The 1,153,433-nt window shown below is 44.2% G+C and overlaps 5 protein-coding genes across 7 annotated transcripts; 4 read left to right on the top strand and 1 right to left on the bottom strand.

Annotated features, from left to right (window-relative positions):
* Positions 1-53,051: 53,051 nt before the first annotated feature.
* On the top strand, positions 53,052-307,709 carry NTSR1 (neurotensin receptor 1). Its single transcript, XM_033914412.1, has 4 exons — positions 53,052-53,979; positions 198,882-199,083; positions 275,381-275,471; positions 305,114-307,709. Exons 1-4 carry the CDS (start codon positions 53,323-53,325, stop codon positions 305,364-305,366), a joined length of 1,203 nt encoding a protein of 400 aa, XP_033770303.1. The 5' UTR covers positions 53,052-53,322; the 3' UTR covers positions 305,367-307,709.
* Positions 307,710-569,764: 262,055 nt separating this feature from the next.
* Positions 569,765-609,464, top strand: MRGBP (MRG domain binding protein). 2 transcript variants are annotated; one of them, XM_033963720.1, is made up of 5 exons: positions 569,765-569,924; positions 575,918-576,039; positions 596,536-596,617; positions 603,979-604,053; positions 604,780-609,464. In XM_033963720.1, exons 2-5 carry the CDS (start codon positions 575,938-575,940, stop codon positions 604,968-604,970), a joined length of 450 nt encoding a protein of 149 aa, XP_033819611.1. In that variant the 5' UTR covers positions 569,765-569,924; positions 575,918-575,937; the 3' UTR covers positions 604,971-609,464. The 2 variants fall into 2 exon arrangements, with proteins under 2 accessions (XP_033819611.1, XP_033819610.1); XM_033963719.1 differs by lacking the exon at positions 569,765-569,924 and adding an exon at positions 575,326-575,586.
* Positions 609,465-619,067: 9,603 nt separating this feature from the next.
* On the top strand, positions 619,068-651,972 carry OGFR (opioid growth factor receptor). The gene is made up of 8 exons (XM_033962509.1): positions 619,068-619,355; positions 622,831-622,875; positions 626,388-626,447; positions 626,899-626,980; positions 644,213-644,291; positions 644,969-645,035; positions 649,075-649,223; positions 649,929-651,972. The coding sequence occupies exons 1-8, from the start codon at positions 619,242-619,244 to the stop codon at positions 651,376-651,378; spliced, it is 2,046 nt and encodes a 681-aa protein (XP_033818400.1). The 5' UTR covers positions 619,068-619,241; the 3' UTR covers positions 651,379-651,972.
* Positions 651,973-662,788: 10,816 nt separating this feature from the next.
* Positions 662,789-911,528, top strand: COL9A3 (collagen type IX alpha 3 chain). The gene is made up of 32 exons (XM_033962849.1): positions 662,789-663,026; positions 664,133-664,204; positions 671,198-671,233; positions 672,303-672,374; positions 674,188-674,241; positions 683,644-683,679; positions 686,595-686,618; positions 697,123-697,176; positions 704,385-704,438; positions 706,318-706,359; positions 706,527-706,583; positions 715,034-715,087; positions 734,724-734,777; positions 743,962-744,015; positions 744,107-744,160; positions 745,123-745,176; positions 756,257-756,310; positions 757,047-757,100; positions 768,228-768,281; positions 769,880-769,924; positions 770,204-770,257; positions 783,845-783,898; positions 784,842-784,895; positions 793,578-793,649; positions 801,735-801,770; positions 805,414-805,458; positions 834,501-834,533; positions 851,162-851,308; positions 863,030-863,084; positions 880,312-880,494; positions 881,311-881,388; positions 911,020-911,528. Exons 1-32 carry the CDS (start codon positions 662,961-662,963, stop codon positions 911,202-911,204), a joined length of 2,040 nt encoding a protein of 679 aa, XP_033818740.1. The 5' UTR covers positions 662,789-662,960; the 3' UTR covers positions 911,205-911,528.
* Positions 911,529-925,582: 14,054 nt separating this feature from the next.
* Positions 925,583-1,152,163, bottom strand: TCFL5 (transcription factor like 5). 2 transcript variants are annotated; one of them, XM_033962533.1, is made up of 6 exons: positions 1,150,577-1,152,163; positions 1,147,909-1,148,095; positions 1,134,187-1,134,376; positions 1,073,848-1,074,076; positions 949,310-949,451; positions 925,583-926,321 (listed from the first exon to the last, which is right to left on the bottom strand). In XM_033962533.1, exons 1-6 carry the CDS (start codon positions 1,151,308-1,151,310, stop codon positions 926,202-926,204), a joined length of 1,602 nt encoding a protein of 533 aa, XP_033818424.1. In that variant the 5' UTR covers positions 1,151,311-1,152,163; the 3' UTR covers positions 925,583-926,201. The 2 variants fall into 2 exon arrangements, with proteins under 2 accessions (XP_033818424.1, XP_033818425.1); XM_033962534.1 differs by having other exon boundaries at positions 1,073,848-1,074,073.
* Positions 1,152,164-1,153,433: the final 1,270 nt, after the last annotated feature.

Here is a 1,153,433-nt window from a genome sequence, read left to right as displayed (position 1 = left end):
TACAGACCTTAGCATGGCTTCTACTTCATTGCAAATGGAGGTGTGCAGCTGCACAATGCTGACCTCATTGTGAGATCATCAAGGTGCACCTGCAAGGTAGAATGCCACAATTAAAATATGTGCTGGGATTTGAACCTATGATTTCTGGAAGATGAGAATAGGGCTGTTACCCATTGAGCCACAGCAGCTTCCACTAATGTTTTTCTTCCTCACATCTGATATGATAGCTTAGGGATCTGCTAAGCTATGATCTTGTCAGGTATTTTCAAATTCACATGGCTAGGATCACTAAGCTCTAATGGTAGGAACCCCCACAACTGAAAGGAAGCAGCTGTGGCTCACTGGGTAAATGCCCCGTGCTTATCTTCCAGAGGTCATGGGTTCAAAGCCCAGCATATATTTTAATTGTGGCATTCTACCTTGCAGGTGCACCTTGATGATCTCACAATGTTTCTCCCTATTTACTTTCTAATAACTCAATATTGGTATTTGGACTTTTCATTTTCTTCTTTTAACAAGGAGTAGCCTAGTGGTAAAAGCCCTGGGCTTGATATCCAGAGTAATGCCAGGGGCAAATGAGTTAGCAGATTTTTTTCTTTCTAAAATCTTAGTACTACAGTCAGGGGGAATAAGTTTGCCATCTCATAAGGATGAGTTAGATGTAGTCGAATCTGAGGAAAGGAATATAAACTTAGGGAAATCAAGTTGGTCAGTTTTTCAATAACCAACTTTGGTCATTTGAATTTTGAAGAGCAAATCTCATCTGCAGTTGCTAAAGGATTTGGGGCATTAAAACAGCTTAGAGCTATTAGAGACTTCCTGGATGAGAAATCTTTACATACCTTTTAAACTATCTAAATTGGATTATGGAAATTTAGTATACACAGGAATAACAACAGGGCAATTAAAGCATTTACCCTGATCCAGCACCTCCCTCTCACAGTCCAGGGTCAGGAGCAAATAAGACCACTGGAAGGGCACTCCCACTATCCGGGCCAGAAAGTCCAACACCTCATTCCAGTAAGTACTCAGTAGCGGACACGCAAGCATCATGTGCTGACATCAGAGAAAGGGCGGGACCACCGGAAGAGGAAGCATTTCAGAGCAGGGCTCACAGAAGGCCCGGAACCGCCGGCAGAGGAAGCAGCAGGAGAACGGTAGGAGCTTCTCCATGATGATGGGGGGGTGGGGAGGCTGTGGGGGTGCGAGCGGTCCTGCAGGGGGGGTGAATCGGACGTCGGGGGGTGCGAGCGGTCCTGCGGGGTGAATCGGACGTCGGGGGGGTGCGAGTGGTCCTGTGGGGTGATGTCGGGGGGGGGCATCAGGCTTTCAGGTTGGGGACAGGACTTCAAGGGGGAGAGGAGAGTCGGGGCGGCCAGAGGAGAGTAGGGCGGGCGCAAGGAGAGTCGGGGCGGGCGAAAGGAGAGTCGGGCAGCGACGGGAGAGTCGGGGCGGCATGCGCGGTATATGGGTGTGCGCGGTATATAAAAATTTCTTTACATAAATTACAGTTTCCCGCGCGCTATACCCGTGTGCGCGTTTTACACGGGTGCGCGGTATATGAGTGAAAATACGATAATGGCGGAGCTGGAGATAAGCAAAGAAAGGCATAGTAGGTAAGGACCAGTGACGTCGGAGATCTGCATATGAGGGGAAAGCTGCGACTCCGGAGGAGGACGAGGGGCATGACCCAGACAGAGACCAGTACCAAAACATGTCTCCACGTCAGGGCCCCCCTTTGCTACTTGTGTATGGTTTGCTTGTTTTGTCCGTTCAATAATTTTTCTGTTCAATAAAAATTTTTTTTTTAAAAAAAAAAGCATTTACAAACAGTACAAAATGCTGTGATTCAGTTGTTAGGCCATGCACATATTCGTGATCATTTGACTCCTCTATATTTGAAATTCCACTGGTTACCAATGGAATTTAGGATAAAATTTAAGATTTTGATGTTGGCACATAGAGCATTATTTGAGTTACAACCATTATATCTGTCTTCTCCTTTACTAATGCATAGTGCGGGTTTTAACTCCAGCAGCGGCGGTAACTGCTCTGATGCTCATAGGAATTCTATGAGCATTTTAGCAGTTACTGCCACTGCCGACGCTAAAACCCACGCTACGTTTTAGTAAGGGAGGGGAATGCATAGAGCATTCTGGACCCCTGTTCGTTTACAAAAATTAAATTGCTCTAAGTCTGATAGATGTTGGCATTGTCATCTTGAAGCAGGGACTTTAGATCACAGTTCTTCAACCACCGGTCCGCGTACCGATGCCGGTCCGCAGGAGATTTTTGCCGGTCCGCACAGGGCCGGCAAGATTGACTCACTTCAACTTCCTGCCGGTCCACGCAGGGCCGGCAAGATCAACATCTAAAGTCTGCGGACTCTGCGCTGGGCCGGAGAGATCTTGGGGAGCCTCCGACAGTGGCTTTCTCTCCTCTCTGCAGCTCTCCTTTACTTCCCAGCGCAGCGATTCACGAAGGCAGCCTCGGGGCTTTTGCTGAGTCGCGGTTGCCTCTGATGATGCAACTTCCTCTTTCCTCAGAGGCGGCGCGACCCAACAAAGGACCCGAGGCTGCCTTTGTGAATCGCTGCGCTGGGAAGTAAGAAGAGCTGCTGGGAGGGGAGAAAACCACTATCAGAGTCTGGGAAGCTGCTGGGCAGGGGAAAAAAGGGACAGCTGCTACTGGAGAGGGAGAAGGAGAGATGCTTCTGGGAGGGGAGGAGGGAAAGGAATCTGGGAAGCTGCTGGGCAAGGAAAAAAAGGGACAGCTGCTACTGGAGAGGGAGAAGGAGAGATGCTTCTGGGAGGGGAGGAGGGAAAGGAATTTGGGAAGCTGCTGGGCAAGGAAAAAAGGACAGCTGCTACTGGAGAGGGAGAAGGAGAGATGCTTCTGGGAGGGGAGGAGGGAAAGGAATCTGGGAAGCTGCTGGGCAAGGAAAAAAGGGACAGCTGCTACTGGAGAGGGAGAAGGAGAGATGCTGCTGGGAGGGGAGGAGGGAAAGGAATCTAGGAAGCTGCTGGGCAGGGAAAAAAAGGGACAGCTGCTACTGGAGAGGGAGAAGGAGAAATGCTGCTGGGAGGGGAGGAGGGAAATTTATCTGGGAAGCTGCTGGGCAAGGAAAAAAGGGACAGCTGCTACTGGAGAGGGAGAAGGAGAGATGCTGCTGGGAGGGGAGGAGGGAAATGAATCTGGGAAGCTGCTGGGCAAGGAAAAAAAGGGACAGCTGCTACTGGAGAGGGAGAAGGAGAGGTGCTGCTGGGAGTCGAGGAGGGAAAGGAATCTGGGAAGCTGCTGGGCAAGGGAAAAAAGGGACAGCTGCTACTGGAGAGAGAGAAGAAGAGATGCTTCTGGGAGGGGAGGAGGGAAATTAATCTGGGAAGCTGCTGGGCAAGGAAAAAAAGGGACAGCTGCTACTGGAGAGGGAGAAAAAGAGATGCTTCTGGGAGGGGAGGAGGGAAAGGAATCTGGGAAGCTGCTGGGCAATGAAAAAAAGGGACAGCTGCTACTGGAGAGGGAGAGATGCTTCTGGGAGGGGAGGAGGGAAAGGAATCTGGGAAGCTGCTGGGCAAGGAAAAAAAGGGACAGCTGCTACTGGAGAGGGAGAAGGAGAGATGCTGCTGGGAGGGGAGGGAAGAGAATTACTGCTGGACAGGAGGAGGAGGGAAGGGAGAATGAAAAAAGGAAGGAAACAGCTGGCAGAGAGATTAGAGGAGGGGAAGGTGAGACACAGCCATGAGAAAGTAGAGAGATTGATGATAGGAAGGGGTCAGCAGAAAAATAAGCAGAGATGGACAATGATGATAGATCTGGTGTAGGAGAGATAAAAATGAAGAGAGCAGTGAAGCTGGAATGAATCATGTAAAAAGGAGAGAGGGGGCACAAACTGGATGGAAAGGGGAGCGGGGCATAGAAAGAAGAAAGATACCATATGGAAGGGGGAGAGGACAGACAGTGGATGGAAGGGGCAGATGCTGGATTGAAGAGACAGAAAGGGCAGACGCTGGAAGGAAGAGAGTGAAAAGAAGATTGAAAGCAGAAACCAGAGACGACAAAAGGTAGAAAAAAATAATTTTATTTCTATTTTGTGATTAGAATATATCAGATTTGAAATATATATCCTGCTAGAGCTGGTGTTAGACATAGCTGAGGACTGCAAAGCCCAGGCAGTGCTTCTTTAGCTTCCAGCTGGCTTAGGGCGCTCTCTGACCAGGGGGCAGTTGCCCTAGTTGCACTCCCCTAAAACTATTCCTGTCATGTGTGACTGCAATATTCTGTTAGCATGATATTTCTGTGTAGCATTCTGTAATAATTTGGCTTGTTCAGTTTTCTTGATAGTAGAGGGGATATATGTGAAGGGGAGGGGAGACAGGGATTTTGTTGATCCATTCCTGCTCTGAATTATTTGTATTTATAAAATGACAATTGTACAGAATATTGTTTCTTTTTATACTTTAATAAAATACATTCAATATAAAATCATAACTGAGGCTTGTGTGGATGGGATCAGATGATTTGTGGGGACCGACTCGCGGAGATGGGGCAGAAACGGGGTTTTTAAATTTTAGTCCTAGTAGTTTGCCGGTCCACAAAATAATTCTTTTTTTTCTGCCGGTCCACGGGTATAAAAAGGTTGAAGAACACTGCTTTAGATAATTATTGTTCTATTGTCCATTTATTATGGATTTTTGGAAGTCAATTTGGGGCCAAATTAATAATTTATTAGAAAATCATGTGGCATTATCGTATGATACAGTATTATTTGGCATGTCTATGAGGGCTAAGAGCCAAATATCTTCCAAAAATAATAAACTCTTACTTATTTTAACAGGAGTCGCCATACAACAAATAACATGTAATTGGAAAAATTGGAATAGATTAAACTATAGTTTTTGGTGGAATTCAGTGTGTCATATTTATAAAATGGAAAGAACATTAGCTTTTCAGAAAGGAAATTTTAATAAATTTCAAGATGTATGAACATAAGAACATAAGAACATAAGAAATGCCTCCGCTGGGTCAGACCTAAGGTCCATCGCGCCCAGCAGTCCGCTCACGCGGCGGCCCATCAGGTCCAGGACCTGTGCAGTAATCTTTTATCTATACCCCTCTATCTCCTTTTCCAGCAGGAAATTGTCCAATCCTTTCTTAAACCCCAGTACCGTTCGCTGCCCTATAACGTCCTCTGGAAGCGCATTCCAGGTGTCCACCACACGTTGGGTAAAGAAGAACTTCCTAGCATTTGTTTTGAATCTGTCCCCTTTCAACTTTTCCGAATGCCCTCTTGTTTTTTTATGTTCTGAAAGTTTGAAGAATCTGTCCCTCTCTACTCTCTCTATGCCCTTCATGATCTTGTAAGTCTCTATCATATCCCCTCTAAGTCTTCTCTTTTCCAGGGAAAAGAGACCCAGTTTCTCCAATCTCTCAGCGTATGAAAGGTTTTCCATCCCCTTAATCAGTCGTGTCGCTCTCCTCTGAACTCTCTCGAGTAACACCATATCCTTCTTAAGGTATGGTGACCAATACTGGACGCAGTACTCAAGATGCGGACGCACCATCGCCCGGTACAGCGGCAGGATAACTTCTTTCGTTCTTGTTGTAATACCCTTCTTGATTATCCCCAGCATTTTATTCGCTCTCTTGGCGGCCGCTGCGCACTGTGCCGTCGGCTTCATTGTCATGTCCACCATTACCCCCAAGTCCCTTTCTTGGGTACTCTCATTCAATAACATCCCTCCCATCGTATAGCTGTGCCTCGGGTTTCTGATTCCCACATGCAATACTTTACATTTCTCAACATTGAACTTCATCTGCCATCTCTCTGCCCATTCTCCCAATTTGTCCAAGTCCCTTTGCAATTTTTCACAATCTTCCTTTGTCCGAGCTCCACTAAATAGTTTGGTGTCATCCGCAAATTTTATTATCTCACTCTTTGTTCCTGTTTCTAGATCATTTATGAATATATTAAATAGCAGTGGCCCGAGCACTGAGCCCTGCGGGACACCACTCGTGACTTTCCTCCAGTCTGAGTAGTGTCCCTTCACCCCTACCCTCTGTTTCCTACCCGCTAACCAGTTTCTGATCCATCTATGCACGGCTCCGTCCACCCCATGGTTCTTCAGTTTCCGGAGTAGACGTTCATGAGGCACCTTGTCAAAGGCTTTCTGGAAATCTAGGTATATGATGTCTATGGGGTCTCCTTTGTCCATCTGTTTGTTAATTCCCTCGAAGAAGTGCAATAAGTTGGTCAGACACGATCTCCCCCTGCAGAAACCATGTTGGCTGGTTATCAGAAGTTCGTGTTTTTCAAAATGTTCATCAATTTTTTCTTTTATTAGTGCTTCCGCCATTTTCCCCGGAACAGAGGTCAGACTCACCGGTCTGTAGTTTCCCGGGTCTCCTCTTGATCCCTTTTTAAAGATGGGCGTAACGTTGGCTATCTTCCAATCCTCCGGAATCACACCTGTTTTCAGAGACAGGTTGCAAATTTGCTGTAGTAGTTCCGCTATTTCCTCTTTTAGTTCCTTCAGCACCCTTGGATGGATTCCATCCGGACCCGGGGATTTGTCAGTTTTTAGTTTTTCTATCTGTCTGCGCACATCATCAAGGCTCACTTCTATGGATGTTAACTTTTGTGCTTGATTTCCATTGAAGAATTGCTCAGGTTCCGGTATGTTGGTTGTGTCTTCGTTTGTGAATACAGATGAAAAGAACATGTTAAGTCTTTCTGCGACCTCTTTCTCTTCCTTCACCGCTCCCTTCCTGTCTCCGTCATCCAGTGGTCCCACCTCCTCCCTAGCCGGCTGTTTCCCTTTAACATGGGGGCGATTAACAAATTATTACAATGAATAAGTATTATTTTCCCTGATTTGTACAATTGAAAGAATGGGGTGGGGGGGGGAGGGGGGACTTTCTTATATGGTATAAGCTTTAAGAGATGTTGAAGGGAGGGGAGAGAAAGGGATAATTCTATTTAATATGAAGAATTGTAGAATTCAAGTGATGTATTTAAGTCAAAATGGTTGATACTTTTTGTTGCACTTGATGTAACTTATAAAAATGAATAAAAAATTATAAAAAAAAAAAAAAGTAAAGGGGGGGTCAGTGTTATTTTTTGCACCTAGGCAATTATTATGATCATTGAACGATAACAGAGTCATTGTACCCCATATTCTAAAGGCTCATCTTGCCTCAACTAGAAATTGTGCATTTTTTATTTAGTTCCAATTTTATGGAAGTTTGCCTGTAGAATTGAGAAAGGAAGAATCTTTCCAAAATTTTAAAAGACATCTAAAGGCACATTATTTTCAATTGGCCTTTTTAAACTGACAGGATGTGAATTCGGGACTTCAATCTGCATTTATATATTCTTAGATTTTTGATTTTCATTTATTTTTAATTAATTGGTTAATTTTTAATTAAATTTTATTAATTTAGATTGTTATATAATATTATGTATTAGGAATGTTACTTTTTTCTTTTTCTTTTCTATTTAAATGGAGTTCTTTTCAGAATTTTGATTGAATTATATTGTAAACTGTTTTGATCCTTTTTTGGCTGTATATGCAGTATATAAAGATTTTAATAAACGTAAACAAACAAATTCCACTGCTGCTCTTTGTGATCTTGGATAAGTCACTTAACCCTCCATTGTCTCAGATGCAAAATTAAGTTGTGAATCCTCCAGGGACAGGAAAATACCTACTGCACCTCAATGTACGTAATTCTCCTTGAGCTACTACAGAAATCCAAATAAATAAAAAGTGAAGTACTGGGCTAGTCTGTTGTCTTGTACTACATGGGGGAAGAATATCCACATTCCATCTTGTTTATGCAAAGATCGGTGCATCCTTTCTGCCAAATCTTTAATGGCAAAGATTAACATCAATCTCTAAAGGGTTCCCATATGGCTAGTGCTGACATTCACTGAAAATGTCACACAAGCAATAAGATCTTTGGGGACAACATAATGCTCACAAATGTTTTATGAAAGGGGGTCCTATTAATTAATCTGAACTAGCAGCTACACTTTTATATCTTAAAAATCAACTTCCATGAAAGAGCGCCATGGAAGTCAAATATCTGTTCTCAGTTAAGACTTCTGCCAGGACTGCAACATCTCATAATTGTCTCTCATTTTCAGAATCTCTAATACGGCATTAAAGTACATTTGCCAGATATCTATTTCTTTTCTTTTTTTTTTCTTTTTTTAAAATATCTTTATTAGCAATTGCAAAGGGACATACAAGCAGAGATAAGCAGAACAACCAGGGAGAGAAACAAGTGAAAAAACATGACACCAGATGAGGCATAATACAGAAATCCTTCGGCTGGATGCCCGTTGTAAGGGGGGTATGTATGTGGGGTGTTTGAGGCATGATTGTTGTGACTTGAGGCCAAGTGTTTGGAGTTTGTGCGGGTTGCTTGGGGGGTATTCTGCTATTTAAAAATGCTAGTTATCTATTTCTATAGAGAGTCCTCCTTCCCAGGGCAGGATTAATTCGTCGAGGGCCCCTAGGCACACAAGTACACTGGGCCCCCTGCCCCTCCCCACCCCACCATGCGCCCAGGCGGAAACAGGAAGTTGTGTCAGAGGGAAGCTTTGGGCAAGCAGCACCGCTTGCACAATTACAGTTCCCGTTGCCTTTCTTACCCGCGTTGCTTGCTTGTCTTACTTTCCGTCGATGGGGGGTGGGGCCTGCGTTGCCGATCGGGGGGGGGGGGGGGGAGAAGGCCTGCGTTGCTTAAAGACTGCATCTGGGAACACATCGATGCTGGAGGGGCCCATCGCCGTTTGGAAAAAACAATGTTGATGCCTTCCTTCATCGGGCCCCCCTGACCATTTTGGGCCCTAGGCACGTGCCTACTTGGCCTATTGGTTAATCCTGCCCTGCTGCTTCCTTCTTCACCAGTGATGTCCATTAGTTTTACGCTGTTCTATGCCACACAAACTAAACCATGACATACCCCCAGATTGCTATTCTGGGGTGCACATGCAACTAAAGTGGCTAACGAGCCAATTAGCGCTAATAATTGGGTGCTGACAATCATTATTAGCACTAATTGGAAACAATTTAGATTTGCAAGAGGAAAGCCTAAAATGACTCTTCAGCCTGGAGAAGAGACGGCTAAGTGGAGATTTAAGTACTGAGTGGAGTAGAACAGTTAGATAAAAATCGCTTGTTTACACTTTCCCAAAATACTAGGACTAGAGCAGGGGTTCTTAATCTGGGGTCCATGGACCCCTAGGGGGGCTCCATAGATGGGTTTCATGGGGTCTGTGAGGCTACGGAAAAAATTAACATTTACACTTCTCCCTCCGTATTTGCAGTGATAGGGGATTAACAGACCCGCGAATACAGAAAAACCGCAAATAACTTTTTCATATGTCATTCGCTGTTTTCTATTAAAAACCATCGTGAATATGGTAAAACCGCGAATAACGTGGTGGGAGACCTGGCCCGTTCCTGAAGGAGAGGCAAAACACGATGAAGAAAGTGCCAGGAGTCGGCGATTTTTCTCTGTAAACTCTTGGAATCAGCGATTTCTCTATGCAACCTGATGTCATTTGGGGGGGAGGAGCCAGCAAGCTAACAGCCACAAATAATCAAAACCGCGATTGCTGAAACCGCGAATACGGAGGGAGAAGTGTATATTCACTATACAGTCCGGCACTGTTGATTTTTCTCACAGATAACAAGAAAGTAGATGTAGTAATAGTAGTAGATCTGTTTGTTTTGGTTTTTTTTTTAAGTTCAAAATGGTTTTATTTGTTTTATAACAACGATACAACAGTACGGTGTAGTTGATCTGTTTTAATTTCCACAAGAGGATTGTATTTCATTACTACTTTTTGCATAAAAAAGAGGATTTTTTTTTATATTGTTTACTTTAAAGTTTAATAATACCTTGTGTAAGTCATATATGTATGAGACAATCAAATCTCAATAAATATTCATTGCATGCAAAGTTGTGTTTATGTGAACATTTCTGGGGAAGGGGGTCCATAGCTTTCATCAGATTCTTAAAGGGGTCCATGACTCAAAAAAGGTTAAGAATCACTGGACTAGAGGGTGTTTGATGAAGTTACTAAGTAGTAGATTTAAAACAAACTGGAGAAAATATTTCTTCACTCAACCTGTAAACTCTGGAAGTCATTGCCAGAGAATGTGGTGAAAGCAGTTAGCTTAACAGGGTTTACACAAGGTCTGGATAATTTCCTAAAACAAAAGTCCATAAACTTGGGGAAATCCACTGCTTATTCCTAGGATAAGCAGCATAAAATCTGTTTTACTCGTTTGGGATCTTGCCAGGTACTTGTGACCTGGGTTGGTCACTATTAGGAACAGGATACTGGGTTTGATGGACCTTCAGTATGTTCCAGTATGGCAACTCTTGGGTCTTATATGTACGAAAATACAGTATCTTAAAGAACCAGATTTAAAAGTCTCTCTTTGATTTTCAAGGTCCTTAAACAAATTGGGCCAGATTAGCTAAAGAGCAAATTAGCCCTCTGCATGCTTTAGAAGCCTCTAAGGTCCTCTCCAGGAGCATCACCATAAGAACATAAGAAATGCCTGCACCGGATCAGACCGAGGTCCATCTTGTTCGGCGATCCGCGCACGCGGTGGCCTATTTAGGTACTCCTTTTTGGAGACCCGGATTTCCCGTATCCCTCAATATGATTTGCAAGAAGGTGTGCATCCAACTTGCACTTGAAACTCGGAACAGTAGTCTCCGCCACAACCTCCTCCGGGAGAGCATTCCAAGCGCCAACCACTCGCTGTGTGAAACAGAACTTCCTAACATTTGTCCTAAACCTGCTGCCATTCAGTTTCAGGCTATGACCCCGTGTCCGTGTCACCTCTGAAAATGTTAGTAATGCTGTTTCCTGGTTTATTTTATCAAATCCTTTTAATATTTTAAAAGTCTCTATCAAATCCCCTTGCAATCTTCTCTTTTCGAGGGTGATTAGTCCCAGTTTTCTGAGGCGTTCTTTGTAGCTCAAATTTTCCATACCTTTGACTAGTTTCGTGGCTTGCCTCTGCACCCTCTCCAGCAGAGTTATATCCTTCTTAAGGTATGGAGACCAGTGTTGGACACAGTATTCTAAGTGAGGTCTGACCATTGCTCTGTACCTTGTCAAAAGAAATTACACAATGTGATGTCAGTGAGCCTTCTCAGGAGTAGCCTCCACACTCTGGAGCTCACTCCCAGAAGGGCTATGTCAAACTCTTCTCTTAAGCCTTTAATATATTTATTTATTTTTAAACATTTACATCCCACACTATCTCTAAACTTGAGCAGGTTACAATATATCTATAAAAAAATTAAAACATCACAACACAAATATAATACAATAATCATCAATAATAATAAAACCCTTAGCGCGCATGCGCATTCCTACTTCAGTGATCCCTGCCTCCGTGATCCGTAGCTCCGTGGCAGAGTAGGCAGAGACATGGTAGTAGCGGCGCATAAGAACATAAGAACATAAGAAGTTGCCTCCGCTGACTCAGACCAGAGGTCCATCCTGCCCAGCGGTCCGCTCCCGCGGTGGCCCATCAGGCCTAATTGCCTGAACAGTGTCCATGACTAATTTTGTAACTGCCTCTGATCCTTTAATTTTATCCCTATTACCTACCTCTACTCCTATCTGTACCCCTCAATCCCTTTGTCCTCCAGGTACCTGTCCAGACCCTCTTTGAAGCCCTGTAGTGTGCTTCTGCTTATCACATCCTCCGGTAGCGCGTTCCATGTATCCACCACCCTCTGAGTGAAAAAGAACTTCCTGGCGTTTGTTCTAAACCTTTCCCCTTTCAGTTTCTCCGAGTGCCCCCTTGTGCTTGTGGTTCCCCGTAATTTGAAAAATCTGTCCACGTCCACTCTTTCTATGCCCTTCATGATCTTGAAGGTTTCTATCATGTCTCCTCTAAGTCTCTGCTTTTCCAGGGAGAAAAGCCCCAACTTCTTCAGTCTGTCAGTATATGAGAGGTCTTCCATACCCTTTATTAGCTTAGTTGCTCTTCTCTGGACTCTCTCAAGTACCGCCATGTCCTTCTTGAGGTACGGTGACCAGTACTGGACACAGTACTCCAGGTGCGGGCGCACCATTGCACCATACAGTGGCAGGATTACTTCCTTCGTCCTGGTTGTGATACCCTTCTTAATGATGCCCAACATTCTGTTCGCCTTTCTTGAGGCTGTGGCGCACTGTGCTGGCGCTTTCAATGATGTGTCTACCATCACTCCCAGGTCTCTTTCAAGGTTACTCACCCCTAGCGGTGATCCCCCCATTTTGTAAGTGAACATCGGATTCTTTTTCCCTACATGCATGACCTTGCATTTTCCTATGTTGAAGCTCATTTGCCACTTTTCGGCCCACTCTTCCAGTGTTGTCAGATCTTTTTGGAGGTCTTCGCAGTCCTCCATGGTTTTGACCCTGGTGTATAGTTTAGTGTCATCCGCAAATTTAATAACCTCACATTTTTTTCCCGCCTCCAGGTCGTTGATAAATATATTGAACAGGAGCGGTCCAAGCACCGACCCCTACGGAACTCCGCTCGTGACCCATTGCCAGTCTGAGTAATGGCCTTTTATTCCAACCCTCTGTTTCCTATCCGCCAGCCAGTTTTTGATCCATCGGTGGACCTCCCCTTGCACCCCGTGGTTCCATAGCTTCCTTAGCAGTCTTTCATGTGGTACCTTGTCGAAGGCTTTTTGGAAGTCAAGGTAAATGATGTCTATAGATTCCCCTTTATCCACCTGGCTGCTTACCCCCTCAAAGAAGTATATAAGTTAGTGAGGCATGACCTGCCCTTGCAGAAGCCATGCTGGCTCGGCTTTAGTTGCCCAGTGTTTTCGATGTGTTCCCAGATGCAGTCTTTAATCAGCGCTTCCATCATCTTTCCCGGGACCGAGGTCAAGCTCACCGGCCTGTAGTTTCCTGGGTCTCCCCTTGAGCCTTTCTTGAAGATGGGCGTGACATTTGCTATTTTCCAATCTTCCGGAATCTCTCCAGTTTTTAAGGATAGGTTGCATATTTGTCGAAGTGGCTCAGCTATTTCGTTCCTTAGTTCCTTGAGTACCCTTGGGTGAATGCCGTCCGGACCTGGCGATTTGTCGCTCTTTAGCCTGTCTATCTGTCTAAGGACATCCACTTTGCTCACCTCCAGTTGGACCAGATTTTCATCCTGATCTCCTTTTATGATCTCCTCGGGTTCCGGAATGTTGGTTGTGTCCTCTCTCGTGAAGACTGACGTGAAGAACTCGTTTAACCTGTCAGCTATCTCTTTTTCCTCTTTTACCACTCCCTTTCTGTCTCCATCATCCAAAGGTCCCACTTCCTCTCTTGCTTCCCCTTGACGTACCTGAAGAATGATTTGAAGTTTGTTGCTTCCCCCGCCAGTCTCTCTTCATATTCTCTTTTTGCTTTCCTAACCACTCGGTGACACTCCTTTTGGTGTTTTTTGTGTTCCTTTTGGTTGTCCTCTGATCGCATGTGCGGGTGGGGGTTTTCAGCACGTGTGGCACTTTCCTACCCTTCCTACTGCTGGAGCCAGCGGCGGTTTCTGTGCGCCAGTTGCCCTTTGCACTCTAAAGAAAAAGGTACGTGGGAGAAGGGCCATGATAAAAAGACAGGCAGGGGCACGGAGATAGACAGACAGACAGAAATAGACACACACACAGAAAGACAGGTAGGTGGGAGAAGGGGCATGAGAAACAGACAGGCAGGGGGCAGGGAGAGAGACAGAAATAAAGAAAGACAGACAGCAGCCAAGGAGAGAGAGAGAGACAGAAAAAAAAGACAGATAGGCAGATAGCGGCCAAAGAGAGAGACAGAAAGAAAGAAAGACAGACAGACAGACACATCTATTCTAGCACCCGTTAATGTAATGGGCTTAAATACTAGTTCATAAATAAAATAATAACACTAGAACATATTCATATTGTGATTGACTGTCCACTCACACTGCACCTGCTTGCTACACACCCAGTAACTGAGATCGGTTACTTGTACCTTATTCAATATTATAAACCATTTTGGATGAATCTCTTCATGAAAAGGCGATTAATAAATCCCAATTTTTAAAAAAAATTCAAAAAACAATTCCCCAAAATTGTGCATAAAAAGGTAGTTCTGTGACAGAACATGTACATTTTACACACCACTTCTGTGAGTAGGTTTAAAGAATATCAGTAGTGCTACAGAAATTATTTTTTAATTCAATTTTCTATACTGTCCTCCCAAGGGAGCTTACAATAGACATGCATTTTTCCCTGTCAATCCTGGCAGGCTCACAATCTATCTAATGTATCTGAGGCAATGGAGGAGGGAGGATTAAAGGCTAGATTCGCAAAGCAAACCGATTGTGTACCGATCAGTTTGCGACCCGATTGTACTCCGGCCCAATTCACTTACCTCTCTGCCGATCCGATTCCGATCCACACTTGCAAATGAGGGGAACGGCATGCAAAGTAGGCAGGGATACAACTCACTAAATAAATTTTGCAAACCGACTAGGCTAATCTAATCTAATCTAATCTAAATCTTGGGTTTATATACCGCATCATCTCCGCAGATGGAGCTCGACACGGTTTACATGGTTAGGGAAGGAACGGAACTCCAGTGGAATTATATAAGTATGAGAGAAGAGAGGTTGGTGTGAGAGTGCCAGGAGCGGGACGGGGTTACGTTCTGGAGAAGAGCCAGGTCTTCAGATGCTTACGGAATGGTAGAAGGGGGCTCAAATTGCGGAGAGGGGAAGGGAGACTGTTCCAGAGCTGAGTGATTCTGAAAGGGAGGGAAGAGCCAAGTTTACCAACAAGGGAGATGCCTTTTAAGGAGGGGTAGGATAGTTTTAATTTTTGAGTGGATCTAGTGGAGGTTGGATTTGAGGAATTCCAGGATAGAGGGATAAAAGGAGGAAGGATACCGTGGAGGATCTTGAAGGTTAGGCAGGCACACAGGCTGGTCGATCAACCCAAGAAACAACTGCTGGGGTCGCAAACGTCCTTTGCCACTCTCCAGTTCCATTGCCGCCCTGCTCTCTGCTGCCCCGATCTGGCTGCCTTTACTCTGGAGAAGCCCTGGGAGCAGTGGCTGTTGGCCGCATTGTTTAGCTCCTCTCGCCGCCTTGCTCTCTGCTCTTCTCCTGCCTTTCAGCCTCGCCGCCCTGACTCTCTTCTTGCCGCCCTGCTCTCCGCCCCAAATCCAAACTCCCCTTGCTCTCTGCCATCCAGACTAATCTCTGCTGCCCCGAATCTCCTGCTCTCTGCCTCCTTCCCTGCAGTGCGAGCCCACGTGTTTAAAGCGGGATTGCACTACGCAGTGCAGCGCTGCTTTAAACCTGCGGGCTCTCACTGCAGGGAAGGCAGCAGAGAGCAGGAGAGTCAGGGCCAGTGAATTTTAGCCTTAAGAGGCTGCCGCCACCGGGGATTGCCCTTCAAGAGTCGAGGCCCCCCGCAAAAAAAATAAAAAATAAAAAATGCAGCAGAAACGAACAGGAACGCATGCGCAGACCATCTACGGGGAAAGCAGATGGTCTGCGCATGTGTCAGGATCGCACACTAGCGATCCGTGTCAGTGGATGCGGGCATTCCTCTGATCGCCCCTATTACAATATTATTAGTTGCTGAATCCATTGAACCTGCCTGGATCGATCACGATTGGGCAGGTTAGTGAATCTAGCCCTAAGTGACTTGCCCAGGGTCACAAGGAACAGTGTGGGTGTGAACCCACAACCGCAGGGTGCTGAGGCTGTAGCTTTAACCACTGCATGACTAAATGTCTCCCTGGACTATGGTGCAGTGGTTAAAGCTACTGGCTTTAAACTGAGTAGCTATGATGGCTCACTAGTGCTAGTTGGGTTATTTGTTATACAGTTTGGCACATTTGTATTAAATATTTTTAGGGATGGTTTTTCAACACGTGGACGTGTGCCCCCAGTTTCGAAAAGTATCTGTAGCAAAGGAGCATCAGTAGTAGTTCTTGAGCAGGGATTTTGTATGTATTTAGGCCCGGATTCTCTCTATGGTGCTGATATCAGTGGCTGCCTCAAAAGCGTCCCCTGATCACATGTCAATCACGCGACAGTGCAGTATAGAGAATCATGCCTCTGGGAAAGATAGGCGCTGGACATGTAACTTGATGATCAAGTTAAAGTGCATAGGAACATTAAAAGTTTTTCAAAATACTGTACTTGATATAGAGAAATTTGATGTTGAAACCCAAAAGTTCTAAAAGTTTGTGGAATAATTGAAATTAGAAACCAAAGTCCTTAGGTCAAATTCAGAGACACCAGATTCATAAGTAAATACTGTCTGAATCCTATGCAAAGTTCATACTGTCTTGTAACAGTTCATATCCCCTCTTAATTCATGGAGAAATTCATACGAAGATCTTATTCGCTGATAAATACTTAGCTGAATCTTGTTGAAACTTTATATTACCACACACAAGTTCTTATCACCACTCGACAGAGCTCCGTTTCGTCACCTTCATCAGGAGCGGAGATTGCGAGGAAAATAATGCCTTAATGAAGCAGCAGGACCTGCATAGGCCTGCCAGCACATTCCTCCAAAACGTAAAACAATCAGCATTCGCTTTGGGGTAAATAGAAAATAATAATGGCATATAAGGAGTTTAAGAACGCCCTAGAGAACCCGCAAGAACAGCGCACATTCACTGACGTGATGACGTCAGAATATAAATCACCGAAGCGGTAAAAATAACAAAAAAATAACAATGAAGAAAACAAAAAAGCGTAATCCAAAAGAAACAATAAAGAATTAATTCTATACTGGCTATATTATTCAATGTGCTGAAAACAAGAACTTAAGCTTTCTTGGTAGAAGGTTAACTAATGAAATATCTATCCATATTTTCATTAAGTCCCATCGGAGGGTATGATTGCAAATGAAAAATCCCAAAATTTTCTCATTTAAGAAAGTGTTTCTATCTCCATTAAAACCTGTGGGAATCTGTTCCAAGATGCACCATTCGAGAAAAATCATGATGGTAAGTCCTGTTATGAACCACCATTGGAGCTGTGAGTTTGCCCTTATTCAAACAGCTGCGATGTTCAATAAGTCTGATCTTGATACTGCGGGTAGTACATCCCACATATATTAATCCACAGGGACAAGAAATCACATATACCACAAATTTGGAATCACAAGTGGTATTAGCACCAAGATAATATATTTTCTTGTTTATTTATTTATTATATTTTTCATTTTTTATATTTTTTTTATTTTTCCCTGGTGTGAATGTTTGTCTGTGATTTAGATGGGATTTTAACTTAATTTTTCACATTAAACAGGACTAAATGATGTATGGGACAGTTCTCATTTAGACCTATGGTCTGGTGCTGGTCACCTATGAGTTGCTGTCCAAGCCCACAATTCCCCGTTGACACACGACGGGCTCATACTGATGTCCATTATTTAATAAATTATTTTGTAATAGTCTCCTTTCTCTTTTTCATTCAAATTCAAACATTCTTCCCCAGGGATTAAGAGTGTTAGTCAATTAATGAAAGTGTTAGTCATGCTGTTTGCACAGTACAAAACAATCATGTCACAATGGTTTCCTTTTCTGTGTTTACTCAAAGAATAGTTAAGCTCTGGAACTTGTTGCTGGAAGATGCGTTAACAGTGGTTAGTGTAACTGGGTAAAAAAATAAAAAATAAAAGTTTGAACAAGTTCTTGGAGGAAAAGTCAATAGTCTGCTATTGAGAAGAACATGGGGAAGCCATTGCTTGCCCTGGGAACGATAGCATGGAATGTTACTACTATTTGGTTTTTTGCCAGGTATTTGTGACCTGGATTGGCCTCTGTGGAAACAGGATACTGGACTAGATGGACAACTGATCTGATCCAGTAGGTTCATAGACAATGGCGCGAAAGACAAAAGCGCACGCCAACAATTGAGCGCAGCATGCGCCACCGCGCCGCTCTAAATTACAATTTTTAGGGGCTCCGACAGGGGGTTTTGTTGGGGAACCCCCCCAGTTTACTTAATAGACATCGCGCCGGCGTTATGGGGGGTTGTAACCCTCCACATTTTACTGTAAATTGAACTTTTTCCCTAAAAACAGGGAAAAAGTGAAGTTTTCAGTAAAATGTGGGGGGGTTACAACCCCCCACAACCCCCACAACGCCCCCACAATGCGGCGCGATGTCTATTAAGTAAAGTGGGGGGGTTCCCCCCACGCCCCCCCCCCCCGTCGGAGCACTAAAAACAGTAATTTAGAGCGGTGCGGCGGCGCACGCTGCGCTCAATTGTCTGGGCGCGCCTTTGTCCCGGCGCGCTTTTGACCTGACACCGATCCAGTATGGCTATATTTGTATTCTTATATGATGTATCATTTATACTCTGCTGTCATTTGTCATATCATAATTATATGATTGTTCTGCTGTGCTGTTTAATATTGTATAGTCTGATACTATGTTATGTTACTCTTATTTTTAGAATTTAATTTTCCATTGTCAATGTTCCCTCATTGATTGTGTTATGCTTGTATTTGATTGTTTCAATATTGCTATGTTATTAACAGAGCCTAATGGTGTGTGTGCTGGCCTGAGAACCAGAGGAACTCTGCTCGATTCCCACTGCAGCTCCTTATGACTCTGGGCAAGTCGCTTAAACCTCACTTGCCTCAAGTACCTGGATGTAATATGTAAAGCATTTTTATTGTAACCACAGAAAGGTGGTACAGGCGGTCCCCGAGATACAGACACCCGACTTAAGTACGACTCATACTTAAGAACGAGGTCGCAGCTTCATTGGATTTCACTGAGCAGTATTTCCAGTGGCATAGACGCCTTCACTTCTCCTGCAGCAGATTTAGGAATGATGCATGGCCACATTAGGAACAGTGTGTGGTTGTGCATGCTGTACCTTAGAGGGAACACTGGTAGGGACAGTCGGCCATTTTGTCAGCTGGGAGTAGAGGGAAGCAGCAAGAATCTTAAAATCTACATGCTCCAAGTTACATACAAATCCGACTTAAGAGCAGCTTTAAAAACGTAACTCTTTCTTAACCCTGGGACTGCCTGTATATCAAGTCCCATCCCCTTTCCTTTAAAATAATTATAAGTTTTATGCCAGGTTGTACCTGTCATCCACTGCCTTGAATGAATCTCTTCATAAAGATGGTTAATAAATCCCATTATATAAGTAAATATTTCTTCCTCATGTAATTGACACAGTAATGTCTCTATTCCTTTCCCGTCTCCCCATAACTATGGAAGAGAGCCGGTTATCCCACCCATTCACAACACCATCAGCCTGTTCTACCTACTTCCTACTGCACTGGTGGGAACAGAGATGCCACCCCTAGTATCTCCTTTCTGATGTTAATACAGTTTAGACTGTCATTGAGACTTTTATTACTGACAATGCCTTTCCACCCCCCCCCCCCCCCCCCCCCCAGAGCAGCCCTGTGCTGATATGTCCTGGGGGCTGCTTTGTTGTCTTCCTTGTCCAGTGAATTATTCCGAGAGAACTTATCTTCTCTGCTGATCGGCAGTGACGTTTTCGCTACCGTATCTTACACTTACGGCTGTGATTCCATTGTATATGACAGGAATGTATTAGCAGAAATAAGCAGATGGCAGTGTGCTGGCAAAGACCTTATCAAACTGACAATTCTGCTTCATTCACTGCTCCCTTGTGTCCTGACTGTAATTTATTAGCTCTCCATTTGCTGAAGCAAATTCACTTTACAGTCCAAGTGTGGGGGGGATTCAGACATCCCGCCTTTCATTTTCATTCAGTAGTCCAAATTCATTCAAACAAATGAATAAAGTCATGACAAGCGGTATACCAAGCATTAGAATAAATTTTCTTATTATAAATGGAATGGGGACTTAGAATTCACTCCCGAAACAATGGAGGGAAGAAAAGTCATTAGACAAATTCAAAGGTTTATTAAAAACCTTTTTATTTATAAACGCCTTCGATGGCTAAAATTTCTAAGAGATTCTAATATCTTCTTTTCCCCGTCCTTCTGTGTTAACCTTTAACTGTCTCTTTTCTATCACAATTGTAGTTCTCCCCTTATCCTTTTGTATCTAATCAGTCATGTTAGTCCTTGCCTATGTTAGTAATTATTTTACCTATCATCCCCATATTTTATTGTGCATCACTTTGAATCTCAAAATTGTGATTTTATCAAAATTTTATTAAACTTGAAACTTATATGCTGCCTTTTTGTGGCTTTGGCATTTTAAAGCTGACATTCAAAGCAGTGGGCACTTGAGAAGAGAAGGCTGCGAGGGGACATGATCGAGACGTTCAAAATGCTGAAAGGCATCGATAAAATAGAGCAGGAAAATAAATTATTTACATTGTCCAACACGACACGGACAAGAGGACATGGTTTGAAGCTAAGGGGGGACAAGTCCAGGACAAATGTCAGGAAGTTCTGTTTTACGCAGCGAGTGGTAGACGCCTGGAATGCTCTCCCAAAGGAGGTTATCAAGGAATCCACTGTGCTGGGATTCAAAGGCAAATTAGATGCACATCTCCTTATGAGAGGCATAGAGGGATATGGGTGACTAAAACTACATCAGGTGTATACCTGACTGGGCCTCCGCGTGTGCAGATCGCCGGACTTGATGGACCATGGGTCTGATCCGGAGATGGCAGTTCTTATGTTCTTATGACTCTTCCAGGGTCACAAGAAGCAGCACTGGGATTGGGTCCAGAGGCGGAAGCTCTACCAGTGAGCCACACCTTCTACCATAGAAAACACTAGCTGAAATATGAATGTCCTGAGTTGTTCATAAAAAGAGTGGAAATAATGCTGCATTTTCAGTAAATGTACTGTGAACGTGATGTTGTCCCTTTGTATGTGAAGGCTGTGTGATGAGTCCGGCTGAATACTAAGGGCTAGATTCACTAAGGGCACGGGTCGGATCGGATCCATGAGGCATCCAATCTGATCCGTGTCTGGGGAACTGATTCACGAATTGCCCTCATGCAAATGAGGGCGATCGGAATCACACCCCCAACAGACTGAATCGGATCGCTGAACATGCGCTGGCCCTCTGTGCTCGGCAGAGCAGGAAATTTCTTTTTTCTTTTTTTTTTCCTTCCCAAGCCGCTTCCCACCCGCTTTAAGCCCGCAGGTCAAACCACGGGCTTGCTCTGCGGGTAAGGGTGGGAGAATCGGGGACGGCAGGAGTTCGGGGCAGGCAGGAGATCGGGGCAGAGAGCAGAAAAACAGGGCAGAGAGCAAGGCGGCTGAAGGCAGGGCAGTGGGAAAGGACCTGAGCGACTGGTCATCATCAGTCACTTGCTTGTGATTGGCCAGCCCAGTCAGTGTTGCAGGTTTTTTGTTAGTGAATCACTGCCTGCCATTATTTGAATGCCGTGCCCCCTCATTTGCATGCACGGATCGGAGGATGATCGGGACACAGGTTAATGAATCAAGTCAGATGGAAATTGGGTCACAAACCGATCGGTACACGATTGGTTTGCTTAGTGAATCTAGCCCTAAATGCTGTAATCCACCTTGAACCGAAAGGCAAAGGCGGAATAGAATTCACTAATGTAATGTAATGTACTGTCTCTTGAATGGTTTTAATATGCAGTCCTGCATACGTCTAGCAGCAATATAGAAATGATAAGTAGTAGTAGTTTGTTTTATGACTGCTAATAGAGATTCTCCTTCAACTCACCATAATCAAGAATTTGAGAACACAAACATTAAAGGGTTTCAAAACTCTGAGCCTCTAAGGCCAAATATCACACGATTCCATGAACCAGAAAATGCCATACAACATTTTACTAAATACCCAGGGCATACAGTCACACTGCTAATCATTTCTCTAGCACTACCAGACATACACAGTGCTGTACATCAAAACATAGATAACACGGTTCCTACTCAAAAGAGCTTACAATCTAGTCAAAACAGGCCAACTGGACAAGAGGTGAATTAATACACAATGCTCAGGTGGGGGAATTACAGAGGGAAAGATATTGGTGCTTAGCAAGTAGGGGAATTACGCAGGGAATGATAAGACAGATATTGTTTCTAGAAGGTGGATTGGAGTTTGGAATTGAAAGCATCTTCAACGAAGTGGACTTCTGAGTCTGGATTTTAATACTACCAGAGACGGAGCTTGACATAACCAAGTCAGGCAGTTTGCTCCAGGCATATGGTGCAGCAAATTAGAAGGGGTGAAGTCTGGAGGTGGCTGTAGAGGAGAAGGGTACAGATTAGAGAGACGTATCCAATGAGCGGAGTGCCCAGGGAGGAGTGTGGGGAGAGAGGAGAGATACTGAGGAGCTGTGGAGCGAATACAGTTGTAGGTCAGTAAGAGGAGTTTGAACTGTATGCGGAAACAAGGAACCAAAAAGTGACTTGAGGAGAGGGGTAAAGTGCGCATAGCAACATTGGTGGAATATGAGGAGTGCAGCAAAATTCTGAAAAGATTGAAGGGGAGAGAGAGGGTTTAGCGGAAGGCCAATGAGAAGCAGGTTGCAGTAGTCTAGGCGAGAGGTGATGAGGGTATGGATGAGATTCTTGGCAGTGCGCTCAGAAAGGAAAGGTTTGATTTTAGCAATACTGTAGGGAAAGAAACAACACTGCTAGATATCCAAGGACCAAACCAATTATGCCAGTTTTGATTCCAGTCTGTGTAGTACAATTGATTGTCCAAGTGAAATGTCAGTGAAAACATTATGATATCATCTGGCATGCTGGGAGACCATCCATCCTACTGCAACTCAATGAAAGAACTATGCCTGCTCTCTCCAGATGAACATCTATGTCTACCCATTTGTATTGATTCTTCCCCAATTCAAATGGACAGTAAAGTCAAACTTCTCGGAGTCATTCTAGACAAGGTTTACCTCACCTTTCATCAACAAATTAGTGCAGTTATGCATAAATGTTTTCATAAGCTTAGGCTCATCCGCTCTATCTCTTCTTTTTTGATCCCCCCCCCTCTATCAATATCCTGATTCACTCTCTTGTAATTTCAACCATAGACTACTGTAATGCTCTTTATCAAGGTATAACCCAGAAAGAAATCCGCCGTTTACAACTATTGCAAAACACTGCTGTCAAATTAATCTATCATGCAAAAAAAATTGACCATGTCACTCCTCTCCTCCACAAAGCACATTGGCTACCCATCACTCATCGCCTCATCTAAAAAATACTCCTCCTCACCTTCAAAACAAAAAACTCTAACCAACCATAGATAAACCATAGATAAACTGTAGATCCCATACTCATCATCCAGGGCCCTCCGATCTAACAATCAAAACCTACTTTCCATACCATCAATACACAAATTGTTTTACAATACCATTCGCAAATCCATTTTTTTCAGTCACCTCCCCCTCTCTGTGGAATGCCCTCCCATTAGATCTTTGATTAGAGAACTCTCTTGAAAATTTTAAAGCCAAACTTAAATCTTTTCTCTTTAAAGATACCTTTACTCTCTAGTATCAGCTCCCGCTTCTCAAAGTTTTAACTCTTGTAAAGCCTTGAAACACCAAACGCTTCTTTTGAAGCGATCCCCCATCCTGTCTTACCACTCACCATTTACCTTCCTTTTTTTACTAATTTTACTTTGATGTATTTTTAAAAACCTTTCCCTCCCCAACTTCCTTTTTGTTTCATGTACATCAATGTGAATCCATCTAGTATTTTTAATATTTGATAAAATATTGCTTCTATTTACCTATTTTAATTGCTTTCTTCAGTCTTTTTATATTGTACACCGTTTAGACACTTGTTTTGGTAGACGGTATATCAAAAATAAAGAAACTTGAAACTAAGATCAGAACTCACAGAATGGAAAACATGCAGAAAAGAAGCCATGCAGTCTAGTGGAACAACAAAATAATTTCAGAGGGAGCCAGGCCGGCGTGAGCAGCAGGCTAGAATAGTTGCTGATGCTGACAAAGATTTTTAAAGAGGTACGTGGGGGCGCAGGCATGGCTTGGGAGGCAGAGAGGTGCCGGCACCCTCACCAAGATGGTGCCCGGGGCAGTCTGCCCCAGGGCAGGATTAATTCTTCGAGGGCCCCTAGGCACACAAGTACATTGGGCCCAATAGCCATGCCCCGCCCCTCCCCCATCGACAGACCGATCGGCAACAGACCCCCCTCCCCCATTGATGGAAAGTAAGATAAGCAAAGAACATGGGTAAGAAAGGCAACAGCAATTTTAATTTTCCAAGCGGTGCTCCTTGCCCAAAGCTTCCCCGGGTGCGTCAGAGGGAAGTTTTTGGCAAGCAGCACAACTTGGAAAATTACAGTTGCTGTTGCCTTTCTTACCCGCGTTCCTTGCTCAGAATCATTTATAAAATAGCTTTACTCACACATAAAATACTTATAAATAAAGCTCCCATATTTTTAGAAAGATATCTAATACCATACTCTCCCATAAAATTCTTAAGATCTGAAGATAAAGCTCTGCTAGTAGTGCCTTCCTTAAAAGTTATATATTCTAGGGGAGATATGATCTTTTCTGCCACAGCCCCACAAATCTGGAATTCATTGCCATTTAATATAAGAGAAGAAAAATTACTGAGCAAGTTTAAAAGTCTCCTAAAGAGCTGGCTATTCAAGGATGCTTTCCAATAGATTTGTTATAACCTATAATAGCTTCAGGAAGACGATCTAATAGAATTAAGCGGGTACCTGTTCCCCAGCCTTCTGTGTCTTGACCCTCCCCTGGTTTTATTTTTACTTTTATTTTTTTTAGAATTGTATTTATGTCAATTGCTGTCAACCGCCTCCCTCCTTGCATGTATTACTGTATTAGTAGTGAATGTTATGTTTGTTGGTTTTTAATATTTTACCCAATTTTTGAACTTATGTAAATCGCATTGGATTTGGACTAAGCGAAGTAATCAAAGAAATTAAATAAACTTGAAACTTGAAACTATCAATGGGGGACGGGGTTCTATTGTCGATCGGTCCGTCGATGGGGGAGGGACCCGCGTTGCCGATCGGGGGTACCGCGTTGCTGATCGATGCTGGGGGGTATCACCGTTTGAAAAAAAAATACCCTCCTTCATCGGGCCTCCCTGACCACTTCAGGCCCTAGGCACGTGCCTACTAGGCCTATTCGTTAATCCAGCCCTAGTCTGCCCCCTCGCCCACCCCCTATCAGGAGTCAATTTCAATGGAACTGTTCATAAATGTATACAAGAAAGTGTAACAAGCACCTCCCACAATATCTTGAATAAGCAGTAGCAGAAATGGCAGAAACAGTGGTGTAGTGAGGGTAGGAGGCATCTGGGGGGCGGTGGTGCTCCCCCCCTTGCCCCTCTCCTCTCCCCCCCTGCACTCCCCACTCGCATATTCCCTTCTCCCCTCTAAATCTTCGTCAGTACGAATGGCTTTTCTCCAGTATGATCCTTGAGCCAGCTTTGGATTTCCCTCTGACGCCACTTCCCGGCCCCTTGACCCAGAAGTGATTCAGAGGGGAGCCAGGCTGGCGCAAGCAAGAGGCAGAAATTGCTCACGCTAGCGAAGATCTACAGAGGTATGGGGTGGGGGAGGGAGAGCACAAGCATGGCATGGCAGGGCAGAGAGGTTCCAGCACCCCCAATGACACGGCACCTGGGGCATTCCACATCCCCCATCCCCCCTTACTATGCCACTAGGCAGAAACACCAGGAACACACTGCCACACAAATAACTACCTTTGGATCTCCTGTGCTGTGCAATAAATACAGAATATTGCATTCAATAATCCATATGTAGGTAGCAGTGTACTAAATCTGTAATGGGAAGGGGTAAAACACGGACCTTATGGACCTCGCGGATCTAAAACCTCACATCCTTAAAAATCTGAGGTCTGTGCATTGACAAGTCTGCCTTTTAGCTTATTCCACCGCTTTCCCTGCACGCTCAGCTCAGGCCCCCGGCTCTGCCTTCCCTAATGGCTAAGGAGGGAGGAGGCGCACCGTGGCTTCTGTTAATTAATCCAATCGTCCCTTTCTCCAGATCTCTCCCTCCACGCTGATTCCGAAAGCCCCCGCGATATGACACTGGATGGCAAATAGCTGGGGGGGGTTAAAAAATGTGTGCAAACGTCTGCAGTGCATCTGACCTTGCATACCTCACGGATCTGAACTGCACATCCTTAAAAATCTGAGGTCCCTACCACTTGTAGTCTCAGCATAGGCTAGGATCCGTCAGAGCTAAATTGTCATAGAGGTCTGTCAGAGCCAGAGACTACAAGTGGCACGGACCTCAGATTTTTAAGGACATGCGGTTATAGATCCGCAAGGAGTATAAGGTATGTGAGGTCCGCGTTTTACCCCTTCCCATCTATAATCTGTACTACACAGGGATGAATATTTTAAGGCACTCACTGTTCAGCAGATTCTTAGTATTAAAATATCATTGTGCTCGACTACATAATTTGCTCCCCCTTCTTAACCAGCAACAGGAGATATGCAGGGATGACAATGTTGGGGAAGGGGTAAAACACGGATCTCAACCCCAGGTCCTTAAAAATCTTCATTTATTGACAGCTGAGGTTTCAGATTTCATGTATGCAGGACCGCGTTTTAGCCCCTCATTCCACCGCAGCATCTGTTGCTATTTCTGACCCCATGGATTTGTGCCAACAGTCTTTTATTAATAACGATTAATTTGAGGAAACACTTCAGCTAACGGACCCTAATGCTTCTCCTTCCCTAAGTCGGGGGAGGGTACAGGCACAAACAACATACCAGGCGAACTAAAATGCCAATACATTTATGAGGCTGAGGAAAGTAGACACCGAAATTCTGGGTCAGGGGTGAGTGCACACACTTTTGAGTCGGGAGTAGGGTCACATCATATTTATGGGTCACATTGTAATTCCGGGTCTAGGGGGAGTACACACTGTAGTTCTGGGTATATGGGGAGTACACATTGTGGTTCTGAGCCTCAGGAAAGCACAAATAACACAAACAATGCTAAAGGTGTTCAAATAGCTCAAACAGGAATATCCCCACTGAGACATAACAAAAATATAACATGGAGGGCTATGTACGTCAACGCACACAGTTTAGGAAACAAGATCCTGGAACTGGAAACAGAAATAAGGAATGCCGGCCTGGATGTGGTGGCAATATCCGAAACCTGGCTCACAGACTCCCATGGGTGGGACATGGTCATACCGGGTTACAACTTGCTTCGCCGGGACAGAGAGGGTAGGAAGGGAGGGGGTGTAGCATTATATACTAAAGATGACATTAAGGTCACGAGAATCTCAGATGTCCAGTATACTGGGGAATCCCTTTGGGTTAATTTGGCCAGAGGGAAGGACAAATGCTTGTATCTTGGTGTAATTTACAGACCCCCAAGACAACAGGATGACCTGGATATGGAAATAATCGAAGATATAGAAAATATCACCTTGCGTGGGGACACAGTATTGCTAGGTGACTTCAACATGCCTGATGTGGATTGGGTTACACTTACCTCTGCTTCCGGCAGCAGCAGGAGGCTATTAAACTCTATGAAAGGAGCAAGCCTCAGGCAACTGGTGTTGGAATCGACAAGGGATCAGGCAATACTGGACCTGATACTTACCAATGGAGAAAGTGTCACAGAGGTCTCGGTGGGCGACACATTGGCCTCCAGTGACCACAACATGGTATGGTTCAATATCAGGAAAGGTTTCACTAAATCTACTACACTAACCAAAGTCCTCAAATTCAAGGACACAAATTTCAAAGAAATGGGAGACTTCGTTCACCAGGCGCTACAAAGCCAAGAAGAAACCGATAACGTGGAAGACATGTGGTCGACTTTGAAAGCAACCATACAAGAAGCAACAAACCGCTATGTAAAATCAGTAAGTAAACGGCGAAGGAACAATAAGCCACAGTGGTTTACTGTGGAGATCTCAGACCTGATCAAGGAGAAGAAAAAAGCATTCATCTCTTACAAACAATCAGGGAAGCAGGACTCTAGAGCAGACTACCTGGCCAAATCAAAAGCCGTCAAAACAGCAGTCAGGGAGGCTAAATTCCTCATGGAGGAGTCTCTAGCAAAGAACATCCAGAAGGGAGATAAATCCTTCTTCAGGTATATCAGTGATAGAAGAAAAAACTCAGGCGGGATTGTACGTCTTAGGAAATCAGACGGAGACTATGTGGAAAAGGATTCGGAAAAGCCCAACTATTAAATGAATACTTCTGCTCAGTCTTTACCCGAGAAGCGCCAGGGCTCAGCCCTCAGCTACAGACAAGGGTTGGCTCAGTTGACCCGTTTAGTAACTTTGAGTTTACGCCCAGCAGTGTCTACGGTGAGCTGTCAAAGCTCAAGGTTAACAAAGCAATGGGGCCGGACAACCTGCACCCCAGGGTGCTTAGGGAGCTGAGTGATGTCTTGGCGGAGCCACTGTCCACGCTCTTCAACCTCTCCCTTAGTACAGGCAGCGTCCCGTTGGAATGGAGGACGGCTAACGTCATTCCACTCCACAAGAAAGGCTCAAAGATGGAGACAGCAAACTACAGACCAGTGAGTCTAACATCGATAGTGAGCAAACTAATGGAAACTCTAATCAAACACCAATTAGATAAGATCCTGGATGAGGAGAATCTACGGGATCCCCGACAACATGGATTTACTAAGGGGAGATCCTGCCAATCCAACCTGATCTGCTTCTTTGACTGGGTAACGGGGAAGCTGGATATTGGGGAGTCCCTGGACATCGTGTACCTGGACTTTAACAAAGCATTCGATAGCGTACCACACCGCAGGTTACTGAGCAAGATGAGTTCTATAGGATTATGTAACACATTGACGAAATGGGTTGGGAGCTGGCTTGGAGGTAGGCTCCAAAGGGTGGTGGTGAACGGCACCCCCTCCGAAATGACGGAGGTGATTAGTGGAGTACCACAGGGCTCAGTCTTGGGCCCAATCCTATTCAACATCTTTATAAGAGACTTGGCAGAAGGGCTTCGAGGTAAAATAACATTATTCACCGATGACGCCAAACTGAGTAATGTAGTGGGCAAATGCACAACAGACGAAGATTCAGTGCCCGACAACATGATGCACGACCTACTCCTACTGGAGCGATGGTCTAGGACATGGCAACTCAACTTCAATGCCAAAAAAGGCAAAGTTATGCACCTGGGCAGCCAGAATCCATGCAAGTCTTATACCCTTAATGGCGAGATCCTAGCAAAAACGGTAGCAGAACGAGACTTGGGGGTAATCGTCAGTGAGGACATGAAGTCTGCCAATCAAGTGGAGCAGGCTTCGTCCAAGGCAAGACAAATCATGGGCTGCATACGAAGGGGTTTCGTCAGTCGTAAGGCGGAAGTCATTATGCCATTGTATAGATCCATGGTGAGGCCCCACCTGGAATACTGTGTGCAATTCTGGAGGCCGCATTATCGCAAGGATGTGCTGAGACTGGAGTCGGTGCAAAGAATGGCCACCCAGATGGTCTCGGGACTCAAGGATCTACCATACGAAAAACGGCTTGACAAATTACAGCTATACTCGCTCGAGGAGCGCAGAGAGAGGGGGGACATGATCGAGACGTTCAAGTATCTTACGGGCCGCATCGAGGCGGAGGAAGATATCTTCTTTTTCAAGGGTCCCACGACAACAAGAGGGCATCCGTTGAAAATCAGGGGCGGGAAACTACGAGGTGTCACCAGGAAATTCTTTTTCACTGAAAGAGTGGTTGATCGCTGGAATAGTCTTCCACTACAGGTGATTGAGGCCAGCAGCGTGCCTGATTTTAAGGCCAAATGGGATCGGCACATGGGATCTATTCACAGGGCAAAGGTAGGGGAGGGACATTAAGGTGGGCAGACTAGATGGGCCATGGGCCCTTATCTGCCATCTATTTCTATGTTTCTATGTTTCTATGCTGAGACTTAAAGTGGCAAAACTTTTTGCCCTGAGGTCCGTGCTATTTTTAGTCTCAGCATAAGGAGGGAGAAGCATTAGGGTCCGTCAGAGCTCCCTTAGCTGAAGAGTTATTAATAAAAGTCTGTCGGCACAGATCCGTGGGGTCAGAAACGGCAGCGGTGGAATGAGAGGCTAAAACACGGACCTGCACACATGAAATATGAAGCCTCAGCTGTCAATAAAAGGAGATTTTTAAGGACGTGCAGTTAAGATCTGCGAGGTCCGCGTTTTACCCCTTCCCACAATGTTGTATGGGTCAGGCGTACATAGGCTTAGTGGAAGACACAACCAAAGCAGAATGGGTTGTGTGCTGCATCTTTTTACTTCTGCCTGGTTAATGGCTCTGACTGAACTGGATTGATAGTGTAGCTCACCTGCTGTATTTGAAACACTTTTGGCTTTTCAGAGAAAACCCACTCTTGCCCTGGGACTGGTGCCATGAAATCTCGCTGCTATGTGAGTTTCTACCAGGTACTTGTGACCTACATTGGCCACTGCTGAAGGCAGAACACTGGGCGGTCTGACCTAGTATGCTGTTCTTTTGTTCAGATTCATGAGACGCCCCCCACCCTCCGAGGGAGCTAAAGTATATTAGCTGAGACTCCCAAAGAAATCAAACGATCCATAGCTGGTTCTTTTGTTAGTTAATGAGTGACTGAGCTATTTAGGTTAGACACAATATAATACTTCAGTCTGAACCCGGGTGATGATTTTTACTGTGCAATGGCAAACATCTTCCACGGTACAGAAGATCACCTTCCTTGTCACTCAGCCTATGAATAGGACTATTTGGACCCAAGCAGAGATGAACGCTTCCAAAAGCAGAGACTCTCATGCCACTGGTGGTTCCAGAGCAGTAAACGTCAGTGTATGCTCAGAAAGAATGCTACTACTGGTGTCATTATTGCAGGCTCATTTTATTCAATTGCTATAACATGGGTAATCAGGCTGTTCTTAAGAAAATGTAGGACAAAGCCGTGGTCACATGACATGTTGTCTAACTGGGAGCTGTGTCACTTGCAGATTTCCATTTCACCTTTGGAGACTTATTTATTTATTTTTCTGTACTTTCTGTGCCACCTTTAACTCCCTGCTGCTGATCAAAGCGGTTTACAATCTAAAATCCAAAGGAAAGGACCTACAAAATCTTTGATAGGGAAGCATAGACAGTTAACCAAACAAAGATCGCACGTAATACTTACAGTATATTCAGGTACTGTCATCCAACACCGGCCTCAGCAATTCAGTCATGTACATTAAGTGTTCGCTGTCAGACTCCTTGGCTCCTATCCTCGGGTCCAGGAGATCTTTCAGACCAGGTTTTCCTTTGCACTTGTCCTCTTGGAAATTGGTAATGCTAATAGATACTTTAGGGCTCTCTGTCTCTTTAATCAGTACTTTCCAGTTACGATGCATGAAAGACACAACAATATGTTCAGACCAATAACTGATATGCAACATAGTATATGATATGATATAGCTTCTGGGCAAGTGGAGAGACCATGCAGCTCTTGGTCTGCCATCATCTACTGTGCTACTTGCTCTTTGCTGGAAGTATCTGGAATGCTTCATTGCTCCCATTTTCCCTGTTCCACGCCTCACAAGCCCACCATAAACAGTATCCAGTAAGTTCATTTGATTGTTTTGCAGTACATTCCCAGCAGCCATACTGGGAATAAACAGCAGTTCAAAAACCGGGACTTTCACCATTTCATTGGGTTCTTTATCACAGACATCAATCCCTTTCACCACCTAACCAGGCACCTTCAATACATAGTCACAATCCCTTTCTACCCATCAAATGTCAAGGTCATCTGTTCCCATTTATGGTAGCAATTTAAACCCGTCTTCACATTAGCATATGGCATAGGTTCACCTTGGAACTGTCCGCTCTTGTGTTCAAATTAACATCAATCTATTTATTATATTACATTTCACAAACACTAACGAGAATATGCTAGCTGGCTAATGCTTCCATGCCCATTCTCCACCCATCCGCTCTGGCGTATATCCTTTACACCATGGAAAATCCAATAAACTCTCAAACTTATTTGCCACAGGGTATATAATAATTATTTTCATAGAAAGTTTTAGCAATGGTTTAAATAGCTATTTTATTTCTGCTATTGACTTCAGCGGTGACACTTAGGTCTAGATTTTCAAAAAAACGTATTAAAAAACGAAGACTGCTGTCCCAGCCATTATATTAGTAATTTTTAAAAAGTGAGTCATTCTCCAAAAAAACGCTCATTCAAATGAGGTTGGTGGAGAGTAGCAAAGACTTACTAAATTTGCATGTGCCCATTGCTGGTTATAATAATAGGCACATGCGCAGAATAAATGAAAAAAAAATAAAAATGGCCATGCTCTCCCACTGCCAACCAACACTCCCCCCCTCCTTGCCAGTGGGAGAGATGCCCAATCTCTTCCGCCAAACCGTCATCCCCCCTCCACGCAGCAGATGAGATGCCCAATGTCTATCGCCACCAACCAACATCCCTCCCAGCTCCCTTCGGCAGCAGGAGAAATACCCAATCTCTCCCGCTCAAATTACATCTCCCCCCCCACCCCCACCCCCCACAGCGGGAGAGATGTCCAATCTCTCCCACCACCAACCAACACCCCCAACTCCCCTTGGCAGTGGGAGAGTTGCCATCAAGTAACCCAATCCCCCTGTGTCTTTGATGACCCTCACTCTCTCCCCCTTACCTTATTTTTAGATGACTGGTTGGAGGGATGCCTACTCCTTCTGGCTAGCTGGTCTGCCTCTTCAAAATGGCAGGCCTTCTCCTTACCAGTGCATCCTGGGAGGGGCCTGAGTTTTTTCAAGGCCCCTCCTATGGGTGGGGACTTATACATCTGAGCCAATCAGAGCCTTAGCCCCCCCCCCTTCCGATCGCATGTCAATCATATTATAGCGCCATTTAGAGAATCACGCCTCCAGAAAAAGTAGGCCCTGGAAATGTATGCCAGTGCTTTCAAAGCTTACATTTCTGGTGCCTCTATAGGTACACTCTGGTGTTAGTCACACCTACAGTGGTGTTAGACACTGTAAAGCACCTATGGAGGCGAAATTCCAGCGCCAGTTTTCTAGGTGCCGGTGGGTGCCTTGAACATCAGTTTATAATGTTGTTTAAATGGCATTTTTCATTTAACTTAGGGGCCAGTAGGGTGCCTGCTGGCTCCTAAGTTAAGGCACAGTTTATAGAATATGGACATAGGTGCTTCTTCCATGCCAAACTTGTAGCTCAGAAAAGTGTTCTAATGGATGCAAGGCATTGAAATAAAACAGAAATGACAGATCTGCATACAACACACTTAAGCGCTCATTTGCCAAATAGCAACTAAGTGCTTCCGTGTAGATTTATTTATTTAAAAATTTATATCCTGCATATCCAGCAATTCTATCTGGGTAATAAAAAGCATACATAATAAAACATAGAAATGCACTGTAAAAGCATGGCAAAATACAGCACAACACAACATCATACAATCCCTTAAAAAACATACACCATGTAACAAAATATAAAAAGAACAAACAATAGCCCCCCCCCCCCCCACCAAAACCAAAAATAACTTAACACATTAAAATCCAGAGTAGAGCCCCTGAACTTATTTTGCATAAAAACGATCTGCAAAGGGGCGGGGGCATGGAAAGCCATGCCACAGCATTCTTTTAAAATGCATGCAATGTTATAGCATATCATGGAGCTGTATCAACTTGCATGCCAGGATTTATACCTGGCTTCAATTGATGTAACTCCATGCATGCAAAGTTGAGCACAAATCCTGGCCCTCTTTGCTATTTATTAAAGGGTGCTGATACTGGAACACCCGTTATAGAATACTGTTCAGTAATGATTTTTGAGCACAATTTACTGAATCTGGCCTTTAAGCAAAAGGGTCCCTTAGTGTGTGTAAAATTTGATCCACGTTCATAAAAATGTTAATGGCCAGAAATCAGTTTTCTATGCATTAATTCCAAGGGTACATGCATGTAAAGTCAATTCAATATTTTATGCATGTAATATTTTATGCATTCAATATTTTATACATGTAAAGTCATGCATAAAATTTTCCAAACTGAATGCACATTCTTAAAATATAAGTCCAAATCTATCATCTGATCCACCAAATCAGCTCTATCTGTTCAATAGTTCTGCAATTATATCCTCACCCAGGGTATCAGGTATCCTGCAATTCTTCAAGGGCCACAAAATTTTGACCTTGAAGCAAAATGGCACTACCTCTGAGGAATCATAGGAGATCAGAATTGGGGAAGGGAGGATTGGAGAAGCTGCTGGCATGCTGGCTGGTCACAAGTGCACAGGGATGCAGCACATAATATACCCCTTCCCCTCAAATACAGATCTGCAAACAGTTCTAGGAGGAAGATGTGTTGAAGTAGCATTGTCTCAGGTTGCAGGCCTCCTTTGTTGCCTAGGAGGACTCATGCAGTGTTTGAACCACATGATCATCATAGTACTACACAGGTCTAACCATGAGTCGGGACCCAGGCAGCAAAGGAGGAAGAGGGAAGAGGGAGATGCACCTTCATTTAGAGAGAAGAAATCAGCAGATAAGAGGAAAGGTAAGACGGAACAAGGGACGGATGTGATATGGGTGTGATATGGGTGATTTGGCATGTGCATAGGGGAAGGGGTTGTTGCCTAGTGAGGAAAAGGCACAAAAGAGTGAATGAGACCTCCTTCTCCCCTTTTCTAGTTCTAGACCTACCACCACATCCCACTAGTAGGCATCTCTCCCGAGCCAGCACTATGCACGGCTGAGCGGCAGAAGGTTTCTTGGCAGCGTGGAGAGTGGACATAAGAATAGCCTTAGTTGGTCAGACCAATGCTCTATCAAGCCCAGCAGCCCGTTCTCACGGTAGCCTATCCAGGTCACTAGTACCTGGCCAAAACCCAAGGAGTAGTAACATTCCATGTTATCGATCCAGGGCAAGCAGTGACTTCCCAAATGTCTTTCTCAATAATAGACTATGGACTTTTCCTCAAGGAAATTGGCCAAACCTTTCTTAAAGTAGTTTACTGCTTCAATGATAATGATAACAAGTTCCAACCAACAAATGTAGAAACAACAAACAAACTTGTATAGTTTTTGACTGTAACAGCCACGCTAGAGTATTTAGAGTATGAAACCCTCAGAGTCCTGCACTGTTCAATAATGGCATTGAAACAGATAAAAGCAGGTGTACAGTTTTTCTTTCATTGGGTTTTCATGCTCTTATATCAACCTTATTATATTGTAAGCACCATGTAAACTGTAAACTGTGACTAGTGCAAATAAATACTTAAATAAATAAATAAATAAATAACTGGCAGCACTTAGCTTTATCTTGTTGCTGCATAAATAGGCACATGCCTAGCCCGTTAATATAAAGGCCCGACGGGACCCGTTTCGCTGACTATAGCTTCTTCGGGGGTCGTAAAGTTCAGGCTATAACAAAGGATTAAAAAGATTAATCATTACATCCTCTTTAAAACTGTTAGTCAAGTTAAACTTATAAATAGGTACTCACTGTGAACAGCCTAACCCGCTGTTAGCGGATCCTAAAATGGCGCCGGCAAACTGACCGGAACGCGCATGCTCTTAAGAGGCCAAAATCTATGACCTCATTATATGACCTCATTGTGATGTTAGAAATTATCACTAACAAATCTTAAATTATCAGCATACCTTAGCCTAGCTACAAAAACCTAAGATTGGCCATCTGAAATTTTTAGAAAAAAGCATACCAATCTATTGTATTGCTCAAACCAGATGGTTTAACTGTATTCAAAGATCCATCGACATTCTTTCTGATGCAGTTGTCTTTGTCTGTCTCCCCCTCTAATGTTGGCTTCCACTTTATCAATACAAAAGAATTTCAAGTCAGTGAACTTATGCTTGAACTGAACACAATGCTCTACAAGAGGAGCTGTTAATTTATTATGTTTCAGGTTAGATTTGTGTTCAGAAAGTCTAACTTTAAATGCTCGAGTGGACATGCCGACGTACCATTTTGAACAGGGACAGGCTATCACGTAAATGATATGATCTGTACTGCATGTCAAAAAATGGCGAATAGTATAACTTTTGCCATTAACTGGATTGGTAAATTCTTTCATGGGTGATACTACTTCGCAAAAACTACATTTACCACACCTGAAAAACCCTTTAGATAGAAGATTATCATCTTTGAGATGTCTTTGTGTTACCATGGCAGGACTTAAAAAGATCTTTCAGATTTTTTTCTCGAGAGAACGCAACTCTGAAATCTGTTTTTTGAAAAAGAGGATGAGATTGGATGATCTTCCAGTTGTTACTCAAAATATTAGCTGAGTAGCATAGCGCAACACACATGTACAAACGTCTGCTTTAGCATTTGTATCGGATATGTCTTTAGAAGATAAAAGAAAATCTCGATCGTAATATCTCACTCTTTTTAATGCGTTTTTAAAGATCTTATCTGGATATCCTCTTGTTTTTAATTTCTTAAACAGTCTTTTGGCCTGTGTTTTAAAAGTAGAAAGCAAAGAACAATTCCTTCTCAAACGGAGGAACTGAGAAAAAGGCAGGTTTCTTCTTAGACTTACAGGATGACAGCTTTTGAAGTCTAAAAATGTGTTTCTGTCCGTAGGCTTAATGAAAGTGTCAAATTCAAAATGGTCACTGTATTGTGTGATGGACAAATCTAAAAAAGTTATGTTGTCCACTGCATGAATCATTGGAAATTGGATGTTTAGAGTCACAACTGTTGAGCCAACTTAAGAACGCCGGAAGATTTTCTACAGCGCCTGTCCAGAGCATCAACACATCGTCGATGTATCTGAACCATTTATATATGTGGTCAACAAAAGGAGAATGAACAACCCAGGTCTTTTCAAAATTATTCATATAATAGATTGGCCACCGACGGAGCAAAGGTAGCGCCCATAGCAACTTCCTTATTTTGTTTATAATATTGTCTGTCAAATAGAAAAAAATTCTCCTTCATCGCCATGTTGGCTAATGTGCACAAAAAAAATCACTCGGAATGCTGTGTGGTCATATCTGTGTTTCCAGCACGTCCCTGATGGTCAGTAAAGCCTCTTCCTGGGGAATGGACGTGTACAGCGAAGCGACATCAAATGAAACCAAAATAAATGGAAAATCATTCTGTGGAATAGAGTCAAGCTTCACAATCACATCTTTCGAATCCTTTATATAAGAGTCCATCTTACAAACTTCCCCTTTCAAAAACTGATCTATAAAAATAGACAAGGGTTCTAAAAATGAACCTCGGGACGACATTATAGGTCTCCCTGGTGGATGATTCATACTTTTATGTATTTTGGGTAACACATACAAGACGGGTACTGTTGGGAACTTTTTATTCAAAAATTTGTGATCTTTGTAGGTTAAGAACCCTTCTTGTAAACCCTTATTAGTCTGCTTTTTTAGCAAAAGGATCATCCAACAGGAGAGGACGAGGCAAAAACCGGAGAGGAGCACAACGAGGAAAACCCAACACCAGATCACAGACAAGACAGAACCAGTGGTGATAAATCTTTCAGATCGGACTTTGGATAGTAGTGCTCTATCTTTATTAACACATGGTCTCTCTTTTGTCCCAACATCTTATTTTAATTCTTTTCAATTTAATATCGACTTGGAGAAATTTCTTAGGAAGTTACAAATTAAAGTATTTTTTAACAACAGTATAGCTCATCCTGACAAAACTGTAGTCAATCCATCATCTACTTGGTCTCCACCCATACCCATGGATCCTGTCATTAACGCTTTTAAACAATGTGTGTTAAGAGACAATGATCAATGGACAGAGAAGACAATAAAACATCAGTCAAATTTGAAAAGGAAAGAAAAACAAGCCATGATCGATATTAAAAATGATTCTACAATTGTTATTAAGAAAGCTGACAAAGGAGGAGCCGTAGTGGTTATGAATAAAATATATTATATGTATGAAATCTACAGACAATTGAGTGACACGCAAGTTTACGAGAAGTTATCTCTAAACCCCACTAAACGTCTTCAAAGAAAATTTTTTTTGATGACTAATAAGGGTTTACAAGAAGGGTTCTTAACCTACAAAGATCACAAATTTTTGAATAAAAAGTTCCCAACAGTACCCGTCTTGTATGTGTTACCCAAAATACATAAAAGTATGAATCATCCACCAGGGAGACCTATAATGTCGTCCCGAGGTTCATTTTTAGAACCCTTGTCTATTTTTATAGATCAGTTTTTGAAAGGGGAAGTTTGTAAGATGGACTCTTATATAAAGGATTCGAAAGATGTGATTGTGAAGCTTGACTCTATTCCACAGAATGATTTTCCATTTATTTTGGTTTCATTTGATGTCGCTTCGCTGTACACGTCCATTCCCCAGGAAGAGGCTTTACTGACCATCAGGGACGTGCTGGAAACACAGATATGACCACACAGCATTCCGAGTGATTTTTTTTGTGCACATTAGCCAACATGGCGATGAAGGAGAATTTTTTTCTATTTGACAGACAATATTATAAACAAAATAAGGGAGTTGTTATGGGCGCTACCTTTGCTCCGTCGGTGGCCAATCTATTATATGAATAATTTTGAAAAGACCTGGGTTGTTCATTCTCCTTTTGTTGACCACATATATAAATGGTTCATTACATTACATTACATTACATTAGTGATTTATATTCCGCTTGTGCCTTGCGGTTCTAAGCGGATTACAATTTATAAGACTGGACATTTCCAGTAGCGGTGCAGTACATAAATTCAAGAATGTGTCAAGATACAATTGTTAATCTGGGTTTTTCGGAAGAACTTGAAAGCTAATAGTAGATTATGATAAGTAGTTGTGATGAGTAGATATAGTAATGTCAGGATTCTGGTAGGTTGTTGTGATGAATGGAAATAATAAGAGTCAGGGTTCTGATGTATTGCTATGGTGGTGATGGTGGTGGTCATGGGAGTATTTTCTATTGTTGTTGAGGGGTTATGATGATGGAAAGTGTTTTTTGAAGAGATGAGTTTTGATTTCTTTTCGGAATATTTTGATGTCTGTTGAATTTATCAGTAGGTTGTTGATGGTGGGATCAATCTTTGCTGCTTGTGTCGCTAAAAGGCTGTCGTATATTTTCTTTCGTCTTGTTCCGTTGAGAGGGGGGTGAATGAATAGGCTCCGAGTTCTCCTTAATCTATGAGATAGGTTACGGTTCAGATACATCGACGATGTGTTGATGCTCTGGACAGGCGCTGTAGAAAATCTTCCGGCGTTCTTAAGTTGGCTCAACAGTTGTGACTCTAAACATCCAATTTCCAATGATTCATGCAGTGGACAACATAACTTTTTTAGATTTGTCCATCACACAATACAGTGACCATTTTGAATTTGACACTTTCATTAAGCCTACGGACAGAAACACATTTTTAGACTTCAAAAGCTGTCATCCTGTAAGTCTAAGAAGAAACCTGCCTTTTTCTCAGTTCCTCCGTTTGAGAAGGAATTGTTCTTTGCTTTCTACTTTTAAAACACAGGCCAAAAGACTGTTTAAGAAATTAAAAACAAGAGGATATCCAGATAAGATCTTTAAAAACGCATTAAAAAGAGTGAGATATTACGACCGAGATTTTCTTTTATCTTCTAAAGACATATCCGATACAAATGCTAAAGCAGACGTTTGTACATGTGTGTTGCGCTATGCTACTCAGCTAATATTTTGAGTAACAACTGGAAGATCATCCAATCTCATCCTCTTTTTCAAAAAACAGATTTCAGAGTTGCGTTCTCTCGAGAAAAAAATCTGAAAGATCTTTTTAAGTCCTGCCATGGTAACACAAAGACATCTCAAAGATGATAATCTTCTATCTAAAGGGTTTTTCAGGTGTGGTAAATGTAGTTTTTGCGAAGTAGTATCACCCATGAAAGAATTTACCAATCCAGTTAATGGCAAAAGTTATACTATTCGCCATTTTTTGACATGCAGTACAGATCATATCATTTACTTGATAGCCTGTCCCTGTTCAAAATGGTACGTCGGCATGTCCACTCGAGCATTTAAAGTTAGACTTTCTGAACACAAATCTAACCTGAAACATAATAAATTAACAGCTCCTCTTGTAGAGCATTGTGTTCAGTTCAAGCATAAGTTCACTGACTTGAAATTCTTTTGTATTGATAAAGTGGAAGCCAACATTAGAGGGGGAGACAGACAAAGACAACTGCATCAGAAAGAATGTCGATGGATCTTTGAATACAGTTAAACCATCTGGTTTGAGCAATACAATAGATTGGTATGCTTTTTTCTAAAAATTTCAGATGGCCAATCTTAGGTTTTTGTAGCTAGGCTAAGGTATGCTGATAATTTAAGATTTGTTAGTGATAATTTCTAACATCACAATGAGGTCATATAATGAGGTCATAGATTTTGGCCTCTTAAGAGCATGCGCGTTCCGGTCAGTTTGCCGGCGCCATTTTAGGATCCGCTAATAGCGGGTTAGGCTGATAACAGTTTATAAGTTTAACTTGACTAACAGTTTTAAAGAGGATGTAATGATTAATCTTTTTAATCCTTTGTTATAGCCTGAACTTTACGACCCCCGAAGAAGCTATAGTCAGCGAAACGGGTCCCGTCGGGCCTTTATATTAACGGGCTAGGCGTGTGCCTATTTATGCAGCAACAAGATAAAGCTAAGTGCTGCCAGTTATTTATTTATTTAAGTATTTATTTGCACTAGTCACAGTTTACAGTTTACATGGTGCTTACAATATAATAAGGTTGATATAAGAGCATGAAAACCCAATGAAAGAAAAACTGTACACCTGCTTTTATCTGTTTCAATGCCATTATTGAACAGTGCAGGACTCTGAGGGTTTCATACTCTAAATACTCTAGCGTGGCTGTTACAGTCAAAAACTATACAAGTTCGTTTGTTGTTTCTACAAACCTTTCTTAAAACCAGCTATGCTATCCGCTCTTACCACATCCACTGGTAACGTGAAAAAAAAATTTCCTCCTATTGTTTTTACAAGTATTTCCCTATAACTTCATTGAGTGTTCCCTAGTCTTTGTAATTTTTGACGGAGTGAAAAAATCGATCCACTTGTACCCGGGCGGTGCTGAGCAGCAGCAGGTGTCTTGGCAGCGAGAAGAGTAGGCATCTCTCTCGCTGTTGTTGTGGGTTGTTTTTTTTACACATTTTTTTTCTGCGCAGGTGCCCATCGCTACTACCAGCGATGGGCACATACAAATTTAGCGAATCTTCGCTGCTGTCCACGGACCTCATCTGCATGTGCAATTTTTTGAAAATGTCTCACTTTTTTCAATTCGCTATCAAAGCGGTTGCGTTAGCAGACCATCACTTTATAATGCAGGGTTTTTTGTTTTTTTTAAGAATTCTGGCCGAGGAGTGTATAAGCCACAACTTTTAATTTTGGGTTTTGTTGTTGTTTATAAGCTTTTATTTTCTTCTTTTGCTTTTTAAATATATATGGTTTATTTTACTTCTTATACAGCCCGTCCTACAAAATATAGCAGGGTGGTTTACAAAACAGATTATAAGTGTAGAAAAAGGAGAGCCATTTGCAAAGAATTGGAGTAGATAAGGGTTGCTAGGAATGCTTGTAGCCATCCATTTCCACCATCACTAACCTTTATAGGCTTTCTCAAAAGGTAGGTTTTTAACAGTGCTTTTAAATTTGGGGAAAGACGGCTCTATATAGAGCAAATTTATTTATTTTTAGTAGTTATAGACTACTTATAGCCTAAGGGGCTCATAATCAAAAAATATAAATGTCCAAAAAGTGTCCTAAATCGGCACTTGGACCAATAATTGAATTGGTCTTTCTGGACATCAAGTAAGGTGACCCTGCCTGTGTGAGTCCAGAGCTCGAGATGGGCATGGTGGAGGTGTGTTGTGGGCAGGCTTTGGGCAAGCATAAAGGCAGGTTAGACTTGGACATCTTGCAGCGGTAATCGAATGTTTTGCATGACGTCCTTGACAGAACTTAGACGTTCAGAGCTAGACCTATTTTTGAAGCATTTAAGTGCCACAAAGATTCCCAAACTGACCCAATGACCATTGCATGCATCAAGGTAAGACACCCCCACTGACCCCCCTTCCATCACACAAAAATAAGAATAACAAGGTACATACCTGGTTCTAGAACAGCAGCGTCTAGTATGGGGAAGTCTAGTAGAGCATTAGGTGTATAGAATTATCCAGGGGGTGGGCTAGTGAACCATAGAGAGGAGGACCCAGGCCTAAGAACATAAGAACATAAGCCGTGCCTCTGCTGGGTCAGACCTGAGGTCCATCATGCCCAGCAGTCCGCTCACGCGGCGGCCCATTAGGTCCAGGACTTGTATACTAGCCCTATATCAATCCCCTTCTATCCCCTTTTCCTTCAGAAAATTGTCCAATCCCTTCTTGAACTCCAATACCGTACCCTGTCCTATCACTCCCTCTGTAAGCGCGTTCCAGGTGTCCACCACCCCTTGGGTGAAGAAGAGCTTCCTAGCATTGGTTCTGAATCGGTCCCCTTTTAATTTTTCGGAATGCCCTCTCGTTCTTGTAGTTGTCAAAAGTTTGAAGAATCTGTCCCTCTCCACTTTCTCTATGCCCTTCGTGATCTTATAAGTCTCTATCATATCCCCTCTAAGTCTCCGCTTCTCCAGCGAAAAAAGCCCCAGTCTCTCTAATCTTTCAGCGTATGAAAGGTTTTCCATACCTTTTATCAAACGCGTCGCTCTCTTCTGAACTATCTCGAGTATCGCCATATCCTTCTTTAGGTACGGTGACCAATATTGGACGCAGTACTCCAGATGTGGGCACACCATCGCCCGATACAACGGCAGGATAACTTCTTTTGTTCTGTTTGTAATACTCTTCTTGATTATTCCTAGCATTCTATTTGCTTTCTTAGCAGCCACTGCGCATTGTGCCGATAGCTTCATTGTCATGTCCACTATTAACCCCAAGTCCCTTTCTTGGGAACTCTCAGTCAATAACAGCCCTCCCATTGTGTAGCTGTACCTAAAATGCAATCTGACCACAACATCTATGGTATTAAGTAGAAGCCCATCAAAACCCACCCAAACCCTACTATACTGCCATGTAGGTGCCACTTATAGTCATAAGGGCTATTGGGGTGGTACGCAGGTGGGTATAATAGGTTTGGGGGGACTTTTAGGGGGGCTCACCATAAATTATAAGGGAGTTAAGGTGAGATATACATCTGACACCCTTTATGTGAATTTCACAGCAGTGCCCTCTAAGGTGCCTCACTGCTCTGTTAGGATGTCTATGTGGTGAATCCATTAATATGCTGGTCCCTCCCACGTCCAAATGGTCTGGATTAGGACATTTTGAACATGGACGTTTTTATATTCAAAAATGGCCAAAAAAGTTTAAACATCCTAAAGGCCAACTAGGTCATTAAAAAAAAAAAAAAAATTCAGATGGTTAGCGGTTTCGAAAATGGATGTTTGCCCTCCCCAGTATGTGGACATCTTGCGGGAAACGTCCAAAAGTACTCAAGTATTTCTCCCTATCTGTCCCAGTGGACTCAGAATCTGCCTAACATGCCTGGGGCAATGGAGTGTTACGTGACTTGCCCAGGGTCACAAGGAGCAGTGCTGGGCTTGAACCTGCATCCTTAGAGTGCTGAGGCTCTAGCTATATAACAGCACCATTGAAACAAAGCAGTTTATAGATAAAACATACACAAAAAGAATAAAATCCAGAAATACATATACACTGTCTAACAGATAATTCTCAGACTTTTTTTTTTTTTTTGCTTCATTGATTTGATTTTGCCTCAGTATCCTACTACCCAGACCTTAGGAAACAGATTACATTTCCATCAACTTAACTAAACTAAACTAAACCTTGGGTTTATATACCGCACCATCTCCACGAATGCGGAGCTCGGTTTACAGGAAGAAGGATGAGAGAGGAACTACAGTGGAGAGATTAAAGAGTTAGGTGTAAAGGGGGAAGGTGAGAGGCCTAAGAGGGGGGAAGTTTTGAGAATAGCCAGGTTTTTAGGTGTTTGCGGAAGAGTTGGAGGGAGCTTGAGGTTCGGAGTGGGGAGGTGAGGTTATTCCAGATCTCAGTGATTCTAAAGGGGAGGGATGACCCAAGTTTGCCTGCATGGGAAATACCTTTTATGGAAGGGAAGGATAGTTTAAAAATTTGGGAGGATCTGGAGGAAGTAGGGGTTGGGGAGTTCCAGGATAGAGGGATAACGGCAGGAAGGATGCCATGTAGGATCTTGTAGGCCAGACACGCACATTTGAAGTGGATCCTGGGGATTACTGGGAGCCAATGGAGCTTAGACAGGAGTGGTGAGACGTGATCAAATTTGCTTTTCGCGAAAACAAGCTTAGCTGCGGCGTTCTGAATCCGCTGAAGTCTGTGGAGGCTTTTCTTGGTTAGGCTGAGGTAGATAGAATTGCAATAATCCAATCTGGAGAGGATGATGGATTGTACTAGGACTGCGAAGTGTTTTTGGTGAAAATAGGGTCTGACTTTCCTTAGCATGTGAAGGCTGAAGAAGCATTTCTTCACCAGGGATTGGAGATGTTCGTTGAAGGATAGAGAAGAGTCTAAGGTGACACCCAGAACTTTGCTTGAGAACTCGAGCTGTAATGGGGGGCCGGAGGACAATGGGATGGAGGAAGGTAGATGGTCTAATTTTGGGCCGAGCCAAAGGAGTTTTGTTTTGGACTCATTTAGTTTCATATGCATTGTGAATGCCCAGGATTGGAGGTTCTTTATGCATGAGGATATGTTCATGGAGAGGTTAGTGAGGTTCGAGTCGGTCTCAAGGAGGACGAGGATGTCATCAGCATAAGTGTAAAGAGTTTCAAGGGGGGATAGTTGGAGTAGTTTCAGGGAGGACATGTAAATGTTAAAGAAGATTGGGGAGAGGGGTGAGCCTTATGGGACACCACAAGTCGGGGTCCAGGGGGAGGATGAGGTGCCGCTCATGTTAACATGTAAGAGCGGGAGCGCAAGAATTTGGAGAACCAATCAAGAACTATGGAGCTAATGCCTATCTCGGAGAGTTGGAAAATTAGAATGTCGTGGTGGACAACGTCAAAAGCTGCGGAGAGGTCGAATTGTAGAAGGACAGCAAACTTGTTACGAGAATGCAGTTGCTGAACCTTAGAGATTAGAGAGGCCAATAGGGATTCAGTGCAGAAGTTGGGTCTGAAGCCATATTGGTAAGGTAAGAGGATGGAGAATCTTTCTAAGTAGGAAGAGAGCTGGGTAGATATGATAGACTCGAGCAGTTTGGTGAGGAGAGGGATATTTGCTATTGGACGGTAGTTGGATGGTATGGAGGGGTCTAGGTCAGCTTTTTTCAGTAAAGGGGTCAATGCGATGTGTCCCATTTCAGTGGAGAATAGGCCTGATAATAGGGCAGAATTTATGAGTTTGGTAAGAGATGTGATGGCCTGTGCAGGGATTTTCTCAAATAGGTAGGAGGGAAATGGGTCCAGGATGCAGTTGCATGATTTTAACTTGAGGCAGAGTTTAAGGGTCTGAGAATCAGATATGAGCTCGAAGACAGTCCAGGATCTGTCGGCAGGGATGGGGTTGAGAGCAGCTAGGGTGGGGTTGGGTTCGGGGGGCACCAGAGAATTGTAGGAGATTGCGGGCGGGAAGGAGCGCCTTAAGGTAGAGATCTTATCATTGAAGAATTTTGCTAGGACCTCGGCTGAAGGAGATGAGGGAAGAAGAGTGGAGTCATTTTTAGTGGTTAGGGAGTGCCAAATGTTGAACAATGTGCCATTCTGGTTTTTGGATTTGGAGATCTTGTCTCCATAGAAGTTCTTCCTTGCTTTTTTTAATATTGAGTTGTAGAGTTTGATATTGACTCTCCAGGCCTGTCTGTCAGATGAGGATTTGGATTTTTTCCATTTTCGCTCTAAGGCTCGACATTTTTGTTTCAGGTCTCTATGGAGTGGAAGGTACCAAGGGGCTTTATGGGGATAGGTGATGGATTTAGTGGTTTGGGGGGCGAGGGAGTGGTAGGTGGACTTGGAAAGGGCGATCCAGTTGTGCCAATTGTTTTCAGAGTCTGCAAGCTTGGGAATGGAGGGGAGGAGGTTGAGGAATTTGGTCCAGAACAGATCGCTCGAAATTTTTTTCCGGAAGGTAATAGAATTGGGGGATCGGGGTGGGGATCCGAGATGAGACATGAAGATGGGGAGGCAGAAGGCCCCTAGGAGATGGTCTGACCACGGGATATGTTCCCAACGGGTGTCTTCGGCAGACGTTTTATAAGCGGTGAGGTCGAGGAACTGGATGAGGTCTAGGGTGTGCCCTTTTTCATGGGTAGGAGCGGATGTGGGGGGGGGGGGAGAAACCTAGGGAGATGAGGAAGTCATTGAATTCTATCGTGTCCTTGCTGGTGGAGTCATCAAGGTGGAGATTAACGTCTCCGATGATTAGTAATCTTTGAAATCTCGAAGACAAGGTTAGAGGAATTGGACCAAGGGATAGGTGGACGGTATATTAACAGGATGCCCAGTGGGTGAGGACGGAGCTCATCATTGATTGAGGCTAGCATATATTCTAATGAAGCGTGGGTGCCTCTCTCGAGGAGCTGGACATCAAAGAAGGATTTGTAGAGGAGTGCCAGGCCACCTCCTTTGCGGTTGATTCTGGGTGAAAAGAGGCCTTGGTAGCCATGGGTGCAGAGTTCGTTTTGTGTGAAGAGGTCGTCTTTTGAGATCCATGATTCTGTGATGCACAGGAATCCAGGATCAAGGTCCTCAAGGAGGATTTTATAGCATGCGGATCTGGCGTTGCAGTAAAGGGTCGGGACAGGGGTGAGAGAGTTAGAGGCATGGCAGGGGAGGTTAGCATGGGGGACAGGCTTTAGAGAGGTGGGATTGACTTTGCGGGGGATTTTTCTGGTGGGGTGATTCCTGGGGCACGTCAGGGTGGGGATTCTGGTGCCATATAATATAATATAATGTTTCCATCCTAATCTCTTTAGGGAGCTCATTCCACCCAGTAGGGGACATAACAGAAAAATACTCTTCTTTGCATTCTGTACTCTTTCATCTCTTTCACATCAAAAGGAAGTCAGAACCAGAAATCAAGGTAAAAATATGTTCTGGAATTTATTAAGCATTCTATCATAAGAAATCTTCTTTTCAAGCAGCAAAATTCATTCAACATTAAATAAATATAGCCTTCACTGCTCCGTCATAAATTTCACAATTTTTTTGTTACACTTTCTTCAAGGACCTCAGCGAAGCCATCCTTATTGGCTCAAAATCTCATTACCAATAGGGATTTAAGCACCAAATCATCACCAGTCCTCGCAGATTAACACTATTTCATATATTTAATTTAGATCTTCAACGTCTAAAATATATATATGTATATAATTTAAACAGGACTTATCAGACGTCAGCAAGTATATTATTGTTTCTTGTGGAATTCTGTTTGTCATATATATAAAATGGAAAGGGTGATGGCTGTTCAAAAAGGGAATTATAACAAATGAAAGGATGTGTGGCGGCCATTGATGGATTTTTGTAAAGATTCAAAATTATTCTTCCCTGAATTAAAAAGTGTATGAAAATAAGGGAGGGAGGGGGTGGGTATTTTTTGATTATAATAAAAGAATATATTTTTCATAATTATATAAGGAAGGGGAATATTATTATATTTTATAAGGGTTATTTATAAGATGTCGTATATTTGAAAGTAAAATTGATATTTGTATTTATTGTACTTGATTTAAGATATGAAATGAATAAAGTATTAAAAAATAAAAAATAAACAGGACTTATCTTGTCTTATCTTTAATGAATTAGAATCGGGTTGGGGATGCAGCAACTAACATGATTCATGTTTCATTCCAAGGTATCTTCCCTAAAACATTAACCCCTCTCTTTTACAAAGTCGCATTAGCAACTGCTGCATGGCAAAAGCCCTGAAGACCTTTAAATCCCTTTGGGCTTTGTGGCAGTTACCGCAGCGGCAGCCACTAGCATGGCTTTGTTAAAGGGGGGAGGAGGTAACGCAGAGATCAAATATTCTTCAGTAAACAATTCTTTACAAAACCTTTTCTAAAATTATTTAAAAAATTTTATTTAAAAATAAATACCTTCTTGCAAAACCCACTGTCATTTTGCAACTCCCTTCTCATGCAATTCAAGATGAAATATTGCAAGCCTTGGAGATGATCCTACAAAAGGTCCTGGAATGGAATTATTCAGCTTTTTTACTGTGAGACACTCAAATCTTAACAGATACTGGCTTACATCAGATGGAACAAAAATGTCTTTATCAGGCTATGCTATTAGGGAACGAAGCAGGGCCGCAACATTGGGTCTCTGAGGACTTACCTACTTCTGCTAGCTGGTTGAGTAGAAAGAGAGCTTTATAAATCACTTTGGGACAGAGTCAATCTTCATGTACGGACTTTACAGTATTTTGTTCCTTGAATATTATGATTTTCATTCTATCTTCATACATATTGTGAATTTGACTTAGCAACATCTATGGCACATCGGTCTAGATTCACTAAGCCCAACGATCAAGTTCCGAACACTTAGCAACCCCTTTGCGACCTGATTTCCCTCCAACCCGATTCACTAACCTACGTCCCGATTATCCTCCAATCTGCGCAAAAAATGAGGGGGGAACGGCATTCAAATGTAGGCAGCCAGCGATTCACTAAAAAAAAAAACCTGCAACACCGACTGGGCTGGCCGATTAACAAACAAGCAACTGCTGGGGACCAGTTGCTTACGTCGTTTCCGAATGCATCTCCTGCTTTCTGCTGTGATTCTCCAGCTATCGTGCCGCTCTGCTCTCTTCTGCCCTGACTCTCTGCTGCGATTCTCCTGCCGCCATGCTCTGCCCCGAATCTCCTGTGCTCTGCCCAAAAGCGCTGCCCTGCTTCTGCCCCTGCCTTCCCCTGCAGTGCAAGCCCATGGTTTTAACCCAGAGGTTTAAAGCAGGTTAAAACCAAGGGCTCACTGGGCTAAAGTTAAAAGTTTTTTTAAAAAAGATTGCTGCTCTTTAAGCATGTGCAGACCATCTACAGATCGCTACAGAGCGATCCGGGCGGTCGGTTGGGGGCATGATTCTTATCGCCCTCATTTGCATGAAGGCAATTTCAGAATCAGCCCCTGCAGACACGGATCAGATCCAATCCGATCTGTGCCCTTAATGAATCTGGGCCATTGAAAATTTTGTAGGTTTGTGTGGGGTATGGATGAATGAAGAGTAAATGTGTCTGAGTATAACATAATAACATGGTAGATGATAGAGGGGGGGGGGTTCTGTTTGCAGAAAACTTTATTGCAATGCTCAGATGCTTTTTACTTGATGTTTTTGCATTGCTACATTTTCACATTGCAAATAATAAATGTGATTTTTTTTAAAGTGAAGGGTAATCCAATTGGGTGGCATAGAAAGTAATTGAATAAACTTGAAACTAAGAGGTGAAACCACGGGCTAACATGCACTATAGCTTTTTCTTAATGTACTGGGATCTATTTACTAATAATACACCTTAATCCAGTGGTCTCAAACTCGAACCCTTTGCAGGGCCACATTTTGGATTTGTAGGTACTTGGAGAGCCTCAGGAAAAAAAAATAGTTAATGTCTTACTAAAGTAATGACAATTTTGCATGAAACAAAACTCTTTATAGTTCATAAATCTTTCCTTTTGGCTAAGTCTTAATAATAATATTGTAATTTGTAGCTAAAGAGATATATGATCAAGAAACTGTTTTATTTTACTTTTGTGATTATGATAAACATACCAAGGGGCCTCAAAATAGTACCTGGCGGGCTGCATGTGGCCCCCGGGCCATGAGTTTGAAACCACTGCCTTAATCTGCTAGCAGCACACTATACACTTCTTCCTCCGTATTCGCTGTGATGGGGGATTAACAGAACTGCAAATGCTGAAAAACCGCGAATAACTTTTTTTTATATGTTATTTGCTGTTTTCTATTAAAAACTATTGTGAATATGGTGAAACCGCGACTAACATGGTGGGAGAACTGACCTGTTCCTGAAGGAGAGGCGAAACACGGTGAAGAAAGTGCTGGGAATCAGCGATTTCTCTATGCAAGCTGATGTAATTTGGGGGGAGGAGCCAGCAAGCTAAAAACCGTGAATAATTGAAACCGCAAATACTGAAACCGCAAATACGGAGGAAGAAGTGTATAGTAAATCTAGTCCACATTTAACTTGAGTGTTTTGTTTTTTGTAATCATTTTTATTAGAAAGGGCACAACAGGGTAACAATAACAGCAGATACACCAAAAGCTCAAATACAAGTAATCAGTAGAAATAGAAGAAAAATACTCTCTCCACAGATAGCTACCGTGATGGGACAGGAACATCAGAGCATCAAAGAAACAAAGGAAACCACTTTTTGATGTCTCCCTCTTCAATCCATGCCATCCCCTCCCACCATTTTCTTCACTCATCACTCAGATAAATCCCTTTTGCCCCGACTCCCAAAATGATTAAAAAAATTTCATGAAGAAAACAATAAATTACTCACACATTTAAGAAGATGGCTTTTTTTTTTTTTTTAAATCAAATAGAGTGATCAAATATGCAGTGGCGTACCAAGGGGGGGGGGGCAGTCCACTCCGGGTGCACACCCTAAGGGGGTACACAGCCGGCCACCCTCCCTATTCTGCTGCTGTTGCTTTCCTTAACCAGCAGCAACGGCAGTAAACTTTAAACAGGTGTCCGGCAGTTCTTCAGCTTCTGGCCGGTTCCCCTGCTCAAAGCTGTGGGTGTCAACTCCTCATGCAATCCGTGGCTGAGTCGGAAGCGTTCCCTCTGACATCACGATGTCAGAGAGAAAGCTTCCGATGCAGCCGCGGATCGCATGAGGTGTAGTCGCCCATGGCTTTGAGCAGGGGAACTGGCCAGACATGCTGGGCAGGGAAGAGAAATGTTGCTGCTGCACAGGGAAGGGGGGGGTGTAGAAATGTTGCTGCTGCACAGGGAAGGGAGAGAGTAGAAATACTGCACAGGCAAGAGGGGGGAGAAATGCTGCAAAGGCAAGGGAAGGAGACATGCTGCTGCTGCTGTTGCACAGGGAAGGGGGAGAAATGTTGCAAAGGTAAGGGGGGAAGAAATGCTGCACCGGCAAAGGGGGGGGGAGAAATGCTGCACAGAGGAGAAATGCTGCTGATGCTGCACAGGGAAGGGGGGGAGAGAAATGCTGCTGCAGCAGCACCCAATTGGAGAGAGAGATGGAAGGAGGGAGAAGGAAGGCAAGGGAGAGGAACCATAGATGACAAGTCCATGGGATGGAAGGAAAGGAAAAAAGGAAAGGAGATACCAGACCATGGAGGGGGAAGAAGAGATGCCATGGCATGGGGGGGAAGGGAAGGAGATAGAGATACCACACCATGGTGTGGAGTGGGAAGAAAGGAAATGAGAAGAGAAAGAGAGAGATGCCAAAGCATAGGGGAAGGGGTGGAGACAGAAAAATGGAGAGGGGATGAAGCTGAAATGAATCATGTGCAAAGGAGAGAAGGGACCCTGGATATACAGTTTATTGAAGGGACATAGAAAGAGGGAAGATGTCATATGGAAGAGAGAGAGGGTGGACAGTAGATGGAAGGGGTAGAGAGAGAGAGGGCAGAAGCTGGGTGTAAGGGGCAAAGAGAGGGCAGATGTTGCATAGAAGGGAGAGAGGACAAATGCTGTATAGAAAGAAGAGAGCAAAGACAAGATGATTAAAGCAGAAACGACAAAAGGTAGAAAGATTTTTTTGTTGCTTTACTTAGAATCAAGTAGTATTGTAACTGTATTAATAAAAGTTTATAAATAGGAAATGGAAATGAGGCAATTTTTTGGACTAAATCGCTTTCCTCAGGTCAGGACAGGATACCATAACAGTACTCTTCTGAAAGAAAGATTTGGCCTCTGAAAGCTAATTGAAAAATGGATTAGTCCAATAAAATGGTATTTTCTTATTTCTCATTATTTGTTTTATTTTTATTTGTTCATTTGTAAAGCGGTGATTATTATGTATCAGGTTTTTCAAATTTACATCTACTGTCTTTATATTTTGCACAGTATTAGGGGGACATGTGTCACTGTTTTTGTGGTGTTGTGGTGTTGCATTGTATGCAGAGTCTGGTTTCTTGGCGGTTCAGTTTAACTTTTGTCTACATATTTCTATTTTTAGTTTGTGATTATTCCATATTGTGCGAGCCTGTTTCTCTGTTCTGTGTGTATGAAAAGGACATAGTTTTCAGTTGGCATCGACTGTACAGGATCAATTGACTGTGCGGGATCTGGCTTGATTAGTTTTACAATGTATGTGTTGGTGTTCTACTACTCACTGCTGTGTTTAAGATGCTGCCTTTTCCTAGGTACACTCTTGTTGTGTGATATGTGGATTGTTATTAAAAATCATATTTTTGATATAGATGGGGGTGGGGGTGTCAAAAAAATGATGGGCCCCGGGTGTCACATATCCTAGGTAGGCCACTGCAAATATGTATCAGTTACTCTACAGAGCTGTGCCCTCACATCTCCACAGTCATGTTCCTGGACACTGGAGCTTCACACCCACATCTCCCCGGCTGAGGGCCACGTTCTTTTTTTGTGGTGTTTCAATATTTTTATTGGATTTTGCAGAAAGAACATCCAAGATATACAGAACAGCGTTAGGTATGACAAGTTACAGGAGCATGTCTAACTTCAAGGCCACAGACTCCTGGAATGTGTGAATAAAAGCCAGTTACACCGTCGGATAGATAGCAAAGAGGCACCTAGAAATTGCATAGGCGAAGGAGGATCTCGTTCTTAAGCTCGAGCCTTCCTGGATCGATGCCACTCTGCTAACCTCGCAAACTGGTCCAGTACCCGCAAGGAAGCTTAGCCCTCGCCTTCACGATTGAACCCCCCCCCCCTCCCCCAGCGCAAGTCATCGGGCACCTTTGCTGGCACAGGAAGAGGAAAATGTGAAAGTCGCTTCACTTGCACACTCAATAGAAGACACCAAGGCGTGCATACCACGCTGTGCCACCGCCGACCTCAGCCGCCAGTCTCTGCGCGGGCATTTTCCTGCTAGAGCGCGCAAACGAGGGTCCGTCGCCTGCAAGGTGGATCCCAGACCCCCCTCCCCCCCCCCCCCACACACACATCCCCTCCTCTCCGGGAGAGCGGAGGAGAATTTGCTGCTTTTGTGGTCGGAGTCCAATAGCTCCGGTGCAGCGCCGCTTCGGGGGCGGCCCCGGCTCCGAGCCCTCCCTTCCCCGCCGCTGATCGCGCTCCAACTTCCCCCGCTCGGTTTCTGCAAAGTGTCCCGGCGCCGTCAGGGGGAGCAGGGGGGCTCCGATCGCCTCCCCCCCCCCTTCCTCTCCCCTCCTGGAAAGTTGCTCGCGGCATGCGCCAGAACGCCAGCTCCCGGGAGGGGGCTCTGCTCCTGGCGACCCCTCTCAACGCCTCCAACCTGACAGCTCTCGGCCGCCCCAGCAAGTCCGAAGACGACCTGGAGGTCAACACGGACGTCTACTCCAAGATCCTGGTGACGGTCGTCTACCTGCTGCTCTTCGCCGTGGGCTGCACGGGCAACTCCATCACCGCCTACACCCTGGGGCGCAAGAAATCCTTGCACCACTTGCAGAGCACCGTGCACTACCACCTGGCCAGCCTGGCCCTCTCCGACCTGCTCATCTTGGTCCTGGGCATGCCCATCGAGCTCTACAACTTCATCTGGGTGCACCACCCCTGGGCTTTCGGCAACGCCGTCTGCAAGGGCTACTATTTCCTGAGGGACGCCTGCACCTATGCCACGGCCCTCAACATCGCCAGCCTGAGCGTGGAGCGCTACATGGCCATCTGCCACCCCTTCAAAGCCAAAAGCATCATGTCCAGGAGCAGAACCAAGAAACTCATCAGCGTCATTTGGGTCGCCTCGCTCTTGCTGGCCACGCCCATGATCTTCAGTATGGGGGAGATCTACGGCGTGGAGGGCGAGAGCCCCGAGAACCTCATCTGTACCCACATCGTGGACACGTCCACTTTCAAGATAGTGATTCAGGTGAGTCGCTTTGCTCCTCCCTGCTGTCCTCCAGAGCCCTGTTCCGGTGGGGTTTTCAGGATTTCCCCAGTGAATATGCATCGAAAGCAGTGCATGCAAATAGATCTCATGCATATTTATTGGGGAAATCCTGAAAACCCGACTGGAATACGGCTCTGGAGGACCGGAGTTCCCTACCCCTGCTTTGGAGGGTATACTACTGTATGGCAGGGGTCTCAAAGTCCCTCCTTGAGAGCTGCAATCCAGTCGGGTTTTCAGGATTTCCTCAATGAATATGCATGAGATCTATGTGTATACACTGCATATTCATTGGGGAAATCCTGAAAACCCAATTGGATTGCAGCCCTCAAGGAGGGACTTTGAGATCCCTGCTATATGGCTTTCTGCAAGTTTGTTTCCTGAGCTTTGAATCACTGACTAACCTTCATCCGGGGCTGACTTTCATTGCATTTTACATTTTATTGTTTTTATTTATCTTAAAGTACTAAAGAAAGAATTAGACAGAGGACTGTGAACAGTTGAATAACCATACTTGGGCAGGCCCATGGTCCATCTAGACCAGGGGTGTCAAAGTCCCTCCTCGAGGGCCGCAGTCCAGTCGGGTTTTCAGGATTTCCCCAATGAATATGCATGAGATTTATTTGCATGCGCTGCTTTCATTCTATGCTAATAGATCTCATGCATATTCATTGGGGAAATCCTGAAAACCCGACTGGATTGCGGCCCTCGAGGAAGGATTTTGACACCCCTGATCTAGACCAGTATCCTTCCAGCGCTTGCCAATAAAGGGCTAGATTCGCTAACCTTCTATCCGTGTCCGTTTGCATGCAGGCCGACGAATTCACTAAAGGCCTGCATGCAAATGGGAGCGATTGTTGGCATGCCTCCACCGACCGCACAGATCACTAGAGAGCGATCCTTGAGCATGCGCAGACTATCTTCCTTACCTGTAGATCAGGGATCTCAAAGTCCCTCCTCGAGGGCCACAATCCAGTCGGGTTTTCAGGATTTCCCCAATGAATATGCATTGACAGCAGTGCAGGCACATAGATCTCATGCATATTCATTGGAGAAATCCTGAAAACCCGATTGGATTGCGGCCCTCGAGGAGGGACTTTGAGACCCCTGCTGTAGATGGTCTGCCCATGCTCTCAACAGGAAACTTTCTTTTTTTGCAAGCCCGTGGTTTTAACCTGCGAGTTAAAGTCTGTGAGTTAAAACTTCAGGCTTGCACTGCAGGGAAGGGCAGGCGAGTTGGGGCTGAGCAGGGAGCAGGGTGTCCAGAGCAGGAGAATCAGGGCAGAGAGCAGGGTTTTAGCACGAGAGACTGGTCCTCACCAGTTGCTAGTTTTTTGATCGGCCAGCCAGTTAGTGTGCCAGAAGAAGTTTTGTGAATCACGCCCTTCCTGCTGTGCATGCCGATTCCCCTCATTTGCATGTATGGATCAGTACACAGGTTAGTGAATCGGGTCGGAGGGAAATCAGGTTGCAAAGAGCTCGCAAACTGATCGGTTAACGATCGGTTTGCTTAGTGAATCTCGCCAAAAGGCTACAAGTGCCTAGCAGAATCCCAAATAGTAGAAAATGTTACTAATCCCAGGACAAGCAGTGTTTTTTTTCCCCCATTTCCATCTCAATAGCAGACTGTGGACTTTTCCTCCAGGAATTTGACCAAACCTTTTTTAAACCCAGTTATGCTAACTGCTGTTACCACATGCTCTAACAATGAGTTCCAGAACTTAACTATTCCTTGAGTGAAAAAATATTTCTTCTTTGTTTTAAAAGTATTACCATGCAACTTCATTGAGTGTCCCTTAGTCTTGTACTTTTTTTTTTTTTAAAGAATAATTAATTAATTCACTTTTACCTGTTCCTATACCAATCAGGATTTTGTAGGCCTTTATCATGCATCTCTCAGATTTCTCTTTTCCAAACTGAAGAATCCTAACCTTTTAAGCCTTTCTTCATTTGAAGTGTACCGTCCCCTTAATTATTTTGGTGACCTTTCTTTTAACTTTTTCTAATTCCACGATATCTGCTTTGAGATAAGATGACCAAAATTGCACAACATAGATCCCTACAGTACCCATGAAAGTCCATTATTTCCTATCCTTTCCCTAATAATTCTTAGCATTCTGTTTGGTATTTTGGCTGTTGCTCTGCGCTGGAAGGAAGAGTTCAGGTCTTGTCCACAAAATCTTTTTCTTGGGTGCTGATTCTTAAGGCTGAGCCTGACTATGCTTTGCCTACAGCTGCCTTTAATTGCACATCCATATGAGGTTCCGGGGGGGTGGGGGTGGGGGGAATCAATACAAAGGAAGAGAAAGATTTGGATTTAGCTCGTAGCCATTTACATTCAGGTACAGGTTGTATTTTCTGGACTCCATAGGGCTCACTATCTAACCCCCTTCCCCCTTTTATCAAGTGCACCCTGTTTGAATTTGAACTGGGCTTCGGCAATTTAGGTTATGCCTGAGAGCCAACTAAATTTGGACCCGGGTGATGGGGGTACCCCATAAACACATACTTAAACAGGGGAAGGGGGTCGGGATAACAAAAATGCAAGGAGTGCATCCTTGAATTTTAGGGTTCCCCTTCAAAAAAAATCAGAACCCTGACACAGTTTGTCATTTTATGTAGAATAATGGGGAGACAAACAAGGCACAAAATTATTCACTCCCCACCCCCCCTCAAAAAAATGCTGATCGTCACTTTTTTATCCATAGTTTTAAAATCTGGAGCTAAATCTTTGCATTTTAGCTGAAGCACCGTAAAAATGTGTTTTCTTTTCATGTTTTTTCTTGCGCTCCGGTTGTCTCCTGCCATCTGTGTAATATGTTTCTTGTTGCACAATCTTGAAATGATGTCTTTTCCTCATGGATTCTGAGCTTTTCCTTCCATCAACATTCACTTTAAAGCATTATTTTGTTAATTCCAAATCAGAATTCTGGGTGAGGGAATGATATGATGGCGTACAGGTGGCACGATATAGAAAGATGTGATAACAGAAAAAAAAAAGTGTTTTAATAATACGGAGACATGTATTGGGCTCTGTTAATCCTTTTTAAATGTTTGCTCATTGCATGATATGGCAGTGGACAATGATGACCAAAGATATTAGACTATCTTCAGAGTAAAGTTTTGTATGTCTCTTGGCTGCAGAATTTTTTAATCCGAAAAAAAAGAGTGAGGAGCAGGAATCACCTTCAGGGGCGAAAGTAATTCTGTGCTGTTATAAGCTGAGTTCATTGGATGGCAGCTGAAATAGTCTCTAGCTGAAGATGGTCATTTTTTCCCATTAATTCTGATGTGATAATTATCTACCAGAAGGTTTTAATTTATAAAATATAGATCATTAAAAAGTGATAACAGGGCAGTAATTCAGGGAGCAGGGTAAAAAGTAGCAAGGATGCAATATCTTAAGCTTTCAATTTAATGTAGTTTACATTAAGCTTTTGGCAAGATGGGGTTTTTTTGTCATCATGAACTAGGCTGTTCTTTTCACTGCCGTTCTTCCGACTACAAACACAGAAACTGATAACCTGAAACATAACGGCATATGAATGTTGGGATTGGGGGAGGGGGAGGAGGTTCATTCGTTTAACACCTCATAGGGGGTCACTTGAGAAGTTAAAAACACCCTCTACTCTGAAAAATTCTCACATCTAGAAGGGAGAGGTTTTTTTCGACGCCAAATCAGAGGTTAAAAATATTCCTAGTACTCCCCAAGTCCCCATCCTCTGAAATAGACATTTTTAGCTCGTGAGACATCTTGAAATATTCTGGTGGCCGTTCTCGTTTAGTACTGACATATTTAAATTGCAGGTTTTGTAGTTTCTGATAAACCTGATTGTGTCATCCACATAACATTTTATCTTCTGATAGATACTGTGGGAAACTTAAAGGACTTTCATGGAAATATATTGCTCTTTTCTGGGGGTGGGTGGGGGAGTGATTTAATATTAGATGTGTTCTTGTCAACATACATTAGTAATTGTGGTTGAAAACACTATTAGGGGTAGTGGTATGGTTATCCTTCTACAGCAGGGGTAGGGAATTCCGGTCCTCGAGAGCCGTATTCCAGTCGGGTTTTCAGGATTTCCCCAATGAATATGCATTGAAAGCAGTGCATGCAAACAGATCTCATGCATATTCATTGGGGAAATCCTGAAAACCCGACTGGAATACGGCTCTCGAGGACCGGAGTTCCCTACCCCTGTTCTACAGGCTCTTAAGACCAGGGCTCCTCAGTGGCAGCTATTTTAAACGGCCCGCTCTCCCCAAAAGCTCCTCCCTCCTCCCCGAGTACAGCCAATGAGGTGGAATGCCCCAGAGGTGGCATTGGCGGCACGGGGCAGACTGGAGGGGGAAGGGCGGAGCTGATCAGGGAAGCCTCGCGGCCGCCACCATGTTACTGGTGGTGTGCTCGGGAGGAACCCTTGCGCCTTAATTTATTCTTCTACAGACTCATCATCAAGATTCTGACCCATCATACCAAAGCTAATATTTAAAAGTCTCACTAGGATGGCACAGGAGGCATATAAAGGGTATTTCTATAAGTGGGCATCGCCCTGATGCCGCATGGTGAAAGCCTTTTCTAGAATGGCATCCTGGCACCTGAATTTTGTTATAGAATACTAGCATAACCCAGTACTGGGGCACTTAAATTTCTAGGCAATTATATCAGCCATAGGCCTGATGTACCTAAATGTGGCAATGGCACATGCATAGTAAGGGGGGCGGGGGGGAGCAGTCCGTCCCGGGTGCCATTCTGGTGGGGGTGCCGGCTCCCCTCCTTCCCCACCCCCGCCTCTTCCCCCTCCTTCGACGTTGTCTCTCCCGCTGACATCATTTCCGGATGCCGCGCTTAGAAAGTGACATCAGAGGGACAGCCAATGGGGTCACGAGGGACACGTTGACGTTCTTGTTGCTCGCGGCGGTGAGCATCTAGGGGTAAGGAGGAAAGGAAGGGGGTATTCGCGTGGCAGGGGGAGCGGGGGATGGAGACAAAGGAGGGGGAGGGGCACCACCGCCCTGGGCGGCCTTTCACCCTCGCTACGCCACTGGGCACATGTAACTTAAAATACATTATGCAGTAAATGGCAGCGCCATTTACATTTTTACCACATCCATATAGTTGGAGTACAGGTCTTTTCTATCTCAGGGGAGAGGGCGGAGAAACATCTTATAGTTGAACTTAGCAAGTACGAGGGAGTGCTGAACAGTTCTCAGGCCAACCAACACACTTGGCACATCATGTCTGAGGTTTCTGTAACCCTTCCAAAAAATACTCGGATGTCTGGTCACTGAAATACTGCTCCACTGCAGTTCCAAATCACTTGAAAATTGTTGCCCTTTCAAACTCTCTTTAAGGTTTGGAAACAGAAAATACTCAGATGGAGCAAGATCTGGTGAGTAGGGCGGACGGTCTGTGCACTGAAACCCCAAATGCATCAAAACAGCCATCGTTTTGCTAGCCTTGCAAGCAGATACATTGTCAGGAAAAACAAGAACTTCTTTCCGCGGCTTCCCTCTCCTTTCTTTCTCTCAGTGCCTTCTTTAATCGGCATAGCAAGTTACTGTAGTATTCTGCATTAACTGCGTGGCCCCTTGGAATATACGCTTCTCCCTCGGTATTCGCGATGGATAGGGGCAGAGCCGGATCTTGAATTGAGAAAAACTGCAAATATCTTCTCGTCCGGCTCTGACCTCCCTCCCGCCTTCCCCCCAGCATCCCGTCCTTATCTGATGGTCTATCAGGCTTTCGGGGCAGGAGCGATCTTCCTACGCTCCTGCCCCGTGCAGATCGCCAATAGGAAATGACTTCTGTGAGTTCCCGTAGTCTCTTGAGACTATGATGGGAGCTCACAACAGCCATCACTCCTGCCCCGAAAGCCTGCAACACCACCCGGTAAGGCCGGGATGCCAGGAGGAAGGCTGGAGAGGGGCTGGAACGTAGTAAACTATGTCCAGCAGCACCCCTTCACTGCTCCCCGTGTCCAGCAGTAGGCCTTCTCCCTTCCTTTTACCTCCCCCCGTCTAGCAGCATCCCTTCATTGCTCCCCCTGTCCAGCAGTAGGCCTTCTCCCTTCCTTTTACCTCCCCCCTTGTCTAGCAGCACCTCTTCCCTGCTCCCCCTGTCCAGTAGCACCCCTTCTGACCCACCGGCACAAACCTCATGTCCATCTCTCCCTCTCTTACTTCCTCTGTCCATATCTCTCCCTCCCCCTCAAGTCCCCTCCCCGAATCTCTATCCCTCTCCCCATTTTGCCTCCTCTACATCCATTTCTCCCTTCTCCCCACTTCCCTCATGTCCATTTCCCCTCTCTTACTTCCTCTGTCAATATCTCTCCCTTCCCCAAGTCCCATATGCTCCTCTCTTCTACACCTAGCTATCTGCCAGCATGCTTGCTGGTTGACACTCTGTAATGCACCCCTGCCGGCATCTACTCCTCCCCCCTCCTCCCTCCCGCCTGCTCATCCTCCCGCCGTGTTTAACTTAATAGAAAAGTGCTGCGCTGCGCTGTTGCTGGCCTTGGCGTCTTCTGTCCACTGCGGCCAGCCCTAGCGGAAACAGGAAGTTGTCAGAGAGGGCGGGGCCACAATGGAGAGAAGACGGTGAGGCCGGCGGCAGCACGGCGCAGCTCTTTTCTAAGAAGTTAAACGCGGCGGGCGGATGAGAAGTAGGGGGGGAGGAGGGGGGGAGGAGTAGATGCCGGCAGGGGTGCATTACAGAGTGTCAAACAGCAAGCATGCTGGCAGATAACTAGGTGTGTCCAATAATATTCCCCGTAGTGTCTCAGTACTATGGTTTGTTCTAAAGCCAAACTGGGTAAGCTGTAGTAAGGAGTGATCATCCAAGTATTTTGATAGATGTGATGCTACCAACCCTTCCATAATTTTACATATAGGGAGGGGTATGGAGGCGATTGGCCTGTAGTTGAAGGATGAGGCAATGGATGATCTTTGGTCTTTCAGTATAGGGATGATGATTATTTTGCTAAAGTCTGTAGGGAACTGACCGACTGACAACACAGATTGCGTCCAGTCTAGGAGATATGCCCAATATTGCAGTGAGGATGTTTTTAATAGATATAATAGGCAACAGTCAAGGTCGCTTGAGGAACATGCCTACTTCTGATAGGCCTTGCTCATCTCTGACAAGGTTGCTTGTGGGAAATTGTTCCATATTCTATCTGCTGGAGTGTAGCAGTTAGGTGAAGATGGGATGTGTATTTCATTTAGTAGATCAGTGCCTCCTGTAGTCTGTGATCTAATGATAAATATCTTACTTTTGGAATAATTTGCTAATTGAACGGCTGAGGGAGGGCATTTATCTCTTGTAGTTAAGTAAGGTTTAGTATCCATAAGTTCTCCCAGATCTCCCTCCTTGCTCTGCCAGGTTCTTCACCCTGACCGCCCCTCCTTTCCTGTCAGGCTCTCCACCCTGTCCCACCTCCCTCTCTCTCCCAATGTCCTGCAGGCCTCCACTGAGCCTTCCTTATGTCCTGGTGGCAGCCATTCAGCGAGTGGCTCAGTGCCGGGCAGGAGTGCAAAAAGCTCGCTCATGCCCGGTACACCGCTGGGCCATGAGAACTCGAGGCAGCCATTCAGGGAGGTTCTCAGCATGGAGCAGGAGCAAAGAAAGCTCATTCTTGCCTGGAACACTGATGAACCACCAGGGATTCAAAAAGGTACGCGAGGGGAGGTGGGAGGGAGGTTAAAAAATTGTCAGAGTCGGGTGGAACAGAAGATGGGAGAGATCCCTCCTGTCCTGACCCACCAGGTCATATGGCAGATCAGTGGAGGCCTGCAACAAGTTCGGGAGGGGGGCGGGGTGGGCGCTGATCCGAATATAAAGCGAGACCCCCATTTTTGGGCCATTCTTATGGCCCAAAAATTCCATCTTATATTCGAGTGCATATGGAAAGTTTTCCTCTTTGACTTCAGTTCTAACTTATATAGTTTAACCGTCTCTCTCCTTTCCTTCTTGGTATGGTCAGTGTTTCTCTTTCTCCAGTCTTTTAATTTCCTATACTGTCTCTTTAGTTGCAGTAGTTCATTATCAAACCATTTGTCTGCTTGTCTTTTGATTTTGTGCTTCCTATATTTAGATGCCATATTGTCCATAATCTCATTACTCAGTTTGCACCATTGGTTAGAAAGGGCTAGATTCACAAAGGGAACGGATTGGATCGGATTGGATCCGTGTCCGGAGGGCGGATTGGAATCACGTCTCCATCTGACTGTCAGGATCGCTCTCTAGCGATACTGTCGCATGCACAGACCATCTGTAGAGCAGCAACCTATTTTTTTTAACTTTCAGCGAGCCCTGCGGGCTTGTAGTGCAGGGGAAGGGCAGGAGAGTCGGGGTGAGAGCAGGGCGGCGATTCTGGGAAGGCAGGAGAGAAGAGGCGGTTCGAGGCAGGCGATTTGGGGCAGGCAGGATAAAAGAGGCAATTCGGAACATGAGAGAAGAGGCGATTCGGGGCAGGCAGGAGAGAAGAGGCAATTCGGTGCAGGCAGGAGATCGAGGCTGAGAGCACAGAAGCAGGGCAGAGAGCTGGACGGCAGAAGGCAGTGCAGTCAGAAAGGACCTCTGTGACTGGTCCTCAGCAGTCGCTTATTTTTGGATCGGCCAGCCCGGTCGGTGTTGCTTTTTTATTTTAGCGAATAGCTTCCTGCCTGCATTTGAATGCCTTTCCCCCTCATTTGCATGTGCAAATCGGAGGATCGGGACAGAGGTTAGTGAATTGGGTCATAGGGAAATCGGGTCGTAAAAGGGTCGCTAAGTGGTCGGAAGTTGATCGGTAGGCTTTGTGAATCTAGCCCATAGTCTTTACTTATAGAGTCTGCTTTGGCCCAAAATAGTGACATGCCTTTTATAAAATGCAGACTAGGCACTGTATTTAAATTAATTTAGAATGAAGAAATACAAAACACATTGACTTTCAGCAGGGAGATATGGTCTCACTGCCTTACCACCTTCATTCAAAAATTTTTTCAGTGTTTGTTCAATGTTCCTCAGCGGGCCACCACACACTCAAGCATTCTCATTGTGTATGGCTTTATGCTCCCACTCCTCATTGGAACAAAATGCTGTTTAAATATTATACTTATTTTACTTATTTTACAATTACTAAGGTTACTTAGCTTTAGGCTTTAAGCAAGACGCTGTGCAGGGGAGTTAGTGTGAAAACACCGACATGTTTCGCCCGTGTTAGTACGTGGGGCTTTTTCAAGGCTCCAACTCCCTGTAGGGTATAAAATCAAGGTCTAAATTAACTAATCCACCTTCCCAACTTCTTACAGCATTATTTTTAAGTATAATTGAGTATAAATATTGAAAACATTCATACCTCTCACAAACATTCGACCGCCATAGCGTCCAAACGAGATGGCCGGCCGACACTACGTCACGTGATTTATGACGTCATGCGATGGGAGGGGACTGAGTCTATAAATCACGTGACGTAGTGTCGGCCGGCCATCTCGTTTGGACGCTATGGCGGTCGAATGTTTGTGAGAGGTATGAATGTTTTCAATATTTATACTCAATTATACTTAAAAATAATGCTGTAAGAAGTTGGGAAGGTGGATTAGTTAATTTAGACCTTGATTTTATACCCTACAGGGAGTTGGAGCCTTGAAAAAGCCCCACGTACTAACACGGGCGAAACATGTCGGTGTTTTCACACTAACTCCCCTGCACAGCGTCTTGCTTAAAGCCTAAAGCTAAGTAACCTTAGTAATTGTAAAATAAGTAAAATAAGTATAATATTTAAACAGCATTTTGTTCCAATGAGGAGTGGGAGCATAAAGCCATACACAATGAGAATGCTTGAGTGTGTGGTGGCCTGCTGAGGAACATTGAACAAACACTGAAAAAATTTTTGAATGAAGGTGGTAAGGCAGTGAGACCATATCTCCCTGCTGAAAGTCAATGTTTTATAAAATGCAGACATGTATGTACAGGCTATGAGCAGCAGTAGCACCCATTCCACAAATATGAACATGTAAAATAACAACAGGGTCAACACAGCAACAGAAGCGCATATGTTGATATTTCAGAATATCATCCAAAAATCAATAGTTTGCTGCACTATAGGAAAAATATGCAAAGGTGCCATCGTATACAATTTACTGAATAAAGAAATCTCAAAGCTCTGCAAAGTGGTGCCTCAATTGCAAATCCACCCTTACAACAGAGACCCATTTCTTCTTATAGGTTTAATTGTAGACCGTATATACGTTTTAAAAATAGATAAATAAATAGTTCAGTCTCAGGTAAAACACATGTATGTACCAGCACAAACATGTGTATGTCTGCCATTTTACAAACCTACAAGTCTATGTTTCTCCAAGTTTCACAGAGCCCAATATCAGTTGCCAATATCGATGGAAGGGGAAGAAATCTTGTATCAATAAGAAAGTGACTTTCTCTAATCCTTCTAGTAAGTGCTGCACATAATGAGCATCTTTATCCAACCTAGATGTCTCTGGGAGTAGCTGCAAATTCTGATGATCTCAGCAAGCGTAAACATGCATTCACTTCTGAAATAAGGAATGCACATATGGATTTTAGCTTCAGCCCTTGTCCCATCTAAAGCCCAGACCCCTTGCGATATCTACGTAGCCTCAATTTGGACAAGCATATCCCAGTTTTTAAAATCAAGATACAGATCGCTTCTCGGTCTTTTGGCTAAGATCAAGTGTATGTGTTTTTAATATATGCATCTAAATGCCGGCTGATGCATAACCATATTGTAAATAGGACTTTTAAATAACCATCTATCCAGCGCTCAATTTCCCTCTTTTTACTACTGCCTATCCATCTACTGGCGCTGAATATATGCATCTTTTAAACACCACAGTCAGTGTTAAAAATAAAAAATTACTGCCACTGATGAAAACTGATTCATAAGTACATTATTTTGGCAACACATGTAAAATTGTCACACCAATAAAATAATCTAAATGCAAATATGAATGCAAAGTGAAAGGGGAGGGAGAGTGAATAAAGGGGGGAAAGGGAAAATTTGGAAGAGAGAGGGAGGGAAAGGGGAACTAAAGATCATCTTAAATGGACAGATCAGTTGTGAAACAGTGCATCACCACATACACTACCCCAAATACTTCAAACATTTCTACCCTGTTTTCTCCCCCCTAACGCCGGCCCAGGGGTCCCCCTCACAATTTTGGGCCCTAGGCATGTGCCTTTAATCCGGCCCTGGTTAGAGGTATATTCTGGGCAGGATTTGGGCAGGCTTAGACTTTGATGTTTTGCAGTGATAATCGAACACTTCCCAAGAAGTCCTAGACGGAGCTTAAGATGTTGTGAGCTAGACCTGTTTTAAAAGCATCTTAGTGCCATAAAGGTACCCAAACTGAGCAGATGACCACTGGAGGGATGAAGGTATGACCCCCACAGTCCTCCAGTGGTCACTGACCCCTGTCCCATCCCCCAAAATCTGAATGAAACAGTACATACCTGTCTCCAACGTCATCCATCGGAGCTCCTCCTTAAAAGGGGAAGCGCCAACGGAGCTCAGTTAAACAGGCTTGGGCAGGCAAGCAGGAGGCAGGAAAGGAGGAGAGAAAAGCAGAGAAGAGAACAGGAGAGGGGAAGAAGGAGCAAGAGAAGGCAGGAGAGAGCAAGGGGCATCGGTGGGAGGTAGCTCTGCCCACCCCCAAACGTCCTCCACTGGAGCTCCTCCTTAAAAGGGGAGAGGCCAACAGCACTCAGCCGTTTGGCGTGCGTTAAAGGTGAGTGTTAAAGGCACTCGCCTTAGCGAGAGCACCTTTGTTAAAGGCCTTAAGAAGGGACAAGCAAAGAAGAAACACTAAGGAAGGACACCTACACAGGCAAGTACCACAAGGGCAACAGGACAGAAAAGCAATAGATAAACAAACTCAGTAGTAGCAGAGGGCAATCACAGCAGACACAGAGGACACACACAAGCAACAGGGGCAGCAGATTTAAAATCAAGAAAAGGACTTCACAGTAACACCGAGGACGCTATACAGATTCCTACACAAGGAGAAACCACTTCAGACAACAGACCGGCAAGCGGACAGCAATGGATGCAGCAGACAGAAGCAGGATGTTGAGCTACCCAGTTTTCTGCACCATTTGCCATATATATGACTACCTCTTCTCTGGGAGGCGGTCTTATGTATGCACTTGATGTGAGGAACTGGAGGGCCTGAAGAAGCAAGTCAGATTCCTGGAGGGCAGAATACTGGAACTAGAAGTACTCTGAACAGTGGAAGAGGAGGACAGAGAGGCAGAAAACTTCATGACAGAGGAAACCGTTGAGAAAGAAGTTAGGGAGTTAGAGAAGTTCATCAAACAGGCATACAGTGGAGCTGCCAAGATACACCTACAGTGAGTAAGGACCAAGATACACCTACAGTGAGTGAGGACCACCTGGAGGACAACCACAAGGAAGACAAGTTTGATGTAAGCCAACGCCAGGATGAGGGAAGATGGAAGTACACAGAGGACACGGGCCTACAACTGGAGAGATGGTTATACACCAGGGACACGATAGAGAAGATAGAGGGGACAGTAATCGTCGTGGGGGACTCCATCATCAGACAAGTCAACAGCCACATGGGGAGAGAAAGCCAGGATCGACTGGTGACCTGCCTACCAGGAATCAAAGTAGAAGATATAGTGAGCCGCATCGACAGGATCATCGACAGCATGGAACAGCGGTGGTGATCCATGGGGGAACAAACAATGTGAGCAACAGGAACTATAGCAGGGAAGGACTGAAGGACCAGTTCCGGATGCTAGGAGGGAAGCTGAAAACCAGAACGCCGAGGGTAGTGTTCTCGGAGATCCTGCCGGTACCCTGGGCCGGCGAGAAGAGGCAGACAGAGCTGCAAGCAGTCAACTCATGGATGAGACACTGGTGTGAGGAAGAAGGATTCCACTTCATGCACAATTGGACGACGTTCTGCGGGAAGAGCAAGCTATTCAGAAAGGATGGACTCCACATGAGCAGAGACGGAATGAGGCTACTTGCAAGCAACATCAAGAGAGAAATTGAGAAGTTTTTAAACTAGGAAGAAGGGGAAAGCCGACATTCGACTGAGAGTCGATGGTTCGGGAACCAGTATACCCAGAGGATACTGTGCAGGAAGATAGTAATCAAGACAGAAATCCTGACAGATCGAAAGGGACACAAGAGGGAAGGAAATGCAGGAGAGTAACAGACCACAAACTCAAGTGTATGTACATGAACGCAAGGAGCCTAAGGAATAAGATGGGGGAATTGGAAGCTATGGCACAAAAAGATAACCTTGACATCATCAGCATCACGGAAACACGGTGGAACAAGGACAACGTCTGGGACACTGTGCTACTGGGATACAAGCTATACCGCAGAGACAGAGTAGGTCAAAAAGGTGAGGGAATTGAATCTACCAGAGAGAACATACCGGAAATGAAAAATAAGGAAAAGTCTCTATGGGTCAAAATTCCGTGAACAAATGGAACGGAAATGAAGATCGGCATCTACTACTGACCCCCAGGGCAGTCCGAAGAAATTGATGGAAATATGACGGACGAGATTAAATGCAACTACAAGGGAGGCAATGAGACTTCAATTATCCGGGGACAGACTGGAACCTAGGCACCTCCAGCTGCGTTAGGGGGACCAGGTTCCAAGATGCTATAGGTGATTGCTTCCTGGAACAACTTGTCAAGGAAAATACAAGAGGAAACACAATTCTGGACTTAATTCTAAATGGATTATGAGGACTGGTGCAAGGTGTAGAAGTAGAAGGAAAACTGGGAAGCTGTGATCACAATATGATCCGCTTCAACCTGGACACAAGGGCAAAACATTGATCCAGAACGACAGCCACGGCACTGAACTCATGGTGGGGAAGAAGATTAAGAAGAGGATAAGCACTGTAAAAGGGACACAGTCACCGAGGCACAAAATCTATATATACCTCGTATCAACAAGAGATCCAAGAGGAAAAAGAACAAGGAACTGCCGTGGCTCACTGTAGCAGTGAAGGAAGTGATCAGAGACAAGAAGACTTTGTTTAAGGAATGGAAAACTGGAAAAAGCACAAACAACATCAAAGCAGGTGCCATAAGGTGGTAAGAGGGGCCAATAGAGACTATGAGGAAAAAATAGCCAAGGAGGCAAAAAACTTCAAGCCGTTCTTTCGATATATTAAGGGGAAACGACCCACAAAGGAAGTAATGGGGCCTTTGGATGATCATGGAATAAAGAGAATGCTATAGGAGGACAAAGTCATCGCCGACAAACTGAACACATTTTTTGCATCTGTATTTATCGAAGAGGATATACACAACATATTGACAGGCAAACAGGAAACAAAGACGGGAAACTGACAGGGTTGACGGTCAGTTTAGAAGAGGTATGCAGGTAGATTGATATGCTTAAAAACGATAATTCCCTGGGACCGGATGGCATCCATCCGAGGGTAATCAAGGAACTGAAAGGGGCTATAGCTCAACTACTTCAACTAATAGACAATCTGTCGATCAAATCAGGAAGGATTCTGGAAGACTGGAAAGTGGCGAATGTTACACCGATCTTCAAGAAAGGTTCGAGGGGAGATCTAGAAAACTACAGACTGGCGAGTCTGACCTTGGAACCGGGAAAGATGATAGAGGCACTAATAAAGGACCATATCATTAATCACCTTGACGGACACAATCTGATGAGGACCAGCATGGCTTCAGCAAAGTAAAATCTTGCTTGATAAACTTGCTGCACTTCTTCAAGGATGCAAACAGGGTGATGCAATCGACATTGTATAACTGGGTTTTCAGAAGGCGTTCGACAAAGTTCCGCATGAACGACTACTTCAAAAAATTGCGAGACATGGAATAGAGGGTGAAATACTCATGTGGATTAAAAACTGGCTGACGGATAGGAAACATAAGAACATAAGAACATAAGAATATAAGCAGTGCCTCCGCCGGGTCCTGCCCAGCAGTCCGCTCCCGCGGCGGCCCAAACAGTTCACGACCTGTCTAAATCACCAGAAGGGGCCCCCATGCCTCCTTGGTTTCCTAATTGAGTCCTATCTTCCTATCAAAGTCCTAGCCCTCCGGTCTTGCACCTGCACGACCTGGTTGGGTTTCTACATTTATTTTCTGGTTAGCTTTCTCAGTATCCCACGATCCCCTTATCCCTCAGGAATCCATCCAGTCTCTGTTTGAATCCCTGTACCGTACTCTGCCTGATCACTTCCTCCGGTAGCGCATTCCAAGTGTCCACGACCCTCTGGGTGAAAAAAAACTTCCTTGCATTCGTTTTGAACCTATCTCCCTTCAGTTTCTCCGAATGCCCCCTCGTACCTGTTGTTCCCTTCAGCCTGAAGAATCTGTCCCTATCCACCCTCTCTATGCCCCTCATGATTTTGAAGGTCTCTATCATATCACCCCTGAGCCTCCTTTTTTCCAGAGAGAAGAGCCCCAGCCTATCCAACCTCTCAGCATATGGGTAGTGTTCCAGCCCTCTTACCAGTTTTGTTGTTCTCCTTTGGACTCTCTCAAGTACCTCCATGTCTTTCTTGAGGTACGGCGACCAATATTGAACGCAGTATTCCAGATGCGGATGCACCATCGCTCGATACAGTGGCATGATGACTTCCCGCGTCCTTGTAGTTATGCCCCTCTTTATGATGCCCAGCATCCTGTTGGCTTTTTTTGAGGCCGCTGCGCACTGTGCAGATGGCTTCAGTGATGCATCCACCAGCACACCCAAGTCTCTCTCAAGATTGCTTTCTCCCAACAATGCCCCCCCCAATTTGTAGTTGAACAACGGGTTCTTTTTCCCTATATGCATAACCTTGCATTTTTCCACATTAAAGCGCATTTGCCATTTGTTTGCCCAGTCTTCCAGCTTGTCCAGGTCCCTTTGCAGGTCCTCACACTCCTCCCTGGAGCTAACTCTGCCGCACAGTTTGGTATCATCTGCAAATTTTATAACCTCGCACTTTGCCTCCTTTTCCAGGTCATTGATAAATATGTTGAAGAGTAACGGCCCCAGCACCGATCCCTGTGGCACACCGCTCGTGACTCCCCGCCAGTCAGAATATTGGCCCTTTACTCCGACCCTCTGCAGTCTACCCGACAACCAGTGCTCGATCCATCTGTGCACATCCCCTCCCACCCCGTGGTTCCACAGTTTCCTAAGCAGCCTTTCATGTGGTACCTTATCAAAAGCCTTTTGAAAATCGAGGTAAATGATGTCGATGGGTTCTCCATTGTCCACCCGACTGCTTATTCCCTCAAAGAAGTACAGAAGGTTCGTTAGGCACGACCTTCCCTTACAGAATCCGTGCTGGCTTGTTCTCAGTAGGCCATTTCTCTCAATGTGCTCGCAAATGCCGTCCTTTATCATAGCTTCCACCATCTTCCCTATAATTGAAGTCAGGCTCACCGGCCTGTAGTTCCCGGGGTCACCCCTCGATCCCTTCTTGAAGATAGGTGTGACATTCGCCAATTTCCAGTCCTCTGGTACCTCTCCAGTTTTCAAGGATAGGTTACAAACATGCTGGATTGTGCCCGCTATTTCTTGTCTTACTTCCTTCAGAACCCTTGGGTGGATCCCGTCCGGACCCGGTGATTTGCCGCATTTTAACCTGTCTATCTGTTTGAGGACATCTTCCTTACTTACCTCTATGTGCTCCAATTTTTCAGCCTGTTCCCCACGCATGAGCTCCTCTGAGTCCGGTATATTAGATGTGTCTTCTCTCGTGAAAACTGACGAGAAGAACGTGTTCAACCTCTCAGCTACCTCTTTATCCTCCTTAATCACTCCCTTCCTATCCCCATCGTCCAACGGCCCCACCTCCTCTCTCGCTGGTCGTTTCCCCTTTACGTAACTGAAGAATGCCTTGAAGTTTCTTGCTTCCCTGGCCAGCCCCTCTTCGTATTTCCCTTTTGCTTTTCTAACCTCTCGGTGGCATTCTTTTTGGCATTTCCTGTGCGCCTGGTGATTTTCCTCCGTTGGATCCTTTTTCCATCTCCGGAAAGATACTTTTTTGTCATTTATTGCCTTCTTTACTTCTGCTGAGATCCAAATCGGGTCCTTTGACCGCTTGTTCTTGCAGCCTTTCCTGAAACTGGGGACGTACGTTTTTTGTGCTTCCTACAGGGTGTCCCTGAATAGGGTCCAGGCGCTTTCCACAGTCTCCATCCTAAAGATGTTTCTGAGCTTCCTCCCCACCATTTCCCTCATAGCAACATAGTTCCCTTTCTTGAAGTTGAGCGCAGTTGTTGCGGTTCTCCTTACTATGGGTGTCCCCCTTTCTAATGTGAATCTGATCGCATTGTGGTCGCTGTTGCCTAGTGGTCCTCCCACTTCTACCCCTCTTGCAGGCCCCCCTAATCCGTTCAGGATGAGGTCAAGGGTAGCATTCCCCCGCGTCGGTTCCCTGACCAGTTGCTCCATGAAGCAGTCCATCACAGCTTCTACAAATCCTGTTTCCCTAGTGCAGTTGGAGTGACCTGTACTCCAGTCTATCCCTGGGTAGTTGAAGTCCCCCATCACTGTTACACTTCCAGTCCTGCACTCCTGTCTCAGTTCCGCTTCCAGGTCGTGTCCGAGTCCTTCTGGCGTGCCAGGTGGGCGATAGTACAGCCCCAGTTTTATGCCTGCACCCTTGTTTCCCGGCAATTTGACCCATAGTGATTCCAGCCTCTCTGCCTTCGTTGCCATATCCATCCCGACCGAGTAGATAGAGTCCTTTATATATAGTGCTATGCCTCCCCCCTTCTTGTGGGTCCTGTCTCTCCTGTAGAGCTTGTACCCCGGCAGCGCCACATCCCATTGATTCTCCTCTGTCCACCATGTTTCTGTAATTCCAATTATATCCAGGTCTTCCCCCTTGGCCACGACCTCTAGTTCATCCATCTTGGCCATGAGGCTTCTTGCATTTGCGTATAAGCACCGCAGGTCCCGTCGTTTTTCCTCCACCTCTGCATTCACCTCTGCATTCACCTGGGCCGCCTCTCCTGTTCCCTGTACTTCTGTTTTGCCCTTTGCCTTTACCCTCGTAGCTTTCAGCTTCCCCACATTTCTGCCACCCCACTTCCCCGCTTTTCCTCTGGGTTTTCTTGCCCCCTCCTGGGCCCCGGCCTCTGTTTGATCCCCCTCGCCTTGTGCAGCCCCTAAAATGCCCTCAGCTTCCGTCCTCTTGCCACCCAGTCCCCCTGTGTCTCCATGCCCCTTAGTCTCCATCCAGTAAGCTCCCTTTACCTGTTGTTTCCCTCGCTGTCTGATCCTGAGATCCACTGGTCTCTCTACTTCCTCCGTGCAGTCAGCCCGTTCAGCATCTGTTCTGGATACTGTTGTCCGAAGCGTCAACATCAGATCAGCTGTCGGCTTTCCCCCTCTCATCAGTTTAAAGCCCTCTCGATCTCCTTCCTCACATTGGTAGCCAGTAGTCTAGTTCCCTCTGTGCTCAGGTGCAGGCCGTCCCGCCGGTAGAGCTTACTCTTTCCCCAGAAGGACGTCCAGTTCCTTACAAAGTGGAAGCCCTCCTCCTGGCACCATCTCCTCAACCATGCATTCACAGCCTGGAGGTCTGCCTGCCTTTTTGCATCTGCTCTCGGCACAGGCAGGATCTCCGAGAATGCTATCCTCCGGCTACTACGCTTCAGTTTTCGTCCCAGGACCCTGAACTGGTCAGTCAGCGTGGCCATGCTGAAGTTTCTCCGGCTCACATCATTTGTTCCGACGTGGATTATCACCGCAGTCTCCTCTGTCTCTGCTCCGTCCAGGATCCTCTCAATCCTATCAGTGACGTCTCATGTCTTGGCCCCTGGGAGACAAGTCACTAGCCGATCCTCCCTTCCTCCAGCTACGTGACTATCTACCTCTCTCAAGATCGAGTCTCCCACCACAATAGCAGACTTCCCTTTCCTCAGCAACCTCCTCTGTCTCAGGTCCGTGTCCTTGGTGTAGTGAGGTGTCTCACCCTCGGGGTATCGGTGAGTCACGGTCTCCTCTTCTTGTGTGGTTCCTCTGCTAGGTCCTTCCCCGGTGTCGCATTGTGGAACCTGGGTCTTGTCTGCCGACATCCGTCTGTGCAGTTTCTGGTCCTGTCCTTCCGCCTTCCTATAGGCCTCCTCGATGAATCTCTCAAGGTCCCTCACCTGGTCCACAATGAGGCCTGCTCCATCTGTGTCCTTGGTTGACCAGCTCGTCTCCTCTATGTTGAGCAGTCCCTCCAGTCCCTCCAGTTCCTGGACCTTGACCCTCAGTCTGCCGACCTCCATCCTCAGGCTTTCCAGTTCCTGACACCGACCGCATATGTATGCCCACCTCCCATAGAGTGGGGTAAATGGACAATACTCGGACTGGAAAAGTGTCACAAGTGGAGTGCCACAGGGTTTGGTGCTTGGACCCGTGCTCTTCAATATATTTATAAACGACCTGGAAATTGATATGATGAGTGAGGTGATTAAATTTGCAGATGATACAAAGTTATTCAGACTAGTGACGACACAGGAGGATTGCGAAGACCTGCAACGTGACATAAACACACTCGAGAAATGGGCCGCAAATGAGGTTTAATGTGGTTAAGTGTAAGGTGATGGATGTTGGTAACAAAAATCTTATACACGAATAAAGGATGTCCGGTGCAATACTTGGAGAGATCCCCCCTAGGAAAGAGACTTGGGAGTTCTGGTCGATAAGCCAATGAAGTCATCCACACAATGCATGGCAGCGGCAAAAAAGGCGAACAGAATGCTAGGAATGATTAAGAAGGGGATCACGAACAGATCGGAGAAGATTATCATGCTGCTGTACCAGGCCATGGTACGCCCTCACCTGGAATACTGTGTCTAACACTGGTCGCCGTACATGAAGAAGGACACAGTACTACTCGAAAGGGTCCAGAGAAGAGCGACTAAAATGGTTATGGGGTTGGAGGAGTTGCCGTACAGTGAGAGATTAGAGAAACTGGGCCTCTTCTCCCTTGAAAAGAGGAGACTGAGAGGGGACATGATCGAAACATTCAAGATACTGAAGGGAATAGTCTTAATAGATAAAGACAAGTTGTTCACCCTCTCCAAGGTAGAGAGAACGAGAGGGCACTCTCTAAAGTTAAAAGGGGATAGATTCCGTACAAACATAAGGAAGTTCTTCTTCACCCAGAGAGTGGTAGAAAACTGGAATGCTCTTCCGGAGGCTGTTATAGGGGAAAACACCCTCCATGTGTTAAAAACTGATCAGACCCGGGTGTCACATATGCTAGGTATGTCACTGGTAGTGGATAGAGCGGCTTATGGGCCTAGGTCCTCCTCTCTATGGCACACTACCCACACCCCTTCCTCAATTTGAAAAACATGATTTTTAGTAATAATCCACAACTTGTACAAGAGTGTACTTAGGAAAAGACAGTATCTTACACACTGCAGTGAGAACTAGAACATCAATACACCCATTGTAAAACTAAACAAGCCAGATTAGTACAGATTGATCGTGCACAGTCAATGCTAACAAAAAAAACAGGTCTTTCATACACACAGAAACACCCTTACCCAGTATGGATTAAGTAATCACAAACTAAAAATTTGTAGACAAAAGTTAAACTGAACTACCAAGAAGTCAGACTGCACACAATGCAACACCTCAGAAACAGTGATGCATGTCCCCTAATAAAGTGCAAAATATAAAGATGGTAGATGTTAATTTGAAAAAACTGAGAAATAGCAATCATCACTTTACAAATTAACATATAAAAATAAAACAAAAATAGAAACTAAGGTAATACCATTTTATTGGAGTAATACATTTTTTAATTAGCTTTCAGGAGGTCAAAACTTCCTTCCTCCGGTCAGTAAAGCATATTGCTTGTACGGTATTCTGTCTTGATCCGAAGAAGAGGGTTTTAGTCTCTGAAAGTTAGTTAAAAATGTATAAAAATTAGTCCAATAAAAGGATCACCTTATTTTCATTTTCTAATTTATAAATGTTTATCAACACAGCTATAATGCTACTTTTTCTTAAAGCAAATAAACAAATTAAATAAAGAAATAGAAATTTGTCATCTCTGGTTTCTGTTTTCCTCATCTTCTCATCACTTTTTTCCTCCCATCCACTATCTGCCCTCTCTCCCCCCCTTTCCATATGGCACCTGTCCTCTTTCTATGTTCCTTCCAGAAAACTGTCTGCTTATCTTTCTGTCTCTCCCTCCCCTACCCCCCCCCCCACACACACACACACTGGTCTGGTATCCATCTCCTTCCCTTCCTTCCCCTTCCCTCATGATCTGGCATCTCTCTCTCTCTCTCGTTCCTCTCCCTTTCTTTTTCTTATCTTTCCTGGTCTTCCATCTCAATTTATTTTCTGCCTCTGTCTAAATTAAGTTCTTTCTTACTATCCAGTCTTCAATTTCCTCTTTTCACTAGTTTGCCACCTCTTTCATCCCCTCCTGTATCTCATTATCTCTATCCTCTTGCCCCGTCTAGCATATGCCCTTTTCTCTTTATCCTCTCCTTCCATCTAATACAGTGGTCTCAAAGTCCCTCCTTGAGGGCCGCAATTCAATTGGGTTTTCAGGATTTCCCCAATGAATATGCATGAGATCTATGTGCATGCACTGCTTTCAATGCATATTCATTGGGGAAATCCTGAAAACCTGACAGGATTGTGGCCCTCAAGGAGGGACTTTGAGATCCCTGATCTAATATGTGCCCTTATTCTTTACCCCTTCCATCTGGCATCTTCGCCTCTCACTCTCCTCTCTATTTCCAACCAGCGTCTGCTCCCCTGCTCTTTTGTCTCTCCATCCACCCTAATTCCATCAGCAGCTGCCCCTTCTATAACTCTTCATCCCACTTCCATCAGCATCTGCTCACTATCCCTCCCCCCCATTCCATCCAGTATCCTGCTCCCTTCTCTATCGCTCCCTCCAACCCACTTCTATCAGCATCTGCCCCTTCTCTTTCTTTTCACCTCATTTTCATCCAGCATTTGCCCCCTCTCCCCCTCAACTCCATTTCCATCCAGTTTCCTGCTCTCTTCTCTCTCTCTCCCCCCCCACTTCCATCAGCATCTGCCCCTTCTTTTTCTCTTCATCCTACTTCCATCCAGCATTTTCCCCCTGTGTCTTCTTCCACCCCTGTGTCTTCTTCCACCCAACAGTATCCTTCCTCTTTCTCTCTCTCTCTACCCTACTTACCTCTTTCTCTACCACCCTTCCATGCAGTATCCTGCCCCTTTCTCTCTCCCTCCACCCCAGTATCCTCCCACCTCACTCCCCACCACTGCTGCTGCTTTCCCGAACCAGCAGAAGCAGTGGTAGCAAACTTAAATACAGTCATTGCAGAACATTCATGCACCCTCCCATGGCTGCCAGCTCTGCTCCGGAAGAAGTAAGTGATGTCGGAGGGGGAGGACCATCAGACACGGTGGTGTACCCGAAGGTCCTATGATAGCTGCATTTAAGTTTACTACTGCTACTGCTAGTTCAGGAAAGCAGCAGTGGCAGCAGTAGCAGAGAAGGGTGGGAGGTGCCAGATGCACCCCTTTAGTACTTGCCCACCCAAGGCAGACCACTCCTGCCCTCCCCTTGGTAAGCAAATGACCATGACATTTATGGTGGAAAGTGTGAGGCCACCAAAACCCATAAAACTCCTACATATAGGTGCCACCTGCAGGCATAAGGGCTATTGGAGTGGTAGACAGATGGGTTTATTAGGTTTGGGGAGAGGTTTGGTGGGCTCACCATACATTAGAAGGGGGTTATGGTGAGATGTACTTCTGGCACCCTTTATGTGAAGTTCACAGCAGTGCCATCAAAGGTACCCCACTGCTCTATTGGCATATTTGTGTGTCCAGTCCATTACAATGCTGGCCCCTTCCACATCCAAATGATCTGGATTTAGATGTTTCGCACTTGGTCATTTCTGTGGTCAAAAATGGTGAATAAAGTTAGACGTCCTAAGGTTGCAAGTTCCGTTGGTCAAGATGTTTAAGTAGATGATTAAAAAAAAAAAAAAAAAAAAAATCGGGGAAGTCTAGCGGTTTTGCCAATTTCAAAAATGGGCATTTGTTCATCCCCAACTTTGGACCTCTTGCAGGAAAAGTCCAAAGGCAGACTTAGACGCCCTATCACAAATGCCCCCTCCATGTGTTTTGTGTAATATTATTATGTTATGCTTTTACAAGTTCAAGTTTATCAGTAATTTAATATACTGACCATCACTTGTATCTGGTCGGTTTACAATAGTAAAAAGATAAAAATAGAAAATAAAACATTTTTTGATAAAAGCTAAATCTAAGTATAGGAGAAAATAAAATCTCTATGGTAGTAGGGGGAAGAGGGTCAAGACAAAGACTTGATTACAAAGGATACGAAACAAAGGCGAAAGAGGGGAGGGGAAGATTTGTAAATTACATTGTATAAATAAAAATAAAAATAAGGGAAGAAGGGAAGGGTATAACAGAAGGAAAGGACAGGGTATCGCTTCCTAAAAGCGTTTTTGTTTTCCCATGTTTATTTGGGGATTCAGTTGGAGTTTTGATAAGCTTCTTTGAAAAGGAATGTCTTAAGTAGTGTCTTAAACTTATTTAAGGAATTTTCAGCTCGAAGGTTTGATGGCATTGCATTCCAAAGGACGGGCGCAACAACAGAGAAAATTGTATTAGTAATCTACTTAAACTTTTAGATAATATGAAATAGAAATTTGTTGTATAAAACAAATTTGGGTGCTCCATTGTACTTTTATATATTTTTATTTGAAGATTCACTGTGTTACTTTAAATATTATGGTGATCTACTTCTAGTTTGTTTTTACAGATAAAAGATAGACTGAAAGCAAACAGTATCATAGACTGGTAAAAAACATATGACAGAAAAACCCAACAAATAAAAAAGAATCCTGCCTATAAATAAATGAAATGTTTGCACAGTATAATAGTGTATTGCTAACCTGCAGAAAACTCGAGTGGTTACTTCTCCCCACACCCACACTCTTGTGTGTTGTTGCAGATAAACAATTCTCTCTACATAGAGAAGCCAAAATAGATCTTGTTGTACTCTGGCTAAACCTCCTGTTTCTTAGCTACAGGATCCTTTGCCATATCCTAAACCCACCAAAGGAAATTACCTCAGAGGATAAGTCAGTTGCAGCCATTTAAAAAAAAAAAAAAACGACAAACAGTATTACATGAACTCAATCTAAATCAGGTACAAAAACGGAATGACAATATATATTAATTCCACTCCTTATGTTTCCTTCAAAGTAAACATTATATTAAGAAATATAAATCATCTTTGTTGAGGTAAATTTTAGCCTGAAGGCAGTACCAAAGTGATAAATAAAAATGCTTGAGAATTAAATTCTGCTTCTCATGTTAAGTATCATTGGCCATAGATTGATGGCTGTTGGTTGTTCGCATGACATAAGAAATCCATCTTGTGAAAATCACGGTATGAAAAGACTTTCCTTGTACTGTATGCTGGGTAATAATAGTGAACAAAGGTGTTTTATTTCAATGACAAATGTTTACTGTATCTGGTCTACAGAATATAACTTTTTTTGAAAAGGAAAAATGAAGGCCTATGCTGTTGAAGCATTTGGTGATTTGAGCACCTCTTGCCCAATATTCACGGTACTTAACTAGACAGAAACAGCTCCCAGCTGGCTAAGTAACACTAAGGTATTGTAATGACTACACTTCCCCCTCCCCATTTGCGGTTTCCACACTCGTGGTTTCATATAGTCATAAAACGAAGGGAGAAGGACTACTGCTGGACAGGGGGAGCAGGCAAGGGGTGGTGGTGGACAGCCATGGAAAGAGAGAGACAGAAAGAAAGAAAGACAGACAGAAAGCGGCCAAGGAGAGAGAAAGAAAGACAGACACACACATCTATTCTAGCACCCATTAATGTAAAGGGCTTAAAGACTAGTATAGTGTATATTATAGAACAGAATCATCCTTTCTTTAGTCTAATCTAATCTAATATTTGTGTGTCACGTACACCTAAACAGGTTCTAGACGACTTGAGGAAAGGAAGAGGGTTAGGGTGGGAGAAGGAGCAGAAGAGGGACAGGAAATATAAAACCTAAGCAAATTAAGTAAAGATCCCAGAAGAATTAGTTGTCGAAGAGCGAAGTTTTCAGTTTCTTTCAGAATAGGGTATGGTTGGTTTCCGTTCTTTATACACAGTTCTGGCACTTTATCCCACGTAAAAGTGATTAACAAGTCCTCAGCAGGCTATAGTGCCGAGTCTCTCTCCTCATCATTTCCTACAATTATTTCAGCAGTGTTGGCAACAGCTGCATGTTAACTTTCAAAACGATGAAGACTTTTCAGTTCTGAGTTAAAAGTCACAGAATCCTAGAACATGTGACTCACTGCCATACAAATCCTTATCAACCCTTAGCACAATAATAGCTGTCTGGAAGGAGGGCACCTCTCTGCTTTATTTCTGTAGGGATTCATTCTGAGTTGGAATACAAGACATCACCAGATAATTCTCAAGGATTAAGAATTTAAGATGTGTTCCACTATGCATACTATGAGAAGAAAGGGGAGGGCTGAGTGATTAAAGTCATATTTTACAGAAAGCTGGAAGTGTAAACATTTTTGTGCAATTTTTTAATAGCATGCTCGGCCTAAGGCATGAGTTTCACAGACTCGGAAGCAATGTAATAACATACATGCATGGGGCTGATGCAGAAATGTGGTATAGGGTTAGCATGACATTTGCATCACTAATAATAAAACCCTAAGCGCGCATGTGCACTCCTACCTGCGTGATCCATGATCCATAGCTCCATGTTTGGCAGAGAAATTGTAAAGCATGTGGCGAATGCGCGTTCGGTGCATGTGCATGTTCGGCGCATGCGTGCATGACGGTTTGCTACGAGTGGCGGTTTACTTTATCCAGCAGCGTTTACTGTGTGCTGGTTGCCCTTTCCAACACGACGCGTGATTTTAAAAAAAAGGTAGGTGGGAGAAGGGGCATGATAATTGACAGACTGACAGAAGGACAGGGGGCCAGGGAGAGAGATTGAAAGAAAAAAAAAACCAGACCGCGGACAAAGAGAGAGAGACAGACAGCAAAAAAAGACAGACAGACATACAGCGGCCAAGGAGAGAAACAGCAAAAAAAGAAAGACAGACAGCGGCCAAGGAGAGGGAGAGACATAAAGAAAGAAAGACAGACAGACAGAAAGCGTCCAAGGAGAGAGAGAGAGAAAGAAAGACAGACACACTACCCGCCACCCACCCAGACCAACACAAAACAGAAAGCGATCCCTAAAAAATTTAAAACGCACGGAACCCTCGCCCCCCCCTAGAACAATCCATTCTTCCTGGCGCCTACCTGAACATTCGCTCGGTTAGAAATAAAGCCCAACTCTTCAAAGATTGGCTGGAAGAAACCCATCTAGACTTTGTACTTCTAACAGAAACATGGCTCATTTCTGACCTGGATGCCATCATAGCAGACATTCTCCCACCACACTACAAAATCATCCCCCTCTCAAGAAACTCCAAAAGGGGAGGTGATCTGGCCATCATACTACACGACCACTTTCACTTCCAAATCCTAGATTCCAAATTAACCAATGATTTAGAAATCCTCACCTGCAAAATCTCTAAAACCGACCTCATTGATAACCTCAACGTCACGCTATTCTACATCCCCCCTAATAAATGGAACCTTGCAAAAGAAGACTACTTTGAATTCCTTCTCACAAACTCGGCAGCTGGCACCCACAACCTCTTAGCAGGAGACATCAACCTTCATCTTGAGCAAGAAGAAAACCCCAATGTTGCAGACCTATACTCCTTCCTCACATCATTAGGCTTCGCCAAGCCCCCTCTTACCACAACACACAACAAAGGACACCAGCTTGACATGGTCACCTTCCTTTCCAACTCCCCCACTACTCCAAACATAAGTCTCACAAAACAAAACTGGTCTAACACCCCTTGGTCCGACCATCTCCTATGTCATTTTGAACTTTCCTGGTTAAAAAAACAACCAGACAGGAAATACACACCTAACCAAACAAAGACGATGACCTGGACAAGAGAAAAAAATTAATCCTGTAGATTTCTGGTCCCGCTACACCCTCATTTCCAACTCCGACCCCAACCCCAACTTCCACCTTGACTGGAAACACTTCAGCGACCAAGTCCTTAATACCATCACCCCCCCCAAGACTCCGCAAAAAAACCCCTCGGCCCTCAAACAAATGGTTTGATGCGGAGCTCTTAGCCATAAAACGCGAAGTAAGGAAACTAGAACGAACATGGCGCAAATCAGGGACCGACAACGACAGACTAAACTGGTGAAAAAAAGTCAGCGAATACAAAAAACTGATAGTCGAAAAATGCAGTAAATATTACTCCCAACTCATCAACACCCCTTCCCTAAACAGTAAAGCACTTTTTAGATTAGTCAACTCCCTTCTAGACACCGATTCTCACAAACGCTCTAACTCAGAACTCCCGCCCCCCGCAATAATCCTAGCTGACCACTTTGCCAACAAAATCCAAACCTTAAAATCGTCACTTACAACTCCCAATACTGAGACAATATTCAACCTTCCAGCAGTAGACACAACAGGTTCAAGGGCCGACATGATCTGGAGCTCCTTCGAAAGCCCAGACTGGAACCTTTTCCTCAAACTCTTCTCAAAATACGCCAACTCCAACTGCCTATTAAACAACTGCCCACCCACCATTATTAAATCCGCCCACCCCCAATTCAAAGCCGAACTCTTCAATTGGGTCTCACTATGCCTGTCCACTGGTCTCTTCCTGACTGAACTCGGCCACATTCTCGTATACCCCCGCCTCAAAAACAACAAAGAACCCATCTCCTCCGCCACCAACTATAGACCCATCGCCAACATACCACTCTTCCAAAAACTCATGGAAGGCCTCATTAACCATGACCTCATGAACTACCTAGAAAAGTTCAACATCCTTCACGATTCCCAATCCGGCTTCCGCTCAAACCACAGCACGGAAACGGTCTTAGCCACTCTAACCAATTACCTCCTCCAATTATTCTCACTGGGCAAAAGCGCCCTAGTACTCCAATTCGACCTAAGCAGCGCTTTCGATCTGGTCGACCACGATATCATGCTCCGCTGCCTGGACTCCATCGGCATTTCCGGCCAAGTACTACACTGGTTCTCATGCTTCCTAACTAACCGTACTTATCAGGTCCACAGCAATGGAACCTTCTCCCATCAATGGCGTAATTCCTGCGGAGTCCCACAAGGCTCCCCACTATCCCCCTCCCTCTTTAACATCTACTTGGCACCCCTAGCATGGACACTAGCCAACTTAAACCTTAAATCATTCATTTATGCCGATGACATCACCATCATCATCCCCCTAACTTCATTCACCCAACAGACGGAACAACTCACATCCTCCATCCTCACCAAGTTAGAACTATGGACCTCACAATTTAAATTAAAATTGAACACTGAAAAAACCAAAATCTTCCTTGCAAGCCCTACCCATAAAATAATAAACACCTCCATGAAACTGAACGGCCTAGATTATCCTATCAACCCCTCCATAAAAATACTCGGAGTCATCCTAGATAGATGCTTATCCTTCGAAGACCATACCAGTGCCCAGGTCAAAAAATGCTTCTGCACCCTCTGGAAACTTCGCACCATCAAACACTACTTCGACCACCTCTCCTTCCGTTTACTGGTCCAATCATTAATCTTAAGCATACTGGACTACTGTAATTTCATATACCTAGGAGCCTATAAAAACACCATCAAATGTCTAAGAATAGTACAAAATGCCGCCGTCCGCCTCATCTTCGGCCTCAAAAAATACGACCACGTTAGCCCCTATTACGCCAAACTCCACTGGCTGACGGTGGAGGCAAGAATCACCTTTAAATTTGCTTGCCTCTGCTTCAAAACCTTAGCAGGCTCTTCACCAATCTACCTATCTGAGCACCTTGAAATTGTTGGCCCCTCTCATACTCAAAATACCTACCTGTTCTCCTTTCCCTCCCTGAAGGGCTGCCTCTACAAAAAATTCCTTGACCAAACCCTAGCATTCCAAGCGGGCAAATGGAACAAATGCCTCTCTACTCTCATCTCCAATTCCCCCCACTATCAAACATTCAGGAAGTTAACTAAAACCTACCTTTTTGACAAATTCTTCTGATTCCTCCTCCCTTCTCTTCTGACCTCTCCCCCCCTAGACCCTTACCACCTCATGTAACATTGCTATTTGTAACGCCGCTGTATCAAACTTATAGCAAATGTAACTACTCTGAACATATAACCTAGCTGCCAAAATAACTTCACCGTATATTTATTGTCTAGAATGTAAAGGTAACTTGACCGAATATGTATCGTCTAAAATGTAAATGTAACATTAACGAAATTGTAACTTCGCTGTAAATGTACAGTCTCTTCATCTGTTAACCATCATAGAACTTCCATGGTAATGCGGTAAACAAGAATAAAGTTGTTATTATTATTATTATTATTCTAGCACCTGTTAATGTAACAGGCTTAAAGACTAGTGCTATTATATGACCAAATGATGCAGAAAAGCGTTTCACACAGAAGACAATTCTGTGCAATTTGTGGGTATGATACCAGTGCACAGCATATCAATATGAAGTGAATGTGTTTACATTCCAGTGTGAAACACTTTAAGGCCAAGCGCTAGGCAAGGTTTTTACTCACATCAGAGGAGGCCTAGAAGGTCAGCTCATACTGTTTTGAGGACTCAGTTCCTGTTTCTTTGTTTTGTTATGAGTGTAACAGTACCTACAACTTTTTAAGGCAGAACAGCAGGGAGACGGTTTTGCGCATAGGTCTGAGAAAAAAGATTATCTGTACATGCGCTGGAATGTGGTTCTGTGCTTAAATATCAGCATCTCAAAATTTTCATCCATACAAAATTATTGTGATGCCTCTACAGTATTTGCTCACAGAATAACATTCCACCACATGTGCAGATGTGTGCCAGCACTTTCCTTTTCCTTGGACATGTACAAGTATTAGCTGCCCTGGCACAGAAACTTGTGCAGATGCTGTGTTTACCCTGATTAGTGCACAAGTTCTATGTGCTTCAGATTTGCATATCATTTGCTTACTGCACTGGAGATCAAAACTTTCATGTTATATTGATGTTAAGAAGTCATATGCTCAGCCATTAGCACATAGGTCTAACATTATTTATTTATTTATTTAAAAATTTATTACTCACAATCATCCTACAATTCTGAGCGACTTACAATAAAAACTTACATAATAACCAAATAGCACTATCAAGACATCATAAAAATGAAAAAAAACTACAACAAATAACTGTGACATAAATCCAGATAAAAGCAACTTTACCATTCAAGAGAAACAGTTTTTAGATAACATTGTTTTAACCAATTCCCTGAATTGAAATAAACTGGATGCACTTTCTATTTCCACTGGCAAGGAGTTCCAGAGATTCACTTCCTGCAATGTTAGCACTGATTGACGATCGCCCATTAATTTCACACATTTCAAAGAAGGGACCTCCTAACAAATCTTATTTTCAGAACATAATGGTCGAGGTGGATGGTACATCTGCAGTAAAGAACTTAACACTGTCCGGCAATTGTCATTCAGCAGATTAAAGATCAAACATACTGCTTTAGACTCAATATGATAAGCGACCAGCAACCAGTGAAGATCAGGCAGAATTGATTTTCCAACAAGGCATTTCTTTTCTCCTTAGTGTAATCAATGTTAATTTTAATTCTGTAAACCAACCAGATACTTGTTGATGGCCGGTCTATCAAATTATAAATAAACTTGGAAACACAAATGTAGAAAACAAAAGATGAAAAGAACAAGGATGACTGTTACAGCTGTGTGGGTCTTAACTGCATTATAAGTGGAGCATAAGGGCATAACAAAAAAAGAAATAAGACGCCTTCAGATAGTGCAAAATATGGCTGTAAAAATCATATACAATGCAAAAAAATATGATCATGTTTCCCCCCTTTTGCGTAAAGTGCACTGGATACCAGTAGAACATAGAATTAGTTACAAAATCCTTCTACGTGCATTTAAAACCCGTCTAAATAACCAGCCAGAATTCATGAATACCCATCTCATCCCTTACTGTCCCTCCAAAGTTCTCCGCTCAGTGACCCAAAATCTCCTTACAATCCCATCTTTAGCGTATATAAACACTATGGGGTTCATAATCAAAAGAGAAAAACATCCAAAAAATGGCCTAAGTCGGCACTTGGACGAACATTGTCAAAATACGTACAAGTGCCGATAATAGAAATGGGTTTTGGATGTATTTCTAAACGACCTAGGCCTTCATAGTGCCGCTGAATGACCAAAGCTAAAAGGGGCATTTCAGAAGGAGTGTGGAGGGTGGGAGTTGGGTAGGACATGGGCTGGCTTAGACTTAGTCGTACAGCATGTATAACCGACAGTTATACAGCCCAGGATCGACGGAACTTGGACGTTGTGACTTAGACCATTTAAAACATGGTCTAAGTCACAAAAAACCACCTAAAGTCACCAGATAAGCACTGCAAACACATAAAGTAGACCTCCACACACTATCCCAGTGATCACCGACCCCCCCCCCCCCCAACCTCATAAAAATCGTAATCACACATTTAAAATTCAGGCTCCAAACCATCATCACCTGGCAGCCTGGCATAGGAAAGCCTAGTCGTCCAACACAGAGGCGGCTTAAGCCGTCTTAAGGGTGGGTTAGGAACTCATGGAGAGGAGTTACCCATGCCCATAAGCCCCTGTAATCACTGCATTGATACTTAAACATGTGCACTCCCCTATACACCCCCAAAACCTTTTTTTACTGGCATATAAGTGGCTCGTGCAGCCATAAGGGCTATTAGGGTGGTAAATAAGTGGGTCTAGGGGATTCTGGAGGTGGTTTGGCGGGCTCACCATGACCTATAAGGGAGCTGTAGGGAGGAGAAGACATGGCACCCTTTTTGTAAAGTTCATAGCATTGCCCTGTAAGGTACCCCACTATTTAGGTGCCATGTCTGCGTGTTCAGTCCATCACTTTGCAGACCCCTCCCACGTCCAACAGGGCTTGTTCTAAGTGTTTTTGACTTGGACGAAAATTTGGACGAAAATGTGGTATTAAGATGGACGATTTAGCGACTTGGACGATCAGATCAGCAAGATGTATAGTTAGACGATTTTCAAAACAAAAAAATTTTGGACGTATTTTTCGAAAATGTGTCCTAGGCTGTTTTTTACTTTGGATGACTTGTGACTTAGACGAAAACGGACTTAGACATTCCTTTCGATTATACCCCTCCACGAGATCAAACAATTTTGTAGTAACAGCACCATCTCTCTGGAACGTCACACCCAATTATGTGCGTGAAGAAACATCTTTATTCCATTTTAAGTCGACATTCAAAACATTTCTATTTCAGGATGCTTTCGAAATATAAAAGCCCTTTTAAGGGCTAATCTTCTCTTTCTCTCCCTAGAGAGCTCGTTCCCCCACCTATTGTTTGACCCTTATTTGTTTTCTTTTCTATGAAAAATTTTGTAGTTTTCCCTTTTGCCTTTCATTCCTGTTTGTCTTGATTTCTTGTCTTTTATACTAACTCCCCCTGTCATCACCTGTGGTTAAGTTTTAACATTGATTTTTATGTATGTATGATGTTGATAGATTTTATTATTGTACACCGCTCAGAAGTCTGATGAGTGGTATAAGAGATTTTAAATAAACTTGGAGAGTTGAAAAAAAAAACCCCATCGCGCTGTGGCTTTCTTTAGCACAATGGCTGAACCGTTACTCAGATGTGAGAAGATCCATACAACTGCAACAATCATGACACCAACCACAGAAGCCTAAAAGAAGAATAACAAGGATGATAGAATTATAGAATGGCAAAATCACTCTGGTGACTTAACAAATACAGAGTTACCAAGTTACCCAGTTCAGAGAAAGAATATATTTTGGCCAGTCCTGATTTTAAACTGACATTCCAAAAGAGTGTGGTGTTTGTGGTCTATGGTTCTATCTAAAGAAATCAGTATAGAGCAGTGGTTTCAAACTCGCAGCCTGGGAGCCGCATGCGGCCCGCCAGGTACTATATTGAGGCCCTCGGTATTATAAAGAATGATCCTTTATGGAAAACTTGTGCTTTGAGTGTCCGGTGGTCATGTCCTGCGGTCGCTTTCTGGAACGTTGCCCGTCTCACTGCTGTTCGTGATTGTCCTCTCCACTTCACCTCACAATCGCATGCAGATGCAGGAAAGCGCTTTCGTGAGGTTACAGCAGTGAGGCGGGCAACGTTCCAGAACGTAAGGTAACCATTGGAGGCAGTGCAGCTTGTGCAAGTGTCTGGTGCTGGAGAAGGTGAAAGCTGAAGACGGTTGCGGATGCAACCACCAGACACTTAAGGCACAAGTTTTCCATAAAGAATCAATCTTTATAATACCGAGGGCCTCAAAATGGTTGGTCCAAAATCTTATCTCTTGCAGTTGATACATTGATAGTTTTTCACTTTCTGCATGTTGCACTGCTTTCAGCTGTGTATAGCTGAAATTATCAGAAGCAATTAAGGAAAGATTTATAAATATTTCCTTAATTGCTTCTGATAATTTCAGATAATCCACATTTTGGATTTGTAGGTACTTACCTCATGCAAAATTACCATTTCTTTAATAAGACATTAACTATTTTTTCTGCGGCCCTCCAAGTACCTACAAATCCAAAATGTGGCCCTGCAAAGGGTTTGAATTTGAGACCACTGGTATAGAGGGTCCTAGCATCAGGATGAGGCTGTGAGAAAATGAGGACTGGACTTCAGTTTCCTTCCTGGAGCTGTGTAAGTTGCATCTTTGCAATTGTGGTATGTGCTTAGATGTGAATCTATGTTAAGAGTTACAAGCGTTCAGTTAACATCTTTTAAAAGTAAACAAGGAAATAACTCAGTCCTTTTCTGATTCTCAGACATGGAAGTATTAGCTATTAAATGAATTAGACGGTGTTTATATTCTACTACAGGGCGAGGGCAAAACTTGTTCCCCTCTGGATCTGCTCAAGAGCTATGTGCCAGGATCACAGAGCTCACTGCAGTGTAGAATTGTTCCCAATGAATGTTTGGAAGAGGTATTTCTCCTAGCAAGCTCTGAGAAACTTCAGTGGCTCAAGATCCAGGTAATATGAAACCAAACAGTTTCCAAGTTTCCTTTAAAATTTGATTAAACGCTTAAACAAATTTCTAAGTGATTTACAATTAAAACCCAGGGTAAGATCACTTAGGTCATACAGGACTAAAACAAAAGACTGTCACTAACAGGAACAAAAGTGGATGGAGGGTAGAACTACGATTGTAATAGGAAAGAAACAATGAAAGGAAAAAAAAAAGGAAGGGTACACTAGCCTAAAAGGGCTGACCCCCCTCTTTTACTAAGGGTCTCTTCTATTAAACTGCACTAGCAGTTTGTAGCGTGGTGAGCCGCGCTGAATGGCCCGTGCTGCTCTCAACGCTCATAGAGTTCCTATGAGCGTCGGGAGCAGTGCGGGCCATTCAGCGCGGCTCTCTGCGCTAAAAACTACTAGCGCAGTTTAATAGAAGAGGGAGTAAGGTGCGCTAACCAATTAGCATGCGCTAAATGCTAACACGTCCATAGACTAACATGTAAGCATTAGCATTTAGCGTGCATTAAATCAATTAGCATGCACTAATCGATTAGCGCACCTCAGTAAAAGAGGGCCTAAGTTGTTACTGTGGCCCCCATGTTTGCCACCAGCTTCAGCTCTCCAATGCATCATTAAACATGAAACTTTTAAAGAGCCTTTAAATTTATCTAACCGCGTTTCGGCTCTGATAAAAGGTTTGTGGTGCAGTTGCCGAGAAAATTTCTGCTCTTCTTGCACTGATTATTTTTAGAGAGGGGATGGTCGGAAGATTTTGATTAGCTGATCTGAGAGATCTTGATAGTGTATAAGGAATAAGAAGCTTATCTAGGAAGAATGGTGGTTTTGCTTGGCGGATTTTGAAAATTAATAGTGCCAATTTGTAATGCCTTATAGGTAGCCAGTGTGCATTTTTCAGAAGTGGGGCGGGGAAGACATGATCAAAATTTTTTTGCGTTCGTGATGATTTTTATTGCTGTGTTTTGTATTATTGGTAGGCGCCTTATTTCTTTGTGCGACAGATTTACATAGAGTCACATTAGTCAAGTTTAGTGGTAATCAATGAGTTCTGTTCTAATTTAAGGCTAAGCTGTTGAAAAAAAATAATGACAAGGAGAGGAAACCTGTGATAAGATAACTTATAAATAAACCTCTTTGGGTTCCAGCAATAGATGCCCATAAAAACCACTAGTGGGCAGAAGAACCTGCTCACTCAGTGCCCCCCACACCCACTCAGCAGTGAATTAGCTAACATCCATGTCCAGCTAATCAGAAATCAGGAGCTTCTAACCACAGGTCCTCTACTTCTTGTAATGTATTCAGGGGGCTTTGTTCCTCAACATTATTCAAGTTTATTCATGTTTTTGATTAAACGATTATCCTAAGGTACAAAGCGTTGTACAAAGAGTAAAAAAAATAAAAGGACACTATACATTCAATTAAATATACATTATACAATATAGGACATACTTGGGTAACTGCATTTTAAAGCCACAAGAAACAATAGGAAAGAGGGGGAGAACTACAATTTTAAAGAAAAAGTACATAGAAGGAAAGTACATAAGGGGAGTGGAAAGAAAAGGATTGCTGGCAAAGATATATGTCAAATTTGGAAACTGCAAAAATTATTAATTTTAAAAACTGCTAAAATTGATAAGCAATACATTTTTAGTGAAAAGCATTGTATTTTCAGTTAAAGGCATCTTTAAAAAGAAAGCTCTTTAAACTGCTTTTAAATTTCTGTAAATCTTGTTCCATTCTTAGATATAGGGGAAGAGAATTCCAAGTCATTGGAGCAGTTACAGAAAAAATAAGAGCACGGCGAGTTCCGATTATTTTTAGGGAAGGGACGTTAAGGGTAAACCGTGAAGTAGATCTAAGAACTCTCGAGGGGTCATACGGTATCAATAGTCTGTCTATAAATGCTGGGGCAGAGTGTATAGCTATATCTTGACAACTCAGGGAAGGAGCTATCCTCAAATTAGATTGGCAAATTGTCCAGCATGAATACTGGGTACTTAGGGAGGGCGTTATGGAGAAGGAGTCTGTATAGGGGAAGAAATAGGTATACTCCAAGCTGATTGTCAAAATACCAGCATATATTTTCTAATATTTAACAGTGTCCATAAATATAAAATTTTAAAAAAAAATGTGAAAATGCTCAGTGCCCTTTGTCTCCTGCAAATTCGGTGCCGCTAAGAGAACGAGTCATTTTATGCACAATTTCATGAGCATGCACCGGTCACTTTAAAGCACATCAGCAAAGAAAAATTCCTGCCAGGCTGCCATTCCATCATGATGAAGGAACAAGATCAGTTACTCCTAACATAAGTGCTACCTTTTCCATTTCCATAAGTAGCCGTTGTAGTCACTTGTGTGTACTGGGACGGAAGAGTGTTATGATGATCCCAAACTTGTTCTCTTAGCGGCACTGTCTGTGCAGGAGAGAAAGGGCACTGAGCACTTTTCATGTTATTTAAAAAAAAAAAAAAATTTTAATTTTATATTTATGGACACTATTGATTATTAGAAGATATATGCTGGTATTTTGACAATCAGATTTTTAAGAGCATATTTATTAAAAGTACGGTAATCCTATACTCCTTTTATTGCTTGATACTCCAAGCTGAACCTGGAGATGTTCAAGTTTGGAGGAAGGCAGGACAGCAGTCTTCCTGCAGGTGAAACCTGAGAGATTAGAGGCGGGAGACGAGCTGATTATCTATATTAGGACCAGGGCCGCATTTAGATGAAAAGAAGCCCTAGGCTATTCCACTTATGAGCCCTTTCACCTCCCATTTTTAAGTTTGTAAATTACATGAGAGATAATAAAATACATCATTACTGTGATATATATCAATATGTTAAATGAAACATGTTGTTATTGGTACTAACCTTTATAAAAAATGTGACACGGATAATAAATAAAAAAATGTCGAGAACACTTATTTGGACATTTATTCTCAGCACCATATATTGTACTTGTAACAATAACTAATCAAACATAACACACAACATTGCCCCTTCCTATGTCCATAGTGCCCCCAGTCCGTCCTTCCTCACCTCACACCCCCCTCCAATGCCCGCCTGCCTCCAATCCCCCTTCCATTGAACACCCCCCATGCCATCCTGCCTGCCTGCCTTCCATTAAACCCCCCACCTCCCCTCCAATGCCAGCCTGCCTCCCATCCCCCTTCCACTGAAACCCCCCCCCACCCCCAATGCCAGTCTGGGCCGCCCTGTCCTGACGGATCCACGTTTTGTCTCTCTCCCCGCGGGGCTGGGCTTTGCCCAGCTGTTTCCGAACTGACGTCCTCCTCCTCCCAGGGCGAGAAAAAGAAAGGGAGAAGCTGAGTCGGCACCCGTTGCGGCCGGAGCCGGTTCCGATCCCGAAGTGTAGAATTTCTCCTTATTTTCGGTTCAGTGTTTTAGTGTTCACTGTTTTTAGAATAGTGTAATTTTAATTTTGCTAACAATTTGAATGTAGGCCCCTCTTGATCTTGAGGCCCTAGGCTGAAGCATAGTTAGCCTATAGGAAAATCCGGCCCTGATTAGGACTCAAGGGAATCAATGGGTTCTGGTTGATTGGATAATATTCAGACAGAGACTCAGCTGTTAACTAATTTATTCTCAGAGTTAGACCACTTTTCCCAAATGTCCCAGGTAGAGTGCAAAACTTCAAAAATAAAGAAGGAATCTAAAGTTGGATCATATCAATAACCCATACTGTATATGAAAAATAAAAAATACAGTTCCAATAATACATATAAAAGAGATATTAAAAGAAAACACATAAAACACAATAAAAACCTTACAATATAATACTGCTCTATTGCTTTGGTTAGTTGGTTTTATACCATTGTGCAGACAGCTTCATTGGGTTGTCTACCAGTACTCCCAAGACTCTTTCCTGGGGGGTATCACCGAGTAATGCACCGGATATCCTGTATTTGTGTATAAGATTTTTGTTACCAACATGCATCACCTTACACTTATCCACGTTAAACCTCATTTGCCATGTTGAGGCCCATTTCTCGAGCGTGTTTATGTCATGTTGCAGATCTTCGCAGTCCTTCTGTGTCTTCACTACTCTGAATAACTTTGTATCATCTGCAAATGTAATCACCTCGCTCGTCGCACCAATTTCCAGGTCGTTTATAAATATGTTGAAGAGCACGGGTCCAAGCACCAAACCCTGCAGCACTCCACTTGTGATGCTTTTCCAGTTCGAGTATTGTCCATTTACCCCCACTCTCTGTTTCTTATCCGCCAACCAGTTTTTAATCCATGTGAGTATTTCACCCTCGATTCCACGCCTTGCAATTTTTTGAACTAGTTGTTCATGCGGGACCTTGTCATACGTCTTCTGAAAATCCAGATATACAAAGTCGACCAGGTCTTTGTCTATCTGCCTGTTTACTCCCTCGAAGAAGTGCAGTAAGTTCGTTAAGCAAGATCTTCTTTTTCTGAAGCCGTGCTGGCTGGTCCTCATCAGATTGTGTCCGTCAAGGTGATCAATGATGTGGTCCTTTATCAGCACCTCTGCCATCTTTCTCAGTACTGAGGTCAAATTCACTGGTCCGTAGTTTCCCAGATCTCCCCTCGAACCTTTCTTGAAGATCGGCATAACATTTGCCACTTTCCAGTCTTCCAGAATCCTTCCTGATTTGATCGACAGATTGGCTATTAGTTGGAGCAGTTCAGCTATAACTCCTTTCAGGTCCTTGATTACCCTTGGATGGATGACGTCCGTTCCCGGGGATTTATCACTTTTAAGCCTGTCAATCTGTCTGCATACTTCTTCTAGACTGACCGTCAACCCTGTAAGTTTCCCGTCATCGTTTCCTGCTTATAGCCTGTCGGCTTCTGGTATGTTGTGTATATTCTCTTCGGTAAATACAGATGCAAAATATGTGTTCAGTTTGTCAGCGATGGCTTTGTCCTCCTTTAGCACTCCCTTTATTCCATGGTCATCCAACGGCCCCACCGTTTCTTTCGCAGGTCGATTCCCCTTGATATATCGAAAGAACGGCTTGAAGCTTGTTGCCTCCTTGGTTATTTTTTCCTCGTAGTCTCTTTTGGCCCCTTTTACTGCCTTATGGCACCTGCTTTGATGTTGTTTATGTTTTTTCCAGTTTTTGTCCGTTTTTGACCTTTTCCATTCCTTAAATGAAGTCTTCTTGTCTCTGATCTCTTCCTTCACCGCTACAGTGAGCCACGCTGGATCCTTGTTCTTTTTCCTCTTGGATCCCTTGTTGATACGCGGTATATATAGATTTGGCGCTTCGATGACTCTGTCCTTAAAAAGGGACCATGCTTGCTTTAGCATTTTTACAGTGCTTATCCTCTTCCTAATCTTCTTCCCCACCATGAGTTTTACCTCATGCAAAATTGTGATTTAGATTCTAAAGTATCAACTGCAAGAGACAAGATTTTGGTCTCTAGGTATCTAACTTGTGCCTGGAAAACTTGTGCCTTAAGTGTCCGGTGGTTGTGTCCGCAACCATCTTCAACTCTCACCTCCTGCACTGCACACAACCGCCATCTTACATCACGCAGTCACCGCCAGGAAAGGAGCCAAATTTCACGAGAGTTCACGAGATTACATACACACGCACATGCTGCACTGCCTCCAATGGTTACTTTATGTTCTATATCAGTGGTCTCAAACTCGTGGCCTACCAGGTACTATTTTGAGGCCTTTGGTATGTTACCGTTGTTTTGGAATGTTGCCTGCCTAACTGCAGTAACCTCACGCAAGCGCTTTCCTGCATTTGTACGCGATTGTCCTCTCCACTCCACCTCACAATCGCGTACAGATGCAAGAAAGCGCTTGCATGAGGCGAGCAACATTCCAGAACAATGGTAATAGTACCTGGCGGGCCACGAGTTTGAGACCACTGATGTAGATCAAACAAAAATTTCACTTATCTTTATAAGATCTCCACTGGTCAGTCCTGATGGGACGATGATTCACTATTGCCGGTGTAAGGAGGTGTTAATTTGAATGAGCACTATTATTCACTTTAATACATTGGTTTTATGAGTTATTTATGAAGGGATTTTTCTGTTTCTGATATTGATTTATTTTTAAAAATCCAGTTTGAGGACTTTGTCTCCTACTTTTTGAGGGTGATATGTTTTTATGACTTAGTATTGTGGACAACAGAACATTGCTGAGAGCTGCCAGAAACATAAGTCCCGTGCAATTGAAAATGCTCTTCACAGTGGGATCACACACTCCCTTTTTGTGAGCTCAGAAAAGATGGCAGATTTTGTCAGCATTAGAGGCTGAAATTCTTCCACTTAACCACTAAATGGATGCATAACTGGTAGCAGAAATGCAAGCTACTGCTACACTGGTTATCTCTCTGCGGTACTGAATTTCGATTGTCTAGAAATAAGAGGCACTAGGTCGGGACCAATACCAGCATCTATCTTGCACTTTAGCTGCAGTAGGAAAAAGGAGGCAATTTACAACAGTTAAAAAAAATTCCAGGCAGAAAATCAGTCTGAGGGTCTCTAAGATAGAAATACCAGGTGTGAGCAAGATTTCTGCTAACCTCTCCCACCCATCCCTTTTGCAATCTAGAATCCTCCGAAACTAAATTGGAAGTAGCTGAAGTCTAAAACTGTCAGGGGATAGGGATAAGATGGGCAGATTCTTATTTTGGCTTTTTAAGGGAACTAAAGGAAACCAACAACAAAGCCACAATGTAGGGGCCAGAAAAATGCAACAGACCACACGAAGCGGGATGTTAGGAGCAGACTTATTTAAGGACCCAACACAGACCAACTAATGTCACAATCGGGATTCCTCAATGGCCAAATACAGAAAGGTCTGTGCAAAAATCACATAAACATATCCGAGCTGTGTATCAACAATCAAACCGATGGGCACCCTTCATTTCTGCCTCGCAAATGTTCTTATCGGTGACTCCTAAGGAAACAAAAAAAAGTCATGTGATAGGAAGCAATATCCTATTCTGGACTGGGAGATGCTTAAAAGATAACAGAGGGGTCCATTATATTCAACGGACGCGTTAGCATTTAGCGCGTGCTAAATCGGCTAGCGTGCCTTAGTAAAAGGGAGAGAGAGTAGGGCTAAATGGTCACTTTTCTCAGTTGAGAAAGGAAGATTGTGGAGTGTCACTGGGATCTGTACTGGAACTGGTGTTTTTTATTTTTTTAATTCTTTATTGATTTTCATACTTCAATAGTTCAATACATAAATATCTAATATAATAAAGTCCTAAGCGCGCATGCGCACTCCCACCTGCGTACTCCCGTTTTCCGTACGCTGTAGGGACCCACAGGTAGGAATGTGCATGCGCGTGGCCCACGCTCGCGGCAGCAGAAAGAAGAGGCTGTACAGCGACGCATCTCCCGCGGCTTCGGGGTGTGAACTGGCCAGGGCGACGTCAGCGGGGGCCGGACCGGAGCTTGAAGGGAGAGGAGCTGCTCTCCTCCCCTCCCCCAATGGACTTTAATTCCTGGGTCCCAGGCTTCTCCTCCTGCTCCAGCTGAGTCCGCGTAAAAAAACCCAAAAACTCCCAGAGCTCGCTTTGGGTCCGGCAAGGGCTGCGGGTTCTGAAACCTTCTGATTCAAGCAGCGTCTGCAGCACTCTACACATGCTGCTTCAGGGCCTTCTACTGCCCTGATTTGCTGGGTAATAGAAGGCCCCGAACAGCGTGTGTAGAGTGCTGCAGACGCTGCTAGAATCGGAAGGTTTGTCGGGACTGCGGGAAGGGAAGGGGGGGGCGGTAAGGGACTAAGGGAGCCGGCCAGACCGCGGGAAGAGAAAGGGGGTGTAGGGGAAACGCTGCTGCTGCACAGGGAAGTGGTGTGGGGGGAGGGAATGCTGCTGTGGCTGCTGCACAGGGAAGTGGTGGGAGAGAAATGCTGCTGCATAGGAGGCAGGGAGAGAGACAGATAGATAGAAAGAAAGGAAGAAAGACACAGGGGCAGGGAGAGACACAGAAAGACAGACAGAGAAAGGGGGCCAGGGAGAGAGACAGATAGCGGGAGGGAGAGAGAGACAGAAATAAAAACAAATAGACATATATTCTAGCACCCGTTAATGTAACGGGCTAAAATACTAGTATAACATATAATATGTCAATACAAGCACATTCAACTTACAATTATACATAATCAATCATTTTCTCCCACCCATTCAATGATTATTCCATAGAACACAGCAACATAAAATTCCCCAATAATCTTACTCTAATCAAATTAATAATATCCTCCCATCCTCCCACCCACCCCGAGTGTAAATACTCTATTTCAAATTGAAATATCCCCCCCAACCCGTCCTTGGCTGTGTATGAAAATAAACAAAAAAACTGACTTATAAACAAAGACCTGCTATAGTAAAGTAACATAAGATGTCAACAGACCCCAAACTAATTTTTAAAAAAATTACTGTGCCCCAAACTATCTGCATTCATTTTTTCATATCTATAGCACTGGTGTTTATTTAAAATATATTTATAAATGATCTGGAAATGGGAGCAATGAGTAAAATGACCATATTTGCAGATGACACAAAATTAGTCAAAGCTGTTTACATCACAAGTGGATTTTGAGACATTTTAAGAGGATGTTGGGAGACAGGGTATCCAGATGGAAGATGAAATCTACCTCCTAATTCTATAAAAAGAATAATACCCAGTTTAGACAATTTCAGCACCAAAATAGAAGAAAGCATGCTAAGCACATTTCTATAAAGACCCAAGTTTGATGCATGTCTGGCAAATGATGCAAATCCTGATGCCACCAAAGATCTGTGTGGATTTTTCCACCTGCCGTTTATTTATTTGATAGTGGTTGATATACTGCAAATGGAGCCCAAAAAGGTAACTATGAGGTTAACGCAACAATTATTCTATAAAATGAAAGGAAGGAGCAAACTAAAAAGCAAATCAGGTTAAGGAGGTTGCCCTTAACAGCGACCAAGTCTGGTTGTATTTGTTTTTTGAGAATCAGAAATTCTGTTGATATCTTCTACTGTATTTTGGGTGCTATTTCATAATTTTGGTGAATGCATTGTGAAACATCCACCACGTACCTGCCACTCAACCTCCCTCTCCCTTCCCACCCCTTGTCTCCATGCGGACAGGGGAAACACAGCCGGTGCCTATGGCAGCATAAGTGGGACTTTCTCCGGGAGATGGTGAGATGGCAGCTCTAAGCACAAGCAGGCAAGTAGCACTGCAGTGCCAAATGCACACAACCATGGCTCCCTCTCTACTTTTCACTCATCTGTATGGCAGCTACTGAGAGGCAAACAACCATTTATGATGCCACAAAGTACAGGTACTCAGTAAGATTCCCTAATATGATAAAGATCCCTGGGCCAGGTGTAGCACAGAGAGTGCCACGGGTAGCTTTAGGCAGTAACCCCACATTCTGGAGGAAAGGAGTTGTTGAACGAACTATCACCACACTCTAATAGGGTTTCCATAAACAGCAGCTGGCAATTTATAACCAATAAGCAAAAGGTTGCTCTCTAATCCCCGTATACTATGGTTAACTCCCAAACAACAGTGCCCGCCTTGAAATATGTAATGGCAAAATATGCTTCTGGAACTTATTGCTGGAGGATGTAATAAAAGCAATGAGTGTAGCTGGTTTAAAAAAAAAAGTTTGGACAAGTTCCTGTAGGAAAAGTCTGTAAATAGTTATTAGGAAGGATAATTAGCAAGGAATCTTTCTGGAATCCTGTCAGGTACCTATGACCTAGATTGGCTACTGTTGCAATTGGATACTGGCCTTGATGGGTCTTATGAGGAATTTAGGAAACGTCTGAAAACACACATGTTCCTAAAGTATCTAGACAACTGATCCTCTCTTCTCTCTCCCCTCTATAACGATTAACTTCTCCTCAAAAAATGGATTTCCTGTCCTATTAACCCTCTTTCTTCCTCCCCTCTTAAAGTCAATCAATTTGTACCTTTGCTTAATCTTTGTAAACCGCATAGAACTTCACGGTATTGCGGTATATAAGCTGTTATTATTATTATTATTTGATCTGACTTAGTATGGCAGTTCTTAAGTTCTTACATTCTTATTCATACAGATGTAAGAGGTGCCACACGGGTTTAAACCAATGGCTCATCAAGCCCTGCACCCCATAGTAACATAGTAAAAGATCCGAATGGTCCATCCAGTCTGCCTAAAGCAAAAAAAAAAAAATTGACCCGGAGAATCCACAGACAAAAAAGTCCAAGAGAAACCAAAGAAACACTGTGGAGAGATGATGTTCCTGAAATGGACTTTATTAAAAATGCATAAATGTATAGCAATCCACATAAACACCTTAAGGACCTAGTCTGCTGGGAGCACTGGACCATCCAGTCTGCCCAACCATACATGCTCCATAAATTAATCATTTAATTTAAACGGTCCTTTTTCTTAGATGTTTCTGGGCCAGAAACCCAGAGCCCTGCCCGGGTGCTTCGGTTCTATCTACTGGAGTCTCCATCAAAGCTCACTCCAGCCCATCTTAACCATCCCAGCCATCGAAGCCCTCCCCAGCCCGTCCTCAACTGAATGTCCATATACAGGACACAGACTGTGCAAGTCTGCCCAGTACTGGCCTTAGCTCCTTTAATATGTACCCATTATTTTCTGACCAGAGATCCTCTGTGAGAGTGACCCATTTCCAAATTTAGAAAATGATTTTCACAATGTTGCATTATCTATTAATAAAAGAAGCAGTGGGAGGAGGGGGGGGAAAGAAACATTGAATGGTGTTGCTCTGAGTTGGAGGCGGGCAGGTGCTTTGAACATGAGGAGAACAGAAGGACCAGAAGCACTTCTCTTCGCTGGTGCACAAAAATTCAGGAATGCAAAAGCTGCTTTAGAAAATAACATATTCCACATGGGGATGTTTGGTTTTCTCTGATTTAACTTTGATCTGCTGCATGAATCATTGAGCAGAGTCTATATCGCCAAGAGTGACTTGGGGGAGATGTTCTGACTGTTCCAGAAAACAAATGAAGGGGGTTGCTGAAACAGCCCCCACTGGCCTTGACTACAGCACACACAAGCCTTTGATAAACAGGAGTTGGGTTTCCTATATTTGTTTTTTATTTTCATTCATTTCACTGGAGGATGTTTTCATTCCATTTTAAAATCATTTTTTTTTTTTATATATAATATTTCTTTATTGAGCAAACCAGTACACACATAACATAACAGAGTAAAGGGACATCCAGCAATCCAGAAAAAACCGCCCTACCGGGCATACAGAGAAAAGGTCATAAACACAATCAAGATCAGATGTCTCAGGAACAAGAGGTGCTCAATACAATTTTCCATGTAAAACCCTCTGAAACCCCCTACTATTGAACTGTTAGCATCTACTGGGGTCTTCTGTCCTCTTCTGTACCCTCCCTCTTCAGACTCATTCTTACTTGGATTCTCTTATGGGGTTCATTTCTCTTTCTCTTTATTTTTTCCTCTTTTTCTTCCCTTTTTGACCTAGTTTTCCTCACCATTTTGTCTATTTTTTGTCTATTTTGTCTATTTTTTGTCTATTTTGTGTATTTCGTATATATATTTCACAGTTCGGGAGTAGGGGTGGGTGGGGAGGATGGGGGGTGGTTTGGAAACGGTTTTCTATGGTGTAGTCTACTGTATGTTAAAATCATTTTTTTAAATTTCATTTAGGTTATTGTGTGGGTTTTGTTTAGTTTTTTTCACAATAACACTAAAACGTTTCAAATTCCCACAGCTGGGTGTGATTTTTGATTCCAGCTGTCTGGGATTCCAGTATATCCTTTAAGCCTCAGATTGATTGGTTCTGCGCTTCCCCCCCCCCCCCCTCCTCCTTTTCCCCATCCATCTGCCGAGGCCCATTCTTGCTCGTTCCCTTATACAGGTACTCGTCAACTTATGACCTATTCAAGTTATGACTGTTCGGCTTTATGACGCGTTTACTACAGTTTCCCCTGCCAGCTGTTAGCAGTCCCAGTCTCCCGCACTCCCAAATCTCGCTACGCAGCAGTAATAATATAGAGGAGGAGGTGCCACCACGAATATTCACCACAAAGGGATTGTGCTGTGCTTGACTTAGAAAGTAAGAAAATGTTGATAAAATATTACTTTAAGATGATTACAATATCATTACCCAGTCTAATACAGTATTCTTACCTTAGTCTAACATAGGCCGACTTACATCCCGATCAACTTACGACCTGTCAGTCGGAACCAATTACGGTCATAAGTCGACGAGTGCCTGTACTTGCTCTCCTTCTCTCTATTGTCATCTCTCACATTGACTATTGTTATTCTCTATATGAGGGGCCTCTGAAAAGTTCTCAGTCCAAGAAGAGAATGATGTGGAGCTATGAAACTTGCGAGTTATTTCTCACTTTTCTTGACACGTTTTGTTTTGCATCATATCATTGAAACGGAAAATGTTCCCTTTCACTCTTCAAATGATTGCAGTTGATTCAGTCTACTGCTGCAAAAATTCTTCACTCAGCTCACTGTTTTGCTCATGTCACTCCTCTTTTCTGTTCAGAGCACTTCATTGTCTCCGCTTGAAGTCATGCTATCCTTCAGCCCCAATCTACCTCAGGGCTAGCACTGTAGCGAGGGAAAGAGGCACCTGGGATGATGGCACTTGGCATCATCGTGCTGTGCACGCCCCTGCATTCTTCTCTGCCATGTCTGCCCCAGTACCTCTTCAGAAGAAGAACTTAAACTGGCATGAGCAGCAGGTAAGAGATGCTGCTGACAAAAATTGGAAGAGGTAGGTGGGCGAAGAGGAGGAGAGATGCTGGCGCCCCTGCTAAGATGACACCCAGGATGGTCCACCTAGTCCCTACCTCCTTGCTACGCCACTGCTCAGTGCTCTTATCTCCTATACCCCTAAAAAACTTTGTTGTTCACACAATGGTTTACCTTCTGAAGTGACGAATTGATAGCATTTTCACATTCTCTTTCTCAGGTTTGTATTCTTCTATATATTCTGGTTTTAATTATTTGTGAACCGAGTCGAGCTCTATTAGGAGATGACCCAGTATATAAACTGAAGACTAGACTAAACTAGACTATATCCCAGCTCATTCTCTCCATTCTTCTTCTAATCTCGCAATCCTCTTCCTACATTCCTTTCATCTCACTATCTCTTGGGAGACCAGTCTCAGCTACGTTGGCCCCCCACTATGGAATATCTTTCTGCCTGACACAAAAAAACACTGTGAGGTGGCCTACATCACCAGGACAGTCCTACCTTCCTGGTGATGTACCTAGGAACCACAAAAACCTAGGTGATGGACCTAGGTACCACAAAAACTGGGTTGTACAGAAGAAAAAAAGTGGACCCAGATCCTCGACTTCCAAGACTTTAAAAAATGGTGAAGTTTATTGATATATAAAACAAAAATGCATCACAATATGCTCAAAGTAAAACTCATTCCAACAGTATAAGAGCAATGATTGTACTGTATAAGCAATGAACCAGACCCTACACGGGCCGTGTTTCAGCTTTATCTAGCCTTCCTCAGGGGTCCTTGGACTGCAGTAACAAGCAGTCAAATAAAAATCTGTGGGATAAATGCTTAGGCACGACTCTCGTGCTGTACCACAACTCTCGTGCTGGCTGAAATTGCTGCCTAACATCTGCTCAGAGCTTTCCTTTTCCAAGTTCAAGTCACCACTCAAGACCCATCTGTTTACTGAATCTTTTGGACTCTCCTCTTAATTTTGTCATTCCTCACTACTGTGTCTGCCCCTAATTAGTTTTAATTGTAAACCACGTAGTTGCATTCGGGGATCTCTTGCAGTATATCAACAGCCTGAAATACTGTAAAATTAAATGAGAGTGTTGCAAATGGTAGACTCCGTCTTCTAAATGTAGTATTCCCACTGTACTTCCAAACCCCCTTCTCCAGCTTACCCACCGTGCCCAAGATCCACTTCTCCCCTCCAGCCATCCAAATTTAGTATTCCCACTCTACTTTCAAACCCCAAGATTAGAGCATGACACAGGGACACATTTTTCCCCATCCCCGCAGGAACTCAATTTCCCATTCCTGTCCCCACGAGTTTTGTCCCTGTCCCCGTCCCTGCCCCATTCCTGTGACCTCTGCCTTAACCTCACAAACCTTAAACACTTATGATTTTAAAGTGTTTGAGGCTTGAGCAGATGAGGACAGAGCTTGCAGGAATGGAGCAGGGACAGGAAAAGAACTCGCGGGGATGGGAAGGGAAAATGAGTTCCCTCGAGGACGGGGAAACATTTGTCCCCGTGTCATTCTCTACCCAAGATCTACTCCTCCCCTCAAGTGTCTTATTCCAAAATTATGCTGGTATGCCTTTTTGGGGGGAGGGAGGGGGGTTATATATCCCCTACTTCCCCTAAAAGGTTAATATGGGTCCTCCTGCATCTTCTAATACAAAAGTATTGCCCCTGGACAAGTTGAAGTGGTCATAGAAGGAGCTTTCTGCTTGAGCTTGGGGAGGGACTAGAAAAAAGACATTAAAGTATTAAGGCAAACACTAGGAAAAGAATTTCTGCTCTCTTCAGGGTTAATTCCACAGTACTGCTAGGTGTCTAGAGACCCAGGAGTTTCAGCATCTCTGCTCTGATCACCCCTGTGCACTTCAGGGCTTTCGGTAACAAATTCCCAGTGCTGTGTCTGTATCTTCTCCTCTGTTCTGTATCAGTTATACTTCATTGTGGAATGGTGTGCTGGCATGCACTTTGCACAGCTGCAGCCTCACTCTACACTTCACAAATGATTTGAAAGAATGTGGTTAAAAAAAAAAAAAGTTACTTTATGTTGTGGAAATTCAAAGACACTGTAATTGTTGTTCCTGATTATTTTACCTTCTCGTTCTTCTTGGTATTCATAGTCGGAGATGAGACATGCTTTCACGTTTGTTATATTGCACCTCTGGGTCTCCTGACCGGTGGGTTTTTCTGGTGGGACTTGATGATTTTGTTGCATATTCCCTGTATCTGGATACTTTTGTACTATTTCTGCGTTTGTATTTTGTCTGGTCGTGACCTTTATCACTTTCAATAAACATATGTTTAAAAAAAAGATCATATTTTGAATTTTCAACCTTCAGACTTCTTGTATAGTCTTTGATTTTAAGCCTTTTAGACTATTATAATATTACTAATGTTTTAGCCCGTTACATTAGCGGGTGCTAGTAAAGCCTCCTTCCCTTGCATGTCCCCTATTTTCAGCCCCAGCTCTAAATCCATTTCCCCCCCCCCAGCCCTCTTCTCCCATCTGTTCCCTTTCAGCCCGAGCCCCCTTTTCTCACCAGCAGCATTTCCCTCCCCACTCCACTTCCCTGTCCAGCAGCATCTCTTCTCTGCTCCCCCTGTCCCTCTTCCCTGCTCTGCCAAAAAACAAAAATGTGCAGCCTCCCCTGGATAAGACGATTAACATACCTTTTGTAAAAAGACTTCCACATTGCTGCAAATATTCAGTTGCCTGAGCTCTTGAGAAGGACAGAGCATGGCTTACTTGTGGTTTCTTCCCCCTCCCCCTCCCCCGTTGCCAAGTCGCTGCTAATAGTCAGATCCCTGAGCTGCTAATATTCAGATGCCATCTCTCTGTCTCGCAGCGAGCTTGCCAGCTCCAGCCAGACAAAGTTCATTTTTTAGTTCAAAGCCGATGATGCGTCTCCTCTCTTGATCCCTGCCAGAGTCGGAAGTCTTCTCCGACTCTGATGAGGTTCGATAGAGGAGCCGCAGTGGCAGCTTTGAACTAAAAATGAACTTTGTCTGGCTGGAGTCGGCAAACCCGCTGCGAGACAGAGAGATGAGTGGTAAGCGCGCATGCGCACTCTGCTGGCCACGGAACTACAGATCAGGCAACACGGCAGTAAGAGTGCGCATGCGCGCTTAGCTTTTTATTAAATTAGATAAGAAGAACATTAATAGACTGCAACTTATTCAGAACATGTCCAATTGATTTTTAATTTGAAAAACACTGATCATGTGACGAAATATTGTTGGATTTTATGTTGGCTTCCAATTGAATCAAGGATTCTTTTTAAAATGGGTTGTATTTGTTACAAGACATTGTATGGTCTAATACTCAAACTCACACCCTTTGCAGAGCCACATTTTGGATTTGTAGGTACTTGGAGGACCTCAGAAAAAAATAGTTTATGTCTTATTAAAGAAATGATAATTATGCATGAGGTAAAAATGTTTATAGTTTATAAATCTTTCCTTTTGGCTAAGTCTTAATAATAATATTGTAATTTATAGCTAAAGAGACATATGATCAAGAAGCTGTTTTATTTTACTTTTGTGATGGTGATAAACATACCAAGGGCCTCAAAATAGTATCTGGTGGGTCGCATGTGGTCTAATACCAACCTATTTTGCGGACCACTTTAATTTTGCACATAGAAAACCAACTTTGCGCAAACTTCATTTATGTTCATTTCCAACGGTAAAGGGCTGCATTTATAAGCGCCTTTTAAAGAGAACTTTAGCTTAGGCCGGTTCCTGGGGCAATGCAATTTGGTAACAAGTTCCAGTTCGTACCAAATTTTTAGACAGATGTTGAAAACTCACTTATTTAATATGTTTTATAAAATTTCTTGTGCATATACAGTGCTTGCATTTGTTAACCGCTTAGAGGTGTGGCGGTATATAAATGGCTTATTATGTTATGTTACGGCGGAACTAATTGCTCTGGTTATACCTGATACCTTAGGAGAATGGTACCTGTGCTTCTGTCAGAAGGATACCTACACAGAGGGTCCAATATTTACTGTATATCAGGGATCTCAAAGTCCCTCCTTGAGGGACGCAATCCAGTCGGGTTTTCAGGATTTCCCCAATGAATATGCATTGAAAGCAGTGCATGCACATAGATCTCATGCATATTCATTAAGGAAATCCTAAAAACCCGACTGGATTGCGGCCCTTAAGGAGGGACTTTGAGACCCCTGCTGTATATGGAAAAAGTACAGGGCATGAAATCCTTATGCTTTCTGTGCCTGTCTTCATGTTCCCTTTACATTAATTAAGCAATGCAGTTCAAAGAGGAGACCAACCCCCCTCTTTTACAAAGGTTCGCTATGTTTTTTAGCGTGCATGCTAAACACGCGCTAAACACTAAGTTTCAAGTTTCATGTTTTTGATTAAACACTTATCTAGAGGTACTAAGCGTTGTACAAAGATTTTAAAAAATAACAAGGACATTACATTTAAAAAAATAATTAAACATACATAATTCTTAATAAGACATACTTGGGTGACTACTTTATTAGCCATGAGAAACAATAGGAAAGAGGGGAAGAACTACAATTTTATTTTAAGAAAAAAGGTACATAGATGGAAAACACATAAGTGCATGTTATCCTATGGACACGTTAGCAGTTAGTGCATGCGTTGATTTAGCTCAACGTGCACCAAAAAGCTTAGCGCACCTTTGTAAAGAGGGCCTAAGTTATTCAGCAGAAGCCAAGTTCACTTGCAGATCGATCAAACAGAATTAAGGCAAGATGGATTCAGTGTGTTTCTTAGCATCAGACCTCTAACATCTTAACTTCTGAAAAGGAAGCAATCCATTAAGTTGTCATCCCTGCCTTGCAATAACCCTGGCGAGCAGGAGAAAGCTGACATTTAAGAATTGGAAGAGGAAAATGAACCAGCCTGTTTCCTAAAGGGCCGAATTGTTGGACCTGCCTCTTGAATGCAATGTTAAGCCTTCACAGCAGGAATGAATAGAGGGTAAGAATAGGAACATTACCATAGTTCTTCTATAAAACTGGACTTCCTGCTAGTTGTTTACATGTGCCAGAACTTTCATTTTATGCCACGGTGGGGCTGTTTCATTTTTTGGAGAGTGTTTTTATTTTTCTCTGTTTCTTTCTTTTTCTCATGAAATGCTGGTTAATGGTTTTAGTATAGGTTAAAATCTTGTGGCGCAACCAGAAGAGGGCCTGGGAGAGTACAGGTCTTCCCACCTTGGGCTCAGGCCCACCCAGCAGTGGAACATCCCTGAAATGGCTGGCAGCATCTCTCCCTCCCCTCCCTCTCAGGCATCCTGGCATCTCCCGATTCCACCCCCAATGCTCTCATACCTTTTAAACCATTCAGTACTTTCTGTCAATGGGCAGCAACTCATGCCCACCGCTTGCTGAAGGCCCCGAATCCTCCCTCCCAGTGCTATTTCCTGTTTCCGCATACATGGGACCTGGTTAGAGGGAAGGCTATGGACCAGTGCAAGCGGCATCTATGAATACGGGGCAGGGGCAAGAATTAAGAGATGTGTGATCGCCTGGGGGTGGGGGGCAAGATTATCATGTGCACCCAAAACTGAGGGTCTGTCTCAGCCCTTGTTAAATCCATTAGCATATGCTAAGACTGAAGCCAAATTAGCTGGGATTATTAGCATGCATTAAAACTGTTAGCCCATTCACATATTATTTAGGTCTCATTTCATTAAATGGGAACCGCAGTGAAGTAACACAAATTAAGGGGGGAATTCATCAAAGGGCACTAAGTACATTAGCCTGATAAATTCCTATTGGCGACTTTAGCGTTTAGTGCTTGCTAATTGTTAGCATGCACCAACATAATTAGTGCGCGCTAATGCACTTAGGCCCTGATTCTCTATGTGGCGCCATTGTCAGCAGCCACCGTAAAAGCGGCCGCTGATTGCGTGTCAATCATGCAGTGACACGGTTTAGAGAATCAGACCTCCGGCACAGGTAGGCGCCAGAAACGTAGGCCAGGGTTTTCAAGGCATACATTTCCAGCGCCTACCTTTGATGTTAATCGCGCCTAATGCCACTTCCGGCAGTAGCCACACTTACAGTGGTGTTAGGCGCCAGTACGCTCCTCCAAAAATGCAATTCCAGCGCCATTCTTTTAGATGCTGGTAGGCGCCTGGAAATGTCCTTTAAAAGAACTCTAAAATAGCATTTCCCTTTTAACATAGGCGCCCTTTGATGAATTCCCCCTAAGTGTGTTAATGCAGTGTTCTTCAACTGCCGGTCCGCAAAAAAATCTTGCCGGTTCGTGAAGGATTCAAGTCCCCGCTGCAACGAAAGGTGCCAGCATTAGCTGACTTGCAACTACCTGTTGTCGTTGCTGTGCCTGGACTCCTGCCTTCGCTGGGACCCCTGCCGCGTATGCTTCCTGCCTTTGTCTCCGCAACTCCAGACCAGCAGCTGCATCTCTGTAGTTTCAAGTTTCAAGTTTTTATTGGTATTTAATGGATCGCTTATTTAATTTACTAAGCGATGTACAATTTAATAAATCAAAACAGACAAACAGGGAGTGCTGACGAACAAAATAACTTCAAAGTTATTGGATAAAACTTACATGAGTCGTATGGAAAAGGGGGGAAAAGTTACAATTCTGTGATAGAGAAGAAGAAAAACAGTGATGGGAAGAACAAAAGGAAGGGTGAATTTGATTTAAAACTTGAGACGTCATATTATTGGATGTAAGGTAAAAGATTGAATGCGTCTTTAAAAAGGTGAGTTTTTAAAATTTTTTTAAATGATGATGTCTTTTTCTTCTCTGATATACTGTGGTAAAAAATTCCACAGTTGAGGGGCCATAACCGAGAACATGTCATGTCTTCTGGTGCCTATGATTTTCAGGGAAGGAATGGAAAGAAGGTTATGGGAAGTCGAACGGAGAAGCCGAGAGGAATTATATGGTATTAGCATCCTGTATGCTTTTAACTTCGGCACACAGCTGCCCCTAAGCAATAGTTTAGCCGCAGTTTCATGAGACAGCCTCGGGGCCTTTGCAATGTGGGCTGGCCTACCAAAGGCCCCGAGGTTGTCTCATGAAACCGCGGCTAAACTACTGCTTAGGGACAGCTGTGTGCCGAAGTTAAAAGCACACAGAGCTGCCGCAAGCCTAAAGACTCTTGGGCCCGCTGAAGGAGGGCAAAGAGCAGCTATCCTGGAGGTCTCCCTTCCTCTCACCTTTGCAGGTCCCTTTTTTCCTTTTTTTTTTTTTTTTTTTTTTTTTCAAATGGCGACGGGCCCCGGCATCGACGTCAAGTAAGTTCCACTGTTACCTTGCAAGCAGTGCTGCTCGACCAAAGCTTCCCCTCTGACGTGAGCTTCCTGTTTCCGACTGGGCGCAACTCATGTCAGAGGGGAAACTTTGGCCGAGCAGCACTGCTTGCAAGGTAACAGTGGAACTTACTTGACGTCGATGCTGGGGCCCGTCGCCGTTTGCTATGGTTTTATATACACAATGCACTAAACCTGTAATATAAATATTAATTTTCTCGTCCCTATCTCTTTCATGTGGCAGCCTTTCTTTTCCGTCTCTCTCTCCCCCAGCCCCCTCACACACACTGAGCTTAATAACTAAAATTGTTTCTTGAAGTGGCCTTAGCACCGGCTCCCACAATTTCAGGATACTACAGTGTCCAACAGAGCCCCTTTCGCTGCCTAAGAAACAATTCTCCTTCCCAGTGTCCATCATTTCGTCTGCCCCTGCCATGTGTTAGTGCGCTTCTTTACTTGCACCGCAGCTTTTTGTCGGAGGGAGGAGAATGCATGGCCATCCGACAGTGCGTGCATTGGAGTCTGTGAGTGCTCGAGCAGCCCTAATACTGAGCAAACTTCTTAACTGTGTCCACAATGGGCTAATTTCATTGGGTTTAACATCCCTAATCATTTTGCAAAGTTCGCACTCTCGTGAGTACCCGAGGTCTGAGCAAAGCTCTGTTTTTTGCGTGTACTTCTGACACACAGAGCAGAGAGAGATACATTGGCCGCCGTCACCTCTGTAGTGTTTTTTTGAGCCATGGGGGCAGCTGAGGCAGTTTCTGTTCAACACGTCAGGTGCTGCTGTTAAACGGTATCACTAGGTGTAATTGTTTTTGGCCTACTCCCCCACTCTCAGGGGAAAGAAAGTGACCCACAAAGGTGAGGGGAAGGGGGACAGATGATGGAAGTGGGGAGAGAGAGAGAGAAGGGGGCAGATGATGGAAGTGAGGAGAAGGGAGAGAGAGCAGAAGGCAGATGGATGTCAGTTGAGAGGGGAGACAGATACTGAATGGAAGTGGGGAAAGAACACATACTGGATGGAAAGAGGAGATAAATAAAGGGCATATGCTGGATGGGGGAAGAAGATAGAGTTAGTAAGATAGTGGAGGGGGTGAAGGAAAGTGGTGACAAACTGTGGGTATACACAGTGAAAAGAGGGAAACAGGACTGAATAGTAAGAAAGAATTTAATTTAGACGGAGGCAAAAAATAGAGAAGGAAGACCAGAGAAGAAAAGGAAAGGGAAGAGGGAGGAGAGAACGATATCAGATCTGAGTGGAGGAAATGAGAAGAGAGAAATGCTAAAAACCACAGGGGGGAGGGAAGGAGAGATGGAAGGAGAGAGATGCCAGACCATGAGGGGAACAGAAGGAAGATGATGGATGCCAGATCAAATTGGGGGGGAGGGGGGGGGGGGCGGCGGAGGAGAGATGGCAGGGAAAGACAGACAATGGATGGAAGGGACAGACAATTGATGGAAGGAAGAGAATGACAAGAAGATGAGGAAAGCAGAAACCATATGACCAAGGTAGAAAAAAATTCTATATTTTTATTTTATTGCTTTAGGATAAAGTAGTATTGTTGCTGTTTTGATAAATGGTTAGAAATAGAAATGGTGGTCCTTTTATTGGTCTAATTTTAATACATTTTTGACTAACTTTCAGAAAACAGGTAAATAAATGGGGGCAGGGCTAGGGGGCCCAGTGTACTTTTGTGCCTAGAGGCCCTTGAAGAATTAATCCTGCCCTGCTAAAGAGAGGAAAGATTTGCTGGAGAGGAAAGGGAGAAGGGGTACTCCTGGACAAGGGAGGGGAAGGGGGTACTGCTAGACAGGGGAGAAGAAGGGAAGAGTGCTGCTGTTGGATAAGGGGAGGAGGAAAGGGAAAAGGGGTACTGCTGGACAGGGGAGGAGAAAAATAGGAAGGAAACAACTGGCAGGGAGATTAGAGGAGGGGAAGGAGTCAGGATGGAATAGAGAGATCAGATGAGGGAAAGGGGAAAGATAGAGGAATGAGAAAGTAGAGAGAGATTGATGCTGGGAAAGGGGTCAGATGAGAAATAAGGAGAGAGGGACAAAGATCCTAGATCTGGTGTAGGAGAGATAAAAATGAAGAGAGCAGAATGAATCATGTAAAAAGGAGAAAGGGGACACAGGATGGATGGAAAGGGGAGAGGGGCATAGAAAGAAGGTAGATACCATATGGAAGGGGGAGAGAGCAGACAGTGGATGGAAGGGGCAGATACTGGATTGAAGAGACAGAGGGCAGACACTGGATGGAAGAGAGTGAAAAGACAATGAAAGCAGAACCAGAGATGACAAAAGGTAGAAAAAAATAATTTTATTTCTATCTTGTAATTAGAATATATCAGATTTGAAATATGTATCCTGCTAGAGCTGATGTTAGACATAACTGGGGAGTGCAAAGCCCAGGCAGTGCTTCTTTAGCTTCCAGCTGGCTTAGGGCTCTCTCTGACCAGGGGGCAGTTGCCCTAGTTGCACTCCCCTAGCACCATTCCTGCCATGTGTGACTGTGGTATTCTGTTAGCATGATATTTGTGTAGCATTCTGTAATAATTTGGCTTATTCGGTTTTCTTGATAGTAGAGGGGAGACGGGGATTTTTTTGATCTTTGCCCTATATTATTTGTATTTGTTAAATACAGAATATTGTTTCTTTTTATACTTTAATAAAATATGTTCAATATAAAATCATAACTATTTGAGGTTTGTGCGGATGGGATCAGATGGTTTGCGGGACTGAGCTCGCGAGGATGGGGCGGGAATGGTTTTTAAAAAAAATTTCAGTCTTAGTAGTTTGCCGGTCCACAAAATAATTATTTTATTTCCGCCGGTCCAAAAAGGTTTAAGAACACTGTGTTAGTGGATGCTAACGCATTAGTGCATGTTAGGAACTCTAGCTACATGGGGCTCATTTTCAAAACAGAAAAAAATCCAAAAAGTGACATAGAATGGCTGATGCACATTTTCCTTGCCAAACTTTTCAAATGGCTATTTTTAAAACTCATGTTGTAGATCGGTAGTCTCAAACTCGCGGCCCACGGGCCACATGCGGCCCGCCAGGTACTATTTTGAGGTCCTTGGTATAATAAAGAATGATTCTTTATGGAAAACTTGTGCCTTAAGTGTCTGGTGGTCACTGTAAGCTCATGCAAGCCCTTTCCTTCATCTGTATGCAATTGTGAGGTGAAGTCCAATCGCGTGCAGATGCAGGAAAGCGCTTGGCGGTGAGGCGGTCAACTTTCCAGAACGTAAGGTAACCATTGGAGGCAGTGCAGTGAGAGCTGAAGGCGGTTGCGGAGGTGACCACCGGACACTTAAGGCACAAGTTATCCATAAAGAATAATTCTTTATAATACCGAGGGCCTCAAAATAGTTGGTCCAAAATCTTGTCTCTTGCAATTGATACTTTGATAGTTTTTCACTTTCTGCAAGTTGCACTGCTTTCAGCTGTGTATAGTTGAAATTATCAGAAGCAATTAAGGAAAGATTTATAAATTATATTACAACTACAATTAAGGAAAGATTTATAAATTATATTACAACTACCGTATTTTCACCCATATACCGCGTACCTGTGTAAAACGCGCACACAGGTATAGTGCGCGGGGAACAGAAATTTATGTTAAAAAATTTTACTATAGCGCGCACACGCGTATACCGCGCATGCCGCCCCGACTCTCCGTTCGCCGCCCCGACTCTCCGTTCGCCGCCCCGACTCTCCTCTCGCTGCCCCAACTCTCCGTTCGCCACCCCGACTCTCCTCTCGCCACCCCGACTCTCCTTTTGCCCGCCCCGACTCTCCTTTCCGAAGGACTGCTCGCACCCCCACCCGAAGGACCACTTGCACCCCCACCCCAAAGGATCGCTCGAACCCCCACCCAAAGGACCGCTCGCACCCCCACAGCCTCCCCCCCCTCCCCCTCCCGCATGGAGAAGCCTCTACTGTTGTTTCCGGATGCCAGTGAGCCCAGCTGCTTCCTCTGCTGGCAGTCCTGCCCCTTCTCTGAGCCCTGCGCTACACTGCTTCCTCTTCCGGCGGTCCCGCCCTTTCTCTGATGTCAGAGAAAGGGCGGGACCGCCGGAAAAGGAAGCAGCGCAGCGCAGGGCTCAGAGAAGGGGCAGGACCGCCGGCAGAGGAAGCAGCTGGGCTCACTGGCATCTGGAAACAACGGTAGGCAGCTTCTCTATGCGGGAGGGGGAGGGGGGAGGCTGTGGGGGTGCGAGCGGTCCTTCGGGTGGGGGTGTGCGCGGTCCTTCAGGGTGGGGGTGCGAGCAGTCCTTCGGGGTGATGAATCGGGCGTCGGGGGGGAACTATGTAAAAAAAAATTTGTACAACGCGCTCACGCGTATAACGCGCATGGTTATGCACGGTTTGTAAAATCGTGTATAACGCGCGTGTTATATGCGTGAAAATACGGTATATGACAACTTTGCATGAGGTAAAACTCATTATAGTTACTATAACGAGTTTTACCTCATGCAAAGTTGTAATTTCTTTAATAAGACGTTAACTATTTTTTTCTGCGGCCCTCCAAGTACCTATAAATCCAAAATGTGGCCCTGCAAAGGGTTTGAGTTTGAGACTGCTGTTGTAGATGAATTCCTATGCTGTTTGTCTGCAGTGCATCTAAATCTAACCCTTCAATGCGGCTCTACACCTACCTCATCTCACACATTCTCCCCCCCAATTTTGCCCTGTCTCATAACTGTCCATCTACCCCTATCCAAATCTAACTGATGTTACCTCGCTGTCCTTACAGCACCTTTTATTGTACACCGTCTTGAACTGAAAAGGTATGACGGGATATAAATAAAGCTATTATTATCTCTTGGGGGCATCTTAGAGATGTGGTTTGGTGGAACTAGGGCGGGCTTATGATTTGGATGTTTTCCTGCAATAACATTTAAAACATCCAGGGCACAGTTTGGATATTTGGGGCTACACCTGTTTTAACATTGAATAAGTGCCAAAAAGTTGTTCAAACTAATCAGATGACCATTGGAGGGACGAAGGTATGACCCTCCCCTCACACTCCGTCAGTGATCACTGGCCCCCTCCCACCTCGTAAAGATGTGAATGAAACAGGACATATCTGCCTGTATGATAGCTTTAGCTGGTATAACCAATCCTAGTAGAGCCGCAAGCAGGTTCCTGGAGTAGCTTGGTGGACGGTGTAGACAGCCATAGAAATGGCTCTAGTACTGAATATCCGGGATCACCACTCACCATGGTCTGAATATCGGGCTGTATGAGAATACACATCTTGACTCAGATGTGTGAATTTCCCTCTCCACATATTATCTAAAATCTGCCTGCACATTGTTTTGTAGTCTGGAGTCTTCCTTTGGGACATCAGTAAACATGGAATCAGTTTTTCTTAAGACACCGGGCTCACTGGACTCCACAGAGGATTGCTAAATTCTCACATAAAGTTTCTAATTTATGTTGGTCATGTGAGAAATCTGTGGGTACATTGCCTCATATGATATTTCAATGCTCTCAGATCAAGATTTATTGGGAAAGAGTTTGGAATACCATTTCCTCGATATTAATGATCCAAGAGCTGCTAAATCTTAAAATTATTGTTTTAGGACAACAGGGCCTCACGCAACCCCTTTCTGAGCCCAATGCTCGCTTGCTTAACATACTGTTGTTCTTAGCCATCAAAAACATTTTGCACTGTTGGAAGAATCTATCCAAGGTAGAGTTCATGGCATGGTGGAACACTGTATGTATTACTAACAAATATGAAGGTGTATTTGCAGGAAAACATCGTTCCACTAGCACATTCCTCAAAATATGGAGCCCAGTTCAAACTTATTGCACTTTAGACCATTGATAAACAGAATTTCATAATATATTGCTATTCTTAATTTATCTAGCTGATGATGCCTCTTGAAAGTTCCATTATATTTTAATATGATTGTTATGTATCATATGCCGACAATATATGGTGCTCCTTATTCATCTGATATTTACATTTTATGTAATTACTAGTCTTTAAGCCTGTTACATTAACGGGTGCTAGAGTAGATCTCTGTCTGTCTGGGTATTTTTTTCTTTGTCTCTCTCTCCTTGCACACTGCCTGTCAGTCATTTTTTCTGTCTGTGAATCTCCCTGTGTCCTTAGTGCCCTCAGTGCCTCCTTCCTATGTTCTTAGTGCCCCTTCCTATGTCCATAGTGCCCCAGTGCCCCTTTCTATATCCTTAGTACCCCCAGTGCCTCCTTCCCCCCTCCGATGCCAGCCTGCCTGCCTGCCTCCCATCTCCCTTCCATTGAAACCCCCCTGATGCCAGCCTGCCTGCCTCCCATCCCCCTGAGCAGCATGTTTCCATGGAAACCACCATCCCCAGATGCCAGCCTGCCATTGAAACCTCCCACTCCCCTCCGATGCCAGCCTGCCTGCCTGCCATTGATACCCCCCACCATCCTCTGATGCCAGCCTGCCTGCCTACCTCCCATTCCCCTTCCATTGAACCCCCCAATGCCAGCCTGCCTGCCTGCCTCCCATCCCCCTGAGCAGCATGTTTCCATGGAAACCCCCCACCCCCCGATGCCAGCCTGCCTGTCTGCCTTCCATTGAAACCCCCCACTCCCTCCGTTGCATGCATCCCCCTTCCATTGACCCCCCCCCGATGCCAGTCTGCCTACTTGCCCGCAGCATGTTTTCATGAAACCCCCCCACGTCATCAGGGATGCGGCAGAGGAAATTAGGCCAGTAGAAGACCCGAAGCAGCGTGTTTAGTGTGCCTGGGACACTGCTGGAGCTGCCAGATTTGTCAGCCTTCTAGTGATGGGCGGGTCGGCTGGAGGGTCAACGGGGGTTTCTGTTGAGCTGGGTAGGGTTGGTGGGGGGGGGGGAGTGGCGGCGTGTTAGTGGTGTGCCTAGGGTGGGGGGAGGGGGGAGGGGGGAGTCGCAGCTGTTACCTGGCCGATCCTTACATGCGCGCATGCGCACTCCTGCAGCCACAGACCTACAGATCATGGAAGCACGCAGTTAAGAGTACGCATGCGCAGCTAGGGTTTTATTATATAGGATATACCATATACATAATGACTTGTACATTTGATCTATTTCTTGTCTTATTTAATATCTGTATTTGTATTTATTGTTTTGTACATATGATTTGTTTCTTGTTTTATTTAATATTTGTACATTTATCTTATAAAATTAATAAAAATATTTTGAAAAAAAAAAGATTTCAAGTCTCAAAGCAGGTAGAGTCATCTGCAGTGATTGGGATTCTGCATGTTCTGCCTGAACTCTGACAGGGTCTCAAGAGCATTTCCACAGCCATCAGTCCTGAAATATTATACTCTTGCAGTGAGTATTACTATGCAGTATCCACAGGGAAAGGACTTCACCAACCCCTTTATTAATCCTTATTATTTTTCCTCAGTGACAACACAATGTCTTGATGACACTGGAGCCAAAAGGATGAGTCTGTGTTCCGTTGTAATGCTTTCAGAGCAGTTTTCATAAGTGAAAAGACAGGATAATAAAGAGAACAAGTTAAATAAATCCAACACTCTTCATCCAAATTGAATTCCAATTTATGTTACAATGCATTCCAGAAATGGTTCTGTACATCACTTTGGATGTTCCTATCACTGTTAGTGCTATCACTCCTTAAAAGTAGCCATGCATGGAGAATCAGACTATCTGCTCGTGGGGGAAATCTGTGCAAAGAAAAATCTGTGCACAATATTTTTAAATTTTGCAGTTTTTATTTGTTTAAATAACACAATAGGACCCATGTTTTTGAGTAATAATTAATGATTCAATACATGAAAATTTATTATTCAAAAATATGTAATTATACATATTTTATGTAAGTTTCCTCCATTGTAAGTCCTAGGGCTCCTTTTACTAAGGTGCGCTAGCGTTTTTAGTGCACACAGGAAATTACCACACGCTACACCGCGTGCTATGCTTCTAGAACTAACACCAGCTTAATGCTGGTGTTAAGGTCTCGCGCGCATGGCGATGTAGCATGCGCTATTCCATGTGTTAAAGCCCTAACGCAGCTTAGTAAAAGGAGCCCCTAGTCTCAATCCCCTGCTGTAACCTCTCTAGTTATCTTCCCATTTGTCTTGAACTAGAGAATGACACGGGACAAAGTTTGTCCCCGTCCCTGACCATTCCTAGCAAGCTCTGTCCCTGTCCCCATGGGTGCTGCCTCATCCTTGTCCCATCCCTGCAGGCTCCATCTCTGTCCCCATCCTGCTGAACACCACCAAGAGCAACTGTAACAATAAAGTGCAATTGTATTTATCACCTACTAGAGAATGACACGGTGACAAAATTCATCACCGTTCCCGTCCCCGCGGATAACCGCGGTAAACAATCTTCATGTCATTCTTTTAGGAGAGAGGGAAGAATCAGCGTATGAATGGCCACAACCACTAACCCTCAAGCTTTGCTTTGAAGAATGCTGGTGTAGAAAGACTGAGGCTGAAATTGACACTAAAAAATGACATGGGATTATTTCCCGCGGTTATTCGCGGGGACATGAACAGTGATGAATTTTGGGTGTCAGGTCAAAACCGCAGAAGACAAAGACGTGCGCCGACAACTGAGTGCAGCGCGGAGGCGCACACCGAAGAAAATAACTGTTTTTAGGGGCTCCGACAGGGTGGTGTGGGGGGAACCCCCCCACTTTACTTTATACAGATCGCGCCGCATTGTGGGGGCATTGTGGGAGGTTTGGGGGGTTGTAACCCCCCACATTTTTCTAAAAACTTCACTTTTTCCCTAAAAACAGGGAAAAGTTAAGTTTACAGTATAATGAGGGGGGTTACAACCCCCCAAACCACCCACAACGCCGCTGCGATCTGTATTAAGTAAAGTGGGGGGCTCCCCAACAAAAACCCCCTTCGGAGCCCCTAAAAACTGTCATTTTCTTCGGCGCGCGCCTCCATCTTGCGCTCAGTTGTTGGCGCGCACCTTTGTCTTCCGCGGTTTTGTCTATAAACTGAATTTTGTCACCGTGTCATTCTCTATCACCTACTTTAGAAGACCATTTCCAAAACCTTTAGACTGACCAATATTAAAAGATGAGTGCTTTTTTCAGCTCTCTTTGGCTTTGATATATTACACAAAGATCCTCATGAGTTTTGTTGGATAAGACAACTGACAATAAAAGGAGTGACAAAAAAGTGGGAATTTTTATAGACCAATGATAGAGATATGACTTACATTTGGAAACTATTTTCACTTATTGTTTTCCTTGAAGGTCTCTGAGGTCTTTTCTCTGATTAAAAAAAAAAAAAAGCAAACAGTTAACATACCAAGTTCAGTTCTTTATATCGGGCAATAATTTTGTTAGTATTCAGTGCTCATTAATCTCTCTCAGGTCAGTATAAGGATTAGCATTGTAGATAAGAGGGAAGAAGATGGAATGAAGCTGCAAATGTTTTCACAACGGAGGCGCTATACATATTAGAATGTGTAGACAAACCATAAATGAATATAAATGCTAGCTTAAATTCTCCCTAAGGTGCACAGAAGTCTTCGTCCTCTGTTTCTATCATTGGTGGTGATTCAGCAAACAAAGACAAGTTGTGCAGAACTCCCAAGGGATCTGCTTACTCCACACGGTGCCTCATAGGCAATTAATAAATAAACTGAATGCATGCGCTGTGGACCCTAAAGTTAAAAGCTGGTTAAGTGGAAGGAGACAAAGGGTATTGGTAAATGGAGTTTGCTCAGAGGAAAAGAATGTTGTTAGTGGAGTGCTACAGGGATCTGTCCTTGGGCTGACTCTATTTAATATCTTTGTGATTGATATTGTGGAAGGACTGTCTGGCAAAGTTGATCTTTTTGCAGATGCTATCAAGCTCTGTAATAGGGTAGAAGGGTATACTATAGAAGGCAAAGTACTTCTGTGTGTGGAAGAAGGACAGGACTTGGGAGTAACTTTGTCTGGTGATCTGAGGGTGGCAAAACAGGTAGAAAAGGCAACAGGCAAAGCCAGGAAGATGCTTGGGTGCATGAGAAGAATGGTCAGCAGGAAAAGGGAGGTGATAATACCATTGTATAAGTCTCCGTGAGGCCCCATTTGGAATACTGTGTACAAATTTGGAAACTTCACCAATAGGAGGAAATTTCCTCCTATTGGTGAAGTCTCCAATGGAAAAAGGATCCGAATGAAGAAAATAAGAAGAAACACAAGCACTGGCAAGCAGTGTTCCCTCTAAGCGGGCGGGTGTTGTGAGCAAACTTTTTTCACTGTGAGCTAAAAATATCGGGCGCCAGCAAGTTATGAGCCAAATAAATATGTTGCTTTCTACCACAGAACTTCCTTACGTTTGTATGGAATCTATCCCCTTTCAACTTTAGAGAGTGCCCTCTCGTTCTCCCTGCCTTAGCTACTAAGTCTATTCCCTTCAGTACCTTGAATGTTTCTATCATGTCCCCTCTCAATCTCCTCTGCTCAAGGGAGAAGAGGCCCAGTTTCTCTAATCTTTCGCTGTACGGCAACTCCTCCAGCCCCTTAACCATTTTAGTTGCTCTTCTCTGGATCCTTTCGAGTAGTACCGTGTCCTTCTTAAAGTACCAGTGCTGGACGCAGTACTCCAGGTGAGGGCGTACCATGGCCCGGTACAGCAGCATGATAACCTTCTCTGTCTCTTCAGTCCAGCATCTGCCCCTTCCATTCACTGTCTGTCTTTCCCTGCCATCTCTCCTCCTGCCCCCCCCCCACCCCCCAATTTGGTCTAGCATCCATCATCTTCCTTCTGTTCCCCTCATGGTCTGGCATCTCTATCCTTCCCTCCCCCCTGTGGTTTTTAGCATATCTCTCTTCTCATTTCCTCCACTCAGATCTGATCATTCTCTGCTCTCTCTTCCCTTTTCTTCTCTGGTCTTCCTTCTCTATTTTCTGCCTCCATCTAAATTAAATTCTTTCTTACTATTTAGTCCCGTTTCCCTCTTTTCACTGTGTCTACACACAGCTTGTCACCCCTTTCCCTCACCCCTCCATTATCTTACTATTTTCTTCCCCCTTTATTTATCTCCTCCTTCCATCCAGTATGTGTTCTTTCCCCACTTCCATTCAGCATCTGCTCTCCCTTCTCAACTGACATCCATCTGCCTTCTGCTCTCTCTCCCTTCTTCTCACTTCCATCATCTGTCCCCTTCTCTCTCTCTCTCATCTCCTCCATTCCATCATCTGCCCCTTCTCTCTCTCTCTCTCTCTCCCCCCCCCAACTTCCATCATCTGCCCCCCTTCCCCTCACCTTTGTGGGTCACTTTCTTTCCCCTGAGGGTGGCTCATGTCACAGGGGAAGCTTTGGCCGAGCAGAACCGCTTGATTGACAGTGGAACTTACTTGATTGATGTCGATGCTGGGGCCCGTTGCCGTTTGAAGGAAAAAAAAAAGGTGGAAAAAAGGAACCTGTAAAGGCGAGAGGAAGGGAAACCTCCAGGACAGCTGCTTTTTGCCCTCCTTCAGCGGCCCAAGAGTTCAGACCAGCAGCGGCAGCTCTGTATGCTTTTAACTTCGGCACAGAGCTGCCCCTAATCAATAGTTTAGCGCGGTTTCATGAGGCAGCCTCGGGGCCTTTGATAGCCGGCCCGCTTCGATGATGCGATGTGGGCCGGCCTAGCAAAGGCCCCGAGGCTGCCTTATGAAACCGCGCTAAACTATTGATTAGGGGCAGCTCTGTGCCGAAGTTAAAAGCATACACAGCTGCCGCTGCTGGTCTGGAGGTGCGGAGACAAGGCAGGAGGCAAACGCGGTGGAAGGCAGGAGTCCCGGCGAAGGCAGGAGACCCGGCACAGCGACTGCAACAGGAAGTTGCAAGTCAGCTGACGCCGGCCTTTCGTTGCGGCGGGGACCGAATCCTTCGCGGACCGGCAAGATTTTGTTTGCGGACCGGCGGTTGAAGAACTGTGCTCTACACTGTGTGCGCTGTGACGAGAAACTTGTGCGCCGCGAGGTAATATTTTGTGCGCCAACGCACCCCAGCGCAGCTTAGCGGGAACACTAGATGCAAAGCATTGATAAAGACAGCTAAGAAAGAATATGAAGAGAAACTTGCAAAAGAGGTAAAAACTTATAGCAAGTTTTTTAGGTACATCAGAAGCAGAAAACCTGTGAGAGAATCTTTGGGACCGTTGGATGATCAAGGAGCAAAAGGGGCACTCAGGGAGGATAAGGACATAGTGGAAAGACTGAATGAATTCTTTGCTTCAGTTTTTACGGAAGAAGATGTAAGAGATCTAACTGAACCGGAAATGGTTTTCAAGAATGATGTTGCAGAGGAACTGAAAGAAATCTCGGTGAATCTGGAAAATGTACTAAGCCAAATCGACAAGTTAAAAAGAGATAAATCGCCAGGACCGGATGGCATACATCCCAGGGTACTAAAAGAACTCAAACATGAAATTGCTGACCTGCTGTTAGTGATCTGTAACCTGAAGATTGGAGGGTAGCCAATGTTACGCCGATTTTTAAAAAGGACTCCGGGGAAGATCTGGGAAATTACAGACCAGTAAGCCTCACTTCAGTGCCGGGCAAAATGGTAGGAACAATTATAAAAAATAAAATAGTGGAATACTTAGACAAACATGATTTAATGAGACGGAGTCAGCATGGGTTCAGCCAAGGGAGATCTTGCCTCACAAATTTGCTTGACTTCTTTGAAGTTGTGAATAAACATGTGGATAAAGGTGAGCTGGTTGATATAGTGTATCTAGATTTTCAGAAAGCTTTTGATAAAGTTCCTCACGAGAGGCTCCTGAGAAAATGAAGATGTGATGTGAGAATGTGAGATGTGAGAATGAATCTGCTCCAATAACTTTCATAAAGTGGAGAAAAAAGTAGAGAGTAGTGGGTTGTTTACCTATTTATATTGAGTTAGTTCCTACTCTTGCCTTGGTTTGATTTTTCTGTTACTTATACATCCTCCATCCTATGCATAAATAAATCCAGCAAATCACACCTTCCGCTACAGACTGAACCTGTAAAACATCAATAATTGAGATATATTTTATTAAACACCTAGTCCACACTCTTGTGTAAATAACAAGGTCTTAAGTTGCTTCTTAAAGGCAAATGTATCAACTTTAAGTATCCAGGGAGATGACTCCATCTATCTGGACCTGTAATCGTAAAATAATTCTTTCTCGTCAGCATCTTAATTACAATGGATTTAACTAATCTTTTGTTGTGAAATTACGAAATGTCTGTGCAAAAGTTTTCTACTGAACTCATTACATTACAAACTTAAATGTAGAATATCATGACTGCAAAAAAACACAAGCAGAAGGATAAGGGTCCTCCATGAAGAAAGTACCAAAGACAACAATAGAGTAGACTGCAACACAGTGGGCACTGATGTTATTAATAGAGATGAGCTTTATTATAACATAAATGTCTCAAAAGAGAAAGATGATCTTATTGTCAAAGTATCATTCTTCCCTACTATATATACATGTAACCTAAGATAAACAAGTCTTTAACAGATCCTCCAGGAAGACCAATACTTTCTGGGAATGGTTCAATCCTAGAACCTCTGTTGAAGTTTGTTGATTTTATTTTTCTTAAGCCTTTTGTTCCACTGATATAATCCTATGTTTGTGATTCAACACATGTGATCAGTTTAAATGATGAATATGATGGCGATTTAGAAGATATTCTTCTACTCACATTTGACATTGAATCGTTGTAGACTAATATCCCGCAAATTGAAGGATTATTGATCTTAGAAAATACATTAATAATGAGACAAACTTACTATAGAGTACTCAATCATTTTATTGTTACATTGCCAACTTTAGCATTAACTCAAAATTATTTTTGTTTCAAGGGCAATTTTTCCAGCACATCAAGGACACTGCCAGGGGCTCATCCATGGCTCCTGACTTAGCTAACCTTGATGTCGCTAACTTTGAAGAACTTTATATTAAAGATAGTTTAATGTGAAAACTAAAATCTATAAATTATATATAGATGATATTTTCATACTTTGGAACGGAACCCCAACTGAATTCAATTTTTTTGCTTGGATAAATACTAGGGACAATAATCTTAAACTTAAAATGCAATATGATCCCACTGAGATTTCTTTTCTTGACATTTCAATCATGAAAAATAATTATAGTTTCACCGTGTCGATTTAAAGAAAACCAACTAATAGGAATTCTTACTTGCATTTCACTAGCTTCCATAATCAAAACCTTATTTTAAAAAATCTACCATTTAGTCAATTCCTATGACTTAGGAGACTGTGTACTGATTTTGATGACTTTGAATTACAAGTTAGAAATACTGTATTGTTTCACAACCCTGAGGGGTTATCCCAGAAAGTGTGTTACTGATAGCCTGCAGAAAGCACGGTCTGCTAGTAAAGACCTTCTTTCAGAAAAACAAGAAAAAGTTAAACCTGATGTCATTTGCACACATAAGATTCTTTCATTATGCTCATGGCATTCAGAAAGCACTGGAAAATGTTATCATCTCATACTTGTTTCAGCAATACAAAACCGTAATAGGAATCAGTTTTGCCATATCCACATGCTCCATTAGTTCAACATCAAGGTCATTTTACGTGTGGGTCTTGCTCGATATGTAAGCATTGTATTGTTATTTCAACATACATATACGCTGCAACCAAGCGTGAATATAAACGGCATCATTTCTCTAACTTCAATTCATCCCAAGTTATAAATAATCATTAGGTGCCCATATAATTTGTTATGTGTAGGTAAAACCAAACACAGTATTAAGACCAGAATTATTGAGTCTAGGAGCTTTATTATTCAACATGTACAAACTGCACCTAGTGTAGAACATTGGCACTCCGCTAACCTCAGTTCTTCTGATTTTATATTTTTTGTTATAAAAAAAAGGAGATAAGAGATGTTGATCTGATGTTGTTAAGAGAAGAACACATTATATCTATGAACTTAATACTGTCATACCAGATGGTTTATATTCAGAATTAGATTTAAGACCTTTTTAATTTGAAATGTTCTTTTTTTTCCAGTATTTCCAATTTTCCAGATATCAGTGTTAATGTAATGCACTGTCCATCAGCTCGGTTTTTCTACTCCCCTTCTTTCATCTTCCCCTTCTGCCTTCCCTCCTCCCTATCCCCCTTTCCCCTACAACCCCCACACCCCGCCCCTTTGTCTCGCCTTTTCACCTTCCCCCGTTTTCTCTATTCCTTACCTGCTCTTTTTTTATAGGACACACACTTGTTTTCATTATTTTTCTTAAATTTCACATTAATTTTTTATCACATTTTTCTGTTGCACACATACCATAGTCTTTTCATGTTGCTGCCTTTGCATTGTCACCACTTACACTGGATATTGAATAGACTCCAAATTCAAGCGGGCATCATGGTTGCGTTCATCTGTCACCTCACATATTTTTATAAATCACATTTTAGACAATGATTCTTTTATTCCACTCACACTTACTCATACACTGCGCAGTGTCCTCCCATTGGCAGTCCATTTCTCTATGCAATGTCAATTTGCATTTTTTATATATTGCCTCTCATGTACTATGTTATAGATAACATTTTCCTTTCTATCATTAATTGTGACATTTTGTCATATGCTGTATAGCGTTTTTTTTTGTTTTCTTCATTTTCAGGTTATTTTATTATATAACTAGTCTTGAAGCCCGTTACATTAACGGGTGCTAGAATATATGTCTGTCTGTCTTTCTTTCTCCCTCCCACTGTCTCTCTCTCTCTCTCTCCCTGGCCCCCTTTCTCTGTCTTTCTGTCCCTCTCCCTGCCCCTGTGTTTTTCTTCCTTTCTCTCTCCCTCCTGCTGTCTGTCTGTCATTTTTTCCCTGCATTTCCCCGTGCAGCAGCAACAGCATTTCCCTCACTCCCCCTTCCCTTCCCCTCCAGGTCCCTGTGTAGCAGTAGCAGCATTTTCCCCCACCCCCTTCCCCACTCTTACCACGATGTGGCCTGCTCCTTTTGGCCCCTCCCCCTTCCCTTCCCACGGTCTAGCCTGCTCCAAGGGCCCCCCTTCCCTTATTGCATTCCTCATAGGCAGGCCCAGCTTCTCCCTGCACGTTACCTTTTTTTAAAAATTGTGTTGCCCTCCCTCGCGTGGCTGCCTGCCTGCTTGGTCCCATTGAGTGGCTCGCGGCTGTAGTCTTTGTTGTCGGCGCTTCCCTGCCCGCCCCGCAGTCTGGCCTGCTCCATGCAAATTTTTTTTTTTAAAGTTTTAAAGTTGTTACGGCGGCTCCTCTCAATCCTCGCCAGCGTCGGAAGCCTTCTCCGACGCTGGTGCGGCTGGTGAGAGGAGCCAACACCGCGATCTTTTGGAGAGCAGGGAGTCCAGCGCTGGCGGCCAGTCCTGCTGGCTAGTGTTAAGTAGATGCTGTAAGGCTGGGGACTCGCGCATGCGCACTCCTGCAGCCACAGACCTGCATCTCACAGATCAGAGATCACGGAAGCACACAGGTATGAGTGCGCATGCGCGGCTAGGGTTTTATTATATAGGATGTTTCTGTCTCTGACAGTTCATTTTATATCTTTACACTTTAGACACCGGATATTAGTTAATAGATTTTTTTTCTCTTCATATCTATTATACTCAGTAAGGCACTATGGGGTCCTGTTATTAAGGCGCACTAACTGATTGAGCGTGTGCTAACCAATTTAGCACGCATTAAAGATTAGCGTGCACTAAATGTTAAGGCACCCATAGAATATAATGGATGCCTTAGCATTTAGTGCGTGCTAATCTCTAGTGCAGGGGTGTCAAAGTCGATCCTCGAGGGCCGCAATCCAGTCGGGTTTTCAAGATTTCCCCAATGAATATGCATGAGATCTATGTGCATGCACTGCTTTCAATGCATATTCATTGGGGAAATCCTGAAAACCCGACTGAATTGCGGCCCTCGAGGACCGACTTTGACACCTGTGCTCTAGTGCGTGCTAAATCAGTTAGCACGCCTTAATAAAAGGACCCCTATGTTGTGCCTTTTTTGGCAGCTTTTTATAATGCAACACTTACTGTTTTATTTGGGTGCATACTATGTAGTATACCATCACTGGCATGTCATTCTGTGTTCACTTTTTAGCATATTCAGTAGTGTACTTTGTAGTGTACGCCCCCTCTTTTTTATAGTGGGCTAGGCAGCTGCCTAGCCCCTGCCCAGGATAGTAGGATGAAGGGGACACAAACAATTTATTTGTTGAGAACCAAGCTGGGATCAAGATTAATTTGAGAGGCCAGGCAAGCTGAGCATCAGACTGTTGACTCATTGGAAATAAAGTTGTCCACGTCAGGCTTTATCTTGAACCAAACACAACTTTACTGTGGCTTTCAATTGATGAAGCAACTCCAAAATATTTCAGTTCTTATGGAAACTGTTTACACTAGTTCTCCTTCTCACCAGCATATAAAAATACAGACAAACCTCGGTTTACGAGTAACCTGGTTTGCAAGTGTTTTGCAAGACGAGCAAAATATTCTCGCAAAACGTGTCTCGCAAACCGAGTGTTGACTCGATTTGCGAGCACCCCCCGATAACCGGCATCACTCCCCCCCCCACTCGCAAAAGGCCCCCTCCCGCTTGAATCGGCACCCCCCCCCCCGCGAGAACAGGAACCCCCCGCCCGACCAACTTTAACTCACCCCCCCCTTTGGCACCGGCATGCAGCCCACAAGTGCCGGTGCCGCTTGAAGATCTTCTTCCCAGTCTCTGCCGGCTTTGAGCATGCATCTGCGCATGCTCAAGCCCTTCTAATTCTCCCTCTCGCTGAGAATCTCGGTGAGAGGGAAAATTAGAAGGGCTTGAGCATGCGCAGATGCATGCTCAAAGCCGGCAGAGACTGGGAAGAAGAAGATCTTCAAGCGGCACCGGCACTTGTGGGCTGCGTGCCGGTGCCAAAGGGGGGGTGAGTTAAAGTTGGTCGGGCGGGGGGTTCCTGTTCTCACGGGGGGGTGCCGATTCGAGCGGGGGGGGCCTTTGCGAGCGGGGGGGAGCGGTTCTCGTGCCGGTGCCAGACGGGGGGGTGAGTTAAAGTTGGTCGGGCGGGGGGTGCCTGTTCTCACGGGAGGTGCCGGATCACGCGGGGGGGGGGGGGCTTTGCGAGTGGGGGGTATGGGAGCAGCGCCCTGGCCTCGGGGGGGAGTGGGGGGGTGGGAACGTATCAAAGCGAGTTTCCATTATTTCCTATGGGGAAACTCGCTTTGATAAACGAGCATTTTGGATTACGAGCATGCTCCTGGAACGGATTATGCTCATATTCCAAGGTACCACTGTACTTTTAAAAATATGTTATAAGGCTGTTTCTCTAGTTACAGACGTTGCAGTTTTGTATTGTAGTACTTTGATGGAAAAACAAAGAGTCAGCAATGATGTTAACTTCCAATAGTCAGATGTAAAGAATCTACTATCTGTATAACTTTGCTGGAATAGTAAAAGGAATTCCTCCTCTGCGTTAGATATATCCAGCTCTTTAGATGAAAAAGGGCTGAAGCCTGAGGGAAGAGTGTGGTGCAGTGGTTAAATCTTAAGCCTCAGCACTCTGAGGTTGTGGGTTCAAATCCATACTGCACCTTGTGATCCTGGGCAGTCATAGGAGAACTCCCATAGCATCTTAACAAAGAAATCGCCAATATTAAGATGCAGTCCAGGGGGATATCCTGAATCAATACATCATGCTCCATCCCTAGCAGAATACAAATCCAAGTTAATGTCCACTTTTTTGAAACTGCTTTCAACTCAACTCCCACTCACTGCTGTCAGATATCTATTCCCACTGTATCATTTCCTCTACCCTAATCTCTCCAACCCTGAGATGTCCTGTTTGTCAAATTAGATTGTAAGCTCTTCAGAGCAGGGACTGTCTATTGTATGTTAAATGTACAGTGTTGCGTACGCCTTGCAGCGCTATAGAAATTATAAATAGTACTAGTAGTAATCCAGTTGGTGAGAGGTCTTGTGTGTGTTCTCAGTGCAAAGAGTTCCTAGCACTCAGGGAATAGGTCCGATCTCTTGAGGCTAGTGTAGCAGACTTGGAGGCGCTGAGGGAGACAGAAAGGTACATAGAGGAGATCTACAGGGATGTTGTAGAAAAGCCTCACCTCCAGTCTGGCAGCCTCTGTGCTGCCTTGGAGCAGGGAGGTCTTCACCCTATTGAAGTAGGAGGCAATCCTGTAGCCAGGACCTGCCCACCAGGAGATGCAAAGTGGACAGTGCTGGAGAGGATCCTGCTGTCTTGGTACATGTGGGTATCAATGACATATGGAAATGCAGTAGGGAGATTCTGGAAGCCAAATATAGGCTCTTAGGTATGAAAATAAAATCCAGAACCTCCAGGGTAGCATTTTCAGATATGCTCCCTGTTCCACACGCAGGACCCAAGAGACAGGCAGAGCTCTGGTGTCTCAATGCGTGGATGAGGTGATGGTGCAGGGAGGAGGGTTTTAGACCATGGACAACAAAGAAATGTATATTGCATGCCTACTTTATATGCAAATCTCACTCATGCATATTCATTAGGGATATTTTGAAAATCTGACTGACTGGGGGTTTAAAAACACTGGTCTAATTTATTACAAAACTACAGTGTGTCATCTATTTTTGAATTTTTATGTATTATTATTATATTGTGTAATGTTCTTATTTTTTGTACTTAATTCTGACTCTTGAGGAAGGCCTTTTGGCCGAAACACAATTCATGTCAAGTCTCAGTTTTTTGTGTTATAATAAAGCATGTCCTTTTGAGCAAGATCAGTGCCCACTGTGTTGGCATCTACTTCATTGTTGTCTTTGGAATATCATGATTGAAAATAGATGGTAGGCCATTCTATTCCGAGTAGACTACAGCGATAGAATGTTATCTGCCTCCTACTTGTGGTGCTTGGTAGATCTGTGGTATGCAGTATAGGGGCTCATATTCATAAGAACATAAGAACTGCCATCTCCGGATCAGACCTTAGGTCCATCAAGTCCGGCGATCCGCTCACGCAGGGGCCCAGTCAGGTGTAACCTGGTGAAAACTTAGTCACTCGTATCCTTCTATGCATCTTTCGAGGAGATGTGCATCTAACTTGCCCTTAAATCCTAGAACGGTGGGTTTCTCATCAACCTCCACCGGGAGAGCGTTCCAGGTGTCCACCACCCGCTATGTGAAGCAGAACTTCCTGGCATTTGTCCTGGGCTTGTCCCCCCTCAGCTTCAGTCCATGACCTCTTGTCCTGGTCACATTTGACATTGTAAATAACTTTTTATCCTGCTCTATCTTGTCAATTTCTTTTATTATTTTAAAAGTCTCAATCAGATCTCCTCGCAGTCTCCTCTTCTCAAGGGAGAATAGTCCCAGTTTTTTAAGTCGTTATTTGTAGTTCAAGTTCTCCATACCTTTAACTAGCTTCGTTGCTCGCCTCTGCACTTAAATACACAAAGTACCATAGAAACCTATGCACTTTGGGGGAAATTCTATAAGAGGCATCTAAAGATAATTGAGTGATAGGTACCTATCTTCTTAGGCGCAATTCTACAAAAGATAAGTGCCTATTGCTTGGTGCCTAGCTGTACCAGACTCCAAAGTAGGCATGTTTAGCGGAGGAGAAGGACTTAGATGCTGCTAGGCACAACTCTCTAAAGGACTTAGGTGCGTATAATGTAGGCCTTTAAAGCCCTGGCCTACATTATAGGTGCCTAAGTTTTAAGTTAGGTGCAATTCTGTAATAGGTGCCTAAGTGTGAATGACAAGAGATAGGCACCTCCATTTTAGGCGCCTATCTTTTTAGACGCCATTTACAGAATTTCCCCTTTGTGTGTCTAAGACTAAAATGGCTAGGGCTCTTCAGCTTGGAAAAGAGACGGCTGAGGGGAGATATGATTGAAGTCTAAAAAATCCTGAGTGGAGTAGAACGGGTACAAATGGATCAATTTTTCTCTCTGTCAAAAATTACAAAGATTAGGGGACACTCGATGAAATTACAGGGAAATACTTTTAAAACCAATTGGAGGAAATTTTTTTTCACTCAGAGAATAGTTAAGCTCTGGAATGCATTGCCAGAGGATGTGGTAAGAGCATTTAGCATAGCTGGTTTTAAGAAAGGTTTAGAAACACAGAAATAGATGGCAGATAAGGGCCACGGCCCATTTAGTCTGCCCACCCCAATGACCCTCCCCTACCTTTCTCTGTGAATAGATCCCACATGTCTATCCCATTTGGCCTGAAGGAAAAGTTCATAGTCTGTTATTGAGAAAGACAAAGGGGAAGCCACTGCTTGCTCTGTATTAATAACATGGAATGTTGCTACACTTTGGGTTTTGGCCAGGTACTAGTGACCTGGATTGGCCACCGTGAGAACAGGCTACTGGGCTTGATGGATCATTGTGCTGACCCAGTAAGGCAATTTTTATGTTCATATGAGACCCATAACCCCCAGGTTCACATCCGTGTGCATCGTAAAAGTTTTACCCATGATAATGAAAAGCTTCATTTGATTTCCAGACATTTGGAAGTGTTAGTGATGCTTGAATTTTCTACTGATAATATTATGAATGTGCACAGCCGCGGATTAGTTTCCAATGCTTTTATCCTCCCTTGTGGGTATCTTGAGGCAGATGTTTTCTGAGCTGGAATGTGAGCTACAGTCCGCTCATTACGGTATTGCCGTTTATCTGAGCTGTGTCTGTAATCATACAGGTGTTAATAACAGCTTCAAGGATCCAGCAGGTTTCATGCTGTTGCAAATGCACAATGTTCTGCCCAGCCTAACTGGAGTAATTTGTGTCACTGTCCTGCAAATCAAAAGTACTGTAGGGAGGCAGAAAGTGGCTGATGTGAGGAGAACAAAGTCCTCAGCCTTGGTTTTTCACCCGATGGACCACATGCAGCTATGGCTATTTCACTGGTTCTGCTTGAGTGAAATGTCAATTAAAGTAAAAATCACGAGTTTCTGCACATGCTAAGGAGTCCGCAAACTTGGAAAGGCCACAGTGAATAGCTATGAAGGAGACTGTATGAGTCAGGTATCAGAAGTGATTAAAAAGATTCAGTCTTCCTACTATATACTGTACATGTGAATTTCTAAAGAAGAAATGCACGTGATCCCCAAGGCTTCTGTACAATATTCTCTTTAGATATGTTACCTAGTGATCCAGTAGCAGGTATCGCAGTCCTGCAAAGACTCCTTATCTACCAGATAACAGTAGCAACTCTCTGAAAGGCTTTTTGTTCTGCAGCAGACCTGCTATAAAATGTGATAGAAAGATTTGAACAGCTCTTGAAATGTGGATACCATTAATATTTTATTTATTTATTTATTCAATTTTCTATACCATTCTCCCAGGAGAGCTCAGGACAGTTTACATGAGATTATTCAGGTACTCAAGCATTTTCCCTGTCTGTCCTGGTGGGCTCACAATCTATCTAATGTACCTGGGGCAATGGGGGGATTAATAATAATAATAACAGTTTATATACCGCAATACCGTGAAGTTCTATGCGGTTTACAAAAGATTAAGCAAGGTACAAATTGATTGAACTTAAAAGGGGAGGAAGAAAGAGAGTTGGTGGGACAGGAAATCCATTTTTGAGGATAGAGAGATTAATAGGGTATGGTGATCAAAGGGCATGGTGATTAAAGGGCAAATTCTATAAGAAGCGCCCAAAAGGTAGGCGCCTACTTAGGCACTGTTCAGCATGATTCAAGTACAGTTGGGTGCTGTTTAATGAATCACGCTGAGCGGAACCTATTTTGGAGACGCCCAAGAAATAGGCCAGCTCTAGGCACAACTAAAAGTGAGGCGCCTAACTGAGCGCTTAAGCACGCTTAAGAGCAGCGATTCTGCAACAAGGCGCCTAATATGTAGCCACGCCCATGCCTAACATGCATAGCACCTATTTTTTTGAAGGCCGCCTAAATTTTTAGAGGCGCCTTGTTACAGAATCGCCCTTTTTTGATAGGCGCCTACATTTCAATCAGTGCTGATGAAAAAACTTAATTGAGCTTGTTATTCAATTTAGGTAGGCACCTATCTAGTTGGGCGCCTCCGAAATAGGTGCCTAACTTTAGGTACAGATTACAGAATTTGGGCCTAAGTGACTTGCCCAGGGTCACAAGGAGCAGCTTGAGTTTGAGCCCACAACCCCAGGGTGCTTAGGCTGTAGCTTTAACCACTGTGCCACACTCTCCCCTTCTAGGGTAATTTTGTGTGTGGCTAGGGTTACCAGACATCTGGATTTCCCCGGATATGTTCTCCTATTGAGGACATATCTGAGGACACCTTTTCAAAACCCAGCACTTTGTCCGTGTTTTGAAAAGCTTCTATTAAATCGCCGTCGGGCAGGAAGGCATCCGCAAATGAGAGCAGGCAGCAGGGGTGGAGCTAGGGTGGGATTGAGGCAGGATGGGGGCGGGGATGGGTAGAACTGGGTGGGCCTGGGGGCGGGTCCAAATGGAAAATCTGGTAACCCTACCTTTGGCTCAATCCTGTGAAATTCCTGAGCTCTATCAATGACCTAGCATTCAGGGATATTCAACTTAGTTTTTCATGCTACTCAAAAGATCTTCAAACTAGACCCAGGAGTAGCCCAAGGGTATCTGACATCCTAGGTGAACCTTTAGATATTTTGCTCCCCCAACCCCCACCTACCACCAACCTAGGGTAATAGCTCAAGGCCCACCCTCATCACATCTCCCCTTGCCTTCCATAGTCTAACAACTCCCCTTCTCCTCCCCTCCTTGGTGTCCAACATCTTTTTCCTTCCCTCCCCCCCATGTTCAGCATTTCTCTTCTTTCCTATTCCCTCCATTGGGTTCAGGATCCTTTGCATTTCCTGTGTCGAACTTCTCTTGCCTTCCCTATCCACCCCCTCCCCATGATGTCTAGTATTTTCTCCTCCTTCCTCCAAGGTATTCAGCAGCTTCCCTTCCTTTTCTTACCTCCATGGCAGCTGCCCCAAAATTTCAGTCACCTTGCAGTCACATCATTGGTCATGTCCACTGGTCTCCTTATCTCAAAAAAGATATAGCGGCCCTAGAAAAGGTCCAAAGAAGAGGAACCAAGATGATAAAGAGGATGGAACTCCTCTCGTATGAAGAAAGACTAAAAAGGTGAAGGATCTTCAGCACTGAAAATAGATGGCTGAGGGGAGATATGATTGAAGTCTACAAAATCTTGAGTGGTGTAGAACAGGAACAAGTGGATCAATTTTTTACTGCATCAAGATTTACAAAGAGTAGGGGACACTCGAAGTTGCAAAGTAATATTTTTAAAACCAACAGGAGGTTTTCACTCAGAGAATAGTTAAGCTCTGGAATGCATTGCCAGAGAATGTGGTAAGAGGAGTTAATGTAGCTGGTTTTAAAAAAAGGTTTGGACAAGTTCCTGGAGGAAAAGTCCATAGTTTACTGTTGAGATAGACATGGGACGGTAGCATGGAATGCTGCTACTATTTGGGTTTTTGCCAGGTACTTGTGATTTGTATTGGCCTCCGCAAAGATGGGAAATTGGGCTAGATGGACCATTGGTCTAGTCCAGTATGGCTATTCTTAACATGGGGCCTTGAGCTTCTATGCTTGCTCAAGGCCCAATGGGTCCCACCCCTTTTGAAACAGAAAATTCAGAAATCAATGACATGCATTGAAATGAAACTGAGACTTAAAAAAAATAAAAATAAAAATAACCTTACTAATCTGGCTTCCTGTCCCTTTTAAAGTCGAGGAATGATTTTTGAATGCCAGCTCTACCATGCCATGCTCAGGCACAAGCCGAGGTTAGTGAGCCAAACAGTGATGATTTTCTGCTGTGTCATGCCTGGTCACCAATCCAGAGTCGTTTCTCCATGAATTTGTTTCTTTTTCTCACTGCAGCTGGAGTGGAAGACCTTCAGGTTTTAGAAAGTTATCACTGGTCCTTAGACCATTCCAGGGCCAGAACATTTGTCCATTAGTACCCAGTGACCAGGCCTCCGACCAGTACATGGTTTGTTGAGACACGAAAGTCAGGAACCATAATTGTTTTCAAGGACAGAAGTTATTTGCCAAAGAAAATGTTCTTTTGGGTCTGAAGCTAGGAAATTAATTGCATGTCAAAAAGTATTTTGTACATTCAATTATGAAACATGAATGAAGCAGGGAAATGAATAGGATCATTTCTCACTGAAAACCAATTTGTACTATAATAAGATGGATGCCTGCTAAGGTTGTCATTTCATCACGCTTCTGATATTCTAGCTGGCTGCTTCCTTCTAGACTCATTGGTGGGGAAAAAATTTACAGGGGTACTGGATTTCTCACAAAAGAAGGAACCTTTGCAGAATGTCTGCCCTGCAGAACACAAATGAAGATAAATGGATTTTAGACCTTTATTTTTAGGTTTTGCTGTGCTATATGTAAAGCCTGCTTTCTGCGATATGCTCGACATTTAAAAACAATTGAGCTGCTTGGTTTTAGCCACAATTCCTTAGTAAGCATATATTTCATCTTTATGATCCTTAAAATATTTTGTTTTATTCTGGTGTAAAAATGTTATTTATTGTGGTTTAGGAAGTGCTGGATTATCTCCCAGAGGAGAATGTTTATTCAGTTAGCAATGAAGACTCTAATAGTGTTTTATTGCAGAATGAACGGCCCAAGCTTAACTTTCCTGCACTGTTACCGCAAGTGCTTTTGCAAACTTATCCAAGAACTTAGCAAACACTGGAGCATCTCAGCAGACCACAAGCAGAGGCAGCTGGGCTAGACATTACCAAAGCACCTGCACTGCTCTTAAGGGGTGTGTAAGGGAGTAGTAGAATAACCCTAGTCCCCTTTAAGTACACCTGCATTTCTCAAAATCCAGCACATCTGATTCAGAGATTTGTCACTTCCCAGTTCTTCATAACTCTGGCAACTATGCCGCCTCACACTTCTGCTGACCTCAAATGACCTCAGACATCCATAAGAACATAAAAATAGCCTTACTGGGTCAGATCTAGCCAAGTAGCTCGTCCTCAAGGTGGCCAAAACCCAAAGAGTAGCAACAGTCCATGCTACTGATCCAGGATAAGCAGTGGCTTCCCCCATGTCTTTCTCAATAACAGACTATGCACTTTTCCTCCAGGAACTTGTCCAAACCTTTCTTAAAACCAGGTACGCTCTCCACTCTTACCACAACCTCTGGCAATGCGTTCCAGAGCTTAACTATTCTCTGAGTGAAAAAATCTTTCCTCTTATTGGTTTTAAAAGTATTTCCCTGTAACTTCATCAAGTCTTTGTCATTTTTGACGGAATAAAAATGTGATCCACATGTACCTGTTCTACCTCCCTCAGGATTTTGTAGACTTCAATCATATCTCCTCTCAGCTGTCTCTTTTCCAAACTGAAGAGCCCTAACTGTTTGTTTTTTTTTTTTAAGTTCAATAAGTTTTATTTGGTTTTCAAAGAAAGTACAAAGAGTACAACAAGATAGAAACTAATACAAAAGTGCAGTGTAATAAGTCCTACGCACAATGTCAATCATCAAGAGAACATAAAAATTACAGGTCATATAAAATATCTAAACATGAAATAACCCATAATGAATTACCTAAAAGTCAGCTCAGACATGTGGGGGGAGAGAAACATCCAATAGTGGTTTCCAGGTACGTTCAAATGAGCATAAGGATTTGTTTTTAGAAGCAGCGGCTCGTTCATATTTAGCTGTAACACAGACCGTGTTCCACCACATAGAATAGTTAATCAATGAGGTATTTTTCCAGTTCTGTAGGACTAGTTTAATAGCCAATTGTAATAGCAAATTGAAAAGTTTTTGCTCATCTTCGAACAATTCGTGTTTCAGGGCATGGTGGCCAAGAATTACAATGGCAGGTGAGAGCTGTTCATCAATAAAAAAATATCCACAAATGATTTTCCATATTGATATCCAAAAAGGATTCACCAATGAGCAGTAGAAAAGCTGATGCAAAAAGGTGCCTTTCTCAATTTTACAAGACCAGCAAAGGCCAGTTTCAGCAGATTTAAAGTGAGATAGTTTATGTGGAGTCCATATGGCTCTGTGTAACACAAAAAAGATAGATTGTTTTAAAGATGACGAGCAAGAAGAACGCAATAATGAGTGCCATATCTTTTTCCAAGTGTCTTGCGAAAGTGATACCTGTAAGTCAAACTCCCAGGTTTGTACAGTGCCAATAGGCTGATCATATTTTGTAGATTGTAACAACTTGTACCATTGAGATGCGCAGCCCTTGGAGGTATGTAGTTTAGCGCATATGGACAGCAAGCTGGGTGATTTTGTTGTTAGTGAGGAAATACACATGGATGAGGATATGCAGTGGATCAGCTGTATCCAGCGGAAATGTTGGGATTGGTTGAGTTGATATTTTCGCTGCAGTTGATTAAAAGACAGCCAAGACGATTCATCTCGAAGATCTTGAACAATCCAAATGTTATTATTCTGCCAATCTGGCCAAGAAATAATAGCTTTATTTATCTTGAAAGCATTGTTATTCCAGATGGGGGTCTGAAAAGAAGAAGCCCATGGGTAGTCAAGATCTTTCTCTATTAGATTTACCGCTGTTTTGGCACTATGAAAAATAGGATTGGCTGATTTAGGCAGTTGTTGATAAGGTAATAGATGTAGCGGTCGATTCAGCTGACATGATGATTCCCAAGAAAGCCAAATCGGAGAGTACTCAAAAGATATTGGCATGTACCAATGGGAAGTCTGTTGCAAAATGAAAGCAGCATGATAGTTACGAAAATCTGGAAAGTTTAAGCCTCCATTGTCTCTGGTAGCTTTCAATTTGGCCATCGCTATTCTCGGTGGTTTGGATCTCCAAAGAAAAAGAGCAAGTGATTTTTCAATGTTTGCATAAAAAGTATCAGAAAAGAGAATAGGTATCATATTCAAAAAGTAATTGATTTTGGGGACGATCATCATTTTAATGGTACTGAGACGTCCCCACCAAGTGAGACGAAGAGGTGACCATCGCGTTGTTAGTTCTTTGATCATGGAGGTCACTTTAGTGATATTAATAGAGAGGGTTTCTTCGATAGTAGGCGCAAAATAGATACCTAAATATTTTAGAGCGATATCGGACCAGGCAAAACTGAATTGTTGTAGATCATATTTAATCTCAGGATGATTCAATGGCATAACTTCAGATTTTGATAGGTTAAGTTTATAACCTGATACTGTTGAATATTCAGTGATAACATCCAGTATGGGTGAGAGAGAGTCAGGTGTTGTATAGAGCAAGATATCATCAGCATAAGCTGAGTATTTGACAACAATTTGGTTCATTTCCACTCCCATAATGGCAGTGTGTTGATTTATGTAGAGAAGAAGCGGCTCCAATGCAATGTTAAAGAGCAGGGGCGATAGTGGACACCCCTGTCTTGTACCTCTGCTGGGATGAAAGAAGGTCGACAATTGGTTATTAATAAGGATTCTGGTGGAAGGAGCTGTGTATAGAACCTTTATCATGGCAATGGCTTGAGCAGAAAAACCAAAGCGCTGCAAGGTGCAAAATAGGAAAGGCCACTCGACCCTGTCGAAGGCCTTCTCAGCGTCCAGTCCCAGAGCCAGGTAAGGTGTGTCCAACTTCGCAATACGCTGAAGTATGTTGAAGAACAATCTAGTGTTATCATGAGATAATCGTCCTTGCATAAAACCAGTCTGCTCAAAGGAAATCAGACGAGGAAGAAGAAGCTGCAATCTTCTCGCTAGCACTTTCGCGTAAAGTTTCGCGTCGATGTTTATCATAGATAAAGGACGGTAGCTTTGGACTTGTTGTTTGTCTTTACCAGGTTTGGGGAGAACCACAATCATGGCTTCCGTGAAAGATCCAGCGGCTTCTCGAGACTGAATAAAGTGAGCAAAAAGGTCACGTAGCAATGGTACGAGATAAGTTTGAAAAGCGATGTAAAATTCCACTGGAAATCCGTCCGGGCCAGGGGTTTTTCCCTTAGCCATGTTTAATAAGGCTTTAGTAATGTCTTCAGTGGAAATTGGTAAGCAAAAGCTCTCATTATCAATAGCAGTGAGAGTAGGACAATCAATATTGTCCAAAAAGTTTTCAATGAGAGTAGAAGATGGTGTTTGAGAAGCGTATAATTCTTGATAGTATTCCTGAAAACACAATAAAATGTCCAACCTAGAAGTAAGCACTTCATTCTTCTTTGATTTGATAGAGGTTATAAAGGTTCTTTCAGATCTAGATTTCAGATAGTTAGCTAGCAGGTGTCCCGCATTATCATGCTCAGCATAATAGGTAGCTTCCTTCATGAACAAAGTCTTACCTGCAGAGGCTGCCAGCAGAGTATTATATTGAAGTCTAAGTTGTCCCAATTGATGTAAAACAGTCTTGCTGGATGGATCGTGTAGAAAAAGAATCTCAAGTGATGATATCTGAGATTCCAGCTGCGAGCGAAGTAATGCCATGTCCTTGGATTTTTTAGCCTTGTAAGCGATTATAAAACCACGAAGGTATGCTTTGAGAGCATCCCAAAAGTTGATCCAATTGGTTTGGGTAACTGGATTAAATTCAATAAATTCTTTGATAGATTTGTTTATATATTCTATAAATGCCGGGTCCTCCAGGAGCGAGGTGTCAAATCTCCAGCAGGGCCTCGGTGTAGCTGAGGTTAGTAGGTTAAATTCAATGCTGATCAATGCATGATCAGACACTAATATGGAGTGAATGTCCGTACGAGTCACATTAGGTAGAAGCGCAGGAGACACTAAGAAATAGTCTATTCTTGAAAAGGATGCATGTGGTGATGAATAAAAGGAGAAAGCACGAGTGGATGGATGCGCAATTCTCCATGGGTCACATAAATTAAGTTGATGTATGATATCTGATAGTGCCGTCCATGTTTTAGTAGGTTTGTGTGAGGCTGAGGACTGTCTGTCCAGTGTAGGGTCTAAAGCAGTGTTAAAGTCCCCACCAATCAGAAGAGGTATTCCGCTTAATGCAGCGAAGGAATTTGCCAAGTTATGGAAGAACTCAGGGCTGTCTTTGTTTGGGCCATATATGTTAAAGATGGCCAAGGAGGATTGTTGAGAGGAAACCGTTACTCTCACCCATCGCCCTTCAGTGTCACAGGCCTGGTCAACCACCGTTAAGTCAGGATGTTTCTTTATAAGGATGATGACCCCATTTTTTCTGTCATGAGCAGGAGAATAGATAGGGGGCAAAGCCCAGTTACAGCAGAATTTAGAAGCTTCCATTGCATCTAAGTGCGTTTCTTGTAAAAGTACAATATCAGCGTGTAACTGGGTTACATATTGAGTTATCTTAATTTTCTTTAAGGGGTTATTTAAACCTTTCACATTGAGAGATATACATTTAAGTGGCATGTGAGTAAAGAGAGAAATAATACAAACAACATTGTGCATATAAATATTGAGAAAACAGCACCTTCATATTAAGGAGTAACCCCACGTTGAATAAAAATATTCAACTGAGGGGATAGACCAACGGGTCAGTGAGGGAGGAAAAAACAACAGTCAAGAACGAACCTCATTGAAACACTGCATTGACAATCAATTAGAAAGATTACACCAATATAGGAAAAACATGTTATATGCCATGAGTTGATTTGAAATACACTGCAATACAACTATATAATGTAATAAAAAGTATATAGCTGCAATGAGAGGTGAGGGGAAGAAAAGGATATTTTAAGCAGATGAAACATCCTATAGTAAGATAAAGGACAAAGACAATCAAGTATAGTAAAGCTTATCTTTGCTGCAATATGTCACACAGCAAAAATGAAAACAGGATGAAGAGTTATAATATTCAAAGAAGAAATAAGGAAAAATGAGATAGGTATCATTAGAGATGTCAAAAGCCTTGAAAGAGATGGATCCTGGCATGCCTGATAAAGCTGCAATAAAGACAGTAAGACATGCATGTTAGAAAAGATAAGCAGCTCGATAGATAAATAAGCATTCAGGTAGCATCAATGGTACTAGGGGATACAGATTCGAGATAATCTCCAAGCAGGTTAGGATCTGTGAAGTCCTTGGTACGATTTTGTAGTGTAACTCTCATACGAGCTGGGTAGTACATCCCGAAACGAGCATTGAGAGCTTTCAGTCGGGGTCGGTATTCAAGAAGCTGTTTCCTTAGACGTGCTGAATTTTTACTTAAATCAGGAACGAACATCAGAGTTTTGCCCTCATATTTTAGAGGCGCTTTCATTTTAGCTTTTTGCATAATTTCAATGGTTTGATTAAAACGCAGTAAGCTTACAATAACCGGTCTAGGAAAGTTCTCACGTGGCACGCGCTGAGAGTTGACGCGGTGAGCCGTCTCGATCTCCAAAGGCTGTGGAAAGGTGAGTTCAAGCCAGATAGGCAGATTTTCTTGAAGAAATTTAATTAAATTTTGTCCCTCCCGTCCTTCCGATAATCCAAGAATTCTGAAGTTCCGTTTTCGAGCTCTATCGTTAGCATCATCCAGATCTTTTTCTAGTTGTGCCATGCGTTTAAGATGGCGCTGCAAATCCTTGACGTTCTCGTCAGTGGCACGTTGCTTTAATTCAAGCGTTTCAACTCGATTGCGAAACTGAAGAATGTCAGTCTTCATTACAGAGACATCTTGTTTAATTTCATCAATGCCGTTGTTAGTTTCGGATAACATATCTTTTAAAGCGCGCACCTCATCTAATAAGAGAGACAAGGAGATATCTTCCGATTTTGAGGCCTGTGCTTTAACGGGTGACAGAGGATCAGATTTTGTGCGCTTACCGCTCTTAGTAGACGACATCTTTATAGAAAAGACGGTTCCGGTTCAATTCACGCACCGCACAGGTTAGTTTTTAATCGTGGCAAGGAACAGAAAATTGGTGTAATTTCAAATATAAAGCAGGATTCCAACGGAGCTCAAATTCAGGCTGCCATTCTGTCCGAAGCTCACTAGCGCCCCCCCCCCCCGAGCCCTAACTGTTTTAGTCTTTCCTCATACGAGAGGAGTTCCATCCCCTTTTCCATCTTGGTCGCTCTTCTTTGAACCTTTTTTTAGCACCACTATATCTTTCTTGCGATAAGGAGACCAGAATTGAATGCTCCAGAATTGAATACTCCAGATGCGGTCACACCATGGAGCAATACAGAACCATTATAACATTCTTAGTCTTGTTAAGCACCCCTTTTTTAATAATTACTAGCATCTTGTTTGTTTTTTTGACCGCTGCTACACATTGAGCGGAAGGTTTCATCATATTGACTACAATGACATCCAGATCCTTTTCTTGAGTGCTAACCCCCAAGGTGGACCCTAGCATCTGGTAATTATGATTTGGGTTATTCTTCCCAATGTGCATCACTTTGCATTTGTCCACATTAAATTTCATCTGCCATTTTGATGCCCAGTCTTCCAATTTCCTAAGATCTGCCTTGCAATCTTTCACAATCTGCATGCGTTTTAACAACTTTAAACAGTTTAGTGTTGTCATCTGCAAATTTAATCACCTCACTAGATCATTTATAAATAAGTTAAATAAACTAAACTAAACTAAACCTTAGGTTTATATACCACATTATCTCCACAATCGTAGAGCTCGGCACGGTTTACAAAAGTTGAGAGAGAAAGGAAACTCCAAAGAGGTTAAAGGGAAAAGTGAGAGGGATATTTGGGGGGCTTGGAAGGCCAAAGAAGGGGTAAGTGTTACAGTTTTGAAAAGAGCCAGGTTTTCAGATGTTTGCGGAAGAGTTGGAGGGAGCTCAGGATCCGGAGGGGGGAGGTAAGGTTGTTCCAGAGCTCAGTAAATCTGAAGGGGAGGGAGGTCCCTAGTTTTCCTGCACGGGAAATGCCTTTTAATGAAGGAAAGGATAATTTAAGTTTGTGAGTGGGTCTGGTGGTATTAAGATTTAAGGAGTTCCAGGAGAGTGGGATGAAGGGAGGGAGGATGCCGTGAAGGATTTTGAAAGTTAGACAGGCGCATTTAAAGTGGACCCTGGCAATAATAGGGAGCCAGTGAAGCTTGGATAGGAGCGGTGATACATGGTCGAATTTACTTTTTGCGAAGATGAGCTTGGCCGCGGCATTCTGGATCCGCTAGAGTCTACAAAGGTTTTTCTTGGTAAGGCTTAGATAGATTGAGTTGCAGTAGTCCAGTCTGGACAGGATGATAGATTGGACGAGAACGGTAAAGTGATTTTGATGGAAGTAGGATCTTACTTTCCTCAGCATGTGAAGGCTGAAAAAGCATTTTTTTGCCAAGGAATTGAGGTGATCGTTGAAGGGCAAAGTGGAGTCGATGATGATGCCCAGAACACTGCTTGAGGACTCCAGCTGCAGAGTGGAGCCAGATGAAAGGAGGATGGAGGTGGGAAGTTGGTCTAGTTTAGGGCTGAGCCAGAGTAGTTTAGTTTTTGACTCGTTCAGTTTCATTTTGACAATATGGGCCCAGGACTGGAGGTTCGATATACAGGAGGATATGTTCTCTGAGAGGTTGGTAAGGCTAGGGTCGGTCTCGAGGAGGACTAGGATGTCGTCAGCATAAGTGTAAATTGTTTCTAGAGGGGATAGATGGAGGAGTTTAAGGGAGGACATATAGATGTTAAACAGAATAGGAGAAAGAGGGGAGCCTTGTGGGACTCCACACAATGGGTGCCAGGGGGGAGATGAGGTGACAATTCTAATAGCACCGATTCCAGTACAGATCCCTGTGGCACTCCACTATTTACTCTCTTCTATTGAAAAAAAATGGCCATTTAACCCTACCTTCTATTTTCTATCCAGTAACCAATTCCTAATCCACAACTGAACTTTGGCACCTATCCCAAGACTCTTTATTCCTCAGGAGCCTCTCAAAAGGAACTTTGTCAAAAGCTTTATGAAAATCTAGATACCCCACATCAACCAGCTCACCTTTATCCACATGTTTATTCACATCTTCAAAGAAGTCGAGCAAAATTGGTGAGGCAAGATCTCCCTCTGCTGAACCCATGCCCACACTATTGATCTGTAAACGTGGAATATACAGGACCACAGCTTTATTAAGAAATTAACATAGAGTAGAGTCTCAATTATCCAACATAAATGGGACCAACAGGCTGTTGGATCATTGAAAAGTCAGATAATAGAGAAAAAGCAGATAAAAGAAAGGCATATAGAATGCATATTTCAAAAGAGGAAGTTGTAACAAGAATTTACAAACTTAATGTGCCCAAAACCTTTTAATTAAACACAACACTAAGAAAGAGAAAAAAACCTAATGCATCTCTTTAATGACACTGAACGTCACCTAGGTAGGGCGGATAATCCAGAAGGTGAGATAAGCGATAGTTGGATAAGTGAGATTGTAGTGTATTTACAAAATACAGACTTTACATCTCAGTCAGCTTTCTCTCTGTCTAATTGCCATCCTGTAAATCAAATCATATCTGCTCCTGTCACCTTGTGCAGCCAGTCGCCTTCCAGTCCTAAATTCACCTGATAATAGGAAAATGCCCGAGGCAAAAGGGAAGACATGCAGCTTGCCTCCTATTTCCCAGTCATTCCATTGGGTTGGCATTGCCCCTCACATTCAAGTGAGGAGCTCAGAAATCTCTGCAGGGAGGCAGGGCATAGTGCCATGTTATAACACACTGCCAATGCAGCAGTGCCAGCCCATATTGGACTCCTTCAGTAGTTCACATGGAGGTTGTAGTAGCAGTTTGTTTTATCATTTTATTTCTCATTAATCTACTTTTGCACACTCCCTTGAGTGATGCTTGCAGATTGAGGGGATGGTTTAAAGATGCTTAAAATAAATTATAGCATTGCGTTCCTGTATTTTAACACACTTTTTAAAATGAAAGGTATGCAGAGTGTGTGGTGCAGTGGTTAGAGCTACAGCCTCAGCACCCTGAGGTTGTGGGTTCAAATCTCTCGCTGCTCCTTGTGACCTTGGGTGAGTCACTTAATCCCCCCCCCTTTTGCCCCAGGTACACTTGATAAAGTTTGAGCCCACCGGGACAAATAGGGAAATATGATAAAGTCCTGACTGTAAAACCACTTAGGATATAAGTGGTATATAAATAAATTTAAAGAAGAAGAACGGGCTTAAACAAAATAGGAACGATGTTCAGACCATGGGAGTCAGCCAGGCTGACTCCCGTGCTAAGTCTAGATATATAATTCTAGGCTGTTTCTGGTGGTTGGCATTGACTATCTAGTTTATTTTTGGCTGGCTAAGTTCATTTTAAGCGGCCAAAGATAGACCAGCTATTTATGCAGCCCAATTTGCCAGCTAACACTTTAGATTTTGCAACATTGCTGGCTAGCCACTAGCCACTAAGGCCCACCGATACCGTTTCAATCACATGAGCTAAGGTAGGTGCCGGCAATGTAGGCTAGGGTTTTTCAGGCCTATAGTTTTGGCGCCTACCTTTGATGTGAGTCGCGCTTCCGTATGAGCTTTAGGCCGGCAAACACCACTTCTGGTGTTAGCCACGCCCACAGTAGCATTCGGTGGCCTAAAGCACCTATGGAGGAGCGATTCCGGTGATGATTTTTTAGGCACCAGAAGACACCTTGAAACTCAGTTAAAAACGTCATTTAAACAGTGTTTACTGAGCTTGGGCGCCTACCGGCGCCTAGAGAATTGGCGGCAGTTGGAGAATCCAGACCTAAGTGCTAATATTTAGCAGCCATCTCACACTGAATATTAGTGGTTAGCATTATAGTAGACCCCTGCAAATTCACGGTTCGCTAATTGCTGACTCAGTCATTCGCGGTATTTTCTGACTGCCTCTTTCGGTCAGAAAGTACAGGGAATGACTGAGTCCGCGAATCAGTCTTCTGCACAGCTGATTCCTTCTCCTCTCCCTCTCCCCCGGTCAGCCAATCAGCCTTCTGCACAGCCGATTCCTCCTCGTCTCCCCTCCCCCCACGTCAGCCACCCAAACCACACCTCCAACATGCCCCCTTGAGATTTAGACAAGCTGCAGATAAACAGCATTGAAATCAATCTAGAAAATAGGTTTCGAAAATAGCAAATTGGAAGGGTTTGGGGAGAAGAACGTCCAAATGCCCCTTTATGCCACTTTTTGGATGTTCTTCACTTTTCAAAATGAGCCCTAAAGTTACTTGCCAAAGGCAACACACAGAATTGAAATCCTGAATTTATAGGGTCACCAAAGTACTTGAGCACGAGAAGGCCACAAGACCTTGTAAGTATTAAAGGTGCAGAGACAGGTTGGATGATTCGGCTTTGCTGAACTGGATCCTGGAAGATGTATTGATGATAACAAATACTGTAACTATCTGCAGGAAGCATAAATTTGGCTTGTCCTTAGTTGTTTCCAGAGCTATTACAGACTGTAGTAAGCAAATAGCTTTTCTTTCTCATTTGCACACTCTGCGGCTACTTGTTAACTTAGAACAAGTAAATTAAGACAGGCAAAAATGTAAGCAAGAATGCGGGCCTTTCAATATTTAGCATATGATTGTACTTGCAAATTTCAGGTAATTTAAATGTTGCATTCAGTGCTGAGTCGTTTTGTGGAAGACATGTCAGAGAAAATTAATCTTGATTAGCAGACCGAGTTTGTGAAATTAACTTGGCATGGGAAGACATTTGCCTACTGTGTTGTTTTCTGAGTTCCTTTGCCCATTCAGTGATTTTTCTTCATCACCCTTGCCATCTAACACATAAAGAGGAATTGAATGAATCTTAATTGAATATGAACGGCTTACTTATTCAGTTACAGTGTAATTAGCTTGGAAATGTGTGGCCTTCCTTGAAGCTATAGTATAGTGTATCATGAGTGAGATTTTTGGCCCCTGGGGCATTTGTTATGATTTAATGCCTGTCTGATTAACCAAATTGTACTTTATGAGAAAATGAATGTGTGCATTTAATTGGTAAAAAAATAAGCACACATAAAACCAAGCTAAGCGCTGGCTTTTACAAAGCTGCATTAGAGGCAGTGGCATAGTAAGAAGGGGCAGTCTGCCCTAGGCGCCGTCTTGGTGGGGGCGTCAGCGTCCATCCTCTCCGCCTATGAAGTGATATCAGAGGGAGAGACCGACCGAAGCGGGCAGCAAGTTGGTGATGCTGCTCACACCAGGAAAGTTAAAGAGGTACGGGGGGAGGGAAAGGGGGCGCACGCGGCGGAGGGGACATGGAAGGTGCGGGAGGACGGAGAAGAGGGTGGGGGAGGCACCTCTCACCCTCATGACGCCACTGGGTAGAGCTTTCTACCGCGGGCCAGCGAGGTAAATGCTCCGACGCTCATAGAATTCCGATGGGCGTCGGAGCATTTACTTCGCCGGCCTGTGGTAGAAACCTCTACCACGGCTTTGTAAAAGGGGCCCAAAGTAAGTTTTCAATTAAACAAATCTCTTTATGTTTTGAATTTAGGGAAGGAGCAGGTTGGAATATTTTTTTTTCTGGTTTATGCTCTTATTTTTGGTTGTAATTTTATATGCTTTTTTACTCTTTCTTTATCTGTTCTGTTACTGGTGTTGCTTTCTTCCTTATTTTATACTATACACTGCCTTGTTCATTTACCCCAGGGGTGCCCAACACTTCGATCGCGATCGAACAGTAGCTCAGGAAGGCAACGCGAGTCGATCGCGGAGCCCATCCCGGGCTCCGTGAGAGACTCGTGTTGCCGTCCTGATCTACCGGGCCGATCAGCCTTCCTCTCCAGTGTTCTCTCTAGGGCCTTTTAGCTGGGCGGTCTGCCCAGCTGTCACCTGCTGCTGCCGCCGCTGCTGAACATTTAAAAAAAACAAAAAAAAACCGGCTTGGAGATTTCAGCCCATAGCATGAACTTATGCTCCGTGGCTCTAACGTGTGCGTGCCGGCTTCCCTTCTCATCCCTCCGAAACCGGAAGTTATGTCCGGGGGGGGGGGGGGAGAAGGGAAGCCGGCACGCACATGTTGAGAGCCCTGAAGCAAGCGTTCGCTACGGGCTAATGCGGGAGACAGGTTAGTGAAGCATTTCCTCTTCTTGCTGCCGGGTCCTGCCTACTTTCTGTTTCCGCGAAGGCAGGACCCGGCAGCATTTCCCCCAATAGGTCAATCGCGATCTTGGGCCAATCAGCCTTCCTCTCCCCGACTGCAGAATTGACGTCGGGGAGAGGAATGCTGGTCGGCCGAAGCAGGGAGAGCTTGGGGCGGCGTCAGCTTTCAGGCCTGTTTTTGGTGGCAGTTTGGGGCCTGTTATTGGTGGCGGTTTGGGTCCTGGTCCCCGATGGCAGTGGCTTGGGGGAGGGCAGGGAGAAAGAAAGAAAAAGGGCAGGCAGGGAGACAGAAGGAAAGAAGAGAAACAGAAAAAAAGAAAGGGAGGCAGAGAGAAAGAAAGGGCAGGGAGAGAGGAAGGAAAAGTTGGGGGAGGGAACAGGTCTGGAGGAGAGGAAGCATACAGGCTAAAAGAAGGGAAGAAAGATTGGATGCACAGTCAGAAGAAGAAAGTGCAACCAGAGACTCATGAAATCACCAGACAAGGTAGGAAAAATGATTTTATTTTAAATTTAGTGATCAAAATGTGTCTGAATTTATATCTGCTGTCTATATTTTACACTAAGGTCCCCTTTTACTAAACCGCAATAGAGTTTTTTAGCACAGGGAGCCTATGAGCGTCGAGAGCAGCGCTGGGCATTCAGCACAGCTCCCTGCGCTCTAAAAACTGCTATCGTGGTTTAGTAAAAAGGGAGGGGGGTATATTTGTCTATTTTTGAATGGTTGTTACTGAGGTGATAGTGCATAGAGTCATCTGCTTTGACCTCTTTGAAAAACCCTGGAATAGGAATGATAATTAACATTTTCTATGCGTACAGTGTGCGTTGTGTTTTTTTTTTAATTTTATTGTTGGTAGATCATTTTGACTAGGTCATTTTAAAAGTAGCTCGCAAGCCCAAAAAGTGTGGGCACCCCTGATTTACCCTTTAGGCAGAAAAGAAAAAAAAACCCCTCAAAAACCAAATTCATATGTCCTTAGCACTTTCCCTGCTCAGGTGACCTGACTAATCTTTGGTTTTAGTTCATCATGGGCCACACCACAAATATTCTCTACTTATGAGTGTTATGGAGGGCTACCTCATTGTATCCAAGACCAGATATAGCTACAATCATAAGCACCATGAACAAGACTTTTGAATCAGATTATTAGTCCCTGTGATGAAGTGGTATGTAAAGAGTTAATTGCGTTCTTTGGACACTGTTGCATAGGAAATCATTTTATTATCAAAAGGTTGTTGGGTTCTACCTTGCTCAGTCACCTTGAATTAAGATGTGAAGGGCCTGGTGAGCAAGTTAACAGAAGACAAACAGACACCAGAGCCTGGGCCCAACATGATTTAAATAATAAAATGACCAGACAATAAAAGGTAGAAAAAATAATTTTAGTTTCTGTTTTGTGATTACAATATGTCAGATTTGAAATGTATATTCCGCCAGAGCTGCTGTTAGAAAGCGAGTGTGAACTAAGACCTAACAGAGAGAGGAAAAGTCAGTGGAAAAATACTTAGAAGAACTGACAAATCTCTGCCGAAATGGCGCCAGGAAACACCATTGCCAGTAATTGTCAGTTCTTCCAAGTATTTTTCCATCGACCAGCCGTTTGTTTCAGTGTTCCCTGAGGAAGGCATTTAGATGGGCCGAAACTCGGATCCTTGTTGGGGCTATGCTTCTAAAAGAATAAAGATTTCGCTTGGTTGGAAGGACATCTCCCTTGCCTTTACTTCTGTACTGTTCCTATTGCAAGGCAAGGTTTTCTCTATGTGTCAGTTAAATATCAACCAGTGTATCCTTAGCCTGATTTGTATCTGCAGAGAAATATCTCAAGAAGTCTGCAGCTTGGACACAGTTTCAAAGCAGCATCAGGGCAAGTGAAAACTTGTTCCTTAATGCATCTTGCATGCCCACGTCCTTCTGCAGCTAACTTCACCCCCAACCTTCTGCACCACTACCTGATCCATCAAGAGCTGTTTGCTAATCTCTCTCCCACAGGGAAATATTGATTGAAGAACTAGAGTGCTAATTCTGCCAGCTGTCAGAACAGCAGCATTCATGGCTTTAGAATTTTATCTCAAAGAAGTAACACTATCCAGATGTTTTTAATGCACTGTCACTGTGCAAGGAGAAGCAAGACTAAAAAAACTGCGCCACCTTTGTGTTTTCACAAGTCCAGAATGCATTTAAAAGCCACAGAAGGCAAGCTACACAGAGCTCTGGCAACCCAGTGGATAACATCAGGTTGGGAGCGATTTTCGTTTGCTGGGCTGTGCTCATTACAAAAAGTATACAAATTACAGTTTATGCATGCTATTTCTGCTGAGTCCCTCAGTGAAAGGGGAAAGAGCTATGCCTGGTGCCTGCACTCAAGAGCTCAGTGTTAGGCATAGTTCTTGTGAATAGGCACAGTGTAGTGCAGTGCAGGTCTGTCATTATCGAGCAAGCCTTTTTTTTTTTTCTTTTTTTGTTTCTTGTGATTTGGATGCAGCTATTGTGCGTGTTTTGAGTGCTTGTATGTCTCATGCCTGTGTTCCATATATGGTGATTCTAATATGGAACAGGAGGATGTTACTGGCCAGACTTTACGGTAGATGTCCTGCAAACAACGGGATGGTTGCATAGGCTGGAGTGAGCTTGGACGGCAACTTCAGCATTTGGAGCCTACGACAATACCAGGCTTTACAGTCTACGGCCCAGAAATATCAAAGAAGAGACAAGTTAATCTAATCATATATTTTTAATGAGTATAACTTATGGGCAGACTGGATGGACCATTCAAGTCTTTATCTGCCGTCATTTACTATGTTACTATGTCAAGATGCAACTGTTAGGTACAGGACACCCATGCACATTTATTTATTTTAAAAGTTTATAGCCCACCTTAACCTAAGCGGATTCCAAACTACATACAAAATTAAGACATGACACAGTAAAATCCAAATAATAAAATGCTAAACAGTATACTGACCATTCATCCTATATCCTCTTCATCCCTTTAGCCATAGTCACTCTCCCAAACCAAAGGCTTCTACAAAAATAATTGTTTTCAAAAGCCTTTTAAATCTCTGAACATCAAATAGTCTCACTTGACCAACCAATTCATTCCACAACTTTAACCCTGCACAAACAGCTCTTATTGAAGCTAACAACAGCTCCAGACCTTCTGGAAAATTTTGCAGGTTAAAGAGTTGGATGTTCCTTGCTGTGCATTACAAGGAATGCTCATTTCAATACTAATAAGCTCCTTGTACTGCATTTGCATAAAATCTCGTAAAAGCCTCTGAGAACACTTTTGTGCATGGGAGGCTGAGCTACCTTGCAAGTAACACTGGCTATAACCAGTTTTACTTCCATGGTAAACTTTTGAGCGTTGGGGCCTGAGTCAAATGAGATGATACATGCATCAGCTCTGCTTTTGGTTTCTAGTATATGTTGTGTGTGACACTAGTGATGGTATCCAGAAGGAGAAGCAAGAACCTAAAGAGGAGAGTAGTAATTAAATTAAAAAAAGACAAAATGGAAATTAGCAAGTAGATCAATGAAGCTATGTATGGAAGGGGGTGTACACTGAACTGAGGCCTCCTGCTATCTCCATGGTATAAAGCAAAATACCAGTCACAGCAGGTTTTGTCTCCCAGCGGAGAAACTGCTTTTATGGCCCTGAAGAATGGTGTCTCCCTGGATCAGAACCTAAAATCCAAATAGTTCATACAACTCAGAAACTTATCTAAGCCCCTCTTAAACACATATCTGCATTCTGACTTTCTCTGACACTCTCCTCCATGGCAAACTTCTTCCTCTGAGCAGTGGCTTAGCTAAGGGGGGGGCCGGGGGGGGAGGTCCACCCCGGGTGCACGCCCCAAGGGGGTGAACAGGAGAGAGCTGAACGGGGACGACGGGGGACCCGCGGAGTTAAATGTAACTCGAGCCGCGAGGCTCGTCTTCTGCTCCTACTGCCCTGCCGCTCACATATAGCCCATCGGAAGTCTTCCCCGATGTCAGCACTGACGTCGGAGGGAGGGCTTAAGCAAAGCCTGCCCTCCGACGTCAGCGCTGACGTCGGGGAAGACTTCCGGTCGGCTAGCTGTGCGCGGCAGAACAGGCAGGAAATAGAAGACAAGCCTCGTGGCTCGAGCTCCATTTTGCTGAGAAAGTTTCAAGTTTCAAGTTTTATTTAAATTTGATGATTCGCTTAATATTTCTAAGCGAATTACATAAATATATGATTGGGATAAAAACATTAAATTTAGATTAACATTACTACATTAAATAAGTAAACAGGGGAATATTAAATTGACAATACAGACATTATAGACAAGACTGGAATACTTTGGTAAAAACGTAAGGGAAAAAGTTACAATATTTTATATCTTAAAAGAAGAAAAAAAGAACGTAGGTAGGGGAGGGGTAAAACACTAGGGTTGGGTTTAAAATACTGAAGTTGTAAATGATCTTGAAAAAGGAAAAATTTTAGAGGCTAAATGAAGCTTTAAAGAGGAATGTTTTTAAGTTGGTTTTAAATAGATTGAGATCTTTAATGTTTCTAATGTACAAAGGAAGGGTATTCCATATAAGTGGAGCCTTAACTGAGAAGATATCATGGCGTCTGGTCCCTATTATTTTTAAAGATGGGACCATTAATAATTCTTGAGTATTAGACCGAAGAGAACGATTTGAAGTAAGTGGAATTAGAAGACGATTAATAAATTGTGGTTCATTAGAAGTAATTGTTTTAAATACAAGTAAAGCTATTTTATAAGTTATTCTTTGATTGATAGGTAGCCAATGTGAGTCTATAAGATAAGGCGTTACATGATCGTATTTCTTTCCATGGTGAATTAATTTAATAGCAATGTTTTGTATTATTTGTAGTCGTCTTTGTTCCTTGCATGAAATATTTAATAACAATGAGTTACAGTAATCTAATCTAGAAATTATGAGAGAATGAACTAAAATATTCAAGGATTTAGACTCTAGATATTTAGACATTGAGCGTATTAAGCGTAAACGATAAAAACAACTTTTAACAATATTATTGATATGCTCATGATAAGACAATTTTGCATCAATTGTTACTCCTAAGATCTTAAGTGATGTTACTAGTTCAATTGTAGTGTTTTCAATTGAGAAAGGGGTAGAAAGTTTTATATTTTGTCTAAAAGGAAAAAATAATGCCCTTGTCTTAGATATATTTAAAGCTAATTTATTTTGAGTAAGCCAGTTTTTAATTTTTTGCAATTTTTGATTAATTTGATTTATATCATTAGAATTTTCTGGATTGAAAGCATGAATTAATTGGATGTCGTCTGCATATGCGTAGGTGGTAAAACCTATGGATTGACTTAAGTTAAGTAATGGAGCTAGAAAAATATTAAATAATAAAGGGGATAAAATTGAACCCTGAGGGATTCCGTAATTGTGAGAAAAAGGTTTAGAAACAGTATTATTGAAACGTACAGTAGAAGTTCGGTCAGATAGAAAAGAAGTAAACCATTGAAGTGATAAGTTGCTAAGATGAAAGTTGCTAAGATGGGCTGGGAGGCAAACGCGGAACACAAAAGGGGGGAATGAGTGCGTTTTGGACACAAGGCATGAACTTGGGAGAGAGGAAGGGAGGGAAAGAGATGCTGAGGTGGGGGATGGAATGGGTTTTGGACACAGAAGGCATGAACTTGGGAGAGAGGAAGGGAAGGAAAGAGATGCTGAGGTGGGGGATGGAATGGGTTTTTGGACACAGAAGGCATGGACTTGGGAGAGAGGAAGGGAGGGAAAGAGATGCTGAGGTGGAGGAGGGAATGTATTTTTGGACACAGAAGGCATGGACGGGAAAGAGGAAGGGAGGGAAAGAGATGCTGAGGTGGGGAAGGGAATGTGTTTTTGAACACAGAAGGCATGGACTTGGGAGAGAGGAAGGGAGGGAAAGAGATGCTGAGGTGGGGGAGGGAATGCGTTTTTGGACACAGAAGACATGGACTTGGGAGAGAAGAAGGGAGGGAAAGAGATGCTGAGGTGGGGGAGGGAATGCATTTTTGGGCACAGAAGGCATGGACTAGGGAGAGAGGAAGGGAGGGAAAGAGATGCTGAGGTGGGGAAGGGAATGTGTTTTTGGACACAGAGGGCATGGACTTGGGAGGGAGGAAGGGAGGGAAAGAGATGGTTGTGTACACGGGGAATAGAAGAAAGGAGAATTTTACAATGTATGTGTTGGTGTTCTAGTGCTCACTGCAATGTTTAAGATGCTGCCTTTTCCTAGGTACACTCTTGTTGTGCGATATGTGGATTGTTACTAAAAATCATATTTTTCATATAGATGGGGGGGGGGGTGTCAAAAAATAATGGGCCCCGGGTGCCACATACCCTAGGTACGCCACTGCCTCTGAGTACATGAAAGACTGTATGTCTCTCTTCTTATACACCTCCCAGAGAACTCCGTTCCTCAGATAAGTCGCTCTTAGCGTTATCCTTCTCCTCCACTGCCAATTCCAGACTTCGTTCCTTTCATTTAGCTGCCCCCTATGCTTGGAATGAATTACCCAAATTTGTCTGTGTTTACTGTGTTGTCTGTGTTTACTGTAATCTGGCTAGAATATAATTCTTTTAAATACAGTAAATAAATGCACAGCTGCTGGGATATATTAAGTCAGAAGTACTGTGAGCCAGAAATCACCCTGGACATTTCTGGATTTGTATGTTCATTCTACTAAATAGACACTCCTGTCTTCTTTTTATTTTTCTCCTTTCTTCTTCTCTTCCTTTTCTTCACTTCCTCTTTCCCCTTTCTTTTCTTCTTCTCTCTTCATCTTCTATATTCCATAGCAGTTTCAGTACCCTGGATTCTTTATAATGATTTTAGTTTTTTCTATGCTGATTGTGGTTCTCAAGATCTGTTTATACTGATTGTATTGCCTTGGCATGTGATCATTGTTCATTTTTCTTTTTCTCTTGTACTTAAACTGCTTTTGGTAATTTTTCAATACTTAATAAAAAAAACATTGAACTAAAAAAAAAAAAATATTAAAAAAAAAAAAGAAGTACTGTGAGCCTATAACAGCCTGTAAAACTCAAGTTCTCCCAGAGACAATCCTGCTCCACCCTTCCTGGCCTAGGTAAACTGAGGAATGAGAAAACTATGATCTGCTGAAATGAGGTTTGATATCCGTTACGGAATTTTATCTAACATGTAGGCATCAATAGTTCCCAATGACTTGGTGTAACTGTTGATGTCTAACTTTAGGTTGAAAGAAATATGATTGAAGTCTACAAAATTCTACTTTTCAAAAAATTTATCCAGATATCTTAACCCAACCCTTCCCCCTCCTCCTAGATAAATTCTCCCCCAAAACCTCTACTTAAATAATCTCTTCCTCCCCAAAACACCAACCAAGTATTCAGATCCCTGAAATGTAACGTAATCTTATTTGTACTCTAACTGTAATCTATTTGTTATATCACACAGTAAAGTACAATCAATTTAATATCCAATTTGCAAGTTCTTCCGGAATTAATCCAGCTACCTCTCCTCCCTTGTAACCCCAAAAAAAACAAAAACCAATACTGTTGTAACTTCACTGGAAATGTCCAGTTAGCTCTTTTGTAATCCGCCTTGAACTGCAAGGTATAGGCGGAATAGAAGCCCCTAATGTAATGTAATGTAATGTAATTCTGAGTAGTGTAGAAAGGATACAAATGAATCAAATTTTATCCCATCAAAAATTACAAAGACCTAGGTGGACACTCAAAGAAGCTACAGGGAAACACTTTTAAAACCAATAGGAGGAAATATTTTCTCACTCAGAAAATAATTAAGCTCTGGAACATGTCAGAGAATGTGGTAAGAGCGGTTAATGCAGATGGATTTTAAAAAGGTTTGGACAAGTTCCTGGAGGAAAAGTCCATGTATTCTACTGAGACAGGCTTGGGGGAAGCCACTGCTTGCCTGGGATTTGTAGCCTAAAATGTTGCTACTATTTGGAATTCCAGAATCTTGCTATTCTTTGGGATTCTGTTTGGAATGTTGCTACTATTTGGGGTTCTGGAATGTTGCTACTATTCGGGGTTCTGCCAGGTACTTATGACCTGGAATGGCCACTGTGGAAACAGGACCCTGGGCTAGATGGACCATTGATCTGACCCACTAGGGCTATTCTAATGTTCTTATATAATTTGCATTAATATTCTGTAGCAGAATCTGGATGCCATGAAATCATTATAGAATTGCCAGTTTAAAGAATCATCACCTTAGTAAATGAAGTCCTTTATCTCTTTGCCATACCTTCTTCTGGTGCCTGAAAATCCTTCCTGGAACAACCTGGTCTTTTCTAGGAATAGCACTTTTGTCATATGATCTCCAGAGTAAATATTGACTTTTAAAGTATAAATGAGAATTTTGGGGGGATCTTTTCCAGATAAGCCCCGCCACTAATGGAAAAAGTGGACGTGCCGAAAGTTAAGCACCGCCACCTTTTGCCCGCGCATGCAACCTTAACCAGTGAAGTTCTCAGCACAATGGCCCCACAACGCGGCATGATGTGTATAAAGTAAAGTGGGGGGGGTTCCCCTCCCACGCCCCCCCATCGGAGCACCCAAAAAGAGGATATGAAACTTAACATTATAAAAAAATAGGATAAACTGTCGACCATTTTTTTAAAGGCTCCGATGGGGGTGTGTGGGGGGAACCCCCCACTTTACTTTATACAGATCGCGCCTCTTTTTTATAATCTTTTTTGGGTGGCGGGGTTAACTTTTTGGCGGGGCTTATCTGGAAAAGATCCTTTTTTTTTATGATGTTCATTTGATGCCAAACTTCCAGATATACAACATGTATACTTTGGAGGAAAGGCAGGAGAGGGGAGATATGATAGAGATATTTAAATACCTGCATTGGCATAAATACGCTTGAGGCGAGTCTCTTTCATTTGAAAGGAAGCTCCAGAATGAGAGGGCACAGGATGAGAGGTGATAGGCTCAGGAGTAATCCAAGGAAATACTTTTTTTTTAATAGAAAGGGTAGTAGATGCGTGAAATAGTCTCCCGGTAGAGCTGGTGGAGACAAAGACTGTCTGAATTCAAGAAAGCGTGGAACAGGAACTAGGGATTAGAGAATGACACGGTGACAAAATTTATCACTGTTCCCGTCCCCACGGATAACCGCGGGAAACCATCTTCAGGTCATTCTTTAAGGAGAGAGGGAAGAATCAGAGTATGAATGGCCACAACCACTGCCCCGCAAGCTTTGCTTTGAAGAATGTTGGTGTAGAAGGACTGAGGTTGAAATAGACACTAGAAAACGACATGGGATTATTTCCCGCGGTTATCCGCGGGGACGGGAACGGTGATGAATTTTGTCACCGTGTCATTCTCTACTAGGGATCTCTTAGGGAGAAGAGGAGGTAGTGGATGCTGCAGATGGGCAGACTGAATGGGCCAATTGACCTTTATCTGCCGCCATGTTTCTATGTTTCCAATCCAACTGGCAAAATACAGCAATGTGTTGTATGAAGGATGGAGGCCTGGACAAGACATTCTGTTTGCTAAAGGAAAGGGAAAGTCCTGATGGCCTGTTATCATGAAATAATATATCTAGGATGAGCCCATTTTATAGTGAACCAAGTTTTGCTACTTAGGACATGGTTTTATAGTTTTCCTTTAGTAAAATCTAAGATTCTGCATGAATAAACAACATTTATGGAATATAGCACCAGGAACAGCCAGGTCAGACTTTTTTTTATATTACATTACAAAGGGTTTTTATGTTCTGCCATTTTCCATAAAGTTCACTGTAGATTACAAGAAACTAGGAAGCCAGGCAACCCCTGAGAAAGACATTTATCATATGACTGAAATACAGTCAAACCTCCATCTTGTGGAATAGCAGATAGTTCTCAAAATTCCTAAATTAACAAGGGAGTGCATTTCAAGTTGTGGATACTATATTTCAAAACCCCATTTACAATATTCTTTTAAGAAAGATTCCTTTACAATCTGGGAAATATAATGGCAAAATATTCTGGAACTTGAGGGTCCCTGACCTGGGCAGAGCTTACAAATCAGACAAGAAAAAAAAAAATTATTTTTGCGTCAGTATGTATTAGCTCAGAGGAGAATCAGCTCCTAACTTTAGTGTGAATGGGTGACAAAAAACATGTTTTCAAAGTGCAGCTGCTCCATGGTAAATTAGGAAGACAAACATCTTTTATGGCAGCCTTCAAATGCCACAACTGAAGCAAATAGAATTGCTGTTTTATTGATCAAAGAAGGCTTCAGTAAATCAAAAAACAGAGCAGACTCAGGGAGTGCAATAAAGAAAATTCTCAGGCCTGTCTGCTGTTTGTGATAATGATGTAGTAGAAAAATAATGGTATAGAGGAATAACCTAACGATTAGAGCACTGGATTGACAACCAGGGAATCGAAGTTGAAATTAATCCTTGTGATCTTGGGCAAATCACTTCACACTCCATTGCCCCAGGTACCAACTTAGGGGTTATTTTACTAAGGTTGGCAAAAATTGGCCTTAGTGCACAGAAACAGGCCATTTTAATCACAGCAGTAAAAAGGCCGATATTCCATTTTTTGTATTGACTATGAGTTAATATTGCCATTAGCATGCAACCATTAAAAAAATTATTGCATGAGCACTTACCAACACCTATTTTGAAATACGCTCATATTCCCTTTCCTGCTGCAAAATTGAAACTGCTATAATGTATATGCGAAGGGCGATCTATAAGAAATCTAATAATAATCACAATAATCGTAATAAAAGAAATGTGGGGATGGATTTGAGTTATTGATTCATAAATAAGACGAGTATAGAGATGAAATTGAGTGAATGATATGTATGAAGGAATTAAATGATCCTAAGCAGGGATTCAAATGGTGAAAGTGATGTATAGAAACATAGAAACATAGAAATAGACGTCAGATAAGGGCCACGGCCCATCTAGTCTGCCCACCGCAATGACCCTTCCCCACCTAACTCAGTGAATAGATCCCACGTGTCTATCCCATTTGGCCTTAAAATCAGGCACGCTGCTGGCCTCAGTGACCTGAAGTGGAAGATTATTCCAGCGGTCAACCACTCGTTCAGTGAAAAAGAATTTCCTGGTGTCATTGTGCAGTTTCCCTCCCCTGATTTTCCACGGGCGCCCTCTGGTTGCCGTGGGACCCTTGAGAAGGAAGATATCTTCTTCCACTTCGATGCGACCCATGAGATACTTGAACGTCTCGATCATGTCTCCCCTCTCTCTGCGTTCCTCGAGTGAGTAGAGCTGTAACTTATCCAGCCTTTCCTCGTACGGGAGATCCTTGAGACCCGCGATCATCCAGGTAGCCATTCTCTGGACCGACTCTAGTCTCAGCACATCTTTTCGGTAATGCGGCCTCCAAAATTGCACACAGTACTCCAGGTGTGGTCTCACCATGGATCTATACAATGGCATAATGACTTCAGGCTTACGGCTGACGAAAATCCTGCATATGCAACCTATGATTTGCCTTGCTTTGGAGGAAGCTTGCTCCACTTGATTGGCAGCCTTCATGTCCTCACTGACGATCACCCCTAGGTCACGTTCTGCTTCAGTTCTTGTTATGATCTCACCATTTAGGGTGTAAGTCTTGCATGGATTTTGGCTGCCCAGGTGCATGACTTTGCATTTTTTGGCATTGAAGCTGAGTTGCCAGGACCTAGACCAGCGCTCCAGTAGTAGTAGGTCGTGCATCATGTTGTCGGGCATTGAATTTTTGTCTGTTGTACTCTTGGCCACTACATTGCTTAGTTTGGCGTCATCAGCGAATAATGTTATTTTACCTCGGAGCCCTTCTGCCAAGTCTCTTATGTAGATGTTGAACAGGATCGGGCCCACTGTATGTGCAGGGTGAGTTGATTTCAAATATAAACGGTGCTAAAAAGTGAATTAAGGGGATTATGATTAGTGATCAGGTGCTTCTGGTGATACAAATGGTGATGATGAACGTGAATATGTATATTGAAATAGAGTGCTCCCCCGAGATTAGCAGGGGTTCCGTTCCAGGAACCCCCGTGAATCTCAAAAAAACGCAAATATGGTTTTTCATGGGGGAGCCTGAAGAGGGCAGCGGGAGAGGGCAGCAGGAGAGCAGCCGGAGCGCCGCGAGTGCAGGAAATCATTCACGGTTCGCTCCAACCACCTCTTCCTGCACGAAGTTGGGCCTTATCCAATCAGGAGCTGTGTGTCAAAGCAGCTCCTGATTGGATAAGGCCCGACTTCATGCAGGAAGAGGCGGTCGGAGTGAACCGCGAGTGATTTCCTGCACTCGCAGTACTCTGGTTGCTCTCTCCTGCCTCTCCCACTGCCCTCTCCTTGTCGGCGGTTCGCGGTCCAAAAATACCACGAACCGCTGACCGTGAACAACTGGGGGAACACTGTATATAATACATACCACATTGGAAGTGTAAAATCAGAGAAAGCAAGTGTGGATATAATCATAAATCCTTTAGAAAAATAGATCATCATGTATGTAATAAAGGTGTCCAGGGGGATCTGGAATGTTTTCAAAAGGTCCCATTCCTGGAAGATAGTGTACATAGTGACAGTCAGTGGCCGGTTGGAAGAGTACTCTGCTATTTTAAACATGTCGGGGCCCCATTTGTTGATATTTTCCAATTCCTTTGCTAGAAGTGCCTCGTGCTCTGTTTTAACGCCAAAACGAGGGATGCTGCAGTTTATCAAACTGGAGCTGTGCATAAGTTTTTTTACCCCACTGATTTTGGACATGGGGTGCTTCTTCTTCTCTTTCTCCTTTAATGTGGGGGCTGGAATTTCCACTTCATGTTGTTTATCTAGGAAAGTGTTTGCTATGTACTGGGATACCTGGTTCCCAGAGCGGCTGGTTTCTGATAAATGGGTCAATTCTCTATTCAGCATCCTTTTGAAGTTATTAGAGGCCATCTACCTGACTGAATGCCGGGTCTGCAGACTCTCCAGCTGGTCCAAGCATCAATCCAGCCCTTCCAGAGTTTCGACGGCCAGCTTGTGAAAGGCATCCTCTGAGTAGACAGGTTTAGATATGGCAGGGGGGTTAATGATGGAGGATCTCCTGTTGCTGGATAGGCGGTCCTGTAGATGCGTTAGCATGGCAAAATTACTCCTGACTGTGCGCAGACTCGCCAACACTTGTGCAAACAGAGTCACGATCATGTCTTCTCCATGTAGGTTGCTTCCGGTCGAAGAGTTCTGGGACATGGCTTTTGGCGACAGTTCATAATCGCTATCTGAGCGATAGAGGAATGATTCCCTCCGCTGGCTGTGGGGGAACGTTCCTTGTAGAATGAGTGCCGAGCCAGGGCTTGCCTGAGGGTCCATGGGACTTCTACCCACTGAGAGGCCATTTTCGACATCAAAGCTGGTCCCACGCTTGAGCTTGGCTCTTTGGCGCCGCATCCATTGCCACAGTTCTTTCTGATCTTGCATGGATAAGGGTTCTATTCTTTGATGCTCCAGTAACCTCCTAAACCAATGGATTATAGACAACTGCTGTCCCATGGCCACCACTGCCAAAAATGGCCCCAGCCTGTGGCTCTCCCTCCCTCCCCAATAGCCACTAACTTTAGGTCCATTGTGGGAAGCTTGGGCGGACCTGGTGCACCCAGATGTACAAGAGATCCTGGACACTCTGGAAGACAACCCTGAGTGGTACCAGAGTATGCTCCCACAGAGCCCATTCCCACAGCCAGAAGCAACCGATGCGAATAGAGGTGCTAACTCTGAAAAGTTCCAATTTGAATTGATCCTGGAGGAGGAGGAGGAGGAGGAGGAAAAGGCAGAGGCAGAACAGAAGGCTGCAAGCCCCACAGAGGGAGATAAAGCCGGGAAATACTTAAATACCCTCACCACAGCTGACTCTGAGGTAGAGAATGACACGGTGACAAAATTCATCACCGTTCCCGTCCCCGCGGATAACCGCGGGAAATAATCCCATGTCATTTTCTAGTGTCTTTTTCAACCTCGGTCCTTCTACACCAGCATTCTTCAAAGCAAAGCTTGCGGGTCAGTGATTGTGGCCATTCATACTCTGATTCTTCCCTCTCTCCTTAAAGAATGACATGAAGATGGGAACAGTGATGAATTTTGTCACCGTGTCATTCTCTACTCTGAGGCACCTAATGTTTCGAGGAGTGACAAAGGTGCTGACCAACACTTGTCCACTGACACCAATAGGAGTGTTTCAGAAAGGCGATTAAGTCACAGGGTTGGAGTTCAGGGCAGCTCGTCCAATGTCAAAACAGGCAAGCAAATTAGAGGTTTGCACCATGAAAGCAAAACTTCCATGGAGCGGACGCTGCCTCAAACAGATTTAAATAACCAGAGCACAGAGAGAGACCCAGTCCACCCAAAACATGAAGCAACGAAAACATACTACATTGACAAAGATGACAACATCACATATTCAATATCTAACACTTGGCTGATTGCTTTAGAATATTTAAAAAAAAAAAAAAAATAGAATGAAGAAAAACAGAGACTTTATGTATTTTAAACCACAAACTTTGCTATGGAATGTTCCGTTTCATAAGGCTATAGCATATTGGAGAATCTGCTATCATTGATAGATCTCATCCCAGTCTATCCTGCTGGAATTAGCATGCCACTAATAAAAAAAAAAACCCAGACAAAAAAAAAAAGAAAAATGGAATTTAAAACATAGTAAATAAAAGAATTATAAAAATATTTTATATATAATATGAATAAACAAATTATAAAGAATATATATATGTGTGTGTAATATATACTCTCCTTTACAAAGTTGCGTTAGCGTTTTTAACGCCAGCCATGACAGTAACAGATTGGATGCTCATAGGAATTCTTTTTTTTTTTTTAGTTCAATCATCGTTATTAAAAATTTCATTTAAGTCGCTTGGGATGCTCAGTATGATGCTTATTGGGAACTCTCTTCTATTCTTTTTACGTATACTCTCAGCTGAAATTATATGTACTGGCCCTGCTGGATTTGGTTGACATGAGACACTGGTTGTATTGACTTATAAATAATACTATCTTCCCGCTTATTAACTGTGATACGTACAACTAGTCTGTTTCATGTTTAAGTTATCTTTGGAAAAATTTGCATATATGTATATTTTCATATTTATAATAATTATTTGTATATTTTGTATATTTATTGTGAAAAATAAAATTTAAATAAAATAAAATTTTATAATAAAACATCTAGTAATTGACCTCTAATCTACAACATGATAAAGATAGATAGTACACATAGTCAATCACTATAACTTATGGTAACTTAGGTAGAAAGATAAATTAAAATATTTAGGTATTCATTTCGGACCTACAATAGAAGATACAATGAATTTTGCAGAATATGACATAAGAACATAAGAGTTGCTGCTGCTGGGTCAGACCAGTGGTCCATCATGCCCAGCAATCCGCTCACAAGGCAGCCCTCTGGTCAAAGACCAGTGCCAGTGGCGTACCAAGGGGGCGGAGGGGCGGTCCGCCCCAGGTGCATGCCCCAAGGGGGTGCACAGCTGTCCACCCACTGGGGAATAGGCTGCCACTGCCACTGCCGTCATCAGAAACAAGCCGGCGCCGAGTTCTCCCTCCCTGCTTCTCTTCCCCGCGAGCCGACCAACTCTAGCCACCCAACGTCAATTCTGACGTCGGAGAGGACGTTCTGGGCCAGCCAATCGCTGCCTGGCTGGCCCAAAACGTCCTCTCTGACATTAGAATTGACATTGGGTGGCGAGAGTTGGTCGGCCCCGCGGGGAAGAGAAGCAGGGTGAACTCAGCGCCGGCCTGTTCCCGATGGCCAGTGGCAGCTTTTCTCTGGCGGTGGTGGCAGCAGCATGTTTCCCAATGGCGGTGGCATGGGGGAGGCTAGGGAGAAAGAAAGAAAGAAAGAAAGAAAGGGGGGGGAGACAGAGCCAGAAAGAAAGAAAGGGGGGGACAGGGAGCCAGAAAGAAAGAAAGTGGCAGGGTGAAGCAAAGAAAGAAAGAAAAAAATGGGGCATGGGGAGAGAGAGTGAAAGACAGACATAGAGAAAGAAAGGGGGCATGGAGAGAGAAAGAAAGAAGAGGCAGGGTGAAAGAAACAAAGAAATGGGGCATGGAGAGAGAGAGAGAAAGAAAGACAAACAGAAAGAAAGGGGGAATGGGGAGAGAGAAAGAAAAAAGGGGACAGGGTGAAAGAAAGAAAGAAAGAAATGGGGCACAGAGAAAGAAAGACAGACATACAGAAAGAAAGGGGGCATGGAGAGAGAAAGAAAGGGGCAGGGTGAAAGAAAGAAAGAAATGGGGCACAGAGAGAGAGAAAGACAGACATACAGAAAGAAAGGGGGCATGGAGAGAGAAAGAAAGAAGGGGGCAGAATGAAACAAAGAAAAAGTTAGGGGAGGGAATGAGGTCTGGAGGAAAGGAAGCATACGGGAGGCTGAAAAAAGGGAAGAAATATTGGATGCACAGTCAGAAGAATAAAGTGCAACCAGAGACTGATAAAATTACCAAACAAAGGTAGGAAAAATAATTTTATTTTCAATTTAGTGATCAAAATGTGTCCGTTTTGAGAATTTATATATGCTGTCTATATTTTGCACTATGGCCCCCTTTTACTAAAACGCAATAGTGGTTTTTAGCATAGGGAGCCTATGAACGTCGATAGCAGCATGGGGCATTCAGCGCAGCTCCCTGCACTAAAAACCGCTATTGCGGTTTAGTAAAAAGGGAGGGGGTATATTTGTCTATTTTTGTATAGTTGTTACTGAGGTGACATTGCATAAAGTCATCTGTCTTGACTTCTTCGAAAACCTGCAGAATATAAATGATAATTAGCATTTTCTCTGCGTACAGTGTGCTTTATGTTTTTAAAATTTTATTTTTGGTAGATCATTTTGACTTGGCCACGATGGTAAGGGGGATGGAAGGAGGGAAGGGAGCTACTGAAAGACATCTAATAATCCTTGCAGGCTTGACTGTGCAGAGAATTATTTTTGTAAAATCATGTTTTGTTATGTGACTGGTATTATTTAGACTTTAATTTCTATGAATGAATAGAATGAAATAATATAAAATTACTTGCTTGTTTTTATGTGCGTGCACTGAAGGAAAGTGGAGAGAGAATGGGCTTGGGACACTGAAGGGAAATGGGGAAGAGAGAGTGGGGAGAGACGCTGATTTATAAATTGACAATTGTACAGAATATTGTTTCTTTTTATACTTTAATATAATAAATTCAATATAAAACAATTCAAGGCTTGTGTGGATGGAATCAGGTGGTTTGTGGGAATGAGAACCGAGTTTACGGGGATTAGTCCTATAAAATGGTATTTTCTTATTTCTCATTATTTGTTTTATTTTTATTTGTTAATTTGTAAAGTGGTGATTGTTATGTATCAGTTTTTTCAAATTTACATCTACTGTCTTTATATTTTGCACAGTATTAGAGGACATGTATTACTGTTTTTGTGGTGTTGCATTGTATGCAGAGTCTGGTTTCTTGGCAGTTCAGTTTAACTTTTGTCTACATATTTCTATTTTTAGTTTGTGATTATTCCATATTGGGCGAGGGTATATCTGTCTGTGTATGAAAGGGACATGGCTTTCTGATAGCATCGACTGTACAGGATCTGGCTTTAGTTTTACAATGTATGTGTTGATGTTCTAGTGCTTACTGCAGTGTTTAAGATGCTGCCTTTTCCTAGGTACACTCTTGTTGTGCGATATGTGGATTGTCATTAAAAATCATATTTTTCATATAGATGGGGGGTGTCAAAAAAATGATGGGCCCTGGGTGTCACATATGCAAAGTACGCCACTGATCAGCGCCCTACTGAGACTAGCCCTACCAGCGTACGCCCTTATTTAGCAGGAACTTGTCTAACTTTGCCTTGAATCCCTGAAGGGGAACCCTCTAAATTTAACTTAGTGGGTCAGGTTAGAGTCCATCAAGATGGTAATTGCTCCAAAGATCCTATATCCCCCTTAGTATGTTACCGATATTATTGCCACTTACTTTTTACAAAAAATTAGATCAACTTTTGACCAAATATCTGTGGAATAATAAGATACCTAGAATTACACTATATAAATTGAAACAAGATAGACAGAATGGTGGAGTCAACTTTCTGAACTTTATTGAATATCATTATGCATTTCTACTTAGACAATGTTCTTGTTGGATATTAAATAATGAGAGAGTAGATCATATCTTCCCTTGGATGAAATCAGATCATAGGAATTCTATGAGCGTCAGAGCTGTTACCGTGGTGGCTGGTGCTAAAAACGCTAGCACGGCTTTGTAAAGGAGGGGGATAATGAGGGGAAACACCAAAAGTGGTGTATTGTATATTGAAAAACCACAACTCAAAGAAACTCGAAAGAAAAAAGGCTTAAGAAGTACAGTGGAACCTTGGTTTACGAGCATAATTCGTTCCAGAAGCATGCTCATAAACCAAATTGTTCGTATATCAAAGCAAGTTTCCCCATAGGAAGTAAGGGAAACTCGCTTTGATTGGTTCCACCTCCTCCTCCCCCCCCCCCCCCCGAGGCTACCGGCGCTGCTCCATTCCCCCCCCCTTTGAGGCCACCGACGCTGCTCCATAACCCTCCCCGTGATCCGGCATCCCCCCTGCGAACCAACATCCTCCCTTCCGCTCGCGTTGCCCCCCTCCACCGCGATCCTACACCCCCCCCCCCCGAGCACGGCAATGACATCCCTTACCCCGACTGGGCACCAGTGCCGGTGCCCGAAGATCCTCCCTTTTCTGGTGCGGCCTGGGCTGGGCGGTGCGTCGGAGATCCTCCCTCTTCTGGGCTGGGCCGGGCTGGACTGGCTTTGAGCATTTGCGCATGCTCAAAGCCTTCTGGTCTCGCTCTCTCCGAGATTCTGAATCTGAGAATTTGATGCATGGGGAGGGGCCTAAGTCCCTGATTGGCTCAGGCGCCTCTGGCTCTTCCCTTGGAGGAGCCTAAGGAAGTCCCTGATTGGCCATCCCTCCTGCCATTTGTGGGTCGCCGTATGCTGGGGGGGCACTGTTTTGACAGGTCTGCATGTTTTTTATGTATTTTTTTAATGGAGCAGATATTTTGCATGTGTAATGCACACAAAATATCTTTGTCATGGAAAAAAAAGAAAAAAAAATACAGGCAGACCTGTCAAAAAACCGGCAGTATTGTGAACTAAATCCCATAAAATGAGCAAATATAAAAGCATAAAATAGATTGGAATATTATGTAAGTTACAGTACATGAGATATTTCCTGTTAATTTTTTTAATTGGTGCTGATAATTAAATACACCATTAACAATTTAAAAAATGATTAAAAATTTTAATTATCCGATAGGCACCTACAACTTCAATGTAAGTGTATTGTGACAACCCCGTAGCCAGCTTTGTCCCTGTAATGGATAAAAGCAGAGCACGGTCCTTGGTCAGAAGAGCTGACGAGGTTAAAAGTAAAGATATTGAAATGGCTGACTACCCCTCAGCAGGGCAGGATTAACCAATAGGCCAAGTAGGCACATGCCTAGGGTCCGAAATGGTCAGGGGGGCCCAATGAAGGAGAGCATCAACATTGTTTTTTCCAAACGGCAATGGGTCCCTCCTGCATCGATTGGCAACATGGGCCCCCCTGATCGGCAATGCAGGCCCCACTCCAATCGGTAACACAGCCCCCCCCCATCGACGGAAAGTAAGACAAGCAAGCAACAAGTGTAAGAAAGGCAACGGGAACTGTAATTGTGCAAGCGGTGCTGCTTGCCCAAAGCTTCCCTCTGACGCAGCTTCCTGTTTCCGCCTGGGTGCATGGTGGGGTGGGGCGGGGCAGGGGGCTCAGTGTGCTTGTGTGCCTAGGGGGCCTCGATGAATTAATCCTGCCCTGCCCCTCAGACAGTGAGGAAGAGCAGGAAAGGTATGAGCCTAAGAATATCCAGCAGAGAATGCCATATCAGAATAAGTTCATCAGTAAGCCTGTTAGGACTTTTACTGAGAAGTGGAGACCTAATCCTGCAAGGTATTCACATTTCAAGCCTAGGAGAAACCAGAGTTATTTCCCTAGGGATTTTCAGCCCAACCCCCCTGCTCCTAGGAGAGAAGGATGGGGCTATGACACAAAGTAGAGCCCTGAATCATAGAGAGGAAGGCAGGGACTGAGGTGAAGCAGGGGAATCAAGGCAAAGGCACGAGCAACCAAGCAAACAGGAAGGTGAGGGGAGGATTCTCTCTCCTCAGCTCACAGCAGTGAGGACGTGGATATGGCAGAGGACTTCCCAAGTTTGAGCCCAACTGCTGAGAAAGCTGAGGCAATGGACACTAAAGAATTGTGTCTGGAAGCTGACTATAACCCAGAGGGAATGGAGGTTAGTCCATGAGGTGAAGTGAAGCCAGGAAACTGTCTTTCTAAGCTGCATTTGTGTGCTGGCTCTCTGTAACCTAAGACCAGCTGGCCTTGATTAGGGAGAGAAGGAAAACTTCTCCAGTGCTCCCAGACAGCTCAGAGGTTTTGTTTGCTAAAGAAGCTGTATCTTTGATCATGTGAAGCCACTTTGATAAAGCCTCTGTAAAACTAAAAGCTTATCTAACACCCTGCTGTGCTCGGTGCTGAAAAGCTCAGCTGATGCTAATAAGCTCTATTGTAAGGCAGAGCTCTGAACGAAGCCTGAGCTGGGATCTGGATACTTAACCCAGCAAGGTTAGCTGGGAAGCTTGGGACTTTATTTCCAAAGTTTTGCTACTTTATTTGCCTGCTTTGTTCATACAGTTTTGCTTTCATTGTTTGAAGTTTGTTTTCATGGCATTACTGTTTATTTAAACCCTGGTGAAGAGGACTATCTTTAAAGCAGAGAAAGTCCAGAGAACTGCAGCTGTATGCCATACTTGGTTCTTAAGTCATTCTGACAACTGTATGATATTTTTGCTTTGTGCTTAATTTATGCATTCCATGAAGATGGCTGATAGTATTCAGACCCCCCTGTCCAATAAAGCCTAAGAATGAGAAATTGAACATACTTGAATTGTGTCTTCTCTTTTTTGGCAAGCGTATCTCAATGTGGCATGGGCAGACTTGGCGGATGCCTAGGTCTGTTTTATCTGAAAAGCCTTCCTCTTTCCTGGGGAAGCCATGCCAACAGGTCAGGATTCGGTCAGAGCAGGGGATAGCTGTGTGACACACAGAGGCACCTAACCAGAAAGTAGGCATGGTTAGGGGTGGAGTTTGGGCATGGTTTGAGTTAGGCACTGGTATTTTAGGCCAAGCATATCCTAGCCTAACATACCGGCACCTAAGTTGTAGACGTCTATCAGTGCCTAACTTGATTTAGGTGCCATTAGGCACAATTCTACAAACGGTGCCTATTGAGTTAATTTTGAATGACATGCGGTTGGTGCCATTTTCCTTTGTGTCTACCAAGTTAGACACCAGTTATAGAATCAGGCCTATTGTGTTGATACTGTCAGAACTGGTTAACCCATATGACACTTTTTTGTGTGTGTTCAAACGCTTTATTGATATATATCAGTGGTTCCCAAACCTGTCCTGGGGGACCCCCAGCCAATCAGGTTTTCTAGATATCCCTAATGAATATGCATGAGAGAGATTTGCATACCTGTCACTTCCATTATATGCAAATCTCTCTCATGCATATTCATTAGGGATATCTTGAAAACCTGACTGGCTGGGGGTCCCCCAGGACAGATTTGAGAACCACTGATATATAATATCAAAATACAAAAAAAAATACAGAAACAGCATCAACAGCAGGGGTATATATTCCAAATTCGATCCATATGGCTTTCAAATAAATAATCCTTCTTATAAAAATATTTAGAAAGTGACATGCTCAGACCACCAACCACCGTACTTCATTGTTTAAAAGCAGACCAAGGTTGTCAAAGGGACCGTCACTGCACACTCAAAGTCCTTGAACCGCCATAGCCACAATGATACAAATGGTACAAATTCTCTTACCAATCCTTTTCAATACATTGTAACCATACTTATCTTAGATCTTATCTTTTTTTCAGCGGTTCTGTCAGTTAGCACCTTGCTGCTCTTACTCAGAATTGATTCACCACTGCCTCTTCCCTCTTTAGCCAACCCCCTTTTATTCAAGTTTCACTACAAAATGCTACACAATGGCTAGCATAAATTATAAATCTAAGTACTACATACCATCATCTTATATTGTAATATTACTTATTAAGGCTATCGATTTCATGGGGGAACCCCACTTCATTAGCTGACTGATCTCTCCTTCCTGATCTCTTCTGTTTTAAACTCCCTAGTGCTAGTATCATCAAGCTAAACAGAAATCTTTATGTATCCCATTATCCACCTACATTCCTTATCCACCACTCATTCATTCATGTTTTATATACCACAGGATAGTCTATATGTGCATTAATCACGGCCCAGAGACAAGCATGGATTTAATTCTCAGGAAGTAGTTTTTCACAATGAGAGTAGAGGTGCTTAGAATATCCTTCCAGTAGAGATGGTCGTGTCAAAAATGGTGAGGGAGTTAAAAAAATGCACAGGATAAACAGGAAATGCTTAAACAGAAATAGGATGGAAACAAAACATGGCTATTCAGGTGTTATGTTGGGCAAGAGTAGTTGAGAACTAAGGCCAATGCCGGGAAAGAGTTTTACGGCCTGTGTTCCACAAACAGCAAAAGACAATTGTGGATTCAGCAACCTCAGTAGTTGAACTTTATGGGCATTTTATGGATGATACCAAGATTTACCAAGATTATTAGCAATATTCTTGGTTTTAAACTTTGTTGTTCAAAGACAGTACAATATTTAACAGACTTTATGTGGTTTGCATGATGGCAAATTGTCAACCAGTTTTGAATCATGAATGACTGTAACCTGCAAAGAATGGTATGTGTGACTCTGGCTGCATTGCTGCATAGACTGGATGGACCGTGCAGGGTCTTTATCTGCTGTCATGTACTGTGTTATCTAGATTGCATCTTATACCATTGCTTAAAATCATAAAAGATGAAAACTATTTGAATTTTGTTGCATAGTTACTGTGATCATGCCTTCAATCATCAAAACAAGTACCTCTCCTAAATTGATAGATTCCCTCACCCTCCCCACACTAGAATGCCTCGCATTCACCATGGGCTTCAGTAGTGAAGTTACTTTCATCCTGCTTTATAGGGCACCCCACTCCCCTTCTGATACCCTCGAGGTCCTCCTTGACTTCATCACCAACTTGTTCAACTCCTACAAGCGCATAATCATATTAGGAGACTTCAATTTCCCAGACTATCCCAATACTCCTGGAATGAGCACTGACTTCCTGTCAACCTTAACTAATTTAGAATTCCACCAAGCAATTACCTCTGCAACCCACACTGCCGGCAACACCCTGGACTTAGTCTTCACTCATAGGGACCAGACCATATCTATCATATGTATCGTATGTCTCCTGTCCCCCTCTCCTCCAGAGTATACATATTTAGGTATTCCAGTCTCTTCTCAGACTTCTTTTGGTTCTAACCTCTTACCATTTTCTTCACCTTCCTCTGGACCGCTTCAAGTCTTTTTATATCCTTCACCAGATATGGCCTCCAAAACTGAACACAATACTCCCAAGTGCGGTATCACTAACAACCTATACAGGGGCATCAACACCTCCTTTCTGCTGGTTATTCCTCTTTCTATACAGCCACCACCTTATCACACTGTTTAGATGCCTTTAGATCCTCTGACACAATCACCCCAAGTCCCTTTCTCCATCAGTGCTTATCAGCCTCTCACCTTGCAGCACATACGGCTCCCTCAGATTTCTATCCCCCAAATGCATCACTCTACACTTCTTCACATTGAATTTTAGTTGCCAGACATTAAACCATTCTTCTAACTTTTGCAGGTCCTTTTTCATGTTTTCCACTCCCTCCGAGGTGTCCACTCTGTTACAAATCTTGGTATCATCTGCAAAATAGCTAACTTACTGTTCAAAAATGGTTATCTGTTCAGCAGGTCTTTAAACCATGTAGAGTGAGGGATCATGAGTTTCCAATCTTTAGCTCAGAAAACTGAAAAAGTGAATTTGTGCTTTGGTATGTTTTCACAGGACTTTATTAAATTATCTATTAAAGCCCTTTTGTACACATTAACTGTCTAAATTGTGACCTTTCTTATCTCCTAAAATCTTTTGGCTGACAATACATTTGAAGGCCTACAAATTTCATGCTTGCCAAACCCCAACATGACAATATCATCACACCGGAAGCCATAGAGTTCAAATCTGAAGAGTTTATTCAAGCATGAAGCCAATGTGGCCACATTTTGCTCTTAAGTTGCATCAGGGATATAGTACAAATTATGAAAGATGTGAAGAGTAATTCTATAACTATGCTTGCGTAGTTATGTGTGTTTTGGACTGAACTCTCTATATAGCACCTACAAAATAAGTGCTGAAGAAAATCCTATTCTATAAACTGTGCTTAAAGTTAGGTGCAGTTTACAGAATAGCACTTATGTCTGGAAACCGTGACTAAATTTAAGTGCGTCCGTTTGCACCAATGATAATGGTGGTGCAAATGCCTTCGCCTAAATTTAGATGGGGATGCCCTTATTTTATAAGTACCAGCATAACTTAAACTCCCCCGATTCTCATTTCCATGCCCCCTTTTCTGACTCAGGCATAAAAATTTAAATGTCGATCCTGCTCCTAAATTTACACACATAACTTGTAATTGTTTCTAATTAGTACCAATAATTACTTGTTACTGCGCAATTTGGGTACATGACCAAAATTGTGCATGCAATTTTTAGTGCTTTTTATAGACTTAGGGGGTTTGTGTGCATGAGTTACAGGAAAGCAACATGACTTCTATAAATGCAGTATGTGCTGTTCTATAAAGCAGTGTGTAAAGGCTTTAGCATGAGAGTGTACATGGGGGCAGAGCATGGATGGTTCATGGGTGTGTCTCCATTTACACACACAACTTACAGATAATAATAACTTTATTCTTTTATATCGCCATAACCAAAAGTTCTAGGCGGTTTACACTAACAAGAGCTGGACAATCAGCGAAATACAGTAATACAGTAAAAAAATACAAATATTTATAAAATAGAATTTCAATAATAAAACTCACTAAGTAATAAACTTATCGAACAAAGTGGTCTTAATTAACTTCCAAAAACTGCAATAGGATAACATAGCTTGCTGAATACATTTACCTAACCAAGCATTTCAAGCTGTTGCCTACCAGCTTGAAATGCTAGGGTCCTATCTAAGAAGGTCTTATATCTATACCCATTAATTTTTGGATAAGCAAATAAGTAGAAGTTTCTAGTTTCTCTTGATGGTCAATGAGATTGCTGAAATGAGCTGTTAGGTTAAGTATTTTTAGTAAAAAGTTTATGAAATTGATTAAGTCCATAATGAGTTTACAAATAATGAATTAGAGAGACTTTTTAAATATTAACTTTATTACATTAATAAAAATTTAAAAAAATATATAAATTTAGTGAAAGGTAGGTAGGATGGGTTCAAGCCGGTGATGTAAAGAGGAGCAGGAGAATAGAAATTTTCTCTCTAAAAAACCCGAAGTGGGTGAAGCTCCATAATCTGAGGCTTGTTCCTTTGCATATGAAATACCTTCAGTGTCATTTTGGTTTTCACTAGTGGTTCTGAGTGTTTGATATAACACTCAGACACAGCCATTTCTGCCTGCCTTTGACCTGGCATAAATGAGCACTCCTAACTTTGTGCATTCAAATGCAGGTTTATGCTAGTTTCCGAATCCAAAATTTGTGTGCACAGATGCTGTTATAGAATAGGTGCTGCATTGGGGTACCTTTGGGGTACCTAATCATAGAACAATCTCAATAAAATATAAGTACAAAACATAATAATTCCATATAACAATACGTTAACAATATGTCATAAAATATTAATGCACTCATTAAATCAATCATGGGATCATATCACTAAAACAAAACTCTCCCTTGTATCGCATACGTACAATCTGAAGTCATTAATCTTCAAATATTCTCTTCATAGTTATATTAGATCATTTTAAAATAATTTTTTTTAAAATGACAGTTTAATAAATCTTTCCCCAAATTCAGAATGTTATGCTTAGTGCATTCAACTTCCCACAGAAATCATATCTTTACTACTATTCCTTCCTTATTGGGTGTGGATATTCTGCCAAGTATTTCTAAAAATATCACATGTATGTACCTTATGGGGCTCATTTACAATAAAGATAGACGTTCAAAAGACAGCATACACTGACACTTGGACGACTTAATAGTCAAAACATCCAAGTGGCCATTTTCAAAACTGAATTTCTAGACATCTTTCTGGTTGTTTTGTCTCCAGTGTATCTAAATCTTAAGGGAGCATGTTAGAGGCGTGTTGTGGGCGGGCTTAGGACTTTCTGCAGGGATAATCAAACTTAAGAAAATGTCCAGGGCACCATTTAGATGTCTGGGGCTAGATAAATGATAAAGGTCAAAAAGGTGGCTAAACTGACCAATGATCACTGGAGGGTTTAAGGCATGATCTACCACTACTAACCCCCCGAGTAAGTTACAGGGATGGGAGGTGAATAGAAGGTAAGGCTCAGGAAGGCCAAGTTTTCTGATAAGGTGGGGCTTCTTGCAAGGAGGATGGGTACTTGGAACAGGAGTCAGATTGATAATTCGGAGGTTGAAGTACCAAGCAGGTGATGTCAAGTTTTGCAGGGGGAATCAGCTTTTAGCAGGCAGGTGTCAGATTGTACTTCAAGGGGTCAGAGTGGGAATCAAGGTGTTGGGTTCTGCATCAGAGAGTCAGAGCTGTAAGCAGAGAAAGATGTCTGGTTATGCATCTGGGATCTGATTGAGAAATGGAGTATTGGGTTATGCATCAAGTAGGAGCAGGTTCTGGGTTGTGGTGAAGGGAGCTACCATGTTTTATATTCATGCTAATAGTGGGAGAGCAAGTAACAGTGTGGCTATGTGTTAACTGTACACAAGGAGGTAGGACTACCAGATTTCTGGATTTCCCTGGACATGTTCTCTTTTTGAGGACTCTGTCGGAAGTCTGGGCAGCTTTTCAATTTAACAACTTTTGTCCGAGGAAGCCAGACATCTAGTAACCCTACAGCAGCTCAACCTGTCTGGAGTCCTCTTCCTCCCCATGCACACCTATCCGGAGCCTAAGGCCCTGATTGGCTTTGCTAGTCAGGGCTTTAGGCTCCTCCCTCAGTATCCAGGATAAAGAGGAAAGCGCCTAAGGCCTGATTGACTCAGATGCCTATGGCCTTACCCCTTGGGAGGGGCCTTAGGTGTCTGAACCAATCAGGGCCTTTGGACCCTCCCCGTGCATCACATGATGCATTGGGGAGGGAAAGGCTCATCATTTAGACAGGTGGACCAAAGCAGGAGCCTGAGAGTGGGTCTCCTGCTTCCAATGCAGCCAATCGGGATGCACGGTTTTTTTTAAAAAAACCTCCTGAGACAGGCCGCCTACATTGGAAGCACCTCCGAGAGCCTAGGGAGGCAAGCAAGCCCAATCTAAACTTGCCTAAGGCTAGGTGTGGCTTGGCCCGGAAGTAGCCTTAGGTGGACCTAGGCAGCCATATGCATCTCCCTAGGCCCACAGGAGACAATGCAGCCAACAAAATGCCCAATCCCTCCTGACAGAACCCCACCACCATCCCTGAACGATCGTGGCAGGAGGGATGCCCAGACCCTCCTGCCAAACCCCCACCCCCAAATGTTCACAGCAGGAGGGATGCCCAGTCCCTCCTGCCGACACCCGCCTCAAACCCCCCTCCAAATGATCGTGGCACCCCTAACCTCAACCGGACCCCCACCCCCACCAGGCCCCCACCCAGACACCCCCTAACCTTTTTTCTTTGGCCAGACTGACGGCTCCTGCCTGCATCTGGCCAGAAGGCCCGCCTGGAAAGGAATGGCATGCCTGCCCCTTCCCGGTGCATCTTGGGATGCACTGAGGAGGGGCCTAAGGGACTGATTGGCCCAGGCCCTTAAGGCCTCTCCTGTAGGAGGGGGCATTAGGAACCTGGGCCAACCAGAATGTTAGGCCTATCTCCCAGTGAATTCTGAGATGCACTGGGAGTGGCCTAAGATTCCAATTGGCCAGATCCCTTAGGCCACACACACACCCCATAGGAGCATTGGGGTGGGTTTAGGGGTGCCGGGCAGGAGGGACTAGGCATCCCTTCTGCCACGATCATTCTGGGGGGGATTGAGGAGGTTTCCGGCAGGGCATATTGGGCATCTCTTCTGCCGCGATTGTTGGGGGGGGTTCCAGCAGGAGAGATTGGGCATCCCTCCTGCTGCGATCGTTCAAGGGGTGTGGTTACAGCAGGAGGGATTGAGCATCCCTCCTGCCGGTAGTCTTCATGGGAGGTGGGGACGAGTTGCCGCTAAACTTTTCGCAGCTGGGAGATCCCTCATTGTGGTAAGCTTAGTGGCAACCCTATTCTCTAACCAATGCCTGTAACATGGACGTTGGTTGGAGAATCATGTTCTTAGGCGCGATTCTCTATAGGACGCCCATGTGCGATTCTCAAAAGCCGCTTAGGCTGCTTCTGAGACTGGGTATCCTATATAGAATCCTGGCCTAAATTCAGGACAGATTCAGGGCATACCCCCTGCCTGTACCACATGACTTTGCTCTTATTGTATGTTCATTTTTGCATTTCACATAAGGTAAGTGCAAAAAACACCACAATTTAGTATAAGAGCCTTTTACAAATATTTATTTGCCTGACTTCATTTTAGTGCCATAAATATGTGTTTAATAGTGAGATTTTTCTAATGTTTTGATGTAAATAAAAACAATAAAATATTGTACCTGGAAAATAGAGGTTTTTTAAGGTAATCTTTGATTGTTTGTTATTTTTATAATTCTTTGCCCAACCTTCAGATCTGACCCCCTCAATTTTATTATCAAAATCTGGAAGAAAACTCAGATCCCTAACCTTTATCAATGAGATGTAATTAGAATTCAGCCTAGCAGGGGTGATTGCATGATTACATGGGCAATTATGCAAGTGTAATACATGTAGAAACACAGAAGAAAACTACAGCAGTGTCAATCAATAATAATAACTGGAGTTAAATATAGGGTAATAAACAGGAGCTTGAAGTCAGAGAAGCAGGTGTATATATATGTCTGCCTGTTAAAGAAGCCTGCCTATGAGGGCATGTGCTTAGTTACTAATGGGACCTACCATATTATTTAGAATTCACTTCCTTTTGAAATTCATTTAGAGATGGATTTGTTATTATATAGGAAGAGATTATAGACTCAGTTTGTTTCTGCTGGCTTTTTCTAATGAAGGGTTATAATGCTAATAGGGGCATTTTCAAAACATTAAGATGTCCAAAAAATGGCATACAAGAATCGATTCTTGGATGTTCAAATCGCCAGGACGTCCAAGTGTAGATTTTCGAAACAGTTTTTCTGGATGTTTTGTGAAGCATCCTAACCACTAAGGGGCTAATTCTACAAACAGCCTTCCTGATTGTAGGTGGTAGTAGGCGTCCTACTGCTGTCTGGCAGCCAATCGAGACACGTTTTTAGAAAAAATTTCCCCGAGGCAAGACACCTACACTGTAGGCATTTGTCGTGGTTCTAGAGAGATGAATAGGGACACCTAAGCTTGCCCACGGCTGAGCGTGGGCATAATGTTGCCCAGAAGTGGCCTTGGATGAGTTTAAGCAGCCCTAGGCATCTTCCTAGAATCACAACAGAAGGATGAAATGTAGACCTGAAAAATGCTGGCCTACATTTCAAATCTTAACAATAGACACGGCCGACTGAGCTGATCATGGCACAGGAATACCCAATCAGCTGAGCCAGCAAAACTCCCCGAAGCCACAGCTTCGGAGAGTCCTGCCAACTCAGCTAATTGGGAGGAAAATACCCCTGCCATGATCAGCTGAACTGACTGCAGCAGAGGACGCCTGGCACCCACTCTAGAAATCGGCAGGATGAATGTCCACCTACCTAACACCGCTTGACACCCCCTCCATCGGCGATTGTCAGAAGGGATGCCCACTCCCTCCTGTCAAAGACCCTCAATCCTCTGACCCCTCCACCCCCATCGAAAATTGGCAGGAGGGATGTCTACTCCATCCTTCTGCTGACCCCCGGCATCCTCCCAACTGCTGACACCCTCTGAAAACCAAACACCCCATCCGACATCCATCCTGGCGCATCCCAGGATGCACCAGCAAGGGGAAGGCCCACCATTATGAAGAGGCAGGTCTGCCGCCCAGAGGGTGTAGGTATCCCTCTGGCCAGCCTTACTTTGAAAGGTATGGAGGGTGTTGGGATGGGCTTAAGGGTGCTGGGGTGAGGTGCTGAGGTTTGGAGGGGTGTCAGGGTGGTGTGTTTATGGGTTCGAGCAGGAGGCAGGGAGAGATTGAGACCTAATAGTCAGATTCTCTTTTGACCCCCGTTCACCACAGAGACTCATGTTTCCTCTGTCTTAGCTTCCAAGAAATTTAAAAAATAAAAAACTTTTAATTTTCTTTTTTAATTTTGATTATACTTTTAAAATTTTTACCCTCCTTCTGTACTTACCTTTCATGTTCTCTTTACTATGCCTATTGTAGTTCTTCCCACTTCCCTTATGTATCCGTCTGCAATGTTCATGTGTTTATTGTAGTTAATAACTAAGACCCTGTTTTTAATTGTAAATTGCTTTGAATTTACGATATTGCGATACATCAAAATTTTAATAAAACTTGAAACTTGATTTGGTAACCACCCACTTTGGGCTCAGTGCCACTGCCCACCCTTCCCATCTATCTCGCAAATAAACACAATAAAAAGCTAACATATTTGCAACAAGGCCCCTACATAGAAATACACAACTACAAGCAACCACAAACTTAAAATATACAGACAAAAAATTAAACCTCAAGAAGCCATTTGCTGCATGAAGTGCAACACTAGAGAAAGAGAAACAGTACTGTGCTATACTTTGGAAAATAAAAAGAAAACTATGTAAATTTACTGTAAAACTGCAATTTCTGTTCATGAATTTAAAAATAAAATTATTTTTTTTCTACTTTTATTGTCTGGCCATTTTATTCATGTTTATTCCAGTTTATCTTTTCTTCTGTCTTTTTTTAATTTTCTTTCCAGGGTCTTCAGTCTAGCTGCCACTTCCTCTCCTACATCCATCTCTGATTTTAACCTTTTCCTTTCCGTTATCCTCCATTTATTTTTCTGCACCTCTACCTGCTTCTATTTACAGCTTTCTCTCTCGCTCTTATCCTATTATTCTCCAGTTTTTTGCTAACTCTCCCCCCCTTCCAACATTTTCTCTTTCCCTCCTCTTTTCACTCTAACTAGTCTCCTCTCTTGCTCCCTCCATTCAGCATATCCTCTCCCCTCTTTCCTCCAGCATCTCAACTCTCTCTCTCCACCTCCATCCAAGTTCTCTTCCCATCATCTCTATGCAACATCCCTCTGTGTTCCTCTCTTCCTCCTTCTGCCTATTACTTCAATGTCCAGAACCCCCCTTTATCTTCTTACTGCCTCCACCTCATGTCCAGCATCTCTCATCAGTCTTCCTACTCACTTCATGTCCATTTTTTTCCTTCACCCTACAACCCCGATGTCCAGCATCTTCTTGTGTTCCTTTTTTCTTCCTTATCTGATTTAGTAGCTCTTTTCTCCACTTTCCTAAGCCAGCCAGCCCACCATCTTCCCCCATCCCATTCTAGTACCTCCTCTCTGTTCTCCATCTTAATCCAGCAAATGCCATATATCACCCTACTCTCTCCATGATCACTATCTTCCATCCAATCCCATGCACATATTCCCTTTCTTTCCATTCCTTATTTAGCATCTCATATCCCCCAACATCTTCCCCTTGTCTCCCTATTCCCCCTTCACCATGTCCAGCATATCCCCTCTGTCTCCCTACTCCCTCATGTCCAACATCTTCATTCTGTCTTCAAACTCCACCCTCTTGTGTCTTGCATTTTCAATGTCTCTCTGCTCCCTGCAAGGTTCAGCATCTGTCCTTGTGTCCCTATTCTTCCAACTCCCACCTAGGTCCAATAACTGTTCTCCTCCAAGGGGATCCATCATCTCCCTTCTGTCACACCAATCTCCCTGGGTCTACCATTCCCCTTCCCCTTCCCCTTCCACGCATATCACATTTTTCCCTCTCCCCACAATCCAGCATCTCTCCCTTGGCTGACTGACCCTGATCCACATCCTCTTGGCTTGCTGGTCCCGATCCACTGTTCCAGCATTCAGTTGCCATCATCCCTACCTTCTACCCTGATCCTGCTAAACTGGGCAGCAATAATAAAAACAAAACCGGAACTTCCCTCTTGCCTGCATTGCTGTTTGCTATAAGCTCTGCTGGTCTCAATCCTGCCCCTCAAAAGAAGGAAGTCGCTTCAGAGGGGGTGAGATCAAGATTGGCAAAGCCTATAGTGATGCAGGCAAGAGGGAAGGTCCTGCGGCTTCTGTCTTCATTTTTACCATTCAGTTTAGTAGGAATTCAGCAGAAGGCAGCTAAGTGAGCTGCCCGGACTGCAGGGCCCTGGGCAACTGCCCTGTTTGCCCTCCCTAATGCCGGCCCTGAACACAGAACAGAAATATTTGTTAAGCAATTCAGCTTTTTTTATCAGCTTCTAAATAGTCCTCCCCTTCACCTTTGAGTCTCACAATGCCACTTTTGCACTTCTTCCTATCACTAATATCTAAAAAAAAGTCTTGTCTCCCCCGTTTTACCGTGTCAGCTATTTTTTCTTCCATTTGCATCTTTGTTTTTCTGACTACACAACCAGCCTCTCTTAGCTTTTCCAGATATTTTTGCCTGTCTTCCTTTTTTCTGCGATCTTTTGTAGTTTATGAAAGCTAACCTCTTATTCCTTACCTTCTCAGATACTACTTTTGAGAACAAAAGCAGCCTTCTTTTCCTCTTACTTTTACTTACTTGCCTCAGAAAAAGGTCAGTCGCCTTTACAATAATGCCTTTCAATTTTGCCCACTGCATTTCTAGTCTTTCCAGATGTTCCCATTTAGACAATTCCTTGACGTAATCCCCCATCCAAACAAAGTTCTTTTTTTTTAAAGTCTTGAACTTTAGTTTTGAATGAGCCCTCTCTATACCCATCTGAATATTAAACCATACCATACAGTGATCACTGGATGCCAGATGATCACCCACTGTAACATCAGAAACACTTTCCCCGTTTAAGGCCCACCTACTCCGCAGGGCTTTAAACTAGGTATGTTGGGGGAGGGTACATACTTATATCCCAGAGCAGTAAGAAACCACCCTGAGGAAGCGAGTCACACCCACACTTCTAAGTCAAAGGTAAGTACCCACGCTATCCACGATAATTTAAAGGGAATTAGCAATAAAAATTTAGGAATCTCTCTAACCCAAAAGGTAATCTCTTCACAAATATGGAGGGCTATGTACGTCAATGCACACAGCTTGGGAAATAAAATTCTAGAATTAGAGACTGAGATAATAAACGCTGACCTAGACGTGGTAGCAATATCAGAAACCTGGTTCACGGACTCGCATGGGTGGGATATGGTTATACCAGGCTACAACCTACTACGTCGCGACAGAGAGGGCAAGTTAGGGGGAGGGGTAGCACTATACACTAAGGATAACATCAAAACTACCAGAATTACAGATATTAGATACACTGGGGAATCCCTCTGGGTGAATCTGGCCAGAGGAAATGAAAAATGCCTATACCTTGGGGTATTATACAGACCTCCAAGACAAAAGGAAGACAAAGACATAGAACTAATCGAAGACATAGAGAACATCACTCTACGGGGAGACACAGTGCTGTTAGGAGACTTCAATATGCCCGATGCAGATTGGAACACACTCTCCGCAACTACATGTGGCAGCAAAAGAATTTTGAACTCCATAAAGGGTGCACGACTCAAGCAAATGGTACTGGAGCCCACCAGGGACCAGACGATACTAGACCTGGTACTCACCAACGGAGACAGCGTCACGGATGTCTCAGTTGGAGATCAACTGGCCTCCAGTGACCATAATATGATATGGCTTAACCTCAAGAAAGGTTTCTCAAGGTCAAACACAGCAACGAGGGTTCTCAACTTTAGAGGCACAGACTTCGACCGCATGGGAAGTTTTGTCCATCAGGAGTTACAAAAACAAGCACAACCTAATAATGTGGAGGATATGTGGTTGACTCTGAAGTCCACCCTACATGAAGCAACAAACCGCCACATAAGAACAGTAAGTAAGCGCAGGAGGAACAAAAGACCCCAATGGTTCAGTGCAGAAATTTCGGACCTCGTTAAAAAGAAAAAAGAAGCATTTATCACCTACAAACATCTAGGAAAACAAGAGGCGGAAAAAGACTATCTGGAAAGGTCAAAAGCTGTCAAAACAGCAGTCAGGGAGGCCAAACTCAGAATGGAAGAAGATCTAGCACGGAATATTAAGAAAGGGGATAAATCCTTCTTCAGCTATATTAGTCACAGGAAAAGGAACAAAGATGGGATAGAACGCCTGAAGAAATCGGAGGGTAATCTTGTAGAATCAGATTCTGCCAAGGCAGAATTACTAAACGAATACTTCTGCTCAGTCTTCACTCGTGAAGCGCCGGGAGCTGGTCCACAGATTCAGATGGGAGACAGCCATAAGGACATATTTCATGACTTCGAGTTTACGCCCAGTAGCGTCTACTATGAACTATCAAGACTCAAAGTAAACAAAGCCATGGGACCGGACAACCTACATCCCAGAGTGCTCAGGGAATTGAGAGAAGTCCTGGCAGAACCACTATCTGTTCTTTTCAATCTTTCCCTACGCACAGGAAGAGTCCCCTTGGACTGGAAAACCGCCAACGTTATCCCACTCCACAAAAAGGGCTGCAGGACAGAGAAGGCAAACTACAGACCGGTGAGTCTCACGTCTATAGTGTGCAAGCTCATGGAAACACTGATCAAACAAAATATTGACACAATCTTAGACGAGGAAAACCTACGTGATCCCCACCAGCACGGATTCACCCAGGGCAGATCCTGCCAATCTAACCTAATCAGCTTTTTTGACTGGGTTACTAGACAACTTGATGCCGGAGAGTCACTGGATGTAGTATATTTAGACTTCAGTAAAGCTTTTGATAGCGTCCCACACCGGAGGTTATTGAACAAGCTGAAGTCGATAGGATTAGGGGACACTCTAACTACATGGATTGAGGATTGGCTGAGTGGTAGACTTCAGAGGGTGGTGGTAAACGGTACCCCATCCAAAACATCAGGCGTAATTAGTGGAGTGCCGCAGGGGTCGGTCTTGGGCCCGATTCTATTCAACTTATTCATAAGAGATATGACCCAAGGACTTAGAGGAAAGGTATCACTGTTCGCCGATGACGCCAAACTTTGCAACATAGTAGGTAAAAACACCTTGCCTGATAATATGACGCAGGATCTACTGCTGCTAGAACGGTGGTCAGCAACATGGCAGCTAGGCTTCAATGCTAAAAAGTGCAAGGTAATGCACCTGGGAAAGAGAAACCCGCACAGAACTTACATACTAAATGGTGAGACCTTGGCCAAGACCACGACGGAACGTGATCTAGGGGTGATCATTAGTAATGACATGAAGGTTGCTAATCAAGTGGAGAAGGCTTCCTCCAAGGCAAGGCAAGTGATGGGTTGTATTCGTAGAGGTTTTGTCAGCAGGAGACCTGAAGTAGTGATGCCGCTGTACAGGTCCATGGTGAGGCCTTATCTGGAATACTGTGTTCAATTCTGGAGACCACACTACCGGAAAGATGTGCTGAGAATCGAGTCGGTTCAACGTATGGCCACTAGGATGGTCTTGGGGCTCAGGGATCTCACGTATGAAGAAAGACTGAATAAACTACGGCTGTACTCACTTGAGGAACGAAGAGAAAGGGGAGACATGATTGAAACATTTAAGTATATCACGGGCCGTATCGAGTCAGAAGAGGATATCTTCTACCTCAAGGGATCCTCGACCACCAGGGGGCATCCGTTAAAAATCAGGGGAGGGAAGTTCCATAGCGACTACAGAAAATACTTCTTCACTGAAAGAGTAGTGGATCATTGGAACAAACTCCCACTGCAGGTGATTGAGGCCAAGAGCGTGTCAGATTTTAAGAGACAATGGGATGTTCACATGGGATCTCTAAGGGAGTAATATCAGAGGGGGGGAATTTGGAATGGGCAGACTTGGTGGGCTATAGCCCTTTTCTGCCGTCTTTTCTATGTATGTTTCTAAGTCCAATATGACCCCCATCCCGCGGGGGTTCCATTACCAACTGCTGGAACAGTTCTCCTTATTGAGAATCCAGGCTCTCCCTACTTCTAGAAGACCCCACAATTGGGATACCCCTATCAACATCCAGCTTGTTAAAATCACCTATTAGTAAAACATTCCCTTTTTTTTAAGATATATTTTTTAGTCTACTATTAAATCTCTGTCCACTTCTTCCATCTGTGAAGGAGGTCTGTATATCACACCAATGTAAATATATTTGTCATTCCCTCTTTCCAAATTGATCCAGTGTGCCTCTTCCTTGCTCTCCAGATCCTTGCAATTGTGTGGCTTTAATATGATCTTTAACATATAATGCTACTCCCTCTCCTTTTCTTCCTACCCTGCCATTCCTGAACAGATTATAGCCCGGTATAACTACTTCCCCAGTCATGGCTCTCCATGAGCCACGTCTCTGTGATCACCACTGTATCCAACTCATCTTCTTCCATCACAGCTTCTAGATCCAGAATCTTGTTTTCCATTCTTCGAGCATTAGTACATACTGCTTTCCAGACATTGCACCCTTTTCCCATCAATGTAGAGGTATTCAGTGATTTATTTACCTGAAGGCTTATACTCACCCGGTGGGCTTTTATCACCCTACCCCATCATTTCTAGTTTAAAGCCCTCTTCAGTAGATTAGCCAGCCTGTCGCCGCAGACACTTCTTCCCTTCTTTGATAGATGTATACCATCCCTGCTTAGCAGCCCTTGGAAAATCATCTCATGGTCCAGGAAGCTAAAATACTCTCGACGACACCATCCACATAGCCACACATACATCTCCAGGATGTGTGCTTCTCTGACACCTTGAATGTGGTTATATAACTACAAAAAGGCAGTATACAAGTCCCAATATCTTTCCCCTTTACAAAGCCACAGTAGCAATTCCTGTGCAGCAAATGTGATGCAGCCCATTCAGTTCATATGGGTCGTGTCACATGTGCCACACCAAGACTTGCTACTGCTGCTGTTGCAAAATGGGCCCTGTGTTTCTGAAAACTGGGTTTTGTCCAAATGTTGCTATAATAATTCTGTTCTTGGATTTGAATGCAGTTTCATTATTCTATAATTCTGAAGTATCACAGAAAGTAATAAGGGGAACCATCAGATCTATATAAATTGTCTGACAGTTATATTGAGCTGAAACGTTTCAAGGCAGCTGATTAAATTCCATTTTCTTTGAACACTGAGATTTATAGATAAATACTTTATGAACTAATGTGCTTATGAAAGATTGAATGAGGTTCTTTTATTTGTATTATAAAAATGAACACAAAATGGAAAAGTTTTATTTTGCTGTGGGATCAATGGTTATATGAATGAAATGGTAATGCAGCAGTGACCAAGACTTCTGTCATCTCTCTCTTGGCTCTGAGGTCCCCTACATATATTTTCTGTCTGTTAAATGTTTTATTATATACTAGTCTTTAAGCCCGTTACATTAACGGGTGCTAGAATATATGTCTGTCTGTCTTTCTTTCTTTCTGTCTCTCTCTCTCTCTCTCCCGCTGTCTCTGTCTCTCTCTCTCTCCTTGGCTCCCTTTTTCTGTCTGTCTTTCTGTCCCTCTCCCTGCCCCTGTGTCTTTCTTTCTTTCTGTCTGTCTCCCTCCCTCCTGCTGTCTGTCAGTCATTCTTTGCCTCCATTTCCCTGTGCAGCAGCATTTCCATCCCACTTCCCTGTGGAGCAGCAACAGCAACAGCATTTCCCTCCCCCCCTCCCCCCGACTTCTCTGTGCAACAGCAGCGGTATTTGGCTTCCCCTCCAGGTCCCTGTGCAGCAGTTGCAGCATTTCCCCCACCCCTTCCCTTCTCTTACCGCGATCTGGCCTTCTCCGTTCGGCCCCTCCCCCTCATTGTGGCCTGCTGCGATCTGGCTGCTCCGTTCGGCTTCTCTCCCTTCCCTTCCCGTGGTCTAGCCTGCTCCATGGCCCCCCCCTTCCCTTATAGCATTCCCCACAGGCAGGCAGGCCCAGCTTCTTCCTTGGGGCTCGAGTCCTCTTCTTTGTCGGCCCCCCTTCCCTTCATGTCTGTCTGTCTGGGTATTTTTTTTATTTGTCTCTCTCTCCTTGCATGCTGCCTATCTGTCATTTTTTCTGTCTGTGAATCTCCCTGTGCCTCCTTCCTATGTCCATAGTGCCCCTTTCTATGTCCTTAGTGCCCCCAGTGCCTCCTTCCTCCCCCCCCTCCGATGCCAGCCTGCCTTTCATTGAAAACCCCCCACCCCCTCCGTTGCCTCCCATAACCCATCCATTGAAACCCCCCCATGCCAGCCTGCCTGCCTCCCATCCCCCTGAGCAGCATATTTCCATGGAACCCCCCGATCCATTGAACCCCCCACCCCCTTCCGATGCCAGCCTGCCTGCCTCCCATTCCCCTTCCACTGAACCCCCCCCCCACCCCCATGCCTGCCTGCTTGCTTGCCTCCCATCCCCCTGAGCAGCATGTTTTCATGGAACCCCCCCATGCCATCCTGACTGTCTGCCTTCCATTGAACCACCCCACCCTTCCTCCGATGCCAGCCTGCCTGCCTCCCATTCCCCTTCCACTGAACCTCCCCCCCCTCTGATGCCTGCTTGACTCCCCCCACCTGACTCCTCCCTCCCCCCCTCCTCCCCACCGACCCTACCCGGCACAACTGAAACCCCCGTTGACCCTCCCACCACTACAGGGCTGACAAACCCGGCAGGAGCAGCAGCGTTCTAGGCACAGTAAACACTGCTTCGTGTCTTCTACTGGCCTAATTTCCTCTGCCGCGTCCCTGATTACAGGTAGAGATGGGCAGGGTCTGGGGTGGAGATTGGGTAGAGATGGGTGGGGTCTGGCCCACGACTTAGCCTAGTGTTCTTCAACCGCCAGTCCCATGGACCGATGCCGGTCCACAGAATAATTCTTTTATTTCTGCCGGTCCAAAGGTGTAAAAAGGTTGAAAAACACTATTAAATCATAAATAAAATTTTGACACTAACATGCAAGGAATTTTATTAAAAAAAAAAAATCATCGTATAAATTATCCAAAATACCCCCTTTTCGTGATTGATCAAAACCCAAAGAATAGCAACATTCTATGCTTCTGATCCAGAGCAAGCAGTGGCTTCCCCCATGTCTTTCTCAATAACAGACTAAGGACACACATTGATTAAATCTCTTTTTTAGACATGCAAACCCTTTAATCTTCCACATTATCTGCACAATATGAGGGCTACAGCAGCATTTCTGGGGCAGATTTCTCAACATTTATCTGCACATAGACAATCTGGTTATAAGGGGTGAATCATGTCTGGTACAATGAGACTCAAGCAAGGGCATTAATAAGCTGCTTTTTATTAGCAAAGCTCACACAGGATCAGCCAAACTGAAAATTACAGGCTGAATCCATGAAATTAAATTCATAACAAGACCCTTCTCTGTGTTGACAGGGAAATCATTAGTCACCATCAGGGAAACAGTCTTGTCTACTGTGAAAAGGAACCTTCTTTTTATACCTAAACACGAGTTCCCACTGGTTTACTGTTCAGTTTTTCCAGTGTTCAAATATTATTTAAAGGAGATAGAGTTTATAGATTTCATTCTCAGAGCTCATGATAAAGTAACATTCCTGACTATCTCAGGAAATGTCTCATCAATACACAAAGAGCCAGCGGTCAGAGGTAACACTAACAAGCTACCTGCACTTTGCAGGATCCTTTGTAAATGGCCATTTGTGAAGGGCAGCACAGTACTCAGTGTTGCATCCACAGAGATATTCAAGTCTGAAATGCTAGGTCCTTCATTTCACTCAGAAATAAGCCAAGTGGATATTATTTTCCAACTAAGGCTCGTCTCATTAAATACATTTCTCTCTGGCATCTTTATGTACTTGTAATTATATGGGTCTGGTATCCAAAGGGACTTATTATGTTTAATGTTATGATATGTTATGTGTGATCATATATCCTGCCAAATCCTCTCAAAATGAAGTTCTAAATGTAGCATATTGCTACACAGAATTACGGTAACCATACATAGAATTACTGTATACATGTTGCATAGAGTTATACATGCAGTGTAAGATAAGATATTTAAGTTCAAACTTAAATATATATATATATATATTTTTTTAAAGATATTTAAAACAGCAAGCTACCACTAATATTGTCGTTACATAGAGTAAGATTTTCCTTGTAAAGTCTGAGTCCTCTCAAGCTCCTAATATGTACAGGGAAGGGCGATGAAAATGATAAAAGATTTGGGACAACTTTCCTATGAGGAGATGCTAAAGCGACTAGAGCTCTTCAGCTTGGAGAAGAGACAGCTCAGGGGGGTGATATGATAGAGGTCTATAAAATACTGAGTGGAGTGGAAAGGGTAGATGTGAATCGCTTGTTTACTCTTTCCAAAAAATACTAGGATTAGCGGGCATGTAGTGAAGCTAAGTAGTACATTTAAAACAATAGAGAGAAAATATTTTGTCACACAATGTGTAATTAAACTCTGGAATTCGTTGCTGGAGAATATGGTGAAATCAGTTAGCGGGGTTTAAAAAAGGCTTGGATAATTTCCTAAAAGAAAAGTCCATAGGCTATTATTGAGATGGCTTGGGGAACTCCACTGCTTATTCCTAGGATAAGCAGCATGAAATCTGTTTTGCTATTTGGGATCTAGCTAGGTACTTGGGACCTGGGTTGGCCACTGTTGGAAACAAGATACTGGGCTTGAAGGACCTTCGGCTTGTCCCAGTATGGCAATTCTTATGTTCTTAACAGAAACATCTTGAACAGCTGTGTTTTTAGGCCTTTGTGAAACAGGACATATACAGTAATGGCACAAATTTAAATTGAAAATGAGTTCCACACTTTTGCAATTTGATAGTTAAATGATTTGCAGTGAGGCATCTTGTATTTTATACCTTTTCAGGTTTGGAAATGACAAAATCAAGCGAACAGAGTTAAGATGATCAACAGATCTGCCTAATAGTTTAGTAAATCTGGGCTAGCCATTAAATATGCAACATAAGAACATATGAATTGCCGCTGTTGGGTCAGACCAGTGGTCCATCATGCCCAGCAGTCCACTCCTGCGGCAGCCCCCCAGGTCAAAGACCAGTGCTCTAAATGAGCCCAGCCTCACCTGCGTACTTTCCAGTTGAGCATGAACTTGTCCAACTTTGTCTTGAATCCCTCGAGGGTGTTTTCCCCTATGACAGACTCCGGAAGAGCGTTCCAGTTTTCTACCACTCTCTGGGTGAAGAAGAATTTCCTTACGTTTGTACGGAATCTATCCCCTTTTAACTTTAGAGAGTGCCCTCTCATTCTCCTTACCTTGGAGAGGGTGAACAACCTGTCCTTATCTACTAAGTCTATTCCCTTCAGTACCTTGAATGTTTCGATCATGTCCCCTCTCAATCTCCTCTGTTTGAGGGAAAAGAGGCCCTCACCCTTGAACTTAAAGTGGCACAATGCAGTTCTGTAAGTGGGTGCCTCCATTTAAGCACTTTGAGGATGCCTAGTAGGAGCCTATACCATAGGGGCTTCTAGGCGCCCAGTTGTAACCCAGTATCTGCACATTTAACATTTATGTGCACACAGTTACCCCAGCCATAGAGCTGGCATAGATGTGGGTATCTAAATATAGCAGTGGGTATCTAAATATAACAGTATTCTGTAAGTTCCACCAAGTAAGTGGGAACCCTGCCCATACTCTGTCCACACAGGTAGCAGTTTTTAGCACAGGGAGCTGCGCTGAATGCCCCGTGCTGCTCTCAAGGCTCATAGGCACCCTGCGCTAAAATCCACTACTACGGTTTAGTAAAAGGGGGCCATAGTGCAAAATGTAGACAGCAGATATAAATTCTGAAAACGGACACATTTTGATTACTAAATTTAAAATAAAATCATTTTTCCTACCTTTGTTGTCTGGTGATTTCATGAGTCTCTGGTTGCACTTTCTTCTTCTGACTGTGCATCCAATAGTTCTTCCCTTCTTTCTGCTTCCTGCATGCTTCGTCTCCTCCAGACCTCATTCCATTCCCCAACCAACATCTCTATCCTTCCATGAGTCCAACTTTTACTTCCTCTCTCCCTGCCTGCCCCCTGCCACCTGACACACTCCATTTCCTCCCCCTTTTCCTTCCTCTTTCCCTGCTCCACTCCCCTTTCTTTCTTTCTGTCTCCCTGCCCCCCTTTCTTTCTTTTTCTCTCTGTCTGTGTTTTTGTCTCCCTGCCCCCTTTCTGTCTTTCTGTCTCCCTGTTCTGCCTCCATGTCTGTCTGTCTCCCCGTTCTGCCTCCCTGTCTTTCTATCTCCCCCTTTCTTTGTCCCCAAGCTACCACCGGGGCTGCCATCTGGAAACAGGCCCCCAAGCCACCGCTGATGTCTGGGAACAGGCCCCCAAACCACCGCCGCCATTGCCGCCGAGTTCTCCCTGTTTCCCAACACCTCAACAGTCCAGCAGCCTTCCCCCTGACGTAAATTCTCTCGTCAGAGATGAAGTTCCAGGCCAGCCAGGCAGCGATTGGCTGGCCCGGAACTTCCTTTCCAATGCCAGAATTGATGTTGAGGTGGGGAGGCTGGCTTGCCGGCGCTTCTGTAGTTGCTGCTGGCTTGTTGTGGCATCAGGGAACAGGGATAATGCAAAGGCAACGCGAGTCTATCGGCTCCGCGATCAACTCGCATTGCCTTTGCGATCGACTGGTCAATCGCGATTGACCTTTTGGGCACCCCTGTTATAAATGTTTGCATCAAATTTTAATAAACATGAAACATGAAGTAGATGCATGGTACAGCCTTCCAGTGTAGGTGGTGGAGTCAAAAACTATCTAAATTTAAGAAAGCATGGGACAAGTCATAGGATTGTGCTTAGTTATTGTCCTAGATGGGCTGTCATTTTCTTTCTTTCTTTGTCTTGAAGGGAGCCACAGTGGACTGTTCCTTCAATGTGCAGGGTGCAAATATGAGGAAAAATCCCCATATCATTGGGAATAAAAGCTCATGGTACCATCATCCAGTCCTGAAGCATATTGGTTTAAAGGGGGTTGTTTCACTCCTCAGGAATGATGGAGACCTAAATAAAAGCAGATTTGGGCTCTGCAAAGATCTGGAAACCCTTTACTACGAAAAAGCAGAAGGGAAAAGTTCCCACCACTGAGACTGATGGGAAAGGGCAGGTAAACCATTAGACCCATTTTCTGCTCTGAGGGACACAGAGCCAGAACACACTAGACTTGAGCATTAACAAAATGAGCTCTCAAAAAAGATCAACATGAATATTTTCTGGCATTTGGAGCCCATTCTCTTTATGATGTAAGTTGCCATTTGCACAAAATGTTAAATGGACTGTTTGAAGCTACCTTACGGGTTTTGTTTAAAGGGGACTTTGTAACATGAATCAGGAAGCCAGTTGGCTTTGGATGCTCGATTAATCAGGGTAAATCTCAAGTAGATTGAAAAACAGACTTTAAGGGATTTCTTGTCAGTCTCCTTCTAGCTGTTTGACTGGCAACATTAACAGGAGTTGGCTCTTAAGTCATCCTGCATGCTAGGGGTCCACCTGGAGTGTGGGATGTTAGTACTTCAACTGCCTTTTATTCACATGTAATATGGGTTTGTATATTGAAGAACTAGTGCCAAGGCTTCCAAATTAGAAGGCAAAAAAACACAGTAGAAAGAGTATCCAGAGGCAGAAAGCCAGGGCAATGAGTTATTGAAGTACATAAAGTCCCAGAAGACAGAATTGAATAGTCCTGGCACTGCAAGAAGAACATAGGCTTGACAGTCTTATCTGTACATCCGCCTTAAGCGTGCGTTACCCTGCACTAATGTTTTGTGTTCTCAATCTTATAATTCATATGCATGTTAAATACGAACACTTTTCTCTGTTTCAGCATTTATATGTTTGCATATATAAAGAGAGCTTATACTCCTATTTATATGTAATGCCCCAAATCAGGACACATTGCAACAGACCACATACAGGTACAAGTTCCTGTCTGTCAGCCTTACAAGACTTGCTGTCGGCATTTCCCATAGGCCTTTGCTGACATTGGTTAAGCCAACAGAAAAGGCTGACAGCAAGTGTCAGCCTTACAAGGCTTGCTGTCACTGTCCATGAGAGCTTACAGTATTAATGAGCTTGTCCAAGGTCACAAGAAATGTCAATATGATGAACTGGGTTTAAATGCTCATCTCATTGCTTTCACACCCTGGGTTGGTCAGCCCCCCTTCCCTTCTCTTTCTCTAGGTTCTGGCAGTGTGGGATGGAAGTGCTGACCAGTTTACGTGAGACTGTGAGAAACAACGATATGACAAGGAAGGGAAAAGTCAGAAGTGGAATAATTAAAAGGAAGACAAAAATTGGAAATGATAATGATACTGGATGGGAAAGTATGGGGGTGGGAGGAAGTGGGAGTGCATTGTAGGAGGAGGACCTAGGGAGACAAGCCAGAGAACAGAGGGAGGATGAGGAGGATGACAGCAAAGCTGTTGCAGTTTGCAGACCCACAAAATAATCCCCCTGGAAAGCACAAGCTCACTAGAATCATTGTGTCCTTCCAGTATGTGACCGTCCCTGAGACTTGCTCATCCTTTTGATATTTGGGGCTCCTTTTACTAAGGTGCGCTAGCAGTTTAGCGCACGTACAATATTAGCAAGCGCTATAGCGTGCGCTACCCGAAAAATTACTGCCTGCTTAAAAGGAGGCGGTAGCTTAAAAGGAGGCGGTAGCTTAAAAGGAGCCCATGGTCCTTAACAGAAAGATTGTCCTTAGAATAGTCTGAAAGTTAATAACTATATATAAATTTAGGGCTTTCTTCAACATGTAGCAAGATATCTAAAATATGTTTATTACATAAGCAAAGAGATATCTATTTCTCATCCAGAGAATGGTTTGATCCTTTCATTAATTCTTGTCCCTTAAGAGATGGCTCAGATTGTAAGAAAAATGAGGCCAGCGCTTTTCATATATTTCCAGATAATGTTCACTTGAATTGTAGCAATAATAGTGCGTGCATTGCAGCTCTGGGATTCAAAATCACTTCCTACTGACTTTTTTCCTTCTCATAAACACATGGATTTAGGGGGGGGGGGAGTTATCAATGTGGACTAAAGTTAAGTCAGATTATTTTACAAGTGAAGTTATTTTAGCATGGGGTATCATTGCATAAAATAATAGGACCCTGAAAGTGTAGTTACTTACCTGTAACGTAGGTTTTCCGTGGACAGCAGGATAGTCAGCCACACAACCATATGTGGCTGACTCATCCTGCTTGACCTAGGAGAACTAAAATAACCGACTCAACAGTAGCCCATGTTGATAACTTTCTCCCCCGCCCCCCCTACTTCTTATATTTAAAAGATTTACCAGGTTTTAGACAGATAAATCTAGCTGGAAAAAATAAATTTGCCACTTTTAGGTGGCTAAAGTTGTGCTCTTAATGCAAACTGCATTACCCAAATAACAAAGGTTCCTGATTGGAGGTGTTTCTGGTGTTAGAGGAGCTTCTGTGTCAGGAAGGTATGATCTCGATGAAGGATACTGTCAGGGAAGAGTGCATGATCAGGGGGATTAGATTGGGAGTGTTTTTAAAGATAGGGTGGTAAATGTGTGGAACAGGCTCCCGGTAGAGATGGTGGAGACAGAGACTGTGTCTGATTTCAAGAAAGCCTGGGATAGGTGCATGGGATCTCTTAGAAAGAGGAAGAGAAAATGGTTACTGCGGATGGGCAGACTGGATGGGCCATTTGGCCTTTATCTGCCATCATGTTTCTATGTTTTCATGCAGTTTTTCAGCTTAGGCCCTTGTGGTAAGTGTCTGCTCTTTATGGTAAGTGCAGAGCAGACGCTAGGCTCACCCCCACTGCACCGCCCCCTCCCCCACCCGACATACATTTGCCCCCAAATTCTGTAATCCATCTAAAATTAGGTGCCTATATCGTCACGCCTAATTGGCACCAACAATTGGCAATTAACATCTTGTAATTGGCGCTAATTGGACCTAATTGAAAGTTAGGTGCTAAGAAAACCCTGACATAAATAGGATGAACCTGCAAGTTAGTACGCATAGTGATACCTAACACTACTTAGGCAGCGCTAAGCATGATTTTGTAGAATATTCTTAGTAGAGAATGACATGGTGAGAAAATTCATCACCGTTCCTGTCCCCGCGGATAACCGCGGGGAACCATCTCTATGTCATTCTTTAAGGAGAGAGGGAAGAATCCGAGTATGAATGGGCCCAAGCCTTGCATTGAAGAACGCTGGTGTAGAAGGACTGAGTTTGAGATGGATACTAAAGAACGGCATGGAATGCTTTCCCACGGTTATCCGCGGGGACGGAAACGGTGATGAATTTTCTCACCGTGTCATTCTCTAATGCTTAGCACCATCCTAGTCGGCGCTGATTTTTTAGGCAGCATATATAGAATCAGGCTCTTAATGCACAGGCTGTGCAATTGGGTACCTTATAGAGCAGTGTCCTGCAGACTTTCTTAAGCTGTGGCACACCGAAGGTAGTGGCCGCAACTCGAGGCACCAGGAAGTGTGAATCATCACATCAGTATCCGCGCGTGCGCGACAACCCTTCAGTTGGGCCCCAAGACGCCTGTGGGAGTGCCAGCAGGGAAGAGAGCCGGAGAGGAGACGCCGGCACCAACTCACCACCTCTCACACCGAGAGGCACGTCCTGTAAGTAGTCAGCCCATGTCGGTGCCTCTCCTCCTCCCCAGTGTGCCGCGGCACACCTGAGATCTCAGGAGGCGCACTAGTGTGCCACAGCACACAGTTTGCGATACACTGTTATAGAGAATGACGCAGGGACAAATTTTTCTCCATCCCCGTGGGAACTTATTTTCCCATTCCCATCCCAGTGAGTTCTTTTCCTGCCCCTGCCCCATTCCTGCAAGCTCCAACCTCATCTGTGCAAGCCTCAAATACTTTAAAATCATAAGTATTCGAGGTTTGTGCGGTTAAGGCAGAGCTTACAGGAATGGGGCAAGGACAGTGACAGAACTCACGGGGACAGGGCGGGGAGATTGAGTTCGTGCGGGGATAGGGAAAAATTTGTCACCATGTCAAGTTAAGGTTGCTCTAAAGGCAAAAAATACTGCATTTACCCCCTCTTTTATGAAACTGCGATAGCAGTTTCTAACGTAGAGAGCTGCGCTGAATGGCCCGCGCTGCTCCTGACACTCATAGGAACTCTGAGCGTCAGGAGCAGCACGGGCCATTCAATGCAGCTCCCCGCGGTTTCGTAAAAGGAAATTGGAAAGGGTTCAGTAAATACGCTTCACATTCAACTTAAAGTCCATGTGAGTAGAACAGTTGGGAACATTTTCAGAATTATCTGAGGGTCCATTTTCTAAAAGGGTTTCACCCTGTACTTATGAAAACACCACTTCTGTCTTCAGGGCATCTGTTTCATTCGTCTGTAAATGATTCTTAATCTCCAGGCTTGTCAGTTTCAAAAACTTACATGTCAGGGAAATAAAAATACCAAGATGTGAGAGAATCTAAAAATAGATGAAGCTGGTTTATATAAGTGTAGAAATATGGATGTCATAGCTGCGTTTGTGGTGTCAGTGTTAGATGGGAGAACTGTTTCTAGGTATTCTGGAGAAAGCTCCAAGCAGTCCAGCAGATAAAAAGAAGTCACATATTTTGCTTTTGGTGGTAAACTTCTGGGGCTCTTGATTGTAACATATGTTTCTATTTTAAGGGAGTAAATTCAGGGGGGGATACTTGGAATGGGCAGACTTGATGGGCTATAGCCCTTTTCTGCCGCTTTTTCTATGTTTCTATGAATAATGTTTGGGTTTTATCTGACACCTAAGCACAATGGTTTCTTCAATATTCATTCAAAGGTGAAGATTTGAATGTCCTGTGAGAGGATGGGGGAGGGGGGTGAGTAGGGTTACCAGACATCCGGGAAAACCCAGACATGCCCTCTTTGTAGAGGACTGTCCGGATACCCAGAGGGATTTCCAAAACCTGGCAGCTTGTTTGGGTTTTAGAAGTCCCCAAGCTCGAGGTCATGTCTGGAGGGCTTCTGCGATATGATAACGTCATTTGGATGTACACATCCACATTACATCATCACGCCAATGTCTGTGCATGTGCAGGCACCCTCTGGATGCTGCCCCGAGCTTGGGGAAAGAGACGTGAGCTTTGTTTGGGGGCGGGGCTGGGGGCAGAATGAGATGGGACCGAGTGTCCTTTATTTTTTTTTTTAAAGAGGAAATCTGGTAACCCTGGGGGGGTGAGAGAACTTGACTCTTAACTGTTTATCTGCAGAAATGGAAATCCACACTGGTATTCTCAAGGATTGATGGATGCAGAGATATTGAAAAATTTCAGATGAAGGAAACTGTCATAAGAAAATAAGAAAAAGTCATACTGAGTCAGACCAAAGAACATTGGGACCAGTATCCTTTTTCCAGTAGTAGCCAGGCCAGGTAACAAGTACCAGGCAGATAGCAAAAGGTAAATCTGTTCTTATTCATATCCAAAATGTGCCAGGTGGATAAACCGATGTGCATCAATCAGTCCATGCACAAATACACCAGGTAGTGTTGCAGAAGTCTGTTTCTGTATGAGACACAAAAATTACACTGGAACAAGCTATTGTAAGTTGTCCCTCATGTTGTAGGAGCCTTAAGCAGCATTATACCGAGGCTGGACAAATTTCTACAAAACCTTGAAATCTCAGATTTGACAACGATAGATTTACAGAAAACAGTTTTGCTTGGTTCAAGTTACATTTTATGAAGCTTTCTGAATTTAAGCTTGGATTCTCCAGTGATACCAAACAAATCATTGTGTTATGTGCCATGTAGAATAATAATAATAATAATGATTATTGTTATTGTTATTATTACTACTACGAGGGGGTACTGAAAAGTTCTCAGCCCAGCCAACCAACTTCTAAATTCTGAGTGTTACTTTGCCATTGTAACTGAAAGGTGTTCTTATTTTGTTAAGTGTCAGTTTGCAGAAATGAAATCCTTTGTTTTGACATTGTTTGAGATCATTGATTGAATCATATTCTCTTCATGGTTGGGCTGAGAACTTTTCAGCACCTCCTCATATTATTATGTCGGGGTTGATTTTTGAGACACTGTATAGAAAAGGTCAGCTCCCAGTATATTGAGAAGTCATTTGAAAAATTTTTTAAAGACTGGGTTGATTTTCGAGAATATGAATATGTATGAGATCTATTTGCATACAATACAAGCAATGCATGCAAATAGATCTCATGCATATTCATTGGGGAAAATCTGACTGGGTTGCAGCCCTCAAGGACTGAGACTGCCCACTCCTGGTTTGGATGGACTCCATCTCTGAGATGGCTGTTTATTCATTTCTTAACTTCAATGATTACATTACATTACATTACATTAGAGATTTCTATTCCGCCATTACCTTGCAGTTCAAGGCGGATTACAAAATAATTAAGGTTGGTCAGTTACATAAAGAGAACAGTGGTCTGTTATAAGAAGAGATCAGTGGTCATGACTAGTGAAGAGGGCGGGTATTCTCAGGGAGTTAAGAAGCAAGGGGGAATGATGGAATCGTGGTGTTAAGACTTAAGCAGGGATTTCTTGAAGAGTAAGGTCTTTATTTCTTTTCTGAATAGCTTGTAGTCCGTGGTTGTAATTAGCAGATTGGAGATTTGGTTATCCAGTTTCGCTGCTTGGGTGGCTAGGAGTCCGTCGTAAAGTTTTTTTCGTTTAACTTCTTTGATTGGCGGGTGTGTGAATGGGGTGTGAGATTTTCTATGACTGGTTGAGGTATTATGGATGAGTCGGTTGTTCAGGTAGGTTGGGCTGTCACTATTTATGGTTTTAAATAGCGTGCAGTAAAATTTGAATAGTATTCTTTCCTGGATTGGGAGCCAGTGTGAGCTCATGAAAGCTTCAGTGATGTGGTCGTATTTTTTTAGGGAGTAGACGAGTCTTAGTGCTGTATTTTGGACTGTTTGCAGTTGTTTGATCATTATTGCAGGGCAGGGGAGATAGAGAATATTGCAATAATCCAGTATACCTAGGATAAGGGATTGAACTATGAGCTGGAATTGTACTCTTTTAAAGAATTTGCGTATTTGTCTTAGGTTCCTCATTACGGCAAAACCAAACTGTTTTCATCAATTTTATAAAATCAGATCAGATGAAAATAAAAAAATATATAAAATGGGAATAGAATTGATCTTCTGTCTCTAGGACAAGATGTTGATTCAGCTGTAAATTTTACTGTAACAGCAGAAAACTAAATGTGGAAAACTTCCTTTCACCATAACTCTTGCAAGATAGCCAGCTATCTCAAGAAAAGCATTCTTTCATTTAAGAATAATTTGAAAAAGAGTAAGAACATGAAAATGACAACGAGATAAGTAGAACTTTGTAAACAGTCTTCTAGCTTGCAGAGCCTCAGGGCCAGAGGAGAGAATAATGGGGCTTATCAACATTTGCGCCTTAAAAAGTTTTACATATCCATTGCAAACCTGAAAGCTAAAGAAGTGGTGTACATTTAGGTATTTTCCTATCCTCAAAGAGCTCACAATCTGTTGCCGTACAGGGAGAGATTGGAGAAACTGGGCCTCTTCTCCCTTGAAAAGAGGAGACTGAGAGGGGACATGATCGAAACATTCAAGATACTGAAGGGGATAGATTTAGTAGATAAAGACAGGTTATTCACCCTCTCCAAGGTAGGGAGAACGAGAGGGCACTCTCTAAAGTTGAAAGGGGATAGATTCCGTACAAACGTAAGGAAGTTTTTCTTCATCCAGAGAGTGGTAAACAACTGGAACGCTCTTCCAGAGTCTGTTATAGGGGAAAACACCCTCCAGGGATTCAAGACAAAGTTGGACAGGTTCCTGCTAAACTGGAACATACGCAGGTGAGGCTGGACTCATTTAGAGCACTAGTCTTTGACCTAAGGGCCACTGCATGAGCAGACTACTGGGCACGATGGACCACTGGTCTGACCCAGCAGTGGCAATTCTTATGTTCTTATGTATTTGAGGCAATGGAGGGTTAAGTGACTTGCCCACAATCACAACAAGCTGCACAGGGGTTTTAACCAGGTCCCTCTGGTTCTCCTCTAACCATTAGACAACTCTTTATTTATTCCTTGGCCCTGGTGGCTTTCATCAGGTCCTTTGTGCCACTTTGGTTTTTTTCTTTATTTTATTCGGTCACCACTGATTCCCAGAGCCTAAATGCTTTATTCCTCAGAAGATCTAAGCACCAATGCAAGCAAAGGATGGGAGAAAAACAATGAAAGTCAGAAAATTTTTCAATTCAAATGCAGAATCTCCAAGATATAGTCAGGTTACCACATGACTATCTTGTCTACATGGTCTTCTTCAACAAAATGAGAACATGTTTTATTTCTTCATTTAAACTTATGTATATACTATCATCTCACTCTCAGTATCCAGGCCACCAAAAAGACAAAACCCCGGTGTATTGATGCAGCACTTTCCAAACATATCATAGCTGGATATATATTTAGTAGGGAAGAGAAAACTTTGTTGTGCTATTGTACTTTGGGATGGAGTCTGTGGCCATTTTCTACCTTCAGACTTGTTGACAATTTTCCAAGAGAAAGCGTGCCGTATTTTCACTTCCAGACTTGCCCTGAAGACACCATACCTGTGTACCTTTGCACTTCTTTCTGCTGGATCTTTTTCTGTAAAATAAATGCTGATAAGTTTGGAAATATCATATATACATGTTATTCACACTTCCATGACCTAACTACACCCCCCGGAAATGCCACCTCTCAGTGCTGCTAAAAGGATGCGCATTGTAAAACAGCTCACATATTTTTGACATTAAGGGAGAGCACTCTTCAAACAACCAATTTAAGGAGGGTACTCTGCTAGTATTTACATATGTAAATGATTTGAAAATTGCCTCTCAGGTGGGGTGTTCATGGCTTCTGAGCACTGTTCTATGAGTAGAATTTACTTTACAAACATTTCAGGTGAGCTTAGGGCAGTGGTCTCAAACTCAAACCCTTTGCAGGGCCATATTTTGGATTTGTAGGTATTTGGAGGGCCGCAGAAAAAAATAGTTAATGTCATATTAAAGAAATGACAATTTTGCATGAGGTAAAACTATAGTTTATAAATCTTTCCTTTTGGCCAAGTCTTAATAATAATATTGTAATTTATAGCTAAAGAGACATATGATCAAGAAACTGTTTTAGTTTACTTTTGTGATTATGATAAACATACTGAGGGCCTCAAAATAGTACCTGGCGGGCCGCATGTGGCCCCCGGGCGGCGAGTTTGAGACCACTGGCTTAGGGTTACCATATGGCTTCCCAATAAAGGGACATATGGGTTTTACTTCCATTGAAAGCAATAGAAGTAAAACCCAAATGTCTCAATCCGTCCTCCATTTTCTGGAGCCATTTGGAACCCTAGCTGAGCTCTTCTCTTGTAAAATGATCTCTGAGTATAATAAATGATCTGTGCCAAATAACCCTGTGATCCTGCATTCTTATCTTTCTGCAGGTGAACGCCTTCCTTTCTTTTGTGTTTCCAATGGTCCTTATTTCAGTGTTGAATACAGTCATTGCCAACCAGCTGATGATCATGTTTAAGCAAGCCCATCAAGAGAGTCAGGCCTGCAGCATTGGAGGTCAGCAGACTATGCTCAGCATGTCAGTAGAGCCCAGCCGTGTGCAGTCCCTGAAACATGGAGTCCGCGTACTACGTATGTACTCTTGGGGCCCTGATGGGTATCTTTTTGTCTCAAACATTATTAAGCAGACAAAAACAACAGCTTTAGTTAACATGGTACTAGATGCTATGATTTATCACAGATTTTCCCAGCAATATAAAATGTGAAACAATGTTTGATGAATCACATTCCATGCTTTTTAAATCTCATTGCAAACGAATTTATTTCTAACTCGCTGGTTCTGTAGGTTGTTAAAATCAGGTGATACCGTTGCTTGCAAGTTCCTAAGGACTCATTCATAATGAAGCCTTCTAGTTTCCATCTTGTAAATTATTAGCAAAGATTGAAAATGAAATGGAACAAAACTCTACTTTGTGAAATAAAAAGGCCCACTGCTTTATGTCCATTTTCAGAAGCCAAATGACATTTTTTTAAAGCTCTAAAAAAAATAAAAGGACCAGCAGTGCAGTCAATACACTGCTCTCTCTCCTCCTGGGTGCTGTCTTAAGGAAGTGAGCCCACACAGAACTAAATATTTCATTTCTATTTATAGGACAGCAGTGCTGGCTAAAGGGCTAAGTGGTATCTGGTCTGTATATCTCCCCCCCCCCCCCCCCATGTGGTCCAGGTTTAACAGAGTACTTAACTTTCCAAGTTATGAAGAAAGTGGAGCACAGGTGCTGTTGGAATAATCCTTCAATTGCATAAAGACTCGAGGGACTGGATTTATTACATATTTGCAATTGCTTTATAATACAAGTGCCAGGCAGGAATAAGGACAGATGATCACATTCCACCCATTTTGAAAAGGCTACATTAGTTATATATTTTTACGTGAAGTAATACATTTCTGATGGCGTTAGGGGTTTCCATAAGATTGTTCCAGCCTAACTTACTGAACTCTAAATACATTATGAAGATAATTTCGTAAAAAGGTGCCTGCATGTGAAGGATGAAAAAGTGGCTATATACACTCTATTTTATAAAGACACATGGAGGGACATTTAAAAATATATATATCTATGTCATTAAAAAAAAAAAAGAGTCAAGCTCATAACATCCAAAAAATCAGCCATTTCATATCCATACTGAACAGGAAAAAGGTCTAAATTTCCTCGATTATGGCTATGAGATGGAGGTTTCTGCACTGAAAACATCCAAAATAAATAGCCAGGGAAATGAAATAGCCAGGGAAATGTCCAACTTTTGAATGGCAAGAAACCAGGGACATGAATGTCCATCTGGCATCATTTTCAAAAATATGGCCACACAGACATCCCTGTAGAAGAGAGGAATAGCTTAATACCATTACTATCAATTATTCTATAGTGCTACCAGACGCACGCAGCACTGTACAGTGTCACAGAGAGTAAGAAAACAGTCCCTGCTCGAAAGAGCTTACAATCTAAACAGGCAAGACAGACAAACAAGATGTCATGGATACAGTTAAGGGGAACGGTTAATCAGCTGGCTGGGTTGGAGGGCAGAGGAGTAGGGTTAAGGATTGAAAGCTATATCAAAAAGGTGGGGTTTCAGTCTGCTTTTAAACAAGGGAAGGGGCTTGATGGACAAACTCGGGTAATTTATTCCAGCCATAGGGGGCAGCTAGATGAAAGGAACGAAATCTGGAATTGGCAATGGAGGAGAAGGGTAACGTTAAGAGTGACATATCTGAGGAATGGAGTTCTCTGGGAGGTGTATAAAGAGAGAAAAGTGAGGAGAGATATTGAGAGGCAGCAGAATGAACCCACTTTTAGGTCAGCAATAAGATCTTGAACTGTATACGATGGCAGATAGAGAGCCAGTGAAAAGGAGAGGGGTGACATGAGCGTAGCGAGGTTGGTAGAAGATTAGTCATGCAGAACAGGTTCAAAATCCCACTAGAATTTTTTTTTTTTTTTGTAAATGTGGTCCCTCCAGGACCTGAAAACTACCTAAGCCTTGCAGGTATCTTACATAGTTAGATATAGCAGGTATGTTTCTGTTTCTGGAAGACTCATAATTATACATATTTTAAAAAGCTGAAGTGGGACTTGAATCTGGGTCTCTTAGTTAACATTCCTATGCACTAACCACTAGATTATTCCTACGACCTACTTATTGCTCTATTCAGAATGGCCATAATGCCGGCAGTTGACATAGAGCTGTTGAACTTGAGCAGCTGACCAGGGGAGGGATTATGGCAATTGCCCCTCCTTAATCCCCTAGGGCAAGGGTGGGCAACTCCGGTCCTCACGGGCCGGAATCCAGTCGGGTTTTCAGGATTTCCCCAATGAATGTGCATTGAAAGCGGTGCATGCAAATAGATCTCATGCATATTCATTGGGGAAATCCTGAAACCCCAACTGGATTCTGGCCCTCGAGGACCGGAGTTGCCCACCCCTGCCATGTTATATATATATAACATGGGGGGAAAATGCCTATATATATATATAGGCACTTTTCCCCCCATTCAAAAATTACTGTTGGTCGTTCTGCTCTTGGGCTTTCCCTAGTCTTGCCCAGAATATGCCCATAACACATTCCCGTGCTATTTTGGATGAACTGCAATGTGAAACATCCAAATTCTGACTTTCCAAAATCAGGATTTGGATGTTTTTAGCAGATGGACATGTTTTAAAGAATTTTAAAACTTCCATCTGCTTTGAAAATGAGCACCACAGACACCTTCGTGACATTGGAGGTGGGAGGAAGAATCAGGATCATGAGGGAGGGAGAGGCGAACATTGACTGATAAGGGGTCAATATTCAGAGATTTAACCAGGCAGGAGAGACTGTTGCCTGGTTAAATCCTGTTGAGCTGATAGGCTGTTGAATTTCAGAGGCAATAAACTGGGTGATGCCATTGAATATCAGCTCTAACTGTTCAATCTCTAACCAACTAGGGCCCAGATTCACTAAGGGCATGGATTGGATCCGATCCATGAGCGATCCAATCCATGTCCAGGGGGCTGATTCATGAATCGCCCTCATGCAAATGACAATCTGAATCATGCCACCAACCGACTACCCAGATCGCTGTATAGCGATCCCCACGCATGCGCAGACCATCTGTAGAAGCGCATGCGTCGAAGAGCAGCAACCTTTTTTTTTTTAACTTTACTTTTAACTTTTTAGCAAGCCCGTGGTTTTAACCCGCTTTAAACCCACAGGTTAAAACCACAAGCTCATATTGCGGGGAAAGGCCGGGACAGAAGCAGGGCAGCGCTTGGGGCAGAAAACAGGAGAGTCGGGGGCAGAGAGAGCTGGAGAGTCGGGGGCAGAGAAAGCTGGAGAGTCAGGGGCAGAGAGCTGGAAAGTCAGGGCAGATAGAGATGAAGAGTCGGGGACAGAGAGAACTGGAAAGTCGGGGCAGAGAGAGCTGGAGAGTCAGGGGCAGAGAGAGCTGGAAAGTCGAGGCAGAGAGAGCTGGAAAGTCGGGGCAGAGAGAGCTGAAAAGTCGGGGCAGAGAGAGCTGGAGAGTCGGGGGCAGAGAGCTGGAGAGTCAGGAGCAAAGAGAGCTGGAGAGTCAGGGGAGAACTGGAAAGTCTGGGCAAATAGAGCTGGAAAGTCAGGCCAGAGAGAGCTGAAAAATCAGGGCAGAGAAAGCTGGAGAGTCAGGGGCAGAGAGATGGAGAGTCAGGGGCAGAGAGAGCTGGAAAGTCAGGGCAGAGAGAGCTGGAGAGTCGGGGGCAGAGAGAACAGGAAAGTTGGGGCAGAGAGAGCTGGAAAGTTGGAGCAGAGAGAGCTGGAGAGTCGGGGGCAGAGAGAGCTGGAGAATCAGGAGCAGAGAGAGCTGGAGAGTCAGGGGCAGAGAGAGCTGGAAAGTCAGGGGCAGAGAGAGCTGGAGAGTCGGAGGCAGGGAGAACTGGAAAGTAGGGGCAGAGAGAGATGGAGAGTCAGGGGCAGAGAGAGCTGGAGAGTCAGGGGCAGAGAGAGCTGGAGTGTCAGGGGCAGAGAGATCTGGAAAGTCAGGACAAAGAGAGCTGAAAAATCAGGGCAGAGAAAGCTGGAGAGTCAGGGGCAGAGAGATGGAGAGTCAGGGGCAGAGAGAGCTGGAAAGTCAGGGCAGAGAGAGCTGGAGAGTCGGGGGCAGAGAGAACAGGAAAGTTGGGGCAGAGAGAGCTGGAAAGTTGGAGCAGAGAGAGCTGGAGAGTCGGGGGCAGAGAGAGCTGGAGAATCAGGAGCAGAGAGAGCTGGAGAGTCAGGGGCAGAGAGAGCTGGAAAGTCAGGGGCAGAGAGAGCTGGAGAGTCGGAGGCAGAGAGAACTGGAAAGTAGGGGCAGAGAGAGATGGAGAGTCAGGGGCAGAGAGAGCTGGAGAGTCAGGGGCAGAGAGAGCTGGAGAGTCAGGGGCAGAGAGGGCTGGAGAGTCAGGGGCAGAGAGAACTGGAAAGTTGGGGCAGAGAGATCTGGAAAGTCAGGGCAGAGAGAGATGGAGAGTCAGGGGCAGAGAGAGCTGGAGAGTCAGGGGCAGAGAGAGCTGGAGTGTCAGGGGCAGAGAGAGCTGGAAAGTCAGGGCAGAGAGATCTGGAAAGTCAGGGCAAAGAGAGCTGGAAAGTCAGGGGCAGAGAGAGCTGGAGAGTCAGGGGCAGAGAGAGCTGGAATGTCAGGGGCAGAGAGAGCTGGAAAGTCGGGGCAGAGAGAGATGGAGAGTTGGGGGCAGAGAGAACTGGAAAGTAGGGGCAGAGAGAGCTGGAAAGTCAGGGCAGAGAGATCTGGAAAGTCAGGGCAAAGAGAGCTGGAAAGTCAGGGGCAGAGAGAGCTGGAGAGTCAGGGGCAGAGAGAGCTGGAGTGTCAGGGGCAGAGAGAGCTGGAAAGTCGGGGCAGAGAGAGATGGAGAGTTGGGGGCAGAGAGAACTGGAAAGTAGGGGCAGAGAGAGCTGGAGAGTTGGGTAAGAGAGAGCTGGTGAGTCAGGGGGAGAGCTGGAAAGTTGGGGCAGAGAGAGCTGGAAAGTTGGGGCAGAGAGAGCTGGAGAGCCAAGGGCAGAGAGAGCTGGAGAGCCGGGGGCAGAGAGAGCTGGAAAGTCAGGGCAGAGAGAGCTGGAGAGTCGGGGGCAGAGAGAACTGGAAAGTTGGGGCAGAGAGAGCTGGAGAGTCGGGGGCAGAGAGAGCTGGAGAATCAGGAGCAGAGAGAGCTGGAGAGTCAGGGCAGAGAGAGCTGGAGAGTCAGGGGCAGAGAGAGCTGGAAAGTCAGGGGCAGAGAGAGCTGGAGAGTCGGAGGCAGAGAGAACTGGAAAGTAGGGGCAGAGAGAGCTGGAGAGTCAGGGGCAGAGAGAACTGGAAAGTTGGTGCAGAGAGATCTGGGAAGTCAGGGCAGAGAGAGATGGAGGGTCAGGGGCAGAGAGGGCTGGAGAGTCAGGGGCAGAGAGAACTGGAAAGTTGGGGCAGAGAGATCTGGAAAGTCAGGGCAGAGAGAGATGGAGAGTCAGGGGCAGAGAGAGCTGGAGAGTCAGGGGCAGAGAGAACTGGAGTGTCAGGGGCAGAGAGAGCTGGAAAGTCGGGGCAGAGAGAGCTGGAGAGTTGGGGGCAGAGAGAACTGGAAAGTAGGGGCAGAGAGAGCTGGAGAGTTGGGTAAGAGAGAGCTGGTGAGTCAGGGGGAGAGCTGGAAAGTCGGGGCAGAGAGAGCTGGAGAGCCGGGGGCAGAGAGAGCTGGAGATCCGGGGGCAGAGAGAGCTGGAAAGTCAGGACAGACAGAGCTGGAAAGTCGGGTAAGAGAGAACTGGAGAGTCGGGGGCAGAGAAAGCTGGAGAGTCAGGAGCAGAGAGAGCTGGAAAGTTGGGGCAGAGAGAGCTGGAGAGTCGGGTAAGAGAGAGCTGGAGAGTCGGGTAAGAGAGAGCTGGATAGTCAGGGCAGAGAGCTGGAGAGTCAGGTAAGAGAGAGCTGGAGAGTTAGGGGCAGAGAGAGCTGGAAAGTCGGGGCAGAGAGAGCTGGAGAGTTGGGTAAGAGAGAGCTGGTGAGTCAGGGGGAGAGCTGGAAAGTCGGGGCAGAGAGAGCTGGAAAGTTGGGGCAGAGAGAGCTGGAGAGTCAGGAGCAGAGAGAGCTGGAGAGTCAGGGGAGAGCTGGAAAGTCGGGGCAGACAGAGCTGGAAAGTCGGGTAAGAGAGAGCTGGAAAGTCAGGGCAGAGAGAGCTGAAGAGTCGAGTAAGAGAGAGCTAGAGGGTCAGTGGCAGAGAGAGCTTGAGAGACAGGCAGAGAGCGCTGGAAAGTCAGGGCAGAGAGAGTGGAAAGTCGGGGCAGAGAGAGCTGGAGAGTCTGGTAAGAGAGAGCTGGAGAGTCAGGGGCAGAGATAGCTGGAAAGTCGGGGCAGAGAGAGCTGGAGAGTCAGGGACAGAGATAGCTGGAAAGTCGAGGCAGACAGCAGGAAAGTTGGGGCAGAGAGCAGGAGATGTAGTCGGGAACGACTGGTCCCCAGCAGTCGCTTGTTTGTTGATCGGCCAGCTCAGTCGGTGTTGCAGTTTGGTTTTTTTAGTGAATTGCTGCCTGCCTATATTTGAATGTCGTTCCCCCTCATTTGCATGCGTGGATCGGAGGATGGTCGGGACCGAGGTTAGTGAATTGGGTCGCAAAGGGGTTGCAAATCGATCGGTACACGATCGGTTTGCTTAATGAATCTACCCCTGAGTTAAGGGTTGGTCAAAAGCAGAGTTTGAGCGGAGTCACTACTGAACAAATAACACTGCTTTGTCCACTGAGTTAACCAGACACTAGTCTGAATATTGGCTGGTACCCAGTTAATTTTGAGTTGCCGCTCTAACCTGGATATTCAATATTGGAGGCTGGATATACCCCATCATTGAATATCTAGAGTTAATTCAGGGTTACAAATTGCTTACCACCATGGGCTGAATATCAGGTTAGAGAATGACACGTGACTAAATTCATCACCGTTCCTGTCCCCGTGGATAACCGCGGGTAACCATCTTCATGTCATTCTTTAAGGAGAAAGGGAAAAATCAGAGTATGAATGGCCACAACCACTGACCCGCAAGCTTTGCTTTGAAGAATGCTGGTGTAGAAGGACCGAGGTTGAAATAGACACTAGAAAATGACATGGGATTATTTCCCACGGTTATCCATGGGGACGGGAACGGTGATGAATTTTGTCACCGTGTCATCAGGTCCTAGGCTGACATTATGAGAAACCTCAGAATATTTCCAAATGTGCAATGTAAAGTTTTCTATAAATGGAACCGAGCCCTAGTAAAAAGACACTTTAGGGAGAGATCTCCTGCACTGCCAGTTCAACGCATCTCATACCTCCTACGTTTTTCCCATGTTGCCTCCCACTTCAGTTTTACACCGGCAGCTGTCAGTACTGGATTGCTCTTCCAGTGTGTGCTCCTGCTGAACCCTGCTTTGCAAGAAAGGTGGTGTAAAAGCCAGGGTCCTTTCTGTCCTCTCGTCTAGTGTCCTCCTGTCTCAGCAGGTGCTCCCAGTCATGTTCTTGTCTGACAGGAATCTAATCTGGATTCCCTCAGGGGCAGAGGCTCATGGCAAGATTGTTCCATAAATTAATAATGCGTGAGAAAAAGCAGTGCTTGCTCTTCATCTAAAATGTTTCCATTCCTCATCCAGTGTGTCTGTTCTGTTCTTGCAGCTCTGACCCTCCTCATCTCTTAACAGCTGTGCTCCGAGTCACAAAGCTAGCCCCTTACCCTAGGTCTTGCTCTGCTTTGAGGATTTACAGATTCTCACCCTTGTTTTCCAAAGCTCCAGCCCATGATCTTAAGGCTCTAATCCCTACATTTGTGGCCGAAGGTGAGGGAGGGAAAAGGAAGGACTGAGAGGTGATTTATCCTTAGCAAAGTTGACTCCTAGTTTAGAGGCTTGTTCTTAACAGGCGGGGGAGTGATCTTGGGTTGGGAGATTTTTAATGTTGAATTGTTTTATATTGTAACATATCTTAGGCTCTTTAGGTGAAGAGTGAAAATCAAATGCTGGAAATATGAATAATTAATTGTGACCTTTTAATCCTTATTTTTACAAATTTGTACAGCTTTGCCCCTGAATTATGCTATATTCTCAGAATAGATCATTATGCTCTGAACAGCTGAAGGTCAAAACTACCACCGGCGTTAACATGCAGTTAACGCCAAGTTTACACATGTTATACAACACCAAATGCTTAGATGTCTGAATCACTGGTGTTAACGTATGCACCAAAGATGGATGCAAATTGTATTTAAATGGATGTAAATTAGGTCAGTGGTATTCCTTCCCAACGATTAAATAGAAGCACTGCAATGCCCAGAAGCATATCATTGTCTATAATGCTGAAAAATTTATTAGCAGCTCAGGGGTCATAGGTGCCAGCTTTGTGGGTGCTAAAGCACCCTTAATATTCTTTCCAGCACTGCAAAGACATTAGAACCTAAATCTTCAGATGTAGAGCTCCAGGGGAAAGCAGGAAGAAAGGCTGTGTCTCTACATAGGCATGGGGAAAAATAATTTGTCCCCGTCCCCGCGACCACCGTCCCTGCCCCATCCCATCCCGTCCCCGTCACCGCCCCATCCCTGTCCACGCGACCACTGTCCCTGCAGCATCCATACAAGCCTCAGTACTCCAATATTTAGCTTATTCCTTCTTTATAAGTCAAAGTTCTGGCTGCTGAAATAGAGAAAGAGACGTTAAGCTGGCAGGGCTTTGTTTATAAATTTTTATCAACACAACTAATGTACTACTTTAACTTAAAGCAAAAAAATAAATAATATAATTTTTTTTTCTACCTTTGTTGTATGATTTCTGCTTTCCTCATCTTCTCATTCAATTCCTTCCATCCACTGTCTGCCTTTTCTCTGCATCTTCCATTTGCTCTATTACTGTGCCTCTCCCTTTCATCTCTCCCTCCACCCCCACCGCCCACCTCAATTGATCTGGCACCCATCTTCTTCCCTCCGCTCCCCCCATAGTCTGGTATCTCTATCTTCTTCCCTTCCAGCATCTTCTCCCCACTCTCTGTTCCCTAGTTCCCTTCAGCATCTGTTCCTCCCCACACCACCTTTCCTCCTTTTCTCCCTCCTTGCCCCTTACTTTCGTTTCAAGCGATTTCTAAATTTCCTTTCTACGAGCAGCTGTAGGATAGGTCGTCTCTGATGCAATTTCCAGTTGCGTCAGAGATGAACTTTATGGCAGCGACACCCAACTTCAACACTCCGGCTATTCGTAGGAAGGAAATTTAGAAATAGCCTGCCATGAAGGTAAGGGGCAGGGAGGGAGAAAGGGAGATGCTTGGACAGGGCGGCAGTGATTGGATGGCGGCAGCAGCGGCGATCAGTAAGGAGGGAGGGAGATGCTTGGATGGGGTGGTGGTGGCGATAGTGCAGGAGAAAGGGAGGGAGATTTTGGACTGGGCAGCAGAGGCGATCAGTAAGGAGGGAGGGAGCGCAATCGGTGACAGGCATTCCCTCCCTTAACTGCGGGGACAGGACCATGCCCCATAGCCGCGGTGAACACTGTTTTTTTCTCATCATTTCGGCGGTGAATGGCCTTGCCCCCGTAGCCGCGGTGAACACTATTTATTCCCCACGTTTTGGCGGGTTACCCACGGTTACCCGCGGATTACTGCAGGTAGCCACCGTTTCATTCTCTATCTCTACAGCTATTGCTCCCTCCTCCCCCTGCAGTCCATTGGTCAGACATTTTTTAGCCAGCCAATAAACTGCAAAGGAGGCAGAACTAGTATCTTAAGGGACACCTTTAGTCAGACATTACTTAGCCAGCCAATAAACTGCAAGGGAAAGCAGGACTGAACCCGCGGATTACTGCAGGTAACAGCCACCGTTTCATTCTCTATCTCTACAGCTATTGCTCCCTCCTCCCCCTGCAGTCCATTGGTCAGACATTTTTTAGCCAGCCAATAAACTGCAAAGGAGGCAGAACTAGTATCTTAAGGGACACCTTTAGTCAGACATTCCTTAGCCAGCCAATAAACTGCAAGGGAAAGCAGGACTGAAGACTGGTGTGGAGTTAAGGAAATTTAGGAAACAAGAGAATACAACAAAAAAGGCATAATAGGGGAGAGAGACAGGAGTGTGTATGGGGAAAGGGAGGGGGAAGCAGCTGTCATTAGAAAGCTGAATGGAGCTGCCAAGCTCCTCTTGTTGTTTCTTTGAGGGTAGGAATTGATATCCTGTAGCTACTGAGTCCTTCCTTTGTCTCTGGGGAGCTCCCACCCTCAGAAAAACAGCAAGAGGGACATGGCAGCCCCAACCTATTAGCTTCCAGCACCAAGAGGTAATGTGATGGTGCTGTTGAGTGTCTCTTGTTATTTGCTCTGGGTTTGAGAGGTGATATGTCGGGGGTTGCCAAGCTCCTATTGCTGTTTTCCTGGGGTTGGAAGGCAATACTCTGGTTCTGCTAAACCCAGTGGTGTAGTAAGGGTGAGGGGCACCCCCACACACACACGCCCCGCCCCCACCCCCCTTCCCTTTTTAACTTCATTTGCATGAGCATGCTGCTCCCTTTGATGTCACTTTCTAGGTGCGGGTCCCGGAAGTGAGATCAGAGAGAGCGTCAATGTCGATGCGCGCAGCAACCTCGCGCCGGGGAAGTGAGAAAGGTAAGGGAAAGGCAAAGGGCATGCACGCACAGCAAAGAGAGGAGCAGGGGGGTGGAGAGGAAGAGGGGTGCCACTCCCTTAGCAAGACGGCCCCCTCACACCCCCCTTACTACACCACTGGCTGAGGCCTTCATCCTTTTCCTCTAGGGGAGAAAGCTTCCCAGCCTCAGAGAATAAGTAAGAGGGATATGGTGGCTCCATGCCATAAGCTCCCTCTGAGAGGTAATATGATGGAGCCACAGAGCCTCTCTTGCTCTGAGGTTTCATAGATCCTTATCCTTGTTTCTCAAATCTCCAGAACCTGATCTTAAAACTCTATTGTGTTAGAGATGATATGCTGGGACCGCTAAGCCCTTCTTGCTAGGTCTCTGTGGGGTGGGATCATCCCTGCTTCAGAGGCACAGCAAGAGGAGTTTGACAGAGGAAAGCATAAACAGAGACTGGGACCAACATAATTACAAAAATGACCAGTTAACAAATGTGACCCCCCTGTTCTTCCCAGATGCTGACAGAGGGCGCATAAAGGTATTTTGAAGACCACAGCAGGAGCCAGCTGTTTAGGTTTGGGCTCCACAGCAGTGGCATACCAAGGGGGGGGGGGGGGTTGGGGTGGGCAGTCCGCCCTGGATGCAGACCATAACGGGGTGATCCTGGGGTTGGCATCATGGTCTGGGAACTTCACTGCTCTAACGGTGTCTGGCCTTCCTCTCTGCCAGGTCCTGCCTTTGCAGAAGCAGGAGGATAAGCCCGATGCCAGAAGAACAGGGAGTTAAGGCTGCCAACGAGAGAATGCTTTACTTCTTGTAGCCTGCCGGGGCCTTCCATCTACCATGTCACTGATGATGCAGCAGAGAGAAGCCATTGCGGAGTGGTCCACAAAAATTCTTATAGGGGGAAGGGGATGGTCGGGTTCAGAGGTGCAGCACAGGGGGATGGAAGCTGGGCTGGTGTTAGGGCCCCACAGCTTGGGGGGGCCCCCTATAGGTCTGCTTGCCTATCCCTTTCTTTTGGCGTCAGCCCGCCGTCGCCCTGTCGCTCTATCCTGCTGACAAACTGACCGAACAGCTGCCCATGGACTCCTTTGTCCTTTCCTTCTGCTGTGATCCGAGCACAAGAGGAAATAGGAAGTTGTATCTTTGGGGGCGGAATGCAGCGGAAAGTACGCGTGGAGGAGGCCACGGGCAGCACTTTGGTCAGTTTATCAGTGGGATAGGGAAGACAGGGCAATGTCGGAGCAGTGCCAAAAGAAGGGGAAAGGCAAGGCATGCCGGCTGAAGAAGCCCTCTGAACTAGCTAGCTTTTTTTTTTTTAAAGTACAACAGTGGAAGGGTTTAAAAAAGTTCCAGACTGGGGGTAAGAGAGGTGACATATAGGTGCAGAAATTGTGGGGCCCAGAAACAGGAGATTTAGAAAGATGGTAGGCAAAGGTCTGGTGGGAGACAAGAGAAAAGGAGAAAAGTTTGATGCGGGATGGTGTGGAGGGAGGGAGAAAGAACCACTTGAAGGGAGGACAGTTGGGACACTTGATGAAGTTACAGGGAAATACTTTTAAAATCAATAGGAGGAAATTTTTTTCACTAAGAGAATAGTTAAGCTCGGGAAACCCATTGCCAGAGGTTGTGGTAAGAGCGGATAATGTAGCTGGTTTTAAAAAAGGTTTGAACAATTTTCTGGAGGTAAAGTCCATAGCCTGTTATTGAGAAAGACATGGGGGGAAGCCATTGCATGCCCTGGATAAGTAGCATGGAATATTGCTACTCCTTGGGTTTTGGCCAGGTACTAGTCACCTGGATTGGCCACCATGAGAACGGGCTACTGGGCTTGATGGACCATTGGTCTGGTCCAGTAAGGCTATTCTTATATTCTTGTGTTCTTATGAAGAGAAAGGGAGAGATGGTGGACCTGGGGGGGGGGGGGAGAGAGAAAGATATAGGGTGGGAGGGTAGGGTAGTTGGGAAGAGAGAGGGGGAGATGGTGGACCAGGGAGGGATGGAGAGAGATAGGAGGGCAGTTGGGAAGAGAAAGGGAAAGAAGTTGGGACTTTGGATGGAAAGGAGGGAGAAATGTTAGGTATGGGGGAGGAAGGAAGAGAGAGATGTACCATATTCCTTCCATCTTATTCAGCATCTTATCCTTCCATCTTATTCAGGGAAGAAGGACAGAAAAGAGAGGGAGAAATGTTGAACCATGGTAGGGGAGGGGTTAGGATAGAAGAAGAAGAGATGGACACATGGGAGGGCAGGAAGGAAGAGAGGTATGATAAGAAAGGGGACAGAGATATAGCCTGACAAGAGTGGAGAGAGGGAGGGGGATTCTGGAACTGATGGAGCCATATGGAAGAGGTCAAAAGGGAGATGACAAGAAGATGAATGAGACAACAGTGAGCGAGAAGTGAATACAGTGGTAGAAATGTGATAATGGGGAGTAGGAAGAAGGAAACAGGAGGCTGGGAAAGGAGTGAGATGGGAAATGGGAGAGCTAGAGAATGAGAAATGGAGATTGAAAGTTGGTAGGTAGCTGAAAGTTAAAAGAAGGGTGAAATTTGAGTGGATGGAGAGGTAGAAAGGAAAAAAGGGTAAGAAAAGCTAATAAAGGAATGATCAATATATCAGACAGGTGTAGACAGGGAATGAAACAAGACAGGAGAGAGGAAAAAAGGCATATGGACAGCAGCCACTAGAAAGATAATTATCAGAAGATACAGGAAAACAGAAGTGACAAAATGGGACCAACATGATGGAAAAATAAAATGTCCAGACAACAAAGGTAGAAAAAGTATTCTATTTTAAATTTATTAACTGGAATATGTTAGCTTTGGGATTTATTTATCACAGATCTTTGTTTTGTGTTCAGTGGTTTGGCAGACAGCTGATGGGGGAATAACTAAGCAGATGGGTATCCCAAAACCCTGGCAGCTGAAGACCTCTTCCTTCAGTCCATTAGCCAGAACTCTTGAAGTTCTGCAACTGGTGGCAGCTAGGGGACATTGCTGCTAGCTGCAGAGCTTGGAGATTTCTGAGGTGGTGGTCTTCAACTGGTAGCACTTTGGAATCCCTACCAGCAAGGGAGGGGGCTAATTTTAGGAATTTCTGGGCCCAAGACTGTAGGGATGTCACACAAGAAACACACACACGCAGTCTTAGAGTCGGGATGGAGGCACTGCCAGGGGCTAGCTCCGAGTCCCTTTTTATTATGCTTCTAAGCTAATGACATCATAGTAACTCCCTCGTTTACACACCTAATGATTGGTGGGTACAAAGGTACATGCTTTTACATTGGTGGATACAAAGAAAGGTACATGCTTTTACCTCGTGATCACCCTCCAACTCAGCACTTAGACAAGGGCCTGTGTGTTCAGTACAAAAAGTGCATATCTGTTTTTCTTTCTCTTGCTGAGTTTAATTTATTGGCGTTCCCAGTTCTATATTTGGTAAAGGACTGTGTTTTGATGTATGAAGAAGTCATTTAAAGTTGTTTCTATGTGTGGTAGTAATGGCAGGAGAGATGATTAGAGGGATGAAACAAGGAGGAGAGAGGATCTAGAGTCCCCTCCTTAATTTCTGCCCTACTACACAAGGGGATAGGAAGGTGGGATGGAAAACTTCTGTACGGGGAGGGGGAAAGAGAGAGGAAAAATTATTGCACATGGGCTAGAGAAGAGGGAGATGCAACAAAGAGGTAGAAAGGGGTGAGGGAGAAATCCTGCATATGGTGGAGGAGAGGGAGACATGCATGGAGAAGAGAGAAGGAGAAATGTTGGACATAGGGTGGAGGGCAGGGAGAGATGGTGCATGAGGAGAAAGAAAGAAATGTTGCACATGATAATGGAGGGGAGGAAGGAAGAGATGCTGCATAGAGGGGAATAGAGAGGTTTAACCCAGGGCACAAGACAGGGAGAAAGAGAAGAGAGATGGTGACAGTGGGAAAGAAATGTTGGATATGGCAGTGGAAGAGAAGGTACAGAGATGGAAGATGGATGGTGAGCACTGAGAAAGAAGAAAACATCAAATGGGCAGAAGACCCTGGCGAGATAGTTAACAGAAGACAAACAGAAACCAGAGCCTGGGATCAATATAATTTGAATAATAAAGTGACCAGACAACAAAAAGTAGAAAAATACTTTTATTTTTTATTTTTTGATTACAATATGTCAGATTTGAAATGTATATCCTACCAGAGCTGGTGTTAGACAGCAAGCGTGAGCTAGGAATTAACAGAGAGAGGAAAAGTTTTTTTTTGTTTATTTTGTTTACACCACAGCACCAGCATAGGGTTGAAGAGGTTATAACTCTATGTAGTGTTATATTGTAATAATGTGAATGTTAAACTGTAACCCATTCTGAGCTCCCTGGGAAGAACGGGATATTAAAATAAATAAAATTGCAAAAAAAAAAAATTTTATATGGGGAGGTATTAAAAAATGATCGGCCCTAGGTGTCACATACCCTAGATACGCTACTGCTTCACAGAAACCTTGCTTGCACCAAACTTCCACTCACTTCTCTAAATGAATTCAGACCACACCGGTAATTGAAAGAATAACTCCAATCTTTACTTCTTCTTGGAACACAGAAGAGACAATACATTTGAACAATAACAGTTTCTTTCAACTGTTTCAAAATTATGTACAAAGTTCAAGCCACATGTAAATAATTCAAATACAGTGGGATCCTCCTTGTTGGATGGATCCAGCTGTCAATTCCAAAAATCCAGGTCTAAACCGCATAGTTTTATGTGGTATATAAATTTTTAAATTAATAAATATTGCTATGGGATAGACCTAAACCTAAATTTGAGTTTTCTGCTGTGATCAGTTGGATTGTACTGGCCAAAAGACAATCTTCCCGCCCAGAGCTAGGGCTTAAGACTCCTCTGGAGTGATGTCATTTTCCTGAGCTCACTTTCCAAGGAATTTAAGAGCTAGTTTGGCTTTTCACATTACCCCTGTGTCTTCTGGAAACTGCTGGAAACCAAAGGCAGTTTCAAAGGTGTCTGAATGTCTGAAGCTGCTTTCCCATTCCCCTGGAAACCCAGGTGAAGGCAGCATAGCAAACACACAGAATTTTGCGCAAAATTTTTGAAAATTCTTCACACAATATTTCAAAATTCTGCAGTTTATTTGTAGTGTTTTGCATAGAATTCTCATATCCTGAATCCTGAAATTCCTTCCTGCCTTTTCCTCTCTCAAATTCCAGCCTCCTCAGTTCCATCTCTCACTCCAACTGCAGCTTTATCTCCCTCTAAATCCCACCACTCTCTCACTTGCACATTGAATCCCCTCCTTGGCCCCCATAGTCCCTCTCTCCACTGGCTAAAAATCTCTTCCTCCCTTCCCATCCCTTTTCTGTCTTAGTTACTCTCTCTTCCTCTCTCTACCATCTCCCACCCCACCCCCATTTCCGGGACCAGCATCCAAGTCCCCTCATCCCACCCACCACCTCTCTCACTTGCACCTTGAATCCCTTCCTTACTCCCCACAGTCTGGCATCTCTCTCTCCCTCTCTCTATGGTCAAGTATCTCTTCCTTATCCCCCCCCCTTTCTTGCCTGGGATTCTTCTTACCCTCTTTCCCCTGTATTTACAGGTCCAGCATCCATATCCCCTTTCCTCCCCCCTCCAGGTCTAGCATCTTTCTCACCTCTTCTCCCCTCCCCACCCGACTCATAGTGCAGCATCCATGTCCCCTCCTCTCTCCTCCCCCTGCAGGTCTAGCATCCATGTCCCTTTCTCCCCCCCCCCCCCCCAATTTGCAGTCCAGGATCCATGTCCCCTCCTCTCTCTCTCTTGCAGTCTAGCATCCATGTCCCCTTCTCTCCCTCCACCTCATTTCCAGCCTAGCATCCATGTTCCCTCCTTCCCCCACCCAAATTGTGACCCAGTATCTATGTACCCATCCTCTATTCTTCCCCTGTGCAGGTCTGGCCTCTCTGGGACCACCCACCCCCATGAGATCAGACATACCTGTGGGCCTCCCAGAGCAGCAACAGTGGCGGCAGCCAACCAGCATCCATATCCCCTTCTCCCCTCCCCCCCATTTGCAGTCCAGCATCCATGTCCCCTCCTCTCCCCCACCTCAACACGGGCCTAACATCCATATTCCCTCCTCCCCTCCTCCCTGCCCAAATTGTGGCCCAGTGTCTATGCCCCCATCCTCTCTTCTTTTCCCACACAGGTCTGGCCTCTCTTTGACCCCCCCCCCCTACTCCCCATGAGAGCAGACATACCTGTGGGCCTCCCAGAGCAACAGCAGTGGTGGCAGCCGACGAGCAGAGACAGCACTACGAATAGACTGTTTGCGGCTGACCTTGCCAGGGCTTTCTCTCTGCCACATTATCTATCTATAGGAAGTGATGCAACAAAGGGAAAGCCCTGGAGGGGCTGGCCACAAGCAGCCCATTCACAGCACTGCTTCTGCCAGCCAGTTGCTACCGCTGCTGCTTCTTTGGGAGGCCCAAAGATATGTTTTATCTCACAGATAGGGTGTCGGTCAGAGGGAGGGAGAGCCAGACCCATGTGGGAGAGAAGGAGTGAGAGGGGTTGCATTTCAGAGCTTTAGATCAGAGATAGATTAGGGCACAAATAGTAGTTGAGGAAAGTCTTATATAGTGTTTAACGCCCACCCATCCCTAGCCTGATCTCTGATTTCTTAGTTCCTTGAACCAATTAGAAGGCTACACACATAATTAGCTAGTAATTAGCTCTTAAGAAATTGTCTGAGAAATCCCTAAAGGGTATCCTACCAATTATAACATTGCAAATTAATAATAAAAATAACCTAACATACTGTATAACTAGCAATCATAGGAGAACTTAGAATACATATTCCAACTCCCATAGCAACTTAAGAAAGAAATCACTAATATTAAGATGCAGACAGCAGTCCAGCAGCAAGATGGGGGCTATCCAGTCTTTTGCACTGAGTATCACATGTTTGATTATCTCCCAGTTGGTGAGAGGTCTTATGTATGTGCTCGGTGTAAAGAGCTCCTAGCACTCAGGGAATGGGTCTGATCTCTTGAGGCTAGAGTAGCAGACTTTGAGGAGCTAAGGGAGACAGAGATGTACATAGAGGAGACCTACAGTCTGGCAGTCTCTGTGCTGCCTTGGAGGAGGGAGATCTTCTTAAAGGAGAGCATCATCATGGTGAAGTAGGAGGCAATCCTGTAGCCAGGACTTGCCCACCAGGGGATACAATGTCCTCTTGCACTGAGGATGTGTCTCCAGCAGCTTCTGCCCAAGAGGGAAGGGTTAGGACAGCCGTTATAGTGGAAGATTCAATTATTAGGAATGTAGGTAGCTGGTGGCTGGTGGATGTGAAGATCGCTTGGTACTAGACAGTGCTGGGGAGGAGCCTGCTGTCTTGGTACATGTGGGTGGCAGTGACATAAGGAAATGCGGTAGGGAGGTTCTGAAAGCCAAATTTAGATAGGAAGTTAAAATCCAGAACCTCTAGGATAGCAATTTCAGAAGTGCTCCCTGTTCCACACGCAGATCCCAAAAGACAGGCAGAGCTCTGGAGTTTCAATGTGTGGATGAGCTCATGGTGCAGAGAGGAGGGTTTTAGATTTGTTAGGGACTGGGCGATGGGGATGGGGGAGCCTATTCTGCAAAGATGGGCTTCACCTTAACCAGGCTGCTAGCATCAACATTTAAAAAGAAGATAGAGCAGCTTTTAAACTAGAAACTGGGAGAAGGCCAACAGTTGCTCAAAAGAGCATGGTTCGGGACAAGATATCTTTAAAAGATATCATCATAAAAGGGAAGACAGTGCATCCTATTAGTGAGATTGCAATACTGACTGCAGTAGACCAGGTTTCCTTAAATTCAAAGCAGGCTGATTTTAAAGATTGCAAATTATCCTTACCAACTGCTGAGCAAATTGGTAAGACAAACATTGGTGACAAACATTATTTGAAATGTCTGTATGCAAATGTCAGAAGCCTAAGAAACAAGACGGGAGAGTTAGAATATATTGCACTAACTAATAAGATATATATAATAGGCATCCCTGAAACCTGGTGGAAGGAAGATAACCAATGGGACACTGTCATACCGGGGTACAAGTTATATTGTAGCAATAGGGTGGATTGAATCAGTGGAGGTGTAGCGTTGTATGTTAAGGAGGGCCATGAATTGAACAGACTAAAAATTCTACAGGAGCAGAAACACACCTTGGAATTAGAGAGTTGCGCGGGGACAGAAATCCCACCCGTCCCCATGAGGAATCCCACCCGTCCCCACGAGGAATCCCTCCATCCCCACCGTCCACGCGAGGAATCCCTCCGTCCCCACCCGTCCCCGCGAGGAATCCCCTCCATCCCCACCCTTCCCTATAAACTACAGAAATAGTTATTTCATTTAATTATGCTACTGAATTAAAGGCTCTGGTAGAAACCCATTTACAAATAAGCAAAAAGACTTTATTAATTTGGAAATATTAATTGGGAAGACTATATACTTGATCTCTATAAATTTTTATCAACACAACTAATATACTACTTTATCCTAAAGCAAAAAAAAAAAAAAGAAATATAATTTTTTTTCCTACCTTTGTTGCCTGGTTTCTGCTTTCCTCATGTTCTCATTCAATTCCTTCCATCCACTGTTTCTATTCTCTCTGCGTATTCCATTTGTTCTGTTACTGTGCCTCCCTTTCTCCCCCCTTCCAAATTGGTCTGGCACCCATCTTCTTCCCTCCGCTCCCCCCATAGTCTGGCATCTCTGTCTTCTTCCCTGCCAGCGTCTTCTCCCCACTCTCTCTTCCCCATTTCCTTTCAGCGTCCTTTCCCCCCCCCCATTTTCCCCATGTTCTGTCAGCGTCCTTCTCCCCCCTCTCTCTTCCCCATGTGCTTTCAGCGTCCTTCTCCCCCAGCATTCCCCATGTCCTTTCAGCATCCTTCTCTCCCCCGTCTTCCCCATGTCCTTTCAGCGTCCTTCTCCACCCCTTTGTCTTCCCCATGTGCTTTCAGTGTCCTTCTCCACCCCTTTATCTTCCCCATGTCCTTTCAGCGTCCTTCTCCCCCCCCCATCTTCCCCATGTCCTTTCAGCGTTCTTCTCCACCCCTTTGTCTTCCCCAGTGCTTTCAGCATCCTTCTCCCCCCTCAGTTTTACCTTAAGTGCCTTTTCCTCTCCACTCCACCTTTCCTCCCTTTCTCCCTCCCTCCCCTTACCTTTGAGGCGCTTACCCGCCCGACTGACAACAGAACAGGCCCGGTCCAACAAACCTCCCTGCCCTGTAGCCGCGAATCTAAATTACCTTCTTACAGCAGCTGGAGTATTGAAGCTGCTGTAAGAAAGTAATTTAGATTCGCGGCTACAGGGCAGGGAGGTTTGACGGACCGGGCCTGTTGTCGGTCGGGAGACCTGGCTGGCTGTGCTGCACCCGGGGCAGACCGCCCCCCACCTTGTACCACTGCCTTTTCCCTGCCTGCCCTGCCGCAGCACACAGCCAAACGAAAGTCTTCACGATGTCAGCACTGACGTTGGAGGGAGGGAGGGCTTTGCTTAAGCCCTCCCTCCGATATCAGCGCTGACATCAGGAAGACTTCCGTTCGGCTGTGTGCGGCAGGGCAGGTAGGGAGACGAGCCTCGCGGCTGAATACATCCAGCCCCGCAGGAACCCCACGACCCTCGGAGGCATCCCCACGGGATCCCCGTGACCCTAGGGGGCGTCCCCACAGGATCCCCGTGACCCGAAGGGGGAACCCGCGGGATCCCCGCGGGTCCCGTGGGATTCCCGTCGTCCCCGTTCCCGTGCAGCTCTCTACTTAGAATCCCTAAGGGTATAAATTCCGTATGTAAGGGGGAAAAGGATAGTGTTAGGAGTATACTACCGTCCGCTTAATCTAAATGATCGGACAGATGCTGAAATGTTATCAGAAATTAGGGAGGTTAACAAATTGGGTAACACAGTAATAATGGATGATTTCAACTATCAAAATCACTGGAAGAGAAAAATTAAACCACTTAAACACATTCAACTTTACCTCCTTCTGCAGAGGAGGAAGATTAACAACATGCAGAAAATTATGGTGGCGAAAAGGACCTTACTCAATTTGAGAGGCTCATCAGACAGCAAAAGCTATAAGTGAGTAAGCCCTCGGTTCATCATCAGTCAAAAAAAAAACTCCACCAAAACACATGTCAATTGTCAAATCTCCCATCCAACAGCAGGGACAGCCAAAGTAGAAAAATCAAAACAAAATAATGATCAAAAAAAGTAAGATACAAAGATTCTTATCCGAGGAGGTAGTCAAGAAGATGGAAGCAAAATTCAATCAAAGCCTCAAAAAACTGTTACAATCAAGCAGAAAACCAAAGTTGAGTCAAATCCTCAAAAAATTGTTATCTTATAAACAGGCGAAATAGTTTACTGCACCATAAACCAAAGTTTAAATAGTACTTAGCTTGATGAGGAATAGCTTTCAACACTGCAGATTCTGAAAATTGTTTTCTTTCAAACTAGAACATTGTGAATAGTTATAAATCCCAACGGGAGACCCCGTTTCGCTATCACGTCTTCAGGGGAAAAGGTCACCATACTTCAGACCGCATCTCAGGATCATTAACTCCAACACAAAAGAACAGAAAAACCACACTTTTAGTATAAATAATTTGTATTGTGCATATCTTACTTTGAATAAGTTAGGGTCGCATTTTGTTAGTCAGTATCTTTTATTGAATTGTGTTACTTTCTTTTATAAGACATTGTTATTTGGAGCTGTATTTTAATTACTTGTTGTAATTACTATTGTGTAAACCTCCAAGAACTGATGGTTTGGCGGTATATAAAAATAAACTATTATTAATATACTTAAATACTCACACCTTCCATTCAATCACATGATTCAAGCCAGCTGGAGCTACCAAACTCAGTGAAAAAATCTAACATTGTTCATGTTGACACAGTGTGCATCTGACATCAACACGTCAAGCTGTCAATTTGATTTGCTCAAGTACCATACATTTAAACGCTTATAAAGTATGTTGCTTTTGTATACAGTGCTCTACCAAAGGTTCCAAGATCTTTTTTGCTAAGATACAAAGACGGTGTTCTGTAAGTCGAATCTTTAATTGTAGAGACATTTGGCCCACATAGTACAGGCTGCAAGGGCAAATCAGTAGATATATAACATTCTCAGAGGCACATGTATTTAATTGCAATTCAAAAGACCTATCAGAATGAGAGTCAAAAAAGGTAGTTCCTTCCAACATCATAGGACAAGCTTTACAATGTCCACAGCTACGATGGCCAGAATGAGTCACCCACTCATTTCCTCATAAGTACAGTGTACCGCCAGGCAAAGATGGTCTCTAAGGTTCCAGTTCCTATTATAGGAAAACAAGGGCTAGATGGAATCATAGAGACCAACTTCTACAATATAAAGCATAGGATGAAGATAAGAAAATACTTACCTGTGTTATAATATAATATAATATAATATAATGAACACACTTCTTTATTTACGAATATTGTGAAGCGCCATTTAAATGTTTTATCTGTTCATCCAACATTTAATAAGATACAGTATGTTTTCCTATAATAGGAACTGGAACCTTAGAGACCATCTTTGCCCGGTGGTACACCATACTTATGAGGAAATGAGGGGGGGTGACTCATTTGGGCCATCGTAGCTGTGGACATTGTAAAGCTTATCCTATGATGTTGGAAAGAACTACCTTTTATGACTCGGAGGGAAGGCTTGTGGGTCAGCCACGTGCAGCGTGTGAATCACTGCCTGCACATCCCCCCAGCAAGCCACTGAAGGCAGATGGAGTGAGTGCGGCTTGAACAAGTAAGGAACGATCTTTCTGGGACAGAGGGAGAAAAGGGAGGGGGGAAGAGTGCATTGGGGCATTGAAGGGGTACAATTCTGGGACAATGGCTGGAAGGCATGGAAGGGGAGGGGGAGGGGGCATGAACTCAACTCAGAAGGAAGGAAGGGGGGGCATGAACATGGGACACAGAAGGGAGGTAGGAAGGGGGCATTAATTTGGGACATAGGAGGGAGGGAATAGAAAGGGAGAATTGTTGGGCATGAGTGTGTGAGTGAGAGGGAGAGATGGTGGCACCTGAGGAAGGGAAGAAAGAGGAAAATTGGGCATAGAGAGAGAAAGGAGAGATGTAGAGATGCGTGGGGAAGAGAAGGATGAGAGGGAGAAATGTTAGATATGGTGGTGGAGAAGGAACAGAGGGACAGATTGAAGGGGATGTAAGGGGAGGAATATTGGACATAGTGATGGAGGGAGAAATGTGGCATGGTGCTAGAGATGGGTGATAGAAGGAGAAATGGGCATGGGGCTGGTGGACATTGGTGAAAAATGATGCACATGATCCGGGGGATGAGAGATGGAGAAATGTTAGACTCATGGAGGAACAGAGAGAGAGATGTTGGTTGGGGAAGAGAATGAGGTTCGAAGGAGAGGAAGCGTGCAGGTGGCAGAAGGAAAAAAATATTGGCTGCACAGTCAGAAGGAAGTGCAACCAGGTAGGAAAAATTATTTTATTTTCAATTTAGTGATCAAAATGTGTCCATTTTGAGAATTTATATCTGCTTTCTATATTTTGCACTATATTTGTCTATTTTTCTATAGTTGTTACTGAGATGACATTGCATATATTTTTTTAATTCAAAACAATGTTTATTTAAACACAAGATACTCTTATGCTTTAACAGCAAATTTGCTCATGAGGTACAGGTGCTCTTTTCTTTGCTGTTTTTTGGGTCTTCAGACTTTCTTCATATTTGTTGAGTCAGCGGTGAATGGCACGAATCTTCTTGGGCCGAAGGTCAAGAGGCTTGTACTTCTTTTCTCTTGTAGAATTTTCTCAGATTTTCTTTCTGTGTCTGATTAATGACTGTCAGCACTCTGGCAATACATTTACAGACAACCTGAATCTTAGATAGCTTGGATGCAGCTCCTCCAGTTACTTAAGCTACTCTGAGCTGGGAAAGTTCCACCTTAAGGTCATCAAGCTGCTTCAGTAGCTCCTCTTTCTTCTTTCCACGCAGATCCCAGGCCTTGATCTTTGCTATGGTAGCTGCAGGATATTACCGGACAACGGCTGGAAGGCATGGAGGGGGAGGGGGAGGGGGCATGAACTCGACTCAGAAGGAAGGAAGGGAGCATGAACATGGGACACAGAAGGGAGGTACGAAGGGGGCACTAATTTGGGACATAGGAGGGAGGGAATAGAAAGGGAGAATTATTGGGCGTGAGTGTGTTCCCTTAAGGTGCAACTTTCCTAGCTCAGAGTAGCTAAAGTAACTGAAGGATATTACTGGCATTGCATATTTTAGTCATCTGCCTTGACTTCTTTGAAAAAACACCCTGAATATAAATTAATTTTGTGGATGCCATTATGTATTAATAAGATTATATTGTGTGTACTGTATATGAAAATGGATGGAAGAAATTGCATTACTATTAGTTCTATATTTATAGGGGTGGGATCAGGGACAGAGCTTGGGCGTGGGGTAATCGGTTGATATTGGTTAGACTTAGGGGGTATGTGGCTTGAAGAAGTTGAACAACACTGATTTAGACTTACTTGAAAACTCACCTGTTTCCTGATACTTCCTACTCCCAGAGGAAGTACCTAGTTCAAAATCCAGAAAAGTTGCAACTTTTTGGAAAGTTTTGTTACCTACCCCTTGGCCTATATCTTCTGCCTTCTATAGACATGCTCGAGAAATGGGCCGAGACATGGCAAATGAGGTTTAACGTGGATAAGTGTAAGGTGATGCATAACAGTAACAAAAATCTTATACACGAATACAGGATGCCCTGTGCAGTACTTGGAGAGACCCACCAGGAAAGACTTGGGAGTACTGGTCGACAAGTCAATGAAGCCGTCTGCGCAATATGTGGCAAAAGCAAAAAAGGCGAACAGAATGCTAGAAATGATTAAGAAGGGGATCACGAACAGATCAGAGAAGGTTATCATGCCGCGGTACCTGGCCATGGTACGCCCTCACTTGGAATACTGCATTCAGCACTGGTCGCCGTACATGAAGAAGGACATGGTACTACTCGAAAGAGTACAGAGAAGAGTGACTAAAATGGTTAAGGGGCTGGAGGAATTGCTGTACAGTGAGAGATTAGAGAAACTGGGCCTCTTCTCCCTTGAAAAGAGGAGACTGAGAGAGGACATGATTGAAACATTCAAAATAATGAAGGGAATAGACTTAGTAGATAAAGACAGGTTGTTCACTCTCTCCAAGGTAGAGAGAACACTCTAAAGTTCTTCTTCACCCAGAGAGTGTGGAAAGCTGGAATGCTCTTTCTGAGGCTGTTAGGGGGGAAAACACCCTCCAGGGATTCAAGACAAAGTTAGACAAGTTCCTGCTGAACCAGAACATAGGCAGGTAAGGCTAGACTCAGTTAGGGCACTGATCTTTGACCTAAGGGTCGCCACATGAGCGGACTGCTGGGCACGATGGACCACTGGTCTGACCCAACAGCAGCAATTCTTATGTTCTTATTCCAAAACTTTATCCTATGAATCACTAGTCTGCACATCCAGCAGTGCAAAGCTTAGATATAACTTGCTATTTGTTCTTTTAAAAAATCTTTAAAACCTTCTTGTGATTATGATGAAAGGGGGATCAAGGTGTGTGTGCATATGTACTGTGGGGTGAGGGTGTTAATGCAAAACTTGGGATTTAGCAGCTAAGATTTCTGAATGTGAAGTCAGTTCACATAGATCTCACCAATCTTGCTGGATAAAATAACAGAAGGTATCTTTATATCCCTAGCATCATTCACTCGGATGCAAATGTTTGCAGTCAAATTGTCAACTTCTGCAGTGATTGCTTGCCTATAAACATTTCAACATGACATATACTATTGCAAAAACCTATTTAACAGGTCAAATGCATCTTTCTCTTCTCTGTGCTGCCAGGCATTTTCACACACATTCTTCCCTTTTATAAACTGTTTTTTTAAACACTTTTCCCTTCTCTGATTTCACAGGTTATTACTGAACTAGTGTTTAAGCCCGTTACATTAACGGGTGCTAGAATATATGCCAGTCTGTCTTTCTTTATTTATGTCTCTCTCCCTGCTCCTGTCTCTTTCTTCCTTTAGAACATAAGAACATAAGCAGTGCCTCTGCCGGTCAGACCATAGGTCCATCCTGCCCAGCAGTCCGCTCCCGCGGCAGCCCAAACAGGTCACGACCTGTCTGAATCACTAGAAGGGGCTCCCTTGCCACCTTGGTATCTCGTTTAAGTCCTGCCTTCCTATCGAAGTCCTAGCCCTCCAGTCTTGCACATGCACGACCTGGTTGGTTTATACTCATTACCTGGTTAACATTCTATACTTGTGTTACATCCCAGCTCCTCCCTCAGTATCCCACGATCCCTTTATCCGTCAGGAATCTGTCCAATCCCTGTTTGAATCCTTGGACCGTACTCTGCTTGATCACTTCCTCTGGTAGTGCATTCCAAGTGTCCACGACCCTCTGGGTGAAAAAAAAACTTCCTTGCATTTGTTTTGAACCTATCTCCCTTCAGTTTCTCAGAATGCCCCCTTGTATTTGCTGTCCCCTTTAGTCTGAAGAATCTGTCCCTATCCACCCTCTCTATGCCCCTCATGATCTTGAAGGTCTCTATCATATCTCCCCTGAGCCTCCTCTTCTCCAGAGAGAAGAGCCCCAGCCTTTCCAGCCTCTCGGCGTATGAGCAGTGTTCCAGCCCTCTTACCATTCTCGTTGCTCTCCTTTGGACTCTCTCAAGTACCGCCATGTCCTTCTTGAGGTGTGGCGACCAATACTGAACGCAGTATTCCAGATGCGGACGCACCATCGCTCGATACAATGGCATGATGACTTCCCGTGTTCTGGTTGTTATGCCCTTCTTTATGATGCCCAGCATCCTGTTGGCTTTTTTCGAGGCTGCTGCGCACTGTGCAGATGGCTTCAGTGATGCATCCACCAACACACCCAAGTCTCTCTCGAGTCTGCTGTCTCCCAACAATACCCCCCCCCCAATTTGTAGCTGAACAACGGGTTCTTTTTCCCTATATGCATGACCTTGCATTTGTCCACGTTGAAGCGCATTTGCCATTTGTTTGCCCAGTCTTCCAGCTTGTCCAGGTCCCTTTGTAGGTCCTCACACTCCTCCCTGGTCGTAACTCTGCCGCACAGTTTGGTATCGTCTGCGAATTTTATAACCTCACCCTTTGCCTCCTTTTCCAGGTCATTTATGAATATGTTAAAAAGCAACGGCCCCAGCACCGATCCCTGTGGCACACCGCTCGTGACTCCCCGCCAGTCAGAAAATTGACCCTTTACTCCAACCCTCTGCAGTCTACCCGACAACCAGTGCTTGATCCATCTGTGCACATCCCCTCCCACCCCGTGGTTCCACAGCTTCTTAAGTAGCCTTTCATGTGGCACCTTGTCGAAAGCCTTCTGAAAATCGAGATAAATGATGTCTATGGGCTCCCCATTGTCCACCCGACTGCTTATTCCCTCAAAGAAGTACAGAAGGTTCGTTAGGCACGACCTTCCCTTGCAGAATCCATGCTGGCTTGTTCTCAGTAGGCCATTCCTCTCGATGTGCTCGCAAATGGCGTCCTTGATCATAGCTTCCACCATCTTCCCTATAATTGAAGTTAGGCTCACCGGCCTGTAGTTCCCGGGGTCACCCCTCGATCCCTTCTTGAAGATGGGTGTGACATTTGCCAATTTCCAGTCCTCTGGTACCTCACCAGTTTTCAAGGATAGGTTGCAAACATGCTGGATTGTGTCCGCTATTTCCTGTCTTAGTTCCTTCAGAACCCTTGGGTGGATCCCGTCCGGGCCCGGTGATTTGCCACATTTTAACCTGTCTATCTGTTTGAGGGCATCCTCCTTACTTACCTCTATGTGCTCTAGTTTCTCAGCCTGTTCCCCACTCATGAGCTCCTCTGAGTCCTGTATATTAGATGTGTCTTCGCTCGTGAAAACCGACGAGAAGAACGTGTTCAACCTCTCAGCTACCTCTTTATCCTCCTTAACCACTCCCTTCCTGTCCCCATCGTCCAACGGCCCCACTTCCTCTCTCGCTGGTCGCTTCCCCTTTACGTAACTGAAGAATGCCTTGAAGTTTTTCGCCTCTCTGGCCAGCCCCTCTTCGTATTTCCCCTTTGCTTTTCTAACCTCCCGGTGGCATTCCTTTTGGCATTTCCTGTGCGCCTGGTGATTTTCCTCTGTTGGATCCTTTTTTCCATCTCCGGAAGGATACTTTTTTGTCCTTTATCGCCCTCTTTACTTCAATTGACATCCAAACCGGGTCTTTTGATCGCTTGTTCTTGCAGCCTTTCCTGAAATTGGGGACGTACATTCTCTGTGCTTCTTGCAGGGTGTCCCTGAATAGGGTCCAGGTGCTTTCCACAGTCTCCATCCTAAAGATGTTTCTGAGCTTTCTCCCCACCATTTCCCTCATAGCAACATAGTTCCCTTTCTTGAAGTTCAGTGCAGTTGTTGCGGTCCTCCTAACTATGGGTGTCCCTCTTTCTAATGTGAATCTGATCGTGTTGTGGTCACTGTTGCCTAGTGGTCCTCCCACTTCTGCCCCTCTTGCAGGCCCCCCTAATCCGTTTAGGATGAGGTCAAGAGTAGTACCCCCTCGCGTCGGTTCTTTGACTAGTTGCTCCATAAAGCAGTCCTTCACAGCTTCTACAAATCCTGTCTCCCTAGTGCAGTTGGAGTGACCCGTACTCCAGTCTATCCCTGGGTAGTTGAAGTCCCCCATCACTGTTACACTTCCAGTCCTGCACTCCTGTCTCAATTCCTCTTCCAAGTCGTGTCCGACTCCCTCTGGCGCACCAGGTGGTCGATAGTACAGCCCCAGTTTTATGCCCGCGTCCTTGTTTCCCGGTAATTTGACCCATAGCGATTCCAGCCCCTCTGCCTTCGTTGCCATATCCATCCCGACTGAGTGGATAGTGTCCTTTATATATAGTGCTATGCCTCCCCCCTTTTTGTGGGTCCTGTCCCTCCTATAGAGCTTGTACCCCGGCAGCGCTACATCCCATTGATTTTCCTCTGTCCACCAGGTTTCTACAATTCCAATTATATCCAGGTCCTCCCCCTTGGCCATGACTTCTAGTTCACCCATCTTGGCCGTGAGGCTTCTTGCATTTGTGTATAGGCACCGCAGGTCCCGTCGTTTTTCTTCCACCTCTGCATTTACCTGGGCCACTTGCCCTTGGATTTCTGGCAGTTTTCCCGCTCTCTGTGCTTCTGCTTTGCCCTCAGCCTTTACCCTCTTAGGTTTCAGCTCCCCCACATTTCTGCCACCCCACTTTCCCGCTTTTCCTCTGGGATTTCTAGCCCTACCGGCCCCATCCTGGGCTATCATCCCTTGAGCCTCTGTTTGATCCCCCTCGCCTTGTGGTACCTCCATGTTACCCTCGGCTTTCGCCTTCATGCCACTCAGTCCCTCTGTGTCCCCATGCCCCTTAGTCTTCTCCCAGCAAGCTCCCTTTACCTGATGTTTCCCTCGCTGTCTGATTTTGAGGTCTTCCGGTCCCTCTGTTTCCTTCCTGCAGTCAGCCCGTTCAGCATCTGTTCTGGATACTGTTGTCCGAAGCGTCAACATCAGATCAGCTGTCGGCTTTCCCCCTCTCCTCAGTTTAAAGCCCTCTCGATCTCCTTCCTCACATTGGCTGCCAGTAGTCTGGTTCCCGCTGTGCTCAGGTGCAGGCCGTCTCTCCGGTAGAGCTTGCTCTTTCCCCAGAAGGACGTCCAGTTCCTCACAAAGCGGAAACCCTCCTCCTGGCACCATCTCCTCAACCATGCATTTACAGCTTGGAGGTCTGCCTGCCTCTTTGCATCTGCTCTCGGTACAGGCAGGATCTCCGAGAATGCTATCCTCCGTGTGCTCCGCTTCAGCTTTCGTCCCAGGACCCTGAACTGGTCAGTCAGTGCGTCCATGCTGAAGTTCCTCCGGCTCACATCGTTTGTTCCGACGTGGATTATTACCGCAGTCTCCTCTGTCTCTGCTCCATCCAGGATCCTCTCGATCCTATCAGTGATGTCTCGTGTCTTGGCCCCTGTCTCTCTCCCTCCTGCTATTTTTCTCTCTCCCTGGCACCCTTTGTCTGTCTGTCTTTCTTTCTGTCTGTCTCTCTGGTCCCCTGTCTGTCTTTATTTCTGTCTGTCTCTCTCCCTGGCCTCCTTTGTGTGTCTGTATTTCTTTCTGTCTCTCCCCCCCCCCCCCCCCCCACACACACACACACACTTTCCTTTGCAGAAGCAGCAGCGGTATTTCTCTTCCCCTCCAGGTCCCTGTGAAGTAATAGCAGCATTTTCCCCCCACCCCCCATTCCCTTCTCTCCACCCCCACTTTCCTTTGCAGAAGCAGCAGTGGTATTTCCCTTCCCCTCTAGATCCCTGTGAAGTAGTTGCAGCATTTTCCCCCACCCCCCATTCCCTTCTCTCCCCCCCACACTTTCCTTTGCAGAAGCAGCAGCAGTATTTCCCTTCCCTTCCAGGTCCCTGTGAAGTAGTAGTAGCATTTCCCTCACCCCCCATTCCCTTCTCTCCCCCCCCCCCACTTTCCTTTGCAGAAGCAGCAGTGATATTTCCCTTCCCCTCCAGATCCCTGTGAAGTAGTAGCAGCATTTCCCCCCCCCATTCCCTTCTCTCCCCCCCCCCCCCACTTTCCTTTGCAGAAGCAGCAGCGGTATTTTCCTTCCCCTCCAGGTCCCTGTGAAGTAGTAGCAGCATTTTCCCCCACCCCCCATTCCCTTCTCTCCCCCCCCACTTTCCTTTGCAGAAGCAGCAGTGATATTTCCCTTCCCCTCCAGGTCCCTGTGAAGCAATTCCCTTCTCTTACCTGAGCTGTCCTGCTCCGATCGGCCCCTCCCTGCGATCTGGCCTGCTCCGTTCGGCCCCTCCCCCTTCCCTTCCCGCGGGCTAGCCTGCTGCGGCCAAAGGTTTTTATTTTAAGCTTTAAAAGTGCCGGTGGCGGCTCCTCTCACGCTGCTGATCCTCCTGTAAAGAGCAGCCTGCGATGGTGGCCGGCTGTAGCGAACCTCGCAGGCCGCTCTCCAGCCTCGGTAGCATGTTCCCTCTGACGCACGGGATCGCGTCAGAGGGAACGTGCTACCGAGTTTGAGAGTGGCCTGCGAGGTTCGCTAAAGCCGGCCACCATCGCAGGCTGCTCTTTACAGGAGGATCAGCAGCAGCAGCAGCGGCGGCGGCAGCAAGTGAAGACCGAGGTGTGTTCCCTGCTGAGGACGCGGGCAGGGAGAGAGCTTGCCTGGCTTCCAGGGTGAGTGAGGGCGGGAGGAGGGGAGTGGCCAGAATGTTCCCTGCCGCTGGGTTGGCTGCCACGGATCACACACCACAGCGGCAGGCAACACGAAATCCTAAGTGCGCATGTGCGCTTAGTCTTTTATTATATAGGATTCTGTAGGCTTTGAATAAATCAATAGGATAATTAATAGGAGAAATAACGTGAACTTTCTGTTTAAAGCCATTTTAAATGCCACTTGCCCATTTTCGTAACAGTTTGGCGATCTTTCCTCTCTCCATTTTTTTTTTACTCTGCCTCTTACTCTGCCTCTCATCTTCCCTGTAAGTGTCCTTTTCACCCACTTGGAGATTGTGACTGCTTTTATGTGTTAAAAGATACAAATCTGGTTTAGTAGATGAGCACATGCATCCATTCTTTATGATATTCTTCATGGTTTCAGTTGCTTCAAACTGAATCACTCCTCCGTAGTAACAACCTCTTAGTGACCTGAAGCAGCAATAACATCACGACCTCTTAGTAACACCAAAACTGACGATCGATCTAACCATTACTCACTAATAATAACAAAAGAACCTCCACTTTGACCACCTATCAACTCTACTACAAACCACCTCACCCTCAACAACCCGCTAAATGTCTATAAGATCTACAACCTACCTCTCTAGCTAATCATTGTAACTCAGTTTTTAAATTAACCTTTTGTAATCCGCCTTGAACCGCAAGGTAATGGCGGAATAGAAATCCCTAATGTAATGTAATGTAATGTAATCCTCTCACTGCCCCTGGCGTTACGTGTTGCCTCATCACTGGATCATTTCTTTCTATTGCATAACTATATTTGCAAAAATATTTTAAATAATTACTCTTTTACATCACTACGAGTAAAGTGAAGATTAGTACTGAGCTTAATGTCTATGTGGTCTTGCCACTAGGGTATTTTCCCGACATGGCATGTTTCGCTGGGTAGCTTTATCAAGTAAACTAGTAAACTTTTCTCGCCTCTCTCCTGACCACTTTACATTCAAGCCACATAAAGCCAGGGGCAGTGAGAGTTTTTGAGCCCCAGGTGGTGCCTCACTAAGAGGTTGTAACTATGGAGGGGTGATTCAGTTTGAAGCAACTGAAGCCACGAGAGAATATGATAATTATTGTACCGTAGAGAGAGATATATATTAGAGCCTGTGTTGAGACTGATCCATTCTTTATGGAACACTTTTACAGAAATTTTCATTTGTGTTCAGAACTACAGACAGTACCAAACGAAATCACTGAGAAGGTGATTTTAGAAACCAGTTTTGTACAAAAAGTAATTCTGTAAAGGAAAATAGGCTTTATTCTCCTTTACAGAATATGTGGTGCCTAAATGTCAGTTTCCTCTTTATACAATTACTTTCAAAATATTGACTTACAAGTGTGCATAAACGGGCATCATAAAATTAGTACAACACAAAGAAAGGGATAGAAATACACAAAAAGTCAATAACACCCACAAAGAAGTGTACACGCCAACAGAACTGGGGCAAAGAAAGTTAGTGCTAAATGCTGCCCATGTGAAACGGTCAAATTCGATATTGGGACAATTATTTTTGATAAGGAAATCATATGACAGACAATTAAAAAGACCCCTGAGGCAGGCCAAGAACTGAAACACTGGCAGTGTTGGGTCTCTTATAGAATAAGAATTATTCCTCCCAATTCTGTTGGCATCATAAAAATTAGGTCACATTTAAAAGTATGCATGGCACATGCTGGTGCAGTGTGTTATGTTGTATTGGGTTTTCTATCCCACCTTTACCTATTCAGTTCAAGGTTGGATTACATTCAAAGAGGTTGGGTCAGTTGGGACAGATTGACGCAGACATTTAATAGGAATGTGGAATGCTTTGTCCGGAACGTTACATTTTTGTGGAAACGTTCTGCAATTCAGGAAGTTGCTTAAAACCCATCTGTTTATCCAAGCTTTCTATAAGTGAATATGAAACTTTTTTTTTTTTAAGTTATGTTCTTATTGGACAGCTGTGTACTTTTGAAGAATGATTTTACTTGATAATTGCTCAGATGTAGTCCGGCTGCAGATGCGACGATATAATATTGTGACCTTGTAATTTTCCTCTATCTGATGTATGTCTCCTTTTAAAATGTTCATTTTGTTATGTATGGAGATTTGTGAGCTACTTTGGATAAAGGCATATTAAAAATATTTTTAATAAATAAATAGAGTTGCTAGTACAGGTAGATCAGTACAACTATTAATTCAGTCAGGTCATAGTTTCAACTATACTGTATAGTTACAAGTACAATAGATCATTGTTGGTTCTTTGTTTTGTCCCAGGAGTTGCATTAGACAGTTTAGGAAAGGGCTTTCACAATTACCATTTCAGTTACTTCAGGGTTGGCTCCCTGTCTTGGTACAGAAATGCTTTTAAAAGTTTTCTGAACCTGAAGTAGTGGTCACAAGATCGTAGTTGGTTCCAGCATATTGCTAATTGAGATTGGATGGATAGGGTAATTTGCCTGGTAGACTTTATATTGTTACATGCTGGGAATTTTAATTGGAAAAGATTTCTGGTGGAATATCTGTTGGAGGCACCGTGGAGTAGGATGACTAACTCTGTTAGGTAGGCGGGGGCATTCCCTCTTAGGATCTTAAAGGCAGTGATGCCCAATTTAAACTTGATCCTTACGATTATCAGCAGCCAATGTAATTTCATATAGTAGGGTGTTCCAATTTCCATTGTCTGTATATGAATCTTACCGCTGCATTTTGAGTAGGGTGTTCCAATTTCCATTGTCTGTATATGAATCTTACCGCTGCATTTTGAGCTAGTTGAAGACACGATAGTAACATTTTAGATCAAAGAACTTGTATTATATTACAATAGTCTAGTCGATATAGGATTAGGGATTGCACTAAAATTTGGAAAGCCTCTATTTCAAAGTATTTTCTGACGGATCTTAGCTTTCTCATCACAAGAAAAGATTGTTTTATTTTTGATTGTATGTGGTTTTTCATGGACAGGTGGCTATCTAATTCTACTTCAAAGATTCAGATTTGTACTTCTAATGAAAAGTCTGTGCCATCTACTGTGATCCTTGGAGCGTAGCATGGGTCAGTTGAGAGTCCTAGCCAAAGGAATTTGATTTTGTTCTTATTTAGTTTGAGGTGGTGGGTCCTGTTTAAATATTTTATTAAGTTTCAAAAATGTAACAGTGCAATTTATGGGTTAATAAACAGACAGTAAAGCGAAAAAGCACATACAACTTACAAATATTTATGCACAATCATTTTTATCCCACCCACCCCCTCTTCCAATAAATAATCATCATAAATATCAAACATTTTCACCTACCCTCCCTCCCACTCTGGATGTGCATAGAACTAATCAAATTAAAAACTATCCTAAGATGTCAATGGGCCCCAAACCAATTTGAATACATTACCATGCCCCAATATATCCGCATTTATTTTCTCATTCCTATATGTGGAGCATAAATTTGCCCACCAAAAAGAGAAGTTAAGATGATCATAATTCTTCCAATTTTGTGTTATCATCTGCATTGCTACTCCAGTCATAATTATAAAGAGACAACATTTATATCGATCTAGGGGGGATTTAATATGTAACCATCTTTGGGACATTGCTGAAACAAGGCTGCCCTGTGAACTTCTAAAAGCTAAGTTACTCAGATTTTCATATTTCAGCATTTCATATTTCAGCTTTTCACTGGTTTTCAGCATTATATCTGCTTAATTTCTCTTCTCCTCCCTGTTTCTTACTAAAAAAAAAAAATATAAAAAAAAGCACAAAAAAATCCTTCTCTTTCCTCTGTTAAATCTTATTTCCTCTTCCTGCAGTTTTGTTTAAAATACTGTGTTTTAGGTGGTATAGAGCCTATATTTCTGGTGCCTGTGGCTCAAGGTGACTAAAGTAGGGAAAATCCTGTTATAAATCCTGTGTTTTAGGGTAGCACTGATAGAACCTGCAGTTTTGTTTAAAAAACTGTGTTTTAGGTGGTATAGAGCCTATATTTCTGGTGCCTGTGGCTCAAGGTGACTAAAGTAGGGAAAATCCTGTTATAAATCCTGTGTTTTAGGGTAGCACTGATAGAACCTGCAGTTTTGTTTAAAAAACTGTGTTTTAGGTGGTATAGAGCCTATATTTCTGGTGCCTGTGGCTCAAGGTGACTAAAGTAGGGAAAATCCTGTTATAAATCCTGTGTTTTAGGGTAGCACTGATAGAACCTGCAGTTTTGTTTAAAAAACTGTGTTTTAGGTGGTATAGAGCCTATATTTCTGGTGCCTGTGGCTCAAGGTGACTAAAGTAGGGAAAATCCTGTTATAAATCCTGTGTTTTAGGGTAGCACTGATAGAACCTGCAGTTTTGTTTAAAAAACTGTGTTTTAGGTGGTATAGAGCCTATATTTCTGACTCACTAGTTTTTAAACATTGTGTCTGATTAGGTGGAGAAGGGAGGGGCTCTGTTTTACTTCTAAGGTTAATTGCATTATCTTTGGGACATTGCTGAAACAAGGCTGCCCTGTGAACTTCTAAAAGCTAAGTTACTCAGATTTTCATATTTCAGCATTTCATATTTCAGCTTTTCACTGGTTTTCAGCATTATATCTGCTTAATTTCTCTTCTCCTCCCTGTTTCTTACTAAAAAAAAAATATAAAAAAAGCACAAAAAAATCCTTCTCTTTCCTCTGTTAAATCTTATTTCTTCTTCCTGCAGTTTTGTTTAAAATACTGTGTTTTAGGTGGTATAGAGCCTATATTTCTGCCTTACTAGTAGTCTTACTTATAGTCCCACCAACCCCAGGGACCACTATTCATATATAGAGACCCATATAATCAGGACTTCACAACCAATCAAGATGACCTTTATTCTATGCAATCACTGTGGTGCTTTAATTCCAAGACATACTATTTGGAGGCTTAAGGCTTGCCCCATCTGTCTTCAACTTGCCAGTATTAAGGAGGAGCTCTGTAAACTTAAACAGGAATTGAATACAATTAAAGCAGCTTCCATCACTCCACAAAATCATACCAACTTACCACCTCTACCTCAAAGAATAAAACAGCCCAGGAATAAATGGGTCACAGTAGGCTCAGGAAGACTGCGACATGTAACACAGAAACATCCACCTTCACTAATATTACCTCTACAGAATTCCTTCGCTCCACTAGTGCACTGCGATACTCAGGAAAACAGAAGGGAGGTGGGACTGGAACCAATGAAAGAAACTCAAGAGAACAAGAGCACCCTAAGTACAAATAAAAAAGCCAAAAACAGAAAACTATTACTGTTGGGAGATTCCATCATCAGAGGCATTAACCTTGGAACACAGGGCGAGGAGTCCAAAATAGTGAAATGTCTTCCAGGATCCTCAGCTACCAGGAGTTCCAGGCAAATACTGACTATAATTAAGGAAGAAACTAAGGATTTTAACACTGATGTTGTTATCCATCTGGGAACAAATGACCTGGCCAACAACTCCACACTTGCAGCACAGAAAGCTTTTCGGGAGCTTGGTGAGGGCGTGAAACCTTTTGTAAAGACTTTAGCTTTTTCTGAAATACTGCCTGCATATGGAAAAGGAGAGCAAAGAATGAAAAACACAGAGGACTTTAATAGATGGCTCAGAGCCTGGTGTCATCAAGAAGGCTTCAGGTACATAGGAGGATGGGGAAATACATGGAAGGACAAGAAGCTATATTGCACTGATGGGCTACATATTACTACAGCAGGAAAAAGAAACCTTGCAGAGAAATTTAGACAATATTTTTCTAGGCATTTAAACTAGAAGGTGGGGGTGGTGTATGTAGAGACCACCCCCGGCAAAAGAAAAGATGTGATAGTAGTAAAGGCTGCAACAAAAGCAATATCAGCAACTCATTTCTTAGTATTGCAGCGGAAAGTGAAACGACACAAAAATCCATACGAAAAAGGAGATTATCGCTGAAAAATAGCTGGAAAGCGATGACCACAAATGCTCGCAGTCTAAGCAACAAAGTTCATGATCTGCAAGCCCTAATATTAGAGGCAGATCTAGATATTGTTGCTATCACAGAGACATGGTTCAGTGAATCACATGGATGGGATGCAAACATACCGGGATATAATCTTTTTAGGAAGGACAGAGATGGTCATAAAGGTGGAGGAGTAGCTCTCTATGTAAAGATCAATATCCAAGCGACCGAAATGCAAGGGACCTGGGGAGAGGAAGAAGCGATATGGATTGCTCTGAAAAGAGAAGATGGAACTTCTATCTACGTGGGTGTAGTCTACAGACCTCCGACTCAATCGCAGCAAATTGATAAGGATCTGATTGTGGATATCCAAAAGTTTGGAAGGAAAGAGGAGGTTCTGCTGTTGGGAGATTTCAACCTGCCGGATGCGGACTGGAATGTTCCGACTGCGGAATCGGAAAGAAGTAGGGAGATTGTGGATGCCTTTCAAGAGGCTCTGCTCAGACAAATGGTGACGGAACCCACAAGGGAAAAAGCGATATTGGATCTGGTCCTCACAAATGGAGAGAGTATATCTAATGTTCGAGTGGGTGCTCACCTGGGTAGTAGCGATCATCAAACGGTTTGGTTTGATATAACGGCTAAAGTGGAGAGCGGCCGCACGATACTTAAAGTCCTAGATTTCAAACGTACGGACTTTAATGCAATGGGAAAGTACCTGAAGAAAGAGCTGTTAGGATGGGAGGACATAAGAGAAGTGGAAAGACAGTGGTCTAAGCTGAAAGGAGCGATAAAAATGGCTACGGACCTTTATGTGAAGAAAATCAATAAAAACAAGAGAAAAAGGAAGCCGATATGGTTCTCCAACCTAGTGGCTGAGAAAATAAAGGCGAAAGAGTTGGCGTTCATGAAATATAAAAAAAACCCAAGAAGAGGAGAGCAGAAAGGACTACAGGGTGAAACTGAAAGAAGCCAAGAGAGAGATACGTTTAGCGAAGGCACAGGCGGAAGAACAAATGGCTAAAAATGTAAAAAAGGGAGATAAAAATTTTTTCAGATATATTAGTGAAAGGAGGAAGATAAAAAATGGAATTGCTAGGCTAAAAGATGCTGGGAACAAATATGTGGAGAGTGATGAGGAGAAAGCAAATGTGCTAAACAAATACTTCTGTTCTGTGTTCACAGAAGAAAATCCTGGAGAAGGACCGAGATTGTCCGGCAAAGTTACACGAGAAAATGGAGTAGATTCTGCGCCGTTCACGGAGGAGGGTGTTTATGAGCAACTTGAAAAACTGAAGGTGGACAAAGCGATGGGACCAGACGGGATCCATCCCAGGATACTAAGGGAACTCAGAGAGGTTCTGGCGAGTCCTATTAAAGACTTGTTCAACAAATCTCTGGAGACGGGAGTGATTCCTGGGGATTGGAGGAGAGCGGATGTGGTCCCTATTCATAAAAGTGGTCACAGGGATGAAGCAGGAAACTACAGGCCGGTGAGCCTCACTTCAGTTGTTGGAAAAATAATGGAAGTGTTGCTGAAAGAAAGGATAGTGTATTTCCTTGAATCTAATGGGTTACAGGATCCGAGGCAACATGGCTTTACAAAAGGTAAATCGTGCCAAACGAACCTGATAAAATTTTTTGATTGGGTGACCAGAGAGCTGGATCAAGGACATATGCTAGATGTAATTTACTTGGATTTCAGCAAAGCCTTTGATACAGTTCCTCATAGGAGGCTGTTGAACAAACTTGAAGGGCTGAAGTTAGGACCCAAAGTGGTGAACTGGGTCAGAAACTGGCTATCGGACAGACGCCAGAGGGTGGTGGTTAATGGAAGTCGCTCGAAGGAAGGAAAGGTGACTAGTGGAGTCCCTCAGGGTTCGGTGCTGGGGCCAATCCTGTTCAATATGTATGTAAGTGACATTGCTGAAGGGCTAGAAGGAAAAGTGTGCCTTTTTGCAGATGATACCAAGATTTGTAACAGAGTAGACACCGAAGAGGGAGTGGAAAATATGAAAAAGGATCTGCAAAAGTTAGAGGAATGGTCTAATGCCTGGCAACTAAAATTCAATGCAAAGAAATGCAGAGTAATGCATTTGGGGATTAATAATAGGAAGGAACCGTATATGCTGGGAGGAGAGAAGCTGATATGCACGGACGGAGAGAGGGACCTTGGGGTGATAGTGTCCGAAGATCTAAAGGTGAAAAAACAGTGTGATAAGGCAGTGGCTGCTGCCAGAAGGATTCTGGGCTGTATAAAGAGAGGCGTAGTCAGTAGAAGGAAGAAGGTGTTGATGCCCCTGTACAGGTCATTGGTGAGGCCCCACTTGGAGTATTGTGTTCAGTTTTGGAGACCGTATCTGGCGAAAGACGTAAGAAGACTTGAGGCGGTCCAGAGGAGGGCGACGAAAATGATAGGAGGCTTGCGCCAGAAGACGTATGAGGAGAGACTGGAAGACCTGAATATGTATACCCTAGAGGAAAGGAGAGACAGGGGAGATATGATTCAGACGTTCAAATACTTAAAGGGTATTAACGTAGAACAAAATCTTTTCCAGAGAAAGGAAAATGGTAAAACCAGAGGACATAATTTGAGGTTGAGGGGTGGTAGATTCAGGGGCAATGTTAGGAAATTCTACTTTACGGAGAGGGTGGTGGATGCCTGGAATGCGCTCCCGAGAGAGGTGGTGGAGAGTAAAACTGTGACTGAGTTCAAAGAAGCGTGGGATGAACACAGAGGATTTAGAATCAGAAAATAATATTAAATATTGAACTAGGCCAGTAACTGGGCAGACTTGCACGGTCTGTGTCTGTGTATGGCCGTTTGGTGGAGGATGGGCTGGGGAGGGCTTCAATGGCTGGGAGGGTGTAGATGGGCTGGAGTAAGTCTTAACGGAGATTTTGGCAGTTGGAACTCAGGCACAGTACCGGGTAGAGCTTTGGATTCTCGCCCAGAAATAGCTAAGAAGGAAAAAAAAAAAAAATTTAAATTGAATCAGGTTGGGCAGACTGGATGGACCATTCGGGTCTTTATCTGCCGTCATCTACTATGTTACTATGTTACCACGTACCACATATGACTATTTCATATGTTAAAGGAAATGATGACTCAAGTATTGCATTAATCTGCCCCCATATTGATTTCCAAAAGTTGAGTATCAAAGGACAATAGAACAACAGATGATCCAGTGTCCCTATGTCTAGATGACAGTGCCAGCATCTATTAGATCTAGACCTATCTAACTTGTGTAATCTAACAGGGGTCCAAAAAGATCTATGTAATAAGAAAAACTGTGTTTGTCTCATAGATGCTGACGCTGTACATTTCATCCTCCAAGTCCAAATTCGTGGCCATCGAGAAACAGAAATATACTGCTATATTAATTTAATAATTATGAAAAATCATAACAGAAATCTAATATAATTATAACCATAATCACTTTTCAAATAATCATTAATTAATTGATTAATTATGAAAATTATGTATAGCAGCATACCATATATATAAATATCCTAAAATGCCACCAATACATTAACATAAATAGAATAATAAAATATTCTCCCTGACAGTACCCAAATATTCTATCACCACCCCTGCAAATCAACCAATTCAGAAATCTCCAACCAAACCACTTTAGATACTCAATATAGTTAAACAAAGTAATTAAACAAAAAAGCATTCAGATGATAAAAGAACAATACAATATCTCTTCCTTAAACTCCATAAATAAACAGACATTCCAACTCATTCATGCATATCAATATTAGTTTAGCTCGTGCCAACTGAAGTATATGAATAAATAAACAAAATTCATGAATAATTAATTAAGATCTACAATTCATCTGCTTATTCCTCTCATTCTTCAAAAAGAATTTAATTTTAAAATTACAAATACCACCCTTAACCTATACGAGAGAGTAGAGAAGAAAAAAAACCCCATTTATCAGAACCTTTAAAACCAACCTTAATTTACTTAATGAATACATGTACCTATTTAATAGACTTATTCCTACATATTTGAACCTTTCCATTAGATTACAATTATTCAATAATATTATTCCTCTTCAAATTCGATCTCTCTTATTCTGAAACAATCTTCAAAATCTTCTAAGCTGAATGTATTTATTTCATTTGCTGTTTCATTCATGAGCTTCATGGGGAATGAAACACTCATCCTCCGGTGAAGTCTAGCACTGCCCCGAAAGCATGCCTCTTGCTGTCTTACACTTAACTTGTCACCAAATAAATCCACACTTTAATGGCCATGTCTCATTGCATAACAGCACGATCCAAACTGACAGAGGTAGAGCTTTAAAGCCTTTATTATCAGACTCAATGTTCTATCCGAGAATAAACCTTAATTGACTGAATGACTGCTGCTCGAGCACCTAAATGTAAATGTAAATACTTGATACAGCCTGCTTCACCATCAATATTCCTATTTCTTCTTTCTTCCTTTCTCTGCTTCACTCCTTCCTTTAAGACTTAAAAGCAAAACCTTTGAAGCATGGGCATCAAATCCCATACAAAGCAATGGAAAGAAAACACGTTATCCCTGCTGATGGCCTCTACAGAACTCCAGAATGACATGAGCCCAGCTGACGGTTGAATTTGAACTGTGTAGCAATATTCTATACTAAAATGCACTTTACAACTAATATAAAACCGTTAAAATAAAATAGATGAATTTTGCTAAAATTATGTTTATAAATAAATAACTCCTATTTCTCCTTCATTTAATGTGTAATGTTTTTAATATAGTCTCTTTTATTCATAAGGGATCACACGTATCCAGCATTGATCCACTATGTCATCGATTCTGCATAACGTGAAATATATTCCTTCAACTTAATTGGGTCCTCATACTGGGTAGTATAGTTTTCGTGAGTAACCCTCATGCACGCTGGATAGTAAAGACCATACCTTGCCCCTAACTGTTGTAATTGGGGCCTTAGTAATAAAAACTGCTTGTGCGTGTTTGCCGTTTTCTTGGCAAAATCCAGCACAAACATAATATTGGACTCTTTATATTTCACTTGCCTCTTCTCCTTAACAAGGGATAAAATCGCTAAAGCGTGCTGAAATCGCAGCAGCTTGAACACTATGGGCCTCGGCCTAGATTGACCGTTCAACTGCCTTACCGGAACTCTGTGAGCCCACTCAATCTCTAGCAGGTATTTTGCTGAGATGGGGAACAAATTTGGAATTAAGTCCTCCAGAAATGTGATGCAATCTTTCCCTTCCTCACCCTCAGCCAAACCCAGGATCCTCACATTATTATGACGAGAATGGTTTTCATAATCCTCCAAGAGTTTTTCCATTTCCTGTAGCACTATATGATCCTTCCTGCACTGTATTTGTCCGGTTTCTGTTTTCTCTACCCAGAACTCCAGTTGTTCCATACGTCAATTTGCCATCTCCATCTGCTTAGTCAAGTTAGACACCTCTTCTCTTACAGATAAAAGATTTTCAGCATTTTCTCTTAACAGCAACTTGATAGCACGGAGTTCCTCCAGGATATCCATGGACTCTGCCCCATCTGCAGGTAAGGGAACTTGAGAAGGCATTAGGAGGTCTGCTTTTAGCCTCTTAGTTTTACCACCTGTGGAAAAGGCAGTTTCCAGCTTCATTTGTTTAGAACAGTGGTTCCCAACCCTATCCTGGAGGACCACCAGGCCAGTCGGGTTTTCAGGATCACCCTAATGAATATGCATGGAGCAGATTTGCATATCTGTCACTTCCATTATATGCAAATCTCTCTCATGCATATTCATTAGGGCTAGCCTGAAAACCTGATTGGCCTGGTGGTCCTCCAGGACAGGGTTGGGAACCACTGGTTTAGTAAAAGCCATTTAATCACTTTTTACTTCTGATTGTAGAAATAGGATAGCTTAAATACATAAAAATATGCCCGGGTGTGAGGAGCCTCTCAATTATCCAGCCATTCTGTTGCACTGTCAAGCCATGCCCCTGAGGTGGTGGGTCAGGGTCCAGTTTTCTATGATGCAGACACATTTTGTGACAGTGGTCAGAGTATTGATTAATGGGGTCATTACAGGTAATATGATCGTTGTGTCCACATAGGTTAAATGTTTTATTTGTGCAAGATCTAGGTCTGCTCCCAAGGATTGCATTAGGAGGTTGAACACCAAGATGAAAGTGGGGATCCTTGGGAACCCCGTTTGGAGGGTTCCAGCTATCAGAAAGTTCTCCATCCTTACATATCGCATAGTGCCAAATGGTTAGGAAGCCTTGGAACTAGTAAAGGACTGGGCCACTGAATCCAAAAATCACTGAAGAACTCAGGCATTAGATCAAAGTCTACTAGGTTAGATGCGCTGCTTAGGTAAATGGGATTATGATTGCACTGTGACCCTTGCTTAGTAGTTCTTTTCCATACATTACTAGCGCCAGGACCACCATCTCAGTGCTGTGATTTTTCCTGAAGGGTGGAGGATATTGAAACATTATAAGTAGCATTTGAGTTATTCTGTTACATATCCCTCCATCATTTTGATGAATAGGGGGATGGAAGCTACTGACCTCTAATTCTGTATAAAAATTATTTGAAAATTGCAATTTTAAAAAAGTACATGCTAAAACAGCTAGCGCACGCTAAAACAGCTAGTGCACCTTAGGTGAACAAAGCTATGGGACCGGAAACAACTACACCCCAGGGTGCTCAGGAAGTTGAGTGACGTCCTGGCGGAACCGTTATCCGTGCTTTTCAATCTTTCCCTAAGTACAGAAAGAGTCCCGTTGGATTGGAGAATGGCTAACGTCATTCCACTCCACAAAAAGGGATGCAGGGCAGAGGCTGAGAATTATAGACCGGTGAGTCTCACATCGATAGTGAGTAAACTTATGGAAACACTAATCAAACGCCAATTGGATACGATCCTGAATGAGGAGAATCTACAAGATCCCCATCAACATGGTTTTACGAAGGGAAGGTCCTGCCAATCGAATCTGAACAGCTTCTTTGACTGAGTAACAAGAAAGCTGGATATAGGGGAGTCTCTGGACGTCGTGTACTTGGACTTCAGCAAAGCGTTTGATAGCGTCCCACACCGCAGGTTATTGAGCAAGATGGGTTTGATGGGACTGGGTGAAACATTAGCCGCATGGGTTAGGGACTGGCTTAGAGGTAGACTTCAGAGGGTAGTGGTAAACGGTATTCTCTCCGATACGAAAGAGGTGATCAGCGGAGTGCCGCAGGGCTCGGTCTTGGGCCCGATCCTATTTAACATCTTCTTAAGAGACTTGGTTGAGGGGCTTCGAGGTAAAATTACATTATTCGCCGATGACGCCAAACTATGCAACATGGTAGGCAACCGCACAACAGATGAAAGCACAGTGCCCGACAAAAGCTCAATGCCCGACAGTATGACGCAGGACCTACTCCTGCTGGAGCATTGGTCAAAGACTTGGCAACTAAGTTTCAATGCCAAAAAATGCAAGGTCATGCATCTTGGCGGCAAAAATCCATGCAGGACTTACACCCTAAATGGTGAGATCCTAGCAAGGACTGTAGCAGAATGTGACTTGGGGGTGATCATTAGCGAAAACATGAAGACTGCCAATCAAGTGGAGAAAGCTTCATCCAGGGCTAGACAAATCATGGGCTGTATCCGTAGAAGTTTCGTCAGCCATAAGCCCGAGGTCATAATGCCGTTGTCAGATCCATGGTGAGACCCCATCTGGAATACTGTGTACAATTCTGGAGGCCGCATTATCAAAAAGATGTGCGGAGAGTTGAGTCGGTTCAGCGAATGGCCACCAGGATGGTCTCAGGTCTCAAGGATCTCTCGTATGAGGTACGACTGGGTAAGTTGCAGCTGTACTCACTCGAGGAACGCAGAGAGAGGGGAGACATGATCGAGATGTTCAAATATGTCACAGGCCTTATCGAGGTGGAAGAGGATCTCTTTTTCCTTAAAGGACCCACGGCAACAAGAGGGCATCCGTTGAAAATCAGGGGTAGGAAATTTCATGGCGACACCAGAAAATATTTCTTCACCGAAAGGGTGGTTGATCGCTGGAATAATCTTCCACAACAGGTAATTGAGGCCAGCGGCGTGCCAGATTTTAAGAAAAGAAGGGATTGGCATGTGAGATCTCTTCATGGAGGTAGTTAGGGGGTGGGCCATTAGTGTGGGCAGACTGGATGGGCCATGGCCCTTTTCTGCCGTCATGTTCTATGTTTCTATATTTTGAAGTTTCTATACTACAGAAGCAGGAACTCCTCCCATAGAAATGGCATTGGACCATTTTTGGGTGGGCTTATTTCTCTGGAATCCCAGGTCCAATCTTGCTCATTTTCAAGATCAATGGCTTTATTAGTTTTCCCCATATGCCAAGTTTCATCCTAATCTATTACAGTTTTGGAGAGGTGTTTTGCCACCAGACTGATAGATGGACAGATAGTCAGAAAGACAGACGTTCTTGGCCTTTTTAAAATAATTTTTTCCAACTTCTGTTGGGTTGTAAAGAATAAAAATGATCTTTGTCTTAACTTTTAATGAAATCTATGTGTATGTGACTTGAATACAAACAGCTAGACATGAAATGTTAAGACAAGGACCATTTTTATTCTCTGAGCTGATGGTAGTGATGCCAGCATTTAAACAAACGTGGTCTTCTCATGTGCTAGCACTGAACACCTGAAATCATGTACCAATATGTGGTCGAATTTCTAGTAGTGTAAAGCTGTCCAATATATTTATGCATGTAGCACTTCCTCTCTTCAGACTGAACACAACTGTTCATTTTAAGAGGTAATTACTTGTGTCAGATAAAGGATAACTTGACCATACTAGGTTTTGAACCTGACAACTAGGTTTATGCAAATGTTTTAGGCAGCAGAAAAGCTACCATGCATGAAGAAAAGGAGAGATGTGGCCATCTGATTCATGAAGCAGAAGACAGTTCCCTGTGGTTAAATCTGCAATCGTATGCGATGAATGCATCTGAGCCCCGGCTTCTAGATCGCTTCTTTCAGATGATAGCAGAATGTCATTTTGGTTGCAAAAGCTCTGAAATTAAGAGTAAAAGACCGGCTATGTTCCCTCTTGATAAGATGTGGGATATTAGAAGACTTCTGCTTTCTTGTCTTCACTCAGACATCTAGTTTTGATATGAAGACAAACTGAACAGCTCAACTATGACCCTGTATGGTTTTCATAGAGACTAGACGTTGGTGAATGATTTATACTCTGACCCAAGCAGTACACAAATTTGCTTCAGTAAATTTTACATTCATTCACTTGATTTTCCAAGTGAATTAGTGCTTCTGGCAGGCACTCAACTAATGATCCTGGAAAATGAGCTGGATTGTTTATCAAAAAAGCAGGTATAGGATGGGATGCACTACAAATTCTTCAGCCTTTGACTTAGCTATTTGTAAGGTAATTGGGTTTGATCAGCGTCCAGCTTCCATTTGACCTCATTCTGCTTTTTGGTTGGCACATGAATGTAAGCTTATATAGCACATACAAGTTGGTACTATGGTTTATGAATCTTTCTTTTTGTATGGAGATATCCTGCACAATTGTATCAGAGCTTGCTTGAATGTGTAAAATACTATTCTATAGGTTTACATCATTTATAAAATAAGCCCCTAAGGGGTCCCTTATCCCATTACCTGCATTCTTAAGAATGTAGTGGGATAACCTAGTTTCATTTATTTATTTTCTGTGGCTACAGGGAAAATCTTTTTATATATCCCCCTATTTATCAAAATGATGGAAGAATATATCACAGAACAATTCAAATGCTATTTACAACGCTTCAATATCCTCCACCCTTCACAATCGGAATTCAGGAAAAATCACAGCACTGAGATGGTGGTTGCAGCACTAGTAATATATGGCATTGAACTACTAAGCAAGGGTCACAGCACAATCATAATCCAATTCAACCTAAGCAGTGCATTTGAGCTAGTAGACATTGATCAAATGTCTGAGATCTTCAATGATTTTGGATTTAGCAGCCCAGTCCTCTCCTGGTTCCTAGGCTTCCTAACCACTCAGCACTGTGCTGTAAATAAGGATGGTAAAATGTTTGACAGCTGGCACCCTCCCAGCAAGGTTCCCTGAAGATTCCCCACTTTCACTATCAGTGTTCTACCTCCTAATGCAATCCTTGGAAGCAACCTAGCGCAAATAAAACATTTCAGCTATGCAGATGGCATAATAATCATGCTACCTGTAATTGCTGTATTAGCCAACACCCTCACCACTGTCAAAATATGTGTCCACATCATAGAAAACTAGACCTCAACCCATCACCTCAAACTAATTAAGAACAAAATCAAATTCCTTTGGCTAGGACCCTCAACTGACCCTCAATAGACAACACAGACTTTCTATTAGAACTACAATCCCAAATCTTAGGAGTAGAATTTGATAACAACCTATCCATGAAAAACCACGTACAATCAATAATAAAACAATCTTTCCTTGTGATAAGAACGCTAAGATTCATCAGAAAATACTTTGAAACAGAGGTTTTCTGAATCTTTGTGCAATCCCTAATTCTATCTTGACTAGACTACTGTAATGTAACACTATTTCTTTGCTCTAAAACCTTGCTATTGCATCTACAACTAGCTCAAAATACAGCCGTAAGACTCATATACAGACTATGGAAATTGGATCACCTACAGCCCTACTATATGAAACTGTTGTACATTGACTGCCCATAACTTCAAGATTCAAGTTTAAATTAGAAACATAGAAAAAGACGGCAGATAAGGGCCGCGGCCCATCTAGTTTGCCCACCCTAATGACCCTTCCCTATTTAGCTCTGTGCAGAGATCCCACGTGACGATCCCATTTCTTCTTAAAATCAGGCACGCTGCTTGCCTCGATCATCTGAAGTGGAAGTCTATTCCAGCGATCAACCACTCTTTCGGTGAAAAAGTATTTCCTGGTGTCGCCGTGCAATTTTCCGCCCCTGATTTTTCATGGATGTCCTCTTGTCGCCGTTGGACCTTTGAAAAAGAAGATATCTTCTTCTACCTCGATACGGCCCGTGAGGTATTTGAACGTATCGATCATGTCTCCCCTCTCTCTGCGTTCCTCGAGTGAGTATAGCCGTAATTTATCCAGCCGTTCCTCGTACGGGAGATCCTTGAGTCCCGAGACCATTCGGGTGGCCATTCGCTGGACTGACTCAAGCCTCAGTACATCCTTGCGGTAATGAGGCCTCCAGAATTGTACGCAGTATTCCAGATGGGGCCTCACCATGGATCTATACAACAGCATAATGACTTCAGGCTTGCGGCTGACGAAACTCCTACGTATACATCCTATGATCTGCCTAGCCTTAGATGAAGCCCGCTCCACTTGATTGGCAGTCTTCATGTCTTCACCGATGATTACCCTAAGTCCCGTTCTGCAACAGTTCTTGCTAGGATCTCGCCATTTAGGGTGTAAGTCTCGCATGGATTTTGACTGCCAAGGTGCATGACTTTGCATTTCTTGGCATTGAAACTCAGTTGCCAGGTCCTAGACCATTGCTCCAATAGGAGTAGGTCGTGTTTCATATTGTCCGTTGTGCTCTTGCTTGTTATGTTACACAGTTTGGCGTCATCGGTGAATAACGGTATTTTACCGCAAAGCCCCTCAGCCAAGTCCCTTATAAAGATATTGAAAAGGATCGGGCCCAAGACCAAGTCCTACGGCACTCCGCTGATCACTGCCGTCGTTACGGAGGAGGTGCCGTTCACCACCATCCTCTGAAGTCTACCACCAAGCCAGTCCCCAACCCATTTTGTCAAAGTGTCACCTAATCCTATAGAACTCATTTTGCACAACAACCTGCGGTGAGGGACACTATCAAATGCTTTGCTGAAGTCCAAGTATACAATGTCCAAGGACTCTCCAACATCAAGCTTCCCCATCACCCAGTCAAAGAAGCTGATCAAGTTGGATTGGCAGGATTTCCCCTTGGTAAATCCATGTTGATGGGGATCCCGTAGATTCTCCACATCCAGGATCTTATCTAATTGGTGTTTGATTAGAGTTTCCATTAGTTTGCTCACTATTGATGTAAGACTCACTGGTCTGTAGTTCTCAGCCTCTGTCCTGCAACCTTTTTTGTGGAGTGGAATGACGTTAGCCGTTTTCCAGTCCAACGGGACTCTACCTGTACTAAGGGAGAGATTGAAGAGCGCGGATAGTGGTTCCGCCAGGACGTCCCTTAACTCCCTGAGCACCCTGGGGTGTAGGTTGTCATTGCTTTGTTAGGCATCAGTACCTCTAAGATCCTGACAGGCAACATACCCAACTACCTAATAGAGTTGGCCAACCTACTCCAGGGCACCTCCAACAGATATTCTACCAGAAATCTTTTCCACTTAAAATTCCCAGCATATAACAATAAAAAGTTTACAAGGCAAATTACCTTATCCATCCAATATCAATTAGCAAAATACTGGAGCCAACTACCACTTACACTACAATCTTATGACTACTATCTCAGGTTTAGAAAACTTTTAAAAGCATTTCTATACCAAGACAGGGAGCCAGCCCTGAAGTACAGTAACTGTAATGGTAATTGTAAAAGCCCATTTCTAAACTGTCTAATGCAACTCCTGGGACATAATGATGAGCCATCTATGACCTACTTGAACTTATAACTATGTATCTGTAAGTATGACCTAACTGTATTCATAACTATACTGATCGACCTCTACTAGCAGCTCTGTTGAATGTCCATGTCAAATTGTCCATTCTAACTTCCTGGGTAACTGCACAGTTTTTAGAATCTGGGTCATAGTGGTTAATCCAAGAGCCAGCATTGAAAGTTTTGTTTATTTCAATAAATCTTATCCCATTTTCATGGTTTTTTTGATCAGTAGCATAGTAAAATGATCACTGTTAGAGGTGATCTAGAAACAGTGCAACTTTAAGACTCGGTCATCTTTTGCAGGCCACAGGCTTCACCAGATGGAAGGGATCTATTCTGCTCAAGAATATGGAGGATATACTTGAGGTAATGAGGCTCGTAACAGCTGTAGTACAGGGATATTCCTGTCTCCGTTTGGCTGTGTCATAGGATTTCTTACAGAACCTTGAATCACTGTGGAGCCTGTCCATCAAAGTTACTATGTACTTGGAATAGCATGGCACTTCTTAAATTTCTGCAGCCAACCTTCTGAATATTCACAGTCACCATCAATCAGTTCTTGATGGTATTTTTTTGTTTGCTTCATTACCATCAAACCTAACAATGGGATGCGTTCATTCCTTCTTTGCCAAACCCACTCAATTAGCACATGATCTAAATGTCCATTTTTTTGCCTTATGCAATGTTTTTCTGATTTTCATTAGTTTCTGGTCATCACTCCAATTCTGAAACTTTAACTTATCTTTCTAAGTAGAATCTTCATCTCTATGTGCTATTTTCCAGCCTTCCTACCTTCTCTGCTTTTCACTGCCACCCTGAGTGGAATCTGCAGCTCTTTTTTGCCACTGTCCAGTTCTCCACACTTCTTTTTGCCACTTTCTAGCCCTCTGACTCAAATTGCGCAGAAATCAGGAGAAACACACGCACTTGCATTGGTTTCAGCATGTGTTACATCGGGGAAATTGACTTCTAGTTCCTGCAGCAAATTTCGTTTTTTGGAGTTTTTGTGGTTTTCCAATAAAGGATCTTGTACCTGTACCAGCAAATACATATGCACTCCTGCAGATATTTCATAAAAAGCTCTGCATTGGCAGATCCTCTTCTGAAATATCATCAAATCTGAGCACAAGCTGATTGGATGCTATGGGGCTTATTTTCAAAAAAGATAGACGTCCAAAAGATGGTATAAACTGGCACTTGGACATCTTACTACTTAAAATATCCATTTTCAAAACTGACTTTCTAGACATTTTTCCAGTTGTTGTGTCTCTGGTGCATCAAAATCTTAAGGGACCATGTTAGAGGTGTGTTTTGGGTGAGCTTAGGGTGGGTTTAGGACTTTGACATTCTGCAGGGATAATCAAACTTTTAACAAAATGTCCACGGCACCATTTAGACATTTGGGACTAGACCTGTTTTAAAAACAAATAAGGGCCAGACCAAATGATCACTGCAGGGATTAAGGAATGACACCCCCTCCCCCCTCTTCTCCCCCAGTGGTCACTGAATCCCTTCCATCACCTAAAGATATGAAAGCAACAACACATTCCAGCCTGTATTACAACTTCAGATGGCCATAAAACCAGAGAGACAGATCAGAGGGGTACTCTAAGGGGTACTGCAGTGAATGTTGCATTAAAAAGCCCCAGGTACACGTCACTATAATCTGCTTATAGTGTAAGGTGAGTCTTCCAAAGTCTACCCAAAACCTACATAAAGATAGCACCTGCAGGCATAAGGACTATTGTTGTGTTGTACAGATAGGTACAGTAAGCTTTGGATGGGCTCATCATACATAAGAACATAAGAATGGCCTCACTGGGTCAGACCAATGGTCCATCAAGCCCCAGTAGCCCATTCTCACAGTGGCCAATCCAGGTCATTAGTACCTGGCCAAAACCCAAGGTATAGCAATATTCTATGCTACCGATACAGGGCAAGCAGTGACTTCACCCGTGTCTTTCTCAATAACAGATTATGGACTTTTCCTCCAGGAACTTGTCCAAACCATTCTTAAAACCAGCTACACTATCCGCTCTTACCACATCCTCTGGCAACGTGTTCCAGAGCTTAACTATTCTCTGAGTGAAAAAAAATTCCTCCAATTGGTTTTAAAAGTATTTCCCTGTAACTTCATCGAGTGTTCCCTAAACTTTGTAATTTTTGACAGAGTGAAAAATTGATCCATTTGTACCCGTTCTACTCCACTCAGGATTTTGTAGACTTCAATCATATCTCCCCTCAGCCATCTCTTTTCCAAGCTGAAGAGCCCTTACCATTTTAGTCTTTCCTCATACGAGAGGAGTTCATCCCCTTTACCATCTTGGTCGCTCTTCTTTGAACCTTTTCTAGCGCCACTATCTTTCTTTAGCGGTAACTATGGATGCTACGGGGCTTATTTTCAAAAAAGATAGACGTCCAAAAGATGGCATAAACTGGCACGTGGACACAATAAGCAGGTTATGGTGAGATGTGTACCTGGGATTTTTTAATGTAACATTCACTTCAGTACTCCTCTGCTCTGCTTAACTGTCTGTGTGGCCAGTTTGCTAGTAATGTTTGGACATCCCAATTGCTTGTTTTTATGTGGTTTTCATTTGGACATCTACGTATTTGAAAATGGCCACATTATTACAGTAGGCAGATACATAAGCCAAACAATAGAAGCAATTGCATATGTACTTATTATTTTTTTTTTCAAAATCTTTATTCATTTTAACATATACATCAAGTGTACATTAAAATATGAACACAACATATTACATTATCACTTGATAATTCCATAACAATATATACCTAAAAGATTTATATCCCACCCCCATCTCATATCTACACATGAATAATATAATTCCTATGTATATTAATCAATTAAATTATGCACATATATATTAAATTATCATAACCCACCCATCCCCCCATCCCCCCCATTCTGTCAATTATCATATAAGGAAAAAGAATAATAAATTAACATTATTAACTTATTATTGTTCTTTCATTGAAGAGGAATGAAGCTGTCCATTTGATTTAATTTTTTTATTGTAAATGACTTGTAATACAACAATTTTTTTCTTTAGTTCAAATATGTTTATTGTAAATTATGCAATCTTGTACAACAAAAGATAAGTAATAACAACAAAAGTAATACTTCTTCTATTAAATATTTCTATAGCGCTACCAGACGCGCGCAGGGCTGTACAGAATCACAAAGAGTGAAAAAACAATCCCTGCTCGAAAGAGCTTACAATCTAAGCAGGCAAAACAAACAAGATGTCATGGATATGTGAAGAAGTACTACATTATGCTGTATCTTTCATTAACAACATACCTGTAGATACATAATATACATGATTGAATATTTCCTATATAGGATATATTGTCATAATAAGTTGAAATTACATAAGAAAAGAGTGTATTATCAATAACTTGATGATTAGTACAGTATACATTTATGTCTATTATGATAATATTATGTTAATGTCAAGGTATTAAAAAAAATATCACCAGATTCAAAAATTGTATAGTGGGGCCCAAATGTTATTGAAAATATGGAGTGACTTATGTTTTTCTGCCATCACTTTTTCGTATTTAGCCATTAAGCACACACTAGTCCACCATGCGGTCGAGTCAACTTTAGAAAGATCTTTCCACTCCTTCAAGACTCTAAAATCTGCATCCATATTACACTATATATACAACAAACTTTTAAAGCAGTTTACAATTAAAAAATCGACTAAAAATGTAAGCAATATGCAATACATATAATAATAAAAAAAATAGTCTAATAATACAAGAAAAAACATTATAAAACAAAAGAAAAATCGCATTAATTCGCTCTTGCTTGTCACACACCATCTTTTGTAGTAGGTGCAGAAAATGTTGAGATGGGTCAGGGTCTGGTAGAAAACCCCTCTGCATTAATCATGCCAATGACTCTGTTCTCCTTTTCATATGATGCACTCTTCCAGCGGCAACTTTAGAATTTAGTCCAGAAAAAGTACTGTAGTTGTGTGTATTTTCTGCTGAAGATACTTTTCCAAAGAAAATGCCACACTACACTTTCATGGAAAACTATGTGTGACGTTGCTTTCCCTAATCTAGCTGTCTCCTGGGAATGAAATTGCACAGTGCTATTAGAACACATGTTAGATGCAAAGCACTGTAGATGAACAATTGTCAAACAACTGTTGAAAACTACCTCCCAAAATAGCAGAAGAAATTGCAAACACCCTGTATAAAATGGGCTCATATATTACATAATAGGGGTTTGTTGTATCCATCCTAAAGCCACTTTATTGCACATGTTTTGGACATGTCCTTTGGTGTGCCAATTTTGGGGTGTTGTTTTTTCTAAGGTTGACCATATGTGGAACACCAAATGGCATTATAATAGTTATAGCCTCTTTTGGCTTTTTCATCTTCAGCATCCTATTCCCAGAGGTCTTAAAGGCTTTCTTCAAAGAGCAATGTAAGGAAATTCTTCTTTACGGAGAGGGTGGTGGATGCCTGAAATGCGTTCCCGAGAGAGGTGGTGGAGATGAAAACGGTGACGGAGTTCAAAAAAGCGTGGGATGAACACAGAGGATCTAGAATCAGAAAATAATAGTAAATATTAACGAACTAAGGCCAGTACTGGGCAGACTTGCATGGTCTGTGTCTGTATATGGCCGTTTGGTGGAGGATGGGCTGGGGAGGGTTTCAGTGGCTGGCAGGGTGTAGATAGACTGGAGTGAGCTTTGACGGAGACTTCAGTAGTTGGAACCTAAGAACACTACCGGGCAGAGCTTTGAATTCTTGCCCAGAAAGAGCTAGGAAGAAGAAAAAAAACAAACAAATTTTTAGATTGAATCAGTTTGGGCAGACTAGATGGGCCAATCAGATCTTTATCTGCCTTCATCTACTATGTTACTAAGCAATTTTATCAGGTTTGAAGGTCATACTTTTCCTTTGGATTGGACCCCTGAGCCCTACCTATAGTCATTGGTGTTCTTGAATGTTACGCCTTTCGATGGATGGAGAGTATGCAATTATCAGACTGGGACAATAAGCAGTGCCGCCAGTTGCTTACTATTTGGCATTCTTACTTGGACACTTTAATACCACACACCCGCAGTTGTATCTTAATCAGTATGTCATGAGTTGATTTTGTGATTGCCCTTGTAATCAAAGTCCTGGGGCTGGGGGGCAATTGGGATGATTTGTTTTTATTGATCTTGTTTATTATGCTATTGTTTTGATTACAAGTTTTATTTTTATTGTTTTTATAATGTTTGTTTGGGGGGTTTTGGTCTTTATTTTGAACAGCAAATAAAATTGTCAAAAAATAAAAAAAAATTATGAAGTGTGCATTTAGCAGAGCTCTCTCCTCCCACAAACAGGCCTAAGCAGACCATGAAGCCGCCTAAAGCAGCACAATTTTTTTTTTTTGGGGGGGTGCAGCAGCACTGATGTAGCAATCAGCGTGTCTACAGAAGACTCATCATGGCTGATCCTGCTCCCAAAGACCTCCTATTTGGAGGGGGTTTGAATGTGGTAGGCCTTGAATGATATTCAAGGCCCCACATTATACACGATGAATCTTTTGTAGACATGCTGACCGCCACGCCACTGCCACTCTAGAAGAGATAGTGAAGAGAAGCTGCTAAAACCTCAGGTGGGGAGAAGTGAAGGAAACCTCTCGGGTGGGAGAAGAAAGGAAAGGAGAGAGATGCTAGACACTTAAGGAAGGAAAGTTAGGGTAGGGAAGATGCTGGACTATGGAGGATTAAGGAAGGGAAGGGGAGAGTCTGGTCATAAACAGAATAAACCTATTCAATTACCTCTCCCCGAAATCTTGCCAATACAAGAGGTTCTTCAACAGATTGTTAACATTCCAGGCAGCTAAACTAAACACATGGCTCGGAAAACCCATACTAGAGGCCACCTTCTACGTTGACTTTAGAAAACTACTGAAGACATGCCTGTTTAACAAATTCCAAAAACCCAAAGCATGTTCTACCTACCCCATAATCAATTCCCCTCACCTATCCATATCTTAATTACGCCACTAGAACAACCTTCAACCCACTAAGTCATCTGATGAACTCTTCCAACTGTAACTGTATTTCAAACTGAATGCTTTATACACCTGCACTTCAGACTGACTGCTCTATACACTGTACCTCAGATTGAATACCTTTACACTTACGACCAAATGCTCTTGTACTTCAGACCAAACGTTAACTTGTATATCTATCCCTGACTATTTGAATCTTTCATTGTAAACCGAATGCTATTTAACTTGTAACTTGTAACTTGTAACTTTGAAAGTTATTTAACTTGTATTTCTATCCCTGACTATATGTACCTTTCGTTGTAAACCGCTTTGAACTTATGGTATAGCGGTATATAAGAAATAAATTATTATTATTATAGGGGAAAGGCCGTTGGCATCCCTTGGTGGGAAGGGGGAGGATAGAATATGGCTGAAGGTTTGCCTAGTATACCAGATACCTTTGAGTCAGCTGTACCCATGAAAAACAAAGCAAAAACAAAATTTCCTCCTGAATCCTCTTCCCCATTCCTCCTAGGATTCCCATCCTCTGGCTGCTGCCTTCCATTCCAGGGGCAGGAATGATCCCCAGTCACTCCTACCCTATTAACATGCTAAAATTAAGAAAGTGCATGGGGCAAAAAAAAATTTCAATTTGTTAGCGCTTCTATCCCAATTCTTGAATGATTTTTAAGTTGGTTTACCAATCCATCTTCATAGAAAAGCTTTCAATCTGCAAAAATGGATTTAAAATGCATTAATTCATTTGTTACTACAGGTTAAATCAATACAGCACACCAGGGATATTTTTCAGGCATAGTAACATCTCAGAGAAATATTGCCTCCTCAACTGACCAATTAGTGCAATTCATTGAGTGTGGCACAGGGTTAAGGCTACAGCCACACTGCTCCTTGTGACTCTGGGCAAGTCACTTAGGGCTCCTTTTACTTAGCGCATGCTAACCATGCATTAAACACTAACACACGCATATTATTCTATGGACGCATTATCAGTAAGCGCACACGTAGATTAATCACGTGCTAAATGTGCGCTAAAATGCTTAGCGCACCATAGTAAAACAGGGGGTTAATCCCCCCCCCCCCATTGCCCCAGGTACATTAGATTTATTGTGAGCCCACCAGGACATACAGGGAAAAATGCTTGAGTACCTGAATAAATTTATGTAAACTGTTCTGAGCTCCCTTGGGAGAGCAGTATAGAAAATTGAATAAATAAATAGTGTGAAAAGCTTCAGTCTCTGATAACTAGAGCTGGTATTGTGACATCATAATGCCTCAATCCACCAATGCCTAAGAACCAACCTCATCAGTGATGTCACAATGGCTTAATTGTCCTGTACTTGGCTCACTTTTGCTACATTTTGATTTCTAGAGTGGTGCAGTGATTAAAACTGCAGCCTCAGATTGTGGGTTCAAACCCACAATGCTCCTTGTAACCCTGGGCAAGTCACTTAATCCCCCCATTGCCCCAGGTACATTATTAGATATACTGTGAGCCCGCCAGGACAGACAGGGAATAATGCTCAAGTACCTGAATAAATTCATTTAAACCGTTCTGAGCTCCCTTGGGAGAACGGTATAGAAAATTGATGAAATAATAATGTTCAATGTGTTTAGCAGATCAGAGAGCTTTATTAGGTGGTGTACTGCAAGAATAAATCAAATATAGGCAATAGACAATTACAGCAGTAAAATTCAAATAACAGTACAAAGTATGGCATAATATGATACACTAGTTTTTTAGCCCGTTACATTAATGGGTGCTAGAATTGATGTGTAGACTTAGGCATTTCTTTCTGCCCCCTGTCTGTCTTTCTGCCCCCTTCTCCCTTACTTTTACCTCCCTCATGTCTAGCAGCACCCCTTCCCTGCTCCCCCTGTCCAGCAGTAGCCCTTCTCTGTTCCTTTTACCCCTTCCCTGCTCCCCCTGTCCGTTCCTTTTACTTCCCCTCTGTTCAGTAGTACCCCTTCTCCCTTAACTGCTCACTGTCCAGCATCTGCTAGGCCGGGCAGCATTATCGAAGTGGGCCGGCCTAGCAAATGCCCCGTGGCTGCTGCTGGTCCAGGAGTGAGAAGGAGAGGCGTCCTCAGAAGTCAGCCAGCGTCGAAGATCGGGGCAGGAACGTTGCTGGAGAAACCGCCACACGCGTCGCAAACTGCCGAAGGCTCCTACTGCGCATGCAGCAACACGGAGCCACGGATCAGGGATCACAGCCGCACAAAGTTTCAACTGCGCATGCGCGCTAAGGGTTTTATTATAGCGGATTACAATGTCAATATAATGTGCAATAAAACATTTTAATAGACAGCACAGAGTGTAAGCAAAGATGGAATAGACAGATAAAACAGATTAACAGAAGTTAGAAAATAAGGGGATTAATTTAAAGAATGTTGACTCAACCGTCATTGGCGTGGATAAATACATTGTGGTGCAGTATGTGCAGGCAGTGTCACTCCTTGTATGTGTGTGACTAGCAAGTTACTACAGTACTTCTATTAATTATTTCTATAGTGCTACCAGTCATACACAGCACTGTACAGAGTCACAGAGAAGAAGACAGTCCCTGCTCAAAACAGCTTACAATCTAAATAGACAAGACAGACAAACAGGATGTTATGGATACAGTTAAGGGGAACGGTTAATCAGCTGGCTGGGTTGGAGGGCAGAGGGGAGTACAGGACAATCAAGCCATTGTGACATCACGAATCATTGATCAGGGAAGGTATCAATGAGCACATAGAAAAAAACAACCTGATGAGAACAAGCCAGCATGGTTTCTGTAAAGGATGATCGTGCCAAACGAATCTACTGCATTTCTTTGAGGGGATAAGCAAACATTTGGACCAAGGTAACCCCATTGACATAGTATATCTGGATTTCCAAAAAGCCTTTGACAAGGTACCCCATGAGCGCCTGCTGAAGAAACTGTGGAACCACGGGGTGGAAGGGGACATCCACAGATGGATCCAAAATTGGCTGGCAGATAGGAAGCAGAGGGTAGTAGTAAAAGGACATTACTCTGACTGGAAAGGGGTCACGAGTGGTGTCCCACAGGGGTCTGTGCTGGGACCGCTGCTGTTCAATATATTCATTAACGATCTGGAAACGGGCACGAAGTGTGAAGTTATCAAGTTCGCGGACGATACAAAACTCTCCAACAGAGTAGAAACTGTTGAGGAATGCAAAGAATTACAAAGCGACCTGAACAAACTGTGTGAATGGGCAAAAAGATGGCAGATGAGCTTCAATGTGGAGAAATGTAAAGTCTTGCACATGGGGAAAGGGAACCCCATGTACAGCTATACGATGGGAGGAAGGGTGCTGGGGAAAGGCACCCTAGAAAAAGACCTGGGGGTATTGGTGGATACAACAATGAAGCCAGCAGCGCAATGTGCAGCGGCCTCAAAGAAAGCAAACAGAATGCTGGGCATTATCAAAAAAGGTATCACTACAAGAATGAAGGAAGTTATCCTGCCATTGTATCGAGCAATGGTGCGACCACATCTGGAATACTGTGTCCAATACTGGTCACCGTACCTTAAGAAAGACATGGCGATGCTTGAGAGGGTCCAGAGGAGAGCAACCAGGATGATAAGGGGAATGGAGAACCTTTCATATTCCGAAAGGTTAGACAAACTGGGGCTCTTTACCCTGGAAAAGCGGAGACTGAGAGGAGACATGATACAGACGTATAAAATCATGAAAGGCATAGAGAAGGTGGAGAGGGACAGATTCTTCAGACTAGCGGGGACAACAAAAACAAGAGGTCATTCAGAAAAACTGAGAGGGGACAGATTCAAAACGAATGCAAGGAAGTTTTTCTTCACTCAGAGGGTGGTGGACACCTGGAACACGCTTCCAAATGAGGTAATAGGACAGAGTACAATACTGGGTTTCAAAATGGGGCTGGATGACTTCCTGGAAGCGAAGGGGATTACAGGGTATAGATAGAAGGTTACTCTACAGGTCATAAGCGAAAAGCGTATGACAGTTTTAGGGTATGAGCACTATCAGGTCCTGGACCTGAGGAGCCGACGCGTGAGCAGACTGCCGGGCACGATGGACCTCCGGTCTGACCCGACAGGGGCATTTCTTATGTTCTTAATGAGATTGGCTCTTATTGGTGGAATGAGGCATTATGACATCACAATCTCAGCTCTGCTTCCCAAAGACTGAAACTCTTCATACTACTACTATTATTAATTATTTCTATAGCGCTACCAGACATACGCAGCACTGTACAGAGTCACAAAGAAGACAGTCCCTGCTTGAAGGAGCTTACAATTTAAACAGACAAGACAGACAAACAGGATGTCATGGATACAGTTAAGGGGAATGGCTAATTAGCTGGTGGGCAATGGGGAGTAGGGTTATGGATTGAAGGCTATATCAAAAAGGTGAGTTTTCAGCCTGCTTTTAAACAAGATAAGGGAAGTGGCTTGGCGGACAAACTCAGGTAATTTATTCCAAGGCATAGGGGGCAGCTAGATGAAAGGAACGAAGTCTGGAATTGCCAGTGGAGGAGAAGGGTAATGCTAAGAGCGACTTGTCTGAGGAACTGAGTTCTCTGGGAGGTGTGTAAAGAGAGAGAAGAGAGGAGAAATATTGAGGGGCAGCAGAATGAATACACTTGTAGGTCATCTCGGCGGCTGCAGAGAGAAGCAGGAGCTGAATCAGAGGAATCCGGGGCAGCGCAGAGGAAAGGCAAGGTCGGAGAGGGGAGGAAGCCAAACCGGAGAGCAGAGGGGAGATAGCTGGATCGGGGTAGCGGCGAGAGGTAGCTCCGCCCACCCCCACCGCATCAGAGGTCGCGTCGGAGCCCGGGCCGCCCCTTTAAAAGAAGGGGGGCCAGAGCACGAGGCGATCTCGGCGGCTGCAGAGAGAAGCAGGAGCTGAATCAGAGGAATCCGGGGCAGCGCAGAGGAAAGGCAAGGTCGGAGAGGGGAGGAAGCCAAACCGGAGAGCAGAGGGGAGATAGCTGGATCGGGGTAGCGGCGAGAGGTAGCTCCGCCCACCCCCACCGCGTCAGAGGTTGCGTCGGAGCCCGGGCCGCCCCTTTAAAAGAAGGGGGGCCAGAGCACGAGGCGATCTCGGCGGCTGCAGAGAGAAGCAGGAGCTGAATCAGAGGAATCCGGGGCAGCGCAGAGGAAAGGCAAGGTCGGAGAGGGGAGGAAGCCAAACCGGAGAGCAGAGGGGAGATAGCTGGATCGGGGTAGCGGCGAGAGGTAGCTCCGCCCACCCCCACCGCGTCAGAGGTCGCGTCGGAGCCCGGGCCGCCCCTTTAAAAGAAGGGGGGCCAGAGCACGAGGCGATCTCGGCGGCTGCAGAGAGAAGCAGGAGCTGAATCAGAGGAATCCGGGGCAGCGCAGAGGAAAGGCAAGGTCGGAGAGGGGAGGAAGCCAAACCGGAGAGCAGAGGGGAGATAGCTGGATCGGGGTAGCGGCGAGAGGTAGCTCCGCCCACCCCCACCGCGTCAGAGGTCGCGTCAGAGCCCGGGCCGCCCCTTTAAAAGAAGGGGGGCCAACGGCGCACGGCCGTTCGGCGCTCGGCGAAGGCGAGCGGCAAAGGCGCTCGCCTTAGCGAGAGCGCCTTCGCGAAGGAGCCTTGAGAAGGAGCCCAGGCAGCCCAGCAGCAAACCTAACTTTAACCTACAAAAAAACCTACAAAAAAAAAAAAAAATATATATATATATATATATATAATTTTCTTCTCTCCACTTTCTTCTTTCTCTACCCCTTCAGCTTCTCATTCTTCTCTCTCTCTCTACCCTTTCAGCTTCTCATTCTTCTCTCTCCCTCTTTATCCTTTCAGCATCTCATTCTTCTCTCTCTCTCTACTCTTTCAGCTAGCTGCACGCCGGAAACCACTCTCAACCACCGAGGGACCGTAGGAGCAAGGAGAAAGAAATGGAGGCTACAGGTACCCAGCAGAGCTACCCAGTTTACTGCATCGAGTGTCATATGTATGACTACCTCCCCTCCGGGAGGCGGGCATACATATGCAGTCGGTGTCAGGAGCTGGATAGCCTGAGGATGGAGGTCGGCAGATTGAGGGTCAAGGTCCAGGAACTGGAGGGACTACGCAACACAGAGGAGACGAGCTGGTCAAACAAGGACACAGACGGAGCAGGCCTCATTGTGGACCAGGTGAGGGACCTCGAGAGATTCATCGAGGAGGCCTATAGGAAGGTGGAAGGACAGGACCAGCAGCTGTACAGACGGATGTCGGCAGACGAGACCCAGGATCCACAAGGCGACACCGGGGAAGGACCTAGCGGAGGAACCACACAAGAGGAGGAGACCGTGACTCACCGAGACCCCGAGGGAGAGACACCACACTACACAGAGGACACGGACCTGAGACAGAGGAGGTTGCTGAGGAAAGGGAAGTCTGCTATTGTGGTGGGAGACTCGATCTTGAGAGAGGTAGATAGTCACATAGCTGGAGGAAGGGAGGACCGGCTAGTGACTTGTCTCCCAGGGGCCAAGATACGAGACGTCACTGATAGGATCGAGAGGATCCTGGACGGAGCAGAGACAGAGGAGACAGCGGTGATAATCCACGTCGGAACAAATGATGTGAGCCGGAGGAACTTCAGCATGGCCACGCTGACTGACCAGTTCAAGGTCCTGGGACGTAAACTGAAGCGGGATACCCGGAGGATAGCATTCTCAGAGATCCTGCCTGTACCGAGAGCAGATGCAAAGAGGCAGGCAGACCTCCAGGCTGTGAATACATGGTTGAGGAGATGGTGCCAGGAGGAGGGCTTCCACTTTGTGAGGAACTGGACGTCATTCTGGGAAAAGAGTAGGCTCTACCGGCGGGACGGCCTGCACCTGAGCACAGAGGGAACTAGACTACTGGCCGCCAATGTGAGGAAGGAGATCGAGAGGGCTTTAAACTGAGGAGAGGGGGAAAGCCGACAGCTGATCTGATGTTGACGCTTCGGACAACAGTATCCAGAACAGATGCTGAACGGGCTGACTGCATAGAGGAAGTAGAGAGACCGATGGATCTTATGATCAGACAGCGAGGGAAACAACAGGTAAAGGGAGCTTGCTGGGAGGAGACTAAGGGGCATGGGGACACAAGGGGACTGGGTGGCACAAGGGCGAAAACGGAGGGCAATATAGGGGTGACACAAGGCGAGGGGGATCGAACAGAGGCCAGGGCCCAAGAGGGGGCAAGAAAACCCGGAGGAAAAGCGGGGAAGTGGGGTGACGGGAATGTGGGGAAACTGAAAGCTACGAGGGTAAAAGCTGAGGGCAAAGCAGAAATACAGGGAACAGGAGAGGCGGCCCAGGTATATACAGAGGTGGAGGAAAAACGACGGGACCTGCGATGCTATTACGCAAATGCAAGAAGCCTCACGGCCAAAATGGGTGAACTAGAGGTCGTGGCCAAGGGGGAAGACCTGGATATAATTGGAATTACAGAAACATGGTGGACAGAGGAGAATCATTGGGATGTAGCGCTGCCGGGGTACAAGCTCTACAGAAGGGACAGGACCCACAAGAAGGGGGGAGGCATAGCACTATATATAAAGGACTCTATCTACTCGGTCGGGATGGATATGGCAACGAAGGCAGAGGGGCTGGAATCGCTATGGGTCAAATTGCCAGGAAACAAGGGTGCAGGCATAAAACTGGGGCTGTACTATCGCCCACCTGGTATGCCGGAAGGAGTCGGACACGACTTGGAAGCTGAACTGAGACAGGAGTGCAGGACTGGAAGTGTGACAGTGATGGGGGACTTCAACTACCCGGGGATAGACTGGAGTACAGGTCACTCCAACTGCACTAGGGAAACAGGATTTGTAGAAGCTGTGAGGGACTGCTTCATGGAGCAACTGGTCAGGGAACCGACACGAGGGAGTGCTACTCTTGACCTCATCCTGAACGGATTAGGGGGGCCTGCAAGTGGGGTAGAAGTGGGAGGACCACTAGGCAACAGTGACCACAATGCGATCAGATTCACATTAGAAAGGGGGACACCCACAGTAAGGAGGACCGCAACAACTGCGCTCAACTTCAAGAAAGGGAACTATGTTGCTATGAGGGAAATGGTGGGGAGGAAGCTCAAAAACATCTTTAGGATGGAGACTGTGGAAAGCGCCTGGACCCTATTCAGGGACACAAAGAAGCACAAAGCACAAAGAAGCACAAAGAAGGTACGTCCCCAGTTTCAGGAAAGGCTGCAAGAACAAGAGGTCAAAGGACCCAGTTTGGATCTCAACAGAAGTAAAGAGGGCAATAAATGACAAAAAAGTATCCTTCCGGAGATGGAAAAAGGACCCAACGGAGGAAAATCACCAGGCGCACAGGAATTGCCAAAAGGAATGCCACCGAGAGGTTAGAAAAGCAAAAGGAAAATACGAAGAGGGGCTGGCCAGGGAAGCGAAAAACTTCAAGGCATTCTTCAGTTACGTAAAGGGGAAGCGACCAGCGAGAGAGGAGGTGGGGCCGTTGGACGATGGGGATAGGAAGGGAGTGATAAAGGAGGATAAAGAGATAGCTGAGAGGTTGAACACGTTCTTCTCGTCGGTTTTCACGAGAGAAGATATATCTAATATACCGGACTCAGAGGAGCTCATGAGTGGGGAACAGGCTGAAAAATTGGAGCACATAGAGGTAAGTAAGGAGGATGTCCTCAAACAGATAGACAGGTTAAAATGTGGCAAATCACCGGGTCCGGACGGGATCCACCCAAGGGTTCTGAAGGAACTAAGACAAGAAATAACGGACACAATCCAGCATGTTTGCAACCTATCCTTAAGAACTGGAGAGGTACCAGAGGACTGGAGATTGGCGAATGTCACACCTATCTTCAAAAAGGGATCGAGGGGTGACCCCAGGAACTACAGGCCGGTGAGCCTGACTTCAATTATAGGGAAGATGGTGGAAGCTATGATCAAGGACAGCATTTGCGAGCACATTGAGAGAAATGGCCTACTGAGAAAAAGCCAGCACGGATTCTGTAAGGGAAGGTCGTGCTTAACGAACCTTCTGTACTTCTTTGAGGGAATAAGCAGTCGGGTGGACAATGGGGAACCCGTCGACATCATTTACCTCGATTTCCAAAAGGCTTTCGACAAGGTTCCACATGAAAGGCTGCTTAGGAAGCTGTGGAACCACGGGGTGGGAGGGGATGTGCACAGATGGATCGAGCACTGGTTGTCGGGTAGACTGCAGAGGGTCGGAGTAAAGGGCCAATTTTCTGACTGGCGGGGAGTCACGAGCGGTGTGCCACAGGGATCGGTGCTGGGGCCGTTACTCTTCAACATATTTATCAATGACCTGGAAAAGGAGGCAAAGTGCGAGGTTATAAAATTTGCAGATGATACCAAACTGTGCGGCAGAGTTAGCTCCAGGGAGGAGTGTGAGGACCTGCAAAGGGACCTAGACAAGCTGGAAGACTGGGCAAACAAATGGCAAATGCGCTTTAACGTGAAAAAATGTAAGGTCATGCATATAGGGAAAAAGAACCCGTTGTTCAACTACAAAATGGGGGGGGCATTGTTGGGAGAAAGCAGTCTTGAGAGAGACTTGGGTGTGCTGGTGGATGCATCACTGAAGCCATCTGCACAGTGCGCAGCGGCCTCGAAAAAAGCCAACAGGATGCTGGGCATCATAAAGAGGGGCATAACAACCAGGACGCGGGAAGTCATCATGCCATTATACCGATCGATGGTGCGTCCTCATCTGGAATACTGCGTTCAATATTGGTCGCCATACCTCAAGAAAGACATGGCGGTACTTGAGAGAGTCCAAAGGAGAGCAACGAAACTGGTAAGAGGGCTGGAACACTGCCCATACGCCGAGAGGTTGGACAGGCTGGGGCTCTTCTCTCTGGAAAAAAGGAGGCTCAGGGGTGATATGATAGAGACCTTCAAGATCATGAGGGGCATAGAGAGGGTGGATAGGGACAGATTCTTCAGGCTGAAGGGGACAACAGGTACGAAGGGGCATTCGGAGAAACTCAAGGGAGATAGGTTCAAAACAAATGCAAGGAAGTTTTTCTTCACCCAAAGGGTCGTGGACACTTGGAATGCGCTACCGGAGGAAGTGATCGGGCAGAGTACGGTACAGGGATTCAAACAGAGACTGGACAGATTCCTGGGGGATAAAGGGATCGTGGGATACTGAGAAAGTATAGAAACCCAACCAGGTCGTGCATGTGTAAGACCGGAGGGCTAGGACTTCGATGGGAAGATAAGACTCATCAGGAAACCAAGGTGGCATGGGGGCCCCTTCTGATGATTTAGACAGGTCATGACCTGTTTGGGCCGCCGCGGGAGCGGACTGCTGGGCTAGATGGACCTATGGTCTGACCCGGCGGAGGCACTGCTTATGTTCTTATGTTCTTATGTTCATCAATAGGAGCTTAAACTGTATGTGAAGGTGGATAAGGAGCCTTGAGAGAAATGTATTTCATTAAAGGCCTGGGTGAAAAGCCAAACTTTCATCTGATTCCTAAAGTAAAGATAATCTTGTGTTAAGCAAAGCTTTTCAAGCAGTGCGTTCCAGAGTGTAGGAGCTACTCAGGAGCAGGAAAGTTGGTCAAAGGCCTCTTAGGATTTTGCAAGACTCTCCTCTATTATTGGGTTAAAAAAGTCCCATATGTCTGTGTCAAGAGACATCAGAGTTCTGTCCAGGACACCACAAAAACACCATCAAAGATTGTTTTGTATATTAATAGAATGCAAATTTCCTGTAATAGCTGAGCACACATCACCAGAAAAGGGGAAATGTAGATTACATTACATTAGAGATTTCTATTCCGCCATTACCTGGCGGCTCTAGGTGGGTTACAAAAGACACAAAAAAACAGAGGGTTACAATGGAAGAACATTTGTCCTTTCTAGAGAGGTAAAGAGTAGGTTATGTAGTTTCTGTGTGGCGGAAAGAGGGAGGGGGGAAGTACGGTAAGTTTGAAGTTAGGGCTGTTTCAGGAATTTCTTGAAGATTGTAGATTTTTATTTCTTTTCTGAAGTTAGGGCTGTTTCAGGAATTTCTTGGAGTATAGTTTTTATTTCTTTTCTGAACGTCTTGTAGTCTGGCGTCGTTATCAGTAGACTGGAGATTTGGTTATCTAGTTTAGCTGCTTGAGTGGCCAGGAGGCCATCGTATAGTTTTTTCCGTTTTACTTCTTTGATCATGGGGTGTGTGTTTTTCTATGTCTGATTGAGGTGGTTTGGATGAGGCGGTTGTTCAGGTAGGTTGGGCTGTCTCCGTTTAAGGCTTTAAAAAACATACAGTAGAATTTAAATAGTATTCTTTCTTGGATTGGTAGCCAATAAAGGTTGATGTATGCTTCTGTAATATGGTCATGTTATCTCAGTGTCATGAGTCTCAGAGCTGTATTTTAGATTGTTTGTAGTTATTTAGTCATTGTAGCAGGGCAGGGGAGGTAGAGGATGTTGCAGTAGTCTAGTAGACTTAGGATTAGGGATTGTACTATAAACTGGGATTGTGTTTTTTTGAAGAATTTGGTATTACAGACTAAGTTCTCTCTTGGTTTGTATCATATCTCACAGATCGTACCTCTACTGTTTTTTTCAAAGATTCAACATCTAAATCCTCACAGACTACACATGGGGTCCCCCAAGGGTCTATTCTTTCCCCTTTATTATTCAATATCTTTCTTGCCCCTCTAATGACCTTATGCCAATCTGTGGGTTTCCAAATCTTTGCCTATGCTGATGATATCCAGCTCTTACATCCATTAAACACTAATAAAACCTCTGAAATATTAGCGATTAATGAGAAACTTGACCAAGTTTATCATTGGCTGGATACAAACAGATTGGCGCTTAACATTAAAAAAACTAATGTGATGCTTTTCCCATGGAAAGACAGTTTTTCTCTTGTTACCCCTATTTCTATAAAAAATGTTCCCCTACAATTAGTTAGCAATTTAAAAATTTTAGGGGTGATTTTTGATAATAAACTGAATTTTCATGATCACATCAGTAACATTATTAAAACTACCTTTTATAGATTACGTAAAATTAGATCAATTTTAAAATTTTTATGTTCAAAATCACTCAATATTCTTATTCACTCTTTGGTGATTTCTAAGATCGATTATTGTAATGCTCTCTTCAAGGGAATTGCGTTGAATGAAATAAAACATCTTCAAATCATTCAAAATGCTTCGATTAAGCTTATAACCAAATCCAGAAAGTTTGACCATGTAACACCGCTTCTAAAAAACGCGCACTGGTTTCCAGTTATCCATCGGATAACATATAAACTTTGCATACTGACTTTCAAATCTCTTTGTTATAAAACCCCAGCATTTATATATAAATTATTAATTCCATATTCTCCAAATAGAGCTTTGAGATCTAATGAACAGAATTTACTAACTATTCCTTCGCTCAAGATTATTAATACAAGACGGCAATTTATTTTTTCGGTTACCGCACCACAGACTTGGAATGCCCTTCCAATGTATTTAAGGGAAGAACAGGAGCTTGGAAAATTCAAAAGTAATTTAAAAACATTTCTTTTCAAAGATGCCTTTGATAACTAATTTTAATAATCCATAGGCCAAACTATTTTTATCCTATAATATTTTACCTTTTATTTGTTTACCTTTTGTACTTTTCCCTTTTTGTTTCTACTTTCCTATATTGATTTGTATTTCACATCCCCTTTTACCTAGTGTTATGAGTATGTTAAGTTTAACTTCAATCCCAATGTTATTATATAAAATTTTGTATTGTATTGTTTCCCACCAAATGTAATTTTAAACTGTTCATCGCTTAGAAATATGATTAAGTGATTAATCAAAAAAACTATTAAACTTGAAACTTGAAACTTGACTTGTCACAGGTTTCTCATCACTGTGAAGGATTTCTGTATTGTTTTATTTATTTGTGGTTGTATGATGCAGCATCGGTCTATAGTCATTCCTAGTAGTTTTATGTTAGTTTGAATGGGATAATTGATTGTGTTAATTTCTATATTGGTTATGGTTGGGACTTTGTCATTTTCGAGGAGGATGAATTTAGATTCCTTTTACAAAAATACTCTGAACACCATAAAAATATTTATAATAGAATGCTTTGAAAGAAGTGATTACTTTCATATCCAGGAGCACTTGGGGATTTCAAAAGCAGCCACTATGATTGCAATATCTGTGTAATGTTTCTTTCATTCATTCACTTGATTTTTTAGCATATCCTCCCAAAGGAGCTCAGACCATTACACAGTGAGCAGAATCTGCTAAATGGAATGCTCTGTCACTATTATTTTTCTACACATCAGTCTTTGTGAGGAGCTCCATGTTTTCCTTTTGCTTTGTTTTTTTAAACTATTTGGGCAATTAGATCCCCTATAATGTAATTTCTTGGCCTGCCAAAACCATGTCCATGACATGTCCCCTTTAAATCTGTGCGCTCTAAGCCTCTCTGGGTCTAATTCTATATGTGTGTTTGTACTTTAAGTGATAAAGTATAATATATACCCATTTTGAGCTATTTTAATCATTTACACACAGATGTGGTAAAATATACATGTAAACCAGTAGTTTAGCCAGTGGCGGCCTCAGGAGTCTGGGCCCCCTCCCCCACTTTGGGCTCAAGTCTCCTCCAAAATTGTGACAGCCTGGCTGGTGGGGTGCTCAAGCCCAGCCAGCCAAAGAGTATTGCTGCTGGAGCCCTGATGCCAGGACTTTTTCACATGCTCAGTACATGTATTTGAAGTGGAAGTGCCGGTGTCGGAGGCTGGGCAGCCTGACAACCTGCCTGCTTCCCTGCTTCTCAGCCAGTACATGCAGGGCTCCGGCTGTGAAACTTCGGCTCACAGGTCTTGAGCATCCCGACCAACAAAAGTATGATCGGGGAGGGGGGGGGGAAGACACAGCAACGGCGGCAGCAGGGGGAAGAGGGAGTGGTCGGAAGGGGAGGGAGGACTAAGAGGAAATGTTTGGCACCCCCGAATCAACTTCTGGCTATGACTCTGTTGTAAATGGCTCCTTACACCAGACTGACTAGTTGAAAAGTACATACCATAGCATGTATGCTGCTAATGAGCATGCACAGGTGTGGAATTTGGGGGTATTCTATAAGGAGCCTCACAGAGGGAGCAAGTATGTGCATACATGATGATAGTCTGTTCATTTACATAAGTGTTTAGGGTCACTACATTTGTAAAAGTAAAAAAGAGGATACATGGCCCCACCCCACCCTGTTCCGCCCCAGCCCCTCCCTCACACAAACCTCATCCCCTCTCCTTTCCTGAGCTCAGGGCCGCATCTGAGGGGCCTCTGAGCATGCGTGGATGTGGCACGACATCACATGCATGCGACGTCGTCGCATCATATCTGCCCATGCTCGGAGGCCCTTCAGACACATTCCCGGAGCCTTCCAAAACCCAGACAAGTTGCTGGATTTTCTAAAATCCATCCGGACAGTCCTCTAAAAAGAGATCATTCCGGGTAAATCCAGACATCCGGTAACCCTAAATACAATGTGAGCGCATACATGTGCAAATGCCAATAATCCAGCTACCCTCGATTTTGCAAGTGCATGACTATCTTCAGTGCTGCAAACTTTGGTGTGCACATGGAGTGTGAGTAGGATAAATACTTAAGCAGGTAACTTATTGAATATTGCAAGTTACACACATACGAGTAGCTCCTAAATGTAGGTGGACGCATTTGCACCAGCTCTATGTTTGGTGTAAGTGCTCAGCCCTAACCACATAGATGCATGTACGCCTGATTACACTAGTATCTTATATAAAGGAAAGTAAGCACCTACTAGCCTTATAGTATTGGAACCAAATAAATGCCTTCTTGGCACCTAAAAATTTGCATCCCTTTGTAAAAGTGCTCTCCAGATGTGTAACAACGTAAGTGGCATTTTACACATATAAATACCACGTATAAGTGCTCATTTTCAAAGTACTTAGACATACAATGTACCATGGTAACCTATGGCACTTTGCCCCCAGTTCTATAAACAGCACCTGAAACAAGCACCAAGGAGTATGGCGCAAAGCGTGTGTCAATCATAAGCTAGGCGCCGTTTATAGAATCATCCCTAGCAGTGTCTAAAGTGGGCATAGTTGCCAGTAGGCGTCCTAACCTTAGGCAAACTCTATTTATGCAAGGGTTTTCTTGGCCTATATTGGTGCGCATACCAGCACCTAAGTCCAAAACAGGTGCCTACATACCAAACATGCCCACAATCCTCCCCTTAACCACACCCAGTCTCTGGTAAGCACCTACCTGAAAGTGGTAAGTGGCTACCAAGGGCTAGATTCACGAACCGATCCGGGCCCAATCCAGGCAGGTCCAATGAATTCTCAAAAAGCCAATATGCAGATGGGGGCGATCAGAGGAGCGCCCCCATCTGCCTGCCCGGATCGCTCTATAGCGATCCTAGTGCATGTGCAGACCATCTTTAGATGGTCTGTGCATGCGTTGGAACTCGGGGCCTGGCAGAGAGATATATATATTTTAACTACTTCCATGCCTTGACAGAGTTGCTGGAGACCAATGCTTTGTTGCAAGGCTTCTTTGCCAAAGCTCTCTTGAGTCTCCCCTAATTATGACTATTTCAGTCATTACTCAGTGTAATAATTAATATGACAACTGGACACGTTTGTAAAGAAACACCTCAGCTACAGGAGACAGAGCCTGCAGTGGGTGGTAACAAGCTGCGAGGAATTGTCTCGCAAGAGAGAGAGGGGGGGAAAAAGAGCGCTGGCGAGGTTAACTTATTGAAACACTCTGAAGCACTGTGAAAATAAACAAAACCAGGAGCCCGTGGCAAAGCAATGAAGCCCGTGGCTTTAACCCGCTTCAAGCCCGCGGGTTAAAACCATGGGTTTGCACTGGGGGAAGGGTGGGAGAGTTGGGGCAGGCAGGCATGTTCGGGGCAGGCAGGCAGACGTGTTCATGTTCAGGGCAGGCAGGCGTTCGGGGGAACAGGAGAGTCGGGACTGACAGGGCAGAGAACACGGCGGCAGAAGGCAGGGCAGCCAGAAAGGGCTTGAGCAACCGGTCCTCAGCAGTCGCTTGGGAGTGATCGGCCATCCCCAGTGCTCTAAATTAGTCTAGCTTCACCTGCGTACGTTTCAGCTTAGCAGGAACTTGTCCAACTTTGTCTTGAAACCCTGGAGGGTGTTTTCCCCTATAACAGACTCCGGAAGAGCGTTCCAGTTTTCCACCACTCTCTGGGTGAAGAAGAATTTCCTTACGTTTGTACAGAATCTATCCCCTTTCAACTTTAGAGAGTGTCCTCTCGTTCTCCCTTGGAGAGGGTGAACAGTCTGTCTTTATCTACTAAGTCTATTTCCTTCAGTATTTTGAATGTTTCGATCATGTCCCCTCTCAGTCCCCTCATTTCAATGGAGAAGAGGCCCAGTTTCTCCAGTCTCTCACTACATGGCAACTCCTCCAGTCCCTTAACCATTTTAGTCGCTCTTCTCTGGACCCTTTCGATTAGTACCTTGTCCTTCTTCGTGTACGGCAACCAGTGCTGGATGCAGTACTCCAGGTGAGGGTGCACCATGGCCCGGTACAGCGGCATGATAACCTTCTCAGATCTGTTCATGATCACCTTCTTAATCATTCCTAGCATTCTGTTTGCCCTTTTCGCTGCCACCGCACATTGCGCGGACGGCTTCATTGACTTGTCAATCAGAACTCCCAAGTCTCTTTCCTGGGAGGTCTCTCCAAGTACCGCCCCTGACATCCTGTATTCGTTGATGAGATTTTTGTTACCGACATGCATCACTTTACATTTATCCACGTTGAACCTCATCTGCCATGTCGATGCCCATTCCTCGAGCCTAATTATGTCACGTTGCAGATCTTCGCAATCCCCCTGTGTCTTCACTACTCTGAACAACTTCATATTATCCACAAATTTAATCACCTCACTCGTCGTACCTATGTCCAGATCATTTATAAAGATGTTGAAGAGCACGGGTCCAAGCACTGAGCCCTGCGGCACCCCACTGGTGACGCTGTTCCAGTCCGAGTATTGTCCATTTACCCCCACTCTCTGTTTCCTATGCTCTAGCCAGTTTTTAATCCACGTATTTCACCTTCGATTCCATGGCTCGCAATTTTCCGAAGTAGTCATTCATGCGGAACCTTGTCAAATGCCTTCTGAAAATCCAGATATACAATGTCAACCGGGTCGCCCTTGTCTATCCGCCTATTTACTCCCTCAAAGAAGTACAACAAGTTCGTCAGACAAGATCTGCCTTTGCTGAAACCGTGCTGGCTGGTCCTCATCAGTACACAGTCGGTTTGCTTTGTGAATCTAGCCCCAAGTTAGATGCCTACCGTCCAATTAACTGCAATTTAAGCCAATTACAAGGTACTAATTGCTCATTAAGCTTTTAAATAATTGTTAGATATCTAAATCAGCTAGGTGCACCGATCTAGGTGTCTAACTTTAGGCATCTTTTATAGAATCTGGGCCTTTCTAAGTCCTTTGAAAATGAGCTCCATAAAGACTTCTAACATAGCATTCTCAAGATGTTAATCTAACTGTTCAAAACTATACTTTGGGGATATTTTTAGCATAACAAAAACTCAGTTATATTTTTTTCAGACTTGTCTGAGTGGTGCCCATTACTTGCTATTTTAATCCGTAGCCTGAAGGTTTTTTTTTCATACATTTCTGCTCCCTGGTTGCAGGATGCTTATGGATTAATTAACACAAAAAGTCTTGATCATTGGCACTACCGCTCACTAGTTTCAGATGTGTGCTAATTAATCCATCCTATCATAATTCTTAACCTGCTGGTGTGTAGCTCAGCTTCACCTCCAGTGACTCATTCTTAGTACCTTTCACAGATTACGATTGGCTTTCTCTAGTGCCTTCACGTAGGGGTCACAGGTTAGCAGCGTATTTGGAAAGCACAAAGAATTGCAAAGAACCATCTGGCTTTCTGTGAGCTCTGCCAGTTACTGACATTAGTCCATCACGGGTTTTCCGGACACATAAGAACATAACATAAGAACATAAGCAGTGCCTCTGCTGGGTCAGACCAGAGGTCCATCGTGCCCAGCAGTCCGCTCACGCAGCAGCCCAACAGGTCCAGGACCTGTGTAGTACTCCTCTATCTATATCCCTCTATCCCCTTTTCCTTAAGAAAAATTGTCCAATCCCTTCTTGAACCCCAATATCGTACTCTGTCCTATCACGCCATCTGGAAGCGCATTCCAGGTGTCTACCACCCATTGGGTGAAGAAAAATTTCCTAACATTTGTTTTGAATCTGTCCCCTTTCAACTTTTCTGAATGCCCTCTCATTCTTGTAGTTTTCGAAAGATTGAAGAATCTGTCCCTCTCCACTTTCTCTATGCCCTTCATGATCTTGTAAGTCTCTATCATATCTCCTCTAAGTCTTCTCTTCTCCAGGGAAAAGAGCCCCAGTTTCTCCAATATCTCAGTGTATGAAAGGTTTTCCATACCTTTTATCAAACATGTCGCTCTCCTCTGAACCCTCTTGAGTATCACCATATCCTTCTTAAGGTATGGCGACCAATATTGGACGCAGTACTCCAGATGCGGATGCACCATCGCTCGATACAACGGCAGAATAACTTCTTTCATTCTGGTTGTAATACCCCTCTTGATTATACCTAGCATTCTATTCGCTCTCTTAGCGGCTGCTGCGCACTGTGCCGTCGGCTTCATTGTCTTGTCTACCATTACCCCCAACTCCCTTTCTTGGGTATTCTCACTCAATAACATCCCTCCCATCATATAGCTGTACCCCGGGTTTCTGCTTCCTATATGCAGTACTGTACATTTCTCTACATTGAACTTCATCTGCCATCTCGTCGCCCACTCCCCTATTTTGTTCAGATCCCTTTGTAATTCTTCGCAATCCTTTTTAGTCCGAGCACCACTAAATGGTTTGGTGTTGTCTGCGAATTTTATTATTTCGAACTCCGTCCCTGTTTCTAGATCATTTATAAATATATTGAATAGCAGCGGTCCAAGCACTGACCCCCTGCGGAACACCACAAATCGCAGTTCTGTGCTTCTCAGGAAACATCCCTCCTGTACAGGTTTTCATTTCTCAGGTTTTCATTTCATTTCTCAGTTAGATGCCTGTGCCAAGCATCTGTTATTACAGAGACTACGTGAGATAAAGGCAGCCATTTCCTGTGAGCGATCTGCACGGGGCAGGAGCGTAGGAAGATCGTTCCTGCCCCGAAAACCCGCTAGACCACCAGGTAAGGCGTTGTGCGTCGCTCTTCTAAAGAAACAGGCAGCCGTTCCGGAGACCGCGCTGGACCACCACTAAAAAAGGTACCGGGGGGCACAGTGTATTCGGTCCATAAGACGCACCCCCTTTTTGGGGGTGGAAAAAGTGCATCTTATGGTCCAAAAAATACAGATAGATAGATAGATACTTTGAGAGGAGAACCCATTGAAGACACTCAACAAAAAACCTGCCACAAAACACTTATTCACCCAAATATCTTCATGCCCCTTGGTTATCTCTAGGAGTCTTCTGACATGATTATGGTGCATAATTTAGAAGTGCTATTTGCATTTTAGATGTGCATGAACCAGAATTTAGATGTTTATACTGAATGTATATATAAGGAGGGAAGGTATCAACATGGGCTACTCTTAAGATGGGTTAGGGCAGACATGGGCAACTCCGGTCCTCGAGGGCCGGAATCCAATTGGGTTTTCAGGATTTTCCCAATGAATATGCATGAGATCCATTTGCATGCACTGTTTTCAATGCATATTCATTGGGGAAATCCTGAAAACTCGATTGGATTCCGGCCCTCGAGGACCGGAGTTGTCCATGTCTGGGTTAGGGTAACACAATTCATGCTATTTTAGCATAGGGTTTCAGTGCATAAAATGGGACCTGTGCTCAAATTGCACAGCTTGTAGTAAAATAGCCCATCGTAACAGTGGCCCATGTTGATAACTTCCCCCCCAAACTCCTGATTTTACAAAACTGATACATATGTATGTCTAAATCTCAAAAATGTGCATATGGCAAGGGGGCGTGGTCTGGGCAAGGGGGCGTGGTCTGGGCTAGAGTGGTTCACATCTCAGAAGTGGAAGGCACATATATATACAAAAATATTGTTGCTGGGATTTACATCCAGTGGTGTAGTAAGGGGTGGGGCACAGGGGGGCAGTCTGCCCCAGGCGCCATGTTGATGGGGGCACCAGCAGCCTTTTCCTCTCTGCCCCACCTCCTTCCACTCCTCGCCTTGCCCCCTCACCTTCCCCCCCCCCGTACCTCTAGTTGTTCACTCTCATGAGTAACAACTTTGTTGCTGGGATTTACATCCAGTGGTGTAGTAAGGGGTGGGGCACAGGGGGGCAGTCTGCCCCAGGCGCCATGTTGATGGGGGCACCAGCAGCCTTTTCCTCTCTGCCCCACCTCCTTCCACTCCTCCCCATGCCCCCTCACCTTCCCCCCCCCATACCTCTAGTTGTTCACTCTCATGAGTAACAACTTTAACGTGCTTCTCGCGACCGCGTCCTCTCTCCCACTGACGTCACGTCCGGGTGTCACGCAGAGGAAGTGACGTCAGCGTGAGAGATGACGGGGTTGCAAGGAGCATGTTGAAGTTCTAATTTTTGTGAACTTGAATTTTCAGCTCTGACTAAAATTAAATGGGAAAAAAAGAGAACGACTGCATATGGGTGGGTGATGAAATGCACGTTTGCTTGTTGACTATTGGTAAATTAGGGGGTCAGTTAAAAACATCATGTAAACGCGGTTCTTTTTTTTACTGAACTTTGGCATCTACCAGTGCCTAAAAATCCGCCCCGTTTAGAGAGTCCTGGCCTTTGTTGCCATAGTCCATTATGTGATGTTTTCAGCACTGGAGTAAACCAACTTAATTTCTTCTGATTCTCATAGGTGCAGTTGTAATTGCCTTTGTGGTCTGCTGGCTCCCATATCATATCCGCCGCTTGATGTATTGTTACGTTCCAGAACAGGAATGGACAGAGTAAGTACTGCTCTTCAAATAACCCAGTAACACAATGGCTCTAAAATTCTGCATGACTTTTTTTTATTATTATTATTGATTGATTGATTTTCAAATATAAACAATCAAGTTAAAACTTGTACAGAGAAGCAAGATTCAAGAAATAAAGAAATAACATCTAACATAATATATAAAGTTTCAAGAGATAATTTCTATCTTACAATCTCGCTCAAGTCCTCATATGGGATCCATGATTGAATTAAAACGGAGTTAAGCAATGAATTAAAGAAAGAAAAAACAATTATAGATTAAACTGTGCTAAGGTACATCATGAGCTTTCTCCAGCCTTAACAGAAACAAGAATGCTGTCAGTTGTGAGGGTTCAAAGAAAACAAATTTATGTAATTTATAATGCACAATACATTTGCAGGGATATCGAAGAAAAAAGGTCGCTCCCAGGGCAGTAATTGCTGGTCTTAACAATAAAAATTCTTGTCTACGCCTCTGTGTGTCCCTGGCCAAATCAGGAAACATTTGAACTTTTAGGCCCAAAAATTATTTATGTTTATTTTTAAAGAATAGTTTCAATAGCCATGTTTTATCCAAAGTAAGAGCAACTGAGAGAAGCAAAGTAGCCGGGGTGGCTACTTCTCAATCGGAAGATTCTAATAAGGCTGACATATCCAATGGTTTTTGAATCGCTTCTTGAGGGTTCTTTTGGTCTTTGATGTCTTTAATGTCTTTAATAGGAAGATAATAAACCTGTGTAAAAGGTGGAATGGAAGACTCAGGGATTTCCAGTATCTCCATGAGATAACGGTTCACCATTTCTCTAGGAGTTGTTGTAGGGATCTTAGGAAAATTAATTAATCTGAGATTATTACTTCTTGAGAGGTTTTTGAGTGATTCAAGCTTTCTTCTTAGATTTGTATTGTCCTTAATTAGTGCTTCTTGTATTACTCTAAAGGATTTAATATTTTGTTGTTGGGTTTCTATTTGTGATTTAAAATCATTAGTGATTTTCTGCAGTCCAGATATGTCCTTATCATGCTCTTTAAATCGTTCTTCTACTTGATGAAGCTGAGAGGCTAAAGTTTTAGGAATAGTGGCTACCAAGTCCCACAGAGCGTCCAGTGTTACCTCCTGGGGTTTGTTAAGTTGGGGAAATTGAAAATGTATAGTTTTATGCTCACACACTGGCAAGTCTTCTGGCTGCTGTCCAGGCTGGAGCAGACCCACTCCCACAGCTGTTAATACCTCCGACTCCGCGTTCAGGCTCCCCATGGAAAGCTGGGAGCCTGAATCTCCATTCCCTGAGCTGATCTCGACTGCCTCTGGGGGAGGAAGCACTCCGATTCCTGGAAACCCCCCCCCCTCTCGGGGAACTGGTTGTTCGAGGTTGCGGGGGCGGTGCTCGAGTGTCGGGGCTGAAGGTCGTCTCAAGCCCAAAGGAGGACTGCTGCATGCCGTTCCCCTGCAGCGTCTCCAGCGGGGGCAGCCCCGACTCTGCCGACATGCCCTGCATGCGCCAGATAAGCTCCTCTTTACTGCCGACCACGGGAGTCCCGGAGTGCCGCGAGGCACCAGCGATGCTTCTCCCTCTCCGCTTCGGCATCCTGAGGTAGGAAATTATTTAATTAAAAAACAGTCACTTCTCCAAGAGGGTTGTCAGGAGCAAACGCACTGCCAGCCTATACTGTCGCCATCTTGGATCCCATTATCCACCGGGCCTCTGCATGACTTTTAATTAAAGATGTTATACACGCAGCAGAACCTCACTCTGTGGTTATCTGATAATAGATTTTTCAGCTAATGATTAGTCGTATCTCTCACCTAGACTGAAGCCCATTCCAATTCCTTTTTGCTGTTATAAATTAGCATTTTCTCAAAAATCAGTTTATGGCAGAATAATGACCAGTTAACCATGGAACTTAAGGTAAGGTGATGTCACCTCCAGCAACTTAAAATTTCATCTCAAAACTTTTTGTAAAAACAAAAAAAAATCATAAAAACTACGACATCATTTGTTAATGATACCTGTCTCTTTAAAGTCATCATAGAGCAAGTTGTTCCATATTTGATGATGTCATACTTTACTTTCCTGTTTCACTTTTGAAAAGTCATTAAGCAGTTGTCTCTTCCTTTAAAAGGTATTAGGTTTTTGTCGTAGAATTGTAATAATATTTGTAAACACTTGGAGGGTAATTCAATAACAGAGCATCTACAAGATTTTCTAAAACCTGGCCTACTTTATTAAAAAACCTAAGATTGCTGAAACCTTAAATAAAATACCAAAATGTTGGCAAATTATATGGGGAAAGAGACACCTCTCACCATATACCCCAAGGAGGGGAGGATGATATGATAAAAATAATTACGTAACCATATTTCATCTGACATAAATTTCTATGGAAGAGACCTCAGTACTGGGGAACTGAAATAGATAAATCAAATTTGCAACAGTATCCCCCGGGCTGACAACTCATATATGGACAATCACTGTAGCCCAAATGAGTTTGCCCCATACATCATAATGTCTCTACCTTTTAGTGATAATGTGAAGCAAAAAAAATCAAACTCCAACTCTAAACAAAACAGTGAAAAAATATATATATACATATATCATTCATTCATTCACCCCCCCCCCTCTCCTCCCCATGGGAAAAGTCTTCAATTTTCAGTTAACTGCACATACTGTTCATATACCCATGAGCACAATGAAAAAATATTTTTTTAAATGTACAACATATAAAAATATACCCCCTCTTCTACGAAACTGTGCTAGCGGTTTTTAGCACAGAGAGCCGCGCTGAATGGCCCACGCTGCTCCCGATGCTCATAGGAACTCAATGTGCATTGGGAGCAGCGCGGGCCATTCAGGGTGGCTCTCTGTGCTAAAAAACGCTAGCACGGTTTCGTAGAAGAGGGGGATAGAATGTTCAAAACACTAGACTTATCTGTGTTGAAAAGAAAGTCCATAGTTTGCCCGACAGAGCTCTGTTTCGCTGTCTTCTTCAGGAGCCAAACCCCTTCTATGTCACGTCTTCCAAAGCATTGCATATTCAAAATGGTAGGAAAGCCTATCCAAAAAAAGCTTTGGCGGTGAGCCCAAGATTTCAAAGTGTTTTGGATATTTTATGTTTTAATTTTGTTGGACATCTAAACAAATATTTTTTCATTGTGCTCATGGGTATATGAACAGTATGTTTAGCTAATTGAAAATTGAAGACTTTTCCCGTGAGAGAGGAGAGTGAATGAATGAACGATATATGTATTTTTATTTTTCACAGTTTTGTTTAGAGTTGGATTTTGATTTTTTTTGCTACACATTATCACTTAAAGGTAGAGACATTATGATGTACTAGTTTTTTAGCCCGTTACATTAATGGGTGCTAGAATATGTGTGTAGACTTAGGCATTTCTTTCTTTCTTTCTTTCTGTATGTCTGTCTTTCTTTCTATCTTTCTGCCCCCTTTCTTTCTTTCTATTTCAATCCCTGGTCCCCTGTCTGTCTGTCCTTTTTTTCTTTCTGTCTCTTTCCCCCTGTCTGTCTTCCCTTCTCCCTTCCTTTTACCTCCCCCTGTCCATCAGCACCCCTTCCCTGCTCCCCCCTGTCCAGCAGTAGCCCTTCTCCCTTTCTTTTACCTCCCCCCTGTCCAGCAGCGCCCCTTCCTAGAGAAAGAATAAGATTTGTCTTTGTACCTTTCCCTTCACCTCCACAATTCTCAAAAAAGGTCTTCCTCCTTCCCTTTCCAATCCCGATACAACTCCATTTATACTTCCCTCCTGCTGGCCGAGGAACTAATCTGACCCTCTCCTTCCTTCTTTCCTTCCTACCCCGGACTTTCTGATTTCCTGGATTTTTACCCTTTGCCTCCTGCCCGATGTTAATTCAAATTCCCACCCCTCTCTGTTTTTGTCATGGCCTTCCCTCTCTCCTTAACTTCCCTCATTATGCGGATGCGTTTCCTGATGCTGGAGGCCGTGCAGCTGCTCGTGTGTCTGTGGCTTGGGCTGGGCTCTTGCGGTGCTGCTGTCACTCTGAGCTCCATACTGCTGAGGGCTGGGCGGCGAGGACCGGTAGAAGTAGTAATGTTGGGCCTGGTTGGGCTGGTGATCCTCCATGGATGGGCACGTTCCGAGACAGCGGGTTTGGGGGCTTAGACTGCACGGCTCAGGGCCGCTTCTCCCCCACCCTGTGTCCCACCCGCAGCGCAAACAGCACAGCTCTCCTCCACAACCTCAAGGGCCAGGCCTCCAACGTCTGCAAGATGGCTCTTGGCCGCTTATTCCTCATCTGTCTAAGCAGCAGGGGCCCTTGGTTACCGAGGTCAGGCCCCCCAGCGAGGCATCAGGTCGGTATGGTGGCGAAGATGAATTCTCTCGGGGCAGGAATGTTTCTGAGGAAACATGTGCAGGCTCCTATTACGCATTCGGGGACATGGCACCACGGAGACACGGGAACACGGGGATTGAACTGCGCATGCGCGCTAAGGGTATTATTATAGCAGATGGGGCAAACTCATTTGGGCTGCAGTGATTGTCCATATATGAGTTGTCAGCCCGGGGGATACTGTTGCAAATTTGATTTATCTATTTCAGTTCCCCAGTACTGAGGTCTCTTCCATAGAAATTTATGTCAGGTGAAATATAGTTACGTAATTACTTTTATCATATCACCCTCCCCTCCTTGGGGTAATTTGCCGACTTTTTGGTATTCTACTTTATTAAAGCCAACATCATAGGTGCTTGTGTTGATAATAAGCCCCTAAAACTATCCCATTAAGCTACATTAGGGGATAAAAGGACTAAAATGAAAGAATTAAAATACAAAAACATAGAAATATGCCAGCAGATAAAGACCAAATGACCCATCCAGACAGCCCATCCATGCCATCTACTGTCTCCTCCCCTCCCGTACTTTCTTGAATTCAGATACAGTCTTGTCTCCAAGGGAGGATTTATTTATTTATTTAGAGGTTCTTTTACTAAGGGCTCCTTTTATAAAGGTGCATTAGGGCCTTAACGTGTGGAATAGCGCGCGCTAAAATGCCACGCGCGCTAGGCACTACCGCCTCCTCTTGAGCAGGCGGTAGTTTTTCGGGTAGTGCGTGCTAATCTGGTGCATGCGCTAAAAACGCAAGCGCACCTTTGTAAAAGGAGTCCTAAGGCGCTAAATGCTAACGCACCCATTATATTCTATGGGTGCGTTAGCATGTAGCGCGTGCTAATCTTTAGTGTGCGCTAAATCGGTTAGCGCGCCTTAGTAAAAGGGCCCCTTGTTTATTTAAAACGTTTCTAATCCGCCTTTCTCCAAGGCGGCTCACAAAATTTCCATACATAATAAAATATACATTTCAAAGGACACATACATTAAGTAGGGAAAGCACAGAGCAGGATAGTATAAGAACATAAGAAGTTGCCTCCACTAGGTCAGACCAGAGGTCCATCGTGCCTAGCGGTCCGCTCCCGCAGCGGCCCATCAGGTCCATGACCTGTGAAGTGGTTCCTGACCATTCTTATAACCTACCTCTGGTTCTATCTGTACCCCTCAATCCCTTTATCTTTTAGGAACCTATCCAAACCTTCCTTGAACCCCTGTACTGTGCTCTGGCCTATCACAACATTTGGAAGAGCGTTCCATGTGTCTACCACCCTCTGGGTAAAAAAGTACTTCCTAGCATTTGTTCTAAACCTGTCCCCTTTCAATTTCTCCGAGTGACCTCTAGTGCTTGTGGTTCCCCACAGTTTGAAGAATCTGTCCTTATCCACTTTCTCAATGCCCTTCAGGATTTTGAAGGTTTCTATCATGTCCCCTCTAAGTCTCCTCTTCTCCAGGGAGAACAGCCCCAGCATTTTTAACTTGTCAGCGTATGAAAGATTTTCCATACCTCTTATCAGTTTAGTCGCTCTTCTCTGGACTCCCTCGAGTACTGCCATGTCTTTTTTGAGGTACAGCAACCAGTACTGGACACAGTACTCCAGGTGCGGGCGCACCATTGCACGATACAGTGGCATGATGACTTCCTTCGACCTGGTTGTGATACCCTTTTTGATGATGCCCAGCATTCTTTTTGCTTTCTTTGAGGCTGTCGCACACTGCGCTGATGGTTTCAATGTTGTGTCCACCATCACCCCCAGGTCTCTTTCAAGGTTGCTCACCCCTAGCAATATTCCCCCCCCCCATTTTGTAGCTGAACATCGGGTTCTTTTTCCCTACGTGCATGACCTTGCATTTCTCTATGTTAAATCTCATTTGCCACTTTTTTGCCCACTCTTCCAGCCTCGTCAGGTCCCTTTGAAGGTCCTCACAGTGTTCCGTGGTTTTGACCCTGCTGCAGAGTTTGGTGTCATCTGCAAATTTAATGACTTCACATTTCGTCCCCCGTCTCCAGGTCGTTGATAAATATATTGAACAGGAGCGGTCCCAACACTGATCACATCTTCAACAGAACAACATCTAAGCAAATCTCAATTAATATCATTCTTCAATATAGTACATAGCTTTCCCGTAATAACTCAAAACACAAGTTATATATTCACTCAAAGAAAGCTTGAACAAACAAATGAGTTTTAAGCAACTTCCTAAATTGCAAAAGATTTCCACACAATCGTAACGTTCCGGACAACACATTCCACATTGATGCTCCAGCTACGGAGAAACATGAATTCTTTGTTCGTACATAATGAGTATTGGTCTCTCTTTTTGTGTCTCAGATCTCAGCTTCCGCGGTGGCATGTACAGCGTTAAGCATTTTTTTTCAAATAGTCTGGCAGACAATCAAAAATACCTTGATGTGTAAGTGGATGGATGCTCCACCCTTTCTATTTAAAAAAAAAATAAAAAATATTTCTTTAGATTACTCTTGAGCCTTCAACCTTTTAACGTCATCTTTTTCAAGGGCCCCGCAGCAACAAGGGGGCATCCGTGGAAAATCAGGGGTGGGAAACTGTACGGGGACACCAGGAAATTCTTTTTCACTGAAAGGGTGATTGATCGCTGGAATAGTCTTCCACTTCAGGTTATTGAGGCCAGCAGTGTACCTGATTTTAAGGCCAAATAGGATAGACACGTGGGATCTATTCACAGAGAAAGGTAGGGGAGGGTCATTGGGGTGGACAGACTAGATGGGCCGTGGCCCTTATCTGCCGTCTATTTCTATGTTTCTATGTTTCTATCCTATGACCTCTCATTCTGGAGTTTTCTTTCAACTTAAATTAACTTGCCTTCTCTACATTCATTCCCTATGCTGGAACTGGTAGACACTACAAAGTTCCAAAAAGAACCTAAACTGTGCCAAACATGATAAGGAACTTGACCAGCAAAGTTATATTATCACCCTAAAAAAAACTTGCAGCAGAAAGACAGTGATGGCTAACCTTTTTGAGCCCGAGTGCCCAAACTGCCGTACAAAACCAAAGAATTTCCTCAAAGTGCCAGCACGTCAATTAAACCTTAATAACAAGATTTTAGTATCTAAAAACTCTTTATAAAGTTGCCTGAACTATGTAACATCATTTTTAAAGGTTGGAATCTTTGTATTGTCAGAGAATCAATTTGATTCACAATCCTTTGCTTTTCATTTCAATTTATTGGCAATTTATAATGTTTTAATGATTTCATTCAATTTAATGAATTTAGGAAGAATTTGATTTAGTTACACAATATATTTTAAATGTATTATTCACATAACATGTCAAATGTATCCTGAGTAAAAAAAAAGATAAACTTCTTAAAATTGTTAACTGTGTCAAGACTAGGTGTGTATTCCCAAAGAGTCTATACATGTTTTTTTGTAAAATTTACAATCAAATTAGAAAATAGTTAAATCATTACATTTCTAATAATATGATGTAAAGAAAACAAAAGAGCTTTCAATTAAACCAACCGTTTTTATTGGAAATTCCAGATTGGAATACAACAGGGCCATGTAAAGTCCCTTTTTTAAATAACATCTTTAAATAATATTTAAATAACTTAGAAAGTGTCTTAACTGCAAACTGAAAACACTGCTTCATGTAAACATATGCATTGGGCATGCTCTGAAAAAAATTAATGTGATTTTTGATGTTGCATGCATGCTGATAACTTGTCAATCCTTGGCTCATAGTGCGTTAATTTCAGAGCAACACATGCAGCACTCATGTCATCCGTTAATCTAGCATCAGATTTTATATGATTCAAAGCTGAAAACAGCTGCTCACAAGCATAGGATGACCCAAACAAAGTAAGAAGAGCAATCCCAAGTGCTTTCATGGACTTAAAATTGTCTGGCAGAGAATTCCACGCTTTTAGGATTTCATTTTCAGAACTGCTAGCAGTGATTTCATTTGTCACCCTTTCACACTCAATATGTTCAAGAGCCGCATGCAGGTCATTGAATTTACTTTTCCAGATAGAGCTTTCTTGAAATTCCAGTAGCTCCATTTCCAAATTTTGAATATCCAACCACTATAAGCAGGAAAGATCAAGATCTTCAAATGTGGACTTTTCTGGGGAAGTTATAAAAGAAAGGTCTCCATCTTACGGAACTGAGAAAATCTTTTACTAAAATTCTCCTTTGCTTCGGCTACAATGGTGAAATATGCTTTGTGGATTTCCTGGTGTTTTTTATGACTGTCCACAAATGTTGTAGAATTATTCAAATGTATTTTTAGGTTAGGAAAATATTTTAGCTGTCCACTCTCAAGGTCTTTTTCAAAAACATGCAATTTTCTCTCAAAAGCTTTGATGTCACTAAACATGCTTCCTGCTGTTTTTCCCATGCCTTGTAATTTTTTGTTTAGTACATTAAAGTGGTTAGTAAAATCTGTAAAGAACATGAGGTTGGTAAGCCAGGCCATGTTGGTGAGTTGAGGATAGTCTTCCCCCTTTTCGTTCATAAATAGCCTAACTTCTTCCAAGCAGGCCACAAATCTCTCTAACACTCGTCCTCTGCTCAGCCACCGGACATTATTGTACATCAGTAAAGTGTTATATTGTGCCTGAACCTCATCAAGAAGGGCTTGAAATTGTCGAAAATTAAGAGCACGCGCCATGATGAAGTTCACCATTTTTGTTACATCTTTGAGGACATCGTCAAGTTTTTTGCTGCTTTCTTTGGCGCAGAGAGCCTCTTGATGTATTATGCAGTGAAATTGAATCAGTGGATGTTTTGCTTCCTTAGCAAAGAAATGAATGAATCTTGATGTTGTCCCCACCATGCTAGGTGCTCCATCGCTAGTAACTGAAACCACTTTTTCTGGACATATGTCTAGTGATGAAAAAGCCTCCATCACAGCATTGTGGATATCTATCCCTTGTGTTCTTCCAGGCAAAGACAGCAGTTTTACCAGCTCTTCTCTCATGATGTCACCAGTAGCATAACGCAAAATGAGCGCTAGTCTTGCATGGTTAGTAATATCTGTACTTTCATCCAAGCACATGGAGTAGAAGGGTGCTTTTTGTAAGTCGCAAGTAAGCTATTGACTAACATCAGCAGCCATTCGCAGAACCCTATCTTTTGCAGTATTTCTGCTTAGCGGCATCTCAGAGATGCGCTGCACAATTTTATCCTTGTTTTGGAAATCATGGAAGAGTGAATTACTCCCAGCCAAAATTGCCTTTTTGATAAAATCTCCATCAGAGAGGGGCTTACCATGTTTTGCCATGCACAGTGAAATTTGAAAGCTGGCAACTGTAAGATGATTAGTTTTTGAAAGATAGTTGCTAAAACTAAGAGACTGGGAGTGATATTTCTTTAATTTTCCTACAAGGAACTCTTTTCTTTGAGCTAAACCAAGTTCACTGAGCGTATCACTGCTCAGTGGGGAGGAAGACAGCGTCGGTGCCGAGCACCGAAGAAAGGAGGCAGGAACCAGGCTTGGGGAAGCGGCGAGAGTTCGCTCCGCCCCCCCCCCCCCCGCGTCAGAGGCAGCGCCGGACTAACCCTTAAAGGGGGAGGAGCCAGCGCGGCACACGTGGTGCCGAAGAGAGGAGAAGAGGAGCAGTGAGGAGAAAGGCAGCGTATCACTGCTCAGTGGGGAGGAAGACAGCGTCGGTGCCGAGCACCGAAGAAAGGAGGCAGGAACCAGGCTCGGGGAAGCGGCGAGAGTTCGCTCCGCCCCCTCCCCCGCGTCAGAGGCAGCGCCGGACTAACCCTTAAAGGGGGAGGAGCCAGCGGCGCCCAGCCAAGGCGCGCGGCAAAGGCGCTCACCTTAGCGAGAGCGCCTTTGCGAAGGGCCTCAAGAAGGGCCAAGTTACTACACCCAGGAACACCAGGGAAAGACTGAAAGGTACGGAAGAAGCAGGCGCAGAAGGAACGACACACACAAACAACGGTAAGGTAAGGTAGAGCAAGGGCAGTACACACAAGAAGAAGGCAAGAAGCAGGCACACAAAGAACAAATACAAACAAAGTATAGTAAGGTAGAGCGAGGGCAGCACACACAAGAAGAAAGCGCTGAAGAAAGCAGGCACACAAGGAGCACGTAATCTTAAGTGTTATCTTAAAGTAGGAACGACTATGGAAGCAGAAGGAAACCAGAAGATGAGCTTTCCAGTGTTCTGCACCGGCTGTCATATGTATGACTACCTCCCCTCGGGGAGACAGTCATATGTATGCGGTCGGTGTCAGGAGCTGGAAAGCTTGAAGAAGGAAGTCAAGCGACTAGAGGACAAGATACAGGAACTAGAAGGACTTTACACCACGGAAGACCCAGTCAGGACAGCTGAAGATTTCACGAGCGAGAGACACATCGAGGAGGAAGTCAGGGAACTTGAGAAATTCATTGAAGAAGCATACAAGAGGAGGGTGGAAGAGAATGAGCTTCAGATGATAGAAGAAGCTACACCTACATCGAAGGGAGAACAAGAAGCAGAAGACCTCAAAGAAGACACCCACAAAGAGAAATTGACCAGTCGATGCCCAGAAGAAGAGAGAGCGAAGCACACCGAGGACATTGACCTGAGACCGAAGCGAACATTGAAGAAGGGAAAATCAGCGATCCTAGTGGGGGACTCGATCCTGAGGCATGTGGACAGCCACATAGCAGGAGGGAGGGAGGACCGACTGGTGACCTGCCTCCCAGGAGCGAGAACCAAGGACATCGTGGACAAAATTGGAAAGATCCTGGAAGGTGCGGAGACGGAAGAGACCGCAGTAATGATCCACATTGGGACGAATGATGTCAGCAGGAGAGACTACAAAAGAAGTTCGCTGATAGAACAGTTCAAGATTCTGGGAAGGAAGCTGAAGATGAGGACCCAGAAGATAGCATTCTCAGAGATCCTACCGGTACCGAGGGCAGATGTGAAAAGGCAGGATGAACTATAATCAATAAATGCGTGGATGAGGAGATGGTGTGAGGAAGAAGGATTCCACTTCGTGAGGAACTGGACGACGTTCTGGGGCAAGAGCAAGCTCTACAGGAGAGATGGATTGCACCTGAGCACAGCGGGAACTAGACTTCTAGCAAACAATGTCAAGAGAGGAATAGAACAGGCTTTAAACTAAGAAGAAGGGGAAAGCCGACAGTCGACCAAGCGTCGATGTTTCGGAAAAAGGTATCCCGTGAAGATACTGAGGGGAAAAAAGGCTGGGAAGAAACAATGGACAAATTACAGGAGTCGACTAACCAAGAAGAGAAGGTTAGAAAGATTGTAGCCCAAGAGAAGTATCTAAAGACCGAAGCACAGGGAAAGGAATTAAAGGCAGCAAAATTCCAGGAGCTAAATTGCATATATACTAATGCAAGGAGCCTAAGAAACAAAATGGGGGAATTAGAAGCCATGATCATTGCAGAAGACATAGACATCATTGGAATCTCTGAAACATGGTGGAATGAGGAAAGCAAATGGGATACAGCACTGCCGGGGTACAAGCTCTATCGCCAGGATAGGTCAGGACAGAAAGGAGGTGGAATAGCACTATACATAAAAGAAAGCATACAATCAACAAGAATGGACACAGCGGAGACGACCAACAAGCTAGAATCACTATGGGTTAAAATACCAGGAAGGAAAGGGCCTGAAATAAAGATAGGCCTATACTATCGTCCACCCGGACAAACCGGAGACATCGATGAAGAAATGGAAGCCGAGATGAAGCGAGAATGCAAAGGCGGTAACACGGTTATTATGGGAGACTTCAACTACCCTGGGATAGACTGGATTCTTGGAAGCTCAAGATGCGCTAGGGAGACAGAATTTCTGAAGGCTGTACAAGATTGCTTCATGGAACAGCTTGTTAGAGAACCGACAAGAGAAAATGCTACTCTGGATCTAATCCTAAATGGGCTAAGGGGACCTGCAAAGGAAGTGGAAGTAGTGGGACCGTTGGGAAACAGCGATCATAATATGATCAAGTTCAAGATGGAAGTAGGAATACTGAAAGGAAAGAGAACCATAGCGACAACTTTTAACTTCAGGAAGGGTAACTACGAAGCAATGAGGGGAATGGTAAAGAAGAAACTTAGGAACACTTCCCAAAAATGGCAGACGGTAGAACATGCCTGGTCCTTTTTCAAGGACACGGTGAGCGAGGCGCAAAATCTATATATCCCCAAATTCAGAAAAGGGTGCAACAAGAGTCGAATAAAAGACCCGGCGTGGATAACTAAAATAGTGAAGGAAGTGATAAGCAATAAGAAAAATTCATTCAGAAAATGGAAAAGGGACAAAACTGAGGTAAACTGGAGAGAGCACAGGAAGTATCAAAAAGAATGTCACCGTGTGGTACGAAAAGCCAAAAGAGAGTATGAAGAAAGACTAGCCAGGGAAGCACGAAATTTCAAACCGTTCTTTAGATATGTTAAAGGGAAACAGCCGGCTAGGGAGGAGGTGGGACCACTGGATGACGGAGACAGGAAGGGAGCGGTGAAGGAAGAGAAAGAGGTCGCAGAAAGACTTAACATGTTCTTTTCATCTGTATTCACAAACGAAGACACAACCAACTTTAATGGAAATCATGCACAAAAGTTAACATCCATAGAAGTGAGCCTTGATGGTGTGCGCAGACAGATAGAAAAACTAAAAACTGACAAATCCCCGGGTCCGGATGGAATCCATCCAAGGGTGCTGAAGGAACTAAAAGAGGAAATAGCGGAACTACTACAGCAAATTTGCAACCTGTCTCTGAAAACAGGTGTGATTCCGGAGGATTGGAAGATAGCCAACGTTACGCCCATCTTTAAAAAGGGATCAAGAGGAGACCCGGGAAACTACAGACCGGTGAGTCTGACCTCTGTTCCGGGGAAAATGGCGGAAGCACTAATAAAAGAAAAAATTGATGAACATTTTGAAAAACACGAACTTCTGATAACCAGCCAACATGGTTTCTGCAGGGGGAGATCGTGTCTGACCAACTTATTGCACTTCTTCGAGGGAATTAACAAACAGATGGACAAAGGAGACCCCATAGACATCATATACCTAGATTTCCAGAAAGCCTTTGACAAGGTGCCTCATGAACGTCTACTCCGGAAACTGAAGAACCATGGGGTGGACGGAGCCGTGCATAGATGGATCAGAAACTGGTTAGCGGGTAGGAAACAGAGGGTAGGGGTGAAGGGACACTACTCAGACTGGAGGAAAGTCACGAGTGGTGTCCCGCAGGGCTCAGTGCTCGGGCCACTGCTATTTAATATATTCATAAATGATCTAGAAACAGGAACAAAGAGTGAGATAATAAAATTTGCGGACGACACCAAACTATTTAGTGGAGCTCGGACAAAGGAAGACTGTGAAAAATTGCAAAGGGACTTGGACAAATTGGGAGAATGGGCAGAGAGATGGCAGATGAAGTTCAATGTTGAGAAATGTAAAGTATTGCATGTGGGAATCAGAAACCCGAGGCACAGCTATACGATGGGAGAGATGTTATTGAATGAGAGTACCCAAGAAAGGGACTTGGGGGTAATGGTGGACATGACAATGAAGCCGACGGCACAGTGTGCAGCGGCCGCCAAGAGAGCGAATAAAATGCTGGGGATAATCAAGAAGGGTATTACAACAAGAACGAAAGAAGTTATCCTGCCGCTGTACCGGGCAATGGTGCGTCCGCATCTTGAGTACTGCGTCCAGTATTGGTCACCATACCTTAAGAAGGATATGGTGTTACTCGAGAGAGTTCAGAGGAGAGCGACACGACTGATTAAGGGGATGGAAAACCTTTCATACGCTGAGAGATTGGAGAAACTGGGTCTCTTTTCCCTGGAGAAGAGAAGACTTAGAGGGGATATGATAGAGACTTACAAGATCATGAAGGGCATAGAGAGAGTAGAGAGGGACAGATTCTTCAAACTTTCAGAACATAAAAAAACAAGAGGGCATTCGGAAAAGTTGAAAGGGGACAGATTCAAAACAAATGCTAGGAAGTTCTTCTTTACCCAACGTGTGGTGGACACCTGGAATGCGCTTCCAGAGGACATTATAGGGCAGCGAACGGTACTGGGGTTTAAGAAAGGATTGGACAATTTCCTGCTGGAGGGGTATAGATAAAAGATTACTGCACAGGTCCTGGACCTGATGGGCCGCCGCGTGAGCGGACTGCTGGGCGCGATGGACCTTAGGTCTGACCCAGCGGAGGCATTTCTTATGTTCTTATATTCAGCAACACTGTTATGGTTGGTCTCAAAGTGACGTTTGACACTTGATGTGCGAGACACAACACTTTCATTACACATAATACACAATGCTTTCCCACTGCGTTCAATCACTCCATATGTCTCTGTCTAGGCCTCTTGGAATGGTCTTCCACTATCTGTTTTTGCTTTTTTTGCTGTACTCAAGTTTCAAGTTTAATTTTATTTGATGTATCGCTTATTACTCATTTTCTTTGTTCAAGACTTCAAGTCTACAAAAAGATAAAATTTGTATAATAAAAAAAATCTAATGAAGTGCTGTATACAAATCCGTCCCCATAAAAAAATATGTGATTGGGGAATTTTACTAATTGTAGACATCCGTTTTGGTCAAAAAATATACTGTCCGGGTGAAAACCGGATTTGTGCAACCTGAGTGTATGGGAAAAGAACTTTTATTTTTCATTATTGGAGCCTTTGTTATTTTATTATGATGTTTACAAAAGCACTGTGAAGGGCCACATATACACTTTACTGTTTTTTGCTATATTGAGTTTTCCATAAGGTACAGCATAGAGGATTAGTGTGTTGGTTGTTCACAGAGAGCCCAGCTCTCCTCTCAGCTTACTGAACTTCTCTATGCAGCTTCTTCATAAGCAGCTTTTTTATTTCCTCGAATTTAGCATGTCCCCCATGGAAGATACAGAGGTTTTTACAGAGGAGCACATTATTAGACACATTAACATCCCCCCATATCCTCACCTCTCTAGCATGGGAGCACTAGGAACTGTTCCTCATTACAGATGTCACATGTGGAGTCACACTACAGCCTCACTGAGTTCCTGTGACAGACTCAGTGTGAAGCTTCTCTTCCTCCCCCCACCTCCCCCTCACACACTGCCTGGCTCATAGGATACTAAGGGGAAGACAGGCAGGTTAAACATCCACTCACAGGACTGCAGCCAGCACAGGAGGATGGGCCGTGGCCCACCGGGACAATGCCCGGTCCTCCCAATGGCCAGTCCGGCCCTGTTGCCAGGTGAGCTGCAAAGCCGACTCCGGCACACTCGCCTCCCGCCGCGCCGCATATCTTAATTGCGGACTAGAGAGTTGCGCGGGGACAGAAATCACACCCGTCCCCGCCAAAGTCTCACCCGTCCCCACCTGTCCCCGTGAGGAATCCCGCCCGTCCCCACCCGTCCCCGTGAGGAATCCCTCCGTCCCCACCCGTCCCCGCGAGGAATGTCCTCCGTCCCCGCCCGTCCCCGTGAGGAATCCCCTCCATCCCCACCCGTCCCTATAAACTTCAGAAATAGTTATTTCATTTAATTATGCTACTGAATTAAAGGCTCTGGTAGAAACCCATTTACAAATAAGCAAAAAGACTTTATTAATTTGGAAATATTAATTGGGAAGAATACACACTTTGTAAACGGGTTTCTACCAGAGCCTCTTTTGTTTATAAATTTTTATCAACACAACTAATATACTACTTTATCCTGAAGCAAAAAAAAAGAAAAAAAGAAATAGAATTCTTTTCCTACCTTTGTTGCCTGGTTTCTGCTTTCCTCATGTTCTCATTCAGTTCCTTCCATCCACTGTCTCTCTTCCTTCTGCATCTTCCATTTGCTCTGTTACTGTGCCTCTCCCTTTCTCTCCCCTTCCAAATTGGTCTGGCACCCATCTTCTTCCCTCCGCTCCCCCCATAGTCTGGCATCTCTGTCTTCTTCCCTGCCAGCGTCTTCTCCCCACTCTCTCTTCCCCATTTCCTTTCAGCATCCTTCTCCCCCCCATCTTCCCCATGGCCTTTCAGCGTCCTTCTCCACCCCTTTGTCTTCCCCATGTACTTTCAGCGTCCTTCTCCCCCCCCCCGTCTTCCCCAAGTTCTGTCAGCGTCCTTCTCCCCCTTTTGTCTTCCACAATTGCTTTCAGTGTCCTTCCCCCCCACCCCGTCTTCCCCATGGCCTTTCAGCGTCCTTCTCCACCCCTTTGTCTTCCCCAGTGCTTTCAGCGTCCTTCTCCCCCCTCCTTCTCTCCCGCCCCAGGTGCAGCACAGCTGGCCAGGTCCCCTTACTTTTGTGGCGCTTTCCCGACCGACCGACCGACCGACAACAGCCCCGGTCTGACAAACCTCCCTGCCCTTAACCGCAAATCTAAATTTCCTTCTTACAACTGCTGTAAGAAGGTAATTTAGATTCGCGGTTAAGGGCAGGGAGGTTTGTCGGACCAGGGCTGTTGTCGGTCGGTCGGGTTAGCGCCACAAAAGTAAGGGGACCTGGCCGGCTGTGCTGCACACGGGGCGGGGCAGGGCGGACCGCCCCCCTCCCTTGGTAGCCACTCGAGCCGCGAGGCTACTCCTCCTTACCTACCCTGCCTGCAGTACAGAGCCGAACGGAAGTCTTCCCGACTTCAGCCCTCCCTCCCTCCGATGTCAGCGCTGACGTCGGGAAGACTTCCGTTCGACTCTGTGCTGCAAGCAGAGCAGGTAGGGAGAAAAGCCGCGCGACTTAGTACATCCAGCCCCGCAGGAACCCCGCGACCCTCGAAGGTGTCCCCACGGGATCCCCACGACCCTAGGGGGCATCCCCATGAGATTCCCGCGACCCTAGGGGGCGTCCCGTGCAGCTCTCTATTGCGGACCTTCCCGCATGCCAGCTGCAAGGCCTTCACGTGCCACAGCTGGCACGCGTGCCATAGGTTCGCCATCGCTGGACTAAGGAGTCCACATTTAGGGGCTTGTCCCCGGTTTGTGGTTCTTCTACCTTACAAAAGGTCTGAGCACTTGCGTGAGTTTTATTTAATGCTAAGTACCCTCTACATTAATGTCATATCCCATCTCTCCCACCTTTCTTCCAGAGTATGTATTGATATCTACAAGTCTGTCAGACTGGATGGGCCATTTGGCAATAATCCGCCATCATATTTCTATGTTTCTGTATACTTTAAGACAATGACCACTGACCAGTTTTGTGGTCACCCTCATAAATAAATAAAGAGAATGTGAATAAAAGTAAAGATTAAAATTGAAAGGTAAAAACAAATTATAAAAAACAAATTATTAAAAGCAACATATCTGGAATTATCATCTATTTTTCATTAATTAAGGGCCCCTTTTACAAAGCCGCAATCAGTGGTAAGAATACAAGGCACCTAGGGTGGTAGCACCCCCTCCATGCACTCCTTTCTGCTCTTTCACTCCTTCCCCACCTCCCACGCCACACTTGTGCGTTCCCATCCCCCCATACCTTGTTAAATCTTTGCCAGTGCGAGCAGTTTCTCTGGTCTGCTGCTTGCACCCGCATTGGCATTTCTGACATCATTTCCTGGCCCTATGACCTGGAAGTGATTTCAGAGGGGAGCCAGGCTGGCGTGAGCAGCAGACCTGAAAAGTTTCTTTTTCTGGTGAAGATTTAAAGAGGTACGGGGGGAAGGGAAGGCGAGAGCACAACATGGGGGAGTAGAGAGGTACCAGCACCCCCACCAAGATAGCACCTGGAGCAATCCACCCCCTACCTCCCCCACCCTTACTACGCCACTGGCCACAGTAGTGAGTCCCCCGTGGCAAAAGCACCAAAACCCATTCAATTCCCTTGGGCTTTGGTGCATTTGCAATGGAGATTCGCTACCACAGCTTTGCAAAAAGGGCCCAACAGTAAGTTATGCAACTTTGATTTGGGGCATAGTATACACACAAACTCATAGACTAACTCAAGAGAATGGCATAGCATCTTTGTGCCCTGTGGCACCCAGAGAGTTTGAAAGGATATACAGGGCTGTTTCTAAATACTTTTGTTATATTTGCAAAGGAAAGATGGGAATGGCGGTATATTGAATGTTGAACAGTTTGGGTGTTACTGGTTTAAAATAAGGGAGACAATAAATTTCCACAACTCATTCTTTGGTTTTAGCAGTGCTGCCATGCACGTTCGATAGCTGTACAAAATGATGCTGCGTTTACGAATAGGCAATACATTTCTGTATCAGTAAACATCAGTAGTAATAGAGACAGCAAGCCCCTTCCCCTCCTAAAGCAATACATTTTCTACTCATGTAATTCTGATACGCACAAGTAGACTTATTAAATATATAGCCTGTCTGTAAATGCCCAAACCTTCATTTGCACAACCTGGTGGAGCGTTTCATTTACAGATTAGATCTGTATGCTTGGAGAAGAGCCATAAATATTTTTTTTCTTCTTTTTAAAGATACGTATTTCAAGTTTATTAGAATTAATGCTTGCAGTTAAGTGCAATGCAATTTTCAGGTACAAGGAGAAAGGTCATTGTGTCTCTGGGTGATGCTGCTTTATGCGCTTTATGCGCTTAGATTATATGTCATTGACTTTCGGTGACCGCCTGGCTGTTATACACTTGAAGTGTGGACGCTAAATGAATGTGGCAGGGTTTTCTGAAAGTTCCATTTCCAGATTCCAGGCTGCAGCTTCCCTGAGCACAGAAAGTGCTCTTAGCAGCCAGATGAGAGTGTCTAAGTGATGTTTCGGATCATCAGCTCTCAGGTAATTTGCCAGTGCACATAAAAAATAAGAACATCTTGCAAATATTTGGATGTACTCTGCCATGGTTTGACATTCCAGAGTCAAGTAAGTGTTTCTGAGAGAAAAACAAGCCGTTTTTAAATTGAATTTGAGTAACTGCATGAATATTGTTAATATGAACTTTGCTTGGATTCCAGTCTTAACAGAGATTTCGGCAGTTGGAACCCAAGCACAGTACTGGGTAAAGCTAAGAAGAAAAAATTAAAAAATTTAAATTGAATCAGGTTGGGCAGACTGGATGAACCATTCGGGTCTTTATCTGCCGTCATCTACTATGTTACTATGATTTGCATAGTGAATCTAGCCCCAAAACCTTAGATGTTGCTGAAGGACACAGAGAACAGTGACAAATGGATGGTGACTCCTTGGCCAGCCAAGTCTAAATTCTATATATGTCACCTAAAAAATTAGTGCCAACTAGTACGGTGCTAAGTGCAATTCTATAAAAATTAGGTACATTGTATAGAATCACGCTTAGTGGCTAAGCGGCACTAGGCGTCCTAACTTTTAATTTAAAATAGTTTTTAGCTTAAAATACTGGGGAAACCCAGGGACTTTTTGAAGGATAAATATTTTCTGGGACCTAAGAAATTTATATTATATGCAGATATGCTGTTTTATTATGCAGGAATGTTGTTTTTTTTTATATACTTTATTTAATATTTGTTACATACAAAAATAACAAAATACAGGAAAATCCAGAAATACAAGAAAAAAAGGAAACAAGAAAATAAATCTCTTTTCACTGATACAGTCCACATTATTGGAGCCGCTTGATACCATTAACAAAAGCAATTATATTGAACAAATATTATCCCATCAGGAGCAGGCTTAAGTGGCCATTTTATCAGGAACGGTTATGTCAGAATTTGAAGACTTCATTTTGAAATTTAAGTGCTTGGGAAAGGAACTGGTCTAGCATATACGCATTTTTGATGCTAGCCCAGAAGCAAGCAGCATATGTGAAAGAGTATTTTATTTTATTTATTTATTTATTTAATTAATTCGATTTCTATCCCGTCCTCCCAGTAGCTCAGAATAGGTTACAAGCCAACATTCACAGTAGAATATATTTGGACAGTACAATGACTATACAGCAACAGTACAAGTTAAGAAGAATAGAGAAGAGAGTGTAGAAAGGAAGGGGGAATTTAAGGGGGGGGATGGGGAGTTGATTGCAGTTGGAATTTTAGTTGGAGGGTCTTTAACGCTTTCCGGAAGGTTATCAATGAGTTCTGATTTGCGGGGGGAGTTGGTTCCAGAGTTGGGGGATGAAGTGGCTGTAGGAGCATTTGCGGGCAGTTTCTGACAAGAGAGACCTTCCTGGGGGGATGCATAGGTGTTTCTCCGTCTGGTAATTTTATTCTTCAAATCACATTGCTCGCAGGCTTTGGTTTTGGGTTCCTTCTGTCTTTATTGTGGCATGTCTGGCTCCTGAAGGTAAAATAGGCATATGAGGAGCTGGGGAGGAGATGTCGAGTCTGACACGGGCGCAATATTTTTTACCACAGGAGCAAGACTTTTCACCGCTCCCACGGGGTGGCAAAATGTCTTATCCCCATTCCCGCAGGCTGTTGAAAGGTCTTGTCCCCATTCCTGCGGTAAACCAGTTGCAAATGTCTCCATTCCTGCAGATTTACTGTGGTGACCAAGGTTTACTGCGGTCCCCGTGCCATTCTCTAGTAGGAATCTCTGTCGCTGACTCTGACCTGTTGAAGCTGGAGAGTGAAGAGAGGGAAATACAGGGACCACAGAAGCACATCATGCTTCCCTGATGTCGGTGTGGAAAAGTTCTCTGTGACTGGGCAGGTGGGTCATTGCTAAACCCCTGCCCCCTTCCTCTGCTCTGTCATCCATTCATCCATCATCCCTTCCTCCTTTCCTTCCTGCTTTGCCTGTCAGTCATCTATCCCTCTCATTTCCTGCAATCTGTTCCTCCATGCTGCCCCCCCCCATGATACAACCCTGATGCCAACCCAACCCCCCCTTTGCAATACCTTATCATCACTCATGGTCCAGTGGCTTCTTTAGAGGCAGGAAAGAGATTGACTCTTTCCTGCCCCTGCTGTTCTTAGAGCCGCCATTGCTGCAGGTCCAAAGATTTTCAAAATGGCTGCTGAGACTTCACAAAGTCTCGCGAGGCTGCCACTTGAAGTCTTGGCAGTCATTTTGAAAATCTTTGGACCTGCAGTAGTGATGGCTCTAGCAATGGCAGGGGCAGGAAAGATTTGGGCGATTTCCTGCCCCCAAATAAGCCACTAGACCAGGAGTATCAAAGTCCCTCCTCGAGGGCTGCAATCCAGTAGGATTTTCAGAATTTCCCCAATGAATATGCATGAGATCTATTTGCATGCACTGCTTTCTTTGTGTGCTAATAGATCTCATGCATATTCATTGGGGAAATCCTGAAAACCCGACTGGACTGCGGCCCTCGAGGAGGGACTTTGACACTCCTGCACTAGACCACTAGGGACGTTAAAAGGTAGGCTTGGGGAGTATGCCCTGGGTCCTCATTGCCACAGTATTACATTATAATACTGCAGTATTACTGGGCAAAATTGGCAATTCTTTCCCTTTGCCTCGGGAATTACTGCCGTAAACATTATTGTGTTGCTCTCTAATGTGTACAGCCTGCTTCAGCTTTTGCTGTTGGTATTTAAGACATTGCACAGTCTAGCACCAGATTATTTGAACTCATTTTTACTGCTATATTTTCATGTCATAAGTTGCATTTGGCAAAAACGTCCTGTCAGGCACAACATTTCACTTTCAGGAAACTAGAGAACATAAGAACATATCCCCCTGTTTACCCCCTCGAAGAAGTGCAGCAAGTTTGTCAGACAAGATCTACTTTTGCTGAAGCCATGCTAGCTGGTCCTCATCAGACCGTGTCCATCAAGGTGATCAATGATGCGGTCCTTTATCAGCGCCTCTACCATCTTTCCCGGTACTGAGGTCAGACTCACCGGTCTGTAGTTTCCTGGATCTCCCCTCGAACCCTTTTTGAAGATCGGCGTAACATTTGCCACCTTCCAGTCTTCCGGAATCTTCCCCGATTTGATTGACAGTCAGTCTGTATACCTCTTCCAGACTGACTGTCAGCCCTGTCAGTTTCTCGTCTTCGTTTCCAGCATAGAGCCTGATGGGTTCCGGTATATTGCGTATATCCTCTTCGGTAAATACAGACGCAAAAAATGTGTTCAGTTTTTCAGCGATTTCTTTATCTTCCTTTAGTACTCCCTTTATTCCATGGTCATCCAACGGCCCCACCTCTTCCTTCGCGGGTCGTTTCCCCTTAATGTATCGAAAGAATGGCTTGAAATTTTTTGCCTCCTTGGCTATTTTTTCCTCGTAGTCTCTTTTGGCTCCTTTTACCGCCTTATGGCACCTGCGTTGATGTTTGTGCTTATTCCAGTTTTCATCCGTTTTTGACCTTTTCCATTCCTTAGATGAGGTTTTCTTGTCTCTGATCGCTTCCTTCACCTCTACAGTGAGCCACGCCAGTTCTTTGTTCTTTTTCCTCTTGGATCCTTTGTTGATTCATGGTATATGAAGATCTTTTGCCTCGGTGACTGTGTTCTTGAAAAGGGACCAAGCTTGCTGTAGCATTTTTACAGCGCTTATCTTCTTCCCCACCATGAGTCTCATCCCTTCGTAATTCCCTTTACGGAAGTTCAATGCCATGGCCGTTGTTCTGGTCCGATATTTTGCCCCTGTATCCAGGTCAAAGCAGATTATGTTGTGATCACTGTTTCCCAGCGTTCCTTCTACTTCTACACCTTGTGCCGGGTCAGAGCCGGATATTCGCGGTATTTCCCTATTCGCGGTCCGGTTCTACTCCTATCCCCCGCGAATAACGAGGGAGATGTGTAAACAATATGCAAACAAGTAGGGAAAGCATGCAGAGTATGGCATTCTTTCCAACTTCGCTACAAGTGTTTATGTATAAAGGCTTAAAATGTTTATTTGCAATGCCCTAGGCTCATAAAATTGCATAAAATCTGATTTCTGCTTTGAGTGGGGAGACAAGGGGAAGAAAATTAAGACTGAAGGGATGGGGATGAAAAATGCACTTCACTGCGGGGTCAGTGAGGTGACGGGGATGGTGATGGGGCATGGATGAATTTTTGTCACTGCGTCACTCTCTAGTACACATGCACAGAAAGCCACTGGAATTGGATCAAATGGGGTTTCATCTTGTCCCATTTAGCCCCCCCCCCCCAGTATCAGCTTAGCTGCCACATTATGTAGCGTCTGTAATCTAAACAACTTGGTCAAGAGGGAACAGCTCTGAGGTACCCCTCTTCCTGTCCCATTGGTCATGTCATGGAGCTGAAAGTTGCCTTTGCCATGTGACCTGTAATAATCTAGGGTTTGGGGTTTGTTGGTTTTTAAAAATCCCACAAACCAACTCAGCACTGCACCATATGAACATGGGTGATTTCAACTACTCCAACATTGACTGGATAATTGCTGTATCAGGGAGTGCTAGGGAGGTAAAATTCGTAGACGTCATAAATGACTGCTTCTTGGAGCAACTGGTCCAGGAACCGACAAGAGGGGGAGCTATTTTAGATTTGGTCCTTAGTGGAATGCAGGACATAGTACAGGAGCAGTCGGAGCAGTTAACAGTTAGGGAGGAGGGGGCATGGTCAGGCCATAGGTGCTGGTCCAATATTCAGCTGGCACTGCATAACTAGATCCTCAGTATATGTCACATTAGGATAAAACTTGTATTGAAACATCTTGAACTGTAACTATGGCAAATTTAACCTGTAAACTGTATATTATGTATTGTAGTTTTGAATTGTGAAGTCTTAGCTGCAGTGGCGTAGCAAGGGTGAAAGGCGCCTGAGGCGGTGTCATACCTCCCCCGCCCTCGTCTCTGCCTTCCCCTGCTCCTTCCCCACTCCTGTAAGCTGCACATGCCCCCCTCCCCTCCCCCCCCCCGCTCCTTCTATGATCTTGCCTGTCACGTGCACCTCCTTCCCTTCCTTGTACCTCTAGTCGAAGTGTGGCTCCCAGCGTTCAACAACATGCTCCTCATGACCCTGTCGGCTCTCCCTCTGACGTCACATCGTATGTGCTGCACCCAGAAGTGGCATTAGTGGGAGAGCCGACGGGGTCATGAAGAGCACGTTGACCGTCGCGAACAACGTCAACCAGAGGTATGGGGGAAGGGAAGGGGGCGCGTGCGTGGAGAGGAGGAATGGGACGGGACCGGGGCAGGGAGAAGGATGGGTGTCAGCGCCCCCACTAACATGGCACCTGGGGTGGACTGCCCCCACCCCCACCCCCTTACTATGCCACTGCTTAGCTGGGTCCTGATGTTGGTCCTTCCCTGGACGTTAGACCGAGACTGAGAACTATACAATATGTTGGTGGTATTCAATAGTAGGAAGTGTTATAAAAAAAAATTAAAATTAAAACACCAGTGCCTAGATTATAGAACTGTCCTTCACATGACTTGCTGCAGCAGTTGAAGCTGATGCTTGATGTTGCTAAGGGATTGACACCTGGGGCCCATCATTTTTTTGACACACACACACACACACACACACCACCCTTGGTACGCCACTGCTACGGTTTGAAAAAGGCTAAGAAGCCGGCGGGAGCAGTGAAAGCGTCCTTTAAGGAACACCCTCCCGATCTGGCTCTATCCCGCCCCCTTCGTGATGCCACCGGACAGTGTTCTCAGCCATTGGTTGACCTTGCCTAGGTCTCAGCGCCCAGGCAAGGTCGACCAATGGGTGAGAACGCTGTCCAGTGGTGTCACGAAGGGGGTGGGATAGAGCCAGACTCTCCTACTCTCTGCAGCCCTTCCCCGCAGTGCGAGCCCGTGGTTTTAACCTGCAGGTTTAAAGCGGGGCTGCACTGCGGGGAAGGGTGGCAGAGAGCAGGAGAGTCGGGTCAGCAAAATCCAGCCTCCTACAAAGAGACCAGCACCGGGGAGCAAACAGTTGTTAGCTTAAATTACCAAGAATTACAACCAATGTTAAAATTACACGTTTAGGGGCAGCTTCTGTAGCGCAGGGAGAAATCAAAAGTAGATCTGGAGCAGCTCGTGGGAAGCTTAGAGCTGGGCTACTCCCCCCAGCTACAGTCCAGCCAGAACTGAGGCAATTAGCTTCACGTAGACAATGGCACTCCTTCCCCTGCCCTCACCAAGACTCCCGGTGCAAAGACATCTCTTCATTTCAGTCTCCTTTAAAACGTAAGAAAGTTTCCAGCGCGGAGAGCATGCACATGCGCAGATCATTTACAGCGATAGCAGATGGTATGCGCATGCGTCAGGATCGCACACTAGTGATCCGTGCGGTCGGAGGGGGGCGTTCCTCCAATCGCCCTCATTTTAAATTTTTTGTTTAGTGAATTGGTCGGGCCTGCACGGATCGGGCACGGAGAGTCCAGTTAGTGAATCTAGCCCCAAGTGCAGTGACTGAACATTAAAGGCACATTTTCCAGGGTATTGCCCCGTTTGTGATCTTTATATCACTGAATTGGTTGAGAGCACTACTGACACTTGTACGGTGGTATTATATGCGTATCGGTTGGTGGTTTTTGTATTAGTGCTTACTCCACGTAGTATTAACCACTTCTTTCCCAAGTTTTTTGTTTGGATAACTTTTATTTTGTCTTTAATAAAAGCCAGCATGTTATGAAAGCTGGTATATATGAGGAACAGAGGAGAGAAATTTCCAGCCAAGCCAATTTACCCAGATAAATACCTCTCCCCCCCCACCCGCCCCCCCCCTTCCCCATATAAGTTTTCCTAGGAGATTTTAATGTTTGTCCATTACAATCGCCTAAGTAAAGCTGGCTCCATTAGTGGACATAGCGGAGAGTAAACACATGCTTTCATGATAAGTCTGATTTCTAGTTTTCTGCAAATAGGGAGATTTTTTTTTTCTGCTAGTCTGCTGAAATCTAGATGCTGCACGAGCCACCAACAGGCAGCAAGGAGTGGGGGGGATTTTGAGAGAGACTAGAGCTGTAATTTAGTTGATTTTTAACAGCTTTCGGAAGCACGCTGCTCAGAAGCACTCCTTTCCACCGGAGCCTGCTTTCCATTACCAGATCAAAGGCCAGAAACAGTAAGTGGAAGGGGTTTCACCTTCCCTTTCTAACTGCTGACCCCAAACTCATTTAATAGACAAATGTGTTCAGTCCACACCTAGGGCTTCCTCTACCTGCCTCTGTTTGCACACATAGTGGCTGTAGCTCTTTAAAGGTGGTGTGATTTCCTAGCAACTGCATCTATTTCCTTGGTGATGGACTTTATAAAATGACCTCTATTTCATCAACCTGGGATGCAATGTACACTTAAGTCCTACAGGGCACCAGTGTGGCTAGTGGGTTATCGTCATGTTAAAATATTTGGAATTGTGCTAGAATTCTAAAGATGGCTGACTTGCACAAGTTGATTAGGAAACTGAGAATCTTCCAGTCTGAGGTTGAGCCAAAGAACAGGTAAACTCATACTGCTATAGTAGTATTTAATAGGCAGGGCTGGCATGATTGGGTACATATGCTGCTTATGAATTCTTTACTCATCGTAGCAAAATAGCTACTGTTAGTGACTATTTCACAAGTGCATAAATTCACTTAGAGGTCCTTATCTGACAGTTAAGAAAGCCTCATTCACAACTTCCTGCTTGGATGAAGAGTTGTGGTAGACCCGTCAGTTCACTTTTAAGGTAATAAACAGAAATAAAACAAAACCAAAAGAGTATTTTTTATGATTCATTTTCAAATGTCCCTTCTTTTGGGGTCAGAAATTATGACAAATATTGTCATACATAAGTGCAACATAAAAGCATTCTAATAAGAGTCTAAGGGGATAACGTAAGAGGGAGGAGGAGGGGAACAGGGAGCAATGGATGGGTGATCAGAGAGTGGCAAAGCATTATAATTTTTATGATTTATAATGTGATAGGAAGCCCAAATTAAGTCCTGTCTGGTGGTTGTCAAAATATTTCATTATTTTCAAAGGTTATGTCATGTGCAATCTTAAATCCAGCCAAAACCTCATTAATTAGAGTTCTAGATGGGTTATCTTACATTCTCCAATTGTTTTAAAATTCCAAAAGGTATATTTTCTAAATACAGTGGTGCCTCACACAACGAACTTAATTGGTTCCAGGAGCAAGTTTGTTATGCGAAACGTTCGTTATGTGAAACGCGTTTTCCCATAAGAATACATGTAAAAAAAAATAATTCGTTCTGCAGCATAAAATATGCTAAGATGACATAAAAAAAGATAAATTTTTGGTTATTATTTTTATTTAGATACATCTAAAAACATAATTGTTTTTTAAAACAACACACATTTTTTAAATTTAAAGACAGACTAAGTAGAGTCTAATTTTACAGTGAGAGAGGGCAGAGTCTCAGCGGCAAAAACTGGGACTTAACTGTTCATTTTTTTTTTTTCTACCGTGTTTCCCCGATGATAAGGCAGGGCCATCAAATAAGACAGCCCCCCCCCTTTTTAGAAAAAAATGTAAAATAAGGCACCCCCCCGCAAATAAGCCACCCACCGATACCTGCGCTTACCCGAATCGGGTGGTACGGTGGGTGACTCCGTGTGGTCCCTGGCACCCCCGACACGATCGGGGCAAGAGGGAGCTCAAGCCCTCTTGCCCCCCCGACTCCCCGACACGATCGGGGCAAGAGGGAGCCCAAGCCCTCTTGCCCCCCGACTCCCCGACACGATCGGGGCAAGAGGGAGCCCAAGCCCTCTTGCCCCCCCGACTCCCCGACACGATCGGGGCAAGAGGGAGCCCAAGCCCTCTTGCCCCCCCCCCCGACCCCCCGACACGATCGGGGCAAGAGGGAGCCCAAGCCCTCTTGCCCCCCGACTCCCCCGACACGATCGGGGCAAGAGGGAGCCCAAGCCCTCTTGCCCCCCCGACTCCCCGACACGATCGGGGCAAGAGGGAGCCCAAGCCCTCTTGCCCCCCCCGACTCCCCGACACGATCGGGGCAAGAGGGAGCCCAAGCCCTCTTGCCCCGCCGATTCCCCAACTCCCCGACAATATCGGGCCAGGAGGGAGCCCAAGTCCTCCTGGCCACGGCGACCCCCTAACCCCACCCTGCACTACATTATGGGCAGGAGGGATCCCAGGCCCTCCTGCCCTCGACGCAAACCCCCCCTCCCCCCAACGACCGCCCCCCCAAGAACCTCCGACCGCCCCCCCAGCCGACCCGCGACCCCCCTGGCCGACCCCCACGACACCCCCAACCCCCTTCCCCGTACCTTTCTGTAGTTGGCCGGACAGACGGGAGCCAAACCCGCCTGTCCGGCAGGCAGCCAACGACGGAATGAGGCCGGATTGGCCCATCCGTCCCAAAGCTCCGCCTACTGGTGGGGCCTAAGGCGCCTGGGCCAATCAGAATAGGCCCGGGAGCCTTAGGTCCCTCCTGGGGGCAGGGCCTGAGGCACATGGTCGGGTTGGGCCCATGTGCCTCAGGCCCCGCCCCCAGGAGGGACCTAAGGCTCCCGGGCCTATTCTGATTGGCCCAGGCGCCTTAGGCCCCACCAGTAGGCGGAGCTTTGGGACGGATGGGCCAATCCGGCCTCATTCCGTCGTTGGCTGCCTGCCGGACAGGCGGGTTTGGCTCCCGTCTGTCCGGCCAACTACAGAAAGGTACGGGGAAGGGGGTTGGGGGTGTCGTGGGGGTCGGCCAGGGGGGTCGCGGGTCGGCTGGGTGGCGGTCGGAGGTTCTTGGGGGGGGGCGGTCGTTGGGGGGAGGGGGGGTTTGCGTCGAGGGCAGGAGGGCCTGGGATCCCTCCTGCCCGTAATGTAGTGCAGGGTGGGGTTAGGGGGTCGCCGTGGCCAGGAGGACTTGGGCTCCCTCCTGGCCCGATCGTGTCGGGGAGTCGGGGGGGCAAGAGGGCTTGGGCTCCCTCTTGCCCCGATCGTGTCGGGGAGTCGGGGGGGGCAAGAGGGCTTGGGCTCCCTCTTGCCCCGATCGTGTCGGGGAGTCGGGGGGGCAAGAGGGCTTGAGCTCCCTCTTGCCCCGATCGTGTCGGGGAGTCGGGGGGGCAAGAGGGCTTGAGCTCCCTCTTGCCCCGATCGTGTCGGGGAGTCGGGGGGGCAAGAGGGCTTGGGCTCCCTCTTGCCCCGATCGTGTCGGGGAGTCGGGGGGGCAAGAGGGCTTGAGCTCCCTCTTGCCCCGATCGTGTCGGGGAGTCGGGGGGGCAAGAGGGCTTGGGCTGCCTCTTGCCCCGATCGTGTCGGGGAGTCGGGGGGGCAAGAGGGCTTGGGCTCCCTCTTGCCCCGATCGTGTCGGGGAGTCGGGGGGGGGGGCAAGAGGGAGCCAGGCGGAGAGAGGGCAGTTAAGCGCAGTGCCTGCGCGGAAGGATGCAGCTCGGGCGACTTCGTTGTGTGAAACGAAGTTCGTTGTACGAATCAAGACATAAAGTTCGTTGTGCGCAGCGTTCGCTGTGCGAGGCGTCCGTTATGCGAGGCACCACTGTAGTTGGTATGCTAATGTCCCAGAACCAAGTTTTAATATATTCTGTATGTGTTTCTCTTTCCAGCTTCTTGTATGACTTCTATCACTATTTCTACATGTTGACAAATGTCCTGTTTTATGTAAGTTCCACCATCAACCCGATCCTCTATAACCTGGTGTCGGCAAACTTCCGACAAATATTCATCTCGACACTTGGTTTTTTATGCCCACCTTGGAGGAAAAAGAAAAAAAGGCCTGCCTTGACCAGGAAATCCAACAGTATCTCCAGCACCAACCACACTTTCTCCAGCCAGATCACCAGGGAGACGCCGTACTAAGACAGAGTACCCTCTGGGCCAATGAAAGCGCTTCAGCACAGGTCTGAGAGGCATAACCACTGGGCATGTGATTGTCTTTAAACAACACCATCACCCCACCATTGAAAGAAATTTGCATGGCTGTGCACCGGTAGTTATTCTGTCCAAGCTTAGACTTTGTTTATTGTGAAAATAAAAATGAAGTCTGCTTTTTACCTGTCTGACATGCACTGGCCTTCCAACCATATCAGTATTGAGATGCAAATTCACAAAAATAGAGATCTTTTGTGTTGATTGGATTTGAATTTTATATGAGAATAGTTCTGGATGCTGAACAGAAATATACAAGAAGAGAGAGAGTAGGTTTTGAAAATTAGGATAATTATTGCATTTATTTTGCTACTCTTAAACAACTTTAGAAGTCTGACTAAGGATCCAACACCACTCAGGAATCAGGACAAGGGTGTGTTATCTATAGTAGCACTTGAATTATAATGACAGTCACTTGTTGAAACCCCCTCCCCCTCACAGGTAGCAGGAAGCTAAGAAGCCAGGCAGATCTTTGTAGAAATTAGTAGCCAGATCATTGCAAGGTGCGGTTCGCTAAAACTATTTTAGAGCTAGAGTAATTTCATACTTTGCATTCTCTACAGAGGTGGTACATACTGAAGCAACAAATCCTGAGACTGTGTCCTTTGGCTACAGTCCAACTTAATTTAATCATCAAAAGATAAGATCATCCAAGAGAGGACCAGATAAATTTGTAGAGCTTTGCTGTGTGGGATTTTTGGTGGATGGATATAGAAGACAGTGGTAAAATGGAGATTTCCACCCTTATTTGTGGTGCCTGTAACAGTCATAAGTTTCACTATTTATATTCATGTTTCAGTTATGCAGACTGAAATGAAGGACATTTTCCATGTGAGGAGCACATAGTCCTTGCACACAGCATAGAAAAAGCACAGCAGGTCAGGTTTCCTTGTTGAGAACATCATCAGGAAAGTCGGAGAGGCAGTTAGTTATTTTCAAAGTGTGATTATTATTAATTTTTTATTTTTTTTAATCAATTAAATGTATCTGCTCTTTCTCCAAAGAGAGGACATTATTTGTGGATGAATGAATTTTAAAAAAAAAATATAATTTTCAATACAAATACAATAAAAAGGCAGAAGGTAGAGTAAAAATAGAAGCTAGAAATGAAATATAAAGGAAAGATAAGTACAGGTCTTGCCTATCATGGGAGTGGGGAGGGGAAGGCATCTTATAGGGAAACTAAGCAAGAAAAATGAATAATTACTAGACTGTTGATTCAACGTTGCCTTGGTGATGAATGTGATTGTTGGACATACTGGATGGACCATGCAGGTCTTTATCTGCCGTCATTTGCTATGTTACTATGAAACCTGTCAGGCTGGAGACAATGTTGAAACATGACATCTTTCCTTTTTGGACTAATTCATTCTTCTACAGTTCAAAGAATACAAACAAAACCAGACACCAAAAGACATGAAAACATTCTGTGCACGGCTGCATGCCAGCATAGAAACACTTCTTTCACTAGAGATTTAGAGAACCGAATGTGTTGCATACAGGTAATGCAGCTTTGCTATAGTCTATGGTGTTAATAAAGGGGTTCTCATACGCCTAAAAACTATTTAATCTTAGTTTTTATTGCTGTCTGATCTAGATGAGTGACTAGGCACAGCACCAGGCCAGACTAACCGCAGCTACAGACGCTCTGGAATATTTTGGACAATGTAAAATTCGTGGTAGCTGATGTGTTGCTCAAATTCAAAACCAGAGAGAAAGAGGTGGAAGGATGATTCATTTCACCAGTCACCGTGATCTTTTGTTATGCTGCCCTGATCACCGCTGTTGCCACCCTGCTTTCTTTCCCTTTTAACAACAGACAAGTATAGCTGTGGGCAGCACTGCCAGACACCTCAGCTCCAACAGAATTAAAGTGGTGGAACTGACAATGGAGATATGTGACTGAAGCACAATGCCTTGGCCAAAAATCAATTTAAAAAGAAGCTTTAAATGTTGTTGTGCTATCCTGTAATGTGGATTAAATAGGCAGCATCTGTGGTGAATGCAGGGTGTTGTTTGCCATTCAATGTTCACATCTCAGGTTATGAAGAAGTCAGTCCTAATCTGTATTTACCTCCTCTCCATTGGCACATGAGACATGCTGGATGCTAACTGCAACTGAATGTGACAGAGGAACCCATGTCTGATTTAAAATAGTTACTGTGGCAGTGGTATAATCTGTGATACTCCTGGCTTATTACCGTATTTTCACTCATATACCGCGCACCCGTGTAAAACGCACACACAGGTATAGCGCACGGGAAACTGTAATGTATGTAAATAAATTTTTATATACCGCGCACACCCGTATACCGCGCATGCCGCCCTGACTCTCCCGTCGCCGCCCGACTCTCCTTTCACCCGCCCCGACTCTCCTTTCGCCCGCTCCGACTCTCCTCTCCCCCTTGAAGTCCTGTCCCCACCCTGAAAGCCTGATGCCCCCCCGATGTCCGATTCACCCCCCCCCACAGGACCGCTCGCACCCCCACCCCGAAGTACCGCTCGCACGCACCCCCACCCCGAAGGACTCACCCGCACCCGCACCCCCACCCCGAAGGACCGCTCGCACGCACTCGCACCCGCACCCCCACCCCGAAGGACCGCTCGCACCCCTACAGCCTCCCGACCCCCCCCATCATGTAGACGCTCCTACCGTTGTCCTGCTGCTTCCTCTTCCGGCGGTCCCGCCCTTTCTCTGATGTCAGAGAAAGGGCGGCACCGCCGGAAAAGGAAGTAGCGCAGACGCAGGGCTCACAGAAGGGCCGGGACCGCCGGAAGAGGAAGCAGCAGGACAACGGTAGGAGCTTCTACATGATGGGGGGGGGGTCAGGAGGCTGTAGGGGTGCGAGCGGTCCTTCGGGGTGGGGGTGCGGGTGCGAGTGCATGCGAGCGGTTATTCGGGGATGCGGGTGCGGGTGCGTGTGAGCGGTCCTTCGGGGTGGGGGTGCAAGCGGTCCTGCGGGGGGGGGGGTGAATCGGACGTCGAGGGGAAACTATGTAAAAAAAAAGTTGTAAAACGCGCTCACGCGTATAACGCGCAAGGTTATGCACGGTTTGTAAAAATCGTGTATAACGCACGCGTTATATGTGTGAAAATACGGTATTCCATAGTGATACTGTATTTTGTATTACATTATCTGCTAAACTACAGTTTCAGCACAGTCTGCATCATCTCCAGTGTCCTTATGAAAGATCCAGGAAGGAAGGGAGACTGTGGTGTTACAAAAAAAAAAAAATACCCAACGGAGAGCAAAGAAAATGATCTGCTAATTTTCTTTAGGGCCACCATATAGCACTTTAATTTAAAAATAAAAAGGGCAGGGGAAAGACAGGGCCCAGACAGCCCGTTCAAAGCCTTCGCTGGGTAAATTAACTCATTTTCTGTTCACTGTAAAGTGCACCGGGCTACGCTTCATTAATTGAATGTTTTTCTGATTCATGCTGCAAAACAGGCCCTGAGAGACAACAGGATTTACTACAAAATCACTACCACAGAAAGATTAGCAAACAAAGCACTGCATCAAATTGTGCCATGTTGCTTTTAAAGGACAGGAATTTTATTCCTTTGCATTTAGGGATCATCAAAAGTGATTTCTTTGTAAAAACTGCCAATTCTATTTCTTTAAAATCCATAGATGCACATTTATGGTTTCTAGAGTGGGGTAAAACTCAGTGGGAAACTTTCAGAAGCATATCCATAACCTTAATTTCCTACAGAGCTGAACACAATCTTTTTCTTCTGAAATATGGCCGGAACGGCAGACCTTTAGACACAAAGACCCTGATTCTGTAAACAACACCTAAAACACAGGCGCTGAGGAATGTGGCCGTTTATAGAATCATGCCTAGCAGTGTCTAAACTAGACTTTTAAGTGCCAGTAGATGCCCTCACCGTAGACGCTCGCTATTTATGCCAGAGTTTTGGTGGCCTAAAGACCAGTGCCTACACACAAAACACACCCAATATCCATCCAAACCACACCCACTTTCTGGTGGGTGCCATGGACTAGGTACTTACCTGAAAGTCTTAGGTGCCTACTGATCTATGTGCCTAGCACCCAATTAATTTTAATTTTGGCAATTACGAGCTGCTAATTTCTCAATATCAGTGCCAATTAAGCTTTTGTTAGGTGCCTAGATTAGTTAGGCACATATATCTAGGTGCCTAACTTTAGGTGTCTTTTACAGAATCTAAGCCAAAATGGAAAATACCCCTAAATACATCTTTCCTGGAGTGTGAAAACATTCTTACCACAGAGTTAGTCAGTAAGCAAAGGATATTTGAATTGTGAAGTCTTAGCTGCAGTGGTGTAGCGAGGGTGAAAGACGCCCAGGATGGTGGCACTCCTCCCCCGCCCTCGTCTCTGCTTCCCCCCTCCTCTCCTTCCCCAATCCTGTATGCTGCACGCACTCCCCCGCTCCTTCCCTGATCTTGCCTGCCACGTGCACCCCCCTTCCCTGTACCTCTAGTTGAAGTTGTTGCTCATGGCGGTTGACAACGTGCTCCTCATAACCCCGTCGGCTCTCTCTCTGACATCACTGCCTATGCGTGACACCCGGGAGAGCTGGAGGGGTCCCGAAGAGCATGTTGTTGACCATCATGAACAACTTCAACTGGAGGTATAGAAGAAGGGAAGGGGGATGTGCGTTGAGGGGAGGAATGAAAAGAGGCTGGGCAGAGAGGAGGAGGGATGTCGTCCCACCACCAACATGGTACCTGGGGTGGAGCACCCCCCTCACCCCCTCTTACTATGCCACTGCTTTGCTGGGTCCTGACGTTGGTCCCTTCCTGAACTCTGGACTGAGACTGAGAACTATACAATATGTTGGTTGTATTCAATACTAGGAAGTGTTAATTCTCCCCCTCCCCCAACATAAACATCTAATCTCAGTGGATATATAATTATTTTACAATAGTAATTCCCAACCCAGTCCTCAAAGTGGACTTAACCAGTCAGTGAGATTTGCACCAATAAATAATAAAGGTGCTTTAAAAGAAGTTTGTCCAGTTGACCTCATTATTTGTTCATTTGGTCTGCTGTTTCATTGCTGTGATTTGTATGGACTGTTTGCTTCGGTCTTACCTCCTCAAGTTGCACTTAGCCAGCAAGGTTTTCAGGCTGTCCACAATGAATATACATGAGACAGATTTGAATGCACTGCCTTCAGTATATGCATACATCTTTACCTCATGAGTCAGTTTAAATGGGTCAAACTGTGCAACGCTCATGAGTCCCAAAGCTGGCCTACCACTAGCAACTCTTAAGTATTCATTCAAGACAACGCATAACACTTGGTATGTTAAATGGCCTCAGTGGTGACTCTTTTCACATAGACCTCTCAGTCCATGGCTCACCTGCCTCCTCATTGGCCATACACTAAAAGTTGTTCTATCGCTCATTTATACATTTTATTCATTTATTTTAAATTGTTTTTCTCTACACTTTGTATCAAAAATACTTGTGCGTTCAGATATCTTATGCTTTCAAATATCTGGTCAAACCCACTACCAACATGGGTCATTTTTCACCAAAAGCTTCATTAGGAGAGTGGTCCTAGAAACCAAGAAGAATATTTTACTTAAAACTGTTACTTTTATCCAATAAAATATCTCATTAGCAATGTGCTTTCTTACCTTTATCTTAGCATCCACTGTCCTATCATTTCTAAAATGATAAGAACTGATCCTAACACTGACTAATCAACTGCTAATAATCTCTTCCTCACTAATCACTTGGCATCCAACTTCCAAGAAGGAGTCCTGACGAATTCCAAATTTAAATCTATAGGATGGATTGTATCTAATATAAATATCCATCATTGTTCTTTTTTTTAAATCTTTATTGATTTTTCAAATTACAACTATGCAAAACAAATAATACATATATGTATAATATTACAAGAAAAGCACATTGAACTTACAGACATAAATGAGCAATTTATTTACCCCTCCCTCCCACCTAATATTAAAGAAAAATAAATACACACATAGAATCTATCCATAAATTTCCCAATTCAAAATTTCAATGCAAAACCCTCCCTCCTCCCTCCCACCCTGTATGTTTAAAGGTCTATAAAATAAAATCAGTTATCATTCCTTACAGAATTTAGTCAAGGGTTCCCAAGCATCCATACATTTCTTATAATGTCCCTGTTGTATGGCCATCAGACATTCCATTTAAAAGTATGACATAGAGATTCCCACCATTATTGTTCTTTATAATTAAGAAGGGCCTCAATGTCTTCGCCCTCCCTTCCTAACTTGACCCTAATACCCACCAATGTATATCATCAGAAGAATGTTTATGCAGCCAGTGGGATACAAGCAGGCCCCTAAGACCCTCTTTTCAATCCAAGATTTATGTTCAGATAATCTTACTTGTATAGACTTCATAGGTCTCCCTATATAGATCATATCGCAAGGACAAAAAATAAAAATTGCATTATTGCTAGTGCAATTTATATTGGCCTTAGGTATAATTGACATTGAGAATTACGTGCAACCCACTGAATGCCTTCGATAGTAAAGGCTATAAGTCTTATGGCAAAAGCTTGACCCCAAAATTAAGTTAAATCCAGTCAAAATAGCTGACGTTATCAATGGTATCAATGGGGTCTGACTCCCTGGGTTTTTTTGCTGAGATAAGTATGATTTACTTTGTTAAGTACATTCAAGAAGTGAAGGATTTTTGATACTAAGTAAAAACGAACATAAAATAATGAAAAATATCACAAAAATTGATTGCCAATGATGAAGCACCACAACTAGCTTCTCACTTTTTGAATCTTTAACAAGCGGTGGAGTGGTGGGGCTGAGGCATCATTTTTTCACTACAACACATTGTATTGATGAAAATAGAATATAATCCAGATACCATTGATAACGTTCGATAGTAAAGGGACACCATTGGCAAATGTCACATTTCAAATGACCCTTAATAATACCCTTGGCCACTTCATAGTTCAACCATTTGTTAAAATTTCACCAAATGTTCTACTGTTCATATAAGTTAAAGACATTGCTGAAAACGGCTATGTATTGTCAATACCTCCCAATATCTAAAGATTAATTTAATCATTGCTGATAAAATGGAATCTATTATTTCTAGCCAACTTTTCAACTATTTAGAGAACTCCATTTTGTTACCTACATGGGTTCAGAACAAATTTTAGTACAGAAACCCTCTTAGGGCTCCTTTTACAAAGCCGCGCTAGGGCCTTAATGCGCAGAATAGCGCGTGCTAAATTGCCGTGTGCACTAGCCACTAATGCCTCCTTTTGAACAGGGGGTAGATTTTCAGCTAGCGTGCACTATAGCACACACTAATCCGGTGCGTGCACTAAAACCGCTAACGTAGCCTTCTTAGTGTCATTAATTTCAAAGATTCAAAATTTACAGACACAAAATAAATATGCAGTACTCCTGCAATTTGATTTGTCAGCCACGTTCGATGTTGACCATCATGATATCTTGATCCATATGTTATCAGATATTGGCTTAAATCAAGTAGTTCTGAATTGGTTTAGTAAATTCCTATCACTGCGATCCTACGACGTATATTTGGAGGGTGAGACATCCTCTGCATGGAAACCGAGCTGTGGGGTACCAAAGGGTTCCCCTTTGTCGCCAATTCTGTTTAATATCTATATGACCTCATTGAAAAACTTTTGTCTCACATCAGTAGAGACTATATTCACCTACGCAGATGATATTTTTATTTTACTGGAAGTCGATCTCGATCTCAGTAATTTAGTTTCACATATAGACTGTTCTGAACTTCAAATGTGGGTGTTGTCCATTCAAATGAATTGAACGCTGCCAAAACTAAACTACTTTGGGTTGTGCCAAGATTGGAAAATCTCCCTGTTTCTGTTACACTAAAAACAGGTATTTCATTACAGATAGATTTCTCTTCCAGAGTTCTGGGTATTATCCTAGACCAGTGATGGCTAACCTTTTTGAGCCCGAGTGCCCAAACTGCCGCACAAAACCAAAGAATTTCCTCAAAGTGCCAGCATGTCAATTAAACCTTAATAACAAGATTTTAGTATCTAAAAACTCTTTATAAAGTTGCCTGAACTATGTAACATCATTTTTAAAGGTTGGAATCTTTGTATTGTCAGAGAATCAATTTGATTCACAATCCTTTGGTTTTCATTTCAATTTATTGGCAATTTATAATGTTTTAATGATTTCATTCATGGGCCGAATACACACATACTTTTCTCTGTCGCCGCACTCTTTGACCAAAAGATTTGTAAGCTTGCAACCACGTCAAGGTAGACTCTTTCAGAAGCTCCCCTCCCTCCCCCTTACCTTTGTGGCCAAGTCAAAATGATCTACCAACAATAAAATTTTAAAAACACAAAGCACGCTGTACGCAGAGAAAATGTTAATTATCATTTATATTCCGCGGGTTTTCAAAGAGGTCAAGGCAGATGACTTTATGCAATGTCACCTCAGTAACAACTATACAAAAATAGACAAATATTCCCCATCCCTTTTTACTAAACCGCAATAGCGGTTTTTAGCGCAGGGACCTGCGCTGAATGCCCCACGCTGCTCTTGAAGCTCATAGGCTCCCTGCGCTAAAAAACGCTGTTGCGGTTTAGTAAAAGGGGGCCATAGTGCAAAATATAGACAGCATATATAAATTCTCAAAACGGACACATTTTGATCACTTAATTGAAAATAAAATCATTTTCCTACCTTTGGTAATTTCATCAGTCTCTGGTTGCACTTTATTCTTCTGACTGTGCATCCAAAATTTCTTCCCTTTTTTCAGCCTCCTGTATGCTTCCTCTCCTCCAGACCTCATTCCCTCCCCAAACTTTTTCTTTGTTTCACCCTGCCCCCCTTCTTTCTTTTTCTCTCTCTCCATACCCCCTTTCATTCTGTATGTCTGTCTTTCTCTCTCTCTCCGTGCCCCATTTTTCTTTGTTTCACCCAGCCCTCTTTCTTTTTTTTTTTCTGGCTTCCTGTCCCCCCCCTTTCTTTCTTTCTCCTTGCCCTCCCCTATGCCACCACCATTGGGAAAATGCTGCCACCGCCACTGGGGAATAGGCTGCCACTGCCGCTATCGGGAACAGGCCGGCGCCGAGTTTGCCCTGCTTCTCTTCCCCGCGGGACCGACCAACTCTCGCCACTCGACGTCAATTCTAACATCGGAGAGGAGCGTATGGCTGGCCCAGAACGTCCTCTCCGACATCAGAATTGACGCGGGTGGCGAGAGTTGGTCGGCCCCACAGGGAAAAGCAGGGAGAACTTGGCACCGGCCTGTTCCCAATGGCGGCGGTGGCACTCAAGTGGCTAAAGAGACGCAGTTTGCCAGCCTAGGGAGAACACTGGAGGGTGGCCAGCTGTGCACCCCCTTGGGGTGTAAAACCGGAGCAGACCGCCCCCACCCCCACCTTGGTATGCCACTGTTTTTTCCCCAATCTGCAGTCTTTGTACTTGACAGCTTGGTACCTCCTGGGCTAGCCTCAGCATTTTCTGATCTTCAGATCCTGTTAGAATCATGTTGGATACATCCAATAAATCATCTACATAGCAGTGCTACTCTCAGAATTGGACACATCATCGGGATGCTTCATCCTTTTCCATATATTCAGTATTTGATTTCCTTCTCCACTTCTCCAATTCAGGTCCCTCCCTATGACCAAAAATTCTCCTTTCTTCTATTCCCCGTGTACACAACCATCTCTTTCCCTCCCTTCCTCTCTCCCAAGTCCTTGCCTTCTGTGTCCAAAAACACATTCCCTCCCCCACCTCAGCATCTCTTTCCCTCCCTTCCTCTCTCCCAAGTCCATGCCTTCTGTGTCCAAAAACCCATTCCCTCCCCCACCTCAGCATCTCTTTCCCTCCCTTCCTCTCTCCCAAGTCCATGCCTTCTGTGTCCAAAAACCCATTCCCTCCCCCACCTCAGCATCTCTTTCCCTCCCTTCCTCTCTCCCAAGTTCATGCCTTATGTCCAAAACGCACTCCCTCCCCCTTTTGTGTTCCCCGTTTGCCTCCCAGCCCATCTTAGCAACTTTCTCAGCAAAATGTAGCTCGAGCCGCGTAGGCTTCTCTTCTATTTCCTGCCTGTCCCGCCGCGCACACATAGCCGACCAGAAGTCTTCCCCGATGTCAGCGCTGACATCGGGGAAGATTTCCGATCGGTTGTGTGAGCGGCAGGGCAGTCGGAGTAGAAGACGAGCCTCGCGGCTCGAGTTATATTTAACCCCGCGGGTCCCCCATCGTCCCAGTTCAGCTCTCTCTCCATTGCACCCCCTGGTAGTACTGCCCTGATGGCGGCCCTGCGCGTGCCAGCTGCAAGGCCTTCGCATGCCACAGTTGGCACGCATGCCATAGGTTCGCCATTGCTGTCCTAGACTCATCACTCACATTTCATGAACAGATAAATTCTTGGTAAAAAAAAAGAAAAAAAAAAAGTGTTTTAATAGGCTGCATATGCTGAGCAAAGTTAGATCATTATTTTATCAAGACCACTTTTCAGTGTTGTTACAGTCTATTCTGCTCACCCACTTGGTTTATTGTAATTCTGTTTATCTAGGTATCAAACAGGGTAGTTTAAGAAGACTCCAATTGATACAGAATACAGCAGCCAAACTCATCTTTGGGAAGAGAAAGTACAATCATGTCTGCCCTCTGTTGAGAGAGCTTCATTGGCTCCCAATCCATTTTAGGATCCAGTTTAAATGTGCATGTGTCATTTTTAAGCTTCTATACAGAATAGTCAGCCCTCTGGTCCCTTTATATTGGAAAACCCTTAGATCTTGCTATTCGAGGAATACACAGAGTTATAAACTACTGTTTCCTTCCTTTAAAGGAATTAAATCGGCCGGGAAGCTGAGTCAACCTTTCGCTTACAAACTGGTAGAAACTTGGAATGGGCTTCCTGACTCTGTCAGATTGATAGGTCAGTTACAACAATTTCGTAAAGTCCTAAAAACTTTATTATTTACACAATACCCGAACAGTATACCTAAAGATTCAATGAACTGATAGCTTTACAACATTTTTTCCTCTTATGCCCTTATTCTTATTTTTCTGATCTTTAATTACTTGTAAACTGAGTCGAGCTCCATTTGAAGATGACCTGGTATATAAATCGAAGAATAGATTAGATTAGATATATGTGTGTAGAATGAGGAAAAATGGTCACTAAGTTTTCTAGGATTTAAAAGCAAACTAGATGCACATCTCCTTATGAGAGGCATAGAGGGATATGGGTGACTAAAATTATGCCATCATTGAACTTGTATTAAACTACATCACTGCATATTAGTAAGTGAACCCTTAAGGTTGTATCTGAAGATGACATGACTTTACCCAAGGTCATAGGGAGAGAAGTGGGATTCAAATCCTTATTACTATGGATCTCCACTCACTGTCTTTAACCCATATGAGGAAGTGCTGAAAAGCTCTCAGCCCAACCAAGAAGAGAATGATGTGGATATGGTTCAGTCACTGATCTGAAACAATGTCAAACAATACATTGGCACTTAACGAAATAAGATAACACTCTTTTCAGCTACAGTGGCAAAATAACGCTCAGAATTTAGGAAGTTGGTTGGTTAGGCTGAGAACTTTTCAGCACCCCCCACATAAGTTATTCCGGTTCATAGACAAAATCGCGCGAGACAACGGCGCGCCGACAACTGAGCGCAGACAAATGAGCGCAAGGTTGATGGCGCGCCGAAGAAAAGCACTATTTTAAAGGGTTCTGACGGAGGGTGTTGGTGGGGAACCCCCCTATTTTACTTAACAGACATCACGCTGGCGTTGTGGGGGGTTTGGGGGGTTGTAACCCCCCTCATTATACTTGAAACCGAACTTTTTGCCTGTTTTTTAGGGAAAAAGTTCAGTTTTAAGTATAATGTGGGGGGTTAAATCCCCCAAACCCCCCACAACACCAGCGCAATGTCTGTTAAGTAAAGTGGGGGGGTCCCCCTCCCCACACCCCCCGTCAGAGCCCTTTAAAATAGTGCTTTTCTTCAGCGCGCCGTCAACCTTGCGCTCAGTTGTCTGCACTCAGTTGTCGGCGCGCCGTTGTCTCGTGCGATTTAGTCCCATCACCAGTTATTCCTACATCCTGTAGAAGTTGATGAGACAGAACTGAAAAGTCTTGTCTAAACTATTGTGATTAAAGATATGGACAAGTTACCGTGACCCTTTTTCAGAGCACTTAGCTATTACTTCACTCTTATGCACTTTCTTCTCATTTGTAAATATTTGATTGTAGAACAGCTGGAAATGCATCAATATGACATGCAAAATTCCACCATATTTGTTCGATGAATCTTGCTAATGCACATGGTACAAAAAATGGAAAATAGCTCCAGTATCTTATTATTAGAAATGCATGCCACAGACTGGAAAAATCATTCTGTCATTTGCCTATCGAGTGTTTCTAAGGTCCATTTCCTAAAAGATGCACTCACAAACACACACACACAGGTGAGATCTTGTGTCAGCATACAGTATGTTTCAAAGCCAGTGTTATTCCGGTGTCTCATTTAGCACATGGATTGGAAACTGTTTCCGGTTGTGCCATAAGTGGCAATTCTCTGTGTCATATGTGCAATCTAAAGATGTTTTAGGTTAGAAACTGTAATGGAAGTATTGTGCTTTTAACCTTTCTTTTCTGTCTTCTACAGTAAAATATTGAACACAAAAGATTTGTTTTAAAAATCCCAGTAATGTGCTCCACAAGCATTGAGCTGTGTCTCACTCTGTACTTGTACTTGTAAGGAACCTGACAAACGGGCGCATTGATTTTGTAATGTACAGTTTTGTGAACATTGTTTTGTGTTATCTGTTGTGTGTCAAAAATAAAGAAAATTGAAGTACATACATGAGGCATTCTCATTGTGTTTATCAAAGTGAACGTGAAATCCAAGATGTGCATGATAATAGCTCTCACAGCATAATTTGTTTTCAGATTTGCCAAAAAGATTCAGAACCAGGACGAGAGGTCTGATGCTAGTCCAGCAGCAACATAAGAACATAAGCAATGCCTCCGCTGGGTCAGACCTGTGGTCCATCTCGCCCAGCAGCCCGCTCACGCGGCAGCCCAACAGGTCCAGGACCTGTGCAGTAATCCCTTCTATCCCCTTCTCCAGCAGGAAATTGTCCAATCCTTTCTTAAACCCCAGTATTGTACTCTGCCCTATTACGTCCTCTGGAAGCGCATTCCAGGTGTCCACCACACGTTGGGTAAAGAAGAACTTCCTAGCATTCGTTTTGAATCTGTCCCCTTTCAACTTTTCCGAATGCCCTCTTGTTCTTATATTTTTTGAAAGTTTGAAGAATCTGTCCCTCTCTACTCTCTCTATGCCCTTCATGATCTTGTAGTTCTCTATCATATCCCCTCTGAGTCTCCTCTTCTCCAGGGGAAAGAGACCCAGTTTCTCCAATCTCTCAGCGTATGAAAGGTTTTCCATCCCTTTTATCAGACGTGTCGCTCTCCTCTGAACCCTCTCGAGTAACGCCATATCCTTCTTAAGGTACGGCAACCAATATTGGACGCAGTACTCCAAATGCAGACGCACCATTGCCCAATACAATGGCAGGATAACTTCTTTCGTTCTGGTAGTAATACCCTTCTTGATTATACCTAGCATTCTATTCGCTCTTTTAACGGCCGCTGCGCACTGTGCCGTCGGCTTCATTGTCATGTCCACCATTATCCCCAAGTCCCTTTCTTGGGTATTCTCATTCAATAACATCCCTCCCATCGTATAGTTGTACCTCAGGTTTCTGCTTCCCACATGCAATACTTTACATTTCTCAACGTTGAACTTCATCTGCCATCTCGTCGCCCTTTCCCCTAGTTTGTTCAAGTCTCTTTGCAATTCTTCGCAGTCCTCCTTAGTCCGAGCTCCACTAAATAGTTTGGTGTCGTCCGCAAATTTTATTATCTCACACTTCGACCCTGTTTCTAGATCATTTATGAATATATTAAATAGCAGCGGCCCGAGCACCAAGCCCTGCGGAACACCACTCGTGACCCTCCTCCAGTCCGAGTAGTGGCCCTTCACCTCTACTCTCTGTTTCCTACCCGCCAACCAGTTTCTGGTCCATCTGTGTATGTCTCCGTCCACCCCATGGTTCTTCAGTTTCCGGAGTAGACGTTCATGAGGCACCTTGTCAAAGGCTTTTTGGAAATCTAGGTATATGATGTCTATGGGGTCTCCTTGGTCCATCCGTTTGTTAATTCCTTCGAAAAAGTGCAATAAGTTAGTTAGGCACGATCTCCCCCTGCAGAAACCATGTTGGCTGGTTATCAGAAGTTCATTTCTTTAAAAATGTTCATCGATGTTTTCTTTTATCAGTGCTTCCAGTGCTTCCACCATTTTCCCCGGAACCAAGGTCAGACTCACCGGTCTGTAGTTTCCCGGGTCACCTCTTGATCCCTTTTTAAAGATGGGCGTAACATTGGCTATCTTCCAATCCTCCGGGATCACTCCTGTTTTCAGGGATAGGTTGCAAATTTGCTGCAGTAGTTCCGCTATCTCCTCCTTTAATTCCTTCAGAACCCTTGGATGGATTCCGTCCGGACCCAGGGATTTGTCAGTTTTTAGTTTTTCTATCTGCCTGCGTACATCTTCAAGGCTCACTTCCATGGATGTTAATTTTTCTGCTTGATTTCCATTGAAGAATTGCTCAGGTTACGGTATGTTGGTTGTGTCTTCGTTTGTAAATACAGATGAAAAGAACATGTTAAGTCTTTCCGCGACCTCTGTATCCTCCTTCACCACTCCCTTCCTGTCTCCGTCGTCCAGCGGTCCCACCTCCTCCCTAGCCAGCTGCTTACCTTTAACATATGGAAATTTTGTGCTTCCCTGGCTAGCCTCTCTTCATACTCTCTTTTGGCTTTTCGGACCACACGGTGACATTCTTTTTGATACTTCCTGTGCTCTTTCCAGTTCCCCTCAGTTTTGTCCTTTTTCCATTTTCTGAATGAATTTTTCTTATTGCCTATCGCTTCCTTCACTATATTAGTTATCCATGCTGGGTCTTTTGTTCGACTCTTTTTGCACCCCTTTCTGAATCTGGGGATATACAGATTTTGCGCTTCGCTCACCGTGTCCTTGAAAAAAGACCAGGCATGTTCTACCGTTTGCCATTTTTTGGAAATGTTCCTAAGTTTCTTCCTTACCATTCCTCTCATTGCTTCGTAGTTTCCTTTCCTGAAGTTAAAAGGTGTCACAATGGTTCTCTTTCCTTTCGGTATTCCTACCTCAACCTTGAACTTGATCATATTATGATCACTGTTTCCCAACAGTCCCACTACTTCCACTTCCTTTGCAGGTCCCCTTAACCCATTTAGGATTAGATCCAGAGTGGCATTTCCTCTCATCGGTTCTCTAACAAGCTGCTCCATGAAGCAATCTTGTGTAGCCTTCAGAAATTCTGTCTCCTTAGCGCATCTTGAGCTTCCAAGACTCCAGTCTATCCCGGGGTAATTGAAGTCTCCCATAATAACTGTGTTACCGCTTTTGCATTCTCGCTTCATCTCAGCTTCCATTTCTTCATCGATATCTCCGATTTGCCCGGGTGGACGATAGTATAGGCCCATCTTTATTTCAGGCCCTTTCCTTCCCGGTATTTTAACCCATAGTGATTCCAACTTGTTGGTCGTCTCTGCTGTATCCATTCTTGTCGATTGTATGCTTTCTTTTATGTACAATGCTATTCCACCTACTTTCTGTCCTGATCTATCCTGGCGATATAGTTTGTACACCGGCAGTGCTGTATCCCATTTGCTTTCCTCATTCCACCATGTTTCAGAGATTCCAATGTCTATGTCCTCTGTATTGGTCATGGCCTCTAATTCCCCCATTTTGTTTCTTAGGCTCCTTGCATTAGTATATATGCAATTTAGATCCTGGTATTTTGTTGTCTTCATTTCCTTTCCCTGTGCTTCGGTCTTTAATGTCTTCTCTTTTGCCACAATCTTTCTAACCTCCTCTTCTGGGTTAGTTGATTCCTGTAGTTTGTCACTTGTTTTTTCCCAGCCCTGTTTCCCCTTAGTATCTTCAAGGGATACCTTCTTCCGAATCGTCGACACTTGGTCGACTGTCGACTTTCCCCTTCCTCTTAGTTTAAAGGCTGATCTATTCCTCTCTTGACGTTGTTTGCTAGAAGTCTAGTTCCCGCCACGCTCAGGTGCAGTCCATCACTCCTATAGAGCCTGCTCTTGCCCCAGAACGTTGTCCAGTTACTCACGAAGTGGAATCCTTCTTCCTCACACCATTTCCTCATCCACACATTTATTGATTGTAGTTCCTCCTGCCTCTTCACATCTGCCCTTGGTACTGGTAGGATCTCTGAGAACGCTATTTTCTAGGTCCTCATCTTCAGCTTCCTTCCCAGAGTCTTGAACTGTTCTATCAGTGTGCTTCTTCTGTAGTGTCTCCTGCTGACATCATTCGGCCCGATGTGGATTATTACTGCGGTCTCTTCTGTCTCCGCTCCTTCCAGGATTTTTTCAATTTTGTCCACGATGTCCTTGGTCCTTGCTCCTGGGAGGCAGGTCACCAGCCGATCCTCTCTTCCTCCTGCTATGTGGCTGTCCACATGCCTCAGGATCGAGTCTCCCACTAGAATCGCTGACTTTCCCTTCTTCAATGTTCGCTTCAGTCTCAGGTCAATGTCTTTGGTGTGCTTTGCTCTTTCATCTTCTGGGCATCGACTAGCCAATTCCTCCCCCTCGTGCGGTATTCCTCTGTGGGTGTTTTATTTGAGGTCATCTGCTTCTTGTTCTCCCTTCCATGTTGATGTTGGTAAAACTTCATCTTTCATCTGAAGTTCGTTCTCTTCCACCCTCCTCCTGTATGCTTCCTCAATGAATTTCTTGAGTTCCCTGACTTCCTCCTTGATGTGTCTCTCACTCATGAAGTCTTTAGTTGTCTTGATTGGGTCTTCTGTGGTGTAGAGTACTTCTAGTTCCTGTATCTTGTCCTCTAGTCGCTTGACTTCCTTCTTCAAGCTTTTCAGCTCCTGACACCGACCGCATACATATGACTGTCTCCCCAAGGGGAGATAGTCATACATATGACAGTCTTTGCAGAACACTGGAAAGCTCATCTTCTGGTTTCCCTCTGCTTCCATTGTCGTTCCTACTTTAAGATAACAGTTAAGATTACGTGTTCCTTCTGTGCCTGCTTCCTTCAGCGCCTGCTTCTTTCTGTGCCTGTTTCCTGTCCTCTTCTTGTGTGTGCTGTCTTTGCTCTACCTTACCTTACTGTTGCTTGTGTGCCTGCTTCCTTCAGTGCCTGCTTCCTTCTGCGCCTGCTTCCTGCCTTCTGTCTTTGCTCTACCTTACCTTACTGTTGCTTGTGCGTGTTCGTTCCTTCTGCGCCTGCTTCTTCCTTACCTTTCAGTCCTTCCCTGATGCTCTTGGGTGTAGTGACTTGGCCCTTCTTGAGGCCTTTCGCAAAGGCGCTCTCGCTAAGGCGAGCACCTTTGCCGCTCGCCTTTGCTGTGCGCCGAACGACTGTGTGCCGTTGGCTCCTCCCCTTTTAAGAGGGAGTCCGGCGCTGCCTGTGATGCGGTAGGGGTAGGCGGAGTGAACTCTCGCCGCTTCCCTGAGCCTTCTGCTTCCTCCTGCCTGCCTCCTGCCTTCTGCTTCCTCCTGTGTTCGGCCTGACGCTGCTCCTCTCTGTGGCACCGAGTAAGGAACCCCGACGCTGCTCTTCTCCTCTCCTTGGCCGCGTATTAAAAGAAAACCGATAGATAATAGTATTCATGAAATGTAACATACAATAGCACAGAAAGACCACATGGACCATCAAACCAACAGGCCAGTCTCTACAATCGTTTTTACTCCCATAGAGATTCTCTGCTTTTGTCTCATGTTTTCCTGAATTCAGATACAATTCTTGTCTCCATCACCACCATTAGAAGGCTGTTCCTTGAATCAGCCATCCTCTCTGTAGAGAACTATTTCCTTGGATTACTTCTGTCTATCCTATTTCATCCTCATCCTATGGCCCCTTGTCCCAGAGCCAGCGTTCCTCTAAGAGAGACTCAACTCTAGCTTCACTGCAACTCTCTTCATAATATCCATACCTTCCAGGTAGTAGCGTAGCCAGACAGTCAATTTTGGGCAGGCATCTCTCTTTCCCTCTCTTTCCAACCCCCCAGCATCTCCTCTTCCCTCCCTTCCCACCTACTCCTAAGCCCATGCAGCAGCCTCTCTTTTCCCCTCTCTAAGCCCACCCTCAGCCCATGCATCTTTGCTGTTTGTCTTCAGTTCACCAGCAATGGTGCCTACATGCTGCTGGTGGCTAACCCAGGAGCCTTCCCTCTAGCGCAAAACACAAACGTGTCAGAGGGGAGGCTTCTGAGTCAGCCACCGGCAGTGTGTAGGAACTGCTGCCGGCAGCCTGTTGCTGCTGGTTAGATGGGCCTGAGCCCAAATATTAAATGTTATAGCAGGACCTTTTTTTTAGGAAAATATTCCAATTTCTGATAGCATAAAAACATAAGAGTTGCTATACTGGGAAAGACAAAATGTCCATCAAGCTCAGCATCCTGTTTCCAACAGTTTATGTTTAATAAAACTTGACATACTGCTTGATCATTCTCATATGACTGGTCCAAGCGGTTTACAATATAAAACAATATTCAACAAAAAAGAAAAGAACTCCATAAAAAGGAATAGGATAGATCTATCATAGTACCCTTTTCATATTCAAGAAAAAAACAAAGCACCTGGCAAGATCCCCCCCCAAAAAAGCAGATTTTATGTTGCTTTTCCTAGGTCTATGCAATGGACCCCCAGGGACCCCTGAAGAAGACTTTTTGTCGAAACACGGACCGTGTTGGGTCCTGTATCCCTAGTGGACTAGGTCCTTTAAGGCTTTTATGTGGATAACCTATTTTTATATGGATGAATTTATTTTTATGTGGATGAATTTATTTTATGTGGATGATTTCAGTGTACCTTTGGAACTTTGACACTTTCAAATAAAGTCCATTTAGGAACATCGTCACTCCACAGAGTTTTTTTGGTTTTCTCTGGATTTTCTTCTCTGTGGATATTTTGGGGTCAATTCCTTTTGTAAAACTAAACACTCAAATGACAAGACAAAATGGTGAGAAATAAACGCAATTTACAAACAAGCCATGCTCAAAGCAAAACAGACATACTACTCTCCAAACAGATCAAGAAACCTATTTGCACTGACAAAGCAGTTTTTTACATCTTCCCAAGGAACCAATCATCCCCTTGACAGTTGATTGAACACCAACCTTGACAGTGAGATACTCTTCTTCACGGACAAAATCAACAAAATACACTCCAACCTTGATTGCACCACACAACAAACTCCACGACTCTATGACCTTTGCCCCAACAAAATACCAACAACGGTGATAGAGACTCTGTCCCACTTCAACATCATCTCCCACCATGATCTCACCATTCCTTTGCTGATGACATTCAACTATACCTACCACTAGGAATCAACCATAACATCCAGATCATGACCCTACACAGCTGCCTATCTAAAATCAAATTTGAATGACCAATAGCAAACTCCAACTGAATGCCTCAAAACGAACTACTATGGATCAGGCAAGAAAAATGCTCCTTTACTCGCCCCTCCCTAAACTGGGAATCAATCACCTTGACAGCATAGGACAAAGTACAAAGCGTAGGAATAACACTTGGTTCAAATTTATTGCTCTCTAACCACATCTCCCATGCAGTTTCTGCCTCTTTCTACTATCTCCGACAACTCTGGAAAATAAGAAACTATTTCAATGAACAAGATTTCGCACAACTACTATATGCCTTTGTCCTCTTATGCCTAGATTATTGCAACAACTTATTTAATGGTCTAACATCAAAGAACATCAACCGATTACAGTGAGTACAAAATGCAGCAATTAAGCTACTGAAAAACCTATCAGTCCATGACTCAGTCTCGCCAGTGCTGACTGCAGCTCACTGGTTGCCCATAACAAAACACTGCATCTTCAAAGGCCAAGTACTAAAATACAAATCTCTTCACAACATGATACCCAGATACCTCTCACACAAACTACGCCACCCCTCCCCCCGCTACATTCATCAACGAGCACAACACTCCCAGGGTAAAATACGCCTACAAATTTTCCCAGGAAATGCCCTCCAGCTTCAAGCATCCCGAAAACGATCCTACTCCTACTTCCTACCAAACCTATGGAACAACCTACTCCCACATATCAGATTCCTAAAAGATCTCATAAATTTCAGGAAAGCCATAAAAACCCACATCTTTGCCTAACCCCTCCTCCCAACACCAAACAGTTTGCTCCACAGTCTACAACGAAAGAACTTGATACCTGAAATGGTTTATCATTTGCTAAACTAAAGAATATCCAACAGAACCTATACCATCAAACAGACTTCCCCTACCTCGCACTCCATCCACGTGATCTCAAAGTCATTCCCCCCAAGAATTTGTGCCCTATCCATCTCATTATAATATCCTTATACAACTTGTTATGCCATAATTTTGTTATTCTGTGTTATCATTTCACCATTCAACCTAAGCTTCTTCTCCTTGTATTGTCCCATGATCAATCCTATTTGTTTCACCATCAACCTAAGCTCCTTCTCCTGGCATTGTCCTATGAACAATCCTATTTGTTGATGCACTGTAATGCTATGACTGTAAAATTGTAACCCGTTCTGAACTCTTTGGGGAGGATGGGATATATAACTGATTAAATAAATAAATTGTTTATGTGAGATATAAAATATACCCAGTTTTGTGGAATTACAGATGAACGTCAGGATTTTTGATTAATGCGTGAATTTTTATACTGGAGTGTATGCTCATTCACTATCCTGTGTAGTAGTGGTAATTGAAAGCACCCATTATTATACTGTTACAATCTCTGTAAATATTTCTTAATCTGTCTACTCATTCTGTCTTGGGGGACTATACCTGTATATTATTTTCCTTCACACATGGAATTTCTCTCCAAATGGACTCTATGCTACTATCTATGTCAAGCATAATGTTTATTTTGTTTAATTCAATTCCTTCTTTAACATACAGTACAATCCTCCCCTTCTATTTGACCTACTCCACTGTTCTTCAACCGCCGGTCCGCGGACGGGTGCCAGTCCGCAGGAAATTTCTGCTGGTCCGTGCAGGGCTGGCAAAATTAAGGTGACCATAGGTCCCATTTTCAGACCTCCTGTCCCGTTGTCCCCACACACAGCTTCGGGACAGTGTCCCGAAGCTGTGCTCGGGGACAACGGGATAGGTGATCATTTCCTATCCCTACATATCATGCAAAAAAAAAAAAAGGCCTCCTTCCTTCCTTTCCCCGGGTCGGCTGCTATCTTACCGCCCTGCTGCTGCTGCTAAAGCCGACAGGAAGTCTTCTTTCCGACGTCAATTCTGACGTCGGAGAGGACGTTCTGGGCCAGCCAATCACAGCCTGGCTGGCCCAGAATGTCCTCTCCGACATCAAAATTGACGTCGGAAAGAAGACTTCATGTCAGCTTTAGCAGCAGCAGCAGGGCGGTAAGATAGAGGCGGACCAGAAAAAGGAAGGAGAGAGGCTTTATTTTTTTTTTTTTGCGCAACAGGGAGGGAAGGAGGTAGGCAGGCAAGCAGGCTGGCTTTGGCCAGGGAAAGGAGGGAGAGAGGTAGACAGGCAGGCAGGCTGGCTTCGGGGGTGGGGGTGGGGGTGGGACAAAGTGTGGAAGGCAGTGAGAGGGACATAGGAAGGAGGTACTGGGGGCACTAAAGACAGGAAGGGGCACTAAGGACATGGGAAGAAGGCACTGGGGGCACTAAAGACATGAGAATGAGGCACTGGGGGCACTAAAAACATAGGAAAGGGCACTAAGGACATGGGAAGGAGGCACTGGGGGCACTAAAGACATGGGAATGAGGCACTGGGGGCACTAAAGACATAGGAAGGGGCACTAAGGACATGGGAAGGAGGCACTGGGGGCACTAAGGACATGGGAAGGAGAGACACTGGGGGCACTAAATACAAGGGAAGGAGGCATCGGGGGCACTAAGGACATGGGAAGGAGACACTGGGGGCACTAAAGACATGGGAATGAAGCACTGGGGGCACTAAAGACAGGAATGGGCACTAAGAACATGGGAAGGAGGCACCAGGGGCACTAAAGACAGGAAGGGGCACTAAAGACATGGGAAGGAAACAAAGGGGGCACTAAGGACATGGGAATGAGGAACTGGGGGCACTAAAGACATGGGAAGGATAGACACTGGGGGCACTAAATACAAGGGAAGGAGGCATCGGGGGCACTAAGGACATGGGAAGGAGACACTGGGGGCACTAAAGACATGGGAATGAAGCACTGGGGGCACTAAAGACAAGAATGGGCACTAAGAACATGGGAAGGAGGCACCAGGGGCACTAAAGACAGGAAGGGGCACTAAAGACATGGGAAGGAGGCACCAGGAGCACTAAGGACATAGGAAGGAAAGAGGGAAGGAATAGAAAGGGACAATTCTTGGGCCTGAGTGCAGAAAGAAAGAAATGAAAGAAAGGATACACAGACAGAAGGAAACACAACCAGAGACTCATGAAATCACCAGACAGCAAAGGTAGGAAAAATGATTGTATTTTCAATTTAGTGATCAAAACGTGTCAGTGTTGAGAATTTATATCTGCTGTCTATATTTTGCACTATATTTGTCTATTTTTCTATAGTTACTGAGGTGACCGAGCTCGCGGAGATGGGACAGAAACGGGGGTTTAAAATTTTACTCCTAGTAGTTTGCCGGTCCACAAAATAATTATTTTATTTCTGCCGGTCTACGGGTGTAAAGAGGTTGAAAAACACTGACCTACTCTATCATATAATTGGTACCCTAACACAGTATCCCATTGACCAGAGGTGCCCAACACGTCGATCGCGATCGACCAGTAGCTCAGGAAGGCAACGCGAGTCGATCACGGAGCCCATCCCGGGCTCCGTGATAGACTCGTGTTGCCGTCCTGATCTACCGGGCCGATCAGCCTTTCTCTCCAGTGTTCTCTCTAGGGCCTTTTAGCTGGGCGGTTCACCCAGCTGTCATCTGCTGCTGCCGCCGCTGCTGAACATTAAAAAAAAAAACAGGCTTGGAGATTTCAGCCCGTAGCGAACTTATGCTCCGTGGCTCTAACGTGTGCATGCCGGCTTCCCTTCTCTTCCCTACGAAACCGGAAGTTATGTCCCGGGGGGGTGGGAGAAGGGAAGCCGGCAGGCACATGTTGAGAGCCCTGAAGCAAGCGTTCGCTATGGGCTAAGGCAGGAGACAGGTTAGTGAAGCATTTGCTCTTCTTCCTGCCGGGTCCTGCCTACTTTCTGTTTCCGTGAAGGCAGGACCCGGCAGCATTTCCCCCAGTAGGTCGATCGCGATCTTGGGCTGATCAGCCTTCCTCTCCCTGACGGCAGAATTGACGTCGGGGAGAGGAATGCTGGTCGGCCGAAGCAGGGAGAGCTTGGGGCAGCGTCAGCTTTCGGGCCTGTTATTGGTGGCAGTTTGGGTCCTGGTCCCCGATGGCAGTGGCAGTGGCTTGGGGGAGGGCAGGGAGAAAGAAAGAAAAAGGGCAGGCAGGGAGACAGAAGGAAAGAAGAGAAACAGAAAAAAAAGAAAGGGAGGCAGAGAGAAAGAAAGGGCAGGGAGAGAGGAAGGAAAAGTTGGGGGAGGGAATGAGATCTGGAGGAGAGGAAGCATACAGGCTAAAAGAAGGGAAGAAAGATTGAATGCACAGTCAGAAGAAAGAAAGTGCAACCAGAGACTCATGAAATCACCAGACAAGGTAGGAAAAATGATTTTATTTTAAATTTAGTGATCAAAATGTGTCTGAATTTATATCTGCTGTCTATATTTTACACTAAGGTCCCCTTTTACTAAACCGCAATAGAGTTTTTTAGCGCAGGGAGCCTATGAGCGTCAAGAGCAGCGCTGGGCATTCAGCACAGCTCCCTGCGCTCTAAAAACTGCTATCATGGTTTAGTAAAAAGGGAGGGGGTTATATTTGTCTATTTTTGTATGGTTGTTACTGAGGTGACAGTGCATAGAGTCATCTGCTTTGAACTCTTTGAAAAACCCTGGAATAGGAATGATAATTAACATTTTCTATGCGTACAGTGTGCGTTGTGTTTTTTAAAAATTTTATTGTTGGTAGATCATTTTGACTTGGTCATTTTAAAAGTAGCTCGCAAGCCCAAAAAGTGTGGGCACCCCTGCCATTGACTGTCCTTCTTCCACCAGGTCTCTGAGATGCCTATTATATCTACCTCATCATTCAATGCTATATACTCTAACTTTCCCATCTTATTTTTTAGGCTTATACAGACACTTCAAATTGTGTTTTTTCCTTGCATGAGTTGACAGGGATCATTTGCATCCTTTATTCTGCATTCCTCTTAAACACTCCTGGCTTTCTTTCACCATTGTTGAAACCTCTCTATTGGAATTCCCTAAATATCCTGTTTCAATAGTATCCTTCAAGGATACATTACAATGAACCATCTGCTCCTGGGTGACTGTCAGTTCCTTCCCTCCTCCCCCCCCCCCATCTTAGTTTAAAAGCTGCTCTATCTCCTTTTTAAATGTTAGCGCCAGCAGCTTGGTTGCATCCTGGTTAAGGTGGAATCCATTCTTTCTGAATATGCTCTCCCTTTCCCAGAACATTGCCATTTCTTAACAAATCTAAATCACTCATCCCTGCACCATTGCTTCAATCATGCATTGAGGCTTTGAGGCTCTGTCTGCCTCTTGGGTCCTGCGTGTGAAATGGAGAGCATTTCCAAAAATGCTACCCTGGAGGATCTGAATCTCAGCTTTCTACTTAAGATTCTAAATTTGGCTTCCAAAACCTCCCTTCCACATTTTCCTATGTCATTGGTACCTACCTACATTTACCAAGGCAGCTGTCTCCTCCCTAGCACTATCTAAAATCCTATCTAGGTGACGCATGAGGTCCGCCACCTTCGCACCAGACAATGCCTCGCCTGATTACAAATCTGTTAGGTTAGAATTGCGCTTCCAGCCTTCCAGTCCAAAGATCCTTTTTTTTTTTTTAGTTCAATAATTTTATTATGTTTTTCTTTATTAAGAACAACAGTATAACCTTGTATCAACAGATACAATATGAGTTTCCAGTTGTCATGTAAAATATGGAAATACAAAAGGAACAAAAATCCATCCAGGAATACAGCCATCCATTATATGTGGAGGGGTATAATTAAAAAAAAAACCCACATTTAAGTCCCCTTTTGGCCTAAGGCCTTAAACGTTGAAAGTAGAAGCAGGGAAAATGTCCATTATCAAAAATACGTCCAAAAGGAGTTTTTTTTTTTATAATGGCCTGACCCTAACCCAGACCACCACTATGTCTAAACTTATACTATATAATCAACCTAAAAAAAGCCTAAGCCCCAAACGTCCAAAACAAGGGCTTTTAGGCGAAGGAGGAGCCAGTCCTTCGCCTAAAAGCTGGATTCTGTAACCGGTGTCTGTCAAAAACAACATCGGTTACAGAATCCACACACACACACTCCCCCCCCCACAACGATCCGGGCAGGAGGGAGCCCAAGCCCTCCTACCCTGTCAAACTGCGACCTCCTCCCCCCCTGACGACATTGGGACAGGAAGGAACCCAAGCACTCCTGCCCCGCGGCACCCCCGACTCCCCACACGTTTGAGGCAGGAGGGAGCCCAAGTCCTCCTGCCCCGCGATCCTCAACACCCCCTCCCCTGCCGAGTCCAATGGGGCCAGGAGGGAGCCCAAGCCCTCCTGTCCCGGCAACCTCCAACCCCCCTCCCCCCCACACGATCCGGCCAGGAGGGAGCCCAAGCTCTTCTGGCCCGGGAACACCCTCTAACCCCCACCCCCCACTAAAATACAGGCAGGAGGGATCCCAGGCCCTCCTGCCCTCGACGCAACCCTCCCCCACGACCGCCCCCGAACCCCCAATCGCCCCCCCCTCGCTGACCCGTGACCCCCCCCACCAACCCCATGACCCCCCCATACCTTGCAATCGTTGGCCGGACGGACGGGTGCCAAGCCCCCCCGTCCGGCAGGCCAGCCAATCCAGGAATGGGGCCGGTTTGGCCCAGGCGGCTCAAACCCCGCCCACAGGTGAGGCCTGAGACACCTGTGCCAATCAGAATAAGCCCAGGAGCCTTAGGCTCCTCCTGTGGGCGGGGCCTTAGGCACATGGACCCAGCCTAGCCCATAAACAGTACAGCTTTGCCAAGGAGGGCAATTATCGACTAGAAGGCATCTACAAATAGTTGCATCTTCAGTAGTTTCCTAAACCTGCCCTTTTCACAACAATTGTCTTATTTGGACCACAAGGGGGTTCCATATTTTAACTCCTGTGCAGCAGAAAGTTATTTTACCAGTCTCAACAAGCCTTGGGTTCACATTTGTCTTCAGTAAAGCTAGATTTTCAGAACGTAATAATCTGTTTGGTGCATAACTAAGCATATTAGTTTTAAACAATTCTGGAATGTTTCCATACAAGAATACTCCAGAGTACTGACATCACCAGAGTACTGATATCATATCTAGAATATTTCAAATTGAGCAGTGCCCAAAGCTTAAATGTTAGATCTAGAATATGGTGGATTACCACATAAGTAAGAGACCCTCATCAAATTGACATGCAATATGCAGACACTGGATCCCAGATTTTACAGAATTTGTACAGCAAATTATGTTTCTCAAAGTATATTCTCTCATATTGTGCAATTAGGCATACAGAAGACCACCAACTATTAGAATGAGCCTTAGACAGGTCTTTTCAGTCCAAGGATCCTTCTAGCACTCATTCTATTTTCATTTAATTAGTAAAATAAATGTTTAAAGAAAGCAGGAGTGATACTATCAGCCAATAATAGCCCTGCCACGTCTTCTGATCTTAAAAATAAATTCGATTTAGCTCTGTTTGAAAGTAGAATGAGATTTTTGAGAGGGAAACTGAAATATTTATATTGGTAAGTACAGGATTTATTTTATTTAGAAAAAAAAAAGCAAAGATGCAGAAAGGCAGAGAATTTTTAAAAAATGTCCCTGGGTGCTTTTTCTCCTTTAAGCAAGCGTAGCCCATATGCTTTGGGCTCACTTGAAAGGAAGCAGCTGCAGGTTAGGTTGGGATTTTCAATGCACACAAAGCTATGAAAAAATACTCAAATGCTTTTTGCCAGATAAAAAGGTGGCAATTGTACTGGGGGAAGGAGGGAGAGGGAAAATGAACTCCCCAAATTGTGAGGACTCTCCAACACAGCACATAACAAACGGTTGTCACTCTTTCCATGGTCATCACTAGAGGAAAAAGGAAAGGACACAACTATTTCCATCTCCTCCGTTTCCTCACAGCAAGGACTGTTTACTTCTAGGAGGAGAATAGGAGGATGGGGAGAGAAGGATGATTTACAGCTTAGAGGGAAAATCTTAGATGAGGGAAAAGAGGGATAGAGGAATGGGGACTTAAAAGACTGAATTTGGCACAAGTTTGAAAGTTGTGAACAGAAAACCAATCACTAAGACTAAGGTTGAAGGCTTGAAGATTGGCCCTCCTGTTCACAATAATATTTCCACTAAGCAGCTGCAAGCTACTCAGGAGTCTTCTACCAGCATTCCTGTCTGTTGGGAGAAGTACTGCTCAGCAGAGGACACCCAAACAGCTCTACACTGTTTAGCAGGTGTGACAGGGTGAACTTCCTGTCATGGGCCAGCAGGAGAAAGCCTTAGCAGTAGATAGGGGATAATCTGCATAAGATCCTGCAAAGGCCCCTGAGAGCTGTCCACTCATTCTGAGTGAAGTAGGGTGCTGAAAAGGAGAGCTCCAGCAGAGAGAGCTGTGAAGAACAAGAGCTTTGGAAGCTTGTGATCTAACCATCAATAAGCATGATAGACCAGCATGTTCAATAGAGCTTGGAGTAGCCAGTGAGGGCACAAGCTTGACAACTGGCAAAGCGCCTGGTGGAGAATGTGTGAGTGACCTCGATAGTGAGTAACAGGGAGAGTCCTAATGGAAAAATACTGAGCAACTGGAAGGAGTTCTCAGGGCTTATGTCCAGGAAAAGAAGACTGATGGGAAGAGTCCTGAGGGTGTGTCTGGGAAAAGACAACTGAATGACATGGAGTGGGTCTAGAAGAAGGAGTATCCAGAGGGCCTGGTAGAGCTTGGAGTCCAGGGGGCTCAAGCTTGACAACTGGTGAAGGGAATATTGAAGAGTGTCCAGGACCCAGTGGTGACCCAAAAGGCTGGGGATCAGAGGACCAGCAGTGGCCCCACAAGCAACTAGAAGAGTTCAAGGTCCTAGACTGATGGGAACTGGCAAGTGACTAGCAGTGGGATCAGCAGGGATAGTGGCAACTGGCAGAGAGACCGGTAATGGTACTGGGAGCTGTCAGAAGACCCAGAAGGAAGCAGCCTGTAGATCCAGAGAGCACTGGCTAAAGGTAACTGGCGAGTGACTGGCAGCACCAGTGGCAACCAGCAGAGAGATCGATAATGGTACCGGAAGCTAGCCAAAGACCTGGAGGGCCAATGGGGAGGACCCAGTAGTGACCAGGAAATGTCTAGAGGGACCTGGTCATGTGTTTTAACAGAGTGTGAGTGTTGATTTTGTTTTAACAGTGCCTGGTGATAGAAGAAGGAAAACCAGAAGTGCCTGGGGATAGATGGAATGACAGGTAATGACTGCTCAGCCCGATCACAGTGTGAACATTGCACACATTTCAAACTAATGTAAATCCAACTCCTGTTGTCTGTTCCTTGCAGTGCAGCATCTGCATCTGCCTGCCACCTAAATCTCAGATAATATAAACTGTAATGGCTGCACAGGAAGAGTCCAAAACATTTGATGCATATAAACTTCTAGAACAAGCTGGGGTTACTGCAGGATTTCCAGACTATGCAGAATTAAATAATACCAGCCCCTGGAAACAGAACATTGGTGTACACAATTCATTTTACCTAGCAACAGAAAATTGGCAGAACAAAGAGGAAGCGGACTGAAAATAGCAGTCTTAAACTGCAGTACCATCAATGAACTATTCTAGCAGAGAGAAAACAATGCTATAACATATTTCTAAAAATACATTTCTATATAAAGCATGCTCCTAAAATCCCATTTCACTTTTCTTTTTTTAATTATTTATTTATAATTTCAACATTTTAACAAGCATAAATCATCTTGTACAGATTTGTAAAAAAAAAAAAAAACAACAACATACTAATAAAGGAAATTCTAATACATAAAACATATAGGGCTCCTTTTACGAAGGCGCGTTAGGGCCTTAACGTGTGGAATAGCGCGTGCTAAAACGTTGCATGCGCTAGCCGCTACTGCCTCCTCTTAAGCAGGCGGTAGTTTTTCGGCTAGTGCGCGCTAATCCGGTGCGTGCACTAAAAACGCTAGCGCACCTTCGTAAAAGGAGCCCATAATTTCTCTTAGACAAATCTCAAGTCCTCAATCTGATCCAAGACTTAAACGCGTGTTTTAGGAAACTCTTTCAAAAACAAGGGAAAAAGAAAAAGAGCGTCTGTTGGTGAGTTACGGGAGGAAACCTTTAATTTGTTCCTTCTTTTTCAAGATGTTTCAAAGCAAGGAAACTGGTTAGTTGAGTTGGTTCAAAAAAAATATATTTATAGGATGCATACTTAACAATACATTTACAAGGAAATCTGAAGGAAAAGACACCCCCAATTGATGCAACTCCAGGCTTCAACAATACAAATTGGCGTCTGCGTTTTTGAGTTTCTTTAGAAACGTCAGGAAATGTTTGGATTTTCGTACCAAGAAATTCTTTATACTTATTCTTGAAGAATAATTTCATAATCCAATTTTTATCAGGAAGTAGAGCAACAGTAATTAACATTGTTGCGGGTTTGGCTAATTGTTTATCTGTTTGTTTGTTTGTTTATCGCCCGCCCTTATCCAGGGCGAGTTATATGTTAACATTTATCGTACAAAACACATCAAGGCAACACTATAACAAACTACATACATACATATAAAATCAAATTGCATAAGACATACTAGCCAACCCTATCATACATCAAAATGTAAAAATACATAAGGCACACAAGATACCTCAATGAAAAACATCTTTATGCCAAATAAGTCAAACCAGACCATCGAAAACCTCTGTGACCAGCACTCAGCAGTCAACAGTCATCATTCCTACCCCCTCAGCTACCTATTCCTACCCCTTCCTACTCCCACCCACTCCTACCCCCTCAGTGTTGACTCTAATATGGCTGAGATATCCATTTGATTATCTTGTTGCACCTGATCTTTCTCTTGGTCCTCACCCTTTTGTTCCTGATCTCTAGTAGGCAAATAATATACATGTGTTAAGGGCGGGATCGTGTCTTCGGGAACACTGAGTATTTCAATAAAATATATCTTGATCATTTATCTTGGCGTTATTGTTACTACTTTAGGAAAATTTAATAAACGAAAGTTATTTGCATGACTACTATTTTCAATATTTTCTAATTTCCTCCTTAGACACAAAATATCTTTTATTAGAGCTTCATTAACCTGTTTCACCCCAACTAATTATTTATCCATTTTCTCCACATTTGTTTTTGTAGTTAATAATTCCTGTTTGAACCCTTTCATTTCTTCTTTCTGTTCATTAACATTCTTTTGTAAGTCAGTAATTTGTGGGGTTAAAGAATTCCCTTGTTTCATTACCAAGTCCTACAATTATTCTAGAGTTACTTCCTTAGGTTTTGTCACAATAAAGGAACTACTAGAAATCATTGTTGAATTCTCACCCTCCAGTCTTCCAGCATGGCTGCCTTGATCCTCTTGCTCCAATGCTGTTCCAGCCGGCAAAATCCCTTCAGGGCTCCTGTGCCAGTTAAAAAGTTGAATTAACCTCTTTGGATAGACTTGCTTCACACGGTGAACTAGCTCCTTTTGGCTGGGGAGGTGGGACTCTGACGTCAGGGCACAGCGTGGCGTCTAGCTCTAGGAGTTCAATCGCGGTTTTACTCCTTGCCAGCGGCTCCAGCGGGTGATTTCCTGGTATTCTCTGCTCCCGTTGAAGAGCACTCAGGAAATCCTCTATGGTTCGAAGAGGGGGATTCTCTGAGCGTGGCAAGGCTCCAACGATGCTCCTTCCTCTCCTCTTTGGCATTTTTGCAGCAAATAGGCAGTGCAAAAGGTAAGGAGAAACCCGAGGTGTTCTGAGCGTCTCTCAATCGTCAGACACCGTCGGCCATCTTGGATCCCATCCCATTTCACTTTTCAGTAAGCAATGACACAATGACACAACCTCATCTCCTATGACGAGTTACAGTGGAAGAACAAGGCTATATAACAACTGCCAGGAATTAGTACCTTAAAACCGGGATGTAAATACAATTCAATTTCCTTCATTTTCTAGCCTGTCTTCCCCATAACACTCAAGGGTAAACCCACAGCTCCCATGCATATGTTGGGGAGGGATGTTGCCTAGTAAATTATATTGTGTCACTATATCCCCAATTAGGGGCTCTTTTACTAAAGCTTAGCACATGCTCAATGCTGCATGTCCTATTATATTTCTATGGTCCACATGGCACTTAGCCCAAGCTAAGCTTTAGTACAAAGGCCCATTAGTGATCTGAAAACAGGACAGATGAATGCTGCCAAAGTTCAGCTGCTCAGTGGCACACTCTGAAATATGATTAGGTGTTATTAAACTAAAAAGCAGAGATTAACTACTAGAACAAGGCCCGAGAATAGTGGATCTTATTGTAAATGGGGTATTTAAAACATAAAAATGTGCAGCTATCGGGAAAAACCACATGAAGCCCTGGCAAGTTATAGATAGCCAGCTAGGCAGCATAATAAGGTCTTGTGCTTGGCAGTATGTGGGCAGCAAACAGAGGCATACTGTTAAACTCTCTGGCTTGGTGTGGCAATTAGTTGGGAAACTAACTGTGACAACAGTAACATCTATTTCATAAGATGTAATTTTGTTTTCCACCACCTGGTGTTTGCATTATAAACCCTCAACCCTCAAATCATTCCATCTCCTTTCAATACTGTCCTTTTGTACTGGTTATCGGTAGTTTTGCCAATCATCATAACAGTGTTAAGAAGCAACTTGCTGTAAGCAACATGTCCTGCAGCCACAGACGGAAGCCACAATGTTATTGTTCTTTTACAGAATTTGGAGGCACGTTGGAGATGGGTGGACAGAAAAGGAACAACTCTATCCTCATATCCAGAGGAATCAGATGCTTGGATGGAGATTTGGTATTTTTTTATTTTTGTAGAAAGAGTCTCAAAAGAGTGAACACAAATTCCACTTAATTCATTTCTTCATGGCATTGTAGGAATGTTTCCTGCTGGGTGTGTTCAAATCCCTAGGAAGGTAGTTGCTGTGGCGTCGCCATCTGTTACAGCAGGCCTGCACCACTTCGGCCCTCACCAGGCCAGGTTTTCAGGATTTCCCAAATGAATATGCATGAGATCAATATGCATAAAATGGAAGCAGGGCAGGCAAATAGATCTCATGCAAATTCACTGGGGAAATCCCAGAAACCCGACTGGATTCGGCCCTCCAGGCCTGTGTTACATGGTTAACGCAGTAGGTCTGTACATTCCTGAACCTCCAGAATCCTCTGCTAGGGAGTCACAGCCTTTGCACACAGACACATTCTCTGTTAGGGAGTCAGAGCCGTTGCACACTCAGGACCAGATTCTCTAAGCTCCAACACCATGGTACAAAAATACCATGGTGGGAGCGATTTTTTTTTTTTGTTTGTTTTACTGGCATTTCTCAGCACAATAGCATGCAAATTATATGCATGCTATGGGGGCTCATCATCAAAAGTTTAAAACGTCCAAAACCCAGCCTAAGTCAGCACTTGGACGTCCTAATAGCAGGGACGTCCAAGTGCCGATGATCAAAAACAACTTTCTGGATGAGCAAAGGGGCATGTTGGGAGGTGTGTTATGGGTGAGAATCAGGCATGCTTCAATCTTGATGTACCCCAAACATAATCAAAACTTTCCTAGAGGGAACTTAGACACCAGCAGTTAGACCTGTTTGAGTTGTGTCTAAGTTCCACAAAGGTTCTCAAATTGACAAGAAGACCACTGGAGGATTTATTGCATGACCCCCCCCTCCTTACTCCCCCAGTGGTCACGACCCCCTCTCACCACCCAAAGAGCAAAAATACCCCCCCCCCCATAGGCTTCCCATCAGCTGATTGCGGCATAAGGAATCCCCATCAGCTGAGCCAGTATTGGGGGAATTCCTGTCAACTCAGCTAATGGGGATTCCCCCTGCCAGGATCAGCTGAGCCACAGGAGCCCCACGACCCCCTCACATCCCCAACATCCCCCTGATATCCTGTACCTCCTCCATCTCTGCCACCCACACATCCCCTAATATTTCTGGGCCCCCTCCCATATCCCCGGAACTCCCCGTAGTTTTGGAAGAGCAAACGGCAGGAGGGAAGCTAACTGAGCCAGTTTTGGAGGATTCCTGGCAGCTCAGCTGATGGGTATTTCCAGGATCAGCTGAGCCATGGAGCCCTACATCCCTCTCTCTGACATTCCCCACATCCTCCCTCACATCCCAGGGTGCTTAGGGAGCTGAGTGATGTCTTGGCGGAGCCACTGTCCGCGCTCTTCAACCTCTCCCTTAGTACAGGCAGCGTCCCGTTGGACTGGAGGACGGCTAACGTCATTCCACTCCACAAGAAAGGCTCAAAGATGGAGACAGCAAACTACAGACCAGTGAGTCTAACATCGATAGTGAGCAAACTAATGGAAACTCTAATCAAACACCAATTAGATAAGATCCTGGATGAGGAGAATCTACGGGATCCCCGACAACATGGATTTACTAAGGGGAGATCCTGCCAATCCAACCTGATCAGCTTCTTTGACTGGGTAACGGGGAAGCTGGATATAGGGGAGTCCCTGGACATCGTGTACCTGGACTTTAGCAAAGTATTCGATAGCGTACCACACCGCAGGTTACTGAGCAAGATGAGTTCTATAGGATTAGGTAACACATTGACGAAATGGGTTGGGAGCTGGCTTGGAGGTAGGCTCCAAAGGGTGGTGGTGAACGGCACCCCCTCCGAAATGACGGAGGTGATTGGTGGAGTACCACAGGGCTCAGTCTTGGGCCCAATCCTATTCAACATCTTTATAAGAGACTTGGCAGAAGGGCTTCGAGGTAAAATAACATTATTCGCCGATGACGCCAAACTGAGTACTGTAGTGGGCAAATGCACAACAGACGAAGATTCAGTGCCCGACAACATGATGCACGACCTACTCCTACTGGAGCGATGGTCTAGGACATGGCAACTCAACTTCAATGCCAAAAAATGCAAAGTTATGCACCTGGGCAGCCAGAATCCATGCAAGTCTTATACCCTTAATGGCGAGATCCTAGCTGGGGGCCAAACAGGAAAGTAAGTGTCCAAATCTAACCAAACTCAAAAATACACAGTCTGAAAGAACTTAGCTTCTCCGTGTGTGGTGGAGGTGTTAATCAACAAGCAGCAAACAAAGTCTTCGTCCAACGGACTCCGTTTCGGGGGTGAACGCCCCCTTCTTCAGGAACCGCACTGCTCAGATTCATAAGTAAAGCAGGGAAGAAATGGCACTAATCTGGAGAGGACGCCCTCTTTTTAAATCGCAGAAACAGAAACAGGTGGAATGAAATAGTCAGGTGACCAAACACCTGACCAGGAGATCTTGCAAAGAATCTTGAAACAAATCCTTTAAAGAAACATCCGCAGAACCGCTCACATTCAGTAAGTATGTTGCCACTCAATATAGTCATTCAGACCCTTGGGGGTTAAAGTTTGTAGCTCAAATATCCAGTATTGTTCTCTATATTGGAGCTGAGTCAATCTGTCTCCCTGATAATCCTCAAAAACTTGTTCCATGACAAGAGTGGTTGGCTTGTATGCAATGGGGAACCATAGGAGCAGTGATAGAACCAGTATGTATGCGTGACCTGTGTTCTATGAGACGGGTCCTGATCGATCTTTGAGTACGTCCAACATATAGCATGTCACATGGACACAAAATGACATATATCACCCACTTGGATCTGCAGGAAGTCAATGATTTAAAATTGTAACATTTTTTGGTTCCCGAGTGTTGCCAGCTCTTTCCTTCTAAAGTAGAAGTGCAGATGTCACAAGTTGCATTGCATTTAATATGTTGGGCTGTAACCGTATCAATGTTCCTTGTAGTATTGCTGGAATAGTTGGAATGGACCAAATGGTCCGCCAGGTTTCTGGCTCGAGAATACGCAATCCTAGGAGGATCTTGGAAGATGGAATGTAATTGAAGAACGTGCCAATGTCTACGGATACTCCATGCGACCCTATTGGCATGATTAGAAAATCTCAAGACACAAGTAATCCCAGACTCCTCTTATGTAGAAACAGTGGGGGATAATAGTAATTCCCTATTAGCATACAGTGCCCGATGGTAGGCCTTCTGTAAAACCGAATAAGGGTAACCCCTTTCTTGGAATCTGATGAACAGTTCACGTGCCTGTTTACGGAATTCTGTCGTGTCAGTGCACAGCCGTCTAACCCGTAGAAACTGACTTGTAGGAAGAGATTGTTTCAATCTGGTCGGGTGGCAGCTCGTGTAGTCCAAGTAGTTGTTGACCTCGACAGACTTTCTATATAGAGTAGTCACTAAGGTATGTTGGGACTTAATGACTGTCACATCCAAAAATGATATTTGGCTAGCATTGGACTCCATAGTAAATCTCAGATTGCAATCTAAAGAGTTGAGCCAGTTGAGAAAATGAGGTAATAACTCTGCTGGACCCGTCCAAACACAGAAGACGTCGTCAATGAAGCGACGCCACATCTTGACATAAGTGAACCAGATGGAATCATACAGGTAACGTTCCTCAAAACTGGAAACATATAGATTTGCAATGCTAGGGGCAACAGCTGTGCCCATTGCTACACCGTGTTTCTGTAGATAGAACTGGTGATCAAACTGAAAATAATTGTGATTAAGTACAGTGGCGTACCTAGGGTATGTGGCACCCGGGGCCCATCATTTTTTGACACCCCCCCCCCCCCCCCCCATGTAAAAAATTTTTTTTTTTTTTTTTTTGCAATAACCATGAAATGGAATAAATGGTCAGAATAGAAACAGGCAGTGAAAATTTTCTTTTATTGAACCTCATATATGTAACCATTATTCCAAACATAACATAACATAAATTATGTCTAAATTGTCATGACATTAGAAGTACATATGGAGTAGTTGCAGGTGATGCTTGGGACAGTTCTGATTGTGTTAGTTCGGTTTTATGTGTTTTTTGAATAGAAGGGTTTTTATTTCTTTTTGAAGGTTTTGCAGTCTGTGGTTGATATCAATTGGTTGTAAAGTTGGGGGTCGAGTGTTGCAGCTCGAATGGCTAGGAGGTCGTCGAACAGTTTTTTTCTTTTGACGTTTTTGGTTGGAGGGTGTGTGAATGGTGCACAAGTTCTCCTATGTCTGTTTGAAGTGGATTGAATTATTTAGCTGAAGAAATTAGTTACCCCCCCATTCCACACACATTAATTCTCTTCCATTTTTGTTCCCATTATAAAAAACACTGATAAGTTCCCAGAAAAAAAATACATTAAAATAAGAAGTGAAAACAAAGGCCCCTACAGATGAGAACATAACATAAGAATAGCCTAACTGGGTCAGACCAATGGTCCATCATGCCCAGTAGCCCATTCTCATGGTAGCCAATCCAGGACACTAATACCTGGTCAAAACCCAAAGAGTAGCAACATTCCATGCTACCGATCCAGGGCAAGCAGACACTTCCCCCATGTCTTAATAACAGATTATGGACTTTTCCTCCAGGAATTTGTCCAAATCTTTCTTAAAACCAGCTACACTATCTGCTTTTACCATAACTTCTGGCCACTTCATTTTTAAGTTTAGATCTTTCCTTTCAAACAGAGACCTTGCTAGATGTCAAATACAGCACAAGGTAACTTCACATGGACTTAGCTGTGCAGGAAATGTGAATCTCCTCATACACCCACCATATAGTGCAAAAATGTGCAAAGGTCTGTTTTTTTCTTTCAATCACTACATAGCCTAATGCCACACAAGCAGCGCTGTTACAAACATATTCTGTAGGTCAATGCTAAGGATAACAAAGTTTCCTTCCTTGGACCAGAAGGAGATAAACCACTGGAAGAGATCCCAAAACAACACCCAAAGACCCACTCAGTGTGTGAATCAGTTGAGTGGAGTGGACTAACTGGGGGGTGGAAATGGGCCCGGAGTTTGCTCAGCAGAATTTCCCAGACCACCTCTTCCTCTCAACACATTGACACGCTGCCACCATCACTACTAGGAACACCTCACTGGGTAGGCCAGCTATGCTATAAACTTTATAAAACACATTATTATATTTTCTTATAAAGCACATATTTTAACTGACCTCTCTGACATCCTCAGCCTTTCCATTCACAAAAATAGAAGGAAGAAAAGTTCCCATTTCCTGCTGTCTCATGTCCCCGGCCTATACAATATTTTTTTTCTGCAGACCCTTCAAAAGTCTGACCAAATCCTCGTTTTACTTGCATTATAAAGTACTGAGGATGCCATCTCTCCCCAATCCCAGGTCCTAAAGTCTAAGACAGTAGCGCAAACTAATGCTGCCAGATACAGGAAAAAAAAATTTTGATTCGATTCAGCCCTATTGAATCGGTTTTTCAATTCGATTTTCCTGCCCAGTTGGGTGATTTTTTTCAAAACTCCTGGTGGGTTTTATAGCTTTTTCACCCCCTTTGGCTTCTCCTAACCACACTGGCGCTGTGGTGTAAATAAAATAAAGAAACAAAAAGGACTTTTCCTCTTTCTGTTAAATCCTAGCTCACGTTTGCAGTCCAACACCAGCTCTGGCAGGATACACATTTCAAATCTGACATGTTATAATCACAAAACAGAAAATAAAATTAATTTTTCTACCTTTTGTTGTCTGGTTATATTTCAAATCTTGTTGGTCCAAGGCTCTGGTTTTCTTCTGATAACTTGCTTGCCAGGGTCTCCTTCTTTCTGCATGCTAACCATCCATCTGCCAACTCTGTCCTCCCTTTCCATTTCCCTTCCCTTCCCAGGAAGTCTGGTATCTTTCCTTTTTTTCATCTCCCTCCACAGATCCACCTTTTCTTAAATACCCTTTCATCCGGCATCTCTCCCTCCTTCCCCACCATCCCAGAGTCTACCATCTCTCCCTTTCTTTTCCTAATTACCCTCCTATCCAGTATCTCTATCCCTCCTCCACACCATCCCTTGTGTCCAATTTCTCTCCCTTTCTGTTCCTTCCCTCCCTAAATCCCATGGTCCATCATCTCTCTCCCTCTCCTCTATTTTCAGACCCATTATTTCTTCCCCCCCCCCCAAAGTTTGGCATATGCATGTCTCTTTGAACACCCCCTTCCCTCCGTGTACTTCTAAATCATGGTCCCCCCCCAAAGGCCTGTCCCCCCTTAAAGGTCTGCCTGTCCCACCTTGAAGGCCTGCACCCCCCTTGAAGGCCTGTCCCTTCCCCTTGTAGGCCTGTCCCCCCCTTGAAGGCCTGCCTGCCTGTCCCCCCCTTGAAGGTCTGCACCCCCCGAAGGCCTGCACCCCCCCCGAAGGCCTGTCCCCCACTTGAAGGCCTGTCCCACCCCCTTGTAGCTTCTCCCCCCCCCTTGTAGGCCTGTCCCCCCTTGAAGGCCTGCCTGCCTGCCTTTCCCCCCTTGAAGGCCTGTCCCCCCCTTGAAGGCCTGCACCCCCTTGAAGGCCTGCACCACCCCCCCTCGAAGGCCTGCACTCCCTTGAAGGTCTGCACCCCCCCCCGAAGGCCTGTCCCCCACTTGAAGGCTTGTACCACCCCCTTGTAGCTTCTCCCCCCCTTGTAGGCCTGTCCCCCCCTTGAAGGCCTGCCTGCCTGCCTTTCCCCCCCTTGAAGGACTGCACCCCCCCCCGAAGGCCTGCACTCCCTTGAAGGTCTGCACCCCCCCCGAAGGCCTGTCCCCCCCTTGAAGGCCTGTCCCCCCCTTGAAGGCCTGTCCCACCCCCTTGTAGGACTGTCCCCCCCTTGTAGGCCTGTCCCCCCTTTAAGGCCTGCCTGCCTGCCTTTCCCCCCCTTGAAGGCCTGTCTCCCCCTTGAAGGCCTGCACCCCCCTTGAAGGCCTGCACCCCCCCTTGAAGGCCTGTCCCCCCCCTTGTAGGCCTGTCCCCCCCCCCTTGTAGGCCTGTCCCCCCCTTGAAGGCCTGCCTGCCTTTCCCCCCTTGAAGGCCTGTTCCCCCCCTTGAAGGCCTGCACCCCCTTGAAGGTCTGCACCCCCCCAAAGGCCTACACCCCCCCGAAGGCCTGCACCCCCCTTAAGGCCTGCCTGCCCCCCTTGAAGGCCTGCACCCCTTGAAGGTCTGCACCCCCCCCCCCCCGAAGGCCTGTCCCCCCTTGAAGGCCTGCCTGCCTGCCTGCCTGCCTGTCACCCCCTCCCCCTTGAAAATTTACATGTACAGCATAGATTTTTGTGTGTGAACTTTAGGCCCCTTGGTTTTCTAAGAATATAAATAAGGAAACTCTTTAGTTTCTGGGTTTTTGCTTTTTTAAATCTGTGAAATACAGAGGCACTAAGATGGCTTCTCCAGGGCAGACCTTGCATAGCTGACTTTCTCTGTTCCTCTATGTGCAGCAGACGGGAAGATCAGAAAACCAGATCTCCTCCTCCCGTACGCTCCTCTAGTACTGCACCAACTTCCTCTCCGACGTCAGAGGCATCGCTTGCCTGCCCGCCCGCCCCACCCTGAAGGCCTGATGCCCCGACCCACCCCGAAGGACCGCTCGCCCCCCTGGCCTCCCCGCACCACCTATGAAGCAGCCGCAGCAGGATCGCGAAGTCAGCGTCAGCGATCCCTGCGCTGCTTCCTGCGCCACGGTCCCGCCCCTCCTCTGATGTCAGAGGAGGGGCGGGATCGCGGCGCAGGAAGCAGCGCAGGGATGCTGACGCTGACTTCGCGATCCTGCTGCGGGCTGCTTCACAGGTGGTGCAGGAAGGTCAGTGGGGCGAGCGGTCCTTCGGGGGTGGCGGGGGACTGAACGGCAAGGCCGGGAACACCCCCTTAGGGCTGGCACCCGGGGCGGCCCGTCCCCCCCGCCCCCCCCCCCCCCCCCCCCCTAGGTACGCCACTGATTAAGTACCAGTTGGGCTAGTTGTATAAGAAAATCAGCCCTCACCCGGTCATGTTGGACATCTTGCATGAAAATTCTGGAAATCAGTTCCAATGCTGCTGACTGGGGAATGTTTGAATAGAGTGATTCCAAATCCATAGTGACTAAGGTGTGAGAGTCCTGAACATCTGTCAATTGGGCTATGCTGGTCAAAAAATGAGTGGTGTCTTTAAGGTAAGACCTGGCACTGCTTACTTGGGGTTTGAGAAACCAATCAATGAACTTAGACAAGGGCTCTAGCACAGTGCCCCTTAGGGACACAATGGGTCTGCCAGGAGGGGGTTTAGTCATTTTGTGGATCTTAGGCAGAATATGAAAAGTGGGGCGTCTCGGTGAAGTGGATTTAAGAAATTTAACTTCGGCTTTAGTTAATTGCCCCTCATCGTAGGCCCTGTCAACTATGGTCGCTATGGTGGAAACCAGGGTCTCAGTGGGGTCCTCTGCAAGGGGAGAATACACACGGGCATCGGATAAATGTCGTTCAACCTCAGTAAGGTATTGCTGAGTGCTAAGAATGACAATAGAGCCGCCCTTGTCAGCCGGTTTTACGACACGTGAAGTGTCCTTGCTTAAAATGGCCAGGGCAGCTTTTTCTTTAGTAGTCAAATTGGAATACCTACGGGCGTGTATTTTCTCAGAACCCTCTAGCCCCTCTAGGTCTTTAAGAACGAGTTCACGGAACGTGTAGATGGCTGGGTCCAATGGACCTGGAGGGACCCATTTGGAAGGCGCCCTGAGAATGGAAAAATCCAGGCTCTGTGGTTGTTTATGAAAAAATAATCTAATTTGAAGTGTCCTAATAAAACGTTCGATATTACTACGTGTGATAAAGGGATCATGGTGGCATGAAGGGACAAAAGATAGACCCTTGTTTAGTACCCTCAGTTGTTCGTCCGACAACATGATCCCTGATAAATTATTGACTATGCATTGATTGGTCCCGACGATCTGGTTTGAGGACGGGACGTTGAATCTGTATTGAAGTACTGGCCTCTGTTGGTGCCCCTGTTGTTCCTTCTGCTTCCCCTCTGTCTCCGTTGTCTGCTCCATCCCCCCCTGGGCTGAAAAACCGGCAACTTGGATCTCAAGCTAGAATCCTCAGAGCCACTGCTAGAGCCCAAGTCCAAGTTCGGATGGAACTGGTCTGTAGTGGACGACTGCGTAGTGTCTTTAAATGTGAGCCAAGTGTAAACATTGCCCTTAGCATAATCGTCTGCGTCTCGTTGGAATTTCTTAATTTTAGATGCTCTTGTCTTAGTTTTAAGCTGGTCTAAAGACAATTGTATAGCTGGTAAATTGTCCTGTAAAGATTGAAATGTATCAGGTTCTTTGCTGATTTCTTCGTGTATGAGTGTGGCCTGTGTGGTAACTTCTTGTGAAACCTCTTGGATCGTGTCTACAATCAACATCATCAAATCTATAGAGCATTTGTTGAGAATAGAAGCCCATTTGCAAAGGAATGCTTCCCTGTCCGTAAACAGCCCTGGGGTTTTCTGGATACGGAGTCCCTTGGGTATATATCGGTGTTTGAGATATTCTACAAGAGACAAGCTGTGTAGATCTAATCGTATCAAGTTGCATTGTAAATTAATCCAGGTTTGTTTCTTTTGAGAAGAATCTACTCTCACACTAGTGTGACCTTCACTCTCTAACAAAGAAGAACGTTTAGAATATTGGTCTATCTGATCTGCGGGATAAAAAAGAGTGCGCTGCCACTCCGGTATATCCATGGGTAAATGTGTCTAACAGAACAAAAGTAGAACCCTAAATCGAGGAGGTACAAAAACAAGGTAAAAATTAAAGAGCCTCCCTCACCCCAAGGAGTCTACAAAGATTAGGGGAAACACCTCCACCACACACGGAGAAGCTAAGTTCTTTCAGACTGTGTATTTTTGAGTTTGGTTAGATTTGGACACTTACTTTCCTGTTTGGCCCCCAGCTTAGGGGGAAGAGATGAATTCCTTCTTTACTTTGATAGTGTGTGTTTTTTCTATTTGAGTTTTTCACACATTGCACTTTATAGGCACTTGAAATATTATCCGGAGCAAGCCCGGGGATGTTTCGCAGTTAACACCTTTCTGGGTGTAAACCCGCGACAGCTTTTCCCTGGAGATTCCAGAGGTTGCTGTGTGACTGAGGGCTTGTCCGTTTAATACTTTAATATCTTAAATTATAGGTTTCTTTTTGGATTTACTTTAGTCTGGAGTTGGACTTCATCTCTTTCCCCTAATCTTTGTAGACTCCTTGGGGTGAGGGAGGCTCTTTAATTTTTACCTTTCTATGTTTATCCCAACATCCCCCTGATATCCCATATCTCCCTGATATTTCTGCCCCCCCCCCCCACATCCCCCCAACATTCCTGGGTCCCCCTCCCATATTCCCAGAACCCCCTCCTGCCTACAGGGCCGCGTGCTGCAATGACCGGGGATTCCCTCTCCCACTGCATCTTGGGATGCAGTGAGAGGGGCCGAAGGCCCTGATTGGCTCAAAATCATTTGTTACATGGTTAACGCTCCTCCCAATGCATCTTCTGATGCAGTGGGAGAAGCCAAAGGCCCTGATTGGCTGAAAATGATGACTTTGAGCCAATCAGGAACTTTAGCCCCTCCCACTGCATGAGAAGATGCAGTGGGAGGGGAAAGCCCCAGTCATTGCAGCATGTGGTCCTTTAGGCAGGAGGGGGTTCTGGGAATGTGGGAAGGGGACCAGGAATGTTGGGGGGGTGTGGGGGGGCCAGAAATATCAGGGAGATATGGGATATCAGGGAGATGTTGGGATGTGAGGGAGGATGTGGGGAATGTCAGAGAGAGGGATGTAGGGCTCCATGGCTCAGCTGATCCTGGAAATACCCATCAGCTGAGCTGCCAGGAATCCCCCATAACTGGCTCAGCTGATGGGGTCCTTCTGCTGTGATCAGACAAGGCTGTTGGTGGGTACATCTACAAAACTTGCTTTTGTACGTTTTTTGCATGGATGTTTTTATTTTTGGAAATTGGTAAGAAAGGTAGACATCCTAAGGACCAAAACTTATGCCTTGCTCATTTTCAAATATAAAAGATAGATGTTTGGCAGCTTTGAAAATGGACATTTTTCCTACTAGGTTTGTGGACGTTTTGCACAAAACGTCCAACCTCAGGCTTAAGCACATTTTGATTATGCCCCTCCATGTGTACAGAAAATTGCCGGTAAAAGGGAGGGGAGGAGCTGTGCTCAGAAGAAAATTCACTAGCACAGCTCATCCTCCTGCCTGCCTGCTTGCCTGTCTATCAAAAAAAAAAAAAAAAAGCAGCCCCAGCTCTTCCTGCCGTTACTGGCAACTAAAACTTCCCTGACAGCAAGCTCCCCCAATGACAGCCCCCTACCACACAAAGCCTGGTAGTCTAGTGAGCCATCCCCTCCTCCGCCCCCCACAGTACCCTCCAGCAGCCCCCCCCAAACCCCCATCACACCAAGTCTGGTGGCTTAGTGGGTCGACCCCCCCCCCCCAACCCTCCTGTATCTTTTTTTGAAGATTGGCAGGAGGGATGCTCACTCACTCCCACCGGTAGGCCCTCCTCTTCAAAATGGCGGGCCTTCCCCTTCCTGATGCTCATCTTCCCGCCTAAACCCAGCTCCTCGCTTCCCCCATTCTCTGTCTCTGTGGACAACACTCTCATCTTCCCTATTTTGTCTGCTTGCAATCTCGAAGTCATCTTTGACTCCTCTCTCTCCTTTACTGCCCAGATACAAGATATCGCTAAAACCTGCCACTTCTTCCACTATAATATTACCAAAGTTTGACCCTTCCTCTCTGAGAACACTACCAAGACCCTTATCCATTCCCTTATCACATTGCCTCGTTCTGATAGTTAATCTCTGCTTTTTAGTTCAAAGGGTATTTGATAACACCTAATCATATTTTAGAATGTGCCACTGAGCAGCTGAACTTCGGCAGCATCCAACTGTCCTGTTTTCACTATCTTTCTTCATTTATCTCCCCCTATGTCCCTCCCCTGCCCCACCCTAACTACGCTCAGCTGGTAAGTCCCTCCTCTCTGTGCCCTTCTCTTCCTGACAACTCCAGACTCCATCGCTTCCACTTTGCTGCATTGTATGTTTGGAATAAGCTGCCCGCAACACTACAGCGGGCTTCGTCTCTGGCAGTGTTCAAGGCCCAGTTAAAAGCCCACCTCTTCAAGAATGCTGTCAACTCCTAACTTTTCACCTTGGGTTTTCCATTCCAAACCCTATATGTCATGTCTCTCTGTCCAAGTTAGATTGCAAGCTCTTCTGAGAATAAACCATCTATTAAATGTCAAAATGTACAGCACTGCGTATGTCTTTCAGCACTATATAAGTGATAAATAGTAGCCCTGATTGGCCCAGGCGCCTAAGACCCCTCTTATGGGGGAAGGGGGAAGGCCCGCAATTTTGAAGAAGCGGGCCTGCTGGTGGGAGAGAGTGAGTATCCCACATACCAGTCTTCTAAAAAAGATATGAGTAGGGGTAGGAAGGGGGACAGCCCACTAGATCACCAGGATTGGTGTGGTGGAGGCTGTTGGGGGGAGCTTGCTATTAGGGGGTAACGGGGGAGTCGGAGGGGGAAATGGCCCAATAGACCACCAAGCTAAGTGTGGTGGGAGGTTGTGGGGGGAGACCTTGCTATCAGAGGGTGTTCCCGATCCTGTGGCAGGAGGGAGTGGGCATCCCTTCTACCGATCTTCTGCATAGGGTGGTGGGGGCATCGGCGGGGGCAACAGTAGCAGGAGGACACTAGACCACCAGGCATTATTGGGCTCCATTTAGGAGGAATTGGGGCCATTCATGGTGGCGGCAGTGGCGTACCAAGAGGGGAGGCATGGGGGGGCGGTCCGCCCCGGGTGCCAAGCCCTGAGGGGGTGCTCCTGGTCCGGTCCGGTTCCCCCCCCTGCGCCGGGTGTCACGTCTGGAAACAGCCTGCAGCAAGATCGCGATGCCAGCGATCTTTGCCTGCTTCGGCTGTTTCCTCCGCCACGGTCCCGCCCCTCCTCTGATGTCAGAGGAGGGGGCATGACTGCGGCGGAGGAAACAGCCGAAGCAAGCAAAGATCGCTGGCATCGCGCGATCTTGCTGCAGGCTGTTTCCCCAGGGAAATGAAGCGGGGAGGCCGGGGGAATAAGCAGTGCTTCGTGGTGGTGGTGGAGCCGAGCGGTCCTTCGAGGTAGTAGGGGGGGGGGGCAGCAGGCCTTCAGGGTGGGGCGGGCAGGCAGACCTTGTGGAGGGGGGGGAGACAGGCCTTCAGGGGGACAGGCCTTCATGGAGAACAGGCAGGCAAGCCTTCAAAGGGGGGGACAAGCCTTCGGGGGGGGTGCAGGCCTTCGGGGGGGGGGAAAGGCCTTCAAGGGGGATAGACAGGCCTTCGGGGGGGGGACAGGCCATCGGGGGGGTGCAAGCCTTAGGGGAGGACAGGCCTTCAAGGGGGGGGGACAGGCCTTCAAGGGGGGGGGACAGGCCTTCAAGGGGGGGACATGCAGGCAGGCCTTCAAGGGGGGGGACAGGCCTTCGAGGGGGGTGTAGGCCTTCGGGGGGGTGCAGGCCTTCGGGGGGGGTGCAGGCCTTCAAAGGGAGGGCAGGCCTTTGAGGGGGGTGTAGGCCTTCGAGGGGGGTGTAGGCCTTCAGGGGGGGTGCAAATCTTCAAGGGGGGGACAGGCCTTCGTGGGGGTAGGCCTTCAAGGGGAACAGGCAGGCAGGCCTTCAAGGGGGGGGACAGGCCTTCGGGGAGGGTGCAGGCCTTCGGGGGGGTGCAGGCCTTCAAGGGGGGGGACAGGCCTTCAGGAAGGGCAGGTCTTCAAAGGGGGGGACAGACCTTCGGGGGGGCAGGCTTTCAAGGGGAGCAGGCAGGCAGACCTTTAAGGGGGGGACAGGCCTTCAGGGGAGAGGGGGCCCTGGTGTAGAAGTACACGGAGGGAAGGGGGGAGGGGTTCAAAGAGACGTGCATATGCCGGACTTTGGGTGGGAAGAAATAATGGGTCTGAAAATAGAGGAGAGAGAGAGAGATGATGGACATGGGTTTTAGGGAGGGAAGGAACAGAAAGGGAGAGAAGTTGGACACAAGGGATGGTGTGGAGGGGGGGATAGAGATACTGGTTAGGAGGGTAGTTGGGAAAAGAAAGGGAGAGATGGTGGACCCTGGGGTGGTGGGGAAGGAGGGAGAGCTGCTGGATGAAAGGGTAGTTAAGAAAAGGTGGATCTGTGGAGGGAGACAAAAAAAGGAAAGATGCCAGACATCCGGGGGAGGGAAGGGAAACGGAAGGGAAGGACAGAGATGGCAGATGGATGGTTAGCACGGAGAAAGAAGAAAGAAGGAGACCCTGGCAAGCAAGTTATCAGAAGACAACCAGAGCCTTGGACCAACAAGATTTGAAAAATAACCAGACAACAAAAATGTAGAAAAACTAATTTTATTTTCTGTTTTGTGATTACAATATGTCAGATTTGAAATGTGTATCCTGCCAGAGCTGGTGTTAGACCGCAAACGTGAGCTAGGATTTAACAGAGAGAGGAAAAGTCCTTTTTGTTTCCTTATTTTATTTACACCACAGCGCCAGTGTGATTAGGAGAAGCCAAAGGGGGGTGAAAAAGCTAAAAAATAAACCCACCATGATGTTTGAAAAAAACACCCAATTGAGCAGGATATTCGAATCGATAAACCAATTCAATAGGCTGAATAGAATCGAATTTTTTTTTTCCTGAATCTGGCAGCACTAGTTTGCGCTACTGTCTTAGACTTTAGGACCTGGGATTGGGGAGAGATGGCATCCTCAGTACTTTATAATGCAAGTGAAATGAGGATTTGGTCAGATTTTTGAAGGGTCTGCACTCTGCAGAAGAAAAATATTGTATAGGCCGGGGACATGAGACAGCAGGAAATGGGAACCTTTCTTCCTTCTATTTTTGTGAATGGAAAGGCTGAGGATGTCAGAGAGTTCAGTTAAAATATGTGCTTTATAAGAAAATATAATAATGTGTTTTATAAAGTTTATAGCATTGCTGGCCTACCCGGTGAGGTGTTCCTAGTGGTGGTGGCGGCAGCGTGTCAATGTGTTGAGAGGAAGAGGTGATCTGGGAAATTCTGCTGAGCAAACTCCGTGCCCATTTCCACCCCCCAGTTAGTCCACTCCACTCAACTGGTTCACACACTGAGTAGGTCTTTGGGTGTTGTTCCTGGGTAGTTGTTTTGGGATCTCTTCCAGTGGTTTGTCAGTATCTCCTTCTGGTCCAAGGAAGGAAACTTTGTTAACCTTAGCACTGACCTACAGAATATGTTTGTAACAGCGCTGCTTGTGTGGCATTAGTCTATGTAGTGATCGGAAAAAAAATCCCAGACCTTTGCACATTTTTGCACTATATGGTGGGTGTATGAGGAGATTCACATTTCCTGCACACCTAAGTCCGTGTGAAGTTACCTTGTGCTGTATTTGACATCTAGCAAAGTCTCTGTTTGGAAGGAAAGATCTCAGCTTAAAAATGAAGTGGCCAGAAGTTATGGTAAAAGCAGATAGCGTAGCTGGTTTTAAGAAAGGTTTGGACAAATTCCAGGAGGAAAAGTCCATAGTCTGTTATTAAGACATGGGGGAAACATCTGCTTGCCCTGGATCGGTAGCATGGAATGTTGCTACTCTTTGGGTTTTGACCAGGTACTAGTGACCTGGATTGGCTTCCATGAGAATGGGCTACTGGGCATGATGGACCATTGGTCTGACCCAGTTAGGCTATTCTTATGTTATGTTCTCATCTGTAGGGGCCTTTGTTTTCACTTCTTATTTTAATATATTTTTTTTCTGAGAACTTATCAGTGTTTTTTATAATGGGAACAAAAATGGAAGAGAATTAATGTGTGTGGAATGGGGGGGTAACTAATTTCTTCAGCTAAATAATTCAATCCACCTCAACCAGACATAGGAGAACTCATGCACCATTCACACACCCTCCAACCAAAAACGTCAAAAGAAAAAAACAGTTCGACAACCTCCTAACCATTCGAGCTGCAACACTCGACCCCCAACTCTACAACCTATTGACTTCGACCACAGACTACAAAACCTTCAAAAAAGAAATAAAAACCCTTCTATTCAAAAACACATAAAACCAAACTAACACAATCAGAACTGTCCCAAGCATCACCTGCAACTACTCCATATGTACTTCTCATGTCATGACAATTCAGACATAATTTATGTTATGTTATGGTATGTTTGGAATAATGGTTACATATATGAGGTTCAATAAAAGAAAATTTTCATTGCCTGTTTCTATTATGACCATTTATTCAGTTTCATGGTTATTACAAAAAATATTTTTTTACTTGGGGGGGTGTTAAAAAATTATGGGCCCCGGGTGCTAGATACCCTAGGTACGCCATAGGGTGGTGGGGGCATCGGTGGGGGCAACAGTGGCAGGAGGACACTAGACCACCAGGCATTTTTGGGCTCCATTTAGGAGGAATTGGAGCCATTCATGGTGGCGGGTCTGAGCTGCATTATTTTCCTGTCAGTACCTGAAACAATCAGCACTCAGGCATTGACAGGAAAGTAAGGCTACAACAGCTTAGACCCTGCAGGTAAATATCGGCCCTGATTCCTCATAAATGGAGGGGCATTCCTTTTTGAGAATCACTCAGAGAGGTCATTTTAATATTAATGACCTTGTTATACTACATTTTTAATATTAATGACCTCATTGTACTACATTTGCATAGTACAGGAGTAGGCAATTCCGGATCTCAAGAGCCACAGGCAGGTCAGGTTTTCAGGATATCTACAATAAATATGTATGAGATAGATTTGTATCTCAAGGAGGCAGTGGATGCAAATCTATCTCATACATAGTACAATCGGAGGCTGCTAAAAAGCACAGAAAAGACAACAGTAAGCTGTTTTAATAATTGGGTGGTAAAATATGCGCATTTAACGATGGTTTAGTGCATTTAAACAATGGTTTAGAGCAGGGGTGTCAAACTCAATTACATAAGGGCTGAAATCTAAAGCACAGGGCTCCTTTCACAAAAGCGCGCTAGCAGGGTTAACGCGCGCGACTTTTCATCACGTGCTAACCCCCGCACTGGCCAAAAACTACCACCTGCTCAAGAGGAGGCGGTTGCGGCTAGCGTGTCTGGCAGTTTAGCACGCGCTATTACGCGCGTTAAACTGCTAGCGCGCCTTTGTAAAAGGAGCCCTAAGTCATGGGCCAAATTTTTAATTAAGATACTTAGTCTTAGTAGAAGTATAGGGTTACAATCTCCCCAACCCCACACTGTGTCTGTGGTGTAAACAAAATAAATAAAAAAGACTTTTCCTCTCTTTAAGGTCCTAGTTAACACTTGCTATCTAACACCAGCTCTGACAGGGTATACATTTCAAATTTGACATATTGTAATCACAAAATAGGAAATAAAATTATTTTTTCTATCTTTTGTTGTCTGGTCATTATTCAAATTATGTTGGTCCCAGGCTCTGGTTGTCTTCTGATAACTCGATTGCCAGGGTCTCCTGCCCATTTGTCGTTTCTTTCTTTCTCCCTGCTAACCATCCATCTTCCATCTCTGTCCTCCCCTTCCATTTCCCTTCTCTCTCCCGGAGGTCTGGCATCTTTCCTTTTTTTGTCTCCATCCCCACAGCTACAGCGATGGACCCCTTCCCCAACGTTTAATGCTGTACCTCTCTTACGCTCATCATATATATCTAGCTGTAAACAGCACTGATCCCTTGTAACTGTTCATATTGTATCATCCTATAACTTAGTATAACATCCTGTATCTGATTGTAAACATCCTGTAACTATTCTCTTGTTATCTTGAACCTACTGTAATCACCCCAGTACCCGCTCACTTGGTACTTCCTGTATCTTATTGTAAACATCCTGTAGCTGTTCTCTTGTTAATATCTTGTACCTTATTGTAAACACCACAGTACCCTGTACCTCATTGTAAACATACTGTAACTGTTTTTCGTGTTAATATCTCGTACCTTACTTGATACTTGGTACTTCTTGTATCTTATTGAAAACATCCTGTAACTGTTCTCTTGTTAATATCTTGTACCTTATTGAAAACACCCAGTACCCTGTACCTCATTGTAAACATACTGTAACTATTTTTTCGTGTTAATATCTCGTACCTTACTGTAATCTCCCCAGTACCTGCTCTCTTTGTATTATCCTGTATCCTACTGTCAACACTGTACTCTCTCTAGACACGACTCCACTGTAAACCGCTTCGAACTTAGGGTATAGCGGTATATAAGAAATAAAATTATTATTATTGTTATTATTCTTAACGACCCTTTCATCCAACATCTCTCCCTCCTTCTCCACCATCCCAGGGTCCACCATCTCTCCCTTTCTCTTCCCAAATACACTCCCATCCAGTATCTCTAGCCCCCCTTCCACACCATCTCTTTTGTCCAACTTCTCTCCCTTTCTGTTCCTTCCCTCCCTCCATCCCATTGTCCACCATCTCTCTCCCTCTCCCATTCCTCTGTTTTTAGACCCATTATTTCTTCCCCCCCCATTCCGACATATGCACGTCTCTTTGGACCCTCCTTCCCTCCCTTCGTGTACTTCTACACTAGGGCCCTTTCCCCCCCCCACCCCCAAAAGCCTGTATGTTTTCCCCCTTCATTCTAGCATCCTCCGGATTCCCAGTCCCACCTTCAAAACAGCCTACAGAGGATCACCATCAGCTGTAGCAATCCTAGCAGTCTGCTGTCAGCTTCCGCACCATGTTCCCTCTGCCGCGGTCCCGCCCCTCCTCTGATGTACGGGACTGCGGCAGAGGGAATGTGGAGGCTGACGGCAGCCTGCTAGGAATGCTACAGCTGACCGGCGATCCTCTGCAGGCTGCTTTGAAGGTGAGACCGGGAAGCCGGGAGAGAGATGGTGGACAATGGGATGGAGGAAGGGAAGGAACAGAAAGAGAATTTTCTCGCAGGCCAAATCTAATTACCCTGCAGGCCAAATTTGGCCCGCGGGCTGAGTTTGACACCCCTAGTTTAGAGAATCCGTCTCAATGGTTTCTCTACCAAGGAGTCACAGCCTTTGCACACTCACAAGTTTCTCTGCTGGAGAGCTGTGAGAAAATCCTGTGATTATATGAAAGGGCTGTAACTTTGAACTCAAAACCAGATGAATACTGATGGCTAATAAATTCTAAGCAATGACGTTTCTATCAGACATGTGCAGCTGTGAAGTGTCTTAATATGATCTTAGAAGTACTTTTAACCACATATCAAAAATAAAGAACTCATATGGTAACTTTAAGCCAAGTTACATACCAAAGTATAAACACAGCTGCAAGGTATCTAGTCTAGCCAAATGTAATGACTTTCAACAAGTTTTGGGGAAAAACATCTTTATAACCAAATATAATGATCATATATCAGGAGCAAAATCCAATGATCAGCTAAATCTTCTAGTCATTAGAAGATATAGGAATAATCTCTAATTAGAACACAGCCAATGAGAATTTATATGAAAGTGACTTCTGAATGGAATAAAACGGGACTCAGGTGACAGAAAATAAGAAGGAATTGAAGAGTGGCAGAAAAGCTGTGCTGCATTGGCTGAGTTCACAAATGACTGTAATACGAGAGAACATAAGAATAGCCTTACTAGGTCAGACCAATGGTCCATCAAGCCCAGTAGCCCATTCTCACGGTGGCCAATCCAGGTGACTACCGTATTTTCGCGGATATAACGCGCGCGTTATACGCGTTTTTACCTACCGCGCATACCCCTCGCGCGTTATACGCGTGAGCGCGGTATACAAAAGTTTTTCTACATAGTTCCCACCCCGCCCGACGCCCGATTCCCCCCCCCAGCAGGACCGCTCGCACCCCCACCCCGAACGACCGCTCGCACGCGCTCCCACCCGCACCCGCGATCGGAGCAAGAGGGAGCCCAAGTCCTCTTGCCCGGCCGACTCCCCGACAATATCGGGCCAGGAGGGAGCCCAAACCCTCCTGGCCACGGCGACCCCCTACCCCCACCCTGCCCGACGCCCGATTCCCCCCCCCAGCAGGACCGCTCGCACCCCCACCCCGAACGACCGCTCGCACGCGCTCCCACCCGCACCCGCGATCGGAGCAAGAGGGAGCCCAAGCCCTCTTGCCCGGCCGACTCCCCGACAATATCGGGCCAGGAGGGAGCCCAAATCCTCCTGGCCACGGCGACCCCCTACCCCCACCCCGCACTACATTACGGGCAGGAGGGATCCCAGGCCCTCCTGCCCTCGACGCAAACCCCCCTCCCTCCCTCCAACGACCGCCCCCCTCAAGAACCTCCGACCGCCCCACCAGCCGACCCGCGACCCCCCTGGCCGACCCCCACGACACCCCCACCCCCCTTCCCCGTACCTTTGCTAGTTGGCCAGACAGACGGGAGCCAAACCCGCCTGTCCGGCAGGCAGCCAACGACGGAATGAGGCCGGATTGGCCCATCCGTCCCAAAGCTCCGTCTACTGGTGGGGCCTAAGGCGCGTGGGCCAATCAGAATAGGCCCTGGAGCCTTAGGTCCCACCTGGGGGCGTGGCCTGAGGCACATGGGCCCAACCCGACCATGTGCCTCAGGCCGCGCCCCCAGGTGGGACCTAAGGCTTCAGGGCCTATTCTGATTGGCCCACGCGCCTTAGGCCCCACCAGTAGGCGGAGCTTTGGGACGGATGGGCCAATCCGGCCTCATTCCGTCGTTGGCTGCCTGCCGGACAGGCGGGTTTGGCTCCCGTCTGTCCGGCCAACTAGCAAAGGTACGGGGAAGGGGGGTGGGGGTGTCGTGGGGGTCGGCCAGGGGGGTCACGGGTCGGCTGGTGGGGCGGTCGGAGGTTCTTGGGGGGGGCGGTCGTTGGAGGGAGGGAGGGGGGTTTGCGTCGAGGGCAGGAGGGCCTGGGATCCCTCCTGCCCGTAATGTAGTGCGGGGTGGGGGTAGGGGGTCGCCGTGGCCAGGAGGGTTTGGGCTCCCTCCTGGCCCGATATTGTCGGGGAGTCGGCCGGGCAAGAGGGCTTGGGCTCCCTCTTGCTCCGATCGCGGTTGCGGGTGGGAGCGCGTGCGAGCGGTCGTTCGGGGTGGGGGTGCGAGCGGTCCTGCTGGGGGGGGTGAATCGGGCGTCGGGCGGGGTGGGGGTAGGGGGTCGCCGTGGCCAGGAGGGTTTGGGCTCCCTTCTGGCCCGATATTGTCGGGGAGTCGGCGGTCCTTCGGGGTGGGGGTGCGAGTGGTCCTGCCGGGGGGGGGGCAGGGCAGGGCGGGTAAACGGAGAGTCGGGACAGCGCACATAGAGTCGGGGAGGGCGAAAGGAGAGTCGGGGTGGCCAGAGGAGAGTCGGGGCGGGCGAAAGGAGAGTCGGGGCGGCCAGAGGAGAGTCGGGGCGGGCGAAAGGACAGTCGGGCAGCATGCGCGTTATACCCGTGAGCGCGGTATACAAAAGTTTTTATACATAATATTGTGGTTTCTGCGCGCTATACCCGTGTGCGCGTTTTACACGGGTGCGCGTTATATCCGCGAAAATACGGTAGTACCTGGCCAAAATCCAAGGAGTAGCAACATTCCAGCATCTCAAAGAATAGTAAGATTCTGGAACCCCAATGAAAGCAACATTCTAGAGCTGAGATTGTAATGTCATAATGCCTCATTCCACAGTGCCTCAGAGCCAACCTCATCAGTGATGTTACAATGGCTTAATTGTTCTATACTTGGCTCACGTAAGAACATAAAAATGAACATGCTGGGTCAGACCAATGGTCCATCAAGCCCAGTAGCCCGTTCTCACAGTGGCCAATCCAGGTCACCAGTACCTGGCCAAAACCCAAAGAGTAGCAACATGCCATGCTACCGATCCAGGGCAAACAGAGGCTTCCCCCATGTCTTAATAACAGACTATGGACTTTTCCTCCAGGAATTTGTCCAAACCTTTCTTAAAACCAGCTACGCTATCCACTTTTACCACAACCTCTGGCAATGCGTTATCTATTTAAAATATGGACAAATTAAAGCAATAAGAAAATAAAGACTTGGTGAGAGAAGGACAAGTCTCTTTTTTTGGGTTACATTACATTAGATACTTCTATTCCGCCTGTACCTTGCAGGTTCTGAAAGTTATTTGGATTTCAACATCACGTGTTTATAGAACACACACACACACACACACACACAAAACAAGTAATCTTTGTCTTTTGTCCTGTTCTTGGGTCTTTTTCTTTAGTCCCAGGTCCACTTATCAGAGGCAGTGGAGTTGTAGCTCAATCAGACAACATACAGATATGCCTTGGAAAAGATATTTTATATAGAAATAAGGTTATTACAAATGTACGGAAAGTTATTACAGAGCTGCATCTGTGTATGTGTCACAGCGTCTGCCTGTTCCTTTAATTCTGTGAATATGTGTCAGTCCTTCTATAGGTGGTTGAGAAGGGGTGGGTGTGTATCTGAACATTTTATGTACAGTGGTACCTCGGTTTACGAGTGCACCGGTTTGCGAGTGTTTTGCAAGACGAGCAAACATTTGCAAACTTGGTGCCTCGTAAACCGAGCTTGCCTGTACGAGCGCCTCCCCCTCACCTATGATCCGGCATCCCCCCCACTCGCGTTGCCCCCCCTCCACCGCGATCCTACTTCCCCCCCTCCCCCGAGCACGTCAATGACACTAACTTTACCCCGTCTTGGCACCAGTGCCGGTGCCCAAAGATCCTCCCTCTTCTAGCGCAGCCTGGGCTGGGCGGTGCGTCGGAGAGGGAGGATCTTCGGGCACCGGCACTGGTGCCAAGTCGGATAAAGAAAGTGTCATTGACGTGCTCGGGGGGGGGAAGTAGGATTGCGGTGGAGGGGGGGGCAATGCGAGTGGGGGGAGGATGCCGGTTCGCAGGGGGGGGAAAGCCGGATCGCAGGGAGGGGTTTGGGTTAGAGTCGGATTCCTCAAGGGGGGGGAGAATGGAGCAGCGCCGGTAGCCTCGGGGGGGGGGGGGAGGAGGTGGAACCAATCAAAGCAGTTTCCCTTACTTCCTAAGGGGAAACTTGCTTTGATATATGAGCAATTTGGTTTACGAGCATGCTTCTGGAATGAATTATGCTCGTAAACCAAGGTTCCACTGTATCTATAACACCTTAATGAGGGCAAGATTCTCAAAACTTTAACGCCGTCACTAAACTGTTTTCCAGCGGTTTAGCCTGCACGCATTTTAGCGGCGGATTATCAAAATGGATTATCTCTGTCTTATGCGAGGTTTCTAGCAGTCTCTAACAATGGCATGCAAATGTGCTCTTTAACATTGAAATGAGCCCTCCGGTGGTTTCTTAAAAATCGCCGAGGCATTTTTGAAGAGCGGCTTCAGCTTTTGGTGACAAAAAGCAGCGACTGGTCCTGGGGTGCTGTTACAGTGCCAGCACTTGTGTTTTGACTTTGGCTAATGGGGAAAAAAAAAAAGTGTATCTATATATTTTTACTGCAGGATAGTAAAATCACGCTTCTTTTGAGTTTTTCAGAGAGACGGGCATGTTTCGTGTGCACTTGTTAAAAGCCAGCGTTTCTTCTTGAGCGCGTGTATGATACCCTTGTCTTGTGTGTCTGTGGGTCTTGATTAAATTTTACCTTAAAAACAAATTACAAAATGTGCAGCAGGAGAGTGTGTTTTTGTTTTTTTATACGGCATTTTTCTGCGCATGTGCCCATCAGCGATGCAAATGTAGGAAATCTTCACTGCTATCTGCCAATCTTGAAAAATGCTTGAGTACCTGAATAAATTAATGTAAACCGTTCTGAGATCCCCTGGGAGAACGGTATAGAAAATTGAATAACTAAATAAATAAAAAATAAATTTGCATGCGTGATTTTTTAAGAATGTCTTGGGTTTTTAGATTTGGTATCAAAATGGCTGCGATAGCAGACCGTCACATAACACGGGTTTTTCAAGTTTCAAGTTTAATAGTTCATTTGATTAATCACTTAATCGTAATTCTAAGCGATGTACAATTTAAAATACATTCAGAGGGAAACAAACATTACAGACTTTAAATAATAACATTAAATTAAAAATAGTCCAATATACTCATAACAAAAGGCAATGAAGGGAAGTGAAATACAATTCATGATAGAAAAGCAGAATAAAAAAGGGAAAATACATGAGGAAAACAAATAATGAAATATAATAGAAAAGAAAAAAAACAAAAACAATGGTCACAAAATTAATAGATTAAATATCGAAGGCATCTTTAAAAATAAATGTTTTTAGATTACTTTTAAATTTTCCCAGATCATGCTCATTTCGTAGGTAAATTGGAAGAGCGTTCCAAATCTGTGGAGCAGTTACAGAAAAAATAAACTGCCGTCTTGTGCTAATAATCTTGAGCGAAGGAATAGTCAGCAAATTTTGTTCGTTGGATCTTAAGGTTCTGCACGGATAATAAGGGACTTCTTTCTCTTACTTAATTATCATCCTTCCTCCCACCTCTCCCATCACCTCAGCTCCTCCTACACTCTACCTTCCTGATATCAATCTGTTTCAGGAAGAACATTCCTTTCAAATTAAATATGATGTTTTATATGATGTAGAACAGGCCTCAACAAATTTCCACAAAATCTAGAAGCCAACCCAAAAACTTAGGAGTCAGTTGTGGACACATCTCTTGCTTCTCCCTCAGAAGCCTTTCATTAGGTACTTTATCCAAAATATACCTCCAAAATTTTTTGCCCCAAAAATCGTCTATCTGGATGTCCAGACGGTTGATTGTCCAGACCGCCAATATGTCTATCTTTATACCACTTTTTCGACCAAAATTTCATCTCATGTCCCAAACATCCAGAACAAGACCATTTGGATGTGGGAGGGGTCAGGATTGTGATGGACTGGCCACCCAGACAAGGCAACAGAGCTGTGGGGCACCTTACAGGGCACTGCTGTGAACTTCACAAAAAGAATACCAGATAAACATCTCACCAGAACTCCTTTATAGGTTATGATGAGCCCCCCAAAACCAAAAAGGTTGGGATAGTGGGAGTGGAGATTAGAAGGTCAGGGGCAGCATGGCTCGAGTGTCTACACTAGGTGATCTCTATAAGGTAACAGCAGTGTTACTACCTCCCTGAGCTCTCCTGCTATTTCAAAGTCATTGGGGTTAGTGGAGAAAGGTATGGGGGAGGTGGCAGAGTCAATGCAGATGAGAATGAGGGGCAAGGTACAGGTAAGGAAGAGATGGCATGGTCCATAAAGGTAGGGGGTAAGGGACAGGTATGGTGGAGGTGGCATGGTCTGCAAGGGCAGGGGAACAAACCTTATAAAAATGGGGATGATGGGGAGGTCAGCCTGGGGAAAAGGAGGGGGACTGGGGACTGGGGTATGGGGCAGGAAGGGGACTGTCAAGCCATGGCTTTCTAAGGGTCAATCTAAAGGAGGGAGGGAGGCAGGGCAGGGCTGGGCCTGCAGTGCTTGGGTACAGGGGATCGGGAAGGGCCAGGATGGAAAGAGAAATGGCAGGGATGATGGGGGCAGGACCAGCATGGGGCATCTGGAGAGAGAAAAGAGGAAAGACAAATTATATAAAATAGTCGTTAGTTTTATTAAGAAACAGGAATAGAATCAGTTATGGTGAAAAATAATGTATTACTTGTAAAACTAATATATTAGCAATGAAAAATTACTGTCTATCTCTACTAGCATCACATGCCATCCCAGCCCACTCACCCACTCCTCCAGCCACCCCTCCCAATGTATTACAACCATAAAGAACATATACCTAGACTATTGGCCAGACAGCTTTTTATGAGGGCCAGTCACCCCCTGCACGCCTTCCGCAGCTTCCTAGCACGCTTCTTCAGTTCTTCAATCTGAAAAACAACATTCCTAAAAGCAACTAGTAAATGCCCGCGATATTGAAGCAAAAGTAAGAAAACCCATTGGTATATAAAGGAAAACGTATTTAAATGTATATAAAACATATAACAGGAAACTACTGGTAAAAAGGTGACCTTTACGATATATGTAAAGGCACTGCATCGCTTCTAGGATGTATAATGAGAAGATCTCAAAGCCAGAAATAACTGACAACCTTTCCAGCATACAAGTGATATTTCATATAATAGATTTTTAGTTGAGTGCCATACATTTTCCCATGTAGATATAAAGGTCAGCACTAGGGTAGTGACTGAAATTTTGTATGTACATTGCCACAATAGAGAGAAGTAGACAGGGGCAAAGCTGCAGTAAAATGGCCAGAATAGCTGACAATCTTACTGAGTATAGCTAAAAGGTCCACTCGTTGAATAGGGTCTGGAGGGTCCTCTATCCCCTTCCATCTTCCAGATGTGCCATCTCCTCAACTCTCTAAGGAAGAAGCATTTCACATTTATCACAAAGAGCTGTGCTAGCCATAGGACTTCAAAGTCTGAAAAATTAGGCTTGTGCCCACGAGATGCATCTGGCAATGCTCCTTGATGTTCACATTCTGCATAACAGGGGACAAGAATGGCGTGGCTTATATACACATACAGTTCACATTCCAGTTTTAATGCTGAAGTTTCACAACTAAAGTAAATATTTCTTTTTCTCTTTTTACTTTTTTTAAGGAGGAAAAAGGCCTTCAAACACAGTGAAGTTAAAATTATTAATCCCTAACTGGATCCAGTTTACATATCTAAGAACAGTACAATATCAGATAAGTTTTATATTTTTATACATCAACAAGTCTATTTTTCTCTTTGGAGGGTAAGAAACATAGAAATATGATGGCAGATAAAGGCCAAATGGCCCATCCAGTCTGCCCATCCGCAGTAACCATTATCTCTTCCTCTCTTTAAGAGATCCCATGTGCCTGTCCCAGGCTTTCTTCAAATCATACACAGTCTCTGTCTCCACCACTTCTTCTGGGAGACTGTTCCTTTGGGCCTCCAACAACAGCAGCAGCGGTAGTAGTGATCAACCATTAGAAGCAGTGACAAATGGGCTGTTTGCAGCCTGCTCTGCCAGGGCTTCTCTCTGCCACATCATCAGTGGCGTCATCAGTGACGTAGCAGAGGAAAGGCCCTGGCAGGCCAGGCCACAAGAAGCCTGTTTAGAGCACTGCTTCCAACAGCCGGCCATCGCCACTGCTGCTGCTTTAGAAGGCAGGCCAGAAGGTTTCACGTTCAAGTTTCAAGTTTATTTAAGATTTCTTATACCGCCCAATCAGCCTTCTAGGTGATGTGACCTCATTGTATTGATATACTTCAGAGACGGGATAGAAAGAAGATTTTTGGCAGACAATCTTAGAGTCTTAGAAGGACTATAGGGGATAAGAAGATTATTAATAGATTTGGGTTGGTTATTTGTCTAGTAGTTTAAAAAGTTAGTAAAAGAATTGTATAAGTGATTCTGTGTTCTACTGGCAACCAATGAGCTTTATGTAGGAGGGGGGAGATCTTTGTCGGCAGCCTTAATTCGCTGCTCTGCTGGCGTCAGACCTTCCTCTCTGCTGGTCCCACCTACTTCCTGTTTCTGCAAAGGCAGGACCTGGCAGAGATGAAGGCCCGATACCATCAGAATAGTGAAATTCCCAGACCATTTCACAGACCCCAGGAGCACCCCCTCATGGTATGCATCCGAGACAGACAGCACACACACACACACCCCTCTTTGGTACACCACTACATGATATAGATCAGTGTTTTTTAACCTTTTTACACCCCTGGACGACAGAAATAAATAATTATTTTGTGGACCGGCAAACTACTAGGACTAAAATTTAAAAACCCCGTTTCTGCCCCATCTCCGCGAGCTCGGTCACCTCAGTAACTATAGAAAAATAGATAAATATAGTGCAAAATATAGACAGCAAATATAAATTCTCAAAACTGACATGTTTTGATCACTAAATTGAAAATAAAATCATTTTTCCTACCTTTGCTGTCTGGTGATTTCATGAGTCTCTGGTTGTGTTTCCTTCTGTCTATGTATCCTTTCTTTCATTTCTTTCTTTCTGCACTCAGGCCCAAGAATTGTCCCTTTCTATTCCTTCCCTCTTTCCTTCCTATGTCCTTAGTGCCCCTGGTGCCTCCTTCCCATGTCTTTAGTGCCCCCAGTACCTCCTTCCCATGTCCTTAGTGCCCCTTCCTGTCTTTAGTGCCCCCAGTGCTTCCTTCCTATGTCTTTAGTGCCCCCAGTGCCTCCTTCCCATGTCCTTAGTGCCCCCAGTGTCTCCTTCTCATGTCCTTAGTGCCCCCGATGCGTCCTTCCCATGTCTTTGGTGCCCTCAGTGTCTCCTTCCCATGTCTTTAGTGCCCCCAGTGCCTCCTTCCCATGTCCTTAGTGCCCCCAGTGTCTCCTTCCCATGTCTTTAGTGCCCCCAGTGCCTCCTTCCCATGTCCTTAGTGCCCCCAGTGCCTCATTCCCATGTCCTTAGTGCCCCCGAAAAAATAAAATCATTTTTCCTACCTTTGTTGTCTGGTGATTTCATGAGTCTCTGGTTGTGTTTCCTCCTGTCTGTGTATCCTTTCTTTCTTTTCTTTCTTTCTGCACTCAGGCCCAAGAATTGTCCCTTTCTGTTCCCTCCCTCTTTCCTTCCTATGTCCTTAGTGCCCCCGGTGCCTCCTTCCCATGTCTTTAGTGCCCCCTTCAAATGTCTTTAGTGCCCCCAGTGCCTCCTTCCTATGTCCTTAGTGCCCCTTCCTGTCTTTAGTGCCCCCAGTGCCTCCTTCCTATGTCCCTCTCACTGCCTTCCAAACTTTGTCCCACCCCCACCCCCGAAGCCAGCCTGCCTGTCTGTCTACCTCTCTTCCTCCCTCCCTGGCCAAAGCCAGCCTGCTTCCTGCCTACCTCCTTCCCTCCCTGTCACGCGCAAAAAAAAAAAAAAAAAAGCCTCGCTCCTTCCTTTCCCCGGGTCGGCTGCTATCTTACCACCCTGCTGCAGCTAAAGCTGACAGAAAGTCTTCTGACGTCGGAGAGGACGTTTTGGGCCAGCCAGGCAGCGATTGGCTGGCCCAGAACGTCCTCTCTGACGTCAGAATTGACGTTGGAAAGAAGACTTCCTGTCGGCTTTAACAGCAGTAGGGTGGTAAGATAGCAGCCGACCCTTTAATGTTGCCGGCCCTGCACCGACCGGCAGAAATTTCCTGTGGACCAGCACCGGTCTGCAGACCGGCGGTTGAAGAACATTGATATAGATGTTGAAATCCTTGAAAGTTATTAATGAACAAAGTTTCAAGTTTCAGGTTTATTATAAATTTGATTGATTGCTTATTCAAAATTCTAAGCGATGAACATATCAGTAAAATTACAAAAAATTAAGGGGGCAACAAAACAAACAAAGAACTAAACCTTACAAAACATATTGAAGACGAACTTTACAAACATATTAAAACAAGAGGAAAGAATGGGAAAAGAAACACAAATTGTTGATAGAAAAGAAGACAAGTATGGTAAAAAACACAATAGGAAGAGAGAGAACAATGAACCTCAGAGAAGTTATGGAATTGGAATGAAACTCCTAGTCAAGCTTTCTAATTATCAAATGCATCCTTAAAAAGAAAGATTTTTAGTTTGCTCTTAAATTTATCCAAATTGTTTTCTTCCCTTAAGTAAATATGGAAGGAATTCCAAGTTTGAGGAGCTGTGACAGAAAAGATGAAATGCCGCTGTGTGTTAATAATTTTAAGTGAGGGAATAACTAGTAAATGTTGATCATTGGACCTCAGATGTCTAGTTGAGGCATAGGGAATCAATGATTAGTAGATGAAAGCCGGTGTTTTGTATAGCAAAGATTTGAAGGTAAGCAGACTTAATTTATACATTATACGGTGCGCGACTGGGAGCCTTCTTAAGAAGGGGAGTCACGTGATCAAATATCTTAGCTTTCATTATAAGTTTAATTGAAGCATTTTGGATGATCTGTAAACGTCTGATTTCATTTTGGGCTATTCCCTTGAATTGGGCATTACAATAATCGATTTTTGAAATAACCAATGAGTAAATTAATATGTTAAAAGACTTTTGACATAGAAATTTTGAAACTGAACGGATTTGACGAAGTCTGTAGAAAGTTGATTTAACAATGTTACTAATGTGATCATGATAGGTTAATTTATCGTCAAAGATTACCCCTAAGATCTTAATGCTACTTATCAACTGTAAATAAGTTTAGAACTATCTTTCCAGGGAAAGAACATGACATTTGATTTATTCACATTAAGAGCTAATCTGTTAGCATCAAGCCACTGGTGAATCTGTTCAAGTTTCTTATTAATTGCTATTGTTTCGAGAAAGTTATTGGGATCAACTTTTTTAACTAAAGGGAAATTATGGATCTGGAAGACATTAAGGGCTCCTTTTACAAAGGCACGCTAGCAGTTTAACGTACATAATAGTGCTTGCTACACCGCCGGATGCGCTAGCCGCTACCACCTCCTCTTGAGCAGGCGGTAGTTTTTGGCCAGCGCGGGGGTTAGTGTGTGATGAAAAGTCGCGTGCGTTAAGGAGCTCTAAATGAAGCTGCAAAGAATTAAACCTAAAGAGCATCACCAGGAAATACTTTTTCATAGAAAGTGTAGTGGATGCATGGAATGGCATGCCCTCCTGGTAGAAGTGGTGAGGACAAAAACAGGGGTATAATTCAAAAGCATGGGATCAACACAAAGGATATAGCAGAAAATAAGTTCCACTATAATTATTTATTGTTTATTGCCTGTTGTTTATTGAAAACTTCTTTACCGCTACTAATGACTAGGGAGTCAATTCAGAGCAGTTCACATGAGCTTCTGCAATAGTGTTACAATACATGAGCTACGATAGATGAGATTTAGTGTTGGTGTTACAGTTACAGTACAATGCATGAGCTTTAGTTATGGCGTTTCTATACAGAGTTAGAGGGTTTCTGTGATGGTTATTTATACATGTGCATCAGATGGTGATCGGTGATGGGATTGATGCTTTTGGGCATCATGGTATGTTGCATCTACATATCCTTTACTGAGTATACAGTATTTATCACAGAGGATCCCTAAAGAGCAAAGAAATGGAATCATATGAAAACTTAAATGGTTTTCACACCTCAAAAAAGGCACAGAAGGATACAACCTGCACAGTGTGGTGGGTACAACCCTAAACAAAGGCAGAGAGGGGTATAATGAATGTGGTCTGAGTGACATCTCTATCCTTTCATATATTGGCATTATTTTCCCTTTCTAACCATGATTTGCTTTTGTTTGTATGCCACTTAGATCCATAAATGTTTGAGATCTGAAAATAGTAAGAAGTTGAGTTTGGGGCAGCTGGACCCAAGATGGCAATCTAGATGGACGTGCGACGCTGAGCTCCATGCTGCAGCCGTCTGACTCATACCCACGTGCTGTTTTTTAGCGGTTTATTAAGCCACTTGCTGATTTTTTCTTAGGAGCTGTTCTGCTTGCTCTTTACAGCTCTGTTCTTTTTCGCGATGGGTAAAAGGAAGGGAGCTACGCGGCCAGGACCTCCGGGAGCAGCAGCAAGCCTCAAGCTGATGAAGCAGACGAGGTTGGATGCTGGATTGACGCGCCAGCCAATGAAGGCTCCCCAGACTTCGGGAGAAACGCCGGTCCAGAGGCAGGCACCTTCCCAACCTGGGAGCTGGAATCCTGCATCGGAGAAGGTGGACCAGCTGTTCCAGGGAAGTGTGCAGCTGCTAAGCTCCAGAGAAAAGGAGGGAGCAGGAGAGAAGGGAGGACAAGCTCCCACCACGTTAAGACCAAAAACGCCCGCTGCAGGAATTGGTGAGATACCTGCCTGCTCCGTTGGAACAGTTTGGGGAGATTACTAAACCTGATAAAGTCACTATGGATGACCTGTGGAAGGCCATAACCACTATGAAAAGCTTAGAAAAGCTGTTAATATGGTGCGTTCTGAATGTGCTGCTACTAGCTTCCAGGTTAATGCACAAGGAGTAACTCTGAAGGAACACTCTAATTATTAAACATGAAGAACAAATTTCTCAAATAAAATCATTAAAGACTGAGATTATAAAAGAAAGTGTTGTTTTCCAGAAAAAGTTAGAATATATGGAGAATAAACAGAGAAGGAATAATCTGAGATTACTACATTTTCCTAAATCTCCGGTGATTTCTCCTTTGGAAATGGTGAGGAAATATCTGAAGGAGATTCTGTTAATTCCAGAAGAAGGACTGCCACCAATAATAAGAGTCAGTGGTATACCTAGCATATGTGACACCCGGGGCCCATCATTTTTTGACACCCCCCAAACCCCCCCCCCATCTGTACAGAAAACATGATTTTTAGTAACAAGCCACACGTCACACATGAGTACCTAGGAAAAAGCAGCATCTTACATATGCAGTGAGCAGTACAATATCAATACACCCATTGTAAAACTAACAAGCCAGACTAGTACAGATCAATCCTGCAGTCAATCCTAACAAAAAAACATGTCTTTCGAACACACAGAACACAGAAAACACCTTCGCCTAGTATGGAATATGTCATCACAAACTAACCCCTCCCCATTTTACAAAACTGTAGTGTGAATTTTAGCCATGGTGGTAACAGCTCTGACACTCAGAATTCTGAGCATCAGAGCTGCTACCACCACGGCTAGCGCTAAAAAATGCTCCAAAGTTTTAAAAAAGGGGGGATAAAATAGAAATACATAGACAAAGGTTTAATTGAACCAGTAAGAAGCTGGATTCTGCATACAAAGCAACACCACAGAAACAGTGACACATGTCTCCTAAAGCAATAAATAAATAGAAAATTTTTGTTCTACCTTTGTCTTCTCTGGTTTCTGCTTTCCTCATCTTCTTGTTACTCTCTTCCTTCCATCCACTGTCTGCCATCTCTCTTCCTCTATATGGCATCTTCTCTCCTATGCCCCTTCCAGAAACTGTATGCCTCCCCCTTCCATCTCTCCTTTCACCCCCATTGGTCTGGCATCTCTCTCCTCTCCTTCCCTCTCCCTTTCTTCCCTCATTTTCCTTTTCAATTTATTTTCTGCATCTGTCTAGATTACGTTCTTACTACCCTCTCATCAATGTCCTTTTTTACTGTCTACCTAAAGCTTGCCACCTCTTTCCCTCACCCCTTCCTGTATCTAACTCTATCCTCGTCTTTCAATCCAGCATGTGCCCTTTTTTCTTTCACCTCCCCACTTCCTTCCAGCGTCTGCTCCCCCTCTCCCTCACACTTCCATTCAGTGGCTGTCCCTCTCTCTACCCCTTCCATCTACTGTTCACCTTTTGTCTCGCCCCTTCCAGTCACTGCCCTCTCTGCCCTTTCCATCCAATGTCTGCCTTCTCTCTCTTCCATACAACATCTTCCTTCTTTCTATGCTCCTTTCATAACTATCTATCCTGTGCCCCTTCTCTCCTTTGTACATGATTGATTTCAGCTCTGCCACCTCTCCATTTTTTTCTCTCTATCACCAACCCATTCAAGCTCACTCATTCAGATTGAACTCTGGATGCTATTCTACAGACTAAAATTAAACCCTGACAAAACCAAATTTTTCCTGGCTACCTTCAACGACAAAATCAAAGACATCACAATACAAGTGAAAGGAACGGCTTTCCCCCTCGAACAATCCTTAAAAGTTCTGGGAGTCACCCTAGACAAACATACTGATATTACAGTCAGGAAATGCATCTCGGTGCTCTGGAAACTACGCACCATAAAAAAATACTTTGATGACACCTCATTCCGCCTTCTGGTACAATCCTCCATTCTCAGCATCCTTGACTACTGCAATATCATTTACTTGGGCTCCACGAAGAAAACCATCAGAAGACTGAAACTGATCCAGAACACCGCCGTCCGCCTTATATTTGGCTTGAACAAATGGGAACACATCACTCCTTTCTACCACAAACTACACTGGCTACCTTTTGAATCTAGAATCCTATTCAAGTTTGCATGCTTTTGCTACAAAACTTTATTTGGCCTATCTCCGAGCTATCTCATCCCGCATTTCAATCTGAACTGCAACAAAAAGAACTCCCGCAGAATCAATCTATTTGCCTTCCCCTCCCCAAAACTATGTCACCTCAAAAGGTTCTTCAACAAAACCTTTGCCTTCCAGGCGGCCAAACAGAACCCATGGCTAGCCCAAATTATGCTCGAGGCCCCCACCTACCTTGATTTCAGAAAACTTCTCAAAACTTATTTATTCCACGGACAGAATCCCTAATCCCCCTTCTCCCACTCCTCTCACCCCTCCCACCAATGATCTGAACTCTCCCTTTACTCCTTCTTATTGTCATATCCTTACCTAACCCCAATGACTTGTACAACCCCTTCATGCTTACCTCAATGACTTCGTTGCTTGTAAATCTGAATAATTGTAATTCTTGTAAATTTATTTAATTGATGTGAACCGCCTGGGTATGGCGGTATACAAAAATAAAGTTATTATTTATTTATCCCCTATGCTCTGGCATCTCTCTCTTCTCCTTTCTTTCCTTCGCACCTCACAGTCTGGTATCTGCCCTTCCCTGATTCTCTGGCATTTCTCTCTTTTCCTTCCATCTTCCCCTACCCCTCCATGCTCTGAGATCTCCCCCTTCCTTTTCCCTTAGTCTGGCATACCTTCCTCTTTCCCTCCAAGCCCTTGCATCTCCTTTCATTTCCTCCCTCATCTTCCTTCTCCCTCCATCTGGGTACAGCAACACTCTCCCCTGCAGCTCTGGACTTCCCCACACCTGCTCCCCCCAAATTGCCAATGCTTCGGTTACTCTTCTTTCTTCCTCCCTCCCCCCAACGCGGGACCCTGCGGCATCATCAGCTCTTAGTCCCTCTAACGCCGGTGCTGCAGCTCTGGACTTCCCCACGCTTAACATCCCCCCCCCCCCCCGATCGCTATTATTTTAAACATTATGGCAGCCGCGGCGCTGTATCCATCGGAGGAGACTTCTAACCTCGGCCTGCCCCAGAACTCTTCCTGCAGCCACCACCTGCCTAGGCGGGAACAGGAAGTTGCTGTTGCAGGAAGAGTTCCGGGGCAGGCCGAGGTTAGAAGTCTCCTCCGATGGATACAGCGCCGCAGCTGCCATAACATTTAAAATAATAGCGATTGGGAGGGGAGCAGGTGTGGGGAAGTCCGGAGCTGCAGGGCCAGCGTTAGAGGCAGTGAGAACAGCCGGCTGTGCAACCCCCACAAGGCGTGCACCCGGGGAGGACCGCCCCCCCCCCCGCCCCTCCCCTTGGTACGCCACTGATAAGAGTCCAGAGTATTTCTATGGGTACTTAGAAACAAATAGCTTCTACTCCAACAGGAGAACTGGAGATATAAGAGAGTAAATTAGACCTGACAAACTTTCGGGAAAGTTCCCTGGATGTAATAACAGAGAGAATTACCCTTATAGTGACATTCGCCTTGGAGTTTGACAAGGACTTAGTTTTTCGTTCTTATTTCAGGCACATGAAGGACTCTTTCCTTGGCTCAACAGTAAGAATTTTTCCTTATATTTCAAAAGAAACGCAGAAGAAAAGGAAGGATTTCTTATTATATCGCCCCAGAGTGGTTGCCCTAGGGGCGTCATATGTCTTAAATTTTCCAGTTAAATGCTGTGTCTCTTTGCAAGGGAAGAATTTCTTATTTTATGAATCTAAGCAATTGCTAGAATTTATTGTAGCTAGAGTATAACGAACCGGCTGTCTAGGGGAGATATCATGCCTTCTAACCCATCTATTTGAGATTTATATATACTTTGGGGTCTTTTTACAAAGGCGCAGTAGCGGTTTAACATGTGGATATTTCCTTGTTCTTGGATCTAATTTGAGAACTAAATAATTTGTTTTGTTTCCTTACATATATATATATATCTACCTGTATAGTCATTGTGACTTTAGGTTTTAATTTCTTAATTCCTTTGCAAGTGTATTTTGCTTGTTTGTTATATTAAAGTTTCAATAAATAAAAAGTAAAAAAAAAAAGAAGTTGAGTTTGGAGGGTAAGATGTTAGTCTCTGATGTTAAGATTGGGGCAGGTGCCAAGCTCTGGAATGCTCTGCCTGGTATTCTGTGATTCTGTGATGGGAGACTGAACTTTAAGAAAATGTTGAAAACACAATTATTTGTCAATGCCTTCATGTGCTAATGTTATTTTCTGTTAATGCCTTCCTGTCTTGTAAATGTTTTTATGCGATTTTGTCTTTCCATCTTGTAGGATGAATTTAAAAGAAGGTTTTAATAATGATATCGTTAGTTAATGTTTTATTGCGTTTGTCTTGTTGAAACATGTTTAGCATTTTTTAATATGTATGCATGTAATTTTGTAAACAAACTTAACATTTATTTATTTATTTATTTATTTTAATTTATGCTTTTGAATACATTTACAATATCCAATTATTCAAGGAAAAAAAGAAAACATCTCTCAAAACAATTCATAATCATTCATTCTTACAAAATTCTTTTTAAGCCCACATTATGGGGAAACATGTTACAATTTCTAAACAAACAAGCTTAAAGGAAAAGATTAAGGACAAAAATTCTCAGTTCGTCCCAACGAACCTTGAATCATTCCTTACTAATAGGGATTCTAATTTCTCCTCTTATTCTCTACTGATGAAACAAAATCATTTCTGTTCTCTTGCTACAAAAAATTGTTGTAATTGTACGGGGTCCCAAAAAACATACTCAATATCTTGTAACTTAACTAAACATTTACAAGGAAATTTCAGGTAGAAAGATGCCTCTAGAGCCAAAACTCTAGTTTTTAACTTCAAAAATTATTTTCTTAAACAAACATAACATTTATATCCTCCAGTTCAAACACTGAAACTAAAGCTCAAGGTTTAACTATTTTATACCTACAGCATACAATTGAAGCACATATGCAGGGGAATTTGCCTCAGAAGCTACCGGGCAGTCATTGCTCCAGAGCTAGGAAGGAGAACCTGAATTCCTCATTGGTTAACCTTCAATATTCTGTCATAGGCAACCCCACTGTGCCAACTATAACGGTAAGGTGATTAAATATTAATCTAACACAGTGCAAGCCATACTTATCTGTTGCTTTATGGCAGACAGGCTTGATAATGTGGTACATTCACTAGTGAAAACTTCCCCTCCAAACAGCTGATGAAGGCCTACGTTTCATGATTGCAAAATCATTTCTTCAGGGCTCTGCAGTTTACTAATGCTGAGAGTCTCACATAGCTTTAGCTTCAGCGTTTGAACTGGAGGATATAAGTGTTGTGTTTGTGGATTTTTGCTCCGGTTCCTCTTTATTTTTCTTTTTGTAATTTTGTAAACCGCATAGTTTTTATGCGGTATATTCATTTTTTAACAAATAAATAAAATTAATTCATAAAAGTTGGATGGCAAGTCAATAAATAATAATAACAACAACCTGCATAGAATGGCAGACTAGATGGTCTTTACTGGCTTTTATTTGCTATCATTTAATATTTTACTCTTCTTCTATGAATACTCTTTCTGCCTCAGCAATAAAAACACAAAAAGGAGAAATTCAAATGGGCAAGGGAAAGTTGTTAACGTGTTTCTTGAGCATGATAAATGACAGATGTGCTCTGGAAGTTTTATTTCTAAAGAATGATTTTATTTATCTATCAGCAGTTCAAGTGGGGTGATAGAAATATATCGGCATTGTTGTTCAGCACCACTGTCTGGACAGCTCCTTGATTGACAGATGTTCACTTCAATATCAAGAGTTATTTTCAAGTACAGTGGTGCCTCACACAACGAACTTAATTGGTTCCAGGAGCAAGTTTGTTATGTGAAACGTTCGTTATGTGAAACACGTTTTCCCATAGGAATACATGTAAAAAAAAATAATTCGTTCTGCAGCATAAAATATGCTAAGATGACATAAAAAAGATAAATTTTTTGTTATTATTTTTATTTAGATACATCTAAAAACATACATCTCCCTGTCCTTTTACTTCCACTATCTTCCTATCCCATCTCTATTCCCTTTTGTCCCTCTCCCCATGATCAATCATCTCACCACCTCTCTCTGCCCTCACCCTCAGGGTTCAAGATTGCTTCCACTCTTTTTCCTGTTGTTCTCTCTGCCTGTCACCCTATGATTTAGCATCCCTTCTGCCCTTGTCCAATATTTCCCCTTCTCTCCCTCCCTCTCATCCCCTGCTCCAACATGTGCTTTCAGCGGCCTTCTCCCCCCTTAAGCGTCTTTTCTTCTCCACTCCACCTTTCCTCCCTCCCTGCCTCCACCTTTGTGGCGCTTTTGCACCCGACCGACAACAGAACAGGCCCGGTCGGACAAATCTCCCTGTCCTGTAGCCGCGAATCTAAATTACCTTCTTACAGCAGCTGGATTATTGAAGCTGCTGTAAGAGGTAATTTAGATTCGCGGCTACAGGGCAGGGAGGTTTGTCGGCCGGGCCTGTTGTCGGTCGATCGGGGGACCTGACCAGCTGTGCACATTCTTCGGGGCGGACCGCCCCCTCCCCCCTCTTTCGTTCGCCATTGCCTTCTTCCTACCTGCCCTGCCGCAGCCGCACACAGCCGACCGGAAGTCTTCCTGATGTCAGCGCTGACGTCGGAGGAAGGGAGGGCTTTGCTTAAGCCCTCCCTCCGACGTCAGCGCTGACATCGGGAAGATTTCCGTTCGGCTGTGTGCTGCGACAGGGCAGGTAAGGAGAAGGAGACTACCCTCGACCAACCCCGCTGCGATCCAACCCCGCAGGAACCCCGGAAGGATGCAGCTCGGGCGACTTCGTTGTGTGAAACGAAGTACGTTATACGGATCACGACATAAAGTTCGTTGTGCGCAGCGTCCGCTGTGCGAGGCGGCCGTTATGCGAGGCACCACTGTATATGAATTACATTACATTAATGATTTCTATTCCGCCATTACCTTGCGGTTCAAGGCGGATTACATAAGAATTGTCAGGACATTTAGAAGTACATAAGGAGTAGTCTGGACATTTTCTAAGTTGCTAAGGATTAGAGAGTATTGCAGGAGATGCTTGACCCTACAAAAATAACTCCAGGCCCACACTATGGGCTCCTTTTACAAAGGTGCGCCACGGGTTTTAGCGTGCGCTAGCTGCTACCACCTCCTTTTAAGCTGGTGGTAATTTTTCAGCTAGCGCGCGCTAATCTTGTCCGTGCGCTAAAAACGCTAGCTAGTATTAGTAAGCTTTAGCAAGCCAAGCTTTTGGTTTGTGCTACCAGGATCTACTAACAGGACTTTCATTCATCTGTTTTAATCAGAAGCAGAAACATTATAGAGGGATATAACTCTGTTGGAGAAAGTGCAGAGGCGAGCCACGAAACTTGTCAAAGGAATGGAGAATTTGAGCTACAAAGAACGACTCAGGAAACTGGGATTGTTTACCCTCGAGAAGAGAAGACTGAGAGGGGATTTGATAGAGACTTTTAAAATATTAAAAGGATTTGATATAATAGACCAAGAAGCAGCATTGCTAACATTCTCGGATGTGACACGGACAAGAGGTCATAGCCTGAAACTGAGCGGCAGCAGGTTCAGGACAAATGTCAGGAAGTTCTGTTTCACACAGCGAGTGGTGGGTGCTTGGAATGCACTCCCAGAGGAGGTTGTGGCGGAGACTATTGTAATGGGGTTCAAGTGCAGGTTGGATGCACACCTTCTTGCATATCATATTGAGGGATACGGTAAAGTCGGGCCTCCAGAAAGGAATACCTAAATGGGCCGCCGCGTGTGCAGAGCACCAGACTAGATGGACCTCGGTCTGATCCAGTGAAGGCATTTCTTATGTTCTTATTATGTGCTCTTGGACCCAGTAGATATGGCAAGTCCTGTATCATATATGGCAGGGCTTCCCAAATGTGACCCAGTAATCCACAGTTAGATTAATTTGAATGCACTGAAGACCTGATCTATGCAAACTGACCCCATTTATGCTTGTTGCAAGTTTCCAGGTCCATTCTATGGACTTTCACAACAAAATTCAAATTTCTGACCAACTGACTTTCCCACCAAAATTCAAATTGGTGGACTGCCCTGTTCCCAATCAGGTCAATGAACCCGCTATTTACAAAAAAGTCACACTGCAGACTTCAGAGCATATCCTGAAGAAAGCCAAAGCATGATGGCTGAAACGTTGGTTTCTACCTGACAAAAACGCAGCAAAACTTGGAAACCTGCAACAAACACTATGCCAGCTGCGGAGACCCTGAGAGAACATCTGACTCCATGTACAGTATATTCATTATGGATATCCTGGAAACCCAACTGGCTCTGGAATGCCCAGGATAGGTTTGGGAAAACCTATTGTGTGGTACCTTTCTAAGTCATTAGAATATTGAGACTATGTAACATGGCAAAACCTCTGGAGTTCACTTCCCTACTAGGATGTCACTGAATGTAATCTTCATTTGTATGAGTTATCATAATGATCACACCAGTTTAGAACTGCGTCATACACTAAATAGTATATAGAACTTTGGATTCCATGTCCTGGAAACACATGTCTGATCACCCTTCTCTGAACTATAAATGTAGAGTGATTTGCTCAATCCCAAAGGCTACACTTTGAACTGATGTCCCATTCTCTTCTTTCCACCAGATAGGGATGTGCCAGAGGTCTGCTGTTACCATAGACTTATCTTGACTCCTTTCTTTCTGTGACTGCCACCTCACTTAGCATCCTACCTTCTTTTTTAACTTCATTTTAAGCATAAGGAGGATCGTATATACGTTTCATTTTCTAATGTCCTGTGGAAGAAGACAACCAGCTGTTTTCCTATCCAAGCAACAAGTTCTTGGCTCTTTTTTTCAGTTTATTTGTTCATTTTTGTAAATGTGAAGGACAGGATGTACTAGAAAAGCCTTGAAGGATTATAACATCCCTTCATATCTTTCTCTTGGAGAAATTAAGTACCACAGATGTTTTATGGATCCTCTCTCCTTACGAGACCACTCTTTGCCAGAAATCAGGAGGTCAGAGAACCTTTTGGCTGAATTTAGGGCGTGGTTTAGTTCCAGTGCCTATTGGATTAGCCAGGGGTAGCCAAGACGCCACAGGCCTCAGTCATACTTCAGATAAAATGATCTTGTTCTTATCTGCAATCTTTTGAAATGACTTTGCTGAATTGACTCCTCCTGGAGAAATAATCATTCATGGATAAACCACTCAAGGTCAGCATTTGTCTTTTTTTTTTAGTTCAACATTTTTATTGAAAGATTTTCAGTTGTACAACTCAGACATTATTATTAATAAAGAAGGTATATTTCTATCATTTTAACTTGTTCTAATTTTTTTAACTTTGGAATCTGCTTTGATATACATGTATTTCAAGGAAGATGACATAGAAAATACCAAATAAACTTAAACTTATTAGACATGAAAGCACAAAGCTCGGGTGATTAAAGGCAGCTTTAACATTCTCAAGGAAAAATTAAGCATTCTTATATGCTGGTCTTGCTCCCAGTCTGTCTCTCATGTCTTCATAATACATATGTTAAAATTAAATGCAGTAGCTGCTTTGCTTATCCCCCTTTTTTACAAAGCTGTGCTAGCAGCTGCCACATGGCAAAAGCCCCAAAGCCCTTTCAATCCCTATGGACTTTGAAGCAGTTATCACAGCGGCAGCCGTTAACATGGCTTTGACTCCCAGTGCCTAGCATAGTGATACAGTTTTCCCTGATTCCTGTTTGGCCTTGCTGCTTTCTAAATTTCTGTTCTAATCTCATCCAGTCTCAGATCCCCTCCAGGACCCTGAGCAAGTCATTCCACCTTCCTGTGAGTTTATTTATTTCGAATGATGTTGATCCTAAGTTCTTTAGGCAGGAAATGTTGCAGTCCTGTGATGAATATGCACAGTGCCATGTGTCTGTGCATCACTCTAGCTGTGAGATCCAAATCAGCTGTGTGGTTTTCTAGGAAACACCTATAGAAACTACACTGTAATTTTATGGCAGATACATAATCATTTGTAATCCTGTCTATGCCTAACAGTATGTATAAAGCAGGGATCTCAAAGTCCCTCCTTGAGGGCCACAATTCGGTCGGGTGTTCAGGATTTCCCCAATGAATATGCGTTGAAAGCAGTGCATGCACATAGATCTCATGCATATTCATTGGGGAAATCCTGAAAACCCGACTGGATTGCGGCCCTCAAGGAGGGACTTTGAGACCCCTGGTATAAAGTAATACATTCAGAGTCATACAATATCAACCATATCACATATTGTTTATCCCCTGAATTATATAAAAGGTGATAAAAATTGCACACGCTAAATTGGGTGTGTAACCAATTTGCATATGCCAATGTCGGTCCTCGAGGGCCGCAATCCAGTTGGGTTTTCAGGATTTCCACAATGAATATGCGTTGAAAGCAGTGCATGCAAATAGATCTCATGCATATTCATTGGGGAAATCCTGAAAACCCGACTGGACTGTGGCCCTCGAGGACCGACATTGGACACCCCTGGCATATGCTGTTTCCAATTAGGTCTGGATTCTATAAATGGTGCCATTGTCGGCGGCTGTTTCTAAACAGCTGCTGAACGCGTGTCAATCACCCGAAGGTGGGGTTTATAGAACTGAGGCTCTGGAAAAGGTAGATGCCAAAAATATAGGCCAGGGTTCTCAAGGCCTACATTTCTGGCACCTACTTTTTAACGTGAATCGCACCTGCAGAGGCGCTTTATGACACCTAATGCCACTTCTGGCATTAGTTAACTAAACGGCACTTAATTTTTTTTATTTTAAGTCAATTTTTATTGAAGAATTCTGTATAAAAGAAGAAATACAAAGCAAACATTGATTGGTGATCCTCACAAGAACATTCATACAAAAATTAAGTGCCATGCCCTTCACTCTATTACTGTAAGGTACTTAATTTTTGTATGAATGTTCTTGTGAGGATCACCAATTAAAATCTCACCAAGATATGTACCATACTCAGTACAAATCCCAAACTCCTTACCTCCAGTATATAATCCCCAGCTCCTCAAAAGTTTTCACTGCCCTAGGCTTTATGTACTACCTCCTCACTGGAGCCGCTATCGATTTATTAATAACAAACTTTATTTTTTACTTATTTAACAACCCTTCTAGCATATTTTAAGGGTACTTTACTTTTAATTGTGGTCTTTCTTTCAGGGAAATAGGAGCTCCTATCAGCTAGTGACACACAACAGCTTCCACAAGTACTGAAAAAACCAGCTGATTTAGGTTTTTTTAAAATTATTATTATTTATTTATATAATTTTACATTTTCATCAAGCATAACAATCTTGACAAAGGATCAGAATATGTGCAAATAGGAAATAAAAATTAACATATGCATATGCATAAATGTATAGGAAATACAAAACAATTATTTAGTCCACAAAAAATGGATTCAAGACATGGAAATAAAAAATAATAATAATACATTCCACTATAATAAGAACATTATCCTAAATAGAGTAACAGCCCTGGTTTTCCACGCTACAGCCGATGGTCAGGTCATAAATCAATGGACTAAACCGACCCTTCCTTTGGTCCTAAAAAATCTATTAATTGTTTAGGCTCAAAAAAAAGAAAATTTTTATTTTGATAGGAAATAAAACATTTAGCTGGGAACTTTAACAAAAAAGTAGCTCCGAGGGCCAGGGTTCTGGGCCGCAAGGCCAAAAACTCCTTCCTACGCCTCTGAGTTTTTTGTGATAGATCTGGAAAAATCCTAACATTTGAGCCCAAAAATTTATCATTTAAATGGTGGAAATACAAACGTAAAACATATTCCCTATCACTTTCCAGAGCCAGAGTCAGCAAAAGAGTAGTTCTATCTGTAACCACCTCAAGAGAACTCTCCAAAAATAAAGACAATTCTACATTGTCCTTAGATGTTTCCTTAGGGGTCAGCTCCCCTTGAGGTCTTTTTATATCCAAGTAATAAGCCCTAACAATTGGAGGCAAATTTTACACAGGAATGGCTAGGACTTCACGAAAATATTTTCTTGCCATCTCCACTGGGGATATGACTGGACATTTGGGAAAATTCAAAAGTCTCAAATTATTTTTTCTAAGTGAATTTTCAAAATTTTCCAATTTGCGTGAAATAAATGAATTTTCCTTCACCAATTCCAACTGGACAGTTTTATTTATTTATTTTTTTTTTATTTTATTTTCTTCCTGTTTCTCCAATTTTTCAGTTAATTTAGATAGATGTAGACCTTGCTATTCCACTTTGGAATAGATAGTTCCATAGTCATGTTTAATTGTTGAAAGACTCAATTTTAGGTTGGCGTCCATCATAGATATGGCCTGCCGCAGCGCCTCCATATCAATCTTTGCAGGTCTTTTCATTTCCCCAAAGCCTATGTTATTCTCAATAGAAGTTCCTCTCACCTCTACTTCACTGGTGGTGGGGGTTAATTGAACTTCCATGCCAGCACCTTCCTCCTGAGTTTCCAGTGTTGGCTTCCCTCCTCTGCTGGAATCCAGACTCCTCTCACCGGGCTGCTGGGCTCCTGCAGCTCCCTGCACCACCAAACTTCCGGGCTGGGGAGGAGTTGACCTTTGCTCCGGACTCAGAATCGTCCGGAGTACTCCAGCGCCGAGGTCTCCCGACAGCTCCGGGCTCACCTCCGAAGTAGCGTGTGTCTCCACACCTGAGCGGGCAAAGGCAGCCAAAATCGTCTGCTGACTTATCTGCAGGGCAACAGATGCCGGAGGATTAGGGCGAACTGTCTCCTTCCTTTTCCCCATTACGGGTCAGTCTCTACTGCAGTAAGTAAACGAAAAAGTCAGCGATTCTCTGCCTCCCGATCAAGCGTCCGTCCTCGACACCATCTTGAATCCAGCCTGATTTAGATTTTTGTTTATTAAGGTACTTATATATCGCCCTTTGCAAGACCATCAAGGCAGTTTTAACATTCAGGTACAACAACTTCCAGTACTGAAATAAATAATCCTGGGTTCATTACAATTTATTATCAGCCTGACGCATCCTAGTTGGCAAAACGCAGCCATGTCGGGCACCGGTTCCATAACTAAAGCGCGCAGGACTTTGGTACGCCGACAATCCCGCCACAACATTTGCATGCAGGACAAATGCATACCCCCATTCCTCCATTCCCATTAGCGCTCTGAAGGGGTCATGGGGGGAACTCCCAAACTACACTTAGAAGTGTTCGCACTCCCATTGGAGGGTTTGGGTGGGGGAATCCCCCCAGTATATTGAAAAGTCCCATTTTCCTTCTGGTTTTCGGTCTTCGAGAGTTTTCAGTGTATTGGAGGCACGAGGACTTCTAAGTGTAGTGGGGGGGTTCCCCCCCCCCCCACACACACACACCCTCAGAGCACTAACGGGAACAGCAGAAGCAGCAGCACACATTTGTCCTGCAGGCAAATGTCGTCGCGGGATTGTCAGCGCACCAGAGTCCTGCGTGCTTTTGACGGGTCACCCGGGCACTGATTCCTGGGAGCATTGATCAAAGCTACTTTTCTTCATATGGTCTGCTTCTTGCCTTCTTTCCAATGTCACAGTTTCATACCCTAAAAGCCAGATTCCATATATGTTGCCTACAAAATCAGCACCGACTGGTGTGATGCTAAGCGTGATTCTATAAAACTTTGACGCACTGAATAGAATCACACTTAGCACCACCTACGCAGCATTAGGAGTCACTAGGCATCTTAACTTTTTTTTTTTTTTAATATCTTTATTCATTTTTAACACTTTCATTAAGTGAATACAAGAAAAATTCATTTTACATCACTTAAAATCCTTAAAATATATAAATAGATCAACACATTTTCCCATCAAAAATTATTATATAGTTATTTATGAAATATATTCATATCCTTCAAAAAGTGCAAATAGCATATTTTTCATCTTTATAAGGAAATAGTAAGCACCTATATAAATATTTAATTATTCAAAACCCAAACCAATCCAACCCACCCCATCAACCAATAAAAAAAAATTCAAAAATTAAATTCAAAGAAAAATCCACACACCCCCCTCCCCCTGGGCATCTTAATTTTTAGATAATAAATAGTAGTAGTATGCATGCACCTAAGTTGGGTGCAAAACGATGCCTAAGTGAAAAACAGGTGTCTAACTCCAAAACACATACATGATCTGCCCCCTAACCATGCCCTCTTTTAGGTAGGCACTTTGGACAAGGCGCCTAACGTTTAGAGAAATATGTCTACCAAGTTAAGTACCTGTCAATTAAGTCCAATTAACTTCAATTATGAGATGTTAAGTGCCAATTATCAGCATCAATTAAGCCTATTAATGAACTGTTAGGTGCCTACATGAGCAATGCACCCCAATGTAAGCGCCTAATTTTAGGCAGTCTTTATAGCATTCCTCAGTCAGTGTTCAGGAAACATATTTTTCAATCTTTACTGCTGTCTCTGGATGTCATTTAATCTGAAGTGCTCGTTAAGTAATATGCAACAGAAGTTAACTTACCACGATGAAACACTAATAGATATGCATATGAATCCAGTTAAATATCAAACAAGTTCATTAAGAGCAATGTCAGAACATTGATTGAATACTAAATTAATCTATAGTGAAGGCCCATTTTGAAGCTCATCACTGCTATGAGACACACTCAGCTTGACATCTGCTAAAAATCCTCACTCCAAGAGCACTTTCCAATTACACATTAAATTATCATTTCTGAATGACACTGTCCTATATTTTTCCAATCCAGTACTGTTAATATTGCATGAAGTAGGGAACACAGATAAAATGATTTCTCATTTCAGGTCCTACTTAGTAAGAATAATTGAACTTAAAAGGACAAAGGACAGCTGCCTGATCTGTTCAGCTGTCTGACAAGTAGCAGGTAAGTATAGCGTACTACGAGCTCACCAAGAGCCAGATTCATTGAGTGCAGGCTTTGGCGCCCCATGTGATACAACCCTATGGGTATCAGGGAGCCAGCTGTAAAGTTTCTCCCCCCAGTGCATCACAAGGATATTCAGGGGTGAGAGTCCATGGTCAAGGTCTGCCTAACCGGCATCCAGAAGACCTCCATCAGCAGATTTGTGCTGAGTAATCTCTGAGGTGGAACAAAGCACCAGAAGTCAGTGAGTACTCCCATTATTCCCTATGGGGAAAATCGGTGGGGGGGTCTAAAAATCAGTTTTGAGGGTTTCTTGAGTTAGGGTTAGGCTCCCCCATCTCCAAAACCCCTTAATTCACTACTTTTTTTTTATTTTCCTGTATGGCTTCAACTGGCCATTTTTGGCTTGAATTTTCTGGCGGTGGTCCTCTTGGATTTTTAGCAAATTATTTTTAAGTCTTATTTTCTGTCTCAAAACCCCTTGTTTTGTTATGGATGCCCTAATTCCTGGGTTTATTGCGCAGATTTACCAGCTGAGAAGTGGCCGTGTTTTACATGTCGCAGGGCCTAGAAGGAGGGTGCAGGGGCTTCAGACTCAGCCTCTAATCGATCCTCCAAGGTGTTGGAAGCCCAAAATGCCCAGAAAAAAACAGTCTGTGGGGAAGAGATCCTGCTCAGAGACCACAAGTAATGAGGGGGGTGAATCACAAGCATGTGATGGCAGAGGTGAGCCTAATTATCCAGTCTGGGGTCTTACAGGGACCTCGGGTCCTCCAGTACAAAGCTTTACCAGCTTTGTCAACCTTTTATGGAGAGCCTATTTAACTTATCCAGGAAATACTGCGCTGCCTACGGGCATGCTGGCTTTTCCTCAGAAGGATCCTTCTCCCAACTAGGTATCTCCACCTCATATCATACAGGCTCCTAGTGTCAGTGACCCTTTGGAGCAGAACTGGGATGACCAAAGTCTCTTTATCTCATGGCCCTTATTATCTCATGGCTCGTCTGCATCTGTGGATGATTTGGGATCCCTTTCAGGGTCTGGAGGCCAGGAGTTAGGAGCAGCTGGGGATCACGGTGATGAGCCTTTTCAAATCAGCTTCCATTTCACATGTCATTTCTGACACCCTCTTTGCATTGAAGCTCGATGCCCAGCATCTCTCTACCTCTCAGTGTTCTGCTATAAGTGTTACTAATGCACAGACGACCTTTTTTCCTGCTCATCCAGACATCACCTCCTTAGTCACTGACCAATGGGAGTCACCTGAAGGCTCTCTAAAGGTGGCCTAAGCTATGTCTAGGCTCTATCTAGGTGTCTCCGAACTTCCAACAGCTGTATGTGCAGCCAAAAGTGGATTCCGCACTAACGCAAATGACTAAGCGCACCTCCCTTCCTAGTGAGGGTGGAGTGATGCTGTAGGACGCACAGGACCGTAAGGTGGACATGGTCCTTAAAAGACAGTTTGAAGCACTGGCATTGGGTATCAAAGCTGCAGCAACTGCCACTGCCCTGTCAAAGCCTTTGATTCACCTAATTCCTGCTTCGGACGTTGCCAATGTCCTTCTTGGGACCTCTTCTCCTGTATCTAAGTTTAAGCAGAGACAATATCACAGGAGTTTGGGGGCCCTATTCCCTTCCTCCTATGGGGGGGGGGGTTATGGCTCCTACTAGTTGCACTTAGCAGATTGGTTCCTAGCTACTCATGTGCATACTTCTTGTTCAGTGTTACATTGTTAAATGTTTACTAATCATTGTTCTTTTATCATGTTATAGAGCAGAGCAGAATATGGTTTGTTGCCAGGGAAGATCCCTATGCCCCTCCTTCTCTTTTCTTCTGTTTCAATGGAGTTTGATTGCTTTGGCACCAAATGAAGAGGGAGCTGTTCTCCACAGCAGAACAGAAGGAGTTCAGAGTCTTAAAGTGATACCCTTCTGCAGATTTGCAACTAGTGGGAAGTAACAAACAGCTATTGCAGAGGCGTTCCTAGGGTATTTGACACCCGGGTCCATTGTTTTTTGACACCCCTTACCCTCATTTTTGACAACCCCCCATGTAAAAAATATTTTTAGTAATGTTCCCCCCAGGTGCCAGCCATGAGGGGGTGTTCCCGGCCTATGAGTCATGACCCGAGAACTTCCCTTCTCACGGCCCGGTGCCAAGACCCTGGATAGTTCCCATGGCCCAGCATGTTCCCAGCTTTCTCTCCCTTTACCTTCCATGAAGCTGAACATAACAGCTGGCCTCGGCAGTGATTCAGCTACATCGCCCGCAGCTCCCCTTCCTGCTTTCCGTGTCTGCCTCTGCAATCCATCCGGGCGGAAACAGGAAGTTGTGTCATTGGCAGACGCGGAAAGCAGAAAGGGGAGCCATGGGCTCTTAGGCCCTGATTCTATAAAAAGCATCTACTTTTAAGCACCTAGATCGGTGCGCCTAGCTGATCTAGGCACTTAATTTTTTAATTGTTTCAATCAGTGCTGTTACTTGAACAGCACCATTAAAAACCAATTTAAAAAAATTTTTAATTAATTTTTGGGTAGGTGCCTAACTCGGTAAGTGTCTACACAGAGGCACCTACCTGAAAAATAGGCATGATCAAGGGCAGAGTGTGGGCATGGATTGCCTTAGGCCAGTGATCAGCAACCTGCGGACCACGAGCCACATACGGTTCTTCCCCCAAACCTACCAAAGTATGTGGTGGTCCAACAGGGATCATTGTAGCAGAAGCGCAGCCCTCTTGCTCCTGCCTCCTCACAGCTGCCTTCTAAAATGGCTGCCATGACCTCACAGCAGTTTGCAGTACTACAGGAAATGCCACAAGCAGCTGCAAAAGGTCACGGCAGCCATTTTAGATGGCAGCCATGTGGAGGCAGGAGAGGGCCATGCTTCTGCCACAAAGATCCCCGCTGGACCACCAAGTACCTCAGTAGGCCCGTGGGGGGCTAACTATTCATGGCAGAGTGGAAGGAGGGCAGGGGCATTGTAGGGTTGAGCTGCCACAAGAGGGCCATGCTCCTGCCCCAAAGACCGCCCCTGCTGGACCAGGTACCTAGATAAGCCATTGGGGGAGGGGGAATCATGGGATTGGGAGGGAGATCAAAGGGTTAGGGCCTGGAGAGAAGAGAGAGCCTTGGCTCTGGGTTGGGGAGAGGAAGGGAGGGAGGGAGGAAAGGATGAGAAGATGCAGAGACCTGCAAGAGGTTGGAGGGGAGAGAAGCTAGATCTTGGGAAGGGAAGCAAGTGAGAGACCTGGAATATCTCAAATCCCCTTTTCTACCCATTTGGCTCATTGTAAATCTTGGGTCAAACATTTAGGATAAAATGGCTCTTTGCTTTAAAAAGGTTGTGGACTCCTGCCTTAGGCACTGATAGGCATCAATGTTAGGTACCAGTAAATTAGGCCAAGAAAACACTGGCCTAATGTACGCACGCCTAACATTGTGACACCTACCGGTGCCTAAGTCAAGTTAGGTGCCTAGCAGTTGATTGACAACTTCACCTAGTAGCTAGGCACCGTTCATAGAATCAGGCCCTTAGGGGCCGATTCAATACATGGCGTCTAAATCATCTGGTGCCTACAAAATAGATGCCAGCCGCATGTCAATCACAGGTAGGCACCATTTACAGAATCGCGGCTAGCAGCGCCTATATAAAAATTTAGGCATCTGAAATGTAGGCTAGGATTTTAAAGGCCTACATTTCAGGTGCCTAAGTTTCTGAAGAATCACACTTAGCGGTGCCAATATCATGCTCCACCCATGAAAATTCCCACTTAGATGTTAGGCACTGTTAAACACCATGCGAAAGCACCTATCACACAATGAAATTAATTTTTTTCCAATTACCGAGCCTATTAAGGGTATTTTGCCAATTAAGTTAGACACCCTTTATAGCAGGGGTAGGAAACTCCAGTCCTCCAGAGCCGTATTCCAGTCGGGTTTTCAGGATTTCCCCAATGAATATGCATTGAAAGCAGTGCATGCAAATAGATCTCATGCATATTCATTGAGGAAATCCTGAAAACCCGACTGGAATAAGGCTCTCGAGGACTGGAGTTCCCTACCCCTGTTTTATAGAATTTCCCTGTTAATATATCAAGTGCTTTTAAATATTATCTTTCAATTTCTACAGTCAATGTGGTTCACAATCAAAACACAACAGTCTCCAAAACAAAATTGCCAAAGCACCTTACCAAAAGACCGACAAAAAGGCAAAAATGGTCTAGGGTTCCAAGAGTGGTAGCAGAACAGCACACACCCCAAAAAAGTAAAATCAACAGTTGGTGTTGAAACTAAATGCTTAACTGTGAATCACTATAAGAATTTTGTGAGGTTTAGGAACCCTCAGTGTGAAAGGATCAGCGACGGGAGCACTGCTCCAACACTTCACACAACAAGGTGGAACCTGGTTCTGTGGCGTTCCATCTGCCCGGTGCTGCTTCCCCTGGACATTGGATGAAGATTTACTGAAGCTAAGTTGTGCTGTTTTCATTTTTTGGGAGTTGGCTGGGGGGTTCCCAGAGTGGTGGCTGTAATTGTTCTCACCTGTGTTCATTTTACACTATTTTTGATGGTGGTAGTGTTATTTTGATTTGAAACACACACAGGTTCCCTATGATGGTGTGTAGGTGGTGGCCTTACAGGCGCCACCTTGTTGTGTGACGCGTTGGAGCAGTGCTCCCGTCGCTGATCCTTCATACTGAGGGTTCCTAAACCTCACAAAATTCTTATAGTGATTCACAGTTAAGCGTTTAGTTTCAACACCAACTGTTGATTTTACTTTTTTGGGGGGGTGTGCTGTTCTGCTACCACTCTTGGAACCCTAGACCATTTTTGCCTTTTTGTCAGTCTTTTGTTCACCATCAAAAAGCATAATTAGGAAATTTAGAATGGAACTCCATCATCAGTGAGGAACAGAGAAAAAGAACAGTAGGGAAAATCAAGTCATCCATCCACTGAACCCTCAAACTCATTAAACATTTCCCATTGACGCTTAAAATCCATGAATGTATCCTACAGAACTCTTAAACCCAGTAACAGCCTCTTTTGTGTTCGCAACTTACTAACAACCCCTGTGTGCCCCAACACATCAACCAACCCCACAGTTCGCCAGCACATCCCCCATGCTTCATAACCCTAAATCCTCCCCCCCTCCCCCGCACACTCTTCATTCTCTGAGGGGCTTTAAAAAATAAAGCTGCACCAGATAGCTAGACAGATGCAAAGTACAGCTGTAGATTTAATTAATCTAACCACAAATTGGAATACGTCAAGAGGTTTAGCTATAGTCCAATTAGCTGAACCACTTGAAGTATTCCCCCAGGAACAGTTGTGGTTAGACTAATTAGCTTTACAGCTGCGCTTACCTTGTATCTGTCTAGACAGCTGATGAAGCTTTTCTTTTCTTCATAGTAGGGGGTTAGAGCTGTGTGGCAGAGTCCAGATCAGGCTTTCCTGGAGCCCTGCGCACATTCGCTCTGGACACACTCTGAAACCGCTACAAAAGCCTTTATTTATTTACAGGACCCTGAGTCTTTTCCCTCATAGGCTCAGGGAGGAAAACTACTCTCAGTTCATAACTCAGCAGTCTGGTTCAACAACATAATTTCTTTACATCCCCCAAAAGTTCACAAGGTCCACAAGCACTCCTTTGGTCAATGAGTGTCAGGCTCTAAATCCTGGCTGCAACAGTCTATTCAGTATGTATAATTTTTCTCACCTTAACCAGTCCTTCCCAGGCTTTGTTTCTTTCCTGGAAGTCTCTTTCAGTCACTTGAGGTTTCACTCAGCTTTCTTGGGCTGTGCTTCAGCCCACAGTCAAGGAAAGATGCTCTCTTACTGAGCACCAATATCATTTGGCATGCTGCATTTTGTCCTGTAATCACTGTAAAATTAAATGAGTTTAATGCTCATCTAAGAGTATAGTGCAGTGGTCAGAGCTACAGCCGTAGCACCCTGAGGTTGTGAGTTCAAACTCTGCGCTACTATTTGTGACCCTGGGCAAGTCACTTAATCCTCCATTGTCCCAGGTACATTAGATAGATTGTAAGCCCACTGGGATAGATAGGGAAAATGCTTGAAGTACCTACCTGGATGTAAACTACTTTGAATGTGGTTATGTAATTACAAAAAAAAAGCACTATACAAGTCCCTAGCCCTTTAAAAAAAAAATTCTTTATTGATTTTATTAAGCATATAAAAAGTGCAACATTTAAACATTCAAGAATTCAATAAACAGCACTTACATACTTGCTAATTACTGAATTAATTTGCCCAACCCTCCCATCCTGGATGTGTGTGGAAACCAATAAAGACAAGATTGAATCTGGTAGGTAAATTACAAATCTTTAAGGTATTTAACAAATTAATCTAAAGGCAGTGGCGTACCTAGGGTATGTGGCACCCGGGACCCATCATTTTTTGACATCCCCCCCATGTAAAAAAATATTTTTTATAATGACCATGAAACGGAATAAATGGTCAGAATAGAAACAGGCAGTGAAATTTTTTTTTTATTGAACCTCATATATTACATTACATTACAAGCAGCGCTGTTACAAACATATTCTGAAAGTCAATGCTATGGTTAACAAAGTTTCCTTCCTTAGACCAGAAGGAGATACTGACAAACCACTGGAAGAGATCCCAAAACAACTACCCAGGAACAACACCCAAAGACCCACTCAGTGTGTGAACCAGTTGAGTGGAGTGGACTAATTAGGGGGTGGAAATGGGCCCGAAGTTTACTCAGCAGAATTTCCCAGACCACCTCTTCCTCTCAACACATTGACACGCTGCCTCCACCACTAGGAACACCTCACCGGGTAGGCCAGCAATACTTATAAATTTTATAAAACACATTATTATATTTTCTTATAAAGCACATATTTTAACTGAACTCTGATATCCTCAGCCTTTCCATTCACAAAAATAGAAGGAAGAAAAGTTCCCATTTCCTGCTGTCTCATGTCCCCGGCCTATACAATATTTTTCTTCAAAAGTCTGATCAAATCCTCGTTTCACTTGCATTATAAAGTACTGAGGATGCCATCTCTCCCCAATCCCAGGTCCTAAAGTCTACGACAGTATCACAAACTAGTGCTACCAGATTCAGGAAAAAAAATTTTCGATTCAGCCTATTGAATTGGTTTATCGATTCGATTTTAATGCCCAATTGGGTGTTTTTTTTTCAAACATCCTGGTGGGTTTATTTTATAGCTTTTTCACCCCCCTTTGGCTTCTCCTAACCACACTGGTGCTGTGGTGTAAATAAAATAAAGAAACAAAAAGGACTTTTCTTCTCTCTGTTAAATCCTAGCTCACGTTTGTGGTCTAACACCAGCTCTGGCAGGATACACATTTCAAATCTGACATATTGTAATCACAAAACAGAAAATAAAATTAGTTTTTCTACCTTTTGTTGTCTGGTTATTTTTCAAATCTTGTTGGTCCAAGGCTCTGGTTGTCTTCTGATAACTTGCTTGCCAGGGTCTCCTTCTTCCTTCTTTCTGCATGCTAACCATCCATCTGCCATCTCTGTCCTCCCCGTTTCCCTTCCCTCCCCCGGATGTCTGGCATCTTTCCTTTTTTTCGTCTCCCTCCACAGATCCACCTTTTCTTAACTACCCTTTCATCCAGCATCTCTCCCTCCTTCCCCACCACCCCAGGGTCCACCATCTCTCTCTTTCTTTTCCCAACTACCCTCCTAACCAGTACCTCTATTCCCCCCCTCCACAACATCCCTTGTGTCCAACTTCTCTCCCTTTCTGTTCCTATCCTCCCTAAAATCCATGGTCCATCATCTCTCTCCCTCTCCTCTATTTTCATACCCATTATTTCTTCCCACCCAAAGTCCGGCATATGCACGTCTTTGAACCCCTTCCCCTTCCCTCTGTGTACTTCTGCACCAGGGCCCCCTCCCCTGAAGGCCTGTCCCCCCCTTAAAGGTCTGCATCCCACCCCTGAAGGCCTCTCCCCCCCTTTAAGGCCTGCACCCCCCCCGAATGCCTGTCCCCCCCTTGAAGGCCTGTCCCCCCCTTGAAGGCCTGCACCCCCTCTCAAAGGCATGTCCCCCCTCAAAGGCCTGTCCCCTCCTTGAAGTCCTGCACCCCCACAGTGAAGGCCTGCACCCCCCCATTGAAGGCCTGCACCCCCTCTTGAAGGCCTGCACCCCCTCTTGAAGGCCTGAACCCCCCTCGAAGGCCTGTCCCCCCCTTGAAGGCCTGCACCCCCCTTTGAAGGCCTGCACCCCCCTCTTGAAGTCCTGCACTCCCTCTCGAAGGCCTGCACCCCCCTCGAAGGCCTGTCCCCCCCTTGAAGGCCTGCACCCCCCCCTTGAAGGCCTGCACCCCCACTCGAAGACCTGCATCCCCCTCGAAGGCCTGTCTCCCCCTTGAAGGCCTGCACCCCCCCTCGAAGGCCTGTCCCCCCCTTGAAGGCCTGCACCCCCCCTTGAAGGCCTGCACCCCCCTCTTGAAGGCCTGTCCCCCCCTTGAAGGCCTGAACCCCCCTCGAAGGCCTGTCCCTCCCCTTGAAGGCCGGCACCCCCTCTCAAAGGCCTGTCCCCCCCTTGAAGGCCTGCACCCCCCCTCGAAGGCCTGTCCCCCCCTCGAAGGCCTGTCCCCCCCCTTGAAGGCCTGCATCCCCCCTTGAAGGCCTGCACCCCCCCCTTGAAGGCCTGTCCCCCCCTTGAAGGCCTGCACCCTCCCCCGAAGGCCTGCCTGTCCCTTCCTTGAAGGCCTGTCCCTCTGAAGGCCTGTCTCCTTCCCCCCCCCAAGACCAGCCTGCCTGCCCGCCCGCCCCACCATGAAGGCCTGCACCCCCCCTCCGCAGGACCACTCGCCCTCCCACCACCTCGAAGGACCGCTCATCCGCCCAGCTTGCCTGCACCATTTACCTGAAGCAGCCAGCAGCAAGATCGCGATCCCAGCGATCTTTGTGCTGCTTTGGCTCTGTTTCCTCTGCCGCGGTCCCTCCCCTCCTCTGACATCAGAGGAGGGCGGGACCATGGCGAAGGAAACAGTCGAAGCAGTGCAAAGATCGCTGGGATCGCGATCTTGCTGCAGGCTGCTTCAGGTAAATGGTGCGGGGAGGAATCCAGATGCGAGACGTCGGGGCTGAACCGGACGCAGGGGGGGGGGAACCGGACCGGGAGCACCCCCTCAGGGCTTGGCACCCGGGGCAGACCGCCCCCCACGCCCCCCCCCCCTTGGTACGCCACTTTCTAAAGGACTCCAAATTTCTTTTAAATTCTTGATTTTCCCCGACTGCTCTGCTAACATTCTTTCATAACGGTAATATAGACAGAGTGTTTCCCACCAAAAAGTAAAATTTAGACAATCCCAATTTTTCCAATTTCTAGTAATTAGTTCTATGGCCACCCCAGTCATTATAAGAAGAAGTCTATCTTTATTTTTATCAATTGGACTTTTAGGTTTCAACGATGTCCCAAATAGAATCACATCATAAGACAAGTTCCTATCCCTTAAAGTTTGTTTGTGTTTATTTTTATTGTTGCGTGAGATACTACTTTAACTCACCGTAAGACAAAGTGATTCACAATTAAGATAAGTCACATTAATTGGAAAATAATATTTTAAAAAATCATAGGAAAGGTCCACTCGCACAGAAAGGAATATGGGAGGGGTATAGTGGGGGGTGGAAGGGAACCAGGAAGGGGTCTAGAATCTTATGGGTACCAAATCACCTCTATTAATGAGTTCCAAACACTAATTTGAAAAATGTGTTTTCTGCATGGCTTTAACATTTCTTTGTGACTGTTCAGAGCTTAGGCCGGGAGGAAGCGAATTCCATGATGATGGTACAAGAAAATAAAAAGCAGAGGAACACAGATTCCCACTGAGCAAGTTTTGGTGAGGAAAGAGCTAATCTGTGAATCAGTAGAGCACAGTGTACATAAGAACATAAGCAATGCCTCCGCTGGGTCAGACCTGAGGTCCATCAAGCCCAGCAGTCCGCTCACGCGGCGGCCCAATAGGTCCAGGACCTGTGCAGTAATCCTCTATCTATACCCTTCTATCCTTTTTCCAGCAGGAAATTGTCCTATCCTTTCTTGAACCCCAGTACCGTACTCTGCCCTATTACGCTCTCTGGAAGCGCATTCCAGGTGTCTACCACACGCTGGGTAAAGAAGAACTTCCTAGCATTCGTTTTGAATTTGTCCCCTTTCAACTTTTCCGAATGCCCTCTTGTTCTTTTATTTTTCGAAAGTTTAAAGAATCTGTCCCTCTCTACTCTCTCTATGCCCTTCATGATCTTATAAGTCTCTATCATATCTCCTCTAAGTCTCCTCTTCTCCAGGGAAAAAAGACCCAGTTTCTTCAATCTCTCAGCGTATGAAAGGTTTTCCATCCCTTTTATCAGACGTGTCGCTCTCCTCTGAACCCTCTCGAGTAACGCCATATCCTTCTTAAGGTACGGCGACCAATATTGGATGCAGTATTCCAGATGCGGGCGCACCATCGCCCGATACAACGGCAGAATAACTTCTTTCGTCCTAGTCGCAATACCCTTCTTGATTATACCTAGCATTCTATTTGCTTTCTTAGCAGCCGCTGCGCACTGTGCCATCAGCTTCATTGTCATGTCCACCATTATCCCCAAGTCCCTTTCTTGGGTACTCTCATTCAATAACATCCCTCCCATCGTATAGCTGTACCCCGGGTTTCTGCTTCCTATATGCAGTATTTTACATTTCTCAACGTTGAACTTCATCTGCCATCTCGCCGCCCATTCCCCTAGTTTGTTCAAGTCCCTTTGCAATTCTTCGCATTACTCTTTAGTCCCAGCTCCACTAAATAGTTTTATATTGTCCGCAAATTTTATTATCTCACACTTCGTCCCTGTTTCTAGATCATTTATGAATATATTAAATAGCAGTGACCCGAGCACCGAGCCCTGCGGGGGTATACAAGGGGGTGCTGAAAAGTCCTCAGCCCAACCACGAAGAAAGAGAATGACACGGATATGATTCAATCAATGACCTGAAACAATGTCAAAACATAGGGCGCCTTTTACGAAGGTGCGCTAAGCGTTTTAGTGCATGCGCCGGATTAGTACGCGCTATAGCTATGCCGTCTGCTCAAAAAGAGGCATAGCGGCTAGCACACGCAGCAATTTAGCACATGATATTCCGCGTGTTAAGGCCCTAGCGCGGCTTTGTAAAAGGAGCCCATAGAACTGTTTTCTACAAATTGGCACTTAACAAAAAAAATAACACTCTTTTCAGCTACAATGGCAAAATAACGCTCAGAATTTAGGAAGTTGGTTGGCCTGAGCAGGGCTGTGGAGTCAGAGTCGGAGTTGGAGTCAGAGTCGGAGTCATGGATAACATAAACTGAGGAGTCAGAGTCGAAGGATTTATCTACCGACTCCACAGCCCTGGGCAGGGCAGGATTAACTGATAGGCCAAGTAGGCACGTGCCTAGGGCCCGAAATGGTCAGGGGGGACCGATGAAGGAGGGCATCAATATTGTTTATTCCAAACGGCGATGGGCCCCTCCAGCATCGATTGGCAATGTGCACCCCCCCCCCGATTGGCAACGTGAGTCACCCCCCCCTCCCCCCATCGACAGAAAGTAAGACAAGCAAGCAACGTGGGTAAGAAAGGCAACGGGAATTGTAATTGTGCAAGCGGCGCTGCTTGCCCAAAGCTTCCCTCTGGCGCAACTTCCTGTTTCCGCTTGCGCGCATGGTGGGGTGGGGCGGGGCATGGGGCCCAGTGTACTTGTGTGCCTAGGGGCCCTCAACGAATTAATCCTGCTCTGGCCCTGGGCCTGAGAACGTTTCAGCACCCCCTCTTAAGGAAAGATTAGAGAAGCTAAATAGGAGGGGGAGGAGTCAGTGAAATATACTTTGTAAGTCAGAAGAGTATTTTAAACTTAATCTTGAACTACTTGTAATCCCACAGATCCTTAACTGCCACTGGAAATCAAGCAATAGTGCACTCAAAAAAGCTGCAAACTGACTCCAAGATAATCTAAAAGCTTTTAGTGCACGAAGAGCAAACAACCTATCAGCAGTGTCCAAAAAGACACATCACTTAGATTGTGAGCAAACCAGGAACAGAGAAAGTACTTGCTTATATAATAAATGTAAATTGCTTTGATGGTGGCACAGAAAAGCAGTTTATCAAATAAATTGCCCTTTATCCTTTACCCCTTTGGGGTTTTTGTCAGGTACTATTGACCTGGATTGGCCACTTTGAGGATGGGTTACTGGGCTAGATGGACCATTGGTCTGACCCAGTAAAGCTATTCTTATGTTCATATATACCTGTGCAGCTCAGCCATTGGATAACTAGGGCCTATCTGATGAAACACCTTTAGATTCTGCATTAACAATCTGAATATTCAGAGACTGGCTCCAGACAGCCGATGAAGCAAATTTGAAATTGGTGAAACATGATCACTAAAACCCACTAACATACTCAATTCTGCTGCTGAATTCTGGACTTGCTGCAAATTCTTCAATTCATTAATTGACAACACTCCCAATTCAATCAAAACTGGCATTTATTTAGGCCCTAGTACTCTCTCATCCCTTCCCTAGCTTGTCTTGCTTCCTCTTCTAAGTTATTGTGCCTTTTCTGTTGTTAATAAATCCTAAGAATGTATGTATATATGTTCAGTTTATTTGATATACCGCTTTTCCTTACTAGGGTTACCAGATTTTCCATCTGGAAAATCTGGACGCCTAGACCCGCCCCAAAGCCGCCCAGTTCCACTCATCCCCACCCTGGTCCCGCACTAGCCCCCACTGCCTGCTCTCATTGGGTAGGACATCCACGCATGCGCGGATGTATCCCGATGATGTCATGCACGCGTGATGTCATAGTGTCATATCCACACATGCACGGATGCTATACTGCGCGAAGGAAAGCTTTTCAAAACCCAGACAAGTGCCAGGTTTTGAAAAGCCATCCGGACCACCGGACATGTCCTCTAAAGGAGGACATGTCCAGGGAAATCTGGACTTCTGGTAACCCTATTCCTTACAATTATTGATCAAGGCAGTTAACATTAGGTGCTTAAAACTTCCCTATCTCTCCAAAAGTGGCATTCAGTGCTATTTAGCTGACCGAGAATGGCTCCCAGGCAGCTAAATAGCACATAGCTGGCTAGTCAACAATATTCAGTGGAAGATCAAGGCTAACTCCTGCTGAAAATCCTGTTTGGCAAATAGCCCAGTGGCCTGCTATGTTGTATGACATAGCTACACAACAAAAAAAATGGGGCGACCCAATGATCCACCGATGAAAACATAAACAAGAACTGTGGATACAGATGTTCTGGAGATAATTTATTAAACACTGACATATAAAACTATGAAAATTCAATTAAAAAAGTACAATGATAAAAAATACAGTGATAAAAATCCAACCGGACCCTACACAGTCCGTGTTTTGGCGAACACGCCTTCCTCAGGGGTCCAATGGTTTGCAAACTCACATATAAAGAATTGGACTGAAAGCAGTCTATTGTCTTTAAATATGTGAGCGGCCTAAAAAGCAGGTCTATCTCTGGTCGTTATGACTTAGCCAGCCATCCAGCCACCCAATGACTATTGCCTTAGCTAGCTGCGCCTCAGCCAGCCCAAAACAGCCCCATAAATTTGAAGCCTGTCTCCAGATACAGCACCCTCATTGAATCTCCACATTCACTGTAGACCACAGGAGACAGCCAGATTTCTCCCATGGTATGAATATTGGGCTGTAATAGTAATTAGGTCCAATGAATCTTACACAGACAATCTCAGTGCAGAAATTATCCATGACTTGTGTCTAGGAAAACACAGCATCTACTACTACTACTACTATTAATTATTTCTATAGCACTACCAGATGCAGGCACGCAGTGCTACACAGAGTCACAAAGAGTAAGAAAACAGTCCCTGCTCGAAATAGCTTACAATCTAAACAGACAAGACAGACAAACAGGATGTCATGGATACAGTTAAGGGGAAGGTTAATCAGTGGGCTGGGTTGGAGGGCAGAAGATTAGGATTAAGGATTGAAAGCTTTATCAAAAAGGTGGGTTTTCAGTCTGCTTTTAAACAAGGGAAGGTAAGGGGCTTGACGGACCTTAACCTTAGCTCCTCCCCCTTGTATCCAGGATACAGAGGGAGCCTATGTGAGTCCCCAACTGGCTCAGATGCCTAAGACCCCACCCAAGGCTTGAGGCAGCTGAGCCAGTCATGGCCTTAACCCCTCCCCATGCATCAGATGGGAAGCCGAGGGAGGGGGCACTCCACTGGCAGGAGGGAGTGGCCATCCCTCCTGCCATTCATTGGCATCAGGTGTTTGGTGGCAGAATGGAGTAGGCATCCTTCCTGCCATATGTAATAGTTTGATGGCGTTGGCAGGCAGCGGCGGATGGGCAGGGGGCTTCTGGTGGCAGGATGGTATGGGCATCCCTCCTGCCATTTATTTGCAGCGGCAGCATTCATTTGGTGGCAGGAGGGAGTGGGCATCCCTCCTGCCATTTTTTTTGGTTTGGGGTGAATCAGGGGTGCTAGCGCGGGGTGAGGGCTTTTTTAATGGGACACATGATGCATGTTTAAGTCACACAGAACATCTGTCCCATTTTTTAAAAAGCAGAAGCCCTGACAGCAGTGACAGGAGGCTGCTTCTCCTGTCACTACTGTCAGGGCTCTGGACTGACTCAATCGCTCATTGAGCGATTGAGTCGGTGAGTTTGCATGTCCCAATTCACTTGACAGTGAATCAATCGCTGTTTGCAAATTAGCCAGAGATTTGTCCAACAGCGATTGAGTCACTATCTTTAGTGAATCTGGGCCTATGTTACTAGGCCACATAACCTACACACTCTTTAACTCACTCCCACACAGCTCAGAAACCACACACTCCCAACAACCATACTCTTTCAAACACTAACACCTTGCTTGAACTCACCTATAAACATACACCATGCATACCTACACCCTCCACATACATAGCCCACACTTATCTACACCCTCCACATATATAGCACACGCTTACCTACATCCTCTCACATACATAGCACACGCTTACCGACACCCTCTCACATACATAGCACACCCTTACCTACACCCTCCACATTCTCCATTCTTTCCATCTATATTTCTAAACAACCCTCCACCCCAACACACACATTCATCTCTTGTACAAATCTATATTGGATACCAGTCACAAGATCACGCATCTGCATGCTTTCCCTATTTGCTTTCCATTGACTTCTGTGGAATGTGTTCCATGTCAATTATTCATGTTCCATCACTTGCTAATGAGGAAACTTTTGCAATCCTCCCACCCGTGGTGAGATCTGTTGTAGGAGTTGATGACACTTGCACGTCCACCATTTTTATGCTCAGTTTCAATTAACTAGGCTGAATCAGTCTTCGTTTGAAGGTCACTGTATTTTGAATATTAATAGAAATATAAAAGGAACTTTAGACAGTAGAGAAATGTCATAAAATGATTTACTTTTTATGCATTTTGAATTGTGCATTGTTAAAGAATTTCAGAGAGATAGGATCTGCTTTTTGTTTCCTCCCCTTCCTTATAACCCCACAAAACTGCACATACACCCTGTTCCTATTTACATTCAGATACACAAACACCTATAAAAACTTACACACATTCCTACACAATTGTACATCTTCTGCAAGTCTACATAGCACTGATTCTCATGTATGTATTTAAAAAAAAATGTATTAACTATACAATCCAAGGTTTTAGTTAGTTCAAAACAAAACATACATAATAAACATTCAAGCAAAAACAAACATATTAAATGCAATGAACAATGGGTCACCTGATCAGTATGAAAATAAATCTGGGAGCTTAAGGATAAATTCTGTGGTAAACTTTCTGAAATCTCATCAATATATTTACATACACTCTAAGGCCCAGAAATATCAAAGAAGAGACAAGTTAATCTAATCATATATTTTTTAATGGGCAGGCTGGATGGACTGTTCAGGTCTTTATCTGCCGTCATTTACTATGTTACTATGTTACTATATGGGTTGGGAATTGGCTGAGCAGTAGACTTCAGAGGGTGGTGGTAAATGGTACCCCATCCAAAACATCGGACACGACCAGTGGAGTGCCGCAGGGCTCGGTCTTGGGCCCGATTCTATTCAACTTATTCATAAGAGATATGACCCAAGGACTTAGAGGAAAGTATCACTGTTCGCCGACAACGGTAAACTTTGCAACATAGTAGGTAAAAGCATTTTGCCTGATAATATGACGCAGGACCTACTGCTGCTGGAACGGTGGTCATCAACTTGGCAGCTAAGTTTCAATGCTAAAAAGTGTAAGAGAAACTCGCGCAGAACTTACGTACTAAATGGTGAGACCTTGGCCAGGACCACGATGGAACGTGATCTAGGGGTGATCATTAGTGATGACATGAAGGCTGCCAATCAATTGGAGAAGGCTACCTCCAGGGCAAGGCAAATGATGGGTTGTATCAGTAGAGATTTTGTCAGCAGGAGACCTGAAGTCATGATGCCGCTATACAAGTCCATGGTGAGACCTCATTTGGAGTATTGTGTTCAATTCTGGAGACCACACTACCGGAAGGATGTGCTGAGAATCGAGTCGGTTCAGCGAATGGCCACTAGGATGGTCTTGGGGCTCAAGGATCTCACGTATGAAGAAAGGCTGAATAAATTGCAGCTGTACTCACTTGAGGAACGAAGAGAGAGGGGAGACATGATTGAAATGTTTAAGTACATCACTGGCCGTATCGAGTCGGAAAATGGTATCTTCTGTCTCATGGGACCCTCGACCACCAGAGGGCATCTGCTGAAAATCAGGGGAGGGAAGTTTCATAGCGACTCCAGAAAGTACTTCTTCACCAAAAGAGTGGTGGATCATTGGAACAAACTCCCACTGCAGGTGATTGAGGCCAGCAGCGTGTCAGATTTTAAGAGAAAATGGGATATTCACATGGGATCTCTAAGGAAGTAAAGTCAGGGGGGCGGGTATTTGGAATGGGCAGACTTGGTGGGCTATAACCCTTTTCTGCCGTCATTTTCTATGTTTCTATCAAATAATATATATGTTTATTTTACTTTTCCAAATAGTCATTTTCTAACATTTCTTGCTTGTCAATTTATTTCATAAATATTGTCACATAATCATTACCCACAGACAATGATCAAATAAAAAATATCACTCATGAATATAGTAAACTAATTCACACTTAATTTTTTTGTGTGCTCATAAATCAGTGTGTTACAAGGGAGTAACCATGTAATCAAGAGACTAGTGGTTCCCTTCAAAGTTTGTAATCACAGCAGTAAAATGCTTCGCAGTGTCTGAAATTTCAAAATGAATTTCTGAAAATGAATATATAAAGTGCACTTATCTTGAACAAAAATTTATTTCATTCTTTTTCTAAGGAGGAGAGTTGTCTTAATGTTGTGCTGGGAAGGAGGGAGAGTAGGTGAAAAAGAAGGAGGAGAGAACTGGAAGATGGGGCAGAGGAGGGGTGAAATGGAGAAGAGATTTCTGGCAGTAGAGGCAGAAGGGTAGGAGATGGAAGGTGAAAGAGTGCCCTGAAGAAAAGGATAATACTACCTGGGAGCAATGTTCCCTCTATGCTGTGCGCTTGTGCGCGCGCACACAACTTGCCGAACCTATGCACACAAATTAAAATAGCGCGCACAAAAAAATAAATTTTTGCCTAAAATGATTTTCACTGCTAAAATAAAATGTTGCAGAAGACCAGCTGTTCCAATTTCCCATTTATCACATTTATTGAAGCACTATAATATAAATTTTAAATCATTCACGTGATTCCGTTATCTTTGGCAGTTGAACTTGACACGCCACGTGCCCCATAGGGCCATAGCCTATGGCCCATAGGATATGAAACACTTCCGATTCTTTGACTTCCTGAAGTTCCTCCATATTGTTTATTTCGTGGAATCGTAGTGTGCAGCGTGGTACTGCAGTTGTATAACTGTATTCGTTTATTAAATTGCAACCAGATATAACTCTTAAAATGTCTAAACTGCGAATGGTGAAAAGTGTAAAACGCAAGAGAACTGCAACAGCTTTTAGGTCTGAATGGCTTGAAGAAATTGTTGAAACGGAGACACCGGAATCTCGAAATGCAATGCATGTTCGACTGTGTGAAATATTTACCTATGACGAAGACGATGGAGTTGTGTGTTATTGTCAAGATGCTAAAGCAACTGGAAAATTCTCTACTGGAAAAATATGGGATGATGTTTGGAAACTGGACTTTCTGAAACGCCATCTATCAAGTAAATCTCATACCGACAGTATTAGGAAACTCAGAAGTAAAAATCCGAATTTAAGAGGGGGATTGGTTAACATGTTGCTTGAAAGCCCAACCAAAAAAGAAAACAGGCAAATTAGTAATGAATGGAAGCATTCCAGTCCTGATGAAATTAAGGTTCTTGTCGACAGTGTTGTGCTGGCCATTAAGATGAATATCTCAATGCTCTCTGTTCAAGATATCAATGAGCACATGCCGAAGTATGTTAGTATACCTGATAGCTGGAGAAGCAAAAACTACCTAAGCATTTGAATTTCTTGGAATTATCAATGGCATCGTGCAAGATGATCGTCTGGCAGACATTAAATTAGCAACATATCATACGTTAACTGTTGATGAAAGCACAGGCATTTCTGTCAGCAAGTACTTAATACTCTACTTTAAGTATCGGCCAGTCAATTCAAATGAGTATAGGACATCATTTGGTGGGATGCTACAGTTGGAAGCATGTGATGCTACATCAATAGCAACAGCAATTAGGGAATTCTATAGGAAATATGAACTTGACCTGAATAAAATGGTTATGTTCACCTCTGATGGTTCCTCTGTTATGTTAGGCAAAATAGATGGTGTTGCAGCACAGCTGAGAAAAGACATTCCACATTTAGTGCAGCAACATTGTGTTGCACATCAGGAAGATTTTGGACTTTCTGATTCATGGAAAGAAATAAAATTGATGAAAGAAGTAGAAACTGTAAAGAGAACTGTGTACACGGTGTTCTGTCGGTCTTCTACTAAACGATGCAAATTTCAAGAAATAGCAGATGCATCTGAATGTGAATCAATTGCTTTCAGACCTCTGAATGAAGTGCGCTGGTTATCTAGACACTTTGCACTTAAAGCAATTATTCGAAATTATGATCCCCTATTAAAATCTAATCTAATCTAATCTAAACCTTAGGTTTGTATACTGCATCATCTCTACATTCGTAAAGCTCGACACGGTTAACAGTTTAGGGAAGAGGCAAAATAAAGAGAAAATTTAGAGGACAAGAATAACCAGAGAGAGAGGAGGAGTTTCATTTTTGAGAATAACCAGGTTTTCAGATGTTTACAGAAGACAAAAATATTTTGAAGAAGACAAAGATAATGATCCTATTGCAAAGTACTGCTATAAGAAGCTGAACAGTGAACAATTTCATATTACACTTGAAGTTTTGAATGATGTCTTATCAGAACTGGCTTCCTTAACCATGGCATTTCAAAAACGTGGTTTGACACCATTGGAAGCTTACCATCTTGCACAGGGTAAATTGAACAAACTTCGAATGCAATACTTAGGTGACAAGGTTAAGTGGAGTGATAAAGTCAACAGTCTTCTTGACAACAGGATGAGGTCTGGAGAAAAAGTTTCAGTGGATACTAATTCCATATTAACCTTCATCAACATCCTATGTTTGCATCTGGGTGAAAGATTTCCTGAAAATGAAGTTGAGGAATGGTCTGCTTTTCTATGTTCAAAATATTTTTATTGATTTCATAGATATAAAATAGACAACAAAAGGCTTCAAAGAAAGCCCAACAAGAAAAACGAAGTGACAGCTCCTTTCCAGTACATCATATCATAATAAGATATTATATCGGTATTAAACATAGAAACAGCAAATAATAATAACAAAGCAAATACTAATACAGTCTTCTGGTCAGAATACATTATGAGATAGATAGGGTGGCAGGGCCATGAATTATGTATAGTACCAAAATGTAGGCGAGTATATAAGCCATAGAGATACAAAAGCTTAGTAAAATCCGGTATTATAATTGTGGAGAAGGTCACATTGATTCTTAAGATTCATTAGATAAGAGACAGAGAGAAAAGTGCCAAAGAGTAAAACAAATAGGTGAGTGATGTTATATCGGTAAATGGTCTCATAAGTATTAGTTCAAAGGTCTTGAGTAAAACGGTCCATTAGAATCGACCATGTTTTATCATAAATGGATAGTGACTTAGAGCGTTCTGCCATATGCCTCTCATATTTAGCATGGAGGCAGACAGAATTCCACCAATGAGTGAGGCTGAGGTTAGAAAAGTCTTTCCAATTTTGTAAAATTAATAAAGAGCTATAAATAACAAAAGGGTCAGAAGGCGATCATGATAAGAAGTGAAGAAACCATAGATCCACTCATCACCCAACCCAAAGAACATAAGAAGTTACCTCTGCTGGGTCAGACCAGAGGTCCATCGTGCCCAGAAGTCCGCACCCGCGGCAGCGCATCAGGTCCATGACCTGTCAAGAGGTCCCTGACTCACCCTATAACCTATCACTACTTCTATCCGTACCCCTCAATTCCCATATCCTTCAGGAATTTATCCAAACCTTCTTTGAATCCCCACAGTGTGTTCTGCCCAATCACAACCTCTGGGAGTGCGTTCCATGTGTCCACTACTCTCTGAGTGAAGAAGAATTTCCTGGCATTGGTTCTAAACCTGTCCCCTTTCAAAGCATTTCGAGGAGAGGCTGATCCAATGATAGAATAGCATATGATCTGCACAGGGACCCAGATTTGACTTCCCACCCACGATATCTGTTCCATGGATTGGCTGGACAGAAGAACTAAAGGCTCACAGCCTCTGGGAAGGAGAAGCAGTTCAGCTGGAAAGATGAGACAGTCATGACAAACTGAGAAACCCAGGCAAGCAGCTCCAGAAGCCTAAAGAACGAGCAGCCTTGCTGGATGCAGATTGAAGGCCTACCTTCCACCACGGGATAAGAGGCTCGGACTCTCTTCTGAACACGAATCCTCCACGTGGTCTTGTCCTGCACAATCTCTCTCAGGTGAGGACAGTGCCGAGGATCCCAGAAGTAAGACATCTAATGTGAAGGGGTCATTAATATTAAAAAGTTTGGTAATCACATTCCAGATAGAGGACCAAAAAATCTGTATATGGGGACAATCGAATAACATATGTCATAAGGAGCCTTCGGAGGATTTACAGGTCCAACAGGAGCCATCCGTGGATCTCTTAATTTTGGCTGTTTTGGACAGAGTCCAGAAGGCTCGATGATATAGAAAAATCACAGATTGTCTATGGGAGGCCGAGTGGAGCGATTTAAAAATCCTGATCCACAGTTCCTTCCACATACGATCAGTTAATGGAGATTGTAATACCATATCCCACTTAGTCAGGGAAGCTGGGATTGCAGAGAAACATTCCGAATGTATATATTTATACCAGTTAGATGATTGGCCTAGGGATACAGAGAAGGAAAGAACCATAGAGTGTAGGTCTGAAGTGGTATGAAGAGATGTTGGAGAAGGATACCTCGCAGAAAGGGAATGGTCTGCTTTTGACTGTACAGCAATATCACAATGCGACTTTGACTTCAGAAATGGACATATCAGATCTCTTTGTTTAAAGTATAAACAATTTCTTCCGGAGAAAAGTGTTATTATTCAGCAATACAATGACTATAAATTCCTTGTTGCAGAAAAAATCAAAAGCAATCTAATAAACAGCTTTCCAGATATGACGAAATTTGCATTTCAGAATGATCAATTTGCAGATTTAGCAAAATTGATGGACATTGGTGCCACATTCTTAGCATCTAGTTCAGATTGTGAGCATGGTTTTAGTCTAATGAACAATTTGAAGACTAAACAAAGGAATCGTTTACATTTAGAACATTTGGAAATGCTGATGCATGTTAAGAGTCACCTTCAAGATGGAGGCTCAACAGATCTTGACAGAATTTATTCGGACTGGATAAATATGAAAGATCGCAGGGAAAAACTTTGAAAACTAAATTGCTGTTATTTTCTAAATTTTAAATATAAAGTACAATGATACCTTATTTATAGGTAGCGCTCAATGAAACATTTCAATGAAACATAATTTATGTTTATTGAAATGAGACTTTATGTTACATAAAGTGTAACTAACATAAAGTGTAACTAAAATTACATTGTGTTTTCGTTAATTCAGACTAAACTCAAAGACTTGCCCATAAATGCCCATAACTGAACTCTGGGCCCTCTGGCAATCATTTTTATAGCGCACACAAATTTAGTTTTTCTTTAAAATGCGCACAGATGAAATTTTTTTGCGCACACAGCCTATGAAAAATTAGAGGGAACATTGCCTGGGAGCCAAGGAAGGAGTGTAGAAGAGCAGGAGAGCAGAAGGACAAAGAAGCAATCCTGAATGGGGAAGGGATCTGAGATCAGGAGAGGGAGAAACAGGAATGGGACGATTCATCATGGCTGGTTTCATTATGGGATGTTTCAGCCCGGCTGTGATGAAACAGCTATGCTGAATCGTCCCTTTCTGTTGTCACCACGGACACAAGAGCAGCCAGATCACGGAAGGGTGAAGGTGGCACTGAATCATCTTCTTCAAGGAGCAAGGAGAGGCGCCGGTGGATCATGAGTAGGGAGGAGAGGAGGGGGGAAAGAACTTAGGGGGTGGCAGGTATCGCCCAAGAGGTACCAGATTGCGAATTGTCTCCTTCCAAGAGAGGTGCCAGTGGATTGTGGGTAGGGAGGAGAGGGAAGAATTTTGGGGTGGGGGTATCACCCCCCCAAAAAAAAAAAATGCAATCAGCCCGAGATTCCTGCCTTCTCTCCTGACAAATTTCCTTTACTCACTATTTCCCTCATGCCCCTTCCCCCTCCAATTCATACATTCTTTATACCTGTCTCTCATCCCCCATACCTTCAATCACTCTTCCCACCTTCTTTCAATCCCTTCCATCCCCTCACTGACACCCTTCAGCACCTTCAATCTACTCATTCACTAGTCCTATTACCTCACTCAATTCCAGGCCCCCATGCCCCTCATTCACTCTTACCTCCCTCCACATTCTCTCTCACTCATCAGTGTCTTGCCTCTCCCCCCTCCCTCCCTCTGATCTTCTAATGTATGCCTTTCTCTCACTTTCTTAGGCCAATAGGAGCTTCTCCCAGTCAACTATGGTCCAGAAGCAATTTGACAACCTCCTAAGAATCTCTAGCTAGCTTATTGCCTTTGTTCCAGCTGCCCCTTCCCCCCCCAACTGATTAGCAGTAAGAGGAGGAGACTGGTGATGTATATTGCTGTGTTCTCTCTCTCTCTCAAGGCAATCTGGATCTCAAGAAGTTGGGTCCAGGATAACTGATGGAGATGGCATATATCAACACACAACCGCAAGAGATGAGAGGTAACTGAAATGTGCTGCCAGCTAGCAGCTGCCTTTCCAACCTGGCTAAGATGTGGTTTATTTAAATTTTACATGGTTCCCCATAGATAACTAATGCGTAAACCAAGTGCCCTTGGTATGGACCCTAAAGTAACCGACTGAGTTAGAAACTGGTAGAGTGGAAGGCAAAAGATGATAGTGGGTGGTAAATGGAGCTCACTCAGGAAAGAGAGTCTACCAGTGGTACGCTACAAGGTTAAATTCTTGGGCTGGTTTTTTAAATATTTTTGTAAGCAAATCAAATGATATTGCTGAAGGGCTGTCTGGTAAGGTTTGCCTCTTTGCAGATGATGCCAAAATCTATAATAAAGTAGCCCCCCCCCCCCTTCCCAAAATTGGCAGCTAAGGTTTAATGCTATAAAAATGAAGGATCATGCATTTGGGCTACAGAACCCAAAGCGAGCAGTACAGTTTAAGGGGTGAAATACTTCTGTGCATGAAAGAGGAGCAAGACTTGATGATCTTAAAGTGGCCAAACATGTAGAAAAAGTGACGGCAAAAGCCAGAAGGATGTTGAATGCATAGGGAGAGGAATAGCCAGTAGGAAAAATGAGGTGATAATTAATATGTATAAGACTCTGGTGAGGCTCCATTTAGAGTACTGTGTACAATTCTGGGGACCAAACCAGGATGGAGAGGGACGAGACGAGACTCATCCGTTTGGTGCAACGTTTTCTCTGGGCTGGTAAACGAGCACACCTTTCTTATCGGAGAGAAGCTCTACCTTGGTATAAGGGGGGATTAGGCTTATTGAATCTTTGTTTCTTGACTGTCGGATGTGGTATGCGCCATATTAATGATTTATTTCTTGGCACCACTTATTTTACTAACACTCCCTTGGAACTTTCTTGTTTTCAGTCTTTCCATTTTAGTGCATTTTTGCATGGAGTCACTTCTGGATGTCCAGGGACCCTTCCCCGCACTGTTTTACATGGCTCTTTGAAGCGGGTTTGGAACTGGATTTGTCATTTTCACGGTATCTCCTCTCAGGTTTCCCCTTTCTTGCCTCTGTGTTTTAATCCTTCTTTTCTTCCTGGTATGGATACTGCTGTTTTTCTTCATTGGGAGGCACAGGGGATTCATTACTTGTTTCAGCTCCTGGTGGATGATGAGACTATTAAATCCTTTGCACAATTACAAACTGATTTCTTTCCTAAAAAAATTGAGTTTGTACTGTATTTGTTTTCTTGACTTTAAAAAAAAATTATTTGACTCTAACCAGGATGGAGTTCGTCCAGAAAATGGCTATTAAAATTATTAACAGCTTTATTATTTATATACCACTTATATACTAAGTGGTTTTACATTCAGGTACTTTATCATAATTTCCTATCTGTCCCGGTGGGCTCAAACTCTATCTAGTGTACCTGGGGCAATGGGGGGATTAAGTGACTAGCCCAGGGTCACAAGGAGCAGTGAGAGATTTGATCCCACAGTCTCAGGGTGCTGAGGTTATAGTTCTACGCCACATGTAACCTTTGTCATAAAGCATATGGGGACGGACTTAAAGATCTCAATGTGTATACTTTGGAAGAAAGGGGAGAGAGGAGAGACAATAAATAGTAGTACCAGTGATAGACAATATTTCCATGGCTTTAGTGCACAAAATGGCAGGAAGAACAAGAAGCAACAGGGCTACAATCAAGACCAGCAGCCTAGTCACCGAAGGGATCCAGGGGATGGCCACGGTCCACGTACAGATGGAAGGAGAGCCAGGACGGAGGACAGAGATCTCTGTACAGACCAAGGCCATCCCCAAGCAGATGACTACAGTCTCCACACAGATAGAAGAGATGGATCAGCTAGACGGAGACATCTTGCAGGAGCTGAGGAGCCTGAGAGAGGAGGTAAAGTGCTTGAGAAGCATCTGAGAGGACGAGGCCTTCATCGACAGAGTCATCCAGGAGTTGTCCCAGGTCACCAAGCAGGAGCCTGATAAGATCATCCTCAGGACGCCCAAACAGGCCGAACCTGCAACCCTGAAACCAAAGATTGGGGTACAAGAAGAGGCTAGAGATGCTGACTCCTGGTAGCTGGTAACTACCTCCACCGGCAAACGTAGAAGACCTTCCTCTTCCTCTTCTTCTGTCTCTTTCTCTCATTCACAGGGCAGTTTAACATCGATCCTACTAATCACCTTGAGGAACAGATTCCAGCTATTACAGGAGGAACCTGCCAATGAGGTACAGGAAGTTGTCCACCAGACTTATCAAGCCCCATGACCACTTCCCCAAGCTTCTCATCCACGTTGGAACGAACGACACTGCCAGGAACACCACGGAGAACATATCTGTAGACTTTGGAGCCCTGGGTGAGAAGCTGAGGAGGATGGAAGCGCAGGTGGTCTTCTCCTCAATCCTCCCAGTGAGAGGCAAGGGGAGAGCCAGGGAGGATCGTATCCAGAAGACAAACGACTGGCTGCACGGATGGTGCAGGGAGATGAACTTCGGATTCCTGAACCATGGAGAGGCGCTGCAAGGACTACAGGGACCTGATGGACTTCACCTGACCAGAAGGGGAAAAAACGTCTTTGGACACCGACTAGCCTGCCTACTTCATAGGGCTTTAAACTAGGTAAGTTGGGGGAGGGTTCCCACTCACGTGCTGGCGCAAGTAACCAACTTGGCGAGGTAAGTTACCAATCCATTTCTGAGTCTGAGGTAAGTACACACTGCATTTCCGAGTCCGAGGTAAGTACACACATTGCAAACAGTATTATAGGAGTCCAATTAGCTAAAGCAGGAATATCTACACAGGGACATAGCAAACATAAGGTATGGAGGGCTATGTACGTTAATGCCCACAGTTTGGGCAATAAGATTCTGGAATTAGAGGCAGAAATGAGGAACACCGACCTAGATGTGGTGGTGGTATCCGAGACTTGGTTCACGGACTCCCATGGGTGGGATATGGCTATACCGGGATACAACTTACTTCGGTGGGACAGAGAGAACAAAATGGGAGGAGGGGTAGCATTATACACTAAAGAGGACATCAAAGTTACCAAAATCGCAGATGTCAAGTACACCGGGGAATCCCTCTGGGTGAATTTGGCTAGGGGGAAGGACAAATGCCTGTATCTTGGTGTAGTATACAGACCTCCAAGACAACAGGAGGACATGGATAAAGACATTGAGAATATCACTTTGCGTGGAGACACAGTATTGTTAGGAGACTTCAATATGCCTGATGTGGATTGGAACAATCTTTCCGCTACGACCAGCGGCAGCAGGAAGCTATTAACCTCTATAAAGGGAGCGAGGCTCAGACAAATGGTATTAGAGCCCACTAGGGATTGGGCGATACTAGACCTAATACTCACCAACGGAGAAAGTGTCACAGAGGTCTCGGTAGGTGATACGTTGGCTTCCAGTGACCACAACATGATATGGTTCAACCTCAGGAAAGGTTTCACTAAGTCAAGCACATCAACCAAGGTCCTCAACTTTAAGGGCTCAAAAAATCAGACCACATCAGCCCTTTCTACAGGAAACTTCACTGGCTACCGTTCGAAGCAAGGATCATCTTCAAATTCGCCTGCCTCTGCTTCAAAACCATAACTGGCTCAGCCCCGATATATCTTTCACGCCACTTCACCTTCCCAGGCTCTAACCGTACACGCAATGCACACCTGTTTGCCTACCCCTCCCCAAAAGGATGCATCCACAAAAGATTCTTCGACAAAACCCTCTCTTTCCAAGCTGGCAAATGGAATGACTGCCTGTCCACTCTCATCTCTCTTGCCCCAACTTATCAATCCTTCAGGAAATCTCTAAAAACATACCTCTTTGATAAATTCCTCTAACCCCCGCCCCCCCGACCAAACTAATAATCCCTTGCCTCCCTCCCTACCCTTCCCCTCCCCCCATGCAACAATTATTGGATCATTTTGTAATTGTCACTGGTTTATACCATATAATTGTTAACTAATTCTCTGCACCTACATTGTATAAATCGCTCTGAACTGTTTTTCGATATGCTGTAACCTCGATGTAACTTCGCTATAACTAAGCTGTAACTTCGCTGTAAATGTACAGTCTCTTATCCTGTAAACCGCTCTGAACTGTTTTGTGGTATTGCGATATAAAAAAATAAAGTTATTATTATTATTATTATTATTTTGTCCATCGGGCGCTGCAAAACCATGCCGAAACAGATAATGTAGAGGTAATGTGGTCAACTCTGAAATCAACCTTACACGAAGCAACCAATCGCTACGTCAAATCATTAAGTAAATGGCAAAGAAACAATAGACCACAGTGGGTCTCTGTGGAGATCTCAGACCTCATAAAAAAGAAGAAAAGAGCGTTCATCATCTACAAACAATCAGGGAAGCGAGAATCCAAGGAAGACTATCTGGCCAAGTCAAAAGCAGTCAAAACAACAGTCAGGGAGGCCAAACTCCGAATGGAGGAGAACCTTGCGAAGAACATCAAGAAGGGTGATAAATCCTTCTTCCAGTATATTAGTGACAGAAAAAGAAACACAGATGGGATAGTACGTCTTAGGAAACCCGACGGGAACTATTTAGAATTGGACTCCGACAAAGCCAAACTTTTAAATGAATACTTCTGCTCGGTCTTCACTTGCGAGGAGCCGGAATTCGGCCCTCAACTGCTGACGAGGGAAAACTCGGAAGACCCGTTTCAAAATTTCAAGTTTACGCCCAGCAGTGTCTACGAGGAGCTATCAAGACTCAAGGTGAACAAAGCTATGGGACCGGACAATCTACACCCCAGGGTGCTCAGGGAGTTAAGTGACGTCCTGGCGGAACCATTATCCGCGCTTTTCAATCTTTCCCTAAGGATTGGAAAATGGCTCACGTCATTCCACTTCACAAAAAGGGGTGCAGGACGGAGCCTGAGAATTATAGACCGGTGAGTCTCACATCGATAGTGAGTAAACTTATGGAAACACTAATCAAACGCCAATTGGATACGATCCTGAACGAGGAGAATCTACAAGATCCCCATCAACATGGTTTTACGAAGGGAAGGTCCTGCCAATCAAATCTGATCAGCTTCTTTTACTGGGTAACAAGAAAGCTGGATATAGGGGAGTCTCTGGACGTCGTGTACTTGGACTTCAGCAAAGCGTTTGATAGCATCCCACACCGCAGGATATTGAGCAAGATGGGTTCGATGGGACTTGGTGAAACATTAACCACATGGGCTAGGGACTGGCTTAGAGGTAGATTTCAGAGGGTAGTGGTAAACAGTACCCTCTCCGATACGATGAAGGTGATCAGCGGAGTGCCTCAGGGCTCGGTCTTGGGCCCGATACTATTTAACATCTTCGTAAGAGACTTGGCTGAGGGGCTTCGAGATAAAATTACATTATTCGCCGATGACGCCAAACTATGCAACATGGTAGGCAACCGCACAACAGATGAAAGCACAGTGCCCGACAAAAGCTCAATGCTCGACAGTATGACGCAGGACCTACTCCTGCTGGAGCATTGGTCAAAGACTTGGCAACTAAGTTTCAATGTCAAAAAATGCAAGGTCATGCACCTTGGCGGCAAAAATACATGCAGGACTTACACCCTAAATGGTGAGATCCTAGCAAGAACTGTAGCAGAACGTGACTTGGGGGTGATCATTAGCGAAGACATGAAGACTGCCAATCAAGTTGGGAAAGCTTCATCCAGGGCTAGACAAATCATGAGCTGTATCCGTAGAAGTTTCATCAGCCGTAAGCCCGAGGTCATAATGCCGTTGTACAGATCCATGGTGAGACCCCATCTGGAATACTGTGTACAATTCTGGAGGCTGCATTATCAAAAAGATGTGCGGAGAGTTGAGTCGGTTCAGCGAATGGCCACCAGGATGGTCTCAGGACTCAAGAATCTCCCGTATGAGGAACGACTGGGTAAGTTGCAGCTGTACTCACTCGAGGAACGCAGAGAGAGGGGAGACATGATCGAGATGTTCAAATATGTCACAGGCTGTATCGAGGTGGAAGAGGATCTCTTTTTCCTTAAAGGACCCACGGCAACAAGAGGGCATCCATTGAAAATCAGGGCTGGGAAATTTCATGGTGACACCAGAAAATATTTCTTCACCGAAAGGGTGGTTGATCGCTGGAATAATCTTCCACAACAGGTAATTGAGGCAAGCAGCGTGCCATATTTTAAGAAAAGATGGGATTGGCATGTGGGATCTCTTCATGGAGGTAGTTAGGGGGTGGGTCATTAGTGTGGGTAGACTAGATGGGCCGTGGCCCTTTTCTGCCGTCATGTTCTATGTTTCTATGTTTCTAATAGGAGAGTCCATTTCTATTGAAAGGAAATTCTGGAATGAGGAGGCATAGGGGAAAGGTATACTCAGGACTCGGGAATAACCTAAGAAAATACTTCTTTGTGGAATGACTTCCAGTGAAGGTAATGGAGATGAGGACAGTATATGAATTCAATAAAGCATAGCATGGGACAAGCCAAGAGGACATCTAAGGGAGAGGAAGGGAAAACACCATATGGATGGACAGACTGAATAAGCCATATTTATTTATTTATTTTATTTCTATGGCCTTTATCTGCCATCATTGTTCTCTGTTTCTATATTACTAGCAGTTCCACAGGACCTGGAACATTCCATGGGATGAGATAGATTTTGTTGTCCTTCAGGCAGCTGCAGAATTTCAGGAAACCATGGACACTGATTATAAGAGACCTGTGTCTTGGGTCAGATCACTGGGAATCCAGCTACCTACATCTGTTTGAGGCTCAGTCATTCTTTCCTTTAGCAGAACCTCCCAGGTTTCCAAAGGTCCTGTAAAAGATTATGTTTAGATAAATTGGATCTTTTCCAGATAAGCCCCGCCAAAAAGTTAACCCCCGCCACAGTTTTAGCTAACACCATGCTAAGTGAATACTTGGGGAAAGTGATATACAAGGGGGGGCAGAGCCCCCCCTTGAAACCCCCCCGAGTCATTATTCAAATCATGTGAATAATTTCCTCGGAGGGCTTCAATAGTTTAATAATTTATAAGGTGGTGTGGCTTAAGTTTTCGCCCGTGCACTTTTTGCATTAGTGGTGGCGGGGCTTAAGTTTTCGCCTGTGCACTTTTTGCATTAGTGGCGGGGCTTATCTGGAAAAGACCCGACAAATTTCGTCATAGGTCCAATAAAGGGGTTTCCAGCTTTCTTCCACACATGTAACAGTATCGGAGTGCTAACTATTAGCATGGTGTTTGTCTTACATGCAAACTGAGCTCCCTCAGAACCAGTCCCATGTCAGAGCCCCCCATAACTCTACACAGTTTGAAATTAAAATATCTGAACTTAATGCAATAACATTATGGACCCTTAGGAAAAATATATTTCATAATTTCAGCACAATGAAGCATGCGGATCAGTGACAGATGTGTATTTTAGCTCAAGCCATGAATTTTGTTTACATACTAGTGAGTCAGACATGGGTTAAAAGGGGAGAAGAGTGGGAGAAACCAGTTTGTTCTAATATAGTGATTTAAAAAAAAAAAAAAAAAAACCCAAAGAATTTTGTTTACTCTAAAAGGATTCGCTGCAGAAGGCATGTTGCCAGGGCATATGAAAGAAGCTAACAGAAATGCTGAAGTCATTTATGGAAGTGAAGGAGTAGCCTAGTGGTAAGAGCACAAGTCTGACAACTAGGTAAACTCAGTTCTAAAATAAATTAACATTCCATTACTTTTGGTTAAAACGTAAGAGCCTTTATCCTAGGCTGCGCTAAAAAGTGCCTGCACTATGAACTGCATGTCGGTTTCACACTTGCTGAGGCCATTTTTAACATGGCTATTTCTCCAATTAATGACCACATGCTAATTTCCCAATTAGCATGTGGCCATTTGCATAGGAGTTCTAACCAACACCTATTTTCTAGGTGGTAACAGCTCCTGTGCTAACCACACACTAATTGCTTAGTACACAGTGATGTGAGAATGCTTACTATCTACTCCCAAATCTTCTTGCAGCACCAAAAACTAAAAAAAGTATTATTTTGCACTTAGCAAGTGTGCGCCAATCTGAAATATACTGCAGAGCAATTGAGCATGCCCCATGTAGTGGATTTTAACCCGCACTAAGCATATGTTAGTGCCTAATGCAGCGTGGAAGAGTAAGGGGTTATCTTCCAATAATGCTACTATTCCACCTCCATATAGCAGGGGCTGCTAGCCCAAGACTACATGTCCCAGACCGCACTGGGCTTTACAGCTCAGTGTTGACTCACCTTAACAAGGTAACCCTGCTAAGTCAGGAGGCAGTAAGCACACATAGTCAATTTGTTAGCTTGTTAGCTCCACTATGGATAAAAAAATAAAAAATGTTGAATAAAAATGTCCAAAGTGGACTTTTGGCATGATTCTAAGAGTAGATGTGGCAATGACTTAATGTTGATATTCCTATACTTTATGGTGCTACAATCAGTGTGAATCTACTACATCTGGATGTTTTTATTATGAAGACATTTGTATTGCCAGACCTAGATCTATGTTGGTTTTCATTGGATTATACATGGTCGAGTTACATTATTATGACCACTGCCTAACGCTGATGTCAGGGATACACAGCCAATGAACAAATACACGTGTCGCACGCAAACTTAGTGGGTATATAAGGTGGGATGTAAGCAAGTTGCCAATATAGCACTCATAACTGTCATGGGGAAAAAGTGCAATTTATCAGACATTGAAAAAGGCATGATGAGCTACTAGGCCAAGGGCAGCAGCATTTCAGAAATGGCAGAGTTTTTATGAATTATTCACGGGCTGCTATGGTTAAAGTGTACCATGAGTGGACGAATGGAACCTTTTTGACGACCCGACAGGGCAACTGTGGGGCAGCATGAGTCATTGATGCTAGAGGTGAATGTCAACTGCGCAGGTTGCTACGGGCCGATTGGCCCACTATCTTGGAGTAATTCACTGTCCAAATGAACAAGGGGGCTTCCAGATGTGTATCCAAAATCACTGTACAACGAATTCTGTTGCAAATGGGGCTCCAGAGCAGATGGCTATAGTCATGAGGGTTCATTGCAAAAAACAGCTACAATTTGCACAGGAGTACTTATGCCAATTGGCAGAGGGTTCTCCAGTGAGTCATGTTTTGAGCTCCATCAGATGGATGTTGGCGTGTCAGGTGTGAAACTATTGAGAGCAAACACCCAGCAACTACTGTTGGACATACACAAGCTGGTGGCGGCAGCGTTATGGTCTGGGGAATGTTTTCTAGGTATGGTCTGGGTCTCTTGATACCTCTGGAAGGCACTCTCAAATAATATGGGTATCTCTCCATCCTTGCTGATCAAGTACCCCTCTACGTGTTGACGGTCTTCCTTATGGTCAATGGGATCTTTCAACAGGACAATGTGACATGTCATCCTACCAGAATTGTTCACAAGTAGTTCGCAAATCATGACCAAGATTTCCAGCTACTTCCCTGGCCTCTAAATTCCCAAGATCTTAACCCACTTGAGCACATTTAGAACCACCTCGATCGACATGTTCAATGATTGGATCCACCACCATGCACCCATCAGCGGTGGCAAGTCAAATGCGCAAAAGACAAGTGAGCGCAAGACATGTAAGCGCAAGACAACTGAGCATAAGATAACTGCGCCAAGACATACGCACGGACAAATGGAAGCAGACAAGTTAGCGCAAGACAAGTGAGTGCAAGCCATCTGAGTGTAAGACAATTCAGCGCGAATGATTTCTAGTAAAAAGCACGAGCATGACATTTGAGCGCAAGACATCTGAGCGTTGACAACTGAGCACAAGACAAGTGAGTGCCGGCCACGCGCTTTTGTCCCGTCACCAGATTATAGCGTGCAGGATCTTATAGTACAGGGATCTCAAAGTCCCTGCTTGAGGGCGGCAATCTAGTCAGGTTTTCAGTATTTCCCCAATGAATATGCACATAGATCTCAGTTCATAGTCAAATGCTAATGTAACCATGCCTCCTACTAGAGGTGTGTAACATTCAGTAAATTCTGTTATTTACATTATTCTAAGTTTAGCACCTGTAATCATTTGTGTTTGTCTTGCAGGATATTTTTGTTCTATGAATTCTCAAAATGTGTTCAAGCTAATTTGCATAATAATCTTTACATGACAGAATATATTTTTAAAGTGTTTATGAAGTTCATTATCTCACTGTAGTTTTTGAAGTTAAAATAAAATAAATCACTTGCTTTGCGCTCATTTGTCTTGCGCTCACTTGTCTTGCGCTTAGATGTCTTCCACTCAATTGTCTGCGTGCGTTTGGCTTGCGCACTTTTGACTATGAACCCCCATCAGTGATCTGCATGGCTCCAGATACGTTTTCAAACACTAGAGGCAATAGGAATCACAGGCAAAGTCTATAATTGGTTTGAAGGATTCCTCCACTCAAGAAAATACAGAGTTAAAGCAAACAAGGAATAGTCAGAATCCTGGAACAACCCCTGTGGGGTCTCCCAAGGCTCCCCACTATCTCCATCACTCTTCAACCTTTACATAGCCACACTTGGCACCAGTGTTCCCGCTAAGGTGCGCTGGCCTGCGCGCGCGCACAAAATATTACATCGCAGCGCAAAGTTTCTCTTCACAGCGCACACACGCGTCGCAAAGGTAAGGGGAGGTAAGGTAAGGGGACGCATTGGGGGGATTGCACTTCCCCACAACTGCCATGCTTCGGTTCCTCTTCTTCCTTCCTTCCTCCCCCCCCCCCCCCCCCGCGGGACCCTGCGGCACCATCAACTCTTACTCCCTCTAATGTCGGCCCTGCAGCTCCAGACTTCCTCGCACCTTCTCCCCTCCCCCTTTGGATCGCTATTATTTTAAATGTTATAGCCGCGGAGCTGTATCCATCAGTGGAGATGTCTAACCTCGGCCTGCCCCGGAACTCTTACTGCAACAGTGACTTCCTGTTCCTGCCTAGACGGGCGGCTGCTGCAGTAAGAGTTCCGGGGCAGGCCGATGTTAGACATCTCCACTGATGGATACAGCTCCGCGGCTATAACATTTAAAATAATAGCGATCCAAAGGGGGAGGGGAGAAGGTGCGAGGAAGTCTGGAGCTGCAGGGCCGACATTAGAGGGAGTAAGAGTTGATGGTGCCGCAGGGTCCCGCGGGGGGGGGGGGGAGGAAGGAAGGAAGAAGAGGAACCGAAGCATGGCAATTGTGGGGAAGTGCAGAGCTGCAGGGAAGAGTGTTGCGGTACCCAGCTGGAGGGAGAAGGAAGATGAGGGAGGGAATTAAAGGAGATGCCAGGGCTTGGAGCATAGGAGGAAGGTATGCCAGTCTAAGGGAAAAGGAAGGGGGAGATGTGAGAGCATGGAGGGGGAACGAAAGATGGAAGAAAAGGAAAGGAGAGAGATGCCAGAGAATCAGGGAAGGGGAGATACCAGACTATGAGGAGAGGTGTGGGAGAGGGAAGGCGAGGAGAGAGATGCCAGACCAATGGGGTGAAAGGAGAGATGGAAGGGGGAGGCATACAGTTTCTGGAAGGGGCATAGAAGGAGAGAAGATGCCATATAGGGGAAGAGAGACGGCAGACAGTGAATGGAAGGAAGAGAGTTACAAGAAGATGAGGAAAGGAGAAACCACAGAAGACAAAGGTAGAAAAAAATTTCTATTTATTTATTGCTTTAGGAGACATGTGTCACTGTTTCTGTGAAGCATTGTATGCAGAGTCCAGCTTCTTGCTGGTTCAATTTAACCTTTGTCTATGTATTTTTATTTTATCCCCCCTTTTACAAAACTGTGAAGCGTTTTTAGCACCAGCCTTGGTGGTAGCAGCTCTGATGCTCAGAATTTTATGAGCATCAGAGCTGTTACCTCCGTAGCTAAAATCCACACTACAGTTTTGTAAAAGAGGGAGGGGTTAGTTTGTGATTACATATTCCTTACTAGGCGAAGGTGTTTTCTGTGTTCTGTGTGTTCGAAAGACATGGTTTTCTGTTAGGATTGACGGTGTAGGATTGATCTGTGCTGGTCTGGCTTGTTTAGTTTTACAATGGGTGTATTGATGTACTGCTCACTGCAATATGTAAGATGCTGCCTTTTCCTAGGTACTCATGTGTGACGTGTGGTTTGTTACTAAAAATCATGTTTTTCTTACAGATGGGGGGGGGTGCCAAAAAATGATGGGCCCCGGATGTTACATATGCTAGGTACGCCACTGTATGTAAAGATACCAGAAAGCTGGCGTAGCAAAAACTTCTAAGTTTTGAGTATTTAACCCTCCCACAATCTCACGGGCACTCGTTTCAAGTTTATTGAGATTTTGATTTAAACGCAATATCAAATATTTTCAATGCGTATAACAAAAATAAATTTGGGGAAATAAATAAAACCATTTGAACCAGTGTTCCCGCTAAGCTGCGCTGGCGTGCGCTGGCGCACAAAATATTACATCGCAGCGCACACGTTTCTCGTCACAGCGCACGATCGGAAGAGGCGTACGGCAGATGGCAGGGCGGCGAGAGGAGAATCGGGCGAGTTGGCTCATAACTTGCTGGCGCCCGATATTTTTGGCTCACGGTGAAAAAAGTTTGCTCACAACACCCGCCCGCTTAGAGGGAACACTGCTTGGCACACGCTTAGACAAAATAGGCATAACTTCATACAGCTATGCAGATGACATCACCATCCTCCTGCCTTTCGACCAAACCAACGCCAACACAACGAACAAACTACACACTGCACTAGAAACAGTGTCAAAATGGACGAGAGACCACAAATTAAAGCTGAATCAAGACAAAACCAAATTCTTACTTCTAGAAAAAAACAAAACCGCAACTATAACAAACCTAGAAATAGACTCCATCACATTCCCCATGCAACACAACCTAAAACTGCTGGGAATAATGATAGACAAAGGCTGCACCATGCAACTTCAAATCAGCAAAACGATCCAGAAGGCATTCGTAACCATGTGCAACCTAAGGCAAATCCAAAAATACTTCAGCAACAAACAATTCAAACTCTTGGTATAAGCGCTAATCCTAGGACTCATATTGTTATGAACAACCAACCTGCTAAAACAATTACAAACAATCCAAAATATACTCTTAGACTGATTTACTCGCTGAAAAAATATGACCACATTATCACTGCTTTCCGAGATTCACACTGACTCCCAGTCCAAGCACGCATACAATACAAATTCTACTGCACCCTATTCAAAGCCCTAAATGGAAACGAACCAAGCTATCTGAGCAACCGCCTAATCAGAAAAAACACATCCAGACCAAGGAGAACTCATGCACACTTTACCCACCACCCAATCAAAGGTATACAAAGCAAAAATATATACAACGGACCAGAGCAGCGAAACTAGACCACCACCTCTCCAATCTGCTGACTATGACGCCCAACTACAAAACATTCAGGAAACTTTTGTATTCAAGAAATTTGTCAAATGATATAACTAAACCTGATCGACCCTCCACAGATCCCGACGCATACTACATCTATTAACCATGTATTCTCCCTGGATATGGCCAGGCCATATAGTGAAAGATTAGAGAAACTGGGCCTTTTCTCCCTCATAACATTCAAGGTACTGAAGACTTAGTAGATAAGGACAGGTTGTTCACCCTCTCCAAGGTAGGGAGAACGAGAGGGCACTCTCTAAAATTGAAAGGGGATAGATTCCGTATGAATGTAAGAAAGTTCTTCTTCACTCAGAGTGGTAGAAAACTGGAATGCTCTTCCGGAGTCTGTCTTAGGGGAAAACACCCTCCAGGGATTCAAGACAAAGTTAGACAAGTTCCTGCTGAACCAGAACGTATGCAGGTAGGGCTAGTCTCAGTTAGGATGCTGGTTTTTGACCATGGACCGCCACGTGAGCAGACTGCTAGGCATGATGGACCACTGGTCTGACCCAACAGCGGCAATTCTTATGTTCTTATGTTTAACTCTTTTTGTAAACCGTCTAGAATTGAAAGGTATTGGCTGGATAGAAGACACCAATTTAATGTAATGTAACCACCCAGCATCTTATTGAGGCATTCTCATTGCATCTGGCTGCCGTCCATGTTGCTAGAGGCAGTTATTCTGGATATTAGCAGGTGGTTATAATAATGTGACTCAACCGTGTAGTTTGTGATTAAAGACTTTTTTGAATACAAGTTATGGATTTTTTTCTTTTTATCTTCCTCAGCAAAGTTATCTCAACAGCCCTATTTTTCTTTGTATATATTCCTCTGGTTGGTTTTATAGGGTTAATTCCTCTTTTTTGTCATTTTAGTGAATAAAAATGTCCTTCGTGTCCTTCGCTACCCTCCACTAACTTCATTTCCATGTGTATTTTTTTGAGAATGACTTGCCTTTTTGAAATCACTACAATAACATCTGTGACAGTGGCCCATCGGTTTTTAACCGCAAAGTTTTGAGAATCTGATGTGAGGGGTAGAGAGGATATGGAATGTAAAAGGGAGAGCAGAGAAAGTGAATGCAAGAAACAGAGATGAGGACAGGGAGAGGAACTATTTATTTATTTATTTATTTATTTATTTAGATTTTTATCCCGTCCTCCCAGTAGCTCAGGACGGTTTACAATTGAACATACACAATGCGGAGTAACTAGACATATAAGTAGTACAACAGGTTTAGTGGTTGGATTTATAGTTTTTGGAGAGAATTAAATACAGGGGGATTGAGCAGAGAGAGAGAGGGGGGAAATACAGTAGTTTCATGTAAGGAAAGTTATAAGCGTATAGGTGCAATTTTTTAGTGGAAAGAGTTAGAGAGGGTAATACTGGAATTTCGGGAAGGAGATAGGAGAGTGGAGGGTGGGGCTTAAGGGGGGGAGAGACAGAGGGGATCTTTAATTGAAGAGGAGGGTCTTTACCGATTTACGGAATGCTAATAATGAGTTCTGTTGTCTAAGTTGGGGGGGGAAGTTGGTTCCAGAGGTGTGGAATGAAGTGGCTGTAGGATCGTTTGTGGGCAGTTTCTGTGAGCAGGGATCTTCCGGGGGGGACGCATAGGCGTGTCTCTGACTTTGAGCGGAGGGTGCGAGTGGGGTTGTAGATGGGAAGTTTGGATTTTATGTAGGAGGGGGTGGTAGAGTAGATTCTCTTGTGGGCAATTGTTAGGGCTTTGAAAGTACAGCGTTGGCTAATTGGGAGCCAGTGTTCAGCATGGAGTGCCGGGGAAATGGAATCACGGTAGTTGAGGTTGTGTAGGAGGCGGATGGCTGCATTTTGGACCCGTTGGAGGCGTTTGATATTATTTTTGGTTAGTCCGTTAAATAGCGAGTTACAATAATCCATTCTGGAGAGGACATATGCGTATAGGAGTTGGGCGAGGTCTGGTTTGGAGATGTAGGGTTTGATCCTTTTCAGTTGGCGAAGGTAGTAGAAGGAGGTGGAGACTACTTGGGATATGTGGTTGGATAAGGATAGGTGTCCGTCTAGGGTTACTCCTAGGCTGCGAACTTGATCTGCTGCCGTTAGTCGAGTGGAATCCCATGTTAGTGTTGGTCGTAGGTGGGATTCTGTGTTGGTCGTATGTGGGATTCAAACAGCAGGGGGCTGATAGAAGAGATAAGCTGAAAAAAAGGATTGTGAGAAAAGAGAGTATCGGATTGGAGGGAAAAAGCACTAAGAGGTGAAGAGAGAGACAGAAGTGGCAGGAGAGGTGAGACTAAAAAGATTCAAATCATGCATACAAAAATCTGAAAATTATCTTTTCTTTGCTTATTCTTGATATTTTCTAATAGCTGTACCCCAGAACTGATAGTTTATTGTAAACCTACATAAAGATGACACCTGCAGGCATAAGGGCAATTGTTGTGGTGTACAGGTGGGTACATTGAGTTTTGGGTGGGTTTTAGAGGGCTCACCATACAATTTAAGCAGGTTATAATGACGTGTACCTGGGGCTTTTTAATGTGATGTTCACTGCAGTACCTCTTAGAGCAGTGTTTCTCAACTTCTTCAACCCAAGTACCCCCTAAGTCTAACAAATATCAACCGAGTACCCCCAGCCAAGCTCTGCCCCAGACCCCTCCCCCTCTGATCTGTGGCCATCTGAAGCTGTAATATAGGCTGGAATGTACTGTTTCTCTTTCACATCTTTGAGTGGTGGGTGGGGGTCAGTGACTACTGGGGGGAATAAAGGGGATCATGCCTTAATCCCTCCACTGGTCATGCAGTCGGTTTGGCACCTTTTTGACCCTTATTCACTTTTAAAACAGGTCTAACCCCAAAAGTCTAAATGTTGCTCTGGACATTTTGATAAAAATGTGAATATCCCTGCAGAATGTCCTAGTCCTAAGCCTTCCCAAAACACGCCTTTAACACCTCCTCTTAAGATTTAGATGAACTGGAGACAAAACAACCAGAACAACATCTAGAAAGTCAGTTTTCAAAATGGCCATTTGGACATTTTGACTAGTAAGATGTCCAAGTGCCAGTTTATGCTGTCTTTTAGAAATCTATCTTTTTTGTAAATGAGCCCCATTGTATCACAAGTTCTGTGTGTTTCTTAATTTCACTCCCTGGCATTTTTGCTGAATCCTTACTCCCTTCTTCAGGGCAGGATTAATTTGTTGAGGACCCCTAGGCACACAAGTCCACTGGGTCCCTGCCGTCCCCCCGCCCAAACCCGCCCCCCCTGCCCCTATTTATTTACCCATTTTCTCATTTACTTCTTTATTTCCACTTTATTTCTTTTAATTTAAAATTCAAAACAAAGACTATCATACCAGTGCCAGTGTACAGTTTTTCTTCTGTACAATCTCCAAACATCTCTGAACAAATCCCTCCTTCTTTCCTAGAGGAAGAGATCTTCAGCTGTCAGGGCTTTGGGAAACCCACCAATTTATATTTTGCATTTGGGTAGGAAGCATGGGGCATAGAAGGAAGAAAATTTAGTGCCCGTCATTTTATTGGACTAATAAGAACATAAGAACATAAGCAATGCCTCTGCTGGGTCAGACCTGAGGTCCATCTTGCCCAGCAGTCCGCTCACGCGGCGGCCCAACAGGTCCAGGACCTGAACAGTAATCCTCTATTTATACCATTCTATTCCCTTTTCCAGCAGGAAAATGTCCAATCCTCTCTTAAATCCCAGTACTGTATTCTGCCCTATAACGTCCTCCGGAAGCGCATTCCAAGTGTCCACCACACGTTGGGTAAAGAAGAACTTCCTAGCATTTGTATTGAATCTGTCCCCTTTCAACTTTTCCGAATGGCCTCTTGTTCTTTTATTTTTTGAAAGTTTGAAGAATCTGTCCCTTTTCTCAATTAGCTTTCAGAGGTTAAAACCTCTTTCTTCAGGTCAGTAAACTATACTGCTGTTACAGTATCCCTGTCCTGACCTGAGGAAAGGAGTTATGGTCTCTGAATTAGTAAAAAATGTATTAAAATTAGTCCAATAAACAGGACCACCTTATTTCTATTTTCTATTAATAAACGATTATCAACACAGCTACAATAATACTTTATTCTAAAGCAAAAAGAAATAAATAAAACAAATAGAAATTTTTTTTCTACCTTTGTTGTCTGGTTTCTGCATTCCTCATCTTCTTAACATTCTCTTCTTTCCATCCACTGTCTGCCCTCTCTCTGCCTTTTCCATATGGCATTTGCTCTCTTTCTATGCCTCTTCCAGAAACTGTATGCATTTCCTTTCATCTCTCCCTCCCCCTCACATTGATGTAGCATCCATCTACTTCTCTCCGCCACCTCCCCCTTCATGGTGTGGCATCTGTCTTCTTCTCTTCCATCTCTTTCTCCCTCCCAGCAGATTTTAGCATCTCGCTCTCCTCCTTTCCTCTCCTCAGATATGGTATCTGTCTCCTCCCCTTCCCCCTGCTCTGGCATCTCTCTCTCTCTCCAATCCCTTCCTCCTGTTCTTCCTTCTCAATTTATTTTCTGCCTCTGAGGACTGAATAATAAGAGAGAATTTAAATGATTTCCTTCTTTCATTGTCTACCTATAGCTTCACACCTCTTTCTCTCACCCCTTCCAGTATCTAACTCTATCCTCTTCCCCCAATCCAGCATGTGCCCTTTTTTTTTCTCCTCTGCACTTCCTTCCAGCATCTGTTCCCCTCTCTCCCCCACAGTTCCATCTACTGTTCACCCTCTGTATGTCCCTTCCATCCACTGCCCAATCTGCCCTTTCCATACAGTGTTCGCCCTCTCTCTCTCTCTTCCATATGGCATCTTCTGTCTTTCTATGTTCCTTCAATAAACTGTCTGTCTTGTGCCCCTTTCATTTCAGCTTCACCCCCTCTCCATTTTTCTGTCTCCACCCCTTCCCCTATGCTCTGGCATCTCTCTCTTCTCCTTTCCTTCCTACTCAACCCCATGGCCTGGCATCTCTCACCTTTCTTTCTATTTATCTCTCCCTCCACCCTCTATTAGCTGGCATTTTCTCTCCTTCCTTCCCTTCTCTCTCACTCCATGGTCTGGTATCTCTTTTCCTTCATTTCCCTCCCATGATTTTGGAATCTCTCTTCCTTCTCCCTCCTTCCCTCTCTCTCCCCAATTGGGTGCATCAGCATTTCTCTCCCCTCCCCCCCCTAATCTGTCATAGTCCTTGCATTATACAATGAATCGCTTCAACGGTAATCTTGGACAGAAACACAAGGTCAAACATTCTCCAAGCACAAGTCTTGCAACAGGAAAAACTCGGAGAACCTTTTCTGCACAGCGCATTCCTTGGTGCAATGTAGCACAAGGCATTCAGTGCTGGCATCTGCTGGCGGTTCATGAGCCTTCTCTGGATCTGGGGAGCAAAGCGAGCAAGAGAGGAAGGAGAGGAGAAGCGGGTGCTCTCCTCAGGGGCAGACACGGTGAGGAAAGGCAATGGATCAGAGCGGGGCTCCTTCAGCTGTCTGGATACATGCCACTGTGGCTGCACAAGGGAGATGCGCGGGACGCGTCTGATGCTGCGGCTGCCAAAAGTGTCTCGCACTCGGGGGCTGGAGCGTGCCAGGTGCCAGTGTTAGAGCAAACTGAACTGAGGCTGTGGGGCTTTAACGTTGCGTGCACTGGCTTCCCTTCTTCGCCGAAACAGGGATGACATTACTTCCTGTTTCGGAAAAGGGAAGCTGGTGCGCGCAGCGTTAGAGCCCTGCAGCCTGAGCTCAGTTCGCTTGTAAGGGAAGGGAGGAAGGGAAGCTGACCCTCACCAGGCAGTCGGAGACCCACTGCCTGTTTGCTCCTCCCCTAAAGTCAGCCCTGGGCCCTCCCTGATAATTTTTGGCCCTAGGCATGGTACTGGGCCTACCCTTTAATCCGGCCCTGCCCCTCTTGGCTCTTAGTAAAACTCTGTAGCCATCTCCCAAGTCTCAGCTCAGCTTCCTGAACTAGATGCTTGTTCCTTGACTACTCGAGCAGCATTATGCAGGCAGCCTAGCTTAGTATGAATGCAAATAAATGTCTATGCTGCTAGAAAATGTTTCTCTACTCAACATGTAATCTGAAGTTTCATAAATATCCATCCATGCTGGGCTTCCAGGGCTCAGGGTGAGCATGTGGCAAAGAATCTCAGGGGGACTCTACAGGAAGAGTATGGTATTGACCCAGAGGAAAAAGCTGCAGTGCAAAAGGGGATGGGAAAGCAGTCCCAGAAAACAGGAATGTGCATGGACCCAAGGAGAGCAGAGCAGGGAAATGATCCATACCTGTGGTCAATAGGGAGTCACAAATTGAAAATGAGTTAAACCAGTGGTCTCAAACTCGTGGCCCGCCAGGTACTATTTTGAGGCCCTTGGTAATCAAAAAAGTAAAATAAAACAGTTTCTTTATTATATGTCTCTTTAGCTGTAAATCACAATATTATTATTAAGACTTAGCCAAAAGGAAAGATTTATAAACTATAAAGAGTTTTACCTCATGCAAAATTGTCATTTCTTTAATAAGACATTAACTATATTTTGTAAGGCCCTCCAAGAACCTACAAATCTAAAATGTGGCTCTGAAAAGGGTTTGAGTTTGAGACCACTGAGTTAAACCTATCATGGAAAGGAAGTCTCACCTGTAGAGGAGAGTGAGAAGTGGGAAGCAGTAAAAAGATGGGTGAGCTAAATCTAATTGAACAGCAACTTGTTAGGGAAAAGTGTATTGGAGCTTGCTGGGGAGGGGAGGGAAGTAGATGGCTGGGTCAAAGGGAAATAACAAGCAGAACAGGCAAAATATCAAGTTATACCTGTGCAGGAGAATAAATTAAAGAGGAGGGGCAAAAGAGAACATGAAGAAGCAAGAAAAAAAAAAAGTAATTAGGGGAAAGTGAAAAAATTGAAGGAACTAAGTGTTGTGTAGGACAGGTGATGGGCTGAGGGAAGAGAGGGACAGGTTGGAGAAAAGTGCTATGAATAGGGTTATCAGATTTTTTTAAAAAAAATTTTATTCAATTTTTAAACTACAGAAGTGCACAATAATTAATACACTTACATATAATATTAAAATTAAAGCACATTAAACTTACAATAATTTATAAAAAGGAAAATTATTTCCCCCCACCCTTCCACTTATTAAACAATAAATAAATACCTTCAAGAACAATCAATACATACCCTTTAAACCAAATCCAAAACATACCACCCTTCCCCACCCTCCCACCCTGGATGTGTATGTTTAAAGGGACATCTAAAGAGATCAATCCTTACAGTATTTAGTTAACGGTTACCAAACAGCTATAAATTTCTTGTAATTTCCTTGCTGAATGGCCATAAACCGCTTCATTTAAAAAATATAACAAAGAGATTCCCACCAGAATGTGTAATTTATTCTATCCCAATTTTTCCAATTTTTTAAAATAAGCTACATGGCAACCCCTGTCAATATAAAGAGAAGTTTGTTACTTCTCACAGATAGTTGACTCTTCGCTCTCATAAATGTACCAAATAAAATGATTCAAATATAGCCCTAAAGAATAGTCTGCCAATAAAATCAAAACTAAATTCCAATTTTTTCTTTGGAATTCCAAATAAAATGGTATCATATGATAGTGCCAGTGGATTCTCCAATAAATTATTAACTTGATCCCAAATAGATCTCCAAAATTTCAGTATCAAGGGGCAATAGTATAACAAATGATCCAACGTCCCAGGTTTGAGATGATGACAGTGCCAGCATCTAATATATTTGGAACTATCTACTTTATGTAAACGAACTGGGGTCCAAAAAGCTTTATGTAATAAGAAAAACCATGATTGCCTCATAGATGCAGACACCGTACATTTCATCCTCCAAGTCCAAATTCGTGGCCATTGAGACGCAGTAATCTGTTGCTTTATCTCAATGCTCCAAATGTCACAAAGACCAGTTTTTGGTTTCTTATTCAAAAATCTAGATATTAATTTATACCACTGAGCGGCCTGGTGACCCAGGAAATCCGCCTGGAAGCACAGGAACGGCAAACTATACTCACAGGCCATATCGAGGTAGAAGAAGATATCTTCTTTCTCAAAGGTCCAACGGCAACAAGAGGACATCCATGGAAAATCAGGGGTGGGAAATTGCACGGTGATACCAGGAAATACTTTTTCACCGAGAGAGTAGTTGATCATTGGAATAATCTTCCACTTCAGGTGATCGAGGCAAGCAGCGTGCCTGATTTTAAGAAGAAATGGGATCGTTACGTGGGATCTCTTCACAGAGTTAAGTAGGGGAGGGTCATTGGGTAGGCAGACTAGTTGGGCCGTGGCCCTTATCTGCCGTCTATTTCTATGTTTCTATGATTTTTAAGATTTTTCCAGTCAGGGAACCCCTCCTGAATGGCCTGCTTCAACTGCAACCAGCTATAACTTTGAGTTTTAGCAATACCAAATTTTTGTTGCAGTCGTGAAAACTCAAGCAGCTTTCCATCTGATACTACATCATCTAAAGTACATATGCCCGCCTTCATCCAGTACTTCCAGATGACCTTAAACCCGCCAATTTGAATCTTGGGGTTCAACCAAAGGGACTGACAAGTGGATTTATGAATTGGAATATCTGTTAAATTAGTAATAAATTTTAATGTCTTCCAAGTGTCCATTAAAATTCTATTGTCCTTATACAGCCTAGGCATCTTGATACCATATTTTTTTATTGAAAAAAATAGGACATGTGGCCCTACCCCAGGGGTGTCCAAGTCCCTCCTTGATGGCCGCAATCCAGTCAGGTTTTCAGGATTTCCCCAATGAATATGCATGAGATCTATTTGCATGCACTGCTTTCATTGTATGCTAATAGATCTCATGCATATTCCTTGGGGAAATCCTGAAAACCCGGCTGGATTGCGGCCCTGCCCCATTCCAATCCCAGCCCCACACAAACCTCATCTCTTCCATGCCACGTCTGGAGGGCATGCATGCATGCACAGATGCTCTCCAGATATGGCCCTAAGCTCAACACTTTTCAAAACCCCAAGAAAACTGCTGGGTTTCGAAAAGACATTGAAACGCCTGGACAGTCTTCTAAAAAGAGGACATGTCCGGGTGAATGCAGACATCTGGTAACCCTAGCTATGAATGGCCTGAATGGAGAGAGTGTGATGCTGCTGACCTACAGGGGGGGAAGAGAGTGTGGCAGGACTGTAGCTTTTGATTTGTCCACATGACCCGCCCTGCTCTTGACAATTAGATAAATGCTGGTCCTTCACTACCAGATGCATTTTGTTTTTTCCTTTTTAGCTTTCTTTGCTGGGTAAAAGGAAATTTGTTATGAGTTATGAGTTTAGCACCCCCCAATTATTTTCAAAAGTTAGCTCCTATGCTGTGAGTTGGAGGAAATCTTTTACTTCCAAGCTGAAATTGTCTATTCTGTTCTTGACTTAATTTAACTGAGACAGTCTGCAGCCAATGCAGGAGGATTCTCCCAAACTATACAATGAGTTTCAGCACCTTGAAATCTCTCAAAATAAACTCCAGTGATGCTGTAGGGCAGGGGTGTCAAATGTCGGTCATCGAGGGCCGTAATCCAGTCGGGTTTTCAGGATTTCCCCAAGGAATATGCATGAGATCTATTTGCATGCATTGCTTTCATTGTGTGCTACTGGATCTCATGCATATTCCTTGGGGAAATCCTGAAAATGTGACTGGATTGCGGCCCTCGAGGACCGTTTGACACCCCTGCTGCAGGGGAACCAGTAGTGCTTCCTGATCAACTATCAAAGAAGTTGAAGCGTTCCAGGATGCCTTAACACCTCGGCCCTGCATGCCACTATTTTCACCCCTTCTCACACTGAGCATCAGGGTTATTTTTAAGAAAAGTTCCTCACTGAAATGTTAAGAGCGTGATAAACCGTTATGCTTATCCAGTATTTCCTACATGTTTCTGTATTTTGTTATGCTAATTCCTGTCTTATTTAGAGCCATCCCATTAAAACACCAGCTTTCCTTTGCGAGCCATTCCTTTGCCATGCTCTTTGTCTCCTATTTTTACAGCAAATGAGTTGTTATCATATCTTTTGTAAAGATGGGAAACAATATTCTTTCATATTCCAACACGCATTGTAGGTCAGTACTCAGACCATGCATTAAGAAAACATTAGTTTTTAATCAAAGATACAAGAAGTGCCAAAACAGCCATTATACCTCTCAACCCTCTAAAAAGGTATTCATTTAGTAATTAAGAGGGGAAAAAAACTGTTTGCTTTAATGAAAGGACAAAATGTGCACCTAGGATATTTTGGAATCATTTCAATGACAGAAAACATGACAAATTGCAGAGAGATAATGGCCACATGTAAAAAACAGCATTTACCTACAGGTAGATACTGAATAAACATTGAAAACCCAATTTCAGAAAGACAGAGCTTACACTTATAACTCTGCAATATGTGGATATGGGAAGGCGCCAGTTTGGGAGGAACAGCACAGTTACCAAGGACAGCAGGCGGATATTCTCACATGTGGGTGACGTCATCCACGGAACCAGGTACGGACAGTGCTAAAGCAGTCACTTTAACTGCTTTAAGAAGCTTCAAGATTGCCTGTGCACACGTGAGTACCTTCCCACCCGATGTTGGCTCATGATTCCTCATTTCCATAAACAAGCTAAGAAGCCAATCAGGGGAAGTGGGAGGGATATGAGAGTATCTGCCTGCTGTCCCCGGATAACACCTGTTACGGTAAATAACTGTGCTTTATCCTTGGACAAGCAGTCAGCATATTCTCACATGTGGGACTCCTTAGCTTACTGAACAGGATGAATGGGGAGGGGCCTAAAGCTCTGATTGGCTCAGGCGCCTCAGGCTCCTCCCTTGGGAGGGGCCTGAGGCACCTGAGCCAATCAGGGACTTCCTTAGGAAGGAGTCTAAGGAAGTCCCTGATTGTAACCTATTATCTGCATTTTCATTGTGGATAGCCTGAAAACCCAGTGCCTGTAGGGCTACTTTCCCCATATCATGTATTTTCACTGGCCACATAAATCCATAAGCATGTGAGAGGAACAGGCACTGTAAGGTGAAAAAGGCAAACTGTAATGTAACAACCCAACTGACCAACAAATCTTCCTGTGTTGCTGTTTGTACAGATCAAATGATCTCGCATTAGAAAGATGCAAATGAGTTAATAGTATTCAAGTTACAGCACTAAATATGGAGATTACTATTAGAGCCCTTTAAGGGAAAGATATGATGTAGACAGCGCAGAGATGGAAGCTGTGTTTCTGCTATCTCATTTCTCAAGTCCTGGATAGCAGTGCCTCCACTTTCTTTCATTAGTACGTCATGCTCCACTGGTTGTATTTAATACTGAGACACATTGCATACTATCCTCAGAGAGAGCCTCATTTATTTTTACACCATGCAGGATTTTTTTTTTTTTTTACTTTGCTAATCATTTATCTATTCCCCATTGTGCTGCATATGGACTGCAGATCATTCCTGTTTCACTCACATTCAGTTTGCGAATGAGACTCCTCATATGTCTGAGCCAGGGTTTCTTCTCCACTGGACTTCAGAGCCTCCCTTTCCTGCACACAGTACAAATCAGCCAGCCTGAGAGGAAACACTTGAACAACAGTTTGCTTTCCCGTGAAGTTTGGAGGCGAGGCGGAGCACAGCCTATGATCAGACAGATAGGGGCTACTGCCTCCTCATCTGGGTGTCCCAAAAAAACATTTCTAGCTAGCAAAAAATAGTTTCATAGATTATTAAAATTTGATTAAACACTAAACATAAAATTCAAAGTGTTGTACATTAAAAAAGGGGGAATTAACATAAAAAAGCAAACATGACTTACCATAGACTCTCCACCAACTTAACATAGGGTAGGATAGTAAAACAAGAGGAGAGGAGGGAGAACTACATTTTTGAAGAAAAAGAGAAAAAATAAAGGAAAAAAAACATCAGGGAAGGGGTAAGGTAAAATATCAAGAATGGTAACCCAACATAGGAATCAGAAATAAAATGCCTGCCATCTTGTGTTATGCATCTTGTATAAGCTCTTAGAAAGAAGGGAACCTTTCTCTATAGCAGTGTCTGTCAAACTTCTTTTTTTTTTTAGCTCTGGCACACTAATGGCAAATGTTTTTCATGGCACATATAATTGATATTATAAAATTGCAAAACCAACAAAAAATTAAATTTGAGAGTTATTTATGTAGAGTTCTTTAAGCTATGTAAGGGGAATTGTAACAATGGTGAAACTAAAGTAGATAGAATAGAATTGCTAATCAATGCGATGGATGTGCTTGTTTTTTAATGCAAATTAACCGAAAATGCCGCTTGTAGTCGACAAGCAAACAAGCATTTCATCATTCACCCTCTGCAGTCGTTTTCTTTTTTTCAATTTAACTTCTGTCAGAGCTGAAAATCCAAGTTTGCAGAGATAGGAAGATCCAAACAGTAACAAAGCCTTGATTACTTTGTTGCTCAAGTTAGGATAACTACTGCATAAAAAATAAAATTACTTGCTGTTAGATTTCAAGGACCAATCACATCAAAGAATGATGCTTGTCTGGGCGGTTTTATCCTTACGCACACAGACTTTCATAACATTGACGCTTGCATATGCAACGCACATGTCATCTATTCTACTGTATACTTATGAAGGAAATTTTTAAAAAATAAAGTAAAATTCTGGAATCTCTCGTAGCACGCCCAGAATCTTTTCAGGGCACACCACTGTGCTGTGGCACACAATTTGAGAGACACTGCTCTATAGGAAGAGAAACTCTATAGTCATCTGCAGCCTTATGACATATACTTTTTAGAGCACTGCACACATTATCACTGTAACATCAACATGAAATAATAATCATATTGAGAAAAAGATCAGTATCTCTGGTGTTACTACTAGGTCATAATGACATAAGGCTGAAGAGTCATTCCCACACCTAGAAAACCTCACCGCTGCTTTCAATACTATCGATCACAACCTTATGCTTCAACGGTTAAAACAGATTAAGAACATAAGATTTGCCGCTGCTGGGTCAGACCAGTGGTCCATCGTGTCCAGCAGTCTGCTCACGCGGCGGCCCTTAGGTAAGGCTAGTGCCCTATTTGAGTCTAACCTTACTTGCATATGTTCTGTTCCAGTAGGAACTTATCTAATCTTGTCTTGAATCCCTGAAGGGTGCTTTCCCCTATAACAGCCTCCGGAAGAGCGTTCCAGATTTCTACCAATCTCTGGGTGAAGAACTTCCTTACGTTTGTATGGAATATTTTCCCTTCCAACTTTAGCGAGTGTCCTCTTCACTTCGGAGAGGGTGAACAATTCTCTTTCTCTACTAAGTCAATTCCCTTCAATATCTTGAATGTTTTGATCATGTCCCCTCTTTTCAAGAGAGAAGAGGCCCAGTTTCTCTAGCCTCTCATTGTACGGCAACTCCCCCAGTCCCTTAACTATTTTTGTCGCTCTTCTCTGGACCCTTTTGAATAGTACTATGTTCTTTTTCATGTACGGCGACCAGTGTTGGAAGCAGTATTCCAGGTGGGGGCGTACCATAGCCCGGTATAACGGCATGATAACCTTTTCAGATCTGTTTGTGATCCCCTTCTTAATCATTCCTAGCATTCTGTTTGCCCTTTTCACCACTGCCATGCATTGCACAGACGGTTTCATTGACTTGTCTACAAGTACACTCAAGTCTCTTTCCTGGGGGCTCTCTCCGAGTATAGCACTGGACATCCTGTATTCGTGCATATGATTTTTGTTACCGACATGCATCACCTTGAACTTATCCACGTTGAACCTCATTTGCCATTTCGCGGCCCATTCCTCAAGCGTATTTATGTCTCTTTGTAGGCCTACGCAATCCTTCTGTGTCCTCACTACTCTGAATAACTTTGTATCGTCTACAAATTTATTCACCTCACTCGTCGTGCCAATTTCTAGGTCATTTATAAATTTGTTGAAGAGCACAGGCCTAAGCACCGAACCCTGCGGCACTCCACTTGTGACATTTATCCAGTCCAAGTACTGTCCATTCATCCTCACTCTCTGTTTCCTATCCGCCAACCAGTTTTTAATCCACGTAAGTACGTATATCGCTCTCGATACCATAGCTCGCAATTTGTCAAAGTAGACATTCATGCGGAATCTTGTCGAACACCATCTGAAAATCTAGTATACGATGTCGACCGGGTCACCCTTATCTATCTGCCCATTTACTCCTTCAAAGAAGTGCAGTAAGATTGTCAAGCAAGATCTTCCTTTGCTGAAGCTGTGCTGGCTGGTCCTCATCAGTTTGTGTCCATCAAGGTGATCGATGATGCAGTCCTTTATCAGCCCCTCTACCATCTTTCCCGGTACCGAAGTCAGACTCACTGGTCTGTAGTTTCTCGGATTTTCCTTTGAACCTTTCTTGAAGATCAGCGTAACATTCACCACTTTCCAATCTTCCGGAATCTTTCCTGATTTGATCATCTGGTCCCAGGGATTTATCGTATTTAAGCCTATTAATCTGTCTGCATACCTCTTCTAGACTGACTGTCGTTCCTGTCAGTTTCCCATCTTCATTTCCTTTGTATAGCCTGTCGGCTTCCGGTATATTGGATATATCCTCTTCAGTAAATACAGGAGGGGCCTAAGGCTACTGGGCTTATTCTGGTTGGCCCAGGCGCCTCAGGGTGGGGTCTGAGCCACCTGGGCCAATCAGGCCCTAAGGCCAGCCATTCGAGGGACGGCTTTTTGATCATCCAAGTACCCATTTAGGCCACTTTTTAGACTTTTTTTTAATTATGAGCCCCTTAGTCTTCAGTTACAGATTTCCACTGTCAATGTTGTTTCCACAAACTTCAACTGATTCTCTCCATTAAAAATCTGCTTGAACCCAACTCTCTCAATGTACTTATTCATTCTATGGTCATAAATACTTAGATTATTACAATACTCTTTATCACTATCTAACTCTACAGCTACAACTAATACAGAATACTTCCATTAAGCTGATCAGTGGAGCTCATAAATTTGATCACATCACTCCTCTTCCAAAATCCTCACATTGGCTTCCTAAAATATACTGGATAGTATTCAAGATAATCCTTCTTAAGTTCAAGATCAAGCAAACCCACACTCCCTCGCTTCCTCGACTGTTTATACTCCTTCCCATGTACTTTATTCTTCTAATTGAAATCTTCTGGTAGTCCTGAACTTACGTCAAATAACGTACGGTACCATTTTCTCAATAGTTGGACCCTTCTTCTGGAATAGTCTCCCTCCTTATCTTAGTTGTCTCTGGACAAATTGAAAGCCCAACTTAAAACTTTCTTCTTTGATGATGCATTGAGTCAAAACCCATAATTAGCTCTTCATTTCTCACACCTCTGAAAAGAGGAGACTGAAAGGGGACATGATCGAAACAGTCAAGATAATGAAGGGAATAGACTTAGTAGATAAAGAAAGGTTGTTCACCTTCTCCAAGGAAGGGAGAACGAGAGGGCACTCTCTAAAGTTAAAAGGGGATAGATTCCGTACAAATGTAAGGAAGTTCTTCTTCACCCAGAGAATGGTAGAAAACTGGAACACTCTTATGGAGGCTGTTATAGGGGAAAACACCCTCCATGGATTCAAGACAAAGTTAGGCAAGTTCCTGCTGAACCAGAACAGACTAGACTCAGTTAGGGCACTGGTCTTTGACCTAAGGGCCGCCGTGTGAGCAGACTGCTGGGTATAATGGACCACTGGTCTGACCCAGCAGTGGCAATTTTTATTATCCCCATTTCCATTATCCTTCTTTAACCCACTTAGCACCAGATTCTCGAAATGGCGCTGTTTGCGGCGGCCACCTAAAAAAAGCGGCACCAATCACGTGCCAATCATGCAACAGCGCCATTTCTAGAATTGAGGCCATGGCAAAGGTAGGTGCCAGAAATATAGACCAGGGTTTTAAAGGCCTACATTTCAAGGGCCTATCTTTAATGTGAATTGCGCCTCCATAGGCAGAAGAATGGTGCCATTTCTGGAGGCGCCTCCATTTTTTTAAAAGAGAAAATAAATTATTAAATCAATTAAGCCAATTAAGTTAGATGGTGGGACGGTGCCTACCACTGCCTAACTTAGTGCACCGTTTGTAGAATCCAGGCCTTACTGCTCTTTTCCATCCCTTTCAATTTTCTTTACTACTATCATTATAAATATTTGTGCACTGCTCAGACATTATGCGATGGGCAGTATATCAAAACTCTAATAAACATGGAAACTTTGAAGTAGAAATCTTGCACAGTGGTGAGGTCCATCTTCCAGGTATATCATTCTGCTACCATTTCACTTTGGTTTTCTCATGTAACTCAGTAACATAGTAAATGACAGCAGATAAAGACATGAATGGTCCTTCCAGTCTGCCCAACCACACATGCTCCATAAATTAATTATTTAGTTTAAATGGTCCTTTTCTTAGATATTTCTGGGCCAGAAACCCAGAGCCCTGCCCAGTAGTGTGCTTAGGTTCCATCTACTGGAGTCTCCATCAACGCTCACTCCAGCCCATCTTAACCATCCCAGCCATTGAAGCCCTCCCCAGCCCATCCTCAAATGAATGTCCATATAGGAGACACAGGCCGTGCAAGCCTGCCCAGTACTGGCCTTAGTTCCTTCAATGTATACCCATTATTTTCTGATTAGAGATCCTCTGTGTTCATCCCACACTCGTTTGAACTCTGTCACTGTTTTCTTCTCCACCACCTCCCTCAGGAGCACATTCCACGTATCAACCACCCAGTGGCATACCTAGGGGTGAACGGGGGGGGCGGGCCGCCCCGGGTGCCAGCCCTAAGGGGTGTTCCCGGCCTTGCCGTTCAGTCCCTCGCCACCCCCGAAGAACCGCTCGCCCCACTGACCTTCCTGCACCACCTGTGAAGCAGCCCGCAGCAGGATCGCGAAGTCAGCGGCAGCATCCCTGCGCTGCTTCCTGCGCCGCGATCCCGCCCCTCCTCTGACGTCAGAGGAGGGGCGGGACCGTGGCGCAGGAAGCAGCGCAGGGATCGCTGACGCTGACTTCGCGATCCTGCTGCGGCTGCTTCATAGGTGGTGCGGGGAGGCCAGGGGGGCGAGCGGTCCTTCGGGGTGGGTCGGGGCATCAGGCCTTCAGGGTGGGGCGGGCGGGCAGGCAAGCAGGCTTTCAAGGGGGAGGGGGTGACAGGCAGGCAGGCAGGCCTTCAAGGGGGGACAGGCCTTCGGGGGGGGGTGCAGACCTTCAAGGGGTACAGGCCTTCAAGGGGGGCAGGCAGGCCTTCGGGGGGGGGTGTAGGCCTTTGGGGGGGGTGCAGACCTTCAAGGGGGTGCAGGCCTTCAAGGGGGGGAACAGGCCTTCAAGGGGGGAAAGGCAGGCAGGCCTTCAAGGGGGGGACAGGCCTTCAAGGGGGGGACAGGCCTTCGGGGGGGTGCAGACCTTCAAGGGAGTGCAGGCCTTCGGGGGGGGGTGCAGTCCTTCAAGGGGGTGCAGGCCTTCAAGGGGGGGAAAGGCAGGCAGGCAGGCCTTCAAGGGGGGGACAGGCCTACAAGGGGGGGAGAAGCTACAAGGGGGTGGTACAAGCCTTCAAGTGGGGGACAGGCCTTCTGGGGGGGGTGCAGACCTTCAAGGGAGTGCAGGCCTTCAAGGGGGATGGTGCAGGCCTTCAAGGGGGTGCAGGCCTTCAAGGGGGGAAAGGCAGGCAGGCCTTCAAGGGGGGACAGGCCTACAAGGGGGGGGGAGAAGCTACAAGGGGGTGGGACAGGCCTTCAAGTGGGGGACAGGCCTTCGGGGGGGTGCAGGCCTTCGGGGGTGCAGACCTTCAAGGGGGGGACAGGCAGGCAGGCCTTCAAGGGGGGGACAGGCCTACAAGGGGAAGGGACAGGCCTTCAAGGGGGGTGCAGGCCTTCAAGGTGGGACAGGCAGACCTTTAAGGGGGGACAGGCCTTTGGGGGGGGACCATGATTTAGAAGTACACGGAGGGAAGGGGGTGTTCAAAGAGACATGCATATGCCAAACTTTGGGGGGGGGAAGAAATAATGGGTCTGAAAATAGAGGAGAGGGAGAGAGATGATGGACCATGGGATTTAGGGAGGGAAGGAACAGAAAGGGAGAGAAATTGGACACAAGGGATGGTGTGGAGGAGGGATAGAGATACTGGATAGGAGGGTAATTAGGAAAAGAAAGGGAGAGATGGTGGACTCTGGGATGGTGGGGAAGGAGGGAGAGATACCGGATGAAAGGGTATTTAAGAAAAGGTGGATCTGTGGAGGGAGATGAAAAAAAGGAAAGATACCAGACTTCCTGGGAAGGGAAGGGAAATGGAAAGGGAGGACAGAGTTGGCAGATGGATGGTTAGCATGCAGAAAGAAGGAGACCCTGGCAAGCAAGTTATCAGAAGAAAACCAGAGCCTTGGACCAACAAGATTTGAAATATAACCAGACAACAAAAGGTAGAAAAATTAATTTTATTTTCTGTTTTGTGATTATAACATGTCAGATTTGAAATGTGTATCCTGCCAGAGCTGGTGTTGGACTGCAAACGTGAGCTAGGATTTAACAGAAAGAGGAAAAGTCCTTTTTGTTTCTTTATTTTATTTACACCACAGCGCCAGTGTGGTTAGGAGAAGCCAAAGGGGGTGAAAAAGCTATAAAACCCACCAGGAGTTTTGAAAAAAATCACCCAACTGGGCAGGAAAATCGAATTGAAAAACCAATTCAATAGGGCTGAATCGAATCAAAATTTTTTTTTCCTGTATCTGGCAGCATTAGTTTGCGCTACTGTCTTAGACTTTAGGACCTGGGATTGGGGAGAGATGGCATCCTTAGTACTTTATAATGCAAGTGAAACGAGGATATGGTCAGACTTTTGAAGGGTCTGCAGAAAAAAAATATTGTATAGGCCGGGGACATGAGACAGCAGGAAATGGGAACTTTTCTTCCTTCTATTTTTGTGAATGGAAAGGCTGAGGATGTCAGAGAGGTCAGTTAAAATATGTGCTTTATAAGAAAATATAATAATGTGTTTTATAAAGTTTATAGCATAGCTGGCCTACCCAGTGAGGTGTTCCTAGTGGTGATGGTGGCAGCGTGTCAATGTGTTGAGAGGAAGAGGTGGTCTGGGAAATTCTGCTGAGCAAACTCCGGGCCCATTTCCACCCCCCAGTTAGTCCACTCCACTCAACTGATTCACACACTGAGTGGGTCTTTGGGTGTTGTTTTGGGATCTCTTCCAGTGGTTTATCTCCTTCTGGTCCAAGGAAGGAAACTTTGTTATCCTTAGCATTGACCTACAGAATATGTTTGTAACAGCGCTGCTTGTGTGGCATTAGGCTATGTAGTGATTGAAAGAAAAAAACAGACCTTTGCACATTTTTGCACTATATGGTGGGTGTATGAGGAGATTCACATTTCCTGCACAGCTAAGTCCATGTGAAGTTACCTTGTGCTGTATTTGACATCTAGCAAGGTCTCTGTTTGAAAGGAAAGATCTAAACTTAAAAATGAAGTGGCCAGAAGTTATGGTAAAAGCAGATAGTGTAGCTGGTTTTAAGAAAGATTTGGACAAATTCCTGGAGGAAAAGTCCATAATCTGTTATTAAGACATGGGGGAAGTGTCTGCTTGCCCTGGATCGGTAGCATGGAATGTTGCTACTCTTTGGGTTTTGACCAGGTATTAGTGTCCTGGATTGGCTACCATGAGAATGGGCTACTGGGCATGATGGACCATTGGTCTGACCCAGTTAGGCTATTCTTATGTTATGTTCTCATCTGTAGGGGCCTTTGTTTTCACTTCTTATTTTAATGTATTTTTTTTCTGGGAACTTATCAGTGTTTTTTATAATGGGAACAAAAATGGAAGAGAATTAATGTGTGTGGAATGGGGGGGTAACTAATTTCTTCAGCTAAATAATTCATTCCACTTCAAACAGACATAGGAGAACTTGTGCACCATTCACACACCCTCCAACCAAAAACGTCAAAAGAAAAAAACTGTTCGACAACCTCCTAGCCATTCGAGCTGCAACACTCGACCCCCAACTCTACAACCAATTGATATCAACCACAGACTGCAAAACCTTCAAAAAGAAATAAAAACCCTTCTATTCAAAAAACACATAAAACCGAACTAACACAATCAGAACTGTCCCAAGCATCACCTGCAACTACTCCATATGTACTTCTAATGTCATGACAATTTAGACATAATTTATGTTATGTTATGTTTGGAATAATGGTTACATATATGAGGTTCAATAAAAGAAAATTTTCACTGCCTGTTTCTATTCTGACCATTTATTCCATTTCATGGTTATTGCAAAAAAAAAAAAAAAAAAATTTTTACATGGGGGGGGGGGGGGTGTCAAAAAATGATGGGCCCCGGGTGCCACATACCCTAGGTACGCCACTGCAACCACCCTCTCCTTAAATAAGAATTTCCTAACATTACTCTTGAATCTACCACCCCTCAACCTCAAATTATGCCCTCTGGTTTTACCATTTTCCTTTCTCTGGAATAGATTTTGATCTACGTTAATACTTTTCAAGTATTTGAATGTCTGAATTATATCTGCCCTGTCCCTCCTTTCCTCTAGAGTATACATATTCAGGGCTTCCAGTCTTTCCTCATACATCTTCTGGCGCAAACCTCCTACCATTTTTGTTGCCTTCCTCTGGACCACTTCAAGTCTTTTTATGTCCTTCGCCAAATACGGTCTCCAAAATTGAACACAATACTCCAAGTGGGGCCTCACCATCAATCTGTACAGGGGCATCAACACCTTCTTTCTTCTACTGGTCACGCCTCTCTCTATACAGTACAGTCTAGCATCCTTCTGGCAACAGCCACCGCCTTGTCACACTATTTCTTCGTCTTTAGCTCTTCAGACACTATCACCCCAAGGTCCCACACCCCCTCCGTGCATATCAGCCTCTCACCTCCCAGCACATATGGCTAATTCCCAAATGCATTATTCTGCACTTCTTTGCATGGAATTTTAGTTGTCAGATATTAGACCATTTCTCTAACTTTTGCAGATCCTTTTTCATGTTTTCCACTCCCTCCTTGGTGTCTACTCTGTTACAAATCTTGGTATCATCCGCAAAAAGGCACACTTTTCCTTCTAACCCTCCGGCAATGTCGCTCACAAATATATTGAACAGGATCGGCCCCAGCACCGATCCCTGAGGGACTCCACTACTCACCTTTCACTCCTCCGAGCGAATTCCATTAACCATCACCCTCTGGCGTCTGTGCCACAAATTACCAAGCAATCACACTATATATGACTAGGAACATTCTCTGATGCCAGAATAGACTTTATTTAAAACAAAAAAATCATGGATACATGTTGTGATATTATTGGGCTAGCACAACTTGCACTGAAAAACCAATTCACGCCATTCATTATAATTAAGAGTGGAAGACCCGCAGGGAAAACTATTTTCCCCATCAACCATGCACACAGACATCTGTGGCATCACCTACTTATGGATCAGCCTAAGTCTATAAATACCGTTAAATGTCACAAAATCATCTCTGAAAAGGAGGATTGGAAAACATTCATCTCCTCTTCTATATAAGCACATTTCTGTAAGAAACAGAGCCACCTTGAAAACAGCTACAAATGTTCCCAGTGGAAAATAATCTATCAAAATTCTAAAATTTATTCTGCGATGCCCTAAATGTTTTGATACCTCAAAGTCACATAATACACCACCATAAATTATACATTCAAAGCCACATCAGCAAACAGACGGCACAAAGGGAACTGCAGCATCCCACACACTGCTGACAGATGATACCCTAACAAACACAATTCAGATCAGTGTGTTCCACAGGAGAGCTCAATGTTAAATGTTATCATTATAATGCTGGTTTTCCCTATTTTAAACAACCTTAAGGTTAAAAAAAAGTATCTTCACTGTGCCTTATTTACTACACTTTGGTAACTACAACTAGAGCCTCCGCACTCCTAGAGCAACTCAGAGGTAGATTCTACTCCATTTTGTGGCATATTTGCAGAAATTTGTATATCATATACATTACTTAATCAAACGTCACATTTTATATTGGAAAGTTTTCAATTGTTTTCATTTTCTAAATAAAAGCATTTTCAATCTGTACTAATTTATTTTTCTTCTTTTCAGTTACGTTCTTTCCCCGTGTCATTTCTTTTTCTTCTTTCTTATTTCTTTGCCTTGTCTCCTGCTTTTTTTTTTTTTTTTAATGCCTCACCATTAGTTTCACACCCCTCATTCCTCCTTGGGCGTTCTTCTCTGCCTTTTTTTTTTCTTCCACAGTTCTTCCTCCTCTTTCACTTTGGCACACTTCAGCTGTGTGAGCAGCGATAGGGCCTGCACTGATTCTCACAATTCACGTGGAGGGGCATAATCAAAAAAAGCGTCTAAGTTCCCTTTTGGCCTAAGTCCTTAAACGTTCAACCCAGAAGCAGGGAAAGTGTCCATAACCAAAACAAACGTCCTTGTTTTGATTATGGCCTTCCTCTGCCTAAACGCCCAATCACCACTACATCTAAAAGTACACCCACATCACGTCTACACTTTTCAGCCATAATGAAACGAAAAAACGCCTAAGCCACAAACGTCCAACAGAAGGGCTTTTAGGCGAAGGAGGAGCCCGTCCTTCGCCTAAAAGCTGGATTCTGTAACCGGTGTCTGTCAAAAACAACACCGGTTACAGAATCCCCCCCCCCCAACCATCCAGGCAGGAGGGTGCCCAAGCCCTCCTGCCATGTCAAACACGACCCCACCCCCTCCCGACAACATCGGGGCAAGAGGGAGCTCAAGCCCTCTTGCCCCGGCCACCCGCGGCACCCCCGACGATATCGGGGCAAGAGGGAGCCCAAGCCCTCTTGCCCCGCCGATTAACATCGGGCCAGGAGAGAGCCTAAGCTCTCCTGGCCCCAGCGACCACCTCCCCCCCGCGACTGGCTTGGGCCAGGAGGGAGCCCAAGCCCTTCTGGCCCTGGTGACCCCCCCGCCGTTACTCGATTGGGCCAGGAGGGAGCCCAAACCCTCCTGGCCCTGGAGACCCCCCCCCACCGCTACTCGATTGGGCCAGGAGGGAGCCCAAACCCTCCTGGCCCCGGTGACCCCCTACCCTCACCCCCCACTACAATACAGGCAGGAGGGATCCCAGGCCCTCCTGCCCTCGACGGAACCCCCCTCCCCCAACATCCGCCCCTCCCAGAACACCCGATCGGCCCCCCCAGCCGACCCGTGACCCCACGACCCCCCACCCCCATTCCCCTTCCCCATACCTCTTTAATGTCGGCCGAACAGACGGGTGCCAAACCCGTCCGTCCAGCAGGCAGCCCACAGCAGAATGGGGCCGGATTGGCCCAGCCCTCCCAAAGCCCCGCCTACAGGTGGGGGTCTAAGGCGCCTGGGCCAATCAGAATAGGCCCGGGAGCCTTAGGCCCCTCCCGTGGGCGGGGCCTTAGGCACAATGGCCTGGGTTGGTCCCATGTGCCTAAGGCCCCGCCCACAGGAGGGGCCTAAGGCTCCCGGGCCTATTCTGATTGGCCCAGGTGCCTTAGGCCCCCACCTGTAGGCGGGGCTTTGGGAGGGCTGGGCCAATCCAGCCCTATTCTGCTGTGGGCTGCCTACCAGACGGACTGGTTTGGCACCCGTCTGTCTGGCCAACGTTAAAGAGGTACGGGGAAGGGGGGTGGGGGTGGGGGTGGGGGTGGGGGGTCGTGGGGTTGGTCGGGGGGTCGCGGGTCAGCTGGGGGGGCCAATCGGGGGTTTCTGGGGGGGCGGATGTTGGGGGGAGGGGGGTTCCATCAAGGGCAGGAGGGCCTGGGATTCTTTGATGCTCTTTGATCATCCAAGTAGCCATTTAGGACACTTTTTAGATGTTTTTTTTTAATTATTATTACTCCCATAGCATCCATGCTGTATACACAGTTCACACAGATGAGACCACTGCAAGTGCATAAGAAGTGGACAAGGGGATAGGTGGGTGTCAGCAATGGTGGCTTTCAATGGACTATAAGAAGAGGCCCGCAGGTTCATCAGTTTAGGCCCTACATTGGCTATTAGAATAGATCCTGCAAGGCTATGGGCCACGAGGGAAAAGCCCTCTGTGAGTTGTCAAAGGAAGATTAAAAGAACATTGCACTGGACAGAGCAAAACTAGTAGCTGATAACTGACTGATCTGTTCGCATTATTGCATATTTTGTGGCTGGGAACAGATTCTGCAGAATAATGGAATACTGGGACCCTGAGTGTAAGTCTGATTTTAAATGGAAGAAGTGGGGTTGCCAGTGCCACAGTCTATAAAAACATAAAGAACTAGAAATGGTCATAAATTTCCCTTCAAGTGGTCTGGCTAGGGTTACCATATGGCTCACCGCTGCTGTATTTTAAAAACTTTGGGCAGCCAGTGGCGTAACAAAACCAAACACCTGCCATCTGCCTGCCTGCCCCGGAAGTGTTCATCCTACAGCCTACGCAGAACGCTGCAGAAAGAACCCTTCCGGGGCACTGGCAGACAGCAGGAAGCAGGCTTCATTCCTGATACCCCACCTACCAGCTCCCCACCACTTCATATTTTTGGACTGCTTTAAAAGATTCTAAGCATTTCAGAAGGGAGGTGAAATTCGTGGATGTTGATGTTTCTCTCTTTCTCCTGCATACATTTTTCATGATAAAATCAGTTATTAAAGCAGGAATAAATGGCAAATCAATCCTGGCAGGGTGGTTTTAAATTCGAGTCAGCTTTTGTTAGCAATGTGCTTCAAAGACCTTCAACATTCCAAATTGATGAAATAGCGGTTAATGTGGGTTTCATATAGGATGAGGCACTAAGCATTTCCAAACCGATCTACATGGGGGTACTCTATTAGAATACTGCAAACCTGAACACATTCCCAGAGGCTTATGGATTATTAAGGAACTGAGGCTTTTTTTGGATAATCAAGAGGTTTTTTTTTATAAAGTGGGCATCAATTCTAAACAAATGTTCTCTTGACCTTATGATCTTAATTATTGCGCAGACTCGGGAGACCATGGAAGTCATTATACAAGAACTTGACACCAAGCCCACAGAGTTTAAGGCATTACCATCCTCTGTTGATTTTGATAAAAGTATTGCAGAGTTACAATTAAAAGTGGAACAATTTAAAACTTATTTGCAAAGACAAATTTAAAAAGTTTCAGAGGGACGAAGAAGATTATAAAAAAAACAGACAGTATATCCCTGGTTTAATCCGGATTACTATACACTTAAGGGGAGGCAAAGGAGAGGGAGGACAGTAGATTTTGACAACACTTCAAAATTCACTGACACTTCTGGTTCTGGAGATCATTTTTTAGGAGGTACCAATAGAAGAAAAAAGCAAAAGAGGGAAGGAGTGCGGGAGAAAACAGCCGGAACAAGAGCGCCTGATGATACACTCCCAGAAAAGAAAAGATCAGCGATCATAAATCTGTCTGACCATACCCTGCCCCCTGCTGAAATGAAAGTATTGTAGAAGGGATTAACAATTTTTACCGACAAAAAGCAACACAGATTTGTAAGGGTAGATGTGGAGCAGTTCTTTTGATCATTAAACCTGAGAGAATATTTTGGGGCTCCGGAAAAGCAGTAAGAAACACAGGTCGAGGGGCCCACTTTTAGGACTAAGTCACAGTGGGTCCCACCGGTTCCAATGGGTCCTTCATTGTCTATATTTTGCACTATACAGTATTTGTCTATTTTTCTATAGTTGTTACTGAAGTGACATTGCATATTTTAAAAAAGTTGCCTAGTGGTTAGTGCAGTGGGTTGAGAACTTAGGGAACTGGGTTCAATTCCCACAGTAGCTCCTTGTGACCCTGGACAAATCGCTTAACCCTCATTTGCCCCAGATACAAAAAGATTATGATCCCAGTAGAGACAGAGAAAGTGCCCGCCTAGAATATATACTGCACACTGCTTTGGGTGTATGACAGAAAGGCAGTATATCACGTCTGTGACCCTTTATTCCATCCCTAAGCCCAGCTATCTTCCCTGGGGCAGAGATAATGAAGAAAGAATAGGGAACCTCCTGAGCTATATAAAAAATAGCTCTTTTATACAATAGCTCCCATTGGGAAGTGTTTATAGAGCTGCTTGACTGGATGACATCACTTATGTCTGTGAAGTCAATTATCATAGGTTATTAGGAAGAGATAGGGGCATTTTGTTCTTGGGCCCCTAAATGGAAAGGGGATGAGATTTGATATACAGCTTTCTATGGTTACAATTAGAGAATGACGCGGGGAAAAATTTATCCCCATCCCCAGGAGCTCAGTCCTTATCCTCGTCCCATCCCCGCAAGCCATCTGCTCCCATCTGCACAAGCCTTGTATAGTTATGAAGTATAAAAGCAGTGGCGTACCAAGGGGGGGGGTGGTCTGCCCCAGGTGCACGGCCCAAGAGGGTGCACAGCTGGCCACTCACCGGAAAATAGGCTGCCGCCGGGGAAAGGCTACCATTGCCGTCATCAGAAAGAAGCCGGCGCCGAGTTCTTCCTCCCTGCTTCTCTTCCCAGCGAGCCGACCCACTCTAGCCGTCCGACGTCAATTCTGACGTTGAAGAGGACGTTCTGGGCCAGCCAATCACTGCCTGGCTGGCCCGGAACGTCCCCTCCGATGTTAGAATTGACGTTGGACAGCCAGAGTTGGTCAGCCCACGGGAAAAGAAGCAGGGTGAACTCGGCACCGGCCTGTTTCCGATGGCCAGTGGCAGCCTTTCCCCAGCAGTGGTGGCAGCAGTATGTTTCCCAATGGCGGTGGCTTGGGGGAGAGACAGGGAGCCAGAAAGAAAGAAAGAGGGGGGGACAGGGATCCAGAAAGAAAGTAAGGGGGCAGGGTGAAAGAAATAAAAAAATGGGGCATGGGGAGAGAGAGAGAAAGACAGACATAGAGAAAGAAAGGGGGCATGGAGAGAGAAAGAAAGAAGGGGGCAGGGTGAAAGAAAGAAATGGGGCACAAAGAGAGAGAGAGAGAGACAGACATACAGAAAGAAAGGGGGCATGGAGAGAGAAATAAAGAAGGGGACAGGATGAAACAAAGAAAAAGTTGGGGGAGGGAATAAGGTCTGGAGGAAAGGAAGCATACAGGAGGCTGAAAGAAGGGAAGAAATATTGGATGCACAGTCAGAAGAATAAAGTGCAACCAGAGACTGATGAAATTACCAAACAAAGGTAGGAAAAATGATTTTATTTTCAATTTAGTGACCAAAATGTGTCCGTTTTGAGAATTTATATATGCTGTCTATATTTTGCACTATGGGCCCCTTTTACTAAACCGCAATAGCAGATTTTAGTGCAGGGAGCCCATGAGCGTCGAGAGCAGCGTGGGGCATTCAGCAAAGCTCCCTGCGCTAAAAAATGTTATTGCGGTTTATTAAAAAGGGAGGGGGTATATTTGTCTATTTTTGTATAGTTGTTACTGAGGTGACATTGCATAAAGTCATCTGCCTTGACCTCTTTGAAAACCCGCAGAATATAAATGATAATTAACATTTTCTCTGCGTACAGTGTGCTTTGTGTTTTTAAAATTGTATTGTTGGTAGATCATTTTGACTTGGCCACGAAGGTAAGGCGGAGGGAGGGAGGGGAGCTGCTGAAAGACATCTAGTAATCCTTGCAGGCTTGACTGTGCAGGGAATTATTTTTGTAGAATCATGTTTTGTTATGTGACTGGCATTATGTAGACTTTAATTTCTATGAATGAATAAAATGAAAATGATATAAAATTACTTGCTTGTTTTTATGTGCGTGCGCAGAAGGAAAGTGGAGAGAGAGTGGGCTGAGGACGCTGAAAGGAAATGGGGAAGAGAGAGTGGGGAGAAGACGCTGATTTATAAATTGACAATTGTACAGAATATTGTTTCTTTTTATTCTTTAATATAATAAGTTCAATATAAAACAATTCAAGGCTTGTGTGGATGGAATCAGGTGGTTTCTGGGGATTAGTCCAATAAAATGTTATTTTCTTATTTTTCATTATTTGTTTTATTTTTATTTGTTAATTTGTAAAGTGGTGATTGTTATGTATCAGTTTTTTCAAATTTACATCTACTGTCTTTATATTTTGCACAGTATTAGAGGACATGTATTACTGTTTTTGTGGTGTTGCATTGTATGCAGAGTCTGGTTTCTTGGCAGTTCAGTTTAACTTTTGTCTACATATTTCTATTTTTAGTTTGTGATTATTCCATATTGGGCGATTATTCCATATTGGGCGAAGGTATATCTGTCTGTGTGTATGAAAGGGACATGGCTTTCTGATAGCATCGACTGTACAGCATCAATTGTGCAGGATCTGGTTTGTTTAGTTTTACAATGTATGCGTTGGTGTTCTAGTTCTCACTGTAGTGTTTAAGATGCTGCCTTTTCCTAGGTACACTCTTGTTGTGCGATATGTAGATTGTTACTAAAAATCATATTTTTCATATAGATGGGGGGGTGTCAAAAAATGATGGGCCCCAGGTGTCACATATGCTAGGTATGCCACTGTATAAAAGTATAAAAAGAAACAATATTCTGTAGAATTGTCATTTTATAAACAGAAATAATACACAGCAAGGATCAACAAATTGCTTGTCTCCCCTCCCCTTCACATATATCCCCTCCACTATCGAGAAAACTGAATAAGCCAAATTATTACAGAATGCTACACAGAAAACTCATGCTAACAGAATATCGCAGTCACACATGTGTTAGGGGAATGCAACTAGGGCAACTGCCCCCTGGTCAGAGAGATCCCTAAGCCAGCTGGAAGCTAAAGAAGCACGGACTGGGCTTTGTGGTCCCCAGTTATGCCTAAAACCAGCTCTAGCAAGATACATATTTCAAATCTGATATATTCTAACACAAAATAGAAAATAAAATTCTTTTTTCTATCTTTTCTTGTCTCATCATTTTATTCTTCATGTTGGTCTCAGGTGCTGGTCTCTGTTTTGTTTTGTCTTCTCTTAACTCACTTGCCAGGGTCTCCTGACCATTTGACATTTCTTCTTTCTCCATACTCACCATCTTCTATCTCTGTCATGTTCAGCATCTCCCTTCTCTATGTCTCCTATACGTCCTTTTCTAGTATTTCCCCTGTGCTCAATTCCCTGCCTTCATCAACTCACCATTCTATGATCCTCTTCTCCTGTGTACAGTATCACGCCTCTATATCCCTATGCCCCTCCCTCCCCGTCAAGCATCTTCCTTCTGCATTCTTATTCTCCACCATGTCTAGCCATCTTCTCTCTGTGTCCATATAACATCCCATGTCTAGCATTACCCCTCTGTGTCCATATACCACCCCCATGCAGATACAGCATTCCCCCCTTTTTGTCCCTGTTCCTATGCTCCCATCCGTGCCCACTACCTTTCCTCTTTTTGTATATCTCCCTGTGTCCAGCTATCTGTGTATCTCCTTATGTTCCTCTCTTACTTCCTTTCACCAATATGTTTCTCACACTCTCTCTTTCCTCCCTCCACTATGTTCAATATTTCACTCACTCTTTCTTCTTCCATTGGTTCAGCTTTTCTCTTTCCCTTTCCTTTTCTCTCTCTTCACTCCCTTCCCTCTAGCCCCTTTACCATGGGTCCAACACTTCTATCCTTTCCCTTCAGCACCTAGGTGTGGATCCCTTCCCTCCAGCTCCACTCCACCCACCATATGGGCCCAGCACCTGGTTCCCTTCCCCCAATCCTCAGACCAGATTCAGCAACTGTCTCCTTTCCCTTCAGCTCTAGCCAGTCCAAGCAACTCCCTCCCCCCCTTTGTGGATGCAGCAACAGCAGCCCCCCCACACACACACACACAAGTCCAGCAGCCCCCTCCCTTCCTATCACAGGTCCAACAGCCACCCACCCTCATACCCTCCTTTCCTCGTTCCCGATCGCGGGTGGCAAAAAACCCAAAACAACAAACCTGTGATGCTCTTGGGTCAACCGCACCTCCCGGGGCAGGCCTAACAGCCTCTTAGAAGCATCCTGCATGCAGGGCTGCTCCGGAATGTTCTTGCCACTGAGTCCCTCCTTCTGATGTAACTTCCAGCCAGAAATCACATCAGAAGAAGGGACTCAGCAACAAGAAGGTTCCAGTTGGAGCCACCCTGCATGCAATAAGCTGGTAGGCCCACCCCGGGAGGCACAAAGAGGCTGTCCCAGGAGCGTTGCAGGTTTATTGTTTTGTTTTTATAGGGTGGGGGACTGTTTGACCTCTGATAGGGAGGAAGGGGGGCTGCTGACCTGCAAATGAGAGGAGGGCCTGTAGGGGTGTTTCCTTATTTACACCTGAAGGTTAGGCCTCTCTGACGTCATAAAGCCTGAACCATTACCTACAAGAAATCATTCCAGCCTAAACCATGCAAGAAGAGAAAGACGAAAACATCTTTGCTGTTTATGATGCCTGATGTACTCTGGGTATGTACCAGAACTGTATTCTAGTCAAGGACATCCAGCTATGCCTACATGCTCAGCCTGTGTGAATCTTGGGGGAGGCATGGCTCCTATGCTGTTCTTATCAACGAAGGCGCCTCTGTTTCACAGCCTGTACTAGACTCTATACTGAAAAGCTATTCATCTAAATTATGTTTCGGGATTGATTTGGAGAGGTCATCTGATGAGATCCAAGTGAAATTAGTGAAATTGTTAGTTAGTCTGTGCTAGGATGTGAAGGAACTTGCATCTTATCATAGGTGTTCTCTGCACATCTTCTATAATAATTAAGACCTGAAAAGTTACCTCTTGTGACTCTGCCTGAGAGAGAGACCGGACTTTTATACATCTGGATTCCATCACATAAAGGAAACCTTTGCTTCCAACCTAATTTACAGCTGTTCCAGTGACCAACGGACTCTTGTTTCTGTACCAAGAGAATTCTTATCTTCAGTGCTGAGTAGAAGACGTCTTCCCTTTCACCTGATTCTGTGCTACGGCCTAATTGGATGGTGAGACTAAGGAATTATATGTCTTTTCAGCTGGGTTAGAGAGAGAATTCTATTGTCTTTGGGACAAGGACGTGAAGTATCTGTGGTGATAAGCTATATTTTAGTTGCTGCTAATCAGGAATTATTATAAGGAATTATTTAGAGTGTAAAAATTAGTTTTACTCATTTATCTAACAAGTGTGGTGTGAGAACTATGTACTGAGTTTCATATATGTATTCAGAGACATTGTGAACAAATAATTAGTTATTGCTGCTGGCTTATGAACTATATTTTTCTATTTTCATAATAAAAGTATTTCATAACGCTTGGGTCTCTATTCTTAGTATAAACTGGCAAAATAACGAATCTTGGGTAAGGAGATTATGGTTTCCCCTAGAAAACTAAGAGACATGTAACTTGTTTATGTAACTAATTAGTATAACCATAAATCTTACTACAGGTTGCTGACCGGGAGGGGTGGAAAGGGAGCCAATTCGTGGCAGATCCTTTACTACGAGGACAAGGCCATTCACCACTCCAGGGGGCGGTAAATGGCCTTGTTTCCATACCCGCAGCAACCCCGTTCTTTCGGGTTGCCTGTGGCTACCCATGGCTAGCCACTGGTAACAGTCACCATGTCATTCTCTAGTTACAATCAAAGCAGTTTACATATTATATACAGGCACTTATTTTGTACCTGGTGCAATAGAGGGTAAAATGACTTGCCCAGAGTCACATGTAGCTGCGGTGGGAATCAAACTCAGTTCCCCTGGCTCTCAGGCCTCTGCATGAACCAGTAGGCTACCCCTCCATTCCAATACAATGGCATATCCCTTACATTGGATGTGTAATTATCTTTTCTCTGCACGTGTTAAGGAGGTAACTTTAAAAGCAGCTTGACACAAGTGGTCATACGTTTGATCTGGCATCTTCTCTGTTACTGTCTCATAATTATTGTAAAGTTATTAAAAGCAATATTTGAAAGAGCAATGAAATCTCTCTTTTCTTGTTTCAATGCTATTCATTTATCAGTATAATCAAAGTCATTCCAAAGAGAAGATGATAAATTGACAGGTGTTTTGTGTTTTGTTTTGTTTTTCTTTCTCTCTCTAAATGAAGCTTGAGCAATCTTCAGGAAGGATCTAAGGTATAATTTCCGCCTCTGCAAATAACTCCACATGAAAGAAAATTCACCTGCCTGCCCAGAAAATGCTGCTGTTCACAAAATTTTCAAGCACAGCATTTTCCTGAGCTCAGGATGTCAGTGATGGTAGCTTCAGACTGGCAGCAGCTATGCCAAATTTCTCCAGACATTTCTACTTAAACTTACATAGTACACCAGAGCCAGATGAGTTTCATGTACAAGGGGTTGTTGAAAAGTTCTCAGCCCAACCAACTTCCTAAATTCTGAGCATTATTTTGCACTGTAGCTGAAAAGAGTGTTATCTCGTATTTTGCAAAGTACAAATTTGCAGAATCGTAATGCTATGTTGTGACATTGTTTCAAATCATTGATTGAACCATGTCAACAAAAAGTGAGGAATTTTCAAGCCAAGTTCCTATTCCTGTAGAAATCCATGAATATATGATGCAAACATTGAGGCCCAGAAGATCTAAAGCCAGCAATTGTCTAACAATCATTGCAAAATCGGTTTTGACTGATTTAGCGATGATCAGATTTGCCAACACTATGCAAAAAATGGCTCACCTCATGGTTTTTTGCATGATCGCTCATTCTCTGACTCAGCCATGCAAATAAGCTCTTAACTATTAAAACACATGAATGTTCAAGATTCAGTATCGGCTTTAATCACCTCTGCAAATATGAAAGTCTATCAAAGTGCATACGCAGTCATATGAATGAGTTTGCATATGAGGGAGATTCATCTGATTGAGTTTGCATTCTGATGGACTTTGATATTTGCAAAAGTGATTAAAGTTTATATTGATTCCTGAACATTCACAAGTTCTATTTCGCCATCTTCTCTACCAGGAGGGTGTTCCAGAGAACCACCACCTTTTCTGTGAAATTTTTTTTCCTGAATTTGTACTTAAGCTTATTTTCATGCAGCTTCATTTCATATTCTCTGGTTTTACAGCTTCCCCATCTATGAAAATGATTCATTTATTTATTAATATCTTTCACGTATTTAAACGTCTGTATCATATTTCCCCTGTTTCTCCATTCTTCTAGGGCAGTGGTCTCAAACTCGCAGCCTGGGGGCTACATGCAGCCCACCAGGTACTATTTTGAGGCCCTCGGTATGTTTATCAGAATCACAAAAGTAAAATAAAACAGTTTCTTGATCATATGTCTCTTTAGCTATAAATTACAATATTATTATTAAGACTTAGCCAAAAGGAAAGATTTATAAACAGAGTACGGTACAGGGATTCAAACAGGGATTGGACGGATTCCTGAGGGATAAAGGGATCGTGGGATACTGAGGGAGGAGCTGGGAAGTAACACAAGTATAGAAAGCTAACCAGGTAATAAGTATAGAAACCCAACCAGGTCGTGCATGTGCAAGACCAGAGGGTTAGGACTTCGATGGGAAGATAGGACTTCAATGAGAAACCAAGGTGGCAAGGGAGCCCCTTCTGGTGATTCAGACAGGTCGTGACCTGTTTGGGCCGCCGCGGGAGCGGACTGCCGGGCAGAATGGACCTATGGTCTGACCCGGCGGAGGCACTGCTTATGTTCTTATGTTCTTAAAGTGTTTTACCTCATGCAAAATTGTCATTTCTTTAATATGATATTAACTATTTTTTCTGAGATGCTCCAAGTACCTACAAATCCAAAATGTGGCCCTGCAAAAGGGTTTGAGTTTGAGACCACTGCTCTAGGGTATATGTATTCACGTCCTTACATCTTTTCTCATATGTCTTTTGGTGTAGACCCTATTTTAGTCATCTTCCTCTGAACTACTTCAACTGTTTTTATATCCTGAACAAGAAATAGCCTCCAAAACTGAGTGGGGGGGGGGGGGGTTCACCAATGACTTGTATAGGGACATTATCACCTCCTCTCTTCTGCTGGTTAAGCCTATCTCTATACAGTTTGGCATCCTTCTGACTGTGGCACTACCCAGGCACATTGCTTTGCTACCATGAAATCTTCAGACACTATCACACCAAGGTCTTTTTCTGGTCACTCTACATCAGCCTCTCTCCTCCAGTTGCATACAGCTCCTTTGGATTTCTGCACCCAAAATGCATCACTCTGCATCTCTTCCCATTAAAGTTCAAGCATTAGCCCATGCTTCTAATTTATGTAGCATCCACCACAAAAATAGAAAAGGATCCAATATGTGCAGAGAAAACAATACAAGTAAACAAAACAGCTCAAACAGCCTCAAGAATGGGGACAAATATGATTTGAGTAATTCAAAGGTGCATTGAAATGTTTTCTGTAAAAAGATGCTTTTGATCATTAATTTCTTTCTCTTTTAACGCTGTTGGCCATTTATCCCCTCCTTTATCTTCTGATTCTCTCCTCCAATGAGCTATTGCAGCACAATATACGTTATCCTTCTCCCTTCGTTCATTCCATCAATGTTATCTTTTCTCGACTATACAGTATTGTAGTTCCTCCTTCTTCCCTCTTGTTAATCTGTCTTGTCTGTTTTTCGTCTTTGTAGTCAGTTGTATAGATCTCTGTCTCAAATATCTGTATTTCCTTTTTTAACATTGTAGTCTCGCCTAGAATTTATGATAGGAGTGTAATCAAATTTTAAATAAACTATGAGACTATTTTAATACATTTGACCCGACACAGCCCATGTTTCGGTGTGAAGCTTGCGTCAGGGGTCTGAAATACAATATATAAACAATATGCAACAACAGTATTTCAGATAAAAACAATAATTAAATAAAAATTAACCTTTGTCAAAATACATTGATAAATGTTAAAATATATAACTCATAAAACATAATGTTTTATATTATTAGACTACATAAAGATATAAATGTAAAATTCAAAAAATGATGTATACTAATACATAAAGTTTCATCTATCTCATTAATAAAATATCATATTAAAAACTGATTACCTCTGAATCAAAAAGTCTCTTCTTGCTTCAAATGAATTGTCAGGAACAAGGGGCTCCTTTTACTAAGCTGCGCTAGCAGTTTTAGCGTGAGCTACAATGCCACATGCACTAGTCGCTAACGCCTCCTTTGAGCTGGCGCTAGTTTTTCCGCATAGCGTGGGAGTTAGTGCGTGCTAATCTGTAGCGCGCTCAAAAAAAGCTACCGCAGCTTAGTAAAAGGAGCCCAAAGTCTCACAAAGCTGATAATATTTAAAATTGAAACCAGCAGGAATGAAATTGAATTGTCCAATATGAATAGACATAATTACTAAAAGTGACACTAATAAAAAATATATGTGATCTTTAACAGTAACTTTAAACAAGCTCTATTATTTTGAAGCTATCAAAAATGCCAATTATGTGCATGAAAATATTCTAATCATGCTCAAGTGAGATTATATGTGGAGTGTGATCATGAATAATGTATAAACTGTGAAATTATGAAAAATATCTCACCACTGTCTGTACAATTCCAACTAAAAAATAAATCAAGACGCCTTGGCTCAAATAAATTTATATGATAAATAATGCTGTTATATTAAGTCAGACTTATAATAAAAATATATATATATATTGGACTTGCCATGATGTTATAATTCCAAGTGAATGGGAAAATAATATGTGCTTATTATGAAAAGCTAAGGGCTCCTTTTACAAAGGTGCGTTAGGGCCTTAATAGTGTGTGCTAAATTGCTGCACGCTAGACCTTAACGCCAGCATTGAGATGGCGTTATTCTAGAAGTGTACCATACAGTTTAGCACGTGGTAATTTTGTGCATGCGCTAAAAACGCTAGCACACCTTAGTAAAAGGAACCCTAAGTCAGCTCTGGGCAAGTTTAATTTAATGTGTAAACAAATTAATATATTCTCAATAATGACCATTTCCTCCTATTCTCTCTGCTTCTCTTGAAAAGCAAGTACAAAAACATAAATCATGTATGACTGATGTAAGGTTAAAACTTCATGTTAGCAGCATTGATGTTAAACGTCACTGACAAATACCCAAACTTTTCTTTTTCATAAATTTATCCAAAAATGACTGATACTTATCATCTAATATAATAAAAGGGTACTCGCGAATGCGCACTCCCATCTGCATGTTCCGTTTTCCGTGCGTTGTAGAGCACTGCAGGTAGGAGTGCGCTTTTTTTTTTCATCCAATCTGGTTTTCTGATATTCTAATTATCAACGATCCCTGAGGAAGAAGTGTTTCTTCGAAACACAGACTGTGTCGGGTCCAGTCCACATGAACATTAGGACCAGTTCTTTGGATGTACTTTATGTTGCTTATGCATTTGTCTTGTTTTTAAATTTTTTGTTATTTTAATAAATTCCTGTACATTTTCCTGCAGTTTTGTTTTGTTTTCTTGTTGTGCACTTTTTCTGCAGGGTTTTGTTGGTTCTTTTTTGTTTAACTAGAATGCATTCTATCATTTCTGAGACATGCTGCACTCAATTGTTGTAAAGGTGTCCTTTACCAGCACTGGATTAAAACAGGGTAAAATGAGAAGGAACCAAGATGGTGTCGGAGTGAGTCGAGCTATCAAGTGGCTCCTGCTCTGTTCGGCAATTTTCTTAACCTTTTTTCCTCAGAGAATTTACCTGATATGCCTAAGCGCAGGGGTAAACAGAGGAGTGTGCTTCCTGTCTCCTCTTCCACTTCACTGACTCAGCAAGCAGCTATAACATCATATGCTGTTCCAGTTGCAGTGGGCGCATCCATTGACCGAGGAAGGCAGACCTCGGTCCTGGAAGGCGATGTTTCGCTTAGCCCATTTGGGCCTGGAGTTCCCCCACGTCCCGGGTTGATGTCAGGGACGCCCTCAGATGCACAGGAAGCGCCGGAATTGATGTCTCTGGCGACGCTGCAGGTCTCACCCCTGACCCCGGATGGAAACTACAGCTTGCTGACTTCCTTACAGTCAGCATTGGAAACCGGAGGACCTGAAAGTCAGCGGGAAGCGGGGAAGGTGGAGATGGATCCCATGGTGGAGTCCCCCGTAATAGCTACCCCTGCTCCCCTGATTAAACCAGCGGTGATTGACATGGAGGCACTATGGAGCGCTATGGAGACTTTACACAAGGTATGTTCCCAGATTGTACTTTCCACACAAAATTCTAATAGTAAATTTAAAACTTTTGAAGAAAAACTCCAGCAACAGTCTCTTAGAATGGAGAAATTGGAGAAATCTGTGGCAGATGAGAAGATTACTACTAATTTACAACTTAAGGATAAAGCTTTATTTGCTAGGAAAATTTAAAATCTGGAAAACGCTAATAGGAATTTGAACTTGAGATTTTTAAACTTTCCTGTTTCCAAATTTCAATCTCCTAGGGAATTATTTCAGTCTTTTCTAAATACCGTTTTGAAATTCCCTGAAAATAATATGCCACCCTTACAAAAGATATATTACCTAAATTTACCAAAGGAGGATAAAGATAAAGGGAACGCAGCACCAGGAGAATTGGATCTCACTGGTATGCTGGAGATATCTCAAGAAGAAATAATGACTAGAGCTACTTTATTGGTAACTTTTGTTTTTCTTCAAGATAAAGAAGCAATCCTTCGTCTATTCTATAGGACTGAAAAGGTGGAATTTCACGGATTCAAAATTTCTATATTTCCTGATGTATCCAAGTGGACACAAGCCAGACGTAAGAAGTTTTTGGCCTATCGTCAGTCTGTTTTGAGCCTAGGGGCAACCTTTCAATTACGTTTCCCCTGTAAATGCTGCATTACTTATCAGAGTAATAGATATATTTTTTATGAACCCGATCAATTGCAGTTTTTTCTTGAAGGTAAAGTAACCACAAGAATTCCAGACACCTCCATGGAATCAGCCAAGCAGGCCATTAGTTAAATAACTTCAACTGTCCTCTGTTATTTTATTAATTTAGTTTTTTATTTCTTATATCCAACTACCCTTAGAAGTGATTGATTCCTTCTCCTCTCAAATTGTGGACTTTAGTCATAGTCACTATGTATTTATTATTATATTATTATATAATTAGTACTTGTTTTTCCTATTGGATTCTTATATTTCCTTTCAAGTATTGATTGATCTGTAAATTGTAAAAGCATAAATTAAAAAAAACAGGCTAAAATCTCTCAAAAGACAGACGGCAGACTAATAGACTGCAATCTATCATTTCATAAAAAGCTGAAATGATCTTATAGCAATGTTAAATGTGGCCAAGAATCACCACTTTCTTACCACTCTCAGGGCCAGATTCTGTAAAGGATGTCTACAATTTAGGCGTTGTTTAGACGTCCAGCAGCAAAATGCTGAGCGCGATTCTATAATGCATAGACGCACTATAGAGAATCATACTCAGCGCCACTCAGCAAGTCTAGACGCGTCTAGTTACATGTCCGTTACAGACTCGCCTTTTAGAAGTCAAATAGACATCTAACATAGTAACATAGTAGATGACGGCAGATAAAGACCCGAATGGTCCATCTAGTCTAGAATGGCGATTTTATGCTTTTTCATTAAAATTGTATGCAGTGAAATGCTGGCACTACTATTATATGTTAGTTATTTATTTATCTTTTAATCCTTTTTTATTTTATTTCTGTTCTGTGACAAGGAGCAGTAGGAGATCTGAACCAACAATGTCAGGGTGCTAAGGCTGTAGATCTAACCATTGCAATATACACACTCAGAAAGTAAACTACATGTCAATTAAAAAGCCAAGCTTATATCCTCTTGATTTACAAGCAGTAATTTCTCTAGGATAAATATCAGATTGGGAGTAAAGATGACTGGTGAAGTCTGCTAAGAAACTATCATGCAAATGGTAGCCCCCCAGAAATTATAGATGTCCTGTGCATGGTTTAAACCACAAATCAGGCCCCGGCCCCACTTACTTGGCTTTGCTACTACTCTCGCTGCCAGCCCAGACCAAGGCCCAAACAGTTCTCCCAGCTCCACCCCAGGCCCATCTCCCTCCCCCTCACCTTTGTGCAAGTCAGTCACCAGTACAGCAGTACTCACCTTCTTTCTCTGATGTGTTTATATTTTTTCCCCAAAAGAAGACAGGTCCCACCAGCATCGATTTAGAATGGCAATCCTTCTATTGCAAGCAGTGCTGCTGGCTGCTGCTCATCCAAATCTTCCCTCTGACACGAAATGCCCTGGCGGATACAGGAATCTACGTCAGAGGGGAAGCTTTGAGCTGAGCACCGCTTGCAACAGAACGGTGCCGGGGAGGGGAGGGGGCCTGGCATTGCCGATCTTTACTATTTGAAAAAACCTGAGTCATTTGTTTCTTCAGCGGGCCCCCCTGCCTCCTCTCACTGTTAACCACTGAGAATCCTATAAAAATGCATCACAAGGTACTCGTTAGTATTTAAATAAGCTCTCCATATGATGAACAAAAGGCAATGACCCCCTTTTAAGGGCAAAAATCTCAGTGCATGTGTTGTATGAGGCACACAACACAATAGCTGTGCTCATTAGAAAAAGTCCCCAGTTGAGCCGGCAGCCCTGCTTACTATTGCTTTAGGCCTCCTTCTCGGTGCATCCTGGGATGGAATGGACATGGTCTAAGATTCCAATTAGCCCAATCGGAGTCAGACCATCCCAATTGGAGTTAGACCATGCCCATTCCATCCCAGGATGCACTGATAAGGAGGCATAAGGCCCTGATTGGCTCAGGTGCCTAAGGCCCCTCCTATAGGAGGGTCCTTAGGCATCTGAAGAGTCAATCAGGGCCTTAGGCCCCTCCCCAGTACATCCAAGGATGTACCGTGAAGGGAAAGGTCCAACATTTTGCAAAGGTAGGCCTGCTAGCCAGAGGGAGTAAGCATCCCTTTGGCCGACCTTTCTTCATTAAAGGTACAGGGTGGGGGTGGTCTTAAGGGTTTGGGGGGTGTCATAGGAGTCTAGAGGTTCAGGGGTGTTGCTGGTTGAGGGGGGGTGGAGGTTCTGGGAGGTGGCGGCAGGAGGGACTTGACTGAGGGGGTGGCAGGGGTTCAGGGGGTGGCGGCAAGAGGAAGTGGGCATCCTTCCTTCTGATGGTGCTTCACGGGAGGGGTGTTGGGGGATCATGGACTGGTGGCAGAAGGGAATGGGCATCCCTCCTGTCAATTTGGGGGGTACTTGTTGGGGGTCCCTTGCCATAGCTGCTCAGCTGATTGCGACAGGGGTATTTTCCCCCCGATCAGCTGAGCCAGGAGGACTCCCCAAAGCCACAGCTTTGGGGATGCCTGCTGGCTCAGCTAATTGGGGATTCCCTTGCCACGATCAGCTGATAGCAAGGGATCCGTCAATTAGGCAGGCACAATTCTGAAACTGGCGCCGAAGAAATGGGTGCCAGTTAGAGAATCGGGGGGTTAGGCATCTGTCCGTTAGGGCAGAAGCAAGTCTGTATATGAAACCAGTGTGCAATTCTCAGCCGCTTCTTAGGCGTCCGCTGAGACTGGTGTCCTATAAAGAATCAGCCCCTGACTTTCTTCAAAAATACAGTAAATAAGTTCTAATAAATAAATAGAGGTTACAGGCTTGAGATGTAAGAGGAAGATGAGACTTTGTGGTTCAGTTGATGGTTCCACAGATTGGCATTCATCGTCAATCTACTCTTTACCATACTTCAGCCTGATGTTTCATGTGGAGCTTTCTTTCTATGTTTCCACTTATCAGACCCCCTACTACAATACAAATATCGCTCTAATTCCAGAAATGGAAAGCAGTGCTACATAAAGAAAACAAGAGACCACACATTCATTCCTGGATTTGGTGATCAGTCATCAAGTGAGTATTAAAATTTAAACCAGGTATCCCATTATTTTTTAATTGGGTTTTTCAAAGGCTTTTACTCTCTCTTGGCAGGGCACCCTCTCATGGCTTCATAAAGTATATCTCTTGGGCTGCAAAACGATGATTTTTATTTGTGTTTCGGAGAGACTGCCTTCCTCAGGGGTCCGGATGATATAGGGTACAAAGATAAAAATATGAGCAAAACAATGTATGTGTCTTTGAGCATAAAACCTGAAACAAGCAGAGTGGCGCGCAAAATAGTAGTGAGGAAGGCGGTCTCGCCAAAACACGGACCATGTAGGGTCCATCAGGACATTACTAATTCAGACTTTTATTTGTATTTTTATTGTGAAGAGTGAATAAAAATCATCTTTCAGAACATCCACATCCACGGCCCTTTCTTGTATTCACACGGTGACCCTTTACATGAAAAAGGGTGGAAACCACGGTATTAGGCACGAACCAGATAAAAAGGGGATTAATACCGAATACCCATTAAGAGACCCTGAGAAACTTACATGGAAAGCTGCAGTAGTAATAGAAGAGAGACCACAGAGGACATCTGCACCATTAGAAGACCATAGCTGTGAGATCTTGCAGAGTCCTGCTTCAGTGGACCATTCCAACAGGCTGTGTCCAATGTATGAAAAGCAAATTCAGTTTCAAAGCAAATGCTTTCCTTCACATAAAGGCAGGCTGGTATCCATTTAATTAGATAAATATGTGTATGTGAAAAGCTCAGACCCAACAACCAACCTCTAGTAATCAACATGGAGCAGGTTGTTAATGAGACCATCGCAGCTAATCACCGTCTCATACCACCACATACTGAAATGAATCTTATACTCAAAAGTATCTGCTTGTTAGTTATCTTTTGTCAGCTTTTGTCTTTCCTCATCGACGCTGTGGCCATTGCACTTATTGCCGATTTGTGATGGAGACTGATAGTGTGATAATTCCAGAGTCAGGAGTGTCCCCTCCTGAAGAAGCTCCAATTCGTGAAACTCGAGTTGGGGGGTCGAGGGAAATGTGAGACAGCATTAATTTAAGTTGTAACATCACAAGACCGGAGCAGTTGAGGGACGGGTCACAGCTTCACCACCGCCAAAAGATAAGTAACAGGCAGATACTTTTGAGTATAAGATTCATTTCAGTATGCGATGGTATGAGACGGAGATTAGCTATGATGGTCTCATTAACAACCTGCTCCATGCTGATCGCTAGAGGTTGGTTGTTGAGTCTGAGCTTTTCACATACACTTATTTATTTATTTATGGAGATTTATCAGTACAGTATATATATTTTTAAAAAAGTGGAGGTGATTGTGTATTTGTGATATATATTTAGGTCACCTGATTTTATTCAATTTATTTTTTCATTTGGAATCCCTTTAATTAGGCTAGATTTGGATAATTTTTTCCATATTACAACATGAAAAACACAGACCTGTAGAACATTTCCTGTCTAGAAGGAGGAATATATTACATCTTTGACAGTGAAATGCCAGGCTCCCTGAAGCCTTATGTACGAGCAACTTCAAAGTTCTTATGCATCTTTCAGAGTGTCAAAAGGGTGCCACAAAAAGGTTGGCACAGGTGTCCAGAAATAGTTCATTTTGAATCAAATTAGTAATCAGTAAACATACGGATTCATTTGAAGAGCTCATAATGAATCCATTGATTGTCTCAGTGGTAGATTATGAAACAGATCATAAGTTAGGGGCTTCGTGGGCCACAGCTGCCAGCTTGCATTCACTCATCTGCTTGATCTCAGCGGTTATCAAAAAATCAAGAAAATAGCCCAAGCAAACCAAAAATGTGTGCCCTGTGTAAAACCCTAGTCATTTATCTCTATCTCCTCACTGAGATGTCTTGATCTGGATGCAGATCGTGCCTTGATTTGCAAACCTGATGAGTTCCAGTAAACTAATATTATACAGTGGAGAAAGGACTGAGAAAGGTTTCAACTTAGAAACGCTAAACAAATAATGTTCTTAGACATAGTGAAAATGATCAGATCAGAGCTCCCCTGTCCTTTCTGGATTTTCTCTCACAATTGCACAGGTACTTTGTGTGAATTACAAGCAGTATTTCCCTCCTATGAAATCTGAATTACACTTCTAACAGCAGAAGTCACGCTGAGGAGACTATGGTGACTTATCAAAGAACAGTTGAATAAGACTAAGAAATTCACTTGCAATCTAAACCCGCCTCTTCTGAATCCTGGTTAAAGCAGCAGGCTTAGAGCCAGGGGAGGCAGTTCAAATTCCACTGCTGTTCCTTGTGATCTTTGGCAAGTCACTTAACCATCTGTTGCTTCTGGTACAAAATTAGACTATAAGGTCTCCATGGACAGGGAAATACTCGTATTGTATCTGAATGTAACATGCTTTGAATAGAAACTGAAAGAAGGCATCAGCTACATCCAAAATCGCTTCCTGTTCTGAAAACAAACATAATTTACTTGGCATTTGTGTGTTGGGGAGGGGAGGGAAGAAACATAGAAAAATGATGGCAGATAAAAGCCAAATGACCCATCCATAGTAACTATTATATCTTTCTCTCTTAAGAGATCCCGCTTTCCTATCCCACGCCTTCTTGAATTCAGACACAGTCTCAGTCTCCACCACTTCATCCGGGAGACTGTTCCATTCATCTACCACCCTTTCTGTAAAAAAATATTTCATTAGATTACCATACTCCTGAGCCTATCACCTCTTAACTTCATCCTATGCCCTCTCATTCCAGAGCTTCCTTTCAAATGAAAGAGACTCGACACATGCGCATTTACACCACTTAGGTATTTAAAATTTTCTATCATATCTCCCCGCTCCTGCCTTTCCTCTAAAGTATACAGTATGTATTGAGATCTTTCAGTCTTTCCTCATATGCCTTATGACGAACACCACACACCATTTAAGTAGCCTTCCTCTGGACTGACTCCATCCTTTTTATATCCTTTTGAAGGTGCGGTCTCCAAAATTGTACACAATATTCTAAATGAGGTTTTACCAGAGTCTTATACAGGGGCATCAATACCTTCTTTTTCCTACTGGCCATACCTCTTCCTATGCACCCTTGCATCCTTCTAGCTTTTGCCGCACCTTTTCAACCTGTTTGGCCACCTTAAGTCATCACATGCAATCACACCTAAGTCCCGCTCTTCTGTCATGCATATCAGTTCTTCACCCCCTAAACTGTACTGTTTCTTTGGGTTTTTGCAGCCCAAATGCATGAACTTGCATTTCTTAGCATTAAATCTCAGAGAGAGCGAGAACCAGAAGACCTTGAGCATGCGCAGGAACTTCTTTCACTGGCACCGGCACGTCCTATGGGCTGCGTGCTGGTGCCAGAGGGGATAAGGCTGAATACTGTTCGGGCAGGCAGTGCCAGTTCACGACAGGGGGAGGGCATTCGCGAGTGGTGGGGAGCGATACCCGTTCTCGGGGGGGTGGAGCAGTGCCGCTGGCCTTGGGGGGTGCGGGGATGGAAACGTATCAAGTGAGTTTCCCTTACTTCCTATGGAGAAACTCGTTTTGATATACGAGTAATTTGGTTTACGAGCATGCTTCTGGAACGAATTATGCTCGTAAACCAAGGTTCCACTGTATCTAAAAAAAGGGAAGTTTTACTAATAGGTGATTTTAACATGCCAGGTGTTGATTGGGGTATCCCTATTGCGGGATCTTCTAGAAGTAGAGAAATCCTGGATTCTCTACAAGGAGAACTGTTCCAGCAGTCGGTAATGGAACCTACGTGGGATGGGGTCATACTGGACTTAGTGCTTACAAATGGGGAAAGTGTTTCTAATGTTACAGTAGGTGATTATCTGGCATCCAGTGATCACTGCATGGTACGGTTTAATATTAAGATGGGTATAGAGTGGGCTCATTCAAAAGTATAGGTTCTAGACTTTAAAAAAACTAACTTTGTTCAAATAGGGGATTACATCAAGGAATTATTATCTAGATGGAAATATCTGGAAGGAGTAGAAATGCAGTAGACAAAATGGAAAGAAGTTATTATAAGGGTGACAGACCTCTTTCTGAGGCAAGTAAGGAAAAGAAGACCACTTTGGTTCTCAAACATAATAGCTGAGAAGATAAGGAATAAGAGGTTAGCTTTCATAAGCTACAAAAGATCGCAGAAAGAGGAAGACAGACTAAAATGGTGCATGGTCTTTGTTATAAGGCGTATGGGGACAGACTTAAAGATCTCAATCTGTATACTTTGGAGGAAAGGCAGGAGAGAGGAGATATGATAGAGACATTTAAATACCTTCATGGCGTAAATGCGCATGAGTCGAGTCTCCTTCATTTGAAAGGAAGTTCTGAAATAAGAGGGCATAGGATGAAGTTAAGAGGTGATAGACTCAGGAGTAATCTAACGAAATACGTTTTTACAGGAAGGGTGGTAAATGCATGGAACAGTCTCCCGGAAGAGGTGGTGGAGACAAAGACTGTGTCTGAATTCAAGAAAGCTTGAGAGCTTAGAGTTACTGCAGATGGGCAGACTGAAAGGGCCATTTGGCCTTTATCTGCCATCATGTGTCTATGTTTCTATAAAGAACTAGTGTAAAGAAGCTCATTACTACATTAATTCCATAATGTGAATTGTGGTGAACTTACAGCTACACACTGTAAGTCATGTTATGGCCTTAAAATTACAGTAAAATAACCTCATTCTCTCCTGCCCTTCTGGCACCATCTATCAAAATGGTGTCTAGTGGTAGTCTCACACAAATACCTCTAGGAATCATCTTTCCAAATAAGCGGGAGGCTTTTGATTGGGAGGGGCAGATGGGGGAGCTTTACTGGGGGGTCCTGGTGGGAAAGCTTTTGATCAAGAGGAGGCCTAGAAGTTATGCATAGGAGCTTAGGCTGCAGCTTGGCAGCCTGATGCTCTGGCCTAGGGTTGCCAGATTTTCTCATTGTAAATCTTTATTGACATTTCAAACTTTTATAATGTATACAATTAAAGAATCAGAAAAACTGTATGAAAATACAATGTTATCAACACAAGTATTACTTTAAACAATTCTTTTATCCCCTTCTTATCCTAATTATAAACAATAATATTATATATAATGGTAACAATACAATAAATTTTACTCTTTCAATTAATTATATCCCCTACCCTCCCACCTTCATTGAAAAAAGAGGACGCCTTGCCCCGCCCCATTCTGCTCCCAGTCCTAACCCATTCTGCCTTCGGCTCCACCCCATTCCTCCCCCAGCCTCGTCCTCGCACGAACCTCTCCAAGCTCGAAGGCCGCATTTGGAAACCTTCACACCTGCACAGATGTCGATGCAATTATGTTACGTGCATGCGCGTGTGCATATGATGTCATCACAGTGATGGCCACACATGTGCAAAGACTTCCAGATACGGCCTCCAAGCTCAGGACTTCCAAAACCCGGACAAACTGCTAGGTTTTGAGAATCCCTCCATACACCCAGACAGTCTTCTAAAAAGAGGACATGTCTGGTAACCCTATTCTGGCCACTAGAATAACTCTACACCGGCTGACGCACAAGCAGCATTATTCATTTACCATGGTAGTCAGCAACTTGTGGTACTATTATGCCACAAGCTTGTGGAACCGTAGTAAACTGAGAATCAGTATAAGCCTGCCTATTATCACACCTGAATAACTTCTAAGTGTTTCTGACTCAGATTTTCTGCAGCACATAATCAGATAGTACCGTTAAAAATCCAGGAAGACCAACTTGGCAATATTTGGTTACTGCCGGGGCAGTCTGGGAGGAGTCAAGGCAAAGCCAAGAGTTACCCCAGCAGTTATCTCCTAAAAACAGCTATTCTGGTTGCGATGTGGGGAATTATTAGCGATGTGGGGAATTCCCAGAGGCCATTATGGTCCTGGGTATTCAGTGCTGGTACCCAGATAGGACCTGGCACTGAATAACCAAACACAAATCAGCCACCAGCAGCCAGCTGACCACCACTGACCAACCATTACCCCCATTAACGTTAATGAAAAGAGCAGTGCTCAGCCATCTCCTGAGATGAAGAGTCCAATAATCACAGACAGATTCAGCATGCAGCTTATTCTAAACTGTAGAATTATTTAATTAGCATCACTGCCAGCATTTAATTCCTTCCATGGAGAATTTTGTCATATGGTGAATGATGATTCCAGTGTTGGCAGCTCAGAATATGATCATTAGATAAGTATGCTGTTTGAAATAGGATATGTTCAGGGTCCTTCATGTTATGTAAGTCCTTCATGTTATGTAAGAGGGGTGGCTGAGGCTGGAATCTCAGGATTCCCAGGGATCTCTGGCTGCTGGGCTCAGGTCAAAAACTGGGAAAGATAATATCCTGCATTTAAATGATGGTGTACTTTACACTCAGATTAAGCATTCATTATATCCCTATTGACTATGGGATATGTGGAGGGCCTTTTTTGATAGGACATCAAAACGTCCAGAGCTAGATATCTACAATGCAGGGCCATAATGTTGTTGTTTTTTTTTAATTATTTATTTATAAATTTCAAATTAACAAATCAAGATAAATCTTGTACAGAAAGTGATTACAACAAGAGAACAAAAAGAAACCTCATAAATTTACATAGAAACCGAATATTGTGTAATCTCTCAAGTCCACCATATGATCCATGATGTAGAATAAACGGTAGATTACTAACAAAGAAATATTAATTAAAGATAATTATAATTGGTACGTGGTTAACTGATATTCAGGCGTCTAAAATCTTGAAGCCCTCATTCTTTCCCTTTCTCCAGGCGGGACAAGGAGAGAAGGACCGTCAACTGGTTTGGCTCAAAGAAAACATATTTCTGAGAATTATATTGAACTATACATTTGCAGGGATGACGAAGATAAAAAGTTCCCCCAAGAGCCAAAACTCCAGGTTTTAATAATAGAAACTCCTTTCTGCGTCTTTGTGTGTCTCTTGCCAAATCTGGGAACATCTGTATCTTTAAATCAAGAAACTTTTTCTCTTTATTTTTGAAGAATAGTCTCAAGAGCCAATTTTTATCCAACGTAATAGCCAAGGTCACAATCAATGTAGCAGGTATTGTGACTTCTTTATCAGATAGTTCAAGTAAAGCAGAAACATCAATTGGTCCCTGAGTTTTTTCTTGAAGATCCTGATTTTTATTAGGTAGATAATAGACCTGGGTAAAAGGAGGTAATGAGTCTTCCGATACTTCCAATATCTCCAGCAAATACCGCTTTAACATTTCTCTTGGAGTCACTGTTGAAACTCGTGGAAAGTTAATCAATCTTAAGTTATTATTCCTAGAGAAATTTTCAAATGTCTCTATCTTCCTTCTTAAATTTATATTGTCCTTAATTAAAGTATCCTGAAGCAACTTGGAAGATTTAAGTTGATCTTTAATACTCTGGATATCTAGTTTTGATTCTCCCAGGTCTTGTTTTATCTGAGAAACTTCTTTCTCTTGAGTTTTTATTTTCCCCTCAATTTGAAGATGATTAGTATTTACTGTTCTAACCAAATTGGCAGTCAAATCCCACAAAGCCTCCAATGTAACTTCTTGGGGCTTTACAATATTAAAAGTCTGCAAGTTTGATAGTAAGAAATTAGGCTCACCAGCCAAAGGATCCTCTCCTCTCCGTTCCCCCTGTGTCAGGGTTGGCCCCAGCGTTGTAGTGTCCTCATGTGCACTCAGGCTCTGCTGCAACCCGTGCGAGCCTGAGTCAGTGTTCGTCTCAGCGTTCCCTGCAGCCTCTGGGGGGGAGCTCATGTCGACCTCCGGCTGCCTCTCCACTCCCGGGGAACTGGCGGCTCGAGAGTTGGGAGGAGGGATTCTTACGTCGGGGCTCAACGAGATCTCATGAGCCCGAAGAGACGCCTCCAGTCCGTTGCTAGGGAGTGTCTCAGCCGGGGGCGACACTGACGTTCCAATGGCGCCCTGCATCCGTCTCAGCAACTCCTCAATATTACCAGAGGAGGCTATACCGGGATGCCGCGAAGACGAAAAGGCTCCCTTTCCTCTCCTCTTTGGCATGGTCAAAGGTCTACGGCGAAGAATCGCTAGAAAAAAGAGTTTCCTAAGGTAAGGTTTGCGGGCAGTTGCTCAGTAAACCACAACCGCTGCCATCTTTGGGCCATAATTGAAAAGACATCCAGGTAGACAGGATGTTTCGAAAATGAAATAGATAAACATATATCGCTGTATAAAACTCATTCTCCTGGACTTCTAATAGTGTTGATTATATCATCCCTAAAACGTCTGTTAGATGTCTCATAAGTTTTGATTATATGGCTCACAAGACGTTCAAAGTAGAAGTCCCTTTAAAATGATGTCAGAACGGTACCGTGGTAGTAACAGGATGTTCTCAACGTCCTACATGTGTTTGTGTATATATATATATATATATATACATAGGCAGCGGAATACTTTTTTGTTTGGGGGACCCGCAAACTCCGCCCCAGACCCCACCCAATCTCCGCCCCAGACCCGCCCCATAATAGTATTAATTGTAATCCACTTCTCCCTCCGTATTCGCAGTTTCAGCACTTGCAGTTTCATTTATGCGCAATTTTTCATCTTATATGTGCACATTTAATTTTCCTTCCACCTCCCCTTTTGTTTGACAAGACAGATTAGCACAAGGAAATTAAGAAAACTGGAAATTACTAAAGAAGCACAGCAAAGTCGCTCTTCTGGTTTCGCCTGCTCCACAGCTCTAGCAGCGACGTAGGATTGACGTGCAGAGCAGGATTTGTAGCTCATGGGTCTTGGGGAAATGGCCTGGTGGCGCAGGGCTGTGACTGTGGGCGAGACTGGAAATGCAGGGCAGAGACTATGGGCGGGCTATGAGAGCTCTCGAAACAGAAAAGGTGCTCGTCAGTGTTTGTGGATGGGGCTTAGAAGCCTGAGGCAGTCTCTGGGGTGGACTCCCCTTGACCCTGGCTGTAGGCCGATGAGTGCCAGTGCAGAAGCCGGGGCCAGAATGAGCTGCACTGAGCTCCTGATCCTGCGCTGCCTCCTTTTCTATGAGGACAAGAGGATCGGGGAGCTCTGAGTTTTGGTGCTTGCTTTCCTGGACAAGCTGGGGCAGTTTGCAAGGTGAGTGATTCCTGGTAGGGATTGTCTGGCTTCTCTGCCAGCCCTTCAGATGTAGTTATTCGCAGTTTGAATAGTAAAAATGGTGGCTGTTAATAAAACTGCGAATAACATATAAAAAGTTATTCGCGGTTTTGCCATATTCGTGGCTATGTTCCGCCCGCATCCACCGCGAATACGGAGGGAGAACCATTTTTTCCATTCATTTTTCATATATACACACAATATAATCTTATTAACAATGCATAATGGTTAACCACAAAATTAAACTACACAAAACACATTGTGTGTTTCTCAGCATTCATTCCTACCAGAACACCTGGCCTTGGTCACACATGCAGAACACATATAACTCCTATGCAAATACAGGACCACAAACTAAAAGTACTAATATATACAGACAAAACCCTAAGATGCAAGAGTCTGCATGCAGTACAACCCCCAGAGAAATAGAAACAAATGCATTTCTTCCTGAACAGAGCAAAATATAGATAGCAGATGTAATTTCTCAAAACTGACACAATTCAATCACTAAATTGAAAATAAAATCATTTCCCCTACTTTTGTTGTCTGGTGATTTTGGTTTTCAAAACCATCTTTCCCAGTCTCTGGCTGCATTTCCTTCTGTATGTGCTCTTAACTATATTTCCAGGGCCACATTATCCATTTGCTGTTTTTCTCCTTCACTTTCTGCCATACATCCATCTTTCAAAATAGAACAAAACACAAAAGACCCCCCCCCCCCCTCTCATCAATACTGGGCAAGTTTCTTCAATAATATCATCATATAACATTTAAAGGCTTTTAAATATTTAAATGTTTTCATAAGCTCTTCAGCAAGGTACCACAGCAGCGGTACAATGTTGCTGGAAAGGTGATTGGATTTTAATCATAACACATTGCATGGAGCAATGATTCTTGCTTCTACTGGAGTGGCAAATGTTATGGCTCTACAAAAGCTGACCTTTTCAGATAAGTGGTCTACTGTTAAACAGCTTTTGTAGAGCTATAACATTTGCCACTCCAGTAGCAAGAATCCTTGCTCCATGCAATGTGTTATGATTAAAATCCAATCACCTGTCCAGCGACGTTGTACCGCTACTGTGACGCCTTGCTGAAGAGTTTATGAGCACATTTAAATGCCTTTAAATGTTATATGATGATATTATTTGAGAAATTTGCCCAGTATTGATGAGAGGGGGGTCTTTTGTGTTTTGTTCTATTTTGAAAGTATTGCCCTCTCGAGTAGACTATAATTTAAAATCCTCGGTCTGTTTGGATACATCCATCTTTAGCATTGACTTTTAACATTCAACTTTCTTCCATTTTTCTGCTTTCTTCTCAAAATCTACTTTTCTATGCCTTCCCTTCCCATCTATCCATGTGTACCATCTCCTCCCTCTTTCTTCTTCCCTACTCCCATCTATCCATAAGAAGCATTTCTTCATATCTCTTCCCTGTCGTACCCATCCCTATGCACCATCTCATCCTTCTCCCATGGTCAGACATCTCTGTCTTCCCCCTTCCCCCCTTCATATGGTCTGGCATATTTCTCCTCTCCTTCCCATAACCTGGAATCACTCCCCTCTCCCATGGTCTGGCATCTCTCTCTCCTTCCATCCCTCTTCCCGAAGTCTAACATCTCTCTCCTCTCCTTTCTGTGGTCTAGCATCTGTCTCTCCTTCCCTTCCATTTTGTGGTCCGGCATCTCTCTCCTTCCCATTCTAGTGGTCTGACATATCTCTCTTATTTGAGTCGTCTCTCCTCCCTCCCAGTGTAACATTTATCCCTCCCTCCTGTCCACCAATATCATGTCCAACAATTCTCCCTCTTTCTTCCTTTTCCCATATAAAGTCATAATCTCTCTTTCCCTCACGCCACACACCTATGTCCAACAATTTTCCTTTCCTTTTCCCTCCCCCACCGGTAGCATTTGTCCTTCCCAACCCTCTCCCAGTACATGCAATATCTGTATATCCCAACCCCCTAAGCAACTGTCCTCCCTGCCTTCCCAACTCCCTACCCCCAGCCCCATCCCGTGGCATATATAATGTTGTTTCTTTCCTTCACCCTAAGTGGGACCCTGCCTCATGACCTCTTTCATCGGCTTTCAACTCTTGACTCCCAGTGAAGTAAATGCTCCAATGCTCATAGAAATTCTATGAGCATCAGAGCATTTATCTCGCCATCCTATGCTAAAAACCTCTAGCTCTGTTTAGTAAAAGGAGCCCTTTAAGAAAAACAGAGCTTTATGTAATTAGTGGCTTTGAGGGGCCCCAGGATGGGCTTTCTCTGATTTATCATTTTTATTGATTTTATATAATAACTTATACAAAGTGCAAGAAAATATCATAATAAAATCAAACAAACAGCACTTTCATATTACATCAAATTCTTAAAACAACCCAAATTTCCTCTCACCCAACCCCCCCTTACACCTCCTGGATGTGTATAAAGAATATGAATAATCTGAATAAAATAAAATAAACCATCATATACCGCCATGGTCTTTAATAAACATATCCAATGGGCTCCAGATGTCATTAAATGCCCAAAACTAACCATTTTGCTCCACTAACATTCATTCATACCGATAATACAAACACAGTGACCCACCAGAATGTGAAGGTTAGACGATCCCAATTTTTCCAGTTTCTTGTGATTAACTGCAACCCAACTCCAGACATTACCAAGAGAAGCTTATCTTTGTGAATATCAAGCGGACTCTCAGGCATAATTGAAGTTCCAAATAAAATGGTCCCATATGATAATGAAATAGGAACACCAAGAATTGAAGTAATTTTGCCCCATATGGATTTCCAAAAGGCCTTAATTAATGGGCAATGAAATAACAACTGATCTAATGTGCCTGGCTCAAGCTGACAATGCCAGCATTTATTGGAGTGATTTTTATCTACTCTTTGTAACCTCAATGGAGTCCAGATTCAGAACACTCTGTATAGCAAAAAGTATAGAGTCTGCCTCATTGCAGCAGAGGCTATGCATTTCACTCTACAATTCCATATTCTGGACCACTGAGACACTGGGATGACATATTGAATTTCCATACTCCAAATATCACAGAGACTTGTTTTAGATTTTTTAGGCATATACTCAGATAACTTGTACCATTTAGACGCCTGATGTCCATGAAAATCCACTTGAAAGCACAAAAAGGGGAGGCTCTGTTGGCTTGTATAAGTGCTCCATCCAGGGATCCCTTTCTGAATTGCTTGCTTCAATTGCAACCATTTAAAAGATTGAGTGTAAGATAGGCCAAATGACTGCTGCAACTGATGCAAGGAAGCCAACTTACTCTGAAAAATTACATCATCCAAAGTTCATATTCCAGCCTGTAGCCACTGTTTCCATAAAATTTTGGAATTCCCCAACATAATTTTTGAATTTAACCATAAAGATTGGCATTTAGGGCTAATTTTACTAAACAGCGATAGTAAAAGGAGCCCTTAGTTTTATTAGTGGGAACTGGCAATAAAGAGTCTAAAAATCTGAATGTTTTTCAAGTACAATGAAAAATTTTGTTATTTTAATAAATTTTTGGAAGTCCAATACTTAGTAAATGTTTGAGATGAAGCGGGGCCATAAGATGTTCTTCAAGAAGAAGCCAGTCCAGCAAATTCTCCATGAGTTCAGGGAGGATCCAATACATACCTTGACGCAAAATATAAGCTTGATGATATCTATAAATTTATTCCTCCCATAGATTGAGACTTTTGCAAAGATATTAAAGAAATTCTGGGAGTTTTATTTAACCATATAAAATCTGATAAAATGTTATTTAATTTTTTTAAATAAAAGAATGCCTGAAAATATATAGGTATCATACTCATATGGTTGCAAATTACAGGTACAATCATCATTTTAATAGTTTGAACTCTCCCCCACCAAGATAGATGTAAAGGGTTCCATCGCTCACACGTTTCCTTGGCCTTTATCAATAATGTTCTTTCATTTACCAGTATAGTGTCTTCCAAATTTCTTTGAATAAATATTCCTAAATACTTTATTCCATCTTCTTTCCAAAGGAAGGGGAATGGATCTAGTAATCCCTTTACACAATGGACATTCAGTGGAAGAACCTGAGATTTGCTCCAGTTGATTTTATACCCAGAAAATTATCCAAAATCTTCAATCAGCTGGAGCAAAGATGGAATATTTTGTTCAGGATCGGTTAAATGCAATAAAATATCATCTGTATATGTCAAGATTTTATACATTTGACCTGCCTATGCAATGTCTTGTATCTTCCTTGCCTGTTGAGTTGCCAATAATAAAGATCTAATACTATATTAAAAAGCAAGGGAGATAAGGGAAATCCTTGCCGGACACCCCTTTTTAAAGGAAACTATTCCGAAATTACATTATTAATATAAAGTCTGGCCGATGGAGAACCATAAAGAGCTTGAATCATCTGAATAAATCCAAACCCTATCCCAAACCATTCCATTGCTTGATACATGAAAGGCCATTCCACTTGATCAAAGGCCTTCTCTGCATCTAATGACACAGAGAAGGCCGGAACCTCCATTGATTTTGCCAAAGTAAGCATATGAAGCGCCAATCTCGTGTTATTACTAGAATGTCTCTGAGTGACAAAACTCGTCTGGTGCATACCAATAATATATGGGAGAGCTTTTGCCAATCTGAAAGCCAAAAGCTTAACTAATAATTTACCATCAATATTAATTAAAGAGATTAGCCTGTAATTTGTTACTAGCATGGGATCCTTATTTGGCTTTGGAAGCACAATTGTGAAAGCCTCTGCCATGGTACCACTGATCTGCCCCTTTGCTAGATGATCTTGATACAATTGATGAAGATAAGGTAGCAATGCTGTTTGAAAAGTTTTTTTTAAACTCCATAGTATAACCATCACTACCCAGAGCAGATCCAACTCTAAGAGACTTCAACCCTGCCTGGAGCTCAGGTAAAGATATAGGTGCATCTAAAGATTTCTTGATATGTTCTGGAATCTTAAGTCCAAGAAATAGACTGTAAAAAATTTTCTCCCTTATCTACATTACCAAAATCTAGATCTGATGAATACAATTTTTTATAATATGAAAGAAATTGGGACAAAACATCAGGTTGATTCATATAAACATTGTCCCTATTATCTTTGATTGCCATAATCTTTTCCCTATGCTTTTTAGCTTTAAGATAATTTGCTAACACTCTCCCTGCCTTGTTTGAGTTTCCATAATACACTACTTGCTGAAGAAAAAGATCTTTCCTAGCTAATTGATTACAAATAACATTATATTTATACTTAGCTGATGTTAGAGCATTCAGAGTTATTTGATTCCATTGAGAAACCAACTTCCTTTTAAGAGCACTAATCTCCTTTTCCAATTTAGAAGACTCAAGCCATAATAATTTCCGCATATGAGAAGAATAAGTTATAATCTGTCCCCTCAAAGTCGCTTTAAAAGCATCCCAAATAATCTCTAAAGGAATCTGATCTGAGGAATTAAATTGAAAGAATTCAGAAATTTTAATTTGCATATCCTGAATGAAACTTAAGTCAGCAAGCAGTGAATTATTAAATCTCCAAACAGGAGGATGAGAATGTTCCTTACCGAATAGATAACGAATCCAAATTCCTACATGATCTGTAATAATAATAGGATCAATGTTAGCCTCCACAACTTGCTGAATGCTATGATTTGATATTTTAAAAGTCTATTCTTGAAAAAGATTGATGCACTTGAGAACAGAATGTATACTCACGTGCTCTAGGGTTAAGAATCATCCAAATATCCCTTAAGCCACAAGTATTCATTAAATGATCCACACCCATAGATTTCATATTTCTACCTGGTTGTTTATCAATATATGGATCCACTACAGCATTGAAGTCCCCAGCTACAATTAAATTAGATAAATTATTAGTAAGAATAATTTGTTGCAATAACTTAAAAAATTCAAACTAATTGGAATTTGGTAAATAAAGATTAAAAAGCATCAGGCGATCGTCTCCTGAAGTCATGGTGACATAAAGCCATCTGCCCATTGAATCTGCATGAAAATTATCAAAGGAAGCTGTTACCTTTTTGTTAACCAATATGACCACACCTTTCCTTCAGCTGGAGCAAAAAAAGAATGTTTAATCCAACCCCCTTCTAACTTGGCTGATTCTACTGCAGATGAATGCGTTTCTTGTAAAAAATAAATAAATTTTCAAACATTGATGATACAGCTGGCTGGCTTTGAATGCCATGCCATTTCTAACATGGAATCAAAAAAGGGAACTGTGTTTCTTTAATTCTAATTGCCCTTCTGTGTGACACTGACGCCAACAGTCTGTAGTAGACTTTTAAATTAATTTATGCCATGATTTCTGGACATATTTGTTGGAGTTGCTGTTCCCTGGTTATATGAGCGGGGTGGGGTGGTTGGGGTGGGGGGGGGGGGGGTTGGATGGCAGTTTCTATTGTGTACTGTTGTAGTTATGTGTTTTGGCTGTATTCTATGAAAACTAATAAAAAGATCTAAATATATATAAAAATTCATTTTCTGATCAAGCACAATCAAATTCATGGGGAAAACTTCAGTTCACACAGTTTTCCAACTTTAGATTTTTCTGGATAACTCTAACCTCAAGTGATAACTGATTACTGCTGTCGTGCCCACTCTCCACCCCCAAATGTGACCCCTTAGAGAAAATTAGGAAATATTTTTCTGGCAAATTTACCATGGGACACCAGCATACAACCTGCAATAAGCTTTTTTAATGTAAGAACATAAGAACATAAGAAGTGCCTCTGCTGGGTCAGACCTGAGGTCCATCGTGCCCAGCAGTCCGCTCATGCGACGGCCCAACAGGTCCAAGACCTGTGCAGTTATCCTCTATCTATACCCCTCTATCCCTTTTTCCAATAGAAAATTGTCCAATCCCTTCTGTCCTATCACGTCCTCTTGAAGTGCATTCCAGGTGTCCACCACACGTTGGGTGAAGAAAAACTTCCTAGCATTTGTTTTGAAGCTGTCCCCTTTCAACTTTTCCGAATGCCCTCTCATTCTTGTATTTTTCAAAGGTTTGAAGAATCTGTCCCTCTCCACTTTCTCTATGCCCTTCATGATCTTGTAGGTCTCAATCATATCCCAAGTCTCCTCTTTTCCAGGGAAAAGAGCCCAAGTTTCTCTAATTTCTCAGCGTATGAAAGGTTTTCCATACCTTTTATCAGACGTGTTGTTCTCCTTTGCACCCTCTCGAGTATCGTCATATCCTTCTTAAGGTACGGCGACCAATATTGTAAGCAGTACTCCAGATGCGGATGCACCATCGCCCGATACAACAGCAGTATAACTTCTTTCGTTCTGGTTGTAATACCCTTCTTGATTATACCTAGCATTCTGTTCGCTTTCTTAGCGGCTGCTGCACACTGTGCCGCCGGCTTCAATGTGCAATAAGTGCAGGCTAGCACTTACCATGTTTTAGTAAAAGGACCCCTTAGTGAGGCTATTTCATGTTCAAATATTTTTATTAATCAAAAAGAGCTGGAGCTGCACTGAACATGGCAGCTTGAAAACCATATCCGCCCACAGACTTGAGTATCTGCTGCTTCTTGCCTCTGGGGTGTTGGAATGCATATGGGAGCTTTTGACTCTATAGAGTGGATTCCATCACCTGGAATTAATGTGGAAGCTTCAGTCTGTTATTGCAAGGGGCTGTTTGCACCATGTATTTGAGTTTAAGGCATTTAGAGTTAGAGGCACGGGTAAGCTGAGGCTGCAGGATTTGATTTGAAGATCAATGAGGATCTTGACATGATGGCTACTTCCCATGGGGTGTAAAGGAACCTTATTTTACCTCCTTGGATCAAGGAGAGATGTTTAGAAGCTTAGCCTCTGTGGTGAACATGGGGTAAAAGGAGTTCTCTGGAAGTAAACAAGTTTGCAGGGATTCCAGGAATGGCTCAGATGGTAGTTCAAGAAAAGTAGCAAAGTGTGTTGTGGGCTATGCTGAAGGTGAACGTTCTCAAGAGGTACTGAAATGAGAGAATTGGTTTAACTCATCTTGTATCAAGACTTTCATCTATCTGTGCATAGATGCCAGTGAGCATCTATGAATAGAGTTATTGATAAGCCATCGATTTCAGGAACAGATGCTATGCAAGAACTAATGAAGTTAGACATGCAGGCAAAACTATTCATAACCATCTTATTGATATCATAAATCAATATATAAAATCTGTGACTATATTTAAAGACACATACTGACATGCTGCATTAAAGATATACAGTAAAACCTTGGATTGCAAGTAACTTGGTTTGCAAGTGTTTTGCAAGCAAAACATTTTATTAAATTTTAACTTGATATACAAGCGATGTCTTGCAATACAAGTACAATAAGTATACACACATCACACAATCACAGCTGAGCCAATGGTTCTCTCTCTGACGCAGCAGGAATGTAGTGACTGTTCTAAATGAACGAGGTTTTGCAATACAAGTCCGCATAGTATTTTGTATTAAAGTTTTTAGGTTGTGGAATGAATCGTCTGAGTTTCCATTATTTCCTATGGGGAAATTAATTTTGATATATGAGTGTACATAAGTACATAAGAGATGCCACTGTTGGATCAGACCAGTGGTCCATCATGCCCAGCAGTCCGCTCACGCAGCGGCTCTTTTGGTCAATGAGCCCTACCAGCGTACGTCCTTATTCAGTAGAAACTTGTCTAACTGTCTTGAATCCCTGGAGGGTGTTTTCCCCTATGACAGCCTCCGGGAGAGCATTCCAGTTTTCCACCCCATTCTGGGTGAAGAAGAACTTCCTTACATTTGTACAGAATCTATCCTCTTTCAACTTTAAAGAGTGCCCTCTCATTCTCCCTACCTTGGAAAGAGTGAACAACCTGTCCTTATCTACTAAGTCTATCCCCCTCAGTACCTTGAATGTTTCGATCATGTCCCCTCTCAATTTCCTCTGTTCAAGGGAGAAGAGGCCCAGTTTCTCTAATCTTTCGCTGTACAGCAGCTCTTCCAACCCCTTAACCATCTTAGTTGCTCTTCTCTGGACCCTCTCAAGTAGTACCGTGTCTTTCTTTTTATGTGCTTAAATCTTTTATTGATTTTTCAATTTAAATTTCAAGTATTACACTTGTACAGAAAGCAATAATAGAATAGATATCAGTTACACAGTAAATATAATTTATAAGTTAACAAATTTTTACTATTTATGCTCAAGTCCTCAACTTAGGATCCAAGAGTCAAAGAAAATTGGTGAAAAATAGAAAAAATTAATAATAGTACATAAGAATCTGAATTAATAATTAATTTATAGGGCTCAAAGGTTGTTTGCATTCAGACGAGACATTGCCACAAAGTTTGTCAATTGGGATGGTTCAAAAAACACATATTTGAGAGTACGGTAACACACAATACATTTACACGGATGTCTCAAATAAAAAGTCGCCCCCAAAGATAAAACCCCAGGTTTCAGAAGAAGAAATTCACGACGGCGTCTTTGCGTCTCCCGTGCCAAATCTGGAAGCATTTGTATTTTATGACCAAGAAAACTTTTCTGTCTATTTTTAAAGTAAAGTTTTAACAACCATGTTTTATCAATTGGCAAAGCTAAGGTAATAATCATAGTGGCTGATGATGTTAAGTCCTTCTCAGATGTCTCTAAGATTTGTGAGATATTTAAGGGTTCTCGGTATGGAGATTTTACTTTTTGTTGTTGGTTTTGTTCTTTGTCAGGCAAATAATAAACCCGTGAGAATGGTGGTAGTGAATCTTCAGGTATTTCCAAAGTTTCCACTAGATATCTCTTAAGAATATCTCTGGGTGTTACCAGATCAAGTCTTGGAAAATTAATTAACCTTAAATTGTTACTACGTGAATTGTTCTCAAGCATTTCAATCTTCTTCCTTAGGTTAATATTATCTTTAACTAGAGTCTCTTGCCGTTGTTTCGATGTTATATTTTCCTTTTCTATTTTCTGAATGGATGAATTAGAGGTATTCAATTCTTTTCTTAAGTCCTTCAATTCTTTATTATGTTCCTTAATTTTCCCTTCAATTTGTTGAAAAGTAGGAGTTATATTTTTAACAAAACCAGCCATTAAGTCCCAGATGGAATCTAAAGTCACTTTAGCAGGTTTTATCAATACAATTGGAGATTGTGTGAATGTAAAATGCTCACCGTTCTGTAGATTTCCTTCGGGGCTTGTCTTCTGTCCTTCCCCCTCATATTGAGATGTTACTGCCCCAGATATCTCCATGGGGACCCTTGCAGTGTGAGCCCCAGCCTCCAAGCTCTCCTGAAGATCCTTCCTTGCCTCTGGAGAGGAGAAAACCTCAGAATCCGGGGTTTCCCCACCCCTGGGAGAGCTGGTAATCTGAGGCTGCGGGGGCGGTGCCCTAACATCGGGGCTTAGAGTAGTGTCGGGCCCAGGAGTGTCCACCGTGGGTTCGCCTCCCTGTGTCCTCAGCAGGCCGCCGTCCGATGCTGCAGTGACCTCCTGCATACGCCGCAGAAGTTCTTGGATATTACCGAGACCGGGGGCTCCAGGACGCCGTGAGGCAGAAGCGGCACTCCGGCCCCGTCTCTTAGGCATTGCGGTAAGCAAAGTACCGCTAGAATTTTAAAAACCGACACTGTTCTGGGACGAGCAACTCAGCGCGTCCTGCTCTCAGTCGCCATCTTGGATCCCTCCCAGTACCGTGTCTTTCTTCATGTACGGCGACCAGTGCTGTACGTAGTACTCCACGTGAGGGCGCACCATGGTCCGGTACAGCAGCATGATAACCTTCTCCGATCTGTTTATGATCCCCTTCTTTATCATTCCTAGTATTCTGTTCGCCCTTTTCACCGCCACCGCACATTGTGTAGACGGCTTCATCAACTTGTCGATCAGAACTCCCAAGTCCCTTTCCTGGGAGGTCTCTCCAAGTACCACCCCGGACATCCTGTACTCGTGCTTGAGATTTTTGATACCAACATGCATCACTTTACACTTATCCATGTTGAACCTCATCTGCCATGTCGATGCCCATTCCTCGAGCCTGATTATGTCACATTGTAGTTCTTTGCAATCCCCCTGCGTCTTCACTACTCTGAATAACTTCGTGTCGTCCACAAATTTAATCACCTCGCTCATCGTACCTATATCCAGATCATTTATAAAGATGTTGTAGAGTACAGGTCCAAGCACTGAGCCCTGCGGCACCCCACTGGTGACGCTCTTCCAGTCCAAGTATTGCATACCTCTGGCATTTAGGCACAGTACTCTGTGGCAGGTAAATGCACTTGCACCTCATTTATACAGATATATTTGTAGTTACACTAGTATTCTTTAAATTAAAAAAGTAAATGCCTACATTCAGTGGCATAGCGAAGGTGAGAGGAGCCCAGGGTGGTGGTGTCCCTCTGCCTCCTCTCCATCCCATCTCCCCCATTCCTTCCACACACCCCTGCTGTACACACCCACCCTTTCCCTATCCCGTACTTCTTTTAACTTCCCCGGTATGAGCAGCATCACCAACTCGCATCAGCATCGCCAACTCGCATCAGCATTGGCTCTCCCTCTGATGTCACTTCCTAGGTGTGGGATCTGGAAGTGACATCAGAAGGAGAGCCAACACTGGCTCGAGCAGCAGGTTGGAGTTGCTGCTCGCGCTGGTGAAGAGATAGAGATATAGTGGGGGAGAGTGAAGGCGCATGTGCAGTGGAGGTAGGAGTAGGAAGGAACAGGGTACTGGTACCCTCAACAAGACGGCACCCGGGGTGGACTGCCGCCCTCTCTCCCCTCACTATACCACTGCCTACATTCCTTTATAGAATAGGCTCCTACTATCAGGTGCCCAGTTATAGAATTGCCCTCATAGCACAGTTTCTGCAGATAGAAGTGATATTCAACCATTATCCATGTGGCTGAGCAATTTAATTTAGGATTGCGGTTTTGTCTAGGTTTTGCCACTATCTTAAACCTATACAACAAAAACCCTGCTGTAGGAACTAAGTAAATATCAAAATCGCAAAAGAACTTATGAAGAGCATTAACCCAAAGGACTGCAACTGGGTGACGGGACTAAAGCGCGCCAGACAACCGTGTGCGGACAAAGGAGCTCAGACAAATGCACGCAGGACGTCAGCAAGCCAGATTAAAAGTTTAGTTTAAAGCGCTTCAAGGGTGTGTGTGGAAAGTGTAATTTTTCCCTGCTGTAGGGAAAAATTACAGTTTCCTCTATAAGTGTGTGGGGGGGTGTTCCCCCCACCCCCCACCCCCATGGCAGGTATTTTGTTTATTAAAATACTTAATTATAATATTATAATTACATAATTTGTCTTATTGTAGTAATTTTGGTAAGAGGGGGGAGAAAATGATTGATCTAAGTATAAACTGTATGTTTAATAATGCGTTTTATGAAATATTTATGTTCAGATAATTGTATTGCATTGTCAAAGTTTAAAAATCAATAAAGATTTTTTAAAAAAAGTTTAGTTTAAAGCATTCTGAGGGGGGTTCGGGGAGAACCCCGCCCCCCCCCCTTTACTTAAAAGTGTTTGAACTGCCGTTGGGGGGGGAACACCCCCACACACACTTAGAAAGGAAACTAATTTTTCCCTACAGCAGGGAAAAATTACACTTTCCATACACCACCTCGAAGCGCTTTAAACGTAACTTTTAATCTGGCGCGCTGATGTCCTGCGCGCATTTCTCTGAGCTCCTTTGTCCTCGCACGATTGTCCCACACGCTTTCATCTATGTACCCTGCAACTGTGCTTAAACAACTGCAATATATCGCATTTTTATTTTAAGCGTACACTCGGTGTGATATATTGCAGTTGTTTAAGCAGTTGCAGTCCCTATGGGTTAATGCTTTATAAGTTCTGAGGAACTTTTGTGATTTTTTTTTACTATCTTAAATCTAGGCAGAAACACCTTCTTTTTACCCCAGCACTATACAAAGGAAACGGAAAGGGGATGGAATTGTTACTTCCTCTAGTCCCCTCCAAGAACTCTGCTCATCAGACAAGTCCCTCCTCTACCACCAACTCCCATCTCCATCCCTTCTACCTTGCTACACCGCATGCCTGGAACAACCTGCCTGGCTTGCTAATTCAGGCTCCGTCTTTAGTGGTATTCAAAGACAGACTAAAAACCCACTTATTTGAAGCTACATTTTTTTTCTTTAACATATTTTTATTGAGAATGGCAAACGGCCCAGACAAATAAGTATACACATCAAAATGGCAATACAGGAAGAACAAGAATAACTATAGAAGAAAGAACAAATATAGTCCTCCCCAAAAAGAAGGTTGAAGCTACATTTAAACACTGACCCAACCATTGTATCTGCTGTCATTCCCTTAATAGACCCCTACCACCTTTAGCCCCCTCTGTGTGTCTGTCATAATTAGATTGTATGCTCTTCTGAGCAGGGACTGCCTCTTGCATGTACAATGTACAGCATTGTGTGAGCCTGGTAGCGCTAAAGAAATAATAAATTGTTGTTGTTGATTTCATATACTAATAATAACTTTATTTTTCTATACAGGCATAGTCAGACGATTTCTAGGCGGTTCACATCAAAAGCAGGCTGGACATTCAGCAAATTACAAATGGATGAGGGGGAATGTTACAGAAGAAAAGGGTAGTAAGGAGAGGAAAAGTAAGAGGGGTTGTAAGTAGAGAGTTGCGCGGGGACAGAAATCCCACCCATCCCCACCCGTTCCCGCCAGGATCCTCTCCGTCCCCACCTGTCCCCTTCAGGATCCTCTCCATCCCCACCCGTCCCCGCAAGGAATTACCTCCATCCCCGCCCGTCCCCATAAAAAGCAGCAATTTCTTCTAACAAGATCATCAATTCCACAGTTTCTTTTGTGTTTGCGCTGCTGTTTTCCTTGTGGAATCTCTTTGGTGGAACCCTTTTTTTGTTTTCTGTTCAGATAATTAACTTATAAACCCCCCTCTTTTACTAAGGCTGATGTGTCCATTATATTATATGGACGAACCCTGTTTCCAAAGCCTTCCATCCCCGTGGGAGTCCCGTTGGTTAGAGGGGGTCCCCGTGGAAGCCTGTGGGCCAGAGGGGGGTCCCCGTGGGAGTCCCGTGGGCTATGGAATCCCGTGGGACCCGCGGGATTCCCGCGATCCCCATTCCCGTGCAGACCTCTAGTTGTAAGGGGAGGGAAGTGAGAGGGGTTGCCTGAGAGATTGCTTCGGGTTTGTAGGGGGAAAAACATGCGAAGGTCGGTCTGTTTAGATGATTAATTTGTCAAACAGAGTGGTTTTGATTGATTTTCGGAATGCGTTGTAGGTCTGTCTGGTTTTATTTATGTAGTTTCCTAGCCAGGATTGTTGTCTGTTAGCTTGGAACATGAAGGTTCTGTCAAGGAAGGATTTGTATTTGCAGCCAGTGATTTTAGGATAGGCGAAGATGTTTTTGTTTCTGGTTGTTCGTGTGGGATTGTGTAGAGTGAAGTGTGTTTGCAGGTAGGAAGGTGCTAGGCCCCAGATTTGTTCGAAGCAGATGCATGCAAATTTGAACTGTATTCACGCTTCTATTGGTAGCCAGTGCAGTTTTTTGTAGTATGGGCTAATGTGGTCGTTTTTTCTCAGTCCGAAGATTAGGCAAACTGCAGTGTTTTGCACTAATCTCAATTTCTTTATTGTTTTTTGTGGGAAACCCAGGTAGACGATGTTACAGTAGTCCAGGGTGGATAGGATCAGCGATTGTACCAGTAATCTCTCTGTGGCTACAATCAAAGCAGCTTATATATTATATACTGTGACAAACCCAGCACCAGCACTAGTTCGGTCCCTAATAGGATCGGGTGCAGAAGAGCTGATCAGATTGATTCTGGCGCTCAACTTGAGGCTGACCTCCCTTGCCCCTATGATCAGAGCAGTAGTGATCTGGAGCAGAGGCAGGCAGACTGGCAACAGCAGCCTCCGGGCTTTAGGGCAGTTAGAGAAGCCACAAGGAATATAGCTGCATTAGATAAACCCAGGCAGAGAAAAGCTGCTTTAGAGCCAAAGCCCATCCCCCGCTACAGGCTGAAGGGGATTGGCTCTGAGCTGTTTAAAAGCAGGCTGAGACAAGCAGCAGGAGGAGGAGCGAGTGACCAGGGTGAGTCACTCCCACAGCCTAAGGCAGGTGAGGAGCTGTGGAGCAGAGCAGGAGAGACAACCGTGCCAGATTGGCCCATGCAGGATTTGGAAGAAATCCTTCCCACTTCAAACTTTCAGATTCCAGACCGTGTGGAAAGCATGGAGGTACAAGTAGCTGGCCCTATGCTAGAGAGCCAGACAGAATGTATGGAAACTGAATGAAGAAAGTGAGTAACTGGGAAACCATTAGTGGTTTGTGGGTTTTTTTCCCTTTTGCCTATGTTTTTCTGCTGTGCAAACAAGCCTGAAGAATGTGAGATAGGTTTGGACTTTATGAGTATTTTTGAGTTTAAGAATAATACTTACCTGAATCCTAAACTATGGAAGTGATTTAAAGTCAAGTTTGGAAACAAGAAGCTCAAGATAGAACATTTTAAGTTTGTGTTTTGAACTTTAGAAATCCTGCTGTAGCTCCCGTTCCTGAAGAGCTAATTAGCTTATCTCCCTCAGCTGTTTGTTTTGCCTGCACAGGGAGCTGAGGGAAAAGCTGATCCGTTTGCAAGAGCTAAATTGCCTAAAGAGTTTTGGTTTAATTTGGATTTACAGCAAAGGTTTATTTCAAACTTTATTTGGCTGCTGAAATCTGCTGTTACATGCCTTTGATATTAATGCTGAGAGAAAGTTTGAATTATGAGTGTAAAGCAATCCTGAGTCAGAGCACATGACCTCAGGAATAATCAACTACAGGAGATTGCTGTTTTGTGATATCTTTATTTTACAATTGACTTTATTTTTGAATGAAATGCAAAAGTGATTTTTGTTTTATGCTGCATCTTTTTGACCTCTGGGTCAGAATAAACATCATATTCCTATTTGAAGAACTTGGTTTCACTGGTGATATTTGGAAACTCTTTGCTTGCCTTGTCTCTCATAGGCCTAGGCGGTCACCTAGAGCCACCTGAAAAGTCCTGAAGGTACCCCTGGTTAGAGGGGACACGCCAGAATCCTTGTGTTTGTCACACGACAGCCCGCCGCTGCAGAGGGTTTGTGACAATACATATACTTATTTTGTACCTGGGGCAATGGAGGGTTACGTAACTTGCTCAAGGAGCTGCAGTGGGAATCAATCCCAAATAGTGCTGAGGCAGTAGATGCATTACCTATATGGGCAGTAATTCTCTATAGTTCAAGTCAGGTGCCGCAATGATGCAAGCTAAATGAAAATTCTATATGTGCACCACTGCTGTTATAAAATACAAGCATGGGTCCACATTTACATGCCTAACTTTACGCACGAACATGTATGCTAGCTCAATAGCATAGCTAATACAAATGCCTGTGCCTCAGTGTAGGCAGGTAGGCATGTAACATAACTGCTACTATTCTAGTGTCTGTATGCATAAATGCTTGGCACACCCTTGACCTGCCCATGACCCTCCCAAGTCCACATCCCCATTGCAGTTGCACGCAATGGATTTTTTGCATGCAATTTACAGAATCCCAACTAATGTCAACTGCATGCATAACTGCTAATTACTGCCAATTAGCACCAGTTAACACAAATTATAGCCAATAATTAAGAACATAAGGATAGCCCAATGGTCCATCAGCTCGCCCTCACAGTGCCTACCTTCAACGCAGAATCACGCTTAGCGGTGCCAAACGTCAACCCTGCCCATAAACATTCAGCACTGCTAAACATCTTCAGACGTGATTCTGGCACCATGTTTTGTAGGCGCCTTGAGGCACCTACATTTTTCCTTTTGTTTTTAGTGGTTTTTAACGGCATGATCAATTACCATGCCATTAATAACCAATTAAAACAGTTAACTTGGGCACAAGCAGAGCGCCTACTGGCGCCTTCCTATCAGCACCGCTTTTAGAATCCAGGCCTAAAAGCTTTTTTGTTTTTTATGTGAGCCGATTTTTTAGGTGCCTTTTATAGTCCTAAATGTAAAATTGGGCACACAAGTTTATAGAAAAAAGGAGAATAGTGCTGCTGAAAAATCATGGATAAGACACTGATCCATATATTGGCCATCACTATACAGGGAAGTGTCTGAATATCAGGCCACATGATTTTCCACCTAAATTCAGCCCACATCACATATCACAGTAACATTGAAAATGACATTGGATAAAGCTCAGCATGACTCATCTTGACTGCTCAGTAAGGTGTTTAGGGTTGTAACTGTCCCTTCAAGCAGGACTCCCCCCCCCCCATCCCTGTATTTATTTAGAGTTAAATAGATCATTCTTTATCTGTAAACTAAACAAGCAAAATAATCCCATAGGATCCTTCCAAGTTGATTGTATCATTTTGGTAAAGTTATTTTTTTTTTCAGGTTTTTACACATCATACCTTAACACTATAATTCAGAAGAACTGGAGAGGTCAGGCATACACAGCTTCTTTGCACTTAGAGGCAGAAGTACAACATGTACTTTTCATAGCCTTGTTTTCATCAGAAAATGTGTAAAAAAAACAATCTGGTTGTACTACTCCTGCTATATCTTGTCTTGGAACAAATAGTTGGACAACAGACTGGTTAGGCTGCTACTACCTGATCACAAGAGAACTGAATACTGATGCTCTCATTATTATGGTGTATTCACCCTTTGTCAGCAATTCATTATGATCTAGATTGGGCAAGCCTTCCCTTAATTAATTATACTAGTGGGTAATAATGTATTAGTGGAAAAGATCATTGATAAAATATACAAGAAAAAAAAAAAACTACTGACAGAAGTTTGGTTTGTTTTTTTTCTTATGATCAGACATTTTGTATGGGAAACTGTAGAATTTCCAAGTGAAACACTCCACAATCACACAACTCCAAGGAAACTAACACTCCAAACACCTAGGGGATATACTCACTTGTTCCCTACTCAAAAGGAATTAAATTTCAATTTAATTTTATACTATAATTTCCATTCAGCTCAAAGGAAGGGAGGAAAGAGCCTCAGACTCCAGCCTGCCACTGCTCATTAGCTTTCAAGCAGGCTATATTCGTGCCAACATGCATTATTCTGTACACACGTATCTAGCATAGCACCTATTGCAAGTGGGGTGTATACATGGGTGGATTAAGGGTGGATTAATATGTTTTTTGGCATCACGTGATGAGCTTACACAGTTGAATGCATATGGTGCATGTCACCCCTCCTGAAGACGCCATTATGGCGAAACTCAGGTCTGGGTAGAGGGGATGTTTTGAATGGATGAAAGAGATTGATTTGAACACATGCTTTGTCATACTATGGAGGATGTTCTCCTGCTGAGCCGCTGCAAACAATGATTATCTCAAGTTGGGTTCCATGAAGCACCGTCAGCTTTCCAGATAAGTATCTGGTTCCAACTTATTATTGATATTTATACCGTATGTAGAATGTGATGGGGACATGAGAGTGTGATGATGGTTCTTAATAATAACTCTTAAGTGGATGATTTGCAGGAGTTATGGTCACTGAACACTTCACACATAATGGATTAAATTTATCATTTTAACTAGTTTGATACAAAGTTGTATAGTAAATTGAAATATATCCTATATAAATACACATGCATGTACTTTATAGAATGCTATAAAGTACTTGTATATCTTAGGATTTTAGGTGACCACAGTTTCAACTATTTTAGGCTGGCAAAGTGCCCATGCCTAAATTCTAAAAATGTATATGCCCAGTTAGGTTAATATTCTTATAAAAGAAAGTAGGCACCTACTTTTCTGTATAGAATAGGTTCCAACCAGTTGCCCTGTTATAGAATTATATGCTGCTTAGTACAGATTAATAATGAGGCCCCTAGGAATATCATAACCCACATCGAGGAATAGCGTTCTAGAAAAAAACAAGAAAGAATACGAATGTCATTTAAGTGAGAGGGGTCTCTTACCAATGACTTTCTCATTCATTGGTTCTTCCATCTTGTAGAGAGAAAATCAATTTTCAGTTTGAAAACTATCAATAACATCAAAAGATCCTTTAGAGCAGGGGTGGCCAGCCTGCGGCCCCTTGAAGTATTTTGTGCGGTCCCGGTCGAGGGCGATGCAGTTTTCCTCTGCTGCCCCCGAGTTTTTATCGTCTTGCTGGCTCCCTCCTCTGTCTTGCTGCAGCATTTGCATGGCCCCAGAAACATTTTTTTCTACCAGTGCGGCCCAAGGAAGCCAAAAGATTGGACACCCCTGCTTTAGAGCATTGGTAACCAAGCTATGCACTGTGGGACCCCAGCGCACTGCAGCAAACTCACCGGGAAAAGGGTTAAATATGTGAGTAAGTGCAAAGTGATGCATGTGGGAAAGAGGAACCTGAACTATAGCTACATGATGCTGGGTTCCACATTAGGAGTCACTGCCCAGGACAGAGATAGGTGTCATCATTGAAGATACATTAAAACCCTCAGCTCAATGTGCGGCAGTGGCTAAGAAAGCAAATAGAATGTTAGGAATTATCAGGAAAGGAATGGAAAACAAAGATAAAAATGTTATAATGTTCCACTCTATGGTACGGCCATACTTCAAATACTATGTGAAATTCTGGTTGCTGTATCCTCAAAAAAGATATAGCGGAATTAGAAAAGATACAGAGAAGGACGACAAAAATGATAAAATGGATGGGGCTGTTTCCCTATGAGGAAAGACTAAATCGGTCTATAAAATACTGAGTGGAGTGGAAAGGGTAGATGTGAATTGCTTGTTTACTCTTTCTTTTTTTTTTTTGAGTTCAATAATTTTATTGAATATTATAAGTAATATACAGAAAGCAGTTCAAATACATAAAAATTGAATAAGAAATAGTGATGTAGAAACAAAAGAAACCATAATTGCAGTCATTTGCATTTAATAGATTAGTAAGAAGAATTCAGAGTATTTGAAACTGCTAAGAAAAGAAATAGAGAGGATAGAGAAGCAAAGAGGATGAAGTAAAAAGAAAAAAGAGAGATGAAGAAAGAGAGAGAGAAAGAGAGAGAGGCAAAAGTGTCTACAAGGCAGAATGAACATATGAATCTAAGAATGACCAAGGTGATCGCACCAAATTTGTAGAATAACGGGATATCATGTTCTTTTCATATGCATATGATTCGAATTTGTGGTACATGCTCAAGGAGTTCCACCAGAAGGTGTAGTCTAATAGTGCGGATGACTTCCAATTTTTCAAAATGTGCATAAGAGCTGTCACAAACATGATGTCAATAAGTTTAGGAGGACAGTTAGATAGTGCAAAACAAGGGTGTTGAGAACGAAGGATTATAATGTCTATGGAAATAGCTTCTGAACATTTGGTAATAGATTTTATGGTGTCCCAGATACGAATCCAAAAGGAATGAACCATAGTGCAGTGAAGAAGCATGTGATCAAGAGTTCCAGGCTCTTTCAAACAGTTCCAACAGGTAGGATCTTGTTTCAGTTTCGCTTTCCACATTCGAAATGGAGTCCATACTGCATTCCACATAACAAAGAACATCGATTGCGAAACTCTTGAGGATAATAGAGGACGATTTGTAGATGACCAGAAGAGTTCCCAATCTATTTCAGAAAGCGTGGTCTTTAGGATAGAGCCCCAATGGTTCATGGATTGAGGTGTGAAGGTGAAGGTATGATCTCTTAAGATACTATAAAAAAGAGATATCGCCTTACCTTTCAGTAAAGCCAAAGTAGACCAGTGACGAATAGTTTGTTGAGAGGTCATAAAGTCAGGGCGCATTTGCACATTAGATAATATTCCAGTAAGCATAAGCCATTGAGGATATACAGAGGATGAGAGTGAGTTTACAGAACAAAAAGTATCAAATGGGATAAATGAAGTAGAGGAAATCAATTGATGAACAAACCACACACCTGCCCGCTGCCACTTCTTCCATGAAAGGGATCTACCCTTATTTTGAATTTTAGAATTATTCCAAAGGGACATGAGTGGGCCTTCAGCAACAGAGATCTCAGCCGCTGTGTCTAATAGTTGAAAAGCATGTTGCGTTGCACTCAGCAAAGAATACTTTCTCAAGTGTCTAGGTATCGACACTGTAAGGAAGCAAGAAATGTGTAGTGGTGCACATAAAAAGCATTCCATTTCAAACCATGCTGGTTTATCTTGTGGATAAGAGTCAACAATCCAGTGAGCTCCGTATTTGGCTAAGGATGCGATGTAATAATAATAAAAATCAGGTAAATTTAAGCCACCTTTAATCTTAGAGGCCTTCAGCTTGGCAAGAGCAATACGAGGTTTTTTTCTTGTTCCAAATAAATTCAGAAATTTTCATATTAAGCCAATGGAAGAGCGGTTTATGGCAGAAAAGGGGAAGCATAGATAGAGTATAATTAATTTGTGGGGCTAAGGTCATTTTAATGGAGGCTATTCTACCCCACCAGGACAAATAAAGTGGGGACCAACGAGATGTAGTACTTGAAACCAAGTTTTTTATTTTAGATATATTGAGATCCTGAGCAAGTAATGGGTCTTTATGTATTAAAATCCCCAAATATTTTACAGCTCCCTGTGACCATGGAAAAGGAAAATGAACTAGATCTGAGGAGGAAATGTGATCATTTAGTGGAAAGATCTCTGATTTCTCCCAATTAACAGAATATCCAGATATTTGAGAGTATTGAGAGACGATGTGGATAAAATGAGGTAAAGAGACAAGAGGATCCTTGAGAAAGAGAAGAACATCATCAGCGTAAGCTGCTAGTTTAATCTCTCGACTGGACGAGGGAATACCTTTAATTAGGGAACATTGTCGGATAGCTACCATTGTTTACTCTTTCTAAAGCACTAGGACTAGAGGAATGCGATGAAGCTACTAAATAGTAGGTTTAAAACAAACCAGAGAAAATATTTCTTCACACAATGTGTAATTAAACTCTGGAATTTGTTACCAGAGAATGTGGTGAAATCAGTTAGCTTAGCGGGTTTTAAAAAGGTTTGGATAATTTCCTAAAAGAGTCCATTGATCATTATTAAGATGGTTTGGGGGGAAATCCACTGCTTATTCCTAGGATAAGCTGCATAAAATATGTTTTACTCCTTGTGATCTATTTAGGTACTAGGGACCTGGGTTGGCCATAATTGGAAACAGGATACTGGGCTTAATGGACCTTCAGTCTGTCCCAGTATGGCAATTCTTATGTTCTTAATATGCTGCCTTTCTGTAGTTATAGTTAAAGTGGTTTACATATTATGTACAGCCTAGATATAACTGGGGAATGCAGAGCCCAGGCTGTGCTTCTTTAGCTTCCAGCTGGCTTGGGGCTCTCTCTGACCAGGGGGTAATTGCCCTAGTTGCACTCCCCTAACACTATTCCTGCCATGTGTGACTCAAGTATTCTGTATGCTTGATTTTTCTATGTTCTCCACAAACAGTACTTCATAACATATTCATTTATAATTTTTATTTATTCATTGGTCTTCAGAAGTGCCAGTATTAGCCAATTGGTTTGAGTGGTCAAATACTATGTGGCACTAGCCTCCTCATCAGACCATTATGAAGTTATCCTGCCATTGTATCGGGCGATGGTGCATCCGCATCTGGAGTACTGCGTCCAATATTGGTCGCCATACCTTAAGAAGGATATGGCAGTACTCAAGAGGGTTCAGAGGAGAGCGATGCGTCTGATAAAGGGGATGGAAAACCTTTCATAAGCTGAGAGATTGAAGAAACTGGGTCTCTTTTCCCTGGAGAAGAGGAGACTTAGAGGGGATATAATAGAGACTTCCAAGATCATGAAGGGCATAGAGAGAGTAGATAGGGACAGATTCTTCAAACTTTCGAATAATAAAAGAACAAGAGGGCACTCGGAAAAGTTGAAAGGGGACAGATTCAAAATGAATGCTAGGAAGTTCTTCTTTACCCAACGTGTGGTGGACACCTGGAATGCGCTTCCAGAGGACTTAATAGGGCAGAGTACGGTACTGGGGTTCAAGAAAGGATTGGACAATTTCCTGCTGGAAAAGGGGATAGAGGGGTTTAGATAGAGGATTACAGTTCAGGTCCTGGACCTGTTGGGCCACCGCGTGTGCGGACTGCTGGGCACGATGGACCTCTGGTCTGACCCAGCGGAGGCACTGCTAAAAAAAAATAATAATAAATAAATAAATAATGAATATGTTATGAAGTACTGTTTGTGGAGAACACGAGTGATAGCAAAACAGTACAAAGGACTGCTGTACACATTACTGATTTTTCTATGTAGCATTCTGTAGTAATTTGACTTCAGTTCTCTCGATAGTGGAGGGGATATTTGTGAGGGGGAAGAGAGAGGAGACAGGGGTTTTGTTGATCCTTCTTCTGTATTATTTGTAATTTATAAAATGACAATTCTATAGAATATTGTTTCTTTTTATACTTTAATAAAATAAGTTCAGTATAAAACTATTCAAGGTTTGTGCAGATGGGATCAGATGGTTTGCGGGGATGGGGCAGGGATGGAGACCGAGCTCGTGGGGACAGGGTGGGGACGTGGACAAATATTTTCCTTGTGTCATTCTCTACTTTGTACTCCCAGGCAGTTAGTTACAAACTGGATTCCCAGCTGTTATCAGGCAGTGGTGCTTGGCTGAACTTTTTGAGAGGCTGTATTTTTCAAACAGTATGAATGTTAACCTGGTCAGATGACCACTTTTATCACTTACGTGTGGATGCATTAAACTGTTTCTGCTGAACTAATCTGCCTGAGGAAGCCTGTTCTGTCTCATTTGCCTGAGGTTTGATTGGATTTGGTTGGCCCTGCCTTCTGGCACAGCACCTTGATATGACAAGATACCAAGGCTGACAAGATACCACAATGATAACAAAAAGTCTTACTTCCAATTTTGTTCCAAAAGCTTAGAAATCTGCTTTAGTTTTCCCAAAACTACAATACCAAAATCAAGATGAAACACAGCCAGCAAACTTTCGTCCTATTGCCAACCTTCCTTTCATCTCTAAACTTACGGAAAAAGTAGTACTGAACCAACTCACAGAATTACTTGACAAAACCAACGCACTTCACCCATACCAAACCGGCTTCCGCTCCAACTACTCCACAGAATTATCCCTATTTGGTCTCACCTCTACTATACACTATTTCCATGATCACTGAAAATCCGTCCTTCTTATCTCTCTAGACTTGTCAGCTGCCTTCGACACTGTCGACCATCACCTCCTTATTGCCCTCTCATGGTTTACTTCCTACTTCAAAAACCGTAATTTCAAAGTCCACATTAAAGAGAAAATCTCATCTCCTATCATTCAAACTTTTGGCGTTCCTCAAGGCTCTATTCTTTCTCCTTTACTATTCAATATTTTTCTTGCCCTTCGTCTCACTCTAGCTCAGTCCATTGGCTTTACTATCTTTGCTTACGCAGACAACATCCAACTTCTTCACCCTGTTGATCCTTCAAATATTTGCGAAATGCAAGAAATAAACACCAAACTTAACAAAATCAGCGACTGACTCCGCATAAATAAACTTTCCCTCAACATCAATAAATCCTGTGGTATACTCTTCCCGATTAGAAACAATGAAATGATAAACGGACAAATCTTTATTAAATCTTGTCCGGTAAAAAGTACAGCTATACGATGGGAGGGCTGTTATTGGGTGAGAGTACCCAAGAAAGGGACTTGGTGGTAATAGTGGACAAGACAATGAAGCCGTTGGCACAGTACGCAGCAGCCGCTAAGAAGGCGAATAGAATGCTAGGTATAATCAAGAAAGGTATTACAACCAGAACGAAAGAAGTTATCCTGCCGTTGTATCGGGCGATGGTGCACCCGCATCTGGAATACTGCGTCCAATATTGGTCACCGTACCTTAAGAAGGATATGGCGATACTCGAGAGGGTTCAGAAGAGAGCGACACGTTTGATAAAAGGTATGGAAAACCTTTCATACGCTGAAAGATTGGAGAAACTGGGGCTCTTTTCCCTGGAAGAGCGAAGACTTAGAGGGGACATGATAGAGACTTACAAGATCATGAAGGGCATAGAGAAAGTGGAGAGGGACAGATACTTCAAACTTTCAAGAACTACAAGAACAAGAGGGCATTTGGAAAAATTAAGAGGGGACAGATTCAGAACCAATGCTAGGAAGTTCTTCTTCATCCAAAGGGTGGTGGACACCTGGAATGCGCTTCCAGAGGGTATGATAGGACAGAGTACAGTATTGGGGTTCAAGAAAAGATTAGATAATTTCCTGAAGGAAAAGGGGATAGAAGGGTATAGATAGAGGATTACTATACAGGTCCTGGACCTGATGGGTTGCCGCGTGAGCGGACTGCTGGGCACGATGGACCTCTGGTCTGACCCAGGCTTATGTTCTTATGTATTTATTCTAGACAAAGATTTAACCTTCCATGACCAGATAAGCTCCATCATAAAAATCTGTTTCCACAATCTTCTGCTCATTCATTTTTTAACCTCAATTCTTGAAACTGATGCTATCACAACCCTCATTCACTCACCAGTCATTTCTCATTTAGATTACTGCAACTCTCTATACAATGGAATTACTAAAAAAGAATTACGTCGTCTGCAGCTCATTCAAAATACGGCAATCAAACTTATCTGTAAGATTGGGAAATATGATCATGTTACTCCTCTTCTGTGAGAAGCTCACTGGCCACCCATCACCCACCGCATCACCTATAAAACTTTAATGCTGGTCTTCAAAATCAAACTTTCGCATCTCCCATCTTTTCTTGAAAAACTCATCATCCCCTTTTGCCATCCCCGGAACCTTAGATCGGCTGATCAGAATTTACTGACCATACCTCCCATCAAAAAATTCTACTACACTAGAAAAACTAACTTTTCTGTTGTAGCTCCAATGTGGACACAACGCAGTGACATCATTACGTCGCATCCACACATGCACAGATGTCGTCTGGGGGCAGAACGGGGTGTGACACAGGCCGAATGGGGCGGAACTGGGTGGGTCTGGGGATGTGGCCATGGGTCTGGATTTTCCACCAGGAAAGGTAAGGCCTGCCATTTTGAAGAGGTGGGCCTGCAGGCCGGAGGGAGTAGTTATCCCATCGGCCAGCCTTCCTCCTAAAGACAGGGGGGTGAGGGTGTACAGTGGCTACAGACGGGTTGATGGGGGAGGGGAACCCCAGCAGAAGGAGGAAATGGGCAACCCTGCTACCGCGGGTGTCTGGAGATTTTTGGTTGTGTGGCCGACGGTGGAAGTGTGTGGGCATCCCTCCTGCCACAGGTGTTGGGAGGTTGTCGGGGACATCAAGGGACCCCAACAGCAGTAGGAGGGAGTGGACATCCCTCCTGCTCCATTCGAGGGTCTTTTTGTTTTATCTGCGGTTGGGGTGGGGTCTGAGCCGTCAAGCCTTAATTTCCTGTCAGTAATTGTTTTCTTTTTGTAAGTATTAATGGTATTGTTAATGGCATTTTTATTAAGTTCATGCTCTTTTTATATATATTATATATATATATATATATATATATATTGTAAACTCACTTAGAAATTAGATAAGCGATTAAATCAATTTTTAATAAAACCTTGAACCTTGAAAACTCAGCAACTGACCAGAAAGTAAGGCTACAACAGCTCAGACCCTGCCAGAAAGCTTTGCTCACAAATGACAAATGTAGCACAAGGTTAGGGAATCACCTGGCAATAATAGAGAATCGCCTGGAGAGCTTCTTTAAATATTAATGAGCCCATTTTACTACAATTTTAGCATTAATGACCGCATTGTACCAGTGGCGTACCTAGCATATGTGACACCCAAGGCCCATCATTTTTTGACAACCCCCCATCTATATGAAAAACATGATTTTTAGTAACAATCCACATGTCGCACAAGAGTGTACCAAGGAAAAGGCAGCATCTTACATACTGCAGTGAGCAGTATAACATCAATACACCCATTGTAAAACTAAACAGACCAGACTAGTACAGATCAATCCTAACAGAAAACCATGTCTTTCAAACACACAGAACACAGAAAACACCTAGTATGGAATATGTAATCACAAACTAACCTCTCCCCCTTTTACAAAACTGTAGTGTATTTTTTTGTCACGGTGGTAACAGCTCAGATGCTCATAGAATTCTGAGCATTGGCGCTGTTACCACCATGGCCGGTGCTAAAAAACACTCTACGGTTTTGTAACAGGGGGGATAAAATAGAAATATGTAGACAAAGGTTAAACTGAACCATCAAGAAGCTGGACTCTGCATACAATGCAATACCACAGAAACAGTGACGCATGTTCCCTAAAGCAAAAAAAATAAATAAATAGAAATTTTTTTTCTATCTTTGTCTTCTCTGGTTTCTGCTTTCCTCATCTTCTTGTCACTCTCTTCCTTTCATCCACTGTCTGCCCCTTCTATATAGCATCTTCTCTCCTTCTATGCCCCTTCCAGAAACTGTATGCCTCCCCCTTCCATCTCTCCCTTCACCTCCATTGGTCTGGCATCTATCTTCTTCCCTCTTTCCTCTCCTCTCTTTCCCTTCCCTCTCCCATACCCCCATGGTCTGGCATTTCACTCTCTCCTCTTCCTTCCCCCACTTCCATCAGCATCTGCCCCCTTTCTTTTCCTCCAACCCAATTCCATCCAGTATCCTTCCCCATTATGTCTCTCTCCCCTTTCCCTGCACACCAATTCCACCACCCTTCCATGCTCTTTTCTCTCTTCCTCCTAACCAATCCTATGCAAGGTCCCATGATAACTACATCTGCCGGCTCTGCTGGAAAGAAGTAAGTGACGGAGGGGTTATGGCAGTCATTGTGGGACCTTGCAGCAACTCCCTGCGTCTGCCAGTCCACCCCCTTCTGATGTCACTTACTTCTTTCCAGCAGAGCTGGCAGACGCAGTCATCGCAGAACATTGCTGCACTGTAACAAGTACTTTGGAGGGGGTGAACCGGCAGCCGCGCTGAGGTGCAGGACCCATTGGAGTAGGATGGGAGTTCTGGACTTGACCAACTGTGCACCCCCTAGGGCATTCACCCGGGGCGGTCCACCCCTACCCTCCACCCCCACCCCCACCTTTCGTACGCCACAGCATTGTACTACATTTGCATGGCAGAGTTGGAAACAGCCAGAAAGCTCAGAAAAGACCATGGAGAGCCATTTTGATAATCGGCCAGTAAAGTACTGCCCCACTAAACCGTCTGGAGCCGGTTTAGTGATCACTGTTAAAGGCATGGTAAGTTTTGAGAGTCTTCCTCTTAGGTTTTTAACCAAGGAACTGTAGAGCCACCCCCACCCAGAAGCCCATCAGAATAATATAAACTTTTTTTTTTTACCTGGAGTTTGTTTCTCCCTGGGCACTGCAAAAAGATTTATTGCAGAAGTTTACTCACTTGGATGAAGCTCTGATCAGTGTGCAGGACTGGAGAGGAGGCCTAAGCTCGCTCCTAGCTGTGCACATTGGCCACAGGGGAATAGGCTTGATTCCCAATGCTGCTGCAGTGGCTGTTGACTACTGGCATCAGTCTAGGGTTGGAATTAGTGCCTCCAGATTTTCCCCAGTGGCACGGGATGGGGGGCCAGCACCTGCTCTTTTGAAGGCAGCACCAGGGCTCTTGCCTTTGCTGCAGGATTTTCTGGATCTAGGACATGGGTGTCACTGGCAGTGAAGACCTGAGCCAAGTGAACCATGCTGGACTGAGGCAGATGTCAGTGAGAGCAAAGCCCCTCCCTATGCTTGAGCAGTAGCACATGCAGAAGGCAGAACAGAAAAGCTGCTGTTTGTTGGCGTTACAAATATTCAAAGCCGGGACCTGTGTGTGCTCCGGACTGGAAAAGCGTCACCAGTGGAGTGCCGCAGGGCTCGGTGCTTGGACCCGTGTTTTTAAACATCTTTATAAACGATCTGGGTACGACAAGTGAGGTGATTAAATTTGCGGACAATACGAAGTTATTCAGAGTAGTGAAGACACAGGGGGATTGCGAAGATCTGCTGCATGACATAATCAAGCTCGAGAAATGGGCATCGACATGGCAGATGAGGTTCAACATGGATAAGTGTAAAGTAAAGTGATGCATGTCGGTAACAAAAATCTCATGCACGAATACAGGATGTCCGGGGCGGTACTTGGAGAGACCTCCCAGGAAAGGGACTTGGGAATTCTGATAGACAAGTCGATGAAGCCGTTCACGCAATGTGCAGTGGCAGCGAAAAGGGTGAACAGAATGCTAGGAATGATAAAGAAGGGGATCACGAACAGATCGGAGAAGTTTATCATGCCGCTGTACTAGGCCATGGTGCGCCCTCACCTGGAGTACTGCATCCAGCACTGGTCGCTGTACATGAAGAAGGACACGGTACTACTTGAAAGGGTCCAGAGAAGAGCGACTAAAATGGTTAAGGGTCTGGAGGAGTTGCCGTACAGCGAGAGATTAGAGAAACTGGGCCTCTTCTCCCTCAAAAAGAGGAGATTGAAAGGGGACATGATCGAAACATTCAAGATACTGAAGGGGATAGACTTAGTAGATAAAGACAGATTGTTTACCCTCTACAAGGAAGGGAGAACGAGAGGGCACTCTCTAAAGTTGAAAGGGGATAGATTCCGTACGAACGTAAGGAAGTTCTTCTTCACCCAGAGAGTGGTAGAAAACTGGAAAGCTCTTCCTGAGTCTGTCATAGGGGAAAACACCCTCCAGGGATTCAAGACAAAGTTGGACAAGTTCATGCTCAACTGGAAAGTACGCAGGTGAGGCTGGGCTCATTTAGAGCACTGGTCTTTGACCTGGGGGGCTGCCGCGGGAGTGGACTGCTGGGCATGATGGACCACTGGTCTGACCCAGCAGCGGCAATTCTTATGTTCTTATTGTAACCCCCCTCTATTTTTTTTTTTACCAAAGTGCTGAGGATCCTAAACTGTAGTCATGGTATCCAAGTGGCTTAGCTCAACACCCAGCCAGAAAAAGAGGAAAGTCAGAAGAAAAATGAACACTAGCCACTCTTAACTTGGATTTTAAGAGAACTGGCTAGGATTAAATGTTTTGAAAATCAGATAAAATATACAAAGGTTATAAACATTGTAATGAATAGCCAGACTAGATGCAAGGTGCAAAAACAAATTTATTGCACCTTCAATAATTTGTCTTTAAAATGGTTAAAAGCAAATAAAATCTTTTAATAAGTTATAAAGTGCTTATCATTATAATTTAATAACATATGCCTAACTGGATCCAGTATTCTAATATTCAAACGTGTTTCAGCATTCACTATTTATCACTAATACATACTGATGACTGAACAGTGTTTCCTTTACAGTACAGAAACCTTTCTTTATATTACACGGTTCTCAGGGTCATAAATGTCATTTAAAGTCATAGAGTCTTAACTTCAGGTAGGCAAAGTTGTTCTTAGCAGAAATTAAAATGACTTCTGTCTTTGGTGAATTTTACTTATCTTTGTTCTTCATTCTTCAATCTTCAGGCCTCTTTCCTTCATCTGTTCTTCTCCCTACACCTCTCTAAGTCAAATAAAAATAAGAGGAAAAATACCCTCACTCCCTATATGTAAGTATCTTAAGTTTGCCTGCCAGTTCAGGATACCTAAGAACTGTTCCACTAAATAAGATTAAAAGAAATAAAAATAGTTTCTATAACTGGAATTCTATCTAAACTATTTTTTATTTTCCTTAAACTAACTATTGTAGCAGACTGAGTTCTCTTCACTTACATTTTTCCATTTTCTTAGACAGACATTAAAACAACACACAACTTTCTCACATACCAATTTGCCTTAAATCTGTTCCAAAAATCTGTTAGTCATACACACAATTTTTATTAAAGTTTCATTCATATACCTCACCTTCTATCTCACTTACTCTCATTTACACACAGAACAAAACCAGAACCGTTTTCCCTTCTTCAAAGACAACTCAGTCTGTTTTTAACTGTCACAAGACAGTTGATGTCCCTGCAGACTTGTGCAGCCAATCAGAAACATTCTTACATTAGCATAGATTCTCAACACATTCTAATCAATATCTTTACTAAAATAGCACTGCATTAGGAAACTACCAACAGCACCTCTGTTGAATGTGGGCTCAACATTCCACAACACAACACCAGCACAAATACTCCACAGTATCTGACACAACACATGGCCATATGCCTCTGGAAAATGGATCAGGTATTTAATTTATATTATAACCTTGGTTATATTACTCCCTGGCAAATAAAAAATGTTTAACAAAAACATTTTTTTAAAATAAAACAATATAAATTCCCTCTAACACCTAACTACACATAATCTTATTAATGTATCATCCCACATTTTGAGTAACACTAATCTCAAGATCAGTGTTTTACAGTCATATTTTTTTTCATTCTAGTACATAATGTTCCATCAAATATTTAGGTGGGTTACCTCTTGTTTTTCTCAAGTTATAGTTTTTATCAAAATCTGACTGTAAACTTTCTTGTACCTCTGAAGCACCAGAATATGAACTTCCACATCCCGTATTATCATCATTTAGCACTGTTTGAATTACATGCCATGGACAAGTTACAGTAGACTTATTCACAACATCAGTTTTTTTTTCAAATTTAGATCTAACACATAGTGGTACATTTGTTATATTTTTAAGTTCATCATTGTATACATCCCATGACACTAATTTCAATTGGTTACGGTGCAATATTTTTTCTACTCCTTCACGACTTTTAAGCCTGTATACATTTTTTTGTACACCCAACACTTGTATAACTTGGTATGGTTCTGTTTCCCATACATTTTGAATTTTGTGTCTTTGCCTGAAATTATGTTTCCTTATCAAAACCCAATCATTGATATCGAAAGGACTTCCTCGAGAATGCCGATCATAAGTCTTCTTAATATTTTGAGAAGCTTTTTCAGATGCTTCAGTTGCAAATTTATGAGCCTTCTGAAGTTTCAATCTATGCTCTTTGAACCAATCATCCAAATTAATTTCAGTATTGTCCAAATCAGACTGATCAAATAGTTCTTTATGAGGCAATAATCTTTCTTTTCCCAACAACAAATAAGCTGGCGTATAACCAGTTGCCCCATGAATGGTGTTATTATATATCTGATTCACTTCTTGTAAATACTCTGACCATTTCTCTTTCTTCTGTTCACTTAATGTTCTCAAAATTTGGTGCATTGTTCGATTGTAACGTTCGCACCTACGTTACCACCTTCTGGATGGTACGGAGTAGTTCGGCTTTTCTCTATCCCATACCACTTGCACACTTCTCTAATTAATTCGGCTTCAAAAGCACTTCCCTGATCTGTATGGATTCTTCGAGGACAACCATAAACTGTAATCCAGTTTTGGATTAATTTCTTGGCAACAGTTTTGGCTGTTTGATTTTTAGTTGGTATTGAAATTGCAAATCTTGTAAATAAATCCGTAATAACTAGGACATTCTGGAATCCATGACAATCCCGTTCTAACATTGTAAAATCTAAGGCTACTATTTCTAAAGGTTCTTTTACATTAAAACATTGCATCATAGCTCTCTCTTTTGGACAGGCTTCTTTCGAGAATGCACAAGACTTGCATCGAGAGATCCACTTTTGTATATCTTGGTGTAAATTTATCCAAAAATATTTTTTCCGTATATTTTTTCCTGTGATGTCTGTGGCATAGTGCCCTCCAAAATCATGATATTCTCTCAAAACATCATGATGAAATTTTCTTGGCACCACAACCTGGTATATAGGACATCCGTCTCTCGGATCAAATATTTTTCTATATAAAACATTATTTCTGACTACTAACTTATTTCTTTGACTCCATAGTTTTTTAAACTGCCAACTGCGATCTTCCAAATCTGGGATTTTATTATTCTGAATTGCTTCAATTATTTCCACTATTTCTTCATCTTCCCTTTGTTGCTTTTCAGTCTCAGTTTGATAATTGGTGGTACAAACTTTACCCAGATAGCTCTGCTGTTGTACAGAATCATCCGACTTCACCTCTTTACTGTTTTGGAATAACACAAGGAAATCCTTTCCATCTATAGATTCCTCTTCATTCAATTCACTTTCTGGTGAATTAGGTAATCGGGACAGGATATCAACATTTCGATTCAATCTCCCAGGCTTGTACAATACTTCAAAATCTAACTCTGCCAATTGGGCTAACCAACGTTGTTCCGTAGCATGTACTTTAGCACTCTTAAGGTACTTTAATGGATTATGGTCTGTGATAACTACAAATTTCTTATATTGTAAATATTCTCTGAATTTTTCCGTAGTGGCCCATTTTAATGCCAATAACTCCAACTTGAACGCACTATAATTTTGATCATTTCGCTCTGTTTTCCTTAAGCCTCTTCTTGCATAGGCTATAACGTGCTCAGTGCCATTTTGTATTTGGCTTAGAATAGCACCTAGTCCCCTATTACTTGCATCTGTTGTTACAATAAAAGGTAGTTTGAAATCAGGAAATGATAATATAGGAGCACTACTTAATTTCTCTACAAGATGTTCAAATGCTTGTTGACATTCCTGAGTCCATACAAAGGGCTTCTCAGTTTTATTTTTCTTTGGGGAACCTGTCAATTTATGCAAGGGTGCAGCAATTTGAGCAAAGTCTTTAATAAATCTGCGGTAGAAACTGGCAAAACCAAGAAAACTCCTCACAGCTTTTCTTGAATCAGGAATCTTCCATTCCCTTAAGGCTTTAGTTTTCTCAGAATCTGTTGAAATTCCTTGTTTGGAAATGATGTACCCCAAAAATTTCACACTTTTACACAATAATTTGCATTTTTTAGGCTTCAATTTTAGACCAGTATCTTTCAAACGTGTAAAAACTTTATCTAGTCTATCCAAGTGCTTTTCAAACGTATCTGAGTAAATTAGTATATCGTCCAGATACAATAGTAAGTGTTCATACACATATTCATCTAACACAGTTTCCATCAGCCTTTGGAAACTTGCAGGTGCATTGCACAGTCCAAAAGGCATTCGCAGCCATTCGAAAAGTCCAAACGGAGTTGTAACAGCAGTTTTCTCTATATCCACTGGAGCCATTCCCAACTGAAAATAGCCAGAAGTTAAATCCAGGGAGGTGAACCAGCAAGCCGATCCCAGTGCATCTAAAGCTTCATCGATCCGGGGTAAAGGATAGGCATCCTTTATTGTCACTGAATTTAGTTTCCTATAGTCCACACAAAATCTAAGACTTCCATCTTTTTTTCTGAGGACTACTGCTGGGGAAGCCCATGGACTACTACTCTTCCTTAAAATTCCCTTATTTACCAATTCATAAATATGATCTTTGAATTCCTTAAACAAATGTGGAGAAACCCGTCTATAGGGTAATTTAAAAGGTGGAACTGTCCCAGTATTTATTTTATGTTGTATGATATTTGTAAAACCAATATCACTGTCATCCAATGAGAAAACTTCTTTATGTTTTTTCAGCAGGGCCTTTAATTTTCCACTTTGCTCTGCATTCAACTCATCCCAGTTTACTTCAACAGGAGGAATCTCATTATCTTCCACTTGTATTTGACATTCCAGAATTGATTCATTTTCTAAAATCTCAGTTTGATTTATTACTGCACACGGTTTATACAATTCAGCCACTTGCATACGAGATGGAAGTATTATATCTTTACTGCTTATGTTAATCATGCGCACTGGGACCATACCTTCTTGTGGTGTCACTAATGACCTTGCTACCATAATTCCTAATGGTAGATTCATCGCTCGGGTAGCAGTCAGTACCATATCACACATAGACATATTCTTTACTTTGTTGCATACTCCCATCACAACTTTCTCAGTCATAGCTGATAAAATATGTTTTACATTCCCAATTGTTTTTACAAATCCCAGTCGTGTTTCTACAGCAGTTTCTTCATATTCTTTTACTCCCTTAATCGTTGCCAAAATTCTATTCACTTGTAATTTTGTCTCTTTATACTGGTTATTAGACAATTGCAAAATCCTAGGAAGACAATTCCCCATATGTTTTAAAATGTTCATACCAATTAATCCCGGTGCATAATCTTCTCCCAACTCCTTAGGTGATTGATGATCTCTCACTATGAAAACATAACTGTTAGGAAAATCTTTTTCTTCAAATTGCACCTTTGCTTCTATACATCCAAGTACCAAATATGGTGTGCCATTCACAGCTGTTAGTTTCATCCAACTAGCCTCTTCCATTTTTTCAGGATGAGGGAAATGTTTGAAAAAATAGCTTGCTACAAGAGTTGATACCACTGATCCGGTATCTACTGTACACCGGGTTTTTATTCCATTGATAGTAATATCTATTACTGGGGATTGCCCCACTGCCTTTTCCTTACGGGCTTCCCATTCAGAATCTTGCCACTTATCCTCACAGATTATCTGGACAGGCCTCTGTAAAATATTTTTCGTGGGAGCACTCTTTGATTCGTTCCTCTGGGTTTGACCTTCACTGGTTGGTCTTTCAACATGAGAATTTGTCCCAGCCCCTCTCTCAGAATCTTGAGAGTTATCTTTCTTCTCATTCCAACAATTACGAGCAATGTGCCCCACTTGATGACAATTATAACATACTACATCTCCTCCACCATTTCTACTGGAGTACCCTCGGAATCTTCTCTCAGTCTGATCTTCTCTTCTTTTTGGTGATTCAACTTCTAGTTCTCGTAAAACTCTTTGATTAGTTTCTAACAATAATTCCTGAGAACGCTCTAAGCGATCTAGACAATTGGACAGATTGCTCATCAAATTTTTCCCAGAAGTGGTAGGGACAACCTCTTCCTCACATCTTTCCAATCTGTCAAATCCATCACTTCTGCTCTTCTGACTTTTCAAATTTTGATTATCCTTTTCTTCATCTGCCCACCTAATAGCTATATGTTGTAATTCTCTGAAAGTCATCCGTGGACGTTCTTCCATTTTTAGACCCAACATTTTCCGCAAAATGTCATCTCTTAATCCAAATACGAATTGTTCTTTTAATGTGATCTCCACATTACCTATTCTCTCGGGATCACGGTCTCTGATGACACAAAATTTACTTTGCAGTTGATTTGCATATTCCCGGACTGACTCTCCCGATTTCTGTCTTCTTTCGTAAAACTCTTTTATTCGCAGTCCCAAATGAACTCGATCACCATAAACTTCCTTCAAGGTCTCAAATAGCAGATCCAAAGTACCCACATCCTGAGGCAAGGCAAATCTAATTGTCTCCTTAGCCTGCCCCTTAATGTGACATAATACAGTATCCAACTGGTCTTCTTGGGCCACATGACGAATTCGAAGAACTTTTTGTGTATCCTCAATCCACTCTTCTACACTCAGGTCTCCGGGTCTACCGGGAGATCCATAAAAATCCTGAATATTCCTCTCCCCGGGACATACTATTGAATTAAAAACCTGTGGATTCCTCAGAACTTGAGATGATGTCTGCTGTCGCTGCTGCTGTTGTTGCTGAATTTCTTCTATCATTCCTCTCATTTCAATCAATTGTCTTTCCAGATTTTCCATGTTAGAACAAATGGGTTTTGACCTGGAAACAAAACTATCAAACAAAATAGCACAAAAATACACAAAACTTCCTGTATTGTTACAATACACTTAAATGTTCCTCTGCAACACAGGTTCTTTTTCACAGCATGTGATTTTTCAGAATTTTTGAACTCAAAACTAGTCAAAAAAATCCTGCCGACTACGCCAAATCTGTAACCCCCCTCTATTTTTTTTTTTACCAAAGTGCTGAGGATCCTAAACTGTAGTCATGGTATCCAAGTGGCTTAGCTCAACACCCAGCCAGAAAAAGAGGAAAGTCAGAAGAAAAATGAACACTAGCCACTCTTAACTTGGATTTTAAGAGAACTGGCTAGGATTAAATGTTTTGAAAATCAGATAAAATATACAAAGGTTATAAACATTGTAATGAATAGCCAGACTAGATGCAAGGTGCAAAAACAAATTTATTGCACCTTCAATAATTTGTCTTTAAAATGGTTAAAAGCAAATAAAATCTTTTAATAAGTTATAAAGTGCTTATCATTATAATTTAATAACATATGCCTAACTGGATCCAGTATTCTAATATTCAAACGTGTTTCAGCATTCACTATTTATCACTAATACATACTGATGACTGAACAGTGTTTCCTTTACAGTACAGAAACCTTTCTTTATATTACACGGTTCTCAGGGTCATAAATGTCATTTAAAGTCATAGAGTCTTAACTTCAGGTAGGCAAAGTTGTTAGAAACATAGAAACATAGAAACATAGAAATAGACGGCAGATAAGGGCCACAGCCCATCTAGTCTGCCCACCCTAATGACCCTCCCCTACCTTTCTCTGTGAATAGATCCCACGTGTCTATCCCATTTGGCCTTAAAATCAGGCACGCTGCTGGCCTCGATCACCTGTAGTGGAAGACTGTTCCAGCGATCAACCACTCTTTCAGTGAAAAAGAATTTCCTGGTGTCACCTCGTAGTTTCCCGCCCCTGATTTTCAACGGATGCCCTCTTGTTGTCGTGGGACCCTTGAAAAAGAAGATATCTTCCTCCGCCTCGATGCGGCCCGTAAGATACTTGAACGTCTCGATCATGTCTCCCCTCTCTCTGCGCTCCTCGAGCGAGTATAGCTGCAATTTGTCAAGCCGTTCTTCATATGGAAGATCCTTGAGTCCCGAGACCATCCGGGTGGCCATTCTCTGCACCGACTCCAGTCTCAGCAGAAATTAAAATGACTTCTGTCTTTGGTGAATTTTACTTATCTTTGTTCTTCATTCTTCAATCTTCAGGCCTCTTTCCTTCATCTGTTCTTCTCCCTACACCTCTCTAAGTCAAATAAAAATAAGAGGAAAAATACCCTCACTCCCTATATGTAAGTATCTTAAGTTTGCCTGCCAGTTCAGGATACCTAAGAACTGTTCCACTAAATAAGATTAAAAGAAATAAAAATAGTTTCTATAACTGGAATTCTATCTAAACTATTTTTTATTTTCCTTAAACTAACTATTGTAGCAGACTGAGTTCTCTTCACTTACATTTTTCCATTTTCTTAGACAGACATTAAAACAACACACAACTTTCTCACATACCAATTTGCCTTAAATCTGTTCCAAAAATCTGTTAGTCATACACACAATTTTTATTAAAGTTTCATTCATATACCTCACCTTCTATCTCACTTACTCTCATTTACACACAGAACAAAACCAGAACCGTTTTCCCTTCTTCAAAGACAACTCAGTCTGTTTTTAACTGTCACAAGACAGTTGATGTCCCTGCAGACTTGTGCAGCCAATCAGAAACATTCTTACATTAGCATAGATTCTCAACACATTCTAATCAATATCTTTACTAAAATAGCACTGCATTAGGAAACTACCAACAGCACCTCTGTTGAATGTGGGCTCAACATTCCACAACACAACACCAGCACAAATACTCCACAGTATCTGACACAACACATGGCCATATGCCTCTGGAAAATGGATCAGGTATTTAATTTATATTATAACCTTGGTTATATTATGTCCGGCTTTGAATATCTGATTATTTTTAAGCCAGCTAAACATATCCGTTTAAGTTGATATTCAGCCATTAAGCGACCATGAGCTAGCACATAAAAATAGGACAGACTTTTCTGCAATCCTATTTATGCGGATAAGCTGCCTGCTTAATGGCTGAATTTTAGCCCTGTAATTGCCAACATAGAATTCATGTTTAGTGTGCAGCATCGTAATGCCAAATTTCAGTGACCTTTCCATAATTACTCTTTCATTTGGTTCAGAAAACTGTATGAGGGAAAAGAATTGTACATTAACTCAACTTTATGCACATAAATCTTCCAAATGAATGCATATGAAGGTGATTTGCAGATTTTAAAACATTTTAATGCACATTTATCAAATTGTATACAAATTAATTTATGAAATGAACCCCCCACATACCCCCAAAAGATCCAAAAATGATCTGAAGCAGAACATAAAATGTTTTCCATGCACAACCTTAATAAGCAGGCTACATCCTGGCTTGATGCCTTTCATTAAGTAATATCCACGAACACAAGGCTCAAAAAACAGATCTGTGTTCCTTAAATATTTCAGTTGAGGAAGTTTGTAGAGAACCATTTTGATTTGTATGAAGCATTAATCAATCTAATAAAGAGATTTCTGTGAGGTTTAATACTAAGAAAACATCCAGATCAAGGTTAGACACCAGTGGGGTAAGTCTATCAGGCGCCACCTAGTGTTAAGAGGCATGAAGGCAGTAAATTATTTATTTTTTCAAATTTTTAGCCCATCTTCCTACAGGAGCTCAGAATGGGTTACAAATCAGGTACTTAAGAATTTTCCCTATCTCTCCTGGTAGGTTCACAGTCTATCTAATGTACCTGGGGCAATGGAGGATTAAGTGACTTGCCCAGGGTCACAAGAAGCAACACAAGGCTTGAACCCACAACCTCAGAGTGCTGAGTCTGTAGCTCTAAACACTATGCCACACTCTCCTCATTCATAATACATTCATAGGTGTTCTACAGTACATACATACCTAGGTAATGCTACAGTACATACATACTAGGTAATCACACATTCAAGGACCATTTATGTTCATTAATAACCTCTTACAGAATACTGATTTGATAGCATGTAAAAGGGTCATAGATTTGATATACCATCTTTCTGTGGTACAGCCAAAGCACTTTACATTTATTTTATGCAGGAACTTTCTCTACCTCTATGATTTTGTGCCTGGGGCAATGGAAGATTGCATGCCTTGCCCAGGGCAACAAGAAGAGATGGTGGGAATCAAACCCTGTTTCTCAGCCCACTGTGGTAACCATTAAGCTACTCCACTACTTCCATGAGCAGAGTCTGGGTGAGCATGGATGAAGCCGTAAAGGAAGCCGTGGGACCGTTGGATGATGATGGAATAAACGGAGTGCTAAAGGAGGACAAAGCCATCGCTGATAAACTGAACACATTTTTTGCGTCTGTGTTTACCAAAGAGGATATACACAACGTACCGGAATCCAACAGACTATATGCTGGAGCTGAAGACGAGAAACTGACAAGGATGACGGTCAGTCTAGAAGAAGTATGCAGGCAGATTGATAGGCTTAAGAGCGACAAATCCCCGGGACCGGATGGCATCCATCCTAGGGTCATTAAGGAACTGAAAGGGACAATAGCTGAACTACTTCAACTAATAGCCAACCTGTCGATCAAATCGGGAAAGATTCCGGAAGACTGGAAGGTGGCGAATGTTACGCCAATCTTCAAAAAAGGTTCAAGGGGAGATCCGGGAAACTACAGACCGGTGAGTCTGACCTCGGTACCGGGAAAGATGGTAGAGGCGCTGATAAAAGACCGCATCATTGATCACCTAGACGGACACAATCTGATGAGGACCAGTCAGCACGGCTTCAGCAAAGGACGATCTTGCTTGACGAACCTGCTGCACTTCTTCGAGGGAGTCAACAGGCAGATAGACAAGGGTGACCCAGTCGACATTATATATCTGGATTTTCAGAAGGCATTCGACAAGGTTCCGCATGAACGTCTTCTTCGGAAAATTGAGAACCATGGAATAGAGGGTGAACTACTCACGTGGATTAGAAACTGGCTAACAGATAGGAAACAGAGAGTGGGGGTAAATGGACAATACTCTGACTGGAAGAACGTCACCAGTGGGGTGCCGCAGGGCTCGGTGCTTGGACCCGTGCTCTTCAACATATTCATAAATGATCTGGAAATAGGTACGATGAGTGAGGTGATTAAATTTGCGGATGATACGAAGTTATTCAGAGTAGTGAAGACGCAGGGGGACTGTGAAGACCTGCAACACGACATAACCATGCTCGAGAAATGGGCAACAACATGGCAAATGAGGTTCAACGTGGATAAGTGTAAAGTAATGCATGTTGGTATTAAAAATCCCATGCACGAATACAGGATGTCTGGGGCGGTACTTGGGGAGACCACCCAGGAAAGGGATTTGGGAGTACTGATTGACAAGTCGATGAAGCCGTCTGCACAATGTTCGTCGGCGGCGAAAAGGGCAAACAGAATGCTAGGAATGATTAAGAAGGGAATCACGAATAGATCGGAGAAGGTAATCATGACGCTGTACCGGGCCATGGTACGCCCTCACCTGGAATACTGCGTCCAGCACTGGTCGCCGTACATGAAGAAGGACATGAAGGGAGGCCAAGCTTCAAATGGAAGAAACTCTAGTGAAGAACATTAAGAAAGGGGACAAATCCTTCTTCAGGTACATTAGCGACAGGAAAAAGAACACAAACGGGATAACACGCCTTAGAACGCCAGACGGGGATTATGTGGAAACAGATTCCGATAAAGCCAAACTACTGAATGATTACTTCTGTTCAGTCTTTACCTGTGAGGCACCAGGGCACGGGCCACAGCTGGAAACAAAGCAAAGCATGGAAGACCCATTTCAGAATTTTGAGTTCATAACTGCTGATGTTTACAGAGAACTGTCAAGACTCAAGGTGAACAAAGCCATGGGACCGGACAATTTGCACCCGAGAGTGCTCAGAGAGCTATGCGATGTTCTGGCAGAACCGTTTGCCATGCTCTTCAATCTCTCCCTAAGTACGGGGAGAGTCCCCCTGGACTGGAAAACAGCTAACGTCGTTCCTCTGCACAAAAAGGGTTGCAGAGCCTGCGAATTACAGACCGGTGAGTCTCACATCAATAGTGTGTAAACTCATGGAAACTCTACTTAAAGGTAAATTAGACACGATATTGGATGAGGGGAATCTAAGGGATCCCTGCCAACATGGATTCACTAGGGGCAGGTCATGCCAATCCAATCTTATCAGCTTCTTTGATTGGGTGACAGGAAAGCTAGACTCGGGAGAGTCTCTGGACATAGTGTACTTGGATTTCAGTAAAGCTTTTGACAGTGTCCCACACCGTAGACTATTAAACAAGATGAAATCGATGGGGTTAGGTGAGAAACTAACTGCATGGGTCAATGATTGGCTGAGTGGAAGACTTCAGAGGGTGATGGTCAACGGCACCCTCTCTGAGACCTCGGAGGTGACCAGCGGAGTGCCGCAAGGCTCAGTCCTGGGACCATCCCTTTTCAACATATACATAAGGGACTTGACCCGAGGGCTTCAGGGTAAAGTAGCACTGTTTGCCGACGATGCCAAACTGTGTAATACAGTAAGCGAAAGCAACCTCAAGGATAGCATGACGCATGATCTGATCACGTTGGAAAACTGGTCCTCGATATGGCAGCTGGGTTTCAATGCTAAGAAGTGTAAGGTCATGCATCTCGGCAGTAGAAATCCATGCAGAACATACACCTTGAATGGAGAAACACTAGCTAGGACTTCAGAAGAACGGGACTTGGGAGTAATCATCAGTGCAGACATGAAGGCTGCCAAACAGGTAGAGAAGGCCTCATCCAAGGCAAGGCAAATGATGGGATGTATCAATAGAAGCTTCGTTAGCCGCAAACCTGAAGTCATAATGCCACTTTACAGAACCATGGTGAGACCTCATCTGGAATACTGTGTGCAATTCTGGAGGCCACATTACCGTAAAGATGTGCTTCGAGCTGAGTTGGTCCAGCGGATGGCCACTAGGATGGTCTCCGGACTCAAGGGTCTCTCATACGAAGAAAGACTGGGCAAATTGCAGCTCTATACTCTAGAAGAGCGCAGGGAAAGGGGTGACATGATAGAGACATTTAAGTACGTCACAGGTCGTGTCGAGGTGGAAAATGACATATTCTTTCCCAAGGGACCCTCGGTCACAAGGGGGCACCCGCTCAAACTCAGAGGAGGGAAATTTGGTGGTGACACCAGGAAGTATTTCTTCACAGAAAGGGTGGTGGATCAGTGGAACAAACTTCCGGAGCAGGTGATCAGAGCCACCAGCGTGCTCGACTTTAAGAATAAATGGGACATCCAAGTGGGATCCCTGCGAGGGTCAAGTTAAGGAGCTGGGTCATTAGCACTCAGACTTAATGGGGTGGGTCAGTAGAGTGGGCAGACTTGGTGGGCTGTAGCCCTTTTCTGCCGTCATCTTTCTATGTTTCTATGTTTCTATGTTTCTACTCGAAAGGGTCCAGAGAAGAGCAACTAAAATGGTTAAGGGGTTGGAGGAGCTGCCGTACAATGAGAGATTAGAGAAGCTGGGCCTATTCTCCCTTGAAAAGAGGAGATTGAGAGGGGACATGATCGAAACATTCAAGATAATGAAGGGATTAGATTCAGTAGATAAAGACAGATTGTTCGCCCTCTCCAAGTCAGAGAGGACGAGAGGGCACTCTCTAAAGTTAAAAGGGGATAGATTCCGTACAAACGTAAGGAAGTTCTTCTTCACCCAGAGAGTGGTGGAGAGCTGGAATGCTCTTCCAGAGGCTGTTATAAGGGAAAACACCCTCCAGGGATTCAAGACAAGGTTGGACAAGTTCTTGCTGAACCAGAATGAGCGCAGGTAGGATTGGTCTCGGTTAGGGCACAGGTCTTTGACCTGGGGGCCGCCGCGTGAGCGGACTGCTGGGCGCGATGGACCGCTGGTCTGACCCAGCAGCGGCAATTCTTATGTTCTTATGTAAGCTTACAGGTAGCACCAGCATAATTGTTTATAAGCATAACATCTAGGCTATAGGGCTGGTATAAGCGACGGTTCTTCACTACATACATTTTTGGCCCTTTGTACTACTGTTCTATACAGTAAAGCAGTGGTCTCAAACTCAAACCCTTTACAGGGCCACATTTTGGGTTTGTAGATACTTGGAGGTCCTCAGAAAAAAATAGTTAATGTCTTATTAAAAAAATTACAATTTTGCATGAGGTAAATCTCTTTATAGTTTATAAATCTTTCCTTTTGGCTAAGTCTTAATAATAATATTGTAATTTATAGCTAAAGAGACATATGATCAAGAAACTGTTTTATTTTACTGTTGTGATTATGATAAACATACCAAGGACCTCAAAATAGTACCTGGCGGGCCGAATGTGCCCCCCCTCCCCTCCCCGGGCCGCAAGTTTGAGACCACTGCAGTAAAACAAGTGGGTGCCTACTTTTCTTTATAGAATAGGCTTATAATAGATGCTATAACCAGCACCTTAATGAGTGATCTGTTTTAGAACTACCCTCTGAGAATATGGTCTATGAACCATAGACCACAGTTTCATTTTGTCTCCTTTTCTTTTTCTGAGTTGAGAGCATTTCAATAGAATTTTCAACTATCTCTCTTTCCTGAAGAGGAAGTCAAAAATCTCTCCTGCCTCTTTTTTTCTGTATAGTCACTGCACAAGCCCATTATCGTCATCACTATTTTCTTTTAACGCAGAAAACTAAAGTGAGAAGTTGAGGATTAATACGGCCAATTTTTGTATTCAGTTTAAAAGGTCTCTTTACCAACAATTGAGAAGACTAGATAGCGAGAGGGAATAGAGTATTTCATTATATCCTGTAAGAAGTGGGATTAGTTTTGCTGCAATGATTCAGGCAGAGGTGATTGGCAATTCCCCGCCACCCCATCTCCCAAGCGCTCAGTCAGACAGGTAGGTTACAATCCAGTTTTCTTGTCCCTTGATGCCTTGTATCATTCACAAGATTTCTAACAAAATAACCCAAAAATGGAGAAAAAATATCAAAAGGATATGCAATAAGATTTTTTCACCACAATTTAGGAAATAAAGAGGTGGAAAAGTTAGTGATAAAATTATTATGTGAAGTGAGAATCCTCAGTATTCACAACTCACAGATGGGGACAATCCTGTAAACTGAAGCCGGCATTTAGTAAACCCAACTGGGTATTTACTTGTGAAACATCCTAGGATCATTCTGAAAATAAATTTGTGTGCAGGAGCACTACTAATCTACAAGGTGCCTAAAAATACATAATTTAAAGAGTGTGAAAAGCAAAACATTCTTTCACCACTTAAATCCTTTATAAAGTGTAGTAAATCAGAATTCATTATCAAAATATTATCATGCCATTGAAAACTGCGAAAAGAGCAGTACTTATCTTGAATACATAGTACGTCAAGTGCTGTATATCAGTGAATCCGCGTGCTGTTTGAGTTCAACGGGGTTCCATTTCGGAGGAAAAAACCCTTCCTTGGGAACTGTAGCACTGCTTAATTTTGCCTGTAGTCCAGTGCAGCAATCAATTAGACACAATGGCAAAGTAGAAAATGGCGCTGGGGAGTGGAAACATCGCCGAGGATGTTTCGCAAGTCAATACCCTGTTGAGTTTTCTAAGTGCCAGCTCCAGTTTAGGGGATTGTCCCCATCTGTGAGTTGTGAATACTGAGGAATCTCATTTCACATACTAATTTTAGCATTAACTTTTCCACCTCTTTATTTCCTAAATTGTGGTGAAAAAATCTTGTTGTATCATTCACAGCCCTGAAAACAGGGCTCAAGAAGGCAGGCAGTGTTTCTCTTACATAGTTGGATTGATTAAATGCATGTCTAGCAGTTCTGATTAACATGTAACATTATTCAACCAAAGAAAGGTTTAACACTAAGAGCTCCTTTCACAAAGGCGTGCTAGTGGTTTTAGCGTGCGCTAAAATGCCCCACGCGCTAGACACTACTGCCTCTTTTTAAGCAGGCGGCAATTTTTCTTATGCATGCGCTAAAAACGCTAGCGCCCCTTAGTAAAAGGAGCCCTAAGAATGCAGCAGCACAAAGATTTTACAAGAGGCTGCTGAAAAGTTCTCAGCTCAACCAAGAAGCGACAGATGGGGAGCCATGAAACTTAACAAGTGATTCCACACTTTTCTTGACACTTCATTTCATTTCATATCATTGAAATGGAAAGTGTCAAGAAAAGTGTGGAATAACGTGTAAGTTTCATGACTCCACATCTTTCGCTTCTTGGTTGGGCTGAGAACTTTTCAGTAGCCTCTCGTACTCGAGGCAGCATTAGACACACACAGTCCATTGACACAGTTAAGCAGTGGGATCAGGTAGTACCATGCTCTCTAAATCTTTGCTTCAGGAATATCACCCAGTTTTGCCAAGGAGTGCCCCATTTTTTTCTTGGTGCCAGAGTGGGACCTCCAATCCTCTTCTGACCATATTTACAAATTTCCTAAAATGTGTGTTAATTTTAGCCAACTCCTTTATCTGAGGTGCTGCACAATAGCTCGTATTAATCAAAATATTGAGAAATGCTCTCTTAATCTGCCTCAGAACCACACATGCACTATTTTCCTCTTCCTCTAATGTGTTTTCACTGCAGTGCTGACTTCTGCTGTGAAATTATAATGCTTGTGGGCTGGTGATTTCATGTAATCATATGCAAGGTAATTAATGGTAATGCAGTCATATAATTTGTCATATGTTATGACTTTGAATATGATATTAGTTTGTTTATCCTGCTTTTCATTGTTTTAATATTGAATTTGGCTTTTATATGTTTTACTACTAATAATCATTTCTTTAAGGCTACCAGTTGTACACAAAAAGAGGATCCAACAGTTCTACAATGGAAAACAAATATCAAAAACAAAAAGGAAACTGCAGAGTTGATGTACAGAAATCAGGAATTTTATTAAAAGTCAACAAATGTTGTGTTCCAAATAATGGTTCTTTTTGAAAAACACCAGGCCCCGACACAGTCCGTGTTTTGAAGAAACAATCCTTCCTCAGGGGTTCTAGCTGCAGATCGTAGTAGATGTAAGTAGAACCAAATGGAAATAGAAACCATAAAACAAGTAATTCTCAAAGATGCATGACCAGCGTTTCCTATGGGAGCTTCTTTCATGCAATTTTGACAATTACTTGTTTTATGGTTTCCATTTCCACCTGGTCCTACTTACACCTAGTACGATCTGCAGATAGGACCCCTGAGGAAGAAGTGTTTCTTCAAAATACGGACCGTATCGGGGCCCAGTGTTTTTTAAAAAAGAACCATCATTTGGAACACAACATTTGTTGACTTTTAATAAAATTCCTGACTTCTGTACATCATTCAGTTTCCTTTTTGTTTTTGATTCTAGTTGTACACAACACATTCAGGTACCTGTCCCTAGTTGTGTAGCTGGGGTACAATGTCTTAAGGAATCAAACCCACTTTTTGAGGATCAAAGCCCACTACACTAACCATTAGGCTACTCCTCCATTCTGCTTTAATTATGTGTTAATACTGTATGTATTTTTGTAACCCACCTAGATTCTATGCTAGAGTAGAATATAAATCGTAAATAAAAAGCTTAAAATATACATAGTTGCCCAGGAAGACCTGGAACTGTATAGCCTCATAAGGTCTCTATGTTTTATCCATGGCTGGTTCGGATCTAAATGAAGATCAAGGACTGCCTTTCAGAATCCTCTAAATCCTGCCTTCACAATCTGAGACTGCACAGGCTGGGACAAATAGTGGAGTAGATTGAGAACCAGGTTTGATTCATATTGCAACTCCTTGTAAGCCTGGACAAGACACTTAACCCTCCATTTCCCCAGGTGTAAAGTCTAGAATTGCCAGATTTTACAACCGTCAAATCTAGAGCCATGGCCCTGCCCCCAGGCCTGCCCAGTTCCACCCAGCCCTACCCTGGTCCACCCAAGTTGTGTACCGTTTCACACCAGTCCCGCTCCCCAAACCTCTTCTCATGCTCAGAGCCACATCGGGAGGGCATCTGCACATGCACAGATGGGATGCAATGACATCAAACGCAAGACACTGGGTTTTACTAAACGGCACTAGAGGTTTTTAGCACAGGCTGGTGAGGTCATCGCTCTGACGCTCATAGAAATTCTATGAGCATCAGAGCATTTACCTCTCCGGCCTGCGCTAAAAACTTCTAGCGCTGTTTAGTAAAAGGAGCCCCTAGATTATTAGAGACAGAAAAAATACCTGAATATAATATACATAAACTGCTTTGGCTTTATCACAGAAAGGTGGCATATCAAATCTTTGACCCTTTATTTGTGATGGTTTAACTGCCTGATGTGCCCACTGAAAATAAGCTGGTTTGTCTTCTTACCAAATTCTTCCACTACAACTTATTCATAATATGCCATTTAAAACTTTTGTATAATGCTAAAAAATTTGATCGGGGGAGGTCATGTAATTCATCTTTGCCTAGTAAGACATGTTGAGGACAATTTCCGCAGTTATACTGCTAATAACTGCTATTTCTTCCCATTTTATCTGAACCTTCTCTTACTCGGAGCACCCTTTCGACATCCACAGAGCGCAAGGAATCTGGCAATCCTGATCTGCTGTACGGGGTGCAAAGTATGACCACGAAAATCCCAAGGCATACATGCGAGAAGGCAAGGATGAATGAGCCTAAGATGGCGGACAGCCCTGCAATGATTACAGCACCAGTGGGTGAACAGGCCCAAGAAATATCCTGCACAGTGACAGTAGGTCTGGAGGATCGTTTAATCAAATTACAATCAGTGGTGGATGAAATAAATTAGAAATTTGATACCCACTCCCTACAACTTGCTTAAGTTGAGTTGTACATGTCAGAGTAGGAGGATGAGGCTCAGCACAAGGATCCCTTACAGAAATGACCAGAAGTGAACCATGCCACATCATCTTCCAAAGAAAACTGAAAACCCATCTGTTCGACACTTAAATCTCCTTTACCCTCTCCTCTCCTCTTTTCCTCCCATTTCCCCTCCCCTCCCACATCCATTCCCCCCTCTTTTCTTTCCCCTTCCTCTCCTCCATGCCTCCCTCCCTCCCCATCCTCTCCCCTCTTGCCTCTCTTTACAGTCACCATGAACCTGTATAGGTATGAGCGATGCACAAATAGAAGATTAGATTAGATTAGATCCCTGACTGACAGGAGTTGCAAAGACAAGTCTCCACATTAAGTGATAGATTAGAGGAGCAGGAAAATAGCATTGGTGGAACAACCTATGGGTTGTTGGATTACCTAAATTAATAAAGGACTCTGCACTATACCAGTTCTTCTATGCATGACTTCTTGCTCAGTTGGGCCTCAGAGGTGAAGATACAGCTTTTGTGTGTGGACAGACACACAGAATCAGGATAAGAACATAAAAGTAGCCCATTCTCATGGTGGCTAATCCAGGTCACTAGTACCTGGTCAAAACCCAAAGAGTAGCAATATTCCATGCTACCAATCCAGAGCAAGCAGTGGCTTCCCCCATGTCTTTCTCAATAACAGACTATGGATTTTTCCTCCAGGAAATTGTCCAAACCTTTCTTAAAACCGGCTAAGCAATCCACTCTTACCACAACCTCTGGCAGTGCGTTCCAGAGCTTAACTATTCTCTGAGTGAAAAAAATTTCATCCTATTGGTTTTAAAAGTATTTCCCTGTAAATTCATTCAGTGTCCCCTAGTCTTTGTAATTTTTGATGGAGTGAAAAATCAATCCACTTTGTAGGCTTCAATCAAAAAGGATGGATCCCCCAGGCCACACACTACTATAGTGCATTATCTTAATTGGCTGGAGAAAGAACAGTTACTCAGATCCCCTGGGATCGAGCCTCCTACAGATTCCCAGCCCTGGAGGACTCGGAGGAGGCTGAGCCCAAGGCTCCTGCCCCTTCCCCCATGCCCTGTGACACATGGACGCTCCTCCGTCAACCATCCAGCCTAAACCTGGAATAAAACAGGGGTAGAAAGGCCTGAGGGGTCCATCCCTATCAATTTTAAGCAAAATTGAGAGGTTTTGAGGTAGATGGAGGCTTCAGAAATAAAAGATTTTTAAAATCCGCAATGGCTACCAGCAAATTCACACCAAAAACAGCCTGAGGGCTCCCCTGAAGTTCAAAAACTACAGGAAAAAGGGGACTTGGAAGAGGGGGACCCTAGCTCTGGCCCCAGAAACCCTCAAATTTGACTAAACCAGACCCATTAACCCCCCTCCCCCAATTTTCCCCATAGAATATAATAGCTTTACTCACTGTGCCATGTGGTGTCTACCTGCCTCAGCTCAGAAGTGCAGCTGGAACAAATGGAGAAGAACTCTGCTTCACAAGTTTGCTCTACGAGCTCGATCTTCAGGCTGACAGTCAGACCAATGTTGGACTGAGCCTCAACCCCTGGAAACTCTCTTACCATGATGGGGGAATGACCATGCAGCCATCCGTTATTAATCCTGGCCAAGCCAGGAAGGAGCCAAACAGCCTGCACTCAAGCTCCTAATAAATCAGGGATGAGAGCAGCTACTCAGGAGATAGCCCCCAAGTTTCACAAATATTACAGCAGGCTGGCTAGCTGTTGTCCCCGAGGGCTGATCCTGCTAGCAACAGATTTCTGCCATGCGAGTCTGCATCTTCTTCCATGCAGAGGTCCAAACAAGAGGAAACTTTTGGGTACAAAATCTCAAACTTATAACAAGTTAAAAAAAACAAAAATAAGAAAACCACACAGTAGAGCAGAAACACATCTGAGCAACTTGCTTGCAGAAAAAAAAAACTAAGGGGGCAGGAGCAAGCCTTTTGGAAAAGAGATGGACTAGAAAAATGAGTGACCTCATTCTGCAAGCAACTTGCGGGTTCAGAAGCATAACCCAAACGTTCAGGACTACTAGACACATTGCACTAGAAATTGGCTTTAGTTAACTGTTGGGGTTTGTGAGACCCATTTTTCTCCCTGCTGGCTGCATTATGGTAGGACTTGGTGGGGATTTCAAGTTGGGTAGGGTGGTAAGGAGGAGGAGGAAGGGAAGGTGTATGTATGTGGTTGCATGTGTGACTCTGGTTGTATGGTATGGATTGTGGGGATGGACTCAATATAGGAGGAGGGAGGATATTGCCTTGGGGAAAATATTTCCATATGTTTGAGGAAAGGGAAGCTCTGATAAAAGGTAAGGTTTGTGGAGTGGCGCTCGCTGGCTGGTAGGGGGTGCTATAAAGTGGCAATGGCATGGATAGAGTGCAAGACGTGTTTGTGGAGTATAATGTGGATTTTTTTTCTACAAAAATGCCGGCTTTTCGTATGGTTCTGGGTAAACTAGTTAGAAGTACATATGAAAGTTAAGGCCATGCCCACTAGAAGCATATGAAAAAGTTGGTGAATAAAAATCTGAATATGGATGTAGCCAAGGCCAGAAAAACACACTACAGATTAATATTAAGGAAAAGCATAATAATATTCTCTGTATGTACTTTGATATTAAACTAGACCATAGAGGAAATCAGGTAATGCGTAACATACTTCTAGAGGGATTAAGAACTCCATCTTGTATTAAGAACTCTATTGTTTTAATGACTTCATCTTGATTTTCTGTCTGTTCTTTGTTCTCTCTGAGTCTTCCCGCCTAGAGCCGCATGGCTCTAATTAATACCAGACCTCTCAGTCTGGCTTGTGGAAGATATAGGGTTTCATATTTTTGAATACAGATAGTTATATGTATCTTATTAATGCAATATGTGTGTTGGTATGTGTGTGTGGGATCCCACGAGTGATTATGTGGTATGAATGATTTGTATTTAATTTTAAATATTTTATATATTTTAAACCTGAAGAAACTTTAAGGAGAAATCTTAAGAGGCAACATCTGGAAATAGTTGGAGCCAGAAACACTGTACCAGTCTTTGAGAGCAGAGCAGGAAGGTCAGCTAGTTTGACCTCCAGCATAAGAGAGTAGGCCTCCTCCTTCTTCTGTGCTGACAGGGACACAAATTTATCAGCAGATACTGAAGAGAAATGCAGGCTGACTTTAACAAACAAGCTGTTTTGGATTTAAAGTGTTCTTTGAGCATGTTATAATATTTTATGCATATTTAGAAAGTAATGTAAACAAAAATGTGATTTGTGAAACTTTATTTCAATGTCAAAAGAAAGTTCTTTGTTTAAACCTAAGGACAGCCTCTGTTAGCCGATTGGCTGACAAGTAATGATGTCAGACTGGACAGAAAATATATATCGATGAGCAACGAATTATCAGGTGGGGATTCTTTGTCAAGAATGCCAGCGTTTGGCACCTGTAAAGACTCCCACCAATGACGCAAATAATCTTTTGATGAATGTTATGGAAATAAATAAAATTAATACTTTTTTTGTGGAACCTTTTGCATCATGTGCCATCATTCATGTACACTTTACCCACCTTTGAACAAACCTGGCTGCTCAGGTTGGAGGGCCTAGCTGGGGCATTCATTGGCCTTTGCACATTTTTTTTTTTTACTCTGTAATATAGTATATCACTAAATTTGGATGGTATACACTCACCAATTAAGAGGAATAAAATATTATCATGGTGCAAGAAGGAAAGAATGGTGTTGCATTTCTTCAGGAGACTTACCTCACTGCCAGGAACATGGTAAACTTAAAAGAGACTGGGTGGGTGAAGTGAGCTTCTCAGCCACCAAAAAGAGTTGGCTACTTTGCTTTATAAGCAACTACATTTCACATACACAAGTTTTCTCAGGATAAGGAGGGCAGATATGCTCTTTTGCTCAGGGAGCTTTGGTGGCTCCTTTATAACTTATATGCTCCTAACATTAATTATAACCACCATTTTTTTCTGAACTGATATCTAAATTAGAGCTTTATCCTGATTATAAACTAGGAAGGGATCCTAATATCACAGTTGATCCCTCAGTGGTCTGTAATTCAGCCAGGCAGAGACATACTAAAGACCATAACTCCAAGCGGGTGAATTTTCTCATCCACCAGCTGGATCTGTTAGATATCTGGAGAGTGTTTTTATCCTTCTGACCGAGAATATACCTTTTTCTCCAATCGTCATAAGGTGTATGCCCGGCTGGACTATTTCTTATTGGCCAGGTCTTTGGTCTCGCTGTTGGATGATGTGTGCTTCTTGGATACCACCCTTTCAGATCATTTCTAATCTAATCCAGTATTCCTGAAACACACTATGCCTGAATAGGTTCAAGGCAACTTACAATATAAGGAATTGCAGATATATGTGCTACATTATACAGATATATATGCTACATTATATTATAGCAGTTTGAGGAGAATCGAGTTATGAACGGAATAACGGGGTAATGAGGTTCCATAACTGTACTGGTATAAAACCTGGATTATGTATAGGATTTAGTGGTATTTCAAGTTTTATTAAAATTTGATATACCATATATACCCAAAAATGGGGGGTCCCGGTTTATATTCAGGCCAGCGCCCTCCCTCAAGGCTCTGTACTCTGTCCCCCCTTTCCTGCCTTGTCCTCGTAGCTCCTCTGCCAATCCCTGGTGGTCCAAAGGTGCAGCAGGCAGGAGTGAGCTTTCTGCACTCCTGCCTCACTGCTAACCCGGTCAGTGGTTGCTGCCGCAAGATCGGGCTTCTTCAGCCGTTGAGCAGCTCTGAGCAGGAGCATGCTTTGGCGCTGCTGTTCGGCACTGAGCAGCTTCCTGACTGGCTCCCGCAAATTCTCACCTCTGACAAACAAAACAGAAACAGCAATAAATACTCATAGGAAGAGGCACAGCAGAGAAAAACCAATAACTAAAGTGGCTTTTATCTTTTTAATGTTGAAAGGTTTTAAAAGACTTATAAGCAAAGCATTGCAGTACCTTGAAATTAACTGGGCTTTTCTTTTTCTCTCTTGATCTCTAATACATGTCACCTGTGGCTGATGGAAAATGATAGCACTTCTGACATAGGAGTCAACTCAGTGGATGCAATGGATCCTTGAGCACCCCTAATATTGAATAAACTGCTTGACTGTGTCCAGAGAGGCGTAATTTCCACTGGGCTTAATATCCCCAAGAATTGTTTGAGCAATATGCAATATTCCACCTAAGCTGCACTAGAGCCAGCTGTCTTTATTTTACCTGCTAGGCATGTTGTAACCATCTTATAGTTGAACCTGCATACAGAGCTTAGAATTACCATGGGACCTGCCCATTCTACACACTTCAAACTCAGAGTTAATGAACCAGAGTCCTGTATTTCCCACATGTAGCAGTGGATTTATTCTCTTCCCCTCTCCCCCAAATTGCTGCCACTTGTAATATACTCTAACAAGCCTATAACTACAGTTCAGAAGGTGCAAACCACCCCATTTAATTGCAACAGGCACAGGTATAAATAAAAATCAAAGCTTAACACAGAGCTTTTTGACAACAAATCTCACCAAGTCTAAACCCACAATACAAAGGTATCACTGGAACTTTCCACTACCTAGTGTCACTTTGCCTACACACTACTAGTGCACAGTTTACCACATTAAGTGTCATCCAGACTATAACCACAATTTTAAGATGTACAAGGCAATGTTTAGAAAGTTGCATCAAGCATATGCTGGGTTACAAATGTACAGACAGAGATAGAAATAAGCTTTACAAATACAATTGGATTTAGAGACTCGTATACAAAGTCTATTGATTCCTATCTTACTCTGTCTGATATCCAGGTACAAATCTTCAACAAAGCTGCACAAGGCCTTTTGAGTGTACATACAGTCTGTCACCATGTCTAAGCAGCATACATTATACCTAATGCATACAACAAAAAAATTAACTTCTACTTAAACAGCTGGAGATGTTCTTGAGGAACTGAGATGTGCCCTCAGATGTAATCTTTTGTGTTTTGTTTTTGCCTAGTCTTTTTGGGCTCCAGATGTAATCTTTTGTGTTTTCCTAGTCTTTTGGGTCCCAGGTTCAGGCTTCATAGGCAGTGGGAAGTAAAATAATAAGAGTCCAATGTTCCCTCTAAGCTGCGCGGCCATGCACCTCTTTTGAAGACCCTGTGCAGCAATTTAGGACTGTCGTGCAGCAGGGGCAGCGCTTCCCCACTGTCATCCTAGCCACTTCTGCGGCTTCTTTACATGAGCAGCAGTGGCAAAACAGGCTGCCTCACTCTTCTGCTGGCCGCACTCGCAGCCTCAGTATGATCAGCTGCTGGCTCTGCTCTGGAACCATAAGAGGATGTCAGAGGGGCGTGATCAGCAGCTGTGTGGACTGAGGCTGCGATTGTGGCCCCGCAGGAGAGCAAGGTAGGCTGTTAAGTCACTGCTGCTGCTTGTTTAGAGAAGTAACAGCAGTGTCTGGGGTGGCCATAGGAGGGAGGAAAGGAAGTGCTGCTCTTGGTGTGCCAGGGTGTTAGCTGGGGAAGAGACAAAGAGGGAGATCTGCTGAAAGGGGGAGGAGCTGAGAGAGAGGAAGGCACTGGATGGAAAGAGAGAGGAGGTTAATGCTGTGTAGAAGGGGGGAGATACTAGGAGATACTGATGGAAGGGGAGAGGGGCAGATGCTTTTATAGAAGAGGGGAGAGAAAGAGGGTAGATGGTGTGGGGAAGAGACAAAGGTGGGAGATGATGGAAGGGAAAGTGAAAGAAATAATGCTGAATGGAAAGGAGAGAGGGAGCACAGCAGATATATGGAAATGGAGGAAAAACAAGAGAGGTTTCTGACACTGGACGATAGACAGACAAGAGGAAGATATGGATTGAAGGGGAGAGAGATAGAGAGAGAGGGGAGCAGATGCTGTATAGAAGTGAGGAAAACAGATTCTGGATAGAACAAGAGAGAGAGAGAGCAGATGTTGGGGAGGGGAGACAGAGAGGAGAGAGATGATGGAAGGGGAGAAGCGAAAGGGGAGATGCAGGAAACCAGAGACTGGTATGAGTTGAAAAAGTAAATAGCCAGATAATAAAGGTAGAAAAAAGAATTTTATTTTTAGTTCAAGATAAAGTGGTATTGTAGCTGTGTTAATAAACAATAAGTAAAATACATAGAAAATAGAAGTAAGGTGTTATCTTTTTATTGGATTAATCTTAATAACTTTTTGACTAATTTTAAAGACCAAAACATCCTTCCTCAGGTCAAGACAAGATATAATAATAGCAGTATACTTTCCTAACCTGAGGAAGGAGGTTTTAGCCTCTGAAAGCTAATTGAAAAATGCATTTAATCCAATAAAATGGTATCCTTTACCATTTTTTGTTTTATTTGCATTTGTTAATTTGTAACATAGTGGTTGGAATATGTCAGTCTTTGGTATTGCACTGTATGAAGAGTCTAGCTTCTTGATCGTTCAGTTTAATTTCTATTTCTATTTTTATATTGTGATTACTTATATAAATTGGGTGAAAATCTGTGTTCTGCATTGTATGAAAGAGACATGGTTTTCTGTTAGCATTGATTGCATGATTGATCTATTTTAATCTGGTTTGTTTAGTTTCCACTAGGTTTATTGATGTTCTGCTGGTCATTGCAGTATTTTTAGTACTTGTGGTAAGCCTGACCCCACCTGCTGGGCAAAATAGTGGAAACAATTATAAAAAATAAAATTGTGGAGCATACAGACAAACATGATTTAATGAGATAAAGTCAGCATAGGTTCAGCCGAGGGAGATCTTGCCTCACCAATTTGCTTCTTTGAAGGTGTGAGTAAACATGTAGATAAAGATGAGCTAGTTGATGTAGTGTATCTAGGTATCCAGAAAGCTTTTGATAAAGTTCCTCATGAGAGGTTCCTGAGAAAATGAAAGAATCATGGGATAGGAGGCAATGTTCAATTGTGGATTAAGAATTAGTTATCGGCCAGAAAACAAAGGGTAGGGTTAAATGGACATTTTTCTCAATGAAGGAAGGTAAATAGTGGGGTGCCGCAGGGATCTATACTGGGACCAGTGCTATTTAACTTATTTATAAATGATCAGGAAATTGGAACTATGAGTGAGGTGATTACGGTAAATTTGCAGATGACACTAAACTATTCAAAGTTGTCAGAGCACAGGAGGACTGTGTGGAAAAACTGCAGGAAGACCTTAGGAAATTGGAATACTGGGTGTCCAAATGGCAAATGAAATTTAATGTGGACAAATGCGAAGTGATGCACATTGGGAAGAATAATCCAAATCATAGTTACTGGATGCTAGAGTCCACCTTGGGGCCAGCGCTCAAGAAAAAGATCTGGGTGTCATTGTGGATAATACACTGAAACCTTCTGCCCAATTTGGGCAACGGCCAAAAAAGCAAACAAGATGCTAGGAATTATTAGAAAAAGGATGGTAAACAAGACTAAGAAGGTTATAATGCCTCTGTATCACTCAATGGTGCGACCTCACCTTCAGTATTGCATTCAGTTCTGGTCTCCTTATCTCAAAAAAAGATATAGCAGCACTAGAAAAGGTTTAAAGAAGAGCGACCAAAATGATAAAGGGGATGGAACTCCACTCGTATGAGGAAAGACTAAAGAGGTTAGGGCTCTTCAGCTTGGAAAAGAGACAGCTGAGGGGAGAGATGATCAAAGTCTACAAAATCCTGAGTGATGTAGAATGGGTACAAGTGGATCAATGTTTTACTGCATCTGGATTTACAAAGAGTAGGGGACACTCAATGAAGTTACAGAGTTTCACTCAGAGGATAGTTATGCTCTGGTATACATTGCCAGAGGACATGGTAAGAGTGGTTAATGTAGCTGGTTTTAAAAAAGGTTTGGACAAGTTCCTGCAAGAAAAGTCTATAAAATGCTGTTGAGACAAACATGGGAAAAGCCACTGCTTGCCCTGGATTGGTGACATGGATGCTGATATGAATTGGCTTCTGTGAAGATGGAATACTGGGCTAGATGGACCATTGGTCTGATCCAGTAAGGCTATTCTTATGTTGGAATTGCTCTCTAGGTTCTGAGTGACATTTGTAGTGTTCTGTATTCACACTATACCTGGTATTGGATTTTGGATTTAGATCATATCTTTTTCAGTAAAGGCTCAAGGCAAGTTACATTCAAGTACAGTAGGTATTTTTCATGTCCCTGGAGGGCTTATAATTTTTAAGTTTTGTATCTGAGGCAATGGAGGGTTAAGTGACTTGTCCAAGATCTCAAGCAACATCCGTGGGATTATCCCAGGACAAGCAGGCAGGTATTCTCACTAGTGGGTGATGTCATCCGACAGAGCCCCGACACGGACATCTTGAAAGCATGTCTTGCTTGAAGAAACTTAGAAGTTTCGAGATGCCCGCACCGCGCATGCGCCAGTGCCTTCCCGCCCGATGTACCGGGCGTGTCTCCTCAGTTCTTTTCTTTCCGCGGAGCTGAGAAGTTTGTCTTCATTCTGCGCTGACTGAATTTCAGTTTTTTGCCTTCTTTAACCCGCGTTTCTGTTTATTTCTTTGACTTTATTTCAATTTTACTTTATTTTTCTAAAAAAAAAAAAAAAAACAACTTAAAATTATTTCTTCCGGCGGTTCGGCCGGGCCGGCCTCGTGGCTGCGGCCTAGCGGCTTCGACCTTGCAGCGTCGATTTTCCGGCCTACGTCCCGACCAATCACCGGTTTTAAAAAGTGCAGCAAGTGCCAGCGTGCGATTTCGCTGACGGACCCACACCGACGCTGCCTTCAGTGTCTTGGTCCGGAACACGTTCCGAAATCGTGCCGGCCTTGTTCCACGCTCACTGCGCGCTCGTTTAAGCGGCGCTGCTTGCTCTGGGAGTCGATGTTCAAGATGGAGACTGCCAAGGACATCTCTGCTACTGCGGCTGTAGAGGTTTCGCCGGTCCATTCGAAACCTACGTCTGCGACTCCTGCATCGAGCATCGTGAAGCCCGCATCGTTTGCCCCGGCTTCAGCTTCGAGTTCAGCATCGGCACCTGCCTCCGTCTCCTCGGTTCAGGTACCGCCTTCCACTGTCCCTCCCGTGGTCATCAAAGTGCCTAAAGCTAGCAAGCAGAAGCACTTGGCCACGAAGGAACGCGAAGACCGTGCAGGAGGACCCCCTTTCGGTGCGGATCCCTCCATATCGGCTTCGCTTCGATCCCTGCTAGAAGCTCAGTTTGTCGAGCTTATGCGCACTATGGGACCCCGGCTTATCGCCAACATTCAAGGTGAGATTCCGACCTCGGTTTCAGAGGGCGGTCCGCCCCCTCCCCCTCCTCCTCGTCGTTCGATCTCTCTGCTCGACGAGGGGGATCGGCGGAGGGCGGCGGAATCCTCCAGGAGGGCTTCTCTTCCTGAGATGCCACCTTTGGAGCCCATCACACCTCCACGCCAACAGGGTGCTAGGGCGGCTCCTGATAATCGTAGTCCTGGGCATACTGCATCACAGGAGGAGTTCTTCCGCACTCCATACCAGACATGGGTGGCGCTGCGTGAATCCGCATCTCTGCCACCTCTGCGATCCACTGCATCGAGCCCTATCCATTCCTTTGAGGCTTCGAAGGATCAATCGATGCATAGAAGATCTCGTTCTCCGTCCCGTCACCGGGAGGGGCATCGATCTCGGCACTCTTCTCGGCACTCCTCACGTCATTCGGAGGTGTCTCCGCAGAAGAAGATGCAGCGTTTGGGATACTCCTCGTCGGATGTGTCCCAGCCGGAGGGGCCGGAGTATGAGGAACCATCTGCCTCCTATTCTCCATGCCGATCTCAGCTCTCCCTGGACCCGGAGGCTTCCACGTCTTCTAGCCCATCTCGTCGGCCGGCCTTGGCAGACCAACTGTCTTTCTCATCCTTTCTCCGACAGATGGCGGATGACTTGGATGTGACTTTGGACACTGGGTCCAAATATTCTAAAGAGTATTTGGACACCATGCATTTGCCTCACCCTCCGGCGGAGACACTTCGGCTTCCTCTACACAAGCTGCTGGACCAGACTTTCATGCGCTGTTTTGAGACACCGTATTCCTTGCCTGCAGTTCCCAGTAAACTGGATGCTCAATACCGCATCGTTCACCACAAGGGGTTTGAGGGAGCTCAACTTTCTCATCAGTCCCTTCTAGTCGAGTCCTCTCTCAAACGTTCTCATCCCTCCCAAGTCTATGCTTCCGTGCCTCCGGGCAGAGAGGGGAGAACGATGGATAAGTTTGGTAGACGTATCTATCAGAACTCGATGATGGCGACTCGAGTGCTCAACTACAACTTTTTCTTCTCTTCATACTTGGATTTTTTCTTGCCGGTGCTCCGCAAGTTCATTCCTTTCATCGATGCTCAGGCTCGTTTCCAGTTTGAAGAGGTGGTGGCGACCCTGTCCCAATTACGCCTTCAACTGATGCAATCCTCCTACGATGCCTTTGAGCTCTCGGCTCGAGCTGCGGCATGTTCGGTTGCCATGCGTCGCCTGGCGTGGCTTCGAACCATCGATATGGATCAGAACCTCCAAGACAGACTTGCAAATGTACCTTGTGCAGGAGCTGATCTATTTGATGAGTCTATAGAAACTGTTACTAAAAAGTTGTCGGACCATGAAAAGTCTTTTCAGTCTATTCTGCGTCCTAAACCGAAGCCTCAGCAGTCTCGTCCTTCTAGACCGCCTCAAATTTACCAGCGGCGTTATCAACCGAGGCAGACTCCTCCTGCGAGACAGCCTGCGAAGAGACAGTCTCCGCAAAAGACTCAGCAGAAGCCTCAGATGCCGGCTGCACCCAAGGCTACTCAGCCTTTTTGACTCTCTTCCAGGGAGCATAACCAACGTTCTGTCTTCCCCTGTTTTTCCCATAGGGGGTCGGCTCCATCATTTTTGTCATCGATGGGAGTCAATCACCACAGACCTTTGGGTCCTTACCATCGTAAGAGAGGGATACTCTCTTCATTTCCAACGGGTCCCCCCGGACCACCCTCCAAGAGAGTATCCTTCCAACTTAACACAGACCGCCCTTCTTCTCCAGGAGGCTCAGGCCTTGCTTCGGGCCGTCGAGCCAGTCCCGTTAGATCAGCAGAACCAAGGGTTTTACTCCCGATATTTCCTGGTTCCGAAGAAGACGGGCGAGTCCTCAACAAGTTTTTGGTCAAGGAGCGGTTCCGTATGCTGACCCTTGCCTCTCTCTATCCCCTCCTCGAGCAGAACGATTGGTTATGCTCTCTGGACCTCAAGGAGGCCTACACTCACATCCCGATTCATCCGGCCTCCCGCAAGTTCCTCAGATTTCGGGTGGGACATCTACATCTGCAGTATCGAGTGCTTCCATTTGGCCTTTCCTCTTCGCCCAGAGTCTTCACGAAGTGTCTGGTGGTGGTGGCCGCTGCACTCCAGAACATGGGTCTCCAGGTGTTTCCATACCTCGACGACTGGCTCATCAAGGCCCCGTCGGCCCCAGAGGTCATTTCGGCGACCTTGACTACGATTTGTTTTCTGCAGAACTTGGGCTTCGAGATCAACTTTCCCAAGTCACATCTTCAGCCAACCCAGACTCTCCCCTTCATCGGGGCGGTCCTGGATACCATCCAACTTCGAGCGTTTCTTCCTCCTCAGCGCATGGATGCTCTTCTTCTACTCTGCCAGTCGGTGTCTTCTCGCCCGTCCATCTCAGCGAGACACATGATGGTCCTCTTGGGTCACATGGCATCCACAGTTCATGTGACGCCTTTTGCCAGACTACATCTCAGAATTCCTCAATGGACCTTGGCATCTCAGTGGACTCAGGTGTCCGACCCATTGTCCCGCCACATTGTAGTCACTCCTGCTCTACGGCAGTCTCTTCTCTGGTGGATGACCTCTTCGAATCTATCCAGAGGTTTGCTGTTTCACTCTCCTCCCCACCAGAAAGTTCTCACGACCGATTCATCGAACTATGCATGGGGAGCTCATCTGGATGGTCTTCGCACTCAGGGGTTCTGGACCAGTGCGGAACGACTCCATCAAATCAATCTTCTGGAGCTCAGAGCCATCTTCAATGCTCTTCAGGCTTTTCAACATCTGCTTCACGACATGGTGGTCCTAATTCGCACCGACAATCAGGTCGCCATGTATTATGTAAACAAGCAAGGGGGCACGGGCTCGGCCTCCCTCTGCCAGGAAGCTCTTCGAGTCTGGGATTGGGCGGTCCGCCACAACACCTTCCTCAGGGCTGTCTACATTCAGGGGAAGGACAATGTCTTGGCAGACAAATTGAGTCGTCTTCTCCAACCTCACGAATGGACGCTCAATTCCAAACCCCTTCATCAGATATTTGCACAGTGGGGGACACCTCAGATAGACCTCTTTGCAGCCCCCCACAACTTCAAGCTGCCTCAGTTTTGCTCCAGGATCTACACTCCTCTCCGCCTCGAGGCAGACGCTTTTCTGCTGGGTTGGGGGAATCGCTTCCTATATGCGTTTCCTCCTTTTCCTCTCATTCAGAAGACTCTGGTCAAGTTGAGATCAGACCATGCCACCATGATTCTAATTGCTCCTCGGTGGCCCAGACAACCTTGGTTCTCCCTTCTACTTCAACTCAGCAGCAGGGAGCCCATACTTCTTCCAGTGTTTCCTTCACTACTCACTCAACATCAAGGTTCACTACTTCATCCAAATCTGCAGTCCCTCCACCTGACAGCTTGGTTCCTTTCAACATAACTCCTCACCAGTTTTCTCAAGCAGTGAGGGAGGTCTTGGAGGCTTCCAGGAAGCCTGCTACTCGACAATGCTACTCCCAAAAATGGACTAGATTCTCCTCCTGGTGTATTTCCAATGCCACGGAACCTCAGCGAGCTTCCCTTTCTTCTGTATTGGACTACCTTCTACACCTATCTCAGTCTGGTCTCAAGTCTACCTCCATACGAGTCCACCTGAGTGCTATTGCGGCTTTCCATCAGCCTCTACAGGGGAAACCTTTGTCTGCTCATCCTGTGGTTTCCAGATTTATGAAAGGTCTTTTTCATGTCAACCCTCCTATCAAACCTCCTCCTGTGGTTTGGGATCTCAATGTTGTCCTGTCTCATCTCATGAAGCCTCCGTTTGAACCTCTCAACAAGGCTCCACTTAAGTATCTCACCTGGAAGGTGGTTTTTCTGGTGGCCCTCACGTCTGCTCGCCGGGTCAGTGAGCTTCAGGCCCTAGTGGCGGATCCACCGTTCACTGTATTCCATCATGACAAGGTGGTTCTTCGTACTCATCCGAAATTCCTGCCTAAAGACTATATTCCACCTAAATTCCACCCCAGACTATAGGACATTCAGAAAGGAAATAAAGACCACACTTTTCAAGAAATTCCTGAAGCAGCAATAACATCACGACCTCTTAGTAACACCAAAACTGACGATCGATCTAACCATTACTCACTAATAATAACAAAAGAACCTCCACTTTGACCACCTATCAACTCTACTACAAACCACCTCACCCTCAACAACCCGCTAAATGTCTATAAGATCTACAACCTACCTCTCTAGCTAATCATTGTAACTCTGTTTTTAAATTAACCTTTTGTAATCCGCCTTGAACCGCAAGGTAATGGCGGAATAGAAATCCCTAATGTAATGTAATGTAATGTAAAGTGGTCTCTGAATTTCACATCAACCAATCCATCGTGCTTCCAGTGTTCTTTCCAAAGCCTCATTCTCATCCTGGGGAAGCTGCTTTGCACACTCTGGACTGTAAACGTGCTTTAGCTTTCTACTTGGATCGCACAAAGCCTCACAGAACTGCTCCTCAACTTTTCGTCTCCTTTGATCCAAACAAGTTGGGACGACCTGTATCGAAGCGCACCATCTCTAACTGGATGGCGGCTTGTATCTCTTCCTGCTATGCCCAGGCTGGATTATCCCTTCCCTGTAAGGTCACAGCCCATAAGGTCAGAGCAATGGCAGCCTCTGTAGCCTTCCTCAGATCGACACCGATTGAGGAGATTTGTAAGGCTGCCACTTGGTCCTCGGTTCATACATTCACCTCTCATTATTGTCTGGACACTTTTTCCAGATGGGATGGACAGTTTGGCCAAACAGTGTTACAAAATTTATTCTCTTGAAATTGCCAACTCTCCCACCATCCCATTGGGGTTAGCTTGGAGGTCACCCACTAGTGAGAATACCTGCCTGCTTGTCCTGGGATAAAGCAATGTTACTTACCGTAACAGTTGTTATCCAGGGACAGCAAGCAGCTATTCTCACGTCCCACCCACCTCCCCTGGGTTGGCTTCTCAGGCTAGCTACCTGAACTGAGGAGACACGCCCGGTACATCGGGCGGGAAGGCACTGGCGCATGCGCGGTGCGGGCATCTCGAAACTTCTAAGTTTCTTCAAGCAAGACATGCTTTCAAGATGTCCGTGTCGGGGCTCTGTCGGATGACATCACCCACTAGTGAGAATAGCTGCCTGCTGTCCCTGGATAACAACTGTTACGGTAAGTAACATTGCTTTTTGAGCCCTGGCTTCCCTAGTTCTCAGCTGGCTGCCCTAACCATGTTTGGTAATCAGCAAACTAAAGGCTAGTGGAGCTGAAACCTGGTGGCTCTTTTTCAACCTACCAAAAACATTGCTAGGTAAATTATGGTTGTAATGCAGTGTCCCATTAAGTATCAATTTGCCACCTGAGTTGAGAAATTTCAACACACAAGTTCCTCAGAATGCCACACTAGATATTCGTGTGGTAGCCGTCCTCATAGGAACTCTTAAGTGTGTGAGTTTGTTATTTTTTAACGTTTCATAAAGTGCAAGTGCTTCAATAAATAATTATCATTTTTGTTATATTTTTAAAGAATTACTGCAAAAGCAAATACTTAGCTTTTATAAAACTGGGTGGGGATTGAGGCAGACCCAGTTTTATAAAAGCTAAGTATTTGCTTTTGCAGTAATTCTTTAAAAATATAACAAAAATGATAATTATTTATTGAAGCACTTGCACTTTATGAAACGTTAAAAAATAACAAACTCACACACTTAAGAGTTCCTATGAGGACGGCTACCACACGAATATCTAGTGTGGCATTCTGAGGAACTTGTGTGTTGAAATTTCTCAACTCAGGTGGCAAATTGATACTTAATGGGACTTTAGTATTGTTGCTTTGGTGCACATTTTGATTTTGATTTGTAGTGCAGTGTGACATATTGCAATAATAGAGGAAATCAGAATGGAGTGGGGTTAAATTGTTTTCACATCACTGTATTCCTATTTGTTACTTTTTAATATTATTTTAATATATATATGAGTATACATATATTTTATGTACAGCTTTATATTTTCTTTCCAATTCAATAGGAATAATTTAACTTCTCAATTTTTTAATATAATTTGACATAATTTTCAAAAATTGTTTGTCTTTGCACAACCCTCCCAACCAACCACCACATGTTAGACCAGCTCTAACCAACTGCTGTTCAGAACAGATCATGACTTGCACATCTGCTTTCCTGGCTTAGAGGGAACATTGAATGAGACAATAGCCAAATGGTGCAGGAAAAGTATATAATACAGATATAAGCTTATACAATTATAGGCCCGGATTCTGTAACTGGCACTGTTGTCCGATCACTTGTCAATCACACGACGGCGTTGGGTACAGAATCGCACCTCCAGCACAGGTAGGTAATGGAAATGTAGGCCCAGGTTTTCCTGGCCTAAATTTCCGGCACCTACCTATGATGTGAATTGCACCTCCGTAGGCATTTTAGGCTGTCTAATGCTACTTCAGCCTAAAGCACCGTCTACAGAGGTGTGATTCAGCTGCCAATTTTTTAGGCGCCTTGAAAAACAGTTTAAAATGTCATTTCACTGGCGTCTAAAAAACTGACGCTGTTTAGAGAATCCAGGCCATAGAGCATAACTTGGTTACAAAGCAGCTTTAATGTGTGTGTATCTATGTGCAAAGTGTGGCTTTCCTGAAAAGGTGTGTGATCTGGGTCTGGGGAAGGGGGGGGGGGTATGTGTGAAGAAGCTGAGGAAGGAAGAGAGCAGGTAGGAGGGTTTATCTAAATGAATGATAGGTGTGACGGAATAGACAGGTGTGGAGATATGACGAAGCTAAAGGAGAAAAAGATAGAAGAGAGAGAGAGGCAGGGGGTAAAGCCTGTCTTTCATAGACTTGAATTTCTAGTATTTTCCAGTGTCACGATTTGGTATTTGTTTGAAACAATGGCTCTCGATTGATAAGGAGATGTGACCATTTTGAAGAAATGGTTTCTCAGAGTCAGACTGTCTGGATATCTTTTGTTCTACTCAAACACCTGTACCATATTTCAAACACCTGTACCATATCTCAAACACCTGTACCATATATTTTTTAAAGTCTAGGGCTTGAAAGATACGTCCAAGCTTTGGGCTTAAGACATGTAAAATATCATTCAGCCTATCAGCAGACATTTCCAAAAGTCAGATTGTTTAATATAATATCCCATAAGCCTTTGCTGACATTCTAGATATGCCAACTCAATACAATACTGAATGTTAATGCTGACACCTGGCAGCAGTTCAGACATGCTACCAGCCTCCTGCTTGGAGCCACTTTTCTGACACAACCATTCCTCTGACACATCTTCTGGTTTATGCATGGGCAGTTCACGTTAGAAGAGAGGCTTCAAGCAGGCCACCAACTTCATCTCTGAATTGCTGCCGCTGCCAGGTACCTTGTGGAAGACACCATTTAAGGTAGACCGTGGTGCAGGGGTAGAGGGAGAAAAAGAGGGAAAGATGATTGCTAGAAAGAATGAAGAAAAAGAGAAGTTATGGAGGTGGGGGAGGGTTTGAACGAGGAGGGAAAAGAGTGAAATGGACTGAGGGGAGTAGAGGAGAGGGAAGAAAGAGAGAAGCCTTATTGCCCAGAGGTGAGATGGGCCCAGGAGCCTTGGGGGAGCAGGGCCAAGGAACCTAATGGTGCATGACTAGGAGCCTCAATGGCTGGGAGCCCATACCCCTCTCCAGTCTGCCTCCAGTTTCAAGTATTTAAATGTCTATATTATATGCTCATAATTGTCAATATAGAATTTGCATTTAGCACACATCATTTCTGTGCTTAATTTTAGATGACCTGTACCGAATTACCACCTATATAAATTATGAGGGGTACAAACAGGGCAAGAGCACAACAAGGCACAGACCACGTCTCAGTGAACAGACTGATCCGATGATGATGATGATGATGATGGCAAGAGTGTGTTCTAGAAGAACTATTATAGCCACCCACTTGGCTGAAATGGGGGTCATTTCCTGCTCTTTCAGTTAAATTTTCTAGCAATTGCACATACTGTAGTGAAACTAAGTCACATGTGAAAAATGTAAGTTTAAAGAACCATCTACTGAATGAGCTATAATCATGCAGTGTTTGGATCCATGTCATTTCAATCTCGCAGGAGTGGATGTGCTTGATTAGCTCTAATGAGGATGCTGATAGCTTTAATAAAATAATGATTTCAGTAGCTGGTTATTAATCCTGAACCTCTCTCCTGTTAACATATGGCTGCACAGTTAAAGTTTGGACATCCTACTGGATCTGTTGCTTAAGGCTGTCCAGCAGCTGACACTTTATCCTCACATACAGAACCCAAGAATGGTCACATGGCTTCTCCAAATTCAGACTAGAGAGCTGCATGGGAATGGGGATGATGTGAATCCCATGGGTTCTCCCTTCGGGTCACGGGGTTCCCTTGGGGACGCCCCCTCAGGTCGTGGGGATCCCGTGGGGTTGGAGGGAGCTCAGTTGGTGTGCATGCCTCCTTTTCCTGCCCTCCATCTGATCTTCTATGCAGCGTGCAGCGCTCCCAGCATGCCACCCATAGCTGACCCGGAAGTCTTTCCCTGATATCAGAGCTGACGTCGGATGGAAGGCTTCTCGTGCAGCGTGCAGGGCCCGCTGTCCTGCAAAGAAGTGCGGCTGGAAAGTACAGTCTTGCTGGAGGGAGAAGAAAAGTAGGAAGGGAGCGGGCATTAACGCATTGCAACAAGGAGGAAGCACGTTAGGACATGGGAGGGGCCCAAACGCGGGACACAGAAGGGAGAGAGAGAGTGCGTTTTTGGACACAGAAGGCATGAACTTGGGAAAGAGGATAGAGGAAGGGAGAGAAAGAGATACTGAGGTGGGGGAGGGAATAGAAAGGGAGAATTGGACATGAGTGTGTCAGTGAGAGGGAAAGAGAGATGGTATACACGGGGAATGGATGAAAGAAAATAATTTTTGGTCATAGGGAGGGAGTGAGGTATAGATGAGAGAAAAGAGAAAGATGAGAGGGAGAAATGTTGTGGTGGAAAGGGAAAAGTGGGACAGATTGAAAGTGATGCAAGAGGGAGGAATGTTGGATATAGGAATGGAGGGAGAGATGTGGCATGGTGCTGGAGAGGGGTGATAGAAGGAGAAATGTTGGACATGGGGCTGGTGGGCAAGGGCAAAAGATGCTGCACATGGTCCAGGGGATGAGAGAATTTGCAGAATATGGGAAAGTGGAAAAAAGAAACTGGGACCAACTTGATGGAAAAAAAAGTCTCCAGACAACAAACGTAAAAAACCGAATTTATTGACTAAAATATGTTAGCTTAGGGAAATGTATATAGCAGATTTCTTTGTATTGTGTTCAAAAGAAAACAAAATGCATTTCTGGTTTTATTTCTACAGTGTTGAAATACTTGCTGATCTTTGCTGTGGCTGATGGGGATCCCCAAGCACCGCCAGCAGAGAACCTCCTCTAGAGACAGACAGAACGCCCTTCCACCAAGCGCACTAGTCGCTGGCAGCATCCATGAGCCACTGAGATGCCAGCATCTGTGATTCAGGGACGCTACTGCTGCCTGCCAAGCTTGACGAAAGGGACCCCCAGCCACCTGCAGAGGAAGTCCTCATTCAGTTGACAACTGGGGGTCCTCATCAACTGAGTATTTATATTTACATTAGAAGCTCTGGTAGGAACTTGTTTACAAAGTATGTATTCTTCCCAATTAATGTTTCCAAATTAATAAAAGTGTATTTGCTTATTTGTAAATGGGTCTCTACCAGAGCCTTTAATTCAGTAGCATAATTAAATGAAATAACTACTTCTGAAGTTTATAAGGATGGGCGGGGACAGATTTGATTACAGCGGGGAAGGGCAGGGACGGGATTGACTCATAGCGGGGACGGATGGGGACGGGTTTGATTTCTGTCCCCGTGCAACTCTCTACTTCAGTCACCCCTCAACCCTTTGCTAATCCTTTTCACTGTAGCAACTAAACCCAGCCTTATATGGTGAGATCTATAGTAACATAGTAGATGATGGCAGATAAAGACTCGAATGGTCCATCTAGTCTGCACAACCTGATTCAATCTAAAAAATTGTTGTTTTTTTTCTTCTTCTTAGCTATTTCTGGGCAAGAATCCAAAGGAATAAATTCTGAGACAAAAATAAATTATCTAGTGGTCCTATGATTATACATTCCTGTAGCCCTGTCCCCCAGGGAATTCTCATAGAGCGCTGATAGATTCCATTTTGATGAATCCCCTTTTTTTTTTTTTTAAATAATAAATGGATTGATTTGCTCTAAAAGCTCCTCTGACAAAGAATGACTGTTGAGTTTCTAGTGGATACAGATAATAGTAGAGTTGCAGTGGATCAGCAATCATTTTTTTTCTGTAAGAAAGCTTTTCAAAGACAGAGGAACATATCATTCTTATCAACCAGTTATTACAAGGTAACTAGGAGCACTGGGAAGTGAAAAGACCAGCCCAAGGTCATAGAAACAATAGGAAGAGCCAAAATTACAAGTGAAACACAGAGAGGAAAAGTGATTCAGAACTCTAAATGAGGTCTAATGAGAGACAATGGGCAATTCTGGAAACCGTATCGGCGAACAGATATAAACAGGATTGTGTTGACCCAAAAAGCAACTACTAAGCTATACTAAGAGCTCCTTTTACAAAGGTGCGTTAGGGCCTTAACGCGCGGAATAGCGTGCGCTAAAAATGCCACGCGCGCTAGCCACTACCACCTCCTCTTGAGGCAGGTGGTAGTTTTTTCGGCTAGCGCATGCTATAGAATGCGCTAATCCGGTGTGTGCGCTAAAAATGCTAGCGCACCTTTGTAAAAGGAGCCCTATAACTAAATTAAATCTTAACGCTTATACACCGCATCTTCTCTATAAGGATAGAGCTCGACACGGTTTGCAAGCGTTTAAGAAAGGAAACTATGATAAGAATTAGTGGTTATATAGAGAGCAGCGGAATTTACATCTTTGAAAATAGCCACATTTTCAGATGTTTTCAAAATAATTGGAAAGAGCCCAAATTATGCAGCTGGACAGGAAAGTTATTCCAAAGTAGAGAATGACACGGTGACAAAATTCACCGTTCCCGTCTCCACGGATAACCGCAGGAAATAATCCCATGTCATTTTCTAGTGTCTGTTTCAACCTCAGTCCTTCTACACCAGCATTCTTCAAAGCAAAGCTTGCGGGTCAGTGGTTATGGCCATTCATACTCTGATTCTTATGTGAGCCAAGGATAATGAAGCCATTGTGACATCACTGATGTGATTGGCTCTTAGGTACTGGTGGAATGAGGCATTATGACATCACAATATCTGCTCTGGATACCAGAGACTGTCATTCTGTAGTGTCTGTTTCAACCTCAGTCCTTCTACACCAGCATTCTTCAAAGCAAAGCTTGCGGGTCAGTGGTTGTGGCCATTCATACTCTGATTCTTCAATCTCTCCTTAAAGAATGACATGAAGATGGTTTCCCGCGGTTATCTGCGGGGACAGGAACGGTGATGAATTTTGTCACCGTGTCATTCTCTAAGCTCAGTAATTTTAAAGTAGAGAGATTTCCCTAATTTTCCAATATAGATAATGCCTTTTAACAAGGGGAAAGATAATTTAAGTTTTTGGATATATCAGGTCTCACAGAGTTCCGGAATTAAACGGGGAAGAGTGCCATGCACGATCTTAAATGTTAGGCAGGCACATTTAAAGTAAACCCTAGAGATTACTGGGAGCCAGTGAAGTTTTAATAAAAGCGGGGAAACATGATCATATTTGCTTTTTGAAAAGATCAACCTAGCTGCACTATTCTGGATCTGTTGAAGTCTTTGAAGACTTTTCTTGGTTAGACTTAGACCGAATGGTTGATAGCCTTCGTCATAATACATATAGGTGGGGGAAGAGCTAAAGATCCCAATTTGTACTCCCTGGCTGAGAGGTAAGAAAGAGAAAATACAATACATATGTTTAAATACTTCTATAGCAGGCCTCACAAATTTTCATTAAATCTAGGAGCCAGCCCAAAAACTTAGGAGCCAGCATCTAAGACCTTGCTCACTTCTTCTTCCCCACCATTACAACATTGTTTCCAGTGAGATTGGGGAGGGGAGAGGTTGGAATCCCCTATTAGCAGTAGCTCTTTTAGAAATTAATTTACTAAGGTATTTCCCCCCCTATTTTGTGTCTGTGAGCAAAGAACTTTAGGTGCATCTGCTAATCACTTCAGAAGTCAGTAGTCTCCCTTTCCAAAGCATGCTGTAAGCTGTGGAGGGAAGGGGAGGTTTGGGGGACACCTGGCATGGGAATGGGCCTTCAGTGGCAGGAGGGAGTGGGCATCCCTCCTGATGTTTCTCTGCCGGGGGGGGGGGGGGGTCTGCATGGCAGGAGGGAATGGGCATCCCTCTTGCTAATTTTTGATAGCACAGGGGGGAGATTCCCAGCGCCACGTTTGTCAGGAGTCGTCAGGGAGGGCCATCATCAGTGGGGGATGTGGCTTTTTTCATTCTTTTTTTTATGGGACAGATATTTTGCATGTGTAACACACACAAAATATCTGTGCCATTTATAAAAATGAAAAGAAAACCAGACCTGTCGGTAACACAGTTAGACCTGTTGCTTTTATGGATCGCTAAAACCCTTGCTTTTTTTTTTTTTTTTTTGTGCATAGCCAAGCGATGTTAGTGCATCAATTGCTTGGCTAGATTGTATGTGGTTTTAGCTCATTTGTATGGCCAGATCAGAAAATGGGCGATCGAGGGGAAAAACACGCAGTGAGCCATTTTGAACATCGGGTCGGCAAATGCAATCGTTGCTAAAGCAGGTTTAGCGATGATCGCTGGCTTTAGTGCATTTGGGCCTTAGAACCCCCCTCCACACAAACACACACACACACCGTTTTCACCAGTCTGTCTCTCTCATACTTCTCCCCAATATACACGCACACACTGCCTTCACTCAGTCTGTCTTTCTCGTGCCCCCTCCAGCCTTCACCTAGTCTCTCTTGCCTCTTCTCCAGTCTTCACCCAGTTTCTCTCATGTTCCTTCTTTGGTCTTCAACCAATCTCTCTTGTGTCCTGCACCCAGTCTCTGTCATGCCCCTTCCTCAACCTTCACCCATTCTCTTTGGTGCTCCTCACTTACCTCCCAACCTTTATCCATTTATCTCTTATAGTAGTTACTAGTTCTTGCCTCAGAAACGGCTTCTCTCAGCTCTGCACAGTGATTCAGCTCTCCAAATATTTGAGCTGCGCAGTGCAGGAAGTTTGGGAAATCTCATGGTTTCAAGTCCTGCAAGACTTGATGCTTGATACCATGAGACTTTCCAATGTTCCTGAATCATGTGACTCAAGCATATGGAGAGCCTGATTGCCATACAGAGCTGACAGAAGCAGTTTGAGGCAGCTTTGCAAAAGGAGAGAAAAATATCTTTCTGGGATATGAAATTCCAGATGCCAGGTATGGCATTTTGGGTGGCATCAGAGCTGCCAGGGGTAGGGTTGCCAGATTTTCCAATGGAAAAATCCAGACCCCTAGACCCGCCCCCAGGTCTGCCCAGTTCTGCCCTAATCCCACCCCCAGTTCCACTCTAGCCCTGCCCCCCCCCCCCCTCCCTGCTGCCTGCTCTTGTCGGGCAGGGAGGAAGTCCGCGCTTTCTCCCTGCCCAACATGACAAAGTGCCAGGTTTTGAAAAGCCATCCAGATCCCCGGGGGACATGTCCGGGGAAATCCAGACGTCTGGCAACCCCAGGCAAGAGGAGCAGAGGAGACTTTTCCTTGTTAGACCCTAATGACCTCTTTTACAAAGCCGCGCTAGCGGCTGCCCTGCGCTAACAGCCCTGAAGCCCATAGAGATTTAAAGGGCTTCGGAGCTGTTGCCGCACGGCTTTGTAAAAGAGGCAATAAGTTTAAGCAGTGCCACCTTTAAATATAAGCTTTTCAAAAACATTTTTTACTTGAAAGGTTTATATTTAAGAACAGAAAACAGACGCCAATGTGTACTTTCAGTTTTTGTTTTGCTCAGATTCACACACATTTGTTTCTCACTACCAGTGTGTAAACATTTGCATGAGCTGCTTTTCACTTCCAAAACATGTCAAAACTGTCAACTCTTCTCCCCATTTGTTCATACCATCTACTTCAGTAAATATTTTCCTGATCTTCAGCATAGAAAACTCAACAGACAAAACTCTTTTGACAGTAGTGACATATTCTTAAAACACAGGAACTGCTATACTGGATTAGACCAAAGGTCCATGAAGTCCAGCATCTTGTTTCCAACAGTGGCCAATGCAGGTCACAAAAAGTAGTAATCCTAGGGGTAAGCAGTGACTTTCCCCAACTCTACTGCAATAATGGTTTATGGACTTTTCCTCCAGGAACATGTCCAAACCTTTGTTAAACTCAGCTATATTAACTGGTTTTTCTACCATGTTTCCCCGAAAATAAGACAGTGTCATACTAATTTTGGGTTCATGTACAACAATCATCTCTCCCTTCCTCTCCTCCACCCCAATTCTTCCTCTTTCCTTTCTTCCCCCCCCCCCCCCCCATGTACAGCATCTTTCCTCCCCTCTCACCCATCCCCTTGTGCAGCATCTTTCTATCCCTCCCTCCCATCCTCCTGTGCAGCAGAACCCCACCAAACTTCCCACTGTGAGACAGACATACCTACGCTCCGAGGCCTCCAGAAACAGTAGCGGCGGCAGCGCTCTGAACAGGCGACCTTCCCTGCCAAGGCCTTCCCTCTGCTGCATCATAGGGAAGGCCCCAGCAGGGAAGGCCACAAAGCAGCCCATTCAGAGCGCTGCCCCGCTGCTGTATATGGAGGCTTCGGAGCGGAGGTATGTCGGTCTCACGGTGGGAGGGTCAGTGGGGTTCTGCTGCACAGGAGGATGGGAGGGAGGGATAGAAAGATGCTGCAGAGGGAAGGCCCAGCCCCGGCTTGGAAGACCGTGAAGCAGCCCATCAGAGCGTTGCCTCTGCTGCTTTTTTTTTTGAGGCCTCAGAGAAGAGTTATGTCAGGTCTCACTGGGATGGGGGTCGCTGAATTGACGAGTCCAATTTTTTAGTCGAATCAGGCAGCACTAGTATCAGGGATGGAGTCGGGGATATTCGGGACGGGCTTTGGGGGTTGATCTTAACTAGGGCTTATTTTGGGGGTAGGGCTTATATTAGGAGTACCTTTAAAATCATGCTAGGGCTTATTTTCAGGGAAACACATTATATTCTCCTACAGCAAGTTCTGGAGCTTAACTATATGCAAGATGAAAAAATATTTTCTTCTATTTGTTTTTAAATGTACTACTTATACTTCATGGAGTGTCCCCTCATCTTTACTGTATATTTTATGAAAGAGAAAAGAATTGATTCATTTTTACCCCTTCTACTCCACTCAGTATTTTATAGACATCTGTCATATCATATCTCCTTTAGCTGTGTCTTCTCCCAGGCGAGGAACCCTAACCTCTTTAGCCATTACTTATGTAAGAGTTTTTCTATACCTTAATCATTTTGATCGTCTTTCTCTTTACCCATAGACTGATGCTCAAAACTCTGGCACTGTATGGAACGGCTAGTGTAACAACAGGAGAGCCAAATCCACAAACACAAAAGTGTATGGAACAACGCCAGGAAATATCGCAGAACAGCACAGCTAAATAACTTCCAAGTGCTAAATACTAATGGGATGCTAATTATTTGCATGCTGTTATCATTGAGCATTGGGAAGTTAAGGAGGAGGAACATGCCTTTTGTCTACAGTAAACTCAGCTCTTATGCGCTTATGCCAGGTAAGGTGAAACACATATTGGCACCTGTTTTCAGCATCTTTAAATATAAGCTTTCCAATTTTTTTTTTTACTTGTAAGGCTTATATTTAAGCTGGAAACAGGTGCCAATGTATGTTTTCAGTTTTAGGTGTGCTCTGACTCGCATTCATTTGCCTCGTTGCAACTGAGCGTTTAGCCTGCATCAGCTGCCTTCAGCTTCTAAATTAAATTTTTTTTAAACAGCAGATTTTTCAGACAGAATCATGGAAAATCTTCTCGTCAAACACCCTAATGCCTGCTCAGAACTGGTGTTTAGGTTTCAGCAGTGAGGGCAGCTTTGTTTTCTGTGCTGTTCTCTGAGCATTAGGAGGGAATAGGAAATGGCCTCATCGACATCCGTTTGACCACATTTGCATGCTCTTTGTTCCAATCTTGGGCACACACATTATCTCCCGCACCAGAGCCCTCTGAGCATTCTGCGCTCACTAATGCCGATGCTAGTTTGGCGCTAATCGCCTCTGGCATCAACCCACTGGTTCTGCTTTGTCTTTTTTTAAATGCAGCAACCAGAATTACACACAATTATTAAGGTGGTCACACCATGAAGTGATGCAAAGGCATTATGATCTCTATTTTATTCTCTATTCCTTTTTCTAATACAGTTGTACCTCGAAATCCGAACGCCCCAGAACTCGAACATTTTGAAGTATGAACTATTTTTTGTAGTAAATTTTGCCCCAGAATCCGAACTCTACTTTGGAATCCGAACGCCCTGCATATTGTATATGTGTGTTTGTGTCCCAGAATCCGAACTTTGCTTTGGAATCCGAACACCCTGCACATTGTATATGTGTGTTTGTGCCCAAGAATCCGAACCCTGCTTTGGAATCCGAACGCCCTGCATATTGTATATGTGTGTTTGTGCCGAGAATCCAAACTCTGCTTTGAGAAAGCAAATGTGCTAAACAAATACTTCTGTTCTGTGTTCACAGAAGAAAATCCTGGAGAAGGACCGAGATTGTCTGGCAAAGTTACACGAGAAAATGGAGTAGATTCTGCACCGTTCACGGAAGAGGGTGTTTATGAGCAACTTGAAAAACTGAAGGTGGACAAAGCGATGGGACCAGACGGGATCCATCCCAGGATACTAAGGGAGCTCAGAGAGGTTCTGGCGAGTCCTATTAAAGACTTGTTCAACAAATCTCTGGAGACGGGAGTGATTCCTGGGGATTGGAGGAGAGCGGATGTGGTCCCTATTCATAAAAGTGGTCACAGGGATGAAGCAGGAAACTACAGGCCGGTGAGCCTCACTTCAGTTGTTGGAAAAATAATGGAAGTGTTGCTGAAAGAAAGGATAGTGTATTTCCTTGAATCTAATGGGTTACAGGATCCGAGGCAACATGGCTTTACAAAAGGTAAATCGTGCCAAACGAACCTGATTGAATTTTTTGATTGGGTGACCAGAGAGCTGGATCGAGGACATATGCTAGATGTAATTTACTTGGATTTCAGCAAAGCCTTTGATACAGTTCCTCATAGGAGGCTGTTGAACAAACTTGAAGGGCTGAAGTTAGGACCCAAAGTGGTGAACTGGGTCAGAAACTGGCTGTCTGACAGACGCCAGAGGGTGGTGGTTAATGGAAGTCGCTCGAAGGAAGGAAAGGTGACTAGTGGAGTCCCTCAGGGTTCGGTGCTGGGGCCAATCCTGTTCAATATGTATGTAAGTGACATTGCTGAAGGGTTAGAAGGAAAAGTGTGCCTTTTTGCAGATGATACCAAGATTTGTAACAGAGTAGACACCGAAGAGGGAGTGGAAAATATGAAAAAGGATCTGCAAAAGTTAGAGGAATGGTCTAATGCCTGGCAACTAAAATTCAATGCAAAGAAATGCAGAGTAATGCATTTGGGGATTAATAATAGGAAGGAACCGTATATGCTGGGAGGAGAGAAGCTGATATGCACGGACGGGGAGAGGGACCTTGGGGTGATAGTGTCCGAAGATCTAAAGGCGAAAAAACAGTGTGACAAGGCAGTGGCTGCTGCCAGAAGGATTCTGGGCTGTATAAAGAGAGGCATAGTCAGTAGAAGGAAGAAGGTGTTGATGCCCCTGTACAGGTCATTGGTGAGCCCCACTTGGAGTATTGTGTTCAGTTTTGGAGACCGTATCTGGCGAAAGACGTAAGAAGACTTGAGGCGGTCCAGAGGAGGGCGACGAAAATGATAGGAGGCTTGCGCCAGAAGACGTATGAGGAGAGACTGGAAGCCCTGAATATGTATACCCTAGAGGAAAGGAGAGACAGGGGAGATATGATTCAGACGTTCAAATACTTAAAGGGTATTAACGTAGAACAAAATCTTTTCCAGAGAAAGGAAAATGGTAAAACCAGAGGACATAATTTGAGGTTGAGGGGTGGTAGATTCAGGGGCAATGTTAGGAAATTCTACTTTACGGAGAGGGTGGTGGATGCCTGGAATGCGCTCCCGAGAGAGGTGGTGGAGAGTAAAACTGTGACTGAGTTCAAAGAAGCGTGGGATGAACACAGAAGATTTAGAATCAGAAAATAATATTAAAGATTGAACTAGGCCAGTTACTGGGCAGACTTGTACGGTCTGTGTCTGTGTATGGCCGTTTGGTGGAGGATGGGCAGGGGAGGGCTTCCATGGCTGGGAGGGTGTAGATGGGCTGGAGTAAGTCTTAACAGAGATTTCGGCAGTTGGAACCCAAGCACAGTACCGGGTAAAGCTTTGGATTCTCGCCCAGAAATAGCTAAGAAGAAAAAAAAAAAAAAAATTTAAATTGAATCAGGTTGGGCAGACTGGATGGACCATTCGGGTCTTTATCTGCCGTCATCTACTATGTTACTATGTAAACACCCTGCACATTGTATGTGTGTGTTTGTGCCCCAGCCAAAATTGATTACTGTAATTCTCTTTTACTCAATATTACGCAAAAAGAAAAAAGAAGGCTCCAAATAATTCAAAACACGGCAGTTAAACTGATCTACAATGCTAAAAAATATGACCACGCCACACCCTTGTTGATAGATTCCCATTGGCTCCCTTTCAGCCATCGCATCACTTTTAAAATACTACTTCTAGTTTTCAAATCTTTAACATACAATGAACCTCAATTTATAACCAGATTGCTTACTCCTTATAATTTATCCCGGTCTCTCCGCTCAACCTCTCATAACCTCCTAACGATTCCATCCCTGAAAATTATAGGCATCAGAAAACACGATATGTTTTCAGTCATGGCCCCTCAACTGTGGAACTCTTTACCACAGTACATCAGAGATGAAAAAGATCTTTCATCCTTTAAAAAAATCCTAAAAACTTATCTTTTTAAAGATGCATTCAGCCTCTCACTCACTGACCTGAAATCTTAGGTGTTTTTTTTAAATTTTTTAATATTTTTACCCTTCCTCTCGTTTACTTCCCTCTTGCTTTTCACTCTAACAAGGAATTGTAACTTTTTCCCTCTTACCCTCCATGACTCATGTTAGTTTTATTTTGTAAGTCTGATATTATTTTATTGTATCCACTACCTTTTTTTTATAAGTTGTACATCGCTTAGGAAGTTAAATAAGCGATTCATCAAATATTAGTAAAAACTTGAAACTTGAAACCTGCTTTGGAATATTTGTTAATATTTTACCTTAAAATCCAGTGTATTTACTGTTAAAATTTGAGTTTGTGGGACCCAGGAACGGATTAATCCAGTTTCTATTATTTTCAGTGGGAAAAATTGTCTTGGAACTCGAACAGGGTTCTGGAACAGATTAAGTTCGGATTCTAAAGCATCACTGTAGTTCCTAACATGCTGTTTGCTTTTTTGGGCCACCATGTATTGTCAATGATGATGTCTAGATTATTTTCTTCTGAATAAAAAAAAACTCCCAGCTTTTAACTGTTCAGAAAGAAGCCCATTCACAAGTAATATCACAGATTCTTCCTGTGAGTCAGACATAGAACTTATTACTTTATCATCTTTAGCCACATCCTCTGATTTACTGCTGATAATTAAATGGAGATTTATTTCTCATTAGGGGCTCCTTTTACAACGCTGTGGTAGTGAGTCCCAGTGCGGCAAATGTGACTCAGTCCATAGGAACTGAATGGGCTGTGTCGCATTTGCAATACGAGAATCACTACTGCAGCTTTGTAAAAGGGACCCTAGATCTTCTTGCACTCTCACTTCTCAGAATGTATCAGAGTCTTGCATTGAATGCAGTTTCTATTAAGTTTCTTTTTTTTTTTTAATTGTTGATTCACAAATTTAGTTTTAGCACTTTCTGCAGCATGATTGCAGAAAGAGATCAAAGTTCCTGTTCTTGCTTACTTGAATTCTTATTTATATTCAGGAAACCTAGACCAGAGTTCCTGGATTTTAAAATCAGTTTTCCAATTGAATATCTGTGGAATGTGTACCTTGGAAATAGACACAAAGATAGTATTACCATATTTGTGAAGCCAAAAAAGAGGACATGTGGCCCCACCCTTCCCCTAGGCAGTTGCCTGTTGTGTGCAGTCAGGGTCGTAGTAAGCTAGAATTGCACTCCGTGTGACTTACTCTCCATGGTGTCACCATCCTTTCTTGTGCTGTGCCCCTGATATATCAGACTTTCAGTTGTGAGTCTATAAAATATTGAGTGGAGTAGACCAACTCTTGAGTTGATAACCATGTAAAAACAACATTAAACAGTCCTCCAGCTGTAACTGATCCGAAGCATCAGGGGCAATTGCAAACACCAACCAAGTACCAGAATAGCAGGCTCTGTGGGCTTTATTTCAAAGCATAGCCAGGGAAACTACCGGTAACTTTCTTTCCTGACCATAGTCAGGTTCAGTACCTCTCCCTCCCAAGCTTTTAAAAACATTCACCAAATGGTCATGCATAACAAACAGCCCCAGAGATCTCAGCAACATATGAAGATCACAAGTTACAACCCCCCCCCCCAAAAAAAAACCAAAAAAAAAAAACCCTAAAAAAACTTTCCACTACTCCAGCATTAGGTCTGGATCTAAGAGTCCAACCAGCAGTGGCGTACCTAGCATATTTGACACCTAGGGCCAATCATTTTTTAACACCCTCTCCTCTATATGAAAAATATATATATTTACCGTATTTGCCGGCGTATAAGACGACTGGGCGTATAAGACGACCCCCCAACTTTTACAGTTAAAATATAGAGTTTGTTATATACTCGCCATATAAGACTACCCCTTCTTCCGCACACCTTCTGCACAACAAATAAAACTTAAAAGAACATCAGAATTTATTTCAACAATTTTAATTAATTCACTAAAGCTGAATAGAACAATAAACCCATGGGAGCTGCCATGCTATTTGTTTTCTAAACTGTTAACCAAACTGAAACTGTCAATGATAGAAGGAAGATAACACATAGAGGGAGAGAGCAAGTGCCGGGCAAGTCCCTAGCAAGTTTGCTGGCATGACAGTTTCCCTTTAAAAGCCTTCAAAAGCCTCCTGTTCGCCCCCGCAACTTCCTTAAGGGCTAGACTCCACACACGGCCGCATGTGCGAGAGACGTAGTAAAGAGAAAAGGGGTGGGGCCAGAGCGCCGCTGCTTCCCGCTGCGCAGGATGAAGGAGATGGCACCCTTGTCACACTGATGTCCCGCCATGGCCCCGCTGATGTCCCGGCAGGTTTACTAGTACCGTAAGCACCGTAAGGAGGTAAGGAAGGAGATGTTAGGGCATGTAAAGTAAGGGCATGTAAACAGTAGAGAGTTGCGCGGGGACAGAAATCCCACCCGTCCCCGCCAAAGTCCCACCTGTCCCCGTGAGGAATCCCACCCGTCCCCACCCGTCCCCGTGAGGATTCCCTCCGTCCCCACCCGTCCCCGCGAGGAATCCCCTCCGTCCCCGCCCGTCCCTATAAACTTCAGAAATAGTTATTTCATTTAATTATGCTACTGAATTAAAGGCTCTGGTAGAAACCCATTTACAAATAAGCAAAAAGACTTTATTAATTTGAAAATATTAATTGGGAAGAATACATACTTTGCAAATGGGTTTCTACCAGAGCCTCTAATGTTTATAAATTTTTATCAACACAACTAATATACTACTTTATCCTGAAGCAAAATAAAAAAAAAGAAATATAATTCTTTTCCTACCTTTGTTGCCTGGTTTCTGCTTTCCTCATGTTCTCATTCAATTCCTTCCATCCACTGTCTCTCTTCCTTCTGCATCTTCCATTTGCTCTGTTACTGTGCCTCTCCCTTTCTTCCCCCTTCCAAATTGGTCTGGCACCCATCTTCTTCTCTCCGCTCCCCCCATAGTCTGGCATCTGTCTTCTTCCCTGCCAGCGTCTTCTCCCTACTCTCTCTTCCCCATTTCCTTTCAGCGTCCTTCTCCCCCCATCTTCCCCATGTCCTGTCAGCGTCCTTCTCCCCCCTCTGTCTTCCCCATGGCCTTTCAACGTCCTTCTCCACCCCCCACCTTCCCCATGTCCTTTCAGCGTCCTTCTCCACCCCTTTGTATTCCCCATGTGCTTTCAGCGTCCTTCTCCCTCCTCTGTCTTCAAGTGCTTTCAGAGTCCTTCCCCCCCCCTCCCGTCTTCCCCATGGCCTTTCAGCGTCCTTCTCTCCACTCCTTCTCTACCGCCCCGGGTGCAGCACAGCCGGCCAGGTCCCCTTACTTTTGTGGCACTTCCCCGACCGACTGACAACAGCCCCGGTCCGACAAACCTCCCTGCCCTTAACTGCGAATCTAAATTACCTTATTACAGCTGCTGTAAGAAGATAATTTAGATTCGCGGCTACAGGGCAGGGAGGATTGTCGGACCGGGGCTGTTGTCGGTCGGTCGGGGAAGTGCCACAAAAGTAAGGGGACCTGGCCGGCTGTGCTGCAACCGGGGCGGGGTGTGGCGGGGCGGACCGCCCCCTCCCTTGGTAGCAACTCGAACCGCGAGGCTACTCTCCTCCTTACCTGCACTGCCTGCAGCACAGAGCCAAACGGAAGTCTTCCCGACGTCAGCGCTGACGTCGGAAGGAGGGAGGGCTTTGTTTAAGCCCTCCCTCCCCTCCGACGTCAGCGCTGACGTCGGGAAGACTTCCGTTCGGCTCTGTGCTGCAAGCAGAGAAGGTAGGGAGAAGAGCCGCGCGACTGAGTACATCCAGCACCGCAGGAACCCCGCGACCCTCGGAGGCGTCCCCACGGGATCCCCGCGACCCTAGGGGGCGTCCCCACGGGATCCCCGCGACCCTAGGGGCGTCCCCACGGGATCCCCGTGACCCAAAGGGGGAACCCGCGGGTCCCGCGGGATTCCCGTTGTCCCCGTTCCCGTGCAGCTCTCTAGTAAACAGTACCCGGCGTATAAGACGACCCCCGACTTTGGGGAGGATTTTAAGGTACTGAAAAGTCGTCTTATACGCCGGCAAATACGGTAGTAATAATCCACGAGTTATACCTAGGAAAAGGCAGCATCTTAACCACTGCAGTGAGCACTAGAACATCAATTCACCCATTGTAAAACTAAACAAGCCAGATTACCGTATTTTCACGCATATAACGCGTGCGTTATACGCGTTTTTACCTACCGCGCATACCCCTCGCGCGTTATACGTGTGATCGCGGTATACAAAATTTTTTTTACATAGCCCAAGCCCTCTTGCCCGGCCGACTCCCCAACTCCCTGACAATATCGGGCCAGGAGGGAACCCAAACCCTCCTGGCCACGGCGACCCCCTACCCCCACCCCGCACTACATTACGGGCAGGAGGGATCCCAGGCCCTCCTGCCCTCGACGCAAACCCCCCTCCCTCCAATGACCGCCCCCCCCAAGAACCTCCGACCGCCCCCCCAGCCGACCCGCGACCCCCCTGGCCGACCCCCACGACACCCCCACCCCCCTTCCCCGTACCTTTGGTAGTTGGCCGGACAGACGGGAGCCAAACCCGCCTGTCCATCAGGCAGCCAACGACGGAATGAGGCCGGATTGGCCCATCCGTCCCAAAGCTGCGCCTACTGGTGGGGCCTAAGGCGCGTGGGCCAATCAGAATAGGCCCTGGAGCCTTAGGTCTCACCTGGGGGCACGGCCTGAGGCACATGTGCCCAACCCGCCTTAGGCCCCACCAGTAGGAGGAGCTTTGGGACGGATGGGCCAATCCGGCCTCATTCCGTCGTTGGCTGCCTGCCGGACAGGCGGGTTTGGCTCCCGTCTGTCCGGCCAACTACCAAAGGTACGGGGAAGGGGGGTGGGGGTGTCGTGGGGGTCGGCCAGGGGGGTCGCGGGTCGACTGGGGGGGCGGTCGGAGGGTCTTGGGGGGGGCGGTCGTTGGAGGGAGGGGGGTTTGCGTCGAGGGCAGGAGGGCCTGGGATCCCTCCTGCCCGTAATGTAGTGCGGGGTGGGGGTAGGGGGTCGCCGTGGCCAGGAGGGTTTGGGCTCCCTTCTGGCCCGATATTGTCGGGGAGTCGGCGGTCCTTCGGGGTGGGGGTGCGAGTGGTCCTGCCGGGGTGAACGGAGAGTCAGGACAGCGCACGGAGAGTCGGGGCAGTGCACGGAAAGTCAGGGAGGGTGAACGGAGAGTCGGGACAGCGCACGGAGAGGCGGGGCAGTGCACGGAAAGTCAGGGAGGGTGAACGGATAGTCGGGACAGCGCACGGAGAGTCGGGGAGGGCGAAAGGAGAGTCGGGGTGGCCAGAGGAGAGTCGGGGCGGGCGAAAGGACAGTCGGGCTGCATGCGCGGTATACCCGTGAGCGCGGTATACAAAAGTTTTTGTACATAAAATCGTGGTTTCTGCGCGCTATACCCGTGTGCGCGTTTTACACGGGTGCGCGTTATCTGCGTGAAAATACGGTAGTACAGATCGATCCTGCACAGTCAATTCCAACAGAAATGCGTGTCTTTTTTTGCACACACAGAACACAGATGCATAAAGTGGCATAATCAAAACAAATGTCTAAGTCGAATTTGGTCGTATGGTGCTAGATGCCCAAAGTCAGTAGTGGGAAAATGTCCATTCTTGAAAAATACATCTAAAATATATTTTTTTCTGAAAATCATCTATCTACACTTCCAGATTGATCATCCAGACCGCTAGTATGTCTATATGTATACCACATTTTTGACCAAAAATTCATCTAAGTCCCAAATGCCCAGATCAAGACCATTTAGATATGAGATGGGCCAGCATTGTGATGGGCTGACCACCCAAACATGACAACAGAGCAGTGGGGCACCTTACAGGGCACTGTTGTGAACTTCACAAAAAGGGCACCACATAAACATCTCACCAGAACTCCCTTATAGGATATGGTGAGCCCCCTCCCCAACCTACTATACCCACCTGTCTACAACCCCAATAGCCCTTATGGCAGTACAGTAGGGTTTTGAGGGTTTTTGGTGGGCTCACATTTTCCACTATGAATGTAGTGGTTAGAGTGGCTTATGAGCCTGGGTCCTTCTCTCTATGGTTCACTAGCCCCTCCCCCACCCCCACCCCGAGACTACTTAAGATACCTGTATGCAGCTCTACTAGACTTTCCTATAGGAACATAAGAATAGCCTTACTGGATCAAGCCCAGTAGCCCGTTCTCACAGTTGCCAATCCAGGTCACTAGTACCTGGCCAAAACCCAAGGAATATCAATATTCCATGCTACCAATCCAGGGCAAGCAGTGGCTTCCCCCATGCCTTTCTCAATAACAGACTATGGACTTTTCCTCCAGGAACTTGTCCAAACCTTTCTTAAAACCAGCTACGCTATCTGCTCTTACCACAACCTCTGGCAATGCGTTCCAGAGCTTAACTATTCTCTGAGTGAAAAAAAATTCCTCCTATTGGTTTTAAAAGTATTTCCCTGTAACTTCAAGTGTCCCCTAGTTTTTGTAATTTTTGACAGAGTGAAAAATCGATCCACTTGTACCCGTTCTACTCCACTCAGGATTTTGTAGACTTCAATCATATCTCCCCTTAGCCGTCTCTTTTCCAAGCTGAAGAGCCCTAACCTCTTTAGTCTTTCCTCATACGAGAGGAGTTCCATCCCCTTTATCATTTTGGTCGCTCTTCTTTAAACCTTTTCTAGTGCTGCTATATCTTTTTTTGAGATAAGGAGACCAGAACTGAATGCAATACTCAAGGTGAGGTCACACCATTGAGTGATACATAGGCATTATAACACCTTTTCTAATAATTCCTAGCATCTTGTTTGCTTTTTTATCCAGATATCCAGATCCTTTACTTGGGCGCTAACCCCCAAGATGGACCCTAGCATCCGGTAACTGTGGTTCAGGTTATTCTTCCCAATGTGCATCACTTTGCATTTGTCCACATTAAATTTCATCTGCCATTTGTATGCCCAGTCTTCCAATTTCCTAAGGTCCGCCTGCAATTTTTCACAATCCGCATGCGTTTTAACAACTTTGAACAGTTTAGTGTCATCTGCAAATTTAATCACCTCACTCGTCGTTCCAATTTCCAGATTATTTATAAATAAATTAAATAGCACTGGTCCCGGTACAGACCCCTGCAGCACTCCACTGTTTACCATTTAACCCAACCCTCTGTTTTCTATCTGATAACCAATTCCTAATCCACAACTGAACTTTGCCACCTATCCCATGACACTTTAATTTTCTCAGGAGCCTCTCGTGAGGAACTTTCTGAAAAGCTTTCTGAAAATCTAGATACACCATATCAACCGGCTCACCATTATTCTGATATTTGTGGCAGTGTGAGGGGGGTCAGTGATCACTGGGGGAGTGTGTGTGGGTCTTTACGTTGTCTCTGCAGTGGCTATCTGGTCTCTTTGGATACCTGTTTTGGCACTTATACCTGCTTTTACATTGTCTAACTCCCAATGTTTAAGTTTCTTCCAGGAAGTCTCATGAAACATTTGTTTATCCCTGCAGGATGACTAAGTCTAGGTCGGCCCATATCCCACCCACATCCCGCCCTAAGCAGATATGCTCCTTTCAGCTCTGGGCACACAACGGCATTCAGAGTCCTAAAAAGTCCCTGGATACATCCTGTCTTTTGAGTTGTCCAAGTGTCGACTTGGGTGGGGTTTTTAGACGTGTTTAAGATTCGATAATGAGTCCCTTATTCTATACTGGGTGAGAGTGTAACTGCAAACTAGAAATAGAATATGTAGATAACAATGAAACTGCATCCTAAGAAACCAGATTCTGCATAAAATGCAGCACCACAGCTGCTCCTTGTGACCCTAGGAAAGTAACTTAATCCCCCCTCCCCCCCATTGCCCCAGGTACACTGGATAGATTGTGAGCCCACTGGGACAGACAGGGAAAAAATGCTTGCGTACCTGAATAAATTCATGTAAACCATTCTGAACTCCCTTGGAAGAACGGTATAGAAAACTGAATAAATAAAAAGATAAACAGTGAAGCATGTCCCCTAGTACTGTGCAAAATATAAAGACAGCAGATGTAAATTTGAAAAGACTGAAATACCAATCACCACATAGAAATAAAACAAAAATAGAAAATAAGATACCATGTTATTGTCCAAATCCATTTTTCAATTAGCTTTCAGAGGCCAAAATCTCCTTCCTCAGGTCAGTACCATATATTGCTGTTACAGTGTCCTTTCTTGACCTGAGGAAGGGGGTTTTGGTCTCTTAAAGCTAGTCAAAAAATGTCTTAAAATGAGTCTAATAAAAAGATTGCCTTATTTTCATTTTCAAATTATAAACATTTATTAACAAAGCTATAATGCTACTTTATTTTCAAGCAAATAAACAAGCAAAAACAAACCCCACAAACCTTTTATCTACCTTGGTTGTGTCTGGGTTTCTGTTTTCCTCATCTTCTCATAATTCTCGTTCTTTCCAATGTTTGTCCTCTTTCTGTGCCCCTTCCATATGGCTTGACCCTCTTTCTCTCCATTCCAGCCAGCCTGAGCCCCCCATCTCTCCTTGATCCAGCATTTCCCTTCTGAGTCCATCATGTCACTATCCCTCCTCTTTTCCAGCATCGCCCTTCTGTTAGCCTATCTCACCTATCTCCCTGTCCTTATCTTCCCCCCTTTTTTTCAGCTTTGCTTCACTGTGTCTCTATTTTACCTCCCCCTTTTCAGCATTATCCCCCTTCACCATTGCTCCCTTTCTGTGTCTCTATCTCCTCTCCCCTCCCCCTTTTCAGCTGAGGACAGTTTGTGGGATTTTTTTAGAAGGTGAATTTGCTCAATTTTCTTACTCAGCAGAAATAAACATCTAGAATTCTAGATTATTGCAATCTTCATTAGCTGGGGCTTCTGGAAAGAGGACTAAGGCAGCTTCAGTTGGTGCAAAATACAGCGGATAGGGAGCATATCCTCCCTCCCCCCCTTGTTAACTGAGGTCCACCAGCTGCTATTTTTTTTTAAGAGAATCCAATTTAAGAATTTTTCATTTGTACTTAAAGTATTAGGAGGGATGGGGCTGAAATAACTTTTGGAGAAAGTAGTCTGCATTCAACAAATGAGAGCAGTTACTTTCATGTAACAGGTGTTATCCAAGGACAGCAGGCAGTTATTCTCACATATGGGTGATGTCTCTGATGCAGCTAGACATTGAAAAGAAAAAGTGCAATGCACCTTTACAAGCCTTGGGCATGCCCTCAATGCCCGTGCATCAGCTCCCTATATCTCCCTGCAGTGCGGAAGAGCCCCAGTTCAATTCCAAGCTAAGAAGCCAAGAAGGGGAGGTGAGCCTTGACCGTGGAATCTGTTTCGTGAATAATTATGACAGAACATGTAATCTGGTTTTGAACCAATAATCTGAAGGATCTCATAAGAAGAATATATAGAATTAAATAATTCAATGTGCTAAGGGAAGCCGATGTTTTTTGCACATCATATCTCTGAGCATTATAAATCAAACGTATTGCAGTGTTTTGTATAAGTTGCAATAGAAACATAGAAAAACATCTGCAGGTGGTAGTGGTGGTCTTTCTCTTCCTGGCTGTCAACATTTGGAGAGCCTCTAGTGCAGTCTCCAATGGTGGGCCCTGAAGAACTCTGACTGCCCTCATTTGACTTTTTGTTACCTTGCCTCTCTACCCTGGTTCAGGACAGAAAGGGGAAAGTAGATGGGGTGGAAGAGGTGGAGAGAACATGAGGGCACTCTCTAAAGTTAAAAGGGGCTAGATTCCGTACAAACATAAGGAAGTTCTTCTTCACCCAGAGAGTGGTAGAGAACTGGAATGCTCTTCCAGAGGCTGTTATAAGGGAAAACATCCTCCAGGGATTCAAGACAAGGTTGGACAAGTTCCTGTTGAACCAGAACGGACGCAGGTAGGGCTGGTCTTAGTTAGGGCACTGGTTTTTGACCTGGGGGCTGCTGTGTGAGCAGACTGCTGTGCGTGATGGACCACTGGTCTGACCCAGCAGCGGCAATTCTTATGTTCTTATGAGGGTTGCGAGAAAAACTGTCTGCTGTTCTAGTTTAACACCTGTTACAAGAAAGTAATTGCTGTATCCAAGGACAAGCAGGCAGGTTTATTTTCACATATGGGACTCCCTAGCTGCCAGGATCAAGGTTCTGATAGGAGGGTGTCCTCCACCAAGAGCCTGATTAGACCAAGCGGGATGGGGGGGGACCTTGGCTTCAAGAGGTGACTAAATGTTGGCAAAACTGGTTATCTTTGCTGTAATGAGTAGTGAAAGTGTGAACAGAGGACCAGGTGGCTGCCCTACAAATATCATCAATAGGAGTTGAGTGGAGATAAACTACGGTAGTCATGGCTCAAACTTTGTGTGCTGTGATGCAGCTATCGAGGAGAAGGCCAGCCTTAGTAAATCAGAAAGAGATAAAGTCAGTAAGCCATGCAGAGACGGTCCTTTTGGAAATAGGAACTCCCAATCTACTGAGATCAAAGGTCAGGAACAGCTGAGTGGAGTTCCAAGGTGTGGAGAGCTGCCTCATCGAGGTGAGAGTGTGGATTGAGGCAGAAAACATGGAGCACAATAGACTGGTTGAGATGAAAGTCTGAGACCACCTTCGGGAGAAATCTCAGGTGGGTGTGAAGGACCACTTTGTCATGTAGAATGTTGTATAAGGAGGATCTGATACGAGGGCTTGTAGTTCACTCACTCGACATTTAGATGTGAGAGCTATCAGAAAGGTCACTTTCCATGTAAGGTACTTGAGAGATGAAGACAAGAATGGCTTAAAGGGAGGCTTTATCAAGGCAGAGAGAACCACATTAAGGTCCCAAGGCACAGCTGGAGGCTTGATTGGTGGTCTGGTATGAAGCAAAACCAGCGGGTGTCTAGAGAATGATTTGCCATCTAGCGGCAGATGGTAGGCACTGATCACCCTAAGGTGGACTCTGATGGAAGGGGTTTGCAGGCCAAAGTCAGACAGGTGCAGGAGATAGTCAAGCAATGCTGGCAGAAAACAAGTGCTGGAATCTTGCAAGCAAGCAGCACACCACTGTGTGAGGCAAGTACACTTGAAGCGATAGGATCACTGTGTATAAGGCTTCCTAGAGGATTCCAGGATGGCTGACACTGGGGCTGAGAGTATTTCAGCATCTAGCGGCTGGGAAAGTGAAAACATGCTGTGAGTGTCAGAGAACAGAGGTTGTGATGGAGGAGGGAGCCTTCCTTCTGTGTCAGCAGCATTGGGGTGACACAGAAATATAGAAACATGACACAGAAATATAGAAACATGATGGCAGATAAAGGCCAAATAGCCCATCCAGTCTACCCATCTGCAGTAATCCTTATCTCTTCCTCTCTAAGAGATCCTACATGCCTATCCCATGCTTTCTTGAATTCAGACAGTCTTTGTCTCCACCACCTCTTCTGGGAGACTGTTCTAGGCATCTACCACCCTTTCTGTAAAAAAGTATTTCCTTAGATTACTCCTGAGCCTATCACCTCTTAATTTCATCCTATTTCTTCTCATTTCAGAGCTTCCTTTAAAATGAAAGAGACTCGACTCATGCACATTTACACCACATAGGTATTTAAATGTCTCTATCATATCTCCCCTCTCCCACCTGTCCTCCAAAGTATACAAATTAAGATATTTAAGTCTGTCCCCATATGCCTTATAATGAAGACCACGCATCATTTTAATAGCCTTCCTCTGGACCAACTCCATCCTTTTTATATCTTTTTGAAGGTGCAGTTTCCAGAACTGCACACAATATTCTAAATGAATTCTCACCAGAGTTTTAACAGGATCATCAATACCTCCTTTTTCCTACTGGCCATACCTTTCCCTATGCACCAGTTATTTATGCAGATACTGTACTTAATATCAGCTGTACTTATGCAACTTCCAGGTCCTGCCAATAACTCGGATATTCAGTGAAGGGTAATGGATCATAGATTTGACATACTACCTTTTATGGTACACCAAAAGTACAGGCAGTCTCCGGGTTAAGAATGAATTCCATTATTTGAACTTGTATGTAAATTGTATCATATGAGGACCTTCTTGCATTCCTTTCCATCCGTACCACTGTTCCCTCTCCACCACCACATCCAGCATTTCTCCCTTCCCCATGCATCTCTACCTCACTCCTCTCCCACCATCATGTCCAATAATTCTCTCTCTCTCCCTATGACCAACAATTATCCTCTTTCTTCATTTCCCCATGTGCACCATCTCTTTTTCCCTCTCACTCAGATATCCATGAACAATTCTCCCTTTCTATTCCTTCCCCCACCTCAGCATTTCTTTCCTTCACTCCATTCTTCCATCTTATGTCCCATGTTCATGCCCCCTCCTCCTTCCTTTGCTTGAAGTTTGTGCTCCCTCCCTTCCTTCTATGTCCCAATATGCCTCCTCTCTCTCAAGTCCCAAATTGTCCTTCTCCCTCCCTCCATTCTGGTTCCCAAGTTCTTGCTTCCCTCCCACAGCTTCCGGGTCAGCCGTGGGCCGCATGTAGGAGCTGCTGCCTGCCACTTTGTGATGGAAAAAAAGAGGACACGTGACCCCGCTCCACCTACCCATATTAAGTAATAGGAGCACAAAGACACCCACCCACATTAAGTAATAGGAGCACAAAGCTCTTCATCCCCCCACCCAGGAACTGATCCACAAGCCCACCCAGTTTGGCAGGGCTGGTTTATAGGGAGTCCAGTGGCTCTCCCACAGGCTCCTCTCGACACTTCAATTCACTTTTCTTCGGGCTACCGGCAGCTCAGCAAGATAAGCCTGCTGCCTTTGGCCTGCCCCGGAAGCCTTCTCTCTGCAACAACTTCCAGTTCCTGCATAGTTGGGACACTACAGAAAGAAGGCTTCCGGGGCAGGCCAAAGGCAGAAGGCTCACCTCGCTGAGCTACCGGCAGCCTGAAAAAAATTGAATTGAAATGTCAAGGAGGTAAGAGAGGCCCAGGGGAGAGCTACCAGATTCCCTATAAGTCGGTTCTGCCAAACCCGGACAAACTGGGGAATTTAAAAAACCCATCTGGACACCTGGACAGTCTTCTAAAAAGAGGACAGGTTGGGGTTTTCCCAAACTTATGGTAACCCTAGGTTTACATATACATGTTGGGCCCACTATTCAAAGGATTTATGCTTCTAACTCCCCCCCTTCCTCTCTTATCAAGCTGCATTAGGAATTTTTATCACAGGCTTTGGCAGTAAAAGCTCTGACGTGTCGTAACCTTACCTAAATTTATGCTCCCAACATAAATTTTCAGCTGAAAATATTGGCTCTTAAATTTGGATGAAAATAGGGTACAAATTTATGAGCCTAATCTAGAAGCTCTGCTTTTTTTGAATATCGGGCCTGCCCTGTACTTGTCCCTAGTAGACTCTTATGGGCAGACCACTATTATTATCAGCTACAGAAAATGGTGTTGGTCTGGGTAGATCTGTGTCTCCTGCTCTATCAAGAATCATCAACAGTGGACTTGGGAAGGCTATTTTTCAGCAGAGAGTGGCAATGGTGACACTCCTTTTTTTTAAATTTAATTTATTTTTAACGAACACCACTTTATTCATTTTGCTTTCTTTTTATTTAAAAATGAATTGACATGAAATGGGTAATTTATTGAAATGTCCTATTTAGGGCTCCTTTTACTAAGCCGCTTTAGGGCTTTAGCGTGCGGAATAGCACGCGCTACAATGTTGTGCGCGCTAGACCTTAATGCCAGCATTGAGCTGACGTTAGTTCTAGAAGCGCAGCGCGCAGTAATCCCTGCGTGCACTAAAAACGCTAGCGCACCTTAGTAAAAGCAGCCCTTAATTTCAAATAAAAACACATCTCTAAAAGTCAGGATAATGCTCAACAATTATCCTCTTTCTTCATTTCCCCATGTACACAATCTCTTTTTCCCTCTCACTCAGACACCCATGAACAAGTCTCCCTTTCTATTCCTTCCCTCACCTCAGCATTTCTTTCCTTCACTCCATTCTTCCATCTTATGTCCCATGTTCATGCCCCCTCCTCCTTCCTTTGTCTGAAGTTTGTGCTCCCTCCCTTCCTTCTATGTCCCAATATGCCTCTTCTCTCTCATGTCCCAAATTGCCCTTTTCCCTCCCTCCATTCTGGTTCCCAAGTTCTTGCTTCCCTCCCACAGCTCCAGGATCTGCAGGAAACTCTCCCCATATAGCACAGACATTCCTAACTTTTTTTTTCAGTTCTCACACCCCTTTAACTGAGCAAAGAAACACTTGCATCTTCTTCCTAAATCACACATCTACTAATGACTACTAAGGCTACACATGCTGCTGTCAGATGATAATAGTGCTGATAACATGTCACTAAAACTATAGTTAATCAATATTTAATATATAAAAGAAGCCTTCTGGTGCTAATCCACCAGGACCAAACAGATGAAAACAGAAGAGGATCTTCTGTTTTCATCTGTTTGGTCCTGGTGGATTAGCACGGTGGTTTGGAAACCTTGCTGCTGCTTTATGATAAAATAAAGGATTAAAAGATGCAGTAAACTTTGAAAACCTGAGGCGGTTACAGCTCCTGAGGACACTGTGTCGGGCTGGCTGAGTAAATCATTTTTATGATCATCAGTGATATAAAGAAACAAGCGACAGGGCTCAGTTTTATTTACTACAGGAAACATCATCTTGGATTGTAGCAAGTATATCTTGGATATATGGAATTGGCTTCTGCCATATCGGAAGGATTACAGCTCAAAGAGCATTTTACTATTCCAGGTTTTCATGTCCATTGGAAGTATAATTCCATTGGAATTTTTAGTAGTGATTGTTTAGATTTATGGTGTGTGGTCCAAGTGTGCAATATTTAAGATCGTGTGGTATAAATTGATATGTGATAAAATATTTATTGATATCCAGGCTTCTTTTATGTATTAAATATTGATTAAATTTAGTAGAAGCCACTTTAAGTTGTTTAAGCCTTGAATATATTGATTGGTTATACTAACCCCCTCTTTTACAAAGGCGCACTAAGTATGTTAGCACAGATTTAGCGTGCGCTGAATCAACGCGTGTGCTAACCGTTAATGCGTCCATAGGATAGCATGCATGTGTTAGCATGTGTTTAGCGCATGGTAATATTTAGCGCGCACTAAAAAGCTTAGTGCACCTTTGTAAAAGAGGGGATAAAACTATAGTAGTACACAGTTATACTACCAATAACTACCCTAATAACTGCCTTCACTCACTCTGTCTAGAAAGTTTCCATAAATTGACTCAGATTTCAAGAACCTTCTCCGTGCCGTTTGACCTCTTACCATTAGAGGTGTAGCTAGGTGGGGTGCAAGGGGAGCAGTCACACCCCCAAATAGATTTTGAATGAAATGGTGCTTATGTGGATTAAACCTTCAGCTTTGCACTGGCATCTATTTTGCAAAATGTCTGCTACCCATGATGACAAAACTTAGCTAACTTCTGCTTCCTATACCCTTCAGGTGTGCAGGCACCGCTGGTTAGAAACCCTGATATAACAGACATTGTTATAAAGTAGAGAATGACACAGGGACAAATTTTTCTCCGTCCTCGCGGGAACTCATTTCCTTGTCCCGTCCCCGCGAGTTCTTTTCCTGTACCTGCCACATTCCTGTAAGCTCTGTCCTCATCTGCACAAGCCTCAAACTCTTTAAAATCACAAGTGTTTGAAGCTTATGCGGTTAAAGTAGAGCTTACAGGAATGGGGCAGGGACAGCAACAGCGATAAAACTTACGGGGATGGGACAGGGAAAATGAGTTCCTGTGGAGACGGGAACAAATTTGTCCCCATGTCATTCTCTATTATAAAGTCACTGAACTGCTGAAAATGGAGGAAGACTCTGTGTACATGTGCTGAAATGATTTTGTGGTACGACATATGGCTCCCAATAATCTCCAGAATCCATTTCAAATGTTCCTGCCTGGCTTTTAAGATCATTCATGGTATCCTCCCTCCTCTTATCCCACTGTCTTTCAACTCCTCCAGTCCCGACTCCTCCAGAACTGCCCAAAGGTATAAACTAGCCTTCCCCTCCCTACGCGGCATCCACTTTGCAGGCAAACTGGGAAAATCCCTTCTCTTCAAAATCACAGGTCTTTGGAACGACCTCACCTCCCCGTTGCGGAACCTGAGCTCCCTTCAGTTATTCCGCAAACAACTGAAAACCTGGCTTTTCAGCAAATTGTAACTCTATCCTTCCCCCCCTTTTTTTCTCCCTCCTTCTTCACATAAGTTCATGTAATCCTTTTTCTTTTTCTCTACCTACTATTTTAAGTTCTTGTAAACCGTGTCGAGCTCCATACTCATGGAGATGATGTGGTATATAAACTTAAGGTTTAGATTAGATTAGATTAGACAAATCTGTGCAATTTCTCATGCAATATGAGTATGATCATTCCTGTGATGCAGAGAGAAGCCAGGAACATGGTGATGGCTCCATAGTCCAGTAAATGACGATAAGCAGCAGTCAACAGACACTGTGTGATGTGTAACCAGAGATATTTCAATCAAGACATTTTTTAAAAAATCTGAGGTTCTAAAAGAAGATGTACATCAATTCTTTGCTTAGTTTAGTTTGCATCATTTCATTTGGCGGCTGTTCGCCCAATAAATGCAAGAAATTACAGTCTTTCCAACAAACATGCGAAAGGCCATTATTAATAGGGTGTAACTGTACCACTATCAGAAGGGACTTAGGCATCCAAATTACAGGAACACTAGCTTGAGGAGGTTTCTCAGTATCATATCTTAGGATAGAAGAGAAACATGACCAGTAAACTAGTTTCCATAGAGACACTGCTAAACTTATCCACTGTTCTTCCATTCACTTGAATGAGGGAATGTGAGGGCTCATTAATCAATTAAATTGCATGTGCAATTTTGACTGGCGTATATAGAATTACAACTAGTACTAAATCTAATCTAATCTGCAATTTCTGGGTCACTCTTTGACTAACAAGGTACAAGATAGAGAATTTATACTATACTGAATTCATGCTGTATTGAATATTTCTATTCTATCTTCTTATTTTGTATAGACTTTTAACATTTTATGTATGTAACCCCTTGTGAACCGTTTTGGATAAAAACGGTATAGAAATTTTAAAAATAAACTAACTAAAAATAAGAATGATGTGGTGACCCATGGTGGACCGCGGTTTATTCGCATAAACGGAAATGCTAATGCCCTCCTCTCCGTGGGAACGGTGACCAAACTTCGTGCCACCCATGAGAACGGTAAAGATCCTTGACCCTGCAGTAAGAAACACCCCATCGTTCTTTACTGCCTGCATGCTGTTTTAGAGCGTGGCAACACTCGTTTTTAAATTCAACCCACTATTCCCGAAGATAATCCATCCCTCAGTTCCCTTGGCTCCCCTCCAAAATAAAAAATAATCCCAGCGGCTCATCCTCTTCCTCTCGACTCCTCCCCCTAGAGTGCAACATTGGATTATTTGTGAGAATTTTTCCTTATCTCTCTAAAAGTACCTGGAAAAGATGCCAGGATTTCCTGCTGTTATGCCCCAGAGTAGTAACTCTTGGGGCAACTTTTGTTTTGAAATTTACTTGTATGAGGGATGTTCAATAATTTATCTACCTGCATATAAAAGAAAGTACAAAGTGTTGAAACAAGTCTGTGCGGCTCAGCACAAGCCTAACTTTCAAAGAGACAGGATGTTGGGAGAGTCCTTGTGTGAATCAAGTAAGAAACTGTTAGATTTGGAGCACCATTCAGTGATAAAATTTCCCACAAAAAAGGGAAAAGCCAAAGATCCATGAACGCATAACTACAGTTTATGGTGAGTCTGCCCCATCATCTTACAAAGTAAAATTTTGGAGCAAGGAGTTTAAGTGGGGTAGAGAGTTGATTGAAGATGACCCTCACACTGGACAGCTTGTGGAAGAAATTTCCACAGAAATGTGCAAGAAAGTAGAGGATTAATTTTATCAGACATACGAATTAAGGTTTCCCAAATAGCTGAAGAAATGGGCATCTTGGCAGGTACAGTTTGGGAAATAATTCATGAAAAGTTAGGCATGTCCAAGGTAAGTGCAAGATGGGTTCCAATGCTGTCAGGAGAACTTGGAGATGCTCTGTAAAGACCAAGTAAATTTTTTTCATCTTTTGGTGACTGGAGATGAGACTTGGGTGTTTCACAGAGATCTAAAATGGAGTCAATGCAGTGGAAGCACAAGTCATCCCCCTCCCCAAAAACGTTCAAGACAGGAAAATCTGTAGGCACCTGTTTTCTGGGATGATGAAGAACTTTTGCTTCTGGAGTTCATGCCACTCAAGACAACCATAACTGTACAGAGTTATGCCAACACATTGATCGCTTTGCGGGAGTCAATCAAGGAAAAAAGATGAGGAAAACTCACATGCCGGTGCATGTCATGACAATCACATGCTGCCATCTGAGAATGTGGGTTTCAGCAGTTGAACCTGGCTCCCTTGGATTACTTTCTGTTCCGAGTTTCGAAGAAATCTCTTTGTGGATAGCAGTTTTCAATTGATGAAGACATCAAGGAAGCTGTGACGTCCTGGTCTGAAGGTCAAACAGAAGAATTATTTTCAAAGCGGTTAAAGTCATTGCAGGAAAAGTGTATGAAGTGTATGGAGCTATTAGGGGAGTATATTGAAAAATAAAACAAATTTTTTGAAAACTTTTCTTTCCTACGGATTGAACGCCCCTTGTATTTGTATGGTATTAAGTCAAAGTCTTATATGTTTTATGATCCAAAGCAGTTAAAAATCTTTTTGGAAGCTAATGAGGAAGTATTAGTTTAGGTATAGACCCCAGAGAGTTGTATGCTGTTAAGGGTGGACTGAAAGACAGCTGAGGGAATATTATGTTTATAAATAATATAAAAAATTATTAATCTAAGTCACATTCTCATTCCTGAAGGCTTCCAAATTGCATGAAACTCTGGCATAGTGTGATAACCAAAATGTGTTAACCTTGTATACCAACTTGATGTCCAAGGGAGAGATTGCTGTATAGTAAATATACATTAAACATGAAATCAAGTTTCAAGTTTATTTAAAATTTCTTATACCACCCAATCAACCTTCTAGGCAGTGTACAAAATCATAAAAACATACTTTAGCTAAAATACAAATTTAAGCTAACAAAGCATCACCAAACAGTAACAATAACTTACGAAGACTTTTAAAAACAAAGACAAACTGGAACAAAAGGTAAAAAGGCAAGAACTACAATAGTCAAAGTAAAAGAGAACAATTAGGGACTCACTTCCTGCATGGTCTGTATCCCATATGTGATGGTTTGGTGTAGGATTGGACTGGGGAGGGCAGCATCAAGTCAATGGGAACTCCATTAAGTTGGAACATGAGGATGTTACTGGCCAGACTGGTTGGATAGGCTGGAGTGAGCTTGGACGACAACTTCAGCATTTGGAACCTAAGACAATACCAGGTAGACTTTACAGTCTATGATCCAGAAATATCAAAGAGACAAGTTAAATTAATCATGTATTTTTAATGGGTATAATTAATGGGCAGACTGGATGGACTGTTCAGGTCTTTAGCTGCCGTCATTTCTATGTTACTATATTTCCTGCTTATTATTCCCTTATAATGTATCTTGGATCCTAGGTTTTCCTAATTATTGTGGACGAAAGATAGAGAATATTTCCTTTAACTATTACTTTATTTAATAATGTGAGTTTATTAATGTGTGAATCATGGATAGATATCTAATACTAGGTATATTGGACTACTGTAACATACTCTTCCTTCCATGTACTGCAACTACGATAAGACAACTCCAAACAATCCAAAATACAGCTTTGAGACTCATCTACTCATTGAAAAAACATGACCACATCACTGAAGCCTTCATCAACTCACACTGGCTCCCAATCCAAGAAAGAATCCAATTCAAATTCTACTGCATATTATTTAAAACCCTACACGGAGACAGCCCATCATACCTGAACAATCGCCTCATCCAAGCACCCAGTACCAGACACAGAAAAACGCACTCCCCATTCATACCCCCCCCAATCAAGGAAGTAAAAAGAACAAAACTACACGACGGCCTCCTAGCCACTCAAGCCGCAAGGCTGGACAACCAGATCTCCAACCTTCTGATGACCACCCCAGACTATAGGACGTTCAGAAAAGAAATAAAAACCACACTTTTCAAGAAATTCCTGAAGCAGCAATAACAACACGACCTCTAAATGCTCTTAAGATCTACTACTTACCTCTCTAGCTAATCATTGTAACTCTGTTTTTTTAAATTAACCTTTTGTAATCCGCCTTGAACCGCAAGGTAATGGCGGAATAGAAATCCCTAATGTAATGTAATGTAATGTAATGTAATGTAATATCTCTGAAATGATGAATTTTGAAAAATTCTAATAAATAATTTTTTTAAACCCTTTACACATTGTGACAAACCCAGGTCCGTTTCGGGTTTTGGCCAAAACAAACCCAAATCCGTACCGGGTTTTGCCCCAGTGATCAGGAGTATTCACAGTGCACCTAGATGCAGGAGAGCTGATCAGGTGACCTGCCAATTGATTGATGAAGCTGACTTCTGCTCTGATTCTGACATGTAGGTAGAAGAGACAGGGCAGGATAAGATTAAGAGAAAAATCCTACACTCCATGCAGACCTGCCACTGTCAGAAAGCTTATTCAGTTTGAACAGCCTGTTAAAATCAGGGCTAGGGAGAAACCTGCCTGTAATAGAAGGAAGCAAGCCAGTGTGTGGAAAAACCTTCCCCCCACCTTCTCAGAGGGGGAGTGGTTATCCACAGGATATAACGAGGCACAGGGGACACATGAGGGGGAGAGAGGAGAGACGGGAATGGGAAGCTGAGAGGAGGCAGTCTCTCACAGACTGTCCCATGCTGAGGCAGATGAGTTACCTCCTGTCTGGGACACTGGAGTACAGCCAGAAGGAGAAGCCATGGAGGGGCAGGAAAGCTGTGTAGGAGCTGACACTCTGCCAACACCCATGGAGACCCAGTAAGCCTAAGATTGGGATTTAATTTCTTTATGCTGCAAGCTTGTCTCTTACCCGTTTGAAGCCAGTGAAGCTCTCCTGGGAAGCCACATTTTTGAGGTTTTCTGTAAAGCAGGAATGTGTGTGTTTTCTGACAAACCATTTTGAATGTATTTCCTGTATGATGATTCAGCTGGGAAATCTCGATGGTCCTGCACAGCTGTGCCTGATTGCTACAGCAACGTTTAGAGGGAAACGTTTGCTTGATTTTGAACTCTGAATAATGCTGTGATTCTTATGTGTTCTGGACTGTTGGATAAAAGCATTACTTATCTGATTATTACTGCTCTGGTGAAGAGAACTGTATTTCTTGACTGATTAAAGTCCAGAAGCAGGGGACTGTACACAAGGCAGTGCTGACCCAGATTCAACTGCCTGATTATATTATTTTGAACCTTTGTATTTCATGCAATATCAGTCCATCTTGAACTACAAGGCTGTTGCCTATATTTTTTTGATTTATTCAACCAGTGGTTGAAATAAAGTTTATTTTTGCTTTGCCATTTCTGACTAAGATGCCTTTATACTTTGCATGCTGATAAGTTTAGAATGTGCCTGTTTTAAAGACCTGAAGGATCCCTTAGTGGAAAGGGACACGCCGGGTTTCAGCTTTGGTCACATTCCCAGGTGCTCGCTGCGCCTTACAGGAGCCCGGGTTGTGACAACATGTAGTTCAGTAAGCAAAATGTAGACATTTCTAACCAACGTAACATCTATGCTTGCTAGTATTCTATAAAGACAAATAATCTCTTCACCAAGGCTACTGATTTAAGATGTTTCTTTCTATTGTGTGAAGTGTTAGCATCATATCTGTTATTTGAATGCTCTAATATAGCAGTTCTAAACCGGTGTGTCGCAAGCACCCCGTTAGTGTATCAGGGTCAGTAGTGGCAACATCAGTGGTTAGGAGGAGACAATGCAATCAGTGGGAAACAGACTGCAGAGGAGTCACAGCTGCACTAACCCTGACAATGTGCTCCTTTCCTGACTGTATTACAAGCAGCAAACCACTTAGGGCTTTCATTTCTGGCGGAAGTAAAAGCCTGTAAGCTTGCTGCTTGTACAGTCTGCAAAGGAGCGCAGTGTTAAGGGTTAATATAGTCACACCTCCTACACCGGGCTGCTTCTTAATGCACTGAGGCTCCATTTCTCTGGGGGAGAGGGGGAGAAGGGGTAGAGGAGCTGCTGGACCATGGGGGGGAAGGGGAAACGGGGATGCTGGACTATATAGGGGAGAGGAGAAATAGAGCTGTTGGATCATAAGGGAAGGGGAGAGGGAACTATAGAGCTGCTGGGCTATAGGGGTGATGAAAGAGAGGGGAAAAAGAGCAGCTGGATCTTAAGGGGAAATGGTTGTTGGACCATGGGGGGAAGGGATACAGAATTGCTACACCATAAGGGATAGGGAGACAGGGAGTTGTTGGACTGAAGGGGAGAGGGGATACAGAACTACTGGATCATAGGAGGAGAGGGGAGTTGTTGGACCATGGAGAGGGGAGGAAAAAGTGGATACAGAGCTGCTACACCATAAGGGATAGGGAACAGAGAATTGTTGAGACTATATGGGTAGGGGTGTTATTCATCTGCTGGGCATAAGGATGAGGGCACAGGGAGTTGCTGGACCTTAGGGGTGATGGAAGAGAGGGGCACTGAGTTGTTGAACAATGACAGATAGGGGAAAGAGAACTACTGGACCATAGAGGTGGAAGGGAAGGGAGAGGGGATAGGGTGTTGCTGGACCACAGGAGTAGAGGGAAAGAACATAAGAGTTGCCGCTGCTGGGTCAGACCAGTGGTCCATCATGCCCAGCAGTCCACTCACACAACGGCCATTTTGGTCAAAGACCAGCGCCCTAACTGAGACTAGCCTTACCAGCGTACGTCCTTGTTCAGTAGGAACTTGTCTAACTTTGTCTTGAATCCCTGGAGGGTGTTTTCCCCTATGACAGCCTCCGGGAGAGCGTTCCAGTTTTCCACCACTCTCTGGGTGAAGAAGAACTTCCTTACCTTTGTACGGAATCTATCCCTTTCAACTTTAAATAGTGCCCTCTCGTTCTCCCTACCTTGGAGAGGGTGAACAACCTGTCCTTATCTACTAAGTCTATTCCCTTCAGTACCTTAAATGTTTTGATCATGTCCCCTCTCAATCTCCTTTGTTCGAGGGAGAAGAGGCCCAGTTTCTCTAATCTTTCACTGTACGGCAGCTCCTCCAACCCCATAACCATCTTAGTCGCCCTTCTCTGGACCCTCTCAAGTAGTACCGTGTCTTTCTTCAAGTACGGCAACCAGTGCTGTACGCAGTACTCCAGGTGAGGACGCACCATGGCCCGGTACAGCGGCATGATAACCTTCTCCGATCTGTTCGTAATCCCCTTCTTTATCATTCCTAGCATTCTGTTCGCCCTTTTCGCCGCCGCCACACATTGTGCAGGCGGCTTCATTGATTTGTCTATCAGAACTCCCAAGTCCCTTTCCTGGGAGGTCTCTCCAAGTACCACCCCGGACATCCTGTACTCGTGCTTGAGATTTTTGATACCGACATGCATCACTTTACACTTATCCACATTGAATCTCATTTGCCATGTCGCTGCCCATTTCTTGAGCTTGATTATGTCACTTTGTAGATCTTCGCAATCCCCCTGTGTCTTCACTACTCTGAATAACTTTGTATCGTCCGCAAATTTAATCACCTCATTAGTCGTACCAATGTCCAAATTGTTTATAAAGATGTTGAAGAGCACGGGTTCAAGCACCAAGCCCTGCAGCACCCCGCTGGTGACACTCTTCCAGTCCGCGTATTGTCCATTTACCCCCACTCTCTGTTTCCTATGCTCCAGCCAGTTTTTAAACCATGTGAGTATTTCACCCTCGATTCCATGGCTCGCAATTTTCTGAAGTAGTTGTTCATGCGGAACCTTGTCGAACGCCTTCTGAAAATCCAGATATACAATGTCGACCGGGTCACCCTTGTCTATATCCGCCTGTTTACTCCCTCAAAGAAGTGCAGCAAGTTCGTCAGGCAAGATCTGCCTTTGCTGAAACTGTGCTGGCTGGTCCTCATTAAACCATGTTCGTCAAGGTGATCAATGATGCAGTCCTTTATCAGCATCTCTACCATCTTTCCCAGTACCGAGGTCAGACTCACCGGTCTGTAGTTTCCCGGATCTCCCCTCGAACCTTTTTGAAGATCGGCGTAACATTCGCCACCTTCCAGTCTTCCGGGATCTTTCCCGATTTGATCGACAGATTGGCTATTAGTTGAAGCAGTTTAGCTATGGTCCCTTTCAGTTCCTTGATGACCCTTGGATGGATGCCATCCGGTCCCGGGGATTTATCGCTCTTAAGCCTATCAATCTGCTGCATACCTCTTCTAGACTGACCGTCAACCCTGTCAGTTTCCCTTCTTCGTTTCCTCCTGATGGGTTCTGGTATGCTGTGTAGATCATCTTCGGTAAATACAGACGCAAAAAATGTATTCAGTTTGTCTGCTATTTCTTTGTCCTCCTTTAGCACTACCTTTATGCCATGGTCATCCAATGGTCCCACCGCTTCCTTCGCGGGTCATTTTCCCTTAATATATCAAAAGAACGGCTAGAAGTTTTTCGCTTCCTTGGCTATTTTTTCCTCATAGTCTCTTTTAGCTCCTTTTACCGCCTTATGACACCTGTGTTGATGCTGTTTGTGCTTATTCCAGTTCTCGTCCGTTTTTGACCTTTTCCATTCCTTAAATGAAGTTTTCTTGTCTCTGATCGCTTCCTTTACCTCTACAGTGAGCCACGCCAGTTCTTTGTTCTTTTTCCTCTTGGATACTTTGTTGATAGGGCAAAGGAACAGAGAGATACTGGACTATAGAGGTGGAGGGAAAGGGAGAAAGGGAAGGGAGTTGCTTGATCATAAGGCCGAGGGGAGAGAGGGAACATGAAGCTGCTGGACCACTGGGATAAAGAAGTGAGCGAATGGAAGGCAGACAGAAATTGGAGAAAAGATAAATGGATAGCACACATTGAAAAGTGAACAGAAGACAGGAAAACCAAAAAGAAAAACTGAGACCAACACGCTTGGAAAAATAAAATGACACTACAGCAAAGGTAGAAAAAAGTGCTTTAATTTCAATTTAAGTGGAATACATTAGCTTTGGGAAACTTTGGGACATGTGCATAATGGATGTCTTTGTATTTTGTGCAGTAAAAAAATTAATGCATTTCTGTTTTTATTTCTCAAATGTTGTGGTAAAAGTCTACTATGATTTATTGAGTTCAGTTTTTGTCTCCCACTTTTCCATTTCTAATTTGTGATCCCTTTTGATTTGATTTATTAATTTAATATACTGCTTACACAAGAATATTAAAGTGATTCTGTATTTCCCTGTGACTGTTCCCTGATTCTGTTTTTATGTTGCATTCTATCAGTAGTGGTGTATTGGTGTTATAGTGCTCATTTAATATCGTATGTCCAGGGTGGTACAGCCTGTTTTTCAGTTCAGTTTAGTATACACATGTACACACACACACTTTTTTTCGTTTTTCATCCTTTTGTATGCTTTCCTCCTCTTTATTAAACTCTATACATGACTTTCAGCCCTATTTAGTGCACTTTGTTTAATGTTTTTCAATCTGCTCTTTTGTGCTTTTCAGCCCTGATTAATGCATTCTCTTTTCTATCTTCTCTGCACTCTTTTGTGTGTTTTTCATCTGTTTATTGCACCCTTGTATGTAGTTTTCAATCTTTTTTTCTGTGCTTTCCAGCCCTATTTAGTACGTTCTCAGTGTTTTCCCTAATTTTCTGTACGCTTTGCTCTGTTTTTCAGCCCTCCTTTCTAGGGGCTCCTTTTACAAAGGCGCCCTAGCTGTTTTAGTGTGCGCTAGCCACTACCGCCTCCTTTTCAGCAGGCGGTAATTTTTCGGCTAGCGCGTGCAAATCTTGTGCATGCGCTAAAAAAACGCTAACGCACCTTAGTAAAAGGAGCCCTAAGTCTTTCAGTTCTGTTTAGTGCACTCTTTTTATGGTTTTCTGCTCTTCTGCACTTTTTGGTTTAGTTTGTATGTTTCAGCCCTGTTAAGTGCACTTTTTTTTCTGTTTCTCAGTGTTTTTCAGTCCACTTTTCTGCGTCTTTCAATCCTGTTTATTGCACTCTTTTGTAAACTGTATTTTTTTTAACCCTGTTTAGTGCTTTCTCGCATGTATTTCAACCCTGGTTACTGCACTAGTCTTTTATATATTTTTTAAACCCTGTTATACTCTTGCATATGTTTCAACCCTAGTTACCTCATTCTTCTCTCTGGTTTTCATTAGTTTATGCGCTCTTCAGTCTTCTTTTCTGCACTCTCCCGTGCTTTTCTGGACTCGGGGGGGTTTGCTTCCCTCTCCCTCCTCTGTAACAAAGAGACGCGCAGCAACCCGCAGGGGGCGTCGAGCCTCCCTCAGTCCTCGGCCTTTCGTAGTTCGTGCGGCGGCGATCGCAGCGTCTCCATGGGGGAAGCGGAGGCGGCGGTTTCGACCTCGGGTTCTGGCTCGGGGGCTGCTACAGCAGATCCGTGCTCGTGCGCTCCTGCCGAGGAGCCGGTTGTGTGGAGCCCCGAGGTGGAGGTCTGCCTGTTCCACGCCATGCTCGGACACAAGCCCGTCGGTAAGGCCGCTGCATCCCCGACCTCGAGTGTCGGCGGCGGCAAGGGGGCAGTGCGCGGAATGCGGACAACTCCTCGGAACCCAGAGGCTTGGCTTGGCTTGCTCTCCCACCCCCCCACGCACGCTTCATTTGTCTTAACTCTAACACACACGTTACTGTAGGATGGTTTTCTGCCTCTCTGCCCCCATTTATCTATGAGATGGTTTTTTACCCCCTTTATCTCTCTAATGGGCTTCTTATGCCCCCACACTTTGGCATGTTCTGCAGCCTTCTAGCCTCCATCTCTCTAATGGAGGCTTACTGTTGTTCTGTTTCTCTCCACCACCCCCAGGTGTGAATCGCCACTTCCACATGATCTGCATCCGTGACAAGTTCAGCCAGAACATTGGACGTCAGATCAATTCTAAAGTAATCTGGGATCATTTAAGCACCATGTATGATATGCAAGCCCTGGTGAGTAACCTCGTGTATGATGACACACAAGTTGTACTGATCAACACAAACATATTGTGCATGACTCGCAAGCTGTGATGATGCATTTGTGCGTGTGTGTGTTGCACCTCACACATACACATTGGTGAATAACATGTGTATGATACACAGACCATGGTGAGTAATTAAGGTGACCATACGTCCCATTTTGAACAGGACAGTCCCTTTTTCACATCCCCTGTCCTGTTGTCCCCACTCACAGCTTCGGGACGCCTGAAATGTCCCATTTTTAGAGAGGGTCCCAAAGCTGTGAGTGGGGACAACGGGACAGGGGATCGCAGCCTCCTATCTCTCCCTCCCGACCCTCCCAGCGAGTTGACAACCTCCCTCCAGTAGCGTTGGCAGCCGCAGCAAGCTAAACAGGCTGCTTCGCGGCTTTCTACTGCCGGTGAAGCATCACTGATGACGTCATCGGTGACGCGGCAGAGGGATTCGCGGGCAGGAGAAAGCCGCGAAGCAGCCTGTTTAGCTTGCTGCGGCTGCCGAAGCTACTGGAGGGAGGTTGTAAACTCGCTGGGAGGATCGGGAGGGAGAGATAGGAGGGTCAGCGGGGGTTGGGATGGGAGGGGAGAAAAGCGTCTGCATCAGGTGCTTCAGGCAGCAGCAGCGTTTACAATTCGCTGCTGTTGCCGGCTTCAGGCATTGCTCTCTATCGGGTCCTGCCTACTTCCTGTTTTCATGAAGACAGGACCCAACAGAAAGGAAGGCCTGAAGCTGGCAACAGCAGTGAATTGTGAATGCTGCTGCTGCCCGATGAAGTTCTTGGGTGACAAGGAGGAAAGGGAGCAGAGGGGGAGAGAATTGGGGAGAGTGTTGAAGGAAGATGAGGGAGGGAATGAAAGGAAATGCCAGGGCTTGGAGGGAAGGAGGAAGGTATGCCAGCCCAAGGGAAAAGGAAGGAGGAGATGTCAGAGCATGGAGGGGGAGGGAGAGATGGAAGAAAAGGAAAGGAGAGAGATGCCGGGAATCAGGGAAGGGATGATGCCAGACCATGGGGGAAGGAAAGAAAGGAGAAGAGAGAGATGCCAGAGCATAAGGGAGGGGGTGGAGACAGAGAGAGGAAAACAGAGAGGTGACAGAGCTGAAATCAATCATGTACAAAGGAGAGAAGGGGCACGGGATAGATAGTTTATGGAAGGAGCATAGAAAGAGGGAAGATGCCATATGGAAGAGAGAGGACGGACACTGGATGGAAAGAGCACAGAGGGCAGTGAATGGAAGGGGCGAGAGAGAGGGAAACAGACACTGAATGGAAGTGTGGGGGAGAGGAGGGACAGCCGTTGAATGGAAGTGTGAGGGACGGGGAGCAGACACTGGAAGGAAGTGGGGAGGAGAAAGAAAAAAGGGCACATGCAAGATTGAGGGAAGAGGATAGAGTTAGTGAAAGAGGGAAATTGAGGACTGAATAGTAAAAAAGAATTTAGACAGAGGCAGAAAATAAATTGAGAAGGAAGACCAGGGAAGAACAGGAGGAAGAGAGCGGAGAGAGAGATGCCAGAGCAGGGGGGAAGGAGAGGAGACAGATACCAGACCTGGGAGGAGGAAAAGAGGAAGGAGACAGATACTAGATCCGAGGGGAAAAAAGGAGGAGAGAGATATGCTAAAATCTGCTGGGAGGGAAGAAGGAAAGAAGGAGAGAAAGAGGCAGAGAAAGGGGGGGTTGTAAGCACATTAGAAAGACTACAGAGAAAAAGGCTTTGAAGAAAGTGGAAAGACAGGAGGCAGATGCATGACTATGGGAGGTTCAGACAGAGGGGGAGAGAGAGGGAGACCTGGAACAAAGGTAGAAAGGAGAACTGACACTAACAGAGGGAAAAGAGAGAGAGACCTGGACCCAAAGGGGATGGGGCTGGATTCTGAAAGAAATGATGAATGCAAAAGAAAGAAAGATTGGATGCACAGTCAGAGGAAGTACAACCAGAGACTCATGAAATCACCAGACAACAAAGGTAGGAAAAATGATTTTATTATCAATTTAGTTATCAAAATGTGTCTGTTTTGAGAATTTATATCTGCTGTCTATATTTTGCACTATATTTGTCTATTTTTCTATAGTTACTGAGGTGACATTGCATATTTTAAAGTAATCTGCCTTGACATCTTTGAAAAAACCCTGAAACTCATAAATTATAATTAATATTTTCTCTGCGTACAGTGTGCATTGTGGGTTTTTTAAAATATTTTATGTTTACCATTATGAATTAATAAGATATTGTGTATACAAGAAAATGAATGGAAGAAATTGGGGGCGGGGCTAGGCTGGGGCTGGGGGTGGGGCTAGGGCGGGATTGGGAGGCGGGACTGAATATTAATAGATATCCCGTTTTGATGAAAAAAATAAATGGTCACATTATGAGTAATGTAACATAGTAAATGATGGCAGATAAAGACCTGAATGGTCCAACCATTCTAACCAACAGTCACGCTAATTATTAATTCATGATTAAATTGCTTTTCTTTGGCATTTTTGGGACATAAGACAGTAGAAGTCCGTCCAGTACTGTCCTTAGGTTCCAACTACTGGAGTTGGAGCACTCTAGCCTCTCTAAATAATCTTGTAATTTGCAGAACACAGACCATAAAAATCTGCCCGGCATGGTCCTCACGTTCCAAATTACTGGCGTTTCCATCAAATCCCTCTCCAGGCCATCCTAAACTGAATTGCCATATAAGGGGGACAGACCCTACAAGTCTGCCCAGGACTAGCCTTTAGTTCTTCACAGTCAGAGTTGCCATCTAAGCACCACTTAACACATCAAACACAGATGTAACTATTTTAAGTATTGTTTTTATTTATACCATTCATTTTCTAATTAGAGATCTCTCTTCATCTTACACCTTTTTAAATTCCGTCACCATTTTCATCTCCCTTGGGAGGGCAGTCCAAGCATCAACCACCCTCTCCATGAAAAAGAATTCCCTGACATTACTCCTAATTCTACTACCCTATAACCTCAATTCATGTCTAGTTTTACCATTTTCCTATCTCTGGAAAAGATTTGTTTCTATAGTACAATGGTGCCTCGCATAACGGACGCCTTGCACAGCGAACGCTGCGCATAACGAACTTTTTGTCTTGCTCCCTATAACGAACTTCGTTTCACACAACGAAGTCGCCCGAGGGGCCCGGGGGGGGGCGGAACTACTCTCGCCGCTTCCTAATGTGAGCCGGGAACAGCAGCACCCTCCTGTCTGAATGCAGTGTTCCATCATCTCCCTCCACCTTACCTTAGATACCGAGTTTTCCGGCTTTCTTTTTCGGCCAGCCACACACTTTCAAAGAGCAGCACATGCGCGCATGCTCTGTTGTTCAATCTTCTCCTCTGACGCAACCGGAAACCGGAAGTTGCAGGAGAGGAGAACATTGATCAACTCCAGCAGCTACGCGTGCACAGCTTTTTGAAATCGTGCGGCTGGGTGAAAAAGAAAGCTGGCAAACTCTGCATATAAGGTGAGGTGGAGGGAGGGAAATGTAGGGCTGCAGAATGAATTATTTTGTTTTACATGTATTCTTATGGGACAACAGGGCTGCAGAACGAATTATTTTGTTTTACATGTATTCTTATGGGAAAACGCGTTTCACACAACGAACTTTTCGCATAACAAACTTGCTCCTGGAACGAATTAAGTTCGTTGTGTGAGGCACCACTGTATATTAATACTTTCAAACATCTGTATATTTCCCTTGTTCCTCCTCTTCTCTACAATATACATAGTCAAGTCTTCCAGTCTCGTATATCTTTTGATGCAAACCCCATACCATTGTTGTCGCCTTCCTCTGGACTGCTTCAAGTCTTTTTACATCCTTAGCCAGATACTATCTCCAAAACTGAACATAATACTCCAAGTGAAGCCTTACCAATGACTTGTACAGGGGCATGATCACCTCTTTTCTTCTGTTAGTTATACTTCTCTCTATACAGCCTAGCATCCTTCTGGTTATAGCCACCGCCTTATCACAATAATAATTTGATAACTTTATTATCAGTAGAGTTTTTAATTCCTACCAATATAAATTCTCCTTATTACTACCCAGTTAGAAGACTTTCACCCCCCCTCCCTCTATTACTCCTACTTTTTCTCCACTCCCCTCTCTTTACAGCAAATTTGCAACCTATCTCTGAAAACAGGTGTGATTCCAGAGGATTGGAAGATAGCCAACATTACGCCCATCTTTAAAAAGGGATCAAGAGGAGACCCGGGAAACTACAGACCAGTGAGTCTGACCTCTGTTCCAGGGAAAATGGCGGAAGCACTAATAAAAGAAAAAATTGATGAACATTTTGAAAAACACGAACTTCTGATAACCAGCCAACATGGTTTCTGCAGGGGGAGATCGTGTCTGACCAACTTATTGCACTTCTTCGAGGGAATTAACAAACAGATGGACAAAGGAGACCCCATAGACATCATATACCTAGATTTCCAGAAAGCCTTTGACAAGGTGCCTCATGAACGTCTACTCCGGAAACTGAAGAACCATGGGGTGGACGGAGACGTGCATAGATGGATCAGAAACTGGTTAGCGGGTAGGAAACAGAGGGTAGGGGTGAAGGGACACTACTCAGACTGGAGGAAGGTCACGAGTGGTGTTCCGCAGGGCTCAGTGCTCGGGCCGCTGCTATTTAATATATTCATAAATGATCTAGAAACAGGAACAAAGAGTGAGATAATAAAATTTGCGGACGACACCAAACTATTTACTGGAGCTCGGACAAAGGAGGACTGTGAAAAATTGCAAAGGGACTTGGACAAATTGGGAGAATGGGCAGAGAGATGGCAGATGAAGTTCAATGTTGAGAAATGTAAAGTACTGCATGTGGGAATCAGAAACCCGAGGCACGGCTATACGATGGGAGGGATGTTATTGAATGAGAGTACCCAAGAAAGGGACTTGGGGGTAATGGTGAACATGACAATGAAGCCGACGGCACAGTGCGCAGCGGCCGCCAAGAGAGCGAATAAAATGCTGGGGATAATCAAGAAGGGTATTACAACAAGAACGAAAGAAGTTATCCTGCCGCTGTACCGGGCAATGGTGCGTCCGCATCTTGAGTACTGCGTCCAGTATTGGTCACCATACCTTAAGCAGGATATGGTGTTACTCGAGAGAGTTCAGAGGAGAGCGACACGACTGATAAAGGGGATGGAAGGCCTTTCATATGCTGAGAGATTGGAGAAACTGGGTCTCTTTTCCCTGGAGAAGAGAAGACTTAGAGGGGATATGATAGAGACTTACAAGATCATGAAGGGCATAGAGAGAGTAGAGAGGGACAGATTCTTCAAACTTTCAGAACATAAAAAAACAAGAGGGCATTCGGAAAAGTTGAAAGGGGACAGATTCAAAACGAATGCTAGGAAGTTCTTCTTTACCCAACGTGTGGTGGACACCTGGAATGCGCTTCCAGAGGACGTTATAGGGCAGCGAACGGTACTGGGGTTTAAGAAAGGATTGGACAATTTCCTGCTGGAAAAGGGGATAGAGGGGTATAGATAAAAGATTACTGCACAGGTCCTGGACCTAATGGGCCGCCGCGTGAGCGGACTGCTGGGCGCGATGGACCTCAGGTCTGACCCAGTGGAGGCATTTCTTATGTTCTTATGTTCTTCTACCTTCACTCAAATTGTATGTCTTGAATCTGTTTAGGCATAGAGTGACTCACAAATTGTAGATTACTCATAGATTAGAATTCTTTATAACATATTTAACTCTATACAAAATTCTATGTAACAATATGTGGCCTGTAACCCGCCTAGAACGCTAATTAATGAGGATTCCACGGGATAAAAGATTGCACATGATATAACGCTCTTTTGTCAACTTCAGATCCAAGGACACTATCACCCCAAGATCCCTCTCCCTGTCAGCATATTGACCTCTCACCTCCTAGCACATATGGCTCCCTTGGATTTCATCTCCCCTAATTGCCAAGCATTAGACCATTCTTCCAATTTTTGCAGATCCTTTTTCATGTTTTCCACTCCTTACAGGATGTCCATTCTGTTATATCTTGATATCGTCCACAAAAAGGCAAACCTTACCTTCTAATCCTTCAACAATGTTGCTCACAAATATATTGAACAGAATCATAAGAATAGCCTACTAGATCAGACCAGTGGTCCATCTAGCCCAGTATTCTGTCTTCACGGAGGCCAGTCCAAGTCACAAGTACCTGGCAAAAATCCAAATAGTAGCAGCATTCCATGTCACCAATCCAGGGCAAGCAGTGGCTTCCTCCATGTCTGTCTCAACAGCAAACTATGGACTTTTCCTCCAGGAACTTGTCCAGACCTTTTTTTAAAAACAGCTACATTAACCACTCTTACCACATCCTCTGGCAACGCATTCCAGCCCTAGCACCAGTCTTGAGGCACTGCACTCTCTTTTTCCCTTCCTCCAAGTTATTCCATTAATCACCAACCTCTGGTTTCTGTCTGCCAATCAGTTTCTAATCCAGTTCACCACTTTGGGTCCTAACTTAGCCTGTCAAGTTTATTCAAGAGCCTCCTATGAGGCACCATAAGAAAGACTGCTGAAATCTAAGTATGGTAAATTACAATCTGTGGTCACCCAATCAGAGAATTCAGTTGGATTCATTTGGTATGATTTACCTTTGGTAAAACCATGTTGTCTTGGATCTTGTAACCCAGTGTTTCTCAACTCGGTCCTAGAGTACCCCCTTGCCAATCAGGTTTTCATGATATCCATAATGAATATGCATGAAAGAAATTTGCATATAATGGAGGCAGTGTATGCAGATCAAGTTCATGCATATTCATTGTGGATATCCCGAAAACCTGACTGGCAAGGAGGTACTCCAGGACCAAGTTACATAACAAATATCCATTATTATCTCGACCACCACAAATCCGTAGCTCTTTTTTCTTTAGACCTATCCGCTGCATTCGACACAATTGATCACGGACTCCTTCTTGATCGAAAGCAATCATTAGGCATAGAAGGCCAAGTTCTTAATTGGTTAACTTCTTTTCTATCAGACCGTATTTCTAGAGTTAAATTTAATGACGTTTATTCTGCAAATTTCACCTCATCATATGGAGTACCACAAGGGTCAATACTCTCTTCTATTCAATATTTTTTTATCCCCTCTTATTACTATCTCACAGTCACTAGGTTTTACAGCCTTTTCCTACGCAGATGACATTCAACTCATTCACCCTCTCAACCCAGAAAACGCGGACGAAATAAAAACTATCAATGACAAACTAGAACTAATAAAACTGGCTAAGCAATAATAAACTAGCCCTGAATATTCAAAAATCAAAAACAATGCTTTTTACTTGGAAAGGTAACATAACTTCAAAAACACCATTCATATTAGACAATACTCCTCTTGAATCTGTAACCCAATTGAAAATTCTTGGAGTAATAATTGACGTAGATCTTTCATTTCATAGACATATTAGCGAAATAGTTAAATCTTGCTTTTACAGACTACGGCTTCTTCGTTCAATTTCCTCCTTTTTAGATCCCAAATCAATTAATATTCTAGTTCATTCCCTAATCATCTCAAAACTAGACTACTGTAATTCCCTTTTAATCAACATAACCCAGAAAGAAAAGAGACGGCTCCAAATTATCCAAAACACTGCAATTAAACTAATTCACAAAGCAAAAAAATATGACCATGTTACCCCATTATTTATTAAATCACATTGGCTTCCCATCTCTCATCGAATCACTTTCAAAGTTATATTTCTGGTTTATAAAACATTAATCTTTAACGAACCCCAATTTATATCAAAAATGATTGTCCCATACAACTCCTCTCGCTCTCTAAGATCATCCTCATCGAACTTGCTTTCAATCCCCTCGTTGAGAATTATCGGTACAAGACGAAATGATATGTTCTCCGTAGTGGCCCCTGCATTGTGGAACGCCCTTCCAAATTTTATTAAAAACGAAAAAGACATTACTTCTTTTAAAAAAATTTTAAAAACTTATTTATTTCAAGACGCATTTGACTTATGACAGATCTATTCTAAATTCTCTTACTCTTTTAATAATTTAATCAAATTTCTACCTTACCTTACCCCATTTTTACCTAATGTGTTTTCCTTTTTATGTAAATTTTAACAAATATTATAATTGTAACTTTTCCCCTCTTTCCTACTCATTCATGTCTGTCCAAATTGTCTGTCTATTGTCTAGCCCATTGAAATTATATGTATTACCACAATCTGTTGGTTTTTAAACTGTACATCGCTTAGATATTGTAATAAGCGATTCATCAAATGTAATTAAACTTGAAACTTGAAGTTGATAAACACTGTTGTGACCCATTGGATTCTAGAAAATTCACTGTCCTTTCCTTTAATGCTTCCATTACTTTTCCAATAACGGAAGTGAGGCTTATTGGCCTGTAGTTTCCTGCTTCTTCTCTGTCACCACTTTTGTGAAGAGGGACCACATCTCCAATCCCACAGAACCTCTCCCGTCTCCAAGGTTTTATTGAACAAATCTTTAAAACAGTGGTTCCCAACCCTGTCCTGGAAGACCACCAGCTAGTTGGGTTTTTAGGAGAGACTTGCATGTAATGGAGGGGACAAGCATGGAAATCTGCCCCTTGCATATTCATTAGGGCTTTCCTGAAAACCTGACTGGCTGCTAGTCCTCCAGGATAGGGTTGGGCCACTACTTTAAAAGGACCCACCAAAACCTCAGTATCCTGAAATGCATCCGGTCCAGTCTCATGGCTTTGTCCACTTTCAGTTTTGCAAATTGTTCATAAAACACTTTATTTAGTGTACGATGTGGTATCCACTCCATTCTCATATGTATCATGAACATAGGACAGAAGTATTTGTTTAGCTTGTTTGTTTTTGCCTCATCACTCTCAACATAGCAGTTCATAGCTTCTTTCAAGCCTTACAATTCCAAATTTAGCTTTCCTCCTTTCTTTAATAGACCTGAAGAAAAATTTTTGTATATCCTCTTTATATTTCTAGTCATTTGCTCTTCCGCTTGTGCTTTTGCCAGATGTATAATTTCTTTTGGCTTCTTTCAGTTTCATCTGGTTTTTCTTTCTGTGTTCCTTGTCTTGAGTTTTTTTTTGTATTTCACAAATACCAACTCCTTTGCCTTTATTTTCGCAGCCACTTGTTTGGAGAACCATATCAGTTTCCTTTTTCTCTTTTATTTATTTTCCTCATGTAAAGGTTGGTAGCCATTTTTTTATAGCTCCTTTCAGCCTGGACCATTGTCTTATTTCTCGAATGTCCTCTCATCCGATCAGTTCTTTCGTCAGGTACTCCCCCATTTTACTAAAGTCAGTATGTTTCAAATCCAGAACTTCAAGTTTTGTGTGGCTACCTTCCACTTTAGCTGTTACAGCAAACCAAACTGTTTGATGATCACTGTTGCTTGGGTGAACATCCACTCAGACATTAGGTACACTTTCTTCAATTGTGAGTACCAAATCCAGCGTCACTCTTTCTCTCGTGGGTTCCGTCACAATTTGTCTGAGCAGAGTACTTTGAAAGGCATCCATGATTTCTCTACTTCTTTCCGATTCTGCAGATGGAACTTTCCAATCTTCATCTGGCAGGTTGAAATCTTCAGCAACAGCACCTCTCCATTTTTTCCCCAACTTTGAATATCAAGTTGTTCTGATTGTGTTGGAGGTCTGTAGACAGCACCCATATCAGTCTACAACCTTTCCATACCTGGCAGCAAAATGGTGGAATCCCTAACCAGCACAGTTAAGGAACATTCCTTTCTGCAAAAGTTTTTAAGCCTTTACAAAAGTTATCTATTTGGAAAATATTTCACCACCACCACGAACAACAGGCTATGACCAACAGAAACCAAACAAGACGCAAAACAGCTCTCCCATCTCAATAAATGATCAAGCTCTCTACATATCCATCGCTCCACAAACCTAGAAAGTGACACTTATACTAGAACTCGTAATGTCAAGATTGGCCATACCTAGTGTTGTAATCTTCTCTCCAAACCATATACCATAATCATATACCTACATGAACACAAACCAAGATATCTACAGTATGTCATGAACCCTAATGAAATAATGTAAATCCTGGAAATGGTCAGGCTCTTATAAATTGTAAATTGCATTGAGCTCCTTCTGGGGCATATTAGCTATTCATAAATATTAATGTAATGTATATACCCAGTTACTCTAATAGGGGCAAATTTTATAAATGGTGTCCCGATTGTAGGCAGCAGTAGGCGTCCTAGTCCTATCACTATCTGACCAGCCAATTGGGACGCATGTTTTCTAAAAAAAAAAAAAAAAAAACCAACCCCAAAAACCGAAGGCAGGCCGTCTATACTGTAGGCATCTGTCATGGGTGATGGCCTACATTTCAAATAGACGTAGCTGCTGAGCTGATCGCAGCAAGGAAATGTCCCTGTCTCAATCAGCTCAGCGGCCATGGCAGCCCCCCTGCCACGAAGTTGGCCAATAAGAGGGATGCCCAGTCCGTCCCCCCTCCAATCCCCCCCCATGCGAATATCCATGAGAGGGGCCTTAAGCATCTGGGCCAATCAGAGCCTTAGGAGCTTCCCTGGTGCATACCAGAATGCACCGGGAAGGGGAAGGCCCACCATTTTGGAGTGGCAGGCCTACCCGGCCAGACTTTCATCTTAAAAGGTATAGGGTTGTGGGGGGGGGTATACAGGATAGCGGGGACTCTGAAAGGAGGTGTCACTGGATGGGGGGGGGAATTCCAGGGGCATGGCGGCAGGAGGGAATGAGCATCCCTCTTGCCGGCTGACTTTGCGAGGGAGCTTGGGGGTTCCCTGCTGTGGCTGCTCAGCTGATCACGGCAGGGAGATTTCCTTGCCACGATCAGCTGATGGTAAGGGATCAAACACGATTCTCTAACCAGCACCTGTGACATGAGCGCCAGTTAGAGAATTGGGGTGGTTAGGCGTCTGTCCATTAAAGCAGATGCAATTCTGTACAGAACGCTAGTCTGCGATTCTCTGTCGCTTCTTAGGCAGCTGCTGAGACTGGCATCTTTTATACAGAATTTTCCCCTCAGTCTATAAAGGAAAATAGGCACCTGCTTTCCTTTATAGAATAAGTGTCCAATATGTCTCCTTTATGGGTCATTCCATACCAAGTGGTTAAAAAAAAAAAATGCTCTCCACCATTATGTCTTAGATTTTGTTCAAAATATGTATGCATAACTAGTACAGCATTAAAAAATGTTTCCCAAAATATCAGATCCTTAGTTACAATACTCACTGAACTAGACCCCCTTATTTTATTGGGTGCTGGTAGCTTCATGCACAGTAGAGAATAAAATGGGTGTCAAGTCAAAAGCGCGCCGGGACAAAGGCGTGCGCAGACAATTGAGCGCAGCGTGGAGGCAGAAAATTACTGTTTTTAGGGCTCCGACGGGGGTGGGGTGGGGGGAACCCCCCCACTTTACTTAATAGAGATCGCGCCGCGTTGTGGGGGCGTTGTGGGGGGTTTGGGGGGTTGTAACCCCACACATTTTACTGAAAACTTCACTTTTTCCCTGTTTTTAGGGAAAAAGTTAAGTTTACAGTAAAATGTGGAGGGTTACAACCCCCAAACCCCCCACAACGCCTGCGTGATCTCTAAGTAAACTGGGGGGGCTCCCCAACAAAAACCCCCATCGGAGCCCCTAAAAACTGTAATTTTCTTCGGCGCGTGCCTCCGTCTTGCGCTCAGTTGTCGGCGCGCGCCTTTGTCTATGAACCATAAAATGTCATTTTTAGCTGCTCATAAAGCTGACAGTAATTAATGAAAAATACTAATTTTTGGCAGTCCAGTACAACTTTTTCTGCTAGATTGAGTGATGCTAGTATGAGCATCATGGATACAAAAACCCGCTTAAAGTTTGCTCAAAATGTGCCTTAGGGCTCCTTTTATCAAGCCGCACTAGCGGGGTTAACGCATGCGACTTTTCATCACGCGTTAACACACACACCCCCCCCCCCCCCGCGCTGGCTAAAAACTACCACCTGCTCAAGAGGAGGCGGTAGCGGCTAGCGCGGCTGGCGGTTTAGCGCACGGTATTACGCAAGTTAAACCGCTAGCGCGGCTTGATAAAAGGAGCCCTTAAAACGTGTCACAGTTTGTCATGACAGATTTTGACCAGTTTATCAGTTGCTATAGCTCTAGAGCAAAAGTAGATACAGACTTCAGGTTTTTATCTTAGATTTTTATCCTTGCACTGGACACTACGCTGTCAAATTTGCAGCAATTCACTATGAACAGCTGCATCAGAACATTCCTTCAACTTTTGCACCATTGACACAAGGGCCAAACTTTGTCAATTTTCAGGGTCAGTTATATAAAAAAAGAGTCTGCTTGAATCTTTTTCTAACTAGTACCATCTGAAAGAAGAAATATTGCTCTACAAGATTTATATTTATTTGTTTTGCAATGCAACCTTTATTGAAATATAAATTTGCTTAAAAGTGGGACATTTCGTGTGAACAGACCATGATATACACATATCACAAGGCTAGAAAATGTATATGAAATAGGTGTTGCATTGGTCCATGGTTACTTTGTCACTACTGGTTTCCAAATGAGCAAACCAGAGTCCACATCACCATAGGGGCCGTGCAACAACAGCCACAGGTGGGTTTGATTTCCGCAGGTTCCCAAGCCTGTTTGTGTTTTTCTTTTCCACAGGATCCCAAGTCTGTTTACATTATGGTTTATCTTGCCAAAGGGATTAACATTTCTTCTGTCAAGACTCATATTCAGTGAGGGAAAGAGTTTCATGATGAAAGCAAACTTGGGATGCTTGATCTAACTTTGTTCCTGAGCATCTGGTCAGTAAAATCCTCAAATCTTTTCAATGCAGCCCTTGTGCATGGAAAATTACATGGCACTTTGATGTACCAATACCTTGCCCAATTGAACAGGGAGGCAAAGTTATATCCTCTTCAAAGTCTGACATCTATAACCCAAAAATTGAAGAACACAATTGGAATCAGGTATCTTGTCACAGGATCAAAAATTTTTTAAATACCTGATTAAAGCATGTGAATGGACCTAATGTAATAAACAAATGGCTAAAATGATTGGTAGTAATGGGTTTAACAAGGCCTACTTAAGCCAGTGGTCTCAAATTCAAACCCTTTGCAGGGCCACATTTGGGATTTGTAGGTACTTGGAGGGCCTGAGAAAAAAATGACAATTTTTCATGAGGCAAAACTTTTTATAGTTTATACATCTTTCCTTTTGGCTAAGCCTTAATAATAATATTGTCATTTATAGCTAAAGAGACATTTGATCAAGAAACTGTTTTATTTTACTTTTGTGATTATGATAAACATACCAAGGGCCTCCAAATAGTACCTGGCGGGCCGCATGTGGCGGGGCCGCAAGTTTGAGACCACTGACTTAAGCCTATTAATTTATTTTAATACCTGGAAAATACAAATGGTACACAAATGTTATACATAGCAACCAACTGATAAACCCAGCACTGCCTTCACTGGATAATGAACAGCAAATGAAACACAAAATATAGTACCAATCAATAAACTCACTCATCACCAGAAAAACACATATTACAACAATACTGTAGAACCTTTAGAATTCTTTGACAACCATAAAACAGTTAGAAATACAGTGATATTCAAATTATTGAACATACATGCAACTATTGCATGTCACACTGCTAAGTATTCCTAACTCTGAGGTGAATTTGTACATTTATGACAGTGGTATTGCAAAACCAAAAGGAATGTATCTTATAGAGTAAAATTTTCTCTTTCAAATAGTGTTGCTTTTAAGAAGATATAGGCAGACTCCTTTTGTTTTTTTAGAATTGACCCTGAAAATTGACAAATTTCTGCCCCGCCTCAAAGATGCCAAATTTGAAGGAATGTTATGATGCAGATACTATGCAAAATTGCTGCAAATTTGAGAGTATAGTGTCCAATGCAAGGATAATCTATGATAAAAATCTGAAGTCTGTATTTACTTTTGCTCTGGAGAGATAGCAGCTGATAAACTAATCAAAATCTGTTGTGACAAATTTTTGGGCACACTGTGAGCAAAATTTTCAGTTGGGCTTTTGTATCCATGATGCTCATACTAGCATCGTTACAACTAGCACAAAAAGTTATGTTTGATTTCCAAAAATTAGCACTCTTGACCAATTATTCTCAGTTTCGAATCTTTTGTTTTTTAGCAAAATTGACAGAGTGGATAGTTTTATAGCAACTGGTTGGTTTCTTATATTGAATTAACAAAGCTGGATTTCGAACTATGTTTAGTACCTAGACAGTGTTCGCAAGTTTTCTCAGTGAAATTCACTCTATCCTGGATAGTGGGAACTTCGCTATGGTAGTATCATTAGATTTGAGTTCAGCATTTGATCTAGTTGATCATGAACTCTTACTGAATTTACTCCATGAGATCAGTTTAAAAGGAGTGGTTTGGGATTGGTTTGCAGCTTTTCTTCTTGGTCGTACTTTTAGAGTAGTCACTGATGGATCAACATCTTGGGATAGATTATTGGATTGTGGGGTACCACAGGGTTCAGCCCTGTCACCTACTACTCGAAAGGGTCCAGAGAAGAGCGACTAAAATGGTTAAGGGGCTGAAGGAGTTGCCGTACAGTGAGAGATTGGAGAAACTGGGCCTCTTCTCCCTTGAAAAGAGGAGACTGATAGGGGACATGATCGAAACATTCAAAATACTGAAGCAGATAAAGACAGATTGTTCACCCTCCCCAAGGTAGGGAGAACGAGAGGGCACTCTCTAAAGTTGAAAGGGGATAGATTCCTTACAAACGTAAGAAAGTTCTTCTTCACCCAGAGAGTGGTAGAAAACTGGAACGCTCTTCCGGAGTCTGTTATAGGGGAAAACACCCTCCAGGGAATTAAGACAAAGCTGGACAAGTTCCTGCTAAACTGGAATGTACGCAGGTGAGGCTGGACTCATTTAGAGCACTGGTCTTTGACCTGAGAGGCCACTGCGTGAGTAGACTGCTTGCCACGATGGACCACAGGTCTGGCCCAGCAGCGGCAATTCTTATGTTCTTATATATTTTTGAGTCCTCTTGCAAGACGAATTCAGGAATTAGGAATTAGTACGTATATCTATGCAGATGATATTTTGTTGGTCTATAGATTATCTCCTTCAACACTGGATTTGAGTTCCCTTTTGGATGGTTTAGAAAGAATAGAAAAATGTTTGGATGAACATTGACTAACTATTGACTGTCAAAAACAGCAGCATATTGTATCTCTGGTGATAAGGTAACACTACAAGTAGATCTTTCATTACATCACTATCATATACAGATGGTAAATAGTTTTAAGTATTTGGGAACTATAGTTGATTGTCATTTGAATTTTGAAGAGCAGGTCTCGTCTGTAGTTGCAAAAGGATTTGAGGCATTAAGACAACTTAGAGCTATTCAAGATTTTTTTTTATGAGAAATCGTTACATACATTCATGCTTTTGTTCTAAGTTGGATTATGGTAATTTGGTATATGCAGGAATAACAGCAGAGCAACTGAAATGTTTACAAACAGTACAAAATGCTGCAATTCGGTTGTTAGGTCATGTAACTCCTTTATATTTGAAATTCCATTAGTTACCAGTGGAATTTAGAATTAAATTTAAGATTCTGATGTTGACACATAGGGCATTGTTTGTGTTACAGCCGTCATATCTTTCTAACCTAGTAGTCCTTTTACTAAGGTGCGGTAGTCAATTTAGCACACGCTAAACGCTAATGCATGCCATCGCTTCCATAGGATATTATGGACGCGTTAGCACGCATTAGCGTTTAGCGTGCGCTAAATCGGCTAGCATGCCTTAGTAAAAGGACCCTTTAGTGTTGTTTTATATGCCTAGGTGTTTATTGAGATCTTTAAATGATAATAGAGTAGCTATTCCCCGTATTTCAAAGGCTTATCTTGCCTCAACTAGAAATGGTGCATTTTTTAATTTAGTTCCAATATTATGAAACAATTTACCAGCAGAGTTAAGAAGGGAAGAATCATTTCAAAATTTTAAAAGATCTAAAGGCACATTTTTTCCAAAAGGCCTTTTTAAATTGAGTAATTGAAGCTGGGACTGCAGTCTGCATTAACCTGTATTAATTTGAATCAATTTTTATTTATATTTTATATATTTACTAATCTTTAAGCCCGTTATATTAACGGGTGCTAGAATATGTGTCTATCTTTCTTTCTGTCTCTCTCCCTACCCCTGTCTTTTTTTTTTTTCTGTCTCTCTCCCTCCAGCTGTCTTTCTTTCTGTCTGTCTCACTCCCTGGCCCTCTTTGGCTGTCTGTCTCTCTCCCTGCCCCTGTGTCTTTCTTTCTGTCTCCCTCCCTACTTCCCTTTGCAGCAGCTGCAGCATTGCCTCTCTCTCCATTCCCCTGTGCAATAGCATTTTTTTCCCTTCCCCCCCACTTCCCTGTGCAGAAGCCGAAGCAGCATTCCCTCCCCCTCCATTTCCCTGTGTAGCAGCATTTTTCCCTCCCCTCTACTTCCTTGTGCAAAAGCCGAAGCAGCATTTCCTCCCCCTCCATTTCCCTGTGCAGCAGCATTTTTTTTCCATCCCCACTTCCCTGTGCAGCAGCCGTAGCATTCCCTCCCCCTCCATTTCCGTGTTCAGCAGCATTTTTCCCCTCCCCCCACTTACCTGTGCAGTAGCCACAGTATTCCTCCCCCTCCATTTCCCTGTACAGCAGCATTTTCCCCTCCCTCCACTTCCCTGTGCAGTAGCCACAGTATTCCTCCCCCTCCATTTCCCTGTACAGCAGCATTTTTCCCCTCCCTCCACTTCCCTGTGCAGTAGCCACAGCATTCCCTCCCCCTCCATTTCCCTGTGCAGCAGCAGGATTTCTCCATCCCCCTAATCTTCCCGCGGTCTGGCCGATTCCCTTGCCGGAGTTATTTTTCAGTTTAAAGGTGCCGCCGCGGCTCCTCTAACGATCCCCGCCTGCATCGGAACTCTTCTCTGAAGCAGATGCGGCTCGTGACAGGAGCCGCGGCGGCACCTGTAAACTGAAAAATAACTCCGGCAAGGGAGCCGGCCAACTGGCAGTTCAATTTGGAGCTTCAGTCTGCCCTGCTCTCTGCATGCCTTGCCGTATTGTATTTTTTAGTTGAAAGACGCGGCGGCGGCTCCTCTCATGATCCCCACCTGCGTCGGAAGCAGGGAGCCAATCACTGCCTGGCTGGCCCGGAACTTCCTCTCCGATGTTAGAATTGACGTCAGTGGCCGAGAATTGGTCGGCCCCGCGCTGGGGAAGATAAGCAGGGAGAGCTAAGACCTCAGCGCTGGCCTGTTCCCTGATTGCGGCGGTGGCGGCCTGTTCCCCAATGGTGGTAGCTTGGGGGAGGGCAGGGAGAAATAAAGAAAGAAGGGGGGACAGGGAGACAGAAAGAAGGGAGACGGGACACAGACAGAAAGGAGCATGGAGAGAGAAAGACAGAAAAAAAGGGCGGGCATGGAGAAAGAAAGAAAGGGGGCATGGAGAGAGAGAGAAAGACAGACATATAGAAAGAAAAGGGGCATGGAGAGAGAAAGAAAGAAAGAAGGGGGCAGGGTGAAAGAAATAAAAAGTTGGGGGATGGAAGGAGACAGATGCCAGACCAGGGGAAAGGAAGCAGGGAGGGAGAGAAAGAGATGCCAGACCATGGAAATAGGGATGGAAAAAGAGATAGAACGGAAGGTAAGACATGGAAACGTAGATTTTGAAAAGAAAGCAGAAAAATTGGATATTAAGTTAATGCCAAAGATGGATGCAAGGCAGAAAGTGAAGACGGAGAGAAAAACAGTCAAAGGACAAGAAGGCCCTGGAACAGTTAAAAGCACAGAAGAATAAAGTCACCAGCCAACAAAGGTAGGGAAAATGATTTTATTTTCAATATAGTGATTGAAATGTGTCAGTTTTGAGAAAGGAAAGATATTAAACTTTAAATGTGAGGGCTGCAGAAAAAAATAGGGTACTTGGAGGGTTGACGAAAAAATAGTTAATGACAACTTTGCATAGGTAAAACTCTTTATAGTTTATAAATCTTTCCTTTAAAGGAAAGATTTATAAACTATAAAGAGTTTTACCTCGCGCAAAGTTGTCATTTCTTTAATAAGACATTAACTATTTTTTTCTGCGTCCCTCCAAGTACTACAAATCCAAAATGTGGCCCCACTAAGGGTTTGAGTTTGAGACCACTGGTCTAGACCCTGATGATTAAAATGTGAGTACACTTTGAAGCAATTCTATAAGTGGGTGGCTCCATTTAGACACCCTGAGGCTGCACGGTAGGTGCTTAGGTTCCATTGTAGAATATTAGCATAATTTGGTATCAGCGCACCTTACATTAGGCGCCCACAAGTTACATCGGCCATAGAGTTGGTGTATGTGTGGATGCCTAAATGTGGCAGAGATACACATTACTTACAGTATTATTGGTGGCATAGTAAGGGTGAGCAGTGCCCCCGCCATGCGCGTGCCCCCCTTCCCCGTACCTTTTAAAAACTTTTCCGGTGTGAGCAGCATGCCCATATCGATGTCGGCTTGCTTCCTAAGCACAGATCATGGAAGTGACATTAGAGAGAGCGCACGTATAGACGCGGGCAGAAACCTCTCGCCGGGGAAGTAAAAAGGTAGGAGGAAGGCAAGGGGCATTGTCACAAAGACTCCTCAGCGCAGAGCTATCGTGTGACAAACACTGGGATTCTGGCGTGTCCCCTTTAACCAGGGGTATCTTCAGGACTTTTTGGTTGGCACTAGGCGACTGCCTAGGCTGGGGAGAGAAAGGTAAGTATGACCTCATAAAACCCCACCACTTAGACAAAATGCTCCAAGGCAAAAAATAAGGTGTTTATTCTGACCCCAGTGGTCAAAAAGGTGCAACATAAAACAGTCACTTTAGCATTTCATTCAAAACAAAGTCCATTGCAAAAATAAAGAAATATCAAAACAGAAATCTCATACAGGTGGTTTTGCCTGAGAACTTGTACTCTGATTCAGAAATGCACTTTTTATAATGGTGTTCAAACACAAATTAAATTCTCTCCCAGCAATATTTGTTAGAGGCATGAAACAGCTGTCTTTCAGCAGTCAGGCAAGGTTCAGAACAAACCCTTGTTACAAACAATATTAGATACCTCATTAGCCAGTAAGCCACAGCACAGCCTTGCAAACAGCCCAGTGTTTCTTCAGCTACCTCATGGAAGGCAAAAACAAACAGCTGAGGGAGATAAGCTAATTAGCTTTCCAGGAACGGGAACCACAGCAGGATTTTCACAGTTCAAAAATAAACTTAAATATTCAACCTTTAGGTTCTTTTGCTCAAACTTGGCTTTAAGTAAATCCAGTAGTCAATATTCAGGTAAGTATTGTACTTAAACCAAAAATCATAATAAAGCCCAAACACATAGCAAATTCTTCAGGCTTTTTCTCACACAGAAAGAAAGCATGAGAGAAAAAAAAAACACCCCACCAACTGTTTCACAGTTACTCACTCTCTCTCTTTCTCATTCAATATCCATGGCTTCTGCCTGGCTCTCTATCACAGGACCAGCGGTTTGTACTTCCATGCTTTCCAAACCATTAGGAAACTGGAAGCCTGAGGTGGGGAGGAACTCTTCCACCTCCTGCATAGGCTCTGCTGCCTGACTCCATGGCTCCTGCCTTGCTTTGGGCTGTGGGAGTGACTCACCCTGGTCACTCGCTCCTCCTTCTTCTGCTTGCCTCAGCCTGCTCTTAAGCAGCTCAGAGCCAATCCCCTTCAGCCTGTAGCGGGGAATGGGCTTTGGTTCTAAAGCAGCTTTTCTCTGCCTGGGTTTATTCAGTGCAGATACATTCCTTGTGGCTTCTCTAGCTGCCCTATAGCCCGGAGGCTGCTGTTGCCAGTCTGCCTGCCTCTGTCCCATACCACTATTATTCTGAATATAGGGGCAAGAGGGGTCAGCCTCAAGTTGACCGCCAGAATCAACCTGGTCAGCTCTTCTGCAGCGGATCTTACCAGGGGCAAAACTAGAGCTGATGCTGGGTTTGTCACAGCATGCACACGCGGCAAGGAGAGGAGCGGGGGGGGTGGAAAGGAGGAGGAGGGGTGCCACGCCCTTAGCAAGGTGGTGCCTGGGACGAACTGTCCTCCTTGCCTCCCACCTTACTACGCCACTGAGTACTATGTAAGTTATACATACAAATGGAAACTCCACCCATGCTCTGCTCCTATGTACCTCCCTTGCAAGTATATGCTGTGTAAATGCTGATATTCTAAACATTTATGTACTTAAAAATGGGCACCTAGGTTATAGAATTGCCCTTCATGAGACATAGAAGCCACTGAATGATAAATGCACTTTGTATGAAGATCCTGCTGGATAGCCTGTGCATTGTGTATGATGTGGACCCTGAAGATTAAAAGAATTGATATTGTACAGCTAGTTCAATCAGTTTAAATTATATCTTGAAAATCATTTGGTTTAATTTCAGCATGAGTCTGAGATTCTTCCATTTCACAACTCGGAAAGGAATTTCATCCTTCCTGAGGAAATCATCCATGAGGTGAAAGAAGGTAAGATTGAGTCCAGTCGAATGCATATTTTAGATTTAGGGGTTTTTTGTAGATATTACTGAAATTGTTAGCCACTGCTGTTAATCAGAGGAACTGTGCAGGAAAAGGTGAAAGCCCAGCAAATAGAGGAAGTGGTTTTGTCCTGACACTTTCATACTATGCTATATGTACTGTTTGAATATTTTTTACCGCTGCAGTTGTCTGTTGCTTATGTCTAGGTTATTCTTTCTGTATAGTATCTTTGATGAATTTCTGCAAAAAGGCAGTATATGATTCCTTAATTAAGTAATTAAGCTTAATTGCATCATTCAGGTGCTCTCTCTTGGGACTGCGTGTTGCACAAGGGCCTTCGTATTCATTCCCAGTCTCTAATGAATATGTAAGAGAGAGATTTAAATGCCTACTGCAAGAATATTGGGTGTCCAAGTAGATTACAATATGTTCATTATTGTACAAGTAAATAAAGTTGTGAAATCTTCATTTATATTACTAACAAAAACATAGTAATCAGAAAATATTTTAATTCAATTACCTATAAGATTATAGTTCAATCACTTTTGCTTTTGCAGATTGATTACTGCAATGTAATCTACTCTGGATGTTCATCTTAAAGAAATTATAGATAATACAAAATACGACCGCTAGACTGATATACTTTCCTAGTAAATATGATATTAGTTCACTTTTGATAAGACTACCTTGGCTGCCAGTTGAGTCTCGGGTATAGTTTAAAATTTGTGTGATGGTTTTTAGAATTCTTTATGATATGGCCCCAGAGTATATATGATACAGGTATCAGAGAGGCAATAAATAAATATAGGCTTAGAAATCAAATGATATTAAGTTTTCCTAGGGCAGTCAAAATTAAATCTAAGACTTTTTTTTCAGCATCTATATCATATCAAGGACCTAGGATTTAGAACTCACTTCCTGTTGCTGTTCATCTAATCTTTGAGTATGTGTTCTTCAGAAAGACACTAAAAACATTTCTATTTCATAAGTTTTCTGCTTAGTAGAGGGTTCATTAGAAATCAAAAATATAGTTATGAACACATTAATCCTTTATTTGTTTTTGGAAGTGATGGTGTACTTATAAACTGTTGTTATTATTATTATTACTTCCCTGGAATTGTCCAGGTCTTCTTGAATGTAAGCTGCATTGAATCTGTTCAAAGAAATAGTAGATTTATAATTTATTATTCTGGTGCAAAGGACATGAGTCCTGACAATAGGTGATATTCCTGTACTCATGAGTTGATTGCACAAGGATGAAATTAACATTCTTCAGCTCATTCTCTTTCACCAGTGCTGTAGTGTCTCCTCCAGTTTTTTTTATTCTGAAAGTGAGTTGTAGCACGTGCCTGTCACACTAGAGTCCGTTATATGCAGGCACGGACGACGAGGTGTGCCCGCAACTAGTCATAGAAGGGATTGACTATGTGGTGGATGGTCTGTATAACATTGTTAGAGTCCTGAGCAAAGTCTCAGCATATTCCATCTTCTCCCGCAGAATGCTCTGGATCAGACAATGGGCAGGAGATTTGGCCTCTAAAACCACCTTAAGCAGACTCCCCTTTAAGGGGCAAAGGCTTTTTGGAAAGGGTTTGGATGATCTTATGGCCAGTGTGGCTGATCATCATCCTAAGTCTTTTCCAGACACTAGATCTCAGAGGGTCTCACGGAATAATTTTCATGGCGCCAAGCACTTTCATTGGTACTTTGGAGGACTCTGCCCAGAGAGCAGTGCAGGGATCCAGACAAAGGTACAGTAACTCTGGATGTGCCTATTGCTCTAGACAACGTTCTACCACTGCTTCCAAGTAGTCCCAATGGTGCTAGGATTGTAGCTGCACTTCCACAGATAGGAGGAAGACTAAGAGCATTCTTGGAGGTATGAGTTCATATCAGCTCGGACTGCTGGATACTGGACATTAACTGAGATGGATACTATCTTGAGTTCAGCTACCCCTTGGGCAGATTGTTTTGTGGATTCATCGACCGAACTACCAGAAAAAAATGGCTAGAGTGCAAGCAACGGTGGACAGGCTGCTGGCTATTTGAGCCATAGAACCCATTCTGCCCACAGAATCAGGCTTGGGCAGATACTCTGTATAGTTCATAGTGCCCAAAAAAAGACTCAGAAGAATGGAGACTGATCCTGGGCTTGAAGTCGGTCAATGTGGCCTTGAAGGTGACGCACCTTTGAATGGAGTTCGGTCATTCATTGCAGCAATTGCTTCAGAGGAGTTTCTGGCATCCTTGGATTTGATGGAAGCCTACCTCCATATTCTGATTTTCCAGCTCACAAGAGATTCTTAAGATTCCATTTGCTGGGGAGACACTTCTCGTTCTTTGCCCTTTAGGGCCTACTCTGGCACCACATGCTTTCACCAGGGTAATGGTGCTGGCGGCAGCCCATCTCCAAAAGAAGAGAATTCAAGTGTATCCCTACTTGGACGATTGGCTGATCAGGGCCCCTTCCAAATTGGAAGGAGAGAGTGTGGTGACTCATGATCCAACTGTTGCAGGACCTGGGTTGGATCATCAAGTTCTGCAAGAGTCGCTTAGAGCAGGTTCAACAATTGGAGTACTTAGGAAAATGCTTCAACACAGGAGCAGGATAGGTCTTTCTTCCCAAGCCATGTAAATGGAGCTGGTGAAACAGATCTCAGAATGCTTGACTATGCCAGCATCTATGGTGTAGTACTATCTCCAAAGAAGTGGTTCCTTGAGTGAGGGCTCATATGCAGCCCCTCCAGCATGCTCTGTTGTCCCCAAAGAGAGATTTGCTGCAGAATCTACTGGAATGGATGGTAGAGGCTCGTCAGAACTTACGTTGGTGGCTGCCACTCCACATCCCCTCTTGGGTGATTTTAATGACTGCTGCCAGCCTCTATTGCTGAGGAGGGCATTGTCACGAGCATGTAGTCCAAGGTTGATGGACTCTCTCACAGAAGAGGTCCATAAGCCATCTGAAGCTACGAGCCATTCAGCTTACCTTGAAAACTCTGGAGAAGCACCTGGAAGGCAAAGTGATCAGAATGTTCTCAGACATTGCCACGGTGGTGGCTTAAATCAATTGTCAAGGAGGCACCAGAAGTGCTCCACTGAGCTTGGAGGCCAAGCTGCTGTTCATTTGGGCAAAGATCTATCTGTAGGCAATATTGGCAACGCATGTAACAGGGGTAGATAATGTGCAAGCCGACTATAAAAATAAACTCAGCAGGAAGACCTTAGACCCGGGGGAGTGGTCACTGTCCCAGAGAGCATTCAGTTGCATAGTGTGATGCTGGGAGCCCCCGATGTTCAACCTCATGGCATCAGTGGACAAAAAGAAAGTGGTCTATTTTTTTGTTGGTTTTTTCCAGCAAAAGTGCTAAACCAGGAAGCAATGGTTTAGATGCTCTGGTACAACATTGGCCAATGCAAGGTCTGCTGTATGTGTTTCCCCTGTGGCACATGATAGACTGAGTCATCTTTCGGATAGCGAACCATCCTGGATAGGTGATCCTAGTGGCCCCAGATTGGCCGCATCGGCCATGGTACAGGGACTTGGTTTGCCTGCAAAGAGACAAAGGTCTCAGGCTACCAGTGCACACGGATCTCTTGTCTCAGGGTCCAGTTCCTCTAGAGATTCCTGAACACTTTGATCTTATGGCATGGCTCTTGAGCATGCAGCCCTTGTGCGGTAAGGCTATTCGGAGGTGGTTATTGCTACCCCTTTAAGAGAAAAGAAAACAGCCACAATCACAGCTTATGCTAAGGCCTGGAGGTTGTTTCAACAGTGGTGCACAAATGATCAGGTGGATTCTTGGAGAGCTCTGGTATCTGTGGTTTTGGCTTTTTTTGTAGGCTGGGCTAGAAAAGGGGCTGGCAGTAGGATTCCTCAAATTGCAATTTGCAAGTCTCTCGTGTTTCAGAGCCTGGGTGGAAAAAGGTTCCTCGGCCTCGCATCCAGGTATCTTCAAATTTTGAAGGGGGCACACGGGCTGAGATCTCAGGTAGGACAGCCATTTCCCACATGGAACTTAACATTGTCCTGAGTGGCCTCAGCAAAGCACTTTTAAGCCTTTGCAGGAGGCTTCCCTGCTGAATCTAATAGTGAAAACAGTTTTTCTGGGAGCCATAGCTTCAGCGAGGAGAGTCTCGGAGCTACAGGCACTTTCATGAGGAAACCATTTCTCAGATTTACAGAAGTGGGAGTTTCTCTCCATACGGTCCCTTCATTTTTGCCACAAGTGGTATCATCTTTCCATGTCAATCAAGAAGTCAGATTACCCACCTTTCAGACCACGGGTTCCAAGAGAAAGGACAAAGTGTTGAACTTGCAGGATGTTTGGAGAAGTCTTCTTCGCTATTTGGAAGTAACAAATGACTTTAGTTTTTCAGATCTTTTTGTCTTAACCAATGCAGCGAGACTAGGCAAGCCTGCATCTAAAGCGACCATATCCAGATGGATTAGTATGGCTATTTTATCAATGTACATTGGCTGTGGAAAGCAGCCACCATTTGCCTTGAGAGCATACTCTGCTAGAAGTGTGGCATCTTCATGGGCAGAGACAAGGGCAATTCCTTCTAAAGAGATTTATAGAGGAGCTACATGGTCCACTCTCCATATATTTACAAAGTTCATAGGGTTGATGTGGCAGCGAGAGAGGATTCTGCGTTTATGTCCTCAGTGTCAAGGGTTGGCTCATCTGTCCCGCCCTAGATTCAGGAGACTGCTTTTGTACATCACCTATCACCAGGACTCGTATGTCCTTTGCACCAGAAGGTAATATTAGGAACTTACCTTGATAATCTTCTTTCTGGAAGGAGGACATGAGTCCTGACACCCTATCCTGTCAGTCTGGAGTTCGCTTGCCTATTGTTCGGAAAAACACATGTGTTCAGAGCTAGAGATTTTCTCCTGTAAGTCAGATATATGCTAAAAGGAAAAGAGGAAAAAAAGAAAAGAGGAAAGTGATGAGGAGCTCCATAAGTTCATGCTGGTTGCATTTTGACAGGTGTTTGCTGTTCATTCCACCTATGTTATTTATGGTGTTTAATCTTTACTCCTGACGGAATTCTGCGCAACTGCGCAGATTGCACAGTCATGCAAAATCCCCTTTTCCCACACAGAATCTTGACCATGTCAGCATCTTTGGGTCGCAGTATTGGCAGTAATTCCCACACACTGCCTTCTGCTAACCCAGAAGTCTCTCCCAGCAGAGGGGAGGCTTCCGAGTTTGTGGCAGGCAGCATGTGAGAGTCACTGCCAATACCGTGACCCGAAGAAGCAAGCCTTAGAGTACAGGGGAGGAGAGGAAGGAAAGTTGCTGGCACAGATGGAGGGAAGGGGTAAGATGAAGGAAAGTTGCTGGCACAGGTGGAAGGAAGGGGTAAGAGGAAGGAAAGTTGCTGGCACAGGGGGAGGGGGACATGCATGGTGAGGGAAGAGGAGGAAATTGCACATAATGGAGGGGAGAAAAGGAGAGATGGTGCATGGAGGGTAATAGAGAGATTTGACACCGGACACAAGGAAGGGAGCAAGAGAGAGGTGTTGGACATGGGGGTGAATGAGAGGGAGGGAAAGATACCCAGGAGGTGGAGGGGAGAAGGAGGGAGATGTTGGATCCAGAAGCAGAATGGAGTGATGGAGAGATGCCTGGAAATGGGAGTGAGAGGATAGTGGGAGAAATGCTGAACCATGGGGGAGAGTTCAGCAGGGAAGAAATAGAGAGATGTTAGGCTACGAGGGTGGGGAGAGAAGGAAGAGAGAGCAGATGTTGGGCTATAAGAATTATATTATGTTATGCTAATGTATGAGAAAATAACTCGAGAGGAATAATCTATACTCTCCCCTCCCTTTTGTGTTTTCTTTCTTCCTCTATTTTTCTTTTATTACATTCTATTTCTTTCCTTTAGCTCTTCTGTTTCGTATCTGTAACTGATACTGTTTTTTTTATTTATTTTTTTAAACTAAACTGTAAACCACTTAGAAATTTCTGATAGACGGTATATCAAAAATCAAACTTGAAACTATAAGGGTGGAGGAAGGAAGACGCTGAGAATAGTAGAACCCTGAGGGGGAAGGAGAGGGTGGCAAGGAAACAGATGAGAGGATAGATAATAGAGGGTAGAAGTATGGTAATGGAGGTAGATTGAAGATAAAAGGAAATGGAGGGCTGAGGAAGGAATAAGATGGGGAATGGAATAGAAGATGGAAATTTGATAGGTAACTGAAAAGTGAAAAAGGAGAAGGGTAAGAAACAGGCAGAAATTAGCTAAAAAAAAGAATGATTAATATGTCTGTGGCAAGTGTAGTAAGGGAATAGACAGAAGAGAGTAGAAAAGACAAATGGATAGCAGCCACATGAAGGAGAATTAGCAGATGACAGGAATGCAGAAAAAAGAAACTGGAATCAACATGATGGAAAAATAAAACAAAGGTAGAAGGAAAACATTTTATTTTAAATGGAATATGGATAATTAGCAAAAATATTGTTTAAATTTTAACAAACAAACTCACAGAATTTTGACTTTTTTTGCGCAGAATTCCGCCAGGAATAAACCTGGTTAATTATATCTTACAGGGCAGAACAGAAATGTTTTATTGGGGAGATGTTCTCTCTCCTTATTTCTCTGTTTTAGTGCTGTGCGATTGCTTTGGTACAAACTGAAGGGGGGTAGTACAGCACTGGTGAAGGAGGTGGAGCTGAAGAATGTTAATTTCATCCTTCTGCAATCAACTTGCGAGTACAGGAATATCACCTATTGTCAGAACTCATATGTCCTTCTTCCAAAAAGAAGATTATTTAGGTAAGTACCTAATCTTCCCTTAGCCCCTTTGTTGTTTGCAAATTTCTTTCATTCATATTCATTATTAATCATTATTACTTGTGCTCTATTACATATGAAATCTAAAAACCACACAAGTCCACCCTTAAAGTGGTCAAAAAATTATGTTATAAATAATATGATGTGCTCAGACCCATAACCTTAATGCCACAGGATAGGCAAGGATTACTATGGGACCATCATAGCCACATCAATGTCCCTTAACTGCCTAACCAAATCACAACAAGGAATCATCCCAGCTTAAACAATGTGGTCAGATGTACATATCTTTCAAGTGTGACTGGCGGTTCCAGTCCTGCCTTAGATTATCTTGTCCACTGGGCATTAACAAACATGCAACATGTTTGTTAATGCCCATCACTTTAAGGATGAACTTGTGTGGCTTTTAGATTTCATATTAATTAGAGATATCCTTTGGTGGCCCTTGAGGACTTGGAATGAATACTTCTGCCCTAGGGTTACCTCTGCAGCGTAGAAGATTTAGCTTCTCTTCTGACTCTTTGTGCATCCTATTTTCCCAGGAAAAGTTGTGTCTGAAGAGGAAGCACAAGAAGAAGCAAAAGAAGAGATAGATGCACACTCAGCCTCTGAAGAAGGTAGAGAAAATCTTGTGTGATTCATCACACTTCATTTTCTAAATTAGGGGTGGGAAACATCTAGCTTGCAGGCTGGATCCAGCCCATAGCAACACCTCTTTGTGTGACATCAATCAGAGCAGGAAATTAAAAACTCATTTTCAACACTGCTGTGACCCCAAAGCAATACTCTCCCCCCACATTTCCTTCCTCAACAGCTAGCAAAAATGAAGGGATACCTCTGATGCATCCTTTCTCCATCAACAAGTTGAAATGTGGCAGGAGTTAGCCTCAGTTGCCCTACCCCAGTCCTGTTTTGTTTTGTTTTTAAATTGCACCAAATGTACAGCCCACACAGTGAAATGGCTCCAGTTTCAGGTTGGCCAATGCTATTTTGAAAATGACATAACAGGGCAGGAGTGAGGGCAGGTAGTGGAAGGCCCCTTCCTTATTTGCAAGTGTGAAACATTGCAAGCAGGTTAACCCCAGTACTGTATTGGGATTTGGTGTTCCATAGCTGCACATCCAGCCTCCCCTGGTCTTATCATAGGGGAATATCCAGGTCTTATCATAGTCACCATATGCATTCTTGGGGAAGTGAATGGATAGATCTAAGCTGGAAACTATGCAGTTTTATGATAAAAAGTAGTTATAACAAATTACAGTTTCAGTGTATAAATTTGTTTCTTTTTGGGTGTGAGGTCAAACCTGGAGCAATGAAATCTTATTGTTTTGATAACATTTCAGTTTTCCTGTCATCGGGGAACTCTGGAAAAGTGACAGAAAAAACAAACAACAAGGAGAAAGAACGAAGCTCATCTGAATCTGGGTGCAAGGACAGTGCAGACAAACGGAAACGGAGCCGCGTGACAGAGAAAGTTCTGAACACCAACAGCAACCCATCCAGTCCCAGTGCAGCCAAACGTCGTCGCACATAAGAGAGCAGGGACAGAAAGCAGCTCATAACCAAAGGACTGCAAAAGACAACAGGGGGCTAGCAGGCCAGAAAGGGGGAAACAAGGTGCTGGGGGAAGAGAGGGGTCTTCAGAGAAGGGACTGCAGTGGATAACAGGATAGGGGAATGAAAAAAGCTTTCAAGTGACAACAGAGTAATGAAAGAGGACTGTAAAGATCCAAACGATGAGAAAGGATTGCAAGCACCAACAGTGAGCTGGAGAAGAAAGGATCACAAGTGGTAGGGATGAAAGGTTAGCAGGGATGTAGTAAGGGGCTACTGACATGAACAAAGACTACCGTTTCACTAAATCTGGTTAAACAGAGATGTAAAACCAAAAAGGGAGTTTTTGAATTCTTACCGCTAATACTGACAATGAGTTTAGCCACAGGGTGGTCTGTCTTCAGAAACAACTGAGTGCTAATTCCTGTACATTAAGTGTAGGCAGTGCTCATGGGATGTAGGGAAAACAGGAGATGTACATGGGCTCCTCCAGTAAGCCAGTGGTGCATCATTAGAAGGGTGTAGATCCGAACACTGTGGTTCTAACATCAGGTCACTGGATATACAAGCCTCTACCCAACACCCCCCCCCCTTACACACACATATATGTGCTGTTTTATTAAGAGGAGAGAATTTGGTCATGCGTTATGAGGATCACACGTCAAGAGGTTCTAGTTGCCCTGAAAGACCTTCCAGGGGCCTCTTTCATCTCTCTCTCTACATTGAGAAAATGGCTTATTCTGTTCATGCCACAAGTTTGGCAGCAACTCTTTGCAGGAGACCTGTGTAATAAACCCAGAATTGAAGGTGTTAATGATTTTGTATAAACTGAGAGATATTTTAGTGTTTAAACAAAATGTGTGTCTCGGCTCCCTTCATGCCTAACGTGACCATTTATTTTTTTTCCTCAAAAGGGGACATCTACTAATTTTCAGTCCTGCCCCCAATCCTTTCCTAGCCCCACACTAGCCCCTCCCTAATTCCATTCATTCTTCATGTACACACAATATCTTATTAATTCATAATGATAACCATAAAATTTTAAAAAGCACAAAACACTATGCAGAGAAAATGTTAATTATCATTTATATTTGTTTTATTTTTCAAAGAGGGCAAGGCAGATGACTTTAAAATATGCAATATCACCTCAGTAACAACTATAGAAAAATAGACAAATTTAGTGCAAAATATAGACAGCAGATATAAATTCTCAAAACTGCCCCCTCCCCTTCACTGCCTTCCAGCATTTGTCCCCCTTGTTGAACTGCTTCTTTGTCCCCCAACAGCACTCTCTGCATCACTATGTCCAATATCCCCCCCCTACATCCCCTTTGTTCCCTCTCCACCACCATATAAAAACTCATCTCAGCCATCTCCCCCTCCCTGCTTGCAGCATTTGTCCCCAACAGCACTCCCCCCACATCACTATGTCCAATCCCCCACCTTGCATCTCCTTTCTTCTTACTTGTGGAACTGCTCCTCTTAGTCTTTCCAACTCTTTGAACTGCTCCTTTCTCCAGCACTTCTGGATGGCGGATGATGGCCCAGCACTTCTGGACAGCCCAGCCCAAGCAGCTTTGAAACGCTGCATGTGGCTGACCCACAAGCCCAGGGCAGGATTAATTTGTTGAGGGCCCCTGGGCACACAAGTCCACTGGGGCCCCCCTGCCCCACCCCACTCCCTACCCCCCCATTGGTGTGGCATCCATCTGCTTCTCTCCGCTTCCCCCATGGTGTGGCGTCTGTCTTCCCTTCCAGCTCTCCCTCCCTCCCAGCATATTTTAGCATCTCTCTCTCTCCTCCTTTCCTCCCTTCAGATCTGGCATATGTTTCCTTCCTCCTCCCAGGTCTGGTATCTGTCTCCTCCCCCCCCCTGCTCTGGTATCTTACTCTCTCCGCTGCCTTCCTCCTGTTCTTCCCTGGTCTTCCTTCTCAATTTATTTTCTGCCTCTGTCTAAATTATTTCTTACTATTCAGCCCTCAATTTCCCTTTCATTGTGTCTACCTTTAGGTTGCCACCTCTTTCCCTCACCCCATCCAGTATTTAACTATCCTCTTCCTCCAATCTCGCATGTGCCCTCTTTCCATTCTCCTCCCCACTTCCTTCCAGCATGGGTCCTTCCTCCTCAACCCCCCCCCCCCCCCCCCGGCTTGGGTTCAGTTCACCCTAACACTGCATGCACCAGCTTCCCTTCTTCGACAAAACAGGAAGTTACATCATGAGGGGGAGGGAGGAGAAGGGAAACCGGCACACGCAGCCTTGGAGCCCTGAGGCCTGGGTTCATTTGCTTTCTGGCAAGAGGGCAGCGAGGGCGTGGAAAGGAAGCTGACCTCACCAGGCAGGCTGGGGCCCCCTGCCCTGTTTGCACCCCCCTACTACTATTATTTCTATAGTGCTATCAGATGTACACAGCGCTGTACAGGGTCACAAAGAAGACAACCCTGCTGGAAAGAGCTTATAATTTAAACAGACAGACAGACCGGATGCCATGGTACAGTTAAGGGGAATGATTAATTTGCTGACTAGGTTGTACAGAATTTGTACATAATCTTTAAAAACAAGGAACTGAACAACTGATAATTGCCCAGAAATTTAAAAACATTTTAACTCGGCTTTAGACAATAGCACTTTGTCCCTCAAACTATTACCTGATCAGTTACCAAACCTAATCATTAACTTTAAGAACAACCATCCAAATCATCTGTACAATTCATAAAGGGAAGTGGAGGGGGATCTAGATGTCAGAGCAATAGATTATTTAGGAAGAAGTACTAGACTTTTTTTTTTCACCAACTCTGTGACACTAATAAATCAGGTTACCTTGCATCTCTGGGATCCTGATGAAAACAAACTTGATACTGTAATCTGGCTTTTCTGCGCTGCAAACATATATTTTTAGTTCTCTAAATAAATGGGAGCCAAGGAGCCCAGACATCCTCTTCTGCAAACTCCAGTAACGTCTAAAAAGTGCATCCTCAACACCTCCTGGAGTTGGCAGGAGAAAGAGAGAGAGAGAGAGAACAAGCCCGCCCTTGTCAACCCCCTCCCCAAACACCTTGATATTTCCCTAGTGGAACTTCTTTCACCCCCTCCATCCCTACACACGCTAAGTGCCAACTCTGCATTGGAGTCCCCCCCCCAAACTGCCCCCGGACCGACTCACCACTGTCTTAACAGCACAACCTGGGGCAGACGGTAGCTGCTAACGAGCACGTCCAGGGGGGAAGGAGGTCACGCCCCAGCACACCTCCCTCAGCGCCGCCAGCAGCGGCTCCATATTCTGGCCACAAACCAGAACTCAGCCGCCCCGTGACATGCTGCCGCTGAGCAGGGGGAGAAGGTCCATGACCAGCACTGCTGCTGTTATTCCTCCTCCTCCTTCTTCTCTTCCTCAGGGCATCTGCCACCTGATTCTGCCATCCCTGAGTGTCTGTCGCCCAGCCCGCTCCAACTCCCGCTGCTGTACTGCGGTGGGCAGAAAACAACGCCAGCCCTGGGGCCCCCCTGTTATTTTTGGGCCCGAGGCACATGCCTATCTTTAAATTCGGCCCTGCACAAACCTCTCTCCGACGTGAACTCTGAAGGAGAGTACTGCTCCAAAGGGTGGGTCCAAGCACGGTGAATCCAAGTACAGGAAAAGGAAGACATCGGGGCAGGATTGCGAGTGGTGGCAGTAGCAGCAGTTAAAGCTGTGTCTCCAGCTCTTCCATGGTTTTGAACGGGACTGTCCCATTATTAGATCGCCCTCACCGCTGAAAATGGGACATTTCGGCATCCCGAAGTGGTGAGTGGGGACAACGGGACAGGCAATGTAATAACGGGATGGTCCCGTTCAAAACGGGACGTATGGTCACCTTATTTATGCCCTATCTAATATGCATACAGTTTGTATGATGTCCAATTTGATACCAGTGGAACGCACTTGTGAAGATCATGTGCGTAATGAAGGTGTGTTACCAGCAGATATTGAAGGTGCCATTAGCGCTGGATCCTCATAGAGGTGCTCCCTCTATCTCTCACTCACTTCATACACACGCCTCCTGCAGGAGATGTCAATATTGCACCCTGAGCAGAAAGAAAGGTCTGGGTCATAGGCTATGCACTACCATGACATCCATTAAGTCCCGACACTGCAGCTGAGTCTCTAAGAAACTCAAACTAGCTTTCTATTTAGAAGCTTTTTGGCAAGATTAGTTGCCTAGTTAGTAAGTGGTAATTTCATACTGAATGTAAAAAGACTTGTAGCAGTACCCAAGGCAGGGAGAGGATAGGCACTGTAATATATGTAGCTGCATTAATATGTCATTAATTTGTTTTTTACATGCTGTTGAGATAACATTCATTTCTTGGAAAATACTATGTTGTAAATTTTGCAAGTTCTGTTTCTTTTTATGCCTCTATTGTGCTTTTTATTATACACAAGTGTGTAAGAGGAGTTTTACAGCACAATATATAAAGAAAAGTAGATGCTTACTTTCCTTTATAGAATACGAGCATAACCAGGTATTAATGCACCTAGCATTTAGGTGTGAACACTTACAACTGCCCTAGAACTGGTAAGTGCCAACGTGCAACAGGTGCATATATAACTTACAGTATTCTGTGAATTATGCACATAAATGGGAGTCACGCCTATGTCTTGTCTGTGCATTACTCCCCCCAGTGTAAGCCCTTTACAAGTTTGTACTATATAAGTTAACCAGGCAATTTGCAGAAGAGTGCTTAGGTGGCAGGCTGCCATATACGTGTGTGAATGTGCACATATATGCTAGTGACTCCTGGTGGAATTTTGCACAACTATGCAATGTAGAATTTGCGCAGAATTGCAGAGTCCTGCAAAATTCCCCTTTTCTTCACAGAATCTCCTACCTCGATGGCATCGCTTGAACAGTTGACGACATAAGCAGCAATTCCCACACGCTGCCTGCTGTTAACCCGGAAGCCTCTCTGCTGTGCAGAGACTTCCTGGTTAGTGGCAAGCAGTGCATGGGAACTGATGCTGCAAGGTGTTGAAGAGAGAGGGTCCTGAGAAGGTGAAGGGGAGAAAGGAAAGATACTACACAGGGTGAGGGAAAGAAGGAATGCTGCTTAGAGGGATGGGAGGGAAGGAAACATGCACATGGAGAGGGAAAGGAGGAAGGCTGCTGCACAGGGGGAGGGGATGAGAGGAAAGATGGTACATAGAGGGATGGGAAGGGAGGGGAAAGGAAGTATTTTTGGACATGGGGTGGAGGAGAGGAAGGGACAGATGCAACAAAGAGGTGGAAAGGGGTAAGAGGTAGCAATCCTACTTATGGTGGAGGGGAGGGAGATGCATATCATAATCTCTAAATACTTCCTTCCCCAAAACCAGTAAAATCATCTCAACAGCTTTCATGAAGCGACCCTATCCCTGATGTTATATCCTTTCTCTCTCTTCCCTTCTTTTAACTTTCATTTTAATAATGTATTTATTGACCTTTCCATCACCCTAATACCCTCAAATTCATTCAAGTCCTTGTCTATTGTCTTTTAATGTTCACTCCTCCCCATATATATAATTATTATTTTATTTTTTATCTTTTTTTTTTTAGCATTGTAAACCGGCCAGATACGTGTTGATGGTCGGTATATTAAACACAATAAAACTTGAAATTAGATGTTTCACATGATAAGAGAGGAGGAAGGGAGAGATCTCCATGGAGAGGAATAGAGAGGTTTGACCCAGGGCACAAAGCAGGGAGAGAGAGAGAGATGGTGGACAGTGGAAAAGAAACAGAAATGTTGGATATGGCAAAGGAAGGGAGGGAGAGAATGCTAAATGGGTAAGGTGACGCAAGGGAGAGAGAGTTGTTGGACATGGGGTGGATGAGAGGAAGGGACCGATACACAGGAGATTGAGGAGAAGGAGGAAGATGTTGGACCCTGGAGTAGAAGGGAGTGATGGAGAGATGCCTGGCTATAGGAGTGAGGGAAGAGAGTGGGAGAAATGCTGGACCATGCGGGAGAGTGCATTAGGGAAAAGAGAAGGGACAAGCAGGTGTCAGGTTATAAGGGTGTGGACAGAAGGAAGAGAGAGCAGATAATGGACTATAAGGTGGAGGAAGAAAAACCCTGAGAATGGTAGAACCATGAGGGAGAGGCCAGGAAGGGGTGATAAGGAAATGGATGAGGTCAGCCATTACAGAGGGTAATATGGACTGGGGGACTACATTGAAGTTGAAAGGGAATGGAGGGCTGAGGAAGGAATAACATGGGGAATGGAAGAGAAGATGGAAATTTGATAGATGAAAAATAAAAGAGAGGAAATGGGGAAGAAAGAGGCAGTAAAGAGCTAAAAGTGAATGATCAATATATCAGAGGCAGGTGTAGTGAGGAAATAGACAGGAGAGAGGAGAAAAACAAATGGATAGTAGCTGCTTGAAGAAGAATTAGCAGAACAGACAGGAAAGCAGAAAGAAACATGGAAGCAACATGATGGAAAAATAACAACAAAGGTAGAAAAAAAAAGCATTTTATTTTTTATGTTTAAAATGGAAATGGATAACAATTAGCAAAAATATTGTTTAAACTTTGGCAAATAAACTTACAGAATTTGGTAATTTTCTGTGCATAATTTTGACATTTTTTTTAGCGCAGAATTCCTCTAAAAGTAGCTAGTATTCGGAACATGTATATTATAATGCTTGCAGGCACCAATGAAGTTACATGAGAATCCCAAAAGATATTTTTTTAAACTGTTAACAAACATAAAAAGTAAGAAATAAGATGGCAGAAAAAGATAATCCATCTGATCTACTTATCCTGTGAGCATCGGAGCAGCGCAGAGCATTCAGAGTGCCAGCCAGCACTAAAAATCTCTTACGTGGTTTTGTAAAAGGGGGCTGTTAATTTGGTACACAACTTTTCATTTCATATAGCAAGGCAATTTACAAGTCATACTGTGTGAAATTTTGCATATTGAGGCTGTATTTATAAAGTGTTTCAGAGGAAGGTTTATACTTTTCAATGCTTGTCTTTGCTTTATTTAATATCTGTTGGGTGCACGGAGTTCAGTGGGATACTCTGTTATAATGGAAAAATGTCAAACCTCTGCTCTTGTATAATTATTTCTAATTATCTAGTATATTATTCCAAGTTTAACACTAAAATAAAATAGATGATGAATAAATAATTTTGGAACAAAACAAATGTTAAAGGTAATTAATAATCCACCATCAAGGAATTGGAACATGTAAGAAAGAATGGAAAATTCAAATGAGATTCCGATAATAGATATATTTGTAGTGGAAATTTGACAATGCTTAATAGAACTACTTAAAGGAACCAATTTTAAAATTGAGAATTTTCAATATGGATGTTGTTCTAAATTTGAGAAAAAAACTTCAACTTATTAACAAATAAGCTGAGATAGTCATAGGGCTCCTTTTACGAAAGTGCGCTAGCGTTTTTAGTGCATGCACAAGATTAGTGCGTGCTATAGTGCACTCTAGCCGAAAAACTACCACCTGCTTAAAAGGAGGCGGTAGCGGCTAAACGTGTGCTAAAACCGCTAGCGCACCTTTGTAAAAGGAGCCCATAGTTTCTTATTGTATTTTTCACTATTGAAATATTGTACTGCTTTTCTGTGTGCTTTGTATCATCACTGGAATGTCCAGTCCTCTTTATTCTGTGAACCACCTAGAACTTTTTGGGTGTTGGTGGTTTAGAAAAATAAAGTTATTATTATTAGTTATTATTTGAATACCATGAATGTCAGTCAAGTGGTTTATTGTCAATGACAATTTGTGAGTTATTCCAAGTAGGGGCACAAGTTACCTCTCCCAATTAAGAACATAAGAATAGCCTTACTGGGTCAGACGAATGGCCCAGTAGCCCGTTCTCACAGTGGCCAATCCAGGTCAGACGAATGGTCCATCAAGCCCAGTAGCCCGTTCTCACGGTGGCCAATCCAGGTCACTAGTACCTGGCCAAAACCCAAGATGTAGCAATATTCCATGCTACCAATATAGGGCAAGCAGTGGCTTCCCCCATGTCTTTCTCGATAACAGACTATATGGATTTTTCCTCCAGGAACTTGTCCAAACCTTTCTTAAAACCAACTACGCTATCCATTCTTATCACATCCTCTGGTAACGGGTTCCACAGCTTAACTATTCTCTGAGTGAAAAAAAAAAATTCCTCCTATTGGTTTTAAAAGTATTTTCCTGTAACCTCATCGAGTGTCCCCTAGTCTTTGTAATTTTTAATGGAGCGAAAAATTGATCCACATGCACCCGTTCTATTCCACTCAGGATTTTGTAGACTTCAATCATACCTCCCCTCAGCCGTCTCTTTTCCAAGCTGTAGAGCCCTAACCATTTTAGTCTTTCCTCATACGATAAGATTTCCATCCCCTTTTCCATCTTGGTTGCTCTTCTTTGAACCATTTCTAGCACCACTATACCTTTCTTGAGATAAGGAGACCAGAATTGAACGCTATACTCCCGATGAGGTCACACCATAGAGTGATACAGGGGCTTTATAACATTGTTAATCTTGTTAACCATCCCTTTTTAAATAATTATTAGCATCCTGTTTGCTTTTTTGGCCGCCACCACACATTGGGCGGAAGGTTTCATTGTATTGTCTACGATGACACCCATATCCTTTTCTTGGGCGCTAATCCCAAGGTGGACCCTAGCATCTGGTAACTGTGATTTAGGTTATTCTTCCCAATGTGCATCACTTTGCATTTGTCCACATTAAATTTCATCTGCCATTTGGACGCACAGTCTTCCAATTTCCTAAGGTCCTTTCCTGCAATTTTTTGTAATCCGCATGCTTCAAGGTAGTTTATGGCTTAGCCCCTAAATATATAACAGACCTTTTCTCTTTCACAAACAGCAGACACAAGTGAAGCTCACACCCGAACTTTGTTTCTCCACCGGTTAGAGGTTATAAATTTAAAAGTCATCACCAACATCTTCTCACACATCAAGCAGCATTAAAGGGTAAAGACCTAGAACAATTGCTCGTGCCTACTACCTATGGGGAATTCAGGAAATGCCTAAAAACACATCTGTTCTTGAAATACTTAGGAAACCAACCTATACAATCTTAGTCCTCAACAAACGATCTCTAGAACTATCAATCACTAAGTTTGTACTTTGTTTATTCCATTCAATCTGTAACATTTCTAATCATTGTAAACCGCATAGAACTTCACGGTCCTGCGGTATATAAATTGTTATTATTATTAGTAAACAGTTTAGTGTCATCTGCAAATTTAATCACTTCACTCGTTCCAATTTCCAGATCATTTATAAATAAGTTAAATAGCACTGGTTCCAGTACAGACCCCTGCGGCATTCCACTGTTTACTCTCCTCCATTGAGAAAAATGACCATTTAACCCTTCCCTCTGTTTTCTATCCGATAACCAATTCCTAATCCACAACTGAACGTTGCCATTTATCCCATGACACTTTAATTTTCTCAGGAGCATCTCATGAGGAACTTTATCAAAAGCTTTCTGAAAATCTAGATACACTATATCACAGTTCTTCAACCGCCGGTCCGCGGACCGGTGCCGGTCCGCAAACAAAATCTTGCCGGTCCGCAAAGGATTCGGTCTCCGCCGCAACGAAAGGCTGGCGTCAGCTGACTTGCGACTTCCTGTTGCAGTCGCTGTGCCAGGACTCCTGCTTTCCACCGCGTTTGCCTCCTGCCTTGTCTCCGCACCTCCAGACCAGCAGCGGCAGCTCTGTATGCTTTTAACTTCGGCACAGAGCTGCCCCTAATCAATAGTTTAGCGCGGTTTCATAAGGCAGCCTCGGGGCCTTTGCTAGGCTGGCCCACATCGCATCATCAAAGCGGGCCGGCTATCAAAGGCCCCGAGGCTGCCTCATGAAACCGCGCTAAACTATTGATTAGGGGCAGCTCTGTGCCAAAGTTAGAAGTACAGAGCTGCCGCTGTTGGTCTGGACTCTTGGGCCGCTGAAGGAGGGCAAAGAGCAGCTGTCCTGGAGGTTTCCCTTCCTCATGCCTTTGCAGGTCCCTTTTTTCAACCTTTTTTTTTTTTTTCCTTCAAACGGCAACAGGCCCCAGCATCGACATCAATCAAGTAAGTTCCACTGTTCCTTGCAAGCGGTTCTGCTCAGCCAAAGCTTCCCTTCTGACATGAGCCACCCTCAGGGGAAATAAAGTGACCCGCAAAGGTGAGGAGAAGGGGGGGGGGCAGATGATAGAAGTTGGGGGGGGAGAGAGAGAGAGAAGGGGCAGATGATGAAATGGAGGAGATGAGAGAGAGAGAGAAGAAGGGAGAGAGAGCAGAAGGCAGATGGATGTCAGTTGAGAGGGGAGAGCAGATGCTGAATGGAAGTGGGGAAAGAACACATACTGGATGGAAGGAGCAGATAAATAAAGGGGGAAGAAAATAGTAAGATAATGGAGGGGTGAGGGAAAGAGGTGACAAGCTGTGCGTAGACACAGTGAAAAGAGGGAAACGGGACTAAATAGTAAGAAAGAATTTAATTTAGATGGAGGCAGAAAATAGAGAAGGAAGACCAGAGAAGAAAAGGGAAGAGAGAGCAGAGAATGATATCAGATCTGAGTGGAGGAAATGAGAAGAGAGATATGCTAAAAACCACAGGGGGGAGGGAAGGATAGAGATGCCAGACCATGAGGGGAACAGAAGGAAGATGATGGATTGCAGACCAAATGGGGGGGGGGGGGGCAGGAGGAGAGATGGCAGGGAAAGACAGACAGTGAATGGAAGGGGCAGATGCTGGACTGAAGAGACAGAGAAGGTTATCATGCTGCTGTATCGGGCCATGGTACGCCCTCACCTGGAGTACTGCGTCCAGCACTAGTCACCGTACATGAAGAAGGACACGGTACTACTCGAAAGGGTCCAGAGAAGAGCGACTAAAATGGTTAAGGGGCTGGAGGAGTTGCCATACAGCGAAAGATTAGAGAAACTGGGCCTCTTCTCCCTTGAGCAGAGGAGATTGAGAGGGGACATGATAGAAACATTCAAGGTATTGAAGGGAATAGACTTAGTAGCTAAGGACAGGTTGTTCACCCTCTGCAAGGCAGGGAGAACGAGAGGGCACTCTCTAAAGTTGAAGGGATAGATTCCGTACAAATGTAAGGAAGTTCTGTGGTAGAAAGCTGGAACGCTCTTCCAGAGGCTGTTATAGGGGAAAACACCCTCCAAGGATTCAAGACAAAGTTAGACAAGTTCCTGCTGAACAAGAACGTGCGCTGTTAGGGCTAGTCTCCATTAGGGTGCTGGTCTTAGACCAGAGGGCTGCCGCATGAGCGGACTGCTGGTCATGATGGACCTCTGGTCTGACCCAGCAGTGGCAATTCTTATGTTCTTAGGGCAGACACGGGCTGGAAGAGAGTGAAAAGGCAATGAAAGCAGAAACCAGAGACGACAAAAGGTAGAAAAAAATAATTTTATTTCTATCTTGTGATTCAAATATATCAGATTTGAAATATGTATCTTGCTAGACATAATTGGGGAGTGCAAAGCCCAGGCAGTGCTTCTTTAGCTTCCAGCTGGCTTAGGGCTCTCTCTGACCAGGGGGCAGTTGCCCTAGTTCCACTCCCCTAACACCATTCCTGTCATGTGTGACTGTGGTATTCTGTTACTTGATATTTGTGTAGCATTCTGTAATAATTTGGCTTATTCAGTTTTCTTGATAGTAGAGGGGATATATGTGAAGGGGAGGGGAGACAGGGGTTTTGTTGATCTTTGCCCTGTATTATTTGTATTTATAAAATGACAATTGTATAGAATATTGTTTCTTTTTATACTTTAATAAAATATGTTCAATATAAAATTATAACTATTTGAGGCTTGTGCGGATGGGATCAGATGGTTTGTGGGACCGAGCTCGCGGGGACGGGGTGGCGATGGTTTTTTAAAAAAAATTTCAGTCTTAGTAGTTTGCCGGTCCACTAAATAATTATTTTATTTCCGCCGGTCCATAGGTGTAAAAAGGTTGAAGAACACTGCACTATATCAACTGGCTCACCTTTATCCACATGTTTATTCACCATTCCAAAAGGTTCCAGTCTTGTTTAATATTTTTCTCACACATTACTAACCATAATCAAGGAATATGGCATTAAAACATTGCTGTGCTGATGACATTTTGCTTGTAGCTAAAATAGACCCAATCAAGCGAAATTTAGAAAATCTTCATTATCCTTGTACAAGCAGGCAGCATATTTTCAAATGTGGGTGACATCATCCATGGAGCCCAGAACGGACAGTGCTAAAAGTGTACTGTCACTTTAACTTCTTAAGAAGCTTCAAGACTGCCTGCAACGTACAAGCACAAGTGCCTTCCCACCCAATGTTGGCTCATGATTCCTCAGTTCTTAATTTTCTGTGGCACAAAGAAGTTGTTTTTTGGACTCTATCCAAATTGAGTTGCCTTCCCAGTCAACATACTTTTTGCCTTTTGGCTCTGTTTTCTTTTCTTTTTACTCTACTTAGTAATCTTTCTTTGATCTCTTTTTTCTATTTAAAAAAAAAAAAAAAAAGTTAATTTCCTCCTTATTTTTCTTTCCTCGGTCAGGCCTTTGGGCCTTTTTCTTTTGGGGGTTTTTCTCACTGGTTTTCCTTCTTACAGTGCAACCATTGCATTTTTTGGCCTTGACTTCTAGTGGGTTCAAAAAATGCACTCGTTGCCAATGGCTCATCCCCATCACTGACCTGCATTGCTGGTGCGTTCAGTGACTGGAGCCAGAGCATCAAGTATCTATATTTTTAGCACTTTTAGTACACTAATATCCACTACAGTGGAACCTTGGTTTACGAGCATAATTCGTTCCAGAAGCATGCTCGTAAACCAAGTATATCAAAGCGAGTTTCTCCATAGGAATGAATGGAAACTCGCTTTGATCTTGAGCATCTACGCATGCTCAAGGCCTTCTGGCTCTCATTCTCTCAGAGAGAACAAGATCTCAGCTCAGTGGAACCTGACATTTCCATGGTCTCAGGCCACGGATTCCTTATCCCAACGGATCAAAGTCACCTTACCTCTGTGGAAGGCCAGGAGAATCGGGACAGAAGCAGGGCAGCGATCGTGGTAGAGAGCAGGAGTGTCAGGGCAGAAGCAGGGTGGTGATCGGGGCAGAGAGCAGGAAAGTCGGGGCCAGAGAACAGGAGATGCAGTCAGAAACGACATGAGCAAATGGTCCACAGCAGTTGCTTGTTTGTTCAGTCAGCCCACTTAGTGTCCAGTTTTTGTTAGTGAATTACTGCCTGCCTATTTTACATGTCATTTCCCTCATTTGCATGCGCAGATCGGATGATGATCGGCCACGAGGTTAGTGAATTGGGTCGGAGGTAAATCGGATCGCTGAAAAAAAGCTCCTATATGAACCCTTGAAAAAGCTCTTTTGGGCGAAACGGGTCCCATCGAGACATGCTAGAAACAATGCATTAAAAGGATAAGTAAAAATGAAACTTGTGCAGTTGTTTCATCTTTATTCTTGAATAATAATAGAAAGTAACACAGCAGTAATCAAGCTACATTTAAAAAGAAGGCAATTGGATGAGCCGGAATTGGACATTTACATATAATTTTTGCATTGATTAAAATGGCTGTTGAAGGCCCTCTTGCCATCCTGCAACAGAACCCGAAGTAGTGAGGTTGTTTCCAGTTTGCCTCACTCTTTCATCTTTACATCCTTTTAGTGTTTACTTAGTGAATCTAGCCCATTCTTAATATTGGATTAGAGTCTTGCTCAAAGACTAGAGATACAAATAAAGTTGCTCTCTTATGTGTTTGAAAGTAGAGGGAGACCGTTGCTACTAGTAAGTTGACAACAGAACACAAACTGTAAGTCTTTGTTTGTCAGTGCGTCCGGTTGTTGTATTGAAGTTTGTTTGATAAGGCGGTATATCGAATTTTTAATAAACCTGAAACTGTATTTATGTTTGTATCCAAATCTCAGAGGGGGGTTTAAACCCTTAAGCACCTTCGGTACACGGAAGAAGCTCTTCTCCCTGGAGCCTTCCTAAATTCTGTCAAAGGGACGGTGTCATGTGGCATCTCCTAGCCCCGCCCCTTCTCCAGAGTAGGCGTGAACGGGGTGGTAACGTCACAATGCCTCTACTTTCTGCAGCGCCTGGCTCAGCCACTCAGGTCGGGCGGGTTGGATCTGATGGCGCTTGGTCCCGCGCCTGGCTTTCGCTTTCGTTTCTGCGCCGGTAGTTTGGCGGGTCTGGTGCGGCTCGAGAGCTGCTGAGGTAGCGCAAGCCCGGGTCATGGCCCTGTACGGAGCCGAGTGGGAGTACGACTCCACCTGGGAAGAAGAGGAGGAGACCGGGAACAAGGAAGTGGAATCCGAGCTCGAGCAGCGCCGTGAACCCGCTGTCCAGGTGATGTCTTAGCTCTATAATGAGGGGATCACCCGTCTTCAGCCTGTCACAGCTTCGCACCCTGCAACGCCGCGCTCCCTTCCCCCGGTGAAGCCATTTTCCTCTCCATATCAAAGCTACTTCTGTACCGTCTCGTCTCGAGCCATTTCGCCTCCCTTTCATTCCCTTCCCACCTTGCAGCTCCCCTCTGGAGCCATTCCCCTTCAAATCCATTTCTTTTCCATATCATCCCCATTCCCAATCCCTCTCCTCACACTGTAGCAGCCTTCTGGAACAATGCCTCCTCCGCTTCCTTCCGAGTATTGGTCAGAATATCCAATCAGCACCCAGATAACTTCTAGCGACCACCACTGCCCCAGCTATTCAGTGCCAGTAGTACCCAGATGAGGCCCACTGTAGAATATCTGGATCTTTAGGACAGTCTTTTTTCCTAGCTAGGTAACTTCTATTTCTGTTCCTGGACTAGAGAGGAGCACAGCTATCGGAGCATATTCAGTGGACCTCTTCAATTACCGGTAAGTGTCAATGAATATCAGCTCCTAGGCTGGCCAGTATGATTTAACTGTGTATCCTCTTCTACTTAGGCTTGCCACAAGTGCCAGACTGAAGCATTGAAGGAAGGCTCCATTAGTAACTCCAGCTGATGGGAGAATAACAACTGTATTACTTAATCTAGCTCCTTATAGACCCCACTCAGCTAGCATGGGCAGAAGAACACAGTAAAACCCAGGGCGTTTCAGTTTGTCTTTCTAAGAAAAGAGAATTTAATGTCTCCTTGATCAACAAAGCTGCCATAGGTGGAATAACCTAATAAAAATCTTTTAAAAACCAATATTTTAAAATTACGATAACTATTCCTTTACATAAAAACATAAGAATAGCCTTACAGGATCAGATCAATGGTCCATCAAGCTCAGTAGCCCGTTCTCACGGTGGCCAATCCAGGTCACTAGTACCTAGCCAAAACCCAAAGAGTAGCAACATTCTATGTTTCTGATCCAGAGCAAGCAGTGACTTCCCCCATGTCTTTCTCAATAACAGACTATGAACTTTTCCTCCAGCAAATTGTCCAAACCTTTCTTAAAACCAGCTACGCTATCCGCTCTTACCACATCCACTGGCAATGCAATCCAGAGCTTAACTATTCTCTGAGGGAAAAATTTTTTCCTCCTTTTGGTTTTAAAAGTATTTCCCTGTAATTCATTGAATGTCTAGTCTTTGTAATTTTTGACAGAGTGAAAAATCGATCCACTTGTACACCCATTGTACTCTACTCCACTCAAAAAAGCATGGGTGAACACAGAGGATCTAGAATCAGAAAATAATAGTAAATATTGACGAACTGAGGTCAGTACTGGGCAGACTTGCACGATCTGTGTCTCTATATGGCCGTTTGGTGGAGGATGGGCTGGGGAGGGCTTCAATTGCTGGGAGGGTGTTGGACTGGAGCGAGCTTTGATGGAGACTTCAGTAGTTGGAACCTAAGTACAGTACCGGGCAGAGCTTTGGATTCTTGCCCAGAAATAGCTAAGAAGAAGAAGAAAAAAAAAAAATTTTTTTAGATTGAATCAGGTTGGGAAGACTAGATGGACCATTCGGGACTTTATCTGCCGTCATCTACTATGTTACTATGTTTGTAGATGTCAGTCGTATCTCCCCTCAGCCGTCTCTTCCAAGCTGAAGAGCCCTAACCTTTATAGTCTTTCCTCATACGAGAGGAGTTCCATCCCCTTTATCATATTGGACTTTACCCTTTAGTTGTTTTATTTTTTCTTTAGTATAAGTTGGTTTTTTTTTTCATGTTTTATTACCACGTGTCGGATTAGGCCTAATGTCCTATTGTTTATAATGTGTTGCTGAAGATTTTTTCACTTTGAAGGACTGGTCTGAATTGTAGATACATCCTATAATTACTGAAAAGTTTTACATTTGATAAAGACATGATGCCTCAAAGGAAGGACCTAGACTTAGTCATCCGACAGCCATAATCGAAAGCTTGCGAGGTTGCCTGTATGGAATTTATACGTTTTGACTTAGACCAAGTCAAAACAGGTATAAGTTCTGGATTGGGCTGTTGAGCTGATCATGGCTGCCGCCATCATTTCAGCAAGCAACCCGTCCCCTCATAACGATTGCGGCAGGAGGGATGCTCAGTCTCTCCTGCCCGGCATCTGCTGCGACCCCTCTCCCCCTGAATGATTGCCGGCAGGAGAAATGCAAAATCTATCCTGCCGAAACCTACCGCAACCCCCCTAAATGATCGCTGGCAGGAGAAATGCCACCTGGGCCAATCGGAATCTTATACCTGTCTCCCAGTGCCTTCTGGGATACGCTGGGAGTGGCCTAAGATTCCAATTGGCCAGATCCCCTAGAGGGTGGCCTTTGCGGGATCCAGGTGGACTACCTTTAGGAGGGTGGGGGGATGTCCGGCAGTTGGAACTGGGCATTCCTTCTGCTGCGATCATTTGGGGGGGGTCCGGCAGGAGAGATTGGGTATCGGGGGTCATGGTGGGTGCCTGGCAGGAGGGACTGGGCATCCCTCCTGGTGCAATCATTCAGGGGGATCTTTTCTTTTTGATCTACTGGTTGACATGTTGCACCAGAAAATGTTCCTTATACAACCCATTTTTCTTTCCAAAAAAGTAAGTTCATCTTACAATCCACAATCAATCTTTTACCATGTCATCTTATTAACTAGCAAATGTGCATAACCAAGCCAACTCATATCAGTCTCTCAAATTCCTACTTCTGAGATTCCAGTATCATATAAGATAAAACACTCCCACCTCTAGATCCAATTGCTCTTCTACACAGTGCAGGAACTGAATTTCCTTGTCCCCCCTTCCTTCCCTGCATAAATTCATCCATTCCATTCATATCCTCTAAAGAAGAGACAAATCCTTCTACTGATGTGACTAATTAAACAAGAAAATAACACACCAAGAAAAAAATACCAGTACCCCAACAAGTACTCTTGGAACCTTACTGTTCCTCCTCTTGCTCACCAATCTAAGGGGCATACAAAGGCACTGACTAACAAATGCATAACTTGCTTATCTTTCTATTCTATGGATGAAATTAGGCCTTTTTAGTTAAATGGTTAATTTTTATCCATAGAAAGACGGTCTGTCACTGGGCAGATAAGTTAGGATTATTTAGTAGTCCTAACTAAAGACGTAACTTTGAACAGATAGGTATCAGTTTGGTTGCCAGTCAGCTGTATATTCAGCAGGGCTAGTGTCACTGAATACGGAATAAATTTAAGCACCAGTGCTGGTGTTTCACTTTATTCATTGGCTGGGTTGGTTGAATATCTGGCCCAAAGTGCATAGTGTGATTGATTGAGCAGACAGATAGCAGCCTGAAGATCTTTTTCAGTGTTTCCAGCTTCAAGATCCCTTCTAGTTTGTATAAAACAACTTGAAAGAAAACGGAGCCTGTGTTTCTGGAAAGTAAGAGTGTTTTTCTGTTCTAGGAGAAAAAGAAAGTGTACTGGGCAAATTCCTACCAAGGAGCAAAGGTATTGTTTCTCATTTCTCCGCTGCAATAATTGTGGAGTGCTTTGATTGTTTTCAAAGGGTGATATTGTAAGTTGTTCTTCTGCTGGCCTTCACACAGTTGTCTTATTCCAGGCAAAACGTTCTTTGCATTTGGTTGCCATGGGGCAGAAGTGAAGGCCAAAGACTTAGGGCTAGATTCACTATCCTGCCCAATTGTTATCGATCCGTGTCTGATCCAGGCAGGGCCGATCGATTCAGGAACCAAGAACATTCAAATGGGGGCAATAGGAGACACGTCCTCATCCGCTGACCTGGACCGCTAGGTAGTGATCCCGACGCATGCGCAGACCATCTACTTTGCCTGTAGATGGTCTGGGCATGTGTTTGCTGTCTGGGGTTTACTTTTTTTACTGGCCCCGACTCTCCTGCTCTCTGCCGCCCTTCCCCGCAGTGCATGCCTGTGGTTTTAAAGCGGGTTAAAACCAGAAAGCGGGTGGATTTAAAGTGGGTTAAAACCACGGGCTCATGCTGCAGGAAAGGGTGGCAGAGAGCAGGAGAGTCGGGGCAGGTAGAGTCAGGGCAGGCAGGAGAGCCGGGGAGCCAGAGAGAGTCGAGGTAGGCAGAGAGCAGGAGAGCCGGGAAGCCAGAGAGAGAGTCGAGGCAGGCTGTACTCCAAGTGGAGCCTCACCAAAGACAGACAGAAAAAAATATAGCATCTTTCTATGCATGAGTGGGGCAGACAGCAGGGCGGCCAGAGCAGGAGAATCGGGGCAGAGAGCAGTTTTTTACACAAGCAACTAGTCAGCCAGTCAGTGTGTCAGGAAAAAAGTGTAGTGAATCGTGTCCTTCCTGTTTTGTTTTGCATGCCGATTCCCCTCATTTGCATGCATGGATCAGGATCGGATTGTTACACAGTTTAGTGAATCGGGTCGGAGGGAAACTGTGTCATAAAGGGCTCACAAACCAATCGGTACACAATCAGTTTGCTTAGTGAATCTAGCCCTTAGACATCATCAGGGCAGATTTAATTTACCGTAATCACCATTCACAAAGACTTGATTTAAATCATTCCTGTGGCATCATGAATAGCCTAATGGAATTCATTTATCAAAAAAATTAAACATTGCATGAATATAAACTAATCCTTAATATAAACTAATCTTTATTTTGGACTTTAATGTTTAATCTTAAATAGAAAATTATCTTTAGATAGATTTTTTTTCTTCAAAAATCATTTTGTTAAAAAAAAAAAATCCAATTTAAATTTAAAAAATGCTATTTTAAAAAAATCCAATTAATTTATTTTTAAATCCATAGTTTGGTTTTTGTTGTTGGGTTGTTTTTTTTAATCCATCCTAGGCAACATTTGGTTGGCAACTATTAGCATTTCTTTAAGTGCTAGCTGCCACTGTATATTCAGTGCTGGACCCTATCTGGGTACTATCACTGAATATTTGGGTGGTTGGTGGTACCCAGAATTTATCCAGGTATGGTTGATATTTGGTGCAATACCTGGATAGTTAACGACATAGTTAGAGCAACATTATATGTGGTCCAGTGTGCTTGATTAGCTATCCAAGCACTGATATTAAATATCTGTTAACGGTAAGAGTGGATACTCGGTGGCACGATCCAGTTAAGTGCATTGAGTGTCTACTCTAGGACCCCTTAATTCTTTCATAACTAAATACAATCACTAGTACTCAGTGGCTGAAAGAGTTGCTGCCTCAGTACTAGAGAATGACACGGTGACAAAATTCATCACCGTTCCCATCCCCGCAGATAACCGCGGGAAATAATCCCATGTCATTTTCTAGTGTCTATTTCAACTTCGGTCCTTCTACACCAGCATTCTTCAAATCAAAGCTTGCGGGTCAGTGGTTGTGGCCATTCATACTCTGATTCTTCCCTCTCTCTTTAAAGAATGACATGAAGATGGTTCCCGCAATTATCCACGGGAACGGTGATGAATTTTGTCACCGTGTCATTCTCTACTCAGTACCTCTGTCCTGCTCTTCTCCAGTACAAGGCATGCCACATTTCTTCATATCTGAGAGAGGATAATGTAATGACACATGAGTGCTAAACAACAAACCCCCTTTTTTATCAGGCTGTGCTAGAGGTTTTTAGCTTGGACTGGCAAAGTAAGTGCTCCAAATCTCTTAGGAATTCTATGAGCATTGGAACATTAACCGTGCCAGCCTGTGCTAAAAAACCTCAAGCGCAGGGGTGTCCAACCTTTTGGCTTCCCTGGGCTGCATTGGCCGAAAAAAATGTTTCTGGGGCCGTGCAAACACTGCAGCAAGACAGAGGAGGGAGCCGGCAAGACGGTAAACACCCAAGGGCAGCAGAGGAAAACACTGCATCGCTCGCAACCGGGGCTGCACAAAATTCTTCACGGGGCCGCAGGTTGGACACCCCTACTCTAGCGCATCTTGATAAAAGGGTCCGTAAGACAGGTTAGGGAGATGGACAGCTCTTGCATTCATTTGATCTATTTATTTTGATTTGGATCTCAAGGCAATTTTCAAAACAGTGACTTCAGTCATAGAATGTCAAATAGTAATTCTGCAGAAAGCATCAACCACAGATAAGTAAACAATCTGAGCACCAAAAACCAATACCCCAGACAGATGCCCTCCTAAAAATCATTGTCACTGGAAAAGCTTACCTAAAAAGCCAAGTTGACATCTCCCCAAGGCCCACAAATCTGTGCAGCCACGGAGACCCTCGGGCAACTTATTCTACTGCCAAGGTGTAGCCATTTTGCACTTGTCCTTTCTTCACTTTTCAAGCAGCCCATTGATCTAGGTCAGGGGTAGGCAATTCCGATCTTCGAGAGCCGGAGCCAGGTCAGGTTTTCAAGATCTCCACAATGAATATATATGAGATGGATTTGCATGCACTGCCTCCTTGAGATGCAAATCTATCTCGTGCATATTTATTGTGGATATCCTTGAAACCTGACCTGGCTCCAGCTCTCGAGGACCGGAATTGCCTATCCCTGATCTAGGTGCCTCTGCAGTCTGTAATCTCACTGGTGCTTTTTTAGTTAATTTTATATCCTGTCCTTCCAGAAAGCGCAGAATGGGTTACAAGTAAACATACGAAGCATTAAACATATTGGAAGGGAATATCCACCTTTGGAGCCACCAGGTGATCTCTGACAAAAACTATCTGCTTTCATGATGCTCCCTGCTCTATTTGGCCCAAGAGCAGGATATAGATTTGGAAATGAATCTTTGTTTCCATTGTGACAGCACAGAGATAACTTCAAGAGATCACTGGACTGCCCATGACTTTTATAGATGGGTCTCCAATTGTTCTAATTATGTTCTTTCATGTTTAATTTTGAGAGCAGTTCAATGGCATTTCAGGTGGCAGGGAGAAGTTCAGCTCTCAGAGCTTCATTCTTAGCTGTGATGTGCAGTAAATCCTTAGGAAAGGCAGAACAGAAGTTAAATATTTTCCTCTATTTTTTTGCATCCTGTTCTACTTCTCTGTTTGTGTCTTTTCACTTATCTCCCTACAGAGACCGCAGCGGAACTGGAGAGCAGCGCATGATATGCAACGATACAGACATCACTATCCGGTAGGGATATGCGTTTTTAGTCCCCTCCAGCTGCAAAGCACAGTTTAGAACTTTTATTTCTAAATCAATCGGTCCTTTGAATATCTCTAAACTGCTTCTTATTAACTAAGGCCCCCTTTTACAAAGCCATGCAGCCGAGTACTGCGCAGCTTATGTTCCAACGCCCATTCATTTCCTATTGGGGTTGAAGCATTTACCGCTCTACCAGCTTTTGTAAAAGAGGGGGTAAATCTCTTAGGGGGGGTCATAAATAATAGAGGCTGGGGGTTGTCTGTTAAGCAGAATTTCTCAAGGAAGTATACAAACCAGGTCAAGAATAACAGATATTAGGAAAGAAGAGATGGTGATGGGAGATTGGACCAGGATGCTGCTACAGGGATGGTTGGGGAATGGGGGTGCTGGGACAGGTTTCTGCTCCTAGAAGTAAACTCAATCCCTTTTTTTCATTCAGGATTTGCAAGTTGGGGAGAGTGAAGAGGAACCCATGCGGAATTTAAAGTTTTACAAGAATGAGATTAAATTTATGCCCAATGGTGAGTGTTCTGGAGACTCCTGTGTGGAGGAGGGGTGTTGCTGGGGGTCACTCTTCTACTGCATTCGAAGGTGTTGAGAAGGAGGCTTGTACCTGTGCTTTGTTTTTTTTTGATAATCAGGAAAGCATTGTGAAATAAAGTAGTAATGAAACATTATTCTTAATGCAAAATCATATGAACTTGAGATAGTTTCTCTTTCTGTATGACCGACTACTTCGGAAAATTGCGAGCCACGGAATCGAGGGTGAAATACTCAGTGGATTAAAACCTGGCTGGAGCATAGGAAACAGAGAGTGGGGGTAAATGGACAATACTCAGACTGGAAGAGCGTCACCAGTGGGGTGCCACAGGGCTCAGTGCTCTTCAACATCTTTATAAACGATCTGGACATTGGTACGACAAGTGAGGTGATTAAATTTGCGGATGATACAAAGTTATTCAGAGTAGTGAAGACGCAGGGGGATTGCGAAGATCTGCAACGTGATATAATCAGGCTCGAGGAATGAGCATCAACATGGCAGATGAGGTTCAACGTGGATAAGTGTAAAGTGATGCATGTAGGTAACAAAAATCTCATGCATAAATACAGAATGTCCGGAGCGGTATTTGGAGAGACGTCCCAGGAAAGAGACTTGGGAGTTATGATCGACAAGTCAATGAAGCCATCCACGCAATATGCGGCGGCAGCAAGGGCGAACAGAATGCTAGGAATGATAAAGAAGGGGATCACGAACAGATTGGAGAAGGTTATGCCGCTGTACAGGGCCATGGTGCACCCTCACCTGGAGTACTGCGTCCAGCACTGGTCGCCATACATGAAGGACACGGTACTACTCGAAAGGATCCAGAGAAGAGCGACTAAGATGGTTAAGGAGCTGGAGGAGTTGCCATGCAGTGAAAGATTAAAGAAATTGGGCCTTTTCTCCCTCGAACAGAGGAGATTGAGAGGGGACATGATCGAAACATTCAAGGTACTGAAGGGAATAGACTCAGTTGATAAGGACAGGTTGTTCACCCTCTCCAAGGTAGGGAGAACGAGTGGGCACTCTCTAAAATTGAAAGGGGATAGATTCCGTATGAACGTAAGGAAGTTCTTCTTCACTCAGAGAGTGATAGAAAACTGGAACGCTCTTCCGGAGACTGTCAAAGGGGAAAACACCCTCCAGGGATTCAAGACAAAGTTAGACAAGTTCCTGCTGAACCGGAACGTGCTCAAGTAGGGCTAGTCTCAGGGCACTGATCTTTGATCAGAGGACCGCCGCGTGAGCAGACTGCTGAGCACGATGGACCACTGATCTGATGCAGCAGCGGCAATTCATATGTTCTTGTCAACAGAACTGGTAGTTTTGACCATTGGGTTAAACCCCCATTAGTTGCAAGGGTTGTAGAGAACCCATTTTTTTTCATACTGCACCTCCCATCACACTGGGATGAGCTCCACCCACTCAGTCTTACTCTCTACAAGTGAGGAATAGGGAGCCTGTCCTGCTTGTTTAATCTTTATTATTTTAATTTTTTTTATTATCTGGTTGGAGGCTTTTTGTGTGCAGAGGATCCTGGTCATCCCGGGGCATCTCTGGCTGTGAGAATATACAGATTCTCAGGAATGAGGTCTGTAGCCCATAGGCACATGCCTCGCATGATTCCTATGTAGCCAGTCTGCATCAGTAGTTCTCTGTGCTCAGGGTCCGTACCTTTGGGAGCAATCTCACCTCAGGTTTTTCCAGAGTGGGCTTGAGTGACTTGCCCCAGGGTCTTTCCGGAGTAGGCTTGAGCGCAGACTGAGCAGGTCTCATGGTGGTTTATCCAGGATCAGGGCTGACTGTGTTTCTTCCCCTATGACATTGCATGACTCCAGTGGGGGTCTGAGGTCCAGACCCACATCGGGGTCTGGATGGCAGTCTGAAGAAGCAAGCCATCAATTGGACTCCAGGCTGTCTGAGGCAGAAATCTTTTCTCTCCTCTGATCTGGGGTTTCCCTATGCAGCTTTAGCACAGCAGCATTGCACAGTGAGTAAGGCTGAACAATGTCTTGGCTTATGCCATTTCTGCCCACAGAATGCTCTGGATCAGGCAATGGGCAGGAAATGTAGCCTCCAAGGTGACCCTAAGCAAACTCCTCTTTCAAGGACAATTGCTCTTTGGCAAAGGTCTGGACAATTTAATGGCTAGTGTGATGGATTACAAGCCAAAATCTTTACTAGATAGCTGACCCTGGAATCTAAGGGGGTCTGGTAGGGGAAATTTTTGTGGCTCCTGATGATTTCGCCAGTATTCAGGAGTGTCCTCTAATCAGAGGACATTCCAGGATTGAGACAAAGGTTTGGGTGCATCAGTTTTTCCCAAGGGTCTGGATCCTACTCCTCTGCGGCTTCCAAGAAACAGCGATGACACCAAGATTGCAGCCATTCACCCAAGGGTGGAAGCAGGCTGGCAGAGCACTTGGGAGGGGTACAAGCTAGAATTCTACCAGCTTCTCCCAGACCTCTTTCTCACTTCTCTGGCAGGAAAATTGGAAAAGGTGGCCCGGGTCTGGGTGACGGTTCAGAGGCTCATTGCTTTAGGAAAATGAGGCTTAGGCAGATACTCACTTCATATACATCATTGTGCCTAAAAGAGATTCAGAAGACTGAAGACTGATTCTGAATCTAAAGTCAGTCAATGCAGTGCTCAAGATTCCCCATTTCCACATGGAAATGGTATAGTCGGTCATTGCCTTAGTTGCACCAGGGGAATTCCTTGCTTTTCTGGATCTAACAGGCATATTTGCATATTCTCAATTCACTGCTCTTCCCTTTGGCCTCACAACAGCACCACAAACCTTTACCAAGGTGATAGTTGATGTGGCAGGGCACCTTTGCAAGGTGGAAATTCAGGTGCATCTTTATCTGGATGATTGTGTCATAAAAGCACCCTCAAGGGATGAGGTAACGACAGCAGTAGAGCAAGTGGTCCAGCTCCTACAGATGTTGGGCTGGGTAGTCAACTTCAGGAAGAGTCAATTGATCCTGACTCATCCCTGGAATACCTGGGAATCCGTTTCAAGATGGTACATAACAAAGTCTTCCTCCCGGAAGCACACAAAGTGAGGCAAATTTGGGAGATTTGTGACCTGCTGGCCCCCACAGCTTGGCAGTATCTTCAACTGCTAGGATCTATGGTGGCCACAATAGATGTGGTTCTCTGCGCCTATTGCAGGAGTTGCTCCTCTCAAGGTGGTCTCTGCAAGCAGATGCACTGGACCTCACACTGCTGTGGTTGAGCAAGGCATGGAGCATCCTGAACTGGTGGCTGGAACCACAGTCCTTGAACAGAGGTGTGCTGCTACACTTCACCCATTGGATAGTCCTGAAGACGGATGCCAGTCTATTTGACTGGAGAGCACATTGTGAGGGAGCTGAGAGTGATACAGTTAGCTCTGCGAGTCCTGGGCAGTCCGAGTCGTCTCAGTGTTTTTGGTTGTCCTAGTTTTTTCTTCAGGCCACTGCTAAACCCTAGAAACGGGTTCGCTTACTGCTCATCCAGCTGTTTCCAGGTTTCTGGGAGGGCACTTCGTTTGTGACCTCCCTTGCGTCTTCTTTTTCTTCGTGGAATCTTAACTTCGTCCTGCAGGGCCTTGTAGAGGCCCCATTCAAACCACTGAAGGGTGCTTCTCTTCTGGATCTAAGAACATAAGAAGCGCCATCTCCGGATCAGACCTTCGGTCCATCAAGTCCGGCGATCCGCACTTGCGGAGGCCCCGCCAGGTATACACCTGGTTTATTTATAGCCACCATATCTTTATATGCCTTTCTCAAGGAGATATGCATCTAGTTTGCTTTTGAAGCCTGGGACTGTCGATTCCGCAATAATCTCCCCTGGGAGAGTATTCCAGATGTCCACCACTCTCTGTGTGAAGCAGAACTTCCTGACATTAGTCCTGAACTTGTCCCCCCTTAGCTTCATTTCATGTCCTCTTGTCCGTGTCAAATTGGACAATGTAAATAATCTTCTCTGCTCTATTTTGTCGATTCCTTTCAGTATTTTGAAGGTCTCGATCATATCCCCCCGCAGTCTCCTTTTCTCAAGGGAGAACAATCCCAGTGTTTTAAGTCGATCCTCATATACCAGTTTCTCCATACCCTTCACTAGTTTAGTTGCTCGTCTCTGCACCCTCTCCAGCAGTTTTATATCCTTCTTTAGGTAGGGAGACCAATGTTGGACGCAGTATTCCAAGTGAGGTCTGACCATTGCCCTATAAAGCGGCATTATTACTTTCTCCGATCTACTCGAGATTCCTTTCTTTATCATGCCCAACATTCTATTTGCCTTCTTTGCCGCTGCCGCGCATTGTGCCGACGGCTTCAGGGTCCTATCTATCAGTACACCCAGGTCTCTTTCTTGTTCACTTTTTCCCAGAGTTGCACCTGTCATTTTGTACTCGTATTCCTTATTCTTACTGCCTAAATGCATTACCTTGCATTTCTCCACGTTGAACCTCATTTGCCATTTCTCCGCCCATTTTTCTAACCGACACAAATCGCTCTGGAGTTCCTCACTATCCTCCTGCGATCTGATTGCCCGGCAGAGTTTTGTGTCGTCTGCAAACTTGATGATCTCACTGGATGTTCCGTTTTCCAAGTCATTGATATAAATATTAAAAAGGATCGGCCCAAGTACCGAGCCCTGGGGTACACCACTAGTCACTTTCTCCCAGTCAGAGAACTTCTCATTTATGCCCACTCTGCTTTCGGTTTTCCAGCCATTTGCCTATCCATCTTTGTATATCTCCCTCTATGCCATGGCTTTGTAGTTTCCTGAGAAGTCTTTCGTGTGGAACTTTGTCGAACGCTTTCTGGAAATCCAAGTATATTATGTCCACCGGCTTTCCACTATCAATTTGCTCGTTCACGGTCTCAAAGAATTGGAGTAAATTCGTCAAACACGATTTCCCTTTCCTGAATCCATGTTGACTGGGTTTCATCAAGTCGTGTGTGTCCAAGTGCTGAACTATGCTATCCTTGGTCAGTGATTCAATCATCTTGCCAGTCAAGACTGTCTTTCTGGTCGTTATTGTTTCGGCACAACATTTTTCAGTGTTTCAGGCTCTTTCGTGCAGGGCATCCTTTTTTCATATTTCAGACGCTGGAGTTTTCTCCGTACTGTACCTTCCATGTCAACCAGGAAGTTCGTTTGTCCGCCTTTCCTTCTGTAGGCTTGGAGCAAAAGGATTGGATCTTGTGCAAGTTGCCTGTCAGGAGAGTCTTGCTCCACTGTTTGGAGAGGACTAATGATTTCCAGCTCTCTGATCACCTATTTGTTCTGGTTGCTGCGCTTTGCTGTGGTCGGCCAGCGGCCAAGGCTTCGATCACTCGAAGGATTTGAATGGCCATTTCTGCGATTTACATCACCCATGGCAAGCAGCTGCCGATTTCACTTAACGCCCACTTGACTGGAAATGTGGCTATGTCATGGGCGGAGTCTCGCACGATTCATCCTGATGACCTTTGCAGGGTGGATACTTGGTCCTCTCTTCATACTGTTACACGGTTTTACCGAGTGGATATGGCGGTTCGTTCTGATGCTGCTTTTTGGGACCTCGGTGTTGAGGGCAGGCTCTTCCCTCCCTCCCTAGTAGATATTTCCATTGGGCATCTCTCCTGCTGTCGGGTGGCGAGTTACTTGCTGCTCAATTTTGCTTTTATTCGGCGTATGTGCCCATCTCTATCACCAACGATGGGCACATGCAAATTTAGCGAATTTTCACTCCTCTCCACCAACCTCATTTGCATGAGCATTTTTGGGAGAATGACTCGCTTTTTTAAAATTGCTACTATAATGGCTGTGACAGCGGCCCATCGGTTTTTAACATGACTTGTAGAGAATTTAGGCCTTAGTTGTTTGAAATAGCCTACTTCTTTCTGCCTTGATGATTCTCCTTCTAGGCTTGAACGCTTTCCAGCCAGTTGACAGATCCTATGATGAGTTTTCTGTGAGTATGTTCATTACCGAAGTCTCTTCTTAGGGTGCTCGTTGCACACAGCAGGTTAGTTTCTCAGTTGCCTTTGTGCCTAATATTACTTGTTTATGTTTTACAGAGCAATTCAGTTCAAGAATTGTCTGTGTTACTGGGGATCTTCCCCCATAGCCCCTTATCATAGATTTGTTCAGGTATGTGGCTTGACTTTGGGATTTAACTGGATATGTTTGCTAGCTCTCAGGCGAAGGGGTGAAGCATATACTCAGAAAAGTGTTGGATTTCTGCAACTCCCGGATTGCAGGTTGGGATTGAACACCTAGCTTATGGAATCCTACAGGGACTAACAGAAAGAAGATTATTGAAGGTATAAGCCTAATCTTCCAATTTTTCTTTGAATTTAGGTAAATTTTTAGGTTTATACACTTAGCCATGATTTTTCAACCTCTTAGAGACGCCTTCATTCTGGCCACATGTTGCTTCTTGCTCTTCCCTCCCTTAAGGGTTGCAAGGTATTACTAAGGTGACCATACGTCCCGTTTTGAACGGGACCGTCCCATTTTTTGATCCCTTGTCCCATTGTCCCCACACACAGCTTCAGGACACTGAAATGTCCCGTTTTAACAAAGAGCGTCCCGAAGCTGTGCGTGGGGACCGGGACAGGGATCTGAAGCAGTGTTCTTCCACCACTGGAGGTTTCAAGTTTGGAGGGACAGGGATCTGAAGCGGAGGGATCTAAAGCAGTGTTCTTCCACAAAAATGTCCTGCCGGTCTGTGGAGATCAGGGGGCCCGATGAACTTGCTTGCATCAGTGCCAGTAGCGTCAGCGCAGCGATCAATTAGGCAGCCTTGGGGCTTTTGCTGAGTCGCAGCCCGCCTCTGATGATGCAACTTCCTCTTTCCTCAGAGGTGGGCACAACCCATCAAAGGACCCAGGGCTGCCTAATTGAATCGCTGCACTGACGGTATTGAAAGCTACTGGGAGGGAAAGGGAGGAGAGGAGGGCAGAGGGGAGAACAGGAGGGACGGACGGTCAGACAAATCCCCACTTGCCGATACCGGTTCTGTTCTTGCAAGCCTGCCTGTTCCCCTTTGCTGGCAGCGTTGGGCAACTTGGCCTGGGACCCGAGTCTTGCACATTGCAGGCTGGAGCATGAAGTCGGCCTGCATTTTTCCCTGGGAGGGCTGCAATTGCCCACAAATGGCAGCAAATAGGGTCGGCCTCTAGTAAGATATTAGAACAGGAGTACAACCTGCATACGCACACTAAATCTCACACTTTTTACCGCTCCCCCTCCCCCCCGTTAGAGCTTCTTTCAGATCGCTGGTCTTTAGCTGAGCTCATATCCAATAAGATCAGTGAGAAAGTGGTGAACAGGATGTGAGGTGCTCAAAATGTAATTTGTTTGAACTGGAACTTCTCTCTTCTGCACTAGGGTCATTGCAATGATTGACCCGGACCAAAAGTCACATAACTTGGCTCCTTTTGGAACGCTACAACAACCAAGACCCCTGATTGTGGCCATCTAGGCATAACTTCCATGGAATGACCACAAGTACCCCCCTCCCCCCCCCCCGCCAGACCTGTACTCCACTAATTTGGGGACCAAGCATTCTGACCCAGAAATTGTAACTGAAGACTGTTGCAGTTTGATCAAGTGGCAAAACAGCCTTCTTCTGCCAGTGTCAATGTATCATATGGTATCCCCAGTGGAAATGTGTACTGGGGAGTTAGCTCTGCCCTTTAAAGCAGTGTTCTTCAACCACTGGTCCGCAGATCGGTGCCGGTCCACAAAATAATTATTTTATTTCCACCAGTCCATAGCTGTAAAAAGGTTGAAGAACAGGTAACGCTTCTCCCTGCTTCGCTGATGCAGAAACGGATCATTTGCTTGCAGCAGCAAATACTCAAGCCTTCCCCCCGACGTCATTTCTGATGTCTTAGAGGAAGTTCCAGGCCAACCAGGTAGCAATTGGCTGGCCCAGAACTTCCTCTCCGACGTCAGAATTGATGTCGGGGGAGCGGGGGCGGAGAGAAGACTTGTAAGCCTGGCGCTTGTGCAGTGCAGTCGCTGCACACGCCTTGATGTTGCTGGGTCGGGGAAGCAGAGTGGCTTGGCTAGGGTGCATCGGGGAAGCAGGCTGGCTTGGCTTGTCAGGGGCCAGGGGAAGCAGGGTGGCTTGGCTAGGGTGCGTCGGGGAAGCAGGCTGGCTTGGCTTGTCAGGGGCCAGGGGAAGCAGGGTGGCTTGGCTTGTGGGGGGCAGGGGAAGCAGGGTGCGTTGGGGAAGTAGGGTGACTTGGCTTGTTGGGGGGCAGGGGAAGCAGGATGGCTTGGGGGGCATGGAGACAGAAAGAAAGAGAAAAAAATGAAAGAGAGGATGCACAATCAGAAGGAAGTGCAACCAGAGAGTCATGAAATCACCAGATAAAGGTAGGAAAAATGATTTTATTTTAAATTTAGTGGGCAAAATGTGTCACTTTTGAGAATTTATATCTGCTGTTTATATTTTGCACTATATTTAATGGGATCCGGAGAAACCGGGAAGGATCCGGGATCGGGGGGGAATGGATCCGGGGGTCCCGTTCCTGTCACTCTTACACCCAACCTCTCTCCTCCCTTACTTATATAATTCCACTGGAGTTCCGTTCCTTCCCTAACCATGTAAACCGTGTCGAGCTCCATCTGCGGAGATGATGCGGTATATAAATCCAAGATTTAGTTTAGTTTAGTTTAGTTTAGTCTTGTCCGTTTTGAGGAAAAAAATAAATGGTCACATTAGGTATTACTCGCAGATTCTTCTTGGGCCTGGCTCTGTCTTTATGCACTCAGAAACGGATGGGTTTATGCTCATTTGCCAGCAGGTGGAGACTGAGACACTGACTTTTGGCATCAGTACAAGTGGGCTGTGCAGTCCCTCTTACAACTGGTCTTTTCTCATTCTCCAGGAAGTCTGTGTGCAGTCTGTGCTGAGGTTTTTTAAGGCCTGTTGGATCTGGTTAGTGAATCTTTCTTGTCCCTTTGTCCGGACTGAGCTTGGGGGACCCTCTCGGGGATTCTATTGACTTCGGGGGTGTCACACTTGGAAGGGTTGAGCCCTCCCCCCCCATAACCCCCACCTCCTTAGGTTTTTCAGAATCTTGAGGAGCCTCAACTGTATGCCTTGCCACCGATACTGGCACTGACTACAGTTTAGAGTGCCTGTGGGGTCTGCTTTTTCTTGATACATTTGGTTGGCTGTGAGAAGAACTAAAAAAGAGAAAATAAAAGAAACAAGAAATAAAAGGAGCTTAGTATTGAAAAAAAAAAAAGAGGCCTGAGGCCACTGTTTTTTACACAGTGTTGTTATGAGTGGGTTTTTGGTGCTTTCATTATGAGCACTTCAAAAAAGCAGAACGTGCACTTTTTGTGGGCGCCAATTGGTGGATGCAGCTGGCGGGTGCACAAAATGCTCCGGCCGCCTCGAGGGAGACACGGCTTTGGGTGTTGGCATGCCGGGTTCTCCTTTGCATGTGCATCACTCATCAGCAGAGGTGAACCCTGGGCTTTCTCTGTTGCCCATGCTGGGTTTTCCTCAGCTATCAGTGGTCAGTCGGATTTAGTGTTGCGGTCCGCCGGGGAGGCTGAGGATTCCGTTTTAGCTGAGGCTGGTGGTTTTTCTGTAGCGGCAGGGTCAGCTATGCCTTTGGGGCTGGTTATGTTTTCTGGTGACAGTTTAGCGATGGCCCTTCCCTCAGTTTTGGCGGGAAGCATGTCTAATTTGCCCACGGCCTCAGGTGACCTTCCTCCTGTCTTGGAAAGGCAGTAACAGTTCTTACATATTTTTTTTGTAATTATGTTTATTAGCAATGACAATACAGACTGTACAGTCAACCAACATTACATGTCTTCTGCTCCTAACGTAAATGCTATGTTGCCACTGGGTTTTTTTTTCCCATGATTTGGTGTTGGCCCTATGCAAGACTTATTTACATGCAGCTGGGGGTCCTGCTTTGGTGCCAGGGGTCTTGAGGTCATCTGAGGGGTTTGTCCCTGCCACAGCTGCCCCCGTTCAGTCTCCTGCCAGGCTGCCTTTATCCAACCCTCTCAGTCTTCTTCCAAGCGGCCGCAGGCGTCTTGGGGATGAGGATTCTTTCATGGCTGATCAGTTTTCTCTGGATGAGGAGTGGGATCTTGGGGGGAACCTTACAGATCCGTCAGGGGGGGCTGATTTTTTGGATGGAGACTTTAGAGGCGCCGGTTGGCAAGGACGTGTCTGTTCGCATATTTCAATGGGAAGAGTTGCAGGAGCTCATTTTTCAGGAGTCTTCTGTTTTACACTTTGAAGAGGAGGCCAAGGACCTCTCTCTCATGTTGTGGACCCTCTCCTGAGAGGGATCCGTTCAGCATCCCACTCTTTTCCTATGCATCAGGATATTTGGGATTTAGTGCACGCTCAGTGGAAAGTTCCAGACGTGCCTTTTCGCGTGACACAGTCCATGACAAGACTCTACCCCATCCCTGATGGCAATAAAGATACCTTTAAGTCTTATATGGTTGATGCAATTTTCTTGGCTATCACATGCAGACATACCATGCCGGTTGAAGGCAGTTCGGCCCTGATAGACCCTCAGGACGTAAAATGGAGGCTCTGCTTAAAGAGTTTTGATGTTGGTGCCCTGGCTGTCCAGGCAGCGATTTGTGGCGGTCTGGTGGCCCGGGCTTGTTTCCGGTGGTCTGAGAGAGTTCTTGACCGCGAGGCCGCTGACTGGTCCTTAGTGGATCAGGAAGTGGCTAAGATTGAGCTAGGCACTTCTTATCTCTCTGATGCCATGTATGATCTTTAACGTGCCTCGGCTAAGTTCATGGTTCTTGAGGTAGCTACCCACCGTACCCTGTGGCTTCAGGGTTGGTCAGCGGATGCGGCATCTATGACTAAGCTCAGTAAATTCCCCTTTCAGGGCTCCTTTCTTTTTAGAGAGGAGTTAGATAAGCTGGTTCAGGTTTTGAGCGACTCTAAAGTGCCTCGATTACTAGAGGACTGACCTCGCCAGACTTCGCGAGGTGGTTCTGCCCGGGGGGCATTTGCATGACTTTCGGAGGATGTTTCTTTCAACACATGCAGTCCTTTTGGGGGGGATCCACTATGGGGCGGTGTTGTGACTCCTCCAGGGGCTCCTCCGCTGCCCATCTGGCCCAATGACTCGTTGCGGGTCCTTTCCCTGGTTCCTGTCGGAGTCTGACTGTGGGAGTTTTACCGGGGGTGGGCCAAGATCACCACAGATCAGTGGGTCCTGGAAGTGATTCAGGACTGTTATGCTCTGGAGTCTTTCTGACCTTTGCCAGATGGTTTCCTCCTCTCCTTGTCAGGTGACTTGGAAGAAGAGGGCTTTTTGCCAGACACTGCTCAGGTTGCTTGGCCTCAAAGCAGTACCGTATTTTCTCGCATATAACGCGCGCGTTATACGTGGTTTTTACAAACCGCGCATACTCTTGCGCGTTATATGCGTGAGCGCGTTGTACAAAATTTTTTTTACATAGTTTCCCCCTCCCGACGCCCGATTCATCACCCGGAAGAAGCGCTCGCACTCCCACCCCGAAGGACCGCTCGCACCCCCACCCGAAGGACCACTCGCACCCCCACAGCCTCCCCCCCTCCCCCATGGAGAAGCTGTCTACCTTGTTTCTGGATGCCAGCCCAGCTGCTTCCTCTGCCGGTGGTCCTGCCCCTTCTCAGAGCCCTGTGCTGCGCTGCTTCCTCTTCAGGCGGTCCCGCCCTTTCTCTGATGTCAGAGAAAGGGTGGGACCGCCGGAAGAAAAAGCAGCGCAGCAGGGCTCAGAGAAGGGGCGGGACCGCCGGCAGAGAAAACAGCTGTGCTCGTTGGCATCTGGAAACAAGGTAGACTGCTTCTCCATGGGGGAGGGGGGTGAGGCTGTGGGGGTGCGAGCGGTTCTTCGGGTAGAGGTGCGAGCGGTCCTTCGGGGTGGGGGTGCGAGCGGTCCTTCAGGGTGGGGGTGCGGGTGCGTGCGAGCGGTCTTTCGGGGTGGGGGTGCGAGCGGTCCTGCGGGGGGGTGAATCGGACGTCGGGGGGGGGCATCAGGCTTTCAGGGTAGGGACAGGACTTCAAGGAGGAAAGGAGAGTCGGGGCGGGCGAAAGGAGAGTCAGGCAGCATGCGCGGTATACGGGTGTGCGCGGTATATAAAAATTTATATACATAAATATGTGTTTTTTGCGCGCTATACCCGTGTGCGCGTTTTACACGGGTGCGCGTTATCTATGTGAAAATACAGTAGTCCCAGTACCTTCTCAGGAGATGCGCAATGGCAGGTACTTCATTTACTTTGTAGTGCCCAAGAAAGAGGGGGTCTTTTTGGCCTATTTTGGATCTCAAAAATTTCAACAGGGCTCTCCAAGTTCCCTCTTTTCTTATGGAAACCCTAAAATCCATAATTCTGGCGGTCCAGCCTGGGGAGTTTCTGACTTCTCTCGACCTGATGGAGGCTTATCTGCATGTTCCGAATCGGGCCTCCCATCAGCTATTCCTTCGCTTTGCAATCTTGGGAGAGCATTATCAGTTTTGTGCGCTTTTTGGTCTAGCCATGGCACCACGGACCTTCACTAAGATTATGGTGGTGGTAGTGGCGGCGGCCTTGCGCAAGGAGGGCATTCTGGTACACCCCTATCTGGACAACTGGTTGATTCGTGCAAAGTCGTTTCAGGAGAGCTCCCAGGTTACGACTCGGGTTATGAAGTTTCTGCAGTCACTGGGCTGGGTGGTCAACCTGTCCAAGAGCTGATTGACTCCATCTCAGTGCTTGGAGTATCTCGGCGTTCTGTTCAATACCAATTTAGGGAGAGTGTTCCGTCCAGAAGCCAGGGTTTGTAAATTACAGTTACAGATTTGTTCCCTGATGGTTTGTCACTACCCTCAGGCACAGGACTTTCTGCAGGTCTTGGGGTCGATGGCGGCCTCCCTGGAAGTGATCAGGCGGGCTCGGGCTCACATGCGCCCTCTTCAATATGTGCTTCTTTGGTGGTGGTTGCCACAGATTCACGATCTGGACTTTCTCATTTCTCTTTGGGGGTTAGTTTGTCACAGCCTGTGCTGGTGGCTACAGTCTTCCAATCTGATCAGGGAGTGAGCCTAGATCAGCCCCAGTGGGCAGTGCTCACAGACGCCAGTCTCCTTGGTGGGGGCTCAGTGTCTCGGTTGCTCGGCTCAGGGCAACTGGTTGCCAATGGAGGCATCCTGGTCAATCAATGTTCTGGAGACCAGAGCCATTCGGCTAACACTGGTGGAATTCCAGTCCTTGCTGGAGGGCAAGTCAGTTTGAGTTCTCTCAAACAATGCCATAGTGGTGGCCTGTGTCATTCGTTTAGGGGGGTAGGCACCAATAGTCATCTAGTGGCGCTGGAGACCTCCCTCCTCACGGAATGGGTGGAGGCTCATGTTCTGGACATCTCGTCCTCCCACATAGCCGGAGTGGACAATGTCCAGGCGGACTTTCTCAGTCGTCATTCTCTGGATCCCAGCGATTGGTGTCTTGGGCTAGAGGCCTTCAAGTTTATTGTTCAGTCCTGGGGGTCAGCCGATCGTGGGCCTCATGGCAGCACTAATACTTCAGCTAGATCTTAGTAGTGCTTTTGACCTGGTAGACCACAAGATTCTACTGGGATGTCTGGATACCGCAGGTATCTCCGGAAAAGTTCGAGACTGGTTTCAGGGCTTTTTGAAAAAAAGATCTTATCAGGTATTTAGCAATGGTCAATATTCTGATTCTTAGAGTAACCTTTGTGGGGTACCTCAGGGTTCACCATTGTCACCCACCTTGTTTAACATCTATGTTGCCCCCATGGCTGATTTATTACAAAGTTTAAATGTAATATTTCATATTTGCGTCAACAACATCACGATACTGATACCAGTTATCTCTCTTACTGCGGAAATAAAAGATCAGATTATCTTTATTCTAAATCGGATTGAACAATGGACTATCGAATTTAAGTTGAAATTAAATACTGAAAAAACTAGATTTTTCCTTGCTTCCTCTTTTTATTTAAGAGGACAAGAATATCCAGTAGTTCCCTCCCTTAAAGTTTTAGGAATTACATCTAACTTTGGTGGAACATACTGATATGCTTGTTAAGAAATGCTTCTTCGCTTTATGGAAACTGCGTACCATCAAAAAATATTTTGACCCCACTTCTTTCAGACTACTAGATCAGGCACTAATCTTGTCTATCCTTGACTACTATTTGGAATCCTATAAAACAATCTTAGGAAGACTAAGGCTAATTCAAAATACAGCTGTCCGATTAATCTTTGGGCTGAAAAATCAGCAACATGTCAGCCCTTACCAATAGAAGCTAGAATATTTTTCAAATTTGCCTGTTATTTGGATTATCACCATTTTACCTTTTTTCTCATTTTGAATTGTATAGTCCAACTAAGTCTACTTGGCGCTCTGGTTTATTTACTTTTTCTAATCCCAAAAACAGTCGTTAAAAAAGTTTTTTGATAGAACCTTGGCCTATCAGGCAGGCAAAGTCCAAGCTTGGTTAGATGATATGATTCGACAGACTGCATCTTATTGCATTTTCAGGAAATTAGTTAAGACTTATTTGTTTAAAAAATTTGTTACTTGATCAATGATTATATTATAGTACTCGCACTATAGTTTTTTCTAAATGGTATATTGTACTGTGGCTTCTTATATGCTTTGTTTCATCACCAAATTGTTCAGTCTCCTTACTTTGTGAACCACCTAGAACTCTGGGTATTGGGTGGTATAGAAAATAAAGTTATTGTTATTATTATTATTTTCTGGATGTGATTAGATTCCTGAGAGCTGCGAAATTGCTCTGACCACCTATGAGGTGGTCAGTTTCTGCCTGGGACCTCAATCTGGTTCTCTGTGTGCTTATTCGTCCTCTGTTTGAGCTTTTCTATTCCTGTATGTTGAAGGGCCTTACTGTTAAGGCACTCTTCCTGGTGGCCATTACTTCCACGAGATGCGTGTCTGAGCTACAGGCTTTCTCTTGTAGGCCGTCTTTCCTGGAGTTCTCTCAGGAGCGGGTCGTGCTGCGGACGGTTTCCTCCTATCTGCCAAAGGTAGTTTCGCTTTTTCATGTTAACCAGTCTGTGGTTTTCCAATTCTTGGGTAGTCGTGAGGGCTTTTTGGGGCAGACAGTTGCACAAATTGGACATCCATAGGATCCATCGCTCTTATGTTCAGAGGACCCAGGAGTTCTGGAAATTGGATCTGGAGTCTGTCATAGGGGAAAACACCCTCCATGGATTCAAGACAAAGTTAGACAAGTTCCTGCTGAACAAGAACGTACATTGATAGGGCTAGTCTCAGTTAGGGCGCTGGTCTTTGACCAGAGGGCCGTCATGTGAGCGGACTGCTGGGCATGATGGACCATTGGTCTGACTCAACAGTGGCAATTCTTATGTTCTTATCATCTGTTTGTCCTCTTAGCGGATCCTCATAAGGTGCTTCTAAGGCTACCATTGCGCGCTGGATCAAGGAGGCTATCACTTCAGCGTACTTTCTTCAAAAGAAGCCTGTTCTGGAATTTCTCAAAGCTCATTGCACTCAGTGTCAGGCAGCTTTTTGGGCAGAGTCTTCTCTTATACCTCCGGTGGAGATCTGTAAAGCTGCCATTCTCTTCTCACCATTCCTTTGTGCAGCACTACCATGTGGACATTCAGGTGCATCAAGACACAATGTTCGCTGAGCGCGTTCTAGTGGTGGCTCTTCGGGAGTCCCACCTATGATGGGTACTGCTTTGGTACGTCCCATCCGTTTCTGTGTCGGTCTGGAGGGACGATAAAGAAGGAGAAATTAGGTCCTTACCTGCTAATTTTCTTTCTTTTAGTCTCTCCGAGCCCCGCCCTGTCATGTGCTGTGTTTTTGCAAAGAGTACAGTTTTTCTGCGGGTGTTGGTTGTTGTTGGGGGAGTTACAAAAGCAGCGGCATTTGGTTTGGCTGGTTTAGCTGGCGAACTGTGGGATATTTGGGAAAGGTTCTTGTTTTAATCAGTATTCAATAGTGTTTTCCTGGTTCTCTTGGGCTAGGCTTATGTTTTATCTCCATGTGATTGTGGAGTCATATGTTCTGAATCAGCGTAGTTGATTTCTGCTTGGCTATTCATAAAGACTGATTATAAGAGGGATTGCACAGCCCACTTGTGCTGATGCCAAAGTCAGTGTTTCAGTCTCCACCTGCTGGCAGAGGAGTGTAAACCCATCCGTTTCTGTTCCGGTCTGGAGAGACTAATAGAAAGAAAATTAGCAGGTAAGGACCTAATTTCTCTGTTTTTTCAAGCAAAAAAAAAGGAAAGAAATTAAATTATTTGACCCGGATTTTCTAGCCAGCGCTGTTGTTGACGGCCATCTTAAAAGCAGCTGCTGATCGTGTGTCGATCACATGATGGCAGCAGTTAGAGAATTGCACCTTTGGAAAAGATAGGCACCGGAAATGTAGGCTAAGGTTTTCCAGGCTTACTTTACTAGCGCTTACTTTTGATATGAATCATGCCTATGTAGGCATTTTAAGCCATCTAACACCTCTTTCGACATTAGCAACACCTACAGTGGCATTAGGTGCCATATCGTGCTTATGGAGGCACGATACCAGCACTGATTTTTTTAGGCACCAATAGGCGCCTTGAGAATCGGTGAAAAAAGGCATTTAAACAGCATTTTTCACTGAGCTTAGTTGCCTGTTAGCGCCTGAAAAAACGATGCCATTTAGAGAATCTAGGCCTTTGTGCCATACTTTGAGGTCTGTTTGGTTTGTAGCAGTTCTGATTATTCAGTTATTTTATATTGACTTGATTTTATCCATGTCTTTTTGAGTTATACATATATTGTTTGCTTGTAATTTGTGTCTTATTTCTGTATAATTCACTGTTTATTATTGCTTTTTATTTTGGATTGTTTGGTATTCGAATGATTATTTTATGATTTATCACAGTGTCTTTTAACCAGTCCTTGAAGTACATCAAGCCAGTCGGGTTTTCAGAATATCCACAATGAATATGCAAGATTGAGGGCTGTGTACCAAAGAGGCAGTGCATGGAAATCTATCTTATGCATATTCATTGTGGATATTCTGAAAACCCAGCTGGCTTGATGTGCCCCAAGGACTGGGTTTAGAGAGACTGATTTATATGATACGGTATGTTTTGAATATGGATTTTATTTGCTTTGAACTTGATTACTATCTATGTAAAAGTGTCTATTGTGAGGATTTAATTTTTCAGTTTTTCTTCTTTTTCCTCTCTATAGGGATTACAATTGAGGAGCTGCTGACATCTTGGTTGAAGGACTATGAGATCTTGGAGGATAGACATACCTATATCCAATGGTAAAACTGGCAGTACAGCAGATCCTCCTAGATTGAGGCTTTTGATAGCCTTGGTATCATTCAGTGTCCCTGTTTTGTTCTTTTAGAAAATCATTTCTTTCACCTTGGTTGGTACTTCTTGATACTTAACTTTGGTTTGGTGCTTTGTTTTTGGAGGTGCCATGCTTGGAGGTAGTGCTTGGTTTGTGAGGCTGGGCTGTGGCTGAGGGTGCTGTTTGCTTGCCATAGTGCCCCATTTGTGAAATTCAGCTCCAAAAATGCTTTTGACACCTGGGAAATGAAAAGCATTTGTGTCCTTCAGATGAACATGACATATGATGCCCCCTGTTTAAACTCTTCTGTTTTTTTTGTAGTGCTTTGCACATTGTGTAAACCTCACTTAGGGTGCTAGTTCAGTCTATCCCTCCATCTGCAGGAATGATAGCATTCCAGGGGCGGGGGTGGGGGGGTTGTACTGAGTTGGTGAAAAGGAGACAGGAGCTTCCACTATGTTTCTATATGGAACGCTATTGAAAAAGATGTGGGTGAGCTCATTTTCAGCAGGGTAACTAAAAAAGTCTTGGATGATCTACGGGTGTGCTGAATTTTGATTTTTCCTTTCTTTTATCATATCCAAATTCACTTATTGCAGTTTCTTCTCTTGGTCACTTTTTTAATTGTCTCTGTCTTTGTTTCAGGTTGTTCCCTCTGCGGGAAGAGGGCATGAATTGGCATGCAACACCACTGACACAAAAGGAAATTCAGGTGCGCATCTTTTTAACAGTTTTTGGTTTGTTGTTTTTTTTTAAATAAATTCTTTATTCCTTTTTAAAACATATACAATAATTGAAATACAGATTCATAAGAACATAAGCAATGCCTCTGCTGGGTCAGACCTTAGGTCCATCTTGCCCAGCAGTCCGCTCACGCGGCGGCCCAACAGGTCCAGGACCTGAGTAGTAATCCTCTATTTATACCCTTCTATTCCCTTTTCCAGCAGGAAAATGCCCAATCCTCTCTTAAATCCCAGTACTGTATTCTGCCCTATAATGTCCTCTGGAAGCGCATTCCAAGTGTCCACCACACGTTGGATAAAGAAGAACTTCCTGGCATTTGTATTGAATCTGTCCCCTTTCAACTTTTCCGAATGCCCTCTTGTTCTTTTATTTTTTGAAAGTTTGAAGAATCTGTCCCTCTCTACTCTCTCTATGCCCCTCATGATCTTATAAGTCTCTATCATATCCCCTCTAAGTCTCCTCTTCTCCAGGGAAAAGAGACCCAGTTTCTCCAATCTCTCAGCGTATGAAAGGTTTTCCATCCCTTTTATCAGATGTGTCGCTCTTCTCTGAACTCTCTCGAGTAACGCCATATCCTTCTTAAGGTATGGCGACCAAAACTGGACACAGTATTCCAGGTGTGGGCGCACCATCGCCCGATACAGCGGCAGGATAACTTCTTTTGTCCTGGTTGTAATACTCTTCTTGATTATACCTAGCATTCTATTCGCTCTATTAGCAGCTGCTGCGCACTGTGCCGTCGGCTTCATTGACCTGTCCACCATTATCCCCAAGTCCCTCTCTTGGGTACTCTCATTCAATAACATCCCTCCCATCGTATAGTTGTACCTCAGATTTCTGCTTCCCACATGCAATACTTTACATTTCTCAACGTTGAACTTCATTTGCCATTTTGTCGCCCATTCCCCTAGTTTGTTCAAGTCTCTTTGCAATTCCTCACAGTCCTCTTTAGTCCGAGCTCCCCTAAATAGTTTGGTGTCATCTGCAAATTTTATTATCTCACACTTCGTCCCTGTTTCTAGATCATTTATGAATATATTAAATAACAGCGGCCCGAGCACCGAGCCCTGCGGAACACCACTCGTGACCCTCCTCCAGTCAGAGTAGTGGCCCTTCAACCCTACCCTTTGTTTCCTACCTGCCAACCAGTTTCTGATCCATCTATGTACGTCTCCGTCCACCCCATGGTTCTTCAGTTTCCGGAGTAATCGTTCATGAGGCACCTTGTCAAAGGCTTTTTGGAAATCAAGGTATATGATGTCTATGGGGTCACCTCTGTCCATCTGTTTGTTAATTCCTTCAAAGAAGTGTAATAAGTTGGTTAGGCACGATCTCCCCCTGCAGAAACCATGTTGGCTGGTTATCAAAAGTTTGTTTCTTTCCAAGTGATCATCGATGTTTTCTTTTATCAGTGCTTCCGCCATTTTTCCCGGAACCGAGGTCAGACTCACCGGTCGGTAGTTTCCCGGGTCACCTCTTGATCCCTTTCAATTATTCATTTTACAATATAGACATCACTTAAAATTTTTCAAATATTCAAGTTTTTGGTATTGTCAGAGGAGTCTCGTTAAAGCTTGTTTGAAAATATAAACAGAATCGAGTCATCCATTGGATCTCATTGCATATATTATTGTGAAAATAACATGGCAGTATTAGCACATGCAGGCATTTTACACATCACCATCAGCTGACATTGCACAACAGTGTCATATTAGCAATATGTGTATGCACACTGTGCATTCACCAGAGCATCATATCACCAGAAATGACCTTGGTCTCTGGTTCATGGTATTGGTGGTAGGCTTATTGGTATATAAAACTTTTTTTTTTTTTAATACAAGGATTAACCATAAAATCTACTTTTTAAAGCAACTAAAATCATAAACAACTTTAAACTTGACACTAGAGAATGACACGGTGACAAAATTCATCACCGTTCCCGTCCTCACGGATAACCGCGGTAAACCATCTTCATGTCATTCTTTAAGGAGAGAGGGAAGAATCAGAGTATGAATGGCCACAACCACTTACCCTCAAGCTTTGCTTTGAAGAATGCTGGTGTAGAAGGACTGAGGTTGAAATAGACACTAAAAAATGACATGGGATTATTTCCCGCGGTTATCTGCGGGGACGGGAACGGTGATGAATTTTGTCACCATGTCATTCTATACTTGACACTACTCGCAATGTACTTAAAGCAACCTGAAGTGTTTCCCACTTAGTGCATAAGCAACCTGTGGAATTTGTTGTCAGAAGTCAAGGAAGGAAGGAAGTTAGCATAGCTGGGTTTGAAAAGGGTTTAGACCTTATTTTATCCGAAGGAAAATGCAGTAGGGATGGCATGCAATTAGATTCCTCGCTAATATACAAGAAACCTTAACCAGATCTGTTTGGAGTCTTGCATTTATGGTCTGCTGTATCACATCAGAGTTATGGATGCCTGTTGCATGTATTTAGGGCTTGATTCTATAAATGGTGCCTAACTTTTAGGTGCCGGTCTGCACAGATGTCAATAAATGCTATATCACATCGGAGTTATGGATGCCCGATGCATGTATTTAAGGCTTGATTCTATAAATGGTGCCTAACCTCACCTAACTTTTAGGTGCTGGTCTGCACAGTTGTCAATCAACCACTAGGCATCCTTTATAGAATCACACCTAGCAGCACCTAAGTGGACTTAGATGTTGCTAGACATTCTTGAGGTAGGCGCCTAGTGATGCCTAAGGTCACCAGGCCTATTCTCCGCCCCTAACCAGGCCTACCTTTTCAGATAGGTGTCAGAGGGTGCCTTGACTTTGGTGTCGATAGGCGCTGTGCAAATATCCACGCTTATGTTCAATTATAAATTAAAATACTTTTTAAATCAGTTTTTAATGGCATGGTCAATTACCACACCATTTAATCAATTTTTAAAAAATTAAATTTTGTGTGGATTTAAGTTAGGTGTCCATGATTAAGGCACCTAGCAAGGCCTAAAGTACAAGTAGGCTCCATTTATAGAATCTGGCCCTTTTGCTGAAATACTTTCCATGCTGGGTCCTTTGAACTGTCTTGTCCTACCATAGAATAAAGATCTTCATTTGGAACCAAATTTCCTCATTTATTTTCTTCATGGTCATCTTGACTGCATTCCTTCTGCATATCCTTGTTGGGGACATTGTTCTTGTTTTTGTCATGAGCAATTACCATCTATGTGGCCTTAGGAAAACTGTTGCATATCTCTGTGAGGGTGAAGGAACAAAGTCTGCTAGTCTTTGTGCACTGGTTAGTTTCAGAATTTTGTGAGTATACAATGCAAAAATGAGTTTTGTGTGTGAGCTAACCATGTGCAGCACCAGCACACAGCTTCATTAGCATGGATTTAAATGTACTATTAGCAGTTCAGCATAGATACTGAGAAGTATTAATCTTTTTGGTCTTCTGTGTACAATCTGAGGCTTTAATGTGGGGTCTGAGGAGGCATTCATCCATGCCTTTTTCTTCACTTTACTGCGAACATATAACTTGCAGCTTTTTTTTTATGGGTTCTGTAAGTCTGTCTGACAAGGTGCTTGGCTTACTGGACCTTTGGTCTGACTCAGGATGGCTTATGTCCTTAATTATGCGAAGAATAGATCTGTCTCCTTACTACTATGACAGAGAGAGTACTCTGGTTGTCTGTATTGCACTACAGATGCCCAGCCTTGTAAGAGTAGCAGTAAACCATTTGAGACCTTTAAACCGAAAAGTTTGATGGATTGGATACTTGGAAAATGATGACAGATAAAGACCTTATGATCTGTCCATACACCCCTGTGCTTGTCCCTTACTTTGTTGAATTTGGATGCACATTACTGGGAGGCTGCTCTTCACAACCACCACCCTTTCTGAAAAAGTGTTTTTCTTTAGATTACTCTTGAGTCTGACTCCTTGTTTCAGAGCTCTCTTCCATTGGATAGTTGATGCCAAATGCATGCACTAAATTCAAGTACTTCTATGATTTTTTTTTTTGATTTTTTTTTTAGGAATTTAAAATATCTGACAAAGTTATGGATAGGTTTGTTCAAGCTTATGAGCTCATGCTGGGATTTTATGGCATCCGACTGGTGGCTCAAGAGACAGGGAAAGTATCCCGGGCACAAAACTGGAAGGAGAGGTTCCGGAACCTGAATGGGTGAGACAGTAGGGCAGCTCAACAGACTGATCTGTCCACACTGCTGAGCTGATATTTTCTGCTCTTAAATGCCCTCTCTATTGCTAGCTCATTCTTTGCCATTATTTTACTGTTTGTTTTTTACCTGGGGGTTTTTTTTTTTTCACTGACTGACTCTCACTGTATTAGTTGTTGGATGGTAACTGTCTTTCATTGCTGCATCTAATTGAAGTTAGTTACCAGTCATCAGTTGAGTAGACAAGCACTGATAATCTGGGTCAGGTACTTGCTACAGAAAGCTATTAAAAAAGGGTTTTCTGAAGTAAACAATCAGTTCACTATTTTAAAACATTTGTACCCCTTTTACTAAGCCATGATAGAGATTTCTACCACTGCCCGGGGCAAGAATTATGTCTGTATATCATGTAAAGGGGCTGGGGCAGGGCTATAAGGGTTTTCTGGATAGGGGCAATATTTAGCTTCTTTCTAGTTTATATAAAGTTAGGACTATGTATTCACTGAGCATACTTGTATAAATATTTCTGCTGACTATCCATATACAGATATGCATAAAACGTATTCATATACCTTTATTTGTTTGCTGGTAGATGATGCCTCCAGCAGTAGAACAGGATTTTGATACTTGAGATAATTTCTCAGCAGTTGGGTAGATATTACGAGACTAACCATTTTTTTCTTTTGGTATCTTGTGTTTCTTTATTTCAGGCATACGCATAATAATCTCAGAATAACACGCATTCTGAAGTGTCTGGGTGAGATGGGTTTCGAGCACTACCAGGCTTCACTCGTGAAGTTCTTCCTGAAGGAAACGCTGGTAGAGGGCACTCTGTCCAATGTCAAGCGAAGCGCCCTAGACTACTTTCTCTTCACCATCCGAAATAAGCAGCAGCGCAGGGAGCTGGTTCATTATGCCTGGAAACACTTCAAGCCAAGGGAAAACTTTGTGTGGGGCCCACTGAATAAACTGGAGAGGTTTGAAGCCCAACGGCAGAAGACAGCCATGAAGACAAGTCACATTGGCACACAAGGAGAAGATGAAACAGCAGAAGAGTGCAGCACTGAGGAGGAAATAAGATCAGAGCCCAAGGCTGTGATGAGCAAGGATGATTTCCAGGGTTGCACCTTAGACTGGGACAGGAAGTCTGGGCCAGGAAATGGTGACAAAGGGGAAATAGGTCATCAACTTCACAATGCTGATATGAAAAATGCCAACAATGATACTGGGTTAGGTCTGGCAAAGGACTGTAAAAAGAGAAAACTTGAGGGTCAGGCAACAAAAAACAGTAAGAATGGCATTGAGCAGCCAAATTCACCAGATGTTGACACCATTTCCAGCAGCTTCCAAGAAATTAGCATGACTCATTGTCATGGAGAAATGCCAGTGGTAGCATCAGCAGTGGATGAGAAGGGAACCACAGTGCAAACTGAAGACATGATAGAGTTAGATTTTGACACTGCCACAAAAAGGAGGAAAAGGGACCAGACAAAGGCAGAAAAAGGAAGCATCAAAGTCCCAGAAAGTCAAGACAATGACCCAAGTCCATGTGAAATGAAAGGAACGTCAACAGAAGGCTTTGTTGATAAGGAGCCTTTGAAGCAAGCTAAGGACATCTCAAAGATGGCATTCTTACAGTCTGATGATGGTAGTCGATTGCAGAACTCAGCTGTGAGCTCTGATTCTCTACTGCTTGCACACCAGCCCCACCCTGAGGGCAGTCTTGAACATGAGAATAATACAGCAACATTCAACTCAAAGGAAAATGTGCCAGCTCTTTGTGATAAAGCTCTTTTACTAAATGCAAACAAGGTAGCGAGCGCTGGAGAGGGAGTGGGGTGTATGAAATCAGGTAAAGAAATCGAGAAGGGAGTAGATCCCAGGGGAGATAGGCAGAAAGAGAGTAGTGCTACTGAGCTTGTAGAGAGAATACAGGATGGGATCCCATTAACTAACACTGAAAGATCCACAGAGGACCTGGGCTGTAGGACAGCCACAGAACTGGCAGTTGCGACCAGTGCACTTAACCAGAGGAAAGAGAATGTCCCTAGGGAAGAGGTGAATGAAACAGAAATAGAAGGTGTAAACCCTAAGGAGCACCCTGCAAAGGATACATCAGAAAGCCCTCAGATTCCTATACATGTACAACAGTGTAATTGAAAGGGCCCTGCAGGAGGGCAAAAGCAGGAAACATTAGCAAACATTGAAAATAAGGAGCAGAAGGAGTGTGAAGCTGCTCTTATCAAGAAAAGACTTAACAAAAGGAGAACCAGGAGATTCCTGGAAACAACATGCAAAGTATAGAGGGGCTGGTGATGCACATTAAAGAAACAAGTAGGAGCTTCGGTGAAGTATGTGGCCAAATGGCAAAACAGGAGGAGCAAGCCTTGTGGGGAGAGGAAATGCCAGAATGAGAGAGGAAAGATTTTCTTGCTTTTGGACACTAGGGAAAGACTTCCATATCATTGCTCCTATTTTGCATTTAGAGGATAATGTTTATTGGCTTGGGTGCTCAGCAGTCAAAAGGGTGTCCTGGGCTACAACACTATGCTTGCAATTCAGCAGTGTGGATAAGACAGTCTAAATTTCCCTAAGAAATAGACTGTGAACTGAGGCTGGGATGCTCTTTCCATGGTAGAAAGTCTTTCCATGGCCAAAATTCTCAGTGTAAAACCTTACCTCATGACTCATGCACTCTTCTTATGTCAAATTATTTTAAAAAATCCAGGGTAATAAAAAGATTTTTATATTGCATTATTGCAACATCTCTAAAAAAGTATGTTCTTGTTTGAATTACCTCACATGTTTTACTGCTCCATACCTAACTGCTGAAAACCTTTCTTTCTCTGCAGCATTTTTCCTCGGAGGGCAGCGAGGGGTCTGGCACATTGGTCAGGTCTTTATTCTGAACAGACAGCTTCCCTCTAGTACTCTTCTAAAACAGTGCAAGGTCACCCTGAGGATTTAGGGAATAGATTCACTACAGCTCTGTGTGTTAGGAGCCTGGTATGTATTGGACGACTGCTATCAGCCCTGCCAAAGGAGTAGGATAACCCAAACTACACAAACAAAAAAGCAAAGCTATGGGGGGGTTCTGAAGTAGTCTTCAATAAAATGTTAGCAGATATGCTAAATCCATAAATTGGTATATTTGTTGTTGTATGAAATCGTTATCTAATGAAACAAAAACAGCAGCTTGTTTATCATCCTTTAATGCAGTGTCTCTAGCATGCCCCGACGGGACCCGTTTTGCCCAAACGGGCTTTTTCAAGGGTTCAAATAGGAGCTCTGCATAATACAAAGAGTTACAGCATATCTTATTAATCTAATAATAAATTGTTAAAATATCAATTCTATTAATCTAATAGTAACTGTGTTTCCATTTACCAAACTTATTGAAACGTCGACTCAATTAGTTCTACAATTTTTCAGATATTGTGTAACAAATCTAAAAATATGTGATAATTTCAGGACAAAAATCTCATGGTGTACAACTATCTTAAATCTTAAGTTAAAACCAATCAAAATGAGACCTCTAATAATACATAAATTAAACTTAATATCTAAGAATTCAAATGTATAAATTTATAATTTAGATATGAAATGACATTTACAGACAATTAATTAAACAAGTGAATAAAGTTTAAAATACACTACCCAAGTGCTAATAAATAATGACCTCAATATAATTTAAAGTTACTTCTAAGACTACTCAATATACTTGTTCTATTTGTGATTGCCTAGAATGAAATAACTATATTTAAAATAATTAATTATCTAACTTCTTAAGGTTAAGTATCAAGTAATCTATATTTTCAACTTCTAAACAATGTATTCAATCGTGTCTAAAAACCTATGAATTAATCTATAAATTCAAAGTGCTTTTCCTAACCACACATAATTACTCATAACACTCATATTTTAAAATACTTCATATAGAAACCTCTCTCGATCATAATAACCATCACAACATGTTGAACCCAACAAGGCAACCTATATTTTTATTGTGCTAGTTTCATATTGTCTCATATAGCTATAAATTACTTGCAGGAATAGTGTTCCCTTACATTATCTCAAATTAAATCAAATGGATCTAGTGATTTATATCATAAATTCAACTCACTAGAACTACCAGATTTTAAATTTAAACAAGAAACCGTGAAAAGCTCATCAATTCAATCTAATCATTAATAAAAATCGTTAAAACAAATCTTCACGTTTCTATTCTCAAGCGATTAAAATAAACAACACTATCCATTCCCATAGACTCTAATTCAAGATTTAAACTTCCATTCTAGAAAAATAGAAATGTAAAGAGAGACAGCTCATTCAATAAACCAACCTTATTTCAGCGTCCTCTCAGCTTAGGGGCTAGAGCAGCTAGGCGTGAACCGTGTGTTATTTGCCCTATTTTATATCGATGAACACTGGCGTAAATTTAAAAATGAACGTGCTTTACGTCCTATGCGTGTTCAGCGTATTCAGCGTATCTACTATGACATCAGACGTTATTTGTAATCTTTAACACAAGCGCAATAAATAAATTATAGGCACGAATCCCCAAAAAATATATAAAATTTATTTATCAGATCTTCAATATCCCAAAGCAGCTTATGCCTCCGCTCTTATATTGATGTGATCAAAAATAGAGCGCTAGTCATACTTAGTAGTGAAGCATACGCTGAAGTAATAATAATAATAATAACTTTATTTTTGTATACCGCAGTACCAGAATAGTTCAGAGCGTTTTACATGGCAAGAGACTGTACATCTACAGCGAAGTTACAAATAAGTCAATCAATCAATGTAGCTTAGCAAGTCGGGAGCAGGCAAGAAGGAGATAGCGAGGTTATAAACAAGTCAATTAGCGTAGCTTAGGAAGTTGGGTGCAGTTAGGTAGGAGGTGCAGGTAGTTAGGAGGTGCAGGTAGGTGGGAGGAACACGGCATAGTTAAAGGTAGAGTTGCAAGGAGGGCGGGAATCAGAGATATTTGTCAAAGAGATAAGTTTTGATTGATTTCCTGAAAGTTTGGTAGGAGGGAGAATTAGAGATGAGAGTGGAAAGACATTTGGTCCATTTGCCTGCCTGGAACGCCAGGGATCTGTCAAGGAATCTCTTGTAGATGCAGCACTTTAGGGACGGGAAGGCAAACAAGTGGGCGTTACGCGTGCGGGTGGGGCCAGGACGGGCAAAGTGATCTGACAGATAGATTGGAGACTAGCCTGTTAGAGTTTTGAAGCAGAGTTAAGCAAATTTGAAGATAATCCTTGCCTCCATTGGCAGCCAGTGCAGTTTTTTGTAGAAGGGGCTTTTTTGAGGGGTCTGATTTTTTGAGATTGTAGATGAGTCTGAATGAGTCTTAAGCGTTTGATGGTTTTTTTAAATGAACCTAGGTAGATGATATTGCAGTAGTCTAGGATACTCAGGATTAGTGACTGGACCAGTAATCGGAATGAGAGGAAATCAAAGTAGTGTTTGATGGTACGGAGTTTCCAGAGGGTACCAAAACATTTTTTAATCTGAGCATTGATGTGGACTTTGAAAGTAAGTCAGTGGTCCAGGATGACTCCAAGGATTTTAATAGTGGGGTAATAGTAAGGTTGGCCATCATCATATTATTCTATCATAGAATGTAGTTGATTCAATATAATAAAACTATGTTCAACAAACATCATCATCTCCATGCTGAATATAAATATAAGTGCCGAATGTGAAATCAAGTTCATATACAGTTCCTTATCTCAATAAAAATGTTGGATGGTTATATATAAGGTTTCCAATCAATATCTGCATTTAGTCCATTTGGTTCTATCGTGTTTAATATAAAGATCCATTTGGTTTCTTTTTGAAGCAACTTGTTTCTTCTATTTCCTCCTCTTATCTGGTGTTACATGGTCCACTGCTAAGCATCACAGATTTTCAAACTTATGTTGCTGTTGAATGCAATGTTCCACTATAGGTTCAGAGATTTTGGAGCATTTGATGTTAGATCTGTGTTCAGACATCCTGGTTTTAAAGGCTCTGGTGGTCATTCCGACATATATCTTGTTGCAAGGACAGATAACCAGATATATTACAAACGATGATATACAATTTAGAAAATGACTGATTTTGTGATCTTTATTGTCTTTTGGATTCCTGAAAGATTTTGTTTGCAGGCATATCTCACAAATATTGCATGTCTGGCATTTAAAAAAGCCTTGTGGTAAAGTTTCTTTTTTCTTCCCAGAAAGATTTTCTCCACTTTTAAAAATTTATTTTAAATTTTTCTCTCTTGAGAAGGCTATCCTCAAATTCAGATCTTTCATTACTATTACTGGATGTATCGTAATAATGTCCCAATATTTATGTAAAGTAGTAGTAATTAAATTACTTAATCCGTTATATCTAATAACACAAATCATCGTATCTTCATTTTCTTTTTCTTTTTTCTTGTTCAATAATAGCCAATCTCTATTGCAGTATTTGGCTCTTTTAAATGCTTTTTTAATTACACTTCTAGGATATCCTCTGTCCAATAGTTTTTCTCTAAAATATTTCCTTGTTTTTTAAAATTCTTATCATCAGAACAATTTCTTTTCAGTCTAAGGAATTGTGAGTATGGAAGGCTATTTTTTAGTTTGCCTGGATGATTACTGTCATACACTAAAAACGTATTCCTATCCATTTCCTTAATGTACACATCTGTTTTAAAACCATCCTTAACTTGTATTATCTTCTAATCCAAAAAATTTAATTTTGTGGCTGAATCTGTCATGGTAAATTTCAGGTTATCATCACAAGAATTAAGCCAGTTAGAAAAACTTATTAATAAGCTTTCAGGACCTTGCCATAACATAATGATGTTATCTATAAATCTTCGCCAAAAATAAATATGTTGTGCAAAAGGTGAATTTTTTTACCCACTCTAATTCAAATTTAGTCATGTATAAATTTGCTATGGAGGGAGCAAAAGTGGCTCCCATTGCCACTCCTCTTTTTTGTATATAATAGTCATCATTATATAGAAAATAGTTCTCTTTCATTGCAATAGTTGTTAATTGCATTAGAAAATCAGTAGGGATTTGATGTGGTCTTTCTCTTTTTCTAAATTTTCTTTCACTACCACTATCGCTTCATTTTGCGGTATAAATGTATATAAAGATACCACACCAAAAGAGACCATGATGAACGGAAAGTCCTCTTTTATCTCTGATAACAAGTTATCTCTGATAACAAGTTCAATACATGACTTGTATCTTTAATGTAAGAGGGGCTATTTTCAACCAACGGATTGAGAAAGTAATTCACAAAACAGGCTAGTGGTTCTAGCACTGATCCTTTCGAAGACATGATAGGTCGTTCTGGTAGTTTCTCTTTATTCTTGTGGATTTTAGGTAGAGTATAAAATATTGGTGTAATAGGATATTCATTCAATAAGTATCTTTTGTCTCTCTTTGTTAAAAAACCTTGTTCATTTCCTTCTGTTATTATTCTTTTAATCTTACTAATAAGGTGTTTTGTTGGATCTAAACTTGGTCTATGATAGACATCCTTGTCCATCAGCTGATTTTCTATTTCTTTATAATAATCCGTTTTATTTTGTACTACTGCCCTTCCTTTGCTCTGCGTATAATGATATTGGAATCATGACTTAAATTCATAAGAGCTTCATTTTCTTCTTCTTTTTTTTTTTTTTTTTTAAATATTTTTTATTCTTTTTTTAAATTCTTACATCAAGTGAAATACATGTAATACATTCAATTATGAAAAAACACTTGAAATTATTATTAAATGTTCTTACAATGTGAATTAAATAAACCCTTTATCAGAATTTTATATCATATTAATATTACAATAGTTTTCCCTCCCTACCCCTTCTATATGTTCTATACATGTGTTATTATATCTGATCAATAGAATAATTTGTCAATGGTCCCCATATTTTATTAAATTTTTTAATATAACCTTGTTGTTTCATTTTCTTCTTTATTTAAATTATGTCTTTGAAAGTACTTAGGCTTATTTCTCTCGATTTCTTTGATTACACATTCTGTTAAGATATTAATATTTTCATCTAAAGGTGTTGAAGTATACCAATTAGATTTCGGTTTTAAAATAGTATGGTCCTCTTTATTTTCTTTACCAAAAAAAAATGTTCTTAAATGTAGCTTTCTAGTGAATTTTTCTAAGTCAATGTTGAATTGAAAATCATCAAAAGATTTCGTAGGAACAAAGGAAAGTCCTTTAGAGAAAAGTGATAACTCTGCAGATGTTAAATCTCTATTAATATTTACTACCACTGCACTTGTTTGGTTTGTGATCTGGTTGTTGGTCTTCACTTGTTGTAACCTCCTCCTTCTTGCTTTTGTTTGGGTGAAACGGGTCCCGTCGGGGCATGCTAGAGACACTGCATTAAAGGATAAGTAAATAATATACAAGCTGCTGTTTTTGTTATTTTTTCATTAGATAACGATTTCATACAACAGCAAATATACCAATTTATGGATGTAGCATTTCTGCTATCATTTTATTGAAGGCCTTAATGACAATTCGTATCATAGTGATATATATCTTTGAGCCTCTCTACAATCAATTCTTTACTAGTGAGATTGATATCTGTTTTGGGAGATTCCAAGTTGCCTCACTTTTTCATCTTCGTTTTGACTTTAGGGTTCTGAAGTAGTCTCTTTAAAAGAACTAAGGCCTAGATTCACTAAACTCACCATTGTTGGGTGATCCATGGCTGAGTCTTGCCGAGCGACCAATTCACAACAGCTTCAGCATGCAAATGATGTGATCGGACGCACGCCCTACAGCGATTGAGACGCAATTCGCAGATCATCCTTATTGGTTGTAGATGCGATTTGCGCATGCGCTAGCTCTTAGCACAAGCGAGGTCAGGGGGGGAGCAGTGGCTGCAGTTTAGCTGGCCCTACGAGTGGACATCAATAAGGAATCATTTCAATTTGGCCTAGGTGCAGCCAGATTATATGGAACAGAACACGCTTACAGCCAGATTGTGGAACAGAACACGCCGTTAAAACCGCGGGTTAAAACCACAGGCTCGCACTGCACTTTTTGCAGAATATATGGGGGATTTACTGGGATTTCAGGGTGAAAGAGAGCAGGAGAGCCGGCAGGGACAATAAGCAACTGTTCCTCAGCAGTCGCTTCATTTTGGATCAGCAAGCCCAATCGGTGTTCCTTCTGTTTAGTGAATCGCTGCCTTCCTACTTATGCATGCCATTTCCCCTCATTTGCACGGGCAGATCGGGTGGGAGATTGATCGGCCAGAAGGTTAGTGGGTCGGGAAATGCTCACAAACTGGTCGGGATACGATCGATGAGCTTAGTGAATCTAGCCCCAAGTTAGTAGTAAAAGCAGGTTAGTGAGAGCATGTAGGCCCTTGGACTCTTCCCTCCTTCCTTGTAGCCCTGGGCCTGTCTTCCAGTCATGACCCTTTCAAAAGTGCATGGGTAGTGATTGAGGGAAACATTGGCTACCTCTGTATTCCTTAAGTATTTTTGGGGTAATGTCAGGAAGGTGGGCTGCAGACTAGTTCTCAGGATCTCCTCTTAAGGAAGGTGGGGTTTAAACTACAGTAGAATCACATACCCCTCACCTCACTGCAGAACATCAAAAACACTTCTGATTAGAATAATTCCCTTGTTAAACTTGTTTTTATAACTTATTTAAAAATAAATCTTGTTTTTGCATAACGGAAGGAAAGGCTCACATGACCATGCTGTGCATTTTGATGGATGCATGCTGTTGTGATTTTCCTTATGCAGTGTACCTGTGTTTGATGTTTGCATTTGAGTTATTGCTTTCATGGAATATTCAAAGTTTCTTTTTCTTTCTGTTCATATGACCTGCTATAAATCATATTATGTTAATATTAAATTACTTTTGTCAGTCAAGTTAGGTTTTTGTTACTTAATGCTCGAGGGGAGGGGAGATGGACACACAATACATAGTTTCTCAAAAGCATTATGCTCCTAAAACACTGAGTTACATGTGCTGCCATACCTTACAGTAGACCGTTATATTCACTTTTTCAACTACAGTGCATTGTGAGTTTAGAGATTTAGCTAGGGCAACATGGGGTGGGGGTAGAAAGCAAGGTGCTAGGGGACAGACTAGTATTTTTATTCATTTCATGCTGCCACAGGATCTGCTCTACTGTCTTTCCAAGTTTCCAAGTTTATTTCAGTCTTGATACCCCACCTATCATAAAATGTCTAAGTGGCCACAATCTCAAGAACTGATGGGATGGGTTCTGCCAGCCTAGAGAACCTAGCTCCAAAACCTACCAAGAAGACTGTATCTCCTTCAGGTTTAGGCAGGCATGGACTTCCAGGGCAGTTGCTCCCTGCTAAGTCTGCCTGTGAAAGGTGCCTAACTTAAATGTATAAGAAGGGAAAGTCCAAATATATTTTTATATATATATATATATATATATATATATATATATATATATATATATATATATATATATATATATATATGCCCTTCTCTGATCAAAAATAATAATTGTTTAAACTGAAAACTCAAAAACATCAAAATAAACTATGAGTGAGGGGATGTTTGATATGCTCAGAGACCTGGAGGCTCCATGAAATGTTGAAACTCAAGAAGAGCAGTCTTTCTAACCAATCATTGCATATACCATATTTTTCACTCCATAAGACGCACTTGATTTGCTGCTTCTTGTGGCCCTCCCCCGCCACCCTCTTACCTGCTCCCACTGCAAGAAAGGAAGAGAAGGGCTGGCGGCATGCAATCGAGCCCACAAGTCTTGCCCTGACGTCAATTCTGACGTCGTAGAGAAGATCCGGGCCAGCCAATCATTGGCCTGGACCTTATCTCCAACATCAGAATTGACATCGGGAGAAGGCTTGTGGGCCCAATTGCACACCGCTGGCCCTTCATGGAGTTGGGCCAGCAGGACTCAGCCACTTTGCTGTGTCAGCAGCGGCATCGGGTGTGCGTGTTGAGTCCGCTGCAGTCCAGGAATGCAGGAGCTGAGTGTGCTGCAGTTCAGAAGTGCAGGAGCCTCGTTTTGTTCAGAGGAGCCGACTTTTTGGACTTCCGTCGAGGGATCTTCAGGCTAGTGCTGCCCGATTCATGATTCGAATCGGTTCACCGATTCACTTTGGGTGAATCGATTCGAATCAATTTAAAATAACAAAAAATCGGCTTCCCGATTTGGCTGACCCTCCCCCCTCGCCCCCTAAAGCAGGAGCGGCAGCACTGCTCTTGTTGGCCGGCCACTGCCGCACCTGCATTAGAGGCTGAGGGTGGAGGGTCAGTTGCGAAGTGCTGCTGTCTAGTCCCCCCCCACCCCTTGGTATCTGGCTTCCCTGCACTCGTTTACCTTTGAAGAGTACCTGCACAGAAAATCTCAGCGTTAGTGATGTCTGCAAACAGCTTCGGAGATGTTAACTCTGCCGTGGTCCCGCCCCTCCTCTGATGCCAGAGGAGGGGCGGGACTGTGGCAGAGGAAACAGCTCCGAAGCTGTTTGCAGACATCGCTAATGCCGTGATCTTCTGTGTAGGCTACTCTTCAAAGGTAGATGGAAGGGGGGGTTCAAAGACGTGCATATGCTGGACTTTGGGGGAAGAAATAATGGGTCTAAAAATAGAGGCAAGAAGAGAGATGATGGACAATGGGATTTAGGGAGGGAAGGAACATAAAGGGAGAGAAGTTGGACACAAGGGATGGTGTGGAGGGGGGATAGAGATACTGGATAGGAGGGTAGTTGAGAAAAGAAAGGGAGAGATGGTGGACCCTGGGGTGGTAGGGAAGGAGGGAGAGATGCTGGATGAAAAGGTAGTTAAGAAAAGGTGAATCTGTGGAGGGAGACGAAAAAAAGGAAAGATGCCAGAGGACAGAGATGGCAGGTGGATGGTTAGCACGGAGAAAGAAGGAGACCATGGCAAGCAAGTTATCAGAAGACCACCAGAGCCTGGAACCAACAAGATTTGAATAATAACCAGATAACAAAAGGTAGGAAAAATAATTTTATTTTTTGTTTTGTGATTACAATTTGTCAGATTTGAAATGTGTATCCTGCCAGAGATGGTGTTAGACCGCAAACGTGAGCTAGGATTTAACAGAGAGAGGTTAGGAGAAGGCAAAGAGGCTGTAAAATAAACCCACCCAATTGGGAAGGAAAATCGAATCGAAAAACCAATTCAATAGGCTGAATCGAATTGAAATTTTTTTCCTGAATCGGGCAGCACTACTTCAGGCTCCTGAAACGTCGGCATTGCTCCAGTTCCTGCAGTGTGGCCTTGAGGATCGTGACAGCCCGTTCCTATGGCACATTCAAGGGTGTGTGTGTGTAGCTTGGTGCGGGTGTGATAGTGGCACTGGTGGGGCACGGCCTGGGATGTGAGCCTCTGGTTATTTGGGGTAGTGGGGTGTTGGTAGGTTGGGGTTTACCAGGGTTTGGTGAAAGGGTTTTTTGTGCTCCTTATGGCGCTGCTAAAAAGTCTGGTTCCAGGGGAGGAAGGGGTCATTTTGCAGTGGTGACAGTGCCTGTTGGCGGACCAGGGAGGAGGAATCAGTGCAGCAGGGAGGAAGGCAGGCTTTGTGGAGTTGCAGCAGCAGTGGGTGAGCTGCGAACCAGGGAGGAGGAATCGGTGCGGCAGGAAGGAAGGCAGGTAGACAGGCTTTGTTGCAGGAAGGACAAAGGCGGGTAGGGAGCAAGAACTCGGGACATAGGAAGGAAGGAGGGAGGGAGGGAATAGAAAGACAATTGTTGGGCCTGAGGAAGTAAGGAAGGAAAGAGAACTAGGATTTCAATTTAGTTATCAAAATCTGCTGCAATATATTTGTCTTTTTCTAGGGGGCTGGGTTCAGAGGCACAATTTGGTTCAGAATATTTTTTTCTTGGTTTTTCCCCCTCTAAATCTAGGGTGCATCTTATGGTCAGGTGTGTCTTATGGAGCAAAAAATACGGTATATATTTTGAACTCTTTAAATAAACTGCTCAAACTCTAATTTTCAAAAGGCTTTACAAAAAAATTAACTGAAAAACATTGGTCTTTTAGGGTCCTAACATGGACCATGTTTCATTGTCTTCCTCAGGGAACCCCACTCAGAGTTTTAATGCAAGCGTACCCTGTGGCGTATCTGTGTGCTAAAGTGAAAATGCTCCTCAAATGAAAAAAGTTTGTGAAAGGTGCCTGTCAGGGTGGACTTCAATTTCCATAGAGTTATTGTTACAATGTTTGGTTATTAAAATGTCCAACAACAATATATTGATTAGGTAACTGCGAAACTGATTGTGCCAGAAACAATGAACAGACAGAAGAATAAAGGAAAACTGTTCTAAAAATAAGAGATAATGGCCTTCCCCCCCCCCCCCTATAAATGTACACCTACATTTCTAGGATTTGGAATCCATTACTAAGATCTTTATCCACCCAGATAGAAGTTCTCATAGGAAAGCAAAACCATCCTATTAAAGTTGCTTTCTTAATATACCTTTGTCACAATCTGACCTTATTCCTCTGTGCCTATTCTGACTCCTCTTTGCTTCCAGTGCTGGGGCTCAGCTGCCAGTCACTGGTGGGAATGTGTAGCTCCTTTGATAGCTGACTAGCCTCCCTCCTCCTCTCCCAGTCCTGAATCCTACTGCTTGCTCAGCCCCTACAGTCAGACACTTTCAGAAATTTTAAGTCTTGAGAGGTGAGGGAAGAATCCCTTGAAACTAACAGGCGGGCGTGAAACTGGGAAACGCAGAAGAACCATGATCAGATTTTCAATTCTTGGGTTGCTTTTACTTTCACACCTATTAGTCACCTCTTTGGCTCAGGTAAGTTGCTTTCTGTAGCAGTTAATGGTGGGAAGTTCTGCTAGTAAACTTATGAATCTGCTGCTTTCCACTTAAAGGTCTGAATCCCAAATGTACTTTCATTAACTAGTTTGATTTTATTCTGTAAAAATACATGAAATGCAATGGAATAAAAAGCTTAGTTAACTAGATGCTATCTGTATAATTCATGTGTTAGAGCACTACCCTTCCTCAGTGTATGTACATAGCTTTTGTTTTTATAAGCCAAAAAATGAAGGTAAATGGCTTTAGAAAACATTGTTTTATGGTTTATATCTTGGCACGATGAAAAAGGATTCAGTGCTCCTTAACTGCTTTTTCAGCTTAGGGCCACTTTTTGACAAGTTAATTATTGGATTTTAATTTTATTTATTTATTTTTGAGGGGGGGGGGGGTAAGCCTATGAACATTTTAAAATCAGTCTGCTCATGCTTTTGAGAAAGCTACAAATGTGGTTTGTAATTTCCGCAAAAGTCTGGTTGCAAATGTTAGCAAGAGTTGAGCATCAGCTCTCCAGGTCAAGTTCCATGCTAAAGAGGGTCTGCTCCCGTTTATTTTGCTAAAGGCTGGCTGCTGGTCCTGGAATTTATTTCCTGCTGTGAAGTGTGAGCTGATGTGAGGACAGAGGGACAAGTGAACCTTTGTTCTTAGTTTTACAGATTGCTGGATTCAAATAGTCATCAGCAAAACTGAAGTTTTCAAACTTAAATACTCTTAGTATTGGGTAGAACAAGAAATCCCTTTTATCAGATCTACTGTTACTTTTAGGTACAAACCATGGCTTGTGTTTAGGCCAGGAGAAGATGTAATAATTAAAGGGGGGGATGCATACAGAGGACTGACCTTTGGATCTAAGGAATGGATGCAGATAATGAATGCAGAGAAATGTTATCTTGTCCTTAACTGTGTCCTAAGGCCTTACCTGTTTTGTGATTTCTCAGTGATTGTTTTAGACTGGATAGCTTTTCTTTACTATTGTAGCCTCCTGTAATGACTTGTCACTCCTGGTCAAAGATGAGTAACCATGCTAATAATCTTATTCTGTTCTCTTCTGTGTTATGATCATGTTACTTTTCTTTTCTCTCTAGCTCAGAGCTGGACCCCATGGCCCTCTTGGACCTCCAGGACCCCCTGGAGCACCTGGCAAGGATGGCATAGATGTAGGTGGGAGGAATTTGAATGTGGAGGGAGGCGGGAGAAACATTAGGCACCAAGGAGTGGGAAATGGATTGGAGGGGACACCTGGAGCAAACTAAGAGTGAAGAACCCCCATAGAGGTGGAGAGCCCAAGAAAGACAGTTTTGGGTACATCTCTAAATATGTCTTTTTCCAGGAGTAAAATGCAGGAATAAGGCCAGCGGAGGAGAATGCTGACTTTTTTTAAAGAGGAATTTCGGGGGAAATGAAGCAAAGGAAATGCACTATAATGTAGTAACAGCCCTAATGTGCTAAAATAGAATGCTTGCTATTATTGCTTGCAGCCCCTTCCAGCAGCAGAGGAGGGCCTGAGAAGAGACAAATGTTCTCAGTCCTCTGCTGAGCTCAGGTTTCATCTACTGACAGAAATCTTTGTGGTGAACCTGGCTATAAAGGCAATAGTGTTCTGTGCAGAAGACTTCTCTTAATCAGTATTATCCCACCAAAGAGTCTGTGAGAAGACCTTTATTTCCACTTTTCCTTGAAAAAAAAGCAATCCCCAAACTTTCAGGCAGGTTAGGAGGAGCAGGAAAATTGTTTCTTTACAAAAACAAAAATAACATTTCATACAGCTGTGTTTCTATATAATTTGCTGATGCTCAGCCTGATTTTGCCTCCTACCTCTAAAAGGATATTTCCCCTCTGAATCCTCATATTGCTCTGTGCAGATGTATAACAAGCATGCATAAATCTGATATTCACTGCCATTGTCCTAAAAACCTGAAGTATCTGTGGATGTAAAGAACTGGAGCTTTACCTTCAGAATGAAGCCACATGATGAAGCAGCAGCAGCTCAGAAACCTAATCAAAATCTTCAGGGTTTTTTTTTTTTTTCTTTTAATGTGGGACATATCCACGATGAGGGTAGTTCTCTATAAGTCAACTAAGGTTATGGTTGTAGTTACATTTATTTGATATAGCACATTTATTGTGTAATAAACTAATGTCCCATTAAAAACCAGGTGCAATTAGCTCATATATACATGACCCCCTAAATTCTATAAAACTAAAAATTGGGTGTGCAAATTTGGGTGTGCTCAATTTGAGTGCACAATGTAATAGAATAACAAACCAATTAATGCCAATAATTAAGATCTTAAGCCTCCTTTTATGAAGCCATGTTACGTTTTATAATCACCGGCCACGGCGGTTTTAACTCCAGCGCTCATAGGAATTTTATGAGCATTGGAGCTATAACCGCCACAGCTGGTGAAGCCTAACATGGCTTCATAAAAGGAAGGGGGGTTAATGAGCAATTATTGGCACTAATTAATTAAAGTTTGCACATGTAAATTTAGGTGGAAATAAAAAAAAAGTCTTAGAAATGGGAGGGTCATGGGCAGATTTGAGGTGTTGCTTGGATTTATGTATTTAGGCCAGGATTCACTAACCTGCCTGATCAGGCCCAGGTCCAACAAATTCAGGAATCAAAAATATGCAGATGGGGCAATCGGAGGAACGCCCCCCATCTGCCTGCACGGCTTGCTCATGGGCGATCAATGCACATGCGCAGACCACAGCCACGACAATTTTTTTAACTTTAAACTTTTGCAGCCCGTGGGTTTAACCCACTTCAGGTTAAACCCACGGGCTTGCATAGGCAGTTGGGACAGACGTTTTAGGGCAGGCGGGCATGTTTGGGCCCGACTCTCCTGCTTCCATGCAGCAGCCTCTTCCCTCCTTCAGTGCGAGCCTGTGGGTTTAAAGCGGGGCTGCACTGCGTCGTGCAGCCCCACTTTAAACCCGTGGGCTTGCACTGGAGGGAAGGCAGCAGAGCCAGGGGGAGCAGAGAGGACATTGTAAGGACATCATCCAGCATCTCTCCCTCCTTCCCCACCACCCCAGGGTTCACCATCTCTCCCTTTCTTTTCCCAACTACCCTTCTAGCCAGCATCTCTATCCCCCTCCACACTAACCCTTGTGTCCAACTTCTCTCCTTTTCTGTTCCTTCCCTCCCTAAATCCCATTGCCCATCATCTCTCTCCCTCTCCTCTATTTTTAGACCCAGAAATAGGCTTACAGAAAAGCAATCTTCATAAACATTACAATTAAGGAGAGATCAAAGCAGTTTCCCTGCCTTACAGAGTCCAGAGAGAAGCGTGAAGTTCCAGGGAGAGGCAGAGAGAGAAAAGGGGGATGGGGGTGATGGTCTAAGCTTCAGGTTCCCGAGATAGAGCAAGAGGAGCAAGAAGAGGGGTGATGTTGTGAGGGGGCTTTTATAGCTTGGAATCTTATTCTAAATATTGAATCTTGAATTCTATTGAATTAAATATTGAATTCTATTGAACTTCAATAGAATCTATTGAAGTTAAGCATCCCCATCCTTAGCAAACTGTCTGAAACAATGGTTAGTTTTACTGACCAGGCAGGGAAGTGAGGTGTGCTAGACTGGAAAAGAATAGACTGGAGTCAAATGTAATTTCCAGTATGACTCTGACAATAACTGTGCACCTGGATCCATTGTATATCCTAAGCTGCCAATTCTAAGCATCAGACATTAACACATCTTCTTAGCACCTCTTAGCTGCAAGTTCGTTTGTTACCTTTTAAGCATGATTTAATTAGGGCCGTTTGAAACAGTCTGCCTGGATGCTTTCTGTATGTGAATTCTGTGCATGAGCACTTAGGATCTATCTGCATCAATATTCCAGAGTCAGATTGATATAATTTCTCATAGGCCTTTGCTGACATTGGTTAGGGCAACCAAAATGCTAATTGCTAGCAATGCTATGCTGACGGACATGTCAGGCAGGCATTCGGGGCAGACAAGCCCAGGGGTGCAGGACCGCGAGAGCAGGACAGGCAGATCAAAACAAGCAGATCAGGGCTGCAGGAGGCGTTCGGAGCTGCAGGAGATCGGGGCTGACAGGGCAGAGAGCAGGGCTTCAATAGAACAGGAGAGTTGGAAGGACGTTTTCGACTGCTCCCCAGCAGTCGCTTCTTCCGTTGATCGGCCAGCCCTGTCAGATGTGAAATTTTGTGTAGTGAATCGCGTTGCTGTCCAATTTGCATGCACGGATTTGAAGCGGATCACAGGAGAGGTAAGTGAATCAGGCTGGAGGGAAATTTGCTCGTTAAGGGGGTCGCAAACCAATCGGTTTTGCTTACTGATTCTAGCCCTTAGTTATAGAATAAGGGGTATCCGTGCCTAATTCAGGCATGAGGATTTGTGCCATTTTTCATTTGTTGCAAATGGCCACTCCTAAAGTTAGGTATGAATCCTGGGTATAAGCACTATTCTATAAACCACGCCTAACTTTAAGCACCATTTGCAGAACAGTGCTGAGCATTTTTTTTTTTGGGGGGGGGGCGCCAAATCTAGAATTTAGTCCCAGTGAATTTTGTAGCACTAATTGTGTAGTTATCATTATAAATAAGTTCACATTTACCCACATAACTTTAGGTGTGAACAGTTGTGCTAGCTTTATGGCTGGTGTAAATGCTCACCCCCTAAATGCAGCAATTACGTTTAATTGACAGTATTCTAAAAGCTTGGTCCTACCACATGCCCTTTTCCACATTCGTTTCACAATTTAGGTGCAAACATAGGTTTTGAGCATCAGGCCCCTAGCGCTGATGGAGCAGAAGAGCGCTGAACTAGAATTGGCACTAATCTACTCAGAATGCTCGGAGGGTTCTAGTGCAGGAAACTGCTTGTGTACTAGAGATGACCACAAATTGTATTTAAATGTAGTAAGGCAGATGTAAATTAGATCATTTGGTATTCGCTTTCAGTGCTCAGAGAACATCGCACAAGCAAACCCAGCTTGGAGTTGGTGCTGGTGAATTTTAAAAGAAGATATCTTGTGATTTTTCCCTTTAAAATCTTCTGGCTGTCTTTCATTTTAGAAATGGAAGGAAATCCGTGCAAACCTAAGGTCCAATACTGAAAAACAAATGTGTGTGAGTCCAAGCAAACACAAAAGTGAAAGAACAAATTGGCTCCTGTTTTCTGTACTATTAATACTATTATTTATCATTTTTATAGTGCTGAAAGGCATTATCAGCACTGTACATTTAATATTCAATAGATGGTCCCTGCTCAGAAGAGCTTACAATCTAATATGGACAGACAGAACATCTCAGGGTTGGGGAATTTCTAGTAGAAGGAATGATACGATGGGTATAGGTATTTGACTGTGAGTGGGAGTCAAGAGTTGAAAGCAACTTCAAAAAAGTGGACTTTAGCTTGGATTTGAATACTGCTAGAGACTGAGTATGTCGTATTGACTCTGGCAGCCTGTTCCAAGCATACAGCACGGCAAGAAAGAAGAGACTAAATCTGGAGTTGGCAGTGGAGGAAAAGGGCACAGATAAGAGGAACTTACCTGATGAACGGAGTTCACAGGGGGAGGGAGCATAGGGGGGATATAAGTGATGAGAGATATTGAGGGGCTACAGAGTGAATGTACTTGTAAGTCAGAGGAGTTTGAACTGTATTCGGAAATGGATGGGGAGCCAATGAAGTGACTTGAAGAAAGGGGTAATGTTAGTATAGAAATAGACGGCAGATAAGGGCCACGGCCCATCCAGTCTGCCCACCCCAATGACCCTCCCTATCTATCTCTGCGAATAGATCCCACATGTCTATCCCATTTGGCCTTAAAATCTGGCACGCTGCTGGCCTCAATGACCTGAAGTGGAAGACTATAGAAACATATGGCAGCTCTCGTGGAATATGAGTAGTGCAACAGCATTTTGAATGGATTGAAGGAGAGAGAGATGGTTGAGCGGAAGGCCCGAGAGAAGTACATTGCAGTAGTCTAAACAAGAGGTGATGAGAGCATGGATAAGAGTTGGCAGTGTGCTCAGAGAGGTTGGATTTTGGTAATATTATAGAGGAGCAAGCAACAGGTTTAGGTTTTAGTGATTCATTGGATCCGAGCAGAGAAGGAAAGAGAGGAGTCCAAAGATTAATATAAGTCTTTCAAGTGAAAAAAAAAAGTTGAAAAGCTCTCCCTCCATATTTGCAGTTTAGGGATTCACAAATTCGGTTATTTGTGAGTCTCCAAACAAGCAGTCTCTCACCTCCACAGCTTACCTTTAAAGCCCTGGTGGTATAGCAGTGAAGTGGGGAAAAAGTGCTCCTGCCCTGTGCAGATGAACTATCAAAAATGGCTGCCTCAAGTTCCCGCGTCAGTCTCGTGAGTTCCCACAGTCTCACGAGACCGATGTGGGAACTTGAGGCAGCCATTTCTGATAACAGATCTGCACTGGGCAGGAACATAGGAAGATCATTCCTGCCCCCCTTCACTGCTAGATCACCAGGGCTTTAAAGGTACTACTACTACTACTATTAATTATTTCTATAGCGCTACCAGACATATGCAGCACTGTACAGAGCTACAAAGAAGAGAGTCCCTGCTCGAAAGAGCTTACAATCTAAACGGCATACACGATGACATGAATACAGTTAAGGGGAATGGTTAATCTGTTGGCTGGGTTGGTGGGAAGTAGGGGTTACCAGATTTTACGGAAGCAAAATCTGGACCTATGGCCATGCCCCCAGGCCCTCCCAGTTCCGCCTCGTTCTGCCCGAGTCATGCCCCAGCCCTGCCCCCTCCACCTGTTCACTTGTTCGGAGTGGCGTCGGGATGGCATTGGTGCATGTGCAGGTGTGACATGATGATGTCGCCTGCATACATAGATGCCCTCCCGATGCCGCTCCAAGCTGAAAGCTTTTCAAAACCCGGACAAAGTTCCAGGTTTTGAAAAGCCATCCGGACGCCAAGATATGCCCTCTAAATCTAAAAAAGAGAACATGTCCAGGTAAATCCGGACGTCTGGTAACCCTATCGAAGGCTATATCAAAAGGGTGGGTTTTCAGTCTGCTTGTAAATAAGGAAAGGGAAGGGGCTTGGTGGACAAACTCGGGTAATTTATTCTCAAGCATAGGGGACAGCCGGATGAAAGGACCGAAGTCTGGAATTGGCAGTGGAGGAGAAGGGAAAAACAAAAGGAATTGACCCCAAAATATCCACAAAGAAGAAAATCCAGAGAAAACAAAAAAAAACTCTGTGGAGTGACGATGTTCCTAAATGGACTTTTATTTGAAAGTGTCAAAGTTCCAAAGGTACACTAAAATAATCCATAAAATAATTCCATCCACATAAAAGTAAATCATCCACATAAGAGCCTTAAAGGACCTAGTCCGCTAGGGATACAGGACCCAACACGGTCCGCGTTTCGACAAAAAGTCTTCTTCAGGGGTCCCTGGGGGTCCTATAAAGGTGAGTACGTGGGAAACAATTGTGTGGTGAGCCGGAAGTGAGACACTGCTTGCATTTGCAAATGCATTTGTCTCACTTCCGGCTCACCACACAATTTTAGTGTACCAGTGGAGGAGAAGGGTACAGCTATGAGTAGCATATCTGAGGAATGGCGTTCTCTAGGAGGTGTATAAGGAGAGAGAAGAGAGGAGAGCTATTGAGGGGCAGCAAAATGAACACACTTGTAGATTAGCAATAGGAGCTTGAATGTGAAGGTGGATAGGGAGCCAGTGAAGTGATTTAAGGAACGGGGGGTGACATGGGGGCCCTAAAGTTATTCATCTATTTTTAATATTCCTGAGGGAACTGTGCCCCTAACCCACATGAATATGGAGACCTGTATTTTAAAGGTGCAGAAGAGCAGCATTGATGTGTTCTTCACTTTCAAGTTTGCCTGGCACATGCTCACAAGGGCTACACTTACTGGGAAACTCATCTGTGCATGCACCAAGCATGTTCCCCTTTGCTTTCTCTTATACAGTGCACATATAATTAATGCCATTAGCTTTGAGCATTAGAGCATGTTTCTGTGCTGTTCCAGCAGTATGGAGCTGGTGCTGTTGGATTCATTGTTGGGCTTTGAGCATTAGGGTCATAGAATAGCGCCTAAGTAACTGCAGTTTAGTGCCAATTCATACCTAATTAAGCAATTAATTTGTATGTAACTAACTGGTTATTTTATTTTAGGGAGAACCCGGTCCTCCTGGCTTACCTGGCACTCCTGTAAGTATTTATCAATTTATCTGCAGACCAATGGTAAGGTGGTAGGATGGGTTTCCACTGTGGATGGAGTCAAGTCAGAGTTTGGCCCGTTTGTACTTATACCTTTGTAATCTGTAGATGTAGTTGAGTAGATTCAGCCTGGCGCTGGTAGCGTCAAGCAAGATAAAACCCTGCTAGCAATTCATTCGTACTCGCCTGTCCTTTTTCAGAGTTTTCACTTGGAACATTGAGGGATTTTGTCATTCTGTCGGCTGAACTGCAGATGGATCTGTACATATCCGAGAATGCTCTAGGGCAGGCTTGTCCAAGTTCAGGCCTTGAGGGCTGCAAACAGACTAGGTCTTCAGGGTGTCCCTAGTGAATATGCATGGGGAAGATTTGCATGCCCACCATACCCATTGTATGCAGATCTCCCTCATGCATATTCATTAGGGACACCCTGAAAACTTGGTCTATTTGTAACCATGAGGAGTGAACTTGGACAAGCGAGCCTGCTGAAGGGCCTTAGACTTAAATCCTAATCCTCAAGGGCTATTAACTTATTTTAAGAAACTGGAAAAATGGGGATAGATTGAACTACTCATTCTGGTGGAAATCTCTATGTTATACCTTTAAAATGGAACATTGCATGGCCATACAACAGGGACAGTATAAAAATTTTATGAATGTTTGGGAGCCATTGGCTAAATTTTGTAAAGAAGAATAACAGTTTATTTCATAGACAGGTAAACATACACATCCGGGGAGGGGAGGGAAGGAAGTACAATTGAAATTTGATTTAGGGATTTTATGAATTGTTCATTAAGGTCTTACTTTAATTGTATATCAAGTGGGAGAGTAGGGATAATAATAATTGTTGATGTCTGAAAGTTTCATTGTGCTTGCTTTTGAATATCTATATTTGTGAATCATTTTGTTGCACAATTGTAGTTGAAAAACTTAAAGAAATTTAAAAAAATTAAAAAAAATAGCTCAGGTTTTCAGCATACCTCTAATGAATATGTGGGAAGAGAGTCCTTGACTCTTGTGCCCGCTGTATAATTATTCTTTTTGTTTTTTTCGAATTTAGGGACCCAAAGGTTCCAAAGGGAAACCGGGGGAGGTGGGGAAGGCAGGCCTGTCTGGACTTCCCGGTATTGATGTAAGTGTACAATATGTCTTCAAAAGTGACAATGAGGTGAGATGAGGTAAATGCTGAAGCTACCACAAATGACGCTCTAAGGCCCCGATGCTCAAAAGGTTTCCTTGCAAGTAAGACTGGTTTTTACCAGTCTTAACTTGCAAGGAAACTCTCCTGCTGATGCTCAAAAGGGTTCTCGGTGATTGCTACTGATCCTAGTAACAGCCACCAAGAACACATTGCTTGAGGCTCAGTATTTAAATGAGCTCTGCTAGAGATGCTCAAAAAGAAATGCCCCTCCCCCTCACATACCCACACATACACTTTTAGGATTGCTAATTTTAGGCAGCTCTGGAGCTGCCGGTAACTGCTGTGTGTTTGTGCACTCACACATCACACGCACAGCATCTGCGCCCCTTAAAAAATCAAAACAAAAAATACCCATCACCATACTCCTGTCCTAGCTGATTCAATGATGTGGCATATAAATCTAAGGATTGGATTGGGGGAAATAAACCAGAGTTCCAGAAAATGTCACAGATGTATATAGTCATGTAAAAAGGGTTTCACTTACAAATTATTCTTAGGCTGTTAAGGAATTAGTGATATTTCTTTAAAGAAATGAAAATAGTACTTCAATATTTTTAATTAAGAAGAATCCTTAAGATCCTCAAACATTTCATATTCATAAGAGAATGAAGAGATGCATGTTGCTTTTGATTTAAGTTTCCCCATCTGCCTGAATTAGATGCATTTTTGCCTTTTTGATGAATTTGCTTTGGTCCTTTCTCTCCTGTCTCCTTGAAGCTTGCCAGGGACTTTCCAGCTTCCTCCCTAGCTTTGTGTGGTGCCCTTATTAAAAGACTATGGGCTAGATGCACTAAAGTAGCAGATCATCTAGCGGTCGTCGCTAAACTGGTTTGATTGGTAACTAATTGAATTTGCCAACCCGATGAACAAAATAGCTCACCACATGGTTTTCAATGTGTTTGTACATCCTCCGATTCTGGCATGCAAATGAGGCCATTAATATTAAAACCAACCATCCGATCGTTGACCTAACATTGATGCCAGAATTGGATCAGTACTACCTACCCGAAAAAAATGACAGGTCTACCTGGTTTTTTTCATTTTTTTTCTATGGGCACAGATGTTATATTGCCCATAAAAAAGAAATGCCATGCTGTGCCGGCCTCACTCCCCCAACTCAACAACCCACCCCAGAATCAAAATAGAGGCAGGAGGGATGCCCACTTCCTCCTGTCGCTGTGAAACCCCCCCCCCCCCAGCGCCAGCCAAACCGCTTCCCCCACATCAATAAAAATTGGTAGGAGGGATGCCCACTTCCTACTGACACCCCCCTCCAGGACCCCCCGAACTGAGCCCTCCCCCACTCCCTTTCCTATTAAAAAAATTGGCAAGAGAGATGACCATTTCATCCTGCTACCGGATGCCCCCCACAATCCCTGAACCTCCCCCATACCTGGTTACGAAGTTGACAGCAGGTTGATCAGACTGGATTACAGTGAACTTCTGCGCAAATCATTTGCATGCAAACTTGTTGGAACATCGATCGCTGTTCCAGAATTGGGCCAAATAATCAGCCCACAGCGACCCGCATGATCTTAATGACTGTGTTTTGTGCATCTATCTCTTTAGAGTTGCTTCACCTCCAACTCATGCCCCAAAGAATGCAGTAATTCTCTCATATCTTCTCTTTGTCACACTGAAACCTGAAATGCCTTAATGATTCTGCATGTTTCAGGGTTTCCAGCTGAATGAAATCTGGCTCTCTGATTTCTAATTCTGCTGCTTCTGCTTTTCTTTTTGGTAGGGTCTGACTGGTCCTGATGGTACGCTTGGTCCTGATGGGCCTTCAGGACAGAGGGTAAGTCCAGAAGCACACAGCTGTGCTTTGCTTAACAAGTTGGGATTCTTTTCATTAGTTCAGACCTTCACAAGAATTAGGAGCTAGTTTAATGACTTTGTATTACTTTGTTGAGTATATAACTTGTTCTTTAGAAGGTTTTTAATTGGGCCCTCACTAATGAGAAACTCTTATTCTGTCATATTGTCTGGATTTTCAGCTGATTAAATATTACTGTCTTGCAAGGGACAAAAGCTGTCATAGGAGTAAAGCTGCTCTGCTACTAGAAGAAGATGGTGATAAGGGGCACATCCCCTCTCCCACCCACCCCTAGCTCATTTCTTTACTTGTGTTCTTCATTTCTTACCAATTATTCTAATTAGGACAACAGGAGAACTCTTTATATTTCATTACCTGCAAAGAATCAAACACTAAAGTATACAATATAACCCTAAGACTATCTAAGAAAGAAACACTAAATAAAGCATATAATAAAAGCCTAAGGGCTAGATTCACTAAGCAAACTGATCGTGTACCGATCGGTTTGCGACCCCTTTGCAACCAGATTTCCCTCCAGCCCAATTCACTAACCTTGAGGCTAGACTAGCAGACTTGGAGGAGTTGAGGGAGACAGAGAAGTACATATAGGAGACCTACTGCTTGAGTACCTGATTGTAAAAACCGCTTAGATAACCTTGATAGGCAATATATAAAATCCTAATTTTTTTTTTTTACAGGGTTTTTGTAGAGAAATCCCATCTCTACTTTGGTAGCCCCTATGCTGCCTTGGAAGGAGAGCATCACCCTGGTGAAGTAGGAAATAATCCTTTAGCTAGGGCCTGCCCACCAGGGGATGCAATATCCTCTCGCACCAAGGATGTGTCTCCAGGGGCTTTTGCCCAAGAGGGAAGGGTTAGGACAGCTATTGTAGTTGGTGATTCGATCATTAGGCATGTAGATAGCTGGATGGCTGGTGTGCGTCAGGATCACCTGATCACTTGCCTGCCTCGTGCAGGGGTGGCAGACCTCACACGTCACATAGATAGGATTTTAAATAGTGCTGGGGAGGAGCCAGCTGTCTTGGTATACGTAGGTACTAATGACATAGGAAAATGTGGAAGGGAGGTTCTGGAAGCCAAATTTAGACTCTTAGGTAGAAAGCTGAAATCCATATCCTCCAGGGTAGCATTTTCAGAAATGTTCCCAGTTCCACACGCAGGACCCAAGAGACAGGCAGAATTCTGAAGTCTCAATGCGTGTTTGAGATGATGGTGCAGGGATGAGGGATTTAGATTTGTTAGAAACTGGGCAACCTTCTGGCAAAGGAGGAGCTTATTCCAAAAGGATGAACTCAAGTTTCAAGTTTATTGAAATTTTGATTTAAACGCAATATCAAGTATTTTCAATGCGTATAACAATAATAATTTGGGGGGAGACAAATAAAACAGTTTAAAACCATATACATACAATTTTATCCATAGTTACATTAAAAATATGTAAAGAATTAGAGGTTAAATTACATTTGATTTAAAATAAACAATTAAAATAGAATAACAATTAGGGAAGAACAATTTTTATGAAGACTTAGTCTAAGAGTAATTGTTAAGGTGAGACCTGATCTAAAAGTAAATAGGAGAATCAAAAGGATTGTCTGATCTAAGATTCATAAGCATCTTTATAAAGAAAGCTTTTTAGATTACTTTTAAATTTTTCTAAGGAGGTTTCAGCCCGCAAATAGATTGAAAGTTTGTTCCAAAGCTGAGGTCCGAAAATAGAAAAAGTTGTGGTTCTTCTGGTGCCAATTATTTTCAATGATGGAATGGTCAACAAATACTGATCTGTTGATCTAAGAGATCTAACTGGGGAGAAGGGTATTAAATATCGATATAAGAATATTGGAGTATTAGTTTTCTGAATTTTGAACGTTAACAATGCAAATTTATATGTTGTTCTATGTGAAATAGGTAGCCAGTGCGCTTCTTGCAAAAGAGGAGTGACGTGATGGAACCAGGCTACTGGCACTCCTCATTTAAAGAAGAGATAGAGCAGCTTGTAAGCTGAGATGGTTCAGTGATATTTAGGGGGTCCCAGTAGAGAGGTTTCAATAATGGTGAAAGAAAGCCAGGAGGGTTTAAGAGGAAGGCAGAGTAAAAGACTCAAATTTTCCCTGTCTTCTTAGCAGCCTTTAGTTTCAAGGAAAAAACACAATTTGAAGTGTCTGTACATAAATGCTAGAAACTCACCATAAATTGGAGAGAAAAATTATCTTCTTCTGTGATACTGACGTAATATATAATAACAATAATCACAGTTTTAATTTTAAAAACATTTCAAAATTATTAGTGAAAAACTCAGACCCTGAACCCGTGAATAATAGTGTAATCACACCACCTGAGGTTCAATAGGGGACCATCATAGTTTTTCACTGTCCCCACATACCATCCATACTTTGTAACAAAATAAATACACCAGGTACTTATCTGAATCGGATGGACTATCGATATTATAGAACCGCCAAGGAATGTGATGTGCCAAGTGCAATAAAATAACAATAAAGTTGATTGAAGAAAAATTGACTCTAATAACCCTGTCCTCCCGACTCGAGTTTCAAGTCTTCTTCAGGGAAGGACACTAGTAATCCAAAACACAAATATAACTATTAGAGAAAATCCTATCTAAATATGAACAAAACCCACTATCCGTGTGATTATTGTTATTATATATTACATAAATGCTAGAAGCCTAACAAATAAAATAGGAAAGCTAGAGCACTGTTCTTCAACCGCCGGTCCGTAGGAAATTTCTGCTGGTCCGCACAGGGCTGGCAAGATTAAAGTGACCATAGGTCTTTTTTCAGACCTCCTGTCCCGTTGTCCCCATACACAGCTTCGGGACAGCGTCCCGAAGCTGTGCTCAGGGACAACGGGACAGGCGATTATTTCCTGTCCCTCCCTCCTTCCTTTCCCCGGGTCCCCTTCTCTTACCGCCCTGCTGCTGCTGCTAAAGCCGACAGGAAGTCTTTTTTTCTGATGTCAATTCTGACATCGGAGAGGACGTTCTGGGCCAGCCAATCGCTGCCTGGCTGGCCCAGAACGTCCTCTCCGACATCAGAATTGATGTTGGAAAGAAGACTTCCTGTCGGCTTTAGCAGCAGCAGCAGGGCGGTAAGAGCAAGTGAAAGGAAGGAGGGAGGCTTTTTTTTTGCGGGGCAGGGAGGGAAGGTCGTACGCAGGCAAGCAGGCTAGCTTTGGCCAGGGAGGGAGGGAGAGAGGTAGACAGGCAGGCAGGCTGGCTTTGGGGGTGGGGGTGGGACAAAGTATGGAAGGAAGTGAGAGGGACATAGGAAGGAGGCACTGGGAGCACTAAAGAGATATGAAGGAGGCACTGGGGGAACTAAAGACAGGAAGGGGCACTAAGGGCATGGGAAGGAGGCACTGGGGTACTAAAGACATGGGAAGGAGGTACTGGGGACACTAAAGACAGGAAGGGGCATTAAGGACATGAGAAGGAGGCTCTGGGGGTACTAAAGACATGGGAAGGATGCACTGGGGACACTAAAGACAGGAAGGGGCATTAAGGACATGGGAAGGAGGTACTGGGGGCACTAAAGACAGGAAGGGGCACTAAGGGCATGGGAAGGAGGCACTGGGGGGCACTAAAGACTGCGAAGATCTGCAAAGGGACCTAACGACACTAGAAGAATGGGCCAAAAAGTGGCAAATGAGCTTTAACGTCGTTCCTCTACATAAAAAGGGTTGCAAGGCTGAGGCTGCGAACTATAGACCGGTAAGCCTCACCTCAATAGTGTGCAAACTCATGGAAACACTAATTAAGTATAAATTAGATACGATCCTGAACGAGGGAAATCTCCGGGATCCCAGCCAACATGGATTCACCAAGGGTAGGTCATGCCAGTCCAATCTAATAAGCTTCTTTGACTGGGTAACAAGAAGACTAGACTCAGGAGAGTCCTTGGACGTCGTGTACCTGGACTTCAGCAAAGCGTTTGACAGCGTCCCACACCGCAGGCTGCTGAACAAGATGAAATCTATGGGATTAGGAGAGACTCTAACTGCATGGGTTAAAGATTGGCTTAGTGGCAGACTTCAGAGGGTGGTGGTCAACCGTACCCTTTCTAAAATGTCAGAGGTGACCAGCGGAGTGCCACAGGGTTCGGTCCTGGGCCCACTCCTCTTCAACATATTCATTAGGGATCTGACTCAAGGGCTCCAAGGCAAGGTAACCTTATTCGCTGATGACGCCAAACTATGCAATGTAGTAAACGGCTATAATCTTCAGGATGCTATGGAGCAAGACCTGCGTACTTTAGAAAGTTGGTCCTCGATCTGGCAGCTGGGCTTCAATGCCAAGAAATGTAAGGTCATGCATCTCGGCAACGGAAATCCTTGCAGAACTTACACCCTGAATGGAGAAACTTTAGCCAGGACTACGGCAGAACGAGACTTAGGAGTAATCATCAGTGCTGACATGAAAGCATCCACTCAAGTGGAGAAGGCTTCATCTAAAGCACGGCAAATGATAGGCTGTATCAAGAGAAGCTTCGTCAACAGGAAACCTGAAGTCATGATGCCACTGTACAGAGCCATGGTGAGACCGCATCTGGAATACTGTGTTCAATTCTGGAGGCCACATTACCGTAAGGATGTGCTCAGAGTTGAATCGGTTCAGCGGTTGGCCACCAGGATGGTCTCGGGGCTAAAGGGTCTCCCGTACGAAGAAAGACTGAGCAAATTGCAGCTCTACACTCTCGAGGAGCGTAGGGAGAGGGGAGACATGATTGAGACATTTAAGTACATCACGGGACGGGTAGAGGTGGAAGATGATATCTTTCTTCTCAGGGGACCCTCGACCACAAGAGGACATCCGCTCAAGCTCAGGGGAGGGAAGTTTCGTGGAGACACCAGAAAATACTTCTTCACGGAGAGAGTGATTGAGCATTGGAACGAGCTTCCAGTGCAGGTGGTCGAGGCACGCAGCATCTCAGACTTCAAGAACAAATGGGATACCTATGTGGGATCCCTACGAGGTCATGCCAAGGGATAGGGTCACTAGGACTGAATGAGCGGGTCAGTAGAGTGACAGTATAATTACAATTATTCTTTAGGGGGTCAGTAGATTTAAGAGGGTGGGTAAATAGTGTGGGCAGACTTGATGGGCTATGGCCCTTATCTGCCGTCATCTTTCTATGTTTCTATGTTTCTATGGAAATGCAAGGTCATGCATGTAGGGAAAAAGAACCCGATGTTCAGCTACAAAATGGGGGGATCACTGCTAGGGGTAAGTAACCTTGAAAGAGACCTGGGAGTGATGGTAGACACAACTTTTAAGGCGTCGGCACAGAGCGCCACAGCCTCAAGAAAAGCAAACAAAATGTTGGGTATCATTAAGAAGGGTATCACGACCAGGACGAAGGAGGTCATCCTGCCACTGTATCGTGCAATGGTGCGCCCGCATCTGGAATACTGTGTCCAGTACTGGTCGCCGTACCTCAAGAAGGACATGGCGGTACTTGAGAGAGTCCAGAGAAGAGCAACTAAACTGATAAGGGGTATGGAAAACCTCTCATATACTGACAGATTGAAAAAGCTGGGGCTGTTCTCCCTGGAAAAGCGGAGACTTAGAGGAGACATGATAGAAACCTTCAAGATCCTGAAGGGTATAGAAAAGGTAGACAGGGACAGATTTTTCAGATTATGGGGAACCACAAGTACAAGGGGGCACTCGGAGAAATTAAAAGGGGACAGATTTAGAACAAATGCCAGAAAGTTCTTTTTCACCCAGAGGGTGGTGGATACATGGAACGCGCTTCCGGAGGCTGTGATAGGCCGGAGCACGTTACAAGGCTTCAAAGAAGGTTTGGATAGGTTCCTAGAGGATAAAGGAATTGAGGGGTACAGATAGGAGTAGAGGTAGGTTATAGGGATAGTCTGGGACCACTGCTCAGGCAATGGGCCTGATGGGCCGCCGCGGGAGCGGACCGCTGGGCGAGATGGGCCTCTGGTCTGCCTCAGCAGAGGCAACTTCTTATGTTCTTATGTTCTTAATGACAGGAAGGGGCACTAAGGACATGGGAAGGAGGCACTGGGGGTACTAAAGACAGGAAGGGGCACTAAGGACATGGAAAGGAGGCACTGGGGGCACTAAGGTCATGGGAAAGAGGTACCAGGGGCACTAAGGACATAGGAAGGAAAGAGGGAGGGAATAGAAAGGGACAATTCTTGGGCCTGAGTGCAGAAAGAAAGGATACACAGACAGAAGGAAACGCAACCAGAGACTCATGAAATCACCAGACAGCAAAGGTAGGAAAAATGATTTTATTTTCAATTTAGTGATCAAAATGTGTCAATTTTGAGAATTTATATCTGCTGTCTATATTTTGCACTATATTTCTCTTATTTTTCTATAGTTACTGAGGTGACCGAGCTCACGGAGATGAGGCGGAAACGGGATTTTTAAATTTTAGTCCTAGTAGTTTGCCGGTCCACAAAATAATTCTTTTATTTCTGCCGGTCTACGGGTGTAAAAAGGTTGAAAAACACTGAGTTAGAGTATATAGCACTGAATGATGAGGTAGATTTAATAGGCTTCTCAGAGTCCTGGTGGAAGGAGGACAATCAATGTGACACTATATTACCTGGGTATAAATTATATCTCAAGGATAAAGTAGATTAAATTGGAGGGAGGGTTGCGCTATATGTTAAAGAGGAAATTGAATCAAATTAAAAAAAACATTCTGCATGACATAGCAGTTTGGAATCCATATGGATAGAAATTCCATGTGTGACGGGAAGGAATATAAAGGTAAGGTTATACTACCGTTCCCCAGGACAAAATGATCAGACAGATGAAGAAATGTTTTCATTAGGAAAGCTGGAGAATTGGGCAAACGTATAATAATGGGTTATATAAGTTGCCAACTTTTTACTAATCTCTTACTCAAAATTTGCCAACAGGTCTGAGCTGTCGTTGCCTTACTTTCTGATCAGTGCCTGAGTGTTGATTGGCTCAGGCACTGACAGGAAAATAAGGTTTGACAACTTAGACCTATCAGAAAATTTTGCCGCCATCAAGCAACACCCCCCCCCCCCCCCAGCAGCAGGAGAGACGCCCACTCCTTCCTGCTGCCAGGCACGCACCCCCCCTAACACCCTTCTTGGCAGTGGAAGAGATGCCCACTCCTTCCTACCACTAAGCAACGCCCTCCAAGACCCCCCAAAGCAACAGGACAGATGCCCACTCTCTCCTGCCGCTAAGCAATGTCCCACCCTACAACAACCCCCCCCCTGCCTCTGACGACCCCCCACCCCCTACCTTGTTTACAATGGCTGGCCAGAGGGATGCCTAATCCCTCCAGCCAGCAGGTCTGCCTTTTTAAAATGGCAGGCCTTCCCCTCCCCGGTGCATCATGGGATGCACTGGGGAGGGGCCTAAGGCTCTGCTTGGCTCAGGTTGTTTAAGGCCCCTCCTATGGGATGGGTCTTAACTTGGGCAAATCAGAGCCTTAGGCCCATCCCCAGCGCATCCCAGGATGCACCAGGAGGAGAAGACAGCCATTTTAAGATGCGAGCCTTCTGGCTGAAGGGAGTAGGTATCCCTCCAGCCAGCCATCGTAAACAAGGTAAGGGAGAAGGGGGGGGGGGGGGTCATTGGAGGCATGGAAAGTGTTGGGGGGGCATTGCTTGGTTGTGGGAGGGACTGGGCATCTCTCCCGCTGCCATGGGGGATGGGGATTGCTTGACTTCAGCTGTGGAAGGAAGTGTGCAAACCTCCTGCCGATCTTCGATTTGGGGTTTTTTTTGTGTGTGTTTGTTCTAAGCATGTGCCGATTGCTTTCACCAGCGATGGACACATGCAAATTTAGCGAACCTTCGCTACTCTCCATCAACCTCATTTGCATGCGTGTTTTTTGGAGAATGACTCACCTTTTTGAAATTGCTACAATAATGGCTGTGACAGGTTTGAGAATCTAGCCCTCAGTATCTCTGAACAAAGGAAGTGGCTTTTAGAGAGGAGGAGGAGGATTCCCTCGGCACCATCAGGAGAAACCCAATTGTGTTAAAGGGTACTTTTGTCTTTTAGAAATTTGAAAGAATGTGCCGGAGTAAACTCTGAGGCAGATTACCTGGTGAACGATTAGCGTCCCTAACTTTTAGCCCATATTTTACAAAATGTTATACAATGTATTCCTACCCCTGGAGCATCCATTTGAACATGCACCAATATCCATTCAACCTATGCAAAATAGCTGGACTCACCCTTTGCTCTTAGAATAAGGTTCTTTCCAGGTTCAGTTGTGCAGCAGGTTCTGAAGAGAGAAAGATGTTTTGGAAATGGCAGCTTGGGCGTTAAGGCCCATATTTTATAAATGGCCTATATTCTACAAACTTAGGTGCAAAGTTAAGTGAAAAACATTGTTTAAAAAACATTTAAAATGATTTTCAAGGTGCCTAAAAAAAGGCACGATTCATGTCAAAGGTAAGTGCCGGAAATGTAGACCTTGAAAAACCCATTTGCCTACATTTTCAGTGCCTACCTTTGTCAGAGGCGCGATTCTCTAAATGGAGCTGTCGTATGATATGCAGTCAGCAACCGCTTTTAAGACGGCTGCCAACAACTGCGCCATGTAGAGAATCTGAGACTAAATGATTTGACATGGGCCTTCTGTATGTTTTGTATGTGTGATATCAGCTGACTATTTTTCTGGAATGCGGGAGCATTGCGGGTTTCTCTGTTATTGTGTTTCCCCCTTCTTAGCAGCTTTGCTTGTTTGGCGTTTGTTGGCCACTGAAAGTTTTAAGCACTTATACGCTAGTCCGGGTTTTTTTGCTAGCTTTTAACCTATAGTTTTGTTTCCCGGAGTGGACCTGTGATAGTCATACTTGCTCTTTGGTGAAGTTTTTAACTTCCTGAGTTGCTATACTATGGATTTTTGAGGTCTATTTTGCTAATTAATTGGCTTTGCTTTTTCATTTGACCCCACCTCACACTAAAAGATCTAGATCAGTGGTCTCAAAATCAAACCCTTTGCAGGGCAACATTTTGGATTTGTTGGTACTTGGAGGGCCTCGGAAAAAAATAATGTCTTATTAAAGAAATGACAATTTTGCATGAGGCAAAACTCTTTATAGTTTATAAATCTTTCCTCTTAGCTAAGTCTTAATAATAATATTGTAATTTATAGCTAAAGAGACATATGATCAAGAAACCTTTGTGATTATGATAAACATACCGAGCGCCTCAAAATAGTACCTGTTGGGCCGCTTGTGGCCCCCAGGCCATGAGTTTGAGACCACTGATCTAGACACTTTTTTCCTTTTTGAATTACCTTCTGTATGCAGTACTTGTGGTTGAAACACAGAGTTCACTTGGCACACTTCACACTAATGTATTCTCATCCCACAGGGTGACATAGGCTCAAAAGGACCAGATGGACCTGCTGTAAGTACGCCTGACACGTCCAACTCTCTGTTCCACATTTCAAGCACTTACTGTAGCTCATGGCATTAAAATCAGAGAGACAGAAATGCTGTGTGACTGATGGTTATAGTTGGTTATAATAAAAATATGTTGTGATAGTTTGGATGCGAACTCTGGTTGTCTGTATACAATATTTTATAAAGGCATCTTAGGCACCTTTGTGCCTTTTATAAAATAGGCTGCTGGAAGTACTGCCAGGTCTACATAGATTCTCTCACACATGTATTCCTGCTCTGAGGCAACATAAATACGTGCACATGTTCGATGCATTATGTGAGTATTGTGTACATCACAACACTGCCCAAATTATGTCCGCATAAATGTAAGTGCAGTCTGTTGGGGTGCTGCCTCCTTATTGCTTGTGTACCCCCACACAGTTTTATAAGAGCCATGTATAACCTGCTGTACATGCAGACAGTTTTTTTTTTATCGTCAAATATATTTTATTGAGCACCAAGAATAAAAACAACAATCCAAAACAAGGTCAAAGATCAACAAGGCAGCTCAAAATTTCACACCAGAAACCGACTAACCCACCCCACCAACCCAACCCACAACCCATTCCTCCCCCCACCCACTCTCACTGATGCTAAAAAAAAAAAAAAAAAGGTTAAACTAAATAAGAAAGACAAATACCAAGGGGCTAGCAGTTCAAAAGGCGGCTACGGGCCACCGGAGACAATGTGGTCCAAAAAGGCTCCCAAATTCGTTGAAAGGCTCGTCCGGGCAAGGAAGAAATGTCTTGGACTCCTCTCCGTTCCCAGGAAAGCAATGTAATCATGTGACTACGCCAAAGGGAATAGTCAGGCACCTCCGCTTCCATCCACTTAAGCAAAATACATTTGATAGCAATCACTGCCGTCCAACGCAGGAACGCGAAGGCCCTGGGCCTACAGGGATGGAAGTATAGGGAGGCTCCAAATAACAGGTTTTTTTAAATAAAGGGACCCATTTAGAGGGTAATTCAATAATGTGCGCCTAATAATTATGTTCTAATTAGCACCTGGTAGGAGTTTATTCTGTGACGGAAAGTATGCACCTGCAATCCTTTATAGAATAGTAACAGAACTGGGTCTGTTACACCTGTATGGCTTAGGTGCCAGAACATATGCTAGCCATAGGGCCAGTGCATGTGCTATAACTTGTAATACTCTTGTTCCCTGCTCAGAGACTGCCTATGTGTATGTCACCTGCAAACTACATACTGTACCACCAAAGGTATTTGTGTAATTGCAAAATGCTGGTATCTATGTGCATGTCTACCTGTTTTGTAATCTGTTTCAGTGTATAAATTAGGATTGTACTGAATATTCAGATTAGATTAGATTCAGCCCCACACAGTGCCCTTGATACATTATTTGTATTTGGCCAAATAACGATTTAAATTCAGATATAAATAATCTGCGGTCTATTGTGCTTAACCTCTGCGTGTTGCTGCTTTTATTATTTGTTATATTAAAGCTCAGTGCTCATTATTCGTATTTGGTCAAATAGTAAAATATGCTGTTTGATACAGCTCTAATAAATGTTACACTTAATACATTTACTCCCTAAGGGAGCAACAGGATTGGTGGCCACCTAGAAAATGGCCACCAATTGTGTGTCAATCATGCACTGGTGCCTTTTGTAGAATCCTAGAATAATCCAGATAACTCAATCATTTAACTCTTCTTGGAAGCCTCAGCCCCACCACTCCTCCGCTGCGTTAACTTAGAACTGCGGGAAGCATTACGTGGTGCCTCATCATTGGCCATCCATTTTACTATCTTTATAGTTATATTCATGCATCATCTATATCAAAAATACTTTTGTTGTTCAATCAGGAATAAATATCCACCATTAAATATATAAATATAAAGTGCTTTGTACTTAGCTTTGGTACTTAGCTCAACTTAGTACTCAGCCAACATCTGGGAGTTAGACCCGACATGTTTCGCCCAAAATGAGCTGTGTCAAGGGTCCCCTCTAGATAATCTAAAATAAAGGGAACAAAAGTTAAAGACAACCCCTCGTGTCCAACTCTCTTCCCCCTTCTCTTTATCCTAACTTCTGTTATGTATTACACAAAATGCTCACCGAGGTGGCTATCGTCATCCAACTCAGTTGTTGGTATATGAGAAAGATGGCGGCGGCGTCTATTCCTCGGGTTTAAATCCTCCCACCAACTCTTTCCAATGTTCACGCCCCCTGTGTCTCATTTGCTCTCAGATCATCCAATCACAGTCGCCCATTCGATCTCATTGTTTAAACCCCTAGGTTCTACCGTACCAAGTGTAAAAATGTAACGCTGTTCAATTTCATTCAATTTTGCCTGATCTTTCCCTCCGTCCCTCCCTCTGACCTTAACAAGAACATGCCATCTTCCAAGAAGAGTTAAATGATTGAGTTATCTGGATTATTCTAGTTTTGAGTGCATATGGACTATAGACCAGATAAAGAAATTGCATATTTATAAACATATTGCCAGAGATATATATGTTTTGTAGAATCCTGGCATCGTGAAAGATAGGTGCTGGAAATGTAGGCCAGGTCTACATTTCTGGCACCTACCTTATACGAGAATCGTGGCTAGGGAGGCGCTTTACGACGTCTAATGCCACTTCTAGTGTTAGCCAAGCTTGCAGTGGAGTTAGGCATCATAAAGTATCTCTTTAGCCACGATGCAAGCATCTTGGGGTTGTTTTTTTTGGGGGGGTTTGTGCCAATAGGTGACTACATTTTTTTAAAACAGCATTATGCACTTAAGTTAGGTGCCGGTAGGGTGCCTACTAGCACCTAACCTAAGGCACTGTTTATAGAATATGGGCCTAAGTGGATAGCTAATACATAAAAAGCTCAGTCTCTAAATAACCTCCCTTTCTCTCTTGTATTTGCAGGGGAGGGGACCACCAGGATCTCCAGTAAGTAGAAGTTTGTCAATATCAATGTTGTAAATAGTTGGATAATTGTGAAATGGTGATGAGTGAATAAACTACAGAGTGATGTACTGCAAAGTCATGGAATAGAAGGGGATATACTAAGATGGATAGGAAAATGGCTGGAAAACAGAAGACAGAGAGTGGGCATAAATGGGAAGTACTCGGACTGGAAGAAAGTAACTAGCGGTGTGCCTCAGGGCTCGGTTCATGGGCCTATCTTATTCAATATCTTCGTAAATGACCTGGAAGAAGAAACGGCCAGTGTTATCATCAAGTTGGCAGATGACACAAAGCTATGCTGGGCAATCAGGTCACAAAAAGACAGCGAGGAACTCTAGAGAGATTTGAAACAACTTGAGAGATGGGCAGAGAATTGGCAGATGAGTTTTAATGTAGAAAAATTTAAAGTGGTGCACCTGGGCCGGAAAAACAAGGAGCATGAGTATAAACTGTTAGGTATAATATTGGGGAAGAGTGAACAAGTACCTGGGGGTACTGATAGACAGGACCCTGAAGCTGTCGGCTCAATGCGCAGCAGCGGCAAAGAAAGCTAACAGGATGTTAGGCATGATAAAGAAGGGAATCACGAGTAGATCAAGGGAGGTCATAATGCCACTTTATAGAGCAATGGTCAGACCACACTTGGAATACTGTGTCCAACACTGGTCTCCATACCTGAAGAAGGAGAGGGTGCAGAGGCGAGCGACGAAGCTAGTAAAAGGTATGGAGAACTTGAGCTACAAAGATCACCTCAGAAAACTGGGATTATTCACCCTCGAGAAGAGAAGACTGAGAGGGGATCTGATAGAGTCTTTTAAAATACTAAAAGGAATCGACAAAATGGAGCAAGCTCACTGACCCAGCAGGGGGAAAGAATGGTGAGCAAGAAACAACGTATTCACATTGTCAAATATGACTCAGACTCGGACAAGAGGTCATGGACTGAAGCTGAGAGGGGACACAGCCAGGACAAATGTCAGAAAGTTCTTCTTCACACAGCGAGTGGTGAACGCCTGGAACTCTCTCCCAGAAGAGGTTGTGGAGGAAACCACCATTCTAGGATTTAAGGAAAAATTGGACGCATATCTTCATGCAGGACGCATTGAGGGATATGAGTGACTAAGGTATTCGCCAGGGTACGCCTGGTTGAGCCTCCGCATGTGCGGATCACCAGACTAGATGGACCCCAGGTCTGATCCAGTGCAGGCATTTCTTATGTTCTTATGCATTGAAAGTAACCTAGGTTTAGGGATCAAAACAAAATTATCCTCTAGAACAGACATGGCAAACTCTGGGCCGCGGGCCAAATCTGGCCCGAGGTATAGTTAAATTTGGCCCGCCAAACAATTAAAAAATTTAACTTAAGTTGGCCCAACGGCAGACAGAGTACGATTCGGGAAGTGCTACAGTGCCTCCTGCTCTTACTTTTCGCTAATTTCGGCAGCCTGCAGAGAGGATCGCCAGTGCTGTAGCGATCCTTGCAGGCTGCCGTCATCCTGAGCACCAAATTCCCTCTGCTGCGATCCTGCCCTTGATGTCAGAGGAGGGGTGGGATCGCGGCAGAGGGAACGTGGTGCTCAGGACGATGGCAGCCAGCAAGGATCGTTACAGCACCGGCGATCCTCTGAAGGCTGCCCAAATTAGCGGAAAGTAAGACCTTGACTTTCCACAACCTATGAGGGATGGGCGATATATTTACTGATGCTGCAAAATCAGACACACACATTCTTTTCCATACTGTCAAAATCGCGTGTAAATAGCAACTTTTTAAAATAGCTGTTTATCCCCCTCTTTTACTAAATTAAATTAGAGTCCGAGATTTTTGCCGAGCTGTTTCTCAGCGAGCAGCATGGGCAGAAAAATAGCAGAAGGCACAGACAATGTGGGGGAAACGACTGAGCATCTGTTAAACTTTCTCTTCTAGGAATAGAGCTCCCAGTAAAAAAAAAAAAAAAATGAAGCAACAAACACACTAGAAATTTTTTTTTTAACCTAATAGCAAAAGTTTTTCACTATTCATATGCATTGTGTTTGAAAATCAAGTTGTTAGTGTGGCTAAAACAGAGAGGAGAGGGAAAGAGATGGTGGACAATGGGATTTAGGGAGGGAAGAAACAGAAAGGGAGAGAAGTTGGACACAAGGGATCGTGGGGGGGGGGGGATAGAGATACTGGATAGGAGGGTAGTTGTGAAGAGAGAGTAAAAGTCTTTTTTATTTATTTTGTTTACATCACAGAGCTGGCGTGGGGTTGGAGAGGTTGTAACCCTATACTTCTACTAAGACTAAGGGGTCCTTTTATTAAGGTGCACATTTAGCGCGCGCTAAATCAGTTAGCGTAATTAAATAAAAGGACCCCTATGTATCTTAATAAAAAATTTGGCCCACGACTTACCCTATGTTTTAGATTTTGGCCCCTAATGTGATTGAGTTTGATACCCCTGCTCTAGAAGGTCAACCAGAATTAATAGGGCAGAAAGGTGCATCTTTTTTAAGACACACTTTTGTACATATTATGCATATTTTTTAAATAATTTACATAAATCTTGACTGAAGTTTCAAGTTTATTAAACGTTTGATATTCTAACTATAAAAAAAATATCTGAACAGTTCACAATCATTATAATTAAAAAGGGGAAGAGAAAAAGAACATGTTAAACATAAGAAGGGGAGAACTACATTAATTCATTGGACAGTTATTTTTATTTTATAAGTATTTATATACCACTTATAACCTAAGTGGTGTACATGCAGGTACTCAAGCATTTTTCCCTATCTGTCCTGGCAGGCTCACACTCTATCTAATGTACCTGGGGCAATGGGGGATTAAGTGACTTGCCCAGGGTCACAAGGAGCAGTGTGGGATTTGAACCCACAACCTCAGGGTGCTGAGGCTGTGGCTCTAACCACTGCACCACACACTCCCCATAAAGTCAGGAAGGAACAGTCAGGAAGGAACAGAGGGGAGCGAAGGAGGGCGGGGGGGAGTGGTGAATCTCGCACAAACCATTATCACAAGAAGACAAGGTAAAGATTTGCAACGAATAAGCAAATAATAAAAATAATGGGATTGGTTTAAATGTGTCCTTAAATTTCAATACATTTTTCCATTCTGAGGTGAATTTGGAGGGTGCATTCCATAAACTTGGAGCAGTTACCAAGAATATGGAACTTCTGGTGGTATCATAGAAAATATGCCTAGGAGATGGAATAACCAGTAGATTTTATTGAGTAGAGCATAAAGATTTAAACGGAACATAAGGAATCGGTAAACGATCCAGAAAAGCTGGTTTCCTGACCAATTGTTGGCCAAATTCAAAAATGTGGAGAGAGGAATTCTTTTAGGAAAATGTTGAAGACTCAGCTATTTGTTAATGCATTTTTCTGAGCAATTGATTCACACTATACTGAATTCATGCTGTATTGAATATTTCTATTCTATCTTCTTATTTTGTATAGACTTTTAACATTTTATGTATGTAACCCCTTGTGAACCGTTTTGGATAAAAACGGTATAGAAATTTTAAAAATAAATAAATAAAAGTATTTTATAAACTATCCAGTAATTGATGGGAAGCCAGTGTGCTACTAGATGTTCGCAGCACTGTACACCTTATATGAAGGTACTTTCTCCATCCCTAGGGGGTTCACAATCTGTTTTGTACCTGGGGCAATGGAGGTTTAAGTGATTTGCCCAAGGACACAACGAGCTGCAGTGGGAGTTGAACCCAGTTCCCCAGGATCAGTTTGCTGCACTATAGCCATTAGGTTACTCCTCCACTCCAGAGTGAGTGGTGCATTCTGTCTATACAGTTCTTCATGTCCAGAGGCAAAGTGAGACAAACTCAGGTGGCAGGTGCCAAACTCCTGCCCAAGCCTACTTACTCTACAAGTACATGCATTGTGTATACTTGTATACGTGCATTGTGTATACTTTCTAGGCATGACCTAATTTTATGAGGCCTTTTGTGTGTTTAAATCAGTGGTTTATGTTCATAAAGGATTTAAAAAATGACCTCGGGATTCTGCTGGAGTTCATGTGTCTTGTCTCTGGGGAGGGGGAACGGGGCACTGACTGCAACTGATATGCATAGAGGGCTTTGCAGAATGTGAGTTATAATACCATCTCAGCTGTACAGGAATGTTACTTTTTGAGAATTCTTGAGAATAATTTACCAGTGTATACTAGTGCTGCCCAATTCAGGAAAAAAAAATTTTGATCTGATTCAGCCTATTGTCCTGGAGGGTTTATTTTGTAGCCTTTTCACCCTCCCCCCCCCCCCTTGCCCTCTCCAACCCCACACTGGTGCTGTGGTGTAAATAAAATAAACAAAAAAAGACTTTTCCTCTCTCTAGGTCCTAGCTCATGCTCGCTAACACCAACTCTGGCAATACACATTTCAAATATGACATATTGTAATCACAAAACAGAAAATAAAATTATTTTTCTGCCTTTTGTTATCTAGTCAGAATATTCAAATCATGTTGGTCCCAGGTTCTGTTTTCTGTTTGTCTTCTGTTAAATCGCTCACCAGGGTCTCCTGCCAATTTGACTTTTTCTTTCTCTATGCTCACCATTCATTTCCTAAATCTGTACCTTCCCTTCCACTGCCATATCTAACACTTCTTTTCCACCCCTCTCTCTCACTCACTCTCACTCTCTTACTCACTCTCACTCTCTCTCTCACTCACTCTCACTCTCTTACTCACTCTCACTCTCTCTTTCATTCACTCTCACTCTCTTACTCTCACTCTCTCTTTCATTCACTCTCACTCACTCACTTTCTCACTCACTCACTTTCTCTCACTCACTCTCACTCTCTCTTTCATTCACTCTCACTCACTCTTTCTCTCGCACTCGCTCTCTCTCGCTCTTGTTCTGTCTCTCTCACTCTTTCATGCTATCGCTCTCGCTCTCTTGCTCGCTTTCTCTCTCGCTCTCTCTTGCTCGCTCGCTCTCTCGCTCACTTTCTCTCTCACTCTCTCTCTCGCTCTCTCTCTTTCATGCTCTCGCTCTCACTCTTTCACGCTCTCGCTCTCTCTCTCTCTTGCTCACACTCTCACTCAAACGCTCTCTCACTCACACTCTCTTGCTCTCTCTCTCGCGCGCTCTCTCTCATTCACTCACTCTCTTGAACTCACTCTCTCTTTCACTCTCACTCATGCTCTCTCTCTTGCTCTCAATCACACTCTCACACCGGTGGGTCAGAAATGTGCCTGGAGTTTATGCATATATCTTATAGAAGACTTGCAGTATGTGCCTAACAGCCTACAGTTAAGTGCATGCATTTATATAAGCCATTTGGCTAGCGTAAGTACTCATGCCTAAGATTAGGTGCGTGAGTACAGACTTAAGTTAGTATTCTATAGCAATTGCCATTATAGAATTCATGCTTAGTATGTAGTATCCCAGTGTTAAATTTTAGGCAACTTATACAGAATCTCACCCCCCTCCATACACACACACACACACACACCTTTAGTGTCCAGTGATGCCTTGATCACATACTCAAATAACTAGCACAACTGTGTGAACTTATCTTAGGCATTTGCGCATGACCTTGGGATAACTTCTTTCTATGTAGACCAGTGGTCTCAAACTCAAACTAGAGAGTTGCACGGGGACAGAAATCCCACCCATCCCCGCCAGTCCCCGCCACGATCCTCTCCGTCCCCACCCGTCCCCACCAGGATCCTCTCTGTCCCCACCCATCCCCGCTCGTCCTCATAAAAAGCAGCAATTACTTCTGACAGGATCATCAATTCCACAGTTTCTTTTGTGTTTGTGCTGCTGTTTTCCTTGTGGAATCTCTTTGGTGGAACCCTTGTTTTGTTTTCTGTTCAGGTAATTAACTTATAACCCCCTCTTTTACTAAGGCTGACGTGTCCATTATATTATATGGACGAACCCTGCTTCCAAAGCCTTCCATCCCGGTGAGAGTCCCGTTGGCTAGAGGGGGGTCCCCGTGGGAGTCCCGTGGGCCAGAAGGGTGTACCCGTGGGAGTCCTGTGGGTTAGGGGGGATTCCCACAGGACCCCATGCAGACATAGAAACATAGAAATTGATGGCAGAAAAGGGCCACAGCCCATCGAGTCTGCCCATACCAATGACCCACTCCCTGACTTCTACTCCCCTATAGATCCCACGTGAATATCCCATTTTCTCTTAAAATCTAACACGCTGCTGGCCTCAATCACCTGCTGAGGCAGCTCATTCCAATGATCGACCACCCTTTCGGTGAAGAAATACTTCCTAGCATCACCTTGAAACTTCCCTCCCCTGATTTTCAGCGAGTGTCCTCTGGTTACCGAGGGCCCTGTAAGACTGAAGATATCATCTTTCACCTCTATATGCCCTGTGATATACTTAAAGGTCTCAATCATGTCCCCCCTCTCTCTTCGCTCCTCCAGTGAGTACATCCGCAATTTTTTTAGCCTTTCCTCATACGTGAGATCCCTGAGCCCCAAGACCATCCTGGTAGTCATACGCTGAACCGACTCAACTCTCAACACATCTTTCCGGTAGTGTGGTCTCCAGAATTGAACACAATACTCGAGATGGGGTCTCACCATGGATCTGTACAGTGGCATTATGACTTCAGATTTTCTGCTGACAAAACCCCTCCGGATGCAGCCCATCATTTGTCTTGCCCTGGACGAAGCTTTCTCCACCTGATTGGCAGCCTTCATATCATCGCTAATGATCACTCCTAAATCACGTTCCACCGTGGTCCTGGCCAAGGTTTCACCATTTAGTGAGTAAGTTCTGTGTGGATTTTTTTTGCCTAGGTGCATTACTTTACATTTTTTAGCATTGAAGCCTAGCTGCCAAGTTGATGACCACTGTTCCAGTTTCCGTAGGTCTTGCATCATAAAGTCAGGAACACTGCTTTTGCCTACTATGTTGCATAGTTTGGCGTCGTCGGCAAACAGTGATACTTTTCCTCTAAGCCCTTGGGTCAAATCTCCTATGAATAAATTGAATAGAATCGGCCCTAAGACGGAGCCCTGAGGTACTCCACTCGTTACTGCTGATGTTTTGGAGGGGGTACCGTTTACCATCACCCTTTGAAGCCTACCATCTAGCCAATCCTTTACCCATGCAGTGAATGTATCCCCTAATCCCATCGATTTTAGTTTGTTTAACAGCCTGCGGTGTGGGACACTATCAAAAGCTTTGCTGAAGTCCAAATATATCACATCCAGGGACTCCCCGGCATCCAGATGACTGGTCACCCAGTCAAAGAAGTCAATCAGATTAGATTGGCAGGACCTTCCCCTGGTAAATCCGTGTTGGTGTGGATCTCGTAAATTTTTTTCGTCTAGAATTTTGTCGAGTTTCTGCTTGATCAGTGTTTCCATGAGTTTGCACACTATGGATGTAAGACTCACCGATCTGTAATTTTCTGCCTCTGTTCTGCAGCCCTTTTTGTGGAGTGGAATTACGTTAGCTGTTTTCCAGTCTAGGGGTACTTTTCCCATGCGCATGGAAAGATTGAAGAGCACGGATAGTGGTTCAGCCAGAACTTCACTCAGCTCTCTGAGTACCCTGGGGTGTAGATTGTCAGGTCCCATGGCTTTGAGTCTTGAAAGTTCGTGGTAGACACTACTGGGTGTAAACTCGTAATCATGAAACAGGTCATTTTGGCTGTCTCTTATCTGTAGTTGCGGACCAGCTCCCGGCGCTTCACAGGTGAATACTGAGCAGAAGTATTCGTTTAGCAGTTCTGCCTTGGTATAATCAGATTCTGCGTAGTTTCCGTCTGATTGCCTAAGACGTACTATCCCATCTTTGTTTCTCTTCCTGTCGCTAATGTACCTGAAAAAGGATTTGTCCCCTTTTTTAATATTCCGTGCTAGATCTTCCTCTGTTTGAAGTTTGGCTTCCCTGACTGCCTTTTTGACAGCCTTAGATCTGGCCAGATAGTCTTCTTTTGCCTCTCATTTCTCAAGATGTTTGTAGGTGATAAATGCTTCTTTTTTCTTTTTTATGAGGTCCGAAATTTCCTTGCTTGAACCATTGTGGTTTTTTGTTTCTCTGGCGTTTGCTTACTGTATTTATGTAGCGGCTAGATGCTTCGTTCAGGATGGATATTAGATTTGACCACATAGTTTCAGGATTGTCTGTTACTGTATGGTTTTGCAGCTCCTGATGGACCCGCGGGATTCCCATGCAGACCTCTAACTCAAACCCTTTGCAGGGCCACATTTTGGATTTGTAGGTACTTGGAGGCCCACAGAAAAAATAGTTAATGTATGATTAAAGAAATGACAATTTTGCATGAAGTAAAACTCGTTATAGTAACTATAACGAGTTTAACCTCATGCAAAGTTGTTATAAAGGAGTAATATAATTTATAAATCTTTCCTTAATTGCTTCTGATAATTTCAACTATACACAGCTGAAAGCAGTGCAACATGCAGAAAGTGAAAATCTATCAAAGTATCAACTGCAAGAGACAAGATTTTGAACCAACTATTTTGAGACCCTCGGTATTATAAAGAATGATTCTTTATAGAAAACTTGTGCCTTAAGTGTCTGGCGGTTGCATCCGCAACCACTTTCAGCTCTCACCTCCTCCAGCACCGGTCACACACACAAACTGCATTGCTTCCAATGGTTACCTTACGTTCTGGAACATTGCCCGCCTCACTGCTTTAACCTTACACAACCGCTTTCCTGTGTCTGCACGTGATTGTACTCCACCTCACAATCACGTTCAGACACAGGAAAGCGCATGCGTGAGGTTACAGCGACTGCTGGATGTGACCGCCAGACACTTAAGGCACAAGTTTTCCATAAAGAATCATCCGCTATAATAAAACCCTTAGCGCGCATGCGCAGTTCAAAATCGGTGGGTCTGTGATCCATAGCTCCATGCCGCCGCATGCGTAGTACACCGAGCATGTGGCATTGCCGTGCGGCGGTTTCCCCTGATGAAAAAGGAGACTGCGGCGGTGGAGGTTTTCACGCCTCATTTTCCCCAGCAGCAGTAGTTCTTATGTTCTTATGTTTCCTTTGCCGGCGTGTAGCATCATCAAAGGCACTGACATTGAAGAAAAAGTATTTGCAGTCCTAGCAACCGCCCTGTGAGGAGCACACGAGGCAAGCAAAAATAACTGCCGGCTTCCACACACGAACCCCTGACAATTACTGATTTAGAAGGTTGGGGGTTTTTTGGGTTTTTTACAGCAGTTTGTTGGGCAGGAAAAAATACTTGCAGTTTGTTTTGGGTGAAGGGTGTGTGCTGGGGAAGATAAAGGGCGGGGTGGGGGAGGGTGCTGGGGAAGGGGCCCAGGGAGCAATCTTGCTTTCCTTTGGGGGGAGAGATGTGATTTCTTGAGTACAGGAAATGATCTTGCTTTGCTTTAGGGGGAGGGGTGTAATTGGTTGGGGACGGGTAGTGATCTTGGACAGGGGGAGCAGAGAAAGGAGAAGGGGTACTACTGGATAGGAGGGAGTTAAAAGTAAGGGAGAAAGGCTACTGTTGGACAGGGGGAGAAGGGAAGGGGTGCTACTGGACAGGGGGAGGTAAAAGGAAGGGAGAAGGGTTACTGCTTGACAGGGGGGATTAGGGAAGGGGTGTTGCTGGACAAGGGGGAGGTAAAAGGAAGGGAGAATGGCTACTGCTGGACAGGGGGAGCAGGGAAGGGGTGCTGCTTAGACATAGGGGGCAGACAGACAGACAGGGGGCCAGGGAGAAAGAAAGAAATGCCTAAGTCTACACATCTATTCTAGCACCTGTTAATGTAACGGGCTAAAAAAAACTAGTTCTTTTTAATACCGAGTAGTATCTGGTGGGCCATATGCAGCCCATAGGCCGCGAGTTTGAGACCACTGATGTAGATAGTATAGATTAAATTTATTTTTTTTTTAGATTACATTCTGGAAAGGCACACAAGTCTTTTAATAATTAAGAATGGACTCTCCTTAATTCCTGTCTGTCAAGAAACATGTAGCTAGTCAAACTGTTTGTTTCTCAAGAGAAGATAGAAAAAGAAGTCACACAGAAAAGAGACACTAAGGCAGACATTTTACTACTAAATACACTTTAGTAAAAGTAATACAATGCATGTCCAATAAATACTATTTACAGAACAGTTTAGGAGAGAGAGAAAGTAATCAGTGAGCCAGTCTTCAATCCCTCTTTATGAGCAGAAGCTGAGAAGTTTATGGACTGTGATCGTTCTGATGCAATCAAATTATTGCTGCCTTAAGGAAGAAGCAGTAAAACTAGAAAAGTGCAATAAATCTTTACAATACGTTAAAATAGCATTATTTTTATTTCTAAGTAACAGTTGCTCAAGAGCATTACATGTGGCTGGTGAGTACAAGCAATAGACCAACGTATTGAAAAGCTTTAAACCATGACTGGAGAGCTGAGACTGGATTCTGCATCCTTGATCTAAGCTCATATGAATCTTTGGGGATTAGTGCAGGTTTTATTGCAAGAAGCAGAATTCCTGATGTTCTGTTTTGTCCTTTCAGGGATCTGCTGGTAGAAGTGGTCTTCCAGGTGGGAGTGGCCTCCAAGGACCTCCGGTGAGAAGCAATTTCTTTCTGGGTGTAGCTGATATGTAGGAGATGCAGTACAACAAGCACATGGACAGGGGAGTGAGAGGAGGGAGGACATTCTGGTACATCTATTTCTACAATCGTGCAGCAAATTAATGACAAACCAATTTATATACTCAAATATAAACCAAGAATTTTGGGTCAAAAAAAGACCCAAAAATGGGAGTCTCGGTTTATATTAGAGTCTGTACCTCAGTACTTCTCTAACTAAAAAAAAAAAATCTGGGTGTGGGGAACAGAGTTGCAGGCCTGAAATGCTAGGCAGGCAGCTGATTCCTCCCAATGGCAGCCGCAGTAGTCCATGTTGTTTGCTGGCCACCGGGAGGAGGGGGGAACAAGGAGTCAGCGGCACATCTGGATTGCGATGACCCTGCCTTCTGTCCTAGTCTCACTAAATCGGCTGGCAATGAAGAAGCCAGACACTGCGGGGGCCTTCCCTCTTGCAAAGTCACTATGGGCTCCGCTGGGCTCAGTCCCGCCCCCTAGGAAAACTCACTCATTATTTTCTTTCCCTTCTGTGAAAGGGTGTAAATACAAGAAATTTCAGGAACGACTATTATCTTTCAGGCAGCCTCATGGACTAGGGCTTTAACTTAAATATTTACACTCCCAACTTCATATCAACAATTTCTACGTGCCTTAAAAACATATCTTTTCAGGGAATACTTTGGAAGTTAGAAATTGGATGTCTATTCATTTGTCCTTGTGAACCGCATAGAACTTAATGGTATTTGCGGTATACAAGTGAGTTTTATGTTATGTTTATGTTATGGAGGGGGTAAGACTAAGGTGACCATACGTCCCATTTTGAACGGGACTGTCCCCTTTTTAGATCCTCTGTCCCGTTGTCCCCACGCACAGCTTCGGGATGCCGAAATGTCTCGTTTTCAGGGATAGTGTCCCGAAGCTGTCTGTGGGGACAACGGGACAGGCGATCGCTTCCCCTCCCTCTAGCGCTGAAGCCAAAGCCTGCCTCCCCCCTCCCAGACTGGCCCCCGCTGCTGCTGCCTACCGCCGCTTAAATGTTATGGCAGCCGTGGCGCTGTATCCATCAGAGGAGACTTCTAACCTCGGCCTGCCCCGGAACTCTTCCTGCAGCAGCCGCCCGCCTAGGCAGGAACAGGAAGTTGCTGTTGCAGGAAAAGTTCCGGGGCAGGCCGAGGTTAGAAGTCTCCTCTGATGGATACATCACCGCAGCTGCCATAACATTTAAATAAGGATCCAGGGAGTGGGGGGAGCAGGTGTGGGGAAGTCCGGAGCTACAGGGCCAACGTTAGAGGAAGTGAGAGCTGATGGTGCTGCTGGGGCGAGGAAGGAAGAAGAGGAACCGAAGCACGGCAATTTTGGGGGAGCAGGTGTGGAGAAGGCCAGAGCTGCAGGGGAGAGTGTTGCTGTACCCAACTGAAGGGAGAAGGAAGATGAGGGAGGGAATGAAAGGAGATGCCAGGGCTTGGAAGGAAGAAGAGATGCCAGTGCATGGAGGGAAGGAGGCGGGATGGGGGGCGGGACTGAATATTAATAGATGTCCCATTTTGATGAAAAAAATAAATGGTCACAGGTAAGACAGTAGATACTGGTTAGAAGAGTGAAAATAAAGGGAGAAAGAGAAGATGCTGGAAGGAGGGAGAGAGGGAAGAGTTAGTTAAAAAAAACTGGAAAATAATAGGATAAGGGAGATGGAAAGCTGTAAATAGAAGCAGATAGAGATGCAGAAAAATAAATGGAGGTAAACTGAAAGGAAAAGGTTAAAGTCAGAGATGGACGTAGGAAAGGAAGGGAAGAAAAGAAAAGGCAGATAGACTAAAGACCCTGAAAGAAAATGAAGAAAAGACAGAAGAAAGCAGAAACTGGAATAAACATGAATAAAATATCCAGACAACAAAGATAGAAAAAATAATTTTATTTTTAATTTCATGAACAGAAAATGCAGTTTTACTGTAAATTTATTCTTTCTTTTTATTTTCCAAAGTGTAGAGTGCTGTTTCTCTTTCTCTGGTGTTGAACTGCATATGGCTTCTTGAGGTTTAAAGTTTTATTTTTGTCTACATTTATTTAAGTTTGTGGTTGCTTGGAATTGCATTTTCCTATGTAGGGGCCTTGTTGTGAATGTTAGCTTTGGAATATATACATCACAGATATTTGTATTATGTTTAGTGACTTAGGAGATAGGTCATGGGGAGGGAAGGTGAGCTGTCTTTATAGATTGGCCCACCATGATAGCCCAAATTTTTAATCTCTGGTTTATGTTCAAATCAACTTTTTTCCCCCTTTTTGGAGGAGAAAAAAGGATATCTCGGTTTATATTTGGATTGATTTATATTTGAGTATATACGATAAACTAAATACTCTTGCCTCCTAGTGGTGAGAAGCCGCTGCCAAGCTCCTCAATAATTGACTCCAAGGACCACGCAGACGTGCAATATATTATCCAAAAGCAGACAATATTTTATTTAAACAAAATATAAAAATGCAACAGCAAAAGCAGGTTTAGAAAAATGTATTGTCTCAATTGTAATACATTGGAGAGATCATTAGAAAAATCATACAAATAGATGCCAAGGCAAAAATATATTTTTTTATTTTTTAATTCTTTATTGATTTTCTAAACTTCAAAAGTGCATTACACAAATATATATCATATAATAAGTTAATAAAAGCACATTCAACTTACAAATATGCATAATCAACCATTTTCTCCCCCACCCCCCACCAAATTATTATTCAATAAAACACGGAAACATAGACTATCCCAATAACATTACATTACATTAGGGACTTCTATTCCGCCTATACCTTGCAGTTCAAGGCGGATTACAAAAGAGCTAACTGGACATTTCCAGTGAAGTTACAACAGTTTTGGGTTGTTTTTTTTTTTTAGTTACAACCTTACCCTATTCAGATTAAAAATATCCTCCCACCCTCTTCCCACCCCAGATGGACATACTTAAAAGTAAAATTAGGACAGAAATAGCCCCCCGCCCCCTTTTCCTGGATGTGTACAAAAATAAACAAAAACTGACTCATAATCAAAGACCTACTATAGTGAAGTAATATATGATGTCAATGGCTCCCAAACCAGCTTAAATAAATTACTGTGCCCCAAACTATCGGCATTCATTTTTTCATATCTATAGCTAGAGCACAAATTTGCCCACCAGAAAGGAAAATTTAGGCGATCTACCGTAGTTCTTCCAATTTTGGGTAACCATCTGCATTGCTAAAATATCTAGCTGTAAGTACATCTCTAGTTAAACAAAGGCATGCATCAAGTTTTATAACCTTCCTTCATGGATACACCCTTTACTCTTATGCCAATCAAAACTTGTCTTGTCATATTGCAAATTTGCTCCTATCTACCATATCCTATCATTTCCAGGTAACCATAGCTGCGCTTATCTATAAATGACCACTTATCTATAAATGACCAATCTGTGCACAATTCCACAGTTTTTTCTTTAGTTCTGTTTTTTCCTTATTTGGCAAATTGCAGTTGTTTTTTGTGTTAGCTGGTGTCAGGTCCTGCCTAGGTAAAAAGTTCAGTACATTCTTAAAGCCTGACACCTGTATCTTTACATACAGGCTTGTTTTGCTTGTGCTTCTCTGTAACAGGAGCCATATATCCTCTTGCTCACATGATCCATGCTCAAATACATGACAGGCCTGTATTCTTCCAGCAAAGCCTTGTTGTCAGCCTGCTTCTCTAATAAATGAAATGCAGGGCAGACCTGCATATGAGCTCTTCAGTGGCTTTAGAATTATTGATGAGAAAAAGACTTCAGAACATTTACAACTCTATGCCAGTATTTTTCAGAGAGGCGCCAGGCTGTGAGGTATAATCACAGGCCAAAAATCTTCTCTTTAATACAACTTTGGGTGTTAATAAAAACAGTAAAATACATTGCAGTCTTAAAATCATTAAATATTACTAGTTAATGACTATGAATAGTGCACTTGATATCAGTCTCATCCCAAAAGAGGCCCGTGTTACACTAACACTGCATCAGAGAAACATATATTTTTTTTACATCCTGAGCTCTGAGGGCGAGTGCTTAGCACAGCAGTCTTTGCAAATGTCAGTCTTACAAGAAAAGTAATCTAGAAAGGAACAGGGGGTGGGGGCTTCAGGCCTGTTTATGGCTTGCACATTTCTCTGGCTTCTAGTTCAATTGAAACCGGCATCTGTTGGCTTACAGTACAATGCACCTTCATTCATGACTACCTGGGAATCTGACTCCCATTTTATACACTTGCCCATCCCATCCCCAACTATAAGACCTAATCTGGCCATTGGAGTGATGGTCCCAAGCTACTGGAACCCTACAGTTATGGACCTGAATCCAGCTGCTAGTTATTAACTATCTCTGGTACAGCAATGTAGATCTTTTTTTTTAATGTTTTTTTTTATTACTATTTTTCTGATTTTATTGGAATTCTATGTAAACCACTCATGTATCTCTGATGATGGGTAATAGAAACATAGAAAATGACAGCAGAAAAGGGCCAAAGCCCATCAAGTCTGCCCACTCTACTGACTCACCCCCCTAATACTACCTTCCTAGAGATCCCCTTCCTAATGACCCATCCCCTTAACTCTTAACTCTACCCTCTTAGAGATCCTACATGGGCATCCCATTTACTCTTAAAATCTGGAACGCCGCTGGCCTCGATCACCTGGAAGCTCATTCCAATGATCTATCACTCTTTCGGTGAAGAAATACTTCCTGGTATTGCCATGAAATTTCCCGCCCCTGAGTTTTAGCGGATGCCCTCTTGTGGCCAAGGGTCCTTTAAGAAAGAAGATATCATCTTCCACCTCGATACGACCAGTGATATATTTAAATGTCTCAATCATGTCTCCCCTCTCTCTTCGTTCTTCGAGAGAGTATAGCCACAATTTATTCAGCCTCTCCTCGTACGAGAGATCCTTGAACCCCGAGACCATCCTGGTGGCTATCCGTTGAACTGACTCGATTCTCAGCACATCTTTACGGTAATGAGGCCTCCAGAATTGCACACAGTATTCCAGATGAGGTCTCACCATGGTTCTGTACAATGGCATTATGACCTCGGGCTTCCGGCTGACGAAACTTCTGTGGATACAACCCAACATTTGCCTTGCCTTGGATGAAGCCTTCTCTACCTGATTGGCAGTTTTCATGTCTTCACTAATGATCACTCCTATATCTCGTTCTGTTGTAGTCCTAGCTAGGGTCTCACCATTCAAGGTGTAAGTTCTGCACGGATTTTTGCTGCCAAGGTGCATGACCTTACATTTTTTTAGCGTTGAAGCCCAGCTACCAGGTCGAGGACCAATGTTCCAACAAAAGCAGGTCCTGCATCATACTGTCAGACAAATTGCAATTACTTACTACATTACATAATTTGGCGTCATCGGCAAATAATGTTATTTTTACCTTGAAGCCCCTGAGTTAGGTCCCCAACGAATATGTTGAAAAGGATCGGGCCCAAGACCGAGCCCTGCGGCACTCCACTGGTCACCTCCGATATTTTAGAGAGGGTACCGTTAACCACCATCCTCTGAAATCTACCACTCAGCCAATCATTGACCCATGCAGTTAGTGTTTCTCCTAATCCCATCGATTTCATCTTGCTCAATAACCTGCAGTGTGGGACACTATCAAAAGCTTTACTGAAGTCCAAGTACACGACGTCCAGGGACTCTCCCAAATCCAGCTTTCTTGTTACCCAGTCAAAGAAGCTGATGAGATTGGATTGGCAGGACCTACCCTTGGTGAATCCATGTTGACGGGGATCCCGTAGATTCTCTTCATTCAGGATCGTGTCTAATTTACGTTTGATTAGTGTTTCCATGAGTTTACTCACTATTGACGTGAGACTCACCGGTCTGTAATTCGCAGCCTCTGCCCTGCAACCCTTTTTGTACAATGGAACAACATTAGCTGTTTTCCAGTCCAAGGGGACTCTCCCCGTACTCAGGGAGAGATTGAAGAGCCTGGATAACGGTTCCGCCAGGATATCACATAACTCTCTGAGCACTTTGGGGGTGTAGATTGTCCGGTCCCATGGCTTTGTTCACCTTGAGTCTTGTCAGTTCGCAGTTTGAAATTCCGAAACGGGTCGTTCGAGCTTTGCTTTGCCTGCAACTGTGGACCGGACCCCAGTGCCTCACAGGTGAAGACCGAGCAGAAGTATTCATTCAGTAGTTCGGCTTTATCGGTATCTGATTCTACATAATTCCCATCTGGTTTTCTAAAGCGTACTATCCCATCCGTGTTTCTTTTTCTGTCATGAATATACCTGAAGAAGGATATATCAAATGTTTAATAAACTTGGGACTCTCTCTTCCCAGTACCCGTGCACTATTCTCGGTCTCAGTTGCCTTGAGGAGCAGAAGTTGAGCTAAGAATCCATCCCAGGACCTTTCACATAGTGGTACACAGTGTTGACACTGAACATCAAGGCCACCATAAACAATTAGGGCTCCTTTTCCTAAGCCGCATTAGGGCTTTAATGCGCAGAATACAGCGCGGGGTAATTTTGTGCATGCGATAAAACCGCTAGCACACCTTAGTAAAAGGAGCCCTTAGTGTCCTTTAGCCAGTTTTTTTTTTCCTTACATTATTAAAAAAATAAATAAAAATGAAAACACTAGGTAATAAACTAGTCAAATAACGGTCTCCCCCCAGTATCCCCTCCCCCAAAACTGCTGGGTTCAACTCAAATCAAAAATTGCTTAGATGCATGACCAACTCTAACCTACATCAAAAATTTTAGCTATAGCAGTTCCAATGAGCTAGTCCCTATATGGGCCTCTCCACTTATGGTGTAGGTTCTAGTACAGGGGTAGGGAACTCCGGTCCTTGAGAGCCGTATTCGTCGGGTTTTCAGGATTTCCCCAATGAATATGCATTGATCTCATGCATATTCATTGGGGAAATCCTGAAAACCCGACTGGAATACGGCTCTCGAGGACCGGAGTTCCCTACCCCTGTTCTAGTATGTTCCTAACACTCCTGTCTATCAGTGTCAGCCAATCAGTCTAAACTGTATGTACCACTCAGTCTGTTTCTATATTTTAGCAAATGTTCAAGTGGTACTTTTCATGTACACCTGTATTTCCAGGGTTGTATACACAAAAAATCTGGAATATATGAGAGAAATGGAATTTTTAATAGCATTTTACATTTTTTTAGGGAATGCCTGGACCTTCTGGGCTTGCTGGACCACCAGGTCCCACTGGACCTCCAGTGAGTAAAATGTTTTCCATTGATTGTGGAGAAAGCCTGCAAAATTTTTAAAGTAGCATCCTGATAGCCCAGTGCTGAGAAACAGGGGCACACTGGTCTCAGAAGAGACTCCTCTGGATACTTCACTGCCAATGAATACTTTATCCTGGAGCTGTCGTAATTGTTATGATTCCATATCTTAAGGAGGGTAAATTTTATTACAGGCCACCTATGTGTGAAGGCCACATTTTGCAGATGCCCATATGTAGCTAATTAGAAAAAGACAAATAAGTGCCCATGTGCAGAAACAGCTGCTAGATTAAAGCTGCAGACATTTTGGCCCAGATTCTGCAAAGTGCGTCCCAATTGTAGGCAGCTGTAGGCATTCTACAGTTGTCTAATCAGCCAATCGGGACACACATTTAAAAAAAAAAAAAAAAATGCTCCCCAAGCAGGCTGCCTATATTGAAGTTGCCTCCGGGAGCCTAGGGAGGCCCGCAAGTCCGCCTAAGCTCGCCTAAGGTAGCCTTAGGTGAACCTAGGCGGCCATACGCATCTCCCTAGTAGAGTGGGAGATGCTTACAATGTAGGCCAGCAAAATGTGGCCTACATTGTAAGTAGACGCAGCCGGTATACTTATCGCGGCAAGGGTTCTCCCTGCCGTGATAGGTATAGTGGCCGCCTGTCTCGCCCCCCCCCCCCCCGACGATCACCAGCAGATGGGTACCCAACCCCTCCTGCTGGAAGAAGACCCCCCACCCCACCCACTGTCGCCAGCAGGAGGGTGCCCAACCCCTCCTGCTTGAAGAAGACCCCCCTCATCTCCGATCGCTATCAGGAGGGTACCCAGTCCCTCCTGCCGAAAGAAGACCCCCAACCCCCCCTCCCCGATTGCCGGCAGGAGGATGCCGAACCCCTCCAGCTGAAAGGCCGCCCAACCCCCAGTTCTTTAGCAAGAAGGTGCCCAACCCCTCCTGCCAGAAGAAAACTCCCCACCTCCTCCCGATTGCCAGCAGGAGGGTGCCCCACCCTTCCTGCCGGAGGATGCTCCCATTATAACCTCCCCCCCACTAACCTTTCAATGTTGGCCAGCTGGACAGGTCTTCCTAGAATCCTGCCCGGCAGGCCCACCTCGTCAAAATGAGGCGGGCCCGCCCCTTTCCAGCCCATCCCTCCTGCCGGCAATCAGGGTGGAGATGGGGGTCTTCTTCCGGCAGGAGGGGTTGGACACCTTCCTGCCGACGATCGGGAGTGGGGGTGGGGTGGTCGTCTTCCAGCAGGAGGGATTGGGCTCCCTCCTGCTGGTGATCGTGGGGGTGGGGGTATTTTTCTGGCAGGAGGGGTTGTGCACCCTCCTGCCGGCGATCGTCGGGGGGGGGGGCAATCATCAGGGGGGGAGGGGAACAGGCGGTCACGGCCACTATACCTATCACGGCAGGGAGATCCCTTGCCGGGATAAGTGTAGTGGCCATGTCTACACTAATGCAGTTCTGTAACCAGCATCTGTAACATGGATGTCGGTTACAGAATCAGGTTTATTTTAGGCGGGCATAGGCACGATTCTGTATAGGACACCTCTAGATCTCATTACAGAAAATAAGACCTGTGCTAAAATAACACAACTTGGGGTTAAATAACCAATATTTACAGTAGCCCAAAAGTGGCATCAGAATTCTACTTTCACTGGAATGTTGTGCTATTGATGTTTTCCCCATGCCTGCAAAGGTGAAGTTGAATGGTGTTGAATAAGACCCCAGGTATAAGCTGTTGCACTGCTTGATACTGCATACTGTATATCTCATGTGTCTGTCACGTTTCCACTTTTCTGTGATTACATCTTCCCAGACTTCAATCATGTTACCGGTATATTACAGATGAAAACTGTTTCTTTTTCTCTCAGGGTCTGCCTGGTGTTATTCCTGATGGCAATGGAGATCTTCAGGTGTGTCTAACTTGCTTTTGTGTATGAAGCCTCAACCAACTGGAAGTGTAGTTATGGAAACTACAGATGGCTTTGGAAAGATGACCTGAAAAGGGTCACAAGGAACAGTGAAAACAATTTAGCTGGTGTTGAAAATATTTATGTGTGCCTTCACTTCTTCTCCACAGTGTCCAGCTATCTGTCCTTCAGGACCCCCAGGACCCCCTGGAATGCCAGGCTTCAAGGTAAGGACAATCATAAGTTGTTAAAGAACCAGGATCCAAGAAATTCCATAAACATGCAATAATTTTGTCAGTGGTTGGAACTTTGAAAACCCTTAAATTATGGAATTTTCTTTTCAACATGTTTCCATCATGCCTAGAATCCATTACCTCTTAGCCACGCTAAACCTTGTGAATCGTGCAGCTGCAATGCTGTGTGTCATTCTTGGGCATCCCACTGATTCTTTATTATGAAACAAGACAAGTGATTGAGAAACAGCCGTAGACTGAGATTTCAAGATAAGAGGGAATAAACTGAAGTAAAGGCTTCACATCTTTTTCAAATAAAACAAATATAACTATTTTCAAAAAGATCCAGGTACAGTCCCATTGTTTGAAAATTGCTCAGGAATAGTCTGACTAATATAATAGCACAGTTTCACAATATAGTTTTATTGTGCAACTCTTCATATGCACTTTTATAACTATTTGTAGTGAGGCAGATTACATGCCTGCAAGTGAATTTTTAAGTATTGCATGCATCATTTCTGACCTTGGAACCCAGCACAAATACTTAAGTGCCTGTACACCATTACGTGTTTTTTCAAAGCAAGAGTGTGTAAAAATTTCACCTCCCTCCACCTCTAAAAGCTGCCTTTAAATATGGATAAAACTCTTATGTGCATAAATTAACAGTTTATATAAGAAGTAAATGCCTACTGATATTTGTCTTCCTTTTGGGGTGCTTTTCATATCTACTCACGGATTTGTCAAGTCCACAGAAAATATCAGGGTTCCCTAGGTTCTTTAACCACAAAAATATGGGCCGACAACTTAGACACAAACACTTATACCAGCCTTAGAGCCCAAATGTTTGCAGCTAAGTTTTGATGATATACATAAGAACATAAGAAATGCCTCTGCTGGGTCAGACCTGAGGTCCATCGCGCCCAGCAGTCCGCTCACGCGGCGGCCCACCAGGTCCAGGACCTGTGCAGTAATCCTCTATCTATACCCCTCTATCCCCTTTTCCAGCAGGAAATTGTCCAATCCTTTCTTAAACCCCAGTACCGTACGCTGCCCTATAACATCCTCTGGAAGCGCATTCCAGGTGTCCACCACACGTTGGGTAAAGAAGAATTTCCTAGCATTCGTTTTGAATCTTTCCCCTTTCAACTTTTCTGAATGCCCTCTTGTTTTTTTATTTTCTGAAAGTTTGAAGAATCTGTCCCTCTCTACTCTCTCTATGCCCTTCATGATCTTGTAAGTCTCTATCATATCCCCTCTAAGTCTCATTTTGAAAGGCTATCAAGACTGAAGACCCTCTAGAAATGCAGAAACATGAAACACAAGAAGTGCGAAAGGAATCTGAAATAGAAATGGACTTAGTGCACCGTAACCAGATAGACTTAAGCTTGGCATGCTTTCTGTCCACATCTCATATTATAGATATGCATATAACTTAGTCCTGCCCAGACTCCATCCAAGTGTATGCCTACCTGTAAAATATGTGTACTATGTAATATACACATGGTATTTGCAGTATAGTGCTTATGCAGGATTTTGACCAGTTGCTTACTTAGGATGGGGTGGTGGAGGTAGTCCACCTCAAGTTGCAGCCAGTAAGGGAGTGTAGGGAGAAGCCGTGGAGTTATGGTCTAGCACAGGGGTCTCAAAGTCCCTCCTTGAGGGCCGCAATCCAGTCGGGTTTTCAGGATTTCCCTAATGAATATGCATGAGATCTATGTGCACGCACTGCTTTCAATGTATATTCATTGGGGAAATCCTGAAAACCTGACTGGATTGCGGCCCTCAAGGAGGGACTTTGAGATCCCTGGTCTAGCAGGTGACTCCACTGGCCCCTACCCCCTCAATGTCAAATTCCTGTTCTGAGGCAGGGGACCAGCAGAGCCGACAGCTGCGTCCATCAGACCACAACCCCATGACCTCTCTATGCATCCCTACTTCCTGGGGGGGGGGGGTTCTCTGCCCCAGGTTGCAATCAGCGCAGGTATACCACTGGTTTTGACAAATATGCACATATGTGCCATTATTCTAATGAAATGCACAGAATTGCACATACTCTATAGAATTGTCCTTGTGCACATAATGTAAACATAAGAACATAAGAATTGTCGCTGCTGGGTCAGACCAGTGGTCCATCGTGCCCAGCACTCTGCTCCCGCGGTGGCCCTTAGATCACAGACCAGTGCCCTAACTGAGACTAGCTTTAACATTCATGCGACGGCCCTTAGGTCAAAGACCAGTGCCCTAACAGACTAGTTTGAATGTGTGGCTGTGACACCACACTGAGGGTAATTTTATAACAGTACCTGTGTGAAAAGTCCAAAAAATGCACCTAGGTATAAAGACCAACCTAGGACCCTCTGTGCCTTTTTATAAAATTATTTCCCTGAAATAGAGGGCAGTGAACACTGGTTTTGGCTATAGCCAAATCTGCAGCCAAAATTCAGATTCAACCAAAACTGAAACACCCCCTCCCAGCAGACAGTGTGTGTGCCCTGGCTGCCTCCTCCTCCTCCCCCCCCCCCCCCTTGACCAAACACTCTGCCCTTTCACCACCCAAAGGCCTTCTCCGGGCCTACCTTTAGAAGCCCTGGTAATCTAGTGGCCTCTGTGGGTCAGGAGCAATTCTGAGTCACTACTGCCCATACTATCTTCTCAGTCAAAATGGCTACTGTGGCTTATTGCAGCGGCCATTTTGAGATTGGAACCAATGTTGGCAGGAGCAAGCTTCAGTTGCTTCTACCTATGCTGGTCCAACTCTCAAAGTGGCTGCTGTGATCTCCTGCAGCAGTCTCACAAGACTGCCGTGGAAAATTTTGCAGCAGCCATTTTGCTGTTTTGACTGTGGAGCTGGCATGGGCAGGAACTACTGTGAATCACTCCTGTACTAAAGATGCCAAGGCCATGAGGGCTTTTAAAGGTAGGCCTAGGGATGGTCTTTGGGTGGTGGGACAGCCTTCAGATAGTGTGTGGGAAATGGGCAGAGAGAAGTTGAAGGGGAAGATGGGGAGCAGCCTGACAAAATGCTCAGGGCCACCCAATGGTAGGGGCTGCCTGCAGCTGAACTCTTCTTTTTGCATGCCAAGGTCTAGCATCTCTTCACCCCATACACTCAGCTACTTACTTACCTGCTGGGTCTTCCACAGTTACAGTGCCAGGGACACGTTTTTAACAGAAACCTCTGGATAATATCACCCCTATAGTAACACCTAATCAATTATTCAAACCTTATCACCAATATATATTCAGAAACCCAAATAAGCAGCCACCATCTGTAACCAGAAAACTGCTTCCTTCAAGTTATGTAATTCTCTTCTGTAACCTGAATGTGTTGTTATTCTCTACTGTAACCAGTAATATACTTGCTTCTTTGTTATGTAATTCCCTAGGAAATGTAACCTGTAATATACTTGCTTCTTTGTTTTGTAATTCTCCTGGAAATGTCCAGATATCTTCTAATTTGTAATCCGCTTAGAACCGCAAGGCACAGGCGGAATAGAAATCACTAATGTAATGTAATGTAAATGGGATCATAAATGTTATGTTGTCAGCGTAACTATAACTGTAGAACCCCTGTTTTTCCAGAACAAAGCCAAGAGAATTCATCATTTAGTTTCACTTTATAAGACTTGATGGAAAGAAATCCCTTGAACCAGTTCAAAACATATTACTGATCCTCATATCCACCAATTCAACAAGCAAGATTTTATGGGCCACCAAATCAAAAGTGCTAGACAAATCATACTACAAAATAAGTGTTTTATCATTATTACTCAACAATGATCTTGCAGTATCTAAACAATGAACTAAGAACTGTCTCTATACTATGAAAAATTCTAAATCTTGATTGAGATGATTGTAAAATATTATACAACTAGTCTTTAAGCCCGTTACATTAACAGGTGCTATAGGAAATTAGGCCAGTAGAAGGACTTGAAGCAGCGTTTTTACTCTGCCTCGGACGCTGCTGGAGCCGGGAGGTTTGTGTTCGTCTCGCGGTGGGTCGGCTGGGAGAGTCAACGGGGGTTTCTGGTGTGCCAGATAGGGTCGGCGGCAGGGGGGGGGAGTCACGGAGTGTTACTGGTGTGCCGGGTAGGGTCGGTGGCGGGGGGTGGAGAGTCGCGGCGTGTTACCTGTTGCCAGTCCTTAGACGCGCGCATGCGTACTCTTACCTGCCACAGCCAGACAGATCAGGGATCAGGGAACACGGGGTAAGAGTGCGCATGCGCGCATAGCATTTTATTATATAGGATGATAAATAATCATTGAGTTGAAGCAGTGGCGTACCTAGGGTATGTGGCACCCGGGGCCCATCATTTTTTGACACCCCCCCCATGTAAAAAAATATTTTTTGTAATGACCATGAAACGGAATAAATGGTCAGAATAGAAACAGGCAGTGAAAATTTTCTTATATTCCAAACATAACATAACATAAATTATGTCTGAATTGTCATGACATCAGAAGTACATATGGAGTAGTTGCAGGTGATGCTTGGGACAGTTCTGATTGTGTTAGTTCGGTTTTATGTGTTTTTTGAATAGAAGGGTTTTTATTTCTTTTTGAAGGTTTTGCAGTATGTGGTCGATGTCAATTGGTTGTAGGGTAGGGGGTCGAGTGTTGCAGCTCGAATGGCTAGGAGGTTGTCGAACAGTTTTTTTCTTTTGACGTTTTTGGTTGGAGGGTGTGTGAATGGTGCGTGAGTTCTCCTATGTCTGTTTGAAGTGGATTGAATTATTTAGCTGAAGAAATTAGTTACCCCCTCATCCCACACACATTAATTCTCTTCCATTTTTGTTCCCATTATAAAAAACACTGATAAGTTCCCAGAAAAAAAATACATTAAAATAAGAAGTGAAAACAAAGGCCCCTACAGATGAGAACATAACATAAGAATAGCCTAACTGGGTCAGACCAATGGTCCATCATGCCCAGTAGCCCATTCTCATGGTAGCCAATCCAGGATACTAATACCTGGTCAAAACCCAAAGAGTAGCAACATTCCATGCTACCGATCCAGGGCAAGCAGACACTTCCCCCATGTCTTAATAACAGATTATGGACTTTTCCTCCAGGAATTTGTCCAAATCTTTCTTAAAACCAGCTACACTATCTGCTTTTACCATAACTTCTGGCCACTTCATTTTTAAGTTTAGATCTTTCCTTTCAAACAGAGACCTTGCTAGATGTCAAATACAGCACAAGGTAACTTCACATGGACTTAGCTGTGTAGGAAATGTGAATCTCCTCATACACCCACCATATAGTGCAAAAATGTGCAAAGGTCTGTTTTTTTCTTTCGATCACTACATAGCCTAATGCCACACAAGCAGCGCTGTTACAAACATATTCTGTAGGTCAATGCTAAGGATAACAAAGTTTCCTTCCTTGGACCAGAAGGAGATACTGATAAACCACTGGAAGAGATCCCAACACAACACCCAAAGACCCACTCAGTGTGTGAACCAATTGAGTGGAGTGGCTAACTGGGGGGTGGAAATGGGCCCGGAGTTTGCTCAGCAGAATTTCCCAGACCACCTCTTCCTCTCAACACATTGACACGCTGCCACCACCACCACTAGAAACACCTCACTGGGTAGGCCAGCTATGCTATAAACTTTATAAAACACATTATTATATTTTCTTATAAAGCACATATTTTAACTGAACTCTCTGACATCCTCAGCCTTTCCATTCACAAAAATAGAAGGAAGAAAAGTTCCCATTTCCTGCTGTTTCATGTCCCCGGCCTATACAATATTTTTTTTCTGCAGACCCTTCAAAAGTCTGACCAAATCCTCATTTCACTTGCATTATAAAGTACTGAGGATGCCATCTCTCCCCAATCCCAGGTCCTAAAGTCTAAGACAGTAGCGCAAACTAATGCTGCCAGATTCAGGAAAAAAATTTCGATTCAATTCAGCCTATTGAATTGGTTTTTCAATTTGATTTTCCTGCCCAGTTGGGTGATTTTTTTCAAAACTCCTGGTGGGTTTTATAGCTTTTTCACCCCCTTTGGCTTCTCCTAACCACACTGGCGCTGTGATGTAAATAAAATAAAGAAACAAAAAGGACTTTTCCTCTCTCTGTTAAATCCTAGCTCACGTTTGCAGTCCAACACCAGCTCTGTCAGGATACACATTTCAAATCTGACATATTATAATCACAAAACAGAAAATAAAATTAATTTTTCTACCTTTTGTTGTCTGGTTATATTTCAAATCTTGTTGGTCCAAGGCTCTGGTTTTCTTCTGATAACTTGCTTGCCAGGGTCTCCTTCTTTCTGCGTGCTAACCATCCATCTGCCAACTCTGTCCTCCCTTTCCATTTCCCTTCCCTCCCCAGGAAGTCTGGTATCTTTCCTTTTTTTCATCTCCCTCCACAGATCCACCTTTTCTTAACTACCCTTTCATCCGGCATCTCTCCCTCCTTCCCCACCACCCCAGAGTCCACCATCTCTCCCTTTCTTTTCCCAATTACCCTCCTATCCAGTATCTCTATCCCTCCTCCACACCATCCCTTGTGTCCAATTTCTCTCCCTTTCAGTTCCTTCCCTCCCTAAATCCCATGGTCCATCATTTCTCTCCCTCTCCTCTATTTTCAGACCCATTATTTCTTCATCCCCCCAAAGTTTGGCATATGCACGTCTCTTTGAACACCCCCTTCCCTCCGTGTACTTCTAAACCAGGGTCCCCCCCAAAGGCCTGTCCCCCCTTAAAGGTCTGCCTGTCCCCCCTTGAAGGCCTGCAACCCCCTTGAAGGTCTGTCCCACCCCCTTGTAGGCCTGTCCCCCCCCTTGAAGGCCTGTCCCTCCCCCTTGTAGGCCTGTCCCTCCCCCTTGTAGGCCTGTCCCTCCCCCTTGTAGGCCTGTCCCACCCCCTTGTAGGCCTGTCCCCCCCCTTGTAGGCCTGTCCCCCCCTTGAAGGCCTGCACCCCCCCTGAAGTCCTGCACCCCCCCTGAAGGCCTGTCCCACCCCCTTGTAGGCCTGCCCACCCCCTTGTAGACCTGTCCCCCCTCTTGTAGACCTGTCCCCCCTTGAAGGCCTGCCTGCCCCCCCTTGAAGGCCTGTCCCTCCCCCTTGAAGGTCTGCACACCCCCCCGAAGGCTTGTCCCCCCCCTTGAAGGCATGCCTGCCTGTCACCCCCCTCCCCCTTGAATGCCTGCCTGCCTGCCCACCCGCCCCACCCTGGCCTCCCCGCACCACCTATGAAGCAGCACTACCTATGCTCCCGGCCTTGCCATTCAGTCCCCACCACCCCCGAAGGACCGCTCGCCCCACTGACCTTCCTGCACCACCTATGAAGCAGCCGCAGCAGGATCACGACGTCAGCTATCCCTGCGCTGCTTAGGCGCTGCTTCCTGCGCCGCGTTCCCGCCCCTCCTCTGACGTCAGAGGAGGGGCGGGACCGCGGCGCAGGAAGCAGCGCCCAAGCAGCTCAGGGATAGCTGACCTCGCGATCCTGCTGCTTGCTGCTTCACAGGTGGTGCAGGAAGGTCAGTGGGGCGAGCGGTCCTTCGGGGGTGTGGGGGGACTGAACGGCAAGGCCGGGAGCACCCCTTCAGGGCTGGCACCCGGGGCGGACCGCCCCTCCCGCCCCCGCCTTGGTACGCCACTGAGTTGAAGGCAAACCAGACCTTCCATTAAATTTGTAAAAGAAATGGTATTGACGCTATTGGCCTATAATTAGAAACTAGTTGACCTGGATCTTTTAGATTTTTCACCAACAAAATAATAATCATCTCCCCTAGATTAGCTTGAAACAGCCCCCCAAAAAGCAAATAATGAAAAAATGGCAGAGAGTAAGACACAAGATCAGGAGGACAAGTATCTAATTGACAATATGATGAAATACTAGCACAATTCCAGCAGCAATAGCAGCTGCTTTCAAGGCACAGACATTGTCTGCTCAAGAACAGGTGTAAATTTTCACATGCAAAATATCTCTTATGACACGAGATCATGCCTAAAAGCGCACATGGTGCACGCTGGTGTATACAGGATTGGAGTTAGGGTGGAGCTGGGCAGAGTCAGAATGTATGCATAAATTAAAAAAAATTAAATTAAAAAAAAAAAAAATATATATATATATATATATATTTATTTATTTTCAATATATGCATACATTCTGACTCTGCCCAGCTCCACCCTAACTCCAATCCTGTATACACCAACGTGCACCATGTGCGCTTTTAGGCATGATCTCGTGTCATAAGAGATATTTTGCATGTGAAAACGGCTCTTAAAAGTATGTGCTGTGTGTTGGCATCACATACTTTTATGTGTGAATACCATTGTGCAATTTTGTAAATGGGTATTTGTGATTGTAAAGGGCTGCTTACATACATCAGAGGTTTATAGAGTTATTCCCAAAAGGATCAGCCCACAGCAGGTTGACAGAACAGTAAATATTTGTAGTATTAACATTTCATACATTTTTGGTTATAGGGTCATACAGGTTACAAGGGAGAACCAGGAGAGGAAGGGAAGATTGGACAGAAGGTAAGTGGGGTTTTTTTCTTTGACATTCTTCTTATGAAATATCTTAGAAACCCCAGAAATGGCTCCGTAAAGCCCTTTCATTAACTACTCGCTTGTATCTGGTGCTGTTCTTCAGAGCTGAGGTAACTGGTGTATGTACAGGAAAGACTGGAAGCGTGATATGGGTCTGTCTTCAGGGGCTCAGAGTGCCTCTGCAGCCTCAATCCTGGGAGAGGCAGAGCTCAGCAAGTCTATTGCATAAGATGTTGTACAGCATTCTGGTGGCTTGTCCAGAGGGGTCAGAGCTGAACCTGGATCTGCCACAAAAGAGAACACGCTGTAAATGACTAATGTATTATGACTTTTTGTATGGCTTTTTGGATTTAGCTCAACAACTGTAGCTCAAAAGTGTTACATTCAGGTATCAGTGGGTATTTTTCTGTCCCCAGAGGGTTTGCAATCTAAGTTTGAGCCTCAGGGTTAAATGACTTGAGATCATAAAGAGTCACAGTGATATCTGAACTGGGCTTTCTTGGCTTGCTGGGATGTTTGTGGATTTCTGTTATACATTGGAGAAAATGTGGTGGTATTTGGACCCCACTGTAAACTTTTGTCCCAGTCCCAGTGCATGTTTCTGCTCCATCTCCCTCTCATGATCTCAAGGACCTGGATATCTCAGGTAATGTCCTCTAACCCAGCATAAGCGAATAGAAACATGGTGGCAGATAAAGGCCAAATGGCCCATCTTTTTCACTCTCCGAGAGATCCCACGTGCCTATCCCAGACCCTTTTGAATTCAGACACCGTCTCTGTCTCCACCACCTCTTCTGGAAGACTAATCCATGCATCTACCAACCTTTCTGTAAAAAAAAGTATTTCCTTAGATTACTCTGGAGTAGAGAATGACACGGGGAAAAAATTTGTCCCCATCACTGCCCCGTCCCTGTGACCACTGTCCCCGCCCCATCCCCATCCCCATAGCATCCATACAAGCCTCAATACTGCAATATTTAGCTTATTCCTTCCTTATAATCAAAGTTCTGGCTGCTGAACACAACTAATATCCTAAAGCAAAAAAAAATATATATATATATATATTTTTTTTTCTACCTTTGTTGTCTGGTTTCTGCTTTTCTCATCTTCCATCCACTGTCTGCCTTCTCTGTCTCTTCCATATGCTCTGTTACTATGCCTCTCCCTTCCATTTCTCCCTCCACCCCCACCCCAATTGGTCTGCCACCCATCTTCTTCCCTCCGCTCCCCCCATAGTCTGGAATCTCTCTTCCCCATTTCCCTTCAGTGTCGGATCCCTTCAGCGTCTGTTCTTCTGCACCGCAACTTCCCCGGATCTCTTCAGCATCTTTTGTTCTCCACCCCACCTTTCCTCCCTTTCTCCCTCCCTGCCCCTTATCTTTGTGGCAGGCAATTTCTAAATGTGCTTCCTACCAGCAGCCGGAGCGTTGAAATCACGTGTGGCAGCAGGAAAGGTCATCTCTGATGCAACTTCCAGTTGCGTCAGATATGACCTTTACGGTAGCCATATGCGATTTCAACGCTCCAGCTGCTGGTAGAAAGCACATTTAGAGAAATTGCCGCGAAGGTAAGGAGCAGGGAAGGAGATGCTCAGACGGCAGTGATCAGGAAGGATGGAGGGAGGGAGATGCTTGGGTGGCGGTGGCAGCGGCTATCAGTATGGAGGTAGGGAGCGCGATTGGTGACCGCGCGCGTTCCCTTCCTTCACTGCGGAGACAAGGCCATTCACCGCTCCACGGGGCAATGAATGGCCTTCTCCCCGTACCTGCAGTGACCACTTCTTTTCTCTCCCCCGTTTCGGCGGGTTACCTGCGGCTAGCCACGGGTAACAGCCATCATGTCATTCTCTACTCTGGAGCCTATCACCTCTTAACTTCATCCTATGCCCTCTCATTGCAAAGTTTCCTTTCAAATTAAAGAGACTCGACTCATGTGCATTTACATTACATAGGTATTTAAACATCTCTATCATATCTCCCCTCTCTTGCCTTTCCTTCAAAGTATACAGATTGAGATCTTTAAGTCTGTCCCTATACGCCTTTTGATGAAGACCATATACCATTTTAGTTTCCTTCCTCTGGACCGATTCCATCCTTTTTATGTCTTTTTGAAGGTGCAGCCTCCAGGGGCATCAATACCTCCTTTTTCCTACTAGCCTAGCATCCTTCTAGCTTTCACCGTCACCTTTTCAACCTGTTTGGCCACCTTGAGATCATCACATACAATCACACCCAAGTCCCGCTCTTCTGTCATGCACAAAAGCTCTTCACTCTCTAATTACATTACATTACATAACATTAGTGATTTTTATTCCGCCATTACCATGCGGTTCAAGGTGGATTACAGAAGAGGATTTCTGGACATGTCCAGAGGTGTTACAGAGTAGAGCGGGTTGCTTCAGAGGATTGAAATGTTTCATACAGTGTTAGTTAGTCTTCATGGATTTCTTGAATAGCAGAGTTTTTAATTTCTTTTCTGAAAGTTTTGTAGTCTGGGGTCCTGATTAGTAGATTGGAGAGTTGGTGGTCTAGTTTTGCTGCCTGTGTGGCTAGAAGACCATCGTATATTTTTTTTCCATTTGATGTCTCTGATTGGAGGGTATGTGACTGGTGTCTGGGTTCTCCTGTGTCTGGTTGTGGTAGTTTTGATTAGGCTGGGATGTTACCATTTATGGATTTAAATAATAGGCGGTAGAATTTAAATAGTATTCTTTCTTGAATTGGGAGCAAGTGTGAGTCGAGGTATGTGAATAGATTAGTCTCAGGGCTATGTTTTGTACTGTTTGTAGTTGATTTATCATTGTTGTGGGGCTGAGGAGATATAGGATGTTGCAATAGTCAAGGAGACTTAGTACTAAGGACTGGATCATGAGCTGGAATTGTTTTCTGTCAAAGAATTTTTGAACTTGCCTTAGGTTTCTCATGACCGTGAATGATTTCTGTATTGTTTTGTTGATTTGTGGTTGCATGGTGCAGCATCTGTCTATCGTCATTCCCAGAAGTTTTAGAGTGGGTTGAATGGGGTATGTGATTGAGTTTGTTACTAGGTTATCTATGCATGACCTTGCATTTCTTAGCATTAAATTTTAGCTGCCAAATTTCAGACCATTCTTCACCAAGTCTTTCTTTGTTATTCACACCATCCGGTGTGTCTACTCTATTGCAGATTTTGGTATCATCCGCAAAGAGGCAAATCTTACCCGACAGCCCTTCAGCAATATCGTTTATAAAAATGTTTAAAAGAACATGTCCATGAACATAACCTTGAGGCACACCACTGGTAACATCCCTTTCCTCAGAGCGATCTCCATTGATCACTACCAAAGGCACTGCTAAACCTCCAATGTATTTAAATGACCTCACACCGACAACCCATTGCTGTATAAAATATATGTTTAATAGTAATAAACACAAGACAGCTTGCATAAAAAACAGTATCCAAATAGGATATAGTAACAGCAGTTAGGCTAATGCAGTGGTAACACAGAGTACCGGTATGCCATGTGCTGCCCAGTCCATTCTACCTTTTAAGGAACTATGCTGGACCTTTTATAACCAAGCTTGGTAGCCTGGGGTCCAGAGTCTTGCATAGCTACTAATTACATACTTAATTTCTATTGTTTTTTTCACACAATCATATTTAATGGTTGGATGATAAACATAATTGCAGTTGTCATAATGAAGCTTGATGCCACTTGGTGTCAAATATGACTTCTCTATTTTCCCTGACAATGCATTCTTAATACTAAGGTCAATGATCCCTGAGGGTGAGCCCCTTCCCTCCTAAGCTTGATTGAAGTTGTCAGCAGCTTTATCTACAGTTCATGTCATTTTGACCATGTCATCTTGACCTGATATTGTGGCTTTCTTGTGGCCCAAGCATTTCTTGGAAATTCTCTTAGTATAATAACTAATAAGTGTCACAATCAGCAGATAATTGGCAGCTTCTAGGGCAAAGATGAAGTTCTCCTGCAGAAATATTCATTTGTGCTGAAAGAAATGCATGCTCTGCCCAGCTCATAGGACTCATTATAAGTCATGTCTCATAACACAATATCTCTCCTGAGGGTCCTCCTGAGGGCCTTTTTCCTCAATCTTTCCTCACTACCCTCTGTCGCCTTCCACTCAGCCAGTTCATGACCCAGTCCATCACTTTGGGACCCATCCCATGGGCACTCAGTTTATTTATTAGACGTCTGTGTGGAACACTGTCAAAGGCTTTGCTAAAATCTAAATACACCACATCTAGCACACATTAAGAAGGGAAGCCAGGGCACGAAGCAGACCTGTTGCAGGGTCCTTTCTTCTGTTTTTCTTCTGTTTTTTTTAGCGGCGGAGGGCAGGAGGAGGAAGCCACGAGGAGGTAGCCAGGGGAGGAAGGCAGAGCAGGCAGGAGGAACCGGGGTCGCGGCGAGAGGTAGCTCCGCCCACCCCCACCGCGTCACAGGTCGCGTCGGCGCCCGGGCTCCCCTTTAAGAAGGGAAGCCAGGGCACGAAGCAGACCTGTTGCAGGGTCCTTTCTTCTGTTTTTCTTCTGTTTTTTTTAGCGGCGGAGGGCAGGAGGAGGAAGCCACGAGGAGGTAGCCAGGGGAGGAAGGCAGAGCAGGCAGGAGGAACCGGGGTCGCGGCGAGAGGTAGCTTCACCCACCCCCACCGCGTCACAGGTCGCGTCGGCGCCCGGGCTCCCCTTTAAGAAGAAGGGAGCCAACGGCGCCCAGCCGTTCGGCGCGCGGCGAAGGCGAGCGGCAAAGGCGCTCGCCTTAGCGAGAGCGCCTTTGCGAAGGAGCCTTGCGAGGGAGCCAGAAACGCCAAGTAATTCACTTTTCTCTTCTTTTCTCTTTTTCCTTTCTCTCTTTCTCTCTCTCTTACCCACAGCAGGAACACACCAGCACTTCACAAGAGCGATGGAGGACCCAGGATCCCAGAGGTACTTTCCGGTATACTGCACAGAGTGCAACATGTACGACTACCTCCCTTTGGGAAGGCGGGAGTACATATGCAGTTGGTGTCAGGAACTGGAAAGCCTGAGGATGGAGGTCGGCAGATTGAGGGTCAGGGTCCAGGAGCTAGAGGGACTGGAGGAACTGCGCACCACAGAGGAAACGAGCTGGTCTACCCAGAACACAGACGGAGCAAGCCCCATTGTGGACCAGGTGAGGGACCTCGAGAGATTCATTGAGGAGGCCTATAGGACGGTGGAGGAACGGGTTCAGCTGCAGCACAGACGGATGTCGGTAGACGAGACCCAGGATCCACAAGGAGATACCGAGGAAGGACCTAGCGGAGGGACAACGCAAGAGGAGGAGACCAAGACTCACCAGGACCCCGAGGGAGAGACACCATACTACACCGAGGACACGGACCTGAGGCAGAGGAGGTTGCTGAGGAAAGGGAAGTCTGCCATTGTGGTGGGAGACTCGATCTTGAGAGAGGTAGACAGTCACGTAGCTGGAGGAAGGGAGGACCGGCTAGTGACTAGTCTCCCAGGGGCTAAGACACGAGACATCACTGAAAGGATCGAGAGGATCCTGGACGGAGCTGAGACAGAGGAGACTGCTGTAATAATCCACGTCGGAACAAACGATGTGAGCCGGAGGAACTTCAGCATGGACGCACTGACTGACCAGTTCAGGGTCCTGGGACGAAAGCTGAAGCGGAGCACACGGAGGATAGCATTCTCGGAGATCCTACCTGTACCGAGAGCAGATGCAAAGAGGCAGGCAGACCTCCAAGCTGTGAATGCATGGTTGAGGAGATGGTGCCAGGAGGAGGGCTTCCGCTTTGTGAGGAACTGGACGTCCTTCTGGGGAAAGAACAAGCTCTACCGGCGGGACGGCCTGCACCTGAGCACAGCGGGAACCAGACTACTGGCAACCAATTTGAGGAAGGAGATCGAGAGGGCTTTAAACTGAGGAGAGGGGGAAAGCCGACAGCTGATATGATGTTGACGCTTCGGACAACAGTATCCAGAACAGATGCTGAACGGGCTGACTGAAGGGAGGAAACAGAGGGACCGGAAGATCTCCAAATCAGACAGCGAGGGAAACATCAGGTAAAGGGAGCTTGCTGGGAGAGGACTAAGGGGCATGGGGACACAGGGGGACTGGGTGGCATAAGGGCGAAAGCCAAGGGTAATATAGAGGTACCACAAGGCGAGGGGGACCAAACAGAGGCTCAAGGGATGATAGCCCAGGAGGGGGTCAGTAGGGCTAGAAATCCCAGAGGAAAAGCGGGAAAGTGGGGTGGCAGGAATGTGGGGAAGCTGAAAGCTAAGAGGGTAAAGGCTGAGGGTAAAGCAGAAACCGAAATCCAAGGGCAAGTGGCCCAAGTAAATGCAGAGTTGGGAGAAAAACGACGGGACCTGCGGTGCTTATACGCAAATGCAAGAAGCCTCACGGCCAAGATGGGTGAACTAGAAGTCATGGCCAAGGGGGAGGACTTGGATATAATTGGAATTGTAGAAACCTGGTGGACAGAGGAAAATCAATGGGATGTAGCGCTGCCGGGGTACAAGCTCTATAGGAGGGACAGGACCCACAAAAAGGGGGGAGGCATAGCACTATATATAAAGGACTCTATCCACTCGGTCGGGATGGATATGGCAACGAAGGCAGAGGGGCTGGAATCGATGTGGGTCAAATTACCGGGAAACAAGGGTGCGGGCATAAAACTGGGGCTGTACTATCGACCACCTGGTACACCAGAGGGAGTCGGACACGACTTGGAAGAGGAATTGAGACAGGAGTGCAGGACTGGAAATGTAACAGTGATGGGGGACTTCAACTACCCAGGGATAGACTGGAGTACGGGTCACTCCAACTGCAATAGGGAGATAGGATTTGTAGAAGCTGTGAAGGACTGCTTCATGGAGCAACTAGTCAAAGAACTGACGCGAGGGGGTACTACTCTTGACCTCATCCTAAACGGATTAGGGGGACCTGCAAGAGGGGTAGAAGTGGGAGGACCACTAGGCAACAGTGATCACAACACGATCAGATTCACATTAGAAAGAGGGACACCCATAGTTAGGAGGACCGCAACAACTGCGCTGAACTTCAAGAAAGGAAACTATGTTGCTATGAGGGAAATGGTGGGGAGGAAGCTCAGAAACATCTTTAGGATGGAGACTGTGGGAAGCGCCTGGACCCTATTCAGGGACACCCTGCAAGAAGCACAGAGAATGTACATCCCCAACTTCAGGAAAGGCTGCAAGAACAAGCGATCAAAGGACCCGGTTTGGATGTCAATAGAAGTAAAGAGGGCGATAAAGGACAAAAAAGTATCTTTCCGGAGATGGAAAAAGGACCCAACAGAGGAAAATCACCAGGCGCACAGGAAATGCCAAAAGGAATGCCACCGGGAGGTTAGAAAAGCAAAAGGGAAATACGAAGAGGGGCTGGCCAAGGAGGCGAAAAACTTCAAGGCATTCTTCAGTTACGTAAAGGGGAAGCGACCAGCGAGAGAGGAAGTAGGGCCGTTGGACGATGGGGACAGGAAGGGAGTGATTAAGGAGGATAAAGAGGTAGCTGAGAGGTTGAACACGTTCTTCTCGTCGGTTTTCACGAGCGAAGACAAATCTAATATACCAGACTCAGAGGAGCTCATGAGTGGGGAACAGACTGAAAAATTAGAGCACATAGAGGTAAGTAAGGAGGATGTCCTCAAACAGATAGACAGGTTAAAATGCGGCAAATCACCGGGCCCGGACGGGATCCATCCAAGGGTTCTGAAGGAACTAAGACAAGAAATAGCGGGCACAATACAACATGTTTGCAACCTATCCTTGAAAACTGGTGAGGTGCCGGAGGACTGGAAATTGGCAAATGTCACACCCATCTTCAAGAAAGGATCGAGAGGTGACCCCGGAAACTACAGGCCGGTGAGCCTGACTTCAATTATAGGGAAGATTGTGGAAGCTATGATCAAGGACGGCATTTGCGAGCACATCGAGAGAAATGGCCTACTGAGAACAAGCCAGCACGGATTCTGTAAGGGAAGGTCGTGCCTAACGAACCTTCTGTACTTCTTTGAGGGAATAAGCAGTCAGGTGGACAATGGGGAGCCCATAGACATCATTTACCTCGACTTTCAAAAGGCTTTCGACAAGGTGCCACATGAAAGGCTACTTAAGAAGCTGTGGAACCACGGGGTGGGAGGGGATGTGCACAGATGGATCAAGCACTGGTTGTCGGGAAGACTGCAGAGGGTTGGAGTAAAGGGTCAATATTCTGACTGGCGGGGAGTCACGAGCGGTGTGCCACAGGGATCGGTGCTGGGGCCTTTACTCTTTAACATATTCATCAATGACCTGGAAAAGGAGGCAAAGGGTGAGGTTATAAAATTCGCAGACGATACCAAACTGTGCGACAGAGTTACGACCAGGGAGGAGTGTGAGGACCTACAAAGGGACCTGGACAAGCTGGAAGACTGGGCAAACAAATGGCAAATGCGCTTCAACGTGGACAAATGCAAGGTCATGCATATAGGGAAAAAGAACCCGTTGTTCAGCTACAAATTAGGGGGGGTATTGTTGGGAGACAGCAGACTCGAGAGAGACTTGGGTGTGCTGGTGGATGCATCACTGAAGCCATCTGCACAGTGCGCAGCAGCCTCGAAAAAAGCCAACAGGATGCTGGGCATCATAAAGAAGGGCATAGCAACCAGAACACGGGAAGTCATCATGCCTTTGTATCGAGCGATGGTACGTCCACATCTGGAGTACTGCGTTCAGTATTGGTCGCCGCACCTCAAGAAGGACATGGCGGTACTTGAGAGAGTCCAAAGGAGAGCAACAAAATTGGTAAGAGGGCTGGAACACTGCTCATACGCCGAGAGGCTGGATAGGCTGGGGCTCTTCTCTCTGGAGAAAAGGAGGCTCAGGGGAGATATGATAGAGACTTTCAAGATCATGAGGGGCATAGAGAAGGTGGATAGGGACAGATTCTTTAGACTGAAGGGGACAGCAAATACGAGGGGACATTCTGAGAAACTGAAGGGAGATAGGTTCAAAACAAATGCAAGGAAGTTTTTTTTCACCCAAAGGGTCGTGGACACTTGGAATGCGCTACCGGAGGAAGTGATCAGGCAGAATACGGTACAAGGCTTCAAACAGGGATTGGATGGATTCCTGAGGGATAAAGGGATCGTGGGATACTGAGGGAGGAGCTGGGAGGTAACACAAGTATAGGAAGTAAATCAGGTAATGTGTATAAACAAACCTGGTCGTGCATGTGCAAGACCGGAGGGCTAGGACTTTGATAGGAAGGCAGGACTTAAATGGGAAACCAAGGTGGCAAGGGAGCCCCTTCTGATGATTCAGACAGGTCTTGACCTGTTTTGGGCCGCCGCGGGAGCGGACTGCTGGGCGGGATGGACCTGTGGTCTGACCCGGCGGAGGCACTTCTTATGTTCTTATGTTCTTACATCCTCTATCCAATTCTCTGGTCACCCAGTCAAAGAAATTGATCAGATTTGTCTGACAAGACCTACCTCTAGTGAATCCATGTTGCCTACAGTCCTGTAATCCACAGGATTCCAGAAACTTGACCATTCTCTGTTTTAAAAGTGTTTCTATTAATTTGCTTACCACAGAAGTCAGACTTACCAGCCTGTAATTCCCTACTTCTTTCTTACTTCCACTTTTGTGAAGAGGGACCACATCCGCCCTTTGTCAGTCCTCTGGTACCACTCCTGACTCTAGAGCACAGGTGTCAAAGTCGGTCCTCGAGGGCCAGAATCCAGTCGGGTTTTCAGGATTTCCCCAATGAATCTGCATGAGATCTATTTGCATGCACTGCTTTCAATGCATATTCATTGGGGAAATCCAGAAAACCCGACTGGATTCCGGCCCTCGAGGAGGGACTTTGACACCCCTGCTCTAGAGACTCATTGAAAAGGTCAGCGGAGCTACCAGAACTTCCATAAGTTCCTTCAGCACCCTAGGATGTACACCATCCGACCCCATTGCTTTGTCTACTTTTATTTTAGCTAGCTCCTCACGAACACAACCCTCTGAAAATCGATCAGGGTCTATTACTCCTCCATCCCTATTCTGCGGTCCTGCTCCGGGCGCTTCAGCCATGAACACAGAACAGAAATATCTGTTAAGCAATTCGGCCTTTTCTTTATTAGCTTCTATACATTCTTCCCCTTTACCTTTGAGCCTCACAATGCCACTTTTGCACTTTTCTATCACTAATATATCTAAAAAAAAATGTCTTGTCTCCCTGTTTTTACTGTCAGCTATTTTTCTTCCATTTGCGTCTTTGCTTTCCTGACTACAAGACCAGCCTCTCTTAAATTTTCCAGATATTTTTGCCTTGTCGTCCTCTTTCTGCAATCTTTTGAAGTTTATGAAAGCTAACCTCTTATTTCTTACCTTCTCAGCTACTACTTTTGAGAACCAAAGTGGCCTTCTTTTCCTCTTCTTTTTACTTACTTGCCTCACAAAAAGGTTTGTCACCCTTATCACTCCTTTCAGTTTTGCTCACCACATTTCCACTCCTTCCAAAAGTTCCCATCCAGACAATAATTCCTTGACGTAAACCCCCATCTGAACAAAGTTAGTTTTTTAAAGTCTAGAACCTTTGCTTTTGAATGAGCCCTCTCTATACCCAAGTTAATATTAAACTGTATCATGCAGTGATCATTGGATGTCAGTGGATGTCAGATGATCACCCACTGTAACATCAGAAACACTTTCTCCATTTGTAAGCACTAAGTTCAGTATGACCCCATTCCGTGTGGGTTCCATTACCAACTGCTGGAACAGTTCTCCTTGTAGAGTATCCAGAATCTCCCTACTTCTAGAAGACCCTGCAATAGGAATACCCCAATCAACATCCGGCGTGTTAAAATCACCTATTAGCAACACTTCCCCTTTTTTAGATAATATTCTGAATGTCTACTATTAAATCTCTGCAATGTCTACTATTAAATTTGCAACACAAACATTCTTGAATGACTTTCTTAAGTCTGGTTTCAGACCTATATGTATCAATAGACTACATGATGGATGGGGAAAGTTCATTTTGTGTGTTAAGTGATTTGAAATCAGTTTCCAATCTAAGGTACATACCTGATAAGACTCCCCCCACCCTCCACCACACCTCCAGCTCTGACTTTTTGATAAGATTGCACTGTTCCTAGTTTCCTTCATGGTGCGATAGTATCACTCAGCTTTAATATCACTCAGCATTAATCATTCATATCACCACAAGAGTTAATGAGTTCATCAGCACAGTTGAGTCAGATACACCGGTTGGATGAAGGTTGCCATGGCCACAGCTCCTGGAGTTGTTCTCTGCTCTTATGCATCTGGGTGGGGGGAGAGAAGGAAGGATGCTCAAAATAGTGGGTGCCCCCGCAAAAAAAATCAGGAACTAGCATTGGGAGCATTAGGAAGAACAAGAGTAAATAGTTAGAACAGATTGCATGGTACATTTGCATAAAATCATTTTTCTACAGTTTCATGGAGACATACATTGTAATCTGTCAAAATCACATTTTTAATGCAATGGGTGTAGAGGTCCCGAACAGTTGGCTAGTCACCCTCAAACTATGTGTTCCTGCAGAAGGCATCAATCATTTTCTTTGGCTCCACCTCCTTCATCAGTGGGCTCTGCTATAGATACTACTACCACTATTATTTATTATTTCTATAGTGCTACCAGATGTAAGCAACACTGTACATTAATCACATAAGTGACGGTCCCTGCTCAAAACGGCTTAAAATCTAATTATGAAAGATACACTAGATAAAAATGGTGATATGCTGCTCATGTAGAGAAATACAAAGGGAGAAGAGGTAGAGAGGGTAAAGTGCTACAGAGGGAATGACAAATAAATGTGCTGCTTTACAAATTGGTAGGGTTAAGACTTAAACGCAGTTTCAGAAAAGTGGACCTACAGCCTGGACTTGAATACAACTAGAGATTAAACCCAACATACCGAGTCAGGCAGGTTGTTCCAGGCATACCGCGCAGCAAGGCAGAAGGGACAAAGTCAGGAGTTAGCTGCTGTAGAGAAGAGGGACTTACCTGACACAGTTCCTGGGTCCAAGTATAGGGAGATATAAGAGAGGAGAGATATTGAGGAGCCACAGAATGAATACACTTGAAAGTCAATAAGAGGAGTCTGAACAGTATGCAGAAGTGGACAAGGAGCTAATGAAGCAACTTGAGGAGGGGGGGAGGGATAATATGAGTATAACGACCCTGGCAGAATATGAGGCATGCAGCAGAATTCTGAACAGATTGAAGGGGGAATGAGATGACTTAGCAGAAGACCTGCAAGAAGCATGTTGCAGTAATCTAGGCAAGAGGTGACAAGAGTGTGGGTGAGTGTCTTGGCAGTATATTCAGAAGGGAAAATCCAGATTTTAGTGACATTGTATAGAAAGAAGAAACAAGTTTTGGCGGTCTGTTGGATATGCAAAGAGGAGCAAGATGAGTCAAAGATGACCCCGAGGTTTCGAGTCAACAATACATGGAGGATGAGAGTGTTATCTACTGAAATAGAGAACAGAGGAAGGCAGAGAGGCAGGTTTAGCAGGAAAGATGAGGAGTTCAGTCTTGGCCATGTTTAATTTTAGATGGCGGCGAGACATCCAAGTAGAGAGCTGCACGGGAACGGGGACGAAGGGAATCCCGCGGGTTCCCCCTTCAGGTCACGGGGATCCCGTGGGGATGCCCCTAGGGTCGCGGGGATCCCATGGGGACGCCTCCGAGGGTCGCGGGGCTCCTGCGGGGCTGGATGTACTCAGTCGCGCGGCTCTTCTTCTCCCTACCTTCTCTGCTTGCAGCACAGAGCCGAACGGAAGTCTTCCCGACGTCAGCGCTGACGTCGGAGGGGAGGGAGGGCTTAAACAAAGCTTAAACAAAGCCCTCCCTCCCTCCGACGTCAGCGCTGACGTCGGGAAGACTTCCGTTCGGCTCTGTGCTGCAGGCAGGGCAGGTAAGGAGAAGGAGAGTAGCCTCGCGGTTCGAGTGGCTACCAAGGGAGGGGGGCGGTCCGCCCCGCCCCGCCCCGGTTGCAGCACAGCCGGCCAGGTCCCCTTACTTTTGTGGCACTTCCCCGACCGACCGATAACAGCCCGGGTCCGACAATCCTCCCTGCCCTGTAGCCGTGAATCTAAATTACCTTCTTACAGCAGCTGTAAGAAGGTAATTTAGATTCGCGGTTAAGGGCAGGGAGGTTTGTCAGACCGGGGCTGTTGTCGGTTGGTCGGGGAAGTGCCACAAAAGTAAGGGGACCTGGCTGGCTGTGCTGCACCCGGGGCGGTAGAGAAGGAGGGGGGGGAGAAGGACGCTGAAAGGCCATGGTGAAGGCAGGAGGAGGGGGGAAGGACTCTGAAAGCACTTGAAGACAGAGGAGGGAGAAGGACGCTGAAAGCACATGGGGGAATACAACGGGGTGGAGAAGGTCGCTGAAAGGCCATGGGAAGGGCGGGGGGGAAGGACTCTGAAAGCACTTGTGGAAGACAGAGGGGGGAGAAGGATGCTGAAAGCACATGGGGAAGACAAAGGGGTGGAGAAGGACGCTGAAAGGCCATGGGGAAGACAGAGAGGGAGAAGGACGCTGAAAGGACATGGGGAAGATGGGGGGGAGAAGGACACTGAAAGGAAATGAGGAAGAGAGAGTAGGGAGAAGACGCTGGCAGGGAAGAAGACAGATGCCAGACTATGGGGGGAGCGGAGAGAAGAGGATGGGTGCCAGACCAATTTGGAAGGGGGAAGAAAGGGAGAGGCACAGTAACAGAGCAAATGGAAGATGCAGAAGGAAGAGAGACAGTGGATGGAAGGAATTGAATGAGAACATGAGGAAAGCAGAAACCAGGCAACAAAGGTAGGAAAATAATTATATTTCTTTTTTTTTTTTTTTTTTGCTTCAGGATAAAGTAGTATATTAGTTGTGTTGATAAAAATTTATAAACATTAGAGGCTCTGGTAGAAACCCGTTTACAAAGTATGTATTCTTCCCAATTAATATTTTCAAATTAATAAAGTCTTTTTGCTTATTTGTAAATGGGTTTCTACCAGAGCCTTTAATTCAGTAGCATAATTAAATGAAATAACTATTTCTGAAGTTTATAGGGACGGGCGGGGACGGAGGGGATTCCTCACGGGGACGGGTGGGGACGGAGGGGATTCCTCGCGGGGACGGGTGGGGACGGAGGGGATTCCTCGTGGGGACGGGTGGGGACGGAGGGATTCCTCACGGGGACGGGTGGGGACGGGTGGGATTCCTCGCGGGGACGGGTGGGGATGGGTGGGACTTTGGCGGGGACGGGTGGGGACGGGTGGGATTTCTGTCCCCGCGCAACTCTCTACATCCAAGTAGAAATGTTAGACAGGCAGGCTGAGACTCTGGTTTGGATTCCCAAAGAAATTTTAGGCATAGAGAGGTAGATTTGCAAATCATCAGCATAGAGATTTAACTGGAAGCCGTGGGAGGAGATAGCAAAAAGAAGAGGTCCAAGGGCCAAACCATGATAGTTCCTCATGAGAGGCTCCTGAAAAAAGTAAGGAGTCATGGGATAGGAGGCAATGTTCAGTTGTGGATTAATTGGTTCAGTTGTGGATTAATTGGTTATCGGATAGAAAACAGAGGGTAGGGTTAAATGGCCATTTTTCTCAATGGAGGAAGGTAAATAGTGGAGTGTCACAGGGATCTGTACTGGGACTGGTGCGATTTAACTTATTTATAAATGATCTGGAAATTGTAATGATGAGTGAGGTGATTACATTTGCAGATGATACTAAACTGTTCAAAGTTGTTAACGCATGCAGACTGAAAAGTTGCAGGCAGACCTTAGGAAATTGGAAAACTGGATTTCCAAATGGCAGATCAAATTTAATATGGCCAAATATAAAGTGATGCATATTGAGAAGGGTAATTTGGATGTCATTGTAGGCAATAATCTGGTTGTCATTACAGACAATAAACTGAAACCTTTTCCTTAATGTGATGCTAGGAATTATTTAAAAAAAAAAGGAATGGTTAACAAGACTAAGAATGTTAGATTGCTCCATGTCTGTGGTATATGTCTGCTTGCTCCATGATAGTACCTCACTAATCTAATCTAAATTTTAGATTTATAAACTGGATCGTCCCTAAATATATATAGCTTGACTCAGTTACAATAAAAATATGTTTACAAAGATATATTGATTTTAAGATAGATAACACAAGGCAACAAAAAAATTTTTTTTCGGAATCATCTGACAACACAGCACATTTTTCTAAATCAGTTTTTCACGCTGATTTCACATCTGTTATTAGTTGTTTTTTTTCAGTCACGTAAACTTTTAAAGTTATGACTAATGTTAGTTTATAGCATTTTAGTATATAGAGTTTTAAGATATGCAGCATCAACTTAAAGAAATGTTGCAGTATCTTCAGTCCAATGTCAAATAAGCACACAGCATAGCATAATTATACTGAACTGTGTCACTTAGCAACCAGAGAATTGGATAGAGGATGTGCGCTAGATGTGGTGTATTTAGATTTTAGCAAAGCCTTTGACAGTGTTCCACACAGTCGTCTAATAAATAAACTTAGTGCCCTCGGGCTGGGTCAAGAACTGGTTAAGTGGAAGGCGACAGAGGGTAGTGAGGAAAGATTGAGGAAAAAGACCCTCAGCAGGACCCTTAGGAGAGACATTGTGTTAAAGACATGATTTATAATGAGACATATGAGCTGTTGCTATTAACAATGGTTACATGCAAACATCTATATTAGAGAATGACACGGGGAAAAAAATCTGTCCCTGTCACTGCACCGTCCCCAGCCCATCGTCCCTTTCACTGCCATTCCCTTCACTGCCCCGTCACCACCATCCCATTCACCGCCCCGTCACCGTCCCCGCAACATCCATACAAGCCTCAGTACTGCAATATTTAGTTTATTCCTTCCTTATAAATCAAAGTTCTGGCTGCTGAACTGGAGAAAGAGATATTCAACTGGCAGGGCTTTGTTTATAAATTATTATCAACACAACTAATATACTACTTTATCCTGAAGAAAAAAAAAGAAAAGTTGTCTGGTTTCTGCTTTCCTCATTTTCTCATTCAATTCCTTCCATCCACTGTCTGTCTTCTCTTTGTGTCTTCCATTTGCTCTGTTACTGTGCCTCTCCCTTTCTCTCCCCTTCCAAATTGGTCTGGCACCCATCTTCTTTCCTCCCATAGTTTGGCATCTCTGTCTTCTTCCCTGCCAGCATCTTCTCCCCACTTTCTCTTCCCCATGTGCTTTCAGCATCCTTCTCCCCCCCTCTGTCTTCCCCATGTGCTTTCAGCATCCTTCTCCTCCCTCTGTCTTCCCTATGTCCTGTCAGTGTCCTTCTCCCCTCTGTCTTCCCCATGTGCTTTTAGTGTCCTTCTCCCCCTCTGTCTTCCCCATGTGCTTTCAGCATCCTTCTCCTCCCTCTGTCTTCCCCATGTCCTGTCAGTGTCCTTCTCCCCTCTGTCTTCCCCATGTGCTTTTAGTGTCCTTCTCCCCACTCTGTTTTACCCATTTTCCTTCAGCGTCTTTTCCTCTCCACCCCACATTTCCTCCTCTCTGCCCCTTACCTTCGTGGCGCTTTCACCCCCCCAGGACAACAGGCCCGGTCCGACAAACCTCCCTGCCCTTTACCTGTGGCCGGCAATGTCTAAACTGCCTTCTTACAGCAGCCGGAGCGTTGTAGTTGCATATGGCCGCCGTAAATGTTGTCTCTGCTGCAACTTCCGGTTGCGTCAGAGATGACCTTTATGGCAGCCATGCGCAGTTTCAACGTTCCGGCTGCTGTAAGAAGGCAATTTAGACTCGCGGCCACGAAGGTAAGGGGCAGGGAGGGAGAAAGGGAGCTGTTTCAACTCAGCGGCGGCAGTAGGGAGGGAGCGCGATAGGTGACCGCACACGTTCCCTCCCTTAACTGCGGGGACAAGGCTATTCACCGCTCCACGGGACGGTGAATGGCCTTGTCCCCGTAGCCACGGTGAACACAGGTTTTTCATCACCGTTTTGGCGGGTTACCCGCGACTACCCGAGGTAACAGCCACCATGTCATTCTCTAATCTATATACAAGAAACCTACAGACAGATGAAGCTACCTCCACAATTCCAACTTCCACCCTTCACATATGAAAGAAATCTATTATACACAGCCAAAGCCACACAATACCATCATATCTGCTCTGATGCAAGAGACAAAACACCTAAAGACACTGACTGAATCCTTTGAGCAAAAAGGATAGAACCCTAAAATAGTCTCCAAGAATATTGCCTCATTCCTTAAAATACCCAGAGAAAACCTATTGCATTTCCAGGCAAGAAAACCACAGAGAGGACTCCCTTGGTAGTGACATACAATCCAGAACTGGAAAAACTAAGACAATTATATGAGATCTACAACCATTACTTCAGGAAGATGAATTACTAAAAGAAATATTCGCACCTGTGCTGGCCTTCCGTCAGGCACCTAATTTAAACCCGAAACTGGTAAAAGGCAAACCCCCTACACAAACCTGCAAAGAAGAGAATGGCACACATCCTTGTGGTGTGGTAAGCTGCAAACTGTGCTAGCACATCTCAAAGGATGCCAAGGTCATTTATATGGGAAAAACATTCAACATAAGGGGATCTTTCACATGTTCATTTTCTAATGTGGTGTATATCATTCAGTGCAAAGAAGGCTGTTGCATTAGTGAAACAGGCCAGATTTTCAAGACTAGAATCAACTTACACAGTTATCATATTATAAATTGCAGTACCAACAGTCACCTCTGTCGGACAACACTTTGTAAAAACTGACCACTGCACCAATGATGTTATGGTGAGAATACGAAAAGGAAATTTTAAGACAATCCAAGAACATAAGACCTTTTACATTAAAAATGATGAAATATTTTGATACCTACCAGTCAGGACATTACAAAGTTCACACTACAAAGAAATTTAAGCTGCTATGTCACCTCTGTCTTCTACTTACCTACTCACATACCCACTCCTCCCTCTTCCTGTGAAACTATCAAATTTCAAGTTTTATTAAAATTTGATAATACACTAGTCATACATTCTAAGCATTTAACAGTTAAAAAATTAAAATGGGGAACAATTAACAAACTTATTAATGACAGGACAATACTTACATGGAAACAACAGGTTGGTAGGGAGAAATACAATTTTAAAAGAAAAGAGAACAAATAAGGTGAAAAACATTAGGGAAAAGAGACGGATCATATCAGTGTTGAATATAAATAAAGCAGAATTTGGCATGGAAGGACCCTAAGATCATTTAGCAATCATAAGCGTCTTTAAATAAGAAACTTTTAAGCACTTATATATACAGTGGTGCCTCACACAACGAACTTAATTGGTTCCAGGAGCAAGTTTGTTATGTGAAACGTTCGTTATGTGAAACGCGTTTTCCCATAGGAATACATGTAAAAAAAAATAATTCGTTCTGCAGCATAAAATATGCTAAGATGACATAAAAAAGATAAATTTTTTGTTATTATTTTTATTTAGATACATCTAAAAACATACATCTCCCTGTCCTTTTACTTCCACTATCTTCCTATCCCATCTCTATTCCCTTTTGTCCCTCTCCCCATGATCAATCATCTCACCACCTCTCTCTGCCCTCACCCTCAGGGTTCAAGATTGCTTCCACTCTTTTTCCTGTTGTTCTCTCTGCCTGTCACCCTATGATTTAGCATCCCTTCTGCCCTTGTCCAATATTTCCCCTTCTCTCCCTCCCTCTCATCCCCTGCTCCAACATGTGCTTTCAGCGGCCTTCTCCCCCCTTAAGCGTCTTTTCTTCTCCACTCCACCTTTCCTCCCTCCCTGCCTCCACCTTTGTGGCGCTTTTGCACCCGACCGACAACAGAACAGGCCCGGTCGGACAAATCTCCCTGTCCTGTAGCCGCGAATCTAAATTACCTTCTTACAGCAGCTGGATTATTGAAGCTGCTGTAAGAGGTAATTTAGATTCGCGGCTACAGGGCAGGGAGGTTTGTCGGCCGGGCCTGTTGTCGGTCGATCGGGGGACCTGACCAGCTGTGCACATTCTTCGGGGCGGACCGCCCCCTCCCCCCTCTTTCGTTCGCCATTGCCTTCTTCCTACCTGCCCTGCCGCAGCCGCACACAGCCGAACGGAAGTCTTCCTGATGTCAGCGCTGACGTCGGAGGAAGGGAGGGCTTTGCTTAAGCCCTCCCTCCGACGTCAGCGCTGACATCGGGAAGATTTCCGTTCGGCTGTGTGCTGCGACAGGGCAGGTAAGGAGAAGGAGACTACCCTCGCGGCTCGACCAACCCCGCTGCGATCCAACCCCGCAGGAACCCCGGACTTCGTTGTGTGAAACGAAGTCCGTTGTACGAATCAAGACATAAAGTTCGTTGTGCGCAGCGTTCGCTGTGCGAGGCACCACTGTACTGATATGTGTCAACATTTGCTTATTTCTGATCTGAAGAAGGGGTTACCTTTGAAAGCTAATCATAAAATGCATTGAGTTAGTCCAATAAATAAGGTATTACTTATTTCCTTTGTTTTTGTTTTATTTTAAAATATTACCTTGAAAAGTGGACTAACACAGCCACCATACCATTTAATTAATTCTGTAATTATCTTTCTTGACACACAGGGTGACCCTGGTCCCCCAGGCCCAGATGGGATTCCAGGCAGTGTCGGCCTGCAGGTAAAACTGTTGTATTAAACTAATCAGCACAAAACTAACCAAATTAAATGACATGAGTCGTACAAGGCTTGTGTTGAGGGCGGTGATTCAGAATCTGGGGTTCTATGGGTCATTTCCTGCAGTCGATTAGATCAGGCAGGAGGTCAGATTTGCATTCAGGACATGGTCATGTGAAAAGGAAGCTTTGAATATTTTCATGCTTGGATAACATTGTCACTGCCTCAAAGAGGTAAGAATAAAAGCACATTCTGCAGGCACCCTTCAGTGTAATCTTTGTAACATCCCTGAGGTCATATGCAAAACCAGAGCTTGATCTTGCTGAATTCACAAAAGATCTTTATAGCTGCTCAGAGAAACACATGATCACACAAGGGTAGAGTTGCCAGATGTCTAGGTTCCCCCGGACATGTCCTCTTTTTGAGGACTCTCTAGGAAGTCTGGGTGGCTTTTCTATTTTGATATTTTTGTCCGGGGAAACCGAACATCTGGAAACCCTACAACAGTCGTTGCAAGGCCTGCGCACCTATCCGGCGTCCCCTGCTGCCCCCCCCCTCCCACACACACCCACCCCACGAGATCCTATGCTTGCTCACCTTTCTCGCAGCGCTGCTGCTTTAACTCTTCGGCCTTGAAGTAAACATGCTGCCTTCGGCGATCTGGAAGCTTTTCCTCTGCTACTGCTTCTTGCCCCCACATAGGCAGGAAGCAGTAGTAGAGAGAAAGCTTCCGAGTCACTGGAGGCACTGTGACACGTTGCCTATGGCCGAAGAGTTAGAGCAGCACCAATGGGAGAACTGTGAGCAAGCACCAGATGGGTGGTGAGGAGGAATAGCATGGGGGAAGGTAAGAGATGTTGAACCGTGGGGATGGGAAGGAAAGATGCCAAACCTCCATGGGAAGAAAGAGAAGGGGTAGATAGATTCCAGGCCACAGAGGGGGAGAAGAAGGAAAAGGGAGAGATGTTGAGATCACTGGATGGGGAAGGGGGGAAGAAGAGAGAGATGTCAGACCAGGGAAAGGAAAAAGGAGGGAGAGGGTCCAGCCTAAGGCAGAGGGAGGGGAAGGGAAAGGCAGAGATATGCCAGACCAAAAAGGGGTGAGGAGGGAAAGGAAGGAGGGCAGAGAAATGCCAGACTGTGGGAAGGAGAGGATAAAGATCCCAGACCATAGCAGGAGGAAAAGGGAAAGACAGATGACAGACCATAGGAGAGGGAAAGAGAGGGAGGAGATGGCACACAGGGATGGAGGGGAAGGGGAAAGATAGAGAGGACATGGTGTTAAGGGATGGGGGATGCATGGGGAAGGAGAAGGGGAGAGCAAGGAAGGAGTGGTTACAAAGTGATGGGAGAAGTGGGGAAAGGAAGAAAATGGAAGAAATGGTGTTTATGGATAGATGGGAATAGGGGAGAAGAAAGAGGGAGGAGATGACACACATGGATGATGGGTAGGGGCAGAGAGAAGGAGGAGATAGTGAGCATGGGTAGATGGGAAGGGAAGACATGGAAAAGTACGGTAAATAGATTTGAGGAAGATGCAGAAAAGTGGAAGAAAGTTGAATAAAGTTGAATAAAGTTAATGCCAAAGATGGATGTAGGGCAGAAAGTGAAGAAAAGAAAAACAGCAAATGGATCAGGTGGCCCTGGAAACAGAGTTTAGAAAACAGACAGAAGGAAGTGTAACCAGAGTCTGGGAAAAGATGAGTAGAAAAATAAAATCACCAGACAACAAAGGAAGAAAAGTGATTTTATTTTCAATTTACTTTGATTGCAAAGTGTTAGTTTTCAGAATTTACATCTGCTATCTATATTTTGCACTGTTAAGGAAGAAATATATTTCTTTCTATTTCGCTGGTGGTGTACTGCATGCATAGTCTGGCATCTTAGGTCTTTTAGTTAGTGGTCCTGTATTTGCATACAGTTTATCTGTGTTTTGCACGTATGACCAAGGCCAGGTGTTCTGGTAGGCATGAATGTTGTGAAACATTGGTGTCATGGCCCCAAGTAGGAAGATATTTGCTGGCAGTTTGTCCAGGTTTTGGAAGGCTCTGAGCTCGGGGCCATGTCTGAAAGACTTCTGTACTTGCATAGATATTGATGTGATGACATCGCACATTTGCATAGAAACATAGAAACATAGAAATTGACGGCAGAAAAGGGCTATAGCCCATCGAGTCTGCCCATACCAATGACCCACTCCCTGATTCTTACTCTCCTAGAGATCCCACATGAATATCCCATTTTCTCTTGAAATCTAACACGCTGCTGGCCTCAATCACCCTCTGAGGCAGCTCGTTCCAATGATCTACCACCCTTTCAGTGAAGAAGTACTTCCTCGCATCACCCTGAAATTTCCCTCCCCTGATTTTCAGCGAGTGTCCTCTGGTTACTGAGGGCCCTATAAGACTGAAGATATCATCTTTCACCTCTATACGCCCAGTAATATACTTAAAGGTCTCAATCATGTCCCCTCTCTCCCTTCGCTCCTCCAGTGAGTACATCCGCAGTTTTTTTAACCTTTCTTCATACGTGAGTTCCCTGAGCCCCAAAACCATCCTGGTAGCCATTCGCTGAACCGACTCAATTCTCAACACATCTTTTCGGTAGTGTGGTCTCCAGAATTGAACACAATACTCGAGATGAGGTCTCACCATGGATCTGTACAGCGGCATTATGACTTCAGGTTTTCTGCTGACAAAACCCCTACGGATACAGCCCATCATTTGTCTTGCCTTGGACGATGCCTTCTCCACTTGATTGGCAGCCTTCATATCGTCGCTAATGATCACTCCTAAATCACGTTCCACCGTGGTCCTGGACAATGTTTCACCAGAGTCAGTACTCCTTGACATCATTGATGACAGCTGGGCAATACTCGACAAAGGCAGTGATGCCCTACTAGTCCTACTTGACCTCAGCGCGGCCTTTGACACAGTCGACCACCACCTCCTCACATCCAGACTCTATGACCTCGGAATCAAGGACACAGCCCTCCAATGGATCACCTCCTTCCTCCATCAAAGGACCCAGACCGTCCTACTAGGAACTCACAAATCTCGCCCCAAGCCTATAAAATATGGTGTTCCTCAAGGCGCCCTTCTATCCCCCCTCCTATTCAACCTCTACATCAGGCCTGTCATTGATATAGCGCAGAAATATAGCATTAAAATCCACTCTTATGCAGATGACATCCAGCTGCTCCTCCCACTAGGTGAGAATCGATCGTCCCAAATTACTAACCTCCAACATTGCCTCTCCGATATGAAAACTTGGATGTCAAACAACAAACTTCAACTAAACGCCACTAAAACAGAACTCTTATGGATCAGGAAAAAAAGCACCAAATTCACACGTCCTACCCTAGCATGGGACTCCACTCTACTAACAGCAACAGATCAGGTACGCAGCCTAGGAGTAACCTTAGATGGACACCTATCCCTATCCGCCCACATATCCCAAGTAATCTCCACCTCCTTCTACTACCTCCGCCAACTGAAAAAGATCAAACCCTACATCTCCACACCTGACCTCGCCCAACTCCTCTACGCATATGTTCTCTCCAGAATGGATTACTGTAACTCCCTATTTAATGGACTAACCAAAAATAATCTCAAACGCCTCCAACGTGTCCAAAATGCAGCTATCCGCCTCCTACACAACCTCAACTACCATGATCCCGTCTCCCCTGCACTCTGCGCTGAACACTGGCTCCCAATTAGCCAGCGCTGTGCTTTCAAGGCCCTAGCAGTAGCCCACAAGAGAATTTATGCCACCACCCCCTCCTACATAAGATCTAAGCTTCCCATCTACACCCCCACTCGCACCCTCCGCTCAAAATCGGAAATACGCCTATGCATTCCCCCTGGAAGGTCCCTCCTCTCAGAAACTGCCCGCAAACGATCCTACAGCCACTTCATCCCACATCTTTGGAATAAACTCCCCCCCCAACTCAGGCAACAGAACTCTTTATTGACATTCCGTAAAATGGTAAAGACCCTCCTCTTCAACAAAAGATCTCCCTCAGTCTACACCCCCCCTTAAACCCCACCTCTCTCTTCTCTCCTCTATTTAACTTCTCCTAAATTTCAGTATAGACCTCTCTTAGTCTGTACTCTGATAAATTGTCTGTACTCTGAAAAATTGTCTGTAACCTGATAAATACTGCACAATCTTGTATGTCCAAACATCTAAACCTATTGCACATTTATTTGCCTAACTACTTCTACTATGTATGTTTACTTGTAGACCGTTCTGAGCTACTGGGAGAACGGGATATAAATCTAAATAAATAAATAAATAAATAAATAAATAAATAAAATTTAGTGTGTAAGTTCTGTGTGGATTTTTTTTTGCCTAGGTGCATTACTTTACATTTTTTAGCATTGAAGCCCAGCTGCCAAGTTGATGACCACTGTTCAAGCTGTCTTAGGTCCTGCGTCATAAAGTCAGGCACACTGCTTTTGCCAACTATGTTGCATAGTTTGGCATCGTCGGCAAACAGTGATACTTTTCCTCTAAGTCCTTGGGTCAAATCTCCTATGAATAAATTGAATAGAATCGGCCCTAAGACGGAGCCCTGAGGTACTCCACTCATCACTGCTGACGTTTTGGAGGGGGTACCGTTTACCATCACCCTTTGAAGCCTACCATCTAGCCAATCCCTTACCCATGTTGTGAATGTATCCCCTAATCCCATCGATTTTAGTTTGTTCAACAGCCTGCGGTGTGGAACGCTATCAAAAGCTTTGCTGAAGTCCAAGTATATCACGTCAAGGGACTCACCGGCATCCAGATGACTGGTCACCCAATCAAAGAAGTCAATCAGATTAGATTGGCAGGACCTTCCCCTGGTGAATCCGTGTTGCTGTGGATCACGTAGATTTTCTTCATCTAGAATTTTGTCAAGTTCCTGTTTGATCAGTGTTTCCATGAGTTTGCACACTATGGATGTAAGACTCACCGGTCTGTAATTTCCTGTCTCCGTTCTGCAGCCCTTTTTGTGGAGTGGAATTACGTTAGCTGTTTTCCAGTCTAGGGGTACTATTCCCGTGCGCATGGAAAGATTGAAGAGTACGGATAGTGGTTCAGCCAGAACTTCACTCAGCTCTCTGAGTACCCTGGGGTGTAGATTGTCTGGCCCCATAGCTTTGTCTACTTTGAGTCTTGAAAGTTCGTGGTAGACATTACTAGGTGTAAACTCGTAATCACGAAACAGGTCATTTTGGCTGTTTCTTATTTGTAGTTGCGGACCATCTCCCGGTGCTTCACAGGTGAATACTGAGCAGAAGTATTCATTTAGCAGTTCTGCTTTGGTAGTATCAGATTCTACGTAGTTTCCATCTGATTTCCTAAGGCGTTCTATTCCATTTTTGTTTCTCTTCCTGTCGCTAATGTACCTGAAGAAGGATTTGTCCCCTTTTTTAATGTTCCGTGCTAGATCTTCCTCTGTTTGAAGTTTGGCTTCCCTGACTGCCTTTTTGACAGCCTTAGATCTGGCCTGATAGTCTTCTTTTGCCTCCCTTTTCCCAAGATGTTTGTAGGTAATAAATGTTTCTTTTTTCATTTTAATGAGGTCAGAAATTTCTTTGTTGAACCATTGTGGTTTTTTGTTTCTCCGGCGTTTGCTTACTGTTTTTACGTAGCGGCTAGATGCTTCGTTCAGGATGGATTTTAGGTTTGACCACATATTTTCCGGGTTGTCAGTTTCTGCATGGTTTTGCAGCTTTTGATGGACAAAGTCTCTCAAGTGGTCGAAATCTGCCTCCCTAAAGTTGAGGACCCTCGTTGCTGTGTTTGATTTAGAGAAGCCTTTCCTGAGGTTGAGCCATACCATGTTGTGGTCGCTGGAGCCCAGCGTGTCTCCCACTGATACTTCCGAGACACTGTCTCCATTTGTGAGTACCAGGTCCAGTATTGCTTTTTCCCTGGTGGGCTCTAATACCATTTGTTTTAGTTGTGCACCCTTAATGGAGGTTATTATTCTCTTGCTACCGCTCGTAGTTGCTGAGAGGGTGTTCCAGTCTGCATCTGGCATGTTGAAGTCGCCTAACAGTACTGTGTCACCACGCAAAGTGATGTTCTCTATGTCCTCAATCAATTCTTTGTCTTCATCTTCCTTTTGTCTCGGAGGCCTGTATACCACACCGAGGTAAAGGCATTTTTCGTTCCCTCTGGTCAGGTTTACCCAAAGTGATTCCCCTGTGTATCTAACCTCTGTGATCCTGGTAGTTTTGATATTATCCTTAGTGTATAGTGCTACCCCCCCCCCTCCTAATTTGCCCTCTCTGTCCCGACGAAGTAGATTGTAGCCTGGTATAACCATATCCCACCCATGCGAGTCTGTGAACCAGGTCTCGGATATCGCTACTATATCAAGGTCTGCATTCCTTATTTCTGTTTCTAGTTCCAGGATTTTGTTGCCCAAGCTGTGTGCATTAACATACATTGCTCTCCAAATTTGTGATGATATGCCTATCCCCGTTAGTGTACTTGCCTTAGGCTCAGAAGTGTGTATACTATGGGTACCTACCTTAGGCTCAGAAGTGTGGGTTTTACTTGCTTCACCAGGATGGATCCTTACTGCTCTGGTATGTATGTGTGAACCCTCCCCCAACTTACCTAGTTTAAAGCCTTCCGAAGTAGATGTGCTAGTCGATGTCCAAAAACTTTCTTGCCTCTCTTTGTTAGGTGAAGTCCATCAGGTCCCTGTAGTCCTTGTAGCGCTGCTCCGTGGTCTAGGAATCCAAAGTTCGTCTCTAAACACCATTCGCGAAGCCACTCGTTGGTCCTATGGATGCGCTCTTCCCTGTCTCTGCCTTTGTCTCTTACCGGGAGGATTGATGAGAAGACCACCTGTGCTCCTGTCTGCTTTAGCTTCCTTCCCAGGGCCTCGAAGTCTTTAGGGATGCTGTCTGATGTGCTTCTAGCAGTATCGTTGGTACCTACATGAATGAGAAACATAGGGAAATGGTCAGTAGGTTTTAGAAGTTTGTCTATACTGGTGGTGATGTCGCGGATCCTGGCTCCAGGGAGACAGCAGACCTCCCTTGACTGCAAATCTGGTCTGCAAATTGGTCCTTCGGTGCCTCTTAGCATGGAGTCTCCGATGACCACCACTCTACGCTCCTTCCGAGGGGGGGTAGATCGAGCATCGAGAACCGCAGCCGGTGTTCTGTGTTCGGAATCCTCCTCTGCTTCATCCTCGTCAGTTCCTTCTTGAAGGACGTGAAATCTGTTTTTCAGGGAAAGTCGTGGCGTTGGTGTTGAACTGCCCTGTTTGAGAGAAAAAGAAGAAGAAGGTGAGAATGGGGGGGGATTTCTTTGCTTGCCAGTAGAAGAGGTTACCAGCTGCCAGGGACCGGAATCTCCAATCATTTCCTGTATTCCAAACATTGTGTTTAGTGCTGTAGGTTTGGGTATGTCGAGAATGGACCTGTCGTGGGTTCTCTCTGTGATGTGTGACAGTTCCAGAATAGCGTCGTCGATGAAGGCCTCATCATCTCTTATGCTCCTCAGGCGCTTTACCTCCTCCCTGAGGCTCAGTAGTTCCTGCAGGGTATCTTCGCCTAAGTTTCCTAGCTCCTCTGTCTGCGTAGAGACTGTAGTGCACTTAGAGAGGGGGGGGGAGGTCTCGGTCTGCACTGAGACCTCTGCCCTCTGAACCATGTTGCCCTCTGCCTTCTGTGTACAGACCTCGAGCGTCCTCTGTTTCCCTCCGGATGCTGGAGTGTCGATCTTGATCGTAGCTTTGGTACTCCGTGTCCTCCCTGCCATTTCCAAGTTAGAGCAATTTAGTTCTGTAAAGAGAAAGAGTGAGACGTTAGAGAGTATGTAAGGAGAAAGAAGAAGATTTTTTTTATTTTTTTTTATTTAAGTGTAAGAGAGTGTAAGAGAGTGTATGGGTGTATTTAAGTGTAAGAGAGTGTAAGAGAGTGTATGGGTGTGAGAAGAAAGGATTAACTATCTGGCAGAGAGTGTAAGAAGGTGTATGGTTGTGAGAAGAGAGGAGGAAGAGTGTGATTGATCGAAGAGTTTAGATTAGGCTCTTCTCAAGGCCCTTCGCAAAGGCGCTCTCGCTAAGGCGAGCGCCTTTGCCGCTCGCCTTCGCCGCGCACCGAACGGCTGCGCGCCGTTGGCCCGCCTCCTTTTATGGAGGGGCCCGGCGCCAACTGCTGATGCGGTGGGGGTGGGCGGGGCTACACGCCGCTACCCCGAAGCCTCGTTGGAAGTTTGCCGCTCGCCCTCGCGCTGCCTTAGCCCTCTCCTGCTCCTGATGCCTCGTGTGCTGCTTGCAGGTATCTCTCTCTCCTACAGCAGTGGCTTGACCGTCGGCTCTCCTCCTTTTATGGAGGGGCCCGGCGCCAACTGCTGATGCGGTGGGGGTGGGCGGGGCTACACGCCGCTACCCCGAAGCCTCGTTGGAAGTTTGCCGCTCGCCCTCGCGCTGCCTTAGCCCTCTCCTGCTCCTGATGCCTCGTGTGCTGCTTGCAGGTATCTCTCTCTCCTACAGCATGAGCATGATTTCATTGTATTGACATCCACGCATGCACAGAGGCCTTCTAGACACTGCCCAGAGCTTGAGGAAGGAGACATGGGGCGGGGTTGGGGGCATAATGAGGTAGGGCTGGAGACAGAACGAGGTGGGGCAATGTGCCCTCTTTTTTTTTTTTTTTTAAAGAGGAAATCTGGTGAACCTATATAAGGGATTCACTCCCACCTGGGAAGACCCTGTGGTGCTAACATTCACCAGCTTTAGAATTTTAGATGTTGCAGCTCAAACACATTCATTGCCATGACTTTGTTCAGTCACTGTACCGTCCTGCTCATATTTCCATTCTCATCCTTTTTTTTCCTGGAATAATGCAAGCTCAGTTTCTAAAGAAAATAAGACAGATTTTTAGAATTTTAAGCTCACAATTTATTTTACATTTTACAAATTTTTGTGGCCAGCTTCAAACATGGAGTCTTGCAGTAGGCCTGCATCTGTCGCACACAGGCCACTGAAATTTAAAAAAAAAAAAAAAAAAAAAAGGAAGGTGATGGTATGTTTCAGGGCATTTCTCACTGCACATCTCGTAGGATGCCCTCATAGTTCAGGCATTCTGGATCTGATACTGCTCTTGCTTGTTTACCACATCCATTTGTTAACTGCTAACAGGAGTTTATTTTGTTTTTTGTTTATTTTTTAGGGGCCACGAGGGCTACAGGGCCTTGTTGGGCCACAAGGTACTCCTGGAGATAGAGTAAGTAAAATTCAGCTAGGATGGTAGCTTTGATTGTTCAAGTGCGAAATGACTCCATGTCAAGTCTTAAATTCACTTATCTTGGTTTCAGGGAGACATAGGCTTTCAAGGGCCTCCTGGACATCCTGGGCCTCCAGGGAAAACCGTATGTATTCATTTTTAGGAATTGTCAGGTGCACCTTTGCATTGTCATGGCTGATAGCAACCCATCTGTTCCTGTTTACCTAACTAGATTAGCCTGTTATTTAAGTGTTTTATAAATGTTTATATAATGCAGCTTCTAGGGGCTGGAGATCAGTTGCAAGGGGGCAGATCAGTGCAGCTCCTGTGTTTCTTACATTATGGATCACCCTAAACCAGTGGTCTCAAACTCACGGCCCGGGGGCCACATGCGGCCCGCCAGTTTCTATTTTGAGGCCCTCGGTATGTTTATCATAATCACAAAAGTAAAATAAAACAGTTTTTTGATCATATGTCTCTTTAGTTATAAATTACAATATTATTATTAAGACTTAGCTAAAAGGAAAGATTTATAAATTATAAAGAGTTTTACTTCATGCAAAACTGTCATTTCTTTAATAAGACATTAACTATTTTTTTCTGAGGCCCTCCACGTACCTACAAATCCAAAATGTGGCCCGGCAAAGGGCTTGAGTTTGAGACCAAAACCTAATCTTGACTGTTCATGATGGATTCTGAAATTTTGCTGAGTTGATTATTTTGGATCTATTCATCATATACTATTAGGTTATTGGCAACACGGACAAGCACAGAGGATTTCTGAGGGAAAAGTAGAGATTGTAGAGCTTATAGTTAGAGATTTAAAATCCTATCCACCTCCTCCACCATCATTTTCTATCTTTCAATGAGATTATCAGTTTCAGCATGCATACCAGTAAGCACCCAGCCTTCTGTAACTTGGTAATAAAGTTGTTATTACAGATTTCTGATGTATGGGGTGTTTTATTTCCTCCATTTTTCATTGGTTTACAGGAAGCCGATGGCAAAATGCTCCAGTCTGTACCATAAAATTAAAAGCTTCCAAAAGGATGAAACTTCTGCCTTTAATTGTGAACAATATACTGTCTCTTCTTTTCTTAATTCTAGGGAAATCAAGGTGTCCAAGGGCATCAAGGCTTTATTGGACCTAAAGGAGATGGCGTAAGTGAAAAAAAGTGCATAGGGTGAGGTAATAGCTTGTACCAGTATTTAGATGATTTTTTCCCCAGTAACTTAAGGGTTAACATTAGATTATGACTTTCCCTGCCTCATAGACTGATTAACTTTTGTGCCGACCACTAATTTTTCCATTTTTAATTACTGTAAGAAGCTTAAATATTGGTATGATGGGTGGAATATCAAGCTATGAAATGAAATGAAACTAGTTAAATATGGGAAGAGGGATAGGCATGCCAAGGGTGTGGTTAGTTAAAGTTTTCTGGTTAAGCCTGCCTGCATATTACCTATCCTAAAGTAATGGCTTAACTGATGTGCCACAATTTGTTTAATTTAATTTGGGGGGGGGGGGGGGAAATCAAAGAAATACGAACAGAATGATGTTCTCTCACTGGCTTCCACAGCTGGCATTGTGATTGTCTGGATCCTGCCGCATCTGAATAAATGTAACAGCGGGATCTGGATAGTCTCTGTTGCGAGGACCTGAAAGAACTGAGTCCTCCAGGGTCCCGGTCTACTCATTCCCTCTGCCCGCCCCTCCAACTCAACTTCACCCTATCCTAGCCCTGCCTTTAGGCAGTAACCCCTCCCCTATTCCTTCTACTAAGTTTCCCTAACTAACGGTCCTCCCCCCCCCCCACACCTTGCCTCTCTGGCAACACGAGGCCTCCCAGCCCCGTGTTACCATACGCCCTTCGAGACAAGCTCTAGGGCTCCTTATAACCGATGTTTCAGCCATTATGCTGTGGCCAGGAGCAGCTCAAGGCAATCTTCTGCCTGAGGCAAGGGATGAGCTACACTCCACCCCCACCCCACCCCACCCCCCAAGCATCCAAAAAGGGGATGAGACAAGGGCTGCCCCAACTATTAGGCTTTCTACTTTCATCTTTCTTCCCACATTTGGCATTTTTCCCATTCCACACACACACATACACATACCGCCGCTCGCATCTAGCTCAGTGAGTCGCCACTGCTGCCCAGCAACTTTTATGACAAATTGAAGGTAGATGTTGGGGCGGTGGATGAGTAATGGGGAAAATGAGGATGGAGGGGTGAAGGGGAGCATCAGAGAGCTGGCCAGCAACAACATGCCACTCCCTCAACACTGCTACCTGAGGCTACCGCCTCATTAAAGGGACGCCCCTGGCTGTGGCTTCAGGGCATGCTATGAGATCTGCAGATTGTCTTTATATACCATAAAGAAAGCCACAGCATGATGGCTGAAACATCGGTTACACTTATTCAGATGTGGCAAGGCCTGGACAACTGCAACAATCACGAACAAAACTTTGTTCATGTCTCCATTTTGATTTTCTGCTAAGCAACAAGCAGTCACTATCTGGTTCCTTCACCTCACTTCCAGAATCTAGAAATTCAAGATTCCTAAGTACTTCCTTATCCAATTCATGGGATCTCCAAAGTGAGACAGAAACGATTCTGTTGGATCTGTATTATAATTTGATGGAGGTCAGCAGAGCCTAAGGCTGGTACCATTTTATTGTACAATTTGGAAACATTAGCCTGACAGGGCAGAAGTGACTCGCTGTCCCATTTTGATTTTAGAGACCCTACTGATGAGTAAGAGGCATTGAAGGGGGCAGGCCCAGGAGATGTTGACATTTTTTTTTTTCATGCTTGTAGCAATGTTTTCTTTGGACAGTGGGTGCTGGCTCGCATTCTGTTTTGTTTTTTGTTTACTTTTCCGGCATTTTTTAAAATGACAACCACCTTAAGCTGCTTTAGATCTGGATATTCAGTGCTCGGCCATATTTGACTACTGGATCTACATATCTGAGTCATCAGTGGCTGCCAGAAATTTATCCAGGTTAGGACTACTTTTTATGTTGTCTGACTTGCCTGGATATTTAACTGGGCACCAGCACGTAATATCAATGGTTTTTGGATAACTTCTGGCTCCATCTTTGAGGCTTTCTTGAAGGTTGGCTGACTAGCTCATTAACCTTACCAACTGATCTGGGCCTGCTCCACATAGAAAGATCACATAGGCTTGGAATGCGTCAGACAATGGCTATGTGATCTCAGGTGATTATTATTAAGCTACTAAATTATGCCCATAAACAGGCCATCTTGTAGGCAGTGCAAGGAGGTCAAATGTTGAACTATGAAAATAAACGAGTCCTATGTTTTCAAACTGCAGAGATGCAGTTTTGTCCCAATTTGTTCCACCTTGTTCACTCAAAAGATCTGATTCGCAATGCTATTCCCAACACATTTGTGTTAACCCATCAGGGCACTACACAATATTATGAGGATGTGGCAGCAGCTCAGGCCTTTGTGACAGCATTGGGCTTGGCTGGAGCTTCAGGGAGCATTCCAATACTCTGATCAACGGGCCAGTTGTTATAGCACTGAAACTATCCATTTATGTTACAAACATAGTGGACAGTGTCTCCATTGGACTTTTGAGGCCAATTTAGAGCATAATGCAGCCCTTGAACCATATGAATGATAACCTAGTACATGAGGAGAAGTTGACTGAGTGATCGAGGTGCAATTGAGGGACTAATTGTGTGTGGAAAAGCAATGGATGTTGGGAGTATGAGCTGGAAGAGCCTCTATATAACACACTGGGAGAATTTAAGACCATGTGGACTTGGTGCTTGGCTTTGTAGATGTGACTTGCGATGACATTTCAGCTAACTAACTGAGGGATAACCAACTTCAACAAGAATCTTCAGTTTTCTCACCAGCACTTTGGAGTTCTAACAGACCTTGAACACCTTAGCAATAATAATAATATGGGAGAGTGACTGTCACCACTAATTGAGACTAGATAATGGCTTGTCCAAAGAATACTTGATTGTAGTTGTTGGGTCTTGGAAAGTCCATAATCGAAATCAGGCTGAGCTCTTAAATGCCAGCCTTATACAAGATGTACTTTTTTTTTTTTGAGTGCTGGCAGGAATGCACCCATCCCCATTGCATTTTGGTATGTTCTGCATCTGTTAGGTACATCTCCTGAAGCATTATAATATCTGCTGACATTGTAAATTCAAAATTTTTGTTCTTTTCACCAGTGAGTTAATACCCCCTATTTCCAAGTCACAATCTGGACCATTATATCTCAACTAATATCTTAATTGGCCATAAAAATGTGATAGCTAGAATTATACTATATCAATATCTGAGTGACTGTCCCAGATACCAGTCCTCAGACACAAACCCGGTCCATCATAATCAAAGTGAAATTATCAGAGACCTCCTTCCCCCCCCCTCCCCCCAAAAAGGTGTCTAGGGAATCAAAGATAAAGGTAAAAAAAGTGGGTTTGCCATCTTTTTTCGTAAAGGGGTAGCGAGTCAGATATGCACTGTGGTGGCTGATACTGGGGGTCATTATGTTTTCTGTATAGCCATTGTTGTGGGGCAAACCCTCCTTCTGGGCAGTACATATGCCAAAAATTATAAAAAGAATGTGCTTTGGCACTGATATGAAAGGACCAGTGCCCCTAGATTTAATAATAATAATAATAATAACTTTATTCTTCTATACCGCCACAATCTTGCAACTTCTAGGCGGTTTACAATCAAGAGTGCTGGACATTCAGCGAAATACAATAAGTAGATATTCAGAGGAAATACAGAGATCAGAGACCTCAGGAGGCAATAGTATAGAAATACAATTTACATTCGGTGTATACAAAACAGGGGAGAGAAGGTCAAGCAAAAAAGAAAAAGTGGAAAAAAGACCTCAGTTCAGCATCATTGGTCTAAAAAACTCCACTTCTCTTCAACTGACCAAATTATCAACTGTTATAGTCTTATCTCAATCTACATAATCAATATTATAATATTCTTATTTCTTAGCTATAATCAATCTCCAAAAGATTGATTATAGCTAAGAAATAAGAATATTATAATATGTGGATTGAGATAAGAATATAACAGTTGAAAATTTGGTCAGTTGAAGAGAAGTGGAGTTTTTTTAAGACTCGTGAAGCTGTACCGAGGTCATTCTCCACTTTTTCTTTTTTACTTGGCCTTCTCTCCTCTGTTTTGTATACATTGAATGTAAATCTATGGGCACTGGTTCTTTCATATTAATGCCAAATCATATTCTTTTTATAATTTTTGTTTTTGGTACTTTCTCCTCCAGCTGGGAAACTCTTGCCTCCAGAGAAGCAAGCCTGCCATCAGCCATTCCAGCCCTATCTTCCTGAGCCGATAGCCGCTCCTCCACTTGTTGCAGTTGTGCAGCCTGCCCCACCAGGGTATCTTTAAGGTCGTCCATAGAGGCATGCAGCTTGGCCAGTTTTTCATCAAGCAGCTGCGAGAGGTGCCTCATGGAGACCTGCATCACCTCATTTGGGGAGTGGGCCGTCACAGCATCTGTTTGGGTCTCCGCCATCTTGCGCGCCGGGCTCCCAGAGGTCTTTGTCGGCCGCGAAACTTTTGGCGGCATACTCCGCCGCTAAGGAGTGCAAGCCGCGTTTCTCAGCCCTCCGCCGGTTCCCGTTGCCTAGCAACGGCTGCGCCGCTAAGGTTTAATTATGTGCCGGTCAGGAGCGCGCCGGGAGGGGAGGAAGTCGGGGGAAGCAGAGCGGTGCTCAGACGAACCAGCCATCACGTGCATAATTTTTGTTTTTGGTAAATGTGCTTTCTCAAACATTGAAGTGGTAACGGCATAAATGCCCCCAATCAACATGATAAATTATTTTATAAATGATTATACACCTTACTCATGCCCATGAGACCGTACCAATGATACTAGTTGGGAATTTTAACACAACATGGGACTCCAACATAGACAGGTCCACATGCCCCACTGTTAGATCTGGGGCCTCCAAGGGCTTCCCCTAGTTGTGTGGTTTGCTAGATCTTATAGATGTGTGGTGCATCCTGCACCCAGAGGAGAAACTATATTCGTATGTCCCATGCACATTCCATGCAGTCTTGCATCAACTATCTTCTGGCATCTAGAGGTCTTTTTTTCCCCAAATATCACACAAATGGAACTAGATCTTTATATGATTTCGGAACATGCGTGGGTGTAACTGGATTGGGAGGGATACTCAGGGAGATACTCTAGTTATCAGTGGTCCTATCCTTTATGGTTGCATATGGATCATAGGTTCTATGAATTTTTTATGAAAAGCTGGAAGGACTATTGCCTCCATAACCAAAGACACGAGGGAGATCCAGCACTATATTGGGAAGCTTTAAAGGTGGCCCTTTGGGGGGAAATCATTGGCTATGCTCATATGGTTCATAAATTATAAGATAAATTTTGTGCCTATCCCACCAATTATGTACAGCAAGACAAATCTTTGCTAGTAATCCAAGCCCAACAAACAAGAGTCAGTTGATATCATTGCAAGTTGCTTTGAATGAAAGGCTATACCTTAGAACGTTTAAAACAATGACTTATTTCCAGTAACATGGCCAAAAGAGTGAGAAGTTGCTTGCACATTAGATTCTCCGAAGGAGAACTGTAGAAAAATATTATTTTATACATGGAAGGAAAGAGACAGGTCACCACAGATGAGGTGATTTCTGGAGTGTTTTGGGACTTTTATGAGTGTCTATATGCTTCCCCAGCAGACAAGAGCTTACCTGATACCTTGTACTTAGATAGGTTTGAATTGCTACATCTTACTTCAAAGTAGTTGGATGTATTAATTTCTCCTGTTTCGGAAGATAAGGTGGAGTTGGCTATTGGGCAAAGCCCTTGCTTAAAAGCTTCTGGTATAGATGATTTTGGGCAGAGTTTTATAAACTCATGAAACCAGAAGTGGTTCCTATAACTAGAATGTTGAATACTGTGGTCAACGCTAAAGCGATGCCAGAACACTTTTAATGTGGCTCAGGTTATAGTGCTCCCAAAGCCTGGTAAAGATCCTACTATGCCAAGCTGCTGTAGGTCCATATCATTGAACTTTTGAGGTCAAAACTTCTCTCTAAAGTAATGGTTAACAGATTAGCGTGAGTCCTCCCAGCGGTCATCCATTAATCTCAGGTCAGGTTTGTATAAGGCAGATCTGTGGCAAAAAAAACTTCTGTTTGATATTAGTTTTTCTGGAATACCGAGCCCAAAAGGGCATTCCCTTTTTCCTAATAAGTTTTGACGCGGAGAAAGCATTTGATCACGTTCATTGGAATTATCTCTAAGCAACCTTAGATAAATATGGGTTTACTGGCAGATTTATATCTATTAAAAGCATTATCTGCCTCTCCCAAGGCTACTCTTCTTGTAAATGATTTACAATCATCCTCTTTTGAAATTTTTAGGGGCACAAGACAGCTGCCCTTTGTCGCCTCTATTATTTGTATTATCTTTAGACCCATTGATTAGCGACATACATGTTTTCCCTGACATACAGGGAGTGTGCCTGGGAGAGTATTATTTTAAGCTAGCAGCTTTTGCAGATAATCTATTGGTGCATTTCACAAACCCACAGTGTTTGCTGAGGGAGCTCATAGACAATTTTAAGAATATGGTGACTTTGCAGGATTACGACTCAAGCTCTCTAAATTGGAAGCTTTACCATCAGTGGAGGAACTAATGCAGCTGTGGGGAACTGATTTTCTTTTGCAATGGGTGTCAGAAGCTTTTCACTATCTAGGTGTTTACCTCCCCATGGATACATGGTTAAGAACATAAGAATAGCCTTACTGGGTCAGACCAATGGTCCATCAAGCCCAGTAGCCCGTTTTCATGGTGGCCAATCCAGGTCACTAGTACCTGGCCAAAACCCAAAGAGTAGCAATATTCCATGCTACTGATCCAGGGCAAGCAGTGGCTTCCCCCATGTCTTTCTCAATAACAGACTATGGGCTTTTCCTCCAGGAACTTGTTCAAACCTTTCTTAAAACCAGCTACGCTATCTGCTCTTATGGTTATATTTTTTGAATGTTTCTTACCTGATAGGGTTGACAAAAAATCACAAGAAATGGTGGAGTGATCTACCCCTTTCACTTACAGGTAGATGGTGGGTTTCTCACAATGGTTATATGTGTTACAGATGCTTCCCTTGTGATTGCTGAAGGAAGGATCTTTGGACTTTAGATTGATTGATTTTATGTTTTTGTTGGGCTGGTCAATGACAGCACAAACATTTTAAATGAAATTGCCCCCATAAAAACCCGCCAAATCAGAACTACAAATCAGGAGAGATGGTTCGACTTAGAGCTGCTACTGATAAAGAGGGACCTTAGAAAATCAGAAAGATTATGGCTAAAGTCCGGAACCCAGGAACACAGAGTTGCCTGGAGATTTAAACTAAAAACTTACAAAAATCTTACCAAGGAAAAACAAAAAAATTTCTACTCTCACAAAATTGGTAACATTACAATCAACAGCAGCAACCTCTTTAAACTGGTTAATGACCTTTACAACATCGAGATACTCACTAACAACCATGAAGAATCTACACTAACCGCTAACACCCTAGCTGATTTCTTCAACTCCAAGATCCAAAAACTAAGATCAACATTACCTACCTTGACCAATCCCCTTGAGCTCTTTCCCATTCTCCCTGACACCGACATAGCTAAACCAGACCAAGGGTCTAGATTTGGCCTAAACTGGAACCAATTCACTACAATCGACTGGAAAACCTTCAACAAATACTACAACAAATGCACTAACTCCTTCTGCAAACTGGATACCTGCCCCCCAAACATTATGAAAATTGCTCCGATCCACTTCAAAGCCAACATGCTAAAGTGGGTTAACTCCCTATTATCCTCAGGAAATTTCCCACCAGAGCAAGGCCATATTATGATAACCCCAATCATAAAAAACGTGAAGGAACCTCCTAACGCCCCTTCTAATTACAGACCAATCGCTAGCATCCCTCTATTCACCAAAATAGCTGAAGGGGTAGTAAAAGCTGAACTTACCGCATACCTGGAAAAATTCAACATCCTAAGCGACAATCGGGCTTTCACGCGGACCACAGCACAGAAACCATTATAGCCTCCTTACTTGACCACTTGCACACACTCTTTAGTCAGGGGTCCAGCGCTCTGATCTTGCAACTCGACCTGAGCAGTGCGTTTGACCTAGTTGACCACACCATTCTCCTAGAATGCCTGGCCCACATTGGCATCTCCGACCAGGTCCTCAACTGGTTCCATGGGTTCCTACGAAACAGATCCTATAGGGTACTCAAAAATGACTCTCTTACAGCTGGGATAACTCCTGCGGTGTTCCGCAGGGCTCGCCCCTGTCCTCAACCCTGTTTAATATCTACCTCGCCTCCCTGGGTACACAAGCTCCCTACATAAACTCAAGCTCAAATTTTTCATCTATGCAGATGACATCACAATAGTCATCCCTCTAACCAGTCTCTCCCAGGAACTTCTCGCCTACATCACAAGCATACTCAATCAGATAGAACTCTGGATGCTTTCCTACAGACTAAAACTAAACCCTGACAAAACAAAATTCTTCCTGGCCACCCCCAAAGACAAAATCAAAGACACCACAATCCAAGTGAAAGGATTAGTTTTCCCACTCGAACAAACATTAAAAATACTGGGAGTCACGCTAGACAAACATCTATCCCTAGAAAAGCTTCTCGGTGCTCTGGAAACTTCGCACCATAAAAAAATACTTTGATGACACCGCATTCTGCCTACTAGTACAATCCTCCATTCTTAGCATACTGGATTACTGCAATATCATTTACCTGAGCTCCACGAAGAAAACCACCAGAAGACTAAAATTGATTCAGAATACAGCCGTCCGCCTCATTTTCGGCCTGAACAAATGGGAACACATCACTCCTTTCTACCACCAACTACATTGGCTACCTTTCGAATCCAGAGTCCTTTTCAAATTTGCCTGCTTCTGCTACAAAACAGTATTTGGTCTATCACCAAGATACCTCTTTCCCCACTTCACTATGAATTGCACCAACAAGAAATCCCGCAGAATTCAGCTGTTCGCCTTCCCCTCCCTAAAATTATGTCAGCTCAAAAGATTCCTCAACAAAACCTTCGCCTTCCAGGCAGCTAAGCTGAACCCTTGGCTAGCCCAAATGAAGCTCGAGGCCCCAACCTACCTCAACTTCAGAAAACTACTCAAAACATGCCTATTCCGCAAACTTTATAATTCAGCCTATCTGTTAAGGCATCTGAAAGATTGGATGATGGACGAACAACAATTTACTCCAATCAGATTGGTATCTGCATTTTATGCACTGTACTGTCTACAATTTACTCCAACCAGATTGGTATCTGCATTTAATGCACTCTGCTGCCTACAAGCTTGGTTACACATGCCAAATAAGACCCTCCTTCTTGGTCTTCAGACTAGGATCTTATTTCAGTCTTTGAGAGATGGGTGAAGAGTCATGTGAGGCATCTGATTAATTGTCTATATGATGACATCCAGAGTTCAGGCCACAATTAGATAATCTTAAATTTGTAGAATGGGTACAGAAAGGCTTTAAGTTGGTAGAACACTTTCTGGAAGATGATGGTGGGTTAAATCCTTTTGAAAGACTGTGAGACTCCTTAGGTCAAAAATGGGAGAATATCTATGCTTATTGCCAAGTCAAACACTATATAAGATCTTTACCAGTAGAGCAATTAAGCCAGCACATAGTAAAATGAGTCTTTTTTTTCTTAGTGTAGCAGATTGTAACACATCAGTCTCAGCTTTTCACCGAGACTTAGGTCAATTGAAACAGAGCTGGGAAGGAGACCTTACATAAAACTTGAGTTCTTAGAATATTGAGAAGAATGTTAGTGGAATCCCACAGTTGGTTGGGACTGCAGGAGTACAGAGAGCCTACCATACTCAGGTTCAGTTCCATAAGATGGGTGGAGTTGATTAACCACTGTGCCTTAAATGTCATAGGGAGTTCAATAATATTGTTCATTCTTTTTGGACTTGTTGGTACATCCATAAAACTCTGGTCTGATATTGTGCGTTATCTCAATAATTTGTTGGGGGGATCAGGATCAGCGACACAGTTGGTGTTGGATGTGCCAAGAGTGTTTAAGGGGTTACCCAAGAGTGAAATCTTAATTTGCCATAAGATATATCTCCTGGCACGCGAGTGTATATTATACAATGTTGGACTCCAACAGATCCCCCAATGTATTGGCAATAGAGAAACCAAGTCCATACATTTAGTCACCTGACAAGCACATGCAGAGGAGGGCTACTCAAAAAGGAGGAAACATTTTTTTTATACATTTGGGAATCCTATTTGAATTCCTTATACACAAGAGGTCAGAATTTAATTCTAAGTAATTTGTAATCCAGATATGCGATGTATCTTCAATAAACCCCTTCCATTTCGCCTTTTATTAAATGTCCCTGGAATTGAGAAAGGGAGGGATGGGTAGGTTTGGGGGTTTTCCTTAGGGGACACAAGAACCCAGTTCCCCTGAGGAGTTCAGGATACTGGGGTTTATGACCTTGGTTCCACCACTGAATGGAATACTACGGGTTCAGTTTGGACATTTGGGTATAGAAGCAATAGGATAAAGAGTGAGGATGAAAACATTTTAGAAAACTTTTAATGACTGGTTATATGTTGAACATTGTTGTTTAATTTTGCACCCATTGTGTATATATATTTCTTGCTTTGAGTTCATCTATCATCAGTATAAATGATTTAAGAATCAGGCTGAAAATACTTGTCTCAAAGCGTTTTAAGTGTCCTTTTTTTCTTTCTGTATGTATTTTTAAAGTATTTACTTTATTTTAAAAAATTTTAACTATCAAAACAGCATAGGAAAATGACATGCATGTAAATAAATGGAAAACATAAACAGGAAGTTACATACAAGAGTGAAGTGAGAGCTGCTTTCAGAGTACTCTGGTGGTTCATGGGTGGGCTAAGAATAATTCTTTTATGCCTAAGGGTTTCAGGAATAGACTGGAGAGCACTCTTTGACTAACCAAGAGATGTAGAGAAGGGCTGAGAGTCTTTTAGTAATCCAAAGATGCAGAGATGAGCTGGGACTCTCTCTTTCTCATGCCTGAGCATGCAGAGGTGGGCTGGAATTCAGAATGGTGAGGCAGGTATTGTGTTGAGTAGGCTTTTAATACTGGTCAATCTATAACTTTTACTGTTTTTTTTTCTAGGGTAGGCCTGGTGCAAAAGGAATGCCTGGATCTGCTGGACCCATAGGGGAACCTGTAAGTCCTTGTGATTTACTAATTGGTACTCATACCAGATGTTTACTGTGAGCGGATTATAAATGTTTTAAATAAATAAATACAACTGGAAGATGAGTTGTAACAGCTTTGATTCAATCTATGATACTGCTTCCTCACTTTCCCCACCTCATTCCACTCCATCTCCAATTCATACTTATGTCCTAAGTTCATGCCATTCTCATTCAAATGTTTCATCTCCTTCTTTCTCATTGATGACTTACGAGTCATTCAAGTGTAGCAAATGCTCAGATAAGTTGCTAATGGGATTAAGCCAGCTCTGGCCTTCATGGTCAGGACATTGTATTGTATTTAAAAGTTGAAATGTGATTTTTGTGTAACCCTTGGTCCATCCTCTGGATGAATGCTGGGTCTCTTTTGGACAAGTGAGAGGAATTGTGATGATCAAGGAAAGAGATGATTGAAGACTTGGGAGTCCACCAGTTGAAAGGTTTATTGGTATCCACAATTCAAAAACAATACTTTTATGGTGTACACAGAGGCCCAACAAGGACCATATTTCAGTGTATAGTGCCTGTGTCAGTTGTCCTTAAACTGTGATATGCCAAAATTCTAATTCTTAATAGTGAGAAATTTCAAATGTTCTTTATACTCCACTGTTAAAACTGCAACGCTGAAGACTTTAGGGAGGGTTGAGCACCGAGATCTGTGAGTGGGCCAAGGTGATCTCAATGCTGTGCTTTCTGTTCTTTTATAGGGGATGCCCGGACGTGATGGGCGGGATGGAAGTCCTGGAATCGATGGTGAGAAGGTTTGTATCCCATATCTAAACACCATTTCTACAAGTGTGAAGTCTGATTTTTCACAGAGCATCTATGTAGGAATAGGGACAACCAGGTGGAGATATTCACAGTTCCCTACCTTTAGCAAAATACTTGTAAGAATGTGAAAAAATTTATATGCATCTTCCAACATGTTCAGCTGCAGCAACTTTTAGAAAAATACATGTCAAAAAAGAAAACAGTATCACATGGGGATTTACTCATGTAAAAATTATGTCTACTAGAGAAACTAATTAAGAGCTGAGTGAATTAACCTTTTTGTGGTGGTTTTAGATACTATGGAGACAAATATGATTGCTCCTGGGTCCAAAGAAAGCAGGGAGCTGGCATACCTACCTCTGATCAGGTGTAAATGCTGATGAAACATTTTTGGGAATGTACTTCTGTGGCCATTGTAAGATGAGAAAATATGCATTTTTATTTTATATTTTTGGATCACTCCTAACACGTACCCTTAATTTATGTGTCCTGTGGCTTCTATACATGCAAATCATGGCACTGCAAAATAGCAAAGTTACCTGTAGCAGGTGTGCTTCGAGGACAGCAGGTGTATAATCTCACATGTGGGTGACATCATCCATGGAACCCAGTACAGACAAATACCAAGTGTACTGTCACTTAAAATTTTTAAGCACTGCCTGTACTACACTTGTGCTGATGCCTTCCCACCTAGGGTTACCTATGACTCCAGAAAAAGGAGGATGGATTGAGACATCCAGGTTTTACTTCAATCTGTCCTCCTTCCATTGCTTTCCAAAGGAAGTAAACCAGGATGTCTCAATCCATCCTCCTTTTTCTGGGCAATATGGTAACCCTATTACTGCCTGATGTTGGCTTGCGGGACCTGTAGTTCAGTAACAAAGCTAAGATGCCAACTAGGGAAGGTGGCAAGGTTGTGAGAATGTATACCTGCTATCCTCAGAGAACACCTTCTACAGGTAAGGAACTTGGCTTTCTTTGAGAACAAGTAGGTTTACTTTATGTACACGAATATAAGCCGACCCGAATATAAACCGAGGTAATCTTTTTTCCCCCCAAAAAAGGGGGGCAAAAAGGTTGACTCGAATATAAACTGGGGGGGTTAATATCCCTGCCCATTCCCTGCCCTGCCAGGCTCTGTACCATGTCCCCCCTCCCTTCTTGCCCTGCCAGGCTCTGCTCCCTGTCACCCCTCCCTCCCTGCCCTGAACCCAGTCCCTTCTCCCGATGCCTTGTAGGCCTCCACCGGGCCTGCCATAAGACCTGGTGGTCCAGCGGTGGGCTGGGACAGGAGGGAACCCACCCTCCTCTTGTCCTGGCCGACTGTTAAAAACTTTTACCTTCCTCGCCTCCCCAGCATACCTTTAAAATCCCTAGTAGTCTAGCGGTGAACCGAAGCAGGAGCGGTTTTCCCATGCTCCTGCCCTGTGCAGAGCCACTAGTGATTGAAGAAAACAACAAAAGATGAAAAACTGGTGAGAAAAAACAAAAGGAGGGCACCCATAAAGGTAAAAGTTTGCGCTGAGGAGAACTCTGAAAGCACAACTTCTCAGCTCCATGGAAAAATAGGAACTGCAGGTTCCACGAGCTGACATTGGGCAAGAAGGCACCAGCGTGCACGGCACAGGCAGTGCTTTTAAATTTAAAGTGACAGTGCACTTGGTATCTGTACCGGGTTCTTTGGATGACATTACCCACATATGAGAATACAAGAATATTATATGTTTCTCCTCAGAGAATAGTTCTTACATGTGTAGAGCTTTTATATGTGTAAATGCCAATATTTAGGTATGTGGAAGGTGCACAAGCCTCTGGAAATGGCCTCTTTAGTTAACATATGAGATTTTATCTATTCTAGTTATTATCTTCCATTTGATAGCCTGCCTTTTACCATAAGCCTTACAGCTATGAACAATAGTCGCCAAAAAGAAAAATACAAATTAATGTATAAATTTACAAATACTCTACCGTACTAAGAGAATTCCCACTACACAATTACTCCAAACATCACACAATTTAATAAAGATCTTTAATGTACCAAGGGCGGGGTGGTGGGGGTGGTCCGTCCCAGGTACAGGGAATTGGGGAGTGCCTGGAGAAGGGGGTGCCTTGCCCTGGGTGGTTACCAAGCAAGATATACCACTGGTCAAGATAAAATCACCTCTTCTCCCCACCTCCTTGCAGTGAAAACAATTCCTGCAAATCCACTCAAAGATGGCTGTATACATCATTCTGCTTATGTTTCATGTGCTTTAAATTCTAATCATAATATGCTGCAAGACAGAGGGGCAGTATATCACTGTGCACCCTGCTGTGTAGTTGTAGAACTCCGCTGCATGCCCTCCTATGGGTTGTTCTAGATCAGGAGTTCACAGCCCAGTCCATAAGACACACCTGACCAGTCAGGTTTTCAGGATACCCAAAATGAATATGTGTAGGAGTGAATTACATAGAATGGAGGTAGTGCATACAAATCTCCTCCCCCTGCCATGCACATGCCTTCACTCCCCCCCACCACCACCATACCTCTATCTCTTCACCAGCGCAAGCAGCAACTCCAACCTGCTGCTCGTGCCAGTGTTGGCTCTCCCTCTGATGTCACTTCCTGGTCCCACACCTAGGAAGTGACATCAGAGGGAGAGCTGATGTGGATGCTCGCATCGAGGAAGTTAAGAAGTATGGGGTAGGGAAGGGGTGCGTGTGCAACAGGGAGGGGTGGGGAAGGGGCACCCCCTCTCCAAGCACCTCTTATCCTCGCTATACCACTTGTTTCATGCATATTCATTGTGGGTATCCTGAAAACTTGACTAGCCAGGTCTGTCCTGTGGACTGGGTTGAGAACCCCTGCTGTAGATAAACCAATGTCTAAATACCGTGTTTCCCCGAAAATAAGACCTACCCCAAAAATAAGCCCTCCACCTTAAACTAAATTCAAAAATTGATTTTAACTTCCTATTACTATATGTCCCTCCACCAGTAGGGCAAAATAAAATAACGTTACTCCAGGATTTAATTTTTGATTTCTGTTCAACTTCATCCTTTCCTCTAATCTTAGGTGATTTCAATATTCATTTTGATAAGCCTTCTGATACTAACAATCAGGATTTACTAACCATTCTTCACCCTTTAAACCTGCATCCCATTATAGCTGGTCCGACACACGTGGCTAATCATACTCTAGACATGATATTCTCTCCCAAATCTCACTTTTTCAAATGTTCTGCTCCAATAGTCACGCCTGTTCCTTGGTCTGATCACTACTTTATATCAGTGATTTTCCAATTTTCCAATTCTATAATGAATAAAACTCAACCAAAATCCAAGTTTATTTCTTACCGTGAATTCTCCAACTTAGAATCCAACGATATTCTTCCCTTTTTTGATCTTCCCTCTATAAACGCTATATCTAACTCAATCAAGGACCAATTGCGCATGTGGAATTCTTCCCTTCAACTTCTTTTAGACCGTAAAGCTCCTTTAATTTCTAAATCCCTAGCCTTACGTAAAATCACCAATCAATGGTATACAGCGGAACTTCACCTCATTAAATCACAACTCCGCTCCCTGGAAAGAAAATGGCGACACACTAAATCTGCAATAAGCCTCCGGAATTTTAAAGAAAAGGCAGCTACCTATAAAACAAAAATTAACCAGGCAAAATCCCAATTTTACTCTGATAAAATTGATAAAGCAAAAAACCCCGCAACCTTGTACACCATTTTAAAATCCATCTCACCTCAGAATAAAACCAAAAATATGACAACTCCTCAAATAACTTCTCTGAATGCACAAGATATAGCCGATGCCCTCAATCTAAAAATCAATAACATCAGGAACACATTTCTCCTGAATACAACTAGTAGTGCCATCAGTTTACACCGCATTGAACTTGTTCCCACAGCTAAATGTTCAACCTTTAAAATCCCATCACTGAACAACATTGAAACACTTCTTTCTCAAACGAATATAAAAAGCTCTGGATCTGAAAATTTTCCTCCTTTTTACATAAAAAAATTCTTCAAACAGTTAGGGCCAATCATCCACTCAATCATTCTAAAGAGCTTGGCTACTTCTTCAGTCCCCTCATCGTGGAAAACTGCCATCATTACACCTCTTCTTAAAGATTATAAAATCAGCAATAATGACCCTACTAACTATCGACCAATTGCAAATATCCCTTTCTTAGCTAAACTGACAGAAAAAGTAATATTTACCCAAGTATCTGACTTCATTGAAACAACAAATGTTCTGCACCCTAACCAAACAGGCTTCCGTAAATATCATAATACTGAATATTCCATGATCGGTTTAACAAATAACATCCAATATTTTCTAGATCATCATAAGTCAATCGCTCTATTTTCATTGGATATATCTGCCGCATTTGATACAGTCGATCATGATCTTTTACTTAGTCGACTTGAATCAATAGGCATTTGCGATCAAGTCCTTGACTGGTTCACTTCATACCTTTCTAATCGAGTCTCTTCAGTTAAGTTTAACAATGAATATTCCAATCCTTACTCTATATCCTTCGGCATCCCTCAAGGATCTATTTTATCGCCACTTTTATTTAACATTTTTCTCTCTCCATTGTTGAGTCTTTGTCAATCAATTGGTTTTACCTCCTTTTCTTACGCTGATGATATCCAATTAATGTTCCCTTTTGATCCCGAAAACCAGGAAGACATATTGTCTATAAATAAAAAACTTGATCTAGTACATAATTGGCTAAACATGAATAAATTGGCGCTAAATATCAATAAAACAAAAATTATGATCTTTAATTGGAAAAATGACTTAACTCTCAAATCCCCATTTATTCTAAACAATAATCCCATAGAAATTGTTCACAATCTAAAAATTTTTGGAGTCATAATCAATGATAAACTGATTTTTCATGAACATATCAATAATATAGTTAAATCTTGTTTCTACAAACTGCGACTAATAAGATCTATCACTAAATTTTTGGAACCTAAATCTCGTAACATCCTTATCCATTCTTTAGTCATAACAAGGATCGATTACTGTAATTCTCTATTAATTAACATCACTCAAAAAGAAAAACGATGTCTTCAAATTATTCAAAATACCGCTATTAAATTGATTTACAATGCAAATAAATTTGATCACGTTACACCTCTATTGATCGACGCTCATTGGCTTCCTATAAGCCATTGTATTTTATACAAGGTATTGCTGCTTACATTTAAAACTTTAATTTACAATGAGCCTCAGTTTATATCAAGAATGTTAATTCCGTACAATCCCATTCGCTCTTTAAGATCATCCTCCCAAAATTTATTAGTCATACCCTCCTTGAAAACAATAGGAACAAGAAGAGCAGACATGTTCTCTGTCATGGGCCCACAATGGTGGAATTCTCTTCCACAATATATTACAATCGAAAGATATTTACATTCTTTTAAAAAATCTTTGAAAACACACCTTTTTAAAGACGCTTTTAATTCTTAATATTTTTAATTTTTTCTTAGCAGTTTAACTTTTACTCTAACCCTTTCCCTTATGTTTTTTTCCCTATTTGTTTTCCTAACTAAGACAGATGTTATCTTTTCCCTTCCTTTCCCTCCACCTCAAGTTTGTCCTGTCTTAAACTTATGTTATTGAGTTTTTAATTTTGTATCCCTATATTTTATGTTTTATTTTGTACATCGCTTTGTAAACAGATTTAGCGATAAATCAAATGTTAATAAACCTTGAACCTTGAACCTTGAAATTCTACCCCCGAAAATAAGCCCTAGTCACCAGCAGCAGCGCTTCCCCCGCCCCCCCTGTGCGCCCACCACTGACCCTTCCATCTCTCTCTCCCATCTGAACCCCGACCGTGAGACTGAAATACCTGGACACATGGCAGCATCGGCAGCACAGGCTGCATTGCAGCCTGGCCGTTCCATGCCACGTTGCTGATGACATCATCAGTGATGCGGCAGAGGAATGCCTGGACGTGAGAAGGCCACGATGCATCCTGTGCTGCCAACGCTGCTGTTTGTTTCCAGGTATTTCAGCTCATGGTCGAGGTTCAGATGGGAGGGAGAAATGAAAGGGTCAGCAGGCAGGGTGCGCAGCAGTGGAGGGGGGGGGGTGAGGGTGGATGGGAGGATAGAAAAATGCTGCACAGGGGGATGGGAGGAAGGGAGGGATAAAAGCTGCAAGGGTTCTGCTGCACAAGGGATGGGAGGGATTGAAGCTGCAAGGGTTCTGCTGCACAGGGGGATGGGAGGGAGGGATAGAAAGATACTGCACAAGGGGATGGGAGAGAGAAAGGAAATAGGAAGAATTGGGGTGGAGGAGGCGAAGGTAGAGATGATTATTGTACATGAAAAAAAATAATACCTACCCCGAAAATTAGACCTAGTGCCTTTTTTGGGCCCAAAATTAATACGACAGTGTCTTATTTTCAGGGAAACACAATAGTAGGGCTTCCTTTCATTTCTCATAGATTTTGCTAAATAATTTGTGAATCTAACTTGCTGTGAAGGATAGGTACTAGTGGACACCTGTTGAGAGCAGGCTCTGCATAACCCCTTTATGGAATGTCTCAACCACACTGTGTGTAGTGCTTTCTTCTGAGGACAAACATTGCCAGGATAGTAGGTGTCAGGGTTGTGGTCAGGGCAGAATTAACCAATAGGCCAAGTAGGCACGGGCCTAGGGCCCGAAATGGTCAGGGGGGCCCGATGAAGGAGGGCGTCAACATTGTTTTTTCCAAATGGTGGTGGGCCCCTCCAGCATCGATCGGCAATGCCGCCCCCCCCATCAGTAATGCGGGCCCCACCCCGATCGGCAACACGGCCCCCCCCCATCCACAGAAAGTAAGACAAGCAAGCAAGGCGGGTAAGAAAGGCAATGGTAACTGTAATTGCGCAAGCGGTGCTGCTTGCCCAAAGCTTCCCTCTGACGCAGCTTCCTGTTTCCACCTGGGCGCATGGTGGGGTGGGACGGGGCAGGGGGCCCAGTGTACTTGTGTGCCTAGGGGCCCTCGACAAATTAATCCTGCCCTGGTTGTGGTGCAGCCTTCACCAAAAAGAACAATGTTTTCTCTCTGACTTTAACGATGAGCCATCAAATTAAACCATGGCAATCTCTGGATAAAATGGCACCTAGGGGAGAAGTTATTTTGGTACCAACTGTCATTTCATAGATTACTTCAAAAGGACAATGTGGCAATCCCTTCACTACCAGCACCAAATTTATACATTAATTTGTATTCTGTATTGCCTGGTAGATCGGTATAGTTATTCTTTACAGATGGGTTTATTCCTCACTATGACCAGCAGGTGGAGACTGAGATAAAAACTTGTAGTATATCAGCTGAGGCTCCCTCTAGCAATTTAGCCTTTCTCAGTCTCCAGGTTGGTAGGAAAATCCTGGCTCCCTCTGTTAGGCTTGTTGGAATTTGTTTTAGGACGCCTGGTCCCCTTTTTAGTGCCAGATGGAGCTTGGATGGGTCCTGTTTGGGGATCCGTCCGACCTCAGGTGTGTCAAACCTGGTGGGTCTCGTGCTGGGTCCCTCTCCCCCTTCCTCCACCTCCCCAAATTTTTGTAGAGGGCCTAAGCTGGCAGCCTGGCCCCCTAGTTGGTCAGGTTTCCAGCTGTGAGAGCCGTGGAATCTGTTCTGGAGGAAAAAAATTCCTGAGACTGTGCCGGTCTAAAAGGCTCTTTCCCTTTAAAAGTACTGTATTTTATGGTTTGGTTTGTTTTTTTTCAGTTGACCGGCACTTTTATTCTAGCTAGGTCGCATCTGGAGCCATGAGCACCTTTGCAAGGCAGGACGCTGCGAAGGGAAATCCTTGGCATCGGGTGCTGGTGGCCAGGGATCCCCTTCACGAGTGCCGAGGCTTCCCCCGCCACCCAAAGTCAAGCAGAAAGGATTCCCTTTCCGCGAAGTGACTGAGGACTCTCTTTACAGCTGATGCTGGCTTGCCTGCTTTAGCGGCTGGGGCGGTTTAGGCCTTCTAGCCGCTGCAGGTCTATGGAGTTTATTTTTTTGGGTGGTTCAGCTCCATTTTTGGTGGGAAGCAACTCCATTTTTGTTTAGCCTCAGGTAACCTTCGCTTCTGTTTGGTGACACAGGTGGCAAGTTGTTTGCTGGGTCCCCTGCTGTGGCAAGTCAGTCAGGACTGAGCAGAGTCTCATCTTCAGGACATCTCGGCCTCCCACATTGCAGGCAAAGAGAATGTGCAGGTGGACTTCCTGTGTCGTCACATTCTAGATCCCGGAGAGTGGTGTCTAAGCCACGCAGCTTTTCAGCTCATAGTGCAGTCTTGGGGTCAGCCCCTCATGGACCTGATGGCCACACGTGTCAGTGCCAAAACACCCCGCTTCTTCAATCATTGCAGAGATAATAATTAATAATAATAATAATATTTTATTTTTTATATACCACTATACCAAAAGGTTTGAAGCGGTTTACAATAAGGAAAGGTAATACGTACATTATGAATAGAAATAACAAGTAAAATAAGCAAATAAAATTAGAATAGATCAGTTACAACATGAGATTTTTTGTAAAAACACAGAACGTATTAAGGTGTCAACCTATCAAACAGATGGGTCTTTTAACAGTTTTCTAAAATCAGAATAAGAGGTAGCCTCTAACAGTTTTTCCAAGCCCCGTATTCAATTTGGCGGACTGGAAAGCGAAATTTCTCTCAAGAAACTTCTTATAGTGACAAGATGTAATAGAGGGATAGTTAAACAGGTTAATCCTACATATACTCTTGTTTAGAGTGACTCAAGAGAAAATGAAGAGCAAGATAGTCTGGTAACATACTGAAAACTGCTTTATAACAGATACTAAAGAATTTAAACAGAACTCTGGACTCTAACAGTAACCAATGAAGTTTTTGATAAAAAGGAGTAATGTGCTCCCATTTTTTTAATCCAAAAATGAGGCCATGGCCAGCGGAGGGTCTGTTGGATGTATTCCCTCTGTGGCCATTAGTGGGCAGAGTTCTTCTCCATGTTGTTAGACTCCAGGCCTGTTTATTCTGGTGGTTCCGGATTGGCCCAAGCATCCGTGATACGCGGACCTGGTGAGGCATCTGGTGGCAGATCCTCTGCCTCTTTCGACTGACCTTCTGTCTCAGGGCCCCATTCCATTGTTCGATCCGGGTCCCTTTTGTCTTACGACTTGGCTCTTGAAAGGGACCACCTAGATAAGAAGGGGTATTCAGATAAAGTGATCTCAACCTTCTTGGGGTCTCGGAGACTTTCCAGTTCTCTGGCTTTTGTGCGCGTTTTGTCGTATATTTGAGGAGTGGTCTCTTTTGCCTTTCCTTGCCTAACATTTTAGAGTTCTTGCAGGATGACCTGGACAGGGGCCTGGCTTGGCCTTCTCTCTGGGTTCAGCTTGCGGCTTGTCGTTGAAAGGTCAGCGTTTGACTGCTATTCCTGATGTGATTCGCTTCTTGTGGGCAGCCAAATTACTCAAGCCTCCCGTGTGACCCTCTGTTCCATCTGGTCCTGTCTGTTCTGGTGCATCCACCCTTTGAACCTTTGGGTGACTGCTTTTTGAAGGACCTTACTCTTAAAGCGGTCTTCCTGGTGGCAATTACATCTGCTAGACGTGTTTCTGAGCTGCAGGCTTTCTCTTGTAGCTCTCCCTTCCTCAGGTTCTCTAGGGAGCGAGTTGTCTTGAGACCGTTTTTTTCTTTTCTGCCCATGGTAGTTTCTCCTTTTCATGTCATTCAGGCAGTGGTCCTCCCGGTGTTGGGTAGTCGGGAGGAATCTTCTGAGCAGAAACAGTTGTGCAAGTTGGATGTCAGTCGGGTCCTTCTCACTTATGTTTAATGGACCCAGGGGATCAGGAAGTCAGATCATCTCTTTGTCCTTCTGGCAGGTTCTCATCAGGGGGATGGTGCTTCCAAGGCTACCATTACGCGCTGGGTCAAGGAGGCTATTGCTTCTGCTTCTCTTCTTCAGAAAAAGCCTGTTCCTGAATTTCTCAAGGCTCATTCCATTCGTGGTAAAGCAGCTTCTTGAGCTGAGTCTTCTTTAGTACCTCCAGTGGATATTTGCAAGACTGCAGTTTGGTCTTCTCTGCATTCCTTTGTTCTACACACTACCGTGTGGATGTTTCAGAACGTCGGGACGCTGTGTTCAGTGAGCGTGTTCTGGTGTCGGCCCTTCAAGGGTCCCACCCTTGCTGGGTACTGCTTTGGTACGTCCCATCTGTAAAGAATAACTATACCGGTCTAGCAGAAGGAGGAATTAGGTTCTTACCTGCTCATTTTCTTTTGTTAGCCTAAAGACCGGTATAGTTCCCCACCCTTTTCTGTCTTTGTGCGGTGGTTGCAGGTTTTTGCTTGCGTGCAGATTTTGAATTTTTCTGCGGGTTCTAGTATTTTTCTAGGGCCAGGGAGATATAAGAACAGTGGCTGTGGCTCAGCTGGCTTTGCTGGTGAGCTGTGGGGACACTTTCACTGCAGGATTCCAGTTCTATACATGTTCCAACAGTTGTTACCATATGTTTGTTGTTTTTAACCTCCTGTTCGGAGTGTTTTTGCTGTTCAAGTTAGTATTTTCCTAGGTTCTGCTTGGCTATTTGGCAGACTGGATTGCTAGAGGGAGCCTCAGCTAATATATTATAAGTTTATGTCTGAGTCTCCACCTGCTGGTCATAGTGAGGAATAAACCCATCTGTAAAGAATAACTATACCGGTCTGCAGGCTAACAGAAAGAAAATTAGCAGGTAAGAACCTAATTTCTCCTTTTTGCTTTTTGATGACTATTGTTTCCCCAACTTGACACTTAGGGCAGTTGCCTAATAGTGGACCTAAATAAGATGTCTTTAAAATCCTGGAGAGCTCTACTCCATGCAGTAGGTCTTTGGAGGAGTTTCTGCTTCTTGCCTGCTCTATGCTCCATTTATTAGCACTTGCTGTACTTTGAGATGGAATATGTACATAGAAGCATATCAGATTCTGTGGAAGAGGTGTTGTTTAGAGAGGGTATTAGCCCACAATTAGCCATTCTGTATGTTATAGGTTTGAAACTATTGACAAATACTGTGTACAAGCTTTAGGGTGCTCTAAAGGCAAGCAGCACTCTGAATAAAATGGCTCTTATTTTGACCTTTTGCCTCTTCACAGGGAGACACTGGCAGGGGTGGAGTTCCTGGAGAGAAAGGACCCAATGGACTCCCTGTGAGTATTCAGATGTTTCTTATGTTGAGAGTGGCAGGATAATGCCTCAGCTTTTCTCACAATATGCTTCTTGCTACTCACTTCAACTCTAGTTAAGTTTGTATTTTGGAAGCCCCAGTGAAACTGTAGCAGTAAACCCCTTGCTCTGTGAAAGAATGGTCATTGCTGTTCTGAGTATACAAAAATTTGTAAAAGAAAACCAAGCTATGATGTCATCAACTTGCCACAGATTTTTCTATGAGATTCTACAAAAGCCAAAATGGTGAATTCTGGTACATTAGCAGACAAGCTCCTCACTGCTGGGCTTTGGAAGATTAGTAGAGCATACACAGTTCATAAGAACTGCCACACGGAAGCAGATCCATCAAGCCCAATATCCTGTCTCTGATATTAGCCCCAATTATTGGTGACATCTACACAATTGACTCAACTCTCACAGGTGCAGAGGACATTATTGAGTCTCTAGACAGGACTTCCAGTGGAGGTTTCCTGCAGTTCATAGTAGCTAATGTTTCAAAAATATTGGAGGTGTTAAACCCAGTGGAAACTACCTTTAGACACATTCAAGGAGTTTGTTCAGTATTGGAGGTGCTTGCCTTAAGCCTAGGTCAAATGTGATTGATGGTTAGTCAAACTAGTCACTAGTAACTTTGTTTATTTGATTACCCCTCAGTGCTATGCAATATAACTGATTCCTGTGACAGAGCTGCCCAGTGCTGGCATTGTGAGAGCCTTATGGGGTAGGATTGAGGTGCATGGGCAGAGATGTGTAAGGGAATGTTGTATAATACCCTTTTGTTATGTCCAACTTTGTGAAGTAGAAAGCAGAAAATTGGACATAGTTAAGTGCTTAAGTTTAGGATATGAGTTGTTTCTGTCTAATCAGATTTCTTTAGCTGATTTAAGCTAAACAGTTTTTGCCAGTAAGTATCACTGCACCCTGGGAATGTTGCTTGATCTGGTGAGCATAGGAGAAAGTTGAATCCCAAAGATAATCTAGAAAAATCTTTGTAAACATCAGCCCTTACATATGCAAAATATATCCGCAGTTTACAATCTGGTAATTACAGAAATGTTCACTGTTTGACACTGGAAAGAAAAATACTTTCACTAGAATTATTCCTTTATATTGTATGGGATCAATTTTCAAAGCCAGTAGTCAGTATGTGTGTGTTTTTCTTAAACATTCACTAAAGCATTTAATAAATATGTGAACATGGTGCCATTGTACAGATAGTACAGTACAGTACATTAACTCTGGGTCTATGTCTATGCTGCTGAGCACTTTACAGTAACTGTATTCGTCTACCATAAAGGTAATTGTGCATTTATGTTAAGTCTGCTATCCATAGAAAGGTTGAACATCGCTGCATCCTGACCCCTCACCAGCCCTGTACAGGAAGTGGCAGAGAGGTTAGACCAACATTCAGCACATTGCCATCCATACACAGACTTGACTATCTGTGGCTAATGGATTTCTATGGATACTGCCACTGGGATTGGCATCAAGCCTTTTGAAAATTGACCATGTGAATTCAATCACTTACTCTGCTGTGTTGTGTTGTCTGAAGTTCTGTATCGTGGGAATTTATTTTTAGGGACTATCTGGAAACGCAGGTGCCGTTGGTGAAAAAGGGCAGCCAGTAAGTGATGCCTTTTGTTTTAGCTATTACATGCATGACCGCATTTCTTGCATCACAGTCCTGTCACTTGCTTGGGATGCTCGTTCAAGTGGTGCACATGGTGCGAAGGGACCAATTCCTCTATCTATGTGCTGGCACTTTGGTGAATTTCCTATTTGTGTTTAGGGATATATCCTGAATTCTTGGGGGGGAGAGGTTACCGTAGTTGTTGTGATTAGGGAGTGGATTAAGTCTGTCTTAGTACGACTTGAAGATCTAACCACTCTTTCCTGCCTGCAGGGTAAAGCTGGAGAGTTGGGAGAAGCGGGTCCATCTGGAGAGCCAGGTATCCCTGTATGTATCTCACAGGCCTAGCACAGAATGACTTCTGAACACATTTAAAGCAATATGAGAAAATATTCTAGCACTTTGCAACAGCTCACATGTGGGACAAAATTCCTTGACCTAATGAGGCCAATATTCAGCAGGCTGAGATATAATTTGAAATTGTCTAATTTAAATGGTTTAATATTAAATAAATATATGTATATTTAGCAGCTCTATTCCCTTAGGCAGTGCCTGAGTTTCTGACCACATTTCAAAAGAACTATATATCAGAGTTTTAACTGTAATGTTGTCTGCATAAATAATTTGTAGTCCCCCATTTCCAAGTTTCTGACCAAGAGAATGTAGGTAAACATTAAACAATACAGGCAACGATTGTAAAAGACATCGGACTCGATCCAAGATGGCCGACGGTCCCGGACGCTGAACAGCACGCCGGAGGAGACTTTCTGAAAAAAAGTTTCTGCCGAATAGGTCTACCTACCTAGAATGCCGAAGAGGAGAGGTCGCAGCGCCGCTGGAGCCTCGCGGCGTTCGGCGGTCCCCTCGTTCGGCAACATAGAAGAACTCCTGCGTTGGATGCAGGATATCCCGGCAGCGTCGGCACCCCCGCTGGAGACGCCTCAGAGGGGCGGAAATGAGGTGATCTCCCTGAGGCTAGAGACAACGCTGAGCCCCGACGCTAGGGCACCTCCCCCACCTCCTCAGGTTACCAGCTCCCCACGAGTGGAGGAGCTGCCGGGAGAAGGCAGGCATCTACCCTCGGAGGCCAGGGAGAACAGAGAGGGGAGCGTGGAGATGGACTCCCTGAGTTTTCAGGTGAGTCCAAGAAACACCGAGGACTTTGAAACATCAGGGTCTACTTCAGGCCAGCAGAAGGATTGCCAGGAACAGCTGAAAACTGGTGAGACTATTCAAACTTTTAATCCTTCATATGTTATTGAAAAACCCAGAGAAGTAACACTGGATTCAATTTGGGATTTAGTGACTGACCTGGCCAAATCTGTCAAGCCCCAGCTTTTGCAGCTGGAAAATAAAATTACTCTTCAAGAAACTGAGATAAAAAACATAAAAGTTGAAATTGGTGAATCTAAGAATTCTATTGAGAATATACAACAGGAGTTAAAAGTATCAAAACAGCTTAATGAAGCAATAATAAAAGATAATACAAATATGCGTAGAAAACTGGAATCTTTGGAGAATTTTTCTCGTAATAATAATCTCCGACTGATTAACTTTCCTAGGATAGCCTCGGTGACACCTAGGGATATGTTGAAACGTTATATGTTGGAGATTTTGGGTATTCCAGAAGATACATTACCACCACTTACTCAAGTATATTACCTACCAATGAAAGCTATTAAATCACCATCTAAACAACAGGAGAATAATCAACCACTTAATGTTTCAGCAATCTTGGAACTTTCGGATAGAGAGCTTGTATCTCCGGCAACATTGCTTCTTACTGTGGCTCTTGCTCCAGATAAAAATTGGTTGCTTAGATTGTTCTTTAGAAATAAAATGAAATAATTTCTTGGACAAAAAATATTAATGTTTCCAGACTTGGCACGGGAAACCCAGAGGAGAAGGCGAGAGTTTTTTTTGATGAAGCCAGGTATTACATCTCTTGGTGGGACTTTTTTCCTTCGACACCCTTGTAAATGTGTAATACAATACCATATGAAAAAATATGTATTCTTTGAACCATTCCAGTTGACAGCCTTTTGGCAGGAACTCGGCTGGATGAAGGAAAATCAAAATCAAAGTGAAGTGCATTTGAATAATGATATTCTTTCTCAGACAAGGGATCTTGTTTTCCTAATAGTTGAATTGATAGTTGTTAGCAGTTGTTAGCATTTGTTAATATGTCCGCCTTATCCTTCTTGGATCTATTGTTGAGGACTTGAGCTGAATTTAAGCTAAACATTTATTTTATTTTATTTGATTATTATGTATTTTACCTTTGAGTATTATTTTCTTGCTTTTCTTCAACTTTCTGTACAAGTGGATACTTGATTTATAACATGTAAAAATTTGATAAATAAAAAAAAAAACCAATACAGGCAACAGCCTTGAGGCACTCTGCAAGAATGCTTCCAGCCATCAGAGAAAATACCATTAATTTTAACTCTCTATGTTCTATCAACCAAATTGGACACAATTTCACCAACTATTCAAAAAAAATACATGCACACATACTCTCCCATCGATGCCTGCCCCCCAGTACGAATGTCTAAGGCTTCATCCAAGTTTCTAGCTGATCTCTACACATGGCTAGTAGGCACGCTAAATAAAGGGGAGTTTCCCAAAGAAAGAGGCCATATCATCATCAGACCTATCCTGAAAGACATGAAGAAACCAACCGCTCAGATTGAGAACTACAGACCCACTGCCCTAACTCCCCTCTTCATAAAACTAATGGAAGGACTAGTTCAATCCCAACTAATGAACCACATAGAAAAGTTTTCCCTACTCCATGATTCCCAATCAGGCTTTAGACCATCATTCAGTACAGAAACTGTAATTGCCTCCTTCAGTAGTGCATTTGGCCTAGTGGACCATAACTTACTGCTGCTTTGCCTAGACTCCTTTGACTATCAGGAAATGTCCTCCAATGGTTCCAAGGCTTCTTAAAACGTCACAGCTACCAAGTGCAGTCTGGAGAGATCCTATCTGACAAATGGACCAGCAAATGTGGTGTTCCTTAAGGCACCCCTCTATCACCCCTTCTCTTCAATGTCTATCTATCTAGGGGACTTCATTATGCCTGATGCAGACTGGAACTCATTTTCAGCGACAACCAGCGGTAGCAGGAGGCTCTTAACCTCCATAAAGGGAGCACGTCTCAACAAATGATAACGGAGCCCACTAGGGCCCAGGCGATCCTCGACCTGGTACTCGCCAACGGGGAAAGCGTCTCAGAGGTCTCAGTAGGAGATACGCTAGCCTCCAGCGACCACAACATAGTATGGTTCAACCTTAGGAAAGGCTTCCCTAGATCAAACACGAAAACGAAGGTACTCAATTTCCGGGGCACAGACTTCGCACGCATGGGAGATTTCGTCCATCGGACGCTGCAGGACCAAGCGGAGACCGATGATGTAGAAGCTAAGTGGTTAACACTGAAATCAACCATACATGAAGCAACTAGCCGCTTCATAAAATCAGTAAATAAATGACAAAGAAACAATAAACCCCAATGATTCACCGCGGAGATCTCGCACCTCATTAAGGAGAAGAAAAAAGCGTTTCTCTCCTACAAGCGCACGGAGAAAAGAGAGGCAAAGGTAGAATATAGGACCAGGTCTACAGCGGTCAAAATGGCAGTTAGGGAGGCAAAACTTCGAGTGGAAGAAATTCTGACAAAAAACATTAAAAAGGGGGACAAATCCTTCTTCAGGTATATTAGTGACAGAAAAAGGAACACAGGCAGGATAGTACGCCTTAGAAGACCGGATGGAAGATACGTGGAAACAGATTCCGATAAAGCCGAACTACTGAATGAATACTTCTGCTCAGTCTTCACCTGTGAGGCACCGGGACACGGTCCGCAGTTGAAGGCAATACAAAGCACAGAAGACCCGTTTCAGAATTTTGAGTTCACACCAGGTGAAGTTTACAGTGAACTGGCAAGACTCAAGGTGAACAAAGCCATGGGACCAGATAATTTGCACCCAAGAATGCTCAGAGAATTGAGCGATGTCCTGGCGAAACCGTTGGCTGAGCTATTCAATCTCTCCCTAAGTAAGGGGAAAGTTCCCCTGGACTGGAAATTAGCTAATGTCGTTTCTCTGCATAAAAAGGGTTGCAGGGCAGAGGCTGCGAATTATAGACCGGTGAGTCTCACATCAATAGTGTGCAAACTCATGGGAACACTAATTAAAAGCAAATTGGACACGATCTTGAATGAAGGGAATCTTCGGGATCCCAGTCAGATGGATTCACCAAGGGTAGGTCCTGCCAATCCAATCTCATCAGCTTCTTTGACTGGGTAACAAGAAAGTTGGACTTGGGAGAGTCTTTGGACGTCGTGTACCTGGACTTCAGTAAAGCTTTTGACAGTGTCCCACACCGCAGGCTGCTAAGCAAGATGGAATCGATGGGGTTAGGAGAGACACTAACTGCATGGGTCAATGATTGGCTGAGTGGCAGACTTCAGAGGGTGGTGGTTAATGATACCCTCTCTAAAACATCGGAAGTGACCAGTGGAGTGCTGCAGGGCTCGGTCCTGGGTCCACTCCTTTTCAACATATTCATAGGGGATCTGACTCAAGGGCTTCAAGGTAAAATAACACTATTCGCCGATGACGCCAAACTATGTAATATAGTAAGTGAATGCAGTTTACAGAATTATATGGCGCAGGACCTGCTTACATTGGAAAGTTGGTCCTCAACCTGGCAGCTAGGCTTCAATGCTAAGAAATGTAAGGTCATGCACCTCGGAAGCGGAAATCCATGCAGGACGTACTTCTTGAACGGAGAAACTTTAACTAGGACTTCAGCAGAACGAGATTTAGGAGTAATCATCAGTGCAGACATGAAAACTGCCAATCAAATGGAGAAGGCTTCATCTAAGGCAAGGCAGATATTGGGTTGTATCAATAAAAGTTTCGTCAGCCGAAAGCCTGAAGTCATAATGCCGTTGTACAGGGCCATGGTGAGACCTCATCTGGAGTACTGTGTGCAATTCTGGAGGCCACATTACAGTAAAGATGTGCGCATTATTGAATCGGATCAGCGGACGGCCACCAGGATGATCTCGGGGCTCAAGGGTCTCTCGTACGAAGAGAGACTGAACAAATTGCAGCTCTACACTCTCAAGGAACGTAGGGAGAGGGGAGACATGATCGAAACATTTAAGTACCTCACGGGACGTGTCGAAGTGGAAGATGATATTTTATTTCTCAAGAGACCCTCGGCCACAAGAGGGCATCCGCTCAAACTCAGGGGCAGAAAATTTCATGGCGACACCAAAAAGTATTTCTTCACAGAGAGAGTGGTTGATCATTGGAACAAGCTTCCAGTGCAGGTGATCGAGGCAGACAGCGTGCCAGACTTTAAGAATAAATGGGATACCTATGTGGGATCCCTACGAGAGTCAAGATAAGGAAATTGGGTCATTAGGGCATAGACAGGGGGTGGGTAAGCAGAGTGGGCAGACTTGATGAGCTGTAGCCCTTTTCTGCCATCATCTTCTATGTTTCTATGTTTCTGTCCTCTCTGGGAGCTCATCTAAAAAGCTTAAATGTTACTACCCACTATAGTTACGCTGATGATATTACTGTTGTTCTTCCAGTCGCCTGCCTGCCTGCAGAGATTCAAAGAATAGACTCAGTCTTATCCACTATAGAAGGGTGGATGTCACACTTCAAGTTAAAACTAAACATTGAAAAAACTTAAGTTTTTTCTAGCCACCTCTACCAACTGCACCTTGGACACCTTAACTCTGAGAGGAAATACCTTTCCCATCACCCCTTCGATTAAAATCCTGGGAGTTCACCTTGATAGACATCTATCTATGACCACTCAGGTGAATCAAGTTGTATGCAAAGGCTTCATCATGCTTTGGAAACTAAGATCCATAAGAAAATTATTTGAACTTGCACCTTTCCGATTACTAGTCCAATCGCTAGTGTTAAGCCTCCTGGACTACTGCAACATTCATACCTAGCAGGATAATGCAAGCATTTCCAGAAACTGAGTATCATCTAAAACACGGCAGTGAGACTAATCTTTAACCTGAAAAAATTTGATCACCTAACTCCATTCTACCAAAAACTACACTGGCTTCTTGTCGAGGGAAGAGTTATCTTCAAATTTGGATGCCTTGTCTACAAAGCCCTATATGGCCTACTGCTTAACTACCTAACTAAGGGGTGGGCAACTCCGGTCCTCCATTCGGGTTTTCAGTATTTCCCCAATGAATATGCATGAGATCTATTTGCATGCACTGCTTTCAATGCATATTCATTGGGGAAATCCTGAAAACCCGACTGGATTCTGGACCTTGAGGACCGGAGTTGCCCACCCCTGACCTAACGGCTCTACATATTCCCAATCTTTTTTATTATTATTATTATTTATGTATCAATTTTCAAAATTTAGCAAGCATTTTGAACATCTTGTACAGAAAAGATTACATAAATAAAATAAACTTTCCAAAAGAAGTCAATTGTTGCATCTAACATAATAATCTCTAGTCCACATTCCATGATCCAAGATTTTCAATGAGTGGATAATACAATTTAATCAATGGGGGGGGGGGAATAGAAGTAAGGCTAGCTAATCATTATACAAGGAGTCAAATTAAATAATTGTTGTTCCCTCTTTCTCCAGATGCTTCAAGGTTAAGAATTTGATAAGGTGTGATGGATCAAAGAATATATACTTACTAGTGTTTTAGCCCGTTACATTAACGGGTGCTAGAGTACATGTCTGTCTGTCTGTTTTTTTTTTTTTTAATTTGTCTCTCTCTCCTTGGACGCTGTCATTCTTTCTGTCTGTGTCTTTCCCTGGCCCCCTCCTTCCAACGTCTGCTCCCCCTGTCCTCCACACTTCCATTCGGTGTGTCTCCCTCTCTCTACCCCTTCCATCTATTGTTCACCCTCTGTCTTGCCCCTCTCTTCTCTTTCCATCCAGTGTCCGCCCTCTCTCTCTCTCTGTTCCATATGGCCTCTCTCCATCTCCTCCTTCCTTTACCCTTGATCTGGCATACCTTCCTTCTTCCTTCCAAGCCATTCTCTTCCCCTCTGCTCCCTTTCCTCATTTAACTACCTCATTGGTCAGCAGCAGCATTCACAATTCATTGCTGTTGCTGGCTTCAGGTCTTTCTCTCTGGCCGGTCCTGTCTTCATGAAAACAGGAAGTAGGCAGGATCGGCCAGGGAGGAAGGCCTGAAGCCAGCAACAGCAGCGAATTGTAAACACTGCTGCTGCCTGAAGCACCCGAGGCAGACGCTTCTCTCCCCTCCCAGCCCAACCCCCGCTGACTCTGCGACCCTCCCAGCAAGATGACTTTAATATCAAACGTCCCTCCAGCGTTGGCAGCCGCAGCACGCTAAACAGGCTGCTTCGGGCTTTCTTCTGCCGTTGAGTCCCTCTGTCGCGTCATTGATGATGTCATCAGTGACGCGGCAGAGGGACTCAACTGCAGGAGAAAGCCTGAAGCAGCCTGTTTAGCGTGCTGCGGCTGCCAACGCTGGAGGGACGTTTGATATTAAAGTCATCTCGCTGGGAGAGAAGCGTCTGCCTCGGGTGCTTCAGGCAACAGCAGCGTTTACAATTCGCTGCTGTTGCTGGCTTCAGCCCTTCCTCTCTGGCGGGAGGTTTGTGCCGGTATGTCCCTCCCCCTCCAGTAGTGTGCAGCACTTTGCACGGTGCATCCTCTCACGATCCTGGGTCGGCCACACGCTTGTGCTGGGGACTCATACAGTCCAGTCCTTCCGGCGAGTGTAGGGAAGTGCTGGGGATTTGCGCATGCGCATTCATGCGGCCACGGAACTACTGATCATGGAAGCACACAAATAGGAGTGCGCATGCGCGAGTTAGCCTTTTATTATATAGGATTAGCTCCATACCTAATTCTACACTTACAAGGAAAACGAAGAAAGAAAATTCCCTCAATTTAAATTACAGCAGGTTTTAGCAATAGAAATTGGCGTCTTCGGGACTGGGTCTCTTTACACACATCTGGGAAAATCTGTATTTTTCTACCAAAGAACTCTTTATTCCAAATCTTAAAGAACAGTTTTAACAACCAATTTTTATCTAACTTAAGAGCTACCGTTACCAAGAGAGTTGTGGACTTAGCCTGTTATATTATTGAGGTCTCCAGCAATGCTGTAACATCTAATTGTTGAACCTGGTCAGCCTCTTGTTGCTCATTAATTTTACTAGGCAAATAATATACTTGAATAAATAGGGAATCGACTCCTCAGAGACCCCCAAAGTTTCAACTAAATATTTTTTCAACATTTCTCGTGGTGCCATGGAGAAAACTCGGGGAAAATTTAAAAAGCGCAAATTATTTGCACGAACATTATTTTCTAACATTTCTAATTTCCTCCTTAAATTAGTATGGTCTTTTATCAAGGTATCTTGTACTTGTTTTATGCCAATTACTTCCTTCTGTGTTTTATCAACGTCCACTTTGGCTGAATTCAAATCTTGTTTAAGGTCTTTATTTTCTTTGGTTTTGTTCACTTAATTTCTTTTCAACATTTTTTATCTGTGATGTTAGAGTTCCCCAGTTTGATAACCAGGTCCCAAAGACTATCCATAGTAACTTCGGGAGGTTTTACCACTGAAAAAGCACTTTCTTGATTTGTGTTGGAAAGCTCACCTCACAAACTCTCATCTTGCTGCCTTTGCTCCTCCTGACCCTGAGATATTCCGGCTGCAGGTATAGGATCCATCCTAGGACTTGATCAGTCCTCTGAAGAATCTTCTGCCAAGCTCCCAATAGTCTCGCGGTCTGGGAACAGTACCTCTTGGGACCCGCTCCCTTGCCACGGCGAGCTGGCTCTCTGCAGCTGCAGGGGAGTTTCTCTGACTTCAGGACTTAGAGCGACTTTCGTCCCAAAGATGTCTTTCGCAGCTCCACTCTGCATCTCTGCGACTGGTGGGCTATTACCCAAAGAAATCGGCTCCCATTGGAAGAGGCTGAGAAACCGCTCTATGGTCACAGAGGGGTAGTTTGCAGAGCACCACGAGGTTCCTGCGGTGCTTCTCCCCCTTCTCTTCGGCATCACCAAGGAAAAATTGGCGGTAAAACCGCCAAAATAGCAGCAATAATTCTTGCAGCAAGCTTCCCAGCGTATCCTTCTAATGATCAGCTAACTGCGGCCATCTTGGATCCGCCTCCCAATCATTTTTTACCTACCCTTCAGTCAAAGGTTGTATTCAGAAAAGATTCATTAACCGACTCTTATCATACCAAGCTGCTTCCAAGGATCCTCGAACTGGGCCAAATGGTTAGAATATCAACATCATATATGCATTTTAGAAAGCTATTAAAAATTCATCTGTTCTCAAAATTCTTGTAATCCCTTCAAAGCAGCATATTGATGTTAAACTATTGTTAACTCATTGATGCCAATATTCTATCTATTGTAGCTCACTGACCGAAAAGCTTGTGTGGTATATAAATAAAAATGTATGTTATGTTATCAGAAAGAAAACCACAGAGCCACTTAAGAACATGGCCTAAGATAATGTTCTAATACAGTGAAACCTTGGTTTACGAGCATAATTCATTCCAGAAGCATGCTCGTAAACCAATTTGCTCGTATATCAAAGCGAGTTTCCCCATAGAAAGTAAGGGAAACTCGCTTGATTCGTTCCACCTCCCATCCCTCCCCCCCCGGACATTGTTGCTACTCCACCCCACCCCACCACATCCCCAAAAGACCCCCTATCGCCGAGGCCACTGGTGCGCTTCCACATCTTCCCCCCCCCGTGAATCGGCATCGACCCCCCCCGCCCGTAAACGCTGCTTCCCCGTGAACCGACATTGCCCCCCCTCACAAACTGGCATCTCCCGTCTGCTTTGAAAGTTTACCCCCCAGTGTGGCACTGGCATGCAGCACCAACCCACAGGAGGTGCCGGTGCCCGAAGATCGTGCCTCTCCTCCGACTGGGCCTTGAGCATCTGCGCATGCACAAGGCCTTCTGGCTCCCGCCTCTCTTCAAGATTCTTGGAGAGAACAAGAGCCAGAAGGCCTTGAGCATGCACTGATGCTCAAGGCCCAGTCGGAGGAGAGGCACGATCTTCGGGCACCAGCACCTCCTGTGGATTGGTGCTGTGTGCTGGTGCCACACTGGGAGTAAGTTTTCAATTGGACGGGCGGGGGATGCCAGTTCGCATGGGGGGGTGGGCGTTCGTGAGGGGGGTGACGCCAGTTCGTGGGGGGGCACCGTTTGTTGGTGGGGGATGTCACAAACCCCCTTGCAGTCCAGGGCTGGCGTGTGACAAACACACAGATTCGGGCGCGTCCCCTTCAACTAGGGGTACCTTCAGGATTTTTAGGCGGCCCCAGACAACGGTCTAGGCCCCTCGAGATATAGGGTAAGTACAAGGTTTCACTATATCACCAAGCAAACGAGTTCTTTAGGAAAAACATAAATGGTTTATTCTGACCTCCAGGTCAAAAGATATGCAACAGCAAAACAATATCACTTTGCAGGTCATTGAACAAAAATAGTAAATTGGCAAAAATCAAACTTACAGTACATTTTCAAGCAGACCAGAACTCAGTAGGCAAAAATCGTCACAGCACACTCTGTTAGCAGTTCAGCTTTTCTCACAGCTCCTACGTGCAGGCACAAATCACACAGCTGAGACGGTTAATCTAATTAGCTCCCGGCAACGGGAGTCACAGCAACTTTCCTACAGTTCCAACTGCACTTTAAACAGTTCAGCCTGCATCTGGTTCACAAACTTGTCTTTGAATGCAAACTTGATTCAGACTTCAGGTAAGTATTATTCTCCAACTTCCTATGCTTATACAGCTCAATATATATATCCCCTTCTTCAGGTTTAACTTGGGCAGCAGAGAGGAGAAAAAAAACGATATGCAAAAAGAAAACATAAAGCACAAACAGTTTCCCTGTTGCTGCATTCTTTCATTCAGAATTCCATACCTTCTAACTGGCCTTCTACCCTGGGGCCAGCTATTTCTACTTCCATGCCTTCTACCTGGTCTGGCACTGGATAGTTTGAAGGGGTTAAGATTTCCTCCAAATCCTGCATGGGATAATCCAACACGTTTTCCTCTGCTGCCCTGTTCCACAGCTCCTCTCCTGCCTTCGGCTGTGGGAGTGACTCGCCCTCGTCACTCGCTCCTCCTCTACCTGTTTGTCTCTGCCTGCTTTTAAACAGATCAGAGCCAATCCCCTTCAGCCTGTAGCGGGGGATGGGATTTGGCTCTACAGCAGTTTTCCTCTGCCTGGGTTTTTCAACTGCAGCAACTTTCCTTGTGGCTTCTTTAGCTGTTCTAAAGCCCGGAAGCTGCTGTTGCCAACCTGCCTGCCTCTGTTCCAGCTCACTATCACTTTGATTATAGGGACAAGGGAGGTCAGCCTCAAGTTGAGCGCCAGAATCAATCTGGTCCATTCTTCTGCACTTAATCCTATCAGGGACTGGACTAGTGCTGGTGCTGGGTTTGTCACAGGGGGGCAATGCCATTTAGCAGGCGGGGGGACTCGCAAATCAGTCAATGCTCGGTTTGCGAGTCACGATTTGCGAGAATGTTTTGCTAGTCTTGCAAAACACTCACAAACCAGTGCACTCGTAAACCGAGTTTTGGCTGTACTGAATTTGTAAAAGAATATATGCTGGATTTTATAAAGCTGCACTCATAGAATTCCTATGAGTGTTGGAGCAGTTACCTCGCTGGCCTGCAGTATAAACCTCTACCATGGCTTTATAAAAGGAGCCCATAGTGATCTACCAGAATGAAAGCACATGATAAATTGAATTGTACAGTAGTATTAGAACTTGTGTGCTCTCATTGACAAACTTTCTAAGTGTATCTAATAAAAATCCTACCACTATCACCCTCTACTATCAAGAAAACTGAACAAGCCAAGTTATTATAGAATGCTACATAGATATATCATGCTAACAGAATACTGCAGTCCCCAGTTATGTCTCTAGCAGGATATATATTTCAAATTTGATATATTCTAATGACAAAATAGAAATAAAATTATTTTTTCTACCTTTTGCTGTCTCTGGTTTCTGCTTTCATCTTCTTTTCACTCATTTCCTTCCAGCGTCTGCCCTGTCTCTTCAATCCAGCATCTACGCGTTCCATCCAATGTCTGCCCTCTCCCCCTTCCATATGTATCTGACTTCTTTCTATGCCCCTTTCCCCTGTCCATCCAGCCTGTGCCTCCTCTCTCCTTTTTACATCATTCATTCCAGCTTCACTGCCTTCTTCATTTTTATTTCTCCTACACCAGATCTAGCATCTTTATCCCTCTCTCATTTCTCTGCTGACCCTCTTTCCAGCATCAATGTCTCTCTACTTTCTCATTCCTCTCTCTTCCCTTTCCCTCATCTGATCTCTCCATTCCACCCTGACCCCCTTCCCCTCCTGTAATCTCCCTGCCAGCTGTTTCCTTCCTTTTTTCTTTCTCCCTTCTCTCTTCCCTCCTCCCTCTATCCAACATTAACTCTCTTCCCATCCCTTTCCCTCCTTCCCTCCCAGGAGCATCTCTCCTTCTAACTCCCTCCAAGTCCAGTAACAGCTCTCCCTTTATCCAGCAGCTTCCCAGCCTCCTACAGTGGCTTCCTCCCCTTCCAGCAGCTATCAGTACTTGCCTCCAGGAAGTTGCCGGTAAATCACTGCCCTGGCAAGTAGGAGAGCTGGTGGGAAGGGAGACAGCCACTGTGAAGGCTCCCCAGGATCTTGCTCGCACACGCTGACCATTTCCCTCCACCTGCACCTGTATCTGCAGCTCTCTCCGTTCTACTTGCAACTTCCCTGCGGCCCTCTTCAGCAACTCGGCAGGGGCGGCGATCAAGACAGGCTGCCGACGTCGGGACCTTCACTCTCTGAGTCCCACCTATTTTGTTTCAACTTCCTGTTTCCTAACAGGCGAGACTCGCAGAGGGAAGGCCCCAACGTTGGCAGCCTGTCTTGATCGCCTGAGGCTGGGAGGAACCACAGTCGGCAGGAACCGCAGTCAGCAGGAAATTTAGCTGCCGACTTGATCTCGCCGGTCCTGTGTGGACCGGCAGAAATTTTCTGCGGACTGGCACCAGTCCGCGGACCGGTGGTTGAAGAACAGTGTACTATTTATCAGATTTAAATTTTAAAAAGTCTTTATGCAGTAAAGCAAGAACTTCCCTCCATTTCATTTATTCTTGACAGTGCTAAGATTTTATAACCTGATGGGGACAATTCCCTAATTATCGGATTTTCATTGGAGTAATTCCAAGTTTCTGTTAAGAAATAGGCATCCTAGTTGATGTATGTTGCCAGTCTTTAATCATATGAGCTTTGTTACCTACTGATCTAATATTTAAATAATAACATGAGACAGGTATTAAAGTGAAAAGATTCTCTTTTTAGCATGGTTCCTATATATTTAAATGCCTTCTTGCATTATATTGGGGAGCAGAGTTAATTTGTGCACAGCTGGATTGCCTTAAATGTATTATTATTTCTATAAATGATGCATTCCATTAGCATAAATCTATCAACATTCTGGATGATGCAGAACTCAAAAACATTTTTGGATGGTGATTGTTAGACAATACATTACAGTAGGGATATAGCCATTAGCTAAAGCATTAATACCAATAGTGCCCCACCCCCAAAGGGCCACTGATCCATATCCAACAATTGAAAAAATTAAGAGATGCCTGAAAAACTAATTTTTAGTAATACAACCAAAGGAAAAACCTTTCCATGTATAGTATCCTACTAAGGGGTGAATTCATCAAGGAGCGCTAACCAATTTAACACCAAGACGCCCATTCATATGGATGTCTTAGTGGTTAGTGCTCTGATGAATTCCCCCTTAAAATTTTAATATTTTAAAATTTAAATTTTTGAGATTTGCTGAGGTTTTTTTTCTCTCTCTATAGGGTGATCCTGGCCACCCAGGAGAACGAGGTGAAGCAGGGCCACGTGGCATAGTTGTAAGTAGCATAATGACTTCCCCAGCTCTTTCAGAGGGAGCTTATAGGCACATTAACATTTTGGAGACTGCCTGGAGAGCCCTGAGCATTAGATGTCTCACTCAGGCCCCAATGCTCAAAAGCATTCCGTGCATGTAAGGTTTGTTAAAGGCAAACTTACTTGCAAGGAAGCTCAGCTTCCAGTGCTCAAAAGGGTTCTCCATGGCTGCTACTGACCCTGGTAGCAGCCACCGATCTCCCTATGCAAATGCATTACAAGGAGCTCATTAGTATTATAATGAGCAGTCTGTATAATGCTCAAAATAGAACGCCCACTTTTTACGGGCAAATTTTTCTGGCAGATCAGGAGCTGCTGGTAGCTGTTTGTTGGTGCCTGTGTTGTGTGCCTGTATGTCCAGTGCACACAACAGCTGCGCTCATTTTTGGGCCAATTCCCCCTACCCCAAGCCCGCACCTGAGTCGGCAATCCCTGCTTTCCCTCTACCGGCTCAGCTGATTGCAGCAGGACTCAACAGAGCCACTGATCAGCTAGGCAGAGGGAGAGCAGCGGCTACCGGCAAAATGTAGGAACAGCCTGCAGGACCTGCTCAGAGGAGCTGTGACTATCAATTTGTTCCTCTGAGTAGGCACCAGGCACAGTTCCTCCCCCCTTTTACTGGGCTTCTCCAAACAAATAGAACACATATGATTTGCATGCTATTTGTGCTGAGCATCACCTGGTATTTATTACCATGTTGTTGGAGCTTTGTGCATCCTGCCCATAGAGTTATAGACATCACTGCTCAAAGGTGAGGGTGTTTCCGTGAGCTGCTTCCTGCCCTTAACACTCAGATGTATATCAACAAAAGGTGCAGGAAGACAGGCCCTGGGTTATGATTTTTATATTCTTGCAAAGCTCAATGCTGCGGGAGAGATTTCTTAATTAGTTCTTTCCTTATTTTAGGGTAAAGTTGGATTGCAAGGTACAGTAGGTGTTACTGGCATCAGAGGCTTCCAGGTTAGAATCAAATTATTTAATTCCTAATATTTTACGTATACTGTAAGTTTCATTATATATTCCACACTAAAAGTGTATACAGTATAGGGCTCATAATCGAAAGAGAAAAAAAGTCCCAAAACCGGCCTAAGTCGGCACTTGGACGAACATTTCTCAAAAACATCCAAGTGCCGATAATAAAAATGGGTTTTGGACGTATTTCTAAATGACCTAGGCCGGGGGTCGGCAACCTGCGGCTCCAGAGCCGCATGCGGCTCTTTTCCACCTTTGCTGCGGCTCCGGTAGTGTGTCACGCAGGCATGCAGCTTAAGTCCAGCGTCGCGGGGGAAATAGCCATGCTGAGCAGTGAGCTCAGCACATACACAGATGAAAGCCTTGCTTGCTGATTGGTCCGGCGGCCCCGCCCCGCCGGACCAATCAGCAAGCAAGGCTTTCATCTGTGTAGTGCTGAGCTCACTGCTCAGCATGGCTATTTCCCCCGCGACGCTGGACTTGTAAGGTGCCTGAAAAAGAAATCATCCTGGCCGGGGTCGGTGTCATGCTCCGGAGATCTACAGCCTTCCTATCTCCCTCTCCCTTCTACCTGCTTCCGGCCACATCCCCTGCTCCGCGGCTCTCTTCGGCAACTCAGCAGCAGCTTCTGACGTCGGGGCCTACCCTCTGCGAGTCCCGCTTGTTTCAACTTCCTTTTTCCACAAAGGCGGGACTCGTAGAGGGAAGGCCTCGATGTCGGCAGCTTGTCTTGATCACCGCTGCTGACGAGTTGCTGAAGAGAGCCGCGGAGCAGGGGGGTGTTGCCAGGTGCAGGTAGAAGGGAGAGGGCCAGATGCAGGACTCGTGGGTGAGGGAGGAGAAGAGAGAGAGAAAGAGAGAGGGGAGGGAAACAAAAGGAAATATTTCATACTGGGCTGGGCCGGAGTGGAGGGAGGGTGACTGTAGCAGCCGCGAGGAGAGGAGCAGAAGCAGCGGAGGCAGGGGAGAAACAGCCGGTGAGAGAGCCGGAAGAGTTTTCCTTTTCTTTGTTTTGTAGGAGGCAGCAGAGAGGAGCGGGTAGCGGCGAGAGGAAGCTCCGCCCACCCCTACACGTCAGCAGCGTCATCGCCCCGACTCCCCCTTAACAGGAAGGGAGCCAGGGCGCGAAGACCACTGTAGCAGCCGCGAGGAGAGGAGCAGAAGCAGCGGAGGCAGGGGAGAAACAGCCGGTGAGAGAGCCGGAAGAGTTTTTCTTTTCTTTGTTTTGTAGGAGGCAGCAGAGAGGAGCGGGTAGCGGCGAGAGGAAGCTCCGCCCACCCCTACACGTCAGCAGCGTCATCGCCCCGACTCCCCCTTAACAGGAAGGGAGCCAGGGCGCGAAGACCACTGTAGCAGCCGCGAGGAGAGGAGCAGAAGCAGCGGAGGCAGGGGAGAAACAGCCGGTGAGAGAGCCGGAAGAGTTTTTCTTTTCTTTGTTTTGTAGGAGGCAGCAGAGAGGAGCGGGTAGCGGCGAGAGGAAGCTCCGCCCACCCCTACACGTCAGCAGCGTCATCGCCCCGACTCCCCCTTAACAGGAAGGGAGCCAGGGCGCGAAGACCACTGTAGCAGCCGCGAGGAGAGGAGCAGAAGCAGCGGAGGCAGGGGAGAAACAGCCGGTGAGAGAGCCGGAAGAGTTTTTCTTTTCTTTGTTTTGTAGGAGGCAGCAGAGAGGAGCGGGTAGCGGCGAGAGGAAGCTCCGCCCACCCCTACACGTCAGCAGCGTCATCGCCCCGACTCCCCCTTAACAGGAAGGGAGCCAGGGCGCGAAGACCACTGTAGCAGCCGCGAGGAGAGGAGCAGAAGCAGCGGAGGCAGGGGAGAAACAGCCGGTGAGAGAGCCGGAAGAGTTTTTCTTTTCTTTGTTTTGTAGGAGGCAGCAGAGAGGAGCGGGTAGCGGCGAGAGGAAGCTCCGCCCACCCCTACACGTCAGCAGCGTCATCGCCCCGACTCCCCCTTAACAGGAAGGGAGCCAACGGCGCGCGGCCGTTCGGCGCGCGGCGAAGGCGAGCGGCAAAGGCGCTCGCCTTAGCGAGAGCGCCTTTGCGAAGGGTCTTGAGAAGGGTCGAGAAAAGACAGACAAGGACTCAGAACACCAGATAAGGAAGAAGCGAGCACGCATGTAGGGAGAGCACACGCACAAGAAGAAAACACATAAGACAGCAAAGGATAAAGAAGCAGGCTTCGGGGACAAGAAAGAGGCCCAAGGGAGGCTAACAGACCCACCAATACAAAAAGAGGCAGAAGAAGTAGACAGGAAAGAGCCAAACACAGGAGAGAGCACAGAGCCCGCACACATAAGAACATAAGACAAGGGAGAGGACATCTAGTGGACTCCGAAGAAAGAGAAATGGAAGCAGCAGGAACCCGGAGGAGCTTCCCAGTGTACTGCACAGAGTGTCATATGTATGACTACCTTCCCTCGGGAAGGCAGGCATACATATGCAGTCGGTGTCAGGAACTGGAAAGCCTGAAGAAGGAAGTTGGTAGACTGCAGTGCAGGGTTCAAGAGCTGGAGGGACTCCACATCTCAGAAGCACCTTTCAAGACAACTGAGGACCCCGCAGGAGAAAGCCACATCGAGGAGCAAGTAAGGGAGCTTGAAAGATTCATCGAGGAGGCCTACAGGCAGGCAAAAGAGCAGGATCATCAGCAGCACTGGAGCGAGGAAGCTACAGCTACACAAGATGGAGGACATGGGCCAACAGATGGAAGACAGGGGCCAACAGACGCCGAGGATGAAGGATCGCATGGAAGAGTCGTGCAAGCAGAGACGACGAAGACTGGCGGGTGCCCCGAAAGAGAAGAGCTAAACCACACCGAGGATACAGACTTGAGACCTGTGAGGAAGCTGAAGAAGGGGAAATCTGCAGTCGTCGTGGGAGACTCAATCATGAGAGAAGTGGACAGTCACGTAGCAGGAGGGAGAGAGGATCGGCTAGTGACCTGTCTCCCAGGAGCAAGAACAAAGGACATCACCGACAGAGTCGAGAGGATCCTAGACGGAGCAGAAACAGAAGAGACAGCAGTGATAATCCACGTGGGAACAAATGATGTCAACAGGAGAAATTACAGCAGGACTACGATAATTGAACAGTTCAAGATCCTGGGAAGGAAACTGAAGCTGAGGACACAGAAGATAGCATTCTCAGAGATTTTGCCAGTACCGAGGGCAGACGTGAAGAGGCAGTCCGAGCTACAAGCAATAAACGCATGGTTGAGGAGATGGTGCGAAGAAGAAGGATTCCTTTTTATAAGAAACTGGACAACTTTTTGGGGGAAGAACAAGCTCTTCAGGAGGGACGGACTACACCTGAGCAAGGCAGGAACGAGACTGCTAGCAAACAACGTCAAGAGAGGAATTGAGCAGGCTTTAAACTGAGAAAAAGGGGAAAGCCGATAGTTGACCTGACGTCGACGGTTCGGACAAGAGTATCCAAAGAAGATACTGAGAGGGAAAAATGCTGGGAACAGGCAAGAGACGAACAACAGAAGCTGTTGACCAACAAAAAGGACAATCAGATAAAATTAGAGAAACAGGAGAGATCAGGAAATCAGGATGCAGACGAAAAAGATACACCAAAAAATAAGGAACAAAGGAACAGAAAAGATACACCAAAAAATAAGGAAGAAGGGAACAGAAATGAGGGACCGACAGCCCAAATAGGGGATGGTATGGGGAGCAAAACACATGTAAAACCAGCAGAGAAAAGAAAAGACCAGGACTTAAATTGCTTGTACGCTAATGCAAGGAGCCTAAAGTCCAAAATGGGAGAATTAGAAGCCATAGCCATAAAAGAAAACCTAGACATCATTGGAATCACGGAAACATGGTGGAACGAGGATAACCAATGGGACGTAGTGCTGCCAGGGTACAAACTCTATAGAAGAGACAGGACCAACAAGAAGGGTGGAGGAATAGCACTATACATAAAAGACACCATTCCCTCGTCCGGAGTGGATATAGAACCAAAGGCGGAAGGACTGGAGTCATTATGGGTCAAATTACCAGGAAAAGGTGGCCTTGACATAAGATTGGGTCTATACTATCGTCCACCTGGACAAACGGAAGCAAACGACAAAGATCTGGCGGCAGAATTGAGGCGGGAAGGCAACAACAGGAATGTGACAGTAATGGGAGATTTCAACTACCCCGGGATAAACTGGAGTATTGGAAACTCAAACTGTGCGAGGGAAACAGAATTCTTAGAGGCTGTGAGCGACTGCTTTATGGATCAGCTTGTCAAGGAACCAACAAGAGGAGATGCCACTCTTGACCTAATCCTCAACGGATTAGGGGGACCTGCAAAAGAAGTGGAAGTAGTAGGGCCAATAGGAAACAGTGATCACAACATGATCCAGTACAAATTAGGAGTAAGTACAACAAAAGGGAAAAGAACCACAGTGACAACGCTCAACTTCAAGAAAGGGAACTATGATGCTATGAGAGCAATGGTAAGAAAAAAACTTAGAAACAGCTCAAGGAAAACAGAAACTGTAGAGCAAGCATGGTCTCTATTCAAGGGCACATTGCAAGAAGCACAACATATGTACATCCCCATATTTAGAAAAGGGTGTAAAAAAAAACCGAACAAAAGACCCCGCATGGATAAACAATGACGTGAAGAAAGCGATAGGAGACAAAAAAAAATCATTCCGGAAATGGAAAAAGGACCAGACTGGGGAAAACTGGGATGAACACAGGAAAGGCCAAAGAGAATGTCACCAAGTGGTTAGGAGAGCGAAAAGAGAATACGAAGAGAGACTGGCCAGGGAGGCAAAAAACTTCAAATCATTCTTCAGATATGTTAAGGGGAAGAAACCGGCGAGGGAGGAAGTAGGACCGTTGGATGATGGAGATAAAAAGGGAGTGATAAAGGAGCAAAAAGAGGTAGCTGACAGGTTAAACAAATTCTTCTCGTCAGTCTTCACAAGCGAGGACACATCCAATGTACCGGAACCCGACGTGATCTTCCATGGTGATCAAGAAGAAAAACTGTTGGCAATAGAGGTGAGCCATGAGGATGTCCTCCAACAGATAGATAGATTGAAAAGCGACAAATCACCAGGCCCAGACGGAATCCACCCTAGGGTACTAAAAGAACTAAGAAATGAGATAGCGGAAATACTCCAAAGAGTTTGCAACCTATCCTTGAAAACTGGAGAGATACCGGAGGACTGGAAGATAGCAAATGTCACACCTATCTTTAAAAAGGGGTCAAGAGGAGACCCGGGAAACTATAGGCCGGTAAGTTTGACATCGGTTCCAGGCAAGATGGTAGAAGCACTGATAAAGGACAGCATCTGTGAGCACATTGAAAAAAATGGGCTGATGAAAGCGAGCCAACATGGCTTCTGCAAGGGAAGATCGTGCCAAACAAACTTACTGCACTTCTTCGAGGGGGTAAACAGCCATTTGGACAAAGGGGAACCTGTAGACATCATCTACCTTGACTTCCAAAAGGCCTTTGACAAGGTACCCCATGAGCGGTTACTTAGGAAGCTGTGGAACCACGGGGTGGAAGGGGACGTACACAGATGGGTCAAACACTGGTTGGCAGGCAGGAGACAGAGGGTTGGAGTGAAGGGTCACTACTCGGGCTGGAGAAAAGTCACGAGTGGAGTTCCGCAGGGGTCTGTACTTGGACCGCTGCTGTTCAATGTATTTATTAATGACCTGGAAACGGGGACGAAATGTGAAGTTATAAAATTTGCGGATGACACTAAACTCTGTAGAAGAGTCAGAACTAAGGAAGAGTGTGAGGCCCTACAAAGAGACCTAAGCAAACTGGAGGAGTGGGCAAATAAATGGCAGATGAAATTCAATGTAGGGAAATGCAAGGTCATGCATATAGGGAGAAAGAACCCGATGTTCAGCTACCAAATGGGGGGATTAGTATTAGAGGGAAGTAACCTTGAAAGAGATTTGGGTGTACTGGTGGATACAACAATGAAGTCAACGGCGCAATGTGCAGCAGCCGCGAAGAAGGCGAACAGAATGTTGGGTATTATTAAAAATGGTATTACGACCAGAACGAAAGAAGTCATCCTGCCGTTGTATCGGGCAATGGTGCGCCCGCACCTGGAGTACTGTGTTCAGTATTGGTCACCGCATCTTAAGAAGGATATGGCAATACTTGAGAGGGTCCAGAGGAGAGCGACACGAATGATTAAGGGCATGGAAAACCTTTCATACACTGAAAGATTGGAGAAGCTGGAGCTCTTCTCCCTGGAAAAGCGGAGACTCAGAGGAGACATGATAGAGACCTACAAGATCATGAAGGGCATAGAGAAAGTGGAGAGAGCCAGATTCTTCAAACTTTCAAAACATAAAAGAACAAGAGGGCATTCGGAAAAATTAGAAGGGGATAGATTCAAAACAAATGCTAGGAAGTTTTTCTTTACTCAGCGGGTGGTGGACACCTGGAATGCGCTTCCAGAGGATGTAATAGGGCAGAGTACAGTACTGGGGTTTAAGAAAGGATTGGACAATTTCCTGTTGGAAAAGGGGATAGAGGGGTATAGATAGAGGATTATTACGCAGGTTCTGGACCTGTTGGGCCGCCGCGTGAGCGGACTGCTGGGCACGATGGACCTCAGGTCTGACCCAGCAGAGGCATTGCTTATGTGCTTATGAGGGTGGAAAGATTCTAGCTACAGGGTGCATTAATAAAGGAAAAGGGGGGAAAGCTGAAAATGGAGATAGTGACACAAAGAAGAGAAAGGGTAAGCAGGACCTACTGAATAAGGATAGAGATACAGAGGGGACATGAGGAGGAGGTGAAATAGAGATATAGAAGTAATGCTGAAAAAGTGGGGGGGGGGAGATAAAGACATTGAAAGGGCAAATGGTGAACATGGGGTAAAGACAAGGACAGAGACAAATGAAGATTCTGAAAAAGTGGTGAGATAGGGATATAGGTGAGATGGACACAAAGAAGGGTGATGCTGGAAAATAGGTGGAATGGTAATTCTGACAAACACAGAAGGGAAATGCTGGATCAAGGAGAGATGGGCTCAGGCTGGATGGAATGAGGAGAAATGCCTTGTTGGCCCGGAACTTCCTCTCCTACGTCAGAATTGACGTCAGGGAGCGGAATGCTGGTCAGCGCAACACTTCTGCAGGGAAAGCTTGGGACGGCGGTGGCTTGGGGGCTGTTCCCCGATTGCAGTGTCAGCAAACCGAGTGGCTTGGGGGACGGCACGGAGACAGAAAGAAGGGGGAACAGGGAGACAGAAAGAAAAAGTTGGGGGAGAGAATGAGGTCTGGAGGAGAGGAAACATACAGGAGGCTGAAAGAAAGGAAGAAAGATTGGATGCACAGTCAGAAGAAGAAAGTGCAACCAGAGACTCATGAAATCACCAAATAGCAAAGGTAGGAAAAATGATTTTATTTTCAATTTAGTGATCCTGTATATAGCATTAAGATAAGAAACAATATATGCAGTGTTAGATTTGTTTTATAATGGTTTTGCGGCTCCAAGTTTTTTTTTCTTTTCGAAAACGGGTCCAAGTGGCTCTTTATGTCTTAAAGGTTGCAGACCCCTGACCTAGGCCTTCATAGTGCCGCTGAACGACCAAAGCTAAACGGGACATTTCGGGAGGTGTGTCGAGGGCGGGAGTTGGGCGGGACATGGGCCAGCTTAGACTTGGTCGTACAGCATGTATAACCGAAAGTTTTACAACAGAGCCTAGACGGAACTTGGATGTTGTGACATAGACCATGTAAAACATGGTCTAAGTCACAAATACCCACCTAAAGCCAACAGATAAGCACTGCAAACGCATAAAACAGACCCCCCCACACACTACCCCAGTGATCAACCCCCTCACCCCAATAAAAATTTTAATCATAACTTTAAAATTCAGCCTCCAGGCCATCATCACCTGGCCGCCTGGCATAGGAAAGCCTTGTTGTCCAGCCCAGAGGCAGCTTAAGTCATCTTGGGGGTAGGTTAGGGACTCATGGAAAGGAGGACCCATGCCCATAAGCCCCTGTAATCACTGCATTGATACTTAAACATGTGCACTCCCCTATACACCCCCAAAACCTTTTTGTACTGGCATATAAGTGGCTCCTGCAGCCATAAGAGCTATTGGGGTGGTAGATAAGTGGGTCTAGGGGATTCTGGAGGTGGTTTGGGGGGCTCACCGTAACCTATAAGGGAGCTGTAGGGAGGAGAAGACATGGCACCCTTTTTGCAAAGTTCACAGCAGTGCCCTGTAAGGTACCCCACTATTTAGGTGGCATGTCTGGGTGTGCAGTCCATCACTTTGCAGACCCCTCCCAAGTCCAACAGGGCTTGTTCTAGGCATTTTGGACTTGGACGGAAAGTTGGATGAAAATGTGGTATAAAGATGGATGATTTAGCGGCTTGGACGATCAGATTGGCAGGACGTATAATTAGATGATTTTTGAAACGAATAAAAAGTTAGATGTATCTTTTGAAAATGTGTTAAGCTGTTTTTTACTTTGGACGACTTGCGAGATGGACGTAAACGGACTTAGACATCCCTTTCGATTATGCCCCTCCATGTGTATATTTCCTTTTAGGCTGTAGGTGTGATTCTACTCATACTGCAGTGTGGAACATTCTAAAAGCTTCACATCTGTACCACAGGAAGAGTAGCTGAAGGAACTAACTGCTCTCTTGTTCCCTGTTCTTTCTGCAGGGCTTGAAAGGTAGTATGGGCAGTCCTGGCCTCGCTGGTCCAACAGGAATCCGAGGTGGATTTGGGGACCCGGTAAGATACAGGGTTTAGTCCCAGGTGTATAATTACATACTTATACTGGGTAGGACAAGAGATTGGATCTGTGCAGCGTGTATGCTCCCTGTATTCATTTTATGTCTTACATGCTGTTTGTGAAATGAGCCACATTCTGTCCTAGTGGGAAGAAGGCTACAAGTGAACATTTCCTTCAAAGAACCTGAGCTGTCCACTTTCCATAATGCCTTTTTGCTGTTGAAGATATTAGCAGAGATAACTCCTGCTGGGAGCCCAAGTTTAACTCCCATAAAGAATCTGTAATAAGATCCAGCAGAGCTGAGGATTGGAACAGACAAAGGACCATGGAATTATCCCCATGGTGGCACTTGATCATGGGGTCTAACATACATGCCCCTGTCTGTGACCCTGCATTGCCTGACATGGAGGGCGCATCCTGAGACAGCAAGGACATAAGAAACCCTTCATCCTCTGAATCTCTCTCAGAAAGATCCCCTAGATCCTGGCCAGCAGCAGCCGGTGTGGCAGATGGAGAAAATGCCATACTAAGCACTGCTGAGTCTCCTGTAGAGGACTCCAGCTTGTGTCTCTTGGGCACTGCAGCCTCCACGCCCCTGTGCTTAGGACAACCACCATTTTTTGTGTTCCAAAAGGACTATTGATTATGGTCTAAGTTTGTCTGTATTGAAAACCATCTCAAAAAATGCTAAATCTGTATTGTAACACCATTACAGAAGCTCATGTAAACTGCTCTGAATTGACTCCCCAGTCACTAGTAGTAGTACAGAAACTTTCAATAAACACAAACATAGCTCTGTGTAATAAAAAGTAAGCTGATTGAAGCATAGAGGCAGAGTGAAGGGCTTTACCAGCAGAAACCCACAAGTAAGCCCAAGTGGAATCTTCCAAGTCTAAAGAAAGCTCCCTATGCCAGACTATCTTTATAGATCTATCGGGAGCAAATTTATATCCCTGAATCAGTTTATACCATTTAGAGGCCGCCTTACCAGACGCTGAGATAGTGGTGCATGCTGTAAAGTAGGAGGGTTCATCCAACTTGTATTCTTTAGTATTTAGAGTCTTTTTGATACAATGGGTCAGTTGAAGCCACCTAAAAAATTGTGAAGGAGGCAAGTTATGCTTCCTACATATAACATCAAACGAAAACCAAGTCTGGCCATCAAATAGATGGGAGATATTCCATAAACCATGTGTCTGCCACAACTTCCAAGAGATAGGTTTATTCTGAATCCGAAAAGCCGGATTGTTCCAGATTGGAGCATATAGAGACAGGGACCATGGAATCTCCATCAATCGATCTATGGATCTAACAGCAATGCGAGTGGAGTGCATCACAGGGTGTAATTCTATTCCGTCATGGTCTTCCATCAGAGCAGTATGTTTTAAGTATAGAGGAACCCCTCTGGATTCCAAAGTAACCCAAAGTGGAGTATATGTAAGATGGGAGGGGTCGTTCCAAACCATACTTTGACGCAAAAGGAAAGCTAAATGGTAGTCATATATACTAGGGAAGTTAATCCCACCATTCTGTTTAGTGCATTTAAGTTTTTGCAAACTGATTCTAGGAGTTTTAGCATTCCAAAGGAATGAGACCAAAATCTGTTCAATTTTCTTATACTCTGAAATCGGTAACAGGCAAGGTAACATAGAAAGAGTGTAATTAATTACCGGAACTAGCATCATTTTAATAGTGTCCAAACGGCCCCACCAAGATATCTTGAGCGGAGACCATTGAGACGTAAGTCGTTTAATTTTGGTGATTAAAAAGTCCAAATTATATGATATTGTATCCTCTAATGTCGGGCCAAAATAAATTCCCAAGTATCTAATCTTATTGGAGGACCATTTAAACCCATATTTGGCCAGATCTTCTTTAACGTCAGGACAGTGAAGTGGCATAATTTCGGTCTTAGATAGGTTAAGTTTGTATCCAGATATAGTAGAGTAAGAGGATATCAAATTTAGAATGGAGGGCACCGAAGATGGGGTCGCATATAGCAAAATATCATCAGCATATGCCGACAATTTAACATGCACCGATGGAGTGCAGTAACCAGTAATATTAGGGCATGTGCGTATCGCCGTTAACAGTGGCTCAAGGGCTATGTCGAATAGCAGCGGAGAAAGTGGGCATCCCTGTCTAGTGCCTCTACTGGGCTTAAAAGGGGCTGAATAGCAATCATTAATAAACAATTTAGTTGTAGGTGAAGTGTATAGAATTTTGACCATCGATATGAAATATGGCGGAAATCCATACCAATGTAACACTTGGAAAATATAATCCCATTCCACCCGATCAAAGGCTTTTTCAGCGTCTAAACCCATGATCAGCAAGGGCTCAGAGGTAGTGTCAGTTAGTTGTATTACATCTGCCAGTAGTCTAGTGTTATCACTGGACAAACGTCCTGGAATGAAACCCGTTTGATCTGGTGAAATAATATCATGTAAACTAGGAATTAAACGATTCGCAATAACTTTTGCAAAAATCTTGGCATCAGTATTGATTAAAGAGAGAGGCCTATAGTTAGATACCAATAATGGAGATTTATCTGGTTTAGGTAAAACAATTATAGTTGCCTCCGTGAAGGTTCCTGATATTTTACCTGATTGAATAATAGATGTAAAGAAGGTGTGAATATGAGATAACAACTGGGGTAAGAATGCACGGTAAAATTCTGCCGTTAGTCCATCCGGACCAGGGGCTTTATTGTTAGCTAATTGTCTAATGGCATTCTCTATTTCGTCCCTATTTAATGCTCGGGATAAATCTTGGTGTTGTAACTTAGAAATTGTCGTGTGGGGAAGAGATTGAAGAAATTGTTTTGTGTCAGCAGATTCACTGAGTTCTGAGGTATACAGGTGGGAGTAAAAAGTATGGAATCGTGTAACTATATCTGAGGAGTCAGTAACTACGCAATTATCATTGCAATGCAGTGCAGCAACATAAGTTTTAGTAGAGCGTCCTTTCAGAAATTGAGCCAGCTGATGACCACAGCGGTTATTATCTGAATAGTAAGAGGCATTTTTGAGTAAAAGGGTATGCGAAGCTGATTTACTCAGTAAAGCATTATACTCCACTCTGAGTGATCTAAGATGCAATAAAGCATCAAAGTCAGCGGGATGAGCTATATGGAATTCTTCAGCAATTTTAATTTTAGTTTCCAATTCCACAGTGGTGCGTAAACGTTCGCGTTTTAAGTATGCTGATCTTGATATAATTTCCCCTCTAATAAACGCCTTAAAAGAATCCCACAAATTTATCCATTCTGTGGAATTGGAATTGTTAAAATCAAAGAATTCAGTGATTGCATTTGATATATGCTCCCTAAATTCAGTTTCAAGGAGTAAGGAATTATTAAATCTCCACTGTTTATATGGAGTAATTTTAATAACCTTATGTAAGTTCAATAATATGGCCGCATGGTCCGAAATTGCAATTTCTCTGATTGTGGCAGAGGAGAGATATGTGGATAGGGCTGCACTCACTAAAAAATAATCAATACGAGAATATGTATTATGCGGCGGAGAGTAGTATGTGAAAGTGGACTCTGTGGGATGAGTGATTCTCCAGGGATCTATTAAATCGAATTGGTTAGTCAATTCCTGCAGTTTATACCAAGATCGGGACTTTTTATATAGGGCATGAGACTTACGGTCCTTAATAGGATCAAGGATAAGATTAAAGTCCCCTCCTACTAGGTACAAACTGTCAGGAGAAGCAGATAGCAAAAAGGACAAGTCATCAAAGAAATCAGGGAGATCGACATTAGGGGCGTATATATTAAGGCATGTGAGAAATATGCCATTAATATCTAGATGAAATTTAATCCATCTACCCATTAGATCTGTGGAATGAGATAACAATTTAATACTTTGATTTTGTTTAATAATAACCATTACACCGTTCTTTTTATCTATAGCAGGGGAGTACAAAGTAGGAAGAGCCCAGGGTAGGCAAAATTTAACAGAGTCCCTATCTGATAAGTGAGTTTCTTGGAGAAGGGTTATATCAGGTTGTAGTCGGGTGATATAATCTCGGATTTTCTGCTGTTTGATAGGATTATTGAGACCCTTTACATTAAGTGAGCAAAATGTAAGTGTCATCTCAAATTAAGGAAATAGTTGAATTGTAATATAAATTATATGCACAAGATGCATAACAGTAGCACAGCCATATTCCCCCTCTAGAATCGTCCTGTTTCCTAGGCATAATACTGGAAGGGGAAGTAATATACAAACATACTCAAAGCAGCTATGTAATGAAAGCGTAGAGGAATAATAACCAATATGTGTAAACATCAATTGATCATAAATTCCTATCAAAGCTAGCATAAACTGTAGTATAATATATAATGTGAAGCACCCATATAGTATAAAGAATATAAAGTCCAGCATGACATCCTGTGTGAATTAGTTCATAATCAAAATAGACCAGGTATGAAAACACATATGTACCCACACAATTGCATATACGTTCAGTCAGAAATAATATTAAATCCAGAATAATAATAATAAACCGAGAATCATGAGGATCCGTCATAGCAATATAAGTAAGATTAAACAGAGTCAGAAGCAGTAGAAATATATAGGGATAGTGAGGTCACAAAGGCAGACAAGCGAGCCGCTCAACACAGCCCAGACAAACCTAAACATGGTATAAGAAACAAGCAAAATTCACTCATCAATTGCACAAATAACAGAAGTGCAAACTAATCAGCTATGTAATAATATAAATGCAAAATACAGGCTAGAACTAGCATCTTCAGAACCGCATTACAGCCTCAATAGTGAATTCAAGTGAGGCAATGAACAGTAAAGTCTCGTGTCATCAGGTAAGCACACTGCAAGACACAGAATAAGTGATATCAGGAATTAAGTAGAGTCTATGGAACTTGGAGCTTGAGACTCCAAATAATCTGCCAGCTCATGAGGATGGGTGAAATTCTTGGTACTGTTATTGAAGGTGACTCTGAGGGTGGCCGGATAGAACATGCCATATTTAGCACCAATGTGCTTCAGCTTGGGCCTATATTCCAATAGTTGTTTTCTCCTCTTGGCAGTTTGTTTAGCGAGATCTGGAACAATTAAGATGTTATTCCCCTCAAACTTCAGCGGACGCTGCAGCTTCGCTTGCCTCATGATCTCCATCACTTGTGAATAGCGTAATAGACGGGCTACAACGGGACGTGGATATTTGGCCCCCACGTCTATCTTATGCGTTGGCACTCGGTGAGCGCGATCAATTTCTAAATCGTGTTTAAAGTCGATGCCAAGTAGTTTAGGAAACATCATCTGTAGAAAGGCGATCGTATCTTTTCCCTCTCTCGCTTCCGGGATTCCCAGAACCCGCAAGTTGTTACGTCGCGAACGGTTCTGGGCATCTTCGAGTTCCTGTTCTAGAATAGTAATTTTTTTAAATTGACGTTGTAGGGACTTAATATTAGATTCATTCACCTCAATCTTTTGTTCGGCCACATCCAATCGAGACCGATAAACCGCCATCTCAACCGTGAGGGAAGCGAGGTCTGTTTTAATGTCCTCCGTGTTTTGGTTGGTGGCCGCCAGAATCTCCCGCATGGCGCGAAGCTCCGCCATGACAGTCTGCAGCGTGTCTCCTTCTTCCTTTGCCGCCGCCGATTTTTGCGGCGATACAGGCTCTACGTTCTTTCTTTTGCCGGCTTTAGATGCAGACATAGCTAACAAGTTTAAATCGCTGCTTCTCCGTAATTCAAGAGACCGATGGTACTGAGAAAAAATGCTTTTTAGTGTGCTGGGCTGCGGAGCTCAGTCGCTACGCTGCCATTTGCTGTGATGCTCACTAGCGCCCCCTTCTCATGTGTTACAGATGATGAATGTCATGTTCCTTGACCCTACTGCTTGCAGTTCCTTTTTATTTTGTTTTGTATTTTGTTACGTATATATACAATAAAAAAAATATTGAACTTTAAACACAAACATAGCTCCAACCAATTGGCTTCCCACTTGATCTTCAGCCCTAGAGAGTAAAGGGGAAGCTAAGCCGACTGCTCCCCCCCCCCCTTTCATGTGCTGCATGACACATGGCTCAAGGTGCTCCTCAAGTGCCCATCCAGTGCAAACCTGGAATGAATTAGGGTCAAACGAGACTGAGAACTCAGTCCCTGCCAGTTTTGAAGCAAAATGAGGTGGTTTGGAGCTTCTGGAGAACTTTTGGACCCCCCTCCCCCTGCCCCTTAGGAAATCCAAGATGGCCACTGTGGCAGTATTTTGGTGCCAAAAATGGCACCAAAACATTGAAATTAAACTAATAAAACTAATGATTTTAGAGGTGGAGGAATATCAGGGAACAAGCAGAAACCATCAAAATTAAGATTTACAGACACCCCCCACCTCGACTTTCTTCATAGGCTGTAACAGTCTTACTTACTGTGACCCGTGTTGGCAATGTGCTCCAAAAGTAGCTGTATCAGGGATAAGAAATCACTGCCTCACAACTGAATGTCCTTTCAAACTGAATCTTTAGGCTGACAATCTGACTGGTGTCAGACTGAGCCTCCAATCCCTGCAGACACGAAAATGGGGCAGGCAAAACGTAGCCAGCACCCTGCAAGACCCCTTTGAGCCCCCTATGGATGCCTAACAGCCTGTGCTCAAGCCCCTGCAATGCAATAGGTGAGCAATGTTACAAGGGGAACAGCCCCGAGCTCCAAAAATGCTTCTACAGACTGTCCAACAGGTACTACAAGGGATCAGCCTTTCAGCTGCAGACCTCAGTCTACTTTCTCCTCCAGAATTGTACCCTCGACCAGGGTGGCTCTTAGCACTGAAATGAAGCAAAAAGACCGTGAAAAGACAGAAATAAACCAACAAAATTAAGAAATAAGCAGAGCAGATCAGAATGACTCCTACAGGCTTGCATGCAAAAAGGAAAAAACTGAATGGCGCAGCAGAGTCCTCTGGTGATGTAGGAAGGATTCAAAAACTGGAGTGAATTCCTTCTGCACAGTTTGTGGGCACTGGGATATTACCAGTCCATCCAGAATGACACATCCATTGCACTACAAATACAGTTAGGATGATTTTTTTTCCCATGAAGGAACCGTATATGCTGGGAGGCGAGAAGCTGATATGCACGGACCGGAGAGAGGGACCTTGGGGTGATAGTGTCCGAAGATCTAAAGGCGAAAAAACAGTGTGACAAGGCAGTGGCTGCTGCCAGAAGGATTCTGGGCTGTATAAAGAGAGGCGTAGTCAGTAGAAGTAAGAAGGTGTTGATGCCCCTGTACAGGTCATTGGTGAGGCCCCACTTGGAGTATTGTGTTCAGTTTTGGAGACTGTATCTGGCGAAAGACGTAAGAAGACTTGAGGCGGTCCAGAGGAGGGCGACGAAAATGATAGGAGGCTTGCGCCAGAAGACGTATGAGGAGAGACTGGAAGCCCTGAATATGTATACCCTAGAGGAAAGGAGAGACAGGGGAGATATGATTCAGACGTTCAAATACTTAAAGGGTATTAACGTAGAACAAAATCTTTTCCAGAGAAAGGAAAATGGTAAAACCAGAGGACATAATTTGAGGTTGAGGGGTGGTAGATTCAGGGGCAATGTTAGGAAATTCTACTTTACGGAGAGGGTGGTGGATGGCTGGAATGCGCTCCCGAGAGAGGTGGTGGAGAGTAAAACTGTGACAGAGTTCAAAGAAGCATGGGATGAACACAGAAGATTTAGAATCAGAAAATAATATTAAAGATTGAACTAGGCCAGTTACTGGGCAGACTTGTACGGTCTGTGTCTGTGTATGGCTGTTTGGTGGAGGATGGGCAGGGGAGGGCTTCAATGGCTGGGAGGGTGTAGATGGGCTGGAGTAAGTCTTAACAGAGATTTCGGCAGTTGGAACCCAAGCACAGTACAGGGTAAAGTTTTGGATTCTTGCCCAGAAATAGCTAAGAAGAAAAAATTAAAAAAAAAAAAAAAATTTAAATTGAAACAGGTTGAGCAGACTGGATGGACCATCCGGGTCTTTATCTGCCATCATCTACTATGTTACTATGAGCATTACATTTCGCATAGCACACATTAGATTATTTTCTCTCCTTCTCTATCAGGGTCCTGCTGGAGTTTCTGGTCCAAAAGGTGAACAGGTGAGTGTTTGACTGTGCATTATTCTTTGTACACTGTTTAAATAGCTAGAGTGATAGTTACTCTAGAACATAGGTGTCAAATGATGGTCCTCGAGGGCCACAATCCAGTTGGGTTTTCAGGATTTCCCCAATGAATATGCATGAGATCTATTAGTATACAATGAAAGCAGTGCATGCAAATAGATCTCATGCATATTCACTGGGGAAATCCTGAAAATCCGGCTGGATCGTGGCCCTCGAGGACCGACGTTTGATACCTTTGCTCTGGAAGTTAAAGTTGTTCAGGTAAGGCTTTGGCATGCTTTTCTGAAATCTGTAAACCATTAGCTGTTCTTTTCTGTCTGACCAGTTTATCTCCAGATGCCACTAAATGAATAACAGAGAAGCATGAAAAGAAGATAGATACCCCCACATCCAGACCTTCCATGACACGTTTTATTCCCTACGTTATTCTAAATGCCTGATTCTATAAATGGTGCCTAGATTGGTGGTGCCTAGCCGAATTTCATGCACAAATCAAAAATTTTAAATTAGCTTCAATGGTGTTTTAATTGAAAATGGCATTAAAATGATTTTAAAAACATTAATTGAAGTCGTACATGGAATTCAGTGCAACACCTACACCGAGGTGCCTACTCGAAAAGTAGGTATGGTTAGGGCTGGAGAATAGGCATTGGGCATGACTTAGGCATTTGTAGGTATCTGTGTTAGGTGCCGGTAAATTAGGCCAGGAAAATCCTGGCCTAATATACCGGTGCCTGACATATGATGCCTACAAGGGCCTAAGTTGAGTTAGGTGCTGCTAGGCGTGATTCTATAAACGACGCCTAGTAGTTAATTGACAAACGCGTCAAATGGCACCTAGGAGTTAGGCCTGCTAGGCTGTTTATAGAATCAGCCCCTAAATGCTTTCATTGGTTTTAGCTGAAAATTAAAAGACAATATTATCTATTCATGAAGTGCATTTTGGCCTTAGGAGCTGGCACTCTCCTAGCATAGATCCAGCAAGGCTCTTTTACCTACCTAGGCCATATCTCTGTCCAAAATGTTTGTAATGTGGAGGACCTGCAATTGCACATGTCACCATTCAGTCAGCGGACAGATGTGGCATTTTGGTGGCAAGGTCGCAGACCCCATGGTGCCTAGTAGTTAGTTGATTGCAGGAATTTTGTGACAAAAAATTAATTTATCCTGGTACTTTACATAGGATTTGTGCACTAGCATTATTTCTGAACTCCTAACTGCCACCATACTGAGGGACCGATGCTCAAAGTTTAGTTGTAGCCTTCACTCTATTATGAAAATTGTGTGTAAAAATTGCTACGACATGCTCAAAGTAATAAGCATGCAAACGAATGCCAGGTTAAAATTGCGGCAGTAATTTGCAGCTCCGTACTAAATGTCCATTTTTCTGTCAGTTTCTGAACCCCCCATACCCAAACATGATTTTAAAAAATGCCCAGATGGTCATTTTAAAAGTAGCTCACAAGCCAAAAAAGTGTGGGCACCTCTGCACTAGACCAAGTCAAAATGATCTACCAACAATAAAAATACTAAACATCTACCCCCTCTTTTACTACGGTGCGCTAGCTGATTTAGCGCGTGCTAATGCACCCATTATATTCTATGGACGTGTTAGCATTTAGTGCACGCTAAATCAGCTAGCATGCCTTAGTAAAAGATCCCCATATTTATTTATATATATACCGAGTGCACCTCTTCTGTCATCCAGACCTCGTTCCATTCCCCAACCAACATCTCTCTGTCCCTCCAGGAGTCCAACTTTTCTTCCTCTGTCCACCCTATTGGCAGCATGTTTCCCTCTCTCCCCCTCCTCTGTTATGATCTTGCATCTCTCTGTTCTTCCTCAGGTCTCTCCCCCTCTGTCTCTTCTGTCTGCACCTCCCATGGTTCAACATCTGCCCCCTCTCTTCTGCCTCCCCTCTCTCTATCTTCCTTCTGCTAACATTTTGAGTCCTCCCACCTTTGGTCCAGGTCTTTGTCTTCCCCCTCCCCAGGACCTGGCAACTCTCTCTCCTCGGTTCAGGATGTTTCCCCTCTCTAACCCCTCTAGTAGTCCAGGATCTGCCCTGTCTTCCCCCTCCCTTTTGGTTCAAGGCAGCTTTCCCGCCCCTTCTCCAGGTCCTTTTGTCTCCCCCCCCCCCGATCCAGTGTCTCTAAGGCAACCCCCGTCCTGCCAGGGCCCTCACGACAGGCAAAGCCTTACCCCAACATGCGGGACCTTATCTCCGCTGCTTCCCACACACACTAACTGTCAGGACCTCAGACTGGATCATTGAGCAGGATTGCAACTGTCAGTTCTTGCCTCCGTTCTTCCCTCTGGGCCTAACTACCACAGTTTAAAGTAATTATGGCAGCCTGCAGAGTGAACGTAGCAGGCTGCCGTCGGCCTATGTAGCACGTTCCCTCTGCTGCTTCTCTGACGTCAGGGGTGGGACTGCGGAAGATGGAATCTGCTACAGAGGCTGACGGCAGCCTGCTATGTTCGCTCTGCAGGCTGCTGTAATTATTTTAAAGGTGATACAGTGACCATAGGGGAATGCTAAAGACATTGGGGAGAACACACTGAGGAGAACATTGGCTCTGCAATCTACCGGCATTGCCTTTGCGATCGACCGGTAGATTGCAATCGACATTTTGGGCACCCTTGGTCTAGTGTGTGGACCTCTGGCCCTCCTCTCCTAATGTTTAACAAAAACCCTGGTGATTAATGGACCCCTAGCCCCCCACCCCTATACTTTGAAGGAGGTAGGAGTGATGTTCCCTTGCTCCTGCCTCTGAGCACCACCACCTGCAAAATGGCAGCACCCCTACCAGATAAGGAAGTTTCTCCCTTTATATAGTAAACAGGCCCTGAACAGTGCTTCCCAGGATGCTTTGGACAAAGCAAATGATAGTGCAAAGAGCAAGTAGACATCACTCTTGTCTCTTATGAGGTATGGTGGATGAGGGTCCCACTAGAGTACTGAGGGGATGGGGAGGGACCAAGGATCCAGTAGATCATCGGTATTTGTTTAACATTTTGGGGAAAAGAAAAGGGTGGGGGGCTTAATTTTTGAACTGGGTTCAGGCAAGTTGATCAAGTTGGAGGGAGAAGAAATGCTGCTAGAAATCTCTCCTCTTGACCAACCCTTCGATGCTGTCCTGGACCTGGCAAAAAAGTTTCTCATGCTAAATGTGTGTGAGAACCCTTTTATTTATTTATTTTTAGCATGGCTGTAGGGTAGATAATGACTATTAACACGCATTCTAATGAGGTCTGCAGTAATGGTTTCAACGTGAGTTAATATCCATGCTGAAACCCTTTGAGCACTGGGCAAACATGCACACAAAACTGGCATTAACAGCTATTAATGCTGGTGGTAGTTTTGAGCATCTGTCAGTTTATGTTGGAGCTTGGTATCCTCTGAACATTCCTAGCTGAAAGATACCCCATACTAGTTTCAAATTTTAAAAGAATTGAGATATCTCTTTGTCACACATGCAGCTATCTCACTGTTATTTAGTTAGTATGTTATTTTCATTTATTTGTGTTCTACCAATTGACTAAGAAGTTCATAATTTCCATCATAGATTAGGGACATTGGGCATTTAAGACTCAGACCTTTCCTTGTCATTCTAGGGCATTTCTGGTTCTGATGGGTTCCCAGGAGAAAAGGGCGAACTAGTAAGTAAAAAGCAATCCACCAGGTCTCAACCATTCTGCTTATTAGTTTGGACTTAAGAGAGTGATAGAGTGGACCATGGATAAGAAAGGCTATGTGTGATAGCAAAAGATGCATAGGGCAGTGTGTGTTTAAAAGGTAAGTTTACTTACAAAACTATAACAGGGATGTACCTGCTGCACATGTACTAAATAAAAATAAAGAATGCAAGTTGATACCTAGATTTTTGAGTATTTATTTAAAACTTTTTTATATTGTTTACAAAAAATGAAACGGTTTACATCAATGTAAAACATACATAAGATAAAAACAAACCATATCATAAAATCTACATAATAAAACAATTTCTTCTCTTCACCTGTCAACTAATAAATCACAAGAGTACAATAGTAAACATGGGTTTTGTTTTTTTTAATATTCTTTATTATTTTTTAAAAAAGCCAATACAAAGTGCAACAAGTAAACAAGCAACTGATACAATAAACAGCACTCATTACAATCAAATGATAAAATAAGTACATACCCCACTCCCTCCCACCCACCCTTTCTGGAAGTTTATAGCATTAAATCAGAAATCAAAGGGAAATACTAATAATCAAGTCATACAAAATTTTGTTAATGGATCCCAAATTTCTTTAAATTTATTAGTGTCCCAATTGTATCGAATTTATACGTTCAAACTTATAAACTTGACATGTTTCACACCAAAAGTTATAATTTAACCTATCCCAATTTTTCATGATAAGCTGCATAGCAACTCTTGTCATGATGAGAAGCAATCTATTCTGATTTGCATTGATTGGATTCTTTGGGATTAATAATGTTCCAAATAATACTACATTATATGACAATGATAATGGGACTCCCAATATCATATTGATTTAACTCCATATGGATCTCCAAAATTTAAGTATCTAGGGACAATAAAACAGCAGATGATCCAGTGTCCCTATATCCAGATGACAGTTCCAGCATCTATTAGACTTAGAACTATCTAACGTTTGCAAACAAATAGGGGTCCAGAAAATTCTATACAACAGAAAAAACCAAGGGCTCCTTTTACTAAGGTGCGCTAACATTTTTAGCGCACGCTACAATGCCCTGTGCGCTAAACGCTAATGCCTCCATAGAGCTTGCGCTAGTATTTTTCATTTAGTGAGTGGTTTGCGCGCACTAATCTTTAGCGCGCGCTAAAAACGCTAGTGCACCTTAGTAAAAGGAGCCCCAAGTCTGTCTCATAGATGCTTTCGAGCTCTCGGCCCGAGCGGCAGCCTGCTCTGTGGCGATGCGCCGTTTGGCCTGGTTACGAACCATTGACATGGACCCGAATCTTCAGGACCGGCTGGCAAACGTCCCGTGTGCTGGGGCGGATCTTTTCGATGAATCCATCGAGACAGTCACTAAGAAGCTGTCTGATCATGAAAAGTCCTTCCAGTCCATTCTTAGGCCGAAGCCTAAGCCTCAGCAGTCTCGGCCCTCTTGACCGCCATTGATCTGTCAGCGGCGTTATCAGCCGAGGCAAGCTCCTCCTGCGAGGCAACCTGCGAAGCGGCAGCCCCCTCAGAAAGCTCAACAAAAGTCTCAACCGTCTGCTGTCCCTAAGGCTCCTCAGCCTTTTTGACTGTCTTGTAGAGGGCATAACCAGTCTCGTTCCGCCTCCCCCTGTACATTTCATCCTCCAAGACCAAATCCATGGCCATTGAGTAGCAGAAATTTACTGCTTTATCTCACTTCTCCAAATATCTTTTAGACTAGTTTTAGGTTTTTTATTCAGATGCTTAAATATTAATTTATACCACTTGGCTGCCTGATGCCCTAGCAAATCTGTCTGGAAACATAGGCCCGGCATGCTATACTGATTTTTAAAATTACGCCACTCAGGGAACCCCTTCTGAATGGCCTGCTTCAACTGCAACCACTTATGTGCTTGATACTTTGAAATACCGAATGATTGTTCAGTGGTGAAAAATCAAGCATTTTCCCATTTGATAATACATCATCTAATGTACGTATGCCTGCCTGCAGCCAATGTTTCCAGAGGATCTTAGACTCGCCAATTTGAATCTTGGAGTTCAACTATAAGGACTGACATGTGGATTGATGAATCAGAATAGGTATTAAATTATTAATATATTTTAAAGTTTGCCATGTGGAAAATAAGATTCTATTGTCCTTGTAAAGCTGAAGTAACTTGATACTTAAAACATGACACAATCGCAATGGGGACAGGAGTTGCCATTCTAATATTAACCAATCCGGAAGATGCTCCAAGACTTTAGGAAGGATCCATAGAAATTTGGAAAATTTACCCCACCCACCGCAAGATACTAAAGCAATTCTAGCACTTTTACCCAGCCAAATAAATTTAGTAAGAATACCATTTAATTTTTTATAAAAGGACCCTTGAAAATAAACCGGCAGCATACTCATTTGGCAGCAAACTGCAGGCAAAATCATCATGTTAATGGGTTGGACTCTCCCCCACCAAGAAAGATGTAAAGGGTTCCAATGCTCAAACATTTCTTTGACTTTCAGCAATAAAGATTTTTCATTTACTATCGTGTCTTCCAATGTTTTCTGAATCATAATTCCTAAATATTTTATACCCTCTTCCTTCCAAAGGAAAGGGAATGAATCAAATAATCCTTTCTCACAATGTTCATTTAACGGAAGAACCTCCGATTTGCTCCAATTTATTTTAGCAAACATGGTTAAACAGATTCTTTCTTCAAAAGCCAACTAATGAATCACAAAACAGCTGAGTTTTCAACTGCTTCTTTAATGGAAACCAGTTTACACAAAGTCGCAGTTGGCCCACCCAAGCATTCCACATTTTGACACCAGGTCAGGACAGTATGAGCAATGATTGTCACCTGTCCTGACCTGAGGAAGGTGGGTTTAATCTTTGAAAGCTGGTAAAAAATGTATTGTTAGGAAAATAAGGTGATACATTTTATGTTCCAATCTTTATTTATTTATTTGTTTTCTAGCCCATTGTCCCCAAAGAGATCAGAACGGGTTACAGGTTTAACATACATAATTTCTGTACAAGTTTACAATACAAGTTTTTATCCTAACTTATTTTGTTTTACATGGTATTTTTTTCCCAGTGTTTTGACCAAGATTGTCAAAAATTATAAAATAAAGAATTATAAAAAAAAAGATTGATTGTCTCCTTGTGATGTTGTGAGGATATTTTTTGTTAGTTTGAAAAGGTTTTTTTTATCTATTCAGAGTCTTTAAGAGTTGTTCAGAGTAGTACTTCTTTTTAGCCTCTAGGGTGGCTATTTTATATACTTTATGCAGATATTTCCATTTTAATCTGTCACTTATCAAGTCTGGATTTGTACCATTTCTGTTCCACTCTCCTTAGTTCTCTTTTTTTAGTTCTTAAGTCATCAGTAAACCAGGGTGAAGAATGTTTACAGGGATAGTATTTGATATCTTTGACCAGGACCAGCCCTTCATATAGGGATTTTACCTCAGTGTGCCAGTCCACCATAGCTTCATCAACAGATTGAGAATTTGTTTTTGGTGTTCCTGCTAAGTTAGATAGGCCTGTGGAGAGATTCTCTAGGCTGATTGCATCGTTGTTGTATATTATTTTATGTTGGGGTTGCTTTCTGGTTGATGCTTGCTTTGTTGTGTAACTGTAGTTGAATGTGATTAAATGATGGTCGGACCAATATACTGGTTTGGTGGTACAGGCTGGGGTTTGTGTGGTGAGCGAAGTGTCTTTTTGAATAAAGACTAGGTCTAGAATACGGCCCGCAGAGTGAGTTGGTGATGGGACCATTTGTTGGATGCCTAGGTTTGCTAGTGATGTGATGAAATCTACCAGGCTCCCGTCTCTTGTGAGTAGTTTGTGAAGTTGAAGATGCGTTTAGTGTGATGGTCTCTCTCAGTCTTGGGTCGAGGTTGGACTTAATGACGGCGACTACTCCTCCACCTCTAGTGTTGGTGCATGAGCAGGCTATCGCTTGGAATCCTGTAGGGCACAACATACCCAAGGTAGTTCCGTCATATCTCTGAGCCAGGTTTTGGTAATTAGGAAGGTGTCCCAGTTATTATCTGTGAGGAGGTCATATAGTATAGAATCTTTGTTGTTTACAGATCATGCATTTGCCAGTGCCATTTTGAGGTGTTTTGGGTTGTTTTGTATTTTTTGGGGGGAAGGGGGTGATAGGGATAGGCCTAAAATATCAGGGTCTGCATGGTAAGGATTTTCTGTGGAGAAGGCCTGTGATTACTGGGATGAGGGAATACATGTTGGCAAGGAGAGTAATTTGCAATAAGTAGTTTAGTTTATTGGCTTTTATTATACCGACCATCAACAAATATCTGGCCGGTTTACAATAAAAATTTGAAAGGAAAAATTAAATAAATAAATATAAAATAATCAAAGTGTACACTGAAGACATTAACTAGACAGACTTGAAGGTGAGGGAAAATAGGAAGGATGGGGGGAAAGTTACATATTAAAAGAAAAAAGGAGAAAGAGGGAAGAGGGTAAAACAAATGGGGTGGGGTCGCTTTATAAAAACAGTTGGTTGGATATAAAAGAAGAAAAAGATGAAGAATGGAAGTAAGGAGAGAAAGAAAGAGAAAAAAGAAAAGAGAGAGAGAAAAAAAAACAAACAAACCCCTATATGTATGTAAAGGATAATCTAAACACAGGAAAAGGCATCACTAAATAAGAAGGTCTTCAAGCTTATCTTAAATTTGTCAAGTTGATTTTTGGATCGGAGTAGGAGAACACAGGTTGTGGCATTGGTATTATGAAGGTAATGTAATTTGGAGTGGCTTTGGTGGCTGGGTTAAAGATATGGAGCTGTAGTAGGATTTGGTTGGGTAGCAGGTGGGGTGTGTTTGGGTTGATTTGTGGGTGGGTCTATATGTGTAATGTGTGCTGAGGGGTGGGTAGGAGGGCCTCAGCCTGGTTTGCTGTGTGGGAGTGGAGACTATCTTGAAGGGTCTCCTGGAGGGTAGCATATGTTATCCCAGGACAAGTAGGCAGCCTATTCTCACATATGGGTGACGTCATCCACGGAGCCTGGATGCGGACAGCCTCGCAAGCAGACTTGCTTATAGAAACGTAGAAGTTTCGAGTCAGCCGCATCACGTAGGCACGAGTGCCTTCCCACCCAGCACAGGGCGAGTCTCCTCAGTTCTCAGTTTTCCGTGGAGCTGAGAAGTTTGCCTTTGACACTCTGCGTTTAACTTTGTTACTTCATGCCTTCTCTCACCGCGGTTTGTGTTTATTTTCTTCGCGAATTGCTGTGTTAATTTCTTTCTTTACAGTTTTTTTTTTAAAAAAAGACTATTTTTTTCTCCATTCAACTGGCAGGCCAGGCCACTCGGCCGCAGCCTGCGGACTTCGACTTTGCTGCGGCTATCTTTCCTCCTATGTCCCTGTCAGCAACGGGCTTCAAGAAGTGTAGCCAGTGCCAGCGTGCGATTTCCCTCACAGACCCACACCATTGGTGCCTCAAGTGCCTTGGGCCGGACCATCATCCGAAGTCGTGCGAACGCTGTGCTACTCTTCAATCTCGAGCCCTTAAACGTCGTCTGATTTTAGTGGAGAAACTTTTCGGGATGGACTCTTCAGTCACACCCTCGATTTTGAGCGCAGCCTCGGTTTCACCTTCTACCGAGGGTCCTCCTGCTTCCACGACTCCAACCTTGAGCCTCATCAGACCTTCCTTGTTTGGGACGTCTCTCAGCTCGAGTACTCCTGCTGTATCTTCCCCTGAATCCTCAGGTCAGATAGCTCAGCAGAAAGTTCCGGCAGTGGTTCTCAAGCTTTCCAAGACTACTAAGTTGAAGCACATTTCCACTGCCACTTTGGAGCCTATAGCCGTAGCAAGTGGTCCGGTTTCAGATGCGGATCCATCTTTGCCGGCTTCTTTCCAGACCATGTTAGAGAAGCAATTTGTTCAGTTCCTGACCAAAATGGGACTGAAGCTGTCTTCTCTAATCCAGCCTGGGCAATCTGCAGACTCCCGCGATGTCAAGCCTCTCCCTAGGCCTTTACACTCTATGCAGGGAGCAGAATCTTTGCAAGTGTCTGGTCTGGCATCTATGCACTCTGGGCAAGGAGTAGATTCTTTGCAAGTGCTTCGACAGGAATTCTCACACTCCATACAAGGAATAGAGTCTTTGGGAGTGCTTCGAGATTCCTCCATCAAACCTCCTGATTTTCAATCTACAGCTTCTAGCCCTATCCATTCACCGGTAGCATTGCCTGCTTCCATCTCTAGGGCGAAGTCTCCTCAATCCTCAAGACCTGCTTCTACGCACCACTCTCGTCGTCGATCGAGGCCTTCATCGAGGCACACCTCCAGGCATAGCTCTTCTTCCAAAGAATGTCCTTCTTCATCTAAGCCTCATTCCACACCTTCCAGCTCTTCCAGACCAGCGACTTCTCGATCGAGGTCTCCGCTTCCAGACCTCGAGGACTCAGCTGCCTCTATTGCCTCGTCCAAGTCTCCATATTCTTTTGATGATCATTTCCCCGGTGAGGCTTCACCTCCGACCCAGGCCGCCTCGAGGTCATCGAGTCCCTCTCGAGGCAAGGTCTTGGCGGATCAGCTGTCTTTCTCCTCATTTCTTCGCCAGATGACTGATGACCTGGAACTTCAATTAGATGATGGTTCTAAATACTCTAATGAGTATCTTGAGGTCATGCATCTTCCTCAACCTCCTGCAGAGTCACTTAAGCTTCCTCTTCACAAGCTTTTGTCTCAGACTTTCACATGCTGCCTGGAAACTCCTTATACCATTCCTGCTGTTCCAGGTAAATTGGACTCCAGGTATAGAACTCTGCATTGAAAAGGATTTGTGAATTCGCAGTTGTCTCACCAAGCCCTGCTTGTGGAGTCCTCCTTAAAAAGATCCCATCCTTGGAATGGAAGGGAAAACTATGGACAAGTTTGGACGTCGCCTTTACCTAAATGCTATGATGTCCTCCAAAGTCCTTAATTATAATTTTAATTTTGTTACTTATCTCAAGTTCCTCATTGATCTTCTTCCCAAATTTCTCAACTATTTGGATACACAAAAGCACTTCGAACTCCAAGAAGTCATCGCTACTCTGTCACAACTCAGATTACATCTTCTCAAGTCTTCTTACGATGTCTTTGAATTGTCAGCCAGAGCTTTTTCTGTAGTAATGCGCCGCCTGGCCTGGCTTCGCACCATTGACATGAACCCTAATCTTCAGGACCACTTGGCTAACATTCCTTGTGTAGGCAATGACCTCTTTGATGAATCTATTGAGGCAGCCACAAAGAAATTGTCTGAACATGAAAAGTCTTTTGCTTCTATTGTCAGACCAAAGCCTAAACCAGCTCCTATAAAGCCTTCATGCCCTCCTCCAATTTTCCAGAGGCGTTATGCACCAAGAGCAGCTCCCTACAACCGAGTGCCTCCCAAGAAACAGCAGCAACAGAAGCAACAGAAACCTCAGCCTTCTGCTGCATCTAAGGCTGCGCAGCCTTTTTGACTGTTTAAAACAGAGCATAACCTCCATCATTCTGTCTCTGTACTCTCTTCCCCCCCCCCATAGGAGGTCATCCCCATCTTTTTTTATCACTGATGGGAGACCATTACATCTGACCTCTGGGTGTTGTCAATCATCAGAGAAGGATACTGTCTTCATTTCACTCAGATTCCACCAGAGCTTCCTCCAAGAGAGTATCCTTCCAATCCATCCCAGACCACCCTTCTTCATCAGGAAGCTCAAGCTCTGCTTCATCTCCGTGCCATCGAGCCAGTTCCTTTGGAACAGCAGAACAGGGGTTTTTACTCCCATTACTTTCTAGTTCCGAAGAAGATGGGCGATCTGCGACCCATTCTGGGTCTCAGGGCTCTCAACAAATTTTTAGTCAAAGAAAAATTTTGCATGTTTTCCCTGGCGTCCCTATACCCCCTTCTAGATAAGAACGATTGGTTATGTTCTCTGGATCTCAAGGAGGCATATACCCATATTCCCATTCATCCGGCCTCCCGTCAGTATCTCAGATTTTGGGTGGGGAATCTGCATTACCAATACAGAGTGCTACCCTTTGGCCTGGCTTCATCTCCCAGAGTGTTCACCAAGTGCCTGGTGGTGGTAGCAGCAGCTCTCAGGAACCATGGTCTTCAGGTGTTTCCCTTCTTAGATGACTGGCTCATCAAGGATTCCACATCTCAAAGGGTTATTGTAGCGACCCAATGGACTACAAAGCTTGGGTTTCGAAATCAACTTTCCCAAATCCCAACTTCAGCCCTCTCAGAATCTACAGTTCATCAGAGCTGCTCTGGACACTATCCAACTAAGAGCCTTCCTTCCGCAACAACATCTGCAGGCTCTTCTTCAACTCTGTCATGCAGTGTCTTCCCACTCTTCAATCTCAGTGAGATACATTATGGTACTCCTAGGTCACATGGCTTCCACAGTACACATGATTCCTTTTGCCAGACTTCACCCCTGAATTCCTCAGTGGACCCTGGCATCTCAGTGGACGCAGGCTTGCGAAGGTGGTCCTTCGTACTCATTCTAAATTCCTACCTAAAGTGGTATCAGAATTTCATCTCAACCAATCCATTGTTCTTCCAGTGTTTTTTTCCAAGACCTCATTCTCATCCTGGAGAATCAGCTCTTCATACTCTGGACTGTAAACGTGCTTTGGCCTTATACTTGGAACGCACTAAACCACACAGAACTGCTCCTCAACTTTTTATCTCCTTAGATCCAAACAAGTTGGGACATCCAATCTCTAAGCGTACCATCTCCAACTGGATGGCTCCCTTTATCTTTTTCTGCTATGTCCAGGCTGGATTAAAACTACAGAGTCGAGTCACAGCCCACAAAGTCAGAGCCATGGCAGCTTCAGTAGCTTTCCTCAGATCCACTCCTATTGAGGAAATTTACAAAGCTGCTATCTGGTCCTCGGTTCATACTTTCACCTCTCACTATTGTCTGGATGTTTTCTCCAAACGGGATGGCCATTTTGACCAGAGGATACTACAAAATTTATTCTCCTAAGTTGCCAACGCTCCCACCATCCCATTCTGGTTAGCTTGGAGGTCACCCATATGTGAGAATATGCTGCCTGCTTGTCCTGGGATAAAGCACAGTTACTTACCGTAACAGGTGTTATCCAGGGACAGCAGGCAGCTATTCTCACAAACCACCCACCTCCTCTGGTTGGCTTCTCTGCTAGCTATCTGAACTGAGGAGACTCACCCTATGCTGGGCGGGAAGGCACTCACGCATGCGCGGTGCGGCTGACTCGAAACTTCTACTTTTCTACAAGCAAGTCTGCTTGCGAGGGCGTCTGCATCCGGGCTCCGTGGATGACGTCACCCATATGTGAAAATAGCTGCCTGCTGTCCCTAGATAACACCTGTTACGTTAAGTAACTGTGCTCTATGTCAATGGTGCAGTTTTATGGAAGCAGAGAGAGAATCTTAGTCAGAGTAAGGAGAGATTTGGAGAGCCACTTCCAGTCTTTTGTAGTGGTTCTGTTAAAGTCGGATTTAGGAGAGAAGTGCAGCTTCTAGTGTGAATTACAGAGCCACAGGTGAGGTAAATGACTGTCTTCAATGTTGAAGCAGTCTTTTAGGCAGAGGGGACGGACACAGAGATATTGGAGTGCAACGTTCAATAAACAATTCAAGTTACAAGTTTTGATGTCTCGCTAAACACATATCTCCTAATTCGAACCCTTCCCCACCTCACCCATTCCACCCGTGAGAACATGTGTCACTGTATATGGACATCCAGAAATCCATTATAACTCAAACACCCCAAACTGTGCTGTTATCAGGGAACAGTAAATAATTATCCATAACACAGGCAAGTATTAAGAACAGGGATTATCAAATCACCCAATACCCAAGGCTGCTTTTTACACTTATCTTATGTCCCCTCATTTCAGAGTTTTCTTTCAATTGAAAGAGACTCGCCTCATGCACATTTATGCCATGCTCCCGCCTTTCATCCAAAGTATACATATTGAGATCTTTAAGTCTGTTCCCATAGGCTTTATGTCGAAGACCACCGACCATTTTAGTAGCCTTCCTCTGGACCGACTCTATCCTGTTTATATCTTTTTGATGGTGCGGTCTTCAGAATTGTACATAATATTCTAATATTCGTGCAATCTTATGATTCTTGAATTTTCCTAAGATGCAATTGCTCTCGGCGAAGGAGCTGTTTAAAATGTACATGCAGGAGGTATTACAACTATCTAGTGACTCATTGCCTCCTATTAATAAGATCTATTATTTGCCTTTCAAAAAGACACAATCTGCTATGTCACCTATGGAAGTTCTTAATGCAGATGTAGAGACAGTATTGTCAGAGTTATTGGAGACAGTATTGTCAGAGTTATTGGAGACATCACAAGAAATAGTGGAAACGCTTCTGTTTTCTTTGATTTTTGAATCTGATAAAAATTTAATTGATTTGATTTCCATGCATAGATTGGTTTTGTTCAAAGGTCAGAAACTATGGTGATTTCCTGATGTTGGTAAAGAAACACAGTGCAAATGGAAATCTTTATAAGAGCTTTGCCCTCACGTGGTGCAAAATGGTGAAGAATTTTTTTTCGTTTTCCTGTTAAGTTTGGTAAAAATTCAGAATAATAGGTACAGTATGTATTTTATGACCCTGACCACCTTAAATTGTTTCTAGATAATATGTTTCCTGGCCAACAACTCCCCACTTGCAGAACAGAAAGCATTTCAGGAGCTGGGGAAGGGCTTAAAACCTTTTGTTAAGACTAGCTTTTTCAGAAGTACTGCCTACTTATGGAAAGAACATAAGAATAGCCTTACTGGGTCAGACCAATGGTCTATTAAGCCCAGTAGCCTATTCTCATGGTGGCCAATCCAAATCCCTAGTACCTGGCCAAAATCCAAGGAGTAGTAGCATTCTGTGCTACCAATCCAGGGCAAGCAGTGGCAGTAGTCTTTCTCAATAACAGACTATTTCCTCCAGGAAATTGTCCAAACCTTTCTTAAAACCAGCTATGCTATCCGCTCTTACCACAACCTCTGGCAATGCATTCCAGAGCTTAACTATTCTCTGAGTGGAAAAAAATTTCCTCCTATTCGTTTTAAAAGTATTCCCTGTAACTTCGAGTCTTTGTAATTTTTGACGGAATGAAAAATTGATCCACTTGTACCCGTTCTATTCCACTCAGGATTTTGTAAACTTCAATCATATCTCAACTCAGCCGTCTCTTTTCCAAGCTGAAGAGCTCTAACCTTTTTAGTTTTTCCTCAAATGAGAGGCGTTTCATCCCCTTTATCATCTTGGTCGCTCTTCTAGGTTGAACCTTTTCTAGTGCTGCTATATGTTTCTTGAGATAACGAGACCAGAACTGACCGCAATACTCCATATGATATCGCACTATGGAGTGATAGAGGGGCATTATAACATTCTTAGTCTTGTTAACATCACTTTTTTAATAATCTAAACTAAACTAAACCTTAGGTTTGTATACCGCATCATCTCCACATTCGTAGAGCTCGGTACGGTTTACAGGAGATGGGATAGAAAGGAACTACAATGAAAGGTAGAGGTTTACAGGAGATGGGATAGAAAGGAACTACAGTGAAGGGTTAGAGGACCAAGTATGAAGAGATTTTTTGAGGGCTTAGAATGCCAGAGATGGAGAAAGTATCAGATTTTTGAGAATAGCCAGGTCTTCAGATATTTACGGAAAAGTTGGAGGGAACTCAGGTTCCGAAGAGGGGAGGAAAGGTTGTTCCAGAGCTCGTGATTCTGAAGGGAAGGGAGGTCCCTAGTTTTCCTTTATGGGAGATGCCTCTTAATGAAGGGAAGGATAATTTTAATTTGTGGGTGGATCTGGTGGTATTAGGGTTTGAGGAGTTCCAAGAAAGAGGGATACATGGAGGGAGGAACCCATGTAGGATTTTGAAAGCTAGACAGGCGCATTTGAAGTGGACCCTGGCGATTATCGGTAGCCAGTAAAGCTTGGACAGAAGCGGAGAGACATGGTCAAATTTACTTTTTGCGAAGATCAGCTTGGCCGCAGCATTCTGAATCCGCTGGGGTCTATGAAGGTTTTTCTTAGTTAGGCTTAAGTAAATAGAGTTGCAATAGTCCAATCTGGAAAGAATGATGGATTGGACAAGTACGGTAAAGTGATTTTGATGGAAACAGGATCTAACTTTCCTCAGCATGTGAAGGCTGAAAAAGCATTTTTTTACCAAGGAATTGATGTGGTTGTTGAAGGACAATGTAGAATCAATAATGATGCCTAGAACATTGCTTGAGAACTCAAGCGCAGAGTGGAGCCAGAGGGCAGAGAGAAGGAGGAGGGTAGTTGGTTAAGTTTTGGACCAAGCCAAAGGAGTCTTGTTTTGGACTCATTTAGTTTCATTTGAACAATACGGGCCCAGGATTGGAGGTTCATTATACAGGAGGCTATGTTCTCAGAAAGGTTGGTGAGGTTCGAATCTGTCTCAAGGAGGACGAGGAAGTCATCAGCATAAGTGTAAATTGTTTCAAGGGGGGATAGGTGGAGGAGTTTTAGGGAGGTCATATAAATGTTGAAAAGGATGGGAGATAGAGGTGAACCTTGTGGGACTCCACATATCGATTTCCAGGGGGAGGATGAGGTGCCATTCATGTTGACAGCGTAAGAACGAGAACGTAGGAATTTTGAGAACCAGTCAAGGACTGTGGAGTTAATACCTATCTCAGAGAGTTGGTAAAGAGAATGTCATGATGGACAACGTTGAAAGCGGTGGAAAGGTCGAATTGTAGGAGAACGGCGAACTTATTTCGAGAATGAAGTTGTTGAACCTTTGAGATCAAGGAGGTCAATAGGGATTCAGTGCTGAAGTTGGGATGAAAGCCATATTGGTAAGGAAGAAGAATAGAGAATCTCTCTAAGTATGATGAGAGTTGGGTAGATATGATAGACTCTAGCATCTTGGTTAAGAGAGGAATATTTGCTATTGGGCGATAGCTGGATGGCGTGGAAGGATCTAGGTCAGATTTTTTCAGTAGAGGGGTCAAAGCAATATGACCCATTTCTGGGGGGAAAAGGCCCGAATGTAGGGCGGAGTTTATGAGTTTGGTAATAGCAGAGATGGCCAATGCGGGAATTTTCTCATATAGGTAGGAGGGGAATGGGTCCAAGGAACAGTTGCAGGATTTCAGTTTGAGGCAGAGTTTAAAAACCAGGGATTCAGATACGTGCTCAAAGGTAGTCCAGGATCTGTCAGCTGGGATAGGGTTGGAGACCGTTTGGGTAGAATTGGAGTCGGTGGGTATTAGGGAGTTGTAGGAGACAGAAGGTGGGAAGGAGCATCTCGGGGTAGAGACCTTTTCGTGGAAGAATTTTGCCAGAACATCGGCTGAGGGAGAGGAGGGGAGCGAGGTGGGGGTCTTTTTTGGAGGTTAAGGAGCGCCAGATATTAAATAGTGTACTGCTCTGGTTGTTGGATCTGGAGATTTTTTCGCCGTAGTTCTTCCTAGCTTTTTTTAGCACTGTATTGTACAGCTTAATATTGACTCTCCAGGACTGTCTATCTATAGGGGATTTAGATTTTTTTCCAGATGCACTCCAGGGCTCGACATTTTTGCTTTAGTTCTCTGTGATATGGGAGGTATCAAGGGGCCTTGCGGGGGTAGGAGATGGATTTAGTGGAGAGAGGGGCGAGGGAGTGGTAGGTGGACTCAGAGAGAGCAACCCAGTTATGCCAATTAGCTTCTGAGTCTGCAGGCTTAGGAGCGGAGGAGAATAGGTTGAGAAATTTAGACCAGAACAGATCGCTCGTAATTTTTTTGCGGTAGGTAATAGAATTGGAACTGCGGGGTGGAGCCCCAAGGTGCGACATGAAGATGGGGAGACAGAAAGCCCCTAAGAAGTGGTCGGATCAGGGGACATGATCCCAGCGGATGTCATCGGCTGAAGTTTTGTAAGCGGTAAGGTCGAGGAAACTAATGAGGTCTAGTGTGTGCCCCTTTTCATGGGTTGGGGATGGAGCAGGGGGGGAAGCCAAGGAAGGTGAGGAAGCTAATAAACTCAACCATATCCTTGCTGGTGATGTCATCTAGGTGGAGATAATTCCTAGCATCCTGTTTCCTTTTTTGGCTCCCGCCGCATATTGCGTGGAAGGTTTCATTGTATTGTCTATGATGACACCCAGATCCTTTTCTTGGACGCTAAACCCCAAGGTGGACCATAGTATCTAGTAACTGTGATTTGGGTTATTCTTCCCAATGTGCATCACTTTGCATTTGTCCACATTCAATTTCATCTGCCATTTGAATGCCCAGCACCGGCTGCAACATGTATGACTACCTCCCCTCGGGGACTAGGGCATACATTTGCAGCCGATGCAAGGAGCTGGACAGCCTGAAACTGCAAGTTCGGCTGCTGGAGGGAACTGTGATGGAACTCGAAGAACTCCTTGCGAGGAAGGAGGAAAACTGCATGCAGGAGAAGTTGCTAAGGGAGCCCGATACCAGCGAAGGGATCGTGGAACTAGAAAGATTTATCGAGGAAGCCCACCAGCAACACGTAGAGATCCCAGGGCTGGAAAGCTGTACCCAGGATACCCAGACAGAAGGCCTGGAAGAGAGGAGAGAAGACATCCATGCAAACACAGAAAAAACCGAAGATGAGGTAGGAGACATCCACACACCAGGAGAAAGGGTGAGAACACAGGAAGACGTCCTCCCATCTGAAGAGCCGAAAACTATTTCAAGAGTAGCACTGGAGGAAGAAGGCTGGCCTTATACCATAGATGTGGACTTAAGACCCCCGAGAAACCCCCGAATAAAGAAGATGGGGATCATCGTAGGTGACTCCATTATACGTCACGTGGATCACCTTTGAACCTCACTGCATTGCACAGCACAGTGTTTGATTTTACAACTGCCATTATTTTTATTGTTTTAAAGTTGTTTTATATTCAGTTTTCAAGTTAATTTTATTGTTTTATTTATGCTATTATTGTTTGTTCCAGTTGCTTCCTGAAGGCTTTTCTGCCGCCGCACAGCGGCGGCACGTTCCAGACTCCGCCCTCCCTCTTACCGTTGCTTCCTGAAGGCTTTTCTGCCGCCGCACAGCGGCGGCACGTTCCAGACTCCGCCCTCCCTCTTACCGGTACATGTCTTATAAATTGGAGCACTTTGCGGCGCACGCCGCAAAGGCGCGCACTTAAGGAGCAGGTTCTGCTCCTTAATGCGCTCCTTTATGCGATACTTGTTGGCACATTAAAAATCTTTAATACAATAGCACTGAAGTTAAAAAACCGTCTCCTAGTCCTTGGTCAGTTGCAGCACTCAATTTTTACATCATATATACTTTATCTAATTCTACTTTTATTCTTAAACAATTGTCTTAATTCTTACTCACAAGACGCTACTAAAACTCATATGACATTACACTATAAATATATAATGGATAATTCTTCTTCCACTTTTCAAGACCATTCTACTGCATCTATCCCGGTAATTTGGGGAAATAGATCAACAAAATTAAAAAACAAATTAAATATTTCTCGCTACCCCGAACGTCGAGAAATTCCCTTACTTTCCCAACAAACACCCTCTTTAATCTCTCATCAAGTATATTCCACTACAATAAATTCATCATCCCTAGATGTGGAAACCAAACAACTTAAGATAGGTTTAATTAATATACGTTCCATAAAATCAAAGTATCATATTCTAAAAGATCTCATTATACAAAATTATTTTGATGTTTTATGTCTAATCGAAACATGGCTTGTAGAAGGGGAGGAAGCATACCTTAGTTATGCATGTCCTCCTGGTTTTTCTTTTATATTTAATCATCGTTACAATAAAAAAGGCGGAGGTTTAGCAACTATTTACCAAAGTTCCCTTTCATTAACTAAAATTGACTTTTCAACAAACACACATATTGAATACATACAATTTTCTATTCATACAAAACCAAAAACTGATATTTTTTTATTATATGTACCACCCCCAATTAATAATGATACTCTTAACCACTTACAAACTCTTCTCTTTGACTTTGGTTCATCAACACCAAATCCATTAATTTTAGGAGATTTTAATATTCATTTTGATGATCCTACCAACAACTATACTAAATCTATGCTTTCTCTAATTAAAGATTTAGACTTACATCTTTTAATGACGCAACCAACCCATCAAGCTGGTCATATATTGGATATGGCTATAATTCCCATTTCAATGACTTTAAATTATATTGTAAATTCATTACACCCAGTTCCATGGTCAGATCACTTTTTAATTTCAATATCATTATTTCTTTCACACAGTACACATCATTGTGAGTCCCGGATACTTAATATTAGAGACTTCAGAAATCTTACAACAGAATCAATTCGGTCATCCTTTAAGTTAGATTTCTCTGATACAATAAATACTGACATTGAAATTTTATTAACACAATGGACCACCTCTATAAACACATTACTTGATGATCTTGCTCCATTACAAACTAAAACATTTTCAGCAAAACGAACAAAAAACCCATGGTATACAGTAGATCTAGCACTTATGAAAAAACAACTTAGGTCTATTGAACGAAAATGGAGGAAAAATAAAACGCATGAAAATACTCAACTATATAAAGAACACTCAAAAATATATAAATTAAAAATTAACCACACAAAAGAAAAATTTTATTCAGAAAAAATACAAAAAGCTAAGAATCCAGCAACACTTTATGCATTATTAAATTCTTTAACAAATACAAAAAAACAGCAAACACAAGCTCTTAGCTCTTTACCAACAGCTCAAGCCCCTTTCAGATTATTTCATTGAAAAAATTATAAATATTAGAAAATCTTTGACGAAACAACACTCTAATATTGAACAAGATCATATAATCACAAATTTGCCGTATTCAACATGTTCTAATTTCAATCTGCCTAATCTTACGGAATTAGAAACTATAATAAAATTCATTAATATTAAGAGCTCAAATGCAGATTCATATCCTCCATTTATCTTAAAAAATTTTTTTGAAATTTTTGGTCCTTTTGTCCTAAAATTAATAAATGAAAGTCTTACGCAAAGCATTATTCCTAAATCTTGGAAATCTTCTATTATTCGCCCTATCATTAAAGATCATAAGATGAGTTCAGAAAATGTTTCAAATTATAGGCCAAGAGCTAATCTTCCTTTTATGGCAAAATTGACGGAAAAAATTGTGTTCAACCAAGTTGCAGAATTTATTGAGAAAACTAATGTCCTTCATCCAAACCAGACAGGATTCCGACAATACCACAGTACAGAACATTCGTTAATAGGAATGACTTCTTCGATACACTACTTCTTGGATCATCACCAATCAGTTTTATTAATATCTATTGATCTTTCTGCTGCCTTTGATACCATAGACCATCATATTCTATTAGACAGACTTCAAACAATTGGCATTACTGACCAAGTATTATCATGGTTCATATCTTATTTCACAGATCGCACATCCACAGTTACATTTAATAATACAAATTCTAAAAGCTCACTATCTTCCCATGGTATTCCTCAAGGATCTATCTTATCCCCTTTACTTTTCAATATTTTTTTGGCACCATTGATGACAGTCTGTCAATCAATAGGATTTCATGTTTTCGCATACGCGGATGATATTCAACTTTTGCATCCATTAGATCCCAACAGTACTTCAGACATCATATCAATAAATAATAAACTTGAACAAATTCATCAATGGTTAGATATAAATAGGTTGGCCCTCAATATTGAAAAAACAAAAATATTACTTTTTCCTTGGAAAGAAACTTCTAAAATTATTGTGCCCATCATTATAAAAAACATTCCTCTTCAAATAGTTGACAGTATTAAAATTCTAGGAGTTACATTTGACAGCAAATTAACCTTTCATGAACATATAAGCAATACCATTAAATCTTCATTTTATAGACTTCGTCAAATACGTTCTCTCTCGCAATATCTTTCTTCTAAATCATTAAATATCCTGGTACACTCTCTAATAATTTCCAAAATTGATTATTGCAACGCCCTCTTTCAAGGGATTACACAAAAAGAAATAAGAAGGTTACAAATAATTCAAAACACCGCCATTAAATTAATAACAAAAAAAAAAAAATTTGATCACGTAACGCCACTTCTCAAAAATGCCCACTGGCTTCCAGTATCGCACAGAATAACATATAAAATATGTCTGCTTACTTTTAAAGCAATGCTTTTTAGAACTCCGGCCTTTATCTATAAAACTCTAATTCCCTATTCCACTAATAGAACATTGAGGTCCAATGAACAACATTTACTAACAGTTCCTTCTCTTAAAATTATAAATACAAGAAGACAATTTATCTTTTCGGTTACAGCGCCACAAATATGGAATTCCCTGCCAATCTATTTAAGAAAAGAACATGATATCGATAAATTTAAGATCAACCTAAAAACGTTCCTTTACAAAGACGCTTTCGATTAAGTACTCATAAACAGGAACACAATGATGCATTAATTTTAATTCCCAACCTCATGTTTTGCCCTTACCTCTCTTTTTATTGAATTTTGTATTTCTTATCCCTTTTCCCTTTTATTCATGTCTTGTCAAGTATGTATATAGTATATGTTTACTGATTATGGACAATTAATGTTTTAGATTATATTTAATTCTTATTTTTTATTTTTTAATAAGGTAATTTTGTATTCACTTCTATTACTTTGTATTTATGTTCATCGCTTTGAAAATATGACAAAGCGATTAATCAAAAATTTAATAAACTTGAAACTTGACAGCCACACCGCAGGAGGAAGAGAGGACAGAATCGTCACCTGTCTGCCTGGAGCAAGAGTGAAGGATGTGGCCAACAGGATCTCCAAGATCATAGACAGCGCAGGGGGAGAGGATACTGCTGTGCTCATCCACGTGGGAACAAATGATGTGAGCGGACGGAAGTACGACAGGGAAGAGATGAAGGGCCAGCTCCGCTCACTTGGAAGACAGCTGAAGATCAGGGAGGTGAAGGTGGCCTTCTCCGAGATCCTCCCAGTACCAAGAGCAGATGGAAAGAGACAAGGGGAATTGCAAGCTATTAACGCCTGGATGAGACGATGGTGAGAAGAAGAAGGCTTTGACTTTGTGCGCAACTGGACGGCATTCTGGGGAAAAAGCAAGTACTACAGAAAGGATGGACTACACCTCAACAAGGAAGGAGCAAGAGTATTGGCAGGCAACATGAAGAAGGCCATCGAGAAGGCTTTAAACTAACAAATAGGGGAAAGCCGACAGTCGACCACCAGTCGATGGCACGGACGACAGGATGCCCCGATGAAGAAACCATGGGCTACTACTCATACACAGGAGGGGACGACCTCACAGCAAATAAAGAAGACAAGGCAGGAAGGGACAACTCAGACACAGGAGGGGATGACCGTACAGCAAACAAGAGAGACAACACTGGAGCGGTTAAGGAAACCGTGAAAGAAACAGTAGAGACAGTAAAGAGTAGGAAGTCCAAAAAGGTAACACGAAGAGAACTCAAATGTATGTATACAAATGCTAGAAGTCTAGGAAACAAAATGGGGGAAATCATTTGCATAACAGAAACATGGTGGAACGAAGAAAACAAATGGGACACAGTGCTACAGGGATACAAACTATATAGAAGAGATCGAGTAGGGCAGAAAGGTGGAGGTATTGCCCTATATGTTCAGGAAGGAGTAGAATCTGTTGAAGTGGCTACGACGGAAATGAAAGAGAAGCTAGAGTCCCTCTGGATCAAGATTCTTGGCCAAAACAGCGCAGACACAAAAATTGGCCTTTACTATCGTCCGCCAGGACAGGCGGAGGAAACTGACTCAGAAATGATAGAGGAAATCAAACAAGAATGCAAGACAGGCAATGCAATAATATTGGGAGACTTCAATTTCCCGAGGATAGACTGGAAACTAGGAACCTCCAACTGCGGCAAGGAGGCCAAGTTCCTGGAGGCGCTAGGGGATTGCTTCCTGGAACAAATGGTAAAAGAGCCGACAAGAGGCAACGCCACCCTGGACTTGGTACTAAATGGCCTCACGGGTCCGACAAAAGAAGTAGAAGTTACGGTACCGCTGGGGACGAGCAATCACAATGTGATCAGATTTAAGCTTGACATCGGGAATATAAAACATGCCAAAACCCTAACCAAAACCTAAAACTTTAAAAAGGGCAAATACGATCACATGAGAGCCATGGTGAAAAAACGACTCAAGAAAAAGGTGGACAAACTTGAAACGGTAGACCAGGCATGGTCCCTACTGAAAAATACTATCACATAAGCACAAAATCTCCACATTCCGAGGATCTCCAAAGAGGGGAGAACAAAAGGTAAGGGAGAACCGGCATGGCTTACCAAACAGGTGAGGGAAGCCATAAAAGAAAAGAAGGACTCTTTCAAAAAATGGAAACACATGAAAACAACCGAAGCATGGAAAAAACATAAAGATTATCAGAAGAAATGTCACAAGGCGGTGAGGGATGCCAAAAAGGACTATGAGGAAAAAATAGCGCAAGAGGCCAAAAACTTCAAACCCTTCTTTAGATACGTGAAAGGGAAAAAACCCACAAAAGAGGCGGTGGGACCCCTGGACGACCAGGGAAGAAAAGGGTACATCAAAGAGGATAAACAAATTGCAGACAAACTAAATTCCTTCTTTGCGTCCGTCTTTACGGAGGAGGATACCGCAAAAATACCAGAAGCAGTGAAAGTGTTTAGTGGAGTAATAGAAGACAGCCTCACCACAGTTGAAGTGGAGTTGGACCAGATATACTACCAGATCGACAAACTTAAAAGTGACAAATTCCCTGGACCGGATGGAATTCATCCGAGAGTTTTAAAGGAATTGAAGGTTGAAATCGGAGAGCTATTGCAAAAACTTGCCAATCTGACAATCAGAACTGGACAGATACCAGAAGACTGGAAGATAGCAAACGTCACGCCAATTTTCAAAAAAGGATCGAGAGGGGAACCGGGCAACTACAGACCTGTGAGCCTTACGTCTGTCCCTGGAAAGATGGTTGAAGCACTGATCAAGGATAGCATAGTCCGGCACCTAGATACACACGACTTGATGAAACCCAGTCAACATGGGTTCAGGAAAGGGAAATCATGTTTAACGAATTTACTTCAATTTTTTGAGACCGTGAACAAGCAAATTGATAGTGGAATGCCGGTGGACATAATATATTTGGACTTCCAGAAGGCGTTCGACAAAGTTCCACATGAAAGACTTCTCAGGAAACTACAAAGCCATGGTATAGAGGGAGATATACACAGGTGGATAGGCAAATGGCTGGAAAACAGAAAGCAGAGAGTGGGCATAAATGGGAAGTTCTCAGACTGGGAGAAAGTGACTAGTGGTGTGCCCCAGGGCTCAGTTCTTGGGCCGATCCTATTTAATGTTTACATCAATGACCTGGAAGAAGGAGTATCCAGTGAGATCATTAAATTTGCAGACGACACAAAGCTATGCCGGGCAATCAGATCGCAGGAGGATAGCGAGGAACTCCAGAGCGACTTGTATCAGTTAGAGAAATGGGCAGAGCAATGGCAGATGAAGTTCAACGTGGAGAAATGCAAAGTAATGCATTTAGGTAGTAAGAATAAGGAACACGAGTATAGAATGTCAGGCGCAACTCTGGGTAAGAGCGAACAAGAAAAGGACCTGGGTGTACTGATAGATAGGACCCTGAAGCCATCGGCACAATGCGCGGCAGCGGCAAAGAAAGCAAACAGAATGTTGGGCATGATAAAGAAAGGAATCACGAGTAGATCGGAGAAAGTCATAATGCCGCTTTATAGAGCAATGGTCAGACCACACTTGGAATACTGTGTCCAACATTGGTCTCCCAACCTAAAGAAGGATATAAAACTGCTTGAGAGGGTGCAGAGACGAGCAACGAAGCTAATAAGAGGTATGGAGAACTTGGAATATGAGGAACGACTCAAGAAACTGGGACTGTTCTCCCTTGAGAAGAGGAGGCTGCGAGGGGACATGATCGAGACGTTCAAAATGCTGAAAGGCATCGATAAAATAGAGCAGGAAAATAAATTATTTACATTGTCCAACGCGACACGGACAAGAGGACATGATTTGAAGCTAAGGGGGGACAAGTCCAGGACAAATGCCAGGAAGTTCTGCTTTACACAGTGAGTGGTAGACGCCTGGAATGCTCTCCCAAAGGAGGTTATTAAGGAATCCACTGTGCTAGGATTCAAAGGCAAATTAGATGCACATCTCCTTACGAGAGGCATAGAGGGATATGGGTGACTAAAACTACATCAGGTGTATACCTGACTGGGCCTCCGCGTGTGCGGATCGCCGGACTCGATGGACCATGGGTCTGATCCGGAGATGGCAGTTCTTATGTTCTTATGTTCAGTCTTCCAATTTCCTAAGGTCCGCCTGCAATTTTTCACAATCTACATGTGTTTTAACAACTTTGAGCAGTTTATAATAATAATAATAATAATAACTTTATTTTTATATACCGCCAACTATCTTGCGACTTCTAGGCGGTTTACAATAAAGAGAAGTGGTTTACAATATAGAGAAACTGTAGTTACAATATAGATAAACTGTAGTTACAATAAAGAGAGACTGTACATACAGCGGATTAAAGGGTATAACATTGTACATCTGGTAGTTCCAACATTAATAAATATTAACAGCAGTTTGTGTGCTGTGCTGCTTACACATGATTAGAAATGTTCCTTAAATTGAATATAGTGTTCATGGTTGGTGATTGGGTTGGGGTTTATAATTTAATGATTTGGGTATGTTGTGGTATTATAAAGGGGGCTGATGTTCTGGTTCGTTATCTAAGTATTTCAAGAACAGGTATGTTTTTAGGTGTTTCCTAAATTCACCATAGTTGGTTGTATATGCAATTAGTTTTTCTAAGTCTTTGCCCCATGTGGCTGCTTGGTACGATAACAGTTGTTGATGGTATCTCTTATATTTACACCCTCTAGCCAGTTTAGTGTCATCTGCAAATTTAATCAGCTCACTCGTCATTCCAATTTCCAGATAATTTATAAATAAGTTAAATAGCACCAGTCCCAGTACAGATCCCTGTGGCACCATTGAGAAAAATGACCATTTAACCCTACCCTCTGTTTTCTATCCGATAACCAATTCCTAATCCACAACTGAATTTTGCCACCTATTCTATGACTCTTTAATTTTCTCAGGAGGAACTTTATCAAAAGCTTTCTGAAAATCTAGATACACTATATCAACTGGATCACCTTTATCTACATGTTTATTCACACCTTCAAAGAAGTCAAGCAAATTGGTGAGGCAAGATCTCCCTCAGCTGAACTCATGCTGACTCCTTTTCATTAAATCATGTTTGTTTACGTGTTCCACAATTTATTATAATTGTTTCCACCATTTTGCCTAGCACTGAAGTCAGGCTTACCGGTCTGTAATTTCCAAGATCTCTCCTGGAACCCTCTTTAAAAATCAGCATAACATTGGCCACCCTCCAATCTTCAGGTACTACAGACAATTTTAGCAACAAGTTACAGATCACTAACAGCAGGTCAGCAATTTCATGTTTTAGTACCCTGGAATGTATAACATCTGGTCCAGGTGATTTATCACTTTTTAACTTGTCGATTTGGCTTAGTATGTCTTCTAGATTCACCGAGATTTCTTTCAGTTCCTATGCATCATCATCCTTAAATTATTTCCGGTTCAGGTATAGGGTGGCCATAAAGACTGAAGCAAATAATTCATTCAGTCTCTCTGCTATGGCCTTATCCTCCCTGAACGCAACTTTTGTCCTTGATCATCCAACAGTCCCATGGATTCCCTCACAGGTTTTCTGCTTCTGTTGTACCTAAAAAATTGTTATTAGTTTTTGTCTCTTTTGCAAGTTTCTCTTCATATTCTTTCTTAGATGTCTTTATCAAAGCTTTGCATCTAATTTGCCATTGCTTGTGTCTCTCCTTATTTTCTTTATTCGGATCCTTTTTCCATTCTTTAAAGGATTTTTTTTTGGCTCTAATAACCTCTTTCACTTCACCTTTTAACCACACCGGTTTTCGTTTCCTCTTCTTTCCACCTTTTCTGATACATGGAATACATCTGGTCTGGGCTTCCACTATGGTATTTTAAAATAACAATATTAAGAAAATATTGAAGCAACCCAGACACCTATATTAAACGTAATTCAATAAAAAAAAAAGTGTCTAAACTGTTTAGTGTTAGGTGGTTGAATGAAAACAGCACTGATAGTTAATTTACAAAATAGACCTCAGAATCCATAGGCTCAGGAAGTCAAAGCTTCATCAAAGAGCGAATGTCACCAGGGCAGGATTAACCAATAGGCCAAGTAGGCATGTGCCTAGGGCCCAAAATGGTCAGGGGGGCCCGATGAAGGAGGGCATCAACATTGTTTTTTTCCAAACGGTGATGGGCCCCTCCAGCATCGATCGGCAATGCGGGCCCCCTGATCGCCAACACGGGCCCCACCCTAATCGGCAATGCAGCCCTCCCCCATCGACGGAAAGTAAGACAAGCAAGCAACGCGGGTAAGAAAGGCAATGGGAACTGTAATTGTGCAAGCGGTGCTGCTTGCCCAAAGCTTCCCTTTGACGCAGTTTCCTGTTTCCGAAAGGGCGCATGGTGGGGTGGGACAGGGCAAGGGGCCCAGTGTACTTGTGTGCCTAGGGGCCCTTGACGAATTAATCCTGCCCTGTATGTCACTATCATAGGTCTGCTCCGGGAAACCAAACTAGAGGGTAAAAACTTCTACAATATAGGAGAAAAACCACACTCTAGCAAAAAAAAAAAAAAAAAAACCACACCTCAGGTTTAAGTAAATGTGCTTAAAAAATTTTCTATGGCCACCAAAACAACAAACATACAAAACTACTAAGAAGGGGGAGCAACAACAACAGAAAAGAGAAACCCACTATGCTCACACATTCATACCAAAAATAGTCAGCTGATATCCCACACATGCGAGTTAATTTAGCCTTGCAGTACTGTACAGTTTCAGCCGATGATTGTAATCCAAAGAGCAACTTCCAGGTTTCTCAGACATTGTGTTAGTAAATCTCAACAAGAGAAAATGTACATCCTTGTTTCGCTGGATATGCTGCGTCAGGAGATGCCCACTTCTAAACACTAACTGCACAACCTGTGGAAGAGCGGAGCGGCTTTAAAAACCGTCAATACTGATGTAAGCAAGGCGTGAAATTCAAAGCGCTAGATCTTAAAGGGGCTTAAATAGACATAAAAGAAAATAAGAAACAGAATGACAAAGCAAAAAACAGAAAATACAGAAAGACAATATCTAATTCCCATACCAAAAGGAAAAATTATGTCAGTATTGACGGTTTTTAAAGCCGCTCCGCTCTTCCCCAGGTTGTGCAGATACTATTTAAAAGTGGGCGTCTCCTGCCGCAGTTGTAGGACTTCCAGAGCCCTAGAATTTGCGGAAGCCGCTCAGGAAGCCACTCAGCGCCAAGCAGCAGTGCCAAAGCGCGCTCCTGCTCTGTACCACTCGGTGGCTAAAGCCAGAACTCGCAGCAGCAACCAACCGGGTTAGCGTGGAAAGCTCACCCCTGCTCGCTGCACCTCTGGACCACCAGGAATTCCAGCAGCAGAGGAGATAAGATGGACAGGGCAGGGAGGGGGGACAGGGTCAGAGCTTGGCAACTCGGTGGAAGCCTGCAATAAGTCTGGGAGGAGGGCGGGTGTGCACTGGCTCCTGGCCCGAATATAAACCAGGACCTCTATTTTTGGGCCAATTTTTTGGCCCCCAAATCCCTTTTTATATTTGAGTATATATGGTATTCTTTTCTTTAATAACTTTCCCACACAATTTTGTCATGAGTTTTATAGTTCTGAAGAACCAGCTGTACTTATCTTAAAACTGTTCATACTGCATGGCCTGGGGAGGCTGAACCAGACATGTTTTGCTGTCATAGCTGTATCAAGGGTCCTCCCTAGAAAAAATAGCCCAATAATTATATGTTCATATTAGATGATATAACAACTTTTACTCACATACACCATTACTCCCCACTACCTCATTTGATATGAAATACCGTTTCATGCCTTCTAGTTTGCACAAGTTTGGCAAGACAAGATTGTGATGGCGTTCATTAATCAAGTTTAAAGGGCTCATTCTCAGCTGACTCAAATGTATTGACCAATCACCAACCTGAACTCAGAACAGAGACATCCATTCAAATAACATAACATGAATATTATGAAAATAATTACAATATTTCCATGACCAGTGAGGAGGGTATTTATGAGCAACTTGAAAAACTGAAGGTGGACAAAGAGATGGGACCAGACGGGATCCATCCCAGGATACTAAGGGAGCTCAGAGAGGTTCTGGCGAATCCTATTAAAGACTTGTTCAACAAATCTCTGGAGACAGGAGTGATTCCTGGGGATTGGAGGAGAGCGGATGTGGTCCCTATTCATAAAAGTGGTCACAAGGATGAAGCAGGAAACTACAGGACGGTGAGCCTCACTTCGGTTGTTGGAAAAATAATGGAAGTGTTACTGAAAGAAAGGATAGTGCACTTCCTTGAATCTAATGGGTTACAGGATCTGAGGCAACATGGCTTTACAAAAGATAAATCGTGCCAAACGAACCTGATTGAATTTTTTGATTGGGTGACCAGAGAGCTGGATCGAGGACATATGCTAGATGTAATTTACTTGGATTTCAGCAAAGCCTTTCCTCATACAGTTCCTCATAGGAGGCTGTTGAACAAACTTGAAGGGCTGAAGTTAGGACCCAAAGTGGTGAACTGGGTCAGAAACTGGCTGTCGGACAAATGCCAGAGAGTGGTGGTTAATGGAAGTCGCTCGAAGGAAGGAAAGGTGACTAGTGGAGTCCCTCAGGGTTCGGTGCTGGGGCCAATCCTGTTCAATATGTTTGTGAGTGACATTGCTGAAGGGTTATAAGGAAAAGTGTGTCTTTTTACAGGTGATACCAAGATTTGTAACAGAGTAGACACCGAAGAGGGAGTGGAAAATATGAAAAAGGATCTGCAAAAGTTAGAGGAATGGTCTAATGCCTTTCAACTAAAATTCAATGCAAAGAAATGCAGAGTAATGCATTTGGGGATTAATAATAGGAAGGAACCGTATATGCTGGGAGGAGAGAAGCTGATATGCACGGATGGGGAGAGGAACCTTGGGGTGATAGTGTCCGAAGATCTAAAGGCGAAAAAACAGTGTGACAAGGCAGTGGCTGCTGCCAGAAGGATGCTGGGCTGTATAAAGAGAGACGAAGTCAGTAGAAGGAAGAAGGCGTTGATACCCCTGTATAGGTCATTGGTAAGGCCCTACTTGGAGTATTGTGTTCAGTTTTGGAGACCGTATCTGGCGAAGGACGCAAGAAGACTTGAGGCGGTCCAGAGGAGGGCGACGAAAATGATAGAAGGCTTGCGCCAGAAGACGTATGAGGAGAGACTGGAAGCCCTGAATATGTATACCCTAGAGGAAAGGAGAGACAGGGGAGATATGATTCAAACGTTCAAATACTTGAAGGTATTAACATAGAACAAAATTTTTTCCAGAGAAAGGAAAATGGTAAAACCAGAGGACATAATTTGAGGTTGAGGGGTGGTAGATTCAGGAGCAATGTTAGGAAATTCTACTTTACGGAGAGGGTAGTGGATGCTTGGAATGCGCACCCGAGAGAGGTGGTGGAGAGTAAAACTGTGACTGAGTTCAAAGAAGCGTGGGATGAACACAGAGGATTTAGAATCAGAAAATAATATTAAATATTGAACTAAGGCCAGTACTGGGCAGACTTGCACGGTCTGTGTCTATATATGGCCGTTTGGTGGAGGATGGGCTGGGGAGGTCTTCAAGGGCTGGGAGGGTGTAGATGGGCTGGAATAAGTCTTAACAGAGATTTCAGCGGTTGGAACCCAAGCACAGTACCGGGTAAAGCTTTGGATTATTGCCCAGAAATAGCTAAGAAGAAAAAATTAAAAAAACATTCAGATCTTTATCTGCCATCATCTACTATGTTACTATGTAAATCTCCCCGCTTTCAAAAACAATTGGATGGTAAGTGGTGGTGCTGAGGACCTGGTAATTAAATGCTGAAGACTTTATGAGCATATTCTGTGAGCATAATTTGTGCACACTTGGGTGAACAGAAGGACTGATGATTTATGAGTAAGTTGCCCAAGTATATTTGTATATATTTATAAGAAAGCCAATAATATTAAGTGGAATTGATACTATATTTTGCAGCACAACCATTGGGAACAGCCATTTTACAAAAAAAGAAAACAAGGTCTAATTTTGAGCAACATCATTCTAAGCTTTGAAACATATAAAATGCAATACTTAGGCATATAACCTACATATGCAAGTGCCAGATTTTAACAAAACCAGTAGACATATTTTCTTTGTTGAATGGAAAATACATACCTTTTTGAAACTGATATACCATGGACATTCACATGTACAGAACATTTTGGCTTTTCTACAACACTGCTTAGGTAGATGTTCAAATGCTACAAAAGCCTTCTAAACGACCTGCTTAGATTCCAAACTAGTTAGGTGCTTACTGCTGAAAATCAGTGTTTAATTTCTAAACTTCCCACTGCTACCTCCTTTTTAGGCTTCTAAATGTATCGTAGGTACTTGGCCCTAGTCAAATTTCAAAGGAGCCAGCAATTGACTACTGTTATATTAATAACAAGAAGAGGTAAAAGAATCTGTTAAAAAAATTCTATTCCAGGAATATATTGTGAATATATGATTTTCCAGCTGATAAATATTGGATGTAATTTCATAGGTTTTTATAAAAATATTTTGTATCAATGTAATTCTTAGATTACTGTCCCAATCTCAATGTAATCCCTTTCAAATTAATTGGTATTAGTAGATAAATATAATGTAATTATGGAAAGCATAATCAACACATCTGTCTAAAACCTGTTATCATGATTCCCTGAACTAAAAGTAAGGAAAGAAAATGTTCACTACTTCAGTCTTTTTTTTAAATCTGTTTTTCCCTAGGGTCTGAATGGACCTGCTGGACAGAAGGGAGAGGTAAGCTTCAATCAAACGACTCAGAGAGCCTTTTACAAAGGCACACTAAGCGTTTAGCGTGCGCTAAATCTACACGTACGCTAGCACATGCTTGTTGGTCTATGGGCGTGTTAGCGTTTAGAACGTGCTAAAACGGCTAACATGCCTTTGTAAAACAGGTCTTAGTTTCTGCAGCTTTGCCCCATTAAACCTCTTTGGAAAAGCAGTGTTAGCCCAGCTGTATGAAAGGTGTCACAAACCACACTGTTCTCCCTGAAGTCCACCTAAGAGGCCAGATATTGGGATGACAGTTATGGTCATGAAGACAATTGTTTCTAATCTAATCCTTAGCATTTCTTATCCGCTTATTCCTAAAATGGGCCCAAAATAGAGTACATTAAGGGAACAAATACAATTGATTGGGAAAAAATTAATTAATCTTGCAAAAAGAGATTATGGGCTCCTTTTACAAAGGTGCGCTAGCATTTTTAGCGCATGCCCAAGATTAGCGTGCGCTAGCCGAAAAATTACTGCGTGCTTAAAAGGAGGTGGTAGCAGCTAGCGCGCGGGGCATTTTAGCACGCACTAAAACCGCTAGCGCACCTTTGTAAAAGGAGCCCTATGTCCTTACCTTGATAATATCTTTTCCAGTAGATAGATGTCATTCTGGACAAGCAAGTTAAATCCCCATGTCTGTGAGGCATATGCAGAAAGAAAATACACTGGATATTTCTGCAATATTCCTACTTCACTGGGAGCTCTGCTGCCACCTGCAGTTAGTACCCAAGCAAGCAAGAGCTCCATTGAAATTATATAAAATAAGGACAAAAATAGGAAATTTCCCAAACAAATGAACTGTTCTGCTCAAACATACTAACACTCAGACACTCAGAGGGGCATAATCAAAACAAAGTCTAAGTCCATTTTGGGCCTAGGGCGCTAGTTGCCCAAAGTCGGCAGCGTCTAAAGTCCATTCTCAAAAAATATGTCCCAGATTTTTTTCTTTTCAAAAATTGTCTACTTCTATGTCCAGACATTTGATCGTCCAGACCGCTAGTACATATATCTTTATACTACATTCTTGTCTAAAAAACTGTCCAAGTCCCAAACGCTTAAAACAAGATCTTTTGGACATGGGAGAGGCCAGCAAAGTGATGGGACTGGCCACCGAGACATGGCAATAGAGTAGTGGGGCACCTTACAAGGCACTGCTGTGAACTTCACAAAAAGGATGCCACATAAACATCTCACCACAACTCCCTTGCATGGTGAGCCCCCCAAAACCTACTATACCCGCCTGTCTGCAAACCCAATAGCCCTTATGGCTGCAGGTGCCATCTATATGGCAGTACAGTAGGGTTTGGAGAGGTTTTACTGGACTCACATTTTCTATCATTAATGCAGTGGTTAAAGTGGCTTAAGAACATAAGAAGCGCCATCTCCGGATCAGACCTTCGGTCCATCAAGTCCGGTGCTTTTGAAGCCTAGGACTGTCGATTCCGCAATAATCTCCCCTGGGAGAGTATTCCAGATGTCAACCACTCTCTGTGTGAAGCAGAACTTCCTGATATTAGTCCTGAACTTGTCCCCCCTTAGCTTCATTTCATGTCCTCTTGTCCGTGTCAAATTGGACAATGTAAATAATCTCTGCTCTATTTTGTCGATTCCTTTCAGTATTTTGAAGGTCTCGATCATATCCCCACGCAGTCTCCTCTTCTCAAGGGAGAACAATCCCAGTGTTTTAAGTCGATCCTCATATTCCAGTTTCTCCATACCCTTCACCAGTTTAGTCGCTCGTCTCTGCACCCTCTCCAGCAGTTTTATATCCTTCTTTAGGTAGGGAGACCAATGTTGGACGCAGTATTCCAAGTGGGGTCTGACCATTGCCCTATAAAGCGGCATTATAACTTTCTCCGATCTACTCGAGATTCCTTTCTTTATCATGCCCAACATTCTATTTGCCTTCTTTGCCGCTGCTGCGCATTGTGCCGACGGCTTCAGGGTCCTATCTATCAGTACACCCAGATCCCTTTCTTGTTCACTTTTTCCCAGAGTTGCACCTGACATTCTGTACTCGTATTCCTTATTTTTACTGCCTAAATGCATTACCTTGCATTTCTCCACGTTGAACTTCATATGCCATTTCTCCGCCCATTTTTCTAACCGACACAAATCGCTCTGGAGTTCCTCACTGTCCTCCTGCGATCTGATTGCCCGGCAGAGTTTTGTGTCGTCTGCAAACTTGATGATTTCACTGGATGTTCCGTTTTCCAGGTCATTGATATAAATATTAAAAAGGATCGGCCCAAGTACCGAGTCCTGGGGTACACCACTAGTCACTTTCTCCCAGTCGGAGAACTTCCCATTAATGCCCACTCTCTGCTTCCTGTTATCCAGCCATTTGCCTATCCATCTTTGTATATCTCCCTCTATGCCATGGCTTTGTAGTTTCCTGAGAAGTCTTTCGTGTGGAACTTTGTCAAATGCTTTCTGGAAGTCCAAGTATATTATGTCCACCGGCTTTCCACTATCAATTTGCTTGTTTACGGTCTCAAAGAATTGGAGTAAATTCGTCAAACACGATTTCCCTTTCCTGAATCCATGTTGACTGGGTTTCATCAAGTCGTGTGTGTCCAAGTGCTGAACTATGCTATCCTTGATCAGTGATTCAATCATCTTGCCGGGGACAGACGTAAGACTCACAGGTCTATAGTTGCCCGGTTCTCCTCTCGATCCTTTTTTGAAAATTGGCGTGACGTTCGCTTTCCTCCAGTCGTCTGGTATTTGACCAGTTCTGATTGACAGGTTTGCAAGTTTTTGCAATAACTCTCCGATTTCAACCTTCAATTCCTTCAAGACTCTCGGGTGAATTTCATCCGGTCCAGGGGATTTGTCACTTTTAAGTTTGTCGATCTGGTAGTATATCTGATCTAAGTTCACTTCAACTGTGGTGAGGCTGTCCTCTATTTCTCCTGTAAACAGTTTCTCCGCTTCAGGTATTGTTGAGGTGTCCTCCTTCGTAAAGACGGACGCAAAGAAGGAATTTAGTTTGTCTGCGATTTGTTTATCTTCCTTGATGTACCCTTTTCTTCCCTTGTCGTCCAGGGGTCCCACTGCCTCTTTTGCAGGTTTTTTCCCTTTCACGTATCTAAAGAAGGGCTTGAAGTTTTTGGCCTCCCGGGCTATTTTTTCCTCATAGTCCTGTTTTGCATCCCTCACCGCCTTGTGACATTTCTTCTGTTCATCTTTATGTTTGTTCCAGGCTTCGGTTGTCTTCGTGCATTTCCATTTTTTGAAAGAGTCCTTCTTTTCTTTTATGGCTTCCTTCACCTGTATGGTAAGCCATGCCGGTTCTCCTTTGCCTTTGGTTCTCCGTTCTTTGGAAATCCTCGGAATGTAGAGATCTTGTGCTTCTGCAATAGTATTTTTCAATAGGCGCACCATGCCTGATCTACTGTTTCAAGTTTGTCCACCATCTTCTCGAGTCGTTTTGCTACCATGGCTCTCATGCAATCGTATTTACCCTTTCTAAAGTTTAAGGTGGTGGTTAAGGTTTTGGCATGTTTCCCTTTCCCGATGTCAAGTTTAAAGTTGATTACATTGTGATCACTCGTTCCCAGTGGAACCATGACTTCTACTTCTGTTATCGGTCCGGTGAGACCATTTAGGACCAAGTCCAAGGCTTATGGACCTGGGTTCACTAGCCCACCCCCCAGACTACTTAAGCCACCTCTGTGCAGCTCTACTAGGCTTTCCTATGCCAGGAGTTGATGTTCTAGATCAGGGGTGCCCAACGCGTCAATCGCGATCGACAGGTCGTTCGCTCAGGCGACCCCAGTCGATCGCACAGCAGGTTACCTTCTTCCCTTCTCTTTTTTTCCCCTCCTGACTGGCCCGCCTCTTAAAGAACGCTGGCCAATCAGAGTGCTGGAAGGGCGGGGTGAAGGTCGGTGGGGGACGGAGCTCAGCGCATCACAAGAAATAGAAGCGCCTGTAATGATTGAGGTAAGAGCGAGGCCTAATGCTGCCCGATATACAATTTTAAAAACCCCAAAATCGGCCTCCCAATCAGTGGCGTACCGAGGTGGGGCGGTCCGCTCCCGCCCCGGGTGCATGGCTTGGAGGGATGCACAGCCGTCCGGGTCCTCCTGCCCTTCCTTTCTACCGGTCTGCGCACGGGGCTCGCACCCGCTGCCCAAATGGTGCTGTTGGTTATCGCGAGACTCGCGGGAGTTGACGGCACCATTCGAGCGTCGGCGCGGGACCAGGCAGGCGTGAGTCCCGAGCGCGGACCGGGGGAAAAGAAAGGCAGGATGACCCGGACCTGGCTGGCTGTGCACCCCTCCAAGCCGTGCACCCGGGTGGATCGTCCCCCTTCTAAATCCATTATACTTGTCTTTTATTCAGTTCCACTAATGAGCATTGTGACAGGCAGTTCTTATGTGGCAGTTCTTGGAAGTATTTCTTTGTTTTTCTGTGCCTAAGTATTCTATTAATTTAACTTCCTTATTCCTGTGGGGATCTCCAAAGGGGACGAATGGGAGACGGCAGGTGGTACTTTAGCAATTCTTACAAGTTGCCATAGGCCTCAGGAGCTGTCTTCCCTCTGCCGTGGTCCTGCCCCTCCTCTAAGTCAGAGACAGGCTTGGGGCAGAGGGAAGACAGCTCCTGAGGCCTATGGCAACCTGCAAGGATCGCTAAAGTACCAGCGATCCTCTCTGCAGACTGCTCTCTGCTGGAATTAGGTAAATGGATGTGGGGAGGGTAGGCCTTCGGGAGGGGGGGGGTGCAGTCCTTCAAGGGGTAGTGCAGGCCTTCAGGGGGGGAGTCAACCTTTGAGGGGGAATGTGCAGACCTTCAGGGGGGGGTCAGGCCTTCAGGGGAGGGGGGCTGTATAATAAAAAAATATTTGAACATAAATACAAAGTACACTCGGTGTGTATATATATATATATAAATAAATATATATATGTTTAGCATTTTTATTGTTGGTAGATCATTTTGACTTGGTCATTTTAAAAGTAGCTCTCAAGCCCCAAAAGTGTGGGCACCCCTGTTCTAGATGCAGGTATGTACATTTTTATTCTGATTTTTATGGTGGTTTAGGGGGGGGGAGAGTGTGTGAGGGTCTGGGCTTGTATCTTCAGTGGTTATCTGCTCACTTTGGATACCTTCTGGGCACTTAGACCTGTCTTTAGATCGTCTAAATCACAACGTATAAGTTCTGTCCAGGCAGCCTCATAAAACTTTCGTTTATCACTACAGTAAGACTAAGTCTAGGTCAGCCCACATCCCACCCTCACCACTCCTTCAAAAACGCCCCTTTCAACTCTAGGCACATAGCGGGATTCAGAGGCCTAAGAAAATCTCTGGATTCATCTAAAAACCTGTTTTGATTATCGACACTTGGACGGCCTGTCTTTTAGGTGTCCGAGTGCTGATTTGGGTGGGTTTTTAGAAATATTTGTTTTGATTATGAGCCCATCAATGAACAAGTAACAGCCAACAGAAGCACCAAAGGAGCTGTAGACGCTATAAATATATTATACAAAATTCTTCAGGGTCCAAAGGGCTGACTGGCATCCAAGATAGAAACTTGGAAAAGCATAAACAGACTGAGACAGTAGGCAGGCACAGGAAGGATAGGGCAGAGGTCCAGAATGACGCACCTATCAACTGGAAAAGATATGATCAAAATAAGGACATAATCTCTTTTTCTAGTGCAATAGGTGCGTCATTCTGGACAAGCGAGATGTACAAAAGCAGTCCCAGAAATCTAGGGCAGGCTGACTGCGCTGGCCCCATAATATGGAGGAAGCAAAGGCACAGTCCTCTTGTGCCGCAATGTTCTCCCTGTCAAACTTTGCAAATGTATGTAGAGTGGACCATGACAAAGCTATACTTCTAGTCGAATGCACTTTTAACAGAAACGGGGCTGTCTCACACAGATAATATAGGCTGACAAAATGGCCTTACGGATCCATCTGGAAATCGTGGCCTTGGAAGCAGGCATGCCTTACTTAGTCAACTGAGTCAGCACAAACAGATGGTCAGAGAATCTAAACTTGTTGGTGACCTCTAGATATCAAAGAAACACTCTTCTCACATCCAATGTCTTCAAAATGTGGTCCTGTGCGTTGGAAAACAGGTTAAAACACTTCTTGTTTAATTTGATACATCGATACCATCTTCAGCAGACATGAAGGAACAGTGTGTAGGGAGATTCCAGTCTCCAAGATTTTAAGGAAAGTCTCTCTACAAGAGCTCCGAGACTCAATGCACTGAAGTTATCACTACAAGAAAATATGCCTTTAGCGTCAAGTCCAAGAGGGATGCTTCTTCCAGTGGCTTGAATGAGGCCTCACAGAACCACGTTAAAGTTCCACGAAGGGAACGGTGGCTTGATTAGTGATCTAATGCGGATAGCTCCCTTCAGAAATCTGGCAGTATCTGGATGAGACGCCAACATAGATCTACAGTCCTGAGCTCTGAAACAAGAAAGCCCAGTGACTTGGACCCGAAGTGAAGCCACGGCGAGGCCCTTGTCAAGTCCCGCTTGGAGAAAAGCCAACAATACTGAAACTGGAGCTGAAAATAGCTCATGTTCTTGAGCACACCAGTGCTGAAAAGTCTTCCATGCTTTAGCGTAGGCAGAGACTGTAGTCGACTTCTTAGACTTGAGAAGGGTGGCAGTGACCACTTCTGAATACCCTGTGCACTCTAACACTTCATGCTCAAGAGCTATGCCATAAGAGCAAAGCAATCCAGATCTTCCATGCATACTGGACCCTGTGAAAGGAGATCCGGATGCATCTGCAAATGGAGGCTATGGCCTGTTTGAAGATGCGTCAGATCTGCATACCACAGCCTATAAGGTCAATCTGGAACCACCAGAATGACTCTTCCCTGATGAGTTGCAATCCTTTGAAGGACTAGGCCTATCATGGGCCAGGGAGGAAAAACATACAACAGGATGCTCTGAGGCCACAGCTGGACTAGAGCATCTAGACCCTTGCTTCCAGGCTCGAATCTCCAACTGAAGAATCTGTTGGCTTTCTTGTTTTGTTTTGTTTTTTTGCCATCATCATGAGGTCAAATTGCAGATGACCCCAGCACAGAACAATAGCCTGAAACACTGCTATTGACAGTGTCCACTCACCTGGATCCAAGGTCTGTCTGCAGAGAAAGTTGACTTGAACATTGTCCACGCCCACGACAGGCACTGCTGAAAGTGCCTGAAGATGTTGCTCCATCCAGTAAAAGAACATGCGGGCTTCCACACATAGAGATGCACTCTTCATGCCTCCCTGTTGATTGACATATGCCACCACTGTAGCATTTTTGGAGAAGACTCTGACCACTTGACCTTCGAGAGCCTTCTGCAATTTCATCAGAGCCAACCAAATGGCACACAGGTCTAGCCTGTTTATCAACCACTTTTTCTGGGAGGGTGTCTAATGCGCCTGAATTGGATGACTGTTGCAGTGAGCTCCCCAGCCTAAAAGACTGGCATATGTCGTTACGACCGTCCAGGAAGCAATCCAAAGAGGCTTGACCTTGGAAAGGGACTGAGGTTGGAGCCACCTTTCTATGCTGGCTCGAGCCTCCAGCATCCTTCTGTAATGCGTCCATCTGTGGAGACCAGCAGAGAGTAATACGTGTTGGAGAGGATGCATATGGGCTCTCGCCCAAGGCACCACATCCATTGTGTCCGTCGTGGACCCCAGAACTTGAAGGAAGTCCCATGCCGATGGAGCTGACTTGTCCATGAGACAAGAAATCTGAGAACACAGCTTCTATCTGCATGCCTCTGGTAGATAGATGTGGCTAGCAGCCATGTCGAACAGGACTTCTATGTACTTCAGAGACTGAGTCGGCATCAAAATTGCTCTTTCGGTAATTTACAATACAACCCAGATCCTCCAGGACTCAGATCACCGACCCATTCAGACAACCAGGAGGCCCTGATCAGCCAGTCATCCAGGTAGGGATGCACTTTGCACAGGTGAACTGCTACCGCAACCATCACTTTGGTGAAGGTGCGAGGAGCTGTTGCCAGGCCAAAGTGTAGAGCTGAAAATTGATAATGATTTTCCAGAACATGAAATCTGAAAAATGTTCTGTGGTCTGGGAAAATAGAGATATGCAAATAGGCCTCTGTAAAATCTAGAGAGGTTGGGAACTCTCCTGGGGTCACCGCTGTTATGACAGAGCGAACTGTCTCCATTTGAAAGGGTGGAACTCTGAGCGCTGCATTTACATGAGTAAAGTCTAGAATAGGCAGGGCTGGTTTTAGACATGCTGGGGCCCTTTTCTACCTACCCATCTCCCAATTTCCCCACCTACCTTTAAATGACTTCTTCACACACAAAACAGACATACAAACCTTCACCAAATGTAGAACAATGGATCACAAATTAGAAATAGAAATATGAATACCAAAGCTGAACTGGAAATCCCAAAAAGTTAAACTCGGCAAGTATTGTACTTCATTTTAAACACAATCAGTGGCATTACCATGAGAGGGGGCTGGACCTCTCACTTTGAGCTAAGGCCCCCTCAAAATGAACATCTCTCTTGCTGTAGCTGGTGGGGATCCCCAAGCCCCCCTCCTCAGGTCCATTGACCAGAACTTTCCAAGTTCAGTAGCTGATAGCAATATTGAAGAGCTGTTGTTGCTGCCTACCCTCCCCCTCTTGGCTTTCATGTATGCATGAAAGCAGTGGCAGCTTGAGGATATTGCCATTAGCTGCAAAGCTTGGAGATTTCTGGTTTCTGGGCTGGAGGAAGATGTCTTCAGTTGGTAGGGCTTGGGAATCCCCACTAGCTCAAGTATTGCACTCAGGCCAGGAGAAACTTTGGTGTCCATCCACTAATTTTGGGCTCCAGTCCCTTCCCCAAATCAGCTGTATGACTATGCCACTGAACCCAATACAAAAATAATTGCGATGCACATATCCCAAAGCTAACATTCCAGTTAATAAATTCAAAATAAAACAATTTGTTCTACCTTGTTGTCCGGACATTTTGTTTTTCTATTATCTTGGCCCCAGTTTTTCTTTCTGATTTTTTGTCTATCTTCTACTAATTCTCTTTCCAGTATCTGCTGTCCATTTTTTCTCCTCTTCTCTTATTCCATTCCCTCCTTATGCCTGTCTCCAACATATTGATTTTTCCCTTTCAGCTTTCCTAACTTTTTCTTTTCTGCCTCTGTCCACTCAAATCTTGCCCTCTTTCTTACCCTTTTCTTTTTAAATTTTGAGCTACCTCTCAATTCTCCATCTCCTCTGTCCCTAACTCTCCCATTTCCCATCTCACTCCTTTCCCAGCCTCCTATTTCCTTCTATCTACTCCTCATTACTACATTTCTACCACTGTACTCACTGCTCTCTCACTCATCTTGTCATCTCCCTTTTGACCTCATCCAAATGGCTCGCCACTTTCAGAATACCCCTCTCTCTCTCCACTGGTCAAGCTATATCTCCCTGTCCCTTTCTTGCCATACACTAGTATCTTCTTATCCCAGCTCTCTTCTCTCCTGCCCTCCCATGGGTCCATCTCTCCTCCTCTCTCCACCCCCTTGGTCCAACAATTTGGTCCCTATGTTTATGTTGTTCTTCTTCTCTCCCCCCCCCCTTATGCTGAACAATGAGATGGAGGAAAAAAAAAGAGATGCTTCACCTCTCTCTCCCTTCCACCCCCAGGTCTAACATTTTTCCCTCACTTCCATCAACAGGTCCAACTTCTCTCCCTTTTTCTTCCCAACTGCCCCCAATTCCATATCTCTCCCTACCTGCCTCCCTCCCTTCCCCAGGTCTACCATCTCTCCTTTTCTCTTCCCAACAGTCCTCCCTTCAAGTATCTCTTTCCCCAGGTCCAACTTCTCCCCCTTCAGACCACTGCCCACTATCTCTCTTTGTCTCCTCTTTTACCGGCCCCATAAGCTCTCCCCCTATGCCCAATCTGGCACTTCATTTAATACTTCCCCCCCCCTTCGTACTTAGAAAACAAAAAAGGTTAGTCCAGGGGGCTTCCAGGCCCAGCATGTTCTCCCTCTTCTCTCTGTGCTGGTCTGATGTTGCCCTCACTTTCTGTCTCACTGAAATATCCACCAGCCTCAGCAGCAATTCAGAAACATTGTCCACAGTTCTTTTTCTTGCTTTCCATCTGCTGTGGTCTGTTCCCCAATGACGCAACTTCCTGTTTCTGCCCAAGTGGACTAAACTAAACCTTAAGTTTATATACCTCATCCTCTCCATAATTATAGAGCTCAGCACGGTTTACAAGAGCTTAATATAAGGAAGGAACAGCATAATGGGGTTGGAGGTTGAGTATAGGGGGGAAGACAGCATTAAATTTTTGTGAATGGCCTAGTTTTCAGGTGCTTTTGGACTAGTTGGAAGGAGCACAGATTCCGTAGTGGGGCAGTAAGGTTATTCCAAAGCCCTGGGATTCTGAAGAAGAGAGATTTCCCTAATTTTCCCGCATAGAGGATACCTTTTAGTGAGGGAAGGATAGTTTAAGTTTTTGGGTGGGCCTGGTGGTATCAGGACTCAAGGAGTTCCAAGATAGTGGAATTAGGGGAGGGAGGATACCGTGTAGGATCTTAAAAGCTAGGCAGGCGCATTTAAAATGAACCCTGGAAATTACTGGAAGCCAGTGAAATTTGGACAGAAGTGGGGAAACATCAAATTTGCTTTTTGCGAAGATCAGCTTGGCCGCAGTGTTCTGAATTCGCTGAAGTCTTTGAAGACTTTTTTTGGTTAGACTTAAATAGATGGAGTTACAGTAGTCTAGTCTGGAGAGGATAATAGATTTTACAAGGACGGCAAAATGTTGTTGGTGGAAGCAGGATCTCACTTTCCTCAGCATGTGGAGGCTGCCAAGGAGTTGAGATGTTCATTGAAGGAAAGAAAAGAGTCCATAATGATGCCTAGAAGTTTGCTTGAGAACTCAAGCTGCAGTGTGGCGCCGGAAGGCAGTATGATGAGGGTGGGTAACTGTTCTAATTTTGGGCCGAGCCAGAGTAGTTTTGTTTTGGACTTCTTTCAGTTTCATTTGTACTGTGAGGGACCAGGATTGGAGTTTTGTTATGCATGCTTGGTTGGTAAGGTTCGAGTCTGTCTTGAGAAGGAAAAGGATGTCATCAGCATATGTATAGAGTGTTTCAAGGGAAGATAGATGGAAGAGTTTCAGGGAAGACATATAGATGTTGAAGAGAATAGGGGATAAAGGTGGATCCCTGCGGGACTCCGCAAGTCGGTTTCCAAGGAGAGGACGTGGTGCCATTTGTGTTAACAGTGTAGGAGTGGGATCGTAAGAATTTCGAGAACCACTCTAAAACTGTGGAGTCAATGCCTATCTCGGAAAGTTGATAAATTAGAATATCGTGGTGAACAACATCAAAAGCTGCAGAAATATCGAATTGTAATAGGACAGCAAACTTATTATGAGAATGTAGTTGTTGCACCTTTGAAATTAATGAGGCCAGTAGGGATTTGGTGCTGATGGAAAGCAAGAAGAGGAACTGCAGACAATGTTTCTGAATCGCTGCCAAGGACGGTGGATTTTTCAGGGAGACATTAGACTGGCGCGGAGAGAAAGGGGAAGACATGCTGGGCCACGGGGGCTCCCCAGAGCCTTGGGGCCCAGGGCAATTGCCCTGATTATTGCCCCCCCCCCTAACATCGGCTCTGAGAACAGGTCTCCAATTTGGTATGATAAACTATGTGGAGTATCTCCCTGAGCCCGATTCTTCGGGCGACATAGGCTCTATGGTATGAATATTGAGTAACCTTCTCACAGTGGTTTGCACTTTGATCCCCTTTTCTGGGTGCCCTGTGGGAGAGTCCACAAACCAATTCATTAGAAGCCAGGCAAGTTCCAGCTTGTAGCCGGCCAGTGCCAGCCTTGCAAGGACAAATCTGAAATTTATGAATGCACAATTCATTTTAAATTTAATTTAAGCTTTCTAATTACTTTACTATTGATATGGTAGTTCTAGTTCTCTATATTTATTTAATTTTAATTTTGATTCATTTTAGATGTAAACCGCATAGATGTTCTGCCAATTCGGTATATCAAATATAAAATAAACTTGGTAACTGGACAGAATGATGTCCAGCACCCAACAATTGGATGAAATTTGAACCAAGCTCTGCAGAAATGCTGAGAGTCTGCCCCCTCTATGAAAAGGGGCTTCCCCCGTCCTGGTGTCATTGCAATTTCTTGGTAGACAAAGCTGCACGGAGTGCTGGGTATGCCTGGATCTGTAAAACCACTGCCTGTAGCCCTGGTAAAATCTCTGCAATGTGGAACTGGAATACTATCGAACGCTTGAAGCCGCAAAAATTAGAGCACCCTGAGTCTCTAGAGGTTCTGGGTCTACTATTAGGCAGGGTCTTTGGGCGACGGTCCACTATGCAATTCATGAGATCATCCAGGCCTTTACCAAATTATAGTTGTCCCTTAAAAGGGAGTCTGGCAAGAGTAGCTTTAGAGGTGGAATCACTGGCCCATTGTCTGATCCAGAGTATTCTAAGAGCAGAAAATGAATAAGCTGACGCTTTACCCAGGACACATATAATGTTAAATAGGGTGTCAGCTACATAATCCACCCCAGATAAAAGATACTGAGGAGGTTCATCTCCCTCACTCTCCAAAGTGCATAGTCTGGACAGATGAGCGCATATGACAAAGGACACCACCAAGGCAGCTTTGACTCCCAAAGCCACTGCCTCATCCAGTACATCCACTCAGCAGTCCCTCATGTCCTTGAGCACCATGCCAGCTTTACTCAGAAGGGAAGTGCGCTTACTAACCTGGGCAGTCACTTTAGGGTGACTAAAAAGTTGCTGACACTTCTGTGCCATAGGATACAGCCAGGACATGGCTCTCGCTACTTTGAAAGCCCCTCTGGAGAATTCCACTGCGCCAAGATGAAGATGTTAATATTTGGATGCCAGGGAAACGCTGAGGACTGAGCTCTCACTCTACACATAAGGGAGTAGAAGGAGCTGGCTGAGTGACTAAATTCAACTCATGCAGAGTCTCCAAAATAAGAACTGGCAAGGCAGCAGCATTAAATAAACACAGAACTGTGGGATTGTCCCTGGGTTCTAAAGCCAAAGTAGGATCTAAAGAGCCCTTGCCACAAGAGGAGCATCCGCAGAAAATAAGGGATCAGTAAAATGATCATCATCCGTATCCCTTGGAGAAAAATTTCCCAAGTCCTGAACAGTGGCAGACTGTGAAGAAGACATGCTTGAGAGGCTATGCCATGACGAGACAAGTCCGACGTGCAGCATGACTGCACAGGAAAAGCACGGCTTTCCACAAAAATTTCAAAAAGTCTGAGAAAACATCTGGGCCAGGGAGCACTGAGTCACCGTGTAAAGACTATACTTTGCGTTTCTTGGGCTGCAGGGCATCCCACATCCTTAGGCATGGAACGACACTATTTCCAGGCCACAAAAACAGAAAAGACTGTCCCAATGGGCTAGCCATCCTTTTTGTCACCTAAGTACACCTAAGTATGCAGAGGAGAGGTTAAGCTGGTTGCTCCCACCTCTCCGGTCCACGCTGCGCGGCACTTGACACAAGGATACTCCTGAGGCACAAATTTTGCACAATCCTGGCATGAATTTGGGGTAGAGGAGCCCAAGAACTCCATCCCAATCAGTTTTAAGGCAAAAATGAAGTTTTGGAAGTACAGGGAACTTTTGAAAAAAAAAAAAAAATCACTAAAAATCCCAAGATAGCTGCTATCAAGATTATCGTGCCTAAAATCACTAAAAAAAACCCCCAAAAACCAATCTTACTAAAATTTAAAAAATGGTGAATATAGGATTTTTTTAGGTGGGGAAACATAGAGAAACATGCTGAAACTTGTTTTAAAGACTGCACCCCTCTCCCCCAAATTCACCTCATAGGCTGTAACAGCCTTACTCACTGTGACCTGTGCTAGCAATGTGCTGCTGTCTGCCTCAGCTCTTTATAGTAGCTGGAAAGGAGAAGAAAAACTGCCTCTTGCTGGAAATGCCTCTTCAACACCGATCTTCAGGCTGACAGACCGACGGACGCAGGGGAGATGAAGGGGGGAGATGAAAAATACAGCCAGCACCCTGTGAGACACTGCTGAGCCTCCCAACAGTCTTCGCTCGAACCCCTGCTAAGCAGGTAAGGGATTAAAACATGGATGGCCCCAAGCTCCAAAAATACTTGTGCAGGCTGGTTAACAGGGATCGGCCTGTCATCTGCAGACCTCAGTCTGCTTCTTCTCTACACAGCTAGAGATAAAACCAAGGTGAAAGCTCTAAGCACTGAAAACACCAAATAAAATAAGAAAAAAACAGAAATTTTCCTTTCAGCTCATGTGCAGAAGGGAAAAACTGCAGGTAGCAGCAGAGCTCCCGGTGAAGTAGGAGGATCACAAAAAAACATCCGGAGAGGATTCCTTCTCAGAATTACCAAATGTCCAGATTTATACAGACATGTCCTCTTTTTAGAGGACATGTCCGGGCATCCAGACGGCTTTTCAAAATTCGGCACTTTGAACCCCTGCATTAAAAGCTAAGTCTGTTTTGAAGTTGAGCATTTAAAAAGACAAAAAGTATTTTAAAAAGATTTTTAAAAAAGTGAGAGTGTATCATACATATAGATACTACAGAGACCAGTGCAATGATTGAGAATTGAGCCGTATCAGTAGTGGGCTAAAATTTTGCTTCATCCAGCGGTCTCATAAGCTAAAAACGGTTCTCTGAGCACTGAGAAGTATTTAGAAGGTGTGTGTTATAATCACCTGTGTGCACATTAGTTCATATCTTTTCACATCATGGTGCCATTTATAGACTCATGGCTTTGGAAAAGTTAGGCCCTGGAAATGTAGTTCAGGATTTTCAAGGCCTACACTTCCAGCACCTACCTTTTAGGTGCCTATGGAAGCGCTTTACAATGCCTGATGCTACTGCCAGCATTAGCCACACCAAAGTAGCATTAGACATCATAAAGCACCTCCGTAGGCATGATTCCAGCGCTGTTTATATAGACACTGGTAAGTGCCTCCCTTTTTTCTTTTAAATGCTTGGGGTTTTTTTCTTTTTTAAACGGCATTTTCAAATTAAGTTAGGTGCTGGTAGGGTGCCGTTTATAGAATCCAGGCCTTAATTTCTAGAAAATATAACAGACCAAGATCACAAGAATGAACAGTTCAAGTAGTTAGCTCGTTCCCAGCAAGTTAATTACTTGCTCAGAAGCTAGACCTCTATCACTTTATTTATTATCAGGGAGGGAGGGAGAAAGAGGGGCTGGGTGCAGAGCCTGGCATAGCAGGGAGGGAGGGGGGCTGGATGTAGAGCCTGGCAGGACAATTGAATATAAACCCTTGGTTTATATTTGAGTTGAACTTTTTTTTCCCCCCTTTTTAATAATATTTCCTTTTTTTATATAATATATACTTTCTACTTTTTATATTGTCTATTAAGCAAGATACTCAATTTAGTCTACGCGGGTGGGGGCAGGCACTCCGACATAGGACTATGTTTCGACCATACAGGGTTTTCCTAGTTGAAAAACGAGCAGACGCGGGGAGCATGAGTCTTTCAGCTTAAGGGGGATTTTCCTTGATAAAGCCCTGTATGGGCAAAACATAGTCCTATTTCGGAGTGCCTACCTCCACCCGCGTAGACTAAAGATGAGTATCTTCCTTAATAGACAATATAAAAAGTAGAAAGTATATATTACATAAAAAAGTATATTTTGAGACCGATGATGAATTTGGGTGCCAATGGTCTGTATAATAAAAAGTTTAAAGCAACAAACCAGAAAAAGAACCAAACGTCCAAATTCGTCTGCAGTGAAAAAACAGACCAGAGCAAACAAACCAAAAAACTGCAGACTTGTACACGGTGCAGGCAAATTTTATTTTGACAAATAAATCTTAGCTAAAAACCTTTTACCAGGCAAGGGACCCAACACGGTCCGTGTTTCGGACAACCTTCATCAGGGGTCCTAATAGGTACAAATACAATATTAAAACAACCATATAAAAAAATTTTTAAATTTATAGAATTGCTATATATGAATATTGTGTGTTATGATGATCCTACTTGTGCTTAAAATAGGTGTGTGGGAAAAAGAAATATAGATGTCTAGAAAAAAATGAAAAAATGAGTAAGAGAGAAGGAGAGAAAGAAAGAGAGGAAATTCATGCATAGTTTAATACATACAGAAGGTACCACTGAGGTCTTTATAACCATTCTGTATTTTTCATTTATGAACATTGAAAGATTGTATTCACAAAGACTGTTATATTGATTTATTTGAGTAATGAGTCTTTGGATGAACTATTTTTGAGCATTTGGAGTTGTCACATCAAAAATACAGCATATCTGCAAGATAGTTCATTATAACAATGTCATTAACATTGCTATAATTAAAAAGATGTAAGAAGTTCCTGGAAGAAAAGTCCTGAATCATGTAAGCTTGGAAAAGCCAGCACTTATTCCTAGTGATAGATCTTCTCTTTGGGATACTGCCATGTACTTGTAACCTGGATTGACTGCTGTTAAAGACAAAATGCAGGGCTTGATGAACCTGTGACCCTACTCAGTATAACACTTTCATGCTCTGTTTTTTTTTGCCTTTTATAGCCAGGTGTTAGAGGTGAGACGGGTCCAAAAGGTGCTACTGGCCACAATGGCACAGCTGGTGTTCCAGGTATTCCAGGCCCTCCTGGACCAGTGGGCTTCCAGGGAGAACAAGGAGTTCCCGGCATCACTGGGAAAGCTGGTGTTCCTGTAAGCATTTCTTTTTTTCCCAAATTATAAGCAAGGTACTACAGTAATGCAATTAACATGTCAATCCTGTATCAGAACACTAAAGATGGGTTATTGGAAGGGGGGGGAAACTTAATGTTATGCATGTAAGTCAAAGGAATTATTTTTTTTATTTACAGGTGCTTGGTATACTGCAAAGCTGAAACTAGCTTCAATGCAGTTTACAATAAATAAATAATAGGCAGAAAAGGAAAAAGAAAAGGATTCAGTCAGTGAAGTGAGAGCCACATTCAGGGCAGCTTTTACCAATGGGCAAGGGGGTGGTTGCCCTTGGTAACTTTTGTTTTGTTTCTCTCTACTCCGTGAGTCCTGCATTTCTCGTTCTCTCCCTCTCCCTTTAGGCAGTGTTCCATACTTCAACTTCACAGGCAATAGCAGCTCTTAGGACAGACTGCCAGCATCATGGCTTTTCTGTTGCTGCATCTTGCCTACTCTGATTCAATTTCCTGTTTCTGCTTAGGCAGGATATAGCAATGGAAGGGCCCCAATGCTGGCAGAAAGGATGGTAGATGTGTGGAATAGTCTCTCAGTAAAGGTGGTAGACATGAGGACTGGGTATGAATACAAGAACCTTCATGTTTCTATGATTCTCTGTTGCATTGCTTGGAGAGGAGCTAGACAAACTGGTCAAGAGTCTTGGGGAGACAAATGTGCCCAGGTTTCTTAAGGATAAGCTGAAGTCTATGGGTAGATGCTTTTCTGGCAGAGGGTGTCTTTGAGAGGTAGACCAGGTAGGGTGGGTGTGAATCAACGCAGTCTCTTCAGATGACCCAATCCTTTTGGAGTGGCTGGTGGAAAGGTTAGGATTCAGGCCTTGCTTATGCAGTCTGGTTGCTTATGCAGTCTGGGATCATGCTTACCAATGAAGGTGTCTAGGTCCAGCCTCTGATTTCAGTGGGAGCAAGGTTAAGAAGTTTTAGCAGAGATAGAACCAGATTACCTCAGATCAATGAGTTCTGTAGTTGTTCATGAAGGTTACACCCTGGAGTTTTCCCAGTCTCTACCGAGGAGAGGAAAGGAGCAGCATCGGGGTTCCCTTGTTCCGGTGCCGGTGCCGAGGAGAGAAGAGGAGCAGCATCGGGCCGAGTACAGGAGAGGGAAGGCAGGAGGAAGCAGAAGGCTCGGGGAAGCGGCGAGAGTTCACTCTGCCCACCCCCACAGCGTCAGAGGCAGCGCCGGACTCCCCCTTAAAAGGGGAGGAGCCAACGTGGCACACGCGGCCGAGGAGAGGAAAGGAGCAGCGTCGGGGTTCCCTTGTTCCAGTGCCGGTGCCGAGGAGAGAAGAGGAGCAATGTCAGGCCGAGCACAGGAAAGGGAAGGCTCGGGGAAGCGGCGAGAGTTCGCTACCGCATCAGAGGCAGCGCCAGACTCCCCCTTAAAAGGGGAGGAGCCAACGCGGCACACGCGGCCGAGGAGAGGAAAGGAGCAGCGTCGGGGTTCCCTTGTTCTGGTGCCGGTGCCGAGGAGAGAAGAGGAGCAGCATCAGGCCGAGCACAGGAGAGGGAAGGCTCGGGGAAGCGGCGAGAGTTCGCTCCGCCCACCCCCCACCGCGTCAGAGGCAGCGCCGGACTCCCCCTTAAAAGGGGAGGAGCCAATGGCGCCCAGCTATTCGGTGCATGGCAAAGGCGAGCTGCAAAGGAACTCGCCTTAGCGAGAGCGCCTTTGTGAAGGGCCTCAAGAAGGGCCAAGTCACTACACCCAAGAGCACCAGGGAAGGACTGAAAGGTAAGGAAGAAGCAGGCGCAGAAGGAACGAACACACACAAGCAACAGTAAGGTAAGATAAGGTAGAGCAAAGGCAGCACACACAAGAAGTAGGCAGCAAGGCAAGAAGCAGGTGCTGAAGGAAGAAGGCACAGAAGGAGCAAACACACAAGCAAAAGTAAGGTAAGGTAAAGCAAAGGCAGCACACACAAGAAGAAGGCAGGAAGCAGGCACAGAAGGAACACGTAATCTCAACTGTTATCTTAAAGTAGGAACGACAATGGAAGCAGAGGGAAACCAGAAGATGAGCTTTCTAGTGTTCTGCACAGACTGTCATATGTATGACTACCTCCCCTCAGGGAGACAGTTATATGTATGTGGTCGGTGTCAGGAGCTGAAAAGCTTGAAGAAGGAAGTCAAGCGACTAGAGGACAAGATACAGTAGTTAGAAGGACTTTACACCACGGAGGACCCAATCAAGACAGCTGAAGACTTCATGAGTGAGAGACACATCGAGGAGGAAGCATACAGGAGGAGGGTGGAAGAGAACGAACTTCAGATGGAAGATGAAGTTATATCAACATGGAAGGGAGAACAAGGAGCAAATGATCTCAAAGAAGACACCCATAGAGGAATACCACACGAGGGGGAGGAATTGGCTAGTCGATGCCCAGAAGAAGAAAGAGCGAAGCACATCGAGGACATTGACCTGAGACCGAAGCGAAAATTGAAGAAGGGAAAGTCAGCGATCCTAGTGGGAGACTCGATCCTGAGGCATGTGGACAGCCACATAGCAGGAGGGAGAGAGAGGATAGACTGGTGACCTGCCTCCCAGGAGTGAGGACCAAGGACATCGTGGACAAAATTTGAAAGATCCTGGAAGGAGCGGAGACGGAGGAGACCGCAGTAATGATCCACATCGGGACAAACGATGTCAGCAGGAGAGACTACAGAAGAAGCACACTGATAGAACAGTTTAAGATTCTGGGAAGGAAGCTGAAGATGAGGACCCAGAAGTTAGCGTTCTCAGAGATCCTACCGGTACCCAGGGCAGATGTGAAAAGGCAGGAAGAACTACAATCAATAAATGCGTGGAAGAGGAAGTGGTGTGAGGAAGAAGGATTCCACTTCGTGAGGAAATGAACAACGTTCTGGGGCAAGAGCAAGCTCTACAGGAGAGATGGACTGCACCTGAGCGTGGCGGGAACTAGACTTACAGCAAACAACGTCAAGAGAGGAATAGAACAGGCTTTAAACTAAGAGGAAGGGGAAAGCCGACAGTTGACCAAGCATCGACGATTCGGAAGAAGGTATCCCGTGAAGATACTAAGGGTAAACAAGGCTGGGAAGAAACAAAAGACAAATTACAGGAGTCAACTAACCCAGAAGAGGAGGTTAGAAAGATTGTAGCAAATAAGGAGACACTAAAGACCGAAGCACAGGGAAAGGAAATGAAGACAACAAAATACCAGGATCTAAATTGCATATATACTAATGCAAGGAGCCTAAGAAATAAAATGGGGGAATTAGAAGCCATGGCCAATGCAGAGGACATAGACATCATTGGAATCTCTGAAACATGGTGGGATGAGGAGAGCAAATGGGATACTGCACTGCCGGGGTACAAGCTCTATCGCCAGGATAGGTCAGGACAGAAAGGAGGTGGAATAGCACTATACATAAAAGAAAGCATGCAGTCGACAATAATGGACACAGCAGAGACGACCAACAAGCTGGAATCGTTATGGGTTAAAATACCGGGAGGGAAAGGGCCTGAAATAAAGATGGGCCTATACTATCGCCCACCCGGGCAAACCGGAGATATCGATGAAGAAATGGAAGCTGAGATGAAGCAAGAATGCAAAAGCAGTAACACGGTTATTATGAGAGACTTCAACTACCCCGGGATAGACTGGAGTCTTGGAAGCTCAAGATGCACTAGGGAGACAGAATTCCTGAAGGTTACATAAGATTGCTTCATGGAGCAGCTTGTTAGAGAACTGACGAGAGGAAATGCCACTCTGGATCTAATCCTAAATGGGTTAAGGGGACCTGCAAAGGAAGTGGAAGTAGTGGGACCGTTGGGAAACAGCGATCATAATATGATCAAGTTCAAGGTTGAGGTAGGAATATCGAAAGGAAAGAGAACCATAGCTACAACCTTTAACTTCAGGAAAGGAAACTACGAAGCAATGAGGGAAATGGTAAGGAAGAAACTTAGGAACACTTCCAAAAAATGGCAAACGGTAGAACATGCCTGGTCTTTTTTCAAGGACACAGTGAGTGAGGCACAAAACCTATATATCCCCAGATTCAGAAAGGGGTGCAAAAAGAGTCGAACAAAAGACCTGGCGTGGATAACTAATATAGTGAAGGAAGCGATAGGCAATAAGAAAAATTCATTCAGAAAATGGAAAAAGGACAAAACCGAGGGGAACTGGAAAGAGCACAGGAAGTATCAAAAAGAATGTCGCCGTGTGTTTCGAAAAGCCAAAAGAGAGTACGAAGAGAGGCTAGCCAGGGAAGCACGAAATTTCAAACCGTTCTTTAGATATGTTAAGCAGCCGGCTAGGGAGGAGGTGGGACCGCTGGACGACGGAGACAGGAAGGTAGTGGTGAAGGAGGAGAGAGAAGTGGCAGAAAGACTTAACATGTTCTTTTCATCTGTTTTTACAAATGAAGACACAACCAACATACCGGAACCTGAGCAAATCTTCAATGGAGATCAAGCAGAAAAATTAACATCCATGGAAGTGAGCCTCGAGAACGTACGCAAGCAGATAGAAAAATTAAAAACTGACAAATCCCCGGGTCCGGATGGAATCCATCCAAGGGTTCTGAAGGAACTAAAGGAGGAAATAGTGGAACTACTGCAGAAAATTTACAATCTATCACTGAAAACAGACGTGATCCTGGAGGATTGGAAGATAGCCAACGTTACGCCCATCTTTAAAAAGGGATCAACTACAGACTGGTGAGCCTGACCTCTGTTCCGGGGAAAATGGCGGAAGCACTGATAAAAGAAAACATCGATGAACATCTTGAAAGAAATGAACTTCTGATAACCAGCCAACATGGTTTCTGCAAGGAGAGATCGTGCTTAACGAACTTATTGCACTTCTTCGAAGGAATTAACAAACGGATGGACAGAGGAGACCCCATAGACATCATATATCTAGATTTCCAAAAAGCCTTTGACAAGGTACCCCATGAACGCCTACTTCGGAAACTGAAGAACCATGGGGTGGAAGGAGATGTACATAGATGGATCAGAAACTGGCTGGTGGGCAGGAAACAGAGGGTAGGAGTAAAGGGCCACTACTTGGACTGGAGGAGGGACACGAGTGGTGTCCCGCAGGGCTCGGTGCTCGGGCCGCTGCTATTTAATATATTCATAAATGATCTAGAAACAGGGACGAAGTGTGAGATAATAAAATTTGCGGATGACACCAAACTATTTAGTGGAGCTCGTACCAAAGAGGACCACGAAGAATTGCTAAGGGACTTGAACAAACTAGGGGAATGGGTGATGAGATGGCAGATGAAGTTCAATGTTGAGAAATGTAAAGTATTACATGTGGGAAGCAGAAACCCGAGGTACAACTGTACAATGGGAGGGATGTTATTGAATGAGAGTACCCAAGAAAGGGACTTGGGGGTAATGGTGGACATGACAATGAAGCCGACGGCACAGTGCGCAGCGGCCGCTAAGAGAGCGAATAGAATGCTAGGTATAATCAAGAAGGGTATTACTACCAGAACGAAAGAAGTTATCCTGCCATTGTATCGGGCGATGGTACGTCTGCATCTGTAATACTGCGTCCAGTATTGGTCGCCGTACCTTAAGAAGGATATGGTGTTACTCGAGAGGGTTCAGTGGAAAGCGACACGTCTGATAAAAGGTATGGAAAACCATTCATACACTGAGAGATTGGAGAAACTGGGACTCTTTTCCCTGGAGAAGAGGAGACTTAGAGGGGATATGATAGAGACTTACAAGATCATGAAGGGCATAGAGATAGTAGAGAGGGACCAATTCTTCAAACTCTCAAAAAATAAAAGAACAAGAGGGCATTCAGAAAAGTTGAAAGGGGACAGATTCAAAATGAATGCTAGGAAGTTCTTCTTTACCCAACGTGTGGTGGACACCTGGAATGCACTTCCAAAGGGCGTAATAGGGCAGAGTACGGTACTGGGGTTCAAGAAAGGATTGGACAATTTCCTGCTGGAAAAGGGGATAGAAGGGTATAGATAGAGGATTACTGCACAGATCCTGGACCTGTTGGGCCGCCGCGTGAGTGGACTGCTGGGCACGATGGACCTCAGGTCTGACCCAGCAGAGGCATTGCTTATGTTCTTATGTAGATTCCTTTCTAGAGTCTCCTTGTCAGACTTGCTGGAGGCAAAGGCCATCAGACCTTACAAAGATGGATGAACCTAAAAGCAATCATCCCAGTTCCACCTGAGAATATAGGCACAGGATGCTATTCCATGTATTTTGTCGTGCCGAAGGAGAAGGGTTCCTTTCACCCCATATTGGAGGGGGTGAATCATGTCTTTCGTATTCCCTCTTTTTTTATTTATTTTTTTTTTTGCCTGAAAACCTTATGATTGGTTATTGTGGCAGTAAGGCCAGGGGAATTTCCCACATCCATGGATCTAACCTTTTGATTTATCAGTTACCAGGGATTCCTATGCTTTGCAGTATTGGTAAACAAATATGACATCAGATAAAGGCTAAATGGCCCATCTAGTCTGCATTTGGGCTGCAAAAATCCAAGAGAATGGTATAATGTAGGGGTTGAAGAACTTTTGTACACAAAAGATAAGCGGGACTTGGGTGTGTTAGTATATGAAGATCTTAAGGTGGTCAAACAGGTTGCAAAGACAATGGCAAAAGCTAGAAGGATGTTAGGGTGCATAAGGAGAGGAATGGCCAGTAGGAAAAAGGAGGTATTGGTGCTGCTGTATGAGACTCTAGTGAGATCTCATTTAGAATATTGTGTGAAATTCTGAAGACCACACCTTCAAAAAGATATAAACAGGATGGAGTCAGTTCAGAGGAAGGCTACTAAAACGGTCAGTGGTCTTCATCATAAGGCATATGGGGACAGACTTAAAGATTTCAATATGTATACTTTGGAGGAAAGGCTAGAGGAGAAATATGATAAAGAGATGTTTAAGTATCTACATGACACAAATGTGCATTTGAAAGAAAGCTCCAGAATGAGAAGGCACAGGATGAATTTGAGAGGTAATAGGCTCAGGAGTAATCTAAAGGAATACTTTTTTACAGAAAGGGTGGTGGATGCATAGAATAGTCTTCCAGTAGAGGTGGTGGAAGGCAGTATCAATTCTCTGCACTCCTTTTCAGTTTAGCAAAAATTCCTCAGATGTGTTTCAAGGTGATGGTGGTTGTAGCTGCAGTTCTACTGAAGGAGGTAATCTTAGTTCATACTTATCTGGACGATTATCTAATTCAAGCAAAATCTTTCCAGGAGTGAAGCTCAGCTACTGGTTGTGTGGTTCACTTGTTGTAGTATTTGGTATTTTTATTGTGAGCAAAACAGACACAATTGCAAATATATCAAACAGCTCTCAAAATATCACACACAAATAACTTAGTGCTTTTTTTTAGTGTAAAAGCAAACCAATAGCACATGACTTAGTGTTTCTCTCTGTGTGAAGCAAAACCAAACAGTATAAACAGACAATGTCCATTTCCAAGCAACAAAACAAAGCCAGCAAAGCAAGAAAAGAAAAATTCAATCAAGTACAATCCTGAGAATATCAAATGCAAATAACTTAGGGCTCCTTTTTACAAAGCTCCGGTAGAGGTCAGTGAGGTAAATGCTCTGACGCTCATAGGAATTCTAAGAGCATCAGAGCATTTACTTCGCCAGCCCGTGGTAGAAACCTCTACTGCAGCTTTGTAAAAACCAGCATTAGGGCCTCTTTTACAAAGCAGTGGTAGTGATACTGCTGTGATAAACGCACCAAAGCCATAGAAAGTGAAGGACTTTGTTGTGTTTACCACAACAGCATCACTGCCGCGGCTTTGTAAAAGAGTGCTTTTTTTCTCAGTCATTTCCAGGAACCTTGAAACCTATACAGGCAATCCTTAACATTAACCTTTATGTCATGGCTTATTGTCTTCTCAGTGAGAAAGCAACCAGCCCAAACAAACAAAAGAATATCAATGTCCCCTATAACTGTTCAAGTTTAGCATTAAGTTTTAGAAGAATCTTGTTTCCAAGCTACTAAACAAACTGGATTATTACAGATTGATTCTACACAGACATTCAATACTGTCACAATAGCTGGCCTGTTTCACACAAACAGACCCTCACCAAGTATGGGATAAGTATCTGCAAACTAAAATTAGAAATATGTAGACAAAGGTTATACTAAACCGCCAAGAAGCCAGACTCGGCATACAATGCAACACCATAGAAACAATAACACATGTCCCCTAATACTGTGCAAAATATAAAGGCAGCAGATATAAATTTGAAAAAAATAAACAACTGACAAATACCAATCATCACTTTACAAATTAACAAACAGAAATACAACAAAAAAAATGGAACATAAGATAATGCCATTTTATTGTACTAATACAGTTTTCAATAAGATTTCAGAGGCAAAAACCTTGTTCCTCATGGCAGTACAGTATACTGCTGTTACGGTATCCTGCATTAATATTAGCCCAATAAAAAGATTATTTTATTTCCATTTTCTATTTATAAACATTTATCAATACAGCTATAATACTACAAAGGAGTGCTGAAAAGTTCTCAGCCCAACCAAGAAGGGAATGATGTGGAGCCATGAAACTTCCAAGTTATTCCACATATTCACCCCTAAGTTCAACACACTTGGCACATCGTGTCTGAAGTTTCTGTAACCCTTCCAAAAATATTCTGATTTCTGGTCACTGAAATACTACTCCTCTGTTGCAATCACCTCCAAATCACAGAAAAATTGTCATCCTTTCAAACTCATTTTAAGGTTTGGAAACAGAAAATAGTTAGATGGAGCAAGATCTGGTGAATAGGGTGGATGGTCTATACCAGTGGTTCCCAAACCTGTCCTGGGGGAACCCCAGCCAGTCAGGTTTTCAAGATATCCCTAATGAATATGCATGAGGGAGATTTGCATACCTGTCACTTCCATTATATGCAAATCTCTCTCATGCATATTCATTAGGGATATCTTGAAAACCTGACTGGCTGGGGGTCCCCCAGGACAGGTTTGGGAACCACTGGTCAATACACTGAAACCCCAACAACATCAAAATATCCATTGTTTTGCCAATCTTGTGAGCAGGGTGCATTGTCTTGCAAAAAGATAACTCCTTTTTGCAGCTTCCCTCTCCTTTTTTCTTTAAACGCCTCCTTTAATTGGCACTGCAAGTTCCAGTAGTATTCTGCATTAGCTGTTTGGCCCTTTGTAAGATAGTCAGTCATTACAACATCTTCCTGATCCTAAAACACTGTAGCCATGACCTTTTCTGCTGACTTTTAGGTCTAGAATTTCCTTGGCCTTGGAGAACATGAGTGCCGCCATTGCATGGATTGTTGTTTTGTCTCAGGATCATAGTAGTGTACCCGTGTTTCATCAATAGTAATTCCAAAAAACTGGCATCAGCTCACTGAAAATGCTGCAATGTCATTTCTCATCAGCATTCAAACATTTGGGCATCCACTGTCATGCAGGGGGTCACGGACTGTGTGACACAGACCCTGCCTGGTAACAAACAACAGCGCGGCATGCTCCCCAATAGGGGAGAGCTCTACAGTCAACTTATTAAGGCACAAGGGCCAAACCCAGTCAAAAAGAAGATTCTTAAATTCAGCATTCTTAAAGTTTAACCAGTGCTGTCTCTTTATTATTAGGCATAGGTAGCATTATAGATAAGAAAATAAAAAACATAAGTTTCATTTCTTCCAAGGCAAAATAAAAAATGCATTAGGTAAAACACAATTCTCTGGAAAATGGGTAACAGACAAAAATAAGTCCTTGTTTCCAATTCTCAGTGGATTACATGCATCACAAGCACAGTTCCATGGCCTTGACTCTCAAAGTCCTATTCCAATAGCTCTAACTGTCTAATCTCAGAACGGTTAGAGCCTTCAACTTTAAAAGTTGGGCAGGAAGGATTACTGAGTTTTCTCTAACAAGCTTTTTATAGCTTTCCAAAATTCCCTTCCCAGGTTTTAGCAAACTCATCCCTAGACAGTAATCCTCAGCTCTCTACTGAGCCAACACAAAATATAGCCAAGAATAAATTTCAGAATCTTGCAAACACACACACAATTCAATCTTCAGCACACTGCAGTGCCCATTCCCCATGATGTGTAACAAAACTCTGCATCAACAGTTCAAAGCTTTTCACAGTTCAAACTCCATTAATTTTAATGTGGGAAAAAGAAAAAAAATCTTTCAAACAAAAAAAGTCAATAACTTTTAGCACTAGAAAAGGAAAACACTTCCTTCCAAACTTTCAGGAAGAATCCTGACATAGGCAAACAGCAAGTTGTCTCACTTTAACTCACTTCCATTTCTTCTGAGCCCCCACCTTGTGCAACAACCTGGGCAGTTAGTTTCATGGGCTCCTCCAGGTTTGAGGCCTCCTCTTCAACAAACTGAGGAGGTTTTTCAACTTCCAGCATTTCCTGGTCTGTACCTTGCCAGTATCTGGGTTCCTCTCTGGGAAGTCAGCTCCCTCCGGCTTCCCTGCCTTCTTCCCCTGAGAAATGAAAGTTCCCTGCTTTTCTTTGTGAATGCCCCATCCAAATGTGAACCTGACCTGGGACTAGGCTCTCTTGGGCTCCCCCAGTGGTCATCATACATAGTACTGATTTTCTTAAGCCTGGCTTTTGGTTTCTGGCAATAGATTTGTAAACAATTGCTTTCTCGCTGTGCATGGCTTCTGACTCACTATCATACTGGGCCTCCTGACAGGGTTCATTTTCAGAATAGACAGCCACATCAGTACGTGAGTTGTGACAAATCCAAGACTAGTTCAGAGTTTTTCCTCTGAATATCCAGGATTTGCACTGTGGCAGGTATGTGGTCCTGTCCCTTTAAAAGCAAAGGCAGGAAAGAAAGATGAAGTAGGCAAACGGACCAAGCTAGTGTGTGGAGAGCCACACCCCCTGAGCTGGCTGGGGAGGGTTCTCCATACACTAGCTTGGTCTGTTTGCCTACTTCAGCTTTCTTTCCTACTTGTGCTCTTAAAGGAACAGGACCACATACCTGCCACAGTGCAAATCCTAGCTATTCAGAGGAAAAACTAAACTAGCCCTGGATTTGTCACAGAGTATAATATGGGCTTCTGAGGCATTTTCCTAACCCCAGCACTGCTCTTCTTTTGATTTATAAAGACACAGAGCCTGACTGGTCACATCACTTGCTCTTGGATTATATACCCAATACGTTCCAGCAGCAGTCTTGCATCAGACATTTTCTCTGGCAAGACTCAATGGGCAGGGGCGTAGGAGGATCACTCTTGCCCCGACTCACCATTAGACCATCAGCGCTTAAGATAGGCCTAGGGAGAAAGGCCTGTAGTGGATCAGCGAGGGGGCAGGTGGGAGCACAGCCAGCTGGCACTTGAATATAAACCCTCAGTTTATATTCAAGTTAACTTTTTTCCCTAAAAGGGGGAGATGTTATCTTGGTTTGTATTTGAGCATACACAGTATATGTATTTTTTTCTAAAATAAATACACTTGCCTCTGGGTAGATATAAATATGTGCATCTATATTTGCATACTATTGGGACCAGATCTGGGAGTCTATTTTGTAAAGGCACAGAGGCACCTATATTGCCTATATAAAATGGATTTTAACTTGTCACATACAGTTATAAACTCAAGCCTTAGGTGCCATTTATCCTCGCCTAATAGCAGTGATAATCCATTTTGGTGGCAATAATGACATACAAACAGAAGTGCTGCTACTCTGCTTTCAGGGAAGAGTGGCCAGTGAGCAGCACATCCGTGAACTGTGCAATGGGCTGATAAGTGGTAAGTACTTTTTTTGTTTCTGTTGTAGGGTATAGACAAAGGGGATAGTTTTCTGAGGTCATAATTTTTGGCATTTTACTGACTGAAATATCCATAAAGCAGACATCTTTTTGTTTTGAGAAATTTCCCATGAGCAAACTAGATGGGCACTGTTTTCAGTTCAAGATACAGGGCATTTGGAATCAATTACACACCCGCTGGTGTAGTAAAGGGGAGGGCGGACCTGTTCCGGACGTTGCCTTGGCAGGGTTGCTGGCACTTCTCCTCTTCCCCCCCCCTGCCGTACACCCTTCCCCCCAAATATCTCTTCAACTCTTCACTGGCTACAAGCAGTATCCCACTGTTTGAGCTGGCCTCATACCCTCTCTCTAAGGTTTGCAGGAACCAGGAGATCACATCAGAGGGAAGGATGAGGCTGGTGCAAACAGCAGGTAAGAGATGCTGCTTACGTATGGTGAAGATCTGAAGAGGTATGGGGGTGGTGGCGGAAGAGCAGTGATGTCAGCCACCTCTGCCCCAGGCACAAGCTTCCCTCGCTATGTCACTGATCACAAGATCTTTGCCAGTAAACATCCCTGCAAAACTTCAAATCAGAACTTTAAACATTCCTATTTACAGATGCCTAAATCTGAACACTGTCCTCTGAGGTGAGCCTGAATAACTCTGCCACCCTCTTTATGTTCAATTCCTTGCTAGCCTATTAAAATTGTAGTTCAACACCTCTACCCACTTTATCATATCTCGTCCTCCTCACCTCTCTCTTTATACATTTTTAGATTTATAAGCCACCTAGATGTACTCATACAATGGGTGGGAAATCAAATCCCTAATAAACTTGGAACCTTGGATGTGAAGAACATAAATTACTGGTGTTAGAATGCAACGAGGGGCAATTTAATTCACAAAGAGTAGGGCACATACAATGAAGTTACTACATAGTAAATTTAACACAAATTGGAGAAAATATAGTTAAGCTCTGGAATTTGTTGCCAGAGACTGTGCTAAAAGAACCACTCCCACTATTCAGCAGGACTTAGCCAGCTAGGAATTGCTCCCAGTAGACTAAGTCCCGTTTGGCCAGCTATCTCCCGCTGAATATCCAGCTTGCCTGGTGACTGGCTGTGTCATTCAACATAGCTGATTACCGCTAATTTTCATCAACTGGTTGGCTAAGGCAACATGGCCAAACAGACCTGCTTTTTACATGATCTTTGGCTGTTAGCCTTAGCCAGCCAGCTGCTGAAAATCGACTTGACCAGCTAAGTGTAAACCACTGAACTTTGACCCGGATGTTCAATGCTGGTGGCCAGCATTGATATCTAGGATCGCCATATCCCGTGGGAGGTAGCTGAGCTGCCTCCCACTGGCTGAATATCGGGCTCCTAATGTACTTGTATTTATCTCCAGGAGTTTGTCTAAAACCTTGTTTTAAAGTCCATAAACTGTTAAGCAGTAGCTTTCCACAGGTCTAACTTAACTATTAACAAAACAGAAACAAGTGGAGCTCTATGCAATCATCCTCAACTAAATTCCACTACTCATTAACCTACCAACAACTAATATCCAAGCTGTGAATATCAATAAATATTAACCCTTTAATTGGCAGATAGTGAAACGGCTGCTTTACGTAACTTGATGTTGAACGAGAGGAACAGTGTGCCAAGGTAACAGGCAATTGGAGATGCAGCTCTCCCATAAGAGCCATAGAAACACATGTTGCTTCTGAGCAACAATGCCAAATACAGTGGTACCTTGGTTTACGAGCATAATCCGTTCCAGGATCATGCTCATAATCCAAAATGCTCGTTTTTCAAAGCAAAGTTCCCCATAGGCTTTAATGCAAACTCAGAAGATTCGTTCCACAACCGAAGTTTGCAATGGTGGCCCAGGGGTGAGAACTTGCCTGCGGGTGCTGCACAGCGATTCCAAAGTGTTGCCTTCATTCCTCGGGGTCCCCATGAGGCTGCCCTCCTGCTTCTGCGATGCCTCTGCTGTCCGTCAGCGCTCTCCCGGCTCCCATCTAAACTGGCCATCCTGAATGAGCATGCGCGCGACTTCTCTCTCCTCTCCTAAGGCAGCCGCTCCCCCGATAACACGCTCACCACATACAAGGACTTCCTGCGTGCTTGTACGTGGTGAGCGTATTGTCGGGGGAGCTGCTGCCTTAGGAGAGGAGAGAGAAGTCGCGCACATGCTCATTCAGGATGGCCAGTTTAGATAGGAGCTGGGAGAGCGCCGACGGACAGCAGAGGCATCGCAGAAGCAGGAGGGCAGCCGCATGGGGACCCCGAGGAAGGAAGGCAACACTTTGGAATTGCTGTGCAGCACCCGCAGGCAAGTTCTTACCCCTGGGCCACTATTGCTGAGTGCTCGTTTATCGGGGCAGTGCTCGGTTTACGAGACAAAAGTTTGCTGAGTGTTTTGCTCGTCTTGCAAAACACTCGCAAACCAGTACACTTGTAAACCGAGGTACCATTGTAAAGGGCTAACTAGATAAATATCAAGTTATGATGTATTATATAGGAAGAAAAGCCTCAGTGCACGACTTGGAACTTCAAGTGTCCTCATAAGCCTAACAGTGCCTCCTCATAAGCACTGTGTAATGGTCATTAAAACCAATGTTCAGTGTTTTTCATAAACTTAAACACAGTTCAGTCAGCTCAATTTAATTAGGAGAAACACAGTGACCTATATTTACAGTTCAATATAAATGTTCCTTTTCCAGCTCCTCCTAGTAGAGTAGTGTCATGTTCAAAGAGATGTTTGCTTCGCGGAGGTCCTCGTGCTGATAATGGCCAGTGTTTCACTGAAAAAGCTGCTTTTCTTTTTCTTCAACTGATGGGCAATGTAAACCTAAAGTAGTTTTAAATTATGCCACAGGGATTGAACGAGTGGTACGTATTCTGAAAGAACACTGGCATATATTATCGATGGAAGCACCTTTTCAAGATCTATCCTTAAGGGTGGCTTATTCTAGAGATTATAATTTGAGTGTTCTATGTAGCACACAGAGTTTGAAGTTTATTATCAGACAAGAGGGAGGGCATAAATCATGGAAATTGTCATGTATTCGAGAACATGATGGAATTGAGGAGTTGGTTTTACTATCTTGTTACTCAGGAATGCTATCATCTAAAGTTTACCACTAATTACAACTTTTGTGTTCATTCAGACGTGTTTTTAATTTATGGGAAGTTTGTCCAGTGTATAACTTAGATCAAGGACATGTGACTACATAGATAAAGATAGCAATGTACACAGCAATATTAGCAATACACTCCGTATCAAGGAAACAGGAAGTGAAACTACACAAAAACTAGACAAAAAATGAAATTGCCACAGAAAAGTAGCTGGAAAGCAATGACCACAAATCCTCACAGTCCAGGCGACAAAAATTATGATCCACAAGCCCTAATGTTAGAGGCAGACTTGGATATCATAGTGATCACACAGTGATCAGAGACATGGTTCAGTGATTCCCATGAAGGGATGCAAACAAACCAGGCTACCTGTGAGGAAATCTGTGGAACTGTTGGATGATCAAGGAATAAAAGATATGCTCTGTGAGGATAAGGCCATAGTGGAGAGACTGAATGAATTCTTTGCTTCAGTTTTTAAGGAAGAAGATGTAAGAAATCTTCCAGAAACAGAAATGTTTTTCAAGGGTGATGAGACGGAGGAATTGAAAATCTCACTGAACCTGGAAGATGTACAAAGCCAAATTGACAAGTTAAACAGTGATAAATCACCTGGACCAGATGGTATCCCAGGGTACTGAAAGAACTCAAACATGAAATTGCTGATCTGTTAGTGATCTGTTCTGTAACCTATTGCTAAAATCGTCTGTAATACCTGAGGATTGGAGGGTGGCAAATGTTAAGCCGATTTTTAAAAAGGGTTCCAGGGGAGATCCAGAGAATTACAGACCGTTAAGCCCGACCTCAGTGCCAGACAAAATAGTGGAAACAATTATAAAAAAATAAAATTGTGGAACATGTAGACAACATGATTTAGTGAAACAAGAGTCAGCATGAGTTCAGCCAAGGAAGATCTTGCCTCACCAATTTTCTTGACGACTTTGAAAGTGTGAATAAACATGTGGATTAAAGTGAGCCAACTGATGTAGTGTATCTAGATTTCCAAAAAGCATTTGACAAAGTTACTCATGAGAGGCTCCTGAGAAAATTAAAGAGTCATGGGATAGGAGGCAATGTTCAATTGTGGATTAAGAATTGATCATCGGCCAGAAACAGGGTAGGGTTAAATGGCTATTTGGTAGGCTAGAGTGAGCTTCAATGGCAACTCCAGTAGTTGGAACTTAAGGACAGTATCGGGTAGACTTCTTAGGTCTATGGCCCAGAAATAAAAAAGACATTTTAATTATATAATGAAATTGTAATGTATGGGATTACAGGGCATACTGGATGGACCATTCAGGTCTTTATCTACCATCTTTTACTCTGTTACTGTATATGTTACTATATCCTTGTCCTAAGTTATACATTGGACTAACCTCCCATATAGTAAAAACACATCTGAGTGAACACAAAAGTTGTTTGAAACATCAAGGAACCAAGGAACCTATGGTTCAATGTTGTCTAGATAACAGACATGAATTTTCAGATCTTTGGTTCTGTGTAATAGATGCAGTACTGAAAAACTTTGGGGCTGGGGGTGAGGAGATCGTAAGGATCTTTTGCTTAAGAAAGAACCGCAGTAGATTTTTAGTCTTAATACAGAGGAACCTGTTGGGTTAAATGCTAAGCTTGAGTGGCACCATTTCTATTGAGTTATCACAATGATTTACTGATAGAATTGGAAAGATCCTAACACAGAAGAAATGGATGATGACAGCCCTGAAAAATCACACACCAATAATAGTTTAATACACAGTAAGAGAACCACCATGTTTAAGAAGATAATTGAGCAGTGTTGCTGTATACTAGTAAGTTAAAATTTGAACCCAGGACAACATTGCAGCTGAATGTACAATGATTAGATAGATAATTCATTTATATTTTTGCCATCAGCATGGACCCCTTTTGTCCTAAAGAAGATTTTTCAGTGAAACGCTGGCCTTCGTTGGTGCGAGGGCCTCCACGAAGTAAACAATATCTCTTTGAACATGACACTAATCTATTAGGAGGAGCTGGAAACAGAACATTTATAATGAACTGGAAATATAAGATAAGTCACTGAGTTTCTCCAAATTAAACTGAGCTGATTGAACTGTGTTTATGTTTATGAAATACATTGAACATTGGTTTTAGTGACCATTATACAGCTTCATCTATATCTTGGGAGGTTTTTATGCCTATGAGGAGGCACTGTTAGGTTTGTAAGGACACTTGAAGTCCTGAGAACATAAGAATAGCCTTACTGGGTCAGACCAATGATCCATCAAGCCCAGTAGCCTGTTCTTACGGTGGCAAATCCAGGTCACTAGTACCTGACCAAAACCCAAGGAGTAGCAATATTCCATGCTACCAATCCAGGGCAAGCTGTGGCTTCCCCCATGTCGTGCCCTGAGACTTTTCCTCCTATATAATACATCATAACTTGATATTTATCTAGTCAATATTTTATTTATTTTATTCATTTTCTATCCAGTTTTCCCTAAAGAGCTCAGAACAGGTTACAGGTTAAACATACATAATGTACAGTTACAGTTAACCACTAATTATGATTTACCATATTTTCAGTACAAATTTATACGATATAAGTTTTTATCCTAACTTGACATATGCTAGGGATCTAATACCAATATATATAATATACAGTTTACAGATTAAATTTGCCATAGTTATAGTGCAAGATTTTTTGATTCAAGTTTTTATCCTAATGTGACATACCAATGTACTTTTCTTTGTAATCCTTTGGTCAGGGGCAGAGGAGTTAGGTGAAGAGGTATTTTTTATTGCTTCCCTAAAGTTGAGGAGTCCTTCAAAGGATCTGCTCTGTAGGGGCAGTCGATTCCAGTGGCTTGGTATGAAGTGGGAATAGGAATGTTGTTTGGCTGTTTGCAGTTAAAGGGCACGACCAGGGAGCATTTTGAGGCATATTTCATCCTGGGAACGGTGGGGCTTGTTCGGAGTGAACACGCATGGAGGGAGCTTGGTCGTCACTTAGCCCAGTGCCATCAGGCCTTCGAAGACACAATGTTTGGCTACAGGCAGCCAGTGAGCCGCCAATAGAGCCTTTGAGACAGAGTCATGAACGTGGAAGTTTTTTAGAAGTCTGATTGCTGTGTTTTGTACATGCTGGAAATGTTGTACATTCTTCGCTATGAAACCGTTGAATAGTGCATTGCAGTAATCCATGCAAGAGAGTACTAAGGCATAGAGTAGTTGGGCGAAGTCAGACAAAAGTAGTTCCTTATTTTTCAGACTTGTCACAGGTAGTAAAATGAAGAAGATACCAACTGAGAGATATGGTTGGAGAGCAATAGGTTGTAATCAAGGAATATTTCTAGGTTTCATACTTGGTCTTTTGCAGTTATGGTAGTCAAGTCCCAGCTCAGCGAAGGACAGACGCTGTTGGAGCGTTCTTTGTGAGTCCAAAGGAGTTCTGTTTTGGAGGTGTTTAGTTGCAGTGTTCTTTGCGGATCCAAAAGAGTTCTGTTTTGGAGGTGTTTAGTTGCAATTTCTTGACAAACATCAAGTTTTTGATTTCTGAGAGGCAGTTTAGGAGTTTTGGGATTTGGGCGTCCCATTTTTTCCTAGGTATAGTTGGATGTCATCCGCGAAGGAGTGAATCTGTATTTGGTATTTGTGGGCTATGTCTAGGACAGATCTAATATAGAGATTGAATAATAGGGGGGATAGCAGAGCTCCATGCAGAATACCATATTTGATTGGTTTCAGTTTTGATAGTTCATTGTTGAGAAGTACATTTTGGAATCTATTGTTCAGGAAGGAGGCGAACCATCGTAATAGTGCTTGGATTCCAATTTCAGAGAACCGTGCAACGAGGAGGGGATGGTCAATAGTGTCAAATGCCACGCTGAGATCCAGCAGCACTATTCACTATGAGTTTCCAGCAGTCATCAACAATGTTGCGAAGGATGGTTTCAGTACTGTGGAATTTCCTGAATCCCAATTGGAAGGCGGATAGGGCTCCTTGTTCATTGATGAACTCGCACCGGAGTAATGAGTATACTTTTTTACGGAAAGGGTAGTAGATGTGTGGAAAAGTCTCCCGGAAGATGTAGTGGAAACAGAGACTGTGTTTGAATTCAAGAGGGCCTGGGATAGGCATGTGGGATCTCTCAGAGAGAAAAAGAGATAACGGTTACTGTGGATGGGCAGATTAGATGGGCCTTTATCTGCTGTCATGTTTCTAAGGAGAGCAATTGGTTTAACACTGTTTTATCCAGGATGTTGGAGACAGGTCTAAAGTTGCCAGGCACGATAGGGTTGAGCATGGGTTTTCTCAAGATCAGTCTGATGACCACTGACTTCCAGTTTGCGGGCACTACGACGTCTGTATGCAGAGAGGTGTTGATGAGAGGAAGGATGGAGTTTTAGAATATCTGGCACTGAACACCACCTCTTGAGTCTACAAAGGCATCTTTCACAGCCACTAGGAGGCCTAGCCATTTAGTTGTCAGTAGGATAAGTGATAGAATTTAGTTGGGGATGAAAGCTACTACTTATCCCCTACTTTTTGGGATTCTGCCAGACACTTGTGACCTGCCTTGCTTGCTGCTGGAAGCAAGATACTGAAGTCCTTTACCCCATGTATATACAGTATACCTTATAAAAACTATCTCCTAAAAAAGTGATGCATTGAAATTTCATAAATTGGATTTAATAATCTGTTTTCCCTACTTAAACAGCTTGCAGCAAATTACATATAAAAATATTCCACATAAATGTGAACATTTGGAGGAGAGGGTTTAATTCTGCAACATGTTGTAAGGCAGTGGTTCCCAACCCTGTCCTGGAGGACCACCAGGCCAATTGGGTTTTCAGGCTAGCCCTAATGAATATGCATGGAGCAGATTTGCATGTCTCTCAATTCCATTATATGCAAATCTCTCTCATGCATATTCATTAGGGCTAGCCTGAAAACCCGATTGGCCTGGTAGTCCTCCAGGACAGGGTTGGGAACCACTGTTGTAAGGGATTATAAACAGATAAATGTCTTGCCATTACAGTACTTGTGAAAGAGAGCACATCTGTAAAGTATAGGGGGGTTTGGTAATGGGTGAAAATTTCCTTTTAAAGAAAATGGATTTTGATAGTGATACAAAGTTATGGAATTTTTTATACCAGAAGCTTTGGGGGAGGGCAGGAAGATGGGCAGGACTTACTGGTTAGAAAGTTGCGTAAGGCTTATATTTTGGCAGGTCTATGAACTAATGAAGGTAACTCAAAAGAACAAGCGCACCCTAAGCACAAATAAAAAACCCAAAACAGAAAACTATTACTGTTAGGGGATTCCATCATTAGAAGCATTAACCTTGGAATACAAGGTGAGGAGACCAAAATAGTGAAATGTCTTCCAGGATCCTCAGTTACCAGGAGTTCCAGGCAAATACCGACTATAATTAAGGAAGAAACTAAGGATTTTAACACTGATGTTGTTATGCATCTGGGAACAAATGACCTGGCCAACAACTCCACACTTGCAGCACAGAAAGCTTTTCGGGAGCTTGGTGAAGGCTTGAAACCTTTTGTAAAGACTTTAGCTTTTTCTGAAATACTGCCTGCATATGGAAAAGGAGAGCAAAGAGTAAAAAACACAGAGGACTTTAATAGATGACTCAAAGCCTGGTGTCATCAAGAAGGCTTTAGGTACTTAGGAAGATGGGAAAATACATGGAAGGACAAGAAGCTATATTGCACTGATGGGCTACATATTACTACAGCAGGAAAAAAAAACCTTGCAGAGCAATTTAGACAATATGTTTCTAGGCATTTAAACTAGAATGTGGGGGTGGTGTATGTATAAGGGACAATTCTAGAGACCACCCCCGGCAAAAGAAAAGATGTGAAGGTAGTAAAGAATGCAACGTGAACAATATCAGCAACTCATTTCTTAACATTGCAACGGAAAGTGAAACAAAAAAAAATCTATATGAAAAAGGAGATTACCGCTGAAAAATAGCTGGAAATCGATGACCACAAATGCTCGCAATCTAAGCAACAAAGTTCATGATCTGCAAGCCCTGATGTTAAAGGCAGATCATCGCTATAACAGAGACATGGTTCAGTGAATCACATGGATGGTATGCAAACATACCGGGATATAATCTTTTTAGGAAGGACAGAGATGGTCAAAAAGGTGGAGGATTAGCTCTCTATGTAAAGATAAATATCCAAGCGACCGAAATGCAAGGGACCTGGGGAGAGGAAGAAGCGATATGGATCGCTCTGAAAAGAGAAGATGGAACTTCTGTCTACGTGGGTGTAGTCTACAGACCTCTGACTCAATCGCAGCAAATTGATAAGGATCTGATTGTGGATATCCAAAAGTTTGGAAGGAAAGAGGAGGTTCTGCTGTTGGGAGATTTCAACCTGCTGGATGCGGACTGGAATGTTCCATCTGCGGAATTGGAAAGAGGTAGGGAGATTGTGGATACCTTTCAAGAGGCTCTGCTCAAACAAATGGTGATGGAAGCGATATTGGATCTGGTCCTCACAAATGGAGAGAGTACCTCTAATGTTCTAGTGGGTGCTCACCTGGGAAGTAGTGATCATCAAACAGTTTGGTTTGATATAACGGCTAAAGTGGATAGCGGCCGCACAATACTTAAAATCCAAGATTTCAAACGTATGGATTTTAATGAAATGGGAGAGTACCTGAAGAAAAAGCTGTTAGGATGGGAGGACATAAGAGAAGTGGAAAGACAGTGGTCTAAGCTAGCGATAAAAATGGCTACAGACCTTTATGTGAAGAAAATAAATAAAAACAAGAGAAAAAGGAAGCTGATATGGTTCTCCAAACTAGTGGCAGAGAAAATAAAGGCGGAAGAGTTGGCGTTCGTGAAATATAAAAAAAAACCCAAGAAGAGGAGTGCAGAAAGAAACTGTGCTCATAAACACCCTCCTCCGTGAACGGCGCAGAATCTACTCCATTTTCTCGTGTAACTTTGCCAGACAATCTCGGTCCTTCTCCAGGATTTTCTTCTGTGAACACAGAACAGAAGTATTTGTTTAGCACATTTGCTTTCTCCTCATCACTCTCCACATATTGGTTCCCATCATCTTTTAGCCTAGCAATTCCATTTTTTATCTTCCTCCTTTCACTAATATATCTGAAAAAATTTTTATCTCCCTTTTTTACATTTTTTGCCATTTGTTCTTCCGCCTGTGCTTTCGCCAGACGTATCTCTCTCTTGGCTTCTTTCAGTTTCACCCTGTAGTCCTTTCTGCTCTCCTCTTCTTGGGTTTTTTTATATTTCATGAACGTTAACTCTTTCGCCTTTATTTTCTCAGCCACTAGGTTGGAGAACCATATCGGCTTCCTTTTTCTCTTGTTTTTATTGATTTTCTTCACATAAAGGTCCGTAGCCATTTTTATCGCTCCTTTCAGCTTAGACCACTGTCTTTCCACTTCTCTTATGTCCTCCCATCCTAACAGCTCTTTCTTCAGGTACTTTCCCATTGAATTAAAGTCCGTACGTTTGAAATCTAGGACTTTAAGTATCGTGTGGCCGCTCTCCACTTTATCCATTATATCAAACCAAACCGTTTGATAATCGCTACTTCCCAGGTAAGCACCCACTCGAGCATTAGAGATACTCTCTCCATTTGTGAGGACCAGATCCAATATCGCTTTTTCCTTTGTGGGTTCCGTCACCATTTGTCTGAGCAGAGCCTCTTGAAAGGCATCTACTATCTCCCTACTTCTTTCTGATTCCGCAGACGGAACATTCCAGTCCGCATCCGGCAGGTTGAAATCTCATAACAGCAGAACCTCCTCTTTTCTTCCAAACTTTTGGATATCCACAATCAGATCCTTATCAATTTGATGCGATTGAGTCGGAGGTCTGTAGACTACACCCACGTAGATAGAAGTTCCATCTTCTCTTTTCAGAGCAATCCATATCGCTTCTTCCTCTCCCCAGGTCCCTTGCATTTCGGTCGCTTGGATATTTATCTTTACATAGAGAGCTACTCCTCCACCTTTATGACCATCTCTGTCCTTCCTAAAAAGATTATATCCCGGTATGTTTGCATCCCATCCATGTGATTCACTGAACCATGTCTCTGTGATAGCGACAATATCTAGATCTGCCTCTAACATCAGGGCTTGCAGAACATGAACTTTGTTGCTTAGACTGTGAGCATTTGTGGTCATCGCTTTCCAGCTATTTTTCAGCGATAATCTCCTTTTTCGTATGGATTTTTGTGTCATTTCACTTTCCGTTGCAATACTAAGAAATGAGTTGCTGATATTGCTTATGTTGCAGTCTTTACTACTATCACATCTTTTCTTTTGCCGGGGGTGGTCTCTATAATTGTCCTTCGCACATACACCACCCCCACCTTCTATTTTAAATGCCTAGAAAAATATTGTCTAAATTTCTCTGCAAGGTTTCTTTTTCCTGCTGTAGTAATATGTAGCCCATCAGTGCAATATAGCTTCTTGTCCTTCCATGTATGTCCCCATCCTCCTATGTACCTGAAGCCTTCTTGATGACACCAGGCTTTGAGTCATCTATTAAAGTCCTCTGTGTTTTTCACTCTTTGCTCTCCCTTTCCATATGCAGGCAGTATTTCAGAAAAAGCTAAAGTCTTTACAAAAGGTTTCAAGCCTTCACCAAGCTCCCGAAAAGCTTTCTGTGCTGCAAGTGTGTAGTTGTTGGCCAGGTCATTTGTTCCCAGATGGATAACAACATCAGTGTTAAAATCCTTAATTATAATCAGTATTTGCCTGGAACTCCTGGTAGCTGAGGATCCTGGAAGACACTTCACTATTTTGGTCTCCTCGCCCTGTGTTCCAAGGTTAATGCCTCTGATGATGGAATCCCCCAACAGTAATAGTTTTCTGTTTTTGGCTTTTTTATTTGTGCTTAGGGTGCACTTGTTCTCTTGAGTTACCTTCATTGGTTCCAGTCCCACCTGTCTTCTGTTTTCTTGAGTATCGCAGTGCACTAGTGGAGCGAAGGAATTCTGTAGAGGTAATATTAGTGAAGGTGGATGTTTTTGTGTTACATGTCGCAGTCTTCCTGAGCCTACTGTGACCCATTTATTCCTGGGCTGTTTTATTCTTTGAGGTAGAGGTGGTAAGTTGGTATGATTTTGTGGAGTGATGGAAGCTGCTTTAATTGTATTCAATTCATGTTTAAGTTTGCAGAGCTCCTCCTTAATACTAGCAAATTGAAGACAGATGGGGCAAGCCTTAAGCCTCCAAATAGTATGTCTTGGAATTAAAGCACCACAGTGATTGCATAGAATAAAGGTCATCTTGATTGGTTGTGAAGTGACTTGATTTGAGTAGTCCTGATTATATGGGTCTCTATATATGAATAGTGGTCCCTGGGGTTGGTGGGACTATAAGTCTTACCCTTATTCCTATGAAGGGAAAGGGAAAGAGGAAATAAGATTTAACAGAGGAAAGAGAAGGGTTTTTTTTGTTTTTTTTAGTAAGAAACAGGGATGAGAAGAGAAATTAAGCAGATATAATGCTGAAAACCAGTGAAAAGAGCAGAATATGAAATGCAGAGCAACTTATCTTATTGAAGTTCACAAGGCAGCCTTGTTCACAGCACTGTCCCAAAGATAATGCAGTTAACCTTAGAAGTAAAACAGAGCCCCTCCCTTCTCCACCTAATCAGCAGAAAACAATGGCTGAATACTAGTAAGACAGAAATATAGGCTCTATACCACCTAAAACACAGTATTTTAAACAAAAATGCAGGTTCTATCAGTGCTACCCTAAAACACAGGATTTATAACAGGATTTTCCCTACTTTAGTCACCCTGAGCCACAGGGTGTATCCTTTCTTTCATTTCTTTCTTTCTGCACTCAGGCCCAAGAATTGTCTCTTTCTATTCTCTCCCTCTTTCCTTCCTTCCTATGTCCTTAGTGCCTCCGGTGCCTCCTTCCCATGTCTTTAGTAACCCCAGTGCCTCCTTCCCATGTCCTTAGTGCCCTTTCCTGTCTTTAGTGCCCCAGTGCCTCCTTCCCATGTCCTTAGTACCCCTTCCTGTCTTTAGTGCTCCCAGTGCCTCCTTCCCATGTCTTTAGTGCCCCCAGTGCCTCCTTCCCATGTCCTTAGTGCCCCTTCCTGTTTTTAGTGCCCGCATTGCCTCCTTCCCATGTCCTTAGTGCCCCTTGTTGTCTTTAGTGCCCCCAGTGCCTCTTTCCCATGTCCTTAGTGCCCCTTCCTATCTTTAGTGCCCGCAGTGCCTCCTTCCCATGTCCTTAGTGCCGCTTCCTGTCTTTAGCCAATGCATCCTTCCCAGGTCTTTAGTGCCCCCAGTGTCTCCTTCCTATGTCCCTCTCACTGCCTTCCACACTTTGTCCCACCCCCCACCTCCCAAAGCCAGCCTACCTGCCTGTCTACCTCTCTCCCTCCCTGGCCAAAGCCAGCCTGCTTGCCTGCCTACCTGCTTCCCTCCCTGCTGCGCAAAAAAAAAGCCTCCTTTCTTCCTTTCCCTGGGTCGGCTGCTATCTTACCGCCCTGCTGCTGCTAAAGCCGACACAAAGTTTTCTTTCCGACGTCAATTCTGACGTCAGAGAGGACGTTCTGGGCCAGCCAGGCAGCGATTGGCTGGTCCAGAACGTCCTCTCCGACGTCAGAATTGACGTCGGAAAGAAGACTTTGTGTCGGCTTTAGCAGTAGCAGGGCGGTAAGATAACAGCCGACCCAGGAAAAGGAAGAAGGGAGGTTTTTTTTTTTTTTGCGTGACAGGAAATGATCACCTGTCCCGTTGTCCCCAAGTACAGCTTCAGGACGCTGTCCCGAAGCTGTGTGTGGGGACAACGGGACAGGAGGTCTGAAAACGGGACCTATGGTCACCTTAATCATGCCGGACCTGTGCGGACCGGCAGAAATTTCCTGTGGACCGGCGGTTAAAGAACAGTGCTCTAAATAAATAATAATAGTATATGTAGAATAAACTTATTTAATTATCCTGCTCTAAAATCTTGTCAATATAAGAAGTTTTTCGATAGAATTTTATCTTTCTAGGCTGCTAAACTGAATATATGGCTTGGAAAACCCATATTAGAGGCTTCGTCTTACTTAGATTTTAGAAAGTCACTAAAGACTAAATATGCGCATATTTTAACAGGAGTCATTGCTCTAACTTTCCATGCTTGTACTTGATGTACTCCTATCGACTATCCTATCATGTATCTTATTGACTGACTGTATGTATTCTCTTGTTGTGAACCACTTCGAAGTTTTGGTATAGCGGTATACAAAAAAATAAATTATTATTATTATTATATGAGGAGAGACTGGAAACCCTGAATATGTATACCCTAGAGGAAAGGAGGGACTGGGGAAATATGATTCAGACTTGAAGGGTATTAACGTAGAACAAAATCTTTTCCAGAGAAAGGAAAATGGTAAAACCAAAGGACATAATTTGAGGTTGAGGGGTGGTAGATTCAAGAGCAATGTTAGGAAATTTTATTTTATAGAGATGGTGGTGGATGCCTGGAATGCGCTTCCGAGAGAGGTGGTGGAAAGGAAAACGGTGACTGAGTTCAAAGAAGCGTGGGATGAACACAGAGGATCTAGAATCAGAAAATAATATTAAATTTTGAACCAAGGCCAATACTGGGCAGACTTGCAAGGTCTGTGTCTGTATATGGCCATTTGGGGGAGGATGGGCTGGAGAAGAGCCTAAATGGTCGGGAGGGTGTAGATGGGCTGGAGTAGGTTATGACAGAGATTTTGGCAGTTGGAACCCAAGCACAGTACCGGGTAGAGCTTTGGATTCTTGCCCAGAAATAGCTAAGAAGAAAAAATAGCTAAGAAGAAAAAATTTAAATTGAATGAGGTTGGGCAGACTGGATGGACCATTCGGGTCTTTATCTGCCGTCATTTACTATGTTATGGATGATAAGACCAAGGATCAGTATAAATGCTGGACTGTAGATGATAAGATTTTTTATTTTTTTATTTGTAGCATTTGGACCAGAAGAGTGGACTATAGATTTTAGTTTCCTGGAGGTACATAATACAGTGGTACCTCAGTTTACGAGTACACCGGTTTGCGAGTGTTTTGCAAAACAAGCAAAACATTAGCAAAATCAGCACCTCGGAAACCGAGCGTGGCTTGATTTACGAGCGCCCCCCCCCCCCCCCGCAATCCGGCACCCTCCCCCCGCCATCCTGCAACCCCCCCCAGGTTAAGATTAATTAGATCTCTTTCTGCATTCCTCGATAAACCGTCACTAAATATATTAATACATTCTTTGGTCATCTCTAAAATCGACTATTGTAACACCCTTTACAAAGGGATTACCTTAAAAGAAACGCGTAGATTACAAATTCTCCAAAACACTGCAATAAAAATGATCATGAACAGAAAAAAATTTGATCATGTAACCCCACTGTTGAAGGAAAATCACTGGCTACCGGTAAACCACAGAATTACTTATAAAATAGCTTTACTGACACATAAGATATTAATAAATAAAGCTCCAGCATTTTTAGAAAGATTTTTAATACCATACACGCACGTAAAATCTCTCAGATCAGAAGAAAAATCCTTGTTGGTAACTCCCTCACTAAAAATCATTTACTCAAGGAGGAATATAATCTTTTCAGTCACAGCTTCCCAAATTTGGAACTCTCTTCCTCTCAATATAAGAGAAGAAAAATTACTTACTAAATTCAAAGGCTTACTATAAAGCTGGCTGTTTAGGGATACCTTTAACTGATTTTTCTTAATCACATTACTTCTTTCTTTGAACTTATCTGGACTAGGAACACTGTTAAGTAGAGATTAAGATGGTACTGTCCCCTAACCTTCTGTTTCCTTACCCACCCTTTCATTTATTTTTATATTGTATTTAATCCATTTTTTCCCCTCATTTTCTTTAGTGTTTTTATGTCATAATTGTCTTCTATGCCCTGTTTGTTGAAAAATATTTTTTATTTTACCTACTTTTAATTTTGTAAATCGCATTAGATTTGGATACTGCGATTATATCAAATATCATAATAAACTTGAAAGGGCACCCCCCCCCCGCCGCTTCTTACAGTCATCTGGGCACCGGCATGTCCTGTGCTTGGTGCTGGTGCCCGAAGATCGGCCTCCTCTTCTGCTGGGCCTTGAGCATGCGCAGATGCTCAAGGCCCAGCAGATGAGGAGGCCGATCTTTGGGCACCGGTACCAAGCACAGGACATGCCGGTGCCCAGATGACTGTAAGAAGCAGTGGCGGGGGGGGGGGGGTGCCCAATCGCAGCAAGGGGGGTGCCCAATTGCATCGGGGGGTTGCCAGATTGTGGCGGGGGTGCCGAATCACAGGGGGGGCCTTCGGGGGGAGCATTGCCGGTTCTTGGGGGGGGGGGGGAACGTATCAAAGCGAGTGTCCATTATTTCCTATGGGGAAACTCGCTTTGATAAACGAGCATTTTGGATTACAAGCATGCTCCTGGAATGGATTATGCTTGTAATCCAAGGTACCACTGTATAGCCTCACTGGGTGGAGTAAATTTGAAAAGCGTCAACTAGTATCATTAGTCTCTTATGTAACTGAGGTGGAGGAGCAGCTGAGAAGAGAGAGTCAGCATGAGCTATTGTCAGTGAAACAACTCTGAGAATAGTGTTTTGACTGAAATTATAGCTGAGGCGGATGTAGCTTAAGCACTGTGCTGTGCATCCAGATTAGGAAAATGCAGGATTTAGCTTGAAAAATTTATCCTTCTAAGAGTACAGTGTATAATATTACCATTGTATAAGTAATGTTCTAATGCTAAAATATCTTCTTAACAACTAACTGCTTTGTAACACAATAACTGTTAGATAAGTAAAATTCAGAGGCTTTCATACACAGTTCTGAAAGCATGTGAAAACATAAAAATATGATGGCAATATGCCCAATGTGATTGGTTAATTCCATTACACAATATACAAATTCTTAAAAATATTGATACTTTCAAAAATGAAAGAATACAACCATTGATTGTTGCAGTTGCCACAGCATGACCAGGACAACTGCAACAATTATGATGCCAGCCATGGAAGCCTAAGAAAACAAATACAACCTTTGTTTTAAATTAATAACTTTTTCCCATTTTGGCTTTTTAAGCTCAAATTGCTCAGTTAACTGCAAATTTGAGATGGCCTTTGGCTCCTGGATTGGTTGGACGGCCTGGTCCTTCTGGCCCACCAGGCCCTCCTGGCACAACTGGAAAAATCGGTCACGCTGGTGCTCGTGGACCACCAGGATATAGAGGACCAACAGGAGAGCTGGGAGACTCAGGTTCCACAGGTAAGTAAAGGGCATTTCATTTTCATATGATAAAAAACAGCATCAATTTATTTCTTTCCAAAAAGCTTTGTCTGCATATTTAAACAAGCCAAGCTGTTGCATGCCCTTACACCAAATAACATTTTAACTGCAATGTTTTGCATGAGTTATTTCACAAACAACTTCAATTGTGTACATTACAAAGAACTGTAATATTCCATTGCTTATAAACAATTTATCCGATCACTAATAGATCAAAACAGCAGAGAGCAAGACCTCAGCAATAAAGCTCTCTATGTGCACCAAAGGTATCAATAGTTGCTTAAGTTCAATCACAGGTCAGAAAAAACTCCTCTGAGCCTTCTTTTAAACAATTTTCAAAATAATGAAAGTTCAGCAATCCATATGATATGGATTTATATTCATGAGAGGGTGAGCAAAGTCTTCTCTAATCTTATATGCTCTAATTAATTAGTATAGAAAATGAATTCAACTTATCTGAAATGCCATCAACGTTGTTAATCTTATATGGAGCCGCCCACAGTTCCAGGGAAAGTCTGGGTGGAATCTTATGATTGTTTCTAAAGCAGAGTATATTGTATCTTTGTGGTACAATAAAATTATAAAAATTATGGTATTCTCATATGCAAAATAAGACCAGGGATTAGGGGGGTGGGAAGTGGTACTTCATATAAGAAAGGAAGCAACACTGAATACCATATATACTCGAATATAAATCAACTCGATTATAAACCAAAGTAACCTCCTCCTCCCCCCCAAAAAAATAAATAAATAGAGAAAAAAGCAACTTCACCTTTTCTCTAATTTATTATATAGGTGATCAAGGTGATAAAGGAGACAAAGGCTCTGTTGGTAAAGGTATCGATGGACCTAATGGTAATCAAGGAGCTCCAGGTATGTTTTGTCAGTAATCAGTACAAAGTAAAGTGGCTATAAGTAATGAATTGCGCTATGGAATTTGAAGACCATGGCCCAGCATGATTTTAGGACACTGCATCTTTACGCAATGATATGTGTGTGTTTGTGTGTGTGTGTGGGGGGGGGTCATTGTCTTGATATCAGGTCCTAAGCTAATCTCACTTGCTGTGCATTTTATAATGTAGTAATTAATATATGAAAACAAGATTTTTATCCAGTAATGATCTATAAAGTGAAAGTTAAGCTTACCTTTAATTTTCTTTCCTTAAGGCAGGTATGGGCAAAATTGTCTTCGAGGGCTGAATATAAGAATAACATGACTAGGTTGCAGCCCTTTAGGACTGAGTTTACCAATCCGCTCCCTTAAATCCTACAAGATAAGTCAAGTGGGTTATATCCCCTTATCAGCAAATGGAGACAAAAGTATCTGCAGCTCTCCAGTCATCTTACAGCAGAGGTTCCCAACCTGTGGCACACATAAACATAGAAAATGGTGGCAGAAAAGGGCCATAGCCCATCGAATCTGCCCATTCCAAGTACCCGCCCCCCTGAATTTACTCCCTTAAAGATCCCTCGTGAGCATCCCATTTTCTCTTAAAATCCGTCACGTTGCTTGCCTCAATCACCTGCAGTGGGAGTCTGTTCCAATGATCTACCACTCTTTCGGTGAAGAAGTACTTTCTGGAGTCGCTATGAAATTTCCCTCCCCTGATTTTCAGCGGGTGCCCTCTGGTGGTCGAGGGTCCCACGAGACAGAAGATATCATCTTCCGACTCGATGCGACCCGTGATGTACTTGAACGTTTCAATCATACCCCAAGGGTTAAGCATACTAGTGGCAGGGAATATGTGGCACTGGTATTTCTCCTGTGACTGTTATTGCTGCTATCCACTTGGAATATGAAAGGGTGAACTCATGAATAATACAAAGAAAGATGAATATATGATACACAGAAACTATAATAATAGTATATATACATAAAGTAGATGCTATAAATAGGTAATGTAACATCATTACTGAAGCTCATGTATTGTATGCTCAGGCTGGGATGACGCTACAGGGCCATGCAACAGCTCACAATGTCCAAGCTCATTACTGAAACTGCTCATGCAAACCGCTCTGAATTGACTCCTCAGTCATTAGTAGTGGTTTAGAAGCTTCCAGTAAACATGGGTAGTGAAGGGTGGTGGAAGAGAGAGGTGCTGCTGAACTGAGAAGGCAGTGGAAAAGGAGAGTGAAAGACACTGGATCAGGGGAAGGGGGAACACTAGATTCAGAGAGGTAGAGATGCAGATTGAAAGGGGAGAGCAAGGAATAGAGAAGATGTTCAAGCCATAGAGTGGGGGGTATGAGCAGAAGAGAAGAGAGGTGATGCACAGAGGTGTTAGACATGGAGGGAGGACAAGGACAGAGACAGAGGGGCAGTGGAGTACCAAGGGGGGGCAGGGGGGCGTACCAATGGGGGTGCACAGCCGGCCAGGTCCGAGTCTTCCTGCCCTTCCTTTCACCCGGCCATGCCGCTATGATCCTACCTCCCCCGCCGACAAGAAGTCTTTCCGACGTCAATTCTGACGTCGGAGAGGACATTCCGGGCCAGACAGGCAGTGATTGGCTGGCCCGGAATGTCCTCTCCGACGTCAGAAAGACTTCTTGTCGGCGGGGGGAGGTAGGATCGTAGCGGCGCAGGCTGGGGGAAAGGAAGGGGAAAGGCGCTTTTTTTTTTCCTCCGTGGCAGGGAGGGCAGGATGTAGGCAGGCAGGCTGGCTTTGGGGTGGCCAAAATCTGGAAGGTAGTGGGGGGGGGTCATAAGGAGGCACTGGGGGCACCATGGACGTGGGACGGAGGCACTGGGAGCACCATGGACGCGGGACGGAGGCACTGGGGGCACTATGGACACGGGAAGGAGGCACTGGGGGCACTATGGACATGGGAAGGAGGCACTGGGGCACTATGGACACAGGACGGAGGCACTGGGGGCACTGACACAGGACGGGGCACTATGGACACAGGACGGAGGCACTGGGGGCACTAAGGACATGGGAAGGAAGGAGGGAGGGAATAGAATGGGACAACTGTTGGGCCTGAGTGCAGAAAGAAATGAAAGGATACAGTCAATTGATGAAAAAAATAAATGGTCACGTTACCTCTGACTTACTTTCTCTGCAGCAGAGTCGGCAGCCCCACACTGGCACGTGGCAAGGTCCCACACTGACTCATCTGCTGGCTCTGCTCCGGAAGAAGTAAGTTACATTGGAGGGGGTGGACCCGGCAGATGCAGTCATTGTGGGACTTTGCCACAACTCCCTGCGTCTGCCGGGTCCACCCCCTCCAACGTAACTTACTTCTGGAGCAGAGTCAGCAGACGAGTCATCGCGGGACCTTCCAGCATGTGGCTGCTGAGTCCGCTCCAGAGCAAGTACGTTAGAGTGGGGTGGACTGGCAGCCGGCAGCTACAATCATCGTGGGACTTTGCTGCATGAAGGGAGAGAAAGGAGCAGGATTGCTGGAATAGAAGAGTGGTGGAGGGAAAGAAAGGGTATGGAAGGGTGGTGCTGATAGAATTGATGTACAGAGAAAGGGGAGAGACATAAGGGCGAAGGATATTGGAGGGAGAGAAAGGGCAGATGCTGATTGAAGAGGGGTGGATGGCGCGAGAAAGGGCAGACATTTGATGGTAGTGGGGAGCCTATGCTGGATGGATGTGCAGATGGGAGAGATAAGGGAGCAAATGCAGGAAGGAAATGGGAGGAGAGAAAGAGGGGAGCAGACGCTGGATGGAAGTGGACAGAAAGAGAAGGTATTAGATGGAAGGGTTGGAGAAATAGGGCACATGATGGAAGTAGGTGATAAATGAAAGGAGGGTACATGATGGGGAGAAAAGGATTGAGTTAGGGAAACACTGGAGGGGTGAAGGAAAGAGGCAGCAAGCTTTAGGTAGATAGTAAAAAAGGACATCTAGACAGATGCAGAAAATAAATTGAAAAGGAAAATGAGGGAAAAAAGGGAAAGGGAGAGGAGAGAGATGCCAGATCAATGGGGGTGAAAGGAGAGATGGAAGGGGGAGGCATACAGTTTCTGGAAGGGGCATAGGAGAGAAGATGCCATATAGGGGAAGAGAGACGGCAGACAGTGGATGGAAGGAAGAGAGTTACAAGAAGACGAGGAAAGCAGAAACCACAGAAGACAAAGGTAGAAAAAAATTTTGTATTTATTTATTGCTTTAGGAGACATGTGTCACTGTTTCTGTGGTGCACTATATGCAGAGTCTAGCTTCTTACTGGTTCAATTTAACCTTTGTCTAAGTATTTCTATTTTATTCCCCCTTTTACAAAACTGTGGAGCATTTTTTAGCGCCAGCCGTGGTGATAGCAGCTCTGATGCTCAGAATTCTATGAGCATCAGAGCTGTTACCACCATGGCTAAAATTCACACTACTGTTTTGTAAAAGGGGGAGGGGGTAGTTTGCGATGACATATTCCATACTAGGCGAAGATGTTTTCTGTGTATTCGAAAGACATGGTTTTTTGTTAGGATTGACTGCAGGGTTGATCTGTACTAGTCTGGCTTGTTTAGTTTTACAATGGGTGTATTGATGTTGTACTGCTCACTGCAGTATGTAAGATGCTGCCTTTTCCTAGGTACTCATATGTGACATGTGGCTTGCTACTAAAAATCATGTTTTTCGTACAGATGTGGTGGGGGGGTGTCAAAAAATGATGGGCCCTGGGTGTCACATATGCTAGGTACGCCACTGCAGAGGGGGAATGCTGGATGAAGAGGAGACGGGGACATGGATGGACAATACTGATCACAGGAGTACAAAGGTTAGATGCTGGACAGTATAGATAGGGATGCAGAAGGAAAATGGAAGGAAGACATGGAGAGAGAAGACAACCTACAAAGATGGAAGAAAAACCAAAGCAAATGGAAAAATAACATTGACAACAAATGTAGAAAAAAGTATTTCTTTCTGAATTTATTAATTGGAACGGTTCTGCCTAGACTCTTGCAACAGTTCTGTTATTCTGGTTCTCAATAGGCGTTGTATTAGTGTTTTAGGATCTGGTGTAATATTTACAGTGCTTTTTTTCATACACAAGGTTGTTGCTCTTTTGAGTCCTGGAAATTAGTGCTGTTATGATATTGCAAGGTCCTAACTTTTTTTGTACATTTGTGTATGGTGTTTTGCAGTGGCAGAAGTGTGTATTGACCTTATTGAGGTGATATCAAAACCTTTTAATATAGTTTGTTATAACATCAGACAGGGTATTAGACATCTTGCAGTAACTAATTTGTGCTGAGGTGCAAGAACAGCTTGTTGATCTTGACTCCCAGTCTCATGAGACAGCAAAATCAACAAGCTCTCTGAGAAGGGCAGAATGGCTGAGGGCAGGTGGGATGTGCGAGAGAGAGGACAGAGGACAGGTGGGATGTGAGTGTGAGCAAACTTGCCCATAGAGACCAATCATACTTCATGTTTCATTTTTCCAGAGAAAGTAAGGGAGAAGGGCAGAGTGCTGAGAGCAGGTAGGGTGCGCAAGAGAGAGAACAGAAAGCAGGTGGGATATGAGTGTGTGAGAAAGAAAAGGACAGAGTGGCTAAGGGTAGGTGGGATATGAATGTGAGCAAACTTGTCCATAGTGACCAGATTTCATTTTCCCAGAGAAAAGATGAAACTGTATTTGTCACTAATGGTAACTTTTGTGGATATCATCCTTTTTCTCCTGTTCTTGTAAACAGACCTCATCTAAGTATCATTATTCGTTTTTACTCAATTTGTAAGAATTACACACCACCTATCAAAAGGCCAGTTTTTATGAGACTGAAATATAATAGATCATGCCATGTATGACTTGGTCTGTGTTTCTGTTACGGTGATCTGTATTTGTTATGTATGTTGTTTAACAATAAAATGTCCATTTCTAAATCTTTGCTACTTGTAGCTTGGCAGTATTCAGTTGAAAATTTTTTGATCTAGGGAGAACTTGGCTTGAAGAAGTTGAGAAACATTGTCTTACAGACTGGTGAAGACAAATTACTTCAATATACAGCAAGAAAGCAGAAACTACAAGCTACGACAAGAAGAAATGCTTGTCCAAACTGACCATCTCTCCTGGAGTTTTTCTCTAAGAAGTGAGAGGTGAAGATATGGATCGAGGGCCAAGTAGCTGCTTTATAGATGCTCTCAATAGAGGTGGAGTGGAAATGAGCTACTGAGGCACATAGCTTGGACATTGTGAGCTGTTGCATGGCCCTGTAGTGTCATCCCACCCTGATCATACACAAAGAAGATAGTCTGCCAGTCAAGTGGAGATGGTTCTCTTGATAACAGATATTCTGAATCTGTTAGGGTCAAAAGCTACAAAGAGCTGGGAGGATCCTCTTTGAGGTTTAGTCAAGTCCAGGTAGTATGTCAGAGCATGTTTGCAGTCTAAGGTGTAAAGAGCTGCTTCTTCGGGATGGGAATGTGGTTTTGGAAAGAAACAGGTAGTACTATGGACTGGTTGAGGTGAAATTCTGAGTCAACTTTAGGTAGGAATTTTGGATGAGTTTGGAGCACTACTCTGTCGGGGTAAAATCTTGTATAAGGAGTGCTTGACTTTCACTCACATGGTGTGCAGACGTGAGGGCTGTGAGAAAACCAACTTTCCAAGTGAGAAGTTTGAGAGAGCAAGATGTGAATGGCTCAAAGGGAGACTTCATAAGAGCAAATAGTACTACATTAAGATCCCAGGCAACAGGCAGAGGCTTGATAAGTGGCTTAGTGTGGTAGAGTCCTCTCATGAATCTGGAAACTAAGGGATGAACAGATGGAGGTTCTTGTTCAAGAGAGAGTGGAACACACTGATAGCACCAAGATGTACTCAAACTGAATTGGTTTTGAGACCAGAGTCCGAGAGGTGAAGAAGGTAGCCCAGGATGGATGGAAGTGGAGACATGACTGGGTCAAGAGAATGCTTTATACACCAGAAAGAAAATCTTATCCATTTGAAGTGATAACAGTGCTGAGTGGAAGGTTTCCTAGACACTTCAATGGCAGAAGAGACTGCAGGCAAGAGGCAAAAGGCATTTACTTGGTGAAAGAAGCCACGTTGTTAGTGCTAACGACCGAGGGTTGGGATGAAGGAGGGATCTGGCTTTCTGCATCAGGAATATCAGGAATTGCTGGAGCTTGCATGGTTCCTTGAACAAGTATTCTAGTAGGAGTGGAAGCCAAGGTTGACATGGCCAGTCAGTTGCCATGAGGATCATGATGTCCCAATCTGGCATAGTGAATAGAGTTTGACTAGAGTTTTCCTGATGAGAGGTATCAGAAGAAATGTGTAGAAAAATCTGTCCCCCACAATGAATGAGGAAGTTACACAATAACAAATGCTTGTGGGCATAGTCTGGAGCAGAATAGTGGAATGGAAGTTTGTTGTTGTGGGGAGAAGTGAAGAGACCTATAGCTGAAAGACAAGAGGGAGTCAAACCCAGACCAGGCTCACCCCCCAACCTTCATTCTAACCACTGTGCTACAGAATCAGCCATAAAATCATAGCAATTCTAATCGGATTATACTGTGCTGTTTAGGCGTGCTTGTGGCTCCTTAACGGAGCGCCTGAGGCATGCCAAATTGGCTGAAGTTCAGCATATCTCAAGCTGTCAGGGTAGGAAACTAACTGAAAGAAGCCACCTAAGTTAAGGCACCTAGTTCATCCTCTCCACCTCTCATCTAATCTGATGTTCTCAAATATTATGCTGGTTGCAGGCTGCCCTGTTTGCTACCCCTACCCCCCCTTTGCAGCCTGGGCCTCATGGAACACTAGATAAGACAAAGGTCAATGTGACCAAGTAGCTGAAGTGGTATTTATTAAGGAAACACTAATGCCTGGCTGCTACTCAATATAAATATGAAGATTAGCACTATATCTTTATGTAATCGCTCTTGTGCAAGTAAACTTTGTATATTGAAATGTGAAACGGATGTCACCTCCACACCCCTTTCTATAGACTCACACTTGTCAAAAGTTTCTTCAATATTCACCAACCCTCAGAAGTGGCACCACGATACTCAAAACATTTCACTGTATCTGGCTTCACACACTATATCTTCACTGGGTCCAACTTTTCTAACTATCTTAGTTGAATTATTTTTAAAGTTGTTTTTAAACATTTTGTGAACAACCATTTTTAAAAAGGTACTTAGCTTTTAACTTTTTGCCTTCAGGTGGTCAGTTTATAGGGACATCTATGCCGACATCTTTGTTTAAAGGACTTGGTGGGGCCATCTTTGTTTAAAGGACATGGTGGTTGTATAAGACGGCGAAAGCTTGTAGAGGGATATGAGCCTTGAAAAAACCCGTTGGGTGAAACATGTCGGCATAGATGTCCTTACAAACTGACCACCTGAAGGCAAAAAGTTAAAAGCTAAGTACCTTTCTTAAAAATGGTTGTTCACAAAATGTTTAAAAACAACTTTAAAAATAATTCAATTAAGATAGTTAGAAAAGTTGGACCCAGTGAAGATATAGTGCGTGAAGCCAGACACAGTAAAATGTTTTGAGTATCGTGGTGGCACTTCTGAGGATTGGTGAATACTGAAGAAACTTTTGACAAGTGTGAGTCTATAGAAAGGGGTGTGGAGGTGACATCCGTTTCACATTTCAATATACTCAATATAAATAAGCACAAGGTGAAAAATGGTATAAGATTTTTATTGCACAGTCAAGGAAAGCAGCATGCAAGTGTAATATCAGGCAACTGCAGTTTGATGAGATGGATGACAGGTATGCAGAGTAAGGCACTCGCAGGTCCAAGTTACTGTGGTAGAATTGGTAAGGTCCCAGAATCTGCTCCTGATAGGAGAAGGCAGGCTGAAGAAAAAGGAAGATGGATTGAGACAAATTAAGAGTTGATTGGTGAGTTTTAGGCTATTTTCTACAAAGGTGCACTAAATCCACACATGCGCTAACTACTAACGCATGCTTAGGATAACATGCACGCATTAACCTTTAATTTAGCACACATTAATGGCGCCTAAACAGTGCAGCTTCAGTGCGTGGTAAAACTTAACACGTGCATATTATCCTATACACGCTTTAGTAGTTAGCGCATGTGTGGATTTAGCGCACCTTTGTAAAAAACCCATCAATTGACTGTTTTCTCTGAAAATCTTCTATAAGTACACCCTTCTGAAGGAAAAAAAAATGTGAAACATGTTAATATTCTGAAAATGTAGATAATTCATCACATGAGCAAAGAAAGGTTGCAGTACATCATTCTCATCTATTCTTTCTGTTTTGGAATTTGAGCTTTGTCCAGGTGCAAGCTGTGCTGAACCCAGTTTGAACAGACCTGCTCTGGCCTCAAATCAGGAAATAAAGGGGGAAAAAGTTAAGACAGACATCTGTGGCAAAAATAAACAGAAGCCTTGGGAGAATATGTTACACCACAGTCTCAGAATAATAGCTACAATGAATAGAAGCAAAAAACACACTGTTTCTTTTTTATTATAAGGATACCTAACAATTAGGACTCTTAAAAGATTTACCTTTAGCTCTATGATGAAAAGCACTGCTATGGGTTCCACATATTCATGTAACTTGCATATCCTTTTTGCTGTCACCAAAGTTTTAAACAGCATGGGGGGGTTTTTCAGCCAAGACTCCTGGAACCAAATTTTATTATCACATTCTCAGACCTGCTAATGACCCTGTGGAATGGAGAGAATTGTGGCAGATATCAGGGGAAGAAAAAGTTAATGGAGAATCACCATAAGTAGAATGGGAGTCCAAAAAAAAAATCAGTTCTGCCTGAGCTTTTATCTAATAAAGACAGCTAAGTACTAGCAATATATCATTCTCACCTAGATTTCTTCCTGGAAAGATGAAAAAGGTTAGACAAACATCAAAATTGCAAATTACTATAGCTGCTAATGGTCCTATGAAGTGGAGAGTTGTGGCAGATATAGGAAAGAAAAGGTTAAAAGATAATTAAGAAAGGTAAGGTCTCAGAAATCAGCATAAGTAATAACACAGAATAGGAGTCGTAAAAGAGAAAACACTGCTCTGATGGACCTTCTTATACTAAGGATGCCTAAGTAGCGTCTGACATCATAGGCACCGTTTCGACTTCCCGCCAGAAAACTTTCAAATCTGGTTGGGCGTGCTCTAGGTGTGGTTTGGGCACAAACACCTGTACTGACTTTTAATCAATTCTTTCACTTCTCAAAGCTTTTACTAGAAGCCATTTGTCTTCTGCTTAGTCTCTTACCAAATTCTAAACAAAGTTCCCTCTATAGCTCTATGCCTTAAGGCACTGTTTTTATCTTCCATAAGTCAGGGGTTCAAGTCTTGAGTGCGGTTAGCAAATATTTGATATTCATTTTTCTACCAGAAAACCTTCAAATTGTTTGGCCATTCCTTTGCTTAAACATTTTTGAATTGATCTTTAAAATGATGTGCAGCAATTCTCAGATGTCTAAAGTAGAGGTCTGCACGGAAACGGGGATCACGGGAATCCCCCCCTAACCCATGGGACTCCCACGGGGATGGAAGGCTTTGGAAGCAGGTTCGTCCATATAATATAATGGACACATCAGCCTTAGTAAAAGAGGGGGTTTATAAGTTAATTATCTGAACAGAAAACAAAAAAAGGGTTCCACCAAAGAGATTCCACAAGGAAAACAGTAGCGCAAACACAAAAGAAACTGGAATTGATGATCCTGTCAGAAGTAATTGCTGCTTTTTATGGGGATGGGTGGGGATGGAGGCTCTAACGTGTGCGTGCCGGCTTCCCTCCGAAACCGGAAGTTATGTCCGGGGGGGGGGAGGGAAGCCGGCACGCACATGTTGAGAGCCCTGAAGCAAGCGTTCGCTATGGGCTAAGGCGGGAGACAGGTTAATGAAGCATTTCCTCTTCTTGCTGCCGGGTCCTGCCTACTTTCTGTTTCCGCGAAGGCAGGACCCGGCAGCATTTCCCCCAACAGCTCGATCGCGATGTTGGTCGGCCGAAGCAGGGAGAGGTTGGGGCGGCGTCGGCTTTCGGGCCTGTTATTGGTGGCAGTTTGGGTCCTGGTCCCCAATGGCAGTGGCTTGGGGGAGGGCAGGGAGAAAGAAAGAAAAAGGGCAGGCAGGGAGACAGAAGGAAAGAAGAGAAACAGAAAAAAAAAGAAAGGGAGGCAGAGAGAAAGAAAGGGCAGGGAGAGAGGAAGGAAAAGTTGGGGGAGGGAACGAGGTCTAGAGGAGAGGAAGCATACAGGCTAAAGAAGGGAAGAAAGATTGGATGCACAGTCAGAAGAAGAAAGTGCAACCAGAGACTCATGAAATCACCAGACAAGGTAGGAAAAATTATTTTATTTTAAATTTAGTGATCAAAATGTGTCTGAATTTATATCTGCTGTCTATATTTTACACTAAGGTCCCCTTTTACTAAACCGCAATAGAGTTTTTTAGCGCAGGGAGCCTATGAGTGTCGAGAGCAGTGCTGGGCATTCAGCGCAGCTTGCTGCGCTCTAAAAACTGCTATCGTGGTTTAGTAAAAAGGGAGGGGGGTATATTTGTCTATTTTTGTATGGTTGTTACTGAGGTGATAGTGCATAGAGTCATCTGCTTTGACCTCTTTGAAAAACCCTGGAATAGGAATGATAATTAACATTTTCTATGCGTACAGTGTGCGTTGTGGTTTTTTTAAATTTTATTGTTGGTAGATCATTTTGACTTGGTCATTTTAAAAGTAGCTCGCAAGCCCAAAAAGTGTGGGCACCCCTGCTCTAGTCTAAAGCAGCCTGTTCTCTTTCATTCTAAACCCCCTCCCCCACCCCAACACACACTCAAGCATTAAACCACAACCAGTCAAGCTGAATATACCAACAGGAATGTCTCTAGAGTACATCTCAAAAACAATTACCTTCCTTAAATACCTGTCCAAGCCCTCTTAAGTTTTAGTAAACTCTTCTATCTGTTGCCCTGTGCAGATATTGCATAGAAGAAAATATATTCCTACAATGGCTTGTAGCAAAGAGATGTATGTAGCTGATGCACCTATACCTGTAAACTGCAGAATGCTGATAAAAAACAGCAAAGTCCACCACTTATGAGAGCTGTTAGGATGCTGTTAAAATGAGTGAAGGAGAGGGTGGGATTTGAACTAGAGAGTTGCGCGGGGACAGAAATCCCACCCGTCCCCGTGAGGAATCCCTCCCATCCCCGTGAGGAATCCCTCCGTCCCCACGAGGAATCCCCTCCGTCCCTATAAACTTCAGAAATAGTTATTTCATTTAATTATGCTACTGAATTAAAGGCTCTGGTAGAAACCCATTTACAAATAAGCAAAAAGACTTTATTAATTTGGAAATATTAATTGGGAAGAATACATACTTTGTAAACGGGTTTCTACCAGAGCCTCTTTTGTTTATAAATTTTTATCAACACAACTAATATACTACTTTATCCTGAAGCAAAAAAAAAAAAAAAAAATAGAATTCTTTTCTTATCTTTGTTGCCTGGTTTCTGCTTTCCTCATGTTCTCATTCAGTTCCTTCCATCCACTGTCTCTCTTCCTTCTGCATCTTCCATTTGCTCTGTTACTGTGCCTCTCCCTTTCTCCCCCCTTCCAAATTGGTCTGACACCCATCTTCTTCCCTCCGCTCCCCCCATAGTCTGGCATCTCTGTCTTCTTCCCTGCCAGCGTCTTCTCCCCACTCTCTCTTCCCCATTTCCTTTCAGCGTCCTTCTCCCCATCTTCCCCATGTCCTATCAGCGTCCTTCTCCCCCCTCTGTCTTCCCCATGTCCTTTCAGTGCCCTTCTCCCCCCTGTCTTCCCCATGTCCTTTCAGTGTCCTTCTCCCCACTCTGTCTTCCCCATGTCCTTTCAGCATCCTTCTCCCTCTCTGTCTTCCCCATGGCCTTTCAGCGTCCTTCTCCACCCCCCCCCCCCGTCTTCCCCATGTCCTTTCAGGGTCCTTCTCCACCCCTTTGTCTTCCCCATGTGCTTTCAGCATCCTTCTCCCCCCCCCGTCTTCCCCATGTCCTGTCAGCGTCTTTCTCCCCCTTCTGTCTTCCACAAATGCTTTCAGTGTCCTTCCCCCCCGTCTTCCCCATGGCCTTTCAGCGTCCTTCTCCACCCCTTTGTCTTCCCCAGTGCTTTCACCCCCCTCCTTCTCTCCCGCCCCGGGTGCAGCACAGCCGGCCAGGTCCCCTTACTTTTGTGGCACTTCCCTGACCGACCGACCGACAACAGCCCCGGTCTGACAAACCTCCCTGCCCTTAACCGCGAATCTAAATTTCCTTCTTACAGCTGCTGTAAGAAGGTAATTTAGATTCGCGGTTAAAGGTAGGGAGGTTTGTCGGACCAGGGCTGTTGTCGGTCGGTCGAGGAAGCGCCACAAAAGTAAGGGGACCTGGCCGGCTGTGCTGCACCCGGGGCGGGGCGGACCGCCCCCCTCCCTTGGTAGCTGCGAGACTACTCCTTCTTACCTACCCTGCCTGCAGCACAGAGCCGAACGGAAGTCTTCCCGACGTCAGCGCTGACGTCGGGAAGACTTCCGTTCGGCTCTGTGCTGCAAGCAGAGCAGGTAAGGAGAAAAGCCACGCGACTTGGTACATCCAGCCCCGCAGGAACCCCGCGACCCTCGGAGGCGTCCCCACGGGATCCCCGCGACCCTAGGAGGCGTCCCCATGGGATTCCCGTGACCCTAGGGGGCGTCCCCACGGGATCCCCGTGACCCGAAGGGGGAACCCGTGGGATGCCCGCGGGATTCCCGTCATTCCCGTTCCCGTGCAGCTCTCTAATTTGAACCAGGGAACTTCAGAAGATGGACAAGGTGCATTAACCTGGTAAGCCACAAATGGCATCTTTCTGGTCAGAAGAGAAGTTTCCTCACTTGATAGCTTAGGATGTCCTAGCCATGGGAAGGAGAAAATAAGTTTGCCTGGAAAGGGAAATGTGCTGATAAAAACAGCAAAGTCCACCTTCTAGACCGTCTTATGATAGCTAATAGGAAGCTGTTAGGAAGTTGTTAAAATGAGTGAAGGTGGGATTTGAACCGGGGTACTTGAGAAGATAGACAAGGCGCAAATGCTTTCTTTGTGGTGATTGTGGTATAATAGCTAATCAAATGATACATAGGCAGGTCAGTCAACTATGATATGAAAGGGCAGTGAGATCCACCTGAGTAGAAGCTGATGTAGCTCTATGGGTTAAAGTCCTGTGCTGTCATACAGAGGTTGTGAGTTCAACACCCAGCACATCTTTTAATTGTGGCATACTACCTTGAAGGTGCAGCTTGATAATCTCACAATGAGGTCAGCTTTGTGAATCTAAAGAGCTCCATTTTAGAATGAGGGAAAATGCATGTTAAGGTCTGTATCTGGTTTTTCTCTTTTTAAGCGCTGACAAATGAAGTAATGTGTGCAATAATGATATGTTTTTCATGTTCTTTCTTTGCTCTCAAGAAAGCTGATTGTAGCACTGTTTTTTGAGAAAAAAGGCAGGAAAGCCAAAGGTGGTGTAATGAATCAATCATATTACTGTTTGGGCAGAAAAGTACTATGTTTTGCATGCAATATGTTTATATTGATGTGCTCTATTGATATGGTGGCTTATTAAATCTATTAGGAGGGAGAAAGAAGAAAAAAAAAACATATTCAAACTCACTATAGGAAATATCGTTGCGGAAGCGGAAAGCACTCCTAACTTGCATCTATATGAAGTCTCCCACTACGAAAACTGAAACTGCATTGAAATGAAGCAAAAACTACACTTAGACCAGCTTTTCCTTTGCCTACATTTTAGACGCGGTCTTCCGCCTAAGTAGTGTCTATCCTTAACCACGCCCATGTTACGCCCACAAACTTAGATGCGAGTTTACCTAAACTCGCTTCTATGTTCTGAGAACGCCTGACGCCTACCTCCATCTAAGTCCTAATTAACGCTTGTTAAGACCCTTAAATGGCTCATTATCCACTTAAATCAGATGTCTAAATCAAGCCTAAAGTTAGGCACAGTTTACAGAATCTAGGCCCAAATGTCTTTCAAGCTGGTTTTAGGTTTTTTCCCCAAATATTCAGATATTAATTTGTACCACTTAGCGACCTGATGCCCTTGAAAATCTGTCTGGAAGCATAGGCCTGGCAAGCTGTACTGATTTAAGTTGTGCCAGTCAGGGAGCCCCTTCTGAATGACCTGCTTCAACTGCAACCATTTATAACCTTGAGACTTTGATATGCCAAATGATTGTTGCAGTTGTAATAAATTTACCATTTTCCTATTTGAAATCACATCACCTAGAGTATGTATGCCTGCTTGCAGCCGATGTTTCCAGAGGATTTTAGACTCGCTGATTTATATCGTGGAGTTTTAACCATTGGGATTGACACGTAGATTTTTGCACTGGAATAGGAGTTAAGGTATCTATAAATTTTAATGTAGTCCAGGTGGAATGAAGAATTATGTTGTCCTTATATATTCTAGGAAGCTTGCTACTCAAAATATGGCTATGGTGTAATGGGGCTGTAAGATGACTTTCCAGTATCAACCAATCTGGCAGATTCTCCATGAGTTCAGGAAGAATCCAATACATACCCTGACGCAAAATAAAGGCTTGATGATACCTGTAAAAATTTGGAAAATTTATCCCTTCCTCTGATTGAGATTTTTGCAAAGATACTAAGGCAATTCTAGAAGTTTACCAAGCCAAAGGAATTTCATTGAATCCCATTCAGTTTTTTATATAAAGAACTTTGAAAATAAACTGGCATCAAACTCATTTGGTAACAAACTACAGGGGAGATCATCATTTTGATGGTTTGGACTCTCCCCCACCAAGAAAGATGTAATGGATTCCAATGCTCACACATTTCTTTGACTTTCAACAATAAAGATTTTTCATTTACTGTCATTGTATCTTCCAATGTTTTTTTGAATTATTATACCCAAATATTTTATTTCCTCTTCCTTCAAAAGGAATGGAAATGGATCAAATAAACCTTTTACACAATGTACATTTAATGGAAGAACCTCTGATTTACTCCAGAAAATTTTCCAAAACGATCAATCAATTCCAGTAAATGAGGGATGGTTGATTCAGGATTTTTCAAATGAAGCAAAATATCATCTGCATAAGCCAAAACTTTATAACCTCAACCTGCATATGGAATTCCCTGCATCTTCTTTGCCTGCTGAATAGCCAACAAGGGTTCCAAAACAATATCAAAAAGCAAAGGAGATAAGGGACATCCTTGTCTAACTCCTCTTTTCAGACAAAAACGCTCCATGAATGTATTAATATATAATCTGGCTGAGGGGAAACTATACAAGGTTTGAATAATTTGAATAAATCCGGAACCTATTCCAAAACACTCCATTGTTTGATACATAAAAGTCCATTCAACACAATCAAAGGCTTTCTCTGCATCCAAAGAGACAGAGAAAGCCAGATCATCTATTTTTGCTAAATTTAGCATATGAAGTGCCAATCTGGTATTATTTGCAGAATGTCTTTGAGCAACAAAACCCGTTTGGTGCATTCCAATCATATAAGGGAGAGCCTTAGCTAACCTCAGAGCCAATAGTTTAGCCAGAATTTTCCCATCCACATTAATTAAAGAAATAGGTCTGTAGTTTGAAACCAACATGGGACCTTTATTTGACTTTGGCAAAACAATTGTTAAAGCTTCTGCCATAGTACCTAATATCTGACCCTTCGTCAGTTGTGATTGATATAATTTAAAAAGATGAGGTAACAGTATAGTTTGAAAGGATTTGGAAAAACTCCACTGTAAATCCATCACTACCCAGAGCAGATCCAGCTCTGAGAGACTTCAATGCTGACTGGAGTACAGTAAATGATATAGGCGCCTCAAGTTTTTCTTTTACATGCTTGGGAATTTTTGGCCCATTAATTAAATTTAAAAATTATTTTCCTTCATTTTCTTTGTTTGATAGAGCTCAGAAGAATATAAAGCTTTATAATAATCCAGAAATTGATTTAAAACATCTGAAATGTGGGGATAAATTTTACCTTTTTCACCAGTCATGGCCACAATCTTTACTCTTTTCTTTTTAGCTTTAAGATAATTTGCCAATACTCTTCCCGCTTTATTTGAGTTCCCGTAATACACAGCTTGCAGACAAAATAAATCCTAGCCAATTGCGAGCAAATCTCATTATATTTATATTTAGCTTTTAACAGGGCATTCAAAGTACTTTGTTCCCATTTTAAAGCCAATTGTTTCTAAAACCGAAATAATTTGTTCCAATTTGGAAAATTCTAATCTGAGTAATTTCCTAACATATGCCGAATATGAAATAATCTGCCCTCGTATAGTTGCCTTAAAAGCATCCCAAAGAATTTCCAAAGAGATTTCCTCCGAGGTATTGAGTTGAAAGTACTCATTCATTTTTACTTGAATTTCCTCAAGAAAGTTTGAATCTGCAAGCAGTGTATTACTGAACCTCCAAACAGGTATACTAGAATCTTCCTCATTGAACTGATACTCTATCCAAATTCCACATGATCCGACAAAATGATAAGATCTATGCTGGCTTTTATAACCTGTTGAATTAAGTGATCAGAAACAAAAAAATAATCAATTCTTGAAAATGATTTATGAACTTGGGAACAAAATGTAAATTCTCAAGCATTAAAATGGAAAATCCGCCATATGTATTCAGTCCACATGTATGCATTACATTATCCAGACCTAATGATTTTAATTGTCTATCGGTTGTTTATCCATTATTGGATCTATAACAGCATTGAAGTCTCCTGCTACAATTAAATTAGATGTAGCAAGTGATAGAATTGTTTATTGGAGTTTTTTTTAAAATTCCATCTGATTAGTATTAGGTGCATAGATATTCAGAAGCGTCAGGGTATCTTTTCCTGAAGTCATATTAACTTAAGAGCCATCTACCCATTGGATCAGCCTGAAAGTTATCATATTTAACAGAAATCTTCTTATTAATCAGGATTGCCAAACCTGCCTTCTTCCCTACTGCAGGAGCAAAAAGCCAATGTTTTTTTCCATCCTCCCTCTAATTTGGTCACTTCCACCGCTGACAGATGAGTTTCCTGTAAAAAATAAATGTCAGCTTTCTGATTTTATTTTATGTAAAGGTACCAAAGAATAAAAAACTAATACCCTTTTTGCCCAAAACAAAAACCAATATTTCAACACACATCCAGAACCCCATAATAAAAGTCCCCACCTACCCTCTCTCTTCCCAACCCTGCAAATAACATGAAAACTTATAGACTAGCAATTACCTTCTCTCCTTAAGCACTAAAAATCCATTCCAAAAAATATCATCCAGGTGTATTCTAACTAATTAGCATAAATATAAACATTACATTATAATTCTTTAAGTAGAACTAAAAACCATACATTCCATCCATAACTACCTTATACCAGAAATACAGCAAGAAAATATTTCTGTGCAAAATGATCCTCTAACAACTAATGACATCATACCAAAATGTGCAAAACAAACAGTATATTTATGTCAACCATTAATAATAGGTCAGATAATTAATTTGTTAAAGAGTTAAAAATCTTAAAAATCATATCTTCCCTTTAAATTCAATGACCTTTCCAATTAAGTGTTTAATTTATAAATAAAGAGATCCTTTCATAAACCCTCTTTTATTCACCCAACAACTGTAGATTCTTTTTTTTTTTGAAAATCTTTATTCATTTTTAATCTTTCAACAAGTGTACAAAATAGAACCATACATAGCCTTGAAAACATCACTTGTAAATCCATCAAGAAAAATAACAATTGTATACATATATATAAACCCATAACCCACCCCCTCCCCATTATTATTATTAATATACACAATATAATAAGAACCCTTCCCCCTCTCTATTATTCATGGTGTATTTTTCAATAGAAAAACTGGTGTTTAATCATCACAAAAAGATGTCATTGGTCCCCATATTTTAGTAAAGGTCTTATAATTTCCATTTTGAACAGCTAATGATCTTTCCAACTGTAGATTCAACTCAACAATCTTCCCTTAGGCCAACTCATTAAATTCATAACCTCTTCAGAAAATACCCTTTAGATCAGGGGTGTCCAACCTGCGGCCCGAGGGCCACATGCAGCCCCATGAAGTATTTTGTGCGGCTCCAGTCGAGGGTGATGCAGTGTTTCCCTCTGCTGCCCCCGGGTGTTTACCATCTTGCCGGCTCCCTCCTGTGTCTTGCTGCAGCGTTTTAAAGTTTGTGCGGCCCCAGAAACTTTTTTTTCAGCCAATGTGGCCCAGTGAAGCCAAAAGGTTGGACAACCCTACTTTAGATTAAAATTAAAAATTATGAGCTCAAAATTAAGTATCCTCTTATCCCTTTAAATATTCCAATATAATGTAGCCCTGATATCTCTTAGACAAACCTTTAACTTAATGTTAATAGCTGCTATCTTAATTATAAGTAATAAATACTTAAATAATTTCATTAAATAATATACCTCTTAAAAACATTATTACCCTTTCCCCTTTTTTAAAAAAATGAATGACCCTTAGCCAATACCCAAGAACATAAATACATCAATCCCCCAATAATAATTAAAATCAAATCATATCATATATGCTCACTATACAGTAAAAATAAAAACATATATATAGTTATATTAGATGATTCTATTAATTTATTAGACTGTTCAATTTAACCAAACCACTTATCAGGAGCTTTCTCCAGCCAACTAACTACGTGCAAAGATTCTTCAGTATAAACCTTAAATTATTACCCCATATAACAAGTATATTTCATGACAGTTTTAACTATTGACCGTATACATCCAGTTTATCAATCAGCCATATAGACATACAACCAAGGCACACTTTTGGAGTGATTTCCATGCCATTTCAAATTCCTGCACAATAAGTTACTGCCAAATGTTACTGAAACTTGGCCAAACGATCTTTAACTTCCTGGGAATTTGCTTCATTCTTCTGGAACAGTCTTAGCCATTAATAATGCAAAGGATGGGGAGAGAGAGCACACTTCTGAGGCGTCTGGTGTTAGAGTGAGGGGCTTTTTTTTGCCTATTACCTGCTAGCTTACCTGTCTTCCCAGCGTTTTATAGGTCCAAACAGTGTTGCAAATTGGGCAGGCATTGAGAGGGGCACCTACACCATCAGCGAGGCCCCTGCCATTGGACTCAAAAACGCTGCAGCCTGTGACTTAGATGGGAGAGAGAGCACACTTCTGAGGCGTCTGGTGTTAGAGAGAGGGGCTCTTTTTGCCTTTTACCTGCTAGCTTCCCTGTCTTCCCAGCGTTTTAAAGGTGCAAACAATGCTGCAAATCGGGCAGGCACTGAGAGGTGCACCTACACCATCAGCGAGGTCCCTGCCATCGGACTCAAAAATGCTGCAGCCTCTATGACTTAGATGGGAGAGAGAACGTCTGAGGCGTCTGGTGTTGGACAGAGGGGTTTTTATTGCCTATTACCTGCTAGCTTCCCTGTCTTCCCAGCGTTTTAAAGATCCAAACAGTGCTGCAAATCAGGCAGGCACCGAGAGGGGCACCTACACCATCAGTGAGGCCCCTGCCATCGGACTCAAAAACGCTGCAGCCTCTGTGGCGCGCGGCCAAAGACGTGAAGCCACAGGGCGTGGCCAAAGGGGCGTGTCCTATGGGGCACAGCAGGCTCCTTGGGAGCTCCTTGGAGACAGAAGTGAGGTTAGTAAGTGGCTTCCCCTTTGATTTATGTGTGTATAATGATATTGAAAAAATTTTCTTCTAATGGGGAAACGTAAAGCAAAAGTTAAAGTCTCTACTCCTGTATCTTCAGGCCCAATGGGTAAGCATTTGACATCTATTGAGGTTAATACTAAACAGACTAAGAGATCAGAACAAATTTCAGGAGCCTCACTTAGCTCTCCTGAAAACTCCTCCTCTCCCTCCTTTAAATCCTGTTCAACTGGCACCCAAAGTTGGTACTAGTGCTTCTAAGGAAGTCTCAGAGCCCCAGACCGCCCAGATAGTATCCTATGAAAAAATTCTCAAATCATACCATTGGTTGAGGGTCTGGAAGGCTGTGAAGAAAATAAACAGTAAGTAACTTTAAAAGACTTGTGGCAAATTAATATTACGATGGAGAAAATGTTGAAATCATGACTCATTCTCAGGATTTTTCAAAGGAGGTGGTAGAAAAACTAGTGCATGTTGATTCTAATATTAACGTTTTGGATGAACGCACAGTTAAGATAGAGAAGCAAGTTTCTAACCTACAATCATCTTCCATGTCAGCAATAAAGGATTCACATTCTATACACGTTAAACTAGAAATAATGGAAAATGCTACAAGGGCAAGAAACTTGCGACTGATTAATTTTCCTGAAACACATTTGATCTCTCCTGAGATTCTTTTTCGTAAGTATCTCAGAGAGGTATTGGGGTTAACTAACTCTGAATCAGTACCTATTTTAACACTCTATTATATACCTAAGAAACAAAAAATTACTGTGGAACAAGGACTAGACCAATTGGCTTCTATTGATATGAAATGACGGAATTTCTCGAAGACTCACAAGATACAATACAAACCAGGTCTACCCTTTTAGTTTCATGTATAAATGAGAGTGATAAGGTACTGATAATGAAACTATATTTTAAAAATAAACAAGCAATGTTCTGTGGGGCTAGAATCCAAATATTTCCAGATGTGGCAAGAGTAACCCAACTTAGACGAAAAGCCTTTTTAGCTTTGAAATCTAAGGTAGTGGAATCTGGTGCCACATTTTTTCTGAAATCTCCGTGTAAGTGCTTGGTAACTTTTCATGATAAGGATTACATATTTTTTGATCCTATTCAATTAGAGTATTTTCTTGAACATTCTTAGTAACCTCCTTTTTATAAGTTGGGGTAGAATTTTCCTTTCTTGGTTATGATAATTTCAATGAAAATAGGAGTTTAAATAGTTAAATGCCTCTATAAAAATTAAGGGTATGTCATCCCTTATTGATTACCAAAATTTTATGTTGTTATGTAATGCAATTCTTTCTCCTCAATAATGTGGGTTTGATGGGATTTCTGATTTTCTATGACTGATTTAAGTTGTATTAAGAGAAATGATATTTCTATATTTTTTGTGTAAATTCCCATATCCTGTTTACTTGTTTGGATACGTTTACAAATTTCAATTAAAAAAAATAAAATAATGCAAAGGACAGATATATTTTCAAAAATTATACAGCTGTCAGACCATTTAAATTGCTAAATGGCCAACTACAATTTAAACTTATTTAATGATCTTCTTAGAAAACACTTATCTGAAGCGTGTAAGGCAAAAGCTCCCAGTCCAATCAACAATGGCCAGCGTTTCAACTTGTGGCTGCATCAGGAAATTAACAGGATCGAGCTTATCACAGCATCTATAAAAATAATATAACATTTGTGAAGTGATTTGTGAGCACACACTCATGCTCTTATTCTTCTAAACTCACTTAACATGGCACAACTTTGTGCTCAGAAGGGCCCATGCAACAATGGCTGCAATGCATCGACTTCTGTGTTTAAATCTGACCCACTTCCAAAATCTTCCAGGGTCAGAAAACTACATTGAACTTAAACAAAAATCATCATAGAACTTAGGAAAAAATAACACCATTTGATCTTAGCATTTAGACCACATGGCTCCTCTGTATTCAAATTGAAAATCTATTCTTGCTCTTTGTGTAATAAAAGGGTTCTTCTGTCATCACCCCAACATAGTGGGGGAATATGGTCAATGAAAGTGTGTTTCAGATTTTGTAAACTATGTTTCTCCTTAACCCAATGCTTTACTACTGTTTTTTCAATCCAGAGTGTAGAATACCATGGCCTCATCTTTAGCCAACTTCTTTATGTTGGTTTTTGAGAAATGATGGATTATTGATGACATGTTTCTGCCCCATATTAAGTTATGGGTGAGGTATATCGATGATATTTTTTGTTTGTGGACAGCTGTTGGATTTTTTTTGAGTGGCTTAATAGATGTCATCCAAAGATCAAGTTTTCTTTGTCTAAACACATGACAGAGATATTGATTTTGGATATCACAATAATTAAACGTGAAGATATGTTCTGCACTACACTGTGAACAGAAAAATAACACACAAAAATGTTTTTTTGTTGCATCTTCCACAGAACTCGGCCAATTCTTATGTTGTAAATATTTCCCACTGCACCATAACACTGTCTTGCAGTAGCGTAGTGAAAGAGGGGGGGGGGGATGAGGTCCACTCTAGGCGCCATTGTGGTGGGGGCACCAGCTCTTCTCTGACTCGCTGCCACGCATCTTCCCTCCCTTGTACCTACTTAAGGCCAGATACACAAAGCTCTCACACCACGGAAGTTCCTTACTTCTTTTGTGGAGAGGGAACACATCCGCCCTTCTCAAGTCCTCCAGTACCACTTCCAATTCTAGAAAAGCACTGAAAAGATCAGCCAGCGGAGCTGCCAGAACTTCCCTAAGTTCCTTCAGTATCCTCAGATGTACACCATCTGGCCCCATTGCTTTGCCACCTTCAATTGAGCTAGCTCCTAATGAACACAATCTTTTGAAAATTGATCAGGGTCTACCACACCTCTATCACTATTTTGCATTTGTCTTCTGCGGTCCTGCTCCTGGCACTTCAGCTGTGAACAAACACTATTTACGCTATATCTGCGGATAGCGGTCATTTATCACCCCCCTAACAAGTCCCCTTCCTCCTTTCTCACTGAATTTGACTCCTGGCTTTTGGGCTTTCTTGAGTCATATTCTCCTTCCCTCATTCTTGGGGATTTTAACTTTCACCCTGATGATCCCACTGACAAGTATGCTGCTAAGTTTCTTGCCTTAACCTCCTCATTTGATCTCAAGCTTTGCTCCACAAACCCTACTCACCAGGATGGCCACTGCCTTGACCTTGTCTTTTCCTCCAACTGCTCTCTCTCTAACTTCTCTACCTCACTGCTCCCCATCTCTGATCACCATCTGATATCTTTCACCATTACTCCCCCTCCGCCACGCCCAGTCACCTCCAGGAGGTTTCGAAATCTTCAATCCCTCAATCCTTCCATGCTCTCATCCACTGTTTCACCTCTCTTTGCCTCCACTATGTTATTTAAGTCTGTCCACAAGGCTGTCTCATCATACAGTTCTATTCTCTCCTCTGATCTGGACACCCTTGCTCCCCTTGTTTCTCGCTCTGTCAGGCATATCAAATCTCAACCTTGGTTCACTCCCAGTGTCCGTTACGTTCCTGCACCCACTATGCTGAGCACCTCTGGCTCAAATCTCTTCACTTTAAATTTATGATGACCTCCTTTAATTCTGCACTTACACGGGTCAAGCAAGACTATTACATCCAGCTAACTCCCTTTCTTCCAACCCTTGTCATCTCTTTGCCATGCTTAACTTCCTCCTCAAAGTGCCCTCACTTCCGACCCCTCCTTCTCTCTCTCCCCAGATTATGGCTGATTACTTTCATGACAAGGCTCACAAGATTGTCCTTGAGTTCACTACAAAGTCGCATTCTTCTCTCCTACCTACCATCCACACTCCTTAACTTCAACCTCGCACCTCCCCTTTATCTTTCACCCAAACAGCTCAGGAAGCTTCTCCTGTCTGGCCCCTCTCGCTTGTCCTGTCCATCCCCCCCGGTCAACTACTGCTGACTTTTCTGCCTTCTCTGTAATCAGAGGAAGAAACTGCACTTCTGTCCTCATCAAATCCTACTACATGCCCCACAGACCCTATTCCCACCCCTCTACTTGACCCCATCTCATATACTGTTATCCTTCCCATATGGCATATATTCTCAGTCTATCTCTTTCCACTGCAATTGTCCCTGCTTCCTTCAAACATGCGGTGGTTAAGCTCTTCTCAAAAAACCCTTGCTGGACTCCTCCTGCCCATCCAACTATCGCCCTGTCTCCCTTCTTCCATTCCTATCCAAGATACTCGAGCATGCTATTCTCTGTCACTGCCTGGACTTCCTTTCAACTCGACAGATTCTCGATCCTCTACAATCTAGTTTTTGCCCCAACACTCCACAGAGACTCCCCTCGCTAAAGTCTGTAGTGACTTGTTCATGGCCAGATCTAAGGGCCTTTACTCTATCCTTATCCTTCTTGACCTGTCTGCTGCCTTTGATACTGTAAATCACAACTTACTCCTTGATATGCTGTCCTTGTTTGGATTCTGTGATTCTGTCCTCTTCAGCTGCTACCCTGCTAGCGGTTGGTGTACTCCAGGGATCTGTCTTAGGACCTCTTCTCTCTCTACACCTCTTCCCTCAGTGCCCTAATTCCTCCCATGACCAGTATCATCTTAATGCTGATGACTCCCAGTTCTACCTCTCTACACCTGAAATTTCACCTATAGTCCAAGAAAAAGTCTCTGCTTGTTTAGCTGGCATTGCTGCCTGGATGTCCTGCCGTCATCTGTAACTAAATAGGTTCAAGACTGAGCTGCTCCTCTTTCCTCCTAAATCTTCTGCTCCTCCTCCTCCTTTCTCCATCTCTGTAAATAATACTGTCACTGTTCCAGTCTCCTCTGCTCGCAACCTTGGAGTCATCTTCGATTCTGACCTCTTATTTTCTACGTATATCTAACAAGCTGCTAAGACCTGTCGCTTCTATCTCTTCAATATCACCAAAATTTGCTCCTTCCTCTCTGAGCACACTACCTGGACCCTTGTCCAAGCTCTCGTAACCTCACGTTTAAATTACAGCAATCTAATCCTAACTGGTATCCCTCAGTGTTGCCTCTTCCCCTTGCAATCTGTGCAAAACTCTGCTGCACGACTCATCTACCAACCTCGCTATACTCGTCACTCCTCTCCTTAAGTCATTTCATTGGCTCCCTATCTGCCATCGTATACAGTTCAAGGTCTTATTGCTGACCTACAAGTGTGTTCATTCTGCTGCCTCTCAATATCTCTCCTCGCTTCTCACTCCTTATCCTCAGATAAGTCACTCTTAACGTTACTCCACTCTTCTCCACTGCCAATTTCAGACTTCATTCCTTTCATCTAGTTGCCCCCTATGCCTGGAATAAATTACCCAAGTTTGTCCGTCAAGCCCCTTCCCTTGTTTAATATAGCTTTCAATCCTTAACCCTACTCATCTGCCCTCCAATCCAGCCAGCTGATTAACCGTTCCCCTTAACTGTATCCATGACATCTTATTGTCTGTCTTGCGTGTTTAGATTTTAAGCTCTTTCGAGCAGGGACTGTTTTCTTACTCTTTGTGACTCTGTACAGCTATACGTGCACCTGGTAGCGCTATAGAAATAATTAACAGAACTGAAATATTTGTTAAGCAATTCAGCCTTATCTTTATCAGCTTCTACATATTTCTCCCCTTTGAATCTCACAATGCCACTTTTGTACTTCTTCCTGTCACTAATGTACCTATAAGTCTTGTTCTCCCGTTTTTCCGTGTCAGCTATTTTTTTTCTTCCATTTGTATCTTTGCTTTCCTGACTACTCGATCAGCTTCTCTTAAATTTTCCAGATAGTTTAACCTATCTTCCTCTTTCTGCGATCTTTTGTAGTTTATGAAAACTAATCTCCTTTTCCTTACCTTCCAGCCACTACTTTTGAGAACCAAGCGGCCTTCATTTCCTTTAACTTACTTTCCTTACAAAATGGTTTGTTGCACTTACAACAGCTCCTTTCAGTTTTGCCCACTGCTTTCCTACTTGTGCCAGATGTTCCCCTTGATGTAATCTCCCATCTGAACAAAGTTAGTATTTTTTTAAGTCTAGAACCTTCACTTTTAATGTCTTAATATTAAACCACACCATGCAGTGATCACTGGATGCCAAATGATCACCCACTGTAACATCAGAAACACTTTCCTTATTTGCAAGCACTAAGTCCAATAGGGCCCCATTACATGTGGGTTCTATTACCAACTGCTGGAGCAGTTGTCCTTGCAGATAATTCAGGATTTCCGTACTTCTAGAAGACCCCACTATAGGGATACTCCAATCACTATCTGGCACGTTAAAATCACCTATTAGCAATACTTCCCATTTTACATCTATACAGTGCTCCCCTGCGAATTCACGGTCTGCGATTCGCGGTCCCAGTCATTCGTGGTATTTTCTGACAGTGAATGACCGGGCAGGAGAGGGCAGCCAGAGCGCCGGCAAGTGAAGGAAATCACTCGCAGTATGCTCCGACCGCTTCTTCCTATACTAAAGTCGGGCCTCACCAATTAGGAGCTGCGTGTCAAAGCAGTGAGAATTAATTGAAGGATGACACTCTAAATGCATGAAATGTAAAACTTGTGATTTTACTGTAACAACCGAACATGTTTTTGTGCATCCAGTCAGTGGCCAATGGTATAAGTTAAGGCACAATACTAACTGTGGCACGAATTTTGTTGTATACATTATCATTTGCCTGCTTCCTAAATTGAACACGAGACAGACATCATGTTATTTTAGAACCTGTTTGGATTAGCACAGGAGTATTCTATATTCTTAAGATTGAAGAACCAGTGGTACAGGAGTATTCTGTACTTTTAAGATTGAAGAACCAGTGGTCCAGCAATGAATTAAGGAGAAACATAGTTTAAAATATCTGAAATGCACTGTCATTCACTAAATTCCCCCCACAATGTTGGGGTGGTGACAGAAGAACCTTTTTATTATGCAAAAAGCAAGAATGGAATTTCAATCTGAATACAGAGGAGCCATGTGGTCTAAATGCTAAGATTGAATGATATTATTTTTTCTAAGTTTTTTGATTAAGTTCCGAGTGGTTGTCTGACCTTGGAAGATTTCAGAAATAGGTTAAACACAGAAGTCAATGCATTGCAGCCATTTTTGTTTGGGCCCTTCTGAGCATGAAGTTGTGCTGTGTTAATTGAGTTTAGAAGAGTAAGAGCGTATATGCACTCAACTAATTACAATTTTTTTGTTATATTTTTATAGGTGCTATGATAAGCTCAGTCCTGTTAATTCCCTGATTGTAACTGCAAAGTGAAATGCTAGCCATTGTTGGTTGGACTAGGAGCTTTTGCCATACAAACTGAAAAATAAGTGTTTTTCTAAGTTCTTTAGTTTAAAGTGTGATGTTACGACTAGAGGTTTTTATGCCTATTAAAGTAATTTAACCGCTCTAGAGGAGGGTTTCCTCCCCAACAGGATTGGCTTTTCCTCCAATAGGACCTCTATGTACTGCAGCTAGATTTTGTTCAAGTGGTAGTGTGTTATCATCAAAGAGGTAATTCTTTGTGCCCCAGATGGTTTATGGTGGGTGAAGTTGAGTTGCTCAAGGTCAGGAGCATCAGTGAGATATAAACTGAGCTTCCTGACCTGCTAATCTAACCACTGAAGCTGAAGTCTATGCTGACAGTTAAAAGTTTAGAGGCTGGAAGCTATGACTTTGAAGGCAAAATGGAGGTATTAGCGTATACCAGTGGTGTACCTAGCATATGTGACACCTGGGGCCCATCATTTTTTGACACCCCCTTCATCTATATGAAAAACATGATTTTTAGTAACATTCCACACGTCGCACAAGACTGTTCCTAGGAAAAGTCAGTATCTTACATACTGCAGTGAGCAGTAGAATAACCATACACCCACTGTAAAACCAAACAAGCCAGAGTAGTACAGATTGATCCTGCACAGTCAATGCTAACAAATAACCATGTCTTTCGTATACACAGATCATAGAAAAAAACCTTCGCCCAGTATGGAATATGTCATCAAGCTACCCCTCCCCCTCTTACAAAACTGCAGCATAGTTTGTAGCACTAGCTATGATGGTAACAGCTCAGATGCTCATAGAATTCCTATAAGCATCGGAGCTGTTACCACCGCACTGCGATCAGCGCCTAAAAACACCCTACGGCAGGAGTGTCCAACCTTTTGGCTTCTCTGGGCCGCATTGGCTGAAAAAATTGTTTCTGGGGGCCGCGCAAACACTGCATCAAGACAGAGGAGGGAGCCAGCAAGACGGTAAACACCCAGGGGCAGCAGAGGAAAACACTGCATTGCCCTTGACCAGGGCCGCACAAAATACTTCACAGGGCTGCATGCGGCCCTCGGGCCATAGGTTGGACATCCCTTCTCTACGGTTTTGTAAAAGGGGGATAAAATAGAAATATGAAGACAAAAGTTAAACTGAACCACCAAGCTGGGCTTTGCATACAATGCACCACCACAGAAAGTGATGCATGTGTCCTAATATTGAATAAAATATAAAGATAGCAGATGTAAATCTGAAAAAACAGAGAAATAGCAACCATCACTTTACAAATAACCCCCCCCCCCTCTTAATGAAAGTGCATTAGGATTTTTTATTGCAGGCCGCAGTTGTAAAAGCTCTGGCGCTCGGAGCTAATATCACCACAGCTGGTGATAAAAAAGCCTAATGCCGCTTCAAAGGCCAAAAATAGGGGAGGGGGAATAAAACAAATATGGAAAAAAAGATACCATTTTATTGGACTAATACATTTTTCAATTAGCTTTCAGAGGCCAGAACCTCTTTTCTCAGGTCAGTAAAGTATACTGCTGTTACAGTATCCTGTTCTGACTTGAGGAAGGGGGTTTTAATCTCTGAATTAGTCAAAAATATATTACAATTAGTCCAGTAAAAGGATCACCTTATTTCCATTTTCTATTTATAAATATTTATCAACATAGCTACAATACTACTTTATCATAAAACAAAAAAAACATAAATTTTTCTTTACCTTTTTGTTCCTGCTTTCCTCATCTTCTTGTCACTCTCTTCCATCCATCGTCTACCCCTTCTATATGGCATCTTCTCTCCTTCTATGTCCAATCCAGAAACTATATGCCTCCCCCTTCCATCCCTCCCTTCACCCCTATTGGTCTGGCATCTATCTCTCTCCTCTCCCTTCCCTTATCTTCTGTCTCAATTCATTTTCTGCATGTCTAGATTAAGTTCTTACTACCATGTCCTCAATTTCCCTTTTCACTGTTTAGTTACAGCTTGCCACCCCTCCAGTATTTCACTAACTTTATCCTCTTACCCACATCCAGCATGTGCCCTCTCTTTATTTATCCCCTCCTTCCATCGTGCCCTTTCTCTGTCCACTTCCATCCAGTGACTGCCCCATCTCTCCCATTCAGTGTCTGTCTGCTCCCTTCCCCACTGCCTTCCTATATCCGCTCCCCTTTCTCTCTCTCCTCCCCACTTCCATCCAGCATAGGCTCCCCCTCCCACTAACATCCAATGTCACCCCTTTCTCTCTCTCCCCATCATCCCTCTTCCATCAGTATCTGCCCCTTCTCTCTCCCTTCAACCCAATTCCATCAGCATCTGCCCCTCTCCTTCCAACCCAATTCCATCCAGTATCCTTCCCCCTTCTGCGTACAGTGGCAGGTTCCAGACCTGGTGTGCTGGCTGTGCACCCCTTATAGCATGCACCTGGGACGGACTGCCCCAACCTTGGCACATCACTGGTCTATACAATAGAAGATTTATCACTGGAAAAGAAGACGCTCTAAATCAAGTGTAAAATCCATACCCAAGTGTTACTTCCCAAATTTTAAAACATGAATATCAGACTTTTCTTTCTTTCAAAATTTGCTTTTTGTCAAATCCAAGAACTGCCTCTATAATACACACAATAGTATAAAACTTTCTTTCTTTTTTTTTTTAGGCCTGCAAGGTGTAGCCGGTGTAAGCAGGGATGGCCGTGATGGTGCTCATGGCGAATCTGGTTTCCCAGGTGATCCTGGCCTAGCTGGGTCAGCTGGTGCACAGGGAATCCCAGGAATCTGTGACACTTCTGCCTGCCAAGGAGCTGCTGTAAAATCTGGCCATTCCAAAAATCATAAAAACTAAAAGTGAAGTGACTGAATATTTAAACAGAGTCATAGAGACAGACACACCCACTACTGCTCCCATCTGAAAACAAAAAATGGAAATTTTTAAAAGTAGTAACTTCATGAAAAAACAGTACCACCAGAGAGTCTTTACCAGCAAGATGTGGAGAAAAAAAAATCCCCACAGCTAAGTCCAGATTGATAATATGGAAGAAGGGCCTTAGTGCTTCTTGTTGGCTCACAAATACATTTACAAACTAACTCAGATGTCCATATTTGACATTTACGTGACTTACCTGGTACTCCATAAAGCACAGTTACTTACCGTAACAGGTGTTATCCAGGGACAGCAGTCAGATATTCTCACATGTGGGTGACGTCATCCACAGAGCCCTGATGCGGACACCTTCGCAAGTTGATTTGCTTGCAGAACTTAGAAAGTTTGCGACTGCTGCCCAGCGTCCTCAGTTCAGATAGCTAGCAGAAAAGCCAACCAGGGGAAGTGGGTGGGTTGTGAGAATATCTACCTGCTGTCCCTGGATAACACCTATTACTGTAAGTAACTATGCTTTATCCCAGGATAAAAAGGGAGCATATTCTCACATGTGGGTGACCTCCAAGCTAACCAAAATGGGATGGTGGGAGTGTTGGCAACTTAGGAGAATAAGCCAAAATGGCCATCCCATCTGGTAAAAAGTATCCAGACAATAATAAGAGGTTAACGTATGAACCGAGGACCAAGTGGCAGCTTTGCAGATTTCCTCAATAGGAGTAGATCTAAGGAAAGCTACTGATGCCACCATGGCTCTGACTTTTAGGGCTGTGACTCGACTCTGTAGATGCAGTCCAGGCTGAGCATAGCAGAAAGAGATACAAGCCGCTAACCAGTTAGAGATGGTGCGCTTGGAAATTGGATGACCCAATTTGTTTGGATCGAAGGAGACAAAAAGTTGAGGAGCAGATCTATGTGGCTGAGTGTGTTGCAAGTAGAAAGCCAAAGCATGCTTACAGTCCAGAGTAAGAAGAGCTGTTTCTCCAGGATGAGAATGAGGCTTTGGAAAAAAACACTGGAAGTACAATCGATTGGTTGAGATGAAATTCTGAAACCACTTTAGGTAAGAATTTAGGATGAGTACGAAGGACCACCTTGTCATGATGGAATACTGTGAAAGGTGGGTCCGCTACTACAGCTTGTAGCTCGCTGACCCTGTGAGCAGACGTAAAAGCAATGAGAAAAACCACTTTCCAAGTGAAATATTTAAGATGAGCCGAATCCATTGGTTCAAAAGGAAGCTTCATCAATTGAGCAAGAACATTGAGATCCCAAACCACTGGAGGAGCTTTGAGAGGTGGTTTGACATTGAAAAGTTCTTTCATAAATCTGGAAACCACAGGACGAGCAGAAAGGGGTTTCCCTTCGATAGGCTGATGAAAAGCAGCAATTGCACTGAGGTGGACTTGAATGGATGTGGACTTGAGGCCTGATTGAGACAAATGAAACAGGTAATCCAAAACTGAAGACAAGGAGAAAGATTGAGGCTCCTTGTGATGAATGGTACAACAAGTAGAAAATCTAGTCTATTTCTGATTGTAGTATTGTCTGGTGGTAGGCTTCCTAGAAGCCTCTAAAATGTCCTGTACAGATTGAAAAAACTGTAGAGTGGCAGTTAGGTTGAGAGGTACCAAGCTGTCAGGTGTAGAGACTGCAGGTTGGGATGAAGTAGAGACCCCTGACTGTGTAAGCAGAGAGTGAAAAACTGGTAGAAGTAGAGGCTCCCTGCTGCTGAGTTGAAGTAGAAAGGAGTACCACGGTTGTCTGGGCCACCGAGGAGCTATCAGAATCATGGTGGCATGTTGCTGTTTTGAGTTTGACAAGAGTCTTGAGAATCAGAGGAAATGGAGGGAATGCATAGAGAAACTGATTCGTCCATTCCAGAATGAAAGCATCTGCCTCGAGGCATTGAGGAACAGTATATCCTAAGTAGAACTGAGGCAGTTGGTTGATGTGGGGAGACACAAAGAGCTCTATCTGAGGAGTTCCTCACTGAGAAAAAATGTGATGAAGAGGCGAGGAATTGAGTGTTCATTCGTGAGGTTGCAGAAGATGACTCAATTTGTCCACCAGTTTTTCTCTCCTTGAATGTAGACTGCTTTCAGGAAGGTGTTGTGATGGATTGCCCAGTCCCACACCTTTTGAACTGCCTGACAAAGAGGGAGAGATCCCGTTCCTCCCTGCTTGTTGACATAGTACATGGCGACTTGATTGTCCGAACAAGGACTATCTGGTCGTGAAGGAGATGCTGAAAAGCTTGGAGAGCACTGAAGATCGTTCTGAGTTCCAACAGATTGATGTGATACTGAAGATCCATGCTGGACCAGTGGCCTTGAGTACAGAAACCGTCAAGATGAGCCCCAAGCATAGGTTGAGAAATCTGTTGTGAGGACCTTCTGGTGAGGGGATGTCTGAAACAGGAAGAGAGAATACACCAGTGGAGAGACACTCTCAATGAAGGAATGACTGTAATGTATTCAGAGAGTGGGTCGCAAGCCTGCGCCCACTGAGATGCCAGTGTCCACTGAGGAATTCTGAGGTGAAGTCTGGCAAAAGGAGTCACGTGAATGGTCGAGGCCATGTGACCGAGGAGAACCATCATGTGTCTTGCGGAAATTGTAGTCAAGGAATACATTTTGTGGCAGAGACGAATGAGAGCATCCTGACGTTATTGAGGAAGGTATGCTCTGAGTCAGAAAGTGTCCAGGACAGCTCCGATGAACTGCAAATTCTGAGAGGGCTGTAGCTGGGACTTGGGAAAGTTGATTTTAAATCCCAAGAACATAAGAAGTTGCCTCCGCTGAGGCAGACCAGAGGTCCATCTCGCCCAGCGGTCCGCTCCCGCGGCGGCCCATCAGGCCCATTGCCTGAGCAATGGTCCCAGACTATCCCTATAACCTACCGCTACTCTTATCTGTACCCTTCAATTCCTTTATCCTCTAGGAACCTATCCAAACCTTCTTTGAAGCCTTGTAACGTGCTCCGGCCTATCACAGCCTCCGGAAGCGCGTTCCATGTGTCCACCACCCTCTGGGTGAAAAAGAACTTTCTGGCATTTGTTTTAAACCTGTCTCCTTTTAATTTTTCCGAGTGCCCCCTTGTACTTGTGGTTCCCCGTAATCTGAAAAATCTGTCCCTGTCTACCTTTTCTATACCCTTCAGGATCTTGAAGGTTTCTATCATGTCTCCTCTAAGTCTCCGCTTTTCCAGGGAGAACAGCCCCAGCCTTTTCAGTCTGTCAGTATATGAGAGGTTTTCCATACCTCTTATCAGTTTAGTTGCTCTTCTCTGGACTCCCTCAAGTACCGCCATGTCCTTTTTGAGGTACGGCGACCAATATTGGACACAGTACTCCAGATGCGGTCGCACCATTGCACGATACAGTGGCAGGATGACCTCCTTTGTCCTGGTCGTGATACCCTTCTTAATGATACCCAACATTTTGTTTGCTTTTCTTGAGGCTGTGGCGCACTGTGCCACCATCACTCCCAGGTCTCTTTCAAGGTTACTTACCCCTAGCAATGATCCTCCCATTTTGTAGCTGAACATCGGGTTCTTTTTCCCTACATGCATGACCTTGCATTTCCCTACATTAAAGTTCATTTGCCATTTTTTGGCCCATTCTTCTAGCGTCGTTAGGTCCCTTTGCAGATCTTCGCAGTCTTCCATGGTTTCAACCCTGCGGTAGAGTTTGGTATCATCCGCAAATTTAATAACTTCGCAATTTGTTCCCGCCTCCAGGTCATTAATAAATATATTGAACAGGAGCGGTCCCAGCACCGACCCCTGCGGAACTCCGCTCGTGACCCCATGCCAGTCTGAGTAATGGCCCTTCACTCCAACCCTCTGTTTCCTGTCTGCCAGCCAGTTTTTGATCCATCGGTGGACCTCCCCTTGCACCCCGTGTCTCCACAGCTTTTTAAGCAGTCTTTCGTGCGGTACCTTGTCAAAGGCTTTTTGAAAGTCAAGGTAAATGATGTCAATGGATTCCCCTTTATCCACCTGTCTGTTTACCCCCTCAAAGAAGTACAATAAGTTTGTGAGGCATGACCTACCCTTGCAGAAGCCGTGCTGGCTCGACTTTAGCTGTCCATTGTTTTCTATGTGTTCACAGATACTGTCCTTAATCAGTGCTTCCATCATTTTTCCCGGGACCGAGGTCAAGCTCACCGGCCTGTAGTTCCCCGGGTCCCCCCTTGAACCCTTCTTGAAGATGGGTGTGACATTTGCAATTTTCCAATCCTCCGGGATCTCTCCAGTTTTTAAGGATAGGTTACATATTTGGCGAAGTGGCTCTGCTATTACGTTCCTTAGTTCCTTGAGTACCCTTGGGTGAATGCCGTCCGGACCTGGCGATTTGTCGCTCTTTAGTCTGTCTATCTGCCTGAGGACATCCTCTTGGCTTACCTCTAGTTGGACCAGCTTTTCATCCCGATCCCCATTTACGATGTCCTCCGGTTCCGGAATATTGGATGTATCCTCTCTCGTGAAGACTGACGTGAAGAACTTATTTAACCTGTCTGCTATCTCTTTTTCCTCTTTTACCACTCCTTTTTTGTCTCCATCATCCAATGGCCCCACTTCTTCCCTTGCCGGTTGCTTCCCCTTCACATATCTGAAGAACGATTTGAAGTTTGTTGCTTCCCCCGCCAGTCTCTCCTCATATTCCCTTTTAGCTTTTTTAACCACACGGTGACACTTCCTTTGGTGTTCTTTGTGTTCCTTTTGGTTGTCCTTTGTTTGGTCCTTTTTCCATTTTTTGAACGATGCTTTCTTGTCACTTATCGCCTTTTTCACTGCAGTTGTTATCCACGCTGGGTTTTTTGTCCGGTTTTTTTTGCACCCCTTCCTGAATCTGGGGATGTACAGGTTCTGTGCCTCTTGCACCGTGCCCTTGAGTAGGGACCAGGCTTTTTCTACAGACTCCATCTTCCTTTCGCTACCATTGAGTTTCTTTCCCACCAGTTTCCTCATGCCATCATAATTCCCTTTTTTGAAGTTGAGTGCTGTCGCTGTGGATCTTTTCACCTTTGATGGTCCAATTTCCAGCTTGCACTGGATCATGTTGTGATCGCTGTTTCCTAGGGGTTCTAGCACCGCCACCTCCTTTGCAGGTCCCCCTAGCCCATTGAGGATTAGGTCGAGAGTTGCATCCTCCCGTGTTGGTTCCGTGACCAGCTGTTCCATGAAACAGTCCCTCGTGGTTTCCAGGAATTTGGTCTCCCTTGTGCAGTTTGAGTGTCCAATACTCCAGTCTATCCCAGGGTAGTTGAAATCTCCCATCACCATCACGCTTCCGCTTTTGCATATCTGCCTCAGCTCAGCCTCCAGGTCCTGGTCGAGTGCTTCCGTTTGTCCAGGTGGGCGATAGTACAGGCCCAATTTTATGTCTGCTCCAGCTCCTCCAGGTAGCTTAATCCATAGTGATTCCAAGTCGTCCGCCCTTACTGTTGTTTCTATCCTGGTTGAAGGTATGGAGTCCTTTATATAAAGCGCTATTCCACCACCCTTCTTGTGTGTCCTGTCCCTCCTGTAGAGTTTGTACCCTGGTATGGCCACATCCCATTTGTTGTCGTCAGTCCACCATGTTTCTGTGACTCCAATTATGTCCAGGTCCTTTGTACTGGCTATGACTTCTAGTTCTCCCATTTTGGCTCTTAGGCTCCTAGCATTAGTGTATAGGCAATTTAAGTCCTGGTTGTTTGCCTTTTCTGCTGGTTTTCCTCGTGGTTTGGCGCCCCTGCCAACCTCCTCATGGGTTGCCAGCCCCGGAGCTTTGTTGTGTTCATCCCCATCCTGCGGTGTGTCTATGTTGTCCTCAGCCTGCTCCCCCATGTTTGGATGTCCCTCTGGCTCCTGTTGCTCTCTCTTAATTCTGCTTGCTAGGTTCGTTTGTGCATTGGCTCCCTGCATTGCGTCCTTGTGTCCTTTTCCCAAAAGTTCCCTCTCAGTCCCGAGCCCTCTTTTAGAAATTTCTGGTTCAGTATCCTTGTTTGATACTTTGGTCCGATGTGTCGAGGTCAGGTCGACTGTCGGCTTTCCCCTTCTCCTCAGTTTAAAGCCAAGTCTATGCTGCTCTGGACGTTGCGTGCCAGCAACCTCGTCCCAGCCGTGCTCAGGTGCAGTCCGTCCCTCCTGTAGAGCTTGTTCTTCCCCCAAAAAGTTGTCCAGTTCCGTACAAAGTGGAAACCCTCCTCTTCGCACCATCTCCTCAGCCAACCTTTGAAGGAACCACGTAGTCCATAGGGTCGCTACAATAACCCCTTGAGATGTTGAATACTTGATAAGCCAGTCATCCAGGTATGGGAACACCTGGAGTCCATGGTTCTGCAGAGCTTCTGCTACTACAACTAGGCTCTTGGTGAACACTCTCGGAGATGAAGCCAGGCTGAAAGATAGCACTCTGTACTGAAAATGCAGATTTCCCACCCGAAATCTGAGGAACTGTCGAGAGGCTGGATGAATAGAACGCGAGTGTAAGCCTCTTTGAGATCTAGAGAACATAACCAATCGTTCTGATCTAGAAGGGTGTACAGAGATGCCAGAGACAGCATTCGAAATTTCTCTCTGACAAGAAATTTGTTGAAGGCTCTGAGGTCCAAAATAGATCGCAGATCGTCTGTCTTCTTCGGAACTAGAAAGTAATGGGAGTAAAACCCCTTGCTCTGCTGTTCCAAGGGAACTTCTTCGATGGCACGGAGACGGAGCAGAGCTTGAGCTTCCTGAAGAAGGGCAGTCTGGGATGGATTAGGAGGATACTCTTTTGGCGGCAGATCCGGAGGAACTTGGATGAAATGAAGAGAGTATCCTTCCCTGATGATGGACAGTACCCAGAGGTCTGATGTAATGATCTCCCATTGGTAAAAATGATGGAGACGACCTCCAATGGGAAGGGGAGAGGACAGAGGCAGAACGAGGGAGGTTATACTCTGTAGTAGCTGGTCAAAAAGGCTGCGAGGCCTTAGGTGCAGCAGAAATCTGAGGTTTCTGTTGCCTCTGTTGCTGCTATGGTTTCTTAGGAGGTGCCCTGGTATAAGGAGCTGCCCTCTGAGGGGAATGTCGCTGGTAAGATGGAGTATGCCTGAAACCCTTAGAGGTGGATGGCTTGGGTTTAGGACAGATGATGGAAGCAAATGACTTTTCAAGGTCAGACAACTTCTTAGTGGCTTCTTCGATGGAGTGGTCAAACAAGTCATAGCCTTTACAAGGAATTTTGGCAAATCGATCCTGTAAATTAGGGTCCATGTCGACAGTGCGAAGTCAGGCAAGCCGGCGCATGGCCACTGAAAAGGCAGTGACCCTTGAGGAAAGCTCAAACGCATCATATGAAGATTGAAGAAGATGCATACGGAGTTGATTGAGAGTAGCGATGGTGTTCTGAACCCTTGTAAGATGGTGTTGTGGAACATACTTGAAATAAGCAGGTAGTGTATCAAATGCTTAAAATAAGAAATGAAGATAAAATTATAGTTCAAAACCCTGGTTGCTATCAGAGAGTTCTGATACAAGCGGCGTCTAAACTTGTCCATGGTCCTGCCCTCTCTTCCAGGAGGGACAATGGCATAGACCTTAGAAGGGTTGTTCCGTTTCAGCGAGGACTCTACAAGAAGGGACTGATGTGATAACTGAGATTTCTCGAAGCCCTTGCAATGGATCATGCAGTAACGGGAATCCAGATTGCTTGGTATAGCAAGAATTGAATAAGGTGTTTCAAAGTTTCTCTTGAAAGTTTGAGACAAAAGTCTATTAATGGGTATTTCAAGAAACTCCGCCAGAGGCCAAGACAATCCCATTTCTTCTAGATACTCAGGAGTGTGTTTGGAATCAGACCCCAAACTAATCTTGAGTTCTTTACTCATCTGGCGTAGAAAAGACGAGAAAGATATCTGCTCCAAAGTAGGCTGTTCTGCAGGGGAAGGTGACCTTGAAGCGCCTTGAAGAGCAGAGAATGAGGGCAAAGCTTCCCTGGAGTACTCACACCTGAGCCCAGAATATTCCAGTATAGACAACTCACTGGGAGATGAAGGCCTCATAAGAGAAGCAGTTGGAGGTGGTGTCCTTGACTTTGGAATAGAAACCCTCGAATGAGCTCAAGGTGTAGAGAGACGAGGCATGTCTCGAGAAGAGGATCTATGCCTCGATGAGTGCCTCAATGAATGTTTCAAAGGATGCCTTGACTGATGTGGAGAACTAAGCCTTGAACAAGGCAGATCTCGTTGAGAAGAGCGTCGAGGAGTCTTTGCCCTATGCTTCAGGAAGGGCAAAGCTTTATGCAAGGAACGAGGGCTGGAGATAGAGACACCAGAAGAGGTTTAACTCCTGGTGTCGAGGCATCTCAAGGCACTGACAAGGACTCGACTCCTTGACTAGCGAGCTGATGCTCCAAATGAGACACTCGCAAAGAATCGATTCCTTGCATAGAGTGTGTAGAATCCTCTCGCACTCTCAAGGACTCAGCTCCTTGTATATAGTGAGAAGATTGATCTCGAGGTGCAGTCAAGGACTCGACTCCTTGTGATACTGCTGAGTGTTCAGTTTGGACTGCAGGAAGCAGAGTCGAGGCAGGAGGATATTTGGCAAGAATACTCCCAGCTGACGATCCAAACTGGTCTGGATGAGAGCCTCCAATTGGGACTCCAAGACCGGAGGATCTGGTATTGTCAGTGTAGGGATGATCTGCTGAGAAGAGGAAGAAGAATGACCCTTTGATTTGGAGATAGGCTTCTTGGGTAGCTTGATAACTACTGCTGGCACCTGACCTGAGGGAGGCAGCGAGGCAAGTATCTCATCAGAGGAAGATTTAGCACATTTGCCCAAGGTTGAGGAAGAGGCATAAGGCAGAACCCTGGTGGGAGACATGACCGGATGGGAAGTTGAGACCGGGGCAATTAGATCCATACCGAAAAGTTTCTCCACCTGAACTTGATGATGCTTGCAGGCTCAAGACTGAAGGGTAGCACAGCGAATACATGACTCCAGACGATGGTCAGGTCCCAAACAATGAATGCACCACTTATGTGGGTCAGTGAGGGAGATCGTGCAACGGCTACACTTCTTGAATCCTGTGGCCGGCTTGGACAGACAGAAAGATGGCTTCAGCAAAGTCGAAACCCGCCAGCAGAGGCCACAAAACGGGACCCGCTATGACAGAAAAAGAAAATCAAGTTTTTAAATTAAAAAAAAAAATAAAACGCATAAAAACACAGCAACCCTGAAAATAACAAAACAGAAGCCACGGTGAGAGAAGGCACGAAGTTTAGAACTGAGTCTAGCGTAGAAAACAAGACTTCTCGGCTCTGTGGAAAACTGAGAACTGAGAAGATACGCACCCTACGCTGGGCGGGAAGGCACTCACGCATGTGAGGTGCGGCAGTTGCGAACTTGCTAAGTTCTGCAAGCAAATCAGCTTGCGAAGCTGTCCGCATTGGGGCTCCGTGGATGACATCACCCACATTGGAGAATATGTTGCCTGCTTGTCCTGAGATAAAATAATTTACTGTGGATCATTTGATATTTTTGTTACAGTAACAAATGTTTAATGTTTCTACTAAGATATTGCACAAAGTTCCTGAAAGCAAATGAAACACCAGTCACTGTAGTTAGTGATTTAAAAATAAATGAAGTTTCTTCTGTTGTCTTAACTTATTTTAAGCTGAAGATGTTTTTACATTGTTTGAGGAAAATTAAATTGATGATGGTTTTTGAATAGCCTTTATTTAAAAATAAGTCTATTTCAGCATGACTATGTACAATAAAGTCACTTTCATACTACCACTTATGCTGCTATTATCTTGCTAAACATTTTATTCCAAAATACTTTGCAATTAAATCTTCCCTTGGGTACCTGAATTTATCTCGCCTTGAGCATAGATTTGGAAAAAGTAAGTAAGTAATTTAACACCCTTTTTTTTTTTTTTTACAAAACTGTGAAAGTGGTTTTTAGTGCTAGCTAATACACTGAATGCTGTACTGCTCACAACGAGCATCAGGAGCAGTGCACAGCATTCAGTGTCCTGAACTGCACTAAAGCAGTTACTTACTGTAACAGTTGTTATCCAGACAGCAGGCAGATATTCTCACGTGAGTGATGTCATCCACGGAGCTCCCATGTGGACAACTGTAAAAGCAATCTTGCTTTAAGAACTATAGAAAGTTTGCAACTGACTACATACGGGAGTGCCTTCCTCCCCCACATAGGGCACTTGTCGCCTCACTTTAGATAGCTAGCTAAGAAGTCAACCATGGGAGGTGGGTGGGTTGTGAGAATATCTGCTTGCTGTCCCTGGATAACACCTGTTACGGTAAGTAACTGTGCTTTATCCCAGGACAAGCAGGCAGCATATTCTCACATGTGGATGACCTCCAAGCTAGCCAGAATGGGGCATGGGAGTGTTGGCCTTGTAGAAAATCAAATTTAAAATACTGAGAGAATGAAGGGCACATCCCGTCTGGCCAAAAGTCCCAAACAAGGAAAGGTGAAAGATATGGACCGAGGAGAAAAATAACAGCTTCATCTATTCTATCGAATAGATTAAAAAAAAAATATTGAAGCTGCTAAACTGTAACCTTTGAAAGGCTGCAACTTGATTCTTGGAGCCCGGTTGGAATAGAATAAAACACGATGTATGCAGTGAACTTGCTGGATATTAATCTCCTGAAAACAGGATGCCTCAACTTGATAATGTTGAAAGAGACAAAAAGTTGTAGAGAGGATCTGTACGATATAGTCTACTGCAAACAAGCAGGTAATGCTCGGTTGCAGTGTACTGTATAGTATAAAGCAGTGTTTTTCAACCGCTGTTCCGCGGCACACTAGTGTGCCGCGAGATGTTGCCTGGTGTGCCGTACGGTCAGGGCCGCCATCAGGGCAGTACCACCAGTCCTGCATTCAGGGGCCCCGGGCTCCCCCAGGGTCCTAGGCCACAGTCTAGGGAGAGGGGCGATCCGCCCCACGTGGACAGGAGAGAGCTGGACGGGGGACCCGCGGAGTTCAATACATCTCGAGCCGCGAGGCTCGTCTTCTGTTCCTGCCTGCCCTGCAGCTAACATATAGCCGATCGCAAGCGTTCCCCGATGTCAGCGCTGACGTCGGAGGGAGGGCTTAAGCAAAGCCTGCCCTCCGACGTCAGCGCTGACGTCGGAGAATACTTCCGTTCGGCTATTTGTGCGCGGCAGGGCAGGCAGGAAGCAGAAGACAAGCCTCGCGGCTTGAGCTTCGTTTTGCTGAGAAAGTTGCAAAGATGGGCTAGGAGGCAAACACGGAACACAAAAGGGGGGAGGGAGTGCGTTTTGGACACAAGGCATGAACTTGGGAGAGAGGAAGGGAGGGAAAGAGATGCTGAGGTGGGGGAGGGAATGGGTTTTTGGACACAGAAGAAATGGACTTGGGAGAGAGGAAGGGAGGGAAAGAGATGCTGAGGTGGGGGAGGGAATGAGTGTTTGGACACAGAAGGCATGGACTTTGGAGAGAGGAAGGGAGGGAAAGAGATGGTTGTGTACACGGGGAATAGAAGAAAGGATAATTTTTGGTCATAGGGAGGGAGTGAGGTACAGATAGTGGCATACCAGGGGGGGGGGGCAGTCTGCCCCACCCCGGGTTTACGTCCCAAGGGGGTGCACAGCTGGCCACCCACCAGTGTTGTCCCTAGGCCGGCAAACTGCGGCTCTTTAGCCACTTGAGTGCCACCGCCGCCATCGGGAACAGGCCGGCGCCAAGTTCTCCCTGCTTTTCCCTGTGGGACCGGCCAACTCTCGCCACTCGCGTCAATTCTGACGTCGGAGAGGACGTTCTGGGCCAGCCAATCGCCTGGCTGGCCTAGAACGTCCTCTCCGACGTTAGAATTGACGACGGGTGGCGAGAGTTGGTCGGCCCCGCGGGGAAGAGAAGCAGGGAGAACTTGGCGACGGCCTGTTCCCGATGGCGGCGGTGGCACTCAAGTGAATTACTTTATATATAGTCAATATAGGCACAGAGTTAAATTTTTTAACATTTTCTAATGGTGGTGTGCCTCGTGATTTTTTTCATGAAACAAGTGTGCCTTTGCCCAAAAAAGGTTGAAAAACACTGGTATAAAGAATCGATTTTGCTAGAAGAGAATTGGAAAAAATAGGACAATCAATTGATAGAAATAAAAATCAGTGAGAAATTGATTCAAATGTAACTCCCAGATGTGGACAGGAACCATACTGAAATCCCATACAACTGAGAGGTGGTTGTGCATTGAAAAAATCCTGTCATAAGTCTAGGAAAGAGAAGATGAGCATAAATAGACACCCTATCCATTGGCCGGTGAAAGGCAGTAATAGTATTAAGACGAACTGCAACAGAAGTGAGTTTAAGGAAAGAATCCAACAACTGGAAGAGAGAAGTCAAAAGAGAGATGACCTCAGATCCTAAGGAGAAAAAAGAAACTTAGCAGAAAAAAAGGTGTCCATTGTTGCTGGGAACACTGCAAAATGGCTGGTGTTCTGGAAGCTGGTAATATCAATGTAGTAGGCTGAGAGGAATGAGCTAAATTCAGCCTAAGAAATACCAAACTGTCAGAATGAGGCAAGCTGAAGATTGGAAAGTAGACTGAACCTTGACTCTGCGTAAGAATAGATGGAAAGATTAGCAGAGATATTGGCAACAACTAAGTTGAAAAAGAAGGAAATTCAAGGTCATCAGTCACCAAGGAGCTACTGGAATCAAGGTGGCAATCTCCCGCTTGAACTGAACAAGCAGCTGAAAAGAAGAGGAGGACTGGACACATCTGGAACTTGTTCATCCAGTTTAGGAGAACAAAGTCCACTTCTAGAAGATGAGGCACATAAGTCTGGAGTGAAAACAGAGTAGCTGAACATCGAGGTAAGACGCAAGAAAATCTACTTGCGGAGTTTCCCATATAGAGGAAATGAAATGGAGAATCGTTGAATCTAGAATCCAGTCATGAAGATGAAAAGTTGCTTCTGAGCATATTTGTCAGAATAAAATTACACTCCCTGGAATGGAAACTGCTTTGAGGAAACTGCTGTGAGGAAGTGCCTAATTTCAAATCTTTCGAGGCTTTTATAGTTAAAGAAGAAAAAAAAAACTTCACTCCACTTGGTTAGTTAATATAGCCTAGTTGTACTTGATGGTCCGTACGGACTAGAAGATCTGAGAGTACTAGAGACCTTGAATGCAAAGATCATGTTGATGAGCTCAGCAAGAATAGAGTGAGTAATCCGTGGATAGGGATGACTGAAAAACAAAACAACCCGCTGATCCATAGATGAAGTCCTGCAAGGGAAGTCACTTGGACTGTGGAGGCTATGTGCTCCATGTGTATGGATGGTGCAGCAGGACAGAAAAAAACAGGAGGAATGACAATTTATTGTTGGAGGTACCTCTGCATCAGCGGTATTACATAGCATGTCCTTGATACTGCTGAAATATGCTAAGTGGAGAAAGTATGAAACTGCTTCTGGAATGCCTTCCCCGATCTTTGCGATTTGGATGCTCATCATACTGGTCATCCTTATGATCAAGAGCACTGATACCCTTGATCTCAGAAGGAATATTCTACGGTACCCCCGTCAGTACCATTGACATCCTATCGACATCGATACTGGTAAGACACTGGTATCAATTAGGCTTGGCTGTCAGTGCACAAAGTGGCACATTTTGCCTAAACAGGGGGCTAAGAATGAGATGCCCCCCTCATGAAAGTAGGTGAAACGCAAGGTGGTCGCAGTAGAGTCGGCATGAATACGCTTGATGCCATGACATGCAAAATAGTCCTTTGTTCTTGAAAACATGCGAAGATTCCACCCCCAAAAAGCCAGGACATTGATGAGGGAGCCACCGCAACCAAAATTTAGTCCGAGACTAAGGCGTTGTAAATAGGCTCCGCTGACAAGAAGTCTGTGAGGGAAAGAAAACTCGTTATTTGGGGGGTTTGTTTGTTTTTCTTAAACTGAAGGGACAATACTAAAAGAAAAAATAGAATTCTGAAAGAAAAATTACACGTGAGCGGGAAGGCAAGGCAATAAAATGAAAAGCAGTTGAAAAGCCGACTTCTTAGCTCCGCAGAAAAACAAACTGAGGAGAAGGCGCATCAGGCGGGAAGGCACACGCGCATACGCGGTGTGGTTTATCGCAAACTTTCTACAGTTCTTAAAGAAAAATTGCTTTTGCAGCTGTCCGCATTGGGGCTCCGTGGATGACGTCACCCACACGTGAGAATATGCTGCCTGCTTGTCCTGGGATAAAAAACACTTTCACAGTTTTGTAAAAGGGTGGTGGTGGTGTTAAACTTCTAAAATCCAAATTAATTCTGTATTCCTCTTCACAAAACCACCATAAATGAACCTCCAAACACATGCATGGGGGAAAACAAAGTTTATTTAAAATAGCGTTATTTTAAAAACACTGCCAACAGCACCATGTCTGAGCTATGCTAGCATATACATTACACTATATTTGGCAAATTGTAACTACTAATACATAAAATACAGAGAAGTAACAGATAACCATGTATGATGGACATTGTGCATACAAACACAAAATTTAATAGACATTATAAGGGTATATTTTCATTCTAATTGAAATTAAATACTGCTACTAATCTGCACAGGTCATATTGATGTTCTCTAACAAATAAGTTATATAAGAAAACCTGATGGAATTTTGGTAACTAAAGTGGAAAACAGCTGATCTGGGTCATTTTCAACACATTTCCCTATTGCTTTTTTTCCCTTACCACCCGCCAACCCCCCACCCCCCTCATACACAAAACAAAAACACCCAGGGCTTTATGAAACTACTATGCTAGTTCATTTTTCGCTCATCAAATTAAGTAATTTATTTACTGTTCGTAAATATTTTATTTTTCAAGTCAGCATGTAGTAACTTTTAAATCAGACACTGAGATGGAGATTCTGCAAGTCCTGTGTTTTACTGCAGATTTGATGCCATAACCTAGGATACCACCATCACTCATATCACTTTTTCTCTGATGTTGAGCTGGTCTGCATATTTTCCTGCACTGGACAAGTCGTGGGATCAGATCGTGAAACTTTTAATCGTCTGCCAGTTTTTCCACAGAATACACTTTCAAATTCCTGAAGTCCAAAAATACACATATTAATTTTGTTTTATTACAGTGGGATGTAATTACTTACCAATAAGCAAACATTCTCCAAGAATAGTTGGACTTTAATTCTCCCACATGCATGATGTCACTGACACAGCCTGATATGTGAAACATTACATTACAGTAGAGACTTCTATTCCGCCTATACCTTGCAGTTCAAGGCGGATTACAAAAGAGCTAACTGGACATTTCCAGTGAAGTTACAACAGTTTTGGGGTTTGTTTGTTTTTGGTTACAAGGAGGAGAGGTACCTGGATTAATTCCAGAAGAACTTGCAAATTGGATATTAAATTGACTGTACGTTACTGTGTGATATAACAAATAGATTACAGTTAGAGTACAAATAAGATTACGTTACATTTCAGGGATCTGAATACTTGGTTGGTGTTTTGGGGAGGAAGAGATTATTTAAGTGGAGGTTTTGGGGGAGAATTTATCTAGGAGGAGGGGGAAGGATTGGGTTAAGATATCTGGATAAATTTTTTGAAAAGTAGGGTTTTGATTTCTTTTCGAAAAGTTTTGAAGTCGCCCGTTGCCGTCAACAGGTTGGAGATGGAGTGGTTAAGTTTTGCTGCTTGCGTCACCAGAAGGTTATCAAACATCTTTTTGCGCTGAATGCCTTTGAGTGGAGGGAAGGCAAAAGGGTTCGGAGTTCTTCTTTGTCTTGAGGTGAGGATCTGGTTTAGGCAGTTGTTTAGATAGGGGGGGGGGGCGGAGCCGTTTAATGCTTTGAATAATAGACAGTAGAATTTGAATTGAATTTGTGCTTGCATAGGTAGCCAGTGAGAGTCTAAGAAGGCAGTTGTAATATGATCATATTTTCTCAGGGAGTAGATCAGTCTGAGGGCAGTGTTTTGTATAGTCTGAAGTTGTTTTATCATGTTGGCAGGACAAAGTAGATAGAGGGAATTGCAATAGTCCAGTAGACTAGGGATTGGACAATTAGCTTGAATTGTGCTGGGTCAAAGAATTTTCTTATTTTACATAGATTTCTCATAATTAAAAAAGCTTTCTGAGATGTTTTATTGATTTGAGACTGCATTGTGCAGCATCTGTCTATCGTTACTCCTAGGAGTTTGAGTTCGGGCTGTTTGGTGTCTTTTGGTATTTGGTGTCTTTAATTTTCAGTTCTGTAATGGTGGGAGTTTTGGCCTTTTCGAGCAGAAGGAATTTTGTTTTATCTGAGTTTAGTTTCAGTTTAGGGTCTACCGTCCATTTTTCCACTGCATCTAGGGTTATTTCCAGTTTTGCTATAGTGGTGGGCTCTGATGGGTCGAAGGGGAGGAGTATGGTGATGTCGTCTGCGTAGCTGAAGGATGTAACATTTAAGTTATCTAAAGTGGCTCCAAGGGAGGAAATAAAGAGGTTGAAGAGCGTAGGTGATAGAGGCGATTCTTGTGGAACTCCGCATGGGTTGGACCATGGTTCTGATTTGATATTATTGGACTTTACCCTGTAGGTTCTTGATTTGAGGAATCCTTGGAACCAATTGTAGACCTTGCCTGAGGCATCAAGTATCTGTAGCAGTATGGAGTGGTCGACCAGGTCAAATGCTGCAGAGAGGTCAAGTTGGATTAGCATCATCTTTTTGCCTTTGCTAATTTGCTGCCGAGCTGTGTCTAGTAGTGTTACAAGTAGTGTTTCTGTGCTGTGGTTGGTTCGAAATCCTGATTGTGAGGGGTGAAGTAGGTTATGGTCTTCCAGGTAGTTGGTGAGGTATTGTGCAACTAGACCTTCTATTATTTTAACGTATATTGGTATTGAAGCAATTGGTCTGTAGTTGGAGGAGTTATCTATTGGGCCTTTGTGGTCTTTCATGATTGGGGTGATTATGATCTCTCCAAGGTCTTGAGGGAATTGACCTTCTGTTAATGTGGTTTTGAATCCATAGCATGAGGTTGGCTCTAAATGTGGTGGAGGAGTTTGATAACAGGTAGGTGAGGCAGTTATTTAGGTCGCAAGAAGCTTGGCTGTATTTTTTGTAGAGTTGATTCATATCCGACCAATGTAATACAGGGAAGACTGTCCAGCTTCTGTTTGTGGCGATGGCTTCTCCTGTTGAAGGGCTTGTTATCTTGTCGAGGTGGGTGTGAGTATTGTTGAATGCGGTTCTGATCTTGGTGATCTTATTTTTGAAATGATCTGCTAGTTGGATAGCTGTCGGTGGGTGGTTTCCTTGTGTAGCTAGGTGAGGTTTGGTGTCGGTGAGATTCTTTACTAGATTTAATAGCTTTTTTGTGTCTAGGGTTTCCGTGCCTATCATTTTGGAGTAGTAGGCTTTCCATTTTTCCTTGAGTTTGTTCTTGTATTGGTTGATTTGAGTTCTCCATGCTGTTTTTGTGTGTTCTAGGCTCTTTTTTTTCCATTCTCTTTCTAGTTGTCTGCAGAGCTTTTTTAGTTGGAGAAGTTCAGTGTCGAACCATTTGTCTGACTGTCTACAGATTCTGGATTTTGATTTTTCAGGAGCTAGCTCATTCAGGATGGTTTCGCTTACAGTACGCCATTGTGTTATGAATTCGTTGGGGGCTATATTGGTGATTGCGGGGTCTGCTTTGTCCCAGAATGTGGAGGGTTCGATTTTTTGGCGTATTTTGAAGGAGGTTTTGGGAGGGGGTTGCTTGTTATTGCGTTGAGCCCAATTGATGTTAAAGGTGTATTTGTAGTGATCTGACCAGAGGGAGGGGTGCTAGGCCCCATTTGAGATGTGGATTTCGGGATTGTGAGTGTGCTGGGACATGTATGCAGTGACATCTAGTTGGTGGCCTTTTTCGTGTGTGGGTTGGGGGTTGAGGATCTGGTAGTTCAGTGCTTTGAGGTATGAGAGTATATTTTCTACTTGTTTGGAGGTGTGGTCTTCTAGGTGGAGGTTTATGTCTCCAAGGAGTAGGTTATGAGGTGATGTTAGGGAGTTCTGATAAATGAATTCTTCGAGAGCTTGTTTGTTAGCATTCCATTTTCCTGGTGTTGTGTAACAAAGAATGCAGGTTAGAGTTCCTATGAGTGTATCGTTGGATAATTGGCAGGCTAGGAGATCTAGATGGGGAGTGGAGTGTTTGTCTAGGGTCTTTAAGTTGATGTTGTTTTTGAGTATGATGGCTAGACCTCCTCCTCATTTTTTTCTCTGCAGACCAATTCTATTTTGTAACCCTTCGGGCAGAGTTCTGTGATTCTGGGATCCGAGTCAGAGGTTAGCCAGGTTCGGCTAGGAATAAGCAACTTAACTGTTTTTTTAACGATCCAGTCTTTTATAAGGTTTGCTTTTGTGCTTATTGATCTGATGTTCATATATGCACAGGCTAGTGAGGTATAGTTTGTGTGGGGAGAGGGGGTGGAGGAAAATTTTAGTTTGAGGGTGAGAATTGTGGACTGAAGATCTTGGTTTTGGGGGTGGTCTTTTTCCCCAGCTAGTAGCTATGCTGATATGGTTGAATGAGGAGCAGTCTATCAGGTTTCTGGTAGAGTTTTCTGGATGGTTGAGGATGCCTGTAGGATTCTGATAAGGTTGGGATTAAGGATGTATGGTACCCTGCTGTTTTTCTGTTGGTTAGGAATAGGAAGAGTAGTAGATGGACGAGTAAACTTGTTGTTAAACCAGGAGACATTGTGTTTTTGTGTGTAGAGGGGTATCTTCTTTAGCCTGGTACCTAGTGTGAGGTGCAAGAATCTGGGAGGTGTAGAGAAGGTTGGGGGAGGGGAGAGTGTCTTTCTTCCACTCTGTCCTGTTGTGTTAGGGAGTCTGCTATGCTCACTTGTGAGTTCTGATATGGGAATGTTTCCTCTTCCAGTTGGTTGGGGGGAGTAAGTGAAGTGGGACTCACTCACTTTAAGGGTAAGACCGCTGGTGTTCCCTCTGAGTTTGGTGGAGTGGGCGGTTTCCCAGCGTCAGGTGCGTTGAGATAGCTTCCTTTCCTGGAAGGCTGGTAGGATGGAGTTGGTTCAGAGTAGAAAGTGGTTTTCACAAGATTTTTGGGTACACCAAAATTTTTTCTAAAAGTGTGTGGGTTGCTCACTGCATATATGGGCCTGTTCGCACCTGCTACTGTCACACAGGACTTCATTAGTCTGTTACTAGCTGGAAGAATATAACTCTTTGGAGTTTGAGGGTTATGAGGATTCAAATCCTGCAGTACTTGGAGAACACCTGCTAAAGGTATGTAACTTTGTTTTCTTTATGAACAAGCAAGACTGAATCCTCAAATATACAATTCTAGGCTCCTTGCAATATAAAAAGGGGAGGGGAACAAGTAGCATAACAGGCAATTTTTTTTTTAAGAGGCTGGGGGGAATGGAGTTAGATTCTCACCCCAAATAGATTCTAGATGACTGTCTAGCCAAATGGCCAGGATTCTCAAAAAACTGGGTTAAAAAGCTATGGTCTGCCACCACAGACATTTTGATAATAAATTGAAAAAAGTGAGTAAGACATTCTCAAAAAATTGCACATGCAAATGAGGTCGGTGGACAGCAGCAAATATTTGCTAAACTTGCATGTGCCCATTGCTGGTGATAGCGATGGGCACATGTGCAGAAAAAGCACATAAGCCCTCCCCCCCCCAAAAAAAAAAAACACAACAGCGGGCAAGATGTTCAATCTCTCCCACTACCAACCAACAACCCCCCTACTGCCGATTCACTCCCGCTGCCAAGAAACACCTGCCGGCGCCTGGCCATGTGCACCCCCAGTGGGAAAGAGCCTAAGGCTCTGACTGGCCTGGTTGCCCCATAGGAGGGGCCTTAGGTGTCCAGGCCAATCAGACACTGCCTCCGATACCGGTGATAAAATCAATGCCTTTGATGTCGGTTTGTCGATGTCCATGGTAATACCAAATAACTTCTCTTGCTGAAGTTTGCAGCTCTTGATGGATTGTTTTTGAAGAGAAGAACAACACATACAGGAGTCGACATGGTGTTCTGGGCCAAGACACTGCAAACACCAAGAGTAGGGGGGTCTGTTGACACCTGCCGCACTTAAAACCAGTTAATGGACGGGACATTGACAGGAAAACTGCATCAGCTAAATTAAACTCTATAGCTGAGGTAGAAGAAAGAGGCCCCGCCGGACGAACGCCTGTGAGGCAAAAAATTTTTTTTAAGAAAAATAGAAGAAAGAAAATAAAGACTAACTAAAGACTAAATAAGAAAAACACAAGCAAAAGGCAGAAAAATTTGAACAATGTTCAAAAACACATGACCTCTAAGCTCCACAAAAACTAAGAACTGAGGAGCTGTGCACCTATGTCAGGGAGGAAGGCACTCCTGCATGCGTGTTAAGGCGGTTCACAAACTTTCTTAAGTTCTTAAAATGGCGATACCCTTTTAAACCTGCCAATACTGGAGCTCCATGGATGACGTCATCCACATGTGAGAATATGCTGCCTGCTTGTCCTAGAATTATCTTCTCTTAGTCCCAGGAGGATTCCATAAGCTAGGTGTTCAATCCCAACCCGCAGTCTGGATATTGCAGAAATCCACAACTTTTATGGGCACATGCTCCACCCCCTTAGCCTGAGAACTAGGAAACAAATCCACTTAAGTCCCAAAATCAAGCTGGTTTGCTCAGCAAAATATTAACAAGTGATAAACAGGCACAAAGACAACTAAGAAAAAAACATTGATGAACAATGACTAACCTGTAATGTGCAATGAGCACCCCAAAAAAGGCCTTCGGTAATGTTATACACAGAAACTCCCCACAGGACCTGCCAACTGCCTGGAAAACCTTCAAACCTGTAATGAGAGTGACAGAGGAATAAAAGAGCAGGCTACTCCAAACAACTGAGTAAAGACAAAGAGGGCAGGTCTTATGGAATCCTCCAGGGACTAACAGAAAGAAGATTAAAGGTATAAACCTAATCTTCCATTCTGTTACGCCCCTTCCAGATTCCACATGCTAGGTGATGTACCAAAGCCATGGTAGCTAGGGAAGGCCAGACGAGCCTGCCCTCAAACTAGAAAATGGCATCAGAATGCGCTACCACAACTCCTCAGTAAAATCGGGCAAACGTATGAAGCCAGGACCAAGAAGCTGCCCTACAAATTTCATCAGGATGAATCACGCGAAATTCCCCCGCAATGCAGCCACACTTCTTGTCAAAAGTGCTTTAAGCGAGATCAGTTGCTGCTTGCTGCGGGTGACAGAAGTTGCGGAATTGCCATTCTAATCAATCAAGCAATCAAGGACTTGGACGCCGGCCTACCACGGTGAGGTGCAACTGAACAAAAAAAGTGACCAGCCTGGACTCAATAGTCCTTTCCAAATAAAGGAGCAAGACCCTCCAGCCACCTAGTATGCGAAAGATCTGTTTTGCACTCCAAACTTGTTGGATGAAAAGCAGGTAACCTAATCTCCTGATTGACATAGAAAGCCAAGACCACCTTCGGCAAGAAGGAAGGTACAGTATGGAGGAACACCTGCTGCGTGCATAATACAAAGAAAGGGTTCTCTGCATGAAAAGAGCATAAAGCTCTAAAATACACTGTGCTGAGATATGCCAAGCATATTTGGATGAGTCTGTGATCAGAACTTTCTGATGTAGAAGGATTTGAAACAACACCCTTTGGAAAGATTTGAGAAATTCATCCACCACTACAGAAATTGACGAAGTGAAGCTGTGGCTAAAATCTCTTGTAAGAGTGGATCAAGAGCTTGAGACCATTGGGACACTAGTGACCACTGAATTGTCCTGAGGAGGAATCGCACAAAGAGGGTAACATGGACTGTGGATGCCATGTGACCCAATAGAATCATTAGCCTGGCTGAGATGAATGGAAGGTGATAAGCCTGGTTGCAAAGTTGAACCAAACTGTCTTGTCTTTGCTGAGGTAAGAACGCCCTGAGTTGAATGGTGTCAAGCAGGGCTCCTATGAATTATAGAGTTTGAGAGGGTTGAAGTTGAGATTTTGGAATATTTACTTCGAATCTCAACTGCTGAAGAAACCGGATTGTTGACTTTGTTGCTGAGGACAGGCCTCTTGAGGACAGGCATCTTTTATTAGCCAGTCGTTGAAATACGGAGAGACCTTGAGCCCTTAAAGCTACTACCAGGCACTTGATGAATACTCTAGGTGAGGATACCAGGCTGAAGGACAGAACCTTGTACTGAAAATGCTGATGGCCTAAATGAAATCTCAGAAACTTCCTATGAGCAGAGTGAATGGTTATGTGGGTATAAGCTTCTATTAGATCCAGAGAGCATAGCCAATCATTTTGATCTAAGATGTGATACAGAGTCACCAAGGACAGCATTCAAAATTTTTCTTTTAACAAGAATTTGTTCAAGTCTCAGAGGTCTAGAATTGGACAGAAACATCCCATCTTCTTTGGGATGAGAAAATACTGGGAGTAGAAGCCCTGATTCTTTAGAGCAGGGGGTACTATTTCTATGGCATTCATAAGGAGTAGAGATTCTATCTCCTGAAGAAGGGATGTCTGCTGAGGGTTGAAAGAAGACTCTCTTGGAGGATGATCTGGAGGTGTAGTAACAAAATGAAGAGCATAAACCCTCTTGAATGACCTTGAGAACCCACAAATTGGTTATCAGTGTCTAACGTTGATGGTATAATTGGCGCCAACTTCCGATAAACTGAGGAAGAGACTGAGAGAGAGCAACAGCGGCTATACTCTCCATGAGCACGTCAAAAAGACTGAGCAGGCTTTTGAGGAGCTGCTGATTGAGACTTTTGGGATCACTGTTGCTTTTGTTTCTTCTGCTGAAATGGACGAGGTGCAGCAGGTTTAGCAGAATAGCAGTGCTGATATGAAGAGGCAGGTTTAGATGCCTGTGAAGCTGAGGGAGGTTTAGTCTTCATTCTGACCAAAGCATTCCAATTCTTTTCAAGATCTGTTAACTTTTGTGTGGCTACCTCAAAGGAATCAACAAACAGTTCTTCACCCAAACAGGGAATATTAGCTAATCTGTCTTGTAGATTGATGTCCATATCTGAGACCCTCAACCATGCTAGGCGTCTCATTGCCACTGACATAGAAGATGCTCTAGTCTAGATGATAACTCGAAGGCATTGTAAGCAGATCGCGCCAAATATTTTCTAGTCTGGGAAAGAGTACAGAAGATGTGACGACAAACCTACTGCAGTTCCAAGGTTTATCACAGGAAAATATAGAATATCACACAAACCCTGGTGCAGAAGGGCAAACCAGGTCAGAGCCCATGACAGTAATTTAGCTGACTACCCTATGAGCAGTGAAGATAAGACTGAGACAGAACAAGGAAATGTTTGCCTTACCTGAGGCAGTGCCAAAGCAAAGCAGGATATCTCTGCCCTGCTATTGCCCAGTTCCTGTAAGGCAGAAACAAGAAAGGTTTCTTTCAGAGAAATGTCAAAAGCTGAGGAAGGAAAGCTCTTCCCCCACATAAGCCAAGGCAGTGTGGTTTTCCTCGGCTTAAAGCGAGGCTCAGCAGACAGCAACAGGAAGCTCAGAGTGGGACTGAGCTTACCCCCAGTCCAGGCAGCTCAGCTACACAGCACTGACTGGGAGATGACAGAGGAGCAAGCAGAGAGTAACTTGACTCCAGATTTTCTTATCTCAGAACCGAGTACGGCTATGGTCATTGAAGAGAGTGGTGCTGCAGCTTAGAGAATGACACGGGGAAAAAATCTGTCCCTGTCACTGGACCACCGTCCCCTTCACTGCCCCGTCCCTGAACCCGTCATCCCCTTCACCGCCCCGTCCCCGTAGCATTCGCCCTTCCCTCTCGCCACCTCACCACCCTTCAACGGCCCGAGAATCTCCCTCCCCCTTACCTTTGTAGCGTAAAGAAACTTAAGGGAGTAAAGGAACGCGGTCACCGATTGCGCGCGTGGCCCCTTCCTTCCCTCCCTCCCTTTTACTTTTGCAGAACTTTATAAAAGAAACTGATGCCAGTGAAGCCTGCCTGTGCCACCCTGCAGTCCCGTGTGTGTGAGCGGAAGCTTCTCCTCTGGCAATTGTAATTTTATAAACACAAATAAAACAGAGCAAGGTTCAACAAAACCCTTCTCCCCTCCCTTTCACAAATATCCCCTTCAATATTGTGAAAACTGAACAAACCAAATTACTACAGAATGCTACATAGAAAAATCAAGCTAACAGAATACTTTAGTCACTTTTGGCAAGAATAATGTTAGGGGAGTGCAATTAGGGCAACTGCCCCCTGGTCAGAGAGAGAGCCCTAAGCCAGCTGGAAGATAAAGAAGCACAACCTTGACTTTACGGTCCCCAGTTATGTCTAATACCAGCTCTAGCAGGATACATATTTCAAATCTGAAATATTCTAATCACAAAATATAAAATAATTTTTTTGTTGTTGTTGTTGTCTGGTAATTTTATTCTTCAAATCACATTGGTCTCAGGCTTTGGTTCCTTCTGTCTTCATCATGTCATGGCTGGCTCCTGAAGGTAAAATAGTCGCAAGAGGAGCTGGGGAGAAGATGCCGAGTCTGACACGGGAGCAATTTTTTTTACCACAGGAGTAAGACTTTTCACTACTCCCATGGGGCGTTAAAAGGTCTTGTCTCAATTCCTGTGGTAAACCAGTTGCAAATGTCTCCATTCCTGCAGATTTACTGCGGTTTACCGTGGTAAACGAAACCCATGTCATTCTCTACTGCAGCTGAAGCTTGGCCAGAAAGAATGGAAGTGGCTTGAAACAAACGTGAGTTTGCTGGATGTTTTCTTTTCTTTTTCCTGGTATGCAAGAGAAAGTATTTTTGGACTGTAAAGTTTCTGCATTTTTTTCTCTGTGCCTTAAAACTAAGGGACTGTATCCTTCACTGTACAGAACAGTGATTAAATTAATGCTGGGCAGGAAACTCAACCTGTTTGTTCCTCTGATTCACTGTTAATAGATCTCCATGTGGGGACACCAGAAACATAGAAAATGACGGCAGAAAAGGGCTATAGCCCACCAAGTCTGCCCATTTCAAGTATCCGCCCCCCTGAATTCACTCCCTTAGTGATCCCACGTGAGTATCCCATTTTCTCTTAAAATCTGTCACGCTGCTGGCCTCAATCACCTGCAGTGGGAGTTTGTTCCAATGATCCACCACTCTTTCGGTGAAGAAGTACTTTCTGGAGTCGCTATGAAACTTCCCTCCCCTGATTTTCAGCGGATGCCCTCTGGTGGTCGAGGGTCCCATGAGACAGAAGATATCATCTTCCGACTCGATACGTCCCGTGATGTACTTAAACGTTTCAATCATGTCACCCCTCTCTCTTCGTTCCTCCAGCTGTTAGCTGTTGTTATAGCAGCTCCTTTGATTGCACTGACCCTGCATGCTTCTCAGAAACGTATTGAAAATTCCCAAGTTTAAAGCTGGTATGTTTTCTCTGTTAACCACCATCCCAGTTTTGATTGAGTTCATCTTTAAGAACCAGTATTTGCTGTCAACTGCATAAATGCCATAAAGCTGTCTGTGTGCCTTGCTAAAGAACCTGCTTCACAGAAGTATAAATTAAGCTGTCTGTTTCTCATGGATACCTGTGCCGGTAGCCCAATATTGCTGGCTTATTAATCACTGCAATAAGCTCCCATCCTGCAGCTCAGGAACAGAGAGCTGCTTATTTTGGCTGCTGTAAAATAGTGGAGCAGTTAATCGAAATGATTATATTTTTTTCTCGTACAATGCATTCCTAACATTAGACTCTGGTGAAGAGGACTGTGTATGATCTACCTACTAAAGTCCAGAGCTTGCGACAGAGTTAAAGTTTGTTTTGAGGAATCTTTTATGTTTTCATGCTTTCGTTGAAACCTGTTATGGACTATGATTTTGAGGCCATTGGCCAAATAACGTTTACATTTTTTTCTTATGGCCATTCTGATTAAGTGGTGTTCATTGGAAGACCATTTGAAAGAGCAATTCTAGGCTTTTGCCTAGGGATAACAACCTGAAAGGCTCCCCTAGTTCCAGGAGGCCCACGCCAGATTTAAGCAGCGTGTCACTACTTGACTGCCCGTCACGCTCCTTGGGGGCACAGGTGTTGACAATGTGAAATTCCTGAAGATATGGGCAGGAATATACACTTCCCCCTCCGTATTCATGGTTTCTGTATCTATGGATTCGCTTATTCACGGTTTTAAATTAAAAAAATGCATTTTCATTTTTCAGGCTATTTTAAGCCCTGTAAGCCCCCCTTTAAGCTTTACCTGGTGATCTAGCGGATTTTCGGGGCAGGAGTGATCTTCCCACGCTCCTGCCACGTGCAGATCGCTCACAGGAAATGGCTGCCTTGAGCTCCTGTCATCTCTCAAGACTACGAAGGGAGCTCAAGGCAGCCATTTCCTGTAAGCGATCTGCATAGGGCAGGAGCGTGGGAAGATCGCTCCTGCCCCAAAAACCCACTAGACCACCAGGTAAGGCTTAAGGGGGGACTTACAGGCCTTAAAATAGCTGGGGGGAAGTGGAGGTTAAGGGCAGAACCGGCCCGATTATTATTTGCAGGCCGGCTCTGCCCCTAACCACCGCGAATACGGAGTGGGAAGTGTATTTGTCAAAGGAAGGTAGTTTTCATACTAGATGTTTCATATAACAAGATATGTAGAAATTATAATTAATAATAATAACTTTATTTTTGTATACCGCCACACCAATAAGTTCTAGGCGGTTTACATCAAAAAGATACTGAACAATCAGTGAATAAGGACTGTCAACATAGAATTTTGATACAGGCGACGTCCAAATTTGTCCATAGTTCGCCCCTCTCTTCCAGGTGGCGTTGAGGCATAGACCTTTGAAACAAAGGACTTTTTTAAAGTTGATTCTGCTTTAGAGGAGTTCCCTGAGATAGTTCCAAAGGGGTGTCATAAGCCTCAAGTGCAGAACTAGAGAGGTCACCCTCTAAATCAGACTGTAAATCATAAAGAAGCTTTGGAGAAGATGAGCGTTGAGAAGATTTACATTTCCTATAACCTCGGTACTGATCTGAGGAAAATGATGAGGTTCGGTGTGAAGCTCTTTTCTGCTTTGAAGTGCATGATGTGGATCGATGCTTCCTGAACTTGGAATATCAAGTAGAAAAGAAGGAATGTCGTTATCTGGATGAAGTGGATCGATGCACCGATGGAGAAATGGATCTTCAATGCGATAATAGTCAAGGAGGGTTTTTTTTAAGCCGAAGAGAAAAATTACCGTATTTTTCAGACCATAAGATGCACTTTTTCCAACCCCAAAAAGGAGGTGCACATCTTATGGACCAAATACACCGCGTGCCCCCCCTCAATGGTACCTTTTTAAAGTGGCAGTGGACCAGCGCGGTCTCCTGCTGGACAGCTGCCTCTTTGCAGAATGATACGCAACGCATAAGAACATAAGAATTGCCGCTGCTGGGTCAGACTAGTGGTCCATCATGTCAAGCAGTCCACTCACGCGGCAGCCCCTAGGTCAAAGACCAGTGCTCTAAATGAACCCAGCCCACCTGCGTACTTTCCAGTTGAGTAGGAACTTATCCACCTTTGTCTTGAATCCCTGGAGGGTGTTTTCCCTATGACAGATTCCGGAAGATCATTCCAGTTTTCTACTAGAGAGCTGCACGGGAACAGGGATGACGGGAATCCCGCGGGGATCCTGCGGGTTCCCCCTTTGGATCCCGGGATCCCGTGGGGACGCCCCCTAAGGGCTCGGGGATCCCGTGGGGACGCCCCCTAGGGTCGCGGGGATCCCGTGGGGACGCCTCCGATGGTCGCGGGGTTCCTGCGGGGTTGGATCGCAGTGCACTCGAGCCGCGAGGGTAGTCTCCTCCTCCTTACCTGCCCTGTCGCAGCACACAGCCGAACGGGTCTTCCCGATGTCAGCGCTGACGTCGGAGGGAGGGCTTAAGCAAAGCCCTCCCTTCCTCCAACGTCAGTGCCGACATCAGGAAGACTTCCGGTCGGCTGTGTGCGGCAGGGCAGGTAGGAAAAAGGCAATGGCGTACGAAAGAGGGGGGAAGGGGCGGTCCGCCCCGGAGAATGTGCACAGCTGGTCAGGTCCCCCGATCGACCGACAACAGGCCCGGCCGACAAACCTCCCTGCCCTGTAGCCGCAAATCTAAATTACCTCTTACAGCAGCTTCACTACTCCAGCTGCTGTAAGAAGGTAATTTAGATTCACGGCTACAGGACAGGGAGATTTGTCCGACCGGGCCTGTTCTGTTGTCGATCGGGTGGGAAAGCGCCACAAAGGTAAGGGGCAGGGAGGGAGGAAAGGTTGAGTGGAGAAGAAAAGACGCTTAAGGGGGGAGAAGGCCGCTGAAAGCACTGGGGAAGACAAAGGGGTGGAGAAGGCCGCTGAAAGGACAAGGGGAAAATGGGAGGAGGGGGGGAAGGATGCTGAAAGCACATGGGGAAGACAGAGGGGGGAGAAGGCCGCTGCAAGGACATGGGGAAGACAGAGGGGGGAGAAGGATGCTGAAAGGACATGGGGAAGGCAGAGGGGGGAGAAGGATGCTGCCTGACAGGACATGGTGAAGATGGGGGGGAGAAGGACACTGAAAGGAAATGGGGAAGAGGGAATGGGGAGAAGACGCTGGCAGGGAAGAAGACAGAGGTGCCAGACTATGGGGGGAGCGGAAGGAAAAAGATGGGTGCCAGACCAATTTGGGAGGGGGGAGAAAGGGAGAGGGAGAGGTACAGTAACAGAGCAAATGGAAGACACAGAGACAAGAGAGACAGTGGATGGAAGGAATTGAATGAGAACATGAAGAAAGCAGAAACCAGGCAACAAAGGTAGGAAAAAAATTCTTTTTTTTTGCTTCAGGATAAAGTAGTATATTAGTTGTGTTGATAAAAATTTATAAACATTAGAGGCTCTGGTAGAAACCCGTTTACAAAGTATGTATTATTCCCAATTAATATTTCCAAATTAATAAAGTCTTTTTGCTTATTTTTAAATGGGTTTCTACCAGAGCCTTTAATTCAATAGCATAATTAAATGAAATAACTATTTCTGTAGTTTATAGGGACGGGCGGGGATGTAGGGGATTCCTCACGGGGACGGAGGGATTCCTCGCGGGGACGGAGGGATTCCTCGCGGGGATGGGTGGGAGTCCTCACGGGTACGGGTGGGGATGGGTGGGACTTTGGCGGGGACGGGTGGGATTTCTGTCCCCGCGCAACTATCTATTTTCTACCACTCTCTAGGTGAAGAAGAACTTCTTACGTTCGTACAAAATCTATCCCCTTTCAACTTCAGAGAGTGCTCTCTCATTCTCCCTTCCTTGGAGAGGGTGAACAACCTGTCTTTATCTACTAAGTCTATTCCCTTCAGTATCTTGAATGTTTCGATCTCCTCTTTTCAAGGGAGAAGAAGCCCAGTTTCTCTAATTTCTCGCTGTACAGCAACTCCTCCAGCCCCTTAACCATTTTAGTCGCTCTTCTCTGGACCCTTTTGAATAGTACTGTGTCCTTCATGTACGGTGAGGGCGCACCATGGCTCGGAACAGCGGCATGATAACCTGCTCCGATCTGTTCATGATCCCCTTCTTTATCATTCCTAGCATTCTGTTTGCCCTTTTCGCCGCCGCCGCACATTGCGTGGACAGCTTCATTGACTTGTTGATCAGAACTCCCAAGTCTCTTTCCTGGGATGTGTCTCCAAGTACCGACCTGGACATCCTGTATTCATGCATGACATTTTTGTTACCGACTTGCATCACTTTACACTTATCCACGTTGAACCTCATCTGCCATGTCGATGCCCATTTCTCAAGCCTGATTATGTCACGTTGAAGATCTTCGCAATCCCTTTGTGTCTTCACTACTCTGAATAACTTTGTATCGTCCGCAAATTTAATCACCTCACTCATCGGATCAACGTCCAGATCATTTATAAAGATGTTGAAGAGCACGGGTCCAAGCACCGAGCCCTGTGGCACCCCACTGGTGATGCTCTTCTAGTGTGAGTATTGTCCATTTACCCCCACTCTCTGTTTCCTATGTTCCAGCCAGTTTTTAATCCACGTGAGTATTTCACCATCGATTCCATGGCTTGCAATTTTCCGAAGTAGTCGTTCATGTGGAACCTTGTCAAACGCCTTCTGAAAATCCAGATATACAATGTTGACCGGGTCGCCCTTGTCTATCTGCCTGTTTACTCTCTCGAAGAAGTGCAGCAAGTTTTTCAAACAAGATCTGCCTTTACTGAAACCGTGCTGGCTGGTCCTCATCAGCTGGTCCCGCGCCACTCTGTGATTGGCTGCGATTGGGTGGTTTACGACAGCGGCGCACACGTACCTTCCCTGCCCCCACCCCTCCAGCATTTGTAATTTTTCCACGTGAGTGCGCCCGCACGCATTGAGGGGAAACCGGCAGTGGCTATGAGCATGCTGGACACTCGGAAGATAAAGGTAGCTGACCTGCGGGCCGAGCTCCAGTGTCGGGGCCTAGACTGCCGTGGGCTGAAGGCCGAGTTGACAAAGCGGCTGCAGGAAGCATTGGATGCTAAATTTTTAGTGGGAGATTCTGGCGAAGAGGAGACAACAGGACTAGGTGGAGAGCCGATGGACAAGCTGGGCGACAAGAATCACAGCACGGTGGATGAGGACGACGGAGAGTTGGCATTTCGTCTAGAGGGAGAAGGCCAGGAGCAGGATCTTGGTTGAAGTTCTAAATTCAGAAAAGGGCACAGAAGTCAGGAAATCAAGAGCGGGCCACAGGGGAGTGTGAGCCAAATGGAGAGACGGGAGAGAGACCAAAGGACTGAACATGACCCCTGGGGCAGCGTGATCCGGGCATCAATGATGGGCAGGATGCAGAGAACCGGTCCAGAGAGGGAGAGGAAGATGCAGGGGAGGTGAGCGTTGTGCGTCGCTCTGAAAAGAGGCAGCCAACCAACAGGAGTCTGCGCTGGACCACTTAAAAAGATATGAGGGGAGGGGGGCTGGAGATGGCTTTGGGCTGCAGGCTTCCCAGCATCAGACCACTAGATACACCTACGTGTAAAGGAGGAAAACCAAGAAGAGAAAAATTTCTGAACCAATTTTTTTTTTTCCTTGGTTTTTCCTCCTCTACAGATGGGTGCGTTTTATGCTCAGGTGCATCTTATGGAGCAAAAAATACGGTAGATACTCTTAAAAAAGAGAGAAAAAAAACCCGACACATAGCGGGAAGGCTAGGCAGATCTGAACAGAGTTCAGGTCAAAAATGACTTCTTCGCTCCACGGAAAGCGAAGAACTGAGGTACCGCGAGCCTGCGTTGGGCAGTCACAAAGTTTCTAAAAACTAAGTGACACTACACTTTTAATGCTGTCTGTACCGGGGCTCCATGGATGAGGTCAACCACATGTGAGAATATGCTGCCTGCTTGTCCTGGGATAATTTATAAATCTGGATCTACTGCACACTTTTTTTTATGGCAATTTTTATTTTCCCTTGAATTTATCATTAAGAACAAAAACCAGAAGAAAAGTCAGTGTAAAAATAAGTTAAATATCAGTGTATTTTTTGGACAGATAACATCTTCTTTTGATGCATCTGTTTACACTTCTCCCTCCGTATTTGCTGTGATAGGGGATTAACAGAACTGCAAATACAGAAAAACCGCAAATAACTTTTTCTAATCTAATCTAATCCTTAGGTTTGTATACCGCTTCATCTCCACGTTCGTAGAGCTCGACGCGGTTTACAGTAGGAGAAATAGGAAGGAACTACAACAGAGGGTTAGAGGTAGAAGTGTGAAGAAAATTTTGAGGACTTGGGATGCCAAGATATAAGTTTCCTTGATTCCTAAGGAGGGAGACCTACATTTTTTGAGAAAAGCCAGGTTTTCAGATGTTTGCGGAAAACTTGGAGAGAGCTCAAGTTCCAAAGAGGGGAGGTAAGGTTGTTCCAGAGCTCAGTGATTTTGAAGTGGAGGGAGGTCCCTAGCTTTCCTGTGTGGGAAATGCCTTTTAGCGAGGGGGAGGATCGGATGGTATTAGGGTTTGAGGAATTCCAAGAAAGAGGGATAAAGGGAGGGAGGATACCATATAGGATTTCGAAAGTTAAACAGTTATAGTGGACCCTGGCGATTATCGGAAGCCAGTGGAGCTTGGCCAGGAGCGGGGAGACATGGTCAAATTTACTTTTAGCGAAGATGAGCTTGGCCGCGGCATTCTGAATCCGTTGGAGTCTGTGGAGGATAATGGATTGGACAAGGAGGGTAAAATGTTTTTGATGGAAGCAGGACCTAACTTTCCTCAGCATGTGAAGGCTGAAAAAGCATTTTTTTTACCAAGGATTGGAGGTGGTCATTGAAGGACAATGTGGAATCAATGATGATGCCCAAGACCTTGCTCGAGAACTCAAGCTGCAGAGAGGAGCCAGAGGGTAGTGGGATGGAGGTGGGTAGGTGATCTAGTTTTGGACCATAGAAGTCTTGTTTTGGACTCATTCAATTTCATTTGCACAGTGTGGGCCCAGGATTGTAGGTTCATTATACAAGAGGATATGTTCTTAGACAGGTTGGTGAGGTTCGAATCGGTCTCGAGGAGGACGAGGATGTCGTCTGCATAAGTGTAAATTGTTTCAAGGGGGGGATAGGTGGAGGAGTTTTCTATTAAAAACCATCGTGAATATGGTGAAGCTGCAAATTAATATGGTGGGAGACCTGGCCTGTTCCTGCAGAAGAGGCAAAACACGGTGAAGAAAGTGCTGGGAATCAGCGATTTTCTCTGTAAACGCTTGGAATCAGCGATTTCTCTATGCAAGCTGACATAATTGGGGGGGCAGGAGCCAGCATGCTAAAAACCGTGAATAATCAAAACTGTGAATGCTGAAACCACGAATATGGAAGGAGAAGTGTACATTGGAAAATCATGTACAGTGGTACCTCGGTTTACGAGTGCACTGGTTTGCGAGTGTTTTGCAAGACGAGCAAAACATTTGCAAAATCGGTGCCTCGGAAACCGAGCATGGTTCGATTTACGAGCACCCCCCCGCAATCCGACACCCCTCTGCCTCGAACCGGCACCCCCCCTGCCACGATCCGACCCCCCCTATACGATTGGGCACCCCTCCGCCACGATCCGACCCCCCCCCCCAACACAATTGGGCATACCCCCGCCGCTTCTTACTCTCATCTGGGCACTCTTGAAGACCGGCCCTCGTCTGCTGGGCCTTGAGCATGCTCAGATGCTCAAAGCCCAGCAGACGAGGAGTCCGATCTTCTAGAGTGCCCAGATGAGGGTAAGAAGCGGCAGGGGGGGTGCCCAATCGTGTCGGGGGGGGGGGGGGGGGTCGGATCGTGGCAGGGAGTGCCGGTTCGAGGCAGGGGGGTGCCTTCGAGGGGAGCAATGCTGGTTCTCCCGGGGGGAACGCATCAAAGCGAGTTTCCATTATTTCCTATGGGGAAACTCGCTTTGATAAACGAGCATTTTGGATTACGAGCATGCTCCTGGAACGGATTATACTCGTAATCCAAGGTACTACTGTATATAGTTTTTTTTAACAATGGTTAGGCTCTTTTAATGGCCTAGTTATAGGGCCTATTCACTAAGATTTTGTCTCTACTCTGAGTCTGTAGGGAAGAACGCTTAATGAAAAGGCCTCCAAAAGCTCAATATAAGCATATCCTCCCTCTCCTTTTTCTGAGCACCTACTCCTGCTGTTCAAACATTGTCACTCATATGCCTGGGCTGGCTCTCCTGCCTCTTAGACATGTAGATTTAGGTGTCCCATGGTCCTAGCCATTCACCGGAATACAGGATATCCGGAGCTATACTCGGAGAGAGCCCCCAGGAAAGAGACTTAGGAGTACTTGTAGACAAGTCAATGAAACCGTCTGCACAATGCGTGGTGATGGCAAAAAGGGCAAACAGAATGCTAGGCATGATTAAGAAGGGGATCACATACAGATCTGAAAAGATTATCATGCCGTTATACCGGGCCATGGTACGCTCCCACCTGGAATACTGCATCCAACACTGGTCGCCGTACATGAAAAAGGACATAGTACTACTCAAAAAGGTCCAGACAAGAGCAACAAAAATGGTTAAGGGACTGGGGGAGTTGCCATACGAGAGGCTAGAGAAACTGGGCCTCTTCTCCCTTGAAAATAGAAGCCTGAGAGGGGACATAGAGACTGTTCACCCTCTCCAAGGTGAAGAGAACGAAAGGGCACTCACTAAAGTTAGAAGGGAAAAGATTCAGTACAAACATAAGGAAGTTCTTCTTCACCCAGAGTTGTAGAAATCTGGAACGCTCTTCCGGAGGCTGTTATAGGGGAAAGCACCCTTCAGGGATTCAAGACAAGGTTGGATAAGTTCCTACTGGAACAGAACATACGCAAATAAGGCTTGACTCAAATAGGGCACTGGTCTTTGACCTAAGGGCCACCGCATGAGCAGACTGCTGGGCACTGAGCACTGGTCTGACCCAGCAGTGGCAATTCTTATGTTCTGGGTAGTGTGAAGTGTCTAAGAGCTGCACTGAATGGAAAATTAGCAGTGTCTACCCCACTCAAAAATGCTGCAGTTGCTTTGCCTGAGTCCTGTACTGTGGACAGGATTAGATTCTTTAAATGCTGCTATTTATTCATACAATTCGGTGAAAATCAGTTTAAGTTAAAAACAAAGGTACTTAACTATGAAGTAATTCAGACAAAACTACTGAGCCACTAGCAAGGTGATGCTTGGAGAAAAAGAACCACTAAACCTAGGAACTATAGGCTAGATTCACTAAATCTTCCGATTGTGTCCCGATGATCGCAAAACCAGTTTTATGATCATTCCCTGACCCCGACCCGATTCACTAACCTGGCCGATCAACTTCCAACCCGTTCCAATCCACCCATGCGAATGAGGGGAAACGGCATGCAAAGTAGGAAGTACGTAATTCATTAAACAGAAGAAGGAAAACCAATTTGGCTGGCTGATCCAAAGTGAAGCGACTACCAGTTGCTTCACTTCCTTACCGACTCTCCTGCCCTCTTCTGCCCTTTAAAACCACGGGCTGGCAATGCGCTTTTGCAGAACATATAAAAGGAATCTTCCTTTTTTATACTGCTAATGCGCCTCCCTGCGTGCCAATGCCCGCTGCTGTCTGATGCCTGCTGCCATCGCCACCTATGACAGGAGGGATGCTGACTCCCTTCTGCCACCCACTTGATGCCCCCTCCCCTCCTCCCCCCATACCTTTAACGGAGCAGGAGGTGTGCCAATCAGGGACTTCGTTAGGTACTCACTAAGGAAGTCCCTGATTAGCTGAGGTGCCTCAGGCCTCTCCCCCAATCAGGGCCTTAGGCCCCTCCCTGTGCTTTACATCAGAATCATTGCAGGAGGCATTGGAACAGGAGGGATTGAGCATCGCTCCTGCTCCATTAAAGGTACGGGGACGGAGGGGGTGGGGAGGGAACTGGAAACATGGCGTCCGATGGGTAGCATGAGAGTCGGCAGCCCTCCTGCCATTTATTTTATTTTTTTTGGGGGGGGGGAAGTGGGACTGATGGCAGAAGACAGTGGGAACTCTCCTGCCATAATTTTAAAGGGTGGCGGTGGTGCACTTTTTTTTTTTTGGAGGGGGGGTCAGGGAGGGAGGACAGACGAGGCACTTGTCAGGAGAGGGTGGGGTATTTTTATTAAAAAATTTTTTTAAATCGGGCTGATATTTTGTGTGTGTAACCACACAAAATATCTGCCCAATTAAAATTTTTTTTTTTAAAAGCCGGCAGAAGCCCTGACAGCAGTGACAGGAGGCTGCTTCTACTGTCACGGCTCTGCCCCGACTCAATCGGTTTTGAGTCGGAGTTTGCATACAAATGATTTCCACCTCCGTGCAAATCATTTGTATGCAAACAAGATAGTGAATTGCCCGCCTGGCCACGGATCGGATCCATGGTCTTAGTGAATCTAGCCCTAGGCTCTATCTTCAACCACCTATACGATCTCTTTAGTAAAGGTACCCGCGCTCTAATCTTACAACTAGATTTTAGCAGCGCATTTGACCTAGTGGATCATGAAATAATGCTGAACTGCCTAGATGCAATGGGTCTCTCGGGAAGAGTTTGGAACTGGTTCCAGGGCTTTTTAACCAAATGATCTTATCGAGTGGTCTACGACGGGAAATACTTAAATTCTTGGAAAAGCCCTTCAGGTGTACCTCAGGGTTCCCCTCTATCTCCCACCTTGTTTAATATCTACACCTCATCTTTAGGTCACCTACTACAAAAGCTAAACTTAAAATACTATATATACGCTGATGACATCTCCATTCTAATTCCAGTGACCAACGTGACCAATGATACTTTAAAAAACATTTCCCATATCATGACTGAAATTGAACAATGGACTATCAATTTTAAACTGAAACTAAACACAGAAAAGACAAAAATTTTCTTGGCAAGCCCAAAGGACAAAATCACTATAACATCAATACACCTAAATGGTCACGAACACCCAATATCAAAAAGTATAAAAATATTAGGAGTCACCCTAGACACCCACTTGACCTTGAGCGAACATACAAACTCGGTGATAAAAAAGTGCTTCTCTACACTTTGAAAATTAAAAACCATCAAAAAATATTTCGACCCTCATATCTTTCAGACTACTGGTACAGTCATTGATTCTATCCACCCTAGACTACTGCAACATCATTTATGTGGGTGTAAAAAAAACCGTGAGAAAATTAAGAATAGTGCAAAACACGGCCGTCTGCTTAATATTCGGACTAAAGAAAAGTGATCACATTAGTCCCTACTACAAACTGCTACACTAGTTGCCAATAGAGGCACAAATTTTATTCAAGTTCTCTTGCTTTTGCTATAAACTGGTGTGGGGAATGGCCCTCACCTATCTTTTACCTCACTTCGAACTATACACCCCCACAAGGACAATCAGAAATCGCAACCTCTTTGCCTATCCGAAGATCACTGATTGCAAATACAGGACCTTTCTGGACAGAACTTTTAAGTTTCAAGCTGGTAGACAGCAATCCTGGCTAGGCAACTTCATTGATAGAGCCAAGTTGACCTACGGCGCTTTTCGGAAATAAATTATGACTGCTCTGTTCAATAGATTTATTTACTAGTCAGACAACTCCCTCCTTTTTAAAGCTAATACTCTTCATGCTGATACTGCGTATTCTCACTAATTGTTCAATAGATTTATTTCCTAGTCAGACAACTCCCTCCTTTTTAAAGCTAATACTCATCATGTTGATACTGCGTATTCCCACTAAATGTATTCTGTATTCATTGAACGCTCAGTAACTTCCTCACCATCTGTATCCTGAAATTCGCTGGCTATACAGCCCCCTTCACTGTAACTTGTTAACATTATTTTATTTGGCATGCTGATGAGAGCTAAGCCTCAAATATCTGCTAATAATAATAAGCTTTTGATGATATTGACAGGAGTTGCCATTCAACAAATAACGTATAACTGGAAAGATTGTACAAGGTTGAATTATTGTTTCTGGTGGAATTCAGTTATGTCATGTGTTTAAAATGGAAAGAGCATTGGCAGTTCAAAAAGGTTACTATAATAAATTTAAGGATGTGTGGGGGCCATTTATAAATTATTCTAATGAATAATTTACACTTTTCTCAACTTTAATTCTTACATGTGGATCGGGGGCAGGGGTTGGATTTCTATTAATAATATATATGAATGATAAGATATTATAGTCATGTGGTATATTTTTTGTTGTATATGGAAGTGGGAGGGGGTGGGGGTTATATCTTTTTGTTGTATGATATGGTAGATTTTCAAGTGGTATTATATTTTAATTGTTTGATATTTACTGTACACTTGTGAATTATAAAATGAATAAAGAATTAAAAAAAAACTTGTTAATACTATATTGTAACATATTAATATTATAATTCTTACTATTCTGTACTCTATAATCACTGACTGCTCAGTGACATCTTCCCTATTTGTACGTTGTAATTCGCTGATTGTACAGCTCTTTTCACTGTGAACCGCCTAGAAGTCGCAAGATTATGGCGGTATAGAAAAAATAAAGTTATTATTATTATTATTATATGACAGACAAGAAAATTCACCTTTTTCAAAGAATCTCCATGTCTCTCATGAATGTATTTGAGGAATGCTGTTGTCCACTGCAAAGTAGTTGCTTTATCAGTCTCAGCATTGCAGAACGGAACTAGAAGATTTAATTCGTCACAGCAAATTCGAATTCTGCGCCTAGTCACAAACAGACAAGCAATTTGAAAGGATACAATGACGTAAGAAACCTTACAAGTGACAGTCTCTTTATTATATTGTCAGGGAGGGGAAAGGAGGGCAAGGCCATGATCTGTACATATAGGAAAATTATGTTTCTTAACCGAAAATTTTCTTTCCTTTATTCATGTCAGACCAGTCCAGAATGAATGTATTTCATGTCCATCTACCAGCAGATGGATATGGGGAAAAAAAAAAAGTCCCAAGAGCTTTGCCCTTTAAGCAAAGGAATGTTCAGCCTGGAATGTTCAGTATTTTGAATAGACAAGCAATAATGCTAATAAGATATATAGATGACAATTGGGAAAAGACCATTGAGGCTATAACATCTATAATAATAAAACCCTAAGCGCCCATGCGCACTCCCACTTGCGTGTTCTGTGATCAGTAGGTCCCTGGCAGGTAGGAGTACACCTAGGTTTCTGTTTTCCTCTAAGCCAGTTCGTCGTCGTCAACACCCCCCCCCTCGCCGCACCTAAAGCTCCGTTGACCCTCCCACCGCGAGATGACCACAAATCTCCCGCCTCCAGCAGCATCTGCAGCACTACAAACACGCTGCCTCGCGGCCCTCCACCGCCCCGATTTCCTCTGCCGCGTCCCTGATGATATCATCAGAGATGCGGCAGAGGAAATCAGGGCAGCAGAAGGCTGCGAAGCAGCATGCCGCAGACGCTGCCAGAGCCGGGAGGCCTGTCGGTTGACTCGCAATGGGAGGGTAAGTGGGGTTGGCTGCACGGCGGCGGTAGTGGCGGGGGGGGGGGGGGGGGAAGATGGAAACATGATTCTCAAGGATTATACTGTAAATGGGGATGGGAGGGGGAGGCAAGCAGACAGGCTAGCTTCGGAGGGTGGGGTTGGGACAAAGTCTGGAAGGCAATGAGGGGGACATAGGAAAGAGGCACTGGGGGGCACTAAGGACATAGGAGGCACTGAGGGCACTAAGGACACAGGGCAGAGGCACTGGGGGCACTAAGAACATGGGAAGGAGGCACTGGGAGCAATAAGGACACAGAATGGAGACAATGGGGCACTAAGGACACAGGACGGAAGCACTTGGGGCAAAAAGGACACGGGAAGGAGACACTGGGGACACTAAGGACATGGGAAGGAGGCACTGGGGCCACTAAGGACATAGGAAGGGGCACTAAGGACATAGGAAGGAGGCACTGAGGGCACTAAGGACATAGGAAGGAGGCACTGAGGGCACTAAGGACATAGGATGGGACACTATGAACATAGGAAGGGGACCACGGAGAGACAGGCAAGCATGGTGCAACAAAGAAATACAGGCAGGCAGGGGGCCAGGGAGACACAGACAGAATGAATGACAGACAGACAGCGTACAAGAAGAGAGGCAAAGAAAAAAAACCCAGACAGACATCTACTCTAGTACCCATTAATGTAACGGGCTTAAACACTAGTTATAAAATAAGGTTCATACTCAACTGGCATATAGGTATTTCACTGAGTAAGGAGATGTGAGGCATCCATGTGAAGGAAATGAAAAGCAGAAGCTGTGACCTGTAAGAAGAAAACACTTAACGAAAACAAGAGAGGGAGGGCTATTAGACTAAAGGAAAGAAAATCATCAAGAAACAAAATTTCCTTCGCATTACGTCTATGCCAGACCATTGCAGAATGAATGAGATGTAGCAAAGCAGTGTCACAATTAGGGTGGCACAAAGGGGGGGGGGGAAAAAAGTGAAAGGGAGTTCCAAAGTTAACTATGTAAGAATAAGCCTTAGTCTGTGGAAAACACTAAGGGCCAGATGCACAAAATAGTTGTTAAAATCAATGGGTTGCTAAGGGGCGACCAATTTGAAAACGGCAATTGAAGTTCAAACAATTTTGCATGCAAATGAGTTTCCTGGAGTTCCATCATAATCTCATCCGATTAATCATCGGAAAAAACGACTGACATGCACAGAACCGGAAGGGGAAGCCCTGAATCAGCCTCCTGTCACTCAGCTATTTAGTTTTTTTTAATAGAAACAGATCAATGTGTTTGTGTGTTACACACATTCATCTGTGCCCATAAAAAAAAAAAAAAAAAAGTTGTGCAGGGCCATCCCCCAACAGCCTACACTCATAAACTTTATTTATTTTTTTTTTTTAAGGGCAGGAATTAAGTCCATTCCCTCATGCCTTGGCCACCAGGACCCCCCACACCCCAACTTTAAATTAAAGAGCGGCAGGAGGGATGCCTACTCTCTCCTACCACCAGGGCCCCCCCCATACACCCATACCTGTTACAATCCAGTAGGAGGGATGCTCATTCCTTCCTGCCGGCAAGCCTGCTTCTTGAAAATGGTGGGCCTTCTCCTTCCTAGTGCATCCCATAGGAGGGGCCTTAGGCTTCTTCCCAACAGGATGCACTGGGAAGAGGCCCAAGGTCCTGATTGGCCTAGGTGCCTAAGGCCACTACTATGAGAAGGGCCTTAGGCACCTGGGCCAGAGTCTTAGGCCCCTCCTAGTGCATCCCAAGATGCACCGGGAAGGGGAAGGCCCACCACTTTGAAAAGGCAGGCCTGCTAGCAGGAGGGAGTAGGCATACCTCCTGCCAGATTGTCATCTAACACGTACAGGGTTTGGGGGAGATGTCGGGGAGTTTGCAGGAGCCCCGGTGGCAGGAGTGGGCATTCCTCATGCTGCTCTTTAATTTAAAGGTGGGTTTGTCAGGGGGTTTTTTTTGGGGGGGAGGCCAGAGGCAAGAGGGGGTGGGCATCCTTCTTGCTGTTCTTTAAAGGTTGGGGGGGCGGGGTCTGGGGGGGCTGAGGCATGAGGGAATGGGCTACCTGCATGCCAATTTATTAATTTTTTAAGTTCAGGGAGCATGGGCCATCATCGCTAAACCTGTTAAAACTGGTTTAGCAACAATCTTTAAACACACTGTAAGTTTTGTGCATCCAGCCCTAAATGTATTGATGAAGTCATTATCTAAAGACAATGAAGATGGCTAATTACTAGAGCAGAAATTGACATTGAATGTGTTATACATCCAGAAGGCACAAATCAACAGGTTAAGAGATGAGATACAGGGCCAGAATAACTAGCAAGGCTCTAGTTCATGGACATCATAGAAATGAAAAGGTGAGGTTCTAGACTCAATGAGGAGCCACGCTATACTTCCAAGCCTCAGATAACACCAAAAGAGGAGATCTGCACAAAATTGAAAACTGGAAAGACAGTAAACAAGTGACCAAAGGAAGCACACTCAATAAGCAAGCTGCAGCAGAATAGATACGCCACTGAAGGAGAGTCAGAATGAGGCTGAGAGAAAACAACCAATCAGGTGAAGCTGCTGGAGATATGCAGCCAACAGCTATTGCTAGAGTCGGCTGCTGAGCTAGTATCATAGAAGCAGTTGTAATAGGTGAAACTATGCAGATAATAGTCAAAACTAACACAAACATACTGTAGTTCAGGAGATGTCAAGGTGGCAAAAGTGGTTCCTGAAAATGCACATGCAGACAACCAATGTTCCAGAGAAGCAGGTGTGTGAAGCGGTGCTGTGTTGGAGCAAAAAAGGTCAGTATTGTGGCTGAAGAAACAACTTACTGCTGTTAAATGAATAGGTTGAAGCAACTGGTGCCATGTAGGAAGCTATTATATAAGATGTTAAACTAAGTACGCTGCAGCCAAGGCCACTGCTGTAAACTCAACCATTCAGATATGCCCATGGCCCACACATATATACAGTCAATTCATAGTCCCTGCTGCATCTAAAGTCACATTTGTTGATAGCACCAATGATGCCACTCATGTGGACCTCATATGCAAGTCACACCTGTGTACACCACCTCTGAAACTAGGTAGAACTGTGAATAGACATGTTCAATCCTTAACAAGATGGAAGAGCATGAAGCCACACTTATTTAAAAAATAATAATAATAAATCGGTGGACACAAGGAATATACATAATGTTAAAGCAAACCACAATTCACAAAGACAAACAATAACTAGTCCTAAAATTGCTGCATGCTAGGATGGCACTTATGACCCAAATAGCTCTCTGTTGCATAGGTGTGCAATGTATAGGCACTTAATGAATATCTTCCTGAAAACTCAATAGATTGTAGAGGCAAGATGCCAACCTTGGAGTTGATGCAAATCATATTGTAGCCAAACCAAAGAGCAACAAAAGAAACTGTTGCTAAAGGAAACTTCTTGAGATAGCCAAACTGGAACATGTCACAGGCAAAATGAACTGCAAGCAAAGCAACAAAAAGTCCTGATAAAACAGAACTGGCAGATTCCACTGAGTGAGTGATAAGTATAAAACAGGAGGTTGGACAAATACAGAGAACATACAGAGATATTGTCTCATCTTTTTTTTTTCCAATTCTTTATTATTTTTAAAACTTACAATAAGTGTAACAGTAAATACATTTTATACTCAAATACCACACTTAAAATTCTATTAATATCCACATCAGAATTTATCCCTCCTCCCCCCTAATCAATCACCATGTCCAACACCTAAAATATCTATCATGAATCCCATACCTATATACCAAAATTCATTATCATACCACCCCCCCTCCTTCCGGATGTGCATTTTTAAAAGGAAAAAATAATATTTAGACATTACAGTATTTTGTTAATGACTCCCAAGTCTCCTGAAATTTCTTGAAATTCCCTTTCTGAGTGGCTAATGTTTTTTCCATTTTATACATATGACACAAGGAATTCCACCAAAATCTATAGTTAAGCCTCTTCCAATTTTTCCAATTGCTCGTAATTTGTTGTATGGCAACCCCTGTCATAATAAGTAGAAGCCTGTTGTTCTTAGATGATATTTGGCTTTTAGCCCTCATTGACATGCCAAATAATACAGTATCATAGGACAATGCCACTGGATTTTCCAACAAACAATTTATTTGGCCCCATATTGAATTCCATTTCCAAAAAGCCAAAATAAATGGACAATAGAACAATAAATGATCTAAAGTCCCTGCTATTGTCTCATCTTAGTTAAAGATGATGCTGTCATTAAGAAGCAAATGAAGATGCTGGTCCAGAACAAAGAGCCCAAACTGTGGAAGTTGCAGTGAGGCAGGCCAAGTGCCACCAGTATGCCCCCCTCCCCCTTGGGTTGCTATTGTTCACCTTCTGAGGCTGATATTATTTTGCTACCCTTATGGAAGTGGACCACATAGAACAAGAGTAGAATCCATATAGTCCAGGAGGGCACCAACACGGCTCTGGAAAGTGAAGGGTGACGTTGACCTGCAAAATAGCTGCTGTTATAGAGCAGTACAAAGTGAAACTGGAATTGTGTGGCGTACTTGAGAAGGCTGCTGGCACTGCAGAGTCCATGAGGCTATCGATAATGCTCAGTCTACCATACCATATTGTTTCTTATACCCCGCAATTGTCTGCTAGGAATCATTGTGGCTTACATAAGATTAATTAGAACTCATAACAGTAACATCAAGGATCAGATAATATAGAGTTCAAGCCCTGGATTACAGTGAGAATAGATGTGCTTTCAGTGATTTCCTGAACTGAAGGTAGGAAGGGATCTGTCGCAAGCAGGCTGGAAGGTAATTCCAAATCTTGGGGCCCTGGAACCCATTCCTCATAGAATTAAACTCTTAAGACCTTTTGCACCCGCCGTACTACCTCTTTCGCAGTTACTGCTCCCCTTATCTGGAACTCCCTACCCCCTTTTATTAGGGAGGAACCAAGTCTAGATAAATTTAAAGGAGCTTTAAAAAGTTTCCTATTTAGAGATGCCTTCGAGTACTAATACCTGCTCTCCTTCCTTTCCTCTTTTCTTGAATCCTTACAGGCAGACCAAATAAATTCCCTCCCCTCCTTTTGGGTTTTCCTTTCAGTGTGCTCTTTTCTCAATATTATTGTAGTTCATCCTCTCCCTTCTGTATTTTGTTAGTCTGTATTGTCTTTGTAATGTTATTTCGTTGATTTGTAACCCTCCCCCTAATTTTATTATATTTTGTTTAATCGCTTAAAATTTTGATAGGCGATACATCAAATTATTATTAAATTTGAACCTTGAGAGGTCAGAGGCAGTTTGTAGCGCTGGGTCATTCTTGAGCTACAGAAACTGTGTGACCTGAATGGTTGATGTTAGTCCAGTCAAGTTTTCTTTTAAATTGGGTTCTGCAACCAGTGCAGCTCCACCAGTAGCACACTGGCCCTCTCAAACTGGGTGTTGCGAAGAAATATCAGTTTAGCCAGTGGGTTCTGTAGTAACTGCAATCTCTGAAGACCTTTCATTGGGATGTTGTAGTATAGAGAATTGCAATAGTCTAGAGAGTAAGACTGCTTGAGTTACTATCCTAAAGCTGGTCAGACTCATGATCCATCGCCCTTGTCTGAAGAAAAATATTTTGACTAGTGAGGCAATCTGCTCTTTCATAGTGAGATCAGAATCGAGGATTACACCTAGTACCTTTGACATTTTATCATTAGTTTCTCCCCTGAAGACAATGTTAGTTCTGAATGCGGTAATGAGTTGTAATCACCGAACCAAAGCACCTTTGTCTTTTGTTTGTTTAGTCTGAGGAAGTTTCGTTGCCACCATACAGTTAGATCTTCAACCAATTTTGATATGTGATTCAATGTGTCAGCAAAGGAGTCTTTGGCTACACAAAGAAAAAAGTCATCTGCATAGGAAAAAAGTGTAAACTTGTGGGAAGGAGAACCACTTACCCAAAGTACTCATGCATACAATGAATAAGGACAGTGAAAGTGGGGAGCCTTGTGAAATCCTGCAGGCGCCTTTCCAAGTTTGGGACTTCCTATGGTCCTTCCTCACTTCATATGTTCTCTTGCTCATGAATTCTGTGAACCATTTCAATACTATCCTGTGTATACCTAGCTTTTCCAACTTTAGAAGTAATAGCGAGTGAACAACTGCATCAAATGCAGCTGAGATATTGAGCTGCAACAGAATGGTTTGCTTGCCTTTGCTTAGATAGGACTTTGCCTTTGACGTCAACTGAAGAAGGGGTTCGGTGCTATGCAATGGCATGAAGCCATGTTGTGAGTTATGGAATCCACTGACTAGGTTTAGGAATTCAGATAGTTGCATACTGACACAGAATTCCACCAATTTGGCGGGCCATAGTATACCTGCTACTGCCCTGTAGTTTTCTACCTTGGATAGGTCTAGACCCACAGCCTTGGATATGGGGGTCAGCGAGATGGCTGATAACATTGTTGAAGAGACCCCTTTTGTCAGACACCAGTAGACAGGGACAGTCACCCAAATTAGAAACTTGTCAGGTGCTCGGTTCAGTATGCTAGCAGGACAGATGGCAACATTTGAAAGTCTTTTCAGTAAGCCAAAGATCTCGTTTGTGTTGACAGTAGAGAATGCTTTCCAGCACCTATCTGTAGGTATTAGTGCTACCCGATTCGACTCGATTCAATTTTTCTAAAACATTGGCCTACTGATTTGATGACCGACCTTTCCCCCCGTGCCTTTCTAAAGCAGGAGCGGCAGTGTTGCCTCGTGCTGGCCGTCCACTGCCGCACCTGCTTAAGAGGGGAGGGACAGTCGGAAAGGAATGCATGTTCCCCCAGCTTCTCTGCTCTTACCTTAAGCAGCTAATACGGCAGCCTGCAGGATCGCTGGTGCTATAGCGATCCCTGTAGCTCCCGTCATCCTCAGCGGCACATTCTCTCTGTTACAGTCCTGCCCCTACTCTGACATCAGGGGCAGGATCGCGGCAGAGAGAACATGCCGCTGAGGACGACAGGCAGCTGGGGAAGCTGGGGGAACATGCATGAAGGCTTGCGGGGGTAGGCCTTCGCAGTGGGGAGGCAGGTCTGTACAGAGGGAGGAGGAGGAAGAAGTAAGAGAGGGGAGAGGAGATGCCAGACCTGGGGTGAAGGGAAGAGAGAGACCAAATCAAAAAGAGGGGGAGAAAAGCAGAGGACGGAGAGGTGCTGGACTAATGGAGAGAGAAATGCAAGACCACAAGGGGAAGGGTACAAGAGGGATAGATGCTGCTCCAAAGTAGGTGGGCAGGGTGCAGGATGGCAGGAGAGATAGTAGGAGAAAGCACAGTTACTTACCGTAACAGGTGTTATCCAGGGACAGCAGGCAGCTATTCTCACATATGGGTGACGTCATCGACGGAGCCTGGATGCGGAAGCCTCGCAAGCAGACTTGCTTGTAGACACTAGAAGTTTTGAGTCGATCGCACAGCGCATGCGCGAGTGCCTTCCTGCCCAGCGTAGGGAGTGTCTCCTCAGTTCAGATAGCTAGCAGAGAAACCAACCAGGGGAGGTGGGTGGGTTATGAGAATAGCTGCCTGCTGTCCCTGGATAACACCTGTTACGGTAAGTAACTGTGCTTTATCCCAGGACAAGCAGGCAGCCTATTCTCACATATGGATGACCTCCAAGCTAACCAGAATGGGATGGTGGGAGTGTTCGCAATTTAGAATAAATTTTGTAATACTGTCTGGCCAAAATGGCCATCCCGTCTGGAGAAAACATCCAGACAATAGTGAGAAGTGACAGTATGAACTGAGGACCAAGTAGCAGCCTTGCAAATTTCCTCAATAGATGTAGATCTGAGGAAAGCTACTGAAGCTGCCATTGCTCTGACTTTATGGGCTGTGACTCTACTGTGTAGGGGTAATCCAGCCTGGGCATAGCAGAATGATACACAAGCAGCCATCCAGTTGGAGATGGTACGCTTAGAGATCTGATGTCCCAACTTGTTTGGATCGAAGGAGACAAAAAGTTGAGGAGCAGTTCTGTGTGGTTTGGTGCATTCCAAATAGAAGCACGTTTACAGTCCAGAGTATAAAGAGCTGATTCTCCAGGATGAGAATGAGGCTTTGGAAAGAACACTGGAAGAACAATGGATTGGTTGAGATGAAATTCTGAAACCACTTTAGGGAGGAATTTAGGATGAGTACGGAGGACCACCTTGTCATAATTAAACACAGTGAAAGCTGGATCAGCAACTAAAGCTTGCATTTCACCTACTCTTCGAGCAGAAGTGAGGGTAATGAGAAACACCACTTTCCAAGTGAGATACTTCAGATGAGCCGTAGACATTGGTTCAAATTGAGGCTTCATCAATTGAGCAAGAGGTCCCAAACCAAAGGAGGCGGTTTGAGAAGAGGTTTGACATTGAAAAGTCCTTTCATGAATCTGGAAACCACCGGATGAGCAGAGAGGGGGTTTCCCTTCAACAGGCTTATGAAAAGCCGCAATTGCACTAAGATGGACTCAGATTGATGTAGACTTGAGGCCAGAAGTGGATATGTGCAAAAGGTAATCCAAAACAGAAGATAAGGAAGAATGTTGAGACTCCTTATCATGAGAAAAACACCACGTAGAAATCTAGTCCATTTTTGGTGATAGCATTGTCTAGTGGTAGGTTTCCTAGAAGCCTCTAAAATGTCTGACAGGTTGAGAAAACTGAAGAGGAGTCATGTTGAGAGGTACCAAGCTATCAGGTGTAGAGACTGCAGGTTGGGCTAAAGCAGAGATCCCTGACTCTGTGTAAGCAGAGAAGGAAAAACTGGTAGAAGGTATGGCTCCCATCTGCTGAATTGAAGTAGAATGGAGTACCAAGGTTGTCTCGGCCACCAAGGAGCAATCAGAATCATGGTGGCATGATCATTCTTCAACTTGACAAGAGTCTTGAGAATGAGAGGGAATGCATAGAGGAAGAGATTCGTCCATTCCAGAAGAAAAGCATCTGCCTCGAGGCAATGAGGAGAGTATATCCTGGAGCAGAACTGAGGCAGTTTGTAGTTGTGGGGAGCTGCAAAGAGGTCTATCTGAGGCGTTCCCCACTGTGAAAAAATGTGATGAAGAGGCGAGGAATGGAGTGTTCATTCGTGAGTTTGCAGAAGCCGACTCATGTTGTCCGCCAAGCAATTTTTCACCCCTTGGATATAGAGAGCTTTGAACATAAGAACATAAGCAATGCCTCTGCTGGGTCAGACCTGAGGTCCATCATGCCCAGCAGTCCGCTCACGCGGCGGCCCAACAGGTCCAGGACCTGTGCAGTAATCCTCTATTTATACCCCTCTATCCCCTTTTCCAGCAGGAAATTGTCCAATCCTTTCTTAAACCCCTGTACTGTACTCTGCCCTATTACTCCCTCTGGAAGCGCATTCCAGGTGTCCACCACTCGTTGGGTAAAGAAGAACTTCCTAGCATTCATTTTAAATCTGTCCCCTTTCAACTTTTCCAAGTGTCCTCTTGTTCTTTTATTTTTCGAAAGTTTGAAGAATCTGTCCTTCTCTACTCTCTCTATGCCCTTCATGATCTTATAAGTCTCTATCATATCCCCTCTCTAAGTCTCCTCTTCTCCAGGGAAAAGAGACCCAGTTTCTCCAATCTCTCAGCGTATGAGAGGTTTTCTATCCCTTTTATCAAGCGTGTCGCTCTCCTCTGAACCCTCTCGAGTAACGCCATATCCTTCCTAAGGTACGGAGACCAATATTGGACACAGTATTCCAGATGCGGGCGCACCATCGCCCGATACAATGGCAGGATAACTTCTTTTGTCCTTGTTGTAATACCCTTCTTGATTATGCCTAGCATTCTATTTGCTTTCTTAGCGGCTGTTGCGCACTGTGCCGTCGGCTTCATTGTCATGTCCACCATTACCCCCAAGTCCCTTTCTTGGTTGCTCTCATTCAATAATATCCCTCCCATCGTATAGTTGTACCTCGGGTTTCTGTTTCCAACATGCAATAATTACATTTCTCAATGTTGAACTTCATCTGCCATCTCGCCGCCCATTCCCCCAATTTGTTCAAGTCCCTTTGCAATTCTTCGCATTCCATGAAGAAGGTGTTGTGGCGGATTGCCCAGTCCCAAACCTTCAGAGCTTCTTGGCAAAGGGAGGCAGATCCTGTCCCTCCCTGTTTGTTGACATAATACATGGCGACTTGGTTGTCCGTCTGAATGAAGACTACCTGGTTGTGAAGAAGATGCTAAAAAGCGTTGAGAGCCTTGAAAATCGCTTTGAGTTCAAACAGATTGATGTGACATTGACGATCCATTCTGGTCCATTGGCCTTGTGTAGGTCGAAGAATCTGTCGTGAGGACCTTCTGATGAGGGGGCATTTGAAAAAGCAAGCCTCTGGAGAGATTGGAAGAGAGCATCCACCAAAGGAGAAACTGCTTCAAAGAAGGAGTGACTTATGTGTCGAGAAAGTGGGTCGCAAACCTACGTCCATTGAGAAGCCAAGGTCCACTGAGGAATTCTGAGGTGAAGTCTGGCAAAAGGAGTCAAGTGTACTGTGGAGGCCATTGTCAGCATAGCTATCGCTACCATTCAGCATTTTTAGTTGGCATTACTTATGTCAGCGAAGGCCTATGGGAAATTATATCAATCTGACTCTGGCATGTGAATGCAGATAGACCCTGATGGCAGGGAAACTGTTTTAAGTAGCCCTGATTGAATCATGACTAGCTAAAAGGTGTTAATGTCAGATTAAGAGGGTGCTTATGACAATGGGTCCAGGTGCACAGATCAAGAAGATAGGCTGCTTGAATGGGACAAAGAAGCCAGAGACTAATCCCATCTCCATGCCTGCAGGTATCACACCCTCCTTTATCAATTAAATTAACCATTGTTTCAAACAGTTTACAAATTCTAAACAGAAAGATACTGGGACATACAATAATTTCTATATTCAGAATAAGATTCTAAGTTATAAAAGCCTCCTCTCTGCTCTATCAATCTATCTATCTATCTCTTGGCTCTTTTGTCCTTTCTTTCTTTCTCTCTCTAGCTCTCCCTAGAACTTCAGACTCTCTGTCTCTTTGTCTCTGAACTATGTAAGGCAGGGAAACTGCATTGCTCTCTGCTTAATTGTAATGCTTTTAAATATTGCTTTTCTGTAAGCCTATTTTTATAATATATTCTTTATGCAATCACCTCTGGCTGTGCCTCTTTGATTCTACTTCCTGGTGAGTCATCTGTGAGGGAACTTAACCTGGGACCGGGCGTTTGTCAGGGTGCCTCTCACTTAACCCCTACCACCATATATTGTGGGGGCCACTAACAAACCTGACAGCCATGTGACCCTGTAGTACCATCATGTGTCTCGCTGAGATGGAAGAGCGGGAAGACATTGTACGACAGAGTTGAAGGAGAGCTTCCAGATGATGTTGTGGAAGGAATGTTCTGAGTTGGATAGTATTCAGAACAGCTCCGATAAATTGTAGATTCTGTGAGGGCCGAAGTTGGGATTTGGGAAAGTTGATTTTGAATCCCAAACTTTGTGGGTCGCTATAATAACCCCCTGAGATGTCGAATCTTTGATGAGCCAGTTGTCTAGGTAGGGAAATACCTGAAGACCATGGTTCCTTAGAGCTGCTGCTACCACTACCAGGCACTTGGTGAACACTCTGGGAGAGGAAGCGATGCCAAAGGGCAGCACTCTGTATTGATAATGCAGATTCCCCACCTGAAATCTGAGGTATTGACGGGAGGCCGGATGAATGGGAATATGAGTGTAGGCCTCCTTGAGATCCAGAGAGCATAACCTAGTCGTTCTGATCTAGAAGGGGATAAAGGGATGCCAGGGACAACATTCAAAATTTTTCTTTGACTAAAAATTTGTTGAGAGCCCTGAGATCCAGAATGGGCCGTAGATCGACCATCTTCTTCAGAACAAGAAAATAACAGGAGTAAAACCCTCTGTTCTGCTGTTCCAAAGGAACTGGTTCAATGGCATAGAGACAAAGCAAAGCTTGAGCTTCCTGAAGAAGGGCAGTCTGGGATGGACTGGAAGGATACTCTCTTGGAGGAAGCTCTGGTGGAATCTGAGTGAAATGAAGAGAGTATCCTTCCCTGATTATTGATAGCACCCAGAGGTCAGATGTAATGGTCTCCCATCGATGGTAAATATGATGGAGACAACCTCCGAAGGGAAGAGAGGACAAAGGCAGAACGATGGAAGTTATGCTCTGAGATGGTTTAAAAGGCTGAGAAGCCTGTGGTGCAGCAGAAGGCTGAGGTTTTTGTTGCTTCTATTGTTGTTGTGGTTTCTTAGGAGGTGATCGAGTGTAAGGAGCTGCCCTCGAAGGATAAACACCTCTGATAGGATGGAAGAGGTCGAGAAGACTTGGAAGGAGCTGGCTTAGGCTTTGGTCCGACAATGGAAGCAAAAGATTTCTCATGCTCAGACAACTTCTTGGTGGTGGTCTCTATCGATTCATTAAAGAGGTCATTGCCTTCACAAGGAATATTGGCCAGATGATCCTGAATGTTGGGATCCATATTAATGGTGCGAAGCCAGGCAAGGCGGTGCATCACTACTGAGAAAGCAGTGACCCTCGAGGAACGTTCAAAGGCATCATAAAATGACTGAAGAAGGTGTAACTGGAGTTGTGCTAAAGTAGCAATGACTTTGTGGAACTCTAAAAGCCTGTGTTAACCAAGGTCTTTAGAAAAGCCAGGGAGTATATCAATAAAATACTTGAAATAAGTAGTAAAGATAAAATTATAATTGAAAACCCTGGAGGCCATCATCGAATTCTGATAAAGACGACAGCCAAACTTGTCCATGATCTTGCCATCTCTGCCAGGAGGTACGTTACCATAGACCCTGGAAGGATGACTCCTCTTTAAGGAAGATTCCACAAGAAGGGACTAATGAGATAGTTGAGAGTTCTCAAAGCCCTTGCAATGTACAGTTCTATATCTTGATTTCAACTTGCTTGGAACAGCAGGAATGGCATAAGGAGTCTCCAGGTTTCGTTTGAAAGTCTGAGAAAGAAGCCTGTTAAGAGGAAGTTTGAGAGACTCTGCAGGAGGCCGAGGCAAACTCATTTCCTCTAAATACTCCTTAGAGTACTTAGAACCAGAGTCCATTTAAGACCAGGTCTTCAGCCATTTGACGAAGGAAGGAGGAAAAGAATAATTGATCTGCAAGATGGTGGCCTTGAGAGGGACTCAATGACCTTGAGTGGAAAAAGAAGGTGAGGCTTCTCTGGAGTATTGATATCCCAGCGAATAAGCAGACTGGGACGAGGTACTAGGAGAAGCGGAGCCCTCAGGTTCTGCTATTGGTGTCCTGGATCGAGGAGTTGGAGGTCTCAAAGAGTTTGAAGGCCTGGACGAGGAAGGCTTCTCTCTGGAGGAGAACCTGTGCCACAATGAGTGCCTCGATAAGGGCCTCGACCGGCGATGAGTGCTGCCTGGAAGCATGTCACATGCGAGGTTGAGAAGACTTTACCCTATGCCTCGAAACAGGCAATACCTTATGTGAGGATATAGGGCTGGAAGCTGTAGTTCGAAGTCCCATAGACTCTGTGGTCTAGATCGAGGTATCTCGAAGCACTCCCAAAGACTCGGCTCCTTGTATAGAGTTTGAGGATTCTAGACGAGACACTCACAAAGACTCAATTCCTTGCATAGAGTGTGTAGATTCAGCTCGAGGCACAGGCAAAGACTCGACCTCTTGCGAGACTGCTGAGTGCCCAGGCTGCACTGCAGGAAGCAGAGTCGAGACAGAACTATATTTGGTCAGTAAATGAACAAATTCCCACTCTAAAATGGTATGGATGGTAGCCTGCAATTGTGGATCCGAGTCTGAAACTGGACCACTTGCTGAGGCTCCGAGGCCGAAGAAGAATACTTCGACTTGGAGGAATGATGTTTAGGTAACTTGAGGACCACTGCTGCAACTGTCTGCTGAGGTATCTGACCTGAGGGAAGCTCAGGAGATTTGGCAGATTTACTCGAGTGTTGAGGTCAAAGTCGTGGAGGCAGGAGGACACCCCATAGCAGGCCTGACCGAATCGAAGTCGAGGTTGAGGGTGTAGCAGGGTTTCCATACCAAAAATCTTCTCCACTTGAACTCGACGACGTTTGAGGGCTCGAGGTTGAAGCGTAGCAAAGCGAACGCACAACTCCGGGCAATGATCAGACTGCAGACACTGAAGGCACCAACGGTGTGGGTCAGTGAGGGAGATCGCATGCTGGCACTGGCTACACTTTTTGAAGCCCGTGACCGGTCAGGACATAAAAGGAAAGATAGCCAACGCAAAGTCAAAGCCTGCAGGCTGAAGGCGTGCAACAGGCCCCACTGTCACTTGATGAAAAAAATTCAACTTTTTTAAAACAATTACTGAAAGAAAAGCACAGCGACACGGTAATAAGAAAATAAAACACAAGCCGCGGTGAGAGAAGGCACGAAGTGAACTAAGTTCAGCCCAGAGCGTCAAAGACAGACTTCTCGGCTCCGCGGAAAACTGAGAACTGAGGAGACACGCCCTGTGCTGGGCGGGGAGGCACTCACACTTGCGCGATGCTGCAGACTCAAAACTTCTGAGTTTCTTCAAGCAAGTCTGCTTGTGAGGCTGTCCACATCCGGGCTCCGTGGATGATGTCACCCACATGTGAGAATAGCTGCCTGCTTGTCCTAGGATAAAGACTTCCTCTCTCTGTTAAATTGTAGCTCACGTTCGCGGTCTAATACCAGCTCCGGCAGGATACAAACTTCAAATCAGAAATTTGTTTTCTACCTTTTGTTGTCTGGTCATTATTCAAATCATGTTGGTCCCAGGGTCTATGACATGTCTTCTGATAACTTGTTTGCCAGGGTCTCTTGCCCATTTGCGTTTTCTTTTTTCTCTATGGTAACCATCCATTTTCCATCTCTGTCCTTCCCTTCCCTCCCCCGGAGGTCTGGCATCTTTTTTTTTTTCGTCTCTATTCCCATAGCTGCAGCAATGGATCCCACCATCTGTCCTTTTCCCAACTACACTTTCATCCAGCATCTCTCCCTCCTTCCCCACCACCCTAGGGTCCACCAGCTCTCCATTTCTCTTTCTAACTATCATCCTATCCAGTATCTCTATCCCTCACACCATCCCTTGTGTCCAACTTCTCTCCCTTTCTGTTCCTTCCCTCCCTAAATCCATTGTCCACCATCTCTCTCCCTCTCCTGTTTTTAGATCCATTATTACTTCTATCCCCCCCCGCAACTCCCCTCTCCACCATCTCCCCTCTCCATGATCTCCCCCAAGTCCATCTCCCCCTCCACCAAGTTCATTTCTCCTATCCTTCTCCCCATCTCTCCTGCTCCAGTCCACCAAACTCCCCCAAGCCCATCTTCCCGCTCCATGATCTCCCCCAAGTTCATCCATCTTCCCCCTCCACCAAGTTCATCTCTCTCTCTCCAGTCCATCAACACCCCAAGTCCATCTCTCCCTTTCCCCCAAGTCCATCTCCCCTCTTCATGATTTCCCCCAAGTCCATCCATCTTCCCCCTCCACCAAATTCATCTCTCCCATCTATCGTTGGGTCAGACCTGAGGTCCATCGTGCCCAGCAGTCCGCTCAGGTCCTGTGCAGTAATCCTCTATTTATACCCTCTATCCCCTTTTCCAGCAGGAAATTGTCCAATCCTTTCTTGAACCCCAGTACCATACTCTGCCCTATTACGCCCTCTGGGAGCGCATTTCAGGTGTCCACCACAAGTTGGGTAAAGAAAAACTTCCTAGCATTCGTTTTGAATCTGTCCCCTTTCAACTTTTCTGAATGCCCTCTTGTTCTTTTATTTTTTGAAAATTTGAAGAATCTGTCCCTCTCTACTCTGTCTATGCCCTTCATGATCTTGTAAGTCTCTATCATATCCCCTCTAAGTCTCTTCTTCTCCAGGGAAAAGTCTCCAATCTTTCAAAGTATGAAAGGTTTTCCATACCTTTTATCAGACGTGTCGCTCTCCTCTGAACCCTCTCGAGTAACGCCATATCCTTCTTAAGGTACGGTGACCAATATTGCACGCAGTACTCCAGTTGCGGACGCACCATCGCCCAATACAACGGCAGGATAACTTCTTTCATTCTGGTAGTAATACCCTTCTTGATTATACCTAGCATTCTATTTGCTCTCTTAGCGGCCGCTGCGCACTGTGCCGTTGGCTTCATTGTCATGTCCACCATTACCCACAAGTCCCTTTCTTGAGTACTCTCATTCAATAACATCCCTCCCATTGTATAGTTGTACCTCGGGTTTCTGCTTCACACATGTAATACTCTACATTTCTCAACGTTGAACTTCATCTGCCATCTCGTCGCCCATTCCCCTAGTTTGTTCAAGTCTCTTTGTAAATTCTTTGCAGTCCTCTTTAGTCCAAGCTCCTCTAAAGTTTGGTGTCATCTGAAAATTTTATTATCTCACACTTTGTCCCTGTTTCTAGATCATTTATAAATATATTAAATAGCAGTGGCCCGAGCACCAAACCCTGCGGGACACCACTCGTGGCCCTTTACTCCTACCCTCTGTTTCCTGCCCGCCAACCAGTTTCGGATCCATCTATGTACGTCTCCTTCCACTCCATGGTTCTTCAGTTTCCGAAGTAGGCGTTCATGGGGTACCTTGTCAAAGGCTTTTTGGAAATCTAGATATATGATGTCTATAGGGTCTTCTCTATCCATCCGTTTTGTTAAGTCCTTCAAAGAAGTGCAATAAGTTCGTTAGGCACGATCTCCCCTTGCAGAAACCATGTTGGCTGGTTATCAGAAGTTCGTTTCTTTCAAGATGTTCATCAATGTTTTCTTTTATCAGTGCTCCCCATCTCTTTCTCCAGTCCACCAACTCCCCCCAAGTCCATCTCCCCTCTCCCCCCATCTACCTTTATTTTGCTGTTACAACATGTTGCCGGTGGTGGTAATGATTTAGCGATCCACTCCTGCCACCACTCCTTGCGTCTTCTCTCCACTGCAGCCCACCCTCAGTGAAAACGTCCTGTTTCCGTTTGGGCGGCCGAATGGAGAGAAGACGCCCGGAGTAGCGGCAGGGTAGTGAATCGCATTCACTACCACCGCTTTTGTCTGGCCGAGGAGGAAAGGAGAAATACTTCTGGCTAGGAAGGAGAGAAACCAGCCAGCCAACCAATTAAAAATCACCTTGGAGGAAGCTTCTCCTGGAGGGTGCAGGGAATCTAGAGACCAGGGATTTGTTTGACCAGTTGTTCTTACCTACTGTTCCCCCCCGGAGAGCCTCCCCGACTTTAACGTACCTATTGCCAACAGGCACTGTAGAAGGACACCTACAACCATCGGATCCTGCAGCCCGGGAGATAAGAACGCGCTCCCTCCTGTGGCAAGTTGAGGAAACTTCTCCTGGAGGGCGCAGGGAATCTAGAGACCAGGGATTTGTCTGACCAGTTGTTCTTACCTACTGTTTCCCCCCGGAGAGCCTCACCAACTTTAACGTGCCTATTGCCAAAAGGCACTGCAGAAGGACACCTACAACCATCGGGTCCTGCAGCCCGGGGGATAAGAACGCACTTCCTCCTGTGGCAAGTTGAGGAAGCTTCTCCTGAAGGGCGCAGGTAATCTAGAGACCAGGGATTTGTCTGACCAGTTGTTCTTATCTACTGTTTTCCCCCGGAGAGCCTCCCCGACTTTAACGTACCTATTGCCAACAGGCACTGTAGAAGGACACCTACAACCATCGGGTCCTGCAGCCCAGGAGATAAGAACGCGCTTCCTCCTGTGACGCGGCCACAGGGCGTGGCCGGTCATGCCCCTTATGAGCCCCTTGGGAGCCACTGGAGCCTCTGGAGTAGAACTGATTTAAGTTAAGCTTATGATCTATAATGAACCCCAGTTCATTACTAGAATGCTCATTCCATACAACGTTTCACGGACCCTCCGATCAGCTTCAAACAATCTATTAACAGTTCCATCCCTAAAAATAATTGGAACTAGAAGACAAGACATGTTTTCAATTATTGCCCCTACCTTATGGAACTCTATGCCCCAGTACATTAGAGACATAAAGGACCTCTTTTCTTTTAAAAGAGCTTTAAAAACTTATTTTTTCAAGGATGCTTTTAATATATGACTCCCAGACTTATAATTTTTTTGACCCTAGGCTTGACATCCCACAACTTTTTTTTTCTTCTTCTCCCCTCCTTGAGTTAATTTTCCCTTTAATGTATATTTTCTTCTACAAATATATTGTAACTTTCCCCCTTAACCCTCACGGTTCATGTATGTTAACCCAGGCTGTTTTTTATTTAAAGTCAGTGTATTTGTATTTCTATTTTACTTGAATTGTACATCGCTTAGATATTCAATAAGTGATTTATCAAGCACTAATAAAACTTGAAAACTTGAAGTTTACTTTGTTATTGGATGTTTTGTTTCTAGATTGGTAATGGGAAAACGTAAAGGGAAACCTCGAGTCTCAACTCCGGTTATGGTTGGACCTATGGATAAACATTTGATATTATCAGGTACCTCAGGGTCAATAGATAAACCTGACTTATTTTCGGGAGCTTCTTTGAGTTCTCTAGAGCGTACTACCCCCCTCCCTCCTGATCTTCCTAGGGGCTTGGAACCTATAGGTTCACAAGCAGCTTCTTTTGAAGCCTCCGACCCCCAGCAGGCTTTGGAGATTGCATTTTTACAAATGCCTCAAGTTTTTTCTGGAACAATTAGCCAGGCTGAGGGGCTGGAAGAAAACCCAGAGGAAGTTACCTTGAAAGACTTGTGGATTCTTAATACGAGGATGGAGGTAATGTTGAGAAAAGTTACTAATCAAATCCAGGTGTTTTCCAAGGAAGTAGTAGATAAATTGGGAAATGTAGATGCCAACATTGGGAATCTAGACAAACGTACTCTTTATTTGGGAAAACAAATAAAGAATTTACAGACATCTATGGTGGCATCTACAAAAGATTCTTTGAATATTTATTATAAGTTAGAAATGAGTGAAAATCAGGCTAGGGCAAGGAATCTAAGATTGGTGAATTTTCCATTGACCCACTTGTTATCCCCTGAGATACTTTTGAGAAAGTTTCTCAGGGAAATACTCGGGGTAACTAATTCTGATGCTATGATGTTCTCTAACGTCTTTTATATACCTCAAAAAAAAAAATTTCCAGTAGAAGGGAGAATGGATCAATTGAGTTCTGTAGATGTAGATTTAACAAAATTCCTTTCAGATTCTCAAGAACTGATCCCACCCGGGCTACTTTATTAATTACCTGTGCAAATGAATTAGATAAAAATTTAATCTTGAAATTGTATTTCCAAAATAGAGAGGCAAAATTTTGTGGAGATAAAGTTTTAATGTTTCCTGATGTGGCAAAGGCTACTCAACATAGGAGGAAAGCCTTTTTGTCTTTACAACCTAAAGTTCTTGAAATTGGTGCAACTTTTTTTCTCAAATTTCCCTGTAAATGTTTGTTGCACATTCAAGATAAAAATTATGTTTTCTGGGACCCATTTCAGTTAGAATTATTTCTTAAGGGAAAGAAACAAGATTAGTTTATTAACATTTCTCAGTGGGGATATATATAAGTGTAGCACCATATGAAGGTATATAGGCTGTGATGGGGGGAAGTTTATTTTCTTCCTTCTATTCCTATTTTTCTTTTCCTTATGTTATCTGAATTATTAGAATTGTCTTCCTTCAATTTGTGGGCTAGATGGATATCTACCTTAAGTGGTTAATTTGTTTTTTTTTCCTTTTTGATGTATAATTACTTTGAAATCCATATCTTATGTTTAAATGGATGTAATATGCTGAAAATACTTAAAAAATCAAAAAAAAAAATCACCTTGCTGCCGCCAATCTGCACGCAGAAGTCCGCTCGGCTTGCCCTCTACCACCAGAGTCCTTGCTTCTGATGTAACTTCCAGTTTCAAAAAACCGGAAGTTACATTAGATGGAAGGACTCCGGTGGCAGAGGGAAAGTCCGAACGGGTCTTTATGAAGGAGGGCCCGACGAATCAGTTTGATTTTTTGCAAAAACAAATCAATTCACCCGAAGTGAATTGGTGAATTGATTCAAATTACGAATCGGACAGCACTAGTATCAACAACCAGGGCAGAATATCCTTTATGCTCTAAGGCTGCATACTCAAAAACCATGCCATAAGAGCAAAGTGACCCAGATCCTCCAGGACAACTGGCCCCTGCTTGAGAAGGTCTAGATAGGCACTCAGCCAAAGGCTGCAACCCATGCACAGATGCATCAGATCTGCATACCATGGTCTGTGATGCCAATCTGGAGCCACCAGAATGATGTGGCCTGGATGAGCCGCGATTCTCCGAATGACTTGGCCAACCATTGGCCAAGGTAAGATATACAGGAAAATCTGAGGCCACAGCTGCTTCGGAGTGCCAAGCCCCTCTCTTCGACTGAAGCATCAAACCGCTTTCTTGTTTCTTGCCCTGGCCATGAGGTTGAAGCGGGGTCACCCCCAGCGCCCCACAATCACTTGGAGTACCTCTGGGGACAGGACCCACTCGCCCAGATCCAGAGTCTGTCTGCTGAGGAAGTCTACTTGAATGTTGTCCACACCCGACACATGTGCTGCTGTTAGTGCCAGGAGATGATGATCCGCCCAAAGAAAAAGAAGGCGGGCTTCCTGAACCAGATGAGTGCTCTTGGTCCCTCTCAGGCTATTGACATAGGCTACTGCTGTCGCATTGTCGGAGAAGATCCTGACCACTCAGCCCTCCAGAGTTTTCCTTAATCTCATCAGAGCCAGACAAATGGCCCTGACTGCCAACTGGTTGATGGGCAACTTTCTCTGTGAGGGTGTCCAACATCCCAGAACAAAACGATTGCAATGGGCTCCCCAGCCCCGAAGGCTGGCATCCGCCCTTACCATGATCCAGGAGGCAATGTTGAGCGGTACGCCCCTACAGAGCGATTTCGGGTAAAGCCACCAGTCCATGCTTGCTCAGTCATCCAGGATATATGGCAGCCAAGTCTGCAAGGCATCTTGGTGTGGCGCCCAGCAAGAGAGTAAGGCATGCTGAAGAGGACAAATGAGCACCCTCGCTCAAAGAACTACATCCAGCGAGGCAACCATGAATTCTAAAACCTGAAGATAATCCCACACTAAAGGAGCCGATCGCTCAAGAAGAGAAGAAATCTGGGCACACAGTTTCTGTCTGCGAGCTTCTGATAGAGACGCATGGTCCTCAGCCGTACCGATTAGGATACCCAAGTATTCTAGTGACTATATGGGCATCAAATGGCTCTTCCTGAAGTCGAAAGTCCAGCTCAGGTGCTAATCTAATCTTTGATTTTTTTTATATCGATTCATCCCAACAAGAGGGCTTGACTCTTAACAAAATATTAATAAAATTATAAAGGAGAGTGGAGCAGAAACTATCTTTTAGGCCAGAATTTTATCCTTTATGATTATTTGAAAAAGGATCATTAGTAAATTTCTGAAATAAATATGTCTTCAGTACTTTACAAAAAGCAGGTAGATGAGAGAGAACTCTAATTATAGAAGGAAGGTCATTCCAAACTTTTACGAATAAAACACCAACATGGAAGGGAGAAGAAGAAGCAGATGACCTCAAAGAAGACGCCCACAGAGGAACATCACACGAGGGGGAGAAAATGGCTAGTCGATGCCTAGAAGAAGAAACAGCGAAGTACATCGAAGACATAGAAGAAGAAGCAGCGATACTCCAAGGACATTGACCTGAGACCGAAGCGAAAATTAAAGAAGGGAAAGTCAGCGATCCTAGTGGGAGACTCGATCCTGAGGCATGTGGACAGCCACGTAGCAGGAGGGAGAGAGGATCGACTGGTGACCTGTCTCCCAGGAGCAAGAACCAAGGACATCGTAGACAAAATTGGAAAGATCCTGGACGGAGCGGAGACGGAAGAGACCACAGTATTGATCCACGTCGGGACGAATGATGTCAGCAGGAGAGACTATAGAAGAAACGCGCTGATTGAACAGTTCAAGATTCTGGGAAGGAAGCTGAAGATGAGAAGATAGCGTTCTCAGAGATCCTACCGGTACCGAGAGCAGATGTGAAAAGACAGGAGGAACTACAATCAATAAATGCGTGGATGAGGAAATGGTGCGAGGAAGAAGGATTCCACTTCGTGAGGAACTGGACATCGTTCTGGGGCAAGAGCAAGCTCTACAGGAGAGATGGACTGCACCTGAGCACGGCGGGAACTAGACTTCTAGCAAACAACGTCAGGAGAGGAATAGAACAGGCTTTAAACTAAGAAGAAGGGGAAAGCCGACAGTCGACCAAGCGTCGACGATTCGGAAGAAGGTATCCCATGAAGATACTAGAGGGAAAAAAGGCTGGGAAGAAACAATGGTCAAATTACAGGAGTTGACTAACACAGAAGAGGAGGTTAGAAGTATTGTAGCACAAGAGAATAAACTAAAGACCGAAGCACAGGGAAAGGAAATGAAGACAAGAAAATACCAGGATCTAAATTGCATATATACTAATGCAAGGAGCCTAAGAAACAAAATGGGGGAATTGGAATCCATGGCCAATGCAGAAGACATAGACATCATTGGAGTCTCTGAAACATGGTGGAATGAAGAAAACAAATGGGATACAGCACTGCCAGGGTACAAGCTCTATCGCCAGGACAGGTCAGGACAGAAAGGAGGTGGAATAGCCCTATACATAAAAGAAAGCATACAATTGACAAAAATGGACAAAGCAGAGACGACCAACAACCTGGAATCGCTATGGGTTAAAATACCTGGAAGGAAAGGGCCTGAAATAAAGATGGGTCTATACTATCGTCCACCCGGGCAAACCAGAGATATAGATGAAGAAATGGAAGACGAGATGAAGCGTGAATGCAAAAGTGGTAACACGGTTATTATGGGAGACTTCAACTATCCTGGGATAGACTGGAGTCTTGGAAGCTCAAAATGCGCTAGGGAGACAGAATTCCTAGAGGCTATACAAGATTGCTTCATGGAGCAGCTTGTAAGAGAACCGACGAGAGGAAATGCCACTCTGGATCTAATCCTAAATGGGTTAAAGGGACCTGCAAAGGAAGTGGAAATAGTAGGACCGTTGGGAAACAGCGATCATAATATGATCAAGTTCAAGGTCGAAGTAGGAATACCGAAAGGAAATAGAACCATTGTGACAACTTTCAACTTCAGGAAAGGAAACTATGAAGCAATGAGGATAATGGTAAGGAAGAAACTTAGGAACACTTCCAAGAAATGGCAAACGGTAGAACATGCCTGGTCTTTTTTCAAGGACACGGTGAGCGAGGCGCAAAATCTGTATATCCCCAGATTCAGAAAGGAGTGCAAAAAGAGTCAAACAAAAGACCCGGCATGGATAACTAAAATAGTGAAGGAAGCGATAGGCAATAAGAAATATTCATTCAGGAAATGGAAAAAGGACAAAACTGAGGACAATTGGAAAGAGCACAGGAAGTATCAAAAAGAATGTCACCGTGTGGTTCGAAAAGCCAAAAGAGAGTATGAAGAGAGGCTAGCCAGGGAAGCTCGAAATTTCAAACCTTTCTTTAGATATGTTAGAGGGAAGCAGCCAGCCAGGGAGGAGGTGGGACCGCTGGACGATGGAGACAGGAAGGGAGTGGTGAAGGAAGAGAAAGAAGTAGTAGAAAGACTTAACATGTTCTTTTCGTCTGTGTTTACAAATGAAGACACATCCAACATACCGGAACCTGAGCAAATCTTCAAGGGAGATCAAGCAGAAAAATTAGCATCCATGGAAGTGAGCCTGGAAGACGTACGCAGGCAGCTAGAAAAACTAAAAACTGACAAATCCCCGTGTCCGGACGGAATCCATCCAAGGGTTCTGAAGGAATTAAAGGAGGAGATAGCGGAACTACTGCAGCAAATTTGCAATCTATCCCTGAAAACAGGCGTGATCCCAGAGGACTGGAAGATAGCCAATGTTACGCCCATCTTTAAAAAGGGATCAAGAGGTGACCCGGGCAACTACAGACCGGTGAGTCTGACCTCAGTTCCAGGTAAAATGGTGGAAGCACTTATAAAAGACAACATTGATGAACATTTTGAAAGAAACAAACTTCTGACAACCAGTCAACATGGTTTCAGCAAGGGGAGATCGTGCCTAACTAACTTATTGCACTTCTTCGAAGGAATTAACAAACGGATGGACAGAGGTGACCCCATAGACATCATATATCTAGACCTCCAAAAAGCCTTTGACAAAGTACCCCACGAACGCCTACTTCGAAAACTGAAGAACCATGGGGTGGAAGGAGATGTACATAGATGGATCAGAAACTGGTTAGCGGGTAGGAAACAGAGGGTGGGAGTGAAGGGCCACTACTCGGACTGGAGGAGGGTCACGAGTGGTGTGCCGCAGGGCTCGGTGCTTGGGCCGCTGCTATTTAATATATTCATAAATGATCTAGAAACAGGGACGAAGTGTGAGATAATAAAATTTGCGGACGACACAAAACTATTTAGTGGAGCTCGGACTAAAGAGGACTGCGAAGAATTGCAAAGAGACTTGAACAAACTAGGGGAATGGGCGACGAGATGGCAGATGAAGTTCAACGTTGAGAAATGTAAAGTACTACACGTGGGTAGCAGAAACCCAAGGTGCAGCTATACTATGGGAGGGATATTATTGAAGGAAAGTGCCCAAGAAAGGGACTTGGGGGTAATGGTGGACATGACAATGAAGCCGACGGCACAGTGCGCAGCGGCCGCTAAGAAGGCGACTAGAATGCTAGGCATAATCAAGAAGGGTATTACAACCAGAACAAAAGAAGTTATCCTGCCGTTGTATCGGGCGATGGTGCGTCCTCATCTGGAGTACTGCGTCCAATATTGGTCGCCGTACCTTAAGAAAGATATGGCGTTACTCGAGAGGGTTCAGAGAAGAGCGACACGTCTAATAAAAGGGATAGAAAACCTTTCATTAGAAAGATTAGAGATTAGAAAAACTGGGACTCTTTTCACTGGAGAAGAGGTGACTTAGAGGGGATATGATAGAGACTTACAAGATCATGAAGGGCATAGAGAGAGTGGAGAAGGACAGATTCTTCAAACTTTCGAATAATAAAAGAACAAGAGGGCACTCGGAAAAGTTGAAAGGGGACAGATTCAGAACGAATGCTAGGAAGTTCTTCTTTACCCAACGTGTGGTGGACACCTGGAATGCGCTTCCAGAGGACATAATAGGGCAGAGTACGGTACTGGGGTTCAAGAAAGGATTGGACAATTTCCTGTTGGAAAAGGGGATAGAGGGGTATAGATAGAGGATTACAGTCCAGGTCCTGGACCTGTTGGGCCACCGCGTGTGCGGACTGCTGGGCACGATGGACCTCTGGTCTGACCCAGCGGAGGCACTGCTTATGTTCTTATGTTCTTAAATGGATCGACAAAAATTGGCCAGTTTTTATTCCTTTAACAGTGAGAAAGCCAAGTTTATATTTCTGAGAGCTCCTAGAATTAGAGATTTCTTGTGAATTAAATAAGACAGTAACCAAAGGAGAAAAAAATATCATATAGGATATTGAAAATTACAGTTGCACATTTAAACTGGATTCTCCAGTAAACAGGAAGCCAGTGAAGGGATCTCAGTAAAGGTATGACATAATCATATTTATGTTTACCGTATATCAGTTTAGCCGCCTTATTCTGGATAATTTGTAGCCTCCTCAAATTACATTTAAACAAGCATAATGCGAATTGCCTTAGTCCAACTGAGATAAAATAATGGCCTGAACCAAAACTGCAAAATGTTGCTGAAAAAAAAGGCGACATACTCTTCTAAGCATTTTTTTAGTAACATGATTAATTTGATTAGATAATGAAAGTGAAGAATCCAGAATTAAACCCAGAATTCTAGATGAAAAATCAATTTTCAGTGAGTCACCAGAGGCTAACAAAATTGAGCTAGGCAACTGCTCAATTTTTGGCCCAAACCATAATAATTTTGTTTGGTAGTATTTAATTTCATGCACACTGAAAATGCCTAATCTTGGATTCTTAAAATGATGAAATTATTTAGAGAAAGATCTACTTCCGCCATGTGGCGTTCCTTAGCCAACAAGGGAACTGTGATCATCCAGTCTGCTAAGCAAGGACCTTCACCAAGGTGATGGTAGTAGCTTCACCAAGGCCAAGGCTAAGTGGCGGATCTTCACCAAGGTGATGGTGGTAGTGGCGGCTTACATGCAAAAGATGGACCTGCAGGTTCACCTGCAGGTCCATCTTTCACAGGTAAGCAGCCACTACCACCATCACCTTGGTGAAGGTCCAAGGCACTGTCGGCAGCCCAAAGGGCAGGGCCAAGAACTGGTAATGCTGTTACAGAACACAAAATCGCAGAAGTTTGCTGTGCTCTGGAAAAATGGAAATGTACAATTACGTCTCTGTAAGATCCAGTGATGTCTCCCCTGAAGCCTCTGCTGCAATGACCGAATGTATGGTCTCCATGCAGAAGCGGGGAATCTTAAGCGCCGCATGCACTTGCTGAAGATCCAGAATAGGCTTTCAATCATCTGAGCTTTTCTTTGGCACGAGAAACATACAGAGTATCTGCCTGAGTTCGAGAGGTGGGGCGGCACTGGCTCTAAAGGATGAACATCTAGCCAGCACTGAACGGTTGCCTGAACTCTTAAGCACCTAATCCAGGTGCCCCAAAGGAGAATCCATGAACCAATCTAACAGGTCTGGCAAATTTCAGCATGTATCCTAACCAAAAACTGTGCAAGACCTACTGGCCTGACTCGAGGCACATCCAGGCAGGAAGAAACGCTGAGAGCCAGCCCCCTATCCACAGAAGGGCATCCCTCGGCCTATTGGTATTGGGGCTGTCTGGCAGGAGGTGCAGAATGGGAGGTGGAAGTCTTGGAACGCCCATAGCCCTCATACCGTCATTGGGAACTCTGAAAATCTCTGCGAAATAAGCCCCGAAAACTAGAATGACCAGAAATCCTGAAGTGTTTGGGTGCACTATCAGGCAGGGGTTTAAGGCGATGGACCATCACAAAATCCATGAGTTCATCAAGGCCTTTGCTAAGGAACAAGTGCCCCTTAAAAAGCAGCCTAGCTAATATCACCTTTTAAAGTGGAATCACCAATTCACTATCTGACCCAGAGCAATCGGCAGGCCGAGAGCGAGTACACTGACACTTTTTGCCAAAGCGCTCAAGCATTCATAGAAGGCATCCGCCATATAATCTGTTCCAGTCATCAGAAGTTGAGGAGGGGAATCCACTACTTCACTCTCCAGTGTGCGCAGCCGAGAGGAGCAGGCACGTGCCACATTTTCAGACTACGACAAATCCGCTCAGTTTCAAACTGGCTAGAACTCAAATCTCTTAACATATTAATCCATTCATTGGTCATTTCCAGAATTGACTACAGTAATGCCTTGTTCACAAAAATTCCCCTTAAAGAAGTTAGACGCTTACAACTTATTCAAAACACCTTGATCAGACTCATATGGAAAGCAAAGAAATTTGACCATGTTTCACCACTCCTCAAGAAATCTCATTGGCTTCCGGTGGCACACTGAATAACTTACAAGATATGTCTACTAAGCCTTAAATCAATACTTTATAAAACTCCTTCCTTTATTGACAGTTTTAATACCGTATGCCAGGGGTAGGCAATTCCGGTCCTCGAGAGCCAGAGCCAGGTCAGGTTTTCAGGATATCCACAATGAATATGTGTAAGATGGATTTGCATGCACTGCCTCATTGAAATGCAAATCTATCTCATGCACATTTATTGTTGATATCCTGAAAACCTGACCTGGCTCCAGCTCTCAAGGACTGGAATTGCCTACCCCTGTCCTATGCCCCGACCTGATCACTTAGATCTAATGATCAACATTTGCTGGTTGTTCCTTCTCTCAAATTCATTAATACACGGAGACATATTTTTTCAGTTGTCGCTCCGTAACTGGAATTCCCTCCCAATACACATAAGAACATAAGAAGCGCCATCTCCGGAACAGACCCTAGGTCCATCAAGTCCGGCGATCCGCACACGCGGAGGCCCCGCCAGGTGTACCCTGGCATAGTTTTGGTCCCCATATCGCTCCAAGCTTCTCGTAAAGAGAAGTGCATCTAGCCTACCCCTACCCATGTCACTTCATGCACTCATAAGGAGATGTACATCTAACTTACCCTTAAATCCTAGAATGGTGGATTCTGCAATTACCTCTTCTGGGAGAGCATTCCAGGTGTCCACCACTCGTTGTGTGAAGCAGAACTTCCTGATATTTGTCTTGAACTTGTCCCCCCTTAGCTTCAGCCCATGTCCTCTTGTCCGTGCCACATTGGACATTGTAAATAATGTTTTTTTCTGCTCTATCTTGTCGATTCCTTTCAGTATTTTGAATGTCTCGATCATATCCCCTCGTAGTCTCCTTTTCTCAAGGGAGAACAACCCCAATCTCTTAAGTCTTTCCTTGTAATCCAGGTTCTCCATACCTTTCACCAGCTTTGTTGCTCGTCTCTGCACCCTCTCTAGCAGTATGATATCCTTCTTTAGGTATGGAGACCAATGCTGGACGCAGTATTCCAAGTGTGGTCTGACCATCGCTCTATAAAGCGGCATTATGACTTTCTCCGATCTACTCGTGATTCCCTTCTTTATCATGCCTAGCATTCTATTCGCGTTCTTCGCTGCCGCCGCACATTGCACCAATGGCTTCAGTGTCCTATCGATTAATACTCCCAGGTCCTTTTCCTGTTCAGATTTTCCCAGAGTTGCACCTGACATACTATACTTGTGTTCTTTATTTTTTTCTGCCTAAGTGCATCACTTTGAATTTTTCTACATTAAACTTCATCTGCCATTTATCTGCCCAATTCTCCAATCGGCTCAAGTCACTCAGGAGTTCTTCACTGTCCTTCTGCGATTTGATGGCCCGGCATAGCTTTGTGTCATCTGCAAACTTGATGATCTCACTGGATGTTCCATCCTCTAGGTCATTGATGAAGATATTAAATAAGATGGGCCCAAGTACCGAGCCCTGGGGCACACCGCAAGTCACATTTTCCCAATCCGAGAACTTCCCATTTATGCCCACACTCTGCCTTCTGTTCTCCAGCCATTTGCCTATCCATCTTAGTATATCTCCTTCTATTCCATGGCCCTGCAGTTTCCTGAGGAGTCTTACATGTGGAACTTTGTCGAACGCTTTCTGAAAATCCAAGTATATAATATCCACCGGTTCTCCATTATCAATTTGTCTGTTCACTGTCTCAAAAAATTGAAGTAGGTTCGTCAAGCATGACTTCCCTTTCCTGAATCCATGTTGGCTGGCTTTCATCAGGTCGTGTGTCTAGGTGCCGGGTTATGCTATCCTTGATCAGCGCCTCAACCATCTTCCCAGGGACCGACGTGAGACTCACAGGTCTATAGGTGCCCGGTACTCCTCTTGATCCTTTTTTGAATATCGGCGTGACGTTTGCTATCTTCCAGTCGTCTGGTATCTGCCCTGTTTTGATTGACAGATTGGCAAGTTTTTGGAATAGTTCTCCGATTTCCACTTTTAGCTCTTTCAAGACTCTCGGATGAATTCCATCCGGTCCAGGGGATTTGTCGCTTTTGAGTTTGTCGATCTGGCGGTATATCTGGTCCAAGTCCACGTCTACTGTGGTAAGGCTGTCCTCTGTTACTCCTTTGAACACTTTCACTGCTTCTGGAATTGTTGCAGTGTCTTCCTTTGTAAAGACAGACGCAAAGAATGAATTTAGTCTGTCTGCGATTTGTTTGTCTTCCTTGATGTACCCTTTCCTTCCCTGGTCATCCAGCGGTCCCACCGCCTCATTTGCGGGTTTTCTCCCTTTCATGTACTTGAAGAAGGGCTTGAAGTTTTTGGCCTCCTGCGCTATTTTCTCCTCATAGTCCTTTTTGGCATCCCTCACCGCCCTGTGACACTTCTTCTGATCACCCTTGTGTTTGTTCCAAGTTTCGATTGTTTTCGTGCGTTTCCATGCTTTGAAGGAGTCCTTCTTTTCTTTTATGGCTTCCTTCACCTCTTTAGTAAGCCACACCGGCTCTCTTTTGCCTTTGGTTTTCTTTGCTTTGGATATCTTCGGAATGTAGAGGCTTTGTGCTTCCATGATAGTATTTTTCAGAAGGGACCATGCCTGTTCTACCGTTTTGACTTTGCCCATTTTTTTCTTGATTCGTTGTTTCACCATGGCTCTCATATCTTCCCCTTTTGAAGTTTAAAGTTGTGGTTGAGGTTTTGGTACTTTTCCCCTTTCCGACATCGAGTCTGAAGTTGATCATGTTGTGATCGCTTGTCCCCAGCGGGACAGTGACTTCTACTTCCTTTGCTGGCCTCGTAATGCCGTTTAGGACCAAGTCCAAGGTGACGTTTCCTCTTGTCGGCTCTCCCACCAATTGTTCCAGAAAGCAGTCCCTTAGCACTTCCATGAACATTGCCTCCTTGCCACAATTTGAAATTCCCAGGTTCCAGTCTATTCCAGGAAAATTGAAATCCCCCAAGATTATGACATTACCTGTCTTACATTCGTGTTTAATTTCCTCTATCATTTCCACGTCTGTTTCTTCCATTTGTCCTGGCGGTCGATAGTAAATGCCAATCTTTGTGTCAGCTCCGTTGTGTCTGGGAATCTTTATCCAGAGGGATTCCAGCTTCTCTTTCTCTTCTGTCATAGTCTCTCTCACAGATTCTATTTCTTCACGAACATATAGTGCAACACCTCCACCTTTCTGCCCCACTCTATCTCTTCTGTACAGTTTGTATCCCATTTGTTTCGTCATTCCACCAGATTTCTGATATGCCAATGATTTCCAGTTCTTCGTTCTTTGCTATTGCTTCTAATTCTCCCATTTTGTTTCTCAAACTTCTAGCGTTCGTATACATACATTTGAGTTCCCTTTGTGTTGCCTTCTTAGACTCCTTAAGCTTAGCAGTCTCCCCTGGTTCCTTCACGGTATCCTTCCTTGCTCCTGTATTGTCTCTCTTAAATGCTTTGTGGTCGTCCCCTCCTGTGTCTGAGTAGTTGTCCATAGTTCCTTCTATGGGATATCCTGTCGCCCGGACCATCGACTGGTGGTCGACTGTCGGCTTTCCCCTGACCTTTAGTTTAAAGCCTTCTTGATGGCCTTCTTGAAGTTGCCTGCCAATACTCTTGCTCCTTCCTCGTTGAGGTGCAGTCCGTCCTTTCTTCCCACATAAGGGAAGAACGTCTCATTGGTAGGTTTAAAAGCAAGTTAAAATGCTTTCTTTTTAAAGATGCTTTTGACTGCTAGTTTTTTATAGTTAGGTCACACTTTTTAATTCCAGCTTTTGATTTTTATTTTTTTAATCCCTCTCTATTGTTATATCCCTTTACTTGTCTCATTTACTATTATACATTGTATTTCTACCCCCACTTCCCTTTCGGTCCTGTTTGTGTTACGCGATTTGTCTGTTATTTGTACTGACTCCCCAACTTTGGTGATGTATTATTTTTTAGATTTGTTCAATGCTTTGTATTAAGATTAAGCAATTCATCAAATTTTAAATAAAACTTGAAAATTGACAAATTTGTCACTGAAGCAGCTTTGAGACCTAAAGTAGCTGCATCAAAAGGTTTCTTGAGGACCACAGCCACACGGTGGTCTTGTATATCCTTCAACACCACACTATCACCCCTACTGGGGAGAGGGGTGCACTAGGTCATCTGCGCCACCAAAGAATCCACTTAGGTTGACGCTAGTAAGGATCGTCTCAGTTAGGGCACTGGTCTTTGACCAAAAGGGTCGCCGCATGAGTGGACTGCTGGGCGCGATGGACCACTGGTCTGACCCAACAGCGGCATCTCTTATGTTCATAAGATGCCAACACTCCCGTGTCAGGGGATACAAGCATGACAAAGCTCTAGAAATTTGCAGAGCATCCTCCAGAGTGTCGAACTTCTCCAAGACCAGAATACCCATATCGAGAAGGTTATCATGCTGTTATACTGGGCCATGGTGCACCCTCACCTGGAGTACTGCGTACAGCATTAGTCGCCGTACATGAAGAGGGGCACGATACTACTCAAAAGGGTCCAGAGAAGAGCCACTAAGATGGTTAAGGGGTTGGAGGAGCTGCCGTACAGCAAAAGATTAGAGATACTGGGCCTCTTCTCCCTTGAACAGGGGACATGATTGAAACATTCAAGGTACTGAAGGGATAGACTTAGTAAATAAGGACAGGTTGTTCACCTTCTCCAAGGTAGGGAGAACGAGAGGGCACTCTCCAAAGTTGAAAGGGGATAGATTCCGTACAAACATAAGGAAGTTCTTCTTCACCCAGAGAGTGGTAGAAAACTGGAACGCTCTTCCGGAATCTGTCGTAGGGGAAAACATCCTCCAGGGTTTCAAGACAAAGTTGGACAAGTTCCTGCTAAACTGGAATGTACGCAGGTGAGGCTGGACTCATTTAGGGCGCTGGTCTTTGACCTGAGGGCTGCCGTGTGAGCGGACTGCTGGGCAGAATGGACCACTGGTCTGACCCAGTAGCAGCAATTCTTATGTTCTTATAATCAGATGTCAGTACACACCACAAAGCCAGGAAGTAGAAGTGGACAGAGCTGGCTGAGGGATGAAGTTCAATTCTTGCAAAGACTCAGCAATAAGGTCCAACTGAAATAAGCTCAGGACCGTAGTATCTACACCAGAATCCAAGGTCCCCGAAGGATCTGCAGATCCAGCACACAATACCTGATCTCCCATTGTGGGAAGCACTGCACCAGCAAACAATGGATCAGGAAGAGAAATATTAGCCTCTGAGTCCCTCAGATCAGGATCAGGTAGTGCAACATCTGCAGAAGGCTGAGGCGAGGACATGCCCAAAGGCACCACACCACTAAGAGATGCTGAAGAGTGGATGGAAACTGTTTAGGGGAAGAACACTTAGATTTTATTTTTAAACAAATTTAGAAAAGGTGGCTGGCTCCTGGGGCTTAAAGTCACCCTTAGATGACTTAAAGATGCTATCTTAGGCTGCGGGGGACTGGGGATCTGCAGCCGGGCTGACGGAAGAACCAGCTATGCTGAGCCCTGAAAGCACTTCTGGCCACTCCGCCAGGCTGCATGTTTGGTCACCTGCTTAAGCAGAGGAGAAGCAAAGCTGGACACTACAGCATCCCCATCTGCGCTACGAGGTAGGTGGCGCAAAGACGCTCTAAAAACACTAAATTAGCGCAACATGAAGAGAGCCCAAGGACTCCATCCCAGCAGTTTTCTAAGCAAAATTCATAGTTTTAAAGAAGGGATTTGAAGAAAAAAAATATCCCTCAAAATCCAAGGTGGCCATTGGCACAAAATTCGTACCAAAATTGCAATTTTCACATTTCCCGAACATTAAAAATGGCGATTTTAGGATTTTTCATGAGGGGGGGGGGGAACATCCAGAAACATTCAAAATTCCACTTTTCCAGCCTCTCCCGATGTCTCTCACAGGCTGTCAGCCTGTGCACTCACTGTGACCATACAGGATCCATGTTACAAACCTGCTTCCAGCTCTCTAACAGAAAGGACAAAACCACCCAGACACCCCCATCCTCTGAAGCACAGGAAAGGCTCCCGGGCATGACAACACATGAAGCTCCTATATCCTCCTAACAGATGTGATTGCCATCACAAAAGACAGTCTTCAACATGAGATCCTTGTGATAAGACCACCACAAAAGCTCAAATGGGGGCCACTGCAACACACAGCACTAAATTGAGGTTCCAATCTGGACAAAGCTGATCCACTCTTCTCACAAACCTGACCGTATCCAGGTGCGTTGCTATAGAGGAATTGTGCACCGAACCTCAGAAACAAGATAACACTAACACTTTCATCTTCAGTGAACAGAGCACCAGCCCCTTATCCAGACCACTCTAGAGAAACACTAGACTGGACGTCACCAAAACAGAAAAGAGACACACCACTATCTCCGCACACCAAGTCTCAAAGGTACACCACACCCTGACATATGCTGCCAAACTTAAGCACTTCCTGGCATGTAAGAGTTGTAATCACAATCTTCATAGCTCTTGCGTTTCAATTTGGACCTCTCAAGGGCCAAGCTATAAGACCAAAGGGGGACAGATCCTCCATCAAAACATGTACAGAAGCTTGTTGGCCGGCCAGGGCAACAGGAGGGCATTGAGGCCCAAATTGGCCAGTTCCTTTCACCAACTGAAAAACAAGTCTACCTTGGCTTTGAGGCTGGTTGCCATCAGGTTGACATGAAGATGACACCAGCAACTCACAATTAGGTGAAAGAAAGGCCTCCTCCGACAACTCCCATTCTCCTGGGTCCAGAGCATTTCAACTGAGAAAATCTGCCTGCACATTCGAAGCTCCTACAGTGTGAGCCACTGGCAGCCAAAGCAGATGCTCATGAGAAGGCGGCTTCATTTGCAAGACACTGGCTGCGAGTCCCCTCCCCCTTGCATGTTAATATAAACCACAGAAGTGGCACTGTCTGAAAACACCTAGACAGGTGACTGCTCCAGAAAAGGAGCAAACTCTTTCAGGGATAAATGATCACTTTGAGCTCCAAGAGGTTGATGTGCCACTTCATGTCCACTGGCGACCAGATGCCCTGGGCTAGATGAGGCAGGTAGTGCACAAGTTCTATGGGTGCCCGAGCACCCCCAATATTTTTGGGACCTCACATGACCTGCGCCAGCGTGAGGTCTGGGAATCTCTTCCCCTTCCAATCTGCTCACCTCCCTCCCTTCCCCTCACCTTCTCGCAGCAGCATACCAAGGGAGTGCTCCGAGAGCTAGTGTTTTAAATTTCTTCAGGCAGCAGCAGCATTCACTGCTCATGTCGGCTTCGGGCCTCTCTCTCTGCCAGGTCCCTCCTTCTTCCTGTTTCCACAAAGGCAGGGCTCGGCAGAGAGGAAGGCCCAAAGCCGATGAGAGCAGCGAGTTGTGAACGCTGTGATGCCAACCAGGGAGGGGAGCTTAGGGTGAGAGAAAGGGTGAAGGAAGACCAGGGAAGGGAGGGAAGGAAGGAATGGAGATGCTACATCACGGAGGAGGAGGGAGAGATACCAGAGCATGGAGGGAAGGGATGGAGAAAGATGCCTAACCAAGGGGAAAGGAAGGAGAGGAGATGCCAGAGCTTGGAAGGGGAGGAATAGATGGAAGGAAAGGAGAGATATCATTGCCAGAGCATGGGAGAGAGAAGGGAAGGAAGGGAGAAGCGATGCCAGAGCATAGGGGAGAAGGTGGAGACAGAGCACAAAATGGAGAGGGAGTGAAGTTGAAATGAATCGTACAAAAGAGAGAAGTGACACAGAATAGACAGTTTATGGAACAACATATAAATTGCCATACTGGGACAGATTGAAGATCCATCAAGCCCAGTAAACATAGCTAGATCCCAAGTAATAAAACAGATTTTATGCTACTTATCCTAGGAAGTAGTTTCCCCAAGCCATCTCAACAATGGCCTATGGACTTCTCTTTTAGAAAATTATCAAAGCCTTTTTTAAACCCTGCTAAGCTAACTGACTGCACCACATTCTCTGGCAACGAATTTCAGAGTTTAATTACATGTGTGAAGAAATATTTTCTCCAGCTTGTTTGATATCTACTACTTAGTAGCTTCATCACATGATCCATAGTCCTAGTATTTTTGGAAAGAGTGAACTAGTGTTTCACATCTACCCTTTCCACTCAACCCAGTATTTTATAGACCTCTATCTTATACCCTCTGAGCCGTCTCTTCCCCAAGCTAAAGAGCCCTAACCACTTTAGCCTTTCCTCATAAGGAAGTCATCCCAAACCTTGTATCATTTTTGTCACCCTTCCCTATACCTTTTCTAATTCCGCTATATCTTTTTTGAGATACGGCAACCAGAACTGCACACAGTATTCAAGTTGTGGCCATACTATAGAGCAGTGGTTCCCAACCCTGTCCTGGAGGAACACCAGGCCAATTGGGTTTTCAGGCTAGCCCTAATGAATATGCATGAAGCAAATTTGCATGCCTATCACTTCCATCATATGCAAATCTCTCTCATGCATATTCATTAGGGCTAGCCTGAAAACCCGATTGGCCTGGTGTTCCTCCAGGACAGGGTTGGGAATCACTGCTATAGAGCGATACAAGGGCATTGTAACATTTTCATCTTCATTTTCCATTCCTTTCCTTATAATTCCTAACATTCTATTTGCTTTCTTAGTTGACAAGGGTTTCAACGTATCCTCAAAATGACACCTAGATCCTTTTCCTGGGCAGTGACTCCTAACATAGAACCCAGCATCACGTAGCTATAGTTCAGGTTCCTCTTTCACACATGTTTCACTTTGCACTGCCTCACATTAAATATCATCTACCATTTTGACACCCAAGTCTTCCAGTCTCACAAGGTCCTCTTGCAATTTTTCACAATCCTCTTACAAATTAACAACTTTGAATCATCAGCAAATTTAATTATCTTACTAATTATTCCTATCTCTACATTATTGATAAATATGTTAAAAAGCAGTGGGCCCAGCATTATTTACCCTTCTCCATTGAGAATATTGACCATTTAAACCCACTCTGTTTTCTGTCTTTCAACCAGGTTTTAATCCATAATAGGACATTACCGGGGGGCACGTGATGCCGGGAGAGTGATCGGACGTGCCTCTGTGTAGCTCCGGGCCGCGCGCACATACCTCGCTACAATTCACTGATCTTCTTTGACCGTCGGTCCCGTTTTACAAGCGGCATCGGTCCCCCTCGAGTGGCCGGGTTGTTTTCCACCTTTTTCCTTGCAGCGGGAAGTGTTGATGGCCGCTAAACCCGCACGAACCGCGCGGGACAAACTGAGGGGAACGGACGCCAAAATGGCGGACGGCCACGAGGCGCCGGTTTTTACCCTGGAGGCAGCAGCAATTCAGGAGCTGACCCGGTCCCTCACGCTAGTCATGGAGGACAAGCTGGCCACCATCCACACCTTCATGGAAGGCATTAAGGAAAGCCTTGACTCCCAGGCTGCAGAGGGCTGAGGACCGCATTGCTCAGCAGGAGGACACTGTGGCTAACCATGAGGAGAGGCTGCGAACACTGGAATCTACAAATAAAACTTTATTGGACCGCCTCGAAGATCAGGAGAACAGAAGCCGACGTAATAATCTCCGATTTGTGGGGGTCCCTAACTCTATCCGCGATGTGGATCTGAGATGCTGGCTGGAGGAATGGCTGCCTAAGGCTGTTGGCCTGCCTGACAAACCGGCGCCGTTCTTTATTGAGCGCGCCCATAGACTGGGAGCACGGCGAGAGGATGACACCAGGCCCCGACTGGTTATTGCAAGGTTCCACAACTACGCTGTGAAGGAGAAGGTGCTTGCTGCCTACCGTCGTGACAAAAATATGAACTTGCAATTTGAGGGGCACAAGATTCTTTTCTTCCAAGATTTCTCCCCTCAGGTCTCGTCTAGACGCCGGGCCATGGCGCCTTACTGCAGCGAGCTCTTCAAGCGCAACATCCGCTTTGCCCTCTTGTACCCAGCTAGGGCCCGAGTATCTTACAATAACACCAACTCTTTCTATGATACTCCGGAGGCGTTGGAGGGCTTCATCAAATCCCTTCCTGCGATTGCACGCGGGGACCGGGGGGTCTCTTGATCTGTGGGGGACTCCTTCTTTTCCTGATCCCCGGACTGCCCACATGTGCCTTGTTTTCTTGTTACATGTTGGGCCAGCAGTCTGGCGGGGGGCTGCTGATACTGATGCTGTTATGAAGACCCTTCACTTTGCAATGGTGTGCCAGGGGCGACTCTTTTGAAAATCCTGTGCTGGGCAGCGATACGCTGAGGCTGCCAGTTCCTGCATGTTCCCGGCATGGGGTGACCCTGCAGCGGAGCCTGGGCATCTGTGTCCAATTGGGGACCACTTCTGTGTAACGCTCGGCCCTTCGCCTAATGCTCGGGCGCAGCTGCCTGTCACACTGGGCTACCTCTTCTCTAGTCTTGCTCGCACTGTGGTGCGTATGTTTCAGCTGTCCCTACCCAATGGTACCTGTGCACCATATTTGCCTTATGGAATTTATCAGCCTCAGTTACTTTCTTCTGATTAGCATGTATTTCCTCCTGCAAGATCTTTCTTTCTTTTTAGGGGAACTGAGCATCTGATATCTTGCTCCCATCTGACCTTTATATTTATATTTATTTTTACTCTTATTTTATTGTTGTTAACACATGGGTCTGGTCCGTCTTATCTATGCAAGGGCCTTGGACGTGATGGAATAGCCCATATCATGCATTGCCGCGACCCGGGGCTACCTGTTGGTTTTTGCCTTTAAAGTTGGGGATTAGTGAGGATTTTCCTTGCTGTGATGGCTATTGGGTGGACTGAGAGGGGAGGGAGAATGAGTGTTTGGGTGCCTGTGGATTGACTGGTTGTTTGTATGGGTTAGTTTGCTTGCTTTTGATGGTGGATATCTGTAAGATGACTGCCTGGGATGTAGATAGGTGTCTGGCTCGGGTAAGCATGAGGGGTATGCCTGAGGGATGTTTGGATGCTTGTATGAATATCTTTATGATGACTCATAGTTACGGTATGTGCAGGTTGCTTAGATATCTCTTGAGTGAGTGGAGGCACAGGCTGGGACGGCCTCTACCGCTCCTTTTTTGGTTATTATGTATATGCTTCATATGTATCTGTCGGTTCAATGGTACAATTGCATGTTAAATCCTTAAATGTAGATGGGATACATTCGCCCATTAAGCGTACCAAAATATTAGCATACCTTAAGCGTGAACACACAGACATAGCATTCCTACAGGAGACCCATCTGAGCTCTGGAGACCATGGGAAACTACGTAGGGGATGGGTGGGACAGGTACACTCTGCACCATTTACCTCTCGAAAATGCGGGGTGGCAATTCTCATAAGTAAGAACTTACCCTTCCACCTGCATAACCAAATTGATGACCCCAATGGGAGATTTCTTGTCCTCGTGGGCGAGCTATGGGGCAAACCCTTACTCCTATGCAATATCTATGCACCTAATACTTATTCTCAGGCCTTCTTTTCGTCTGTGGTGGGTCACTTAGCACCTCTCATGCCTCAACCGCTCATAATGGGAGGTGACTTCAATTTTGTTGCACATTCCCAGTGGGATCGTAGACCAGCTAGGCCGGTGCCGAAGGGACACTTCGCTAGAGGGGTACACTTTCTTATTAAAGAGCTGGACTTGCTGGATTCTTGGCGCACTCTGCACCCTTCTGAACTTGATTTCTCTTTCTATTCTCACCCTCATCTGTCCCACTCGCGCATTGACTACTTTCTCATCTCAGCCTCTCTCTTCCCGCACCTTTCGGCGGCGAGCCTCTCCCCACCTTTGGTATCCGATCATGCTCTCTTAAGCCTGGACTTACAATTCGGTTCACAGATTGAGAGTCGTATTTGGCGGATGTCCCCATTCCTTTACAAAGACGCGGAATTTCGCGAGTTTTTCTATAAGAAATGGGAGGAGTTTCATAACACTAATTCAGTAACAGAGGTAGGCCCCGTTGTCTATTGGGAGGCGGCTAAAGCGGTTATGCGAGGCCATATATTGGCATACACTGCGTCGCGAAACAAGAAGCGGGATGGGGACCTTTTAGCTTTATCGCGGGACCTTGCCAGCTATCGATCTCTACATATTTCGCGTCTAGATGACGCTTCTAGGCAAGCCATGCATGACGCTAAGAAAAAACTTAACCTACTCTTAGATCAAAGGGCCTCTCACAACATATACTGTTACAAATACAAACTCAACAGATGGGGGGATAAAACGGGGAGGCTATTGGCAAATTTGGTGCGCCCGCACAACACCCGTCATACCATTACTTCTATCAAAGATAAGTGTGGCGTAGCACATACTACTCACTCGTCTATCACACGTCAGTTCGTACAATTCTATACCGACCTGTACGCGGAGCAGCCTTATGATGAGACTGCAAGTGAGCGGTTTTTTCAAGGCCTCAATCTCCCCACCTTGACGGACTCTCAAAGTCTTGCTCTTAACGGCCCTATTCTGGGAGAAGAACTGCAGACTGCCATCAAAAAGCTTCAGTTGGCTAAAACACCAGGCCCAGATGGCTTCGGCCCAGAATTTTATAAATTGTTAGATCCTCCGGCATTGGCCTCCTTACAACAATACTTTATGGGTCTCCACAGCGATACCCCTCCAGGGAACTCGCATAATAAAGCGCACGTCATTATCCTCCCTAAGCCCGGGCGTCCACTTGACAATCTAGGATCCTACCGTCCCATTTCTCTTCTCAATCAGGATGTCAAACTTTTGGCTAGCATCTTGGCGACACGCCTCAATAAATTCCTACCCATGCTTATCCACGAGGATCAGGTCGGTTTTGTACCGGGCAGGCACGCCTCCATGAATCTCCTCCGTGTCCTGGCGGTGTTACAACACCCCCGCGCAGTCTCTGACCGGGCGCTCATTACTAGCCTAGACGTGGAAAAAGCGTTCGACATGGTCTCGTGGCCTCATTTATTTCGTACGCTGAATCGATTCGGGATACGAGGGGACTTTCTTGCCTGGTTACTGGCTTTGTACCATTGCCCCACGTCCCAACTCTTGGTGAACGGCAGTCTTTCTAATACCTTCTCTTTGGGTCGAGGCACACGTCAAGGATGCCCCCTTTCGCCCCTCCTTTTTCTACTTTCACTTGAACCTTTGGCTGCTCGCATCCGTCAGGATGTGGGCTTGGAGGGTATACGAGTGGGCTCGAACGAATTTTGTATAAGCATGTTCGCCGATGACATGCTGTTGTATGTAAACCACGCAGACCGTACAATGCCTACTCTGATGTCACTCATTCGCGAGTACGGCGCATTCTCGGGTCTAAAAATCAATTTCGACAAAACGGAGGCCCTCTTGCTAGGGGGTTCACAAACGGACCCCTTGTGTGGGGGTCTTGGAGTGAGCATTACCCCCGGAAAGTTGAAATATCTTGGTATCATGCTATTCAAAGACCCGAATAAAATGTACGACGCTAATATTTCAGCCACTATCGGACGGATAAAAACCCTCTGTCTTAAGTGGCAATCGTTGTCACTATCGCTTCTGGGACGTGTGGCCTTGGTAAAAATGGTGATGTTCCCGAAGTTACTCTACCCTTTGCAAACTATACCTGTCTGGATCTCCCGTGCGGACGAGCGCGCCTATCAGTCCATCATCAGCTCTTTTGTGTGGAGGGGGAGAAGGCCTCGCATCAACGCGATAAAATTATCCCAAAGTCGTAATCGGGGGGGCTTGGGCCTGCCATCCCTGCGCATCTACAATGTTGCTGCGCTTCTTAGATGGATTCATGAGCAACTGATATCCTCTCGGCGCTATTCACCCAAGTCTTTACTGGAAGATTGCTGCTTACCGCGGTCCTTTTCCTCCTTTATTCATGGAGTGGGAGGGGAGACCATGCTGCCACACGCCACTGTCTTTCCTTTTCTCCTTCCTTTCCGAAGGGCGTGGTGTTGGTGGCGACGACTGCAACACAAAACACATACAGTATCTCCATTTCTCTCTCTTCTACGGAACCCTAGCTTCGCTTCCGGAGTGGGGGGCTTGGCGGGATTGAGGGATCGCACTGCCCGAACCACGACTGTGGGTGATGTTCTGGCCCTGGGAGGGGGGGAATTCCCTTCCTTTGCCCAAATACGATCGGCATGGCACCTACATCCAACACATATGTACACTTATTTACAAATTCATCACTATTTTCACTCTTTAATGCGAACCCACGGGGATGGTTGGAAATGTGGCCCTCTGGATTTGATCTTCCTTACCACCCCCACTGAATCCAACAGAATTTCCACATGGTATAAGGCTGGTAGGGATCATTCAGGAGAGAGATGCCTCAGAGTTCTGGGGGGGGAATGGTCCTCAGAGCTTGGTATGCGAGTCTCCGAGGTTGATTTGGGGCTCTTATTTCAAACACTTTACTCCCATGTGAAAGCTGCAGGTCTACAGGAAACCCAATTTAAAATACTGCATCGATCTTATATCACTAAAGTTAGAGGCTCTCACATGGGTCTTTGGCGTGATGACACCTGCTCTAAATGTACAACCCACAGAGGCGACTATGTCTACTCTTTCTTTACTTGCTCCGCACTGAACTTCTGGGCTTCAGTGCAATTGTTCCTGGCGAGGGTCCTGAACTGTACTGTGCCCTGGAACCCTCCCGCCCTGCTAATGGGCGATGTCACGGACTTCACTCGGCAAGGTCTGGAATTCTCTGCTCAAAAGTACCTTCTCCACGCGATCCTTGTGGGCAAACAACTCATTTTAAAATATTGGACTACTGAAGAAACACCGACTTATGGTATGTGGTTGGAGCGCATGAGACTTCAAGCGAGATTTGAGTTGGACACCTATGAGTCCCGACCCCAGCCTCATTGGAAAATTTACTGCTCCTTATGGAAGAACTCCTTGACTTAGGTGGCATGCCCAATGTGGGCATTGGACCTATTCTGTGACTGTGCATAGTTCTGTCTCTCTGGTACCCCATTTTCACATTCATGTACTCTTCCCTCTATCAAAAAGCTGCGCCTTGCCAGTTTGCGTACTTACATGCTTATTTAGGGCTATAGTAACCGTTTGCACATTGGAATACAACAGTATAAGTGTGGGTCAGTCGGAATGTTTGAAGTATGTGTGTGGGTTTGCATGTTATGTATGAGGTGTGTCTGTGGTGCGGATGTGATTAAACGTATGGGGGATATTAAGGTTGTATTTCTCTTTCATTAGAAAATAAAGACGAGGGATGCAGGACGGCATGCTGATACCTTATGTTGCTAGTTATCTCTTACCCGCGGGGGGTTAAGAGCCATTACTATACATACTCCTCTGCTCGTGCTTCTTTTGTATGCTACTTGCATGGCTATGCAGTGGCTAAGCTGCGCAGCTTGTACCTCACTGCACTGCGTAATTCTCTTCTACTTTGACCCCTGTATTGTTTATTGTTTAATGTTTACTGTTTACTGCTTTTTGATACTGCTTTTGACAATGTCTTTGACTCTGTTTTTGATCTGTTTTTGATATTGCTTTATAATGCAGAGGGCAATGGTTGTCCATGTGTTTCTTGTCTTAATAAACATGATACTTAAAAAAAAAAAATAGGACATTACCTCCTATCCCATGATTTTCTAATTCCCTCTAGAAATCTTTCATGAGGTACTTTGTCAAATGCCTTTTGAAAATCAAAATACACAATATCAACCAGTTAACCTTTATCCACATGTTCATTCATCCTTCATAAAAATGTAGTAGACTGGTGAGGCAAGATTTTCCTTGACTAAAACCATGTTTGCATTCTCTCATTAATCTATGCTTACGTATATGTTCTGTTATTTTGTTCTTTATAATAGTCTCTACCATTTTGACCACTGCTGATATCTGACTCACCAGTCTATAAATTTCCCGGATCACCTCTGGAACCCTTTAAAAAAAAAAAAAAAAAAAAAATCGGCATCACATTACTACTCCTTTTCCTTCGAGAAAATATCTTAATTAGGAAGGTTCATTAAGCACAGTTACTTACCGTAACGTGTTAGCCATGAACATCAGGCAGATATTCTCACGTATGGGTGACGTCACTGACGGAGCCCTGGTACGGACCGCTTTAAAAGTGCATCGCCACTTTAAGAGTTTTAGAAAGTTTGCGATAGCCCGAACCACGCATGCCAGCTAAGAAGCCAACCCGGGGAGGTGGGTGGGTTGTGAGAATATCTGCCTGCTGTCCCTGGATAACACATTACGGTAAGTAAAGCAATGTTACTTACCGTAACAGTTGTTATCCAGGGACAGCAGGCAGCTATTCTCACTAGTGGGTGACTTCCAAGCTAACCACAATGGGACGGTGGGAGAGTTGGCAACTTAGGAGAATAAATTTTTGTAATACTGTTTGGCCAAACTGTCCATCCCGTCTGGAGAAAATATCCAGACAATAATGAGAAGTGAAGGTATGAACCAAGGACCAAGTAGCAGCCTTACAAATCTCCTCAATCAGTGTCGATCTGAGGAAGGCTACAGAGGTTGCCATTGCTCTGACCTTATGGACTGTGACTTTACTGTGAAGGGGTAATCCAGCCTGGGCATAGCAGAAAGACATACAAGCCACCATCCAGTTGGAGATGGTACGCTTAGAGATAGGGCGTCCCAACTTGTTCAGATCAAAGGAGATGAAAAGTTGAGGAGCAGTTCTGTGTGGCTTGGTGCATTTCAGGTAGAAAGCCAAAGCACGCTTACAGTCCAGAGTATGAAGATCAGATTCTCCAGGGTGAGAATGAGGCTTTGGAAAAAACACTGGAAGAACAATGGATTTATTCAGATGAAATTCCGAGACCACTTTGGGGAGGAATTTGGGATGGGTGCGAAGGACCACCTTGTCATGATGAAATACAGTAAAAGGAGGATCTGCAACCAAAGCTTGAAGCTCACTGACTCGACGAGCAGAAGTGAGGGCAATGAGAAACACCACTTTCCAAGTGAGATACTTCAGAGGAACCTTGTTAAGAGGTTCAAAAGGAGGCTTCATAAGCTGAGAAAGAACAACATTGAGGTCCCAAACCACTGGAGGCGGTTTGAGAGGAGGGTTGACATGAAAAAGTCCTTTCATGAATTTGGAAACCACAGGATGAGCAGAAAGAGGTTTCCCCTGAAGAGGCTGATGGAAAGCAGCAATCGCACTCAAATGGACTCTGATCGATGTAGACTTGAGGCCAGAATGAGATAAGTGCAAAAGATAGTCCAACACAGAGGATAAGAAGGCATGTTGAGGCTCCTTATGACGAGAAAAACACCATGCAGAAAATCTAGTCCATTTTTGAAAATAGCATTGTCTGGTAGCCGGCTTCCGTTTAGCTTCTAAAACATCCCTCACAGCTTGGGAAAACTGAAGGGAGGTTACATTGAAAGGAACCAAGCTGTCAGGTGTAGCAACTGCAGGTTGGGATGAAGCAGAGATCCCTGATGCTGCGTAAGCAGAGATGGAAACACTGGTAGAAGGAAAGGCTCCCTGCTGCTCAGCTGAAGAAAAAAGGAGTACCAAGGTTGTCTGGGCCACCAAGGAGAATCAGAATCATGGTGGCCCGGTCGGACTTGAGCTTGACCAGAGTCTTTTGAATGAGAGGAAACGCATACAGAAATAGATTCCTCCAGTCCAGAAGAAAAGCATCTGCCTCGAGGCGGTGAGGAGTGTAGATCCTGGAGCAGAACTGAGGCAGTTTGAAGTTGTGGGGGCTGCAAAGAGATCTATCTGAGGCGTTCCCCACAGAGAGAAGATGTGATGAAGGGGCGTGGAATGGAGAGTCCATTCGTGAGGCTGTAGAACACGACTCAAGTTGTCCGCCATGGCATTGTCCGCCCACTGAATGTAAACAGCTTTGAGGAATGTGTTGTGGCGAATTGCCCAATCCCAGACCTTCAGAACTTCCTGACAGAGGGAGGCCGATCCCGTGCCTCCCAGTTTGTTGACATAATACATGGCGACCTGATTGTCCGTGTGAATGAGAATCACCATGTCGTGGAGGAGATGCTGAAAAGCATTGAGAGCATTGAAAATCGCTCTGAGTTCCAGTAGATTGATGTGACACAGGCGGTCCGCACTGGTCCAATAGCCTTGAGTGCGCAGACCATCCAGATGAGCCCCCCAAGCATAGGTCGAGAAGTTGGTCGTGAGAACCTTTTGATGGGGAGGCATGTGAAACAGCAAACTTCTGGAGAGATTGGAAGAGAGCATCCACCAGCGAAGAGACTGTGTCAGAGCAGGAGTGACCTGAATGTGGCGAATCAGAGGATCGGATACCTGCGTCCATTGAGATGCCAGGGTCCACTGAGGAATTCTGAGGTGAGGTCTGGCAAAAGGAGTCACGTATACTGTAGAGACCATGTGGCCTAGAAGAACCATCATAAGTCTCGCCGAGATGGACGGGCGAGAGGACACTGAGTGACAAAGACGAAGAAGGGCATCCAGGCATTGTGGAGGAAGGAATGCTCCGAGTTGAATGGTATCCAGAACCGCTCCAATGAAGGAAAGAGTCTGGGAAGGGCGCAGATGGGATTTTGGGAAGTTGATCTCGAACCCCAGACTCTGCAGGAACCAGATCGTCCTTTGGGTAGCCTGGACGACTCCCTGAGATGTGGAATCCTTGATGAGCCAGTCGTCGAGGTAGGGAAACACCTGGAGACCGTGGGTCCTGAGTGCTGCGGCCACTACAACCAGGCACTTGATGAAGACTCTGGGAGACGAAGCCAGGCCGAAAGGAAGCACTTGGTATTGAAGATGAAGATGTCCCACCCGAAATCTGAGGTATTGACGGGAGGCCGGATGGATGGGAATATGAGTGTAGACCTCCTTGAGATCCAGAGAGCATAACCAGTCGTTCTGATCAAGGAGGGGCTAGAGAGAAGCCAAAGTTAACATGCGAAACTTCTCTTTGACCAGAAACTTGTTGAGCACCCTGAGGTCCAAAATAGGACGCAGATCGGAACAAGAAGTACCGGGAGTAAAAACCCTTGTTCCGTTGTCCAAAGGGACCGGCTCGACAGCCCAAAGCCGGAGCAAAGCCTGAGCTTCATGAAGAAGAAGGGCAGTCTGGGTTAAGTTGGAAGGATACTCTCTTGGAGGATGTTCCGGAGGAACTTAATGGAACTGAAGAGAGTATCCCTCCCTTATGATGGAAAGGAGGCAGAGGTCGGTGGTGATAGTCGTCTATCGATGGTAAAAATGATGGAGACGACTTCTGATGGGAAAAACAGGGGAGGGCAGAATGATGGTAGTTATGCTCTCTACGAAACAGTCAAAAAGGCTGAGGAGCCTTCGGTACAGCAGACGTGGAAGGTTTTTGCTGCTGCTTCAGCGTGTGCTGTCTCTTTAACAGGCTGACGGATGGTAGGTGCCTTTTTCAGTGGGTAACGCCGCTGATAGATCATAGGCGGGCGTGATGAACGAGGAGGAGCAGGCTTGGGCTTCGGACGGAGAATGGACTGGAAAGACTTCTCATGATCCGACAGCTTCTTGGTCGCCGCCTCGATGGACTCATCGAAGAGGTCGGCACCAGCACATGGGACGTTAGCCAGCCTGTCCTGAAGATTTGGGTCCATATCGATGGTTTGAAGCCACGCCAGGCGTTGCATGGCCACCGAACAAGCAGCAGCCCTCGCCGAGAGCTCAAAAGCGTCGTAAGAAGACTGCATCATCTGGAACCTCTGTTGGGATAACGAAGCCAGAACCTCCGAGTACTCGAAGCGAGCTTGGAAGTCCAAATATGGCAGAAACTTTTGCAGACCAAATCTACAGCCATCTGTCGTAGGAAAGAGGAAAACGAAAGCTGGTCAGCCAGCGCCGGGCCCCGAGAAGAACTCGAGGACGATGAGGCCTCCGGGTCCAACGAGGCTGTGGATCGGCAGAGAGTAAAAGATCCCAAAGTGTCTTTGAGCTACGGCATAGGAGGAGGTGAAAACTCCTGAGGCAAATAATCGATGAAAGGCTGCTTCCTTCGAGGCGAGTCACGGCTCGATGAATGCCTCAAGTGAAGACCCAAACTGTGCCTGGAAGTCGGCCTCGACCGTCGAGGCGAGCAAGGCACCGACGAGGCTTCCAGCGAATGAATGGGACTGGAGGCGGTGGATCGAAGCAGAGGCGGCTGAGTAGACGCACCTCGAGGCACTCTCCAAGCCTCGAGGCACGGCATCGAGGGCATCGGGTCCGGAGGAGGCCCTCGCAGAGACTCGGCTCCCGGCATCGAGGGAATCGGTTCCAAGGGAGGCATGGGCAAAGACTCTGCTCTTTGCGATGCATGCAAAGAGACCAGACCAGACCAGAGACTCAGCTCCCTGCAGCGAGAGTTTACGACGAGGAAGCACCGGAGGCAGCTCACCCTCGCGGGAGGTCCCCACGTGCACAGGCTGGATTTGGGAAAGAAGCTTCGGCCTCATGGTAGTAAAGAGCTTGATGAACTGCTTATCCAGCAAGGTCTGGAACGATGCCGGCAAGGAGGGATCCGCATCCGAGATGGGACCTCCTGCACGGACATCGGGATCACTGCCGCCCGGGTGCTTGGACTTAGAAGCCTTGGGCACCTTGAGCACCACAGGGGGAATGGGCTGCTTAGCTACCTGACCTGAGGAGGCAGAGGAAGGCTCCGCAGACGGCGGTGAAGTCGAAGCCGGCAGAAACGAAGCAGGCTTGAGGAGACTCGGGGCCGCAGAGGTGGAAGATGGAAGAGTCGAGGCGGAAGTCGAAGGCTTGGCGCTCTTCGATGAAGTCAGCTCCGACGAAGCCTCCATGCTGAACAGCGACTCCCACAAGAAACAGCGATGCTTAAACGCACGTGCTGTAAGTGTGGAGCAAGGCAGGCATGATTTCCGAAGGTGTTGAGGCCCGGGACACTGCAGACAGCGTCGATGAGGGTCTGTCAGCAAAATCGCGCGCTGGCACTTGACACACTTCTTAAAACCGGGACCATAGGCCGAAAAAGCTCCGCCGCTAGGTCGAAGCCGCGGGGCTGCGGCCACGTGGCCTGCCCGGTCGAAAGGAAGGAAAATTTTTTTTTTTTTTGGAAAAACAATAAAATACGACGAAAATCAACGATTCTGAGGTAAAAGAACCCAAAACCGCGGACTTAGAAGGTACAAGGGAAGTTACTTCGCGCAGAGAGTCGAAGATGGACTTCTCGGCTCCGCGGAAAAGTAAGAACTGAGGAGACACGCCCGGTGCATCGGGAGGGAAGGCGCATGCGCGGTGTGGGAAACTCGAAACTTCTAAAGTTTCTACAAGCAAATATGCTTGTGAGACGTCCGCATCGGGGCTCCGTCGGATGACATCACCCACTAGTGAGAATACCTGCCTGCTTGTCCTGGGATAACTGTGCTTTATCCCAGGACAAGCAGGCAGCATATTCTCACATATGGGTGACCTCCAAGCTAACAGCGATGGGATGGTGGGAATGTTGGCTGAAAAAAAAATATATGTTGAAAAACAGAGTGGCCGAAGTGCCCACCGTGTCCGAAGAAAGAATCCAGAGAGTAGTGAGAAGTGAATGTATTAACTAAGGACCAGGAGGCAGCTTGACAGAATTCCTCAAAGGTGAAGATCTAAGGAAAACAACAAAAGCTGCCAGAGTTCAAACTCTGTGGACTGCGACACGACTCTCCCGTGCTAGTCCAGTCTGAGCATAACAGAACGAGATGCAGGCAGCCAGCCAGTTGAAAATCGTTCGCTTGAATACAAAGTGCCCTAACTGATTTGGATCAGTCCGGTCAATGTAGAAAGGCAAAGCTTGTTTACAGTCCAAAGTAGACAAAGCAGGTACGCCAGCATGAGAATGAGGCGTAGGCAAAAACACAGGCAGAACAAGTGACTGAGTGAGAGGAAAAGTGATTACTTTTGAAAGAAACTTTGGACGTGTATGCAGAACCACCTTGACATGATGAAAGACTGGGAAGGGTGAATCTGCTACTAATGTGTGGAACTCACTGACCCTTCTGGTGGAGGGGAGAGTAATAAGGAAGACCACTTTCTAGGCAAGCATCTGAAGATGAGGTATGGCCACTAGTGCAAAAAGTGGCTGCAACAAACTGGAAAGAACTACAGTAAGGTCCCAAATGACATGTGGAGACTGTAGAGGTGGTTGCACAGAGAAAAAAAATCATATCATAGACCTGAAAACCAAGAGGAAAGGACTACAGGAGATCACAAATGACAGGGGAAGGCTTGAGATGTAGTTACACAGTAAAAACCCATGTCAGAAATTGGGAAACCAAAGGATAAACAGGAAGAGGTGATCCTCGCCTAACAGAGGAAAAAAAGGCAAGAGCAGTGAAAAGAAGTCTGAGAGATATAGACTTGAGACTAGAGTCAAACAAGAGAAGAAAATAAGCCAAGATCAATTCCACTGTCGGGGGAGGTAGAACATGAAGATAAAGAAGACACCAGGAAGAAAAGCGAGGCCACTTTTGATGGTAACAGTGGAAAGCGGCTGGTTCCCTGGAGACAGCCAACAGGTAATGAACAGGCTGAGAAAAATATAAGTAAAGGCAAACATCCTGTCAAAGGAGTTGATCCCAGGATTCTTTGGTGTAAAGCAACAAACCTTTCCTCAAGTCCAGCACTTGACGGAATCAAGAAAAAACATTGCAGATTGGATGAATCAGTAATTTCTGAGTCTGAGTGAACAGAGTAAGAAATATTAGAAGAGGTATGGACTCCCTGAAGCTGAGTTGAAGGAGAAGGGAGAACCAATGTTGCCCTGGCCACCATGGAATAAAGGGAATCATAGTGGCTGCTGCTCTTTTGAGCTTGAATAAAAGTCACAACATGACAGTGAGAGGAGGGAATGCATAGAGAAATCAGTCCCGTCCAATCCAGGAGGAAAGCAGCTGCTGCCAGAAGGAAAGGGGAGTAAAGTCTAGAGCAAAAGTGGGGCAATTGGTGATTGTGAGAAGACTCAAACAAGTCCACTGGAGAAGTGCCCCATTGAGCAAAGATGGACTGGAGAGTTATAGAGTTGAGAGTCCATTCATGAAGTGGAAGAATTCTGCTGAAATTGTCTGCTAGGAAATTCTGCTCCCATGAATGCAAACTGGCTGCAAGAACAAACTGCGAGCTGTCGCCCAAGTCCAGATGTTCTGGGCCTCCTGACACAACAGGATAGAGCCCATGCCTCATTGCTTTATGAGGTAGTACATTGCTACTTGGTTGTGCAAAGGAGGAGGACTTGCGAGCAAGGAACATGAGGTAAAGTCCTGAGGACAGCAAAAACATCAGGCTGAGTGCAAGGAAATTGATGTGAAATTTCCGATCCCTGGCGGACCAAAGACCCGGAATCTGGTTGCTGCCTTGCATAGGTAAAAGCCTGGACAGCCAGAGTTGCATCAGAAGAACGCAGAAACTCATCCAGAAGGGGCAGAAAGATGCATAAGAAGATGCATGTGTCATGATGACCCTGTAATGAGGGGACAAGTGAAAAAGGAGACCTCTTCTGGACAGATGAAAGGAGGTCAGTCACATTGAAGCGACTGCAGAAGAGGCGATGAGACAGGTAGATAAACTGTGAAAGACTATCCCTCGCCTAAGACCACTGGGGAGCAAGGGTCCACTGAGGAGTGCGAAGATGTAGTCTTGCCAGTGGTATGACATGAACAGGGGGAGCCCTGTGGTCTAGATCAGTGGTTCCCAACCCTGTCCTAGAGGACCACCAAGCCATTCGGGTTTTCGGCATAGCCCTAATGAATATGCACGGAGAAGATTTGCATGCCTGACACCACCATTATATGCAAATCTCCCTCATGCATATTCATTAGGGCTATCCCAAAAACCCAACCCTGGTGGTACTCCAGGACAGGGATGGGAACCACTGGCCTAGAGAACCATCATGTGTCAGGTAGAAATGTGCTGACAAAGATGGATGAGAGCCTGAAGGCGATCTGGAGGAAGAAACGCTCTCTTGAGAGTGGTGGCTAGGATTACCCCAATGGAAAAGCTATGAGGAATTTGCCTACGAAGCCTAGAACCCGAAGAAAGGAGATGGTCCGAGATATTGCTTGGACCACTGCTTGAGAAAAAACAGCCTGGATCAACCAGCCATCCATCCAGAAAAGGAAAGACCGGAGAGATGCGGCCACCACAAGCAAACATTTTGTGAAGACTCTGGGAGACGATACCAGACAGAAAGGAAGAACCCTAAACTGGTAATGACAGTGATTGATGTACTGTTGGAAGCCGGAGAAAAAAGGGATAAGGGGAGGCTTCTTTAAAATCCAGGGGGCATAGCCAGTCGGGACATAGCCTGATGAACCGCTCAATTAGAAAAAGAGGAGAGCTCTGAGAGCCAAGAAAAAACTCAGTCCTCCGGTGTTCTTGGGAACTAAGCAGAAAAGGGATTAGAATCCCCAACTCCACTAATCGAGGAAGACTCTGCGATGGGAAGCAGCAGAAGGAAGGACTATCCAAAAAGCATAGGTATTTATTGTAACAGCTGTTATCCAGGGACAGAAAGCAGATATTCTCAACATATAGGTGACATCATCCACGAAGCCCCGCAGCGGACAGTCTCGCAAGCAGACTTGCTTGAAGATCTTTTAAGAGCTCGCGAGTGCTGCACCGCGCATGTGTCTTCCCGCCCGAGTCAGGTCACGCATCTCCTCAGTTCAGATAGCTAGCTAAGAAGCCAACCAGGGGAGGTGGGTGGGTTGTGAGAATATCTGCCTGCTGTCCCTGGATAAAGCAATGTTACTTACCTTAACAGTTGTTATCCAGGAACAGTAGGCAGCTATTCTCACTAGTGGGTGATTTTATCCGACGGAGCCCCGATGCTGACGTCTCACAAGCATACTTGCTTGTAGAAACTTTAGAAGTTTCGAGTCACCCGCACCGCGCATGCGCGAGTGCCTTCCCGCCCAGTGCACCGGGCGCTTCTCCTCAGTTCAGATAGCTAGCAGAGAAGCCAACCCAGGGGACGTGGGTGGGACGTGAGAATAGCTGCCTGCTGTCCCTGGATAACAACTGTTACGGTAAGTAACATTGCTTTATCCCAGGACAAGCAGGCAGGTATTTCATCAACTCCTCACCGAGTTTTTACAAAAACAAAATGGCGATCGTATTTAAACTCACGGAACATTTGTGTATCCAGCATCCTGATTGGCTAACTAATTCACAGCGTTCTGTTTAGCTACGGGCGCCATTTTTTCATCACATATGACTATCTAAAATGTTTGTGAGAATTTCAACAACGGCAAGTATTATATGGTTTCAAATTGCTAGATCTAAAAGTACTGCCGTTTGCTTAAACATTGTTAAGCTTTAAGAAATTGTTTATATTGGTTAGTACATCCATGGATACATTCATTTGAGAGATTCTTAAATTGCTACAAAGAAACAGATAGCTTGCAACTATTATTGCAACATTTAAACTATATGTTGACTCACAGTTTCATTGGTTCAACTCAGACACATTTAAACCTATTGTGATAATGCTTTAATGACAAATGCAATACAACATTATAGATGAAATTGCAGGATTAACATCAACATACAGGGTGTTTAATGTTTTTCATTAATGATTTATTCAGTAGAAACCTGTTATATAATGTATATTCTTATATATTTTTCTTTCATTTAAAGATCTTTGAGCAAAGTTGAAATTCAACTGGCAATTCAACAAGTTTTTTCATTACCCCTGAAGAAGCCCATCAGTGCGAAACGGACTGGGCCCCCGTCGGGTTATCAAAGATAAGTCTATCAACATTTAAGTATAAGCATGTTGATTATCTTGGCATTGAATGAATGGTTGCCAGCCATTTAATTGCTCATTTGTTCATAGAAAGAAAATGTGAACACAAAAATGATATACACTATATTCATAAAAATATTTAAAAAGATTTAAAAATTAATTAAAAGAAAAATTTTTTAAAACACTTCAAGGGTTTTTGACCAGTGATGATACCTAACCCCGAAAAATTTGTGACTTCATTGTTCACATCTTAGGGGTATTTTGAGGTCTTTTTTCCCTTGATTTAAATCACGTTATATACACTATTAGTGTTCCATCCATTTTTGCTACATCACATGACTTATTTGGACACTATTTTGTTTTCCATTCTTTCATTCAGTTGATACTGTGTACACATTATGGAAACTTCGAATAAATCATGGACCTCTGGTCTGAGCTTTACAGTAGATAAAGCCAATTCACTTATGAATGAATTTGAAACATTAAGCACCACTGCCAATTCCATTGAATCAGCAGATATTAATGACATTATTATCAAATATAAACGAATTGTGAGATTGGAATTGAATGGTTCAGCTTTAGTTGAATATTGCAAGAAAGAACACATTCCTCGTGGATTGAGGGTTCATCTAGAACCACAGATGTTTAGAGATGACACTGATTTCATTGACTGTTGGAACAAAATTCTTAACAAATGTTCACTGGACATTATGTTATTAGTGATAGAACGCAGCAAGAAAGTTATCAACACACAAAAAGCTCTATTAGACACCGACTTTGTTAATTTGAAATCCAAACTAGGAGAACAGGAGTTTGACATTAAATTCAAAGACATTACCAGCCAAGTCGACAAACACAAAGAATCTGTAAGAAAACAAAAAATGAGAAAATTAGCAAGAGACCAGAAAGATTATGAATCAGGTCGGGTATATCCTTGGATGTACAGAAAGAATGATGCCAATACTGTTTCAATACCTTCAGGTGTCCAAACCACACAAAGCTCTTCTATCAGCAGTGATTCTTCAGCTGATTTTTTAGCCACAAGAAGACAAAATTACCGGAGACAAAGAGGTGGCAGAAACAACCGACGAGGACGACAACAAAGAAATCTGTATCGACCGTAGTGAATTTATCATCATATCAACTTAATCCCATAGAAGAACACGTTCTATCTTTGGGTCTATCTTTTGTACCGTCAAATCACTTCAATGCTTTTCAATTCCGTATAGATTTTGAAAAATTCATACGTTCATTACAATTAAAAATCTTCTTTAAAGACAAAAAGATTTCTGACCGTTTGGTGGTTTATAATAAATCAAATTGGGTTCCACCAGGTCCAATTGACTCTACTTTAACAGTGTTTAAAGAGTTAATATTACAAGAGATAGACCAAATGAAGTTTTCCTTCAGAAATAACAATTTAACAAAGATGGAACGGAATGCTTTACAAAATCTTCGTAGAAATGACCAATTAGTAATCAAAAACGCAGATAAAGGCGGTGCTGTAGTCGTCATGAATAGAGCAGACTATATCAAAGAAGCACTGTCTCAACTATGCAATCCATCCATATACAAGGAAATTCGTTTAGATCCAACTCACAGATTAAAAACTGTTATTTCAAAAATTACTAAAAAAGCATTATCTGATGGGTATATAACTAAACGTGAACATCAATATTTGAATGTAGTTAATCCAACCATTCCAGTTCTATATCTATTACCAAAAATTCACAAAAACATACAGCAACCACCTGGTAGACCGATCATTTCTGCAAAAGGTTCTTTATTAGAAGCATTATCTTCATATGTTGATAAATTTTTAAGATCTCATGTTGAAAGTCATTTTTCATATATCAAAGATACGACACATTTTCTGAACATTTTGGACACCATATCGTATCAGAAAACAGATGGCACTTTATTTCTGATGGTAACCTTGGACATCAGTTCTCTATATACATCCATCCCTCAATCTGAGGCCATTGAGGCTATCCGACAAATTTTGGAATCCAGGCCACGTCCACACTGTGTTCCCACTGACTTTTTGATACATCTGACAAGATTAGCAATGCAAGAAAACTATTTTTTGTTTCTTGACAAATTATATGTTCAGCTGTCTGGAGTTGCGATGGGTGCAACGTTTGCTCCGTCGATTGCTTGTATTTTTATGAATCTTTTTGAAAAAGAATGGATATTATCATCACCATTCAACAGTAGAATTAAATCATGGCATAGATTCATAGATGATATTTTTCTATTGTGGTCAGGTACTGTTGAGGAATTTGTTCTGTTCTTTAGATGGTTAAACACTTGCAATGAGAATATTATTTTCACATACACACATTCTTACCAAATCATAAATTTTCTAGATGTTGAAGTTACACAAACAACAAATGGATTCATAACAAAAGTCCATCATAAAAGTACAGATCGTAACACTCTATTACATTCCACTAGTTGTCACCCGTTGGGATGTAAGACTAGCTTACCATATTCTCAGTTTCTTAGATACAAACGTATATGTAGTGAAGATAGAGATTTCAAATATCAATCCAAATCACTAAAGGACAAGTTTCTTGACAGAGGTTATAGCAGAAGAAACATCAAATCAGCATACACAAGAGCAAAATTTAATAATCGAGAATATTTGCTAAATCCTGTTTCTAAGCATCATCAAAGCAACAACGTTTGCACCTTCGTTTCCAAATACAACAATGCAAGTTCTAAAATCTCATACGTAATGAAAAAACATTGGAAAGTAATGCAAACAATGGACATGTTCAAAAATACTAATCTAAGAAATGCTTACTCCCGTGGCAAGAACCTCAAAGAACTTTTAAGCCCGTCTGAACTTAAAACATCTACTATAAAGTCTACTATATTAAAGGGTCATTACAAATGTGGACATTGTTCCAATTGTGAAATCATGATACAATCAGATACTTTTTTGAATCCATTTGATTCCAAACAATACAAGATCAATTTTTTCAGTAACTGCAACAGCACACATGTGGTTTACCTTGTGGCATGCCCATGCAACAAGATATATGTAGGCAAAACCATAAGAAGTTTAAAGATCAGATTAAATGAACATCGATCCAATCTTAAAAGAATGAAAATTGAAGCCCCCATGGTAGCCCATTGCAATGATCTTCAACACAAATTTCAACAACTGAAATGCTGGGTTATTGATCAAGTTTCTAAATCTAAAAGAGGGGGTGATCGTAACAAACTTTTATTAAGAAGAGAACAATCTTGGATTTCGAGACTTCATTCTCTTGAGCCTTATGGATTAAACAGCCAAATAGAATGGCACGCTTTCTTTTAGAAAGTGCCATTCCAAATCAAAATTAGAATTCATGTTGTCATAAAACATCATGACTTGATTGCATTCTATGTTCTTCTGGTTCAATAATTGTCATTCACATTTTGGTACTTTATTTCAGCATCTAAATTCAAATGTGGCACTTTAAGTATAAGAATTTGGGTTGACACACATAAAGCCATAAACATCGATTTCAATATTGTGTATTCATTCATAAACTTTATAGCAATTATTTATTGCATATCTCAGGTGAATTTAAATGCTCCAAAGTAACATTTTAAGATCAACATATAAATAAATCAATCTAAAATGATTAAAATCGTGTATCACATTGGTTGTGCATCTGCGTTTCGATTGGCCAGTAAGTTCACAGCGTCTAGTTTAAATACGATCGCCATTTTGTTTTTGTAAAAACTCGGTGAGGAGTTGATGAAAGTTTCACCACCGGCAAGTATTTTTTAACTCTAAAGCGGTTATAGTGTAGATTATTGCTTCCTACTTAAACACCATTATATGTTTAACTTTTTTGAGCATTATTGTGACTGGTAAAGCATTTAAAAAGAAATTGAACTTATAGCTACAGTTCATAATATCTTGTCTCCGTTAAACTTTAAGTCGGTTTAATGGCAATTAACTATGATAGATCGTGAACTCATGTAAATACTCAGATGCCTAAACTATTACACTCAAAACGAGTGATTAAATAATTAAACAAAACTCATACAGATCAAGAAATTGTTTTTTTAAACACACGGAACATTTGTGTATCCAGCATCCTGATTGGCTAACTAATTCACAGCGTTCTGTTTAGCTACGGGCGCCATTTTTTCATCACATATGACTATCTAAAATGTTTGTGAGAATTTCAACAACGGCAAGTATTATATGGTTTCAAATTGCTAGATCTAAAAGTACTGCCGTTTGCTTAAACATTGTTAAGCTTTAAGAAATTGTTTATATTGGTTAGTACATCCATGGATACATTCATTTGAGAGATTCTTAAATTGCTACAAAGAAACAGATAGCTTGCAACTATTATTGCAACATTTAAACTATATGTTGACTCACAGTTTCATTGGTTCAACTCAGACACATTTAAACCTATTGTGATAATGCTTTAATGACAAATGCAATACAACATTATAGATGAAATTGCAGGATTAACATCAACATACAGGGTGTTTAATGTTTTTCATTAATGATTTATTCAGTAGAAACCTGTTATATAATGTATATTCTTATATATTTTTCTTTCATTTAAAGATCTTTGAGCAAAGTTGAAATTCAACTGGCAATTCAACAAGTTTTTTCATTACCCCTGAAGAAGCCCATCAGTGCGAAACGGACTGGGCCCCCGTCGGGTTATCAAAGATAAGTCTATCAACATTTAAGTATAAGCATGTTGATTATCTTGGCATTGAATGAATGGTTGCCAGCCATTTAATTGCTCATTTGTTCATAGAAAGAAAATGTGAACACAAAAATGATATACACTATATTCATAAAAATATTTAAAAAGATTTAAAAATTAATTAAAAGAAAAATTTTTTAAAACACTTCAAGGGTTTTTGACCAGTGATGATACCTAACCCCGAAAAATTTGTGACTTCATTGTTCACATCTTAGGGGTATTTTGAGGTCTTTTTTCCCTTGATTTAAATCACGTTATATACACTATTAGTGTTCCATCCATTTTTGCTACATCACATGACTTCCAAGCTAACCACAATGGGATGGAGGAAGAGTTGGCAACTTAGGGGAATAAATTCTGTAATACAGTTTGGCCAAACTGTCCATCCCGTCTGGAAAAAGTATCCAGACAATAATGAGAAGTGAAGGTATGAACCGAGGATCAAGTGGCAGCTTTACAAATTTCCTCAATCGGTGTCGATCTAAGGAAAGCTACAGAAGCTGTGAAAGCTGTGACTTTACTGTGAAGGGGTAATCCAGCCTGGGCATAGCAGAAAGAGATACAAGCCGCCATCCAGCTGGAGATGGTATGCTTAGAGATAGGACGTCCCAACTTGTTCAGATCAAAGGAGATGAAAAGTTGAGGAGCAGTTCTGTGTGGCTTTGTGCGTTCCAGGTAGAAGGCTAAGGCACGTTTACAGTCCAGAGTATGCAGAGCTGATTCTCCAGGATGAGAATGAGGCTTTGGAAAAAACACTGGAAGAACAATGGATTGATTGAGATGAAATTCCGAGACCACTTTAGGAAGGAATTTTGTATGAGTGCGAAGAACCACCTTGTCATGATAGAACACTGTAAAAGGAGGATCCGCAACCAATGCTTGAAGCTCACTAACTCAACGAGCAGAAGTGAGGCCAATGAGAAACACCACTTTCCAAGTGAGATATTTCAGATGAGCCTTGTCAATAGGTTCAAATGGAGGTTTCATACGCTGAGAAAGAACAATATTGAGGTCCCAAACCACTGGAGGCGGTTTGAGAGGAGGATTGACATGGAAAAGTCCTTTCATGAATCTGGAAACCACAGGATGAGCAGAGAGAGGTTTCCCTTGAAGCGGCTGATGGAAAGTAGCAATTGCACTAAGATGGACTCGGATTGATGTAGACTTGAGGCCAGAATGAGATAGGTGCAAAAGATAGTACAAAACAGAGGATAAGGAGGCATGCTGCGGCTCCTTATGATGAGAAAAACACCAAGTAGAAAATCTAGTCCATTTTTGGGAATAGCATTGTTTGATAGCAGGCTTCCGTGAAGCTTCCAAAACATCCCGCACAGCTGTTGAAAACTGGAGGGGAGTTACGTTGAGAGGAACCAAGCTGTCAGGTGTAGAGCCTGTAGGTTGGGATGAAGCAGAGATCCCTGATGCTGTGTAAGCAGCGATGGAAACACTGGTAGAAGGAAGGGCTCCCTGCTGCTGAGTTGAAGCAGAAGGGAGTACCACGGTTGTCTGGGCCACCGAGGAGCAATCAGAATCATGGTGGCATGGTCGGACTTCAGCTGGACCAGCATCTTTTGAATGAGAGGAAACAGAGGAAACGCATATAGAAAGAGATTCCTCCAGTCCAGAAGAAAAGCATCTGCCTCGAGGCGATGAGGAGTGTAGATCCTGGATCAGAACTGAGGCAGCTTGAAGTTGTGGGGGGCTGCAAAGAGGTCTATCTGAGGTGTCCCCCATAGAGAGAAAATTTGATGAAGGAGCGTGGAATGGAGAGTCCATTTGTGAGGCTGGAGAAGATGACTCAAGTTGTCCGCCAAGGCATTGTCCGCCCCCTGAATGTAGACAGCTTTGAGGAAGGTGTTGTGGCGAAATAGCCCAATCCCAAACTTTCAGAGCTTCCTGACAGAGGGAGGCCGAACCCGTGCCTCCCTGCTTGTTGACATAATTCATGGCGACCTGATTGTCCATGCGAATGAGGACCACCATGTCGTGAAGCAGATGCTAAAAAGCAGTGAGAGCATTGAAAATTGCCCTGAGTTCCAGGAGATTGATGTGGCACAGGCGGTCTGCACTCGTCCAATAGCCTTGAGTGTGTAGACCATAGGTCGAGGTGTTGGTCATGAGAACCTTTTGATGGGGAGGGGTGTGAAACAGCAAACCTCTGGAGAGATTGGAAGAGAGCATCCACCAGCGAAGAGACTGTGTTAGAGCAGGAGTGACCTGAATGTGTCGAGTCAGAGGGTCGGAGACCTGCGTCCATTGAGATGCCAGGGTCCACTGAGGAATTCTGAGGTGAAGTCTGGCAAAAGGAGTCACATGTACTGTAGAGGCCATGTGACCCAGAAAAACCATCACGTGTCCCGCCGAGATGGACGGGCGAGAGGACACTGAGTGACAAAGACAAAGAAGAGCAGTCAGGCGTCTGAGTTGAATAGTATCCAGAACAGCTCCTATGAAGGGAAGAGTCTAGGAAGGTTGCAGATGGGATTTTGGAAAGTTGATGTTGAACTCCAGACTCTGCAGGAACCAGATCGTCCTTTGGGTCGCCTGGACGACTCCCTTAGATGTGGAATCCTTGATGAGCCAGTTGTCGAGGTAGGGAAACACCTGAAGACCATGGTTCCCGAGTGCTGCGGCCACTACAACCAGGCACTTGGTGAAGGCTCTGGGTGACTAAGCCAGGCTGAAAGGGAGCACTCGATATTGAAGATGAAGATGTCCCACCCAGAATCTGAGGTATTGACGGGAGGCCGGATGAATGGGAATGTGAGTGTAGGCCTCCTTGAGATCCAGAGAGCATAACCAGTCGTTCTGCTCGAGGAGGGGATAGAGAGAAGCCAGGGTCAACATGCAAAGCTTTTCTTTGACCAGAAACTTGTTGAATACCCTGAGATCCAAAATAGAACGCAGATCGCCCGTCTTCTTTGGAAGAAGGAAGTATCGGGAGTAAAAACCCTTGTTCTGTTGAGCCAAAGGGACTGGCTTGACAGCCCGGAGCTGGAGCAAAGCCTGAGCTTCCTGAAGAAGAAGGGCGGTCTGGGTCAAATTGGAAGGATACTCTCTTGGAGGATGTTCTGGAGGAACTTGATAGAACTGAAGAGAGTATCCCTCCCTTACGATGGAAAGGACCCAGAGGTCGGTGGTAATAGCCGTCCATCGATGATAAAAATGATGGAGGCGACATCCGATGGGGGAAAAACAGGGAAGGGCAGAACGACGGACGTTATGCTCTCCTTGAGACAGTCAAAAAGGCTGAGGAGCCTTGGGGACAGCAGACGCTTGAGGTTTTTGTGGCTGCTTCTGCGGATGCTGCCTCTTAACAGGCTGACAGATAGGGGGGGCCTGTTTCAGTGGGTAACGCCGCTGGTAGATCAAAGGCGGGCGTGATGGATGAGGAGTAGCAGGTTTGGGCTTCGGGCGGAGAATCGACTGGAAGGATTTCTCGTGGTCCGACAGCTTTTTGGTTGACGCCTCGATGGACTCATCGAAGAGGTCGGCTCCAGCACACGGGACGTTAGCCAGCCTGTCCTGAAGATTGGGGTCCATATCGATGGTTGTAAGCCACGCAAGGCGTCACATGGCCACTGAACAAGCAGCAGCCCTGCAGAGAGCTCAAAAGCGTCGTAAGAAGACTGCATCATCTGCAACTGGAGTTGGGACAACGAAGCCAGAACCTCCTGGTACTCAAACTGCGCTTGAGAGTCCAAATAGGGCAGGAATTTTTGCAGGACCGAGAGGAAAAACTCAAAATAGGTTGTAAAATGAAAATTATAATTAAGGACTCGAGAGGCCATCATCGAGTTCTGGTAGATGTGCCTGCCGAATCTGTCCATGGTCTTGCCCTCCCGGCCTGGTGGAATGGTGGCATAGACCTGGGAGGGGTGAGATCGCTTCAACGAGGACTCCACCAAGAGGGACTGATGGGAGAGCTGGGCACCATCGAATCCTTTATGGTGTACCATGCGATACCTGGCATCCAATTTTCCGGGAACAGCGGGGATGGAGTAAGGCGTCTCAAAACAGTGCATGAAGGTCTGGTCCAGCAGCTTATGCAGAAGAAGCCGGAGGGACTCAGCAGGCGGCTGAGGGAGATGCATCGTCTCCAGATACTCCTTAGAAAATTTGGACCCCGTGTCCAGGTTAATGTCCAAATCCACAGCCATCTGCCGAAGGAAAGAGGAGAAAGACAGCTGGTCAGCCAGAGCAGGACCCCGAGAAGGACTCGAAGACGTCGAGGCCTCTGGATCCAACAAGGCCGTGGATCGACAGGGGGAAAAAGATCCCATGATATCCTCGAGCTCCTGGCATAGGAGGAGGCGAAGTGGCCTGTGACGAATATTCGAGGAAAGGCTGCTTCCGACGAGGCGAGGCATGCCTGGATGAATGCCTCGAAGAATGCCTCGAGCGATGACCAGAACTGTGCCTGGAAGTAGGCCTCGAACGTCGAGGCGTGCAAGGCGTCGTCGAGGCATCCAGCGAGTGGATGGGGCTGGAGGCGGTGGATCGCAGCAGAGGTGACTGGGTAGATACAACTCAAGGCCTGGCATCGAGAATATCGATTCCAACGGAGGCACTCGCAAAGACTCTGCTCCTTGCATCGAGTGAATCGGTTCCAATGGAGGCATGGGCAAAGACTCTGCTCCTTGCGATACATGCATCGATGCCAGACCAGACACTCGCAGAGACTCGGCTACCTGCAGAGAGTGCGTGCGTCGTTGAGGCACTGGAGGCGGCTCGACCTCGTGGGAGGCCCCCGCGTGCCCAGGCTGGATTTGGGAGAGAAGCTTCGGCTCCATAGTGGTAAAGAGCTCGATGAATTACTTCTCAAGCAAGGTCTGAAACGAAGCCAGCAAGGAGGGATCTGCATCCACAATGGGACCTCCTGCACGAGCTTCGCGCTCCCTGGAGCCCGGGTGCTTGGACTTAGAAGCCTTGGGCACCTTAAGCACCATGGGGGGAATGGGCTGCTGCACTATCTGACCTGAAGAGGAAGGCACCGCAGCAGGCGTTGGAGCCGGAGCTGGCACAAACGAAGCAGGCTTGAGCAGACTCGGAGCCGCAGAGGTGGAGGGCTGAAGAGTCGAGGAGGAAGTTGAAGGTGTAACGCTCTTCGATGAAGACAGCTCCGTCAAAGCCTCCATGCTTAACAGCGACTCCCACAAGAAGCAGCGATGCTTGAACACACGTGCTGTAAGTGTGGAGCAAGGCTGGCACGATTTTGGAAGGTGTTGAGGCCCAAGACACCAAAGACAGTGTCGATGAGAGTCCGTCAGCGAAATCGCGCGCTGGCACTTTTTAAAACCAGTGATAGGCCAGGACTAAGGCCAAAAAAGCTCCGCCACAAGATCGAAGCCGTGGGGCTGTGGCCACGTGGCCTGCCCAGTCGAACGGATGGAAGAATTTTTTTTTTTTTTTTGAAAAAACAAGAAACACGACGAAAACCGACGATTCTGAGAAAAAGAACCCAAAACCGCGGACTCAGAAGGCACAAGTGAAGTTACTTCGCACAGAGAGTCGAAGACGGACTTCTCGGCTCCGCGGAAAAGTAAGAACTGAGGAGACGCGCCCGGTGCACTGGGCAGGAAGGCATTCGCGCATGCGCAGTGCGGGCGACTCGAAACTTCTAAAGTTTCTACAAGCAAGTATGCTTGTGAGATGCCGCATCAGGGCTCCATCGGATGATGTCATCCACTAGTGAGAATACCTGCCTGCTTGTCCTGGGATAACAAATGTTACGGTAAGTAACTGTGCTTTAACCCAGGACAAGCAAGCAGCATATTCTCAATATGTGGGTGACCTCTAAGCTAACCAGAATGGGATGATGGGAGTGTTGGCAATTTAGGAGAATAAATGTTGTAAGACTGACTGGCGAAAATGGCCATCTTTTCTGGAAAAAGTATCCAGACAATAATGAGAGGAGAATGTATGAACTGAGGACCAAGTGGCAGCCTTGCAGATTTCCTCAATAGGAGTTGATCTGAGGAAAGCTACAGACACCGCCATCGGTCTAACTCTATGCCCCATGGCTTGACCCTGCAGAAGGAGACCAGCCTGAGCATAGCAGAGAGAGATGCAAGCAGCCATCCAATTGGAGATGGTTCATTTGGAAATAGGATGTCCCAATTTATTTGGATCGAAGGAGATGAAAAGTTGAGGCGAAGTTCTGTGAGGTTGAGTTCATTGCAAGTAGAAAGCCAAAGTACGTTTATAGTCCAGAGTATGAAGCGCTATTTCTCCAGGATGAGAATGAGGCTTTGGAAAAAACACTGGAAAGATGATGGATAGATTGAGATGAAATTCTGAGACCACTTTAGGTAAGAATTTTGGATGAGTATGAAGGACCACCTTGTCATGATGAAAAACAGTGAAAGGTGGTTCTGCTACTAAAGCTTGTAGTTCACTGAAATGTCTAGTAGAGGTGAGTGCAATGAGAAATACCACTTTCCAAGTAAGATATTTAAGATGAGCCGCATCTATTGGTTCGAATGGAGGTCTCATCAAGTGAATAAGAACCAGATTGAGGTCTCAAACCACCAGAGGCCGCTTGAGAGATGGATTGACATTGAAAAGTCCTTTCATAAATCTGGAAACCAGAGGATGAGCAGAAAGAGGTTTCCCTTCAATAGGCTGATGAAAAGTGGCAATGGCACTGAGATGGACTCGAATAGATGTGGATTTGAGGCCAGATTGAGAGAAGTGCAGCAGATAATCAAAAACTGAAGACAAGGAAGTAGACAGTGGCTCCTTGTGATGAGTAGCACACCAAGTAGAAAACCTAGTCCATTTCTGGTTGTAACACTGTCTACTGCAGTGTTCTTCAACCTTTTTACACCTATGGACCGGCGGAAATAAAAGAATTATTTTGTGGACCGGCAAACTACTAAGACTGAAATTTTAAAAAACATTTTCACCCCGTCTCCGCAAGTTCGGTCCCCGCAAAACATCTGATCCCATCCGCACAAGCCTCTGTTATGATTTTATATTGAACATATTTTATTAAAGTATAAAAAGAAACAATATTCTGTACAATTGTCATTTTATAAATACAAATATACAGAGCAAGGGGCAACAAAATCCCTGTTTCCCTTCCCCTCCCCTTCACATATATCCCCTCCACTATCAAGAAAACTGAACAAGCCAAATTATTACAGAATGCTACACAGAAATATCATGCTAACAGAATACTGCAGTCACACATGACAGGAATAGTGTTAGGGGAGTGCTGGAAGCTAAAGAAGCACTGCCTGGGCTTTGCAGTCCCCAGTTATGTCTCTAGCAGGATATATAGTTCAAATCTGATATATTCTAATGACAAAATAGACATAAAATTATTTTTTTCTACCTTTATTATCTGTCCATTTTGTTCTGCTTTCTTTTGTCTTTTCTTAAATTTCTTTCCAAGGTCTTCAATCTATCTGCCTCTTCTGTCCCTTCCTGTCTTCTACCTATTATTCCAATATCCAGAACCTCCTTTTTCTTCTTACTGCATGCACCCTGTGTCCAGCATCTCCCACCTAATCCGTCAAGTCCTACTCAGTCAAGTCTGATTTTTTCCTTCACCCTACAACCTCCATGTCCAGCATCTTCCTGTGTTCTTTTTTTCTTCCCGTTGCTGAGCCATCCAGCCAACCCACCATCTTTCCCCATCCCAGTGCCTCTCCTCTTTTCCCCATCATAATCCAGCAGATACCTTCCATCACCCTACTCCCTCCATTCCTTATTCAGCATCTTCTCCTTGTCTCACTATTCCCCCTGCACCATGCCCAGCATATCCCCTCTGTCTCCCTACTCCCTCTACCCATGTCCAATATCTGACTTCTGTCTTCATACTCCATCCTCATGTTCAGCATTTTCCATGTCTCTCTGCCCCCTGCAAGGTCCAGCATCTGTCTTTGTGACCCTATTCTTCCAACTCCCACCTAGTTCCAATAACTATCCTCCCCCAAGTGGATCCACCATCTTCCTTCTGTCACACCAATCCCCCCCTCCTGGGTCTACCATTCCCTTCCAACAACACCTATATCACATTTTTCCCTCTCCTCATAATCAAGCATCTCTTATTTCCTCCCTTGGCTGCTGGCCCCGATCCACTCTTCCAGCACTCGATGGCTATTAGCCCTGCCTTCGACCCCCGGTCCTGCTAAACTTGGCAGCAAAAACAAAGACAAAACTTACCCTACCTTCAATTATGGTCCCGCTAAATCAGACGGCTAGAATGAAGACAGAAGCCGCGGGACCTTTCCTCTTGCCTGAATTGCTATTCACTACAAGCTCTGCCAGTCTCAATCCTGCCCCTCAAAAACAGAAAGTCACTTCAGAAGGGGGCGGGATCAAGATCAGCAGAGCCTATAGCGATGCAGGCAAGAGCAAAAGTCCCGTGGCTTCTGTTTTTCTTTTTGCTGGCCGTTTGTAGCAGTACCGCAGCTGATCTTAATGCTGGCCCTGGAAGGGAAAGGGGAACAGATGCCCGACAGGAAATTTAATTTGTAGATCTTGCCGGCCCTGCGCGGACCGGCAGAAATTTTCTGCAGATCGCCACCGGTCCGCGGACCGGCGGTTGAAGAACTGTGGTCTAGTGGACGGTTTCCTGGAAGCTTCTAGAATGTCTTGAACAGATTTAGAGAACTGTAGAGAGGCAGTCAGGGTGAGAGGTACCAAACTGTTAAGTGTAGAGACTGCAGGTTGGGTTGAAGTAGAGACCCTTGACTTTGTGTAAGCAGAGGGGGGGAAATACTGGTAGAAGTAGAGGCTCCCTGGTGCTGAGTTGAAGTAGAAGGGAGTACCACAGTTGTCTGGGCCACAGAGGAGCTATCAGAATCATGGTGGCACGATCTGTCTTAAATTTGACAAGAGTCTTGAGAATCAGAGGGAATGCATAGAGAAATTGATTCGTCCAGTCCAGAAGGAAAGCATCTGCCTAGAGGCGATCAGGAGAGTATATCCTTGAGCAAAACTGAGGCAGCTTGTTGTTGTGGGGAGACGCAAAGAGATCTATCTGCGGAGTCCCCCATTGAGCAATCACTTGACGTAGAGGTGAGGAATTGAGTGTCCATTTGTGAGGTTGTAGAAGGTGACTCAATTTGTCTGCCAAGCAGTTTTGTTTTCCTTGAATGTAGACCGCTCTGAGAAAGATGTTGTGAAGAACTGACCACTTCCAAAGTTTCAGAGCTTCTTGACACAGAGAGAGGGAGCCCATGCCTCCCTGCTTGTTGACACAGTACATGGCAATTTAGTTGTCCTTGCGAACCAGGACTACATGGTCGTGGAGAAGATGTTGAAAAGCTTTGAGAGCATTGAAAATCGCTCTGAGTTCCAACAGACTGATATGACATTGACGATCGGTATTGGACCAATGGCCTCGAGTACGGAGACCATCGAGATGAGCCCCCCAAGCATAGGTTGACGAGTCTGTTGTGAGAACCTTCTGATGAGGGGGCGTATGGAATAACAAACCTCTGGAAAGATTGGAAGAGAGCATCCATTACTGAAGAGACTGTCTCAACTGTAATGTGTTGAGAGAGTGGGTCTGAAGCTTGCTGCCACTGAGTCGCCAGAGTCCACTGAGGAATTCTGAGGTGAAGTCTGGCAAAAGGAGTCACGTAAACTGTAGAAGCCATGTGACCTAGAATAACCATCATTTGTCTTCCCGATATTGACGAGAGGGAAGATACTTGATGACACAGATGTATGAGAGTGTCCTGACATGATTGAGGCAGGAATGCTCTGAGATGAATAGTGTCCAAGATGGCTCCAATAAATTGTAGAGTTTGGGAGGTATGTAGTTGAGATTTTGGAAAATTGATTTTGAACCCCAGACTTTGAAGAAATGTAATAGTCCGTTGGGTCGCTACAATAACCTCCAGTTGAGACGACGCTTTGATGAGCCAGTTGTCTAGGTATGGAAACACCTGAAGACCCTGCGTCCGCAGGGCTATGGCTACCACAATGAGGCACTTCATGAAGACCCTGGGGGATGAGGCGAGTCCAAAAGGAAAAACTCAGTACTGAAGATGGAGATTCCCCACCCGAAATCTCAGGAATCTGCGAGAGGCTGGATGAATTGAAATATGAGTGTAAGCCTCTTTGAGATCTAGAGAGCATAACCAATCCCCTTGATCCATCAGGGAGTACAGTGTTGGAAGAGAGAGCATCTGAAACTTCTCTTTGACAAGAAATTTGTTGAGGGCTCTGAGGTCTAGAATAGGTCGCAAGTCTCCCATCTTCTTTGGGACTAGAAAATAACGGGAATAAAATCCTGTGTCCCTTTGGTTCATAGGAACCACCTCAACAGCTCAAAGGCAAAGAATGGCCTGAGTCTCCTGAAGAAGAAGGGGAAGTTGCGACAGACTGGAAGGAAACTCTCTTGGAGGAAGATCTGGAGGCACTTGAAGGAATTGAAGTGAATAACCCTCCCAAATGATGGTGAGAACCCAGAGGCCTGATGTAATCTGCTCCCACTGTTCCTATGGGAAGAAGAGAAGTCTGATGGATGGAGGTGGACGGTATGCTCAGACCTAGACTGTCAAAAGGACTGTGCCGACTTAGCTGCAGCAGGGGTCTGAGGTTTTTGTTGATGCTGTTGCTCCTGTTGTCTTCTAGGCGGAGGCCTGGAGAAAGCCGGAGTCGACTTCTGAGGGTAACGTCGTGGAGGCGGCTTATAAGGCTTAGCAGCTGGAGTTTTAGCCTTTGGCCGCAGCAAAGAGGCAAATGACCGCTCATACTCAGAGACACGCTTGGTAGCAGCCTCGATGGAATAGTTAAAAAGCTCATTACCTTGGCAGGGTAAATTAACGAGACGGTCCTGTAGGTTAGGATCCATATCTACAAGCCAAACGGCGCATTGCTATAGCAAAGGCAGTAACTCTAGAGGACATCTCAAAGGCATCATAGGTGGCTTGGAGCATGTAAAGATGTATTTGTGAAAGCATCTGCTGAAGTTGTTTAAATGCAGGTAGACGATCCAAGGGCAAGTCAGGAAAAAAGTTGGGCATAAGTTTAATGCCATACTTGAAATAAGAGGTAAAGATGAATTTGTAATTGAGGATTTGATTCGCCATCATGGAATTCTGATAAAGGCGACGGCCAAATTTATCCATGGTGCGGCCCTCCCTGCCTAGAGGGACCATTGCATAAACCCTGGAGGGTTTAGATTTTTTAAGAGAAGACTCCACCACCAAGGATTGATGGAACAACTGTGGTTTCTCAAATCCCTTGCAAGGAACCGTACAATAGCGAGATTCCATTTTAGAGGGAATAGCAGTATTGAATATGGAGTCTCGAGATTCCTGAGAAAAGTCTGTTTTAAGACAGGATTCTTGGGAAATCTCAAGGATTCTTTTGGTGGATGGGGTAACTCCATTTCAGCCAAATACTCAGGAGTACACTTAGACTCAGAGTGGAGATTAAGCAGAAGAGCTGTACTCATATCAAAGATGAATCTTGAGAAAGATGTTGATTTGGAGGTTGAAGACTCCTCATGAGGTGAAGATGAGCGAGAGACTTAGGTGCTGCTGAGTAAGATGGAGAAGCTTCTCTGGAGTATTGAGAAGGCATGTTAGTATCTAACGTAAGAATCGTAGAAGAAACTCCGCTGTGTGATACAGGCGGAGTCAGAGAGTGCTTACGTTTCAGAAGCCTCGATGGAGAAGTCCCAGGAGTACGAGGAATTGAGAGCCTGGACTGATGCCTCGTGTATATGGGAGGAGTCCTTGACCTGGACTTGCCTCGAGGTGGAGAAGCAGGAGGTGGTGGTTGCACAGAGAAAAAATCATATAGATCTGAAAACCAAGAGGAAAGGACTACAGGAGATCACAAACGACAGGGGAAGTTATGAGGTGTGGTTACACAGTAAAATCCCCTGTCAGAAATTGGGAAACCAAAGGATAAACAGGAAGAGGTGACCCTCGCCTAACAGAGGAAAAAAACTGCAAGAGCAGTGAAATGAAGTCTGAGAGATATAGACTCAAGACTAGAGTCAAAGAAGAGAAGAAAATAAGCCAAGATCAATTCCACTGTCAGGAGATATGGAACATGAAGATAAAGAAGACACCAGGAAGAAAAGCGAGGCCACTTTTGATGGCTTTGGAGGTCGAGACGTATGCCTGGGCTTTGAAGGAGTCTCGATGGGCCTCAACAATCGAGGTATAGGAGTCCGTATTACCTTATGAGACTCTCTACTTCTACGAAGAGACTCTTTAGGCTTCTTGGAAGCTAGGTGCCTCGAGGATGAGGTATGCTTCTACAAATGCCTCGAACGAGGTCTGTCCACATCACCAAGAGACCGAAGAGCTGGAGACTCGGACCTGCTAGGACGAGGCGATGAGTCACTGGAGGACAATGGTCGAGACCGACGAGGCTTGTCTAGAGGTGCCTCGATAGTATGCTCAGGTTGGCTTGCAGGGAGCAGGGCCGAGGCAGGGTCAAGCTGAGCAAAGACCGAGGTATGTGTGGTCAATATAGCTTTCAGCATGTCCTCGAAGACAGGCACTGAGACCAATGGATCTGATCTTTGAGGTGCAGCAGTGCGCGCCAATGAGGGCGACCTCGATGAGTATTCCCTATGTTTGGAGGCACGCTTGGAGGAGTGTCTCATAGAGGCTGGCATTACTGCATTCGTTGCCTGGATTGCCTGAGACTCAGCTGGAGGCTTCTTAGAAAGTGTACCTGTGGAAGGAAGAGGAGACTTGCCTGAGGACGGAACCTTAAGAGGTACAGCAGACGAGGCCATCGAGGGCTTGGTAGACGAGGCCATCACTGAGGTCGAGGTCTTGTCTGCAGACGGCTCCATAAGCCCAAAAAGTTCAAGGATTTTTGCACGACGTCTGTGAAGAGCTTGTTTTTGAAGGGTAGCACAGTGTGGGCAGGACTCAAGACAATATTGAGGTCCTAAGCACTGAATGCACCAACGATGGGGGTCGGTTAACGAGATGGCCCGAGCACTCTGACTACACTTTTTAAAACTGGTAAGAGGCCGGGACATATGCAAAAGATAGCCGCAGCCGAACAAGGGCCGGACAAGTCAAACCGAACAAAGACCGACAGAAAAAAGGTTTTTGATTTTTTTAATTAAGACGCGCTGCTCAGCAACTTTGAGAAAATTTAAAATAAACAAAACGGAAAGCCGCGGTGCGAGAAGGCACTTAGTTTCTTAAGTCGTTTTTCGTATTCCAAGTTCTCCATACCATTTATTAGCTTCGTTGCTCGTCTCTGCACCCTCTCCAGCAATTTTATATCCTTCTTTAGTTTGGGAGACCAATGTTGGACACATTATTCCAAGTGTGGTCTGACCATTGCTCTATAAAGCGGCATTATAACTCTCTCCGATCTACTCTTGATTCCTTTATCATGCCTAACATTCTATTTGCTTTCTTTGCCGCTGCCGCACATTGTGCTGACGGTTTCAGGGTCCTATCTATCAGTACACCCAGGTCCTTTTCTTGTTCGCTCTTACCCAGAGTTGCACCTGACATTCTATACTGGTATTCCTTGTTCTTACTGCCTAAATGCATTACTTTGCACTTTTCCACATTAAACTTCATCTGCCATTTCTCTAACTGACACAAGTCGCTATCCTTCTGCGATCTGATTGTCCGGCATAGCTTTGTGTCGTCAGCAAACTTGATGATCCCACTGGATGTTCCTTCTTCTAGGTCATTTATCAAAATATTAAATAAGATGGGCCCAAGCACCGAGCCCTGGGGCACACCACTAGTCACTTTCTCCCAGTCTGAGAACTGCCCATTTATGCCCACTCTCTGCTTTCTGTTCTCCAGCCAATTGCCTATCCATCTTAGTTGAGAGTATGCTGCCTGCTTGTTCTGGGATAACAGACGCTCCTTATGAAGGTGAGAAACCAGAGAGCTAAAGTGAGGAGCTCTCAGCATTGTATTAGAAACAGAAGATGGCCTACAAAGGAAAGAGGACCAGACTGTAGAACATTGATGTTGACTATGTCTTGAAGATAGGAAAAAAGTTGAGCCACAAATCTTCATAGAGAAGAAGAGTGAGGAAGTGCTGTTTGGACTTGACCACAGTGTCCCACCTGGTCTAGTTGATAGACAACTGCTGAGTAGGCATGTCCCAGCGTGTCCATGGAAGCACCAAAGAGGTGGCCCCCCAAACAAAGCGTGTTTGTCAGCCCGTCTTGTGGGTGATGTTGAGGTTAGACACTCTAAGTCAGAGCAGGTCTAGGAGACAGCAAAGAGGTGCTGGAAACCACAAGCACCACACGTGCAGCAGAGAAAAGTGGAATGTGGCCACATGGAACGTGGCAAATGATGTGTGCCAAGTAAAATAGTTACTGGACCGGTTAGGCAGCACAGGATACTGATAAACCGTTTGGGTAACCAGACCATCGCATTGCCCACTCTGCCCAGAAAGACAGAGGCCTACACCCTAGCCTGTAGAGTTGACTCTACCAGTAGAGATGCACTGAAACATCCCCAGTGGTACAAAAGACTGGGAAAAAATTTCCCGTATAATATCATGGAAGGAAAGAAGCAGTACCTTGGGTTGCTGAATATAGGGCAAGGTATATAAAATGCTGCAGACTTGGTAGAGTCAGCTACCAAGGGAATGTCACCAGATGCAGACAGTCCCCAAATGAATCTGTCAGACACTACTGAAGTGAAAAGTAGTATGTGTTGGGGGGGAAAAAAACCCTCTGTAGAGAGATTTGGGGGCATGCTAAAAAAAAAAACCCACCCCAGAGAGTCAAATCCAGGACTATATAGAATCGATGTCAGGGATTCGGTGTCGAAGGCTGGAGACAGTGAAACATCTGCAGGGCCTTTGCAGACCTGACACCGGCAACAGTAAAAAGGACCGGTGTCACTTCACAGAAGGTGTCAGAACGTTGAAGACTCCTGTGCAAGTACAACTGGTGTCGAGGAACTCAAACCTGACTGGTACCGGAGGTGTCAGTGTCAAAAAGGCGTCAGCACGAACAACTGAAATACAGTTGGACATGTACTCGAAGTACTGAATGAAATCTGCTACATGAAAGGAAAACACCAGTACAGCTGGCTGTGTCGCCGGTACCACTGGCGCAGATTCACGCTCCAGAGATGAAAATGCTGATATGAAAATGCCGATATCAAGGCAAACATCAGGAGCGGAGTTGCAGAAAAGAAAAAAACACCGGTACCTTTGGCCTGTTAACCGGTACCATTGGTGCTGCTCCACGCTTCGAAGATGGGTATGCCGGTATCAAGGCACTCATCAATATTGAAGCGGAGCCAGAGATGGGGCTGATCGAGATCGGCAGGACTTGACTCACTGCTACAATGACCAAAGTCGGCAGGATTGGGCTCACTGCTACCATGACCTGAAGCCCAAAGGAGAGAATAGTGAGCCAACTTACTTAAATAGGAGCTGGCCCAAGCAGCAATGTCAATCTCAATGCGGGCTGATGAGCGGTGCTGGAAATGCACTGGGCACTAGGTTACAGACGTCGGTGGGTGCAGGATTCCTGACGGCGCCGAAGGGAAACTGCTTCTGAAGAACCCACATGAGAATGCACTGGCGAAGAGAACAGGGGAAGAAGAAAGTGGCAAAGCTGAGGTCCCGGCACTGCCAGAACCGTTGAAGGATGTCTGTGAAGACAACCACCCTAGTAAATCAATCGCCCAGATGGAAAAATATCAAAAGCTTCCTGAATGGAAAATCAGCCATGAGGTGGAGAAAAACCAATATGGCTAAATCAACGACGATGACAAAAGAAAAAAAAGAAACAAAATTTCATGCTGTTTTTTTTTATACACTAAAAATTATAAGAACAGAAAAACCTGACTGAAAAGTCAGAAAACGTGAGAGCGGAAATGCAGCAAAAAAATTTTCAACAGCCGTTGAAAATGCGACTTCTTAGCTCCGTGGAAACTAAGAAACTGAAGGACCGCGCGCCCTCAAAGGGCGGGAAGGCACTCGTGCATGCGCGGTTCAGACTATCGCAAACTTTCTAAAGCTCTTAAAGTGGCGATGCACTTTTAAAGTGAATCGTACCGGGGCTCTGTTGGTGACGTCGCCCATACGTGAGAATATGCTGCCTGCTTGTCCTGGGATAAAAAATTTAACTACAAGGAGATATTAAATGAGATAAAATTAAGTTTGGAGGGTAAAATGTCAACTATGCATGCTAGGATCGGAGCATCAATGATATCTGTAGCTGGCGTACAACTATGGAATGCCTTGCCTGGTATCTTGCAGTTTTGTATGGGGAGGATGAATTTTAAGAAAATGCTGAAAACTCAATTATTTGCCAATGCCTTCTTATGCTAAGATATATTTTCAGATGATAATCGCCTTTTAGAACTTTTCTGACATCAATGTATGATTTAAAGCTTGTTTGTACTTCTGAATTGATTGAATTTGTGCTCTATCTCTTTTATAACAGGAACGATTAACGATGTTGTACTTGACATGTCGATGTTATATGTGATAATTGGAGGGAAACAAGATTTTATGTATGTGGTAAATAAATATATGAGAAACATGGAAATATAAATATATATATCTTCAGATCCTAGAACTTACAATAAAATATATTTTTTTTTTTTATCAATGGTTTTGTTTTTTTCTATTTTGTGCTATTAGTGCTCAGAAAAAGCTGCCCTCAGCACAATTGCAAATACGTTCCATATGGAACCCCCCAGGGCCCCAAGATTCTATAATTACAGCTTTTGGAAAAATAGTACTGAGAGAAATGGAATTGATTGAATTGGAAATACCAAAGCAATTTAAATTGTCTAGAGTTCAATCAAAAGCATTGAAATCTTTGGCTTAAGATACCTCAATAGTAATAAAATGGGTAGATAAGGGGCAGATAAGAACACATGTCGGGATGCGATATTCAGTGAACGTGTTCTGGTGTCGGCCCTTCGGGGGTCCGATCCTTAATGGGTACTGCTTTGGTATGTCCCATTCGTAAAGACTATACCAGTCTACCAGGCGCTACAGAAAGAGAAATTAGGTTCTTACCTGCTAATTTTCTTTCTGTTAGCCTGTAGACTGGTATAGTCACCCACACGTACTGAACACCATGGGAAGCAGTACGGGTTCCCCTAAGAAGAGGGTCCCCTGCATGAGAGGGTCTCTGGTGGCACTTCTTCAAAATGCAGCACTGAGGAGACCTGCTGAATCAGGTCTGTTAGCTCAAACCTCTAAATAAATGTGCACCACAGATGCCTCTTCACCAGAAGGTGGGAAAATCGCCGCCAGTGGCCATCCCCTCAAGAGGATCCTGGAATTCCTCAAAAGGGTCCAGGTCCTAATCCAGGCCAACACGTTCCTCTGACCACCAATCCGCAACCCAAGCTACCCGCGGGCACTTGGACGAGGGAGGAGGAAAAGGGAACGCCAAAGGAGAAGAGAGAGGCAAAGCCACAGGGGGTGCAGAGGGAACCCCCCCCCACGAAACCCCCTGGGTGCACGTGGGACCCCCAGCTGCTTGAAAATAAGCTCTGCACAAAGCAAAAATTAAATCAGGGGAAAAAATACCCCTGCCACAGCAGGGGACCCAGCTGAAACCAGCCCCTGTTTTTCCAATACAGGGAGAAGATCACCTGAGGTTGCAGACAAAATGGAGGGGCCTGTCTGTGAAAATGGTGAAGTTCCAGCCAAAATTAACCCTTCCAGGGCCTGTAGCAGCTGGGAAGCCTGAACTGTCCCAGCTGCTAAAACAGGCAACCGGCATCAGCTTAGAGGGAGTGTCGAGCCAAACCAACAGTAAGGGAATCCTTTTTACCCTTACTGTTGGCAGCTAAGGAAATCCCTCCATGGGTGGTGGGGGAAGACCAGGCTGCCCCACTGCTCCCTTCTGACTCGTGAGGCACTAGCGGCAGGGAGCCCTAGACGCCTGCAACTGCTGCGGATAAAGCTCCACCACCACACTGGCCCGAACAGCCGATTTCAGGCCGGCTGCGAGTGCTTTGCGTCTGGACCAAATTGTGCACCACTTCCCCTGAAATGTGCTCAATTGGTCCATATGCGACCTAGCTAGAAGAAAAGTGCCGGTTAGTAAAATAAAATACAGTAATTTACAGCATATTTAAAGGGAAAGCAAACTTTCAGACCGGCACTACCTCAGGATTTTTTTTTTTTAACGAACAGATTCCATTGGCTCTCAAAGCAGCATGCCTTGCTTGACTTAGGGGGCAAGGATTACTGCTGAGGCATCTCTAAAAAAATTATGGGGAGGTGGAGGAAATGGAGGGAGGGACCCAGGACGGGTTTTGACACCACCGAGGTTGGACGGACCCCCAAACAGGGCACACCCAAGCTCAATCCGGCACAAAAACGGGGACTAGGATCCCTAAACAAAGTCCAGCAGCCCTACCAAGGGAGATGGGTACAGCTCCTCACACCTGCTGAGACTGATAGGAATAGGGGAAGGTACCTCTTATGTACTATTCCACAGTTTCGTTTCAGACTCCACCTGCTGGTCATGATGAGATATATACCCGCTTGTAAGATTTCCTATACCGGTCTGGAGAGTGCAAAAGAAGGTGGATTTTTTTGACAACTTTAGCAACCATAGTATTGCAAAAAAATTATTTTCAACTTTTTTGATAAGTTTTATTTGCAAATATGGGGAACAGCTATTGGAGCTATTGTAGCACCATCTATAGCCTATGTATGCCCCATTCGACGGAAAGTATATACAGTATATGAATATATTTGAAAATGTATATCAGTGGTTTAGATTTATTGATTACACTCATTCAGTACTTGATCTCACAGCCGCCTTCCTCACATAAACAATTAAAAATACATAAATTATAGTGATAAGTTCTCAGACTCACAACCTAAGTGCTCTAACAGTTGCACAGACGTCAGTATCAAACCTGGCATCTCTGTGCTTGAGCGGTCCTGTAGGCATGCAACTGTTATATCTCTCCTGAGGAAGCATCTTTTTCGAGAACTCGAGTAGAGGGAATTATTATTATTATTAGGTTCTTATATCCCGCCATACCCAAAGAGTTCTAGGCGGTTCACATCCGTTACATTAGGATCCGGTCTGAACACGGATTTACAAAAAATGCAATAGTTATAGAGGTGTACAAGTGGGAATACAATATTTGTTGAAACTGGTGAAGCAGAGAGGTGCACAAGAAGGAACATCCGCTCCAGTGTACAGCTAAATGAAATTGTTTTCAACTTTAAGAACAGTAGGTGCAGTCAGGGACTGATAAGAAGCTATGATGGTCCCTTGTACAACCTCTGCTTAATATCACTATTAGAGCACCTAGGCCAGGGGTGTCCAACCTTTTGGCTTCCCTGGGCCACACTGGCCGAAAAAAAATGTTTCTGGGGCTGCGCAAACGCTGAAGCAAGACAGAGGAGGGAGCTGGCAAGATGGTAAACACCCAGGGGCAGCAGAGGAAAACACTGCATCGCCCTCGACCGGGGCCACACAAAATACTTCACGGGGCCGTAGGTTGGACACCCCTGACTTAGGCTGTGGGTATGAGTACTTATCACTATAAAGCACAGTTACTTACTGTAACAGGTGTTATCCAGGGACAGCAGGCAGAGATATTCTTGTCTGATGGGTGACGGCACCGACGGAGCCCCGGTACAGACAATTTTAGAGTGATTGCACTCTAAGAACTTAGAAAGTCCTAGCTAGGCCGCACCGCGCGTGCGCGAGTGCCTTCCCGCCTGACAGAGGCGCACGGTCCCCAGTTAGGATAAGCCAGCTAAGAAGCCAACTCAGGGAGGTGGGAGGGACGCAAGAATATCTGCCTGCTGTCCCTGGATAACACCTGTTACGGTAAGTAACTGTGCTTTATCCCAGGACAAGCAGGCAGCATATTCTTGACTGATGGGTGACCTCCAAGCTAACAAAAAGAGGGATGGAAGGAAGGTTGGCCATTAGGAAAACAAATTTTGTAAAACAGATTGGCCGAAGTGTGCATCCCGTATGGAGAATGCATCCAGACAATAATGAGATGTGAAAGTATGAACTGAGGACCAAGTAGCAGCCTTGCAGATTTCCTCAATGGAAGTGGAGCGGAGGAAAGCTACAGATGCTGCCATAGGTCTAACTTTGTGGCCCGTGACAGAACCTTCCAGTGTCAGTCCCGACTGAGCATAACAGAATGAAACGCAAGCAGCAAGCCAATTGGATAAAGTGCATTTAGAAACAGGATGACCCATCTTGTTAGGGTCAGAAGACAAAAAAAGTTGAGGAGATGATCTGTGAGGCTTAGTGCGTTCGAGATAGTAAGCCAAAGCACGTTTACAGTCCAAAGAATGTAAAGCCTGTTCACCTGGATGAGAATGAGGCTTCGGGAAAAAAACAGGTAGGACAATGGACTGGTTAAGGTGAAAGTCAGACACAACCTTAGGGAGAAACTTTGGATGGGTACGCAGAACCACCTAGTCATGGTGAAAAACAGTGAAAGGTGGGTCGGCAACTAGTGCATGTAACTCACTGACCCTCCTGGCAGAGGTAAGAGCGATAAGGAAGACCACTTTCCAAGTGAGAAACTTAAAATGAGCCGTAGCCAAAAGTTCAAAAGGAGGCTTCATTAATGCAGAAAGAAGCAAGTTAAGATCCCAGACCACAGGAGGGGGCTTGAGAGGTGGTTTCACATTGAAAAGTCCCTGCATGAATCTGGATACCAAAGGATGAGCAGTGAGGGGTTTTCCATGAATTGGCTCATGAAAGGCAGTAATGGCACTGAGATGAACTCTGATAGAAGTAGATTTGAGACCAGAGTCAGACAAAGAAAGGAGATAGTCCAACACCAGTTCCACTGCTAGAGACGTGGGATCATGGTGATGCAAGAGGCACCAGGAAGAAAACCGAGACCACTTCTGTTGATAACATTGAAGAGTGGCCGGTTTCCTGGAAGAATCAAGGATAGAACGGACAGGCTGAGAAAGAAGTTTCAAGTTTCTTCAAGATATTTGATTGAACGCTTTTCCAAATTACAAAGCGTTGTACAAAAGATAAAAATATGATTTTTAAAGAAATCACCATATACATAATATATAAATCAGACCTACAGGGTAATTGACATTTAAAACCACAGGAAACAGTAGGATACAAGGGTAGAAATACAATTTTTGAAGAAAAAGTACATAAAAGGGAAGTACAATAGGTGTGTGGGGGGAAGAGTATTAATGATAGAAGAAGGATCAAAGGAAAAGGCTGTTAGTGATCTAGTTTATTGTTATTTTTTTTTTTGTTTGTTTTCAATTAAAGACTTCTTTAAAAAGAAGACACTTTAAGCTACTTTTAAATTTTTGCAAGTCTGGTTCGAGTCTTAAGTATAATGGAAGAGAATTCCAAATCATTGGAGCTGTTACAGAAAAAATAGTAGCACGACGTGTTCCGATAATTTTTAAGGAGGGAACATTAAGGGTAAACTGGGAGGATGATCTAAGAACTCTTGATGAACTATATGGAATCAGGAGCCTGTCTATAAAGCACAGTTACTTACCGTAACAGGTGTTATCCAGGGACAGCAGGCATATATTCTCACACATGGGTGACGTCATCTACGGAGCCCCGGCGCGGACAGCTTTTCAAGCAAACTTGATAGAAGTTTCAAGTTTGCACACTGCACCACGCATGTGCTAGCCTTCTTGCCCACTAGAGGGCGCATCTCCACCTCGTGGTCCTCAGTTCCATATCAAGCAAAGAAAGCCATCCCCGGGGAGGTGGGCGGGTTGTGAGAATATATGCCTGCTGTCCCTGGATAACACCTGTTACGGTAAGTAACTGTGCTTTATCCCAGGACAAGCAGGCATGATATTCTCACACATGGGTGACCTCCAAGCCAACCAGAAAAAAGGGCAGGTGGGAGGATGGCAATTTAGGAAAATAGGTTACGTAACACCGACTGGCCAAACCGGCCGTCGCTTCTGGACAAGGTGTCCAGGCAGTAGTGGGAGGTGAACGTATGAACCGAAGACCAGGTGGCAGCTTTACATATGTCCTCCATAGGAGTGGATCGGAGGAAAGCAACCGAAGCTGCCATCGCTCGGACCTTATGCCCCGTGACTCGACCCGAGAGCGGGAGACCAGCCTGAGCGTAGCAAAAAGAGATACAAGCAGCTAACCAGTTGGACAAGGTACGCTTGGAAACCGGATGTCCTACCCGATTAGGATCAAAGGACAAAAACAATTGAGGAACCTTCCGATGAGACTTAGTACGTTGGAGATAAAAAGCCAACGCCCTCTTACAGTCAAGCGAGTGAAGCGCCGCCTCACCAGGATGAGAGTGGGGCTTCGGGAAAAACACCGGAAGAACAATAGACTGATTGAGGTGGAAATCAGAGACAACCTTAGGTAGAAATTTGGGATGGGTGCGAAGAACCACCTTGTCATGATGAAACACCGTGAAAGGAGGGTCCGCAACCAAAGCCTGCAACTCACTAATCCTACGGGCGGACGTGAGTGCAATCAAGAAGACCACTTTCCAAGTGAGAAACTTAAGAGAAGATTTGTCGATCGGCTCAAAAGGGGGTTTCATCAGGTGAGCCAAGACCACATTAAGATCCCACACCACAGGAGGAGGTTTCAGAGGAGGATGAACGTTCACAAGGCCCCTCATGAAACGAGATACCAGAGGATGCAAAGAGAGGGAACGCCCCTCGAGATGCCGATGAAACGCTGCAATGGCACTGAGATGCACTCTAATGGAAGTCGTCTTCAGACCAGAATTCGACAGATGCAACAGATAGTCCAGCACCGAAGACACGGGGACCGAAATCGGGTCCAGATGATTCGAGAAGCACCAGGATGAAAATCTGGTCCACTTCTGGGAATAACACAGCCTAGTCGAGACCTTCCGCGAGGCCTCCAAAATCTCCCGCACTGGCTGAGAGACCGGGACCGAAGTCAGGGAGAAAGGAACCAAGCCGTCAGATGTAAGGACTGAAGATTGGGATGTAACAGCGAACCCCGACTCTGAGAAAGCAGAGAGGGAAAGACCGGCAGAAGCAGAGGTTCCCTGGTGCTGAGTTGAAGCAGCAGGAAAAACCAATGTTGCCTGGGCCACCGAGGAGCAATGAGAATCATAGTGGCTCCCGTCGATTTGAGATGCACCAACGTTCTCAAGATCAGAGGAAAAGGAGGGAACGCATAAAGGAACCTCCCTTCCCAGTCGAGAAGAAAGGCATCGGCCTCGAGACGATCCCGGGAGTACATCCGAGAGCAGTAAAGGGGCAGTTTGTGAGTCTCGGGCGAGGCAAACAGATCCACCTGAGGCAGTCCCCAACGGTCGAAGACCTCGCGCAACACCCGGGAATTCAGTGACCACTCGTGCGGTTGCAGCAGACGACTGAGTTTGTCTGCCAGACAATTCATCTCTCCTTGAATGTAAACCGCACGGAAGAATATGTTCTGAGAGACAGCCCATTTCCAAAGGCGCAGGGCTTCCTGGCACAGAGGCCACGAGCCCGTCCCCCCCTGCTTGTTGACGTAATACATGGCCACTTGGTTGTCTGTCCGGACGAGCACCACTTGGTCTCGCAGGAGATGACAGAAGGCCCGAGCAGCCAGAAAAATGGCACGAAGCTCCAGCACGTTGATGTGACATCGTCGATCCGCAGCCGACCATAGGCCCTGCGTTCGAAGACCGTCGAGATGAGCCCCCCACGCATACTCCGAAGAGTCCGTCGTCAGGACCTTGCGATGCGGAGGAACGCGAAAGAGCAAGCCCCCGGACAGATTGGTAGAGTTGGTCCACCAACGGAGCGAGCGTCTGAAAGACGGAGTCACAGTCAAGCGTCGAGATACTGGGTCGCGGTCCTGACGCCATTGCGAGGCCAAAGTCCACTGAGGTATCCTCAGATGCAACCGGGCAAATGGGGTCACTTGGACCGTAGATGCCATGTGCCCCAAAAGCACCATCATGCGTTGAGCCGACACTACCTGCAGTTGCGAAACCTGCCGGCCCAAGTGAAGCAGTGCCTCCAGCCGTGGAGAAGGAAGGAAGGCACGGAGGAAAACAGTGTCCAGCACGGCTCCTATAAACTGGAGGGACTGAGTCGGGCGCAAGTGAGACTTGGGAAAGTTCACCTCGAACCCTAGACCCTGAAGAAGCTTGATAGTCTGTTGGGTCGCTGAAATAACTCCTTCCCTGGTCGGGGCCTTGATCAGCCAATCGTCCAGATAGGGAAAGACCTGTAACCCCCGGGAGCGTAGAGCAGCCGCGACCACCACCATACACTTCGTGAACACCCGAGGGGACGAAGCCAGACCGAAGGGTAGTACTCGGTACTGCAGGTGCAACTCCCCGACTTGAAATCTTAAAAACTTCCGAAAGTCGGGATGTACCGGAACATGGGTGTACGCTTCCTTTAAATCTAGGGAGCACATCCAGTCCCCCTCGTCCAATAGGGGATACAGGATCGGAAGCGATAACATACGGAACTTCTCCCTGACCAGGAACTTGTTGAGCTTCCGGAGGTCCAAAATGGGGCGCAAGTCCCCGGTCTTCTTTGGGACCAAAAAGTAACGGGAGTAAAACCCCCTGCCCTTCTGATCGCGGGGAACCAATTCGACTGCCCGGAGGCTCAACAAGGCCCTGGCTTCGTCTCGGAGAAGGGCCAGCTGGCTCCGATTGGGCGGGCACGCCCCGGGAGGTATGTCTGGAGGCTGCCTGGAGAAGTTGAGTGAATAGCCCTCTGAGACGGTCTGGAGCACCCATGCGTCTGACGTAATCCCTGACCAAGCCCTGGCAAAAGCCGTGAGCCGACCCCCGATGGGGAGGGGGTTGGACGACATCGCGGCGGGGCCAGCCCCCAGCCGCCCATCCCGTCAAAAGGACGGCGCTGGCTTGGATGCCCCCTGCGCAGCGTGCTTGGAGGGACCCCCCCTACCCTGTTGGGGTGGACGTCGGGGTGGAGGTCTCGAAAAGGCCGGTGTCGATTTTTGAGGATACCGCCTAGGTGGTTGTCTAAATGGTCTCTGAGGCGACGGCTTAGGCTTCGGGCGCACCAGAGACGCTAGAGAACGCTCTTGGTCAGAAAGCCGCTTGGTAGCCGCCTCCAAGGAGTCGTCGAATAACTCCGATCCGACGCAGGGAAGATTGGCCAATCGCTCCTGCAGGTTGGGGTCCATCTCGAGGGTACGCAGCCACGCCAACCGGCGCATGGCTACCGCACATGCCGATACCCTCGAGGCAAGCTCAAATGCGTCATTTACCGCATGAAACAGATAGAGACGCAGTTGGGACAGGTTTGACACAAAAGTGGCAAACCTATCCCTGTGCGAATCCGGGATCACCCCCTGAAAGTCTGGCAGATCCTTCACCATTGATCTGAGGTAAGAAGAATAGGCGAAAGCATAGTTGAGGACCCTCGTGGCCATCTGGGAATTAGCATATAGACGACGGCCGAATTTATCGAGGGTCCGACCCTCTCTCCCAGGGGGGACCGCAGCAGAGACCCTAGAAGGCTGCGAACGCTTGAGAGCCGACTCCACCAGGAGCGACTGATGGGAGAGCTGCCCCTTGTCAAAACCTTTAGGGGGAAGTGTCCGGTATTTTGATTCCATCTTGGTGGGCACTACCGCAACTGTAAGAGGGGTCTCAAGGTTCTGCAGCAAGGTCTGAAGGAGGACCTTGTTCAGCGGCAAGCGGGGGGACTCCCGCGGAGGGGCAGGAAGATCCTGCTCCTCCAAAAATTCTTTTGTATAGTGTGACCCCGCTAACAGGTCCACCCCCAGAGCCTTTGCCATGTCATGGACAAATTTTGAAAAAGATGTCCGTGCGGGCGGAGAGGGTGTCCGAGACTTCCCAACGGAGCCGAAAGGAGAGGCTTGGCGAGAATACCTCATCTCCACACCGGATCCCGATCCCCACGAGGCACGGTCCCGTGACCTCGAAGGGGTTGGGGACACATCCCGCCTGAAAGACCCCTTGGGGGAACCCCCCGGGGTACGGGGTATGGAGGCCCGTCCCTTCGGCCCCGGCGAGGAGGCACGGGAAGTCTCCCGGAACGGGGACCGCAAGAGATTGGGGTTGTCGAGGCGGAGTTCCTCGACCCGCAAAGCCCCGCCCTCGGGTGGCGTCGACCGACGACGCCTACGAGGCGAGGCCCGAGACCGTTTGGCCTTCTTCAGGCGGTGCTTCGCCCGAGGCTTGCTCGAGGGCGAGGAACCCCGGGAAGACCTCGCGGACGAGGACGAGGAAATCCGGCGTACCCGGCGCTGCTTGTCTCGGGGCCGCACACTAACCTCAGGCTGTCTCATCGAGGTCGGGTCCGTGGGGAGCGCCGAGGTCGAGGCAGCTTCGGCCGCTGATAGGCCGGTGCCCGAGGCCGAGGTCGCCAACTGCGGGGCCGCGGAGACCGAGGGCGTCGAGGCCGAAGCCTGCTGCAGGGTCTCAATGGCCCCGGACAGCTCCGAGGAAATTAACGCTCGGAGCAAGTCCTGGAATGCCGGGATCGTCAGACCCGGCGGCAACACCTGGGGATGCTCCTCAGAGGGCGACCTCGGTCTCGAGTATTCCCTCGGGGCTATCCCCTTAGACACCTTGGGTTGGGCAGAGGTCGGCGGTCCCGCCGACGAAGAGCCCGAGGATGGCTTCCTGATCGATCCTGAAACTGAGGAAGGAAGCGGAGACTTACCCGAGGCTTGTTTCTGCGAGGCAACCGGCTTCGAGGTAGCCGAGGGACCCGATGCCGGGGTCGAGGCCGAGGTCGAGGCCGGAGCCGAGGCCTTCCCCGTCGGGGTCTCGACGGCAAACAGATCCGCCATACGGGCCTTGCGACGTGTAAGGGCCCGTTTCTGGAAGGTGGCACACTTAGGGCACGATGCTGTCGGGTGTTGGGGCCCCAAGCACCTAAGGCAGCACCTGTGAGGGTCAGTGATCGACAAAAGCCGGTCACACCTACCACACTTTTTAAATCCCGTTACGGGCCGGGACATGGGCCCAAAACAAGGCCGGGAACAACCGAGGTTCCTCGGCCACGGCTACCGGGAGCCCCCGGAGCGAACGGAGGAAAATAATTTTATTTTTTTTTTAGAAAAGAAGAAAACAAAGAAAGAAAACACAGAAAACGCAGCGACCGCGGCGACAGAAGGCAAAATACGAGCACAATTATCCACAGGGCTTCTGGCTCCGCGGATGAAATTGAACTGAGGACCACGAGGTGGAGATGCGCCCTCTAGTGGGCAAGAAGGCTAGCACATGCGTGGTGCAGTGTGCAAACTTGAAACTTCTATCAAGTTTGCTTGAAAAGCTGTCCGCGCCGGGGCTCCGTAGATGACGTCACCCATGTGTGAGAATATCATGCCTGCTTGTCCTGGGATAAAAGCTGGTGTGTTGGTTTTTAGTCTTGAAGGCTAAAAGGGCTATTTTATATGTAATCCTATATGTTATTGGCAACCAGTGAGCTTTTTTCAGCAAAGGTGTAACGTGGTCAAATTTTTTTGTGCCTGAAATTATTTTTATTGCTGTGTTTTGTATAAGTTGAAGACACCTTATGTCCTTAAGGTATGCCCCTTTTAATAAGGAATTACAATAGTCAAGTTTTGATATTACTAAGGAGTGAAGGGATAATTTATCAAGGAGGGGGACAAGTGATCGAATCATCCTCAACCTATAGAAACAATTTTTGACCAATGAACGGATGTGTAAATGAAACGTAAGTTTATCATCTATTAAAACTCCCAAAATTTTTGTACTATTAGTTTGATTTAGTGGCTTGTTGTCGATTAAGACTGGGTTAATAAGTTGTGCCCCTTCTTTCCCTGAAAAGAGCACAGTAGTTGTTTTGTTAATGCTTAGAGATAGCTGATTGACATTTAACCAGTCATGGATTTTGGCTAGCTTTTGGTTAATGTTAGATATGTCCTGTGCACTTGTGGGGTCGATTGTATGCAGAAGTTGAAAATCGTCTGCATAAGCATATACTGCACTAGGGAGACAGGATTTGTAGAAACTGTGAAGGACTGCTTCATGGAGCAACTAGTCAAAGAACCGACGCGAGGGGGTACTACTCTTGACCTCATCCTAAATGGATTAGGGGGGCCTGCAAGAGGGGTAGAAGTGGGAGGACCACTAGGCAACAGTGACCACAACACGATCAGATTCACATTAGAAAGAGGGACACCCATAGTTAGGAGGACCGCAACAACTGCGCTGAACTTCAAGAAAGGGAACTATGTTGCTATGAGGGAAATGGTGGGGAGGAAGCTCAGAAAAATCCTTAGGATGGAGACTGTGGGAAGCGCCTGGACCCTATTCAGGAACACCCTGCAGGAAGCACAGAGAATGTACGTCCCCAATTTCAGGAAAGGCTGCAAGAACAAGCGATCAAAGGACCCGGTTTGGATGTCAATAGAAGTAAAGAGGGCGATAAAGGACAAAAAAGTATCTTTCCGGAGATGGAAAAAGGACCCAACAGAGGAAAATCACCAGGCGCATAGGAAATGCCAAAAGGAATGCCACAGGGAGGTTAGACAAGCAAAGGGGAAGTACGAAGAGGGGCTGGCCAGGGAGGCGAAAAACTTCAAGGCATTCTTCAGTTACGTTAAGGGGAAACGACCAGCGAGAGAGGAGGTAGGGCCGTTGGACGATGGGGACAGGAAGGGAGTGATTAAGGAGGAAAAAGAGGTAGCTGAGAGGTTGAACACGTTCTTCTCGTCGGTCTTCACGAGCGAAGACACATCTAATATACCAGACTCAGAGGAGCTCATGAGTGGGGAACAGGCTGAAAAATTAGAGCACATAGAGGTAAGTAGGGAGGATGTCCTCAAACAGATAGACAGGTTAAAATGTGGCAAATCACCAGGCCCGGACGGGATCCACCCAAGGGTTCTGAAAGAACTAAGACAGGAAATAGCGGGCACAATCCAACATGTTTGCAACCTATCCTTGAAAACTGGTGAGGTACCAGAGGACTGAAAATTGGCAAATGTCACACCCATCTTCAAAAAGGGATCGAGGGGTGACCCCGGGAACTACAGGCCGGTGAGCCTGACTTCAATTATAGGGAAGATGGTGGAAGCTATGATCAAGGACGACATTTGCGGGCACATCGAGAGGAATGGCCTACTGAGAACAAGCCAGCATGGATTCTGTAAGGGAAGATCGTGCCTAACGAACCTTCTGTACTTCTTTGAGGGAATAAGCAGTCGGGTGGACAATGGGGAGCCCATAGACATCATTTACCTCGACTTTCAAAAGGCTTTCGACAAGGTGCCACATGAAAGGCTACTTAAGAAGCTGTGGAACCACGGGGTGGGAGGGGATGTGCACAGATGGATCAAGCACTGGTTGTCGGGTAGACTGCAGAGGGTTGGAGTAAAGGGTCAATATTCTGACTGGCGGGGAGTCACGAGCGGTGTGCCACAGGGATCGGTGCTGGGGCCTTTACTCTTTAACATATTCATCAATGACCTAGAAAAGGAGGCAAAATGTGAGGTTATAAAATTCGCAGACGATACCAAACTGTGCGGCAGAGTTAGGACCAGGGAGGAGTGTGAGGACATACAAAGGGACCTGGACAAGCTGGAAGACTGGGCAAACAAATGGCAAATGCGCTTCAACGTGGACAAATGCAAGGTCATGCATATAGGGAAAAAGAACCCGTTGTTCAACTACAAATTGGGGGGGGTATTGTTGGGAGACAGCAGACTCGAGAGAGACTTGGGTGTGCTGGTGGATGCATCACTGAAGCCATCTGCACAGTGCGCAGCAGCCTCGAAAAAAGCCAACAGGATGCTAGGAATCATAAAGAAGGGCATAGTAACCAGATCACGGGAAGTCATCATGCCATTGTATCGAGCGATGGTGCGTCCACATCTAGAATACTGCGTTCAGTATTGGTCGCCACACCTCAAGAAGGACATGGCGGTACTTGAGAGAGTCCAAAGGAGAGCAACGAAAATGGTAAGAGGGCTGGAACACTGCTCATACGCCGAGAGGCTGGATAGGCTGGGGCTCTTCTCTCTGGAGAAAAGGAGGCTCAGGGGAGATATGATAGAGACCTTCAAGATCATGAGGGGCATAGAGAGGGTGGATAGGGACAGATTCTTCAGACTGAAGGGGACAACAAGTACAAGGGGGCATTCGGAGAAACTGAAGGGAGACAGGTTCAAAACAAATGCAAGGAAGTTTTTTTTCACACAAAGGGTCGTGGACACTTGGAATGCGCTACCGGAGGAAGTGATCAGGCAGAGTACGGTACAGGGATTCAAACAGGGATTGGATGGATTCCTGAGGGATAAAGGGATCGTGGGATACTGAGGGAGGAGCTGGGATGTAACACAAGTATAGGAAGTTAACCAGGTAATGAGTATAAACCAACCAGGTCGTGCATGTGCAAGACCGGAGGGCTAGGACTTCGATAGGAAGGCAGGACTTAAATGGGAAACCAAGGTGGCAAGGGAGCCCCTTCTGATGATTCAGACAGGTCTTGACCTGTTTGGGCCACCGCGGGAGCGGACTGCTGGGCAGGATGGACCTGTGGTCTGACCCGGCAGAGGCACTGCTTATGTTCTTATGAAACCGATGGATTGACAAAGATTTAGGAAAGGGGCCAGGTAGATGTTAAACAGTAAAGGGGACAATATAGAACCTTGCGGTAGTCCATAATTTGATTGATAGGGTTCTGAGAAAGAATTTTTGAAATACACTGTAGAAGATCTATCTGTAAAATACGATCTGAACCATTCAAGTACTTGGTCATTTAGACCGATGGAAGAGAGTCGTTGGAGAAGTAAATGGTGGTCAATTGTGTCAAAAGCTGCTGCTAAATCTAGGGAAATGAGAATGACAAATTTATGTTGGTCCAGGTAGTAGTGAATAGATGTGACAAGACCTACTAGGGAATACTCGGTTGAGTGATTTTTACGAAATCCTGATTGGTTGGGATGTAAAACCTGAGTTTTATCAATGAAGTCTGACAGTTGCTGAAATACTACTTTTTCAGTAAGTTTTGATAAAAATGGAAGACTAGCTATTGGACGATAATTTGAACAGTCATTAAGACTGCTTTTAGGTTCCTTAATAATCGGAAGGAGAACAGAGTGTTTCCATTCTGTCGGGATAGAAGAAGTGAGTGAGTCGAAGTTAGCCCAAGAGATACCAAGCTGTCAGGTGCAGAGACTGCAGATTGGGATGGAGGAGAGATTGCTGATGTTGAGTAAGCAGAGAAGGAAACAGTGGAAGAAGAATGGGCTCCCTGGAACTGAGTTGAAGCAGAAGGGAGAACCAGTGTTGCCTGGGCCACCATGGAGCGATGAGAATCATGGTGGCTTGTTCCCTCCTGAGCTTGAACAAGGTCCACAACATGAGAGGTAGAGGAGGAAATGCATAGAGGAAGAGATTGGTCCAATCCAGGAGAAATGCATCGGGTGCCAGACGGTGAGGGGAGTAGAGTCTGGAGCAAAATTGGGGCAGTTGATGATTGTGATGGGCTGCAAAAAGGTCCACCTGAGGAGTGCCCCATTGAGCGAAAATGGACTGGAGAGTCATGGGATCGAGAGCCCATTCAAGGGGTTGGAGAAATCTGCTGAGATTGTCTGCTAAGGAATTCTGCTCCCCTTGAATGTAGACAGCTTTCAGGAATAAATGACGAGCTGTCGCCCAAGACCAATTCTGTTGGGCCTCCTGACACAACAGGTGAGAGCCCGTCCCACCTTGTTTGTTGATGTAGTACATTGCAACTTGATTGTCTGTGCAAAGTAGTAGTATTTGAGGAAAGAGGAGATGTTGGAATGCCTTGAGGGCGTAAAACATCGCTCGGAGTTCCAGGAAATTGATGTGATGTTTCTTTTCCCAGCCAGTCCAAAGACCCTGAGTTAGGAATTCGTTCAAGTGAGCTCCCCAGGCATAGGGGGATGCATCTGTGGTGATGACCAGATGATGATGAGGTAGATGGAACAGTAGACCTCTGGAGAGATTTGAAGATGTCAACCACCAGAGTAGAGACTGTCGAAGAGACGATGTCACAGATATGTGTTGTGAGCAAGGATCCATCGCTTGTGACCACTGGTTTGCTAGAGTCCATTGAGGAGTGTGCAGGTGAAGACGTGCGAAGGGGATGACATGCACCGTCGATGCCATATGCCCCAAGAGCACCATCATTTGATTTGCAGAGACGGTAATCTGTTGAAACACCTGCAGACAAAGATGAAGGATGGTCTGAAGGAGTTTGGATGGAAGAAACGCCCTCATGAGAACAGTGTCCAGAATGGCGCCAATGAATTGAAGTCGCTGAGTTGGAATGAGGTGCGACTTGGGAAGATTGATTTCGAAACCCAAAATTTGAAGAAATCGGATGGTCTGGTTGGTGGCAAGAAGTGCAGCCTGAGGGGAATGAGCCTTGATCAGCCAGTCGTCCAGATAGGGGAAGACTTGAAAATTATGAGAGCGGAGGTAGGCGGCTACCACAATCAGACACTTGGTGAATACACTGGGAGAGGAGGCCAGACCGAAGGGTAACACCTTGTACTGGTAATGAGTTTGATTGATCAGAAAGCGTAGATATTGTCTGGACGTCAGATGGACAGGGATATGTGTGTAGGCCTCTCTATTGAGGGAGCATAGCCAGTCGCCCTGAGTGAGAAGAGGGTAGAGTGTGGCAAGAGAGAGCATTTTGAACTTTTCCTTGACCAAACATTTGTTGAGATCTCTGAGATCTAATATGGGTCTGAGGTCTCCGGTCTTTTTGGGAACTAGAAAGTACCGGGAGTAAAATCCCTGACCTTGCTGATCTGGAGGAACCTCTTCGATGGCATTGAGAAGAAGGAGGGATTGAACCTCTTGATTGAGAAGGAGAGATTGAGACCTGTTGGAAGTAGACTCTTTTGGAAGACCTAACGGAGGAGGAGTCTGAAAATTGAGGGAGTAGCCGTAGGTGATGATAGAGAGCACCCACTAATCGATGGTAATTACCTCCCATCGACTCAGAAAAAATTGGAGGCGGCCTCCGATAGGTTGTGGAAGAGGACATGAGGGAGGAAGACTGGCGATGCCCTGGAGAAGGGAGTCAAAAGGGCTGAGTTGGTTTAGGCTGAGCAACAGGTTTTATTGTAGGCTGCTGCTGTTGGCGAGTCTGTTGGTGCTGCTGTTGCCGCTGTGTCCGAGGCAGGGGAGGATGAGGCTGAATCGGCCGAGCTGAGAAGTGACACTGATACGACGTCTGCTGTCTAAAAGGACGAGCAGGAGGGGGGGGGGGTTTCTTTTTGGTTTTCAATAAAGTATCCCACCTCGTCTCATGAGCAGAAAGCTTCTGGGTGGTGGTATCCAGAGATTCCCCAAACAGCTCGTCACCCAGGCAAGGAGCGTTGGCAAGGCGGTCCTGGTGGTTGACATCAAGTTCTGAGACGCGAAGCCATGCCAGGCGTCTCATAGCTACAGACATTGCAGTAGCTCGGGATGTAAGTTCAAACGTGTCGTAGATGGAACGGACCATGAACTTCCTGAGCTGGAATAGACTGGCAGTACATTGTTGGAAGGCTTGCGGTCTGGAAGATATTTTTGAAAAGTGGCCATTTGCTGAATAAGATGTTTCAGGTAAAAAGAGAAGTGGAATGCATAGTTACCTGAACGGCTGGCCAACATAGCATTCTGGTAAAGTCGTTTACCGAATTTATCCATGGCCTTGCCCTCTCTGCCAGGAGGGACAGAAGCATACACACTGGAGCCTGCAGTTTTCTTCAGGGTTGACTCCACAAGTAAGGACTCATGTGGCAGCTGAGGCTTGTCAAACCCTGGAATGGGAATAACTTTATAAAGTGACTCTAGTTTTCTTGGAGCTCCTGGGATGGTGAGAGGAGACTCAAGATTTTTATAAAAAGTTTCCCTTAAGATATCATGAAGGGGCAATTTCAAAAATTCTTTGGAAGGTTGGTCAAAGTCTAAAGCATCAAGAAATGCCTTGGACTTTTTGGAATCAGACTCTAATGGAATTGAAAGGGTGTCTGACATCTCCTTAAGAAATTTTGTGAAGGAAGTGTGCTCCGGCTTACCAGCAGGATCCTGCACAAATGGACCAGCCTCATCCGATGAAAAGTCATCATCGGTACCGAGGGAGTCCTCGGAATCATCCCATAAATCAGGGTCACGTACCGATGGGAGGCGGCCCTGAGATAGAGGAGTAGAGGATTCTGTATGTCTGGTTTTGCGTACCGATTTGCCGGAACGCATCAACACCGTACCCGGTGAATGTAAAGCGGTATGGATGTCAGAAAGCGGTACCGGTTCTGAAACTGAGTGAACCGCTCGACGCAGAGACTTTGGTTCTGCCGATAAAATAGGCATAGACATAGAAGAGGCAGATTTCAGCGGTGCCGATAACGTCGATGCCGACAAAATAGGCTGGTTGACGATCGGCACCGGAGGCTCGGTGGGTACCGACTCTGGAAGGGTCGGGGTTAGAAGAGCCGGGAATGGTTGTTGCAATTGCTCTTTAAGTTGGACCTGGAGAATGGATGCTATACGTTCATCCAGGGATGGTCCTGATGGCACCGGTACCAGTTTTTTCTTTCTCAGTACCTGCAGTGCAGCTCGACGCTCCGGTGAAGTGGATGCCGATGAAGAGGCAGTAACTTCTATAGGAGCAGAGCGCTTACGAGGCCGGTGCGCAGTCTGCAGGACTTGGCTCACTGCATTTTTGACTGGCGGGCCGAGAACTGTAGGGGATGGCTTCTTAGCCGGCTTACCTGTGGGGTGCGACACCGAAGATGTATCTTGAGGTGTCGAAAGCGCCGGGGTTGATTTGGAGGACGTCGCCGATGCCGGTGGAACTTCCATAGCGGTACCGAAAAGAAGCTGCTGCTGAATCTGGCGATTCTTCAAAGTTCTTTTTTGAAGAGAAGCACAGCGGGTGCACGTCACAGCCCTATGGTCCGGACCCAAGCACTGAAGACACCACCTGTGCAGGTCGGATAATGAAAAAGGGGGTCCACACCGCTGACACCTCTTAAAGCTCAGTGAAGGGGGCATGAAGGGAAAAATGGCAGTAGAAAAAATCGAAGTCCGAGGCTTCGATGGTGCCAACAGGCCCCGCCGGGGCCGACCGAAAAAAGTCGAAAAAAATTGACTTTAAAAAAAAAAAAATTTAACAAGAAAAAGAAAAAGAACATGAAGATCTTCACGAAAAAAAATACGCGAGCGGGAAGGCGAAAAAAGAATTTTCCAACGGCCGTTGGAAAACACGCGTCGTCTTAGCTCCACGGAAACTAAGAAACTGGAGACCGTGCACCTCCGTCGGGCGGGAAGGCACTCGCGCACGCGAGGTGCGGCCTAGCTAGAACTTTCTAAGTTCTTACAGTGCAATCACTCTAAAATTGTCCGTACCGGGGCTCCGTCGGTGCCGTCACCCATCAGTCAAGAATATGCTGCCTGCTTGTCCTGGGATAATTTGTGTATTTTTAATTGTTTATGTGAAGAAGTCAGCTATGAGATCAGGTACTGAATGAGTGTATCCTGTGTTGGTTGAACACTTAAGTATTTTTTTTAATTTTATTTATAAGATTTTCAATTTAAATACAAGCATTGCTTTTGCACGATGCTACTGATCCAGAAATTATATTTAATAAAACTTATAAAGGAAACATTAACTATCTCTTATTTAGTCCACAAAAATGAAGATCAAGAAAAGAAATAAACTTCCAAGGAGAAATAACAAAATTAATTAGATTCCCGAATTACAGCCAGCTGGTAGGTCATACATGGTTACCAACCTGCCTTTTGATCCAATAAATTCTAAAAAGTTGTTTAGGCTCAAAGAAAAGATAATTCTTATCTTGATAAGATACATAACACTTTGCAGGAAATTTGAACACTTAAGTATTATCACAGGAAAGTTTATCAGTTGTGCTTCAAGATTTATTTAAAAAGTTTAGATTTACTGATGACATTCTTTATATGGTTGGGCACAAAGTCAGAATTGGAAAATTTCATTGGATGGATTAATGCAGGGGTCTCAAAGTCCCTCCTTGAAGGCCGCAATCCAGTCAGGTTTACAGGATTTCCCCAATGAATATGAATGAGATCTATGTGCATGCACTGCTTTCAATGCATATTCATTTGGGAAATCTTGAAAACCCGACTGCAGTGTTCTCTCCAGAAATTTTTTCCAGTCGGGTGGCATGAAAAAGTAGCCGGGTGGGGCAAGACAGGGAAATTTGGTGATTAGAAAAGGGTCATTAAATCCAGTAGCATACCTAGTATATATCCACAAAAGACCCAGATATAATGAAAACACAATGTGTAAAATAATAAACACTTTCAATAATGGTTGATGCTGTAATGTCCTATAATATGAAATAAGAACAGCATAGGCTATTAAATAACTCAAAATGAAGGAAAAAGTCTCAGAAAAGGGCCCTCTCACCTCCACCGAAGTGGTTTGTTAAAGGTGGTTAAGCGGTCACCTCATTGGCAAAAAACCTTCAATACGATAAAAGCCTTATGCTGTGCTTCACTAATGAAAAACAAAAAATAGAAGAAAACTTTTCAACTTATCTTCAACTTATCTTCACCAACGGTGGCCAGCGTTTCACAAATATGCAGTCTCAGGGTGTATCCCGACCGATCATACTTCTAGAACCACAATAGAAAAACATATGATTAAAAATCTCTTCCTTAATTTCTTATGTGTTCTAAACAAAAATTTCAATAGCACAGATGAAATCAAAAGGACATACCTTTCAAATGGGACACCAAAAATCGTCTCCCGCATCTGAAATGGCTTCTACATGGTGGCTCATGGTTTTCTTCTATCTTTTGATTTTCACTAGTGAAGCACAGCATAAGGCTTTTATCATATTGAAGGTTTTTTGCCAATGAGGTGACCGCTTAACCACCGTTAACAAACCACTTTGGTGGAGGTGGGAGGTCCCCTTTCTGAGGTTTTTTCCTTCATTTTGAGTTATTTAATAGCCTATGCTGTCCTTATATCATATTATAGGACATTACAGCATCAACCATTATTGAAAGTGTTTATTTTTTTTATTGTACCTAGTATATAGGACAGTCAGTACTGATAATTTTTTAACAACCCCCTCCTCTATATAAAAAAAAAGTTATTTTTAGCCACACAAGGGTGCACCTAGGAAAAGGCAGCATTTTAAACACTGCAGTGAGCACTAGAACACCAACACACGCATTGTAAAACTAAACAAACCAGATCCTGCATAGTTGATGCTAAAAGAAAACCATGTCTTTTTCATACACACAGAACACAGAAACACTCTCGCCCAATATGGAATAATCACAAACTAAAAATAGAAATATGTAGACAAAAGTTAAACTAATGCAACACCACAGAAACAGTGACACATGTCCCCTAATACTGTGCAAAATATAAAGACAGTAGATGTAAATTTGAAAAAACTGATATATAACAATCACCACTTTAAAAATTAACAAATAGAAATAAAACATATAACGAGAAATAAGAAAATACCATTTTATTGGACTAATCCATTTTTCAATTAGCTTTCAAAGGCCAAATCTTTCTTCAAGACAGTACAGTATACAGCTGTTATGGTATCCTGTCCTGACCTGAGGAAAGGGGTTTAGTCCAAAAGAAATTGCCTTATTTCCATTTCCTATTTATAAAGCAATAGGAAAAAAATTATTTCTACCTTTTGTAGTTTCTGCTTTAATCATCTTCTCTTCGCTCTTTTCTTTCTATACGTTTGTCCTCTCTCCCTTCCATGCAACATCTGCCCTCTATCTTTTCCCCTTCCACCCAGCTTCTGCTCTCTCTACCCCTTCAATCCACTGTCCACCCTCTCTCTGCCCCTTCCATCCACTGTCCACCCTCTATCTGCCCTTTCCATCCAGTGTCCGCCCTCTCACTCTTCCATATGGCATGCTCCCTTTTTTATGTCCCTTCAGTAAACTGTATATCCTGTGCCCTTTCTCTCCTTTGTACATGATTCATTTCAGCTTCATCCCCTTTCCATTTTTCTGTCTCCACCCCTTCCCCTACGCTCTGGCATCTCTCTCTTCTCCTTTCCTTCCTTCCCACTCCACCCCATGGTCTGGTATCTCTATCTCCTTCCCCCCCATGCCCTGGCAACGCTCTCCTCTCCTATCTCTCCTTCTCTGCTCTGGCACCTCTTCTTCCTTTCCCTCTGGTCTGGCATTTGTCTCCTTAGTTTCCCTTCCCTCTCCCTTGCCCTGGCATCTCTCTCCTCTCCCCCTCCATTATCTGGCATCTTCTCTCCCTCCTTCCTTCCTTTCCCCTGGTCTGGCATCTGTCTCCTTCCCCCTCCCCCATTTCCTTTCCCTCCTTCCCATGGTCCCATGGCATCTCTTTCCTATCCTCTCCCTTCCTTGTCTTCCTTCTCCCTCTTTCCCTCTCTCTCCCCAATTGGGTGCAGCAGCATTTCTCTTCCCTCATCCCCTCTCACTCTCCTCCTCTGCTCTTCCTCATCCATTCTCCTCCTCCACTGCTCTCCCCTCAGTCCTGCTGCAGCTTTCCCTCTTCCATTTTAAGTCCAGCAGCATCTCTCCCTCTACCACTCAGCTCCAACAGCACCTCTCCCTCCCCTCCTCTCTACTTCTGTTTCCCCCACTGACTAGCTGCAGCACCTCTCCTTTCCACCTCCAGGGCCAGCAGCACCTCTCCTCTCCAACTAGCAGGGCTCCTCTCCCTTCCCTTTCCATCCCCTTTGGCTAGAAGCAGTACCTTACCCACTCACCTCCCAGATCTAGCAGCACCACTCCCTCCGCTCCTCTTTTCCTCGCCTCCTGTCAGCACCCCTCCCTCTTATCTCCCAGGTCCATCGGCACCACTCCCCCCTCCCAATTAACAGGCTCTCACCTGCTTGGGGATTCCCCGGCCTGACTCGGCACAGTCTGAAGTTCTGTGTTCGACTCCGGCCAAAATAAAGTAAAAAAAAGAAAAAAAAAGGCAATTTTTCAAACCCGCCCCATAACACTAGCCTGGACTAACAGCAGCAGTGCTCCCTCCTTATTGTAATTTGCCTGACTGCTGCCCTAGTTTTAGCAAGTCAATTCCCTCCAGCAGCCTTGGTGCCTCTGCTAGGCTGTCCTATCTCTGAGGAAGAAGGAAGTTGCATCATCGGAGGTGGGGGGAGGCCTAGCAAAATCCCTGAGGCTGTAGAAGGGAATTGACTCAATAAAGCTAATTACAATAAGGAGAGAGCGGTGCTGCTGCTAGTCCAGGCTAGTGTTACGGGGCGGGTTTGAAAAATCGCCTGTTTTTATCTTCTTTTTTTACTTGATGGGCCATTGGTCTGACCCAGTAAGACTATTTTTATGTTCTTATGTAAGTCCATTCTGAAAGACCTCCCTGCTAAGACAGTATTTCTGGTGGTCATTTCCTAGGCACATCATGTATTGGAGATTCAAGCTCTGTCTTGCCAAGATCTTACTGTATATTTCCTAATTAAAACTGACACTCCTCCATGTCTACCAGTAGATGAAGAATAAGACTTGGCCTACCCAGCTGCACTTTAATTTAAGATGAGCACTATCAAATAATCTTCTGTTTTTCTTGCAGACATGCTATATTGCCCTTATGCCACTTTCGGGCAACCAATATCTTGGATCTCTTAATTGGAGAAGTTATGCCTCCAACTTTCCAAGATAGAACACAATCAGCAATTCACAACACTTTAGTTGTATTCTTTAAATGTGGTAAATTTCTCTCCCTCATCACCCTAAGAGCCCAGCCTTCCCCTGGGGTCTGTGCACATCTAAGAAGGAGCAGGGTCCCAGTTCTGAGATATTACAGGGTCACTCTTTTGTACCAAACCATGAACCACAGCAGCACACATACCAAATCCATAAATATCCAACAAGGTATTGGTTGCATTCTTAAGTCTCCATATATTTCCCATATATACTCCCTTCCCAACCTATAAACAAAAACACCACACTTGCATTTCTTTTTTAACACTCCCTCCTCCCCCTTTCCCCTCAATCCTCAAAGCTCAGTTAAAGTCTAATTAAAGCAGTCCTCTACTACATCCCGTTTATCAGAAGACAGGGTCATAACTAATGCCGTGGGTCCCTACATCCCAGCATACGTAAGTGTAATCTATTGACTTAAGATAAATTCAGAAAATTATTAATAAAACAAACACCAAGAAACCTTTTGCGGTCCGGATGTGTACCAGTCTACAGGGTGTTCCTTATGCAAGATGGTCGCACAACAAGGAGTGGCCTACTCCAACAAGCCATAAGCCAACCGGCATGTCTGCTCAGCCCTGTTGGTTGATGTAGTTGATGGCCTTTTAGCTGACTCTACCGTATTAAGAATTCCAAGAACCCTTGAGGAAAATATTTAGAATGGAAGGGTAGATCAGCATGAATCGAACATTTTTGTCTATTAGTAAGACAAGTGGGTGGAATTGTTATCTTTTCTCTTGCAGTGCTATTGAGCAGTCTTGAAAAATACGTATGGGAGTACCTTCATAGGTTAAAAGTCTTTTCTTTCAGTATCCCCAGAGAATCTCAAGCTTGTGGATATAATTCCTGCCTTAGCCCGTAGTGAACTAATGCTTCGGGGCTCTAACTTGTGCGTACCGGCTTCCCTTCCCTTCTCCTCCCCCCCCCGGGACGTAACTTCCGGTTTCGGAGGGAAGAGAAGGGAAGCCGGCACGTACGTTAGAGCCCAGAAGCATGAGTTCGTTATGGGCTAAGGCGGTAAATATCCAAGCCGGTGAGAGGTGGTGGGTTTTTGTTTTTTTTTAAATGTTGAGCAGCAGCGGCAGCACCAGGACTCGCAATAGATGACAGCTGGGCGGTCATCTAAATTAGCTGGGTAGTGCGCCCGGCTAAAAGGCCCTAGGGAGAACACTGCAACTGGATTGCGGCCCTCAAGGAGGGACTTTGAAATTCCTGGATTAATGCATGCAAACAACATATTCAATTTACAGCTAATTGGAATACCTACATGACATAATTTTTGTATGTACAGATTCAATATGAGATGGGACATTTTATTTACAACTACTACTTTTAGAAAGAAAACAGACCACAATACTACATTTTAATAGCTGTCACCCATATTCTTTAAAATCTAATATACCAAAGGGACAATTGTTGCAGTTAAGAAGGCTCTGTTCTACAAAAGAAGAATTTAGGAATCAGGCACATCAAATAAGTTAGCGGTTTCAATATAGAGAATATCCCAAATGTGTGATAAGATCAAAATACAAAAGAGGGAACGGTTGCCATTACCCTCAAACAAAGCAACGAAGTTCAGCATTAGCTTGTGTGCTTCTTTTTTCTTCCTAAGCGTCATTTATAAGTGTTGTTATGCCTGGCATTTGTTAAGTTATCATAAGGTGTTTCAACAGCAGCCTAGATTTGCCTATAAAAAGGGAAAAAAATTGAGCTGATTTGACACATTCATTACTGAAGGAATCTGTGGCTCAATGGGAAGAAGCAGAGCACTTTAAATGTCAGCAGTGTATCTATTGCTCTTATAGCTGGGAGATGCAGAAAGTTCAAATCCCGTGGACTGACAGGAAATTTTTTTCATCAAGGAGAACGGATTGCCTGTCACAAGTGATTTAATGCATTAAATGCCCACTCTCAATTTCAAACTTCTTACCCTATATAATATATATAGGGTAATATATAATATATATAGGTAAGGGAATCCAGGGGTACAATTAGAGGGTTACTATACAAGACAAAATGCTCTTGAGTAATAGATCACTACAGGTCATTGACCTGGGGGGCCGCCGCGGGAGCGGACTGCTGGGCATGATGGACCTATGGTCTGACTCAGCAGAGGCAATGCTTATGTGCTTATAGGATAATATATATAGGGTAAGAAGTTTGAAATTGAGAGTGGGAGAATGTCTCCATTAAATTTATGAAGCAAGAGGCTCCCTTAGTTGAGGCATTGGATACAAGCTCAACATTGCCTAAGTGATTTCATTTTGTAGCACTGGTATAACATCAAACTTTGAGAGGTAGAGATATTTCTGCCAGACTACTGAAGTGTGGAAAGCGCTTTATATTCAAATAGAAAACAGATACACCATTTGGTTTAAATAAAGAAGTAGAATGGACTACCTTACAATAGGGAGGAAGAATGGCATTTTCTCATTGATTGACAAAAAAGAGTTGCTCAATAGGATAATAATAATAATAATTTATTTCTTATATACCGCTATACCGTGAAGTTCGAAGCGGTTTACAATAAAGATACATTTGACAGTACACGGGATAGAAACGTGGGATGTGAGTTTCAGTTAGGAACACCATTATAAGATATCTGGGGATGAGATGTCTTCAAATTTTATTTTGATTTGATAAATCGCTTATTCAAATTTACTAAGCGAGTTACAGTAAAATAAAGATGAACATACATTTAGACATGCTATATTGATACACAAGGGATGGAGGAATAAAGTTACAAATCAGTGCTTTAAAGTAGAAGAAAAACCATAGATGGAAAAAACATTAGGGAGGGAGTAGTATAAACCTGGAGGGTAACTACTTTACAATTAAAGATTAAAAGCATCTTTAAAAAGAAAACTTTTTAAGTTATTTTTAAAACGGCTGAGATCATTTTCCTATCTTATATATTGAGGCAAAGTGTTCCAAAGTTGCGGGGCCATCACCAAAAACATATCGTGGCGTCTGGTTCTGATAACTTTCAGGCGGTCCAGAGGAGGGCGACGAAAATGATAGGAGGCTTGCGCCAGAAGACGTATGAGGAGAGACTGGAAGCCCTGAATATGTATACCCTAGAGCAGGGGTGCCCAACGCGTCGATCGCGATCGACCAGTAGCTCAGGAAGGCAACTCGAGTCGATCACACTCGTGTTGCCGTCCTGATCTACGGGCCGATCAGCCTTCCTCTCCAGTGTTCTCCCTAGGGCCGCCCAGCTGTCATCTGCCGCTGCTGAACATTAAACCCCCCCCAAAAAAAAAAACCGGCTTGGAAATTTCAGCCCCTAGCGAACTTATGCTCCGGGCTCTAACGTGTGCGTGCAGGCTTCTCTTCTCTTCGAAACCGGAAGTTATGTCCGGGGAGGGGGGGGAGAAGGGAAGCCTGCACGCACATGTTGAGAGCCCTGAAGCAAGCGTTCGCTACGGGCTAATGCGGGAGACAGGTTAGTGAAGCATTTGTTCTTGTTCCTGCTGGGTCCTGCCTACTTTCTATTTCCGCGAAGGCAGGACCCGGCAGCATTTCCCCCAATAGGTTGATCACGATCTTGGGCTGATCAGCCTTCCTCTTCCCGATGGCAGAATTGACGTCGGGGAGAGGAATGCTGGTTGGCCGAAGCAGGGAGAGCTTGGGGCCTGTTATTGGTGGCGTTTGGGTCCTGGTCCCCAATGGTAGTGGCAGTGGCATGGGGAGGGCAGGGAGAAAGAAAGAAAAAGGGCAGGCAGGGAGACAGAAGGAAAGAAGAGAAACAGAAAAAAATGAAAGGGAGGCAGAGAGAAAGAAAGGGCAGGGAAGAGGAAGGAAAAGTTGGGGGAAGGAATGAGGTCTGGAGGAGAGGAAGCATACAGGCTAAAAGAAGGGAAGAAAGATTGTATGCACAGTCAGAAGAAGAAAGTGCAACCAGAGACTCATGAAATCACCAGACAAGGTAGGGAAAATGATTTTATTTTAAATTTAGTGATCAAAATGTGTCTGAATTTATATCTGCTATCTATATTTTACACTAAGGTCCCCTTTTACTAAACCGCAATAGAGGTTTTTAGCGCAGGGAGCCTATGAGTGTCGAGAGCAGCCCTGGGCATTCAGCGCAGCTCCCTGCGCTAAAAACTGCTATCATGGTTTAGTAAAAAGGGAAGGGGTATATTTGTCTATTTTTGTATGGTTGTTACTGAGGTGATAGTGCTTAGAGTCATCTGCTTTGACCTCTTTGAAAAACCCTGGAATAGGAATGATGATTAACATTTTCTATGCATACAGTGTGCTTTGTGTTTTTTTTTTATTTTATTGTTGGTAGATCATTTTGACTTGGTCATTTAAAAAGTAGCTCGCAAGCCCAAAAAGTGTGGGCACCCCTGCCCTAGAGGAAAGGAGAGACAGGGGAGATATGATTCAGACGTTCAAATACTTGAAGGATATTAACGTAGAACAAAATCTTTTCCAGAGAAAGAAAAATGGTAAAACCAGAGGACATAATTTGAGGTTGAGGGGTGGTAGATTCAGGGGCAATGTTAGGAAATTCTACTTTATGGAATGCGCTCCCGAGAGAGGTGGTGGAGAGTAAAACTGTGACTGAGTTCAAAGAAGCGTGGGATGAACACAGAGGATTTAGAATCAGAAAATAATATTAAATATTGAACTAAGGCCGGTACTGGGCAGACTTGCACGGTCTGTGTCTGTATATGGCCGTTTGGTGGAGGATGGGCTGGGGAGGGCTTCAATGGCTGGGAGGGTGTAGATGGGCTGGAGTAAGTCTTAACAGAGATTTCAGCAGTTGGAACCCAAGCACAGTACCGGGTAGCTTTGGATTCTTGCCCAGAAATAGCTAAGAAAAAAATAAAAAAATTAAAATTGAATCAGGTTGGGCAGACTGGATAGACCATTCGGGGTCTTTATCTGCCGTCATCTACTATGTTACTATGTATATGTTACTATGAGCTTTTGGCTTGTAGATCGGAGGGAGCACGGTGTATTATAAGGAATAAGCATTCTATTAATAAATTGTGGTTCATTGGTGGACAGAGTTTTAAATACTAAGAGTAATATTTTAAAGGTGATACGATGGTTGATTGGAAGCCAGTGTGAATTGATCAGGAAGGAATGACATGATCATATTTTTTACCGTTATGAATAAGTTAAACGGTTACTGTGAAGGAGGAAAAGAGCAGCCCTACAAGTGAGTCATGAAAGTGTTATAATGAATAAGATTTATGGTTGTGGAATATACATTGTTTATTTTTAGAGTTATCCTGAGGAAGCCAGCAAGGTGAATCCGGGATCCAATTTGGGAAATCACTTGATGGGGTGCTGAGCCAAGTATGTATTGGAAAAATTGTGTTTCACCCTGAAAATCATTGCAGAAGATAAAAGAATTGCTTCAATTTGCAACAAACAACCCCCCCCCCCCACCCAACAGAAGATAAGTACAAACAGAAAGAAAGGATAAATTAGGTTCTTACCTGCTAATTTTCTTTCTTTTAAACCTTCCAGACCGGTACAGCTTCAGCTTACTAATGGGTATATATATCTCATCATGATCAGCAGGTGGACACTGAGACAAAAAAACTTTGGAATAGCATATAATAGCTGACATGCTCTATATTCCTTCAGTCTGTTGAATAGCCAAGCAGAACTAAAAAGTATAAACAGAGAACAAGACTTCGAACAGGAGTAACAACTAGTAAATAGGAAGGCTGTTGGCAAATGCAAAGGAGAGACCCCCACAGCCAAATGTCCCCACAGCTCACCAGCTACGCCAGCCAAACCACAGCCGCTGTTCTTTAATCTCCCCAGTCCTAGAAAAATACTAGAATCCACAGAAAAAGCTAAATCTGCATATGTAACAACTGCAAGAACATAACAGACAGGGTGGGGTGCTGTACCAGTCTGGAAGGTTTAAAAGAAAGAAAATTAGCAGGTAAGAACCTAATTTATCCTTCTTTATCAACCTTGCCAGACCGGTACAGCTTCAGCTTATTGATGGGATGTACCAAAGCAGTACCCATTATGGGTGGGACCCCCGAAGGGCCGACACAAGAACATGCTCACTGAATACCGTGTCCCAACGCGCTTGAACATCAACACGGTAGTGTCTGACAAAGGAATGCAGAGAAGACCAAACTGCAGCCTTGCAAATATCCACTGGAGGCACTAAAGATGACTCAGCCCAAGAAGCTGCTTGACCTCGAGAGGAATAAGCCTAGAGAAACAGATTTTTTCTGAAGATAAGTGGAAGCGCGCAATGGTAGCCTTGGAAGCGCCATCCCCCTTACGAGGACCCACTAGAAGGATAAAGAGATGATCTCATTTCCTGATCTCCCGGGTCTTCTACACAAAAGAGCGAAGGACCCGACTGACATCCAACTTGTGCAACTCTTTCTGCTCAGATCTCTCCCGACTATCCAATACCGGGAGGACCACTGACTGATTGACAGGAAAAGGAGAAACTAACTTTGGCAGAAAAGAAGGAACAGGCTGCAACATAGAAAACTCCAGGAATGGAGACCTGCAAGAGAAAACCTGCAACTCAGAAACACAACTAGCAGATGTAATTGCTACCAAAAAGATCTCTTTAAGAGTAAGGTACTTCAATGTGCAGGCCCCCAAAGGCTCGAAGGGTGGGTGCACCAGCACAGACAAGACCAGATTAAGATCCCAAGATGGAACAGATGGTCTAACAGGAGGCCTGAGCAATCTGGCCGCCCGGAAGAAGCGAACATCAGGAATGGCAGGCAGACGCTGACCTCATAGCAACCCATGAAAGGCTGACAAGGCTGCAAGCTGAACCCAGAGAGAAGATCAAGCCAGGCCCCATTCCAGGCCATCCTGCAAGAACGCTAAGATGTGAGGCAGAGAAGCACAAAAGGAAACCACTCCATGAGCAGCACACCACTCCTCAAAGATATGCCAAACCCGCACAGAAGCCCTAGAAGTGGAAAGTCTCCAGGACCCCAACAGGATAGAAATGACTATGTGAATACCCCTTCTTACCTAGACACTCACGTTCAAGAGCCAAGCTGTAAGACAAAAGGGACCCAGATCGAACATTGGAATGGGACCCTGAATCAGAAGGTTGAGCGAGAGCGGCAGAGACAGAGGACTGCCACTAGATGCCGCACCAAGTCCACGTACCACAGACGCCTGGGCCAATCCAGGGAAACCAGAATCACAAGACCCGGATGACGAACAATGCAGAGGAGAACTCTGCAAACTAATGGCCATGGAGGGAACACATACAAAAGACCCTCCGTTGGCCATGGTTGGACCAGAGCATCCAGACCCTCAGCCAGACTGACTCTACGATGACTGAAGAGACAGGGTGTTTTGGCGTTGACACTTGTGGTCATCAGGTCCATGAGGGGCTGACCCCAAGCTTGCACTATCAACTGAAAAGCCACGTGACTTAGGCACCACTCTCTGGGATCTAGTCAGTGACGACTTAGAAAGTCCGCCTGAACATTCTCCTCTCCTGCTAGGTGGGAAGCCGAGATGTCCAGAAGATGAGACTGCCCAGACCATGAGCAGAGCCACCTCTTGCACCAGAGTGCTTTTGGTGCCCCCCCCTGACGATTCACATAGGTTACCGCTGTGATACTTTCTGAAAGGACTCTGACTGACTTGCCCATCAAGAAGGATTGGAAGTCCAACAGTGCCAGCCGGATGGCTCTTGTCCCTAGAACATTTATCGACCAGAACACCTCCTGTGTGGACCAAGTGCCCTGATCTGAGTGACCTAGACACTGAGCTCCCCAACCAAGGAGACTGGCATCCGTGATAAGCACCATCCACTGTGGCTGATCCAGACTCGCCCCATGAAGAAGATGGGGGTCTGAAGCCACCAACGAAGATGACAGAGAACCATGTCCCTCAAAGAACAGGAAGATCCAGACTGTGCCTCTGGGGCGACCACCTCCAAAGAAGAGCATACTGAAGAGGATACATATGAGCATGAGCCCATCTCACTACATCTAGTGAAGCCACCATCGACCCCAAGACTTGGAGGAAATCCTGCGCCAAAAGAAGGCAAAATTGTGACTGCAATTTGCTCACCCGGGCCTCTGGAAGGAAGATCTTCCCCAAGGAAGTGTTGAACAGGACCCCAAGGTACTCCAGGCAATGAGATGGGTCCAACCGACTCTTTGAAAGGTTGACAATCCAACCCAGTGACTGCAGAAACTCCACCACCCGAGCTGCGATCCGAGTGCTCTCCCGGATTGACTTTGCCCGAATCAACTAGTCATCCAGGTAGGGATGCAGTAGAATGCTTTCTTTGCGCAAAGCCATTGTGACAACCACCATAACCTTGGTGAACGTCCACGGAGCCTTGGCCAGACCAAAAAAAGAAGCGCACAGCACTTATAGTGCCAACCCAAAACCGCATAGCAAAGCGCTGATAGGAGGCTCGGATTGGAACATGCAAGTAGGCCTCCATCAGAACGAAAGGACAGAAACTCCCTCGGCTGAACCACCATGATCACAGACCGCAGTGGCTCCATGCGAAAAGACAGAACTTTGAGAGCCTTGTTGACCCCTTTCACATCTAAGATGGACCGATAGGTCCCTTCTGTCTGGGACGCCACAAAAAAAAACAAGTACATGGCAGTGCAACACTCTCAAGGGAGAACTGGAACTACTGCTTTGAGATCTAACAAGCACTGAAGGGCCTGGCAAAAAACCTGCGTCTTCCATACAGCCTGACAAGGAGAAGCGAGCAAACTCCAGAGCATGGGTGTCCAACCTTTTGGGTTCCCTGGGCCACATTGGCTGAAAACATGTTTTCTGGGGCTGCACAAAAGCGCAAATGCTGCAGCAAGACAAAGGGGGCCGGCAAAATGGTAAACACCCGGGGACAGCAGAGGAAAACACTGCATCACCCTCAACTGGGGCCGCACAAAATACTTCACAGGGCCGCCGGTTAGACACCTCTGCTCCAGAGCATAACTAGCCTGAATCACCTCCAAGACCCACTGATCAGACATGATCTCTGCCCACTTCAGAGAAAAACTCGCGCAGCCAGGCACCCACCAGAACCAGAGGGGGTGCCGGCAAGGAGTCCCTGGGCAGGATGGGCAGCGGGGAAACCAGCAGGGGATTGCTAGTCCCCCGGCGGGTCCCTCAACAGGACTACCTGCGCTGAAAGAAACAGTGTCGAGGAAACCCAGAGGCTTGAAAAGCAGGGGCCCTTCGACCAGGGTGGAAACGGCAGAAACACGTCCGTGCCCGCAGCCAAGCTCCAAGTGCCTTCGGTATGGGTCCCAAAGTGATGGGCTAGGTCAAGAACTGGTTGAGTGGAAGGTGACAGAGTGTAGTAGTCAATGAAGATCGCTCTGAGGAAAGGGATTTTACCAGTGGTGTGCCTCAAGGTTCTGTTCTTGGGCCTGTTCTTTTTAACATTTTTATAAACTTTTATTCATATTGACTGGAGTAGCAATTCAACAAATAACATACAATTGGAAAAATTATGACAGATTAAGTTATAACTTTTGGTGGAATTCTGTATGCCATATATATAAAATGGGAGCGCACAATAGCAACACAGAAAGGTTATTTTGGTAAATTTCAGAAGATCTGGAGACCATTAACAGACTTTTGCAATGACTGATAACATTTTCCCATAATAAGATATTTGTTAAGAGGGGATGTGGGTGGGTATTATTTTATTCATCTCATAATATGTATGAATTAATTAATATTTTTGATGTATTAGGTTGGATTTTCTGAAACGGGCAGGGAGGTATTGGGAGGGTTTTCTATTTTAATTATAATTGTTTTACATATTAGATGTATTACATAATATTCAAGATATTATAGAATATGAATATAAGAATGATATGTTGTACTTAAAGTGTTACATGAAGGAAAATCAAGTGTGTATTTATAAGATCATATAACTTTTTCTGATGCACTTGTGATATGCAAAACTGAATAAAGAAATTTAAAAAACAAACAAACAATATTACTGAAGGGTTTGTCGGGTAAGATTTCCCTCTTTGCAGATGATACCAAAATCTGCAATAGAGTAGACATGCCGGATGGTGTGAACAACATCAAGAAAGACCTGGCGAAGCTTGAAGAATGGTCTGAAATTTGGCAGCTAAAATGTAATGCTAAGAAATGCAAGGTCATACATTTTGGGCTGCAAAAACCTGAGGGAACGATACAGTTTAGGGGGTGAAGAACCTATGTGCATGACAGAAGAATGGGACTTGGGTATGATTGTATGTGATGATCTTAAGGTGGCCAAACAGGTTGAAAAGGTGACGGCGAAAGCTAGAAGAATGCTAGGTTGCATAGGGAGAGGCATGGCCAGTAGGAAAAAGAAGGTATTGATGCTCCTGTATAAGACTTGGTGAGACCTCATTTAGAATATTGTGTACAATTATGGAGGCCGCACCTTCAAATAGATATAAAAAGGATGGAGTTGGTCCAGAGGAAGGCTATTAAAATGGTATGTGGTCTTCATCATAAAGCGTATGGGGACAGACTTAACGATCTCAATCTGTATACTTTGAAGGAAAGGCGGGAGAGGGGAGATACGATAGAGATGTTTAAATACCTATGTAATGTAAATGTGCATGAGTCGAGTCTCTTCATTTGAAAGGAAACTCTGTAATGAGAGGGCATCGGATGGAGTTAAGAGGTGCTAGGCTCCGAGTAATCTAAAGGAAATACTTTTACCGAAAGGGTGGTAGATGCATGGAACAGTCTCCCAGAAGAGGTGGTGGAGACAGAGACTGTGTCTGAATTCAAAAGGGCCTGGGATAGGCACATGGGATCTCTCAAAGAGAGAAAGAGATAATGGTTACTTTGGATAGGCAGAATGGATGGGCAATTTGACCTTTATCTGCCGTCATGTTTCTATGTTTCTATCCTCTGCTATTTCATCAATTCATTTGATTATGGAGCTAGCTGAAAGAAGAATATCGACCCCCTTATGATCTGCAGCCTCTCCTAAATGTTCATGGCAAATATCCTTATCAGCAAGCAGGATCAACTCTTCACCAATGTAAAGGGCTTCTTAGCTTTGGCAATGTGGTCAGCCACTAAGAATGATGCTTTCAGTGCATACACATTTACTGAAGTGGTGGCCTTAAAAAATTGTTTCTGCTCTTCAAATTCATGTTTTTTTTCTTTTGAAAAACTCCAAAGTCTTGTCTTTTTAATCCAGGGTGCTTGGTCTCCATGTGGCAAAGCAATTTTGAGGGTTTAATGGATTCACTGGATAGTCACTCACCACATATTATACAAAGCGGGCATGGAGAATGCGAATCACCTGTTATAATTAACCCGTAATTTAAATAGGACTCTTGGTATTTTCTTTTAAATGCAGCTCTCTTTTTGTTGGCAGTCTTAAGAGTCTTCTGCTGGATCATCATTGGGTTTTTCCCCTTTTTGAAAGAAGCTTTTCAGTGGTTTGTTTTTTACTCATTTTTGCCAAGGTGCAAAAATGTGTTTAAAATTGTCATTGCAAAAACTCTGCTCCTGTGCCTTTAAGCATTCCCCCTCATAGCTCCACACACGCCAGCTGAAGCCTTCAAGATGGTAGCTGCTATCCTTCCCCTCAACTCCCCTCTCCATGATCTCCTCCAAGTCCATCTCCCCCCTCCACCAAGCTCATTTCTCCCATCTATTTTCTCTCCATCTCTCCTCCAGTCCACCAATTCCCATCTCCCCTCTCCCTCCATCTGCCTTTTTTATGGAACTCCTATGCTCCCCACACCACTACACCCCCGCACTTTTCCCAAAGAGAGTCCGGCAGGAGGGACGCATCTGGTAAGAGGTCTGCCCTGGCGGTAGCAATCCACTCCTGCCAGCACTCCTCGCGTCTTCTCTCCACTGCGGCCCACCCTCAGTGAAAACTTCCTGTTTCCGCTTGGGCGACCGAATGGAGAGAAGACGCCCAGAGTAGCGGTAGGATAGTGGAGTCGCATTCGCTACTGCCGCTTTTGCCTGTCCAGGGAGGAGAGGAGAGAGCCTTGCTGCCCCAATCTGTACGCAGAGACCCGTTCGAGATTTCCTTCTGCCAGAGTCCTTGCTTCGATGTAACTTCCAGTTTTTGCAAAACCGGAAGTTACATCGAAGTAAGGACTCCAGTGGCAGAAGGAAATCCCGAACGGGTCTGCGGTGGTAGCAAGGGGCCAACGAATTGGTAAGTCCAATTTTATGTAATAACAAACCGATTCGAATCGATTCACCCAAAGTGAATCGGAGAATCGATGCGAATTGGGCAGCACTACTCTGCACCACTGCAAAGCCCCACCCACCTAGCATTTTGAAAAGTGTTCTAGAGAATGACAAGGAAAAAAAAGTGTCCCCGCCCCGTCCCCATCCCCGCAAACCATCTGATCCCATCCACACAAGCCTCAAATAGTTTTATACTGAACACAGCTACAATACTACTTTATCCTAAAGCAAAAAGAAAAGAAAAGAAAATAGAAATTGTTTTCTACCTTTGTTGTCTGGTTTCTGCTTTCATATTCTTCTCGTCTTTCTCTTCCTTCGGTCCAAATGTCTGCCTTCTCTCTGCCTCTTCCTTATGGCATCTGCTCTATTTCTATGCCTCTACCAAAAACTGTCTCTCCCTTCCACCCCCATTAGTCTGGCACCCATCTTCTTCCCTCCACTCCCCCCATGGTCTGGCATCTGTGTCTTCTTTCCTTCCATCTCTCACTCCCTCCCCTAGGTGGTTTTTAGCATCTCTCCTCCTTTCCTCCCTTCAGATCTAGTATCTGTCTTCTCCCCTAATGATCTGGTATCTCTCTCTCCTCTCCCTTCCTTTTCTTTTCTGCTCTTCCTTCTCAATTTGTTTTCTATCTCTTGTCCACTTACTTTCCAGTCTCAATTTCCCTTTCATTGTGTATATCTACAGCTTGCCACCTCTTTCCCTCACCCGTACCAGTTATCTCACCAAATCTATCCTCTTACTCCAATCCAGCATGTGCTCTTTTTCTTTATCCCCTCCTTCGCTCTCTCCTCTCCACTTCCTTCCAGATTCTGCTCCTCTCACTATCCTCTCCTCCCATCCAGGGTCTGCTCCCTTTTCTCTCCTTCCCACTTCCTTCTAGCATTTGCTCCCCTTCTCTCCAATTTAAGAGTCTGTTCCCCTCTCTCACTCTCCCCTTTCAACCAGCATCTGCTCCCCTCTCTCTCCCCTCCCTACTTCCATCCAGCATTTACGCCTCCCTTTTTCTTTCTCCACTTCCCTTCAGCATCTGTTACCCTTCTCCACTCTCCATCCACTTCCCTTCAGTGCCACTCAACCTCTTCGCCGGCCACCTTCCTCCCCTTCCCCTCACCTTTACGGGTGCTCTTCATAGTTTTCTCTTTCTGAGGTTTCCGGATGCGGCAACATTCTCACCAAGTCCCGCGTGACTGCCTCAGATCTTCTCCTCTAATGCACTTCCTGTTTCCACCTGGGCAGTTTGCGACAAGAGAAAAAGCTTTGGGGCAGTCATGCGGGACTTGGCGAGAACGTTGCTGTGTCCGGACACTGTGTCATTCTCTAAAGTGTCCTCAGTGAAAGGGGGCAGCCATTTTGCTGTAGCCCTTCACTGAAGGAGTCTCCGTTACCGGCAGTTCTCTCACAGCCCGGCTGTCAGATGGCCATGGCCCACTAGTGGGTAGATTTTGGCCGACGATCTGCCATGCTGATCATGAGATCTTCCAATCCCTTTCCTAACATTTGTTCCTTGAAAGGAAGTCTGCTGAGGGTAGCCTTGGAGGAAGAATCTTCAGCCCACTGCCTGATTCAGAGTATTCTGCGGGTTGAGATCGAATAAGCCTAAAGTTTGCTCGTGACACTGATGTTGTAGAAAGTATTAGCTATGTAGCCCACTTCAGCTAACAGGAGTTGGAGAAAAGGCTTCCTCTCAGCCAGCTCAAGCCCCTGCAACCTGGTACGACATGTGTGTCACAAAGAAAGCTGCTATAGCTGCCTAGACTCCCAAGGATAGTGCTTCGAAATATCTTAAGAATCACATCCACTCTGCGATCCTGCATCTCTCTTAATATGCCTCCCTCACTTAGTAGGGATGTGCATTTGGTTACCTGTGCTACCAAAGAATCTACTTTGGGCTAAGCGAACAGCTGCTGACACTAATGTGCCATCGGACACAGCCACGCCATTGCCTTGGCTACTTTAATGGACCCTTCAGGAGCATCCCAATGCTCCGTGACTAATACACTGATGTTAGGAAAACTGGGCTCTCACTCCACTCATTGTAGAGTAGAAAGCAGAGAGGAACTGCTGGGAGTCCAAGTTTAACTCCTGCAAAGAGTCTGCAATAAGCTCTAACACAGCTGAGGGTCTAAACAGCCGATGGACCATGGGGTCATCGTCTTGATCAAAGACCACCAATGCATCTTATGTACTCACACCGACCTGAGATCCTGCATCTCCCGACAAGGAGGGCTCGCTCTGTGACAGTAAAAGCATATAAATAGACACCTCATCATAAAAGTCTTCCTCAGAAAGGCCCACCGGAACCTGGCCAGACTGACATTGAGCTAGGGAAGTCTATCTGGCCAAGTCAAAAGCCGTCAAAACAGCAGTTAGGGAGGCCAAATTCCGCATGGAAGAGTCTCTAGCGAAGAACATCCAGAAAGAAGATAAATCCTTCTTCAGGTATATCAGTGACAGAAATAAGAACTCAGGCGGGATAGTACGTCTTAGGAAACCAGACGGAGACTATGTAGAAGCGGACTCGGAAAAAGCCCAACTGTTAAATGAATACTTCTGCTCAGTCTTCACCTGTAAGGCGCCAGGACTCGGCCCTCAGCTACAGACAAGGGTTGACGCAGATGACCTGTTTAGTAATTTTGAGTTTACACCCAGCAGTGTCTACTGCGAGCTGTCAAAGCTTAAGGCAGGGGTGTCCAATGTCGGTCCTCGAGGGCCGCAATCCAGTCGGGTTTTCAGGATTTCCCCAATGAATATGCATTGAAAGCAGTGCATGCAAATAGATCTCATGCATATTCATTGGGGAAATCCTGAAAACCCGACTGGATTGCGGCCCTCGAGGACTGACATTGGACACCCCTGGCTTAAGGTTAACAAGGCAATGGGGCCTGACAACCTACACCCCAGGGTGCTCAGGGAGTTGTGTGATGTCTTGGCGGAACCACTATCCACGCTCTTCAATCTCTCCCTTAGTACGGGTAACGTCCCGTTGGACTGGAAGACGGCTAACGTCATTTCACTCCACAAGAAAGGCTCCAAGATGGAGACAGCAAATTACAGACCGGTGAGTCTCACATCAATAGTGTGCAAACTAATGGAAACTCTAATCAAACGCCAATTAGATACGATCCTGAATGAGGAGAATCTACGGGATCCCCGTCAACATGGATTTACTAAGGGGAGATCCTGCCAATCCAACCTGATCAGCTTCTTTGACTGGGTGACGAGGAAGCTGGATGTTGGGGAGACCCTGGACATCGTATACCTGGACTTCAGTAAAGCATTCGATAGCGTACCACACCACAGGTTGCTGAGCAAGATGAGTTCTATAGGATTGGGCGACACATTGACGAAATGGGTTGGGAACTGGCTTGGAGGTAGGCTTCAGAGGGTAGTGATGAAAGGCACCCCCTCCGAAATGATGGAGGTAATCAGTGGAGTGCTGCAGGGCTCGGTCCTGGGCCCGATCCTATTCAACATCTTAATAAGAGACTTGGCAGAAGGGCTGCGAGGTAAAATAACATTATTCACTGATGACGCCAAACTAAGCAATGTAGTGGGCAAAAGCACAATAGACATAAATTCAATGTCCGACAACATGATGCACGACCTACTCCTACTGGAGTGCTGGTCTAGGTCCTGGCAACTCAGCTTCAATGCCAAAAAATGCAAAGTCATGCACCTGGGCAGCCAAAATCCATGCAAGACTTACACCCTTAATGGCGAGATCCTAACAAGAACTGAAGCAGAACGAGACTTAGGGGTGATCGTCAGTGAGAACATGAAGACTGCCAATCAAGTGGAGCAAGCTTCATCCAAGGCAAGGCAAATCATAGGTTGCATACGCAGGAGTTTCGTCAGCCGTAAGCCTGAAGTCATTATGCCATTGTATAGAACCATGGTGAGACCCCACCTGGAATACTGTGTGCAATTCTGGAGGCCACATTACCGTAAGGATGTGCTGAGACTGGAGTCGGTCCAGAGAATGGCCACCCGGATGGTCTCGGGACTCAAGGATCTCCCGTACGAGGAACGGCTGGATAAGTTGCAGCTGTACTCATTCGAGGAACGCAGAGAGAGGGGCGACATGATCGAGACATTCAAGTATCTCACGGGCCGCATCAAGGTGGAAGAAGAGGGTCCCGCGGCAACAAGGGGGCATTCATGGAAAATCAGGGGCGGGAAACTGCACAGGGACACCAGGAAATTCTTTTTCACTGAAAGGGTGGTTGATCGCTGGAATAGTCGTCCACTTCAAGTTATTGAGGCCAGCAGCGTGCCTGATTTTAAGGCCAAATGGGATAGACACGTGGGATCTATTCACAGAGAAAGGTAGGGGAGGATCATTGGGGTGGGCAGACTAGATGGGCCGTGGCGGAATTATCTGCCGTTTATTTCTATGTTTCTAGATGGGTCCTGGGAGCCCAAGTCCTCTCATGTGCCTGCTGTTGCACCGCCAGACTTTCCCTGAAGATCTTTTCCATCCAGTTACACTCATAAGAACATAAGAAGTTGCCTCCACTGGGTCAGACCAGAGGTCCATCCTGCCCAGCGGTCCGCTCCCGCGGCGGCCCATCAGGTCCGCGACCTGTGAAGTGGTTACTGAATATTTCTATAACCTACCTCAAGTTCTATCTGTACCCCTCTATCCCCTTATCCTCCAGGAACCTATCCAAACCTTTCTTGAACCCCTGTACAGAGTTCTGGCTTATCACAAGTTTCAAGTTTTATTTCACATTTGATGAATCGCCTATTTCAGAGTTCTAGGCGATGTACATAATATAATAAAGAAACACCTCCTCTGGAAGCTTGTTCCATGTGTCCACCACCCTCTGGGTAAAAAAGAACTTCCTAGCTTGTGGCTCCCCATAGTTTGAAGAATCTGTTCTTATTCACTTTCTCTATGCCCTTTAGGATTTTGAAGGTTTCTATCATGTCCCCTCTAAGTCTCCTCTTCTCCAGAGAGAACAGCCCCAGCGTTTTTAACCTGTCAGCGTATGAGAAACTTTCCATACCTTTTATCAGTTTAGTCGCCCTCCTCTGCACTCCCTCGAGTACCGCCATATCCTTTTTGAGGTACGGCGACCAGTATTGAACACAGTACTCCAGGTGCGGGCGCACCATTGCGCGATACAGCGGCATGATGACTTCCTTTGTCCTGGTTGTGATACCCTTTTTGATGATGCCCAGCATTCTGTTTGCTTTTTTTGAGGCTGTCGCACACTGCGCCGATGGTTTCAGTGATGTGTCAACCATCACCCCCAGATCCCTTTCAAGGTTACTCACCCCTAGCCGTGTTCCCCCCATTTTGTAGCTGAACATCGGGTTCTTTTTCCCTACATGCATGACTTTGCATTTCTCTACGTTAAAACTCATTTGCCACTTATTTGCCCAGTCTACCAGTCTCGTTAGGTCCCTTTGCAGGTTTTCACAGTCTTCCGTGTTCCTAACCCTGCTGCAGAGTTTGGTGTCATCAGCAAATTTGATAACCTCACATTTTGTCCCGGTCTCCAGATCGTCAATAAATATATTAAACAATAGAGGTCCCAGCACCGACCCCTGTGGAACTCCGCTCGTGACCCATTGCCAGTCTGAATATTGGCCCTTTACTCCAACCCTCTGTTTCCTGCCTGCCAACCAGTGTTTGATCCATCGGTAGATATCCCCTTGCACCCCGTGGTTCCACAGCTTTTTTAATAGCCGTTCGTGAGGTACCTTGTCGAAGGCTTTTTGGAAGTCAAGGTAAATGATGTCTATGGATTCCCCCTTATCTATCTGGTTGTTTATTCCCTCGAAGAAGTTGACACATCAGGTTGACAAATTCTGGAGAAAATGCCATATTAGGCAGCATAGAGTCTCCTTCTGATGACTGCAGCTTGAGTCTCTTGGGCTCCATGGCTTCCACGCTCCTACACATAGAATGACTGCCATTCCAGGGCTCTGGAAGGGATTTACTCCCTATAGACCCCTTGACCATTCTTCAGCCCTAGAGAGCAAAGAGGAGACTAAGCCAGCTGCTCCCCCCCCCTCTTTTATTTGCTTTGCAGCACATGGCACAAGGGCGCTCTTTGGGCGCATATCCAATGCAAACCTAGCATAAATTGAGGGTAAAGGAGCCAGAAGACTCCATCCCAGCAAGTTCTGATGCAAAACAAAAGTGATTTGAAGGATCTGGAGAACTTTGGAAAAAATAAATAAAAATCAGGAAATCCAAGATGGCTGCTGCAGCAGCATTTATGGCACCAAAAAGTCTCCAAAACACTAACTGATAAGAAAAAACCAAAAACAAAACACAGATTTTAGAGGTGGGGAAACCTAAGGGAAGGGGCAGAAACCTACAAAAAAAGTTTTAAAGACAATTCCTCTCCCCCCCCCCCCCCAATTTTCATCATAGGCTATAAAGCACAGCTACTTACCGTAACAGGTGTTATCCAGGGACAGCAGGCAGATATTCTTAACTGATGGGTGACGGCACCGACGGAGCCCCGGTACGGACAATTTTAGAGTAATTGCACTCTAAGAACTTAGAAAGTTCTAGTTAGACCGCACCGCGCATGTGTGAGTGCCTTCCCGCCCGACGGAGGCGCGCGGTCCCCAGTTAAGATAAGCCAGCTAAGAAGCCAACCCGGGGAGGAGGGTGGGACATAAGAATATCTGCCTGCTGTCCCTGGATAACACCTGTTACAGTAAGTAACTGTAACTGTGCTTTATCCCAGGACAAGCAGGCAGCATATTCTTAACTGATGGGTGACCTCCAAGCTAACAAAAAGAGGATGGAGGGAAGGTTGGCCATTAGGAAAATAAATTGTGTAAAACAGATTGGCCGAAGTGTCCATCCCGTCTGGAGAATGCATCCAGACAATAATGAGATGTGAAAGTATGAACTGAGGACCAAGTAGCAGCCTTGCAGATTTCCTCAATAGGATTGGATCTGAGGAAAGCCACAGATGCTGCCATAGTTCGAACTCTATGGGCCGTGACAGAACCTTCCAGTGTCAGACCGTTCTGAGCATAACAGAATGATATGCAATGATATGCGTTTAGAAACAGGATGACCCAGCTTGTTAGGATCAAAAGACAGGAATAGTTGAGGAGAAGATCTGTGAGGCTGAGTGCGTTCTAAATAGTAAGCCAAAGCACGCTTACAGTCCAAAGTATGCAAAGCCTATTCCCCTGGATGAGAATGAGGTTTTGGAAAGAAAAATGGACTGGTTAAGGTGAAAGTCAGAGACAACCTTGTCATGATGAAAAACAGTGAAAGGTGGATCTGCATGTAACTCACTGACCCTCCTGGCAGAGGTGAGAGCAATAAGGAAGACCACTTTCCAAGTGAGAAATTTGAAATGAGCTGTGGCCAACAGTTCAAAGGGAGGCTTCATTAAAGCGGAAAGAACCACATTAAGATCCCAGACAATAGGAAGAGGCTTGAGAGGTGGTTTCACATTGAAAAGCCCCCGCATAAATCTGGAAACCAACGGATGAGCAGTAAGAGATTTTCCGTGAACAGGTTCATGAAAAGCAGTGATGGCACTGAGGTGGACTCTGATAGAGGTAGACTTGAGACCTGAGTTGGACAAAGAAAGAAGATAATCCAACACTAGTTCTACTGCTAGTGAGGTAGGATCATGATGATGCAGAAAGCATCAGGAAGAAAACCGAGTCCACTTCTGCTGATAACACTGAAGAGTGGACGGCTTCCTGGAAGCATCAAGAATAGAACGGACAAGTTGAGAAAGAAGTGAGTGGGTCGAGCTCAGCCCGAGAGATACCAAGCTGTCAGGTGTAGAGACTGCAGGTTGGGATGTAGAAGGGACTGCTGATGCTGAGTAAGCAGAGTAGGAAATACTGGAAGAAGAATGGGCTCCCTGGAACTGAGTTGAAGAAGAAGGGAGAACCAATGTTGCCGGGGTGTGGAGCAATGAGAATCATGGTGGCTCGATCCCTTTGGAGTTTGAACAAGGTCCGCAACATGAGAAGTAGAGGAGGAAAGGCATAAAGGAACCGACTGGTCCAATCCAGAAGAAACGCATCTGGTGCAAGACGATGAGGGGAGTAGAGTCTGGAGCAAAAGAGAAGCAGTTGATGATTGTGAGGAACCGCAAAGAGGTCCACTTGCGGAGTTCCCCATTGAGCGAAAATGGACTGGAGAGTCATGGGACTGAGAGTCCATTCGTGAGGTTGGAGAATTCTCCTGAGATTGTCGGCCAAGGAATTCTGCTCTCCCTGGATGCTGACAGCTTTCAGGAATAAATGGCGAGCTGTCGCCCAAGACCAAATCTTTTGGGCCTCCTGACACAACAGGCGAGAGCCCGTCCCACCCTGTTTGTTGATGTAGTACATTGCAACTTGATTCTCTTTGCAAAGCAGTAGGACTTGAGGAAAGAGGAGATGCTGAAAAGCCTTGAGGGCGTAAAACATCGCTCTGAGTTCCAGGAAATTGATGTGATGTCTCTTTTCCTGGGCAGTCCAAATACCTTGAGTTTGGAGATCGTTCAAGTGAGCTCCCCAGGCATACGGGGAGGCATCTGTGGTGATGACGAGATGATGAGGAGGCAGATGGAATATTAGACCTCTGGAGAGATTTGAAGATTTCAACCATCATTGCAGAGACTGTCGAAGAGACGATGTCACAGATATGTGTCGCGAACAAGGATCCGTTGCCTGGGACCATTGGGTAGCTAGCGTCCATTGAGGAGTGCGAAGACGTGCGAAGGGGGTGACATGAACTGTCGACGCCATGTGACCCAAGAGTACCATCATGTATTTGGCAGAGATGGAAAGCTGTGGGAGCACCTGCTGACAGAGATGAAGAAGGGTCTGAAGGCGGTTGGATGGAAGAAACGCTCTCATTAGAACAGTGTCCAATATCGCTCCACTAAATTGAAGTCACTGAGTTGGAATGAGATGCGACTTGGGTAGGTTGATCTCGAAACACAGGATTTGGAGAAACTGGATGGTCTGGTTGGTGGCAAGAAGCACTGCCTGAGGTGAAGGAGCCTTGATTAACCAGTCGTCCAGGTAAGGGAAGACTTGGAAATTGTGAGAGTGTAGAAAGGCGGCCACCACAATGAGACATTTGGTGAATACCCTGGGAGAGGAGGCCAGACCGAAGGGTAACACCTTGTACTGGTAATGAGAACGATTGATGAGAAATCGGAGATACTGACTGGACGTCAGATGTGTGTAGGCTTCTTTGAGATCCAGGGAGCATAGCCAGTCGCCCTGAGTGAGAAGAGGGTAAAATGTGGCAAGAAAGAGCATTTTGAACTTCTCCTTGACCAAACAGTTGTTGAGATCCCTGAGTTCTAAAATGGGTCTGAGATCTCCGGTCTTTTGGGGGACTAGAAAGTACCAGGAGTAAAATCCCTGACCTCTCTGCTCTGGAGGAACTTCTTCGATGGCATTGAGGAGAAGGAGGGACTGAACTTCTTGATCGAGAAGGAGGGACTGAGATCTGTTGGAAGCAGACTCCTTTGGAGGACTTGGTGGTGGAAGAGTCTGAAAGTTGAGGGAGTATCCGTGACGGATGATGGACAGAACCTACTGATCTGCGGTGATTACTTCCCAACGGCTCAGAAAAAATTGGAGACGTCCCCCGATGGGTTGCAGTAGAGGAGAAGAAGAGGGAAGACTGGCTATGTCCTGGAGGAGGAAGTCAAAAGGGCTGAGTGGGCTTAGGCTGAGCAACAGGTTTTACTGGTGGTTGCTGCTGTTGATGAGCCTGCTGGTGCTGTTGCTGCCGTTGCCTCCGAGGCTGGGGAGGCTGAGGAGGAAGAGGCCGAGCTGAGAAACGACGCTGGTAAGACATCTGCTGTCTAAAAGGGCAAGCAGGTGGGGGTTTCTTTTTGGTTTTCAATAAGGTATCACATCTAGTCTCGTGAGCAAAAAGTTTCTGGGTGGTGGTATCCAGACATTCACCAAACAGCTCGTCACCCAGGCAGGGAGCGTTGGCAAGGCGGTCCTGGTGGTTTACATAAAGTTCTGAGACGCGGAGCCAAGCCAAACTTCTCATAGTGACAGCCATTGCTGTAGCTCGGGATGTGAGCTCAAACGTGTCGTAGATGGAACGGACCATAAACTTCCGAAGCTGGAAAAGACTGGAAGTACATTGTTGAAAAGCAGGTATCTTGCATTTCGGGAGGTACTTCTGAAAAGTGGTAAGCTGCTGAATGAGATGTTTCAGGTAGAAAGAAAAATGGAATGCATAGTTACCTGAACGATTGGCCAACATAGCGTTCTGATATAACCGCTTGCCAAATTTATCCATGGCCTTCCCCTCTCTGCCAGGAGGGACAGAAGCGTACACACTAGAGCCCGTAGTTTTCTTCAGGGTCGACTCTACAAGCAAAGACTCATGTGGGAGCTGAGGCTTGTCAAACCCTGGAATGGGGATAACCTTATAAAGAGACTCTTGCTTTCTAGGAGTTCCTGGAATGGTTAGAGGAGTCTCAAGATTTTTATAAAAGGTTTCCTTCAAGATGTCACGTAAGGATAATTTTAGGAATTCCCTCGGAGGTTGATCAAAGTCCAAAGCATCAAGGAATGCTTTGGACTTTTTGGAATCAAGACTCCAATGGAATAAAAAGGGTGTCTGACATCTCTTTAAGAAATTTAGTGAAGGAAGTCTGCTCTGGCTTACTATCAGGCTCCTGAACAGATGGATCAGCCTCATCTGATGAAAGATCATCATCGGTACCGAGAGGATCATCGGAATCATCCCATAAATCAGGGTCACGCACTGAAGGGAGTCGTCCCTGGGAGAGAGGAGTAGAGACCTCCGCATGTTGGGTTTTGCATACCGATTTGTCTGATCGCATCGATACCGTACCTGGGGAAGTATGGAAAGCGGTACGGAGGTTCTGGTCAGAGAGCGGTACCGGCTCAGAGACCGAGTGAACCGCCCTACGCAAGGTTTTCGGTTCCGCCGATAGAATAGGCATGGATACCGAAGAGGTAGAATGCAGCGGTGCCGATAAAGTCAATGCCGACAAAATAGGCTGATCGACAATCGGCACCGAAGGCTCAGAGGGTACCGACAGTGGAAGGTTCGGTGACAAAAGAGCCTGGAGGAGTTGTTGCAATTGCTCTTTAAATTGGACGTTATGCGGTCATCCAATGATGGTCCCGATGGCACCGGTACCACTTTTCTCTTTTTCGGTACCTGTGGTGCAGCTCTACGCTCAGGAGAAGTAGATGCCGATGACGAGGCAGTGACTTCAATAGGAGCAGAGTGTTTACGGGGCCGGCGCGCGGTCTGCAGGACTTAGCTCACTGCTTGGTCGACCAGCAGGCCCAGGACAGTAGGGGATGGCTTCTTAGCCGGCTTACCTGGGGAGGTACGACACCGAAGACACGTCCTGCGGTGTCGAAAGGGCCAGCGCCAATTTCGAGGACGCCGCCGATGCCGGTGGACCCTCCATAGTGGTACTGAAAAGAAGCTGTTGTTGAATTTGGTGATTTTTTAAAGTTCGCTTTTGAAGAGAAGTGCAACGGGTGCACGTCGAAGCCCTATGATCCGGACCCAAGCACTGAAGACACCAATTGTGCGGGTCAGATAAAGATATAGGACGTGCATACCGCTGACACTTCTTAAAGCCCGGTGAAGGGGGTATGAAGGGAAAAACGGCAGTCGCAAAATCGAAGGTCGAGGCTTCGAAGTTGCCAACAGGCCCCGCTGGGGCCGACCGAAAAATAAAGGAAAAAAGATATATATATATTTTTTTAGTTGGTTATGGAAAACAATAAAAGGGAAAATAAAATGTGAACAATTTCACGAAAAAACACGTGAGCGGGAAGGTGGAGAAAAACTTTTCAACAGCCGTTGAAAAAACACATCTTCTTAGCTCCGCGGAAACTAAGAAACTGGGGACCGCGCGCCTCCGTCGGGCGGGAAGGAACTCGCGCATGCGCGGTGTGGCCTAACTAGAACTTTCTAAGTTCTTAGAGTGCAATCACTCTAAAATTGTTCATACCGGGGCTCCGTCGGTGCTGTCACCCATCAGTTAAGAATATGCTGCCTGCTTGTCCTGGGATAACAGCCTTATTCACCGTGACCTATGCTGGCGATGTGCTGCAGCCTGCCTCAGCTCCAAAGGTAGCTAGAACTGGAAGAAGCAATCACTGCCTCAAACGGACCACTCCTCCAATACTGAATCTTCAGGCTGCCAGTCAGACTGTAAGCCTTGAATCTAAAGTGTGTGGGGGGGGGGGGAGTGAAATGCAGCCAGCATCCTGGGGGACCCCACTGAGCCCCGTACAGGTATCTGACAGCCTGCACTCAAGCCCTGCAATGTAGTAAGCAAGCAATGCTACAAGGGGAATGGATCTCAAGCCCCTCAAAATTTCTGCATATAGGCCAAACAAGTACCAAAGAGGGATTGGCCTATCAGCTAATGACCTCAGTCTGCTTCTCCTCCATGCAGAGCTGGAGCCTTGACGAGGAAAGCTCTGAGCACTGAAAGCTGCCAAAATTTCACAAAAAGAACAGAAAAAAGTAATATACAGGTAGAGCACATCAGAAAGACTCCTTTCAGCTCACGTGCAGAAGGAAAAGCTTAAGGAAAAGCAGCAGAGCCCTCTAATGAAGGAGGAGTGATTTAAAAGCTGGAGTGGATTCAATCTGCATAGCTCGCAAGTGTGAGGATATTACCCTTCTGTCCAGAATGACACACCTATTGCACTAGAAAGAGCCAGTAGCAAATAAACATAGCTCATGCTCATCACGGACTGAGAGACAACTGACCACTCAGCCAAAAAGATAAACCACCAACACTCTGAGGTAATTGTTGGCAGGTATAATAAAACCAGCCCTCCTGATACCACTACCTGCAAGAAAAGAAACTGCCAAGCTGTAAACAAAAATAATAAAAAGCAGCAACAGCATAATTATTTTGGGTTATCTGTAATTAAAAACTCAAAACACACAAATTTGATGCAGAAGCTTTATGTTCACCAGAAAAGGAAGAAAATAAATAGCAACTTACCTCAGTGAAATAAAGCTAGAAGCAAGAAGAGTAGATACATAGCATAAGAATAGCCATACTGGGTTAGATCAATGATCCATCTAGCCCAGCATCCCGTCTTTACAATGGCCAATCCAGGTCACAAGTACCTGGCAAAAACCCAAACGAGGAGACCTGTTGGGAGTCCCAAACAGTACCAACAGTCCAAGGCAAGCAATGGCTTGCTCTTCAGAAGACTGCCACACACAGAAATTCAATAAGCTTTTCTGCATTTCATACTCCTAAGTCAGGAGTAGAGCTGGGGGGAAGGGAGGGACCTGATACCACCAGGTGTCACCCAAACTGGGGGATGAGGGACCCAGAACTATTGGGTGCCATCCAAGCTCAATTAAATCAGACTAACTTGAGGAATGAATACCAGCATAACTCCCTGCTCAACTGTTACCTGGAATTAACCAGGTCAGGAGCTACCAGATAGCACCAGGAAGGAGCTGCACAATCTACCCACCATCTGCTTGGAGACAAAGAAAAATACTGAACATTCTAGGGCAAAGCTCTTGGGACTATTTTTTTTTTTCTTTGCCTCCATTTGCTGGTAGATGGACATAACCTATTCAATCTGGACTGGATTGGTCTGACATAGATGTAATAGAAACAAGAGATAGAAGCAGCCTTAATGAGCTCACATTAATAATGTAAAACCAAAGACTACAATATCAGGAAAAACAAACAGGACAGAGAATATCTTTATGTCCAAGTATTCTCCATAGGCACAAATCAGAAGCTTTGTGAGATCCAAATCATCTTTTCCCAGCCATTGGGGGTAAAATGATGTTAAGTTTATATCCTCAATTTAGTACATTCATTAAAACAAGTGTGATCTATAAGACAAAAACCATTCTAATCCAATGATTTATATAATTCCCTCTCTATTATATTACACTTCATTTCTCTTCCATAGCTCCTCTCACCTTCTATCTCTTTCCATGCGGTTATGCCTTTCCCTACGCTGAGAGCTTCCTCCCTGCTGGTTGCTTTGTGCCTGTGTTGACTGCCAGGTGGCTCCCTGTGTGGATCCAGAGCTCTGACCATCACCTACATTTTGAATGTCACCGAGAACTCTGCGTTCTAGGTTTGTGTCCAGTTGGCGGATACGACTACGGCTTCTTTTGTTAACTGCCTGTTTACATAACGCTTCTTCTTTGCGAACAAGAAAGAAATGCAAGATCAATTTTTAGAAAAATTCCAAGCATTATTGAAACATTACTAATTCAAAATCCTATAGCACTCAAAGAGCCACATTGTTACTTGTATGTTAAAAACACATGGTTAAACTGCCCTACAGTAAATATTATGTGGCATTTAACAGGGTATCAGTGAATATCTGCTATGATCATCATGGCACTCTGGTTAGTGCCAGGGCAATCAAGATGAGGAACTGGAATGGGCCCATAAGTTATCTAGGTACCACCAATATTCAGTGCCAGTGCAATTATCTAAGCAAAGAGAAATGCACAAACAGCAATCCTAGCTTACCCAGAATGTTATTCGAACACTCCCTCTGAACTTGGCCGGAACACAAATAACTTCCAATGGTCGGGCAAAACCTGGATATTCAATAAATGGTGCCAATATTAGGTCTTGCATTGAATATCCAGATCAAATCCAGCCTGTGGTGGTCAGCACCTTAAAAATGAGCAATCACTTCCCTATTGTAGTACAATAGGAAAGGAACCTTACTTAATGCTTAAAAAGCACACATTAAGAGCAAAATTAAAATCTTATTTGTGTACTAAAAAGCACAGTTACTTACCGTAACAGGTGTTATCCAGGGACAGCAGGCAGATGTTCTCTACATGTGGGTGACATCATCCACGGAGCCCCGTCGCGGACAGCGAGGGCCTGGTGATCAACCCCGCTTCGGGGAAGAATCCCTGGGCCGCTTGGCAGACCTCCGCCTTGAGGAAGAAGTATATCTCAATCGGCGCTTCGAACAAGGCCGGGCAGTGGGAGAAGTCCGCCTCGAAGGAACAGGCGAGGAGTCACTCGAGGACAAGCGTCAAGACCGACGCACTTTGCCTCGAGAGCCCTCGGAGCGATGCTCAGGCTGGTCCGCAACGAGCGAGGTCGAGGGCGGGGCAAACTGAGCTAAAGCAGAGGAGATCTGTGAGGTTAAGATAGCCTTCAGCATATCCTCGAACATCGGCATCGAGACCAAAGGATTTGGATATACTGGTGCAGCTGTGCGCTCCAACGAGGGCGACCTCGATATAGAGTATTCCCTTAATGTGGAGGCACGCTTAGGAGGAGGTCTCGTCGAGGCCGTCATGACTACACTCACTGCCTGGGTGGCCAGAGACTCCGAGGACGGCTTCTTCGGTAACTGAGCTGAACCTGAAGGGGGAAGAGGAGACTTACCCGAGGCCGAGGTCTTCGAAGCCGGAGCCACCGTGGCCTTCGAAGTCGAGGGAGACTTGATCGGGACCGAGGTCTTTGAGGCCAATGTCGAGACCAAGGCCGAGACTTGGGTCGAGTGTGGTCAGCTTCCAGGACGAAGAGGTCCATAATCTTGGCCCAACGCCAACGAAGAGCTTGAGGTTGAAGGGTGGCACAACGAGGACAAGAGTCCGTAGGGTGATCAACACCTAGGCAAAGGATTCACCAACGGTGTGGGTCTGTGATGGAAATTACCCGACTGCACGGTGTGCACTTCTTGAACCCGGTAAGAGGCCGGGACATATGGTAAAAAGGAAGGCCGTGGCCACGTGAGGCCCACCAGGATCCCCCGGTCGCTGAACGATGAAGAAAAACCAAAAAATATAACTTGTTGGGTTTTTTTTTTTGGTAGAGAAAAAAAAGACGCAGAGCACAGCGACTTCCGACTAGAAAACAAGAAAAAAGCTGCGGTGCAAGAAAGCACAGTTACTTACCATAACAGTTGTTATCCAGGGACAGCAGGCAAATATTCCCACACATGGGTGATGTCACCGACGGAGCCCCGCAGCGGACAGCCTTGAAAGCAACTTGCTTGAATATCTCGAGCTTTCGAGTGCTGCAGCGCGCATGCGAGCGTGCCTTCCCGCCCGAACTAGGGGGCGCATCTCCTGTGAGGATCCTCAGTTAAGATACCAAGCCAAGAAGCCAGCCAGGAGAGGTGGGAGGGTTGTGGGAATATCTGCCTGCTGTCCCTGGATAACAACTGTTACGGTAAGTAACTGTGCTTTATCCCAGGACAAGCAGGCAGCATATTCCCACACTTGGGTGACCTCCAAGCTAATCAACAAAAAGGGATAGAGGGAAGTTGGCAATTTAAGAGAATAGATTTTGCAAAACAGATTGGCCAAAATGGCCATCCCTCCTGGATAAAGTATCCAGACAGTAATGAGAGGTGAAAGTATGAACCGAGGACCAAGTGGCAGCTTTGCAGATTTCCTCAATAGGAGTTGACCTGAGGAAAGCTACCGATGCCGCCATAGCTCGAACTTTGTAGCCTGTCACTCGACCTTGCAGAGGAAGACCAGCCTGAGCATAGCAGAACGAGATGCAAGCAGCCATCCAGTTAGAGATGGTACGCTTCGAGATAGGGCGACCCAATCTATTCGGATCAAAAGAGATGAAGAGTTGAGGAGATGTTCTGTGAGATTGAGTACGTTGGAGATAGAAAGCCAAAACGCGATTGCAATCCAACGTATGAAGTGCCACTTCTCCAGGGTGAGAATGCGGCTTTGGAAAAAAGACCGGCAAAACAATAGATTGGTTGAGGTGAAATTCCAAAACAACTTTAGGTAGGAATTTAGGGTGAGTACGCAGGACTACCTTATCATGATGAAAAACCGTGTAAGGAGGGTCCGCAACCAAAGCTTGCAACTCACTGACATGGCGAGCCGAAGTGAGGGCAATTAAGAAAACAGCTTTCCAAGTGAGGTACTTGAGATGAGCCTGGTCAATGGGTTCAAAAGGAGGTTTCATCAGTTGAGCCAGAACAACATTAAGGTCCCAAACCACAGACGGCGGTTTAAGTGGTGGATGAAGATTAAACAGCCCTTTCATAAAGCGGGAAACCATAGGATGCGCAGAAAGAGGTTTACCATCCAGAGGCTGATGAAAAGCAGCAATAGCACCTAGATGAACTCGAATAGATGTAGATTGAAGGCCCGATTGGGATAAGTGAAGTAAATAGTCCAAAACCGACGGTAAAGAGGAAGACATCAGATGAAGCTGACGATAGGAACATCAAGCAGAAAATCTAGTCCACTTCTGGCCATAACATTGACAGGTGGACGGTTTCCTGGAAGCAAGAAAAACATCTTGAACAGACTGAGAAAATTGAGAAGGGTCTGTCATGTAGAAAGGTACCAAGCTGTCAAGTGAAGAGACTGCAGATTGGGATGAAGCAAAGACCCTTGACTGAGTGAGCAGAGAAGGAAAAACTGGTAGAAGTAGAGGCTCCCTGGTGCTGAATTGAAGTAGAAGGGAGTACCACGGTTGTCTGGGCCATCGAGGAGCTATTATCAGAATCATAGTGGCATGCTCCGACTTCAGTTTGACAAGAGTCTTGAGAATCAGAGGAAACGGAGGGAAAGCATAAAGAAACTGATTCCTCCAGTCCAGAAGAAAGGCATCCGCCTCGAGACGATGAGGCGAGAAGATGCGGGAGCAAAACAGAGGGAGTTTGGAGTTGCTGGGCGACGCAAACAGGTCTATCTGAGGGGTCCCCCATCGGAGAAACACCTGACGTAGCGTGGGGGAATTGAGTGTCCATTCGTGAGGCTGCAACAGATGGCTCAATTTAAGAACATAAGAAACGCCCTCACCGAATCAGACCGAGGTCCATCTTGTCCGGTGATCCGCACACGCGGTGGCCCATTTAGGTACTCCTTTTTGGAGACCCGGATTTACCGTATCCCTCAATATGATATGCAAGAAGGTGTGTATCCAACTTTCTCTTGAATCCCAGTACAGTAGTCTCCTCCACAACCTCCTCCGGGAGCGCATTCCAAGCACCCACCACACGCTGTGTGAAACAGAATTTCCTGACGTTTGTCCTAAACCTGCTGCCACTCAGTTTCAGGCTATGACCTCTTGTCCGTGTCACCTCTGAATATTTCAGCAATGGTGCCTCCTGGTCTATTTTATCAAATCCTTTTAATATTTTAAAGGTCTCTATCAAATCCCCTCTCAGTCTTCTCTTCTCAAGGGTAAACAGTCTCAGCCTCCTGAGTCGATCTTTGTAGGTCAAATGTTCCATTCCTTTGATAAGTTTTGTGGCTCGCCTCTGCACTTTCTCCAGCAGAGTTATATCCTTTATAAGGTATGGAGACCAGTATTGGACACAGTACTCCAAGTGCGGTCTGACCATTGTTCTATAAAGTGGCATTATCACATCTTCCGATCTACTCGTAATCCCCTTCTTAATTATGCCCAACATCCTGCTCGCTTTCTTCCCCGCTGCCGCACATTTTTAGGGTACTGTCAATCAGTACCCCCAAGTCCCTTTCCTGTTCGCATTTTGCTAACTTCACCCCCAACATCCTGTACTCATGTTCCTTGTTTTTCTTTCCTAAATGCATCACCTTGCATTTGTTTATGTTAAAGTTCATTTGCCACTTTATTGCCCACGTGTCCAGCTGGTTCAGATCTTTCTGGAGGTCCTCGCAGTCCCTTAGAGAGCCAACCGCCCGACATAGTTTTGTATCATCTGCAAACTTTATTATATTGCATTTTATTTCCTCTTCCAGGTCGTTTATAAAAATATTGAACAAGATAGGCCCAAGAACTGAGCCCTGGGGCACGCCGCTAGTCACTTTCTCCCAGTCCGAGAAATTCCCATTTATGCTAATCCTTTGCCTTCTGTTTTCAAGCCATTTGCCAATCCATCTGTGTACTTCCCCTCCTATTCCATGGCTTAGTAATTTCTTCCTAAGCCTTGCATGAGGGACTTTGTCAAACGCTTTCTGAAAGTCCAAGTAAATTATATCCACTGGTTCTCCATTATCTATCTGTTTATTTACTTTCTCAAAGAATTGTAGTAAATTTGTCAAACATGATTTCCCTTTCCTGAAGCCGTGTTGACTAGCCCTTATTAGATTGTGGTCCTCCAAGTGTTGTACAATGTTCTCTTTAATTATTGTTTCAATTATCTTCCCTGGAACCGATGTGAGGCTCACAGGTCGGTAGTTTCCTGGATCCCCTCTTGAGCCTTTTTTGAAAATTGGAATGACATTTGCTATCCTCCAGTCTTCTGGTATTTGCCCAGTTCTAATTGACATGTTAGCTACGGTTTGTAATAGTTCGCCAATTTCCTCCTTAAGTTCCTTTAATACTCTCGGGTGAATTCCATCCGGTCCAGGGGACTTGTCGCTTTTTAGTCTGTCAATCTGAACGTAAATCATGTCCAACGTCACATTCACTGTTGTTAAGCTTTGTCTGCCAGACAGTTCTGTTGACCTTGTATGTAGACAGCTCGGAGAAAGATGTTGTGAGAAATCGCCCATTGCCACAATCTCAGAGCTTCCTGACAAAGGGAGTGAGATCCCGTCCCTCCCTGTTTGTTGACATAATACATGGCCACTTGATTGTCTGTCCGAACAAGTACCACCTGGTCGTGAAGAAGATGAAGAAAAGCTTTGAGAGCAAGGGAAATTGCTCTGAGTTCCAACAGATTGATATGACACCGACGATCAGTTGAAGTCCATAACCCTTGAGTACGGAGACCATCTACGTGGGCTCCCCACGCGTAGGTGGACGAATCTATCATGAGCACTTTCTGATGAGGAAGAATGTGGAACTGCAAACCTCTGGAAAGATTGGAAGAAAGCATCCACCAGCGGAGAGACTTCCTGAACAAAGGAGTCACTGTTATATGGTGAGAAGGCAGGTCCATTGCTTGTTGCCATTGAGACGCCAGGGTCCACTGAGGAATGCGAAGGTGCAGTCTGGCAAGGGGAGTTACATGAACCGTAGATGCCATGTGACCGAGCAGCACCATCATCTGACAGGCAGAAAGGGTTGAAAGGGAAGACACTTGCCGGCAGAGTCGACAGAGGGTTTCTTGGCGATTTAATGGCAAGAACGTTCTCATTTTGACAGAGTCCAGAGTCGCGCCAATAAATTGAAGGACTTCAACATGCCTGATGTGGATTGGGTTACACTTACCTCTGTTTCCGGCAGCAGCAGGAGGCTATTAAACTCTATGAAAGGAGCAAGACTCAGGCAACTGGTGTTGGAACCGACAAGGGATCAGGCAATACTGGACCTGATACTTACCAATGGAGAAAGTGTCACAGAGGTCTCGGTGGGCGACACATTGGCCTCCAGTGACCATAACATGGTATGGTTCATTCTCAGGAAAGGTTTCACTAAATCTACTACACTAACCAAGGTCCTCAAATTCAAGGACACAAATTTCAAAGAAATGGGAGACTTCGTTCACCAGGCGCTACAAAGCCAAGAAGAAACCGATAACGTGGAAGACATGTGGTCGACTTTGAAAGCAACCATACAAGAAGCAACAAACCGCTATGTTAAATCAGTAAGTAAATGGTGAAGGAACAATAAGCCACAGTGGTTTACTGTGGAGATCTCAGACCTCATCAAGGAGAAGAAAAAAGCATTCATCTCTTACAAACAATCGGGGAAGCAGGACTCTAGAACAGACTACCTGACCAAATCAAAAGCCGTCAAAACAGCATTCAGGGAGGCTAAATTCCACATGGAGGAGTCTCTAGCAAAGAACATCCAGAAGGGAGATAAATCCTTCTTCAGGTATATCAGTGATAGAAGAAAAAACTCAGGCGGGATTGTACGTCTTAGGAATCCAGACGGAGACTATGTGGAAAAGGATTCGGAAAAAGCCCAACTATTAAATGAATACTTCTGCTCAGTCTTCACCCGAGAAGCGCCGGGGCTCGGCCCTCAGCTACAGACAAGGGTTGGCTCAGTTGACCCGTTTAGTAACTTTGAGTTTACGCCCAGCAGTGTCTACGGTGAGCTGTCAAAGCTCAAGGTTAACAAAGCAATGGGGCCGGACAACCTGCACCCCAGGGTGCTTAGGGAGCTGAGTGATGTCTTGGCGGAGCCACTGTCCGCGCTCTTCAACCTCTCCCTTAGTACAGGCAGCGTCCCATTGGACTGGAGAACAGCTAACGTCATTCCACTCCACAAGAAAGGCTCAAAGATGGAGACACCAAACTACAGACCAGTGAGTCTAACATCGATAGTGAGCAAACTAATGGAAACTCTAATCAAACACCAATTGGATAAGATTCTGGATGAGGAGAATCTATGGGATCCTCGACAACATGGATTTACTAAGGGGAGATCATGCCAATCCAACATGATCAGCTTCTTTGACTGGGTGACGGGGAAGCTGGATATTGTGGAGTCCCTGGACATCATGTACCTGGACTTTAGCAAAGCATTCGATAGCGTACCACACCACAGGTTGTTGAGCAAGATGAGTTCTATAGGATTAGGTGACACATTGACGAAATGGGTTGGGAACTGGCTTGGAGGTAGGCTCCAAAGGGTGGTGGTGAACGGCACTCCCTCCGAAATGACGGAGGTGATTAGTGGAGTACCACCAATCTTGGGCCCAATCCTATTCAACATCTTTATAAGAGACTTGGCAGAAGGGCTTCGAGGTAAAATAACATTATTCGCCGATGACGCCAAACTGAGTAATGTAGTGGGCAAATGCACAACAGATGACGATTCAATGCCCAACAACATGATGCACGACCTACTCCTACTGGAGCGATGGTCTAGGACATGGCAACTCAACTTCAATGCCAAAAAATGCAAAGTTATGCACCTGGGCAGCCAAAATCCATGCAAGTCTTATACCCTTAATGGCGAGATCCTAGCAAAAACGGTAGCAGAACAAGATTTGGGGGTAATCGTCAGTGAGGACATGAAGTCTGCCAATCAAGTGGAGCAGGCTTCATCCAAGGCAAGACAAATCATGGGCTGCATACGAAGGGGTTTCGTCAGTCGTAAGGCCGAAGTCATTATGCCATTGTATAGATCCCTGGTGAGGCTCCACCTGGAATACTGTGTGCAATTCTGGAGGCCGCATTATCGCAAGGATGTGCTGAGACTGGAGTCGGTGCAAAGAATGGCCACCCGGATGGTCTCGGGACTCAAGGATCTTCCATACGAAGAACGGCTTGACAAATTACAGCTATACTCGCTCGAGGAGCGCAGAGAGAGGGGAGACATGATCGAGACGTTCAAGTATCTTACGGGCCACATCGAGGCGGAGGAAGATTTCTTCTTTTTCAAGGGTCCCATGACAACAAGAGGGCATCCGTCGAAAATCAGGGGCGGGAAATCACGAGGTGACATCAGGAAATTCTTTTTCACTGAAAGAGTGGTTGATCGCTGGAATAGTCTTCCACTACAGGTGATTGAGGCCAGCAGCGTGCCTGATTTTAAGGCCAAATGGGATCGGCACATGGGATCTATTCACAGGGCAAAGGTAGGGGAGGGACATTAGGGTGGGCAGACTAGATGGGCCGTGGCCCTTATCTGCCGTCTATTTCTATGTTTCTATGACTGGGCTGGAACTAACTGAGACTTGGGAAAGTTGATGTGGAACCCCAGATTTTGAAGAAAAGCAATAGTCTGATGGGTCGCTGCTGTAACCCCTTGAAAAGAAGGAGGTTTGATAAGCCAATCGTCGAGGTAAGGAAACACCTGAAGCCCTCGAGAGCGCAGAGCCGCAACCACCACGACCAGACACTTGGTGAATACTCTGGGGGAGGCTGCAAGACCGAAGGGAAGAACCCTGTATTGAAGATGGAGGTTCCCCACCTTGAACCTGAGATATTTGCGAAAGTTTGGATGAACAGGGATATGAGTATAAGCCTCTTTGAGATCCAGTGAGCACATCCAATCCCCCTGATCCATGAGGGAATACAAGGTTGGCAGTGAGAGCATGCAAAATTTCTCTTAGACTAGAAATTTGTTGAGGGCTCGAAGATCCAGAATGGGTCGCAAATCCCCCGTCTTCTTGGGCACCAGGAAATACCTGGAGTAGAATCCTAGATTGTGTTGAGAAGGAGGAATCTCCTCCACCGCTCGAAGGTGAAGAAGCACCTGAGCCTCTTGAAGAAGAAGGGGGAGTTGCGAGAAACTGGAATGACACTCTCTTGGCGGGTGATCTGGGGGCACCTGAATCAGGCGCAGAGAGTATCCCTCGCGGATAATTGTCAACACCCAGAGGTCCGATGTGATACTTTCCCAACGTGATGAAAACAGGGAAAGGTGACCTCCAATAGACAGAGGAGAATTTTGCAGGGAGGATGGAATGCTCAAGACCGGAACGTCAAAAAGACGGAGCCGGTTTCGTTGTAGCAGGCGTCTGAGGTTTCTGAGGACGTTGATGTTGTTGAGGACGTCGAGGAGGAGGCCTAGAAAAAGCTGGAGTCGTCTTCATCGGATAACGACGAGCCGGTGGTTTGTATGCCCTAGCAGTAGATGGTTTGGGTTTGGACCTGATCAGAGAAGCAAAGGAACGCTCATGCTCCGAAAGTCTTTTAGTGGCAGCTTCAATCGAGTCGTCGAACAACTCATTCCCCTGACAAGGTAAGTTGGCAAGGCGGTCCTGCAAATTAGGGTCCATGTCGACTATGCGAAGCCATGCACGGCAACGCATGGCAACAGCAAAAGCGGACACCCTCGAAGAAAGCTCAAAAGCATCATAAGATGCCTGCAACATAAAAAGCCTCAACTGGGAAAGAGTTTGAAGGATCTGTTTAAATTCAGACAGATGGTGCTTGGACAAGTCTGGATAAAAAGATGGGAACAACTTCAAAAAATGGTTAAAGTAGGATGTAAAGACATAGTTGTAATTTAATATCCTGTTCGCCATCATAGAATTTTGATATAATCTACGACCAAACTTGTCCATAGTGCGTCCTTCACGACCAGGAGGGACAGTAGCAGATACCTTAGATGGATGAGCCTTCTTGAGGAAGGATTCGACCACCAAAGATTGGTGGGAAAGCTGTGACTTTTCAAAACCTTTACAGGGGACAGTGCGATATCGTTACTCCAACTTTGATGGAATAGCCGTGACGGAGTATGGTGTTTCCATATTGCGGATGAAGGTCTGCTTAAGCACCGGTGTCATGGGGAGGCGCAAAGTCTCCTTAGGAGGATGTGGAAGTTCCATGTCTGCCAAATATTCTGGGGTATGCTTTCGAATCTGAATGTAAATCCAAATGAAGAGCTTGCCCCATGTCATAGACAAACTTGGCAAAGGAAGATGATTTGGAAGAAGAAGCTTCCTCAGGAGAGGCAGACCTGGAACAAGGAGCTACAGAATAAAAAGGCGAAGCCTCACGTGAATATTGGAACACTGGTTCCGATTCTACTCGCACTGTCACAGAAGAAGCCCCACTCCCAGTTTGAGGCGGGATAAAGGAATGTTTCCTTTTTAGACTCCTCGAGGGAGATGTTCTTGGAGTCCGAGGGGTAGAATGCCTCGAAGCTGAAGGAGAAACATCCCGAGGAAAAGACCTCGAGGGAGGAGTCCTCAACCTCGAAGAAATGGAAGAGGGAAGCTTCGGCTCAGAGCTAGGAAGGTGCCTCAAAGAAACCTCTGAAGGCCTCGAGCTCTTTGAAGGAAGATGTTTCGACGGCCTCGCCCAATGTTTCGGACGAGGCAAAGAGGGTCTCGAAGAAAGATCTGGCGAGGAATCAGAGGAAGAGACTCTTCTACGAGACCTACCCTGTGGATGCTGCTCAGACTGGTCCACCCGAGGCAAGGTCGAAGAAGGGACCAACTGAGCCACAATGGAAGAAATTTGTGTAGTCAAGATGGACTTGAGCATATCTTCAAACATCGGCACCAAGACCAAAGGATTCTGTGGTACAGGTGCTGCCGTGCGCTCCAAGGAGGGCGACCTCAATTTAGAGTATTCCCGAGACTTGGAGGCACATTTGGCTGAAGGTCTCGAAGATAGAGTGGCACCCGGAGCCCCGGGTAGCGTGGATAGAGACTCTGGTGGCTTCTTGGACATGGTACCTGTAAAGGAAGCAGGAGACTTACCCCCAGATGCAGGCTTCGAGGACGAGATCACGAGGGCCTTCGAGGCCGAGGACCCTGAGGTCTTCGAGGCCGAGGTCAAAGCAGGTATCGAGGGTGAAAACTTCGTACCCGAGGTTGTCCCCGATGACGAGGTCTTTGGTCCCGAAGTCGAGACAGTCGGGGCCGAGGCTTTTTCAGGCTCCATGTGGAACAGTTGAAGAAACCTGTCGCAGCGGCGGCGAAAAGCACGAGGCTGAAGGGTCAGGCTGCGATCACAATCCTCCGGACGATGACTGCCACCTAAACAGACCATACACCGACTATGAGGGTCGGTGATCAAAATCGTCCTGCCGCACTGGTAGCAACGTTTAAACCCAGTTACAGGCCGGGACATAGAAAAAATAAATTCAGTACCGGAAAAAGAGAGGGCCTAGGCCTAAGCCCTCAAAAACCGGTGACAAAAAAAGAAAGATAATTTTTTTTTTTTTAAACTAAAAAGAAAAAAAGAAAAAGGGAACGATCCTGAGCACAGCGACCGAAGAAAAAGTCAGCCGCAGTGATGAGAAGGCAAACGTTGCAGAGCTATGAGAACAAGTCTGCTCAGCTCCGCGGAAAACGAATAACTGAGGATCCTCACAGGAGATGCGCCCCCTAGTTCGGGCGGGAAGGCACGCGCGCATGCGCGCTGCAGCACTCGAAAGCTCGAGGTCTTCAAGCTGTCCGCTGAGGGGCTCCGTCGGTGACGTCACCCATGTGTGGGAATATGCTGCCTGCTTGTCCTGGGATAAAGGCACTTATGATCGCAGAGAAGAGAGACAGGGCTTTCTGGCTCCGTGGAAAACTAAGAACTGAGGACCACGTTGAGGAGACGCGCCCTCTAGCTGAGCGGGAAGGCACACACATGCGCAGTGCAGCACTAGCAAACTTTAAGATCTCCAATCAAGTTTGCTTGAAAAGCTGTCTGCGGCGGGGCTCCGTGGATGGCGTCACCCACATGTAGAGAATATCTGCCTGCTTGTCCTGGGATAATGTGCTTTCTTCATGGACTCATCATACAAGTCAATTTTAGGAAATGTAGAAAAGTGCTACATAAATATTAGGACCAAAAAAGGTCACTTCCAGTATCTGATATACTGACATTTGAAATTGGTTAAGTGCAATGCTGTTATGACCATCAGGACGTAATTCTTCATCTTAATCTAAAAAAATCCAGTAAATACAGACATGCAATACAATAGGAGAAGTAATGAATAGCACACTAATAACCAACATACTTATATGTCTGGAAAATCCAAGTTTATTATGATCTTGATATACTGCCAGTCGAGACCATCAGGGCTGTTTACAGTATTATAGTATAAAATAAAATATAGAGAGAATTACATTACTGAAGTAAAGAGTAGAGATGATAGTAAAAAGAAAAAATGGTTCAAAAGGAGGGGGAGAACTACAATATTTGACAGGAAAATTGTACAGAAAAAAAAAAAGGGAGGGATGAAAGCACACAGACTGATCTCACTGTAGATATCCTCTATCGATTCCAGCTAGAGAGGGTAAAACTCTCTGACTAAAGGAAGAGCTATGGTCAAAAGAATTGTAGAATAAAAAAAGTCTTCAGCTTTTAAAATGTATCTAAAGATTTTTTTAATCAAAGAGAGGTTGGAAGAGCGTTCCATAGAGTGGGTGCAGTGACTGAAAAAAATACTGACGGGTAGTGTCGTAAGTGATGAGTGGTTGGTATTATCAAAGATTTTGCTGGAGGAAGCAAAGTGTATAGATTTGTGTACAAGGAATGAACAGTATCTAGAAATTATGGTGTGCAAACCTCTTAATTTGTAAGATAACATAAATTTGTACGTAATTCTACCGGTTACTGGAAGCTAGTTGGAAGATTTAAGAAGGGAAGTGATGTGATCATTTTTTTAATCTAAATATTAGCATCTCAACTGTATTTTGGATTATTTGTAAATGACGAAGATCTTTATTTATGATTCCTTGGTAAAAAGAGATTAGGTTCTTACCTTGATAAGGAGAAATTAGGTTCTTACCTGCTAATTTACTTTCTTTTAGCTTCTCCAGACCAGTAGAGGTTAATCTTTACAAATGGGTATATATCCAATCATGACCAGCAGGTGGAGACTGAAAACAAAACTGTGGGACAGTATATAATATACTCCCTTCTCTATTTACCTCAGTCTGCCAAATAGCCAAGCAGAACCAAGAACTGGAAAACAGAAAGAAAACAATACTCCGAACAGGAGTAACAACTAACATACCCAAATGCTGTTGGAAAATGCAGAGGAGAAATACCAGAAGGAAAATATGTCCCCACAGCTCGCCAGCTAAGCCACAGCCGCTGTTCTTTAATTCTCCCCGGCCCTAGAAAAATACTAGAAACCGCAGCAAAAAAACAAAACTGCCCGCGAAACAGCCCCAACAACAACAACAACAGACAGGGTGGGGACCTCTACTGGTCTGGAGAAGCTAAAAGAAAGTAAATTAGCAGGTAAGAACCTATTTTCTCCTTCTTTAGCACTCTCCAGACCAGTAGAGGTTAATCTTTACAAATGGGACGTACCAAAGCAGTCCCTCTCACGGGCGGGACCCCCACAGGGCCGAAACCAGAACACGCTCACCGAACACCGCGTCCCGACGCGCCTGAACATGTACCCGATAATGTCTAACAAAGGAAAGCAAGGAGGACCAAACCGCAGCCTTACAAATATCCACTGGAGGCACGAGCGACGACTCAGCCCAAGAAGCTGCCTGACCCCGAGTGGAATGAGCCTTGAGAAACTCCGGAACGGGCTTCTGTCTCAAAAGATAAGCGGAAGCAATCGTCTCCTTGATCCAGCGCGCAATAGTAGCCTTAGAAGCGCCAGCCCCCCGACGAGGACCCGCCAGAAGGACAAAGAGATGATCGGATTTCCGGACTTCCTGGGTCCGCTGCACATAAGAGCGAAGGACCCGACCGACATCCAACTTGCGCAGCTGCCGTTGCTCAGAAGAGCCCTCCCGACTACCCAAGACTGGGAGGACCACCGATTGATTGACATGAAAAGGAGAAACTACTTTCGGCAGAAAAGAAGGAACAGGCCGCAAGACAACCCGCTCCCTAGAAAACTCCAAGAAGGGAGCCCTACAAGAGAAAGCCTGTAGCTCAGAAAACACGCCTAGCGGAAGTAATGGCCACCAAAAAGACTGCCTTCAGAGTAAGGTCCTTCAAAAAACAGCCATCCAACGGCTCGAAAGGCGGGCGCACCAAAACAGAGAGAACCAGATTGAGATCCCAAGAGGGAACAGAGGGCCGTAGGGGAGGCCTGAGCAACTTGGCCGCCCGCAAAAAGCGAATCACATCAGGAATGGCCGACAAACGCTGACCTGTCACCAACCCTCAAAAAGCCGACAGGGGAGGGGCTGTGGGGAGGTGGGTACCTATTTCCATATGTGGTGGCAGTGTGGGCGGGTGTCTGGGTTCTGGATTGGGATTTTTTCTCGGGTGTCTCGGATCCTGGATATCCCCATTCCGGTGGATTGGCGACATGCCTTGTTGTTCTGGCATCAATTGGATTTAGCTAGGGGTGATTCTATGTTTTGTAAGTTGGCCTTCACTGCTGCTAGATTAGCTATTGCTTCCCTTTGGAACCAGGTGCTCCCTCCCACGTGGGCCATGGTGGAGCATCGCTTGCTTACTTGGCAACTTCTTTACCACTTAACAGCCCTACGCCATGGTAAACTCCATGGCTATGCTCATATTTGGCGCAGATTTCGGGCGTCTGTGGGGATCAGTGGCAGGGGTGGATTGGGGCACTGAGTTGACCATGGGGCTGGACTGGGATGGCGGAGACTAGGGGGAACCTTTATTTATATCCCTATTCCATTTTTTGGTTTTTTTTCAGGTTTTGGATGCTTCTCGACCTAATTGGGTGTTGTGGGAATTGTGTTTTGTCCCTGGGGGGTGGGTGGGTGGGGGAATTTGACTGCGTTTTGGTGGGTTTTGTAGTTTGTTATTGTTAGATTGGGGGGATTACATTTGTATTTGTTCTTGACTACACTTTGGGTGTTATTTGGAGTGTGGTTGCTTGCACTTTATTTTCTTGCTGCTGTATTCTATATGTTTATGTTATGTTTGAGGTGTATCTCAATAAAAGCTGTTATTTAAAAAAAAAAAAAAAAAAAAAGCCGACAGGGCCGCAAGTTGAACCCGGAGAGAAGACCAAGCCAGGCCTCTATCCAGGCCATCCTGCAAGAACTCTAGAATGGTAGGCAGGGAAGCGCGAAAAGAGACCACTCCCCGCGCCCGGCACCACCCCTCAAAGAGACGCCAAACCCGCACATAAGCCTGAGAGGTAGAAAGCCTCTGGGACCCCAAGAGAGTAGAGATCACCTTATCTGAATATCCCTTCTTACTAAGGCGACCCCTTTCAAGAGCCAAGCCGTAAGACAGAAGGGAGGCGGGTCGAACATGGGAATGGGACCCTGCGTCAGAAGATCGTCCAAGAGAGGCAGAGGAAGAGGATCCGCCACCAGATGCCTCACCAGATCCGCGTACCACGGACGTCAAGGCCAATCCGGAGCCACCAGAACCACCAGACCCGGATGGTGAACAATGCGAAGAAGTACTCTGCCCACTAACGGCCAAGGAGGGACCACATACAACAGCCCCTCTGTTGGCCATGGTTGGACCAGAGCATCCAGACCCTTGGCCAGACTGTTCCTGCGACGGCTGAAGAAGCGGGGCACTTTGGCGTTGCCACTCGTGGCCATCCGGTCCAGCAGGGCCGCCCCCAAGCCTGCACTATCAACTGAAAAACCACGGAGCCGAGACACCACTCTCCTGGATCCAAGAAGTGACGACTGAGGAAGCCCGCCTGAACATTTTCTACCCCGGCAATGTGAGAGGCCGAGAGGTCCAGAAGATGGGACTCTGCCCAAATCATGAGCCGAGCCGCCTCCTGTGCCACCTGAGTGCTCTTGGTGCCCCCCCGACGATTGACATAAGCCACCGCTGTGGCATTGTCCGACAGGACTCTGACCGACTTGCCCAACAAAAGGGAGCGGAAAGCTAACAGCGCCAGACGGACCGCTCTGGTCTCCAACACGTTGATCGACCAGGAGGCCTCCTCCGTGGACCAGGTGCCCTGAGCTGAGTGACCCAAACACTGAGCCCCCCAACCGAGGAGACTCGCATCCGTAAGGAGCACCGTCCACTGCGGGAGATCCAGACCCACCCCTTGAACCAGGTGAGGGGTCCGGAGCCACCAACGCAGACTGCAGCGCGCCACGCCTCGCAGGGGGACAGGAACATCCAAACCGTGCCTCTGGGGTGACCACCTCCGGAGCAGAGCATACTGAAGAGGACGCATGTGGGCCCGCGCCCACCTCACCACGTCCAGGGACGCCGCCATCGACCCCAAGACTTGGAGGAAATCTCGCGCCCGAGGACACCGGGACGCCAAATGAAGGCGAATCTGAGATTGCAATTTGCTTACCCGGGCCTCTGGAAGGAAGACCTTCCCAAGGACCCCAAGGTACTCCAGACGCTGAGCCGGGACCAACCGACTCTTGTAAAGGTTGACCACCAAGTCCAGCGACCGGAGAAACTCCACCACCCGAGCCGTAACCCGGGAGCTCTCGTGCTATGACTTTGCCTGAATCAACCAGTCGTCCAGGTAGGGGTGCACCAGCAAGGCCGCCGCGACGACCACCATCACCTTGGTGAACGTCCGGGGAGCCGTGGCCAGACCAAAGGGGCGCGCACAGAACTGATAGTGTCGACCCAAGATCGCAAAGCGAAGTAAGCGCTGATGAGAGGCCCGAATGGGAACATGCAAGTAGGCCTCCGTCAGAACGAGAGAAGTGAGAAACTCCCCCAGCTGAACCGCCAGAATGACCGACCGCAGTTTCCATGCGAAAAGAGGGAATCTTGAGAGCCCTTCAAATCCAGGATGGGCCGAAAAGTCCCCTCCTTCTTGGGCACCACAAAGTAAATTGAGTACCTGCCGGTGCCCCACTCCGGAGCGGGCACTGGAACAACTGCCTTGAGATCTAGCAAGCGCTGAAGAGTCTGGCGAAAAGCCTGCTTCTTCCAAGGAGCCTGACCTGGAGAGGCTAGGAAAAGGTCCGGCAGAGAGCGGGCGAACTCCAGGGCATAACCGTCCCGCACCACCTCCAGGACCCACTGATCGGACGTGATCTCAGCCCATTTGGGAAAAAATTTGTGCAGCCGGGCCCCCACCGGAACCAAAGGGGGCGCCGGCAAGGAGTCATTGTGCAGGACGGGAAGTGGGGGAACCGGCGGAGGGATTCCCTGCCCCCCGACGGGCCCCCCGAAAGGGCTGCATGCGCTGGAAATACCGACCCCGGGAAAACCCTGGAGCAGGGAAAGAAGCAGCCCCACGCCCAGGGCGATACTAGCGGAACTCCCGCAAACGCCCCCGGGCAGTGCCACCCCGAGACGCCAGGTGGGTACGGTCCTCAGGCAGACGGGGCACCTTTGAGTCCGTCAGAGTCTGAAGCAACTTATCTAATTCCTCCCCAAACAAAAAAGACCCCAGGAAGGGAAATTTAGTAAGTTTAGCTTTGGACGCAGCATCCGCCGACCAAGCGTGAAGCCACAAAATACGCCGCGTGGTCACGCCAAAGGCCATAGACTTAGCCGAGATGCGCACCAAGTCATAAAGAGCATCCGAGAGGAACGAGGCAGCCATCTCAATCTTCGCCACCTCCTGATCCACCAAAGACCAGTCATCAGACTCCCGATCCAGGACACGCTCAGCCCACCGAAACACGGCACGAGCCACCAGCCCCCCACAAATAGCCGCCTGGACCCCAAAGGCAGAGACCTGAAAATTTTGCTTAAGAATGTTCTCCAACTTGCGCTCCTCAGAGTCCCGCAAGGCAGAACCGCCCTCAACAGGCACGGTATGCCGCTTAGAAATCGCCGAGACCACCGCGTCTATGACTGGTGACGTTAAAGTAGCCCGATCCCCCTCTGGGATGGGATACAAACGAGCCATGACGCGCGCCAAACGAAATGGCGCCTCCGGCGTTTTCCACTGCTCTAGTACAATATCCCGAATATCCTGATGCATGGGAAAAGAGAGGGAAATGGTACGGATCCCCCGAAGCAGAGGGTCCCCCACACGCGGAGTCTCCGGCGGCGCATCCTCAAAACGCAACACCGAAGAAACCTGTTGAATCAGGTCCGGTAGCTCATCTCTCTGAAAAAGGCGCACCACGGACGCCTCTTCGTCGGAGGACGGGAAACCCGACAACCCGCCGCCAGCAGCCGTCCGCTCGAGAGGGTCCTGGAACCCTCAAAAGGGTCCAGGTCCTCATCCAGATCGTCACGCTCCTCAGACCATAAATCCTCGTCCCAAGACACCCGCGGACGCTTGGACGAGGGAGGAGGAGGAGGGGACGCCACAACAGACGAGAGAGGCAAAGCCGCAGGGAGCGTGGAGGAAACCCCACTCCCCGAAACCCTCTGGGCGCATCCGGGACCCCCAGCCGCCTGAAAATAGGCTCTGCACAAAGAAAAAAATAAATCAGGGGAAAACCCCCCCCGGGGGTCCCAAGAGACTCCCTGCCACAGCAGGGGACCCAGCAGAAACCTGCCCCTGTTTTTCCAATACAGGGGGAAGGCCACCTGAGGTGGAATACAAAATGGAGGGGCCAGACTGTGAAAATGGTGACTTTCCCGCCAAAAATGCTCCCTCCATAGCCTGTAGCGGCTGAGAAGACTGAACAGTCCCAGCCGCTAAAACAGGCAAGTCGGCATCAGCTGTCAAAAAATCAGCTGAGAGGGAATCCTTCGGGGAATCCCTCCGTGGGCGGTTGGGGAAGACCGGGCTTCCCCACTGCTCCCAGCCGACTTGCGAGGCACCATCGGCGGGGAGCTCTGGGCGCCTGCAGCCGCTGCCGACGGAGCTCCACCACTTCACCGAGCCAAACTACCGAAATCAGTCCGGCCGGTCCCACTCCCCCGGAGAAGGGCACAATTGCTCCATACGCGACCTAGCTAGAAACAAAGTGCCAGTTAGATGAAAAAATACAGTAAATTGACAGGGAAGCAACCCTGCAGACCGGCACAACTTCAGGATTTTTTTTTTTTTAACAGAACAGACTCCACAGGCTCTCGAAGCAATATGCCTTGCTTGATTTAGGGGGCAAGGCTTACTGCTGAGGCTCCTCTAGAAAAATGTGGGGAGGTGGAGGAAGTGGGGGGAGGGACCCCGCTCGAGACCCGCCGGGTTTGACACCCCCGAGGTCGGACGGACCCCCAAACAGGGCCCGCCCAAGCTCCGTCCGGCCAAAAACAGGGACTATAAACCCCCTAAACAAATTCCAACAGCCCTACCAAGGGAGATGGGTACAGATCACTCAACACCTGCTGGAGACTGAAAGAAGACTGAGGTAAATAGAGAAGGGAGTATATTATATACTGTCCCACAGTTTTGTTTTCAGTCTCCACCTGCTGGTCATGATTGGATATATACCCATTTGTAAAGATTAACCTCTACTGGTCTGGAGAATGCTAAAGAATATGTATTCCAGTAGATAGAGATGCTATGCTGATTCATAGGGTTGTCCATCTATGCTCGAGAGCATACTACAGAAGATGTCAATCACAACTTTACAGCTCCTCCTCCTTCTCCATAGTCTCTGCTGCCCCTTAAGTTCATACCAAAGCAGGTGACAGCCCTACAGAAGATGACAGGGGAAGGAGAGTTACGAGGATCTCTCTGAAACAAAGTGTCTGATCTACTCAGATGAATTTAAAGCAATCAATGAATGAACAGTAATACAGTTAAAACATTTGTAAACTTCTGAGAGGAGCAATGAATGTAAGAAAAATAAAGTTTATTATTATAAATAAGTTTCAAGTTTATTATAAATTTGATTAATCGCTTATTCAAAATTTTAAGTGATGTACAAAACAATAAAATTACAAATTTCTGGGGGAAACAACAAACAAATATAACTAACTTGACAAAACATATTAAACAAAAGGGAAAGATGAGGAGAGAAATACAAGTTGTTGATAGTAAATAAGACAAGTATGGGAAAAAAAACAATAGGAAGGGAGAGCAGTGTGCTTCAAAAAAGTTGGGAAATAGGATTCAATTGAGGCTCCTAATCAAACTTTATCTAGCTATCAAATGCATCTTTAAAAAGAAAGCTTTTTAACTTGCTCTTGAATCTGTCTAGATTGCGTTCTTCCCTTAAATAAATAGGGAGGGAATTCCATGTTTAGGGGCTGTGACAGAAAAGATGAATTTCCGCCATGTGTTAATGTTTTTGAGTGAGAGAACAATTAATAGATGTTGGTCATTTGACCTCAGAAATCCTGTTGAGGTGTAGGGAACCAATTTATGAATGAAGGCAGGCGTTTTATAAAGAAGAGACTTGAGAGTTAGCAGACTTAATTTATATGTTATGCGGTGAGCAACTGATAGCTAATGCGCTTTCTTAAGGAGAGATGTCACATGGTCGAATTTCTTAGCTTTCATTATAAGTTTAATTGAAGCATACAAGTTAGACATAAAGAACCTGACCATGGGATGAATTTCCACAGGCTGCTGAGCAGGAATGGTATACATCTATCAAAGAAGGGAAGAATTGTCTTTAGCAGCAAGCTGGCTAATCTACTGAAGAGGGCTTTAAACTAGAAGTGATGGGGAAAGGTGATCAAAGCTCCCGAGTGAGTATAAGCCCTCAGGTAAGTAAATCACTGAATGCCTCTACATGGATGGGAAAAGGGGATAATGTTTCGAAAGCAGAATAAATTTAAAAAAGGGGAAGTTTTACTAATAGATAATTTTAACATGTCGGATGTTGATTGGAGTATCCTTATTGCAGGATCTTCTAAAAATAGGGAGATTCTGGATTCTCTACAAGGAGAACAGTTCCAGCAGTTGGTAATGGAACCCACGCGGGATGGGGTTATACTGGACTTAGTGCTTATAAACGGGGAAAGTGTTTCTGATGTTACAGTAGGTGATCATCTGGCATCCAGTGATCACTGCATGGTACAATTTAATATTAAGATGGGTATAGAGAGGGCTCATTCAAAAGTAATGGTTCTAGACTTTAAAAAAACTAACTTTGTTCAGATGGGGGGATTAAGTCAAGGAATTGTTGTCTGGATGGGAATGTCTGGAAGGAGTAGAAATGCAATGGGCAAAACTGAAAGGAGTTTTTTTTAAACAGCAACAAATCTTTTTGTGAGGCAAGTAAGTAAAAGTAAGAGGAAAAGAAGGCCACTTTGGTTCTCAAAAATAGTAGCTGAAAAAGTAAGAAATAAGAAGTTAGCTTTCATAAACTACAAAAGATCGCAGAAACAGGAAGGCAGGCAAAAATATCTGGAAAAGTTAAGAGAGGCTGGTCGTGAAGTCAGGAAAGCAAAGATACAAATGGAAGAAAAAATAGCTGACAGTAAAATGGGGAGACAAAACATTTTTTAGATATATCACTGATAGGAAGAAGTACAAAAGTGGAACTGTGAGACTCAAAAGTGAAGGGGAGGAATATGTAGAAGCTGATCATGAAAAGGCTGAATTCTTTTACAAATATTTCTGTTTTGTGTTCACAGCTGAAGATCCGGGAGCAGGACCTCAAAAGACAAATGCGAATAGGGATGGTGGAGTGGTAAACCCCGATCGATTTTCAAAGGGAGCTAGCTAAATTAAAGGTAGGAAAAGTGATGGGGCTGGATGGTGTACATCCGAGGGTGCTGAAAGAACTTAGGGAACTTCTGGTGGCTCCGCTGAATGACCTTTTCAATGCTTCTCTAGAGTCGGGAGTGGTACCGGAGGACTGGAGAAGGGTGGATGTGGTCCCTCTACACAAAAGTGGAAGTAAGGAAGAAGTAGGGAATTACAGGCCAGTAAGTCTGACTTCTGTGGTAAGCAAATTAATGGACACGTTTTAAAAACAGAGAATGGTAAAGTTTCCGGAATCTGGTAGATCACAGGACTGGAGGCAACATGGATTCACTACAGCAGGAGTGTCAAATTAATATGCATGGAAGCAGTGCATGCAAATAGATCTCATGCATATTCATTAGGGAAATCCTGAAAACCCGACTGGATTGTGGCCCTCAAGGAGGGACTTTGACACCCCTGAACTAGAGGAAGGTCTTGTCAGACAAATCTTATCAATTTCTTTGACTGGGTGACTAGAGAATTAGATAGAGGGAGTGCTCTAGATGTGATGTATTTAGATTTTAGCAAAGCCTGACAGTGTACCACATAGACAGCTAATAAACAAACTGTGTGCTCGTGGAATGGACCCCAAAGCGACAGGCTGGGTGAGAAACTGGTTAAGTGGAAGACGACAGAGGATAATGGTCAATGGAGATCGCTCTGAGGAAAGGGATGTTACCAGTGGTGTGCCTCAAGGTTCTGTTCCTTGGCCTGTTCTTTTTAACATTTTTATAAACAATATTGCTGAAGGGCTGTCAGGTAAGATTTGCCACCTTGCAGATGATATCAAAATCTGCAATAGAGTAGACACCCCGGAGGGTATGAAAAACATGAAGGAAAGACCTGGCAAAGCTTTAAGAATGGTCTGAAATTTGGCAGCTAAAATTTAATCCTAAGAAATGCAAGGTCATGTATTTATGGTTTATTAAACTTGTTATACCGCTCGTTTATTTTACTGGTCCAAGCGATTTACAAAATATAATAAATAAGATAAATATAAAACAAATATAAAAAGGAAATCCATTATTAAATAGTATGGACCTAATCCATATAAACAGCGGGCATACTAAGGAACATTCACTCTTATTTGGGCTGCAAAAACCCGAAGGAAAAGTACAGTTTAGGGGAGAAGAACTTTTGTGCACAACATAAGAGCAGGATTTGGGGGTGATTGTATGTGATGATTTTAAGGTGGCCAAACAGGTTGAAAAGGTGACAGCGAAAGCTAGAAGGATGCTAGGGTGCACAGGAAGAGGTAAGGCCAGTAGGAAAAAGGAGGTATTGATGCCTGTGTATAAGACTCGTGAGACCTCATTTAGAACATTGTGCACAATTCTGGAAACTGTATCTTCAAAAAGATATAAAAAGGATGGTGTCGGTCCAGAAGGCAGCTACTAAAATTGTGAGTATAGGGACAAACTTAAAGATCTCAATATGTATACTTTAGAGTAAAGGCGGGAGAGGGGAGATACGATAGAGATGTTTAAACACCTACATGGTGGAAATGTGCACAAGTCGAGTCTCTTTCAATTCAAAGGAAGCTCTGGAATGAGAGGGCATAGGATGAAGTTAAGAGCTGATAGGCTCCGGAGTAATGAAAGGAAATACTTTTTTACAGAAAGGGAGGTAGATGCATGGAACAGTTTCCCAGAAGAAGTGGTGGAGACAGAGACTGTGTCTGAATTCAAGAAGGTACAGGACAGGCACATGGGATCTCACAGATAGAGAGAGATAATAGTTGCTGCGGATGGGCAGACTAGCTCTCAAAGTCCCTCCTCGAGGGCCGCAATCCAGTCGAGTTTTCAGGATTTCCCCAATGAATATGCATTGAAAGCAGTGCATGCACATGGATCTCATGCATATTCATTGGGGAAATCCTGAAAACCCGACTGGATTGCGGCCCTCAAGGAGGGACTTTGAGACCCCTGGACTAGATGGACCATTTTGCCTTTATCTGCCATCATGTTTCTATGTTTCTAACATTTATGGAGCTCAACCATTCCTCCCTGTTAATCATATACAGAGACTCTAAAATGCAATAGTCTGACAAACCGTAAAATCTTAGCTATGGAGCTGACCATTAAGCCCGAGTCACAAAGTAGGTGCATCAGATAAATTGCTGGGTGGGGGGTTCAGTATACCATCCCTTTCTGCTGGAAAAGATTATCAAGGTAAGTACCAAATCTCTTTTTCCAGTGCAATAGGGACGGTATGCTAAACCATTGGGACGTACCTAAGCAGTTATCAAACTCTAGGGTGGGAGAGAAGAGCCTGTATGTAGTACCAAGGACCCAAATGCAGCATCCTTCTCTGCTATATCCACCCTGTAGAATTTGGTGAAAGTATAAAGGGAGGACTAGGTTGCAGACCTACAAATCTCTTTGAAGAGGCATCGCTCTTGCTTCCACCCAAGACAAGGGCAATCCTCTTGTCAAATGCATCTTTAACGAGATAGGTAGCTGTTTGTTGCAACTGATATATGCAGAAGTTATAGCTCTATGAATCCATCTAGAGATGGTGGCCTTGGAAGCAGGTCTACCACACCTCATTGGTTAACACGAAAAGATGATCTGAGGGGGGAAACTTATCCACTTCCAGATAACACAATAAGACTCTCCTGACGTCCAAGACCTTTAAGATCTTGTCATTCTTCTTAGACCCTGTGGGGTGAAATGTTGGCAACCTAACTTCTTGGTTGATACGAAACAATTTTCAGGAAGGAGGGAACCATAAACAAGGTCACTACCTCATCCGTGATATTAAGGAATAACTATTTGCACAACAGGGCCTACAATTTTGAGACTCTCCCGGTGGAAGCAATTGCCACTTAATGCTTTGAGTGACAGATCCCTGAGAAAGTAGTCCTGTAAGGGCTCATACGGAGTTCTGCTGAGGACCTTTGAAGCTATATTAAGATTCCAGGAGAGAAATAGGTTCTTGAAAAGTCTGAAGGCACTTTTCAAGAACCTATGTCTGGGTGGGCTGCTAGCGCAGCTCTCTTCTCTTAGCCTTGGAAGCATGAGAGTCCTGCTACTTGAACTCTTAAGGAATGCCAATGTCAATACCCTGTCAAGTCCCTCTTGGATGAACAGCAGTACCAACGAGATTGGGGCATTGCCCAACTCTAATTTTTCTCTATGCATAAGCACTGAAACATCTCCCTTGCCTTAGCATATGCTGAAACAATCTTTTTTGGCTTTAAGAAGAGTAGCAGTGACTACTTCAGAGTATTCTTTTTGGACTAGTGCTATGTGCTCAAGAACCATGTCTTAAGACAGGGGTGTCAAAGTCCCTCCACGAGGGCCACAATCCAGTCGGGGTTTCATGATTTCCCCAATGAATATGCATGAGATCTATTAGCATACAATGAAAGCAGTGCATGTAAATAGATCTCATGTATATTCATTGGGGAAATCCTGAAAACCCGACTGGATTGCGGCCCTCGAGGAGGGACTTTGACACCCCTGCCTTAAGAACAAAGCGATTCAGATCTTCTAGGTCAGTGTTTCTCAACTCAGTCCTGGAGTAACCCCTTGCCAGTCAGGTTTTCAGGATATCCACAATGAATATGTATGAACTTGATTTGCATACACTGCCTCTATTATATGCAATTTTCTTTCATGAATATTTATTGTGGATATCCTGAAAACCTGACTGGCAAGGGGGGGGTACTCCAAGACCGAGTTGAGAAACCCTGTTCTAGGTAATCGGCCCCTGTAAGAGCAAGCCTAGAAGCACGTGAAGTCTGAGAATTTGTTCCTTTTGTAGTCATACAAGATCCACGTACCACTGGTGCCTGCGCCAATCTAGTGCTACAAAGACTACTGTTCCCTTGTGATATGCTATTTGGCAGATCACCCAGCCTATCATGGGATAGGGGGGAAATATGTACAAGATACCTCTCATGGTTGAACCAGAGTGTCTAGCCCTGCACTTCTGGGTTTTATCTTTGGCTGAAGAAGCAAATCGCCTTTTTGGTTCTTTGCAGTTACCATGAGGTTGAACATCAGATGACCCCCATTATCTCACAATGGTTTGGAAAGCAGTCAAAGACAACAACTCTCCCAGGTCTAATGCCTGTCCGCTAAGATAATCCACTTGAACACTGTCCACTCCAGCCCAAGTTAGGGCACGCGTCTCCTGTGAGGTACCTCAGTTCAGATAACTAGCTAAGAAGCCAACCAGGGGAGGTGGGTGGGTTTTGAGAATATTTGCCTGCTGTCCCTAGATAACAACTGTTACGGTAACTAGCTGTGTTTTATTCCAGGACAAGCAGGCAGCATATTCTCAACATGTGGGTGACCTCCAAGCTAAACATAATGGGATGGAGAGAGAGTTGGCAAATTAAGAAAACAAATTTTGTAAAACGGACTGGCCACAATGGCCGCTCCTTCTCTCATACAGGACAGCTCTACATCGACACCTCAAATCGCCCTGAGGAACAGATATCAGCTGCTACAGGAAGGTCCGGAGAAAGAGATACAAGAAGTTGTTCAGCAGACGGTTCCAGCTCCGGAATCAACAGTACGGCCCACCCCTAAAAAGCGCAGAGTGGTGGTCATCGGAGATTCGCTGCTGAGGGGCACCGAGGGACCAATCTGCAGACCAGACCTACAATCAAGAGAGGTCTGCTGTTTGCCAGGGGCCAGGATCCGGGATGTCACTGCTTGCCTTGACAGACTCATCAAGCCCCGAGACCACTTCCCCATGGTTCTAATCCACGTTGGAACCAACGACACCGCAAGGAGCAGCCCGGACAGCATACCTGAAGACTTCAGGGCCCTGGGGAAGAAGCTGAGGAGGATGGATGCGCAGGTAGTCTTCTCCTCGATTCTCCCAGTGAGGGGCAAGGGCAGAGCCAGAGAGGATCGAACGACTGGCTGCGAGGATGGTGCAAGGAGATGAACTTCGGGTTTCTGCACCATGGAGAAGCATTGCAAGGACTACAGGGATACGACGGGCTACACCTGACCAGAAGAGGGAAGAATGTCCTTGGACACCGTCTAGCCCGCCTACTCCACAGGGCTTTAAACTAGGTAAGTCGGGGGAGGGTACAGGCACAAACAACATACCTGGCGAACTAAACTGCCAATACATTTTTGAGGCTGAGGTAAGTAGTCACCGAAATTCTAGGTCTGGGTCAGGGGTGAGTGCATTACACTTTCGAGTCGGGAGTAGGGTCACATCATATTTATGAGTCACATTGTAATTCCAGGCCTAGGGGGAGTACACACTGTAGTTCTGGGTATATGGGGAGTACACATTGTGGTTCTGGGTCTAAGGAAAGCACAAATAACGCAAATAATGCTAAAGGTGTTCAAGTAGCTCAAGCAGGAATATCTCCATTGAGAAAATACAACATGGAGGGCTATGTACGTCAACGCACACAGTTTAGGAAACAAGATCCTGGAATTGGAAACAGAAATAAGGAATGCCGACCTGGATGTGGTGGCAATATCCGAGACCTGGCTCACAGACTCCCACGGGTGGGACATGGTCATACCGGGTTACAACTTGCTTCGCCGGGACAGGGAGGGCAGAATGGGAGGAGATGTAGCATTATATACTAAAGATGACATTAAGGTCACGAGAATCTCAGATGTCCAGTATACTGGGGAATCCCTTTGGGTTAATTTGGCCAGAGGGAAGAACAAATGCTTGTATCTTGGCGTAATTTACAGACCCCCAAGACAACAGGATGACCTGGATATGGAAATAATCGGAGATATAGAAAATATCACCTTGCGTGGGGACACAGTATTGCTAGGTGACTTCAACATGCCTGGTGTGGATTGGGTTACACTTACCTCTGCTTCTGGCAACAGCAGGAGGCTATTAAACTCTATGAAGGGAGCAAGACTCAGGCAACTGGTGTTGGAACCAACAAGGGATCAGGCAATACTGGACCTGATACTTACCAATGGAGAAAGTGTCACAGAGGTCTCGGTGGGCGACACATTGGCCTCCAGTGACCACAACATGGTATGGTTCAATCTCAAGAAAGGTTTCACTAAATCTACTACACTGACCAAGGTCCTCAAATTCAAGGACACAAATTTCAAAGAAATGGGAGACTTCGTTCACCAGGCGCTACAAAGCCAAGCAGAAACCGATATCGTGGAAGAAATGTGGTCGACTTTGAACACAACCATACAAGAAGCAATAAACCGCTATGTTAAATCAGTAAGTAAACGGCGAAGGAACAATAAGCCACAGTGGTTTACTGCGGAGATCTCAGACCTCATCAAGGAGAAGAAAAAAGCATTCATCTCTTACAAACAATCAAGGAAGCAGGACTCTAGAGCAGACTACCTGACCAAATCAAAAGCCATCAAAACAGCAGTCAGGGAGGCTAAATTCCACATGGAGGAGTCTCTAGCAAAGAACATCCAGAAGGGAGATAAATCCTTCTTCAGGTATATCAGTGATAGAAGAAAAAACTCAGGCGGGATTGTACGTCTTAGGAATCCAGACGGAGACTATGTGGAAAAGGATTCGGAAAAAGCCCAACTATTAAATGAATACTTCTGCTCAGTCTTCACCCGAGAAGCGCCGGGGCTCGGCCCTCAGCTACAGACAAGGGTTGGCTCAGTTGACCCTTTTAGTAACTTTGAGTTTACGCCCAGCAGTGTCTACGGTGAGCTGTCAAAGCTCAAGGTTAACAAAGCAATGGGGCCGGACAACCTGCACCCCAGGGTGCTTAGGGAGCTGAGTGATGTCTTCACGGAGCCACTGTCCGCGCTCTTCAACCTCTCCCTTAGTATAGGCAGGTCCTGTTGGACTGGAGGACGGCTATCGTCATTCCACTCCACAAGAAAGGCTCAAAGATGGAGACAGCAAACTACAGACCAGTGAGTCTAACATCGATAAGTGAGCAAACTAATGGAAACTCTAATCAAACACCAATTGGATAAGATCCTGGATGAGGAGAATCTACGGGATCCCCGACAACATGGATTTACTAAGGAGAGATCCTGCCAATCCAACCTGATCAGCTTCTTTGATTGGGTGACGGGGGAAGTTGGATATTGTGGAGTCTCTGGACATCGTGTACCTGGACTTTAGCAAAGCATTCGATAACGTACCACACCGCAGGATGCTGAGCAAGATGAGTTCTATAGGATTAGGTGACACATTGACGCAATGGGTTGGGAACTGGCTTGGAGGAAGGCTTCAAAGGGTGGTGGTGAACGGCACCCCCTCCGAAATGACGTAGGTGATCAGTGGAGTGCCACAGGGCTCAGTCTTGGGCCCAATCCTATTCAACATCTTTATAAGAGACTTGGCAGAAGGGCTTCGAGGTAAAGCACAGTTACTTACCGTAACAGGTGTTATCCAGGGACAGCAGCCAGATATTCTTGACTGATGGGTGACGGCACCGACGGAGCCCCGGTACGGACACTTTTAGAGTGATTGCACTCTAAGAACTTGGAAAGTTCTAGAGGCCGCACCGCGCATGCGCGAGTGCCTTCCCGCCCGACACAGGCGCGCGGTCCCCAGTTAGTAAAAGCCAGCTAAGAAGCCAACCCGGGGAGGAGGGTGGGACGCAAGAATATCTGCCTGCTGTCCCTGGATAACACCTGTTACGGTAAGTAACTGTGCTTTATCCCAGGACAAGCAGGCAGCATATTCTTGACTGATGGGTGACCTCCAAGCAAACAAAAAGAGGGATGGTGGGAAGGTTGGCCATTAGGAAAACAAATTCTGCAAAACAGATTGGCCGAAGTGACCATCCCGTCTGGAGAATGCATCCAGACAATAATGTGATGTAAAAGTATGAACTGAGGACCAAGTGGCAGCCTTGCAGATTTCCTCAATAGGCGTAGAACGGAGGAAAGCTACAGATGCTGCCATAGCTCTAACCCTATGGGCCGTGACAGAACCTTCCAGTGTCAGTCCGGACTGAGCAGAGCAGAAAGAAATGCACGCTGCCAACCAATTCGACAGTGTACGCTTAGAAACAGGATGACCCAATTTATTAGGATCAAAGGAGAAAAAGAGTTGTGGCGATGATCTGTGGGGCTTAGTACGGTTCAAATAATAAGCTAAAGCCCGCTTACAGTCCAAAGTATGAAGAGCCTGTTCTCAAGAATGAGAGTGAGGTTTTGGGAAGAAGACAGGCAGAACAATAGATTGGTTGAGATGGAATTCAGAAACAACCTTAGGGAGAAACTTTGGATGTGTACGTAGAACCACCTTATCATGATGAAAGACTGTGAAAGGTGGATCAGAAACTAGTGCATGGAGCTCACTGACCCTCCTGGCAGAGGTGAGAGCAATAAGGAAAAGTACCTTCCAAGTGAGAAACTTGAAAGTGGCAGTCGCCAAAGGTTCAAATGGAGGCTTCATCAAAGCGGAGAGAACCACATTAAGATCCCAGATCACAGGAGGTGCCTTAAGAGGTGGTTTTACATTGAAAAGACCTCGCATGAATCTGGAGACCAGGGGATGAGCTGAAAGGAGTTTCCCATGGATTGGCTCATGAAAAGCAGCAATAGCACTGAGATGGACTCTGATGGAGGTAGATTTGAGGCCAGAGTCAGACAGAAAAAGCAGATAATCCAACAAGGTCTCCACTGGAAGGGACGTGGGATCATGCTGATGAAGAAGAAAACCTTGTCCACTTCTGATGGTAACACTGCAGAGTGGCGGGCTTCCTGGAAGCATCTAGAATAGAAGGAACGGGCTGAGAAAGAAGAGAATTGTGAGAAGTCAGCCCGAGAGATACCAAGCTGTCAGGTGTAGAGACTGGAGGTTGGGATGCAGAAGGGTCTCCTGTTGCTGCGTAAGCAGAGAAGGAAACAGTGGAAGTAGAAAAGGCTCTCTGGAATTGAGTTGAAGGAGAAGGGAGAACCAATGTTGTCTGGGCCACCGTGGAGCAATCAGAATCATGATGGCTCGTTCCTTCTTGAGTTTGAACAAGGTCCGCAGCATGAGCGGCAGAGGAGGAAAAGCATACAGGAATCGATTGGACCAATCCAGAAGAAATGCATCCGCTGCCAGACGGTGAGGAGTATAGAGTCTGGAGCAGAATTGGGGCAGTTGATGATTGTGAGGAGCTGCAAAGAGGTCCACCTGAGGAGTGCCCCATTGATCGAAGATGGACTGTAGGGTTGGAGGATCGAGAGTCCATTCGTGAGGCTGGAGAATTCTGTTGAGCTTGTTCGCTAATGAATTCTGTTCCCCTTGGATGTAGATTGCCTTCAGGAATAAGCTGCGAGCTGTGGCCCAAGTCCAGATTTTCTGGGCTTCCTGACACAAGAGGCGAGAGCCTGTCTCACCCTGTTTGTTGATGTAGTACATCGCAACTTGATTGTCTGTGCACAGCAGAAGGACTTGAGGAAAGAGAAGGTGTTGGAAGGCCTTGAGGGCATAGAACATTGCCCTGAGCTCCAGGAAATTGATGTGGTGCTTCATTTCCTGAGCAGTCCAAAGGCCCTGCGTTTGGAATTCGTTCAAATGAGCCCCCCAGGCATAAGGGGAGGCATCGGTGGTAATGATGAGTTGATGAGGAGGTAGATGGAATAGAAGACCTCTGGAGAGATTTGAAGATATCAACCACCATTGAAGAGACTGACGAAGAGATAATGTCACAGATATGTGTCGTGAGCAAGGATCCGTCGCTTGGGACCACTGGGTAGCTAGGGTCCATTGCGGAGTGCACAAGTGAAGACGTGCCAAGGGTGTTACATGAACTGTGGAAGCCATGTGACCTAAGAGTATCATCATCTGTTTGGCAGAGATGGAACTTTGAAGAAGTACTTGCTGACAGAGAAATTGGATAGTCTGAAGACGGTTGGCCTGCAGAAAAGCTCTCATGAGGACTGTGTCCAGCACCGCTCCTATGAACTGAAGTCTTTGTGTAGGGAGAAGCTGAGATTTGGGTAGATTGATCTCGAACCCTAGTAGTTGTAGAAACAGTATGGTCTGGTTGGTGGCCAGGAGCACTGAGTGATATGAAACGGCCTTGATCAACCAGTCGTCCAGGTAAGGAAAGACCTGAAGGTGGTGAGAGCGTAGGAAGGCAGACATTTGGTGAACACTCTTGGAGAAGAGGCAAGACCGAAGGGGAGCACCTTGTATTGGTAATGACAGCGATTGATCATGAAGCGGAGGTACTGTCTGGAAGTCGGATTGACCGGTATGTGAGTGTATGCCTCTTTGAGATCGAGGGAGCATAGCCATTCATTTTGATTGAGAAGAGGATAAAGCGTGGCTAAAGATAGCATCTTGAATTTCTCTTTGACCAAGCATTTGTTGAGATCGCGAAGATCTAGAATTGGTCTGAGATCTCCTGTCTTTTTGGGGACTAGAAAGTAACGGGAGTAGAATCCCTGCCCCTGTTGTTCTGGAGGAACTTCCTCTATGGCGTTTAGAAGGAGGAGGGATTGAACTTCCTGAAGAAGCAGGGAGGACTGAGGAGTGTGCAAAGCAGACTCTTTTGGTAGACTTGGAACCGGGAGATTCTGAAAGTTGAGAGAGTAGCCGTGGTGGATGATGTTGAGGACCCATTGGTCCGAAGTGATAACTTCCCACCGGCTGAGGAAAAAAGAAAGACGACCTCCTATAGGTTGAGGTAGAAGGGAGGATGGTTGGACGCTGGCTATGCCCTGGAGAATTAAGTCAAAAGGGCTGCGTGGATTTCTGTTGAGGAGGCGGCTTAACAGGTTGCTGCTGCTGTGGTCTAGGTGCCTGCCGTTGTTGCTGACGTTGCCGCCTAGGTTGTTGTGGAGCTGACTGTAAAGGACGAGCCACATAACGGCGTTGGTAGGCCGATTGCTGTCTGAAAGGCCGTGCCGGTGGAGGTTTCTTCTTCGTCTTGAGGAGAGTATCCCAGCGTGTTTCATGGGCGGAGAGCTTTTGGGTTGTTGAGTCCATAGATTCTCCGAAAAGCTCATCCCCCAAGCACGGTGCATTAGCCAACCGGTCTTGATGGTTGACATCAAGCTCGGATACCCTCAGCCAGGCAAGACGGCGCATGGCCACAGACATAGCTGTTGCTCTGGAGGTGAGTTCAAAAGTATCATAAATAGATCTCACCATAAATTTTCGTAGCTGGAAAAGTGAAGAGGAACATTGGTGAAAAGCCAGTCGTTTTCGCTCAGGAAGGTACTGTTCAAAAGAAGCCATGGTGGTAAGGAGATGCTTTAAATAGAAAGAAAAATGAAAAGCATAATTGCCTGATCTATTAGCAAGCATCGCATTCTGGTATAAACGCTTACCAAATTTGTCCATGGCTTTACCTTCTCTGCCAGGAGGGACAGAAGCATAAACACTAATTCCTGAAGACTTTTTAAGTGTGGATTCCACAAGAGACTCATGTGGAAGCTGGGGCTTGTCGAACCCTGGAATAGGAATGACCTTGTACAGAGAGTCCAATTTGCGGGGAGCTCCCGGGACAGTAAGAGGAGTCTCTAAATTTTTGTAAAAAGTTTCCCTCAGGATGTCATGAAGAGGGAGTTTCAAAAATTCCTTTGGAGGCTGGTCAAAGTCAAGGGCGTCAAGAAAGGCTTTAGACTTTTTAGACTCAGCCTCTAAAGGAATGGAAAGAGATTCACACATGTCTTTTAAAAAGGAAGAAAAAGACAAAGAATCATGTTTGGAGGATGGGTCAGGAATAACAGGATCATCCTCATCCGAAGAACACTCACCTTCTGATAGAAAAGGCTCTTCGGAATCACCCCACAGATCAAGGTCCCTAATATGGGAACTACGGTCCCGAGACTCGGGGGTGGATGGTTCCAAGTGTCGGGATTTGCGAACCGACTTACCCGACCTCATCGATGCGGTACCGGGAGAAGTTACTGGTCGCATCGGTGCCGAAGTCTGTACCGACTGGTGGTGGGCTGTCGGCTCCGGTGCGAGGACTGGCATCGACACCGATGAGGCCGAGTGTACTGGTACCGAAACAGCGGATGCAGACAATACAGGCTGTTCCACTGCCGGTACCGGTGGCTCAGTGCGCACCGGCACCGGAAGATTCGGAGCCAAGATAGCTGGAAGGAGTTGTTGTAACTGCTCCTTGAGCTGCACTTGGAGGATGGCCGCTATGCGATCATCTAAGGAAGGCACCGGTACCGCCTTTTTCTTTTGCGGTACCTGCGGTGCCGCTCTACACCCCGGAGATGAGGAGCCCGATGTCGAGGGACTCACCTCAATAGGGGCGGAGCGCTTCCACTGGCGCCTCACGGTCGGCAGGATTGGACTCGCTGCAATCGAGACCGGAGGACGCTCCAGCGGGGAAGGCTTCTTAGCCGGCTTACCTGGGTTTTGCGACGCCGGCGCGGTATCACGTGGTGTCGACGAGGTGGGTGCCGACTGTACAGGAGCCGATGCCGGTGTCGATGTCGCGGGATCGGACATATCGATGCCGAAAAGTAATCGCTGTTGAATTTCGCGATTTTTCAATGTACGTTTCTTCAACGTGGCACAGCGGGTGCAGGTGGATGCCTGATGCTCAGGACCTAGGCACTGTAGGCACCAGTTGTGCGGGTCCGTAAGGGAGATAGGCCGTGCACACCGCTGGCACTTCTTGAACCCTGGCTGAGGGGGCATGAAAGGAAAAACGGCTTCTGCCAAATCGAAGGCCGAGGCCTCGATAGTGGCAGTAGGCCCCGCCGGGGCAAACCCGAGAAAACGAAAAAAAAAATATAACTCGTTAGTTTTTTTTTTTTTTAAAATAAAAGAAATAAAAGAAAGAAGGGCAAAAAAAGACCTTAAAAAAGTTTCGCGAGCGGGAAGGCGTAAGAACAAAATATTCAACAGCCGTTGAAACATGCGACTTCTTAGCTCCGCGGAAACTAAGAAACTGGGGACCGCGCGCCTGTGTCGGGCTGGAAGGCACTCGCGCATGCGCGGTGCGGCCTCTAGAACTTTCCAAGTTCTTAGAGTGCAATCACTCTAAAAGTGTCCGTACCGGGGCTCCGTTGGTGCCGTCACCCATCAGTCAAGAATATGCTGCCTGCTTGTCCTGGGATAAAATAACATTATTCGCCGATGACGCCAAACTAAGTAATGTAGTGGGCAAATACACAACAGACAAAGATTCAATGCCCGACAACATGATGCACGACCTACTCCTACTGGAGCGATGGTCTAGGACATGGCAACTCAACTTCAATGCCAAAAAATGCAAAGTTATGCACCTGGGCAGCCAAAATCCATGCAAGTCTTATACCCTTAATGGCGAGATCCTAGCAAAAACAGTAGCAGAACGAGACTTGGGGGTAATCGTCAGTGAGGACATGAAGTCTGCCAATCAAGTGGAGCAGGCTTTGTCCAAGGCAAGACAAATCATGGGCTGCATACGAAGGGGTTTCGTCAGTCGTAAGGCGGAAATCATTATGCCATTATATAGATCCATGGTGAGGCCCCACCTGGAATACTGTGTGCAATTCTGGAGGCCGCATTATCGCAAGGATGTGCTGAGACTGGAGTCGGTGCAGAGAATGGCCACCCGGATGGTCTCGGGACTCAAGGATCTTCCATACGAAGAACGGCTTGACAAATTACAGCTATACTCGCTCGAGGAGCGCAGAGAGAGGGGAGACATGATCGAGACGTTCAAGTATCTTACGGGCCGCATCGAGGCGGAGGAAGATATCTTCTTTTTCAAGGGTCCCACGACAACAAGAGGGCATCCGTGGAAAATCAGGGGCAGGAAACTACGAGGTGACACCAGGAAATTCTTTTTCACTGAAAGAGTGGTTGATCGCTGGAATAGTCTTCCACTACAGGTGATTGAGGCCAGCAGCGTGCCTGATTTTAAGGCCAAATGCGATCGGCACATGGGATCTATTCACAGGGCAAAGGTAGGGGAGGGACATTAGGGTGGGCAGACTAGATGGGCCGTGGCCCTTATCTGCCATCTATTTCTATGTTTCTATGAGAAAGTATCCAGACAATAATAAGAGGTAAAAGTATGAACAGAGGACCAAGTGGCAGCCTTGCAGATTTCCTCAATAGGAGTTGATCTGAGGAAAGCTACAGATGCTCTAACTTTGTGGCCCGTGACTCGACACTGCAGAGGGATACCAGCCTGAGCATAGCAGAAGGAGATGCAAGCAGCCATCCAGTTGGAGATGGTTCGCTTCGAGACAGGATGCCCCAACTTATTTGGATCGAAGGAGATGAAAATTGTGGGGCTGTTCTGTGAGGTTGAGTGCGTTGCAAGTAAAAAGCCAAGGCACGTTTACAATCCAAAGTATGAAGTGCAACTTCTCCAGGGTGAGAATGAGGCTTTGGAAAAAATACTGGAAGAACAATAGATTGATTAATATGAAATTCGGAGACAACTTTAGGCAAGAATTTTGGATGAGTGAGGAGGACCACCTTGTCATGGTGGAAAACTGTGAAAAGTGGATCTGCATCCAAGGCTTGTAACTCACTGACTCTTCGAGCAGACGTGAGGGCAATGAGAAAGACGACTTTCCAAGTGAGATACTTGAGATGAGCCTTATCAATTGTTTCAAATGGAGGCTTCATCAATTGAGCCAGGACGACATTGAGATCTGGAACTGGAATGGCAAACGCTTATATGAGGTCTTGCCTGATTATGCTTTCATCTCCTTCATTTTCAATTTTAATATTAATATAGAAAGGAGGGAGTGCTTAAAGATTTTTGTAAGATCCTGGTATGGGTTTTGAAATTATGAAATCCTCTGCCCCGCCTCCGGGCAGCCACCCCGCCCACTTGCTGATGTCAGCATGGTCTCTGCTGACCCGGTTTAGGGGCGGTTCTGGCTCCCCGGTGGGAGGGTATTTAAACAGCAGTTATCACACACCGCGGCCATTTTAAAACCTATAGAGTGGTTGCGTCATGGGAAACACATTCTAATCGAGGTAAATACTTTAGTTATTCAGAGGTGAATGGTTTTTAAGTGTTTGTAAGAATATTAGAGTTTAATACAGTTTCTAAATGTCTTTTAATATTCTAGGGATCACAGCCCTGATGAAACCCGTGTTGGGTGAAACATGTTGGTGATAGTATCCCTTAGAATGGACCAGTATAGCTAAGCTAAGTATTAGCTCTTACCTACAATAAGTTTTACTTTGGCACTGTTGCACTTTATGAAAAACTAAGATATTTACAAATTTAAAAACAAAACAAAACAAAAATGGCCCGGTGAGGATATAATGTATAAATCCAACCACTATGAAACATATTTGAGTGGCTGGTGGCATTTCTGAGGGTCAATTGCATTCAATACCACGCTGGGAAAATTTCCAGGGGGTCTTAGCAGTGACTAGCCCTTGTATTATGTCTTAACACAAGCATAGCATGACTCGTCGAGCAGAAGTGAGGGCAATGAGGAATACCCCTTTCTAAGTGAGATATTTCAGATGAGCCTTGTCAATTGGTTCAAATGGAGGCTTCATCAGTTGAGCAAGGACAACACTGAGGTCCCAAAGCACAGGAGGCGGTTTGAGAGGAGGTTTGACATTGAAAAGTCCTTTCATGAATCTGGAAACCACCGGATGAGCAGAGAGAGGTTTCCCTTCGATAGGCTGATGGAATGCAGCAGTTGCACTGAGATGGACTCAGATCGATGTAGACTTGAGGCCAGAAGTCGATAAGTGCAAAAGGTAATCCAAAACAGAAGATAAGGAGGAATGTTGGGGCTCCTCCTTATGAGAAAAACACCACGTAGAAAATCTAGTCCATTTTTGGTGATAGCATTGTCTAGTGGTAGGTTTCCTAGAAGCTTCTAAAATGTCTCTGACAGGTTGAGAAAACTGCAGAGGAGTCATGTTGAGAGGTACCAAGCTGTCAGGTGTAGAGACTGCAGGTTGGGATGAAGCAGAGACCTCTGACTCTGTGTAAGCAGAGATGGAAAAACTGGTAGAAGGTAGGACTCCCTGCTGCTGAGTTGAAGTAGAAGGGAGTACCAAGGTTGTCTTGGCCACCGAGGAGCAATCAGAATCATGGTGGCATGACCAGAGTCTTGGGAATGGAGGGAATGCATAGAGGAAGAGATTCGTCCATTCTAGAAGAAAAGCATCTGTCTTGAGGCGATGAGGAGAGTATATCCTGGAGCAGAACTGAGGCAGTTTGTAATAATAATAACAACAACTTTATTCTTCTATACTGCCACAATCTTGCGACTTCTAGGCGGTTTACATTTAAGATTGCTGGACATTCAGCAATTTACAATATGTAGAAGAAGTACAGAGTAAAGAGACTTTAAGAAATCAAAATTACAAAATATACTTTTTGCTAAGAATTTCGGAGCGGACCTGTAAAGAAAAGTCACAAATTTCAAAAAACAGTGAAAATTACAATATACAGTTTGTTTAGAGATTCAGAGGGGACATATTAGAAGAAAGGTCCTGAAATTACAAATGCTGTTCGATTAGGATTTCAGAGGGCATATTGGGAAAGTGAAAAGAAACAGAGTGTTTGGTGAGATTCTGTTTAGGTGATATATCTGTCGAATAAGGTAGTTTTTATGAGTTTTCTAAAAGCATTGTAGATCAGTTCAGCTTTATTAATGTAACTGTCTAGTCAATGTTGTTGTTTGTTTGCTTGCTTGGTGCATGAAAGTTCTATCCAGAAAGGTTTTGTATTTGCAATTGGTTATGCTTGGGTATGCAAAAAGATAGCTCTTTCTGGTTTGTCTTTTAGGGCTGTAGAATACAAAGTGTGTTTGCAGGTACGTAGGAGCTAGTCCCCAAACTAGCTTGAAACATATGCAGGAGAACTTGAATATTATTCTTGCCTCGACTGTCAGCCAGTGCAGTAGTTTGTAGTAGGGGGTGACATGGTCATTCTTTTTTAATCCATAAATCAAGCGGACCGCTGAGTTCTGAATGATTCTAAGCTTCCTCACTGTTTTTTTGGGTATACCCATATAAACGATAATGGGTCAAAGTATTTTTTGATGGTCTTTACTCTCCATAACATCAGGAAACATTTTTTGTCACTATATTCATCTGTTCAACCATTGTCAGGTGTGTGTTCAATGTGACTCCCAGTATTTTTATTGTATTAGTAATTGGGTAATCGTGGTCTTTTATACATAACGTTGTATTGGTAATTTTATCCGTTGGCTTGCAAGGAAGATTTTTGTTTTTTTCTGTGTTAAGTTTCAGTTTGAAGTTGATTGAAGATGTTCTATTTCGGTCATAATATGAGTAATGTATTTTGAGGTTTCGTTTGTTATGCTGTTCACTGGGATTAAAATGGAGATGTCGTCTGCATATATGTAGTAGTTCAGGTTTAGTTTTTGCAGTAAGTGCCCTAGGGATGATATGTAAATGTTGAATAGTGTAGGTGAAAGTGGTGAACCCTGTGGTACTCCTGAGGGGTTTCTCCAGGAGTTTGAATATGTCCCATCACTACCCACTCGGTATGATCTCTTTGTTAGGAAGCCCTGTATCCAGTTCCTAGGTTTTCCCATGATTCCTATTGCATCTAGGAAGTGTATCATTATTTTGTGATCAACTAGATCGAATGCATTGCTGAAGTCAAGCTGAAGAATTAGAGCACTTGTTCCTTTGCTGAATAAGCCGTATAGGTGATTTAGGATCGAGGCTAGGACTGTCTCAGTGCTAAAGCCTTTCCTGAATCCTGATTGGTGTTCGTTTAGTATGTTGAATTTGTCAAGATATTTCACTAGCTCCACGTTGACCAATCCTTCAAGTATCTTGGTAAATATGGGGATGCTTGCTATGGGTCTATAGTTGGTTTTCAAAGCTAGAGAGATTTTTTGATCTTTAGGGATGGGTGTAATTAGTATATGTCCCATTTCCTCGTGAAATGTTCCTTCTGTGAGAGTGGTTGTTATCCAATTGAATAGGTCCTTTTTAAAATCTAGTATGGCTGTTTTCAAGGTCTTGGAGGGACATACATCTAGGAGGCAGTTTGATTTAGTATATTTATTGAACAGGGTGAGGAATTGGTGCCAGTTAGGAGGTTCGAAATGGTTCCAGATAATGTCTACTCTGGGTTCTTTTTCATGGGGTCTGAGTTGGAATTCGAAGTTGGGTGAGGGTGAAAGTATGGTCGCTCTTATGTCTAAGATTTTGTTGTTGAAAAAAGAGGCCAGGGTTTCTGCTGAGGGTATACGTTCATTTTTCTGTAGTAAGATTTGGGTAGTGTCAGTTAGGCTGTTTACCAGTTTGAACAGTTATTTGCTATTTGTTTCGGGTGTCCCTATTTTTTGTGCGTAGTGTTTTGTTCGTTTTTCTCTAATCCGATATTTGTAGTTTTTCATTTTTTGTTTCCATTTTACTTTGTCATCCTCTTTGTTTGTTTTTTGCCAGGTTCTTTCTAGTTTTCTCAGTTCCTGTTTTAGAGTTAGTAATTCAGGGTCGAAACATTTATTTAGTTCCCTTTCTTTCTTTTTATATGTTTGGAATGGTGCTATTTGATCTCACACTTCTTTGCTAAACTCTGCCTATCTGGTCGGGAAGTCCAGTATTTCTTCTGTTTTGGGTTGTAGTTCATAGTGGGCCCAAAATTCTATTGGATTTATAGTTCCTCTTCTGGTGATTGTGGTTGGTTTTGGGATTTTTCTTTTGGGTTTTTGTTGGGGTGATTTTTTTTGCCAATATATATATAAAAATTACATATGTAGTGGTCTGACCAGATGCATTTTTCCCAGGTCCTTGTGTTATGATGGATCTTTGAGTCGGGGATTTCTTTTTGGGAAAAAGTAACTATGTCTAGTTGGTGGCCTTTTTCGTGTGTTATTTCTGGTTTTGGTATTATAAAACCGAGGGTTTTTAAGAAGGTGTTGATTTCTATTACTTCAGGTTTTCCTACTTGCTCTAGGTCAGTAGTTCCCAAACCTGTCCTGGGGGACCCCCAGCCAGTCAGGTTTTCAAGATATCCCTAATGAATATGCATGAGAGAGATTTGCATATAATGGAAGTGACAGGTATGCAAATCTCTCTCATGCATATTCATTAGGGATATCTTGAAAACCTGACTGGCTGGGGATCCCCCAGGACAGGTTTGGGAACCACTGCTCTAGGTGAACGTTTATGTCTCCCAGTAGTAGGTTGTACATTCCTTTTATGGTGTTGATAGTGAGGTATTCGAAGAACTCTTCTCTGGCATTAGTCCACTTTTTGGGAGGAATGTAAAATATTGTCATGGTTAGTGACTCTTCCAGTTGGGTGTTGGTGACCTTGCAGGTTAATATTTCTAGGTCTTTTGTGGTTTTAGAGTCTATTTTGCTATAATCAAAGGTTTCTTTTAGAATTATTGCTATACCACCCCCTTTTTTCCAGTTTCTAGATAGAGGTATTATTTTGTAACCCTGGGGTAACATTTCTTTCATAATCGTGTCAGTATCTGAAACCATCCAAGTTTCAGTCAGAAATAGGAAGTCGGGGTTTGTTTGCGCCAGCCAATCGTGTATTATTTGTGCTTTGTTTCTTACAGAGCGGATGTTCAAGTAATATCCCTTGAGATTATCGTACTTAGGTTGGGCGGGTGTTTTAAAGCATTCTATTTTTTTCAGTTTATTTTCTTTGGTTTTGTTTTTATGGAGTTTGAAGGAGTTACGAGTTCTATTTACCACTGGTATTTGAAAAGGGCCTAGCTTTGTGTATTCATGTAGAAATTGATGTGGGCCATTTGGTTTGTTTGTCTTGGTTGGTCTGTGCCAGGAAAAATGAATAGGGATTAGCTTGGGGGGTTTTTCATCGGGATATGATAGAGACCTTCAAAATACTTAGGGGCATAGAGAGGGTGGACAGGGACAGGTTCTTCAGACTAAAAGGGACGACAGGTATGAGGGGGCACTCAGAGAAACTGAAGGGGGATAGGTTCAAATCAAATGCAAGGAAGTTTTTCTTCACCCAAAGGGTCGTGGACACATGGAATGCACTCCCAGAGGAAGTGATCCGGCAGAGTACAGTACAGGGATTCAAACAGGGATTGGACGGATTCCTGAGGGACAAGGGGATCGTGGGGTACTGAGGGAGGTGCTGGGGTGTTGCATAAGTATAGACAGCTCACCAGGTCGTGCAGGTGCAAGGCCGGAGGGTTAGGACTTTGATGGGAAGATAGGACGATAGGACTTTGATGAGAAACCTAGGGGGCAAGAGGGCCCCTTCTGGTGATTCAGGCAGGTCATGACCTGTTGGGCCGCCGCGGGGGCTGACTGCTGGGCGGGATGGACCTGTGGTCTGACCTGGCAGAGGCACTGCTTATGTTCTTACACCAGCTTCTGTGGTATTTTAGATAGAGTATCCCCAGTATCAGGAGATAGTTCTTGAGAATCGCCATTTTTTGCTAATGAGTATCACTTGGGAGTAGGGTGATGGGTGAAAGTCAGGGGAAAAGGTGCAATATAGAAAAATCAATCATAAAAGGAAGATATACAGTACTATCAATGATATAAAAGAGTAACAGTACTGTCAATGTTATAAAAGATATACAGTATTATCAATTATATAAAAGAGTATCAGTTATGCAGCGCAGTAATATCGGCTATAACAGGTTGATTATACTTATCGGGAATATTTTGGAGTCAGACACTTGTGTCGCTTCACAAGTCGTCGCTTCACATAGGGGCACATGCGCCTTTGCCGTGCACCTTCACCAGTGTGCTGTTGGAGAGGCTCAAGTTTAAAGAAGCAAAGCCCCCGCTGGTTTCGGGGGCGGGGCGGGCTGGTCTCATGCTCCCTGCTGGATCGGCCTCCCCACCTTCCCTCGGTCTGCCTGCCCGCAGACTTTCAGGGCTGGAAACGTTGGAGAGGCTCAAGTTTGTAGTTGTGGGGAGCTGCAAAGAGGTCTATCTGAGGTGTTCCCCACTGTGAAAAAATGTGATGAAGAAGCGAGGAATGGAGTGTCCATTCGTGAGGTTGCAGAAGACAACTCAAGTTGTCCGCCAAGCAATTGTTCGCCCCTTGGATATAGACAGCTTTGAGGAAGGTGTTGTGACAGATTGCCCAGTCCCAAACCTTCAGAGCTTCTTCACAAAGGGAGGCAGATCCCGTCCTTCCCTGTTTGTTGATATAATACATGGCGACTTGGTTGTCCGTCCAAATGAGGACTACCTGGTCGTGAAGAAGATGTTGGAAAACGTTGAGAGCCTTGAGGATCGCTCTTGAGTTCCAATAGATTGATATGACACCGACGATCTGTACTGGTCCAGTGGCTTTGGGTACCGAGTCCATCAAGATGAGCGCCTCAAGTGTAGGTCGAAGAATCTGTTTTGAGGACCTTCTGATGGGGAAGCATTTGAAAAAGCAAGCCTCTGGAGAGATTGAAAGAGAGCATCCACCAACAGAGAGACTGCTTCATAAGAACATAAGAAGTTGCCTCCGCTGAGGCAGACCAGAGGTCCATCTTGCCCAGCGGTCCGCTCCCGCAGCGACCCATCAGGCCCACTGCCTGAACAGTGGTCTCTGACTAATTTTATAATTTACCTCTAATCCTGTCCCTATAACCTTACCTCTACTCCTATCTGTACCCCTCAATCCCTTTGTCCTCCAGATACCTGTCCAGACCTTCTTTGAAGCCTTGTAGCGTGCTCCTGCTTATCACATCCTCCGGTAGCGCGTTCCATGTATCCACCACCCTCTGGGTGAAAAAGAACTTCCTGGCGTTTGTTCTAAACCTTTCCCCTTTCAATTTCTCTGAGTGCCCCCTTGTACTTGTGGTTCCCCTTAGTTTGAAAAATTTGTCCCTGTCCACTTTTTCTATGCCCTTCATGATCTTGAAGGTTTCTATCATGTCTCCCCTGAGAGAAAAGCACCAGCTTTTTCAGTCTGTCAGTATATGAGAGGTCCCCCATACCCTTTATTAGCTTAGTTGCTCTTCTCTGGACTCTCTCAAGTACCGCCATGTCTTTCTTGAGGTACGGCGACCAGTACTGGACACAGTACTCCAGGTGCGGGCACACCATTGCATGATACAGTGGCAGGATGACTTCCTTCGTCCTGGTCATGATACCTTTCTTAATGATACCCAACATTTTGTTCGCTGTCCTTGAGGCTGTGGCGCACTGCGCCGACGCCTTCAATGTTGTGTCTACCATCACTCCCAGGTCTCTTTCAAGGTTGCTCACCCCTAGCGGTGATCCCCCCATTTTGTAAGTGAACATCGGGTTCTTTTCCCAACATGCATGACCTTGCATTTCCCTATGTTGAAGCTCATTTGCCACTTTATGGCCCACTCTTCCAGCGTTGTCAGATCTTTTTGGAGGTCTTCGCAGTCCTCCATGGTTTTGATCCTGCTCTATAGTTTAGTGTCATCCGCAAATTTAATAACCTCACATTTTGTTCCCGCCTCCAGGTCATTAATAAATATATTGAACAGGAGTGGTCCCAGCACCGACCCCTGTGGAACGCCGCTCGTGACCCATTGCCAATCTGAGTAATGGCCCTTCACTCCAACCCTCTGTTTCCAGTCCGCCAGCCAGTTTTTGATCCATCGGTGGACCACCCCTTGCACCCCGTGGTTCCATAGCTTCCTTAGCAGTCTTTCGTGCGGTACCTTGTCGAAGGCTTTTTGGAAGTCAAGGTAAATGATGTCTATGGATTCCCCTCTATCCACCTGGCTGTTTACCCCCTCAAAGAAGTATAATAAGTTCATGAGGCATGACCTGCCCTTGCAGAAGCCATGCTGGCTCGACTTTAGCTGCCCATTGTTTTCGATGAAGGAGTGACTGTGATGCGTCCATTGAGATGCCAGGGTCCACTGAGGAATTCTGAGGTGAAGTCTGGCAAAAGAAGTCACGTGTACTGTGGAGGCCATGTGACCCAAAAGAATTATCATGTGTCTTGCTTAGATGGAAGAGCGGGAAGACACTGTATGACAGAATTGAAGAAGAGCTTCCAGACGTTGTTGTGGAAGGAATGCTCTGAGTTGGATAGTATCCAGAACAGCTCTGATGATTTGTAGATTCTGTGAGGGCTGAAGATGAGATTTGGGAAAGTTGATTTCGAATCCCAAACTTTGTAGGAACCACGTAGTCCGTTGGGTCACTACAATAACCCCCTGAGATGTTGAATCTTTGATGAGCCAGTCGTCGAGGTAGGGAAATACCTGAAGACCATGGTTCCTTAGAGCTGCTGCTACCACAACTAGGCACTTGGTGAACACTCTGGGAGAGGAAGCCAGGCCGAAGGGCAGCACTCTGTATTGATAATGCAGATTCCCCACCCGAAATCTGAAGTATTGACGGGAGGCCAGATGAATGGGAATGTGAGTGTAGGCCTCCTTGAGATCCAGAGAGCATAACCAGTCGTTCTGCTCTATAAGGGGGATAAAGAGATGCCAGGGACAACATTCAAAATTTTTCTTTGACCAAAAATTTGTTGAGAGCCCTGAGATCCAGAATGGGTCGCAGATCACCCATCTTCTTTGGAACAAGGAAGTAACGGGAGTAAAATCCCCTGTTCTGCTGGTCCAGAGGAACTGGTTCAATGGCACGGTGACGAAGCAGAGCTTGAGCTTCCTGAAGAAGGGCGGTCTGGGAAGGATTGGAAGTATACTCTCTTGGAGGAAGCTCTGTTGGAACCTGAGTGAAATGAAGAGAGTATCCTTCCCTGATGATGGTCAGTACCCAGAGGTCGGATGTAACTGACCTCCATCGATGGTAAAAAAGATGGAGATGATAAGGGGGGAAAAGATGGCAGAGTCAGAACGGTGGAGGTTATGCTCGGCTTTAAACAGTAAAAAAGGCTGAGTAGCCTTAGGTGCAGCAGTAGGTTGAGGTTTTTGTTGCTTCAGAGGCTGCTGTTTTTTAAGAGGAGGACGATTGTAAGGAGCCGTCCTCTGAGCAAAACGCCGTTGATAGATAGGAGCAGGGCGTGTAGGTTTGGTAGGAGCTGGCTTTGACTTAGGTCTGACAATAGAAGCAAAGGATTTTTCATGTTCAGACAATTTCTTGGTGGCTGCCTCGATAGATTCATCAAAGAGGTCATTGCCTGCACAAGGAATATTAGCTAAGCGATCCTGAAGATTAGGGTCCATGTCAATGGTACGAAGCCAGGCAAGGCGACGCATGGCTACAGAGCAAGCAGCTGCCCGAGCAGACAACTCGAAGGCATCATAAGATGACTGGAGATGTAATCGGAGTTGTGATAAAGAAGCAAGGACTTCTTGAAATTCAAAGTGCTTTTGAGTATTCAAATAAGTCAAGAATTTTGGTAATAGAGAAATGAGGAACTCAAAATAAGTAATAAAATGAAAATTATAATTGAGGACTTTAGAGGACATCATGGCATTTTGATAGATGCGACGTCCGAATTTGTCCATAGTTTTCCCTTCTCTTCCAGGAGGAACTGTTGCATAAACCTTGGACGGATGGGACATCTTCAAGGAGGACTCGACTAGCAGGGACTGATGAGATAACTGCGAGTTGTCAAATCCTTTGCGATGTACAGTTTTATACCTAGAGTCCAATTTGCCTGGAACAGCCAGTATAGTATAAGGGGTCTCCAGGCATCGACCAAAAGTCTGAGACAAAAGCTTGTGAAGAGGAAGCTTAAGTGACTCTGTCGGAGGTTGAGGGAGATGCATGACTTCGAGGTACTCCTTAGAGTATTTGGAACCAGCATCTAATTGAAGATCCAAGTCAACAGCCATCTGACGAAGAAAAGATGAGAAAGATAGCTGATCCGCCCTGCTTTGCCTCGAGAAGGACTCAAAGACGTCGAGACTGCCTGGGTCGAAGATGAAGCTTCGGCAGGAAAAAAGGCATCAAAAGAATATGGAGACTTGGACAAAGCAATCGAAACCGCTGCATCCTCGAGGTTTGGAAGTGGAGACCTTGAGCGAGGAGTCGGCGGTCTAGTCGAAGTAGGAGTAGATCGAGGCTTAGTTGAAAAGGGACGTTCTTTAGAAGAACTATGCCTTGATCGTCAATGAGAACAGTGCTTGGAAGCAGATCTCGAAGATCGAGGAGACTTCGCCTCAGAGACAGAAGCAGCCGATGCTACCAAAGAATGGATAGGACTGGAGGCTGTAGATCGAAGCTCCAAAGGCTTGATGGAGGAACCTCGATGCACTCCCAAAGACTCTGCTCCTTGTATAGCGTGTGAGGATTCCTGCCGAGGCACTTGCAAAGATTCTGCTCCTTGCTTCACGTGCTTGGATGCCAGACCAGACACTCGCAGAGACTCTGCTCCCTGCAAAGAGTGTGTAAGCTCAGACTGAGGCAAAGGAAGCGGCTCGACCTTGCAGGAGTCTGCTGAATGCCCAGGCTCGATGAGAGGAACTGAATGAATTGCTTCTCCAACATGGTCTGGAAAGAAGCTGGCAAGGATGGATCCGCGTCTGAAACCGGACCACCTGCTTTGGCTGGAGGTTCCACCGAGGCAGTATAAATGTGCTTTGACTTAGAAGTCTTAGGCACTTTAAGCCCTACCGCTGGAACTTTCTGCTAAGCTATCTGACCTGAGGAAACAGGGGAGATACAGCAGGTGTCGTCAAAGAGAGAGCCGCTGCAAACGACGAAGGTCTGATGAGGCTCGAGGTGGAAGAGGTAGAAGCAGGAGTCTCGGTCGAAGGTGAGGCTGAGGGCGTCTTCGATGTCGAGTGATCGGAGGAAGACTCTGTCCCGAACAGCTTCTCCACCAAAAGATGACGACATTTAAGGGCTCGAGGTTGAAGAGTAGCACAGCGCTCGCACGACTTCGAGTGATGTTCCGGCCCAAGGCACTTGAGGCACCGGCGGTGTGGGTCTGAAAGGGAAATCACACGCTGGCACTGGCTACACTTCTTGAAGCCTGTGACAGGCTGGGACATAGAAGGAAAAATAGCCGTCACAAGATCAAAGCCCTTGGGCTGCGGCCGAGCAGCCTGCCCCGGCAGACGGACGGAAGATTGAAATTTTTTTTTTTTAAACTAGAAATAAAACAAGAACAGCGATTCGTGAAGAAAAAATACAAACTGCGGTTCAGAGAAGGCATGAAGTAACGAAGTTAAACGCAGAGAATCAAAGACGGACTTCTCGGCTCCGTGGAAAACTGAGGAGACCCACTCTACGTTGGGCGGGAAGGCATTCGCGCATGCGCGGTACGGACGACTCGAAACTTCTAGTTTTTACAAGCAAGTCTGCTTGCGAGGCTTCCGCATCCGGGCTCCGTTGATGATGTCACCCATATGTGAGAATAGGCTGACTGCTTGTCCTGGGATAAAACAAGCTTCACTCCCCCTGTGGCCCACCCCCAAACCCTTACCTCTAGCGGACACCGGCACTGGACGAGAGGAGCAGGAGGCTGGCGGCAGAGAGCAGTACGCACCCGAAACAGGAAGTACTCCTTCACGACAGGAAGTACTCCTTCACGTGGGCCTGCAGGATTGGGTCACGGATATTTAAGGGCCATAGGGTGGACCTGGGGGAGTAAAGGGCACCTCCACGATATCGACTTCAGTTGGCTGCAGGGCCGCGGGACTGCTTTCCAAGTTCTTCAGCTGCAGCATGCCGGCCGCAATTCCAAGCTCCCCTCTCAACTCACTTCCGGCCTCTCTCCCATTGGCCCGCATCACAGACGCGGCTCGGTGTGTTGGGCTGGCTTCTCCAAAATCTTGTTAGCCGGATGTTGGCGAGAAGCATAGGAGCTTCCCCTGCCTAATACTGTACAACTTCTCCTTCCAAATTGGAGTGCTTCTCCTAACGTTGCCCCGATAATTTTGCACACCAGGTTTGAATGTTGGCAGCATGGTGATGGTAGCCTGAGAGCGCTTAAATGTGGAGGGGAGAAACCATCTGCCCACTGCACGAGTGCAGGCAGCTGCCGGGGATAAAGTGTGGCAGACATTCTTTCTAGAGTTGTGGGTTAAGCTTGGCATCAGAGCCAGGGAGGTGGGATGGCAGCAAGGGGGCTGGTTTGTGCTTAGAGAGGAGAGAAAGAGGCGGGCTGAAGAAAGGCTTTCTTGAGCAATATTGAACAGAGGGAGGAGGGAAAGCTGTTTGAGGGCCAGCGGCTGATGCTTTGCTCTCTGGTACAGGTGGGGGGTACTGCAGTAGATACTGAAATTTTGCAAGGGAGGATGAAATTTTATTTGCAACATAGGCCTGTTTTTGGGATGTGGAACGAATCGTCCAAGTTTCCATTACTTGCTATGGGGAAAGTTGCTTACCACTGTACTTGTGACTGAGGAGGGGGGACGCGAACAGATCAACGTCCGGAGTTCCCCAATGAGCAAACACCTGACGCAGGGTCACGGAGTGGAGGGACCACTCGTGAGGCTGCAGAAGACTCAACTTGTCTGCCAGACAGTTTTGCTGGCCCTGAATGTAGACAACTCGAATGAATATGTTGCGGCGGATGGCCCAATCCCAGAGCTGCATTGCCTCCTGTCACCCTAGACCCCGTGCACCCCTGTTTGTTGATATAATACATGGCGACCTGGTTGTCCGTGCGGACCAGCACCATTCGGTCGTGAAGCAGGTGGCAAAAGGCCTTCAGAGCAAGGAAAATCACTCGAAGCTCCAGAAGATTGATGTTACACAGGCGGTCGGCACTAGACCAAAGACCCTGGGTGCGCAAACCGTCCAGATGAACCCCCCAAGCATAGGTCGACGAGTCCGTCGTGAGGACCTTCTGCGGAGGAGGAACATAGAACAGAAAACCTCTGGAAAGATTGGAAGAGAGCATCCACCAACGGAGAGACTTCCTCAACAAAGGAGTCACGACAATGCGTCGAGAGAGAGGATCCCGAACCTGATTCCACTGGGATGCCAGAGTCCATTGAGGAATATGGAGGTGAAGGCTGGCAAAAGGAGTCACGTGAACCATGGAGGCCATGTGACCTAGGAGGACCATCATGAGCCGAGCTGGCGCCGAGTGCAAATGGGTCACCATGCGGCACAAACGGATAAGGGCCTCCTGACGAGGCCGGGGCAAGAAGGAGCAGAGACGCACCGTGTCCAGGACCGCTCTGATGAACTCGAGAGACTGGGACAGGCAGAGGTGGGACTTGGGAAAGTTCACCTCGAAGCCAGGACTCTGAAGAATCAAGAATGTCTGTTCCGTCGCTCGCAAGACTTCGTTGTGAGAGGACGCTTTGATTAACTAGTCGTCTAGGTAGGGAAACACCTACAGGCCACGGAGGCACAGGGCTGTAGCTACCACAACCAGACATTTCGTGCAGACCCTCGGAGAGGCCGCCAGGCCGAAGGGAAGAACACGATACTGGAGATGGAGATCCCCCACCCGGAATCTCAAATACCGGCGAGAGGCTGGGTGTATTGGAATGTGCATGTATGACTCCTTGAGGTCCAGAGAGTACAGCCAGTCCCCCTCATCCAAGAGGGGATACAACGTAGGAAGGGTGAGCATTCTGAACCATTCCTGCACCAGAAACTTGTTCAGAGCACGGAGGTCCAGGATCGGACACAGATCCCCCGTCTTCTTGGGTACCAGAAAGTACCGGGAGTATAATCCGGAGTGCCACTGTTCCTTGGGAACCTCCTCGACCGCATGAAGGTGAAGAAGGGCCTGAGCTTCCCGCAGAAGGAGAGGAAGCTGAGACTGAGCAGAAGGAAACTCTCTTGGAGGCAGGTCCAGGGGTATGCGACTTAAGGGGAGTGAGTACCTCTCCTTGATGATAGACAGCACTCAACCATCGGTGGTAAGATTCCCCCACTGGGCACAGAAATGATGGAGACAACCCCCAATGGGGAAGGGGAAAGGCTTCCATGAGGAAGGCTCGGACTGGAATTGTCAAAAAGACGGCCCGGTCTTCACTGGGGCCGACGGCTGAGTCTTAGGTTGACGTTGTTGCTGTGGAGGCCGTTTCGAAGGAGGCCTAGAGAAAGCAGGAGTGGATTTCTGTGGATACTCCGGAGAGGAATTTTATATTGGCGAGCCGGAGGGGCCTTAGGCTTTAGTTTCATAAGAGACGCAAAGGACCGCTCGTGGTCCGAGAGGCGCTTCGTGGCTGCCTCGATGGACTCAAAGAGCTCATGACCCAAACACGGGTCCACACACAGATTCGGATCCATATCCACAAGCCGGAGCCAAGCGAGGCAAAGCATAGCGATCACAAAGGCTGTGACTCTCGAGGACAATTTAAAGGCGTCGTAAGAGGCTTGAAACATATACAGGCGGAGCTGGGAGAGGGTCTCCACAAGGAGACGAAACTCCTAGCGCCGAGGTTCTGGCATGACCTCCCGGAACGAGCAGAGGGCCTCAATACAGAACCGAAGGTAGGATGTGAAGAAGAAACTGTAGTTAAGGACACGGTTCGCCATAATCGAGTTCTGATAAAGACGGCGACCAAATTTGTCCATTGTATGGCCCTCTCTGCCAGGAGGACGGCAGCATAGACCTTCGAGGGATTAGACTTCTTCAAGGAAGACTCAACCACCAAGGATTGGTGGGATAGCTGAGCACCCTCAAACCCTTTAACCGGGGTAGTCCGGTAATGGGACTCCAACTTGGAGGGGATAGCAGTGACAGCATATGGCGTCTCCAGGTTCTGGATAAACGTCTGCCGAAGAACCTGATGCATTGGTAGGCGAAGCACCTCACGAGGCATATTGTCAACTTCCAGTTCTGCCAGGTATTCCTGGGTAAAGCGGGAGTTGGACTGAAGATCCAAGTTCAGAGCTCTGCCCATGTCAGAGATGAAATGAGAAAAGGAGGAGGTCCGAGATGAGGGTTCATCCCCTAGAGGAGACTCGGACCGATATCGGGGTGCAGCCGAGAAAGAGGGCGAAACCTCCCCGGAATAGTAAGCCGGAGCCTCAAGAGTCCCGTGAATGGGAGACTGAAGAGGTTCGACTAAGGCGTGTAGGGGGCATCTAAGACCGGCCCTGTGTCAAATGGACCGGGGAAGACACCGGAGTCCGAGGAAATTGCTGAGAAAGCTTCGGAGAAGAGGGGGCATAGGAAAAATCCCCAACAGGTTTCGAAGCAGGCCCCTTAGAAGACGGCAAGCAACTCGATGGGGAACAAACACTAGAGTCCAATTCGAGGACAAGCATGTGTGTAGACAGTCTTGAGGTCGGAGACCTGCCCCGACTGGGCGGGGAAGACCGGAGCTTTTTAGAAGAGGCAAGCCTCGCCCCAGTAGCAGGGGAAACACGGGCCCCTGGCTGGGACTCCCGAAAAGTCCTCAGCGCCTCAGGGGAGGAAGAATCGCTCGAGGGAACCCGACGAGTCTTGTGGGGGACGCTCAGGATGGGCAGACCGCGACTGGGTCAAGACCGAGGCCACAGGTGTCGAGATCGGGACTAGTTGGCTCACCACTGAGGAAAACTGTGTGGTAATGATAGCCTTAAGCATGTCCTCGAACATAGGCACCAAAGGAAGGTGGGTTGGAGGTGCAGCAGTGCGCTCCTTCAGGGGCGACCGCGAGGAAGAGTATTCCCTACATGAGGAGGCACGCTTAGAGTGATGTCTTGAAGGCGCCGATGAGGCGGCGTTGACATGAGACTCAGAGGAAGGCTTCTTTGCCGGCACACCTGAGGAGGAAAGAGACTTACCCGAGGCCGGAGTAGCAGAAGAGGCCGAGGCCAGAGCCTTTGAGGCCGACGGGGATTTTGAGGACGAGGACTTTGAGGCCGAGGCGCCCAACGAGGGTGCCAAGGCTGAGCTCGAGGCCTGCCCTGCAGGATCCATGGGGCCAAAGAGTTGGAGAAGCTTGGCCACCCTTCGACAAAGAGCCCGCGGTTTTAGAGTCGCACAACGGGGACACGACTCAGCGCGGTGCTTTGCACCTAGGCACTCAACACACCAACGATGGGGGTCGGTGATGGAGATAACCCGGTTACACTGAGTACAGTTTTTAAAACCGGAACGAGCGACTTAAACGAAAATAATAAAGAAAGCCGCGGTGCAAGAGGGACAACGAAATTGCACGCAGCAAGGGAGCAGTGCTTCCGGCTCTGCGGAAAACATTGAACTGAGGAGACGCATGCCCTAGCCAGGGCGGGAGGGGCACGCACACATGCACAGGCCAGTCGCAAGCCTGAAGGTCTTCGAGCAAGTCTGCTTGCGAAAATGTCCGCTAGGGGGCTCCGTTGTGTGTGTGTATGTGTGTGAGTATATATATATATATATATATATATATATATATATATATATATATATAAATAAAAACAAAAACATAGTTAGTGCTAACGAGCAGGGGCTCAGGTGAAGGTGCAATCCCTCATTCTGTGTCAGTAGTGTTGGAAATATCGAGAGGAGAAGAGTAGAAGGCAATCTTTGAGTAAGAAAATAAAGGCGAAAGAGTTGGCGTTCATGAAATATAAAAAAACCCAAGAAGAGGAGAGCGGAAAGGACTACAGGGTGAAACTGAAAGAAGCCAAGAGAGAGATACGTTTGGCGAAGGCACAGGCGGAAGAACAAATGGCTAAAAATGTAAAAAAGGGAGATACAAATTTTTTCAGATATATTAGTGAAAGGAGGAAGATAAAAAATGGAATTGCTAGGCTAAAAGATGCTGGGAACAAATATATGGAGAGTGATGAGGAGAAAGCAAATATGCTAAACAAATACTTCTGTTCTGTGTTCACAGAAGAAAATCCTGGAGAAGGACCAAGATTGTCTGGCAAAGTTACACGAGAAAATGGAGTAGATTCTGCGCCGTTCACGGAGGAGGGTGTTTATGAGCAACTTGAAAAACTGAAGGTGGACAAAGCGATGGGACCAGACGGGATCCATCCCAGGATTCTAAGGGAGCTCAGAGAGGTTCTGGCGAGTCCTATTAAAGACTTGTTCAACAAATCTCTGGAGACGGGAGTGATTCCTGGGGATTGGAGGAGAGCGGATGTGGTCCCTATTCATAAAAATGGTCACAGGGATGAAGCAGGAAACTACAGGCCGGTGAGCCTCACTTCAGTTATTGGAAAAATAATGGAAGTGTTGCTGAAAGAAAGGATAGTGTACTTCCTTGAATCTAATGGGTTACAGGATCTGAGGCAACATGGCTTTACAAAAGGTAAATCGTGCCAAACGAACCTGATATAATTTTTTGATTGGGTGACCAGAGAGCTGGATCGAGGACATATGCTAGATGTAATTTACTTGGATTTCAGCAAAGCCTTTGATACAGTTCCTCATAGGAGGCTGTTGAACAAACTTGAAGGGCTGAAGTTAGGACCCAAAGTGATGAACTGGGTCAGAAACTGGCTGTCGGACAGACGCCAGAGGGTGGTGGTTAATGGAAGTCGCTCGAAGGAAGGAAAGGTGACTAGTGGAGTCCCTCAGGGTTCGGTGCTGGGGCCAATCCTGTTCAATATGTATGTGAGTGACATTGCTGAAGGGTTAGAAGGAAAAGTGTGCCTTTTTGCAGATGATACCAAGATTTGTAACAGAGTAGACACCGAAGAGGGAGTGGAAAACATGAAAAAGGATCTGCAAAAGTTAGAGGAATGGTCTAATGCCTGGAAACTAAAATTCAATGCAAAGAAATGCAGAGTAATGCATTTGGGGATTATAATAGGAAGGAACCGTATATGCTGGGAGGAGAGAAGCTGATATGCACAGACGGGGAGAGGGACCTTGGGGTGATAGTGTCCGAAGATCTAAAGGCGAAAAAACAGTGTGACAAGGCAGTGGCTGCTGCCAGAAGGATGCTGGGCTGTATAAAGAGAGGCGTGGTCAGTAGAAGGAAGAAGGTGTTGATGCCCCTGTACAGGTCATTGGTGAGGCCCCACTTGGAGTATTGTGTTCAGTTTTGGAGACCGTATCTGGCGAAAGACGTAAGAAGACTTGAGGCGGTCCAGAGGAGGGTGACGAAAATGATAGGAGGCTTGCGCCAGAAGACGTATGAGGAGAGACTGGAAGCCCTGAATATGTATACCCTAGAGGAAAGGAGAGACAGGGGAGATATGATTCAGACGGTCAAATACTTGAAGGGTATTAACGTAGAACAAAATATTTTCCAGAGAAAGGAAAATGGTAAAACCAGAGGACATAATTTGAGGTTGAGGGGTGGTAGATTCAGGGGCAATGTTAGGAAATTCTACTTTACGGAGAGGGTAGTAGATGCCTGGAATGCGCTCCCGAGAGAGGTGGTGGAGAGTAAAACTGTGACTGAGTTCAAAGAAGCGTGGGATGAACACAGAAGATTTAGAATCAGAAAATAATATTAAATATTGAACTAGGCCAGTAACTGGGCAGACTTGCACGGTCTGTGTCTGTGTATGGCCGTTTGGTGGAGGATGGGCAGGGGAGGGCTTCAATGGCTGGGAGGGTGTAGATGGGCTGGAGTAAGTCTTAACAGAGATGTTGGCAGTTGGAACCCAAGCACAGTACCGGGTAAAGCTTTGGATTCTTGCCCAGAAATAGCTAAGAAGAAAAATTTAAAAAAAAATAATAAAAATAAAATAAAATAAAAAATATTTAAATTGAATCAGGTTGGGCAGACTGGATGGACCATTCGGGTCTTTATCTGCCGTCATCTACTATGTTACTATGTTATTATTTTGCTCTGAGCTTTGATAGGTTTGGGGAGAAAAGCTCAATGGTAGGTTCCCTTCTATAGACAATTTAGATCTTAAAAGAGCAAACTTTACTTAAAGGGGACATGAGAGAGACTTACAAGATCATGAACGGCATAGAGAAAGTAGAAAGGGACAGATTCTTCAAACTTTCGAAAACTACAAAAACAAGAGGGCATTCGGAAAAATTAAGAGGGGACAGATTCAGAACCAATGCTAGGAAGTTCTTCTTCACCCAAAGGGTGGTGGACACCTGGAATGCGCTTCCAGAGGGTGTAATAGGACAGAGTACGGTATTGGGGTTCAAGAAGGGATTAGATGGACATGATGGGCTGCTGTGTGAGCGGACTGCTGGGCATGATGGACCTCTGGTCTGACCCAGCAGAGGCACAGCTTATGTTCTTACTTAGTTAGTATCCACAGAATAATAACCTTTTATAGTTCTACAGTTTTGTAAGCTTGAACCTTCTGCTAGAGATAGTTTCGGCCAGGTACTCAGGAGTGTACTTAGATTCAGAGTGTAGATCCAGCTGACGAGTCTGACCCATATCAAAGACAAGCCTCGAAAATGAGGAGGACTTTGAGGTGGAGGGTTCCTCAGGAGAAGAAGACAGAGACTTGGGAACAGCCAAATAAGATGGTGAAGCTTCTCTGGAATATTGAGAAGGCATTTCAGAATCTAGCGCCATGGTAACTGAAGAAGCTCCACTGCCTATCATAGGAGGAGTCAGAGTGTTTGCGCTTCAGAAGCCTCGATGGAGAAGTCCCCGGAGTCCGAGGGACGGATTGTCTTGAGGCAGGTGGAGAAGGTTCCCTCACAGATGGTCTCGATGGAGGGGTCCTCAACCTGGATGGGCTTCGATGTAAAGCAGCAGGTGTAGACTTGTGAGACCGAGGCTTGTGTTTAGGTCTCGTAGGAGCCTCGACGGCCCTCGATAAACAAGGCATAGAAGAATCAGTACTATGAGGAGGCGAGTCCTTTTGTTTGAGAGAAGACTCCTGACTCTGCTTGGAAGCAAGGTGCTTCGAGGTTGAGGTGTGCTTCAAGTGGTGCTTCGATCGAGGTGCAAGAGACTCTGACCTGGAAGGATGAGGCGAAGAGTCACTGGAGATTGTCGAGGCTTGCCTTGAGGTGCTTCGACAGGAGGCTCAGGCTGGCATAGGAAGCAGGGTCGAGGCAGGGACAAGTTGAGCCAGGACCGAGGTAATCTGTGTGGTCAAAATGGCTTTCAACATGTCCTTGAACATAGGCACCTAGACCAAGGGATCAGGTCCAGAAGGTGCAGCAGTGCGCTCCAAGGAGGGTGACCTCGAGGATGAGTATTCCCTATGTTTGGAGGCACGCTTAGCTGGAGGTCTCGTAGAGGCTGGCAGGACTCCACTCACTTCCTGGAATGCCTGAGACTCTGGAGGCTTCTTAGGAAGGGCACCTGAAGGAGAAACAGGAGACTTACCCATACACAAAACCTTAGAAGGGCCCACAGATGAGGCCTTCGAGGACGAGGTTGTCGAGGTTGAGGCCTTAGTCGAGGCCACTACGGGGGTTGAGGCCTTATCCACAGACTGTTCCATAGTGCCAAACAGTTGAAGAATTTTAGCACAGCGGCTCTGAAGGACTCGAGGTTGAAGGGTAGCACAGCATAGACAAGTGTCAGGACAATGTTCTGGTCCAAGGCAGACAATGATGAGGGTCAGTGATTGAAATGATCAGGCCGCACTTGCTACACTTTTTAAAACCGGTAAGAGGCTGGGACATAGAAAAAATAGAAACCGGCGAATGAACAAGGTTCGGCGGCAGGACCTAAGCCCAGAGGCCGCTGGCCGAAAAATACGGAGGAAAAGTTTTATTATTGTTTTTTTTTTTTTTACAAGTAAAACTTACAAGATGCGCCGGCACAGCAACTTCGAGAAAACAACAAAGCCGCGGTGCGAGAAGGCAACAAAGAAACTGCAGAGCTGAAGCAAACTGGACTTCTCGGCTCCGCGGAAAACATTGAACTGAGGTAACTCATAGGAGACGCACACCCTAACTCGGGCGGGAGGGCACTCGCGCATGCGCGGTGCAGCACTTGTAAGTTCTTAAAAGATGTTCAAGCAAGTCTGCTTGCGAGGTTGTCCGCTGCGGGGCTCCGTTGGCGACGTCACCCACATGTTGAGAATATGCTGCCTGCTTGTCCTGGGATAATAGGTAGATATAATAGACATTTTGGAGACCTGGTGGAAGGAGGTCAATCAAATGGACACTGTATTACCTGGGTATAAATTATATCCCAAGGATAGAGTCTATCAACTTGGGGGGGGGGGGGGGGTTGCGCTATATTTTAAAGAGGGAATTGAATCAAATAAAATAAACATTCAGCATGACATAATGTGGAATCCATATAGACAGAAATTCCATGTGTGAAAGGAAGGAATATAAAGGTAGGGTTATACCATCGTTCCCTTGGACAAAATAAGCAGACAGATGAAGAAATGTTTTCAGAGATTAGGAAAGCTGGAGAATTGGGCAACGGTATAATAATGGGCGATTTCAATTATCACTGTAATAGTTGGCAAGAGCACGGTATTCACTATAGTTCAAAAGTTAGCCTGCTCCAAAAATATGCAAACATTGCTCCTAGCAGATGCATATGCATCTAAAAATAAAAAATTCAACGGGAATAGAAGTAGGAGTGGAGAAAAAAACCTTAGTTGTGCTTCATGGGTTTTGGAAAAAAAACTCCACTCCTACTCTGATGAATTATTCCCAATAGGGCACAGGGCTCAATAGGCCACTGCTACTTCAAAGCTATTCAAATAAAGCTGTTTTAAATGACTCAAATAGGAAACTTGTACTAGGATAAGCACTTGAAAGGCACAATGTAGTTCACCACTGCCAAGTCAGTAATTTAAAGCAAGGACTTATCTGATACCATTGAAACGTGACACTCTTGAAACCAAAAACGCCAGCTTCCAGCGCCATTCTTAATGCCTTGGATTGCTAGTACCTGCTAAATTCAGGAGGACTGCATCAAAACCCCAGACACAGCCGAGGAGCGCCCACCCCTTCTGAAACAGGAAGTTGTGTCAGAAGGGGCGAGCTAGGTCAGAGGTAAAGATCTTGTGGAGACCACTGGCAGCCTTTCTTTATGGCTGCTGCTGACCTGCAGGGCCGGACTAACTTTAAATGTAGGTAGACGAGCAACAGTGTTGGGTTGGGGGGGAGATGAAGATGTTGGATCATGTGTGTGGGAATAAGGAAAGTTAGACATGGTATTCTGGGTGAATCATAAAGCATCAAAGGCATTATATATTTGGTTTAAGAAAGGTTTGGACAAATTCCTGGAGGAAAAGTCCATAGTCTGTTATTGAGAAAAACATGGGGGAAGCCACTGCTTGCCCTGGATCAGTAGCATAGAATATTGCTACTCCTTGGGTTTTGCCAAGGTAGTAGTGACCTGGATTGGCCATCGTGAGAACAGACTACTAGGCTTGATGGACCATTGGTCTGACCCAGTAAGGGTATTCTTATGTTCTTATGACCTGGAGGATGAGGAGGAAGGGGAGGGGGAAGAGAGAAATGAATTAGAGGCAAAGAGAGAGGCAGGATGGGTATGGAAACCAGAATATGTCCCCATTCACACCTTTAAATAGGAGATAATGTCCTGAGGATTAAGAACTGATTAAAAGATAAAAGAAAATCTAGAAAAATCAGCTTTTAACCCTAAGTGTTTTGAAATTTATTAAATAATTGTTTTTTTAATGTATTTGTTTGTTACAAATTATGTATGTTTGTTGAAATCTGCCTAGAAATGTTGATCAAGTGAAACACAAATAAGTAAATAAATAAATATAAAATAAAATGGTCAGTTTTCTGAATGCAGAAAGGTAGCTAGTGAGGTTCCCCAGGAGTCTGTGCTGGATCCACTGCTTTTTAACATTTATAAATGATCTAGAGATGAGAATAACTAGTGAGGTAGTTAGGTTTGCTGATGACAAAGTTTTTAAATTACAAAAGGACCTTACGAGACTGGGAAACCGGGCATCAAAATGGCAGGTGATCACCCAGGTGTCATCATCTATGATATGTTAAAACCCTCTACTCGGTGTGCAGTGGTGGTTAAGAAAGCAAATAGAATGTTAGGAATTATTAGGAAATAAATGGAAAACGAAAATTAGAATGCTATAATGTTGACCTAAGTCGATCAAACTGTACTGTAAATTTATAACCTATGTATTATGTATATCAACCTTGTAACTCATTCTGAGCTCGTTGGGGAAGACAGGATATAAAATGAACCAAATAATGACTTTGTACTGCTTTATGATTCACCTAGAATACTATGTGCAATTTTGGTCACTGCACCTCAAAAAAGATATAGCAGAATTGGAAAAGGTACAGAGAAGGGAGAAAAAAATGATAAAACAGAATGGGACGATTTCCCTATGAGGAAAAGCTAAAGCAGCTAGGTCTCTCCAACTTGGAAAAGGCTCAAGGGAGATATGATAGAGGTCTATAAAATACTGAGTACAGTGGAACGAGTAGATATGAATTGCTGGTTTAATCTTTCCAAAAAATACAAGGACTAGGGGACATGCAATAAAGCTACCAAGTAGTAAATTTAAAAACAAACTAGAGTAAATATTTCTTCACTCAACATGTAATTAAACTCTGGAATTCACTACTAGAGAATGTGGTGAAAGAAATTAGTTTGGATAATTTCCTAAAAAGAAAAAAGTCCATAAGCCATTAAGACAGACTTGGGAAAATCCACTGCTTATTTTTAGGGTAAGCAGCATAAAATGCATTACTTTTTTAGGATCTTGCCAGGTACTTGTGACCTGAATTGGCCAATGTTGGAAACAGGATACAAGGTTTAATGGAATTTCGGTCTTTCCCAGTATGGCAACTTTTGTTTCTTGTGTTATCAGCAGTGCCACCATACTTGCTGAGCCTTTCATAAAATGCTTACTTAGCTTTACAAGGTGGGACCTACACAATAATTTTGCTACCTACTCAATCTGTACAATGTTACCCTCAAATTTTATTTATTTATTTTTTTAAAATACAAAACAAGGTTTTGGGACAATGAGTCAAGCAAAATACAGCCATTAATAGGCTAAGAATACACCAGTGTTTCAGGGTGTAGGTGCAAATCCTATATGCATGTACAATGACAAAGACACAAAACTAAACTAACCAGAACCGACTAGATACATTACCTCCCACTTTTATCCAGACCTGTTCCGGTAAAGTCTTATTCCTGCTGCCTAAAGTTTGTTTGGTTGATTCTATTTCTTGTTGATATGAGAAGGAGAAAGCTCTTGGCAATGCCAATTCTTGGTGTTTGGCAGCCTCTAGAATAGGACAAGGATTTCCAGCACTTTGAAAAAGACTCCCAGAAGAATTAGTCTGAAATGGGATAAAGAACGTTTTTTTTTTTTTTAATAGAAATATCTAAATAGTATATGGTTTGTGGTAAGGCAACTGATATTTAGTTTAAAAAAATTTATAGACTGCCTATATCACAGTTCTAAGCATCAGGCTTTGTTCAAGCCATAACAATACAATTTAGAAACATCTTAAGTTATTGTTTTATATGCATTTGAAAGACATCTTTCTCACTAACATAGCTGGAAACATGGGTGAGCTTATAAGGGGGATCTGCAGGTGCTGTCTGAAAAGTTTTACAAAAGAGAACATCTGGATGTGTAACTTACCTCCCTCACTTTAACTAAGTCACGGTAGAGGTTTCTATTGTGGCCCGGAGCACTAAATGCTCCAACACAGCTCCAACGCTCACAGGGATTTTATAAACATCGGAGAGGTTAGTAAGAGGGTCTTAGTTATAAAGCAATTTTTAATTTATATAACACTGAACTGGAGTGGAATATAAATCTTAGGTTACACAATCTAACCAGATTTTTTTAAAAGCCCACCACCACCCTTATGACAAAGCAAAGTTGCTTACCTGTAACAGGTGTTCTCTGTAGACAGCTGCAGGTGTGTCCCAAGCTGATATAATAAAAAACTAGGTGGAGGAAAAAGAAAACGTGAAAAGGTTCTGTAAACCTGATTGTCCAAATCGCATATCTTGAGCGAAACTCTGATCCAGGCAGTACTGCATTGTAAACGTATGCACAGAGGGCCAGATTGCAGCTTTGCAAATGTCTTGAAGAGGAATGGATCTCAGAGTTGCAACTGAAGAAGCTGTAGCTGGTACTTCAAGAGCTCCAATTTGACCAGGTGATTGAAGCTGCTGCTTTGTGTAGCAAAAGTTGATACAATGTACTATCCAAGAGGAGATCGCTCTTTTTTATGCTGGTTTTCCTAGGGTAGCTGAGTTATAGGAAATAAAAAGTTGATTTGATTGGGGGCGTGGCTTGGAAGCGCATGGCAATAGTCGGGTGAACGGTGAGCTCCATCCCGATAGATCGTTTTAAAGATTATTTAAGTTACAAAAGTTAACTTTTCTTGTCGGATACGGGAGAGTTAATTTTAAATATGGCGTCTGGAAAGAATAACAAAGCTGATTCAGCTTTTGTGATGCCGGCAAGTGCAAAAAGAGCCAAACCCGAGCCTCCGACCCCTTCGAAAAAACAGGCTGAGAAGGAAGTTGTTGAAACAGCTGAAATATTGAAGGAACTGAAAGCAATTAAAGAAATTGTGCTAGAAAACTCCAAGGATATTAAAGAGGTTAAGAAGGAAGTAAATATTCTTAACAGGAAAATGGAGCTGGTGGAGAATAAGATTGTTAATCTTAATGATAGAATGCTGGCAGTTGAAACAGATTTATTCAAATTCAAGCCAGTGCAAAAGAAAATGGATATACTTACACAAATGATGGAGGATTGTAGTAATAGGGAGAGAAGGAGTAATTTAAGATTACTTGGGATTCCGGAAGGGGCAGAAGAAAATAATATTACTTCCTTTCTGGAGAATCTCCTCCCTAAAATCCTCCCTCTCAACTTTAAATATCCTATTGAAATCGAAAGAGCTCACAGAATACCAATCAGGAGGAATGATACTCAAAGGGGACCTCGTCCAATAATATTCAAGCACTTAAGACATCAGCAAGTATTGGATATTATTCGGCTGGCTAAAGAAAATAAGAACTTAAAGTTTCAGGACTCTCGCATACACTTTGTTCCAGATTTTGCTCCTGCCACTGTAGCAAAGAGGAAAAAATTTCTTGATATGAGACCACAGCTCAGAAGTCTTGGAGCAAAATATGGGCTGATTTATCCAGCGATGAAAGTGACTTTCAAGAATAAAACAACGAATTTCAAGGAACCAGAAGAGTTGCAGGACTTTTTGCAGAAACAAGAGGAACTTATGATTACATAGAGACATGGACTTTATTATTTATTTTTTAGATGCTCTGTGTTGCATTTCAATTTCTTTAAAAGATGCAGTTCAATGTATTATATATTTGGTGCTTTTAATACAGTCATTAATACAGTTAGTACAGTTTACTGGCTTTAGAATTGAAATGGTTTCATATTTGGAATCTTATCCTTTTATGGAGTTATGGAATCACTTACAGGCTGTTTATTTTTGATGCTATTCTTCGGTCGGGATCTCAATCACAGGCATCTGGCATGTGCTAACTGCACTAAATTGTTTTTTGTTTTTTATCTCTTTTTCTTTTAATATAAATCGTTATTGTTTGATTTCTAGTGTATTTTTAAGTTAAAATGTTGTAAATATTCAAAAAACTTGACCATTTAATACGATAGTGCATAAATTCAAGAAGCACTTATCTGGTTTGTCTGTCAGCACTGTTTATAGCCCAACGGGGCCACCCGTTTCACCCTGTATGGCTTCTTCAGGGGAAATACTTGACAGTGCCTAGAACACAAAACGATTAATTAGATTGTGCTGTATACTTCTTAAAACACAAAACACGTTAGTTTTTCAAAGTTTAAATGAGCAACTTACAGAACAGGAAAGACCCTGACTCCTCTGCATGAAATTCTCTAAAGAAATGGCGACGCGCTGTAAGACGCCAAGCTATTTATACTGCCCAATTCGGGCTTGCTAGTACTTGCATCACTTACGTGACAAACGTGAGTGAGCGATTTTTTATCAATGGGCAAACGTATCCAATGAGCATACAAAAAAAATTTTTTTTTCAATGGGCAAACGTATCCAATGGATACGTTTGCCCATTGATAAAAAATCGCTCACTCACGTTTGTCACGTAAGTGATGCAAGTACTAGCAAGCCCGAATTGGGCAGTATAAATAGCTTGGCGTCTTACAGCGCGTCGCCATTTCTTTAGAGAATTTCATGCAGAGGAGTCAGGGTCTTTCCTGTTCTGTAAGTTGCTCATTTAAACTTTGAAAAACTAACGTGTTTTGTGTTTTAAGAAGTATACAGCACAATCTAATTAATCGTTTTGTGTTCTAGGCACTGTCAAGTATTTCCCCTGAAGAAGCCATACAGGGTGAAACGGGTGGCCCCGTTGGGCTATAAACAGTGCTGACAGACAAACCAGATAAGTGCTTCTTGAATTTATGCACTATCGTATTAAATGGTCAAGATTTTTGAATATTTACAACATTTTAACTTAAAAATACACTAGAAATCAAACAATAACGATTTATATTAAAAGAAAAAGAGATAAAAACAAAAAACAATTTAGTGCAGTTAGCACATGCCAGATGCCTGTGATTGAGATCCCGACCGAAGAATAGCACAAAATAATCTTGCTTGATGACTCGGTCTCTGAGGCACGGCATTAGACACAGCTAATATGTTGAATTAACAATTTGTGCTTTCTACAAAGTTAACAGGAAGTAATTTTGGATTTCCAATATTTTGTTGATACTTCCTCAGTATTTGTATTTTGGTTTCACCTATTCTGATTGGCCCAGGCGCCTTAGGCCCCACCAATAGGTGGAGCTTTGGGACGGATGGGCCAATCCGGCTTCATTCCGTCGTTGGCTGCCTGCCGGACAGGCGGGTTTGGCTCCCGTCTGTCCGGCCAACTACACAAAGGTACGGGGAAGGGGTGTGGGGGTGTCATGGGGGGCGGTCGGAGGTTATTTGGGGGGGGGGGGGGTCGTTGGGGGGGGGGGGGTTTGCGTCGAGGACAGGAGGGCCTGGGATCCCTCCTGCCGTAATGTAGTGCGGGGTGGGGGTAGGGGTCGCCGTGGCCAGGAGGGTTTGGGCTCCCTCCTGGCCCGATATTGTCGGGGAGTTGGGGAGTCGGCGGGGCAAGAGGGCTTGGGCTCCCTTTTGCCCCGATCGTGTCGGGGGGGCAAGAGGGCTTGAGCTCCCTCTTGCCCCGATCGTGTCGGGGGTGCCGCGGTTGGCTGGGGCAAGAGGGCTTGAGCTCTCTCTTGCCCCGATCGTGTCGGGGAGTCGGCGGGGCAAGAGGGATTGACGTTAAAGAAAGGGCGAACCGCTGGAAGAGGAAGCAGCGCAGGCGCAGGGCTCACGGAAGGGCCAGGACCGCCAAGAGAAAGCAGCAGGACACCGGTAGGAGCTTCTACATGATGGGGGGGGGGGTCGGGAGGCTGTGGGGGTGCGAGCGGTCCTTCAGGGTGGGGGTGCGGATGCGGGTGGGAGTGCGTGCGAGCGGTCCTTCGGGGTGGGGGTGCGAGCGGTCCAGCGGGGGGTGAATCGGACGTCGGGGGGGGGCATCAGGCTTTCAGGGTGGGGACAGGACTTCAAGGGGGAGAGGAGAGTCGGGGCAGGCGAAAGGAGAGTTGGCCAGCATGCGCGGTATACGGGTGTGCGCGGTATATAAAAATTTTTGTACATAAATTTGTGTTTTACGGTATATCTCATTCAAGAGACGCATCTTTCCGGGATTGAATCTAAGAAGCTATCAGGGGGTTGGGTATCTAAATGTTTGTTTGCACCTGTTGTAGGGAAAAAAGCTGGGGTAGCTGTTCTTGTAAATAGGAAATGTAGTGCTGATTTTCAATTAATAAATTCTGATCCTTTAGGAAGATGGGTGCATATCAAAATGATTCTGGGAAATACAACCCTGGATTTATTTAATTTGTATGCTCCTAATTCGAATCAAATGGAGTTTTTCAAACAAATTCAACAAATATTATTACCACTGGATGCTTCTAATTTAGTGGTAGCTGGTGATTTTGCTGTAATGGATCCGATTTTGAATAAGAGACCAAGCAGAATTATGAAATCGTTAGGTTTAGATAATTTGGTACAATCTTGTGATTTAGTTGATATATGGTGTATTCTTCATTTTAATGATCAGGAATTTTCTTTTTGTTCTTAGGTCCACAAGTCTTTTTCACGAATTGATTATATATTTGTATCTAATAATATAGCACAGCGTGTGATGAAAGCAGTTATTGATCCTATTGTAATTTCGGACCATGCTGGTGTGTGGATCGACTTTCAGAATGATGATTTAGTATATTCTAAATCAATTTGGAGATTTGATAATGCTTTACTTGCGGATTCGAACTTTCTGGAAGATCTTAAATTAAAGATGAATGAATTCTTTCAAATTAATAATTTGGATAATATAAATGTTGAGATTTTATGGGATGCTTTTAAAGCAACAATGAGAGGTAATATTATTTCATATTCAACATTTATTAAAAAACAATTTGTTGATTTGAAAAAGAAATTAAAGTATTAGAAAATAAATTAATTGAGAAATGGGAACATAATATATTGCAAAAAGTATTAAAAGCAAAAGCTAAGTATAATGAGATTTCTTCTCAATTTGTGAGGAAAGATATGTTCTCTCGGCAAGTTCAGTATTATAGTAATTCAAACAAGGCTGGAAGATTACTAGCAAATTTTCTTAAAGCAAAAAAAAGGAAATCTAAAATTATTGCAATTAAAGATATGCAGGGCAATACACACACTAATATTAAGGACATTTTAACACAGTTTCTTGATTTTTATAAAGATCTATATTCTTCTGATACTTATGAAAATAAAGAACAAGATGGGTTAGATTTTTTAAATTCACTTAATGGACCAAATGTTCCGGATCATATAAAAAGAAGTTTAGAAGATCCTATATCTTTAAAAGAAGTAGAATCAGCATTGAAATCTCTTAGAGTTGGATCCGCTCCAGGTGGTGATGGATATACTGTTGAATTTTATAAATCATTTCAAAATATTATTTTACCATATCTATTAAATTTATATCAGTACCAAATGAATAATGGGAATATATCAGGTACTAAGGCTGATTCTGTAATTATTGTCTTGCCAAAACCAAACAGGGATCCTAATTTGGTTTCAAATTACAGGCCTATCTCTTTATTAAATGTAGATGGTAAATTGGTTGCTAAAGTATTAGCATCAAGATTGGCAAAAGCTCTTCCTTTTATTATTGATGTTCACCAAACAGGATTTATTGCTAAAAGGCATTCCTCAAATAATACTAGATTAGCATTTCACTCTTTAAATTTAGCAAAAAATATTAATGATCCAGCTTTTCTAGTATCTTTAGATGCAGAAAAAGCATTTGATAGAGTGGAATGGAGTTTTATGTATCAAGCTTTAGAATGGTTTGGTATAGGCCCCGGTTTTATTAAAATGATTCAGACATTGTATAGCTCTCTTGGTGCAAGATTATATATTAATAATAATTTATCAGATAGATTTAACTTGCTAAGGGGGGTTAGACAAGGATGTCCTTTATCCCCCTTACTTTTTGATGTTGTTCTTGAACCCTTATTAATTGCAATTAATCAAACTAAGGGAATAAAAGGAATCCCATACTAACTGGGAATTTAAACTTTCTGCATATGCAGATAGATATTTTACTGTATTTAAGAGAACCGGGGAATACCATTCCATGTTTACTTAATCTTCTAGAGAAGTTTGGAAAATTTTCTGGATATAAAATTAATTGGAGTAAATCTGAAGTTCTTCCAATTAATGTTCATTGTACCAAAGGATTATTTGATTCATATTCATTTATATGGAAAGATGAAGGTTTAAAATACTTAGGTATTATTATCAAAAATACAATTGATTACACAGTGAAAGAAAATGAAAAACTTTTATTAAGAAAGATAACAGAAATGTGTGAGCAATGGAATCCTTTAAAACTCTCTTGGTGGGGAAGAGTTCAAACAATTAAAATTATGATATTGCCTGTGGTTTGTTATCAAATGAGTATGATACCAATATTTTTTCAGGGGTCATTTTATAAAAAGTTACACAATGTTCTTACAAAATTTGTTTGGTTTGGGAAAAGACCCAGAATTGCTTTAGCATCATTACAAAGAACCATTATGGAGGGAGGGGTAAATTTTCCAAATTTTTATAGGTACCATCAAGCCTATATTCTAAGACAGGGTATGTATTGGATCCTCCCAGATCTCATGGAGAATGTATCTGATTGGTTATATTTAGAATGGCGGCTCCTGTTCCCATTACATTTAGAACATGTAGTTAGTATAAAATTGCCTAGGAAATACAAAGATAATAGAATTTTACTTGATACTTGGAAGACCTTAAGATATATTAGTAATTTATCACCAGATCCAATTGCTAAATCATTAAATCAATCCATCTGGGTAAACTCCAGGATGAAGATTGGCGGATTTAAAATCGTCTGGAAACAGTATATAGGTATACGGACAGTGGATGATGTCATTTCAGAAGGATCACTGCTTAGTTTTTCACAATTGCAACATAAATTTGGCTTAAATAAAACACAATATTTTAAATGGATGCAATTGAAGCAGGCCATTCAGGTAGGGTTCCCTGAATGGCAGGGTCTTAATACTCAATATAGCTTACAGGTTCTCTGTTTTCAGGCAGATTTTTTGGGACACCAAGCCGTAAAATGGTATAAATTGTTATATGGATTTTTAAATAAAAAAAAGAAATCTGGACTTAGGGATATTTGGAGTATTGAGATTGGGCAGACAATTTCTGCATCTCAATGGCCACGATTTTGGTCCTGGAGATTAAGGTCTACAAAGTCAGCATCTATGAGTCAAACGTGGATGTTTTTGTTACATCGAGTTTTATGGACCCCTACGCGTTTACAAAAGATAGATAGCACTAGATCCAATAGATGCTGGCATTGTAGATTAGAAGTTGGGACATTAGATCATTTAATTTATTTTTGTCCCTGTATAAATGCTTTTTGGAAACTAATTTGGCCCCAAATTAATAAATTATTAGAAAACCATGTAGGACTCTCATATGACACTATATTATTTGGTACAGCAATGAGAACTCAGAGTCCGATTTCTGCAAATAATAACAAATTATTATTAATATTGACAGGGGTCGCCATGCAACAAATTACTCAAAATTGGAAAGATTATACTAAATTAAATTATACATTTTGGTGGAATTCAGTTTGTCACATATATAAGATGGAAAAGATGTTAGCGATACAAGGGAATCTTCATAATTTTAAAAAAATATGGGAACCATTGACTAATTATTCTAATGATCAGATATCATAGCACGTAGATAGAAGATATGTGGGGGTGGGGTGGGAAATGTATGTCATATGGAATTAGGAATATTAATAAAAAGGGGGTATTTATTTTATATTACAAGATTATTTGTTTGTAAATACAAGTGATATGTGAAAATCATTTGTATTATGTTTAATTCACTTGTTGTAAGAATTCAAAATGAATAAATTAAAAATTAAAAATAAAAAAAAAGCTGATTTGATTGACGTAAGGGAGCAGTTGCTTTAAGATAAAAAAGTAATGCTCTTCTGCAGTCCAAGGTATGAAGCATCTGCTCCGCTGGAGAGGAGTGCGGAGGAGGAAAAAACTGAAGGTAAAGTAATCATTTTGTTAAGATAAAAATCCGTGACAACTTTAGGAAGGAATTTCGGATGAGTTCATAAATGTACTTTATTAGGAAAGAACTGGAGATGCAGGTAATAGGTGACCAGTGCTTGAAGTTCACTAGCTCTTCTTGCTAAAGTTAAAGATGTTAGAAAGGTTGTTTTTCAAGTCAGAAAAGAAAGTGAAGCAGACCCCAGTGGTTCAAAAGGTTCATGCATCAAAACATCCAGAACCAAATTCAAATCCTATGCTGGAGGAGGATCTTGCAGAGAAGGTTGAAGGTTATTAATACCTTTGAGAAAGCGAGAAACCAGTGGATGATGTGAATGAAATTGGTTTTCCATCGATAATATGATGGAAAGCTAAGTTTGCTGCCAGATGAAAATCGGACTGAATTGGATTTGAGTCCAGAATCCAACAAATGTAAGATATAAGATAAAACAGTCAACAGGAGAAAGAAAAGGATTCTGCTGATGTTGCTGTGACCAGATAGAAAATCATTTCTACTTGGATTGATAGGACTTTTCTTGTAGACTGGCATCTAATTGCCAGCAGGACCATCTGCACAAATTGAGGTAAGTGTAAATCTGTTACTTTTGAGTTTTCAATTTCCAGGCTGTCAAAGAGACTTCGGAGATTGAGCAGTTACTTCATCCCATTCTGTTGAGATAGAAGAGCTGGATGGTCTCCCAGATATATTGGGGGAGCATCTAGAACAGTGGTCTCAAACTCAAACCCTTTGCGGGGCCACATTTTGGATTTGTAGGTACTTGGAGGGCCGCAGAAAAAATAGTTAATGTCTTATTAAAGAAATGACAATTTTGCATGAGGTAAAACTTTATAGTTTATAAAACTTTCCTTTAACAGTTAAAAGGAAAGATATATAAACTATAAAGAGTTTTACCTTATGCAAAATTGTCATTTCTTTAATAAGAAATTAACTATTTTTTTCTGCAGCCTTCCAAGTACTCTATTTTTTCTGCAGCCCTCACATTTAAAGTTTAATATCTTTTCTTTCTCAAAACTGACACATTTCAATCACTATATTGAAAATAAAATAATTTTCCCTACCTTTGTTGGCTGGTGACTTTATTTTTCTGTGCTTTTAACTATGTTTCCAGGGCCTTTGACTGTTTTACTCTCCGTCTTCACTTTCTGCCTTGCATCCATCTTTGGCATTAACTTAATATTCAATTTTTCTGCTTTCTTTTCAAAATCTACGTTTCCATGTCTTACCTTTCCTTCCTATCTCTCTCTTCTTCCGTCCCATTTCCATGGTCTAGCATCCCTTTCCTTCCTTCCCCCTGGTCTGGCATCTGTCTCCTTCCCTTCCCCCTTGCCCTGGCATCTCTCTCTCCCCCTCTATGGTCTGATATCTCCTTTCCTTCCCTCCCTCCCATGAACTTGGCATCTCTTGTTCCTCTCTTCTCCCTTGTCTTCCTTCTCCTTCCTTCCCTCTCTTTCCCCAATTGGGTGCAGCAGCAACAAAAGCAGCATTTCCCTTCCCCCTTTCCTGTGCAGGAGAGACATTTCTCTTCCCCTTCCCTCCCTCTCCCTATGCAGCAGCATCAGCATTTCCCTCCCCCCCTTTCCTGTGCAGGAGAGGCATTTCTCTTCCCCCTTCCCTCCCTCTCCCTTTCCCTGTGCAGCAGCAGCATTTCCCTAGGGTCCTCCTTTCCATATGCAGCAGAGCATTTCTCTTTCCCCTCCCCTTCGGTTCCCTTCCTTTTGTAGCAGCAGCATGTCTGGCCGGCTCCCAATCGATCGTTCCGTTCAAAGCCGTAGGTGGCAGCTCCTCACGAGATCCGCGCCTGCGTCAGAAGCCTCTCTGATGTTGTGATGTCAGAGAGGCTTCCGACGCAGGAGTGGATAGCGCAAGTAGCCGCCACCCGCGGCTTTGTACGGATCGATCGACTTGAGCCGGCCAGACACGCTGCTGCTCCACAAGGGAAGGGGGGAAGAGAAATGTGCGAGGAGCAGCCGCCACTTTACAGTTGATCATCGCGTCCAGATTGCGGGCTGCAAAATAGCACCTGGAGAGCCACATGCGAGCCGCGTGTTTGAGACCGCTGATCTAGAAGGTCCAGGAGGCGTGTGTACCATATTTGCCTGGGCCAGCGAGGGCAATGAATATGACATGAGCTACATCCCTGGAAACCTTTTTAAGTATTTTGGAAATGAGAAGAAATGGAAATGCAAAGAGTAGGTTGTGACCCCAATGAATGGAGAAAGCATCTCTTGCCATGGCTTGAGGAGCTGGTCGAACCAACTTGCTGCATTTGGCATTGTGTTATGAAGTGAAGAGATACAGCATGGGAGTTCCCCAAAGCTGAAAAACTTGGTTCAGAACAAACGGATGGAGACACCATTCATGAGGGTCGAGAGGGTGGCTAGCCAATCGTGTTGTTTCAGTAGAGGTAAAATTGTAGGAAGTGAGATCACTCTGAATTTTCCCTTCTTGGATGCAGGCATTGAGTGGATGAAGATCTAGAATAGGACGGAGACCATGCATCTTCTTGGGGATAAGGAAAAACTTGGAGCAGAAGCCTTGAGTTGCAGTCGTGTGAGGCACCTCCTCGATGGCACTGTTGCTGAGAAGAGAGACTTCTGTTGCAAGTTGCAGAATGTGATATTGGGGTATATTGGACGGAGGAGGTTGCAAAGGAATGGAACCAGGAATGAAATCGAGGAAGTATCCCTGAGCGATGATGTGAAGAACCCACTGGTCCATTGCGATGGCCTGCCAGGTGAGATGGAAATGGGATAGCCGCCCCACCCTCACTGGTAGATGGTCAAAAACTGGGACTAGGTTGAAGCTGACCTTCTTGTCTTTTGGACACTGCCTCTGGAGAAAAAGAGAGGGATGTGCAGGAGGACGAGTATATGGAGTAAATTTGCAATGTGGACATCGCTGAAAAAAATTGTTGATGGTAAGTTCTTCTATAAGAAAAAGAAAACGAAGAGGAAGGACGTCAAAATTGATGCGAGCACTCTGAAGAATGTGCTGAGGGTTCTCTACTGGTCAAGGAGTCTTCCTTAAGTTGTGAGACTGTGTCTTGTACCTTTTCTCCAAATAAGCTGTCACTCAAATAGGGAGCATCAGCTAACCTGTCATGTAAATCCGCTATTGCTATTCCGGCTGTGCGAGACATCATATCATATCATATGCATCATAGTTAGTGTTTAAGTACACTCTTGAAGAGCAATGAGTAAGGCAGGCATAGACTCTGGGGAAGCAGAGTCAATCTTTTGAAGTATAGAATGTTGGAAATGAAAAATCTGGAGTTGGTGCGCAATGATTCTAGAAGAAAGCACAGATCCTTGGTATACCCGACGCTCAATGGAATCCATGAAGCGAAGATCTTTGCCCAGAGGTGCATTTAACAGCAATTTAAACATCTTAACCTTCTTAAGAGCCGACTGACACCATTGAATGGTGAGGTAGCTGTTGAAGGTGGTGACCAGGCGCATTCTGGACTTTATACTTCAAATCAAGACGCTTGGAAGCTGTAGAAACCGATAAAGGTTTTTGCCAGTTAGACAACTGTAAATCTTGTAAAACTTGGTGTATTGGCAAGGAAATAAGCCCTTTTACTGGGGCTTTACAGGAGTGAAGAATGGCTTGAAAATCTTTACTCCCCATAGAGATCGCTTCTTGAGACAGACAATGAAGACACCTTCTGTAGGAATTTAGAATCAGGAGAGTTCTTCAGTTGGAAAAACCGACTGGTCCGGCTCAATGGGTTGACCCGGATCTGGCAGAGGAAGGTCTTCCGGAACTGACCAATCTGGTAGCAAAGGTGCCCTTTGAGATGGAGATGAGCAAAGTGGGGTACAGGGCTGCCAGGCTAGATCTGGAATCTGTGAAGAAATATGAGCCAGGGCAGGGAGAATAGCACTGGGTCTCCAGAATTGGAGGAGGCGCCTGTTGCAATATAGGTGAACCTTCCTGTACCAACCTCTGGAGGAGGATAACATTAGAAAGGACTTGGTTAGTTTTGGTCCACTGGAATAGTCATCAGAGATGGGCACTTTACAGGAATAGGGTTCTGGGGAGAAGCCCCCGCTTGGTTTTGGAAGATTTCCCCTGTTGAGAACACGTACCTGAATGTTTTGAAGTCTTCTGTTTGTGGCCAGAGAGGACTGTGAGGCCGAGCCCGAGCACGCAGGAGCCTTCTCTGAAGCTCATTTAGTATGTAACTCCACTTCTTGCCCCTTTAGAATGGTGGTTAAAGACGACGGTGAAGTAGAGCACTGCTCAATCACTGGGGCTTTCCTGTGCTGACCTACCGATTCTGCTGTTTTTTTCTGTACTTGCGGCATCGGAGTCAGATGGCTTCCCTTCCCTTGCAGTGCCGAAACCGGGCCCTGGAGGGAGGGAGCAAGCGGCATTGATATTTTGAGTCCTGAGGCTTGAGCCGCACAGGCATGGGCACTGCTATCCATCGCGATTTTGACAGCACCCAAAAAAAGGTTTCTCCCCGATCCTAGCACCTACCTGATGAAAACACGGCGCTCTAGAAAGAGAAGGCTACCGGGAGAAGACATTACCAGCTGTCAATTTTAGTGTCCTGAAGAGATGTTTCGTCAGGCTTTGCTTTTGGGGTTTTTTTAAGTTTCATGAGAGAAATTCTCTCTGTGAGGAAAGAAGGGAGAGCTCGTGACCTGGCAGGAGCAGTAAGAAAAAAAACTGACATGAAAGGGGAGGGGCGCTGGGTGTACTGAACTCCTGCACATGCCTACAAAGTTCTTAAAGTTTTAACTAGCTAAGGGAGAGCTCTGGCATGTAGGCTCAGTCTGCAAGTGTGCCTGCATTTCCCCTGTTTGTCTACGGAGAACTGCTTTTTGAGTCTACTTTCATAAGCCAATCTAATAGCAAAACAATAACTAAACATTTATATCTGAAAATGCTCTCACTGATTTGACTGCTTGCACAAATTCTTCTGTTATACACTGCATGCCATTGCCCCTCAAATGACTACACCATTGCATATCACCTGTATCCTCCTTCTATATATGGTCCCCCACTCATGGGACTATTAAAAAAAAACACAAGAAAACCAAAGCAAGATGAAACTACAATAAAGATTTATATATCACCTTCCTGAAAAAGATAATCCAAAGCAGTTTATAAGATATGTAAATCATCATAAAGCTAGATTCCCTTACCTGTGTTTGTGAAGAAATACCATTGCCAGATGTGGAACAGGCATTTGTGGTAAATAAGGGATAGGTAAACTGCAGGGCAGTAGTAGCAGCAGTGGCTTTATTTTTCACTAAGGTAGTACATTTGTTCTGTTGATGGTGGAGAGGAACACCCATCAGTTCTGATGGATGACGGATGAGTGTTACCAAGCTAGAAAAAAAAAAAAAAAAGAACACTGCTACTCAAAGGTGTGCACTACATTTTTTTAATACTCTTCAGCAAGCTTACCCTCACAAAAATGTGTCGTTCAGCTATATAAGTGTACCAATTAATAATTTCTGTATCTTACACTAGCTTTCAATCAGAATGTCAAAAAGCAAATTACAGCTCTCCTGCACATAAGCTGTGAGTGACCATGACTACCATTAATGATTTTCATGGCTGGCCTTGAATGGGATAGGACTGCCAGTGATGTCTCTAGCCATTAAAACCCAATGGAGGGTTAAATGGCTTGCCCAAGGCCTTAAAGGGCCACTGTGGTATTTAAACCTGGGCTCTCTGGTTCCAAGTAGAGAATGACACGGGGCAAATTTGCCCCCGTCCTGACAGGAAAGCAATTTCCCTATCCCGGCTCTGTGAATTTTGTCACTGTTCCTGCCCCATTCCTGTAAGCTCTACCTTAACAGCACAAGCCTCGAACACGTATGATTTTTAAAGTATTTGAGACTTGTGAAGATGAGGATGGAGTTTGTAGGAATGGGGGACAGGAAAAGAATTCACGGGGATGGGACGGGAAAATAAGTTCCTGCAGGGACAGAGAAAAACGTGTCCCCATATCATTCTCTAGTTCCAAGCTTGCTACTCTAACCATTAGGTTACTCTGCCTACGAAAAAGAAATGGGTGGGAAAAATTTAGAGATTAGTTCTTACAAAGGATTCCAGAGCTACCTTTACAACATAATGAGCACTTCAGTATGTGGCAATAAAGGTCAAGCAAGTTGTGGATGATGGTATTGTTTTAGTGGACTATCTACAACTTGTTTGCTTAGTGAGACTATTAGCAATAAGCACTAATCATAGCATTTCATTTTGGTATTTTTACAGTATTGACTAAATTAATTCCTAGCATGTGATCATATAGAGATCCTTTATTTTCAGCTCTGGAGACAAAACCCCATAAAGATTCAGAAAACTGGAAGCCATCCAGAGGACTATCGCCAAAGTAGTGCAAGTTCTGCATCAAAACTCCTATAAGGTCACAAAAACTCCAAATAAAAAAAAGAAATCCTGGAAGAAAGAGGAGAGAAGGAGATTATCAAGACATGCAAGACATCAACGTACAAGAGCAAATCTATAAATATGAGGCTTCAGGAGACAGATTCAGCAACATCAGAAATTAAATATGGTGGATGTTGGGAACATGCTACTATGGAAGATGATGGATACTCAGTAACTTCAAAAACCCATGAGATAAATAGACTATCCTTGTTGCAAACATTTATAATAATAAAAAAAAAGATAGATAATTAATTAGCAGCTGGGGGTCTAACAGGCTGCAAATACAGTAAACTCACTCCTTGGCAGGTCAACATGGCAAATTGGTGCTGTGAAGCCACAACCACCATCTGAGAAAGCCATAGGGATTGCGATGTCATATATTCAGATGGCTATTTAGATTGCTGTATGAACCTATGGTCAGAAACAGAAGTAAGATGCTGAATATGAATGAAAAAGGCTTATTGTGCATGTTAAGTTGTGCTAGAGAATGATGTATACAAAACCAAAACACACTGTCCTGGATAGAGGCGAAATTGTTAAAATATGATCTCCTGCAAAAAACTTATCTTGTTATGCTTGGCAGCTGGGATACATTCCCACCTACACAGAAAAAAAAAGACTGGATGGGCCTTACATTTCTGCCATCATCCATGCAATTAGGTTACTAACAAGGGAGTATGAGAGAAAAGCAAAGTTCAGTAAAACCTTGGTTTACGAGCATAATTAGTTCCGAAAACATGCTTGTAATCCAAAACACTCGTATATCAAAACAAATTTCCCCATAAGAAATAATGGAAACTCAGATTCGTTCCACAACCCAAAAACTTTAATACAAAATAGTATATACTTGTACTGCAAGACCTCCCTCGTTTAGAAGTCACTACACTCCCGCAATGTTAAGAGAGAGAATCATCAGCTCAGTTGTGATGTGACACATGTGTATTGTATGTACTGTACTCGTATTGCAAGACCTTGCATGTTTAGTGTCAGAGAGAGAGAAGAACCATCAGCTCAGTTGTGATGATGTGATGTATGTACACTGTATGTACTTGTATTGCAAGACCTTGCTTGTTTATCAAGTTAAAATATAATAAAATGTTTTGTTTGTGTTGCAAAACACTTGCATACCAAGTTACTTGCAATCCAAGGTTTTACTGTATTGATGTTATGATATTCTGCTTCTATGGAAATCAAATAATTAACATAAAAAGTGAACATTTATTAACTGTACACTATAATTTCAGATATTGTAGTTACAGAATATGCAGAACCACACATTTCAGCTGAACAGGGTTACTTGTGAGATTTTAAATTTACCTGTTGTAAATTTCATGTAAATGTTTTGATTCCCTGTTTTAACGCACTACACATTTTTTTTTTTTTTTTTAAATAAAAGATGATTTAGAAACACACTTGTTAAGGGTGACTCCAGACTCTTGGGGCTCTTGGCATCTAGGGATTTCAGATTGGATGCTGTTGAATCTATCTTCTAGTCGAACACGAACTGCAGATTTTGATCTTTGCTCCGAAGCAGGTGCCAAGTTTTCAGTGCCAACATTTTCTTTATTAAGTCCACTATTTTCACAGTTTTTGACCCTTATGACATTGTGTGCTGGGGCATCACCAGAGCCACTGTTAGGTGTTTTATTCACCTGATTAGCAGCATTTACAGGTAAATTAGATTCACTAAGTAACATCATTCTGAGCTCTTGAAAGTCTATGTGTCCGAGGCACTGGTTTGAACCCATGAAGCTACCCTCTGGGGCCAGAGCTGACTGGCAGACAACTGGATGCACTGCCTGGTTTCCAGCACTGGTTGCAGTATAACTAGCTTGATTTGCATTAGTGGACGATTGGTACTGGGGCAAATTTGTGGGGTTGCTAGTTGAGAAGAAGGTTGAATTCAGTCTGGCTTCCATTTCCCCTTCATTGGTTTGCGCCTCCATGTGAGAATAAAGAATATGCTGGAGCTGGGTGTACTCTATCTCAGTCATCTCCACAAGGCTGAGGTCTGTTGTGGTGAAGCTCAGGCCTTGCTCACTGAACGAAGCTTCACTCGGACCTTCGACCCCAGTAGGAGGTGGTTCTGAAGAATCAGATGCCTGGGGTGTTGAGGTTTTAGGCTCAGTCTGGGTTGAACCTGACATAACGTCTCCAGTAAAGTTTAAAAAAATAAATAAATAAATACAAAAGTGATAACTATGACCTGCCAAGACTTCGTACTTCGTTCTACGCCCTAACTAGGACTTTTTGAGCTAAGAACGGGGAGAACCCCAGCCGATGCACCTACACGCTGCGGATAAGCACGGGGTAGCGGACTGCAGCGCTGCCCATCCTAAAGCCAAAGGCTAGGGCACCTGGGACCAACACTGTATACTTCATCCTAGCAACAAGAGGGCGCCGAAGCTCCGATGCCACCTGCTACCCGCAGCGCCCAGGAGCTTATTTCCTCATAAACCGACCCCGCTCCACAGCCAACTGTCCGCGAGGGCGCGCGCGCGCCCGTCTGGCAGGCCTGGGAAACTGACACCCGCCTTTTCGTCAGTCCACGCGCGCGCATACATACGCCAGCCACACTACGGGGCCTTCCTGGCGCGCGCTTCAAGCTACCTCCGCCCCTGCGGGGCCGCGCGCAGAACTTCTCCCTCTTCCCTTCCCCCTGTGCTGAGGCGAACAGGATCGCGCGGAAGCCCCACCAGAAAGAACGGAGCGTCACCTTAGCCCGCGGTACCTCAAGGAATGAGAGCAGATGGTCGACAGCAGGCTGCTTTGTACAAGTGGCGACCAGACCCTGAGCACACTAAGACGACCGTTTGCCCCCACCTCCGCCCCAGATAGCCTCGCGCTGGAATCTGTTGACGTCAACACAGCCATAGGCGGGAAAACATAACGGTCTGCAGTGCCTCCGCGCATGACGGGAAGGGCACTTCCAGCAGGTAGGGTGACTCCTGCGCGCAGGTGAGGCACGCCCCATTCACCTTCCTGTGCAAAGCATGCTGGGATCCAGTGGTCAGTGTACGGAAATACGTGCGCATCAGCTCAAACAGTAGTACATGTAAATGCAATGTGAGTAGCGGCCTCCTTCTGCCCGAGGGGGGAATCCAACTGCTGCCTTCATAATTGTTAAAGGGGATCTAACAGGCGCTGAGAAAGGCCGTGAAGATTTTCATTAGCATCAGGGTGTTTACATGATTATATTACACAGTAACACTGGATCCTAAACAGAAATGTTTGAAAAGCACTGTTGTAGAATGTGTACCACTTCTATTTAATGCAAACTATGTACAAATTGTCAAGGAAAAATTCCTGAAAGTATTTTCTTCATTGTCCTTTTTGTTGTATATATTATTCACTTGTTGACATATGTTGAAATAAATTAACTTTCCACGGTGAGCGTAGTGAGAGGAGCAAAGAAAGAGACTTATCGTTAGAGGAAAGTTTGGATTTATTGACTGCAGTTAAGTCCAAGCTGAAAGGAGCAATAAAAATGGCTCCTGACCTTTATGTGAGAAAAATAAATAAAAACAAGAGAAAAAGAAAACCAGTACCATTCTCCAAACTAGGACCAGAGAAAATAAAGGCAAAAGAGTTGGATATTCATAATTTTTTTTTTAAACTTCAAGTACAGAATAATTTATTATTTTATACTGCCATTACCAAAAGTTCTAGGCAGTTTACACTGAGACACTGGATAGTCAGCAAAATACATTCATACCATAGAAATAAAATCAAACAATAAAAAATATGGTTACAATCTTAAGAATACCAAGTTAAGTAAATCATTTTATCCCAGGACAAGCAGGCAGCATATTCCCACACATGGGTGACGTCACCGATGGAGCCCCGCAGCGGACAGCCTCGAAAGCAAACTTGCTTGAAGATCTCGAGCTTTCGAGTGCTGCATGCGCGCGTGCCTTCCCACCCGAACTAGGTGGCGCATCTCCTGTGAGGATCCTCAGTTCAACGTTTTCCGCGGAGCTGAGAAGACTTGTCGACTTGGTTCCCGTAGCGTTGTGCCTTCTCTTCACCGCGGCTGAGTACTTTTTGTTGTTTTCGGTCGCTGTGTTCTCATTCTGTTCTTTTCTTTTAAAAAAAATAAATAAATAAAATCATTTTGTGTTTTATTTGACGTCGGGTTGGGAGATTGAGGCCTAGGCCTCTCTTCCTCATTCTCGACACGGACTTTGTCCTATCTATGTCCCGGCCTGTTACCGGGTTTAAAAGGTGTTATCAGTGCGGCAGGACTATCTCCATCACTGATCCCCATAGT

This window comes from Geotrypetes seraphini, chromosome 11 (assembly GCF_902459505.1).
Source record: "Geotrypetes seraphini chromosome 11, aGeoSer1.1, whole genome shotgun sequence".
Lineage (NCBI taxonomy): Eukaryota > Metazoa > Chordata > Amphibia > Gymnophiona > Dermophiidae > Geotrypetes > Geotrypetes seraphini.
The sequence above is the reverse complement of the archived record's forward strand: the minus strand, read 5'-3'. Positions and strand labels throughout refer to the sequence as shown.

What these genes read in the sequence shown, in the direction of transcription:
- NTSR1 (XM_033914412.1), top strand. Translation starts at nt 53,323, where the DNA reads ATGCGCCAGAACGCCAGCTCCCGGGAGGGGGCTCTGCTCCTGGCGACC. An exon ending in ACATGGAGTCCGCGTACTAC is followed by an intron (nt 199,084 to 275,380) that starts GTATGTACTCTT and finishes TGATTCTCATAG; the next exon opens with GTGCAGTTGTAATTGCCTTT. An exon ending in CCAGAACAGGAATGGACAGA is followed by an intron (nt 275,472 to 305,113) that starts GTAAGTACTGCT and finishes TTCTCTTTCCAG; the next exon opens with CTTCTTGTATGACTTCTATC.
- MRGBP (XM_033963719.1), top strand. Translation starts at nt 575,430, where the DNA reads ATGGGGGAAGCGGAGGCGGCGGTTTCGACCTCGGGTTCTGGCTCGGGG. An exon ending in GCTCGGACACAAGCCCGTCG is followed by an intron (nt 575,587 to 575,917) that starts GTAAGGCCGCTG and finishes CACCACCCCCAG; the next exon opens with GTGTGAATCGCCACTTCCAC. An exon ending in TGTATGATATGCAAGCCCTG is followed by an intron (nt 576,040 to 596,535) that starts GTGAGTAACCTC and finishes GTTTAATTTCAG; the next exon opens with CATGAGTCTGAGATTCTTCC.
- OGFR (XM_033962509.1), top strand. Translation starts at nt 619,242, where the DNA reads ATGGCCCTGTACGGAGCCGAGTGGGAGTACGACTCCACCTGGGAAGAA. An exon ending in GATACAGACATCACTATCCG is followed by an intron (nt 626,448 to 626,898) that starts GTAGGGATATGC and finishes TTTTTCATTCAG; the next exon opens with GATTTGCAAGTTGGGGAGAG. An exon ending in AGACATACCTATATCCAATG is followed by an intron (nt 644,292 to 644,968) that starts GTAAAACTGGCA and finishes TCTTTGTTTCAG; the next exon opens with GTTGTTCCCTCTGCGGGAAG.
- COL9A3 (XM_033962849.1), top strand. Translation starts at nt 662,961, where the DNA reads ATGATCAGATTTTCAATTCTTGGGTTGCTTTTACTTTCACACCTATTA. An exon ending in ATGGGCCTTCAGGACAGAGG is followed by an intron (nt 674,242 to 683,643) that starts GTAAGTCCAGAA and finishes CTCATCCCACAG; the next exon opens with GGTGACATAGGCTCAAAAGG. An exon ending in AAGGGAAGATTGGACAGAAG is followed by an intron (nt 715,088 to 734,723) that starts GTAAGTGGGGTT and finishes CTTGACACACAG; the next exon opens with GGTGACCCTGGTCCCCCAGG.
- TCFL5 (XM_033962533.1), bottom strand. Translation starts at nt 1,151,310, where the DNA reads ATGTCAGGTTCAACCCAGACTGAGCCTAAAACCTCAACACCCCAGGCA. An exon ending in GTATTTCTTCACAAACACAG is followed by an intron (nt 1,134,377 to 1,147,908) that starts GTAAGGGAATCT and finishes ATCCCATTTCAG; the next exon opens with ACTAATTCTTCTGGGAGTCT. An exon ending in CGCATGGAAAGAGATAGAAG is followed by an intron (nt 949,452 to 1,073,847) that starts GTGAGAGGAGCT and finishes GTTTGTGACTAG; the next exon opens with GCGCAGAATTCGAATTTGCT.